We start from the raw sequence: 1,039,946 nt of genomic DNA, 5'->3' as shown, positions 1-1,039,946 counted from the left end.
GCCCTTGGCAACTCCAGTTCTGATTCTTTCTCATCAAATCTGCAGTGGCAACATCAGGACCTGGAACACGCAATGCTATTTTCTGAGTATAGTAAGTCACTCAGCTAGATGGTAGATGGCTCTCGGGGAGACCCAAGAGGACCTGTCTTCCCCCCGTCTCCTTTAGCTGTCTCCATACAGCGGGCCAGCGGCTGTTATCGTCACCACTGTACGATGGTAACTGAGACCCAGAGGACTAGAGCTGACTGAGTGCATTAGTCAAAGTGAGTGGGTTATCTGACGGAAGCAAACAATCGTAGGATCCCAGCGCTTGCCCGTGTGTGTGGTGTGTGTGTGTGGTGTGTGTGTGCTGTGTGTGTGGTCTCTGTGTGTGGTGTGAGTGGTGTGTGGTGTGTGTGTGTGGTGTGTGTGTGTGCTGTGTGTGTGGTGTCTGTGTGTGGTGTGAGTGGTGTGTGTGTGGTGTGTGGTGTGTGTGGTGTCTGTGTGTGGTGTGAGTGGTGTGTGTGTGGTGTGTGGTGTGTGTGTGGTGTGTGTGGTGTGTGTGGTGTGTGTGTGTGGTGTGTGTGTGGTGTCTGTGTGTGTGTGTGTGTGGTGTGTGTGTGGTGTGTGTGTGGTGTGTGTGTGGTGTGTGTGGTGTGTGTGGTGTGTGTGTGTGGTGTGTGTGTGGTGTCTGTGTGTGTCTGTGTGTGGTGTGTGTGGTGTGTGTGTGGTGTGTGGTGTGTGTGTGGTGTGTGTGGTGTGTGTGGTGTGTGTGTGTGGTGTGTGTGTGGTGTCTGTGTGTGTGTGGTGTGTGGTGTGTGTGGTGTGTGGTGTATGTGTGTGTGGTGTGTGTGTGTGCGCACGCGTGTGCACATGACTCTTGCTCACGCGGTGTCCCGCATGGTGGCCAGGGCTGCTCTCTGCCATCCCCCCACCCAGGGTGACCGTGGCTCCACTTGCTGCGGCCACAGCACTGGAGCTCACACCCTGCGCCGTGGCTGCCGGAGCAGGAAAGAGAGACCAACAAGCAGAAGGGGGTCACCTGCACAGGACACAGTCGCTCCCACGCACACCCAGCGGCCAGCAGCGCAGAGCTCTGAGTGGGCAGGGGAGGGTCCCGGGCAGCTGAGCCTCTAGTCCAGGTGTCCAGAACGCAGTGGGCTTCACTGTGTTGAAGTCAAAATTCAGCTGGATCTAACCCAGTGACTGGGCCCGCGCGCTGCTGCTCTGAGATGCAGTTAGCTCTTCTGTAACAGGAAAAGCGAATCTACCTCAGGAGTTCCTGCAGGGCATGCTGAGGTCAGGGAGGCCGAGCACCCAGTATAGAACCTAGTACACAGTGAGCACCCAGTATACAACCTAGCACACGGTGAGCACCCAGTATACAACCTAGCACACGGTGAGCACCCAAACAGACCCTAACACACGGTGAGCACCCACACAGACCCTAGCACACAGTGAGCACCCACACAGACCCTAGCACACAGTGAGCACCCACACAGACCCTAGCACACGGTGAGCACCCAGCACAGAACCTAGCACACAGTGAGCACCCAGCACAGAACCTAGCACACGGTGAGCACCCACTATACAACCTAGCACACGGTGAGCACCCACACAGACCCTAGTACACAGTGAGCACCCAGTATACAACCTAGCACACGGTGAGCACCCACACAGAACCTAGTACACAGTGAGCACCCAGCACGGAACCTAGCACACGGTGAGCACCCAGTACAGAACCTAGTACACGGTGAGCACCCACACAGAACCTAGTACACAGTGAGCACCCAGCACGGAACCTAGCACACGGTGAGCACCCAGTACAGAACCTAGTACACGGTGAGCACCCACACAGAACCTAGTACACAGTGAGCACCCAGCACGGAACCTAGCACACGGTGAGCACCCAGTACAGAACCTAGTACACGGTGAGCACCCACACAGAACCTAGTACACAGTGAGCACCCAGCATAGACCTAGCACACAGTGAGCACCCAGAACAGACCTAGCACACAGTGAGCACCCACACAGAACCTAGTACACAGTGAGCACCCAGCATAGACCTAGCACACAGTGAGCACCCAGTACAGAACCTAGCACACGGTGACACCCAGTACAGAACCTAGCACACGGTGACACCCAGTACAGATGTAGCACTCAGTAAGCACCCAGTACAGAACCTAGCACTTGATAAGCACTTGCCACATGAGGCTGTGTTGAGCCCATTCTCTTAAACGCTGATGGCGTCATCGTGACCTTCATTTTGATGCCAGGAGCAGTCCGTGTCGGTCTGGCGAGGGAAACACCTGTGTCTCCTTCTCTCTCAATCTTACGCTCTTTCAACACAACTTAACTTTACCTCCCTGAGACTTAGCTTTACCTTAACCACCACACTGGGTGTCTCAGACACAGAAAAATCTTCCCAGAGGCCCTATCAACCCATCGGGTTCTTGTTCCCAACCCATTATTTCTCTGCAGGAATTCAATCCAAGTGGGCCTCACTCATGACGAAGTCACGGGCCAGTAAGTCCATCCTAAGTCAAAAGTATCCTAAGTGGAAAACGCATTAAAGCCCACGGAGCCTCCCATGCGTCTTGGCTCAGCAACTGCGGATGCTGATGGTTTTCCCTCCACGACCACAGGCCGCCTGTGAGCCGTGCTCACTGCCACTGCCAAGCGCCGCCAGACAGGACCACACCGCGCTAGCCCGAGAAAGACCCAAGCTAAACATTCCAGCACGAGGTCTACTGAACGCCGCGGCATCCCGGACCGGGCACTGTCTGTCTTTACCGAGCAGCCGGTCGGCACCAGGCCCTGTTCTCCCTGCTGGGGACAGAGGGGGAGAAAACAGAATTCCGCCGCGTGGTGCTTACGGCCTGTGGAGCAGCGTGAAGTGGCCTCGCAGGGAATCTGGAAACACTGAGGGCCGGAAGCCTCCCTCCGCGTGCCTCCCTCCCACGCCTGTCCTGCTCCGGGCCCACACCTTGGGCGCATTGGGTCCCGGTTGCCTGCACGGGCAAAACTGAGCCCCGCCCTGGTGCTCCCCATCCCAGCTGCTCAGGAAGCCTCCTCGCGCGCCGCAAGCTCAGACAACATTCACCCTCTTGTCATCCTTCCCATTTCCCGCGTTCACTTACTACAGAGAATCTCGGCGCCTCCCCATCTGCCAGGTTGCTCCACCTCCCGGCGCTGGGGCAGGGCGCTCTGGTGCTCTCTGAAGCCCCGGTCCCTGTGCACCGTGGCCAGAAATCGGCGCACCACCGGCTCACGGCAGTGGGGCGCTGGTCTGAAGCCACAGTCCCGAGCAGCTCCCCACGTTGTCAGAACTCTCTGCTCAGAGAACAGCCCACGGCAGGGGTTCCAGGGCCGCCCTGGGGAGCTCAGGCCAGAGAGCCTGCGTGTTCACCCTCCCTGTACCTCCACAAGCTATTTAATATCTGGTAACAAATCCCTTTTCCACTCAAATACCAAGAAGGGGTCCGGCTCTGCGACTGAACCCTAACCAGTACTGGGACTGGTATCAGAAGCGCTCATAGCAAAAGACAACTAGGGGGCCGGCGCCGCGGCTCACTAGGCTAATCCTCCACCTTGCGGCACCCGCACACCGGGTTCTAGTCCCGGTCGGGGCGCCAGATTCTTTCCCGGTTGTCCCTCTTCCAGGCCAGCTCTCTGCTGTGGCCCGGGAGTGCAGTGGAGGATGGCCCAAGTGCTTGGGCCTTGCACCCCATGGGAGACCAGGAGAAGCACCTGGCTCCTGCCTTCGGATCAGCGCGGTGCGCCGGCCGCAGCGCACCGGCCGCGGCGGCCATTGGAGGGCGAACCAGCGGCAAAGGAAGACCTTTCTGTCTCTCTCTCACTGTCCACTTTGCCTGTCAAAAAAAAAAAAAAGACAACTAGGAAGGGAAACCGGAGCCCAGGGGTCCTGGCACTGCTGGCTCAAGCGGTGTTCAGACAGCTGTAAAGCAACGTATCTGCACGGGCTCCCCTCTGCACGGACTCTTGCCTCGGGGATGCACTTGAATGCAAGAAAGCCCTCAGCCTTCCTCGACTAACTACAACATTTCCAAACCCTCAGATCCCAACCCAGAAAGAGTCACCGAAAGCGCCATCCGCCCCGCCCCTCCACCTTCCCTGTCTCGTGGAGATAGCTGTTTAGGAAGGGACTTGCTTCGAGGAACAGCATTTGGGTCTGCGCTGGGATGTTCTGAACCGAGACCCTCGCAGAGTGAGGTGGTGAGAGAATGCCACTCTCGTCTCTGACATCCTTTGAGGGCCGTCAGAGCAGGCATCCACTTGGAGGGAGTCCTGCGAGAACCTGGGGAAGAGGTGCCAAGAGATGTAGAGAACGGAACAGGAGAGCCCTGCAAGAATCGACCGGCTCTTCCGCAACAAGACCTCTCCCGCTCCCACCCGCTTAGCCTGCGGTCAGGATTTTTAGCAGCGATTATCTACGAAGCCCAAGAAGTAGGGAGCCTGCAGAGCCAGGCTCATTTTAAGTTGGCGATTCTGTTTGGCCGGTGAATGGTGTTATCAATGCCCGTGGTCCCTTGGCAGGAACAGAGTCCCCACCCCTGAAAGCAGTGCATTTCCATCACACCGTGCTCTTTGCCGCTAGGCACGCCGCGGTGTTTTAGCAACGTTAGGACCGAGTCGGGCTATTTCAAGAGCTGCGGACGATAACAACCATTGTAATGATGAGGCAACCTGGAAAGTATTTGGAACTCCTAAAGTCTTCCCGTTACAGGAAAGAGAACGTTTTGCAGTTTCAATTCACAGTCATTTTTGGTTGCAGAAAAAACTGATCAACAAATTTGCTAAGCATAAATCCAGGATGAACCTTGAAAACACTACACTGACTGAAGCCAGCTGTAATGGACACTTAGGATTCCCTTCAAATGCAATTTCCGGGATAGGGGGCGCTTCAGAGACGAAGGTGCTTAGCATCGGAGGAGGGGGAGGGGGAGGGGGAGGGGGAGGGGGAGGGGGAGGGGGAGGGGGAGGAGGAGGAGGGGGAGGGGGAGGAGGAGGAGGGAGAGGGGGAGGAGGAGGGGGAGGGGGAGGGGGAGGGGAGGGAGAGGGGGAGGAGGAGGAGGGGGAGGGGGAGGAGGAGGGGGAGAAGGAGGGGGGGAGGAGGAGGAGGAGGGTGAGGAGGAGGGGGAGGAGGATGGGGAGGAGGAGGAGGGGGAGGGGGAGGAGAGGAGGAGGAGGAGGGGGAGGAGGAGGGGGAGGGGGAGGAGGAGAGGGGGAGGAGAGGAAGAGGAAGAGGAGGAGGAGGAGGAGGGGGAGGAGGAGGAGAGGAGGAGGAGGAGGAGGGAGAGGGGGAGGGGGAGGAGGAGGGGGAGGAGGAGGAGGAGGAGGGGGAGGGGGAGGAGGAGAGGAGGAGGGGGAGGAGGAGAGGAGGAGGGGGAGGAGGAGGAGGGAGAGGGGGAGGGGGAGGAGGAGGAGGGGGAGGAGGGAGAGGGGGAGGAGGAGGAGGAGGGGGAGAGGGAGGAGGAGGAGGAGAGGAGGAGGAGGAGGGGGAATTTCAGGGTGATGGCAAAGGGGTGCAAGTTTGCTTCTGAGACGAAATGTTCTAAAATGCGTAACATCCGCGGAGGTACAGCTCTGGGACATGCTGAATGCCACCGAAGTGTACGCTTTATTGCTTAGGATTTAATCTAGTCGAAAGGCAGAGTGGTAGAGCGAGAGGGAGAGACACACTGGGTTACTCCCCAGATGGTCTCCACAGGCTGAACTGGGCTGGGCCGAGCCGCAGGCAGAAGCCAGGGACTTCCTCCGGCTCTCCCATGTGGGTGGCAGGGACCCAAGTACCGGAATCACCGGCACCTGCAGCTCCCCAGGCGCACTGGCAGGGATCCGGATCAGAAGCAGAGCAGCCAGGACTCGAACCGGCACTCTGGTCTGGAACGCAGGCCTCCCAAGCAGTGGCTCAACATGCGGTGTCACACCCTCGCCTGAATCATACATGTGAAGTGTGTGCACTGTGCAGCACCTGAATGGTGTCTCAGTCAAGCTGTAGGTCATAGCCCCACCCCGCCCGAGAAGTATACTCTTTTTTTTTTTTTTTGACAGGCAGAGTGGACAGTGAGAGAGAGAGACAGAGAGAAAGGTCTTTCTTTGCCGTTGGTTCACCCTCCAATGGCCGCTGCGGCCAGCACACCGCGCTGATCCGATGGCAGGAGCCAGGTGCTTCTCCTGGTCTCCCATGGGGTGCAGGGCCCAAGCACTTGGGCCATCCTCCACTGCACTCCCTGGCCACAGCAGAGAGCTGGCCTGGAAGAGGGGCAACTGGGACAGAATCCGGTGCCCCGACCGGCACTAGAACCCGGTGTGCCGGCGCTGCAAGGCGGAGGATTAGCCTAGTGAGCCACGGCGCCGGCCTTCGAGAAGTATATTCTTACAGAATCCTAAGGAAAAAGTAGACTGGAGATGTATGTCAAAAGAAAGCCAAAAATGTTTCAAATGTCCCAGAAGAGATTATTCAAATATTTTTAAAGTGGACCGTGGTCAATAGCATGCCACTACAATGCTTAGGTCCTGCGAATATTTTTCTGGAAGTTCCATATGATTTTGTCACAGACGTCACTCTGTAAGTTCTGGGCAGAGTCACCAAGAGCTCCCAAGTCCTTCTCTCCAAGGTCTCCATGAACATGGAGGAGCACTGTGTCACACTTTTAGGTGAAATTTGCAACGACGACCTTGTAAATGTAATAGGCTAACAGCTCCTCATACATTCCCCCTTTTTAAAAATTTACTCGAGGGGCCGACACTGTGATGTAGCAGGTTAAAGCCCCGGCCTGCAATGCTAGCATCCCATATGGGTGCTGGGTCAAGTCCCAGCTGCTCCACTTCCAATCCAGCTCTCTGCTGTGGCCTGGGAAAGCAGTGGAAGATGGCCCAAGTCCTTGGGCCCCTGCACCCGTGTGGGAGACCTGGAAGAAGCTCCTGGCTCCTGGCTCCTGGCTCCTGGCTCCTGGCTCCTGGCTCCTGGGTCCTGGCTCCTGGCTCCTGGCTCCTGGCTTCAGACCGGCTCTGCTCCAGCCATTGCAGCCATTTGGGGAGTGAACCAGCGGATGGAAGACCTCTCTCTCTTTCTCTACCTCTCTGTGTAACTCTGCCTTTCAAATAAATAAAATAAATCTTTAAAAAAATTATTTGAGAAGAGAGTGCCCATCTGTGGGTTCACTCCACAACAGCTAGGGCTGGACCAGGCCAAAGCCAGGAGCCAGTTCAATCCCGCTCTTCCATGTGGGTGGCAGGAACCATCTACTTGTGCTATCCCCACTGCCTCCCATGGTCTGCAACAGCAGGAAGCTGGAGCCAGGAGCCAGAGCTGGCGCGGAACCCAGGCGCTATTTTCCACTTTCCCTCACGTACAGTGGCACTAAGCGGCCACAGCAGTTTTCAGAAGCCACAGACTGAATCAGCGCAAATAATTTAACAGGGTGTTTACCGGTTTGCAGTTACCTTCATGCATCACTAAGTTGTTGCTAGCCGGCTGTCCTGACCTACAACTATCTCTTCTTGCAGTGCTGAGTGCCACAGCCATGTCACCGTCCCAGAGGACACTCTTGTGCTGTCCACCACAATGGTGCTATCCATTCCTTTTTTTTACAGATTTATTTTATTTACTTGAAAGGCAGAGTTACAGAGAGCAAGACAGATCTCTATCCGCTGGTTCACTCCCCAAATGCTTGCAACAGCCAGGGCTGGGCCAGCCGAAGGCAGGAACCAGGAGCTTCTTCCAGGTCTCCCATGTGGATACAGGGACCCGAGCACCTAGGCCATCCTCCGCTGCTTTCCCAGGCACACTAGCAGAGAGTTAGATCGGGAGAGGAGCAGCCGGGACCTGAACCAGCGCCCATATGGGATGCCGGCATTGCAGGCAGCAATTTTAATGCATGTCACCACCACACCAGCCCTGGTGTTATCCATTCTTATTGAGTCTAGTGATCAGGAACAAGGACCCTAGGTGCCTAGATGTGTGCCAGACAGAGGAATGTCACCTCACGCAAGAATTCAAGGATCGGGGCCGGCACCATGGTGCAACGGTTAAAGCCCTGGCCTGAAGTGCTGGCATCCCATATGGGCACCGGTTCTAGTCCCAGCTGCTCCTCTTCCAATCCAGTTCTCTGCTGTGGCCTGGGAAAGCAGTAGAGGATGGTCTGGGTCCTTGGGCCCCTGCACCCACCTGGGAGAACCTGGAAGAAGCTCCTGGCTCCTGGCTTCAGATCGGCTCAGCTCTGGCCATTGCAGCCATCTGGGGAGTGAACCAGAGGATGGAAGACCTCTCTGTCTCTCCCTCTCTCTGTAACTCTGTCTTTCAAATAAATAAAAATAAATTAAAAGAAAAAGAATTCAAGGACCTGCTCCCCTACAGAATCAGTGACCTGGGAGTGGGCAGGCCTCTCCCTGCACCTTGCACTCCCTCATGTTGATGAGGAGCTCTGGTGCTTGACGCAACCCTTTGCCTTGGGAGACCTCCAGGCACACGCGAGTGTGCAGCCCTGGCCGTCTTCTCCACAGCCCATGAGGCTGCTGGCTTCAAGAGAAATCCAGGGCAGGACCCTCAGGCCACAATGCCAGCAGCGTTTCCACTTGGACCTCCAGAAACGTAACAACACTTAAAGTGTCAGGATGCGGAGGGCACCAGCAGACGCCTAAATCACAGCCAAGGCCGTGTCTAACCACAGAAACCAGTGGAGGGCCGGCGCCGCGGCTCACTAGGCTAATCCTCCACCTGCGGCGCCGGCACACCGGGTTCTAGTCCCAGTTGGGGCGCCAGATTCTGTCCCGGTTGCCCCTCTTCCAGGCCAGCTCTCTGCTGTGGCCAGGGAGTGCAGTGGAGGATGGCCCAAGTGCTTGGGCCCTGCACCCCATGGGAGACCAGGAGAAGCACCTGGCTCCTGCCATCGGATCAGCGCGGTGCACCGGCCACAGCGCGCTGGCCACGGCGGCCATTGGAGGGTGAACTAACGGCAAAGGAAGACCTTTCTCTCTCTCTCACTGTCCACTCTGCCTGTAAAAAATAAATAAAAAAGAAGCCAGTGGAAGACTGCAGCATCACAGTACAGGAAAGGCCGTGCAGAAATGGGGCCTCTCGGAACAAAGACCTCGCTCGCCTTACGAGATGGGGCGCTGTGAGGAGAAAGAGCCAGCCTCTGACACACACGTCTTGGAAAAATGAAAACAGTAGCATTAGCTTCCCTTCTTTTCACTGCCGTGGCCAATTTCTGTCGCTTTTCCACCACTCCCTGTATCTTGTATATTGGGTGTTTCACACAGATGTAACGCATAACTTGGTCATGAGAGACCAACAATGGCACACAGAACACTGAGCAGGGCGTGGACACGGCGGACGGTACGCATGGAGGAGGTGGAATCGTGGACACTGGAAAGTGCAAACCAGGAGGAGGACGCCTACAGGCCCTGAGTCACCGGGAAGGATGTGCACTGCGAACTGAAGCAGCCGGCGCCGTGCCGATGTGTTCCCAGCGCCGGTGCTGTCCTGGCCATCAGAGATGAGACACTCAGAGCTCTGCTGCGTTTCCCCGACTTGCCGGCCTCTAGGGCTGCGTGCTGATTGCGGTTCCCCTACTCAGGAGCTTTCCTGCAAGACTAGGCAAGCCTGTGTCTAAGACTGCTGACAAGCACCCTAACAAAGCCATCTAGTGTGCCCTGGACGCATGCAGAGAGCTCGCGGGTCTGGGCACCGGCTTGTGGGGCGTTAAAAAGCACCACGCACAGAAGCCACTTTGCTGGTGTGGACTGCATCCAATGCGGCAGGGTGTGGGAGCCAGCGGCACTAGCAGCAGTCTCCTTGTGCACGCTGGCTCAAGGGTGCACTCTGTTAGGACAGCACCTCCATCAGGGCAGGTGCGGGGTGCTGGGGCTAGCACTCATGCCCACCATGTCCCAGTCTGGTGAGTGTCTGCTGAATTAGAGATGTGTTAGTTCTCCAGGGTGACTGTGGCTAATATTCTTAAAAGATCAACCTGAAATCTGATTCTTCAGCCTCCCCCAAAATGTCTGTAAACCACTTAATAGCCTGTCCTGAATCCATTCTACTTAAACCAGCTGGACTGAATGCTGTCCTCTGCAAGGAAGCCTGAGCAGTAGCCCAGGTAACGCTCCTTGCCCTTCCTTTCCCAAAGTGTAAACCCAAGTCACCACACGTGGATCTAAAAGACACGAATCACTCTTCTTGGCCAGCAGGAAGCTCCCCCCTTGGATAAATTCACCTGCAGGGATCCCCTCCTTGAAGACATTTTTAGATGAGCTCATTTTAGATGAGACACCTGGTACTGGTTCTCGGGCGATCTACCAACATTAACCGGTTTCACAACCTGAGTCACAGAGCTTCCACTGGGAAGCGTTTTCATATCAAGTAAAAAGTACTATGGTTTTTTCCATTTATTTATTTATTTTAGGACAGATTATGTATTTGAATAATTCATTTTTCATTAATATAAAGGATCAGATTTCATGTAGTTCATAGAATTCTAATATAATACTTTCCTCCCACCATCCCTCCCCCTTCCTTCCTTCCTTCCTGTTTCTTTTTTAAGATGTGTTTATTTATTTGAAAGGTGGATGTTACAGAGGCAGAGGCAGAGAGAGAGAGAGAGAGGTCTTCCATCCGCTGGTTCACTCCCCAAGTGGCTGCAATGGCTGGAGCTGGGCTGATCTGAAGCCAGGAGCCAGGAGCTTCTTCTAGGTCTCCCATGTGGGTGCAGGGGCCCAGGCACTGGGCCGTCCTCCACTGCTTTCCCAGGTGCATTAGCAGGGAGCTGAACGGGAAGTGGAGCAGCCGGGACAGGAATGGCACTCATCTGCGTGCTGGCGCTCAGGCGGAGGCTTCATCTACGCAGCCACAGCGCCAGCCCCACAAAGCCATCCTAACCCGGGGAAGGCGAAACTCATTGTGGATCTGATTTACATTTCCCTGAGGGCCAGTGACCCTGAGTATTTTTTCAAGTGGCTTTTGGCCTTTGAATTTCCTCTCCTGAAAAATGCCTGTGTAAGTCCTTTCCCATTTCTTAACTGGATTGTTTGTTTTGCTTATTGTTGTTGAATTTCTTGAGCTCTTTATACGTTCCAAATATTAACCCTTTATCAGTTTTGTAGTTTGCAAATATTTTCTCCCATTCCGGGGGTCTCCTCGTCCCTCTCTGAGTGTTTCTTTCGCAGTGCAGAAGCTGCACAGCCAGATGTAATCCCATTTGTCAACTTTGGCTTTGACTGCCTGTCTGGGATCTTTTCCAAGAGGTTTGCCTATGCCAACATCTTGCAGAGTTTCCCCAATGTTCTCTAGTAATTTGATGGTATGGGGTTGTAGATTTAGGTCTTTGATTCATTTTGAGTGGACTTCTGTGTAAGGTGTAAGGTAGGGGTCTAGTTTCATACTTCTGCATGTAGAGAGTCAATTTTTCCAGCACCACTTGCTCCAGGGACTGATTTTAGCTCCTTTGTCAAAAATAAATTGGTTGTAGATGTGTGGATTGATTTCTGGAATCTCTTCTGTTCCATTGGTCTGCATGTCTGTTTGCTCCAGCACCAGGCTGTTTTGATTATAACTGTCATGTAGTGTGTCTTGAAGTCTGGTATTGTGACGCATATACATTTGTTAAAGTCACATCTTCTTGTTGAATTGAGCCCTTAAATCATTACATGGTGCCCTTCTTCGTCTCTGTAAAAAGTACTTTGACCTTAGCAAGGCAGATAAGGACTTAATTGAAGTTTAGGCTGGCATGGCAGAAGGCACAAACTCTCACTCCCTTGTTTTTCAAACCACTTATTTTTCCCTTCTTTCTTTCTCCTCTTCCCACTAAACCCTTGGAGATTGGCAGGAAAGCTAGATGGCTGTTTTTCACTCCTTCCAGGAAACCTAGGGCCTGGAACAAGCCTCTGGTGTGGCTTGGTCTTCTCCAATAGGCAGGTGCCTACTGGTGTGAGAACCCCGGTGGGCGGCAACAGCGCCCCCTAGGGATGGGTCCTGGCACTGCTACCCACATTTCCTGAGGTATCTCTGGGTTTGGCAACTGTAGACTTTCCATCTGGCCCAGTGCAGTGGCAGGTAAGGATGAGAAATAAATTTGCGAGGGGTAGACATTTGGTACAGTGGTCAAGACACCACTTGGGCCACCCGCATCCTATCAGAGTGCCTGGGTTCAAGTCCCAGCCCCTTTCCCAATTCCAGCTTCCTGCTACACACGGCGTGCCCTGCACTCCCGTGGGAACCAGGCTGATGTTCCAGGCTTCCAGTACTGTTGAAGGCAAAATTGTTAGAGAAGGAAACTCACCAGCACTTTTCAAGGAAAACTTTCCAAAGGGAGACCAAGTGAAGACGTGTCATTCCAAAACAAATATTACGTGTGATGGCTCAGATACACGAGAAAGTACCGGAGAACACGTGATGCGTATCCCTTTACCTGACATTCTAGTCCCCACTTTCTTCAGCGTGGCCCTGCCTTACTCAGAAGTGGCTGTGCTGGTCAGTGAGCTGCACCGCCCAACACTGACAGCAGTGCCAAATTATTTAGAAAATTAAGAGAGACAATATTTGGCAATTGACACAACCATCTGCCTTCCAATATATTCTACAAAACTAAAGAAAAAGCCAAATCAAGCTAGTGGATCAATTCAATGTGCCACTTCCAGCAGTTAATATTCTTCACGTACAACCGACACTTCCTCTAGCAACTTAGACGTGCCCCTGAGTTGACATTTAGGATTGAGAGCTAAGACACAGTTGGGAAGTTTCCTGATCTGGAACGTGGCTTCCTTGCTCCTCCTCTACGCAGTGCTGCCTTTAACAGCGGATCCTCGGGACTCACGCAGATAGTAAAAGACACACTTTCTGGCCGTAAGTGACAGCAGCTGCATTTGTGAGCACCCTAAGCATACCCATCATTGGCCACGTTGTACATAGTGAGGGGAAGGAAGGCCCTAAGGAATCTTTGGTTAAAAATTCCCAAGAAAAGTCCCCCCAGATGGAAAAGCCAACAGAACCTGCAGGAATTGTCCATCCTGAAATATGTTCTCCTTCACAAGACATCATGGAAACAGTCGTTTCCTGCTTCTTCCATAATTTCATCTTGAAAAAGAAAGTCCAGAAAAACCTTTGAAAATCACAGGTGATTTTCTTCAAAAGTCACAAATGACCAAGGAGGCCTTTCCTGATAAGCCAAAGTCCTGATTCATTTTGCACATTTAAAAAAAAAAAAGATTTTATTGATTTGAGAGGTAGAGCTACAGAGAGACAGAGAGGAAGGCCTTGCATCTGCTAGTTCACTCCCCAAATGGCCACAAGGCTGGACCTAGGCCGATCTGAAGCCAGGAGCCAGGAGCTTCTTCCAGGTCTCCCACATGGGTGCAGGGGCCCAAGCACTTGGGCCATCTTCTACTGCTTTCCCAGGCCACAGCAGAGATCTGGATTAGAAGTGGAGCGGCTGGGACACAAGTTGGCACCTGTTTAGGATGCCGGCATTGCAGGCGGCAGCTTTACCTACTATACCACGATGCTGGCCCCAACATATTCTCTTTTTCAAAGCAAACAGCCTTCAGTTCTCTTAATCAAAAATAAAAGTTGGCAACAAACACAAGTATGTGTTACTGAAAGTGCCTTGACTGTTACCTAACACATATGAGTCCGTGCATGTTTGAAGTCCCTCTTTCCATGGGTTTCAGAGACAAACGTTTAATGTCCTGCCCTGAAGCCCGTGGAAAATCATGTTAAACAGACATCAACTTTGAAGGACATGCAGGCTTGGCGCGGCTGGCTGCTGCTTTAGGAGAGAGCTGCGGGGCCTGGAATCTCACCTCACTACTGCACTTGAGCCTCCAACAAGAGTGATCTGTCCACACAGTGATCTGCATCTCAGTTCGGATAAACCGGAAGCCTGGAGCACAGGTTCCGTTCTCTCGCTACTGTCCCAGGATGGCTCTGTTCTCTCTGGAACGCACACAGGGATCGCGGGAATTAACAAGAGCTAGGGCCTGCAGAGCCAGCTCTCTGCACTGGGCATGCACTGTCATGTGAACCCACTCACAAAACTCCTGGGAGGCAGGGGCTGCTGTTGTCTCCATTTTCCACCCAAGCTCATGGAGGCTTAAAGACGGGAGCAGCCAAGGTCAAGCAGCCCAGGCATTCAACCCAAGCCTCTTTTACTTGACCACTGACCTGTTGCCCTTTAATCACTCCCTCCAATTCATTAGTCAGGAACCTTATTTGTCCATCAGGCCCATAGGCAATCAGCATTCAGTAAATGTAAAATGACAGCGGCTCACTAGGCTAATCCTCCACCTAGCGGCACCGGCACACCAGGTTCTAGTCCCGTTCGGGGCGCCGGATTCTGTCCTGGTTGCTCCTCTTCCAGGCCAGCTCTCTGCTGTGGCCAGGGAGTGCAGTGGAGGATGGCCCAAGTGCTTGGGCCCTGCACCCGCATGGGAGACCAGGAAAAGCACCTGGCTCCTGACTTCAGATAGGCGCGGTGTGCCAGCCGCAGCACGCCAGCCGTGGCGGCCATTGGAAGGTGAACCAATGGCAAAAGGAAGACCTTTCTCTCTGTCTCTCTCTCCCACTATCCACTCTGTCTGTCAAAAAAAAAAAAAATGTAAAATGACAACAATAGTTACAAAGGCATAGAGCACCAGCATGGGAAAAGATGTTGGGTTTGTATTTGTGTTTGTGACAGAGCGAGCGAGCGAGCTCCCATCAACTGGCTTACTTCCCAGAGGTCTGCAATGGCTGGGGCTGTGCAGGGGCTAGAACCAGGATCCAGGAACACACCCCAGACTCCCCCGAGGGTGGCAGGGACCCAGTTACTTGAGCCATCACCACTGCCTCCCAGTCTGCAAAGTCAGAAAATGGAGCTGAGAGTTATCAGACACTCTGATGTGGGACACAAACGTCTCAGCTTCTACGCTGCACGCCCACTCCCTAAAATACAGGCGTTTTTAAAGTTTAGTTCATGTTTGAGACTTGTTTACAATGATTTGCAGTAAAGAGCTCTACAATCAAGTTATAAACTCAAACAATATATCAACTCACAATCAAACATTTCAACATGTATCTCAGGCTAAACTAAGTCTAAGTGTATCATGAAATATTTAAGTCTGACAAATGAAAAATGAGGGAGTTATCATTTGTACACTTGAAAGATTTAAACTTTACAATGACATGTAACAAAAAGATTTCCCATTCCTAGACAATAATGCCAATGAAATGAAGCTTTCACTCCTCCGCCATCTGATTTATTTAAAAACTAAACAAAAGGGGCCAGTGCTGTGACAAAGTGGGTAAAGCCACCGCCTGCAGTGCTGGCATCCCATATGGGTGCTGGTTCTAGTCCCGGCTGTTCCTCTTCCGATCCAGCTCTCTGCTATAGCCTGGGAAAGCAGAAGAAGATGGTTCAGGTCCTTGGGCCCCTGCACCCGTGTGGGAGACCCAGAGGAAGCTCCTGGCTCCTGGCTTTGGATGGGCCCAGCTTCGGCCATTGTGGCCAATTGAGGAGTGAACCAGAGGATGGAAGACCTCCAACCCACTTTGCCTCTGCCTCTCTGTAACTCTGCCTTCAAATAAATAAATAACTATTTAAAAAATTTAAAAACAACACAAAACAAAAAACTAAATTTCGAACAGAAAAGAAGGTTTAAAAGGGTCAGGCACTTGGCACATCGAGTAAGACTGCTTGGGAGGTCCACATCCCATACACTGGGTTCAAGCTCTGGCCCCACTCCAACTGCAGCTTCGTGTTACTGCACACCTTGGGAGGCAGCAGGTGATGGTGCAACTGGCTGAGTCCCTGCCACCCATGTGGAGGATCTGGATTGAATTTCCAGCTCCTGGCTTCAGCCTGGCCCAACCTTGGCTGTGGCAGGCATCTGGGGAGAGAACCAGCAGAGAGGAGAGATCTGTCTCTGTCTGAACCTCTGTCTCCCCACTTTTTAGAATAATTAAACAAGGGGCTGGTACTGTCGTGCAGTGCGTAAGCCACCTGTATGACCCTGGCATCCCGTATCAGAGTGCTGGCTGGAGACCAGCTATTTGGATTCCCACCCAGCTTCCTGATAATGCAAGTGGACAGGCAGCGAAAGATGGCTCAAGTGCTTAGACCTCTGCCAGCCATGTGGGAGACCTGGACGGAGCTCTAGGCTCCTGGCTTGGGCCTGGCACAGCCCCAGTCATTGCAGCCATTTGAGGAGTGAACCAGTAGATGGAAAATACTGCTCTCTGTCTGTCTGTCTCTCTCTCTCTCTCTGTCACTCTGCCTTTTAAATAAATAAATCTTTTTAAAAATAAAATAAATAAATAAATATTTCAACAGGTATTTCATAATTATTCTACCTTTTAAAAAGCCAGAAATTGGGGGCCAGCGCTGTGGTACAGTAGGTTAATCCTCTGCCTGCAGCGCTGGCATCCCATATGGGTACTGGTTCTAGTCCTGGCTGCTCCTCTTCCGATCCAGCTCTCTGCTGTGGCCTGGGAAAGCAGTAGAGGATGGCCCAAGTCCTTGAGCCCCTGCACCCACATGGGAGACCAGGAAGAAGTTCCTGGCTCCTGACATCGGGTCGGCACAGCTCTGGCCCTTGTGACCATTTGGGGAGTGAACCAGCGGGAGGAAGGTCTTCTCTCTGTGTCTTACTCTCACTGTCTGTAACTCTACCTCTCAGATAAGTAAGTAAAATCTTTAAAAAAATCAGAAATTGCTTAACATGATCAAATATCCAATCAATATTCAAATTCCCCTATTCCTTCCATCATTTCTTTCCGCGATCTGATCAAGTCAGGTTCAGAGTCCATGCTCTACACTCAGCTGGTCTGTCTCCCAGGTAATTTTCAACCTCGTTTCCCTCTCCTTTTCCTTGAAATTCATTTGTTGTGGAAACCTGGTGCAGTGCTATGCTGCTTTCCATGCATTGAACACTGGAGTCACTGGACGTCGCCTGTGCGCTGTGTCATGGAGGGCTAGCTCCGGGTCCTGGTGACAGTCACTGGACGTCGCCTGTGCTCTGTGTCATGGAGGGCTAGCTCTGGGTCCTGGTGACAGTCACTGGATGTCCCCTGTGCTCTGTGTCATGGAGGGCTAGCTCCGGGTCCTGGTGACAGTCACTGCAATGTCGCCTATGCCCTGTGTCATGGAGGGCTAGCTCTGGGTCCTGGTGACAGTCACTGGACGTCGCCTGTACGCTGTGTCATGGATGGCTAGCTCTGGGTCCTGGTGACAGTCATGGATGTCGCCTGTGCTCTGTGTCATGGAGGGCTAGCTCTGGGTCCTGGTGACAGTCACCATCTCCTTTTCTGAGACTGTTTGGCCAGATCATTTGCTTTTCCCTTGAGAAGGCACCCGGTCCTCTGTCAGCTTCCTTGGGGGGTAGGGGGGTTACAGGTGCTCTCTCACGGTGTCATGGAAAGAGTGCAAAAATCTGTTCTTGTTTTGAAAGATGTGTTCATTTATCTGAAAGACAAAGAGACAGAGAGAGCATTAGAGACAGAGAGAGAGAAAGAGATTTTCCATCGGCTGGCTCACTCCCCAAATGCCCACAACAGCCAGATGTGGACCCAGGCCAAAGCCAGGAGCCAGGAATTCCATCCTGGGTTCCCACTGGGTGACAGGGTCCCGTGAAGCAGCACTCCAATGCGGGACGCCAGCAGCGCAAGCAGCAGCTTACCCCGAAGCGCTACAAAGCGGCTACTAGCGAACCTAACGCAGAGCCTGGCAGGGATCACTGGGGACCCACAGCCCGTGAGCTGAGCAAGCTGCGTCGCCTCTGTTACTTCATTTGTCAGACAGGAACAGTGGCGCCTGCCTCAGAGGCTGTTAGGAAGATGGGCAGAGGACATGTCCACGGCGAGTGTTCAGTAGTGGCCTTAGCAGCCTGGCACTGCAGAATTAGCACCTGTGGCTCTGCTCCTCGCCGGACCCTTCCTCCCAGAGTGTGCCCCTGGTCCCGAGCTACTTTTCAGCACCCCAAGCAAACGTCATCTCTGTGCCGGGAGACCCTCCCACGCCCTCGGGCTGAGCTGTCAGGAGCCTGTCATCCCTTATCAGCACTTATCAAACCTCTATTAGCTTGCTCCTCTGCCTCTCACATGTGAGCTAGGCACGGATCACGCCTCTGGGTGTTTTTTTTTTTTTTTTAATTTAAGTGTGGTTTCGGTTATAAAGTGTTTCATACAGAAAATATATATAACTGACACTTCAGTAATCACCACCAAAATTAAGTCTTTTTGGTTGAACTGACTTCATCCTTCTTTTAAAAAGGTTTTATTTATTTATTATTACTTATTTGAAAAGCAGAGAGAGAGAGAGAGATAGATGGATGGATAGATAGATAGACAGACAGATACATAGGTAGGTAGATAGATCGACCGATCTTTCATCCACTGGTTTATTCCTGCAAATATCCACAACAGCCAAGACTGGGCCAAGCTGAAGCCAGGAGCCTGAACTCCAGCAGGGTCTTCTGAGTGGCTGGCAGAGACTGGGGGGCCTGAAGCCTCGCCTGTGTCCCCAGGGTGTGCATCAGCAGGAGCTGAAGTCAGGTATTCTGACGGGCCAGGTGTCCCAACTGCAGCCTTGACTGTGGCACCACGCACTCAGCCCCAGCCTCCTCTCCCTTCAGATAACGTCACTGGAAGGTGAGCCCTACGCTTCCCTCACTGCTTCCTTCCCAGAGGAAATGATGGTCTTTTTAAAAAAGATTTATTTATTTATTCATTTGAAAGGCAGAGTTACAGAGAGGCAGAGGCAGAGGGAGAGAGGGAGAGAGAGACACAGAGAGAGAGACACATAGAGAGAGAGAGACAGAGAGACAGAGATAGAGAGAGAGGGAGAGAGAGACAGAGAGAGAGAGAGAGACAGAGAGAGAGGGAGAGACAGAGAGAGACAGAGAGAGAGACAGAGAGACAGAGACAGACAGAGAGAGGGAGAGACAGAGAGAGACAGAGAGAGAGAGGGAGAGACAGAGAGAGGGAGAGAGACAGAGAGACAGAGAGGGGGAGAGAGAGAGGGACAGAGAGAGAGAGACAGAGAGGGAGACAAAGACAGAGAGAGAGGGAGAGAGAGAGACAGAGAGAGAGGGAGAGAGAGAGGGACAGAGAGACAGAGAGAGAGGGAGAGACAGAGAGAGAGAGGGAGAGAGAGAGACAGAGAGAGAGGGAGAGACAGAGAGAGAGAGGGAGAGAGAGACAGAGGGGGGGGAGATTTTCCATCTGCTGGTTCGCTCCCCAAATGACTGCAGTGGCTGGAGCTGTGCTGATCCAAAGCCAGGAGCTTCTTCCAGGTCTCCCACGTGGGTGCAGGGGCCCAAGCACTTGGGCCATCTTCCACTGCTTTCCCAGGCCATAGCAGAGAGCTGGGTCAGAAGTGGAGCAGCTGGGTTTTGAACCAGTACCCATATGGGATGCCGGCACTGCAGGCAGCGGCTTTACCCACTACACCACAGCACCAGCCCCAGAAATGGCAATCTTAAAGCATGTTTTTTTCTCTTATTTCATATCTTGAACTCCTGATAAAGATACACTATTGTGAACTATACTCTACTCCAGTACAGATGTGCATGCTACACAGTGCTCCCACTGTGCTGGCCAGCGCTGGAATTCATTATTTCTGTGTTTTGCTACTGCTTATCCAATCTCCCTCTATCTCCCCTCACCCTGGGAAGGGGAGGGCAGATAGCAGTAATCACTATTTTAACTTCAGATTGATTCCAGGCTCCAAACATAAAGAAAAGACAAGAAAATGGAAAAAGCAACTGCCTGATTTGACCGATTTATGCTGCTTACATTTGTGGAAATATTGCACTGTACTCCAAAAATGTGCAAGTGTCCTATGTTAAAAAAAAAAAAGGTTCTATCACTGAACGTATTGTCTCTGTTTACATAAGTGATATCAGGTCATGTGTACCTTCATGGCAGTTGCTTTATTACTGATGGGTTTTTTAGATTCATCCATGGCGTAATATGTACCTATTTTCATTTATTTCAACTGTTATATAATATTCTAGAATATGAGTAAATTATCTTGAAGGACAGCTGGCTTGGTTTTCCCCTTTTGCACAACAAACAGTGCTTCCACGGACAGCCAGGGGCATTGTCCTGGTGAGCACACGCTGGGAGCTAAAGGCTGCTCACGGCTCTCTGGGGAAGGACCCGTGAGATGCAGGTCTTGTCTCCTCTCCCAAACACCCAACACACTGCCTAAAATAGCAAGTGCTCAGTGACTGTTTGCTCAGGGAAGGGATGAAAGTATGAAACTTTTCATTCATCCGAGAAGGAAATACTGACGGGCATAGAGCTCAAACACCAGCAGGGCCCGTTCTCAAAGACTGGCCATCCAGGAGCTTTTGTGAAAGTGAACGGGCTGCTATTTCTTGGCTCAAGCCACAGAAATTCCTGTTCAGATGAATTACAGGGGAAATGAAGACATAATGCCAGAGAAAAGCGATCACTCCCCAGGCTGACTTGAGCTAAATATGCAATTCAGTTCTGGAGACAGAGCTCCACTGTTACCTTGGGTGGAGCCCAAGAGCCAAGCCACTCCAGGGCCCTGATTTACGGCACTCTGGGCTGGAAAGGGATCCAACACCCAAATCACAATGAGGCCTTATTCACTTTCACAGGGACGACCAAGATACACTTTGCCCTGAGAGGCCACCTGTGGCATCTTATGCCAACATCTTAAAGAGAGCCCTGTTCTGGGGCGGGGTTCGGTGCAGTGGTTAAGCCACTGCTTGGGCCGCCTTCATCCCATATTAGAGGGTTTGGATTAGAGTCCTGATTCCACTCTCCTCACCAGCCTCCTGCCAAGGCGCACCCTGGGAGGGAGCAGGTGACAGCTCAAGTACTGGGGTCCCTGACATGGAGGAGACCCAAACTGCATTCCTGGCTCCTGGCTTTGCCCTGACCCAGCTTCAGCTGTTGCAGGCATTTGGGAGTGAACCAGCTGGTGAGGTATTCTCATTCTCTCTCTCTCTCTCCTTTTCAAATACATAAAGATACATTTTTAAAGTAATTTTTAAGTTTGTTTTTAAAAAGTAAACACTATTCAGCTTCTGATACTGCTTTGGAAAATAAATTGGAAAACCGTGTAACTAACTGTCTTTTTCCAGTTTTCTCCAATGTGAACGTCCCACATGCACAGGCAGTGTCAAGCATCCATCCATCCTGGGCTGCGGTTGTGGCATAGCAGGTTAAACTGCTGCCTGTGGCCCAGCAACCCACACAGGCACCGATTCGAGTCCCGGCTGCTCCACTCTGATCCAGCTCCCTGCTAATACTCCTGGGAAAGCAGCAGCAGACGCCCCGAGTACTTGGGCTCCTGCAACCGTCTAAGAGATCTGGAAAAAGCTCCTGACTCCTGACTTCGGCTTGGCCGAAGCCCCAGCCATTGCAGCCATGTGGGGAGTGAACCATCTGGGGATGGAAGATCTCTGTCCCTCCCTCTCTCTCTGTAACTCTAACTTGCAAATAAATAAAAATAAAAGAATCCATCCATCCCAAGCCATGGAACCGCCCACATTTTCTGTAACCAAATCACTGGCAATAGAGACGAAATCACACTTAGACTAGTTGGATTCACTCCGGGGAGTAAAGGAGGCAATGAGCTTCCTCTGGGGTGTGAGGTAGCCCCAAAGGAAGGTTTGCTCTTGAAAACATGGCGGTCCTGTTAAAAGGAGAGAAGCAGAGGACAAGTTCTGAGGAGTCAGCCAACCATGTCCACTACAACCTGGCCCTTTAGCCCCCAGAGCCGGTGCACGCTCCTGTTGCCACGCATTCAGGCAAGCCCACGTGACACACTCTCGCCCGCGCTGGGTCACTCCGAGACGTGCTGTGTTCTCCCTCCCGTGTTTGAACGACGCGTAGGGGAAAACCAAGGGAGTTGTGACAAAAAACAGAACAACGTGAGCTTAACGCAGAAGACGTGATGGGCCCAGGCTTCTGCTGCATCCTGAAATGCCACATTGTCACAGTCCTGCCACTGAGAGTCCCGGACAGACGCACCAACGCAGACTGAGAACCTGTCAAGGCAAGCCAGCCATCACGTGGCCATTTTCTTTCCTGTGTCCAAACAGAGCCATTAGGCTGGGGTGAAGAGAAGCCAACAGAGTTTCTGGCAATTGCGTGAAACCAGCCCAAAGTGATGAGGGGTAAACAGGCAGCCAGCTAGGTAGGTCTGTGTGGGTTGGAAGTACCTGCAAGCCTCCCGCCCCCAAGTAACTCTCTTCCCTCTCGTCCATCTTAGTGGCCCTCAGCTGGGACTCATCTCCTTCACCAGGGACGTGGGGGGTGGGTGCCATGAAGAGACAGGTATTAACCTCCACGTGGCCTCACTCATAGAGGCACCACCCTCTACCTCGTAGAAGGGGCCAACGTCAGGCGAGGCCCTCTCTCGGTTTTGCAGGGCCCACAGTCAGAGGTGCTGCACAGGTGCCCCCCTCCCTCTGCCACAGCCTCTCCCTCCGGGCAATCCTCTAACCCACTCACAACAGGTGTCTCCCTACCTGGGGCAACCCATGTTCACACGCGTGTGTGTGTGCACGCTGTCACTTTTTCCGTTATCTGTTCTGCACCTTCCATGTGTCTACACTTAGAATGCTAGTCTTGGGGCCAGCCATGTGGCATAATGGGTAAAGGCGCCACCTGCAGTGCTGGCATCCCATACAGGCACTGGTTCAAGTCCCGGCTGCTCCACTTCTGATCCAGCTCTCTGCTATGACCTGGGAAAGCAGTGGAGGATGGTCCAGGTCCTTGGGCCCCTGCACCCGTGTGGGAGAATGGGAGGGGAGGGAGGAAGGAAGGGAATATCATTATGTTCTTAGAATTGTATCTACAGCCGGTGCCATGGCTCACTAGGCTAATCCTCTGCCTGTGGTGCCAGCACCCCAGGTTCTAGTCCTGGTCCGGGCGCCAGTTCTGTCCCAGTTGCTCCTCTTCCAGTCCAGCTCTCTACTGTGGCCAGGGAGTGCAGTGGAGGATGGCCCAAGTGCTTGGGCCCTGTACCCGCATGGGAGACCAGGAGGAAGCACCTGGCTCCTGGATTCAGATCGGCGCAGCACGCCAGCTGTAGTGGCCATTTAGGGGGTGAACCAACGGAAGGAAGACCTTCCTCTCTCTCTCTCTCCCTCTCTCTCTCTCTAACTCTGCCTGTAAAAAAAAAAAAAGAAAAGAAAAAAGAAAAGCCAAAGCAGTGACCAGTGACCATGGAGAGAAACATGAAGTCTCTGGGGGTGCTGGAAGGGACGCAGACGGCCTGCTGGAGGCCAGTGTTGCTGAGATGGGTGCCGGCTCGCCAGCCCTGGGCGTGAGGAAACACCTCGCTGGTGACGCCCTGAACCACTCTCTCAGGGAAGCAGCGGTTCTCTCCCCTTTCCTGAGCAAAAGCAGAAGAATCAAAACCTGTCCGCCCTTCCCCGGCATCATAAGCCGCGTTGATACTGTCTGCGGGAACTTTCCCAAACGTGCCAGCTAACTTCTCTCTTAAGAAGAAATCATGTCAGGCCTCCTCTGTGTCTATCTTAATCTTTAATGTAAGAATTCCATCGAACCCCATTATAAAGCTTTTTAAAAAAAAAAAAAAAAAGATTTATTTGGTAATCTGAAATGCGGTTAGAGAGGGGGAGAGAGAGAAACAGGGAGAGAGAAGAATCTTCCATGCGCTGGCTCACTCCCCAAATGGTCACAACGGCTGGGAGCTGGGCCAAGCTGAAGCCGGAGCCTGGAACTCCACCCAGGTCTCCCACACGGGGAGCAGGCCCAAGCACTTGGGCCGTTCTCCGCTGCCTTCTTGGGCACACTAGCAGGGAGCTTTCTGTACCGGAGCTGGTGCTCCGGTGCAGGATACAGCATCACGGTGGTGGTTCAACTCCTGCAGCACACCGCCAGCCCAGTGTCATGGAACAGCGCCACTGAGATACACTACGCAACCCGCTAATGAACGATGTACCATCCACAGTCCTGAAGGCATCACCGAAGCAGTGCCGGAGTGTTTCCTCTCTGCGCAAGCAGCTCAGGCCTGTTTGCTGTCAACATCACTTCCCTGCAGCTCAGTCCTGCTCCCAGGCTCGGGGACAACTAATGCACCTTCTGTCTCCTGGATTTGCCTGTTCTGGGCATTTCGTAATACACAGTCATATCACAGGAGCTGTCTTAGACGGGCTCTGCATTACCTAGCATTCCGTTTCCACGGGCAGCCACCTGTAGCATCATCCATCAGTGTGGACTTTTCCTCTAATCGTGGTAAAATACACACGAAATTCAACACCTTATCTGTGGGGAGCAACTGGGAGCAACTCGGACTAGACTGTTACTGGAATTAAGACTTATTCTATGCATCTGCTCTCCCACAATATGGCGCTGGGAGAGGAGGAAACAGCTTCTACACAGCTGCCTCCAGTTCAACCAATAAACAGCAGGACCTGCTCCTGATTGGAGGAGAGCAGCATACTCGGCGTGTGGGTAGCAGAGTTGGGATTGGTGGAAGAGGACTATAAAGGAGGAGAGAGACAACATGCACCAGGAACATCTATCTGAAGGAACACCTGAGCAGCCCCCGGGAGAGCCGGCCGGCGGTGTGCCGCTCCCCCGCGGAAGTGGGGAAAGTGGCCAGGGGGAACCTCCCTTCCACGGAGGTGGAAGGGACGGTAGCCAACCCGGGAAGAACCAGCAGCAAACCCGGGGAGGGCCGAACAGACAAAAGAACAGCGCAGGGTTTAGTGTTGCTCCTCCACAAAGAGGGGGAGTGACACTTATCCTTTTTTAAGTGTATATAGCTCAGTTGTGTTAAATATATTGACTTTATTTTTTTGAAGATTTATTTATTTATTGAAAGGCAGAGTTGAGAGAGAGAGAGGCCTTCCATCCACTGGTTCACTCCCCAAACGACTGCAATAGCTGGAGCTGTGCTGATCCAAAGCCAGGAGCCAGGAGCCTCCTCTGGGTCTCCCACTTGGGTGCAGGGGCCCAAGGACTTGGGCCATTTTCCCTGCTTTCCTCAGGCCATTGGCAAGGAGCTGGGCTGGAAGTGGAGCAGCCAGGACACGAACGGGCACTCACGCCAGAGTCCCAGGCAGCAGCTTGCCCACTACGCCCCAACGCCAGCCCACTTTTTGGGGGGTATCCTTTGAGGCACATGAATTTTTAATTTTTACGACATCCAATGGATCTATTTTTCCTGTTGCTGCTTGTGCTGTTCGTGTCATACCTAAACTCTCTGCCCCACTCAAGATGAAGGTTTGTCTAACAGCTGAATAGTTTTAGTTCTTAGGTCTGATTACATTGGCTTTCATATCTGTGCGTGGTGAGAAGAAGGGTCTGCTACGGTTTGGGTCTGGTTTGGCTGTGTCCCCCAGGAGTTCCTGCCTGGCAGCTGGTCCTCAGTGGGGTGGTACAGGGGGCGGATCACCTAGTGGGTGGTTAGTAGGTCGCAGGGGCATCGTTCTGGGAAGGGGTGAAGGCTGGTCTCGTGGAGTAAGCTAGTTCTCCCAAGAGCACGCTGTAATAAAAGAGCAGGGGAAACCAGGTTCCTGACTCCCTCTGGCTTCCTATCACCGTATGGTTGTTCCATGTTGCATTCCCGCCACGACGCCTTTGCCATGCTCCAACGGCCAAGGGGCTCTCACCAGAAGCCAGACAGACGCAGTCACTCACTCTCAGACTCCTGACCCCAAACTGTCACGGAAATAAAGGTCTTTGCTTAGAAAGGACTCAGCCTCTGGCATTTTGTTACTGTAACAGAAAACAGAACAATACAGGACCCAGCTTCACCCTTTCACACGTGGATACCCAGTTATCTCAGCACCCTTTGTTTAAATGCCTGTTCTTGCCCACATGGGATTGTCTCGACACTCACTGAAAACCAATTAGCCCTAAGTCTGATGGCATATTTCTGGTCTGTCAGTCCTGCTCTGTTAATCTGTAAATCCATCCTCACGCCCATACTGCACTTAATTACTGCACCCCTGTGGTGAGATCTAAATCAGGAAATGTCCTCTCAAGAATGTCTTCATTATTCTAGGTTCTTTGTTTCCCTATGAACTTGACAATCAGCTTATCAATTTCTATAAACAAGTCGACTGGGATTAGGATACAAAATGCTTTGACTCCTCTTGGTGGGTATTAAATCTTAATTGCTAAACATAATAATGTCAATGTATCTATTCCAATAACTGTTTTTAGTTTTTAAAACTTTTCAATTATTAATTTTATTTGAAAGGCAGAGAGGCAGACTAACAGAGATCTCCCAGCCACTGGTTCCCTCCCCCGACCGCCTACAGCAGCTGAGGCTGAGCCAGGCTGAGCCAGGCTGCAGCTGGAGCCTGCGACCCAGCGTGGGTCTCCTACGTGGGTGGCAGGACCCAGCCTGAGCCTTCACCTGACGCCTCCCAGAGTGTGCAGGAGCAGGAAGCTGGAGTCAGAAGCAGAGCTGGGGGCTGGGGGCTGGGGGGCTGTGGCTCAGCAGGTAAAGCCGCCACCTGCAGTGCCCACATGTTTGTTTTTTCTTCATACTATCTAGTGAACTCTACTTAGTGCAGGGTTAATCTTATGAGTGTAAAGTCAATTGCAAATAGATCTTTGTAAAAAATAACAACGGAAATCAGAGAGAGAGGAGGAGTATGGGCGTGAGGGAGGAAGGGTGGGAAGAATCACCATGGTCCCAAATTTGTACATATGAAATGCATGAAGTTTGTATTCCTTAAATAAAGTTTCAAAAGAAGAAGAAGCAGAGCTGGGAGTCAAACCCAGTGCTCCAGTACTGAAGGCAGGCACCCAGGCCAAGTCTCAAACACTACACCAAGTTCCTGTCCATAGTTCTTAATTTTAGTATGTAAGACTTTTTGCTTTGTTTCTGAATTTATTCCTAAGTATTTTGTTGTTTTTGAGGCTATAATACACATAATTATTCTCTTGATTTCTTTTTTTACAGATTTATTGATTTTTATTTATTTGAAAGAATGACAGAACGAGAGACAGAGATATGTTCCATACACTGGTTCATCTCCCAAATGCCTACAACAACTGGGGCTGGGCCAGGCCAAAGCCAGGAGCCAAGAACACCATCCTGGGCTCCACGTGGGCGGCAGGGACCCAGGTATGTGGGTCATCATACGCTGTCTTCCCAGCACAGTATCGGGGAGCTGGACGAGAAGCTGGGGGGGGCAGAATTTAACCAGCTGGAGGGGGTGCTGCCATCCACAAGCTTGGCTTAACCTGCTGCGTCACAGCGCCGGAACCCGGGCCACTGAGATGGAAGCGTTTACGTTGCTGATTCAACCTCTTTGCCTTTTGCTGGATCATTCACGTTATCTGTTCCTGCTCGGGTCAGCTTAATAATTTGAACTTCCTAGAAATAAGTCATCAGCTCTGTTAGGTTATAATTGTTACAATACTCTTTCATAATGCTTTTTATTTGTCAGACCAGTGGTGCTGTCTCTTCTTTCATTCAGGATTTTAGTAGCTTGGGTTTTCTCCTTTGTCCATGGTTGACTGAGCTGGGGTCAATTGTGTTGATCTTTTCAAAGTAACTTTGGATTGGTTCACTTTCTCTATTTTTAATTCTTGACTCCCTTAATATCTGCCATAGCCTTTTTAAAAAGATTTATTTATCTATTTGAAAGATAGAGTTACAGAGGAAGAAAGACAGAGAATCTTCCATCTGCTGGTTCACTCCCCAGATGGCCACAACAGCCAGGGCTGGACCAGACCAAAACCAGGATCCTGGCACTCCATCCAGAAGGCAGGCGACCCAGTACTTCCCAGGCACATTAGCAGGGTGCTAGATACAAAGTGGAGCAGCTGGGAGCTGACCCAGTGCCCAAAAGGGACGCTGGTGTGGCAGGCAGCAGCTTCTTTTATAATCACCATGTATGTGAGCGCCCTCTATGGTTTTCCCACATTTCTCTGAAATTCTATTCATTTTTGTTCATTTCCCTCCTCTGTATTTCAGATGATCAATGTGTATTAATCTGTCTTCAAGCTTACGAATTCTTTTTCTGCTGCTGAATTCCTCTAGTAAATTTTTCATGTTAGTTACTTTTCTTTTTGTTTTTTTTTTTTTGTTTTTTTTTTTTTTTGTTTTTTTTTGACAGGCAGAGTGGACAGAGAGAGAGACAGAAAGAAAGGTCTTAAGGTCTTCCTCTGCCATTGGTTCACCCTCCAATGGCCGCCACAGCTGGCGCGCTGTGGCCGGCGCACCGCCCAATGGCAGGAGCCAGGTGCCTCTCCTGGTCTCCCATGGGGTGCAGGGCCCAAGCACTTGGGCCATCCTCCACTACACTCCTGGGCCACAGCAGAGAGCTGGCCTGGAAGAGGGGCAACCGGGACAGAATCCGGCGCCCTGACCAGGACTAGAACCTGGTGTGCCGGTGCCGCAAGGCGGAGGATTAGCCTAGTGAGCCGCGGCGCCGGCCCAGTCACTGTACTTTTCAATTCCAGAACTTCCACCTGGATTTTTTTTAGAGTTTCCATCTCCTGAATGATTTTCTCTAGTTGATGAGGCAGCACCATCCGATCTACCTTTGCTTCCTTGAGTAAGGTTCCTTTCAGTTCTTTAATTGTGACAGCTGCTTCGAGACCTTCGTCCGTGAGGCCTGGAGTCTGGATCCTCTGACCGACAGAACTCTTATCTGCTTTTCCACCCTGGGTACGATCACATGGTTCTCTCTGTCTCATGTCTCACAGTTTTTGGTTGAAACTGGATATCTCAGATAATTCATTACAGCAACTCAGGACGTCGATTTTCCCCTCTCTGTGGGGATCATCACTGTTGTTACTGTTATTCTTTTCAAAAAGGGTTTATTATTGGAAATGCAGAGTTATTGAGAGAGAGAGAGAGACTTCCATCTGTTGGTTCACTCCCCAGACGGCAGCCGTGACCAGGGTTGGCCAGGCCAGAGCCAGGATCCAGGAATCCCATCTGGGACTCCCGAGCACTCTGGCCATCTTCCACTACTTCCCAGGAGCGTGAGCAGGGAGCTGGGTGGGAGCAGGCCACACAGGCCTCGCCGGCACTCCCAGGGCGTGCTGGCATCGCAAGAGGTGGCTTCACCCACGGCGCCGCCCCGACCCGTCACCGTGACTGCTGCCAGCTGACCTTCAGGAGGGAAGCTCAGACAGCGCAGCCTTGCACCTGGGCAGTCACCCCGGGATGGCACGATCTGGGGGTTCCTTTCACGGCTTCTTCGCCCGGTCTATGTGTTAGCTGTCTGCCTCTGCAGCTCTAACACCCAGTTGCTGGCCCTACTAATTGCCTGCTGATGGCTCTGTTTTGCTATTCCTGATCTATAAATTGTTTCACAGTCTCAGTCACTCTTAGGCCCCTTTGAAGGAGCAGTTTCTGGGGGGTTGGGTTGTTTTGCTTTTAGCCCAGGAAGAGTTCTTAGCTGGGCTACGGTGTCGCGTGTGTCCTGGTGGAACCGCCAGCCCTGTCTTCATGGCTAACCACCAACTCTCCATTGTTTAGAGTGCTCCCTTGGGCTTAAGCCTCCCCGCCCCCCGACACTCTGTTCTAAATAAAATGAATTCATCTGGGGAGAGCTTCAGCGCTCTCTGTCTGAAGGCCCACCTCTCCAGCTAAGCAGGCGTCTCTGCTTGGGGCTGGTGACACGGCTCTCTCGTCTCTGTCAGCAGCATGTCGGGCAGAGGCGGGCACCTCGCCTCCCCACGCCTGGGACTTCCGGCCCGTGGCTGAGCTGGGAGGCAGCTGCTGGGGCCCCAGCATTCCTAGCTGCCCTCTCAAGGCAGAGCGTCCCCTCCGTGACGGGAGCTGCAGGAGCCCCTGGCCCAGCCGCACTCACCTGGGATTGAGCGATTCCACCCAGCACTGGAGGGACGAGACACACTCCTGCAGAGACACTGCTGCCTGTGACGGGGGCTGGGGAAGCCCTGCTGCCTGGCCACACCAGCCACAGTGCAGCTGCTGTCGCACTGAGCTGCTGGGGGAGCACGCCGAGGCTTGAGTGCCGTCGACTGGCTCATCCGACTAAGCTTTCGTCGAGTTTCTTGAAAAAATACTTGTTAACCTACCTCTGCTCTTGGTACAATGTCCAGAGATTTTTAACTGCCTGAGTATTTTTTTTTTATTTTTTATTTTTGACAGGCAGAGTGGACAGTGAGAGAGAGAGACAGAGAGAAAGGTCTTCCTTTGCCGTTGGTTCACCCTCCAATGGCCGCCGCGGCCGGTTCGCTGCACCTGGCGCACCGCGCTGATCTGATGGCAGGAGCCAGGTGCTTCTCCTGGTCCCCCATGGGGTGCAGGGCCCAAGCACTTGGGCCATCCTCCACTGCACTCCCAGGCCACAGCAGAGAGCTGGCCTGGAAGAGGGGCAACCGGGACAGAATCCAGCGCCCCGACCGGGACTAGAACCCGGTGTGCCAGTGCCGCAAGGCGGAGGATTAGCCTAGTGAGCCGCGGCGCCGGCGACTGCCTGAGTATTTTTAAAATAATTGTCATCAGTAATGGGAACAGACGGAGTTCCTCATACCACCGTTCCACAAGCAAATCAATTGTGTGTGCTCATTTGTTGTTTGTTAATTTATGTATCTGAGAGAGAGAGAATCTGCCATCTCTGATTTACTTCCCACATAGCCCCAACAGCTGGGGTGGGGCCAGATCACAGCTGAAAGCCAGGACTCCACCCGGCTCTCCTGTGTGGGTGACAGGGGCACAAGCACTCAGGCCGTCCTTTGCAGCCTTCCCAGGCTTGTTGGCAGGAAGCTGGTTCTGAACCAGAGCAGCCAGGACTCCAACCAGCATTCTGATGGGGGATGCCAGTGTCACAAGCAACAGCTTATCCTGTTTGCCACCATGCCGGCCCCCGTGTGAGCTCATTTAGGCAAAATGATTCTCAGGGAAGAGTACTCATGAAAAACTGCGTCCTTTCATTGAGCACCCAGCTGTATTAGAATATGCTTTTTCTTTGAAAAAAAAAATAGTTGCAAAACCTGATCATAAGACGCCGCGCCCATCAGAACACAGATGCTGCTTGTTCAGGGACAACTGGCCCTGCAGCCTCCGCCATCTTGCGGGAAGCCTGGCCACCCGAGGCCTCCATGCTGGGGGGAAGCCCACGCCACACGCTGACCCAGCCATGCAAACCATCCCCAGCTGCCCCCTGGGGCACCAGACAGCGTGCAGCCGTCCCTGCTGTGGCCGTGCAGGCTCTCACCCTGGAACCTACCAGCACATACAACCACTGTTTTATGCTGTGAGTTTGGAATGGCTTGTTTTACAGTATTAAGAAGCTGGGTAACTCTTTCAAATAAATAAAATAAATCTTTTAAAAAAAAGGAGGAGGAGGATGAGAACGAGGAGGAGAAGGATGAGAACGAGGAGGAGGAGGAGGGGAGGAGACAGGAACCGGCGCAGGCTCTGGAGGCCTAGCGGTCCAAGGCACGGCCCCTGCTTAGCACCTGCTGAGGCCTTTACTGCCGAGTCATCCCCTGGCAGAGGGCATCATGGGATGATGCTGAGGTTGCACAGAACGTGCAGGCTGAGCTCTCCCGTCCTCTCCCTTACAGTTTCGGCACTGCGCTGGGGGCCCCACGCTCATGCCTCCATCTAACCCTCGTCATCCCCCCAAGGCCCCGCCTCCAAACGCCATCAACATGTGAGTCTGGGGATGAAGCTTGCAACACAGCGACGCTGGGGGCGCAGGCACAGCACAGCAGCTCTGGATCCAGACTTGCCTCGTCATCAGCGGGGAGAACACACTGGGGAGCCCTCGGCCCGGGAGCTCACACAAGTCACGTCCCTGGACCCCACACAGACGCCAGTCCCCACCGAGGGAGGTGCGGAGAGGAAAGGGCACGGCGAGGAGGGTGGCGTTCACCTGAGTTCACCACAACCCAGAAACGTCACACACTCCACCTGATGGGTTCCCAAACCTGACTTGACCAACAGGAGCCCACGAGAGACAAAGGAATGGCCAAAGCTTGACGTGAGCCTGACCACACTATGCCCCCTCTTATTCAAGGTGGCACAGCGCTGTGGTTGGATCATCATGGGGAGTTGGCGTGGTGAGCGGAGGTACTATCTTAGAATGCGAACATCTAAGAGACCCGCTTCAGACGGGCCAGCAAGCCCAGCTCCCCACAGAGGCAGAGGCACGCACAGCGGCCACAGGCGCTCCTGCTGCTGCCCCCTTCCCGGTTGGGCACCATCTGCAGACCCCTCACCAGCTTAGCGGGGACTTCCCGCCACACTGTCACGGGGCCTGCAGGTGCAGTCCTGCCAGGTCTCCTGGCTCTGCGAACAGAAGCTGGAAACCCAGGCTGTAAATTTAAAATTCCTGCTTTTCAAAAAAAAAAAAAGTTTGGAAATACCACGTGGATCCAGCAAAGTGCTTCTGCAGAGCCAGTCTGACCTGGGGCTGGCCGGCTGCTTCCTCTGGCTGGGCATGGCCAGACCCGCTCCTGGAAAACCCCGAGACATCAGAGGGAGCCTGGGGGGCCCCGCAGAGGGAGGCGGCCCAGCGCTGACTCCAGGGAGACCCCCCCACACCCCCACAGCGGGCTCAGGGCAGGGGCCTCGCTGAGGAGCCCAAGTGCTGCCCTCTAGGGGTGACCCTGCAGCTTCCGGGGCCAACCTGACTGCAAACAGAAGCAGCAAAGTGCACAGTCCCTGACCCCCCAGACTTCGAGACAACACCCGCTGTGCCCCTGCCAAGATGAGGGTGCGCCGGCATGGCTGAGATGCGTGGGGGCGGCCTCTCCACCCCTGTTCATCTCTCTCCTCTTCATTGCAAATTCCTGCTTCAAGAGCAGACCAGAGGGGCAGGCATTTGGCACAGAGGTTAAACCTCTGAGACACCCACAGCCCTGTCAGAGTGCCTGGTTCGAGTCCCAGCTCCTCTGCTTCCAAGTAAGCTTCCTGCTAGTGCACAGGCTGGGAAAGCCCAGGTGATGGTTCAAGCACCTGCGTCCCTGCCACCCACTTGGGAGGCCCGGATCGATTCCTGACTCCGGGCTTCAGCCTGGCCTGGTCTTGGTTGTTGCAGGAATTTTGAAGAGTGAACCAGCAGATGGAAGATCTCTGTTTCTTTCTGTACATTTCAAATATTTTAAAAACAAAGGGATAAAAATGCCTGTCAAAAATAAAATAAAATAAAATAAAGGGATAAAAAAAATTTAAAGCACAAAACAAATCAGAAATAAGCCAGCGGCTGCGCGGTGGCACAGCTGGTTGAGCCTCCACCTGCAGCCAATGCCAGCACCCCACACCGGCACAGGTTCGTGACCCGGGTGCTGCTCCACCTCCAGTCTGGTTCCCTGAAATGAGCTGGGGAAAGCAGCAGAAGATGACCCAAGTGCTTGGGCCCCGTCCCCACACGGGAGACCCAGAACGTGTTCAGAATCCCGGCTTTGGTCTGGCCCAGCCCTGGCTGTTTCGGCCATTTGGGAAGTGAGCCAGCAGATGGAAGATCCCCCCCCCCCCACAAAACTCTGTAACTCTGCCTTTCAAATAAACACCAGAGATCGTATCAGTAATAATAATAATAAATGAAAAGTAAGCTGGAGTGAAGCGACCTTGGGCCAGCTGGTCCCAGTTCTTGCCCGTCCTTGATCCTGGACTAACCCCGGAACAGGGACAGTCCAATCTGAGTAATCCTCACTCCCGTAGGTCCCTCCCGTCACAGGCCTCGCTCCTCACACCGGGCGGCATGCTGACGGCAGTGGTGGCCGATGACGCAGGCCCATCCCCTGAGGACCACAGCTCAGATCTCCGGGACGCTCCCGCTATGCGTGACAGGTTCCCTTATCAGCTTGCGGTCGGGTTCTGCTTCCGAGCATTCTAGGATGGCTTGAGGAAGGGAAATGCTAGGCCCTCTGGCTCCAAGGGGCCTGGGGCCAATTCCTGGCCTTTACTAGCTCTGCCCGACTCAGGCTTCTCATCTGCGAAAGAGCTCCTGCAGCGCCTTTGCTGCAGGGTTGTTCCGAGGGTCTTGTAAGTGTCTGGAAAACACAGAGAGGGGTGACCTGGCCTCCGTGCGCACTGTCGGTCCCCACTTCCTGCGCCTTGAAGTGTCCATCATGGTAGCTGGCAGCAACTCAGGCCCCTGGGCTCCTGCTCCACCAGCCCGTCCTGAGTGCATCCCCACCTGAACCCTGCCCTACTGCTCAGGGCAGTGCGGACAAGGCCCTGGGCGCGCCCTGCGGCCCCACCCGGCCGCCGGCCACCCACCGACGCAGGAGCCTGCAGCCCTTCCTGGGCCCCTGGCGCTGCCCCCTTTCTGGAGGTGTGGGAACCCAGGCCCTTAACAGCCCTGGAGGGAGGCGAGCGGGGACTATAAAACTCACAGCCTCCCCGTTCCCAGGCTCTTTGTCAGCCCAGGAGCTGCGTCACCTCATGGCTAGTGCAGACCACGGCCCAGAGCTCCCCCAGGACAGCTTTAAAAGCCCAAGTCTGGTTTTGAGAAAACACAAGCCCCTGACATCTCCTGCGCAGCTCAGGCTGTGAGCAAGAGAGCAAAGGAGAAGGCGCCTGGGGGATGGTGTGCTCGCAGGGAAAGCCACGTGGCCCAGGCCACCACTCTGCTCCTTCAGGAAGACAGCCCAAGGTCCCCAAGCACCTCGGAGCCAGGAGCCCACCACCCGTCCCCTGGCTTCCCCCACAGGCCCACGGAGGCCACGGACCCAGGGTCTCCACCTCCCTCTGCTCCTCTGCACAAAAGAAGGGGCCCGACCACTCCCAAGGTTCTCTTATCCTGCACTGCAAACCTGAATGCTTTACTCTGAGCTATTTTCTCACCGCACTCAGCCACGCAGGCGAAGATGGCCCCCATGGGGAATGAGGCTGCTCCCTGGGGCTGGCAGTGTGGTGCAGTGGGCAAAGCTGCAGCCTGCAGTGCCGGCATCCCATGTGGGCACTGGTTCAAGTCCCCACTGCTCTTTTTCTAATCCAGCTCCCTACTAATGCACCTGGGAAAGCAGTGGAAGATGGCCAAGTGCTTGGGCCCCTGCACCCACACGGGAGACCCGGAGGAAGCTCCTGGCTCTGTACTGGCCCAGCTCTGGCCATTGTGGTCATCTGGGCAGTGAACCAGCAGACGGATGATCGATCTTTCTCTCTCTCTCCCTCCCTCTCTCTCTGTAACTCTGCCTTTCAAATAACTCTCTAGAAAAATGGAAAAAAAAAAAAAAAAAAGGACGGCTGCATGACGCACACGGCTTCTGCGGCGAAGTCTGCCACAAGTGGGGGACCAGGGAGCCACCCACCAGCTGTTCTCCCCAAACTTCTGGCCCCCCAGGAAAGGAAATGAAAGCTTTGCTTTTAGTTTTGAGCTCTGATCCAAGCTGCTGAAAGGTCATGACCTTGGAGAACCTAGTCAGGGCACAGGGCTGAAGCCGAGGGTCTCAGGGTAGCGAGATCACCGCATAGCACAGAGACTGCGTCCAGCTGGGAGCTCCACTAAGACTCCTGAAAGCACCAAGTGCAAATCAATGCCCACACGTGCAATCTCCTTCACACTGTCTTTGTGTTAAGATTTATGTATTTGATTATTTGAAAGACAGTGTCAGAGAGAGATCTTCCACCTGTTGGTTCACTCCCCAGATGGCCACAACAGCCAAGGCTGAGCCAGGCTGAAGCCAGAAGCCAGGAACTCGTCCTAGTCTCCCACATGGGTGGCAGGGACCCAAGGACGTGGGCCATCCTCAGTTGCAATCCCAGGCAGGGGCTGGCTCAGAGGCAGAGCAGGCAGGACGGGAGCCCGTGGTCTGATAAGGGATGCCAGCATCCCAAGCTTAGCCTCTGTGCCGCATCACCAGCCTCACAACTCCCACAGTGCCGTCATGAACGGTCTAGTGCCCCTTTGGTCAATGACGCTTCACACACGCAACGGTGGTCCTGTAAGATTATAATGCAGCTGAAATGTCATTGCTAAGAGTGTTTCCTGCCCCTCTTCTCTGTTTAGGCAGGTACGCCATACCCTCCGTGTGCTCCAGCGCCTGCAGTGGTCAGTACAGAACACGCCGCACACATCTGCAGCCTGGTGTCACCTGAGCTCGGTGCGTGGAAGGCTGTACCACTTGGGTGTGCATGAGTACTGTGACGTTGGCGCCTGACGACGCACCACTTTTGCCCCGCTGCTGAGCCGCACACAACTGGACTTGTGCAACTGCTGTCACGCCTGTTCCTGATGAACTCTTCACTCTAGAGTTCTACCGTGGTACCATCTTAACAGGAAGCTAGGAGCTTTGATGCATGTTTCTTTAGAGTCAGCGTATGACATGACCTGCAGAGCAGCCAGTCCTGGCAATAAATGGAGAGAGCGAGCAGGTGCGACTCCATCAGTGCTCGGAGAGTAACTTCACTGCAGGACTTAAAAGGACGACGCCTTCTAGAATGTCTAGGTAGGGCAGTATGTGTCTTGCTGGTGCCAGGAATTGAGAGAAAACTGGTGCCCCGATGGTCTTGTCTGGCTCTCGGCCATTTCCGGTTTTCTGGGCGTGCTACATCAGTTGCCATTACTCCAAGACATCCCTCTTAGGAATCCTGCTTCCCATCTCCCCAGCAATCGGGAGACAAAGCCACACTGGTGTCCCCAACGTAAGGGACGGAGCGCCTGCCCGCCAGGCAGTCCGTTCCATCACCACACCGCACAGCCACCGGGGAGGCTGCCAGAGCTTCCAAGCTTCAGAACTCCACCCCGGGACAAGCAGGACATCCTCTGTACGCTCACAGCACAGCAACTGAGATGCGAAGATTCTCGAAGACTTCAGAGTTCTATGAGAAAATTCTTTCCAATGTCTTCTCAACTATGCTTGAGAAACAAATAGAGGAAGACTTCCAGAAACTCATGGAAAATGAAATTAAAAGATAAGTTTATTTGAGTGCTAAGAAGTTTTTTCCCAAGACCCATTTTTCCATGAACTTTCCGAGTCTGCTGTATGCATGGATTTCATTTTATTTGACTCCAAAATAATTGTCTGCAAACTTCTTCTGCAGTACCCTCATAAGCAAAGAGCAAACAAGGGAGATCAGCGGTCCCATTCAGGGGCTCCCCGACGGCCACCCACACCCCCACTCCACAGTGCCGCTACGGCTCCCTCTCACTCTGCTGCTCCTCTTGGTCAGCTGCCCGTCCAGCTCCTGCTAGCCAATCCCTCTGGGATGGACAAAGACCTGAGACACTCACTGCCCACCACTCCCCTGGGGCCTATAGCCAGGGCCTTGAATCCAGAGTGTGGCGTCTCCATGGCCCCTGGCCTGTTCCGGGCTGCAGGAGCCCCTGTCCACCACAGGCTAACTTTGTGATTTGGGAACAAACTTGTTCGCCGTCACTCATCAAGGCCAGCTGTGCAGTCTCAGAGCCCCCTGCCCCCAGCCACAGCCAGGCCCTTTGCTGCGTCCATCCCCCAGCCCTCCTGGCATTTGAAAGGACCCAGGGCTCGAGCAGAAGTCCCAAACAAGGAAGAGAGTCCCAGGTGGGCTGTCAGGGAAGACGGGCGGTGGCCGAGAAGCCCGGCACAGTTTCTTCCCCGTCGTGGTCTTTAGACCCAGGATCAACTGTGGCAGCAGAGACAAAGACAATGACGAGCACAGGCCACGTCCAGTGTCCCTGGGAGGAAGGAGCAGGCCAGACCCCCACCCAGAGCAGGCGGGAGCCCCGAGATGGGCAATGGGAGCTACCGCGGAGGTATGGCGCCCCCTGGCCTCAAGGGCAGCAGTGGGATTTGCCTTTACATTTGTGCCTTACTGCTGTCTATGGAAAATCCTGGTTTTGAACAACTCAGCAAAGGCCAGGCAAGGGAGCAGGAGGAAGGAGCGGGGGCAGCGTGGGGCACGTCCCCGGGGACAGCTGCCACCCTGCTCTCCGCCCGGATTTGCTGGAAGCTCTGACGCACGCAAGCACAACTGATAGTTGAGTGGGGTACCCGCCACCTCTCCAAGAGCAATAGCGCCGCCTGGCAACAATCCCACGGCCACAAAAGCCGCGTAGCCAACAAACGGTACGGAATCCCTCTATGGCAACCATCTCATACCAAATAAATCCTGCTGTTGTCACACACCAGCTTCTTTCCATTTCTTACGTGGACTTTGAACAGACCATAAATCTGTTGGTGAATCAGTCCGATTTTGACCACAGTCTTTTCCCCAAAGGCTAGGCTAGGTAAGATGAGCTTAAACTTGGTGGCCATGCACAGAAAAAAAAAAAAAAAAAAAAAAAAAACTCACACACATTCCCTCTCTGTAAACTGAAGATGAGACGCTGGGGGAAACTCCCAGGGATTCTAGCTTCCGTTCGGATTCACTGAGCTTTTAGCTACTGGAGCGCAAGTGCTTCGAGGGTGCTGCTCCTGTCCAGCGGTGTCCACTCACAAGCCCTCAGCACTCAGACACCTGGTCCCTAACGTAGTCCCTCATGGGCTTTCAACACTGGGACGCCATGATTCTATCTTGTAATTTACAAGAGACAGAAAAAGCAATCAGCTGATACTGGGAGAGAAGACAACGGACGGGAAACTGATCCCGTAGGGATAGCAAATGGCTCTGCCTCCTACGCCACAGGCAAGAGCGTTCTCGCTCACTGTCTCTCGCTCTCTTTCTCCCTCTCTGGAATCTAGATCAGAATTCACTCTTTCGAATTCCCAGAGAGTTTTTGCAGCCTCAATAGACACAGAGCTCTTGGCCTGAGGTGTGTCATCCCCCAGGCTGAGAGGAGATCCCCAAGTTAGACGCAACTTGGCCGGGGACGGACACACCTCTGAGCGCCACAAGGCCTCCTGGGAAGCAGACAGGCCCAGGACGGCTCATTAATTGCTGTTATTGCATAGAGATAGAGAAACCGCAGGACGAGGATGGGAGGAAAGCCAGGTGCACCCAAGAACAGCAAAGTCCACACAAACGCTCGGTGTGATACAGGCACAGAGAGGATTTTTAAGTATTAGACACTGGGTGCACACAGAGTGAAGACACGGTGGGCTGCAGAGGTAACAAGGTTTCCATTATTCTGCAGACCCCAACCTCGGGCCAGCCCCATAAGGAGATCACAGTCGGAGTACCCCAAGTTCAGGGCAACATGGAGACCTTGGAAGCCTTCCAGAAAGAAGCCACAAAGTTGAGTTCTGGGTTTTCGAAGTCTTCAGCAATGGGAGAGGTCAACGGTGTGAAACACCAAGGGAAGTGTCTCTAAGTCCAGTCCACTGGGGCAAAAATGGCCTAAAAAGAATCAGCACACCCCGTCCGGGAAGAAGACAGAGGCCCGGGCTGCTGCAGGTCGCACCTGGGTCTTGGCTGGAGCGGCGACAGCAGATTTATAACTTGCAGCTTCCAGGGCCCCTGGCAGTGGCCTGCCCGTCCTGGGATGAGCAAAGTCACCACTAGCCCCTTCCTACCGGCCAGACTCGCCATCTGTTAGGGATGACCCTCCTGGCAGAAGCAGTGCCCAGGCTGGCAGTCCCTGAGCTCACTCTGATTTCAGCCATTTATTTTCTTCTCTCTTTTTAAATGTTTATTTATTTAAAAGGCAGAGTTGGAGAGAGAGAGAGAGGGAGAGACTGTCCACCTGCTGGTTCACTCCCCAAGAGGCCGAAAGGGCCAGGGCTAGGCCAGGCCAAAGCCAGGATCCTAAAACTCCATCTGGGTCTCCCACGTGGGTGCAGGGGTCCAGGAACTTGGGCCATCTTCAGCTGCTTTCCCAGGTGCACTAGCAGGGAGCTGGATCGGAAACAGAGCAGCTGGGACTCAAAGTGGTACCCACATATGATGCTGGCACTGCAGGTGGCGGCTTTACTGCTGCCCACAGCGCCAGCCCCAGGCCATCTTCCACTGCTTTTCCCAGCCCATTAGCAGGGAGCTGGGATGCAAGTGGAGCAGCTGGGACTGGAACGGGTGACCGTACGAAATGTAGGTGTGGAAGGCGGTGGCAACTCTACCTGCTACATCACAACACTGGCCCCCAGAGGTGGATTCCGAAGCTAGAAGTGGCAGCAACTTCCCACTACAGTTATGCAACTGTGTGTGTTTCTTAGAGTAACAGGCAATGCAGCTCAAGGAAGGATCCTTGGGCCCCTGCCACCCATGTGGGAGACCCGGATGTGGCTCCTGCTTCGGTCTGGCCCAGTGCTGGCTGTTGCAGCCATCTGGTGAATGAATCAACAGATGGAAGATCTCTCTGTCTCTCTTTCTCTCTCTGTTTCTTCCTCTTGCTGTGTAACTCTGACTTTCAAGTAAATAAATAAATCTTTTTTTTAAAAAAAAAAAAAAAGAAAGAAAAGAGGCCGGCGCCGTGGCTCACTAGGCTAATCTCCTCCGCCTGCAGCGCCGGCACACCGGGTTCTAGTCCCAGTCGGGGCGCCAGATTCTGTCCCGGTTGCCCCTCTTCTAGGCCAGCTCTCTGCTGTGGCCAGGGAAGTGCAGTGGAGGATGGCCCAAGTGCTTGGGCTCTGCACCCCATGGGAGACCAGGAGAAGTACCTGGCTCCTGCCATCGGATCAGCGCAGTGCGCCAGCCACAACGCGCCGGCCGCGGCGGCCACTGGAGGGTGAACCAACAGCAAAAGGAAGACCTTTCTCTCTGTCTCTCTCTCTCACTGTCCACTCTGCCTGTCAAAAAAAAAAGAAAAAAGAAAAGAAAAAAGAAAATGAGGGCCAGCACCATGGCGTAGCGGGTTAACGCCCTGGCCTGAAGTGCTGGCATCCCATATGGACGCCAGTTCTAGTCCTGGCTGCTCCTCTTCCGATCCAGCTCTCTGCTGTGGCCTGGGAAAGCAGTGGAGGATGGCCCAAGTGCTTGGGCCCTGCACCCACGTGGGAGACCCAGAAGAAGCTCCTGGCTCCTGGCTTCGGATCGGCACAGCTGCTGCCTTTGCAGCCATCTGGGGAGTGAGCCAGCGGATGGAAGACCTCTCTCTCTCTGTCTCTACCTCGCTCTGTAGCTCTTTCAAATAAATAAAATAAATCTTTAAATATATATATAAAAGAAAATGAGAGCACAACAAAGCACTAGGAAAGAGGCCAGCACTGGAGCCTAGCAGGTCACAGGCACCGGTTGAAGTCCCAGCTGCTCCACTTCCGATCCAGTTCCCAGCTGTGGCCTGGGAAAGCAGCAGGACATGCCCCAGTGCTCAGGCCCCTGCACTCACGTGGGAGACTCAGAGGAAGCTCCTGGCTCCTGGCTCCTGGCTTTGGATCAGCCAAGCTCCAACTGTTGCGGCCATTTGGAGAGTGAACCAGCAGATGAAAGATCTCTCTCTCTCTCTCTCTTTCTGTATCTTCCCCTACCCCCCATAAATCTGCCTTTCAAATAAATAAATCTTTAAAAAAAAAAAAAGCACTAGGGGCCGGCGCTGTGGCTCACTTGGTTAATCCTCCACCTGCGGTGCCGGCATCCCATATGGGCGCCGAGTTCTAGTCCCGGTTGCTCCTCTTCCAGTCCAGCTCTCTGCTGTGGCCCAGGAGGGCAGTGGAGGATGGCCCAAGTGCTTAAGCACCTGCCCCCGCATGGGAGACCAGGAGGAAGCACCTGGCTCCTGGCTTTGGATCAGCATGGTGCTGGCCGTGGCGGCCATTTGGGGGGTGAACCAACAGAAGGAAGACCTTCTCTCTCTCTCTCTCTCTCTCTCTCTCTCTCTCTATAACTCTACCTGTCAAATAAATTTAAAAATAAATAAATAAATAAATAAAATTTAAAAAGTACTAGGAAAACTCAAGGGCAGATGCCGTTCTTTTTAACTAACACTCATAAATGTAGTAATCACACAAAAAAGACTGAGACGCTGGTTCATCTAAACATTTTTTAACAAAACGTATTTATGGAAAAAACGTTAGATAGTAGATGTTAGATATTAGATGTTGGTACGGAACCATGTGAATTTCCTTGGGTAAGAAAACGATGTCCTAACTTTAGGATGGAATGCTGAAATCCATTGCTTTAAAGAAACACGGTCAGTACCCCGTGTGTGCAGTCATCCACACACATAAATGAGGTGATCCGGTGATGAATTTTTGCATTTCAGGGGTGAACAGATGAACTGATTGATTTATTCACGACAGCAAGAAACAAATTCACCTTTACAAAATCAAGACAAATGACAAACTGGAAAAAATACTTATAAACCATGGACCAGGGTTCGTCCTCCTAATACTTAAAGAATCTCTATTAAATCAAAAGAAAAATGCCAACAATCTAATAGAAAAGTTGGCAAAAGAAAAAAAAGTAGGAATATATGAAGAGTGTGCAATCTCACACTAAATTCAAATTTAATGACACGGAGATAACCTTTCTCATTAACGGGATTGGCAAAACTCTAAAACTGTCAACTCACTGGCAAGGTGGTGAGAGAATGGGTACTCTCAGGCATGGCTGGCAGAAGAGCCAAGTGGCAAAGCTCCGAGAGAGGGACTGTATACCCAGCTAAACTATAAACGCAGCACCCTTGATCCAGCAGCCCAACTGTGGGAGTTCACCCACTGCAGATTCCTGCTGACCGCCGTGACGACTCATGCCCAGCCCACTCCACGGAGTCCTTCTGACAGCCAAAGCTGGCAGCAGCAGCTGTAGAGAGCTGTGCCTGAACAAACCTCGGCATAGACCAGAACCCCGAGCTGCTCTGCAGGGAGTGTCCTATGTACCAGGAGAGAGCAGCAAGATACAAAGGCAGGTGGAAAAAGGCAGGAAAAGAAGAAAGAATTTAAAAAAGCTTTCTCCTTGAGGCCAGCATTGTGGTGCAGTGGGTTAAGTTGCCACTTGTGGTGCCAGGATCCCGTATTCAAACTCAGGTCTAGTCCCAGTTTCTCCGTTTACAATCCAGCTCCCTGCCAGTGGGCCTGGGAAGGTAGCAGAAGATGGCCCAAGTCCCTGGGCTCCTGCCACCCCCAAAGCAGACCTGGAGGGTGCTCCAGGCTCCTGGCTGTTGCAGCCATCTTGGGCACAAAGCAGTAGATGGAAGATCTCCGTCACTCTGTGTGTCAAATAAATAAATCTCTAAAAATAAACAGATAAAAGCTTTCGCTGTGCTTCCATAATGAATGCACATGTCCCCTCCTACCTCCTCACAAAATACCAGGGTAGCTGCACTGGGGCAGGTTCAAGTGTGGACCTAGATGGGAATAAGGTAAGGTAAGCTGTGGGCGTGTGTGGCCTGCTCAAACAGAGATTTAGTTTAAAAGGAAAAGAAAGTCATCAACAACTCCTTCTGATTTTTGCCTCCCAGGGTCTGCATCAGCTGGAAGCTAGAATCCAGAGCAGAGCCGGGACCCGAGCCCAGCCACTCTGATAGGGGACACAGGCGTCCCAAGTGGTGGCTTAACCACTGGGCCAAACAAACGTCCCCTCTTCTGATTTTTTGGTGAATGTTGGCGATGCTTACTTTGAAATTTATTTTGGATTGTCAGAACTTGTGATCCACGATGTCCTGTATAACCTGGGTCAGCTCTTTTAAACTCTGCAAAATAATGAACCGAGTGCCTACCTGGCAAATTTGGTCCAGGTGCAGAAGTCACCCCAACAGCGCAGAGCAAATCCACCCCTCCCTTTTTTTCCCAAGTGAATGGAAGAAGGAGGTTTGCTCTGGTTGCCCTGAGCTCTCCCACGCGGCTCGGCTTGTGGGGACACTACCCGGCCGCTCCCTGCTGCCTCTGGGTACGCTCCGTCTCTCAGCCCATTCAATCAAATCTGGAGGTGAGAAAATCAACAGCGAAGAATGTTGGCTGCTGTACAAGGGAGAGGAGGAGCCCTGATCCACATGGGTCTCGTCCAAAAACCTAGCCCCACACAGAGCCACACCCTCCCAAGCCACCCACATGCCAGCAGGCCACACGCACTGCCGCCATTAATCGGAGCTCTCTTCAAAAGGAGAAAAGCTGATGGGTTTCAGACACCTGAAATGTGCACAGGAAACTCGGGGGTCCTACTGAAACTCATCTCCCAAGGGCTGGTGTCTGGTGTGAAAACAGAGACTGCACAGTTCAGCTGCCTGTGCGACACTGCTCGCGACGGCCTTACCTCCCAGGGCATGAGGTGTTGGGGTGGAGGCTCAGGCAATGGCCAGGAGAAACACCCCTGCCTCCCCCCAACCCCAACCTGGACACCCTGCTGTGCACATCCATGCAGGTGAGATCAGGTTAAAAGTCAGCTTGGAAGACAAGAAAACCGTTCGCGAAAAGCACATGCAGCCAGAAGGACAGCGTCGGGCACCAGGCTGGGGAGGTGTCTGTTGTTGGGGAGCTGTGGTTGAAGGGCTGTCTTGGGGGTTGGGTGCATCTCCTCGGGGAGCTGAGGTTCAAGGGCCGTCTACAGGAGCTGCACGTTCAAGGGCTGCCCCAGGACAGAGGTCTGACATAGCTCTAGCTGCGGAGTTCCAGCTGCAGAGGCCCCGGGACTCCCCGGCCCCCGGGGCTGACCTTGGCGCAAGCCATTCTCTGCCTTCTTAGCTCTCCACCTTCCCCCCCAGGGACCCATCAGGCACCCGCTTCCTGAAGGCAGGAAAATCTCTCGCCGCCTCTGAGTCCTGTGTGAGCGCCCTGCCCCTCCAGCCAGGTGGCCCGGAACAAATCTGGTCAAATTTGTACTCTCTTCTTCGACTTCTCCTCCCAAATTCTCTGTCCGTGCCCCTCCCCTGACCGGTGTTTCACAAAAGCGCACCGGATAGCAAACTAACCCACAGAGAATGTACAGACTCAGAGACGCCGTTCCCCCGGGTCAGCTGTCACTCAGGCGCTTCAGGAGAGACCTCTGGGTTGCAGAAAGCCGTCAGCCCTGGTTCCCGCTCTCCCGGAACCACGGCTCTGCCGCCTGGAAGTCACCAAACGGGTGGAGGCCAGCTCAGCTGTGCCCAGGGAACATGGCCACTGCTCCTGGGGCAGCGAGCGCGTGACATGGAAGGCGTGTGGGTGACCGAGTCCCACCGGGAGGCCCTCGAGTGTCTGCCTAACATCACTCCAGCTCCGAATGCTGCCCACCCCTCTGACTTCCAACGGTGTTCACTTCCTACCGGGGTAACAACTCAGATCCTCTGTAACTAGACAGGAAGTGGCCAAGAGCAGACGGTGGAGGCCGACTTAGATTCTTCCAGATAGGAGAGAGGATGCTGGAGGGCCCAGGGCGGCAGCCCACCCTGCTTGCCTCTCTAGCAGAAGCCGTGAATGACAGGCCCAGGGCGCGGCTGCCACTCCTACTGTGGCCCAAGCGAGGCCCGTCGTGGGCCCTTTCGCACGCAGGCTTCACACGTGTGCAACGGTCACAGTTCTCTGATTTACTCCTTACTCCTCCACTTCCCCCTTCCCACTGAACCAAGCAGAGAGCGCTCCCGTTCCCCCAAGGGGTGGAAGCCCCTAGGCTCAGGGCTGGTGTGGGCCAGACTGACAGCGCAGGTGCTGTGTGTCAGGGTGCGCTGGATGGGTCTGTGTGTGTGCCGGGTGTGCGAGAGAACGTGATGATCTGCAGTGGGTGTGCAGTGTGTGCAAGTGCATCGGTGTGTGTGTGTACTGAGTGTGTGTCAGAGTATCAGTGTGTGTGTATTGGGTGTGAGAGACAGAAAATTAGAGCGGGAGGGAAAACATCTCTTCGTTTGCTGGGCTAAGTTTTGCATAACTGGAAAACTGGAGCTGACCAGCTCACATGAAGAATTTCTCTTTTCATTGACTCAAGAAGGGCTTGCTAGCTCTGGCAGAAATCCTCCAGAGAAATTCACCTCTGGGCAGACGTGGCCCCGCCCCAGACAAGAAGGTCTCAGCCCCAAGGAGCCGAGCGAGTGGATCAAGGAGCGGGGAGAGAGGCTGCAGAGATCACTGGGACAAACCTGTCTGCTCCTGTGGACACCGGGGAACGCTGGTTCCCTCTCTTTACTCAGGCACCGGGCCCAGGGCCGAGACGCAGGGCTTGGCAGCCGCAGGACTGCAGCTCAGGAAGGCGTCCGTGAGCTGAGCCTGGGTGCCCTTTACGGAAATACCCCGCACGGACGGCTTTCCAGAGAAACCCATGCACACACCTGAGAGCCGAGTCCCCCACGTGGAGTCCGTGGTAGGATCCACGGGGCCTACCCAGGATCCCACGCCACGGCTTTCTACAGAACCTGACAGCACAGGCGTGCCTTTGTCACTGTGCTCATGGTAAGAGTCTGGAATGTTCTAGAACACCTGCAAATACACAAAGTGAACTGGAGTAGTGAAGGCCACATTCCTGGTAACAAAGGACCCCAAATCCTGACAACGCACAGAAACGCGCGCCGTTGGCTTGATCCAGCCGATGACCCTGACTCAATTCTCCACTTCTACTTGGCACGTTATTTGCTCTCCAAATGAACAAATAAAGAAAACTCCTTCTAAAAACTAAGAATATAAAAGTGACCTCACTGCCGCTGTGTTTCGCTGAGTCGTCAATAGCGATTTCTTTCCCTCGTCATCAGTATTTGTTTAGCAAACACTCGTTGAGCGTCTGTTCTGGGCCAGCTACTGAGCAAACAGGCAGACGCTGCCCAGTGTTGCAATCACAAACGGGCAATAAAGCTGTGGTGCCCACGCTCCTACCAGGCAGACGCCAGAGACGTCTTCATAAACACTGCCATCTAACCCCCAACAATTAGAGTCAGCGCCATCCAAAAAAAAATCCTCTGTCCCAAACACCGCCGGCACTGTGGGAGCTGTGCACGGGGTGCAGACACAAAGCCTGGCATAGAGTGGGCATCTGAGATGCCAGCTGCGATTATTGCTATTAATTGTAAATGCCAGACTTTCTGTCCACTGGGACGGGGCTAAGTCTCATTAGCTGAGCCAGTGGAAGCCAGGAGTCCAGAGCTCCCTGCGGGTCTTCCACGTACGTGGCCGGAGCTCAGGTACCTGGGCCACTCCCTGCTGCCTTGCAGGGTACCCACCAGCAGGTAGCTGGACTGGAAGAGTCGGCGGGATTCAAACCAGGCGCTCTGAGGCGGGATGTGGGTGTCCCGAGTGGTGACTTCACCGCTGTACCTAACGCCCACCCGTGGGGCAACTTTTACAACACATTGTTGTTATCTGGCTGCCACGCATGTGACATTACCCATGTGAGAAACGGGGAGGGAGAAAGAAAGCCGCAGTATTTCAACAGCAGGAATTACAAGAGCAGGACCGAGCCCGGTTGGGTTCAGCGGGGTTCAGCGCCTGCCCAGCCCCTCCTGAGACATCTGCATCTGGTAGCTGAGGGTGAGGCGCTGTCGGTGTGCCATGGAAAACAAGATCAAAGAAAGGTGCCTGGGAGTTTCTCCTACTTGCAACTCAGTGCCCCATTCATGGCGCATGTCCCCCGCAGGACACGACAGCCCTGTCTGCCCTGAGACAAGGCCACCAAGCCACGCACCTGAGACAGCGAGGGGTCTGTCTCCCCCTACCTGTACACCTGCAGACACTCATATGTAGACACTCGCCGTGTGCATGGCAGTCAAAACGGTGAAGCAGAGAGAAACTGAGGCGTGTCCGGGGCGACCCCGGCTGAACAGAGCCACGCTCGCCCCGCCTGCTGACGCTCCCACGCTGTAGGCAGCCATCCTTGGTGCAGAATGGGAGCGCCCCACTCTTGCCTCTCTGGTGGGGGCTTCGCTTCTAGGGGCAAAAGGGTCCCAGTCACAGTGCTGACCAGGCTGGTGTCCCCATGGGGAAGGCTGCATGTGCCTGTGCAACAACTGGGGTGTGAGCTGGGCTGTTGTTCAGTGGTGCTGCCTAGACAACGTGCGTTAAATAGGCTGTGTGTGTGTGTACCTTGTGTATGTGTATCGTGTGTGTGTGTACCTTGTGTGTGTGTATCGTGTGTGTGTATCTTATGTGTGTGTATCTTGTGTGTGTATCTTGTGTGTGTGTCTCTTGTGTGTGTGTGTCTCTTGTGTGTATCTTGTGTGTGTGTCTCTTGTGTGTGTATCTTGTGTGTGTGTATCTTGTGTGTGTATATCTTGTGTGTGTATCTTGTGTGTGTGTCTCTTGTGTGTATCTTGTGTGTGTGTATCTCTTGTGTGTGTGTCTCTTGTGTGTGTGTATCTTGTGTGTGTGTACCTCTTGTGTGTGTCTCTTGTGTGTGTATCTTGTGTGTGTGTATCTTGTGTGTGTATCTTGTGTGTGTGTATCTTGTGGTGTGTGTATCTTGTGTGTGTGTGTATCTTGTGTGTGTATCTTGTGTGTGTATCTTGTGTGTGTGTCTCTTGTGTGTGTGTATCTTGTGGTGTGTGTGTATCTTGTATGTGTGTGTATCTTGTGTGTGTGTATCTTGTGTGTGTCTCTTGTGTGTGTATCTTGTGTGTGTGTATCTCTTGTGTGTGTATCTTGTGTGTGTATATCTTGTGTGTGTGTATCTTGTGTGTCTCTTGTGTGTGTGTCTCTTGTGTGTGTGTATCTCTTGTATGTGTGTCTCTTGTGTGTGTGTATCTTGTGTGTGTGTATCTCTTGTGTGTGTATCTTGTGTGTGTGTATCTCTTGTGTGTGTATCTTGTGTGTGTATACCTTGTGTGTGTGTATCTTGTGTGTGTGTATCTTGTGTGTGTGTGTATCTTGTGTGTGTGTATCTTGTGTGTGTGTATCTTGTGTGTGTGTGTATCTTTGTGTGTGTGTGTTTACTTGGAAGGCTTTGACAGAGAAGGAGAGAGGAGAGAGAGAGATCTTCCAATTGCTGGTTCACTGCCCAAGTGGCTACAACAGCCAGGACTGGGCCAGGCTGGAGCCAGGAGCCAGGAGCTCCATCCGGGTCTCCTACGCGGGTGCAGGGCCCAAGCACTTGGCCATCTTCCGCTGCTTTCCCAGGTGCATTAGCAGGGAGCTGGACAGGAAGTGGAGCAGCTGGGATTCGACTCATCACGCTGCTATGGGAAGCTGGCGTCGCAGGCAGTGTTTAACCGGCTGTGTCACAACACCGGTCACTACACAAGGTACCGTGCAGCAGAAACACACGTCTCACGGGGTATATGTTGACCCCCTGATGAACGCGCCACCAGAGGCTGGGTTTCCCCGCGAAGGCACCCCGGAGGCTTCCTTCATTATGGCGAATTCTGTGCTCGCAACGCCATTCCAGCACCACACGAGAAGGCACCGTGGCGTGTGGGCAGCTGTCTTCAAGAAAACACCACAGGAGGCTGAACAGAGAGGTGTTCAGCTGAAGCAAACTCGGCCTACGTTTAAGTCCACACTTGGGTGATGAAGTTTGGCCCAAAGTGGCCTCTCTCCAGGCAAAATGTACCCTCGCTTGACGCCTAAGCTAATTGCAACCTACTCTAACAGTAACCCTGCAAAGCAGGCAACTGAGCCTCAGCCAATCATCGCAGCCCAACTTCTAGCCAATCAGAGGCTGGAAGATGCCCAAACAGGGCCATAGAAGGCAAGCGCCAACTGCGCCAATCAGGTTGAGTCTGTGAGTCTGGTCCCAGGCTGTAAGCAGGAGCCTGCTCCTGGAGCAGCGTGGGGCCTCACCAGCTGTCTCTGGTCTGCTCAGCTGCTCTATACCAGAATCTTTTTCTTGTTCGTGGGAGTTTTGTTGAATTTAACTGGTGTCAGTTTTTTCTGTTAACAAAGGTGAGCGAGGGTAAGAGTGCATCTAGGGACCACAAGAATACAAACCTTGAGACGCAGCTATGCCAGGGAGTCAGCAGCAGGCTTCGCTGCCCCCCGGGGAACCCCACCGCCTGCCTCGCAGCTGCAGGGCCGAGCCGCCCTCCCCCTGCTCCCCCTTCAGGAAAGAACGTTGTTCCCTTCTTGGTTGAAACAACCACAGGACGCCCTGGAGGGCAACGTTTAATTCACGCAGGCAGCCTGCGGTGGTACGTCAGGGCCCTTTCCTGGGCTCATCCTAAGTCGAGACCCGCTGTGTCTGCGACACGTCAGGAGGATGGAGGGGCGGGCACTGTGGAGCGGCGGGTTCAGCCACCACTGGGGGTCCCTGCATCCCACCTGGGACCATCGTGTGCGTCACAGCTGTTCTGCTCTGATCCAGCTCCCTGCTAACACACCTGAGAAGCAGCTGCTGATGGCTCAGGTACGAGAGCCCCCGCCCCCCAAACGTGGGAGACCCGGATGGCTTCTCCGTGGGCGGAACCAGCAGACGGAAGCTCTCCCTCGCTCCCCCTCTTGATCTCTCTGTTCCGCTTCACCTTTCAAACAAATACATCTTTTTAAAAAAAATCACAATGATCAAGAACAGCGCCCCCCCCCCCCTCCGTGGTTTTTCTTTCTGTGGTTCAGTTACCCACATCCAGTCATGGTGCTGTGTTATTACTTGGAAAATTCCAGAAATAGTTCCTAAGGTTTAAATAACTAATATGTAGTATCTTATAACTGTTCCATTTTATTATTTGTTATTGTCATTCATTTTTTACTGTGCCAAATTTATAAGTTAAACTTTCTCATAGGTATGAGGATAAAGACAAAAAACCAGTATATGCACACACAGAGGTTGGTACTATCCAACAGTTCAGCATCTGCTGGACAAGTACCCTCCACGCACCAGGAAGCACTAAGGCACAGCTAATTTCAAGCTGCCTTAGAGAAGGGAGTCTGCCTCATCCCCCAGTGTTTCTCACATGGCAACTCCGCTCTCTGCTCTGCAGATCCAGGAGGTCCCTCCCTGGCCCACCATAACCTAACCTCGCACTGGTCCCCGGCCACGTCACCGACGGCATAGTCAAGTCCACCACAGCTGCCAGGAAGCTGAGAGAGCTGGCTGACCCACACAGAGAATACTCAAGGGCAAGTTACGTGGTCACCGTTCAGCCACGTGGAGGCTGTGGCTGCCACAGTGTGCACACACACACACACACACACACCCCGGCGACTTCATCCTGGGCTCTTTTAAAAAGAAATCCATGCCTCTCTAGACTCAGCCCACGAACAGCAGGCCACGGCCGGGCCGGTCTGATTTTTAAAGTCTGTCCAGTGGGAAGCATACAGCAAAGAGAGCACTCGTGGCTGGCTCCCCTCCCCCCGGGGTGCAGCCTGCACGGGACGTGCTGGGAAAATTCTGCAGCTACAGAGATAGGTTCAGAGCCCGAAATAGCACATATTTCCTTTGAACTCATGAAAAGGTCCTTGGGCGATTTCGAAGGCTGGGCCGAGTTTGCGAGGAGGGAAATAATTCACAGGGGGCTTTGCCTGGCTTGCTCACACACGCGTGCGTGCACACATGCACCATGGGTACGAGAAAACGGGCACGGCTCAGTCTCCCGCCCTCATCCAGCAGAAGAGCGAGCTCCCGGGAAGCCCCTCTGAGGCTGCTTCCAACCCCCAGCCCCGGCTGACCGCAGGGAGGGGGACCCTGCAGCGAACCTGAGGGCTTGGTATCCAGCTCTTGGCCGAAGCAAAGGAGCCCCAGAGCCCGTTCTCTCTGCCCCTCTAGCCTGGGAGGGCACGGAGGCGCTCAGGTAAGTGCCCTCGGCGCCCGCCCCACCCGTGGCTGGGAAAGCCGACCCCGACCCCGTCGCTTCTCCAGGGGCTAAAAGAAAGCCGTGACAAAGGAAAGGGGAGAATCGCCCTGGGCAAGGAGATCGCCTAAGCGGGGCACTGCGGGCTTTCTGCCTCCATCTGTGGCTCGGACAGAAGCGGATTCCAGGGTGAGGGGCTTAGAGCCAATGCGTGTAGTTCCTGGGGGGAATGCAGACTCGTGTGTGTGTGTGTGTGTGTGTGTGTGTGTGTGTGAGAGAGAGAGAGAGAGAGAGCGAGAGAGCGCGCACGAGAGAGAGAGCGCTAACAAAAAAAAAGTTGTTTTCATTTTGCTGTCGTTAAAAAAAAGCCAGACAAAGGCACAAAAACGGACTGTCTGGCCAAGAAAGAAATTGCTGGCGAGTGTAGACGAACCCGGTGACTAGCTTTCTTGCAGCTGTTTAATCCGCCTCCAGGACACTCACGTCGCCCACGAGACAAATCTGCTTGCTTGTCGGGGACGCTTGCCGCAAGGAAGTCGGCCAAGCTCACCCCGACCTCTCCCAGCAAGGTGACAGTCACACAGGAGCAGGGGCCGGGCCCGGCGTGGCCACGTGACAGCCACGGGCCCCCTGTGGTTTAGCAGGTACACCGGCCGGTGCGCACGATTGCAAACGCCCAGGCAGCAAGGAGACCCCAGAACCACAGGGCTCCCCAGGGACCCTTTCCGAAGAGCCACGGGCAGGAGAGAAAGCCTCCTGCTTTCTCCAGACGGGTGGGCTTCCGTCATCTGCCGGGAGCCGTGGGAGCCCGTGGGAGCCCGTGGGAAACCTGCCCGCGGAGCTGAGACCAGGCAGGGGGCGTTCTCAACGCAGAAGACAATGACTTTATGTTCTTCCAGAACACATACGCTCGCCCCAGCTCATAAAGGCTTTTTATGTAACTTCACTCAGGCAATACCTGGGCGGTGAGAGGCTGCGGGAGGTCCCACGCCCCTGGGGCTCCAGATGCCCGCGCCTGCGCCTCCCACACCCAGGGGCGTCCCCCCTACAACGAGCCCCTTCCCTACAGGCTCAGCTGGCTGGTGAGACTTGTCGCGCCGCGCTGGCTGGGGTCCATTGAGCCCCAGACAAAGGGAGGAGAGCGAGAGGGCGAGGACATCTCATGCGCTAATGTGGCTCCCAGGAAGTCCTCCCGCCCGGCCGGATCTCCGTGGGACAAGCTGGCTCCATGGCTTACAAGCTCTTTGGGGTCTGACTGAGGCCACAGTGCCGATGCCTGGCCAGCTGCAACTCCTGGAGGACCCCGTATTGTGGCGCAGCAGGTTAAGCCGTCACCTGTGAGCCCAGCATCCCATATCTGAGAGCTGGTTCGAGGCCCGGCTGCTCCACTTCCGATCCAGCTCCCTGATAATGCACCTGGGAAGGCAGCAGAGGTGGCCAAGAGTACTTGAGCCCCTGCCAAGTGGGGGGACCCGGATGGAGTCCAGGCTCCTGGCCTCGGCCTGACCCAGCCATGGCCATTGCAGCCATTTGGGGAGTGAACCAGCAGACAGAAAGCTCTGTGTCTTCCTTTCTCCCGATAGCTCTGCCCTTCAAACGAATGCACGTTACAAAAAGAATGAAACATCGGAATGGGCACCCTGAAAGCCCTCCCAAGCCTGCCGCCAGGGGGAGACTGAATTAGCTGTGCTCGGCTCACCCTCAGTCACTGCCGCCATTTTCCTCCCGCTGGCCGGGCGCTGGCAGGAGGTGACAGCCTCTCCTCCCCCGAGGTGTGTGCTGCAGCCAATCAGGGAGTGAAGGAAGGGCTGAGCGGGTGACAGGGCCACCTGGTCAACCCGCCACACACCAGGGCCCTGAGTGGTGCCCCTGAGCGGACCAGAGGCCCACAGAGGCCTCCGTGCTCAGAGACGGAGGGGAGCCTCCCACAGCCCCCAGGAGCTGTGGGAACCGGATCTGAGGTCTCTCCAACGGCTGGATGCTTAGGAGGTGCATCGGACTCGCAGGCTGCCAGGGAAGCCGGAGGACACAGCAGGCATCCCCCGTGGGCTGCGGCTCCTCCGCAGGGTGGCCGGTAGGGGTGGCCTGTGCTGTACAGCTCCCCCGCAGCTGGTCCTCGGGCCCAGGGCCACCGTGATTCAGGGACACCCAGCCCTGTGCAGGCTGAGAGCCCCTCTGCCCTGGGACCCCTGCGTGGGCTGAGTGCGCCCCTCTGCCCTGGGACCCCTGCGTGGGCTGAGAGCGCCCCTCTGCCCTGGGACCCCTGCGCGGGCTGAGAGCCCCTCTGCCCTGGGACCCCTGCGCGGGCTGAGAGCCCCTCTGCCCTGGGACCCCTGCATGGGCTGAGAGCGCCCCTCTGCCCTGGGACCCCTGCGCGGGCTGAGAGCCCCTCTGTCCTGGGACGTGGCGGCAACATCTGCTCCTGGACCCCTGCCTCCCATAGACTTCCAAGCAGCTGCCTGGGTCTGGCAGTTTCAGGGAACACAACTCCTAGCTCACTGGGGAAATCCGGCCAGTCTTCTAGGACGCATGCTCTGTGACTCTCTTGGATTTTTTTTTTTTTGCATCAAAACAAGTGTATTTTTTAATTTTGCTTTTTTGGAAATGATGAATCTATTTGACAGGCAGAGTTACAGAGAGACAGAGATATCTTCCATCCACTGGGTCACTCCCCAGATGGCTGAAACAGCCAGCCCAAAGCCACGAGCTAGGAACTCCACTCGGGTCTCCCTCGTGGGTGCAGGGGCCCAGGCACCTGGCCCCTCTGCAGCTGTCCCAGGTGCATCAGCAGGGAGCCGGGTCAGAAGTGGAGCAGCCGGGACTCGCGCTGGTGCTCATGTGGGGTGCCGGCGTCTCAGCTCATTGTTGAGGCAGCTCCGTAACCTGCTGTGCCGTGTGCACAGCACCCACACGCCAGCCCCTCAACTCCACCTTATGAGGTAGCCTGGCAACCCGCTGCTCTGGAAGGTCTCTGCCCAAGACCACTCCCTGGGGCCCTCCCTCACCCCCTCGCTCCTCCAGAGCCTGCACTTGGTGAGCAAGGGCTGTGCTCCCTCCCCCAGCCTCCCTCCCTCATCCCCCCACACACCTGAAGCTGCCCACAGTGCACCTACAAAAGGGACCTCTGGGGTCAGGGGTCTTCCCTGAGGAGGGGCTGCCGAGCGCTCAGAATTGGTGGAGGTGATGAGCCCAGGTGGGATGCACACAGCCCCAGGTGTGTCTGCAGAACCGTGTGGCCCCTGAGCACATGTTCTGACCCTGTCCTGGCCCCGGGGCCTCTCCTGGGCGCGTTCTGGATTTGGAACTGGAGGACAAAGTGCAAAGCAAAAGAACCCAAGTGCACGCGGGGCAAAGCAGCCCACCCATGGGAAAGAGACCCGGCAAAGCAAACTCCAGTCTGACCCCATGTCATTCAGCTGCTCCTCTCCTCGGCGAGGCGGATGCACTCTCGGGGCCGGTCATGAAAGCCCGTGCGGTGCACGCCCCGCGCTCCAGTGGCGCGCCCCGCAAGCACAAGGAGCGTCCCTGGCAAACAGCTCACCTTGCAGGTGCGAAGCCGCCCGGGTCCGGCGGGACCGTGACGTGCGCGTCTGCCGCTCGGCCACTAGGTGGCGCCAGAGCTCCACCGCAGCCCGGCCCGGCTTCCCGGGAATAAAAGCCCACGCGAAGCGGCAAGAGTGGAAACCACTTCAGTTAGGACTCGTGTCCGGCGTCCAGTCTGCAAAACTCAGGCCCAGTCGTAGTGTACGGAGACTCGCGAGAGGACCCAGTGCAGAAAAGTCCGTAAAGCCTTGGCTCACAGCTGCAGACGCGCAGGCGGCGTGGGACATGGGACCTGACCGCTCGCCGGGGCTGCAGGAGCGTCCACGACAGCCGTCCTCGCCGCCCTGGGGAGTGGCTGGATCCCGTTGCTGCTCTCGGTTCCCGTTCCCAGACCCTGCGTTGCTCCAGGCCACGGACAAGCCCCGGGAAAACCCTTCCGGGCTGCGTGGGAGGCTCACAGGCGAGCGTGAGCACACGCCTCCCACACGCGCAGGTGCCCACGGCACACACACCCTACGCACAAGCTCAAAGGTGCGCACACATCGCATATCGGTGCAGGTGCCACATATACACATGCGCGCAGGCGCACACACCACCCACACGCGCAGGTGCCCACGGCACACACACCGTACGCACACGGCACAAGCTCACCGCATATCCGTGCAGGTGCACACACCATACACATGCACACGTGCCCATGCTGTGCACACACCACCACACATGCATGCACACACACCTCCCGCATGTGCACACCCGCAACACACACCGCACACACAGTGGGACCCAGCTGCCAGCCCTCACCACCGCCCCGCCCCTTCCCTGCCCAGCCTCTGCACTGCCCTGGTGACAGGCCTGGGAGATAAGATTCATCCATGGTGACAGAAATCAATACTGGCCTCAAGCTATGGCCCCTACTCAGCACCTTCATTTTGTGAGTCCGCGTGTGTTATTTAGACGATTGACCATTTTCTCCCGGTGATAACATCAGAGCAGAGGGGAGATAAAGGGCTTATCTGAAACCCAAGCCTGGTGCTGAGATTGGCTGAGCCTTCCTCTTTAGCCCTTGCTGATGTCTTCCTCTCCAGGTTACCTGGGGCTGTCCACACCTCTCCTCCCTACACCCGGACCCAGCTCCACACCTCTCCTCCCTACCCCCGGACCCAGCTCTCCCCTGCCCAAAACAACCCTGTGTCTCACACTGCACATGGGGTTTCCCTATTCTGCTCTGTAATCTGGCAGCCTGCACACTCACGCTGCAAAGCCACGCTTGCACCATGCTCGGCCCTCACTCCAGCCACCAGCCGCAGTCCCCAGTTTCTGCAAGTCCCCGTCCAAATCAGGTGCTCTTTCCCAGTCTTGTGCCTTGATACTTTGATACAATGAGACTTTAGAATGGACATGTGGTCAGCTCTAAGTAGTTCATTATCTTATAAAAAGATCTGTTTATTTGAAAGTTACACAGCGAGAGAGAGAGAGATTCCATCCATCCACTGGGTCACTCCCCAGATGGCTACAGAAGCCTGGAGCCTGGAACTCCGCCCTGGTCTCCCGCGTGGATGGCAGGGGCCCAAGCCATTAGGCCACCATCTGCTGCCTTCCCAGGTGTATTAGCAGGGAGCTGGGTCAGAAGTGGAGCAGCCAGGACTCAAACGGGCACCCATAGGGTGGCAGCTTAACCCACTGAGCCTCAATGCCAGCCCCTCTAACTTCGAGTTCAGTTAGGGACGCTGTATTCTCTCCTTTGGAAACGGGTGAACCGAGCACAGCCAAGCTCCCTGAGCCCGACTGGCAGCGCCGGTCCTCCAGCTGTGGCCGCACTCCCAGTCATCGATGGGAGCAGCTCTCATTTCTCTGTGGCGTTTGCTTGGGGATGACACAGCTGGGAGCAGTCACTCCCACTCCCCACCCCTACAAGCACCCTGCCCGCGCTCACCCCGTCTATCATCTGGGAGCCTGGCCTTCCCCAGGGACAGGGTGTGTGCGTGCAGACGCACGGCTGTGCCTGCAGATGGCACCATTCCTGGGGACCGCCCACGCCCGCCAACAGCGTGAGGATGTGCTGGGGAGCTGAGCCCTGAGCCCCCCACAAGTGGCCCACACCTCCCCCCTGCCTCTGCCCTAAGAGGGGAGGGTTTCGTCATCCCGGGACGGCCTTGCACACGTACTTTATCTGCCAAGAAGAAGCCCCAAACTTCCTGCCCCTTTGTACGCACGCGGCTTGCAGGCTCCTGGTCCTGGCTCCTGGCGAGGACGTGGCAGCAGCCCTAGGAGCAGGCACTGCGGCCCAGGCCAGGCCAGGCGCTCTGTGGGGGCCCACACTGCCCAGCCCAGCAGGCTGTGGTCGAGGCCTGTGCCCCCCTCTCCCCAGGACAGTGCCCGTCGTGAAGGACAAGGTGGTAGAAAAACAATTCGCAGCGTTAGAGAGTTCAGATAGCCTTAAAAATAAAAATGGCACAAACAGGAGACATGCTTGAACTATAGTCCTGTACCTGCCGAGGGGGGAGAGAGAGAAAGAGAGAGAGAGAGAGAGAGAGAAGAGGGAGAAAAGAAAAAAATGCAAAGCCCCATTCCCAGCTCCGACTCCTGCCTCCAGGTGCCTACCCACGCAGCAGGACCCTGAAGGCCGCAGGTAATTGGGTCCCTGCCAGGGAGGTGGGAGACTGGGTGGAGCGTCCAGCTCCTGAATAGACCCCCTAGGGGGCACTGTTGTGGCTTTTGCAGCGTGAGCTGGTAGGTGCATGGTGTCTCTCCACATCTCAAATAATTAAGTTAACCAACTTTTAAATGAGAGCACTCATCAGCACAGTCAGACCTTCTAAAAGAAGGTGGTCTAAGCTTAAAAAAAATTACACATCACAATTTGGGACTCGATTTGATCTCTGGTCTGACTCTACCTCCAGTCTCTCCTCTCTTCCCCTGACACCATTTAACTTTAAAGATTTTTAAAATAATCCTAACTGGCCAGGTGCAGAGCAGAGTGGGAGAGGGTGAATCGAATTCACAGAGATGTGCATTAGAGTGGACAGTTCAAAACCCACTGAGCTTTTCCCGAGAGAAGGAACAAATCCCGTAGCCATCATTTTTAGGTTTCCACCCAACGTCGACACCTGTCCAGTATCTGTGCCACTGCTGGGCAAGCAGATCCAGGCAGGTGAGCGCCGTGTGTTTGTAAAGGGACACCAAGAGCTGTGAGTCCAGCCCTTGACCTGCGTCCCACACTCCGACTCCGATCTGCATTCTGAGCTCCCTGGGAAAACTTGGGCGCGGTGGGATTCCAGCGCTCGGAGATTTATAGCCCATGTCAGCGGCCGCTGATAGCCTGTGTCTCCCCGCCGTCAGCACAGCCGTGGAGAGCACCGGGAAGCTGACGCACACACGCCGGCCAGAGGCAAGAAGAGCCAGCCGCCTGGATACCCCTCGCGGGAAACTCAGACTGGGTCAACCGGTGGAGGACACGGAGCTCCTGTCCAAGCTTCACTTGAGAACGGAAATGTGACGGCCATTCCTTCTAGGACAGCCAGCGACGCTGGGAAGAGACCCAGCCTGGGAGCTCGAGTGAATCTGAGCTCATCCCCCCCCCCCCCGAAAAAAAAAAAAAAGAAACCAGTCGGCACCGCCGCCTGCGATGTTTACCATAAAATAAGCCGCTTCCAAAGCAGACAATGTGTCCAGCTCATGGCAGCAGAGTGAGCTGTGGCCCCAGCTGTTTTCCTATTATGCAAAATGCCTGCCAACACATTTCTCCAGCGACACGTCTGCCTGCCTTTGGACGCGTTCCTCACCCAAACAAACACGCCGAACAGATCACCTTTGATAGCAAAAACTCAGGATGGCATTTCTCACCGTGCACCAGGCGCTGTGGCGCGTCAGCACGCACAGGGGCACCGCAGCTCTGCATGGCCAGCTGGGCCCCACCACAACCTGGCTCCTTCTTGACCAGCAGTGAGGGGGTCCTGTCCCCGGCAAGTCACAGAGTGGTGGCCATGAAAACAAGGAACAAGAAGCGCACACTTGCACCCGAGCCTGGCACCTTATGAAAGCCTAATTCAACCTTATCTAATCTGGGGCCTGCTTTATTGTCAACCTTTGTGCTAGAGAGCCCGGAGCAGGGGGTGGGGACTCTCCCGGTGACCCGGCCCCCACTGAACAGCCACTGAGCCCTGTGCCGTGCTGGGGACAGTAGGTGAGAGAATGATGGATGGGGCCAGGGTATGGCTGGGACAATGGTTTCCTCTTCCCATCTGTTCAGGAAGGAGGTCAGTGAGGCAGACTAAACACAGCCCGGCCTCAGGATGCCAGCAGAGGACGCCCGCACCGGCTGCTCTTGCGGAGAGCAGGGCGACCCCCGCAACCTCTCCGGGGCTGGCCCGGGGCTGGGGCGCCCCGCCGTGCCCCCCGCGCCACCGAGGGGATGCTCCCCCTCCAAGGCCAGGACCTGCTGGGAGGACAGAGCCCTGCGGTGGCCTGACTGAGCTTAGGGCCTCCCTGGGGCCCTCCGCCCTGGGGCCCTCCGCCCTGGCCCCCACTGTGGGCCTGTGTATCTGTCTTCCAGGCCCTGCTCGTGTTCTTGAAGGGCGGGGAGGGTTCCCAGGCAAGGTGCCGGTACTCAGACATGACCCCCGGGCCACATGTGACTGTGCGGTCAGTGCCCGTGTGCTGTATTCACAGGACACCAGCACGGGTGTAGATATACCCGCACGCAAGCCAGGCACGCAGAAGGCCTTCACCTACCTGTTGATTAACTAGAGCAGCAGAGGCACCGCGGGTCTGACAAACGCACTTTATCTGAAAGAGATGGGATTTTCCACCCACAACGTTGACTAATCCAACTTATTTTCCCTCTTGATGGCGCGTACATGACGCATCTCATCGTAAACGACATGGCAGATCCAATGAGACATTGCAGAGCAAAATGGAGTCTTCCTTGTCTTCTTGCGCCAAACGCAGACAGCAGCACGGGCGGATTCAACGCCGCGTTCCTTGCAGCCTGTGCGGAACCGCGGGGGCTCCCTGCCCCTGGCCCAGTATCATCACGTGCTGACCCGTTTCTCCGCTGGGCAAGCAGCCTGCTACCCACACTCGCTTCTCGTACTCGCTCTGCGCTAAACGCAAGCTCCGAGAGGCAGAAGCTGGGGCCCTGGTGGCGGGAAAGCGTGTTCTAGCTCCAAGTCAGGTCTCTGTGCGGGAGACTTTGGGGAAAAGCTGTTCTGTTGCCTGAACTTAGCACAGCGCCTTCGCATAGCTGAGCACGGGGGAGCACCTGTTCGCCTACCCCTGCCCGGTGGAACGCGCCTCTCCGTGGACCGCAGTCTCCTCTCCCACTTCTACGTGCACAGCGCAGATCCGCAGGCAGCTTCCCGCACGTGAACGCGGGCGCAGCAGCGTCAGTGTGCGCGCGCCCTCTCGGTTCCCATCCGTGCGTGCCACTGGGCCAGTTCTCTGAGCCGGTTGTTTGGAGGTTCTGGCTTTTTTTTTTTTTTTTAATTAAGACGAAGGAGTGGTGAAAAAAACAGAAGTACATTTTCCTGGAAACCAGCAGTCTTCATTTGCAACTTTTATTGGCAGTCCTGCTTGCCAGTGAATGCATTCCTTGGCATCTCCCAGGGCGTAATTCACTCGACGACGAAGCAGCCTCGCTCTCTGTAGTGTGCACAACAATTAAAGGGGCCGCCTGCAAGGAACGCGCAGCCGGTGGCCCAGAGCCCGAGTCCCAAGACACCTCCGGCCTCAGGACGTCCCTCGCCCGCGCCTTCAGCCTGAAGAGGTCCCTCCAAGAGACCCTGGGGAGAGGAGAGTCGGAGCGTGCCAGAACAAGAAGCCAGGCCCTTCGGGGTCTCGCTCCGGCGACCCCACGGAGGGTCCTCCCCAAAACCGGCGCTGCCCAAGGAACGGGCCCGAGCGGGTCGCGGTCGCACAGGCGCAGCCGGGACGGCAGGGGGCGCTCGCAGCACACGCAGTGCCCGGCACCCGCGCGCAGAGCGGGCGCAGGGTCCCGCGCCCTAGGGGCTGCAGGCACTGGCTACGAGGTCTGCGTGCCCCAGCCCAGCCCGGGTGGGCCGAGAGGTCTGCGGGCTTCCACACTGTCCCTTTCTCCGCCTGCGCCCGCGGGGAAGCCTTTGAGGGACGGGAGGGGCGCCGGGCCACAGGGCCACCGGGGCCAGGCGGAGACTCCGCGTCGACCCTCGTGCCCTCCAGGAACGCCGGCTAGCTACCCCGAACCAGGTGCTGGCCTTGTGAAAACGGGGCCACCGCCCGGCTCCTGCCCAGGGTCCAGCAGTTGCTGCCCCGCAAGGTCCAGGGTGCGCGGCCGACCGCGTCGTTTTAATACACACCAGGCCCAGCCGTGCGTCCTCGCGCGGCCACGCGGGGCCAGGTGAGGGGCAGTGGCTGGACGGTCGCAGAGCTGAGGCCCTCCGGGAACGTGGAGGGGCCGACGGCACCCTCGGGAGGTGGCCCTCGGGAGGCAGGGCTCGCCGCAGCCTCGGAGCGCGGGGCCGCGCGGTGCGGGGCCGGCGACCGGGGAGGAGCCAGCCGCCTGCCAGGTGCTGCCGACCTCGCCGCCCCTGCGGCCCCGGCCGTGTCTGTGGGTGGGTGCTGTGGTTCAGAGCCTTTCCTCCAGACACCCACGACCGAGGCGCGTTCATGCGGGAAAAGCGCGCGCGCGCTTTCTGCTCTGGCCCGGGGAAGGCGCCAGCCTCGACCCTGCTCCCCTCCGACGGCCGGCGCCGCCCGCACCCCGCGTCTCTGGCTCTGCTTGTCTAGAGGGAGCCTGGGGACTCGCCGGCCCTGCGTGGCGCGCGTCCCCTGTGAGCGAGTGTGCGGGGCGATGGGGCCCTGCGCCCTTCGAGGCCCTAAAGTGCGGCAGCTGACCCGCGGGGCTGCTGGGGGACCGGAATGGAGGAGAACGCACCACGCGTCCCTCTCCAGTCGCCCACCCGTGTCCACATTGTATCTTTCTCACGTTATTAGGGAAGGTGACGGTTCGGATCTTCGTCTACCTCTTGGACAAGGAGCCTGCTGTGGCCAGGCCCTAAGGGTGAAGCCTCGCGCCCCGCGGCGACTTCCAGCCGCTCGGCTCAGCTCTGAATGTCGCAAGTTCCATTTCTCGCACAGAGGCGACAGGTGGGCTGGCCGCGGGGCGAGCGATACGGCAGGCAGAGGCTCCCGCATCCTTGCGGGCCCTCGGAGGGTGATGAGAAGTTACCCCTCCCGGTGTGCGTGGGGGGGTGTCCCTTAAGAGGACACTGTTGGGGTTCATTCCATCGCGCGCACAGGCGGTGCGGGGCGCTGTGGCGGTGACACAATCGAAAAACAAACGTTCTTTTCGTTTGTGCTAGGTAGGAATTATTTTTCCGCTAAGGAGGGGGCAGAATCGGAGGCGCTGCGGGAACAAAGCCGACAGCAGAGGAAGCCGATCCGCCCGGGGCAGGGGCCACCCGGACGCTAGGCCCCCGCCCGCTCCGTCCGTCCGTCCGCGAGGAAGCCACACCGAGGACGAGGACGAACGAGACGCTCCGGCCGGCCGGCTCGGAAACGAATAACGGGGCGTGGCGCTCGGAGATGCCCCCCGGCCCTGGGCCTCCGGCCTCCAAGGCCGAGGCCAAATGGAGACCGAGACAATTCTCCAAATGGTTCAAAGGCTTCCCCCAGACGGACCTCGCTGCAGCTGCTGGAGCCGCGCTGTCGGGGTGGCTGCCTTCATCCCCTGGCGTCCCCGCCGCAGAGGGGCAGGCGCTGGGCCGCGGGCCTGACCGCCCGGCTCGCCGCACGCACACACCTCCCAAGCCCGCAGCCCCCAGCCCGCTCCCCGCACCCCCGACGGGTCGCTTTCCCGGGCTGAACCACAAGCCTCAACGGGCGGAGAAGCCGGAATTCGGGCGGAGAGGGGGTCGCTGCGGGCGACCCTGGAAGTTTCCCCGTGGGTCTCTGGCAGCGCGGGGAAGTCTGCGTGGCGCGGGTTGGGCTCACGCCCCTCGCAAGCGACTTTCTGGACTCGGGGGTCCGCCCCTCAACCCGCACTGCCTGTACTTGATCTGGGGAGACGAGGAGAGCTCCTGGCTCGTGATTACTCTTGCTAGGGCACCCTCTACCCGCCCCCCCCCCCACGCCACACACACATTCCTGCGGCGTCACCGCGACCCCCTGCCCGCGCATTTCCCGGAGCGCCCGCCACGTCCCCGCTTCCTGGTGAGTTTCCGCAGGAGGGGCCCGGGGAGGCCTTGTTGTGAACCCCGCGGTGACGTCACACCCCCGCCTCAGAGCCCAGAGCCCCTCGGTGGGCCCGGACTTCGTCACCCCGCCCGGGGGGCCCGGGAGGGGACGAGGTGGGTGGGGGGGCGGAGCGCGCGCCGACCAAACGTTCCATCAAACGTCCATTTACCGCGGTCGCCGGCGGGGCCTTGGGGTTGCAAGTGGACGGGAAGTCAGAAACGAAGCGCGGGGGTCGCGCGGGGGCTCGTCTGCCAACGGAGTGGAGCGCTGTGCGGGACACGCCGAGCAGCAGAAAAGGGGCATCGAAATCTTTACGGTGAAAATTAAAGCTTTAACCTGTTCTCCCCAAGACACCGTGTCTGCGTCTCCACGTTCAAATACCTCCACCAGCACCGAGAAAATAGGCAAAGTGCTTGAAATACAATCAAACCGTTTACGGGAGGCTGGCTTCCGAGTAGACTTATAAAGCACAAAAGCAAATATCTTTTCCTGGCCCATATCCAGACGCTAGAGCAGTGGAAAGTTGATCTTGTATAACGCTGCACCCCGCCATTTATTTTTCCGCAAAGCCAGATACTAATTTCACAGAGGCAGTTTTTATACCCGCAGCGCAGAGCCGAGAACCCCGCAGCTGTCGAATGCGCAAAGCCCTAACCCTGGGCCGACGCAGGGACGGTGGGCTGCGGGCTGCGGGAGCCGGCGGAGCGCGAGGCCGGGGGAACCCACGCGACCCCAATCGCTGCGTTCCTCTGCGCACACGGCTAGCCGTGCAGACGCAGCTTCGAGAGCGAATTCACCAAACGTCTCTGCTCCAAGCCTCGGTCAAGAGGGCCGCTGAGTCCTTCTGGGTGCGGGACTCGGGGGTTGGAAACGGATTCATTTTTTTTTCACCTCACCTAAAAGTCCCCAGGAACAGATACTGACCGTCCCTGCTGACGGACCTGGTGTTTCTTTCAACCCACCCCGGGGATTCGGCCTTGCGCACAGCTGGCCGGCCCCAGAGCCCGGAAGCCTAGCAGGCGACAGCCTCCCCATTCGGATCCTCTTGGCAATTCCCCCCCCCTCCCCAAAGCCAGGTCCTCCTCTCCCCCCACGCCCACGAAATGTCCATTTGGGCATGCAATTATTTTTCAAATTGTTCTCTGCCTGTCACACTCGTCCGCGTCTTCACGCCTGACACGTGAAGTCGCAATTAGAATTCTCTCGCCAAAGTGAGGGAGCCAAAAGGAGCCCATGACAGGACGGCCTGTACTTGGGTTAAGGATGGCGAAGCCAGGGGGGCATTAGTGTTCCACGCTTGGCGCGCACGCAGCGGCCCCTTCCCGGCGCTGCGAACGAAGGGCCTCGCGTTCGGTCGGAGTCGCTGGGGGCAGAGGGAGGCCCAGCCCTCCTCCTGCTGTTTCTCTCTTCGCTTGCTTTCTTTCCAGCCCGGTCCAGACACCCAGAGATTGCAAGTAGGCCAAAAGAGTGGGGGGCCTTCCGTGTGGCTTCTCCCACAATCTCTGGGCCACCCCGCAGGTGTGATCGTGACCACGGCCCCCACACGTACCCGTTATCTCTGGAAGCCCGCAGCTCGCGCGTGCGGACAGAGAGTGGCCTTGGAGAAGCGCTCAGCTCTTGGACCTACTGCTTTGCTTTTTGTCATCAGACCTGCTAAAGTCACACAGCCCGCCGCAGCCTGACCCCTCCTCTGAGCCGAAACGTGGCCGGCGGACAAGAGGGGGCGGTGCGTGGCGAGCGGGTAGAACCCCTCACCTAGGAGCCCGCGAGCGTGCAGAGAGGGCGCGGGGCTCCAGCAGCCTGCGCTGCCCGCACCCACGGGAGGCCAAGAGCCACCGCGAGCCCCAGAGCGGGGCGGGCCCAGCCGACCGGGGCGAAGCACCTTCCGGAGCTCCCAGAAGGGCACTGGACCCCCTACCCTTATTTCGGCTGGAGAAGTGTCCAGGCAGGGGCGAGGCGAGGCGAGAGCAGCTCCCCACCCCCACCCCACCCCCGGAAACAAGCAGGGCTGTGGGGCCGAGCGCTCCGAATCAGGCCCTTTGTGCCTGGCTCCAGGTAGGGCAAAAGCGGAGACGTCCGTGAACCGAGAGAGACTGGAGGCTGGGTGGGGGCGGGGGCAGGAAGGAGAGGACGGGACGCGCGCAGTGGACGCCGAGAGGCCCGGGTACCCCGGCGCCGGGCGGAGACGCCAGAGAGCTGGCGCGAGGCGGGCGCGGGGTCTCAGCCCGCAGCGACGAAGCGAGGAAGGGTCTGCGGGGGGTCCAGGAGGACCCAGGAAGTTTGCGCCAACAATGGGCGTCCGGAGGAAGGCCGGGGCTGAGGGGGCGGCGCGGGGCGCCGGCGGCGGGCGGGCTGGCGCGCAGGCGGGCTGGCGGGCGCGGGGAGCGCACCGGCTACGGCTCGGGCAGGGGCGCGCGGGCAGGGGCGCGGGCGCGGGGCCCGGGCGGCCGGCGCGCGTGTGGTCAGCCCCGCGGTCCTCCGGCCGCGGGGCGCGGGCCGGTGGGGCTCGGCCTCCAGCTCATTCAGAGGCGGTTCTCGCCCTGCCATTGGCTGTGGCCGCCGTAGCGGGGCGGGGCTCCGCTGCCCGGAAAAAAAAAAATGTAACTGCGTAAAAAAGTCCTGGGCTGGGTGACGGATGCTCAAAAGTTCAGAAGTTTTTCCCAATGCTTCCTTAAGCGGCCGGCGCGCGAGAGACTGCAAAGAGGTGACGCGGGGCCCGGGCAGGCGGCCGGCGCGCGGCCCCCCACCCCCCGCCCGCCGCCCCTGGTTATTTGGCCGCCTTCGCCGGCAGCTCGGGACAGAGTCTCTCCTGGAAGGCGCAGGCAGGCTGGCGAGGAGGGCGCCTTCTCGCCGCTGATTCTCGGCTCTCCTCTCCCCCCGCCGGCTCGCGCCTGGAAGTGGCTCCGCGAGTTCCTCCGAGGCGGCTGACCGCGTCCTCGTCCGGCCATCTCCACTTGCAGCGAGCCCTCCCCGGCGACCGGCGCGGGTGCCGAGGTGTCCGGCGGCGCCCGAGGAGCCCCCAGCAAGCGCGGGGAGAGGCCGCGGGGCCTCGGGCGGGCGGCCGCGCCGGACGCAGCGCGGCGGCGGGGCCCGGACTCGCACTCGGCGGCCGGCGCGGCGCGGCCCGGCCCGAGCGGGGGTGGGGGGCGGCGCGCGGCGGCGGCGGCGGCGGCGGCGGCGACAGCAGCGGCCAGCGGGGGCCATGCAGGCGCGCTACTCCGTGTCCAGCCCCAACTCCCTGGGAGTGGTGCCCTACCTCGGCGGCGAGCAGAGCTACTACCGCGCGGCGGCCGCGGCGGCCGGGGGCGGCTACACCGCCATGCCGGCCCCCATGAGCGTGTACTCGCACCCGGCGCACGCCGAGCAGTACCCGGGCGGCATGGCGCGCGCCTACGGGCCCTACACACCGCAGCCGCAGCCCAAGGACATGGTGAAGCCGCCCTACAGCTACATCGCGCTCATCACCATGGCCATCCAGAACGCGCCGGACAAGAAGATCACCCTCAACGGCATCTACCAGTTCATCATGGACCGCTTCCCCTTCTACCGGGACAACAAGCAGGGCTGGCAGAACAGCATCCGCCACAACCTCTCGCTCAACGAGTGCTTCGTCAAGGTGCCGCGCGACGACAAGAAGCCGGGCAAGGGCAGCTACTGGACGCTGGACCCGGACTCGTACAACATGTTCGAGAACGGCAGCTTCCTGCGGCGGCGGCGGCGCTTCAAGAAAAAGGACGCGGTGAAAGACAAGGAGGAGAAGGACCGGCTGCACCTCAAGGAGCCGCCGCCGCCGCCGGGCCGCCAGCCCGCGCCCGCGCCCGCGCCGCCGGAGCAGACGGAGGGCGCCGCGCCCGGCCCGCAGCCGCCGCCCGTGCGCATCCAGGACATCAAGACGGAGAACGGTACGTGCCCCTCGCCGCCCCAGCCCCTGTCCCCGGCCGCCGCCGCGGTGCCCAAAATCGAGAGCCCCGACAGCAGCAGTAGCTCCCTGTCGAGCGGGAGCAGCCCGCCGGGCAGCCTGGCGGCGGCGCGGCCGCTGAGCCTCGACGGTGCCGAGCCCGCGCCGCCGCCCGCGCCGCCCGCGCCCCCCGCGCCCCCCGCGCCGCCGCCGCCGCACCACAGCCAGGGCTTCAGCGTGGACAACATCATGACGTCGCTGCGGGGGTCGCCGCAGGGCGCGGCCGGCGAGCTGGGCCCTGGCCTGCTGGCCTCGGCGGCGGCCGCGTCGTCGCGCGCGGGCATCGCACCCCCGCTGGCGCTCGGCGCCTACTCGCCGGGCCAGAGCTCCCTCTACAGCTCCCCCTGCAGCCAGAGCTCCGGCGCGGGCGGCGCGGGCGCGGGCGGCGGCGGTGCGGGCGGCGGCGGCGGCGGCGCGGGGGGCGCGGGCGGCGGCGGCGGCGCGGGCGGCGCGGGGACCTACCACTGCAACCTGCAGGCCATGAGCCTGTACGCGGCCGGCGAGCGCGGCGGCCACCTGCAGGGCGCGCCCGGGGGCGCGGGCGGCTCGGCCGTGGAGGACCCCCTGCCCGACTACTCTCTGCCTCCGGTCACCAGCAGCAGCTCGGCGTCCCTGAGCCACGGCGGGGGCGGCCAAGAGGCCGGCCACCACGCCGCGGCCCACCAGGGCCGCCTGCCCTCGTGGTACCTCAACCAGGCGGGCGGAGACCTGGGCCACCTGGCGAGCGCCGCGGCGGCGGCGGCGGCCGCGGGCTACCCGGGCCAGCAGCAGAACTTTCACTCGGTGCGGGAGATGTTCGAGTCGCAGCGGCTCGGCCTGAACAACTCGCCCGTGAACGGGAACAGTAGCTGTCAGATGGCCTTCCCCTCCGGCCAGTCGCTGTACCGCACGTCCGGGGCGTTCGTCTACGACTGCAGCAAGTTCTGACGCCCGCCCGGCTCTCCCGCACCTCGGGGGCGAACCCCGAAGCAGTCACGGCCCCAAAGAACCCGTCAATGCAAAATCGAAACTAAAAAAAAAAAATAAAATAAAAATAATGCAATTCCTAAAACTTGAGAAATCGTCACCGTACCGGCTTCAGTCCTTCCAGAAGTTCCACTCACCAGCTCCGAGAAAAAAAAAAAAAACTGTTTTCTTAAGCGAGTAATTGAGAGCCACCTCCTCCACTGTGCCTTGTCTAAGTAAGCCAGAGCGTGCGCCGTGCTGTAGCGAGGCCACGGACAGTGTCCCTGCACGTCGCACGTAAGTCCCTCCTCGCTCTCCTCCTCTCCCTCTCGCTCCCTCTCGGGCCGCCTGCCCTTCTCACCTGTAAGATAGCCATTTTTTACCCTCTGTCGAGAGGAGGGCGAGAGTCCCGGTAGAGCAGAATCGCTTGCTTTTTATTCAAGGACTTGTTTTAAAATGTAAATTGCAACATAGTAATTTATTTTTAATTTGTAGTTGGATGTCGTGGACCAAACGCCACAAAGTGTTTCCAAAACCTGACGTGAAAGTGCCTGAAACCTGAAATTGTGCCTTTATTCTCATTATATAAAAAAGGGAAACTGTATTAATCTTATTCTATCATCTTTTCTTTTTTTGTTGAACATATTCATCCTTGTTTGTTTATTAATAAATTGCCATTCAGTTCGAATGAGACCTATATGTCTGGATACTTTAATATAGCTTTAATTATTACAAAAATATTAAGGAGAGACTACACTAGAAGTTACCTATTCTCCACCTAAATCTCTGGAGAAGGGAAAAAAACGCAGAAACCCTCTGACTAGTCCAAGTCAAATTTCACGGAAGTCTTTTTGTTTAGTTTTTTTTTTTCTTTCTGCAGCATCTTCTGCAAATGTATTGTATAGTCAGCTTGCCTTTTTTTATTTTTTTTTTTTGTGGCTAGTGAAACGATAATTTCCTAAACAGATCTGAGCTGGCATATAAACAAATACAGTAATGACAGAACATGATGCGGGAAGCTCCAGCCGCTGGATCAGCAGCAGCCTTTGCCACAGTGACGCCCGTGCGTGGCGAGATGCAGGTGTGCCTCCAGCACACGCACACACACAAGGATGTTTGGCCCGTATGTCCCACGTACAATTGCCATGCATAGTCCGCAGCCTCGGGAGCCGAGTGCCCAGTAGATGTCTTTTATTCCTAGTAATTTCAGTCTGTTGTAAGAGGCAAAACCGAGTTTTAAAATGTATGTATATAAGCCATCCACTTCTATAATCCTTCATGTACTGCATAGAAGGATTGTTTTTTTTTTAAAGAAAAGACATACTGTGGGTTGCAAAGGGATATTTAATCTCTGGGAAACTATTTTAGAAGCTATGTTCATAGAACAATTTTTTTTAAGATGGAAAGCAGTAACAAGGAAGGAGAGCACAGCGTTTCAGTCTAGGGTGGTTTATTTTTCTCGAACCAATTTTTCTTGTTAATTTACAGTTAAACCTAGGGGGCAATCCGGATTGGCCCTCCCCCCCCCCCCCGCCTTTTGTAAATAACCCAGGAAATGTAATAAATTCATTATCTGAGGGTGATCTGCCCTGTCAATCAGACTTGGGGAGATGGCGATTTGATTAGCGCCGTCCCGGGCCTTTCCGTTTGTTTCCCAGATAATACACTTTCCTATCTGCCGCTCCTATCTGGAGGCAACACTTAGGCAGTAATTGCTGTCGCTTGTCAAAATCTGATCATTGTTAAAGGATTGCTGCAAATAAACACGCTCTAATTTCAGTCAAAACCTGCGTTCCGTGGCCTCTGATTCGCTCGGCCCCCTCCCCCAGAGTCGGCACCCAGCAGCCGGGGAAGACGGCGGCGGCGCGGGCGCCTCGCGGGGCCCGCGGCGGGGCTCGGCCTCGCCGTGCGCTCCGTCAGGGCCGCAGGCCTAGGGCTGTCCGGGGCAGCCCCGCGTGCAGGTAAAGACGCCGTGGGCACGCGTCGTGGGGTCGGCGCTTTGCTGCACTTGAGGGAGCCGGCCAGGCGCAGCGGCGCGCGCGGACAAAGGGTCTCGGCGGCCCGCCGAGCCGGGCCGTCCTGGGCCTCTCCTCCCCGCCCCCGGAAGGTCGGCGGCGGCAGGTGGGCCACGAGCCCGTGCCCGAGGCCTGGAGGCCCCGGCGGCCGGAGACGGGACCGTTCTCGACTTGTCCGGGGGCCAGGGCTGGGGTGGCGAGCGGAGCCCCGCGGCTCGGACCAGACTTTCCCAGCTGGGGCGGCTCTCCAGGGCCGCGGGCCCTGCGAGGCGCGCACAGCCCCGACGCGGGCCTCCCAGACGCCGCTCCCGGACAGGAACGCTCCGCAGCTAATTAGCTGTAATTGCCCGCCTCCCGGGTGCGTGGGGCGCCCCCGCCTCCCCCGCCCGGCCGCCGCCCTCCCCGGGTCCCCGCAGGCGTCTCGGCGGCCTCCTCCCGGAGTCGGCGACTTGCAGGAGAAAATCCGCGTTAGGCTGGACGCGTTCGTGGCGGGCCGGCTCGGGGTGCCGGGCAGAGCGCGCCGAGCGGAAGGCCGCACAGAGCAGGCGCGCGCGAGGGTGCGGGGGCCGAGGCCGGCGAGCCGGGAGAAGCGCCCCGGGGGCCCCAGCGGCGCCCGCTCGCAGCTCTCTCCCCGCGGCTCCGCCCGGCCCCACCGCGCTCCCGTTTCCTCCCAGCTCGCCGCCTTTGTTTTGAAGACGCACGTGCGTTTGAGGAACCCGGGCGGGGTGGAAAGGTCAGAGGCACCTCATTGCTCACGGGTGACAGCGCGCCCCGCAGCCCCGGGGCCTGGAGCTGAGCGTCCGCGGGACCACCCCGCAGCTCGGCCGCGCCCGCACGGGACCTGTCCCGCCCGGCCAGCGCTGTGTGTGTGTGTGGGGGGGGGCGATGGCCTCCCCGGCACGGCTGCCATAACCCTGCGCGGTGTGTGAGGTCGGTTTACAGAGGCCACAAATCACTTGGCAGTAGCCATGCGGGGAGTCGCTCTGCCTGATGCATGCGCCAGGCCTGTGGGCGCGCGGCGGGCTCAAGCGCTGCGGGTTAACGTGCCCGCGACCCTCTCCGCCGGCTCCCCTGGCCCCGAGGGCTCAGCGGCTGCAGCCAGCCCCGGGCCAGGCCTGGCCAGGCCGTGATCAGCTCCACCAGCTCCCTCATGGGGGCTGCGCATCCCCGAGGGCTGCGTCGCGGGGGCTTCGAAGCTGGGTCAGAGAGGGGGCGGCAGCGCGCGCGTCCTGTTCCTGAGTGGAACAGGGCGAGGGAAAGAACCGGGGCCCGCCGGGGTGCGGCGTGGGCCGCGGGCTCCCTCGGCCGCAGAGAGAGGGAAGGAGCCGGGTGGGAGTGCGGAGCTGGCTTCCGTGGCCCCTGAGCGCGCCCTCTTCCTTGTCCGAGCAAACTGCACGACTGTTTTCCACCCTCCTCGCGTGTGAAATCCGCGTGTCTGTGTCCTGCAGCTGCCACGAGCTGCCCGCGGGATTGCGTGCGAGGACGGGGGAGCCTGCTCCTTCCGCGGATCGTTCAATCTCCACGGTTTTCTGCCCTCCATACTCCTGCTTTTGGATTCCCGTCTCCAGCTTCGGAAAATCCCCGTGGTGCCAGGCTTATTTAACCGGGAACTACTCCTACCTCGGTGGTTTGCCAGTTTGATTTGCCCCTTCCCCAAGCCCCTCTCCCCCGCAATGAGGCTAATTTCTCTGTGCATTAGTCTATAGGAAACTCCGTGATATTTGAACTAATAGCCGCTACATTTTGAATTAGCCCGTGATAGCAGGCAGGACCCCCGGGCGGGGGAATTGGCTAAATTTGAATGCAGCCTCTGCAGAACGAGCATTTTGTCCTTTCTGTCGAAGGGGGCACGTTTATTTTCTTAGCAATTTATGCCGTACACACGCAAATGCCAGCATGGTGCCTGCCATATCAAATCTTGCATTCTGGCGCATGGCGTGTGTGCTGGGAGCGAGAGCTGTTTTCCAGGTTCTGTTGTTAGCTGCGCTTTTCCACCAGCCTGTGTGCAAACAAGCGCGCATTAGACAATCTGTCATCCCACGCGGGTTGTGTCCCTGGGAATCGACGTTTGCGAAGTGATAAGGCTCAGCTGTGCTGGGGGCCTGTGCGCACTGGGCCACCTCCTGCCAGCTGAGAACCGGGGGATCTGGACCCTGGAGTGCCTCTCGGTTCTGTTGGGCTGCCGCTAACTCTGAGAGGTGAGAAGTGGGGGATAGAGCCTCTGTCTCTCCTGGTGCCCTGCTCACTTGGGGGCCGGTTTTCAAGGTGTAAGGGCCACTGGTTTTGTTCTTACTGGTCCAAAAGCTGAGAGGCCGGAAACTTGCTGCTTCAGGCCTCGTGGCCTGGGAGGCACAAGAGGCGCCCCCGGTTGATCCAGGCCTGGGGCACTGCCACCGGTGTTCTCCAAGGCTGACAGTGGCACTATTAGTTTCCTTCCACCCCACGCCACGGCTCAGAGCTGCGGGAGAGGGGTTCCACTGAGCAAGCTCCGAGTCTCCTGCCGCCGGGTCCCGACGGAACTCCTCTCTGCTGTATTTCGTGGCTGGTCTGGGGAGCCATTAGCCCTTCCCACCTGGTCCATAAACAGCTGTCGGCTAGGGGCAAGATTGATGGTGGCCAAGTAGTACAGCTGGCCGGGCAGCACCGCCGAGGATTCCACGTGGGCCGAGCAGAGACTGGGATGAGGGAAGAGAAGCAGCCGCAGGCTGAGGGGCCAGGGGCACACACGGGGGCTCCCAACAAGAGGGGCTACTGTATGCAGACAGTGGAGCCCGAAGCGCCGGCTCCAGAGAGCCCACTTCTCTGGGATCTGTTCTGGTCTCTAACACAGCTGAAAACCCCCTGCGAAGAGCTTTGAGTGAAGGCATTCTCCCTGCCCTCCAAACTGGCCTTCATTCCCATCTGGGGCTCTGCCTTTGGTGGGCCCGATTCTGTTCTCCTGTTTGCCTTTGGTCTCATCTCCTCCTTTTTCTTTGTCTCTGTGCCCCCCCCCCCTTCTTCCGTCTGCCCCCCGCAGAGGGCCTTGGGGCCAGGACGTTTCTCCCAGATGTCCCCATTCCAGCTTGCACCTCTGCTGGCTTCTTCCACAACCCCTCCACTCAGCGTTCTGGGGGGGGGGGAGGCCGGATGTGGCCAGGACCCCAAGCTTATGCCCAGGCCTGGGGCAGACCTGGGGCCCCCACCCCCACCGAGGGAGAGGACTGGCACATTCCAGGGCCAGGTCCAGTTGGGAAGGGAACTGAGCTAAATGAATCCCAGCTCCAAAACCCATTCAGGAGAATGAAAGCCGCCTCTCCACTGGCGGGCTCGACCTGATTAGGAGTGGAAAATTGAGCAAGGTGTACCATGTCCGCCTTGTTGGAAACCAAAATAGGCGCAGGGAGCAGAAGGCACAACCCTTGCGCGGCTCTCCCGTCTCCCCGTGGCTCCAGAGAAACCCTCTGTTCCGTATTATTTTTTGGTGTTGTTTACCTGATTTTTTCCCTCACTGGTTTTAAATCTGTAGCGCATTGAGCGCGTGTTCCAGGAGATGCAGTGGGGCCTGTGCTTTTCCTGCGTGTGCAGCCGCCCCGCTCTGTGCCGGGGCTGTTCGGTCTCAGGGTCCAGCATTGCTTCCAGCTCCCACTCGGGCTGCCTGGGGGCCGCAGGTGACCCTCGGAAGCCTCAGTGGTGCGTCTCCAGGTCCCCCGGCCTTTCCCAACGGTGCCTCCCTCTTTTCCCCCAAGGAGCATGGGCCTTCGCTGGCCTGCCCTGGGCCCCCACGGCCCCCGCGGCCCCGCAGCCCCGCCTGCTGCTCTGTGGGAGCAGATCGCCCTGTCCCACGAAGGGCGCTGGCTGGGCTGCCCGTTTGCACCCTTAAGTCAACACTGCCGGGGGCGACCTGGGTGGGCACGGAGGGGCGAAGGGACTGGGAGTCCTGAAGCCCAGCGCCCGCCCTGGCTGCTGGGACCCCCCACAGGCCCCAGGAGAGCGGGGCCGGCTCGGCGAGGGGCGCGGAGGGCCCTTGGGAGGTAGGGAGTGAGGGGTTCACTGGGAAGCTCTGGGAACAACTTGGATACGGAGATAGGAGGGGGGCAGGGGGACAGAGTGAGCCCCCTCCTGTGGCTACTCCAGAGAAAAGGCAGGAAAACCGACGCATTGAGCGCCATTAACTCTTAAGGCTTCCGCATTTCCTTCAGCATAAAAGCGGGTCGCAGCTCCCGGCGGCGCGGCTGGGCCCGGGCCTTGCTAATGACCCCGGCAGTGCGGACCGAGCCCAGGGCGCGGTGTGCTCGCATTGTTTTCCAATGTGCCCGTAGCGGAAAGGCCAAAACCCGCAGCCCCGACTGCGCGCAGGGAGCCGGGCCGTGTCCCGCAGCCGGGGTCACGCGCGCGCGGTGGCGGCTGGCCGCGGGGCTGTCCGGAGGCCGCGGAGCCGGGGGTCGGGGCCCTGCTTGCCATTGCAGAGGTTTTTTTTTTTCTTCTCACTCAAAGGCCAGTCGCGGCCTAGGCTGGGCCGCACCGCTGCGGGGCGGGTCGCGGCGCCAGGAGCGTGGGCTAAGGCGGGGCAAGACGGGCGCCGCCGGGCCTCTCCCCAACGAGGCGTCCCGGAGGGGGATCGGGAGGAGGCGGCCTCTCTGCGGATCCCGCAGCCTGGGGCAGTTTGGGTGCGAGGAAGTCCCAGAGAGGGCGCAGGGCCTGCGTTGCTGCTCGATTCCAGGGGGCCCCACTCCCGTCGGGCTCCGCAGACTGCCCGGGAACCCAGTGACCGAGGGAAACGTGACCTTCTCCCGCGTCTGCCAGCCGGCTCCCGGGCGGGCCGCGACCCCAGGGCCCGGTCCTCGGAGACGCGGGGAAAGGGCCGCCCGCCCTCCCCGTGCAGGCGTGCGCTGCCGGGGACAAGTGGCACAACAGGAAAGCCTTGCCAGAGGCCCTTCCCAGTCGGCTTCCTCGCCATAAAAAGCCAGACTCCAGCCGAGGTCCTGACCCCTTCCAAATATACATTCCCTCGCCCGAGGCCCGCCACGCCAGCCCGGGCCCCGGGCTGCGCGGTTTCCTCCCGGGCCGGCTGGAGCCCGGGGCCTCCTCGGGAGCGGCGGGGAACGGAGCAGCCCCGAGTTCAGTTGCTCTCGCCGGCTCACCAGCTCGCCTCCCTCGCTCGCGTGTTTTGGCCTGGACCCTGTGTGCGCCCAGAGCCCCCTGGTGAGGGTCTCTTCACGCACCACAGCGCTGTCTCGCAGGGCGGTGGGGTAGGAGAGCGCGCTGCGCGGGTTCCCGCACACGTGCACTGCGCGGCTCGCCCAGGCCCGGGGTGCGCGCCCGGCGCATGTGCGCGCGATCTGCGCCCCCTCCTTCAAGGTCGAAGCTTGGACCCGAGAGTCCCATCCCGAGGTGGCAGAGCCAGGGCGCGGGGCACGCGGGCCAGGCGAGGCCTGGGTAGCCGCCGTGGTGCCCGTGCACGCCGACTGCGCCCCCCGTGCGGGCACCTTGGCTCCCGGATTTGGAGATCAAAGGGGCTGCTGGGAATGGGGCGTCCCTTGTGTGTGACCCCTGACCCTGAGGAAGGGCGGGAGCCCGGGCCATCGGTAGTGGGGCCTGGGGTCAGGCCGCGGTCGTCGGCCTCGCAGCTGAGGGGGAGGAGGAGGAGGAAGAGGAGCGGTGGGGCCCTGCCGGACAGAGCGCGAACTCCTAACGCTCCGGCCCAGTGGGGCCCGACCGGACCCTGGGCAGAGTCCACCCAAGAGTAGTAACCCCGAAGGCGCGCACCCGGGAGATGCGCGCGGGGAAGGCAGCGAGGAAGGCCTCAGGCTCCGACTTCCGGGAGAGGCCCAGACCCTGCCTGGGTGGACACTGAGGATGGCGAGAAGCCGGGCCCGTGGAGCCGCCCGCCCGGAGCCGCCTTGTGTGCCCACTGCTGGGCCGCCGGCGACAGAGCCGCACGGGGTTTGGAGCGGTGCAGGTGGCACGTGCGAGTGCCCGCCACAGTGTCCTGTGAAAGTTGGGAAGCAGGTCTGGGAAAACAGATGACCTGTGACCTCGGACCTTCTCGGACGCAGATGCCTGGGGTTCTTCGAGACGTGGGGGTGAGGAGGGTTTGGAGACGCCTTGGCAGCCGTACCTCGAGGGTTATCATTTTAAAAGGAAATTCCCCTGCTCCATAACGCTGGTCAGCGGCTCACAGCTGCCGGCCAGCGGTTTCCGTGGGGTTGGTGGTGGTTGGGGAAGGTCCTGAAAGGGAAGCAAGAGGAGCCAGGAGCAGTGCCCGCATTGGGGGGGTACCGCCCCCCATCTCCCCTGGCACCCCACCCAGAGCTGCAGTCGGGCTCCCAGTGGAACCACCTTAGCTCTCCTTTCCCAGGCACTCAGGCACAGGCCTGACCGTGCCGCAGCCTGCTTGGGGGCTCGCGGCTGCGGAGGTGTGACAGGTTTATGGTGTGGGGCCAGGCTCACCAGTGACCCCTGAACAACAAGAGGCAGCAGCCAGCCCAGAGCGGGGGCTCCCACAGGAAGGTCAGGGGGAAGGGAGTTGGCTGGGTGGCCCGAGGGTCCGTGTCCCCTGCCCCTCGTTTGGTGGACAACCCTGGGTTTAACTTTCTCTAGTTTTTACTAACACACACAAAGATGGAAGATGCTTATAACACAACGCAGAGCAGAAAAAAATAAGTTCACTGAAATTGAGGTTAAAGAAAAAGCCTTTTAACAAGAGTCATCTTAAAGGAAATTCTGCAGGAATGTTCCTTTTGTTTGCACACACACAGACAAGCACACACACACACAGAGCCAGGAAGCCAGTGAGCTCCCACACTGAGGTACAGGAACAGAGGCTGCAACCAAATATCTCTATTTGTTTCCTTCAAAAATCGATGCCGCAGTCCCCATTGAGAGCTGGAGTTGATTCAAACCCCTGCCTAGACCCTCCTGGCCCTCACACAGAACAGCTTATTATGGCTTTGGGCTAACATGCCGCTAAACACTGGGTAGAATGCCCCCGTCGCCGACCCCCAGCCCCAGCGGCCCCAGGAGTGGTCTCTCTCAGGTGTGGGAGAGAGGTTCGGGTGGTCTGTCCATCAGGCAAGGCTCGAGGGAACGCAGTTGGTGAGATTGGCAAACTGTTTGTGTTTTGAGTGTGTGTGACAGTGCATCAGCCGGCACACTGGTGTCTCTCTGCGTGTGTCCGTGTGTGAGTGTGTGTGTGTGTGAGCGTGACAATGCATAGCTGGTATGCTAGTATCTGTGAGCACGTGTGTGTGTGACAGTATCAGCTGGTACCCTGGTGTCTCTGTGCATCTGTGTGAGCATGTGTGTGTGTGTCAGCCTGCATGCTGGTGTCTCTCTGTGTGCGTCTGTGTGTGAGCGTGTGTGTGTGTGACAGTGTATAGCCGGTATGCTAGTGTCTGTGAGCACATGTGTTTGTGTCTGTGTGTGTGACAGTATCAGCTGGTACCCTATGTGTGAGCACGTGTGTGTGAGTGTGTCAGCCTGCATGCTGGTGTCTGTGTGCGTCTGTGTGTGAGCATGTGTGTGTGTGTGTGACAGTGTATAGCCGGTATGCTAGTGTCTGTGAGCACATGTGGTTGTGTCTGTGTGTGTGACAGTATCAGCCGGTACCCTTTGTCTTTGTGCGTCTGTATGAGCACATGTGAGTGTGTCAGCCTGCATGCTGGTGTCTGTACATCTGTGAGTGTGTATGTGTGTAAGACAGTATCAGCTGGCGTGGTGTCTGTGGGGCTGCATGTGACAGTGTGTTGGCCAGGATGCTGGTGTCTGTGTGCATGTGTGTGTGAACACGTGTGTGTGTGTGTGTGACAGGGTCAGCTGGCATGCTGGTGTCTGTGTGTGTGTCTGCGTGTGAGCATGTGTGAGTGTGCTGGCTGGCATGCTGGCGTCTTTGTGTCTGCGTGTGAGCATGTGTGTGTGACAGGGCTGGCTGGCACGCTGGCGTCTTTGTGTCTGCGTGTGAGCAGGTTGTGTGTGACAGGGCCGGCTGGCATGCTGGCGTCTTTGTGTCTGTGTGTGAGCATGTGTGTATGACAGGGTTGGCTGGCACGCTGGTGTCTTTGTGTCTGCGTGTGAGCATGTGTGTGTGTGTGACAGGGCCGGCTGGCACGCTGGCGTCTTTGTGTCTGCGTGTGAGCAGGTTGTGTGTGTGTGACAGGGTCGGCTGGCACGCTGGCGTCTTTGTGTCTGCGTGTGAGCAGGTTGTGTGTGTGCCCATCCTGTGGGCCCAGCTTCTCAGGGCCATCCGCTTCCAGTTAGCACCCTGCCTAGGTAGGTGCTGGGAGCGTTTTGGGGGGCAGCTTCTGAGGACCGGGGGAGGCAGCCTGGGCCACCCCAGTTCTGCTCGGTGATCTCGGCCAGCCTGGTTCAGGGCGACTGGGGCAGCCAACAAAGAGCCCTCTCTCCTGCGCCAGCCGTTGGAGTCTCGGTCCTCCCCCAGATCATAAACCTGCCGGTGAACGGATTCAGAAATACTTCACCCGCACTCAGACACGCATGTGCAGAGGCTGGAATTCCATTTGCTATAAAGTTTTATTTTATTTTGCTTGGAAGGAGAGTGAGGGGGAGCCGGAGAGCCCTGACCTAATTTGTCGTAGGGCAGAATGCTGTATTTCAGCAGAGGTGTGTGCACCTGCACGCCAACCCCGGCCTGCTGCCTGGGGCGTCCTGCGCCTACCTGTAGCTGAACAGGAGCACAGAGCGGACTCGGGGGTCCTCGAGCCACCCAAATGATGCTCTCAGTGAGGCCAGATCCCGGGACCCTGGGCTGGGCCTTCAATCTAACTCCTAGTGAATGCTGACGCAGCCCAGGTGTGGAGCCGGCTCTCTGGCATGCATCTGGCACTTACTATCTATTGGTTGGCTGATTGGATCAGAATTCCAGTGAGGAGGCAGCCCTGTGCGAGATCCTAGGCCACAGGGCAGGCGTGGGCTCCGAGGCCTCGGCCGCCCAGGGCTGGGGGCCTCCCGGCAGCACTGCCCTTCCGGGCTCTTCTTCTGGCCCCCTTCTAGGGCTGGGGGCTGCTCGGTGGGTGGTGGGCAGGAGGGGGCTAATTACAGGCAGCAGAGCGGGGCAGGACGCTCTCCAGCCGGCTCAGGCCTGGCGGGGGTCTTCTCAGCCAGGCCAGAATAAGCCAGAATAAACCGGTTTATTCCGAGGTGTGACTTTTGGTGTTTTTGTTTTGGGGTCCCTTACAGCCGCTTTACCATGCAGAAAACACAGCGACTCTGGGTGCTGGTTCGTAGAAAGGCCATTTTTTATTAAGGAAAGAGGAAAAACAATTCGAAGGCCCCACAATTTGAGGTGTCTGGCGACATAATTTCAAGTAACGTGAATGTGATTCAAACGTCTCCGATTACCCAAGACCCAACCCAGAAGGCCAAGCAGGTCCCCAACCCCTGGAGTGGCATTTCCCGGCTGCTACAAATCTCGAGGTCCCCGCCCCAGCCCGTGGGGGCAGCGCAGGGGCGGGGAGGGGCGCCGGGAGCCCGCGGGGTTCTGCACCACCACCCTGGCCGCCGGCACCCGCCGCCCGCACGCGGGGGTCCGCGGGCCTGGGCGGGGCGGCGCTGCGCTCCGCGGCCGCGCTCAGGCGTTGGGGTTGGTCCGCATGAGCTCCACGTCGGCGTACACCATCTCCTTCACCAGCTCCTGCGCTCCGAGACACGGGGTGGGCGGGACTTCTGCCACCCTCCGCGGCGACACCCCGACCGCGGGTGGCGGCCCAGCAGAGGCCTGGCAGCACCCGCCCGCCGCCCGGGGCCGCCTCCGCCCTCTCCCCCGCCCTGCTGGCCTCGGGCGCCGCGGGCACCGGCCTGGCCTCGCCCCGAGAGCCGCCGCCTCGCAGCCCCGGGGCGCCCGGCGGCCGCGCCCGACCCCTACTGCCAGCTGAGTCCCCCATGCCCGGCGACACTTACATCAAAAGCGACGCGGGGCTTCCAGTTCAGCTTCTGTTTCGCTTTGGTGCAGTCTCCCTGCAGAAAGTCCTGCGGAGAAAGGGGAGAAGCTGGCGTGGGATGGGGCGGCGAGCCCCGGGGAGCCCCACGGCCCCGCAGCCGTGCGCCCGCGCGCCCGCTCCGGACGTCCGCTCAGGCCACGTCCCGAGGCGGCCCCCGCCCCTCCGCACCGCGTCCCATCCACTCTGAATGGCTTTTTGTAGCTCGCATTGGTCGTCAGCGACGCTCGCTGGAGCACTGTTCCGGACGGCTGCCCTTTCTGGGCGCACCCCGGGACTCGGCTCCCGCTGCGGGGCGGGCGCGCACTGCGCCCCGGGGCCGGGTACTCTCCGCCTCCTCCTACCCGAAGCCGCTGGCCACGCGGGGGCGGGCCTCGGAGCGTGCAGGCGCCAGGCTCGGGCCCCGGGGCCCCGGTCCTTGGCGGCGGGAGGAGAGCACCCCTGTTTCTAAGGGAGGCGTGGGTGTGGGCTCCCGCGCTGGCGGCCGAGCGCGGCTCTTCCCGGGCGGCGGCTGAGCTGCTCCGGGTTCACGCTGCCTCCAGCACGCCCACGCGCCCTATAAACCGAAACCGAAGTTGCACGCCGCAGTACCTGCAGCCCGCAGTCTGCAGCCGCGCTCCCAGCAGCTCCGCGGAGGATCGGGTTCATTCTCAGGACAGCAGGCTGGGGCTGCCCCTCGCCTGAGTCGCGAGCGTCCCGTCCCGTCCCACCAGGCCTTGTCACGGCGGGAAAGCAGGGGGCCAGGACTCACGGGGTCTGCCCCCTCTGCGTGGCCCACACAGCGCATCAGGGCTTCGCGCAGGGTTTTAGGCACACGGGGCGGCTCGTTTCCATCGCCCTAAGAGGCTTCCTGGGAAAGAAGCCTGCTCAGAAGAGAGAAAGACAGGCAGAGACGGGTCCCCCAGCCCAGCCCTCCCGCGCCTGTGTCTTTATTACGCGGGTCTCTCAACGCTGAGATGCAGATGGAGGTGGGGATTCGAAGATGAGTTGGAGACAAGAAAGGAGACAAAGACTTCGAGAGACACCGTGTTTGTAAGCGAGGCAAGCAAGGAGCTTTCCCCCTAGACAGACACAGTCATCAGCAGTCCCCGCACACGGCCACGAGGGTGCCTGCGCACGTCCCGCGGCCACGCAAGCACTCCGGCCCTTCCCGCGCAAGCCCCTCCTGCTTGCTTTCCGCGGGCTGCCCTGGCGCTTGGCGGGCACGGGCCGCGCTCCGGGTCGGGGTGGCAAGGCCCTGCTCGGCCGGGCCGCCTGGTGTCCCCCCACGGCTCAGCCTCAGCCTGCTCGGCCGGGCCGCCTGGTGTCCCCCCACGGCTCAGCCTCAGCCTGCTCGGCCGGGCCGCCTGGTGTCCCCCCACGGCTCAGCCTCAGCCACCGCCGGCCGCGTGGGTTCTGCGTGTGCCCAGCACGGATGGCTGGGGGACTGCTTCCAGAGGCCGGGCATTTCACAATGCCCCGAAGCAGTGATTTCCTCCCCGGGGGGCTGTGTTAATAAGAGTGCCAGGAGTTACTTCTGCCGGCCCCAGAGTCCACGGCCAGGTTCTGCAGGATACAAAAATTAGTGGCTGGTGGTCTTAACACAGCGCGACACGGAGTTGCCATGTAAGTGGGAAAACAAGCCAAGTAATTTATTTCTCTTTCCTTTCCCTAAATAAACTTGTCTATGCTTCTACAATGCTTCCATTTTACTATCAGCGTCACACAAAGTTACTCATTCTTCTTCCCCAGTGTAGAGCCACGAAGCAGCCGGGCCAGGCCACCACCCCCCGCCCCCCGCCCCCATCCTATAGCAACTCCAGGGCTTGGAGAGAAACATGGTTATTGTTTAATCACATCACACTGGCCGTAAATCAACCAGCGCAGCATAGGATGCAACGCATGGCTGTGAACCTACAGTTAGCAAAACCCTAAAACACGGTTTGGCTTCCAGCGATCTCAGTAGGCTTGGGAAAGAGAGCTTTGTATTGTAATTACGTTTCCTGTATTTTCCTACAAGTAGCTCATAATATAAAAACAACCCAGGAACTACAATTAAGGAAAAAGAAAAATGGGTTTCAAAAGCTTAGAACCAGACATTGCTACCATACGCTGTGAAAGTATTCCATTGAAACCAGAGACGCGCCCAGTCAAACTTCCCGATTTAGTTTTGAGCCCAGCTCCTGCACTGCAGTCTAGCAGCTTCCTTTAACCTTCTGCCAAGGCTCTGTCTCCCTGAAATTTAATTAGACCAAGAGACTTTGGGAGGGAAAAGGATGAGGGCCCATCAGGACAGAACAGCGCGCCCCATGCCAGCTGCTACTGAGCCGCCGCAGGACCCCCGCGCTTGTGCCCCAACCAGCTTCTGAGGCCAGATGAGGACGTCCAGCGTGGGCTGCACTTAACTCCTTACCTCTTCCCACTGTGCCACTGTGGCCAAGAGTGCAGGGCACCCCACAGGGGCCCGGGCAGCGCGGGGGGGCACTTCTGCAGGTGAGGTGCCTTTGGGCCTGGGGGGCTGTGCGGGAAGACCCCAGCATGGACCCCTTTGGTGTCCCACTGCCTCTACAACCTGACCTTCCTCAAGCCCCCGGCACTAGGGCCTGCTCTCTCCCGCTCTGTTCTGCCACCCTGCCGGCTCAGCTCCTTCTTTCTGTGTCGGCTTAGTGGGGGAAAAGCCGAATTAACGTGATGATTTGATGTTCAGTTTCCAAGAAGGACTTTGTGCCCTGGGTGGTCTGGAGCATTCCTGGGGAAAACAAGAGACAATGAAACTCGGGACACGACACAGTGGAGGCCGCTCCGTGTGCTCAGGCCTTTCTCGAGCCCTGGCTGCTGGTGTGTCCTCGCTGCTTTCCTCGCCGTTCCTCAGGTGAACTATACAGTTCCAATCTGTAATTTATTATTGTCAAGTTCAATTAGGTTTAACTGAGCATTTCACGGCGGCCAGGCAGCGTGAGCAGGGAGGGGCGTCCCTGTGCGACTCCCCCCGCTGCTGTTTGTTCGTCTGGCTCTCAGGAGTCGTCCTCTTGCTGGGGCATCCAGGCCGGGACCCGGAGGGCTCAGGGCTCGGCGCGGGCTCGGGGCTCGCGGTCTTGAGCTGCACGGGGCAGCGTGGCGGGGAGCGCATGTTTTGCTGCAGCGATTTTGCAGGCTTTCCTGGCTCATGTTCTTGTTGTAGTGGACTGATAAAGCGCCAGGCCAAATCCTGGAAAAGCCATTAAGCCGGTTCCTGAGCTCAGAGTAGTTAAGGGAAAATCCAGAAAAGGAGAGAGAATCGTACTCTGCCATTATCTTCTCCCCGAACCCCAGTGCCCTGCCCTCAAGGCTCTGGGGCACCTCTGACTCCATCAAGGGGACACCCCATCCTTACATGGCACTGCTTGGTTTCCTTTCTCCCCCCACCTTCTCTGGATCATTCCTCTCCATGTTAAATGCCCCCCACCGCCTCCCTAGAACCAGGGTGGGCAGTGCTCATACATGCATTGCATCCAAGCTCACAGCCACACTGCTGTGACTTTGCTTGGGGGACATTTTAATTCTGAGTTCCAGTTATGGATACTGTTTGTTTCCTCAACAGGTTTTTGCAAAAGGACATGTGTTTCGTGGGGAGACATTTTAAGAGTGTGCGATCTTTCAGGCAGGATGCTGCTAAAATTCTAACGTACATTTTGAAAGAAACTGACTGGAGTGCCGTGAATACGAAGGTGCGCAGAGCAGGCCCGGTGAGAGCCCCCTTACACATCTTCAGGAACGCGAGACACGGAGCTGTGAGTGGCACTCGGTGCTCATTTTTCCCTTCTACTTTTCTTAGAAAAGCAAAACAGAGGAACAGCTCGAGTTCCAAGGGAGCACAAGGCTGCCAGTGAATTTGGTTCTTGATCTAACTTTATGCTAATGGCGAGTGAGCAGGGGAGTTTACTCTGGGAGTGAAGTGAAGCTGATGAAAACAAGAGCAAAAACAGACGAACAAACAAAACTGCTGGGGGGGGGGGGGCAGGCTTTAAGAAGAAACCAGCTCAGCAGAAAAGCACAGCACACTGCAGTCCAGGTTCAAGAGCGGCGTCCCCGAGGTGGAGAAAAAGCAAAAAATCGAAGTCTGCAAGCTCCCCCAGACTCCAGGCTGTGGGAGAGAGGGGGATTCGGCCACGAGCCCATCACTGTGAAAGCCAGGCACGAGAGGTGTCCACGAGGTGCATTTCCCACGAACTCTCTGAAGACCTCTCGTGCCTGGACTTCAGAACCGTGTGCGCCCAGAGAACTGCGTTTTCCGTGGACTTCCTGAAGTGCTGTGCACGGCCTCCTTCACGGGGCAGCTTCCGCTCGTTCGCTCACAGATTTGTCCTTGGGGTGAATTCTTCCCCGAGAGAAAGCAGACCCCGAGCAGCGAGGAGCAGCGTTTCCTGGCGGTCCCCTTTCTGCCGCCCATCAGCACGAATGGCAGTGGAAGCCAGGCCTCTCTTTTAATGACAAGGGGTGATAAGAGACAAGAAGAAAACAGCAGGCCCTCTCGTCTGCTCAGGAAGCGGGGCTCAGGGGGACTGTCCATCAGCAGGGCTGACAGAATGCCGTCAGAGCTCAAACAATGCTTGGGCCACCTTGGGGAAATGCAGTCAGCGAGAGCCAGGAGCAGTGGAGATAAAGTGGAGCGGGCAGAGGCCCCGGGGGGCAGTCAGCACAGAGCCCCTGCGCCTTGGGTACAGACCACTGCCGGACACTCACACCGTCCCCTGGTGGCCTGGAGCCTCCGGGTGACGCCCAGGACCCTCCAGAGCCTGTGAGCGCTCCCTCCTTGGAGTCACTGCGCAGGGCTGGGACTGCTTCTTGTCAATGGGTGGAATTTGTCATCTGGGATCAGCAGCTCTTAAGAGGCACTGAACAAAGGGAAAGAAATATCTCCACGTTCATGGGTGCTGCAGACACAAAGGGCCACAGGCCGCTGGCACGGCGGCTTCCCTGGAAAGTGAACGAGGGCGCTGTCTTCCTCTCATGTCTACTTGTTAGCAAGGCATACGCATGGTTAAAAAAGCAGCACTGGCGGTACTGCCTACCTGTTTTTCCTTCATGTGAATTAAAGATGTGTTTATTTACTTGAAAGGCAGAGTTACAGAGAAAGAGGGAGAGACACACAGAGAGAGCGTATACCTGCTGGTTCACTCCCTAAATGGCCTCGAGGGCTGGGCTGGGCTGGGCTGAAGCTGGGAGCCTGCAACTCCGTCTGGGTCTCCCACTTGGCTGGCAGGGGCACAAGCACTTGGGCCATCTCCCGTTGCTCTCCCAGGCACGTTAGCAGCGAGCTTGATGGGAGGCGGAGTAGCTGGGACTTAAAACAACACTCATATGGGACGCTGACATCGCAGGTGGCAGCTTAGCCTGCTGTGTCACAGCACCAGCCCCAATTATATTTCTGAAATATGGTTAGTACAAGAACAGAAACAACACAAGTACAGCTGGGACCGTAGTGCCTGCAGGTTCTACATCTGTGGATTCAACCAACTGCAGAGAGAAAATATTGGGAAAAAAATTATGTCTGTACTGAACATGTGCAGGCTTTTTCCCGTGTCATTATTCCCTGAACAGTGCAGTACGACCGTTCCCACGGTGTTGCCACTGGATTCGGCAGTGAGCAGTCCAGAGATGATGTGAGCACACAGGAGAATGCATGCGGCTCCATGCAAACACTGCGCTTTCTTTCTTTCAAGATTCATTTACTTACTTGAGAGGCAGAGTTACAGAGGGAGAGGCAGAGAGAGAGAGAGAGAGAGAGGAGAGAGAGAGAGAGAGAGGTCTTCCATCTGCTGGTTCACTCCCCAAATGGCTGCAATGGCCAGGGCTGGGCCAATCTGAAGCCAGGAGCCAGGAGCCTCTTCCAGGTCTCCCAGGCCAGTGCAGGGGCCCAAGCACTTGGGCCATCTTCTACTGCTTTCCCAGGCCACAGCAGAGAGCTGGATCAGAAGTGGAGCAGCTGGGACTCGAACCAGCACCCATATGGGATACCGGTGCCACAGGTGGATGCTTAACATACTACGCCACAGCGCTGGCCCACTCTGTGTTCTCTATAAGGCACTTGCGTACCTACAGATTTTGCTGTTTGAGGGGAGGTGGTCTTGGAACCAGTCGCCTCTATGGAGGCAGCCATATTTAAGGGAAATGCAGGATTGAAGCATATTCATTTCCCTTTAAAAGGAGAGTCCCAGCTGGGCCCCTGCACGTGCTTGGGAGACCTGGAAGAAGCTCCTGGTTCCTGGCTTCGGATCGACTCAGCTCTGCCACGTGCAGCCATTTGGGGAGTGAACCAGTGGATGGTCTCTCCCTCTCTCTCTGTGTAACTCTACCTCTTAAATAAACAAATAAGTAAAATGTTAAATATCCTGGACAAAGGTCTTCCATGCTGACATGCTTGAGACATGTGGAGGTGAGGGCATGGGGGGGTGGCTCCTCCATGGGGGGGACATGTGCTCGGTGCCACCTGTGCCACACTGAGGCTCAGCTCCTCCCTCTGGACAGCAGCTCAGAGATCTCTCTCACCACCTGTCTGCCAGCTGTCTGGCCTTTGGCTGGACAGAGGAAGGGGCACGCTCAGAGCAGGGTCCACCCCAGGAACACTGCACTTCTCAGCAGCTGTGCCTGGGAGTTTTGGGGAAGCTGCCTCCCAGGTAAGGGGGCCAGCAGGATGCTTTAAAGAAAATAAGTGGGGCTGGCACTGTGGCGCAGTAGGTCAATCCTCTGCCTGCGGTGCCAGCATCCCATACGGGTGCCGGTTTGAGTCCCAGCTGCTCCACTTCTGATCCAGCTCTCTGCTATGGCCTGGGAAAGCGGTGGAGGATGGCCCAAGTCCTAGGGCCCCTGTACCCGCATGGGAGACCCAGAAGAAGCTCCTGGCTTTGGATTGGTGCAGCTCTGGCCGTTGCGGCCATTTGGGGAGTGAACCAGCTGACGGAAGACCTTTCTCTCTGTCTCTCTCTCTCACTGTCTGTAACTATACCTCTCAAATGAATAAAATCTTTTTTAAAAAATAAAGAAAATAAGCCCATGAGCCCCTGGGGATGGCGTCTCTCACCACACGCATCGTGAGGCAGGTGGCTCTCCGCACCTGTTCTGCATCTGTGATCGGCACTGCAGAATTCTCCTTTTTCGGCTAGCTCTGTTTCTCGATGGCATCCCCACACGGAAAGCCGGGGACCCTCTCGCTCGCCTCCCTCTGCCCTGCCTGCTGCCCCGCCGACTGGCAGTGGCGCTGGCTGACTCACAGCTCTAATTCAGGGGCCGCTTTGTGACAGAGAGATAACAGCCGAGCGAGCGACCTCAGCATTCCTGGCTTCAAAGGGCCACGGTGCCATCTTCCAAAGAAATTACTGGTTCCTGGTAATGAGTGGATGCAGGGGGTGGAGATTCGCCCGTGCTGGTGGGAGGTGGCGCAAGCCCCGAGGAAAGGAGATAAAGCAGTTCTAAGTGGGCCGATTAAGGCCTCTTGTGACATAATTGGCAAGTGGCGCTTGGGACACCAGGCGCGGGCTGCTCTTCTTCTGCCACGCACGACTTTCCATCCTGACTGCACTTGACAGGCGTCAGCCAATTACACCTCAGGACAATCACGTTCAAGGTGCAACTCAACAGATCTGCTATCTGTCCCAGGCGGCCTCCTTCCCAAAGATGAAAGTCCTGTGCACAGTGTCGCGAAGGCAGAGCCCAGCGCTGCCACGCGGCGTATCTGCGGCCTGCACCCTGGCATCTGGGCCGCCGCCTAGGCCACAGGGCATCCCGAACCGCACAGGACGAAGGCGGCTGAATCCTGCCCACCCCTCAGAATAGGCCCGCCACCCCCACTTCAAACAGCAGTATCGAAAGAGAATTGGAATTAACGCTGGTTCCCTAAGTACACACCTTTCTCCCCTCCGGGGCTGTCCTCAACTTACAGACATAGTAGGTCCTCCAACTCAACAAACCGCACCTCAGTCATCCATCCATCCATCCTCCGTCCACCGCCCACCAGCCCTCAACCCACAGCATCATTCAGGTGCACACTCATTCACACACTCCTCCCTGCAGTGTTTCTTGAGAGCCTGGTTGGAGGTTCTAGAGGGGGGCGCAGCTACTCTTAGACCCTGGACCCAAGACCGGTCCTCCCCCAGCGGGGAGGATGGTCCCCTTCGACCAAGCACACGGAGCAGTGAGGGAGGAAGGGGACACCACCCAGCCGGCCAGATCAGCCAAACAAACCCTGGCGATCAGCGGGGTGACAGATGTCGCGGCCAGGTCACCCTCGCATCCTTCAGTGTTTCCTAAAACCTCCGGGGTGAACCAGACAACTGACCACATCCAAATTCTTGCAATTCTGTTTTCTTTTTTGACAACTTTATACTTAAGGCAACAATCATGACACTTTGTCAGCAACTTTTGTGAGAGGCACAGAGAAGGGTTAAGCATTTCGATGGCTCTTAGCCTCTCTAAGGCTTACTTGTCACTAATTCGGCATCTTATTGTCAGGTAGGGTTTTACCAGCTGCTGCCTACCCGTCCTACGTGGTTACCCGGGGTTCTTTCTTTCACATCTTCATGAGGGTCCTACACCTGAACACATCTACAGAGATATGTAGATCAAACAGCTTGATTAATGTCAGATTTCTGAGTCTTAGTCCATCAGTCACGACGCTGCATAGAACGAACTCTACATGGAAAGTGCGGTCACAAGCAATCTCCTCTGTGCTACAGAGATCTGGGTGGCAGGGCGGTCTCTGGGAAGACTGTGTCAACGCACAGAAATCTGAGCTGGCTGTCATGCCGGATGAGGGGGACAGAGGAACACCCGCCGCCTGAGTCAGCGTACGTGCGGCTCTCCACCGGGCAGATGGAAGTGAGACCAGGGAGGAGGCACCCAGGGACTTTGTGGTGCTGGGCGTGCAGGTGACAAGACTGCATGCGCCGTGAAGCTCCGAGCAAGCTGCACAGTTAACGGCGATGCGTTTCGCTGCCTGTGAATTGTCCTCAATTAAAAAATTCTGAAGACGCCAACACCAACACAGAGACATCTCTGGCAAGATCTGGATTCATATTGTGGCTCCACCACTCAGTGGTTTCTTAACCTCTGAGCCTCAAGTTTCAAACCCATACAATGGGTCAACACTGCCCACCTTGCAGGACTGTTGTAATGATTGTTTTTTAAGATTATTTATTTATTTATTTGACAGGCAGAGTTAGAGACACACACACACACACACACACACACACAGAGAGAGAGAGAGAGAGAGAGAAAGGTCTTCCTTTCATTTGTTCACTCCCCAAATAGCCACAATGGCCGGAGCTGCGCCAATATGAAGCCAGGAGCCAGGTGCTTCTTCCTGGTCTCTCATGAGGGTGCAGGGGCCCAAGCACCTGGGCCATCCTTCACTGCCTTCCCGGGCCACAGCATAGAGCTAGACTGGAAGAGGAGCAACCAGGACTAGAACCAGCGCCCATATGGGATGCTGGTGCCGCAGGCGGAGGATTAACCTAGTGCGCCATGGCGCAGGCCCCTGATGTGTGCTCCTTCTCCCCTGCACCCCCACTCAGCTCCCTCCGCTTGAGGCCATTATCTTCTGAGCCACTGTAGCCAGCGTCTGCAGGATTTTCTAGGAGGGGGTCATGGAGAAAGCTAGGCCTGGATTTCAACACTTTCGCACCAAACTGATGCGAGAAGTCTCTTATTTATTTCTTTTTGCCACAGCCTTTGAAGAATGTCTTTTTTCTGCCTTTCTCCAGTTATGACAAACATTTCACGTTCTTGCTTCTTTGCTGCCAAACGCTCCTTTAGGCACTGCGGGAAGCGACAACAAACAAGCCCCAGCCCCAGCCCCAGCCCTGTCCTGGAGCTTATGTTCCAGTGGGGAGAGGCGGAGGAATGCCCAGGATGAGTACAAAGAGGAAGGCGGCTGTGGAGGTGGCTGGCCCGCGCGGGTGTTGGTCACGTGACCATCCGGGTACGAGGTCCAGGGAGACCCAGAGGTGCAGAGGCCTTAAGGGAGGGGCACGCCAGCTCTGGGGGGCTGGGGGGGCTGCTGTGCATGGACACGGGGGCAAGGGCAGGAGGAGCCTGCGCTCAGGCTGGAGAGTGGCAGCTGCCTCAGCCAGTTCGTCACCCGACGTCACTCTCTACAGCCCCTGATGACCCCTTAGAGTCTCTGCAGCCCGAGGACCACAGGTGAACAGCCGCCTGGCTCAACCTGCCGTGGACAAGAGGCCGACTTGCTGGTATCGGTGCAGTTTTGAAAGGCAGCTTGGGACCGACTTCTTGGTGTGTATTTTTAAAAGGTGACGAGTTATTTTTGCTTCACAAGCCTCCACTCTAATGGAAACTCCCCTCTCCTAAAAAAAACCTGCCACTCTTTGATGTGTCTGCACCACCCAATCTAGAGACATCTGGCCCCTCCCGCAGGGATGAGGGCAGGGCTGCGCAGAGGCCGCCCGGGGAGCAGGGACCTGCCGTTGCCAAGTGGGCGCCCCTGCGTGTGCAGTGGAAAGGCAGTCCCTCTTCCGGCCACACGAAGGCCTCAGATCCTGCCCAGCCTTGCTTCCTGCTGGCTGGAGTGGCTATGGACCCCCGAGCTGCAGCTCTCTGTGGGCATGCGTGTGTCCTTCTGTGGCCATGCCTCGGATAAAGGGCGCACTCACCTTCAGAGAAAGAACCTGCTTTGCTCTCAGCCTGCTGCCGGCCTGGTACAGGGAGCACGGGGTCTGGGTTTTGCTCTGAGCACTGGCAGCAAACACCCTGATGGAGGTTTTCCAGGACGACTGTGGCTGCGCTATTGGCAAGGACGGGAGAGGAGGCCAGCGAGGAGACCCAGCCACAGGCGAGGGCGAGACGGCGGTGCCTGCACGACAGTGCGGCTGGGGGCGCACGGAGGCCTCGGGAGCTATTTGGGAGACCGAGCAGAAAAGAACGTGCAGGTGGACTGGAGTGGGGCGGGGAGAGAGGATTCACAGAGCACTGCATTCTGGCTCCGGTGAGAAGCTTTTCATTGCCTTCCAGGGCATTGTACGGCTTCACAATGCTGGGGCCACGTGTGAGCGTGACCTTTCACCACCGCCTCGCTGCCATCCCACGCTTCCTCCCTTTCAAGAAACCTTTCATTTTCAGGATTATAAAACAGGGAGCCTTTGAAAAGACGACTTTTCTAAGAGTCACCTACGACCTCTCCCATCACTTCATGGAGCGCGCGTTCTGGCTGTGACTCCTGATCAGATGCCGCAGATTCTCAAGCGAGAGGGTCTGCTCGACTCGGCCCCATCTGCACATGTCCCACCCGTGTTCTTAGGACAGGAAGGCCGAGGGGAGCAGCCCGCCTTCTTCCAGGACCCCAGTCTGCGGCCAGCTTCAGCCGAGCCTCGGGACCAGCGAGGAAAGGGTTAAGCCGTGTCCACTGCGCCCCCACCTCCACGGCCCACTTTTATCCTCTGGCCTGCAGCAGGAGGAAGTCCAGGAGGTGGCCTTTCACATGACATCATAAAAGCCTGATTTATCGCCAGCCACCAAACATCTAGAAAATCATAACATCCTCTCAGGAAAATGCAGTGGAAAATAATCAGGTTGGCTTTGATGAAAGCTGTGGTGGGGGCTCCAAGTGTGACACTCTGCACAGTAACCCTTGGCAGGTGCTTTGTTTGCCTCCGCGCCGGCCTCGCTGACAAGGCCCAGTGCACGGCGGCCCAAGATAAAGCAAGTGTGGTTCCTACTCTGCCGGCTTCCTAAAGCAACACTAAAGTGCGTGTGAAAATGCTTCGGGAAGTGCAGCTCCATGCAGAAGTGAGAAATCACTGATTGCAGGGACATGAAAATCACACCTTGGGGCCGGCGCTGTGCGACAGCAGGTTAGGTCACTGCTCTAGACAAGACACCCCATCCTCCTGGCTGCCTCTCCCTAGGGCCAGCTCCCTGCCAATGCACCTGGGAAAGCAGCGGAGGACGGCCCACGTGTTTGGGCCCCTGCCACCCATGTGGGAGACCTGGATGGAGCTCCTGGCTCCTGGTTTTGGTCCGGCCCAGCCTTGGGGGTAGTGGCCATTTGGGGGGAGAACCAGCAGATGAAAGATCAATCTGTCTCATTCACTTACTCCCTTCCTCCTTTTCTCTCTGACATTCTGTCTTTCGAATAAACAAATGCATCGTTACACGGCCTGTGCCACGTGTGTGGTTGGCTCTAGGTCTGTCTGTAGGACACCGCTCTTCAGCTGGAAGTCTTTTCTCACACGGCACTTTCCCTACGTTGTACTTCAGAGGAGTGGGCTCCTGTGGCATTGTCTCTAACAACAAGGGGGACGGGGACCCTTCAACGTCACAGGAAATAGGGGGTGAGCTCCCCAGGCCACACGGAGTCCATTCCAGGAACATCTGCCCCTCCCAGGGCTTCTCTTGTTCAGGAGTTTGACTGAGAGCCACCCAGACCTCTTCTTTGCTGGACACAGTGTGCTCTGTAAGCGGCAGGAGAGGGAAGGAGGCAGCGCCATGCCGGGCGGATCCAGAGTTCTGGCCTCGTCAGTCCTACAAGAAGCTGCGGGCGCTGGAGGGAGTCTGTCTCTGGAGAGCACAGACGTCCGGGGGCTCCTGAGTCTCAGGGAACATAGATGCCCACGCGGGTTTGAAGGGTGGCAACAATGGAGGCTGGGACTCCGGTCCGAAGCTACTTTCACTCCATTTTCCGGCTACACCCGCAGGAGTGTAGCTCAAAGACTCTTCACAGGACCAAAGACTCCAGGGAGCAGACACAGCCCCATCACCCCTCTGGCTGCTGTGAGCGTTCCCAGAGGTTGTGCCAACACAGACCCCATAGGCAGCGGAAGCCCCAGGTTGGGAGCTCAGAGCCTGGCCTGACACCATCGGCCTACAAGAGGGGCCACCCGCTGCCCCACAGGCACCTCCTCGTACCACCAGTGCATCCGTGCAAGTCTGATCCCTGAGCTGTCTCATCAAGCCTCCCACAGGCCTGCTCCAAATGGGGAGTGGGGGTGGTCCCGTGCTATCTGCCTCGGGCCAGCTCCAGGCCTGGGGACCCGGCATCACGTCCTTACCTAACACCAGTCACGGCTCCATAGAGCTGTGAGGTGCTATGCACTGCGGCCCAGGAGCGTGCACTCCACAGCCAGGAGATGTGTAAACACAGAGCTGGGCTTGTCGCAGGGAGTGGCTCCCAGGATGCCAGGTGTGCTTCCACGGCAAGGGGGTGAGAACTAGTTCCTTAGGGCCTAGCCAGCATGCCGTACCCTAGACAGGCCTCCTCACGAGCGCTGTCTGCGCGGAGCCCACCACGAAGCCTGGGCCAGCAGTGGGGCTCAGGTCAGATGCCTGCAAAAGGCCTTCCCACGCAGAGGTGCGGGGGCCTGGAGTCAGGAGCCTCTGTGCCGAGTCGGCTCCCTGCTGGCATCCGGCTATTGCCCGTGACAAGGTGAGCTCGCCCCGCGGCGGAGTGCAGCCTCCTGGGCCTCCCTGCCCTGGGCACAGCACATCACCGAAGCACCTGGATAATACACAGCAGCACACAGGGGCAACGCGGTCCCCAGGGACGCAAATCCCAACCAAGGAGCATCGTGTACTGGAGAGGGCGCTGGGGCAGGAGCTGTCCTCTAGAGGTGGGCACCCGAGGCTCCCTCTGCAGCGGGCGGCAAGTCACACCCACTACCCCCCACCCCCAGCTGTTCGGGATGCTTCCAGGTTTCGGGGTGGCGGTGTTGAGGATCCTTCGGAGCCAGCACTAACCACGCCGCTGTCGTAGGACCTCCCCGTGGCATGCTCCACACTGCTGAACCTGCCAGGAAGGCCACTGGCTCTGGGAGGCTGGGTAACTTGCCTGCTGTCACTCAGGCTCCAAAGACGAGGTGGATCACTTGCTAATCTGCACTGCCTCCCTCAGGGGTCTTCCCTCCGCGGTGAGGCACATGCAAAGCCAGGCACTCACCACAACACGTACAGCCTAGATGAGGACGGCGCGTGTGCCCGGGAAAGAGAAGAGTGGCGAAGACCAAAGCAGAGCAGAGAGAGCACGTTCCGTCTCAGAGATGCTTCCCCCAGAGGCACGAGTGCTGCTGCTGAGGCCCTGTGCCTGGGCTACATCGGGGCAGAGAGAGGTTGGAAGGAAGCCTTAGGGTTACGGGGGGCAGGTCGAGAGACGGCCTCCTGCACTGAGCGCGCCCACACACCGCGGGGAAGCTCGAGGCCGCCTGGACTGTGCAGCAGAGCCTCGCCTGGCTTTTCTCCACTGGAGATGAACTGTTATACACAGGGAACCTTGGAGGAAAAGCATCTCTGATTTGGCCAAACTGATGAATGAGCTTTCTCAAAGCAACCCCTGATTCCTCAAGTGCCCTCAGGAGCGGTCGTGAACCTGGACTTGATGTTAAGGAGGAGCTCAAACAAAGGCCTGGGGGGGGGGGGGCATGGTGCTCTTGCCCATGGAAGGATTCTCCCCTGTCTACACCTCCCAGGCACCAGGAGGCCATGAAGCGCCCAGGGGACTTGCTTGGGCAGAACTGGGCTTTGCGGCAGATTCTGCGGGGGACACTCAGAGCTGCCTGACACGGCAATGGGCCTTGGCTGGGTACCTGACCCCATCAGGACAGCCCTTCCTATGAGAACTCTGATTTCCAGGACCACAGAGGCTGGCCTGGGCCTTACGCCACGGTCACGGGCCCACTGAAAGAAACATGATGATGACCCTGGGTGCGCATCTCTTCAGTTTTCAGGGTGCAGAGAGTGAGCAGACCACGTCACCAGATTTGGTGCATCTGGATATGAGCAGAAGCAGTCTGGGAACACAAGGCAGCCAAAGACTTCACCCCAGCCTGCCCTGTTCTTGAGTTTGGAGAGTGAGAGCGGGAGACACAGGGACAGCTTGAATTCTCAGCGTGGTAGCAACAGTAGCAACGACACTAACAAAAGTAACAGCCGCGTAGCACTTTCCCATTAAAAACAGAACTTCCGCTTATATTTTCTCATTGAATTCCGGCCACATTCATCATGTGTGCACTCAATGGCCATAAACTCCTGGCCCCCAGGAGCTCAGGGTCAGTGGTGGGGAGCTACAAGCAGGCACCGATACCTGATATGTGCCACACACAGGGTGCATGACAGAGAGCAGGGAGTAACAAAGGGGTTGGAATGAGTGGAGGGCGTGGGAGAGTGCTAAGGCTCAGGGAGGAGCACGAGGAGGGAGACCACCCTGGGGTGAGCCTGACCAGTGCCCCAGGCCACGCGTGCCACTCACACACTCGCAGGAGGAAGCAACGGGCTGACTCGCCTAAGATGTTCCCCCGGGAAAGGTGTGGGCTTGTGCTGCACAGAGGAGGGGTTCACAGTCCCCTGAGGCCGGGGACTTGCGAAGTGTCTCTCCGAGTAGAAGCTCCTGGAGCTGGACCAGGAGGAGCGAGCAGGAGGCGGACGGCCGAAGAGCAAGGCCAGGGCAGCCTGGACACAGAGGCAGCCACTCACGGGCATGGAAGAGGTGGAGACGGAGGTGGCCAGGCAGGGCGTGGAACTCTTCCCCTCCTGCTGGTTGGGGATCCCGGCACATGGCCGTTAGTGCTAGCTGGAGTCAGACCTCAGCCGGATGCCAGTTCTGCCTACCTTCCGAAGCTCCCTGCACCCCAGTTTTATCATTAATCAGTGACAAAGATCAGAGGTCAGGGAGGCGGCTGGCACTGGGTGTGGCTTCAGGGCTCGATCAGGGCCTAGCGGGCCAAGTGTGGTCCCTGGGATGGGCCCTCAGGTCCTTGGCAGTCACTCCACAAGTCATCACCAGCGCTCCCCTGTGTGAAGCCTGAATTCCAGCCATCTGTGACTGCCCTCTCCTTAGGCAGGCAGTTCTCTGAAGCCCAGAACATTCTTCCTCCTCCTCCACCTCTCTGATGGATTTAGACAGTTCCCGGGTGGACGCACGTGGGACTTAGGGTCGGAGACTTCGGTTGGGATTCCAGATTGCCTGTTGACTGGGAGAGCTCAATTCCAGCTGGCTGGAAGCTGACTTTCAGAGTGGGGCTGGTGAGGGAGGCGGGCAGCTGAGGGTGTGGACTTAAGGCTTTGTCCAGAAACGGCCCTGGGCATAGTCCGTCCTCTGGGCTCCCGGCAGGCCCTCTGCCTGCAGGTGGGCTGAGATTCCCTTGGGGAAACTGTAGCCACTCAAAAGCTGCCAATCAGATGTCACTCATTTCAGGACATCCTGGCCACACTGGCCTGGCCTGCAGGCCCAAGGGCATGTGGGACTCGGGTAGTCCTTGTCCCATTCCTGGGCACCCCGGGGTTCCTGGGTGCCATGGTTTGCTCTTGCAAAAACTCATGTTGAAACTCCCGTGGTTGCCAGTGCGGTGGTGTTGGGAGCAGGAAGAAGCCAGGCCTGTCCTAGGAGATGGGACAAGTCCTCGTCAGAGTGGCAGGTCAGTTCCTTTGTCCCTGCCTCTCTTCCACGTGTGCCCTGGCTCCCTCCTGCGTTCTGCCCTGAGTTCCTGCAGCACGTGACCCTCACCAGAGCCCAGGCAGATGGCAGCACCCTGCTCTTGGACTTGCAGAACTGTGGGCCAAGATACGGCTCGTTCCTTTACACATTACCCAGGCACAGGTGTTCCATTATAGCGCCGAGCACGAACACGGGGGGATGAGGTCAGAAACTATTTGTATGTCCCCTGAAGATGACCTTTGTCACCGTCACCAGCTTGGCACAGAAAAACAGAGAGAATGGGCTCGGAAGGCACCATGAGGAGGCGCCGCCTGGGCCAGGGAGTGGAGTAAGCCTTTCAGGGAAACAGCTGCTTCTTCCTGCTGTCACAGGTGGGAAACACCTCACGGAAGGCGAGGGTGCTTTGCAGCCCAGCAAGTGCACCCGGCCTTGGCCTGCAGCAGAACCGGAAAGGCCACTTTGATCCTATCAGGTGACGCAGTGCTGAGCGCTGGGCGAGGTGGAGCATGGAGGCAGGTACAGGGGAAGATGTGGAGAAGGCCCATTAGCTACCTGGGCAGGTGAGCACACCTGGGCGTGGCCGTGTCTCTGGCCGTGTCTCTGGGTGCTGTTTCTCCCACTCCCCTCTCTCCTTCCCGTCTGAAGCATTCAACTAACTTACAGTAAGGGCTCTGTGATACTGGTCAGCCCTTGGCACCTGGCCTGCCCTCGTTCCTGGGGAATGGGGACCCTCCTGCACACTCCCCTGCGACCCCAACCCTCCAAACACGTGGAGAAGTTCCCCGGAACCCCAGAGAGGCCCCCGTGCAGCCGGCTCCTTCGGATTTCCCGACCCTTTCCTGGCAGTCCCCAGCTCAGGAAGTGTGTCTGGCTCTTTCACTTCCACCCAGGCCTCCTCTCCACCTGAGTCTCGGTCCTCAGATGGGGGAGCACGGAGCAAGCTCCATGTCCCGTGACAGCTGACTGTTCCACTCCGCCAGCCCCCTCCAAGCCATCAGTTCTGTGGCTGTTACTCTGGTCTGCCTGCAACCTCGGGGTTTGTAGGGGAGACTGGACTCCTCCTTCAAAATTCCTGCCCAGTTCTCTCTGCTCCTCAAGTCAACCTGTTCTTTGTCCTCTGGCCTGGACAGCCCTCTGTGCCCATCGTCCTGAGCCATCGCCACAATGTGTTTATGAGACCACGGGGTAACACTCGGCTACCTCTGTCATCTGTTTTTTGTGTCTATGGCCAGAGAAGCTGGGACCAGGAGGTTTGTCTCACTGCGTCCAACAGGAAGTCAGAGCGTCCAGGGGTGGGCTCAGGTCTCGGCCCACCCCTTCACGTTACTCCTCCTGTGGTCCCCCTCCTCACTGGGCTTTTCCTTGTCTTCCTGTCACTTCCGTTCCCCACCCTGTTTTGAAACGGCTGCTTGTGAGGGCTCCTTGGGGAGTTTACAGTGTCCCCTGGCCACCTGCTGCCAGGGTGGGAGTCCAGCGGAGCCGGCCCACTCCTCCTTTGTCTGTCCAACTGCTCTTCTCTTGCCGGGGCTCCTAGCAAGGATCCGGAACAGCCTCAGGAAGAACATTCCAGACTCGGATCTCAAGTGTCCCAAGGACAGGGACAGTGCATTCAGCTTTGTGTCCCTGGGACTCAGCCCGTGTTGGACATAGACAGGCATTAGAAGGAAACACGGCTTTCTGCTGAAATGAAACACAGCTGACCACAGTGCAGCTGGCCTCCCCTGGCCTCCCCGACCCCAACTGCACTTGCTTCCAATTCCCTCCTGGGACCTCCTGGCATAGATGAGGCAAACTGAACTTTCAGGGTCCTCTCCCTGGAGACGCTCTCCCTGGAGAGAGGTCCAGGCCTAGCTGTCCCCGCCCCCGCCCCTCAAGGCCCTGAGGCCTGACCCTACAGCAGACCTGGCACTTGGTCCTTGCTGTGTACCCTCCGCCTTGCCCAGCACGGCACCTGCATTGGCCGCAGCTCCAGTCCTGGGAGATGCTTGTCCTCGGGGGGCCCCGCGTGCCTCAGGAAAGTCTGTCCTCTGGGTGGTGCCCGAGCTCGGAGCCCTCCTCGTCCGTATTCCTTCTTTAAGCTGCCCTTGCCTGCTGTCCCCTAGCGCATCCTTGCGCTTCCTGCCACTCTCGGGGCGCAGGGTCCTGCTCCTGGTCTCTGCGGGCTTTCCAGGGCAGCCCCTCCTGCCCGCGGTGCTTATGTGCGGCAGGCACCATCTCTGCCGGAGACCTCCCTCTTCGGCTCGGTGCCAGGCCTGCGTTTACCCTGCCCTCTTGCCTGCTGCCATGAACACCACTGGCGCCTCCACACCACGAGCCTACAGGGCGCTCCCTGGAAGGGGTCCCTCTGCCTACCACCTGCTTCTCTGCCCAGGGCTGCACTTGCTCACTCTGTAACAGTCCTGCCAGTTCCTGTGTCCCCTCACTGCTGCCCCTCCCCCACGGCACGCACCACGGAGGCCTGGCCTGTCCATCTTGGGCACCGCTGTCCTCCAGGCCCTCGGTGGTGGGTATTTGCTGAATGGACAGAGGCATAGAAGCCAAAGCCGATTACTTTCCCCAACTAAATTCACCTGCTTTCTCTCCAGAGGTTGGTACCATCGCCCGCTGCTCCCACCCCGTCTCCGGGCTGGAAAGCGTGGTCGCCTGCAGCTCCTTCCGCATTCTGCCCGCACGGCTCACCAGAACCTTTCGCACCAGCCTTTGCTGCCTGCGCCCCTTGCCACCTCTGTGGCCCAGGTTCTCTCTCAGGCCCTTGCACGAAGACAGAACCTTCCTCCTTCACAGGCCGGTGCCTCCCCCACGCCAGCTCTTCTGTGATGTGTCCCTAGTCAGGATCCGTGATTATTTGCCAAGTGAAATCCGAACTTCGGGGCCATCACTGTGGTGTAGCAGGTAAAGCTACCACCTGTGGTGCCAGCACTCCACATGGGCACTGGTTCAAGTCCCGGCCGCTCCATTTCTGATCCAGTTCCCTGTTAATGTGCCTGGGAAAGGAGTGGAGGATGGCCCAAGAGCTTGGGCTCCTGCAACCATGAAGGAGACTCAGAGGAAGCTCCTGGCTTCAGACCAGCCCAGCTCCGGCTGTAGCAGCCATCTGGGGAGTGAACCAGAGGACAGAAGATCTCTCTCTCTCTCTCTTTCTCTCTCTGACTTTCAAACACCTCCACCTCTGTGTATTTAGATGCTCACTGAAGAAGCATTGATTGAGGCCGGCGCCGCGGCTCACTAATCCTCCGCCTTGCGGCACTGGCACGCCGGGTTCTAGTCCTGGTTGGGGCGCCGGATTCTGTCCCGGTTGCCCCTCTTCCAGACCAGCTCTCTGCTGTGGCCAGGGAGTGCAGTGGAGGATGGCCCAAGTGCTTGGGCCCTGCACCCCATGGGAGACCAGGAGAAGCACCTGGCTCTTGCCATCAGATCAGCACAGTGCGCCGGCCGCAGCGCACCAGCCGCTGTGGCCATTGGAGGGTGAACCAATGGCAAAGGAAGACCTTTCTCTCTGTCTCTCTCACTGTCCACTTTGCCTGTCAAAAAAAAAAAAAAAAAAAGGAAGAAGCATTGATTGAGTGCCTGCTCCTTCCCAGGTCCTGGGTCCTGTGGCAGGGCCGGGGCAGCACCTGCCAGCCTCCCCCAGCCTGTCTCAGGCAGACCCCCTGGGCAAGAGTGGTCAGGTGTTCTGCACTTGGCACCCACCCCGCCCAGCACCTAGCAGCTGTTCTGCCTGTCTTTTGAAGAAATGGCCACACTCTGTTGAAAGCAGTTTCCCCCGTCGGATGAGGCGAGGCCGGGCTGTGTAATCTGGGTGATGGCTTGCTGCATCCTCCTGTCTTCAGGATCTCCCCACGAGTCTCTAGCAGGGACCGCAGAGGCAGCCTGCTTGTCCTGTGTGGCCGAGGAGCAGTCAGCGGGAGGGAATCCTGCTTCCCCAGCCTAGGGGACATCTCAGCACCTGCTCCTCGAGAAGGAGGCCTTCCTTCAGAGCCTCGGTGTGCCTTCTGAGCGCCCGCTGATCTGCTGCGTGTGCGGCTGTGTCTGACAGCACAGGAAGCCTTGATGGTCCTTTTTACATCACTACCAGGGGCTGCTCCGTAAGGTCTGACTTAATTTCACAACTAGCAGCAAGACGCTACTATAATTCACAAGAGAAACACGGGACGCGCATCCATCTGGCAAATCCTTAATCCTTGCTGTTACAGAACACATGCTAGGAATACGAAATTAAAATTTCCTCTTGCCATCTCAACAGAAATTCAAGGCAGCTTTGCAAACAGAACTGTCAAATCTGTATTAATTTCGTGATACTTTGATTCACAGGTCATCTAGCTAATTGCCACTCCTAACTCATGAGACACTGCAACTACTACCAATTGGAAATGAAATCACTTTTGCAAAATAGCTGTTTTATTGCCCTGAGTGAAAAAATATTGTGATTACTGGCTGGCTGCCTCCTGTTTGATTATTCTGTGCTGGCTGTCACAGAGACCTTGCTGATAAAGGATCTCAAACACAAACAGTCTTCTACTGAGAGCTCTTATTTGAATTTATTGCTCTGAATTTCCAGATATAGTGGTTGCAAGGGTAACAGGATATACAGCCAGGAATAGAGCATGAGCTTATTCTAATGCCAACCTCCTAAAATGCAAATGTAGCTGTGCTTCAGAAAGTGTGAACTGACATCTAAGGGTACTCAAAACGTCTGTGGGAAGCAGAATTTAAAGGTAAACTTATTTTGGTGCCAAAAACTTCTGACATCCATGCATTTTAAGGATCATAAAAAAGTTCATGGAAGGAATGTGTATTATGGAGAAACTATGCATGCATGGATCTCAACTTTTTTTTATACCTAAGCAAACTTATCTTTTAATTCTATTTTCCATGAACTTTTAGAAATACACTTGTACTGGAGGCCAGCGCTGTGGCGTAGTGGGTAAAGCCGCTGTCTGCAGTGCTGGCATCCCATATGGACTCTGGTTCAAGACCCAGGTGCTCCACTTCTGATCCAGCTCTCTGCTATGGCCTGGGAGAGCAGTAGAAGATGGCCCAAGTCCTTGGGCCCCTGCACCCATGTGGGAGACCCAGAGGAAGCTCCTGGCTCCTGGCTTTGGATCAGTGCAGCTCCAGCTGTTGTGGCCAATTGAGGAGTGAACCAGTGGATGGAAGACTGCTCGCTCGTTCTCTCTCTCTCTCTCTGTCTCTCTCTCTGCTTCTCCTTCTCTCTCTGTGTAACTCTGACCTTCAAATAATGAATAAATCTTAAAAAAAAATACACATGTACTTTCTAAAAAGTACTCCGTCCATGCTAGGTTCTGGGTGATGTTACAAATCACTTGCCGTGAAGCTGGGGTTCGCGAGGTGGAGGACACCGTCTCTGGGCACCAGCGTCCTGCTTTAGAACAGCACTACAACAGACTCTCAGGAAACACACCTGGGGACCGGTGAGAAATGGAGCTCCTACTCTCTTGGGGTTTACAGGATCTCGCCATGCAAACTCGGTCAACCTGAGTTTCAAGCAGGTGATGTGAAGCCTTCTTAACAGATGGTAAAACTCAGCCTGGAGGTCAGAATATCTGATAATTTCTCAGTCTCCAGAGTTCAGACATTACGTTTATGCCAAGAGTGTTAAAAACGCCCGCAACTCTGTGTGTCCAGGCTCCTTCCGAGCACACCTGATCACATTAGTTTTCCAGCACATCCCTAACACGCAGACGCCCTGGACGAGCTGACATCCTCCACTGCTGCACCTGGCAACCCAAAAGCACATTACACAAGGCACAACGCAAGAGGTCCAAGTGTCCTTGCCCTGGTTACTACATCTGTGTGTGTAGGCTAAAGGACATGTCCGCTCTGTGCTGCGGTCCGACTCATTCTCAACACAACGCCAGCTACCCCAAGTTCTTCCCAAATCAGCTCTTCGTTTCCTTCTCCAATAAAGACATTTTCCTCTGCTTCAGGGATGTCCCCCGGACACCATGCTCCCAAGGACTCTTATTTTCTTAAAATAACACGTCTTGTTCCTTTCTGTGGGCGACCAGCGCCTGGTTTCACTGAGCTTTCCAAATCCATCGGCCACAGACTCTTAAAAAGAGCAGGTGGAACCTTCTGGCCGGTCTCTTGGCCAGCGAATCCCTGGGCTGTCTTTTCAAGGTCACTTCCTGAGTGAGCACCTGGCCGTGTGACCTCGCAAGCACCAGCTTCCGCGGGGCTGCTTCCTTGGCTCCAAGGCGGCAGGGCTGGCTTTGGCCGCAGAGACCGGTCTCCGCAGCACAGCTCTGCATACAGCCTCTCTCCTCATCCAGTTCACGGGCACTGGTGTTAAAAATGGCAGCAACCGCACTGGGAGCACAAAGAGCTTTTCAGGGTCACGGTGGCCACGAGCCTTGCAGATTTTAGCACATGGCCCTTCCAGCTCCATGTCAAGAATGAACCCACCGCGCTCATTTCTTTTCTTTAGGAAACACCGGGGACCCTGCCACGTGTGTCCATGAGGCAGCCAGTTACAGCAGCACCCATTTAGGGACAGTGCGTGGAGAATGCCACCATCTGTCAGCGACCAAGCAGAATCAGAACCACTCCTAGGTTTCTCCTACCAATTCTTAACTTCATTTTAATTACCAAGCACACAGGCAAAAGCCTCTTGACTCTTACTGTATACCAACTAAACACTTCAAGGAGGGATCATGGTCTTGTTAGACTGAGAAGGAAATGGACAGACGGGTGAGATAGCGGCAGCAGTGCCGTGCTTCTCCGGAGAGGCGGGCTGCTCTGCTGGAGAGGCAGGGGACTGACTGGCTTGGGCCCTGCACGGGCTGACCACGCTGAGGATCAGCAGGCACACCTTCCCCTTGGAGCAGAGCAGCCGGCCTGACGGATGCCGGCTGTGCTGTCTCACCCTCAGGAGCGCAGTGAGTGCCGTGCTCAGACCTCATCAGGCCAGGCAGCCTTGGCCCTCTGTGTCCATAGGCAGTGCTGACACAAACCTCGCTGTCTTCAGCTACTTGTCCTGCAGCTTAGAGGAACTCAACGACCAACTCCAGGAGTCAGGCCGGCCTCGGGGAGCAGGGTGTGTCTCACGTGCCAGCCCGTGCAGGGGGTCCTGGGATTAGCGCTTCCTGACCTCAGGCAAGGGTCAGAGAAGGGAGGCAGGTGTTCTCCTAGAACTCCCTCCTCAGACACCCTGTGAACCTCCATTTCTGGGACTCACGTCACCAGGTCTACAGCCACACCACGCACATAACAAGCTCCTGTAAGTACAAGATCGTCAGGGGTCTCTCTCCAGGGCCTGGAACGCAATTTTCTGTCTTGTCCCGGAAGTAGGAACCTACAGCTTCGGCTGAGGCCAGCCAGATGCCCCGTCTCTGCTTCGAGAGCAGTGGACGTAGAAATGCGCCTTTGGGTGGCGTCACACAGGTGTCACTGTCCAGTTTCTAAGGTTTCCCCAAGGTCTCTGTGCTGACTTCTCTGGGTGGAGGCGGGGAGCCCCAGTGTGCAGAGCTGTATGGGTATAAACAAAAGCACACACAAGAAAGCCCCAGCCCTGGCGCTTGTTAAATGACGGTGTCCATTCTTCCTGCCTGTTCTGCATGCGTAACTGCACAAGTGCCCAGTTTTCTAAGTAGCTGTTAGAGAAAAAAAAAACAAAAAACAAAAACGACGAATATTGCACACAAACTGGCCGCCCTGCACCCTGCACTCGCTGGGAACGGAGCCCCTTGCCTGGTTCCTATTTGCTGACAGTGACGCAGAGCCTGGGAATGTCAATCTAAGCTTTGGCTTCGTACAACTGGGAGAAGCGAGCAGCCGAAACAGTCACAGAGCATGGTCCACAGCCTGGACTTCTGTCCGGCTCAGACAGCATTTCAGGTGTCCTTCCTGTCTGTGCGCCGCTAGTCGTCTTTCTTCTGCTGGCCGGATGCGTGCCGGCTTCTGCACACCTGCATGCTACCCGGCTCTTCTTTCTCCACTCCAGTCGCCTGCCTCGGTCTTTTGTATTCTGCCGCTTGTATTCTTTTGTATTCCAGGCCGCTTGCCCTCGCCTGGGTTGCCGACCACTGCTCAGCGGGCTTGTGCCCCTCCTGTCAGTCTACCGTGGGTCCTAACACTGGGCAGCCTTCCAGGGGACCGAGACACACCTCCTTCCTCTAGCACCCATGGCCTGGCCCCAGGACACACGCATCAACTCCTGTTTATGCCTTTGCCTATAATTTCTCCTGTTTTTTAAACTAAATCATAAGCTGTTTTAGAAAAAAAAAAAAGCTTTCTTTTTTCCACAACCAAAGATGATTCATTTCAAAAATGAATGCACAAGACACAAATGGAAAGGCGTCCTGCGTTCCTGAGCCGGGAGGCCGCTACTGTTGAGCTGCACATTCAGCCAAAGCCCTTCCAAAATCCCTGAAGTTCTTTCTGGTGGCAGAAACAGAACTCATCCTCACATGGAATGTCAAGGGTGCGGATCCCCAAAGCAATCTTGAAGAAGGATAAACTGACGGTCTCAAGCTTTCTGAATTCAAAACTCACTACAAAGACACAATAATCAAAACAGTGTGGCGCTGAAATAAACACAGACACAGAGACCAATGGATGGAATGGACAGCCTGGAAACAAACCCTCACAAACAGCACCAACTGGTTTCTGGACATCCACAAGCAAGAGAATGAAGCTGGACTCCCACCTTACACCACACACAAGTGCTAAACCGGGTCAGAGACCTAGACGTAAGGTGTGGAGCTATAAACCTCTCAGATGGAATGCGGGGGAGAGGTTCAGGACGGTAGATTTAGCCGTGACTTCTCGGATGTGACACCAACAGCACAGGTACCAAACATAAACACCAGTGAACTGGACAACACCAAAACCAAAAACTGTGCATCAAAGGATACAATCCAGAGTGAAAGGCAACTTAACGAGTGGGAGAAAACTGATAAGGGGTTGACATTAAAATAGATCAAAACCCCTACAACTCAACCACAACAAAGAATAACTTGATTAAAAACTGGGGAAAGACTTGATTCGACATTTCTCTAAAGAAGATATGCAAATGAACAACTAGCTGATGAAGAGATGCTGAACATCAGGAAATGCAAATCAGAATCACAGTGAGTGCTCGCTCCCGCGTCCAGGCTGCTATCAAACAGCAGATGTGGTGAGGAGGCAGGGAAAACAGATCCCGGAGCAACACTGCTGGGAACTTACGTCTGTGCAGCCACTATGGGAAACAGGGATCCCCGTACAGCCAGCAATTCCATTTTCTTAGTTTATGACCAAAAGAACTGAAAGCTGCATCTCAAACAGATACTTGAACATTCGCATTTATAGCAGCATTATTCAAAGCAGCCCAAACATGGAGGCGTCGACAATGCAGGTGTTCATCAGTGAAGGGGTAAAGATGTGGTGTGTGTACAGCGGATTATCACTCAGCTTCACTGAGAAGAAACTGCCATGGCTACAATACAGACACACCTGTGTCTAACACGGATACACCTGTGTCTAACACGGATAGACCAGTGTCTAACACAGATAGACCAGTGTATAACATGGATACACCTGTGTCTAACATAGATACACCTGTGTCTAACACGGATATACCTATGCCTAACGTAGATAGACCTGTGTGTTACATAGATACACCTGTGTCTAACACGGATATACCTGTGCCTAACACAGATACACCTGTGTCTAACACAGATAGACCTGTGTCTAACACGGATATACCTGTGTGTAACATAGATATACCTATGCCTAACATAGATATACCTGTGTGTTACATAGATATACCTGTGCCTAACATAGATATACCTGTGTCTAACACGGATATACCTGTGTGTAACATAGATATACCTGTGTCTAACACGGATATACCTGTGCCTAACATAGATAGACCTGTGTCTAACACGGATATACCTGTGTGTAACATAGATATACCTGTGTCTGACACAGATACACCTGTGTCTTAGATACACCTGTGTGTAACATAGATATACCTGTGTCTGACACAGATACACCTGTGTCTTAGATACACCTGTGTCTAACATAGATACACCTGTGTCTAACATAGATACACCTGTGTGTAACATAGATACACTTGTGTCTGACACAGATACACCTGTGTGAAATGTACTTCCCACAAAGGACGAATGCCCTGTGGTTCCACATACATGAGTTACTTAGACTGGTGGTTGCCAGGGCAGAGGAAGGTTAAGTTACTGTTTGAGGTGTGGGGTTTCAGTTTTTCAAGATGGAAGACTTCTAGATGACTTCACAACACTGAAGGTACTGAAAGTTACTAAGCTATATTGCTAAGATGCAAATTTTCTGTTACATGTTTAAATATTTTAAAAAATATTGCATCAACACTTGACTTAAAATACATAAATCATTACTCTTTTTTAAAAAAAGTATCTAAAAAAAACTTAAAAATGGTATCTTCTTAAAAGAGACATTTTTGAAAAAGTGTTCCACGGGGGGCCAGCACTGCGGTGCAGAGGATAAGCCCCCACCCGCAGCCCTGTCATCCATACTGCAGCGCTGGGTCCAGGGGCTGCTCAGCTTCCAGCCCAGCTCCCTGCTGAGGCCCAAGTACCTGGGCCTCTGTGCCCACGCGGGAGACCTGGATAGACTTCTTGGCTCCTGACTTCAGCCTGGCACATCGCTGGCCATTGTGGCCATTTGGGCAGCAAACCAGCGGATGGAATATTTCTCTGTCTCTCCCTCTGTCTGCAACACTTTGCTTTTTCAAATAAACGCATTTAAAAATGTGTTAAACTAGAGCTACTTTTTTGTAGTGGGTATCTGAACCATAACTGTATTGTTAACAACCGGACACACAGCAGGTTGCATCATGGGAACTCAATGATCTTAATGATTTGACTTGTATTTTGTCTTTAAAGTGCAGGCAGCTGGATTGGTGGCAGGATGACCTGAGTGCCACGGCACCAAGGCCAGCGCCACAGGCCGTGGCTCAGGGAGTGGCGGCCCAGGCGGCCTCACATCAGCAGTACCTGGTGGGGTTGGGGTGGGGGTAAGATACAGAGGCTCACAGCAAGGAATGTTTGGGGAACTGTGAAGTGGTTCTGTGTAGGCAAGGGATATGGTTTCACCAACAGGAGTGACAAGAGAAAAGGCACATTTGTACTCCAGACTGGCACAAAGAAGAGTAACCCAGGAAGCACCTTCACGGCACAGGAGATGGAGACTGTGGGGTTGGACAGGGTTGGGAGAAAAGGGTGCAGAGGCAGCGAAAGCTACAGGCTGGGCGGAGCTCCAGTGCACGCAGACCGCGGCCAGCACGCACCAGCCTGCGGCCATCATAGCTGCTACCCACACAGCAGCCAGCTAACTCCCAGAGTAAGAGTGGGGACAGGAAGGAGGGACCAGGCCCAGCCACGCCAGCCAAGGCTCCCTTGGCTGCCCTCCTACGAGCATGGACCACGGTATCTCAACCCTCATGTGCAGGGTAAAGTGGTAGGAGGTACGGAGAGCCAGGGTGCAGGAGAACGAGGTAGAGCGGGGAGACAGGAGCTATGTGTCGGGGTTACAGACCACAATTCTCAAAGGCCTTCCTCCCAAAGACAGCCCGGGGAGGATGGCGATGAAGAGAAGGGAAGCCAAGGAGACGAGCCCGAGGTAGCTGCCACCTGAAGGTCGGGACCCCTGCAGATGCCCAGAAAACCCTAAACCACAGACAGCAAAGAGACAAGAGCAGCTGATCCCAGCTGAGAATTCGTCCGCTCCCGAGGCTGAGCGGGGCGGGGCTGTGTAAATGCCGGCTTAGCATCTCTGTCACCATCCGGTTTAGTCATCCCACACAGAGAAGTGAACACGAAACTCCAGCAACGAAAATGAACGAGAGGGGCTGCAGACCCTCAGCGCTTGCCTTTTGCCTATTGATCAGATTACTGGAACTATCTGCATTATCTGTGCAGCATGGGGCTTTATTATTTTTACCTAAAGATCTCTCTCTTTGGTGATGACAAATGTGTGTTTTAAAAATTTTTTTTCTCCTCTCTCTCTCTCCCTCCTTTCTCTCTAACTCTGCCTTTCAAATAAGTAAATAAATCTTAAAAACAAAAGTGCAGGATTATTCTTTGCTTAAATTTCTGAGGCTACTTGTTAAAAAATGTCATGTTGTATTGTTCTGTATATATAATTTTAAAATTGAAAACCATTTCCTTATGCAAAATATTTACACTGAATTTTCCTAAGGTTAAAGCCTTTAGCACCTTTTACACAGCTACAGAAGGAACATAATGAATTTCCATATACACACACATATACCCCCCAGACCCACCACCTCAGGGTTTTATATTGTGCTGAATGTGACTTACATACGGATATTTAGAAGTTTCTGGAAAAATGGAAGCAACGTTTGAAATTCATGCATACTTTTCTTTCATTGCATTTTCCACAAACTTTGTGACGCCCCCTGGCTTATGGTAATGACCAAGTCCTCAGAGCTGGGATCCCCTCTCAGGCACACCCTCGCTGGGCACAGAGGAGGGGGCTGGGACCAAGGGAGGCGAGAGGCTTGGCCAAGGGCTGGGCAGTGGCAGCAGGCGGCTCGGCTGCCTCTCCGGCCCAGGCTCCAGGATGTCGGCCAGATGCGTTAGTTTGAATTTCTTCTTTCTCACTTATTCATGCAAGTTAGTTTTCTTAATGAATAAACTTAATTTTCCAAGACAAACATGGCCAGTTTTTCAGATGGTGTGACCCACAACTTAGTACAACAGAAAACAAAATGCCTCGGGAGTCTGAGGCCTCCTGTGCCTGGGGCTTGGGCTTTGGCGAGGTGGCTGCTACGGTCTCTGCGAGCTCCGGCTTCTTGAGTCTCAACTCTGGCAGCCTGCAGGTGGCAGGTGGGGCTGGGGTGCCTCGGAGGAGACGGCCATGGCCTCCACGGCGGGCTGCCACCGAAGTGGCTGGGTGAGACCCAGGTCCACCCTTTGCTTGTCAGTGAGGAAGCAGTTTGTTCAGTTTTATGCCCTACTCTGTTCTCTGGTCCTGCGTCCCAGCAAGATTTGCTGCCACCAATCCCAGATTCAGGCTCACGTGAGACCACGCCTGCAAAGAGCTTCGCAGAACAGTACAGACGGCCGGGCAGGACTGCCCGCAGCTGGAAACCTCAGTCTGAAGCCTCCGGATCTGGGGTTGGCTCCCAGCTGCAACCTGGACACTACTGAGGTCCCCCCACCTGCTGTGTCGGAGAAGGGCTGGGGACCCCTTCACCAGGCCCCTCACCAGGAAGCCACAAGGACAGGCTGCAGTGCGGCCTCCCACAGCCCTGGGCTGGAGGCCTGCTTGGGGGCTGGGGGGCCCCCGGAGGCCCCTCACCTCGCTCAGGACCCCTGCCCTGTGCAGCTGTAGAGGGGCCCTCTGAGAGTGGGGCTCCTGGAAGGAACTGCCTTCCCACAGGACACCCACCGGCTCTCAGCTGGTGGATGGGGTCTGAGCGGGAAATCCTTGCGCCGAGACCTCAAGCGTCAGGTTTATCACCAGGGGCCCCGTGGGCATCGTGGAGTCTCTGCTTCACGGGTGTTGTTCCCCAGGCAAAGCGGAGATGAGGTGTGAAGGGTAGAGGGAGGGTGAGAGGGCGGGCAGGGCTGGTGGCGAGCCAGGCCTGCAGACAGAGCCCATTAGCTTTGGCGCTTATGCACTCGGGCAGGTGCTGAAATGGGAGAGGCTGAGCTGGGGAGGACGGCTGGGCTGGTCTCAATATGACAGCTACATCGTGGATCATAAAAACCAGATGAGCCAGCAGATAACTGCTATGTGGCAACTCGTGTCCCAATAAAAACGTCGGTTTTCTGTATTATTTTACAACGTCGACTAGCTTAGGAATGCTTTCAAGCGGGACACTGATACCCTCCATTGTTAAAAACAGACCGAGGCACTTATTAACTGGTATTCACCGGGCTCCTTCACGACTCGGGTTCGCCAAGCGAGACCAGATTTCCTGTCCTGCGTATTCCTGCAGGAGCAGCAGGCACAGGCGCTGTGGATGTTTCCATCCGAGATGATAGCAGACGGCCGGCGCCCAGCGCACGCACCCCTGCCTCCCTCCCCCGGCGCCCGGCGCACGCACCCCTGCCTCCCTCCCTGCACCCAGCGGCACAGTGCGCCTCTGGTCTGCACAGCTCCTTGTAGCAAAGGACTTGGCCAAAGACACAGATAAATACCTAAGTAAAACCCACACAGCTAGAGGAAAAGGCCCCTCCCTTTTTAGACTCGGAGGTAAGCTCTGTGGACAGCGGCTGGCGGGCTGCGGGGTGGGTGGGGGGTGCACTTCCTTGGTGTTGAGGCCAGCCAGTGTTCTGGAGCATTCTCACGGAACAGCTCAGAGGCTAGGACTGGGAGAGGTGTGCGTTCGCAAACGGACTCCTGAATGATTATCCAGAAAACGTGCCCCTGAATTCTAAGTGACAAGACGCTGTGCTGAGGGCCGTTTGCTCTTCAGCCGGGACGGTGCCTGTGCCCTGCACAGGGGAGGTGTGACACCCGACACTGTCTCTGTAGGGGGCTGTGGAGACAACATGCCCATCATTGCCAGCTGGTTCCCAAGCTGCAGCTACAATGTATCTAAGCCTCCTTCTGTTGAGCTTTCCCACTAGGACCCACTAGGAGGGTGCAGCCCATTTGGCTCCCAGCTGAGGCTGGGCGGAGGTGACCATGCATCACAGGCACCGTGAGGTGAGTGGAGGGCAAACTCTCCCTCTCTATCAGATGTCTGCCTGGGCTCAGAGGGGCTCAGGGGGCACTGCGGGGAGGGGGCTGGCGGGCTGTGGACCGTGTACATGAGCGCGCTCTGGGAGCAGGATTTTCTGCTCACAGTTTTTCTGTTGCATGTCTTACATAGCGTGGTATGTCTTTTTTATTTTTATTTTTTATTTGACAGAGTTAGACAGTGAGAGAGAGAGACAGAGAGAAAGGTCTTCCTTCCATTGGTTCACTCCCCAAATGGCCGCTACAGCCGGCGCTGTGCCGATCTGAAGCCAGGAGCCAGGTGCTTCCTCCTGGTCTCCCATGCGATGTGGGTGCAGGGCCCAAGCACTTGGGCCATCCTCCACTGCCTTCCCAGGCCACAGCAGAGAGCTGGACTGGAAGAGGAGCAACCAGGACAGAATCCGGCGCCCATATGGGATGCCGGCACTGCAGATGGAGGATTAGCCAAGTGAGCCATGGTGCCAGCCCCCTCATGGTACGTCTTACATACCATTTCAGCTGTACAATAGTCTGTAGTACCTTTACCAAGAAGTCCTAAATCAACATTAGAACACTCTTACCCCAGCAAGACCTCATGAAGACAGCTGCTTTAACCAGAGCACAAGTTTCAGGCCATCAAAAGCCTGTGAGGGGCCTCTCCCGTGACCATATTTTTGTGAAAAAAAAATTGTTTTTGTTCATTTGAAAGGCAAAGTGACACAGAGAGCAGGAGAGAGTGGGTGACAGCCTGAGAGCTCTTCCATCCGCTAGTTCACTCCCCAGATGGCTGCAATGGCTGATGCCTGGCCAGGCTGAAGCCAGGAGCCTGGACTCCATCCCTGTCTCCCTGCTGGGTGCAGGGGCCCAAGTACTGGGGCCATCTTCTGCTGCTTTCCCAGGTGCATTAGCAGGAAGTGCAGAGGCTTGGACTTGAACTGGTGTCCATACGGGAGGCATGCTGGTGTCCCAGGTTTGACATAATGCCAGCCCTGACTCCTGGTAAACCTCTCAGCCACAGCCTGGGTGACTGGCTCAGTGTGGTTTAGGCACTGTCCCAGGGAACAACACCCAGGTCTGTCCAGATAGGTACAGGAAAGGAGGGGCTGCTTGGGGATCAGACTGGCAGGTGGGCGACAGAAAGTCCAAGGGTGGCCAGTGGGCAGGTGCACCGAGGCGTCAGCAAGGAGAGATTGCTATCTCACTGGTCCTTCTCCAAAGCCATTTACGGTTCCAGCTAACACGGATCTGGGTAAGACAGTGGCCACTTTTCACCCTATCATCCTACACCTCAAAGGGCCTTTAAGAATACTGAACCACTTCAAAAAGACTGATTCAGGAAGCCAAAGACAGCTTTGAGGGAAAAGATGACCACCATTGTTATGCAACATCCATTTGTTAAAATTGCAGTAACATTCGTTTTAAACTCAGTTTCTTTCCCTAATGAGTTAACACACATTAACCAAAAGAAGGGAGCCATCTTCAGACTGGGGCTCTGTGTGGCACCCCTTGGAAGAAGTCTCGCTGGCACAGACTGGGGCGCTAAGAGCAGAGTTTGCATGACCGCGTGCCCCGATGGGTGGCACGTTGCTCCCCAGGCCCAGGTCCCTGCACATGAGGCCCCCTGAAGAAAAGGACGGCTGGTGGGTTTGTACGCAGGGGGAAAGCACGCCTGGAGAGTCCTGTGAATCGTATCTGCAGTGACCATCACAGGCAGGCAGGACAAGTCACCATTCCACGCGCCAAGTTAAAGGTAAAGCCCAGGGGGGACTTCAGCGCTAGGAGTTAATTCTTCATGCAAAACTCCCAAGAGACGGCAGACTGGCTTGAGGCTTATCGCGTGCAGCACCCAGAGAAAACAAAAACGTCACAAGGCACCCAGAAGTAAGAAAACCATGTCAGCCTTTTGAAACTTGGGAAGCCCTGCAGACACAGTATGAAAAGGTGACCGTGTGGGCCAAGTCCAGTCGGAGACATGATTGTGACAAGGGGCAGCAGGTGCAAGAGTCACACGTCAGTGAGGTGTCCTCCGCTCAAGGGTGATCAAAGCTGGCACCAGTCCACTGCGTTCCACTCTGAGATCAACTGGGGAAGAGCCATTTGGCTACAAGGTTTGGGGAGGAATCCCCTCTGTTCTCACTGCGAGCTGGCTACTTGAATTCTACCCATCTGGCTTGTGAGATACGAGCAAATCTCCAATCCAGATCACACTCTGCCGTCTTTGCAGGATGGACGTGGCCACACCAGAGGGCTGGCAGAGAGTATCCACCCACAGCACCTGGGCCTTTCAGGGAGCTGCTCGGAAGACAACTACAGTAGAGATCCCGTTCTTCCCAGCACAGTTCCCTGGGCTTGTAAGTAAATCAGCGCTGGGCGCACCACGTGCCCCCATTTCCCCCCACCCCGACCCCGAGATACGGCCGGAGGAGACCGCAGGCCCAGCAAGCAGTTTCCAGTCTCTCTCTGAGCAGTACCACATAAACATGAAAGCAATTGCCACGAGCCCCTTCGCAGCTTATACCAAGACGCAGCTCTCCCGGCTTCTGGAAAATTGCGAGGGAGCTGTGACTGGCTCCGAGGACGGGCCCAGCCTCGATGACATCTTTTTCAAATTATAAATCCATTTGGGTTCAATTCTCATGGGCAGTGCCTCAGATCCCCAAGTGGATGGCACAGCAGGTGCTATTAGATCCTAGCTGTAATCAGTGAGTGCTGGTCCAGGAAGCCGGGAAGGCTCTAATAACACAGCAAGGACTATCATCAGAACTCACTTAGACACTCGGGCAGCTCTGCATCTTCAAAGCACCTTGCAAACATTAATTAATTAATATGCACTACACCCCTGTGATGTCGTTAAGTATGATTATCTCCACTTGACACAGAAGGAAACAGACAGGTTAAGTGGCTTGCTTGAGGCCACACAACAAGCGCAGAGTGGGTCTGGCAGCATAAATTAGAAGCACCTGATCCAACGCGCGCACTCAGGCAGGCTGTGGCGGGGTCAGCAGGTTCACCGGGCCCCAGCCCTTGCTGCCTGGAGCAAGCAGGGCCTGTGGCTGCAGGAGACCCGCTGAGGAGCCGTCAGAGGGGGCAGGCCCCCAGGCTATGCACCAGGTCCGTCACTTCCCTCCGTCACCTGCTAACCCTGGGGACAGAGTAAGAGTCTGGGAGAGAGAGGGGAGACGCACTGCTGATTGATCCCGGCTACGGATTTAATGTTCGCCATCCAGAATTTGTCCTAAGTTGCAGACATCACCGCCAAAGTCAAACTTTAATGGTATTTGTAGGTGGGACAACTGGGAGGTGACCAGGAGAGGCCGAGACCTTGTGAACGGAGGAATCCACTCATGAATCGACGGGTGGCGGAGGGAGTGGCTGTGTTATAAAAGGGAGCCCCAGGATTCGTCAGCGAGTCCCCGTCAGCCAGCAGATGTCCCAGCCCCCAGACCTGCAAGCAGTAAATATCTCTTCTTTATACATTACTCAGTCTCAGGACGGTGCCGCTGCAGGGCGAGGAGGCGTGGGCCCCTTGCTGAGGCACTGCCTGTGGCCTAGGGACACCCACTGACTGACAAGAGGTGGGGGGAAAGGCCAGGTGGCCCAGGCAGCTGGACAGTCGGCTGCCCCAGCCAGTGGGCTTGAGGGAGAAGGAAAAGGACCAACCGAGGAAATCTACACAGGAGGAGTTTATCACCTGAGGGTCATCAGAAACGAAACCCACGCCGGGGAGAGAGAGGAGGTGACCGAGAACTGAGTGAGATCCCGTGGCAGGCACACTGTCAGGGCTGATGGCCCTGGGGTAGTGCACCAGGGACTTCGCAATCTTCCCTCATTTAACCTTCAAACCGGCTCCTCCTATGACCATCACCTGGTTTCCCCCCATCTCAGGAGTGGGAAGAGGAGGGAGCAACGGTCAGTGTGCAGTCAGTGCTGGTCTGGATGGTGATGAGCGCATCCCACACTGTCCCGGGCAGGGGGGCAGGGGCGTTACAGAAAGCTGTCTGCAAAGAGTCGGGAACCACCGTGAAAATGAGACAGCAGCCGGCACCGCGGCTCACTAGGCTAATCCTTCGCCTTGTGGCGCCGGCACACCAGGTTCTAGTCCCGGTCAGGGCGCCAGATTCTGTCCCGGTTGCCCCTCTTCCAGGCCAGCTCTCTGCTGTGGCCAGGGAGTGCAGTGGAGGATGGCCCAAGTGCTTGGGCCCTGCACCCCATGGGAGACCAGGAGAAGCACCTGGCTCCTGCCATCGGATAAGCGCGGTGCACCAGCTGCAGCTCACCGGCTGCGGCGGCCATTGGAGGGTGAACCAATGGCAAAGGAAGACCTTTCTCTCTGTCTCTCTCTCACTGTCCACTCTGCCTGTCAAAAAATAAAAAAATAAATAAATAAAATGGGACAGCACCGAGTTTGAGTTCTGGCACAGTGGATGTGGGCAACTGGATCTCAGCATTAAAACTCCCACACGAAGAAGTGCAGCTCAGGTGCAGTGGGTTTGAGGATGGTCTCCAGGAAGACGGGCTGCCCTGGTGAGGGTCTGTCTTTGGCCGGCGCATTGCCACATTGCCGTGGCTCTTTCACGGTACTGGCTGGAAGACCCGAGCAGTCCCATGGACTGTATAGGTTTATGTTAATGTGAGCCAGGGGAAATGCCTTGACTTAAAAAAAAAAAAAAGCTGAAAAAATCTGCCCCACATTTCCTTGCTTATTTGACAGAAGCACAAACTTGGGGCTTACCACTGTATAAAATTTTGTTTTTATTTTATTTTTTTTTTTAAAGATCAAGAATCTGCTCTTTGCCACTTGAAGCTTAAGTCAGCCTTTGGTCAAATCCAATGGCAGTCTGGCTCATCCGTGGTTTCCGGGACCCCTGGAGGCGCTGCTCCTGAGCCCACGGTCTTGGGTCACCAGGAGTGAGGCTGAGGTCTCTCAGAGCTTCCTCACCCACACGGGACCGGGCGTTTTCCTCCCAACACAAAGGAGTCGTTTCTCCTTAGAGGGGGTGAAGCTGACCGAACAGCCCTTCCTCTGCACAGCTCTTGACCCAGTGTGTTCGGCAGCCATGGACACCGTATGAAGAGGGTGGAAGCGGTGCTCTTTCCACTTTGAGCCATGCTGACAAGGAAGGATTTACCTGGACTCCGCCACGTCCAGTGGTAGAGCCTTGTGTAAACTGTTCCCTGCTCAGCCCAAGTTCTGGCCTGAAAATTAGGGGGGAAAAGCCAATATTTAATTTGGAAAATTCTAGTGAGTGTATCCCAGTGGAAGCTGCACATTTGGGGCTCTGTACACACACACACACACACACATAATATATATTTTAACATCACGGATACCCACAGTACAGGGCAATAATGACACTTTGAAACTGAAGCTAAAGTCACCCTAACTGCAAGACGAGAAGACTTCCCTGTGGCAGGGCCCATCGGGATCCCTGCACGCGACACATGTGCTGTGTGAATAACAGATGCAGCTGGCCTTGCACGTCTCCAGCTCCCTGGGACCGACACGACTCACGCCCTTGGCAGCTGGCAGTGTATCATGGACCACCGTATTCGAAAGCGGCTTATGCTTTCAGGGGCACAAAATGTAGAATCTCCATTACTTTAGAGGGTTGCAAGTCTATGCAGGAGCTGTAACAGGCCAGCCCAGGACTCAAACGTGACAATAAGATATTCACGTAAAAAGAGAAGGGAGACAGACGCTTGGCTTGCTAGTGCAACGGGAAACAGACTTCTCTCTGGTTTGTTCTGTATGTTCCTTTGTCCTACCTCTCCTCTAGGGTAAGAACGAGCATCTGACAAGAGTGAGCACAGGGCACAAAGATTTGCTGCCGTCTCTGAGGTTTTGGTTTTCCCTTCTCACTAGACGCAGGCAGAGGACCGCGCTGGTGTCCCCTGGAGGCCACCTACTGCTGCCAGGACGGCACGTAAAGATGCCTGCTTCACACAGGGGCAGCAGCCCCACAACGGCACAGTGTGTGTATAAATCACATCTTACATGCGACAAAGGGGCCTGCTCTGTGAGAAAAATCCTACTGAACACAAAGAAACACAAAGGTCATCTTAATATATCTGTTCGCAGGGTCATTCATAATCCTGGATGCCATAACCCCACAGGCTGACGGTCAAGCAGAGTAGGTCCCTGGGGCAAACCCGAGCAGCTGCAGCCACGGATCCCTGACAAAGGTGCTGAGGACACACACTGGAGAGAAGGCAGGCGGTTCGGGGGATGGCTCTGGAGAAACTAGGTTTGCACAGGCAGGGGTATAAAATGAACCCCCCCTCCCATCTCCCACCATGCGCAAAAAGCAACTCAGGATGGGCTGAAGACCTGAATGCAAGTCCTGGAATTTCGGAAGCACTAGGAAAAAACATAGGCCAGATGCTTCAGAACCCCAGAGCAGGCAAGGAGATTTTTGGATCAGACCCCAAAAGCACAGGAAACAAAAGCAAAAATAGACAAAAGGGATTCCATCAAACTGAAGAGCTTCTGCACAGCAAAGGAAGCAATCAACAGAGTGAAGACACAGCCTACAGAACAGGAGAGACATCGGTGGTTGTACAGGCGACAACAGAGTGAAGACACAGTCTACAGAACAGGAGAGGACATCTGTGGTTGTAGACAACAGAGTGAAGACACAGCCTACAGAACAGGAGAGAACATCCGTGGTTGTGCAGGTGACAACAGAGTGAAGACACAGCCTACAGAACAGGAGAGAACATCTGTGGTTGTATAGGTGACAACAGAGTGAAGACACAGCCTACAGAACAGGAGAGAACATCTGTGGTTGTACAGGTGACAACAGAGGAAGACACAGCCTACAGAACAGGAGAGAACATCTGTGGTTGTACAGGTGACAACAGAGTGAAGACACAGTCTACAGAACAGGAGAGAACATCTGTGGTTGTACAGGCGACAACAGAGGAAGACACAGCCTACAGAACAGGAGAGAACATCTGTGGTTGTACAGACACAGAGTGAAGACACAGCCTACAGAACAGGAGAGAACATCGGTGGTTGTACAGGTGACAACAGAGTGAAGACACAGCCTACAGAACAGGAGAGGACATCTGTGGTTGTACAGACGACAACAGAGTGAAGACACAGCCTACAGAACAGGAGAGGACATCGGTGGTTATGCAGACAACAGAGTGAAGACACAGCCTACAGAACAGGAGAGGACATCGGTGGTTGTACAGGCGACAACAGAGTGAAGACACAGCCTACAGAACAGGAGAGGACATCTGTGGTTGTACAGGCAACAACAGAGTGAAGACACAACCTACAGAACAGGAGAGGACATCTGTCGTTGTAGACAACAGAGTGAAGACACAGCCTACAGAACAGGAGAGAACATCTGTGGTTGTATAGGCGACAAGGGCTTAATAACCAGAGTATATATGCAACTAACACTCTACACCACAGGTAAAATAATCCTATAAAAAGTGGGCAGTGCACATAAGCGGACATTTCAAAGGAAGATATACAAATGCCCCTCAGGTATGTGAAAAATGCTCAACACCACTAATCATCAGGGAAATGCAAATCAAAAGCGTAATGAGCTACCACCTCACTCCAGGTAGAGTGGCTATTATTAAAAAGACGAGAAGATAGCATGTGTTGAAGAGCATGTGCAGAGAAGGGAACCTTGTCCACAGTTGGCTGGTGGGAGTTCAACCAGTAGCGCCATTACGGAGAACAGCATGGCGGTTCCTCAAAAAACTAAAACTGTGATCCAGCCATGCCACTACTGGGTATGTGTCCACAGTAATAAAACCCAGTCTGTCAAAGAAGCGTCTGTACTCCCACGTTTACTGAAGCACTATTCACAACAGCCAAGGAATGGAAACAACCTAACCACCCGCCAACTGATAATGGACAAAGACGACGTGGCGCACGTCCACAATGGGATACGATTCAGTCACAACCAAGGGGGCGGATCTTGTCACGTGCAACGGCATGCAGGCAACTGGAGCTCATTATCTCGAGTGAAATCAGCGAAGCACAGAAAGACGAGCGCCGCCTGACCTCACTCATGTGGAATCTAAGAGTTGGCCTCGTAGAAGTTACCAGAGGCTGGGGCGAGTACAGGAGGGAGCGGTGGGGAAAGGTTGACTAGCAGGTACTAAGTCAGGAGTAAGACGTTCCGAGGTCTTATCACAAAGCAGGATGACTATGGACATAACGCACTGTAGATTCCCACCCCCCAGCCCCCTAAAAAAAAACTAGAAGAAAGGACTTTGAATGTTTTCACTACAAAGAAATGTTAAATGTTTGAGGAGATATGAATGCCTACCCTGATTGGACATTGTGTAGTGCATACCTGTACAGGAATAGCACAGGGCACCACATAAATATGTGCAAATAATTTTTTAGAATTGTATTTATTTGAGGGATGGAGGGAGAGAGAGAGGAGAGAGAGAGTTATTTCCCATTTACTGGTTCACTCCCCAAATGCCTGCAACAGCCAGGGCTGGGCCAAGTCAAAACCAGGAGCCTGAAACTCGATCCAGGTCTCCCCCTGGCAGCAGGGACCCAGCACCCGAGCCTTCCCTGCTGCCTCCCAGGGTGCACACTAGCGGGAAGCTGGAGTCAGGAGTGCAGCCGGAACTTGAACCCAGATGTTCTCATATGAAATGTGAATGTCCCAGGTGGCATCCGAGCCACCATGTCAAATGCCTACCCCCAAAATATGTACAACTTCAATGTATCAGTTAAAAATTAAAAAAGAAAAAAATTACAAATAGAACCTCTAAAATCTAAAATCCCTAAATTTATAATTTCAAAAGACTAAAATTCCAGAAGTTGGAATCCCGAAAGCTGAAATCCTGAAAAAATTTCCAGTGGAAGAAAGTCTGCGTAAGAGGGATTCAAAGCAGAATTCTGGGGAGGGGACTATGGGTTTTCGGGTGCAGGCAGGACACTCGTATCCTGTTGGGGAGACTGAATACGTGGAAACCTGGTGCAGCATTACCTCGGGTGTGTCTGTGAGTGTGTGTCTGTGAGTGTGCTGCCAGAGATGAATGTTGTGAGTCCGAGCGGCACAGGTGGGGAACAGCTTGCCCTCAGTGTGGGGAGGCACTGTGCATCTGGCCAAGGGCCTGGGGAAAACTAAATCCATCAGGTGGCTTGGTCTCCGAGAGCTGGGATAACTTTCAACCGCTGCCTAGTACATCGGAACTGCAGGACCACGGACTGGTGACGCCAGGACACGCAGCAGCGGCCCTCGGGTTTTATTTCATTTTTAAAAATTGATTGATTTGTTCAACAGGCACAGTGAGAGAGAGAGAGAGAGAGAGAGAGAGAGAGAGAGAGAGATCTTCCACCTTCTGGTCTACTCCCCACATGCCCACATAAGCTAGGTCTGAGCAGCCAGGCTCTCCATCCTGGTCTCCCACACGGGTGGCAGGAGCCCAGGTACTTGAGCCGTCACCAGCTGCCTCCCAGGTGCGTGGGAAGCCGGACAGGAGGCAGAGCAGCAGGGACCCAAGCTGGCGTTCTGCTGTGGGAGGCTGGCGTCCCATGTAGGGGCTTCACCGCTGCCCCCCGGCCCTCCACTCTGGAACTTGTCTCCCTCCCGCTATTTGAACTTGTCAGCCTGATCTTTTACAATTCGCTATGCTATATCATGGGTATCACCTTCACATAAAGACTTTTTGCTTTCTTTTTTTTTTTTTCCCCCAAAGTGCATTATCACAGCGTGGCCTCTGGGCCCTGTACATCAAATGCTGAAACTTCCCCGGTGAGTGGGAGCGTTCCTTCCTGTGCCTCTGCACTTGTACCAGAGCGGGGCGGCTGCGCTGTGCGAGGGCTGTGCTGGGCTTTCTTTTTTTTTAGTTTTAGTTTTTAGTTAGTTTTAACAGAGTCCATGTGCTCTGTAGATACAATTCTCAGAACAGGATGCTATTCCCTCCCTTCCTCGCTTGTCCTGTGGTTTCTGACGGAACTCCCCGAAACACAGGTTTTCCACCACAGAACTTCAGACGAGCAGTGACCACTCTGGGTGCGCAGTTACCAACCAGAGTGACGTGCGTTCACACGTTCGCTTTTCGGCCAACTTCTTTGTGAATGTGCTCTGTCCACTAACTCTTACACTCACCGGCTGTCGTTAGCAGACCTCAGTGTGTGTTCGCAGAAGTATGCATACTACTATTTTATTTTGTAAAATGTCCTATGTGCTCTGCCATTTTTCTACATGTTTCTCTAATAAGTTCCCCTTCAAAAATGAAAATAAATGTAGTAGTTTAGAGAATTTTTAAAATTATTTTTCCCAGAATGATGTTTTTGGGATTTTATGCTTCAGGGATTTTAATCTTCGGGATTATGGTGTTTGGGATCATGCCCTTCTGGGATATGGCCCAAACCCATGGTGTGTTTGGATTTGGTATATCACACTGAATCCCATCATAGGTGGAATACTTCCCTCTGTGGACCCCATTTCCAATTTTCATGACTTAGAAAAGTTAACCCTGACTTCTGGTCATGTGAACAGGGTTCAGCTAGCTGGACCACCACTGGAGCAGCAATTATGACACTTCACTCAGTAGGGCTGGGGCTTTCGCATATATCACTTTGGATTCATTCTCTCTCTCTCTCTCGGCAAGATTTATCTATTTATTTGAAAGAGTTACAGAGAGGGACGGAGAGACAGAGAAATCTTTTATCCATTGGTTCACTCCCCAGATGGCTGCCACGGCCAGGGCTGGGCCAGGCCAAAGCCAGGAGCCAGAAGCTACCTCCAGGTTTCCCACATGGGCAGCAGGGACCCAAGCCATCTTTCACTGCCTTCTCAGGCCATTAGCAGGGAGCTGGATCAGAAGTGGAGCAGTTGGGACTCGAAGCAGCGCCCATATGGGATGCTGGTGTCACAGGCGGCGGCTTTACTCACTACACCACAACGCTGGCCCCGCTTTGGATTCTCGAGCCGCAGGGAGAAGTATGCAGTTGGAGGCTAGGTGCGGCTTTGGTCTCATGTTGTGGATAGAGGAACAAAGCATTTGTGAGCCCCAGAGGGTCCATTAGCTGTGGGATGCTAGCGATAGGGTCTAACCCTTGTCCAAGTCCTCTCCCCTGCACCACTGTGCCTGCCTCATTGCACCCCACAGACCTGCTGGGCTGGGGCTCCTCTCCCCTCAGTTCTGCAGAGGTACCAAAAGCAAGGACACCTCCACATGGTAGCTGCTGGGCATCAGAGAACTGACCCTCTGTCCACTTTCTTGGCCTCATGGTACCCGGGAGCTAAACTTCTGCTTAAGAGTTTGCCTATCTACGTACTTACATTAAAAGGAAGTTCTCCCAAATTTAGAAAGACGTTACACGGACAGTCAATGATCCAAAGGTAAAGGCAGGAGACTTTTCAAAGTCAGAAGCAACATGCGTTTATCCGTACACGGGCAGCTTTTCCTGTGATGGTGGTGCGGGATACGAAGGGTCCTTGAGATGCTGGGGGTAGGATCTGAGTCGGTCCCTCGCGAGAGAGCTTGTGCAGCAGGCATCTCCCAGAGGGTTTAGAGTTGACTTTCGGGCCTCAAGGTCACAGTATCCTTGTACCTGCGAGGCACTAACTGAACAAAGGCAGGAGGTGGGGCACTGGGAACTTCTTCCTCCCTTTTCTTCAACGGCAGGAAGTCACTAGGACCCGGGCCTTCTCTTCGCTTTCTGTCCAGCACTGACGTAATCAACTCTCCCGGCTGGGTCAAAGCAATGTGTGGAGCACACCCTCCCCCCGCCCCCCAGACGGGTTCTCTGTGTTGGGCAGAAGACCCTTGGAAGTTCTCAGAGTCATGGGCTTGGCGACATGAGCAACACCAAAGCCTGCCACGGCCCGGGTCACAGCTGCACTCAGGCCAGGCCCCCGCCATTGACTCGGGAGGACGGCTGTCTTCAAGGATAACGGCGGGTGCGGATGGAAGAAGAGGGTCTGTTCATCGGACTGCTGCATGGCTGATCAAAGTCTGCCATTTTGCCTTATCTATCTGGTACCATAAGTCAAGAACGAAATTGCCTCAGTGCCATTAAATTCCGTTCAATCATAGTAGGCAAAACGCGGCCAGGCTGGAGCAGCCAGATGTTATCACTGCAGACCTCTCTTTATAAACCCAGGCTGAAACCTGAGTGGTTGATGAGACCAGCTAAGCAGTTGTACCTTTGACCCAATTGCATTAAACTTGCCCTATCAATTTAAGTTTAGTATAAACACCATTTCCCAGGGCCCCTCGTGAAGTCAGCAGTGAGAAGAAGCTGACTGAGCCTAAACATTTTTTAACAGCAATCTTGTCTTACAACACCAAGGGGATTTGCCGGGTATCTGGGGCTTTATAAAACCATATGAACATGCTGAAAGAATTAAAATCCTTTAAAAATGAAAAATTGATGGTGACAGGGCTTTCTGAAGACTCGGTGGTGTAATGGCAGCTTAGGAATGGGTAGGAGTTGATCTGAAACACTTTTGTATTTTTTAAAGTGACATATTTTTATTAGTTTTTTTCTCTTCTTTCTCAAATGTTTACTCTAAGGTGGCCATTCTAGTAAAAGATGAAAAAAAAAAAAAAGCGTGTCACTTATCAGTGACTTGGAGGTTTTAAGAGGAAGTGAACGTATTTAGCATCCCTGTGAAGCTGCCTGCTAGAGACGGTGGGGGCCTCTCCCCACTCCAGCAGCTCAGCCAACGCTGTCCTACGCCCTCCCACGTCAGCACGAGGCTGACCCTTCAGGAGGGTCTGGCAGGGCACACCGCCCAGGATGAATGAAGGAAGTGACCAACACATTGTCACTTGTTCACATTTCAAATGCACGAAACTTGGGTGATCTATAAAACCTGGGAGTCTGTTTATGTTTTGTAAATAAATATACTTCAGTGTAGAGCTGTTTCAGAAGAGAAGATTAACCTTGGTAGTGTTCCCTCCCCCTCCCCAGATAAAAGGATTATTTAGTCACTTGGTGGCTTAGTTTCCAATAATAGGCAGAAACAGGACCAATGAATGACTATAAGATCTATAAACTTTTATGCAAATTATTTTGACAAATGTCTTGTTAGTAAGGTTAAAAAAAAAAAACCCCTTTGAATGATAAATTGAAAAACAACAGGTAGACCATGTAATATTTTAAGGGACATAAGAGAGAAAAGGACACCAAGCACCCAAACATTCCACATTCAAGGGGGGAAGATGATACAAATTTCTTAGATACGAGTTTCTTAGAATGTAGGTAAGGATGTGTAATTAGACACGCCGACACATCGTCTGATTTTACCAGATCAAACAAGCATCAGGGAACCATTTCAGGAGAACAAAGTTGCCATAAAGGGGTTTCACACTGGACCCGACACAACACCGGAACCAGTGAAAGGATCGGTCCTGGGCACCTAGCGGGGAACCACTACAACTGCAGAGCCTAAGAGAACGCTGTCAAATGTCTGGCCAGCCTGATGGAAAGAATTCTTTTTTTTTTAATTTATTTTTTTATTTATTTTTTTGGTCAGGCAGAGTTAGACAGTGAAAGTGAGAGAGAGAGAGAGAGAGAGAGAGAGAGAGAGAGAGAGAAAGGTCTTCCTTTTTCTGTTGGTTCACCCCCCAAATGGCTGCTATGGCCGGCGCCGCATGATCTGAAGCCAGGAGCCAGGTGGTTCCTCCTGGTCTCCCACACGGGTGCAGGGCCCAAGCACTTGGGCCATCCTCCACTGCCTTCCCGGGCCACAGCAGAGAGCTGGACTGGAAGAGGAGCAAGCGGGACTAGAACCAGCATCCCAACTGGGACTAGAACCCGGGGTGCCGGCGCCACAGGCAGAGGATTAGCCTAGTGAGCCGCGGTGCCAGCCAAGAATTCTAATTCTTGTGTTCAGAGCAGACCAGAAAGACACTCACTTCACAGGGTGTGGGGAAGGTACTGAAGGAGGCCAAGGGAAGGCTGGGTGTAGGCGTGGCTATGGAAACGAGGGCATGGCCCCCACATGCAAGTGTGTCCTGCAGAGGACACAGAACCTCGGGGTCCTTTGGGGTCTACGCTTCCAGGGCCCATCTCTCTCTGGGGTGCACTTCAGAATCCAGCTTCTTTATGGCTCTTCTCAGTCTGGGACTTAACAAACCTATGAAACATCTCTACGGACAACACCTTCCTCTGTGACGTATATCAAAAGAACCAACACGCATCGTATGCGTCACCACTAAAGTGGGGGTGTTGCAGAGGAGGTCATCACAGTGAGTTCCGGAGCCTCCAGGAGAGGGAGAGGCTAGACACCAGCAGCGGTCACCACCTGTCCCACGACGGACATGGGACTGCAAGGACCACAAAGGACTCCCAGGGAATGGAGGCTTGGCGGGTTGCACGGGAATCGCTGTCACAGGGAGGGAAGACCTTGAACAATGTTTTTAGACTCATCAGGTGTCCTGGAAGGATCGGGTGAGAAAGGGAGTGGTGCAAATGCATGACACCACCCAAGCCCCACACACCAGCCTCCAGGGACCATGGAGAGAGTGGGTGTCAAGTGTCTGCAATGAAGACAGGCGAGAAAGGATGCATGGTGTCTCTGCACACAGGTCATGCTTGTTATTACTCGAGTAACACTTGTGTATCTCAAGAGTAATACTTTTCTTGCCTCCATTAGAGCCATTTCAGAAGCAAGTGTTGCCGTTTGTCTTCCACTGAACTATAAGTGAGGAGTGAGTCTCTGAGATCTGGTGACCAGGGACACCTGTACCGCTCGCCGCAGTGAGGGAGTTGTGTTCTGAGGCATTGTGACTGGCGACTGATGGTTTGTTTTTCTTACCTAGTGAAGAGCTCAAACATTTAAATGGGATTGGTTTCTCTACACTGGGACAAAATACAGAAGAACACACTAACATGAAAAGCTGGGCTATTTTCTCATGGTTCCATAATTTAGGAAGACATTCGAGGGAGCAGGATTTGGCCCGGCAACTCAGATGCCTGCGTCCCACTGGGGGTACCTGGGCTCGATTCGCAGCTGCAGCTCCAGACCCGCGTCCAGCCGTGCACGTCCTGGGAGGCAGCAGTGATGCCGAAGTAATTGGGTTCCCACCACTCACTTGGGAGACCCGGACCGTGTTTCCGGCTCCCGCCCCCACCCAGCTCGGCCTCAGCTGTTGAGGGTATTGGGGGGAGTGAACCAGTGGCTGGGAGCTCTCGGTCTCTGTCTCTCAAATAAATTTTTTGAAAATTGAAAGAGACATTTAAAACGTGAGAAAGTGAATAGCCCTCTATTTTCTAAACACATTCTTCCTAAGTGAACAGTTCGGTAGTACTAGAGAGATAATCATCTCCTCATGTCTTTTGTCTTCAGCTATATTTTTAGTTTTCATTCTGCATTCCACGCTTCCAAAAGCCGGAGTCATCTGCAGGTCAAACCATGGCCTGGGGTGAGTACCTGGTACGTCTTAAAAAAATGCGTCTTCACTCGGAAAACAAGAAGACTCTTGCTCTGAGGCTGGTTTCAATGAACCACGCCTCTTACAAGTTGTTCCTCTTCCCCCGCTGGCCAGGGCGGCCCTGCGCTTGCAGTTCTGCTGTCAGCGGACGGCTGCAGGGCTTCTGGAAATTCTAGACAAGGAAGCTGGAGCCTGTGGCTCGCCTCCCAGCAACAGTGGGGGGCTTGAGCAGGCCGGGCGCACCGACGTGGGCCAAGATCCCCCGCAGCTCCCCTGCAAACCACGGGACCCGACCAAGGCCCCAGAACTATGTGACTGCTCCAAGGTGTCAATCACCCGTCCTGAGCACCCTCTTCTCAGCAACCTGTGACCGACCGAGATGCCAGCGCGCCCGAGCCTGGTGGCAGGTTTACCGCTCTCGGTGATGAGTTTATAGGCACAGTCATGTTGCTGCATGTGCTTCCAAGCCTGCTTCTCACTCGGTGCCCTGCTCAGAGCAAGCATGACTGCAGACAGCTTTCCTGTTGGGAAACAGCACCATGACCCGGAAGTGAATGGCCGGCCTGCGAGCAGGCCAAAGACACCATCTCTCACACCCCACGCCACCCAGTCGGCTACTTCTAATTAGGGTATTGTGAGTTAGTGATACTCCGATGACTTGAGAGGCAAGCATTTTGTGCGTTCCTAAATATACAAAGTGAACTAAAAAGAGGCAAAGTGACAGATCCAATACGACTGCACACTTGCCCCCTGTCCTTCTACAAGAATGATCTGAATTAGACGATGACTGGGAGTTACTCGGACAACCACATTCTGGTCTGGCTTAAGGGACGGTGGATGCCGGGTAATTTGAGAGGTTTTGGTAAACATGAAGACATTACTAAGCTGTTTTCCCAAGACACAGAGGTGGTCTGGTGTCCAGGTCATGATGAGAGAGGACTGAATGGCAAGACGGTGGGTGGGAGAGGAACACACGGCAAGGGGTGGTGGGAGGCTGGGATGGACATGGAGTGGAAGAGGAAGCAAGGTGGGGGCAGCTGAGTGACTGCTAGACGCAGTCCTTGAACAAGGAATTAAGGCGCCTTTGGGGCAAGCATTGGTGCCGTGGTTAGGACATAATTTGGGATGCCTGCACCCAACATCAGGGTGCCTGTGTTCCAGTCATGACTCTGTTTCCAATTCCAGCTTCCTGCTAATGGCATGCACCTGGGGAAGCAGCAGGTAATGGCTCGGCTCAGGTACCCACATGGGAGACGTGGATCGAGTTCTGGGACCCTGGTCTGGTCCTGGCTGTTGTGGGCATTTAGAGAGCACATGGGCAGATGGGAAATCTCTGTCTCTCTGCCTTCAAATAAAATACATTAGCAATAAAAATTAAGGCCATATTGGCTGGTACTGTGGCTCACTAGGCTAATCCTCTGCCTGCGGTGCTGGCACCCTGGGTTCTAGTCCCAGTTGGGGCGCCGGATTCTGTCCTGGTTGCTCCTCTTCCAGTCCAGCTCTCTGCTGTGGCCTGGGAAGGCAGTGGAGGATGGCCCAAGTGCTTGGGCCCTGCACCCGCATGGGAGACCAGGAGAAGCACCTGGCTCCTGGCTTCCGATCAGCACAGTGCACCGATCATACCGTCATTTGGGGGGTGAACCAACGGAAGGAAGTTCTTTCTGTCTCTCTCTCTCTGTCTAACTCTGCCTGTCAAAAAAAAATTAAGGCTGTAAATAGACAAAGATTTTAAAAAATCAGGTGGCCTGTGTGGAAGTATGTATAAATTAAAATACACCAAGCGCTCTGTGCGGCTCCTGCAGTACTCTGGGAATTCCTGGAAATTCTAGCTGCACATCTTAACATTCTCTGTGCCAGTCTAGATCTTCAGTGTTAGTGTGCAAAGAGGCACTCCACATGCCCGGCTTCCTTAAGGAGCACTGATGCTGAGGGAGGATTCTAAGATCGGGTAAGAGGAGGCGGGAAAGCCAGGCTGTGGCGGTTCCCGGGCAGCAGAGCGAGCCACTCCATCACCAGGAGGAGCAACTTCACAGAAGGTGGGACTCCGCTGTTGTAGCAGGGGTGACACCAATTTCTGGGGTGAGTTCCTTTCCCGTTTATGTGCCCTCACGCTGCCTTCTTCAGGAAGCTAAGGACGTCCAGGCCGGCTTCTGTCGTCCCAACACTGGGACAGTGTCGTGGTGCGGCAGGTTAAGCTGCCACTGGGACACCAGCCTCCCATACAGGAGTGCCAATTTGGGTCCTGGCTGCTCCACTTCTGATCCATCTCCCTGCTGATGAATTTGGGAAGGCAGCAATGATGGCCCAAGTACTTGGGCCTCTGCCACCCACCTGGAAGACCTGGATAGAGTTCTTGGCTCCTGATTTCAGCCCAGCCCCAGACATTGTGGTTGTCTGTGGATGGAAGTTCTCTCTCCCTCTCTCTTGTCACTCCGCCTTTCAAATAAATAAATCCATCTCAGGACAAAAAAAAAAAAAAAAAAAAAAAGACAACTAATGGCTGGCTCTGTGCTCTCCACTGCCCCAGCCAAGCATTTCGGGGGATTTGGAACACACCACCCAAGTCCTAATTCCATATTTTCAAACACAGCATGAAACAAACCATCCATCAGCCAACAGCAGCTGGCAGAGGATCAAGCAGGCCCACCAGTGGCTTGAACTTTGGTGAGAACACATGAGGTTTAGGGTTTCAGGCCATCACTAATACCGACTGTTTTCTCTCTGACCTCTCGGGCTGTCCGCTCTGCTCACCCCTGGCACGCTGACACCTGCACACACCCACACACCCACGGCTGCTTGGTTCCGCAGATGACTGGGCCAAGTTACCAGGGCATGGCCAGATCCCTTCTCCCCTCCTCACTGTTTTTCTGGCATGATAAGACTCTTTGTTTCTCTAGCTTTTCCTCGGGTTACCAAAGGATTTACTCTTTAAAGGGAGACTTAGTTTTTAGCTTTACAGAGAAATCATACCAGGCAGTACGAGTGCCCACATATCCCTTTCCTGTGGCCTGCACAAGGTCCCCTCTTACTAACACCTGCAGGAGAGAGCATGTTTGATACAGTGGATGATACTCCACTCCACGGCTCTCTCTAGGGTCCCCCTGCAGTACAGTCCTGTGGGTTCTGACAGCGTGCCGGTCAGTGTCACAGAGAACCCCTGTGGTCTTTTTTTTTCTAAGATTTATTTTTATTTATTTGAAAGAGTTACAGAGAGAGGTAGAGAGAGAGAGAGAGAGAGAGAGGTCTTCCATTCACTGCCCCCCCCCCCCCAAATGGCTGCAACGGCAGGAGCTGAGCCAATCCTAAGTCAGGAGCCAGGCACTTCTTTCAGGTCTCCCACATGGGTGCCAGGGCCCAAAGACCTGGGTCATCCTCTACTGCTTTCTCAGGCCATAGCAGAGAGCTGGATTGGAAGAGGAGCAGCAGGGACTCGAACTGGCGCCCATGTGGGATGCCGGCGCCGCAGGCTGGGGCTTTAACCCGCTGCGCCACAGCGCCGGCCCCCTCCCCTGTGTCCTTCGTATTCATTCTTCCCTCTCCCTGGACCCACGTCAACCACCAGTGTCAACTCTCTCTGTAGTTTTGCTGGTTCTAGATGTCAGAGAGTAGGAATCATACAGTGTGCAGCCGTCACAGCCCGGCCTCGTTCATTTGGCGACAGGCCTGTGAGGTCCGCACGGCTCTCTGTGGTTTGAGAGCTCGTTACTCATTATTGCCAAGTCATATAGTGAACGCACGTAGTTCATTCGTCCACCTGCCGCAGAACATGCTGCCTGCTTCCAGCTCTTGCTGATCATGAATAAAGCCGCTGAAACATCCACATGCGGGTCCTTATGTGGGTGTGATTTTCAACTTAATTGAGTAAATACCCAGCAGCCTAGCTGGATTGCGTGGTCAAACTATGTTTACTTTTGCACGTAACTGCAAACATTCCTCCAAAGCGGCAGTATTGACCGCGTTCCCACCCACAAGGAGGGAGCGTTCCTACTGCTCCACGTTCTGGTCGGCGTCGGGGGCCGCCAGGGGTCCGCGTTTCTGCCATGCTAATCATCTTGTAGTGGTATCTTGTTTCAGTTTGTAATTCCCTGCTGCCAAAAGGTGCCGGGCATCTTTCACATGCTTTCTTGCCAGCTGTGTATCTTTTTGATGAGGTGTCTGTAAGGTCTTTCGCTCATTTTTAAACTGGGTTGTTCATTTGCTTGATATCGAGTTTTCAGCCTTCTTCATAAATTGTGGACACCAGTCCTTCATCAGATAACTACTTTGCAGGTTTTCTCCCAGGCTGTGACTTCTCTTTTCATTCCTCCTTAACAGTACTGCATTGCTTAGAAATCTATGATTCAATCAATCTTTTTTAGTTTCCAGTCGCTTTTCTGTCACTCACTTCCAGTTTAATTACTTTATGGTCTGACAGCACAGGATAGATGACTTCTATTCTTCTACATTTGTTAAGTGCATCTCAGGATGTTGAATGCCATCTTTGTTAGTGACTATTCCATGTGAGATGGAGAAGAACGTGTATTCTACTGACGTTGGGTGAATTATACTATAAAAGTTGATTAGGAACACGTGGCAACCACTCCTACTATATCCTTACGTATTTTCTGCCTGGTGGTTGTGTCCATCACTGATAAAAGGTTGTTGAAGCCTGCAGCAATAGGGATGTATCTGTTTCCACTTAGTGCTCTATCTGTTCTGCATCATTTGGTAGAGTTAAGCTCGGTATTAAAAGCCTCTCTCACCCTAGTGCCTTTGCTAATTCCAAGGAAATAACTGGTAACCTTAGGTAATTATTTAAAAGTTCATTTTAATTTATTTGAAAGAGAGGGAGAGACAGAGGCAGAAAAAAAGAAAGCCACTTTAATGACACAAATAGACTGAAAGAAAAGGTATGGACAACACTTCATGGATAGATGCTACCACCAATCCAAAGAAAACCGGGGTAGTTGCATAAATTTCAGAAAGGGAGCAGAAAGTTCTTAGGAATAAAGAAGGGCACTGCATAGTGCTAAAGGGATGAATTAGCCTCTAGGAATCATAACAATCCTTACTACGTGCCCACCTAACAACAGAGCGTCATGTGAGGCAGGCTGGCACTGTGGCACAATAGGCTAAGCCTCTGCCTGCCGCGCTGGCATCCCACATGGGCGCCGGTTCACGTCCCAGCTGCCCCTCTTCCGATCCAGCTCTCTGCTAATGGCCTGGAAAGCAGTGGAGGATGGCCTAAGTGCTTGGGCCCCTGCACATGCATGGGAGACCTGGAAGAAGCTCTTGGATCCTGGTTTCAGATCAGCCCAGCTCTGGCCATTGAAGCCATTTGGGAATTGAACCAATGGATGGAAGACCTCTCTCCCTGTCTCTCCCTCTTTCTGTCGGTAACTCTACTTCTCAAATAAATAAGTTAAAATACAATCTTTAAAAAAAAGAGCAAAATTTATGGGAGTCTGCCACAGTGGTTAAATACACTTGAGGTTCCTCATCCCATATTGGAATGCCTGTGTTCAAGTCCTGGCTCCCCCTGGCTCCACTTCCTATTCCAATGCTTGCTACTGCATCCGCTGGGATGGTGCAGGTAGCTGGGTCTCTGCCCACGTGGAAGACCCAGATGGAATCCCAGGCTCCTGGCATCTCCTGGCCCAACCCCTGCCGTCGTGGGCATTTGGGAATTGAACCAGAGGATGGAAGTGCACTCCCTCTCTCTCTCTCCCTCTCTCCTCCCTGTTTGGTGCAGCTGTGTTTAGAGGTTACGATTTCCTCCAGTGTCCTTGTGTTGTTTCCCCTTTTGTCTTTGGATTTCCCTGGATGCTCATCCTTAAACAGAGTCGGATCCTTGCATTTCGTTAGGCAGGATCCGCTGTTGTTATGTGGGAACGCTGCTGATGCAGGGGTCAGGTATGTGGCGAGTGGAGTCTGTGATTCATTCTCACGATTTTAGTGTCTCTGCCAGGGCTGTGACCCCGCACGCACTGCTAGGCTTTCTTCCTCCCCACGTGCAGGGAGACAAGGGGGCTAGTTAGGGCCAGAGTCGGGTTCCCCTTCCTTCATGACACAGTTTCTGCCGAGAGAAGCCTTTGTTTAGGAGAAGAGATGTTCAGGGTGCATTTCCGAAGGGCTACTTAACCCTCCCCTTTGCCACAAGCACGGGGGATGTTTTTAATCTTTATACCCTGACAACCTAACAGCTGATAAAACTCATGCAAGCCTGGGGCCCTGAGGCTGGGGCCCCAGGAATTTCGGTTTGCAGTCATTAGTTGTCTGCACCTTGTTGGCTCCAGCGGCAGCTTCTGCTCCAAGTAAGCTGTGATTCTTTGCATTTAGCTATCTCTTAATTTTGAGGAGAGCACTTTGCCCTGTGACCTTGACTCCCTAATGGGCCTAGGCAGAGTGACTGATTTTCAGTTTGTTAAGCTTTCTTCTTCTTGTGATGGTGGAGTGAGAAATTCCTCACTGCTTGCATGTTGGGTTGGAACTAGCAATGAATTCAGCGGATTTAAAAAAAATAATTAATTAACTTGAAAGGTGGCAGCAGGTAGGGGGAGAGATCTATCCATTAGTTCACTCTCCAAGTGTCTACAACAATGGGGGCTGGGCTAGGCTGAAGCCAGGAACCTGGATTCTATAGGTCTCCCATGTGGGTTGCAGGGACCCAACCACTCCAGCCATCACCTGCTGCCTCCCAGGGTGTGCATTAGCAGAAAGCTAGAACTGGAGTGGAGCCGGGACTTGAGCCCAGCCCTTCAGATGGGGATGTGGGCGTCCCAAGGAGCATTTTAATCACTATGCCAAATGCCGGCTTCTGAATGGATTTTTCATTTCTTTTTCTCCTGAACTAAATGTGACTAAGATCAAGTATGGAAAGATGACACGTAAGGCAGGGAACGTAGCAAAATCAAGACAGGGCGCCATGGAGAATATTTTAACTGAAGTTTCGGTCAGAGGTAAAAGTAAAATAAATTTTGTCATTATCTTCCCACATTTATAAATTCCTGTAAGGACGAGTTCCTTGTGCCAAACATATGTGTGTGTGTGTGTGTGTGTGGGTGTGAACATTCCAGTTATCATTCAAAGAACACTCTACTTTAAATATTTTCATTTACATGAAGAATGGAACACAGCCTGGTCAGCTGGCCTGCTCAGCACTGCAAGGACATCATTATTTGTCTTAATTTTTTAAATTTTTTTTTGACAGGCAGAGTGGACAGTGAGAGAGAGAGACAGAGAGAAAGGTCTTCCTTTTGCCGTTGGTTCACCCTCCAATGGCCGCTGTGGCCGGCGTACCGCGCTGATCTGAAGGCAGGAGCCAGGTGCTTCTCCTGGTCTCCCATGGGGTGCAGGGCCCAAGCACTTGGGCCATCCTCCACTGCACTCCCGGGCCACAGCAGAGAGCTGGCCTGGAAGAGGGGCAACCGGGACAGAATCCGGCGCCCCAACCGGGACTAGAACCCAGTGTGCCGGCGCTGCAAGGTGGAGGATTAGCCTAGTGAGCCGCGGCGCCAGCTCATTATTTGTCTTAAACAAGGACCAGCCGTGCCACACTCTGGAACATGATTCTGACAGCAAAATCACACTTTGGTTGAATGGGAGCCACTCACTGACACAGCCCTAGACAAAACTGCTTCTCAGAAGTCTCACCCCCTGTATATGTGCACTCTCTGAATAATCAAGGGAGACCCACTTTGCTTGTGCCTCCAGGTGGGCAGCAGGCAGTGGCTGTCCGATACTTCCACCTGATGCGCTGGAGAGCTACGTCCTGGAGCAGCCCCTGCTCCTATGTGCAGCTTGACTTGGGCACTGACCCAAGCCCGAGCCAAAAGCCTTGTGACACCTTCTCTACTGAGGAATATGGATTGTTCCAGGCCATGGCGGTGGGTGGGAAAGAGTTTTAAAATATAAATAGAGGCCAGGACAATGGCTATATTTATTTAGAAGTGACAACATCATTAAATAATTTAGGTCAGCTGAAGCAAGAGCTGAGCAGCTGAACCTTACGACAACTGGCACGGTGCTTTCTCTTAATGAACAGGCCGGGCACGGATGCCCTGGCTAATGCCACTCTGTACAGGCCGGCTCCCTGCTCACCACTCTTGCCGCTGCCGACCGTACAAGGGGTTCAGATCCGTGAACGCTCCTTGGAGGAAGGACTGAACACTACACGGATGCAGAGAGAGGCTCACCTTTGTGCGTCCCATGGGCCACTCGTGGAGGGCACCACCAATGGGGAGCTGGGTCACTGCAAGTTGCTACAGTTCGGTGTGCACCATATTTTGATAATACACAGAGAGTGTTTTATTGCAGTCAAATAATATCTTGAGCTCTCACAACAGCAAACTGCAGGAACTTCAAAGGGATTCCAGTCCAACTGGAACAGTCATTACAAAACAAATTTTAGCTCCACTGTCAGCCAGACCACAAAGGGGCAGGGACTGTGCCAAAGTAAATGCTCTTGAAATCTCCTCTATATATTACCTTTGAACAATTAATTGGTCTCCTGGAGACAAGGGGGAAAAAAAAGGAAAGAAAACAAAATAAAAGGCTGACAATGGAATATATTGTTCTTGGATGCCACAGCATGGACAAATCCTAGCGATACTGCGGACGTATCTGTCAGATTGGTCATTAATTTCAAGCAGTCTTCGGCTTCACACATCAGGCGAAGTGGCACAAGCTGAAATCACACGGACATTGTAGGTCTCCACACAGAGGAGCTCCTACTGCCTCGGAGAACACACTGCTTCTCACATCCGTGTAGTCACCAGGCCGAGGGCACTGGGCCTCAGGGACGGACTCCAGGCATGAGGCATTTCTCTGTGGCCAGCACAGATCTTCAACATATACGCCCTTCCTTCACCTCGATCCTTCCAGCGTCTCCAAAGCACCAAGACACGGTTCTGGGCAGTCAGGTCGAGGAACAGGACAGGCAGGAGGGCGGCCTCAGTGAACGAATGGGGCTCTGACCCAAATCAGGCCTCAAATGTTTGGGACTCTCAACCCTCATGACCAGAATCCTTCTGCTCTCATACCTGCCACTTCCGAAGAGCCATGTGACCTAGGCTCAGGCCAGACGCTAAGCCCACACTGTACACTGGGGAAGGCACCTGCCTCCTGGCCTCCCTACCTCGGGAGCTGGACAAGGACACATGAAGTCATGGCCGTCAGGCCCTCTGAGATCCTGTGTCAGGGGCTTGGTAAGGCAAAGCATCACTGGCGGTATGTGTTCCACTGTGTCTCCTGAGCTGTGAGAGCCATACAAAGCCTTCTCCAATAACCACCTTTACCCTAAGATGTACCCCACTGGGCCAACTACCCACAAAAGTGTCTTACTGTGACAGGGTCTGGCACACAGCGGGTTCCCAAGAGTGCTTGTCATTTCTGAACCTGATCTAAGTGGCTAAAAGGGCTGCCTTTATGATGAACTTCCTTGGATCATGTTTTCTGAAGGAAGTCACATAAGCAGGTCAGAAATAATTTAATCCTGGGTTTGTTCTCGGTGGCATTTTGCATTTATTGTTGCTTCCTTGGAAGGGGGAGCTAAAAATAAAGAAGCAACATACACACATGTTCTCTCTCTCATGCATTCACACGTGTACAACCTATCCATACACACACTGCACAAGTATACTCATCCACAGCTACAGACACAAACACATCCCCCTGTGTGCCCACCTACACATTCACCCCAGAGAGGGGATTGGTACAGGATGTGTGTGTCCACACAGCAGAGAAATGTGCCTGTGCACAGCCACCTGCCAGCTGCCACCCAGACATGCTGGTACTTGTCAGACTATGGCAAAGGCTTCTGCCTGCCTGGCCTGCATGACATCACACTGCAGACGCCGTCAAATGGTTGGCTGAGTTACTTATCTCAGTCTGCTGTGTACTAGCAGCACGGGAAGGAAGCAGCCCTATGGTGTTCAGAATCCGAAGTTGTGAAAAATTGCAAAAAGGCCAAGGAGGGAGAACAGAGCGGGGCACAGGCTGAAAGGGGTCAGGCGGCAGATCTGGGCACACAAAGCAGCAGCCTGCAGCTGCCACAGAGGGCTGGAGCCCAGAGCAGGTGGCGTGCAGGGGCCCAGGGTCCTAGGTGCTGGAGTGTGGGGCAATCAGTTCCCACCAGCCCTTCTGATCTTCCCCACCATCACAGTAATGTGCTGGAAGGTGAATAAGAGAAGGAAGTTCACTTGGTTTTTAAAAAACTCTTTAGCATCTCAATGTAGAAATTTCTGTTTCTCCTTTTTATTTTTTTTAAATACACAGATATTTAGACTTAGAGAACCAGGCTGCAGGGGCTGGCACTGTGGCATAGCGGGTAAAGCTGCCACCTGCGTGCCAGCATCCCATGTGGGTTCTGCTTTGAGTCCTGGCTGTTCCACTTCCAATCCAGCTCTCTGCTGTGGCCTGGGAAAGCAGTAGAAGATGGCCCAAGCACCCGCGTGGGAGACCCAGAAGAAGCCCTGGCTCCTGGCTTCGGATTGGTGCAGCTTTGCCATTGTGGGCATCTGGGGAGTGAACCAGCAGATGGAAGACCTCTCTCTTTCTGCCTCTGCCTCTGTAACTCTGCCTTTCAAATACATTAATTAATTAAAAAAATAAAGGAAACCCAGCTGCAGGTTATGGCCCCTCTACTTACAAGCTCCAGCCTTTAGTACTCTGTATGTCTGGGTTTATGAAATACTCTTTTTCTCAGGTGGGCACCGCGGCTCACTAGGCTAATCCTCCGCCTGCGGCACCGGCACCCCGGGTTCTGTCCTGGTTGCTCCTCTTCCAGGCCAGCTCTCTGCTGTAGCCGGGAAAGCAGTGGAGGATGGCCCAAGTGCTTGGGCCCTGCACCCCATGGGAGACCAGGAGAAGCACCTGGCTCCTGCCTTCGGATCGGTGCAGTGCTGGCCATAGCGGCCATATTGGGGGGGTGAATCAACAGAAAAGGAAGACCTTTCTCTCTGTCTCTCTCTCTCTAACTCTGCCTATCAAAAATAAAAATAAAAAAGAAATATTCTTTTTTCCAAAATACTCTTTTTCTTTGCTAACCACCTACATTTTACCTTCCCAAGCAGCTGCAGCTGAGAGTGATGACGGCACTCATTTATTTTATTTTCTATAATTTAGTTTAAGAGAAAGAGGAAGAGAAAAAGAGCCGATGTCCTAGTAGGTCTGTGTACACTTTCTATCCCGCCGCCCTTGAGACAGGGGAGTGCCAGCAGCGCCGGGAAGCCCATGTGAGCTCCTTCCCCCGGCCTCCCCGGCACCCTCCACCCCAGCTCGCGGCGGCCAGAGGGGGCCAAGCTGGTGGCATTTCTGAACAGGCTCACGAAGACTCAGAAGCAGGGAATCCGGGTTTCCACCCTTGGGCAGCTCTGGCGGCACCTTTGCCACCCGTGGAGATAGGGGTCCCGGTGTGCCCATCGCACCACATCGCACCAGGCCAGCAAGCAGAGGACATCAGCAAGGAAATGCTCACGGTGATCACTTTTTTTTTTTTTTTTAGAAATAGAAATCATTTCTTGTGAAATCTGCTAGCATTTAAATTAAGGGAAGCAAACATCTCCTTGGTCCAGTGGGGTACAGAGGTGGGGCCCCCAAGTTGAGACCTCCGGGTGGGCTGGAGACCAACATTTGGGGGCCACATCCTTCCCTCTGGCTCTTTGGGGTTGGTTCCCAGAGCACGTTTTACCCCTTTGTTGGGTCTAGTTTTAAAGGTCTTAGGATGTCTGCCTTAAGCCCCGTCACAAAGGAGAAGTTACGTTAACCCCAGCGGTTCCGGCAGGCCGGCTGAGGCTGAAGGCCCGGGAATCCTGGCCATGGTGCCAGATTTTCTCCCGGCTTCAGGAAAGCGGATGCGACTGCCATGCAGAAATGGGGCGAGGAGAAAGCTTGTGCCATGAGGGTTGTTCCTATCTTACTCGTGTTTCTCCTGAACTTGTTTTTCAGTTAATGAAAAAAAAAATGCTTTTGTATATGTCCAACCTCATTTAAAACTTGTGAGATGAAGCAATAGGTTCTTGGCTTTTGACAGGTAACGAATCATACTGCACCTGTCCTAAAACCCTCTGGATTATTAACAGACGCTTCCTGACGTTAGGTACAGTAAGTTCTGTACCAGGAGGATGGCGGGGTTGGGCATCAGCCATGTGTCACCTGTGTACTTTGCTTCTCTTCGGGCCTCAGTTTCCCCAGCCATCAGAAAGGAACAACAGCAGTGTGAGGTCCAGCGGGGATAATACAGAAACAGCAGGATGCGGACGACCGGAAGCCTCGCGGGCTGCTGATGGGAATGCAAAAGAACACAGCCACTCTGGAAACCAGTGTGGCTATGTCTCAGGGTTACAGATACACTCCCTGGAGCTGGCGCTGTGGTGCAGTGGGTTAAGCCGCCGTCTTGCGGCACCAGCACCCATATGGGGGCCCATGAGCGTTCTGGCTGCTCCACTTCTGCTATGCCTGCTGCTGTGCCACGGCCAGAGTGCTCGGCCCTGCACCCATGTGAGACCCAGGTGGAGCTTCTGGATCTCCAGCCTGGCCAGCCCTGGCTGTAGGGGCCATCTGGGGAGTGAACCAGCAGATGGACGATCTCTCTCTCTCTCTCTCTCTCCATATATATATCCTCTGTCTCTTCTTTTCTCTGTGTAACTCTTTCAAATAAATAAATATACACACACACACAACCTATTTCCCGTAGGAGGAAGAACTCCCATTCGCAAGCGCTGAGCCAGGAGGAACGAGAGTTTACAAGCACAGAAACCTCGTACGTGGACGTCCACAGCAGCAACGCCCGGTCACCCCAAGAGGAAGCGAGCCAAGTGACTACACGGGGCACTGCTCAGCGGGGAAAGGGGTGAAGGACAGAGGCACTCAAGAGCCTGAGACTCGGGGCCAAACACAAAAGCACACAGGAACGATTCCATGTACGCAACACAGTTGCAGTGCCTACACAGAGGGGCGCAGGGTGGGGAGCCTGGAGCCGACGGGAGGGAGAACTCTTACGGGTGCCGGACGGCTTCTGGATATTAGTGGCGGTGACGCGGGGGCAACTGTGTATGTTGCCAACACCCTGAGAGTGGGTGATTTTTATCTTAAAGAAATCACACCTCATTAAAGCCGGGGGTTAAACCAGCCACCAGGTGAGTGTATGAACACAGCGAGTGGTGACGCCTCCCTCCCTGGGCCTTCTGTGTCAATGCTACCTGTCCCCGAAGCCACACTGATCGGAGCCCTAGGTGTTGCTTTTCTCCTTCAAGTACTTCTGATCTTTAAAATTACTCTTTTAAAATTGTTTACCTCGGAAAAAAAAAAGGTGCTGAGACAATGCCAGGCACCTCGAGACGCTTACATAGAAAGTGGTGCCAGGAGGGTCTTCAACTACACAAGCAGTATAGTTCCTACGTGACTTAGTAGTGACTGCTTCCAAAAGGTGTTCAATCTAGAAAATGTAAATAAAAGGCCGCTGGACAATATACACAAATACTTCAAAAAGGAGTTTGTGGAAAACAATTAAAAAGCCTATTCTGGGGCAAAAAAAAAAAATGGCAGTCTATGCATGCAGGGTGGAGGCATCAGAAAGTTCACGGAATGCACACTATGAAAACAGTCTTGCATGGATTGCAACTTCGTTTTGCACCAGAATAAACTCTCGCTATTCTGCTTTTCCATGAAACCTGTGAAGCACTCTCGCACTCCTCGCCTGCGGCTGCTGCCGGACCCTGACTTCAGCCAGCCAGCGTCCAGCTCTCTGCCCTGCATGGAGGTGGGCTGCGGCAGGGCTGTGGGTGGGAGGTTCAGCAGTGAGGAAGATGGCAAGGGGTCCGCAGGGCGTGGGGTGGGAGCTGCAGGCTCAAGTTTTAGGGCAGAGGACGGCTGCTTCACTCAACACCCCGTGGCTCTGCTAACAACGTTTCCTAAAAGCTAACAATCTGCGATTGTCTTCTGACGCTTATCAGCAAGTTCTCAAATAGCATTCCACCCTTAATTTCTCTTTCCCTAAAATCAGGGTGATCCTGCCGCAGAGCAGGGGACAAAGAGGCATGTCCTGATGTAAGTTACCCCACCTACGGGGCTTTCTGGCGGGTTCTGGTTGGCCGTAGGTCTCACATGGAGCTGGTGGCAGAGAAAGAGACGAGTCTGTGACGCTCCTTCCGCACCCGCTCGGGGCTGCCAGAGCCGCCAGTTTCTCAGGCTCTGCACTCTGAAACCCGAGAGGACGCCGCTCCTTCCTGCACGGCAGTGTGCAGTGCGCGGCTGGTGTTATGACTTGTCTGGTTCCCACAGAGGGAGGAATCCTGCCAAATATTTGTAATCTGCGCTTAAGTATGCAGTCAGGGAAGCCACACCCAGAAGCAAGTGCATGGCTGCGTAATTACAAGGATCTTGCTGGAAGCCCAGCTGGAAACGCTGGTCAGGGGTGGACGACGCGATGACTGGGCGTCAGTGGGATCTCCTTAGACTGGCAGGCATGCGTCTTCTCTCTGTGCCCACTGATTAATCACAGTGCTTCCCTCGGTATGCAAGCAAACATCTGTATCCACATGGAACAGAGAAACAGGTCCCCCAGAGCCAGAGTGGGCCGGACTTCGAAGCGAACGAGCTCGTCTTATCCTCTAAGACAGTGAGGCATTTTGGCATATTTGCTATGACAGCGCTGGGTGACAGTGTGCCACACGCTAAGACAGGCTGCTTTGGAAGCTGAGCTGCCCCTTGCGTCCAGGCCAGGGGTGTTGTACAAGTGGACAACAGCCATTCACTGGGCGGCACTGGTAAGATGGTGCACAAATTAATGGATCATTTCAGGATACAGTAAGTGGTTTTTTTTTTTTTGATAGAGATTACTGAAATTAGTGAGCTTACATTTATTTTTTATAGTCAGATAAGAGCTACCAGCAGCGCCCTCTGTTGAAATACTGCAAAACCTCGCTTCCTCCACCCCAAATGTTTACTCAGAGTAAGAGGATAACCGTGTCTGGAATCCTGGGGAGCCCTGGAGTCCAGCCCGTTTTAGACCGAATCACGGTGGTGCCGGTTTCCGGGACAGCTGTGAAGGCCCAGAGAGGGGTGCTTGCACACCTCAGGAGCGTCTCCGCGTACCGACACAACACCAAGTAGCCCAAGCTTCAGCTCCTGCCCATCTGGGCCACGGCGGACGGCTGGGCCACACTTGCCACACAGAGGCCCTCGCCCTGTGCGCAGGCCCGGGGAGCCTCCGTCCCACAGGAAGGAGAACCAGGCATATGCCACAGGTCCAGGTATCGCCCAGCGCCAGCCAGGTCATAAGTATGGAGGTCAGGACTTGCACTCAGGCCCCAGGTGGGCGGAGCTTCAGCCCGGAACTCTTTCCGCTGCATTCCAGGCCTCTGCACTGACAGGGTACAGGGGCGGTACAGGCACCCGTCATCCACCTGGCTGCACTGAGGGCCTCCGCCTCGGGTGCCCCAGACGGCAACCAGGCGGCCACTGTGCACCTAACGCACACCGCTGATGCTGTGGCAGGGAGGGGGTCAAACAGGGGGCGAAGGGTGGGAGCCAGGGGCGCTTCCGCAGTGGTCCTCGGACACAGAGGCTGAGGGGAGGGGCAGGTGTGGGTGCCCTGAGGGGAAAGGCTGGAGAGAGGCGGGTGGTGGGGGGGGGCGGGGTGAGGTCCTGGAGAAGGCGGGGGCTGTGGGAAGCACTTGGATTTCTCCTGGGGGGGGGGGGGTTCTGCGTGTGAGGAAACGTGGTCTCCCTTCATCTTCACAGCGGCACGTGGGCTCCTGTGCTGAGCGTGGGCCGTGGGGACGCCTCCGGACACGCTGCAGGGAGGACGGGCCCAGCGGGTCGGGCTGGAGGGGAGGGAGGCAGCTGGGTTCGGGATTTACTTCCAAGGGCACGCAGGCAGACTGCTGAGGGGTAACAGTGCGGGGTGAGCGGGGAGGCAGCGGGGACCAGCGAGACCGTCACTGCGTTTGCCGTGTCAGGCCTGCTCCGCCCCCCGCCCTCTCAGCGACTCTGGAAGGCAGGTGTGACCACGGTGCAGGTGGAGAGAGGAGGAGGGGACACACGCCAGGGGCACAAGGGCCCCTCTCTGAAGTGCCAGGGCCTCGCCCAGCGCCCCCGGCGCCCTCCCCGTCAAAGGCCTGTGCGTTGCCACTTCCCGCACTCTCGGGAAACCTGTCCTTGTCCTTCAGGGTACACGTGCAGCTGACCCAAAATCTGCTGCAGCTCTCAACATGAAACGCCAGCCACAAAGGGAGGGCTGGCCTGGGGACTTCCTACCCCACACGGGGCTGAGCTAATGTTCAAGATACTGGAGAGAACCTTCACTGGGCACCAGGATGGCACAAAGCAGCACTCTGTCCACACAGCCAGCACGGCCTTGAGAGACGTGCAGTGCTGTGGTGGCGCCTTCTCCAGCTTCTGGCGTGAGTTTTAAGTCAGCTTTCCGCGTGGACACAGGGGCGGAAACGGAAACAAGTCTGAGGGCGGCAGCAAACTGCCACCTACCCGGGGCTCACCTACCATCAGCACGGAGGAACGTGCACGCGTACGACCGCTGTAAAGGGGACTTTCTTACAAAGTGGCCTGCTTTCGAGGGCTGCATTACAAAGGACGCTCGGACACCCGCGCCAGCAGCCCATTTCACAGACACCTCCTATCACGCCGAGCCGTGGGCTGTGGCAGGTGCAGCTGCTGTAACCACGGGAGTGGTGCGGGGGATGGCCTGGGTGGGATCCCACGGTTCACACTCGGCCGAGTACCATCATGGGAGGATTCACCAACCACTTCCCTCCTCTTCCTCTCGCTTTGCCCCACGCCTGCTTCTGCAAACATGGGCCAAGGGAGCCTATAAAACTAGGGACGTGTAGGGCTTTCAAACTGCCTCCCATGAATATTGAAAGCTTTCACTAGCTATTATAAAGCCACATTTTATTCTTGGAATGACCTGTCCCATGACTAATGCCATCCATCAGTGGAGCAATCAGGACACTCCCCCTCATTCACAACCAAAGGAGAACTGAAATAGCCATGCCTTGCTCAACACGGTGCCCGTTTGAACCAGGTACACCTGTGCCTTCTAACGTAGGCCATGCAGTACTAGGAGCACATACATGCTGGGATGCCTGCCCAGGTGAACCCGAGACTCAGTGGTGGAATCACCACTCACTGACACGCAGATCTGCTTTTTGCTTTTGTGTCCCCAAACTGCACAGTGCACGTTTCATCCGCCTCGCCTCTCTGTTGTCTGAAGTCTGATTCCAGGGTTGTCTTGGACTGCGAGCTCCTAGGGCACAGGATTTGTATACTGCAGTATCATGCAAATGAGGGCTTCCTAAGGATCTTCTAGAATGTTGTAATAAAGTTAGGATCTGTGATTTCCTTAAGGCAAGTGGGCCATGCCTGGCCTAATTTTAAATGAATATTCAAAGGGCTGGCATTGTGGCATAATGGGTTAAGCCACTGCTTAACAATACATGTTAACATACAATGCTGTCATCCTATGCGGGTGCTGGTTTGAGTCCCGGCTGCTCCACTTCTGATCCAGCTCCCTGCTCATGTGCCTGGGAGAGCACAGCAGATGGCTCAGGTCCTTGGGCCCCTGCACCCAGGTGGAAGACATGGATGAAGCTCCTGCCTGCTGGCTTCAGCTTGGCCCAGCCTCAGCCACTGCAGCCGTTTGGGGAGTGAACCAGCGGATGAAAGATCTCTCTCTCTCCCTCTTTCTCTCTGTAACTCTGCCTTTCCAATAAATGAAATAAATCCTTTAAAAAAATGAATATTCAGACTGGCTTCCAACAGCATGGAACCAGGTTGAAACACATGTAGGTGACCTATGGAACATAGCCATCAGGGACCAAGATGGATTGTGCAAAACAAAATAAAACTGGCACATGATTTCACACGCACCTGAAGTGAGCATGACTTCCTTGAAAGAGATCATCTTGGAGATCCAGATGCCTTACCCCGGTCTTTGTTAAAGGCTGCCTTAATGTTGAGTGCACAGGTCACATGGAACCTAACTGTACAGGTGCAGTTTTGACACCGACTCGCTTAAGGTACACGACTTGACACACAGTGAAGAGCCGCCACCCCGGTCTGTGTCCCTGGGTTAGGATCACACTCTCTCTCTGGCTGCCTTTTACTTTCCCCATCGCTGGTTTCGCGCTGTTTGACTGTGACGTCCCTCGGGGCAGCTTTCTTCACAACTCTTGTGTCTGAGCTCTGATACACTTCTTGGAGCTTTGTGGTTATAGTTTTTGTGAAATTTGGAAAAACTTCAGTCCTGACTTGTTCGAACATCTTTTCTGTCCTGGGGACACCAACCACACACACGGGAGGTTGCTTCCCAGAATGGATCCGGTCGTTCGTTGGAGAATTCTTTTTTTTCCTGTATTTCACTTTGGTTAATTCTTATCATGATGTCTTTGGATTTGCTAATCATTTCTTCTGCATTGTCTAATATGCCACGAACTCTACCCAATATCATCTTCATGGCAGACATCATGCATTTCATCTCCCTAAGTTCAATTTGAGCACATTCATCTTTTTTTTTTCAGGATTTTATCTATTTATTTGAGAAGCAGACTCAGAGACAGAGAGAGAGGTCCTCCATCTGCTGGTTCACTCCCCAGGTGGCCGCAACAGTCAGAGCTGAACCGACCTAAAGCCAGGAGCCAGGGGCTTCTTCTGGGTCTCCCATGTGGGGACAGGGGCCCAAGGACTTGGGCCATCCTCTGCTGCTTTCCCAGGCCACAGCAGAGAGCTGGATCAGAAGAGGAGCAGCCGGGACTTGAACCAGAGCCTACATGGGATGCCGGCACTGCAGGCGGCGGCTTAGCCCACTGCTCCACAGTGCTGGCCTGAGCATATTCTTCATAGTCCTCCTACACGACTTTCTTAAGGTATGGAACAGGGCTCTAAAAATTTGTTTCTGTTCTATGCCACTAATTCTAACATCAGTGTCAGTTCTGTGTTGGTTCTGATTGATTCCTTTCCTCCCAAGTTTGTATTTATTTCTTTCCATTTATTTGAAGGGCAGACACAGATGAGAGCAACTGAGCTCTCATGCATTGTTTCACTCCCCAAAAGCGAGGCTGGAGTTGGGTGTTCTGGCACAGCAGGTTAAGCCACCACTTGCCATGCGTGGCTTCCCATATCAGAGTGCCAGTTCCAGTCCTGGCTACTCTGCTTCCAATCCAGCCTCCTGCTTATGCACCTGGGAGCCAGTGGATGAAGGTACAAGTGCCTGGGCCCTTCTACCCATGTGGGAGGCCAGGATCAAATTCCTGGCTCCCAGCTTCAGCCTGTCCCAGTCCCAGCTGTTGTGGCCATTTTGGGAGTGAACCAATGGATGGAAGACTTTTCTGTATGCCCCTCTCTCTGTCCCTCTGTCTTTCAAATGAGTAATTTTTAAAAAAAGCTTGGGCTGTGTCAAGTCACAGCCAGGAACTCAGTCTAGGTCTGTCACATGAGTGACAGGGACCCAAGTCCTTGAGCCACTGTCTGGGGTGCTCATTGGCAGGAAGCTGGAGCCAGGACTTGAACCCAGGTGCTCCAATATGGGTTGAGAGTGTCCCGGGGGCATCGTAGCTGCCGGCCCAGTGCCGGCCCAGATTGCTCCCTGTTCTCATCGTCGGGAGACATATTCCCCTGTTTCTTTGCAAGCTTGGTAATTTTTGATTAAATGCCATAATTGTGAGATTTATCTAGTGGGGTGGTAGATATTTTTGTGATGCCTACGAATACTTGAACTTTGCTGGGGCACAGCTGAGTTCCTTGGCAGCAGTGTGATCCTTTTGGGTCTTCCTTTCATGACTTGAGTGGCAGGTGTGGAAGAGTGCCCGATCCAGGACTAATAAATCCCTGTGGCAGAGGCGAGACCCTTGTGAGAGTTCTCACTAATGCCCTGTGGATTTTGAGCTTTCCCAGTCCGGCTGGCAGGAACAGGCCCCGTTTCAGCCCTGTGTGGCACTCAGCACTGTGCCGTCCAGTCCTTCTGGGTGGCCTTCCCAGCCTTAGGGAGTCTCTCAAGAGCGTGCTGCCTGGCACTGCCTGGAGAGTCCAGGAGTCTGGGCAGATCTTCAGCTCACTCGTGCTATCCCCCCACTCAGTCCCAACCCCCTCGCCCCAGCCTCCCCAGCTCTCCTCTCCGTCCTCTCTTCCTGGAGTGTCCGCAGCCTCCGTCAGACTCATTCCTGGCCTGTGTCTTGTTAGCCCTTTGGCGGTCAGCTGGGGCAGCAGGTGGGCTCACCTGCTGTTTCCCAGCTTCTGCTGCCCGGTAGGCACTGACCAGCGGCCTGTCCAGGAGGGTAGAGCCAGTCCCTGTCACTCCACCCTGGCTGGAAGGGGATGACTTCCAGGCTTGGTCTTTGCTGTCACTCAGTGTGGCCAGCACCTCAGTAAGGGCTGATTTTGAGTGGCCTTTGTTTATTTCAGGAAGATTAAAATGGCAAAGGATCAAGCCTCGTTCCTAGCAGGCACGGCGACTAGCCTGTTTCACCCCTTCTCATTCACTGAGCACGTACTACGTACCTCCCAGATATCTGGGGTTTGTATATTACATCACCAAGTGAACCCTATTATTCCCATTGTACACAGGAGAAAACTGGCTTGGAGAGTCGAGTCGCTTGCCCAGGGTTCCAGAGCCAGTGAGCGACAGGGCTGAGAGTGGAGACCAGTCTCCAATGGCTGCACTTGAGAACAAAGCAGTGTTGCAGCAACGGGAGCGTGACCGAAACACCTGAGTGCCTGCTTCCTTCTCCGATGCCTCGGGAAAGCACAATGGTGGCAACTGCTCTGTTTCACTGATTCTAAGATGTCTCACTGTGAGAGGCACCGTTATTTTACCTTCCCCCAGGAAAGAACACACCTGCCCATTAAAGTATAGCACAGGGCCACGGATTTCAGGACGGAGCTCACTGGCAAAAGTGAAAAGATCTGCATCCTAAAATCAGAGACGTGGTACAGTTCTGCCTGCCAGGCACCTGCTTGGTGTGCCATTGCTGTGTTTGAGCTTTTCAGTAACTCTGAAAGATGCGCATTGCGACCTACTTCTCCAAACGTAGAGATGGCGACTCAGCGAGGAGCTGCTGTTTCCACGATGACTTAGTGAGTGGTAGTGCCAGGCTCTTGCTGATTCCTTATGTGCTTGTTCAAGCAACCAATTTTACTACATTAAAAACAAATGCATGTCTTGCTAACGGCATATTAACCTCACACATGTGCACACACATGTGTGTATTCCTGAGCGTACTCTGGGAGTTAGAGATGCTTTTGGTGGGTGGTAGAAACAGGGTCAGTGAATTTCCCAAGTGCCCACCCTCTGGTGAATGAACAGCTACCCCCTGAATGTTACCGTAACACAAAGCGTAGTTAGTGAGGTACTGACCCAGCTTTAAAATAGGACATCCGTGTGTTCGCGTGGAAAGTATCTGCTGTTTTACAAATTCCCACCTAGTTCAAGTACGGGAAGAAGCCACCAAGGCACACTTTTGCAAGTGCGATTGTCTAATGCTCTTGGAATAAGGACTTGTCCCATACCACACCTGTAGAAAGAGGTGCCACTTCCTATAGAAATCCTGCTTGTTTTCCTATTTAATGCTGTCCTTCTTTTGAGTGAAAAACAGAGAGCAGACTGATACTTCCTTCAGAGAATAATTAAAAAAAACTTTCTTGGGACAGGAGTGAGAGACTGGTCGTGCACCGAGACTGACAGGTGCAGCCCACGGGGAATGCTGGGACGGCTCCCCTCCGTGGCGTCACCAGGCCCAGTGGCAGGGAGCAGGCGGAAAGGCTGGGCTCCCACTTACTTGTGGTAAGGGTTCTCAACCTCCGCCGTGAGTCCATCTCTGACCCTTCTGCCACCCAAAGCAGCACCGAAAGCGTGGGAGGAATTCTAACTCCTGACGAGAGCCCACCTCAGCAGGACCCCTGCCGAGTTACAGTCGTCCTAATGCAAAGACGGCTACCATCCCGGCAGAGCCGTGCGACTGTAATGTGAGTGGATCCATTGGGCATCCGACTTCAGAAAGGCAGGGGTGGGGACCCTCAGGGGACAGACTGTTCTGAGCACGGGATGTGGTGATTACAGGGGGCTTGCTCGAGCAGCAGTGGACAACATCTGACACGCCACTCCCTTTTTGACATGGGCATCACACGCGTGGCCATGACAAGTGGCAGAGTCCCCACGAGCCCTTGCCCTGTCACTCTGAGATGCCAGGGTCTTCTCTTCTGAGTCCCCCGAGTTCTTCTCCCGCCTCGAATTCAGAGCCTGCGACCTACAAATCAGGCTTGCGAACAACCAGGGCTGGGATGAAGCCGAGGGCTCCCCACACAGGTGAGGCCCGCTGAAGACCATCACACTTCTCTGTCTCCCTGCAGCTGATGCTTCGATGAGAAAAACCCACGCTGCAGGAGGACGGGCGGACCCGGTTGAACCCACGAGCACCAGTTTTGACTATGACGCGTGCATGGCTGAGGCTACGTGTGCACAGAAGGAATGCAGGAGAAGCAGCGCAGGCGAGGCAGAAAGAGGAATGTACAGAGGGGGTTCCGCTCCATGATGCTGGTCGGGCACTCTCGGTTCCCCGTGTTCTAAGCAAAAAGAAGATAACTGTAAAGAAAGGGAATGAGGCCGGTGCCGCGGCTCACCAGGCTAATCCTCCGCCTGTGGCGCCGGCACACCGGGTTCTAGTCCCGGTCAGGGCGCCGGATTCTGTCCCGGTTGCCCTTCTTCCAGGCCAGCTCTCTGCTGTGGCCCGGGAGTGCAGTGGAGGATGGCCCAGGTGCTTGGGCCCTGCACCCCATGGGAGACCAGGAGAAGCACCTGGCTCCTGCCATCGGATCAGTGCGGTGCGCCGGCCGCAGCGTGCCAGCCGTGGCAGCCACTGGAGGGTGAACCAACGGCAAAAGGAAGACCTTTCTCTCTCTCTCACTCTCACTGTCCACTCTGCCTGTCAAAAAATTAAAAAAAAAAAAAAAGCCCAGGTCCAGCCTCCCGCACACACCTGCGACTGTGTCCTGCGTGAGAAGGTTTCCCGAGAGCAGCAGTCCTGCAGCAGGCCGGCCCCCTGGCCTCCGCCCCTGGAACGGGTCACCCAAGTCGCTAATCCTTGTAAAGTCGCCCGAGGAACCATTTCCCCCTCTGAGGGCTTTCTGCTGTTCTTTGCTAATTTTGGCTCTACTTTACTTGCACGGTTTCTCTCCACTTAAGTAAATATTCCTCAGGTTGATCTGCCAAATCTTTCTTTTGGAAGAACAGGAGGTTTGATAAGTGCATACACATTTGGATAGCACCGTGACAGGTTACTGACAGCTTCACAAACTCCACTTCTGTTCCTCTGCGAAATGAAGCTACGGCAGAAGGCAGAGCAGGCATCGTGCCCATCTCACAGAGGAGGAAAGGGCGGCTCAGAGGGCTAAAGAGTGACTGATGCGTGTTATACAGACAGCAGCTGGCGGCAGCAGGACCAGAGCCCAGGCATCGTGACGGCAAGCAAGTCCACTGCCTTCCCCCTAGAACAGCTCAGCACCACCGGACCATGCTAAACAAGGCGAGTGGCTGGAGGAACAGGTGCTTATAAGAAAAAAAGGTAGACTGAATGTGGTCACGGTACGGGTTTAGCCCCTGGCTCTGCCCCTTGCAAGACCTGTGACTCTGGGGTAAATAATGGCATCTTTGGGCATCCAGTTCTGAAAGGCAGAAATGATAATTACCTGGCAGGAGGGCAGTGGCAACAAAGCAGGCTGGTGCAGACAGAGCAGGGCCCAGCAGCTGTAAGACCATGGCAGCCTAAGGGCCACCAGCCAGTGCGCGGCAGGTGGCTGTGGTTCCTCCACACTCCTCAGGAGCTGCAATTGCGTCTCTGACCATCACCGATGTGCCGTGCTGGCAGGTGTCACCCCGAGTGCAAGGACCCTATGAAACCCAAGGGTCGCACTTCCAGTGGGTGGGTGGGGGCCCGTGTGTAAGCTCCTGGCCAGAGCCCGACACCGGCGATGCTGCACAGCGCTTTGGGAAGCTGACGGCTCTCGTCTGCCCAGGACCCCTCCGGTATCAGCACTCAAACCCTTGTGTCCCGGGAACCTGGCTGTCCTGAGTGAACCGGGGCAGCGGGTCGCCCTCTCAGGCCAGCCACTGCCCTCGTGCAAGGGCACAAAGCACCAGCCTACCTCTCAGAAGCTGTTCCTCGATGGAAAACAAGGGAAGGGCCTGGGCCGTGGCAGCCCAGGTTCCCCCCAGCGGCTCTGAGGGTGAGGCCCCAAGCCTGGCGAGCAGCATCAGAATCACCTGAGAATTTATTAGAAAAACAAATTTGACAGCAGCAAGCCACGCCTTGTGAGTCACCAACGGCGGGGATGAGGCCCAGGAAACTGGGCTCTGCCGAGCCCTCTGGGTGACTGTTGCGCTCACTCGGGTCTGAGAACCACTAATCTGGATCCCAGGTAGGAGTCGGACCGCATGCCAAGGAGAATTAAGACAATGACCATGCATGGGAGGTGACGTCTTCCCCGAGCCATCTGCACCTGGCTCCACTTGTGACTGCTCAGACTGACCTGGGGAAGTGTGGTGACAGCGCTTCCTGCTCCCTCGTCCCACAGAGATTTAGCAGGATTTGGGGATTATTGAGTGCAAAGTGTCTCCAGAGGGCGACGCACTGCCGAGAGAGGTGGCAAGCCCACTGCGGCGCAGCAGCCACATGTGAGTGCTGTTGACGCATGCGCTCCAGTAGGAAAGGGGTGCGCCAAGAGGGGCTCCCCCAGCCCCAACACCAGAACCCAGCCTCCCCTCAGCTGCGCCCGGGTGCTGACTCCAGCAGTCACAGCCTCCCGGGGAGATGAAAGCCCTGGCGGACACAGTTTATCTTGGTTAATGTACACTTGAGCTCTGTGTATATACACACGTACACATACGCTGCACTATTTACACAAATTATGCGTGAGAAAAGCACTGGGCTGGGCGGGCAGCACCTACGAAGTCAGAATGGAGACCTCTCAGAGGCAAACTCGCCGTCCCTGAACTGCCCTGCCCCACTGGGAGACAAACACAGCACGCGTGATATGAGCAACGCCCGCTCTGCCTGCAAACCTCAGCAGTCTTTCTTCTGTCCCCAGGAAGAGCTGAACATTTTCTGGGAGCGTCTTTTCATCACCGGGACTGGGGCTGGCATTATGGCCCAGCAGGTTAAGCCTACGCCTGCGACTCCCATCCAGCTCCCTGCTATAGCCTGGGAAAGCAGTGGAGGACACCCCAAGTCCTTGGGCCCCTGCACCCATGCGTGGCAGACCCTGAGGCAGCTCCTGGCTTCTGGTTTCTGCCTGGCCCAGCCCTGGCCGTTGGGGCCATTTGGGGAGTGAACCAGGGATGGAAGACCTCTCTTTCTCTCTCTGACTCTCCCTCTCTCTGTAACTCTTTCAAATAAATAAATGTTTAAAAAAAAAAAAAACAACAACAAAAAACCTGGGGTCCCTGAGCTCCTCCACAGGGGAAGGAGATGGGCTGATTTGGGGCAAACGGAAGGGACAGTGCTTAGGCCGGTACAGCCTGGCGGCCCTGTGCCTTCAGCGCAGCTTCTGGGACAGGCAGTGCGGGCTGGCGGTGCCGCGGCTCGGGCACCCTGGGCTTGGTTTCCGGTTTTTTTCTTGGTCGGGTGCCTGTTTCCTCAGGAAGGAGTAGATAAGTCCCTCCTTAGGATTGTGAATGCTGCCTTGTCACCTGGCCAAATGGGAATTCCACAAGGACTCTGGATCGGCGGTGCCACCAGGATTCCAGGCGCACGCTCCCGGCGTGACCAAACGCCCAGCTCCATTTTCACACGGCACCGAGGGAGCAGCCCAGAGCTTCAGCAAATGTTCCGAGCACCCAAACGCTCCCCGGGCTCCATGCACCTGCCTAACCCGGCGTCCCATCTCTAGGTACGGCTACACAGCACTCGCCTGGAGCCAGAGACGCCACTGGGGTGTGGCCTCCTGCGCTCCTGCACTGCTCTTCCACCCAGGGCCTGGCCCGGGAAGAAACACAAGACAGAGGGGAAGGCTGCGTGCCAACTGGAAAAAGGAGCCAGGGAGGGGAAGGAAAGGAGGGGAGACGAGGGGCGTAGGAGCGGGGAGGTAGGGTGGGGGTGCTTCCAGGCGACAGAGCCTTGGGCCCCCAGCAGGGGGACTGGGGAGGGCCCCACTTCAGGGAGGGACGCTGAGTGGTAGGAGAGATGGGCGAGACCCAGAGAAGACGGCGCCTGAACAAATGACTCCAAGCTCAGGGGCCTGAAACAGCCCAGGTTACCCTCGGGGGCTCTGGGCACGGCTGGCTCCCTCTATGTGCTCTGCGCGAGACTGTCCCCTGCCTGACGGCTTCCAGAAGAAACACACCTCTTGGCTTCCAGCGCCTTCCTCGCATCACGCGACCCCGCTGCCGTCCTCACCTCTCTGCCCTCCTCCTGCAGGGCCCCTGTGGTGGAGCCGGGGCCCACCCACGTGACCCAGACCCACCTCCCCATCTCAGGATTCCTATCCCAGGTGCTGGGGTTAGGACGGGGGGAGCCCTCGTGGGGGGCGTCTTCCTCTCAACCACAGGGCTCACAGGGCAGCACCAGCTAAGGAGACACGCACGCCTGCCGGGGTACAGAGGCCGCAGCACCTCGCCTGCACGGGCCAGGCCCGGGTGGCAGCCCTGCAACAGGTCACGCTTTGGTCAAAAACCTACAGAAGTTAGATCATTTTGCATTCTTCTCCCACAAGGGAGGCCACTCAGCCATCTAAACCCCCTCCAACACTGTCTCCCCCGCTGACCCATTCTGTCCCTCTGTTCAGACTCACCGCGAAGCTCCCAGTTAAATTGAGCTACCTCGTGTTTCATGCTGCGGTGAAAACATCACCGTGCACACAGTGCAGGAAGGGGGCATTCATGCTCTCCAGTTCTCCTGCACACAGAGTTCCTTCCGTCACTGAAGAAACTCACTTTTATTCTCAGCTACGCTTTGGACGATCTCCTTCTGACTTTTATTATTACGTTTGCTGGGAAAAAAAAAAAAAAACTCCACTCATTCCATTCCATTTTCATATGGTCACAAAAGTCACTGGGAGGAAATCGAATTTTATGTGCCTTTCAAATGATGCTCCCAGCACCACGTAGGGCAGGAGGGGAAGGGCACCCGCAGCAAGTTTCCCGAACTACAGCACGCGTTTCTGCACAGTGTTCCTCCTCCCTAGGGGTGCGCAGGGCAAATCTGGGTTTGAGGCTCTCAGGCACTCTGCAGAGTCAGCATGGCACAGAAAGGATCCTGCGTCCCTTTGCATCTTATGGGGGCCATGGAAGGATGCCTTGGAGACTGCCTGGGCATTGGGCGCTGGTGTGGGAAGATGGCAACGCAGCAAAGCAGTGCCTGTTAGGGCTGGGGTCCTGTGGACTTGAACTCTGCGGTGGACGCCTGTGGTGCATGGAGGACAAGGGAGACGAGCGAGTGCCAGGAGACAGGCCACTGTGCCTCCTCTTGCCACAGCAGGGGCTCCGGGCTGAGCGGGACTCCAGATGCAGGCCAGCCTTCCCTGTGGAAACCTACGACCCTGGCTGTACTTTCAAGGATAACTGGCAAAAGGTGGCAGGAGTCAGGGGAAGGGTCAGCCGGAACTCATCCTGGCTGTACATCAGAACGGCCAGCACAAAACCCCAGGCAGCCAGCTCAGGCTGGTGACGCCACCCAGGACAGCCCAGCCGTTCTCTCAAAGTCCACCTTCAGGGAGCTCTCGGGAGTCAAGGGCATGGCGGCCTGAGAGCCCCCTCCCCGCATATACAGTCTGTTCCTTTATTAGACCCATTTTCCCCTTCCCTCCTCCCTCCCTCCTTACACACTCCATCACTTCCCCTGTGCGTGGTGGAGGAGATTCTGTCCCGAGGGATAAATGATACTCGTATGAAGCTTGGGTTTATAAATACCCAGTGGCCTCCTGTCCCTCCCGTAAACTGTATTATTAAAAAGTGGGGCTCACCTTTCAGGGGGTGCCTGCCCCACGGTACGCACAGGACACTACTTCTCACAGAAAGTGAGAAGCTCTTTCACCACAGCCACTCTGCTGTCCCCTTGCCAGTCTGCCCCTCGCTGCCTGCGGCCCCTCCTCACGCACAACACCTGCAGCTCGCCTGCCGGGGGGCAGTCACCCCCATCCCACCACGGAGCAACCACGCCCCGGGGCCAGGAGCGAACAGAGAGAGAAAGCAGCGCATCAGAGAGGGTATATGTGCAAATTCTGAGGGACTAACATCCTGGCTGGTGATAACAGAATTAAAAATAATGCACTGTATTCTGTTTTCATACATTGGGCGAGCAGATCGAAGGTTCCTGGGGGCAGAGTTCTAATTACTTCCAAATTCTATGTAATTACTAATCGTAAGTAGTAAGCTTATTTATAGCCAAACTTCCGCCGTTCCATACCTCTGTAAGGGTGTCTTTCGTTTCTGCGAATTCACGGCAAATTCCTTAGGATAAGTGATTTTTGTTCACTGCAGGCAGTGAGACGCACACTTGTTTCTGGGGCAAACACGTTCTGCTGCTGGGGCACAGCAGAGGAGCCTGCCCTGCGCAGACAGCCAGGATGCTGTGAGGTGTCAGACGTCCATGCCCCTGAGACCAGGGTGTGAGGGGTCCCTCAGCAGCGGTGCGTGGCCCTCCTGGGTCCCACTGGACTCGACACTGGAGAGACTCCAGAGAAAGGCGCCACAGCACACCGCGGTCCAGGCTGTTTCATCAGCAGGCCGGCACGAGCTCACGTTCTGCAGTCACCTGAGTCTCCCTTGTTGTAAAGGAGCAGCTGTGCCAGGCCCTGCCGGGGACTATCCGATACAAAAACGTTTAGGGAGACAGCGACTCCCAGGACGGCTCCTTGGTTTTATGCTCAGAGAAAAGCCAGAGAAACACATTGAGCCGGTGGTGGGGCCAAGCTCAAATCACTGAGTGCATTCTGCTCTCCTAGCCCAAATCTGACTGTAAATATCTTTGTCCACCCCAGAGCTGGACGCGCTGGGCCCTTCCTCGCAGCACTGATTCTGGCGATGCTTTGTGACTTGACCGTGTGTGCTGGTGGGGAGGGAGCGGGTGGTTCAGAAGGTAGAGAAAGAAGCCTGATAAGCCCAGCACTGGGGGCGCATGTTTGGCCTGACGGATAAAATGCTGCTTGGGATGCGTGCATATCAGAGTGACCGGGTTCGAGTCCCGGCTCCACTCCGATTCCAGCTTCCTGCTCAGTCACCCGGGGAGGCAGCAGGTGATGGCTGAGGTGGTTAGGTCCCTGCCACCACCATGGGAGAACCAGGTTGAGTTCCTGGCTCCCAGCTCTGGCCTGGCCCAGCCCCAGCTGTTGTGGGTTTTGGGGAAATGAATCAGTGGATGGGAACTCTGTCTTTCTGCCTCTCCAGGGAGTGGGGGGGGGGGGGGGGAGGAGAGAGAGAGAGAGAGAGAGGCGACTCTGGGCAGACCCCTGAGTGCACTGGCTCTGTCCTCGCAGGGCTCCGAGCTACGGTGGTCTTCCAGCTGGTTGACCAGGGTGGTGCCTACCAGTGGCCAGTGCTTCCAGGGAAGGGTTTTTTTGGTTTTTCCAGGTGCATGCACTTAGCTGTAGATACTAAGGGTCTCAGAGCTCCAGAACGTGGAACCACGCAGCCTCCTGGCCCCTCTGGTCACCCTAACCTAGATCTGGAGACACGCCTTCCCTAGGAAGGACCTCTTCATCTCACAACAACTCCACCACAGTCCACCCTGAGAGACATGGCCAGCTGTGTTGACTTAAGCCTGCTGGGTTTTGTGTTCCAGGTCACTGTCTCCAGAAGCTGGACCAGAGCCACTATGGGCAGACAAGTGGCAGTGCCAACCGGCATGCAGGCCCTGAGGTAGAGCCGCAGTGGTCAGAGCTGGTGGACGGAGCTGAAGTCTTCCTTCGGCAGAGTGAGGATGGTGCGTGTGTCATGTCTGTGATGGCACTGTCCTTGTGATAAGACAGAGCTGGCAGTGCTGCGGGGGCAGGCTGTTCACGCTCTCTCCTCTCTCTCCTTCCCAGCCTCTGGCCTCCTCTCTCTCTCTTCCTCAAGAAAAGCAGATGTTTCAGTTTGTAAATACTCTCAAGGCAGGCAGTTGCTATCTGTGTTCACTTCTCCTATCTCCAGTTCCAATAAAGAGATAACAGGACATACCCAAACACGCCCTGTCACATTGCGGGGTCTGTAGCTCAAGCAGAGACTTTGATTAAAAAACAAACTTAAGGGGCCGGCGCCGCGGCTCACTAGGCTAATCCTCCGCCTAGCGGCGCCGGCACACCGGGTTCTAGTCCCGGTCGGGGCGCCGGATTGTCCCGGTTGCCCCTCTTCCAGGCCAGCCCTCTGCTGTGGCCAGGGAGTGCAGTGGAGGATGGCCCAGGTGCTTGGGCCCTGCACCCCATGGGAGACCAGGAAAAGCACCTGGCTCCTGGCTCCTGCCATCGGATCGGCGCGGTGCGCCGGCCGCGGCGGCCATTGGAGGGTGAACCAACGGCAAAGGAAGACCTTTCTCTCTGTCTCTCTCTCACTGTCCACTCTGCCTGTCAAAAAAAAAAAAAAAAAAAAAAAACAAACCTTAAGTTGCTTTGTATATTGCTTTTTTCTGTACCAGGTGGAAGTCCGTTCAAAACTGCTTTGTATACACACAGAATCCCAAGACGGCAGTGGGGTAATACGCTGGCCGTGGTCCCTGGACGTTGTGGGTCAGCACAACTGTCGAGGCCTTGACCCCAAAGCACCTGGTGACCAAGACGGAGGCAGTCTCCTCCTGGGCACCACGTTACCTGGACTGCACTCTCCATGCTGGGCACACAGGGCCAAGCTCCCTGCGCGCGCAGTGCTGTCTGCCTGTCTCTGCCGCAACGTGGAGTTCAGATCCACGCTCAGGACTTCACGTCATCGCATCTCTCTTTTCCTTATTCTTGTCAAAACGAATCTGAGAAGGTGGCCCTTGCACGCCAGACACGTCCTTCTAGAAGTCTGTGCACCCTGACTTTCTAAGGCTCCTCAATCACCACATTCACACCTATTTGTCTGCCACAGTCAGGCACCGTGGAAGACACAACAGCAAGACACAACGACGTGGTTCGTGCCTCCCAACAAGTTGACATTTTTGCTAAGGGGACCAGATCAACACCGAAGATACAATTAGTCAACAACAGAAGGTTATCTACAGGACCGGATCAGGTAACATGGGCTGTAAATGCAACCGAGTGATCCCAAGGATAGCGAGCATTCCAGGAGTGGGATCTGCCCGAGTGAAGACCCAGGGACTCGAGGGGCAGGAAGCGACTGCCGGGCCTGATGCAGGGAGCACATCGGATTCTGAAGGCTGGCAGAGTCACACGGGCTCTGCAGGGTCACAGCCACGCAGCAGGCGGGAAGAGGGTGCCTGTGCAGGAGCCAGGTCAGCACGGTAGCTCAAGATGTTGGAGGAAGAGGCTGAAGGCGACCAGACCAACCAGAATGGAGTTCGAGAAAGCAGAGGAACACCCCAGAAAGGAAGAGGGTGGAAGGGAGGAATGGAGAGAGTAAAAATGCCCACTGTGTGCTGCCAGGCTGACGGTGGAGGGGCCGAAGGCACAGGGAGCATTGGGCACATGGTGCCACGGACACAGCCTGTCCCCTGCAAATGCCACCGACTGGAACCTGCTGCTGTCTCCATGAATGAGCAGAGAAGCAGACAGAAGCAAAGGAAGAGACACTGTCCCTACCGGCACGGGGCTCCCCGGCGGGCTAACATCAGGGCCACCTGGTTTGTGCCAGCCTTTGTGCTACTGTTCGGGGAGATGGCTGATTACACACTTACTCTACCTAGAAAGTATCTTTACAAGTATCTTGTTCAATGCTTTTGGCATCAGTAAAGCATTTAATGACAATATCATTTTTGATTAAATGCTGGACAAAGCCCACACAGAAGCTGCTGACATTAACAGCCGAGTGACTTGATGTCTTGTTCTCGGTAACTTCAAAATGCCACTGAAAGACCAAGTGATGACCGCTGAAGTTCAATTCCATGGGTTAAGTATTGATAGCTTACTGCACGTCAGCAAGGCACTGGGGATGCAAATGGAACAAAACATGTTCCCTATACTTACAGAGCTTAAAATACAGTGGTAAAAACAGACACACGAACCAGCAATTAGAACTCAGGTGCACAGTCTCGGCAAAGCCTTTGAGGGGTGTGTGGAACTGAGATGCTTTTGCTGGCAGAAAGGAAAGGCGGCCAGGGTGACACCTGCCCAACAGTCTCAGGTTAGACCACCCCTGGCACTGCATCCGAGTGGCTGGACAGGGAACTTGTGGTTGCCCTGTCCCCATCTTTCTGATTACCTCCAGCACCTCATCATCAACCATCTGGAGATTCACAGTAAAGGACAGAGAGACAGACTCTAAGAGGCTCTGCGTCAGCTCAGGCCCGGTGCTGTGAACGGATGAGTGATGAGACAGGTTTCCATTTCCCCTGAGCTCTCTGGACTGTGGGAAGACGGATCAGAGACTGCAGACAGAGCTCACAGGGCGGTGAGCACAGGTGTCGCAGGGGGCAGAGGAGGGAAGGCCTCCCCCATCCTGAGGTCTGTGGGCTAGGGGAGAGCTCAAGGAGAGTCTAGGAACTTGGAAGGGTGGGAGTGACAGTGACGAGTCACAGTCGTGGGAGGCAGGCAGCGCTGGGAGGGTGGGCGGTGTGGCAGGAAGGCCCCTGCAAGAATGGACGTGTCTGGGGTCAGCAAGCTGCGAAGCAGAGGGTCAGAGCTGCGAGGTCGTCCGGCGGCATCTCAGCTGATGACGCTGGGGCAAGAACACCAGCGACGCACTGGAGAGATGCTCCGGAGGCCAGGTGCCCGCCGGGAGCTGCAGGCGGCCGGGGCAGGGCGAGTCAAGGGGAGCCTGCAGGACCTGCCTCCTACTTGTTGGAACCTGAGCGCCACGGAGGACACATGCCTCCCTCCTCCTGCCTTTCTTTACTCCAACTGCTGACAGCAACACCGAGGCCCAAAGAATATGCTTCCTAGCTTTTTGTTTTCACCCTATTGCGACACAGGTTCATTAATGAATGTTTTGAAAGCCCTGAACAGTGGTGGGGAGAGCACCCTCACGGGCCTGTGGAACGGGGCCTGGGCAGGAGGGGTCTCTGAAGAATGTGATGGACAATGATTTCCTTGCAGCTTTTTCTTCCATGCACAGGTTTGCTTATATGGCTGGGACCACAGTGCTTGTAACATTTTTTAAAAGATTTATTTAGAAAGTCAGAGTTAGAGAGAGAGAGAGAGAGAGAATCTTCCATCCACTGGTTCATTCCCCAGATGGCTGCAACGGCCAGGGAAGGGCCAGGCCGAAGCTGGGAGCCAGGAGTTTCTTCCAGATTTCCCACACTGGTGCAGAGCCCAGGCCATGAGCAGGGAGCATGACTGGAAATGGAGTAGCTGGGACACAAACCAGCACCAGTACGGGATGCCAGCATTGCATGCGGTGGCTACACCAAATGCAGGCCCCTGTGTGTAACATTTTTAAACTTCCTTTTACAGTAAATACTTTAGCTCAGACATTTTCCCAAGTTATTCTACAGTCTGAATGAAATCAATTATAAAAATGTATTTGAGAGATAGAGAGAGACACCCAGAAATAGAGAGAGGAGACAGCCAGAGTGAAAGAACACTGCCTTTGGCCAGTTCACCCTAAATGCCTGGAACAGCAGGGACTGATCTGGGCCAAAACCAGGAGCCAGGAGCTGGGAACTTAATCCGGGTCTCCCATGGGGTGGCAAGCACCCAACCCGTGAGCCATCGGCACTGCCTCCCAGGGTCTGCACTGGCAGGAAGCGGGAGTCAGGAGCACAGGCTGGGTACCCAACCCGGGCACTGATGTGGGAGGGGGCACCTTCACTTCTGGGCTAACTGCCTGCCTGTGCAGGCGTCTGCGACGGCTCCTCTGCCATCGGGCCAGCTGGAAGCCTGATGCCCACTTATCCCCTTCGGTTGGATGTTACGCTGTCTGACAGGCCTCTAGACCCACAGGAAGTGATCTTAAAGGCAAACCCTGGTGCCAATATTTTAGGGCAGATGAGGAAGCAGTTGGCATCTCTTACTGATTCTTAGCTTATAGTTTTCCAGATTCTCTTGCTGTCAACTGAACTGGGCATGGAAACATTTATAACTGGTGGTTTGTGGATAACAGGGTAGTATTTTAGCAGTTAAATGGATCTCAAGTTTCAGTACCTCTCAAATGTTGTTTACCCAAAATTTCAATATTATTATTGGTTGGGAATAGAAGGAATTAAAATTACATCTCCAGCATTCCCGCCAGAACCACGCTTCTGCTAATCATACTTTTTATGCGACTTTAGGAAAGCAAACCCAAGCCAGAAGGTTTCGAGGTCAAAACACAGGCTGCAAAGATTCTGATTTTTATAAATATCTGTCCACACGTCCACCTATGCATTGCTTAACAACACTTCTGGGGCTCACGGGGGAGGGAGAGCTTTAATGACAGGCCGAACAGCCACGAGGGGTTGAGAGGAGTAGGAGAGGGCAATGTTCTCAAAGGCCTGCTCCACAGCCCGCCCGCCCACGGCGCTGTCCAGGGGTGAGGCACAGGATGGGGGCGGCCCATCTGCCTGGAAACCACAACAGCTTCCCATGTGAGTGCATGTGTGCCCGCCACATGCCAGCAGGACAGGAAGCCTTGGCCGGTCACGTGGGATACTCCCGAGCTGGGCCCTGACACCTGCCACTCCTGGATACTTCCTCAGAGGCTCCAAGACTGGTGCCTCAGCGGTGGGGGTGGGCGGGGGAGGGGAGCGCCCGGCCATCTGAGAGCAGGTCCCACTGCCCCAGCGGCACAGGTAGGCAGGACAGGTTTAGGTCCCCGGATGCCACGGTGGGCCTCCCACGCCCACTCCCACGCTGTGCTGGGAAAGGCAGGGGAAGACGTTTACTGAGTCAGTGCCCCAGCCGAGAGGCCCACCGCAAAGACACGGGGAGCTGGTGTCCCTGCGGGCCAGCGGGTGGAAGGGCAAGGTCTCTGGGTGACCCGGGGCACATGATCGCGGAGGAAAGGGACAGAGGGTGCTGGGGAAGCACAGGCTGCAAACCGGCTGTGCCACTACGGCACTGCTGCCCTGGGCAAGGGGCGTGGGCTCCTGGAGGCCCAGGATCCCCACGTGAAATGATGGCGAAGAGAACGTGCGGGCAGCTGGAAGAGATGCCACGAGGCTGTGTGCTGCAGAAGCAGAGGGGAGCGCAGCTGACGCCTCGCACCCCCAGGACGGCGGCTGAGGCCAGCAGCCCAGCACGTTGCTAGTTTCCAAGCAAGGACTGGGGATTCGGGGAAGAGGAAAATGGCTCTTCTCTCAACGAACGTGGCCTTTCAGAGGTGAACCTGCCCCACTCAGCCAGGGCAGAGGGCCTGAGAACCCAGTTTTCATTTTGTATGGCAGCATTTGGCTTAACTGCAGAAATATTTCTGGAAATGGACAGTAAAAATTACATATGTATATGAAATGATGACATGAAATCCCCAGCTGTACAAGTATGCTCCATGTAAGTGGCTTCAGATCATAAGAAAGCTGTTATGGGGCTGGCGCTGTGGTGCAGCAGGTTAAAGCCCTGGCCTGAAGCGCTGGCATCCCATACGGGCGCCTATTCTAGTCCCAGCTGCTCCTCTTCTGACCCAGCTCTCTGCTATGGCCTGGGAAAGCAGTAGTGCTTGGTCCCCTGCACCCACGTGGGAGACCCAGAAGAAGCTCCTGGCTTCAGATCAAAGCAGCTCTGGCTATTGCGGCCATCTGGGGAGTGAACCAGTGGGTGGAAGACCTCTCTCTCTGTCTCTACCTCTCTCTGTAACTCTGTCTTTCAAATAAAACTAAATAAATAAATAAATAAAAAAGAAAGAAAGAGAAAATTGTTGTGATACTGCGAGTCCCTGGAGTGAGGGCCCGTGCTATGGCTGGAAGCCTCCAACATGCACTGCTTGTCAGCACCGGCCGGGGAAGGAGCTGTTTACTTCCATGGGCGGTCAGTGCGCTGTCTCTGTATGGCCGCCCTTCCCCAGACTGCAAAGGATACCCGTCTCTGTGCATGTGCCCATGGGGGCTGAGCTCCCAGCATCATCGCCGTGGCAAGGAAAACCAATCACCTGAGTGACAGCTGCCTAAAACAGTGAGAAGCGATGCCGCATTTTCTCTTCGCAGGGACCTGTGAATTCATTCTCTCTTCAAACACTCAGCAGCCACCGCCCTGGACCTGGTGTGGCACACGACACAGCCTCAGCAGTGGCGTGCTGCACAGCAGCCCAGACTCACACGTGTGCAGCCGTTGGACGCGACCCCTCAGGACGTGGCCCCGTGCCTGCTGTTCCTCCCCGTCTGGAGCTCCCCGAGGGTGGAAGTACAGAAGCCAAGGTTATCCGGGCACAGACTCTGGAGGTTCCAGGAACGCCCTCCCGCCGGGTGTTCGATGGGGGAGGGCTAAAGTCAGGCTCTTCCGGAGCACCCGTGGAAGTGTGTGGAGGTATAGCTGCAGGCTGTGAGGGAGGGGTTCACCACACATCAGAACTTGCACCAGCGAGGGGTCCCCTCACAGGGGGCATGGAGGGAACAAACACGCCTGAGCAAGGACACTGCCAGCCAGGCAGGAACGCGGCACAGAACGGGCGACCGGAAAGGCATGGCGGAGTGGCGGCTCCCTACACTCACACACAACGCTGTGCTGAGAAGGCTTCCCGGGGGAGCACCACCTCCGTCTGCTTCTCAGGGAGGATCACGAAACTAAACAGGGGTGACAGCGTAACTGTCTTCCTCACCGCCTGCCTGCAGGCCCAGATGCAGCTGCCGCGGCCACACTCAGCTAGCTCAAAGCCGGCTGCCCGAGGTCCCCACAAAGTCCCCCATTTCCAGGGACCTCCGCTCCACAGACTGATACTTCGCTTTTGAAGAATTATTTTATTTATTTGAAAGGCAGAGTCACAGAGAGAGGTAGAGACAGAAGTCTTCCATCCACTGGTTCACTCCCCACATGGCCACATCGGCTGGGGCTTCGCCAGGCCAAAGCCAGGAGCCAGGAGCTTCTTCTGGGTCTCCCATGTGGATGTAGGGTCGGAAGCACATAGGCCATTCTCCACTGCCTTCCCAGGCACATTAGCAGGAAGCTGGATGGGAAGTAGAACAGCCAGGACTGGAACCAGCACCCATATGGGACGCCAGTCCTGCAGGCCGGGGCTTTAACCTACTACAGCACAGCGCCAGCTCCCTGACCGATACTTTCAATAGGTGTATTTGTTTTGTGTGTGTTTTAAGACTTATTTCATTATTTATTCAAGAGGCAGAGTTACAGAAAGACGGGGAGATACAGAAAGACCTTCCATCTGCTGCTCTACTCCCCGCATGGCCACACGGCCAGGGCTATGCCAGGCCAAAGCCAGGAGCCTGGAACTCCATCTGGGTCTCTCACAGGGCTAGTAGGGGCTCAAGTAATTGGAGCATCCTCTGTTGCTTTCCCAGGCTCATTAGCAGGGAGCTGAATCAGAAGTGGAGCATTTGGGACTCGAACTGGCATCAGGATGCTGGAAGCACAGGCCACAGCTTAACCCACTGCACCACAACACCAGCCCCTAAACAGGTGTATTTTTAACCACTTCTTCAATGAGTCTGATGCATCAGGCTTAAGAATCACAGACCAGGGTAACCACCTTAACAAAACACGCTCGCTATTCTGCTAGAGATTAGTGCTACCTGGAGAGAAATGTGTTTCTCGTCACTTCTCCAAGAACACTCAAGAAATCTGTCCATGCACAACAGCTCTGACGTTGCCAGTCTCCGTGAGACACATCCGTGGGAAGCTTGGCCTGAGGAGTGCGTAAGCGTGGCCCGAGGCCTGGGGGTGTTCCTCAGCCACCATCAGACACACCGCACACAGCAGCATTTTTTTTTGGATCCACCTTGCTTGTCTCGAGGCTATCAGCTTGTCTTTGTCTCTAAGACCCCTTGGCTGTTTGCTCTTCTGGACCACGACCTTGTGGGTCAGGTTCTGAGCAGAGCGGGGCAGATTCCTCTGCTAGCATCCTGGGATGGGTGCAGTGAGACAATGAATCCATGGCTGATGGGACGTGTGTGTCTGAATGGCGGCTGTGGGGAGCAGCACGTGCCCCTCACCTGAGCTCTCGCCATGAGCACACACGCTTCCTCTGTTTGGGACGGCGGGACTGTGAACTACTTTCACCCTCTTCAGAACTTGGAAGGAGACTCCAGGACCAAGAGCGCAAACTGCAGGAGACTGGTGCTTTATGGCAGACGGAGAAGATGCTGGGCAACTCAGAGTAGCCCAGACTCTTTGTCTGGGGAGCCCTTCTCTTTGATAGCAATCACATCAGCTTGCAATAATTGGTATCTCTAATCGTAAGATCTCAACACGTTGCACAAATACCAATTTAACCTCCCACCACTTTTGTGAAGTTTAGCACCATCATCCTTCATTTAGGAGACAGGGAAACTGCGGTGATGCACACACTGGAGATGCAGATAGCCACAGGTGAGACTTTCAGCTGCTGAGTTCTACCTTAACTCCCAATTATGTCGACTTGAGCGCTTTCCCTGGTTTCCTTCAGACGATTTAACTAGTATTGTTGCCAATGCTTTACATAAACCACAGTGACTGCAAAAACCACATTCCTAACATATTCCCTCTGGCTAACACTGCCTGAAAAATATCAATCACACACTGGAAGATGCAGAAGAAATAAGTGACTCGCCGTCAACGTGTGTTTTAAATCAAATACACGCTTCACTGTGGAGTCACTGACGCTGCTTACAAAGGACGAGTGTCAGAACTTCAGTTCAAATGTAGAAGAGAAGCATAAAGCTGGGAAAGAAGGAAGAAAACGGTCGAACTCTTGAAAAGAACACAGCAGCATTCTGACAGGCAGGAAAGGCAAGGGGGCCACTTCTAGAGATGATGGGGTGTCAGGTTTGGACTTCAACCGAGATTGGTAGCAAAACAGGACTTATACGATTCGGTTGGGAGGGAGTGAGGCAGAAAGTCTGATAAACGTTGATGGGTGGACAGGGACGTGGGGCAGGTGCAGACGTCCTGGCTGTCCATGCATGTCCATCCAAAGGAGGGGAGCGTGTAGCACAAGACCGCACAAAGCCAGCCACTGACAGCAGACCCACAGTGGACTCTCTCCAGGGACAAAAGACTGGTGGGGTGAGCACAATCTAGCCTTTTCATCAGTGTGTGCAAGGAAACCCCGGTGAGAACCGCTCTCCGTGCCACGGCTGGCCCTGTGGGAAACGCCCCAGTTCTCCGCCGGACTCCAGGCTGTGCTATCTTTTCACCTCCTTTCTGGGAGCAGTCAGTGGTTGCTCAGCACCACATGTGACGACTGGGCACAGGCCCCGGCCGCTCCCGGCACCCACCACCTGCCTACGCACACGAGGAGCCGGTGCCCCGTGTTGTTTGTTCAGCGTCTCCTCCCTGTGGCTGCCTCCCACTGCCCGCCTTGCCAGCTGAAAGAAGAGACAATGCACTGGCATCAACAGCCATCCCACCTTTGAGACAAGTGGGAGGTGCTGATTCATGAAGATAGTATTTCATCTCGCCAATAGAAAAACAGGCTTGGGATCCAAGGAGTTCCCTACCCCATGCACCGCCTCGCGTGGATGTGCCAAACTGCTCTGGTCTCAGTTCTGTAGAACCAAGCACAGGGCGCGCAGAGGAGAAGGCACCACTGTCTTTCACCTGTATTCCCTTTTCTGTTTCACACTCACCTGACCCATGGACCCCTGGAGTTCTGTTTTTTTTCCCATCCTCACCATAAGCTGATGCTTTTAGTAAAAGAGCCACACTCCATCAGATCATTTCTCTTCGTGGAGGAGACAAAGGATTAAAGAAAACCTGTATTTTAGATACTAGTTTTAGAAAGTATACCAAAAGCCTGTTCTTTGCATTACGGTGAATTTTCCCACCACAATGGAAGTGCAAAGAGGAAGCCATCAGGAACCTCACTGGGGAATCTCTTCAGGTCCAACACTTATTTCAGAAATCCAAGAAATGTTCTAAACGGCTACCACTTATCTCATACAATCACATAAAAAGGAAAAAGAGACAAAAACCCCAAACCGGGGAGCAGGTGTTTGGCCGAGCGGCACAGATGCACACATCCCTTGCCCCGGTGCTTGGGTTCGACTGCTGTCGCCTGACTGCGGCCTCCTGCACTTGCAGACCCCGGGAGGCAGCACCCACGGCTCAGTGACTGGGTTCCTGCACCCCAGGGGACTGAGACTGAGTTCCCAGGTCCTGGCTTTGGCCCCTGCCTGTTGCAGGCATTTGAGAGTGAATCAGCATATGGGAGATCTCGCTTTGTCCATCTCACCCTCTCTCTGTTTCTCTGCCTCTCAAATAGATAAAAGAATAAATAAAACAACACAAGAAGAGAAGAAGAACTCTGAAGATGCAAATGCGGAAAGGAACGGTTACACACCGCTGGGTTTCGGTGCACTTTGGCTCCAGAAGAGACAAAGCAGGTCAGTCATTCCCCGGTCGGTACTTGCTTCTCATGTTTCAACTGAGCAAGCTTGCACGTGGATGCTGGACAAAGCTAGAGGCACAGTGAGTGTCTCTTAGGCTAGACCACCAGGTCCACGGGAAGTCTGAGTGGGGAAAAGGAAAGCAACTGCCTCCAATGGGCCAGCTCATGGCACACAGTGTGGGAAAGCCTTGGTCTGGCAGGTGTACTTTCTGCACAGCGAAGCAACTGAGGTGCCTGGCGTGTATGCAGTGTTCTTGGTGGGGTCCTCAGGACTTCAAAGGCACCGTGAGGGGTCCCACATGTGCACACCACACCACGTGCATGTCAGGGAACTGTCGCTCAGAGGGGTCTAAAGAGCGGGTGGGCTGTGACAGCACCACCACGAGCTCTCCCGACAGACAGGAGCCAGGAAAGCACTCTGGGGCATTTGGGCAGGTGTGAGACGGCTGGGGTAGAACAAAAAAGAAAGTTCCGGGAGAGAAGCTGGGAATCAGAAGAACCAATGAACACAAGAGTTTCAGAACAGAACGGGGCATCAGCAAATCCATGAGGAACTAAGAATGAAAACCAGTGCAGAGGGATAAGAGAACTAATGGGACAGACATGAAGTAATTTTTTTGAAGGATTGGACGTACAAGCATGAGCTGTGAATGAACTTGACACTCATCATAAAATAGTGAACAGGAAAGAAAAAAAGGAAGGCTGCTATTATTTTGCCATTTGAAATTTAGTTATTACAGTCTGATACACTGGCTTTAGTGGCCTTGGTTAGACCTGTGCTGGCTGGGCGGCACAAGGATGATTCTCTGGTGAGGCACGCCTACACCTGCTCCTTGCTACCCCACTGCGTGCCCATCCGCTGGCATTCCTGCCCCCAAGCTCCCGGGTGGATGACGTGGCGCGACGTGGCGCGATCCGGTGGGACCAACGCTTCAGGAGGAGAGCAGCGGCTCTGCCTGGAAGCGGTCAGTTCCTCCACGAAGGTGGCCACTGGGACTGGCGGGGAGACAACCCATGCCCCGTCACGAGGGAAAGCAGAAGTCAGCAGAGGTTTGGAGCTTTGAGAGGAAGCACAGAGGCCAGGGTTGGGAATAAAAGGTGTGAGACTTACAGATTTTAATTTATAATGCAAGCCAGTGGGACCAATTCAAATCATCACTATATTTTTATGTTTTAGAATTTCATTAAGGAAATACAGCACTTTTTTATCTTCCAAAACTAAAACTGATTCAGAAACAAATGTATTTTATTAATTTCAACATCTCATTAATTTACGTGAGGGAAAACTTGTTATATTTCTAAAAATTCAAACAGCTGGTTTTAGGTGACGATGCTAGGCACATCTTCCCTGATGACCTTTTTTTTTTTTTAAAAAAAAAGAAATTTATTTATTTATTTGAAAGGCAGAGTTAGAGAGAGAGGGAGAGGGAGAGAGATATCTTCTATCTGCTGGTTCACTCCTCAAATGGCCACAATGGCTAGGGTTGGGTAAGACCGAAGCCAGAAGCCAGGAGCTTCTTCTGGGTCTCCTACTCGGGTGGCAGGGGCCCAAGCACTTGGATCATCTTCCACTGCCTTTCCAGGCACATTAGCAAGGAGCTGGCTTAGAAGTGGAGCAGCGGAGATTCCAACCAGCACACCTATGGGATGCTGGCATTGCAAGAGATGGCTTTACCCACTATGCCACAATGCCAGCCCCAATTTTCAAAAAAAAAAATAGAAACAATCTGAAGTTAAAATGTACAGTGTTTTTCTTTTTCTTTATTTTCTTTTCCTTCCTTCCTTCCTTCCTTCCTTCCTTCCTTCCTTCCTTCCTCCTTCCTTCCTTCCTTCCTTCCTTCCTTCCTTCCTTCCTTCCTTTCTTTCTTTCTTTCTTTCTTTCTTTTACAGGCAGAGTTAGACAGTGAGAGAGAGAGAGAGAAAGAGAGAGACACAGAGAGAAAGGTCCTTCCGTTGGTTCACTCCCCAAATGGCTGCTACGGCTGCCACTGTGCCGGCCTGAAGCCAGAAGCCAGGTGCTTCCTCCTGGTCTCCCATGCAGGTGCAGGGGCCCAAGCACTTGGGCCATCCTCCACTGCCCTCCCGGGCCACAGCAGAGAGCTGGATTGGAAGAGGAGCAACCGGGACAGACTCTGGCACCCTAACCAGGACTAGAACCCGGGGTACCGGTGCCACAGGCAGAGGATTAGCCTAGTGAGCCGCGGTGCCAGCCTGTACAGTGTTTTTCTAATGCCATTAAGAAATCCTTCTGAGGCCTGCATTGTGGTGCAGTGAGTTAAGCTACCACCTGTGACACTGGCATCCACATAAGCACCTGTTCAAGTCCAGGTGGCTCCACTTCCCATCCAACTCCCTGCTAATGGGTCTGGGAAGGCAGCAGAAGGTGGCCCAAGCACTTGGGCCCCTGCCACTCATGTGGGACACCTGGATGAAGCTTCCAGCTCCTGGCGTTGGCTATCCCAGCCCTGGTTGGTGCAGCCAATAGGTGAGTGACCCAGCAGATGGAAGATCTCTTATCTCTCTGTCGCTCCCTCTCTCTATAACTTTGCCTTTCAAATATATAAATAAATCTTTTTTAAAAAAACGCTTTTACATATCAATTTCATCCTCAACAAAGTTCCTATAAAACAGGGAAATATTTCATGATGAAATAGCAGAAAAAATACCTTTAGCTTGATGTTCTTGGAATGACTGGTAAAGACCCCTGCTTCCAATACAGACAAATCTCTTGGGAAAGTAAGGACTGCCCTACTCTAGGCTCTGCCTTTTAATTACTAAAACAGCTGAGAACTGTGTTAGAATCTGTCTCAAACACAATGGAATGGTTGGGGGACCACCGCCTGAACACGAGCCCATCAGGGGTCAGAGGGCAGCCACTGCAAAACAGGCTTGTGGTCCCCATGAGGAACGGCCGTGTGCAGTTTAAAGGGGACACAAGGCTGGTCTTGACTCCTGGCAGCAAGAAGAGACAGAGGAGAAAAGAGGAGGCCAAAGTAAAGGAAGAAAAGTTGAGGCAGAAAAGGTCACAGGAGAGGAGGAGAAGCCGTGTGGCTGCACAGGCGGGTGCAGGGAAGGCGAGTGCTGCAGGCCGAGAGGCAGGCATGGTCCACGCCAGACTCGTTCCCACCGGCCCCCCGGCTGGGCCTGACCTTTGATCTGACAGTGCCAGCCAGCCACCTCTGTACCTGCTGCTGGTTCATTGCCACAGCACTTCCTGCCGCAGGTGGGAAGTCTCCCCCGCCCATAGAAACCTCACACTTCCGTGGGATCCGCCCTCACTTCCAGCTGCCGTGTGCCCAGCAGGTCTTTAGAGCGTGCATGATGAGCCAGAGTCGACGTGAATAACAACACGCTTCCTGAGTGACAGAAGACACTGGTGTGGCCACGGCTCCAAGTGCTGACTTCACTCAGTACTCCAAGAACCCCCGAAGAAAGAATGCAGCGCCGTCCGCACCCTGACTGTTGCCCCGGGTGCATCCGCCCTCCACATCTAGAAGATGATAACTCTGGGGGGTTTCAGCCACCAGCTACGTGGTAATCTGTCGTGGAAGCAATAGAAAAGCAACGCAGATTTGAGACTATAAGAGACACCCAGGGCTGTGTCTGAGCAGCAGTTACGCTGATGGACGGCCGCACCCACGTCAGAGAGCCTGGGCTACAGTCCCGGCGCTGCACCGAGCCCAGCTTCCTGCTGACGTGCACCCTGGGAGGCAGCAGGTGGTGGTGACTCAAGTAGCTGGGTCCCTGCCACCCACATGGGAGACCCGAATTGAGTTCCTGGCTCCTGGCCTCACCCTTATGCTGTCTAAGATTTGTCCATCTGGGGAGTGAACCAGTGTATATGGGAGTTCTCTCTTTCAAATAAATAAAATAAAACATTAACAAAGTGACACCCCGGTGGCTCTGCAGAGTAGGCACAAAGGGAAGCTTTCGCAGGAAGCCACCTGGGGTGGGGGGAGGCCTGCGGATGGCACCTCACGCTGTTTCCTTGGCAGCTGCTCTCTGGCCCGCTGGGGACGTGGACATTTTTAGAGTCAGCACAGAATCTGGGAGATGGCAGGGCCTGCTGTAGCCCCTGGGACACACGACTCAGGCAGCAACAGAAGCCAGTACGTCCCTGGCACCCATCCTGCCACCAGATCAGGCAGTACACAGCTTGGGGTAGGCATGGTGGCACAGCGAGATGAGCCACTGCTTGGGACGCCCCCTTGCCACATCGGAGTGCTGCTGTGGCCTGGTTCTGCTGCTTCTGATCCAGCTCCCTACTAATGTTCCTGGGAAGCCGTAAATTATGGCTCAAATACGGGGGCTCCTACCACCCACATGGGAGACTCAGATGGAGTTCCTGGTTCAGCTCCGGCTGTTGTAGCCATCTGAGGAATGGAGCATTGGATAGAAGATCTCTCTCTCTCACTTGTGCTTTTAAATACACACACACACACACACACAAACACACACATATATTTAAAGTACAGAGCTGGCAGTACTAAGTAGGAAAAGACTTTTTTCTGCATGAAGCTATCTAGGTACAAAGGAAAGTTAAATATTTAACAAAAGAAAATACTAGGAGTTGAAAAGCCCGAAGTACTCTTTCAGAGGATGTCTTTTTAAAAATTTTTATTTATTTGAGCGACACACAGAGAAAAGAAAGAGAGACAAAGAGAGACAGCAACACACACAGAAGCACACACACACAGAGCTCTCATCTGCTGGATGGCTATCTAACTGCTCTCATTGCTGGGGGTGGGAGTGGAGCCGGGAGCAGGAACTCAGTCCAGTCTCCTCCTTGGGTGGCAGGTATCCAACCACTTGAGTCACTGTCACTGCCTCCCAAGGTCCCCATCAGCAGGAAGCTGGAATCAGGGGCCAGAGCCAGGTATCGAACCCAGGTCCTCCGGAATGGATGCAGGTGTCCTAACCCGTGTCTTCATCGCTGGGGCAAATGCCTGCCCCAGAAGATGCCTTTTGATAACCAACGAGTTCACAGGCCTATATGATGATAATGATAATAATTAATGATGATGACAGTAATAAAAACAATAATATGTAGCACAAAGTACCTTATACTTACATAAGCCCTTTCATCTTTAAGAATTCTGAAATTCCTTGTGACCTGACTTCGGAACGCATCAATTTGACATGGTGTCTCTGCTCGCCTCTGACACTGAGTGCCGGCAGGGAGGCGTGGCCATCACCTCCCAGGCCTCGGCGTGGGTCCCTGGAATGCTGACGGAGGCTGTGCAGGCAGGGGTCATCACTCAGGGTGGGAGACACTTTAGTTTTGCCCGATGGCTCTTGGATACGAGGGCTTGCTTTGTGACTTCCATGAATTATTAACCCATTTTGTCAAAATGTGCTTCTGAGGCCTACGTGGTGGAATTCAGGTTTGCCTGGCTCTTCTTTCCCCCAAGAAATGCTTTATTTGGGAGCTCTTCTCAAGGCGTCAACTCTCACCTCTTATGCCTGACCTCTTCCTCTACACCAGGCCTCCATCTGCCTCCTCTATGTTGCAACATGACGGCTCCAGGCTCCATGACTGTAACAGAACTCCCCACCACCTCCCCTGCAAACCCAGTGCTCTCCCTAGGTCTCTGATGGGGGTTATGGCATCATCACCTCCCCACCACCCATCATCCTCAGGGGCCCCCTCAGCCGGGCTTCCCTACATCCCTGTCCTGTCCAAGCCCTGATCCTCTGCTCTCCATCTCTGCCAGGTCCTGGCACCTCTCACTGTTTCTCCAGCCTTTACTGCCCTGCACTGTCCCCGGAGCTTCACAGCTGGCCCCTCACTCCATGGTCATCTGGCTGGGAGTCACCATCAGACAAGAACCTCATCTAATCCATTTTTGTCAGCTGTCATCAGCGTTAGATTTTCATGGTAAGAAATATAATAAGCATTCTGTTTCAACTGAATCAATAAGAACTCAGTCTTATATTTTATGTGTATGTACTTATATATTTCTGAGAAGCTGAAGGTCAATTAGAATTATATTTTAAATGTACATGCATTCCTGTAATGAATCCTAAAAACTGGAGAGACTTTTAATACCTCCACACCTACTAACTTTTAGTTGAGATGTTCTTTTACCAGGTTTTCATGAAAGAGTGTACATCTGACTTGTCCAGGAGCCTGGAGATTTCATTCTAGAATTTTACAAACTGTGCACACTGGACTTTGATATCAAGGATAGCTTCTACTGCTGAACCGCAGCTGAACGGAGCAGGCATTTAATGGCAGGCCACGCATGTGAACCACACACGTGCAGAAGGGAGATGGGGGCCGCCAAGGGAGGAAGGAGGGCCATCAGCACAGGGCTGTGGCGTTGGGGCCTATGACACAGGCACACGGGGAGCTCTCAACTTTGCTAGCACATGCAACAGTGAGTGAAGAAACCAGCCTGGAGTGAGCGAGGGGGTGGGGAGTGAAGCAAGAGGAGGCATCCAGGGTGAGAAAAAGGCGGCTACTTGGCCAACACTTTGGTGGATTCAGAATATCTGGCTCTGGAGAGCAACTACTGCTGAGTGAACAATGAAAAAACCCAACTGGTAAGGAACCGTCAGACTCACCGGCAACGTAAGGCAGCGCGGCCAGGGAAGTACCGTCCATGAGATGCCCGTGAACAGAGATTCTTAGTGAAAATTATTTTAGAAGACAAATCGGACTTAACAAAACAGGAAGTACACTGTTAACACACACACACACACACACACCCCCAATAGGGATTTTGAAAATTCCGGAATCCAAGATTCATTGACTGGAGATGAAAACAGAGATGGAACACGCCATCATATCAGCGATGGGTCTCGCACAAGCAACGCTACACTCCGGGTGACCGCCATCAGGGCTCGTTCAGATAGAAGCTAAGCTCAACTACTCATTGTTCCTAAGGAAAGCGGCTGCAAAAGCCACAACAAATGTCTGAGGTTTCGGAAATTATTCTGTAGATGTGGAGGGGTCAACATGTGACTGTAGCTGAGGACGGTCCCCACTTGGACAGCTTTTTGGAAAAAAAGGTACAGGTTTTAGAGGAATTCTCTCTTGGTGCAAGTAATGAAAACATCTACATTAAAGACACCTGAGAGGCTTAAGGAAAATATAGAAAAACATTTTGAGGTCAGGAAAGGTATCTCGCTAATATATAGGTTTCTGAGTCTTTAATGACAGCACTGTCATGCGAGTATGGTCGTAAGAAAAGAACCTTCAGGAGAAAATGGGAGGAAGTCGAGAGCATTGCCGTCAGTCCAGGTTACTGTTTCCTTAGATAGGAGATGCTCTCGCTGGGGACAGCAAGCAAGGGCTCACAGGCCGTAAGAGGACCGCTCTATGTCCCCTGGGGGCTTTGGCTGGAAGCCTGCGGTGTATAGAAAACACAGTGAAATAGCAGAGAACCAACTAGAGAGATGGAGACTTAGAGCTCTCTTGGCGAAGTCCAAAGAAGGGAAAGGGCAGGAGGCCAAGGTGATTAAGGAAGGTGTAAAGATGAGTATGTGTGGCCTGAGAGGGGCTTACATACATAAACAGTGATTGAGAGATACAGACCACTTATACAACACAATGGTCAGGCGGCCCACCCCACCGTGGCCTGGCAGTTAGGACGCAGAGGATGCTGGGACAGTAACATCGGAAGGGACCCTGCCAGACTTCAGCCCAGCTTCTTCTTCTCCAGGCCCCGCAGTGTGGGCAGAAAGGCACCAGCCCTGCAGCTGCTCTCTCGCCATCCTCTGATCCCAGCTCCCACCATCAGAGGAACGAACAAAGAGCAGAGGTGGCGGGAGGAGCGGAGCTTCGGAGGTCAGAGGGATCAGGACGGGTGAGGTGGCCGGAGAGCTAATGGAGCTGCAGCGGGCCAGCGGCTAGAGCCGGGAGTATCTAATTTCCTGCTTCGCGAGGGGAAGTGTGAGGAGGTGGTGAGAACAGCCACGGGAGACGAGGGGGGCGGTTTCAGGACAAAAGGCCAGGCTGGCGAACACACCGAGGGCTTTTCACCCCCTAATACACGGGGGCAGAGCTGGGGGGAGCGCTGACTGGTATTTCAAGTGCTCGGTGACAGCTTGGGTTCCTGGGCTCTGGACAGTGTCACACATCATTATTCTGAACAGGGCTAAGAGATAGAGCAAGCAATTACAGGCCGTTTAACTTAACAGCGTTTACAGAAAAATAATAGGAAAAGCTTGGGAGGGGTGCTGGTGGCAGGGACAGTCCCACAGCGTATGGAAATTTGATCAGGAGAGGGAGGTGCTGTTGGAACTAGTTGGTTGCACTTCTTTGAAGCTACTGCTTTCTTAGTTCTAGATTTCAACCCCTGATTTTTTCTAATATCTATAAAGATTAGGAATAAATAGTTTAAGTAAATAAAACTCAGATACAACGGAGGACATTAGAAATACATGGGAAATGACTAAAAAAATGAAGGTAAGAGACAGTGATATAGTAAGGAAAAAACTGTATCAGTCGAGTTGAAGTCAAGATGCTCTTCATGAAAAATACTTGATTTTGGTCTGTAAATGTGTCTCCAGCCTATTCCTCAGGTGCTTTGTATTATAAAGATGCCTTTTTTTTTTTTTTATAAAGTGGATTGACTATTTGGTCTGGTTAAAAATTTGGCATAAGATGAATATTTCATTATTCCTTCCTTTGTAAGTTTTCCAAGTTAAAAATTCTCAAATAAAAAGAAGACATCTTTGTGGTTTTTTAAAAAATTAAGTAATTGGTCAATATCAATTTTCTCATAGTTATGCAATTATCTCCATACCACTAAATAGCTGCTGAAACATGAGGGAAAAAAGGAAAGATGAAAACCAAGATAACACACACATTAAAAAATCCATTTACAGATTACTATTTGCTGGAACCTCCATTATCCCTTGTTATGAACTCTGAAATGGCTCATCTGTATCATCCACTGATGAAGTTATTCCGCTTTTCCAGAGGTGCCAGATTCCAGGAACCGGTATCACCTCTATGTCTCCAACCTCCATGAGGGCAGGAACCGTGTCTCTCTTGTTCATCATTGTATCCCCTGGGTTCTAGTACTGTGCTTGATAAATAATTAGCGAGTGCTTAAATAAGTAACAAGCGCAGCACCGATACTGAGGGTTTACTACGTGTCAGACACTGTATAACTGACTCTGTAAATTCTCCAACAATTCTTTGAAAGAAGTTGTATTATTAACTCCATTTTTGAAGCTGAGAAAACAGGCACTGAGAGCTTAAGTAACCTGCCTAAGGTCACACAGCAGTCACTGACAGGTTTTGAACTCAGCCAAGCCTGGCCCAGGGGCCCAGATCTGAGCACAATACCATCTCCTCTCCAGGAATGAGTGCATGATACAGTGAACCTAAGTGTCGCTGTGAGCACAGAGAACGACACACGGGCAGAAATCTGACGCAGCAGAGAACTCGAGGATTGACACGCCATCTGCAAACAGTGGAATTCAGGGGGCAGCGAGAAGTTCACAGCTGCATGTCCAGGATCCACTCCCTGGAGCAGCAGAACTGTGACACACCTTAGGCAGAGCACCAGGAGCAGGCCTGGCTTGGCCCCGCGCTCCCTGCAGGCTGCAGTCCTTTGTCCAGGACAAGGACCTTCAAGGGAGCGCACGCCGGGTTCCGGTGGTTACGGCAGGGAGGGAGGACAGCGGTCGGCACGCGGGAGCGACTGTGCAGGGAGAGATCAGCAGCCCTCTCAAGTCAGTACCTGCCTCGGCTAAGTTGGCTTTCTTCAGGCTAGTCTGAGCCTTACCCAAAAAACAACCTCTTGTTCTGCTCTGGGACACCGCTGTTCTGAGGCCTGCTACGTCCTCACCGCTTTTTCCTTTTTTTTCCCCTCCCAGTTTTCCAGACAGCATTTTCCTCTTTCCTGTCGGTCATCCGGGCACCCTCTGACTCCCAGGGGAGGCCGTGTGTGCTCTCGCTGCCCCGGCCCCGTGTGCTGAGGATCTGGGAGGAGGGGTGGGCGGCTGGTGGAAGTGGATCAGGAGAGCAAACTTTCACAGATCCTGGAAGAATGGAAGGAAACCCCGGGCAGGAAGGATACGGTTTAGACGTGAACGATTCCACGTCTCCCTACCTACGTGCTGACAAACGTCCGAGAAACCGGGCGCTTCACCGGACTCAGGTGACCGAGGGTGGGACGCTGCTGGCTGCCAGGCCCCCACACCTAAGCAAAGGCTCCAGAGCAGAGCTGGTCCCCTTTCAGAGGGAAGAGTCTCACCCCCTGAGGCTACTTAGCAGAAGCCTGCCACCACGCTGATCCAAGCTTTAGGAAAACTTGTTGTTCTGAGGAGTGAGGTTAGAAGCTCAGCAAGACAAGCTGCTCAAGAAGAGGGCAGAGAATGAATACAGCCTGGGCGGGAGGGGCGTGCGGGCCTCGATGAAACGCAATTCAAGATCCAGAATGGGGCGTAAAGGGGATCCTGGAGAGAGGAGCGGGCACATGAAATCAGACACCACTCTCACATTCAAACAATGCTGGTGTCAACAGAGCTGCAGAACAGGTATGATGATAGCATCTGCATGAACAAAGGCAGGGGAGGGGTGTGTGTCCCAGCAGGAAAGGGGCTGATTGGGATTCAAGAGCGGTCTTGTTAGGCCCAGGGTCCTTTTCCTGTCCAGCCACCGCTTTTGTTCTTTGCCCTTATCAATCCCGTACCTTGCCTAAGTCAGAATGACAGACAAGCCGTTCTTAATGACTTCCTAGCTTTTAAAACTATTTTGCCACGCTTGAGGTTGCTGTAGGAATTGAAGTCTCAGTCGGCTTCGCGGGCCTTCCACTCTGAGACAATCATTTTTGTTTGTAAGCACAGACATGTCTGTCCACATACGTGGCTTGTGCGATGTTCCACAAAAAGGTGTCAGGACCACGAAACAAATGGAGTGAAGCCGGCCCGGCGGGGGCAGTCCTTGCTGTGTCAGCAGCCCAGAGAGCAGGCCGGTATCTTCCTCCCCCAGGGACCCAGCACATCCTCTCCTGGGCACACCCACTCTCCATTAGCGCTGGGAACAATCGCTCGCTGTGTCGGGCCGGCCACGCCCTGCCCGGGACAATGCCGACTGCACAGCCCAGCTCTCCCAAGCACTGCTACTTCCTCTCCTTCTGATTTCCTCCTGCGTCCAAGAGTACATGAAATACAGCTCTTTCTTGGGCATGAAAGAACACACTTGCAAGGGTGGTCACTCACGACACACGCACTTTCAGTCTGTCTTCCCGGGGCTTCCCTAATCCCTACAGGCCACGCGATGTATGGGAATTTGCTTCGAGACCAGCAAAAGGGCTTCCAAAGGATTCCACTCTCAGCGAGGCTCACTGGGTGCGCTAGCCAGCACATCGGAGCGTCTCTCTCTGAGACACTGCCTTCTGCTCTCTCTGGGTGCACTTCACACCTTCAGTTTTGTAACCGTTAATGAGGGCAGACAACATCGGAGGGGCAACACCAAGCCAGACATTTTCATAAAGTTAGGGAAGGAAGATGTTTGGACAATCTACAGCGCATCCACCCTTCTACCATCGACCAATCAGTCGCTATTTATCAAGCACCTATTTGTTACAGTATAAGACGCTCCGTGTCTTTGACGCACTCCCAGCTTGGTCAGGTAGGAAAGGCATGTAAACAAGTGACTTTTCTACTCATTTAGAATTAGGTGCTAGAATTACGGGTAGCAGACACTACAAAGGAAGTAGAAATTTCAGTGATGTTGGAATATGGACCAAGAAAAGACTTCAAGGAGGAGCCGAAACCAGAGCTGAGTCGCTAAAGACATGTCTGGGAGACTGTTTAGGGCTTAGTGGTGTGTGTGCTCACGTGTGGGTGGGTGTGAGTGCTGACAGGCACAGCTAAGAGGGAGGCGGGTCCTCCAGACCCCAGAGACCCTGCAGGTCCCATCAAGGATCAGCCAGAGAACAGGAACCCAACACGAGGAGGAGAGCTGTGTCTCCACTTCTTGAAACCAAAGATTTCCTTGGATGTGATTTACCCGGCCGTCCTTCAGCGAGCAACAGATTTTGTGCTGAACACGATATCTCGAGTTTGATTTGCCATGTTCTCGACTGGGAAATGCCTGCAGCAGGATGCCAGAGAGCTGCACTGGGCGCTCGGAAGGTTGGCAGCAGGCACTGGGTGAGAGCATTCTCCCACCAGGCCTGCCAAGTGTGGCCTTGAACTGGGCGGCGCGCGTTCTTACCACTTCAGTAGGTCGGTAGTATTTGAGATCCACAGTCACGTGAACTTTGCCGGTTTCTTTGCATCTGCCCACTTCATTTTCATTCTTTCCTTCCCACCTGTAAAGAAGATAAACACTTAATCAGCTCCTAATTGCTGGGAGCAGCTGCAGTCCCCAGGACGGCCCCAGCAGGGGTGTGTGTGAGCTCATTAGCTACAGGCGGCCACTCACCTATTATTAGAGCAACAGTGACTTTCAAAGCCTTTCGCGATATTTTCAAAGGGCAGTTTTTCAACCCCCCTTTCTTTCTAAGAAAAGCATGATGCATTCAGCAATAAGACTTTAGACATGAACAGATTAGCCCGCAAAGGAATCGGGCCACTCGAAGGGATTTCAAACATTTTGCACTTCTTTAGACTATTCTAGATAAAATCAATTAAGATAAATAAAGTCTTTTCTCTTCCCCTTCTTTGTATTTTTTCTTCTGTTAGTAGCTTCAGAGATAATGCAGCATCCATGCAGGTCGACACCCAAGTTTCTGCCTTAATCAACCACTCATTCACCCCGCTTTGTGTCTAAGTTGCGCTGTGCTTCCCAGACAGCGTGGGCCTCGTTAGTAAATCTCAGAGGATTAAACTTCCCCAAAAGAGCACCACTGATTGTTCATTTCCTGCTTGGACAGGGTGCGTCGGCATCTCGCTGTGACTTGGCTGGAGTCAGATCTGGACTCTGGTTGCCTTCCCTCACATCCACGGTTGACCGGTGTGAGGGTCTGTCAGTTTTTCTCACGTCCACCCTACACATCATAAGCTCGGCAGCTTCAAGGCCAACTTCTTGCTAAAATTCTACTTCTCAATTTTAGGTTTGCCTTTTTTTCATGGCTGACCTCTGGATTTCCACAATCTAATGTTCAAACAACAGACCATACTATATAGTTTAACTTACTTATTTTTATAGATGCATTTTTTAAATTAGGAAATTAAAAAGCCTGACTCCAATGCTATTTTTTAAAAGATTTACTTATTTGAAAGAGTTACAGAGAGAAAGAGACAGAATCTTCCATCTACTGGTTCACTCCCCAGATGGCCACACTGGCCAGGGCTGGGCCAGGCCAAAACCAGGAACCAGGAGCTTCATCCAGGTCTCCTGCATGGGTGGCAGGGGCCCAAGCACTTGGGCCATCCTCTGCTCTTTCCCAGGTGCATTAGCAGGGAGCTAGATCGGAAATGGAGCAGCTGGGACAGGAACTGGCACCCATGTGGAATGATTGTGTTGCAGGTGGCAGCCTTGCCGGGCTTACGACGGCTGCCCTTCAGCGTTCATCTTAGAATGAGTTTGTCTTATGAGCTGGAGGTGAATCCTGTGAACACAGCACAGTTGTGCATGTGGCATTAGAGCCACAGTGAGATGAAAGGGGAGAACGGAGCACTCAATGGGTACCCGACGATGAGAGTCCCAGGTGCCAAGAAGACGACTCTTCAACGTCCATCAAGGCCGGGGGTAGTTCGAGTACTGAGACATACACTGGTCTCCCAAGCTTCGGTTCTGATTAATCACCTGAACGTTCACTTCCCGACAGTATCGGGACTATTTCACTGCTGCCGGAATAATCAGCTTATTACTGGGCTGAAGTTGTCAAATGTAATCAATGTCCCACCACAGTGTGAGCATGACAGCACAGCAAACCGAGCAATCCCCAACTCTCAACCCATCATATCCCGTAACTTTTACAGACTCATTATCTTAAAAAGGGGTATTTGGTAGTTAATTTGTTTGTTTGCTTGTTTTTTCCAGTAATGCTGACAAGATCAATTTAACAGTGGAGATAGTGATGGGAATGTCAGAGCAAGGGAGTGGTGGGGGCAGAGCTAAACTTCTGGCACATTGCCTGGAAACGGAATGTGGAAGTCCTGGAGCATGAAGACTGAAAACGTTTTACAGCCAGATAACCTAAGGTACAGGTGACCCTTGTACGTCTCTTACAGGTAAAGGTCAAACCTCGACTAACACCCACAGCAAGGGAGGACAAAGCATCACGCTAGGACTGTTTCCACGTGTACACATTCGATTCTAATGTTCATGGTTTAAGTGGAGCCCTCTTTTTGGCTAGGCTTTCAGCACATGCAAGGGTACTTGCATTTCACAGGTGTGCTTTCACTTTATCTGGCCCCATTTCAGACTTGCTGAGGAGCAGCAGGTGCCACAGACGGCCGGGGCAGCGTCTCCACCCACGCCGGAGCGGCCCTGGGCACCCTGAGTGCAGCTCTCCATTGGTCACTGGCTGTTTCGTCTTCCATGCACACACACACTCCACTGTCCTACACGCTGGTCATTCCTTTCAGAGTCACAGACCCGGGAACTGGTGATTCAAATCTATGTATCTATAGTGAAATTAAAACTATCAGCCCGTCTCCCCAGACTTCAGAGTGAGTATGTGGTCGGGAACTGAATGAGGCCAAGACAGCGGGGTCTGAAGACCAGGGGTTTGCACCCTCTTTCCGTAGACAGCCAGAGCACAAAAACCTTCGGCTTCAAAGATCTCACACAGTCTCGCCGTGCACTCCTCTTCCCTGAGCTCTCCGTCTTTGCCTTCCTCATCTCCTCTTTTCCTTCCACATCAACTCCTTTTTTCTTTTGCCACCCCTCATCCCAAGGACAGTAAAGAAACAGACCTCGGCTGGGGTTCGGCCTGCCTAGCCCTGCGTTAGCTGACCAGGTCAGTGGTATCTCTTCACCTTCGACCAAAGGCAAACATTTAATTCCTGTGTATATCAACGTGCTGCATGGCTGTCTGCGGCAGATTCTCTTTGATTGCTTTGCCAGTCACACACACAGGCTGACGTGGGAGATGGGAGGGGGATGGTCCCCCTTGAAAGGACTGGCTAAATCCAGTCTGCGAGTCAGACCTGGGTTTGGAGCTTCCTTGGCACTTACAGGTAGGAGCTCCCAGCAAGCCTCTCTCGCTGCTGTCTGAACACCGTCTGCGGAGCCGCCATCTCGAAAATGCTTGCTACAGTCACACGGGCTCTAAGGGCATGGCGTTGCCCTCTGTAATTAATATAGCCACTGAGCAATCAAATGGAACCAGGAAATGGCTCAAAACAGAACCCAGTTGGCAAAAACCAACTTTCTAATTTGCACCAGGTCTGCATGAGGGCAGTAAGCAAAAGTTTCGGCTAAGGGCCAAAAGCATTCAGTTACAACAATACACGAGACACTTGTATTAACAAGCAAAAGGTAACAGCGAACTTGCCCCAACAGGCACTCTCATGACTCAAAGGAGAGTGGCAGTGTTACGGAGAGGAAATGACGGTGGCTTGACAGCGAGCAGAGGACTTGGCTAACAAATAGGAACGACTCCCTACTAACTTAGATCAACAGCTCACCCGTCAGGGACCCTGTAGGGCTCCTTTTTAAAATAAATTATTGGCCCCTGATAAGCATTAAGCAGGGATAGGGAGTGCTGGACAGTGAGAGAGCGGAGCGCAATACGGCAAGATGAGATGCTAAGAGAATCTACTCAGCTAGGAACATCAAAAGCAAAGTCAGGCAAATAAGTCAAGTTTAGGGGACAGTTAGAGCTAAGGGCCAGGAGAGCGACGAACTCCTGTTGTGACCCGAATATCACAAAAGCTCTCGAGAACGGTTTTTGGGAAGAGCTGTCTTGTTAGGGTGCAGATGTGAGGCGGCGGTGGCTGGATTTCAGTGAATGACAACAGCGCTGGCCTCAGCTTCTGGATAGAGGCGGCAGTTTGCACACGATTTTGCTCCTTCCCCAGACTCCTTTCAAAACAGAAATAAACCCGACAAGGGCCATACGAACAGGAAAGAGAAACCAGAATCGGCAGCTGGGACGGAGGCAGAGGGGTCTGGGGACTTCGCGGAGGCCCGGGAGGGGTGTCCTGGGCCGGCAGCGGGGGCAGGGCTGGGCCTGGGCTCGGCTCACACTCGCGGAAGCCCCTGCCAGCTCAGGAAGGGAGGGCTGATTAGCGTCTCCTCGGAGGCCAGGGCCTCCCCGGTCCTCATCACTTGGCAGCTGCCTCACTTTCCCGGGCGGTGGGACTGGAGGTCACAGGTCCCTGCAGGGCGGGCACCACGCTGCAAGCAGGGGGGAGTCAGACGACGGCAGCCTTGCCGAGGCTTAGCTGACGAGGCACCCTCGGAGCTGGCTGGCTGCGTCCCGATCGGAGGACCTCACAGGGCCACTCAGGAGAATCGCCGAGGCCAGGCTCACCCAGGCTCCTCCCCGTAAGGACACGGGCCTCACGGCATCCTTTGGTCCCAAAACTCCAAGCTCACTCTTGAGGTCTTCACATTGAAACACAGGCAGAAAACTCAGGATTACCAGACACGTATGTGCAGAAAACCACGCACACGACAGAAGCCAAAACAAATTAATTGGGAAAATTAAGAAAAAAAAAAAAGTAAAAAGTACCAGAGGGGGAAAAGAACTAAAGAAAAAAATGGAACAAACTGAAGTATCACTGTTAATAATCTCCAGAGAGATAAGGAAAGATATCAGACAAACAAGAACAGGATATGACATAAAAGAAGGATAATTACATTCAAAGTTGAGATGAGATTTCTTTTTTCAGAGCAGAGGAAAAATGTCAGAGAGTACAGCAAAAAGATGTGAACGCGGAAAGTCAGAGGCAAGTGCTCAGGAGGCCAGTGTCACAGGATTTCCAAGAAGCGAGTACAGAAAACGGAGCAGAGAAAATAGTTGTCCTAAAATTAATGGGGAAAAATGATCAGAGCAAACGCACAAGTATCTCCAGACCGAGAGGATGTCACAAACAATGGATGGATCAAGACCCCCCCCCCCCCACATCAGGTCTCAGACAGGGCCAGGAGGAGGCCTGAGCCACCTTCCAGACGAACCGATGTCACTGGGAGTCCCCAAGTGGTTCCTGACATCTCACAGCAACCCTGCAGTTAAAAGGTAATGCCTTTATGGCCAGCGCTGTGGCATAGCAGGTAAAGCCGCCGCCTGCAGTGCCGGCATCCCGTATGGGCACCAGTTCCGATCCCGGCTGCTCCACTTGCGATCCAGCTCTCTGCTACGGCCCGGGTCCTTGGGCCCCTGCACCCGTGTGGGAGGCCGGGAAGATTACTTCTAGTCTGGAAATACACATTGCTACATGGTTCGTTTTCATGGTAGACTAAAGATATTTTCAGAAGTATCTGAACACAAAATCTTTGTGTCTCATGTACTAGTCCCGCAGAAGAAACTAAGATTCTGCCAGGGCTCAGGAGCTCCAGCTCAGAGGGGTGACTAAGGACACCTCAGAAGAGCCTGCCGGATGATGGCTGGAGCTGGCCCCGCCACGTAGCCAGAAACTTCCAGAGAGACACTGCCAAGAATCCAGACCGAAACCCCTCTGGGGTCTCAAGGCCTTGAGAGGTGCTTCGGATGGCCAGGGTAGAGTTTAGGGAAAAGTTAGGGACAAAGGCCTTAAAAATGAAGCAAACAGAGGAAGACAACATCCCAGGGCTCTACGGCAAACAAACAATGCCTACATGGAGAGGCAGCAGCAGCGGCAGCAACGTGGTAACGCGACACTGCACACTAAACCAACCAAACGTGAAACCAAGAGCAGAGCAGGAAGACCCGTGGAGGGAGGGGTATGGGAGCAAAAGAGCAAAACCCTCATTTTGGGTAAGGGTAGGCTGATGGATAGCACCTGCGGGAACTGTGACAAACCAGCAATCACAGCGTGTCGTGTGGAAACACGGAGTAAATGCCAAAGTCATCAGCTGGGAGAGTAGATTAGGACAACAGGATTTCTAGGAAGAGAACAGAGGAAGACAGCACAGCAAGTAATTATCTTTTTTTAAGAAGATTTATTTATTTATTTGAAATGCAGAGATACAGAGAAAAGGCGAGAGAAAGAGAGAAAGAGAAAGAGAAAGAGAAAGAGAAAGAGAAAGAGAGAGAGTGTGTGTGGGCGGGAGGGTGGGAAGAGGTCTTCAACTTGTTGGTTCACTCCCCAAATGGCCGCAATGGCCAGAGCTGTGCTGATCTAAATCCAGGAGCCAGGAGCTTCTTGTAGGTCTCCCACTTGGGCACAGGAGCCCAAGCACTTGGGCCATCTTCCACTGCTTTCCCAGGCACACTAGAGAGATGGACTGGAAGTGGCTCAGCCAGGACTCAAACCAGTGCCCATATGAGATGCTGGGACTGTAGGCAGAAGTTTAAGCTTCTGTGCCACAGCACCAGCCCCGCAAATAATTATTTGAAACAAATCAAGACAATGTGCCAGAGCAGAGCAATGTGGATTCTAGATGGACAAGGCCCACAGACTGCACGGAGGAACAGAGCTAGCCGGGGATCAGGGAGAGGCAGAGGAGGCAGGCCACCAGAGGGGGAGATCTCGCTGGGCTTTGGGACAACTCCTGTAAAATTAGAGTTCAGTGCTGGAGTAATGGAATCCACAGCCAATCACAAAGGAAAAGTAGAATTGCAGGAAGCAGACCACAGCAGGCCAGCCCCCCACAGGCGGCCCTCTATGCCACGGAGAAGGAGAGTCTGTGCGATCCTGGCAAGCCAGAGCTCAGCCCCGATGGAAGACCACGCATATCCAGGGTGCTCGGCTGGGCACACTGCTGTGGACACGGAGACTGGTCTGCCTGCACCCTGCTCAAAATTCTTCCACTTTAGCTTTATTAACGGTAATAATTGTTCTTAAGTAAGGGAGTTTGGGCAGCAGTAAACCAAGATGAGCCACTGCAGTTAATGACTAGTCAATGCCAACGAAAAATGTAAAATTAAAATCCACTGTGCAGCTGTTCACGTGGTAGGCACATCTTAAGATTCCACCTGCGTTTATTCTGGGGCCTCCATATCATGGGCCCTGATGGATGCGGACTCCCACCCACACTCAGGCAGGTGGTGTGATCTGCAGTTCATAAACGGGGAACAAGAAGCGTAGAGAGCTGAGCCATTTCCAGAGGGCCACACAGGGAAGGGGTGCTGCAGCCCAGACTGCAGAGCAGGCTCCCCGGCAGTATCGTCCTGGCTCGGGCTCCGACAACACCTCCATTTCCCACGGCTGGAATGAGCTGATGGGTGTGGTGCTCTCTTAACAGGGTTCTGTCATTTCCATGGGGAGGCTCTCCCCAAACATGACTTCCAGGAAGAATTTTCAACTGGCCAGCATTTCCCTTGCTTTCTTCTTTGTATCAGCACACGGAGAAATAGTCAGTACAGCAGCCTGACATCCAGATCGCCTTCTCGTGGAATCAGACGGGATGCTGAATGCACTGGAGAATCCTGGTGCGGGGCACCTACTTTGGTAGGAAGCTCAGGAAATCCAAAAACAGGGGCCAGTGCTGTGGGCACTGTGGTTTAAGCCGCTGCCTGCAATCCCATGTGAGTGTTGGTTCGAGTCCTGGCTGCTCCGCTTCTGATCCGGGTCCCTGCTAGTGCACCTGGGAAGGACAAGTCGAGTGCTCGGGCCACTGCCACCCACGTGGGACACCCAGATGGAGCTCCAGGCTCCAGGTTTTGGCCAGGTCCAGCCCTGGCTGTTGAGGCCATTTGGGGAGTGAAGCAGCAGACAGAAGATCTCTCTCCTTGTCTCTCCTCCTCTGTAACTCTTTCAAATACAAAAATCTTAACAACAACAACAACAAAAATCCCAAAACAGGAATAAAGGCCAGAGATGGCTCTCCTTGTCTGTCAGGATGGCACTAAAAGGATTTCCAAATGCACTGTGAGTCTCTTAAGGAGTCCGAGTGCTGCAACACAGCCTTTATGTGGATTGCTGCACCTGCTCTAGCTACCAGCTGCATTTTTTTTTTAACCTGCCTGGGGTGTGCACACTACTGGCCCCTCACACCAAAGGACGTGGATGGAGCTTTTCCTGCTTTGCAGGAGAAAGCAAAATGTGAGGCCTTTCTTCAGGGCACGGTGAGGAGGCTGGGCTTGAAGGACTGGGCCCCAGCTCCCTACGGGGTCTCAGCCACACACCTGGGCTCCGCAGCTCTACCTCCACTTGCACAACCAGATCTGTCCATTTCCCTTCCTCACACCCCGCACTGCCCCATCTCCACTGAGCATCCATGAGGTCCCAGCCACTAAGCTAAGCCAGGTGCTGAGGACACAGGCATAGTTTCTGTCCTCATGGAGTCTGGTGGCTGCCACAATCTATGAATGACAGGTGGCAGGAGACAGAGAGGGCACAGTCAGAGCATGGGGCAGGCACCCGGTGCAGACTTGGTTGAGGGGAGGGCATTGGTCAGAGGGCGGATGTCTGAGCAAAGACCCACGGGATGAGTGGGAAGTGGCCAGGGGAAGCAGAGGGACTCGTGGGAGCAGGTATCTCTTGATAGGCCCAATGTGGTCAGGCCAGTCCAACCTGGCATATCGGCTTGCCTAGCGCCCACATGTAACTCACTGCCTCCTGCCTCCATGCCTCTCTCACCCGTCCCACCCACCTGGGATGCTTTCCCTCTTCTCTCACCTGCCCAGATCTCACACCTGGGCAGGGGCCAGCCTCACGCCTGCTCACAGGGCCTTCTTCTGTACTGCTGTGACAAAGTGCACAGCGCCATCAGCGCTGCACACGCGTTCGCATACAATGCCTTCTGTGAGTCAATTACAGCCTAACTTCGCAAGGGCAAAACAAAGTCTTGATTCTCTCTGATGAGTTTGGCTTGAGAGGAAATGAGCCGGGCAGAGAGCACATTTGTTTAGCTTCTGTGCTGCCTGTTCAGTTAGGTCATCGTAAAGGTGGCAGTCCTGAGAATCTCATGGCTCCTTTGTTAAGAACTGGGGCTGACCTGGCGAACTACAGCACCTGCACATGAATGCAGTGAAGTCGCCGCATGCTCCACAGCACAGGCGCTCAGACGAGAACGGTGCGTGCCAGCGAGGCCTGCTGCTCCAACAAGGCACAGAGCACAGAGGGCTGCAGCATTTTGGTTTCATGAGTGAAAAATAAAAACCAAGTATTTTGGATATTTATAAATATAATTGATACAGGGCTTAGATTTCCAAGGAAGAGAGAGAGGGGGTAAAGTGGGGGAGAGAGGTAGGACATCCCCTTTAAACGGTAATGTAAGCTTACATGAAAAGTCCAGTCACTATTACAACCAAATAGAATGTGGATACTCAGGCGGGAAGCCAGGATGTGGGAGGGGTCTGACTGTGGGAGGGGAAGGCCTGAGTCTATTAAAGTCCCAAAGAATTGTTTTATTGACTTGAAAGGCAGAGTTATGGAGAGAGAGGGGGAGAGACAGAGTAAGAGGTCTTTCATCCGCTGCTTCACTCCCCAAGTGGCTGCAATGGCCAGGGCTGGGCCAGGCTGAAGTCAGCAGCCTGGAGCTCCATTCTGGTCTCCACGGGGTGGCAGGGAACCATGCACGTGGGCCATCCTCTGTCGCTCTCCCAGGCTCGTTAGCAGGGCTCTGGATCGGAAGTGGAGCAGCTAGAACTCGAGCTGGTTCTTGCGTGGGATGCCGGTGTCAGTGTACCCCACTGAGGAGCAGGCTTTTCTACCAGCTCTTCCTCACTGTGACTGACGTTTCAAACAGCAGATCCAGGTGATGATGAAAAAGGTGAATTACATTTTCACCACGCAGCCTCCACAGATTCCACTTGACGAAGGCGGACATCAAGCAGGTCACGGAGGTGGGCGTTACAGTCATCAGAGGGCTGAGGTGGCTGGTCTAAAACAGCACATTCCAAGGTCTGCCCCTTCCCTACAGAGGACACCACGGAGCACAGGGGTTTTCCTTCTGCCATTCCCCCTCCGCAGATGCGCATCTTGGACCCATTCTGCTCATCAGCAATGCCAGGTTAGGAGGATCTGTTTCCCCACGGCACAACCTAACGCAGCCACAGGTCCAGCACGTGCACTCTCACAGTTACGGTCTCAGCGGCGTCTTGAGGAGTGACCACAGGGACACCTGGTTCCCACTCTAGCGTCTGCGTTCACTGGGGCTATGTGTTTGGAGCTCGGTCCCCAGTGCAGTGATGTTAAGAGTGGTGGCACGCACTAGAAGGCCATGAGGGGCACTGTTCTGCAGGGATTAAGCTGGTTTTCCTGAGAAGGTTGTTGGCAAATAAATGAACCTGACCCCTCCCACATCCTGGCTTCCCGCCTGAGATTCGATCTCTGCCACCGTTGTGATGGTGGGGCCCCCACGGGAGCTGAGAGGGAGGCTGGAGCCATAATCCTGGGCTCCACAACTATGAGCTAAGTAAACCCCTCTCTTCCTCTGGGTTACCCAGCCTCGGGTGTCTTGTTACAGTGACAGAGAGCAGATGAACGCCACTGGCTTTCCACCCTACTCCCAAGGCTCAGGCTCAGGCTCAGCCCAGGCTCCAGCGATGCCACCCAGGGAACGGCCCCCGGTCAGGGCAGGGATGTGCACGGCCGGTGCGGAGTCTCACGTGCTTGCAGGCTAATCTTACCACGCTCTTCTCCAAACTGAACGAGATTAATGACAGAAAATTAGCCAAGGCAAGTAGTCACCTGTTCGGTTTATCCTACTACCATCTTAATTGTAGGAGACAAGTGCTTCCTTTTCACACCACTTGAAGGGAAAGTGAGACAACAGAACGCAAACAAGAGCCCCAACGAGCAGCCTCCTCCAAATCACCAAGCCCCCGTCTCCCCTCCCCCAGTGCTCCCAGAAGACCAGCGGCGGTCCCGAGTTGCTTCTCGACACAGACGACCTCGTGAGAATCCCATGACCTTGAACTTTATCAGGACTGCACGTGGTACCGATCTGCTCCCCCGAGTGTCTTCTATTAACCCAAGTTCAAACTAATGCACTGCTTCCCAGTAAGTTCAAAGAAAAAAATTACTCAAAGGACGTCAAAGACTTCCAGAGAGAATGTCTGTGTTGGCCCTAAATATATAGATGCGACGTGTGTGTCAGGCCCTTTCAGTGAGCACTAGCAGAAACGGTGGGGCGGCGGGAATTAGAACTAACGCGAGGCTGCTCCAGATACTGACGGCGCGTCTGAGAAGGGAGTCACGTAAGAAGAGGCTGCACAGAAAGTTCAGAAGCGAAGAGGATGCACTAAATCAGATCCTCCTTTAAGCACAAAGCACACAGCAGGTGCAAACTCTCAGAGGGCAGAAAGCTTTGCGTCTGACTTAGTCCAACTACTAAGGGAGCCGGAAAGCTTCGCTCTCCTTCACCCTCCGCAGCCGACTGCTCACCACGTCCCACTGGTTCTGAGTCTGTCTTGAATCCACCCTCCTCTCCCTCTCTAGGCCCTTGGATAAATTCAGGTCCCTCCCATCCCCTTGTGGTAGGGCAGCCTCCGTAGCCCTCTAAGGCTGTCTTTCTTGTAGCTGCCCCAGCATGCCACAGCGAGTGATGCCAACCATGAATCCCAGGGACAACAGGCATTTCTTGCAAGGACTTTCTGGCCACGTTGGCTTTGGGGAGATCCATTTGGGCTCAATTATGTTTCCACAGAGCACCTATTGTGGGCAGCTGTTGTGAGCGGTGAGGTCTCGGTGGGAATGAGAAGTCTGTGCCAGCCCCATCACAATTGCTTACAGCTGCAGGCCCACAAGGGCAGGAGGTGCTCAAGGAACTCAGAGATGCTGTGGTTTAGGCGGGAGTTTGTTTCCAGGGATAGAGCGTAAGACCAAAATTGCAAATAGTGAAAATTACCCTTGAAAAACCCCTTCAAATCAAAATTTGGATTCTTGAAAGCTCAGAAGCCAAAGTTTAGCTGACGTTTGGCTGGGGCTTCCCTTTCCCACAGGCATGCAGGCCTGGGTCTGTTTTCAGGGCAAATATCAAGACAAGAAAGACGAAAAGTGCACCATACACGGGCCTCTTGAGTCGGAAAACGCTCAGTTCAGATCCTGGCTCTGCCACCCGCTCACGGATGACTGGGGGAGGGCCCGCATTTCTCTGTGCCTCGGTCTCCTGTCTGGTGTGACAGGACCCCACTGGAACCAGGCTGCAGAGGGCTCCTGGCTGCTCCTGGGCTCACGCTGGCTGGACGCCTCGTGTGACGGGAGCACCAGCCTTGCACGGCTTCACTTTCTTCTGTACGCACACTCTGCTTTTGGGCAGGACCTTGCTCCACGCCCACTCGAACTCTGGATTTGCCTGGGGCTGCCCACCACATGGTGCTCCCCCCGGCCACAGGACAAGGCTCCGGATATCTCTTCTACACTCCAGCTCCATGCCTGGTGCAGAGAGGATCACTGGACACAGACGCTGTCCCCAATCACCCACGTCGTTAGCAGTAAATACACTGGGCTTAGGCTGTGGGAGACACTGCTTTGGGTGCTTTGCATATATGTAAAAATCCACTTCATCCTCACTGCTTCCCTGTTATCTCCATTTCATAGGTGAGAAAATGGAGACAGAGAGAGAATAAGTAAGTGCCCTACAGTTGCAAAGCTGGGATTCCTGTCCAGGAAGAGTGGCACTGGACTTCTGCGCTTAGCCATGCAGTAATGCCACACTGTGCTCAGAGGAGGATGGGTGACTGATGAAGTAATTAATGTAGTGTCCTCGGAAGAGGGGAGCGGTACAGCACCCCCCACCTTCTCTGCGGGGAAAGTTTTCCAAGACCCCTGGGGGATGCCTGAAGCCACACAGTGCCAAACCCTAAATATGATGCTCTTTTCCTGTACACACATACATGTGGTAAAGTTTAATTTACAATGCAGGCATAGTAGGAAATTACCAATGATAACCAATAATAAAACAAGTAAAACAATACGTTGTGACAAAATTGTATGTGCAGTTTGGGGCTATTATTAAGTAAAATACGGGTGACTTGAAGACAAGCACTGCGGATCTGATGACCACGGCAGCTGCTCTGTGAGTGAGGGTGAGCAGGCGCACGGGATGGACGTGCACAGAGGGGTAGTTAGCGGTGTGTAGGGGTGCAGAGGCTGGATGGCACGTACCATCTGTACATGTGGGACGCAGGAATGTTGTACATCCAAGGTGCGCTGGAGTACAGTGCAAGATTCCACCATGCTACTCAGAATGGTGAATTAATTATTTATTTTTACAGGCAGAGTGGACAGTGAGAGAGAGAGCGAGAAAGGTCTTCCTTTTGCCGTTGGTTCACCCTCCAATGGCCGCCGCGGCCAGCGCGTTGCTGCCGGCGCACCGCGCCTATCCGAAGGCAGGAGCCAGGAGCCAGGAGCTTCTCCTGGTCTCCCATGGGGTGCAGGGCCCAAGTACTTGGGCCATCCTCCACTGCACTCCCGGGCCACAGCAGAGAGCTGGCCTGGAAGAGGGGCAACCGGGACAGAATCCGGTGCCCCAACCGGGACTAGAACCCGGTGTGGCAGCGCCACAAGACGGAGGATTAGCCTAGTGAGCCGCGGCGCCGGCCAGAATGGAGAATTTAAAGGTTATGAATTCCCTATTTCTGGAATCTTCCTTGTCCCATTTCAGACTGCAGGTCACTGCAACCTTGGGGAGCAATAAGCAGGGGCTCCTGGATTCCTTAAGCTCCTCAAAACCACGCCTCCCTGAAGCGGGGCCAATGCTGTCCTTGGCCTTCGGAGATCTGTTCAGAGCCTCATGTGTTTGCTCCTTTCTGCCAGCTTGCTGCCTGTGAGGACGCTGCTCGCCCCTCAGTAGCGCACAGCTGCAGCTGGGGGCTCCTGGCGCTGCCTGTGGCTTCCTGCTCCTCTTCCAGCTGAGATTGGAATGCTGATGTGTGGGGCCGGGGAAGAGTCAGAGGAAGGAGACTGGAAGGAACAATGAAACCTAAAGTGTAGACCACATTCACAAAGCCATCTGGCCTGGGGAACCAAGTTTACGCTTTTACATAAACTATGGGTTGAGCGTCCTTTATCCAAAATGCTAAAGTTCAGAAGTGTTCCAGGGTTCAGATCTTTTTGGATTTTGGGACATTGGCGGATATATGGTGAGATATCTCAGAGGTGGGACAAGTCTGAACAGGAAATTAATTCATGTTTCACGTACAGCTTGATGATTCTCCAAGAGAGGTTACGACATGCAGCCGTTTGCACACGAAGCAGCCATTGAAGGCTTTATCAACATCTTCTCAAATAGCATCCCCATCTGGGAAACACTATGTGAGGACAAAAACAGGCACTGGGTCTCTGGGGCCATGGGACAGACGGCGACTCAGTGACTGGAAACATCAGTACATTACTCCCAATACTGGGCAATGGGAAAGGGACAGACAGTTTTCCAAAGAGTCTAACTTGGGGATTCGTTGATAAGACAATCTCAAATGTTTAAAATTGCATTTAAAGTGGTTTCCTACAACAAAAGCATACAAGTTCACCACAGAATTTTGGGAAACAGAGAAAACCATAGGGCAGAAAAGTAAAAGTTACCCAGGATGCCCCCATATTAAACTACCATCATCACATTTTTGGTGTGTTTTCCTTTCATCTTTTGGAAGTATATTTTTATGGAGTTTTAGATTCCCATAACAAATCGAAACCTGTATCTCCCTTTTTATTTCCAATTTGATGCTGTCATATCATGTGATTTAAACTCCTCCTCTGTATTATTTTTAATAGGTGTAAAACTTGATCAAACTGACTTGAACATGTCCTTGATGGTGACCACCAAGGCTCCTTGTTTCCTGCTGCTTTCATTACAAAGCACCAGGCAGACGGCGGTGATTCGGAACCAACACAGTCTACAATCAGGATGCAGTCTGACGAGTTTGAAGAAGGCAAGCACTCAGGAGACCACCACCACCATCAGACATCAAGCACTCCCATCACCCCACAGCCGCCCTGTGCCCTCCTAAGCTGCTCACTTCACGTTTACGGTGCATCTCCCAGGCTGACACATGGAACATCATTCGTGTGCAAAAGGCCCCTCACCCTGATCAAGCTCTGGGAAACACTGACCAGCTTAGTCTTTTCTAGATAGCCTGCACATGGAGTCATGCAGCATATGCCCTCTTTTCTCCGGCTTCTTCCACTAAGCAGAACATACATGAAGTTGCTCTGTCTTCATGTTCAGTTGACCCCTTTCACACGATGAGATGACTTCTGATTTCTTGCAAGTTCTGGAGTCTAATTTGTCTCCTACGATACAGCCTCTCCGGCTCTCTTATGACTGGTGTTGCATGTTTTATATTTTCATCTTTTTATTTTTAATCTGTCTGCTTATATTTAAGCTGGTCTCTTTAGACAGCACTTGGCTTTTTCATCAAGCCCATCTCCTTAAAACACACAGAGCTTTTACCACTGATGCAGTTATCAACGCGGCTGTCCCATCTGCATCTGCTCCCGCTCCTCCTTTTCCGGCTTCCTTTCTGTTTGGACACTGGGGATTCCGTCCGCACCCACCACTGGCTCACCGCTGTTCTTCCACTTGTTTTCGTACAGCTCTGGAGTTCACAGGACGCTCTTTAACTCACTGGAATCTTTCTCCAAGTAATCCTACACTAACATCTAATGGAAGAAGCTCACAACAATATAATGGCTAAACGTCTGTCCCGTACTTTGTGCTATTCTCATCGTAGGATTCATATATACAGTATCAGAAATGCCACAACATATTATTTTTAAATACTCAATTATCTTTTAAGGAAATTTAGAAATGAATGGAAAACATTTTCTATTTTCCTACCTATTTATTATTTATCTTGCTGTGCATTTCTCTGTACAGATCCAAGTCTCAAACTGCTGTCATTCTGTCATTCTGGTATCATTTTCCTTTTATCTGAATGCTTGCTGGCAATGAATCATGTCAGAGTCATTTGCTTGTTTTTTTTTTTTTTTTAATCTGAAAAAGTCTTTAATTCATGTCTACTTAAAACATATTTTTCCTGGGCATAGAATTCTAGGTTGTAGGTTTCTGTAGCAGTAGAAAGATGTTGCTTTGCATATTTGCTGACAAAAAACTTTCTTATTTTTGTTCTTCCCTAAAGAATCATCGTTCTTCTCTTCTTGCCCCTAAGGTTTTCTGACATTTACCTTTAGTATTCTGATTCTGAGGTGTACCAGTGTGACTGCTCGTCTTTATTCTGCCTGGGGTTTATTATGACTCTTGGATCTGTGTCTGTATTATCTTCATAAAATGCGGGGAAAATCTGGACTTTCATCCTTAGAAGTTCCATCTGGTTCCCCCCACCCCAGGAGAATCAGATGGGACTTCTAGAGATGAAAAGTATCTCGAGTGGAGAACTCAGCGCTAGCATTGAGAAGATGAGTGAACCTGTAGACATAATAACAGAAATGATCCAAGCTGACGTATACAAAGAAATCGACTGGTGGGATAGAGCCTAGTTCCAGTGACCTGAGGGACGATTATACAGCAACCTAATGTGAACGGGAGTCCCAGGGAACGGGGGAAGAGCAGAGAAACAGAACGAATTAATGTCCAAATTATTCAGTCTTATAAAAAAAAAAAACAGCGAAATGCTGTAACATGGATGAACTCTGACAACATCATGCTAACCAAAATAAAGCAAATATGGCACAGCACAAAAGCACCACAGGGCATGACTGCACTTACACAAGCTGCCTACAATAGGCACGGGCAGAGTAGAGGCCGCCAGGAACCGGGGTGAGGGGATGAGCTGCTGTTATTCGGTCGGCACAGAGTTTCCGTTTGGGTGATGGAAATGTTAAATGTGATGGAAACAGAGTTAAATGTTGTATAGCATTGCCAATGTGCTTAATGTCATTCAATTGTACACTCTTAAAATGGCTAAGCTGGTAAATTTTATGTCAGTCTATGATTTATCACAATAAAGAAAATTACCAAAAAAAAAAGCACGAATTCTTCAGCTATAAAGAAGGATTTTCCAGAAGTCCCTCAAATATTCCAATGAAAATCTGATTTCACACCTTGTGTAATGCAAGGAGTAAATGAAGGAGTAGAAACCAGACGGTTTTGGTACAAAGTAAATCACTGGTTCAACTGCCAAAACTCCAGCAGAAGCTGAGGCCTGGGTGACAGCCATTTGCACTGTGAACTTCCCGGGTGTGACGGCCGTGTTGCATTTATGTGGGAGAGCACTACTGCTTGTAAGTTCAGGGTGACGCAGCAACAGGTCACAACTTAGGGTCGATGGTTCAGAGAAAGGAAAATGGTTTGTATTTGAAGCTTTTCTGTAAGTTTTTGATTATTTCAAATTTTAAAACTAGAAAGTGAAAGTATTATAATGATTATGTAACGTCATCACATCGATCTGGTCGGCGTAAGATTAGCAACTGTAAAGATGGTTTCCTTATGATGAGCAAAAATGAAATGTGAAAGTAAATAAAAATAAAAAAAATTTAAGCGACAGGAACAACAAAAGGTGTGGAAAGACTTGGTTTGGACCTTGACAAATACCTCACAGGCAGCGAAGTGAGGGTGGGTGCGGAGCTCCAGGCTGTGGTGTAAGAACGTACAAGCAAAAGGAAACAACACCGTGAGGTGGAAGAGCACACACACATGTGCACGCCCACCAGCCGTGACCTTGCCCGTGTACTCACACGATGGTTTTCCCAATGTGCATAAACGACTTCTCCACAAACTCGCGGACACTGTGGACTTCCCCGGTGGCTATGACAAAGTCCTCTGGCTCATCGTTCTGCAACATCAGCCACATAGCCTAGAGAGACAGAGAGAGGTACACCCTGGTGAGAGGCACACTCAGCGGCCCCCTCGGAAACACAGCGCTCCCAGATGGGCACGGCTGGATGAGGACATGCACGCCGCAAAGGGCACCATTCCAGCCGCTGCAGCAACGGATCGCAAACGCGAAAGTGCGTCAGAATCCTCCTGGGAACAGCGTGGTCTGGACGCCTGGCTCCAGGCGCGGAGGCGTGGCCTCTGTGAGGATCTTTATCTTTCACTGCCCGGAGATTCTCTGCCACAGGGCCTGGGGCCACAGCTCAGAGCAATGTGCTATCTGAGGTGAACAACCCTTTCAGAAGTAGAGCTGCAGGAGGCGCATCTGCAAGCGCCGTCGCGTTTCCCTTCACATCACAGACGGGCAGGGAAAAATGATTTGTCCCCCAAAGTTGTGCTTAATTTCTTAGTAATAAACTTGAACATTTAGCAGTCGAAAAGCAAAGTAAGACTCAGTGGTGGAAAAACAACCAGGTAATAAAAAGTACTGCTGTTTTTCACAAGTTGTCTGCAGGCCCTGACAAAGTGCACCAGAGTGAAGGGGTTCACCAGGCAGCATCTGGAGGTCAATGCTCCACCTCCCACTTTGGCTGCATCGCAGGGTCCCTTCTCAGTAGCCACCAGGAGGCCGGCGGAGCCAGAACACAGTCACATGTCCAAAACCCAAAAGCAAATGACACAACCTGGCTCCCTGCATCAGAAGAACTTCTCTTAGCAGCATAGAGGTCCACAGTTTCTATGGCCTGGAATTGCACGGGAGAGATACAGACTTTTAAAAAAATCAATGTAGCTTGAATCTACCACGCACATTTATCTTTAAACGGGCTGGCATCATGGCCCAGTGGGTTAAGTCACATTAGCAACTCCAGCATTCCCTATGAGCACTAGTTCAAGTCCTGGCTTCTCCACTTCTGATCCAGCTCCCTGCTAACAGGCCCGGGAAGGCAGTGGACGATGGCCCTAGTGTTTGAGCCACCGCCAACCACGTGGGAGACCCGGATGGAGTTTCTGGTTTCTGGCATTGGCCTGGCCCAGCTCTAGCTGTTGCAGCTATTTGGAGAGTGAACCAGTGGATGGAAGATACCTCTCTGTCTCTCTGCCTTCCAAATAAATAAATCTTAAAAAAATAAATAAAGACCCTAGCCAAAAGAAAAATCCTTTTTTTTTAATCATTCCCATCCATTTCTCAATATAAAACAGGGAGAAAGAATAGGCATTTCATTCTAAGACAGTCCTCGACGCCATGGCTCTGAACTCATGTTCGAAAACTCCTTTTGCTTGGTGTCTCCATAGAAGCTATTAGACAAGCTGGAAGACAGGCTGCTGATCCATTAGCCAGCCTGTTTTCTCTTAGGAAACACCATCTAAACTCCTTAATCCCTCTTACTCATTTGAATTTGTGGCAACGTTCTAAAAAATACATTAAACTGTTAACTCTTTCCCTTAAGTTATTTCTCCTGGACACGTCTGCATTTTTGGTCTATCACAAGGTGGTTTTAAGTCATCTTCTTGTTCCAAGGATGAGACTTGGAGTAATTTCGCATGGAGCCCTGGCATGCCAGCCAGGTGTGGCAAGCTGCACGCCCTAAGGTCACTGACAGACGAAACCCTGCGGCCAGGAGGCAGTTTTGTTCACATTAATGGAATCCCTGCAGTTTCAGTCTGCATTGGGGATCACGGCGTACTGAGTCATAGACGGCACTTTTCAAGTGTTCTGCTATGACCACTGCTACTAGAGCTTGATCCACGTTTTAAAGGCACAAAACACAAACTCCTCTGTTTTGGGGAGGCCACACACAGCAGAGGGGTCTATACGGCTTGGGAGCCCCCCTGCTACTATGAAATCTGGAGGCTGAGGAGGGGCGGGGCCCTCACAGCCCAGCACCGTCTGTCACGAGGTTCTCAGAGAGGTGCCTTTTTGGAATGGGTGCGGAGGCCCCCCCACACAAGCAGAGGCCTGCTGGCGGAACTGGCTCTCTGTGGTCTGTGCCTGCCTGTCAGGTACCCGCGCCCGGAAGCTCTCTCCTGTCATCTGTCTGAGCACAATGACCGTGTCTGGGGCCTGTATCGGGGTTTGCAGTTTAGCTGTTGGAGTGGATTCCTGCTGGCCCCTGGGTTTTCCTGTGATCAACAGCCCCTGGTGTGGTGACTCCACTGGGCCCAAGCCTGCCCTCTGGCCACCCTCCCAGCTAAGCCGACCTTCCCTTATCACCTGCACTCAGGGTGTACATGTGCATCCCAGAGCAGGCGCGCACACACACACACACACACTTGCTTTGGCTTTTGTCAAATACTTTCAGAATTTTTAGGAAAATTTAAATTAGGCTTCTGGCTAGAATTCCTATCTGAACACTTGTCTGAGGCATTAGAACTAACGGGGTAAATACGCTTAAATGTGTTTGCCTTGAATTACCATTCTAAAAATAAAACTTCCACTAGGTCTTTAAGGACCCCTCAGCTGATTTTATTTCTTTGGAAACACTCTGCTGTGCTACCGTGGTCTTCAGAAATTCCTATTTTTAGCCTGTGAAAGAAAACAAGGTCTCGGTAAAAATGCGAGGAAGCACAGCTGCTGTGTGCAGCCCCGTCGCTCTGCACACGGGCGCAGGTCCCCTGGTGTGTGCTGTGTTCCCGGCAGGAACCGGCATCAGTGGCAGCCTCTGGCTTTCGCCGGAGCCAGGGCCAAGAATCTGCTCTTTCCTTTGCCATCAGACTATCGGTGGCCTTTGACCTATCAATTCCCAGGCATTTCCTCCAGCGTTCATATTGTACCAGACCGCAGTCTGGGAATGGGGCGGGAAAGGGTATACAACTCCAGATTTATTTGTTATTGCTGAATAGTTTACTGGTTTTAACAGAGGCAGAGGGCTGTGTTTAAATTTCCACTGAGCATAATGAATGCTTATTGACTGGTAAATGAAGAACAGGTGACACTCTGGATTAGAAGATAAATGATCCCGTGTTCTGGTGTGATAATGGGTTAGTAACTCGCCACAGAGCTGGGGCCGAGTGCGTCCATCGTGACCCGGGGCCTGGCCGGGAGACAAAGGCCCCTGTGTGGGGAGGACCCAGCCCCTCGCTGCACACGTGGATCTGCTCCATTTGTTCCCTGATGGATGGCACGACTGAGGCAAAAGTTCACGCGCTCTCACCTTCCGGTGCACATGCGGGGCCACACGACCCATGACACGGCCGGGCCGCACTCCAGGGCCCCGATTCCAGGGACAGCCTGGAGGTCAGCCCTCCCTCCCTCCTCTGAAGGAACAGGGGAGGACGGCGGAGCTTCCCACATTCTCTCGTGCCTCCACGACGGGCGGACGGACCCGTCCTCACTCACTCACTCACTCTCAGTGCTGAGCTGGCTCCCAGCATGCGCCAAAATAAGAACAATCATCCGCTTTTTAACCCATCCCACACTTAAAGAGTGTACCAGAGCTCCAGATTCTTACAAAAACGTTCCTTGGAGGCAAAGAACAATGCAGTTTTCAAATCACGGCTCATTCACTCTGTGCAGAAGGGACTTGAAGTTGAGAATCTACTGCACCGCTGACACTGGCTGGCCAGGATGAGCTGGGTGTCAGCTCTGTGTCCTGGACACACACTCCCTCGGACCTGTATCACCAGCCCACCTGCGCCCCACATCTAATCCAGAGAGGTCAAAACAAAACCTCACGTAAAAACTTTCCAATACAAGGCGTCCTTCTGTCACAGTCTCCTCTCGACCATCGCTTGGTGAATGAGGAAGTGGCCCTTTTGGGTGCGTGGGGCGTGCTGGTTCCAGGGGCTTGGTGAGATGCCAGCTCTGGTGGCTGTTCACAGCTGCGCCACTGGAGGAGAACACCCAGTGCACATCACCACAGCTGGCCGACTACACCTGATTCCATGCATGCCTTCTGGTGTGTGAGCTGTGTTTGTCTTAAAAACCTGGATTCGACCATTGCTTCTACCTTGCATTAACCTCCAGTTTAGCATCCAAGCCACAGACACTTATTAACTGAGCTGGCATCCATGAATAACAAGATTTGTTAATCAAGGTTATGTTTAACTACGTGGATCTGACTGCTGCTTTCGCAGCCTTGTGCTTTTGTGCTTTATGTGCTACTGTCTTGAAAACTGTAAAACAGGACTACACTCGGATACACATATTTATTTACTGTAGAGGAGAGAGTAGGAAATAATTATAATAAAAATCATGGGAATTTTTCACTACACAGATATCAGGTTCAAAAGTATGCAAGTGTGGATTCACACATTTTATCTTGAAGCTTTATTCAGTGGCTGTTTTCATGATGATGGCCCGATATTCAGTTAATAAAATAATATTAAAATCAAATAGCATAAAAACAAAGTCTGGGGGTGGGTGTTTGGTGCGGCTGTCAAGCCACAGGTCGGGATGCCTGCTCCCCCTACTGGAGAGTGTGGGTTCAAGTCCTAGCTCTGCTTCCTATTCCAGCCTCCTGCTAATGCGCTCCCTGGGAGTCAGCAGTGACAGCCCACGTAGTCGGGTCCTTGCCACCCACCCAGGAGACCTGAGCTGAGTTCCAGATCCTGGCTTTGGCCTGCTGCAGGGGGTGAACCAGCAGATGGAGAACTCTGTCTGACTGTGTCTCTCTCTCTACTTCACTGCCAAGAAACAAAGAAAGAGAGAGAAAGAGAGAGAGAGAAAGAGAGACAGAAAGAGAGAAAGAGAAAGAAAGAAAGAAAGAAAGAAAGAAAGAAAGAAAGAAAGAAAGAAAGAAAGAAAGAAAGAGGAAGAAAGAAAGAGGAAGGAAGGAAGGAAGGAAAGAAGGAAGGAAGGAAGGAGCAAGGAAGGAAACCACAAAGTTTAGTCCCTTCAAATCATCTGGTAAAAATTATTTTTAAGGGGGCCAGTGCTGTTGTGTAGCAGGTAAAGCCGCCCTTGCAGTGCTGGCACCCCATATGGGCACCAGTTCGAGTACTGGCTGCTCCACTTCCTATCTAGTGCTCTGCTATGGCTTGGAAAAGCAGCAGAAGCTGGCCCAAGTCCTTGGGCCCCTGCACCCACATAGGAGACCCGGAAGAAGATTCTGGCCCTGGCTTCGGATCAGTGCAGCTCCGGCCGTTGCGGCTAAGTGGGGAGTGAACCAGAGGATGGAAGACCCCCCATCCTCTCTGCTTCTCCTCCTTTCTCTGTGTAACTCTTTCAAATAAATAAATAAATCTTCAAAATAAATTATTCTGATGTTGTGACATAGTGGGTAAAGCTGCAAACTGCGATGCCAGCATCCCATTTGGGTGCTGGTTTAAGACCCAGCTGCCCCACTTCTGACCCAGCTCCCTGCTTATGCACCTCAGAAAGCAGCAGCAGAGGTTCCAAGTCCTTGGGCCCTTGCCACCCATGTGGGAGACCTGGAGGAAGAAACTGGCTCCTGGTTCCTGGCTTCGGCCTGGCCTTACTGCAGCCATTTGGGGAGTGAACCAGCAGATGAAAGATCTGTCTCTCTCTCTCTAACTCTGAGTTTCAAATAAATAAATCTTTAAAAAATAAAAATAAAAAAATATTTTAATATATAAACTGTACATATTTATGGGGTGCTGTGTTAAATTTTGATACATGTATACATGTGTAATGCTTCAGTTATTTCTTAAGAGATTTATTTTTTATTTATTTGAAAGGCAGGGTTATAGAGAGAGGGAGAGGGAGACAGAGAGACAGAGGGAGAGAGATCTTCTATCCACTGATTCGCTCCCCAAATGCCCACAAAAGCTGGGGTTGTGCCAGGCCAAAGCCAGGAGCCAGGAGCCAATTACTTCTTCCAAGTCTCCCACATGGGTACAGGGTGGGCCATCTTCCACTGCTTTCCTAGGCACATTAGCAGGGAGCTGGATTGCAAGTGGAGCAGCCAGCTCTCAAACCAGCAACCATATGGGATGCTGGTGTTGCAGGCAGTGACTTAACCTGCTATGACACAACGCCGGCCCCTTCAGTTACTTTAAAGATATAAAAACACTTTTTAGGAAAAAATAATTAGATAAAAATTAATCACATAACTGAAGGTAATACAACATATTTTAATAATAATGTTTTTTTAAGATTTGCTTATTTGAAAGTCAGCATTGCAGGGAGAGAGGAAGAGACACAGAGAGAGATCTTCCATCAGTTGGTTCACTACCCAGATAGATGGTTGCAACAGCCAGGCCTGGGCCAGACCAAAGCCAGGAGCCAGGTGCTGCAACTGGATTTCCCATGTGGGGGCAAGGGCCTAACACTTGGGCCATCTTCTGCTGCTTTTCCCAGGCCATTGTCAGGGAACTGGATTGGAAGTGGAGCAATGGGGACTCAAACCAGCACCCAAATGGGACGCTGGTATTGCAGGCAGTGGCTTTACCCACTATCTCACTACAGTACGATTTAGAAAGCCTAACAGCTCTTGCTTCTTCCTCCTCTTCCTTTTTTTTGTTGTTAACATATATTCTACATTGACATACATAGTGAATAGATATTGATTTACATATGTTGATATATATAATTGAATATATACTGATATATATTGATTGAATATATATTGAGATATATATATATGTTGTTAACATATATTCTACATTGACACTATATATACTGAAAGAAAGAGCTAAAACTTTTCTTTGCCCTTCAGCCAGGCACACCAGTCCAAAAATCCCACAGTTGGGGTTCATTTCCCTCTTCTCTAAGAAACAATGTTAAATCTGTATATATGAAATACATGAAACTTATATAACTTAAAGAAAATTAAAGAAAATAAAAAAACTGCAAAAATCTAAAAATTCATAGTCTGGATTAATCTTTCTGAATCAATTTTTCTGGAAAATCATCTCCTCTTTCATATGCAGATTCTAGTTTTTCTATTTATCTTGGAATATATCTTATTTTTCTATTTTATTTTTAGGCACACCAATTATGCATAGGTTGTATCTGTTTTGTCCCATATTCTTATATTTACCATCTCCTATCTAATCACTTTTCTGTTTGTTTTTTCCCATGTTATTTTTATGGGCTTTTCTCCTGCACATTCATCTGACTGTTTTTAATAACATTCATTTTAAATTTTCCTACAAATGTGACTTCAGTGTCTGTAATGATTTTCTTTTTCTTTTCTGTATTTCTGGATCCCGGCCAGCTTGCTTCTTTCTCTCTTTCAGTCACTCTATCGAAGCCAGGAGCACAGCCAGCATGTTTCTGGATGGCTTAGACAGTGAGTACTTCAGGGTGGGGATCCACATGGTCTCTGCTCAAACTACGCAGCTCCGCTAGGGTAGCACACAACAGCCATGGACAACAGGGAAACGCGTGGGTAAGACGGCGCCAACCCCAGCCTCAGGGACGGAGCCCACCGCTGCTTCGAGCAGACATCTGTGGCCTTTGCTGCCTGATTCCCCCGGAGCTCCGCTCTGGGTTTCCTCTGAAGGATGCTCCGGGTGTGTGAGACTCACCTCGTCTCCCTGCTTTCACCCAGGCACAGGTTAGGGGAGCACCTTTCCAATCACAATTATTTGTGAACAAGGCTGGCTGTTTACCAAACAACCCTTTTTTTTTTTTTTTAAAGATTTGTTTATTTGAAAGGCAGAGTTACAGCGAAGCAGAGGCAAAGAGAGAGAGAGAGAAACATCTTCTATCCACTGGTTCACTCCGCAAACATGGCTGCAATGGCTGAAGCTGCACCGATCCGAAGCCAGGAGCCAGGAGTTTCTTCTGGGTCTCCCACCCAGGTGCAGGGGCCCCAGGACTTGGGCCATTTTCTGCTACTTCCCCAGGCCATACCAGAGAGCTGGATGGGAAGCGGAGCAGCTGGGACTCAAACCCATGCACATATGGGATGCCAGTGCCGCAGGCAGCAGCTTTACCTGCTACGCCACCCCGTTGGCTCCTACCAAAGGAGGAGAGTGCAGAGGTGGGGCAACCTGCAGCCTCAATGCGACGAAGCCTCTCGCCAAGCTCACTTCCTTAGTACCAGGCCGCGGCTGCCAGGACTTCTCAGCATGTTCCTGGGAATGGGGCACAAAAAGTGGCCCGGAAGTCACAGGGCCGCTGTGGCGCTACCCCCCATCGCTGCTTTCCCTCGGCCTCCAGCTGGGGTCACAGCCTGCGGCGCTCCTCAGCTAGGAGGCCCAGACTCCCAGGGAACTGCCTTCCCCTCTGGCACACCTTCCTGCCTCACTGCCCCCCCCCCCCCCAGGGCCTTTCAGGAATCAGACTATTTTGAACATAAGCCACAGCCTCTAAGTAGCTTCTTAGCATTCTCTCTCATTTTTTTCTCCAATTTCATGGCACCTGTCTCAAATTCTCAATATCTTGAAATTCAAGTCATGGCCAATTTCATGGTTACTGTAGGATGAAGTTTTTTTTTTTAATTTTTAAGTTTTATTCTTCTTGATTTCGGAAGGTTGGTCACTCCTTTAACAATGGTATCACTCAGGGCAGGGGTCGGGCCTGGGAAGGAAGTTTGCGTCCCACACCTGTGTCTGATTCCCAGGGCAGCCCTGACTCCAGTTCCTGCTCACACACACGCTGAGGAGCAGCAGTGGAGTCCTGGATTGCTCTCCGGCTCCCACCCTCAGCCCTGGCCATGGTGGGCATTGGAGAGAGAATCAGCAGATGGGAGATCTCTGCATCTCAACTGAATAAATACTTTAAAAAAAATGTGTTCTCTGCATATTCGTTTTTTAAAAAGGATTTATTTACTTGTTTGAATGTCAGAATTACAGAGAGAAAGGGAGAGACAGAGAGGGGGAGGGGGAGGAGGAGAGAGAGGGAGATTTTCCACCTATCAGTTCAGTCCCCAGATGGTCCCAATGGCCAGGCCGAATCGAGGAGCCAGGAGCTTCATCCAGGTCTCCCACATGGGCGCATGGGCCCAAGAACTTGGGTCATCATCTGCTGGTTTTTCCAGGCCATTAGCAGAGAGCTCAGCTGGAAGTGGAACAGCTGGGACAGGAACCAGCACCCTTATGGGATGCCAGCGTCTAGGGTGGCAGCTTTACCCGTTATCCCAGGATGCCAGCCCCTACACATTCATTTTTCAGTATGACATCCCAAATACAAGGTTTAAACCTGAATAACCTGATACAGTATATTTTGAATGAGTGCATACAGAATTATCTTCAGTAGTTACATGTATTCCAAAGTTATGCCACCATGTAAATAATACATAAGATAATCTTAATAAAAATGTACGTACAAATATAAGTTGTTCCCTTCTCCATCGTTGCTTAATAACCCATCCCCACACTTAGTGGCTACACCTTCTGAATTGCTCATAGTCTTGTGGGTCAGAAATTCGGGAAGGCTTCGGAGACCAGGTTCATCTCTGCTTCCTGCCATGTTGGCCATGGGGTCTGACTGGGCTGTGCTGGCCACTTCACACCCGCCCCCACTCTGCTCTGTACGCCATTCTCCCCTGACCTGATGTCTCCCCTCTCCTAAGTCCAGCCCAAGCGTTTTCACACGGTTTGTCTTCCAAGAAGGCAAACATAGGCTCTGGCCTGGAAGCTAGCCATGGTGACTAGTTCTGCATACTACGGGTTACAGGGCAGCCCAAATTCAAACAAAGAGGACACCTGAGGGGGGCAGTGAGCAAAGTCCCAGCGCCAAAGGGCACACAGGCTTGGAGGGATCAATGTAGTACAGCCATCTCTGCGAAAGCATCTCAGGCTAACCTGTGATGGGTTCAAGGTCAGCTGACTGTTTCAATATAGCAGTGGAATTAACTACATTCGTCCTTTAATACAAGCATTATTGCCTCATCTTGCAGCTTCTGTGTGAAGTTTCTGACTATCTTTAACACCATGCAGTGAAAGATTTATGAGAGAGCAAAAATAATCCGCAGACTGCCACTGGCAGCTGGCTTTCAGGTCACTACACCTTCACAACTGCTGTAACTTGGCCCTGACGTCACCACTGTCACAACACCCTTCCCAGAAGCGGTGGTTTCCTGGAGCGTGCCCAGCCACCTACCTCAGCCAGGTGTTTCCAATTATCTGCTCCCACTCAAATACCCAGGTAAGCCATTCTAGAATTAGTCCCTGGCTCAGAGGCCTGGGTTCGCAGGAGGAAGTTTCTTGACACTAATGGCCACCTGCTCATCCATCTCCTTATTGTTGGTTCCTGGCTATGCTGCCCAAACCTCTTCCTAGGAAGCCAGCTCTGACCTTTCTACGACCCTGTCCTTCAAGCCCATCATGAGCCCCCAATTCAACCTCTTGGTCTGACTCTGGCCTTGGAAATCCAACTGCTGGCTGACCCCAGCTTTGCCACCGGTCTCTCTGGTCCAGTGTTAACAGTACATGATGGGGCCGGTGCTGTGGCGCAGTGGGTTAAAGCTGCCGCCTGCGGTGCCGGCATCTCATATGGACACGGGTTCTAGTCCTGGCTGCTCCATTTCCAATCCAGCTTTCTTCTGTGGCCTGGGAAATCAGTAGAAGATGACCCAAATGCTTGGGCTCCTACACTTGTGTGGGAGATCTGGAAGAAGCTCCTGGTTCCTGGCTTAGGATTGGCACAGCTCCAGCCATTATAGCCAACTGGGGAGTGAACCAGCAGATGGAAGACCTCTTTCTCTCTCTGGCTCTACCTCTCCTTGTAACTCTGTCTTTCAAATAAATAAAAATAATAATAAAAAACAGTAAATGAAAAGTGTATATCCACCATATCGTACGAATTAAAGCAGAGACAGAACCTGACAAGATTTGTCTAAGCCGGTGCTAACAGAAATGCAATATAAGCCACACATTGACGTGAACTTTAATGTAATTTAACCCAATATATCCAGCATGTTATCATTTGATATTAAATATTATTCAGCCCCTCGTATGCCAGTCTCTGCAGTCCAGTACTTACAGGACGTCTCGATTCAGATGTACTCAGAAGGCACGCGAAGCCAGCGTCTCACGCTGGGCAGTGCAGGGCAAAGCAAGCCAGCCTCGTGTTAAGGAAGGAGTGCGACCGTACTAGGTGACTCGCTACCCTGCTCCCACCTGCTAAACCTGCCAGCAGGCCACTGAGGCGCCACGGAGGAGGCCACGTGAGCTCCTCCATGGCACACGTGGAGGAGCAGCCGCCTCGCCTCCCACCTCCTGCTGCGATTCCGTCAGTGGTGAGGGGGGCACACTGGCTCCCCATCCACCCTCTCCTCCCACCTCCTGCTGCGATTCCGTCAGTGGTGAGGGGGCACACTGGCCCCCCATCCACGGCACTGCGGTTGGAGAGCCTGCCGCATGCAGCCACAAATGGACAGGCACAGCACACACCCGCTCCCAGCTGGATGGGCGTGAACACCCAGGGAGCATTTACAGGCTTGGTGCAATGTGCTGAAGGGAGGAGGCAGGGGCTCTCACATTGTAGCAAGCGTCAGAATGATCTGGAAGGTGAGAACACACATGGCGGGGCCCCTCCAGGCCTAAGTTTCTGACTCAACAGGCCTGGGACGTGCGGCTGCTGCTCTGGGAACCTGGGTCAGACCAGCGGGGTTGCAGCTCAGCCGCACTGCTTACTGGGCAGCTTCTCTCCAAGCCTAAGTAACGGGAGACTCCGACCTCCTGGGGCCGTTTCAAAGGTTAGTTTAGCCAACAACGTAAAGGGCTGGGACGTGGGATGTGCTGGTGATGAAGCAGCTTCAGAGGGTTCTTGGTGCCTGGGAGAGTCCGGTTCATCTCTGTGCCCAAACTCTCACACCCGTGAAGGGCATGGGGAGGGGAGGCGGACGGGGTGGGCGAATTAAGTCCTGACTGTGTTACGGCAACAGAATGTTATAGCCTCAGAGAGGTTCTCACTCAGGTCAGCGCATCTGAAAGATGAAGCAACTGGACCCGGGGAGAAGGGGCCGCGGCAGTCGCACCCCTCAGAGGCCCCGCTGCTGCGGCTCTTCCCATCCCACGGCGCCCACACGCATTTCCCTCCTGGCTGCATCATGGAGTGCGTTCCCCTACAGGAACCCTGTTACAAATGGAGGCTTGGAGGAGTGACAGGGATTTCTGTGGCTTCACGTGTCGGTGAAGAGCCCACGTGGAGTCGGTGCTGGGCTGGGGTCCACGGATAGTCCACACTGGGAGACACAAGGTAGACACTGTGCCTGGCCCATGGACTACCTGAGAAAGGGGTTTTGAAAGGCCAACTTGAGAAAGAATTTCTGGAAGATGGGGCTCTGGGGGGTACCCTGCCAAAGAAGACTGTCCCACCTACCACTCCAGCGGGACGAGCCAATCAAGTCAGCTGTGCATTAACCAGGTGACCTGTCACCTCCCGGCCCCCTGCTCCAGCCCCCTTTCAGTGGATGGAGACCCCACATAACGGGGCCAGAGTCTCCAAGACATTTATGGCAGGAGACACAGGCTGAGCACTCAGGGCAGTGCAGAGCCCTGGGGCGGTGAGCCTGGTTCCTGGCCACACTAAGGGAGGCTAGCAGGGTCAGGCACAGAGGAGACCCTGCGGGTAGAAGACAGGGAAGAGAGTGCTCGCAGGCTTGAGCGGAGTGCAGGGAGAGACGCACAGACGCGGAGGAGAGAACTCAGCCCCCGTTCCTGGGGAGTATCTGGGGCTCCTCAGGATAAGTGCCGTTTACCAGAGCTGCTCCAGGAGGTTTCTGCTCCTTACGCCAGCAAGCATGGAGAGAAACAGCTGGAGACCAAAAGAGACCTGTGAGGTGGGGGCACCAGACCCGTCTGGCTCTGCGCTGGGTGCTGATGGGGTCAAGGCAGGACCCCGAGGGAGACCCAGGGGCTGGTAGAGGGCAGGAGGGGGGCAGGCCAGGGAGCCCTCATCAGCGTCCCCCCAGTCCAGGGCCCCTGTGGCCCCTGGCACTGCAGACGTCCAATGCGGCTCCTCTGAAGATGGTGGGCTGGGACGTGTGCCATCTTGGGCATGCGGAAGCTGGCGCTCCCTCCGGCTCACTGAGACTTTGCACAGGTGTTTCTTTCTCTCCAGCGTCCTTATTCCATTATTCGGAAAAATCAGGATGTCGCGTTAGAAGTTCTCTGACTCAGTACTCTGACAAACAAGCCTGGATAGAGTGAGATGGAGTCGTAATTCCCTTACGTGTTGCTCACGAAACAGAAACACCCCCCGCTGAACGGAGCAGGAGCTTTGTCCTTGGGGCTGCCAAGCATCCTCCCGGCTCGGGCCGCCCAAGACTGTGATGCTGGGTGTTGGCCCTGCAAAGTGTGGGATCCACACGGACCCGGAGGGAAGCCAGTCACTTTTAAGAAAGCATCGCCTGCAACGGTCATACTGGAGCAGAGGACACGGGAGGAAAGGAATTCACACGCATTTTTATACAAACAATATTTTAGAGAAAGTCCCTCCCCCATAAGCACCAGTCCTCACTCCTGAAACCAAACAAAAAGCTCTTTTGTATTCTCTAAGACTAGAGTGCTCCTAGAAATCAATTATTTGTAACACACACAGATGGTCAAGGGAGGTATTTTTTTTTTATTTATTGTCTATATTGCTGTAGGTGAAATTTAGAAAAGCAAGCCTATCATGAATTAACAGTTTCAAATATTCAGCTTATCAAGTATTTGAAAACTCAAAAATATCCAAAAAACATCCTAAAGTAACCTTTAGAGAAGCCTGGAGAATGAACAGGTACTTGTTTGGTTGTGGCGATGTTCAGCAGCCTCTCGGGAATCGGTAACTCCCCGGACGGCTCACAGAAATCAACCTTCCTGCTAGCGCGCGGCGTGCGCGGCGCGGGAATCATGTCATGCGGGCAGAACTGAGGGCTGGGCTCTGAGGAGCCACCTTTCTGTTACTACAACACCACATTTTTCACATTCATTTCATATGAATGAACAGAGTCTTCATTGTTTTCCTGAACACTAATTTAGTGTTGTATTTTTGTGCTTGTGTCAATGAGTGTCAAAATATTGTTCTTTTAATACATGAAAGTATTTGCATAGAGCTTTACTGCTGATCTTCAGATGTTAGCCAGAGGCGAAGCAAAGCTTCGGTTGGGAAATCTCACCAGCAATGAAAAGCAAGAGTCTTTATTTAACACAGTCTGCTTTCCTGCCAGTGTGTTTTTTTTTTTTCTCGAGTACACAATGATTTATTTACCCTGCAATCAGTGAAATTAAAAGCAGTGTCAGGGGCAACAAAACTACATTTCAGCGCTAAGAATACGCTTTCCACAAAATGAAACAGAAAGTTTGCAAGGAGGAATACAGAAGCTACGAGGAACTTGGAAGTCCCGGACGTGAAGTAAAAGGCAGTATAAAATGACACAGGACAATCACGGCAAGCCCAGGACGCGGCGTGTGTCCACGGTGAGCCGGGCACCGGTGGGCAGCTGTTAAGCTCTGCCTCTCTAACGTCTCCTCACTGGACGCTCCATTGCCTAGGACTGTCTGCGGGCGTCCCAGCCAGCGAGTGAAATGCAGGCTCGGAAGTGGGGGCAAGTCGTGCCCTCCCTGGTCCTGCCTCAAGAGATGAAATGCCTTTCCCAGAGGCGCGGGCTCCTCCGAGGCTTACTCACTTCGAAACTGAAGGGCCAGCCCCAGGCCGCGGTGGGGACCTGCGCTCACCGCCCCACGAGCAGCCAGACCAGCCCTTCAAGTCAAGTGTGGGCTTGCAGGCACCTCACTTCATCGGCTATGAAATCACCACCACAATGTTCTTATTGATCACACGGCGCGCGTGACGCAACGCTTGGCGCGGGGAGCATCTGGGATTCGTTCTTTCAGAGCGCTTTGAGGGTGGTGTTTACGGAAAGGCGGCTGCGGGCGGCCCCGTCCTTGAGGACGGCGAGGTGCTGGGCTGTGGCAGGAAGCTCCGACGCCCCACACTCGCGTTCTCGGCTGCTGCCACCCCGAGGGTGCTGTCACGGTGTGGCACTCAGAAAGCCTCCAGCCGATCGATGGCAACACCGAGTTGTAACTGGGCCCCCGCCTACCCCTGCTTCCAGACCCCAGGGAACGTGGATCAGTTTGCTTATACTTGTAAATGGGTAACATCAAAGAACGGCTATTGAACGCTGACTCCGAAACCCATAAACTTTTATTTTAAAAAGCTGCTCGTGTGAAGGGACGGGCACGCACGCAGGCAGAATACCGAGTGTGCTTTCACTGCCCTCTAAGAGGAATGGGACTCACATTTCCTGCTCAGCGGTCAGCTCCCGCTTCTACTACTCGGAAAGCCGAGGTCTCCGAGGGGAAGAGCAAGGTGGGTGACAGAGACCTGGGGGGTGCTCTGCAGTGCTGGCGTGTGTGGGCCGCGGTGGCGTCCAGAGGCGTGATAGCTCCACTGTTCTGTCTTCTAGAATGTACCCTCCTGACCCAAAATGAAAAAGACCAAATTCAGTTCTGAGTCTGATGAGAGACTATGCAAGTGGGCTGGAGAACCAGAGAATGCAGTCTCTAAGAGAAACATTCGGTAAATCAATTCTCCAAGGGTTTGGAGATAAAGCCCCACTGTCTCCCCGAGAGCCAGCTGACTGCCAAGTGATAAATCCCCACTCCCAGCACGCTCTGCTCGCTATCAGGCTGGGCCTGCAGATGGCCTGTGGACGGACATTAAAGAGGGCAGTCGGTGTGAGAATGAACACACTTGACCGCGTGACAGCTACACAATTGCCCCTTCCTTTCTTTTTAGTTTCACAGATTGCTATGTGTGTGAGTGACTCCAGGACAAACAGGGATGCAAAACATAAGAAAAGCAAGTATTGTGTTTCTGACAGTGAGTGGGCTGCAGGTCTGCAGAGTGACAACGGGACATGGAAGTCCTCACGGCGGCACAAAGGGCACACCACAAGGCAGCGAGAACAGGCTGCTTGGTTTGCACAACTCTTTTCTGTCTTCCGCTCTGCATTAGCTTTGGTTAGAACTTTCCAAGGACTAGGGAGAGGAAGGGTGATGCGCCTGGGTGTCCCCTCCCTGGAACGAACAGTGTCCCCCACGTGGGGGGCACAGTTGTGCAGCTCACTTGGGGGAAACAGCGCCACCTGCTGAGAACGCAATGCAGGGAGCTGAGAGGGTCCCCAGGAGGAAAAGAGCCGTGGGCCTGCCTGCTTCTGGGGTTCAGCTCATCCGGGCACTGCTGGGACTGCAGGTCCAGAGCGAAGGACTGAGGAAGACGGGTGTGTGTGTGTGTGTGTGTGTGCGTGTGTGTGTTTCTTCGAAATGATCTCATTCCCAGCAGGAAAAACAGTGCCGGCAGCTTAACCTGGAACCTCTCTGTGATCACACTCAGACGTTCAGACAGCACAGGGGACAACCATGTAAAGCTGGAGGTGGGTTACGAGCGTGGGCGTGAAAGCACTCAGAATGAAAACCCGTGGAGAAGGACAGGGGAGCCGAGAGTCACGGAGCAAGAGGGGAAGGGCATGCGTGAGCCCACTTCAAACTACTCCTGGAAAATGGAATGAAGACATACATTTATTATGGTGCAAAAAAGATCTGGAAATCCCTGCATATTTTTTTTCTAATACACATTTTCACGAACTTTTCGAAAACCTTTTATATGCATGGATTTCAACTGTTTTGGCACCAAGATAAGGTTATTTTTCAATCCTGTTTTCCATGGACTTCTTGAATGATGTTTATTTGCCTTTCCAAATGAGGTATTTTTACAGGAAACAGACAACGATAAAGGGATGGTTTAAATGTGATGTGGTGAAAATTACTTGCACTTCAGTTCCAAGTCCTAGGCCCTGCTGAGCAGGCCCAGCCCACGCACAGGCTGGGGGCCTCGCTGGGGACAACGTCCTTATTTCACACTTAGTTTTCTTACACAGGTTACAGGTGTTAGGTCTCCCATCAGATAACAGACTGGAAGAACTCTGTGACAACAAAATGGTGCTGCTGTTCTGAATGATAATATTATTGGAGGAAATGCCGTGTTAATGCGGGGAGATCAGCGCACTCTGGAGCTGTCGCCGAGATAGGATGCGATAATTCCGCGAGCCGCTATCATACCAGACATAAAAACACGGTGCTTCCCAGAGCACCCGTTCGTTTTACAAATGTATTTGAGAATGGAATCTGCGCTCTCAACATTTCTACCCTTAAGACTTTCCAATTCTCTGCTCAAAATAGGTCAGTTACATTCAAGTTTTGAAAGAGCATAAAAATCCTGGCAGTTTACGTATTTGTCTAACGCCTGGGTTTCTGCCCTTTCGAGAACGAGTTTTCTTATATAGGTTGGCATTTCACAGGAGCCGTCTTTCTTCTGAATATTTAGCTTAATTAATTAATTATTGTTCAACAGCACGTCTTTGTTTAATAGTGTTCTCAGCAGTAAACAGCTGTTGGCAAGGTTTTTTTTTTATTCCCAACACAACTTCTCAGTGAGGAATAAAGACCCCTCAGTAGAGCCTCAAGCAAAGGAGTGATCAGAGGATTTAAACAAACTCTTTTAAAGCACAAAACTCAATCAAGCTTTAAACACACACACACACGCACACGCACACGCACGCACACACGCACACACGCACGCACACACGCACGCACGCGCACGCACTCCTCTTCTCAAGCAGATCGGCTAACAGGAGATTGTGCTTTTTGGAACCGGATTCTAACTCAGGCATAACAGTGATTCTAATGCCATCCTTTCTTCAACATCATTTTTCTAATTATCTTGGTCTAAGTGTTTCCAAACTTTATTGTTTGCTTTGGCATGAGGAGCTCCCAGCTCCACCACGTCTCTCTTCCTCGGGCTGGGGATGGTGTTAACAAGGTTAGGTGGGAACACAACCCATTAACAGGCGGCCAGGAGGCTGTGGTCTGAGAAAGCCCTGGAGCAGATAAGAAGGTGCCAGACAGCAGCAGCCCCCACCAAGACACTCACTCGCAGAAGAATTTCCCTGGGGTTTCTTGCGAATCACAAGCATTTCGTTGTTGGGTTTTACAGATGCAGAAACCGAGACACGCGTGGAGGACTGACCTGCAGCGGGGTCACAATGGGATGGAACAGACAGCAAATTTCCTGGTCTCTGTGCCAGTTTTCCACCCAGTCCACCCGACCGAATGAAATGGCAGACGCTTAGCTTTGATAAGCAGCTCCATGCAAGCACACCCTGTGCCTGATTCTCTCCTCGCCTCTCCGAGCCCTGCCACTCCTGCACGCTGGGGAAAGGTGGAGGAGACAGCAGGGAGTAAGGGGGTTCTCAGGATTCACCAAGGGCCCTGCTCCCTCTTGCAGCCCTGACGCCGAGGGCCGGGGACCTCAGAGTCTTCTTGTCCAGGAACTGTTGAGCGCGCCTGGCCCCGTGGTGAATTCCCGTACTTAGGACATCAACTGCCAATGTCCTGTTGAACTGTGGTCACACTGGCTGCACTTCCTGGAAACCATGTGTGACGGGATGCTCCGTCTGTGGAGTGCAGAACGAGTCTCTTTACCAGGGAGTCTCTGCCCCAGGGCTGCTAAATGCCACACTTTCTAAGGGCACCACAATGCGGGATGCCATGATAGTATTATTATTACTGTTAGTGTGGACAGAGAAACCAGAGGCAGTAAGAGGCTTACGGCTGAGGTGTACTGAGTCACTGGACATGGAATTGGGGAAAAAGCTCTCAGAGTTCTCCAGAGCTGGCAGGTTCACTGGGGTTGAGAGAGAAGGAGACGAGGGTCCCAACAGGTGCTCGGCCCAAGAACCCACATCTTCATCTTCTAGGCCACGCTTCTCCCTGTGTTGCCTCGGAGGACTGCGGGAGGCCCCGTGGCAGCCAGGGAAGAAATGAGTGCTGTGTTTACAGATCTGCTTTTACTGGGAAACCAGAAGGATCTGCCTTTCCAGCAACCAGAGTGCCTGACTTTGCAAAGTGACTTCTCTGAGCACTGGCAATAGGACAAGGGTCTGCGGAGGCCCATCACCCCAGAGCCTCGAGGCCCGGTGGGCGCACCTCAGGCGGCCTGCCCCCCGGGCCCTCGGGCAGTCCAGCAGCCTGTTCCCACGTGGGGATGTGCACACACTGGATCTCCTTGTTACTCAGGGGTGCCGCACATCTGGCTTGCCAACAATGTTAGCTGCTGGCTGACACACTGCCTGCACTGACCAAGGCCAGCCACTGAGCCAGACATGCAGGGCAGGCCCGCCCAGCACGCATGCCCAGCACGCATGGGCCTAAGGGGCTCCTCTACAGGAGTTATTCTCCCCTGAGGACGCTGGAGCAGAGTCCCCAAACCCGCTTCTCACAATGTCGCCTTGGGGCACACGGAACTCATTTAAATTCAGTTCTGTAGAAAGACAAACGAGCAAACTAGACAACGTGGCTTCTTCAATTTATCTGCAAGATAGACTCGGTATTTAATAATACTCTTGTTCTCTTTGTTTCCTGAAATTCTTCATGTAGGAAATACAAGCCACCAAGGGAGTACGATTTTAAAACCGGAAACACATTTCCCAGCCTCCCGCCACCCCCGATTTCATCAAGCGCACAAGGGGAGACATCCTCCGTGAGACAGCTAATGTAATTACGGGATGATTAGGCACGGAGGCCCCGCACCATGAAAACAGCAACAACCCTGACGCGTGTCAGCGGTCAAGAATCTGGGGACCCAGTATTTGAGAAGTCGGGGAGACAGTTCCTATGCAGTGAATTTGGGGTTCAGGGGAGAAGACAGCCAAGCAACCTGAGGCTCAGTCCATCTTTCCGAAGGCACTTCAGATAGCGACAGACGACAAAAACAGAGCGTGCCGCAGCCGGCCCTCCCTGAGAATCCACTCTCGCCGCCACCTCTCCCCAGTCCCCGGGCTGACCTCTGAGTCACGGCGGACAGGGCTGAGAGAGACGTCAAGCCCGCGCTGAGAGGGTGACTTGAGTCTGGCCGCCGAGTCTGCAGCGAGTTGCTCTGCAAAGTCTCTGGGGGTTGCTCCTTTCCAATTTCTTAGGAATGTTTAATTCCCCTCATCCCGTCGCAGAGTCTCCCTCTGGAGGGGTCATGGAAGCTTGTGACATCCCCGGAGGGCACTGCCTAACTAAATTAGCATGAGATAACTTTGGACGCTCTCCCAAACATGAAAATACAAGGGAGAGAATTTCATTAAAAGCAGAAGACTGGGCGATCCGAGTTAATCCCAGCTCTAAGCTGCTGTAGAGATGTCCAGTGTTTATGTTTTGACTTTCCTCTTTGTGACAGTTCACTGACGATAACGCCAGCTATGTTACATGCACAACTTGACCTCAGCTGACCAAACCTTCGTGTCATAATAAAAGGTGAAAAGTGGGTTTGGTGGAGTTAAAATAAGTCTGTAGCCTGTTTTTGTGTTGCTATATGAAGCAGAAGATCCAGAGGGCAAAAATAAACATTCAGTACTTTGGCCTTTAAACATCTTTTAAATCAGGAAACAGGAAACCTTAATAGGTAACATGAGTCATTAACCATATGTATGTGTGTAAACACGGGAATATCTAATGTCAATTTAGTAAGGCATAGAATGTCAAGGAGACATGCTTTCTATTATATCTGCAAATATTTGAAAGAATACACTGTAAATATTTATGATAGCAGTATAATGAATGAGATTTGTTCAGAAAGTACAAGGATGATGATTTTATCATTTGCTTCTAAAAAATGTAACTGGAAGGACAGCTCCAGGGAAGTTATCAGTGCAACCAGCTGCTGACGAGAGAGAGCAGGTAACACGGCCGAGTTCAGGCCTCGGTGAGCCCGAGAGCTCTTTGAGGAATCAGTGTCCAGCTACCGGCCCAGAACGGGCTTCGCTTTGATTCTGAACATCTTGCTTATTTTGAATACTCACAGTTTTTACAATTGCATTTCATGACTACTAAAACTATTATCTACCCAATGACAGCTTACAGACTGCAACAGTCATGTCTGTATCTCTCACTTTTGTACTCTTTTTAGACATTTTCCATTTTGGATTCCTTGACTACTGTAAGAGAACGAGGCAGAATAATGTGCCTAGGATGAGGCGTAACGGCTTACTCTGATTTCACTACATTCCACAGACAGCGAAGTTACTCAGTGAGGACATTATTGGCTAGCATACTCCACTGGAAACTAGGCCGTCCACTAAACTAATGAATTCCAACAAGTCCTCCATTTTGATTGCATGATTCTGTGTAGCAGGCCCCCAAATGAGCTCATTCAGGCTTCACGATGACGGACACGGAACACACACAGTGCGCAGCACCAGGTTCGTGGAGATACAGAGAAAGTGGATCCTGCTCTCAAAGCCCGCAGTGTGGGGCCAGTGCTGTGGCACGGCAGGTCAACGTGCCACTTGCAATGCAGCACCCACAGCCCAGCGCTGAGTCTAGTCCCAGCTGCTCGGTGGCTTCCAATCCAGCCCTGTAACTGTGCCTGGAGAGGCAGTGGGGGACGGCCCAGGTGCATGGAGCCCTGCACCCGTGTGGGCGATCCAGAGGAAGCTCCTGGCTCCTGGCTTCAGGCTGGTCTGGCTCTGGCTATTGCAGGCATGTGGGGAGTGAACCAGTAGATGGAAGATCTGTCTCCCTCCCCCACCGTCATTCTGCCTTTCCAATAAATAAATCTTTAAAAACAAGGAAGAAAAAGAAACAGCCAGTGTGGCAGAATTCTGACTGATGGGTGAATGGAAGTGTTAAATGTCAAATGTTGGGACTTTAGATTATGCTGAGTCACTTCTGTGCTAAATCCACATCATCTTCACCCAGAAACTGGACAAGAAATACAGAGATGGAATTGACTGCCCTTGCTTGTCTTTTTTTTTTTTTTTAACATTTTTCAAAGATTTATTTATTTATTTGAAAGGCAGAGAGAAAGAGAGACGGACGGAGATCTTCCATCTGCTGGTTCACTCCCCAGATGGCTGCAATGGCCAGGGCTGGGCTATGCAAAGCTAGGAGCCAGGAGTCTCTTCCAGGTCTCTCATACGGGTAGCAGGGGCCCAGGCACTTGGGCCACCTGCCACTGCTTTCCACTGGAAGCAGGGAGCTGGATCAGAAGTGGAGCAGCCAGGTCTTGAACTGGCACCCATATGGGATGCTGGCCCTGCAGGCAGAAGCTTTTACCTGCTACAGCACAGCTCTGGGCCCATGGCCTTGCTTTTATTCTCACTCATCTGGGGCATTCTCCAGACGGCAGGACTGTGGGTGTGGTGGGGGGAGGGGAAGGATCAGGGAGCCACATGGCCACAGAACTGCTCTGGTGACCGGCCAAGAGGAAGCCTGAGGTCCAGGCTTGAACCCAGCAGTGTTAAGTTCTAGCAAATCAAACTCAGTTAGCTCGGACACAAAATGGTGATATCCTCCATGGAAACAGGTTACATCTGACTTTCGGATGATTTCTGTCTTTTGTAATGAATGCTAAAACGAAATCTTAAAGCACGTGTTGCCCTCTGAATGCTTCGTTTAAGGCAGGATATTAACTTCCTGGGGTCATGAACCCCTGTGGGGACCTGATAAGGAGGACACTTTCTTCCCTGGAAAACACACACATGCGTGAGGCTGCACAAGGACACGTTGGGTCCAAGATTTCAGGCGATTCACAGACATCTTCACACCGAGGTAGGAACTTCTGACTGACAGCGATAAGGCTGCAACCTCCACGACCCCTCACTCATTCACACTTCCACCTCCCATGTGTCTCCTGAAAGCCCAGATTAAGGCTTGGTACGCAAAGCTGTGTGGGACACAAGAAATATCGGAGACGGTCTGGCAGCAGAGAACCCGGCCCCAGGCAGCTGGAGGGTGAAACTGCAGATACGGGCAACCCGGAGCGCCTCGGGGTGCCGGTTTCCTCCAGGTGACCCGGCGTCCTTGGGCATGACCCCACGGTACAGGGAGAGACACCGTGAGGGGGAACAGTGCCTGCTTTGTGAACGGGAAACCACGGTGCAAATTTTAGCTGTTGGTTTTATGAAGTCAAACTTGCCTTCCTGTTTTCAGAGCCAACCATGGAGGGGGAAAGGGAAAATTCATACCAGGAAAGAAAGCGAGATGTCAGAGAACTTATCAGACGCATCCACAGATGTCTGCTTGATGAGGGCAGAAGACTGGTGAATCCCAGTCTGTGGAAAGCATCCGCGCAGCCGCTCTGAAGGCATTTTCAGAGACGACCCCTCGTGCAACGTACAGGCGGATGGCAGAAGCATGCTGATTATTTAAAATGTTGTGGTTTTTTTTTCATGGAATGCTATCAAATACCCAAAAATGCAAACTAATAGAATGAATACCCAATAAAAAATTAAACTTCCAAGCACTAATCAAAGAAGCACCTGCTAGACAGCGTAGCATGGAGCTTTGCCTGTGATTTTATGCAGAGTGCTTTTTTTTTCATTTTTCAGGCAGTCTCAGACATTTTGATCCATGCAAAATACTAAGCTTCGTATATAGTTCTTTATTTGTTTCACAGTATAGATCAACAAAGCAAATTAAATTAAATAAGTGAACTATTTATAAGACAGTCCCTCTGAAACCCGCTTGTTCCTTACATGCTAAGACACATTCTCTCCCTGGCACACAAACATATTTTCTTGGATCTGAGACACCTCAGCCTGAAACCCGGGCTACTCTGGAGCATGCTGGCTGCAAGGCAAACCAGCTGTGCTCAGGTCCACTGGAAATGGCTGCGCTGGGAGCTGCTCTCGTCTGCTCTTCCTAAGCAACACTGCAGGGAGAGGTGGTGGGGAGAAGGCGGGCCTAGAAACCCCAACTCTTACTTAACGACTGGGGGACAGCAACGCCTCTCCCGCAGGTTTAAAAAGAACCCAAGGAGAAAATGAGTGTCAAGAGCCCACAACAGGCGTCTGGGATAATCCACACTAATGATGTCATTTAGATCTGGCTAGATTAGATACAAATATCCTATGGTTACGTAGTGCTGTGGTGCTTTTGCAAAACATTCTCACAATATGTCATTTGATCCTTCAGACAGAGATCTGGGAGCTGGCAATGTGGTGCAGCGGGTTAAGCCACTGTCTGCAGCGCCGGCATCCCATATGGGTGTTGATTTGAGTCCCGGCTGCTCCACTTCTGATCCAGCTCTCTGCTGTGGCCTGAGAAAGCAGCAGAAGATGGCCCAAGTCCTTGGGCCCCTGCGCCCGTATGGGAGACCTGGAACTGGCTCCTGGCTTCGGCCTGGCCACTGCAGCCATTTGGGCAGTGAATCAATGGGTGGAAGGCCTCTCTGTGTTCTCTCTATAACTCTTTCAAATAAGTAAATAAACCTTTTTTTTTTTTTTTTTTTTTGACAGGCAGAGTGGACAGTGAGAGAGAGAGACAGAGAGAAAGGTCTTCCTTTGCCGTTGGTTCACCCTCCAATGGCTGCCGTGGCCGGCGCACCACGCTGATCCGAAGGCAGGAGCCAGGTGCTTCTCCTGGTCTCCCATGGGGTGCAGGGCCCAAGCACCTGGGCCATCCTCCACTGCACTCCCGGGCCACAGCAGAGAGCTGGCCTGGAAGAGGGGCAACCAGGACAGAATCCGGCGCCCCGACCGGGATTAGAACCCGGTGTGCCGGCACCGCAAGGCAGAGGATTAGCCTATTGAGCCGCGGTGCCGGCGAAGTAAATAAATCTTAAAATAAAAATTACATATATACATAATTTGGCATTTTTCATTAAAGACAGCATTAAAGAAAGAGCTTTGAGTTAAATGTGCAGGTCTTATTGTTTCTTTCACTTGTGGAAAAACAACGGACATGTTCATCCAGGCGCCAGATCACACAGGAGTAGAAGGGAGACATGGACGGTGCCCTGTGCTGCCCGTATCTGCCCTACGGTACCACGTTTGAGTCCAACTCTATAAACACTGTCAACAGTCAAGAAAAGGCAAAGAAGAGGAGCTATCTGTGGATGTATAAGGAAGAAATCAATCTCGGGAAAAAGTAAAAGTATAGAGAAGAAAACGAAGAGTAGGCAAAGGCACTGGATGACTTCCAACCACGACTGCAGCTTTACTGAGGGTCAGGCTCGTGGGGCTGGAAGAAAGCTACGTGTGAAAACAGCGCCACAGCCGATCAAAGCACACACTCCTAGGCACTCCGCTGTTCCCAGTTACTGCTGTGAGAACGATGACGCGGAAGGAGACAACTCTGATCACACTCAAAACCCAACGCACAGGGCTGGGGTGGACATTCGGCACAGCAGCACACGGGCGTTCTGCATAGCAGTTATGATGCTTGTATTCCACACTGGGGTGCCTGGATCTGGTCCCCAGCTCGTCTCTGATTCCAGTGTCCTGCTGATGCACACACCCTGCAACACAGCAGGTCACGTGTCGGGTCCCTGCCACTCACGTGGGAGACCCAGGTGGAGCTCCTGGATCCTGGCTCTGGCCTGACCCAGTCGAGGCTGTTATGGGCATTTGAGGAGCGAACCAGTGGATGGCAGATCCCTCTCTCTCTCCCCCCCTCCACGCCCCTCTTTCTTTCAAATGAAATAAACCCCAGAAGAGCAATGCTCTTTTCCTTTTAGCTCCTGAGGGAGGAACAAGGAAGGAATGTGCTAAAAAAAGAAAAAATGTTTATAATTAGGAAGTCCTTGTAGTATGTGTGGAGAAAATCGGATGCACATAAGTTCTGAGTCTTTTCTTTCCATCTGTAGTGAAAAACAAGGCAAAGGCATAACAGAAAAGGCAACTTTCAAATGCAAAGGAGGACATCAAAGAATTTCCATACTGCGACAGAATCCTGGGAGACGCTCAAACATCTGACAAACGATACTCAACTCTCACATTAAAACGGAAAAAGGTGGCACAGAGATTCAGAGGACAGCGATGCCAAATTGGGGGTTTCTGCTTGTTTCACTCCGCCTTTCAAATAAATAAGTAAATCTCTGAGTGAGTGAGAGAAAGGCAGAGGAGGGGGAGTACAGTATATGAGAGAAACGTCTTGCTATGTGGGTTATCCAAGGTCTCTGTCAACAGTTATAGTATCTCTTGAAAGTATTAGCATCCATTGAAGTAATCCCCCCTCAAACAGCCCTTTCTTCTTTCAGCAAGATTCTTACTGAAAGTTCCGTCCACTGCGCAGAGACATCTGGCAATCAACATCAACCCTCTGGGCGTGAAACAGGCATTTGTACCACACTGTTTCATGAAAGAGCTCCGACGTCTGGGAATTACAATAGACAGAGAACAGTGCAGATGAGCAAGGGGGCTGCCGGCAGTGCGGCGGTGTGCGTCGGAGGCAGATGAGCAAGGGGGTGCCGGCAGTGCGGCGGTGTGCGTCGGAGGCAGATCTGAGTGTTCATGGTGTGACAGCCCTGCCGCATGGACAGAGAAGTGAGACATTCACTCTCGAGGACTGGGAGCTCGTGCTGAGCAGCTTAGACCGCTACTGGATGGACTGGCTCAATTCTCCGCTAGGCTCACCTAACACACCAGTTCTAACTACTTTGTTCTTCTTATTTATTTTAAAAGGGAGAGACAGAGAGGAGATGAGAAATCCTCCATCCACAGGTTCACTCTCCAAATGCCTGCAGCAGCTGAAGCCAGGAGGCCAGGGAAGCCTGAAGCCAGGAATTCCATCTGGTCTCCTCTGTGGGTGACAGGGATTCAAGCACTTAGGCCGTCATCCACTGCCTCGCAGGCCCATTCCTGTCTCGCAGGAAACTGGATCAGAAGTGGAGGCAATACTCCGTCTCAGATATTCTGATATAGGATATATGGGTGTCCCAAGAAGCCGCAATGCCCACCCCTCCCCCATCCCATTCTTCTAGAGAGAATATGAGGAGCGAGCAACCAGGCAGGTACCCAGAAGGAAGGAGTTCATCGGGACCTCCGTTTCCCTGGGAAGCACGGAGGAGAGTTTAACAGGAAAGGATGCGGGACTGTTGTCAAGAAATATCAAAGCCATTAACAGTGTTGTGAGTATCTTAGCCTTCAAACAGTTACTATTGGCCAAAAGTTCAAACCCCGATAAACTGTTCATCTTTGGAACCTGGCAGCCGAGCTGCATTTTTGAGCAGTAGTTCAAATTGCAGCGCTATTTGAAACACACAGTGGAACGACGTCTTCAATTTTTTTTTTTTTTTTTTTGCACAGGCAGAGTTGACAGTGAGAGAGAGAGACAGAGAGGAAGGTCTTCCTTTGCTGTTGGTTCACCCTCCAATGGCCGCTGCGGCCAGTGTGCTGCGGCCAGCGCACCATGCTGATCCGATGGCAGGAGCCAGGTACTTCTCCTGGTCTCCCATGGGGTGCAGGGCCCAGGGCCATCCTCCACTGCACTCCCTGGCCACAGCAGAGAGCTGGCCTGGAAGAGGGGCAACCGGGACAGAATCCGGCACCCTGACCGGGACTAGAACCCTGTGTGCCGGCGCCACAAAGCGGAGGATTAGCCTAGTGAGCTACGGCGCCGGCCTGACGTCTTCAATATTAACTGAAGAAAATCTTGAAAGAAGGTGGCATGGCCATCGTTGCTGCTTACAAAATTCCCAAAGAGCACTGAGCGCCCCGGAGATAAGGCCTTATAAATAAATGAATGAAAACCCTAAGAATCCTACTCCCCTCGTCTCCTCCCAGAGCTGTGTAAATACAGCCGCGGGATCAGGGACGGTATATTATCTGGTGTGGAGAGATATACTGTCTTCTTAACTCACTGGAGCCTCATCACTCACACGTCGCGGGGTTTCACCTCCCCCGCTTGTGGCAGTAACATCCTCGTTCCACAGCATCGATCATGCGGTCTCGCTGCGTCTGTGCAGGACACACAGAGCAACGAGTTGAGATGAGATATGGCGCGGGCCCCGCAAGTAGGAGAGGCAGGCCCTCGGATGAATTATGAGGGTTATTCCTTCACAGCTGCAGAGAGTTTTCGTATTTTGTAAAACAGAACATGATGCAATCTCTCACTACGTTATTAGAGTGGATTAGGGCCCATCAGCATCCCCGATGATGGCTGTGTGTAAATGTGCAGACACAGACGCGCGAGCCCAAACGCACACACGCTGTCCTTCTGTCTCAGCGAATGTCTAGGAAAGATGTTCAGGCTGTGGTCACATTGAAAACATATGTGCAGCAAGTTCTGGTTCAGAAAGGCATGCTCGCTCATGTCAGGGGAGAAATGAGCTGACCCACGCCAGAAAAGTGAACAGCTTCCCCAAGTTTTCCTTTGTGCTCATAAAGCAGGGAGAGCTCATAGTCTGTCACCGCAGTAATCTTTATGCTACCTGGCCCTCTGACTAGCTCAGGGGCACGCAGCCTTGCAGGGGCTCAGAAGGCCTTAGCAGACTATAGATCGAGGGCTCAGCAGCTGCTCAGAGGAAAGCTGGGCCCTTGGGACCAAATAACCAGCGATTCCTGGTGGCGGGAGCAGGGCACGAGGGACTTGTCAGGTTGAGCCCCTCTGCATCCTCTGGTCTTCCAAAGGACAAGCCTGTCAGAGACGCCTCCTTACTGAAACCTGGAACCTAACATGACTGCTAAGAAAAGCAATCATACGGGCCGGGGTTGTGGCCTCGTCAGGTGAGCCACCTGCTGCAATGCTTGCTTCCCATACGGGTGCCGGTTTGAGTCCCAGCTGCTCTACTTCCGATCCAGCTCCCTGCTGGAAGCGGAAGATGGCCCAGGTCCCTTGGCCCTGTACCCACGTGGGAGACCGGGATGAAGCTCCTGGCTTCAGCCCGGCCCAGCCCCAGCCGTGTCTGACTTAGGAGTGAACCAACGGATGGAAGATCTCTTTGTGACGCTCCCTCTCTTTCTTTAACTCTACCTTTCAAATAAAATGAATAAATCTTTAAATAAATAAATATTTTAAAAATAAAAGAAATCATAAATAAACTCAGGGAGCAGGAGTGAGGGCCTTCCAAAGAGAATTTTTTTTTTTAACAGGTAGAGTTATAGACAGAGAGACAGACAGAGAGAAAGGTCTTCCTTCCGTTGGTTCACTCCCCAAATGGCCACCACGGCCGGCGCTGCACTGATCCAAAGCCAGGAGCCAGGAGCCTGGAGCCTCTTCCTGGTCTCCCATGCAGGTGCAGGAGCCCAAACACCTGGGCCATCCTCCACTGCCCTCCCAGGCCACAGCAGAGAGCTGGACTGGAACTGGCGCCCATATGGGATGCCAGTGCAGCAAGTGAGCCACAGTGCTGGCCCCAGGGAATTTTGCTAATAAGCTAAGCCCTGGCTGAAAGTGGGAAGTTTTATGGGCAACTGCAGTGGCCCCCATGTCTCACCTGCTTCAGTTCTACAACATCCTCCCGTGTTCCAGCACAGCCTCTGGTGACCAGTGAGGGGCCGAGACCAGCACTGCACAACCACCACCATTACATGGGCCAGCTGCTGGCTGAAAGGGCATCTTTGCATGCATTAGGAAAAGTTGCCTTTCGTTTTTACTTGGTTGAAAATTGATATTTATAATCTGCTTTACTGTCACATGCAAGAGAATCACTCAAAGTACCCAAATTCAAGATGTCTATGAGAAGGCCAAACGAGAATGCCACCCAAACGGGACATCCCTGAACCCATTATACTTTGCAGCTTCCTTGACCTTATGTAAACAGAGATCAAAGGACATCACTTTGAAGCCTGTGTATATAGAGGGATGTATGGCTGGACCTGCTCCAGGAAGAGAGTGGCAAAAAAATGGAATTAAAGGGCACATTTACTTTGGTGTGAAAAATGTTTAAATCTATGCAGATTTTTTTTCCATAATATGCATTTTCTGTGAACTTCTGCAGGCCATGAAGTAGGAGGCAGTATCTTACCAGGCGTTCTTCATGGTGCTGTGAAATGAGAGAAAAGGAGCTCATCTTTTTTTTTCCTCCCCTAGAAACCTGTGTGTTTACAGTTCACGATGGTGTGCTTTAGAATGCAGAGAAATTGGCTGGCGCTCCGGCTCACTTGGCTAATCCTCCGCCTGCAGTGTCGGCACACTGGGTTCTAGTCCCAGTTGGGGTGCTGGGTACTAGTCCTGGTTGCCCCTCTTCCAGTCCAGCTCTCTGCTGTCGCCAGGGAGTGCAGTGGAGGATGGCCCAAGTGCTTGGGCCCTACACCCGCATGGGAGACCGGGAGGAAGCACCTGGCTCCTGCCATCGGATCGGTGCAGCGCTGGTCGTAGCGGCCATTAAGGGGGTGAACCAACGGAAGGAAGACCTTTCTCTCTGTCTCTCTGTCTCTAACTCTACCTGTAAAAAAAAAAATTCTCTTTGGAAGGCCCTCACTCCTGCTCCCTGAGTTTATTTATGATTTCTTTTATTTTTAAGACTTATTTATTTATTTAAAGCCAGGAGCCAGGTGCTTCCTCCTGGTCTCCCATGGGGTGCAGGGCCCAAGCACTTGGGCCATCCTCCACTGCACTCCCGGGCCACAGCAGAGAGCTGGCCTGGAAGAGGGGCAACTGGGACAGAATCCGGCGCCCTGACCGGGACTAGAACCCAGTGTGCTGGCGCCACAGGCGGAGGATTAGCCTAGTGAGCTGTAGCGCCAGCCTCCTACAATTCTTAAAACACATGAGCAAGAGATGGCTACGTCCATGTGACGGTTTTTTTCTCTTCAACTTCTCTAAATTTCCTAGAACGAATGTGTATTGCTTTTCTGTCATTACAGTGAAAAAGAAAGTTTATTTCCAGGAGATGCGTGGGGTCGTGTGGTCCCAACTGTGCTAGGCGATATGGCATGTCTTTCAGCCACCATCTTGGAGTAACGTGGGTATTCAGGGAAGTAAACTGGTCAGACTTGGGACTCAGTCCCTGCGCCTGTATGCTGTCTGCATGCTGAAAACCATAACCATTCAGCTGACCACACGCCAGGACCAGGGCCACGCTCCTGAACCATAAGAAAGGAGGACAATGAGCTGACGTTGGGGCACTGCTGGCACTGCCTGAGAGTCAAGTATGTGGGACCTCGGGAGCCACCCAGAGCTACAGCACTGAAACCTCCACTGAGCCAAACCCTGAATTCCTGCCGCAGCCCTCCGCTATCCAGGCAGTCAACACACGCGGCCCGAACGACCGCGAAGCCAAGGCAAACGTAGATATGCGGGGGTGAGCGATGCTCCTCCCATCAGGGTCTGCGAAGTCCTCTGGGCTGTGGCCCAGGCTGCAGCAAAAGCAAATGCAGGGGTGACAGGAACACATGCAGGCGGTGACCCGGCCACCGGCCACAGATGGCAGGGGAGGTGTCGGACGACCACAGGGGCGGCACCCAGCGGCTTCACACACATTCTCAGCACCTTCCAGCCAGGAAAATTTGGCGTAACACCACTGTGAGGAAAGCCCACTGCTGGGGAACACCTCCGAGGGCCAGGCACTGCACAGGAATTTCCCACAACACCTTCGAAACAGGTGGCAGAAGATGTGGGATCAGATGTGTCACTGTGCTAAGGGATCACACAGCTCCTCTCCAGCCCGGGGGCTGACTGCCCACTCTCCCGTGCGCTTCCTGAAAGCTTACGCCATCAGGAGCAATGTGTAGAACCTAAAAAAAATCTATGTGCATTTTTATTTTATGTTATTTCTACATTTCTTCCTAGTACATCCCCAAATATATTGCTGAAGGCTGAAGTCAATTGGTTTTGAGAAACTTAAAATACACACACACACACACACACACACACACCCCGCAGCTGCATGTGGGAGACCCCACTTCAACAGTGGGTCTTACTCCATCAGTCAGAAGAGCTTTCCAAGGTCACAGGACGTCAACACTTCTAGGAAAACAGGTGTCGCTGAGCCAGTCTCCGCTCCTGAGACGCAAGACTGTGCACTCGGCAGCCGTGTGCGGGGGACAGGAGACAGGTTTAGTGAAGATGTTCCCTGGGTGAGAGGCACTTGCGGGGATGGCTTCCCTCTCTGGGAGGAATGAGGAAGACTGTCCAGAGGGAAGTGCCTTCCTCCTTCTAAAACACAAACTGCTCCCCTCAGACTGCGTACTGTGAATAATGGACCAGGGAATTAAAAGCCTTAAACCTGTTAAAGAAGCAATATTAAATTTGGTATAAATATAGCTGAAATAATCCAGACAGTTTTATGACCTCCACCCCCAAATAAAGGTGAAATGCTGAATTCTTTCCCTCGAAATAGAGGTAAACACAGCTAACAGATGGAAGAGCTGAATGGAAATTTCAATAAAGAGGGCCCACAAAGAAGTATTTGTAAGCTCAGGGGTGCACGCATTAAAAAAAGAAGCTGAAAAATGGAACTTTGTTTTATTTTGATAGAGTGCCAAAACAGTGCTGCATTCCTTAAAGAGCTGAATAAAGGATCGAGTTAGACTGGCCTTCTCAACACCTCCGGAAAAGCCCTCCTGGGTCTCGTTTTGCCGGGATGACTATTTATATGACAGGTAAGGGAATAATTTTGCTGGATTCTGTTACACTAGGGCCTCTGTGACCCCTGGGTCAAAAGAGCAAATGCAAAAGTGACAATGTGGATAATTGCCTGTTTAGGATAATGGAATACTGATTGAAGTCGATTGTTATAACACCTGAAAGATAAATGAGCTGATGTGAAGGGGTCAGTGGAGATAGCTGGCGAGTGGAGCAGCAGGCACCACACCGAGGAGTGGCCCAGGACTGGAATTCGGGAGGAGGGGGCAGGTTTCCTGACCTGGAACCTACTCCAGCCTGCAGTGTTCCAAGATCTAAAATCGGTTAGTTTGTAAAACATGCCATAAAACAGAAATTCAGCCCAATGCCCTAAACTGCAGGATTAGAGTAACATTAGTCAATGTGGTCCTTCATTAATTTCCACTGTAACCTCTGAAGGCCTAGACTTGCCCCAGATCCATTATTTTTGTCTGTCACTGGAGGCAACTTTCCCTTGCTGGCAGCCAGGAAAACGCCTGCTGACGTTTGCAGCTCAGACCTCAAAGCGTGGCGACGGCAGCGGCCTGGCCGGCGTGGGCCACGGCTGCACCAGCACCGCGGCCAGGACTCGGCCCCTCCGATCTTCTTGTTTTTTCTCTTACAGCAGGAAAGCGCCTGCAAATGTTTTTCCAACCCCAACACCCCTGTTGCCCTCCCAGTTCGGGTTTCTTATTGCAGGGCCTGGTCCTTCAAAGGCCTGAGCTGTCACCTCGGGGGCCTCCCAGGCTGCTCCCTGGACCAGCCCTGGCTGTGGGGCGCGGGAGGAGGTGAGAAAGGGGGTGCGGTGGGGCTCTCAAGAGGAAAGAGCTGGGCTCTGCAAATTAGGCCAGAGGTGCCCGGCCTCCACCCCCACCCCTCTGGGCACAGTGACAAATGGCCGTTCTCCAGAGGTCACACGTGGGGCCTTTCTGTGCAAGACTTGGGCGCCTCAGCCTCCAGGGCCCCCTGTGCCAGCTCTGAACACTCCCCATGGTCCGGCCAACAGTCTGCTGCACGCGTAGGGGGAGCTACAAGTGCTCCCTCTGCTTCTGGGTGATCCAGCCAGGCCCAGAGCCCGTCAGGTGAGTTAGCAGCCTAGGACTGTCGCTACCCGGGCCATCTCCCTCCAACTCCCTCCCAGATGCAACCCGAGACGAAAGCTCACTTTTACTATGGTGTGTGGCACCGTCCAGGACCAGAGAAGCTTCTAGAGACGATGATTCTGGAGGGAAGTTCTTGACCAAGTCTGCAGTTGTGCAGAGAGACAGTGCACCTGGCCCCCGTGGAGACGCCCCTCCAGGAGCACCTGCCTGTGTGAAAAGGGGCGGCCTCTGACAGAAGACTAGCGCCAGTGCCCTGCCGTCTCCTCCACCCTGAAAACAGCAGACGGGGCGGGCGCTGTGGCTCACTTGGTTAATCCTCCACCTGCGGTGCCGACATCCCATATGGGCGCCGGTTCTAGTCCTGGTTGCTCCTCTTCCAGTCCAGCTCTCTGCTGTGGCCCAGGAGTGCAGTGGAGGATGGCCCAAGTGCTTGGGCCCTGCACCCCATGGGAGACCAGGATAAGCACCTGGCTCCTGGCTTCAGATCGGCCCAGCGCTGGCCGTGACGGCCATTTGGGGGGTGAACCAATGGAAGGAAGACCTTTCTCTCTGTCTCTCTCTATCTAACTCTATTTGTCAAAATTTAAAAAAAAAAAAAAAAAAAAAAAAAAAAAAGCAAAGAGCTGCCCAAGGGCCTCTGAGGAACACCTGCCAATCTCCTTGAAAGACAAGAAATACAAAAACCGTGGGCTAAATTTGATTTCGTCCTTAACTGAACTAAGCATCTGCACCTTAATTGCTCAGAGCTCCGGGGGGCAGACAGCCCTGCAGCTGTAGCATCAGGCCTGCTCTGGGGAGACGGTCACACTCCGCGGACAGTTCTGCCTCGCTTGGTTCACGGCCAGAGTGCACATAGTGGGACTCCAAGTCGGAGCTGGCCTGGTGCAGACGAGCAGAGGCATTCGCAGTGTTTGGCACACAAGTGCACGAGTGCAAATTTATGTTCTCAAAGGAATGATTTCCAGTCACCTGGAAGCACGTGACTTTGGACGAGGCACTCCTTCTCTGAGGCCCAGACTCCGCATCTCTGAAATGGGGCTTGTGCCGGGTCGGACCCTGGAGTCTGTCAGCACGGCTGGAGACAGAATACTCCCAGCAAACGGTGGCACCGGCTGCCGTTCTGTGGTGCAGGTGGCCCTCGGCTTCCTGGGGTCTTCAGATGGTGAGAAATCACGCCCCAGCCCGCCTGCTGCCCAGCCTGTGAGAGTGAGAATCATGACAGAGGGCCGGGCGTCCACCCTGCCTTCCCTGGGCCACCCTGCCTTCTCTTGGCCACCCTGCCTTCCCTGGGCCACCCTGCCGCTGTTCCTCTGGCCCTGACACTGTCACCACCTCCAGCTGCTAGGGAACACATGAAAAGAGGTTCACTTGTCGCTCAGTTCTGGTGGCTGCGGGATCCAAACAGCAGTGTGCTCACGTCCTGGTGAGGGGCCCCAGTGGTGCCCTGCATGATGGAGATGGGCGGAGGGACTCAGCTGTGTGCGGCGGGAGAACTCTCACCTATGTGAGCCCAGGACAAGGGCGCCTGGGTCAGGCTTGTCCTCTTCCTGACAACTTGCTCTCACGCCCACCCATTCCCAAGGGGGGCCCCCAGGACCTGATGACCTGGCACTCGGCCCCGCCTCTTAAGGGCTCCACGCCCTCAGCACCACCAGTCCATCCAGCACACGAACCTCCAGGGGACAGACCCTATCCAAGCTGTCACCTGCCCCCCCACCCCACCCCCAGGTGCATGTGTCGCTTGTGCCATGACAGCAGTCCCACTACTCACTGAGACACTGGCCTCAGAGAGGGTCTTGGCTGGCATTACTACAGGCTCAGGTGACATTTCTACTTCATCCGAGGGCCTCCTCTGAGACATGGGACTTACAGGCACAAAGCCCGTGGGGCTGGCTGACGTGGAGTAGACACTGCCACACTGCATCTGTCTCAAATCATTTTTTTTTTCACATCTCAATGTAAAGCCATCACACCAAGGAAATGGAATTTAAATTAAAAAAAAAAAAAAAACAGAACCAGATTTTTCTTTTTTCCTTTCACATCTCATTCTGAACACGGTTTGGGTTTGAAGAATCATCTGTGGCAAGTTGAGTTTTTCTCTGCTACTGCTGTAAGCTGGACCAAAAAACCCATCTGTGATCGTCAAACCCACAGGCCCTGTCTGAAGTGGGAAAGCCATGTGATTTGCGAGACGCAGGAATGGGAGAAGGCACTATGACAGCCTGCTGGTCGGGGGAAGGTCTCAGCCAGTGGACGGGAAGAAAGCAGCCTTGGGCACCGCAGACGGAGCTGTCGCTGGGGACACCCGCACCCCGTACTGGAGCGCCAGTTTGAGTCTCGGCTACACCACACTTCCAGTCCAGCTCCCTGCTCATGCTCCCGGGAAGCAGTGAACGCTGACCCAACACTCAGGCCCCGGCCACCCACGCCGGAGACCCGGATGGAGTTCTGGATGCCTGGCTTTGGTCTGGCTTAGCCCAGGCTGTTGCAGGTATGTAGGGACTGGCCCCGTGAACAGATCTCTCTCTCCGTCTCTCCCTTTCTCTCTGTCACTCTGCCTTTCAAATAAATAAACGTTAAACAATCAAGCCTCAGTTCCCTTGTTTCAGAGAACCAAGGAGGCCCTCACTCAGGGGTGTTTCCTGCCTGCCCAAGCCCTGCCTTCATGGTGCGCCTGCGGCGTCCGCCACTCCTCGCCTGCATCGGCCGTGCTGTCACTCAGCTTCCGGCCCCTCGTTGGGTCTGCTCTCTGGGCTGGGTTGCTGGGACTGCGCGCTCCAGCTGTGACGTGAGCTCCTAGCCCCTGGTCCACAGAGTCTCCTTGAGGGCTTGGCCACCACTCCGCCTCACGTGGGGTCAGTGTCCGCAGGTGGCGGGCACGCTCCAGGGCCTGGTGCCCTCTGCTGTCCTTCCTCAGGCTGGGTCACCTCATGTCAGACCGGGTGGTATCTGTTCCACGTGGACCCGAAGCCTAGCGGATTCTGGCTGGGAGAATAACACCCGCTCCGCATATCTTTGGAGTGAGCCCCGCTGGTCATAACTTCCTTTCTTTTCAGCTTAGCACTGACAGATGAGTCACCAGATTCCAATATTCTGAATGGGCATGGGGCCCTTTTTACAATTTTATAGTTTTGTAGGAACAATAACTTAGGAGTGGCACAGTCTTCTCCCACAACTTTCCCTTTTCTCTTTCTCTGGGGGGGGGGGGAAGTGAAGAGGGGGTGCCAAAAGCTGATTTTCAGAGAACCCCAGCTGTCCAGAAGTCCTGATGAGCAGGGGTGGAACAGGCAGACTTCAAACACGAATCCCAGCGCCTGCGCCTCGCCGCCAGCTTCAACAGACTGCACAGCAGCGGGCTGTTGTGTTTGGATCGAAAGGATCCGAGAGTCTTGGGCAGGCTGGAAATGCAACCGATTTTATTAGGAGTAAAATTAATTCAATGGAATTCTATTGAAATTGCATGGGGGGAAAAAGAATTTGGCCCAGTTTATTCCAGACTCACAGAATCTGGTCCAATTCTTTCATTTACTTCCTTACTTCAACTTAGCCCAAAAGAAATTTCTAGCAAACGACCCTGCTACATGTATTCTAAAAAACAAGAAGACAAACAAAACACCCAAACCAGTACACCCAACCCAGGCTGGAAGAGTCACACATCACCAAGCAAAGCTGAAATCCCAGTTTTGTAAACATTAATTTTCCTATTTGAGCAAGGACAAATCAGTAACTTTTTTATTATCTCACCAAAGCCCATAAAAGCTCCAAATTCTTCAACTTCTAATAATATCTTTCAAGTCCAAGCCTTAAGACAACTTTGTTAGGACCAATAAAATCTGAATTTAGAGCAAATGGGATCACATCAAAGACAACTGTGTGTCACCCAGAGGATGAACGCTTTGTAGCAAGAGTCCCTGGGTCCCAATGGCGGCGCATGGCTAACCTGTCTGATTCTCAGAGCTTCCTGAGCTTAGCTTAATCTTGGCAAAGACAAACATTAGGAACGAACCAGGGTGAAATGGCAATGTAGACCACAAAGAACCAGAATACTTCTAAAGTGATTTCACGAGAAGCCTGCAGTGTGCCAAGCGCTACCCACACCCACACACTGTCTACACTGCAGAACACTGCAGAAGAGGGTCGGAGAGGTCAGGAACCGTCTTTTCGCTGGAGGAGTAACTGCGGAACTGGACTGGGACCCAAGATTCTTTGATTCCCAGACACGACGGCATCACTCAGCTCAGGGCGCTCTGACATCCCTTCCCTCAAGAATCTCACCTGTGAGCCTGCACGGGTGCCGGTGTAACTCCTTCCGGAAGCTAGTATCTTGACTGGCTCTGAGTTTATGGGAGTAGTTCCCATAAAGTGACACGTCCCCTGAGGCAGGCAGAGTGCTTTCTTGACCATTATATTCCTGATGTCCAACTCAGTAAATATCAGACGAACGCTAAATACTGAAGTCAGGATCCATACATCCTAAAGGAGGGACCACTGTCGTACTCTTTGGAATACCACATCTGCATAAAGCTTGCTGGTCGAAATCATGGACGTGCGTATTGCACTATGTTAGTTTCTCCTGGTCCTGCGATGGATAATGATGAAGCTTCTGGGAGGAACACAGCGTGGCCACTTGGAGAGGTGGCAGTTTTGTGACTACGGAAGACTGCACAGAATAGAGGAATCTGATGACGACTGGCTCACTCGCCCAGGTCAACGAGCCTCAACGATGCACACTGAAGGCCTCGAGCGCCTGGGTGCTTAAGGACAGAAAAGATGTTCGGACGTTAAGGCAGCCTGGGTGGCTTATATGGCCCCGCCCTGTCCCCCGGGGCCTATGCCAGCCCTGGATGCGCAATCTTGTGTAGGATGCTAGGCACGATGGGCCAGCGTGGAAAAAAAAAAAAAGCCATGAGAACCTCTCAGCTTTAGTGAGGCATGAAGATAAGCAAAACATCAGGAAGTTAAACCTGCTGTAATGACCGTGGGTTCTATGTTACAGGCAGGCTATTTATAATGTCCTTATGCTATTTTTTTTTTCTGGGAGTAACGGTACATGACAGAGACCAGAAAAATTCATCTGTGTCTTCCCAGCCCTCCCTCCACCTGCCCTGTCCAGGACATTCAGATGCCTGACCCTAGGACTGGCTGGTACAGAAAGGAGAGACTAGACTGGGCCGGAGGGACAGCAGCGCTGGGTCTGGCAGAGGTCAGGGCAGAGCCTAGGACAGAGAGGGGTGTGACGAGGAGACGCGGAGGCATCTGGAGGAGCAGACGGGGGATGGACACGTCTGGGTTCACTGCTGTCCCAGGACGGCCACCTCTCGCCACCTCCAGAGACTACAGAAAAGAAAGGAACACGCCGCGCTCCAGTGCTTCCGAGGAGCATGGTTCCTGGTCTCCAGACTGGGGAGGACACGTCTCCTTGGTGTGACGTGTGGAGCAGACTGGCTGCATCCTCTGCCCCAGTGCGGATCTGCAGGCTGAGCCACTGCAGCGCAGGGCACGAACCGCACAATGCAGCGCAGGACTCGCTGGACGTGGACGGCGCTGCGCAGAGGGCACGCAGGGCGGAGACAGCCTGCTCAGACAGCATTCCAGGGTCGCTTCAATAGAAAATAATGTGGGTTATGATATACATTTTTCTCTAGAAGAGCATAAAAGATGACTTTTTAGTGTAATAAGGTGAGGCTCAACATAAAAATGTGCTGGATAAAGCCACAGTAATACCTCCTAGTCCCAAGAAGTCGAGCTATGATATTCCAGTCGAGAGCTATATTAGGCAAGCAGCGCTCCGGATATAAATCATGAAGTTCTCTGTCTGGCCATAACACGTCCAGATGGCTTATAATTGAAAAACAAGATTAAAATGTTTTTATTTGCACTCTAAATCTTTAGCATTAAGTATATATAAAAAAAAAGCTACAGATGTTGGGTTAAAAAAATCCTAACAAGTAGCAAGAAAAAAATCATTTTATCAGCTGAGGTCATATGTCATACACTATTGCAATAGGTCGAACCAAGAGGCTGCATTGCTTCCCTGTGGCTGTGCCCACTGGATGCCGTGATGGTGCTTTGAACTTCCTCTGAGTGACAGCACAGAAAAACTGGGGCTCAAAATGCTTAGTTTTGAAATTTTAACAATGTGAATAGCATCTCATCAGAAAAAGCCAATTTCTAAGGAAACAGCCGAATGTTTTAGGTTTGTGGAGACCACACAATGGTATGTTTCTGAATAGCACAACTGTATTTGCTCCAGTAGTGCATGCCCTAAAGGCACAATGTCTTCACAAGGCTCTGTCCACCAAAAATACACTGTTAATCACATACGTGACATTAAATTTTCTGTGGGGCAGGTGTCGTCGCCTGCGTCCCATACTGACATGCCAACAGGAGACTTGCTTGTCCCACTTCCGATCCAGCTTCCTGCTAGTGCATTTTGGGAGGCAGCAGGAGATGGCTACCCACGTGGAGACGGCTCCGGCCTCAACCTGCCTAGCTCTGGCTGTCATGGGCATTTGGGGAGTGGACCAGTCGATGGAAGAGATTTCTCTCTCTCTCTCTCTCTCTCTCTCTCTCTCTCTAGGTCTGCCTCGCATGTAGATGAAAATAAGCAGAAATTTTAAAAAGTGTTTTCTAATAGCCACATCAGAAAAATGAAAAGACATAGGTTGAATGACTTTCAACAATGTTACTTAACTTAATATATCCAAAAACATTATCATTTCAACTTATAATACACTTAAATAATTATCAATGAGATACTTTACATTCTTGGGAGGGGCACACTTTTAAATAGTGTGTATTTCACATTTACAACACATTAAGCTAACCTAGAACAGCTGCATTTCAAGTGCCTGATAGCCACATCTGGTTAGTGGCTATAGTGCTAGATGGAGAAGTTTGAAGTTTGCTTATTTACTGCATTTTTTTGAAAGGCAGAGAAAGAGTTAGAGAGGAAGGGGAAGGGTGGGAGGGGAGTATCTTCCATTGGCTGTTTCACTCCTCAAATGCCCACAACAGCTAGGACTGGACCAAGCCAAGCAGGCTCTCAGAACACCAACCCAGGTCTTCGTGTGGGTGGCAGGGGTGAAGTACTTGAGCCATCTCCTGCCGCCCTTCAGGGTGTGCACCAGTAGTAAGCTGGAGTCAGGAGTCGAGCCAGGACTTGAACCTGGCACAGTTAAACCCATTGTGGGATGCAGATGGCCGAGCAGCGTCTGAAACTGACAAATGCAAACATCTGCCCCGAGGGAGAATTCTAGCCCAGTGCAGCTTCCTCACTGCCTTGCGCTCCTCCAGCCGACTGGGTATTGAAAGGTGGTCTCTGTGTCTTGTCAACCGATGGATCTCTGTGTCCCCAGGGAGCTTAGAGACCTTCACTTCCAGCCGGTGAGCAGGAAAACAGAGGGAAGGCCCAGAAGTGCTGCTTGCACTCTGCTCTGCACAGCGTGGCTCTGCAGGAGGCAGACCTCCATGTTCACTCCCACCACGCAGGGGAAGTGACGCGCTCACTGTGAAGTCCCTGGATGTTCCCCAGAGCCAGTACTGACCGGCATCATCAGCCCTGGCTTGGTGCTCACACAGCTCACGTTCAGCAGTGTGTGGCCCCGGCAGCTTTACTGCTGGGGGCACTGGCAGGTGCGTGACATGAGGACAGCACGTGTGCAGGGCACAGCTCTGACCCACACCCGGTGAGGCAGGTGTGTGGAGGATCGTCCTCTAGAGAATGCTACAGTCACTGTGGCTGAGTGGCCGGTTTCCACCCCGAGTTCTGTGGGATGGCAGTGTGGGCAGAGTTGTTGTCTGGGGCCTGAGCTGGAAGACAGTGAGGCTGGCGGCTGAACTCACTAGAAAGATGGCTCGCTCCCACGTCTGGAGCGCTGAGTGCCGGCTGGCAGCCCCAGGTCCTTTCCATGCAGCCCTCTCCATGCGGGCTAACCTCACAAGGAAGCAACCCTGCACTGCCCGTCACGAGCTTGGCTGGGCACAGCCACCGCCCCAGTCTCTCCTGAGGCAGGCACAAGCCCTCCTGCAGTCCAGGCAGGGCACAGAGGCTCCACTCCCTGACTGGAGCAGCAGGTGCAACCGCACACAGGCCGTGGCCGCTTTCACAGCTATGGTCTGTCCCAGAGCCTGGACCAAGCTGTGCATCCCTGGGGGCTCCTGAAAGGTTGTGACCCCTGCTTAACACGCAAGTGCTGAAGACGGAGGTGCAGGGGTCCAGCAGACAAGGCTCAGAGCCACAGAGCTGAGATATTAGCCAATGAGGGAGACGCTGGATACGGAGAAACCCACTTGAACCAGTGTGCCGCTATTCCAGCGTGCCGCCAGAGCCGTATCAGCACTGGAGACCGCGAAAGTCTCAGAAAGTTCCTCTAGCCATGCTCAAGGCCAGACTACCTCTCTGGCACAGGCTGCCCCCACCAAGGTGAAACGATAGAACAGTACAGGCCTCAGCGAGGCTGACAACGGTGGCCCAGAAAGACAGCTCAGCCAAAGGCGTCAGCTGGTGCAGAGCCCAGGGCGAGGGTGAGCAGTGTCGGAAGCAGAGTCCAACAAGAGGACTCGAGCCTCCCGGGCTGAAGTCCAGGGACTCAGGACAGCCTGGCTCAGTCCATGGCCAGGGCACACAGAGCAGAGGCTTCGTGGGCCAGAGAGGGACCTCAGCATCTCGGGCTCACGGACAGACTGCGTTGCATGTCCACTCGGGCCGGTGGGTTCCAGGAGGAGGAACTGGGCAGGGCTCTTCCTGTCGACTGAGCACAGCAGAAGCTGAGAGCTGCCCCGCCCCTGGAAGACCAGCATCCATTGAGACAGCAGGAGTCTGGCATCTCTCAAATGAGACAGTCACACAGTGAAACAACTACAATTAAGAACACGTGGCAATCATCTGTGGCAATTTAATCATTTTAAATTGTCATTACATTGGAAATTAAATAAAACACCGCAAGAATGATTATCAATGGTTAAAAAAAAAACAGAGGAATCGAATGAACCGATCACCAACTTGTGATGTCTGAGCTACGGATGCACTAAGATATCTCCTGGCAGTCCACTTGCTCCAGCACCCACTGGAGTGGGCCCACCAGCAAACACAACCTGCAGTTATTCCCGACTCTCCAACCTCACGTGTGCTAAAACAAAATGAAAGTTTCCCACTCAGTAAAGACGAAAGGCTAATAGACTTGAACGTTTACTGCATGTTTTGGGGGTGTGCCCTAATCTCCCCCTTGGCCAAGTTCCCATCACATAAATCAGACCCTTGAGTTATCATTCTTAGAGTAGTCATAAAAACAATAATAAAAGCACCGTGAGGTCAAAGAATGTTAAGAACAGTCAGAAAAATGAGAGAGACATAAAACAAAGTATAAAAGACCAACCAAGACTGGCGAATGCAGGTACTGCACCCCCAAGTGTCCTCCAGCAGGAGGGAGCTGCCACTGCTGTTTTATTTAACGAGCCTCCACATAAATCCAGCTGCTAACCAAGTGATAAGTCCATCTCGGAACACGGGGGGCCCTTCCCGACCGGCCTCAGATCCCGCTGCCATTAACAGGAATTCACTCTTACCGTAAGGAAGAAAAACAGATCTGGAAATGTCCTTCGCATTTGTTTTTTAAGCATCGGTTGATTTGACTCTTTTAAAGGGGGGGGGGCAACAAAATTAACCTGGGAACTCTCGATCAAAAGGAAGAAAGGGCAGGAAGGAGAATGGAAGGAGAACCAGCCCTGAATACTCGAGATGTTTCCAATGTGGACAAGGTGTCGGGATGTTTTCCTGGATACCAAGCAGAGCTTCCAGACTCTAGAACAGACGTGGTCTTAAAACCATTCAGAATCTGCTGGAAAGGAGGAGAGTGAAAAGAGCATTGTATTTGGAATGCATTTTTGTGGGACACACACACGCTCTTGCAGACTTTTTAACCCTGAAGTTTTGGGGCCTGATGAATCATTTCTAAAAGCAGAGCGTGGAGCAGACTGCCCTGCAGAGTCGCACCTGGTGAGGGAGGCCGGGTTGGTGGAAGGCAGCCTGGGAGACGGGGGAAAGCCCAGCCCTGCCACAGGCTCACCATGCAACCTTGGCAGGTTGCTTGCCCTCTGTCTCAGGCGCCCAGATGTCAAGTGGGAATATTAATGCACAGAGGTTAGAACAGGCAGTGAGGAAAGGCTTGGCAAGCAAGGCAGCAGCAGGCACAGAGAGGAAACCATGAGTCACAGCAAGGGAGACAGAGGCAGGGACCAGGAGCCGACCAAGGCCACAGTGGGGAGGGCGATCCAGAGTTCAGACCAGGGAGGTGGAGAAACGGGGCAGGCGCCAGGGCTCCAGAGTGAGTTACACAGATAAAGAATGCTTTATGCATACCGTGCACTACACTGGCTTCTTCAATTTCTTAAACAGTCTGTGTGTGTGTGTGTGTGTGTGTGTGCAGGGGAGAGCAGCACAAGACCGGTCTCATTTGGGGGCTTTCTTTTACTGATTCCTAAGAAGCAGGCGCAGTAGGGTCACAGGTGTGGTCTCTATCCTAGGGTTTCTGAGCGGGGAAGGCAGCGAAGAGCTGATATTTAACCAGCAGCAGTGAGGGAGGCACAGGACACTCACGTGCCTTCAGAGAAGGGAATCAGAGATCCGCTCAGGATTCTCCTCCCTACAGAACTCTTAATGCAGGGCGCCCTTCCAGCTGAGCCGTCTCCAAGTTCAGATGCTGGCATCGGGCTCCCGTGCTGCTCATGGAACCTAGCACTCCGTAATTCAGGTAACATACTCCACGCTTCCCAGCACCATACACTTGACTTTAATGAACTGCTGTACATTTCTGAATGGCCGGTCACTGCCCTCGATGCGCTCGGGCAGTGCTGATGCTAACCGCACAAGTCAGTGTCCAAGACACAGATTGCGAGGCAGACTCCCATCAAGCCAGCCTCCACTCTGGGCAGCAGCCACAAAGCCAAGGGGCCAGAAGCCACCTGCACTGTTAACCAACTGGCCACAAATCCTGGGGCCTCTGTGACCCTCTCAGGTCGATAATTCACTAGAATGACTCAGAGAACTCAGGAATGTGCTACACGTATGATGACAGTTTTATTACAAGAATACAGCTCAGGACAGTGGGGCACAGTGCGGGAGGGTTCCACAGGGGAAGCTTGTGTGTGCTCCTGACACATCACCCTCCTACCACATCTCTGTGTGCACCAACCATGAGGCTGCACCGTGCATCACGTCAAAGTTCCTATCAGGGTTTCATTACTGAGGCATGACTGATTGAAACATGTGGTTAAACTCAATTGCCAGGGGGTGGGGCTGACCTCACACGGCTCCACGCCGTGACCCACTAAGCAGGCAGGTCCTCCTTGCATGCCTGGCACCAAGCTGAAACCATCCAGGGATCCACCATGGAGAACAGAGACACTCCTACCACGGGAGAAATCCGAGGATTTATTTTGTGTCCTTCCCAGGAACCAGGACAAAGATCAGTAAAATTCTTTATTATTCAAGTAGGACATAACTGGAGGTAGAAATTGTTTTCTACTGTGTCTTACTGCTGATAACATAACTCAGTATCATGCTCACAATTTAAAAAGCAGCACAGAATCTCAATCCTGCCTGAAAAATACCACACTTGTATTTATTAGTGTCTAACATAAAAATTATTTGTGATCCAGTCACATTTATAACGATAAAATCTTCTGTTCTTCAATGTGAATTTACATTTGCTACTACTGAAGTTCTTATCAGTTTTCATAAAATGTTTCTTTTTCAAGGTCATCCAGAACACCTTGCTTTGTCAATAATCTCACCAATTCTGCTTGCTGCACAATTCCATTCATAAATGGCCTCAGTCTAGTGGGGCAGCTCAGGAGTAAACTTTCAGGCTTCGGATTAATCAAGACAAAGCACTGAAGAGCCAGGATTAGCAGCAGTGAACAGAGCGCAGTCACTGACCCTCACATGCGTCAGTCAGGCATGCTTTCACAGCACCTGATGAGGTGCACCCTATTTTCTGTTTTACAAATGAGCAAACCTAAGTAACTTAGCGAATTCTACGTAGAAAGTAATGGAGCTAGTTTTCAAATTCGATTGGCTTGTCTCTGGCAGCTAAGGTCCTAACTGCCATTGGCTTATCTCTAATAATTTCACAGGGCAAATTCTGTATGAAGTTTCAAAATTCTCCAAAATATTAAGGCTTTCAGTAGTAGTTATAATGGAAATCGAACTTGGATTTTCATCTGACCGCAATCCTGACACTGAGATGCAGCGAGACAAGCTCTGCTCCTGCCTCTTTCCCTCTTTGTGGTAGCCTGAAAAAGGCCCCCCAAGGATCTGGAGTTGAGGAGATGCTGCTTGGGGGCCCAGTGCCACCACAGGGCTGTGAGCAGGAGGGGAGGGTGGGAGCAGCCAGACAGGTGAGTGATGGCCGCAGCAGAGGACGGCGGTGGGCTCTGCAGATGGAGGAAGGGGCCACAGGCCAAGGAGTGTGAGCAGCCTATGGAGGCTGGGAAGCCAGATTCTCCCTCAGAGCCTTCAGGGAGGCAGCTCTGCTGAGCCGTGATGTCCATCTGTAAGATCCATGTGGACTTTCCACTTGCAGAGAAGTAAAAATGATAGACACCTCGTCCTGCTGTCTGAAACACAACTTATTTTCTCATAGTTCTGGAGGTCAAAATTCCAAGATCATGGTGCCAGGATCACCATTTTCTGGTGTGGCTGCCTCCTCATCTTGTCCTCCCCTGGCGGGGTTTGGAGCAGAGCACTGGTGTCTCGGCCTCCTCATCGGGGGCCCCACCCTCAGGACCGCATCCAGACCCAGTCACCCCCCAGAGTGCCCTTCTCCAGACCACGTCAGGAGCTGGAGCCTCAATTCCATCCACAGCCATGTGGTTTACAGCCTCTAGATTTGGGGGAGTTTGTTTTCAGCAACAATCAGAAAGCAATTGGCTTAGGAGCCAGTGTTGTGGTGTAGCAGGTAAAGCCACCACCGTAAGTGGTGGCATCCCTCATGTGCACCTGGCTGCTCCACTTCCGACCCAGCTCTCTGCTGTGGCCTGGGAAAGCAGCAGAAGATGGCCCAAGTGCTTGGGCCCCTGCACCCGCGTGGGAGACCTGGAGGAAGCTCCTGGCTCCTGGCTTGGGATCAGCCTAGCTCCGGCCGCTGCGGCCTTCTAGGGAGTGAACCAGCAGATGGAAGACCTCTCTTTCTGCCTCTGTCTCTCTGTAACTCTGCCTTTCAAATAAATAAATAAATCCTTAAAGAAAAAGAGAGAGAAAACAATTGGTTTCTCTTTCATCTTCTTTCTCCATAAATTAGCATCTTATTTTCTGTTCCTGTTTGTAGAATATATGGAAGTTAAACATATTTTTTATCTTTACTACTGTCTACAACACATGATTAAAGTATGCCGGCTTTTAAATTATTTTTAAACTAATCAAAATATTACACGTAAATAATGCAGAAAGTAAAATTGTGTGAAAAGACTTCCCACAAAACCCAGAAATCCCTGGTTCCCGGCCCTTCCTGCCTAAGACCCTCCAGAGTCCCCCTTTTTTTTAAGGTTTATTTTATTTATTTGAAAGAGTTACAGAGAGAGAGAGAGAGAGAGAGAGAGACAGAGAGAGAGAGAGAGAAATATTCCATGCCCTGGTTCACTCCCCAAATGGCCGCAGTGACCGGAGCTGAACAGATCTGAAGCCAGGAGCCAGGAGCTTCTTCTGGGTCTCCCACACGGGTGCAGGGGCCCAAGCACTTGGGCCATCTCCTACTGCTTTCCTAGGTGCATTAGCAGGAAGCTGGATGGGAAGTGGAGCAGCCGGGACTCGAACCGGCACCCACGTGGGATGCGCAGGCCTTGACGGTGCCCTTTCAACACGTCTGAGATTTTGCTGCAGGGCGTGTCTGTCCTATTACTTCCTGAGTAAGCTGTTGACTTCCTCCTGCAGCACCAAAGGAGTTTTTGCATATTTACATTGTTTCTGAAAAGGCTCATTTCCTCTCTATAATTATTTCTCTATTTTGGTTCAATCTATATTCATAGTTAGCCACTGTTAAATTCTAGGTAAATATTATTCACTCAATCAACCAGTGCACCATGATTTTGTTCCTTCATTTAAAAACCCAACCGCTCTCCCCACAAGACTTAATAACTCTTGGTTTGTTTTTTCATTTGATTAGTTTTTTCCGTGCATCCACTCCAACCCCCGACACAATGTATCTCAGTACAACTTCCCATGCCCTCAGTCAGCAGCTCCCTGAGCGCCTCCCATCCCACCCCCCACTTGCCAAAGCCCTCGCCCCTGATGCCCTCCACTTTGCACACTGGTTGCTAGACTTGCACTTGGACCTGCTGCTTCTCGTCCTGGCAGCTCCTCTGCTGTCATCCTGAGAACCCCCGACCCCCTCTGTGTTGCGGCCCCTACTCCCGAGCACTATGCTTTTCTCTTTCCTGGATTATTCCTCGCGTTTAGTGTGGTATAGTGTGGGTAGCTTTCTCAGAAAAGTAACAATAACGACTTTAACAATGGTGACATGTGAAATGTGGGTAATATTCTGACTGGGCATAACATTTCAGATGAAAAGTCCTGAAAAATCATTGCTAAGATTTCGAGGCCTTTATTGCTTCTCCCGACCTGAACACTCACACAGTCTCTGCCATCGCAAGACTCATGGTCTTTGTTTTGGGGGAGTTTTCTTGAAATATCCACTTGATAATTCCCTTCTATTTTGAATCCTCTCATTATGAGATTCTCATTAGACACTTTCACTCTTCAATATATTTCTACTTCCTGCATCTTTAATTTTCATCCCTTTCTTGATGCCCCTTCTGTATCCTCTCTCACTTCAATAGTGACCTCTTCCAGTTCCAACAATTAACTTCTTCAGGTTCCCCCCAGGGGCACTGGGGGGCTTTTCCCTGGGTCATTATGGAAGTCTAGATGTCCTGTGTTCTAGAGTAATCGCAGACTCCATCCCAGTAAGACTGTGCATTTCCCCCCACTGGCTGGCCTTAGGAACCCATGAGGCTGTGCTAGGGATACAGATAGGAGTTAAGATGAAATTCACAGTTCTGCCTGATAACAGCACACTTACAAGAAATCCAGACATGCAGATAAATGTCCATGTATCTTTCTATTAGATCTGAACCAGGGTACCAAACTATAAGCTTCTTTCTAGAAGTTCATGAAATGAAAATCCAACTTAGGATCTTAGGATATCCACAGATTTGCTGAGTCTGCCCTGTGTCAAGTGACGGCGTGAACTCCAGGACGCCTGGTTGCCTCCCACCCGCCCTGGGTGAAGGCTGGTGCCGCACGTGAGAGGTGACAGGTACAGTGTATGCTGAAGGCAGCTAATCTTCCTAGTTAAAATGCCAAAGGATGTGAATGTCCCCCTGGGGATGATTGCTGTCCTTTCCCTTCATGCTGTGCAATTTTATGGTCACCTGGGTTCTGGGATTCTCATTTTGCTTCATATTCTTGAAGGCACACAAATTCTCAGCCAGTATATTTCAAGTCTCAGAGCGTCTCCCAAATGTCCAAGACTTAAAGGGGCAGAAACTTTGACAGACTGGGACCAAAAATGAAGAGATGCTTGGGTCTAGCAGGACAGAGTCTCTAGACTGTCACGCTTACATGGGAATGGTTTGGTTTACAATGGACAAGGGCCAGAGAGAGATACTTCTAAACAAAAGGTGGAACAGTAGACCATTGGCCCATTGAGGCATGTTTAATGAGAGACAACAACAAAATACAGCAGCTAGAAATTTCTCCTAATGTCTGAGAAAGGATTTGCCGGCCACTCAGTGATACACCAAAACCCAGCAGGTTCTTTCTTTATGATAAATTTACAGATATTTCTACAACTACATTACATTCTCAATTCTATTTCTTTATAGTAATATCTACCCGAAGGATTTCTCAATCTAAGATATTCTCTACGACCATTTCATTGAGAAAAAAACTTGGAAATCTGTCGTTCCACATAAACTGCTGAGGCGGGGGAAATGTTTAAATAAACAAAGACATACCTATGTCAGCAAAAATCACAGGGAAAGGAAACTGGTATTTTATGGAGACCTGAGTGCAATCACGGAACGGCCAACTGTAACAGTTCTAGGTCTAAGGACAGAATTCAAGGTCAAATCTGGTGCCCAGGAGAAGCTGCAGGAAATGCAACAGCCCTAGGAGAACGTGGCCTCTGTTTGACCTCATAGAAGAACAGGATTAATGTTTTTTTCCTGGATCGAACAGATGATTAAACACCATTTTTGGGGCCGGTGCTGTGGCACAGTGGATTGAAGCCCTGGCCTGAAGCGCCGGCATCCCATATGGGTGCTGGTTCTAGTCCCGGCTGCTCCTCTTCTGATAACGCTCTCTGCTATAGCCTGGGAAAGCAGTACAAGATGGCCCAAGTGCTAGGGCTCCTGCACCCATGTGGGAGACCCGGAAGAGCTCCTGGCTCCTGGCTCCTGGCTCCTGGCTTCGGATCGGCGCAGCTCCGGCCGTTATGGCCATCTGGGGAGTGAACCAGCAGATGGAAGACCTCTCTCTCTGTCTCTACCTCTCTCTGTAACTCTTTCAAATAAATAAAATAAATCTTTAAAAAAAATAAACAAACATCATTTTCTAAAATTCCCATCAACTCTGAAGATCAACAATAGCTTGAAAATCATTTTATAGGTTGGTATCTATACACATTGTTTAGTGAAAGGATCTTTATATATGTTTGCATATATATATATGCATATATATGTACATTTGGGACATGTCATTCTCACTCCTAGAATGACATGTCTTTGAAAATTTGAAAAGGAGTTGAAAATGTCCCAATCTAGATTACAAGTATTCAGATGTTAACAATATCACTAAATCGTCTACAATGAAGGCATTTTCATGTTCAGATTTCTATATGCAAACCAAAGACTCTGAACTCTGAGGCAGACTTTTTTTATGGAATTTTCATGTTTTATGTTTCATGGAATTCAGAGTATTCCTATAAGGCATCAACCTTTAAGGCATCAAAATTACATATATGCATAAAGATGTTTAAATTAAAAAATGGTGCTGGTGCTGCAGTACAGAGGGTTAAGATGCCACTTGTCGCACCAACATCTTTATCAGAGAGTCCGTCCAAGTCCTGGTCGGTCTGCTTCGGACCCAGCTCTCTGCTAACGCACCCGGAGGCAGCAGGAGACGGCTGAAGTGCTTGAGTCCCTGCCACGCACGTGGCAGACCTGGATGGAGTTCCTGGCTCCTTGCTGCCGCCTGTTCCAGCCCCAGCTATCGGGGCATTTGAAAGTGAACCAAAAGGTGGAAGATTCTCCCCCCACCCCGACTCACTCCCCCCTCTCCCCCTCCCACTCTGCCTCTCTCCCCACTCTATCTCCATCACTCTGCCTTTCAAATAAGTAAGTCTTTAAAGATAAGAAAATGAAACTCTTAGGAAAAAAAGGCAAAGTTATTTAAGAATAAAAGATATTTAAATTAATTATAAGAGAATCTACACATACCTCATACATTATATTTCCTTATTATAGAACAATTAAAAGTAGAATGAACATTTGTACATTTGGGGACAGCACTGTGGCATAGCAGGTAAAGATGCCACCTGCAGTGCCAGCATCCCATAGGGGCACCGGTTCAAGTCCCGGCTGCTCCACTTGCAATTCAGCTCTCTGCTATGGCCTGGGAAAGCTGTAGAAGATGGCCCACGTCCTTGAACCCCTGCACCTGCATGGGAGACCTGGAGGAAGCTCCTGGCTCCTGGCTTTGGATCAGTGCAGCTCCAGTGGTTGCGGCCATTTGGTGAGTGAACCAGCGGATGGAAGACCTTGCTCTCTCTCTCTCTGCCTCTGCCTCTCTGTAACTCTGCCTTTCAAATAAATAAATAAATCTTAACAACTAAAAAAACAAAATTTACACATTTAAAAACACCCAGGCAGTGATACATGGACAAATCCATAGGCCCTATGCCTTGAATCCAATTAAAATTAAAAGATCAATTCTGTGAAAACACAAAGTTCACATGAACTGCTTCAATGGTGGAAGCACTTTGTGATATTAGGACCGTGTAAAGCTAGACGTCCACGTTCTGAGAGCAGTGCACTCACTCAGGGTCCTCGACCTTCAGCACACTCAGAATGTCACCAACGGCCAGAGGAGCGACAGGGCTGAGGACGCGGCCTGGCCAGTCCCCCTCTTCCTCTACCCATCATCAGATCTCTAGGACAGTCGTCACAGGTCCCAGCAGGGCCATGAGGAGCAGACCTGGAGTGCTGGTTCCGGAAGGCCACCCAGCCTCAAGGTCCTCCTTGTGGGTGCACAGAAATCGGGGGTCCCTGGGCACTTGATCTTACACAGGAAGATGTGTAGGGAAAAAAGTATATAGGGAAGATGTATGGAAACAGCCATTTTTCAGTAAGATAGATCTTCAAAAAGAATAGAACGAAAAATGAAGCCGACCCTGTTTATCCTCCACACTCTTACTGTGTGTATTTTGAATCCCTTGTGGTGCTTTAAAAAAATACAAATTCTCAGGCCTTGTTCCTGCAGACTGCAATTAGGTAAGCAGGAGAGGGGTCTAGGAACCCGTAATTTTATAAAGCTCCCCAAATGCTCTTAACAATCAACCATGTTTGGGGTTTCAGATTTGATGTTGTTTGGGAAAATTTCTTTGGGATAATATAACTTCTCAAATCACAACCCTCAAATTTTATTTCAGTTTTGAAATATTTAACTCCTATGTGTATGTGTTCCTTCGCCGCATGACAATTTACTGACTTGCTCCCTCACTTCAGTTAAAAATAACAAACTGTTTTCCACGCAGACGCTCACTTGGTGTTCGTGGCGAGCAGAGCGCAGGGTTCTCCCTGCCTCGGCGCTGCTCGCTCACCGCAGGGATGTGTAGGGATTCACTCACACTCACGTGGAAGAAGGCCATTCTGCTCCCGAGGACGGACGTCGAGTCACATGGCTCCCGACAGGGGACCAGTGGTGTCACTGTGCACACAAACGAGTGCCAGGCTGAAGGATGGTTTAAACTTCAGAGCCAGTGACGATGAAAGCACAGGTGTAGCTGGGATGAGGGAGGAGAAAGAATTCTTCCACTTCCCTCTGTAGTTCAGGTCCCAAATATTGCAACAGACTTGCCTCTGTGCCGGCTGTCTATGAGATGACAGCTGCTTTTTGAGGAAGTATTTTGTGAGGTTCTGATTTGTGTGATACAAAAACACGGTGTCAAGTGCAGGTCAACGTGTCGTCGTCACTGCCATCACAGATCCACTGTGAAGTTTCCGCGGCTTCAAGCATTTGACATCCATCCCTGTGTTTGCCTCCTCACTGGCACCCCATGAAGCAAGCACCCTCACTGTGCTCATTCTGTGCAGGGAGAAATGCAGGCACAAACGACCTGACGGACTGGCCCGGCACTGCAGAGCTGGGAAGTGACAGCGCCAGCTCCGGAACCCAGAAGCGTGGTTCCAGAGCTGATTTTCTGCAGTTCTGCTACAAGTGACACCTTTCACACAGAATCCAGGGCCAGCTGTGCAATTGAGGGGCCCTGTGAGCACTGCTTGGGGGACTCCAGCTCTGGCGCATACCAGCCCAGAGCTGCTAACGTGTCAGGGCACTTGTGCTGCAGTGACAGGCGGGGAGCTCTCACTGGCTTGGGCTCTGACTCACTTTTTCTGGTCTAAGGCTAGGAATGTCACTTAGCTATTTCCTGGTTTTATATACTCCAAAGCACTCCTGCAAAACACCCTCCTGCAGTTCTTAAGACAGTAGTGAAAGGACAGAGTGTTCACGTTTTCCCCGGGTTCGTTTCCATCTCAGTTGGGACCAGGTTCAGACAAGCATTCATTCTATAATCCTAGAAATTTCTCTAAGTGTGACTGGCTATTGAAAATCAACCTTGCCTAGGTTTTGATTTATGAGTTTACTTTTAATTGTTCAGCGTTCAGACAGACGCACACACATGCTTCCATCTTAAGAGAAATGCTGTAAGGATTTAGCAGTTATCATTGCAGAATGCAGCTCCACACTGTTACCACTTTCACATAAGTGACTGTAATGGGCAGTTTTAAAAGAAACCAGACTTGTAAAAGACGCATTACGATAATCTTTCTGTGCTTAGTTTTTGTTAGGGACTAAGGGCGGAACCTGTAGAACCACCGAGCGTCTGTGTGGGAGGCTCTGGGACAGCACCCAGCCTTTCCTGCAGCTGGAACGTGCGTGAGGAGCCTCCTATAGATCAGGGGGCTTCAACACCTCCCTGGAGCCAGCCTCCCACCGCTGTCCACAGGAAGCATCCCTTCCCTTGGAGTATGGGGAGTCCGGGAGCCCTCCGGGAGGATGTCCCCTCGGTATCCACAGAACCCAGCTCTGTCGAGCTCGGCTCCGCCAGCGCCCTCCTTGCAACCAGATCCCATTTTCTGGTTTTGGCACCGTGCACCGTTGGAGAGTACGAGACAGTTTGTTGACACCTACGCTGGGGGTGTGAACTGCAGGCTGTGACACATCAGTGGCAACACAAACCTGCATTCTGCCTGCTTCAAAACATGTCTCTGACTTACGGGAAGCAGCCATAGGAATTTAGGAAGGCAGGAAGCTGGGCACAAATAGCTCAGAAAGCCCTACATTAACTTTTGTCGTGCGCACGGTGTTTTGGGCTCAGCCAATACTTTATGAGCCAGCAAAGAGGCATTTCAATCACCACTGCTCATTTTGTAAAAACAAGCTTTTAAAAACCTTTACTCCTACCAAGCCCCAGGACATCTTGCAGGTCAATGATGAGGGACAGAAGGGACAGGAGCCAGCAGGAAGAGGAGGAATGGGGACTGGCAGTGAAGAGAGCAGGTGCAGGGTGGGTGCCCGGGCCCAGCCCCTCCCACTGCAGGACAGTCTGCATCCCTCCTTCTTCCCCTCCGTCTGCAGAAAATTAAAAATGGATTCTCTTTAGCACTGCAGGTTGATCGCACTTACTCCCCAGTGGGAGGAGTGAGGGGCAGACACAGAGGTTGAGGCACACGCAGCTCCAGCACCCGGTCTGAGACAGGGTGAGGTGTCCCACGGCTCTCAGCCCGAGTGCGCTTCAGCTCCTTTCCTCCGGTCTAGTTTTCACTTTCTAATTGTGATACCTCCAATGGGAGTCCTTTTATAAAAAAATAGGAAGACGATGATCGAGCTGTGCTTTTAAGTCTGAAGGGCTCCATTACTATCAAAATAGAACACAGAAGGCAGGGGGGCTCTTGTTCTCCTTCCCAACTCTGTCACAGTCTAGAACAGAAGTCACGTGACCCTAACATGGAAAGGAGAGATTGGCTGGGGGGCTGGGGCTGGAGACAGACTCCCAGAAAGGTGATTCTTGGACACACGCCTATGCTATGCCTTTCGTGCTAAACTGTTGACTTTAAGGTTACCTCCTTCATTCCTAGGTATGCCAGTTTGGGGGCTCCCTCTTTGAATAGGAAGAAAACCCATCCAGTACATCAAATGGCGCCCCATCTATTTCTATCAGCTAGAGATTATTTTGATTAACAAGCTCTGCAAGGGTTAAGCTATAAGGTCATTAACACCTTAGTGTCATTTTTTTTTAAGGTAAAAATCACTGGTTGAGATGATCTCAGAGATCCTGAACTTTGCTTTAGGAAGGAGGGTCAGCAGCCAGAGAGGAGAGTGACCAAATGTCCCCGCACTTGGGGCTGACCTTCACCTCCCTCCCTCCCATCTTCACTGGGGCTGCCTGGGGATGCCCACTCGGTGGCTGGCCACTGAAACGAAACCGACTTTCAGAGTCAGCCAGGTCTGGTTCAGCAATGTGACACATGACAAGAGGCTTTCAACGTGACAATTCTGGGTGTGACTCCTAGTAACTTTAAATACAGGCTGCACTGATATGGGACTGTCCAAGTCTCTGTTCACTCACTTGCAGGAAGCGGGAGATGAGGACCACTTTTCTTAGGAGCACTGCTGTGAGGCCAAAAGGAGATGCCTTCTCTGGGTGTCCTGCCAGTGCCCACTTCCGCAGGGTACAACACCATCACCCCCAGGCCCCAGGCCTGGCCATACCAGAAGCTGCAGCCAACAGAGGGGGTTCTCTGTGTGAATGCACACCCAGAGGCCTGGGCCTCCACCAGCAGAGTCACAGCCAGGATCCCCAGGTGCTGGAGCAAACCCCAGGAAGGACCTGATGCAGACAGGAGCTCGGGGGTGGCTGGGGCGTGCAGGGTGTGCCCTGAGGGCTGCGGCCGTGACAGACCTGGGCAGGGGCAGCCGCCTCTTCACCCTTGCTCCCAGACAGTGGTGCTGCAGGGACACCCTCTGCTCCCAAGCACTCCCTGGGACAGTTCAACCTGACTGGGAGACCGAGGGGTCAGATCAGCCCGCCCTGCGCTTGGCAATCAGTCCCTGCGGATGTCCTGGTTCCCTGAGGCCCACGCTGCAGTGGCCTTTCACGAACGCAGATGTCCCCTTTCTCTGAGGAAGCGCTGCGCGGTGGCCCGGGGGGTGGGCACAGGCACACACCTGCAGCGTGTTCCGCCAAGTTCTGAACACGCCAGCTCTGCTCTTCACAGACGGCAGTACTGAGCACACAGTTTTGCTGCCGCTCCCGTTGCCGATCCTGGTAGCTCCTCAGTAGATAAGTAATTAGGAGCAGTCTTGCTGGGCCCTGAATATTACAGATCCGTACCCTCTGAGCAGAACCTTAAGGCAGCAGTAAAGGTTTATGGCCGTGTAAAGCTGTCCAGCTGGAGTGGAAGCAACCCACACGTTTTCCATGCAGAACCCACTCACAGGACGCACTCCCCACCCTCCTCACTCCCATCCGAGAGGCAGGCACACGGAGCAGATGTTTGCATGGGAATTTTCCCAGGGCTTAATTCAAGAAGCCGAAGCCCCAAGCACACCTGAGTAAATGAGGCCCAGGTGTGGCTGGCAGTCTCGGGCAGAAGGGTCACATTTCTCCACGACTGCGCCTTGTGCTCACCGAGAGCCGTGGAGGGGAGGCAAGACAGGCATTGCAACCTGTTCGCCTGGAATCCTGGCCACTTGCTGCAGTGGGCAGCGAGTCTGCACGCGGGGACAATGGAGAAGCTCTAAGCTTGTTGAATTCTGCGGTGTGTTCCAGAGAACACCTCACCCCTCAGACACAAATGACACTGGATGCTGCCATGCCAAGACAGGCACTAACCTTAAAAAGCAGCGTCTCAGCATTGCCAGGAACAAACTTTGGAATTGGACATTTAAGCCGTTAGGGCCATATTTGCTTAAATCACAAAACTGAGACGCAGTTCCACATAAATAGGGGAAAAAAAACTCTGACAGTTTCAGTACACATAAAAACTGCTTCCTAAAATCCCTGAACAAAGGTATAAGCCTATACGTAAGAATTGGAACTGTACAGACATCGACACTGTCTCAAAGAACATACAAGTATGTAGAGACACCAGCAGTCAGCCCAGGGCCCTGTATATAGTCGGTACTCAATAAATGTTCCTAGAACTGAAGGACAAGACAGAACTCTGTGAGATCAAAAAGGAAGAAAAAAATTCTACAAAGTAAGCATTTTCTATAATAAGCATATCTCAAACTAATAGGCAGGAAGTATATTTAAAAAAATGTTTTTGCTTTAGGTCTAAAAGATTTTCCTTTCCAACTATAAAACAGCTGAAATCGTGTATCCTCAGCCCAACATAATTTCACGCCTAATTTATGGAAACAGAATACCAAAGGCCTCTGAGAGGGAGAGGGCAGGCGGGAGGGAAGGGATAGTGTGACACTGACACAGGGACCTGCCCAGCCGTTGTTTGGAAGTGGGGAGGCCAGCGAGCCTGCCCTACAGGGCGGCACGGTGAGATTCCAGCGAAAACATGTGTTATGGGAGGAGGAGGGCGCCCAGCTGAATGAGCTTACTGTTACCTTTTCCCCTCTAACATAAGTCTTCTTTTTCCTGATACTGTCTGAATTTGAAACATCTAATTTAATCCGCTGGAGGGCCAGTCTTCCTTTTATTTCCTGTCTGTGCCGAGGCAGTCGCCTGTTTCAATTACGACTTTCTCCAGCTCCTACATTTCTCGTGCTCCAGCTGGCTCAGAGTGCACTTCCTTGGAAGGTAAAATGCACTAACTGTGCTGATCGGAGACTGATAGCCGGAGAGCCACAATATTTAATAGCTGCACTGATAAGGAGGTTTAAAAAAATCCATTTTTGAGCCTAAACAAAAGGATATTATGTAGCTGTATGTTCAATTAAGATCTAGTTAACTTCTTTTTCCCATTAGGTGGAACTTCACGCAGGCAGTGGACATAATTCATAGTGTTATGGCAAATTTCATCGGCACTGTGTGTTTGAGAAATGTGTCCCCTGCCTTAGGTTACTCACTGCTGATTCGGGACCAGCTTAGTGCAATTACTGCAGAGAACAGAACTGTGGGATTGATATGGCATTTCTGCAAAAACCTTGGCTGGCTAAAAATAAGACTGTTTTGTAGTCAAGAAAGGCAAAAAAAAAAAAAAAAAAGGTCTCTGGGCTGTAAACACCAGTCAATGCATTTCTTTTCTGCTTTATGAAAACCACAATTTTTTTTCTTTTTTTCCGTCTCTCCTTACTCATGGCGTAGCTTAATTACAGTTTAATCTCTTTCAGTGAGTAGCCCTTGAGACTTTATTGTCCAACCACAGTATTATCAAGGCTGTAGCTACAATTTATGGCAGAAGGTAGTGCCTCCCCTTAGGGAAAAGAAAACCAAAAAAAAAAAAAATGCTGTCTTGCATAAATAAATAAGTAAATAATAAATAAATAAAATACTGACTTTATTACTAACTCACAGTGCAGATTTTTTATTAGGCCCCAGAGATGCCAGGCCAATAATTAAAGAAATACCTGAGAGGTGTTGATCAACACTTGCCCTGTTTAACTCCGCCGGCTCAATAAATCTGCAGGCAAACTTTTAAGTTAACAAGACTGTTTGGGCCTCCAGTTGCTGAAAGTATTCGGTTACACCGAGGGGAAATGAGGTGGGAGAGAGTGGAGGAGAGACTCAGAAGTAAAACACGACTCTCCCCACACTTGCCGGGCAGGAAATATACAGTAAAGAGTTAGCTGCAACTGAAGGGGTGGATAAGGTCAGTAAATTATTTTTGCTGCCTTAAGCTCACAGGTGTAATTTAGTGTCTTGGAGTGTTACTACATATTTTGAAGGAGTTGCCAGAATCCTGGGGGTTTCAATCAAATGAAAGGTAAAACTTTACCGCTCACCAGAACACAGATTACAGGCATGCAATGACTACTCACGTTCAAGACAGAATTTTAATCATTACTTTGCCATATTCTCTATTGTTTTCATTCTTTAAATGCTTTATGGTCAATTTGATTCATAAATTCATTAGCTTTAACACAGCAGAAACAATAGAAACCCTTGAAACAACTGGCCAGTGCTTGCTGGCTACTTGGAAGGTTTAACCTTTCGCACACTGACTTGGTTCTAATAGAAGCTTTGCGCGTGTCACGCATTTCCCGTCAATCACAGGCAGCCGGTGGGGCTCGATGCCACAGGGCACCCAGGGCCACCTGTGCCATCTCGGAGGCGCAAACCCCGGCACCAGGAACGTGGCCTCTGCCACCTCTTCCTCTTGTCACGCCTGGGCTGACTGTGGCAGGGACCAGAACCTCAGTGAGCGCTGCGCCCGCGAGCTGCTGCCACCAGGGACAAGCTCCTTGCTACACACAGCACCGACATCTCTAACGACCACGCTGCAGCCACGCTCATTTCAAAGTACACAAGGAAGGGCTCGGAGAACTCACATCCAGTCCTTACAATAGGCAGTTTTACATGGAGAAAGGTGCTGGCTCTGCTTCGTGTTCCCCTACAGTTCCTCATTGCACGATCGTTTAGGATGGCGGCTGACACGCACTGCCCATCGATTCTCCAGGCTGAGGTCATCTCCTCCAGACCTCAGGGTGCAGACTCGCGCACTCAGTGCAAGTTTCCTAAGCGCTCAGCAGAATCGGGGCTTCTGTTTGAGGAAAACCTGGTCTCCAGGTTGTCCCACGGCCAGTTTTCTAAAGCAGTCGGGTGGCTCTGTGCTACAGCTTCAGCTTCCTCTCCTGACTTCCCAGTGTGGGAGCTGATGGTCTCTCTTTGGTCTCAGAACACACAGGTCTGTTTTTATACTGTTAGATCCCAGCAGGAAACTTAACCAGTTCACTGGTTCTTTGAGAAGCTGCGATGCTGACCTCTTTGAGTTCATTAAGCACTAATATAAGAAGTGGTCTGGTATTTAAGCTTTATTTTAGCTTTTCCTATGGTGTTTAATCTATATTTGGAAACTTTTCTGAGTGGCAAGAATCCACATAAAAATGTATCAAGATGTATGGTTGAGAGCCACATTCGCACGGTGTTCAGGGCATATGGTACTCTCATGGAGGTCACACAGAACCCAGTAGCACAGGGCAGCACAGGAGGGCTTGGGGACCCCTGGAGGTCCCTGAGACTCTTCCAGTCGGTCTGCATGAGAGAAACTACTGGTGCACTGGTCCTTCCTCTGGGCCTCCCAGTCTTTCACCAGTGCACAGGAATGCTTAGGCGCCACCTGACTTGTGACATTACAAGAGACTGAATCCTGAAGCAAAAAGAAAACCCACTGTCTTTCATTAATCCAGACATTAATGAGATTTTCAAAGTGTGAAGCAATGCCACTCTTCTCACTGACTGCTTTCGGAAGAGACTCATAGAGTTATTTTTCATAAAAACATGTTACTTATGTTACCATGCTATTTTTAAAGAAAATTGGTAAATATATTTTAAAAGCCACAGTTTTATTTGCTAATATGATTGACAGATACCACCCAAAGAAGCAAAACTGCTTTGAGATTCTCAATAAATTTTAAGAGCGTAAGAGAGATTTTGAGACCAAAACACAGGGTATTTAGGTTGTTTCCAGTTTGAGGCTGCTCTACTCTGCGGCTTCAGCTGAAGCGAAAGCACAGATAGACGTATGTCCGAGAACATCCAGGTAACCAGCTCTGCTCCACATCCGAAGCAGTCCCTCTCACATGGCAGGGAGGGGTCTGGAAGACAGTATTCCTGGTTAAAAAGTAATGTCCTCGTATTGGCTTATCATAGTCTACTCAGAATACTGAATACTACTGAAAGCTCTTATAACTTAAGAGCTTAGTTTTAGATTCAAGCAGCAGACGTCCTCAGGTCGAGGTTTGTGCTGACAATGTAATTTAAGTCAGAGAGACTCTCAATGTGAGCATGAGCGCTCCATTCACTGTCGGAGAAGACCGTATGTATTTGCAGGCACAGGCGCACCCGATGTTAGCAGCAACCCGAGTCAGGTAGACCCTCTTCATAAGCAAACAGGTTAGTGTTCTGGAAATACGATCTCCTACTCCATTCATAAGAATCTCCCGCTCTGGAACCATTAGTGTCTGTCAGTGATGCAGAGATCCGGATCCGCAGGTTAGACTTTCAGTATTCTTTCTTACAGTTCAAAACAGCTAAGGTCTGTTGGTATTTTCGCACACTGACACCTATCATTGAAGCATAGGGTTTTATTTAGGCAATGGTCATCCTTCAAAAATAGAACCACTGTTGGTGGGAATGCAAACTGGTAAAGCCACTATGGAAGTCAGTCTGGAGATTCCTCAGAGACCTGGATATAACCCTACCATACAACCCAGCCATCCCACTCCTTGGGATTTACCCTAAGGAAATTAAATTGGGAAACAAAAAAGCAGTTTGCACCTTAATGTTTATTGCAGCTCAATTCACAATAGCTAAGACCTGGAATCAACCTAAATGCCCATCAACAGTAGACTGGATAAAGAAATTTTGGGACATGTACTCTACAGAACACTATACAGCAGTAAAAAACAATGTAATCCGGTCATTTGCAACAAAATGAAGGAATCTGGAAAACATCATGCTGAGTGAATTAAGCCAGTCCCAAGGGGACAAATATCATATGTTCTCCCTGATCGGTGACAACTAACCTAGCACCAAAAAGGAAACCTGTTGAAGTGAAATGGACACTATGAGAAACAGTGACTTGATCAGCCCTTGTCTTGACTGTTGATGAACAACTTAATACTTTATCCCTTTTAGTATTTTTTTGTTCTACTTAATACTATTGGTTGAACTCTGTAATTTACACACAATTATTCTTAGATGTTTAAATTTAACTGAAAAGTGATTCCTGTTAAATGTAAGAGTGGGAATAAGAGAGGGAGGAGACGTACGATTTGGGACATGCTCAATCGGACTTGCTCCAAATGGTGGAGTTAGAAACGTGCCAGGGGATTCCAATACAATCCCATCAAGGTGGCATGTACCAGTGCCATCTCACTAGTCAAAGTGATCAATTTCAGTTCACAATTGATCATAACGATAGGATTAAGAGTAAAAGGGATCACATAAACAAGACTAGTGTCTGCTAATACTAACTGGTAGAATAAAATAAAGAGAGAACGATCCAACATGGGAAGCAGGATATACAGCGGACTCATAGAATGGCAGATGTCATAAACAGCACTCTGGCCTCAGAATCAGCCCTTAAGGCATTTGGATCTGGCTGAAGAGCCCATGAGAGTATTTTAGGCATGGAAAGCCAAGACACTGGGGCAAACACACACACACACACAACAACCAGACCTAAATGAAAGATCTCTGTGAGTGAGATCCTAGTGGAAATAATGGGCCATCAAAGAAGGAGGTACCTTTCTCTGAATGAAGTAGGCAGGCATACAGGCTAAAATTGATTAGATTTGTGGACTGGAAGACCACACCTTCACCACGCCGCTGTGTGACCTCATGTCCCTACCTGATGCCTTTACCACGTCCCTGTGAGCATGTCCCTCATGCTCCTACCTCGCCACACCTGGGCGTCCACCAGCCAATCAGGTTAATTAACCACTCCCCTTTGGAAGTGGGTTAAAAGCCGGGACATGGTGTGGTGCGGCCCTGTCTTCTTCCCTGGCCTCTTGCTAGGAGGGGGCTTGCTGTAGCCCAGCCTTCCTGGCCTAGATGCTCATCCACATGGCTGGTTCCTGGTGCTCGGTATGAACCCCTATTCACCTCTCTTTCTTAAATAAAGCTCTCACTCTCCCATGCATCTTTCTTACTAAATAAAAGCTTAAAATGTACCATGCTACCTCATTTATCTGTGCCGGTATTTAGAATTCTTCTCTAAATATTAGGCAAGAATCCTCTTAGGCTTACTAATATTGGGGGTTTAGTAATAAGCCCGTGGTAAAATTGTATGGCACCCCAAATTCCGGTAGCATATGTGGCACCCCAGATAGCACTTCTGGGGAACTCAAAAGGGCCACATTTTTGTGTAGATTTTAGGGGGTCTTCTCTGATTTCATGAAGGGAGGAGAGAACTTGCTCTTTGACTATGACCTTGTGTAAATAAGATCGGAGTTGGCGAACTCAAAAGGCTTCCATAGCCTTGGCAACTCATGACAAGAGCCTAGGGTGATTACTGACGCCATAAACATGAGTGTCAATTTGTTAAGTCAACAACAGGAGTCACTGTGCACTTATTTCCCATGTAGGATCTCTGTCCTTAATGTGTTGTACATTGTGAATTAATGCTATTGAATCTTGATGTGGATGGAATGGGAGAGGGAGTGGGAGATGGGAGGGTTGCAGGTGGGAGGGAAGTTATGGGGGGGGGAGCCACTGTAATCCATAAGCTGTATTCTGGAAATTTATATTTATTAAATAAAAGTTAAAAAAAAATAGGACCATAAATACCACTCAACTCCAGGGTTCAGCTAACGAATCTCTCATTGAGTTGATAGCTGCTATTCAGTCTGGACACACGTTGTCAGGTTCAGGACAAAGAAATCTCACTGTTCAACCACTGCAGCCTCACGAATTACAGAGACCCTCTCCTGCTGGTATCACTCCAGTCTGAATACTGGTTTTCATTTAGACAGCAAGTTTCAGTGTGGGGGAGGGGCAGCGGCAACTGGCCTGCTTTGGAAGCGCATTTTCCAATCATAATTGTTATAGTCACAATATCTCATTTGTGAAAGTTCACAGACTTCCTGAGAAGCAGTGGGATTATTTTATGCTTACAATGACTGTCTTTTACTCCCCTGTGGGGGCAAGAACGGTGTCTGTTTTTCACCCCTGTTTTGACAATGCTCCTACCAAGAACTCATTAAATTCATTAGAAGAATTCATGGCTCAAAGAAGGTAGCAAAGGTAGCAGAGCAATTCAAGGGGAGAGGAAGGTGTTGCAGCTGGGTGTCCACCCAAAGAGGAAGGAAGCTCTGCCCCTACCTCAGGCCACGCTCAGAAGGAGTTCAAGGTGCAGGCTGGCATAAAAGTGGAAGCCAAAACTGTGAAGGAAAGGCCAAGACTCCCTAAAGAGGACATAAAAACCACTGACCATCCAAGAAAAAAGGATAAACTGGATGTGAAGACAATTGAAAAGTGCTCATCTAAACTGGAAAGGCAGCTCCCAGACTTGGGAGAAAATATTTACCCGGCAAATAACTAGCCGGCTTTGCTTCTTGGCTACAAAGAGAATTAGAAATGAGTAATAATACTTGGAAAAAAAAAAAGCTAAGAGCCCAGTGGTTTTCCAGCTGAGGACCATGTTAGTCCCGGGAATCTGGGGCCAAGTAGGCAGGCGGGAGGAGCTTGTTCATGCAGTCAAGCGCCCGGCTGCTGCTTGGCCCTGCCTTCAGCGCTACACACCTACAGCTGGCACAACACAGGGCAAGGAGCCTTCCGGAGAGTTCCATCATGGAGGCACACGAGTCAACGGGAAGTTCTAACAGAGAAGTGGCAGTGGGAGCCTGAACGGGGCTGGGCTGAACTCAAGGTCAGGCCTGATGGCCACACAACCAGCTCTCTTCCCTTCTAATTGTTACTATTGCCACTGCTGCCACACACGCTGAAGACGTGCTTGCTCATCTCTGTTCTATACCGACACGAGGCAGTGACTACAGTGAGGCGGAATCGATTATTTCTAGAGTAGATCGCTAGGGTGACATCTAGAATCGAACTTTCAAGGGAGAAACATCCTTGAAATTTTCTTGCTGAACAGCACGTGGAGAATGAGCTCATTCCCAACTTTTCGAGAATGTTTCACGTTCAGTATGTAAGTGGATTTCTCTGATCCCAGATGTGCCGTTCAATTACACATGGACATGGCCACTACGGAGGCTCATGTCTAGCTTTAAAAAAGCATCACACGACAGAGCTGCCTCGTGTTACTATTTAGCAAAAGATCAGCTTACTTTGTTGAGGATTTTGAGATTTTTCTTTCCTCCAATACAGTGAACAGCGAGGATGACTGGAATTCCACTAATTACTAAGCGGAAGCCAACATCACAAGATATACTGACACGAATGCACACAGAGATCCTCAGCCTCCTCATGCTGGTTTGCACCAGTGCCCGTTCTTTGTGCTACATGCAACTGTGCATCTACATACACACACACGCATTATCTCTGCATCGACGAGCACATCTCTCTCTCCATCAGGTGTGTTCAAGAACACTTTCAGTCCTCCTCTTTTTTGTTCCCAAGATGATTTACTTGGGCATTTTCTGCGAACACATCTGGTGCTTCTTTACGGCCTGGGTTTACTGCACGTCGTATCTAACCAAAGGGGGGTTCTTATTTTTTTCAACACCAATTCATTTTATTTTCTCCAGGCCTGTCCCTTTCTACTCAAGGCTGGTGACTTCTTAAATCGAAAGGGCTGGTTGGAATCCAGTGAAGAATATATATAAAGGCAACTGAATAAATAAAACTATGAAGTAAGTGTAAAACACGAGTGTCCAGACATGCGAGACGCATGTGGCTACCATGAAAGTCCACAGCTGTATTAGCCTGGAGCTCACGTGGTCCCCCAGATTTAACAGAACCCATTACCAGGAAGAGTTTTATTTGCTTAATAAATTACCTTCTAAAGCACAATAGCCTAGGTTCAGAGCTGTAAAATTGCCAAATATTGTCAATGACCACTCTCTGGTCATAAATAACAAAATAATCTATGACTCATTGGATTTTTGATTCCCAGGGCAATTCTTTCTCGCCATTACTCAAAAATGTAAAAAAAAAAAAAAAGTGCCTCTACGTGGCATTTTATGGAGGTTATAAATTACTCAAAGGAGATGACATAGGACAGATTTGTAGGCCAAGTAACAGGAACCAGCCAGCCCAATGTGTAAATTAAAGAACTAGTGACAAAGAAGAGGGCTAGTGAAAGAATTCTGAAATTCTATGAACAGATCAGGATTAAAGAGAACCTTTTCTCTTTTAGGGGAATGGAAGGAAAGTAAAGCAACAACCATTTATGGATCACTTGGGGACCTAGTGCAGTAATGCATAAAATAACTGAACCATCACCTGGTGGCTACATCTTGAAATATATTTCACATTTCCCATCTTATTTGAATACATCAAAGGGTACATAATGGTATCTAATAGGTATCACTGATATAAACCTCAAAAGTTGTTTGTTTTTTTATTTTAGGTAACTGACATTAATTTTTAAATGTGGCTAATAGCTGTCTCATTCATGCAGCTAAAACATACCAGGCAGTTGTGTGCTAATTCCTGGGCCAGTGGAAGGGGTATAGAAATTAAGAGGACATAGCCTGGGGCCAGCACTGTGGCATAATGGGTAAAGCCACCACCTGCAGTGCCAGCATCCCAGTGGGCACCAGTTCCAGTCCCAGCTGCTCCTCTTCCCATCCAGCTCTCTGCTGTGGCCTGGGAAAGCAGCAGCAGATGGCCCAAGTGCTTGGGCCGCTGCACCCATGTGGGAGACCCAGAAGAAGCTCCTGGATCCTGGCTTCAGATCCACACAGCTCCAGCTGTTGCAGCCAATTGGGGAGTGAACCAGCGGATGGAAGATCTGTCTCTCCTCCTCTCTCTGTGTAACTCTGACTTTCAAATAAATAAATAAATCTTAAAACAAACAAACAAACAGACGAGGACATGGCCTGCCCTTCCCAGGCAGAGCTCCTCGGAGGAGGAGGACAGGGAGCTGGTTCCATCAGCTTGTCACAGTGTGTCCTGAGCGCTGCACAGGGCAGTGCCTGTGGCACGGGACAGAGCACACCAGAGGCCCCAGCCCAGCTGCAGACAGGCGGGCAGGCGAGGAAACAGGCCGGGCCACAGTGTCCCTGGCGGATGGAATGGGGTAGGAGACGAAGCATGAAGAGTCCGACCAGGAACAGCAGGGAAGGGTGGGGGGCAGCAACCGGGGGGCGGTTTCTTCAGCCCCAGGAGATGGTGAACCTCACCCTGCAGGCAAGCAGGCCGATGTCAAGACCAGACTGGCATTTAGAAAGACTATTCTTTCAGGACTGCGGCTAATTTTATTTTAATACCATTTAATGGTCAAAGTTAAGCATGGTTGGCTCTTTGTCTTTTAAAGATTTATTTATTTGAAATAATTACACACACACACTGAGAGAGAGAGAGAGAGAGAGAGAAGAGAGAGAGAGAGAGAGAGAATCTTCTATCACCTGGTTCACCCTCCAGATGGCCACAACAGCCAAGGCTGGGACAGGCCGAAGTCAGGAGCTTCTTGGGGGGTCTCCCATGTGGGTGCAGGGGCCCAAGCACTTGGGCCATCTTCCACTGCTTTCCCAGGCCATAGCAGAGAGCTGGATCGGAAGAGGAGCAGCTGGGACTGGAACTGGCGCCCATATGGGATACGGTGTCCACAGGGGTGTAGGCATTGCAGGGCAGCCTTACCTGCTATGCCACGATGCAGCTGCATGTTTGGGTTTTAAATAAAACAACCATGGAAACCAAATGGGGGGACTTTAAAAAAAGTCATGGAAATGGATTTTTTTTTTTTTTTTTGACAGGCAGAGTGGACAGTGAGAGAGAGAGACAGAGAGAGAAAGGTCTTCCTTTGCCGTTGGTTCACCCTCCAATGGCCGCCGCTGCAGCCGGCGCACCGCGCTGATCCTGGCAGGAGCCAGGAGCCAGGTGCTTTTCCTGGTCTCCCATGGGGTGCAGGGCCCAAGCACCTGGGCCATCCTCCACTGCACTCCCTGGCCATAGCAGAGAGCTGGCCTGGAAGAGGGGCAACCGGGACAGAATCCGGCGCCCCAACCGGGACTAGAACCCGGTGTGCCGGCGCCGCAAGGTGGAGGATTAGCCTATTGAGCCACGGCGCCGGCTATGGAAATGGATTTAAAAGGTAACTTTATTTTGATGCAAAATATTTGAAATCTATGCCTGTAAGGGGGGGTCTTTAAGAAGTTAATGGAAAACATGTATTATAAAAATCTATGCATGGTATAAAAATGTAATGTTTTGCACCAAAATATGCTTACTTTTTATAAAGTATTTCTTTCTTTTTTTTTTTTTTTTTTTTGGACAGGCAGAGTTAGTGAGAGAGAGAGAGAGAGAGAGAGAGAGAAAGGTCGTCCTTTTTCCGTTGGTTCACCCCCCCCAATGGCCACTACGGCCGGCATGCCAGGAGCCAGGTATTTCCTCCTGGTCTCCCACGTGGGTGCAGGGCCCAAGCACTTGGGCCATCCTCCACTGCACTCCCGGGCCACAGCAGAGAGCTGGCCTGGAAGAGGGGCAACCGGGACAGAATCCGGCGCCCCAACCAGCACTAGAACCCGGGTGCCAGTGCCGCAGGTGGAGGATTAGCCTAGTGAGCCACAGCGCTGGCCATTTCTTTCTTTCTTTGTAAGACAGAGTGCTAGAGAGAGATGCCTGCAACAGCCAGGGCTAGCCCAGGAGGAATTCCAGGAGCTAAGAACTTCTGACTTGCAGGAAGCTGGATGGGAAGTGGAGCAGCCAGTACTGGAACTGGTGCTCGGATCTGGGACACGGGCGGCGCAACAGGCATCTTAACCTGCCGTGCCAGAACACCCAACCCTGAACTTAACCTTTTAATTCCATTTTTTTCTGAAAACTCTTTGAAGGGTCCTCATGCATATCACTGTAGCTATTATGATATTTTCTATGTCAATGGGAAAAGCTTACACGTTTTGTTTGCCCTCTGCCCTTTCATCATGGTGGTCCCTGTCCCTCAGTACTCTGGAGGGGTCTGTGATGACTGGGGGAGATTCTGACAGCGTGAAGTAGAACCTTGCTGACTGCTCTGTCTGGTGTAGAGAGGCCAACCTTCAAAACTTTCTTTCAGTCTCTGACTGCAGAGAGAATGCTGTGCAAGATAAACTCACTTCCCTTGCCGTGTGGAATGATAACATAATTATTTACAATTTTTTGCCTTTGCCAAAGACAAATATGAGAGGTCTTCAAAAAGCTCCTGGAAAATGCATTTCAAGGCCGGCACTGTGGTGTAGAAGGCTAAGCTTTAGCCTGTGGTGCCTGCTTTCCATATGGGCACAGGTCCCAGTCCCGGCTGCCCCACTTCCAATCCAGCTCCCTGCTGTGGCCTGGGAAAGCAGCAGCAGCAGATGGCCCAAGTGCCTGGGCCCCTGCACCCACATGGGAGACCTGGAAGAAGCTCCTGGTTCCTGGTCTCAGATCGGCCCAACCTTTGGCCATTGCAGCCATTTGGGGAGTGAACCAGCGGATGGAAGACCTCTCTCTCTGTCTCTCCCTCTCTCTGTAACTCTGCCTCTCAAATAAATACTACACTTGATCTTAGCCAAAAGGCCGAGAAGTGATCAAATATATACTAAAAAAAAAAATGTACATTTCATGAAAACACCTTGAATGGATTTTTAAAAAAATTTACAGCAAAATAGACTTATCTTTTAATTCCATTTTCCATGGACTTTTTGAAATTATGTTCTTGGTGGCAGAAGCCATGTAAGGGCACATCATCTGAGATCTGCTCTAGTATTTGGTATGATGCCATGAAGTAGGCTAGCATCACCAGCTGTTTTATTCATGTTTATGGTACTCACATCAACTCTATAATCTTGCACAAAGCAGGTGATTAAAAACACTTTTGAGGGGCCAGTGTTGTGATGCAGCAGGGTAAGCCACTTGGGAGCCCCATATCCCATAGAGGAGCGCCAGTTCCAGTCCTGGCTGCTCCTCTTCCTATTTCAGCTTCCTGCTAATGTGCCTGGGAGAGCAACAGAAGACGACGCAAGTGCTTGGGCTCCTTCCACCCATGCGGGAGATCTGGAATGGATTTACGGGCTCATGGCACAGGCCTGGCCCAGGCTGGGGCGTTACAGTCACTTGGGGAGTAAGGCAATGCAAGGAAGATCTCTGTCTCTTTGTCATTCTGCCTTTCAAATGAATAAATAAATAACTTTTTAAAACTTGAAAAAATGAAAGAAATGAGCACTGGTTTTAATTATAGTAGATTATTCTATTTTTATATATCTTTAGTAGATAAACTTTTTTGTATAATAACTAAAAATTTTTTCACTCTCCAAGCCTTTTATTTTTCACCAAAGAACTCCATATGTTCTTGGGGACTTCCTGGAAGGAGGTGTCCTACTTCCTGTTACAACCAGCAGTCAAGCACCCATGGGACAATCTTTGTGCGTCACAAGGTGCAAATGCTGCCAGTGTTGCACCAGGACTGCACACAGTAGGTGCTGGTTAGTGGCAGTGACACAACATATGTGATTATTCCTGTTTTGTCATCTGCCTTTCTCTGAGGATATCTGGGGGTCCATTAAAGCATGGGCCAGGTCCATATAATTCTCTTGGTCTATCTAATACAAATCCACTGGAAATTAAGTACCTAATTTTTTTTATTTATTTGAAAGGCAGAGTTACAGAAAGACACACACACACACACACACACACACACATATATATATAGAGAGAGAGAGAGGTCTTCCAACTGCTAGTTCACTCCCTAAATGGCCACAGTGATGGGGGTGGGCCAGGCTGAAGCCAAGAGCATGGAATCAGGAGCTTCTTCTGGGTCTCCCACATGGGTACAAGGGCCCAAGCACTTGGACCATCCTCTGCTGCTTTCCCAGGCACATTAGCTGGGACATGGATTGGAAGTGGGGCAGGCAAGACTTGGACTGGTGCCCATAAGGGCTGCCAGCACTGCAGGCCAGGGCTTTAACCCACTGTGCCACAGTGCCAGATCCTCCAGTACCTAATTTTAAAATGTTTTGCTTCTGCCCTAGAGTCAAAGGACTCCAGGTCAGAGCCACAGGCCTTGTTCATTCTAAGCTAAAAAGTCTTATATCCAAGTAGGGTCAGGAACATTGCAGGCAGAACTGTGAATTTCCTGTTAGAGATGCCACCTGCCTTCACCTGGCCAGCACTCCTCTCAGGCCAGCTAGGTAATGGAAGTCAACAGGGTGCATTTCTTAATGAGGGTCACATCTACCTTATGATGTACCCCATGTGAAGAGTTAAATAGGTCTGGGCCTGGTAACTGGCAAGGTCTTAAAGCCCACCTGATTGTTATCAGGCCCCTTCCATCTGTTTCTATTTGCCTCTCAATGGGAAAACTTGCTTGTGGTTTAGACAGGACCTTTCTTAGGTCCTCTCTGTCCTTTGTTTTAGATCCTGTGAATTTCAACTGCTTCTTAGATTCATTTTCTCCAGACTTGAAACAGTGAAATTCTAGGTGGCCATGCACAGGAAACCTTGGATGGAAGCAGTTTCTGCAAGCTGGCACTGCGTCCCCCTGGAGAAGCCCCCTCTTCCTGGAACCCTGTCTTGACTCCTGTTCCCCATGATGCTCCTTTTCAGCATTCAGCAACCAGAGCGATCATCGCCCAGGTGCCCTAACAGAAGTCAGGGTCCATTCTTCTTGAGAGGGGAATGTGAGGAGTCACGGGTTAATAGGCAGTCTGGAAACTGAGGGTGGAAAATATTCCTCCCAAATGTTATCCTTAGCAAGGTCAGAAGTGCCTGCCAGCCCACCCCTTGGGAGCTTCCAAACTTATCATGAGAATAGCAAGGGAGTGGCGACCCCACTCTTCTGAGCACCCAGTTAATTGTGAAAACAAATTAGGTATCCCACCCTTGTGATGGTTCTTCTGTTTTCTCATGAGCAAGCTAGACAAGATAAAGGGCTGTAAATCAGGTCTTGTGTTGGGTTTGTCCCCACCTTATTGATTGACAGTTTCTTCTCCAAAACTGTACTTAAAAAACCCCTACCACCAGCCCTTTAGGGTTTTTCCTCTCTTGGGCCCCCCTCCCTGCCACTCTGGCTGGAGGTCTTTGACTCTAATAAATCTTGCTTTTTAAATGTCAAAAAAGTTTGGCTTCTATAATTTTAGAATTGGAAGCTCCAACTAATATTTATTGTGCATCTGCTATGGTCTAGGTACATTCCTGGATATATATAAATAATGATATCTTTTTGCTGTATGTATCAAGCAGGGGAAGAGAATTATAATTGAGATACGATGGATGGTAAAATATAGCTTAATGCTACAGAAGTGCAGAAGGGGTAGGAATTAGTTTTGAATGGTGCAAAATGAGGGCTGGAGCAGTGCTCCTGGAGGTAGAATTTTAGCTGAGGATTTTATAGAACGCAGAGGAGTTCATAAGCCAGGCAAGCACACAGGACTGAACACACAGAGTAAGTGAGAGGGTGACTGCTGGGAAAAGCACACGAGCAGAGGGTAAGTCAGGGCCAGGTGGTGACTTACTGAGGGCTCTAGACCTGCTGCAGCTGAAGATGGATTTGGAGAAGCAGAGAGATCCACAGGGCCCCAGTGTTGGCAGCTATAGAACCTTCTGGAAAATTCAGGAGTTAGATTTGAGGGAGAAAAGGCAGAGGAAAGGGACAGAAAAGGGAGAGGAGCAGAGAGGGGCAGGCAGGACAGAAGAGATGATGGATACTAAGCCCCTGCAGCAGCAGGCGTGAGGCTAAGGACCGGAGAACAGGTAGGATTCCACCGCCAGCCTCCATCGCCTGAACTAGGAGCTCCAAGGCAGGGCTCGAGAACCCGCAGCCCCCACGTGGCTGGGACCTGCTGGCACGGATTCTCAGATTCACGGGGGAGGAGACTCCCCTTCTGTTCTGAGGGGGGAAAAGTACTCTAAATTTCTTGGCTTCTAGGATTCTAGGATTCTTGGATTCTGGGAGCACAACATGACTTTGCCGGAGCGTTCCTGGCTTTCTGATAATTCTCCGTGGCTGTGAGCTTCTAAGGTGAGAGTGTCAAGAATCAGTGAAGTTTTTAAGAATCTTGGGAAAGAATCAAAGCCATTTGCTTCTATGCTGATCATCCTAGCGGTGCTTTACAGGGAGGCTCAGAAGGGAGACCCAGAGCTCGCAGCCTCACCGAGGTTATTCAGAAACTGCTCTTCTGCGCCAGTCGTATCTTCGTCTGATGAGGAAAGAGAGGACATTTTTGGGCTTCCCTTTTCATCTGAAAACTCCACATGATGTCCCAGGAGACACAGGGAATCATGAAATCCCCACAGCGGTGCCCCGGGAGTAATTCGTTCTAGATAGCTAATAACGTACGGTTGAGAAAACAGAGAGGGCTCCAAAGGTTTAAGCAAAGCAGCCTTCCAAGGATTACGGCATCCCCACGAGGCACTTAAGATCTGCAGGCAGTGAGGAGCAGGTCATCGGCTTCTCCCCCAGCGGGGATGCCTCTTCCAACCGTGCTCTTCACGTGTGACCGCACACAGAAGTTCCTTTCGCAGTTTCCCTAGTGCAAGTCCTCTGAACACAGACTGGTTCATCCTACTACTTAGTAACTGGACATTTAAACACTGGGGAAAGGGATCGCAGGATAAATGCATGCATTGTTTATGATACACAGCAATATTCAGCTTCTCTGTGAAGAAATGCAGAGAACAAACTAGAAAACCTAATTGCTCCATGGAGGACATTTTGAAAATCGGACATCGGGGCAGCTGTGCTTTGCTGCGAACGAAGCCCAGGCTCTCGGGCGATCTGCAGCCTTTTCATTTCCATTTTCATCTCAGCAGATTCAGGCAAGTTGATAAGAAACATCAAGGCTGAGCACATAATTTTAAACCCAACGCGAGTGTCTGTTCAAGCCTGTGAGTCTGATTAAATCCCCCCGTGGCTACAGGGCAGCGAGCGGTGAGCAGACGGGGGAGGCGTCGGCCCCAGCAGACAGGAACTCGCTTCACAACAGGAAAAAGCGTCCCCACTCAAAGGAGCATGGCTAGAATGCCTTTGCCCCTTCCTGTCTGAGAGAGGCATACATGGCGGGATCAGTAAGACTACCAGGACTGTGAGAACTCTTACAGTGTTTTCCACAGCGATACCCAAGATAAGGGTAAACAGAGGCGGGGTAAGAAGAGCGTAGCCGCTTTTGGCACATTCAGGGACCACCCAAGCTGCATTTTCTAGGTTTGTAGATGTGCCATATGAGGCAGAAGAGCACTTTAAACATGTGTGGGATATCCTGCAGACTTTCATAGTGTAAGAATGAACAGAGAAGAGCACTTTAAACATGTGTGGGATATCCTGCAGACTTTCATAGTGTAAGAATGAACAGAGAAGAGCAACTTAAACATGTGTGGGACATCCTGCAGACTTTCAAAATGTAAGAATGAACAGAGAAGAGCAACTTAACGTCCACAGTCCAAAGAATTCTGAATCGATTCAATATGGAGGCACTTTATATTTTTATAAAGAAATATCACATGAATGTGATATGCATACTCGATTAAAGACAATTTAAAGTTGTATATTCACATTCGACTACATTAAATCTTTTGAAGCTATATGTATTCACATATATATATATACATTCACACACATATATATTCAAAATTCACTTATTTATTTGAAAGGCAGAGAGACGCAGCGAGATCTCTCATACCCTCGTTCACGCAAATGTTGGCAACTGCTGGGGCTGGGATAGGTCAGAACCAGGAGCCTGGAACTCAATCCAAGTCTCCTATGTGGGTATCAAGGACTCAACTACTTGATCTGCCTCCCAGTGTGTGCAACTGGGGCTGTGACTGGAACCCCAGGCACTCTGACGTGTGACATAGGCATCCCAGGTGGCACCTCCACCACTGCGCCAAGCACCTACCCCGAAAAATCAACTTACACAATTCTATTTGATGACTCAGCCTATAAAATTCTGTATACATAAACCAGGTAAACTACCAGTATTTATTCCATGATTTTGTAAAATTTCCTTTTATTTCAGATTCCAAATAAAAATGACAGAATGCACAGTTCTGTATTTAACTGAGGTACTAAGAAAAGAAGAGTGGCTATTTTAAATCAAACGTGCAAAACAGGTCACAATCAGGAATATTATAGGTATGAATAAAATACTATAAATTCTAAGACAAAATGAACATGGACATGTGATAAAATATCCCTCTTCAAGATGAAATCCATTCTGCAGCGGGTTAAGCCCCTGCACGCAGTACACGTCTAACACAGAAAGCTGGGCTCCTCTGTGTGTGGAAGTGCTTCAGATCATTCAGAATTTTTTCCCAATGTGCAGACTATCTGTCCTAAGAAAGCAGGTCAGCAACTGAGAGCAATCAGTCAGGCTCAGAGGACCAGGCAGCCCTGCAAATAACATTTTTACCTGAACAAGGTATTATTTGCCACAATCTAAGCAAATGTTCACAAAGCAAACGCTCAATTGTCTTCAGAGAGGAACCGCTGTGGGTGAACATCCCAGCGCCCCTCTCTGTGCTACCACAGGCGGCGCGGAGGCTGCTGCGGTTCCTGGACTCACTGACTGTGCTCAGAGGGGCACCTGGTCAAGGGCAACAGTTCCAGAGACTTGCAGGGAACCTGCCACACGTGAGGACGACCTCAAGTGATCAAGCAATCCATTTCTTGGAAAATGAAACGAAAATGAGTCTGAATATTTGTTTTTCTTTAGGTGATGGGCCACATGCTTCCCTAAAAAGAATCAGGTTGTTCAAGCAAGAGTATTATAAATAAACCTACTTCATTCGCAGAGGGCAAAGGATGAACCTTCTAATAGTCTCTCTGTCTCTCTCTCGACAACGAACCCCAATAGTAGGAGGAAAGATCTGTTCTATACACAGCATGTGCTAATGACTTCAGCTGTTTTTGATGGCTCTTTGCCTGCTGTACACCTTACACTGATGTCAAGCCTTGTTTTCATTCCTCCACATTTAGGCTAACAGAATATTACAAAATAAAGAGGAAGCAGAAATAACTTCAGCTGGGGGAGAAAGAAAATTTTCCTTTATGATACCAAATATATTTCCCACAGCTATCCTGGCTGTGTGCAGTGAGGAACGAACGAAGGAGAATGCGCAGGTCCCCTCGCCCGGGGGGGGGAGGGCGCAGGGAGCAGCACGCAGGGAGGCCTGGATCTTGCCCTGCACGCAGTAGGACTGGGCCGGAGGAAGGGAATGCACACATTCATTGGCCCACCCCCTCAGTACTTATGAGGGCCTACTATGTGCCTGGCAACATTCCAGGTGGCATTGATGGAAGCTCTGTGGTGTGCTAGCAGCTGTAATTACCTGTATTCATCACTGTATCACCTTATGCAAATGATATTTTCATGACTCATGGGTAAGGAAACTGAGCCGACTTAGCTACCTTGAATCACATCAGGTAACGCTTGGGCTGGGACTGCATCCCACTCGTGTCTCCCTCCTAAGCAAAGGTGCTCTCTGAGGACTACACCCTGGCGCCCTCCCAAAGCACCAACTCTAGTCCAGACAGATACAGTAACAGCACCCTCTGCTAGAGCACAGACGTCACCAGGAGGCAGACTGTGGCTGCTAACGTAAAGGTAACACTGTTACCCTAATGAATCCAAAAATGCATACGTGTAGAGTTAATAGGCTTTCTTCACCTCTAGTGTATAAGGGGTCTTCAAAAAAGGTCACGGAAAATGCATATTACAAAAAGTACACATGACTTTAAAATTTTTTTGCTGCTAAGTAAACATCTTTTCACTCCATTTTCTGTGAACTTCTGAAAGGTCCTCCACGTTTCTTTTCATATCTCTCCCTCTGCTCACAAACCGCAACAAAGGGACACGCACAGGCACGGGGTGTGTAAAGCCGTGGAAGTCTGTTCCTCTGACCAGGGGGCCTGCTTGGATGGGAGTTTCAGTGGCGGGGTGGCAGAGCTTCGGAAGAGTCGGGGAGCTACCAGAAGAAAGCGAGTCGGGGGAGGAGGTTCAACATTTCATCTAGAAAACATATTTTTCTTTTCTCTAAAGTGGTATCTAGAAAATTGGCCATTAGTAAATTAGCAGTGACCATAACTAAGAAAAGTGGCATGACTATATAAAATCTGGTATTTACATGCTTTTTAGTACTTCGCGCTCGCTCTCTCTCTCTCTCTCTCTCACACACACACACACACACACACACACACGATGCTACCGATAGATTGCAATCTAGAACATGCCTTCCTGTTCCAATACAAATGGGTCTGCATTTTCTTTCAACTTGGCAAGGTTAAAAAACAGACTCGTCATAAGTGTGTAATGTCTTGAACCAAAATAGACTTCCTTAATGATTTGTTTTCTCCAATTTCACCACAAAACGTAACGCAGCCAACAAAAGAACTATTCTTCCCCCACGTATAATAACATGTTATTCAACAATCACGTCAGAAAGCCTATACACAAGACTGCCAAGGATCTGAAAGTGAGTTTCTAACTGAAATGTTTGGGAAGAAATAGTTTTCTTTTTCTTTTTTTTTTAAGTTTTTCTCCGAGGGTTTGAGTGAAGTGATATAAATATCGAGGAATATACAGTTTTGCTTTACTACTGTAACATGCTTACAAAAGTAGTTATGGTTTACTTGATAACATGGGTCACTGAAAACATTAACCATAAAAACATATAAAAGTACAAACCAGTGCTCAGTCGGCCATTTACTCTGGAGCAGAACAAACAACGTAATTGCTTCTGCGCTCATGAGGGCACGCGGCTCCTACGACACTGGGGCAGGGGGACCCCGCAGCTGGCGGGCACCTCAGCCTGCTAATCACCCTGACACTCCGTATCCGAGAGCCTGCACCTCTGGGGGAAGGAAAAGGCCTGGTGAGCAGGAGAAGCAGGAGCCCAGGTCGGGATCCTGCTGCTTCGTAAAGGAGATCACCGCACGTGTTTTTCTTTCTTTCCTTCTTTTGCTATAGGAGAAGTGAGCTATCATGCTGTGAAAAGCTTACAAAATACAGGAAACAATGAATCCACAAGACAGCGTTTGCAGCAGTCTCTAAAGCACGCCTCATAACCACCAGCCCCTCAGAGCTCTAGAGAAACGACAGAGACTGACAAACGTGAATACAGAGTTGGACTGCACATGGATGCATGAAAACGAGCGGTAATGCTACCGAAAATGACGCTACTAGTGGATCTGTAACATTTCTGGGGAACTTAATTGAGTAAATTAAAATATGCTAGCTAAGACAAGGTACCGCTGATTAAGAAAAATTAGCATATCAAGGATTGTTCTAACAATTAAAAGTTAAGTTTCTCAAAAAATAAAAGGATTCCCCTTTGAGCAAGTGGGAGACTTCCCTGGAAAAAAAGATTAGAAAAAATATACACACAGACACACACGTAAATAACTATCATTTCTATAATATGCATACACACAAACCGGGTCATCAAGATAGTGGGGTATTTTCCATCTTGGAGTTAGGCAGAGAGCCTAAATCTTAGAGCAGAAATTCGGCACAGAAGTCTGAGACACTGCTTGGGGTGTCTACATCGCAGGGAGGAGCAGCGGGGTTTGAGTCCTAGTTTCAAGCCCAGGCTGCGTCCGCCATTCCAGCTTCCTGTAAGTGAACACCCTGGGCGGCGACAGGGACGAGTCAAGTCACTGGGTCCCTGCCACTCCTGCCGGAGACTTGCACTGAGTTTCCAGTTCCTGACTTTGTCCCGGCCCAGCCCTGGATGTTGCGGGCATTTGGGGAGTGGACAGCAGATGTAAGGTCTCTGTTGTCCCTCTGCTTTTCAAAAACCGCCACCACCATCAATACGATTCCTGTTAAAAAAAAAAACAGATTTCCTGCTTATCAGTTTTGTGAATGTGGGTTAATCACTTCACCTCTCTTTGCCTCAAAATAAGAACATCACTCATCTTGCAGGGCCACTGAGAGAAACAGAGTTCATGTGGGTAAGGCCCTGGTGTTGTTCTTGCAGTCAGTTGGTATTTATTTCAATAAACTCAAGATGGATTTATTTCACAGATTGCACTATTTTATGTGGAAAGTATCAGGCTGTAAGTTGTCATAACAGGAAGGCCACCTGGAAGAGATCAGTATCCTGAAAGTCACTTCTTTGTATCTATTTGGAAATCCATGCTTAGGGGCTCACGGGGACAGAGTATGACAGGTAGATGCATCAGGGGTAATGTTCACCTGATCCCTCAGCTGAGATGGTGAAAACATTAAAGAAAATGAAACAGTGTGATGCAAATTAGGAATCTCCATGCTAAGTGGGAAGTAATACTATAATTTTTTATGACAGGCAGAGTTACACAGTGAGAGAGAGAGAGACAAAGAGAAAGGTCTTCCTTCCGTTGGTTCACCTTCCAAATGGCCGCTGAGGCCGGCGCTGCGCCGATCCAAAGCCAGGAGCCAAGTGCTTCTCCTGGTCTCCCAAGTCGGTGCAGGGCCCAAGCACCTGGGCCATCCTCCACTGCCGTCCCAGGCCACAGCAGAGAGCTGGACTGGAAGAGGGGAAACCAGGACAGAATCCGGTGCCCCAACCGGGACTAGAACCCGGGGTGCCGGCGCCACAGGTGGAGGATTAGCCAAGTGAGCTGCGGCGCCAGCCCAATACTATAATTTTGAGCACTGATTTTTTTTTTTTTTTTTGCAATCTGCACAATAAACACATACAAAGGGACTTCAACAAGCTCATGTAAAATACGTATGATGAAAAAACTACACATCAATTTCAGCCTGTTTTGCACTAAAAACAAACAAATCTTTACATTTCATTTTCTGTGAACTTTTTGAAGTTTTCTCAAACACCACCCAGAATTTCTATCTGGTGCTAATACGAATGCTCTTCGACAACACAACCAGCATTTTATGATACATTTCTGCAGCAGCTGCTATCATGAAAGCTACATCTCTTTGACTCAGCCTTAACGAAATGAAACTGAAAATCTTAGAAACATATTTGATATGAATTGTAAACGGGGAGTATAGTGAGAGTAGTTATCTGCCATTCATTGTGTTACTAAAAGAAAAGGCAGGAACTTTATTATGGAAAACTAAAATGTGAATAAAGAATCTTATCCTCTGGTAAAAAAAAATACACCAAAAAAAAACCACTGGATTCCACAATCAAAATCCAATGATAATTTTCCCATTTTGGCAGTCAAACATTCCAGGAAAATAATTTAAATTCCCTCCCCAAAGTTAAAATGTAGGTATTGATTACTAAGTCACATAATGATATTTTGGTAGGAATATCTGACCAAATATTGCAAGTACTCTATAAAATTAAAACAATATTGCATTTAGATTTAACAAGTAATTAGGGATTGTTACAACAGTCCAAGATCTATTTACTTCCTGGAAGTCCATGCAAATGCCATACAGATATATTTTAATTCTAAATAGAATCCTAAAATTAAATTTAAATTGTATTGTTTTATTTGTTCAGAAGGCAAAGAGAGAAAGAGAGATCACATCTGCTCATTCACCACCCAGATGCTCTCGACAGCCGGGGCTGGGCCGTGTCAAACCTGGGAGCCCGGCACTCAATCCAGGTCTTGCACGTGGGGGCAGGGACCCAACTGAGCTATCTCCTCCTGCCTCCTCGGGCGGGTGCACATCAGCAGGGAGGGGGGGGCGGAGCCTGGACTCAGACCCAGGAATCTCCATATGCATTGCAGCTGTCCAAGTAGGTTATCAACTGCCAAGTCAAACAGTTGACCCTCAATATAAATTTTAAACAACCCACCTAGAGGGATAAGCAGTGTCCATAGTATTTTTAGAAAGAGGTGAATGTTTTAAGGAAGGGAAGCAATTCATTAATATGTGGGAGAGTACATTAATTTCTAAAATTCTGCTAAATACTCTAGTTCACAGGACACTCCATGGTTGACAGTCCGTAGCTCTACAAAGTTCCTATTTTACAAGCACGAACCATCAATGACCACTTCTTGGCCCGTCCGCTTTATGGATGTGCAGACCTCTGGTGCCTGGGCACCGGGCGGCTCTGCTCGTGAGCATGGGGGGTTCTAGTCTGGATCCAGTGGTCATTAAGTCGCTTTGTGACTTCAGAGAAGTGGCAGACTTTGTATTCAGAACAGGGATTTCACTTTAATTTTTAATATTATGGAAGTATTGAAAAGTGCCGCCTCACTGTGTCTTACGCGCATGGCTTCTGTATCTGGACACATTACGTTACACCCACTTACAGCGCTCCCGAGCGAGAGGATATCTTTAGGGAAGCAATTACTGCAGCCATGAGACCGGAAGCATTCTTTCTCATTGCTCAAGGAACAGACATTTGTTTCTTGTTTTCGGGCAAAAACCAGAAACACTCTAGCATTTCAGAAGCTAGTGTCTCCCCGAAGGTCCTGAGAAGAGCTTATGCCAAATTACCCTGAAGTAAGGACGCCTTCCTAGTTCCTTTGGAGCCGGGAGCCTGCATTCGGCAGTGGCTGGTGGCCTGGGGACAGCCGGCTGCTGTGGGCTTAGGGATCGAGCCCTGCCAGGCCAGGGCTGGTAGGGATGAGGAGGGGGAGACTGACATTTCTTTGGCAATAAAAATGCAGTTTGTATAAACCATAGGAGACTTGGTGAGAAAGTAAAAGAGGTAATTGTTCGCATTCCAAACGTTTTAATATATAAACTGTGTAACCATCACTCATGAATAGCGCAGCTGCTAACAATTTCTTTCTTTTTTTTTTTTTTTTTTTTTTTTTTTCCTCTAGGATAAAAATCACGCTGAAGCCAAGAGATGTTTCTCTAGTGAATGATATTTTGAAACTCTGGTCAAAACATAACTGTGACATAATAAATTTTTTAAGAAGTCTAGAAAGCGTGGAGCCTGCAGTTTGAAAGAAGACCTATTTTGTACCAATTAGGGAAGGGCCACATTTTCGCTTTAACACCAGTGGCAGGCTCAGTCTTGGGAGGGGAAAGCAAGGCCAATTCTGCATGCACATCTGTTTCCAGTGTGAGGCTGGTATGCAAACTATTGTCTATTGGAAGTGTGTTGTGGTAACGCTGGCCAGGGTTAAAGGCTGGGTCAATTTGATCAAGAAGCTAAAATTAGCTTCTGTGTGTTTTCCTGAAAAGAAAAAAAAATACTGTAAAGCTCTTTGTTTTCCTTCAAGTGCCGTTCTCAGATGTCAGTTTCTGGCGGGTAAACTACCAGGAAACAGACAGCTCTGACAACTGACTTCTTGTTCATTGAGTTCTGCTTAGTGAAGTGGTGCCACACGCCACAAACTGGAGGACACGTGGAGAAAAGCGGGCCTTCTGACCCAGCTCATACTTTCCCATTTAAAAATATCAACATTAGACAATTATTTAATGTGAATGCATTTGGAAATTCAAAGCCATAGCTGTATTTTAAAGTATGTGATGGCTTGGAAAAGCCGAAATACATTAAGAAACTCGTCATTCTGAGAAGTATTGGGGTAAGATTTAGGTCATGTATTCCTGGTAGTCTTCACACGACTCTGATTATTTTCACAGGAAGTAAGTTTCTTAAGTCAGAAAAAGGAGAAAATACATATAGAATCTCCAATGCAGTAATAATCCAACAAACTCAAGGAGCAGAAAGGAGTCATGAAAACAAATCATATATGAGATGATTCCAAAAAAATGGTACATTTCTTGATGAGCAAAATTATGCAGAAAATTACTTAACATTTAACATTCCAAGAAGTGGAAGAGAACAAAGAAAAAAAGAATTATGTGTTATCTTTAGGGTTTTGTCATGAACATATGGATACCAAAAAACAGAAGCAGGTCTGAAATTTATTTATATTCTTGAAGATTCGCTTTCTCATATTAAATGCTAAGTTGTACTGTTAATTTCAAAAATGACCTATAATGTAAAATAATCTACAAAGCAAAAAGTATGTGTGTGCATGTGTCTATAAATATTTCCCTGATATGCAGACGTCTGGGAGAAGAAATAAACGGGTTTTCCCCACAATACAAAATGTGATGGGAAAAAAACATACTTCAACCTAGTTACACCATGGTGGAAATACTACATATTTGGGTCTTTTATACCACAGGATTTCCTTCTTTCCAAACATCCTCTCATTTTCAGTGGCTTTTTATAATTTTTAAATTTAGATCTCACTAAAAAGATTTGGTATGGATTCTACAAGTAGTGGAACATCTTTGACAAAATTCATTCATAAATAACAATTGCTTATTTGTAGAAAATACATAAAACGATCTCATTTTTATATTGAAATGCCCTCTAGAACCTAACACAGCACCAGACATGTCTATTAACTGATTATCCCCCTGTCCGCACCCGTCAGGAATTACGAGACATACCCACTATATGTTTTGACATGAAATTCTCTGCTATCTCGTCTCTCATCACCAAACCTTCGCACACGGCGCTCTGCACGCGTGGCAAGGATAGTAGCAGCAGTAACTGTGTCCCTGTCAGGGCTCACGGGTTTCTCACAGCACCTTCCCAGTGGCACCTGCACAGACACAGAGACCGCAGCCTCCCATGAGGACGCCCTGGGGCTCCCAGGACGCTGTACCGCCACGGGTTCCTCTCCCTCTTCCTGCATAGCCCCTCTTCTTCCTGGCACCTGAACTCTGGCATTTCCTAAAGCTGGGGGCTTATCTTCCTTCCTCTTCCTCTTCCATGCTGTTTTTCAGCAAATTCACCCACCACTTTGGCTTCACATATCTGCGTTTCTAGCCTGCGGACCTCTAACACAGGGACAGAAAGTCTATGAATGGACTTCGGAGGGTCCATCAGATTTCTGAAATTATGCTAAAATGTATGAATTGATGTGCGCATTTTGGGATAAGAATCTAAAATGTCCACTGAAAGCTGTTCGTGACTCTTTCCACACTAGGCTGGCCATCTGCAGGAGCCTCATGGAACACCTGCCCTGGGGTCTTCCCAGCATCACCAGCACTGCACACCTGGGCCTGTCCCACCACCTGCCTCCCTCTGAGAAAGCAGCTCCTCCTGCGTCTCCTACGTGGTCAGGCGACTACGGTCCTCCGCCGTCCCCGACTCTCCTCTCTCCCTCACCCAGCAACTCCCATCAGGCACCATGTGCAGGCCTCACCACAGCGCTCGCATCTGCTCCCACTGCCGTTCTGGTGGTTCAAGACTCCTGACTTCCGGCCGGCGCCGCGGCTCACTAGGCTAATCCTCCGCATGTGGTGTCGGCACACTGGGTTCTAGTCCCAGTTGGGGTGCTGGATTCTGTCTTGGTTCTCCTCTTCCAGTCCAGCTCTCTGCTGTGGCCCAGGAGGGCAGCGGAGGATGGCCCAGGTCCTTGGGCCCTGCACCCGCAAGGGAGACCAGGAGAAGTACCTGGCTCCTGGCTGCAGATCGGCGCAGTGTGCCGGCCATAGCAGCCATTTTGGGGGTGAACCAACGGAAGGAAGACCTTTCTCTCTGTTTCTCTCTCACTGTCTAATTCTGCCTGCCAAAAAAAAAAAAAAAAAAAAAAAAAGACTCCTGACTTCCACTGGCTGCCGATCTTGCCTGCTTGTCCCCCTGTCCAGGGCAGCCAGGCTGCACAAATGCAGGGGCTGGGACTCCTGTTACCTTCCCTGAACACATAGTGCATTTCCAAGTGACGTGACGGATGGACGGATGCCCCAGGGCTGTGTGCACAGCCAGTGAATTCAGGTGCACAAGTCAACACTTTCTACATCATCATTCACACTTCCCTCTGTGGCTCATTTTCAACTATGTCCCCTCCCCCAACCTACATGAATTAGTCACATTTCCTGCATATGTGCACACTGTTAAATTTTTTTTAGTTTATATGAAAGGCCGAGAGACAGACGGAACTCTTCCATCTGTTGGTTCCAGCTATTGGTCAGATACCTGCCACAGCTACAGCAGGACCTGGCGGAAGTCAAGAGTTGGCCAGAAACTCATTCATGAATTTGCACCTCATTCCTGGTGTCAGCCCTGGCCCAGGACTGGTTGCTGTGGGCACTGAGGAGTGAACCAGTGGACAGGAGCTCTGTCTCTGTGTGTGTCTCTCAAATAAACAAGTAAAATAAACATCAGACTTCCAAATGGAAAACAAATAACTTTAAAAATTGGCTTAACTGACCGAAGGTGAATGAATGAAATGTTTTAGATATCCATTATTTGCACGTTATTTAATTTGTTAACATACTAAGCAAATCCTTTGTATAGATGATTTAAAGCTAGTATTAAACTCTAAAATGTTGAAAATAGACTGACTTTAATTATACATAACACTGACTGCATTTTAAATTCTGAGGTCTTACTAAGAATTCTCTGAGGCCCTGTATTACCTTCAGATTGCTATCGGAAATCATTTAGTGTAGAAACCTAACATGTAGAAAAGCAAGACTGTAAAATAAGTGTTTGCTATAATTTAACAAATATCTACTGACCACATACTAGCTCCTTGACAGTATATTTTATGACTTGGAAAAGAAAAGTCCTATGACAAAATTTCTAAGCTGTAACAATCTTATAAGTTACTTTCATTAAAAGATAAGAATTTGTGCCATTTGTGGCCATTCTTTCAGCTGCCACTGGCTAAATAACTTCAATGGGATTCAAAAGAACTGCTCCTGTTTCTCTGGCTGTGCAACTATAACTGCATATGTAGGGGCTTAGAGAGCCACTGTGCCCACCCAGGAAAGGCACGGGCTAGGAGAGACGTCCAGAGGCCTCGAGCTTTCCCCTCAAGATGTCCCCTGGCCCAGATACCTCCTATAAAACTCAGAAAATCCTGGGAGAGAAGGAGAATCTGATTTCCAAAGTGAGCAATATGGTAAGATTTAACAAAACAAACAAACAAAAACCAAGGCAAGACATGCAAGAAACAAAAAGCATGATCCACTCAAAGGAAAAAAATACTTTGGGTTTCCTGGACTACACAACTGTCTTAAAGATAACGATCTAAAGGAAGTTGGGACAAAACCAGGAAGATCCTACATGAACAGAATGAAACTATCAAAAAAGATAAGAGAAATTTGAAAAAGAACCAAAAAGAAAATCTGGAGTTGAAAAATGTAATAACTGAAATGAAAAATACAACAGATAAATCAAAAGCAGATTTGGGCAAGTGGAAAAATCAGCAAAATTGAATACAGATAATAATTATTGAATTTCAAAAAAAAAAAAAACAGAGAAAAGTGAATAAAGCCTAAGGGATCTCTGAGACACCATCCATCAAGTGGATCAACATATATCTTCTGGGAATCTCAGAAGAAACACAGAGGAAAAGGGCCAGAAAGAGTATCTTAAGAAATAACAGCTTGAAACTAAAATCTGTTGAAACACTTCATAAATTCGAAAAATGCAATGAACAAGTAGGATACACTCAAAGAGAACTACTCAGAGACGAAAGAGAATCATGGGAGCATCACAACAGAGCTGACTCCTCACGCACAAGGACCCTCACCAAGATATCAGTTAATTTCTCATCAAATAGCTTGGAGGCCAGAAGGCCCAATGGTTGATACATTCAAAGTGCTGAAGGAAAAACCCTTGTCAGCCAAAATCTTTAAAATGAGGGAGAAATTAAGACATTCCTAGGTAAGCAAAAGCTACGGAAGTTCATTACCGCTCGACTTTATCCTACAAGCAGTACTACAGGAAGTCTCTCCCACTGAAATGAAAGAGAACTAGACGGTAACTCACAGGCACGTGAACACATAACACCTCCAGTGAGGTAAGTACGTAAGTCACTACAAAAGCTGGTATAGGCTGAGTATCCCTTATCTGAAACGCTTGGGATAAATGATTTTGATTTTGGATCCTTTTGAGTTTTGGAATATTTGTATGTATACAACAATCTCTCTTGGGAACGGGCTACACAGCTACAACATATACTTCATTTATGTTTAATATTTTCACTAATTTTGTGCATGAACAAACTAACATGAGCTTTAGAATTTTACAGCATTTTGGATTTTGAATTTTTGAGACTTTAGAATGCTCAACCTGTATTACTATAATTTTGGTTTGTAACCCTACTTTTTATTTTTTACATGATATAAAATACAAGTACATTAAAAACAGTTATTAATATGTGTATATGGGCACATCACACATAAAGACAGTCTGTGACATCCACAATGGAAAGGGGGTGGGCGTTAAAGTTAAACTGATATAAATTCAAACTAGATTAAAACTTTAATGAAACCTTCAAGGTAACCACAAAAAATATCTATAGCATACATAGAAAATGCAATGAAAAAGAAAAACGTAAGGATTTGGTGTCCAATCTGCCATTTACTAGCCCTGCATCCGAAAGCTGGCCACTCAACCTTTTGAAATCTTACTTTCTTCATCAATAAAATGGACTAGGACCACTTTTTCTATCTCTTTCACAGAGTCAGAGTGAGGATCAAGTAATGTAATAAACGCAAACACTTGGTAACTGACTTTCCATAAGAAACTCGGGTGATAGATGAGAAAATACCCTTCATTTAATCTGACAAGGTCCACTTGAACTTGGTATTCTGGTGGCTATTTACCTGTATCTGCGCTCACGCTCCTCCGGTTTCCGTATACAGAGTGATATGGAAGCCTGACCTTTTCTGTGTAACATCACAGACAGCATTCCATGAACTGGAAACTTCCTCACGTGCTAAATCAATAAGGACACACTGGATTTTTAATTTTGCAGATATCATGAGAGTGTCTCAGGAGTTTCCATGTATCAGTATTAATAATCTTTCAGAAGTGTTTACAAGTATTACAGGAAGTATTCATTTACATTTCCCCTAATTCTGGTCTTTGGCAAAAGTGTGTGATAATGGAGTGTGTCTCAGAACAATCGTTTTGAACTGCGTAGCCATGTGAATCCAGTGGGATGCATTCAGTCTTTAGCTGACTCGCAATGTTCATGTCTGGAAATTATAAGAAGCAAGCCTAAGTCTATTCAGAGCCATCCTCACAGCTGGATACACTTCCTAGAGTGCAAGAGGAAGTACATGGCCTCCAATCTGGGCCTAGCTATGCCCCTCAAGCCGGTGAATTTAGAATTCTACTCAAGACTCACAGACTCAAAATAACCAAGGGAATAAAGGTTTCTATACAGCTAAGCCCAGGCGTGTGATTAGAATAGCTGTAAATGACTCAGGGATGTGTAGTAAAATTAAAAATAATTTAATGAAACCGATTTCAAAGCACAAATAATAGACTGTCTTCCCTAGATGAGTGCCCAGGTTCCTAACAGGAGACATCAGGACAACAACCTTTCCCAACAAAGGAGTGGCAGCTTCAGAAAACACCACAAAGGTCGCGATGTTACTGCCCGGCCCACTGCCATCCTCATTCCGTTCTGTTCTCATAACCAGTTGTCCTTGCTTTCTCACAGGTTGGCTCTCAACACTCGAAACCAAAAAGCAATTTTGTGTTATAACAGCCACGCAAGTAGTGCTCTCAGAATGGAGCCACTTTGTGTGATCTGATGATACCTCCTGTCACCTGTCCCGTCCAGATGGGAACACTGCCAACACCGACGTCATGTAAAATCCCAGGCTTGGAGTCTGTTTCAGAACAACACATGAAGCAAAGCGCAGGGCAGGGCACAAATGAAGCCAGACCGGTCGGAACTCACAGACAGCTGACGCTGGGCGATGGACACAGTCCGCTCTATCGCCTCATTCTGTGTGTATGAAATTTTCTCAAACAAAAAGTTTTAAAAAGTGAGTCATCTTTCAGTTTACCAAATAATTGGATCATAACTATCTTGGGTTTTCTGTTTCTCTGATGGTTTTTTGTTTAGAAAGTGATAAAACATCACTGCATCCCTTCTGCTATTCATTATCTTACTCTGTTTATCTGTTGCTTCAAGTTCATGCCAGGCTTTTCAAAGGCAGTCTTCTCTTGGAACCAAGCTACTCTGTCCTAATCTGAGCGAATCAGTTCACGGGCTTGAATTCCAGACCGGGCTTCTTCTCATCAGATGTCTACCACTACCACTTGCTGTATTACACATTTCTGCTTTTGGGTTCCCTCCCTATTTTGCTGGAATTACGGGTTACAGGAGCAGGACAGTTCAAAGCTAACGCCAGCCTTCCATAGAACGACAGTGTGGCTGCATCAGGGACACTTGATCAAACATAATTTTCTCTCAGAATTTTGATGGCCTTATTGAAGTCCGTTTTTAGCATCCACTGCTGCTCACAGGAAGTCCTGGTGGCAGCCTGACTCTCGTCTGGCGTGGCTGACCCGTGTTTACTATTCTGGCCTCCCCTTTATTCTTGGGCTCCTGGAATGTCACAGCAGAGTATGCGGAAGGGCTGTTCTCATCCATCTTCGTCAGCTTTCCCAGGCCCTCCCTCAGCCAGGGCTCACGGCCTCTGAAGGCTCTGGGGATTCGTCTCCTGTGCCTTTCAGCCAGAAACGGGACCTCCCAGGGTTGTCCCTCACGCCTTTCACCTTTCACGGGATTTCCTCGTTAGCATGATGTGGCACTGTGTTAGCTTATTTATCTACCTACCTTTTTCTTGAAAAAATTACTTTAGCAATTACATTTTTAATATTCAAGCGCTCTCTTGGCCCCAGCCAGGGACCTCGTTGCTTTTGTTTAACAATCAATCTTTGTGTGGGCAGGCAGGCTCCTCCTGAATGGAGTGAGACACGATGAAAGGGGAGCCCCATCTAAGCTGGGATGATGGGCACGGCTGCTTTATGGCGAGTGGGAGTCGGCTAGAGACCAGAGCTTGGATGCTTAGTTCTGGGACTCCCAGCCACCCAGCTGGGCGAGTGCTGCCAGAGAATCTGCTCAGCCACTGCAGAGAAAGGTCTTCCGATTTTACACCCAGGCCTTTCACAGACAGAGCCTCACTTAACCCCCAAGAGCAGATCCGAAAGGATTTTTGTGCCTTGCGTTAACTCCCAGTGTTCTCTGCGCACACAGGCGTCCTCTTCACCTCTTCCGGGGTTTCTAGGGCTCAACATGTGGACTTTGGAACAGCAGCATCTTCCGTTCATCTGGAATCCTTGTCAGAGCCGCGCAGTCCCGACGCCAGGTGATTCACGAACACACGGAAGGTGGAGATGCTGATGTAAACCACAGCCTCTCTGCTGCATGGCCTATTACAACTCTTTGACCTCTCCTGTCTTCCAGAAATTAGGCAAAATCCTTCATATGCTCCTCTTTTTTTTTTTTTTTAACATTATGGCTATAATAAATCTTTTACTCTTTTCCTATCTTTGTAGCACAGCCTAAGGAACTAGGAGAAACAAGTGGAGGTGCTTGCCCCCTTTCTCAAACTGGAGTCCTAACCCATCTTTAAACCCTTACAAGAGATCTCTCACATGGTGGGGCCTCTGCTCAGCATTCTCTAAGACCTTACTCAACATTACTTCTGAATGCCAGTACAGAGGTGGACTGACAGAATCCGCAGCAAAGGAGGCAAGGAAATTAAAGAAAAATGTAGCACGCAGTCCTGAAGATGTGAACTGATAACTGTCAATGTTAGGTGAATGCATTAAAATCAACGTGGGAGGTCGGTGCTGTGGCGTAGTGGGTAAAGCCACTGCCTGCAGTGCTGGAATTCCCAAATGGGTACTGGTTCGAGTCCCAGCTGCTCCACTTCCAATCCAGCTCTTTGCTATGGTCTGGGAAAGCAGTAGGAGATGGCCCAAGTCCCTGGGCCCCTGCACCTGCGTGGGAAAGCCCAAAGAAGCTCCTGGCTCCAGATCAGTGCAGCTCTGGCCGCTGCGGCCCGCTGGGGAGTGAACCAATGGATGGAAGACCTTTCTCTCTCTCTCTGCCTCTCCTTCCCTCTCTGTGTAGCTCTGACTTTCAAATAAATAAATAAATCTTTAAAAAAATCAACTTGGGGGGACAGTGTTGTGGCGTAGCGGGTAAAGCCGCAGCCTGTGACGCCGGCATCTCATATGGGCGCCAGTTCGAGTCCCAGCTGCTCCACTTCCGATCCAGCTCCCTGCTAATGTGCCCGGGAAAGCACATGCACCCATGTGAGAGACCCAGATGCAGTTCTGGCTCCTGACTTTGGCCTGGCTCAGAACCAGCAGGTGTGGCTATTTGGGGGATAAACCAGTAGATGGAATACCTCTTTCTCTCCCCCCACCTCTCTTTCTCTCTCTGACTTTCAAATAAATAAATCTTTTTTTTTAAATCAACTTAAAAAGCATTACAGAAGGTAGTTATCACAGAGATTTCAGGGATCTCTATACACAGAGTAAAAGGAAAAAAAACTAACCCAGTGTTACATAAACAGATACCTAAAATATGGAATAAATTTTCCAAGAACATTGTACTCAGAGATGAAAAGTAGTAGGTGTCAAACAGCTTGGAAGGAAGCAAGACAATGTGTTCTAGAAAAATCTGTGGATGACTCAGGGACTCAGTGATGGCAAGGAGCAGCTACACCAAAGGTGAAATCAAAGAGCGGAAAAAAACTGGTTCATAAAATATGAGATAGGAAAAAAATGTAGATATACATTTATTTTTTTATTACTTTTTATTTTATTTTTATTTTTTTTGACAGGCAGAATGGACAGTGAGAGAGAGAGAGCGACAGAGAGAAAGGCCTTCCTTTTTTTCCGTTGGTTCACCCTCCAACGGCCGCTGTGGCTGGCATGCTGTGGCCGGTGCACCGCGCTGATCCGAAGGCAGGAGCCAGGTGCTTCTCCTGGTCTCCCATGGGGTGCAGGGCCCAAGGACCTGGGCCATCCTCCACTGCACTCCCGGGCCACAGCAGAGAGCTGGACTGGAAGAGGAGCAACCAGGACAGAATCCGGTGCCCCAACCGGGACTAGAACCCAGTGTGCCAGCACCACAGGCAGATGATTAGCCTATTGAGCAGTAGTGCCGGCAGATACACATTTCTAATATATATATATATAATAGGCATGTGCGTGTGTGTGTGTATGTATGTGTGTGTCTGTACACACACAAGGAGGTTTCAAAAAAGTCAGGGAGAAATTGAATGAAATCTTCATGTAAATTCTCCACGAACTTTTTGAAGCCTCCTTGTGTGTGATCTTAAATACTTGCATGACTAACCTGAAAGAAGTAAACGTTACAAGTAGACATGGGGCAGACGGGATCATCTCACAGGACTTTATTTTCAAGCCGCTTCATACACAGGCACGCATGGTGCTTTCACATTCCTCAGGCGTCAGCTCAGGAATCACCTCTCGCGTGCCGTGTCCTAGGAAGCCACCCGTTGCCTGGCCCTTGCTCAGGTCTCTCTGTCCCCATAACTCTCTCATGCCTCAGTTTTAAGGGTTAAACTACATGGAGCTGGGATCCTGGTTAACTCATGCGTACCTTCACTGTCCAATATGGGAGCCCTAGTGATTTAATTAAAATACATTTAGATTCAGTTACTCAGTCACTCTGGCCATCTTTTAGGTGCTCGGAATCAGGTGGCCAGCAGGGCCTGCCCTTAGGAAGAGGCAGACGGAGCACACTGCCTGTACCAGGTGACCTCTGCTCCCCAGAGCTGCTGGAGGTCACGGCTCCTTGGCCTCTGCAGGATCGGTGTTGGCGTTGACTCCATTTTTCCCTGTGGAGGCCACCCTTGGCATTTTAGGGGCCTCAGCAGCCCCTGCTCCTAGGGGTCAAGGATATGCCCCCAGGCAGTGCAACCAAAAATGTCCCCAGAAATCACCATCAGTGGAGAACGCTAAACATCTTAACGAGGGAATACACTTATTTAGCTGTGTACTCCCCACAATCAACCACAATGTCAGGTTCCCTGTGTGTTCAGGAATAAGGAAAAGAAGGGGAGACAGAAGAAATGCCTAAGAAATGAACATTTCTAATTTAGCAAAGGTAAAACTTTCCTAGTTTAAAAAAATCCAATAAGTATGTTTTGACACAGTTATTTTTGCCCAGAACACAAATGAAAATGACAAACTAGATACCTGTGGAGAGGTCCGTATTTGATAATTATTATCAGCAAGATGCTAACGTCGTCTGATACGAATGTAGTTTTTCTCTCTTGAAGAGTCACACAGAGACACAGAGAACCTGCCATGCTTGAGCGTCCAATCGAGCCTCTTCGCTGGGAGGTGTTCCAGCCTCTGAGAGCACGTCTGCTGTGAACGTGCCCCCACCCTCCAGAGAACGCAGCCCGTTCACTCTTCTCTAGAAAACCATTTGCCAGATGCATTCCAATTTTTCATCGATTTTTTTTTTTTTTTTTGACAGGCAGAGTGGACAGTGAGAGAGAGAGACAGAGAGGAAGGTCTTCCTTTGCCATTGGTTCACCCTCGAATGGCCGCTGCGGCTGGCGCACCGCGCTGATCCGAAGGCAGGAGCCAGGTGCTTCTCCTGGTCTCCCATGGGGTGCAGGGCCCAAGCACTTGGGCCATCCTCCACTGCACTCCCGGGCCACAGCAGAGAGCTGGCCTGGAAGAGGGGCAACCGGGACAGAAGCCAGTGCCCCAACCCGGACTAGAACCCGGTGTGCCGGCGCCGCAAGGCGGAGGATTAGCCTAGTGAGCCGTGGCGCTGGCCAATTTTTCATTGATTTTTAAAAGCAATTCTACAACATCCAAGTGGTGACCCTGTTGGCTTTACTTGGCCAATACAGATGCAGATCTAATGTTTCCAGAGGAGAAGGAGCCAGCAGTTGCTCTGTTAGGCCATCAGTAATCTGTTTCCTGACTATCATTACAGGATTAGGGGGAAGCTAAAGGCTTTCTTCCCTCTAGCTCATTCCACTGGCCTCCAGCACATTAGGCTGACGGCCCCCACCCCTAACGCCACACTCCTGCATTTTGGAATGCAGCGCCGGGCTCTCCTGCCGAATGTGATGGCTGATGGAGGCAGGAAGGCGGGAGCTGACCCATGGGCATGTCTCAGTTTCTCCAGAGCTTTCCAGGGCGGGTGAAGGAGAAGCCCCGTGAACCGCAACACGCTTGGGAGAAGCTGATTTCAATTTCTTTTAAGTATTTCAGGTTTGGATATAAAGTTTTTATTATTATTAATATTTTTGCACAGGGACAAGGGAAGAGCACGCATCAGCGAGAATTACAAATCCCAGAGGCAGCTTTTAAGGAAGCAGGATTTACTAGAATAAAAACAAGCACTGTATAATGCTCATTCCGGTTGTAGTCAAAAGAAAGTCTCTTAATTCTAGCTTTCTGAGGATTCATCTGAACAAAGGTGTTCCTAACCTTCTTGGGCTTTCAATGAAATCTTGAACGCTCTTTAAACACCTCTAGGGATTATTTGAGGAGTTGAAGCTTGCTTCTAGAGATATTTGCCAAGGCAGGCCAACACACTGAAGAATTAGATGTTTGGTTTGTGGCAGCCGAATTCAAACCCACGCCAACAAGGTCTCCACACAGCCAGGGCACAAGGGCACAGGGTAGCAACGTTCACCCTCCCCAGTTCTATCTCCACGTCTGGGAGTTTTTCTAAATAAATAATTCTAAGGGAAACTTTCTTCATGGTCACAGACGATCTGTCTCAGAACAAATAATCACAAAGTAGCTTTGAAAATGGCCTCAGGAATGTAATAAACGCATGACAACCTCCATCTCCCACGGGTTGACTAGAGGTTAATTTCCGCGGCGTTTTCACCCTAGGTGGAAGCGCTGACGGCCGTCCTGTCCGTTCTGTCTGGAAGGACACGCAGGCATACTGACAGCCACCCACTGCCTCGCGTGCAGGCTACACAAGCACAGTCGGATGTTCAGGACTGGAAGTGGAGGACGAAAGAGAGAGAGTGAAAAGGAAAAGGGAAGGGAAGAGAAAGCCACGCGGTCCTCATCTTACAAACAGTACCCCAGGGGAATTGTGAATGTTAACACTCAGCCATGAAAGGAACCAGGAACCTGCGTCGTGGCACAGTGGGCAAAGCCAATGCCTGCGGTGCTGGCATCCCATATGGATGTCGGTTCTAGTCCTGGCTGCTCCACTTCCAATCCAGCTCCCTGCTAATGCACCTGGGAGAAGCAGTGGAAGATGGCCCAAGTGCTTGGGCCTCTGCCACCCATGTGGGAGACCTGGAAGATGCTCCTGGTTTCCACTGTGGTCATCTGGGGACTGAACCAGCGGATGGAAGATCTCTGTCTCTCCTCTTTAAGTCTGACTTTCAAATCAATCAATCAATCATTCAATCATTCTTTTTAAAAAGAGAGAGAGAGAAAGGAACTACCAAAAGGAGGCCCTTACATTTCAGAAAGCACATTTGCAGAAAGCCTTTAATGTGAGAATGAACTTCTCATTTTCCCTTTTTTAAGCCGGGCTTCGTCTGCTGGGGACCAGGAGGTGTGAGGCACACAATGAACTTTATCTGGCCATGTCTCGGTGGCAACTTTCCAAATCACACATTTCCCCAGCAAAGACGTTCAGGCCGCACGCGGAAGGAAGTCTTCGGCTACTGAAGATCATTAGGAGAGCTGAGTGCAACCACTGTCAGTTTCTTGGGGCTGGCCTCTGATCACTCATACAAAGGACGGAAAATTGCTGGCGCCGCTGGCCCTGTGCCCAGCTCGCCCGGCCACGGAGCCTATGAAAGCCTCCTTTTTTATAACTAACACGCTGGAAAGGGGCAAAGAGTGGCATAGACCCTCAGGCACATTAATCAGCAGGGGAATCGGCCAAATGTCACCTCCTGCTGGGCTTCGCTGCCAAAACTGCATGTGTCAGTGACTCCCAGCACAGGGAGGCCCCAGAATAACACTGGCCGCATCGAGTGTCCTCGCTGGCTTCACATGGAAAGCTCATCTCCGAGGTGTCAGGATAAAACATGAGAACAGCATCTGTCCTCAGAGACTGAGCCGAGTGAGTCACTGTTTCATGGCACAACGAGGGGAGGAGGACCCCGTAATAAAAACTTTATAAGGTGAAATCTAAATCCTGAATGCCATACACATTCTCACACACACACACACACACACACACACACACATTTTTCCCCTGCCTTTTCTTCCCTTCTCTTCTCCTCCCCTTCCTGCAGGAACCTACCACAATGTAATTAAACGGTAAATTACTTGAGAGAGAAATGTTTAGACTCCTGACAAATCTCTGTGCACAGAACAAACCTTCACACCCCACACATACTTGGGATGACCCAGCTCCCCCAGCAAAGTTTAAAACCATAGCCAAGGGTGTTTAAAAAACAATTTTCAGATGAAAGGGTAGAGAGCTGAACATTTTTCATTATTCAAGAGTAAGGTAACTTGGGGAGCCAGAAATTAACACCAAAGTCACTCATCAAATAAACAAAGTAGATTAAGAAGCTGGTAGTTGGCTGCTCTTTATTCCCGGTGAACATGTGAATGAGGAAGAAGCTCTCCCTAAAACCACAGTGTGCACACTGCATCAAGTCCTCAGAACAATGCCATTACCCTTCTTCAAAAGTGAAGAGATGTTTAAACAACCCTAACGGAATCATCAAGGCAGAGCTTGGGTTTTGGCTAAAATGTACCAAAAAACTCAGTAGAATTTGCTAAGGATTAGTATTTTTCAAGTTTTTAAAACTTGAAACACGGAAAATTCCAGTTTGCATGTTAAAACGGCTTGGCAGGTTTGCAATTAAACCAGCTGATATTAATTTCACCAATTAGCAAGAAAATGAAAGAGATTCTACAAGGTTCCATTAAAGGTCCACTGGAGGTTGAAAGACGTTTAAATCTAACAGAGATTCTGGGTGGTGGGAACAAGAAGCCAGGCTATTTGAAGACACTAATTCCCTCCGGCCGACGGAGCAGACCTGTGGTGCTGTGTTTTCCCAGCAGTGGCTCTGAGATCCCGGGGCCGCCCACGTCAGCGGCACCCCGATACATCTCTGTCCCAGGCTCCAGTTGGGATCCATCTTTCCCACAGCCTGGCGTCTCCATAGACAGTCGGCACCTCCTCCTCTTTCATTAAGCAGAACACAACACCACCCTTTATTTGCAGTGCTTTTCTAAGACTTGGCCTGAGCACCAGCGTTTGGTTTTTAATATGCTTTTAATTTGATCACAGGTTTTTACCGAGACTTGATTGAAGGGTGATTTCTTATTAAACTAGATCATATGCAATAATTCCACAATGCTTCACTTTTAAAAATCAGACATTGTGTTCAGACAGTGAAAACCTCGAAAATGAACAGGGTACTGACTGCACTGTCTCCATCCAGTCCCGGAGAACCCTGTCTGCACAGTCTCCTTCCCCTCCCAACCAGGAAAGCACAGTAACAGTGTATCCCTCCCCCTCAGCTTTTTCACACTGTGCCACACCCTCTATTCTGATCTTGCTTTCTCAACTGCACATCTCTCAGAGGTGTTTCAGTTTCATGGACATGTCCTTATACTTTTCTATAGCTACAGGAAAACCATATTACAGATGGCTCATAGCTTATTTTTATCTAGACATTAATTAGTCCTCTATTGATGAACATTGGCTTTCTCCCCCCTCACTTCCTAAATAAAAATAAAAACGCTCTGTGACGTTTGAAACTTGCCCTGCGTCTTCTCCATGCATCCACAGAAGCATTTCCAGTCCCTTAAGCTTGGCTGTTTTGATTCTTGAGTCTGATGCCGACTCCAAGCCTATCCTCACCTACTGTAAGCAGCACTGCGTCCGTCTGTATTTTTTAACTAGTATTTATTGGGTGCCTACTGCTGGTACTCCCTAGGTACCAAGTGGAGTGGGGAGAGCATTTTAAGGTCACCACAACTCACTAGGAGCTTATAACGTTCCTGGTTGGCCATTCGCTACCGCACAGCTGACGGGCACTCATGGTGGTGTGTGGCCAGGGGTCAAACTAACCGGTGAGTTTCGATGCTCCTGAGTAAGGGGCTAGGCCATCTTGAAACTGCTATGACAGCAAAGGTTTCAGTCTGAAAGACGTGAGGTCCTACACAGATTCTGCCACTTACCGGTGTGTGGCTCCTGGTATGTCAGGGGTGAAAGTCCTTGTGCCTTCTGCTGAATGGGAGGGGAAAGTGGGGGAGACTGAGGGGACACTGCCCGCTGCAGTGTGGGGGCAGGAAGGGCACAGAGCCCAGGCCAGGCAGCAGAGACGGGAACTTCTCTCCCAGGACATGACTCCCACACTGGTTGAGGGGCACGAGCAGTCAGTTCCGGGCGTGGACAGCCCGCTGGGAACACACAGGGTGGAGGCAGCCTAGGCAGGGCGGAATCCAAGGCAGGGTCTCCGTTCTCTGCCCCTAAGCAGGAGGGCAGCAGTGTGCTCTGGGAGGAGTTGTGGACGTCAAGGTAAGGGAATTTGTTTTTTTCTCTTACAGAAAATAACGTGAAACAAAAAAAAAAAACAAAAATAAAAAGAGACAATGTCACCATGAAATAATGAATCTAAGAACATTCACCGGAAAATGACCACAGCAGATTCTGCCTTTTCAGGCTTCATGAATTCATGTTTTGTAAGTTTGCAGCTCCCCGCCCCTCTTTCTTCTGTATTTGTGAATCAGGTAAGTGCGGCTAGGCCGTCACGAATATCATTGTGAGGATCCATGAATAAGACTGCATGTTAAGACGTGCTTTTTTTTTTTTTTTAAACAACAATTCTCTAAAATATGACACTATTGTTAAAAAACATCACATCAAGGAAAGAAGAGGCTTTCAATTCAGTTTCAAGAGGGCCAGCTTTTCCTATCACTTGTTTTACATACGCTTCTTGATTGCCTTAGGACCCTATCCAGCCTGCCGGATGCCTCCTCCAAGTCTCTCTGCTCAGTGGTTCTGTTGTGTCAGTGAAGAAAAATGCGTAAATCTGAACTCAGACTTTGACATACGAGAGCCAGTGTCGGCCCAATTAAAGGCTCAGAGCCTGTCCTATGTGGGTTAGGACCTCCCCACCAACTTCCCAGCTGCCATGCTGCTGTGCTAGGCCGAGCGAGCGCCTGCACTGCCTGGCCCAATCTGTGCTTCTGGCTGGATGTCTGCCCCAGGGTTGCCTGTTACACTGCTGGGCAGACACACTTCAGGGTCTCACTGACTCACGGAGCACCTGGCGAGCGCTGTTGGGTATTGCACAGTACAACAGCGAAAGTCCTTCAGTGGAAGGAAATTAGTATTTTAGCTTGCAGAAATATAATCTTATTATGAAAACACCCTAGAAAAGGGAGCTTGGGTTAAAGTGACTGATGAACTGGTTACATAAAAGTATTTTTTTTCTTCACTGAATTTTGTCGAGTTCACCCTTTTCTCCTTACAAAATTCTCTGGGTTCTTGCAAAGCCCTCATTTTTGTGCACCGAGCTCCCCCTCAGATGCAGGACACCTGAATCCCATAAATCTCTATCACAAAGTTACATTTTCTGTGCAGAGCCAGAGCTGTCAGGAAAAAGGTAATGAAGAAGAATAGCTGAGACAGAGGGATTTAATGGTGTCCAGCTGCTACTCCATGTTCCTCGCTGATAAGACTTTGTTTTAAGTTTACAATAGAGAAAGTTTGGGGAAAGGCTAAAAATTCATATACAGGAAGTGGAAGTCTTTATATTTCATTTGTTCAATTTCCGCTAACCCTTGCAATTATGTTCATACAAAGTTTAATTTTCAGAATGTTCAAATGCATCACTGTAAGATTTAAAAAAGTAAAATGTAAATTGCATTAAAAAGTGTAGAAATATTTTACCTTGGAGAAATATTGTACCTGTTTGGGCTCACCACAGGTTCAGATGATAAGATTCAAAGGATAAGATAAGCCTGAGAAAGGCTAAGGTTTCTAAAGGTTTGCTATGATTGCCTGTCATTATTGTGGTGATTTCTGCGCATTTACAAAAGGGCAAGGAGTGGGTGGAGGCAGATATCTATCTTTTCTAATGGAAGTGGCACAGATTTCTCTCATTACCCATAGCAAGTTACCATAGAATTGCAGGCGACATTTTATTCAGCACTCAGACATTCCAATACGATGTGACCTTCGGCTTCCTAGTCTGTTATCAGCAGAGGCAATGCTCAGCAGCACTGCTCGGTGCGGATGAGCCTGGCAGGGCCCATGGCAAACCTGAATTTTCTGTGGGCAGGAAAGCCTCAGGAAGAACGCTCTTCTTGATAAAGGAAGCTGCTGGGAACTTCTCAGGAGGGAGAGAGCTTCGGCATCTGAACTGGCTGCTGGAGGAGCCAAAGAGTTAAAGCCACATCCCAGTATTCCTTCCTGCTAAGGAAGCCTTCCTGCCCCAGTGAGTGGGAAAGCCAGGGTGAACGGCGGGGGCCCTGTGCACTTTCCCACAGGTCTGGACAGCATCTGCAGCTCGGCATCTACTGCTTAGAGAGGAAGGAGACACAGGAGAGAGCTGGGGGCACCCAGCTCAGGCTCTGCTGCCCACCAAGTGCTCTGAAAGCCTTGGCAAAGAAACAAACGCAGGGCTGGCTTTGTCCCCCGTTAGGAGCAAAAGGTGGAGGAGGGTCAGTGGCAGGTACCTGACTGAAGGCATTTGACGCTGTGGGTGCAAACCTCCCACGAGTTGACCTTAAAGGAATGCTGTGTCCTTGCAGGAAGTCTCCAGACACAGGAAAAGCTAATAAAACGAAAAGGGAGGAGGCTCGGCTCTCCTTCCCCTGCTCAGCACTACAGCATCTCACATTACAAATTTGCAAACTAATTACTTAGAGCCAGACATATTAAAAAATTTCCCTTTACAACTAAATGAATGCAGAGAGATTTAAAATAGAGCACTTGGCTGCAGACTTAGATAGGGCCCTGAATTTAAAAGTCTAATTAAGGCGAATCATGTTTGCTATGTCGTTCTCTCAAACACTAGTATTATTGAAATTACGCCTAACAACTTAATTGATTTAACCAATACCTCAAGTAAAGATTATGCAGTAATTAGTTCAGCCTGGAGAAGCCGGAGTATTAGGGATGACGAGGTTGCCCATAAGGGCTTTGGCTATTTTTTTTTTCCTTCTTCTTCTACAAAAATTTATCTCCATGAAATTTCAGTTTAGACGATTTTACTATAAACAGACAAAGCAATGGTAATAAAATATCAAAAATTTAGCTGAAATGCTAACTTAAATGAGACGATTTCTTGATGATCGTTAAGATTCGTGTGGGGAGGGTTGGAACTCCTATTCTGTCTCTCGCTCTCCCGAGGTTTCTTGTGAAAGGAGAAAGGGGAGATGGCAGTATTTTCTGACTCATTCTTTGGAATAGCATTCCAAGTGTGATTTACTTAATATAGCCCTATAAATCACCTAATGCGGAAATAATCTCAAGATCTGCATGTAAACATAGCTATTAAAATATTACAATTACTCTGTTTGCTTAGTGCTCACAGGGTCTATCTCATCTCAAGGTAAACAGCTTTTCCCCTGAGGAGGAGCATCTACGGTAGCGTCCCAATTACACCTACCTAAGCAGGTTGAGCTGAAGTAAAACCCTGCACATCACCTGAGTATGACAAGTGTGTGACTAGGCAAGGGACCACTATACCCCTGGCTGGCACTTTTCTGCCTTCAATCTTGGCCGGACTGGTCTGGATATCTAATCCATCTATTTTCATACTTGGCTATAGCGCCGGTTGGCAATGATTAATCACAGAAAATTCTCAGCTTGAGAGAACAAGGGAACATGTCTTTTGAATACATTTGTTTTAGTGATTTGCTCTGCCACAGCCACAGGGCATTTATTTTTAAACAAAAAAAGGAGCCAGGGGACTCAGCCATGCCTTTCGGTCATACTTATTTTGGGTTCACAGACTTGACTCCGTGTGGCATGCTCATCTGTAACCGTAAGCAAGCATCCTCTGGATTAGTACTGGGTTACACACTGTAAGCCGCCTGCAATTACTAGCATGATCCCTAACCTCTATAAGGTGGTAATCCAGTATTGGTTGTTAGCTGTCAAATTTATTTCCCTTTGGTGAAATATACCCTGGATTTAATTAGGAGTCATTCTTGATACTTTATGGAGCTGAGCCCAAGTGCTGTGGCTTTGACATTTAACCCCTGACCTTTAAATATTTACCAGCTTTTAAACGGGTTGTGTACAATTATCCCTTCAAGTATGTCTCCGATCCATCATCTGACCACTCTGGTCAATCCCACGTCAGATGCACTTTTCCAACTGATGTTGTGATTTTCACCCTGGAACTGGAAGTCAAGTCAGCTGTTCTGCAGTGAGCGCTGTCAGGCACAGCTGAAAGCACTTGTCGCCAGGCACTTGCCCACGCGAGGAGGGGTGGGCTCCCAGGCTGGGGGTCACGGGGACCCAGGGGACACGCTGCTCCACGCTGGTGCTTTCGGCGTAGGGTCAGGAAAGGAGTATTTGGGGAACCGTTTTCACTTGTTTGTTTGAAATCAACTCTGTTGCTGTAGGAGGTGCCAGATGTATTCCTGAAACTTCCCCAGTTGTGCTAGGCAGCAGGGTGTAGGAGCTACGTTTTCCCACACACAAGTCCTCTTCAGACGCTAGGATTTTAGAACCGTATTTTACTCCAAACACTTGGGCAAAAGGCCCTGATTAGACAATACTCAACTTGGAAAGATGAATGGACACTGTTTCATTGAGATTTCGCAGGACCTCACACCTGGACGGTGCACCTCCACCCTCCCGTTCTGCCTGCCCCAGCCACTTCCAGGACACACACAGCGTGACCAGCACACAGTAGGTTCTCAGCGACTTCTTGAAGGGTGTCCAGTAAGCACAGAGTCCCAAGAACCACTTACAGAGGAAACACACAGCTGTTACTGGGACCGAGGAAGGCAGAGGCAGGAAAACGGAAGCCCTCAGAGCTGATCTCCCCACCCAGCCCAGCGGGGAGAGAGAGCAGGAGAGGCATTTGCTGCTAGTGCGGAGCCCATGAGCCCAGTCTAAACCAGGGCCAGATGCTCATCTTTGGCTACCTTGGGAAACTACAGTCTGGGTCGCTGCACTTCCAAGAAGGCTGGAGTGGACGCTCGGGCTCTGGTGGCCAGCTGACCTATAGCCCTGTTTCCTGCAAGCAGCCCAAACAGGCCTGCGAATCAGCTGGACTTAAAGAAAAAGAAAAAGCCGCAGGATAGCCTGCGTGTGAGGTCTTGAGTGTCATCACAGTGAGCGGTGCTGGGGTTGGGTAGCTCGGTGCTCCCGGGAACTGGCCGCCAGCAGCCAGGTGTTGCTGTGCGAGGCTGGAGCGTGGCTGCGTCAGGTCACCCTGCAGGCGATGCCGCGCACCTAACACTCGTAACAGAGAGCAGCGCGTGCTGAAATGGATCACATCTGCTCAAGGCTGACTCACTGGCCAGGAGTATACAGAAGAGACTGAGCAAGCTGTACACTTTAAATTCATCTCAAACTGCTGCCTGACGCCTCAGCAGTGTAAAAAGATCAAAGGCAGTGAAGGAGCAAGGCCGGTAAGCCGTGGGCATTTCTCTGTAGGGAATGCTAAAATGTGGACGGACGTGCTAAAAATAAAATGGAGCCCTGTCCTGCAATCCCTTGCTTTTAGAACATCCCGGAACATTCTGAGGCGTTGTTTTCAGTTGATTCTGGTTCAGAGGTGAACCTTCTCAGGGAGGAGGTTGACTAAGCATATTTCAGTCATTTGTAAGAAATGTGATACTGGAACACAGTTCTTTTCCTTCCAAACTATAACAACAAAGTGAAACTGGCATAAAACTCAAAAAATTCAAAAGAAGCTGACAACCAAACGTGGAAGTTTTTGAAATGATTCTGTCTTAATAAAGACGAGTATCTCGGCTAGTTACAAATCACCAAGTCATTTTTTTAAAAAAATGAGCCACTTATTTAAAATATTTTAGGGGTGGGCATTTGTGGTGCAGCAGGTTAAGCTACCACATGGGACACCCACATCCCATGTCAGGGTGTCTGGGGTCCAGTTTTGTCTCCACTTCCAATCCAGCTTCCTGCCAGTGTGCCCCCTGGGAGGCAGCAGGTGATGGTTCAGGTACTTGGGTCCTGGCCACCCACATGGGAGACCCAGATGGAGACCTGGGCTGTTGCAGGCTTTTGGGGTATGAATCTGTGGATAGAAGATTTCTCTCTCCCTCCCTCTTATCTGTGGATAGAAGATTCTCTCTTTCTCCCCCCACCCCCCACACACTCTGATTCCTGTTTTTTATATAACTAAGTAAGACATGTTTATCAGAAATTGGGGAAGGGGGAAGCTATTACCACTAGGATGGGGAAGATCACAATTTATCAGCATTTTGCCTATGTCCCTATTTTAGTTGCAATGTCACTTCCATGGAACTTTCCTCTGACCACACAGGTATGGATGTAGTGCTGTGTATGCGAGAAAGAGATGAGACTGAGCGAACGAGAGAGAGACAAGAAAGGATACTGACACCGGTGGTCACCTGTGTCACCATGGCTGGAGGACCCATGCACCTGATTCCTTTCTCCTCACTCCCTCACTGTCTGGCAGCCAGGAAGTCCTACAAGGCTACCTGAGAAGTATTCCTCTACATAGCACGTCCTCCATATTTTCCTGCCATTGTCTTGATTCAGAACCTTCCTCACACATGGTTTGGGCCCTCCTGTGAACTGGAACGATGTTCACGTCGGGTGATGTGCTCCGAGTGCCCCCCGGACTCGTCTGCCATTCCCCCAGCATTCTCTACAGTCACACCCTCACAGCCCCCTCCACAAGACCACGCTATTTTGCACTTCTGAACTGGCTGTGGATGCCATTCCACCCACTTAAAATCTCTTTCTTATCTTTTCCTAGCTCTATTTGCTCTTCAAAGTCAGCATGAAAAACCTCTTCCTCCAAGAAGTCATCGCAGTGGCTTTGCTGAGGTGGCCAGAGTGCATTCTGCCTCCTCCTGCTAAGGGAAGTCCATGACAGTATGGTTGTTCATCCTTACCAGTGCGACTCCAGGTGGCTGCCCCAGCTCTAGACTAGGACCATGCGAGTCAGCCTACTCATGTGATAGCAAACGGCTCAGGTGTGGGTACAGGACCCGACTCTAGCCCAGGGAGATGGGGCCAGGATGCCTGCTAAGGATTTCAGAAAGTCCCTCTGGAGAAGAACGTAGCCGGGACTGCTCCTAGCCAGGATGGGGGTCAGCCTGTGGACAGCAGAGAGAGAGAGAGAGAAGAGGGGGAGGGGGAGGAGGGGGGAGGGAGAGACCGACCATGTCCTTGGATGATTCTGCATCATCCGACAGGAGAGCCCTAAAGGAAACCTTGGGTATCAACGGGCTTCTTATGGTCACAGCCAACTTGCTTGCACTTTTCTGTTACTCTGAAGTTAAAAATATCCTAATTTCTTGCCCAATATTTCTTGCACTCAAAGACTGCAATGAGCGACAGAGGCTAACATTGTGTTTTTAATGGGAAAATATGGACGCCTTCTCCTGGATGGCTGAGTTCTCCTGTGTCGCAGATGACAGAGCAGATTCTGAGCCACACACCCATGGCCCGTGTCACTGCCCACACCCCAGGGGCTCTGTCAGAGGGGCAGGAGTTGTGTGCCAACAGGAAGGGCCATTTCTACATAAAGCAGGTCAGGCCCGTGGGTCAAAGCAGACATCCATCAGCCCTTTTGGGTTCCTGGACTCCTGTACTAGGAAAGAATCTCAAAGGCCCACAACTGCTTAAATGACAGATGGCGGGTCGGCGCTGTGGCGTAGTGGCTGGGGCCACCACCTGTAGTGCCGGCATCCCATATGGGCACTGGTTCGTGTCCCGGCTGCTCTACTTCCGATCCAGCTCTCTGCTGTGGCCTGGGAGGCAGTGGAGGATGGCCTGGGTCCTTGGGCCCCTGTGCCTGCACGGGGTACCTGGAGGAAGCTCCTGGCTCCTGGCTTTGGATCAGCGCAGCTCTGGCTGTTGCGGCCAGTTGGGGAGTGAACCAGTGGATGGAAGACCTCTCTCTCTCTCTCTCTCTGGCTCTCCTTCACTCTGTGTAAATCTGACTTTCAAATAAATAAATAAATCTTTAAAAAATAAATAAAAATGAATGACAGAGATGGGGTTCAAGCAAATTGTCTCTAAACCTCCATTTTTTTTCCAGTGCAATATATTACCTAAAAAAAAAACAACAAAAAAAAACAAACAAACAAACAAAAAAAACAAAAACAAAAAAACAAAAAAACAAACAAAAACCCTGAAGTGGCATGCATTTTTCTCACAACAAAAGACAGTGAGTCTTGTTGAGTGCTGAGCAGGGGAGGGGAGAGGTGGTCACTAGGTACAAGTCACAGTTGCATGGGAGAAGTGATTCTGGTGTCCGCTGCACAGGGGAGTGGCTGCAGCTACACTGCTGCGTATTCTGGGATGGCCACAAGCAAGGACAAACTCTGAGTGACACACACTTGCCCTGACTTGAATCCCACCCATGCCTGTCTGTCTCAAAACAGCATGGACCCCACATATAGGTACAGTTATTAAACGGCACAGGAAATTTTAAAAAGAGAAAAGCAGAAGTCATGATCACAGCAGACAACCTTGGGTTTTACCCAAGTCCGATGAAACCTGGAGTTCTTGGCATGCCATTCTTTGCAGGTAGCTTGGATTTTAAAACTTAATGCGTGGCACAATTTTTACATGTAGCTGTAGCTTTTCCTGAAATCAATGACAAATACCCTCCATTTTTAGAAAAAATATCTCGAAACTTTGTCCCAAGAAATATAACCCCCTAAACGTGTTTTCTTGAGGAATGTTGAAAAAAATCGGATGTCAGCAGGGTCCTTTTTTGTTGTTTAAAATATTTTGGTCTGCAACTATGGCAAAGAAAAGCAACGTACAAGCTGCCTGTACTATATCTATCTGGTGACTTTGGTAGCACTCACATAAGAAAGTACATTTCAAAATAACTTCTGGCCCACGTCCAAATACATACTTTTATAAATAGGTTAGCTTCTTTCTCAGACAACTTCGTTTAAGTGGAAGAAATTAACCACAGCAAGTTCTATTTGTAATCTTAATGGTAATACGTCTTTCTATGAATGGATAATGACTAAATGAAATGGCCTTGGAAGAAAACTTTAGGTTTTACTGTACCAGTCAGTAAATGTTGCTAAAGCTCAAAGCATTTAAATCATGTATTTTTAATATTTTGCTCATGTTCAAACTTACTATGAAATGTGACTCTGGTTACAGACGAAAAGTAGAAACATCTGAAATAATGGCAAGACAAATTGTTTTCATGTCACACAGCATTTTACATCTGAGTTGAGGCAATTTGTCAATGTCATCATCTGACTGTAATGATTTCTCGATTATACATTAAAAGTAAAATAAGTGACTTCTCTAAGGTCACAGGCTGAGCTAATGGCACGGAGTGTAATGGATTTCATGCTCATGGTTTATTATCCCCTATTCAAGACCGTACTTACGCTTTTAAAATGGAAGGAAAGTGTGCCTAGATTCTCCCCTACATCAATGAGGAACATAGGCACACATACATGCATACACACAACACACACACATACACAAAGACACAGATCTCACAGAAGGTGCACACAGATGGTCATGGTAAGATAGTCCTCTGGCCTGCTTCTGTTTACTGGCTGACCTCCTCATGCTTGCACAACTGCAGGCGTATCTCACGCAGGAGACGTTCTCCGAGGGTTCATGCTGATTTTAACCTGTTCACAGTTCACGTTCTGCATGCCGTCACTCCGCACAGTAATACAGGAATGCATGGTGGCCTGGAAGAGCAGATCTGCACTGGGCTCTGGGGGAGCCGCGCGTCCTGGGCTCTGCTTGCCAACCTGAGTGGGGCAGTCAGGCCAGGGGTGCAGACGCCATGATTTCTAAGCTGCTTCCATCTCAGAAATACTCAAAACTAAAGCAAAGAAACAGAACTAACGAAGCCGCCGTACCGCGCTCCTCGGAGGGAAGGTGAGATGGGAAAGCCCCAGGAGTCTGGGACACAGCGGAGACGCTTTACGGTCTCTCAAACCCAAGGCTGCAAACCTCACTGGACCTGCCGTCTGGAAAACTAGGGACTAGGGCTGGGCCAGGCATGGCACGCGTGGGGAGGGAGGGGACACGCTTCCCCCAAGATGGAAAGTTTGAGATGTGCTATACAAACTCCCGGAAGGCACCCAGCAGACTTTTTAACTTAGAACACTGGGGCCGCGGTTGTGATGGACAGGCTACAGCCACAGCCTGTGACCTGGCTCTTCCGCTTCCCATCCAGCTCTCTGCTAATGGCCTGGGAAAAGCGGTGGACAATGGACCAAATGTTCCAGCCCCTGCCACCCATATAGGAGACCCAGATGAAGCTCCTGGCTCCCGCCTGGTTCTGCCCTGTCTGGTGCAGCCATCAAGGGAGTAAACCAGCAGATGGAAGATCTCTCTCTGTCTTTCCCTAGTACTCTGTAATTCTTTCTAATAAATAATCAATCTTTTAAAATGGAAACTTAGAACACTTAACAACATGTATCTTTTAAGATGTATCAAACTGGGGCTGGTGCTGTGGTGCAGTGGGTTAATGCCTTGGCATGAAGCGCTGGGATCCCATATGGGCCCCGGTTCGAGACCTGGCTGCTCCACTTCCGATCCAGCTCTCTGCTATGGCCTGGGAAAGCAGTAGAAGATGGCCCAAGGCCGTGGGCCCCTGCACCCGTGTGGGAGACCCGGAAGAAGCTCCAGGCTCCTGGCTTCAGATGGGTGCAGCTATGGCTGTTGCGGCCAATTGGCAAGTGAACCAGCAGATGGAAGACCTCTCTCTCTCTCTCTCTCGTTCTCTCTGCCTCTCCTCTCTCTGTGTAATTCTGACTTTCAAATAAATAAATAAATCTAAAAAAAAAAAAAAAAAAGATGTATCAGTGTGAACTGTACTAAAGCCAGAAAACAAAAACTTTGGTGCAACTTCAAGCTGTGAAGTGGGTGAGACTTTCAGAAAAGCAAGAAAGCAGATGAGGCCGGCGCCATGGCTCACTAGGCTAATCCTCTGCCTGCGGCGCTGGCACTCTGGGTTCTAGTTCCGTTGGGGCGCCAGTTATGTCCTGGTTGCTCCTCTTCCAGTCCAGCTCTCTGCTGTGGCCCGGGAAGGCAGTGGAGGATGGCCCAGATGCTAGGGCCCTGCATCCATATGGGAGACCAGGAGAAGCACCTGGCTCCTGGCTTCGGATTGGCACAGCGCTGGCCATAGCAGCCATTTGGTGGGTGAACCAACGGAAGGAAGGCCTTTCTCTCTGTATCTCTCTCACTGTCTAACTCTGCCTGTCAAAAAAGCAGATGAATCATCCTGGCCCTCCAGATGAGTTTAATAAGCCGTTCTGTGTACCGTTCACTGGGAGAGGCAGATGCTCTTGAAGAAACACAGAGGGCAGGGAGACAGGTGATGCAGGCGACACCAGCTTCTTCACCCTCGACGGGTTCAGGAGCCCAGACAGTGGAACCCGCTCAGTCTGTCTCGGGCTTTTACATACGTCCTTGTTAGCGCATTTTCCCTTCTAAGCCTGCATCCCTTCTTTTCTTCCACGTCTCCCAGGCTAGCTAAATCTCTCCTGACACCAACCAGCACTTTGGTCCCAGCACATCCAAAATGGAGTTTGTGTCCTGTTAATATTTCTAACTCGCCACATGTCCCACAAAGTTAGGCGGGCTTAAAACCTCTGAGTTATTCTTAATTCATCCTTTTACTTTCTGTCAATATGAATTAGGTGGAGAATTCTACTGTGTCTACCTAGGCAACATCTATGTCAACCAAGGCTGAAATGCTGACTTGTGCTGGCCTGGGCATTTGGGTAGAACCAAGAGAGACATGGCTGGAGCACACAGCTTTAAGACAATCGATCTTTGGAAGAGAAGTGTAAAGCCCCCACCGTGTGGGGCAGGCCATTCAGCCACACGCAGGTGCCGGGGAGGCCTCTCTGAGGATCTGCAATGGCATCTGAAAGAGGGAGGAGGAAGACGGTGGGTGGTCTTGCCACTGCTATCAGCTTAATTCTCCACAGCTCCCATCAACCTCCAGTCTACACGGTTCTCCGCGCCAGGCCCATTTCATCGTATATGGCTTCCCTTCAGCACACAAGGCCTGAGTCGGCGCTCCATCACGGCCTCGCTCCCAGCCCCGTCTCCCAGCCTCCCGGCCTGTGCTCACGGGTTTCCCTCAAGAGCCCACGACGGTGTCAGGATGCTACTCGCCCTTCGTGTCTCACTCAGTGGCACCAGACTCTGTCCTGCCCTTCAGCAGGATGCACTTCCTTCTCTGAACTGCTGGTGCCCTCCTTGGCGTGGACTACTCTCCACTTTGGTCACTTACACAATTGGATTGAACAAATGTTGGTTTTTCAAAATGCTAATCATGTGACCAGGAAAACAGTGCATGAAATGTTTGGGGAAGATGGTGAACTCGACTTCGGATGCCCTACGAGACAGCTGCTGACATACTGGGGTGGGAGTGTCCAGAGGATAGGGCTGCACAGGGCCTGACGCAGAGAGAGAGAGGCCTGGGCTGGAGACAGAAATGTCGAATTACCGAGAGTGCACATGGCTGCTTGTACCCAGGGGCACGGGGCGTGGAAACGACCGTCAGAGGGCTGAGGTTTTATGTTGTCTCGGTACCACAGTTTCTATTTTAATTTTAGCAATTTTTATTCACCTGTTTGAGAGGGAGAGGAGCTGGTGGCAGGAGTTGGGGCAGGGAGGACAGAGAGGAAGTGAGAGCTTCCATCTCTTGGTTCACTCTCTGTCGCTCCCCCTCTTCGTGGAGGAACGACACAGGACCCTGCGCTGTTCTTTCGTCTGCTTGGCCCTCCCCGGGTTTGCTGCTGGTTCTTCCCGGGTTGGCTACTGTCCCTTCCACCTCCGTGGAAGGGCGGTTCCCCCTGCCACATTCCCCACTTCCGCAGGGGAGCGGCACACCGCCGGCCAGCTCTCTCGGGGGCTGCACAGGTGTTCCCTTAGATGTTCCCCTTAGATGTTCCTGGTGCATGCCGTCTCTCTCCTCCTTTATAGTCCTCCTCCGCCAATCCTAACTCGGCTGCCCACACGCCAAGTACGCTGCTCTCCTCCAATCAGGAGCAGGATCAGCTCCTGGAGGTCAGCACTCAAGTTGGCAAGAGGCAGCTGCGTAGAAGCTGTTTCCTCCTCTCCCAGCGCCATATTGTGGGAGAGCAGATGCATAGAATAAGTCTTAATTCCAGTAACTTAGTCTAGTCTGAGTTGCTCCCAGTTGCTCCCCACAACTCTCCAAATGCCTGCAACAGCCGGGGCTGGGCTGAAGTTGGGAGCCAGCAACTCAGGCCAGTTCTCCCACGTGAGTGGCAAAAACCCAGTCACTTGAGCCAACACCACCGCTTGCCAGGGTCTGCACTGGCAGGAAGCTGGAGTCAGGCGCCAAAGCCAAGTATCAGACCCAGGACATGGGCACCTTCACTGCTTGGCTAAACGCCCACCCCCAGGGCAGCACTTTATCGACACCTGGCGCTGGGGAGCCTCTGTGGGGGCTGCAGGGCGGCCCGTGCCCGCAGCGTGTTTGGCAGCTTCCCCGGTCTCCGCCCAGTGGATGCCCGTGGCTCCCACCCCTGGCTGCCGCAGCGATCTCCCAGTTACAACAGAACTGACCCCAGACATTGTCAGCTGTCCCTCGCGGGCAACACCGCCATGGACTGAGACGACTGGCCGAGAGCTGTAAGCGCGGGTTCTAAGTGTGCTGCTTCTGTAATTCAGTCGATCACCGCTCCATCGCTAGGCAAATGCTTGTCACGCAGAAAGCACACTGGAGGCCCCTCCAGATGGTGAACAAATGACAGCAAATCCCTGAAACAGTGCTGCATGTCCGGGAGCAGAGCCCGGTGACAGAACACTGCGGGCTCACGAGGGAGCACAACCACTGGGACGTGCAGGCCATGTGGCTTCACACGACAAGTGGACCGGCCACACTGCTCATGAGCGCACAGCACACTGGAATACAATGAATGGCCCGCCCAGCACAATGCTTACAGGAAGTGACACAGCCTAAAGAGGCAAATAACACTTCTTTTACTCTTCAAAACCCAGGAGAAATTGTTAACTTACCAATAAGCACAGAAAACGTGAAGGTTTTTCATTTGTGAATGACTTAGGGATACCCAGTGACTGTTCTCAAGTTATATGGAATGAGTCATTCTGTCATTGCAAAAACAAACCCTAGAGTTCCTGTTGCTGCAGCGTTTCCCTGAACTTGACCTTCCTAAACTTTCAGTACAGCCTCCTCATTCCACAAAGTGTGCTTTAAGAATTACCCGATTATGCCCAAAGAACCAACAGTCTGAAGCTCTTTGCCACGTTATATAAAACAGCAACACCATCAGTAGCACGACGCCACAGTTTTGCAATCCCTTTCTAACAAAGAACTTTTCAAAACTCTTTCGTGGAGCTAGAATTGCTCAGAAAAAGTGGGTGTTCTTTGCAAAATAAGAAGTTCGTTTTTCACAACAAGGAAGTTAGGTCTTAAAGAGCTTTTGTACCTAAAGACTTTCACTGCACGTAAAATACCATTTGCTGCCCTACAGTGTAAGCGATCCCCCGTGCTCCACTGTAGAAGGCAGAGGTGTCTTCTGTCGCCTGGTGCATCTTCTCCCTAACACTCCTCAGGCAGGCTCATGGGCCATCTACCCACTACCTCCAAATAAAGGCATAAACTGGCAGCAAACAGATGGCCAGACTTCTGAATAGTTCGTTCCTTGTGCCAAGCTGCTATCGGATGTAAATACATTCCCAGACTGTGTCGGGGGCGGCCTCTGTTGGGGTGAGCCTCAATGTCTGTTAGCCCGGTTCTGTTCATTAGAAAGTCATTACCCTGGACAAAAGTGTCAAAATATGTGTCACAGTGAGCAAGGCTCTTCTGCCTGTGCACAGCGAAACTTGTATCTAAGGCACTAAATACTGCTTTTTATCTTTGTCAGTTTTCAATTAATTTACAATGCTGGCTTGTTTACCAGAACTGGAAATGGGCCAGGCCTTCAGTGCATTTGATGAGCCTTACCATAACCCTGAATGCACCTGTTAATTTTGCCTCTGGGTGAACAGTTGAAAACTCTTCAGCTATTTCCTCAAATTGGGTGGAAACAAAGAAACATGAGATTAAAAAAAAAGTCAAGATTAGGGAATTGGAGATGCATTAATTTAAAAAGGGAACGGGGTCAAACGAGGGCTAGGAGGCTAATAAGCACGGAGCACACAGCAGAAAAGCTCCCAGCAGGGTGAGGGTTCACTCAATTTATCCGGCGATCTATTCCAGACGCAGTCAATGATACATTATTGGATCCAGACCTGCAACTGCTTCCTAAGACCAACCTCACTTAAGTGTCATTGCCCTCCCTTTTAGAAATATTGCTATTACCCAAACCTGCTCACAGGGCAGGCTTACTCAGCTGGCAACCCACTGACTTTTGTTCTTTATGATGCTCCTTCTAACTCCCCTCTCTGCTGTGGGAATTAGGCATAACAACCACCATGCAAACCGCAGAACACCCAAGTTGATCCTACTCAACGAGATTTTTAGTACTTTATTACACGGAAAGCCAATCCCAGGGATAACAGACTATAAACAACAGCAAATGCTCTATCGAGCAGGCTGCACAAGGTTAAGGACTTTGAGAGATTTACTGGAGGGGCTGTGGACGGGGATGCCCCATCAATCAAATGCTCTTTCTTACACATTAGATAAACTTAAAAAAAAAAAAAAAGAGTGGAACATTAAGACACTCTGCTTAAGATATTTAGAAAACGTGTGTGTTGTTCCAAACAATGAGGGGAAAGGCTGAGTGATTAGCTGTAATTAAAGCTGTCTTCTAACCTTTTAATTATTATTAATGTGGAAGTTGTATGGCAGAGAAGAGACCTTGACTGCAGCAGGAAACAAGCTTTAGGTGTTTGCTGATAGCATTTACGCATTTAAATACTTAAGCGCATCTGGCAAACAATGTAATATTACACTCATATTAGAGGGTTACTGGAAGTAACACACTTTATTAAACTGGGTGCTCTGAGGCAGGAGTTTGCTTCTTGCCTGGGCTGCTGATTGTCTGAAAACACACGCATTGCACAGCGGGCCCCACGCCGACTGGCAGAACGTGGGTGTTTCACGAGTGACCGTGGCCGGACGAACAAGGCAGTCACCGAGTTCACACTAAGCCCCGGGTTTCTCAGGAGAGTCAAGAAAGAACAGAGAAGGGTCCCCAGAGCATGAGATTTCGTGGCAACCGGAGGTGACGTGCTCCCTATTCAGAACACACGCCTTTTATTAGGGGAGATGGACGCTCTCACGTGAGAAAAAGGAGAGCCCGCTGAGCAAACCCCAAGGCACTCAAACACGTGCGTCTCCCTGCATCACCGGGCCACTTCTAGAACCCATGGTGCCGCTGTCCCCACGCCTGGCCGCAGCGGGCGACACACAGCAAGAGCAGCCCCCAGACGCTGAATCACTCCTTGCCTCTCCCGAAAACAAAGATGCCAGAACGGGTTTCCGGATAGGGCCACCTGCTCTGCTCTGGGCCACGGTGGCTGCCCTGACAAGTCACGCCACCCACGGCAGCCCTGGAAGCAGCATGGGGACACAGCAGCCACAGCAGCAGGGGGAGACCCAGCGTGCATTGGGCACTGCCCCGAGCTGCAGTCCTCAGTGGTGGAGGGATGGGGAGCCATGCGGATGACGCCTGCTAAGACCCTGAGGTGATCATTTCACCAGTGGTTTCTTTTCTCAGTCACCACTTTTCAAGTGCACTTTCCCTAACAATAAAAGCATTATGCTTAACAAGCAACGCGAATATGGGAGGCCAGTTGCACAGGGGAGGAGTGAGCAGCTGGCGGGATGCCAGCATCCTACGCTGGGGCACTGGTTCAAGTCCCCGCTGCTACAGTTCCGAGCGAGCTCCCTAATGCGTCTGGGAAGCAGCGGACGAGATCCAGGCCAAGGCCTATTTCAGCCCCAGCTATTACAGCCAACCGGGAGTGACCAAGAGATGAAGATCTTCCTCTTTCTCTTCCTTTCATGCTACCTTTCAAATACACAAATAAATCTTTTTTTAAAAAAAGTATATGGGCAAACTGTAGTTCTATGCTAAACACAGTGATAACATTTTTGTCCTGTGCCCAACAGGAAACCAGTATAAAAGGAATATTTCACGATTATACTTTCCACAAGCTAGTCCCTTCCTTCAGAAGGGAAAACAGGTGCAGCATGTGGCACAGCGGGTTAAGTGGAGGCTTGCAGCATCGTGAGTACTGGTGTGAGGACAGCTGTTCCACTTCCAATTCAGGTTCCTGCTAACGGAGCTGTGAAGGCAGCAGCAGATGGCCCAAGTACTCGGGTCTTCGCCACCCACACGGGAGACCCAGATGCAGTTCTGGCTTCTGGCTTCGGCCTGGCCCAGACCTGCCTTTGGGGCCATTGGGAGAGTGAACCAGCAGATACACATTACTCTTTCTCTTTCTCTCTCTCTCTCTCTCCTCACATGCTGTCACTCTGCCTTTTAAATAAATTTTTTTTTTTAAAAAGAAGTTATGTTTCCATCTAATTCCTGCTTTGATAATTCAGCAGGTCATTTTTCTATTTTTTATTTTTTCCTCTTGACTTTTACTACTAACTACATTGTACTGTTTTTCTGTCCCCTGGGATGGTACAAAGAGAGTGGGCAGTGGGATCAGCCTTCACGTCTGTCTATCACTTGGAGAATGTTCTCATTTCTGCCCTTGTTAAGAGGAAGAAGAACATGAGTAGACCTTACTAGGATAATTCCTTCCACTTTTTTCTTTTCTCCTCACCAGGTATGCACAAGAAACTAAAAAGGATCTGAGACACGCAATAGTGCCAACTCTAAGCACAAAACAGAAGAGTGCCTCGAAGCGAGGGGCTCTCAGGATCACACGAAGGTAAGGCTGGGTGTGTGAGCATTCCCATGGCAGTGTGTACGGGCAAAAACCTTTGCCTCCAGCTGACCATACTGGCTGTTCAGAGCCACAGACTCTACCACAACTTTCAAAAAATTAAGTTAGACTACAGTGAAGTAATTAGTTTCTTCATGTGAACACTCATGATTGGGCAATCATTTTAGTAGTTCAGGATCCAGTTCAGATAGCTGGAAGATGTGACCAAAGTCAATATTATGGTCTGATTTTCCCATATGTGGTGGAACATACAAGTCTTACATGGATCAATCTCCTTATTCACTTTAAAAAAATTCCCTGAGCTGAATGAATGAGTCAAGCATGCAAGGTGTATTTTTTATTTCGAGTTATTTCCCCCACTCTGATATCAGTGCCAACTCCTTCCCTCACCCCCAGGTCCTTCAGTGCTACTCAGAGGCAGACAATGTCGCCACTGTTCTCAGAACACGGACATGGTCAAGAGAGGAACAGTATAATGATGCCATTTGAGGCAGGGCAGCTGAGGTTGTGTCAGCATTTCCATTATAAAAAAATCTCTTTTTGAGGATTAATATTTCAGTTGTAAAAATTCACACCTAGGCACAATGTGGTAGCAGAAACTATTTTACTCTGTGAAACTGGAAAATGTGCTTATCTTAAAATTCGTATTTTCAATGTATATTCGTTTCCCATCTACAGATATGTGATTTTCAAAAATCTAGAGAAAGACGAACACGTGTGTCTGTGTGTGGATGAGGCTACCTAGACAGCACTGTTTTGCAGAAATCAAGGGCAAAAGTACCATGTGCCGAATCGGGACTTCAGACCTAAAGACATGGATTTTGTTGTAAAACTCCAAACACAACAGCTGACGGCCACTTCCAACTCCGTGTGGCTATTTCCTTCATTGTCACACTTTCTTGCTAAAGGGAAACTTCTTCAGAGGCGCGAGGTCCTCAGGAACCAGGAAGAAAAGGAAGGTGTGAAGTGCATAGCTGCCAGGAGCAGATGGCTGTTTTTTGTTTGCTGAGAGAGGGGGAAAGGCCATGGGGCCCGCGTATTGGACTGTCTAGGAAAATTCAAAGTGCCTCATGTCCCGGAGGGACTCGTCTGGCATTTACAAACCATTCTGCATTCACTCTGCTTACCTGTGACACATCCATAAATAGCCACATCTCGTACTTAACCCATTAATCAGCTATAAGGTCCACGCACCTGTGTGGAGAGAGCTCGGTTGGCGCTCTCGGTGCTGCCGTGGCCGACCGTGGGAAGGCACAGGCTGAGGACACTCACAGGAAAGCCCTCGCCTGTCCTTAGCCATCAGCGCCAGCGTCTTCCCCAGGTGCTGCCCTTTGCTCAAACCATGCATCAGGCGGCAGATGCTGGCGACTCACATTTCGACTTACCTTCATCACTGAGAAGAAGGTGCACTGAGCAGAGTGAATAAAAGAGCAGGGAGCTAGAGGCTGGGCAAAGTTCTATCAGCTAACCCTCAACAGACCAGAGTTCTACTCCAGAGGAGACCATGACAGAACTCAGCATTCACAAGTTCAGAGACGGCTGGCACCACCCTTTAGGATCGAGGCAGTACATGATAGACAGCTGTCACGAGCGCGTGGCAAACGATGTCCAACATCAGAGGAAAAGGAACTAAGGCATCACCTCTTGTGCAAAACTATCAACTGGATCAAGCCAAAAAGGATTATTTTGGTTACCAAACTATAGTCTGAAAGCAAGATTCCAGGTAGCAGACTATCAAAGAAACAGTATTTTTCAAGAAAAAATACACACAAATTCATCCTTCCAGAAATGGGAACATTTGAAAGTGGAATTTTATCTTCTTAACAATTTTTAGCGACTGTATTGCGTACGCTTCTCCTTTCTTTCTATCACGTGGTAATGTTCACACACACACGTCCATGGGTGGATGGACAGATGCATGTGTGGACATTATGTGGAGGTCCAGGGAGCACGAGATTGGATTTAGTGAGATATACTCCTAACACTCTATGTTTGTCCAATCCCTCAGCTCCAAAATCTCCTCACAATATTTTTTTAAATTTTTTGAATTTTTTTATTTTTGACAGGCAGAGTGGACAGTGAGAGAGAGAGAGAGAGAGAGAGAGAGAGAGAAAGGTCTTCCTTTTGCCATTGGTTCACCCTCCAATGGCCGCCGCGGCCAGTGCGCTGCAGCCGGCGCACCTCGCTGATCTGAAGCCAGGAGCCAGGTGCTTCTCCTGGTCTCCCATGGGGTGCAGGGCCCAAGCACTTGGGCCATCCTCCTCTGCACTCCCTGGCCACAGCAGAGAGCTGGCCTGGAAGAGGGGCAACCGGGACAGAATCCGGCGCCCTGACCGGGACTAGAACCTGGTGTGCCGGTGCCACAAAGTAGAGGATTAGCCTATTGAGCCATGGCGCCGGCCTCCTCACAATATTTTTAACATCTTCCAGAATTCTGAAAGGCTGAACAATGAACTCTTGAATATTTGGGGGAATCTAGACTTCCTTGGAAAGTATACAGACTGCCTCAAGGGGTCAGTTTTTATTTTGGAAGTATGGTAGTGAGGCCAAAATATGCTAGTTGGTGGTGGTGACGGTGATCATGGTGGTGTATGTGTGTTTAAAATTCCTGAACTATTAGCAACTCCCGACCATGGTGAATAAAGTCGCTGAAAATGAAAACTTCCGTACTTCACCTGGGCCTGCTGCCACGTCCCACATGACTGCACCTAACCTGCCTGTGGGGAGCAATCCGGACTAGACTAAGTTACTCGAATTAGGACTTATTCTATGCATCTGCTCTCCCACAATATGGCGCTGGGAGAGAAGTAAACAGCTTCCGCACAGCTGCCTCCAGTTCAACTAATAAACTGTAGGACTTGCTCCTGATTGGAGGAGAGCAGCGTACTCGGCGTGTGGGCAGCCGAGTTGGGATTGGCGGAGGAGGACTATAAAGGAGGAGAGAGACGGCATGCACCGGGAACATCTATGGGGAACATCTAAGGGAACCCGTGCAGCCCCCGAGAAAGCCGGCCGGCGGTGTGCCGCTCCCCTGCGGAAGTGGGGAATGTGGCCAGGGGGAACTGCCCTTCCACGGAGGTGGAAGGGATAGTAGCCAACCCGGGGAGAACCAGCAGCAAACCCGGGGAGGGCCGAGCAGACGAAAGAACAGCGCAGGGTCCTGTGTTGCTCCTCCACGAAGAGGGGGAGCGACATAATGGTGCCGTGACTCGGATAGGAAACCTAGGACGGATAGGAAACTTAGGAGGGAAGAAACGGGAAGAACTGGGAAAATACCGGAGAGAGAGACTAGCAAACAGCCTAGGGAAAAGCCGGACGAAAAGGGTGCCGGAAGAAGCTATTGAAAGCCTAGGCATAGACTCAGATACGGACTACGGGGGGAAGCTGGGAGAAATCTCTAAGGTCAAAAGCGAAAGTGAAAGCTAGAACAAACAGACTCGGATGCGGACTGTGGGGAGAGGCCAGGAGAAATGAGGGAGGAATATCGTTGGAGGAAAGCTTGGGGAAACATACCGGGTAGAGAAAAATGTTAGGGAAATTGAAGCCGCGGGGGGCAGGCCGAGGCGGAAACGGAAGCCACTTTGGGGTTCTCAAGTTAGCCCGGGAATAGGGGGCGAAAAGTTGAAACCAGAAGCTGAAACGTGAGCCTGGTTGGGATCCGTCTGATTAGCCCGGGGAGCAAAGGACGGGAAGCCAAACCGTGGGGCGGAGACGTACGCTGGGTTGAATTCGCCAGGCTAGCCCGGGGAACTTAGATTGAATGCTAGTGGCAGACACGTAAGCTACGCTGTGTTACTCGCGGAAGCCGCCGCGTGCAGAGAGAGCGTGCGGGGCACAAGTAGATAGGGAACGGGGCTGGCGAGGCCGTGGTTCAGACGCGAAAGGGTTAAGTGCGAGACCGCAGAGCGCGCGAAGCCAAGCCGCGCAAAGCCGAGCCGCGCAGATGAGGCGCGGGCTGAAGCTGCGCGGAGCCGTGAAGCTGCCGGCAGTGCGAGGCGCCGGGAAGCTGCAGGGATAAGAGAAATAAAGTTTAGAAATAAAATGAGAGAAATAAGAATGCTGGGAGATAGAAGTAAAATGGGAGAAATAGGAATGCCCGGAGATAGAGAAATAGAGAAAAAGAAAGGCCTCCCCTCAACATGGCAATGAGAAAGCTTGGATTCGGTCTGCCTGATTGAGTGAGGCGATGAGCACCTGGGCGGCTAGCAGCTTATGCGCCGCAGGTCACCGAAGACAGGCACGAATTAACATCAGTAAGGCTTCCCCACAATGCAACAATTAGAAGGCTTGGATTCGGTCTGCCTGATTAAGGCGGTAAGCGCCAGCAAGCAGCTCGACCAGAGTATGAGCTGCAGGTCACCGAAGATAGGCACGAACCAACACTAATAAGTCTCCCCCACAAAAAGGCAATGAGAAGGCTTGGATTCGGTTTGCCTGATAGGTTTTGTAAGCCCCTGCGGGCAGAGCAGAGCATGCGCTGCAGGGCACCAAACACAGGCACGCATCAGCGCCTAAAAACCTCCTCACAATGGCGAAGAGAGGACCCGGATTCGGTTTTCCTGATTGATAGGACTTGTAAGAGCCTGTGGCAACTCTAGCAAGTAGAGCAGAGTGTGTGCCGCGGGACACCGAAGACAGGCGCGTATCAACGCTAAAAAATAAAAAGAAAGGGGGATCTGTGGGGAGCAATCCGGACTAGACTAAGTTACTCGAATTAGGACTTATTCTATGCATCTGCTCTCCCACAATATGGCGCTGGGAGAGAAGTAAACAGCTTCCGCACAGCTGCCTCCAGTTCAACTAATAAACTGTAGGACTTGCTCCTGATTGGAGGAGAGCAGCGTACTCGGCGTGTGGGCAGCCGAGTTGGGATTGGCGGAGGAGGACTATAAAGGAGGAGAGAGACGGCATGCACCGGGAACATCTATGGGGAACATCTAAGGGAACCCGTGCAGCCCCCGAGAAAGCCGGCCGGCGGTGTGCCGCTCCCCTGCGGAAGTGGGGAATGTGGCCAGGGGGAACTGCCCTTCCACGGAGGTGGAAGGGATAGTAGCCAACCCGGGAAGAACCAGCAGCAAACCCGGGGAGGGCCGAGCAGACGAAAGAACAGCGCAGGGTCCTGTGTTGCTCCTCCACGAAGAGGGGGAGCGACACTGCCTGCAAGAGGCTGCCTGTATCTGTCTCGACTCACAACTCAGCACCTATACTCTCTGTTTGTGTCCATACATCAGCAAACTCCTAGTCCCGAGCACAGTAGCCACAGTACGGAGCGCAGACTCGACCACTGATGTGGACATCAGCTCTTCAAGGCACTAAGAGCTAGCCTGTCTGCCCAATATGCATTGTGATAGTCTGCAGCTGCAGTCCACTCCCCCCTCTACCGTGGGATGCCCTAGCTTCACTCAAAGCAGGCTATGCTGGCACGCTGCCCAGGGCATGACAGCTGTAACTCTTTTGGACAAGATGCAACCGAGGAAAGCCTTCTACTTCCAAACAAGTTCAACATGCAGAGGCTCCCTCCTGGACCCGACGGCTAGCTGAGAAGAGCTCCTTGCCAGGCCACACACAGCTCAGATGCTCCTTCCTAGACGTTGTGCACCGTGAGCAACCACGTCCCTCCCACGGAGCTACGTGGACGTGAACAGACTCACTCCTTCGGTCTCTCCTGGAAGCCAGGGACATGAGTTCCTGTGTTCCATAGACAGAAAGGGCAAAAATATTAAGAGTCATTCCTGAAGAGATGCCTTGTGTGTTCATGAGTTTCTAACTGAATTCAGCACCTGAGAGACAGAGGAATGCAATCCCAGAAAGCAGAGCCGCGTCTCAGTTTACCACGCTTCCCAGAGGCAATGAGTGCGCCCTGCACTCAGGAGGGCACCAAACCCTGCCATTAAATGAGTCCTCGAGATGGCCACAAGGCTTTGTCACAGAAAATATGGACTCCATTGCCACGTTATGAAGTATGATCAGGACTGGGTCTTGGCAATGGTGCAGACATCACTGTGGGGAATGTGACTGGGTCCTGCTGTTTCCATATTTCACGAGATCACTCAACAGTGTGTGTGCCGATTTTAGTTCTAGCCATTATAATGAGAAGAGCAGGATTATTTAGGTAACAGCTTCTAGTGCCCATGAACAACACATAAGGCCTGGGGATGGAGGAAGACAGCAAACTCTGTGCTGTACTTATGCTGGGCCGGTAGCTGTCCATGCCAGTACCCTCGGCTCTCTGGCTTCGGGGGCACAGTAGGGCCCAAAGTGGAAAGTGTTCCTGAGTGCTTTTAATCAGGATGCCTCTTAAGATGAAATAATGTACGTCTACACAGAATGCAAGGTCTCTAAGCCTTGAGAAGATGGACCTCTCCACCTTCTTGTTTTGTTTTGTTTTGTTTTTGCATTACCAAGGATATAATGAAATGTATTTGCCGTGGTCCACATGCAAACCTCTTTGTTTTATTAATAAAAGTCGTCAGCACAGAGAGCTTCAGCTAACCACGGTGACAGCAGAGCAGTTGCCACTGCCGGTTAGGAAGTGCACTTCTGTGGCTATTATCCAAGCACACCAAGGCAGCTGTCTGTAATCCCCACCCCGGAAAACCCACTGGGCTAATTCCAAGTATTGGCATATCCATCATAAGCTTGTGTTATACTTATGAACTTATCTGTCACACCCTGTAACAGCGAGGTGTGTGTATTTATGAAGACCAGTGTCACTCCATGTGAGAGCAAAGTGTTTCTATGAAGATCCATGTCACATTATGTAAGAAAGTTATACTGCTGAGACTTGAGTCTTACATCCAATTATTACAGTATCTGAATAAAACATAAAGACAAAAAGGAGCCATAATGTAAAATCTTAAAAGAATAATAAAATCTAGAGAAAAGTGCTTAGACGTTACCCCTCATTTCTTGCAAAGTAAGCTCATATTTAAGTTCAGATGGACCGGGTTAACAATCACTATTTTTAATGTTAAAATGCCCTAGGGAAGTTATAAACGCACCAAATATGCTGTTAACCTGACTTTAGATTGTGTGCAGCTGTATGGCTTTCTACCAGGGCTAACTTCCTAACTGGGCCAGCAAAGTGAAAGAGGCTTTTTTCCAAAACCTTTCAATAACAATGCTCTGCTTGTCACTAGATTTCCATTTCATTTTTTCCCTACCACTTCACACTAGTATTTGGTTTAAATTTTACTTATTTCCAATTACTTTCTTTGGTTGTCATTTTCGCCAAGAAGTGCACTATATATTACTGAAGAGAGATGGAAACATAAAAAGAAATGTGTATGTGAAAGACAGAGAGAGAAGTCAAATGCTTTTTTTCTGATACCCAGAATCAATGTGTTGTTAGCTCCCACGATGATTCTCACTGTCAAGTAGAAAGAAACATCTTTACATTCCTGCAAGCTTTCCTGGGATCACTAACTAAGGATCACAGTTGATCTAAGAACTCAATTTTCTTTCTGTCTACATGGGAGGTTAAAAATCTATTCAACTTTTTAAAAGAGAATTTTTAATGTTTACAAGCCCTGGCAGTCTACACTAAAGGGAAGAAGTTGGCCATATGTCAGTGGGCTGTTCTTTGCCGTTGTTTTTGTTTGTTTGTTTTTGCACAGGGCTAGAATGACATCAGAAGCACTGTGGTCAGATGTTCAGGTCCGAGAAGACAAAGTCTGCCCTCCAGGTCTGCACTCGACGCACCTTATCCCGAGTCCTGCACGATGATGGCACTTCAGCCTATCCCAGGCTCCCTGGCAGTGCGGCCTGAGCAGCACCCAAGCCCATGACGCAGCCGGTCACCTACAGACTGATGGCACAGATGATACCTTAGCAGATAGCAGGATCCCAACCAGCAGCCTGACGCTGTTTTAGTGCTGCCGGCAGAAATGGTATCTTCCAATTCCCTGTTTGCACAATGGCCCTCTACCAGCTATTTATTAAAATGGTTTTTTTTGTTTTTTTTTTTTTGTTTTGTTTTGTTTTTGACAGGCAGAGTGGACAGTGAGAGAGAGAGACAGAGAGAAAGGTCTTCCTTTGCCGTTGGTTCACCCTCCAATGGCCGCCCTGGCCGGCGCGCTGTGGCTGGCGCACCGCGCTGATCTGAAGGCAGGAGCCAGGTGCTTCTCCTGGTCTCCCATGGGGTGCAGGGCCCAAGCACTTGGGCCATCCTCCACTGCCTTCCTGGCCACAGCAGAGAGCTGGCCTGGAAGAGGGGCAATCGGGACAGAATCCGGCGCCCCGACCGGGACTAGAACCCAGTGTGCCGGCGCCGCAAGGTGGAGGATTAGCCTAGTGAGCCGCGGCGCGGCGCCAGCTCATGATAGAAAACACATTAAACAAAAACCTTCTTAGGTAGGTCAGATTAGGGTAGCCTGTAGTGTGTTTGGTGAAAAACATTAATTTAATAAATTAATTTGGTATGAAATGGCACATTTTAGCTGTAATGGCCATCAAAGTGCAATGAAATGGATTTAATTACCTTGAGTTCCAGCCTTACTCGATGCTGAATGTCAAATCTCTGCTTTTCTCGCTCTGATTTTTTCAAGCCAAGTGGAAATGATTCTAAAGCCCTTGTTTCTGGATACTCTGTCCAAAGATCAGGAGAGGAGAAGGAAGAGCAAGGGAGCGCCAGGACTCACTACAGAAACCGAGGCAGGAAGGCTGGACTGCCCAGCCTAAGGATGCAGACCAGAGCCGCTGTGGCGTTCACCGGGCTTCCCAACGCACACTCAGGGACGGACCAGGTGGTCTGGGAGGCCCTGGGACCAGCCACACCTGAATTATGGACTGTGTCTGAAGGAAAGCATAACTCACTCATCAGTGCCTTCAAACACATTCATTTAGTCCTCATCTGAAGAAGATAACATTTACGGACCATTTGCAAGACTAGAAAATCCTACTTTAACATAACTGGACTAGAAGCCTATAATACAGACTGACCTATATGAGGATATTTCACAAAGTTTGTGGAAAATGGAATTAGAATATACGCTTATTTTTGTGCAAAATTATTTTTGATCCACTCATAATTTCTTCATAATATTTATGCAACACTGTCTTGTGATGCACTACCCATACTTCATATTGTAATGAGCACGAGAGAAAAAATAAAACAAAAACAGAACCCTATGTAATGGTATTACAAGAGGAATGCAAGCATTCAAAGCTAATCATTTTATCTCAGACTTTAATTGTAGATAATTTAAAACACTGGGAATACAAATAATTTGATATAAAGCAAAATGTTATAACACTCTCTAATTTTTTTCATTTAAGAGCAGTTGATCGGTACGGCAGATGCCCACTCCGCAATAAGAGAGGAGTGAACTACTGATGTGTAAAACACCGTGGATGGATCTCCAATGTTGCACGCTAATTCAGGGAAACCAGACTTACCTACCCTAGAATTCTGCTTACATGATATTCTATAAAAAAAGAAATCGTAGGAGCAGAGAACAGAGTTTTTAAAGCTGGAGGGAGAAGGGGGGGGACTGTATAGCTCTGTATCCTGATTATGGTGCTGTTTACATAACTACCTGCAGTTTGGGTTTTTGTTTCCGACATTGTTATTTGTTTATTTGAGAGTGGGGGTGGGCAGCCTGTTCCCCTAATTTGCTGCCCAGGTGCTTACAATGGCTGGCACAAGGCTGAGCCCAACGCTGGGAGCTGGAACCCACGGACCGGAGCCACCGCTGCTGCCTCCCGGGATCAGCGTCAGCAGGAGACGGGAGGCAGGAGCCGGAGCCGGGACTTAAACCCAGACACTCCGAAGTGGGACACTAAGCTATGTCCACTCCCACAGTTTTAAAACTCACGGAAATGTATACGAAAAAAGGTGAATTAAATACATGCGTTATCCTTCAGTGAACCTGACTTGAAACAAAACCAGTTTCTTTCCACTAATACCTAACGGTGCAGAAAGAGCGGTACAAGCATCCTCTAGGGTTCTCAGCCTCGACGGAGGAGTGGGCCTGGTCCTCCGACTTGGTATGCAGGAACCGGAGGAGGAAAGCAACCCCAAATGGCACTTGTGTGAGGTTAAGTGAGAGGCCCCGACTCGCTGTCACACAGCACCTGAACACTGATGGGAAGGAGACAAGGCTCCAAGCGTTTGGGCTCTGATGATCGCAGACACAGGCAAGCGCCGTTCCGCATCCTGCTGCACCAACGGCTGGTCCACGAGCAGCACACGCGCATCCACACCGCCTGGCCCGGAGCCCACCGTCCCGGCTGCCTAATCCAAGAGCATAATTCACAGAAACAAGACCTGTCTTTTCTCTGCCTTCCAGGGAGTGCACTGTTAAACTACACAGGACGTCTGCTTCCGAGCTACACCGCTGGAGGAAAGTTTTATGAATCACCTGGAGGGGGAAAGACACACAAGTGAAAGCACCTTCAGCGAACAGAGAGGCTGAAGCCAGACTGATGTCTGCCCCCGGCCCCATTCCAGCGCGGAGCTGTGTTCACCCTCAGAGGACACAGGTGCAAAAAGAGAAGGGATGAGGAAACACATTTAACAGAACAGAACGTGTGCATGATGAACACGCAGGAGCTGGGAAGAACCTGGGCGGGCAGGGAGGTGTCACCTGACCACACAGGCGCTGGGGGAAGCCCCTGGGTGGGGGCAGGGGAGGGCCTGCTCCCGGGGGAATACCAGCCTGCAGGGCTGATCAAATTCCTCAGAGTTCAGGGCAGGAAGCAGAAATGTCAGCGGCTAAAGGTCATCACTGCTCCTTCTCCACTGGAACGAGGGAGAAGAAACCAGGAGGTCTCCCACGGGGCACAGGGCAGTAGGCTGAGTGGCCCGTCCTCCTCTCAGCCGCCCGCCGTGCATCAGGGCTCTCTCTCCAGGGCAGCCGACGTGAGAGCATTTGAACAGAAGCACATGAGTCCTCTCGGAGCTGACACTGTCCGACTTCACTCGATTTCAAGGACAAAATGCACCTCATCTATTACACTGAAAATTATCTATGCTAAAATCCACACTGAAGAGCAGGTATTGTTAACTTTAGGAGCCAAGAACCACGAAATCACACAAAACTTAAAATGAGAAAAGAGCTTCAGAGAGCACACTCGTGCCCACCACTTTCCCAGCCGTCTGTGTTAGGTACACTTTCAGAAAGCAACTTGAACAGGAACAGAGAAAATGATGAGCAAAGAACAGACGCTTCTACCCCCGGACTTCTCATCCTTCAAAAACCAGACCAATAAAAATAATGTCTTGTTTGATGATTTAAGGTCATTTATTTATTTTAGAGGCAGTGGGTGATCCAGCAGTATTGAAATAGAAATAAAAGTTATTTTGCTTAATATTTTACACTAAAACAATGGTTCTCCCTTTACATAAATACGCCTTGAACAAGAGGCAACTGGAAAGGACAAGGGGTCCTGCTGGCCCAGCTGCAGGCTCCCAGGACCACAGCATCCCCAGCCCACGCCACTGCTCTCCTACCGCTGGGCAGCACAGTGAGCTGTCAGAAAGCCTTGCTGAATGTGCCAAGCGCGAGTCTCAAGAAAATGTTTCTATCAGCCAGAACAAGGTTTGCAGACACCAGGCTCTTACGGAGAGTCTGTGATGGCCACACTTCCCAGCTCCAGAGCTTGTGCTGATTAGTGTTTGCCAAAGTCTTCCCCAGCTGCACTCAGCGACATCCCGGGTGAGAACCTGGTCAGCTTCACTTGAAAGCCCCTAACGTTTTAGTCATCTACAATTTCCCTAGACCAAAAAAAAAATAATATGGACTTCACATTAATTTGCACCATGAGCTATAGTCTTTTTTAGGATGAATAAGGGGCATAATTTGAAGCCTAGTGTTGCAGAGCCATTACTTTTGTGTGTATAGTGTTTGCAATGCTGTTAGAGTCTTTCCAAGAGGCATTCTCTCTTCCATTACATAAAACCTGCACAACGCAACTTAGACAAAAATTTGAAAAACATTCCTAAAGTGAGAGAAGTTAAATTCTGAACGTATAGATAATTCATTATGTGAAGAACTGTTCAGAAACTAAACGAATTAGATTATCCTACTTTGTAACAGGTAAGAAATAATGCTTGCCTTTTTACTCTGCAAAATAGGATGAAGAAAGAAAAGGCCTGATTTTAAACACGAAAGTCAAGCCATCTGACCACTACCTGCTGCTCCAGTGGCTTTTTTGGGGTTGTGTGACCGTCAGGAAGCCCGAGAGGATCCTGACATTGGCACTATCAATCAGCTCCCAGGACGTGCTAAAATCACAGGACCACTAGTTTCTTCTAATGTAGGAAAAACTCCCGCAATGCTCCAGCAGTTCACCTTAGAGGGTGAGTTTTCCTATCTAAGCACATTTTTGTGCGTAAACAGAGGGAGACTGGAAGCAGCACCCACAGATGCTTGGCTGTGAAACCTTCAAGTTTATGGAATGTGTCCACATATTAATTCCTTATACAGGACTTCTAAACACAGAAAGACGCTGTGTGTGTGTTTTCCAACATAAATACGGGAAAGCCACCTAGTAATTTTATTCAACACCTCTAAATTGATATGAAGTACCTGGTTAGCTATTTTTTAAAGCATACAAATAAAATATTTTATTCTGTTATTAGTAATTTTGAAGTTTCTGACATCTTCTGGAAGCTTCTTTTAAATTAAATTTACCTTTAAAGATTTAGATAGGTTTATGTTTGCTTCAACTCATACAGTGAGAACATCTTAACACACTGTCTAAACAGTGCAGCAGTTTGATAATTTATGAATCACTGCGTCTTGCCACTGCTACAAATTATATATCAATAAAATGCAAACATTCCACAGACTTATTTTCAAATTTATCCTGTTTATCTCGTCACCAAACTTTCAAGTTATCACCTATCTATGTCAAAAATTAAAAATATACAAGTTTGATGACATATATTTTATAGCATGTGTCATTTAAGAACCTGTTTCAAACAAGTTAGCCAATAAACCAGCAAGAAAAAAAAAATGGCCACTTTTAGCTGGTAAAAGAAGAGGTAGGTCCTAATGTTTTATTTTAAAAACTTTAACTCTTTACAAAATTAAATAATGCACGAATTTATTATCAGTTCAAAAACAACCCCAAGGAAATAAAATATAAATATCAAAAGACTATGCATTTCTTATTACTTATTGTTGTTACTATACAGGGGTGACATTTGAATTAAACTTTTCAAAAGCAGGAATTTGGGAAGCTATTGTTAACCTCTGTATTAGAAAAAAAGACGATTTCAATACCTATTTTTACCTAATTCTGTTCCTAATAGGACTTTGCAAAGCAGAAGTACACACTGAAGGAACTGTGACACAGGAAAAATGAATTAAGAAAACAGCACTCAACTCCTATTTTCAAAGTTGAAAATCCTTAGTAACTGGCTGTTGCAATGATCGCTCTCCTGCTCACAACTGCTCACACCGGGTCCACTTGTGCAGTGGGTGCTCGCACACGTCCGGGAGGCAGCAAAGCCTTCACCTAGCGGTGCTGACTACGAGTGGCAAAGGCAGATTTGCTGGGGATGAACCCGGGATAAAATGGGAAAAATGTGAACCCTGACCTTTTTAACACCACTTAAAAATCAGAACCAGACCCATCAGCGCACCAGCCCAATGCCTGCAGCCTAACAAATTGGAAACCTGATCTCCCCGGCCCAGTGCAAAGCAGGCTTGTCAGATGCTGAGCTCTGAGGGGCGGCTGCCTCCCGACCTGCTCCCCGTCCTACCCCCAGCACGGCAGTGACTGCCGCACGCAAGCACAGCCTGCATTCACCATTCCCTCAGCTCTGTTTTCATATCTGATTCTCAAACCTCACAGGGAAGACAACAGATGCTGCTGGAACAAGGAGGACTGTGTCAGCTGTGACTGTGGAGCCCAAACGTGCTCCACGGGGCCACTGCTCAGGCTCCCTCTCCAGGGTCAGCCGCTGAAGTTGGCCAAAACATGCTAACTTAATCAGTCGGCAAACCACGGACGTGAACTGCTTTCTGCAGGGAGTACAGCTGGCTCGTGGGCTTCTCTCGAACCTTCTCTTCCACGTTGGGCTTGATCACAGCACCTCTTACTTTCCATCTCGTTTTTCTCTCCTGCGGCCTGGGAGATTTGCAATAGCAGAAAAAGTACTAGGAATATGACAACTAAGTGGCGTAAGTTTTATTTCAGGGAAAGGCAAAGACTGTTGAAAATACCTGTTGTCTTTTATTTTTTCCAAACTGGAAAACCTAGTAGTAGGCAAAAAAAAAAAAAAAAAAAAAAAGGATAAAATTTTACAATAAATTAAACTAGGGTGATAAAATCCATGGTGGTAGAGAAGGAGATTAAATGACATTAAAAAATATCCAAGTCTTCATTTGATTTACTTTAATCTAATTATAAAAAGTCACCGCTCAGTTCCTTCCAAACAAGGAGACCTCAGAAGGTTTAAGTATTTTTTAAAAAAGTAAAAAGGAAGAAAGAAAGAAAAAAAAAACGAGGTTAGAGAAGCAAAAATAATGCTGAATTAAAGCACTTGGAGGCCAATGGCTTTGAACCTGGGCTCCACCAGTCATTCCAACCAGGGAGGCAGTCTGCAGAGGTCTGGGCTCTTGTTAACAGAACCCTCATTGTTTTCAAAGGCAGTTAGAAAAATGCTGCTTTATATCTCCTCACACCACAGGCTCCGTGCACAGCCCGGAGAAAAGTCGGCTGAGAGTGTGCAATCCACAGGAAGCAAAAAAAAAAAAAAGCATGCATATATACACAACCTCTATCCCGCACCCCACCCGCCCCCTGCCCAGCCACCTCCACCAAGATAGAAAAACACATTTTTCTGCTATAAACTACCCCAAACTCAATTCCTGGCTGGCAAACTGTGGTAAAGGATGTTATGGTGGTGCATAATTTATAACTGGAAATTTTTGATTCATGTGGGATTTGGGGCATTTCTTTGCCCTTCACCCACTGCCTCTCAGTTTCCAGCTCCAGCGCAGGGCGGTGAAAGCTGTCAGGCGGTGGGGTCGCTGCCATCAAGCGGGGAGGAGATAAACACTGCATTTTTGAGAGTGCAGTTATTCCACACCTGTTTAAAATGTTTATATAGTAATTAAAGATTAATGCTTATTCCAGACCAGATAAATATTAGACAGTGCGACAGTGCGTGAGTGTATATACATACATGAATTTGCAATGCTACAGAGAACAAAGATTGGATTGTGTCGGGCTTACTTAGTGAAGGGTATACATTTTAAAAAGGCCTGAGCTTCACAGAGTTTACATTACAGAGGGGAAAATGGCTTAAAAACGTTAAGTGGTTGGAGCTACTGAGCGCCATACAGAAAGCAGGTAGCCAGGGGTGCGGACCAGTTCTGCTGCTGGTCCTTGGTTCTCTATTTATTAAAGGGGTGGCTCTCCGTTTGCCCCGACCAGCAGCCAGTTCAATGGGTCACTCTGAATTGCCAACTGAAGCTCAACAATTAAGCCTGCTGAGAGCAGGAAAAAGAACATATTTAGTTGTTTTTTTTTTTTTTTTTTTTTAATGAGTAATTGGAGTATGCAGGTTTTATTTTTAATTCCTGGAAAGGCGGTGCAAGGAACTGCGTTTGGCTAAAGACCTCGGTGGCAGGCTGCAGCACCTGTGGGACTCACCCAGTCCCCAGGGCCGCTCCGCCAGCAGGGGTGGAAGCCCCGCCCCGACCCTCTGGGAAGGCAAATTCCCCAGCACAGCACCACTCACTGAAGGACAAAGCGAACACTGCTTTGTTTATAATGCATCACTGTTTCCTGAATTTTGTCAACAAAAAAGGCAAAAGAACTGGTGTTCCCTTTCATAATTTGTAAAAATTATGCTTCTGACAAACTGCATGAATATATTTAGGCAATTTTCCCAATTTACATAAAAATAATTACAGAGATTGTTTGTGTTCCCTTCTGAGTATTTTAATTCTGGTAAAATCTTCAATAAATGAAAAACTGCTTTGAACTCTATGATAAATTATGATTTTTAAAGCTAAAATGTACACATACTGCATTTTCTTAAAGGATATGCTAATAGCATTAAATAAGGAATACTCCAAAAAAGTGGATAAGTCTCATAAAATAATCTTAGTTTTAAAACAGGGTCCAACTCACCCCAAGAAATGTTAACCAATATGTTTTACTTCCATTACTCTAGGTAACACAATACAAGCAAATAGACCAGAGCTTAAAAATATTATCAATATGTTGGACAAATTTGATAAGAGTTTGCAGACAAATATGAAGCAGTGATTTTGACAAATCCAGAACCCATTCATCTGGATTTTACCACACTGGATACAGACCAACAGGACACTTCACATGCTAACACCATCAAACTTCATGTCCGCAGCCCCAAAATGGAGCCTGGGACGCTCACCATACAGGGTACAGGATGGGCCCCACAGGGGTCAGCAGTGAGCAAGGGGGTGAGAGAAAGTTTCCCTCTGTTGCCCAGGTAATTTGGAATTAATCAAAGCATGACTAAGATGTGTAATAAAAATAAGTCAGCAAATCAAAAGAAAACAAACCCGAATCGATGTTAAAACTGGCCGAGAGGTGAAACTATGAAGAAAACACGCATTCAGAAATACTGATAAAAGGCAGTGGGATCTGGGGAGGTGCGAGGAACACAGAGCCCTGTGATCAGCAGGTGTCCCTCTGGTCTGTGCGTGGATGTTTTCCCCTGAGACAGTCCCAGGGACACAGGGTCCTAACCATGAACTTCCCTCTCTGTCCGGACACCAAGTGCATCCCTCAGCCTTTGCTAAAGGCCACCTCAGAAGTGCTTCTCTACTGATGAGGTCACTCTGGGGAGGGCGCAGCGACACGGACACTTCATCACCAGATCCCTCTAACTCGGGGAGAGGAACAGAAGAGAGGAAACAGAGCCACAGTTTCACAAATCACCAAGGAAGGCATTTTTGCGTTTCTTAACTCATTTGACAATCCCTCTGAGTGCAAGAACTTTATAGATGATGCATTTTTTTAGTGATCAAAAGTAGCAGAGTTGGGATTCACTGCTGAATCTCTGAATTCAAGTTCAGGGCTCTTTGCAGTATGCTGTGCCACAAGGGTCACAGCAAGTATTTAGCAGCTCTGTGCCACACAGAAGTTAGTATCAGGATCACGAATCCAGAGGCCCAAGCCCCAGGTAAAGTAACTGCACAAATCACAGTCATATAAAGCATATTTGTATATTACTTGAAATCAGGAGTAGACTATGTATGTTTTAAGTTTAAGATGCTCACCTTTAGATTAATTACTCACACACTTCATATCTACTTTCCTTCTAAAAATAGTCTAAGACATCTGAAAATGTGATTACCTACAACTGAAATAATAAAGTACACAAGAAGTACTAAACAGGGATCTGGCCTGGCCCTTCCTGGGACATCGGAGGGAAAGGTGCCAGGGCTCCGAGGAAGATGATTAAAGCCGGTGAGCCACGGAGGTGGGGAGCTCGGGTTCTGTAGGTCACAGGCTCTGACAAAAGAAAAGCACTGGTTCTTCAGGAGTGGTTTTCTCTGGTGGCAGCAGCACAAACTCACCCACGGGCACCACGCAACACGACTGGAACATCTCAAAGGTGTGTTCCGAGGCGCTCTTTTGTTGTTGGCTCTGTTTTGCCTTTTAAATGGCATCTCTAAAAAGGAGGCACAGGCCGCCATCACAGTCCAGGGCGGGCTGGAGTGGGGGAGGGGCCGGGCCACATGTGGCCCGGGGAGCTGTCCTGGGCAAGGCAGACCCAGGGTTTAGAGAGCAAAGCAGAGATGTCACGTGCCACTCTTCTAAGAGCAGCGACTGCAGACTTCAGGCTGGCACAAGCCAGGGGCTCGGGGATCTGGTGCGCGTCTGGTACTTAGGGATCAGGGGAACTGCAGATCTGTGTGAGCGCCAGGCCTCACCCTTCCGCCACGGTTGGGAACAATGACGAGCCTGTGACCGGTTCACCTCTGCTTCTCGGTAGGGGAGGAAATTAAAGGGCAGAAATGCAGAGAGACAGAAAAAACGTTCCGTTTCTTTTGGAAAAACCTAGTGATTCACAGAAAGAGGAATCAGCATAGAACCCGGTGCTGGAATGGAACGCTGGGTTGGCCTGAGGCCTCCTGCCCCCACCGCCCCCTCCCCTGCTCTCAAGATGCGCCACTGTCACGAGCACAGGGAGACTGGCTTCTTGAACGCGTCCTCACACACTGGCACAGCAGGTGTGTGCCCAGGAGAGGGGTCTTCTGCCCACGGGGGGGTGCTGGCCAAGGCCACGTGCACCTGCTGCTCTCTTGCACCCTATTCCCTGGGAAGTAGTGTCTGCAGTCCCACAGGTCACATCTGGTGCCTGCTTTTCTGGGCAGAGACGAGAGCAAGGCCACACAAGCAGCACGCAGCTCGCTAGCCCATCTTGGGCACCTGATTTGGAAGTGTTCCACCTCTGCTTCACGGAGCGGCCACTCGGCTGCAGCTTCTCCTTGGGAATCAACAGGCAGTGCAGTGAGTGCTGGTTTCTTTCTCTCCCTGCTGCTCCTCGGTGCTGGCTGACACCCCCACAGCGTAGGGCAGGTTTGTACTGAGAAGCACACTGCCATTCTCTTCCCAGTCTGCCCTGTCGAAGGACCACGGAGCAGAGAACAAGGCCTTCGGTGCCAACAGCTCTTCCATGAGAGTAACTAAGCTTGGGTCCTTCATGCAGCTTGGACTGTCCACAACCACTACACCCTCCGCCCTCAGAAGAGAATATATACCTGCACCAATCACTCCACAACCTCAACCTCTTCTCCCACCTACAACCACCCCCACACAGCCAGACGCTCACGGGCACTTTTGCTGGGGAGTTACGAAGCCTCATGCTAGCTGTGTGAGTACAGCCTCAGCACATTTTGTCTTTTAAGGGAAGGAAACATTTAGTTCACTGCCAGTTACTTCAAGATAAATATCTTCAGATACACTCCTCTTTACACACACTGCTTTTAATAGAATAATTATTCTCGTTACACCCAAGACACACCTACTGAGTTTAAGAAGTCATTGAGGAACAGTATTTAAAACAGTTGCAAAAGACATACTATTAGTTAAATGAGGACAGATTAAGTAAAACTTTAATTTTCTTGATATCACTTCTCATAGGCAGAAGTGATGTATTTTACCAACCAATTAGCTTATCTAAGCAAATATAAACATGGACAAGGTCCAGGAACTACTAATGTTGCCTGCTTCCTTGGCAGAGGAAGGTCTGGGTCTATGGCAGATACTGCCTACTTTGCATATGAAACAAACCAGGGTTTGAGCAGCTTCCTCCAACAAGAGAGTGCCTCTCCTGTCCACACCAAGCACAACCGTCTATACCCCTAGCTGGCCCCCAGCACACACACTTAAACCATTATCTAATTACTAAGAACAGCCACAAGGACAGTTAACAAGTACCCTGGGTTAAGAGGGCTGGCCAGAAAGGAGGGTGGGAGAGCTGGGGGGGGGCCCTCCAGCTGGGACCTGTTTGTGACTTCCCAGCCTCACTGTTTGAGGCTTTCTGGCATTTTTACTGCCTGTTGTCTCCGTGATAATGTGCAAGCGTAGAGATATATTAAAGCCCTAAGTAAATACAGTCAGAGAGAGAAAAAGAATAGGTCATTAGAGAAAATAGCAAAAAAATTCTTTTTAAAGTGACATATCCAGAGAACACAGTATTTTAATTTTACAAACTGCCACAAAAAGTATTAGTTAAGGCTACTGTAATTATTTGAATTGAATGCTTTGGAGAGCACAGCCAAATAAATAATTATAAACGACACTGCCTCAAATGAGAAGCTGCGAGCAACCTCACTAAGCTGGACTTTGCCTGTCCTCTTTTGTGACAGAAATTACTTCACGAAAATGCGAAACAGCTCACCCACTAATTCTGTAGAAGAGAAACATAACAGCCTTGGTTTTAGACATATTTGTTCCACGCTAAATGCGATAAAATTGCTGTTCTAAGCTTGCTATTATATTAGCTAATAAGGAAAGTCAGTTACGATGTATTCTTGTGAAGACTTCAAAAGTTACAAAGAGCTCAATTCTTTTCTCATTAGTCATATAATAACACTTCCCACAAAAATAGTGCCTAGATTAACAACATGGCAAGCTCTTTGCCTTTCTTTCCTTTTCTTTCTGAATGGGGACAAGTACACCACGTGGACACTGGAGCCAGCCAGCCCCACTCGGTGTGAAGCTGGAGCACCTTCAGGCCCAGGTCATCCTTGCGAAGATGAGACAATTACTTCTAATTGCTAGGCAGCAAAGCATCCTCCCGCCCTTCTGACTGGACAATTATCTTCCTGAATCCCCTCTTAGGAATTAATCTGCCTTATCCAGGCTCCTATCTGTCTCTGGCTTCTACTCGGAGCCCACAACGCCCACAGTGTAACACCCACAATGCAAACAGAGGCCTGAACGCAGTGCTGAGCTGACCGGCACACAGCCCCAGGCTGGCCAGCCAGGGACAGCTGATCTTCACAAAGGGAACAGACAGTTTTGTAAGCGTCACAACTCAGTCCATATTAACTGTCACCATTTAATACTTATGACTTGCATGATGTGAGATCTATGTGCCTAATATTCAGGAAAAATGATGATTAATGCTGTATGGAAAAGTTAAAGAGGCGAAGGCATTTGTTCGTAACTAGACCCCTTTTAACATTTTTTCCCAACTGCCCTGTCGGAACTTGCTCTTTCTGCAAGGCTATGATAGTCCGAGGGATCAAACATCCCCCCTGTGCTAGCGCCATGTGACAACATCCAAAAGGGGCACCATATATCACCAAAACAGCTCGCAAACGGGCTAGCCACATTATTTATTACGAGCCGCACATGTGACAAATTATTTAACTCAGTTGATCCTAATAAGTCAAAGAGCAAGCAATTAGCTAACTCAGTCAGAGGGCTGTTTGTGGCAATTTATAGATGCGCTCAAGCTGTCCCGGCACTTCAAAGCCCCATTAAGGGGAGCCCTTCAATGACTCACTTGAGATGACAAGCATTACACAGCACATATGGCCGTCAAGAGCCTGGCCGCCTATCCTGTTTCACTGAGGCCCCCAGCCCCCGGCAGCTGTTTACGTGTTTTCAGCCTGCGCTTCGCTGTTGTGAGCAGCCACGGAGCACAGGAGCAACCAGTGGGAGGCAGTGGGATGGCTGGAGCCCCGTCCACTGCCACAGTCTGTGCTGTTGCTCCCCGGGACAGACACACAGAGCTGGGGACAGATGGCCTTGGCGGCTGCTCCCTCCAACCCTCATCCTGGTGTCTCTACGGCCAATGAGAATACAATAAGACTGTCCCGCACAGGGATGTTAGAGTTGACTAAACGTTGGGCAGGTGCTTTGACAACAAAAAGGGCTCTTTGCCCCAGTCCCCGGGGATCACGATTACGCCCTGCGACGTGCACTGTGCACGGCAGAGGATGCTTTGCTCTCTGACCTCCTCTCGCACTTTTCCTGAGGAAAATGTTCACTGAGGCTGGATCCAAATCCGCTTCCTTCATTCCACCAGCAGCCATCCTGCCCCACCTTTGGAAGAAGAGTGCAAGGCCACAACCGAACTACAGAAACGGCGTTTGGCACAACAGCTCCCCCGAGGGATGCCTACCCTGGGACCACCCTCTCTCCGGGAACGGTGCACACGGCAGGTTTAGACACTGCGGGGTGAAGTGACAGCCGATGTGCTCAGCAATCTTTCTTTGTCCACATATTCAGGCAGTGCTGAAGACGCTAGCACGCAGACAGAAGGGCTGGCACTGGCAGGAGACTGAAGATATTTACTGTATAAAAAGCTGAGGGACCCAAACACCACAGCTGCATAGTTACTTTTAAGTGGTAAAGGTCCCACCTCTTTATCTGTGGTTTCAAGTACCCCAGCACAGCCAGCTTGGTGAAAGACAAGCTTAATTGACAGGAGAGGTTGGTGACAGCAGGAAAACACAACGCCTTGCCTTGTTCAGATGGGGCCACGATTTACCCAGGAAAGACAAGTGTCGACCTCTTCCCAAGTCCCAGCCGCCGCCGGAACTCACTGGATCCTCCCGCACCACACTTGCTTTATTCACAGGGAACAATCAAGTGCTTGTGCATTTTTCATTCCCCAATAGCACAGCTGTATTAGAGCCAGGCTGCAATTACAGCCGGCAGGAGGCCCAGGGAGCAGGAGGAGGGGCCCATGGGAGCTCGCAGGCACCAGCCTCCCAGAGACAGCAAGCTCGGAGGCACCCACCTAAGAGGGCTGCATAGCCACCCGGCCTCTGGCGCGAGGAGTCACTCAGTTCTGGACCTGAGTTTTCGTTTGTCACCTTGGCTCGACAGAATCCCAAGTTTCTGATTTTGATCACAAAGTAAAGCTTAATAAAAGAAATGTGAAAGTCCCCAACAGGAGTAACAGGAAGAACAGCGGAGAGGTGGACATTTCTTTTAAGTTGTGGTTTAAACTTTCAAATCTCTCCCTGCTTTATAGTCTTTAGCAAAAATACACCCTAAATTCAAGTGCTAACAAAATCCCAAGCGTTCTGTCTTGGGTACCAGCTCGAAGTGGCATCCATCCATTCTAGTTTCCACGCTCGAGGCCACGGGAGAGGATCCACTGAAAACAGGAGACAAGCATTTAGCTGTAATTATCACTGGCATGACTCCACAATTATTAACAGTTTGACATCAGCAACCTTTTAGGAAAAGTCACATTAAAGAGCGAAGCATTAGGGGGTGAGGGGCACCATGAATCTGCTTCTACATCTGAAATAGCAGATGCCCTCGTTATGCCCTGAAGACACTGGCTTGGAATAAACTTTCCTGTGGCAGCACCAGCAACGACGCAAAAAGCCCCACGTGGAAATGTGCTCTGGAGAACACATGGGTCACAAAGGGGTCACGTGGTAACAGAGACGCCGATGTCAAAGATACGGTGGAAAGTATAGAGTAAAATTGTTTTATACAACGTGAGCAGGAAAACCCCAATATTTGGAAATATTTTAATGTTATTTTAGGTATGTATGTGTAACTAATTTGGTAAATTAAACATTTGTAGTCATTTGACCGAGTTGTCCACATTCCTAAATGTTTACATATTCAGTTGGCTTAGAATGTGTTTTGTTTCTTCGCATTTGGAAAACATGTGAATGAGTCTCATTTGAGGTTTCCTATTCTTGGGCACATAAAACTCAAAATAAAAAGAACACTAACCTATAAAATAGTCTAAGAATATTCAATACAGTTCTATTCAAAGAAGCTCTTTGAAGTTAGTAGATTTGAATTAATTTAAGAAAATGTCGATTTTAATGTTTGTTTCAGATTTTAATTATAGAAAATATTTGAATAATGGACATATTTTATATATTCTTTTCCTATTTATTATTTACAAACCCACATGTGTGTGTGTACATACACAGAGACTAGAAGACTAAGCATCCATACAATTTATGAGTGTTAATAATAAAAAGATTTTTAAATACATAAACTGCCACAAAATGTACCTTGGAAAAATTTCAGTCATTTAATTACCACACACACACATATTCACAATAAGACCCACAACGTTCTATTACTGTCTGAAAACCTTTAAACACCAAAATTACATAAGTAGATTCAAAGTATTAATTGTCAGATTATAGTATCCAGGGCGTTCAGTGTTTTTATCCTTGTAGAATAATGATTTTCACAATTTTTATTTGTCAAATATTATATCAAAGTACACTTGACAAAGTAAAATCTGCTTAAAATAAGAATACCACATTGTTATTAACATTACAAACTATGTGAGCATAAATGATGAAGTTTCCTATTTTATCTTCATTGGAAAAATAAAAAGAATCCTGTGCTAGCGAGGCTAAGGACAACGAATGACCACGCTTTCTGTCACATCCAGAAGCTGAATGTGATGAGAAAAGGTGTTTGAAGTGAAACATGAGCGATCATTTATTGTTTTATACATTCTTTAACCTAATCCCCGTGACGTTAACAACTGGACTCTGAAAACAAACGTGGTGATTTGTTAAAGCAACAAACCTGAGCGCAGGCTGTTGGGAGGCCGTGGTGCCCTGGTGGTGAACAAAGCAGGTTGGAGCAGGTGACCTGGCGCATGCCTGGCTCGCGGAGAACTCCTCCACTTCTGCGGTCTTGGTCCCTCTCCCTTCCCGAGGGCCCTCCACGCAATGCTAACTCGCGCTCCTGTGGGCACTGCTGAGTGCAGCTGGTCCCTGGAAAAGCCTTCTGGAAGTGGCACCCCAGGAGAAGGGACTGTGGGAAAGCTGCCCTGGCGCTGGCTGCAGGGCTAGCACTACTTTGTGGCAGGACCGCACCCTTCTCCGAGTCAGCTCGTCACCGGGTTCCTGAGGTGCTGCTGGGCCCAGAGACCTTCCTCCCCCTGCAGTGGTGCCCCACCAAAGTCCCCTTGCCTGTCAGACTGGAATCATGAACGTTGCTTAGGTCTCGCAGCCTGGAACCCAGGAAGCGTGGTCTCAGGTCACAGCGGATTCCGGGTGATTGCAGCATTGTTGTGAGAGAAGTAAAAGGGACCAAAAAAGGGAAGGACTGAAGGTGCACGCTGCGCTGGCAGGCCCGCCTTTCCTTCTCAGACCCCATACGCTACACAAACGTGCGCTCTGAAGGGCCAAGAGGACACCTGAGGCGTATGCAGTAGGTGCTTTGTCACATACTGAGATTAAAGCGCTGCCAACTTCAGCCCCCAGCACGAGGGACCTTTGTCACGCATATCCTAGGATGTGCAGTTTAGGGGAATTGCATTTTCTGAGGGATGCGTAGTTTTAGGGGGTAGAATTACACAAACTCTATAGTCAAAATACTTCTGTTTGGAGCAAACGTTTATGATTTAGAGGTTAGCCACGTCTATGCGCTCTCTTCAGCTCTCCTGGCCACGTGACTGGCTACATCTCCACTGCAAGTGGATACAACATATAATTATATGCAGAAATATAAGCTCTTTAAGTGAGGCTAAATGAGCTACCTAAATAGTCCCCAGAGACACCGTTCCCTTTGTACTATGGATTACGTGCTATGTTAACTCTCAGCAGCGCTGCCAGCACCCATGGCAGACCTCTTGGCTCTGCAGCTGTGCCACGGGGTGTACAGAGGTGAACACGTGACGTCGTTCCTGCAGGGCAAGGCTCTAACATTCCTGCTGGACACAAGGGACTCTGCTTGTGTGAAAGAACAAAGTTGCAGGGGCCAGCTCTGCAGCGGAGCGCATAAAGCTGCTGCCTGCGGCACTGGCATCCCATGTGGGCATAGGTTCGAGTCCCAGCTGCTCTACTTCTGATCCAGATCCCTGCTAATGGTCTGGGGAAAAGAGTGGAAGATGGCCCAAGTGCTCGGGACACTGCCATTCATATGGGAGACCTGGAAGAAGTTCCTGGCTCCTGGCTTTGGCCCAGCCTCAGCTATTGCAGCACTTTGGGACGTGAACCAGAGGATGGAAGATCTCTATCTCTTTCGCACTCTCCCTCTTGCTGTAACTCTTTCAAATAAATAAATTTTTTTTAAAGAATACAAAGTTGCATTTACAGAAGTGTGAGATACAAAATTCAAATGTACAGGTTCATGCTGTCAATCGATATTTAACCCACAGAAATACAAACTGAAGTATAAATGAATACAGTGTATTTTCTATGGAATCTAAGAGAACCGGGTAAGTGATGTGATACAGGGAAAACAGCCCTTAAGAATACAATGTAACAGAATGACTACATTCCCAGCAGACATATGCACAAGAAAGCAAATTACAGAAGTAGGGTTGACACAGCCTTAGCTTTTTCTGGGTATACCTGGGCCGGGTGCCATCACTGGCGTCAGTGAGTGTGTGTCTTTATACATGACGGCCCACGAGGCAGGAGGCTCTGTCATACTCATGTCACCCATCCACAGTGCAAAACCACGGCAGGCACTCAGGGAATATTTGCTAAATAAATAATTTTAAACATTTCTGAATGAAGATAAAGGGAAAAAGAATTCAAGGATTACTTCCAAAAGCGCATTGTACACACGAGAAATAAAACCAACATGCTGTCTTCCATTTAAACAGGAACTGAGTATAAAATACAGCAAAACAAGGTGGCATGTACCAATGCCATCTCACTATTCCAAGTGATCAATTTCAGTTCACAATTGATCATAATGAAAGGACTAAGAGTCAAAGGGAGCACATAAACAAGTCTAGTATCTGCTAACACTAACCGATAGAATAAATAAAGGGGAGAGTGATCCAACATGGGAAGTGAGATACTCAGCAGACTCATAGAATGGCAGATGTCCTAAATAGCACTCTGGCCTCAGAATCGGCCCTAAAGGCATTCGGATCTGGCTGAAAAGCCCATGAGAGTATTTCAGGCATGGAAAGCCAAGACACTCTGGCAAAAGATCTCTGTGAGTGAGATCCCAGTGGAAAGAACAGGTCTTCAAAGAAGGAGGTACCTTTCTCTGAAGGGAGGAGAGAACCTCCACTTTGACTATGACCTTGTTTAAACAAGATAAGAATCGGAGAACTCAGAGGGCTTCCATAGCCTTGGAAACTCATGACTGGAGCATAGGGAGATTACTGATGCCATAGACAGGAGTGTCAATTGGTAAAGTCAACAACAGGAGTCACTGTGCACTTACTCCTCATGTAGGATCTCTGTCCTTAATGTGCTGCGCATTGAGATTTAATGCTATAACGAGTACTCAAACAATATATTTCACTTTGTGTTTCTATGGGGGTGCAAACTGTTGAAATCTTTACTTAATGCATACTAAACTGATCCTCTGTAAAAAAAAAAAAAAAAAAAATTCTCAACTCCCAACATGACTCTCACTGGGATTAAACATGACAATAGGTCTGATCTGATTTCATCATCATTTAAAAAATCATCTATTATTTTTCACTTTATGTTTCTGTGTGGGAGCAAACTGTTGAAATCCTTACTTAATGTATACTAAGCTGATCTTCTGTATATTAAGATAATCGAAAATGAATCTTGATGTGAATGGAAGGGGAGAGGGAGTGGGAAAGGGGAGGGTAGTGGGTGGGAGGGACGGTATGGGGGGGAAGCCATTGTAATCCATAAATCGTACTTTGGAAATTTATATTCATTTAATAAAAGTTAAAGAAAAATACAGCAAAACATTTAGATGTGAGAAGGCCTTCTTGACTATAAGAGGGACAAGACTTAAATGAGCTACCAAGTAAGGCAGTGCGATTTCTCAGAAACCTTTGAAATGAAAAGATACAGACCTGCTAAGGGAGATCGGCAGGGCCAGGAAACTTCACGGCCAACATGGGTATGCTCATGTCAAAGTAAAAGTCAATATTTCTTATAAACAAAAATTTATTCTGACTTCTCAGCATGTTACCAAAGCATTGTAAATAATGAGATAATAAAAGTATATTCTTTTTCAGTCTATTTGTTCTCTCATTTTTATCTGTAAGCAATGAAATTCCTATTATTTGTATACAAATTAACAGACTGAGCCCCTGACTCATGCCAGATCAACCACGTAACAGGTGGCTTTAGTTTTTAAATTCAGAAATCTGCTTTATTCTAACACTTTTCTAAAAACTGCCTTTGCACTGTGCTATCTATCTCAATATTGCGTATGAGATGTTGGACAGTGTTCCAAGTGATGGAAAGTCACTAGAGACATCAGTAGGACAGCCTTTCTAGGGTTCTGAGCACGGCACTGTAGTCAAAGGTTTAGACAGGAGCCACTTATTTCACATTAAGAAGGTATGAACTCACTCCACATGAGACTGTGAGGAGCTTGTGAGAGGAAAGATAGTGAAGTGACTTTATATTCAACATTCAGTTCAAGTTGATATGTGGAGAAGAGTGAGTAACAGTAAATGATGATGTGTATTCTTAAGCACAGCTAACACAGCATGGAAGTGAACAAGAGAGGAAAAAGAGACTGCATAAATATTTTACCGTTACGAGAAACTTTAGAAAACAACTGGGCAAAGTGGGGAGCTAACTACTCTTGTTTCACGCATATTTCTTAGACCTCTCGCTTTCTCTAACAGTGCAAGTGCATTACTTTGGATCCTGGCCATTTTGATTAACATCCAAGTAGCTGCTAGAGTCGGTTACTTCTGCCAGGGCAGGCAGAAAGTATGCACTTACATGGCATCTTTGAATGCAAATGCAGAAGGCAATATGGTTGGCCCTGCTATTTTCTCAATTCCAAATAACTTACATTAACAGACTTCAAAAATACTCAGAAACAAAGATAAGTTTCAGTGGCAGAAGTGATGCCTACAACCAGCTGGAAACCTCCAACACTTCCTCCCAATGGTAGTCTCTGTGCTCAGGTGAATCTGAGATAAGTTAATCAATGTATCATGGTTGGATAGAGATAGGCACTTAATACAAAAAAGTTAAACCAGAATACAGATAATTGATGAAATATGGAAACATAAATCAATAAAGATTAAGAATTAAAAAAGAAATATTTTTATTGTGAAAATGTTAGACTGCACCAAAGGTAGAGCCATTCCTTGAAGCAAATTTCTGAGATGGAAACAGAAAATATTTTTTCTCAGTAAAGATAGCCTTCTCTTATCAATTTAAAAACAGGAGGAAAAGGAGGCATATAAAAATTTAGACGACTAAATACAATTTAAAAGCAGCCTTTTCCTGAATACAAATATAACCAGTGATAAGGATAATAAACTTGGGATCTATACCCAGAACACAGAGGAAAGCACCCACACTGTATTTTAACCCATCGCAGCCCATGCCTTTGTCTTGAAAATCAAACTGTTAAGACCAAAAGAATAAAAAAAAAAGTTCCCCTGATTAAAATGAGAGAGAGTGTAGAAATTAAAATGATTTACTGGGACTGGTGCTGCGCTGCAGCAGGTTAAAGCCTGGCCCATAGCGCCAGCATCCCATGTGGGCGCTGATTCAAGTCCTGGCGGCACCACTTCCCATCCAGCTCTCTGCTGTGGCCTGGGAAAGCAGGAGAAGATGGCCCAAGTCTTTGGGCCCCTGCACCTGCGTGGGAGACCTGGAAGAAGCTCCTGGCTTCTGGCTTCAAATCAGCTCAGCTCTGGCCACTGTGGTCATTTAGGGAGTAAACCAGCAGATGCAAGACTTCTCTCTCTTGTTCTGTCTCTCTGTAACTCTGTATTTCAAATAAATAAAAATAAATCTTTTAAAAACATGATTTACTTTCTAGGAAGAAAGAAAGCTGAATAGGGGTTTAGGTAAAGTGAATTGATCAGCTGCGTGACGGGCACCAACGTAAGCGTCTGCCATGCGGCTTTGCAGGGGCAACACTGATGTAGACAAAACAGGGAATCTCAAGAAAGCAGGAATCCTGCTTAAAACTGTGAGGCTGCAGCTGAGACCACAGCCAGGTAAATGACACGAGTGGCTCTACCCCCTGCCCCCAAACTGCCTGCTCTGTTCTTCAGCAAACTTCTCATCTCTCATCTTGGTTTTTCAACAGTACTGCTCCAACTCTCATCCCAGAAATCCTACTGAGTTTACTGGAAATAACAGGATTCAAATTACTCCAGTGATCAAGAGCATCTGCTTTCCTGCAAGATGCACAGCGGGTTGAAGCGAAAGCCATCACTCAAGCCCTGGCAAGCCCGCAGCAGTCAGCGAGAGCTCTGGTAAGAATTAGCAGTGGGACGGAGGCGGACAAAACCTCCCAGAACCACAGATAGCAGTGCGAGTCAGAATCTTGCAAGCTACAATAAAAGTCAATGGAATTTTTCTCCCAGATACAGTCCTATGTCAATGAACCTTCTTCCACAAAGATAATCAAGATGATTATTTTTTGAATACACAATTAAATCAGTTTGTTTATGGTACTTTATTTTTAGAACTTCTTTCCTAAATCAGGCAAGGACGGCAATAACTTGCAAACCGTGGGGGCATTTCTGACCGGCAGCATACAGCTCATGCCGTCTAAATTAAGTTCATTTGCCAGGCAGCAGGGGGCTGAGAATTCTTTACAGCCCGTGGTCCCTAGGAACCGGAAGTGGAAAAAACTCATGCACAAGACTCTTGGTGTGGTTACCCAAAGAGCTATTAATTGGTTTATTTAATGGAAATGTGTATAACATTGCTTAGGAATATGAATATTGTTTATAACAAAACATCCCAAGTTTAGTCGACTCCACATGACGATAGGTGTGTGTGAATGCGTGTGTGTACACATTAGCATATACATATACTCTACAACGCCAATAAAAGCCTGGGATGAAATAAACCAAGCATAATCACTCTCAGGACAGGATGACAAAGGCTCCGTATATCGCAATTAGAATGATCATGACATAAGGCCCACTAAAATGAAGAGAGAAAAATAATGAAACGAGGGACTCTCCATATGGCTTTAGGAGGTGGGAAAAAACTGACTCTACCTATAAGAAATCCAACATCCTTAGCAACACCTCACAGGGAGTCAGTGACCAAGAAAATCCTAACACGGTTCTTGCTGCCAATCACTTAGTAGTAGTAGTACGGCTGCAAGAGGATCTTCAGATTCTTTGCCATGTTCCTTTAAGCCATTATCTGATGATACCCGAGAATGGATCTGGAAGGACAAGGACATGATATAAAAGGGAAAAAAAAAAACGGGTTATCCAGCTCAGAACTCCCCTGCACCTTTCAGGCTTAGCTCCAGTTTATTCCAGCTGTTAGGCAGAGCTGAGAATATCTATCATGAGGGATTGTTGTAAGGATTAGGTGAAATACTGTATTTAATGTAGCCTGGTTCTGCATAGGAGTTCATAAAACAGTAGCTACACTGGCAGTTATAGTCCAAGCCAATACTAGAGGAAAGGATCACTGGTTTCACACACAGGCAATGTGTGACATTAGTAAGAAATGCTAGTAATTATGAGACTTTCATTTCTTAAAGTCACAAAGTTATAGAAATGATAATTGTCCACCGATCTCAAAGTTCTTATATACTGACCAATGCATTTTAAAAGTTGATACAGAATAAGAAAACAATTGAATGAGGTCTCTTTTAAAATGAATTTAAATAACAAAAGAACATTCCACATGCATTACAAATTCACAGATTTAAAAGCAGAAAGATTCTCAGATATGATCTATCACTATAACCCTGTCTTACTGGAAAAAATAAATAATAATTTGCCCAGGCACACATGTTTACAGAGTAGGTCTGTGACTACAAGTCAGCTCTTGTGATCTCTAGAGAGAGTATTTCTTTGTACCTAAATATGTTCAAATTATTTTGTATACAATGCCAAGAGATTAAAAAAAAAAGCTTCATCACTGAACTATCAACATTTCAATTTTAATGTTAACTTGAACCAAAAAAGAACTTGATCCTGTAGGTTTTATGTTTTATTATTAACCAAATAAAATTCATAAAACTCAAATATATGACATGTTTATTTAATCAAAACTAAATATTCTTCAATTATTACAAAATATATTGCCTCATTTTAAAGCCAGTTCAGTTAGAACTGATGGTTGGAACATGACCACCTAAGTAGTATTTGGTATTCAATTTTCATGTAGCAAAGACTTTGATTTAATGGAATTAAAATTAGAGTGAGAGCCTTGATTTAAGAAAAAGGAGCCACAATCAAACTCATATAGGAACTGGAATTATGGTCCTTTTCCTTCCATCTCATGTCTCTTACTTTTCCCATCTACTGGACCTAAGCACCTAATCAAATATCTATGTGAAAAGCAGATCAATATAACCATTCATTAAACTTAACTGTTGAGAACTTCCTTTGGGGAAATTATCCAAACATCAAAACACTGCCAACAAAGGAACACATGATATAGGAGGGAGATTTATATATAACTCAGATGATCCCATTTAATAAGAAGCACAGATCCCCGAGTTCCAGGGAAGGACATGAGGCAGCGCCAACCAGGGAAAGTCTACAAATAGGACGGGTGGTCAGCTATGTCTTCACCAAAGTGGCATTCTTGCCAACAGGACTCTTGGCAGCCCTTGAGGGGCTAAGTCAGTACGATTTACCAAATATGGTGGGGAATGTGAAAACATGGCAGATATTCGCGTTTCTTTTTGAGGCTAACATAATGCAGCCCGCAGGCTTGCCATCAGAGCCTGCGGCCATTAAGTGATAACTGAAGCAGAGGAATGCAAATAATCCATTGGTTCACACCAGTGTCATGCTCATTTGGAAATGTGCCCAGTCCCCTTCTGGCCCTGAGGGGCACCTCACTTGCTTTTTAGGGGCATAACCCGTGGGCAGTATATTACAAAGGAGTTAAATTATGAGCACAGCAGTTAGCAATGATCTACTCATTAAAAAGTGCATTAGGCTACAGTGCCCTGAGCTGCTCAACCTCGTGGCTGATCACTCCTAAACTGCCTGAATAGAAGTAAGTTATTTATCTAGTGGCAGTGGCCCAAGATTTAACTGTGCAAGTCACAAAGTTCTATCATTTATCTATAAGCCCTCTACTCAATGCTAAACGCTGCTTTAACTCCAGGACGAAACAGCACTGAAGTGAGTGAAAAATGAATGTAGAACGCTGATAAAACAGGAAATATTTAAGCAATCTGGCACCTCTCCGCTGAGAAGTTAAAAGGATGTTTCAAATAATTTATGAGTTGAAGGGGATAAAGCCCTTGTTATAAAGAAATAGGGTCGGAAGGCTCTCAGCACTTGACCCACAGATGCCACATTGGACTTCTGATTTTGGAAAAGAGTAAAACTCTGTAATTTATTAGAAAAGCCCGCATGGCAATGAATTTACAGCCTAGTTATCTCCACGCTCCAGAGATAAATACAATTATTTCTCATTTTGAAGTTGAAAAAGAAAAGCTATCTTAGAATAAGTGGATTCTCCCACTCACTCTCTGGTTCTGCTTGTTTATCTTCATCATATATCAAATTAATGTGTCCACAAATCCGAGTAAAGAAGTGAAGTGTTTAATCTGAACTTCACGTCATTTTCTCATACCACGGAAGAGGAAGACAAATGGTGGGCTACATCTGAAGTGACATTGCCCGGGACTGCAAGGGCAGCGGGACAAAGTGGTGTTTGCTCGGTGTTAAAACGCCATGTGCAGCTCACGAACCTGGCCTCAGAGGCGCCACAGGTGTGCAAGCACACACGGAGTCCACCTTGTCCGCTGACGGCTCCTGCTTCCTCCACAACACTCTCTTGTGCTTTCTGTCCTCTCACATACTCCCTACCCGACAGTCCCCGGGCAAGGCTGTTGCCCCCTGGGTCTGCAGAGAGCAGCCGCAGCCCTCGTGTAGACCCAGCACTGGTCAGCTGGCCAGGGACACCACACCATGTCCAGCCGCAGGCAGACGGGCCGGTTCCCCCCGCCCCCTGTTCCTCATGCCCAGACAAAGGCGACCTCTGAACCCACTGGGCAGCACGACACAGACGGCTCTGATGACTGCTGCCTGAGAAACGTGGAGGGCGGGGTGAGTGAAGTGAGGACCTGGGAATCACAGCGTGCTACTCAAGCTGAATGTTTCTGCAATTTATAAAAAATGTCCTGCTCGGCCATTTGAGAAAAAGGAGAAAAGTTATGATGTTCCTCCCCTCCTCCCAAAAGGTAAAAGCAATGCCAAGAATGTCCCCTAAAAATATAACATTAATTTCCAGCTTCAAGAACTTAGTATACTGCCATCAAGTTCAATCTCCATCAGAAATCCATTAGGGTATATATACTTTTAGGACCTATCAAATCATTCTTTCTCAGTTGTGTAATTCTGTTGGAATTTTACTGTAACAAGCACTAAAATATCAATGGAAAAATGATAATGACCAGGAATCGCACAGATTTTACTGTGCGATAAATCAAGTAACTTCATCACATTATCAGAAATGGAAAGGTAAGCATAAATTAGAGACCCTGCTGTTACAAATGCAAGTAGGTTTTCTTTATTAAGACAGTTCATTGACAGAGGCCTATACATCCGAGCGTTACTTCATTAATGGCGCCCTCAGAAAGAAAATGAACTGCTGGACTGCTAGTCACCCTACTCTGAGCCAGAAACTGGGAGGTAAACAATGATCACTTCTCTTCATTGTAGTTACCGGCACTGTTTTTTTCAATCAGGAACAAAAATATTTATTTTATTGTACTTTTCAGTACCAGTGACTGAAGGAAGCAAGACCAATTTCCAAGTCAGTGTTAATACCTCTGGCTACTTCATGGACAGATAAGATCTGATTGTTTTTAGCAAATGGTATTTACCATACTAGGTTTTAGCTTTAAATTAAATAATTGATGAAACTGCATAGCTCTCATTAACAACTGGGAAAATGTTACAGCTTCTTTTTTTTGCTTGTTTTTGGCATTGTCACTCAGAGCAGTAATAGTAAAAGGAGCACAGCTACTCTTACTACTACTCCGTACTCAGATGCATTTTTCTTATTTACTCATCTTAGCAACCAAGAATGAGAAAACAGAGGTGCAGAAAGGGTAAGTAACTTGCCCGGGGTTAGACACCAAGAGGCTCTATTCTGGGATCTTGTTCCTTGCCAATTAGTCAGCAACTACATTATTTAACAAGACCTTTTTAATAATCCTAACAAAGACCTTACAAATACGGGGCGGGTGTTTGGCACAGTGGCTAAGACGGCACATGGGATCTGCGCCTCTATTAGTGTCTGGGTTCCAGTCCGAGCTCTGCTTCCAATTCCAACATCCTGCTGGTGTGCACCCTGAGAGGCCGCTGGTGATGGCTCAAATCCTCAGGTCCCTGCCACCCAGACAGGCGGCCAGATTGAGTTCTGGCCTCCTGACTTCAGCTTGGCTCAGTCTTGGCTGTGGCAGGCATTGGGGAGTGAATCAGCGGGTGAAAAATTCATTGGTCTCTGTGTCTCTGCCTTTCAAATACAATGAAAGTAAATATACTTTTTGTTTGTGCACAAGTGGATTCCAAAGGTTTATTTTTTTTTAAAAACCATACCTTGGCAAATATATCTTTTCTTTCTTTCTTTCTTTCTTTCTTTCTTTCTTTCTTTCTTTCTTTTTCTTTTTCTTTCTTTTTTTTTTTTTTTTTTTTTTTTTTGACAGGCAGAGTTAAGTTACACAGTGAGAAAGGTCTTCCTTCCCTTGGTTCACCCCTCAAATGGCTGCTACGGCCAGCGCGCTGCACCAATCTGAAGCCAGGAGCCAGGTGCTTCTCCTGTCTCCCATGCAGGTGCAGGGCCCAAGGACCCGGGCCATCCTCCACTGCACTCCCGGGCCACAGCAGAGAGCTGGCCTGGAAGAGGAACAACCAGGACAGAACCAGCACCCCAAATGGGACTAGAACCCGGCCGGAGTGCCGGCGCCGCAGGCGGAGAATTAGCCTTGTGAGCCTCAGCGCTGGCCTCTTATTTTTCTTAAAGATTTATTTATTTATTTGAAAGTCACAGTTACACAGAGAGAAAAGGAGAAGCAGAGAGAGAGGCAGAGAGGTCTCCCATCTGCCAGTTCACTCCCCAACTGGCTGCAATGGCCAGAGCTGCACTGATCCGAAGCCAGGAGCCAGGAGCCAGGAGCTTCTTCCAGGTCTCCCATGCAGATGCAGGGTCCGAAAGACTTGGGCCATCTTCTCTTGCTTTCCCAGGCCATAGCAGAGAGCTGGATTGGAAGTGGAGCAGCTGGGACTGAACCGGCGCCCATATGGGATGCCAGCATTGCAGGTGGTGGCTTTACCCTCTATGGCACAGTGGCAGCCCCACAAATAGGTATTATTAACCAGTTTCCAGATGAGAACACAGGAGGCTGCTTCAAAAAATTTATGGAAAATGGAATTACAAGATACTTTGTACACAAACTATTGCAATCTACACGTAGCTTTTTCCTAGTGCACATTTCCCGAGAACTTTCTGAAGGCTTCTCCTACTTAGAGTGGCAGACAACATGGCTGGAGGTGAGAGTATGAAAGGTCTGTAGTATGTGGATCCAGAATTTTATTCTGTCTCAATTTTCAGGAGAAGATTCCTATTCTGCCTGCATTATCACTAGTCCATCTCTTCTGACTCGGTTTCTCTGCCTCTCCGTTTAGGATTCACCCTGTCTAAACAAAGTCATTATCAGCTTCAACAACAAAACCTTCCTCAGTGCTCAGCTACTTCTTTTCCCACTCACTCTTGGGCGGCTGTACCAGAACACTCGGAGGCCCAAGCAGGCACCCACGGCCCTGCCTCTCCACTGCCACCCTCCCATCACCACTCCCCTCCACCATCTCACACCAGTCTTCTCTTGAAGCCTGGGCTCCCAGGTGCTACATCCAAACAGTGTCACTGTTCTGTGACTTATCTCCATGGCTCCACCTACTCCTCTGTGCAGGGAGCTTCGCATGGTCCCTAGTCCCCAACACATCCCCTGGACCTGGCCTTTGCATGTAATCTCGGCTTCTTGAGATTCACATTGTTACTGCTCTTAAAAATATTGAGATATAATTCATATACCATAAAATTCACCCTGTTTTACAACGTACAATTCTACAGATTTTAGTACAGTCAAGAGTTGTACAATCTTAGAACAGTTCACCACCTCAAAAAAAACAAAAACAAAAACACCTCTTCCCCATTAGCAGTCATTCCACATCTCTACACTCAGCTCCCAGCAATGACTAATCTACTCTGGAGCTCTATGGACTTTCTAACTCTGCACATTTATGTAAGTAGAATCATCCAACGTGTTGCCTTCTGGGTCTACCTTCTTCACCATATTTTCAAAGTTAACCCATGTTACAGCATACATCAGTACTTCATTTTGTATATGGATGAACACAATATGATACTGAATGGAGGCACTACATTTTATTAATCCCTTCATTAGCTGATGGATAGTATTCTACCCAAAGCCCCACATTTTGGCCCTGGTGTGCTGCTGCGAGCACCATGTGGGTTTCTGTGTGGACTTGTGCTTTCCATTGCTCTCAGGTATGCACCTACCTTGAACATCTTGAGACACTGCCACACCGTGTCAGGAAGTGGCTGAGCTACTTAACGCTCCCAGTATATGAGGGTTCCAACTCCTCCAGCTCCTCGCCAGTACTCGCAGTGGTCGGTCTTTTTTACCACAACCGTCCTAGTGGGTGTGAAGCACTATGTGTGCTCCACCGTGGTTTCGATGTGCACTTCTTTCCCTAACGCCGAGGCTGGTGAGCATTCCTTCTCATGCTTATTGGTCATCCGAATACCTTCTTTGGAAACTGTCTATTCAAATCCTTTGCCTATTTCTAATTTAGTTTTTTTCATTATTCAGATGCATGAGTTCTTCTTATATAATGCTAGGTAGCCCCTTATCAGCTCCATGATTTGTAAGTAATTTCTCCCATCCTGCAGGCTACTGTTTCACTTTCTTGACGGTGTCCTATGAGGTACAACAGTTTCTTAGACGAACAGCCCAAGTTATCTGTTGTTTTCTTTGGTGGCTTGTGCTTGGTGCTATGATGTAGCTGGTTAAGCTGCCACTGGCAGCCCCGGCAAACCCATATGGGCACTGGTTTGATTTCGGGCTATTCTGCTTCCAATCCAGCTCCCTGCTAATGTGCCTGGGAAAGCAGCAGAAGATGGTCCAAGTGCTTGGGCCCTGCATCGAAGTGGCAGACCTGGAAGAGGCTCCTGGCTCCTGGCTTCAGCCTGTCCCAGTGCTGGCCATTGCAGCCATTTGAAGAGCGAACCAGTGGACAGAAGATCTCTCTCCCTCCCTCCCTCCCTCACTCTCGCTCTCCCTCACCCCCACAGTTCTGCCTTTCAAATAAAATAAACACATCTTTTAAAAAATAATATAAAAGAAGGCTCTGCCTAACTGAAGGTCAGGAAAACATTCCCCTGTGTTTTCTTCTAAGAATGTCGCTGTGACACACGTAGAGTTCATTCTGAGGTAATTTTATATGTGGTGCGAAGTTCTTCCCCCACTGATTTGTCTTGGTACCCTTGTTAAAAACCAGTCAACCACAAATTTACGGGCTCATGTTTTAAAAGTCAAGCCTCCCTTTCTTTCCCAAAGCCATGTGTGAGTTTTTTAAAATCAGTAGCATCGTGGTCTAGTCTCCCGGTCAGAAACATGCACTCAGCTTTGATACTTTCCTTCATCTCCATGCACGGCCACTCGTCACATCATGTGGTTCTCATTTCTGCAAACTGCTTTCACTGATCTTTCCCTTTCCATCTTCACTGTCTCTGTACTGAATCAAATCCCTGCCACTGCTGCCTTCAGGAGAGCTGAGAATCCGTTTCCACGGAACTTGGCGTCCTGAGCTGTCACACACCTGCTCTCACGGTGTGGACCTCTGATGGTCACGGATGGCACAGGAAACAAACTGGTGCTACACGTGTCTGTGCAAGAGCCCGCTCAGGTTCTTAGCCTGATCCCTGGACTTCTGCACTAGATTGTGGTCATGTGTAAACACGTTAGAAGTCCATCAGGATTGGAAAACTTCCCAGTTATTTTAAAGAAATTGCCAGGGCGGGCATTTAGCCTAACGGTTATGATGCCTACATCATGCACCAGAGAACTGAGCCACAGCCCTGGCTCCGATCCTCACTTCAGCTTCCTGATGATACAGGCCCTAGGAGACAGCAGCACTGTGCAGGCAGTTGGGTTCCTATCACCCACACGCATGGGAGATCGGGAGAGACTCCCAGCTCCCAGCCTGGGCCTGACCCAGCCTCAGCCACTGTGGGCATCTGGGAAGTAAATTGGTAGATGGGAGCTAGCTCTCTTCCTCTGCCTCTCAAATGAATAAAACAAATTTTAAGAACATACATTTTTTAAAAAATTGTCAACTTAGTGTAAACATTTGATCCTATAATTTAGCCAGAGAGGTTAATTTCTAAAACTTGGCTATGACTTCCTTGTTGTTGGGTCAGATGAAGACCAACAGCTAGGACAGAAGTTCTCCAAATGTTGCAGCAGAACTACAGGGGTATTAGCATTGCCAGAGAACTTGTTGAAAAAAATGCAGGCTGGGTTCCATTCAGACATACTAGAAGAGAATCTCTGGGGGTAAATGAGTGTTTTAACAACACTTCTAGTCATTCAAAAAGTCCGCGAACCACAGGACTAGGGTGACAGGGGATTGCATCTGAGGGACATAAGAACGGCACGTCCCTTCCAAATGCTGGAGTGGCCGACTTCCCATCAACACTCAGCCGTTACGTCCTAGTGACACGGCAAAACATGGGCTGTTAGTGGTCATGGTTAACTTCTGAAGGTATCTAGTCTTTAGTCTTTTGGAAAAACAATGATTTGTAAGCTTTTTATTTTGATCTCACAAACCTCCTGTGACAGAAGCAACAGAAGAGAGATACAGGTAAAATCTACTTTTAAAGCGTACTCATATCTAAAGTCATTCTTATTTTTCTCCTGGGAGGGACTCAAGTGGACACCTAAAGAGAAAAGAAAGCAAGGGGGCTGGCACTTCAGGCCCTAGCCTGAAGCACTGGCATCCCATATGGGCGCAGGTTCTAGTCCCGGCTGCTCCTCTTCCAATCCAGCTTTCTGCTATAGCCTGGGAAAGCAGTACAAGATGGCCCAACCTGCACCTGTGTGGGAGACCCAGAAGAAGCTCCTGGCTCCTGGCTTATTGCGGCCAGCTGGGGACTGAACCAACAGATGGAAGACCTCTCTCTCTCTCTGTCTTTACCTCTCTCTGTAATTCTTTCAAATAAATAAAATAAATCTTAAAAAAATAAAGCAAGGAGAAACATCAGCTCCGACACACGGAAATACTTCCTCTCCCCAGCGGTGAAATCAATCGGCCCAGGGAATCCAGAGTCTGCCTCTGGATTCAACGACATATCGCCAACCAACGCCCACAATAAACCCACTTTTAATTGACCTTTTAACACTGTGTGCGTATTACCCACAAATAACTTTCGGCTATAATAGGCAGACCCACATTTAGCAGGTGGCTTTAGGTTCCATGGTGTTTGTCCAGAGGAACTGCCACTATTTTTCACCCCAGCCATGCAAATGTGCGCAGTGGATGCCCAGGCCTACCTTGATTGGCCATGCATTCTCACAGCCGCGGTCTCCCCGCCTACGGCCGCTCCCAGGGAGGGACACTGGGCCTCGCCTGGCCACTGCCACCTGTGCCCCCAGCTGCCTGAGCAGACCACCACACTGGCCCCTTGTTCCTAGCAGTTCTGTCAGGAAACTGGGCCCGCCAAGAAGAGACGTCCCAAGGAGGGTGACAGAAGTGCAAGGTTAAACACTGGCTTTTCCGCTTCCGCTGCCCCCCTCCTCGGGCACTGGGGGAGCATAGGAGAAGAGCCATGCTGCTCCCGGGCTCTCCACGCCTCCCTCCCCGGTTCCAGCCGCCTCCATCCCCTCAGTCTCAGGTGCCATTTTGGGTTCTCTTCACAAATTGAATCCTGTTTTCCCAATTGGCCAGGGAAAAGTTTTTGCCATGCTAAAATCAGTTCCAGAGCTAAATCGGGAAACCTGAGGCAGCCGGGCAACCTCACAGCTGGCTGGACCGCGGCTTGCAATAAAAGGCAGTGTGAATAAGGTGCATTGACGCTAAATTGGATTCGTGTGAAGGCCGTTTATTCAAAGGGGGGTGGAGGTGGAAGGAGAGGAATTAATGAACATAAGAAATTAAATTAGCTCGACCAAACCTTTAAAAAATACACTGAAAAATAGTTGACCTGCCATGAACCTTTTCCAAAACAGAGATCTTTGGGCTTACTCCCTGCCCAGGGGCACGCCCCTGGAGGGAGTCACTCCTGAGTCAGATAAGACCGGCAGAGGTGGCCCAGGGCAATCTGGTTTCTCTTAGTGCAATCAGAAGGCTGGAGGCACACTGGGAAAGTCAACAGCAGCCCAGAGACAAGAGGTCACTCCAACTGACGAAAATACTCAATTAACTAATCACAGAATACCTGACACAAAAATAAACATGTCTTTTCATCTTGGCTATCGCATTTTTCTTCTACAAAATGAAAAGAAATCCTGACCTATCATATTCTTGAAAAATTATTGATCAATTTATGAGGCTAATGCTTTAATTGACTGAAATAATATTTTACTCACACTTCTAATCTGATCTTACTACTATTCTGGGAAAAGCCACGGGGAACTCCGCTGGAAGAAGCCGGGCACAGGGCCGGTGCTTGGTGCGGTGGCTGAGTTGCCACCTGCAACGCCCACAGCCCATACCAGAGGGCCCAATTCGAGCGTTGGTTCCTCTACTTTGGATCCACCTTCCTGATAACCTGGACCCTAGAAGGCAGCAGGTGAGACAGCTAAAGTTCTTCGGTCCCAGCCACACGCATGGGAGACCTAGGTTGAGTTTAGGGCTCCTGTCTTTGGCCTGCCTTAGTCCTGGCTGTTGCAGGCATTTGGAAGTGAACCAGGGGATAGAGAATCTCTGTAGCTCAAATAAAAATGAAAGTAAATTTAAAAAAAATTTTTGAAAGGATGGCAGCTACAGAGTTTTTATCTTGGAGATATATTTAATATACCGCAGGCACTTTATAGGACATTCTGTCCTATTAAAATAATCTACTTGTGGAAAAATTTTCCTAGTCTTAACAACCATTAAATTTTAATATTAAAACATCCAACATGAAAACATTAATAAAATAGGAATAGAAAATGCTATTAAGTGTCTCAAATATACCTCAGCATCTTCTTGAAAATTTCAAAGTGATAATAATGAGTGTTTATCTTAGTTTCACCAAAATTTTTTGACGTAGAAATTGTTACATCTATTGTTTTATTTCTACAATCAGATATCCAGTGCAGGAGTACACATGTACCAAATACCACAGGCCAGAAGCATCAGAAAGAGTATAGCAACAACAACCAAACCGTATTTTTAAGTCATGTTTTGCAAAAGTCTGAACTCTGTGGAGTTTAGGGGTTGGGCCAACAGTTCTCTTCAACACGCCCCTAGTGCCTACTGACACTTGTGTGATAACAGCAGGCAAGCAGTAAGTATTTCTGGTTGAGGTATGAGATTTTACTTTATCGCCAATTGAAAATCTTACTCAAAAAACCATATTCCACAAAGTAAATCCCAAACAAAAAATGTCCTTTTTGTCCCCAATTGGCTCTAAACTTTGTTAACATTTTGATCTCTTCTAGAATTAGTTTCAATTCACTCCCATCTGAACTTGGCACATTCCGAACCTGTTCAAAAACAAAAACAAAGAAGAGGCTAAAGAAAGGGTCCGGGCGTTCTTGCAACGCGCTGAGCGGCAGGGGTAGCGTGCGGGTGCTCTGGCTGCACGGGCAGATGTGCGCGTGCTGAGGAGTGTCTGGGTGTCAGCATCACGCTCAACCACCGTCCTGCTGGGCCTGCCTTCTGGCCACCAGGAACTCCTGAGTAACTCACGACACTGGGCCCTGTCGCTCCACGGCATCTCTGGTTTTTAAACCTTCGTGTTAGGTATCATTTTTCTCTGCCCAAAATGAGCCACGAGGTTAACAAAACATGGACCAGACCACCTTTTACAGTGGGTCAGCCTAAAATCAGACCTCAGGCCTGCACTGTCCATTAGAGTATGGTGACCAACGAGCACAGGCAACCACTTAAGTTTACATCAATCAAAACGAAGGAAACTAAGATGTGTGCTGGTCAGTTGCACTCGCCACGCTCCAGGACCTCAGCAGTGCCTGTGGCCAGCGGTCGCTGCACTGGACAGAGCTATCACAGACATTACAATCATCCTTCTGCTGGGTCTCAGTGCTCTCATAATCATTCCTCTCACCTCACCTACGTACCTTCGAGTTAACAAGAACTGGAAGTGAGCAATAAAATGAACTTGCACGCCAGTACATCTGTTCAGAACCGGCACACTGGCCTACAGCTGCTTGCACGGTTTCAGTTTACTCCCCTCCGGGCCCCCTCTCTGTGTTTCTCATCAGCACTACCAGACGCAGCGCTGAGAATGTCAAGAAGCAACACGTGCCATTAGTGTCCTCCGCCTCTTCATCCGTTCTTCTCCTCCACTGTACTTACTGAGCCACACTGCAGGCCCCAGCAGGCATGGCTGCTGACGCTAAGGAGTACAGCCCAGCAAGGGATGGGGGAAAGTAAGAAAGGCACAGCAGAGGCGGGAGAGCAGGGAGCTTGGATCAGAGGACAATTCCCCAACGGATGGAAGCTAAGATGGAATTTCTCAAAATTGGTGCTACAGATTGAGTACCCTTATCCAAAATGCTTGGGACCAGAAGTGTTTCTGGATTTCAGAATTTTTTTTAAAAAAAGATTTATTTGAAAGAGTCAGAGGGAGGAGGGAGGAGGGAGGAGGGAGGAGGGAGGAGGGAGAGGGAGAGGGAGAGGGAGAGGGAGAGGGAGAGGGAGAGGGAGAGGGAGAGGGAGAGGGAGAGGGAGAGGGAGAGGGAGAGGGAGAGGGAGAGGGAGGTCTTCCATCTGGTGATTCACTCCCCACATGGTTGCAATGGCCAGAGCTGAGCTGATCTGAAGCCAGGAGCCAGGAGCTTCTTCCAGGTCTCCCATGAGGGTGCAGGAGCCCAAGCACTTGGGTCATCTTGTACCGCTTTCCCAGGCCATAGCAGAGAGTTGGATCGGAAGTAGAGAAGCCGGGACTTGAACTGGCACCCGTATGGGATGCCTGCACTGCAGGCTGGGGCTTTAACACAGCTGTGCATGGGCCCTGGATTTCAGATTTTGAAGTATCTGAATATATATGATGAGATATCCTGGAGACAGGACCCCAGTCTAAACATGAAGTTCATTTGTGTTTCACATGCGCCTTATACACCCAGCCCACAGGTGATTCCACGTAACAGTTTCAGGCGCCCGCGTGTTGAGTGCCATCTGTCACACGAGCTCCGCGGGGGAACTGTCCACTTGTGGAGTCATGTCGGCACGCGCACGGTTGTGGGCTTCCGCGCAGTCTGGACTCCTGGATCAAGGATGCTCACCCTGAGCTGACATTTAGGGCGGGGTCACGGTGCGTCTTCCTGTGTATTGGAGGATGGTTCGCAGCCTCGCTGGCTTCACCCCACCGGATGGGCAGACCTCCCATTCCCAGCTGCGACAGACAACGTCTCCAGACATCGCCAGATGTCCCCACGGAAGCACTGTGCCCCTCCACAAAATTCTTGGCAACGACTGAAGACCAAGTGGGGAGAACGAGGAGAGGACAGGACGAGGGCTGCCCTCGGGGCTTTGTGTCCTCGTGGCCATCAGGGCGGACGGGGCGGGTGGAGGCAGAGGGCGTTTCAGAATGAGGAGGCAGGGAGGAGTGCAGGAGCCAGGGACTCCCCAGTGCGCTGCGTGGGTTGGGCTGGCGAGGGGAGGTGTGGAGGGCAGGAGGCAACGGAAGACAGGGAAGGAGAGCCATTCGGTGAAGGTGTTTGTACGTGACATATCACCGCCATCGTGGGGAAGCCTGCACGCGGAGATAAACCAGCAGCACCGTGTCTGGAATGGTGGCAGAGATTTCGTGCCATCGAAGTGTGACCCACAGACACCACTAAGTGCACACAGGACGGGAGGCTTCTTCCAGGTAGACAACAGGGTTCCGAACCACAGGTGATGGCCAGGGGAGGAAACAGGGAGATGTGGGCTTTACCGGGGCCGTAGGACAGCTTACGCACAGGTGGGCACAGGAACAAAGGTGGCAGGTTGGGGGGGCGGGGGGGGCAGGCAGCAGGAGCGAGAGGTCAGCACACGCGCTCAGCATACGCTGGTTGAAGCCACGGGCTGGGCTCTGTCCAGGCAGCAGACAAGTCAAGAGGCCTGTGTCAGTCTGTTGGAGCTGCCAAACCACGCACCGCGCACTGGGGGCTCACACACAGAGACCCCTCACTGTTCTGGAGGCTGGAAGTCCAAGATCCAAGTGCCAACGTGTCAGTTTCTCCTGAGGCCTCTCCTCTTGGCCACCCCGAGACGGCCATCCCCCTATGTCCTCCGCGGTCTTTTCCAGTGGGCAGCACCCTGCTGTCCCCTCCTCTTCTCATAAGGACACCAGCCCCTACCCTAATCGTCTCATTTTAACTTAATCACCCCTTTAAAGACCTCACCTCCAAAGAGGTCACATTCCCAGGCACTCAGGGTTAGGACTTTGCCACATGAATGGGGGTGGGGGCGGGGAGGAGAGGTAATTAACCTATAACTGGGGCCAAGGATGGAATCCTGGAAATGGAGTTCAGGGTAGGGTGGAGAGCGGGGTCAGCCTTGGTTTGCGTCTAAGTTTTGTCTCCTCTGGTTCTGGGATCTTGACAAGCTGCCAATACTGCCAGCCTTAAAGGACAGTTCAAAGGAATGCAGCTCGTAGTGAAGAATGCAAATGAGCGACCGAGAAGTACGCGGATAACAGGGGAGGCGCTGGCATTACAGAACCTCAGGAGGTGTAGCAGGAAGCTGAACCCGCACGTCCAAGGTGAAGCATTCTATTCCCTTATCTCCCTGCATCTCCGCGCATCAGAAACATCCTGCCAGCTCGTCCCTCATGGCTCTGCTCAATGCTTCATCAGGTCCACCCTCCCCGACCTCCACGTCACCTCTGCTGTGCCTTACGTCGGTCTCTGCTGTTATCTGCCGGCTCCACTGCAGCCTCCTGGGGCAGCCTGCCCTTCTGGAAGCAACAGTCACCTTCATAAAGAAGAAACACAATCCCAACAGCTCTGCCTAACATCCTTCAGCTGGCCTCTGTCTGCCAGGTGTGGGTTCTGCTGTGAAGTAAAAATAAAAGCACCTGTCTTAAGTTAGCATTCATGCTCCCACACAGAAGATACCCAAATGCGAGTGAGCAGTGTGGAGCTAAGTGGGCCGCTCACATGCGTGGTGCTGTCAGAAACCAAGATTCTAAGATTCTGTCTCTCTCATTGCTCTACTATTCCTAGAAAGGGCTCCCATGTTCCCATGGCGCAGCACAGCTGCTAGAGCTCCGACCATCACATCCACATTCCTTAGAGCAAACAAGAGCAAAGACTGAAAAAAGCGGCAGCAGAGAGCACTTGATGAGGTTTCCTGGAAGCTGTCACCTGGCCCTTGAGCTTATATCCTGCTGGCCTGGTCAGAGTTTGCCTACAGCCACACCCCTCTGCCTGGGGACAAGGAAGGCTGGTTTTAGTCCTGGGAGGCTGCAACAGGACTCAAAATCAGGGATGCTGTCACCCAGAACAAGGAGGAAGTAGACACTGCAACAGCTACCTGCAGGCCCACCTAGTGTCCCACTAGGCTGTAAAACGGAAACGCCTTACCCAGACGCAGCCTGCCCTCTCCACTCTTCTCCCAACCTCATTCTGCCGCAGCTTCCTCCTCTACTCTGCTCCTGAAACCATGGCCTACTCTCCATCCCTCAAAGCAGCCCAGCCGTTCCGATTCGGGTCTGCCTCTGTGGAAGATGCTCGCCCTGGCTCTCTGCTTTCATGAACTGTCAGACGAGTAGCGACCGGAGCCTCCTGCCTCTAAAGCGCGGGCCGTACCGGGTCTGGCTGTGTGCGTCCTCTCATTATACTGCAAGCCCTCGGAAGGAGCAACCTGGGCCGGCTCATCCAGCTAGTGTCCCTGGTGCTGAGAACAGAGCCCACCGGCCCAGGGCTCGGTAGGTGCCCCTGGATGGGAAGGCAGACAGGCAGACTGAGAGAGCAAGGAAGGTCAGGAACGCAGGAAAGAACGCGGCCGAATGCAAATAAGCCAAGTAAGAGGAGCCGAGCAGCCAGCAGAGAGGAGCACACGGGAGTCCGCTGTGTGGGCGGGCAGGGGGTCCGTGAGGAGCTGGGGCTACGTTTAAGGGCACGTGGTGAGGAGGCTGAGCGCGGAGGGAGGGCTCAAGGGCATGCGTTTCAGATCAGCGGCCCAGGACTCCCCTCACCCCACTGGAATCGCCCACACATCTGTCTTGGGCTGGGCCTTGGTGCATCAGCATCGTCATCACGTCACGCGATCCGCGGTGGGTTCCCGCTCTGCCCTCCCGTGCGCTGTATCTGGAATCGGGAGGCTGCAGCAGGTTTCCCAGGGCTGAGCCGCTCCCACAGGGTGCTCGCCACGCTCAGTCACTGTCGGCTGCCTGCTGCCCGCCTCATGGATCTTGCCCGGGGTGTGCACCGCCCGCCCACCCACTTCTCCATCTGCCCGGCCGGTGCTCAGGAGGGGGCAGAGCCGCACTGAGGAGCTGATGAAGACGCCGTCCAGCTAGCTTCTGCTGGGGTGTTATCTGTTAACAACAAGGTCGGGTGTCACATCTGGCCAGATCATTTGTGTCTTGATCAAACACCACAAACCTAAAGTTTACAGCCAGTCCATGGGGCAACATCTTTGGCAGCAGAACAAGCCTGACATCACTTTCATCAAGGCCACAAGATAGAGGCACCAAATACAATGCAGGGTACCCAGTTAAGTTTGAATTTCAGATACATAGCGACTAAGTTTTTAGTATAAATATTCTCACATAGAGTTTGGGACACATTTATACTAAAAATTATGTGTTGATTGGCGAATCAGCTTTAACTAGTACCATAGAATTTTGTCTGCTGATTCTGTCAGCCCTACCATGAAGGCAGTTACCATGTCACACACGCTTCGGACCAGTTCTCAGCATCAGACCAATAGATGGTCAAGGCTACAAGGACACCTCTAGTCACGCACCAGTTATGTAAAACCCTGGAAGGCATGAGGATAACTCAGACTGCACTCTTCCTCTCTAGAACAAAGGCTGGTGGGGAGGGAGGCAGAAGCGATGGCCGCAGATCAGGAGGTGATGCTGTAACAGGCCACTCGAGTCTGGAAGAAGAACATCGCTCGTGCAGGGGCGGCGGAACGTTGTCATGAGCAAGGCACACGGAGAATCATGAAAGGAAGGCTGGAAGGCGCAGTGCGGCCAGGCCAGGGGTCTGGGCTTCAGCACACAGCCTCGGAAGCCAGTGCCCTTGGCAGGGGGTCTGAAGGGAGCACTTCCTGAGAGCCATCTGGGATACTGAGATCCCAGGACAGAACTAGACCGTCTGAGCCACCTTCCCACCTAGTATTCCCCAGAGGTCACGTTGAAAATCTCGGGTTACGTGGCCACAAATCACAGGGATCCGCGCTCTCTTAAAGCACACACCCTGGGAAAGTGAGTAGGGGAGAGGGTTCCCCAAACCCTAGAGTGTGGGACCTCCTGAGGAGGCAGGAGGCAAACGGGGACCCACGTGCAGACCAATACACGGGAAGGGGCATGTTCTGAAACCTTCCCCAGCTGTCAGAGAAGTCAGGATCTATCTGTGAAGGGGACACATCCCCCTGGATGAGCCATTACGAAAGGGCAGGATTTGATAGAGAAGGCATGTGGGGAGCAATCCGGACTAGACTGAGTTACTGGAATTAAGACTTATTCTATGCATCTGCTCTCCCACAATATGGCGCTGGGAGAGAAGTAAACAGCTTCTGCACAGCTGCCTCCAGATCAACCAATAAACTGTAGGACTTGCTCCTGATTGGAGAGCAGCGTACTCGGCGTGTGGGCAGCCGAGTTAGGATTGGCGGAGGAGGACTATAAAGGAGGAGAGAGACGGCATGCACCAGGAACATCTAAGGGGAACATCTGAGGGAACGCCTGTGCAGCCCCCAGAGAGCCGGCCGGCGGTGTGCCGCTCCCCTGCGGAAGTGGGGAATGTGGCCAGGGGGAACCGCCCTTCCACGGAGGTGGAAGGGACAGTAGCCAACCCGGGAAGAACCAGCAGCAAACCCGGGGAGGGCCGAGCAGACGAAAGAACAGCGCAGGGTCCTGTGTCGTTCCTCCATGAAGAGGGGGAGCGACATAATGGTGCCGTGACTCGGATAGGAAACCTAGGACGGATAGGAAACTTAGGAGGGAAGAAACGGGAAGAACTGGGAAAATACCGGAGAGAGAGACTAGCAAACAGTCTAGGGAAAAGCCGGACGATAAAGGTGCCGGAAGAAGCTATTGAAAGCCTAGGCATAGACTCGGATACGGACTACGGGGGGAAGCTGGGAGAAATCTCTAAGGTCGAAAGCGAAAGTGAAAGCTAGACAAACAGACTCGGATGCGGACTGTGGGGAGAGGCCAGGAGAAATGAGGGAGGAGTATTGTTGGAGGAAAGCTTGGGGAAACATACCGGGTAGAGAAAAATGTTAGGGAAATTGAAGCCGCGGGGGGCAGGCCAAGGCGGAAACGAAAGCCACTTTGGTATTCTCAAGTTAGCCCGGGAATAGGGGGCGAAAAGTTGAAACCAGAAGCTGAAACGTAAGCCAGGTTGGGATCCGTCTGATTAGCCCGGGGAGCAAAGGACGGGAAGCCAAATCGTGGGGCGGAGACGTAAGCTGGGTTGAATTCGCCAGGCTAGCCCGGGGAACTTAGATTGAATGCTAGTGGCGGACACGTAAGCCACGCTGTGTGACTCGCGGAGGCTGCCGCGCGCAGACAGAGCGTGCGGGGCTCAAGTACATAGGGAACGCGGGGCTAGCGCGGAGACCGCGGAGTGTGCGCGCAAAGCCGAGCCGCGCAGATGAGAGAGGCGCTGGCTGAAGCGGCGCAGAGCCGGGAAGCTGCCGGCAGGGCGAGGCGCCGGGAAGCTGCGGGGATAAGAGAAACAGAAGTTTAGAAGTAAAATGAGAGAAATAGGAATGCTGGAAGATAGAAGTAAAATGGGAGAAATAGGAATGCCCGGAGATAGAGAAATAGAGAAATAGAAAGGCCTCCCCTCAACACTACAATGTGAGAGCTTGGATTCGGTCTGCCTGATTAAGTGAGGCGATGAGCACCTGCGGCGGCTAGCAGCTTATGTGCCGCAGGTCACCGAAGATAGGCACGAACCAACACTAATAAGTCTCCCCCACAATACGGCAATGAGAAAGCTTGGATTCGGTCTGCCTGATTAAGGCGGTAAGCGCCAGCAGGCGGCTCGACCAGAGTATGAGCCGCAGGTCACCGAACACAGGCACGCATCAGCGCCTAAAAACCTCCTCACAACATGGCGAAGAGAGGACCCGGATTCGGTTTGCCTGATTGATAGGACTTGTAAGAACCTGTGGCAACTCTAGCAAGCAGAGCAGAGTGTGTGCTACGGGGCACCGAAGACAGGCGCGTATCAACGCCAAAAATAAAAAGAAAGGGGGATCTGTGGGGAGCAATCCGGACTAGACTGAGTTACTGGAATTAAGACTTATTCTATGCATCTGCTCTCCCACAATATGGCGCTGGGAGAGAAGTAAACAGCTTCTGCACAGCTGCCTCCAGTTCAACCAATAAACTGTAGGACTTGCTCCTGATTGGAGAACAGCGTACTCGGCGTGTGGGCAGCCGAGTTAGGATTGGCGGAGGAGGACTATAAAGGAGGAGAGAGACGGCATGCACCAGGAACATCTAAGGGGAACATCTGAGGGAACACCTGTGCAGCCCCCAGAGAGCCGGCCGGCGGTATGCCGCTCCCCCGTGGAAGTGGGGAATGTGGCCAGGGGGAACCGCCCTTCCACGGAGGTGGAAGGGATAGTAGCCAACCCGGGAAGAACCAGCAGCAAACCCGGGGAGGGCCGAGCAGACGAAAGAACAGCGCAGGGTCCTGTGTCGTTCCTCCATGAAGAGGGGGAGCGACAAAGGCAGAGTTTTGAAAATCAACGCTGACTGGGACTAACATTGCCAACACCCTACAGTCCATAATTACAATGCATTAAAACAACCTTGCAGCAAAGTGACTCAGTGGTTTTCTCTGCAGAACAGACAGTAACGCATAACAGATTAAAATTCCAAGTTAGTTTTAGTAGTGTTCCTTTAAATCTTATTGCATGTAACATGATCCTAAGTGCGGTGGGCTTTGGGTACAGCAGACACCACTCAGGACACCCACTGCCATACTGGAGCTTACATACAGGGTTCCAGGCCTGGCTCTGCTACCCCTTCCAGCTTCCTGGGAGGCAGCAGGCGATGGCTTAAGTGCCTGAGTCTCTGCCACACACGAGAGACCTGGATTGAGTGTCAGGCTCCGGACTTCCATCTGGCCCAGCCCCAGATATTGTGGGCATTTGGGGAGCGAACCAGAGGATGGAAGATCTCTGCTTGAATCTGTCTCTCTGCCCTTCAAATATTAATTAAATAGATCATGAAATAATCTGACAGAAGATACAAATACTTTTCTCTGCCCCTGCGTCTATAACTTGTTTATGAAGTGTGAAAAAAATTCAAATCCAAGTATAAAAATTCAAGAAGAAACTAAGAAATTATTCTCATAGCTTGATTCTTTTTTTTAAAGGCATTTTCTTTTTTTTTTTTTTTAAGATTTACTTATTTACTTGAAAGTCAGAGTTGCACAGAGAGAAGGAGAGAGGTCCTCCATCCTCTGGTTCACTCCCCAATTAGCTGCAACAGCCAGAGCTGTGCCAATCTAAAGCCAGGAGCCAGGGGCTTCTTCCAGGTCTCTCACTTGGGTGCAGTGGCCCAAGGACTTGGGCCATCTTCCACTGCTTTCCCAGGCCACAGCAGAGAGCTGGATCAGAAGTGAAGCAGCTGGGACTCGAACCAGCACCCACATGGGATGCCAGCACTGCAGGTGGAGGCTTTACCTGCTATGCCACAGCACTGGACCCAAGTTTTATTCTTACACTGAGCTTGAATTTTTCGGGGGCAGTAGATACTTATGTTATATTTATTCTTTTTAAAAAGGGTATAAAAGTAACATAATTGCATATATCTTGTGTTAATTTTTGAAAATATATAGAGGAAAGGTGATTTAGTAAAGTAATCTTCTATTTTACCCAGCTACCTCATGTTTGGAATTTTCTCAAAAGTTGTATGCATTTCATATAATATATTTGGTTTAAAATGGCATATTGACTTAACTTCAGACATGCTTATCCATGAGAAAAGCTTTAAAGCTTTTTTCTTTACAGCTCTGACTAAAATGATGAAAGTGCCTAAAAACACAGCATATATGGACTCAAGGGGCAACTGTACTGCTAATATATTTAAAACACAATGAAGAAACATGTGTTCTACTTGTAAGAAAAAAAAAGAAAAAAGTAAAACCAAACACCATATTAAAGTTGAAATTTTAGAAACTGAACTTCTGACCTCTTGAACATGAATGGAAAACTGTTTGAATCATGTACAATGTGCCTATGTTACTGCACAAATTATTTTTTATAAAGGAGGCAAGTGTTATGTAAGTGTGGGTTTCTAATTTTTAAATACTGTGATTTATCAAAGTCACTTATTTAAAAATAATCATATACAAGCCGGCGCCGTGGCTCAATAGGCTAATCCTCCACCTTGCGGCGCCGGCACACCGGGTTCTAGTCCCGGTTGGGGCGCCGGATTCTGTCCCGGTTGCCCCTCTTCCAGGCCAGCTCTCTGCTATGGCCAGGGAGTGCAGTGGAGGATGGCCCAGGTGCTTGGGCCCTGCACCCCATGGGAGACCAGGAAAAGCACCTGGCTCCTGGCTCCTGCCATCGGATCAGCGCGGTGCGCCGGCTGCAGCGCGCTGGCCGTGGCGGCCATTGGAGGGTGAACCAACGGCAAAGGAAGACCTTTCTCTCTCTGTCTCTCTCTCTCACTGTCCACTCTGCCTGTCAAAAATAAAAAAAAAAAAAAAAAAAAAAAAAAATAATCATATACAACCAAACTTGGGTTCCTGTGTAATCTGCATGTACAAATGCAACATATATTTATCATAAAACTATTTATTGGTCCCAATGTTGAAACTCTAATGATTGCTTCCAACTGAGCATTAGAGAGATGCAAATTTTCGGCAACGTACTGGGGGATGTCCTAGGTTACAGAATGGCCATGGATTCGGGTGAGAATCCAGGTAAGTCTTTCCTGCAGGAGGGACAGAGGGCAAACTGCATCTGTCGCGACAAAAAGCAGACTGCTGGGAAGACAGCGCCATGCGGGGGCAGGAGCGTTCGAGCAGCTGCTGGGTTTCAGCTAAGAGCTGCGAGCCACCAACACGCACAGAGAAGATGAGCGCGTGTCCTGCACTGCAACCACCTCACGCGGCACACGTGTGCCAGCATATGAAAAGCGCACGGGCCACCAGACCACAGGTCCCAGGAGTCTCTCAGGGCACTAGGCCTCGAACTGTCAAAGTAGAACACCTTCAGTAAACTGCCTTATTGCAAGTCAAGTCTGGTAAGCAATTCTTATGGCATGAGGCCTTCTTTTCTCTTTTGTTTTCTTTCTTTCTTTCTTTTTTTTTTTTTTTTTTTTGACAGGCAGAGTGGACAGTGAGAGAGAGAGAGAGAGACAGAGACAAAGGTCTTCCTTTTCTGTTGGTTCACCCCCCGATGGCCGCTGCGGCCGGCGCACCGCGCTGATCCGAAGGCAGGAGCCAGGTGCTTCTCCTGGTCTCCCATGGGGTGCAGGGCCCAAGCACTTGGGCCATCCTCCACTGCACTCCCGGGCCACAGCAGAGAGCTGGCGTGGAAGAGGGGCAACCGGGACAGAATCCGGTGCCCCAACCGGGACTAGAACCCGGGGTGCCAGCCCTGGTATTGGTTCTCTGAACTCAGGAGCCTCGTTCTCAGCCTGTCCAATACCAAGCAATCCCTAGGCAGCCTTATACCCAGACGTTCCCACACCACGACAGAGTGGTTTCAGTGCAGAGCCAGCCCTGCAGCTTGCACACCTACTGGGCACCACCTGCCCCCCACTTCTGCTTGGGGCTCACCACTGGGTGACAGACCCGCCTCCCAAGGTATCCTCAAAGCCTTTTCCCCTGCTTCTTTCCAAACAAAACTTACTAAAGGAGGAAGCCCTCTAAATTAAGCTATTTAGGATTTTGAAAGTTAGAATGGGAGGTCCTGGGGAAGCCTGCATTTCATACCAGAGTGTTGCGTTCAGGTCCAGGCTCTGTACTCGACTCCAGCTCCCTGTAACTCCCACCCTGGGTGGCAGCAGGTGGTGGTATGTGGGTACTCCCACCCACGGTAGAGACCTAGATTGAGTTCTTGGTTCCTGGCTTCAGACTGGCCCAGCCCTGGCTACTGCAGGCATTTGGGGAGTAAACCAGCGGAGGGGAAACCTATTTTTTTTTTTTTTTTTTGACAGGCAGAGTGGACAGTGAGAGAGAGACAGAGAGAAAGGTCTTCCCTTTCCGTTGGTTCACCCCCCAATGGCCGCTGTGGCCAGCACACCACGCTGATCCGAAGCCAGGAGCCAGGTGCTTCTCCTGGTCTCCCATGGGGTGCAGGGCCCAAGCACTTGGGCCATCCTCCACTGCACTCCCGGGCCACAGCAGAGAGCTGGCCTGGAAGAGGGGCAACTGGGACAGAATCCAGTGCCCCTACCGGGGCTAGAACCCGGTGTGCCGGCGCCGCAGGCGGAGGATTAGCCTATTGAGCCGCAGCGCCAGCCTCTCTCTATTTTTTTTAAAATGAGTAACAACTGCAATATATTTTAGAAATTACCTAGTTCAGGAGACTCACGCTCATAGGTATGAATAACTTTTGTTTCCAAAGTTACCTCGTGGCCGGCGCTGCGGCTCAACAGGCTAATCCTACGCCTACTGGTGCCGGCACACTGGGTTCTAGTCCCGCTTGCCCCTCTTCCAGGCCAGCTTTCTGCTGTGGCCAGGGAGTGCAGTGGAGGATGGCCCAAGTGCTTGGGCCCTGCACCCTATGGGAGACCAGGAGAAGCACCTGGCTCCTGGTTTCGGATCAGCGCGGTGCACTGGCCATGGCAGCCATTGGAGGGTGAACCAACGGCAAAGGAAGACCTTTCTCTCTGTCTCTCTCTCTCACTGTCCACTCTGACAAAAAATAAAATAATAAATAAATAAATAAAACAAAGTTACCTTGTTAAACGGAGACAAAGTCAAGGTTAAAATCTCTATCCTCTAGCTCTTGGCTAAGGCCTCCTTGGACTTCCCCCAGACCTGACCCCATCAAGAGCTCCTTTCCAGGCCTCCCAGAGGCCCTCTGAGATGCTCCCGTAAGCACTGTGCTTGCTGCTGTGTTTGCTGTACTGCCACCTCAATGCCCCCCGCTAGATGCCGAGCTCCTGAAGGCAGGGCTGCCTCTCAAACAGCAGATCCCCACAGTGCCTGGTGAATGAGTGAATGACAACTGCCTGAAGGTGTGCAGTCCAGAAAGTCAGCATCAAGTCTACTCCCAAGGAGGCTGCACTCCTCGGTGCTGCTGTTTCCAGCAGGTGACGAGAGCCTGTGACAGCCAGGGCACCCTCCCTTGAGGAGCTCTGCAGAGGAGAGAGCTCTCCTGACGGACATGTCCAGACGTGGGCACGGTGTAGGGATCCCGCACCTGCACAGCAGCTCTGTCTGGGGGAGAAGAGGAATGATGGCCTCAGATCTTCACAGGGAGTGTTCTGTCTGGGAACCCCCAGAGGAACGCGGAGTACCAGGAAGTCCTAGGAGCGGGTAGCACACAGGCCATTCAGGCAAACGAGGACTTCCTGTGGGGCTGTCATCTCTTTGCGGGACATGAAGGGGACATCGGCGTCACTGCTACCCCGTAACCCCAGAGTCACTTTCCCGAGGCCGAAGACGTGCCTCATGGGGCGGGAGCTGCCTTCCTCCGAGCAGTCAAGTCGGGGTGGGGGGAGGACGGCTGTGAGCAGACGAGGGCCAGGGATGGCTCCCTCCCACCTCCGGCTTGCACCTAGCCCATCCTCTCCCCAAGAGCTAGCCTCCTTATCTATAAAATGGGCAAAAGAACAGAACAGCAGCCTTTGGGGCCAGTGTGGTGATGTAGCGGGTACCTGTTCATGTCCTGGCTGCTCGACTTCTGATCCAGCTCCCTGCTAACACGCCTGGGAAAACCAGAGGGAGATGGCTCAAGTGCTTGGGCTCCTGCCACCCACACGGGAGACCCAGATGAAGCTCCTGGATTCTGGCTCCTGGCTTCAGCCTGGCCCGGCCCCAGCCACGGTGCAATCTGGAGAGTGAACCAGCAGATGAAAGACCCCCCACTCCCTGTAGCTCTTGCAAATAAATAAATAAATCTTTTAAAAAAAGAAAGAATGAACAGCACCCGCCCTCTTTGTCTAGAGGCATTAACGTGTCCCTAAGTCACTAAGGGCTCAGTAATCAAGGTCAGACAGGCTGAGCCCTCTGGAACCTTACACTGCAGCAGGGAGGACTCTGAATACCTTGACTTGAGGGTTCTGAGATTTACAAGATCAGGAGCAGGATGCAATGGGAGGCTGCAAATAAGGTGCCCCAGTCTGGGAGATCGGAGCCACTTCCTAGGAGAGCTGCACTTAAGGGAAGGTGCTGTGAAAATCAAATGCCTTCATTCTCTGGCTGAGAGATATTGCAGGCAGCCTGTGCTGAGCCAGCAAGTGTGCCAGCAGCTGGGGATTTTGGATGAACGACACAGACATGGCCCCTGCCCTAACGGACTTTATGATGCAGAGCACAAGAAAGATCATTGCAGATTGTATCATCTTGCATTAATTACAGTCATGATAAACACCACGAGTGAAGAGAGCTGCTGACCATGGACATAACAGGGCTGCGTGGGCCTTCACATTCCTCATCCTGCTCCTCTCCGCTAAGCTCGCTGTTGACAGCAATGGAGAACGGAGTCAGAAGGAAAGCCTCCTCCTTCGTCCCATCTCCACCCACCTATCCTTCCTGTCTCAGGAGCTGGAGAGACGGCTGTGGTGAAGACGCAGGGCACATGGTCAAGAATCAGAGTCATTTTTTGCTGTTTTTATTCTCCAAGTTCTCATAGTGCCAGACTTGAATGTTATCACAGCTTTGATCTTCCTGAATGCTTTGATCCAGTACGAGACACTGGCACAACTAATAATATCCAACTTTATTGCTGGGAAAAAATGTAAGACTATGGTTTCCATGCATGCAGGCTATGTCAAGGGGAAGTAAAATGAGCAGAGCTACAGTGCTGGATGTGGCAAAGTAGGACAAAGGTGACCTATGAGCATCTTAAGGAGCAGCCTCCATCTAAGAAAGAAGACCTTCACCAGGACCGCCTGGTGCCAAAGCTGCACTGAACCAAGAGGGAAAGCCCTTGGGCCACTCCAGGAAATGATGGAATAAAGTAAAAGGTTTAATAAGTTCACTATAAAAATATTAAATTTCAAAGCCAAAAAACAACCTCCTAAGGCTTCGGTAGAACCTTAGCTCAGACTGCTTGGTAAACACGCCCTAATCTTTGCTGAAGACAGCATCAGTGGGGGGTTAGCAGCGAGGAGAAGGGCAAAAGAGCACGGTCACTCCCAAAGGCACATGCAGCCCCGTGACAGGCGCTGCGTCACCCGTCACTGGACGAAGTCCGCACAACGCCCCCCCAAGAGTTCCCGAACCTTTCAGGTTCAGGCCGGTCTCCCTTCTGTGGGGACAGTCCTTTCCCTAGCAAAGACAGCACTGAGGAGCAGGGACCGATCTGTGCCGAAGGACAGGCCCTGAGTCTTCAAGAGGCAGCAAGGGCCTGGGCTTGCTGGGGGAAGGCCCCAGGGCTCCCACCTGGGGCAGGTGGGGCTCCAGGACCCATACAGCAGCCGCTCCTGCGTAGCTGGCGCTGAAGGTTAACCATCTCACACTCCCGTCAGGCAGTGCAGGAAGGGGAGACACTAGGATGTCTTCTAGTTTAGCACACCACACAGAGCAGCAAGCAAATCTTCTTTACAGGCGTCTCCTGGACTTTGAGAGGGAAGCGTTCACAGGGGAGAACGTTTGGTGCAGTGGTCGAGACACCATGCGGGACACCCCCACCCCGTACTCGAGGGCCTGGGCTCGAGTTCTGTCTCCGCTCTGGATCCCAGCCTCCTGCTAGCGCCCACCTCAGGAGCAGATGGTGCCTCTGGGCTCCGGCCTGGTCCAGCCCTGGCTTGCTGTGAGTGAGTGAACCAGAAGATGGAAGGCTGCTCTCGTTCTTGCTCTCTCTCTACTCTTTTCAAGTAAATGAAATAAATAGAAATTATTTTGAAAGCTGTATTCATGAGTAACCCATGCTGGGGCCGGTATTGTGGCGCAGTAGGTTAAGCGGCTCCCTGTGACGTGAGCATCACCCACAGGTTCTGGTTCACGTCTTAGTTGTTCCCTAATACACATGAGAAAGCAGTGGAAGCAGCCCGGGTACTTGCACCCTTGCCATCCATGTGTTAGACCAAGATGATGTTCCTGGCTCCCGGCTTCAGTCTGGCTCAGCCCTTCCATTGTGGTCATTTAGGGAGTGAACCAGCAGATGGAAAATCCTGTCTATGACTCTAACTCTGACTTTCAAGAAAATAAATAGAATCTTAAAAAAAAAAAGATGTTGGTAAATACGATGTCAAATTTCATAAACCATAAAGATTTCAAGATAATCACTACTGAATTATACTACACAAATTACAAAGTATACAGAGTTCTTTAGAAGCTCATGAAAATGCATACTATGGAAAAACCAGTATTTTTTGCACCAAAATAAACTTATCTTTAACTCCATTTTTCCATGAACTTTTTGAAGTACCCTTGCATATTATGAGAACACGGCCTGGTGTACCACGAGATTTTTATGGCCAGCTCCTACTGATCTTTCACATCACGTGACTCTAGCAGGCGGCCTGGGAACAGTGCAGGAAGGCTGATGGCACTCAGTTCTGGCTGCACAACACTGGAGAAGTCACTGACTTCTTTCGGCCTTCATTGCCACGTCCAGTCAGAGGAGACAACGGCTAAGTTCACCTTCACGTTCCACTACGAAAACGCAGGCTGCCTTAACTCCCAAACACCCGCTCTGCACGTCCCCAGTGCTTCTGCCAAGTCCACCGCGTCAGCACATTCTAACTGTCTGGTGTGCTAGGGAGCAATCAGCTACACCCACCGTTGTCTGTCCCTTCCTGGGCCACCTCCCGTAGACTTGGTAGCAAGCAATGTGAATGTGTGTCTTCTCCAACCATCAAGACTAGTAAGGGACAAAGCACTCACAACAGAGCCCAGTCAGGCCCTCAGAGCCAGAGATGCTGGTTCCCTAGTATCTGGCACCCCACCCCCCTCCCTCAGCCCCCAGGGGACAAGCCAGGTTTGAGGCCCTTCCTTTAAGGGGGGGGTACAATACTCCCGGCTGTAGATGGTCTGTGACAATCAGGATACTTTTCCCTCTAATTGTGAAACAGAACTTGGATTTTTGACTCCAGCAAGCTGTTAGTCTTTTCTGAGCCTTCAAGTGTTATGACTTGTGCTTAGTAATACAATGTCCATGCTAGCAGAGGTAGTGTTACTTGTAAGCGTGCATGCTCTGGCCGGTGCCATGGCTCAACAGGCTAATCCTACGCCTAGCGGCGCCGGCACACCGGGTTCTAGTGCCGGTCGGGGCTCCGGATTCTGTCCCGGTTGCCCCTCTTCCAGGCCAGCTCTCTGCTGTGGCCCGGGAGTGCAGTGGAGGATGGCCCAGGTGCTTGGGCCCTGCACCCCATGGGAGACCAGGAGAAGCACCTGGCTCCTGGCTTCGGATCAGCGTGGTGTGCTGGCCACAGCGGCCATTGGGGGGTGAACCAACGGAAAGGGAAGACCTTTCTCTCTGTCTCTCTCTCACTGTCCACTCTGCCTGTCAAAAAAAAAGAAGAGTGCACGTTCTCAGATTTATCAAAACTACACCAAGGACTGTGAAGACAGCTTTCCACCTCAGTGTTATTAAGAAACACAGAAAGAAAACAGAGGGAGACATCTGGGATTATTCTAGGAGTCAGGCTACTTATTTTCGGGAACTGCTATAACTCCTTAGGCTCCTATGCCACTGTTTCTGCAGACTGATCTGATGCATCCTCCGACATCACGCCATGGCCCCGGGAATCCTGGGGCTCTTCCAGCCGGCAGGTCCTGAAGGGCTGTAGAAGAAATCTGCAGGGGCCTCTGATACTACGCGTGGCAGTGGCGCACCTGACACATGCCAGTCTTTGCCCATTCAGTCAGGCCGGACGCGCTGAGTTAGACACGGAGGCAAAGAACAGCGGCCAGCGCGGTGGCATGCCAGGAGAAGCCTCGGCTGCGACACCTGCAGCCCTTGTGGGCGCCAGTTCCTGTACTGGCTCCCTGCTAATGGCCTGGGTTAAGTGACAGAGAGCAGCTCGAGTGTTTGGGCCCCTGCCACCCACATGGGAGACCCAGATGACACTTCTGGCTACTTCCCGGTTCTGCTTGGCCCAGCGCTGGTGGATGCAGCCATCTGGGGAATGAGCCAGCAGATGGACAATCTCTCCCCCTCTGCTTCTCCCCCCCTACCCTTCTCTCTTTGTAAATCTGACTAAAAAAAGAATGAACTACTCTGTTCTTGCCCTGAGAAGCAATGCGCTGATAGACAAGATAGACAGGGCTACTGGAGTGCTGGGCTCAGTGGGGAAAGGATGCAGCTTATTTAAAGGTAAAAATACTTCAGAACTGAAATACAAACGCAGCCTAATGGGACAGAAATCCGGGAGAAACAGCACATCCTCTGTTATCTGTCGGACTCAGTTCACAGTTCCAGACGCATTTAACTAAACATGCACACTGGGAGCTGAATATGAAAAACTATTTAAAATGGGCAATGGAGATGGTGCATTTCTCTAAGTTTCCTGAGTCCTCAAACCCAGTCCTTTCTCTGGAGACACAGTACCCCAGGGCGTTCAAGCCTACTTGGTGCTATTAAAATTAAAATACAGAATAAAAGGCAATGGTAACTGTAAAAGTTATGGACTAAGCAATAAAGCACGACATGGTAGTCCTGAGAATACAATTTATCTGGAGTCATGGAAACATAAATTTGTGGCATTTTTTTTTCTTCCTAGATTTTGGCCAAAATAAGCAGACAGTAGTTGAGAAGAGACTGTAGAAAACAAGATGCCATACTGCTACATCCTTAGCAGCCCCAACTGATCTACATTCCTCGACAACCTCATTAGAAACACAGAGGAGACCGTCTGGGTAACAGCGGAGACTGCTGTTTCTGAGACAGAGCACAAGTGTTTTAGCGCCTATTTAAATGGCTACTTCAACCACAAAACAAGCAGGTTACGGCATAAAAACATTAAGCTGTATATGACCACTTTTAATGTGGCTACTAAAAGTCCAACAGATTAAAAAAAACTTTTGTAAGTAGATATGGTTGCGCATTTAAGTATCTGGGTCAAATATTAGATAAAACATTCAGGTGAATCAAGTTAAACTGCAATATTTCTCTTACATCTGTTTAACAAGTATGCTAGCTCATTTTTTAAGTTCGTAAAAACCTAAGTCGCCAAATCTATAATTTAAATATCAATATAACATTGTGAGGAAATACGTTATTCTGAGAAAAGCTGAATTTTCCACTGACAAAAGTTCAATGTGAGTGGCTAGCATTGTGGTGCAGTGGGTTAGTCTGCCACGTGCAACCCCAGCACCCCACATCACAGCTCGACAGAGCACCCCACACAAGCTCATCTGCTTCACTTGGCTCCAGCGCCCTGCTGAAGCACCTGGGAAGGCAGCAGGCGGTGGCACCTGCACCCGGGCCCTGCACCACGGAGGAGACCTGCCCTTGTTGTTGTGGCCGTCTGGGGAGTGAACCAGTGGATGGAAGAGCGTTCCCGCGCGCTCTCTCTCTCTAGCTTTCGCTCTCGCTCTCTCCACCCCCACCCCTACCATGTTGCTCTGCACTTCAAATAAACAAATCTTACTTTAGAAAAAGGTTTAATGTTACTGATAAAGACATGCTACATAAAATAGTAAGCTCCCATACCCACAGTCATAATTTTCCTATCAAAATATTCTCATTAGCATCAATTACCCATTACAGATTGCAGAGTGATCAGGAGATTCACTTTATTCTGTTTAAAAAGTTACTAAGTGACTGATTTCCAGAAGTTCAGTAAGGAAAAAGTATACATATTACATTAAGAAAATATTATTGAAATATTAGTCTTTGATGTCTTTATTTTTCCAACTTCAGAATCGAATTTCTACAAATAGTGGTACATTTTAAGCTTAAAGGCATACAACAACATGGGCACTCTGTAGGTTTTGAATTATAAGCCGTATCTGGTTTCTATTTCAAATGTGGTACTTTGTACATACGGAGAACTACTTCGTGTTGCATATTCATTTTAACATAGATTTGTCCAATGGGAATTTTATCAAGTACTCTTTTTTGGTGGCGATGCAGAATTATGTAGAACTAAAGGTAGCACTGAGAGCTAATCCTAATGCGAAGGCTCTCTGAGTCACCTCTTCTGTGAACTAAAAACATCTCAAAGGCATTTTATCTACACAGCTGCTATGCTCTAAAAAATTTACAAGTTCAGTGCAAACCAGGCATTAATGTCACTACATTTACAAAAGGAAAGAAAACGATAGCTCCTAGACTTAGTTCATTTTCTTTTTGTCTTCTCAATTAAAACACGACTTCTGGTCTATTATGTTTCCTTCCACTTAAACGTGGTATGCACATAGCCTGACAAAGACAGAATTTTTTTTTTTTTTTTTTGGTCTTGCTGGAAAGCTTGTCCCGTTTTCTGCGAACTAGATAAAGTCCGCCCAGACGTGCTGATGGGCGCCTCCCTCCCCTGGATGCCTTTCCTGTCCTCCTCCATATTCTTGGGTGGGCAGAAACCTGGGGAGACGCAGCCACCAGGCAGCTTGCTACTCTGCTGCAGCACATCTGGGCTTTATATCAGGCCTTTAATTAATCCTCAGTGAAAGCCAAGCTATGACATTTTGACTGGGCAGGCTCCAGTTCTGGACAGGTCTTGATTTATTGCGACTGGGTCTCAACCAACTGTGATTTATTTCAGCCTTGGGGAGGAGGGCCGGCGCGGAACAGAAGAGCGCTGTTGAATGTCGAGCACGTGGTGTCAGGACAGGACCTCCAGACTTCCGAGGGCCGCGGGGCAAGCGTTCGGAGAATGGCCTCGGAAGAAGCCGTTCCTAAGACCTGAGATGCAAATAGCCTGAAATTGTATGAAATAAAATAAATGCAAACATGGGAGCGGGGAGAGAGAAGAGAGAGATTCCTGAAACTGCTGGCTGCCAGGCAGTGGGGGCTCGGGGCTCAGCCTTCCCCCGAACAAGGATGAATCCCCAGGGTGCATTCACATGGACCAGGGCTCTCATTTGCATTCCGGGGCTGCGCTGGGCAGGGCCCCTCCTTCCTAGGAGTTGTCTTGGGGAAGTCCGCCTGGCCACTTCTCCTCCTTCACAATACCCCCAACTTTTAGTTCATTAAATATAGGCAGATTTCTACTTTTTAGGCAGACAGAGTAAGTCAAAAGAAGACAGTTATTTGTTTAAACAAAGACAAAAAGGGTCAATCCACTTAATGACGTTATTTGTTTCTGTTCTGGGCAGGCTCTTTGGGCTGTGGCCTTGACAACGTGCTGCCTGATCCTTGAGTGGGGGCCCTCAGCATGGTGACCCCACACCCAGCCCAGTGTGCCCACAACTCTGCAGCTGGCCAGGTCAGAGATGACAAGTTCATGCCCACTGCCTCTTTGCAGCCATGCCTGGACCTAGGGAGATGTGCCTGCACCCGAGCGCCATCCCAGCAACTCCGACTCCCTCCCCAGGGTGCTGATAGACTAGACAGCATGGATGAGCCTGTCCCCAGTGTCACAAGGAGCATGCGGCTGACAGAGATTGACAAATGTCAACAATCCTTAGAGGCAAAGCTGGGTTCCCTAACATGGACACAATGGTGGGGGGAAATGAGCTGCCAAAGGAAGAAGGGAAATTCAGGACAAGCAACAAGAAGGCCAGAAAGATGGAGGTGGCGCTGCTACGAAAATGCAGCGTGAGACCTGCCAGTGGCTTCACACAGCCTCACCTCCATCATGGCCGCTGACCTGCCCATGCAGCGGACAAGCCACTTAACCAAGCCAAACCCCTATTCTGGGGCAACTGGGTCAGTGCTTATTCTGCAGAGCTGTTGTGAGCGCCACAGGGAAAGGTGATACAGCTCTTACCACAGTCAACGTGGGAGGGTCCTGGTACTGAGGACACAAGCTGCCATGACTGCAGGTTGGGGGCTTTGTGCACCTGCATGTAGTGCCGACACACAGCTGTGCGCGCAGGTGTGTGAAAATGGCCCTACTGGGTGTCTGTGCACACGTGTGCAGGTGTCTTTGGGAAGGCAGGCCCAGGCGGTGTCGAGTCCCAGCCACCTGCCACATTCACGTGGAAACAGAAGGCCTCCCCTGAGTGTCTTTCCAGGCCCACGTGGAAGGGCTGCTCCTAAGGAAAGCTGCTGAGGGAGCAGCACCCATGACAAATGTGAAAGCAACTGCCAGCACCGTGGCAGGACCTGAGGCTGGGCAGCTCATTCGGGACCTCAGAGAAGGACTATCCTATTCAAAGCTGGTTTCTTTCCTGGGCGGTGGGCTGGGCCTGGTCTGCAGGGGCACGCATTTCACAAAGGCACAAGCAAGGCTGCAAAGTAATGCGAGGTGGAGAGCAGTGAAGCTGGCTACCTATATAGTACAGACAGAAGCCGATCAATAAGTGAACCATACCTGTTCTCATCTTTTACACTCAGAAGCTGAACCTACGGCTATTCTTTGCCAAGTGCTTTACAAAGGTTGAATTGTTTTGTTCTCAATTTCTCTTGGTAAAAAATATTAGAATCAAATTTCTTTGAGAGATACAGAATTTGGATTATGATATAAACTTCCATAAGGAGGGCACCATTTTTAACTGAAACCGTTCCAGCTGACAAAGGAACAAAACGCCATGGAAAGAAAATCGGCACTAGGCCACACTTGTTTCCCCGCTCTGATCCTCAGATGTCATCGCCAGGACTGCAGAAGACAAGGAGAAGCACAGACCTTCCCAAGGCTGACTGCTCCCAGAAGCCGGACACGCTCTGGAACGGGCTATCGGATTCTGTTTCTGCACGTTCTTAAATCACCAAAGATTAGCACAGAAATCCCAGAGTCGGGAGTCCTGGGGTAAACTCTCAGGTTTGCCACTGACTCACACCTGATGCCAAAGGCCCATCAGCCCTTAGGGCATTAGAGCATCTCCCGCACTAGAATAAGGACGCTGAGATCCTGAGAACAAAGATGCTACCCAGTAAACAGAAGGAAGACATGGGATTCACCCGAAACTCCAGGACATCAGTCACACCAGTACCGTTGGAAGTCTTCAACTCATTCAAATCGTGGCCACTAAGAATAACGTGAGAATAGCATAAACACTGAGGAAGTTCCTTTTAAACAGATATTCTGGTTTTTGTAACCAGTGAACTCTGGCAATCTTCAAAATTTAGTGGGATAAGCCACACACAAATGGGCAATGCAAATGCTACCTACAATGCAGTGGATCTCACTTCCCAGCAGAACTTTAAGTTTCTACAGAACTCCACCCGACACCTGAGGCTCTGCTTATGTCTGAATTACCAGCCTGCAAGAACACAGCTGGCCGGCGCCGCGGCTCACTAGGCTAATCCTCCGCCTTGCAGCGCCGGCACACCGGGTTCTAGTCCCGGTCGGGGCGCCGGATTCTGTCCCGGTTGCCCCTCTTCCAGGCAGCTCTCTGCTGTGGCCCAGGAGTGCAGTGGAGGATGGCCCAAGTGCTTGGGCCCTGCACCCCATGGGAGACCAGGAGAAGCACCTGGCTCCTGCCTTCGGATCAGCGCGGTGCGCCGGCCACAGCGCGCCGGCCACGGCGGCCATTGGAGGGTGAACCAACGGCAAAGGAAGACCTTTCTCTCTGTCTCTCTCACTGTCCACTCTGTCAAAAAAAAAAAAAAAAAAAAAAAAAAAAAAAAGAAAACAGAGCTATAAACACCCTATCCACCTAAATCAAAGATCAAAAGCATATTCTCTGTTCTCACAGGTACTCTTGTGTCAACAACTGGATGCTTTCTTGGGTCCTTCACCTCCCTGCTATAGCCTGGGAAAGCAGTGGAAGATGGCCCAAGTCCTTGGGCCCCTGCAAACCATTTTAGAGACCCAGAAGAAGTTCCTGGCTCCTGGCTTGGCCTAGCTCAGTCCTGGCCATTGTGGTCATTTGGGGAGTAAACCAGGGGATGGAAGTGTGCTCGCTCGCTCGCTCGCTCGCTCTCTCTCTGCCTCTCCCTCTCTGTAACTCTGCCTTTCAAATAAATAAATCAACTTTTAAAACTGGCAGCCACTCACTGTGATCCCTGTGGGCTCTTTTCCCCTGGGGCAATCTGTGGTCAGGGAAGGTAGAGGTGTCTCTCTGAGTGTGTGCTGCCAGCAGCCACACCAGAACCTCTGGGAGGAGTCTAGGAAGAGCCTTCTGCTTGCCCCTGCAGTGTGACGGATGGTATGGCTGGGTCCATCCCTGGGGACAAAGGGGGCGTCCCTGAGGCACGAAGTCACACGATCATCTAGTGCTGTGCAAAAAGACTGCAGCACCAAGCACCCTGGATTGCTGCTCTCCCAGCTGCCCGGGTGCTGGGTTTAGAGTATCCAGCTCTGTGTGGGAGGCCGAATCCCACGGCTAGTTTCGAGGTTCGCTAGGGCAGGTGCAAGGTGGCAACACGACCTGAAACGGGGCTGACATGAGAGCAGGTGGGCTGTGAAGTGCTCAAGGCACAATGGATTTTGAAGACTTGGGACCCCCCCCTCATAAAAAAGAACGTGACATGTCTCAGTAATTCAACAGTATTTTTATATGTTTAAATGATAATATTTGTGATTAACTGAAGTAAACACTATGTTATTAAAATAAATATAACCTGTTTCTTTTTACTTTTTTTAGTTTGATTACTAGAAAAATTTAAATGGTTTGTATGTGTAGCTTGAATTATGTCTACTCGGCACTGTTCCCTATAGCACCTTTTACTCCGGTATGTAAGCAGAAATATTAGCTTAAACTAGCCCCAAGTAACTGATGAAAATGGAAAAGCAAAAAAAGACGGCACTGAGCTGCGTAAGTGACTCCTGTCACTCATGGACAGCACAATGTAAAAACGCAAAGCCACGTTCTGCATCACAGAACACTGCGTTTTGTTGTTGGCAGATATTTACATACAGCACACATTTTGCACTAGACAATATGGAAAATGGGCTTACTAAGCTGGAATTACAGTCTCAGATTATGAATCTTAATCTATGCAAAACGCTAGCCTTTTCCTTGGAGCCAAGAAAATTAAGACGCGCTGTAATAAAGTGATTTGTTGGAGCTTGGGAAGTAGCAGCCCAGGCGGAGGACCCCAAACACAAGAGAGAGGCTCGTCAGCAGGCAGGGACCTCCGCTCAGCCAGTCAGACGTCCTCACCGGCAGACTTCAGACGAGAGGACACAGGCGGAGATTTAAGGTCGCAGAACCCGTGTGCTGACCCAGTGACGCACGCTTCTGCACCCCACACTCGAGCGCCTGGCTCTAGCCCAGCTCTGCCTCCTGCCTCAGGCTTCCTGACAATGCACACCCTGGGAGGCAGTGGTAACGGCGCAAGTCATTTTTTCTGTCCCCTGCCTGGAGGTCCTAGACCACAACCCCAGCTCCCGGCTCTGGTCCTACTCAAGTCAGATCTTCACAGGCAGGTAGGGAGTGAACAAGCAGAAGTTTACTCTCTCTGTCTCTCAAGTAAATAAATAATTAAAATAAGATTTAATGTTCCATGTGTAGAGATAAATTCCACAAGTATATGTACACCAATAGAATTTATCCCTAACAAAAACAAGTGATGAAGTTAATAACTTAAGAAATATATGGTACAGGCTTTTCTCTGGATAAGTACTAACTTTTTTTTTTTTTTTTTTTTAAGATTTACTTATTTATTTGAAAGGTAGTTTACACACAGAAAGAGGGAAGTGGTGGGGAGGAGAGACTTCCATCTGCTGGTTCACTCCCCAGATGGCCGCAGCGGTCTGAAGCCAGGAGCCAGGAGCTTCCTCCAGGCATCCCATGTGGGTGCAGGGGCCCAGACACCTGGGCATCTTCTCTTCCCAGGGAACATGAGCAGGCAGCTGGACCACCAGTGGGGCAGCCAAGACACGAGCCAGTGCCCACAGGGACAGGTAGTGGATTCACCCATTACGCCACAACGCCAGCCCCCAAGTAGTAACTTTTTTAAACTGCTATGAAGAAACTGGTGTTGTGCTTTAAGAAGAATGTCTGGAAACTAAAGGGCACTTATCAATTAAACACATCACACAAAAGTTCCCTCACTCACATTACTGAGAATCATTTCTTCACCTTTGCGGCTGCTGCCTGAGAACAGTGCGGCTTATTTGTGCACCCGGGGAGTAAAGAAGCGCTCTCAGTGGTCTGATGCGTCCCCGTGGCCTGGACTCTACACTCAGGGACACACTGAGGGTCCAGTACATTTCTTTCTTTTTTTTTTAATATTTAGTTATTTATTTATTTGAAAGGCAGAGTTACAGAGAGGCAGAGGCAGAGAGAGAGAGAGAGAGAGGGAGAGAGAGGGAGAGAGAGAGAGAGAGGAGTCTTCCAGCTGATGGTTCACTCCCCAGTGGCCGCAACGGCCAGGAGCCAAGAGCTTCTTCCAGGTCTCCCACACGGGTGCAGGGACCCAAGGACTTGGGCCATCTTCTACTGCTTTCCCAGGACACAGCAGAGAGCTGGATTGGAAGTGGAGCAGCCGGGACTCGAACTGGAGACTATGTAGGATGCCGGCACTGCAGGCAGCGGCTTTACCCGCTACACCACAGCGCCGGCGCCCCAGTACATTTCTAATGCAAAGGAAACAGCAACAAGCACCGTGCATTTGATGTGGGTAACAGACGGGGCCATCCAAGAGCAGGGCTTCTGAAAGCAATAAGCTTTCCCTACATGCCGAGTGGCGTAACCAGAGCTGGGAAAACCGTCTCAAGGGACATGCTAATGTCTCCCAAAGAAGGCCAGTCAGAAAGTTCAGTGGTTCTATCTTTGGACCATTAATACTGGATGTTGAGTCAGGCTACATCCCAAAACACCTACAACTGAAAAGTAATTCTTCTCAAATGAAAACTGGCATATTAAGTGTACCCTCTGGGTTTAGGGAATGTTTCCCATCCCAAAATAAATTTTTAAGCACAAAGAGACTATTAGAAATGGTCACTCTGCTGATAACCATGTTTTATTCAGTAATCTGTCAAGAAGGGGGAGGGGACAGAGAAAACAGACCTTTATATTTTAATTTCCTTGTGCCTGCTCTTTCTCTCATTCAAAAAAAAAAAAAAAAAAACCATGGAATTTGTCAAAAAGAATGAAGAGAAATCACATGAGTGTGATATGCCTTCCCTGTTGTGCTGGCTCAATTTCAAGGGGAAAGAATTATAGCAGAGAGAGGATGTAGCCACACGCATATAATAATGGCATTAACCATGCTGACTTGCAACATAAATTGAACCATTAAAGGATTTAAATGTTCCTCATTAACTTTTATTAGCCTCAATTTTTTAAAACTTTTTTCCTTCCTCTTAAAATTAAAAATGAGCATTCCCTTCGACTTTTGCACACCTTCAAGTGGCATGTGGACTAAGCAGGGTCTAGGAGGGACCACGGACTGGCAGGCTGCATGGGAGCAAACACCTCAGATCGTGGAATCTGCTGGTGTGGAGTTTCTGGAAAAGTCTTTAAACCCATCATGCAAAATGGTTAAGTCTAAGGTTACATTTTTAAAACTTTCTCAAAGTAAGGAGAGAAATAAAGCTGCATAGTCCTTCACTTGAGGGTTTATCATTCCTGACCACTAACAAGAAGTGAGCTAATCAAAGGACTGGGAAGAGGGCCCAAAGGTTTTAGAATTCTTCCTGTACGACAGGCAATGGGTCGGGCACTTTACATTTATCATCTTATGCAGTGAAATCTGGACATTTTTAATACAAACGGCTCTATAGCGCAGTCTCATCCAAAGGCAGAGTGTAGTACCCACTGGCTAATGAAAACACACACGAGGACTCATGACAGAGCTCATGAAAAATATATATTATGAAAAACTAGGCATGGATTTCAAATATTTTTGCACCAAAATAAACTTATTTTTAAATTGTTTTTCTCATGGAATTCTTGAAGTACCCTCAAAATAGGGAGTGTTCCTTTCTCTAAAGCTTGTATATTTCAGCTGTCTGTGGGACATGCACAGAGTGGGGGAAAAAAAAAACAAAATAGAGTGTACCAACAAAATTCTTTTGATGCTTGTTTCTAAGAACAAACATGTTGCATTAAAATGTAGGATTTCCTAAAAAGCAAAGTAGGTATGCTGTTGGTCTGGAAGTTTTCAAAAATCGGTGGAGTGTCACACCATAAAAACACAGCATGTCAGTCTTGCATGCACACCGTGGTGGACAGAGGTCCAGTGGCGAGACATCCTCTCTGCAGCTCTGAACCCCCAAGCAGCATCAGAAACTTCCTTTCAGAGTTTCACCCCAACCCGCTCACGCCAAGCATGACCGCGCACAGCCCTTCCGCCACACGGCTTGCTCACGGTCGTCAGGTTTTGCTACCTCGCTCCGTGACTGCTGTCATCCAACCCTATAAGAAAGCCTGTGTCTGGTGAGCGTGAACTGACTCTGTGCCCGGTGGCCTCAGTTTCCTTCACGGAAATCTGGTGGCTCACTATCTAAGAGCAATTTTAGAAGCAAGTTTTCTTCCTCAATGAATAGTGTGGTGCAATTCTTTTTAAAAGACTATATTCCAGCTACAGGGAAAAAATATACTATGTCAAAAATGACAATAATATGTATTTTTCCACCTTGGAAACTTTAGACTTGAAAGCAGCCTACAGTATAAGTTTTCCATCATTGCAGTTGAGTTCGAGGACCACCAGTGTAACAACTGCACTCAGAAAACCGCAGGGGTGGCCTCGCTGGAGTGCACATGGAGTGGCTGGGGAACAGGAAACGAAGCCAGATGGTTGTGCTGAGGGAAGCACTTTTTTTCCCCTTTATAAAGCCAAAAATGTACTAATAGGTCAAGCACAAAAATGCAGATATGGTAACACAGAAAACTGACAAGCAGCGAGCGCCTTCTAAATGAGACACGTTTCGATGTGCATCACGGTCCCACCTAGATCAGTACGTGGATGTGGGGCAAAGAAGAACAAGCAACACAGCAGATCCGTCCTAGCCATCTGAACGCTCTGCCTGCCGGGAAAAGCCACTGAGCTCTTTCAGGCACTACTGCAAGAACGTGGACGCCAACAGCATGATTTGTATTACAAGGAACATCTGTGAACTATCGTAAAAACTTTTTTTTTTAGGTGAACCTTTGAATACAGAGTCTGAAGTAACCACAGAGTATACACTCTGGCTCCGCACGCATCCGGCTAAACGTGGTTATTCACAACTGCGTGAAGTCCACACGCGGGACGGCACCTGACACAGCAGTCTGGGCTGCTTCTGGGGGAACAGGCTGTGCTCGGGCTCACTCAGTCCACCACTAGCGCTAGACACTGCAGGACCCGGGTTCCCCAGGCCAATCCCACACCGCAGGCGCCCGGACACGCTGCCTTGCTCTCCCCCAATTGCGTCAGGTGCTCCGCGGCTGGCTGCCTGACCTCCCTTCTGCCAGAAGGGCCACAGCAGGTTCCGGCTCAGGGATGCGGTGGCCTCAATGCTGCGACCCAGCCTACCCCTCCCTCCCAGCACTGCTGGGGCTGCCGTCCCCTTGGAATCACAGAAGGGCTGGGGTAACCCCAGAGAGGCCAGCCCTGGCACCTGTGAGCTGCATGGAGACTGCCTGTACCCTGACTGATGCGTGAAGGGATGGGATGACCGAGCACAGCACACCGTGCAGAGGTTCCTGGGTCCTGACACTGCACCGCACCGGAGTGGAAGGGGAACAAGGCACGTCACAACCTAGCTGTATCAGCTTTGTTTGGGAGTCAGTTATCTCTGGATAATGAATGGCTCTGTCTGTCTGTCTGATGCAGAACGAAATGAATCAATGAGGCTGATCTAGTAGGAGGTTCTTGCACTGCCAGGTACTCATCCAGTGAACACACACCAAGTACCCAACGATCAAGTCACCGTGAGGGGGAGCTCAGGGTTACAACAGGGGGTCAGCAAGGTCAGACGTGGTACAAGTCAGCCAGAGAATTCTGGCAGAGGCCCGCAGGGATGTAAATAAAGGGCCTAGGCTGCATGGGAAAAGGCCAATTCTTCAGTTAAGTGTCTGGAGGAGGAGGGTAAAAAGAGGTTAGGCCCTGAGAAAAAGCCCCCTGGGAGGCAGCTCAGAGCGCAGCCCAGCAGGAGAGCAGAACTTTGAGAAGCAAGCGGCTGAGTGCAGCCAAACTCCAGTGGGGGTGAGGGCAGCTGCAGCAGAGAGCTCCCCCGGCAGGCAGGCCCAGACGAGCTCTGCCCAGGGGCTGGAACGCCAGGCCCCCAACACTGGCCTTCCTCCGCAGTGAGGACAGGTAGTGGGGCAGGAGGCGGACAGAACACCATAGCGCAGGGCCCTGAGTAACAGGAGCACAGAGGAGGCCCCACCGGAGGCAAACTCTGGGGTGTCAGCTCTGCAGGCCTTGCGGGCGAGGGGAAGAACGGGAGGCCTGCGCTGCTCTTACAGGGCTGCGGAGGGTCAAGGAGTCTGACACGTTTTCAGCACTCTGCAAGGTCTCACATTTGAAAATAAAGGCTAACTGGGTAATTTTCAGATTCAGGGAGGCTTTTGCTAGAAAGCAACAACTGCCACTTCAAGCCGGTTGCAAACGCAGGCCCATTCCAGGCTGCAGGGAGCCTGCCACTCAGGCCCCCCAGCCTCCTCCCAGAGGACCCCTGGTGGCCTTCGCGTTGCTGAGAAAACTGCCGTGTCATGCTTTACCATGACTCGACTATAATCGTGGCTTTCACGTAGCTGCTGCTTCATGCTTGGGATGTTTCTGCTATTGCATTCCACGTGGAAAACACAGCTGTAGGGAAAAGGAAGGAAGAGCAGCCCACGGCGGAACGCTGGCCGCACAGTGGCCGGTGCGCACCCGGCACCCTGCGAAAGGGGCGCACCATCAGGGGTTCACCCAGCTCTCAGGGACCCTGCCCTGGACAGAGTCACAGCGTGATGCTCAGGATGCCGCCAGCCTGGCGCAGACTCTGCCAGAGAGCTTTAATGCCACCCCATTCCTGCTGCCTGGGAGGGAGCAGACTGGAGACGGCAGGGGGAGTGGAGCTAAACGGAGAAGGGGAGGGGAGGGAGAGAGGGAGGAGGGTCAGGGGAGCTAGTGAAGACCTTACTAAACCAAGCTAATGTAATTTTTTGAGCGCCACTAGACTTCTAACATCCCAAAGCCTTACACCACGCGCAATTAAACACGCAAACCTGTAATTCATTGGGGATAATTCTAATGGATGACTCACTTGGCCCAGCCTGGTCAACAATGCTTTAGTTTCCCAAAGGCCCGAGCAGATAGTTAACTACAATGAAGCTACAGCCACCGCTGACGAAGGCGATGCAATGCAAAGCCTTCTGCCACTTCTTCAAACTTCTGACTTCAGTGTTTCCGAAGATAAGGAACAAGTGAAGTGATTTCTGTTGAACTTGTATTTCCGCATGAAGAGGCTGACTCCTTCACACTGTGCCATGTACAACCCGGACACCACCACGCACTGCAGAGGACGTCTCCTGTCAGGACACAGGATGTAGACTCTCCCGGCCCCTCCGAGGTTCACGGCTTCCTTCCCAGGGCCCCACCGGACTTGTTTCACCGGGCGAGGAGAAAGCGTACAAGGCCAGCAACGGAAACACTCGCTTACTTGTAATTCTCAGTGAGATGCTTATGTTTGCTAACTAGTCCACATTTAGTGAGGCTTCAGTGCCTCTCAGGAACGGCTAAGCACCAAGCACAGGGCAGAGGCGAGGGACGTCCGGGAGGGTGCAGGCAGCCCTTCCCTCTGAGAACCACAGTCGTGATTCCTGCTCTCCTCTCCGCGGGGGCATCAGATCCAAACAAGCAAATGATACAAAGCTTTATACAAATATAAGATGATGACCTTCTGGGTGTTAGCAAAGGTTTTATATTTTGTTTTTGAACTTGAAATTTAAGATTCAGTGAAAATCAGCGAGTAATTTTAAGAAAAAACATGGGGGCCAGTGCTGTAGTGTGGCGGGTAAAGCTGCCTTCTGCAGTGCCGGCATCTCTTATGGGCACCAGTTCGAGTCCTGGCTGCCCCACTTCCGATCCAGCTCTCTGCTGTGGCCTGGGAAAGCAGTAGAAGATGGCCCAAGTCCTTGGGCCCCTGCACCCGTGTGGGAGACCTGGAAGAAGCTCTTGGCTCCTGACTTCGGATTGGCACAGCTCTGGCCGTTGTGGCCAATTGGGGAGTGAACTGCAGATGGAAGACCTCTTTTTCTCCCCCTCCTTCTCTATGTAACTCTGGTTTTCAAATACATAAAATAAAATCTTAAAAAAAAGAGAAAGAAAAATCAGGAAACCTTACAGTGCTTGGGTTCCTGGTTGCTTCCTGCTGGTGTGAGGAGGAAGGCACAGCTGTTCCACCTCAGGGGACTGCCTGCTTCTTGTGGATGTGGTGGTAGACGGTGCACAGGGCAGGAGGTCACGGTCACCTTCCCAGAATGCACCCCGGCCCCTCTAGCACAGGTGCCCACACAGCTGCTCTGCTCTCTGAGGCAAAGCCTGGACACAGACCTGGGACTCAGCCCATCCTCTAAACTCATGGGTGGATGCAGCCAGGAGGAAACGAAATCACAACGCAAGACCCTGAAGTGATACTACAGGATGCTTTTTTGTTCTTTTTCCTGCACAGTTTGCAAAGTTTTTCTTTTTTTACTTAATAAATATAAATTTACAAAGTACAACTTTTGTGTTGTTGTGGCTTTTCCCCCCATAACCTCCCTCCCACCTGCAGCCATCCCATCTCCCACTCCCTCTCGCATTCCACTCTTCATCAAGATTCATTTCAATTATCTTTATATACAGAAGATCAACTTAGTATACACTAAGTAAAGATTCAACAGACTGCACCCACACACAAGATAGAGAGTACTGCTGGAGTAGCAGTTTTTCTACAGCTACGGTCAAAGAATTTCCTACGAGAATCTTTGTGTAAAATTTTACATGTGTTGAAGAACAAAAACCCCATTGTTAGAAAGCATGCTCTTGTAATTTCTGCAGGCATATCCTGGGGACTGGGATGCAGGACGGGGAGGGGAGGAGCCGGAAGCTTCTCCCTACCAACAGAGCCTGAGCTGGAACTCGGGCAGCTACTAGACGGATCTTCTAAAAAGGAGACTGTTGAGGAAACTGAGTGATCACGCTCGGACAGACAGACCCGGATGAGCTGCTGGCGATGCACCTGGTCTCTGCACTGGTGCCACTTCTGTGACTGTGAAATGCTGTTTTGTAAATCAGGGCCACTAGGTCATTCTTTCTGTGGCTGTACCTGCTCAGATATCCTCCTTTTGAAAAACAGGACTAAAGTCAAAATTAGGAAAGCCCAGAGATCAATGAGAAGCTGACCAGCTGCGAACACATGGCCACGCCTTGGCTTCCTTCAGGACTGTCTCCATCCGGAGAGCAACATGACCGAGAACATTTTCCTGGAATACAACGAATCCATCACAGCACAAGGCGGCTGGGACAAGCACGCTCGGGGAAATCTCTTTGGGTATGTAAAGAAAACATGTTCTGATGGGAACAAAACACATTTCGTATAGACGCATTTCATTGTGCCAACTGTGTAAAGAAACGGTCAGGTAGGGAGCGTGAACTCGGGTACTCACTGGACCACTGCCATGTGCAAGGCCTTGAGACAAAGAGCTTCCTTGAAGAGACGCACCAGGTAGCTAGCAACATCCCAGCCCAGGGTCCCCGGGCCGGCCTTCACCCGCGGAGTCTCCTGCCTTACAGGTTCTGCTTGAAGTAATGAACAGTGATGGGTTAAGCCCAGCCATTCTCTACGTAGAGGGAGAAAGCAGCCCAAGTGATGTGAGTAATTCACCTAACTCTGAGACGACTTAGGGAAGCTATAAGGAGTAATTTCATCTCTGTCTTTGACAACTTTACTAATAATTTCCATATGAGGTTTCAACCAACAACACAAAGACAATTTCTCAAAGGATTTCTCAGCTTTGCCTTTAGATAATTCTGCTTCTATAAAACTAAACTTATGGATTAGCTGGGCTTAGTGGTAGTTTAATTCTTTTTCTTTTCTAAAATAAAAGGGGACCTTCACTTAACTGTTTTCCAAATTCTTTTTCCCTTTGTGGCATATTTAGCTACTTGCACAGTTTCTGAAGCAACACAGGAAACTCTCTGGAAATTGGATTCAAGAGGACAGTGGCTTTTTTTTTTTTAAAGATTTATTTATTTATTTGAGAGGCAGATTTAGAGATAGAAGGAGACACAGAGAGAAAGATCTTCCATCTGCTGGTTGACTCCCCAAATGGCCACAATGACCAGGGCTGGACCTGGCCAGGCCAGGCCAAAGCCAGAATTCAGGAGCTTCATCTGGTCTCCCACATGGGTTTAGGGGTTCAAGCATTTGAGCCATCCTCCACTGCTTTTCCAGGCACAGTAGAGGGAGCTGGATGGGAAGTGCAGCAGCTGGGACCTGAATCGGTGCCCTACAGGATGCGGGTGCTGCAGGCTGTGGCTTTAACCAGAGCAAGAGCTCTGGCTCCCAACCGTGGCTTTTGTATATTCTTTAACTGCAATAACCCACAGGACAGGAGGTCCTGGAATTAAGTTACTAGCCAAAGTGTCAAACATCCTATTTCTGCACCATAGCTTCTCCTGTTTCCTGTCATACCTATTCCATATCCAGACCAGTGGTCTGGTCATCGCCGAGTGGGACAGATCACCACGACATGAACTCGAGATTTCAGGATCAAACTGGCTACAAAAAGCCACCAATTATCCTAGTGTTCTTGAAGTCAACAGGTAGGGAAAAGAACAGATCTTAAAAATGCAAATGACAGAACACTCACAGAGGCGATCACACATTTTTTTCTTTATCTAAGACCAAAGAGTAAGAAGAATTTTTTGAGGCTTCACTGCTAGGATTCATTCAGAAAGAATAAGCAGAAGAGACGTTTTATAGCAAGTACTAAGCAGGAAAGAGCAAGAATAACGTATGGTGTTTGCGGACAAGGAACACAAGGAGGCTGCTTTGATCCCAAATACCTTCTGCCTTTTCCAGAGTGCATTTGTGTAAGGAGGAAGCATTGAATATATACCATCTGTAAGCAAAATCATCACTGAATGTAGGTGATGTCATATTTTATGAGGCAATTATAACTATATCATATGAATGGTCCTGTCATTAAAATTAAAGTCAGCTTTTATTCATGGGTGGAAACCGACGTAAAGTGGGAGACACCAGTGAAAGAGGAGCTGGCTGAGGAGCAGGGTGGGGGCAGCGGGAGCAGGGTGGGGGCAGCGGGAGCAGGAGGACCGTGCTCGGAGAGGAAGAGGAAGGGCCAACCCGGAAGCCCAGCTGGGAGGAAGGAGGGAGCCTGCAGGGTCTCATGAACTCGGGGAATGTAAAAGAGTGCAGAAAGTAAACCAAGTGGGAAGAGAGTCATCTAGCACCGTCTTCAGATGGCAATTCCCAGCAAGTAAGCTAAGCGGGAAAAGCACCATCTCAATGTTGTTCTCCCAGTCGTTTATTCTCAGCATTAGAGCTGCGACCTTCTTAGCTACAAGAGCTCTTCACGATCCACAACGTAGGATGACACTTGACTCAGTGGGAGTGACTGAAGGGTGGGGAACAAGCTTCCACTTTAATGTGGTTAATTGCTACCTATTAGGACCAAACGGCATTTACACAATTTCATAATACACGTCCACAGGGCCTGTGCCTACAGAACCTGCAACTCCATTCCACGCGCATTTTCACCTCTGTACACACACACACACACACACACACACACGGACTTGCCGAGAACTGCTTTTCTTCTCACATGTCCAATTTTATATGTTTAGAACCAAGCTGAAAATAGCCCTCATTTTTCTACATTATCTGTGGATGGACACTCAATGAATACCTTGTCCTTGAAATATGGATCACATGGGTGTCTTCTGTTAGCACAATGGTTAATCAAGGCTTACTGTTTCTGACCTGGGGCACAGCTACGGCTGTGATGTCATTCCCAATCACGCAAAGATCTGACCAGATGAAATACCCACTTATGAATTTTTCCATTTTTTGTGGCTTATTTCAAACAATACACTGAGAAGTTAAAAATTTGCTGGGGCCAGTGCTGTGGCGCACTAGGTTAATCCTCCGCCTGCGGTGCCGGCATCCCATATGGGTGCTGATTCTGTCCTGGTTGCTCCTCTTCCAGGCCAGCTCCCTGCTGTGGCCTAGGAGGGCAGTGGAGGATGGCCCAGGTGCTTGGGCGCCTGAACCTGCATGGGAGACCAGGAGGAAGCTCCTGGCTCCTGGCTTCAAATCCATGCAGCTCCGGCCATAGCGGCCATTGAGGGGTGAACCAATGGAAGGAAGACCTTTCTCTCTCTGTCTCTGTCTCTCTCTCACTATCTGTGACTCCACCTGTCAAATAAATAAAAAATCTTTTAAAAAATTGCTGTAAATCATGGAAGGAAGAACCGCAGAAGACAGGACACAAAGGAAGCAAAGGGACCACGGTCACTTGCATTTGTGGCTCAGCTGGCCCTTTCTGTCCACGGTGCTCCAGCCACGGGTCCAGCCAGCTGGGACAGAAAGCAAGCAGGGGGCAACACTGCGTCTGCAGCGAACCTGGAGGCACTTTTTTCTTGTTCTTGAAAAAATACAAGATACCAACCATTTACACAGCGTTTACCTTGTGTTTGGTTTTGAGTAACCTGGAGATGATCTAGACGTACAGGAGAACAGTGGAGGTTACGTGCACACTGTAGGCCACTGAGCACCTGCGGATTTTGGTATCTGTAGGGACTCTAGAGCCAGTTTCCCATGGAGACTGAGGACGACTATGAACACTTTCTACAGCCAGCTCACAGAGATAGTTTCTCTTCACTCCTTTGGAACAGGAACAGGTTGCTCAGTCCAAACATTTTAGGTTGCAAAGATACTGGAAACTGGACAAACTTTTTTTGTGTCTACAAAAATGGCCGTTCTTTCCTCTTCCGCATTCAGTTAGGTCCTTGGGTTGCCTTTCTAATGTTTGGTTTGTTGAACACAGAACCCAGCCTGTTCTTCTCAATGCAGGTAAAGGAGTCTACTTAATCATTTCGACTATTTTCTGAATAACCTCCAGAAGGTTAGGAGATTTCTCTCTCCAATTAAAGCAACAGTCACTGGTCAATAAGAAGTCAAAATAAAACAGCAGTGAGTATTGTAGCACATTGAAGGAGGAGGCGCTGATATATTTTTCTTCCAAGCAAGGATGAGGCCCCCAGGGTGAGTACAAACCCATTACTGACCTCAAGTCACAGGGATTCTATTCGAACAGGTCTCCTAGTAAACACCCCTGGGAACTCTGCAGGCATTGTCACCTCCCAGTGGATCACAAAGGCAGGAATGATGCTGGTGAGCTGAGCTCCTCTTTGTGAGCCGAGGTCACTTTATGATACAAACACAGCCTTACCCTATCAGGTAGAGGAGACCTCGCCAAAGAATGGACTTGGGCATCAGTAACACTTGAAATAAATGAAACACAAAAAGATGCTACTTTTATTTGCTCCTCCCTGGGCGCGCGCACGTGCACACACACACACACACACACAGTTTGTTGATGATGACGAACTTGCAGTAAGCAAAAAGTTTCAGAAATTTAAATGGTATCTGTTCCTTGCAGATTTGCACAACACAGGAAGCAAAATGCTAGCAGCAAACTGACGGACAGGGAAGAAAGGATGGGGACAGTGGTCAGTTCTTCCCAGCTCTGTTCGGTCTACATCTGTCGGCCAAGGGCTCCCAGGTTTCCCACAGGCCTCGGTATCAGCTGTAATGAAGGCTCACCAGCTTGGTCAGAGGACAAGGGACAGAGGGGGATGCAAATCTCAGCACACATGTTGCCCAGACACACCCTTAGCACCTTCGCCTGATACACACAGCACCATGGGTTTGTAAGATCTGATGTTTCTCCTCTCCTTGGATCATAAAGGCAGGAAGGAAAAAGGAAGCAAAGCTGAATTTTCTGTCTCTCCGCAAGTGGAAGATTACCCACGTCCTGCTGCTTCCAACCCCAGTTTCCTTACATCAGCATCAATGAGCATGGCTCAGGCATCCTTCTGGGCTGGAGTGCTGGCTTCACTCACCTTTTCTGGCCATGACTTTGAACAATCACTGAAGCCCTCTGTCTCCTCCACCTGCACAGTGAAGATGTGCTGTACTGCCTGCCTTTCAGGAGTGTTGCGCCTGTTACACATGACAGCCTATGTAAAAGCCTCTGGCATGGAAAAAGTGTCCACCATTCAGTAATTCTGATTCGAAGAACAGCCTAACTGTTATCCGATCTTTGCTCCTGGTGACCTTCAAAGCCTGCTGCAAACAAGGTGACGCCCAGGGCTGCCTGTGGACCTGCGTGGCCAGGCCTGGGCAGGAAAGCCTCTCACCAGTCTATGAATGGCTTCTGCTGAGCCCTCCACAAAGCAGGGACTCAGTGTTCTTGACTACCTGTGTGTCCCCAAAGCAGGTGACCTCCTTAGGTGTGGTGAAAGCGTGAGGATACAACTGGTCTGGCCCTTACCAATGAACTTAACGCTCAGTATTTTCTGGCTATTGCTGTGTTCTAGACATTCATGAAAGTGGGATCAAAGATCTCTGTCTCTCTCTCTCTAACTCTGCCTTTCAAATAAATAAATGAAAATTTTTTTAAAAAAAGGGTTCCCAGGCCAATAAGTTTGGGAAATCTACCAATCTTACCTGATAATAGTACATATTCATATATCATAATTTTATCACGAGTTGTGAGAACTTGATCCTATGATTAAGAAACCTGCTTGACTTTGTCAGTGCAGCCTGTTTTTAGTCTCACCAGCTTTGGCAGAAGCCTACACGCCTGCCTGGTGGCCGGAGCTCCAGATCCGCCGAGTGCACGAGGACACTGAGCAGGCAGAGTGCTCCTCTGCTGGAAGCTGGTGGCTCGAGTCTGCCCGAAGGCGTGCTGCGAGCCCCCAGTATGTTTTCATGAGGACCAGGAGCTGTTTCAACGCAAATGAAGAAAGGAGGCAGGAAAACAGGCTGCGACAGAGACAAGCATATGTAAAACAACATGGAGATTCCTCAGAAATTTGCAAAGAGATCTACCATGTGACCCAGCCATCCCACTCCTGGGAACTGACCCAGAGGAAAAGAAATCGGCACATGAAAGAGTTCCTCGTGCCTTCATGTACACAATAACTAAGACATGGAATTCTCCCAGATTTTCATCAAGGGATGACTAAGGAAAATGTGGTACATGTGCATTATGGAATACTCTTCAGCCATGAAAAATAATGAAATCCTGTCTTGCAATGAAGTAGATGCAACTGGAGACCATTATGCTTAGTGAAATAAGTGAGTCACAAAAAGACAAACATGTTTTCTCTGATATGCGGTAGTAAATATGGAATATAGAAAAAGTGTAAGAAAGAAACTGGCATCTTATAATTTGATTATTTTATAGTCCTTTTTGATATTCCTGTGAACAAAGGTAGGTCTTTGCACTTTTTACCTGCTGAACATTATGGTTGGTGGTACATTAAGCCTGTGATTACAAAGTCAATTAAAAGTATGCTGTTGCAAAAATTAAATGAAAAGATGGCAAGAAAGGAAGGAGGGGGAGAGTATGGCTTCTCCCAATCTATGAATACATGATACCTGTTCTCTTTATATTAATACAAACTAAAAGAATATTTAATCAGATAAAAATATTGTACAAGTTTGAATTGAACTTTTTGCTACATTGTGTTTCTATAAATTGATATTTACAACTGTGAGCCATTAGCACTACAATAATGACTTAAATAGTAATTTTTTAAAAACTTGCAACAGTATTTGAAGATACTAATACAGAATCTGGTGATGGGTAAATGGGTGGTGATCATAATCAAATTTACTCCATTCTATACTTAATAAAAGACTGGAAAATATGTAACTGCCTGTGACTTATTGATTCTGAAGTACAATATAATTTAATATAGTTTTTATATTCTTTGTTCATTTCAGGTTGAAATACTTCTTAGTTATTTAAATTTTAAAACATTTTGATCTATGAAGCAAAATTGTAAGTGATGTTAATGAATTATTATCAGCAACAGGAAATGACTTTGTACAAGTTGTTGCAACAATGTTTACAAGACCGAGGCACGCTCCGTGTGTGTGTGTGTGTGTGTGTGTGTATATCTCACAGTAGTGCTCATTTTTTACAGGATGTTGCTTTGTCCTTCTGGGTAAACTGAGATACCACAACCTGTCTAAGGCTGGGGAGTGATTCTCTGGCATGGCCGGGAGCGCCACACCCCGTCTGCCAGCAAACTAGTCAGGAAAATTTACCTACAAATAAAAATTCATCTGCAAGTAAAAAAGTATAAGTCACTTAACCAAAATATACCCCAGTATTTTTGGGTATAAATGAGAAGGATTACACAATTAAATGTGCACAAGTGGGACATTTTTATGGGTTGTTTTATCTGTATTTGCAAGCACTTTATTCTAAAGTTGATTATAGTATCAGGATGCACGTGTCTTTCAAACAAAGCTTCTCTTTTTTCATTTTTGTGACTGATGATTTAACTAGCCAAAAATTTACTGTTAATCATAAATCTCTGAGAGAACTTCATTCATTGGAATCTCAAGGAATGGCAATAATTCTCAAAATGGAGAGTAGCAAAGTCATGAATTCTTACTTAATAATGGTACCTTTTTAGAAATCAAGACATTTAGATTTCTTCCGGAACACATAAATGAGGGCTGTAAAATGTTTCTTCCATCAATCATCAACATATGTTGCCATTAGAACCCAGAGAACGCTGCATCCACAGAACCCACTGGTTTCATGGGACAGAGCAAGTCTGGTGCCAAGGACAATGAATTCCCTTCAAGTGTGTGCACCGCCCCCTGCGGACCCCCCCGGCAACTCCACGTTCTGTGGAAGGGCCCGAGTGCCTCACTCCTGTGCGGTGTTTCGCCTCCTGGGCGTGCTGTGCAGACATCATCTTGTCAGGCACTTAACGAAAATGACTTCATGTGGGACAACCTTTTTCAAATATTTGCACCAAAATGTTTCCTTTTATATGAACACAAATGTAGGCCCTTTGTGCCAAGATCTGGGCTATTCCGGCAGCAGGGCCAGCCCTCACGTCTGGGGAGGAAGATGCCAGCAGGAGCAGGGGCTCACACAAGCCTTTCTCATCACCTCTGTGCCTACTTCACAGTCCCAATCACTTCGGCTGGATTTTTAAATTTATTTTTTAAATGTTATTCTCACCCCACGCCCCAGCGCAAGGTTAACATGCGTTGATTTCAAATAACATGGGAAATATACAAAGCATAAAGAAGAAAAGACCATAACCCATGACACGCACTAGCAACACGGGGACACAACATTTCCCTCACAATCAAAATCTATGTGGTTGCTGGGCTCAACACAAACACAAACGTCCTTATTGCCCAAGCAACAATCAATCAATCAATCAAAAAAGTAGAAAGTTAATCTGTTTGGGCTTGAATCTGAAGACGGGTTTGGATAGTGAGGGATACCTACATAGCTTTCTACACAACTCTAAGCATGTACAGGTGGTGTGAAGACTATGCTAAAATGGGATGATTGAGAAAACAACACGCTCACTCTTAGCAACTTGTCTCACATTTCTCTGTAGGTCAAGCTACTTAGACTAGACCAAAAGTCAGCTTCAGCCATCAGTTCCCTTTCTCCACTTTCTTAATAATTTCTAGCAGTATCAACCTTTTTTGATATAAAATTCTTAAAATATATCCAAGGACTATTGTCATAAAATGTTTCCTGTAACTTTAATTTAGAAAAGCATATTTAAAAGATATAAATGTTACTCTGTTCAAAATTTAAAATCAGAAGTGATTTTGTGCTCATATTAATTAGTATTAAGTGCTCAAGCACACACGCAGCTTTAATTGTTATGAACAAAAACAAAGACACGGTCGAACCGAACCTCTGCCTTAGCAAGACAAAGACACGGTGGAACCGAACCTCTGCCTTAGCAAGCCAACTACTTGTTCACTCTCGCAGATGCTCAAGCTGCTTGCGCAGTTCCATCAATGAACAAGGGAGCTGGACCTGCTCCCCGGTCAGCCGTCATTCGGAACAGAGGCAGGTACACAGCACAGGAGCTCTCGGACCAGGACTCCAGGGAGATGGACATGGTCACCACCGCGATCCTTCTTGAGAGACCACAGAACTAACACGCAGATTTGAAAGCACGCTAGTCAGGGCAAAGCACACTCACACCACACGCACGTGAACCCAAGCCCCCACCTTGTCTAGGAATCCCAAGAATCACAGTCTGGGTTTCCCTTTAGCTACATCCACTGTTTGTCACAGCACCATTATCAGGATCTCGGTACCTGTCTCTATCTGATGGACACAGTTCACAGGTATGCGGGGTAAGAAGTACGCAGAGGGATAAACCGGCCTCAGCGGCAGAAGCGAAAAGTCCCGCAGTAACATCACCCCTAGCGAATGTAATGGAATAATTTTGCAAATCTGAAGGTCTTTGATTCTACAAATGGAAACTACATAGAATTAGTATCTTCCATGAAGCACGTCCTGCGATGTGACTACTGGGCAGGAAGGACAAAGTGCAACAAAGGGGGATGGGTTAGGTAGGAACCTCGAAAGCAAAGCCCACGATTCAAACATTTTTTCAGTTACCCATCCATCATCCGAAGTACTGATCAACACCTGTGTCTTAAACAATTAAATGAACACTTGTAAAAGATTTCCCTGTTCAAGCAACAATCAGTGAGCTACATGCAACTCCTGAAGAACTGTGTCTTAGTGAAAGTGCCATGACTTAGAACATGCCGGCATTAGCTTGTGTGCCACCACCTCCAGGCCACGCGTTTTCACGAGAGGCTGGCATTTCAACATCAACTGACACAGTACTTTTAAGAATGTAATGAATCAGTTCCTACCTCCACATAGTCCTTGGCATGGCCCCAATCTCGTTTGGCATCCAGATTTCCCAAACTGAAACATTCCAGTTGTCCAAGGTAAATTTTAGCTACCGACCGGCTAATTTTTCGAGTAACAAAATTAGCTCCTAAAAAGAGACAAAAGATGTATTATCAGTGGAGTACATTTGACATTTAACAGTTTGGTGAACCAAATCCAATCTTGGCCTCTGGGCAATTCTTTCATTCCTCTCAATCCCCTTCAAAATATTAGAAAGAAAAAAAAAAGAGAGAAAGAGAAAAGATCATTAACTGTCATTTAGAAAAGTTAAGAAGTCCTAATTCTAAGTGTCACATCAGCTCTCCTCTCATAACAGACATTTTTCTTTGGGGGATGTCTCAACATTCCTAATTCGCTCCTTCAATATGCAACCCAGGCATCAGGCCAAAGAAAAGCTATTGGAATGCCAGTTTTTAAACAGAAAATTCAAAAGAGTTGTATAAAAGGAAATGCCAGAATGGAAGACAGACATCTAAGACCACCCTGATTTTTTTTTAAGAACACAAACATCATATATTCCTGTTAATAAAGCTATTTTGGGGTCTGTGGGGAGAGGAGGGAGAAAGTAACTTAGTTCACAGGGCAGAACTAGTTAAAGGAAACAAAAAAGAAATTTATTTGGCTGCCTTTTTCTTAACAAAACAAGTGATCATTCTTGCTTAAAAATCTGCACAACCACCCAAACACAAAGCAGGACCTGGCTCCAAAGGGAAAGGTGTCCTGCCCTGCGCTCGCTGCCGTGGCTCCTGCCCACTGTTTCAGTTACCCACAGAAGGGCGCGCAGTCCTCCGTAAGCATTCTGGAATGATTGGATGAAAGGTACCGTAAGCTGAAGAAAGCTCTGAAATTGTTTTCATGTTCTCTAGTGTTTAATGACACTCTTTCTACTTTTTTTTTCAAGATTTATTTGTTTTATTTATTTGAAAGGCCGAGTAACAGAAAAAGAGAGAGAGAAAGAGAGACAGAGACAGAGACAGAGACAGAGATTGATTGATTCCAGCCACTGGTTCACTTCCCAGACGGCAGCAACAGCAGGATAGGGCCAGGATGGGGCCAGGCTGACGCCAGGGGCAAGGAGCTCCACACCCAGGTCCCCCAGTGGGTGGCCATTTTCTGCTGCCATTACTGGTGCATTAGCAGGAAGGTGGGTCAGAAGCAGAGTAGCCAGGACTCCAAGTGGCATGACAATAGGGAATATGGTGTCCTAAGAAACGGCTTAACCTGCTGTGCCACAACACCCATCCCATACCTACTTCCAAAAGACAATGACCAAATTTAAAGATGCTCTGAGACAACTTTATGTAAGCCCCTGTATCGAGGCAAGGTTATCAGAGAACACTTAATGACAGATGTTCAAGGCAGGAACACACACTTGAACCAGTAAGCAACGGCTCCCTGCAAGGTAAGAGACATGAGCATGATCGCTTATCACACAGCAGTAACTCTGCACTTCTGCAGATGAGGCAGAGAGACAAATATGATGAAAGCCTCAGCTCCCGGAGAACCGGCACAGGAATAAGGAGAATATTTCTAAATACGTTTTCTAAGTTTTGGCAAGAATACGGCCTACTGCACGTTGAAACACAGATTCACTTACTACATAACTTGGTATACAGATTTATATCAATGCCATATCATTAAAAAAAATCCAAATTCTCAATTTCCAGAAATCCAAATCCTCAATTTCCCTTAGTGATTCATAAAGAAATCAAAGTTTCAACTTTTCATGGTAGTTAATAAGCCACATGGAGATTCAAAACAGCCTTTTGGGGCCAGCACTATGGCATCATAGGCTAAGCTTCAGTCTGCAGCGCAGGCATCCCATATGGGTGCTGGTTCATATCCTGGCTGCTCCACTTCTGATCCTGCTCTCTGCTATGGCCTGGGAAAGCAGTGGAAGATGGCCCAAGTGCTTGGGCCCCTGCACCCACGTGGGAGGATGGGAGAGGCCCCTGCTCCCAGTTTTGGCTGGGTTCGGCTCCAGTCACTGCGGTTGTCTTTCGGGGAATGAACCAGTTGTTGGCAGATCTCTCCGTTTCTCCCTCTTGCTGCAACTCTACCTCTCAAATAGATAAAATCTTTTAAAAAATGACAACAAAACCTTTCAAAATAAAGATATAATTATTAGAAAAATTATTCTAAATCTATGACAAGAGTTTTAAATTTTCTATTTTTTATGAACTCATGGCAAATTTAAATTTATAACTAAACTCCGGATTTTTGATGTGTGTCTTCCAGACTCAGGGCTCTTCTATGATCTCAAAGTATATTCATTACCTAGTGATGTCGAAGTATTAGACAAAGTTCTCAGTACAGAACTGTCCTGATTTTCCTGCTGACCAATAAACTAAAGTTTAGGAGTCAAACAGAAGTGTCTGACGCTGCCAAACTACTTACCTGCCTTTAACTAGTACTGACCCTGCGCTTAGCCGACCACACGCTGAGCTGGACACACAAGCAGCAGCCCCTCGGGCGGCACACAGGGTGGAAGGCAGGCTGACAGACCAGTCCTGAGGACTAATGAAAGACAGGCGTGCGAGGGGGGATGCGGTCGGGGCCTGCATCTCAGTGACCAGACTTGGTTTAAGTGCTCACCAGGAAAGGAGCCAGCACTGAGTGTCCTGGTGAGGCCTGGGAGGGGGTTCAGGTTGGGGTGGCACTCCGGGCAGAAGGAGCGGCACTTGCAAGGACAGGGCAGTGTCCTTCTCTTCCAACCTTCACCGCAATCCCAGGATGATGGCCATCTCACGACGGCTGTCACCGTCAGCACTGCGCTGAGCTCTTTACATGGGGAACTCATTGAGTTTCCGGAGCAACCCAAGGACAAAGTACTAACATCCTGATTTTGTACATGAAGCAGCTGAGATTCAGAGACTACGGAATTGGGCCACTCTAAAACGGGATTCAGAGATCTATGTAATTACAATGCTCAGGTTCTTACAGTACCAGGATTCTGAGTGTCACGCTAGAACTGCATATCCATTCTTGTCTGGGTCCAGAAGTTATCTTGGATAATTAGTCAAAATTTCTAGTTCTTAAAATTTTGATTTTACATGCTATTATTTGGAACAGCTATCTTGAGATATAACTCACACATCATACATCTCACCCATTTAGTCTACACTTGGATAGCACTTAGTATATTAAGAGTTCTATGGTCATCACCCACAATGAATTTTAAGAGTACTTTTATAACCTCCAAAAGAACCCCGGTGCCCCTCACAGTCCCTAGCTATTTCTTCCCCATGCCCCAAAACTAGGCCACCGATCAACTCCTGTTGCTATGGATTACCTGTGCTGGACACTCATATAGATGGAACCACACAGTCTGTGGTCTTTTGGGACAGGCTTCGTTCCCTTAGCATAACATTTTCAAGCTTATCCACTTCGTGGCTGAAAGGAGACATCATTCCTTCTCCTAGCTAAATAATAGTTATTAATTATTACTCCTTCTACTGGCTAAATAATATTTATTTTATTATTATTATTATTGACAGGCAGAGTTAGACAGTGAGAGAGAGAGACAGAGAGAAAGGTCCTCCTTCCATTGGTTCATCCCTCAAATGGCTGCTATGGCCAGCGCGCTGCGCCAATCTAAAGCCAGGAACCAGGTACTTCTCCTGGTCTCCCATGCGGGTGCAGGGCCCAAGGACTTGGGCCATCCTCCACTGCCCTCCTGGGCCACAGCAGAGAGCTGGCCTGGAAGAGGAGAACCGGGACAGAAACCAGCGCCCCAACAGGGACTAGAACCCCAGGGTACCGGCACTGCAGGTGGAGGATTAGCCTAGTGAGCCGCGGCGCCAGCCAATATTTATTTATTATTATGACTCCTTCTGCTGGCTAAATAATACTTGGTTGTAGGGACAGAGCACATCGATTTATCCCTTCATCAGCAAACACTTGGGTCTTTCCTTCTTTAGGCTATGGTGAACAACGCTGCTCTGAACATTCAGGCCCAAGTGTTCTTGCAGACTTGCTTTAATTTCTTTTGGGTATACACCTAGACTCCCTGGGTCCTCTGGTAACTCTATTTAACTTATGCAGGATCTGTAGACTGCTTCCCAAAGGAGCCATGCCACCTTGCATCCTCACCAGCAGCGGCACAGGTTCCAGTCTCTCCACATTCTCCTGACACTGCTTACACCCTTGCGACTGCAGCTGTCCTGGGGAGTGTCTCCTGGAATGCCTTGGGGTACCCAGCGATCTCAAGCATCTGTCTCCCCGTGTGTTACTGGTGAGTTGTTATCTTCTTTGCAGAAATGTCCATTCAGATCCTGTGCCTGTTTTCCAACTGGGTCACATGTCTTTATTAGGCAGTTATAGGAGTTTTTTACATATTCTGGATCCACATCTCTTATCAGAAATAGGATTTACAAATATTTTCTCTCATTCTAAAGGTAGTTTTATCACTTTATTCAAAATGCCATTTGAAGCACAGAAAGTCTTTAATTTTGTTGAAGTCCAATTTCTTTGTTTTGTCGTCTATAATTTTGGTGCTATATTCAAATGGGTTTGTCTAACCAAAGGTCTTAAAGAGTGGCTCCTACGTTCTCTTTTATGAATGTCATAGGTTTTGTTCCTATATTTGGATCCTTGATCCACTGTAAGTTAAATTTTGCTTACAGAGTGATGAAAGAATCCAAATTCATTTGCATGTGGACATACAGGTATCTTGGCACTATTTGTTGAAAAAGTTATTCTTTCTCCACTGAGTTGTCTTGCTACCTTTGACAAATTAATCACAAATGTAATTTATGACTTTAAATTCTTTTTTTAAAGGATTTATGTTATTTATTTGGAAGACAGAGTTACAGAGAGAGGCAGAGATCTTCCATCCACTGATTCACTCCCTAAATGACCACTATGGCAAGAACTGAGCTGAAGCCAGGACTCCCAGGTGGGTGCAGGGCCCCAAAGACTTGGGCCATCTTCTACTGCTCTCCCAGGCCATAGCAGAGAGCTGGATCAAAAGTGGAGCAGCCAGGATTCGAACTGGCGTCCATATGGGATGCTGGCACTTTAGGCAGAGGCATTAACTCGCTGTGCTACAGTGCCAGCCCCTGATTTTAAATTCTATACTTTAAAAAAAATTAATTTTATGACAAAGGCATAGAGACACAGAGATGTCTCCCATCTGCTATCCTACTCTCTAAATGTCTGTAGCAGTCAGGACTGGCCCACGTGGAAGCCAGGAGCCTGGAACTCCATTCGGGTCTCCCAGATATGTGGCAGGGACCCGAGTCCTTGGGCTATCATCTGCTGCCTCCTAGGTGTTCAGGAAGACGAATCAATGGCAGAGCAACGCAGACACAGGCCAGGCACCCTGACGGGACGTGGCATCTCACGCAGCAACGTAACTGCTGTGGCAGATACTCACCCCTGATTCTATCCTGTTGATCTACACATCTGTCCTTCAAGCGCGGCCCACACAGACTCACTAGATGACGACTCACTGTATATGATTACTACAGTTTTGTGGCTAGTTTTAAAATCAAGAAGTATGAGTGTTTCAACTTTGTTCTTCTTAAAGCTTGTTTTAGCTATCCCCTAACCCCTGAATTGCCACATATTAGGATCAGTTTCTTGATTTCCGCAAAAACACCAAATGGGATTATTGATAGGAACTATGCTGAACTTCTAGATCAATATGAAGACTGCTTCTGTCCTACAAGTATTACATCTTCTGACCCACGAACACCGGATGTCTATCCATTTCCTTCAGGACTTTATAAATTTCTTTCAACAGTGTTTAGTAGTTCTTAGAAGAAAGTATGCATCTCCTTTGTTAAATTTGTTCCCAGTTTGTTTTCTTAATTGCACTCTCAGATTAATTTTAAACCTTTTTGCAACCATGTGTTATTAGTTGGTTTTTGGAAGAAACTTATGATTTGTTGTTTATTGAATTCACTCTCATTTCTCCTGCTTCATTTCACAAAGCTGTGTTTTTAGAACAGAGCAGTATAAAGTCACAGGATGTAAGAGGTCACTTTGTCCCATCACCCCAGATGCACAGGTAGACGGAGAGGCACGAGAGCCTCAGCACAGCCCCCAGGGAACAAGCAGCCCAGGGTGCCCCAGCCTGCCTCAGCCGCTCTCCGCCTCGGGCTGCTCTCCCCAGCCCACAGTGTGCGGCAGCATGTGCTTCCTCACAGGATGTGACGTTCATGATTGTCAAGTGGGACACTTGTGGACAACAGAACCCCGATGATTATTTTAAACACACACGTGCTTTCTAAGAGTCTTGAACTCCAAGACCCTTGATGGGAAGAGGACTAAGAAAAGTTTGCCTGAAGGACTGAAGGAAGGCCTGCTCTCTTAGCTACCACCTGCTTTATCTTGCACAAACCACCGTACAGCTCTGAAGTTACGGTCTTGTCCGTAAACTACTTGTACATTAATATCTGCCACACCAAACCACAGGTCACATTAATGTAGCTGGAGTGATGCTACAGAACACAAATCACTACAAAACATAAAGATGATCCCCATGTCCCTGTTTGTAAAACAAGGATGGTAACAGCACTTAACAGGTAGGTTTGATGTTTAAACCAGAAAAGCCAGGTAATATGATTAGTTAATATACAATAAAAGTTAATCATTATTATAATTATGACTTTAAAATGCTAATGGTATCTGTAATTAAGTTTCAGTTCAGATCTCTTAGCTCTTTTATGACTATGTCTCTTAATTCTCTGATTTTGACAGTCTGAGAAGGAAAACTGATGTAAATAAACAACTAACGCCAAAAGCAGGCCAGTGGATTCGCACATAGAGAAGCACCCATCATCAGCACTCCTGGAGTCAGGCTGCTCCACCTCGGGAGAACAAAGTGCCCACACAAATGCGGATTCATAAGCAGATAGCAGTTAGGAAAGTTTTCAGTCCAAACATCGGTTCCAAGGTTGATAATCATGAGTTTGGCTAACACTGGTAAAGTAACAAGAACTGGACTTCTGTTCAGGCAACACAGCAGACATAGACAACATGAGAAACACCAATGAACGCTGGATACAATCTTACTATTACTATTCCTTTAAACCCAAAGCTGGCCTCCGAGAAATAAAGGGAAAGCAAGCCCCCGTGTGCAAGGGAAACCCCAGAGCTCTGATTGCGAGCGTGGGCTGGCAGGGCGAGAGGGCCACCTTCATTGTCCAAGCAGAGACAAAGCAGAGGCATCCGAGGCAGAACACAGGGGCAGGACTGCCAGAGCACATCAGTGACTGGTGATCCCGCTGCTTTATCAGGGCTAGCATCTTCAAGAGGTGTTTGAAGTTCTCAGTTGTCATTTCTATGGAATGAGATCATAATCTCCTCTAAAGCCCAAATGAGGACCACATTTCAGAGGCTGCAGGACACTGCACCAGCACAAAGTACTTTCATTAGTTATAAATTCTTGCCATCCTGGACATTTTTAACACGATAAATCTTTTAAAATAATAAGGTCTTTCTTGCTTTCGATTCCTCTTCACACGCCCTTCTCCATGGGAAGCCCGGGGTGAGGAACGGCCGAAAGGGCTGCACGGGAAATTCAAAACAGCGACGTTCACCGAGAGCAAGTTTCCTAAATCGCTTTACCTATCAAGGGTCAAGCCTGTCACAGCCGCCAGTTCCTTCACAGGTGATGCCCTGTGGGTGTCGAAGGGCAGGTGCATGGCCTGGGGTCCTCCCAAAGGAGAGGCTCCCAGGTGGACCTGAGCAGAGTGGGGACAGGCGAGCTGTTGGCATTTCCGTTTTCCTCTTCGGGCACAAGCCTACAGAGTAAGACAGCATGCAGAAAAACCTTCACCCTGTTTCGTACCTGAGAATCTGAAGAGCTCCCCTTAGAAGCCACCTACGTAGGCGTCGGGCAGCTGAATCAGGATACGCTAGCCAAGGAAGTAAGAAACCCACAAGTCACGAGTAGTGGCAAGAGGGTCGGCAGGCCCGTCCCACGGCCTGGGAGTGGTCCAGAGGTGGAGAAAAGGTGCCCTGTAGTTAGGGCTGGGGGTAGACCACCTGGCGTGAGGCTGACTCCCCCAGGAGCCTCAGGACAGAGAAGCCTGTGAATTCTGCTAGCAGCAGCCGCCAGGGAGAGGCAGGCCTGGGCCCAGTTCCTCCTCTGTGGCCACCAGGAAAGGGGACAGCTCCGAGCAGCAACTCTGCAGCCCATGCCAGGAGGCACTCAGAGGGTCCCACGTAAGCCTGAGGACACTAGATGCCCCTCGGCCAGAACAAGGCCAAACAAGCCACACCTGTGTCACTTTTACCTTGATGCCATCTTGAAGAGATCCCAGGGATGTGGCATTCCCAGAAAGACTAGTTTCAACACTTTGTTAGAGCAGACACTGAACTCTTTTCAAGCTTAAAATCTGGGTTGGAGGATGTTGGTATAAATTAATCTTTCAGGAGTGTGTTAATTTCCTATGGCTACCAAAACAAACTACCACCAATTAGGGGGCTGAAAACAGCAAACATGTTAGTTTCATGCTCTTGGAGGCTGGCAGTCTGAACCCCAGCAGGGCCAGGCTCCCGCGAGCTGCAGCGGCGGAAACCTCTCTCCCTGACACACGGCTGCATCCAGCGATTCTGTGCCTCCGGCCTCACACGGACTTCCGCCTTCTCTGCACGCTGCTGTCTTCACTCCTGTTTCCCATGAGGACACGCCTCACCGGGTTTAAGGCCTAACCTGATAGTCCAGCAGGATCTTTTCATCCGAATCCTGAACTTAATTATATTTGCAGATTCTTTTTCCAAGGTGGTCACATTCACAGAATTTCAGAAATTAGGAAGCGGACATTTTTCTTCTGGGCTACCACTCAACCCACTCCTAGAATCAAGGGTCAGAATACTTAAGATATGTGATAAAACAGAAATGGGGAATGCACTACTTAAATATCAACACAAGTGTGATTCATATAGCGTTCATGAGCACAGTGTCAAACAGGGTCTCCGCTTTCAGAAAATGAGCTTACAGGTGATGAATAAGTTTTCCCTCCTTTTAGCTTGCTGGTGAGTTTGCCTCAAGTGAACAGCCTGGGTCGCTTTCTTCAGAAAGCACTCACGCGTAGATTCATAAGTTTGGACCAGACACGCTGTGCTATGTGTGTCCCTGCGTTTATCAATTTCACTTCTCATCATTCTTTTTTGTGTCTTTCTTCTAGTATAGGCTGCCCTCTTAAAATGCATTCTTTCGATGTTCCTTTAATGCAGAGAAATTATCTAGCTCCTATCTGAAAGACAGTTTTGCTAAGAGCACAATTCCAGGGTGAAATGACTTTCTTTTTCATGCTGTTGGCATCTGCCCACTGTCCCCTGGTTTCCAGTATGCGCTAGAGGCGACTGCCGCGGGTCGCACTGCCAGTCCTTTATAGGTAATGTTGCTGCTGTCGCGATGCCCTCTGCTCTCTGCTGAAGCGAAGTGTCCATCCAGGGTCTCAGACACTGCTTCCTGCTCAGTGCTCACAGGGTTTCTCCCGCAGGGGCTACTTCATCTAGACCGGACTTGTCAAAGCAGCTTTCTCTTTAAATACTACCTCTCACTCTGTTTTCTCCTGAGAATGCTACATTTCCTCATTTTTTTTTAAAGTAGGTCTTTTATTTTTAAGATTTGTTTGTTTATTTGAGAGGCAGAGTTACAGACAGAGGGAAAGACAGAGAGAAAGGTCTTCCATCTGCTGTTTCACTCCCCATATGGCCGCCATGGCCGCAGCTGGGTTGATCCAAAGCCAGGAGCCAGGAGCTTCATCCGGGTCTCCCACGTGGGTGCAGGGGCCCAAGCATCTGGGCCATCTTCCACTGATTTCCCAGGCCATTAGTGGAGAAGTGGTCAGAAGAGGAGCAGCCGGGACATAAACCGGGCCCATATGGGATGCCGGCGCCGCAGGCAGAGGCTTCACCCACTACACCAGGGCGCCGGCCCCACTTCCTCCATTTGTCTTCCAATGTTTTTTTTTTCTCCACAATCTTGGGTAAGTTCCTTAGACTCATCTGATCTTCCCTCAGCAATCTTATTTAATACTTAAGTCATTCACTTAAATAATAATTATTTTTTGCATTTCTAAAGTTCACTAATACTTTTTCATTTTTATTTTAATTAGTTTTTAATGGATTCAATACAGTTTGTAGGGACAATCCTAAAAATATAATATTCCCTTCTTCCCTCTCCTTTTTTCCCTCCCATCCTTTTTCCTTCTTTTCTTTCTGTATTTTTTTTTAGTTTTTGAGATAATATATTTTAAATTTACATTATAATAAAAAGGCTCAAAACTTCACCAAATAAGAAGTTTAACAAGTAAAAAGCAAGAAGACCCTTAGTTTAGTGGGAATGTAGACACAGCTACATTCAACAGTACCTGAATGGAAAAACAACCATTTCATCCAAATACAGTAAATTTTAAAATAATCACAGATCATTAAAACCACAGTAGTATAACACTCTTAACCATAGGTGTGACAAAGATATAAAATAAAATTTCATACAGCTATATTTTCAGCAATACCGACACACACAGGCATGTTTTTTCTTTTTGGTTTTGGTTTTATTTTTTTTTGTTTTGCTGTTGCTGTTGTTGGTTTAACTTCAGCTCCCACATACGAGGAGGAACATGTGGTATCTGTCTTCCTGTGTCCAGCTTATTTCACTCACCATGATGTCTTCAAACCTGCCAGGACATTTTAAAACTCTGTGGCTTGCTCATTGTTTTGTGATTTATCACTTTATCTCTATGTGTTTTCGTAATTCTATCTCCTGAATACGATCATAGCAGTACTTGGAAGTCCTGGGGGACTAATTTCTTATTTATTATTTCTGCTGACTGTGACTGATGGTGATTTGTTTCTTTGTCCACTTGCTAAAGGTTTATATTGAACAGTCTGGACTGCAGGAGACCAGAGGACATTCATGCAAATGATGGTTTCCCCCTAACAGGGCGAGAGTCTGCTTCCCCTGGGCACCAGGGATACTGACCCTGAGGTCCTGCCCTTCCAGGATCCCCACGCCAGTGAGGGTCTGCTGCTCTGCCATGCTGCCGGCCCTCCCTGCAGGCCTGGACAGTCGCCATCTCTCAGCAAGTGGCCATGGGGGGTACCATGTTGGCATGCCAAGGCTCCCCTTCTACCAGCAGGAAGGAACTGTCAGAAAGATGACGAGGGACCTCGAGAAATAAAGAAACTGCATTTTCTCTGCACATCTGGATGTAATGTGAGTAATTGTGCCACGCTGACACATATTTATTTTAATTTTCCCTTTAGACAGTCAGAAAACATTCAGTTTTACATTGTATTTTATGTGGAATATATGTGTACCATGAGTATATGCATATAAAAATATACGTATTAACCTCCAATTTTGCCTCACTAAAATAAGTTATGCTTAATGATTTTGTTTTTCACATCCAAGGCAAACTACTTTTTTTTTTAAGAAATTCGGAGCCATCAGATCTCTTGTCTCCATGGTCCCTCCTCATCGCCCACACCTCCCTTCCTGCAGGGACGGGTGATGGGGTGGCTGCAGGGGCCCCAGCAGGAGGGGCCCAGACACAGACTCATAGCCAGGGTCTCCATTTCCTGGCTTTGTCCTTGTCTGGTCCTCACATCATGTGTGTAGGCCTGTAGTTTAACATAATCCTTGTTCAGCTTTCTTCTATCTTGTCTTAATATAATATCCCTGTATTCAAATATCTTCTAAAACAACAGCTGGCAGAAAAGAATGGATGAAATGTATAAAACATACACCTTAAATTACCAGCATTAAACGATACTGGAATTGCCTTTTAGACAACGATAGTGGCACACTTGCTGAAATTAAATAATTTTATCAGCTACTAAGTCACAATCTTTCTCACACGTATTACTTCAATAGAGAATTTTGTTTTTAAAGACAATGCAATAGTTGGCATCCTATTAAACAGTGGAAGTAGGGGAAGACGCGCTAGGAAAAGTGTACAAAGTTCTACCAGGGACAGTTCTGCTGCTCATCCACAAAATTACTACTTTTTCAAGGGTATATTTCCATGGCTCTCAAATTATACTAACTCCTAAGAAGCAACGCAACTCTGTGTGTGTAGCAATTTTTGCCGTTTGTATGTGTGCATGACTGTGTATTCAAATGCATATACACATGTAAAATGTAGCCAGATAGTATTTGAAGTAACCACAATTTCTGTAATAGAAATTCTGTTCCGTTGCCCAATACTTCTTCCAAAAGTTCTTGATTTAAAGATTTTTTTTGGAGTTAGATAAAGTACAAAGACAGTTTGGACGATATTCATTGCAAAACAGAATTCATTCCAATTTATTCTGAACCCCACATGAACCTCCGCTGTGGGGCCCTGCATTTTTCCCCTGTGGTAATCTCTGGCCACCCCACTGAGAAGTGCCTGGGCCGTGGCTCAGTGCAGACAGGGTGTAGAAAGAGGAGACACGGAGAAGGTCGCGGCTGACTGAGCAGACCACTGAGATCAGAGAGATCATAGCTCATTTGCTCACCGAGCCCTGCCAAGAGCAACACTATTTAACTGCAGGTACTCAGAATCCAGCAGGCACGCTTACAGGAATCGCAGGCTTGAAAGAGGACAATTCACAATGTGCGTCTGTCGGGGACAGCTTCCGCCTTTTGGCAAGTATTTACAAATATGTGTTTAAAGAGAAATGCTCAAACTACTTTGCTATCTGCAACCAGGCATTTTAGTGCATTTCCCACTGACTGACAACTGAAACTCACAAATCCTTAACTCAGAGTTTCTCAACTTGGGCACTGCTGACTTGTGGGGCTGGATAACGCTTCCACTTTTTGTGGGGGTATACGGTGCATCCTGACCTTTCACCCACTAGATGCCAGCAACACCCCCTCAGACATTATAACCTCCCCAACCTCCTGCTGGGGAGACATCAGTGCCGCAGCTGAGACCCGTGGCCAAACAAGAACAGCCATCAAGTCAAAACTACGTTCTCGGGAGAAGCTGACCCGGCTCCACAGGTGCACTGCATGACGCTTTCTGTTCCTTTGGTACAAGGGACTCGGGGAAGACTCAAGGACTACTGACCACGAGGTATTTACGTCATGATGAGACTAGGGAGTCTCCACGTGGGGCCAGAGTGGCTCTGGGATCCTGGCCTCTGAGCGGGGTCTAGGCGGAAAGCCCACATTTGGGAGTCATCCGTGTGGATGGCGTTTCAAGTCCTGAGACCACCAAGAGAGGGAAGTGAGCAAGAAACAAATCCACAAACACTACCACGTCCGGAGGTCAGACAGAGGGCGAGCATAGGAAGACTGGAAAGCAGAAATCAGGGAGGCCAGAGTGCAGCAGGAACGCAGCAAGATCCTAAAATGCGGGAAGCCAGGTCCCTGGGGGTAACCACGGCAACTGCGGAGGAAGGACAGAGCCAGGAGGCAGGGCGGCTAAGGTAGTGGGGGCCTGGGACGGGACAGCTTTGGGAGAATGCGCACGTCCGAGGGACCCGGCACCAGAGCAGTGCAGGCAGGCTTTGAGAGCACAGACAAGCCTTCTGAGGGCTTTTGCCGAAAGGCAGGGAAGAGGGTGAGTTTGGGAGGCTTGAATTCGAGAGGAAGAGAACACAGCCACAACAGCCAGGGCTGGGCCAGGCAGAAGACAGGAGCCGGAGCCCCGTCCTGCCTCCAGCACGGGGAGCAGGGAAGCCGGCCTGGCAGCAGAGCAGCCGGGACTGGAACCAGCACTCCAACATGATGCTGGAGCACAGGGGTGCCTTGGCCCTGCACCACCGGCCGTCTCTCCTCCGACATCTGAGCGTCTGCTCCGCCCTCCTGTTGTAGGGAGCGCTCTGCTACATTACCCTCACAGTAAGAGGTAGGGGAAAGAAGGTTCCTAACAGAGAGGATGTCAGGGGAGAGCGTCAATTTCAACACGCCCCATGAAAACTCACAGGGATATCGTAGAAATACGAGTCTCATCTTTTGAAAGTAACTCCATTTTGTAGAAAAGACTTCAGCGTTTTTAAAAAAAAAAAAGGACGCCTTATTTCCATCCTTTACTAGACTCGGCTGCATCTCAGAACTGATACAGGAGCTGCTTTACGGATGACAACAGTGATACCCAGGCCTCTCAGATGCGGACTTCTCTAGTGCACATCTGGACTAAGAAATGTAGGGACATTTATGAAACATCAATCCAGTGTTCAAAGAGACTTTAACACAACAGTACTGGCTTTTAGCCATCCCTGCGCAAAGGCTGCAGAGCAAGACAATCCTCTCAAGTCTTCACTTCCAATTCTCATCTGACAGAAAACCAGACAAGGCAGCGATCTAGAAAATGAGGCAAGTGTGCAGCCTTGCACAGTCGTCTCACTTGGCTCTCAGGACAGGTTCTGCTCTTCCACACGCCAGACCCTGAAAACAATGAGGACGAATGCTGCCAGCCCAGGGGAGTGAGTAACCTTGCCTCCGCTGTCATCGCTGTCACGAATACTGCATTTCAACTTCAAACAGGTTTTCAAGAAGGGTCAGACTCCAAGTGCAAGAGCATATTAGGAACAAAGGGTGATTTCCAGGCACTGTGTCTGTCAGCGAGCCTTGACACGACTGCTGCTATGGGGTCCACGTGCAACACCAAGGGCGGGGAACTGTGACTTCTCTGCTCCACCCCTGTGCTCTCCTTCAGTAATGTCCCCGCCTCCTGGAGGTCCCTCAGCTCTCTGGGGTTTGCACAGAGGAGACTGGTGAGCACACAGGAAGCAGCACGGTGATGGGAGGAAGCGAGGCACAGGCTGATTTTCTAAAGAACAGCTACTGAGCATGAGAGCATGTGGTGGGTGCCACACGAGAGTGTGTAAGCCCTGTTGACACCAGATCACTGCCGGCAAGGAGGTAAACTAGTGCACCAAAAGACTCCTCTTGGTCCTAGGAAAACCGTCTTGAATGTTAGAGTCCACACAGAGGTTCCAGTGGTCCTTATGTAATTTGTAAAAAGCAATGTCTGTGAGCTGCAAAACCCAATACTCTTCAAATCAGCTAGGAACAAACTGTCAACAAGACCACAAAAAGCAAAATTAACAGTCACATAAGACAAACCATATAAAGAATTATGAAAAAATGGGGATATTTGTCATTCAGCAGTATCACTGACACAGTACTCACTGGACAGCCTCTAAAACTCATAACACGATGAAGCGTGGTTTCTGAAAGTAAACAAACTGAGGTAAAGCAGAGTTTAGTCGCAGGATTTTTTTTTCTTAAGGATTTTTTTTTAATTTGAAAGGCAGAGCTGGAGTGAAGAGACAGAAGGGAGGTCTTCCATCTGCTGGTTCACTCCCCAAATGGCTGCCAAACAGCAGGGCTACGCCAGGATGAAGCCAGGAGCCTGGAGCGTTTTCTGGTTCTCCCACGTGAGTGCAGGGACTCAAGTATTTGGGCCCTCTTCCACTGCTTCCCCATGCACTTTAACAGGGAGATGGGTCAGAAGTGCAGCAACAGGGTCTCAAACCAGCACCTTTATGGGATGCTGGAGTCACAGGCAGCAGCTTAACCTGCTGTGCCACAACGCCAGCCTTTGGTCTCAGTTTTTATGTTAACTAAGTGACAAAACTCAGGTCAAAGATTTGCTTCATATTTCACTAATCAAATTTAGGATTTAGCAAACCCAGAAAAAAAAAAAACAACAGGAGGGGCAAGCATTGTGGCACAGAGGGTTAAACTGCCTCTTGGGACCCCTGCGTATCAGAAGACCTGGGCTGGAGTGTCACCTCCTCGCTGACCCACTCTCTTGCTGCTGCACACCCTGGGAGGCAGCGGTGACGGCACAAGTACTTTGTCCTTTTCACCCACAAAGGAGACCTGGATGGAGTTTCTGGCTCCTGGATCTGCCCTGGGTCTGCCCCAGCTGATGTAGACATTTGGGAAGTGAGCCAGTAGCTGGAAGATTGATATCTCTCTGTCTCTCTGTCTCTCTGTCTCTCTCTCTCTCTCTCTCTCTGTCCCTCTGTGTGTGTGTGTGTGTGTGTGTGTCTAGCCCCCTATTTCAAATTTTAAAAAAATATAAAAACATTTTTAAAACAAAAAACCAGAAAGGAAAGAAGAACCAGCAAAATGCCAAACAGGAATAAATGTCTTCAGGAACGATTAGAGGATAAGAAAGGGAGATGATGGACGAAGCTGATCTTGGAAAACAAGCAGGGTAGATGAGCAGCCAGCGTAGGAGCTGAGTGATGTCACGGATGGCTGGCTGCGTGGTGCTGGAGGCAAGCATGTGGGTTCAAATCCTAAACTCTTGGCTTACTTTGGAAAGGTAGTTAAAGCTCTCTAAACTCCTGTCTCCCCACCTATAAAACAGACATAATCGTATCTACCTAATAGCTTTATTATTAGAATTAAAAGAGATGAGAGAGAACAGTGCCTACCACATGGCCAGGAAAAACTGAAGGTGAGCTGCTGTGTCATCTTTTTTATAAAAAGTACCACTAACAGTCCTATCAGAGGACAGGTTTTTATAAATGTGAACTGATGGCTCAGGAGCACCCAACTTCTCAAGAGGGATCTGTGTCTAAACTTCAACTTTTAGAAGCACTTAGAAGCAGACTGGAAAAAGGAACAGGCTGAGAACAACCCAGCAGAGGCTTTGGGGGACGTGGCTGCAGGCTGCGGGGAGGGAGGACTGGGTGGCAGGCAGAGCCACCACAGACCCACCAGGTCCTATCCCACAGTGAGCAGTCGCAGCAGCCCCAGCCCCAGGGGTGCTTGGGGGGCCCTGGGCAGTCTGTTCCCTCTTGAGCTCCGGGGAGCGCACAACCCCTGCACCCCCACTCCAAACCCAGCCCACAAAAGCAATCGCATTTTCATAATCATGAGTCGTCATCAACACAGCAGCATTCAGGGCTGTCCAAGTTCTGCTCACGGAACAGAGAAGCAAGCTCGTCCACTTTCCAAGATGTGCATTATTTCATTCTCCTGCCCGCCACACACGGGTAGACTGTATTCTCTGCATGTGTGTCCCTGTCCTAGAATAGGGCTGGAAGGAATAATTCCCTGTGTCCTCAGCTTTAGGAAGCCTTCCTCAACATCTTCTGGGCATGCCTAGTCTGTGGTCTCCCAGACGGGGACGTACTGGGACCAAGGCCCTTAACCATACATAACTTGGTCTTCCTCCAATAAAATTAATCTGTGCTTGTCTGAGAAATGCCGCTCCCTTCTTAGAAAAGAACTGCTCCCTGGCACAAACGACCTGCTAGGATCGTTCAGAGGGCTGTGGGCCAGGAGGAGCGTCTCCCCTGTGCCGCTACCTAGTTTTCCTCCTGTGGGCACAGGGGCTCCCCCATCCCACTGGGGAAAGGTGAGAAAGTCACCTTTCTCACGGCCAGGAGGGAACCCTTGTAATCAGACAGTGTTTGCACTGCCGGATCGCGTTCCCTCACGGGTTAATGACTTGTACTCTCAGCTTCCGGCACCTTCTAAGAAATCTGCAACTTCACTAGCGGGAGAAGACAAGAGCAGACGTCTGCTTGAACATACGATTCTGCACATTCTGTTTACTCCACTGATCCTTAGACTCTCTCCATACCACTAACCTCTACGTAACGATAACTGGGAATTAAACATCCCACAAAGCACAGGGGGCAGACCATCAGCCTCTAACATTTCATGCCCAATATCCTATGAACTACCTTACTGGGTGTTATCTACTGGAATTATCACTCACCTACCTCTGAATGCTTAGCTCCAAAGTGCTCAGGAAAACAAGCCATCTACCCCTTTATTTATTTTATTATTACATTTTAAATTGTAAGGTGGTGCAAATAGAACCCACTTCTCCAGGTAGGACATCAGTGGTAGTGGAATAGAACCAACATGCTGGTTGCTATTTTCTTTAGCTCAGAACAGCCCTAAGTGAAAACTTTTATTATCTGACTTTACAGATGAGAAGGCTGAGGCTCAGAAGTTGAGAACCTGGTCAACAGTCACTCATCTGAAGTGGCAGAACTAGACTCAATCCACGCAGCTGAATACATCTGATTCTTACCTGAACCAACTGAGAGGGCAACAGAATTTTGTAACAAATGGTGAAAAAGAAACTTCTGACTTAAACTAAAAAATTCTGAAGAAAATACAAAATGTTCTTCTGAAATAATGTGCAATTTATCTAATAAAATGTATTTTTTTGCACCTATGTGTTTGTTATTAGCACAGCCAAAATGTAAAGTGGGTGTTTTCTGGTTTGTAATTTTATTTGGCAAAACGTTAGTACTTCATGTAAGATTTTCATAGGACCATTAATAAAAATACATGAATCATTTTTAAAAATACATGAGGGTTTCATTAATTTTCTCAAGGGTCTTTCATAGGCCTTTGGTATTTACCCATAATCCCTTCATTCATATTTTCTGACTTCCCTAACTCCGATGTTAAGTGGTTTTCCTGCCAGAATCTCACATGTAAAAGGCTTTTCCTACGACTGTAGCTTCTCTTCAACATCGGCTACATTTTATCCTTCTGAAGTCAGGGAGGTCCCCAGGCCTCCCCCGGCCATCAGCCAACATCACCAACATGTTCTCAGTTTTCAGTTGAGAGGCTCTGCAGTTGGCCAGCTCTGTTGCATTCATGCCTCACTCTCTCAGTAACACCAGTAGCCACAAGAAACCCACTAAAACAATTGGCTCCAATAGGGTCTCTCACCTGGGAAGGGTAGGGTAAAGGAACCAGCGCTCAAGGATTCGGCGAGGAAAACACGGGTACAGGGAAGAAAAGAGGAAGGACAAGGCAACACATGCTCAGTCCACGGGCACCGTCCTGATCTTTATCCCACGTGTCTGCACAGCGATTCTCAGGATGCTCCGAGCAGGTGCGCAGGGCCCCTGCTCCACGTGCAGATGAGGAAACTGCAGACCGAGCTATCTGACTCAATCACACAGCTGGTGCCTAGCCACGTTCTGTTACACTGGCTGGCTATGTGTGGGAAGTTGTGTTGCATGAGATAAAGACAGTTGTTGGTTTTGGCTTCCAATGCCGATGCCATGTAAATTACGAAACATTGAAAAATATCCTTGAATTCTATTTAACAGCCCCCAAAGTCTCACCTCAGTAGGTGACAGGGAATCCATTCTGTTTGGTGGTAATAACCACCTCCACTAGACCAAGTATTGCTTCAAGTGTCTTTCATGTTTAAGCAATTATACCTCATCTCTCCACACAGAATAACATGGACCAGACAGCGCTGCGAGCGCCAAGGATAAATGTCATCTGTGAAGTGTCATAGTCTACAAATGCGATGGTAAACCACATGATGTCACTTTCTGCCCCAACCAGAAAGGCCACCCAGAACCTGGTGGGCCCAGGGGTAATGGTCAACAATCTCACCATTTACGAACACACAACATGGCATTGTGTAAAATCCATGATGCTCTGCTGAACTCAAACAGGGATTACTTCATCCCCAGACTTCACAATAGGCAACTGAGTTTTTTTCGGTGAGTTATGACACTGAAGCTCATCTAAAGAAACCACAAGGCACCTTTGATAGATAGAAATATAAATAAAATATTGAGTTGTTTGGTATTGGCTCACTTGTTTCTTGATTCATCTATAGCTGCATGATTTGAATGTGCTGGTCACAATGGCAAATACTAAGTAATATTCTGAAATATTACTTTATTTATACATATACTATGCATATATATCTATATAGTTTATACATAGAGAGAATGCTTTCTGCCTAATGTGATTAAATAAAAATAAGTTACAGTTATTTGTGTCACACATTATATTACTTCCTAAAACACTGAAATATATATGAATTCTAATAATTCTAAAGGAAAAATCTCATATACAGTGAACCTGTCACAGAGATATTACTATAATCTTACATGCTGAAACATAAACTCCAATCTCTTTTAATGCTTATTTCATATCAAAGCCAAAACATGGACTCCACAGCTTATCCCCAAGGAAAAGATCTGTTCTTGTTAGAACTAATAACCAAAGTAAACATGCTCCCCGACTTTGGAAGTGAGCGACACGGTTCTGTGGAGCAGTGGGTGGCAGATCTGATTAAGACGGTCTCCAACTGCCAGCCCTGCTCTCTGGGTGCCCTGAACTGGCTCTCACCTGGAGACCAGAAGACCTAGGGCTGAGACCTTCCCTGGAGTCCTACTAATCAGAATGATTTTTTTCCTGTGTTCGGGTAAATATTTGCTAAAGCTCTAGGAAGGATTTAGTGGAAAAATAAAAGTGACATGTAAAGAAAAATGAGATCCCATTCTGATAGGTGACATTCACCCAGATTCGGAGACAACCCTTGGTTAATTCTAGAGCAGGGTTTCTCATCCTCGCCACTGTCGACATCGTGTGCTGGGCTGGTCATCGTGCTGTCCAACGTGGGATGCTCAGCAGTGTCCCCAGCCTCTGTCTACTGATGCCAGTAGCAACCCCTTCCCCACTGTGGGCTGGAAGCATCTCCAGACTTTGCCACATGGGCACACTCATCCCCTCCTCGCCCCTTAGCCTCCTCGTGCCCAGCTGAATGGTTCTCATTTTTACAACAAAGAACAATCGTTAGAAAAAACAAAGGAAAAAAATTACCTAAACCTTTACTGTGATGTGGGTAATTTCTACATTAATTAGTTTTAAAATTCTGGAGATTAAAATCATGACAATAAATGCATTTAGGTATTTTATGAAGCAAAACTTAGAAACTAAAAACAATGTTCCAAACTAAAATGCAGAACCTCAAGTTCCTGAACCTGAAACTATGAGATTCTCTCGGGTGAATACTGCTTTTAGACAGATATACTATGGTTCCTTATGAATCCACAGTTAGAGGAATGTGCTGTATCTTCTAAAAAATGGCGCAATATCTAAACAATGGTGGCATATCATCCATTTGTGACAGTCTCAAACTGTTAATTATGTGTTTACTTTCAGTAGTTACTTCTTATTGCAATGTGGTTTTTTTAAATGTATTTGTCATTATTTCTTATTCTTCTCATTGCCAAAGTTTGATGATACCCAAAGCAAGTTAGTTGCACTACACATTTTATTATTAGAAAACTCTCACTGTTGCACTGTGATTATTTCTGCTAAACATCAGAAAGGAATACTGCTGTTATCAAAACTAATTAATGTCTTTTATAAAAGGTAAGAGTGGCTGAGGCCTTAAATATCCAGCTTCACCACACGCCCCGTTCTGACTCACAGGGGTTGCTCCTGCCCAGTGCCAACTCTCAGATTCACAGATATGCTATTCCCACAACCGAGAACAATGTTCACACCTGTCCTGCAGGACTGCCCCAGTCTCAGCGCTGGCATTGGCTGGGTTTAGGACTTTGCAGGCAATAGTCTCAGACTGCTTCCACTTCTTCACTGACTAAAAACGGGGATGGAGTGAGCTTCCCAATCCTTTCTGTTTCATCTTGAGAGAGTATTTTGAGGGAATGAACACAGGTGGATGTGAACTGGGGGTCCCCCAAGAGTTCTCCCAAGGAAAGAATAGCATCTAATGGGTTAGTATACATTTTTAAACACACAGGAAAAACAGAATAAACAGATGTATGGGTTTCAATATACACATAAAGAAAAGTAATAAGAACAACCAAGTAAAAATTGTCTCTGAAAGTACTGAACTACTAAATCAAATATAATAAAGAAGATGAAGGTTATAATCCTTTATGCTGTTGAAATGTTTGATGATGATGATAAAAGCCAGGTTACTCTGATTCTGACTTCTCGACTGGGAATGAAGCACAAAGGTGCACACGCGCCAGGGGCACTGTGGTGCCCACTAGGCTCTCGCTGAATTCCAGAGAAAACAGCGTCCAGCCGCGGAGGAGCTCCTGGCGGGAGCAGGCCACAAGGGACCACAGTCCAGAGGCAGCAGTGGAGCAGAGCGGGGCTGGGAGCGAAGCGAAGGTGGAATGAGAAAGAGAAGGAGACGCCCTACGGGGAAGAGGGAAGGCTTCGTCCAGAGCTGAATCAACATCCTATTCTTAAACACTTAAACGAGAGACAGAGAGAGAGGGAGAGAGAAGAGTGGGAGGAGAATGGAAGAAACACACTGCCGACACAGAGCGTGATGTCTTAGTCAGGCCAGAGGTATCCAGGGATGAAGCCAATCACTTCCGTGACTCACTGCTGGTAAACTAATGGCCCACGAGGTGGATTTCCAAAGCCAGACCTCACCACCTCAGTCAGCCCTACAGCAGCAGTCCCTGCGCTGCCCAGACGTTCCTAATGACCGAAAGATGGACATGAGTCAACCTGGAGAAAAACAGCCTCACCGGAGGACTGGAAACCATAAGTGTGCCTCCTGCTCTGCCAAGATGGTGTCTTCGGAGCGGGAGCCCTCTGCAGTGCCCTCGAGTGCCCACACGAGGCAGCAGAGAGCTGTGGCCAAGCACACTCCAGGCCCAGCCTTTCTCCTGCATGAGCCAGCCTGGGAAGTCGCCCAGAGCCCTCGGCCACTCCTCAGCTGTGGACGCTTAAGGCTCAAGTCCCCACGCAGCTTGCAAACTGAAGACCCACTAGAACATTCAGTGTGTAGATCACCGCTTAGTAACGATGGCCACAGTCATCAAAGTCAGGAAATCGGGTTTATTCTAGTCATTTAATATTACTGTAATCTTCTGAAACAAGAAGCTAGGTTCTATTTCTATTTTTGGATGTCTCTCAATTATCTTGAAAAATATGTAATTTCATTTGGGATATACTTGAATTATTTATAATTTTTCAAAGGTCACCAAATTTTATTTACAGCATAGCAATATGTTGAAAATTAAGATGTAATCGGCAACCTGGTTAAATTACTCACGTAATGAACAGTGGATAATCTTATTTTACATTCTAATGAAATAAAGAATCAGAATTAATTACAGGGGCTAGCACTGCGGTGTAGTGGGAGAAAGCTGCCACCTGCAGTGCTGGCATCCCTTATGGGCACCAGTTTGAGATCCAGCTGCCCCACTTCCGATTCTGCTCTCTGTTATGGCCTGGGAAAGCAAAAGATGGCACCAGTGCTCGGGCCCCTACACCCACGTGGAAGACCTGGAAGAAGCTCCTGGCTCCTGCCTTCAGCTTGGCACAGCTCCAGCTGTTGCGGCCATGTTGGGAGTGAACCAGTGGATAGAAGACCTCTCTCTCTGTCTCTCTCTGTCTGTCTCTCTCTGTCTATGTCTCTGCCTCTCTGAAACTCTGCCCTTCAAATAAATAAATAAATCTTTTTTAAAAAAGAATTAGAAATATTATTAGCTTTACTAAACAGTCTTGCTTTTAATGTTCCAATTGGGAGAATTACTTTAAAATGAAGAGTAGATTACTGGGGACAGCACTGTGGCACAGCGGGTAAAGCCGCCACCTGCAGTGCCAGCATCCCATATGGGTTCCAGTTCAATTCCCGGCTGCTCCACTTGCGATCCAGCTCTCTGCTATGGCTGGGAAAGCAGTAGAAGATGGCTCAGGTCCTTGGGCCCCTGCACCTGCGTGGGAAACCTGGAAGAAGCTCCTGGCTCCAGGCTTTGGATTGGCACAGCTCTGGCTGTTGTAGCCAACTGGGGAGTGAACTATTGATGGAAGACCCCCCCGCACCGCCTCTCCTTCTCTCTCTGTGTAACTATGACTTTCAAATAAATAAATAAATCTTTTAAGAAATAGATTATTGATAATATATTTGAAAGAATTTCTAGTATTCATGAGCTATATCACAGTAAATAAAAATCTGAGTATTCTTCCCATAGTTTAACTCGCATAAGACATCACAGTCTTATTAACTGTTTTGTGTTTCAAATTTAGCAACAATAGCAAAAAAAGTTTGTACATGTAGATTTCTTCACAGAAACTAAATGACACTAGATAATAAATAAAACCTTTTTTTTTCTAAATGGAAAATATAAAAATCAGCAATTTCCAGTAGAAAGTTATCACCAATACTATTTGTGGCGAACAGAATAGTGTATTTATGTAAATAAAAGTGTAGAGATATGCAAATGAAACAGCCAGATAGATACAGAATTTCAAGTGTGGAGAAAGAGTATAAGAAAAAGTTTTTCAGATACAGATAGTTTTGTGCAAGCTATTCATGAAATAAAACACTTATCTTTAAAAATTGGATATATTTTCAACAAACTGGAGTGCTTATTAACGAAAAGCTTCTTGTTAATATCTGAGAGCGTCAAGATATAGAAAGTCATTCACAAAACAAGCTAACACTTTCATACTTTATGATTCTAAAATTCTAACCATTATTCATTTACATTTTGCATATTACTAAAGTGCCTTCACTTTATAAAAAGCAAACCTAAAGCAAGAATGTATCAATCATCTCACTTCCACCATAAGACTGACCAGATGGCTGATTGAGACAAACAGGCTAAACTGAATTATTGTCTTTACAAATTAGATCAATGATTTCCTAGGTTTTATTTTATGATAACCACAGTTGATTCTTTCTCTAGATATAGTAAAAGTTCTCATAACAAAACAAAAATATTTAAAGTGAAAACCTAAATAAAGCAAGTCTTTAAATTAAAAGAAAAACAGGCAGGAGTTTATAGATAAACATTTCAGATGCCTAGATCCCACATTGTGCCTGGGCTCAATATCTAGTCCCGGCTCCTGGCCCCAGCTTCCTGCTAATGAGACCCTAGGAAGCAGTGGTGATGGCTCCAACAGTTGGGTTCCTGCTACCCACATGAGAGCACAAATTGAGAGTTCCAACCTCCAGGCTTCACAACCCTGCACACATCTGGGGAACAACATGGTGGGTCAGAGCTTGCTTTCTCTCTCAAATTAAGCGAAGAGAGAGGAGAGAGAGAGAGAGAAGAGAGAGAGAGGAGAGAGAGGAGAGAAAGAGAGGAGAGAGAAGAGAGAGAGAAGAGAGAGAGGAGAGAGAGAGGAGAGAAAAGAGAGAGAGGAGAGAGGACAGAGAGAGGAGAGAGAAGAGAGGAGAGAGAGAGAGGAGAGAGAGAGAGAGAGAGGAGAGAGAGGAGAGAAAAGAGAGAGAGGAGAGAAAAGAGAGAGAGGAGAGAGAGGGGAGAGAGGAGAGAGAGGGGAGAGAGGAGAGAGAGGGGAGAGAGGAGAGAGAGAGGAGAGAGAGAAAGGAGAGAGAGAGGCGAGAGAGGGAGAGAGGAGAGTGCAGAGAGAGAGAAGAGAGAGAGAGGAGACGGAGAGAGGTGAGAGAGAGGAGAGAGAGAGAGGAGAAAGAGAGAGAGAGAAGAGAGAGAAGAGAGAGAAGAGAGAGAAGAGAGAGAAGAGAGAGAAGAGAGAGAGAGAGAGAGAGAGAGAGAGGAGAGGAGAGGAGAGGAGAGGAGAGGAGAGGAGAGGAGAGGAGAGAGGGAAGAGAGAGAGAACAGGAAGCAAGAAAGTTTAGAATAAAGAAAAGACACACATGAGAGTCCGAAACAAAGCTGTCAGAACTCAGGAGCTGGGTTGCTGTGGCGAACCATGTCAGACCCTGGCAGCTAACCAGCTTGCTGGGTTCCGCACCTCACTGACAAGTCTCCTTCCTTGAGAGCACTCAGTCACTCCAGGATAGCAGCGAAGGACAACACGCGGGGCCTCAGCTGACTTCAGGAAATCTGCTGCAGGATTCATCACTCTCAACTCTTTGTCCATTATCTTTGATGGAAATCTTTTTTTTTTTTTTTTTTTTTAAGATTCATTATTTATTTGAAAAGGCAGAGAGAGGGAAAGAGACAGAGACAGAGATTTTCCACTCCCAAAACGGCCATAATGGCCAGGTCAGAGCCAGGAGTGAAGAATTTCTTTCAGGTCTCTTACGTGGGTAGGAGGGAACCAAGTACTTAGGTCACCCTCCACTGCTTTCCCAATGCAGTAGCAAGGAGCTGGGTAGGAAGTGGAGCAGCTGGGACACAAAGCATTGCCCACTGGAATGCCAACGCTGCAGGCAGAGGCTTCACCCACTTCGCCACAACGCTGACCCCTGAAAATGTTTCTAAAAGACTACCTTGCCACACTGGGAAAAACCCACAATAAACCCAGCTGGACATTCTTGGATGTTGAGAATCCAAGTGTCTACATCAAGGGCCAACAGCTCCTCTCTTAAAGGCCCAGACTGTAAAGACTTTAGGTTTTGCAGGTTCTAGGACTCGGCAGTGTGAAAGCAGCCATAGGCAGTATGTACACAAATGAGTCTGGCTACGTTCCAATAAAGCTCTATTTACAGAAACAGGCCTCAGGGCAGGATTTGGTTCATGAGCCAATGCTTGTCAACCTTTTGTTTAGAATATCTTTATATTTAAAAAAAATCTTCCACACTTTTTAAAGTCAGAAATTATCATAGAATGTTACTCATGCAAACAAAAGAGATCATGCCAATTATTTTTCACTGGGAAAAAAGTGTGTAATCCCTAAACACTACATTAACTTGGACTAATTGGGCATTTCGGATTGTATACCTTGGACTAGGTTGAGGTTTACCCCTGGACCATCTTAAAAAAACAGTGTTTTCACCCTGTGATTACAGTGCAGGAGAGGACTGATGTATAAATACTCAACCAATTTTAGAAAGCAAAGTCACTTAACATATCATGGCAAGTTGTAGGTGTACAAATTAAGATGAACTGAAAATTAATTTTACCTGTTTATTAAAAGACATCAGATTGAATCTTCACCTCAAAATAGTTAGCTTTAATTTGTATATGTATAAAGTCAATAAAACAATATTTACTTAAAACTCTACCACAGGGTTCAGCACTTGGCACTGCAATTCAGTCGCCATTTCAGACACTTGTGTTCCGTATCAGAGAGTCTGGTTCAAGCCCCAGCTACTCCACTGCCAATCCAGCTTCCTCCTAACACACATCCTGGGAGTCAGCAGATGATGGTGTAACCACTTGGGTCTCTGTCAGTAATTCCAGGCTCCCAGCTTTGGCCCAGCAGAGACAGAAAAAGCTCCCATTCACTGGTTCACTTCCCAAATGTCCAAAATAACTGGACCCCAGGCTGGATCCAGGAGCTGGGAACTCAATCCGGTTTCCCTTTGGGTGGTAGAAACCCAATTACCTGAGCCATCACACCATCTGCCCGCACCTGCAGTGGCAGAAAGCTGGAACCAGAAACCAGAGCTGGGAACTGAACCCTCGCACACGGCAACCTACTGGCATCTCTACCTCTAGGCCAGACGCAGGCCTCTCAAGGCAGCAAAGTTTTATCCATTCACTGAAAGGTATTTACTGCAGGCTTATTAGCAGCTACCTAGTACTTCAGAAACTGGAGATTTAAGAATACAACACAGTCCTACCAATTAAGGAATTTGCCAGTTTAATCTAATTTGAAAAATAAGTTTCAAGGTTTCTTATTTATTTATTTGGCAAGGAAGAGAAAGAGACAGAGACAGAGACAGACACACAGAGATGTCATGCAATGTTTCATTCCCCAAATGTCCTCAGTGGCCCCCAGCTGGGGCTGCAGGCTGGTGCTGAGACCTCAGTGTGGTCTCCGGTGTGGACAGCAGTGCTGGCCCCCAGGACCTGCACTGGCAGGACTGGAGACTGAATCCTGGCACTGTGGTCTGGGACACAGGCATCTCCACTGGCATCTTGACCACCAAGCTAAATAACCATCTTTCCAGCGTTGTGGCAGGGGGTTAAGCTACTGTTTGCAACACTGGCATTCCATATGGGCACCAGTTCCAGTTCCGGCTGCTCCACATCTGATCCAGCTCCTGCTAATGCAGAAGCTGGCCCAAGTCCTTGGGTCCCTGCACCCACCTGGGACAACAGGAAGAAGCTCCTGGCTTCTGGCTTCAGTGGCTGTGTGAGGAGGGAACCAGCAGATGGCAGATTCTCATCCTCTCTCTCCTCCCTCTCCCCCCCACCCCCACCCCCATTCTGCCTTTAAAATAAATAAAATATCCACAAAAGTCCATCTGTAATTTTCAATTTTTTAAAAAGATTTTATTTATTTACTTGAGAGGCAGAGTTACAGGGGAGAGACAGAGAGAGAGGTCTTCTATCCACTGGTTCCCTCCCCAAATACTGCAATGGCTGGAGCTGTGCCGATCTGAAGCCAGGAGCCAGGAGCTTCTTCTGTGTCTCCAATGCGGGTGCTGGGCCATCTTTCATTGCTTTCCCAGGCTATAGTAGAGAACTAGATCGGAGGAGGAGCAGCTGGGACACAAACTGGTGCCCATATGGGATGCCAGCGCTACAGGCGAAGGCTTAGTCTACTATGCTACAGCACTGGCCCAATTTTCAAATTTTGAACAATTCTATAAATATTTAGTACTAGATACTTTACCAAAGTATTGAGCTTTTTCATTATTTGGTTATAGAAATGAAGTGGAAAATGTGATACAATTGATTTCTGGATATACAATAAGACAAAATGGTATATGCTGCCATTTCAAGTGTTTAACGGACATTGAAGAGAGGCCCTAAGCTGCAGAAAAACACATCCAGGATAACTCTCTCTTCACGTCTGAAGATACGTGGGAGATTCTGAAGGAACGTTAACAGAGGGTCTGGTGATGACTGGGATTTAGTCTGAGGGGTTAAACTTTCTCTTTTCTTCCTGTATTCTCAACTTTTAAATAAAGAATCAGTATTTGTTTGTAAATAATGTTTTTAGGAAAAGAAAATCATTAACATTGAAAAAGACAAAAATTTATTCTCATTATAAGGACACCAGTAGGGGACTGGGAAGGAAGTCATAATTAAATTTATCCTTTTACTCCACAACCAAGAATACTTCCCCTCATCTTAACCAGGTCCATAATAAGCACTTTGTATTTAGTTTTTTGCAGGTAGAAAGTGGAGGGGGGTAGTACTAAGAAACTCAAACAATGTGAACAGACCCATTTGCGAGGAAAGAGGCAGGGACTGCCGTTCACTGAACGCAGTCCTCGGGGGTCCCGCACGCCAGATGCTGAGGCCAGGCTAACCAAGATCTTCCTCCCTGACCACAAACATCACCCAGACAGGGCCCCCGTGCTCGAGAGTCCATCATGGGAACTTTTAATGCAAGCAATTATAAAATAAAAGTGTACTGACGCTAAAGATGCCTTAATAAACCTGTCACTTAAATCTTTCTTCATGACTGGCTGGGTTAATTAGGTGGCTATGCAGTCACATCAACATGACTAGCTGCAGAGCACAAAACAACTTTTAACACTGGATGGATGTCTCATTTGCTCTCAGACTAGAAGGCTGAATGATAGTTAAATTTAATAAAACTGCTTTGTAAGGCTGCATATACTTTGTAAATATTTCTCATGCTTCAGTAAATCAGAAGTAACGCTGCAGGTACACATTTGCTCATTTGAAATCAAAATGCTAAGCATGAAGAGCCAGCAAGAGGTAGCAGGCTCAACAGCAACTATGGAAAGGCATCAAGCCAACGCAATAACAACACACTTTTCTGGGGAAAATGGACAATGCTTCTAAATACAAGAAGTGTTTCCAATTTGTTTTTGAATACAGCCTAGGAGCATAGTACCTTCTGGATGTCTGCTTAATAGAAGGTAAAGTAAAGTAAAAATAGTTTATAATTCAAAGGACTAAAAATAAAAAATAATTCAGATTTTATAAGTTGAATCTATATGACTAGGAATGATCTCCAGAAAGAACCAATGAATTACAACTAATTCCTTACATTCATACAGAAACCTCTTAACACCTCAGTGGAAAACATGTTTGGTAAGACCTACTAAAGAAAATGGCAAAATCAGAACACAGTTCAGTTTTTCATGTTGAATACCCTCCTTCACATACCCCCCATACACACACACACACACATTTAATGAACATCAAGGCTGGACTTAAATCTCTTCATTCACCACTTCTGACATTCATAAGAGTTAGAAACAGATGTAGAAAATTTCAGTTCATAATACATACACGGAAGATACATGTAACTTTTGTTGTGGGGTTAGAATCCTAAAATCTCCTTTCAAATCACACATTTACTAACCTCTTCTGGGGCTCTCATGATTGAAGAGAATGCCATTCACTGCAAAGAGATTATATGCTTCGCGGAAGTTCACCACAATCCAATAAGCATAGAGTTTTGCTGCCCCTATTGGAATAATTTTTAAAAGCAAATGAATTTTATTATAAAAGACAGTGTTTTTTTTCACTCAATTCAAACAAGAAATAACTTCTAAAAATTAGAATTTACAATATATCAAAATAGAAAAAATCAAAGGCTAATGACACAGTAAAGGTCACCCTGGCAGTGAATCAGCTCACAAGGAAGCAGTTAAGACTCTTGCTTTTGTAATTCCCACAGTTCGTCCTTCCAGAATCTAATCGACTCGCTATAGTGTACATAATACAGCAAGCCTGCGGTGCCTTTTATTTTAGATTTAAGGAATTAAATAAAAAATTGAGGATCCTAACATTCAAACTACTGTGAACTTGCATCACTGAAGTCCTTCATGAGTATTCTCATTGCATATATATTACATGTGATAGGCTTACATATAATATATTACATGTGATAGGCTTACATATAATATATTACATGTGATAGGCTTATATAATATTACATGTGGTAGGCTTACATATAATATATTACATGTGGTAGGCTTACATATATTACATGTGATAGGCTTACATATAATATATGTGATAGGCTTATATAATATTACACGTGATAGGCTTTCATATAATATATACATGTGATAGGCTTACATATAATATATTACATGTGATAGGCTTATATAATATTACATGTGATAGACTTACATATAATATAGTACATGTGATAGGCTTACATATAATATAGTACATGTGATAGGCTTATATATAATATATTATATGTGATAGGCTTATATAATATTACATGTGATAGACTTACATATATTACATGTGATAGGCTTACATATAATACATGTGATAGGCTTATATATATTATATGTGATAGGCTTATATATAATATATGTGATAGGCTTACATATAATATATTATGTGATAGGCTTATATAATATTACATGTGATAGGCTTAATTTTTTTCAAGAGTGTGCTCAGGGGAGCTTTCATCAAGGAAATAAAAAAAAAGAATCTCAGAAGCCTTATCACTTCAGTAAATCTCACAATAGTTCAGAAAAAAAGAACCCTGTTAGGTCTAATTTTCCTTTTAAAGTGATCTGCACGGGAGGGCTGAATGAACAGGGACTGGTGAAGCGAGGTGGTAATTCTCCCTGGGGGCAATGGCAAATACTTGTAGTCAGCGGATGAAGGCATGCTTCTCAACAAGTCTGGTCACTGCAGTCTAGCCCAGCGTTCATCTCACACTCAGATGACTTCAGCCGTGAGACACGAACAGAACGAAAGCAGAAACACACTCCCCTGCGTCCACGGAGAACGCTGTGTGCTCACCGTAGGGCGACCGAGGATAGAACGGGGTGGTCTCCTTCTGCGGTATCTCTTGCACTTTCCCGTACAGCTCGCTTGTCGAAGCTTGGTAGAACTTCACGGAGTTGATGAGGCCACAGGTCTTAATGGCATCCAGCAGCCGCAACGTGCCAACCCCGTCCACATCTGCGGTGTACTCGGCTAAGTCGAAGGAAATCTGCAGGAAGAGAGCAAGCGTGAGGGAGACAGGGGCTCCGGGTTCACACACTGGGAGACGGCATCTTGGTGAGGAAGCAGTAGTACCTGCCAGCCAGGGTAGGAGTCCGGGTCATACCTATTTCTACTATCAAACGGCTGGGAAATATCTTACTGCCCACTAATTACCCTCTGTGAAGAACACTTTAACCACCCTAAAGCGCCTCCTCATTCTAGGCCAGAGTCCTCAGGACACAGTTCATCATGGGACAAAATCCTGTGCCACAGAGTCATCTGCGTGCATTCCTGAAAAATTCTCACTGCACTGAGCGCTTGGGAGAGGAGCCCAGGAAATTTCCACTGTCACTAGATCCTAATTGGTGTTTTACAAAAAGACATCAGTTTGAGAACACAGCTGATTTTTTAAAAAAAGATTTTTCTTTATTTATTTGAGAGATAGAGTTACAGACAGTGAGAGAGAAAGACAGAGAGAGGAGTCTTCCTTCTGTTGTTTCACTCCCCAAATGGCCACAACGGCTGGAGCTGTGCTGATCCGAAGCCAGAAGCCAGGAGATTCTTCTGGGTCTCCCATGCAGGTGCAGGGGCCCAAGCACTTGGGCCGCCTTCTACTGCTTTCCTATGCCATAGCAGAGAGCTAGACCGGAAAAGGGGCAGCCGGGACTTGAACTGGTGCCCATATGGGATGCCGGCGCCGCAGGCACAGGATTAACCTACGGCACCACGACGCTGGCCCCTACAGTTGATTTTTTTAGGGGGATTGTTTCATTTTCTATTTTAAGTTCATACACAAGAATGACTGTAGCCGATCAGTCTTTTACTTTTTGAGGCACAGACAAGAAGATGCTAAAGTATGTACGAATTCAACAACTTCCAAGAAGGTGCTGTGAAATGCGTACATATTTTACAGGTCTGTACACTATTTTAAAAAACTAACTATTAACATACTTTTTTTCTTAAATTATGCTGCACACAATAAACAAATTAACCAATACTAAATCTCCTCAAATAACTGAACGGACAGTCTTTGTCACTGGTTTCCTCACTGCCATCTGAGTGGCCTTGGTTACTGCCTGTCCCGAGTGTTCCCTGAGCAGAAGCTGTGGCCTCGTCCATCCACACAGTATTTCAGGAGTGGGGTGACTGTGCCCGGAGACTTGACTCAGACCACTGAGCTCAGCCACTCAGGCCTAGGAATTAAGCTCATGTGGTAGCAACAAAATTAAAAAGAAGAACATGTGTTTCACCCATAACCTTTCAAAGCTAATAAAGCAAACTTGGTACCATTTTATTCCTTTTTAATAACAGTTTATTGATGTATAATTTACATACCATAAAATTTCCCCTTTTAAAGTTTACGATTCCATGGTTTTTAATACATTCACGGCATTATGTAACCATCATCACCATCTAGTTCCAAGAACGCCTTCTTCACCCCTGAGAGCAGCCTGTATAAGCTACTGGTCACTCCCCAGGCCCCGGCTCCTCTGCTTGCTGACCGGAATCACCTCCCTGCCCTGGACGCTTCGTACCAGTGCAATCCCCACGGCTGGCTTCTGGCACTTTCCACGCGCTCCTTTCTCGTGGACGTACGCCCGGGTGGCGCGCGCATCACGTGGTAGCGCTCTGTTCCACGTTCTGAGGAACTGCCAGACTGCGTTCCCAGTGGGGGCGCCATTCTACACCAGGCTTCTGGCCACACACAAGGTCTGCTCTCTGCACACGCCCACCACCGTCCTGGTGTGAAGTGGTGTCCTATCGTGGTTCTGACAGGCGTTCTTATGACACAATCCTGAGCATCTTTCCACTGCGTATGGGCCGTTTATGTATCTTCCTTGGGAAGTGCATATTTGGATATTTAGCCCATTTTTAAATTGGACTATTTGTCGTTTTAATAGAGCTGCAAACGTATTTTATTTATTCTGGACACAAGCTCTTAGATATATAATTCTATTTTTCCTCCCATTATTAATTGTGTGCTATGAAGCCAAAACGTCCAATTTATCTTTCTCTCGTCACTTGTGCTTTTGGCATCATACGAGGGCACTTCGATATGTTTGTGGTAAATGGAAGTGAAAGATAAATTTTGATTTAAAACACTTGGAAATTCATGCTTTTGAAGGATCTTCAAAAAGTTCATGTAAGGGGCTGGCATCATGGTATAGTAGGGAAAGCCGCCACCTGGATGCTGGCATCCCATATGGGTGCTGGTCCACTTCTAATCCAGTTCCCTGCTATTGTGCCTGGGAAAGCAGCCGGAGATGGCCCAAGTGCCTGGACCCCTGCCACCAATGTGGGAGACCCAGGCGAAGCTTGGGGCTCCTGGCTTCGGCCTAGCCGAAGTACACATAAAATATATGAAAACTTTTTTTTTTAACCAAAATAAACTTACCTTTTCATTTCACTTTTCAATGACCTTTTCAAAATATGCTCATAGTTAATGCTCTGTTCACCCTTCCACCACACAGGGGAACTACCACCCCGGCTTCTCCCCACATGGCCGACAGGTACCGCCCTCTCTCCTCCCTGATGATCCCGCCTTTGCTGGTTGTCACAGTGGCTTCCAAGATGGCGCCGGCTTGCTTGCCGGCTGCTGCCCCGTCCATGAGCTCCTCACCCGCTCCTCCCTGTCAGATCTGGTTCTCCCTCTAAAAAATCCCAGTGCTGTCATCTCCGTCTTTTCACGCCCCTTTAGCCTGTGGCACTTCGTCACTTCTCCTTCTTCTTAATGTTTTTATTTTAGGTGTTACTTATTTATTATCTCTCTGTCTCCCGCATTAAAACGGAAGCTGTGTGAGGGCTGAGTCTTATCTTGCTTTCAGCACAGTCTCCCACGCCTGAAACAGTGCTTGGCATGACAAGGGCTGAACGAATGAAGACAGCATGTAAAGTAAACAGGACTTTAAATGTCAAATATACAAATATCAACGACAACTAGTAGAAAAGATCACAGGCTATTAGAATTACAGAAACTTGATAATCACTCGTATTGCAATGATGGGCAAAATGTCAGAGGACAAGACAGAGCTACACAAGTGTCGTAGCTTTACCATAGCAACGAGGACACAGGTCTCGATAGCTACACCGTGCCAAGCAGCAGCCTGGACCCTAAATGATGAGGAGCGGTGGGGGCAGCTGGTCCCTGAAATATCCCCAGGCCATGTGAGGACATTCGTCCATGGACACCACCAGGGCAGTCACAGAGGACGGGGTAAGGTCTTGAGGAATCAGGGGATTCAAATTCCACGTAGAACAGTATATTTATGTTCAAATATAAAGCAGGTTGCTCTTATCAAGATTCAAAGACATATTCAAACATGCCCAAATAATTACCCTTATTTTTTTTATGAGTGGCACATCACAGCCTTTCGAGAAACAAATAGAAAATAAGGAATGGTTCCCTAAAGAGACTGCAGAGGACCTAGATATGGGTGCTGCACAGTCTACAGATTGGAATGCAAGTTACAGACCTTTTAAAAATCAGATCACACCGCCACAATGGACGCCTGAGCTAGGCCTCACAGCAAATAATACTTGCAACATTCTTTCTTCCTCTTAGTCACTGCAGCTACAGCTGCATGAGAGCTGAACAGAGGACCTCCTAACCAAGCAGGACAGGAACAACGACAGGAAAACACAGCTCCCAGGAGGGAGGCATCAACGTGGGCATGCAGCGGTGGCCGCAGCATTTCACATCCTAATGAATGGATCAACCGTTCAAGGGGATGCTGGAGGTCAGAAACGTCACACGCTTGATTCTTTAACCAAGAAGCCCAGCACACGACACTCCAGCTCCCAAGCCCGAGACCACAGAGGAGCACTCGCGGTGGGAGGGGAGGCGGCTCACAACTCCCCCACTAGGGGCTTCTGAGTGTTCCAGCTCCTTCCCACCTGAGACCTGACTCCCTCAGGCAGCGGCACCCCACCTAGTCCTCCTGCTCCTGGGGGGAAGCCTGGCAGAGCAGCACTGTGCCAAGCCGTAGTCTGAGATTTCAACTTGGGGGTCCAGGCAGAGATGATGGCTCTCATCATCAGAGTGGCTCCAGGCTGCGGGGTGTCCTGGAACTGCTCCATGTGCCCTCACTCTTGGTCCTCACACAGTGGACTCTTGACTCAAAAGACTGACCAAAGAGCATTTCAGTTCTGAAATCTACAGAAAACTACAGCTGAGGCAAACGGAAAGGAATCGAAGCACCCTGAGCCCTTGCAGACACTGGACTGTCAGCTCCACGGGCGCGGGGCTCTGACGACTCCACCTGGTCACTGTGAGATGCCCCAGTGGGCCATGGACGTCCACACTCACCTGAAGTGCTTCTAATGCAAGGCCACTGGAAAAGAAGTTTCCATGTGTTTGTAATAAATCAAGGAAAATATGGATTTAACTAGTCTAATAATGTCAATACCTCTAGACGTGAACTGGAGCAATGTGTCTGAGTAACAGTTTTGGTGAGAAGAACATGTTCAAAGCACAGCAGAACTAAGTTTCCTAAGAGACTGATGAATGCGGCCGGAGGGCTTTTCAGGCAAAACAAGAATCCAGGAGGAATTCAAAGATGGGCCAGCAGTGGCACATGCTGCTGACCTCTCCCTTCCCTTAGGGCTCAGTGGTGCGGCCACCATGCTCCAGCCTCGCTCCCTCCCTGCCTCAACACCAGTGCCACCTCGGGGCCTGGGGGCTAGCTCTTCCCTCTGCTCACAACTTCCTGTCTGCGGCTCCCTCCGCTGCTTCCTCCCTGGACCAGGCTGCCTCCTCCCTGGACCAGGCTGCCGTGGTTCCCTCCCCGGGCTGGCAGAGCACTGGTCAGGTTCCGCCACGTCCTCGGTCTAGTCAGGAAGCGAGCTACACAAGGACAGGGGTTTTGTTTCTCTTTCTTTTCCTCCAAGTTCCTATTTCTTAGCAGAGTTCCATCCAAAGAAGGGATTCAAGAAATACTACCCGAATGAATAAGGTGCATTAAGTTTGAAGTTTAGACATATAATTCTTCAATGACCACATTATACCATTAATAATGGAATAGACTTTATATATGGAAAAAATTCCATTTTTAAAATACCAATGAATGAGTCAAAGCTTCCCAGACTGCAAATGCCGTCTCAGAAAAAGAGATCTGTCTGCAGAAGCAGTAATGTGGTAAAAGACAACCACAGCCCAGGAAAATGCTTCCTTAACAGTCAATTTCACAGAAGCGTAAGGAAGCACCCGATACCAGCGAGCTGGCAACGCCTGAGACCACACAAGCAGCTGCACTGTTTACTACTCCTCTGTGAGTGAAAGTTATTAATCAGCGCGAGCAACAATAAAACATGACTTTCCATCCTGAATCACTCTTTCCCCCTTAGCAGGAGCCCGGCAGAGCTGACGTTCACTTAGCGGCTGGGGCAGATGCAAATCTGTCTCTGCAGGGCAGGCACAAGCCAGCAGGTGCGGGCCTAGTGCAGCGGGCAGGGAGGGCATTCAGAGAGCCGGTAGTGCAGGTGACAAGCCCTGAGCACAGGAAAGACAAGAGTGAGAAGGAACAGCACCGCGCCTTCCCAAGGGGCTGCTCACCTGCCGCACTCTGGAGGCTAGACAGCCTGTGAAGAGCTCCAGAGGATGCCAGCGCTGGGGTAAGGGCAGGGCCTAGAGCTTTACAGGAGGCCAGACAGCGACAACGGGCTCACAGAGGAGAAGGCCACACGAGGAAGTGGAAATGGGCGAGGGAGAGCCGGCGCGAGCTGAAGGAGGAAAGGCACTGGCTCCACGTGGGGGCCGCAGAGACCCACACTTGAGTGCACGTGAGCAGCAGCTCTTCTGGAACTGTCATGCCAGTTACGCTCTGCTCGTTCAGTGAGCACTGGGGGCCGCCCACAGCCCTGCAGCAGAGGGCCGCTTACCGTAAGCTACAGTCTCAGCCACAGGCTAGGTGCCCCTGGCCTGGTACCCACAGGACCAACTCTGTCATTCAGAAACTTCCATTCTTCACACCCACAAACCCAACTGTGTATAACTTGTCTTTATTCTTCTGCAATTAAATTTTTATTCAAAAACTTTTATAATCACAGTTTGAAATAACCACAAGGGAGTTACTCTACCAGAGTGATGAATTCTAGGCAGACCAAACAAACGGGTTATCACGGTTTGCCTTTGTATGCACAAAGGTAAATTAAGATGTAGCTTCCATTAAGCATTTTACAATAAAGTAAGGAAGGGCTCTCACAGGCAATCAGAACCCTGCTCTCACAGGACAAAGCCACACTCCGCAAACCCCCACCCCCATAACGACTTTGGCAGTCCCTGCAATCCACACTGCCTTGTCTGTTTTCCTAAAAGCAGAGCACAAAAGATAAAGGCTGCTGTGGTTCTTCAAGAGACGGAAGCCTGCTGGGGAAGGCCACCCTGCTCTAACACCTCACCAGATCTGCTGCCTCTTCTCATTACTGGCTCCAGAAGCAAGGTCAGCTTCCCCAGCGGCGTTCCTTGAGCCTGAGAATCCTCGGTTCTCAAATCTTAGGGGTCCATTCGCCTCTCTCCAGTGGTAACTCTGGCCCAAGTCCTCACCACTTTCCATATGCTCTAAGAATTTCTGGTCCCATTTCTTAAAGTCTTTTCTCACTTTCTCAGTTAAAACAAATACTAAACTTAAAACAATATTAATTTGTTTTAATTGAGTTTGAAACCCACTAAACCTATTTTCCGTAGAAAATCTTAACTTAAAAACACTTTGTGGCTACAATTGTTACAAGTTAGCCACATCAGACATCTTTTCTCTGTTCACTGTACAGATATATATCAGCTGCTGATGAACACAGTATAATCTGCCAAGACTTCCATATGAGAAAATTGCACCGGAAGTAACTATGAAATTTTTCTAGAACATGATTCATAGAGATTCTTTACAGATAAGCAAATGTAACAAGTCTGCTTATGTAATGGAATTAACTATGAATTAAATCATACTAACCCAAGAATCCACCAGGGGCCAGGGATGGAATTTCAGGAAAAATATGTACCTTTAATTTTACTGAATTCTATCTGAAATTTTAGATTCCTCTCAATTTTAAATTTAAGCCACTCTCCTCAGTAGCAACAGTGACCTTGTTATCGATACAGATGATACCCATGTAACACTGAGGTATGGAGTTGTTACAGGAGACTCAGAGTGTCACTGGTGCCCATCACCACTTAGAAATTCAGGAGGTGAGGGGCCAGCACTGTGGTGCAAAAGGTTAATCCTCCGCCTGTGGCACCGGTATCCCATATGGGCACCAGTTCTAATCCCACCTGCTCCTCTTCCCATCCAGCTCTCTGCTGTGGCCTGGGAAAGCACTAGAAGATGGCCCAAGTGTTTGGGCCCCTGCACCTGCATGGGAGACTGGGAAGAAGCACCTGGTTCATGGCTTTGGATTGGCGCAGCTCTGGCCGTTGCAGCCATTTGGAGAGTGAACCAATGGAATGAAGACCTTTCTCTCTGTCTCTCCCTCTCACTGTCTGTAACTCTACCTCTCAAATAAATAAAATCTTTTTTTATTTCTTCTAAGGTACATTTTTTTCAACTTTTATTTAATACATATAAATTTCCAAAGTACAACTTTTGGATTATAGCGGCTTTTCTCCCCAATAACCTCCCTCCCACCCACAATCATCCCATCTCCCACTCCCTCTCCCATCCCATTCTTCATCAAGATTCATTTTCAACTATCTTTATATACAGAAGATCAACTTAGTATATACTAAGTAAAGATTTCAACAGTTTGCATCCACATAGACACACAAAGTATAGAGTACTGTTTGGGTAGTAGTTCTACCGTTAATTCGCATAGTACAACACATTAAGGACAGAGATCCTACATGAGGAGTAGGTGCACAGTGACTCCTGTTGTTGATTTAACTATTGACACTCTTATTTATGGCGTCAGTAATCACCCGAGGCTCTTGTCATGAGCTGCCAAGGCTATGGAAGCCTCTTGAGTTCACAAACTCCGATCTTATTTAGACAAGGCCATAGTCAAAGTGGAAGTTCTCTACTCCCTTCAGAGAAAGGTACCTTTTTCTTTGATGGCCCGTTCTTTCTGCTGGGATCTTACTCACAGAGATCTTTCATGTAGGTCATTTTTTTTTTTTTTCCCACAGTGTCTTGGCTTTCAATGTCTGAGAAACTCTCATGGTCTTTTTAGCTGGATCCGAATGCCTTAAGGACTGATTCTGAGGCCAGAGTGCTGTTTAGGACATCTGCCATTCTATAAGTCTGCTGTGTATCCCGCTTCCCATGGTGGATCAATCTCTCTTTTTTAATTCTATCAGTTAGTATTAGCAGACACTAGTCTTGCTTATGTGATCCCTTTGACACTTAATCCTAACATTATGATCAATTATGAATTGAAACTGATCACTTTGACTAGAAAGACGGCATTGGCACATGCCACCTTGATGGGATTTGAATTGGAATCCCTTGGCCCATTTCTAGCTCTACCATTAGGGGTAAGTCTGAGTGAGCATGTGCCAAACTGTACAGCTCCTCCCTCTCTAAATAAAATCTTAAAAAAAAAAAAAAAAGGAGATTCAGGTGGTGAAAGCCCACCTCCAGGGATTGTGCTATAGTATGTGAAGGTGCATTACTGTGTCACCAAGCTGGCTTTTAAATATATGAATAACAGAATCAGTGTCCTTTGTGACCCCAAGAGTTTTGTCTTGTACTTTTGCAAACATTATTCAGACAATATTCGCACAGGCTTCACCAGGCTGCTGAGAGAGTCCACGGCAGAGAGGCGACGACGTCTGCTCTACTGAGTGCTGGTGACAGTTTCAGTATTTTTGAAAGTGCTTAAAGAAGAAAAGCTGCTGACCTTCTCTAAGAACCCGCATCCAGCCACATTCACAAGCTCTCCTCAGCAGTTTTCGGTTTTGGAGGTACGTAATACAAAGCATGACTGTCATCTAATCCATCATTCTGTGGTCTGACACAATGCATAGACTACGGATCCCCTCAGCAAGGAATCTAAAGTGCCTAAGTTTGCTGTGACTTCCTAACACACGAGCTCTGAGAGTACACAAAAATAAAAGTGACTGCACTTCATAATTCTTGTAGCATTAATCTGAATTATCATGATCACATGTGGACCACGACAAGAGAGCATTCCCCAAACTGTTGGCAGAGGGCGATGGCACAGCAATGAACAGGGGGAACACATTATATCAGGAATACTCAGCCAAGAGTTTCACAGTACTAAACCATGGGATTAAAAATATTTATTGAAGATAACCCCAAAATGGCTACAGGACCGAATGTCTGCTACCAGTTACTACTTAGACTACAGTAGTAACTTGGGGTGCTCTTACTACAGGCAGAATAATGAAAAGCTACTTGTTTTGTATAAAGGAACTGAAACACAGAAAATACTCCAAAAAGTCTTCATTGTTATCAAACTTCAATTTCCTTTTAGAACTACTACAGTTACATTTAGAGTCGCCACTACTACACATTCAATAACGTAGGAACAGTCTTACGTGGCATCTGAGCAGCTAAGCATTCTTCGGTCAACGAGTCTGAGAGCTCCAATGGGGCGTAAGTCTGCAATGACAGAGGTCTCGGCTCACACAGGGCGTGCGTGTTCATGAAGACAGAGACTGAGATACAGCTCCTCGGCAGGGCAAAGCACTCGATTTAGGGAGCTCTCAACCCCAAATGCCAGCTGGCATATGCGACTGTTTATGAGTAAACCACAAGAGTGGCCAGCGCAATGTCACATCATGTGTATGGTAAGTCGTCTCCCGCCCTCACGCCTGCATTTGTGTTAGTCTTTCTATTCTAAAAAGAGCGTGTGAATCAATTTTAGGAGGAATATTAAGGAAAATATCTAAGTTGCAGGAGGAATGTATAAGGAGTTTTTAAAGACAAGTAACCCCTCATGAGATACCTGATGCTTTGTTGAAAATATGTTACTGCAACCCTTGGAAAGAAAATAAGACTCAAAAACCAGTAAGAATTGTGTGGCAAAAATGTCAGACAATAGAGAGAAAACAGAAAAAGATGCATTCATCGAAATGGAATAAAATTAAAATGAGCTCAAGAAAGAACAAGGCAGAGTTCAAGAACAGGAACCCAGAGTCACTAAGAAGAGCAATCAGACAAAGACGACTGCTGGCAGCTGCTGGCAGGGGCAGCCCAGCAGGGATGTGCAGGCTTGGCACACATGGCCCTGAGCATCCTCTGTCTGTCTGCTGTGGAAGATTCGGTGTGGGGGGTGGGGGGGGGGATAGGGTTCTAATTTTCTGAAGCTATGTGAAACTAATAAGTAGAAATAGTGATAAATTCCAGCTACTCTAGATCTAACAAACAAACTAAAATAAACATAAATCACTAAGACTGATTGGCATGCAGGAAGTCATGAGAGACAGTTGAGCAGATTGCTAATGTAACTTCAGTCCATGAAAATGCAGCTGACAGTCATACTGGAGGGGAAATCAAATCACCAGGCTGTTGTTGGATTGTGTTTTTATAATGAAAAATCTAACACAAGCTATGGCAGTGGTCAGAATCAATACACAGACAATGTCACGGCAGAAAGGAAAGCAGCTTTGTGAGAGCTGACACTGCCTGGCCAATTTTTGCAAAATTTTCAAGGGATAAATGAACACCTGGGCAAGGAAGAGTGAAGGAGAAACCCATGGATTTAACTCACTGGATTGTCAGAGGCTGGGCAAACGCTACAACAAAGTGGAAGCAAAGATGGATGGACTCACGGTTACTCTGGCATGGGCAGAGCATCCCATCTCCTAACTGTGAACAGCACGCTCTCTGCTCCACCCCCACCACACCCCCACCACAACAATCAATCAAAAGCAGGAATAAAAGCACCACGAGTGGACCCTGGGTGGGCAATGTGGTGTGCTGGGCTAAGCTGCCGCCGCAGCTCCAACATCCAGCGAGCCCTGGGTCGAGTCCTGGCGGCTCCACCTCCTACCCAGTCCCTGCTAAGCTCCTGGGAAGCAGTGGAAGACGGCCCAAGGGCCTGCGCTCCTGTACCTGTGTGGGAGACCTGGATGGAGCTTCAGCTGCTCCACCTCCTATCCAGTCCCTGCTAAGCTCCTGGGAAGCAGTGGAAGACGGCCCAAGGGCCTGCGCTCCTGCACCTGTGTGGGAGACCTGGATGGAGTTCAGGCTCCTGGCTTTGGCTTGACCCAGCCCCAGCCAGTTGCTGCCATCTGGGGAGTGAATCTGCAGATGGACAATCTCTCCCTGTCACTCTGCCTTTTCAAATACATAAATCTTAAAAAAAAAAAAAGAATAGATTCTATCTGTGGTTAGTTTAAGGATAGTTCTCATTTAATGTTTTAAAAACAATCTGGGAAAGGGAGTATACTGCAAATCTCTAAAGGTCCTTCTGTTTTTCCAGAAAACAGGAATGTGAAATTAGGAATAATTAACTGTAAGATCTCAAAGTCTCCTGAAGACATCAGGTTTTGGTTCGATGCTACAAGGTCAGGAAGATGTGGAGTCTGAGCACAAAGCACAGGACAAGCGTAGCAGAAAGCCTTGTCCCTGTGTAGAAGCCCTGGTTCTTGCACGGTGGGTGGCCACGAGATGCAGGTCGCAGACTGTCGGTCAGGCCCCAGACTGGAAGGATACCTGCAGCACCAGGAAAGCATTCCGGGCAGCAGAGCCCCTGGTGCGTACAGACAGGGTTAAAAAGTTACACTTCGCAGATTTGTGAACTCTAGGCCAGGAAGCGGGTATGATGACTAATGTGTTTTGTAAAACAATAAAGGATGTGGCCAGAAAGACCATAAACCAGCTCAGTAAGAGCCCAGAAGACTTGAATGAAGACAAACCCTTCGATGAAGTCTGATTCAACAGTAAACGAATAAACCCTGAGTCTGCTGTCGACTGAGTGATATCTGAAGGGCCATGGGTTTGGCATGCACCATCCACAGCACCACGAATTTCAGGGTCAAAGTTAAGAAGCCCCACCTTGCTCACCCTTTTGCATCTAGCCCAGTGCCTGGCACATAGCAGGCAGCCAGCAAAATTTCTCAAGGCATGGAAAACACAAGAGCAGAAGATTCCCACCCAAAGTGGCGGTTCTCTCCGGAGAAGACTGACTGCACACAGCTCCTTTCCTGGCCGCCTTGTCTGAATTCCATGTTCTTGAATCCAATGAGGAATCATTCCCAGAGCAGCAGGCAATGAAGTTAACAAACTCAGTGCAGGCCCAGGACAGGGCCACTGGGCAGCAAACATGAAAGCATACTCAGTGCAGGCCCAGGACAGGGCCACTGGGCAGCAAACATGAAAGCATACTCTAAGCAGGCCCAGGACAGGGCCACTGGGCAGCAAACATGAAAGCATACTCTAAGCAGGCCCAGGACAGGGCCACTGGGCAGCAAACATGAAAGCATACTCAGTGCAGGCCCAGGACAGGGCCACTGGGCAGCAAACACGAAAGCATACTCAGTGCAGGCCCAGGACAGGGCCACTGGGCAGCAAACATGAAAGCATACTCTAAGTAGGCCCAGGACAGGGCAGCAAACATGAAAGCATACTCTAAGTAGGCCCAGGACAGGGCCACTGGGCAGCAAACATGAAAGCATACTCTAAGAGGGAAGCATGATTAATAATTCAGTATCACTGTCAAAGCTGCCACCATTAATGTTTACTCACAACTATTTTTAAAGCGGAATCATTCTCCAGCAACAAAAGGTACACAATAAGGTATTTTTCATGTATTTTCAAAATGGAAAATAGGAATGCCGTGTTTTCCAGCCTGTTCACATCGGAACTGTTGTATAATACACACTTTAGGTTTACGGGAAAACACGGGTCACGCTGGACAGGATGCTCATCTAACTCTACTGTGAACACTGCTCCTGGCTGCACGGCTGCAGTGCAGGTGAATGTCTACTTCCTTGGGATCTGAGAACCGCTGTGAGAATGAGGGGGTGGACGAGAATGATGTCTGTACCTACAGCACTGTAGGCAAGCCGAGGAAATGAGAAAAAAAATTAATTGCAAAGTAAAGGGGGAGAATAATCACTATCCAAGTTGCAGCTGAGAAAAAAACCTGCAAAGAGTTAGCACCTGTGAGTTCTCACAGGCAGCACAATTCTAATTTGCCATGACAGTAATTCCACTGGGCACGGGAAAAGATGCCTGCGTACGTAAGACTGATGAATGAGAAACAAGAAGAAACTGACACAGGAAGTTATTTATGCCAATTAACTAAAACTCTCAGGTTGTAGCCCTTATTTTGTCAATAACCAACAGGCCAAGGAACCAGCATCTCTTAGCCTCAGCTTCTTTCATCTATGTAGTAAAGTCCTTTCTAATTCTGATTCTTCTATGTAACTGAGGAAAGCACACACAAGTTTTTATAAAATGTTAATCTGAGGACCAGGAGAAGCAAGGAAAAGCAGCGTCCAATATTCTACCCAAAATCATAACACGAAGAGAAGCACGACTGCAAGGCAGGCCAGCCTGAGGGTGGCTGTGAGGCGAGGACGCAGGGCCAACGCCGGGGCACTGCCCACGTGCTGCACCTGCTCCTGTGAGGCGAGGACGCAAGGCCAACGCAGGGGCACTGCCCACGTGCTGCACCTGCTCCTGGTAGCCCTGGTGTCCTTCATAAACCTGCTTCCCTAACGCCGTGGAGAACGCATGACGCTCTGCCCTGGAGACCACAGTTCTCCTGGCACTCACCTGGCCCTTCTACACGCCACCCTCCACACTGCCACCACCACCATTTTCAAATGTAACATCTAATCAGGGCTCACCCTTCTGAAAGTGTAATGGCTCCCCAGAGCTTACAGATAAAGTTCAAATACCTTACTTAGCATAAACAATTCGAGTCAACTTGGTAAACATGTGGTCATCTTTTAGGCCACAACTCCACACTGCTGCTGCGCTAAGCGCTGCAACTATGACGCTTAAGAGGACACAGCGACAGAAACAGAACGGTAAGTGAAGTGGATGTCACAAACCTGTTGGGCTGCAAGGCTAGGACTGGCAGCGGCGGAACACGAGATCCGGCAAGCAGCCGGACTATGGCACCAAAAGCACCTGTGGAGAGGGGCCTTCAGCTAGGCTTGCCGCTTCAAATCCAGGGCTGGGGCAGAATCTCTCAGGCCATGAAGGGGAGTCATAAAAGGCTGCTTCTGACGAAAGCTTAAATTATGACTTTGTGTTCACTTTCCTATAAAGCTGAATGTCTACAACAGACGGGGCTTCATCTGAGAATCCGCCGCGGGTTCAGTGCCGTCCACGCGCGGAACAGACCTGCGAAATTCCCCACATCAGCGCCGGCTGGAAACCCTAAGCCACCAGCGCATACCTGGCTCTGGGCTAGGATATCCAGAGGCTGGGTGGTGGCAACCACAAAACCACTAACAGCGTGGGATAAGGGGGGGAGGGGAGCGCGGGCTCCTGCTTAGCACAGGTTTGCAAACCAAAACTTTTATTAAAAACATAATGGTAAGAAAGAGAGCCAACGAGATCTACAGCGGCAGGAAGAACGTACTTCGGAGGACATGAAAACAAGAGCACATTCTGAGAATGACTTGAAAACGTCTCTCAAGAGACCGAGGGGGGAATAACACCAGCTGGGAAGAAGGAGGGAGCTTTCTCTTACAGCAGGTCAGAATGAAGCAAGAATGGACTTGAGAAAGAATCGAGTGAAAATCCGGAAATAAACTGTATCAGGCATCAAAACCCACGCTGCAAGGAGGCCTTTAGAAAACGCACCTGGAAACCTCACAGCAAGGACAGGCGCCGAAAGAATGGGTGCGTGTCCTGAGGACGGCATCAGGCCTCCACACCAGCACAGCGTCAGCGGTGCTTCCACCGCCGGAATGCAGATGGGATTTAGTGGAAGGAGAGCAGAGGAAGCATGACCGGCAGTCAAAGATCCTCCAGAACCGAAAAGTGGCGGAAATGGACAAATCCTGAAAGCTGCCTTGGAAGGAGACGGGCGGGTCAGAACTTGCCTCTGTACCTGAGGAAGGCACATTTCTGTATAACAAGGAGAACCCCTTTGTTCCTCCAAGACGTCACGATGCACAAAGGTTAGTTTGGTACGACCGTACGTTTATGACAGCTTGAAAAATGAATGACCTGAAAACTAGTGAGTGCCCATAATTTCAAGTTGCAACATTTCTTTTATTCAACAGAACATCACTTTCCCTTAAGATTTATTACAATTAGATGAGGTCTTAAATCACAAATAACCTGTGGATTTTCTTTGTGCTATTAAAAATGACTGAAGTTATGGTCTTTCTTAGAAGTTTTTTTTTAAATGTCTTAAATTTTATCTTAAAATTTTATTTATTTTCATTGTATTTTAAAGGCAGCGAGGGTGGTGGGGAGGGGGTGGGACGGGAGAGAAAAGGAGAGAGGTCTTCCACCTGCTGGTTCACTCCCTAAATGGCCACAACAGCCAAGGCTGGCCCAGGCTGATGCTAGGACCTCGGAACTCTGAGTCTCTCACATGGGTGGTAGGGACCCAAGTACCTGAGCTGTATCACCTGCTGCCTCCCAGGGAGCCCACTAGCAGGAAGCTGGATCAGAGCTAAGTGGCCGAGATTCAAAGGGCACTCCAATATGGGATGTGGGCACCCTTTCCCTGAAAATTTGCCAGTGTCCAATGAGATGTTGTCACCTGCTTTCCCTAACTGGAACTGCTCTTGGTTCTGCCGAGATTAACTACCCAGACAAGCACCAAGGTATGACATGGAAAGAGCACACTTCCACCACTGCCAACACGGGCACGCTGCACGGGGCCAGAGGGAAACCCAGTGAGGCTCTGAGCTTACTACCAACAATCACCCAGGCCCTGAATTCGTGAACAGCGTCAGTGACTCCCTGTGGCTTTCCCTTTGAAACCCAGTCTTTCACGACCTTAAGGAGAACAAAAATCACATGAAGAATTGAGTCACTAAGAAAGTCGTCTTCAGTTCCCAAGAATGCGGTGCCACATAATCACACAGTTGTACTACCAGCCAGCCTTCAGACTTCCGCAGGAAGGTAGACTACATAAATGAACACTGCGTCGTGAAAGCCAGCCAAGGAGTGCAGGAGTGATCTCCCGAGACCACCAGAATCACGACGACTCTAAACCTCTGTCACAAAACTTTAATCTTGCCATTAGTTTTGCTTATCTCTCCCTTCATTGCTATTAATTTAATGGTCTGGGGAGCTGTCAGGGATATTTGGTAAAAGCCATTTATCTTTCAGGATAATCTCCAAGCCATTATTCAAAACATTTTTAGCTTTAAACTGCACAGAATTTGAGAGTAAAGGGGGAGGGGTAGAGGAAGAAAGGAGGAAAGATGGTGAATAATCAAAGCAGCAATAGAGGACACTTTTTCAAAGCAGATGCTTTAAGCACTATTGTGTTTCACACTGCAGAGGCACAGTAAACCCGCAGCTGATCCAGAGAAGGCTCTGCTGTCTGAGGCAGCGTGGCACCCTCCCTGTGAGCGACAGGGCGCGATTCCCAGCTTGTTTACACAAGCCAGACCCAGCTGTGCTCCAAGTTTCACTGCTACTCAGAAATTAAGGAGCAGAAAGGGACTTGAGAAATCACCAGAGAGCATTAGCATGGAGATGTAAGAAGATAGCCCATCCATTTTTTCCTTATTTGTGTCAAGGGAAACTAGAAGATGGAGACTAAATGTGGGAAAGGAATTTTCAAAGCCCTTTTTTAACTCCTTTTTTTTTGTTCCTATTTATATGCATACGTTTAAAAAACAGTCGAAATTTCAACCTCATTGAAAGTTGTAGTGTCTGATTGGTATGGCATTCTCTCTCGTTGTATTTGACTTTCATTTTTGCTTTGGGTGTACTTATTCACAGTACATGAGAAACAATCCAATGACAGTGTCACACACGTCCCCCAGGGAACGTGCACGCACAGAGCGCCTCTCAAGTCCCTGGCTCTGCTGTAGGCACCAGGATACGGCAGTGAGCTGAGCAAGCCCAAACTCCTGCTCTGAGAGCTCGCTCCCTGGAATGGGGGAGAAACTAGACCTCATAAAGACGTAGAATATATTAGTTCAACGAGGAGACACAGACAAAGGAGAGAAGCAGGGAATGCAAATGGGCTGCTGGACTGACTGGTGAGTAAGAGGAGGCTTCGCCGACAAGAGTTGAAAGCAATGATAGAGACGTTGCAGGCGCAGAAGGAGCAGCAGCTGCAGCACGAGTCCCAGTGGCTGTGAGCGTCTGAGGACGGCCATGTGCCAGGCACCGGGCCAAGCGCGTCACCAGCACCGCAGCATGTAAGCATCGTGACAGGTCTGTGAGTCAGGACTGCTATTATATCTATTTTACATCTGGAAAAACTGAAGCTCACAGCAATTAAGGAACTTGCCTGTGGTCGCAGCTAATAAGCAGTGGAGCTGGGATTAGCACGCGGGAAAAAAATAACACAGGGAACGAACCCCACCACCACCATCCCCACCACTGCTCTTCACACATGCCACATGCGTCCTGCACAAGAAAATCGTTTGTGACACACGACATTTTCTACACCTCGAGTCACACATGCAGAGCTGGCAGCCTAACTTTTCTGTGCCGTGGAATACCAACACGGTGCTTCACTTCTCCAAAAGCAGGATGGCTCTGGTTTGTGATCAGGCTGGCTCTCAGAGTATACTTTTAGGACGGTTTTCCATAATTCAGTGTATATTTCCTCACAGACGCAATACTGAAACAGTGGCTTGGTTCTCAGAGAAGCCTCTGTGATCCAGAACGCAGCTACATAAACACGCAACGGCAGCCGCTAAAGGGAGAAGCTGTGGCGACAGTGCATCTGCACTGCAGTGCCCCATCCAGGCCCATCCCACCCTCCTCTCCTCTCCTGAGGATGAAAGAGCTCGCTGGTCACGCCCTCTCGGGAGGGCTCCACGTCCAGGGCTCCCCACTCATCCCCTGAAAGCATGGCTTCCATGTAGGAACACAGCTACACACATGCCATCTGCAAGAAAGCCATGTGCTACGTGCTTAATAATAAGCCTCATGAATATGCAATGAGAGTTTAATGACTGCATGGACAGTCTTAAAGGTGATCAATATTCAAAAAATAAATCAAGGCTGTAAAATGAGAAACAGATTTTTGAAATATTTTAAATCCTTGTTGACTAGCTTTGAGGAAGGGATAAGAAGCAGACAACACAGGTGAACAACAAAGAACCTGCACAAGCCGTCCTTGTGAAGAGTGACACGGAGGACAGGAAGGGCCACAAGGCTCAGCAAGGACTGAGAGGGGCGCACGCTCAGAACGCTCCTGAGAGTGGGACCGGAGCTCATCAGTGTGCTCTGTCACACAGAAGGGCAGTGAAAGGGCAAGGGGACCGGGGGCCTCAGCAAAGCCTACAAGTCACAATCCAGTGGCTGTGGTTAATGCAGTATTTGTTAAGAAGTCTTATGTAACCAAAATGGACGAGAAGTGCACAGAGTAATTAGAATCCAGGTGCTAAGAAACAGGCTTGCTGTGGTGTGAGCAAGAGGGGCAGAGAGGGGGAAAGAGGCTGCGGTGGAAGAGGGGTTACACGTGCACTGAAATGGCCAGGCTGCTGTGTGAAGGCCAAGGGAGAATGGAGACATTCAGGTTTGCTTTCACATCTCACACATGACTGTGAGTGACACTTCATACTTAGAAAAGTTCACTCTGCAAACTTGTGAGGGTCCTGGAGACTCTGTGTAGACTTCACTGAGTGCCGAGAAAACAATGGGTGTGGGGTGCTGATGCTTCTTCAGGGGTCCGGCACAGCCAGCAGGAGAGGGAGGGCAGGAGGCAGAGGGTGCTGGCCATCATGGAGACCTCAGGTGATGGTAGGGCAGGAGGGAGCTGGCCGTGATGAGACCCCAGGTGAGGGTAGGGCAGGAGGCAGAGGGAGCTGGCCATCATGGAGACCCCAGGTGAGGGTAGGGCAGGAGGCAGAGGGAGCTGGCCATCATGGAGACCCCAGGTGAGGGTAGGGCAGGAGGCAGGAGGGTGCTGGCCGTGATGAGACCCCAGGTGAGGGTAGGGCAGGAGGCAGAGGGAGCTGGCCGTGATGAGACCCCAGGTGAGGGTAGGGCAGGAGGCAGAGGGTGCTGGCCGTGATGAGACCCCAGGTGAGGGTAGGGCAGGAGGCAGGAGGCAGGAGGGAGCTGGCCGTGATGAGACCCCAGGTGAGGGCAGGAGGCAGGAGGCAGGAGGGAGCTGGCCGTGATGAGACCCCAGGTGAGGGTAGGGCAGGAGGCAGAGGGTGCTGGCCGTGATGAGACCCCAGGTGAGGGTAGGGCAGGAGGCAGGAGGGTGCTGGCCATGATGAGACCTCAGGTGGCAGTAGGGCAGGAGGCAGGAGGGAGCTGGCCATCATGGATACCCCAGGTGAGGGTAGGGCAGGAGGCAGGAGGGTGCTGGCCCTGATGAGACCTCAGGTGGCAGAAGGGCAGGAGGGAGCTGGCCGTGATGAGACCCCAGGTGAGGGTAGGGCAGGAGGCAGAGGGAGCTGGCCATCATGGAGACCCCAGGTGAGGGTAGGGCAGGAGGCAGAGGGTGCTGGCCGTGATGAGACCCCAGGTGAGGGTAGGAGCTGTGCTGATGAAGCTGCTGGTCCTCGTCTTCCTCAGCTAAAATGTGCGCAAGGGAGACTCCCAGTCAGCTACTTCCACGCCCCAGCAATGACTTCAGTAGGAAGATACTTGGTGAGGAAGTGAATTGCTTTTCTGAATAACCAAAGGTCATAGTAGAGGTATCTATGAACTCTCTCTCTGTATTTCTAAAACGCTGCCCTACTACCTAAAACAGAGCAGAAATCATACAATTCAGCCATCTTCATTATGCAAAGCTATTAGGACTACAGAAATACTTGGTGTGGGGAGCAACTGGGAGCAACTCGGACTAGACTAAGTTACAGGAATTAAGACTTATTCTATGCATCTGCTCTCCCACAATATGGCGCTGGGAGAGGAGAAAACAGCTTCTACACAGCTGCCTCCAGTTCAGCCAATAAACTGTAGGACTTGCTCCTGATTGGAGGAGAGCAGCGTACTCGGCGTGTGGGCAGCCGAGTTGGAATTGGCAGAGGAGGACTATAAAGGAGGAGAGAGACGGCATGCACCAGGAACATCTAAGGGGAACATCTGAGGGAACATCTGAAGGAACACCTGTGCAGCCCCCGAGAGAGCGAGCCGGCCGGCGGTGTGCCGCTCCCCTGCGGAAGTGGGGGAAGTGGCCAGGGGGAATCGCCCTTCCACGGAGGTGGAAGGGTCGGTAGCCAACCCGGGAAGAACCAGCAGCAAACCCGGGGAGGGCCGAGCAGACGAAAAAACAGCGCAGGGTCCTGTGTCGTTCCTCCACGAAGAGGGGGAGCGACACTTGGGAATGCTCTCTCTTTACCAAGGATGCCTCAGCCTCAGTGCTGACCCATGACAAATCACAAGGGCAGTAGCAGCTCAGGCCTCACTGCAGTCCAGCGTAAGGTTAAATGCGTGACGGACAAAGGACGAGAACAGAAAAGATGAAGAAGGAAGGGGTTCCTTGTAAAGGATCAAAGAAGGAAAGAAATCAAGGGGCACGCCCATGCCTGGCTATGCAGAGACCCCTAAGGGGCACGCCCATGCCTGGCTGTGCAGAGACCCCCAGGGGCACGCCCATGCCTGGCTGTGCAGAGACCCCCAAGGGTATGCAGAGTCCATGCAGGCGTTTAAGAATTCCCAGGGAAACAGAGAGAGCTATTTAGGAAGACACAGGTGAGCACCAATGCCAAACATGCTAGCATATTTGAGGCTAATTCTTCCTTATTTACACTGCTGAAATTGGCAAAATCTGACATTTTAAAAAACCTGATGTGCAGAACTAAAACTGTTTCCTTCCTGTTTTTAGGTCATACACAGACCAGAGAGGAATTAAAATGCCATACATATTGTGTATACTCTCTTCATTAGTTCATGGTAGAAAATACCAGGGCCTGCACTGCAGCGCTGGAGGTTAAACCATCGCCTGCAACAACATCCCGTATCTGGGTGCCAGTTCAAGTCCTGGCTGCTCGGTTTTAATCCAGCTCCCTGCCAATGGCCTGGGAAGCAGCACAGAACGTCCAGGTGCTTGAGCCCCTTCCATCCTTGTGGGAGACACGGATAAAGCTCCTGGCTCCTGGCTTTGGCCTGATCCAGCTTTGGCCACTGCAGCCATTTGGGGAGTGAACCAGTGGATGGAAGATCTCTAACATTGAAAAGTGAGTAAGAGGGTCCGGCACGGTGACTCACTTGGTTAATCCTCCGCCTGCGGCACCTCCATCCCATATGGGCACCGGGTTCTAGTCCCAGCTGCTCCTCTTCAGTCCAGCTCTCTGCTGTGGCCTGGGAGGGCAGTGGAGGATGGCCCAAGTGCTTGGGCCCTGTACCCACATGGGAGACCAGGAGGAAGCACCTGGCTCCTGGCTTGGGATCAGCACAGCGTGCCAGCTGTGGCGGCCATTTGGGGAGTGAACCAATGGAAGGAAGACCTTTCTCTCTGTCTCTGTCTCTAACTCTACCCGTCAAATAAAAAAATTTTTTAAAAACTTTCATTTCTGTCTGGACATTTGAATAAAGAGGAAGGAAGGGAGGAAGGGAGGAAGGAAGGAAAGAAAAGGTGAGTGAGAGCCGTGGGCATGGGGCACATGCAGCAGGGTCACAATGAGGCAGAGATGGCTGACGAGCATGGTGGAGACCAGCACTTGTGGCCTTGCGACACCAGTGGTTCTCCATCAGCAGGCACAGGACAAGTCAGCCTTGCTGTGGCTTCCTTGCAGGAGAGGCAAACCTCTGTCACACACCATGGCTCTCTGTCCTGCCTTCTGATAACTGTGGGCCCCCATCAACCGCCCTAGGGTTACAAATGGGGCAGCTGGCAACACTTTTAAGTGAGTGGAGAAAGGACAAACACAAATGCACTTACTGGAATCAAGGATTATAGGAAGGGAACTGAACGCAGGAGCCTGGCGTGGGAGTGGGCTGTGTACCAGGAGCAGCTTCTCTGACTTCACGCCTCCACCTCTGCTTTCCCTGCGGTAAAGCATTGTCGCTCCCCCTCTTCGTGGAGGAACGACACAGGACCCTGAGCTGTTCTTTCGTCTGCTCGGCCCTCCCCGGGTTTGCTGCTGGTTCTTCCCGGGTTGGCTACCGTCCCTTCCACCTCCGTGGAAGGGCGGTTCCCCCTAGCCACTTTCCCTACTTCCGCGGGGGAGAGGCACACCGCCGGCTGGCTCTCTCGGGGGCTGCACGGGTGTTCCTTCAGATAGATGTTCCCCTTAGATGTTCCTGGTGCATGCCGTCTCTCTCCTCCTTTATAGTCCTCTTCCACCAATCCCAACTCTGCTACCCACACACCAAGTACGCTGCTCTCCTCCAATCAGGAGCAGGTCCTGCTGCTTATTGGTTGAACTGGAGGCAGCTGCGTAGAAGCTGTTCACTCCTCTCCCAGCGCCATATTGTGGGAGAGCAGATGCATAGAATAAGTCTTAATTCGAGTAACTTAGTCTAGTCCGAGTTGCTCCCAGTTGCTCCCCACAAAGCATGGCCAATGCATTGTCCTGCCCTGCGATCTGTGATGGAGCTTAACTACTTAGCAAAGTCCTTGAGATTCCCTTACATATTGCATAATAAAAATGAAGGTCTTTTTTCACGTACTTCTTAGCTCAGAGAATGTACAGGGAAGGGTACCTAGCGGGAGAGCACACACGTGGGTTCACCAGGGCCTTTCCGGAAACTACCGACACACCTTATCTTAGGGCCATTACGCAGACACCTCCTAGATTTCCCTCCGACCTAGTTTCTTCCTTTTTGGACATAAAATATACATGTCCGCAAGTGGTTGCCAAGATCCGTTTTTGTTCTGAAGCTACCGGTACTTTCGTACAGATTTCAAGGTGAGTTTTAAATTCTTCCCTCTAAATACCAAGGTCTCCATTGTGTGATTCCACCGTCCCTGTGCAGCTCAGCTCCTCAGTGTTGGGAGGGTTTAAAGGGTTCTTCCAGGCCTAGTGTGGGGTGACAAGGAATTCTGTGAGCATCTGGAAACCTGAAAAGCGGGGGGCAGCTTTTCACTGGTTTTCTTGTCAAAACCAGCATCTTTTCAACACACATTCTTGATCCCAGGAGCTCTCTTTCCCTGCAGCCCATCACTTCTTAGCTTGCACAAACACCACACTCCACGGGTTAGCATTCCCAGTGTGTTCACGCAGACTGCTCAGAGCTGCTGCCCACGGCTGCACGGCCCCAGGCACAGCTGGTTCTCTCCACATCACCCACACAGCGTTACAGCCTGCTACACTACCTTCAAACCCTTCCTCCCTACTCCCACACTCCGTGGCCTCCTCATCTGGACAATCAGTCACCCTTCACATCCCTGTCCAAGCTAGGGCTGCCCTCCCTGTTTGGAGAGAAACACTGGTAAAGACACAAGCCCGGGCCGAGGCCCAGTTCTACTCTAGCAGCTGTGACATTTTGGACACATCACTGAGCCCTTCTGTCTCAGTTTCCTCGACGCTAACAGTACCCACCCCACAAGGCAACTGTCAGGGTCTCCACAGGGAGGGCTGGAGGACTGCTCACCACCGCCATCCCATTCTGTCCTGCTGAGCCCCTTCTCTCCACCCCCCACTCTGACCCCTCTGAGGCGCAGTAGGGGGCAGGGGGCAGGGGGGAGGGGGCTGAGGGAGAGGGGATGGCCGCTGGGGAGGTTGAATTCCCCAGATTCAACCTTTTGCTCAAATGCTGTCTTTACTTCTTTTGGTAATCTGGCTGGCTCCCTGCTGGCCAACCAATTAACATACATTCTTACTAAAGCTCATCTCAGCCTCAAACAGTTGTTTCTGTTTTTGCCTCTGCTCTGCAGCGGCCTACGTGAGCACTGTGCACTCCCAGACGTCACTGTCAATGGAGCAGTGCGCAGGGCACTTCATCCCCTCAGTGGTTTCCATTAGCTCCCTTCTGGGCTCCCTGGCACCTCTGTCCCTGCTCCTGCCCTGTCCCACTTCCCTCACTGGCCTACAGAACACAACCCCCACCCCCACCCGGCGATCACATCCAGGTTTTCTCCAAGGCCTTAGTCCACTCAGGGACTGCCCTAGGCCTCCCCCGCCTGCCCCGTCCCTGCTCCTTTGCAGGACCAACCTGCGCCCTGAGCCAGCCTCCTGGGCTCTGCCTCCTTCCACTTCCTCCTCTGGCCTCAAACACATGCCCTGGCCCCACCTCCTTCCCTTGAACACGCCTGCTCTGCTCACTCCGGCTTATCTTTGCTGTGTTTCATCACTAAATACCTTAAAAAGAACAGAGTTCGTTTCTGGTTCTCTTCTACACCACCAGCAGCTGCTGGCCTCCTGTGACCCGGCCCTTGGGAAGGTGACCAGTGACAGTCCCAACTGCCAAAGCCAACACTACTTCCTGACTGCATGCTCGGAACATCCTTGGGATCTTCCCTCCGCCCTCGTGACTTCTTTTGGCCAAACTGATCTGTGACTTCGGATTGTTCTTTCTCTGTTTTCTTCCACGGCTCTGGTAGGTCTTCTGCATCTTCTGCATTTCCTAATTTTGGGGGCTGAACTGTCACCTCTCAAAAGATGGAATGGAGTCCTAACCCCCAGAACCTCAAATGTGATCTTTTTGTAACAAGGCATTTGGCACAGTAAGAAAGAAACAGGTTGGGCCCCTAATCAACTATGATTTATGAGACAAGGAAAGCAGACACAGTGAGAGACACCACGTGGTGACAAGAGCAGAGACCGCGGGCATGCAGTAGCAGGGAAAGAGATGCCCAAGATTGCCAGCAAAGCCCAGGAGCCAGGAAGAGGCAAGAAAGCATCCCCTGCAGGTGTCACAGGGAACATGACCCTGCCTACCCCAACCTCCAGAACGATGTGACCATGAACTTCCTCTGTGCAGGTCAAGCAGTGTGTGGGATTATCACAGCAGCCCCAGGAAACCAGAGCTCTTGAGATTGCACTCTGGCCCTCTCTTCTCATGCTCTGCTTCTACCACCAGGATGGCTCCATCCATCCCAAGCTTCTGAGGGTTCCCAAGACGTGTTTCTAGCCCAGCACCCACTGCGGGGCTCCAGACTCCCAGTGAGCAACAGACAGGCCTTTCACCTGGACCCTGCAAGCTCTCCGGTCCCAGCTTGTCTGCAATCTCATTTACCTGACCTGCTGACCCTTCCACACCTCACTACCCATGCCCTCACCTGAAGAAATGACATCACTCTTGCCACCTGGCTCCCTGGCTCCCACCTCAAACCTCAAGTCTCCTCCATCCCCACTGCATGTCTCATGCCAAGCCTCCCTGCTGTCCATCCATGCCAGCCTTCCTGCTATCCCTCAACACACAGGCACATTCCTGACCCAGACAGGGCTTTGTATGGCTTATTCCTGAAAAGCTTCGTCCCTAGGAACTTCCAATGCTATCAACCTCTATTACAGTCAACTTTGTGCTCAATAAGGCCCTATCACCCACAGCCTCTTCTACCTCTGACCCAGCACTCCCAATCCCCTGGGCCTAAAGGAGGGCTTTTCCACCTCCCACAGCACACAGAACCTGTCTGCTTGAAAGTCAGAGTTACAGAGAGAGGGGGAGACAGAGAGTAGAGATCTATCTGCTGGTTCACTCCCGAAGTGGCCGTAACAGCCAGGGCAGAGCCAAGACACAGCCTGGACAGGGGCTTCTTCCAGGACTCCCTGTGGGTACAAGGGCCCAAGCACTTGGGTCATCTTCTGCTGCTTTCCCAGGCTCATTAGCAGAGAGCTGGATCAGAAGTGGAGCAGCTGGGACTTGAATGGGCATCCATATGGGATGCTGGTGCCACAGGCGGAGGCTTAGCACGCTACGCCACAGCGCTGGCCCCCTCTATCGCTTCTGGTATTACACTGTTGTAATGTAAGACCCCACCCTGGTCCGTGGACTCCCTAAGTGCAGCATCTCCGACCTTCCCACAAGGCAGAAAAACACTGAGGGGATGTTTGACAGCCATCTCTTTAGAACCATATTGCATTATTTCTTTCTTTGTCCTTCATTCTCAAATGAAAATTTTGTAAGTGTTAACTAACCTAAGAGTATTCCTTTAACTTGCTTCACCAGATCTCAATTTTTAATGGTTCTTTCTCTCAAAAGAAAAGGGTAACATGGGTAAAGAGGTTTATATAAGTTCAAAAGGAACTTTTCACTTTTAAAATCCAGAGTCACCATTAATTGTGTGTCAAATCTGAGTGGATTCTTTTTTTCAAAATTGACTCCAGCTGCCATTTTCCTGTAATTTCTCCAGGCCAGTGAGACTGACAGGAACATCACTGCTCCACGAAGCGCTGGCCATCTCTGATCATCCACACCACACCTCCCATTCCCGGCCTCCTACCTGTCACGGTAACCCCAAGATCCTGGCTCAAAACCATTCTGCACTCCGTGAGAGACAGGAAAGAACCACGCGGCACGTGTTCCGGAGCAGCAGTGGTGAAGGAGGACTCCGAGGGCTGGTTTCAGAAGTCACACGAGTGACTGGCCTGCACTGCGTTTGTACTCAAATCCCTTGGCTCTCAAGACACAAACTCACAACGCCTTCTTCTTTTTACACAACACAAGTCACGATTATCATGCCTCCAAACACACACAGGCATTTACATAACCACATGCTTTTCCAACTATCTCCTCAACCAACACAAATATGGATACAGCAGTGGTATACAGTTAGTGTGTAGAAGCAGAAGGCTATACTCTTAGGTGACATTACTGCCACATCTGAAAATAATTCGTGGTGTTCCAGATATGCTAAATATTCCCTAATTTGAAAGTTAATGATTTTTACCAAGTATCAGGAAAGTAAGTAACCACAACTCACAGCAACAAACATTTATGGCACATTTATGCTGGTCAGGTTCCACGCAGCACTTGGGAACAGAGAGATGAATAAAGCACACACTTTGCCATTAAGGAAACCCTGATGTATTTGGGACACACATACCCAAAATGCAATCTGTCTGATGCACAACCAGAACTCTGGGGTCTGAGATGGTGAGCATGCACTGGGGCTGGGGCTCCAGGAGAAGGTGGCCTTCAAGATGAGCCAGACCTTGACTGAGCAGGCCAGGGGAGGGACACACGGAGGAGACAGTATTCAAGGGCACAGAAAAAATTGAACTTTAAAGAAAGGGATCATTCTCATTTACCTCTCCTACTTTACAGACATCATACTGAAATTACCAAAGCGACATAAAATTAAGAAAAACATCAGCAGCAAACCTAGAAAAAAGAGATGGGCATAGTCAAAGCAAAATTGAAGACTTCTTGGATACTATAATGCATGTATGATCAGAGTGATCAGGCCAAAATAATCGCAGAGTACCACCTCAACGCAGGCAGAGGCAGAAGCCTCACAAGAAGTCACCAGGCAAACCTCCAGAAGCCCGAATGTCTGTAAAAGCAGCGACCTGACTGCTCAACACAGCCAATGGAGAAACAGGGTGACACCTGAGAGGGCAGCTCACTGAACACCTGGGGCACGGAGGCTGTGCAGCAGATGGTGTACATGGGAGACACCTGCTGACCCCCACCTCTGCACACCTTCCAGCCTTGCTCCCTGCTGGCGACAGTTCCCAATGGACACAGGCAACCCATGAGCCCAGCGCTACCCTGTCCGCATTTCCACCACCGGGGCGAGGAGGCGGAGGCAGAAGGTGGGAGCATGCCAGCTTTCCCAGGTAAGTCTTCTGACGCCCACGCACTCTCACGTGGAGAGGGGAGGGCCAAGCCACAGTACTCCCCAGTGGGCCAGTGCTTCGTCCCTAACGATTCTCCCCTTGCTTCCTGCGCAAACTGCTCTGACAGATGCAACAGAGACAGGGTGGAGAGAGAGAAACTGGTGGAAAAAAGCGAAGCTGATGTTACTTGTTAATGAAGTTACAGCTGCTGCTGGGTTTCTTAGAAATGTGACGACTTCCTGGTTCTAGGATCTCTGTGTTGGATACAAATCATCAGTATGCAGAAACCGCATACCCTGTGGCGTCTTCCTAGCGGGGCCATGGCCTCCCTGTCTGTTCCAAGCTTGAACACCTGGAGGGGAAGGACACCTTTTGGCCTGGGGACTCCTGTGGAGTTCAGCCCCACTGACCATTTGGTGGGCAAGGCACCCCCAGTGAGAGCAAAATGAGGCTTCCTCAACTTCGGTGACAGGGTCCTTGTTAACCCCCAGCACAGCTCAGTTTACCCCTCCCTGCATAAAATGAGCAGGCCACGAAGAGGCACCGAACAACGGAGAAGGGGCGGGGGGGGGGGGGGGGGGGCAAGCAATCCACAGTAAGTCAGGCAGCAGTCCTGGGTGACAGAATGCTGACCACACGCCAGGCCTCGCTCTCGGAACTCTATGTTAATTCATTCAGTGCTCAGGACAACTCTTGGGTCGGCTCAGCTCCAGCCATTGTGGCTATTTGGGAAATGAACCAGTGGATGGAAGACCTTTCTCTAGGTTTCTCCCTCTCTCTGTAACTCCAACTCTCAAATAAACAAATACATTTTTTAAAAATCCATTGATAAATCCAAGATTCTGAACGCTTACTCCTGTGTTTTCTTTAAGCAGCGTTTCAGTAGTAGTTCTTGCATTCAATCTTTGAAACTGATAACCCCCTGAGAAGATTCATATGAACCACAAAGCATCCACAATAGCCAAGACAATTAAAAAAACAACAAAACTGGAAGAGTCAAAGTTCACAAAATCTGAATTTACTAAGCAAATAACATTGATCAATAAAGTGCTGGCCGTACTGGCATAAGGACTTGATATAAAAATAAATGAATTGGAACTGAGAGTCCAGAAAGAAGCCTATGTGTCTGTGATGAACTGATTTGCAATTAGGGTGACAACACTAACCAATGAAGTCTTTCCAACAAACGGAACAGGAACCTTAACCCGATACTACATATACAGCTTAAATGGACCTGAATGTAGCAGCCTTACTTTAAAAAAAATTTATTCATTTATTTGAAAGGAAAAGTTACAGAGAGGGAGACCATCTGCTGGTTCACGCCCCACATGGTTGCAATGACCAGGGCTGGACAAGGCCAGGCCAAAGCCAGGAGCCCAGAACCCTATTTCAGTCTCCTACAGGGGTGGTAGGAAGCCGTGTACTTAGACCATCATCTCTGCCTTCCCAGGTACACTAACAGGAAGCCAGACAGGAAGCTGAGGAGCCACCACTCCAACACGGGGTGCGGACATCTCAAGCAGAGGCTCAATCCACTGCACCACAATGCCTGCGCCTTTGTCCTATGTTTTCAGCGTTTCCATTTTTAAAAAATTTTGGCTTACCAATTTGTAGGCTGGATAACGTGTTTTGTGGTTTTAAAGACAGAGACAGATCTTCCATGTAGTGCTTCAGTCCCCGAATAGCCACAAAGGCCAGGTCTGAGCCAGTCCAAAGCAAGGAGGTAGGGAATTCATCCTGCTCTCCCACAGGGGTGAGGGGCCCGAGTACCTTCACTATCTTTCACTGCTGCCCTGGCGCCCTAGCAGGGACCTGGATCAGAAGCCGGGACTTGAACCAGCGCTCCAAGGTGGGATGCTGGCACTGCAAATGGGAGCTTAACTAGCTGCACCACAACACTGGCCCACGAACAACATTCTTCAATGGTCTCCTAAAGGAAGAGCACGGTACTAAGTAACAAGAATCCTACTGAAAATTGGCTCTTGAAAATGTTTGTCTAAAATGGTGTTGATGGAAAACTGGATTTATACAAAGCTCTAGGATGACATATTTTCCCTCCACCATCTCCTGGAACCAAACAGTGCTGAGTGCCTACCACACGTTCAACTGTGGTGACAAAAAAGGACAGTGTCCCTGCCCTCACAGCTCTTCTGCCTTGTTGGAAGGTGATATGTAACCATCCAAAACTGTAGAGCAGCTGGTGAAAGACGTGGAGATTAGCCGGGATGGATGACGGATACGGAGACTGAGTTAGAAATGGAAACACTGTCAGATACCGACCCAAATTCCAGGTTTTCCACAGAATTTTGTTTCCTTACCACTGAGAGATCTTTTAGAAACTCATAAGTTATATAATGAAAAGGCATCAATTTGAACAATTCTTTCAATGTCACTCTTACTTACTCCTTAACTTGCAAATATCTTGTTATGAACTCCTGCCTGACACCAGCTTTAGAAACTTCAATGCTAAAGAAGGTTCAAGGTAAAACTGCTCTTTTTCATAATCATTTCAAACTACATCACAGTCTTCTGAGCTCAAAATCCACACATAAGAGAATTTTTTAAAAGATTTATTTATCTGAAAGGCAGAGTTACAGAGAGAGACAGAAACAGAGAGAGATCTTTTATCTGCTGATTCCCCAGATGACCACAACAGCCAGGGCTGCTCCAGGCTGAAGCCAGGAGCCAGGAGCCTTTTCTAGGTCTCCCATGTGAGTGCAGAGGCCCAGGCACTTGAGGCATCCTCCGCTGCTCTCTTACATGCATTAGCAGGGAGCTGGACTGGTAGAAGACCAGCTAGGACTCGAATCTGTGCCCCTATGGAATGCCAGCCTCATAGGCAGTGGCTTTACCCACTACACCACATCAGCCCCAAGAGAATTTTTTTACATAGTTTAACAGAAATCATAAGCATGACACTTAGAGAATAAAATTTTTAATTCAACATCTCCTTGTTGAATGTGTAGCACCTTGAAATAATTATATCTAAAATGGATCCCAAACTCAATAGATTATTCTTGTTTTCACAAATTAGTACCCTAAAATGCTACCACAGAAATCTATCACTCTTTCCTGGATATGGAAAAGTTCTTGTTGTACACATTATTTTAAAAATCTAGGATTGTTCTGATCCTATTTTCTAACTACCCAAACTCAGGAAAGCAATCAGAATACATTTAACATGTCCAGGCACGCAGAACCTTAGCTAACACAGGACCATCTTCCACAAGTGTGTACTTCCTAAGCTGACATTCTGGTTAAGGAATATCAGAGGGAAATCAGAATCCAACCCTGGGATGAATGAATCACTGCTTAGTCATAATTAATGTAGTACACAGAAAGCCATGATGATGATGATGATGCTGACGGATTATGATGGTACCATATTATTTAGGCAGCATGGGAAACCTATTGAGGTTTTAGATGTTATCTTATTAATATCCTTTATATTCCTTTGAGGAAAAGACACATGTTATTTCAATTTTGGAAACTGGGAAACTCTAAGTAAAATAATTTACTTAAAATTCAAAGTCAAAGCACTTTCAAACTAATGGCCAGCTCGAGCGTTCTTGCAAACTTCACGTGTAATTCTTGGAGTAAGGTTTGCTAGGAGGGAGGAGCTGCACGGGACTGCTCATTTTCCTTCAAAAAATGTCTGCCTTACAATTTCCAATCACCATAAAACAGAGCTGAACAAGTTCCTGGATTTTGAAACCTCTCTTGCAATGCAGAGGGAAAACACCAAGACTTACTAACACCGAAGGCCAGGGAAAGCAGGACCCCAGACCCAGGCTTCATCTAAAGCTGCTTCTTGTATCAAAATCCTGTTCACTAGGATCCCTTTTCCAGCCCTATCTTTGTCCATGAAGATTACTTTGACCTAAATTTCTGGTAAACAGCCAATGTAGGTATTTATGTTTTGACATGTAGACATCTACCACATGTTAAATTAAGGCCTGATGGAATGTTTGGATAACACCCTGCACTATACACTAATTAAATTTTCCGTGGCTGCCACAAAGGCCTTTCTTTTTGAGAGAACACAAAGCATTTGGAAGTCACTGAACCAAAAATTAATGTGGGAGTCTATCTTTATACTTAAAGTAATTTATTAAACCTCTTAGAGTGTGCCCGTTACTAAAAGGCTACAGGGCAACTCATCCCTGGATCAACAATGCAGAAAGCATTTGCTAGTCAAAGAACACCCCCTCCCTAAAAGGCCAGGAAGATGTAAAACGGCAACGTTTCCCGAGCACGGTTTCTGGGAGAGGCTCGGGAGGAACCACAAGCTGCGGAGGCCACCAAGGGCCTCTACTTTCATCCCGCTCATAAAATAGCTGCCTGTTAACTACTTCAAAGCACCTCCACATTTGAGAGCAGAATTTGGCCATTTTTCAAATTTTACAGTACACTTAGTAATTTATAACTAATTTAAAAATTAAAAGGTTTTCTCATATTAAATCCTTCTAGATGATATCAGATATGATACCGAGAACTCTGACAGTCCAGGAGCCGTGAGACACAGGGGCATTGATATGAAGCTGTTACCCTCCAGGAATGACCTGATATTCTTATTGACTGGAGCCTTCTGGACTCTCAACAGGCCTCATGGTTGATACCCGATTTCCAGACTTCTGGTACAGTCAGTAAGGAAATGGGAAAGAAATCATGAGCACTTCATCCGCTGACATTCCTCAAAGCCGCGTGCAGAGGGGCTGGGGTTGTGCTTAACAGTTGAAGCCACTGCCTGTGACGCTGCTGTTCCATGTGGGCGCTGGGTGGAGTCCAGCAGCTCCAGTTCCAATCCAGCTGCCTGCTAAAGCGCAGGGAAAGCAGCGGATGGCCCAGGGGCCTGGGACCTGCCACCCTGTTGGAGACCCAGGTGAAGCTCCTGGCTCCTTGCTTCAACCTGGCCCAACCCTGGGGGAGTTTACCAGCAGACAGAAGATCTCCCTCTTCTTGTCCTCTCCCCCTCTCTCTGTAACTCTTTCAAATAAACAAATGAATCTTTAAAAACAAATAAAAAACAGCAGGGAGAGGCAGGTGTTGTGGCTCAGCAGGCTAAGTTGATGCTTGAGATGCCCCACATCCCACTTCAATGTCACTTTGAGATCCAGCTCCTCTGCTGCCTGCTAATGCACCCTGGGAGGCAGCAGGTGATGACCCATGTGGCCCCTGCCACTCAACATGGGAAAACCAGGATGGAGTTCTGGGCTCCTGGCATTAACCTGGCCCAGTCGTGGCTGTTGTAGGCATTTGGGAAGTGAATCAAGGGATAGGAGAGTGCACTCTCTATCTTTCAAATAAATGAAAATTCAAAAAAAAAAAAAAACCACCTTTTTAAAAGAAGCACCACCCAACTCTTAAAAAATAACTGGAAAGAGAGCAGAAGTGATAGAAGTAAGAACTGTGGGATAAAGTAGTAGGGAGTACAAAGGCAGACCCTCATTTTAAGCAAGTTTAAGTGGATTTCTGATGTTTGGATTTAATATTGTGCTTCAAAACATTGTTTGACATTAGCTGCTGAAAACTATATAATTCAGCAACTGGAATGAAACTAATAAAATCTTGGGCATTATCAATGCAAGGACTTAATAACCAGATAAGGGTGAGTTTTGCAATGAGTGTATAGATAGTTTATAAGTAAGTGGGAGCTTCTCAAATACTTAAGAAGTACTTAAGGGTACTTATAAACAAAGTCCTGTTTTAAGTAGTTTGAACATTCTTGCTAAAATCTTGTTTGCACTATTAGTTTGCTTAGTGGAACTTTTTTCAGAGACTGTTATGGTGAGTTTTAATAAGACTTGTGTCTGGAATAGCTCAAATCCCGACTCAATGGGGCCTGGATTAATAAGGTTTTAAATTACCTCAAAATACAAGGCCTCATGTAGGATGTTAAGTGTCACTAGGATTCGGGGAATTCAATCATATGGTCCGAGCTGGAGGTAAGAAAACCCCAGTCAGAACCAGGCTTCACTGGCCACTGACCCCCCAGAAACAATTGCTCCTTTATGATTTCAACTCTGAGAGGGAAACGTAGAGACAAATTTATGTGTCCTGGAATAGACAGAGACTAGAGTTATATCCTAAATCAGCTGACATTTTGACATGTGAAATCTAGTTGAACACTTTTAGCTTTTACTGGCTTATTTTCTATCAGAAATCTTAGTAAAAATGAGTAAAACTGAAATCCCATAGTCTGTCATTTTACTCATCTATCAAGACCAATAGCCGGCGCCGTGGCTCAATAGGCTAATCCTCCACCTTGCGGTGCCGGCACACCGGGTTCTAGTCCCGGTTGGGGCGCCGGATTCTGTCCCGGTTGCCCCCCTTCCAGGCCAGCTCTCTGCTATGGCCAGGGAGTGCAGTGGAGGATGGCCCAGGTGCTTGGGCCCTGCACCCCATGGGAGACCAGGAAAAGCACCTGGCTCCTGGCTCCTGCCAGGATCAGCGCGGTGCGCCGGCTGCAGCGGCGGCCATTGGAGGGTGAACCAACGGCAAAAGGAAGACCTTTCTCTCTCTGTCTCTCTCTCTCACTGTCCACTCTGCCTGTCCAAAAAAAAAAAAAAAAGACCAATACCTCACCCTCTTGATCTTCCATTAATACAATTTAAGCCTAACCGTTTGCCTTCTCTATTCTTGTATCCAGCCTGTTCAGCCTCTTGGAGAGAAGCACGGAGACACTGACTGGCCAACACTGTGACTGCTGCACTTCCAGACTCAGCTGGACCCTCAGCACACGTGGTCCTCCCTGGGAATGCATGTGATGAAGAAGGAGACGGCGCCACGCTTCTGGAGATACCTTCCTGCTTCTGATGTCCCTGGGCCTGGGAGGCCTAAAGATCCTGCTACTCCTCTGGTCACGCCTGGCGAGGCTCTTTTCACCACGACACACTAATTCCCCGCTGTTCCCACAGAACTCGTTCTCAGACTGACGTCTTCACCTTCTGTCACTGAAGAGTCACGGTGACCTCTAAGTCCGCGTCTCCACACCAGCCGCCTTCGCAGCTCCAGCCAAGCATGGCCACTGCCTCACCTCCGCTCACCCAGCTGTGCTGCCAGAACTACAGAAATCATCAAACCCACGGCTCCAGAGGTGAAGGAGAAACTGCCGAGTTCTAGTCTCTACTCACAGTAACACAGTCCTCAGCAACTGTCACAGGACAGAATATGCATTGACAAGTAAATAAAGCGAGTGGTACGTTATTTGTATGGTTTTATTCACGTGTAACTGAAAGAACACTGTTCAGCATCATTCTACTTGGCTTGCCCATCACTATTTTCCAGTACTCATATAAACTAATCATCAAAATGAGATATTACTGTATATTACAATGGAAATATACTATGAGCTCACTTTATTGTCTTTCTTTGAAAATATTTTAACATTTATAATTTTTACTTCATGTACTTCCAAAAAACTCCTTAAAATATTTTTACTATTACCCTATTGTACTCTAGAGATAAAATTTAGGAATTAAGTTAGCTCTATCACCTTTGCCATTGTTTATGAGGGTACACCAATTCTTCACAAGGCAGAAACATTTTCTTGGCACCACATTTCAGCAGGTAAATATTTTAAACATCACTTTAATGAATATAAGAAAATGGTTTTGTTTCTTTCACTGATTTTAACCTTTAAAACAGCAAAAACATAAAACTTTGATTTGTATCTCAGTAAATACCTCTGGTACTGAATGAGGGCCCTTCTCCTTCACTGACTATGCAGTCATGTTATGGAGTGCACTTTGGGGTGAGGTGATCTAGTGACGGCGTCATCACTACATCCCCAGTGCCTCTTCCAAGTATACTCAGCCCCGCCCCGCGTGAGCAGCCCAGCATAAGTTCACGGTCAGTCACTGACAACCAGGACGACAACATGCTAACTGTTAAGAACTCAGGCAGCATTTTCTTCAAGCCATGTCTATAGGCCAGGAACACAGAAAAGGGCTCATTCACAAGACAAAAAGCAGTTTTCATCCTCAATGCATCTCAGGTCAGCCAGAGCTAGGGCAGGGAACCCTTTTCTGCCAAGGGATATTTATAACACCCCTTTTAGGCCATACAAAATTATGAAGTTAAAAATGAGCCTGAATCTTCTGCCTTGTGGCGCCGGCACACCGGGTTCTAGTCCCGGTCGGGGCGCCGGATTCTGTCCCGGTTGCCCCTCTTCCAGGCCAGCTCTCTGCTGTGGCCAGGGAGGGCAGTGGAGGATGGCCCAAGTGCTTGGGCCCTGCACCCCATGGGAGACCAGGAGGAAGCACCTGGCTCCTGCCATCGGATCAGCGTGGTGTGCCGGCCACGGCGGCCATTGAAGTGTGAACCAAAGGCAAAGGAAGACCTTTCTCTCTCTCTCTTTCTCACTGTCCACTCTGTCTGTCCAAAAAAAAAAAAAAAAAAAAGAGCCTGTTACAGACTGACTGGCTTGTGAGTCCTGCCTGCAGTCGCGCTGGCAGGGCCCACACAGCCCGCGGGCCGCTGTCCTCCGCCTGGGACCAGCGCTGGGGGTCCGGCGGGAAGACGTCTCCCCTCTGGCGACGGTGCAGGCACAGATCTTTCGCAGACTTCTCCTCCTGCACTCCAAGGCACAGATCTTGTTGGTTACAAACCCTAACAGGCCATTCATCTTCAGGTTTTGGATTTAGCTTTCTATCTTATCTACTCCAAGGTGTCTAATTGGTAACTGAGTTTGTAGAAATAAAACAGGAAGCAAGGCACAAGTACTAGCTGTTACTACTGTCATTAATCATTATTTTATATCCACTTAATCTTTAAAACAATCCAGTGTGGTAGATACTATTAACCTAATTTAGAGGAGAAAACTCGTGAGATTTGTTTTCCGTTCTTTTGGTGGACCAGTCACATTTTCCCTCCAAAGTCCCCAAACCTGCATTCACACACCCTGAGGACAGCACACTCACCACCATTCAAGGACACTGTGAGGAAGATGAGGCCCGAACTCTCAATAGTGAAAGGGCACCTCTTCACTGATTTCTTTTATCTGTATAATCTGTACAAAGCTTCCCAAGTCCCACGCTAGACCTGTGAAACCAGCCACCTGAAGGATACAGCTGCATAAAACACTGTGTTCAGAGCGTGGACAAGCTGGAGGACCAACGGCGTAGAGAGCTGCACTTCAGGGGTCTCAGGTCCTCTATGTAACTAACTGCAAGCAATGCCAGACTAGAATCCAAGACTGCCGGCTGGACACCCTGCGGGTTCTGAGCGCAGGACAGCCTCTCAGAAAGCTGGCGGGGTCTGTCTCACAAATGCGCTGGGCCTGAGCGCAGGACAGCTCCGTCCTGCCTGCAGCACTCACTGTACACAGGTTCCTCACTGTGCTGTAGCTGAGTGCTCACGAATCATCCAAAGGCCAGGGCTGCACACAGACATCGACCAGCTAACAGACAGCTTTCTCCCTCTCGACGGCCAGAATTTCCACAACTTTTTCTTATTTTTCATTGAAAATAAGAAACCTATTTCATTGTGTGGCCACAGTGATTTTAAAATCATCGATTCATGTGTGCATATATATGCATGTACCATATAGAGAAAATATATATTGTATTAATTATTAAAATACACTATACATGTAAATTATGTATTTCATATAGCTGTATATATATATATATGGAGAGAGAAATTAACAGGTCAAAATCCAAGTAATGACATACCATGGGAACCAACTACAAAAACTGATCTCTGTCCTGAATATGTTAAGTTTAATCTCCTGAAATAACAGCAAAAGCAAGTTATTTTTCTAGCTTTCACATTTCAAGAAAAGGACAAGTAACAACTTCAGAGGGTCCAAAGGATTTTCTGGTTCTAATTTTCCAAAAGGAATCCCAATTTTTATATTTTTGAAATAGAAGAATGAATAAAGGAGACAGGTTCTAAAACAAGATTTGAAAGGCAGAGAGAGAGAGAGAGACTGACTCTGATTCAATCAGGAACAGAGCTACATGAAGCCTCTCGTCTTCTAAGACACGTCAGCTAGAAACCAAGAGAAGGCATCCAGCAAGGAAGGAGGGCAGAAGAAAATGAGTCGGAGAGAAAGGGAAATAGAGCATTTACAGAGGATTTCACGCAAAGCCTGGTAATCTCTGGTTTAATTTCAAAGGACAGTGAAGTTCTTATAGAAGACATGCATGTGTTCAAGGGGGGGTAAGTCAGGTCTAATTAAGAAATAAATGCAGCAGCAAAAATTTACTCTGAACCAAAAAATCAGAAATACAGTAGACAAAAACTGGTAAACAGAAGATACTAAATAGGGAGAGGGAAAATCAGTATTAGAATTTGATAAAAGTTGCTGATGTCAATTAGTAATGGAAAACTAAGAATGGGGTCTTCATCTGCCTTAGCGTAATTCTACAAAGTACTGAAAAATACATGTTACTGTACTCCCTTGTTTATTTTGAACACTGCCTCAATAATAAATGGAAAAACATTCAATGATCTAACATACAAGGTAGAAAAACAGTTCAAGATGTAACGGCAGAAAATGGTCATAACTTGGCAGACTATAATCATTCAGATCTAACAAATCAAATGAACCCTGAGCAGCTAAACACCAAGAAAATCAAATAGCAAATCAGAAGCCAATTACTGTAAGCCAGTAATTTGTAGTAACACACAGAAAATGTCATAAACAAAGGGAAAGGGACCTATGGGAAACAAAGAAAAGAATCATTGGAGATAGCAATATAAAACAGAGTATAATAAAGAGAACACTTTAAATAAGATTGATTGATTGATTGATTGCGAAAGATCACAGAGACAGAGGGAGAGACGGAGAGAGAGAGAGAGAAAGATCTTCATCCACTAGTTCACTCTCCAGATGGCCAGTAATAGGCCAGGCTGAAGCCCAGAGCTTCTTCCAGGTCTCACATATGGGTAGCAGGGACCACACATGTGAGTCATCTGCTGCTGTTTTTCCCAGGCCATTAACAGGGAGCTGGATTGGAAGTGGAGCAGCTGGGATTAGAACTGGCAGCCAAGTGGGATGCCAGCATCACAGGCAACAGCTTTACCCACCATGCCACAATGCCAGCCAACTGGAAGGATAAAAGTCCATAATAGTCCATGTCCACTGCAAATAATCTTTATAAAAGAAGGAAAAATGAAGATTTAGATTCAGAAAAAAAATTGCTCAGAAAAGTCACTGGGAACAGGTAGATTCTACATAAAATATAACTGTTCAGTGAAAGGAAGGATGTCAGAAATAACAAACAAGTGGGGAAATTTGTTTTTTTATCATATAAAATTTTCATTAAAAATGTTTAGAGCAAAAATATGGAGTGAGTGGCAAATTTGACCTAGAAGTCAAGCCATCACTTGGGACACCCACAGCCCCTATCTGAGTGCCCGGGTTCACAGCCTGGCTCCTCTCCCAATTCTACCTTCCTGCTGAAGCACACGTGGGAGGGAGCAGGTGCCAGCTGCCACCCTGTGGAAGACTCGGGTTCAGTTCCTAGCTCCCAGTTTCAGTCCTCTGATCTGGGGCGACTGTACGCATCTGGAAAGCGACCCGGCACATGGGAGCTCCTCCTGTTCCTCCTCCCTTCTTCCCTCTGTCTCTGCCACTCAAATAAGTAAATAAATAAATCTTAAAAATATTTTGTTGGCCAGTGCCGTGGCTCACTAGGCTAATCCTCCGCCTGCGGCGCCGGTACACCAGGTTCTAGTCCCGGTCGGGGCGCCGGATTCTGTCCCGGTTGCCCCTCTTCCAGGCCAGCTCTCTGTTGTGGCCCGGGAGTGCAGTGGAGGATGGCCCAGGTGCCTGGGCCCTGCACCCCATGGGAGACCAGGAGAAGCACCTGGCTCCTGCCTTCGGATCAGCGCGGTGCGCCGGCCGTGGCGGCCATTGGAGGGTGAACCAATGGCAAAGGAAGACCTTTCTCTCTCTCTTTCTCTCACTGTCCACTCTGCCTGTCAAAAAATATATATATATATTGTTAAAAACATGTGGAAATAAAATCTATGGAAATAACAGAATAAAGACAAAATGAGGAAATAAAAATATACAATTTCTCACATTATATGGTAAGTAGTATATATTGTTTACATGAAGAGAGTAATAAGATGCATGCATATATTATAAAATTTAGAGCAATTATAAAAAATTAAACTATAGAAAAATAAGATAGCAATTTGAAAGGATGCTTCAAAAATACCAAATTCAACCCAAATAATGCAGGAAAATAAAAGATTTAAGGGACTTAAACTAACCAGATGAGTAATTACATTAAACAAATGGCCTAATACTTCAATTAAAAGAAACTGTCAGACTAGATAACACTGAAAGACCCAATTATACACATATATTTTTAATGTGAAACTTACCTAAAGGATAAAGACAGAGATAGATTAGAAGTAAAGGGATGTGGGTGCAGGTGTGGTGCATCCCACAATGGGTGCTTGAGTCCTGGCTCCTCTGTTTCCAATCTAGCTTCCTGCTAATGTGCACCCTAGGTAGCAGCAGGTTGATGGCTCAAGAACGTGGGTCCCTGCCACCCATGTGGAAGACCCAGATTGCATTCGGGCCTCTCGGCTTAAGCCTGATCCAGCTGTGTAGGTATTTGGAGAGTGAATCAGCAGATAGGAGATCTCTCTCTCTCTCTTAAATAAATAAGAATAAATAAATAAAACTTTTTAAAACATAAAGAAGAGTCAGAGTTTCATCTTGCAAACACAAATCAAAAGAAAGCTAGTTGGTGTCAGCTTTCTCCAAGACTTAAAGAGCTTGGAAATCAACATCCATGTTCTCATATGAGAAAAGCTAAAGAAAACCAAAGACTTTTCTTAGTTCCATCAGAAAAATGAGGCCACAGAGTAAGCCAATGCCCTAAAATCCATAGAGATGGGTGAATACAGAGAATTGCAGCTGAGATAGGCTAACCTGAAGCAGAAACATGGGAACCATAAAGCACCAGGAAAACTCAAATGGTAATTTTGGTGAACTGCTGCAGGTTGAGTATGTACTAGCGCTGGACTTAAAATGTCCTAGCAGCCCCTACAGTGGTACCCACACTTCTGAGATCTTTATCGTCAGAAACTCCTTGAAATTCTTATGGTGAAGATCAGAGAAAAATTCCATCTTGTGATAGTGAAGGGAAGGGAAAGAGTAACCACTTTGAACAACAGTCTTCACCTTCCAACGGGGTTCAGGCTGACAGATCCTTCAAAGTGGAAAGCATCCGAAGTCCAAACTGCATCTCGGACACCTAAGCTACCCGGCATCCTAGCTTAGCAGCAACTCGGGGCACTGGACTGCTGGTGGTGAGGGTGATAGCTTGCTGTCTCTGTCCAGCATCACAAGAGAGAATCAGACTGCACATCACCCAAGAACAGATCAAAATTAGAAGTGCGTTTTCTACTGAATGAGCATCGCGTCCACATCCCTGTGAAGTCAAAGATCCTAGGCTGACTCATGTCCGTCAGGGACTATGTACACCGAGTATTCTGGTCTCAGCGAAACCTGCCTTCTCAGGGAAAGCATTCAGCAGTATTTTGTGAGCCAGTGGAATGGTACCCCACTCTAGCCTCCCCTCTGCTTGGATTCCTGTCTTCCATGTAGGAGAAAACAAACACTGCTAAGAAACTGCACTTGTCAAGGCCACAGGCCAGAACGTCAGCCCTGGGCTGGAGCCGTGGCTCAGCGGGTAAACAGCTGCCTGAGACACCACCACCCATGTGGGCACCTCCCATTCATGCCCCGGTTGCTCCACTTCTGATCCCGCTTCCTGCTAATGGCCCGGGAAAAGCAGTGGAGGATGGTTCAAGTGCCTGGGCCCCTGCCACCCACATGGGAGACTGAGAAGAAGGTCTTGGCTCCTGGCATCCTGGCATTAGTGGCCATCTGGGGAATGAACCAGCAGATGGAAGATCGATCTCTCTCTCTCCTCCTCCTCCTCTTCCACCTTCTTCTCCTCCCTTCCTCTCTCCTTTTAACTCTTTCAAATAAATAAATCTTTTTTTAAAGAAAAAAGAGATCCCTGTATTTTAAAATGAGAGTTAATCGTCAGATTATAGACCACTTCCCTTGCACAACATCTTACCAACACATCAGCAGAGAGTCGGTATAAGAAGAGTGCATTACAACTGAAAAGCAATAAGCCACAGACTATTCAAGAAGGAGTTCTCAGGGAGCCCCAAAGACAAGAGGGGAAGAACAAAGAAGGCAGAGGACACTCAGTCCTCTGGAACCACCGCCCACAGCCCCTCATGGTCAGATCAACAAAAAACTTTGTATTAAAACCCAACCTCCCAGTTTCTGTTACTTGATATATCATGTCCAGCTTGCAATGAAAAATGACAAAGTACTAAAACAGCAAGAAAAACTTTCTAAAGAAGCAAAGCAAGCACTAGAGGCAAATTCACGCAAGAACACAGATTTCTGAAATATCAAATAGGATCTAAAATAACATGATTAATATATCAAGAGTTTTCATGCAGACAACATACAGGGACAGGCAGGGAATGTAAGCAAGAGAAATGAAACAGATTTCCAAAGACAGGAGGAAGAATGAAAAGGAATCCTGTCAGTCAAAATACTGTAATAGAAATGCCCTTGAAATAACCAGAAACAAGCAGTGAGCTTAAAGTCAGGTCAACAGAAAAATCCCAACCTGAAGTACAAGGAAAAAAGGAGTGAAATAAATGCAACATAGTCTCCAAGAACTGCGGGACAGCCACAGCAGGCGCCGCATACATGCCGTGGAAGTACCAGGAACTGTGGGACAGTCACAGCAGGTGCCGCATACATGCCGTGGAGGTACCAACAACTGCGGGACAGCCACAGCAGGCGCCACACACATGCCGTGCAAGTACCAAGAACTGTGGGACAGTCAGAGCAGGCGCCGCATACATGCCGTGGAGGTACCAAGAACTGTGGGACAGTCACAGCAGGCGCCGCATACACGCCGTGGAGGTACCAAGAACTGCGGGACAGCCACAGCAGGCGCCGCACACATGCCGTGGAAGTACCAGCAGAAGAAAGAGGAAGGGCCTGTGCAGAAGAAATGTGAGGAGCCGTCACGACTGAAAGTTCTCCAAACTCAGTATGAATTCCAAATAAAAATTAAGGAAGCTCAGAGAATAACATTGAGGACAAATATAAAGAGAGATTATACTCAGGCACGTCATATTTCAATTGCAGAAAACCAAAGACAAAGACAAAACCTTGAAAGAAGCTTCTTGTCAGAAACCACACAAGCAGTGAAATATTTCGTGTTGAAAGAAAAAATCTGACAACCTAAAATTTTACAGACAGCAAAATTACTCCCCTACAAGAAAAATAAGGACTTTCTCAGATGATCAAAACGGAGGAAATCTGTTAGCAGCAGAATGGCCTGGCATGGAATTTAAAAGAATTTCTTCAGAGATGGAAAATGATCTAGGTCAGAAATTTGGGATGAATTCTCCCAGAAGACATAACAGTCTGTAACAAGTATGGAGCAACCACAGAGTGATAAATCTCGGGCATGAACTGCAAGCCGAGTGAAACAGACCCACTACCAGCTTTGAAGACACGCCCCTCTGTAAGTAACTCACTCACCCAGAGACTTCACACAGCACAGGCAGAACCGAAGAAAACTTCAGCAACCAACCAGAAGGAGCTGACAGCTACAGGACACTTTCTCCAGCAGGTGGAAGAATCATTCACTTCTGTCTCACACAAAATATCTACCGCTAGATCATATCTAGGTTCACAAATAAACCTCAACAAGTCCAAAAGAACAGAAATCAAAGTGTGCTTCAGTGAAACTAACTTTACAAAGTGTCTGGAGCTGGTCTGGGCATTTAGTGCGGCTGCTGAGATGCTGCGTGGACCCTCACATCCCACAGAAGTCCTGCGTTCGATCCCAGCCCCACTTCCAACCCCAGCTCCTGCCGACAAGCATCCAGGCAGGCAAGAGGGCGATGGTCCCTGTACTCATGGGAAACCTAGGCTGAGTCCCAGGACCTTGCCTTTGGCCTGCCCACCCGGGCTATTGTGGGCATTTGAGGAGTGAAGGAGTGGATGGAAGAACCACCCACACACACCCTTTGCCTTTTAAATAAAACGAAAATATTTCTGAAAAAGAAGATATTTGGAGATTAAACATCATATGTACTTCTAACTAATAAATATGTCAAAGAAGTATTAAGAGAAATATTGAAGTAATCTTAATTGGGGCCAGCTTTACAGTTGAGAGGGTAGAGCCGCTGCCTGAGACGCTGGCACCCCATGTGGGTGATGGTTTAAGTCCCAGCTGCTCCACTTCGGATCCAAATCCCTGTTTATGACCTGGGAAAGAAGGTGTTTGGGCCCCTGCACCCATGTGGGAGACCTGGATGAAGCTCCTGACTCCTGGCTCTCATCCTAGCTTCATCCTAGCTCTGCGCTGGCCATTACAGCCATCTGTGGAATGAACCAGTGGTGCAAGATTCTCTCTCTCTCTCTCTCTCTCTTTCTTTCTCTTCTCTCTCCCTCCCTCCCTGTCTCTATCTTCCTCCCTCTCTAACTCAGATTTTCAGAATAATAGATAAAGCTTTAAAAAAAACCTCTCAATCAATGAAAATAAAAAGACAATGTATCAAAATCTGTGAAATGCAATGAAAGCAATGCTCAGAGGAAAATTTATAATTTTACAAAATTTTAAATTATGAAATTCTAAATTTATAAAAATTTAAATTCAGTGCAATATTAGTAAACAGGTAATATCTAAAATAAAAAAAAGTAAGCTTCAATGTTAGAAAAGTAGAGAAAAAAAAGCCAATATACACCAAAAGCAAACAAAGGGAATAAAATAATAAAAATTAGAGAAGAAATTAATGACATTAAAAACAGAAAATCAATGAAATCAAGAACTAGTTCTTAGGAAAAGAGCAATGAAATTATTAAGCCTGCAGCCAAACATTCTAAAAGAAATATAGGACAGAAAATACCAACATGATAAAGGAAACAGAAGTAATCACTACTGATCCCAGGAGCTTCAAAAGGTAATAAAAGGGGACTGGTGTTGTGGCACAGCAGGTTAAGCCCCTGTTTGCAGTGCCGCCATCCCATATCAGCGTGTCAGTCTGAGCCTCAGCTACTCTGCTTCCGGTTCAGCTTTCTGCTGAATCACAAAAATGGGAAGCATCAGAGATGTCAAGATGTCTTTTATAGGTTAATTGACAAAGGATGGACATCCACACAGTGGAATATTATTCAGCAATAAAAAGCAAGTGCATTCTCAAGACAGGGAAAGATTGGAGAAATCTTAAATCATATTGCTTCATCAAAGAAGCTAGTCTGAAATGGCCACAGAGTACATGACTCACCATACGACTCTGGAAAAGGCAAAACTACTGAAGCAGTGAAAATAGTGAGCACCAAGGGTCAGGGGATATACAAAGAACGGAGTATTTTCAGATTAGTGAAACTGTTCTGGATGATACTATAATGGTGGAACGCTGACATGATGCAGTTGTCAAACACACAGACTGAACACTAGTATCAACTATGGACTTCAGTTAATTATAAAATCTCAGTATGGGTTCCTTAATTGTAACAGATACAGGGCACTAATGATGGCGACAAACGAGGAAACTTCTAGACAGGGGGATTACATGTGAGAACTCCGCATGATTTGTCCAATTCTTTCAAAGATGTTACAAAAAAGCCTACTAGTTACAAAAAGAAGAAAGTTGGGTATCAACATTAATAGCAGACAACGAACCAGAATGGAAACAAAGAATAATTGATGAATACTACTAAAGATGGAGATGGCCATGGCACAGTGAGAAAGCAGACAATTAATAAGAGGGCATAATGATCAGAAATCTGCATGTGCCTAGTAACAGAGCTCAAGACATATGACGTGAAACCTGCCACTGCTAAAAGCAGAAATAATCAAATTCAGAGTCATTACTGAGTATCTCTGTTTATTAGTAACTGCTAAGCAAGGGAACAGGGAAGGACTAATGGTCACTCTACAAACACTACGTGTAACAGCAGAAAACTACACACTCTTTACAAAATGCTTACTTACTGACAGCCTGTGGGGTGCTCCAAAATTTTGTCTCTATAAACTTAAAAGGATCAAAATAACACAGAAAATATTACCTAAGCATAACAAAGATACAAACCATAAAAACTAATTTCTAGGAAATACACAAGAATTTGGAATGCAAAGAACATATTTCTAAATAAATCTTTGGTCAAAGAGGGTACCATAAGAGATATTAGAATATATTTTAAACTGATGGAAAATTAAAACACAAACACATCCAAATTTTGAATCAGGTAAAGTGGCACTGAGAAATTAATCTATAGTTTTAGATGCCATATATAAAGAGTAGAAAGACCCAAAACAAATAAGCTGCGTTTTCACCTCAAGAAACTAGAAACCAGAAAAAAGACAAATTAATCCCCAAGTATGCTGATGAAAAGAAATAAAGATAAATGCTGAAATTACTGACCAGGAAAAGAAATAAATAACAAAAAAAAAAGCCATAAAGCCAAAGTTATCTCACTGAAAAGATCAATAAAATTAATAAACATCAGCAGGGAGTAAGCAGGGAAAAGACACAGAATAACTGATAACAGAAATGAAGGATTACAAATGGCCTGCAGATCTTACAAATGTTAAAGACAGCCCTGAAAGTCATAAATGACCAGGACTTTCTCAAGAACAATTTAAAAACAATCAGAAAAACATCTCCAAGTTTTGGAGTTAATGGCTTAACTGGTGAATTCCATATTATATTTATGGAAGAAACAATAAAAATCTCACATAAAATATTTCACAGGGAGGAGGAAGAGGATACATTTCCCAATTCATGTTATTAGGTGAGCAAAATCAAAAGCAGACAGACATTAAAAGAACAGTACAAACTCAAATCTTTCATGAATATATTCCCAAGTCTAAACAAAATATTACCACACTGAATCCAAAATATGTAACAAGGATACTACATCTGGACCAAAAGGAATTTATCCCAGGAATGTAAGTTTAGTTTAACATCAATCAATGCACCATATAAACAGATTTAAAAAAAAAAAGCAAACCATTCAAAATTCTTAATAGATGCAAAAAAGGAATTGGAGAACATTTAATACTCATCCTACATTTTAATAAATTTTTCTACAAACTAGAAATAAATTCTCTCAGAACTTGGTTATTGGCAATAATAAAAAACCTACTGGGGCCGGCACTATGGCGTAGCAGATAAAGCCACCGCCTGCATTGCCAGCAGCATCCTATATGGGTGCCAGTTTGAGTCCTGGCTGCTCCACTTCGATCCAGCTCTCTGCTATGGCCTGGGAAAGTAGTGGAAGACGGCCCAAGTGCTTGGGCCCCTGCACCCATGTGGGAGACCCAGAAGAAGCTCCTGGCTTCGGATGGGTACAGCTCTGGCCATTGCAGCCAGTTAAGGATGAACCAGCAGATAGAAGACCTCTCTCTCTGCTTCTCCTTCTCTTTCTATGTAACTCGGACTTTCAAATAAATAAATCTGAAAAAAAAAAAAAAACCTACTATTCTCTCTCTCTCTAACTCGACCTGTCAAATAAATAAATAAATAATCTTAAAAAAACCTACTAATATCAAAATGATGAAAGGTTGAATAATTTCACTCTAAGACCAGAAATGAAGCAAAGACCTCTAACTACTTTATTTTATTTTATTTTTTTGACAGGCAGAGTGGACAGTGAGAGAGAGCGGCAGAGAGAAAGGTCTTCCTTTGCCGTTGGTTCACCCTCCAATGGCCGCCACGGCCGGTGCACCGCGCTGATCCGATGGCAGGAGCCAGGTACTTATCCTGGTCTCCAATGGGGTGCAGGGCCCAAGCACTTGGCCATCCTCCACTGCACTCCCTGGCCACAGCAGAGAGCTGGCCTGGAAGAGGGGCAACCGGGACAGAATCTGGCGCCCCGACCAGGACTAGAACCCGGTGTGCTGGCACCGCAAGGTGGAGGATTAGCCTAGTGAGCCACGGCGCCGGCCTACCTCTAACTACTTTAATTCAGTATTTTGCTAGCTATCCTAGCCAACAATAAATAATTAATTAATGACATACAGATTGGAAAGGAACAAATAAAACTGTTTGTAGCTGTATATGCAAGAAACCGAATATATGCAATATTCAAAATTTTATTATACCTGGATTAATAATGGAATTTAATATAACAGTAAATGAGATTGAATTGTTAGTCCAAAATAGCACTGGCCTAGAACATTCTAGGTAAACAATTTGTAATTCCATATTTAAAATGGCAGGAGGGGCCGGTGCTGTGGGGTAAAGGAACACACGTGTGACAGCAAACCATAGAGAAGCTGTCCTGTGTCACCCTTTCCTCTTGATTTGCCCCGTACCTTGGGAGGGTACTGATCACCTGCCAGCTTAGCTGACACCACTCCCTGGTCATTAAAGCCCAAGTGCCACTAAAAGTCTTCCTAATAACATCAGAAAAGCCAGCAGGACTCCCTTCCTCACCATTAAATTTGAAAAGGTACCAGGGCTGGCGCTGTGGCATAGTGGGTAAAGCCACCACCTGCGGTGCTGGCATCCCATATAGCTGCTCCACTTCCAATATAGCTCTCTGCTATGGCCTGGGAAAGCAGTAGAAGATGGCCCAAGTCTTTGGGCCCCTGAACCTGAATAGGAGACCTGGAAGAAGCTCCTGGCTCCTGGCTTTAGATTGGCGCAGCTCCAGCCATTGTGGCCATCTGGGGAGTGAACCAGCAGATGGAAGACACCTCTCTCTCTCTCTCTCTCTAACTCTGCCTTTCAAACAGACAAGTTAATCTTTTTTTTTTTTTTTTAATTTACTTGACAGGTAGAGTTATAGACAGAGAGAGAGAGAGAAAGGTCTTCCTTCCATTGGTTCACCCCCAAAATGGCCGCTATGGCCTGCGCTGCGCCGATCTGAAGCCAGGAGCCAGGTGCTTCCTCCTGGTCTCCCATGCGGGTGTAGGGCCCAAGCACTTGGGCCATCTTCCACTGCCCTCCTGGGCCACAGCAGAGAGCTGGACTGGAAGAGAAGCAACCGGGACTAGAACTGGCTCCCATATGGAAGGAGGGAAGGAAGGAAGGAGGGAGGGAGGGAGGAAAAGAAAGAGAGAGAGGGAGGGAAGAAGGAAGAAAAAAGTAGAAAAGGTATAAATCTTTCCTGCATCTACTGCCCTAGGCAGAAAAATCCTGCTACAGCTTCTAACCAGATCACCTGCCAGTTCTGGTCTGGGATTCCACATACAAATTGCCTGAATAAGCTCTTTATTCTTGTGTGGTGTTTTCTTTATCACTCAGTTCAGGATCATCACATGCTACACCAACCCTGAGATTACAAACTGAAACACACGCAATAAAAAGGGCACGACAGGAACAAATGACACTTTTGGTATTTATTATATTGATTCATTTATGCATTCATTATTTCCATAAATATTTATTGAGCACAAACTTATAAAGACACGGGAGCTGAATCATATGTCAACAGTGAGTTAGAAAGTGTATCCCTTAAAGAACCCAGCGATTTTCAAAGAAGTATGAAAGTTATTTAAACGCCAGTAAGAAGAAAGGCACAAACAAAATATCTTTTGAATATGGAAAATAATTTGTTACTTCCCATTAAGGATATCAGGAAACAGTTTTGTGAAGGAAGAGGGTGTGTACTTGTAAGGGTGGCAGCAGAGCAAAATCACTCCAGGGGACAGTGACTACACACACAGGCTCCCAGGCAACACACACAAACAGGAGGTTCTATGTGAAGTCCACCAGGGCCATCACAGCAAAGCTTGAGGTCCCCGATATAACAGGTAAAAGAGGAATCCCTACTTTTGGAAAAATCTGAAGCTAACCATGAGCTATACTATCACTAGGTCATTATTCAAACACTGCTGAATAAAACTGCTTTATGCTGAAGATACACTTGATAAATAATTAAGCTTATCTCTCTTGTGTTTATAAATAAAGATAGGAAGTGGTCAGCATTGTGGTGTAGCAGGTAAAAGCTATCACCTGCTTTGTGGGCATCCTATGTGGGCGCCCGCCCATGACCTGGCTGCTTCACATTCAATCCAGCTCCCTACTAATGGCTTGGGAAAGCAGTGCAAGATGGCCCAAGGGCCTGGGTCCCTGCCACTCACGTGGGAGAATCAGATGAAGCTCCTAGCGTTAGCCTGGCCCAACACAGGCTGTTGTAGCCATCTGGAGAGTGAACCAATGGATGGAAGATCTGTGTGTGTGTGTGTGTGTCTTTCTCTAACTCTGACTTCTAAAATAAATAAATAAATATTTTTTAAAAAACAAAAACTGGGGGCCAGGATTGAGGCTCAGGAGTTGAGCCGCTACTTGCGACACTAGCACCCCCTGAGTGCCCAGCCGCTCTGCTTCCGTTACAACCCCCTGCTGAGGCACCTAGGAGGGCAACATTGACGGCCCAAGGACACGAGCCCCTGCCACACAAGCGGAGGTTGGTTCCAGGCTCCTGGCTTCAGCCTGAACCAGACCTGGCTGTTGTGGCCATTTGTGGAGTGAACCAGCACATGGATGCTCTTTCTCTCTCTCTCCCTCTCCCTCTCTTCCACCTTTCAAATAAATAAATAAATAAACAAATAAAGCTATAAAAACAACATAATATTTAAATTTAAGATGTTTAACTTAATGCATAGTATCGTTCCTGCCATGCATCCATAGCCTTCCCTACGCTGCTTATCACCCATAAAATCCTTTGCAGTGGTCTGGTTTCCTCATTTAACTATCAGCTACAGTTTTGTACCACTTTCATTTTTTTACAATATTAATTTTAACCATCTGTATATAAGTAAACCTGACACATAATCTGTCTTAAACTTAAAGGATTACTATAAAGATTTTAGAATAGAATTAGATAAGAGCCAGCACTGTGGTGTAACGGGTTAAGCTGCTGCCTGTAGCACCAGCATACCATACGAGTCCCAGCTGCTCCACTTCAGATCTGGCTCCCTGCTGCTGCACCTGGGAAGGCAGAGGAAGTTGGCCCAAGTGCTCAGGCCCCTGCACCCACATGAGAGACCTAAAAGAAGCTCCTGGCTCCTGGTTTCAGCCTGGCCCAGGCCCAGCTGTTGCGGCCACTGAGGGTGGGGGTGGGGGATGAACCAGTGGATGGGAAGACCTCTCTCTATATCTTTCTCTCTGTAACCCTTTCAAATACATAAATATTTTTTAAAAAGACTATAATTAGATGATTCCATGACCTAAGTTGTATCTAAACATATTTATAAAATTCATATATCAAACAGTATAACCAAGCAGTATTGAGATAAAATTGATCTGTTGAAAGTGTAATAAGCATTTTGCATAAACTTCTTGAAGTCCTCTAATATACATGGATTTAAAAAATTTTATCCCAGAATAAGCTTATCTTTTAATTCCATTTTCCATGAACTCTCTGAAGTGCTGTCTTAAATCAGGAGGAAAGTACAATGGACCCAGATGTATATTCTTTTTTAAAAAGAATCAAAATCAGAGAGCCCTTAATTGTACAAAAAAAAGCACCATAAAAACTATTAACATAAGTGAAGAGAGCGGCTGTTATTTTAACAGTTACAAATACCTAAAGGGAGAATTTGGTAAAATTAGAACAATACAGAATTATCTGAAAATAACACATCTACTTGCAAAGGAAGAAACTTTGCTTAAACCATACATCAATAGATTTATTGTTTCCCTTAAATAGCACACGGAATGTTACTTTAAAAAAATGTAGAACTTGAGACTGCCTATGTGCTTATCTTCTAAGCATATCTGGAAAATAAAACAAATGTGGAAGGTTTTTTTAAAAATCATTTTCCTCTAAATTTCTGTAGCTGTTCCACCCCCAGCTGAGACGGTCTTGCGCTTCCTCCTCCTCCCGGCGGCTCCTCCTGCATTTGGCTTTAATCAGGTGCAGAGCAGGAACTCAACATCCTGTTCCTCACTCTGATTAGGAGGAGTCAGGTTCTACAAATTGGCAGGTTTCTGCTCCTAGTGATTCCACGTGATGAATCATCTGTCCAAGTGTTTGACAAGGGCCATCAGTGAACCAGCAGCCCAGCTAGCGGCTATTTTCCGGTCTGTCTAAACCAGGTCACTCCTAGGAGCCAAATGCTGAGCCTCTATCTATTGGGCCTGCGATTTAGAATGCCAGAGAGAAGAGACAGCCACCTAAGGCTGAAGTAAAAACTGTAATCAGGAGCTGACGCTTAGCTGTAGTGGTCTAGGACCACCAAAATCGTGCATTAACACTGAGAGAACCAGCGTCTTCTTCCTAATAATCAAGAGTCATGGAACAAATACTTACAGGCTTATCCAAAACCTTGAGGAGTCAATACTGAAAACAGTAAATACAAAATAAAGGAGCCAGAAGTTAATATAAATTAGGAAAATATTTATGCTCTCTTAGTCTCCAGATGTTGTCTGAACAACCTTAACTCCTCAAATGCTAGACATAAAGTACTGAACTTAATCAGCTTCTTGGACAGGTAGAAGAGTTATACCCATTAACGACATTCCAAGTAAGTCCCCACCCCCACCTGCTCACGGAACCATCTCCCCTCGGCACCATGCACACCCATCCCGACCTCCTGCCACTGTGTCTGGTGACACTAAAATGCACATTCCGCGGCCCTGGCGGGGGGCAAGGAGCTCATCTTCTTAGCTGCTTGGTCTTCATTCACGGGCTGCAAATGGCAGTCTCAGTAAGACTTGGCCGCTGCATCCTCAACAGCATCAAACCGCCAGCACAGCAAGTCCGACTGCAAAGGGCTTTTGTGTGGTCCTGTTAAAGAAGAGCTGGGCTCGAGGATGAGGGAGGGAATCTTCATACTGACTCCCGAGCGGCACAGTCTGAGGGGCTCCCGAGGACCAGGAGGGCAACAGAAGGACCAGGAAGGCAAGATGGCACAGACAACACAGGGAAACCATCCGAACCAGGAAGATGCATGCCAGGTGGACATGCCGAAGAAGCCAAAGGGAAGTAACATTTAAACAAAACTTCATAAGGAGAGAGGTCTGGGGGAAATTTCAAAGAAAATAGATCTGCAAGAGTATTGAGGACAAATCTTCAAGGCTTTCAATGTCAACAGGTGGATATAGGGCACAGCACAGAAACAGGGGTTCTGGATTCCTAACGAGCATCTACACATACTTTAAAAGTCAAGTGACAAGCCGGCGCCGCGGCTCACTAGGCTAATCCTCCGCCTTGCAGCGCCGGCACACCGGGTTCTAGTCCCGGTCGGGGCTCCAGATTCTGTCCCGGTTGCCCCTCTTCCAGGCCAGCTCTCTGCTGTGGCCCGGGAGTGCAGTGGAGGATGGCCCAGGTGCTTGGGCCCTGCACCCCATGGGAGACCAGGAGAAGTACCTGGCTCTTGCCATTGGATCAGCGTGGCGCGCCGGCCGCGGCGGCCATAGGAGGGTGAATCAACGGCAAAGGAAGACCTTTCTCTCTGTCTCTCTCTCTCACTGTCCACTCCCTGCCCAAAGGGGGGAAAAAAAAAGTCAAGTGACAGCTTTGTGGCAGTTTTCAGGCCTTCTTTTGCATTTGTGGGATGCATAAGAAAAACAGTAGCATAGTGAAACTGTACATTAAAAATAATACTAAGTCTGCCATAATTTTTAAAGATTTACATTTTAAGAAAGGAAGGAGGGAAAGCACAAATGAGATTACATGTGAAACCTGCTAGCAATAATGCACATTACAAAATAAAAATAATCAGTACTCATAACACAGCACAAAACTGAACTTCTAGCTACATCCCATTATATATACACCTAGGTGTTGGTGCATAGAAAGCTTTTAGAATAAAATGTGTACTTTTGGACTTCAGTGTCTTCACTGTGCATTTGACTAAACAGGAGGACAACATCGCAAAAAGAGGTAAATTTTACTTTATATGTAAATAATTTAGAAACCAGTGGATTAGGAAGTAACCTGGCCACACAGTATTTGAGCTCAAAGCACACAAAGAAAAATCCAAAATTCTAACAAGCTTTCAATCTAAGGAATAATACACCTATTACGGTACTTGTCTTTCAAGAATTGTTTGTTTCAGGCCAGCATTGTTGCACAGTGGGCTAAGCCACCACTTGCAACGTCCACAGCACATACTGAAGCACTGGTTCAAGCCCTGGCTACTTCACTTCCGATCCAACTTCCTGCTAATGTACATAGGAAGGCAGCAGACAATGGCCTGTGTACTTATGTCCCTGCCACCCATGTGTGAGCCTGGCTCACATCTGGCTGTTGGGGGCCTTTAGGGGAGAGAACTCTCTCTCTCTCTGTCTCTCTCTCTCCCATTCTCTTTGTCAGTCCACCTTTCAAATGAACCCTTTTAACAGAAAAATTGTTCAATTTAAATTCATATATCAATAGAGGGCTTTAAAAACTATTTATAGTTGAATTCTATTATTTCCTTAAAGATAAAGATCTGGGGTCTCCTAGGGAAAAAAGGTTTAGGCAACATTGATGTGGGTCCTGGAATCTAAGTAAATGGTGGTCAAACTGTGTTCCCAGTAGCAACTTTGCAGAGAGCTGACATAAACTTCATTTTACATGACACCAAGAACTATCCTCAAACTGACATGTGAAATACACTGACATTTAAAACAGCAGTAACTACCTGAACATGTTTTTATGTTATTTAATTAAAATTCATTTTATTTAGATTTTAGAGTAAGTTTCCTCCCACAGTTTTTGCATATTGAACTTCTTTAAAATGTGTCACTCATTAGAGTTGTCACAAGCCACAAGAACATAGAACTTTTCTTTTAAACCATATTTATTGCGTAAGCTGTTATGTTCTACAGTCTTCAGAAGTCAACAAGCAAACAAACAAAACATTGGTTTTAACCTGGTGAACCTTTTTCTGGGGCTTGGCAAGGTTTTCACAGAAAGCACAGAGATGCAACACACAGAGGAATGTATACTCTGAAGACTGAAACAGGAGAATATGGAGGACTCTCAAATATCCTATTTGAAATACTCAAAAAGGTAAGAGAAGGTGACTGAAAAATGTGCTACCTAGAAACTTCAGTTACTAAAATAACAAAGGCATCAAAGGACAAGTTGAATAGTAGGTAAGACATAGCCTAACAAATCAATGAATGACGATCTGAGAGACAGAACTAAGAACAGCACGCAGAAAGCCCAAAGAGTTAAAAATAGACAAAAAGAATCTTAAAAGACACAGAAGGGAGGCTGGGACTTCAAAATGTGCCTAACTGAAGTCACACAGGAAAGAGATAAAAGGTGAGTCACTGACATAATAGCTGAGAATCTTCCAGGACCGTAGGAAACCATAAGCACTCAGATTAAAGGAAGACATGGTACTCCACCCAAGATTAATCCATGGTAATGATAAAAATCAAAGAGGAAAAGAATCTTACAAAGAGAGAAGAGAGACAACTTGCAAAGGAGTAGCAATTACACAAAACAGCTAAAATAGATAGCAAGAGAAAATGCAATACAAATATTTTCACATTGCTAAGAGAAACTGGTGCCAATTCGGAATTTTGTAACTAGCCAAACTACCATTCAAAAGTACGGCAACATACTTTCAGACAAAGGTAAGGAGTTTATAACACACATCTGTACCACAACTATCTGTAAAGGACATACTGTAGAAGAAGGAAGTGCAACTCAAGAAGCAGGAGCAGAACGGAAGAAAATAATGGTGAGCAGAGTAAACAGACTGGTCACCATATATAGCTAAGTCAAAAAGTCACTAGCCATATTGCAAAAAAACAGCAAAACAACGATTTGAAAGATATGTAAACAGAGTAGAAATTACTGAAAAACAATAAATTGAATTATGGGGAGCAGCAGATTGGAATTAAAGTGTAGTATGTAGGCAATGAGAACCACACTTCATAAGGTATGAACATGAAAATGTAGCAGAATGAAAACAACATACAAAGTATAAATTCTGAACCAACTGGAGGAAACAGAAAACTCAATCAAACCAACCAAAGGAAGGAAAAAAGAAATTAAAAAAAAGCAAAAATACAAATTAACAACTCAGGCATAAGTACCTATTTATAAAAAATGATAAGTGTAAATATACTAATTCCCTATAAAAAGATAATAAAATTGAAGTTTAAAATCTATTTATTGGGGCTGGTACAGTGGTGTAGTGGTTAAAGCCACTACCTGCAGGGCTGGCATCCCATATGGGCACCGGTTCAAGTCCTAGCTGCTCCACTTCCTTATCTAGCTCTCTGCTATGGACTGGGAAAGCAGTAGAGGACAGCCCAAGTCCTTGGGCCTCTGCACCGGCATGGGAGACATGGAGGAGACTCCTGGCTCCTAGCTTCGGATTGTCACAGCTCCGGCTGTTGCGGCTATCTGGGGAGTGAACCAGCAGATGGAAGACATCTCTCTCTCTCTCTCTCTCTCTCTCTCTCTCTACCCCCCCTTCTCTGTGTAACTCTGAATTTCAAATAAATAAATAAATATTTTTTAAAAAACTATTTATTGTTTTTAAATATACACTGAAAGCAAAAGGACATTTGGTGGTTGAAAATATTAATTAACAGTAGAAAAGAAATTCCCAGGCAACTAGTTACAAAGCTTGTTTAACAATATCAGACTTTTTTCACTTTATATTTCAGTATTATCAGGAATTTAAAAAGTATTCTAAATACTGGTAAAACCATCTACCAGCAAGATACTCTAATCATGCAACATGGAAAAATAAATTCAAAATGATAAAGATTTTTAATACTTTGTAGGATTATTAGAATCTTCAATGTAATCATTACAAAAAAAGTACTAAAATAAATAAACTTAACACTCACTGGAGGGAAAATGACCCAAAGAAAGTAGATAATATTAAAATTCTTTTATTTTTATTAAAAGACGTGTTTCTATTTGTATTCACATGTTTTTAATTCCATAAATTAGATCTGACATAAAAAGATATGGAAAGAATTCAAAAATCAAAACTATTAGTTTATTTTTCTAAATCTGTTGTTGATGAGGTATATGAATGTGTTTTTCTGTTTAATAAATATTTAATGAATGTCTATTAAATAATCAGGATAAAATGGCTGTATCAAGAACTTAGTACCTACCAGAAATATTTATTTATTTTTATATATGTATTGTCAATTACTTGAAAGACAGAGTGATGGAAAGAGAGAGATGGAGACAGACACAATGGAGATACAAAGAAATCTTCCATCTGCTGGTTCATTCCCCAAACGCCTGCAACACCACGGCTGGGCCAGACGAAAGAGAGGAGCCCAGAACTTCACCCTGTCTCCCACCTGGTGGCCCCAAGCATTCGAGCCATCAGCTGTGGCCTCCCAGGATTCATGAGCAGGAAGCTGGATTGGAAGCACAGGTGCTAGGACTCCAACCAGCACTCGCGTACGTGATGCAGACATCCCAAGCAGAGGCTTAATCTGCTGCGCCACTATGCCTGGCTCAGGGAAACATGCAAAAGTCTCAGCACAGGTGCACAAACACACATCAGATTTTCCTTCTGTCAGTACTCGAAGAAGTATTCAAGCACTCACGTCACAACACTGTATCTGCTATGATTAGCCCAGTAAGGGGAACTTTAGTGCTATCTGAATAATGGGAAGAAAGCACTTTCTACTTGTACGCTCGCCTTTGGGTCCACACAGGAGTGGATAAAGACGTGCACCGTGCAGCCAGATGTCCAGATGGCCTCTGGCAATCTTAGCACACACTTCAAACTGCGTGGCCAGTGTCTGGAGAACACACGATGATTTTTTTTCCTAAAAAGGGATGATTATTTCCTAAACCTACATGGGAAATGGTATTTGCTTGAATGAATACTCAGCTGTGTAAATTAGATGGTTTTATCACTCACATGTCACATTATCAAGTTCTCCCTTACTCTAGGATATTTTATATAGATATTTTTAAAAAGGTTTTTAACTGCTATGTGCTTCTTAGAATTTCTTAGCATGAAAAAAATAACTGTTTAATTTTAAGATCACTTAGCACATTTTTTTGAAATACTCATCTTTTTTTAAATGTAAGATGTTTAATTCTCAGACCAGTCATGATGGTTCAATACCTACCCATCAAAAACAGTAGCTACAAGGCAGAGGGAGACCCAAGTGCTGCCACCTGGTCCCAAGGCAGACGCCTGGCCTTCTGGCCTGTGGCGCTGCCTCATGGCATGGAAGCCCCCCCACGTTTCTCACTCTGACCTTGAGCAGCCCCACCACACGTGGCTCCCAGAGAACCCCTCCTTGCCCTTTTACCAGCTCCGGGCGTTCTGCACTCCCAGTCCTCTTACGAGGGTCTTCAGTATTTTCAGAGGCTTAACCACGTGGAAAACAAGGATATGAAGTTTCTCAAAGATGGAGTCAGGCAGAAAGAGCTTGGCGACTTATATATAAGACAGTAAGGAAGTTTAGGGACAGGAATGTGGCACAGTGGCTAAGTGGCTGCCTGCGCTGCCTGTATCCTGTATCAGGGTCCCTGGTTCAAGCCCAGCCTTCTGTCAACGGACACACTGGGAAACAGCAAATAATGACTCAAATGCTTGAGTATGTCACCCACATGGGACATCTGGATTGAGCTCCGGGCTCCTGGCTTTGGCTTGGTGTTGAATGAACCTGGCGAGCGAACCAGCATATGGAAGATCTCTGTCTCCCTGTCTCTTTGTCTCTATGCCTTTCATATTAAAAAAAAAATTTAAGTTTTAAAAATTGTTAAAAAATGTTAAAGTTTAACGAACAGACCACTTTTCCTAGCACATGAAAACATGACATTCAAAACCAACAGCATCTGAGCTGTCTTATGAACCTCAATACAAATTATCAGCAGAATGTTTAGTTTTAGAATTAACATTTCTTAAACTGCTCACAGCCACTCTCAGTATCCCCCCCCCCCCCCGCCCCCCAGTGACTGGTTTAGATAACACCTATGAAAACAGCAAAGTGAGATTCACAGAACCCAGTCTGCAGATGATGCAGTCAGCTACCTGGCAAAAGGAGAGTGAGGAACTAGTGCGTATTAATCAAGTCTGAAGGGGCTACTTTGTCCACAAATGTAACCTCTTCATTAGTGCACTGAATATTGTCTGCTTGGAGGGCTCTGCACTAATTCCCAGATGGCATCAGGAAACAGGAAATGAAGTAAATACATTTTTCCAAGGAAGCACAGGGATCATACAAGAAGATGGCAATAAGAACAAAGAAAACTTAACCCAAAAGGTCCCCTAGAAATTATGGTGTACATATTAACACACCTATAAGCACAAAATGTAATGACAACTAGGAATTCAAACCAGAGGCGAACACAGCATGAAGCAAGAGAAGGTATTCTGAAATGTTTGCATGGAAAGCCACCCTCTCTCCACTTCAGAAGCTGAGGGCCTCGTGTAGGGGGTGGGGGGTGGGGATGGTTTGCCCTGAACAAGCCCAGAGGCAGCAGCAAGGGTGCAAGCAAATGCTGAGCCAGGAGACCAGTCAGTGAGCTCAGCTGACCGGGAGACCAGCCGGAGGGACTAGGAGAGACAGGCAGCCCTATTTGGAGAGAGGAGCACACAGAGGCTGCGGGGCCTGGGTGTTGTTGTTGTTGTTGTTGTTGTTACATTATTGTTATTAGTTTTTCAGTATGCTGAGAAAGGGGCTAAGATAATTTCTTAAAAGGCAAGGGACTAGAAATGATTTTTAGTTGGATACACGATAGGCAAAAATGGAGGGTAAATTCTTCTAAGGACACAGTAAATACCAGAGAAAAGTGGAGGGTCTGGAACAGGAACGGAACACTGGACACAACAGCACCACATTCAGCATTATTAGTGAGAAGGACCAACGACAAAACTCCCCAATTTCTGAACATGGCAACTAAAAGCCAACAGAGGTTCTTCCAAAAACACATGTAAGGAAGTAAGAAAATGGCAGAGTACAAGACAGCTCATGGAAAACAGGATAAATGGCATATCATTATTCAGGCATAACAAGAGGCCACAAATTCATGTCACAAAGTTTATGAAAACAGTTCCTATTAGAGGCAGATTTATAGGGACAACTAAATACTTCAGAAAATTATCTGCGTGATCTGACCATGGAGAGGGAAATTGATGGTTTTTGTCATATTAACCAATCGGGCTTTATAACATGATACAGTATATATACTCATTACCATTTATTCTTTTCTACTACACTTTTGGACTCTTAAAAAATTCTAACATCTATCATTCTTTGACGAAATCTTTAAAGAAAAGCAAGTAATTCCTGACAAAAGAACACCCTTTAGGATAGCTCCTATACAAGAGCCCAAACATAAAAGTCAAACTTGTAAAACAAAACGTGTTTCAATAGATTCAGCTTTAGAATCTACAATTCGCAAATATCTAAGTGTAAAATAAATCCTTTCGTTCAAGCAAGCAGTCTCATTCTGTTTAGCATAATTAGTACAGATAAGGTTGCTTAGTGTAGGACATGGGTGTAAAACACCCTTATTAAGAGGAAAAGAAGGCAGATAAGAAGCTCACTTAATTAAAGTTAGATATGTTTCAAGATTCTCCGAGTTGAGAAAAAGTAAGTATATCTTTAAACCCTAAATCATTTACCCTCTGCAATTATCTCAGCTACCAGAATTCCAAAGTCAATCTGACTACACTTTCATTTACACGTTGTAACAGGAAAAAAATGACACACTTCCAAATTCAATTAACCAAAACAAAAATTCCTAGGACACCCCATGTAATTCTGAGTGGACGAAACAATACATCTTAGTGGCTCGGGACAAAAGGTCATTTGGAAGGGATGTGCCTCTAGGAGTTCACAAAGGCCTGGTCTGCAGCCCTGGAACAGAAGAGGAAGCACCTCTCAGGAGAGGAAGGATGCCCGCTTTAAATAAGGAAATGGGCTTGCAGGATGCACACATGCTGCTTTCTATTAACGATAAGCACAGTCCACAAAAAGAGCCTGACTGCGCTGGCTTTCATGTTGAATACCTGCAGAGAATGCCTGACATAAACAAAATGACGAGTAATGTGTCCACTTGCCGTTTTACTGAATGATTTATGTGTTCATAATGGAGTCTAGTAAATACTGACGACTCTATTCCAGTTAAGAGCTGTAATTACTGGTGTGATGACTCCATGCCAGGCTCAACGCCAATAATGTTTTTGGGAGACAAGCATACTTCAGAAGTTTATAAGGATAATTATACAAGATAGATGGCTTTGCTGTGCAATTTTTTTTTTAACCAGAGGGAATAAGAAGGAAGAGACTTCTTAAAACCTTTACCATACTTTAAAAAATAGTTATATGAACTATTTTTAAATGTTTTAAGAACAGTAAAGCATTTGGTTAAAGCGTGAGCCCTTACAAAACAGAAAATAAATCCAGTCAATACTCAAATATTACTTAATTTTGGCTACTGTCTTTTGACTTCTTCCATATGTGTCCATCTGCCCCTCAGTCTCTCACCCAAATGGTGGGCATTTCAAAAAGCTCGTGGAGTGACAGGTGGTTGAGCCTTGTATCAAGAGGCCAGTTGAGGCACCTGCGTTCTGATCTGAGCTCCTGCGTTCAGTGCCCAGTTCCAGCCTCTGACTCTGGTTTCCTGCCAGCACAGATCCGTGCAAGCACAAGTAGTTCAAGTAGCTGAGTTCCTGCCGCTCACGTGGGAGACCTGAACGGCGCTTCCAGCTTCCAGCTCTGCACCTGTGGATGCTTTCAGGCTGAGCCAGTGGATGAGGAGCTCCGTCTCTGTTTCTCAAATACTTTTTAACAACTTTTTTTTTTTTTGACAGGCACAGTTAGACAGTGAGAGAGACAGAGAGAAAGGCCTTCCTTCTGTTGGTTCACCCCCCAAATGGCCACTACGGCTGGCGCTGCGCCAATCCAAAGCCAGGAGCCAGGTACTTCCTCCTGGTCTCCCATGGGGTGCAGGGCCCAAGCACTTGGGCCATCCTCCACTGCCTTCCCGGGCCACAGCAGAAAGCCGGCCTGGAAGAGGGGCAACCGTGACAGAATCTGGTGCCCCACACTCGGATCTGGCTGAAAAGCCCATGAGAGTATTTCAGGCATGGAAAGCCAAGACACTCTGGCAAAAAGATCTCTGTGAGTGAGATCCCAGTGGAAAGAACAGGTCTTCAAAGAGGGAGGTGCCTTTCTCTGAAGGGAGGAGAGAACCTCCACTTTGACTATGACCGTGTCTAAACAAGATAAGAGTCGGAGAACTCAAGGGGCTTCCATAGCCTTGGAAACTCATGACTGGTGCATAGGGAGATTACTGATGCCATAAATAGGAGTGTCAATTTGTAAAGTCAACAACAGGAGTCACTGTGCACTTACTCCTCATGTAGGATCTCTGTCCTTAATGTGCTGTACACTGAGGCTTAATGCTATAACGAGTACTCAAACAGTATATTTCACTTTGTGTTTATGGGGGTGCAAACGATTGAAATCTTTACTTAATGTACACTAAACTGATCTTCTGTAAAAAAAAAAAAAAAAAAAAAAAGAAATTATCAATTCCCAACTTGACTCTCACTGGGATTAAACATGACAATAGGTCTGATCTGATTTCATCATCATTTAAAAAAAATCATCTATTATTTTTCACTTTATGTTTCTGTGTGGGAGCAAACTGTTGAAATCCTTACTTAAGGTATACTAAGCTGATCTTCTGTATATTAAGATAATCGAAAATGAATCTTGATGTGAATGGAAGGGGAGAGGGAGTGGGAAAGGGGAGGGTTGTGGGTGGGAGGGACGGTATGGGGGGGGAAGCCATTGTAACCCATGAGTCGTACTTTGGAAATTTATATTCATTAAATAAAAGATAAAAAAAAGTTAAAAAAAAAAAAAAAAGAATCTGGTGCCCCAACTGGGACTAGAACCCGGTGTGCCAGCGCCGCAAGGCGGAGGATTAGCCTAGTGAGCTGTGGCGCCAGCCTCTCAAATACTTTTTTTTTTTTTTTTTTTTTTTGACAGACAGAGTGGACAGTGAGAGAGAGAGACAGAGAGAAAGGTCTTCCTTTTGCCGTTGGTTCACCCTCCAATGGCCGCCATGGCTGGCCCGCTGCAGCCGGTGCACCGCGCTGATCCGAAGGCAGGAGCCAGGTGCTTCTCCTGGTCTCCCATGGGGTGCAGGGCCCAAGCACTTGGGCCATCCTCCACTGCACTCCCTGGCCACAGCAGAGAGCTGGCCTGGAAGAGGGGCAACCGGGACAGAATCCGGCGCCCCGACCGGGACTAGAACCGGGTGTGCCGGTGCCGCTAGGTGGAGGATTAGCCTATTAAGCCGTGGCATTGGCCTCAAATACTTTTTAAAAACATCAATAAAACACCCACGGAAAATGAAATTAGAAGTTTATTTTGGTACAACAATTTTCAAAATCTAAGCACAGTTTTTATATAATATACATTTTCATGACCTTTTGAACGGTTTGAATTCATGTATGCATGAATTCCAACATTTTTTGCACAAAATAAGTGTATCTTTTAATTGTACTTTCCACAAACTGTTTGAAGCACCCTCACATAAACATGATCACATATTTTTTCAACTGCATTAAAATGAACCACAGGGGCTGGCACTGTGGCGCAGTAGGTCAAGCTTGTATGTGTGGCGCTGGCCTCCCATATGGGCACCAGTTCACGTCCCAGCTGCTCCACTTCCAAACCAGCTCCCAGCTAACAGCCTGGGAAAGCAGTGGAGGATGGCCCAGCTGCACTGGCCCCTGCACCCCCCTGGGACACCTGGAAGAAGCTCCTGGCTCCTGGCTTCTGATGGGTCCAGCTCCAGCAGTTAGAACCATCTGGGGAGTGATCCAGAAGATGGAAGCTCTCTCTCTCTCTCTCTGTCCCTCTCTCTCTGTGTCTTTAAGTCTGCCTCTCAAATAAATAAATAATTTTTTAAGAAAATGAATCCTAACCTTTTGTAAGTTCTCAGCAAAGGACTGTCCAATTTGTCAACTCTCCCTGCCTCCATTTCCCCTCACTTTGCCTCTCACGGCCTCCTGATAAAGACTCGGGACATGTGTCTGTTTCATAGCACCTCAAAAGACAGACACGCAAAAGCAGATACATCACATACCTGGCAAAAATCCCCCCAAATCATCCAGGATACTGATAATCTCCAAGAATTGCCCCGTGATGAAGGGGGGCAGTTTACCAACTGCACCTGCAGTCTTGCCCCACCTCTCCTCATAGTGAAAATAGCAAACTTTCCAAGCCTGGAGGACACAGGGCTCATTCTGGAAGGTCTGCTTTTACTATAAAAATAACATTGGATTGTGTTCTGGAGGAATCCAGGCCGACATCCTGCAGGATGAAGTTTTGTGTGCTACTCCAAAAAAATGTATCTTAACACATTTATCTAGAACTTCAACCACCAAGTACTGCTAAGGAACATTTCAAAGAAGCCACTTTACTTTAAATATGAGTTTAATTGTTGTGTCTCTCTGCACGTCACATTTGCGTGTGAATGGGCATCACGGAATGCTACTATTTTCTATGCTCTGGACCTTGTAAGAATTTTATTGTAGTCCTAGTAAAACCTCTTCTACAAAACAGAGGACAAGCTCTGTCAACCGACCGACTCTTTCTGTCTATAAGATGCTGAGTGCTGTGGGGACAGTACAGACAGACCTGAGGGGTGCCCACACGTAAGTTCAGACAATCCCCATCACTCAAATGGCACTCTCTGTCCACCAGGCTAGAGGTCTCACACTTGGGAGCCACTGCAACTTTCTTCCCCAAGAGTCTCTGCCTTTCTGGATTTTTTTTTTTTTTTGACAGGCAGAGTTAGTGAGACAGAGAGATAGAGAGAAAGGTCTTCCTTTCGTTGGTTCACCCCCCAAATGGCCGCTACAGCCGGTGCACTGCGCCAATCCGAAGCCAGGAGCCAGGTGCTTCCTCCCAGTCTCCCATGGGGTGCAGGGCCCAAGCACTTGGGCCATCCTCCACTGCACTCCCGGGCCACAGCAGAGAGCTGGACTGAAAAAGGAGCAACCAGGACAGAATCCGGCACCCCAACCGGGACTAGAACCCTGGGTGCCAGCGCCGCAGGTGGAGGATTAGCCTAGTGAGCCACGGCACTGGCCACTTTCTGGATTTTTTAAAAGATTTATGTGTTTTTTTGAAAGGCAGAGTTACACAGACACACAGACACACACACACACACACACACAGGTAGACAGAGGGAGAAATAGATCTTCCATCTGTTGGTTCACTCCCCTAATGGACACAACAGCCAGGGCTGGGCCAGGCCAATGCCAGGAGCCAGGCAGCTCCTCCAGGTCTCTCACAGTGGTGCAGGGGCATGAGAACTTGAGCCAGCTTCCACTGCTTTCCCAGGCACATTAGCAGGCAGCTGGATTGCAAGTGGAGCAGCTGGGACATGAACTCTGTCCATATGGGATGCTGGCACTGCAGACAGCAGATTAACCCACAGCACCACAGCACCGGCCACAGCCTGCCTAGGTTTCTTTAAAAGATCACGTCAAGATAGAGAGTGAATCAGAATATACAGACACCCGTATCTGCTTAACGTATATGTGTGGGTGGCACGTGGGAATGAATACCTGTGCCCAAAGTGCGAAGCTGGAAAGCTGAGAAAGAGATGACTGAGGCACATAAACTTGGTCTTTATAAAGTACCTTAAGGATATTCCACTGTCCTGACTTCAGCATCTGGGCATGTGCAGGGCGAGGTTAAGAGGGGGCACACAACTTCAAATATTGCGGCAATTTCTACTTTACAGGGACCTTGTTCCATATATAAATGCATACAAAATGCTTTCTTCTGTAAAGTTTCCCAAGGATCCGCAGCATGCATTTGTACAACAGACTTGACCACAATAAGTCTCAGGCTCTCACTCTTCTCTGGGGATCAATGACATGTGTGCAGAGAAGAATTTATAAAATTCAATGTAACAGCTCCTTTGGAACTATTACTTTCTGATGGTGAAGGTAATAGATATTTTTAAAAAGCAGTACACTTGCCAAAATACGTATTGGCTCCAAACAAGACCGTGCACATTAGACAAACATAGTAAAGCCACCATAAAGTGGTCCACTAAAAAGTGAATAGACTGCAGATTGAAACGTCCTGCTTGGAGACACAGAAATATAAAGCCAGCATTTCACTAAGATGTGGAAACCACGGAACATGAGGATCATCCTCCTGACTGAACACCAAGACAACAACAAGGACTGTCTCCAGTTGCTTTATTATAAACAAAACCGATTATTACTACGTTAACCCTCTCACACGTAAAAATGACCACATTCCTCTCTGTACTAGAGTCACGAATTCAAATGTCTACTGAGGCAAGCATGTAAACTAGTGAGGTAGGGCAGGTGCAGGCTGGGTGACTCCCCACGGTCACATGTGAAACACCCCCCTATGCAAACACACACCCTGGTCTTGCATTTCCAACAAGCTCCGCGGAGGAGGCACGGCGAGAGCTCTCTCTGTGCGTGATCTCCACCCAGGAACGCCACCAGGCTCAATGCTCAAGATTCCTCAAAAGCAAGAAATCCTCTTTCAACAAATGCCCTAACCACGTCTGTGTGCCTGCTCTTCTGGGGACTGAGGGTGTGGCAGGTGCACACGCACGTCCTGATGGCCTTAGCTTGATAACAGGAGAGAAAGACACCAAGGAGATGACGAAACAGAATGCTTGGTGAGTGGTGAGTGGGGTGTGGGGGTGTGCCTGTTGGAGTGGGAGCCCAATACAACCTTCCGTAGGGTGACCAAAACGGTTACACTGAGGAAAAATGAAAACCAAAACAAAAAACCTGCGAGGACACCCAGGTTTTGGAAAAGCAAGGCAGAGGGAGGAAATCACTGGACTGGTGTGCAGGCTGGGGAGCAGACAGCAGAGCGCGCCGCGGAGACGTCGGCACTCACATGCTTCACCTGCTCTCTCGAGGTTTCTGAGTGCTGACGGCCAAGTCACAGCATTAGAAAACGGCAGAGCCGTGGTCATCACTTCCGGGCCTTTTTCAAGTGTGAATATATAGCGAACATTTTGGTGAAGTGCTTTAGGAAAAAATTATTAGTCAATTTTTATCACTGCCTAATTTCTTCCATTTTTAAATTATATTGAAAATACACGGTTGGGGCCTGAGTGGTGGCGTAGTGGATAAAGCTACAGCCTGCAGTGCCAGCATCCCATATGGGCACCGGTTCAAGACCTGGTGCTCCACTTTGGATCCCGCTCTCTGCTGTGGCCTAGGAAAGCAGTAGAAGATGGCCCAAGTGCTTGGGCCTCTGCACCCACGTGGAAGATCCGGAGGAAGCTCCTGGCTCCTGGCGTCAGATCGATACAGCTCCAGCAGCTGTGGCCATTTGGGGAGTGAACTAGCCGATAGAAGACCTCTCTCTCTCTGCCTCTGCCTCTCTGTAACTCTGCCTTTCAAATAAATAAATAAATCTTTAAAAAATAAAATATACAACTGTGTAATCAGAACTCACTATTGAAAATGTACAGACATAAATATCCACAAAGAACAAGTGCAGATGTGAGGACCTCTCAAGTTCAAAGGGTGGAATGCGACCCCAGCAGGAGACAGTGCTCAGTTGTCCTTCACCTGTGACTTGGCTGCCGCTAGTTCATCATCTGGGAGACGTACGCTGGGGACAGTTCTCCTGGCGTCGGTGATGGGCGTGTACTGGAGACCTGCGGCTATTCTTCAGTCTCTGTGATCAATGTCAAGCATTTGAAAGGAAAGTGGCCCAGGTCAAGGATGCCTTAAGAGACAGTAAATCTAATTTGCCTTTTATCTTCCTGATACAGAATCCTGTACAGCTGGAAATCTCAGGGCCAAATCTGCAACCCTTTTTGGGAAATCTGCAGAGCTTCATGTGTGCACTGTGTATATTTATATCATTCTTAGTACCATCTTACTTTTCTACTTATACTTTCCCATTGCCTCATTTTCTTCTTTACCAACATTAAATTTATTTTGTCTTGACATACTGAATGTACCCTCACAATCATTAAGTCTCCTTAAATCTTTTTCAAGAGGAGGTCTGGAATCCATCCATTCATTTAATAATTATTGAGTGCCTACTTTGTGGAAGGTATTATTTTAGGTGTCTTGGTGTATATCAGAGAACAAATCAAGGGTCCCTGCCATTAGAAGGTTTATGAATGTGCACGCACACACACATGCACACACGCAAAGAAAGTAACTTGCTCACAGAAATCTCATTTAACCAACAACATAATTATTAATAGTATCTACATTCTTCATTATAAAACTGCAAATTCCTAGCTATCTGAAATTTTATTCAAGTCACAGAGGCAACATTTGGAATACAAATCACGTTTACAGACACAGTATAGTTCCTCTTACTGATTTGCTGTAGAATTCATTGATCGCTCTGAGTCTAAGACGGTACAAAGAAAAAATTCTGACACTAATCTGGGACTTCTAAAATTTCATTAAAAAATCTTAACCTAAAAGACATAAAATGCAAATAAAATGTAATAAAAACCATGTAATGTGTGATTAAACAAAGTTACTGGCATTTATTCAAAGAAAAAAGTGTGTAAAATCAGGCGAATAGTTGAATGAATTATCACGATGCAGAAAAAGAAAAGAATGAAGTATTTGCAATTCAAGTAGTTTCTATTTCTAGATTATTTTAAGTTGATACGTCCTTCATTTGTAGTTTGAGCCAAACCATATGACCAATGGAATATTAACTGCATAATCACTGAACCAACAATTCAATGATTCATTGAATAACAATTGAATAACATAATAATCATTGAATAACAATTACTGAAAGGTACCACAAACTCAACCATATGATTAAGAGTAAAGAACTCAATGAGAAGTTCCCAAAGTATTGTTATACTTTTTTAAAAATTTTATTTATTTGAAAGGCAGAGTTACAAAGAGGGAGACAGAGAGAGAGAGAGAGAGAGGGAGAGAGAGGGAGAGAGAGAGACAAGATGAGGAGCTGAGGGGGGCCTTCCATCCACTGGTTCACTCCCCCCCAGTGGCCGCAATAGCTGGGCCTGGGTCAGACAGAAGCCAGGAGCCAGGAGCTTCTTCCAGGTCTTCCACATGGGTACAGCGGCCCAAATAACTGGGCCATCTTCTGCTGCTTTCCCAGGTGTATTACAGGGAGCTGGATTGGAAGTGGAACAGCTGGGACTCGACTGGCACCCATATGGGATACTGGCACTGTAGGCAGCAGTTTAAGTCGCTACGCTCCAGCACCAGCCCCACAGTACACTGTTCTTAAATTGATAAGCCAGAGCAATATTTCCCTCAAACATTGATTGTACTATTTGATGGATGACGTGGTGTTCAATTGTTTTTGTTCTAGGGCCCAAGGAAATCTTTCTAGGGTTTCTGGAAAACATACAAATTGAAAGTGGTCAGGCATGGAATATATTTTCCATTTTATCACCAAACCAAAAGATCCCTCTCTTTATCTTTTTTTAAAAAAGATTTATTTATTTATTTGAAAGGCAGAATTAGAGAGAGAGAGAGGGAAGAGGCAGAGAGAAGGAGGGATGGGAAGAGGGAGGGAGGGAGGGAGATGGAGAGAAGGAGAGGGAGAGAGGGAGAGATTGAGAGATTGAGAGAATGAATAACTTCCAACCACTGGTTTACTCCCCAAATGGATGCAATAGCATGGGACGGGCCAGGCTGACACCAGGAGCCAGAAGCTTCATCTGGGTGTCCAATGCAGGTGCAGGAACTCAGGTACTTGGGCCATCATCTGCTGCTTTCCCAAGCACATTAGCCAGGAGCTGGACTGGAAGTGGAGCAACCAGGACTCAAACCGGTACTCATATGGTATGCTGGAACTGCAGGCATTGGCCTAACCTGCTGAACCAACACTGGCCCCAAGATCACTTTTTTTTTTAAGATTTATTTATTTATTTGCAAGGCTGAGTTACAGAGAGGCAGAGGCAGAGAGAGAGAGGTCTTCCATCAGCTGGTTCACTTCCCAGATGGCTGTGACAGCTGGAGCTGCGCCGATCCAAAGCCAGGAGATTCTTTGGGGTCTCCCCTGTGCATGCAGGGGCCCAAGCACTTGGGCCACCTTTCACTGCTTTCCCAGGCCATAGCAGAGAGCTGGATTGGAAGTAGAGCAGCCGGGACTCAAACCGGTGCCCTTACGGGATTCCAGCACTACAGGCAGTGGCTTTACCCACTATGCCACAGTGCAGGCCCCCCAAGATCTCTTAAACCTTTGTAAAAGGCTTCTGGAAATTGATTTCTTAAGGGAATCAACAATCAGGTGTCACTGCTTCTGCTTTGATTGTGTCATCTGCCCTCTGATGTACATTACTGTATGTGATCTCTGACATCCTACAGGTACAGAGGATGGTTCCTAGTAAGACTGCACACTGGGATCACCGGGGGTAACTACTAAAACACAGATTCCTATTCTAGACAGCCACACACATGAAACCTCCGTGGAAGCAGCATCTGCAAGCTGGCACTGCGTCCCCCTCGAGAGGCACCTCCTGCTAAACCCTGTCTTGGCAGCTGGTCCCTACTTTGCAGCTACTCAGTCGGGTGGTTCTGGTAGAAATGGAGGGCGCACTGTGGCCCAGCGGGTTAAAGCCCTGGCCTGAAATGTCAGCATCCCATAGGGAAACTGGTTCGAGACCCGGCTACTCCACTTCCGATCCAGCTCTCTGCTATGGCCTGGGAAAGCAGCAGAAGATGGCCCAAGTCCTTGGGCCCCTGCACCTGCATGGGAGACCTGGAAGAAGCTCCTGGCTCCTGGCTTCAGCGCAGCTCCGGCCGGTGCGGCTAATTGGGGAGTGAACTATCTATAGAAGACACCCCCCGCCCCTCCTTCTCTCTCTGTGTAACTCTTTCAAATAAATAAATAAATTTTTAAAAAAAAGAAAGGAAGAAATGGAGGGTGCAAAATGCTCGCTTCCCCCACAAGTTGTCTTTTGCGAAGTCGGAAGTGTCTGCCCATTCTTAGGAACCCCCATTCTCCACGAGAACAGCAGCAAGTGGCGGCTGCATCTGAGCTCCCAGGTCACCGGGAGACGCATCAGGCACCCCTGCCTCCTCACCGCTCTCCTGTTCCTTCGTGAGCAAGCCAGAACCAGTAAAGACTAAGAATCAGGTATTCTGATGGGGTTGTCCCGATGTGCAGCTTATTCCCCAAAACTGTGTTAAAAATCCCAGCACCATCAGCCCCTTTGGGTTTTTCCTCCAGGCAACTCTGGCTGGAGGTCTCTAACTTAAATAAACCTTGCTTTTAAATAAATAAATAAAAAAAAAAAAAAAAAAACCACAGATCCCTGGGTTCAATCTCTAGACAGTCTGTTTCAATGAATTCACATATTTTTGATGAATGTTAAGATATTTCTAATACTGCCTCATTATAAATAACTATTTTAGAATCACTGGCCCGGAGCAGAATATATACTTCTTGAGAGGTACCCAATAGTCCTAAAAGTTTAGAAAAACTATTTCAACTTTTCTATTAATTTTTATCTCATCCATTTTAATTTTTGAGTTGAATGCTTTTTAACAGACAAAATACACTGGTATAGGATTACAGGTATATAATTGATAAATATATGTATATATATAAATATGTATGTATCCACACATACACACACACACACACATACACATACACACACACCTTTGTGTATATGTGGAGGCACCCATTAAACATATATTTCCCATACAAAATGTGCAGTGATTTTCTTTAACAGGAATCAGCACACCTATTCTGTTAAGGGCCAGGCAGTAAATATTTTAAGTTTTCCAGACTATCTACCCACTCTGTTGTATATTACTCTTTGCTGCTTTTCCTTTATAACCCTTGAAACCGTAACAGCTACCAGTCACAGAAGATGCCATACAGTATGGCTGCATTTACAGGACATGTCCAGGATGGGCGGCTCCACAGAGTACATTAGTGGTTCCAGGGACTGAGGGGGTGGGACAGCTTGGAGAGGGAATGTTCCAGGCTATGGGGTTTCTCTCCGGGCTTGACGACAATGTGCTGGAGTTCACTGTGTCCAAAGCTACACAACCCTGTAAATACACTAAAAGCTATTGAGTTTTACCCTTTAACTGGAAGAACTGCTTGGTGGGTGAATTATATGTTCATAAAGCTGTTTAAAAAACGGTAACACCCATTCTTCCTCAGAGTTGTGTTTGGCCCACAGGCCAGAGTTTGCCACAGTTGGCCATGATCCACAGCAGCTGTCTGGGGTGTTCAAGACACTTCAAGGAGGTCTGGACGATCACGGACCACTAAGATCTTACTTGTGTTTTTCACTCTCACAGTCTCGCCCAGACATGCAACACACAGTACTCAAACAAATGGAAAAACAGGAGTGAGAATCTGGGTACCTTCTTCCTGCAGAGAAGCAGGACATTCTGCCCAAAGTCAGGAGATCAACTGGAGACCACGAGGAGGCAAGTGCAGGCTGAGGATGCCGAGTAGACAACGGAAAGCGCTTCCACGCTGGACGCGTCGGGGACCTGCTAGTCCATCTCCAGCCTGGCTTCTGCAGACCGCCCCCACCTGAGCAACAGAGCCTACGTGTCCAGCAGTAGGGGCCCCCAATCCCTGGGGACAATGGTCCTTTTGGCCGCCGTCCAGTGTCTCAAGCAGGTTACGCCACGTGGAGGACAGGCCTCACCGTAACAGGCCAGCCCTCAGCAAACAGGCCCAGTACGCCCTGGTGACTTCAAATGCAGAGCTCAACCTGCCTGGATGCCCTTCTCTGTCCAAAGTTCAAAGCTTATCCACTCTCCAAGGCCAATCCAGCCAAGGAGTGATCTCCTTCATTTCCCAAGGAATTGCCCGCTACTCTTACCTCCCGTATCTGTGCCTCAAACGACGCTTCCTTTCTATTTTACATTTTATTCATTTTTTGTTCTTGAAATTTCATTAAACTGCTTACCTACTTCTGTAACCCCATCACACTCATCGTAATAGGTTACACTTTAGCTCGAGTTTTGCCAAGTATGCCAACATTACTACTCATAGTCGCATTCTCTAGGAAACAGAAAACACTACGCAGAACAATGCAGTAAGAAAGTATTCAGAAACCCTCTTTCTGTGAAAAATCTCAGGGCGTGGGCCTGCCGGGCCTTGGGGACTCTCAGTCTTCAATTAATTGTGCCACTAAGAATTAGACGACAGTGTTTTCCTGTCACCCAACTTTAATTTAATGTAAGAATTTGTGTGTCTAATGAAAATCAGCTCAACCCTGAACTCCCTTTTAAAGTCAATGGAGGAAATCAGGGAGACTTAATTAAATGGTGAAATAAAGCCCTTTTAAGGAGGATTTATGACCCTTCTGTGTGAAGCATTCAAGATAACAAGGTGTTGATAAGTTAGGACTTGGCTGGATAAGTATCTACATGTATAAACCTAACAGATTATGAAGGTTTCTGTCATAAATGCACATCCCAGGAATAAACCAGTTTAATGATTCTTTAATAAGTTCACTAAATTAAGTCACCACTGCTTTTCAGAATCTTGCTGCGTACTGTCGTCCTGAAAGCTAAGCTCTGCCCGGCGTGGGAAGATCTGTCTCCGGGACCCTTAGAACTCACATGCTGACTGCCCCAGGCTCCGGCTGTCCACACCCAGAACACAGATATTCCCAGGCCTGCCCACTGTGGGGTTTTCTCTATCCAATAAGCAGAGCTGCAGGCAAAGGAATGTTGAACGACAGGACTGTACATCCCAATTGGTGACTGTGCGCCTCCTACAAACGTTAGGAAGTAAAAACAGGATACACTGAGGGTAAGAGTCCTCCTATGAAGAGCATTCAACAGGAAAATAAATGCAAACCAAGAGGCAAGCTGCTCCAGTGAGATGTGCCGGCATATACCATGAAGCTTGCCAGCAGGCAGTATTCCCCACATTCACGTGGCCCAGCTCACCTCACGGCACAGTGAGCCGTAAAATACACTTCCAAGAGTAAAACATTTAGTAAGGAGTCACCAAATGCCTCGGTTTTACTTCTGTTCCGCCTAGAGTTCTTTGTGGAGGCAGAGCCGCACCGAGGTGGGATGAGCTGAATGGGATACGAGGGGAAGAGCAGCACCAGGACTGCTGGCAGGATCTTCCGGGCAGGACCGTCCCCACCTGCGCGGCTAGGGACATGGGCCGGTCAGCCCAGGGCCTGCCTGCCCACACTTAACACACTTCATGCTCTCATCTGCCTGAATGTGCCGTTCAACGGCACCCTCACACCTCAGTCCTTGCCACAGGTGCCATTCAACACTGATTTTTGCTAAAACAAACAAACAAAAAACAAAGAAATGAGAGTCCTCGAAGAGAATTACAAACGAGCCAAAAAGGAGGCCAATCAGACTGATTTCTTACTCTGTGCAGTCAGTCAAAAAGCTGTATTAAGCTATGGCAACAACAGCCTTCAAATAAACCATTCCCACGGACACAGGCTGGCCGCACTGCACACCCTTCACAGGCCACCCCTCGGCGGCTCTGCTCGACCTCGGCCCCAGGACGGGGGCTTCCACCAGCAGGGCTGGGGGCAAAAAAAGAAACTCTGGCTTTAGGTAAGTGTGAGCTCAGACAGGCAGAGGTACAAGCGTGCTTCGTGCTCAGAGCTCAGAGCAGGGGACCTGAGCAGCTGTGACAGCCTCGATGCCTACAACGCTAAATGACACATATATGACGCAACAGAGTTCCAAGACGCTGTGACTAAAGAAACCGACTGCGTGGGACTTGGTTCTGCTGCTCTCTAGTGCTTACAGATACCACAGCTGGCCTTCCTGACTACCAAGACCTAACAGTTGCTGGCGACTTGCACATTATTTATAAAGCGGCCTGAAATGAAGGCAGAAAGACAACGAGAAACTGAAGACAAGAGAGTGAGAAGGAAAAGAAAATGGCAGCCACAGCACAATGGTGGCTTACAAGGAATGCTTTAACCACTGCGCACCACAATCTGTCTAGAGTTGACCTGCCTGGGCGAGCCATTCTGTGAACGTTAACCTTGAACCCTGAAATCAAGAGGGGGAGGGGGGCCCGGGCTCACCACAGAACCCTTATAAATTAAAGCCTGAAGCTGAGCGCACACTTTTCACTGCCGCTCGGCCCCTCCCGGCCACTCCTGACACAAAGCTGGCTTTGTCCCCAGCCCCGGCATCGGCTGCGCAGCTCAGGGCCCACATGCTGGAAAGCAGCTGCTTGCTGACAGACTGGAGCTGGAAGCTAAAGCTAAGCGACGTGGGCAGCCCACATCCCTTCCCCACTGATAGAGTGCTTTGATAAGCGAGCCATGCTGGCAGGAGGTGCGGAGACAGCCGCAAAGGCCAGCTCTCAGGAGCCCAGGCACGCTCGCCTCGGGGAGCCTGCGCATTCCCGGCGGCGGCACTGGCATTCACCACGGGTCCCCCCCGCCACTGGGCACGCACGCCGCAGCGTTCCTTCAGCCAGCAACACGGCCAGTCCTGTGCCATGGCAAAGCAGCATGCTGCTCATTCAGGAAAACAAGCACACGTTTTTGAAAACACCTCTTCATATAACTTTTCTCAAAAGTATCTCCCAATTCAAAGTCCTACAAGAAGTTCCGCGTTACGAAAGCTCTGCCCATGCATATGTTCATCGACTCCCTGACCGCTGAGCAACACACGCGCAGATGCTTTCCTCCAACTCTCAGCAACAAAATTAAATTTAAAGGGCAAAAAAATTTTAAAAAACACCCTATAGTTCATTTGGAGTTTCACCTCCTGCGCACCTGTGCACTGTCACTGAAAGGCAGCGGCAGGGGACCTGCGTCCACACCAGCCCTGGTGAGTGCTTCCTCTGAGAAGACTCGTGGGGTTGTGGAGTTAGATCCTCCTAGCACACCTTCTCTGAGCCCAGGGCCCAGGGTGGTTTCCACACCCAAGACACCTACAGAAATGCCACTGCCACTGTGATGGGACTCAGACGCAGGACCTAGGAGAGATGAGTAGAGTGGAGGTTCCAGGCCCAAGAATGGAGTGGGCTAGTTATTGCAAAAGTGACTTTGCTTGGCTGGTGCAGCGGCTCACCAGGCTAATCCTCTGCCTGCGGCGCCAGCACACTGGGTTCTAGTTCCGGTCGGGGTGCCGGATTCTGTCCCGGTTGCCCCTCTTCCAGGCCAGCTCTCTGCTGTGGCCAGGGAGTGCAGTGGAGGATGGCCCAAGTGCTTGGGCCCTGCACCCCATGGGAGACCAGGAGAAGCACCTGGCTCCTGCCATCGGATCAGCGCGGTGCGCCGGCCGCAGCAGCCATTGGAGGGTGAACCAACGGCAAAAGAAGACCTTTCTCTCTACCTGTCAAAAAATAAAAATAAAAAAAAGTGACTTTGCTATAAAAGCAAACTTCCTTGACATCAAGTCACGATGCAGCAAGGAGGCCCTCACCGGACGTGGCCCTCGATCTCAGATCTTGCAGCTTCCAGACCGCAAGCCAAAGAAACTGCTACCGACTTCATTTTCCTGGTCTGTGCTGCTCAGTTACAGCAGCAGGAAACAGACCAAGTGGGAGGGCATGCTAGGCCATGCATGTGTACATGACACGAGAGGGCACACTAGGCCATGCATGTGTACATGACACGAGAGGGCACGCTAGGCCATGCATGTGTACATGACACGAGAGGGCACGCTAGGCCATACATGTGTACATGACACGAGAGGGCACACTAGGCCATGCATGTGTACATGACACGAGAGGGCGTGCTAGGCCATACATGTGTACATGACACGAGAGGGCACACTAGGCCATACATGTGTACATGACACGAGAGGGCACGCTAGGCCATACATGTGTACATGACACGAGAGGGTACGCTACGCCATACATGTGTACATGACACGAGAGGGTATGCTAGGCCATGCATGTGTACATGACATGAGAGGGCACGCTAGGCCATGCATGTGTACATGACATGAGAGGGCATGCTAGGCCATACATGTGTACATGACACGAGAGGGCACACTAGGCCATACATGTGTACATGACACGAGAGGGCACACTAGGCCATACATGTGTACATGACACGAGAGGGCACACTAGGCCATACATGTGTACATGACACGAGAGGGCACGCTAGGCCATGCATGTGTACATGACACGAGAGGGCACATTAGGCCATACATGTGTACATGACATGAGAGGGCGTGCTAGGCCATACATGTGTGTACATGACATGAGAGGGCATGCTAGGCCATACATGTGTACATGACATGAGAGGGCGTGCTAGGCCATACATGTGTACATGACATGAGAGGGCACACTAGGCCATACATGTGTACATGACATGAGAGGGCACGCTAGGCCATACATGTGCACATGACACAAGAGGGTGTGCTAGGCCATACATGTGTACATGACATGAGAGGGTGTGCTAGGTCATACATGTGTGTACATGACACGAGAGGGCATGCTAGGCCATACATGTGTACATGACATGAGAGGGCGTGCTAGGCCATACATGTGTACATGACATGAGAGGGCACACTAGGCCATACATGTGTACATGACATGAGAGGGCACACTAGGCCATAGTGCAAAGACAACAGAGGCAAAAAGGTCACTCTCATCTTCCCTCTGCCCTCTTCCCTGAAGCAGGTCACAAGCACTCGATCCAGAGGCACCTTCCCTAAGCCCTGAAGCGAAGGGCAGGCTTCCTGGGAGAATCTGAACAAACAGGCTGCCAAGCCCGCCCCTCTGCCCCCGTGTCTTGGTATCAGACCATACTCCTCCTCCTCCATCACCTTCCTCGGCAACTGTCCACTTCTTCATCAAATTTGGCATAAAAATATACAGATTTCTCTGCTTCTTTGGGTATTCATTTCTGAAGCCTCCCACCTCATGTAAGACTGTATGCTTGTTTTTGTTTTTAATCTCTCTCTTGCTATAAGGGCTTCAGCCTTGAATCTTACTTTTTCTTCCCTTCAGAGGAAACTTCACTTGTGAACTTCTGCTCCATCGTTTTAAGGTGGAAAGCTGACGGATGCTCAAAAGTATGCTGTATCATGTACAAGTGCATGTGTACATGTATGCAAAAATGCACATTTGTATGTGTGCCTGCAAAAACAGAATTTCTAGTAAGTGCAAAGTACGCTGTATAAGGTTAAAAACAGATTACAGAAATGAACACCTACTGTGCTGTAATATGTAAGCCAAAAAAAATCTACTGTATGAGAAAATTCAATCACAAGAGAATGTGACTATTTTGGTAGCTTACAGAATGGAGTGTGAACTAATGGACCACAAGTAACAATAACAGCGCCCATGACATTTATCGCAGACCATTTAATTAAACTATTTTGCCTTAGACATTTTTACTGAGCTATTTTGACACCAAGGCCATTTTGATAGGGCTTAAAGCAAACAAACCACTCAACTGTTTCAACTTTAAAACAATATCCCTTAACAAGCACTAAAGACAGTTGATCTAATCCCTGATCCTCACCCTCCCATCCTTAGGCCTGAAAGAAAAGTAGGGAGAAGGGAGAGACAGAGTCAGGGAGAGCAGAGGGCAGGGGGGTGTGGGGTCAGCAATGCAGTGCAGCTCAGGGGTTGAACACCAGCTGATGCGTTTTTTCACATATCAACTTTACATTGTAGTGCGACTGTAAAAACAGACAGATGCGGAAGCTGGTCTCCAAGTTTCGGGTAAGAGTGGCAGAAAGGATGCTGTACTAACAGTGCAGACAAAACTGAAGATAAGGCATGTAAAGAGTACCTTCTGCAAAAACATACCCATGTCCAGGAGCAGGGGTACACAGCACATGTGTTCCACCGCACTCCGGGGAATCACCTCAATGGAAGAGAGAGCCCCTAAAGTCTGGGTCAAAACCCCGATCAGTGAGTGAGATACTTTTCAACTGTCTGCAGCAGATAAAGCAACAGTGGAAAAGCGTGGCAAAATGACATAATTTTAGATGAGGTTGTAAAAGAAAATTTAAAAACTTGACTTGTTTGCATGTTACTTTTCTGAGTGCTCCCATCTGTTTCCTTAACTTAAAACAATCCTTACCTTGAACAGTCAATAATTTAAAATATTCAAAATTACAGAAAGATCAACAGTAGAAATTATCTGCAATGGATGGGGAACATCCCAGACTTTCCTCTTCCTCTCAGTGCCCAACAGCTGACCCAGCCTTGGCCTCTCTGGGCTCCTCCTCTGAACCTCTCAAAGCCACTCCTTCCTCCCCATCGGACCTGAACTGTGCCCTTGACCCCCGCTCCCCATCCATCCTCTGTGCTGTGGCCAGAGTCGCCTTCACACGCTTCTTCTCCGCACCAGAAGAACTACACAGGAAACTTCTTCTGAAAGAGATTTATGGGGACTGATAGTTGAGATTTCAATTTTAAAAGTCTGGTTGAAAACATGTAGGTGGTCTTCAGAACCTATTTTGAGAAAGGCTGGCCCATCAGATTCAAATCCCTCATCATTTTCAAAATTAATCATAAACACAGAGAATTTAGTTTTTTTTTTTTTAAAGTCAGGGGTAACTACAAATCCAACTGATGATGACTGTACTTACTTCTCACTTGAATCTTTCCTTACATCGTTTGCATCCGCCTTCCCAAATACCATTAGGTCACCACTAGCCATCACCTTGCTAACTCAATCACTTGTGATACTTAGTATAAATTCCTTTGGGTCACTGCAATATTAATAAAGACAACATTTAGGACAGGACAGGGTAGGACAGAACAGAACTGACTTGAATCTTGAGTTCTCTGGTATTTGACCAGTCTCATGGGTCCAAAGGTGGACCTCAAGACAAAGGGGTACTGCAGCAAGCCCAAGTTTACTGACGTCACCGAGCACCTCAGTCCAAGGAGGCTAAGAAACCCTGCACACAGGGCTGGCTGGGCTCCTTGGTGACTCCTCGCCTGGCTCCGTCTCTGTACCCTCACAGTACTCCTACAAGCCTTTGCTAATAGAAGCAATCTTAGGAAAAAAGGACTGAGGACGCCTCATGCACCCTTGGCTGCTTTTCTAGTGAGCTCAGCAGTCTGGATGAGCTGCAGGGAGCGAGAGAAAAGCCTGGGGCGCTGGTGCCGCGCAGAGCTGCAAGCAGAGCAAGTGTGTGGCGCCGCACCCAGCAGCTTGCCCCTGAGTGCCCGGCACTGAGCCCCGGGCGTGGGTGGCAGTGAGCACTTGCCATGTGGCCAGCGCCATAGTAAGCAGTGTTCTGGACCATCAGGGTGAAATAAAATATGTTAAAATTGTGTCTTTTTGATTTTTTCACATGGCTACTACAAAACTGTGCATCACATGCTGCTCACACTCTACTTCTATGAGCATTGCCAATGCACACCTTACCTGGGAGATGAAAAGTAGACCTGCTTCAGGACAGGACAGTATCAGGAACACACTGGAAAGACCTTCTTAATGAAAACATTTCAAGCAGTTCACAGTTGAATATGCGAGTTGATGATTTCAGATAGTCTCTCACCTTGGAGAATTTTTATTTTGTGCATTTTTCAGGCTTTTGCTAACTACACAATTCAATTAGGAACCATCTCACCTCCTTCAAAGCTTTCCAAAAATTAAATGCCACAAAATCACCTAGTAAGGCCATACAAAATCGTCTAGAGAAACAGCCTTCCAGGACTTGTTACTAATTCTTCCCAGCTGTTACTTATGTGATCACGTCTGTTCACATTTGCTTGAGTCCACTGTAATAATTTAGTGTCCTGAAACATTCCTTTCACTAATTTTCAACACCTTCTATCATGTTATATTAAAAATCCCTCCATTCAGAAAATTATCCTCACTGAAAGATATTTCATTTCTCATTTCTAATATTATTTGATATTCATTTCTTGGCTTTTTCTTAATCGATAACTGTATTTTATTAATTCAACTATTTCTGCATCATTGTTAATGCTTGTATACTTATTAATCCTCTCCTCTATTTTGGAAGATTCCTTTATGCTGGAATTGCATAATTAACCATCAATTATTATCCTTTCATACTTATTGATAAAATTTCTGCATGATTTATCATTGTAATGGTACTGTGAAGGTCTAAATAATTAGTTTTTGGAGTTCCTATATTTTTCTGCACTCAAAAAGTGAAAGACATGTTGTTTTTTATAACTTAACTACAATTGGTGATGAATTTTTGAGAGAGGTCAGAGTATGTGGTACTGGAACAGGTGAATTTAATCAGTCTTTTCTAGAGTAATCTTAAATGTCATCATGATGGAATTCTGAAATAAAAGAGAGCCAATCCTGGTCAGAAAAATTCCAGTTAATATATATATATATATATATATATATATATATATATATATATATATAACATATATATATATTTTTTAAAGGTTTATTTTATTCATTTGAAAGACAGAGTTACACAGAGAGGTAGACCCAGAGAGAGAGAGAGGTCTTCCATCGGCTGGTTCACTCCCCAAATTACCTCAATGGGTAGAGCTGAGCTGATCGGAAGCCAGGAACCAGGAGCTTCCTCCAGGTTGCCACGCAGGTCCAGGGGCCCAAGGAGTTGGGCCATCTTCCACTGCTGCTTTCCAGGCCACAGCAGAGAGCTGGATCAGAAGAGGAGCAGCCGGGCCTTGAACCAGTGCTGTCATGAGAGGCCAGCGCTGCAGGCCCAGTCTTTAACCTGCTTTGCCAGAGCGTCGGCCCCTGGTTAAATATCTTTTACCATGAGTTTGATTTCAACCAATTCCATTTTCTAAGAACTCACTATAACATCACTAGGCGTGGTTTAAGACTATGGTTCATTCAGAAAAATATGCATATATTTAAAATTTTTTAAAGATTTATTTGAAAGGCAGACTTACAGAGACAGAAGAGTGGAGAGACAGAGAGAAAAACATCAGATGGGTCACTCCCCAAATGGCCACAAATGGCCACAAGCCAGGAGCCAGGAACTACCAACTGGATCTCCCACATGGGTGGCAGGGGCCCAAGTCGCTGGGCCATCTGCTGCTGCTTTCCCAGGCACTTCAGCACAGAGCTGAAGTAGATAGCAGGACTTGAACTGGCACACCAACAAGGAGCACTGGCATTGAAGGCAGCAACTTAACCTCCTGAGCCAGAGCAACAGCCCCAATACACATACATTAAGACAGTTTTCTTTTTGAAAATTATAAACTCTCCAAAGCTAGACCAAACTGTTTCGTAAAATTTGTAGGATCAAATGATTAAAGTTCAAGATTTCTGAAAGTACGTTTGTTGGGTCCAATTTTCATGTTGATCTTCACATGGAATAACTAGATTATTATGGAAAATAGCCAATAATTAAATCTAAGTGATAACACTTACAATTTACTATCTTCATTACCGAAAGATAAAAACTTCCTCCATGATGTTCACTGAATTTACATACTGTCAGAGGCTACTCCAACCTCCAGGTTCCTATATTTGTGTATTCCTTGAATAAAGCAGCACTAGTCTGTTCAATTTCCAACACAGTCATGTTTCGAGCTTGTTGGGACAGAGTGATAACAGAAATACGCACAGTGACTGCAAGACTCAAAGCATCCCCAAAGCCATCATAATCCTTGATTGGACACTGGTCTGAGGAATTGGGTCTATATTCAAGCCAAAATATTTTGCTACTTATATGTACTCCTGAATGTGTGCAGCACACGCATATGCTCACACATACAGCAGGATTGCCAGAAATTCTGACTATACTCAATACAAATTTCACTTCTTCGTTTTGTTTGGACACATTCCAGATACTAAAAAACCAGAAGCAGTCTGAATATATGCTAAAACCAATCCCCAATTCACACTCTAGATTATAGTCTTATTATAATTGACACTTGATATAATCCATCAGCGCACCAATCTTCCGGCAACTCTCTTCAGGCTGCCTTGCATGGTTCCAGTTATATTAACAGCTGTGAGCACACAATCCTGGCAGCTTCCTTACAAACTGGGTTAACCAAAGTAACTTCACAAAACAGTAAACTGCAGGAATAAGAAAGAGGGTTTGGTTACTGGGGTCACACGAAGATCTTTGGCTTAGAAGATCTATTATGGGGTTCTTCTAAAACAGCCAAGTGCAGGGCATGATTTTTTAAAAAACAGAATTATATTCACATAATTCACACAAATTCTAAGAATGAAATTACACAAAGTAAGATTACATGCATTGCATATTTTTAATAATGCAGTTACCCTGTGAAGAAAACCTGGGCAAGTATTGTGGCAGATCCGACACGCTACAAGAGTGCCTCTTCCTCTTCCTAGCTGCTCAGCCTCCAGTCGACCTCCCTGCCAATGTGTCTGAGAAAGCCGCAGAATGCACCAGCACCTGGAGCCCTGCACCCATGGAGGGGATCCAGATGAGTTCCAGCCTCCTGGTTCCCACCTGGCCGTTGCAAACATCTGGGGAATGGACCAGCAGATGGAAGATCGATTCTCTCTCTCTCACACTCTCTCTCCCTCTCCCTCTGCCCCTCCCTGTCCTCCTCCCTGTCTCTGTAACTCTTTTAAATAAATAAAAATAAATCTTAAAAAAAAAGAAAATTCTATAATTCCAACTATATCTAGCTTTAGAAAATTGGGTATCAAAATTTGATAACTGGAATTTCATTCAAGATATGTTCCAATACAGCTGTATCACTGTTTTCTCAATGCTTCTATTCCTGTCTAGAGGTACTACAATTGCATGATATAAACACTCTTAAAACTAGTATCCAAGAAGTTAATGACCATCCTTCAGGTTTACACACTCTCACTTGCTAATAGTATCTGATGGCCAACAGGAGAACAATCATTCAATCCAAAAAGATCAAACAATGAATCTGGTTAACCTTCTTCTGTCATATATAAAAAAACTTTTTGTACCTTTAGGTTATGAAAATACTTCAGTGTTGCATATTCTAAGAGATTATTTTGTCTTTCAAACTTAAAACTACACACAATTGTTATATACAGAACAAGGTTTTTTCCCATATAGCCAAGCAATAGATGCAGCACCTGCAAAATCATTTGGTCTGGCCCTGCCAAACAGCAGGTAGGACTCAAAATTCAATAAACTGGGGCCAGCACTGTGGTACAGCAGGTTAAAGCCCTGGCCTGAAGCGCAGGCATCCCATATGGGTGCCAGTTCTAGTCCCAGCTGCTCCACTTCCAATCCAGCTCCCTGCTATGGCCTGGGAGAGCAGTAGAAGATGGCCAGCCCAAGTCCCTGGGCCCCTGCACCCACGTGGGAGACCCGGAGGAAGCTCCTTGCTCCTGGCTTTGGATTGGCTCAGCTCTGGCCGTTGCGGCCAATTGGGGAGTGGACCAGCAGATGGAAGACCTCTTTCTCTCTGGATCTACCTCTCTCTCTAACTCTTTCAAATAAATAAAACAATTTTTTAAAAAAATTCAATAAATCTATAGCAGGCTAATTTTTAAGTTGATGATTTCGTATGGCATGTGAAAGATGTTATAAATGTCCAAATAATCTTAAAAGATCCCCTCCCTCTGGCATAGATGAATCAGGGGACAATCTACATTTCAGTGAGATTGAATCTTCCTACCTCTTGCCAAGGTATTACCTCTTTGGCTTAGGCCTCCTAAGATTCCCTCTCAACACTTCTTCCTATTGTGAACTTGCTTATTTTTCAATACATTCATTTGATATTTTATGCCATTATGAATGAAGTCTTAACAGTTTGTTTCAGCTGTATAGAAACACAATGATTCTGTTCACTGCATGGACTTTGTATCCAGCAACAACATATCTACTGAGGACTGAGTGTCTCCTCTCAAAAAATATCAACATGATGATAATTGTAAGTGGGCTGTCTGGGAGGTAAGTAGGGTCTGATGAGGTGAGAGGGTGAGACCCTGTGATGGAATTATGACCCCCACAGGGAGACAGGCCACAGGGTGCGCTCTTTCTTCTTGTCTCGCTTTCAGGCCAGGAAGAGAGGAATCCGCCTTCTCAGGTGACTTCCAGTCTCCAGAACTGTGCCAACGAAACTTCTGTTCCTTAAGCCTCCCAGTCTATAGTGTTTGGTTATGGGAGCTTGCGTTCTTAATTCCTGAAATTGTTTATTAATTCTAATAATTTATTTATAGTATTCTTTTGGAATTCCCTTTGTCTACAATCACATTTATCTGAAAATAATAAGAGAGATTCCTTCCTTCTCAGGATTATATTTTACTTGTCTATCTCCCTACCTATTTGCCTACCTGCGCTGAATATGTCCTCCATTAGAATCCATATGGTGTTAGCAAGCAACCTTGTCTCACTCTAAGTGCATAGTCCAGCAAAACAGTATTTGTATACTTTCTACCTGCTGCCACAGTAGGCTGTGCAGCCTAGAACGGCTATACTATGCTAGGCAAACTAATGCCCAACCTGAGATGCCCATGTCCACCTAATCCTCGGGTCCTGTGCAAGTGTTCCAACCGCAAAAGGGGCATTGTGTATGACTGAATTAAAGATCTTGAGATGGTAAGTTTGTCCTTGATTACCCAGGTGGGCCCACTGTAATCACTAGCATCCTTTCATCGGAAAAAGGGAGGCAAGAGGGTCAGAGTCAGAGAAGGCATTGTGATGGCAGAAGCAGAGGTTGGGGTGATGTAGGGCCATGAGCCAAGGAACTCAGGTGGCCCCTTGAAACTATAAAAAGCAAGGAAATAGGCCGGCGCCGCAGCTCAATAGGCTAATCCTCTGCCTGCAGTGCCAGCACACCGGGTTCTAGTCCTAGTCGGGGCGCTGGATTCTGTCCTGGTTGCTCCTCTTCCAGGCCAGCTCTCTGCTGTGGCCAGGGAGTACAGTGGAGGATGGCCCAAGTGCTTGGGCCCTGCACCTGCATGGGAGACCAGGAGAAGTACCTGGCTCCTGGCTTCGGATCAGCGTGGTGCGCCGGCCGCGGCGGCCATTGGAGGGTGAACCAACGGCAAAGGAAGACCTTTCTCTCTGTCTCTCTCTCTTTCTCTCTCTCACTGTCCACTCTGCCTGTCAAAAAAAAAAGGCAAGGAAATCAACTCTCCCACAGACGCCCCAGAAGCAACAATTGTGCTAACACCTTGACTATCTCACTGCCACCTGCTTTGGATTTCTGATCTCCAGAACTGCAAGAAAATAAATTTCTGTTGCTTCAAGCCACAATTTGTCATAATTTCTTGCAGCAGCAGTAGGAAACCAATTTATATATAGCAGATTTTTTAAGTTGCCTTATTAACAAATAATTTTCTGTCCTGGTAAAAGAATCATAGGATTTTTGTCCTTTATTTAAATATTGTGGTAAAATATGCTAATTGAATTTAAAATGTCAAACCATCCTTGCATTCCTGGTAGAAAGTCATTTAGTTAATGTTATATATTGCTGACTTTGGATCACAGGAGTTTTTCTTAGTACAAGGGATCACAAGACAGACTGATATGTAAAGTCCTTTATATCAACACTCTTGTCAACCAACATGCACTGACAAACTGTCGAAACTAGTGTCTCATAAAACAAGTCTGGGAGGAATGCCTGCTTTGATATTCCCTAAGAAAACATGTGAAAGACTGATGCCATATAACTTGACCTAATTATAATCATGCTCAATTCTTCCATATTTTCTATGCTTATTTGTCTGCCTTCCACGGTTACTAACAAAATTAGGCAAAAAAACTTCCTGCTATGATTGCAATTTCTACCCTTTGCCTTTTAGTTCAGTCAACTACTGCTTTATATAGTTCGGTGCTAGTTTGGCAAATGCAAAACAATTTAGAATTGTTATCTCTTTCTGGGCATTAAGTCTTTATCATAAGGATATAAAATATACCTTTTTACCTATAGTGGTACTGTTTAAGGCATCCATTTTTCTCAATCTTCAAGAAGATTTTCCTAAACAAGTTATCTCTAAGATGGGAATTAAAGGGTACAAAACAGTCTGCTAAGTAGAGGGGGGTAAAATTCCACACACTGGGGCCACATGTGGCACAGGTTAAAGCAACACTTGGGACTCTGACATCAAGAGTGCTGGTTAGAGTGCTAGTTACTCTGCTTCTGATTCACTGTCCTGTTAATGTACTGAGAAAGCAGAAGGAGAAGTTCAAAGTACTGGGGCCCATGCAACTCATGTAGAGAATCAGGAGAGAGAGTCCCTGGTCCTGGTTCCAGCCTCACTCAGCCCAGCCTATTGCAACCACTTGGGGAGTGATCCAGTGGACAGAAGATCTCTCCTGATCTCTCTCCCTCCCTCCTTCTCTTTCATTCTGCCTTTCAAATAATATTTTTGAAAAATTCTATACAGTGATGGCAAAGTCCTACGTGAAGGAGAGAATACTGCTCTTTCAAAGAACTGAAAAATCGTTGGTATCTAAACCTGTGTGTAACAACAACAACAGTCTCTGTCTCATACGCCCATCATTGATGGCAGCCAGTGCCCTGGTTTTGTTGTTGTATTCACTTTCCCAGATGGTCAGGAAATACATAGAATAGACTGAAAGAGTAAAAATATGACTGCTTAGGAGACTTCCGGCTGGGTTTTCTGCTCCTTGCACCTAATGCATGCTTTTACACCATTTTTTGATTCTTATTCCCTGATTTTAAATAAGTGATTGCTGAAGAAAAGATCATTTCAAAAACTGAATCTTTACAAGAAAATACAATTTTTACCTTTTACCAAAACATTGATATACATATATCCAAAATATTTAGAAATTTAAGCTTGGAGGCTTTAATTTTGAATATTTCCTGGTAACTTCCACATCCTCAGTTATCTAATTTTTATAATATTTTTATAAAATACTTGTATCATAATCATAGCTCATATCAAAGGAAATCAGATTTAAATTCTAACCTAACAAGGTACTTAACAGACTACAAATTCACAGCACCTGATTTTGAGAAATATGATATTGATCACATTGATACAAAACTCTAGCACGGGTAAGCACTGTGGTGCAGCAGGGTGAGCTGTCACACTGGAGTGACTGACTCTAGCCCTGGCCGCTCCCCTTCCGACCCAGCTTCCTACGAATGCAGCTGCGAGGCAGCAGAGGACGGCCCAACTGCTTGGGTTTCTGCCACCCATGTGGGAGACTGGGACGGAGTTCCTGGTTCTTGGCTTTGGCCTGGTCCAGCCCTCCCTATTGTGTGTGCATCTGGGAATGAATCAATGGATGTCATATCTCTCCCTCTGTGTCTCTCCCTCTCTGACACTGTCACCCAGCCTTTAAATAAATAAACATAAAATACAAAAAAGATCTTGTAAAAATATTTTTTAATTATAAAATAATCAGAGAAAAACTCAAGACAAAATACTCTGTTAATGAATATGAACTAATACTTAATTTTATGTAAATAAATACTTGGGTAATTATTAAAGAAAATCAGAATTTACTTTCCCTCTGATTATCTGTATAATTTACATTAGGATGAATTACTTGTACATATGCCCCCTTCATTGAATTACTTGAACAAGTCAAAGCTTATGCAATGATGTGTGAAAGAGTACACTTTATCTATTAGCATATCAAATGTTTCAATATATCAAAGAAAATAATCTAATTTCTATAAGAAATGCAATATGCTCATTCAAAATCCAGAATAAATCACACACAGGAAAGGTGCAAAAGTATCTCAAGAGAATATTCAGTTCTCATGGACCATGACACAAGAGCTACATGTTTCCATTCTACCATGTCCAGAAGTAGAAATGCCATTGGTCTTCAACAGAATACATCAACCTTCACATGTGTCTCCTTCACAAACAATCTGTAGCTATTAAGGAGGAAGCAGCCTGGAAGAATCTTCTTCCAAAGTGAGGGGGAAAAAGTCTGTTTTATGTACTGCTCTCATATAACTATAAACCATGAAGACATCTAAAATAAACTAAACAACACAAAAAACAACCACCAAAAGACATTTAAGAGAATCCTAAAGCAGAGGGTATATGGAGAAGAGGTGATACTTGGAATAAAGATAATGGAGTAACTCCGGGTGAATTTCCTACTGATTCATTCAATAGACTCCCACATGTACCAGAACTTCCAAGTGAAAATTTATGTCTTACCCTCTTGAAGAACACCTGCCCAACACTTCTCACCTCACCCCTTAAAAAAAAAAAAAAGACACAGCTTAGGGCAACTGTTGCTGTGGAAGTGATGTTGGCAATAACACACCTCCCAGAAAAGAGAAGGACAGGCGATGAGGCATAAACCCCATGAATTCTACCTGAATCTCCAGCTTCCTGAAAACCAGGCTGAATCTGAAACAACTGAGGTGTGATTTGCCCTACAACCCAGAGAACGGAGTCTGTAGCTTGAGACACTTAAATTATTATTTTTTTTTTCACAAAACAGCAAAAATTTGACATTGTTGGGAGGAATGTAACAGAATCCAGAAAAGAAAACATGATCCATTCTCAAAAGACAAGACCATCAACAACAACTGACCCTGAAATGACCCTGAAATTAGCAGATAAGGATTTTCAGGCAGCTACCGTGACCCCCAGCAAGGACATATAATATTCTCATGAGAAAAAACAGTATCGGAGAAATAAAAGCTATTATTTAAAAAAAACAACCAAATAAAATTCTAGAACTGAAAAAAACTATAGGTTTCAAAATTTTTGCACCAAAACAAACTTATCTTTTAAGTCCAAGACCTTTGTGAACTACCCTCACGTAAGAAGTGGCACACTAAGAACACACTGTCTGGCAGGTGAGGGGCCTGGCTGCTGATTGGTGAGGACACAGGAAAGTCAAGTTACAGACTGAGCAGCAGAAACCACGGGGTCTAGAGATCAGGAGGAAAATTCTTTGAGCAGAATGAAAATACCTTAGGAACCTATGATGCAACACTGCCTGGAAGTGGGCTTCCCTAAAGAAAGAAAGAAAAAAAAGAGGAACAGAAGAAATGCATCTCCTTTATAGTATAAAATTAATAAACTCATGGATTCATAAAGGCCAGCAAACCACAAGCAGGATAGAAACAAAGAAGACCTCAGCGGGGCAAATCCATCAAACTACTGGAAACAGCAGTTGAGACAACTCCCTCATGGTCAGTTGTCCACTGTTTACTGCCTGACACTCACAGCTTTCCTCCATGCTGTCACGTCTGGGGAGGATACCTCTGGTGTCTGTGCAGTCCAGGTCTTGCCTCAAGGATGTCCAATCATTTTCTCTTCCCTCAAACTTTTCTCCTCTCAGCTACAGAGGTGGTCATGCCAGCACAGGACTAAGTTGTTTACGGAATGGAACACCAACTTAGGTTTTCCCTTAATTTACATGTTTCTTACCATTTTACCTAAAAAGAACTAACACACCCTGGGGATTATGCACAGATATGCAGATTAAATACAAGTATAGGAAACTCAGTATAGCTTATTATAGTGGTTAACAGGCTGGGTTTTGGAGTCAAATGCGTTTGAATCTTAGTTTTGAGAGTGTTTTAGCTCCCTCAAAATCAAAATCATTATCTTTTTTTTTTTTTTTTTTTTTTGACAGGCAGAGTGGACAGTGAGAGAGAGAGACAGAAAGGTCTTCCTTTTTCCATTGGTTCACCCCCCAATGGCCGCTGCAGCCGGCGCACCACGCTGATCCGAAGCCAGGAACCAGGTGCTTTTTTTCTCCCGGTCTCCCATGCAGGTGCAGGGCACAAGCACTTGGGCCATCCTCCACTGCACTCCCGGGCCACAGCAGAGAGCGGGACTGGAAGAGGGGCAACCAGGACTAGAACCCAGTGTGCCAGCGCCACAGGCGGAGGATTAGCCAAGTGAGCCACGGCGCCAGCCAAAATCATTATCTTAAAAATACTTGCTACAAGGGCTGTGGCATAGCAGGTAAAGCTGCCAACTGCAGGGCTGGAATCCCATATGGGCCTCAGGGTTCAAGTCCCGACTGCGCCACTTCTGATCAACCTCCCTGCTGATGCACCTGGGAAAGCAGCAGAAGATGGCCCAAGTCCTTGGGCCTCTGCCACCCACGTGGGAGACCCAGAAAAGGCTCCTGGCTTCGGAGTGGCCCAGCTCTGGCCATTTGGGAAGTGAACCAGCAGATGGAAGATCTCACTCTCTTTGCCTCTGCCTCTCTGTAACTCTGCCTTTCAAATAAAATAATTTTTTTAGAATTCCTGTTATTATTACTCTGTAATGAAAATTAAATGTTTAGCATTGTCTCTTGCACACAGAAAACAACCAATAGTGGTTTCAAATTATATCTTCATCACAATCCTTAAATACAAAGATGAGACTAAGGCATTCCATTTCATTGAAACAAAATAAAAACTAATACCTGTGATCACTGACATTTTACAAAATAAATGAATCTAAAATCATTATCAATTCTAAGATATACCCTTATTTTATGCACCATAAGGAAATAAAAATGTTGGTAACTGAACCAGAAGGTTCTATGGCTTATATGTCACCCCTGATTTCAGAGCTGACAACAGAGCATGGAAAGCCAAGACATTGTGGCAAAAAATGACCTACATGAAGGATCTCAGAGACTTCAGTGGAAAGAAGGAGCCATCAACGAAGGAGGTTCCTTTCTCTGAAGGGAGGAGAGAACTTCCACTTTGCTTACGACTCTGACTAAATACTGACAGAGTTTATGGACTCAAAAGGCTTCCGTAGCCTTGGCAGCTCATGATAAGAGCCTCGGGTGATCACTGACATCATAAATAAGAGTGTTAATTGTTAAATTAACAACAGGACTCACTGTGCACTTGCTCCCCATGTAGGACCTCTGTCCTTAATGAGTTGTATTATGAGAATTAATGGTAAAACTAGTCTTCAAACAGTGTGTCTGTGTGGGTACAAACTGTTGAAATCTTTACTTAAAATAGAACTGTATTTCTGTATACAAAGATAATTAAAAATGAGTCGTAATGAAGAATGGGAGGGGAGAGGGAGTAGGAGGTGGGACAGGAGTGGGCATGGGAGGGCGGGCATGGGGGGGAAGAACTACTATATTCCTAAAGCTGTACCTGTGAAATTTATATTTATTAAATAAAAGCTTTCAAAAAAGAGCTAACAAGTTATATTTTATAATCAATTACATAAAGCGCATATGTTAACTCTTTAATCTTCACAAAGTCCTGAAACGATTTTCTGCTTTTTTTTCAGATGAAGTAACTGATACTCAAAAAAAGCGGCCAAAATCAAAAGAGGTAATAAATGGTGAGGAAGGAGTCAAGATAGGCAACCTAGCTGCAGAGCTCTTACCAGCCACCACATGTCAGCACCTTGGTTCTTCTTCAGCCCTGAAATCTACTAACTTTAATGGACCACCAGTGCCCCAGGATTCAAATCCGCACAAGCCAACTGTCAGGCTCTGGTGGCTAAAGGAGGAAGCCACTCCACGTCACAGCAGACAAGAAGTGGCACCCACTATTTATTACAAAATTCCACACAAGACACCATGGATTATGCCCATCAGAATCACTTCAGGAACTTGGAAAAAACTCAGAAGCCAGGAAATCACCCCGGACGCAGTGAGAATCCCCAGGGCTGGAATCCCACAATGCACTGCTGTTAAGCTCTAACAGGGACTCCGGCCTGAAGCCAGCCTTGAAGACTGCTCAGCCTTGGGTTTGATAGTCATACTCTTTAGTATTCCACCTGTGATCTACACCCAGATAACAAAGAGCTGGCTGTATACCAATCAAAGTATTCTGACGTTAACATCATTGTATGTTTACAAATAAAAATGTATTGTTTGTCTAACTGGGATGCTGAGAAAGAGCATTTGGGGTTTTGTTTTGTTCACAAAGGGACCATTACCACTGAACATAACTGAAGCACGGGCAGTTCTCAGCAAGGTGTGGGAAGTGAAACAAAGTGCCCTGAAGGACGCATCCCCATCTCTGTGACAGACACCGGAATTACCTCCCGGTAATGCCTTCCCAGGCCACTGTCTCAGTCACAGTACATAGCAAACTGCAGTGGTGTGCTTCCGCGTGAGTCTGCCCACTCACCACGGAGCCCCCAGGACAGACCCACAATCGTGACCGCTATGTACAGCTCAGTGCCAGGACACAACATAAACGCAACAAGCATAAGTGCTGAATGAACACTCTTGCTCCAATTCACACCTCTTATCTGCAACACTATTTTGTGTGTCTGTGTTGAATTCCTTTTTCAGGAATATCTCTAAACCTCACACGCCTCTATCCTACTGTCATCACTACTGGGTAGTGTTATTACCCAGCTTTCCCAGGAAGTAGGTAAGACCAAATACTATTCCCAGAATCACACTCACGCTCCATCACACAAATTAAATTATGTATCCTCTGTTAAAACTTGTCTGATTCCTTCAAATAAAATGTGTCATTTTAATCATCTGCCATGGCAAAATGAAGAGGAATCAGTGTGGGGGAATACGGAAAAGCAATTCAGGGCAGCCTTTCACATTTCAGAGTAACAAGGCGTCAACAGCAAACTAGAGCCACACTGTCCAGTAGAACCTTCTGCATTAACAGAAATTTCCCCATCAACGCTGTGCAGCTCAGGAACTACATTTCTCATTTCATTTAAGTTCAGTTCATTGAAATTCCAGTGTAAACAGTCACATATTCATAGGCAGCATACTGTGTGACACAGGTCTTACAGGCACTTTGGGGTACGCCACAGTGCCACCTTCAGCCTCCTTACACTCAATCTTTATAGCAATCTCAGATCAAGTGTTTCAAAGCTATGACACTAGAAAGCAAGGCGGGTAAGAAGGACGAATAATGTTCCTAAAAAGGTGCTGCTACCAAGGTCATTATCTAGTACATTTAATGAAAATAAATATAAAGAGACTAAAATACCAATCCAGAGAAAAAGTAAATAAAACACACAGAAAGCTTCCAAGAGTATAAGATGATGATGGGGTGGGTTTATTGGTATACAAACAGGAAAAATAAAAAAGAGACTTTAATTAACTGAAGCCCAACATGTCAACAGTATGACACTGACTACCCCGAAGAAGCTAATGGCACCACAGCTGTCTATAACCACAAGCCACTTTCGAAATGAGGAAGGACAGCCATTCCACCCTCTGCGCACCGCTGAGCGGCACCTGGTTTGTGAATTATGTCAGGATGCCACACCAAAAGCAAGGTCAGGTCCAGAAGCCTCGGGTTTCACTAAGTTATTGGCCGGCTCTCAATCCAGCGTGCACAGGACTGCAGAGAAGGCCAGCGAGATTTAACCTGCAGAAATTATCATTATTATGTTACCTATGCTGATGCATCTAGGAAGAACTCGGTAAAAGAGACATTTAGTTTTTAAGAAATTCCAGGGGCCAGCGCTGTGGTGCAGCCGGTATCCCATGTGGGCACTGGTTTGAGACCCGGCTGCTACACTTCACATCAAGCTCTCTGCTACAGCCTGGGAAAGCAGTGGAAGATGGACCAAGTCCTTGGGCCCATGAACCCACGTGGGAGACCTGGAAGAAGCGCCTGGCTCCTGGCTTCAGATCGGCAGAGCTCCAGCCATTGCGGCCATCTGAGGAGTGAACCAGCGGATGGAAGACCTCTCTCTCTCTCTCTCTCTCTCTCTCTCTCTCTCTGCCTCTCCTTCTCTCTCCATGTAACTCTGACTTTCAAATAAATAATTTTTTTTTTAAAAAAAGAAATTCTCAAGGTAAAAGTTAAAGGCAGGCAAGATTTGTTTATAACGGAGGTAGAACTTTGAAAGCGATGGAAAGGAGCATCTTGAGGGGCAGGACGTTCCGTATCACCAATGATGTCCGCGAGCATCGCCAGCCACCAACCACATCCAGGGCTTCTAGGAAGGGGTGAGGAGGGAGGGAGCAGTGTCTGGAGCAGAAGCCACCGAAGTCCAAGCTTGGAAATTCAAGTAGAAACCAACCAACTAAAGAGAAACACATCTGGTTTTCACAGTCCCAGTGTAGAAACCAAAGGCGCACCGGAAGCAGAGGGGGAGCCCCCAGCCGCATCCATTCTGTCCACCAGGACGGAGGCACTCACACAGTGCAGAGCAGTTTTACAGGTCCTGCGTGTCAGCGCTACTCGCTGGCAGTATGTCTGTTAAGCAACTGCCCTGCCCAGAATTTCCTTACGAACCCAACAAAGAGCTAAGTGTATCTGAAGCATGCAAGTTATTAGAACGAATGTTTTCTTTGAATTTGAGACAGCTTGAGAATCTGACCACTTAGATTATTATAAAATATTTCATCATTTTATTCATAGTGCTCATTATCTCCTTCCTTAAGATATTCTAGAAAACCAATTCTTTGTGTGTCAAGTCTTAAAAATGCACTACTGTTCAAGTCCTAAAGGGAAAAATGTATTTCATCCTTGAGTATTCTGTAAATTTATCAACCCCAAATGTATCATAAATAATTCTGATAACATAAAGCTCAGAAGTGTTATCCTGAAAACCAATGTATAGTACCAAGTACGGACTTTCTATAAAATGAAAATAGAAGTGTCCCATTTTCAGCACTGGGACTAGAGTCTGGGTTTTGGAATGTTTAATTTATAAAATAAGCTTTTGTAGGTGAAATGAAAATAAATAATACAACTACATCTTCAAAATAAAATAACAAAAGAATATACCAATAAATAGGAGGGGGATCTTCAAAAAGTTCGTGGAAAGTGTATGTTACTAAGAAGCTGTGCATGGAATTAAACTTATCTTGTACTTCCATTTCCTCATGAGCTTTGTGAAGCAGCATCCTGTAAGCCCATCTCCTTTATCCATTGCACTGTCTTCCTTTTTTCTACACTGTTCTCTTTCGTCAGGACGCCCAGAGGTGATGCAACTGATATAAAACAGACTGGGGTACACACTGGTGTCCCCGTGAGGGGGCATTAGGCGTCCTGCCCACAAGGGCTCCCTGACAACTTTCCTTCTCGGTTCCCCAACGAGAAGCACCCCTTTCATTTCCAGGTTCTTGACAGACAGTTGAAAACAGCAAAACTAAGTGAAGCCAGGTTCCGCTTCTATGATTACACAAAGCATCCTCCTGCAGTCCTCCTGAGGGGACTCCTGAGCACGGTGAAGAGCACAGTCCCTCCCTGGGCTGGCACACCACTCTAGGAAGTGCTCCCTCCTGTACACCTCTCTAGGGAGTGCTCCCTCCTGCACATCACTGCAGGGAGTGCTCCCTCCTGCACACCACTCCAGGGAGTGCTCCCTCCTGCACACCACTCCAGGGAGTGCTCCCTCCTGCACACCACTCTAGGGAGTGCTCAATCCTGCAGCACACCACTCCAGGGAGTGCTCCCTCCTGCACACCTCTCTAGGGAGTGCTCCCTCCTGCACACCACTCCAGGGAGTGCTCCCTCCTGCACACCACTCCAGGGAGTGCTCCCTCCTGCACACCACTCCAGGGAGTGCTCCCTCCTGCACACCACTCTAGGGAGTGCTCAATCCTGCAGCACACCACTCCAGGGAGTGCTCCCTCCTGCACACCTCTCTAGGGAGTGCTCCCTCCTGCACACCTCTCTAGGGAGTGCTCCCTCCTGCACACCTCTCTAGGGAGTGCTCCCTCCTGCACACCACTCCAGGGAGTGCTCCCTCCTGCACACCACTCCAGGGAGTGCTCCCTCCTGCACATCACTGCAGGGAGTGCTCCCTCCTGCACACCACTCCAGGGAGTGCTCCCTCCTGCACACCACTCCAGGGAGTGCTCCCTCCTGCACACCTCTCTAGGGTCTGCAGACAAGACCCCTGCCTCCTGCACCCCGTTCTGCAGCAGGGGAAGAGGGAGGCTGACCAAGATTATTTTTTTTCTTTTTTCTTTAAAGATTTATTTATTTATTTGAAAGGCAAAGTTACAGAGAGGCAGAGGCAGAGGCAGAGGCAGAGAGAGAGAGAGTCTTCCATCCGCTGGTTCATTCCCCACATGGCCACAATAGCTGGAGCTCAGCTGATCCGAAGCAAGGAGCCAGGAGTTTCTTCCAGGTCTCCCACGTGGGTGCAGGGGCCCAAGGACTTGGTCCATCTTCTACTGCTTTCCAGGCCATAGCAGAGAGCTGGATGTGAAGTGGAGCAGCCAGGACTTGAACTGGTGCCCATATGGGATGCCGGCACCACAGGTGGCAGCTTTACCTGCTACACCACAGCGTCTGCCCCTGAGCAATGTTAAGTAAGCAAAAAAAAAAAAAAAAAAAAAAAAAAAAAAAAAAAAAAGGCAGAATGCTAGGCAGAGACAAGGGCTAAAGCAGAGAAGGGGCTAGGTGAAGACAAGACTGCACGTCAAACAGGTGGGAAACACCTCACTGGGAAGGTGTCCTCTGAGAGATGCCCAAACGCAGGAAGCTAGCCATGACGGCCTGCCTCCAGGGCTGAGTCCCAGAGTCAGGAAAAAACCAATCAGGGTGGCTGAGGTCCAGAGTGGGTGAGTCCCAGATGGAGGGGATGGGCAGGAAGGGTGGAGCCAAACCCTACAGACCCCATGGAACTGGTCAACTGCTGGGTCTCTGCCTTCCCCGCCCATCCTCACTCACACCCTGTATTCCTGAACCTGATGCCTCTCAGATGAAGGTCATCAACTACGAAATCATTAGGGTATTTTGGAAACAGAGGGAAACACTTTAAAATGAATTAATAATTTCCCAAAATCTATCCCCTAGTGTAGAGTGCTACTCTTTCGCAGAATGAAAATGACATTTTATACTGAGCAGTATTAAAGATCTTAAGTGGTTACCAGCCCACATCATTTGAAGCTACCTCTGCAGGGATGATTATTACAGATGCTTATTACAACCTCTAATAAAACAATAGAAGACAAGAGGACAGGGGAAGAAATATGTGTGTTGACTTAAATTCTATCTCACTACTCATTCTTTATCTTTACAATACATTAAAAGCTTTCAAATGTTTTCATAGCTATGAATTTTGACTTTAAAACCTGAAATCCTAAGCCACTGCAAGGTACTTGGCTTGGATTATTTCCTAGTGCTAAGAGTTTGGCAGCTGAATAAAATCGAGACCTATATGTTAATCATTCACTCAATATTTTTTTGACCACAATTATGCCTAGATCAGCATAAGAAACCAGAGCAAGCATCCCGCCAGCACTACTCCCTGCAGCTGGCCCCAAAGCAATTTTCCCATCTGTGGTCACCAGAGGGGAAGCCTCTGCTGAGCCGAGAGGAGCCTCCACGTCCAGCACTGGAGGGGGCACCCTGCCCCGCCAGCTCCTGAAGTCCTGCAGTCCCCCTTCCAGCAAACACACAGCCTGCCTTCAGGGTCTGCCTTGATTGGTTCCAGATCCCCAGGTCCCTGGAGGCTCAAATCCCTTGTGTAAAGTGGCCTGGTATTTGCACAGAACCTGCAAACATCCTCTCTCATACTTTAAACATCTCTAGGTTAATTCTAATACCTATTACAATGTAAATGCAATGTAAATCCTTCAGGGGATAGTGACCAGGAAGAAAAGTCTGCACTTGTTTAATGCACAACATTTTATTTATTTATTTATTTATTTATTTTTTGACAGGCAGAGTGGACAGTGAGAGAGAGAGACAGAGAGAAAGGTCTTCCTTTTGCCGTTGGTTCACCCTCCAATGGCCGCCGCGGCCAGTGCGCTGCGGTCGGCACACCGCGCTGATCCGATGGCAGGAGCCAGGTGCTTCTCCTGGTCTCCCATGGGGTGCAGGGCCCAAGCACTTGGGCCATCCTCCACTGCACGCCCGGGCCACAGCAGAGAGCTGGCCTGGAAGAGGGGCAACCGGGACAGAATCCGGCGCCCCGACCGGGACTAGAACCCGGTGTGCCGGCGCCGCAAGGCGGAGGATTAGCCTAGTGAGCCGCGGCGCCGGCCAATACACAACATTTTAAATACTTTCAATCAGCGACTGGCTGAATCCATGGATGCAGAACCTGTATCTTTATATCAGGAAACCTCACAGAACTACATGAAGAGGTCCAATTCAAAAACACAATTATAAATATACTGGGCACGGTTTTATATTGGCAACCTGGAATATTTGCTGTTTATGAAGAAAACTGAAAAAATGTCCACAAACTCAGGGTCACTAGTACTGAGAGAGATGTGTGCGGAGATCTCAAGAACCATGGCAGATTATCACCCTGAAGGAAAGTAGGAAAAAGCACTCTTGCTTTTGGTGAACACGTACATAAGCTACACTGGAAAACACATGGCTGGTAATACTTTAAGGGCTCTCCTCCTTTATTCATTTTTTAAAAAATCAGTTTACAAAAACAACAATTTTCTTTGTAAATGATCCAAATCACCAAGTTTTAAATCTCAATGCTTTGAGTCCACCTTAAGAAAAAATTAATAGCATTAGTTTAAAAACCTACATTGAGAGAGAATGAGTAATAATAAAAAAGATCACCTGGTAAAAAATAGACTGGAGTTTTCCAATTCCCAACAGTAGTTCTGCGATTTGGGAAAAATTAATTTTCCTGAGCCTTAGCTCACTCACCCATACAGTGAGGATCCTGTTAGCTCCTTCTCCACTGCTGGGGCGGAAGTGCCATCCAGGACACACAGCCCTTCCTTGCCAAAGAGTGGCCATCTGTACCAGCAGCTTGCTTCGAAATCTGCTTCTGGCCAGGTTCTATAAACTCAGCATCTGTTCCAGTAAGGAGCAGATACAAGCTTCAGGGCCCAAGCCCCAGGAGCCAGGAACTCTGTGCTCTGCTGCTACCTTCCCCATGCGTGGCACTGGGCCTGACATTTAAAAAGTATTGGATAAATATATTTTATTGGAAGGCAGAAAAGACAAATCACCACCTCTGCGGAATATCTTATCCCACCTTAAAGTTGGGATCAGCAGGACATTTCTATCTTACTTCCTGCTGTATTAGCACACTGATAGTTCTGGTAGTCAAGATACACCACGAGCAAAGGGAAGAGCTTAATTTCTTAAGGGTTCCTTCACCAGAGCGGAGGGAGATCTGCTTTATTTTTCATTTTGTAAACAAATGCATGTCAAAGCAGCCTACACTTGGGACAAGGATCCAAAAAGCACAAATATTCATAACCATAAACACAGTGGTTGTGTTTCTCATAATGGGAAACTATGTAAAAACAAATAAAACCAAACCAAACTACACACTCAAGTGTAACACTAATACTAAAGTAAAACCATAATAACTACAAATATATAAAATGTTTAAAAACTGCTAACACTGTAGTTAAAACCTTTATAGGCCTAGCTCTTGCAGGCATGCTCTGAGCTCAATAAAGGAGGCTGTGGCCACAATGGCTGTCAGAAACGTACAAGTCAAAACACAATCTGCAGGGAACAAAGCACTTGTGCAGGCCAGTGTCTCAGCAGCCCTAAATAATATCCCACCTGTCAGCATGTCAAACAATTTGGCCCGCTTCCACAACAAGACAAAAGTCACTTTTGTTGCATGTCAAACGTGTTGAAAGAACAAGCTGGAGAAAGCTATTTGAAGGTTAGAAATACTCTAAGCAGTTAAAAAGAATAGCAATAAATAAAACTAAATGCCCCTAACATTGCTGGTCAAAAATAGTCATGAATTAACAGATGTTATTAGTATAGCTACATGTCCAGGTGATGGACAAATTGAGTTATATAAATAGGTGAACTACAAATAAAGATATCAAGAATGAATAATTAATTACAGACCATGTGGAAAAGATACCTTACAAATTTAAAACATCAACAAATGGCATCTAATGAAATGATTTTCAAACTACAAAGGTGGACCTCCTATTTTCCATCACCTGAAAAGACAATACCAATCAACACAAAAAAAGGCAATTCAGATATAGGGACCTACACCTCAGTATTCTAGATTTTAAATAATTAACCATCACTCAATAATCAACTGTATACATGAAATTACTGTAATTTTTCATTTTGAAAAAAATTTAAAGAATGTATTTTGGAAATGAGGGTAGGAAATAACCAGGCCAAGAGAAGGTTTGTAAGAGACCTAAGTGGAAGGAGGTGGGGAGGAGGAGGAGAGAGAAACACACATCTGGGCCACCCACACTCACACTTGCTGAATTCCTTCCCATTGTTTTCCTCCCTGGGGCTGGGCACAGGAGATGCCCCATCCATCTGAAGGGAGTCCTTCCCCAACCAGGATGGCACAGCACCCTCCCCAGTCCATTCCTGGGCCCCTCTGGGTTGCCCCATTCTGGCCAAGTCACTTGGGGGCACTTCCTCACCAGAGTCCTGGGCTGGGCACGAGAACAGGGCAGGCTGACTTCCTCTTGGCTGATTCTTCAGGAATGCCACCCTATTCCACCCCCATTGTATGCTAATCCTGTGAACATCACAAGGACCCAAATGAAGTGTCTGCTGTTATTCCATGTTATTTATAAAAAGGGAGGGGGAGCAGTGCTGTGGCGTAGTGGGTAAAACTGCTGCCTGCAGTGCTGGCATCCCATATGGGCACCGGTTCAAGTCCTGGCTGCTCCACTTCTAATCCAGCTCTCTGCTATGGCCTGGAAAAGCAGTAGAAGATGGACCAAGTCCTTGGGCCCCTGCACCCATGTGGGAGACCCGGAAGAAGCTCCTGGCTTCAGACAGGCGCAGCTCCAGCCATTGTGGCCAATTGGGGAGTGAACCATCGGATGGAAGACCTCTCTCTCTCTCTACCCTTCCCTCTCTCTCTCTCTCTGTGTAACTCTAACTTTCCAATAAATAAATAAAATCTTTAAAAAAAAAAACTGAGGCACATATCGGTCAAGGAGTTTGCTCAAAGTCTGAGAACCCAGCAGGTGCAGAAGCAGAGTTTGGGCCAGGCCATCTGGCTCCAGACACCACCATCTGAACCACTGTGCCCTACTACCTGAACCTCCTCTGAAGCCCTACTTAGAGCCCTGAGGCAGCTAAGCAGACAAGAAAGCACAAACAGTAAAATCTGAGTGTACACAACTGTCATTAAACATGCCTAAGATGCTGGGTTTTGTTTTGTGTGTGCGTTTTTTGTTTTTTTTTTTTTTTTTTTTTTTTTTTTTTTTTGACAGGCAGAGTGGACAGTGAGAGAGAGAGAGAGAGAGACAGAGAGACAGAGAGAAAGGTCTTCCTTTTGCCGTTAGTTCACCCTCCAATGGCCGCCACGGCTGGCACGCTGCGGCCGGCGCACTGTGCTGATCCCATGGCAGGAGCCAGGTGCTTCTCCTGGTCTCCCATGGGGTGCAGGGCCCAAGCACTTGGGCCATCCTCCACTGCACTCCCGGGCCACAGCAGAGAGCTGGCCCGGAAGAGGGGCAACCGGGACAGAATCCGGCGCCCTGACCGGGACCAGAACCCGGTGTGCCGGTGCTGCAAGGTGGAAGATAAACCTATTGAGCCACGGCGCCAGCCCCTAAGATGCTGATTTGATGACAGATTGATACAAATCTCATAATAAACAGATGAAGAGAAAAGCAAAACCAGCAAAATAAAATTATAAATTCATGGCTCTTAAGAGAAGGCAGCTGTGATGTTGTTTCACTTCTCTGGGTTTCAGAGTGGGCGGGGAGACTAAGCACATCATCAAGCAAGCGACTTAAACGCTTCTCCAAAACAAGCAAAGGAAAACCGTGACACCAGACATTGCTAGTCTCAAGGCTCCCCACGACCAGCGAAGGGGAGAGGATAGCAGTCAAAGTGTTAAAGACCGGGCTTCACGTGCACTATTTCAGGGTGGCATGGTGATTTAGAAAGCTAAAAAGCTGTCAGGCCACACAAGTGCAGGATTAAGGGGGACCCTGGACCCACGCATGCTGCGCGAAGGCTCAGGGGCACAGCGGGAGCGGGAGGGGGGGGGGGGCTTGGGAGACACCAGAAGGGAGGAGGTGTTCACGAAAGGGAGGAGGCCAGACGTTAGGATGCCCTGCAAATATTTTAAAGGGAGGAACATCATTCACTGTTTACTCCAGAATTGAGACTTACGAGTAAGCGTCCCAGGCACAAATGTACCACAAGTATCTATTGAAAGCAAAGGCTGCATACAAAGTAGAAGGCCAGTAATCAAAAATATCCAATACTACTGTAGACAAAAGCAATTCACACAAAACTTACAAATACAAGGCACTGCAGGAACCTTTGGGAGTAAAATACTTACCTACTCAACTCATCTATAAGAAGAAGTCACTTTTTTTATTTTAAAATTTTGTATTTTTATTGTATGTTGTTAAGGTGTTTTTAAGATACACAGGGAAATGGTTACTCTTGTCAAGACACTGTGATCCAGCTTGAACCAGATGAAAGAGATTACATGTACACAACCCTTTTCAATTATACAATCTCTTAACATGATTACTAGGAAGGCTGCAGTACTTCTATATTTTAACAAGTGGCAGGCAACTGTTCCCAGGTTAGCCTCTCACACTTTTTAAAATAAAGTCCCATCTTAGCAAATTAATCCATAAAAATGGTGATTATAATCCCATTACCAACAATTCAGCAATAGGCACTTTCATACCTAGTAATATATTTTAAATGCTATATAATTAAGATATTTTATAGAGAAAGCAGAAAGTATACCTTTGCCACTCCTAGTTTTGTGCACAAACATAAGGAGTCTGTAACTTCTAGACTCTTTTCCCATCCTATTGTGCACACATATAAAACGTTACACACTCGTCCAGGTACACCGAGCACTCATGTAGAAAGAGCACTCAGCTCTGGACCCAGGGAAGCTTGCGGGAGGGCTGTGCTCCAGGTCCCTCCCCACACCGCCTCTTCTTTTTTTCCCCTGTGAAATTTTTTAAAGCTTTTATTATTAATAGTAGAAAGAGAAAACACTGCCTTTTGATGATAAAAAAGAGACTGCCCAGGGAGAATCTGAAAGACCTGTAGACCCATGCTCAAACTGTGTAGTTATTTTTGAAATATTATGGTAACTGAAAGATCTGAATCTTAATTACATTACACCTTTGCTGGTGGGGAGAGAGGAAGGTTCTGTGAGTTTATTCACATGACATTCCTGAAAAACTATTATCAACATATTTTGAAAAGAAAATTTATCACATAGTAATATATCCTTTAAGATCTAGCAATATGATGAAGTTACAAAATACACTACCTTCATGTACTTGTGTGTTTACACACATTATTACCAATACTGAGAATACAACAGGACAAAAGGCATATGACCTCCAAAGACGGCTATGAATACCCATATGACTCTCATCTGGAGGTTCTATTCAGTTCTGATTCATTTGACCTCATCAGTATCTGTGGGACCCAGGAATTCCCAACCATGGCTTCTCAGAGCCACACTTACTGCATCTCCCCTACCTTTCCCACGCCTGCTCCTTGTGCTGTTCTCCTTCCAATTTCTGAAAAAGATGCAGCCAAAGCGTCCCTATCAGAGTGCGCGTCACAGAACAGCACCTTGTGGAAAACTGGTCAGTTCTCGGCTGTGAAATCTGTACTCATCTCCGACCACCATAAACTACAGCTACTCCTGTGTGAAGTCTCCTCACTTGCCTACCCACGGAAGTCATGCCCTTACTCCAAAAATGGCTCCTTCACCCAAAATACACATTCGCACCAAGCAGGGCAGCCCTGACCACTGTCCACACACACACACAGCTGCTCTGGAGAAGCAGGTTCTCCAGCAGGTGTGCACCACCGCCCACCATCCGAGACACGACCGCGGTCAAAACCAGCACTACACAGCTCAAATCCTGCCCACCCAAGGATCAACAGCAGCCCAGTCAGAACTTCCTAAAATACAGCGTGCTGGCATGGTAAGCTGTCCTCACTGCTTTCCATACCCCCATTCACAGAACAGTGGTATGCTGAATTCAACTAAGAAATTTTAACATATCCCTTTTATTCCATTAGCATAAGGGCAACAAGCTTTAGGCCTGAGTGGGACACTCAATTACTCCTTTCCTTCAAACCATCTGCCCTGGTAGATAATGAAATTCTTGATGACAAACACAATGTTACATATGTTTGTATAACCCAAAAGTGATGAATCAGGGAATGAAACAAAAAGAATATGGTGTATGCAATCTTCAAAAAGTTAATGGAAAGTGGAATTAAATGTTAAGCTTATTTTGGTACAAAATAATTTGAAATCCATGCATAATTTTTCATAATATACATTTTCCACGAACTTTTTTGAAAACCTCCTGTGTAAGATGTGCCAGAGGCTGTGTCTCTAGCAAAAAATAAGCATTTCATCTTCCTCAACAATTAAACTGAAAACTTAGCAAAAACAAGGGCAAATGGGTACCTTACATCTACAAAAAGAAGCCAACTTTTAAATCTCAAACCCCACATCTCATTCAGCTCTGCAAACTGACATACAGCAAATCTGCGAGACAACAAGATGCCAAGTAATGCCGAGCACTTAGACCAACGCAGAGACAGCTCCATCGGGAGACACTCACGCCGGTGTCCGCTGCTTTAGTGTGACCTTGGAGTTCTCAGCACACACCCAGCCTCATTTTCTTCATCTTTAAAATGCAAACACTGCCATCAAGGTTGCCAAGAAAAAAACTAAAAATGATGGTAAAGTCTGCTGTCAACATACAGAAGAGCTGTTTACCAACGAGGAAACAGATATATGAGTCGAGGCTGATGCCACGTACGAGGACTTGAACATTGTGAGGGTATATCTGCATGGCTGCATGTGCCTGTGCACGTGTCAGGTGTCTCTGTATGTGTCATGTGTCTCTCTGTATGTGTCATGTGTCTGTGTGTGTGTTTGGCCATGAACACACTGTATATTTCACATTTTCTTTACATAATAGGAAATCCATGTCATAGAACAAAGCCACTATTAACTTATTTAAAAAGCAGCTTATTTTGTGTCCACAACTTACATCTTCCAAATCTAAAAGAGTAAGGGGAGAAGCTTCCTCCACGCCAAACACTGTAACTCCTCAAGGTTCCAACAATTACTATTCACGACTCACTGGAAGAACACTAAGTACCTACGGAGCTTTAGGACATCTATGGCTGTTTGCCTACACTTTTTTTTTAATAGAACTGATCAAACACGAAGTATTATAGCTCCAAAATATTCTATTGTTTCCAATTCTCTCCAAGATATTAGGAGCACAAACTGTAAACTCTGGTTCGTACCAGCAGGGTATGGATTGTGGGAGCTATGGTTTTGTTTTCAAGTGACCAATTTCTGCAAACTGAACTTTAAGGAAAGATACTGGAAGTCATCCAAAATCAATCTTGTTTCAATTTCATCATTTTAGGACAAGCAGTAGATCCTTCACACTGCGTGGAACAAAATCAATAACAGCCAAGAACAACAGGCATCACTCTTTCAAGATCACTTCATCAGGATTTAGCAGAGGCAAACACAATGAGGTATCTGTGAGCTGCTAAAATAACAACATTCTCCCTGTTACTCACTGCAGTCTAATCTGAACCCTATCTTCCTGTTCCAGGTGCCATTTCAGTATCTGAAATGGCTGTAGCTGGTAAATCACAAACACATCTGTGAATTTCTATCTGCTTAAATTAGATGAGTGTGTGACCTTTATCTATCCCAGGTTCAGATATGCTGCATCAATATTCTGTTTTCCTTTTACACATATTCTTTTTATCCACCTCAGGCTCAATGACTCTCCCTAGAAATACCAACTAACGGTTTTGTTTTCAACATTGGAATGTTTTGATTAGACAGTCAGTGCACAGGGAAAATTAATACAGCTCCCACCTGCCGCAACCCTCACTAATTTCTGCCCATGCCACTCCTGTGCTGAAACGCACCAGAGCACCTTGGGAACGGCCCTGGGCTGGGGGAGGCACCTTTGCTTCTAAGCATACATAATGACTCTCCATCACTGTGGCTCCTGCAGGGCCGCAGCACCCGAGGGCAGGATAGGAGGCAGTCACTCAGCAGACACACGGGAAGGGCACACATTCGAAAACTGGCATTCTGCTTACAAGGCTGGTTTTTAATCTTACCATTTGGTGTCCGTCAAATATTTTCAGATTCCAATCCTAAAAATGTTTAGTAATTAAAAAAAAGGCCTCAGTAGAGCCAAGCATTTGGCATACCAGTTGAGACACCACTTAAACGCCTGCACCCCTATCGAGTTTCAGAGTTGGAGTCCTGGCTCTGCCATCAATTCCAGCTTCGTGCTAATGAAGAAGCTAGGCGGCGATGGATGATGGCTGCAGGTGAGTTCCTGCCACTCACACAGGAGACCTAGAATGAGTCCCCTGCCACACCCAGCTCTGGCTTTGGGGGAGTTAATGAGTGAATGGACGATCTCTGTCTCTCTTGCTCTCTGCCTTTCAAATAAAGTTAATTAATTTTTTAAAAATTTCAGTAAATATACTTTAGAAATAATTACACTGTCTAATCCAAACATTCCAATGTTGAAATCACCCATTCCTTGGCGATCCGTTAATAGTCATTTATTCAAAAAATAATTATATGGACCAAATGTCCCTTTGACCTGTTTTTCTAATTTTTGGTACAAACCTAGAATGCACTGTCATAATGAGACAGTTTTTGGCTGTGGTACACCATCCATCTAGTAACTGTTTAAAATGGGGTAAATTCTACAAAGAAAGCAGGAAAGAAGAATGGGAAAAAGTAAAAGATGGAACCAGCGGGAGGAAGACCTTTCTGTCTCTTTCTCACTGTCTATAACTCTACCTGTCAAGATAAATTTTAAAAATGTAAAAAAAAGTAAAAGATGGGCCAAAGGGGCAACAAAACTGAACAGAATATCACTTTTATCAGGTCCTAGGTATCTGATCCTAGGTAAGTTGTTAGGCTGAACAATCATACTGATATTCAACTATTTAGGAACTATGAAATTAGAATTTATATGGCTCAATCAAATAATAGGAGCATTAAATTTCTATAAAGTGTACTAACTGTAGGCTGTCAGACTCTGAGCAAGAAACTTACGTTCTGGTTTTCAAGCTTCTGAAGGATGAAAAAAGATAATGATTAAAATCAGGACTTATGTGCAGGAAAAAGAAAAAATGTAATTAGAACAGAAAGCAGGCCCTAGGAACTCCATGAAGGCCGACTCTGGCTGCGTGCAAGTAACTGGCATGCTGGTTTCAGTCCCTGCGACTCAGGAGGCAAGCGCACCCCTTCTCAGGAACACTCAGACAACACACTTGCTGCTGTGGGCATCGGCCCCTCTTCTATGGGTCCCTCAGACCAACTGCGGATGATCCTTTCCCTCTGTGCTGCAAGGTCCCCGCTAAGGCCTTCCCCTAACCTGCTCATTCAGATTCATCAACTAGCCCTACAGCTTACTCAAGGGCCAAGAATTCTAGGGTTTTAGCACGAAGACCACAACCCCAGACACCACAGGCCACAGACCACACTCCACACTGCCATGCGTACCTCTCATTCTCATGGGCTCCAACAGTGTAAGGCTGTTCTGGGCCATGCCCTCTTTTTAGAGGATATTTATTATGAATCATTCAGGGCAGGTGAACGGCCCATCGTTTCTATCTGCTCTGTTGAGGTCCCTGGAATTCCAAAACTGAAATGCTTATTCCTCAGATTGCTCCTCTTCCTCTCCAAGGAAAATGACATCCACAAAACAGGGCTCTCAGGCCAGCGTCGTGGCCTAGTGTGTAAAGCTGCTGCTTGCAATGCAGGCATCCCATGTGGGTATAGGTTCATGTTCCAACTGCTCAACTTCCAATCCAGCTCCTGCTAATGTGCCTGGGAAAGCAGTGGAAGATGGCCCAAGGACTTGGGCCCCTACACCCAAGTGGGAGACCCAGGAGAAGTTCCTGGCTCCTGGCTTCAGCCTAGCCCAGCCCTGGCCATTGTGGCCATTTGGGGGAATGAACCAGTGGATAGAAGATATTCATTCTCTCTCTCTCTCTCTCTCTCTTTCTAACTCTGTCTTTTAAATAATTAAATAAATCCCCCCCCCCTTTTTAATGCAGGGCTCTCAAGTACCATTCACTTTGGAAGTATCTGACTCCCAGGAGCAGGTCAAGCAGGCAGAATGTAGTGAGACTAACCCAACATCCAGTTCAGACTCACATCTGTCACACATTTCAGCAAATTTAGCCATGGTGGCAAACAACTTCATTGTTTTTACAGAAAACTACTTCTACTGTTCTTCCCACCTAGGAAGGAAATAGTACACACACACACCAGAGTACCAACATTCAAGCTAAAGAAAAGTAATGGTATCAGAAGACATGATACAATGTGTTCCCTACCCAGCATAAACACACACACACACACACACACACACACATCACACACTCACACAAACTCAAGAACAGAAATTCCATGTGCTTTCCAAGAACTCTATTTCGTTAGCATTTATCAAAGGTTTCATTCACTAGCCACTTCCCCTGGGCTAGTTCAAATATTTTCTTTTCAAGATCACAGAAAATGAAGGTAGTAAAAGATTCACATCTCCCCTCTCTCCTGATCATTCTGCCATTCTGCTCTGGCTTTTCATCCTGATGACTTCAGCGCCAAGGCATGGGGCACCCAAATACCAAGGCACACTCAGCAGAAGGTGGGGAGAGCACAGCGTGCTGGTGGCCAGGGTCGGCGCCACAGGAACTGTGGGAGTGCACCAGCCAGGCCTCGCCAGGCCTCCTGTGATGGGGGAGGAGGGCTGCAGCTCTTCATCACCACACACTCAACTTGCTGTTTCTGTTTCCTCACCAGTAGTAACATTGAATCCTGTAGGTCAATTTTTAAATTTGTAACTAAAATTGAAAGAGTCATCTCAGAGCATCTAATTTATTGTTTTTCAAACCAAAAGTAAAGGTGTGAGGGTCATGAAATCGACTTGGTGAATGACACTTAAAGAATATACTGCATAGTGGAAGAATGTGTATTACTTTGCAAAATTTTTAATGTATATACATAGTGTGCATTGGAATTCTTTATAAAATTTATTTCATATAGCGGGTTGCAATAAAAAAAAAACTTGAAAATTTGATCTCATCTCATATCCTTGTCTGACAGATAATAAAATTGATCCTCAAAGTGGATAATAGACTTTCTTACAGTTCCACAGCATTTTAGTGCCATGGAATCATACCAAATCATTTGTTATAGCAAGGTGTCTTCAAAAACCTCAATTCGATTTTTTGTAATTATTTTCTTAAAATCACACAAAACATCATCATTTATAAAACACACAAGGCAGGTAGTTCCCAAAGTATAATTTCTCCAGATCACTTGCTAAATTGGGGCTCAGAAAGCAGAGTTGGGTTGAAGCTCCAGCACTGTGGCTTTGATTTAACACAAGATTAACAAATACAGACTTCACTCCAGTGCCACGCTTGCCATGCTAGTCTCTTCCTTAGTTGTACCTCCTTTATGTACTCATCCAGACAGCATGAACCCCGGAGGAGCCCAGCACGCCCATCTACACTAACTGCTCAAAGTAGAATCTGCTACTCTTCAAATGTGTGCAGAAGTCCTAATAAAAAGAAAAAAGGGAAAAGAGGAACACCTAAGTTATCCTAATGGATTACAAAAGTAAATGAAATGAACATAAAAATCAGATACAAAACATCAATGTAGGAAACAGGTATCAAATCTAATACTCATTCTCACTGAAAAACACCTCTTTGGAGTATCAGTCACACATCTCTCCTGACACATCAATTCTAATTGCTTTGATGGACCAAACACCTTCTGGACTGTTAAAAACTGAAGGTCATACCCTCAGAAAGCTAATTTCCCCTTGACTTTACAATAAAGTCCCTGATCTGTCTCCAAAGTCTCCACACCATTTGAGTATTCTTAACCTAACTACAGCTTATTATGCAAGTCCATCATCAAGTAATTTTAAAATTATAGTGTATTTATCATTTGCTATTAACTCCTGACAGATATACTCAAGTAGAACTCTATTTTTACCAAGATATTCCAGTTAATTGGGGAGTAGGCCTTCCAACATCTCACATTAATGGAAATTATTTTGAATAGAAAGAATCAACAAAACTAAACTAAACAGTGTTCAAGATACAATGAATCATGAGTCAAGTCAGTCATAATTACATGTCTCAAGGACAGTTCTGCATAGAGGAAAGCAAATTAACACAGATTTCATCAAGTACTCTCTATATGTAAAATATTGTGCCAAACTCACTGTCCTGGCTACAGTTCCAAGTCAGATTCCAAAAGTTACACTTGAGCATACATAACCTAACCTTCTCCTTCACCGATACAGACATCTTTCACACAAGCACATGTGCTTCCATATCCTTATACCTGTAATGCAGAGATATCCACATTTCTAGGTTTGGGGATTTGAGGGAGAGGAGAGATGTTCTAAATTATACAGAGTATAACAAACTGACACTCAGGAGGCAGCCTGGTAAACACACCCTTTTGCCTCAACTGGTGGGGCTCACATTTGAGAAGCTGCTTATTTGTTCAAGGAGCAGACAGAGATCCAATTTTCCAATCTCTAAAATAGCTCCCAGATCCTAGATTAGTCAATTACCCTTCATTTCACAGCAAGTAGCTATAATATAATAATCCAAATAAAATTCTCGAGTTCAACTTTCCAGAAGTAAGAGGGTTGGTTTACATATAGTTAGAGCAAACCAGAGGGGGCCATTCTCTCCATCAGGGACTTTGTAACACCACTAAAATGAAAGAACCAGTTTTGCAATTAGTGATATAAAACCACAACCCAATTCAGCAGTCAGGACAAAATTTAGCAACCCTATCATTTTTCAAGGTTACACCAGTTTTCACAAGGCAAAGCAAATGAAGCCTAGGAAAACACCCTGAACACATGCACAATTAGAAGAGTTTGCCTCTTCTCAACCACACTGAACCAAAGTCATGGGGATCCTTGAATTTATGAAAGTATTCCTTCTGCCCTGAAAGCAGGAAAAAACTATTTTTCTTAGCTGACAGACCTTTGCAACAGGATCCCATATCTTCTCTTTCTCCCAGGTGTCTGTAACAGGCGTTCCACTGTTCTCACTGTTCTCTTCCTTCTTTTCTCAATCACCTGAGGATTTCTAACGTGACGTATCAATCAAGCTTGTTTTCTAAGTCAAGTACATAATTTTGATTCCATTATTATTCTTTGAATTAAGAACATTATCCTTCAATTATATGTCCATGCTCCTTACCTTAAAATATTTTGAGCAGTCATATGCTCCTGCAACTTCTCTTACTTTTTTACATGTCAGTCTCATCAGGAGAAAAAACAGAGTTTAGACATCTTGGAATTAGACCTGTATTCAAACCCTGGTTCTCCCCGTATTCATTTTCTGGGGCCCTATGACACTTAGGAAGTCTCTCTGCTTGCCTCTTCATCAATAAAATAAGAAATATACTACATATCGAAAGAAATGGCTATATACACGGGAGTGCATGCAATTCTTAGCAGAGTGTGGCCCACAGTGAGGTTGCTGTCGCCCTAAGGCTTCGGATAGCCCGCCCGCATGAACATGAACGTTATTCCAAAGACACCTAGGAGAACGCTTCACCAGCCAAGCGTCTGAAGCAGTCTGTGTAATACCACTCACCCAGTGTCTGTGCACCTGGAAGGAGTAACTTCCTGTGTGCCGGCAGAATCTACGAAAATCCTACCGGAGCTCTCTTCCCACTTTTCATCCCTCCACTGGAAGCAACACTTCTTTTGTTCGAAGAAAACTCCACACACACCCAGTCTCACACACCAGAAGATTAGGGCCCGCGTAGCCAGGCTCTTGTCACTTTAATAGAACACACACATATGACTGAGATGCACAGCTTTCCAGGTACACACAGGTGGTGCCTCCCTTGAAACCGGGCGAGTAGCCAGGCACGGAGCTGCTCTTCCTTCCCCACATGCTGTGCTGCCGTGACCTCAGGTTCTTCCGGACGTCCCGGCAGAGGAGAGAGCTGTTCCCAGCGTTTACATACTTCTCAATTCAATGATAGACACTCTCCAGAAAGTTGTTGATAGACTTTATTCTGCTTGTGCACATCAGTTAAATGTGTTTTATTTCCCTTCTGGGCTGTGTGCTGGCAGAAAATTACACAATGAAGAGGTGGTAGTATGTATTTCCAGGCCCTTTATGGCCAAGATTATGAAAGAAGGGCTTTGACGAAGAATGTTCAGGCTGACTATAATAGTTTTCCTTTGAGTACGTTATTGTTGCCATGTGTTTGCTGCTGTCTGGAGCAATAAAAAAGCTCTGAAATATTTGTCTGTGTCCTTCACAGACTCAAGAGTTTCCATAAGAGAAATCACTTGGAAAATCACAATATTGCTCCAAATAAAATATTAACATAAAAAACTTGTTGAAATGTTGAGCTAAAATACTAAAGAATTATTACCCCAGATGTAATTTATGAGGATCCGAGGGCCTGAGCCTCCAAAAGGCTTTTCCACTCCCACTACAGGCACACGTTTGGTGTTGTGCTTTCAGCAATACTGATGCCACCACAGAATGCAGTGGCTTGAGGGAATCCTCAGAGCTGTGAGAGGACACACTGGAGTAACAAGGAAAGACGTCATGGTTCAACCCCTGAACAACAGGACATTTAATAAACCAACAGCCCACCCTTAGAATGCTATTTGAAGAACTTAAAATTATTTCATTTATACATGAAAAAATATATAGGTACTAGTCCTTTATTCCTGCCATCTAAATTGTAGATTTATTTTCTCAAGTTGAAGAATTTGGCCTTGTGAATATAACAAGTTACAATTAGCAGTGCGTTAGCCAATATTGGTAAAATCAATCTCTGGGTATCCATAAATTCTTTCTAAATTTAATCTTAGCAGCAATAAGTCTCACTAATAAAATCTCCAAGAGAAAAGAATAAATTTGCACTTGAACCCACAATCTCATCTTCACTTTTCAATTTAAAGAGCAGATTGCTGTGTTTATCCCCAGTAGCCCCCCCCCCAAAAAAAAAAAACAACTGGTACTCAACAATGCTATGCTAAATGAGCTGTCATCTATCAGCAGCAAGCTATAGGCAACTTTAGGATTCCCAGAGGGCTACTGCCTCCCCTATGTAACTTGAAAACAAGTCTTGGGCTTTTAACTACCCCAAGACTTGACAAATTGTCCCTATTTGTTCTTTAATATTATCAACATCCAAGAAGTTTTTATTTTTGCCAAAACTTAGATTGAGTGAGATCTCTATAATCAAGATAGAATATTTACAATGCCCAAATTTCATGTCCTCAGTATATTATTGACATCATGACTCATTTTGTTGGCAAAATTAAGAATTTTATGTTTTCTAATCTTGCAAGAACAAAATTAAAAAGTAATTCAGACTCCATCTATTTAATTTGTCTGCAAAGTGTTGCCATCTACTCAAAACTGGAGCAAAGAGAAGCAATGTGGCTAAGAAGGAAGCCAAAGTGAGAAATAGACGACGAATAAGAATCTCGTGGAAGAAAGAAAGGCTAGATTAGTGACAGCAGTGGGAATCAGAAAAAAATACAGCTAAAACTGGAGTATGTGAGATATGGTAGGTGTTAGTTAACACTTATAGAAACGACCTAATTGACTCATTTGCAAAAAGAAAAACTGGATAGACATTAACTTGCCTGTAAAATGGCAATACTAGAAATCTGCTTTGCCTGTATCATACAACCGGCATAAAGACAAAGGCAGGAGAAAAACCGGCATAAAGACAAAGGCAGGAGAAAAACCGGCATAAAGACAAAGGCAAGAAAAATGTTCTGCTAACCAGGGAGCATTAGTGAATTTAGGACCCTCCTATCTACCTCATTCTGCCAGATAACTCATGCATTCTTCCGAGTTAAGATCTTTGGGCTATCTAAAACAAACAGGTCCCTGGTTTTTCTCTTTTATAAGATTCAAAATTCCTATATGTTTTGCTTTAATGGACATTATTACTGGTTCTGGAAATTATACATAGAGAAAACTGGTAATTTCTAATCACAAACAATTCTAGCGATGGAAAACTCCACCCGGCAAGAAAAGACAATCCAGGCCTCACGCCATTCCCTAAGCACGGCCATGCTGGCACCACTTGTTGGCCTGATCCTACTGCCAAGGGAGCCCAAACCAAGACAGCTGATCCGAGGCATCGTTCTAAGGCCCTGGTGACACACCGAGACATGGAAAGGCGGAAGACAGTCACTGTGAGACAGCTGGCACGTCAGAGCAGGCCTTTTTTCCTTTACCCTTGATAAGACACAACCTGTGCCCCGGGAGGCGGCTGACAGGAAAGTTACCTGCTGTCTCCTAGTCTTCAATTCACTCAGTGAACCTTCACTGGGCAGCTATTATGTGCAAGTCACTACATGAAATGTCAATGATAATACTAAGACAAAAGAAATGAACTTCCATTCTTAACATAGTTCACAGATAAGTTTGTAATACAGAATTATTCATGTATGTAATACAGAATCACATACATAAGTGTCTGCCAACCATTGCTCCAGCTTGCAATATTTCAGCCCCCCCCCTTTTGTTTTTGGACAGGCAGAGTTAGACAGTGAGAGAGAGAGAGAGACAGAGACAGAGAGAAAGGTCTTCCTTCCGTTGGTTCACCCCCCCAAATGGCCACCACAGTTGGCGCTTCGCCAATCTGAAGCCAGGAGCCAAGCGCTTCCTCCTGGTCTCCCATGGGGTGCAGAGCCCAAGCACTTGGGCCATCCTCCACTGCCTTCCCAGGCCACAGCAGAGAGCTGGACTGGAAGAGGAGCAACCAGGACAGAATCTGGTGCCCCAACCGGGACTAGAACCCAGGGTGCTGGCACTGCAGGTGGAGGAATAGCCAAGTGAGCCGCAGCGCCGGCCATACTTCAGCCCTTTTAGTTGAGGCCAGATCACAGGAAATCAATTGTCATAATTAGTAATTTTCACAGAGAAATTTCTGAAGGGTTGTGAGAAGGGACTTAATTAGTGTGAACATGATTTACTATCAAATTTGGGAAGAAAAAACAAAGTTAAAGTCAACGAGAAGGCTCTAACAATAGCCTACTGTGAGATTATGAGGAAGGACCTCACCAGAACAATACTGGGGGTGGAAAATGAATGCTCTGAGAGTCTACAGAGGATAGCTTTTCAGAGGAAATACAACAGATGGCTGTAAAAATGGAGCGAGTGCAGAAAGCAGGAAAAGAAGAGAAGGGAAAAGAAAGGCAGCAGATGAGGCAAGGGAAAGATTCTGAGAAGGGCTCTCATCTGAAACTGTTTTCCTTGAGTGCCAGGTTATTTTTTACTATGTGCTGCTCATTGTTTTGAAAAATTATTCCCGGGTCTTATTTGTAGCTACTTCCTCCAGAGAGTAATTTTGTTAGCTGTGTCATGAACCTAGGAGTTCAACAAGTTCCTGAACTCCTGTAACAGAATCCTGGGCTTAAAGCTTTCTGGACTCCCCAAGAAATATTTATTTGGATTACTATATGCTTAAGGATTGGCTTGTGGTTACACCTTCTCAGGAATCTCCCTCCACCCTTGTGTGGCTTAGTACCAAAATAATTTTCCTTTGAAACCTTCTGGGACAAAGAGAGGGTTTTTAATTTACCCTCAACCTAAGCAGATACCTCTCTGATTCTGTCCCTGTCATCACACAGGGCTGTTAAAACGAAGATCAATTTGCCAAATGGGCAAATACCCTGGGGATCAAGGTGGCCTGAAAATGTGGCTCAGCTCCCTACTTTCCCATATTTGCCTGATAATGTCTATCTTGTTAGTTCTTCAATTACTTTAAGGGAATTTGAAAGATTTTATATCCTGTTTTTAGTTGTTTTCAATAGATTTGATCCAAATAATCTAGCTTAGAATATTCCTGGATACGGAACAAAACGATGAATTCAAATCTGTATGCACAAAAAGTGCCGTGGTCAATTAAGGAAATATCTGGTCCCAAATCTGCTGCCAATAAGAAGGGGAACAAGGACTAGACATTCCTAGACTTAACACACAAGTATTTGCAAAGCTGAGACTGATATATTTTGTGATTGTTACAAAGTTACTTACTGGTAAAAACTGTTTTGTTAGGCCAGCAACCAATGAACACACAGAAAATACTCCTAATGATGTGCATCCTAAACATCGACAAATCTCTTAAAGTTTCAAAATGCTATTGAACCCGAACAGGAATAGATTTTAAAAACCCAGAGGCTTATGAAATGACCTATTCTGCATTGCTTTCTAGAATTCCAATCACAAGTTAGAACAACAAGAAAAACCTTGTTTCTCAATCTTAATTATAGTGACATAAAAATCAGAAGTTGTTAGAATAATACTTTGATTTACACTGATAGCAGTTCAAATTAAAACAAGCATTTAAAAATATGTGAACTCTTACTATGTTTATAATGGCAAGAAATAATGTGAACAACTCCCCCATAACCGAAGGGAAATATATGCTTTACGGTATCAAAGAATGATTTAGTTGATGTTTCAAAGTCTCATCACTTAATAGTTCAAACTATCAACCCAACAGAACTAAAAGGAAAAATGACACTATATTCATTATGTGATTTAAGTACAAAACACTGCCATGATAAATATTTGGAAATTCCAGGCTTTTTATAAAAGCACTCTTTATGTACAATATCAGCACCCATCCCTTTAGGGTGTACAGTGTGGACTGCCTCCGGGGGGAATCTATCTCATTTCATTTTCATTTGACATTCCACTTTCGAGTTGCCAACTAAATTGCTTCTTGGTTTACAGTACAGAAGACTTCATAATGTTTAGTTGGAATTGCTTACGTTTAAAGTATGCTGATAGAAAACCCAATGTGGTCTGAAATATCCTCACCAGATGTTTGGATAGATGTGAAACCAATACATATCAAAAGGAGATCCAAAATACCATTAGCTGTATAATACAGGCTCATACATTTAACAAGTTCAACCCATCAAAACACATTTAAACTCTTCAGGAGAAATGAACTCAGTTCTTGCAGTTTCCATCACCAGGTACTCAAATTCTCTCTAGTTCTCTTTGGACTACCAGGATCTCAATAAATGTCAAGTAACCCTAGCCTCTAAGTCCAATTTAAGCAGATTTAATGTTACTGGACAGTGGGACAATTTGATATGGTCACCAAAACAGGGTTTCACAACTTAGCCTAAAAAACCGAAATTTAGTCACTAGAAAAAGAAAATGACTGTCTTCTTTCTTTCTACACCAGTCACGTCACACCTACTGTAAGGTGTTTAATTCTGAGCACCACACCTTCAAGAGGGGTAAAAACCAAGGGGATGTGGTGGGCAAACCAGAGTTAGGGGACCCCGAATCCACATGATGGGAAGAACAAGTACAGGAAATAGAGCGCTATGACCTTGAATGGAGGCAGTAGGGCCAGCACTGAGGGATGGAGTATCAACACAGGGAGAATAATCCTTTCCAAATATTTGGAGAGTAGAAATGTAACAAAATAATTGGGTTTGTTTTACATGGGTTCCCAAGAGAACAGCTGGAAACAATGGATAGAAAACACACCCAAGCTCAGCTGGCTGGAGGATGGACAAGCAGCTATGGTGGACGACTAGTTACAGTGCTCTCTCACAGTGCGTCTGTCCATCTTTACTGGGTGCCCGTGGACAGTCACACAACCATGCTGAGTTGTTCCTTCTGAATCAGTCCCATTCCCTGACCACCTGGTAAAATATAACTATTATCCCTCTAGCTCAAACATAGCTCTTTCTACAATCTTCTGTCTGTGCTCTTCTGTCACAATGTTTGCCTACATTAAAGTGTAACAGAAGATAAGAGACTATCTTTCTATTCTTAGCACCTATGTAGTACCCTACCATGTTATACAGGGCAGATGCATTTTGCAATGCAAATAACATTCATATGTCAGATGCAGAATCAGGTTAGACAACTTTTTAAAACACAGAGATTCCACAGTACTCGATAATGTAGGGACACGTGTAAGGCCACACTTAGAAGTGAACATAGAGGACGATGCTCTGTCACTGATATCCTTTAAAAAGTACTATGAACATACACTTACAAAAAATAAGAACCCAGGGCATTTCTCCCCATAGTAAAACAAAAGGGTCATCCAGAAACTCCACAGATATAAGTGCGACATTTAAGTTAGCAGAGAAAAAAACCATTGATTGAATATCAATATAAATGATATTCTAAATCAAGTTCAAAGTTTGATAGATAAGGAAAGATAATAAAAGGTTATCAGGAAATACAAAGAGGTATATGCATTAAGTCAACAGTTATCAGATTACAAACTTATGAAACAAAAATTGCTCATTATGCTATATTCTTGACTGTATTTTGAATCTGCTCATTGAACTATGCCAAAATTATCAGTTAGGCAAAGCAGGAAACCTACAGTCTCACAACCAGATCAAATATTTCCAATGTGACCTATCTTTCCAGATATAAGCAAATTAATGGAGTGAGAATTAAGTCCAAACATATTTAAACTAAGTCATTCTTGTTAGATTTTTAGAAATCTCTACTTTAAAAAATGGGCCTCCAAGACCACAAAATATTCTCATATTTCAAAAAAATAGAAGGAATACTTGAAAAACATACAAATAAACAGCACAAAGACTTTTTTGTACTGTGTATTCTACTTTTTTGTAAAATAAGAAAAAATGACTAAAAACAACAATATGAATCTGTCTTTTAAAAGAAACACCCAGAGCATTTCATTGATCAGCACAGATCCCACCTAACGCCCAACACTGGTTATACTAGTTATAATCATTAGGGACCAGGACAGCATCTACCATAAAGAGGATACAAATAAGAAAAATGTATTAGAAAATGTTTTAATTACAATGTTCAATTTAAATGGAAGTTTTAAAAAATCGTTATTCTGCATAATTCTTCAAGATGAAAGACTCATTAGACAGCCATTGAAATGTTGCTATGCAAAAAATTATTTTATAAAAATTTAATTCTAAAAACAGTAACAATTGAAGATGGATTATGATATATATGTGTTTGCCAAAAACATTTAAAACATTTTAAAAACAGGCTACAAAGAAAACAAAACAAAAAAAACCTTAACAAAACAAAGGTTTCAGTGTTACAATTTTAGGTAACCTTTTTTGGTTTTACAAATTTACATTAATGTTATGCATGCTACTTTTGTAATTTAAAAACAAAATTCCATATAAAATTTGAGGAAGATCTCAAATAGGATGCAATGCTTTACAGTGGAAAAAATTTCTGAAGAAACGATCCTGTGACAATTTCCCAACAACCTTGAAGTCTCAGTAAATCTCTTCATGATATTCTTACAGACAGGATAATGAAATGTAGGTCCTTGTGAGGAACTGAAGAGATTCTAAACTGGCTACGTGGCCACTCCCAATGGCAGCTTAAGACCAACATCAATACACGTGCCCACACGAAGATCTACAGGACGCAACGAGGACCCTCTCCTGCAGTCTGTCTCACAGGACATATGCGTCAGTGAGGCGGTCACATGCCCTTTAAACACTCTGTGCACACCAGAAAATGATAAAGCAGGAAATCATCACAATTCTGTTTGACACTAAATAACTAACAATGTTTTTTATTTGTTTAATATCCATAGAATGGAAAAATTTAACTTGTATTCACAAGTTGAAAATTTAATAAGGACAAATTTGAAGTCATCTACTAAGTTCCAATATTAAACCATGAAAGCGGAGCTAAAGGAAATAGCTAATGGGCTGATATCTGAGGGGGAAAGTGGGCATTTTAATCGTCAGCACCTTAAGCAAATGCAATCCTAAACAGCACACTAAGAATGTGCCACACTCAGCACCGCATTCTACAAAGGATGCTAATAACCTACGCACGTGCAGCAGATGTAAGGGCATATTCAAACTTATAAGTAGAAGCTATACAACAAAGAAAGTAGAGCTCTGGTGTAGTTTGTGGTCAGGGAGAGCTGGAGTCAGCGGCACAGAGATAAGAAAGAAAAAGACGTGGGTCTGAGACAAAGATCTTTCCTCCCGGAGAGCAGCCAAGCGCTGAGTGAGTCGCTAGCAGAGGCAGTCCACTGCGCGACTGGGGTGAGTAATCAGACAGCAGCACAAGTGAACTCCAAATGCATTCGGGGGGCTACAGAAAAGACTTCTGCGCTATAGAAAGGACAGGAACTAGACACCTGCAAAAGCTCCTCCTGCTGCCAGAACCCACGATTTGTAAAGCCAGCTGACACACAGTATCAGAGGCACAACCACACCAACCCTGAAAATAGGACTCAATGGAGTTTTTTCTCAATGACAATCAGAAACACACTTATTTCCTTTGGTAATTTGGAAAGCCTGTAGCAGATGTCTATTGCTTTATAACATGTCATACATTCTACAGGAAGCATTTTCTCACATTCTAGTTATCTTTGAAACTGGGTTGTACCTTACAGTCATGGTCAGCCAGGGGGTGATCATGCTGCAGCTGCCAATCCCCGACCAGTAGGCAGAAGCACTGCTCCCGCTACTTCAGCTAAACAGTGTATACTGCAGGTATTGCACACCTTAAGTCTAATGACACTATGAAGCTATCACACACAGAGAGGAAATAAAATACACAATACAGCACAAAGTTGGTATATACTTGAGTAAATATCTTCACTGGAGGAATGCTTACAATTCCATATATTCTTGCCAAGCAATTAATTCATTAATTCATCTGCTTTTGACATGATACAAATATATCTCAATAAATCTAAATGAGTTTATGAATGAGAATAAAAGAAAAAGAATCTAAGTAGTGAGAAAGAATTTGTCATACAGTTTAATTACTAAAGCTTATTTTTTCCTGATGGTAGATAAATCTGAAGATTAGTGTAGAATTGGTGAAATGCAGCTTGTTTAATGCAAATATGGTATATATATTATACTTTATGTTTAACTGATCTAACATAACAGAATCTTAGAATTGTAGAGTGGAAGGGCGAGCACTGTGGCACACAGAAGGTAAAACCACCACTTGCGACACTGGCATCACCCATTCAAGTCCCAGCTGCTCCCCTTCTGATCCAGCATTTAAGATAGCAGAGAAAAAAATCAACCATTAACTGAACAGCAATATAAATGACACTCTAAATAAAGCTTAAAGCTTGATAAATAAGGAAAGAGAATAAAAGGTTGTATCAGGGAAGGTTGTGCCTGAAAAAGCAGAAGATGGTCCAAGTGCTAGGGCTCCTGCCACCCACAAGGGAGACCTGGACAGCCAATTGGAAAATGAATCAGTGGATGGAAGATGTCCCACTCCGTTTTTCAAAATAAATGAAAAGATCTTTAAAAAATAGTATAGAATTGGAAGGAAACGTGGAGGTCCTTTGGACTAAGTTAATCCAGTATACAAATGCATCCTTTCAATAACATAGCTAATGGGTTGCTCAAGAACTTTTACAGAAGTTAAAAGATCCCCAGGAAGCATGGAGACTATGTTATGCTTTCTCAAACAAGTCCCATAGAGCTCCACCAAAAAAGGAGGGGGTGGGATTTAATACTTATGTTCTGTGAAGGACACCACAGGCAAAGCTAGCACAGAAGCAACAAACTGAAAGAATGTATTTGCAACACGTATAATTGATAAAAGATTAATAGGAATTCCTACAAATCAGCAATTTAGAAAAAGGCGATAGGAAAAGGCATTTCACAGAAAGGAACGTCTAGAATGCTAATTAACCAACAAAGTTAGTTTGACTCTCATTATTAATCAGAAATATAATTAACACTCTCCTCCAATTTGAAGAGTTAAAACAGTAGACCTTAACAAACAGTAAAAAGTGGAGTAAAAAGAATTCTGAAACGAATAAATATTCATTTTATAGTTTAAAATGATCACTGTTTTCTAAATCAAGATTTTTAGATATCTAGTTATCATAAAGAGGGTAATACCCATATAGAGAGATATTTTACATGATTTCCAAACTACACACACACACACACACACACACACACTTTTTATTTTCTTTCTGGAATTTGTTTTATTAAAAAAAAGGCACACAACTTCGAGCTGCATGGTCCACATTCGGTGTATCTACTGCAGCAATAAAAAACTTGAAGCAAACTATGCAGGGAACTCACACCAATGGTTCACCATTTTAAGGAAAATCCTAAGTTGAGCAATCACTGTTAGTGGATCGAATGCAATTCAAAATCATGACGAGTGGTGTACAGTCAGTTCTAACAAATATTTCAATAGGTTCGTTAGCTACGGAATTCACATATTACTTGCTAACTTTAAGAAATCAAAAGCAAGGGGAAAAAACAGTAGCCTGGGAATAGTCAACGCATCTCCAGACCTGTGCCAAAAAGGGAGGTTCCCAGAGGTCAAACAGATGGGTTACGGTTCCAAAGTGCAGTTAGCTCCTTAAAACCCCAAATACGCCACAAGGAGCACCTGATCTAAAAATCCAACAGCAACTTACATTTGGTTGTATCTGTGTGTCTACACACACACACACACACACTCACAACTACTTAAGTTAGTGATTGCAAATTTCACGGTAAGAAAAGTCCATATATTTAAGAGTCAAGGAATAAGTTGTCTTTTTAAAAGATAGTAAAGACAAATACAAGGGTACTTCAAAAAGTTAATGGAAAAACAGAATTAAAAGATAAGTTTACTATGGTATAGAAAAATCTTGGAATCCATGCATAGTTTTTTTTTTTTTTTTTTTTTTTTTTTAATTTCACAGATAGAGTTAGGCAGTGAGAGAGAGAGACAGAGAGAAAGGTCTTCCTTCTGTTGGTTCACTCCCCAAATGGCCATTTCGGCCAGAGCTACGCCAATCCGAAGCCAGGAGCCACGTGCTTCCTCCTGGTCTCCCATGCGGGTGCAGGGGCCCAAGCACTTGGGCCATCCTCCACTGCCTTCCCAGGCCACAGAAGAGAGCTGGACTGGAAGAGGAGCAGCTGGGACTAGAAACCGGCGCCAACATGGGATGCCAGTGCTGCAGGCAGAGGATGAACCAAGTAAGCCATGACGCTGGCTCCTGCATAGCTTCTTAATACATACTTTCCATGAATGTTTTAGAGATTTGCATATATAATGTATAAGCATTAATAATGTGAATTTCACTGATCTTGATGATGCATGGTGTATGAAAACATAAAGAAAGGAAAAGGAAAAATAAAACATAACAGTTGGCAAGTTCCAGGTAATAAATGAACAAGAGAATTACAAGAGTATTCAGTAGTTCAAAAGAGGCTATTACAAACCACTTAATTTTTGGAATCTGAAAACTTTGTATTTTTACACATTATTATTGCAGATAAGTGTATACGCAAGCCCCCACAGAACAGTGCCTGGTCTATTGTTCTTGAGAGAGAGTGAAACAGATGGTTCTAGTCAAAGCCCCCTGCCACCTCCCATTACCACCTATCTGTCTACTGAGAAGGTGACCATGTGGGGGATGGCCAGGAACAGGATGAATGCCTCTGGGCAGAGAAAGAGGGCCAGAGCTTAAATCAAAAATGGACAGGTACAACGGTGAGGGGTGAAACCGAATGTAAATTATGTTTGGCTTTAAATATAAGAGTTGTAATGTTTTATTAGTAATAAATTCACCTCTCCACCCTGCAACTGCTGTCACAACACGTATCAGTGGCCCCTGACACATGCCTGAGATCTTGCCGTCATTATTACACAGCAAACGCTCTGAAAGAATTCCAAGCAATCCATCCATGTCACGCTTTGACAAAGCCAGCGCGAGGCAATGGGCAGGCGAGACTTGGCTCTGAGTAGAGCAGGTAAGAAAGCCTTCACTCTGGCCTCAGCTTTGCCCCTGTAACCGAGCTGTGCGACCTAGGCTAACGCAGGCTGAGGAGTTTGAATTCTTGCAGGCTTAGTTATCCAGCCCAAGATGGAGGAATCAGACCAGGCTCTTGCAGCTGTGAGAAGGCGGGTCCCAGTCTACACTGTCAAGAGGAGTGACAACACAAGGAGCCTGTGAAAGAACTGCTGCATTGATTACAATACATGTCAATTTCCAGGAACTTTCTATACTTAGTACCATAGATTAAAAAACATTCAATAAGCTTCCAAAAGCGTAAGAACACAAGGTAAAAGGTGAATGAATACTTCAAAACAGTATTGAAAAACTAAAGTAGGATACTAAGGAAATTACATATAGGTTTTTATGATTGGTCCTCAAAGAATGAAAATTTATACCAAGTAATCTTTTTTGTTTTTATTGTAGATAGTACAGGAGAAAAACTCATCCAAGGATTTATATGTTAACTTACAACTTCATTCAGAAACAAATTATTAAATTCTACGGAAATTTTATTGAAGAAATGTGGGAAAAATGTAATTTTTGCATTACTATTTTAGTTATACTTACAGCAATTCCTACATAAGACTTTTAAAATTTCCATACTACTTTTTATAAAAGCTCACAGTGAATATCTTCGGAATGCCTTAATGGGGTTAAAATACCTCTGATAAACTTTAAAAAAAATAACTTAGGAACAAGTTTGCCACCTTGACTGCATAAAATGCTACTAAATTCAAAAATGGAATTGAATTACTTAAAAATAACTGGATCTGTGCTAGTTAATTCTGGAACCTTTCACTTAGTTAAATACAATTATACTTAAGAGGGAATGACTTTTTGTAGAAGTATTTTTTACTTTTATAAATTCTAGGGATAAACATTAATGCATCATTTAAATTTTAAAATTATCAAAAAATAGACAACTTGGAAATTAAAACTTGTATTCCCCCCCCATGAATATAGGATGTGCTAGGGAAATTATATTATCTCTTAAAGACACATTTTTAAAGCTTTCACTTTTTGCTCTCTAAAATCATCATCTACATTTGACCCCTGTGTTTCACGTTATAAACTCTCATCTAGCAAACATTTCAACAGAGCTGCCAATTCTGGTCTACTAGCCTACAAATCAAATCTATGACTGAAACTTAATTCATTTTCCAAACAAACAGCTTTCTCCTGAAACAAAACAACAACAATTTTAAATACAAATTTCTGGAAAGCTATATCTGAATCAGAGTTACTTATCATATTTAGAAGCATGGTTTCTACAATCAAAATCTACATATTCAATATACTTAGAGCATGAAAACAGATTCGTTTGTGTTTTTTCTCTAATAAGCCAATTTGGGACACAGTAGATTCTACTGCACTTGTATGTAAACTCCAAGAAATGAAAACAAAACCTTTAAAGAAAGCTAAATGTAGAAACAAATTAACACTGTCATCTAAATTTATTTATATGCCTCAGATTCAATTTGTGGAAATGTACATTTATGTATTTATCCTTTAGAAAAGTCAGCATGTATTATTCAGAAAACCAACCTATCCATTTAAATTTCTATTTACTAGAAAATATTCGTGTGCTAACTTTCTCTAGATAAAATATTCTTACGGTAACAGTGTGACCAATGGCTTATAGAGCATTCAACTTTAATTTGTGCTTTCTGACAAAACAGGGCATAGAGATTTTTCCATCCCAGCGTTTCCACTATTTTGCATTAATTTTTTCAAAAGGTATGAGCCTACTTTTAAAAAGAATATTAAATATCTCTTGAGAAACCCATTATATACTAAAATTGGTCGATTTATTCTTCTTAAAGAGTATAGATTGTAAAAGACTGACCTCTTTATTCTTAGATCTTATTACACATATGTTTACATTAGACAAGATACATAATTTATATAGAAAAGTATAATACCACTTCAAAACAACACAGAATCATAGAACATTAGGGTTGAAAAGATTTAAGAGAGTATATACTGCAACATTACCCCACTTTCCAAAGTCTCGCACCCATTTTATACATGAGGAGACTGAGGCCTGAGAGGTTATGCCCTTTGTTCACAAGTTTTGTTTTGCATCATTATAAAATCTCTGACAAATTTAACTCCTTATATTTCTCATCATAAAGAAAAAATGCACCATGCTAGTATTCAGTAAGTTCTACATTTCAATATAATGGTCACAAGATGTAAGTAAATGAGGCTTAGATCAGAGTACTTATACAATTAAACTGGGTTAAATAAATGTGTATACATTATCAATGTAGTGAAATCCTTAGTTCAAGTGTCGAACTTTTAGTTATTTTTTGGATTTATTACATACTCCTTGGAGATAAACAGCTCGTGAATTTTAAGAAGTCAGCCACACTATGTTCTTCTAATGTCCTAAATATTATAGCAATTGACATTATCATCACTATACTGATATTTCATTAAGATATCTACATATGCAACGTTATTTTATTTAACTTTATGAGGCTCTGTTTGTAAAGGTCCAAAGTCATGATGCAATTAAAATAAACTACAGAATATTCACTGAGGGATTTGACATGTGGCAGCAAATAAATGTCTTTCATTTAAATGTGACTAATACAGATGACAATAACAAAATCTCTATCACTGTGAAATCAAGATGCCATATATAACATTTGATCATAGAGCTAATATTAAAAACTCAAACACGTGACAGGAGACTACACAAATGTCATGTGTTAACATCTGGAATGAAGATTCCTACAGTGGGGGAGTACAATGTCCCTGAGAAGTAAAGACAAGCATCAAATCCCAGCACATTAGAGTTGCTGTTCCACACACAGAAATGCAATTCTCATCCAGGGAACTGATCTCACTAAAAGCTTACAACTGCACTGGTATTTTCTGTAAGAATGCAAGAAAATGAGTAAGATACGTCAAAACTTTGGCAACTTCTATTTTTAATACAAAAAATACAATTAACCTGTAGTATTTCTATTAAGTATTTCATAAATATATGAGCTGACATTGAGATTTCTTTTTTAAAGAAGGGATGGTATTTAAGTGTTAGAATTTTACTAGGAAGTTCTTACTGAAAGCATTAATTAGTATGAATTTATGCTATATTAAAAGAATGAATTTTTACTGGTTTATGATTAAAACTCTCTCACTAGGATATTTTTGTTGTCAAGTAAAACATATCTTTTACCAAACAAATGTATCTATAAATTATTTCAGAATTAGCATGGAAGAATACATTCAAAAAATAAAAACCAACCCAAAAAAAAAGAAAGAAAAAAATTCAGTGAGCTTGTGAAAAGAAAATCTAAAAAAAAAAAAAGACAACTAATGTCACACTTTGGAGACTCTAACTATTTTATGGATTAGCCTCTGAATCCTGTGCCAACAAGGTTGCACCACCAAGACTCCTCATCAGAAAAGATGCTTCAACTTGATAACTACAATCATTGGTAAGAAACAGAGAGAAAAGAGGCAGGAAGAGAGGCAGAGAGCGAGCGAGCATGCACAAGCAAAAGACATGGAAGAATTTCCTGCGAGATGGGAGGGCACATCAAATCTATGTGAAATCACTGCTCAAGGAGAGCAAACACTGGCTATTCATTCATGCAGTTCAGAATCCAATCCTAAAATTAAGATGTATCCTGTTTAAAAAAATAGCCTTGGGGGCACTGATAGTAATTTTTCCACGGAGCATTAATACTTCATGGAAAACAATGGCTGTAAGAGAAAATATACTTTATGATCACAGTCTCCCTCATCTATCAACTTAAATATTTTAAAATGTTTATATATTTTCAAATTTCAAATTCCAAATTTCAGATTTAAGATAAAAACAAACAGAAACTGGGCATAATAAGAAAGAAAAGGCAAGAATTATAAGTACAAGTATTTTGATAGTATAATTCCAAACAATACAGCACATACTTTTATTGATCAAATGAATTCTACTTAATTATTACAAGAAACTTAAAATTACTGAGAAAAATAAATAGGCAAATATTACTTAAGTAAGCTATTATAGCAGAAAAAATTTAAAGTCTAAGATTTTGTAAGATTTGGTTATGTAAAGAAATGTACAATCACCATATTTAAAATTGGTTATAAGATGTCAATCAACTATCAGTGTCCTCCAAAACTCACACAAAATATTTTTCTAATTTGAAAAGAGCATCAAAATTGTTTATAAAATGTATCCTTTTTAAAAGTCCATTTTAAAGATTATAAACAAATTGAAACACTATAGTAATCATTCAGTATTAAATTACTTATTCAGAATAGTTACAAAGTACTCTCAAAGATAATCAGTGTGCCAGTGATAAAATCAAAAAAATAATATATTGACTTTTTTTACGTTTTAAAACAATGTTCTTCTGTCAGTAAGCAACAGAAATCACTTAGATTTGCCTACTTGGAGACATGATTCTTTTGAAATCAAGCAGTTGGAGGAAGTGGTGTTGCAATACTGTCCTTTTCATGAAAACTCTGGCAACGGAAAAGTCACATAAATAACCTGCTTGATACTGTCCCATTAAGAAAAGCACAGTGTCTGCAACTAACTGCCAAAGAGGGGCTGAAAGTGGAGAAGTATGCAGAACCCACAAAGCATACCATATTCTGGCTAAAAGTTGTTTTCAAACAGCAAAGGCTGATCTGAAGCCCCTTAAACAAACATATGTGATATTTCACTAAAGACTTGCAGAGAAATCTGCATAGGCATAGTTGTGACTAACTTGAACATTTCATACTTGGCTTCCAGAGACGTATGATGGTGTAAATTTACCTCATAAAATTCCATCCAATTAATTAGATCAAAACCTTGCAAAATTATAAAAGAATTACACATTTAGAAATCAAGTTTTGCTGAGTTCTTGTGTCCACACAGCCCATGCTACTAAAAAAGTTAGGGCAACACAGACCTATCTGTGCATTCAAATGGAAGTTAACACAACAGATTAACACAGAAAAACTATACATATATGTGCACAAATATTTTTTCCTCCTGATATATGTCGCAGCAGAGCCATTCAGTCATTAATAAGTAACAGGCGGCTGCCAGAATGTTTTACGCTCCATTAAAGCAACATTGAGGCCCATTACAGTACACAGCAAATGATGCTGGAAACCACCTTCCACCCTTCAAACCACAGTCCCTTCTAACCTCATTTGGTGGAAGCAGCTTGGGGGTGAACGGCAATATACTCTCAAGTAAGCCTTTATTAAGTATGAGAAATAAATTATATTAAGTGTTATTTTTTGAACTCAGAAATGAGGGAAGGGGTTGTTAAGATATCAGATTTACTAAGAAAATAATTATGTGAGAAATAAGTTGCTGTCATAAGAGAGACTTGCCAGATACTGCATTTAAGCAAGTTGTTCTACACACCTTTAGAATCAAGTTCGTGACACAGAGATTAGTCTGTGGTACTAACTCGCCTGAGAGTAGATCAGAAAAAACATAAAGGGGAGGGGAAATGTTTTCCTGAACAACATTCGCGTGACTTGAGTGGCATTAGGAAGCCCTGATGATGTTTGTAAGTGTGAGACACCGAGGTGATTCGATTGTTCAGGACACGCTACAAATCGCTTTTTTACAACCCCCTTCCATTCCTCAGATTCTAATAACTTGGATTCCACTTCATTAGATCCTCATGTCTGAGATTTCACCAACTGCAATTCTCTGAAACTTGAAAATTACCCTGAAAATTTGTGAGAAGCCACAGAAAGGTCTTCAGAAACAGACACATATTAAATATTAATTATAATGATGGCTGTCATCTTTTATGGTAATTATGTCATTATTTAGGAATGCTAATTAAGACATAAAGTGACTCGCTAATTGCAAACGCATTCTGAAGAAATACATTTGTACTTGTGCATTTAACAGCAAATCCAGCCCAGGGACTGGGCCATAATAGACTGCAGTTCTATTTTCTAAAATGCTGACATTTGAGCAAATGTTCCCATGGAATGTTTGCCTGATTCGTGGACTGACATTTCCTCTTTGTAACTTGCTTAACTAAAAAGGAGACATGCAGGCCAAATGCTACAGTACCCACAGGCAGCAGGCCATTACTTGCCGCTGCAACTTGTGTATGGTTTCTCTTTTACCTCCCTCTTGCCCTGCCGCCCTCAGCCCTTCGCTGTCTCTTTATTTTGACATGCATATTATCTTAGCTGATTTCAATCATCTTTTAGGAGTGGGTGACATACCTTAAAAGATTAAGCTTTCCCACCTGGGATTTGTCCAGAAATTCAGTGTATTCTAGCGTCTCATGCCTTCTTCCTCCTCCTACACTCTCATGTTATCAATAGTAGCTTTCTTTCTTATTTTATGCTTAACTACACGACACAGGCAGCTCCACTGATGGAAGTCAGTTCGCGTTGTCACTCATCTTTCACTGTAACTACAAGACCGACCTCCTGTGTCCGTAACACTCTGCTGCCATCTATGTGTGCAAAAGAGCACAACACGCTCCCAGGCCCCAGAGGCTTCCCCTGGGTCCCAGGGACAGTTCTGGCTGTCATCTAGGCAGAGAGGCCGCGGCTGCGGGGAAGTGGCTCTTCCCCGGAGTGCAGGGGCCTATCAGGAGTTCCCACTTCCTTCTCTGTGAGCAACTTTGCTAACCTGAAGACCACCACTACTGTTGACTCATTATTGTACTCGAAATGGTGATTTTGATGGAGTTACCACAGCAAAGGAAAAGTAACAAGAAAAGCTAAAATATTAAGTCATTCAAGCAAACAATTTTTGCAAAACTGTAATCTAACTATCTGGGCCAAATAATAGGACAAAACAGCAGTAAGCCAAAACACTGTCATAATATTTAACATAGAGTAAACAGATAAAAATATTATCTACTCATATTACTTAAACATCAAAAATCGTGATATAATAATCAACGAACGTCTGTCAAACTCCCAAACACTTCTTCCCTGGGAAAGATGGAGCAATCCATCAGACCAAGCTCAGGAGTCTCCTGGCCTCCTGGTGGCACTGGCCGCGCTGGCTCCGAACTGTCCTGACAAATGTCAGTGTCAAGAAAACAAACTGAAAACCATTCCAGGGTGAGCCACGGGGCAACGTTAAAACAAACCCAGGAATTCTGTTCTCTCCGCCACCCCACGACTAATCCACAGCACTAGCGATGTGGCAACAGTTCTGAAGAATGTCCCATAAAACTTCATTGTGTCAATATCACTAACTTCTAAAAGACTTTTCACTTAAAAAACATTGGTAGCAAGAAAATGTATGGGGACGGGAGCAGAGAGGAGACTCGGAAAAAGGCCTTACCCGGATACACCAAACAAAACAAGAAGCTCAAACTTTGCCTCCCTCCGCCAGTCAGCCATTTACAGCTGCATCACAGCACCCAACACAAAGTTCTCCATCACCAGCGCTACAAGCATACACAAGCTGAGCTCATCTTTCAAAATGCAAGACTTTCTAAGGCATTCTCAGTCTGTTACTCTCAGGATGATCTTCGTCAACATAGTGTAAAGTGCCAAACCAAGCCTTGAAGCATAACTTCTTGTAAATAAATTCAAATTCATTGTGAATTTTTTTAATTAACCACCCTAAACTCTATATATATATAATGTAACTGTCTTAAAAAGAGTAACAATGAATCCTACTTATCTTAGATGTTAGACATATTTACAAAAAACAAATCTGATACATTAAAACAATTTTCTTATAATTTATTTCTTGCTAGCACTGGTAAGGTATCCAATTAATGATTTACAGTAAGAATTAATAGAAAAGAGTCTTCTTAAGCATTAAATTTCTCTGGACTAGAAAGGATTTAATTTCCTTAACCATAACAACTCTAAGGAGCCAACTTTAACAAAATAAATTTTATAAATTCTATTTGCCCTAAAAGGATAAAGATTGCACTCAACACCAAGTTGTTAGATCTTTTAAAAAGAGAAATTATGAAAGTTTAATTTCTTAAATTTACATACAGCTGGAGATGATGGAAATACATCTAACTACACTTTGAAACAAGGTATTATTTATATCTGCATATTAATTTATGCAAATCACATATTCTAAAAGAGGAAATCCTAAAAACCATTTTCATTCATCATTAAAAGCATAAACAAAAAGCCTCACATATAGTACATTTATTGACTTACTAACTGTTCACCATTTGTGTTTATAAATGCACTAAAACCTCAAACTGTTTGCATAAACTGGAACTTCATACCTAGAAAATAATTGTTGTAATACTAATTAATACTACTTTAGATTTTATATAATAAACAAGCTACTATTGTGAGTAAATTAAGAGTGCAAAATCCAACAAACATACCTTTGTGTGGTCCACCAATTATAAGCAAAATTCCAAACATTATTAGCTGTTATCAAAATTACAATACCACCTAGATCTAATAAAACAGAACACTCTGTCTGAACAGGGAGAGGAGAACTTTCATAGAGTGTTCTCTCTCACATAAATACTTAATGGACTATAAAGGACTTTTTAGGTGGTTTAGATTTGAATTCAATTGCTCAAATCTGAAACAGGCTCCAAGGAAGAATTTGCGCCAGATGACACACAGGGACCCACCAACAAAGCACACTCCCACCCACCTTCATGCATAGAAGATGCAAACATGCTAACTTCTTCCCAAGAACCGTGGGAACCAGCGAGCTGTACTTTTATTAGTTTACACCAGTGAAGTTTACACTCTGTAGATAGGAATATTAAATTATAAAATGGAAAAAGTTTTATGATGCAGTTTTGCCCTTAAACTACAGTGGTAACCAACTGTATTAAATATTATGGGCTGTCCCTGCACAGGGGAGGGGATAGCAGGGCTGATCAGAAGGAACAGAACCAAAGCAAACACAACGCCTGTTGAGCACCAAGCTCTGTCTCACCCGCTGCCTCTCTGCTGCAGATGAAGGGCGCTGAGAGCCGCCAGGGAGCCCGTCTTCCAGAGCAGACACTGTCCTCGTACAGACACGAGGCAGCCAGCAGCCATCCACACAGAGGCAAGGTCTGAGGGCAGACCCGCCCAGCCGACCCTCAGGTTCTCAAACTTGTACACACTGCTCTTTACCAAGTAAAGCAGTCTGTTCATAAGAAATCCTTATTATTTCAACACTCATAATTTGATAACAAACTAAAGGGATTTTATGTTGCTTCGAACACATCTAAGAATTAAATATAAAAATTTTAAATCTCTTAATATCTGAGTATAAGCTATTTCAATTTATGTATTTATTTAAAAAAGCAAATTACCTTAGGAGACCCATTTGGAATTATAATTTATTATGGATAAAAATGGATTTGTAGAACTAAAGCAGTATTTTTAAATATTAGAAAACAGGTTTGTTAATATTTATAATAATAAAACTGACTTGGCAAATTTTTTTTTTTTTTTTTTTTTGACAGGCAGAGTGGACAGTGAGAGAGAGAGAGAGACAGAGAGAAAGGTCTTCCTTTGCCATTGGTTCACCCTCCAATGGCCGCCACGGCCAGCACACCGCGCTGATCTGATGGCAGGAGCCAGGTACTTCTCCTGGTCTCCCATGGGGTGCAGGGCCCAAGCACTTGGGCCATCCTCCACTGCACTTCCCTGGCCACAGCAGAGAGCTGGCCTGGAAGAGGGGCAACCGGGACAGAATTTGGCGCCCCAACTGGGACCAGAACCCGGTGTGCCGGCGCCGCAAGGCGGAGGATTAGCCTAGTAAGCTGCGGCGCCGGCTGGCAAATTCTTTAAAAAATTATACAGATAGGAGCAAACTGCTCATTCTAATTATAAAACTAACAATTCTTCTGATTCCATGAGTGGCAACAATTATTATCCTCACAGAGTTTAAAGGAAACTTAATTATCTACTAATATAGTACAGGCACTCAACCTAAAAAATATTGAATCTAATTGTACAATCCTAACCAAAAAAAAGAGTTACCATTCTTGATGAGTTAGTACTGTGGATTTCTACTTTCCCTATACATAAATTTTATTTAGTATCACTGATGTGCTGAACATTGCACCTTGCACTGCTGTATTTAGGAGTTCCTCCTAGCTACGCAAACACTTCTCATATGATATTAATTATAACCAGTTGCCTCTAGCAAGGAAAAAGTGTTTGTAACTTCAACCTCCTGCATACTGAAATTTTGTTTCACTGTAGGCAATGGTGGGTAAACCTTCAAACATCAGATTTCTGTGGTCTCTTGCTCTCAGAGTTCAACCCCACCTTTCTTCCCTTAATTCTCCTCTCTTAGTTAAGCAGGACAGGGGAACTGAGTGGCCACAGAGCTGATTCCTGGGCTGGACAGAGCTTGGCTGCTCATCAGCTGGCAGTGCCAGGGAGGCACTGTACAAGAAGGGCTTGAGCCGGCTCACCGCCAAGACCTCTGCCACCTCAGAATTCTATGGCCCATGTAATAAAAAACAAAGGCCGTAACCATCATTTCCCCCTTACATCACAAGAAGCTAACATTGCAGTGGCAGGAATTAGAGGTGTTTGAAGGAGAAAAGCATTCCTGCACATGATTTTAAACAGCAGCTAAGGCAAGCAGCAGCCTTCACCCAGGCAGAAGGAGCAGTAACTGGCCATGAGACCGCAGTGCACCCTCCCGGTTCTCGGGGTGATCTGCCTCCTGTTAGCCAAAGCTGTGAGCAGAGAACACATGGGATTGGGGGTGGGGAGGTAGGGTAGCCAATGCCTGCTCCTCGGGAGGGCAGAGGGTGCCACCACCCCAGCAGAGCTTCCGCTGCAAACGGAATGTTTAGGAGGGCATCAGTGAGAATCTGCCACCTGAGTCAAGTCTGGGCACAGCTGTGGGCACAGGGTGGGTGAAGGACTGGGCAGAGTGTCGGCGGAAAGCCATGCCGAGCAACCCCAAGCAGAGGCAGGAGCTCACTGCACAGATGAGAAAATGGAAGCGGGAGGAAGGGCTGAGTGCTCCGCCAAGGTCACACAGCTGATGTGTGACCTGCCCAGGACTGGATGCCAGGGAAAACCCCTCGCACTGGGGGGACCTGGACGTGAGACACATCCCAGAATTCCGAGGCACACCCCTGATTTGAGAGGCTTGGCCTGTACTACAGCTTCTCATGAAAACATCCCTTCCCCCTGCCCCGGGTCTCCCCACCATGTCCTGTGGGCACAGCCTGGTGAAAGGTGGCAGTGGGGGTGGGAAGGGAGCTGAGTGCTCACACCCAGTGATGTGACCACGCTGAGCTCCGCCACGCCGCTGTGGGGGCTGGAGAGCCAGGCGCTGACCCACCCACCACAGCAACAGCTGCGCTCCCTGCCCACTCCTCATTCTCCTGCTCCTCTGACGCCACCCCACCAGGCTCCCCAGGGGCCAAGATAAACACAAAATGAGCAAGAGCTTGAGGACAGTGCATCTCTGCTGTTTGCTCTGGGTTTTTAATGGGCCGCCCCCTACCCTCGCTATAATTACACGGTAAAGGGTCACGCTGTTGCAATTTTGTTTTGTTCTATAATTGGGTCAGGCACTAACCAGATGTTCAGCTATAGGCACCTGCCCTTCCCCACCATAACGCAAGTCTCCCAATGCATGGAGTCACCCACCACCCTCTCCTCAATTACAGTTGCCACAGGAGGTTCAGGCTCCCTTGGGTAGAATATGGAGCTAGCTATCAAGCTATAAATTTCAATTCTCACAACTGTGAGGAAAACACACACACACACACACACATACCACTGGAGATGACGATTTTTTAACATGGTCATTAAATTACTCAGGCCTTTTCCCAGGGGCCAGCGGTTTAATTCCCATGCCTGTTTTTATTCCCAACTTCACTCCCGGGACTGGCTTTTCTGTTTCGCCTCTCGGTGATACTAAGTTGTGCACGGCCACCGGCACACTCACACCCTGGCCCCCATGCAGCCCTGCTTTGTGGCTAGCTTCCTGAGCGGCCGGTCCTGCCGTGAGGGCTGTTTAGGTTCAGCCTCCTTGGGCTTCCACGTTCAGAATCTGCTAACTGGTCCTGCACAGCTGCGAGGAAATCCCAGTTCACCTCGTGGGCACTGGGGCCTCCGAACCGACGTGAAGACGCGAAACAAAATTAAACAACATAGAGAACCAAAAGGAACAATAATAAAGATAATTATAGGGTTAGAAAGCATAGAGTTACTCGAACTGGATAAGAGAAAGGTGAAGAAAACACTGAGCACAGATTTGAAAATCCTTCTCAAAACCATGAAGAGAAGAGCAAGTGACTGTCTGGGTCCACTAAAGACACGGGGGGGGGGGGGGGGGGCAAATGAGCTCAGGAAGAGCCCCCAGACACGAGGGGACGCAGGAAGCAAGGTGAGGTGTCAGCAGTACTCGAGGGCACTAGAGAGGGTCCCTTCCTCAAACGATCTTTCAGTTACAGAATGTGCAGACCGAAGTCCCAATCCCAGACTGCCCAATAACCAGACGGCTGGCTCCGTATAGGTGACTTCATTTGTAAAAATAAAACCTACGTTATTCTGAACGTTCCTTCCAGCTCTAACATTCCACAACTACATAATTCTCATTTCTTATAAAAAACTCAGAGCAACTTCAACATGACACTGAGACAAAGGGTAAGTAATGCACTGTAAAAAATCTTACCGAACACCACAGCTTCAAGAGCGATGCAAAATTATCAGGAAAGCTGGGAGAAATAGCGGGCAAACCCAAGACCACGACAGTAATGAATGTGGAACAGATAAGAAACACGATTATTTACACAGTTAAGAGATTAAAAACAACAGCAAAAAAGAAAGATTCTTAAAACATTTTCTTCAACAAAATGGGCGGCAGTACTTGCTGAATAATTTGTTCCTGCTTATATGATGTCATCAAGCAAGGTCTAGGTGCTTTTAATAACTAGCACATTTCAGTCATCTCTCACTTTCTCCCACATAAGATCAAATCAGCCTCTCAATGACCTATTTCATGAGTCATAATTTTTCTGTTTATGATTCAGAAAAATGTCTTCAGTCAGGACTTCCCAGACTGCTGTGGGCTTATTCCAAGAACCAATTTCATCTCCATTGGTTTCCTACAGGAAACCAGACCAACTTCCTATTATTTTATTTTCCTTACTTTTAGCATACCATAGCCCACATCAAATTAACTGGAAGTGAGAGTGATAGAAGACTTTATCCCTCCAGAAGAGATGCCAACACAAACAATGTCCAGTCTACAAGTCACGGATTCAAAACTGAATGCAAAATGTGCTAATATTAGAACCTTTTGTCAAACGAAGCACCAAACAATAAGAAATGTATTTGAATTACTCTAATATATTGTAAGCATTCCACTGTCAGAAAAGAACTTCTTCCTTTAAGAAAAAAACTACTGTCTATGAATACACTAAATCTTACAAAGCTGACTGGTACAAAGAAGTTAATTAAAAAGAATAGAGTGTGTTTTCCATCCTGTTACCCTAACAAGATGCTCCTGACAGAGGCAACCAATTGGAAGCAATATGCTGAACCGTGAAAGGTCAGAGGGCCCAGCAGCGCTCACTCAGCGGGCAGGCAGGTGAACAGTCGGTGCCACCAGCCCAGTCCCCTTCCCACACCACTCTTTCCGTGACTGAGCATCTACCGTCTACATCTAGGTCAAGCATAAATAGTGGCATAAAACATGGAATTTTAAAGGACATGCTAAAAACGGCCAATACTCATACTGCTTCTCTAAAGTGCTGGGAGGATCCCAAAAGTATTTATTCTCTCAGAATACGCACTTGGCTGCGGACAAAGAGCAACTTCTGACTGTGAAGAACTCTGGGACAAGCATCTGTCAGGTTCTCTTCAGATTCCTTCCATTCTCACCATTCGTGACTGCATATGCAGTCGTGTGTATCAAGAGCTCACACAGCCATTAACTGGCAAACAACAAGACTATTATAGATCAAACTCAAAAGTTGATATACTGAATGAAGAAGCTCCAAGGGGAATGTGGTGGAGGCCTGTATTTTATATGCATAAATCAATTTACAAAACCCAGAGAATAAAGCAGTGGTTCTCAAAGGGGGGTCCCTAGGTCGGGGCAGCACTATCTAGACACATACTAGAAACGCAAGCCTCAGACCTCACCCTGCACCAAGGAATCAGAGATACCGGGAGAGGACCAGCCATCGACGGGAGATGCTGACTTAAGCTTTATCCATCATGTTTTCTCATCATTCTAGAAAAGAATCCAATGTGCATTCCACTTGGGACTGCTCAGCTTCTAAGCCCTCCACACGCTGGCGCTCTCCTCTGTCCCAGTACCAATATGCTCTTTTTAAAAGCTGCAAATTCTCTGGAGCCCAACCGCGAAGGCCTGTGACCTCTGCCTGGACCCATCACCCCACCCCCCCTTACTTCTGTGACACACTGCCACCCACCACCACCCCATCTCCTCTGTCCCTGTCATCAGCCCTCCTCTTTCTCCTACCACCCTCTAGCCACAGGCATGTCCCCAAAGTTTAACCTTCAGTCTTCTACTTGGCACCTCGAGAACTCCAAAACCTGGATTTACCGCTCTGTACCCCAAATCTCTCTCAACATCACATGTATTTTAAACTACCTCATGACCAGTTTTACCTGAAGGAACAAGTACTGACAGTAAAAGGTGTCCAAAAAGAACGTCGCACTCTCTTTACCCTGCTGCAGCAGTCCCTCCTCAAACGCCTAGCGCTGTGGCCCCATCAACTACCCGCTTCCCTGGGCATGGCACACTGACCCCACTGCAGCAACTCCTTGGAAACCACATGAGCGCACAGAGGAGTCAGCTCCACCAGGTGCCCCCGTCTTCCTCCTCCCCGTTTCCAATGCCACCATCATCCCACAGCTCTGCATCTTTTCTCAAGCCCTCTCTCTAGATGCTAACCTCTAACCTCGTCTTTGAATGCACTCCTTTCCTATTCCGGTGATGCAGCAGCTGCCTGGGTGTAGCCCACTTACGGCTCAGCCTTACCTCCCGCTTCTCCTGACATCCTTCCTGCTCAGCGAACCCAGAATGCACATCACATGGCAAACACAGCCCAAGGTTTCTCACATCCAATTCTCGGCTTAGGTTACCAGCTCCATCTCAAATCTCAGTTTCCCACTCTGTCTGTCCATGTCCTTCTTCTACTCCAGGACCAGATTCGATGTGAATTCCTCCTGGAAACCTCCACAACCCCTCAGAAAGAAGTTCTTTCTCACCCTCTATCAAACAGTCAAGGCATCAGGCCAGCCTCTACTTGCCACAAACCGCTGCCACTAACGGGCAACATTGCAACCCTCCACACACTTTGTGTCCTCCACTGTAGCATGCATGAGAACCTCGTAGGAAGTATGCACTCAATAAATACTTGCAGAGAGACTAACATACGTGACAAACCAAAATTCTCACATGAGCATCATTTATGCCTGCTAACCGACCTTTAGGACATGCAGCCAAAAAATGATAAAAGTAAAATAAGCTAGACATACACAGCAACCTAGGAGGAATCAACTCAATCTCTTAAATTTTCCATTACTTACAGCACTTTACCAGTCTCTGGAATAATAACCAATGCTATTATGCTCACTGCAACTAGAAAGAAATGTAACCTACTGAGTCACCAATGTGTTTTGGAGAAAGGAAAGGACCAGCCCGCTGAACACTAAAATGAAAGGGAAAGCCTTCCTACAGTGCACCGCATCCTCCCGCCATGCCAGTTTGTAGCTGCCGGAGGTGACAGTCTGCACGATCACAAAGGGGACTTCTTAATCTTAAGGAAACTGAGTCACAGAGTGTTCGTTACGAAGCATCCTGTTTCGTCTGGAAGACACTCTCACAGCTGGCCAAGAAGCAGCTCAGTGGATCACCGCGTGGAAGACACGGCCTCAGTCAGGAGAAGCTACATCTTCAATCCCGGGATGAGGGGGTCACTGCTGTTGAAAGAAGACAGACAGCCACGCGCAGGAGAAACGGGAAACACAGAGTGACAATGAGCTCCGCTCCAACCCAGACTCCGACACTTCCACACGGCAGACTTTCAGCCCAGATATAGAAGAGAACCCTTGGAGATTAAGAGGGGTTTTTTGTTTGCTTGTTTGTTTTTCTGATGGCATAGGCAGATACATGGTGTCTTTAATGACCAGTGTGTGGTTCTCCTTCAAGGTTAACACTTAAGAGAAAAATGCATTATGCAGACAACCAGTTTTCAATCTGCTATCAACCACAAGCTTGAGCTTCTCGCATGTCTCTCTCACCATATTCACCTGGTTGCCATGCACCTACTTAATGACACCTCTTTAAACCAGCAGAGGTCTATGAAAAGACACACGGCTTCTATTCCACGCAAAGTCGGCGACAGGGAGGAACAGAAAATCACAGTAAATACTTTCTGAAACAAAACCGCCGTACTGTTCACTTAACAGCAAGTATTGCTGATAGATTTTTCTGGACTTTTTTTTTTTTTTTGGCTTTTTAAATTCAGTTATTTGCTTTTATTTCTAAGCTCTATTAACTACCATGACTGAATAAGTGTCCGAGCAGAATTCGTATCACCCCTGGCTTCAGATTTCATTCACTCAGGTGAGCAGCAGGAGCAGCCACTGAATCCCTGGCCTTCCCAGGTCTACCGGGATTCATTCAAGAAAGAACTGAAGTAAAATGAACAGACTACCAGAAAACCTGAACAAAATGAAAGAAATCAACACTTCCTATATACCTGAGGAAGAAAAGAGGCTAAAAAGGACTTTTTTGCCAATAATGACAACCATTCACAATAGAAAAAAAAAATCAATTCAACTTATTTTAATATCTTATTGGGTCTGAAAACAGTACTCTCCCAGCTGATAACGCAGCCAATACTAAAAATTAGTATTAAAATGGAAATATTACTTAGTTACCCCTTCCAATATTGTAACAAAACACTTCATTCACAATGTAATCTGAAATGGCAGGAAACACGTCCAGTCAGGGCTCATGTCTGTAGGAACAACCCAAAATAGACGAACGCTACCAACTAACCCTGAAGGCCACGCTCAGTGGTTGCGAAGCACAGACATGGCAGGAACACAGCCAGAGGAATCATGATCGTGAAAATGGCTTACTTTGACGTGGCTCTGGGCTCCGAGGTTATAGATCTCTGTGGGTTTTACTTCATTAATGATCTTCACAAGGCAGGTACTGTCAGTGAGGTCACCATAGTGCAACTTCATGTCTTTAGAATTCAAAAACACACCGTTACATAGAACAAAGTGACATAAGCTCAATTTTTTAAATATCTAAAATTTTATATGAATTTTAAACTAGGGTCAAAATAGAAATGGTTCTAAGGCAGCAAAGGATACTGTCACCTTTAAGGAGACCATAGAGTGGGGTGGGTGTTGGGGCACAACGGGTTAAACTGTCCCCTGTGATGTTGCCACCCCACGTGAGCACCAGTTCAAGTCCTGGCTGCTCTACTTCTCAACCAGCTCCCTGCTAATGCACCTGGGAAAGCAGTGGAGGATGCCCGAGTGCTTGGGCCCTGCACCCACGTGGGAGACACAGATGGAGTTCCAGGCTCCTGGCGTCAGCCTGCTGTTGCAGCCAGTTGGGGAGAGAACCAAAGGACAAAAGATTCTCTCTCATTCTCTCTCTCGCACCTTTGTCTCTAACTCGGCCTTCCAAATTAAATAAATAAATAAATAAAAGAAGCTATAAAGAAAAAAGAAATTTGCACATGTTGCCTACATCTGTAAAGGATTTGTAGGGGTAAACTCACACGAACTTTTAAAAAAATCTTAACATAATAACAGATGTTACCCAATTAACACACATTTGGGCTCCAGGGTGTAAGCTGTGTTACAGAACAGGGAGATTCAGAAAAAGAAAACCTTGTAATAATGTGTACACCTTCTGAAGATATCTGTACAGCACAGATAACAGTGACTGTTTAACTGGACCAAATGTTAAAAGAAAGGAGGGACCTGCTTTTACTGGAGGGGACAGGGACACCTGGAGGAGGGTGATCAAAGGCATATCTGCCCTTGGTCTGTCTGAGTCACCTACACAATACCCTGCTAACAGCCAAACCAAGATGACACCACAGCCTAGGGCAGCAAACAACGCAGGCTTTCAAAGCACGCAAGCTACATTCACTACAGTAACTCATGGGTAAGTAATTGTGACTTGATAGACTTTGAGAAAAATGACATTTGAAAATATCTCTAAAGATACGAAGTCACGGAAAGAGATGGCAGAAAAAGAAAATCACTCACTTCCTTCAATATGAGCCTGGGGGTTCTTGTACAGGTGCTCAATCCGACCTGTATTGAAGGAACTGGATCGCCGCACAATCCCATGGACCTGAGTTGGTGCAGTGTAGAAAGACAAAAGTAAATCATAAACATGCAATGAGGATTAAAAAGAAAAATCAAACATTCTTTTGTTAATGTCTAGCTTTGTGGAAAACTATAATTTATAAACATTATTGTTAAAATTACTACATACAGTTCAATTGCATATTTCCTGCTCAACCACTACCCACCAGCTACCATCACTCTACCTCTTCCTTTCCTGGGTGGTTTTATGGCCAATCTCCACAAAAGTACCAGATAATTACGTGACTGCACGCTTAGCTGTAGATATTCACGTCTGCTTTTCCAAACACAGACACTTACAGCCCTGCTGCTGACAAAAATATCTCCTTGATTTGAAACTGCAGACAGACGGCGGGAGGCTGCATCGGAACAGCTTTGTGGCCTGACGAACGCGAGGCACAGGCAGCCACTTCTCCCACGTCCCCAGTGCTTGAACACGTTGTATTCTGGGGCACAGACATAATCAGAAGGCAGCTGCTATCACACAGCTGTATGGAAAAGTCAGAAGGCTAACAGCATCAGGTTAGGGAAAAGATGCACACATCCTACTGGTTATCAGACTTGAAGAAAACTTAGATGAAGAGAGGACTCTATTTTTTTGTAGTTAAATCTTGAGTTAACCATGGTAAGTAGGAGAGAGAGAAAGTGGTTGGAACAGGAATGCATACCTGTCTGATACTGAAGAAAAGACTATTTGTGTGTGATACACAAGGGAAATTGTTCCAGACCTAGTCCCACTTCCTTGTGTCAAGACTGCTCCCTCTGTGCTGCCAACGCCCACATCAGCTTATGTCACCAGCTACCCAAGTTCCAGTTCTACTGGTGGCAGTTTTAATCCGTGACTTATTTTAGACGTGTTCCTTCTAACATTGGGTAAGTTCGTTTGCAGCTGAATACACTTCTATATTTTAACTCAATCATTTTCTGTCTATTTCAAACTAAAATTAATCCTTGGCATGACTCAAGTGTTCCAAATGCAAGGGGGAAATTACAAGCACATAAGACCTTCTTTCAAACAGAAAGAAGTGGCATCGTCACTTTATGCGGCACACATGAGGAACTGACTTCTGCAAAAGGCGCAGCACACCCACATTAATAATTCTGATGGTTGGCTGTTTTAGCCAAAGAGAAAAGCACTCATCAACACTATTTTCCAAAAGAACGAAACCCAAAAGAGGCTGGTAAACATGAAAATATTTTAAGAAGAGAACATTGCAAACTTGCTTGCCATTTTAGAGGCTAATATTAAAAGTCTAGGAAACATTAAATTGAAATTTGGCTATACATATTCATTTCTTAATTTAAAAATGGAGAAAATAACACTAATATTCAGACCAGAATTTATTCTACTTCCTGGGCTCCAATTTTTCAGGTTGCTACTTAATTCTAAAGAAAAATCTGCTTATAATAAATTTTAATGAGAAAAAGAAATTTCATATATATACTTAAACACAGCAAAACTGGTGTTTACCGCCTAAATTATTTCTGAAATACAAATTTCTCAAATGTACATGCTTTGCTTTATTGGATAGAGAGGAATATCTATTTTCTAAAAAGAGAAAATTTACCTTGGATGATGAAAAGAATATTATTATTACTACTTAGGCTATCTTCTCCTAGTTACTGGATTCTAGAAAATTCACATATTCTAACAGTCAAAAACCTAAGGAAAGGTGGATCTTTAGCGGTTAAGCTGCCCGTGTCCACGTCAGCAAGCCTGGGTGCAAGTCCCAGTTCCACTCCTGATTCTAGCTTCCCACCAGGGCAGACCCCAGGAGAGGGCTCAAGCAGAGGAGTCTCTGACACCTATGTGGGAGATCTGGATTGAGTTCTTGTCTCCTGGCCTTGGCCCCAGCTTTTACAGGCATTTGAAGAGTAAATCAGTAGATGAGAGTTTGCTGCCATTCAGAAAAATTAAAAAAAAAAAAACCCTACAGAAAAGCAATTTATAAGTACAAATACATTTTATAGAAAAACAGAGAGAGAGAAAGGAAGTATCACTGTATTATTCTAATTGTATCTATGAACTACATTGAATCGTACTTTGTATTAATGTCACATTAACACGAGAATGGATGAGAACTGTGTTGTTGGTAATTTCACACATTTGCTGTGACCCTTGGAATCTAATGTATTAATAAATACCTTAAATAAAAAATAAAGGGAAAACAAAAGTTCCACAAAACAATAAAGGTTTTGATAAAAATATTAAGTGATCGTGATGAATTCAGTGTGAAAAGCAAAGTCACAGCAAGTCAGAAGCATAGGACCTTAATGTCACGCTTACAAACCAAAAGCATGAAGCACACTAGTTTTGTTTTTAATAAAAAAAGTTTTAATTTCCCCTCACGCCCAACTTTCAATACATGTATACAGGGAAAGAGCAGGCTGCCAAACGCTGAGTCCATGACAACAGGTATTATTCCAAGAGCTAATGAAAGCTGAGTCTGTCTTTTTCTGAGACAGGTGAAATACAAACTTTAAGACAAGCCAAAATGTGTGCAAACTGCATAATGTAGTTAAGAATTTGAGATTAGCAGCTTTCTCTTTACAGAAGGGATATAGCTAGAGCTTGTTTTGTTTGTTTGTACAAGGATTTTTGGAGAAAAAGAGAGGAGGGGTAGGAAACCAAGCTGAAAAGATAAATGAGCTGAATCTGACCTTATATAAACTTAATCAAAATTATTATGAAATTACAGTTCAAAGCAAAATACAGTTCTGAAAAACTAAGGTCTTAAATGGAAATGAGTGTTTTGACAAACAGATTTCACGTCCCATTTAAGTAGGTGATGAAAAGGAAAACTTTCATTTTCTCTGGATGTCAGAACAAAACAAGTTTCACTTCAAAGCTGAGACTTGACTTAAGCAATATAACAGAGAAATACTTCATTACTTATTAAAATCAGAAAAACAGAAAATCATCAATATTGGACTTCAAATTATTATTTTTTTTTTTGACAGGCAGAGTTAGACAATGAGAGAGAGAGACAGAGAGAAAGGTCTTCCTTTGCCATTGGTTCACCCTCCAATGGCCACCACGGCCGGCGCACTGCGGCCAGCACACCGCGCTGATCTGAAGCCAGGAGCCAGGTGCTTATCCTGGTCTCCCATGGGGTGCAGGGCCCAAGCACCTGGGCCATCCTCCACTGCCTTCCTGGGCCACAGCAGAGAGCTGGCCTGGAAGAGGGGCAACCGGGACAGAATCCGGCGCCCCGACTGGGACTAGAACCCAGTGTGCCGGTGCCGCAAGGTGGAGGATTAGCCTAGTGAGCTGCGGCGGTGGCCCCTTCAAATTCTTTAATGTTAACATTTCTCTTGCAGGAAAGGATACCTTCCAGGGATAGTTAACGTCACTTACCTTCTGAAAAGTAAAGATTATCTAAACAATACCAAAAGCTAACATGTACAGAGCAGTGATAAAATGCCAGGCACTGGGTTCAATGGGTATTGAACCACTTAATCTTCACAATAAACTTAACATTATCATTCCTGCTCCACAGAGGAGGGCACTGCCTGAGATCACACAGCTGGCTAGTGGGGGTGGAGATGGGGCGCTAACGGGCCACACGGCCAGCCAGTCCCGCTGACACTCAGGGTAGCTGCAAAACAAAACCCACAAAAAGTAGCTTGTCCTTTCTCAAATCAAAGTACCAAGGCTTGCGAGATAAGCAACAAACAACCCAGGAAAAAAATAGTTCATAGTCAAGAAAGTACTGTAGGAACTCCCAGGGATAACTGAACAATTCCTGTATCTCATGTCTATTCAAAAGAGGTGAGCACAGCTACTTTCCTGGAAAGGAAACCCACAGTTTACCTAATTTTTTAAAAGATTTATTTATTTGAAAATAAGAATTACACAGAGAGAGCAGAGGAAGAGAGAGAGAGAGAGAGAGAGAGAGAGAGAGAGAGAGAGAGAGAGGTCTTCCATCCGATGGTTCACTCCCCAGGCGGCCACAACGCTGGAGCTACACTGATCTGAAGCCAGGAGCCAGGAACTTCCTCCAGGTCTCCCACACGGGTGCAGGGGCCCAAGGACTTGGGCCATCTTCTACTGCTTTTCCAGGCCAGAGCAGAGAGCTGGACTGGAAGTGGAGCAGCCGGGTCTTGAACCAGCGCCCATATGGGATGCCGGCTCTTCGGGCGTTAACCTGCTGCGCCTGTTAGCACTTTACTTTCGATCCTGCTAGCTCCCTGATTATGCACCTACCTACTGTTGATATACATTCCCAGATAAATCTTAGTTTTGAAAGGGTTCAAGCCTGCCTTTTACTCTCTGGCTTTCCATTATTGCCTACCTGCTTACAATGGCCCTGAAACCAGAACCTGCTTCCACAAACAGCCTCGCTTCTGTGGACCTTCCTTCCTCCCCATCCCAAGAAGGAACGTGTACGGCTCTTTCAGTCATGCTAATTGGTCAGTTGGACTACTGCTCCCACTTGTCAGCATCCGATTCTGTGCCACTCAGACGCCACCACGTCAGGCAGTCACGTGGATCCCACAAAGTGCCACTGGCTAAGTGTTTTCCAGGGAACATCTCAGCTAACCCTCAGGACAAACGGTGGGAGACATGTGCTCCCCAGCTCCGTTTCGGCACCAGAGAACTGAGTCTTAGAAGGGTGAGTCGCTTGTTCAGGACCACACAGCCACCAAGGGTCAGATGAGCACTAACACGCACACTTGAAAAGTGATCCAGAGAGGTACACGTTTCTGCGTCTCTCTGCCTTTCAAATACATAAATTAATTAAAATAAAAATAAAAAAAGAAAAGGAGGAGGCCAGTCAGCATCTGAGTCCCAGAGTCCCACACCATTGTGAGCTGGACCATCTGTTCCACTCACTTGCTCTGTGCTGGTCAAAAGGAAAATGACTTTTAAGGTTTAGCTGGTGTGGAATTAAGTAAATGAAGTATTTACAGGATGATATTTCCAAGAAAAATCTATTATTCCCGTTTTCCCATTATGAGATGGCATCTGTGGGTACCAAATAAAGAATGAATGAATGTTCTCTTTCTGCTTTCTGTAATGTTTAATCTTGAGCAAAATTCAAAAAACAAGCAACAATAAAAAGCATAATTTTGGGGCTGGCATTGTGCTGCAGTGGGTTAAGCTGCAGCCTGCACTGCCAGCATCCCATATGGGAAGCAGTTCAAGTCCTTGCTGCTTTACTTTCGATCCTGCTAGCTCCCTGATTATGCACCTGGTAAAGCAGTGGAAGATGATCCAAGTACTTGGGCTGCTGCCATCCACGTGGAAGACCCAGAGGAAGTTCCTGGCTCCTGGCTTTGGCCTGGCCCAGTACTGGCCACTGCAACCATTTGAAGAGTGAACCAGAGAATGGAAGATCAATCGATCTCTCTCTCTCTCTCTCTCAATACCTCTGCCCCTCTCTCTGTAACTCTGCCTTTCAAATAAATAAATATTTTTTTAAAATGTAACTTTAAACAGAGGGTCTTCACAATGAAAACTGGACTGGGGATAAAGTAATCCTCTACTTCTTCACTTTAAATGATCAGAACATCAGATGCATAAATTTCAGTGGCCACATTAGCTTCAGGAATCACACAAGATAATTAACCATAACTCATCAGTCTGTTAATATGTTATTCCTCTTCAAGTCATTCACAAATGTTAATGTTTCCTTAAGGTTAGCAAAGCCTTTTCTACTTCCACTTTGCTTTTCTGACTAGAGAGGAAATAATGGGGCACAGTGAACTGTGCCTGCACCGTGGCACCGTCACCCCCGCCCCTGGCTCTAGGCTCCCTGCAGTGGGTGCTGCTGCAGACGGCAAGCGCTGCCCCGCATCACGGCCCAGGCTCCCTGCCACTGCTAGTCCTTGTTTCCAAGGAAAACATCACGTCTCCTCTTCACCATGTCCCTTTATTCATGGTTTGCATCTTACTGCCTCAAACTATGTTGTCTGCAGTTGTTTCTGAGCTTAGTGATATTCCTTATACAAAGACTAGCTTCCAAATGATGAGACGCTTAGAGAAGCAAGGCCCCCCAAATCTAAAATATCTTAAGGCACCCTGCTGGCTTCACGGTGGGACTGAGCCAGTCCCTCACTCCCTGGAGCCCGGCTCCCAGAGCGCTCTGCCGGGGGTACCCAGGCAAGCAGCACCAACAACTGCTGGGATGGGCAGAGAAGACACCCGTGGTCCACCCTGCGTCTTCCCAGGGCCTCTTGGTGCTTCCGATGCACCCAGGGGTCCAGCACCTACTGAGTTACAAGTTTGTCCTCATCAGAAATCGCTGCTGGTGGCCTCCTGAGCGGCAGGTCTGCCCTTCTCACCTACTGCAGCATCTAGTACTCTATGCTTTTGCTTGTGGCCTCCAGTAACCAGGTGCTGTGGCTGAGAACTCAGACAATTTCCCAGTGCTGCCAAACTGAAAAATCACTCCAACACTGACTTTGACCAAGGCACAAGGTAAACCCTGTGTGACCATCAGATCTCCTTTAAGAGCTTAACAGTCCATTCTCCAATTACACCAGACTCTTACAACTGGGGACAGCAGCTTATGAAAACTGGACACACTACAGATAAACACCCTTTCACTCCCACTTTCTGTACACAGCTCACCTCTTCCCTGGCGCTGAGGAAGGCTCATGTCTTATGCTGTGTGGCTCTGTCCTGACCACTGCATTGTCAAGCATATTTCTGTCTGTCAGTCAGTTTACAACCTCATTCCCAAACCTAACTTCTCTGGTCAATCTTGGTGTCCTCCCATTACTATAATCTGCCAGCTGAGCCCTCTACTGTCTCTTCGTAGCAAAACAAAATCTGCCCTCATAATTTCTTTTTGTTTATTTATTTGAAAGGCTCCAGCCATTGTGGCCATTTGGGGTGTCACCCAGTGGAAGATCTCTCTGTGCAACTCCGACTTTCAAATAAGTAAATCTTTTTAAAAATGAAAAAACTGTAAACTGTACACACTGACTGACTAATTTAGTTTAATAAACAGAATCCTTGTTTCTTTCAAGGAAAAGAGAAGATGTTGAAGGAAAAAGAGGAGAAAAATACAACAGCAGCAGCAGCAAACCTAGAAGTTTTAGCTCCATAAAATATAAGACTGCTTATTAGAAAGCAAAAACCTCCAGGTGTAAATTTTTCAGGCAAGCTTGCCAAAGATCAGTTTGGTTTTTATTGCTGTGTGCAATTTCCGAATTAAGTGACTTCACTGCGAGTGGGGCTTTTTTATGTAACACATTACATCATAAATTAACTCTAATAACGTTACAGCTCGGGCCTGCACATGCTGCCGCCTTATCAGGGAACGCAGGGAGGGGAGCGTGCAGAGCGGCCGAGCTCCAGCAGCAGGGGAGCCCCCGTGCTGGCCAGCAGATAAACAGCACAGGGAGTCCACAGGGTCACAAGCCCCCGGAATTCTCTTCCCCATTCTGAGCTGTTATCAGAGTTTCCACGGAGGATGCATAAAGAAGCACCCAGCAAAGGAAGCTCAGGGCCCCTGCACCTGGCCACCCACCCCTGTGCTCTCCCAGAGCCACTCACCTCGTAGCCTTTCTCCAGCAGGAATTCGGCCAAGTACGAGCCATCCTGGGAAGAGAAGGAAAATTGGACAACGTCAGATCCCTCACGACTGGAAAGACAAGGGGCCTAGACTGAGAGTTTTGAGAAACACATTTAAGAGGCTACATGAAGAGCAAGCATTTGGTGTAACGATTAAAGATGCTGTTTGCGACGCTCACGTCCCATGCAGAACGGCCTGGGTTCGGTGCCAGCTCCGCTCCTGATTCCAGCCGGCTGTCAGTGCGCACCCCGGGAGGCAGCAGATAACTGGGTCCCTGCCACCATGTCGGGGGCCTGGACTGAGTTCCTGGGTCTTGGGCTTTGGCCTCGCCCAGCCCTACTGCTGGGGGCAGTCGGGAAGTGAACCAGCAGGTGGAATCTCTGTCTCTCCTGGCCTCCCTTTTTGTGTAATATTTTGAAAAGCTACATGAAATTAAAGCAAGGACCAAAGCAATCAAAATAAATGAAATAAATAAATAAGTCAAAACAATGATGGTAAACATGGCTTGACATTACACTGTTCACAGAGCATTTTCACTGACAGTATTCCACTGCAAGCCCACAGAAGACAGAAGACACTGAAATCCAGAGAAGTAATACGAGGCAACAGAACGCAGAGCTCCTGAATCACGTGGACGTGGGGTCAGGTTTTGCCAATTATTGGCTGTGTGAAATACGCAAAATACGCGAGCTCTGCAGAATGCCCTCAGGCTACAGGAAGATAAACCAGAAATCCAGGGAAGCACTCACAGAAGTGGGATTTCTGGGGAGAGGAGATGGGAGCTGGGGCACCCTGACAATGAAACACTCCAGGGTGGAGTGAAGACCAGGGGCACAGAGGGGAAAGTGAGTGCTGTGGCAGGGGAGGGCTGGACTCGTGGGCACTGGCAGGACTGGCACTAACCCAGAGACTCTGCAGTCACTGAAGGGCCTAGAGGTTTCAGGTGAAGGGAAGGGACCTGTACTGTTATCACTGCCTACACTTGTGAACTCTGAGGAAGGGGAAGATGTTCATGGTTTATAAAGCAGTAAGGACTTCATGTGTTTTGGTTTTAAATCATGTGGCTAAATCCCAACTTAAGAGCAAGGTATCTGGAGCCAGTGTCGTGGCACAATGGATTAAGCTGTGACACCAGCAGCCCATGTAGGAGTGCTGGTTCCAGTCCCAGCTACTCTGCTTCTGATCCAGCTTCCTGCTAATGCAGTGGGAAGGAAGTGGAGGATGGCTCAACTCCTTGGGCTCTGGTCCCCCCAGGGGAGAACACGATAGAGTTCTTGGCTCTTAGTTTCAGTGTGGCCCAGGTCTAGCTATAGTGGCCATTTGGGGAGTGAACCAATGAACAGAAGCACTCATGTGCATTCTCTCTCCCTGTTTCTCCCTGTCACTCTGCCTTTAAAATAAAATAAATAAATAAATCTTTTTTAGAAAAAAGTAGTTGTGGGATGTTTGGGTTTTCTTTAGTTCCTTTTAGTTTAAAAAATTTTAAATATTCCTTTGAGCTTCAAAAGCTCCTACTAGCTATCCCAGGAAAAAAGAAAAATGAAGCAAGCCTCATTATTAACATGACCCAAAGCTGGAACTGGAGACACCGCTAAGGGTCCTGAAGTGACAGGGCTGCCACGCAAGTGTTCACTACACTGATGCAGAAGCCTCCCTAAGTCCAGGCGGGCTGACAAGGGGAGGCATACGGGGCACATTTTGTGGTTCATTAAAACCTCCAGCAGATGTTCTCGGACTTCTTGACATAAAGACTCGGGCTTGCCGACTCTCACGTGGAGAGGGAGAGAGAGGGTTTGCGTGTTTCTTTCCACCCCACTCTCACATGCTTTTTACATACCCAACAAGCAAACTAAGTCAGATAACGAGGCCGACCAATGTAGACCAGGACAAGCCAGGCCGGCCTACTCGGCCATCAGAAAAACTAGAACAATCAATGAGAAAACAGCGCACTGGAAACACGCTGGCAATGAAAGTAACTGGATGGGAGGTGAGCATACTGGAAGGTCTTGTTGTAGTGCTGTTTTCAAGCAGACAACACCACACTTTTCACAGTTTTTAATTCTCTTGGAATAAAAGGTTAAAACACTTTGTGTTCTACCACATAGTTGCATAGAATGTTAAAAAAAAAGAAAAGAAAGAAAGAAAGAAAGAAAGAAGAAAGAAGAAAGGCAGAGGTGACTGAGCTAGAGGTCCCTGGAGTGGGAAGAGCGGCGATTACGTAGAAAGCTGACGCGAAGCAGACCTGACCAGGACTGAACCCTGTCAATAAGGTCTTGTTCTTCTCACCCAGGCCGCTTCTCAGACTTTCCAACCACACTGGAACATTCTGAACCAGCAGGGGCACTTGCTTCCTCCTCGCTTCCTTGCCAGGCCTCGCGAGTGATAGGGCCGGGGCTGCACAATGAGTGGGAAGGGAGCCGAGCGAGGGCTCCTGGTCTCTGGCCCAGGGAGCCCCGCCTGCCTCCCCCTCCCCTCTCCCCGGGCTCCTGGGGGACTCAGGGGAGACACAGTATCTAAGCAGCAGACATCCACCAAGCCAGAGGGATGGCGGTTTCCACCCCGTGCAGCACGGGCTGATAGAGACCGTTCCAACCAGAGGCATGACTGAGAGGTCACAGCAGCTGAGAACCTGCAACTCACATTAACGCCTGCCACTTGCCTCCTCTGGAATCAAGGCACAGGCATACTCCACCTCCAGTCTGTTCACTACGAACACAATCCGTCTGCTATACACTCCAGCCTCGTTACAGAAAGCGTATTAACTGGAGAGAGTATCCGACTGTGAGGCTTTTACATCTGATTTTACAGAAGGCTACTGAAGGTATCTATTTCATATTTAATGTCACAGTTTTTAAAGCGATTGCCGTAGCTTTAACATTTTCAAAACACAGAAATATTTTCTTATTCTCATAAGAACTGACTAGGAAGCTAAGCAGTCACTTGGCATCTTGGACAACTGAGGTACAGTGTCTGCCTAACACACACACTAGTTTTAGCTGATCCCAGGACTGGAATCCAATTGTCCATTATTCTGAATCAGGGGAAGGCTCTCCTTCCTCACCCTCTTCTACCTGGGAGCTACCCAAACATGTCAAAACCTAACGAATAATACAAGACCATAAAGGGTTCATTTTCAAATCAACCTGATGTAGCCATTTTCCATTACAGGGTGTTTTGAGGATTAAACAGTGTTTCCAGTTTTAATCAAGTGACCCAAACCCAGAAAAGTCATGTAATTTTAGAGCTCTCCAGAGTCAGAAGACACAGTGCCTGGAACTTCCCAGGTCTTGGTGCTGGCCACGTGCACCGCCCCTGAGTGGTGCAATGTGGTCTGTAGGTGGACTTGGCGTGGTGGTGGACGGATGTCAGGCTGCGGAGCTGAGCAGCCAAGTCCCTGTCCGGGGTCCAAAAGGGGAGGGTTTGGGTATACCTGACACCTATCCCATTACTCAGGAAGGGGAAACCTCTCACTTTTCATGGAATACTCAGAAATGTCCCAGAATCACAAAAAAAAAAAAATGAAGCATAATTCCAGAAATAGATTCCTATGCTGACTATTGTAAACGACTGAAGACTTCACATCTACAAAAAGGTGAGGGAAACACAGAAAGGTTCCCCCTTCTCAGTGGAGATGGCTGCAAAAGGCATGATGGGACCCCACAAACATCCCTCCCCCGCCACCCGCCACCCACCACCCACCACCCACCACCCACCACACCTCCCTGCAGCCACGAGGGAGGGGTGGCTCTTCTCTCAACATGGCTGCACGACAACCCAGATGGACAACTGAAAAAGGGACCTTTCTTACATGCAATCTGAGAAGCTGGCCCCTCTGAACTGCGTGCTAAATCGTATTGTATGTTTCTGCTTTAGCACTGTTTGGCAGCTTCTCTGAACAGGATAAGATAAGTACTGCTGGGCTGAAGAAACCCTGCCACTAATAAAATGGGTCTCTTTGTCCACATCACCTCAGCTGCTGGCACCAGAACGCCCTTCTACAGGAAGCGAAAGCTCTCATTTGCACTGCGTTTCAAGCTCTTTCACTGCAGGTATTCTAATTACTCTTAAGAAAAGGCATCTTTGCAGCTAATCATAATTACAATATCAAGATAATCTCCATCTCCAGCAAGAGAAAGACAAACACCTCAGTGATTACAGAGGATGCTGTTTTGTATCAGAACAAAAACTTCCAATCACTTAACCACTGTGGTGAGATGAATCCAGAGACAGACTAGGTCTGAAAATCATTTACACCTGGCTCCTTTGTAATACAAATCACTCGGTAAAATCTCTGTCAGACTCAGGATTCAAGAGACCATGGGGATTAATTAATCCAAAGCTCTCATTTTACATATCAGGAAATTGAGATTCAAAAAGTTAAAATGGTTAGTGTACAGTTACGCAGCTAGGAAGTAGCCAACCAGCACCCCCAATCCCCAAAACAAAACAAAAAAAAACAGGTCTCCAGACTTCCAGACCTCAGAATTCACACTAAAAAAATATTGAACACCTAAACCAAAGACACCGGACGACAAGTGCAATGGAGAACCAAGCAAAATGCACGAGTGGATCAGCAGAGTGCAGTTCAAGCAGGGTCGATCATCAGCCCAGGGATGGACAGCCAGGAAAGAGGCATCCTCACACGTAAAACACCTCCCCACTGCAGTGTTACAATCACTCTCCAGGGAAGCTGCCCTGAGGAGAAAGGAGGTAAAGAGGAGGAGAAGGACCCCCCCAAAGGTCAACCACCTTGGAATAAGAAAGAGCTGATTGTGCCCAGCGCTAAGTTACCCTTTACATAACCATGCCTGCCCTTCCTGGGAGCTGGGAGTCCCAAGCAGGCCTGAAGCAATGAGAGCAGCCAAGTGCAGAAGCTCCCAGGGAGGGGGCCAGTGAGGGTGAGGGGCAGTGTTCCAGGAGGCTAGGGGAGGGGGGACAGTGAGGGTGAGGGGCAGTGTCCAGGAGGAGGCCAGGGGAGGGGGGCAGTGAGGGTGAGGGGCAGTGTCCAGGAGGAGGCCAGGGGAAGGGGGACAGTGAGGGTGGAGGGCAGTGTCCAGGAGGCCAGGGGAGGGGGGCAGTGAGGGTGAGGGGCAGTGTTCCAGGAGGCCAGGGGAGGGGGCAGTGAGGGTGAGGGGCAGTGTCCAGGAGGCCAGGGAGGGCGGACAGTGAGGGTGAGGGGCAGTGTTCCAGGAGGAGGCCAGGGGAGGGGGGACAGTGAGGGTGAGGGCAGTGTTCCAGGAGGAGGCCAGGGGAGGGGGGACAGTGAGGGTGAGGGGCAGTGTTCCAGGAGGAGGCCAGGGAGGGGGCAGTGAGGGTGAGGGGCAGTGTTCCAGGAGGCCAGGGGAGGGGGGACAGTGAGGGTGAGGGGCAGTGTCCAGGAGGAGGCCAGGGGAGGGGGGCAGTGAGGGTGAGGGGCAGTGTTCCAGGAGGAGGCCAGGGAGGGGGCAGTGAGGGTGAGGGGCAGTGTTCCAGGAGGAGGCCAGGGAGGGGGCAGTGAGGGTGAGGGGCAGTGTTCCAGGAGGAGGCCAGGGGAGGGGGCAGTGAGGGTGAGGGGCAGTGTTCCAGGAGGAGGCCAGGGGAGGGGGACAGTGAGGGTGAGGGGCAGTGTTCCAGGAGGCCAGGGAGGGGGGCCAGTGAGGGTGAGGGGCAGTGTTCCAGGAGGAGGCCAGGGGAGGGGGACAGTGAGGGTGAGGGGCAGTGTTCCAGGAGGCCAGGGAGGGGGGCCAGTGAGGGTGAGGGGCAGTGTTCCAGGAGGAGGCCAGGGGAGGGGGACAGTGAGGGTGAGGGGCAGTGTTCCAGGAGGCCAGGGAGGGGGGCCAGTGAGGGTGAGGGGCTGTGTTCCAGGAGGAGGCCAGGGGAGGGGGGACAGTGAGGGTGAGGGGCAGTGTCCAGGAGGCCAGGGAGGGGGGCCAGTGAGGGTGAGGGGCAGTGTTCCAGGAGGAGGCCAGGGGAGGGGGACAGTGAGGGTGAGGGGCAGTGTTCCAGGAGGAGGCCAGGGGAGGGGGACAGTGAGGGTGAGGGGCAGTGTTCCAGGAGGCCAGGGAGGGGGGCCAGTGAGGGTGAGGGGCAGTGTTCCAGGAGGAGGCCAGGGGAGGGGGCAGTGAGGGTGGAGGGCAGTGTCCAGGAGGCCAGGGGAGGGGGGACAGTGAGGGTGAGGGGCAGTGTTCCAGGAGGAGGCCAGGAGAGGGGCCAGTGAGGGTGAGGGGCAGTGTTCCAGGAGGCCAGGGGAGGGGCCAGTGAGGGTGAGGGGCAGTATTCCAGGAGGAGGCCAGGGGAGGGGACAGTGAGGGTGGAGGGGCAGTATTCCAGGAGGAGGCCAGGGAGGGGGCAGTGAGGGTGAGGGGCAGTGTTCCAGGAGGAGGCCAGGGAGGGGGCCAGTGAGGGTGAGGGGCAGTGTTCCAGGAGGAGGCCAGGGGAGGGGGCAGTGAGGGTGAGGGGCAGTGTTCCAGGAGGAGGCCAGGGGAGGGGGGACAGTGAGGAGGCCAGGGGAGGGGGACAGTGAGGGTGAGGGGCAGTGTCCAGGAGGAGGCCAGACTCCCAGGCCTCACTGGCCCACCGTGACCCAGAACTTTCTCCCCCAAACACGTTCAGTTGCAAAGGGCATAGCAGTGAAGTCTGTGTCCACAGTCAGTAAAAAAAAAAAAAAAAAAAAAAAGTACAAATAAAAATACCAGAGGCAAGAAATAACCTAAAAGGCCAATTTTAAAATATTTTCCCAATTTAACAGGTTAAAAAATTCATATATAAGTTTTTGACTACTATCAATACTTAAGAGTTTTTTGTCTTTATAAACATTATTCCTTCAGGGAATTATTCTTACCTTTTACATATTTTTTAAGATTTCCTTTTATTTATTTGAAAGGCGGAGCTATAGAAGAGTTGGGGGAGACAGAAAGACATCCTTCATCCATCCCTTGGTTCACTCCCCAAATGGCTGCAATGGCTGCAATGTCCAGGGCTGGGCCAGGCCAAAGTCAGAGGCCAGGAGCTCCTCCAGGTCTCCCACGTGGGTGCAGGGGCCCAAGCACTGGGGGCATCTTCTGCTGCTTTTCCAGGCCACAGCAGGGAGCCGGACTGGAAGTGGAGCAGCTGGGACTCCAACCAGCACCCATATGGGATGGATGCCTGAGTTGTGGGCAGTGGCTTAACCACAATGCCACAACACCGGCCCAACCTTGTAGACTCTTCACCCATTTTTCTAGTAAGCTGTGTTTTGCCAATTGGTTTTGATCTTCTAAGTATCTAGAACATATACAAAACTTAGAAATGTTCATTTCCCATGAGTCACTCAAAGGTAAAGCCGCAGCTTGCAGTGCCAGCATCCCATACGGGTACCGGTTTGAGTCCCAGCTATTCCACTTCGATCCAGCTCTCTCGATGGCCTGGGAAAGCAGTAGAAGATGGCCCAAGTCCTTGGGCTCCTGCACCTGCATGAAAGACTCGGAAGAAGCGCCTGGCTTCTGATCAGCGCAGCTCCAGCCATTGCGGCCATCTGGGGAGTGAACCAGTAGATCGAAGACCTCTTCTCTGCCTCTGCCTCTCTGTAACTCTGACTTTCAAGAAAACAAATAAAATATTTTAAAAAAAAAAAAGAGGAAGCAGTAAAAGGTAAAAAGCAGTAAAGAAAGAATGGAAAGATAATTTTTAATTAAATGACTGACGACACACATGCATACACACATACTCTCTCTCACACACACACACAACACACACCCACACACACACAACCCCTGAAGTTTGAAAAGTTTCAAAACAAATCCACAGGCACAGACTAACAGTGATCTGTGTGCTGGGAGGCTTAATCACACACAGACACATCTGCCTGCTCATCTCCATAGGAATAAAATACACCCATGGTATATCACGCCGCACCCCACAGGCTTTCTTCCTTTTTAACAATAAGCCAGTCCTTAGTTTGCATCTGTTTGTGTCCAGTCCCCTCTCGAACTCTTGCCATACTTCTGATTCTTCAGAGGGAAAACATAACACTACTGTGACCCGATGGTCACAGCAATAATCCACAGCCCTCGGCACACACATGCCAGGCATGTTCTAGTCTTCTACATTCATTTGCTTTTCAAATCTTCAGGATAATCCTACATAGTTGGTACTATTATGATCTCTACTTGGGAAACTGAGGCAAATTGGTACTAACCTGCCCAAGTTTAATAGTTAGGTCAAGCAAACATTTACACACTTTTAATTTTACAAATTGCATTTTAACTTTTTTTTCCAGCAATCACTTCAATAAGATAAATCACTACACAGTGATGGACCTAAAGATATTTTAACATAAAATTCAGTTTCTCTAGATTTTACTAACAATGGAAAGTGAGATGGATTAGTGACTATCTAACACCAACTTGGGCCAGAGGTGTTTTGGAATGGAGAAGGACAGGAAGGAAGTAAAAGATACCGTCCCTGCCCTATTGCTCAGAGAAATATCTGGGCAGCCAGGCATTTCCTGGTCTAGACAGGATCATGCTTCCACACTGGCCAGGACCTCCAGATTTCGCATGCCTCAGCACCCCCACACGTGGACAGGATGAGCACAGTCAGCAGGTAAATTGCAGCTCATCAAAGCGCCCTGCTGTCAGGGAACAGCAGCAGACACACGAGTCAGGATGGAGGGTGGCAAGGCTTTGGGGATGGAGGAGGCGCATGCGCCGCTACCGCACTGGCCTCTTCTACGCTGGATGGCACGGTGCCCTGGGGAAATAAATCAGCACACGTGAGCACGAAATCAAGGGTGGGGGAAACGGGGGAACACCAGACGCATATCCCTGTCAAAATCCTTTTAGAGGGCTGCCTAACTGGCCAGCTCAATGCTGGTATGAATAATGCCTTTCAAGTGTGGAACAACATACTATCTCCAAGTTCTATACTTCGGGGATCCAAATACATTGATAAAGACTTGTACAGATCTGTGAGGAAGCGAATAACAAGTTACCAGTAAACTTCATGCTTAAATAATAATCCCTTTGCAATCGACAGCTAAACTATACAAAAATGAAAAAAATTTTAAAGAGTTCCTCTCCCTTCCCTTTCCCCTTTCTCACTCTCTCTCAAAGTGACAGTCCATACACTTAAAGGCTGTTTCTCTGCAAAGTATATGATTACGTAGTTCTAATCACTCAAGTGATTTATAGAGGAAATGATTTTTTTGCAGGTACTCTAAAACAGAGCTGTACTTTGTCTAGTTCTCAAGGCCATGCTTAATGAAAAACTTTAAATTTGAGAGAAAAAAACTGTACTGAAAAGAGGAGTTATGAAATCTTAGTATTTACCTGATTTATTAACATTTCCTTCTGCATTTGTGTTTATGATTTTGTCCTAGCTACAGCAGAGGACAAAACAAATGTCCTTTTGTTCATAGCTTTTAAAAGGCCATAAGGGGGCAGGTGTTGCGGTGCAGGTTAAGCTAGCACTTGGGGAGTCCATGTGCCATATCAGAGCATCTGTCTGAGCCCCAGCACCTCCAATTCGGATCCAGCTCTCTGCTGACGCATCCAGGGAGACAGCAGTTGATGGCTCCAGTGCTTGGGCCCCTGCGGCCCACGGAGGAGACCCAGATGGAGTGACCGGTCCTGCTTTTAGCCTGGAGTAAACCAGCAGATGGAAGGTAGATCCCTCTTCTCTCCTCCCTCCCTCCCTCTCTACCTACCCCCCCACCCCGCCTTTCAAATAGATGAAAATGAAAAAGAAAGGCCGGGGCCAGCACCCATTGTGGGCACCAGCTGGAGTTCTGGCTGCTCCACTTCCGATCCAGCTCCCTGCTATGCCCTGGGACAGGAGCAGTCTGGCCCAAGTGCTTCGTCCCTGCACCCATGTGAGAGACCTGGAAGAACCTCCTGACTCTGGTGTGGCTCAGTCCTGGTTGTAAAGGCCATCTGGGGAGTGAACCAGCAGATGCAAGACCACTCTCTCTTGTCTCCACCTCCCTCTGTAACTCTTTCAAATAAATAAAATAAATCCTAAAAAAAAAAAAAAAAAAAAAACCAAAAACAAAACTGGAGTGTAACTTAAAAAGGCCGTAAGAATAAGAATACACAAATATTGATGATTATACCTCTCCCCATTTTACAACAGATTGCTACTAAAATGTCACTGTCAGTTACAGTCAGAATTTATCTATAAATCATCTACCTCTTTTTAATCCAATTCATTTCAAGGATCAAACTAATTGGCATGATATAGTTAGGACTGTTCTTGAAGACATGTACATATCCTAACAACCGTCACTTGCCAGCTTCTGGGTGCATTTCAGATCTGCTCTCCAGCTAGGAGGTCCCTGCCACTCAGGAAACATCGTGTGTCCAAGAAGGGACAAGTTTGCCACCACGATTTGAGTGACTAAAAAACACTCAAAGACAGATGAAATTCAATCACACGTATATAAATGCAGAAATTCTGAAGCACCCCCCTAGAAAGCTGCAGGTCATAAAACCAACAACCACTAAGGCTAATCAGTACTGAGAGTCTAGGACAGAGGAAGTGCAGCGAAGCCCCTAGCGGGGACAGAGACGGCAATTCCACTGTGGCGCGGCAGCTGGGCGCAGGCTGAGGGCAGAACGCCACGTTACAGGCCGGGAGAGCTCTCTCATGCTACACTGAAGAGCGTTCAAACGCTCACCAAAAAGGTGTATTATGAAAAAACTGTATGGACTTCAACGTTGTTTGCACCAACATAAGCTTACCTTTGACTTTCACTTCCCATGAATTTTCTGAAGCACCCTCCTATCAGGGTTCTGTCACCGAGAGGTGTCCAACCCACGTGGGGAGGGAGCACACAGGTGAAATATACGTCTCATGCATTCGAGCTCCTGCATGGCCTGACGGGCTGCGGGATCCATGTGTGTTTCCAGACAGCTCGGCTCCAACACAAACACAGCAGGTAACATACACTAAGCCTTTGTGAGACACCAAGACGACAGCTTGAACCTGCAGGAGCAGTGCTTCTGTTGCTTTTTATTTTGTTGTTTTGCTTTCTTTCAACAACAGCAGTGAGGGCTTAGCACTCACCCCCCACAAACTTCTGCAAATCCTGACTCAGTGCGACTGTAGGAAACACCTTCAAGATCCCACTAAGAAAAAGACCGCGGCTCACTAGGCTAATCCTCCGCCTGCGTTGCCGGCACACCAGGTTCTAGTCCCGGTCGGGGCGCCGGAGTCTGTCCTCGTTGCCCCTCTTCCAGGCCAGCTCTCTGCTGTGGCCAGGGAGTGCGGTGGAGGATGGCCCAGGTGCTTGGGCCCTGCACCCCATGGGAGACCAGGAGAAGCACCTGGCTCCTGCCTTCGGATCAGCGCAGTGCGCCGGCCGCAGCACGTTGGCCGCAGCAGCCATTGTGGGGTGAACCAACGGAAAAAGGAAGACCTTTCTCTCTCTCTCTCTCTCTCTCTCTCACTGTCCACTCTGCCTGTCAAAAAAAAAAAAAAAAAAAAAGACCAGAATTCTATCAGAGAGGTGGGTTCCTCCAAATGAGAACAATGTCCTGCCGTAATGAGAGGTGAGCCTAAACGTTAGGGCTGCAGAGGAAAAGCAGGTGTTGCTGGTTCAGTCTAGCCTGCCCACAGACACCTCTGGTCAGATCTCGTAACCACTTGAGTGCCTCACAGCTGCTTCTGTTCTACAGCTCTGGTCTCTCCCGGTATTCACACTTTTGGAGGTATCTGATATGATTCATAGATTTGGACAGCGCAGGTATGCTGTCCTCTTTTTACAGACATGGGTGACTCCACCTTACATTATAATGTGGTTCTCAAAGTTTTTGTTACTGTTTCTAACAAAATCACTTCACCTGACATTCTTGTAAGTCCTGAAGGTTACTAAGGACTCTAAGACATTTTCCCCATTTATATTTCACAACACCCTGGTGATACAGCTGACAGTATCCTCACGTTTTCAGGTTAGAAAATTCAAGTTTAGAAAGTTTAAATCCCTTGTTCAAGGTCAAGAGCTAATTAGAGAATTTGGCCAGATATGGAACTTATTTAACTGTAGCTATAACACTATTCTACAATATTTCCTCCCTCAATCAAAATAAAAATGTTTCTACAAAAACAAGATGCTATAGCAGCTTTTGAAAAACTTTTTAATCAACTAGTAAATTTATATAAGAACTTAAATAAAATTTAGGGTAAAATAATCTTTAAGCTTAATTATCATCAACTACCCCTGTAATAAGCTACCATTAAAATTACTGCTTAAATTAATCCTTCAGTTGCAACTGCATGTGCATGTATACATGAGCAAGTGAGTGACTGAGTGTGTGGGAGAGAGGTGGGCTCGCTTAGCGTGATTTCTGTATTTTTATCCTGAGGTTAAAAAAATATATATAGTTCAATTCTTGGGACGTTAAAAGCAGATTCTGGGCCGGCGCCGTGGCTCAATAGGCTAATCCTCCACCTTGCGGCGCCGGCACACCGGGTTCTAGTCCCGGTCGGGGCACCGGATTCTGTCCCGGTTGCCCCTCTTCCAGTCCAGCTCTCTGCTATGGCCAGGGAGTGCAGTGGAGGATGGCCCAGGTGCTTGGGCCCTGCACCCCATGGGAGACCAGGAAAAGCACCTGGATCCTGGCTCCTGCCATCGGATCAGCGCGGTGCGCCGGCTGCAGCTGCGGCCATTGGAGGGTGAACCAACGGCAAAGGAAGACCTTTCTCTCTGTCTCTCTCTCTCACTGTCCACTCTGCCTGTCAAAAAAAAAAAAAAAAAAAAAAAAAAAGGCAGATTCTAGGGCAATCACTCAACTAATAAACATGCCTTAATAACTAAAGCACCAGGCAATGTGGTGTGGTAAATAAAGCTGAGGACAAGGTACCTTTCCCGCCCTTAAGGAATCTAAAGTGAGGCTGGAGGCCCAGGAAACAGTACATCATCATCATCACCTTGCAATAACATTAATGCTAACATCAATCCACTGTATATTCACAATGTTTTTGGTCTGTGGTAGCCAACAAAAATATAATTTGACCATATGTGTAATCCTTAAATTTTCTATTAGCCAGAAGTATGAAGGTAAAAAGAAAAAGTTGATGTAACCCCAAAATAACCAGAACATGTTAATTTAAAAATTGAGAAATTTTACATCCTCATTTATATTAAAGTCTTCAAATCTCAGTATTAAACACTTGGAGCACATCTCAATTCAAGTTAAATTTTCAGCAGAAATATTTTACTTATATTTAGATTTTATAGGACTGACAATTGAAGTGTAGATTCATGCATCCAAGTTGTATAAAAAATACTTAAATGTTTTCCAATAACTGAATTGAGCACTCAGAAACATCATTTTTCTTTCATCTTTGCATATAGATTGACAAACTTGGTTCACTTCTGTTTATAAGAACTGGTTTGATTTTAAAGCAAAAGCATATGTTTCAAATCCACATCAGTTGAAGTTAAACGATCTAAGTAACCCTTGTGTCGTTAGCATTAACATAAAATTCAAGGGAGTGTTTGCATAAATGAGAAAGCAACTCTAAAGTTACCAACATCAACACAATGTTCTTTAAATTCCAGCTAGTTTGTGTAGCCAACTTAGTTACTCCAAAATCTTTTGGAGATTGATTCATGTTAGAAATACATATAAAATCAGTAATTAGTGACCTGTATTAAGAAATTTTCAATTCCAACATAAATTCCGAGACTTGACTAGTTAAGTCACAAATTAGTCTTTTTTCCCTTTCTTCAGAGCTCCAAATTTAGCTCAGTCAAAAGCAGTATGATCTCAGTGAGAAAAAGTGAACCACACTGCCATGCTTGCTTTTTAAGTACTGAATATTTTGCAACTATTCCTTAGGTTTCAAGAAATAACTGAAGATGATATGTCAGAGCAACATTACAGCTGGCCAGGAGCACAAGACCTTGGCCTCGCCTGTCCTGTCCTTCAGCCAGTCTCTAACCTGTCAAAGACGCCAGGGTGTGCACATGGAGACAGACCCATCCTCACCGTTTCAGTGATAATTCTCATGGAGTCTGCTTCAGGTTACAAAGGAAGCAATGAGAGAAGCACCAGCATTGTGTTTTAATCTCCAGTGACTGCAGACACTTGACCTAACTTTGTTGAAGAACTGTCATAAAACAAATTAATTTTTTCATATCCACCTGAAATTCTTTAAAATGCATAAAACATTCAAAAATACCTATGCTGTTAATTAGGTACAAATTTACACTATATATATATATATATATATTTTGGAGAAAGAAAGTTTTCTATTCATTGGTTCACTCAGCAATTGGTCAAAATGGCCACAACTGGGTCAGGCTGAAGTGGTGCCAGAAAGTCCATCCATGTGTCCGACAAGATTGGGCAGGACCCTAAGTAGTTGTTCCATCAACTGATACCCTCCAAGGTGCGTTAGCAAGAAGCGGATCAGACACGGAACAGTCAGGACTTGAACTCCAGACAGCAGCTTAACCCACTGCACCACGACGCTGGCTCCACAATACTGCTGTATTAATTTCCACATCCTTTGAAATAAAGTGTCTAAAGTGTCAGCTAGACAGGAAATCATATATGGTGGAACTTACCTAAAACTAAAGAAAAATACTTGAAGTTTTTCCAATCACATACCAATTTATCTTCAGTATCATTAGGAAAGCCTGAAAGACTATTGGCAATTATTTTGTAATGTAAATACCTTCAAGGTTTTGTGAAGTGTATTATCTTTTCTCATAATTTACTAAGATTGTATTCAGAAATAATTTCTTTTGCTTCTCTCCATTTAAAAATGGTTTCCTCTTCTGTACATGAATCCATGCTACTTTACAGATGGCCAAAGTTACAAGCTCATACTCTATTAAAAATAGAAAATGTTTTGGACATTAAATTCAGATTTCAGGTGTATAACTGCATCAAATCTTTGTTGACATCTGAGAGGAAACTTCTAATCAAATCCATTATGGAATTGTTGAAAATGTCTTTATTGTCCCTTTTTGTTTCATTCTAGCACAGAAACTGCAAATGCCATGCATCACATAATCTGCATTCTCTCTTCCTTTCCACTGCTGTGATCATAGCACTAGTTTCTCCATGTACTTAGTTCTGCAGTCATCCACTGAAGTTTTAAAATCTGTCCATAATTATTTGTTAAATAAACTTAAAGAATTAAGTTACTTAAAGAATGCTTCAATCTAATTACCAGCAGTAATGCACGTGTGTCACTGTGAAGTCACACTGTCTCCATAAAATACTCAAATACACTCACTACAATGTTAGCATATAGGAAAACATTACACAAACTGAATGAACCAGTCAGCACTAACAGATCAATGTGTTTCCGTATGGTATTGTTACTGTAGGCCTTACAAAGCCAGAAAATTATGGGTAGGCATTGTGGCACAGCACATTAAGTCACATGTGGGATGCCCACCTCCAGTACTCGGAATGCCTGGTTCGTGTTCTGACTACCTGGTGCTTCCAGTGCAGATCCTTGTGAACGCTCCTAGGAGGAGCAGATGATAGTCCAAGTACTTGGGTTCCTGCCACCCACGTGTGAGACCTGGATGGAGTTCCTGGCTCTTGGTTTTGGCCTGACCCAGCCCTAGGTGTTGCCCGCATCTGAAGCAGTGAATCAAGCAAATGGAAGATTCCCTCCCTCCCTCCTTCCCTTCCTCCTTCTCTCTCTCTCTCCCCCCCCCTCTGTGTGTGTGTGTGTCTCCTTTTCTGTCATTCTGCCTTTCAAATAAATAACTCTTCTTTAGCAGAAAAAAAGGCAGAAAATCATGCCTAACATGATCATATTTTGCATTGGTTCCCCTTTTAAAATATAGTTCCTCAGTTGCATCATCCACTTTTAATTGCCCCTTTGCCATATACAGCTTTCAGCTACCATTTGTGGACTTTTATAGCAATAGGCTATATCCCTAGCTGTTTAGTTGATCAATTCATGTAAGTCTCACAGCTCTAAATAATCACATTCACTTTAACTGTCCTCATCTCACAGACAATGAAATTTGGGCAGACGCAATTAAGCAAGTTACCTAAATTTCACAACCATTACCTGGGAAGCCAGGGCTTCAACAAAGAAAGCCTGATCCCAAAGCCTCCTACCATCCCACACTGTCAAAAGTTCAACAAAGACACTCGGTTTGATAAGACACGATGCTAGAGAAGCAGAAGGTGTTCATACATATAAACCAAACAACTGTGCAATTACAGAAGGAAGCCAGGCGGGCATGTGCCTAGCGTTGAAGCTGCTGGCCAGGAGTCTCCATCTCACATCAGAGTGCCTAGGTCCGACCCTTAGCTCTAGCTGCTCACACCAATTCCCTCCTAATGCGAACACGGAGCGGCAGCAGTGCACGGCTCAAGTAACTCGATCTGGCCCACACACATGGGAGACCTGAGCTGTGTTCCAGGCTTCCAGACCTGGCCCAGCACAGTGCTGGCCATTACAGGCATCTGGGGAATGAACCAGCAGATGGGAGCTTGCTTGTCTCTCCTTCTCCCTCCCCCTCCCTCAGGCTAAATAATGACCCCAGCCATATGGCCACATCCTTGTCCCTGGAATCTGTGGCTGTGACCTGTACAGTGATTCTCCCTTACCCACAGCTTTGCTTCCCTTTGTCTCAGTTACACACAGTTAACTCTACCCAAAAAAAAATTACATGGAAAATTCCAGAAATAAACAATTCATAAATTTTCAACTGTACAGTGTTCTGAGCCAGGAATGTGAACCATCCCTTTGCCGATACATCCACACTGAATAAGCTGCCCACTCGCTACCCACTCAGTAGCCTTCCTGATTATCACACAGACTATAACTGCACTGTAGTGCTTATGTTCATTTCACCTTTATGTTACTTAATAATGGTAAAACACAGGTGTTGTGATGCTGGGAATTCGCAAGTGCTTCCTTTAAGTGAAAAGATGAACAATCTTAAGTTGATAAACAAAGCAAACCATCACATAATGAGGTTGCTAAGATCTACAGTACAGTAAGACATTTTGAGAGAACAAATCCCTATGATTTGTATTAGCTTTCATTATAACTGTTCTATTATTAATTATCATTGTCAACCTCTTACATTTCCTTATTTGTAAGCCAAACATAGTTATCACAGGCATGTACCTGTACTTTTTTAAAAACCTATAGGTCCAAGTCACAGCACGTCTTGGAGGCGCTGGGCTGTACCCCCATGACTATGGGGGAACCACTTCACTGGACACCGTTCGCAGATGTGATGGAGGATCCTGCACAGGGCTAGATGGGCAGGCCCAGCATGCAATCAGAGGGGGCAGCAGGAGAGGCCACCTGGACAGAGGCGGGGCATGTGACCACAGAGGCGGAGACTGGGCGGAGTAGTCCCAGCCAAGGGATGCCAGCTGTCTCCAGAGGCTGCAGCGGGAGATCAGAGCGCGACCCTGCAACCGCTGATTTGATTCTGGACTTCAGAACCACGAGAGGAGAAACCCATTCCCACTGCACGCCGTTTGCTCAGCTGGCAGAGGAAACTCACAGCTACCACAGGTCTTCCCAGAACCTCTGCGTGGAGACGGCCTTCCCATCACCAGGTGGGGAAGCCGTGCGTACTGCCCAGTCTACTCAGGCCCGAGAGGCTGGAATGGCGGTCGAAGCCAACACTGCTAGCATCTGGCATACCGAGTCTTCCAGCAAATTCTAGAAAATCCTGACCCAAGACACACTCTTTTTTTTTTTAAGAAAACTTTTATTTAATAAATATAAATTTCATAAGCATAACTTTCGGATTATAGTGGTTTTCCCCCATGACCACCCTCCCACCCGCAAACCATCCCCTCTCCCACTCCCTCTCCCATCCCATTCTTCATCAAGATTCATTTTCAATTATCTTTATATACAGAAGATCAACTTAGTATATACTAAGTAAAGATTTCAACAGTTTGCATCCACACAGAAACATAAAGTATAAAGTACTGCTTGAGTACTAGTTATACCGTTAATTCACATAGTATACCACATTAAGGACAGAGATCCTGCATGGGGAGCAGGTGCACAGTGACTCCCGTGGTGGATTTAACAACTGACATTCTTATTTATGGCGTCAGTAATCTCCCTAGGCTCTTGCCATGAGCTGCCAAGGCTACGGAAGCCGCTTGAGTTCGCCAACTCCTATCTTATTTAGACAAGGCCATAGTCAAAGTGGAAGTTCTCTCCTCCCTTCAGAGAAAGGTACCTCCTTCTTTGATGGCCCGTCCTTTCCGCTGGGATCTCACTCACAGAGATGTTAAATTTAGGTCATTTTTTGCCACAGTGTCTTGGCTTTCCATGCCTGAGAAACTCTCACGGGCTTTTTGGCCAGACCCAGATATATTCTGGACGGCATGTAATTCAAGCTAATAAGCCTGAACTTTATTCAGACAACAGAGCAAGTGAAGGTTTTTAGAAATGTTGCAAGAAGCTGACCACTTGGGGTGACCCAGGATTTGGGGTGGCTTCAGAGTGGCAGAAGGTACTTCTTCGGGTACCTTCACATGAGCAGCTGAGCCAACAATACTGTACCACCCCCCACCCCCGCCCCAACAACACCAGCTCTTTGAAGGCAACAAGTGAGAAGCGGCACAAGGGAATGAAAGTAGAGTCCCTGGGGAACAACATTCAAAGGGGAAATAAAGTTTCAATAAGGGGAGGAATAAAACACAGACCATGTAAACAGGCCCAAAGTGAAACAACCCAGCTCACCCTGAGTTGTCCTTGGACATCTACACCTGCAGGAAGCACCTTGCTGATCTGGAGGTTCTTGTGCAGACAGGGGAACAAGCAGCTGGGGTGTGGCAGGGGGAGAAGAGCTACAGCACAAGGGGCGCCGGCCCAGAAACAGAGCAACTTCCTTCAACGCCAATATGTGATGCACTGAACTGGCCAAAGATATGTCTGTCACACACACACACACACACACATCACAGAGCTGAAATAATAACTGAGTGAAAAAAAATATTGTGTTAAACTAGGGGTGAACTTCAAAATATTTAATAACCTGCGCAGCACACGCACTGGCTCACCAGAACCACCGCCAGCTTGTGAGCCTACAGGTGGGCGTCCGCCGGCGGAATCTGAGCCTCCATAAACCTGTTAACGCGGCCTGCAGTGCAATATGGATTCTGAGCAGGCGAACGCACATGCAGGAGGAATTAGTGACACTTCAGCACTGTTCATTTTAATTGACAACAGGTCCTCAGCTTGGGAAGCCACAGGATAGAAAGGCAGGATGACCAGGTGGGCTGGAAGCCACTGTCTAAATACTGGCCATGTGGCCAGAGAGGGCCAGCAGCCACACACTGGCTATGTGGCCACAGAGGGCCAGCAGCCACACACTGTGGTACCACAGCCTCCCAGGCTGCCAGCTCAGCACCTTCTGCAAACGCTAATTACTTGCCAGGAAGTCTGGGTTTGGATTTGGTTGTGTGTGCACTCTCATTCACGCTCTCTCCTCTCCACCCTTTTCCTCTCCTTCTCTCGTTCTCTTTCTTGCTCTCTCTCCCTCCCTTTCTCCTTCCCTCCTCACCCACCCCCACATCTTGTTTCTCCTCTCTCTAACCTACCTCCCATAGCACACACTTGGGTCCCACTGGTCTCAGGCTAATAATATCCACTTGGCAGCAAGTGTCCAATAGGCTAATGCCCAACAATGAGCACTTGTGTTTTCTTATAAGGTGGAGGTAACTCATGGCACCTGAACAAAGACCTTATTATCTGAGTTTTACTGCACGTTTACTACAAGCCAGTTTCAATTTTATGTTTTTGTCCCTAGGCCTTAACACAAAGGAGAGTAAGTTTATGTTCACATTAGAAGGGGCTATTTTTTAAAAACCTAACAATGTCAGGCAAAAGGAGAACCTGTTATAGGCTGAACTGTGTCCTCCTGAAAATTCATATGGTTGAAGTCCTGACCCCCAGTAACTCAGAATGTGGCCTTATTTGGAGACAAGGCTGTTGCAAACGTAGCTAGCTACAATGAGGTCACACGGGAGTAGGGTGCGCCTGGCTCCACTGTGACTGGTGTCCTTATACCAAGGGCAGGGAGAACACCTGGGAAGGTGGCATCAGGAATCAGGGGTATGCTTCTACAAACCCAGTGACACCAAGTGCTGTCAACAAACCACCAGAACCCAGGGGAGACGCACGGATTCGCCCTCGCTCACAGTCCCCAGGGGAAGCCAGCCTCCAGGACTGCGAGCCAATCAACGGTTACTGTGTATGCCCTGGAACTGTGTCACCACAGCTCCAACAGAACAACATGGGGCCCAGGGGGATTAGGAGTGGCACTGCAAAGAGGCAGGGCAGGGGGAGGTGTGCAGGAGAGAGCCCCCAGGTCTGGGGCTCCCCAGAGCTCTGCTGCCCAGCACCACACCAGACTCTCTGAGGTCCTCAGCCACCCGTTCTGAGCTTCACACAGGCAGGCCCCTCTTCCTGAACCACCTGACTAGCCCTCCCTTGCATGCTCACTGAGTTTCAATCCCATAATTCCAGAGGCTGCCTCAACCAGCATTGCCCAGGCCCATCTCGGGAAACCTACCGCCTTTCATTAGCCGTCACCCCCATTCTCAAAAGCCTCAGCCGCAGCAGGTGCTTGGTGCGTGGTTAAGCTGCTGCTTGCAAGTGCCTGCGTCACACACTGGAGAGTCTGGGTTTGCCTTTTAGCTCTGCTTCTGATCCAGCTTCCTGCTACTGCTCACCCCAGGGGGCAGCAGGTGATGGCTCAAGCAGTTGGGCCCCTACCACCTAAGTGGAAAACCTGGATTGAGATCCAAGTTCACAGATTCAGCCTTACCCAGCCCAACTGTGTGGCATTTGAGGAGTGAACCATGGCTACAAGATTTCTGTCTCTCTGCCTTTCAAATAAAATGGAAATGAATAACATTTTTAAAAGTCTTTAAAAACAAATGTTTTACTGCCAGCACTTCATATCCTAGCTTCAATTCTCTCTTGCCAAATTCATTCATGTGTCATTTCTAGGTGTTCTAGGTGCTAGGGTTATAGCTACCTATAGCTACACTTCCACAAATGGTAATGTGGGGGCCGGTGCTGTGGCTCACTTGGTTAATCCTCCGCCTGTAACACCAGCATCCCATATGGACACCAGGTTCTAGTCCCGGCTGCTCCTCTTCCAGTCCAGCTCTCTGCTGTGGCTGGGAAAGCAGCAGCAGATGATCCAAGTCCTTGGGCCCCTGCACCCACACGGGAGACCTGGAAGAAGCTCCTGGCTCCTGGCTTTGGATCGGCACAGCGCCAGTCATGGCGGCCAATTGGGGAGTGAACCAACGGAAGGAAGACCTTTCTCTCTGTCTCTCTCTCTCACTGTCTATATCTCTACCTGTCAAATAAAAAGATAGATAAATAAAAATATATAATAAAAAAAGAAATGGTAGTGTGGAAGATTAGAGTCATGACCATTAATATATGTAATAACAGTAATAAAAATAATAGGCAATATTTACCACAAACAACACTGATCAAAATATTTTCTAAGCATTAGATTTATGAACAACCCTATATGTAGGGTCCTGTAAATTCAATTTTAAAGATGCGGAAAAATCTGAGGGTGAAGCCAGGTGGCACAGCTAGGAAGAAGGAAGACTCAAAACCAAGCATTGTGGGGTCGGCACTGCAGCCTAGCAGGCTGAGCCACCTCCAGTCACGCTGGCATCCCACATGGGCGCCGGCTCCAGTCCTGGCTGCCCGACTCCCAGTCCAGTTCCCTGCTGGTGCATCTGGGACAGCAGTGGAAGTTTCCCCTGCACCCACGTGAGACCCAGATGGAGCGCCAGGCTTTTGGCTTTGGCCTGGCACAGTCTCAACCACTGCAGCCATTTCAGGAGTGAACCAGCAGGTGGAAGTTTGTCGTTCTAACTCTTTCACATAAATAAATAAACCTTTAAAAGCCAAACAAAACCAGACATTCTGTGTTCACCTGGGCAGTCAGGTGCCAAAGAAGTCACAAGAAAGGCTCAGGAAGACAAAGTGTGTGACCCTCACAGGTCCTGGAGACCGGAGGCAGGCGTGCCAGCAGGGCCACTTGGAAGCCTCTGGGTGGTCAGAGACAGAAGCAGCAGCAGCCTGCATTGGGGTTTCTAGGGAAGGCAAGGCAGGGCAAGGTGAACAGTTTAGGACTGCCTCATCTAAATAGCTTCTGTGGGCTTTGGGCTGCAGGGGTGGTCTCTAATACTTGACCAGGAGTGATTAAAACAAGTAGGAATACTGCCTCCTGGGAGTGTGCAGGGGCCAGAAACAGGGGGGTTGGCTTGGGATTGGTTACTTTGGACATCAAAAGCCTGCTCTCCAACTAATCCCTGGCTATCTCTAGGAACTGCCTAGCCCCTGGAGGGTAGTATACACAGCCAAAAAGGCTTTTAAGGTATCAGAATATCAAAATATAGAAAGAAAATGAAAAAAAAAAAAAACACAAGCACACTAGACTATACGACTTCAAGCCTTCCATCACCGGGCCTGCTGCATCACCAGCCTGGAGACTGGCACAGCACAGGAGCCAGGAACGAAGTTGGCTCCTGTGAACACACCAGGAAAGTCAGAGGAGAATCTACAAAGAAGGCAGCAGGTGACAAGGGAAAAGCGGGAACTTGCACGAGGATATAGATGGAGGAAGGGTTTTCCAGGCAAAGGAACTGACCCACAGAAAAGCAAGCTGGCATTCCAGCTAGCTGCAAGTGCCCTGATGTGGCCAGGCCTCTGGGAGCGCACAGCAGAGGATGGAGACGCGGGTAAGGCTGGGCTCACGGCACCAGAGCGAGCGTCCCCGATTCTCAATTAGATGAATAATGACAAAGTGAACTGCATCTTAGCTCAGCTTCCCAGTGGGCTATTAAGTACAGTCTAAGCACATGGAAGGGGTCTTCAAGAGTCCCATGGAAAAATGCAAATTCTGAACAATTACGCATGGATTTCAAATGTTTCCACCAAAATGGGCTTCTAATTCCATTTTCCATGAACTTTTTGAAGTCCCCTCCTATACAACTGAAGCATTTAGTACACAGAGTGTATGAAGAAGTCCTAAATATCAGCTTTAAAAAGACACCCTATTAGATGGGCTGGCAAAGGTATGAGCTGTGGAAGATAAAACAAACTGGCAGTCATGTGAAAGATACTCAGTGTTTCATCAGCTAACAGGGAAATTCAAATCAAAACCAAAATGATGTAACATTTTACATCTACTGGAGTAGCCAAAGTGTAAACACTAACAAAACCAATTACTTAACAAAGACTAGCTAGCAAGGCTGACAGGCTGCTGGTGGGGCTGCAAGCGGACACACGGGGCCAGGGGACAACAGCTGACCGTCTTCCAGCACAGGAGACGCTCACACCCTAAGATGAAGACGTCTTCTCAAGACACATGAAGGGGTTCCAATCCTAAACGAAGGTAGTGACCACAAACACGTAAAGCATGAGCAATGCCAACAGAGAAGAGGCAAGAACAAGGCTAGAGTCAACGTGACTACAACAGGACACACTGCGAAAGCTGCTGGGTAAGAATGATGACAGTAACCCTTAGGCATCTGAATTTCAGGCATTAACAAAATACTTACACGAAAATGTCCAGAAGGCAATCTGTGGCTAGTAAGACTAGAATTTAATTAAATCAAATCATCTCTAATAGCCCCAGTAGCTCTAAAGCTCTGTGATTCTGTGATAATAGCAGGAAAGGCCAAGCTTCATGGCTCCTTCATGTGTACTACTGCAATTAACTTATTTCGTTCTTTCACATTTTTGTATACTCAAACATCTCATCCTCCCCCAATACCTTTAAAATACCAATGCGTGCTTTCTCTTCGGTTCTTCAACTAAAAAAAAATAGGTTCCTACAATATAAGAAAGTATGTATCCACCATCTTTCCCTAAAATGCCTTCCTCTACACAGCTGTTAATTCTACCTTCCCTCTGTATGGAACACAGTTAACATGGTTAATAGGGAGAGTCTCCGAAGAATGAGACAATATTTTGAAGACCTAGAACAGGAGAGGAAAGCCACTGATAGATGCGGTCTACCAGGGAATGACACGGAAGGACACAGGTAGGAGCAAAGGGAGTCCCATCTGACCTACCCTGATCCAGTCTGTTTTCCAATTTCTTTAGAATATTTTAAAGTCACAGGCAGTATTCTGTTGTGATGGGAAAAACAGGACTATTCAGAAAACCTTGGTTTTGATGAAACCTAAAAAAAGTTACCAGTTGGCCAAAATGTGAAAGTGATGGTCTGAAACAAATCATGAAGATAATCAAAATGGTAATCATTTAAACCTCTGACACTGCTGGCTCTGCCAAGAGCAGGAAACCAATACCAGCTTCCCGCCACTCACACACATGCTGAGAGTCCCTAATTTCAGTGGTACGTGACGTTGGGTGCCAGCCCAGAAGACATGCATGAGACTCGGAACCTAAAGTTTCCAGTAACTTGGTCCAAAAGGCTATTTTGATAATATTCCAAATGGGGAAGAAAGACCTAGACATCAGATTGCTATAATTTTGAAATCTTGGCATTAATTATCTCTAGTCTGGCATTAAAACATTGGAAACCTCTGCATCGTTCCCAGACCCTCACTCAAGAATCCCCTACATTTATCAATTTGTCCCTTCCCTCCCCACATAAATGCCATCAACATCCATCAAATGAGAATAGCAACAATCTTACATTTTTTACAGAGATTCATTTCTTAATGAGATCCTTACAATGCTTGTCATGCTACAAAACACAGAACTTGTCTCTGAGATTCTCCAAAAAACATAAAAATGTATCCAAGTGCAGTAAATGCTTTAGATTGAGAGCAACTCCCGGGAGCATACTAGATAATTCAGCAACTTAGAGACTAAAAGTAGTTACATTTTATGCATAATGAAATAGATGTGTTGCTGACAAGTTGCCTTTAACAAAATATTTATATATTGACTCACATTTGAAATATGTTAGGAGTATTCCCCGCTTAAAAGAATCCTGTGTGAAATCCTCTGTAAAGGTTGTTGTATATTAGACATTCTCAAAGTGGGACACCCATACCATAGACTTAAACTCCCTGTTTCAGTCCAGTGTTTTGAAACACATTTTTACTATTCCTGGAAGCACTTTCACATTTTTGTCAGATGTTGAGTGAGCAACAGGGTAAATAACGTTTCAAAAGCATTTTCAGAGTAGTAAAACCTTAAGTTCCTTGCTAGAGGGGCTGATCCAAAATAAATTAAATGCTGGTGTGACTAAGCCGAGTGTGGTACATTCAGATTTGTAGTGTGAAAACCTCTAGTTAATGGATCTATTCAGTGATTCAACATGCACTTCGGAGTCCTAAGTAGGGCAGCAAAGTATAAATACGAGACTTAAAAGCATCCTCTGGCCTCTGGGTTTGTGTTCCCATCTAAGAAGTTGGTAGTGTGGACAGCCGGGGTGCTCCAAGCCCTGTTATCAGACCTGGTGTGTTGTATCAGCTTTCTGAATGTCTGGGACTTCGGAAGCTGTGCTACTTGAAGACTGAATCTCAGAGCCCCACTTACACATGTGTAGCAGTAGCAACAGAGTAGATAACAAGGTGTGTAACTGCTGGCTTGACTGCTGGCTTGACTCAGGAGCGCCTCCGCGGGGCTTCCCCAGAACCAGGGAACAACCGCTGTGAATCACAAGAACAGACGTGGAAAGGGCCCTGGAGAGCAAGTAAATCTAATTCTTCACCAATAAGTAGACCAAGACCTTGACAGTATAAAATACAGCAAGAAGAACAAAAACCACAACTGTCTTCTTGCTTGCTAAAGTTACCTTGGACAGATCAGGTGCTAAGGGATTTATCTGAGAACTCACTAACAGGGTGAAAGCAGACAGTTATTTTCTGATTGGTGAAAAGTAAGCATTGAAGAGCCAGCGGTTTGGTTTGAAGAGATCATCAGTTTAGCTGATTTCATTAGAGCAGATGTGAAGAGAACAAGGTGTGACCTTTTTACTTTTTAACCAAATTGCTGGCAAGTATTGGGCCATTTATATATTTCCTTCTGTTTGGGAACCAAAAGGTGGACAATTTAACCACCACAAGACTCTGATGAACAGGCGCACACAATAAACAAGCACATAAGGATTATGTACCCTTCTACCGCAGAACGGCTTTCTCAGCCACCTGAATTCAGGCCCATTAAAAGAAACCGTGCAGAGCAGAGCAGGGCAGAGCAGCTGTCCCAACACAAGCAGTAACGGGGCTGCAAACATTCCCACGCCAGTTCTCCTGAATCCAGCCTATTTTATGCTCTTGCGTGGATTCAAGGAAACAGAACCACTATTTAAAAGTGCATTTACAAAGAAGCCTTTAAAAAGCGTCAAAATAAATTACTTTGAAGTGTATTTCTCCAACACGCCTCCAGCCTTCCCTTCTTTTCCTATTTGCTGGTCCGCAGAACCCAACTGTGACTATATTTAACTGACTTTACAAGCTGTGGGGAGACTGAGTACACACGGCAGAACCCAGCCTCGGTTTGGGGTTTGGAAGTCTTCTGTTTCTTTTCTTCATCTTCTACTGTTTTCAACTATCTGAAAATAACCTTATATCGTGCAAATGACAAAAAATACTTAGAAGATCCTCTGTCTTGGTTTGCTAAGTAGGTTGAGCCCTGAATTTATTTATTATGAACAGCAACGTGCTCAAGACAAATACTGCCATGCTACAGTACTATTACAGTTTGTATCTTATTATTTCTGTCCAAAAAAAAAAAAAAAAACACTCATTCCACACAGCACATATCACAAGGGATGACAGGCACTTGTTAGATGATTTTCATCTGAGAACAAGAACACCTTAACAGTGGTGAGAACTCACCAAGATGACAGCAAAAAACTAACATCTTCTGATTAAGGTGAACAATTCAAATTTTCATCAAGTGGGACAGTTCCACCTCCAAGGTCTACTTCTCCCCCCACTACAAGCAGTCTCCATGGAATCTCCAGGGATATGGACTCCAGGATCAGACTGGAGTCACCTTTTACTTCACTGTCCTACAGGAAAATCACTTTCTTCCTCTTGGTTTCAGTTTTTTCATCTATTAAATCAGGCCTGAAACTACACAATTTTCTCTAAAATCATTTCCATTTACAATAAGCAATTGTTTGGGATTAAGAATGCATACTTATTGGAAAAAAACATTCAAGAGACTGCATGCTTCTGCAAACTTTGTAGATACTGGCCACAAACTGAGTTCTAACCATTCAGCACATTTAAAGTGTTTTGGATGACTAAGATTTTAAGCGCTATCAATACCCCTGATCTTTAATTAGGTGGTACCTAGCATAAGCCATCGCTTTCTAATCTGCCGAAATGCATACAGATCATAGTTAAAGCTCACAGCTTCAGGTACTTTGGATATTTATACATTTTGAATGTGAATATGATTGAAATGTTTTTACACAGGCAAATTTCCCTTGGAGGTGCCTGAATTTGCCAGTGATATCTTAGGATAGTGTATTTTTTTATGTATTTGTCTAGGTAAAGTTAGTTTTAAAATACTTCATTTTACCTTCATTGAAGATCCCCAAAGACAAGCACAACTTTGAAAAATAATTCTCCCACATATACATGAGTGAATCAGAGTGACTTCTAATTAAATAAGGTTTACAATAAGTGTGCAAGATAGCCACTTCCTAGCTACATATTCTGGTATAAGTAAACTGCATAATTTCTTTGATACAACACCTGGAAGATGATTTCTGGTAGTAATGGAGGTATCAGGTAATATATAAAATCTGTTCATGTAATCACCAATGTTACCATTTACTAAGCACTTCAACTATTTAAATACACAGAAAACTGCTCTTGATCGCTGTCTTTAATATTAATCTAAAACTAGGTTTTCCATATTTCAATCCATTTCTCAACCTTGTCTTTTTGTATACTGTTTTTATATTTTTCATTAAATTGTCTTTACTTATCTTGTTCTAAACAAATGTAGCCACAAAAAACACAGGTTAGAAATTGAGTTTACAACTTTTTCCTAAAGTAAATTAGAAATAAATACTTTTTGGGGCCAGTGCTGTGGCGTAGCAGGTAAAGCTGTCACCTGTGGTGCTGGCATCCCTTATGGGTACTGGTTCATGTCCTGGCTGCTTCACTTTTGACCTAGCTCTCTGCTATGGCCTGGGAAAGCAGTAGAAGATGACCCAATCCTTGGGCCCCTGCACCCACACAGCAGATCTGGAAGAAGCTCCTGGCTTCGGATCGGCGCCACTCCCACCATTGCAGCCATCTGGGAAGTGAACCAGGGGATGGAAGACCTCTCTCTCTCTTTCTCTCTCTCTGCCTCTGCCTTTCTGTAATTCTGCCTTTCAAATAAATAAATAAATATTAAGAAAAGGAAGAAATAAATTTTAATGACTAATGTTAAATGTATCTCTTAAAATACTTCTCGTGACTTTACCAATAGTTTTGAGACTACTGATCAAAGTGGCATTGCTGATCTCAATTAAATTTTCATGTTCAAGTTCATATCCTCTGGTAGAAATCCTACCAGAATGAAGGCCATGCACAAGGTCAATACCACAATGTAGACAGTTCTCTAATGTAGTAGATATATACTTAAGTCCACAGTTCTTGTTTCCTTATAATTTGGCCTTATTTAAGAATGATGGTTATAGTCCCTTTATTAGCAAAAAACTAAATTCAAAGAGTATTTTTCTGTAAACGCTGTTCAAAGTCAAATTTAACTCAAGAAACTTTACTGTCTAATTTGGAAAGACTTAGAATCAGTTGCTGCTATTAGCCACCAAAAAACTTTCATTCTGTAAACGATAAAACTATACCTAAAAATGTGCTAAGTTGAATGGTTACAAAATAATTACCCAAAATCAAGAACCTTCTAATTTAAAAATAATAGCAGTTAAGAAAATTATACTGAGGGAAAACATCCTTTTCCTACAGCGGCAACATGTGAGCACCTAAAATAGTTCCCATTAACAGGAACCAGCTCTTCTGAGACATCAACAGAAAATGCTGTGAACTACTGAAAGAATACCCTTACCCTGACATTAGAAAATTCAGTGTTATAAAGACATCCATCTTAACCTAATTAACCTTAAATCTGACTAAATGACAAATAACAGGGGTGTGGACAGAAGGTGACAAAATTATACATGAGTCATATAAACATGCAAGAATAGCCTAAATCCTCCAAAAAGATTAATAATAAGGATAGAATATTGGTCATGAAAATTATGTATTATGAAAATATAATCATTATTGCAACATCAATGATGCAATCAAAACCTAGACACAATCCCAAATACATACAGGAAAGTAATATAAGAATCTTTCAACCAATAGAGAAAAACATGGATTACTCAACAAATGATGGTCAGGAAAAAGAATTTTAGGAAAAAAAAAAATCGATAGGTCTACCTCATTGTCTACACCAAAATTAATTTAGACAAAAACAAAAGTTAAAAATGAAACCATAACCACTAGAAAAATCCTGGATAAGTGTATTAACACTCTTAGAACAGAGAATATCTTAACCAGGACACAAAATATGGAGATTATAATTGACAATTTGACTGACTAGAGGAATACTAAAATCTTCTGTATGGCCCCCAAAATACCAAATAGTTATAAAGCAAAAGGCAAACATGAAGAGAAAATTATCTTCCATGTAACAAAAGTAATATCTACAAATACAGTGAATATTTCTATAAGAAAAATAAAGTCCAATATGAAAAATGGCAGTTGATGAACATACATATAAACATACTTATAAACAAATACATATGCAAAGAGATTTATGATCGCTATTCAAAATGAAATAAATTCACAACAAAATGAGATAGCATACATTTTACCTACTGGACTGACAAAAGCTATTAAGTTACATAAACCCTACTGTGACAAAGTGCTTTCATATGCTACATATGCTAAAGTACAGATACTTCTAGGGAACAATTTGGAAGCTTACACGCTCTCAGCCCCAACAATTCCACTGCTTAGAATTTTACACTAAATGTACTAAAAAATGTATGACAAATAACATAAATGTGCTTGAACAAGGATGTTTATTAAGACTCTCTGTAAAACATAAGCATATTTCAAAAATTTTTGTGGGAAAAACTGAATTAAAAGATGGTTACATTGGTGCAAAACAATTTTGAAATCCAAGCACAGTTTTCATAATATGCCTTTTCTATGAATTTTTGAAGACCTCATGTATAACATTTTCAAATAATATATATATACATATAAATATAAATATTCCTGACAAGAAGCCCCAGAAACTATACTCTGAAGAGAGGAGAGAGACCGAGCAACAAGTGTGATGAGAAAGACTGGTTCCAGTTTGATTTTTGTCTTGTCCATGCAACACTTTCATTATAAAAAGAGACGTAGTAAGGCTCCTTTTTATGTTCTTATATGAACCATTCCCTAACTACTCTTCCCAAAGACACAATTCCAAGTCACAATCACATTTACTGAAAATTTAAATAAAAAGACTTGTATTTCCTGGTAGATTTTAGACACAAAAGTGGAAAGAACCATGAAGTATATTTAGATTTTCTTCTTAAGCTGCTGGCCCAGTGCACATTTTTCTGGACTTAAATGGTTTGTGAACACATACAGCAATCCTATTTGGGAAATACTTTTCAAATATTTTTCAAAATAACATGTTAAAATTTTTCTGTTCAAATTGCTATTAATAATTTACATTAACTAATATATAAAAATAATGCTCAAACAGCACTCATATTCAAAATTAAATTAAGATACTGGGAAGTGGTTAGGATCCATAATTTGGATTTTGGCACACAAAATAGGAAAGAAAGGCAGTAACCACAAGTATGCACTAACTCTTTTCCAACTCAAATTCAGTAAAAGCTTTTTTTCCACCTAAACTTAGTCCACCGGCTTCCAGACATTCATTGTCTGGTGCCACCCAAAACTTGTTCTCTTGACTAATTCTAAAGTTTATAGTACTAGATTAATAATTATAACAATATATATCCATGCAGATGAAATAATATGAGTGATCAGGGTAAAATCTGGATTTTCCCAACTATTAATTACCAATAACCACAACTTCTGACCAGACACAATGTGTGCTGAATTTTATCTGGATAAAGGCAAGTTCAATAAAAGTGTCTTACTGAAGAGATATAAAAATAGAGAGGTTTAGCTTAGACCAAACTAGTCTACTCCAAAAAAGTAATATAGTAAGTTAAACTATATGAAACAGTCACTTTTTGATAGTTATCTATAATTTTCATTTGCTTCTTTGAGAGGAAGAGAGACAGACTGATTGGAAAGAGAAAACTTCCAATGGTAGACTTCTCAAATGCCTACCATGGCCCCAGGCCAGCGTGTGATTAGGAGCTCAGTCTAGGACTCCGATATGGGTGGCAGTGACACAGTGGCGGGACCTGCTTGAGTCATCGCCTGCTGCCATCCAAGTAGCACATTAGTGGGAAGTGAGAATAAGGACTAGAGTTGGAAGCAATCTCAGGATACGGGATGCGGGCATCCCAACCAAACACGGGTCCCTATCTATAGTTCCCTGCCACTTCATATGGTTAAGTCCAATCCCTGACCTTAAAGAATTATCTTACATTCATTGTTTTTCAGCTCATACCATATGTCATCATACTTTATTCTTAATACGTTTCCCAAGCCATACATGGGGCTCTCCTTCAAAGCACACGTTGTCTCATATCCTCTATGTTAAGTATTTGATAAAGGTTGACAACTTCAAAACAGCCAACACACGCCTTTAAATGAGGCTTTATATACCCAATGCAACACGATGCAAATAACATCAAATCATGAGGATATTTGTTCTTAGCAATGAAAATGTTATCTACAACCATCTATCTTTACTATTTTACAGTGATTGTATTTAACAAAATACAAAAGGAAGTGAGAACCTTAGCTATGCATACAATGAGCTTCACACTCCAGAGGACTTAGCCTCTGTGAGGAGGACTGCATGACTGCTGGACTCTCTAGAAATCCACCTCTGGCTGCTGTGCAGCCCTGTCCAGGTGTCCTTGCAGACCCATGTTCTGAAGCAGAGCTGCTCAAACTTTGCCATGCATCCAGACTATCTGATCCTTTATTCAGAGCAAGTTCAAACGCCATAGGACTAGACTGGGCCCAGAGACTACAAGTTCCTCTGGCCCAGGGGACACAGCTCATCTGTAGACCACTGGGCAGCCAGGTTCTCGAGAGACCTCGCTTGCAACAGGCACTCGGTGCATCCACATTCTTTCTCTTCTGAGTGTGGGCATTATGATATATTCATCTTGTGCTGGAATGTGAGCTACCAGCCTCAGATCCACTGTAAGTGAGCCAGGAAAGAAATCTATGTCTCAACCCACTGACCAGGGTCTGCTGACCCAGATATAAAAGATCACCCATTCCGCAGCTAATCTCAGCATCCAGATGTTGCCTAGACCAGCCCAGAGATGCCAGTGCTCCCTCATCACGTGAGTAAACATTCCTGCTGCCAACAGGGGATCTACAGAGGAGAAACTTTCCAAAGAAGCTAGGGCTTCAGTAATTAGAAAACCGCGGAGCACTAGGCATCTTGCATCAGACAGAGATGAATGAGAACACTTGCAAAAATATTTCACCATTAGCCTGCTTTGTGAAAGCAAGCCACAGGAAAAAAACAGGAATTCTTAAATTCCTTTATTACCCAATACAGTTATGTGTTTCAGCCTAAACTAATGCTGGCACCATTGTGCAGGATTCCTTCATTCCGCAAGGGTAAAATGAGAAGCAGAACAAATACAGATGGTCTATGTTAGCCTCTCCTGTGTATCTAGGAGAGACATCTCTGTTTAGAAATGGGCATTAAAACCTGTCTGCCTGATACACTTCTGATTCACCATTGTCTCTGAGATGGTAGCTGAAAACAAAAACAAACCCACTCCACCCCAACCACATCAACAGCTTGCTTCTCATGAAAGCACCATTCTCTCGTGTTCACCTCCCTCAGTGGCCTTTTCATCTCCTTGCTGGTTCCAACTTTTATTTTCTCTTCACACTACTAGGAATGTTAGAGGAAAAAAATAACAACAGCCAAAAAAACTTATATGTGTACATAATGGAAAGAGAAACCGACACGCTGCCTCAGCTGACATTCAAATCACTCCAGTGGGAGGGGCTCTTTCATAGTAAGAAAACACTTTCTGGAGGACAGTGAGTATGCAACACAAACATAAAGTAAGACTTGTGACACAGAATTTCCAATTAACTTCAAATAAATACCATCTAGATGCCAAAATAAAACGGCACTTCCCTCAGTTAGAGTTGACAGTGTTTCAGGGGACCTCCACATAGGGACTTCCACCCTGGGCACGAATCACCAATCAAAACGGCTCACTGCTTAGCACAAACCCCCTTGGCTGTCGGCCGGCCATCTGACTGCCACCATGACAGGCACTCTGATTTCTCTTCAGTACTAGGAGAGGCAGGATGGGGGCTTAGCAAACCCTTTCCAACTGCTCCCTTAAACTTCACTCAAACCAGTACATCCAAATAGGCTCACTACTGTCCTTTGCCAACTGGCATAAACGGTGACTCCTCCCACTGCATGTCCATGGCAAAGAATTCCCTACGGTGCTGGAGGCAGTGCGGTAGCCTGAGCTGTTTTTGACAAATATGGCTGGTTCCATCAAGACTCATCATTTAGTTGTTAAGATGCCCACATCCCATCTAAGAGTCCCTGGGCTTGATTCACGGCTCCTGACTCCAGCTTCCTGCCAGTATGGACCTTGGGAGGTAGTAGAGATGGCTCAACTAGCTGGGTCCCCATCACCCACTTAGGAAACTCAGATTGAGTTCCTGACTCTTAGATTCAACCTGGCCCATACATATGTGTGAATGTATGTTTATTCTCTCTCTGTTAAATAAATCACATTCTCATTTACACACACACACACACACACACACACACACACACACATCTGCTTTGACTTCGTACCTCTGTGGAAGGGAAACAAGAACCTGGAATAGAAATTTAGTTAATTAGGTCCACACCATCAAGACCAACTTCTCTGGGACAAAATAAGAAGTGAGGTACAGCTGGTAAAGAGATAAAAGACTCAACACAGAAACCAAAGCACCCACAGCAGAGTTACTATTTCCCAAACTGTTCCTGTATTACAAAGAAGGGCTACGAGCTCAGTTCCAAAGGACTACCTGGCTGTGACTCAGGCTGCTAAAAATCAGAATAAAAGGAGAGAAAGCCAAGATCTCATCCAAGCAAGTCACTCATGACAGGAGTCACTGTCAATAAACTCAAAAGCAAGATTTCCCGCAGATAAGCTACAATACAGCTAATTCACTCAGGGAAAACAGAGCTGGCTCTCTGTGTGTGTTTTATACCACAATATATTCACCAAGAAAAATAATATTCTGCCAAGGAACATCTTAATGACACAGGAAACTGTGCCTGATAAGGTCACTGCTTTCATAGGCAAAATCTCGAGACTAAACTGGCCTCAGAGCTACACCAGGATATACATTCCAGTGCCTATTTTTGAAAACAAAAGCAGTCCAATTTCTAAGAAGCTAAAACACCACCTGACCAACCGTGTGGACACCTGGATCCTCGTTACACTCCTGGCCCAGGCTACGTGACCTTGGGAGCTGTGGTACCTCACAGTGTCAGAAGGCTAGTCTATTTTTTTTAACTTTTATTTAATACATACAAATTTCCAAAGTACAACTTTTGGGTTATAGTAGTTTTTCCCCCCATAACCTCCCTCCCACCCGCAACCATCCCCTCTCCCACTCCCTCTCCCATCCCATTCTTCATCAAGATTCATTTTCAATTATCTTTATATACAGAAGATCAACTTAGTATATACTAAGTAAAGATTTCAACAGTTTGCATCCACACAGAAACATAAAGTATAAAGTACTGCTTGAGTACTAGTTATACCGTTACTTCACATAGTACAACACATTAAGGACAGAGATCCTGCATGGGGAGTAGGTGCACAGTGACTCCTGTTGTTGATTTAACTATTGACACTCTTGTTTATGGCGTCAGTAATCACCCGAGGCTCTTGCCATGAGCTGCCAAGGCTACGGAAGCCTCTTGAGTTCACAAACTCCGATCTTATTTAGACAAGGCCATAATCAAAGTGGAAGTTCTCTCCTCCCTTCAGAGAAAGGTACCTCCTTCTTTGATGGCCCATTCTTTCCGCTGGGATCTCACTCACAGAGATATTTCATTTAGGTCATTTTTTTTTCTTTTGCCACAATTCTTGGCTTTCCATGAGAAGGCTAGTCTTGACACTGGTAAATAAGAACTGCTTAGCTCAGTGCTTCCCAAGCTCTCCTCCATGAAACACTAGGGTTCCACAAAATAAGACTGTTGTTTCTGTAGTTCAAATTAAATAACAGGTATCTGTTTCAAAGTTCCTTCCCATAATTTTTTTTAAACCTCTGGGATGTAGAACTGCTTATCTACTAAGAGCAAGCAGAAATCAATTACTAACAGCAAAAAGGAGACCTTATTTTTATTTTATTCACAGTCATATATTCATGGTTTGAAATTTTAAACTTCATACCTCAAATAGTCACACTTAACGTTGTAATAGTATTCCTGGTTCAAATGATAGAATCAAATGTACCAGGTTTTCGTGACACACACACACACAGTCTTCCTGGTTCCTTGCTACACGACCAGATCCAAGAGCCATGACACACGTCACATCTAAGACACGGCCCTGGGCTGAGAGGAGACAGACAGTGATGCTTATGTCTTCCGATCTGCACTGCTCTGGGGTGGGGGCGGCACTGAGCTCTCCCCCCACTTGCAAATTCTAGGGCCACCACAGTCACCCCTATCACCCTCTCTGCTCCATGACTATACAGGGGCACCAGCCCACCAGTTTAGAAGGCTGAGGGTCCCATTCATCCTGGCACAACGCTGATGGGAACAGCCCTAGGAGATGCTGGGCAAGCTCTTGAGATGTCAATGAAGCTGCACATCTTAGAGGCTAGTTGTATACTACTGATGCTGTGCAGGCCTGATGGCAATGATTGTCCTAACAGTGAACAAGGATTTTAAACCCTTCCCACCAGCGAAGGGAAATGCATGAAATCCTGTTATTTGCCTTGAAACCACGGTGGAAGAAAAATCACCATTGCAAGGCCAGATGACCGAGCCTACCTACATCCTGTGGGATTCTCCAGCTGTTCTAGAGTCCAGGAGGAGCAAGCACTAAAAAGCTAGGGTTCTCTGGAGACAACAGGACCAACAGAGGGTGCCAGTGTGGGCGCACGTGTGTGTGAGACAAGAGCTTATCACAAAGAACTGGCTCAAGTGATTACGGAGGTTAGGAAGTCCCAACACCTGAAGGTGGCATGATGGGGACTTAGCCAAGTGGTACAAGTTTCAGTCCAAAGGCAGGCAGGATTGAGACTCCATTGTTTCAGTTGGAGTACAACGGAAGGGAAAAAAAGCCACATCCCAGGTCAAGGCAATCAGGCAGGAGGAGTTCCCACTTCCTGTGAGTCAGGCCTTCAGCAGACTGACAAGGCCTACTCCTGTCAGGGAGTGCACTGCACCTGCTTTCTTCAGTCACTGAATCAGAGGTTAACATCTCACCCAGAAACACCCTCAGACACATCCAGAGAAGTCTCTGACCACATGACCAGAAGCCCCCATGACCTAGTCAAGCTGACATGTAAAATTAACATCAAACATTTACACCAATACCCCACTGGCACCTATATTCATTTCCACACTCAATCTGTAAGTAAAGGCAAAAGCAAGGTCATAAGTCTGCCTAACATGATAAAAATATGCTACATGCTAAAACTGTACTAACCTTCAGGCCAAAGTCCTTGAATTATACTACTCTTGTCCCTACTATCCCATAAATTAAACAGGATGGTAGAAAACTGGCATTAACTGAACAGTGTAATACAAACTCAATACATCTTATGTGACAAGGGAATAAGACAAGAAAGAAAACAAAGATATTTCATATAGACATAAAATAGAGTACAAGAGACAGAGCGAATTCTTCCATCTGATGGTTCATTCCCCAAATGCCCACAACAGCCAGAGCTAAGCCAGGAGCCCAGGACTCCATCCAGTCTCACACAGGAGGGACCTAAGCATCTGAGCCAGCACCTGTGCTTCCCAGGGCGCAATCAGCAGGAAGCCGGGACTCAGACCGAGGCAAGGGGAAAAGTGTGTGTGTGTGCACACGCATCTATGTGTCTGTTTTGTCACTGGCCCTGGACACATGGCCATAACTGGTATCTGTGATAACTGCATTCTACTACCATCCAGTCTGTGCCCCCTCTGCCTTCATTAAGGACCTCAGCTGCCTGTGATTCTTTATCTGGTAGTGTGACTCAACCTTCCTTCCTGAAGATCAGGGTGACTCACAGTCCTGCCTGAATCGGGTTGGATCATTTCCCACTGATCTTAATCTCTGGAAGTGGAAATACGAAGAGATGTTCTGAAACATCGCCTCTGTTCCAAAACTTCCCTTCCTTACCTGCACTGTGGACGGCTGGTCCAGTTTCCTTCACAGTCGGAACTGTCACTCTAACAGCACCCCAACTGCCCTCTTTGCCCATTGCTTTGCAGAGTCCAAACTGGTTGGGCAGCAGTCTTAACTCCCAATTAGGTAGAATCATTGCTGTATCTCCTAGCACAAGCATCCCTCTTTTTGGAACTAAGACCTCTAGGTCAGCAAAGCACAGAATCGTAAGCACAGAAAGCAAAAGCTTGCTAATGGGTCACTAGAGGTAGCAGCCAAAGATGCCACTCCTGTTCCCATCCCATGATTCAGGCATGTTGAGAATCAGTACCCTAGAGTATGCTGATTGAAAGCACATACAGCCGTCGGCACCGCAGCTCACTAGGCTAATCCTCCGTCTGCAGCACCGGCACCCAGGGTTCTAGTCCCGGTTGCTTCTCTTCCAGTCCAGCTCTCTGCTGTGGCCCAGGAGGGCAGTGGAGGAGGCCCAAGTGCTTGGGCCCTGCACCTGCATGGGAGACCAGGAGGAAGCACCTGGCACCTAGCTCCTGGCTTCAGATAGGCGCAGCACGCAGGCCGCAGCAGCCCTTTGGGAGGTGAACCAACGGAAGGAAGACCTTTCTCTCTGTCTGTCTCTCACTGTCTAACTCTGCATGTCAAAAAAAAAAAAAAAAAAAAAAGGCACATACAGCCTTCTGCAGAAACTCTCCCCAGTCATACAAGGTATTATCATCTAACTGGCACTGTAATCTCATCTGCCAAAGGCCATTCCACCATTCTATGAAGCTACCTGTCAAGACAGCAGGGAACGTGTTAAGATCATAAATTCTGTATCTTGGGCCCACTGCTACTGGCTATCATGGGTTCCCTGACCAGACCTAAAGGTCTATGGCATACCATGATGATGGACAAGACATTCTGTTAGCCCACAAATACAGTTTTGGCAGAAGCATCACGTGAAGGGAAGGCAAATCTGTATCTAGGATATGTATCTAAGCCAGGAAGAACGCAAGTGCTGTCCTTTTCATGATGGAAGTGGTCCAATGTAATCAACCTGCCACCACGTAGCTGGCTGATCACCCTGGGGAACAGTGCCATATCAGGAAATCAGTATTGGTCTCTGCTGCTGCTGGCAGACTGCAGACTGTAGACTCACAGAGGCTACAGTCAGACGAGCTTTGGTTAGTGAAAATGTGTGTTGCTGGACACATGCATTACCTCCATCCCCGTCACCATGGACACTTTGTTCATGAGCCTATAGGGTGATATCAGGGGTGGCTGGGGAAAGAGACTGGCTGGTACCACAGAATGGGTCACCCTGTCCACTTCAGTATTAAAACCCTCCTCTGCTGAGGTCACCCTTTTGTGGACATTCACAGGGGACACAAGTATCTGCACCTTTTTTGCCCAAAGACAACTGACCATATACTTCTCCAATTTCCATGCCATCAGTTTTCCAATCAAGTTCCTTTCAAGTCCCTTGCTATTAAGTCAAACCAATGGTCATTACCCACGAATCAGTACATAATTGTGTAGCTGGCTGTGGTGGAATGAGAAGGTGAAAGGTCATGCCAAGATGGCCACTGAGGTGAAAAGGTCATGCCAAGATGGCCACTGAAAACAACAGAAACTGCCTGGCAACAGGCCGTGATTGGATGGCTTCGGAAACCACATGACAACACAGCCTGACAACAGGCTGTGATTGGATGGTTTCAGAAACTGCCTGGCCATCTTGGCATGACCTTTTTACCTTCTCATTCCACCACAGCTGGCCATTTGTCTTTCCAAGCAAAGTGATCAGTCCGGTGGCATGCTCATCAGAGAAAAGTACATCCTTCTTTGATGTACCTCCATCGACCCGATGGGAAGATCTTCCTTCCTAATGACATTCAGAGATGTTCCAGAAAGGACACTATAGTGCTGCAGCTGTCTGCTGCAGGCTGTTCTGCAAGCCAGGCCCGAATCTTCTCTTCCTCTGTCAGAAGTTACAGGAAACTCCCAGCAGGCCGTCAGTGTGAGCAGGGAAAGGCAGCACACAGGAGAAGGCACTGGCTGCATCTGGGTCACTTCTTCATGTAACGTACTTTTATCCTCAGGGCCTACTCAGGCCCAATCATGCATCTGCCATCTCTCTCTCTCTTTCTTTATTACTTTTTCTTTTTTGAGACAAGCCTGACTCTTCATTGCTTTGGGGCTAGGTCTTGATGGGTTCGGTGTGCTTCCTCTTCACCATCACTGGCTCTGTGGATGGCAGCCACGTGCTTGTCCTTGGAAATCCTGTGCCTGATGCTGCTGAAGGTGGCCTGAGCATTCTTGTTGATGGTGTTCCACATGTGGGAGATGGCTGGCTTACACCTCATGACAACCATGACACCCTTCCTGTTAGCCAAGGTCTCCTCAGCCACAGTCTTGCAGTGGATCAGCCCACTGTAGCAGAAGGGGTTGTGGGCCTTCAGGTTATTGGGATCCATGCTGCAGATCAGCCTGTTCCTCTGATCAGGAAGCTGGAGCAGTCACACATGACCACAGACTGTGGGCATGCAAACACGGCAGTGGCTTCTCTTGCTGAGATTGCCAGAGACAGAAAGACTACCATTTCTTTTTTTTTTAAGAAAGCTTTTATTTAATAAGTACAAATTCCATAGGTACAACTTTAGGAATATATCAGTTCTCCCCCCCATACCTGCCCTCCCACCCCACCTCCTACTCCCTCTCCCATCCCATTCTTCATTAAGATTCATTTTTAATTAACTTTATATACAGAAGACCAACTCTATATTAAGTAAAGATTTCCACAATTTACACCCACAAAGACACAACGTATAGAGTACTGTTTGAAGACTAGTTTTACTGTTAATTCTCATAGAAAAACTCATTAAAGAAAGAGGTCCTACATGGGGAGTAAGTGCACAGTGAATCCTGTTGTTGATTTAACAATTGGCACTCTTATTTATGATGTCAATGATCACCCAAGGCTCCTGACATGAGCTGCCAAGGCTATGGGAGCCTCTTGAGTTCACAAACTCCGTGAGTATTTAGACAGGGCCACAAACAAAGTGTAAGTTCTCTCCTCCCTTCAGAGAAAAGTACCTCCTTCTTTGATGGCCCCTTCTTTCCACTGGGGTCTCACTCACAGAGATCCTTCATGTAGGATATTTTTTGCCACAGTGTCTTGGCTTTGCATGCCTGAAATGCTCTCATGGGCTTTTCAGCCAGATCCAAATGCCTTAAGGGCTGAGCCTGAGGCCAGAGTGCTATTTAGGGCATTTAAGACTACCATTTCATTTGATGATGGATGCTGCTATGAATGCTCAACTCTGGTTTGCTGGGTCAGTTAACACCCAGTTCATGATGGACAGCTCATGGTAACTTGGTAGCCCAAAGTTAAGGTAGAGTTATAGAGAGGCAGAGGCAGAGGCAGAGGCAGAGAGAGAGAGAGAACAGGTCTTCTATCCACTGGTTCATTCCCCAGATGGCCACAATGGCCAAAGCTGAGCCGATCTGAAGCCAGGAGCCAGGAGTCTCCCCCAGGTGATCGATGTGGGTGCAGGGGTTCAAGCACTTGGGCCATCTCTACTGCCTTCCCAGGCCATAGCAGAGAGCTGGATCAGAAGTGGAGCAGCCAGAACTCGAACCAGCACCCACATGGGATGCCAGCACCGCAGGCGGCAGCTTTACCCACTGCACCACGGCACCAGCCCCAAGTGTTCAGTTTCTACAAGGCCCAGCAGCAGACTCTTACCCACTGAGGATGACTGGACTTTGCCCCAAAATCCTAGTTCACCCCTGTGGTCCTACCAAAGGTTCTGAATAGCCTCCCTGTCTGCCAGTGACACCTCAAGCGCCACTGGATCTGCCAGTCACATGACTTAATTGGCAGAGCGACTGCAGAGCGGCCTAGCTCTCCTGTTCTGGGCCCCCCTTAGAACTGGCAGCCTTTCAGTAAATCCTGAGCGACAAGGCAAATGAGGAACATGTTGCCTCCAAGGTCCACAGAGGGATTCTAGGTGTTGTGACACTTTCTTGGTTGTGAGTTATAGCTTGTGTGGTTCACCTTTGAAAGAACATTTGGACACTCCTCCACAACACTGGACCCAGCGAAATTTCACTGACCTAGAAAGCCCCTGAATTTCAGCAGGATTTTTTTTTATTTTACACCCTCTAATGTGTGTCTCACCAATAACTCTGTAGTTGCTACCACTTGCTTACTATGGTCCAATTAACACAGCATCATCAACACAATGAACCAATGTTGTATCTTGCAGAAGGAAAAGGTGATCAAGATCCCTGTGAACTAATTGTGACACAGACTGGAGAGTCTGTAAGATAGTGCAGGGACAATGCAGGGACAATGCTGGCCTGAGGTAAGATAGTGCAGAGACAACGCTGGCCTGACTGACTGAAGGCAAACTGCTTCAGGTGAGCCTTATTGCCAGGGATAAAGAAAAATGCATTTGCAGTTATGTCAGGTTCTAGGAAATGTGTTCATCTGCTTCAAGCAATGAAACCATAACTGGAACAGCAGCCGCAAACGCAGTCATGATCTGGTTCAGCTAATGGTAATCCACTGTGACTCCACAGATCTATTTGCCTCTACAAAGCACACACGGGGGATACGTCAAACGGGGATATGGTGGGAATCACCACACCCGAGTCCTTTAAGTTCTTGAGGGTGGCATTAATCTCCAAGTCACTCCAGGCATGCAGTATTGTTTTCGGTTTACTATTTCGTAGGTAGAGGCAGTTCTAGTGCCCTTGCCCAATACAACAGTCCTCCTCCACAGGTCAAGGAACCAGTGTGGGGATTCTGCCAGTTGCTCTGTATGTCTATTCCAGTTAGACAGAAATGACCAAAGGATCTGTTCAGGAACCAATGGGCTTATTTTGAGTCAGAACTAAGCTAGAACTCCACTGAGCACCTGACATCCGTAAGCCCCTACTCTGACCAGTAGACAACAGTGATGTCTTTGTTCTGGAATTAGTATTGACTCAGAAGAGGCATCCAGTAATCCCCAAAATGTCTGACTGCTTCCTTTGCTTTAGTAGTTCTATGTATTTCCCTTCTAGGAATACCATAGCCACTAGTCAACACCGTGGGTTTCCACATATCAGATTACTTTTATTGTCCTTTAACTCTGATGTCCTGTACTGTCTTGCCTTTGATGGTTGAGTGACATCACTTAGCCTCTGCCATCTCAACTCCACTACTCCCAGTGCATTCAGACGTCTCACCTCAGTGACTGCAGTTCCCACTGTAAGGCTTGGCCTATAGAAAACAGTGATTACAGAGCTCTCCAGGGACGCTGGGGGGGTCCCAGCACAGGGAAATCTGTTTTGTTTTTGTTTTTGTTTTTTAAAGACTTATTTTATTTATTTGAAAGACAGAGTTACAGAGACAGGTAGAGACAGAGAGAGAGGTCTTCCACCTGCTGGTTCACTTCCCAGACGGCTGCAATGGCCGAAGCTGCACCGATCCCAAGCCAGAAGTCAGGAGCTTCCTCTGGTCTCCCACACGGGTGCAGGGGCCCAAGGACTTGGGCCATCTTCTACTGCTTTCCCAGGCCATAGCAGAGAGCTGGATTGGAAGAGAAGCAGCCGGGACCAGAACCAGGGCCCATAAGGGATGCCGGCGCTGCAGGTGGAGGATCAACCTACTACACCACAGCACTGGCCCCAGGTGAATCTGTTTTTGAAAAGTGTGTTTTCTGGACATTCCCAGAATGGATGAGTTGGTCACAATTGACAAATCCCCTCTAATAATTTCAATCCTTTCCTCTACAGTAAACTAAGGCAATTCCATCATTTCTAACTCATCGGCCACCTTTTGGTCTATGTTTCAAACAAACAAAAAAATCACTGCTTTTTCTAACCCCCTGAGCTGCCACATTAAATGTGGAATCTCTGCTTAGTGAGCCTCAGTCAATAAATTCAGCCTGATTCAACTTCACGTTCCTTCTACCATTATCCCTCTCTTTTCATATCCCTTCCCAAACATGCTCCCCAGATTTCTATGTGGGCTAGAAAACTCAAATTGTTCTTTCAGAATACGGTGCACTTCCTCACAGAGCACACTTTGTACTTCAACGGAAGATGAAGTTATTGGTCTAGAAACCAAAAAGGTAGTAGTGGTCAGTCCTGAAAAAACTCATTATCTCACAAAACAATTGCCTGCAGGGGGCCCTTCCAGTTTTCTTTAATTTTCTCAAAGGAGAAGGCTGTAGAGGCCATGCTAACCAGCATAGAAGGCTCACCAGAATTTAGGGGTTCAATGTCCCAAGCATCATCAAAACCTTCCTATCAGAGAGACCTGAATCGAGCTCACGGCTTCAGACTATGACCTCTATCGGGAAATGAACCAACAGACGGCAGCCCTGTCTATCTTTCTCTCTTTATCTCTCAATAAAATGAATAAGTAAATTTTTTTTTAAAAGTACCAAGCATGCTTGGTTATCCAGTTGCATAAAAGAATGTCAGCTCACAAAATAAATAACAAACAACAGAACATTCTCCAAGGCACTTTAAAATACACACACACACACAAGACAAAGGAACCAGATTCATAATGAAACAAATACATCAGGAAATAAAAACACATGGAAAAAAAGAAAACACATGAAAATATATGGTCATTGAAATTAAAACTTGGGCAGGCATCATGGCATAGCAGGTAAAGCTGCCACTTGCAATGCCAATATCCCATGGTTACCGGTTCAAGTCCCAGCTGCTCCACTTCCAATCCAGCTCTCTGCTAATGCGCCTGGGAAAGCAGCAGAAAATGGCCCAAGTCCTTGGGCCCTGCCACCCACATGGGAGACCCAGAAGAAGCTCCTGGCTTGGCTCTGGCACAGCTCTGGCCACTGCAAGCCATTTGAGGCATGAAATAGCAGCTGGAAGGTTTCTCTTTCTCTGTCTCTCCCCTCTCCAACTCTGCCTTTCAAATAAATAAATAAATCTTTTAAAAAATAAAAATTAAATTAAAAACTCATGGAGAATTTAACAGTAGACTTGACAAAGTTTAGAAGAAAAAAGGAATTAAAGCCTATGTTTAAAGAAATCATTCAAAATGTCTCATAAAGAGACAGAAAGGCAGAAAATATCAAAGACAAGAAACATGGATGTTTAACTGAGCAACTCCAACAAGGATGTGATAGTAGTGAGAAACAAGTGCTAAAAAATAGGATGTGAGCATTCCGAGACACCCAGAACACCAGCAGGAACTAAAGACAGTGCTCACCCGGAGAGGCACCCTGAGGGCTAGGCTGGGTAAATGAGAGCAAGTGAGTTTCTAGACATACCTTACTGAGACTCTAGAAAGGAACTGACCCAAACTCTTAGGGAAAGAAAGTACCGACTATTCCCCGAGACCTACAGTAAAAATAGTGACAACGTAACAAATGGCTGCCAGTTCCTGTGCTGTGATTCTGTGTGAGGCCCTATACTAAGACAACATTACAATTATTTCTTTTAGTTTAAGGTTTCAAACAGCCTGTGAGGATCTCATTTTACAGGTTAAAAAACAGGCTCAGAGACTTCAAGGAAATTATCCAAATCTAAAATTCAAATTCAGAACTGACTTTACACCCTACACTTCATACTACTGCTTCCTTCCCACACACAGCTGCTACTAACTCCTTCATCAGGAATACGAGGGTAAAATTCCTGCGGACAAAGACGTTCGAACAGCATTCCCGGGTCACGGAACCAGCAAGCAGCAAGGCCAGAGATACAGCTCCCTCCGAAAGCAGTGCTCTCTCTGCTCCGGCAAACTGCTTCTCAGCAGGCCTCAGGCTTTTTCTTCTGAAAGATGTGGCTACAGGTGACTGTTCTGGTTCCTACACCCACCATCTTGCCAGCCTGCCACATCCCCAGGACAAAATACCAGCCCTGACGTCCCATTCTTTCTTCTTCAGCCTCTCATTTACAGTCTGTGTTCCTGATCTCAGGCAGCTGAGACACGCCAAGGACAATCCCAATGCAGACTGCTGACTCCACAAGTAAAGATAATCTGATTCCATTTGCATCATCACAACTGCCCAGTATTCCTGTGACATCTTTCTCCCAAGACATTTTAAATCATGTCGGAATTACCACGCCTTCCCGTTTCAGTGACTTTGCCATGACTTCCTCGCCGCCTAATTCAATGGACATTTTTTTCACGCCTATCTTCAAGCTTGGACACTTTGGCAGCATTTCCACTGATACCCACCCAGCCACTCAAGGCAAAACGACAGAGGCATCTTCCATGCACCCTTTTATGCCCTCCAATTTTATCTGTGCTGTCGCCTCCATACTCACCACACCCACTTCATTATCTTCTCTACAATGACCCACCTAGCTACTCATGATCCCTGAACGGAACCAGTCCAGTAGTCTCCTTACTGACGTCTACATTCCCACTCCAATTCCTCGCTCGCCAGAGCAGGATCTGTTAGGTAGGAAGTCAGATATGAGCTTATGTGTGTGTGACAGGCCTATGTCCAGCATATGCATCTGCATCTCAAAGTCATCCCAATAATGTTTCAGGGGCAGCCCGGTATTCGCGTCCTGCCCTGCCCCTTCTACCTGATAACCTGCCAGGTGGGGGTCCCCTTCTGCCTGATAATCTTCCAGATGCAGCCCAGTATCTGCATTTCAAACACCCTGCTCCGGATCCCCATTCTCTAGGGGGTCCTGCTCACCCTTCCTCTGAACCCAGGACGCCAGCTAGGCTTCCTCCTGTCTGATACCTTCAAGGGAAAACTCAGATAGGAGCTTCTTAATATTTACAGCCATAAAATCCTTTGTTTCAGGAGGAGATGTGTGAAGACAGAGACCCATCTCCTTAAAAACCCCCCACCAGGCCTCAACCAGACAGCGGGCTGAGCCCTCTGCCTCTCTGCTGAGCCACCCGCCTGCCTGGTCAGGTGTAATCTCTGCACTCAACCACGTAACCTTGCCTCCCCCGCTCCAGTCAGAACAACTGCACTCTCTCCCAGGTCCTGTCTGGAGAGGTGTCCATCCGTTCTTGCAGATGTCTCTACCCTAATAAACTTTGCTACCTTTTACTTTCCACTACTCTGTCTCACGCCTGAATTCTTTCTTGCACAAAGACAAGAACCCTGCATTTCTCGGGTAACAGATCTACCAACATAACCTTTCAAAATTCAAATGTGATCACAGTCAGTCTCCTCTTCACCCTTGCAGGTCCCCTACGAAAGCAAACCTTAGTGTTACAGGAAGACGTACAACGCCTTTACCACTGCACCCAACCTCTGCCCCGCCACCACATGTAACATGCTCTTTCATGGCTTTATATGTAGCCTCCACGTAGAATGCCTGGCTCCAGCTAGCCCTGCCTGAAAAGGACTCTGTCCACACATTCCTCCTCCGAGAATTCTCCTGGCCGTTCTTATCGCCACGCTCCCACCACAAATTACATAGACTTCAATTTCAGCACGCTAGCAAGTGCACACATGTGGGTCTCATCATCCGTGTGTTAATTCCTCAGGAACAATATTCTTTTTTGTTCTCATCACACTTCCAGTGCCCAACACAATTATTGGACTTACAGCGCAGGCAGTTACTAAGTATTTCTTGAATGAGCAAGTCAATGATGAGATGACCACAGAGCCCAGAATTCCAAAGTCCCTTTCAGGTGTGCCTTGGACAAAGCTGAGGCAGGAAGCCGGGCATGCCCCACTCTGCTCTGCTTCTGCACTAAGGAGAGACAAACTTCTCCAGGTGCCTCTGCCATCTCAGGTTCTCAACATTCGCCTGCTCTTCCTCCTCCTCCTGCTACTGCAGTGGACTACACAAGCAGTCACATTCCCATTCTTTCCAAGCCCTCTGAGCTCTCTGCGGTTTTGCAAGCAGCAGAGTGGGTAAAACACAAAACTTGCTATTTATCATAATATGAGGAGACTTCAAAAAGTTCATGGAAAATGCATATTATGAAAAACTGTGCATGGATTTCCAACTTTCTTGCAACAAAATAAGGTTTTTTTTCATGCTATTTTCCACAGACTTTTTGAAGGACCCTCTTGGTATCCAAAACCTAAACTTTCCTTCACCCGTGACAGCTTCAGCTGTGCTATTCCAAGACCTGAGCTACGTAAGCAGAGAGAAGAGGCTGGGGGCAAGCAAAGCCGTCCTCTCTACAGCACAAAGCGAGCCTCAAATGTGCAGCCAGAAAAGTTTACACAGTTTGGATATCGGATGTCAACTCGGAACCTACGGAATGACAAATAAACATTAAATAACTAGCACATTGTATTTATGTATTAGGAGAAGGACACTCTGTAGAAGAAGTCCCAACAATGCTTTCATCTCTTAAACCACACATTTGGATTTCTACCATGCTTTTCTCTTTCCTTTGCCTGTGCTTTCTGAAGCTGAATGAATCAGTCACATTCTTCAAATACTAGCCAGAACACATCAGCTGCTTATTCTAAAAGAAACTCCCGGAGTGGGGCAAAGGCGATGCCAAATAAGGACTTTGTTTCTAAATATAAATTTAAAACATGCACTGTGGGCAAGGTCAAAGTTATTAAAAGGAACTCCACTTCTGAATATTTAAAGGAAAAAATCCACTCCCAATTTTTATGTATGTCTAAGTCTTTTTAGTCACAAAAGAACAAAAATATTAACGTCTTTTAAGTGCTATCAATATATTAGCTCGACACGATATTAGCTCGACAAGTCATCCCTGCTACCTACCAGAGTCTATATAAAAGGAACCAGACCATGTAAACACTCAAAGAGCATGTAGAAAGAATATTTGAAGAAAGATAGTAAAATTCAGGGAAAAAATATCTACGGATTTTACTTTAGACTCTGCAATTAACTTTCTAGGAGAAAAAATTCTAAAATTCACTCACCTTCTTAATATCTAGAATAACCTCAACTATAGACAGAGTTTAACTCACTCAACAGAAACCAGGTACAAGTTAAAAATCAGAAAATAGACTGAAAAATAATGAAACTAAATAATGAAGTGACCATTATTCTAAAAATGGTTAACCAAAAGTCTACTTAATATAAAAAAACAGACATCTCCATAAGAAACAGACCACTCAACAACACTGTAGTATCAAGTTATAACAACAAGAAAGAAAGAAAGAAAGAAAGAAAGAAAAGAAAAACCAGTACCATTTTAAGTCTTCTAGGAAAGCAGAGGCTATCGAAAATTACTTAATTTTCCTTTTACATTCATAAAGTATTTGTCAAGATCTGTTTAATATTTAATTTTTATTTACTTAATCGAGAGGCAGAGAGACAGAATACATGCAAACGTGAGCACTCTTATCCACTGGTCCATTTCCCAGCTGCCAACAAAAGCCCTGGCCAAAGCCACCAGGAACAGTATCCAGGTCTCCCACGTGGCCACGGCAGGAACCCGATCACTAAGCCGTAACTGGACCAGTTCAGATCTACCCTCTGGTGGCATTCGGGGAGTGAACCTGCGAATGGAAGACCGACCTCTCTCTCCCCCTCTCTCTGGATCTACCTCTCTAACTCTGACTTTCAAATAAATAAAATAAATCTTTAAAAATAAATAAATAAATAAAAATTGGGGGGGGGGCAGTGCTGTGGCATAGTGGGTAAAGCCACCACCTGCAGTGCTGGCATCCCATATGAGCACCAGGTCGTGTCCCAGCTGCTACTCTTCCTCTGCTATGGCCTGGGAAAGCAGTAGAAGACAGCCCAAATCCTTGGGCCCCTGCACCTCCATGGGAAGACCCAGAGGAAGCTCCTGGCTCCAGATCGGCACAGCTCCAGCCATTGCAGCCAGTCAGGGAGTGAACCAGTGGATGGAAGACCTCTCTCTCTCTCTCTCTCTCTCTCTCTCTCTCTCTCTCTCTCTCTCTCTCTCTCCCCTTCTCTCTCTGTGTAACTCTTTAAAAAAAATCTTTAAAAAAAATAAATACACATTTTTAAAACAGGAATAAACCACTACTTAAAATCTGAAAATCAAAGAATCAAAACTGACACATGCTATCATGAATGTGCCAGAAATCACAAAATACACATCCAAGAATCAACAAAAGAAGGGATTCAAGAGACACGGGATATCGTATGTTTAGGTTGGAAAAATGGGGATAATGTAATCACCACCAATACTATAAGGACCAATATTTCTTAACTGTGTCCATGAGTACCATCTGCTGGGGAACAATTCCGTGTGAGTCCCTCACTATCCTGCACATCTTATAAACAGAAGTACTGATTGTCCCAAACTACATTTTCAAGAATTTTTTTCTTTCTATATTTTGAAATAGCTTACTTCCGTTTACCTGGTAGAATGATATATTGTATAAAAACAGGATTTTATCTGACCAAGGATGTTGTTGACAGAGTGAACAGTTTTAGAAAATAAAGCAACTCCCTCTGGAGTAAGTTTATTTATGGTTCATTATAAAGATCTGGGTTCCCCAAGCACAGGATTCCTCTCCTGGAGCCTAGCTCACTGTATAAACAGATCATACCTTATCATCATCAAATGAGAATTGCAGCTCAAGAAATGAGAACAAGAAAATGTGTTACTCTCACTATGGCTACTGCTATGAGTAATAGATCCTGTTTCTGACTGTTCACACAGCTCTCACCTTGTCATCGTCATGTTCTCCTGTGAGAATTGGGGCTCCAGAAATGAGAGCAAGAAAATGTGATCCTTTCTTTGGCTACAGATGTAAGTAATAAAAGTCTCTGACCAAAGAGTCTCATGTCTTCTCTTGATACTTAGGATTTTTTGTTTTTTGTTTTTGGATATAAAGATTTATTTACTTGAGTTAGAGAGAGAGATTGATTGATTGATTGATTGATTCTCCATCTGCTGGTTCACTCCCTGAATGGCAGCAACAGCCCAGGCTGGGCTAGTCAGGAGCCAGGAGCCAGAAGCTTTGTTCCCAGTCTCCCACAAGGGTGCAGGGGCCCAGGGACTGGCCATCCTTTGCTGTTCTTCCCAGATCATTAGCAGGGAGCTGGATCAGAAGTGGAACAGCCAGGGCTGGAACCGGCACCAACATGGCATTATGTGATAGCATCACAGGTGGTGGCTGTAACTGCTGTAGCACAGTGTCAGCCCCCACAATACTTAGTTTTAAAGTAGATTAAAATCTCAGATCCTTCATAATTCTTGACAGCTATAAACATTTCATAAGCACTATCCACAAGTATCGCATTACCCTAGAAAGAAGGTATTATTATCGTTGTCAGTTCATAGAGCTGTTCTATAATAAATACTTACCAAGTACCAACTTCCTGCCAGGCTTTGTCCTAAATTCTGAAAGTACAGCTGGAAACAATACGAAGTGCTTGCCTTTGTGGAGGTGATACACGATGAAGCAGGGTCGGTGATGAAATTGAGGCACAGAGCATTTAGGTGGCTCGCCCAAGGCCAAACAGCTTGTAAGTAATGGGGCCAGCTGCAGCTGAGCGATAGGAGTCTCCAGAGTCCACACTCTTAGTCTACCACAGCACCTCCTACATCGTGGCAACAGTTTCCAAGATTAGTGGACTTAAGAGTCCTCTGGCACCATAACCCCTGAAAGAAGCCAGGATTCCTGGAAGAAGTGTCTAATGCAGGTCTGGAGCAGCGAGATAGACCAAGCACATCCTGCCATACCCAGAAGCAAGAAAGCTACCCAAGAACAGGGTTGCACTGAAGGTCTTAGGAGCAACCTAAATGGGCTCTCAAGTGGCCAAACAAGAACATGATTTTGCTTAAAAAATTCCACCTTTATCAGAAGCTTGATGTCCTAGAATGAACCAGGGCCACCTCAAAATTCATACGATCTTGACCCCTAATGCCTCAGAATGTGACTTATTTGGAGACAGAGCCTTTAAAGAGGTGACTACAGTTAAATGAGGTCTTATAGGGTGTACCTACTCCTAAATGACTGTCTTTACAAGGAGAGACCATCACACCCACACCCAGAGGGAGACCTTGTGAAGACACAGCGAGAAGCCACCTGCAGACAGGGAGAGGGGTTTCAAAAGAACCAAGCCTCCTGGCACCCTCACCTGGTTCCAGGCTGCAGCACCACGGGGTTACACGCTTCCGTGGTTTATGCTGTCCAATGTGTGGCCCTCAGCACCGCTCCAGCTCGAGCAAACTACCACACTGGGAAACCACCTCCTTCAACGGAAAACGGGCAAGTAAAAGAATGAAGCAATGATTCCATCTTTCCTGTACGAAAGTGATTTATGGTCACCAAACAGATGATCAGAAGTTCCTTCTGTGTTTTAACAGAACTTTAATCCATCAAGAAGGGATGAGATAATTGAAACGTCATTATTTGCAACCTCTAACGAACTAATAGATCTGGACATGAACTCTGCTGGCTGAAACACGACAACAAGATGACCCAACACTATACCCCTCTGGACGGAGTATAACACGGCATCTTTTCAGTTTTCTTGAGGGGAAAAAAGGAAACCAATTCTGATCTGACCACCAATTTATAGGAACATAAGGACATATTAAGTAATACCACAGGGAACTGTAGATATGGGAAACTCTATGAAACAACAGATTTGATTTCACAGAGAAACAAAACAGCAAACAGAAAGCAATGATGAGGAATCCAATCTCTAAATCAAATCCGCTATGACACAGGAATGAGATAGCCACAAAAATGCAAACACTGATGGGTACTTCACAAGATTAAGGGACTATTACATTTTTAGGCATGATAAATGGTATCAGACCTTATTTTTTACAGTGTTCTTATCTCTCTCTCTTTTTTTAAAGATTTATTTTTTTATTTGAAAGGTGGAGTTACAGAGAGGTGGGGTGGGGAGAGGTCTCCTGTCTGCTGGTTCACTCCCCAGATGGCCACAACGGCTGGAGCTGCACCCATCTGAAGCCAGGAGCCAGGAGCTTCTTCCAGGTCTCCCATGTGGGTGCAGGGCCCTAAGCACTTGGGCCATCTTCCACTGCTTTCCCAGGCCATAGCAGAGAGCCAGATTGGAAGAGGACTCGAACTGGTGCCCATATGGGATGCTGGTACTACAGGCAGCAGCTTTACCCACTGCACCCCAGCACCAGACCCTGCTCTTATCTCTTAAAGACATATAAGCTAATATTTACAAATGAAATAAACATGAAATCTGGAATTAGCTTCAAAATAATCCAGAGTAGAGAAAAAAATAGTAGGCTGGGTGGGTATAGATGAAATGGGAAAAGCCTTGTATTATAAGCTAGAGAGGGGCCAGCGCTGGGGCACAGCAGGTTAACGCCCTGGCCTGAAGCACCGGCATCCCATATGGGCACGGGTTCTAGTCCCAGCTGCTCCTCTTCCAATCCAGCTCTCTGCTATGGCCTGGGAAAGCAGTAGAATATAGGCCAACTCCTTGGGCCCCTGCACCCACGTGGGAGACCCAGAGGAAGCTCCTGGCTCCTGGCTTCAGATCAGCGCAGCTCTGGCTGTTGCGGCCAATTGGGGAGTGAACCATCAGATGGAAGACCTCTCTCTCTCTCTCTCTCTCTCTCTGCCTCTCTGTGTAACTGACTTTCAAATAAATAAATCTTTTAAAAAAAAAAAGAAGCTAGAGAAATGATGAGTACATAGAATTTATAACCATATTCTATTTTTATATTACTCTATTTTCAATTATAAAGAGTTAAAAAGATAGTGATTAAACTACACAGTCCATGGGCAGGTGTTTGGTCTGGAGGTTAATGCACTGATGATTAACGCACCCACACCCCCACTTCAGAGTATCTGGGCTCAGCTTCCAACTCTGGCTCCTGGCTGCACCTTCCCTGAGTTCCCAGCCTGGCACCAACAGAGCCCCATCCACTATTAGCATTTGGGGAGGGAACCAGCAGACAGGAGGTTCTCTCTCTCTTTCACTTTCTCTCTCTCTCTCCCCCTCTCTCTCTCTTTCACTTTCTCTCTCTCCCTCTCTCTCTCTCTCTGTGTGTGTGTGTGTGTGTGTGTGTGTGTGGTCTAGGCCCCACACTCTACACTCCTGGCTCCCCAGCTCCCAGATGCTGATCCATTAGGCTTGGGGTAGGGCCTGGTAATCTGGGCTTGAACCGTGTCATCTGGTCACTCTGACACAGGTGTGGGAGAAACACCAGCTCAGAGTTAGGCCCAAGGGCAAGCTGACTTCAGGTACTAGAAACACCTGCATCAAAAGCACAGCCGCTCCTTGGCCTCCAGCAGTCTCCTACTCAAACAGACCTAAAAGGATTAATCCAGTTCTCTTTCACAACAAACTAAACATGGCAGATGTCTCAGGGCTCTCCCATTCCACCATGCTGTCTCCCCATAGTCAGTGTGGAATGCAGTCCCTGGACACTTTCAACTCTATTCCTACATAGGAAGGCAACAGAAAGTGACAAAAATAACTGTCCTGACAAACAAGCAAGCACCAGAAAGGACAGACACACCAACAGTAAACTAGATGGAATCAAGAGAGAACACTCAACATCCAGCAAACAGTCTAATTTATATTTGTGTCATCAAGAAATACTAAGTATATTCAGATTTGATGAAGACAGAATAAAACTAACAAAAACAGCGCCCTGCAGGTGTACGGCTAGCACACATGGGGAGAAAACACACTAACCATCCTACAGATTCAGGACTGTGGGATCTGAAACAATCAACAGGGGAGACGAAGAAGCATCAGTAAACTCAATATCCTCATTCGACTGACTATGAAAAAGGTGTACACAGCCATAAAAAAAGAAGATGTCACGGGATAACGTAAAATGGGAGGTGCTGAAACAAGGAGGGAAACAAACTGCAGAAGAATTTAGGCCCACACTGAAAGCAGTGAAGGGCAAAGTCAACACACACAGGGCAGATGAACAACTCACCTGGCAGCCAAGTCCGAGGTGATTTCTCAGAGAGCAGAATTTAAAACTGGTACCTTGCAAACACCAGAGAAGACATCAAAAACAGTACACAAGACCATGCCCCCCCCAAAAAAAAAAAAAATGAAACAAAGCAAGAATACATGAAAACAAGAAATAAGAAGGCAAAAGTATGTCTAACCTTATCTGCTAGGATAATCATTAATCAATGAATTTAACACCCCTCTATTAAGGACAAAATCTCTCAGAATGAGGGAGAAAAATAGGATATCATCTATCAGAGCAACCAGATCACAATAGCAAATAAAAATAAAAGAGTGGCAATATTAAAACAAGAATGTAAGGCAAAAGTACTAAGTAGAAAAATAATTATCTTTTAATAATCATAAATTTGTATCAAGTAGCATTGCATTGAAAAGATAAAAAAGCAAAAATTATTAAAGTGCATGGAAAACTGATCCCCTAAAATCCTAGTATTTAGAGGCGTGCAGGCCTCTCACTCTGACCCATTCCACCAGAGAAATCAAAAGCACAGGGGATCCATAATTGATCCAGCTAAAGAATCTGTAGCAAGCTCTGCACTCAAACTGAAACAATGTATCTTCCGTTTAAGTATTCACAATCATGTATTAGACCACAAAGAAAAACGCAGAAAATTCCAAAGAAACATACACTGCACAGTCATATTCTCAATTTCCAAAGCAATAAAATTAGTGGCTAATTTTAAATAAAAATAACTAGAAACTAAAATACTAGTCTACATAATTCATTACTTTAAAAAGAAATCTGCAATTACAGGGGTTTTTTAAATTACAATACTACTTATCAATGCTTAGAAAATACAATCAGATACACTCCAAAGGAAACCTATAACCTTAAAGCCTATCATTATTAAACCCACAAACAAAACTGCCCTGCCTACTTGCTCATTAAGAGCCACAGTTGATCCAAAAACAGAAGAGGAGGAATGGTAGAGATTTTTCAGTCTCAGTAAGAAGTTCAAGCACAAATCTGTTTTTAAGACAACATGCTTCAGAATGAACCAGTTTAAGCCACCTGCACCCAGCTGATGAACTGATAACATTAACCAACACCAGACGCTTCCATGTTTTTACAGGGCACAGAAAGAAAGCACCAAGGCAGAGAAAGTCACAAGGTTAGACACTGGGGACACAGAAGACAGTTTAATACATACCCAATTTTCTTAGTGCAATTAATTCTAACAGAGTGGGCATTAATTGGAGATGAAATGCAAACAGGAAGTTCTATTTTACATCAGTTACACAGGCAAAATTAATTGTTCTGGTTCCTCATAGGGGTTACAGTTGATAGTTGATCTGATAACAAAGAATAAAGGAAAATATCTGTGAAATCCTGCATCAGTGGTTTTAATAAAGGAAACAAGTCTTGTGTTCAGAGATTATAAAACAGTTGGTTCCCACATCCATTGAATCTTACGCTAACATTTCTTTAGATTTAGGAACAGGGACCACTCCTCAAACATCTGAGCATGTAAGGAACTAGGTCATACTTCCTCTCATCCTAAGGACCAGGAAGGGCAGGTGACATTGCCAGTGAACCCAGGAGCACAGCATGTTCCCCCACGGGACCAAAGTCATACAGCCAGCCCAGCCAAGGGCCAAGTCAGGATTCCCACCCCAGATCCTAACACACGATAATTACTAAGTAGGATTATAAGACTTCAGACCAGGTCACAAATGAATAATAGACTCCCAAGTAACACTAACCAGTCACACAATCTTGGGTAGTATCATCCATCTAATAAATATTTATTGAGCATTTTATGCATTCAACATACTGTGCTAAGATGCTAGACACTCAAAGTTCCCAACTCTCAAAATACACACACACACACACACACACACACACACACAATGTACCTAAAAAGGCTTGGGGGATAAAATGAGTAAATGCTTTCCAATATACTTTTTAAAAAGCACCAAGGGGCAAGACTTTGACCTAGCAGTTAAGACACTGGTTGAGATACCCACATGCCGTATGGAAGTGCTAGGTTCAAGTCTCAGCTGTGCTCCCAATTCAAGTTTCTTTATAATGTACACGCCCTGGGAGCCAGCAGGCGATGGCTCAAGTAGTTGGAACCTGCCACTCATTTGAAAGAACTGGATGGGTTGAGTTTCCAGCTCTTGGGCATCTGGGAGTGAACCAGGAGTGCTCTCTGTCTGGGTCTGTATACTCGTGTGTGTCTGTCTGACTCTCAAATATATAAAATAAAAGTTTAAGAATATATTTCCAGTAAGTCTCAATTAACAGTAATAATTATTTTTAGGAGGCCAGCACTGTGGCCCAGCGGGTTAACGCCCTGGCCTGAAGCCGGCATCCCATATGGCCGCCTGTTCGAGACCTGGCTGCTCCACTTCCAATCCCGCTCTCTGCTATGGCCTGGGAAAGCAGTAGAAGATGGCTCAAGGCCTTGGGCCCCTGCACCCACATGGAAGACCAGGAAGAAGCTCCTGGCTTCTGATCGGCGCAGCTCCAGCCATTGCAGCCAATTGGGGAGTGAATCATCAGATGGAAGACTCTGCCTCTCCTCTCTGTAACTCTGGCTTTCAAATAAATAAATAAATATTTTAAAAAAAGTAATAATTATTTTTATTGTTAACACTAAAATGTGTTATAAGCACTTTAAACATACTAACTCATCAATTCAGACAACCCTATGAGTTTAGAGCACTATCACCATCCCCATTTTATAAAATTGCACTCTTGTCACCCACATTTTACTGATGAACAGAGGCGAGCTGCCTGTGTACAGGACCTGCACACCGAAGAGCCCTGCAACCCAGATGCTCGATCTGTCCTCAAGTGGCTGAAAGCCACAGACACAATGAGAGCCAGGCACGCTATGAAGTCATCAGCTTCCCACTCCATAGCCAGGGACGACTGCCTCCCCACGTCAGCCATCCAGGATGCAAACTCCATGACTGCTAATTGACAAATGGCATCAAAACCAGATAGAATCTGATTCACTCTACTGATGAACTACTTATCAGCAGTTTTCTTAAACATATTAACTGAATTTTTAATAGTCTTTTAGAGAGGCAGAGAGAGAAAGAAGCACACAGACAGACCTCCTAACTGCTTATTCATCCCCCCAGTGCCCACAGTGGCTGGGGCTGGGCACCAGGAACTCAACCTAGGGCTCCCACAACGGCAGCAAGAACTCAACGACTTGAGCCATCGCTGCTGCTTCTCAGGGCTCACAGTGAGAGGAAGCTGGAATTGGCAGCAGAGCCAGGACTCAGACCCAGGCACTCTAACACGGGACAAGGGCATTACGACCACTAAGCCAAACAGCCAAATGCTGTGTCTTACAATTTTACATTTCAGTTGAAAGAATCCCAGCACTTAAGGCAATGCAACAATGCTTAAACACAGACTTTGAAGTTAAAGGTTTGGGCCGGCGCCGCGGCTCACTAGGCTAATCCTCCGCCTAGCGGCGCCGGCACACCGGGTTCTAGTCCCGGTTGGGGCGCCGGATTCTGTCCCGGTTGCCCCTCTTCCAGGCCAGCTCTCTGCTGTGGCCAGGGAGTGCAGTGGAGGATGGCCCAGGTGCTTGGGCCCTGCACCCCATGGGAGACCAGGAAAAGCACCTGGCTCCTGGCTCCTGCCATCGGATCAGCGCGGTGTGCCGGCCGCAGCGCGCCGACCGCGGCGGCCATTGGAGGGTGAACCAACGGCAAAGGAAGACCTTTCTCTCTGTCTCTCTCTCTCACTGTCCACTCTGCCTGTCAAAAAAATAAAAATAAAAAATAAAAAAATATATAATAAAATGAAGTTAAAGGTTTGGCTCTGACTTCAGCAGGATGATTTTACTTTTCTGCACTGCATCTGCGAAGTGGGCTCCGTTCATCAAGATTCAAGCATGGAGTTTTAACACAGTATCTGCCTAAAGAACCCCACTCAGAGCCCACTCTGGACTACTCCAGGGAGTCAAGTAGGGGTTGTCCCAGAGGAACTGCAGAAGGCCTCCTCCTTCCCCACAAAGCACAACTCCCAGCACTGGGACTCCCTGCACACTGCTACCATGCGTGGAGGAACGGGGGAGGGTCATGTGGGACTCCCTGCACACTGGCTACCATGTATGGAGGAAAGGGGGAGGGTCATGTGGGACTCCCTGCACACCGGCTACCATGCGTGGGGGAACGGGGGAGGGTCATGTGGGACTCCCTGCACACTGGCTACCATGTATGGAGGAACGGGGGAGGGTCATGTGGGACTCCCTGCACACCGGCTACCATGCGTGGAGGAACGGGGGAGGGTCATGTGGGACTCCCTGTGCACTGCTACCATGCGTGGGGGAACGGGGGAGGGTCATGTGGGACTCCCTGCACACTGCTACCATGTGTGGAGGAACGGGGGAGGGTCATGTGGGACTCCCTGCACACCGGCTACCATGCGTGGGGGAATGGGGGAGGGTCATGTGGGACTCCCTGCACACTGCTACCATGTGTGGAGGAACGGGGGAGGGTCATGTGGGACTCCCTGCACACTGCTACCATGCGTGGAGGAACGGGGGAGGGTCATGTGGGACTTCCTGCACACTGGCTACCATGTATGGAGGAACGGGGGAGGGTCATGTGGGACTCCCTGCACACTGCTACCATGTGTGGAGGAACGGGGGAGGGTCATGTGGGACTCCCTGCACACTGCTACCATGTATGGAGGAACAGGGGAGGGTCATGTGGGACTCCCTGCACACTGCTACCATGTGTGGAGGAACGGGGGAGGGTCATGTGGGACTCCCTGCACACTGCTACCATGCGTGGAGGAACAGGGGAGGGTCATGTGGGACTCCCTGCACACTGCTACCATGCGTGGAGGAACGGGGGAGGGTCATGTGGGACTCCATGTACACTGCTACCATGTGTGGAGGATCAGGGGAGGGTCCTGTGGAAGCTGGCACAGAGGGGACACCTCATGAGAGCTGCCATCAGGACAAGCAGGGGATTATGAAAGCAACGTAAGTAGCTAGGAGAGTCGAGGAAGTCTCATCTTTTAGGAAAACCTGTAAGCAGGTAGGGAAAAGAGCAAAAGGAAAGGGCACAAAATAAGGAAAGGGTCCCCTGAAAAGTCTTTGGTATCAAGAACACAGCTGGGCCAGCGCCGTGGCTCACTAGGCTAATCCTCCACCTGCAGCACTGGCACACCGGGTTCTAGTCCCGGTCGGAGCGCCGGATTCTGTCCCGGTTGCTCCTCTTCCAGTCCAGCTCTCTGCTGTGGCCCGGGAAGGCAGTGGAGGATGGCCAAGTGCTTGGGCCCTGCACCCATGGGAGCCCAGGAGGAAGCACCTGGCTCCTGGCTTTGGATCGGCGCAGCGCCGGCTGAGGTGGCCATTTGGGGAGTGAACCAATGGAAAAAGGAAGACCTTTCTCTCTGTTTCTCTCTCTCTGTCTCTCTCACTCACTGTCTAACTCTGCCTGTCAAAAAAAAAAAAAAAAAAAAAAAAAAAGGAACACAGCTGGAAGGGCCAGTCTTGGGAAGGAAGAGATTAAGTGAGGGAGGGGTCATCAAACCACAGAGATGCAGGCGAGGTAAAGGTGACTCACCTGGGGATGGGCTCAATGTCAACCAAGAAGATTCTTCGGGAAAAGGGATGGGTCTGTGGTAAAATCTGAAGAGGCTGGGTCAGAGAATAGGTTGGGAATAGTAGCTATGAAGACGAAAACGATGATGAGGTAGCATTACAAATCAGGATTTCCTAGAATTTGCATAGATTTCCTATAATTTGCATAGAATTCCCCTTTTCCAATAATTTAGCACCCACAATCCCTGACTTCGAACAGCAATGATGTTCAGATGCCAAAACATGTCCCCGGAAACATTCTTTGTTAAAAAATACTGCATACCACGAATAAGTATGGGAAAATAGAGGTGCTGTTATCAGGATTAAATGGAGCTCTCTCAATACTCGTTCTTGAATAACTACTTTGTGCAAGAGGCCATTTCATTTTCCACATGGAATATAAAAAGGAGGACTGCTTCCTGCCTTCGAGAACACTATCATCTGGCCCAAACGAGGAGAAACAGATGCAAGACACCGCGGCACATGTAGCAAAGCGCTGTAAGGAGGGCAAAACACGGCACACATCTCATACAACCTAAACCCTAGGAATCTCCGTTCCAGAAAGAGGCAGGTGGCCTTCAAAATAAAAACCTGCAAAGGATCTTTAAAACTTGATTTCAAGAAGCTGCAGTATCAAGGTCCCCAGAGAGTATGAAAGACTCATGCAAAGCAAAAAAAAAAAAAAAAAAAAAAATCACTTGCGGGAACTCAGTCTTGAAATTATGATTGGCTGCTTGCTGTGTCCACCAGAATTCACGCTAAGACTCGGTCTCCACTATGACGAGGTTGAGAGAGGGGCCTTCTGGGAAGTGCTGGGTGCCTGCCTGCCCTTTCACCTGACACCTCCTCCCTCCTCTGCTCTACCCTCATCAGTGACTTGATGCCCTCAGAAAAGCGGCTTCACCTCTACCACACGAGGACCCTGCAATACGGCGCCAACTTGGAGCAGAGAGCAGCCCTCACCAGACACCAGCACTGCCAGTGCCTTAGAACCCCCAGCCTCCAGAACCTCAAGAAATAAATTTCTGCTATTTATAAATGACCCAGTCTATCATAAAGCAGCACAAATGGATGGGGATACTGCCAAAGTAAGTAAAATGAAATCACAGTATTTAAATGAAATGTAAGATCATTCACTCATTTGATCATAGTGAAGCGGAAAAAGATACATTATTACAGCTCAGTATCTTAACAGTCATAAGCACAGGTTAACTGCAAGTGGATTAATTAAGCAGTTCTGGCTCCCTGGCCCCAGTAACGGCAACTGGCGTACTTAGGACTGCTCAGGGAAGGAGGAGGGAATCAAAGAAAACCAGAGGGGTGACCAAACAGGCTACTGATACAAGGGGAGATATCTGAGACTGTGCAAAGACCGGGCCTATTTCAAAATATCAAAGGACCCCTTCTCAGGGAAACACAAGAAGAAGGTCATGATCTTACCTTACAAGGCTCAGGCCACATAAAAAACACCTGCTTAATTCTGGAGAGCCACTAATGCTGCAGAGAAAAGTATCCACCAGAACTAATGTGTTCTCTCAGTTGTCCTCCCAACCTGGGGGCCCGCTCCAGGGCGGGACTCCCTAGCGTAATAATAAATCTTATCTTTTCATCTTGTGAATATACTGAGAAAAATGATGTTAGCCAATAAACATAAAAATGGTTTGAAGAATAAAGTTGGGGATTTAAAAAGCAGTATGAGAAGTTGCAATATCTACTTTTCCTCTCAATGCCTTAAGAAAAGAAAAACTGTGTAAACACGGCGGCCCGATATACCCATCTATACTTTTCCACTCGAGTAAAATCAACCTCTGTGGAATGAGCTGAGACATAATCGTGCCTAAATAAACACAGAGCAGGATGCCACTTGGAACAAATAATGGCTAATGTGAACAAATCCTCCTGTTAATTCCAAAGAATTTTTCTGAGAGCTTCCAAAATATTTGATAAACAAGATTTCTTTCTTTCTCCGATGTTTTTAAACCACTGGAACCAGCTGGAGACTCCTCCAAGCCTCCAGCCTGTCCATTAGGTATTTCCTCTCCCAGTCATGTGTAACAGGACCTAAGACAGACCCATGAAATTCCACCTCTGAAAGGATCCTTAAAAAACATACAGAGGATGGGAAAGAAGCTAGTATGTTTCCCACCCACCTTTCTCCTCCAAACGTGTTTGTTTCTACTCAGTAAACGGCACCTCCATTCATCTAAATGACCAAGACAAACAGGGCTCGTCCTTGACTCCTTTCTTCCACTCCCAGAAGCCAGTCCATCAGCAGCAAGGCCTATTGGTTCCATTTCAAAGCATCACACAGATTGGTCCACTTTTCTCCATTTCCCCTGCCTATACTTATGTCCTGTCCCCCATCACCCAGGGCTGACTACTGTAACAGCTCCCTAACTGGTACACGTTCTTCAATTCTCAACCCCCCAAAATTCACAGATGGCACAAGTGTTCTTAATCTGTAAGATCACATCACTTCTATTCCATCGACATTGTGTACAGTGTTGTTTATGGAATCCCTAGGTCATGACCCATCAATAAGCCCCTAGAGGAACTGGCCTTTGCCAACCCACCACCCACCTTAAGACTCCTAACCCACTATGTTCTGAGCCTCTTCCCTTCCGAGAACACATCAGGCTTCCTGCCGCCTGACAGGGTTGACCTTGCGTGTGCTGCCTGGGGAGGGCTTCCACGTCTTTAGATTTCAGACCTTCACAGAGGTCTGCCTGAATAAACACTGACCATTCAATCACCAGCCTGTCACTCTTCTCAAACCATCTGTGATGAAGGATCACTTTTTGCATTCCCAATCACAGAACAATTACTTTGTAAAAATACAGAAAAAAATATTTCTTTAAAAAATGAAATTTAAAAAAAAAAAACCAAATGGAAGTCCGAGATTTAAAACACCAGCATCAATGGTCAAAAATTTCTCTAACCCATTACTGTCAGTCTCTCCTTTCCTGTTCATGCCACTGTGAGCCACTGAGAGCCCAGCACAACCGTCAGCAGCTGCTCCAGGAGGCACCACCGGCCTCTCCTCACGTCACAGAGCACACCCTCGCGTCACAGCTCCTTTGTGTGCTGGTGGTCTGTGCACTGGAAGCAACTGTGGTGATGAGGAACGGACTAGCTCCCTGCTCTCACAAAGCTCACTTTTGATGGGGTGGGCCTACAGAGGGTAGGTTGTTTGTTGGTCAAGTCCCACAGAGAAAGCTAGATTTGAACTGGGTTCTGAAAATTGGTCAACACTTAACTAAGAGTGCATCCAGCCAGAGAGGAATGAAAGAAAGGGGGGTTTATCACTGAAGTCCTAACTTTAGTTTTTTTGTTTTTTTTTTAATTTGATGTCAAAAATCACAACAATGCCCTCCTACAGATCATGCCTGGTACTGCACACTGGCAGATCTGATAAAGCAGGGTACTCCTGAAGGTCATGTGCACCACCATTTATTCCTCAAAAACACTACACTCATTTCATTGTAAACCTTTATACTCTACAATGATCAAATATTTTGACTAGAAATAATTAATTACTTCTAAGTCAGTGTCCATAGGCAGACACTAACCTTGAGGATCCAACAATGTGGAAGAATTAAACACCTCCCATCACTGTCAAGAGCCAACAACTAACAGCACTACATTATTTTACTCATTTCCTCAACTCCCTGCCTAGGTGTGCACTACGTCTGTCCTGCTGGCATTATTCTACCCTGCGTGCAATCTCCTTTACCCATATCCCAGAGGAACCATTAAAACACTCAGAATTTCTCCCATGACAGAATCAGCGCCTCAGCTTTGCCACACTACGGCCAAGGTTACATCATGTTTATTAAACAGAAAACCGAAATTTCCCTAGGCCTCATCAGCTCGTGACTAAAAATGAGGTTCCATTCAAAACTTATTGTGAGGGTAAGGGTTTAGCACAGGGGTTAAGTGGTTGCTTGGGATACCCACATCCCATTATCACAACGCCTGGTTCAAGTCCCAGGTACCCAGATTCCAGTCCAGCTTCCCATTAATGCACAACATGAGAGGCAGAAGATGATGGCTCAAGTACGTGGGTCCCTACCACCAATGTGGACAACCCAGATGGCAGTCCAGTCCCCCCTGGCCTCACCCTGAGCCAGCAATGAATGCTGTGAGCATGAGGAGAGTGAGCCAGTAGATGGAAAATCTCCCTCCATATGTCTTTCAAATAAAATGAAAATAAATGAATAAAATTTAAATACACACACACACACACACACAGGGGGCCTGCATTGTGGTAATACAGTCAGGTAGGCATCTGCCTGGATGCTGGCATCCCACACGGACACCAATTCAAGTCCCAGCTGCTCCACTTCCAATCCAACTACCTGCTGGTATGCCGAGAGAGCAGCAGAGAACAAGTCCAAGTGACTGAAACACTGCCACCTCTGTGAGAAATCCGGTTGGAGCTCCTGGCTCCTGGCTCCAGCCTGGCCTGTCCTTGGCTGTTGGGGCCATGTGGGGAGTGAACCAGTGGATGGAAAAGCTCTTTTCTCTCTCTCTTCCTCTCTCCATCTCTTTCTCTCCCTCTCCCTATCTCTGCCTTTCAAATAAATTTTTAAAGAAATATTAATTCCAGCTTGCCATCCCCCCAGACTCTCCATATTACTGTTCCCATCTTGAAGGTGAGAAAACAGAACCAGAGATACTTAGTAACAATTTTTCAAAAACTGAACAAATTAACATATTTCTCAAATTTTAATCTGTTACATATAGTGTTCATATTCTCACCAATGAGCTCCAAAGTTGGCTGGCATCCAAGTCACCAAGCAGCAGCCATCAAAGCTGCCAGGTGGTCCTGGTGAAACAGCTCACTTTGAGCTAAGAACCAGTGGACTTGGCCATGTAAAAACCGAATGTACATATGAACAGAAACAAGAAGAAAAATGCAGGGAAATGGAAGCTGCTTATTTTTAAACCTTAAAGGGGCCATTGTCATGTTTTATTGTGTGGTGTTATTAGAATATTGCTTGTGCAAGAATTCAAAAATCACTTAAATGTTATGCTACTGCAATCAAGGACTGTGCCTATCCCTTAAAAACAGCAAAATTGCCAATTAACGGGACCTGGCATAAATCTATCTATTCAATTTAGCCAGTTCCCAAAATAAGGCCAAGGGCACTGTTTAAAGGTTTCCATTAAAACACTCAAATATCTGAAACAACCTGGAGGGAGGGGGAATCTGTAACAAGTCCCTACAGCTACTTCTACAAAAACCATGTGTAGGCTACCCTTCCCATAGTAAATCAATCCTGCTAGAAACACTTGATCTCTGAATTTGATGTCCCTTCCAGCTGCCTGCACGCATGTGCTCCAATACACACTGAAGATCATTGTTTAGGTTTGTTTATTAACTGAAGGGAAAAAATCCATTCTGTCAAGCAGCGCCTAAAAAACCACACAACCGCCTACAGAGTTTCGCTTATCAAGATCTGACTAAGCAAGATGAGGACCTGATGCGCACTAATACTCTCTAGTTGTTGGTGTCTTCAACCAAATGAGCACGTAAGATGGTCTTTATTTGGTATTTGCCACATTTCACCTGTACATACACATGTATATTATCTACATCCATGTACATGTGAAATAAGGTGTTGATAAGGCTGAGACTTTCAACTGAAAGTGAAGCGAAGCCTCCCATTAAACTGCTGATACTCTACGTTTAAGCACAATAAATGCTTTACAAACGTTGCCAGGTCATTAAAACATCCTACATGCAGGCAATCACATCTTTCCTTGTACTCTGCACCATGTCTGCTTCACCGACATCGTTTGGGACCAGAGAGATTCTTCCCTCACCACACAAGTTCACAAAAGAAATGGGTGGGTGGTCCTTCAAGCTGTGGGGATGAAGAAGAGGCCTTCGTCTGGTCACCGGGAAAGCACTCCTGTCTCAGGTCAAAGAAGGGCCTCACGCAGGTTCCACTTCTTCATCTCACCCCACTGGTCTTGGAGGAATCAACAGTCACTAGCAAGACTGTGACAGGCCTGGGAAACAAGCTTCATTCTTTTGTCTATCAGCCAACAATCATTCATAGTTCTCTGGATCTGATTTACCTGTGGCCCAATTAGTCACAGTCACAAGCTTGACTCTCATCCAAGTAGACCTAAGCTACTCCTTGGAGCAGCACCAACTCTTAGACAAAATGTAGAGTGGAGGAAGCACAGAAAACGGCTCACAGCATTCCACTTAGAAAACACACGTGTTATCAGAGACAGGACACCAGCTACACATCGTGTCATTTAATTAGGGATGAGACCCTATCCTATGAGGGCAGCACCACCACTATGTCCATTCTTCAGAAGGGAACTCTGGGGTCTAACACGAGGTTCAGAAACCTCTGCCTAATGACACGTCAAACAAGTAAACCAAGACGACTTAAATCCTGGGCTATGATTTGTATCTGCCTTTCCTTTATTAAAATGTACAATATAAAACATGGTATCCACATTAGGAGGGAATGAGCAATGGACCTTCAAGTTGAAAATGTTTTATTCAAGTGACTGCTATTAAAAGATTTTCAATACAGTCAATTACTTAAAGAGCAGAAAACTGTGGGTTCAAGCCAGTCCTCTCATTTCAGGATCACTACTCAATTCTTACCTCTCAAATCCTAGAAAACAACACACTCAAGTCCTTTTCCCAGGAAAGCGGAAAAGTGAAGTGTTCAGGCTCCTTGGAAAGGCTTCAGCTCAGCACACGAATGATCAGCACACAATGCAGGTCCCTTGATTCCTGACGAGCCCGTCCCTTCCATTCCAGGAGACAGCCTGTCACACAGTCGGAGGCCACACAGCCACCTCCACCCAAGAGCGGGAATTGAACAGAGGGCATAATAAGAGTGCGCAAGGCTAGTACACTAGAGACAACCGCAGCAGGGATTTGATTATTTTACCTAAATGTCCAAAATTCACTCGTCAGACAAAGCTCAACTTGGCTGAATCCCATAAACGGTCAAATTATCTTAGCCTTTCTCTTTAAAATCTTCAAAGCTGAATAATTTAAACCTGCTACAAAAAGAGTATTATGAAGGTTCTTTTCAGGCTTCAAGGCTACCTTTTCTAAGATGCCTAAAACTACCCTGTGCTGGTCACATAATCGACTTCTTTATATTAAAAACAATGAGGTGGCATTGTGGCGTAGTGGGTAAAGTCACCACCTGCAGTGATGGCATCCCATATGGGCACCGGTTCAACTCCCAGCTGCTCCACTTCTGATCCAGCTCCCTGCTAATGGCCTAGGAAAAGCAGAAGACAGCCCAAGTGTTAGGATCCCTGCACCCATGTGGGAGACCCAGATGGAGCTCCTGGCTCGTGGCTCCGGCCTGGTCTACTAGATCCAGCTCTTGGAGCCATCTAGGGAGCAAACTAGCAGATAGAAGATCTCTTTGTCTGTCTCTTGCTGTGTGTGTGTAACTCTTTCAAATAAATACTTTTAAAATCTTGAAAAAAAAAAGTAAAAACAAAAAATGCTCTTTTGATAAGGATGGATTCATTACTGATGTAGGACAAAGCATTAAGAGGTTTTAATTCTTATTCTTTGCAACGAGAGATTAGTTTCCAGATATTTCAGTCCTCAAAATTAAAAAATGGTATTGTTCCACCTGCAATGGCTGAGGTCCCTCACCAAATACTACAGGAGTATCAAGAAGACAAGAAGTTCAACTTCCAGCCATGAGGATAAGCCAATAACCTACTGTAACAGTGGCAGACTATTCAGAGGAGAGACCAGGAAACCTTTCTCAGGACACCCGCTGAGTGGAGTCAGAGGAATGACAGGAGAGCCGTGGGCAGCAGGATGCCGTGCCGGGAAGCAACAGGGGAGGTAGCTGAGAAAGGCAAGGCAGGGGACGAGGACAGTCAATGGCCAAAGCTTGCAACACAGAGAGAAGACAGAACTGGGATGACAGCACAGTAGGGCTAGGCTGCTCGGCTAAAGTTCAACTCAGTACCAGTATGCCACTCTAAGAGACAAATATCCTAGTTACGTGAACTGGTGGGGAAGGCTAAACCCAGTGAAATCAATGAAAATGCAAAACCCAAGTAGTTCATGAAAACATGGACAGAAAAGGGGTAGGATCTATTAGAAAAATCAAAGAGGCAGAACACATGGCAACTGTCTGGTCCTGGGGGGAAAGGCAGCAGGAAAGTTCAAAAGTTTTGAGCCAGGGTAAGAGGCAGACGAGTCAAGCAAACCACAGAACTAGGACTCAGGTGAGGGAACAACGGGGAGGTCAGGATTCTGAGTATTTTATTTTGCCTGTGTTGGCGCCCAGGTTTAGGGAGAGCATCCAGGTAGACAGATCAAATGAGCAACTAGAAATGCAGGAGAATATTCTCTTTGGAGTATTTATTTTGCAACCCACAATGGGGATTCCCAAATCCTTATGATTATCAGAATCAACAGGGGAACCTGCTCAAAGCAATGACTTCCAGGCCCCACCCCCAGAAACTCTGACTTAGTAGATGTTGGACGGCGCCCAGGAATGCAGATTACTTAGAAGCAGAGTGGGAGCCACTGCCCTCAGTGCTCTGCTCACTTTGCACTTCATAATCTCCTGCCTTTCTGGTTCTGAATATACTTTCAGAGTATATTCACTTTGATGGCATTTACAGAATGTGAAACTACACCTCTCTGGAGGGTTGGAAACACACTTTCACATCTGAAAATAATCACTTCTCAGTCTGTATTCCACTGGTTATGGGGAACGGCTTTGATATTCTGCTACATAACTGATGGCCCAAGTCTGCAAGCACCCACTACTACAACACAAAGATCAATTCTACTAAAACTTTTTGTGACCAAGACAGCTCACGACTCCACACTACCGGGTTGATGACAATGCACAGCGAGCTGCTCTTTTGTCTGAAATGATGGAGTATGGTAGGATTATGGCACAGCTCGGATAATCAAGTCTGAACCTTTTACAGACATCACTAATTCCAGCATGTGTTTCAATGGACTTCTTGCTCACCTACGCCTGTCATTAAAGCTCAGGAAGGCAACTTAGCCAATGGGATACTCACTCAAGCTGTAACTTTTATTAAGAGTTCAAAATTGAAAGTGCTTATTAAATTTTGTATTTTATTTCTGAAAAAGCATAATCAGAGTTGAGAAAAAAACGGCAAGAATGGATGGGAATCGGACACTGCAAACCAAAGATTTATTATTTAAATGTTTCCAATAACAGGGCAAAGGTAGTTTACTGTTGAAGTTTAGTGTCTGTTTTATTGGTTTGTTCACAAACACTTAAAGGATGCCTTTTAAACACTCACTGTGAATGATGATGTACTGTCTTCACTATCTTATTTAATTCTCACAATGATCCCATTATGTAAGTAATACCATGATCCACACTTCCAGAGATGAGCACACTAAGGCCTGGACAAGTCAAGCTTTCGCACAGGGTCTCACGTCTCACAAGGGGCAGAGCTAGAATTCCCACCCAGTGCTTCTAGAGGGCAGCTTCCTCTTGGCCAGGATCCCAAGGAAGTGTGGCAACAGAGGAGAGAGCGCACTGGCAGGAGGAAAACAGCTCATCTTTGAAATGACTGACAGGTGTTTTTTCTGGAACTTGGCTGCAGCCACACCACCTCACTCTCCCTGACGTAGCACATGTGTTTTCCTGCACACAAGACTGTGCTCTCGGGGAAGGAAATAAGTGACCGTCACCCTCAACTTCACAGTGCCCGGCACCCCTGCCACGCGGATGGTTCTCAACACGGTGCTGCATGAGCACAGCTGAGTGATGTGCTAAGCCAGGGTGGGCCTGAGGAGGGTACTGGGAGTTGGTGCAGCATTTTGGTTGTCACATCACTGGACAATGCTCCTAGCATAGGGTAGACTGGACACCAGGAACGCTAGAGGTCCCACAACGCCTGAGACAGTCCACACAGCCATAGTTTCTTCCGCATTCCTCATGACTTCCTCAAGTCCCATATATTCCATGGGTATAAAATCTGCCTGCATCCCAGCCTAGACCCCAACTTGCTTTCCACATGGGCACAAAGTACATATGTGTTTTAAAGGATTATGTTTTTAGAAAGACTACTAATTCGGCCGGCGCCGCAGCTCACTAGGCTAATCCTCCACCTTGCGGCGCCGGCACACCGGGTTCTAGTCCCAGTCGGGGCGCCGGATTCTGTCCCGGTTGCCCCTCTTCCAGGCCAGCTCTCTGCTGTGGCCCGGGAGTGCAGTGGAGGATGGCCCAAGTGCTTGGGCTCTGCACCCCATGGGAGACCAGGAGAAGCACCTGGCTCCTGCCATCGGATCAGCGCAGTGCACCAGCCATAGCGGTGGCCATTGGAGGGTGAACCAACGGCAAAGGAAGACCTTTCTCTCTGTCTCTCTCTCTCACTGTCCACTCTGCGTACTGCGATGTGCACCTGCCGAAATCACCAGAGATGACCGTGATGAGGTGCAGGCCTCAGCACTTCCTGTAACGTGCGAGTGCCACAGCGTCTGCACTGGAAACACGAGTGCCCGAGACAAACAGCTTTCTTTTCATTTCCTTTTTTTCTCATAATAAAAACAAAGGGCTTTTTTTCCTTACGTGTGTAGTTCTGTTATCCACGCATTTCATAAAGGTGGTGAATAACACAACACAGCCACAAGGACTCCTGAGCAGTGGAAGCGTAGTGACAGTGGCACAGAGAAGAAGGCATTATCTACATTACCTGTCTTTCGCAACCCAGCATGATGTGGGTCACGTTAGGTGGCTCCCACGTGCAGGAAATCCTGCCTGAAGCCCAGACCCATCAGCAATTTGCTCTGCATACATAGGAGTGGAAGGAACAGCAGCTGTTGATCAAAGTGCTTCTGCCTTCCACACTAGAGTTCTTTCTGACTGCAAAGTGTAATTTTTAAGTTCATCGTAATCTTTGAAGCAGCAAATAAACTAGAATGAATTTTAAAGCAGGAATGAACGGCATGAAAATATTCACATTGCAAAAATGTTTGAAAAACTTGTGAAGAATTAACAGCGAAGAATATGGGAGAAATACTTGCATGTTTCATGATTCTTAAAGGTCAGTTCCTCAAGGAATGTGTGTTTGCACACATGAACACACACACACACACACACAGACACAGGGGTTTACACTTGAGAAACATACATAACAGCTGAAAGTATTACAATACCAGATTATACCTACAAGCATATTCTACCTCTTCATTGCTTCCTTACTTTACTAATGAACAAGTTTTACATCATAAAACTAATTCCTTTATCATTATGACAAAATGAATCCATTTTTATACGAAGCCACCAATATAAATAAAAGATACTAGGAATAAAAGTGCAAACACACACACACACACACACTCTTTTAAGCTGTTTTATTTTTGTAATTATGAGAGAGAGGCAACACACAATTCACAAACAGAAACAGTTCATTAAAATCACATCAATCTCTTTGACAAAAATCAAGATGTTAACAGAGTTCTGTTGTTGAAGGCCTTGATCACCACTTGGCGAACCACATGCAAAGGGGCGGTTGGCACAGTGGACTGCATGTGCGCCGCGCCTGTCAGACGCAGCAACGCAACCTCTGGCCAAGTCCAGGAGCAATTTTCAAGAAATGCTATTCTGTTGGCCACAATCACTCCTTAGAGAGTCTTTGGAATTATCAGCATCTACTTCACTAAAAAGAAAGCATTATTTTTAACTCTATCAGTAAAGATCTTGGTTTCCTTTCTGAAGTAATTATACGAACATGGAGTTAACAAGGATAAATAAAATCGTAATTTTAAAACATGTTCTTAAAAACATTTCATCTTTTCTCTGGCAAAATCTTTAACCAAAATTTAACTAGAATTAGCATAAAAGGAAAAAAACAATTTAAGTGTTACTCTCTTTTCCTTTTTCCTCTTCTGTAACAGAAATAATAGTAATGACTGACAATTTTGAAGCAAAATGACCTAGATAAACAGGAAACTGGACATTAAATTTTTGAAGTGTTATATTTTCCACTATATCTTGAACTTCTCAGGAAAAAAAAAATTCAAATTCCAGAGACTCTGTGATTGAGAGTAAGAAGTATGAGAAGCAAAATTAAGGTAGTGAGTCTCAGTATGCTAAGGGGAACCGGAATAACTGAACTCTGCTGCACACATACTCTACCATAAAGCAAATACTTCAGCATTTAGGCTTCCTCCTAAGTGGGAAGCTATATAACAACTTACTTTTCATGAAATCAAGTAACTTTTTTAAATTCTGGGGGAGTAAGTGCATTTACATGTTGATTATTTAGGCATTGTGTATCTCTTCTTTATTTCCTAAAGAATGGAGACATAAAGTAATATAAACTTCTAAAGTGGTGTTAAGTCTTTACAATGGGTTCATAGTAAATGGTATCTCTCAAGTACAAAGCAACTGCAAAGTTTAAGTGTAATTATCAAGGACTAAAAAACACAGATGCTATATACTTGAGCCACCTGGTGGCTTATTTCCCTCACTGCACTGATAAACACCTTGTGCTATGGACGCAACCTTGAATCCGACTCTACGTGTTTACTTTGGGTGCCAAACCCAGAGAGAATTTACATTTACCAAAACGTAGTAATGGAGTGCAAGGCAAGGTTCCACTTGAGAGCATTCATAAAAGCTGACTTTACTAAGTACAGTAGGCACTCCTGAAACTCACCCAGAGCAGGACTCTGGAATGTCTTGTTTTTTCAACAGTGTTTGATGCCTGCACTCAACAATGAATCCAAAACAAGTTCAAAGGTGCTACAGATTCCATGACAGGCTTACCTGGCTTATGCACCATCTACCTAGTTTCAGGCAGCTCAGGACAGAGTGAGCTTAACTACTAAAGGACACAGCCGTTACTGTCAGAAGAATGGGAGTAGGTATTCAGACACACTGGTTAGAAAACAGAAAAAAGCTAAATAAGAGGCATGCAACCTGTTGTCAGGAGGAAGGCTTCAGGACACAGATATTTGTGATTCTGTTTGACATCAAATTATGTCCACTGGGGTTAGTGTTTGGCCTAGTGATTAAGACATCAGTTAAGATGCCCACATCAGAGTGTCCTACTCAAAGAGCCTGGGTTTAATATCTGGCTCCAGCCCTGGACTCCAGCTTCCTGCTGACTCAGACCCTGGGAGGTAACAGTGATGGCCACTCAGGTGGGAGTTCCAGCTCTCAGCTTCAGCCTGGGGAGGGAACCAGTGGATGCGAACGAACTCTGCCTCTCAAGTGAAACTTTTAAATTAAAAAAAAAAAATACATGCACATCAAGAGTCTCCAAAGGGAAGTGATCAAATGTTTATGAGGCAGAGTATGCCCAAAGCATGCCTTTGACCTGAAACTCACTAGCCTCACAACCAGGGTGCGTTACACAAAGATCACCATACAACTACATAAAAGTGCATTCTACATGGACACCTGCCAAGAAAAGCCAGGGACAAGTTAACCTTCTAACAGTCAACAGGCTGGGGAGCTGGCACTGGGTCCAGCAGCAGTGACACAGCACCTCCAGGAGAGGCGATTCCCCCAATCTCTTCTGTGAAGAACCAAGGCAAGGTGATTACAAATACACACATCCATCCCAAGCCCGCTCCCCACCACTGATTTTACAGGGAGCTGTCCCAGGCCGGGGTGCCACCAGCTCCCCCTCCCCAGCCGTGTATCCACGCTTCCGACTCAGCCCAGCGACTGCAGGCCACACAGCTCAGCTCACCAAGTGGAAACACTGCGTGCAGAGGAGGCTCTCACCATGCCTCTCTTCACCCTCCTGCCGGGTTCTTGGTGGAGCGGGGACTGCTATTAAAAGACTAGTTTCCTGGGGAAGGTAGGTAGTTTCAGGGAAAGACCATTTGGCTGGAAGGAGGAGGCTTTGTTGCCAGCTGTTCCCCCAGCTCCACTCCCTGTGTGGTCTTGGGTGAGTTGCTAAACCTGACCACGTCAGGGGCCAGGTCTATAAAAACGATGACATTTCCCGTAAAAGAGCCTGCCTGGCCCTGCACCATCTGCCTGCATGGGCAAGCGCTGGCGCTAAAAATGCTCGGGCCTTGCCGTAAACAAATTAACAATGAGACAAGGGCTGCACGTCCTCCTCGGTGCACATCAGTACCCCCTTTCCTTGCAATTTACAAGACAGCATGCCTTTCGTTTCCCAATGCCAGGTGCCACCCCGACGGACAGCCTTGGGAGACAGCGGTGCCATGCCAGGTGCCACCCCGACGAACAGCCTTGAGAGACAGCGGTGCCATGCCAGGTGCCACCCCGACGAACAGCCTTGAGAGACAGCGGTGCCATGCCAGGTGCCACCCCGACAGACAGCCTTGAGAGACAGCGGTGCCATGCCAGGTGCCACCCCGACAGACAGCCTTGAGAGACAGCGGTGCCATGCCAGGTGCCACCCCGACAGACAGCCTTGAGAGACAGCGGTGCCATGCCAGGTGCCACCCCGACAGACAGCCTTGAGAGACAGCGGTGCCATGCCAGGTGCCACCCCGACAGACAGCCTTGAGAGACAGCGGTGCCATGCCAGGTGCCACCCCGACAGATAGCCTTGAGAGACAGCGGTGCCATGCCAGGTGCCACCCCGACAGACAGCCTTGAGAGTCAGCGGTGCCGTCTTCCCGCCAGGTCTGCAGCAGGGCAGGAGGACTAAGGCAGGCGCCCCTCACAGAAGCCACCCTTCCTGTGGCCCATCCCACAGGGCCATCAGGCAGCTCACCCCAGTCTGTCATCCTTTTCTTCAAGAAGCTGTTCAGAACACACGTATTGGGGGAAGAAAACACTTTGGAGTAAGAAGACCTGGGTTCAAATCCCAGCTCTGTCATGTATCATTAGGGAGACACTGCACAAAAGTAACCTCTCTAAACATTCTCATCCCCGTCCACTTCCTAGGAATAATGCACAGCACCCCAAAGCCCCAGTAACTGATGATGAGAAGGGCCATGGAACTGCCTGCATTGACTGGCAGATGAGAGAAATGAGGGGAAAAAAAAGGAAGCTTCCTGTCCATGATGAGAGGTCCGGACAGCATATCCACACGTGCACACAGAACACCTGAGCAGACACGTAGTTCCGGGAGAAAGCAGCTGCCTTCTTCACAGGTGGCCATCACTGTTTGCCTCTTACAGGAAAACAAGCAGCTATGCATGCCCAGAGGCTTCGAGGGCACTGCCATAAACCAGCGTACCTGGTGCTTCCCTTCTGGTTTTCTCTGCTAAAATGTAGATTCATGCGAGAACTCGTCACAGAGTCCACACTTCTATGGATTTTTAATCATGTTCCAGAGATCACTGGATCAGAAACGCTTTTTAAAATGAGGAAACAGAGCAGTCGAGAAAAGCAGAGCTTCAGATAAGGACGGAGGAAGTAACCTGATATTGTACTGGCCTAAGGATTTTACAGAACCAAACAAATCATGAGTGTATAAAAATACAAAACAGCAGAGCTATTTTACCTTCCACACCTCATGAGACTGCTCATCAAGTGCAAGAAAAACCAAGCGTTTTGAACTTGGATGAGCTTGCCCCGAGTCAGCAGGATGATACGCGTCTGTCTGTAGAAGTGCCTCTAGACTATGGGCAAGACCACTCTCGGCCGGAATCGGAAGAGGCAGTGCAGGGGCCTCTCGCGGAGTCAGGCATTCAGGCATGGCAATGGCTCCGCCTACCTACCACAATCCTCACACCAAGCATTTGTCATTGCTACCCTGGAGAGAGAACATACAGTTCTTTATACTCATAAAATTCAATCCCTAATTTCTAACCATTCATTCATTTCCCTACCTCATATATTTGAAAATGCAATTTCCTACTTCCGTATAAAAGACTTTATAATCCAACATTGTTCATTTCTTATTGGTCATAAGGGCAAAAATATTTAAACTAATTCACTGTGTTTTTAACTTTCATGTCCACAATACGTGCTGTTGTTTATTCACTAATTGAGATTTTCCTAAAAACCATTTAATGAAAGATTCCAGTTTTATGGACGGCAATAAAAATTAAGTATTATACTAAAATCTCTGTTAGACCTTAACAAGAACCCAAAATAAATTGACTCTCTGACACAACAACTCGTAGGCAGCCAGAAACCTTTATAAAATGTAAATCAGATGTCATTCTATTGGCTTCCCATTTCAACTAGAATAAAACAGAAACCTGATACTATGACCTACAAAATCCAACACAACCCACCCCCTGCTTACTTGCAGTCCCTCAGATGGCTCCAGTCTTTCGGCATTTTTACTATCCCCTTCCTTGTGTGTATTTCAGCCATTTTAGCCTTCTTTTTGCTCCCAGAATACAAGCTACTCAGCGCCTGGCCAGGTCTTTCCAGTGCCTGATGCATGTCCTTCAAGCTGCTGGCTCCTTCTCTCCACCTTCGGTTCCCATACTACCTCCTCAAAAGGCCTTTTGCTAACAGTCCAATGCAATCTCCCAGTCCCAAGCCCAGTTCCATCCCTACCCCCAAAATTTCTTTCACAGTGTTTATCATTTGTGGAAACTATCTTCATTTATTTCAGTTTTCTTCATCCAAATACAAATTCCTTCTAGGCAGAACTCTCACCTGCTTTTCAGTAGCAACTAGAAATAGTACTAGGTACAGAGCAGATACAAAAATATTTGTTAAAAAAGAAGAAACAAAAGGAAAGGGGAAAAAAAAAAAACAAAAAGTCTGAAAAATTAGGATTTCTGTAAAACAGAGGGTAAAAATCCCAAGCCACAGAGCAAATGCTATCCCAGAATATAGTGGGTAAGAAGGGTTCTGGGACTGTATGTCATACAGCCGAGCACTGTCGTCTGGGGACTCAGCCTGGGTACAAGTGGCCTGAGAACACAAGCATTCCCTCACTGAACGATGAATGCAGATCTACTGTGTGTCTGACACTATGCGGGCAAGTGGAGATTCCAGCGGTAAACACCCCCAAGTCCTTAGACAGGAAGTTTATGATCTATGTGAAGGACACAGCCAAGAAACAAATACAGGTGTCAGATGATGACCCTGCTACAGAGAAACACAAAGCTGGGCGAGGGAATGGGGAGGGAGAGCATGCTTCTTGAGGCAAGAGCTGAGCTGAGGTGTGGAGGGACAGAGCTCTGCACAGCAGGACCCAGGCAAGAGAAAGACCTGGAGCCTGGGGCATGCGCATGGCCTCACAGCATGGCAAGGAAGCCAGCGCGCGAAGTCCAGGAGGGAAAGCCGAACAAAGCAAACGGCTTCCGGGTTTCAGGAAGAAAGCCTTTTGGACTTCTCTGGTTGTATACGTAATACACAAGCCCACACAATATTCTGCCTGCCTGTGATATGACAATTTGGCAGTACTGATCCTATGTAACTACCCTTAGTCCCTCCAATGCTATCTCTGTCAACCATTATTATCACTGCTAATGGTACAACCTTAGATACATAATTACATTATGGCAAAATGACAGTGCACCTAGCTGTCTCCAGGTGGCAAAGATGTACATTTAGCACTGTCTGCCAAGTTATCAGTTTCTTTTTGTTGTTGTTGTTCTGTTTTGTTTTGTTTCAGACAGATACAATTTTCTCTGACACTGGTATGCTTGAATGCCTGCTTCCAACACAAATGTTTGTTTGGCTACCTCTTAATTCTCCCTGTTCCACTTAGTCTGGGAGGAGGAGAATGAGAAAATTGATAGAAACTAGGTAACAGGCACAGCAGCTCACAGGTCCAGAGACTAGACTTGTGGCCTACATCTGAAAGAAAGGAAGCCCAGACGGCACTACTGAACCTTACACGGCACCATGCACCTGTTCACTGCCACTTCTGCCCTGACATCCTCCCTGCTCCAACAGAAATGAGCCAAGCTTGGTTCTGGACTAGAGTGACAGAGGCTGGAGTGGCCGCGGAAGCTAGCAGGGCGGCAGCCTGTGGGCGTAATCCTGGAGGAGCAGTGCGGGCCTCCGACACCTTGAGGGAGCCCGCCCAAGGGCGCCGTCACAGCACGCAGCAGAGGCGCCTCGGTGGGGCGGGCATCTCCTGCCATGGCGGTTCTGCTCTGCGCGCATCTCAAAGGCTCCTAAGAACTCCTCTTGGTGTGCCTTGAAGGGTTCCTACTCGTTAACTTGATAGGAATGCATGTTCATAGGAAGCCTGTTAATCAAACTGCCAACATAAATTACTTTTCCTCATTTTTGAAGGCATGTCCAATTAATAAAAGGCTGATGCTTATGTGCTGGAGTTATTTTACGGCACGGGGGGCTGGGGGGGTTAACATTCATGGACTCAGTGTAATTTATCCTGTCACTTTGAGGACATTTATTCAATTTTGAAATGAAAAATGATTGTAAAATTGGAAAAGAATATGTAAGAAAAGAAATTTATGAAAAACAATTCCCCAATTAAAAATAATACTGCCTTCCCTGTCAGGTTTTGCTGCCAGCTGTCATTTAAACTTGTGTGCTCCAGCCTAGAGAAGTCAGCGGCAGAGAGTCGTGCACGAGCAGGAAATCAGAGCGTTTATGATGGAGTTCCTGTTATTGACTTATTCTTAGACAAAATGCCAAGTTTCTCTAGACACAGTACAGTAGGCCCACTGTGGGAGCCCAGTGTGAATACTGTTGGACATTTTAGGCTACAATTTTTGTTTTATGTGTCAAAACTTTTTAAAATGATTTTTAAAACAATGTTTTATGCAATGATATGGAGCAAGTGGTTAACTCTAAAATTAACTGCGTTTTTTATAAAGCTTCTAACTTACCTGCAAAGAACAAAAACTAGCTTAGTGACTGTGCCATGGTTTTACACAGGTGAGTGCGTTTTGGTAGCAAACCTGCGGTGAGGCAGAGGGTAGCAGGACTGAAGAACGCAAGGAGGGAAGAGGCATCTCCACAACAACACAGGGCGTGGGAAACGGAAAGGTCGCAACTTCTTAGGAAAACAAATGCGATTTATAAGAACACAACTTATCTGATGAAATTACTGTGGCCCAACACACATCAGCAATTCACATTTTTCCAAGGGGATGGGAGCAGGGTGTAATTTCCCCTGAAGCCAAGTTCAGGTATCTCTAAACAATACAACTTTCAAAAAAAGAAAGTCTTTAACGTGGATGACATAAACTCTTAAGGAAATTCATTTGGGGCAGCTACAAAACTAGCACCTCAGGCTGTCTTCCTTTCAACAGGCTATCTTCACAGCAGGTTCTCTAAGCGCCAAGTGAGCACCCAGGACCAAGCTCCGCTCGCCAGAACTGTGGACTGGCCGGCAACAGAGCGCATCTTCCTTGACTACCTTTGTGTCGGCCTTTCTGCAGGTGGAAGTAATTTCTGTATCAAAAAGTACTCTTCTGGGGCCGGCGCTGTGGCACACTGGGTTAAAGCCCCGGCCTGCAGTGCCAGCATCCCACAGGGACACCGCACTGAGTCCCGGCTGCTCCACTTCCGATCCAGCTCTCTGCTATGGCCTGGGAAAGCAGTAGAAGATGGCCTAAGTCGTTGGGCCCCTGCACCCACGTGGGAGACCCGAAAGACACTCCTGACTCCTGGCTTCAGATCAACACAGCTCTGGCCACTGATGTCATTTGGGGAGTGAACCAGCAAGTGGAAGACCTCTCTCTCTCTGTCTCTACCTCTCTCTCTAACTCTGTCATTCAAATAAATAAAATAAATCTTAAAAAAAAAAAAAAAAACACCAGTACCCTTGCCCACTGTGAAATCATCTCCTTCTTCCTCCAAAATCTTGTTCAGTGCTCCTCATCCTACTATTACTGTAATACTTCAATAAAATAGCAAACATCTACAATTGTTTTTTTCCTGCACATGTCCTTTTCATTAAAGGGCATCCTTTTGCTCATTTAACCAGTCTTCACTGACACGTTAATATGCCGTGTGTTATCCAGGCATGTCGTCACAGTAGTAAAAGGCAAGTTCCTGCTTTTATAGACCCTCTGCTCTACAGCTGTGCTATCCAATCCAACAGCCACAAAACCAGGGGACTGAAGCTGTGGCACAGCAGGTAAAGCCCGTGACACTGGTATCCCATCTGGGCACTGGTTTCTTTCCTGGCTGCTCCACTTCTGATCGAGCTCCTTCTGAGAAAAGCAGTGGGAGACGGCCCAAGTGTTTGGGTCCCTGCATCTACATGGGAGACCTGGGTGAAGCTCCTGGCCCCTGGCTTCGGCCTGGCCCAGCGCTGGCTGTTGTGACCATCTGGAGTGTGAACCAGTGATACAAGACTTCTCTCCCCTCTCCTCCTCTCTAACTCTTTCAAAATAAACAAATTTTTAAAAAGTTAATCAAAATCAAATTTAAAATTCTGTTATTTAGTTTTCCAACTCACATTTCAAGCTCAGTAACTCTGTGTGGCCAGTGGCTGCTATCACAGGTGGCAAAGAACCAAACATGACCATTGTCACAGGAACAGACCTACCTCAGCAGACAGGGTACCTTTATCACTGATATGGATCAGGCTAGAACACCAGGCACTGGCAGCTAAGATGCCTTCCTTCTATATCAAAGTGCATGGGTTTAATACCCAGCTGTAGTTGCCAGCCTCTGGGAGGCAAGAGTGATGGCTCCGGTAACTGGGCCCTGCACCCAGATGGGTTGAATCCCTAGGTCCCAGCTTCACCACTGTCTGCCCCAGCTATTACGGGCTTTGGGGAGTGAAAGGGCAGAGGGTGCTCTTCTTCTGTGCATGTCTCTCTCTGCTTTTGAAATAAATGAATTTATTAAAAAAGGAGAAGAAAATCAGGACCACCACATAATATGTCTCATTATTCTCCTGCCAAAGGAGGCAAAGTACTCAGACTGCCTACAGCTTGACTGGGGCACTCTTTTACTTTTTTTTTTTTTTTTAATCCAGGCTTGTTTTGGGAGCCATGTCTGTCACTTCTTACAAACGTTACTACAAGACCTCAAGCTATAGTGATAATCAGTTTCTATAACAAAAATCAATCTATAAACCAAAAAAATGTAAAACAAAATAATAAAATAAAACAAGTAAAATAATCAACCTAAAGTACGCATGGATTGGCGAAGAACTTTTTCTAATACTGGAATCCTTTGTATGTGCAGTCTGACAAAGGAAATCAGTTATGACTAATATGTACTGAACATTTACTATCTGATTGGTATTGTTCTAAACACTAACATTTTTTCTAATTTAATTTTCCCTGTAATCCCCACGGTAAATCTAAGATCACCATTTTACAAATGACAAAGCTGACTCTCCAACATGCCTTGGTGAAAACCAAACTGGTAGCATCTAGCTGAGCTGAATTAACCAACTCACAGTTGTACAGTCTGGGATTCTAAATGCTACTATTATTACTCAACTTCTGCTCAAGCCACCAGTGGTTGCATATGAAACTCCCCTCACAGAAAAATTACCTCAAGACCAACCCCATAACAAATTCCACACAATCTGTCTCTGAAATGTGTCCTGAACCTGACCTCTGCTTACCTTTCCCTCTAACCCAAGTTATCAGACAGTTCTGATAACATCCTCTGATGGTCTCCCTTTATCCACTATTGCCCGCTTACAAACCATCTTCTCACATAGCAGCCATGTAGATTAACAACTCAGATCCTAATCCTCTTCTAGTTAAAACCTGCCACTTGTTCCCAATTCTCATTGGAGTAACACCTAAACAGGCCTTGCAGACACTGGATGTGGTCCTTGCACACAGAACTCTCCAAGAAGTTCTTACACTGCTGTTTGTTCCCAGCTCCTGCGCTGGTCCCCACCAACTTAACTGCTGGCTCCTTTCCATGGTTCAGTCTAATCTTCAGGTGTTTGCTCTGTGGGCCTTTGTGTGGGTATGGACAAGAAGGGTTTCTGATCACAGCATCAGTTTATTTGATATACTACTGCCCATCAACTTTAGGTTGATTATTTTACTTGCTCCACTTCTGATCCAGCTTCCTGTTCATGCACCTGGGAAAGCAGCTGAAGATGGCCCAAGTACTTGGGCCTCAGTCACCCACATAGGAAACTAGGATTGAGTTACAGGCTCCTGGCTTTGGCCTGGCCCAGCCCCAGCTGATGCAGCCATTCAGGGAGTGAAATAATGTACAGAAATGTTCGCTTGCTCTCGCTCTCTCTCTCTGCCTCTCCCTATAACTCTGCTTTTTCAATAAATAAATATTAAAAAACAAAAAACCTGCACTCCTAGAAGTCTACTCCATGACAGAACTCTCAGTCTGCCACAAGCTCAAACTGACCATGAAAACACAAGCTTCCTCTTTCAGGGTCAGGTCCAGCCACAGTCACAGCACAATACACATCCTGTTAATGAAATCTGGCAGTGGCCAGTCCATGGCTGTTGTTCAAATAGGTATCAGAGGGGCTGGCTCTGTGGCACAGCGGGGTAAAGCCCTGGCCTGAAGTGCCGGCATCCCATATGAGCACTGGTTCTAGTCCAGGCTGCTCCTCTTCCAATCCAGCTCTCTGCTATGGCCTGGGAAAGCAGCAGAAGATGGCCCAAGTCTTTGGGCCCCTGTGACCACGTGGGGGACCTGGAAGAAGCTCCTGGCTTTGGAGAGGCGCAGCTTTGGCCATTGCAGACATCTGGGGTGCGAACCAGCAGATGGAAGGGCTCTATCTCTGTCTCTACCTCTGTAACTCTTTCAAATAAATAAAATAAAATCTTTTAAAAAATAGGTATCAGAAAACAGGCTTACTTCTATCTTTCTGGTCCTCTATCCTCAGGTTATACCGTCATCCAAAATTGGCGCTGGAGCTACGGACAGCAGATCCACATGGCAGAAAGCAGGAAGTGGGGAGGAGAAGGCAAACGGGGCACATACATCTCCCCCAGCTGCTCCAGAAGTCCCACACAGCACTCCCTAATCTATGTTTGCCAGAACTCAATGAGAATCACAGTTACCGCTATGAAAGTCAGGAACTGTCACCTTCTACCTCAGTATGTGCTGACCCCAACCAACACAGGGATTCACCCTTGAGGAACAACAGAAGTTTTACTGGACAGAACTACCCAAGTGTCCACTGTCATGATAAGAAAAAACCATTGGGGCTATAATGACAGAGTTTAGAACTGTGACCAAACCTACAAAACTTGTATCCTGACTGAATTGCCCATTAGCTTGTCTGCGTTATTCCTCAAACCATTTTGTTCAAAGCACCTAACAGATGCTCAATAAGAGCGACCGGCAGACCATCATCAAGATGTTTCTGACATGAAATCTCCTCTTCCCCTCTGGAGATCACAGTCCTGTCCATCCGAAGATTCTCCCGGGCAGAGTGCAAGGGGAACACTGCCACAAGCAATTTCCTTAAGGACTAGAGGGCATCACACAAAGAAAACACTCTGGGTAGAAAAAAATTGAGAACATTCCTCAAAAATAGGGTCTTGAGAACCAGCAGGTTAGGCATATATAATTGACAAATATATATGTGCTAGGCGGGGGAGGCAGAGTTTGGGGAAAGGTGGATGGACAGGTGGGTCCTTTTCCGGTGAGAAAGGACCCACCATCATTCTCAGGATACCTGTTGTGCTTCCAGATGCATCGCCTCTGAACTGTAGCGTTTAGCCTACCAGCAGTCAACATTCCTAGCTTTGCAGATGACAAAGACTGAGCAGAAAATGTAAGCTACTAATCCAGGTCCACTCTGCACATCTTGCAGCCACATGAGAAGCAGTCAGGCTTGCACACACAGCGTGCACGGCCTTCCCCACAGTTTTACAAGGCCACAGAGGAGGTACTGGTCACATCCATGTAGCTTAGATGCTCCAAGGGAGCTGTCCGCATGATTGATCAGACTTCCCAGGGATTTATGCAGTACAGACTGTGGAAGAGCTCCGGGCAGCTGAAAACCCAAAGAGAAATACAAGTGCTGTAGAAAATAGCAGGCCCAAGATGTGGTAATGTGAGAAGCCACAATTTTAGAAAGACCATTTTTACTATTTTCTTCAACTAAAATCTGCACATTTTTGTTAAATAACCAACACTCACTGAATTCAAAGGCCTCTAGAATGGGCTACATTAAGAAAAGTATGAAACATCGATCTGAAAACTCACTGTCTCCATCCTTATTGAAGGAAAAGAAAGACCGTTGTGGGCAACGGCAAGCTGTGCCACTGGCACAGACATTAGCCCAACCTAGACAGGCCTGCCCCAAGAAGAGCAGGGATCTTCCTAAGCCAAACTTAGGTCAGCTTGGAAGCCCCTTATCACTTCACGGTCACTGTGGTCTGAGGTCTCCACCCTCTTCACTGTTAACAGCACAGGTCCATGATTAAGTGTTAACCAGGCCATAACAAAGCGAAAGAAATCAAAATAGTGTTACCTCTATGATAACTCCACACACAGATTTCCTATAAGTTCTTCTACTTTTGAGATTATTTTGTGATTTTCTGGTGTTAAAATAAATACATTTAATTTTATATGATGGCAATATTTAGTACTGGTATATGGCAAGGTGTTGTTTTTGTTCTAGTTTGTTCTTATTTTGAATATCCTTGGGAGACCAAAAAGTGCACTGGTAGTCCCATATTGAGCCCAGAATTAATATACATTGGGGAAGTGGGGTGTGTGGATGCTGCTAGTTAAGGAAATCAACAAGTCTGAGCCACAGATTGTATGGTTCAACTCTAACTCCTGAACTAGCTTCTCGTCCTCCTCTAGGGGGAGCAGTCTCACATCACTGACAGGTGTCTGGTAGCCAAGCCCGCCTCAAAGGCAGATCCAACACACTTGTTCTAGGTTGTCGGTGCCAAGTAAAACCATAAAAGCCAAGCTTCACACCCTGCCTATGATGTATCTTTAACAAACAAATGCACACACAATCAGAGGAGTGCATTCAAGAAAAACTTCTACTTAACCTCTAGTAAGACAGTCACTGGAAAACCGTGTGTCCGGGTTGGGTGCTGGAAATCCTAAGAGCTATAACAAATGATTTACCACAGTGTTTACATGAGGCTTAAGGCAGATACTTCACCTCTTTTAGGCAAGACAAGGGGGTCCTGAACTCAGTGGTCCAGCCAAGACCCAGGTAAAGGAAGATACAACACCTTCTCCTTACCAATCAGGACACAAATACTGAGCAGAAAACATGACACAATTCCTAAACAAGGCAGCCTGGACACATACGAAGGTGACACTCGTATATCTATACATCTGTACAGACAAGATGCCTAACCCTCCTTTTTTTTTTTTTTTTTTTTTTTTTTTTTTTTTTTTTTTTTTTGACAGGCAGAGTGGATAGTGAGAGAGAGAGACGCAGAGAGAAAGGTCTTCCTTTGCCGTTGGTTCACCCTCCAATGGCCGCCGCTGCAGCCGGCGCACCGCGCTGATCCTGGCAGGAGCCAGGAGCCAGGTGCTTTTCCTGGTCTCCCATGGGGTGCAGGGCCCAAGCACCTGGGCCATCCTCCACTGCACTCCCTGGCCATAGCAGAGAGCTGGCCTGGAAGAGGGGCAACCGGGACAGAATCCGGCGCCCCAACCGGGACTAGAACCCGGTGTGCCGGCGCCGCAAGGTGGAGGATTAGCCTATTGAGCCACGGCGCCGGCTTCCTCCTTTTTTAATTATACTAAATTTGTACAAATTACTTCAAATATGTATTTCCTATTTTCCACATTTTGAGGAAGCAAACTATGACATCAAAGTAACCAGTTAGAAACTATGCAAGGCTGCACTTTAGCTCTTATTACACAAAAGTGTAATAAAGGTCTGACCACAGAAGTGGTCAGTCTGTTAACTACTACGCCATAGCACTGGTTCCCCTAATTTACATGTTAAACTTTAGACATTTACTAATTGAAAGATATATGTTATATATGATTTTAATAGGATCTATCAAAAGACGCCCAAATAAACCACACTATCCTTTTCAGTGAGAACCTTCTTCTCAAAAAAGGCAGAAAATATTTTTAAAACTCCCACAGAATAAGTAAAGCAAAAATTAAAAAAAAAAACTTTTAATGCAGTATTCCCAAAATCATCTATTCTCTAGGGCTAGGAAGCAGACATCAGTGAAAATGAATATTGAAAATGACAGAATTCTAAATTCTCATGAAATATTTGTTCCAGTTGAAAACAAAGCTATCAAATTAATGACTTCCAATCTTTCAGGTAAGCCAAAGTAGGAACTTATACAAGACATAATATGTAAGCATTCAAAAAATACAAGTTTCCTATACCTTTCCCAGTTTAAACACCTAAAATTAAAAAAAAAAACTCTCAATAATTGTTAATAATGTAACCTTTCACTTTTAAATTACAGTTCACTCAAATACAGAACTGTGTGGGTAGTTTAATAATATTACAGTATCTACCAGTTTTTAATTTGGAAACTCTATTATCTTTCTCTGCAATTAAACTGACTAAAATGCCAACTAGACGTGATATTTTGCGACATGATAAAGAAAGTTACATGAGCTCAGACATGAACTTTTTTATAAACATATGGATTCCATTATAAAATAGCAGTACTTCAACTAATTCCTTAAGTGGCCCAGTATTATTTTCTATTTGAGAAAGCTAGAGTTCAAGCAGGTCTCTCTCCAGGACTTCAGTAGGCAGGCACACAAAGATGTTAGCGATTCAGAATCCTCCTGAACTTAGACAAAGCTGCCTCCATAGCAGGCATTTGCAGACTACCTTCAAAGAATTCTGCCTGCCAGGAAAAAGCAATGAAATTAAAAGCACAGATAGCAAGAACATATTAACAATGTTTAGATAATAACGCAAGTTACAGATGACTCCTTATACAACTAAAGTTTACACTTGAATGCATATTCTTTGAAAACGGCAAAGCCCCAAACTCATGTTTGATAAGAGAATAAAAACTATAAAACTACTATAAAAATGTAATTTCTTGAGACAACATCCATGATAATCTTTGTGATCAAAGGTCTTTTTACTCTTTGACTTTTTGTTATCACCTTTTCCAGTTATATCAAACGTACTACAAAATTAAATTAGAGGGGCCGGCAGAGTGGCTCAGTATGTTAATCCTCTGTCTGCGGAGCCAGCATCCCATATGGATGCCGGTTCTAGTCCCGGCTTACCAGTCCAGTTCTCTGCTGTGGCTTAGGAAAGCAGTGGAGGATGGCCAAAGCGCTTGGGCCCCTGCACTCATCAGGGAGACCCGGAGGAACCTCCTGGTTCCTGGCTTTGGATCGGCTCACCTCTGGCCATTGCAGCCATTTGCGGGGGGCAACCAGTAGATGGAAGAACTTCTTTCTCTCTCCCCCTCTACCTGGCTGTAACTCTACCTCTCAAATAAATACATAAAATCTTATAAAAAAAAACTAAATTAGAAATATTTAGCTTATTACTTATGAGTAGCTTGGCAATCACCTTGGACTTGTGATACCTACACAGATAGACTACAGACCATGAGAACACATGATCACCCTCCTGAAAGTAAAAGACAGTTAATTCCTAATTCTGTAAAAAATACTGTTTAATATTTTTAAAGGTTTATTTTATTTATTTGAAAAGCAGAGTTAGAGTGAGAGGGAGAGACAGATATATTCCATTCACTGGTTCACTCTCCAAATGACCACAATAGCAGGAGCTGGACCAAGAGGAAGCCAGGAGCCAGGAACCCCATCCAGGTCTCCCACATGGGTGCAGAGCACTTGGGACATCTTCCATGGCTTTCCCAGGTGCATTAGCAGGGAGCTGGATTGGAAATGGAGCAGTCAGGACTTGAACTAACACTCACCAGGGATGCTGGCACAGGCTCAATCCACTGTGCCACAACACTGACCCCACTGTTAGAACATTTTTAAAGAAAAGAATTCATCCTTCCTCAGCGTTTCTTCTGAACGCTCATACAGTTGTTCAACCTCCCTTTCCTAAGTTGATTCCTTCTCCAAGTGACTCAAGAATCTTGGGGACAGGAAAATGCAAACTACCCCACACTACAGAACTCCATCGAGGGAGGGCGGGCCCCCACCGCCAATCTCTGTTCAAGGCATCGGAAATCACAGGCTGTAACCCACAGCAAATGCTCCCCAGAAAGGGGCAAACGCCCCTCCCGAGAGCCTTCTAGACAGCCTTGACTCAAGAGCGCCTCAAACATGTTCTAAGTGTGGAGGAGTGAACCATGATTTACTGGAGTCAATGAAACATGGTAGAAAAACTCTACAGCTCTAAATTCCAATTCCAGCTGCTCATTAATCTGTCACTCACTAATGGTGGGACCTTCAGCCCGTTAAACTCTTTGGGTTTCAATTTTCTTCATTCGGGAAATGAAAATAACAACACAGACCCCAATGGTCTTGACAATGCAGTTGCAGAAATTAAATAAGATATCTGATATGAACTCACTTTGAAAAGAACAAATAAAACACAAAATGATTTTGTCACCAGGGTAAACAAAAGAGTCCTGCCATGGGGTGGGAGTGGGGAAGGAGCACATGTGGGAGAAAACACAAAATCATGGGCCAAGAAGAGATAGCTGGACCCCTGACCAGTGCCCCAGTATGGTGGCCACTGGGAGGAGCGCCCCCCTAACTAACCCCCACCTGGAGACTGACTGGAGAGTGTTGGACAAGCACATAAGAGGACTAAAGGCAGGCACATGGGGTCCTCACTGAGAACAGGGATGAGGGAAACTAGAACTCAAGCTTAATCAACAGGCGCTATCATAGATTTGCTGGCCAAATAGAGACAACACTCCCTAGTCCGCATGGTAACAACCAAAATGAGAACTCTACAGAAACAGCACGCTAAAAGTACAGTGTTAACTTTCATTAAAAATTTCCAAAATTAAAATAAACCTACCCTTGGGCTCCTTGGAAAGAACTGATTCCAGATTTAGAGCAGGGAAAGTGAATGGATGGTCTTGTCATCCCAGATATCAGCTAAGCAAAAACTACCAAGGCTACATCAAAAGGACACAAAAGGCACATGGACAGACTTCCCTGGTCATAGGTTAGGGCACTGAGTGTCCTAACCTACAACGGACTCACTCACCTGCAAACATTTAATTCCAGGTCCAGGTGTTTGGTGCAGAGGTTAAGTCACTGCTTGGGATGTCCACATCCCATATCACCAAGCTGGTTCAAGACCCAGGTCCTCCACTTCTGATCTGGCTTCCTGCTAATGCACCCCCTGGGAGCCTCAAGTACTTGGGTCACTGCTACCCATGAGGGAGATCTGGACTTGAATGGGTACCCATATGGGATGCCAGCACTGCAGGTGGCAGCTTTACCTGCTATGCCACAGTGCTGGTCCCTATGATTTCTGTTCTATACATCTGAAAATTTTCTTAATAAGTTTAATGCAATAAATAAAGCTGCTCTGAATCATTTTTGATTTGGGACTACAATGATTTTTCAATTTATTTATTTTCAAGTCAGAGACATAAACAGAGCTTCCACCTGCTGATGCACTTCCCAATGACCACAACAGCAGAAGCTAAGTCAGGCCAAAGCCAAGCGCCTGGAACTGCATCCGACTGTCCCACACGGGTGGCAGGAACCCAGTCACATGAGTCGTCCCCTGCTCGGTGTGCGTGAGCAGAAAGCTGGACTGGAAACAGAGATGAGATTCAAACCTAAGCACCCCAACACTGGATGTAGGTGTCCCAAGCAGTGTCTTTAGCGCACCAAAGGAGGCAACATGTGCTACTTATATCATGAGATAATTCTAAGTATATGCTGTTAAAAGTTTAAAAATATGTGCCTGTTTTTAAATACTATAAGGATAATAATAATCAATCTTATTATTCTTAAATGATTTTGAAGTTATTCTAAATTATTCTTAAAAGCTTAACAAAAATATGATCTCCACTGGCTCAAGTTGGCACAAAACAGATTCTGCCTTAACCAGAGGAACACACACATGCCTCTAAGACCTGTGAACCACTGAGAAGGACACTGTGAGTGTGCACATGTGTGCGTGTGAGTACAAACGTGGGTGAGGGTGAACATGCTTGAGAGCATGTCTGGCCACATGTATTTCACATTCAGATTTTTTGTAAGGAAAAGAGCCAGGCTTCAGTTAAAATGAACTGAATTAAATGAGCAAAAAAAATAAAAGTTTAGGAAAAAAAAAAAACAGAACTCAGTCCAGTCAGCCAACTCTCACACGCAAACATTCCAGTTCTAGGGATGAAACAAAGGATCACTGAGGTCCTTCATGCCCCTCTGTGAGAAGCCACTGCACAGTGCATTTCACACATGCTCCCAGTATACCAGACTGCTTTAAGGTAGCTGAAGGGGCCTGGGCAGTTTCTCACCTGGCTTTCGTCCTGCAGAAAAGCCTGCCAGGCAGGACTCCTACCCTCTACAAAGAAATCAAACTCAGCAGTCACTACAGAAAGCCTCCCCTGGTCACAGCCCACCCCCTGCTGTGTCCTTAAGACTGCAACAGGGCCCACGCCACAGGTAGTACACCAAGTTCAAGGGGCTTCCTGCACCAGCCAGGGAGCCCCAGGGACACTCGGGTCTGGTCTGGGTGGGGGGACGGGGAACGTGGGCTAGACGTGCCACTGCTCTGAGTTGTTAGCAACAGTTAACAGCTGACTGTAGCAGCCAGAGGGACAGAGATTATCGGACAACAGTGCCTCTGTGCCATGTCAGGATTCTCAGTGATCCACTGCAGCCTCTGGGGCCCAAGTCAGGATTCTCAGTGATCCACTGCAGCTCCTGTGCCATGTCAGGATTCTCAGTGATCCACTGAAGCCTCTGGGGCCCAAGTCTGGATTCTCAGTGATCCACTGAAGCCTCTGGGGCCCAAGTCAGGATTCTCAGTGATCCACTGCAGCTCCTGTGCCATGTCAGGATTCTCAGTGATCCACTGCAGCCTCTGTGCCATGTCAGGATTCTCAGTGATCCACTGCAGCCTCTGGGGCCCATGTCAGGATTCTCAGTGATCCACTGCAGCCTCTGTGCCATGTCAGGATTCTCAGTGATCCACTGAAGCCTCTGGGGCCCATGTCAGGATTCTCAGTGATCCACTGCAGCCTCTGTGCCATGTCAGGATTCTCAGTGATCCACTGCAGCCTCTGGGGCCCAAGTCAGGATTCTCAGTGATCCACTGAAGCCTCTGGGGCCCAAGTCAGGATTCTCAGTGATCCACTGCAGCTCCTGTGCCATGTCAGGATTCTCAGTGATCCACTGAAGCCTCTGGGGCCCAAGTCAGGATTCTCAGTGATCCACTGAAGCCTCTGGGGCCCAAGTCAGGATACTCAGTGATCCACTGCAGCTCCTGTGCCATGTCAGGATTCTCAGTGATCCACTGCAGCCTCTGGGGCCCACGGCAGGATCCTCAGTGATCCACTGCAGCCTCTGTGCCTTGTGCTTCGCCCCTGCTCTGTCACCCAGCCTACTCCCCTCTTCCCTAATTACCACCCAACCCCAAACAGGCCCCTCCCTCTGTACTTCCTCTTCTCTCTGGATATTTGATTTCCCCTCACCTTACTCTCTGCCAGAAGCTACAGGGTGCTGTAACCCATGTTGTCCCACAATACAACCCCTGGTATATTTTTAACAAAGTATAATATTTTCATAATATGGCATAATATTTACATATGACATAAAACCATATTTTCAGTATTAAGAGGAGTTTATTTTTGTGGTTTGATGTCAGAGAGATACATGCATAATTTCAAGAACTTACTTTTGAAATAAGCTTCTTACTGGGCAAGTTCTCCCAATCCTGTGTTAAACAGCAATCACAATATGCTTGAAATAACGTTGCAAATGGCTTATAAGCTAACAGTACCCTTGTGAGGATTAAAGGTACAAAGATCTCAGGACCAGAGCCTACACACGCAAGCTCTCTGTGTTTTAGCTGCGGTGTCAAATCCGGGTAGTTTGGGATCATGAGTAAAACGGCTTTCCCTGGTACTACCTGGACTTTCAGAGCATTCATACAGGTCGCCAGCTCAAGGGCACGCGGCCAAACCTCCCAGGGCCCTGGATACACTGTATTAACTGCAGTCAAAGCCAAACAAGAAGTGAGAGCTCTGGGCATCCTTAGAATCAAAGGAAATGAGCTTTGCTCGAGAAAAACTAAGTCAAGCAGCACTGTTCCCAAGTTACTTGGTGTCTGGAACTACTCTGGCTGGGTCTGGAGATAAAATGACCAAGGCTCTCTGGCTCCAGAGAGGCTGAGAAGTGCTTGGCAAAGGGGGCATTCACCTCGCGCCCGGGGAGGCCCCCAGCCCCACAGAGACATCACCGTCGCCTCACCACACTCGCCCTCTGGCTGCTCTACCGCACCACCCAGCCCAGTGCAACCTTTTCTTGCTTACCCAACCTTTAACACTACCTGCAGAAGTGGGGTGAGAATCTCAAGGGAAAAAAGGCAAAGAGACTTAGGGGACCCACCCCTGACAACACAGACAGGAAGTAAAGCGGTAGATGCCAAAAACGAATCCCATCTGTCTGTGCCTAGAATCCACAGGAAGTCCCTCCCAGCTGTAATAAGGAAAAGCAAGGGATGGCAATATGTCTGCCCATGGGAAGTGAAAGATGAGACAAACCATTTGGATCAGATCACCAAGGAATTACACAGTATTTGATCTTATACCGTTTCTTGGATTGTGAGCCTATCTTTGAGAGAAAGTAATGACTTATTTTGTAGATATACTAAGGTGCCCTACTTTGCATGCCAGAACGGAAAGTGAGAGCTTTTTCTTTAAATCCACCTCAGGGAATACAGGACATGAACATAATTTTAAATGTCTATCCTATCTAAATGGTGATTCTTCAATATATTTAAACATGGACATTTGTAACTTTGAATCTTTTATGTGTTTTAATGTGTATTTTTTTAAAAGATGTATTTATTTATTTGAAAGGCAGAGCTGGAGAGAGGGAGGGAGGGAGGGAGGGAGGGAGTCTTCCATCAGCTGGTTCACTCCCCAAATGCCCGCAAAGGCCACAGCTGAGCCAATCCAAAGCCAGGAGCTTTTACCAGGTCTCCCACACGAGCAGGGGCCCAAGGACTTGGGCCATCTTCTACTGCTTTCCCAGGCCATAGCAGGGAGCTGGATTGGAAGTGGAGCAGCCAGGTCTTGAACCAGCACCCATATGGGAGCCGGCACTGCAGGCAATGACTTTACCTGCTACACCACAGGGCCGGCCCCCTTAATGTGTACTTTTGTAAACAGATGTCTTATTATTTGTATAGAAACAGAGAGGGAGTGGAAGAGAAAAGAAAGCGATTTTTCTAACTACTGGTTCACTCCTCAAGTAGAAACAATGGCTAAAGCTGGACCAGGCCAAAGACAAAGGTCCATCGGTTCTCCTTTGTGAGTGGCAGGGGTCCAAGCACTTAGAACATCTTCTGCTGCCTCCCAGGCACATTGGTGGGGAGCTGGATTGGAAGCAGAGTGGCTAGAACTTGATACAGGAAGCTGGCAGTGGATACTTCACCCACAGTGCCTCAACTCCAACACCTGTGTATATATCTTAAAGTACTTCAGATCACAAATACCACAGCTTTGTGGAGGGCTGTGCGATATGCCAACAACATGCAATTAAGAGCTGAACAGATTAAGAAACTTGAGTTCACAGAGGGTAAGGTTTATTCAAGGTCACAAGGTCCAAAGTCTGACGGAGAGCCTACACTCTCTGTATGTCCTTGCTGCTTCCACCCGACTTCCGCACTTCTGTGCACCCTCCATTAGCCATACTTCTCCCAGTAACTAGTCTTCAAAGTTATTAGTAGTGAGCTTTCAAAGATGTAGTTTAAACACTTAAACACCTAAGTGTGCAAAACAATGTCTACCACCATTACTCAACAAGTCCTTGCTTTCAGATACCCATGCTACACTGTAGGATGTATCTCCAAACATGAACAGCTAGTTTTAACTTTAACAGTGGGGGCTGGTGTTGTGGCACAGCAGGTTAAGCAGCCACTTTCAAGCCAGCATTCTATACCCAAGCACTGGTTGAAATTCTGGCTGCTCTACTTCCGATCCAGCTCCCTGCTAATGCGCCTGAGAAAGCAGCAGAAGATGGTCCATGTGTGCTTGGGCCCCTACCACTGACATGAGAGATACGGGTGGAGCTCTCGGCTCCAGGCTTTGGCCTGGTGCAACCCCAGATGTTGTGGCCATTTGGGGAGTGAAACAATGGATTAAGATCTCTTTTGCAGAGGTTGCTGAGAAGATAGCAGAATAGGGAGGGAGCTTAATGCTCTATTCTAGGGGAAAATAGCTAAAAAAAAAAAGTGGAGAGAGTACAATCTCAGGGAAGAGTTAGGGAGAAAATGGCAGAAGAAACTTCACACAAATTAGAGGGACACTGGATCCATGTGGAAGGTGTGGATGTGCACGACTCAGGACCCCAGCAGCCGAGAACCTCAGCACCAGCCTTGGAGTGAGGTGAGGCCAGACTGCAGCGGCCGGAGCCACTGGCAATAAAGCTGTGGAGAGAGCCTGGCGTGTGTCCAGCTGGGAGCCCTGTTGGGACAGTGTACCTGCCAACCCAGAGGGGAAGAGAGGTGGGGCCTGTTTCTGAGCACCCAGCACCCCTGCACCGCAGTCCTTTACTAGCCAAGAGAGGGTGGGCGCCAGTTTGGACAAATGTGACATCTGTGCCAGCTCATGTCCACACACTCAGTGGCCAGCCAAGAGGAGACGCCTGAGTCTGGTGGGAGCACTGACAGGGGCTGGGTGCTCGTGACTGTGGGAGCCTTGTGTGCTGGGACTGTGAACACTGTGGCTGTGGGGGGGGGTGCAGGGTGTGGCTGGGACTCTGGGGAGTCACTGTGGGCGGCTCCGTGTGCTCGGGGCTCCTCGATTCCCTGGTGAGGGTCGTTATTACATGTTCACACCAAGGACTGCACGGATCCTCTGTGGGGTTCTTGTGGCAGTGTGGATGAAAACTGTACCGACTAGAGCTAGTGCCCAGGCACTGGTCTCCTTTGAGGAGAGGAGGTGAGTGTGAGAATATGCCAACACAGCAGAACAACCTCCCCTCTGACTTAAAAAGAAGAGGAGAGAGATTTACCATGGCTAACCTGGGTGTCACCTTGGACACTCTCCTCACACTGAGCACTGACAGAGGTCCCTGAGCACGCCCAGCACACACCTCTGGGTGTTCACTGAAAGAGCAGACACTCCACTGACAACAGAGGCATAGCCCAAAGATAAAACAATCACAGGAAAAAAGAAGGAAAATAAAACAAGTATCACCACAAATGACAACTAATAAGTCGGCAATTCAAGAAACAAGACTAAGGAAGACAGCATGACAGCCCAAAAGAACACAACAACCCTTCAGTACTAGAATGTGAAGATGAAGAGATTGAAGAAATGCTGGAAACAGAATTCAAAAAACTGACTATAGGATGACTTAGAAGTAATCAGAAGCAAATTATTAACTAAAGAAATCCACACACGACATGAATGAAAATCTTTCCCATGAAATTGACATTTTAAAGAGAAATCAAAAAAATATTGGAAATGAAGAATTCAATAGAACAAATAAAAAATACGGTGGAAAGCCTTAAGCACAGACTTAGAGAGGCAGAAGAAAGAATATCCAGATTGGATTACGACAGCAGAGAAGGGAGGGAGGCTGCTGCTCACGTCTAGGAGCAGAGAGTTTTTAAAAAGTCGCAAGATGCAGTCTCAGGAAAGGGTTAGGGAGAAAACAGCAGAAGAAATTCTACACAAATTGGAGGAATACAGTGGACCTACGTGGAGGGTGAAGACGTACACAACTTAGGACCCCACCAGCCAAGAGTCTCCATACCAGCGTTGAAGAGAAAATTGGGATTTATCCTAGGTATGTAGGGATGGTTCAACATATGCAAATCCATCAATGTGATGCATCACATTAACAAACTGAAGAACAAAAACCACATGATTGCGTCAATAGATGCAGAGAAAATATTTGATAAAATACAACACCCTTTCATGATGTAAAGTTTAAGCAAATTGGGTACAGAAGGGACGTTCTTCATCACAAACAAAGCAATTTATGACAAACCCACAGCCAGTATCCTATTGAATGGGGAAAAGTTGGAAGCATTCCCACTGAGATCTGGAACCAAACAAGTCTGCCCACTCTCACCACTGCTATTCAATATAGTCCTGTAAGTTTTAACCAGAGCCATTAAGAAAGAAAAAGAAATCAAAGGGATATAATTTGGGAAGAAGGAAATCAAACTATTCCTATTGGCAGATTACATGATTCTATATATAGGGGGTCCAAAAGATTCCACCAAGAGACTATTTGAACTCATAGAAGAATTTGGTAAAGTGGAAGGCTATAAAAGCAGCACTCAAAAATCGACAGCCTTTGTATACACAGACGATGCAATGGCTGAGAAAGAACTTCTTAGATCAATCACATTCACAATACCTACCAAAAAAAAAAAAATCATATACCTTACAACAAATTTAATCAAGGATGTCAAAGATCTCTACGATGATAGCTACAAAAATATTAAAGAAAGAAATAGAAGAATACATACATGTACAAAAAAATGGAAAAATCTTCCATGTTCATGGATTGGAAGAATCAATATCATCAAAATGTCCATACTACCAAAAGTAATTTATAGATTCAATGCAACACCAATCAAAATACCAAGGATATTCTTCTCAGATATACATAAAATGATGCTGAAATTCATATGGAAATACAGGAGACCTCAAATAGCTAAAGCAATGTTAGACAATAAAAACAAAGCAGGAGGTATCACAATACCAGATTTTAAGACATACTACAGGGTAGTCATAATCAAAACAGCCTGGTACCAGTACAAAAACAGATAGACCAATGGAACAGAATAGAAATGTCAGAAAATAATCCAAGCATCTACAACCAACTTATCTTTGGCAAAGGAGCTAAAATCGATCCTCGGAGCAAGGACAGTCTCTTCAGCAAATGGTGCTGGGAAAACTGGATGTCTAGTATGAAACTAGAACCCTACCTTACCTCTTACACAAAAATCCACTCAAAATGGATTAAAGACCTAAATCTACAACCCAATACCATCAAATTATTGGAGAACATTGGGGAAACCCTGCAAGACATTGGCTTAAGCAAAGAGTTCTTGGCAAAGACCCCAGAGGCATAGACAATCAAAGTCAAAATTGACAAAAGGGAATATATCAAATTGAGAAGCTTCTGTACTGCAAAGTGAAGAGGCAACCAGCAGAATGGGAGAAATTATTTGCAACCTATGCAACTGATAAAGGATTAATAACCAGAATATATAAAAAGATCAGGAAACTCAAAAACAACAAAACAAACAATCCTGTTAAGAAATGGGCAAAGGACTTGAACAGGCATTTTTCAAAAGAGGAAACTGAAATGGCCAACAGACACATGAAAAAATGCTCAGGATCACTAGCCATCAAGGAAACGCAAATCAAAACCACAATGAGGTTTTACCTCGCCCCCATTAGAATGGCTTTCATACAGAAATCAACAAACAACAAATGCCGGTGATCCACTGTTGGTGGAAATGTAAACTGATACAGCCAAATGTGGAAGACAGTATGGAGATACCTCAGAAATGTGATATAGACCTACCATATGACCCAGCCATCCCACTCCTGGGAATTTACCCAAGGGAAATGAAATCAGCATGTGAAACAGTTATCTGTACCCCCATGTTTACTGCAGCTTGATTCACAATAGCTAAGATACAGAATCAGCCTAAATGTCCACCAACTGAAGATTAGATGAAGAAATTATGGGATATCTACACCATGGAATACTACACAACAGTAAAGAAAAAAAAATGAAATCCAATAATTGGAACAAAATGGATGAACCTGGAAAACATCATATTGAGTGAAATAAGCCAGTCCCAAAAGGCTAAATATCATATGTTCTCCCTGATCTGTGATAACTAATAGAGCACCTAAAAGGTAATCTACAGAAGTGAAATTAACACTTCCAGATGCAATGACTTTGAATAGTCCTTGTCTCAACTGTTGAGGAACATGTTTTTTTTTCATACAATGTTTTGAAATCTTTACTTACTATAGAGTTAATTGTTTGGGGGAGATCTTTTTCACTCTGTCAAATAAAATAAATATTTAAAAAATCCAAGAAAATTAATGATGGAAACAAAACTCTGAATCAAATGCTTTCTGGGTGTTTGCTGAGATTATAACATAGCCAAGGTCATAATCTGTCCACATCAAAAACCTTCTGGGCTGAAATTATTAGTTAGTATTCCACAAGGCAGCACTTAGGGCCCTTGCGGTACATTTCTCTACTTGCTACAGTGGAGACTAACTAAGAACCTGAGACCTCCCCTTGAAGCTGACATGACACAGAGGGAAGATATCCTTCTATCTACAACTCATTCTTGCCGACCTCTGCAGTTTGTATAGAATAGTGCTCCTATCCCAATGATAAGCCAGTGTACATAAAAGGTTGTATTTTTTCCCTCCTCATATCTTATTTAAAAGACAGCTATTGGTTTAAACACAAGAAAATGCTCCATATCCCATAATCAGCACAGCAAAGCTGACTTCTACACTGCTGCCCCATATTTATCCAAAACTCAAGAATGTTCGCACAGAGATTATCTGAAGGACATGGAGTATATCCACTGTCTACTCTTTGATACAGAAATGCAGTAACACAAGGAAGCGAGAAAGGTGACTCCTCCAATAAAAGAAAACTGGGAAGTAGGGGCAGGGATGAAACAAAAAGTCAGCAGAACACTCTTCTTTGTCATTTAAACTTTTAAGTATTTATTTGAGAGGGAGGGAGGGAAGGAGGGGGAAAGAGAAAGAGAGAGCAAGAATGAGCACATGAGAGCTTGTTTCCACTGGTTTCATCCCTCAAATGCCTGTAATAGCCAGGGCTGGAACCAAAGCCAAAGCCAGGAACCAGAAACTCAATCCAGGTCTCCCACTCGGGTGGCAGGAACACAACTGCTGCCTCCAAGGGTCTACATGAGCAGGAAGCTAAGGAAGCTGGAGTCAGGAGCCAAAGGCAAGTATTGAACCCAGCACTGATACGGGAGGTTGGCTGTAGGCCGCTTCACTGAGAAAGCAAATGTGCACCCATTTCCATCTTTATATTTTAAATTAGCTACTTATAAAATTTGAAAATAACACAAAATCTATGGAAAGCCAGATAATCCAGGAGCTGCAAAGTGGAGTCCCTACAGAATTCTCTAACTGGAGAGCACGCTCACGTTATGCCAGCAGTCAACAGGGCGATATGTTAAACGGGAAGACAGCATGGGATCCACCCCACAGATGGTACTAAACAGCTGTCTTACACAGAATCCTCTAAAGCAGTGCTCCTCAACTGGTCTGCAGAGAAGAGCTAACTGTTGCTGTCATCATTCTCAAATTTCTAATCCATCATGACCTACTTCCTCTGTAGAAGACAATGGATAGTGAATTTAAAAGGCTGGCATGGTGGTGCAGTGAGCTGTGGCATGGGGGTTAAGCCACCACTGCAACACCAGCATCCTGTACAGGCACCAGCTAGTGTCCCTGTTGCTTCATTTCCAATCCAGCTCCCTGTTGATGCATCTGAAAAGGCAGCGGAAGGTGGTCCAGGTGACGGGGACCCTGCTACCCACGTGGGAGACCAAGACAAAGCCCCTTGCTCCTGACTTTGACCTGGCTCAGCCCTGGCTTTTGCAGCCACTTGGAGAGCAAACAGTGGATGGAAGATCTCTCTCTGTCTCTCTGTTTCTCTGTAACTCTGCCTTTCAATAAATAAATAAACCTTTAAGAGAAAAAAGATCAGATGTGAGTATCACTGGAACATCAACATTCCACAAAAGCTTCTAAACCTGCTCCTAATCTTGGCACAGACCAGTAACAAATACCGTGCAGACCACACCCATCAACAGACCACACCTTCCAGGCTGCCCTGCCCTCCGCAGCTGGGATTCCTGGGGAGTGCTGATCACACCGTGATGTGTCTGTGAGTCCGGAGTCTTCTCCCCCACGGCTTCCGTTCCAGCTCTCCAGACCCTCCGGCTCAGACTTCTCTGCTGTCCACTGACTCAGGCACCCTTCATGTGGAACCGGGCAGAAGCTGGCTCCCTGAGTGCTCCAGCAAGGCAGTAACACCACACCAGCTGATAGGAACAGTGAGGAAGGTCAGGGCAGCTCAGAGTTGAGTGCAGGCCGAGCAGCAGGGCGGGGGTGGGGGGCGCACAGAGGAATGAACACAGCGGAGATGAAGACCTTGCGATGGCTCATTTTATGTTGTCAGCGTAGCCAGGCAATGGTCCCCAGATGTTTAGCCAAACGCCAGTCCACATGTTGCTGTGAAGGTCATTTCTACATGTGATTAGCGCTGGGATCAGTAGACTTGAAGTGCATGCCCCTCCATAACATGGGTGCTGCCATCCACTCAGTCAAACACTTCTCCCGGACTGCCTAGCCTCCTAACTGCAGCCGCAACATCAGCTCCTCCCAGGGGCCTGCAGTTTAGACAGGCTAGCACCACGATCACAAAACACTTCCTTAACATCAAATTGTTGTGTGTGCATCTATCTATACATAATCTGTCACGTTATCGGATACGCTTTATGGAGCCCTTGAAACTGTCCATCCCTGCTGACACCGCTGCTGAGGGACTGTGTGTCATCCTCACCAGCTTTCACCGCAGGGACCTCTGCACAGAACCCTGACCAGGGAGCATGAGGGACCCCGGGCTCCAGGCTCAGACAACCTGCATTTCCGGCTGAGTTAGGATGTTGGGAACTCTGGCAATATGCCAGAAAGTTGAAAACCATTTTCAAGTTGCAAACTGTTTCCTACATAAAAGTTTTTAATGTTAATGCTCTTATATAAGAAACACATTTATTCCTACCTAAAAGAGTACCAAGTTGCTTTAAACTATTTTATGTGTAATTTTACAGTTATAGGAAAAAGGAGATCAAGGGTCAGAAATACTTTATGTATGAATTTGGTACTATATCTTAGAACGAATCTTGATAAATAAAAATCTGAAACACAGCATTTGCTGACTAACATCAAGGACTTCCATAAAAACATTTTTAGCTGGGCACGCAAAGAGGAGTTAGTTGAATGTTCCTGTAAAATTACAGCATGTCTTCAGGAAAAGAATGCTGGGTCGAGGTAGGCAGGTATTCAAGGACCATTCACAGTAAAACACTGATGAGTATTAAGTGCTGGGTGCGGTGTGCCTTAACCTGCTCCTATGAGGCAGGCAGTACTATTAACCCCATTTTACACAAAAGAAAACTGAGGCACAGAAGTTGAATAATTCCCTCAAGGCAGAGAGCAGATTCAAATGCAGGTGTGTCTGCACTGAAGTTAACAATGACCCTTTATCCAACTGATCATATTAAACAAAGAGCACAAACTGGCCCTCCAACTTGTACTTTCTCCCACCCCTGTAGGACAGTCTTCTTCTCAGGTTCACTCCGGTGGTGCTATTCTGGGCAAAGGATGAATCATTTGCTAACTCCTGGATTTTCCAGATCCCTTGTATCCGGACCAGTGTGTTTGCTATAGACCAACCCTGATGACCAACAGCACAGCACAAAGGAAGTAGGAAAGCACTTTAATTACCCAGGAGGCTAGAGATCAGAAGGGGACGACAGTGAGCCCTAATGCAAAGTCATAAGGAAATGTTTCAGAGTCAAATGAGAAGGGTGGGTCACAAAAGTGTCAGTTTCCATCTGGACCAGGGCCTACAAACACCAGTAATGCTCCTTCCAGAACTATTTAAATAAGAGTCCACTGTTTGCTCCATAAAATCTCCTGACCAAATACACAGACTGTCACTGCAGCTCACATGTCACCTTATTCCAGTCCCCAGGTGACGAGGAGTTCCGTCTCCAACCTGAAGACCTAACCTAACCTGAAGGGGAAAGGGTGGAAAAAGTAAAAAAGAAAAAAAAAAAAAAGGTAAAAAGGGAAGAAACAGAGGGGAGGGAGGGGTCTGTGTTGTGGCTCACCAGCTTAAACCATGCAGCCAGCATCCCATATCACAGTGACGGGTTGAGTCCTCCAACCCAGCTTTCTGCTAATGCAGCAGGATTGGGAAGGCAAGCCTGATATGGCCTCAGTGTTCGGATTCCTGCCTCCCATGTGGGAGACCCAGATGGAGTTCCTGGCTCCTGACTGTAGCCCTGTCCAGATCTGGCTGTTGTAGTTGTTTGGAGGGTGAACCAGCAGACAGAAGATCTCTCTCTGTATCCTCCCTTGTTCTCTCTGTTGCTATGAATTTGAAATAAATAAATCTTTCACAAAAACAAACAAACTAGAGGGGAAGGAGAAAACAAAAAGGAGAGGGAGAGAAAAATAATTATGTAAGGGAGAGTTTCTAAGCAACTGACTCACAGGTTAGCAGTCAAGACTTTTAACATCACCATGGCTACATGACAAGACCTTCAAGAGAAGAATTCGGCGGGGAAATCCACACAAAGCCTCAGCCTTCAGCGGGGCACTGGCCCTCTCTGTCCAACCCACCTAGGACAAGAGGCCACCACAGTTTTCACCCCATCTCAGCACCACCAACAGCATACTGCAGTTTTTTCAAACTGGCCTTGGGTACAGATTCCCGAATCTGCAGTAGAAATAATTTAAAACCCATGAAACCACAGTCTCATCTATAGGGGAACCCCAAAATAAAGTTCACAAATTTGGACAAAATTTGTTAGAACTGTAGGAGATTTGTAAGATATCTTCTTGGCCTTTTTTATTATTATTATTTGAAATGCAGACACAAAGATCTTCCATCCACTGGTTCACTCTCCAAATACCCACAATAGTTGGGACTAGGCCAGGCCAAAGCCAGGGGCCTGGAACTCATCTAGTTTTCACCCATGGGTGCCAGGGACCCAAGCACTTGAGCCACTTCCTGCTGTCTCCCAGAGTCTACGTCACCAGGAAGCTGAAATCATGAGCAGAGCTGGACCTGGAACCCAGGCCTTTTGATATGGGATGCTGGTACCTCAAGGAGCGATTAACCACATTATACCCTGAATAATTTAAATAATTGGTCAAAATTAGATTAACGTTGAATTCCAATGCAAAGTCACCCTACAATCCTATCCTCCACAGCACCTTAGCTAATAAAGTGCTTTCACAGAGCATATTAACAAAAGCTAAACGATAAACACATAGGAGCAATATTCCTAGTAACAAAGGTACTATAATCTCCCCATCAGGCTAAGTAGAAATGGGACAGGAGTGCCCGGAAATACAATCCAGTACACATCACAGGAATTTCTAAAATGTGTCCAAAGTAATCAACTCTGATTCTATTTCCCCTGAATCACATTATCTCACTAAAAATGGCAGGAGACAGTTTTTAAGGGCTCACATTTGGACTAAAACACTCGAGCAAATGCGACAGCTGTGACTGGGCAGGGTGACTGAGGACCTCCTGAGGCGGGTGTTCTCCCCACCTCTGCACCCAGACGTTCTCAGTCCCTGAGAGTCAGTCCCCTGAACTCAGTCAGCTACTCGAGTCAGCCGACTCAGGAAACCATTTAGGAAAGCTCCTGGACCCACGACAAGATTGATACCCAATTCTGGGCCAGTATTTTCAGTGTTTGCTGAAAAACAGTGAAGTGAATCAAAAATCAGTCCAAACAGTGGGGGAAAGTGACACCAACAGATTACTCCTGAGTGCAGGGGATTGTGGATGTGGGTTGTTTCTCCTTTCCAATTTTCCTATAGTGAATATGCATTTAGGGTTTTAAACATTCTTAATAAATCTTATGCAAAAAGAGTGTTTTGTTTCAGGTCATTATCACTGTCCCATAAATAAGCAGTACCCAATCCTAGTTCATTTTTGAACGAACCAGGGAATATGTTTTAAAACAGCGAGGTCTAGGGGTCGGCGCCATGGCTCACTAGGCTAATCTTCCACCTGCGGCGCCTGCATCCCATATGGGCGCTGGGTTCTAGTCCCGGCTGCTCCTCTTCCGGTCCAGCTCTCTGCTGTGGCCCGGGAAGGCAGTGGAGGATGGCCCAAGTGCTTGGGCCTTGCACCCGCATGGGAGGCCAGGAAGAAGCACCCGGCTCCTGGCTCCAGATGGGCGCAGCGCCAGCTGTAGCGGCCATTTGGAGAGTGAACCAGTGGAAGGAAGACCGTTCTCTCTGTCTCTCTCTCTCTCACTGTCTGTAACTCTACCTGTCAAATGAAAAAAAAAAAAAAAAAAAAAAAAAAAACAACCCAGCAAGGTCTAAACCCCACTCTAAACCACTGAAAAAGGAACAGCCAAGACTTTCAACCTGACCAAGGGATGTTACTGTACTACCATCACAGCTAGCTTTAGAGAACCTCCCCATTTTGCAAAAATGTAACTTTTCTTTAGACTAGACTGAAATTGAAGGTCAAAACACCAAAAAGAAAAGCATTCTTGGCCGGCGCCGTGGCTCAATAGGCTAATCCTCCACCTTGCGGCGCCGGCACACCGGGTTCTAGTCCCGGTTGGGGCGCCGGATTCTGTCCCGGTTGCCCCTCTTCCAGGCCAGCTCTCTGCTATGGCCAGGGAGTGCAGTGGAGGATGGCCCAGGTGCTTGGGCCCTGCACCACATGGGAGACCAGGAAAAGCACCTGGCTCCTGGCTCCTGCCAGGATCAGCGCGGTGCACCGGCTGCAGCGGCGGCCATTGGAGGGTGAACCAACGGCAAAGGAAGACCTTTCTCTCTCTGTCTCTCTCTCTCACTGTCCACTCTGCCTGTCAAAAAAAAATAAAAAAATTAAAAAAAAAAAAAAAAAAAAAAAAAAAAAGCATTCTTTTGGAATGAGCTCCAAATCTAGAGGCCTCACAGATCTGGTGGAAATTTCAGTACTTCCTAGAGTACAAATGGAGGAGAGCCAGGTCAGCAGGAAACACCAGAGACTGCACTGGACACACTGGGGAGCTCAGCCCTTCACTGCAGCTGGGGCTGAATGAAGGGCCGGGGGGAGAGCACAGAGCAGGGCTCAGTTCCTTGGGGTTCTGGAATGAACGGCTATTCCACACAGAAGCCTGCTGGGTCAAGGGGCAGCTGACTCTCCGCGACTGCACAGCAAGTGAGAAGACAGGGTTAGGGCCTTCCTACGCCGTGCAGCTGCCAGAACTCACCACCTTCTTTCCAAATGCAGACTCTTCTACCTGTCTCAATGTCTCACGTCTGTGTGGCCCTTCTCAGCCACGTGGGGAATCAACACACATCCTCAGTGAAAGCCACAACATACAAGAAACAGGAAAGCCCGCAGCTCCCTAGACATCCCCTCAGTGCTGAACCTGGACAAAACGCACCCCTCCTCACTGCACAGCCTCAAGTCATCCAAAAGAAACAAGGCAGATGCCCGCCCGAGCGTGCTCGGCTTTCCTGGGTACACCAAACAAGGCTGTGTCAACATCAGTGTCACTCAAGATCAAATGCTTATGGTATCTCATCACTGATCAAAAAGGATCCACTTACAGAGGAAAATGAAGACTACAATGCCAACACCACCCTTCTATGCTTAAGTACTCCGGGCTCCCCACCTCTCTCTTTCTTCCTCTACCCGTATAACCTCTCCTTGTTCACTGCCTGCTCCAACCCGACCTCACCAACACCTTAAATGATCTGCACTGACCACAGTCCATTTTTAAACAGGCAAAACTACTTCTTCTAAGAGAAATAAACTGCATTTTCAAAAAAGATGTATTTATCTGAAAGGCAGTTACACATAGAGAGAGAAGGAGAAATGTACAGAGATCTTCCATAGGCTGGTTCACTCTAATGGTCACAATGGCTAGAGCAAGGCTGATCCAAAGCCAGGAGCCTCTTCCAGGTCTTCCACGTGGGTTCAGGGGTCCAAGCACCTGGGCCATCCTCTGCGGCTTTCCCAGGTGCATTAGCAGAGAGCTGGACTGGAAGTGGAATGGCCAGGACCCAAACCAGCGCCCATAAGGTGTCACAGGCAGTGTCTTTACTCACTACACCACAACACTGTCCCAAACTGCATTTTTTTAAGTAGCCCCGCTGGGGAAGGCACTTAGCCTGGTGATTAAGACATCTGCATCGCACATTGGAATGCCTAAGCTCAATTCCTGGCTCTCACTCCTGATTCCAGCTTCCTGCTAATGTAGACCCTGGGAAGCAATGGTGATACAGCTCAAGTAGTCAGATTCCCTCCATCCATATGGAGACCGGGATTGAGTTCCCAGCTTCTGGCTTTGGCCCCAGTCTAGCCCAGGCCATCGTGGATGGGAGCTCTAGTTCTCAAATAAATAAGCCTTTTTAAAAAATTTTATTTTTTTATAGATTTGTTATTTATTTATTTGGAAGGTAGAGTTACAATGAGAGGGAGAGACAGAGAGAAAGGTCCTCTGTCTGCTGGTTCACTCCCCAAATGGCCGCAACGGCCAGAGCTGCGCTGATCCAAAGCCAGGAGCCAGGAGATTCTTCTAGGTCTCCCACATGGGTGCAGGGGCCCAAGGACTTGAGCCATCTTCTACTGTTTTCCCAGGCCACAGCAGAGAGCTGGATTTGAAGAGGGGCAGCCAGGACTAGGATCGGCAACCATATGGGATGCCGGCGCCGCAGGCGCTGGATTAACCTACTGTGCCACAGCACCAGCCCCTAAAAAAAATTTTTTTAAAGCAGCCCTTCCCCACCCACCATGGCAAATGAAAATACCTTGCACAGTGGCCCTCCGGAAAGGGCAACATCATTATCCTAGAAGACCACTTTGGTCTTCCAGTGTGCTACAGGGATGAGTCTATCCCCTGGCCTGACAGCTGAGTGGCTGCTGACCCTCCTCCTGCCGTCACTCGAAGCTGGCCCAAGGACTTGCGTCATCTCTCTTCCCTATTCCACACAGCCACAGTGTGTGTCCTGAGGACCCAGCCTCTGCTGCCACTGCTGAGGACCTAATCGGCCCCTTCTGTTCTCCCGCTGTCCCATTTCCTGAGGGCCATTGTGCAATGTATTTTCATACTTCCTGTAGAAATAACATTTTATGACTTTCTGGTACAGATACGTGGGGTGCAGATAGGTTCAGAAGTCTGACCGCAGCACCAAGTACGGAGGTCAGCAATCACACTAATGTTCATTTGGTTCTTCCTTTAGGAAGATTTCTTTCAATTTCAAGGCCAGGATTCAGACATGAGAAATGGGCACTTTGCCCAAATCCCCCGTGATAAAATATTCACCTATTAATCCAATCCTATTGCAGTTAACTTGAAAACAAAACTGTCAAGTGATACAGATGATCTTTCACCACATGCCTGGTGGTTTGTCTGGGGAAAACTGCACTGTAACGTGGCTGTCCTGTCTCGTGCCTCTGCTGCACGGAGCCCGAGCCTCACTGCTTCCTCGGGGCTGTGTCCCACGAGATCCCAGGCACAGCCCCACTGCCTCTTCCATTACAGCCTCCTGAGTCTCCTCTGGAGACCGCTCTGCGGAACCCACAGCTGAGCTGTACCAGCAGATTAACTCCTGCAATCTTCCCCAGACCCAAACATTCAACTCTGTCCACACCATGGGGCAGGCGCTAACAGTCGAGACACAGCTGGGTCCCAATCAGCATGCCAGGGCTCCACACCTTCCTCTGACTCCAGCCTCCTGCGAACGCGCACCCTCGGAGGCAGTGGTGAGGCTCGAGCAGTTACGACCCTTCCGCCCACGTGGGAGACCTGGACTAGGTTCTTGGCTCTCAGCTTCAGCGTCAGCCCAGTCCCAGCACTGCAGGCATTTGGGGGGTGATCTGGAGGGTGGGCGCTCTGTGTATGTCTGTGTATGTGCGTGTCCACATGTGTCCCTCTTAAATACACACATACAGAAACACTTAATTTTGTCTTAAAAATTATAAAAATAAACATCCACATTAGTCAGTATCCTACTAAAAGCTAGTTTCCACTATACCACAATGCAAATTTTAACTTAGAAAAGCCAAAGGAAAATTTACATTCCTTTATTCTCCATTTATATATATATACATTCACATCTATTTCCTGAAATGTATATTTAAAGAGAAGAAAAACCAGCACTCAAAGGTTAAGTGATCCGAGCCCTTCAAAGAGCTAAATAGTAACTTCAGGTTTCCTGGACCCAACCCTAAACCCTGCACTAACCACTGTGCCCCTTAAAGAGAACCTTCTAAGATTTCTCATGTGAGTCCCAATCATTTTCCTGGTCTAGATAAAAGAATTCCTTTTAAAATACTCCCTTGTTTTTAGCAATTAAAATAAAAATTCCCATAATAACAGCCTGACAACAGTATAAACTTTTGATTATGTTTAAATAGGTTAAAACCTATATGCTCAAACATCAGTAAAGATTAAAAGACAACTCAATGGGAAGAAAATACTATGTAAGTTAAAATAATTCAAAACTCCCTTAATTAGTTAAAATAGCAAAATGGATAGGGGTGAAATAAAAAAAAAAAAAAAACACTGTAGCCTATGTAAAAGCTAAAAGAAAGGAAAAACAGGGACTTCAATACTCATTCAACTCCCATTTCTCCTTTTCAAGGTTTACCTTTAAAAGCAGAAAAGCAAAACTTTGCAAAACCCATTATGTATTATCACTTCCCCTCAAAACAAACCCCCCAAATCTTCCCCTCTACTTTGAGAAATTCACTGAATATATTTAATGTGGTTTTTCCTGCCACCCCTTCCTCCCCACACCCCACCCTGCTCCACAGGCCCAGGACTGAATAACTCACAAAACCAGCGTAATGCCTCAGTCAACACCATAAAGGGGCAACAAGTAAGGCACCGGCTTGAAGCTGCAACACCTGTTACCACTCAGAAACTCCCCAAAACTTGATTTCAGTTTCAAGTCACCAAGTTAAAGCTGTAACTACATAATAATTTGAATATTGCTTCCAAACACACTCAGAGATGAGGGACAGCTGCAGAAACAGAGCGGGAAAGACTCACTGGAGACTCGGACCCCACCAGCTCCAGCTGGCATTCTTTGTGAGCTATAAACACCACCTCAGGAGTCTGCCCTACACGCCTAAGAAAGAGGCTAAAAAACGAAATTTCAACCATATGACGAATGCTTGCCAAGCACACTTGATGCTGCTCAGTATCACGAAGTATAGATTCATCCAGACAGCTCTGGGCCCCAACGTTCAGCTCTACTCTAGCTCACTGGTACACGAGATCACGGGTCCCACCTTGGAGTCCGGAGAAAGTGGCCACGACAGCTACAAGACATGATCTCGACCCCCAGGAAATACATATGTGAGTTCTAAGAATTGGAGGTTCACAAATACAGTCTATGGATTACTGCCAATCGATGGCACAATTTTGAACTATTCTCCAAAAAAAAAAAAAGAGAGAGAAAAAGATACTAAAATCCTTCCAGTGTTAGATGTATATAATCGGAGCATTCTGTCCTGAGAGCAACACATCCATCTTACATTTTAGTGTGTAAATTGTATTTAATTAACAGATATGACAGCAAGTAGTAACTTGCTACTCTTAGAAATCTCATTTTCAAAAAACCCTGGTCACCATATATAAACCTCTAGTGTTTAGTCTATATAAAATTCAAAAATCCGGGAGCTCCTGACACTCAAGACTCCTGCTCATTCATTCTCCCAGCAAGATGACCGTATCTCAGTTCCCACCGCAACTTCTAAAACATCCAACCACAACACACTTTACTTCCCAGCACTTATTAGCCATGAAATTTACGTGCACCAACTTACACCACCTTAATCAGTTCACAACCTCACCGGTATGACCCACTCACATCTATTGTCATGTTTCCTAAAGGGGTTCAAAATCTAGTTTGTCATCAGCCTGCCCAGCCCTCACCCACCATCACACACAGTCATTTTCCATCCTTGTTCAGTTAAAATTCTTACTTGGGAGCCCTAAAGACTGGTCTGCATTTAACTGATTCAAAAAACCATGACAGCCATTGTGCAGGGGCTGGCATCGTGGCGTAGCAGGTTAAGCCACATCCCACATAGTTGCAGGTTCAGGATCCAGCTGCTCCACTTCTGATCCCGATCCCTGTCAATGTGCCTTGGGACAGCACCAAAAAATGGCCCACGTGTTTCAGCCCTCACACTCATGTTGGAGACCCGGAAGAAGCTCAGGGCTCCTGTCTTCAGCCTGAACCAGCCCCGGCCATTGCAGCCATTTGGGGAGTGAGCCAGCAGATAGATCTCTCTCTCTCCTCCTCTCTGGAACTCAGCCTTTCAAATAAATAAAAAAAATTTAAAAAGCTATTGTGCAGCTTGAAGAAGTTACACAACCAGGAACACCCGAAATCACGCTGCAGAGCACAGGAAGCTCCCATGCCACTGGGCCCACACGGTACGGGGTGTGCCTGCCCACCTCTGGACTCTCGGTGCCTGCTGAGTGCCTGTGACCTTCTCTTAGCCCGCCTCTTCCATAACCACATTCCTCTCTCCACTGCCTTTTCTTCTAACACAGAGAAGCCTATTCCCCTTGTTATGAAAAACGAAATCTTTGGGGCCGGCGCTACGGCACAGTAGGTTAGTCTTCCACCTGCGGCGCCGGCATCCCATATGGGCACCGGTTCTAGTCTCGGCTGCTCCTCTTCCAATCCAGCTCTCTGCTGTGGCACAGAAAAGCAGTAGAAGATGGCCCAAGTGCTTGGGCCCCTGCACCCACGTGGGAGAACTGGAAGAAGCTCCTGGCCCCTGGCTTCGGTTCACCGCAGCTCTGGCCATTGCGGCCATCTGGGGAGTGAACCAACGGACGGAAGACCTTTCTGTCTCTCCCTCTCACTGTCTGTAACTCTACCTCTCAAATAAATAAATAAATAAAATCTTAAAAAAAAAAAAAAAAAGGAAAAACAAAAACTCTCCCCAGCCCTGAATGCACTCAAGAGATGTCAGACTATGTCTACCTCTTCCCAACCAACTTTACAATGAACCTTGCAGGAATTGTTGCTACGGTTTGTCCCCACCAAAATTCACACTGAAGCTTAATTCCTCAACGTGACAGTACTGGGGGTGGAGTGTAGTGGACACCACTGGGGTCATGGGGCCGGGGCACTCAAGTAGATTAACGGCAGCCTGAGCGAGTCTGGACAGTGGTCAGCTTCCTCAGCCTCCTCCTGCTTCCTCTTCCCAGGCACCTGCTTGCCCTTCCCTCTGCACCACGACCGTGAAGCAACAGCACACGTCCTCACCAGATGCAACTGAAGATTTTTCATGAAGAAAAATCCACCTCTTTTCCTTATGAAACACCCAGTCTGGGGCGTTACGTTGTAGCAACAGAAAGCAAACTACACAACTTTGCTGAGTGAAGGCAGAGGGGCCTTTCCTTGCTTCACCCCCCGAAGCCACATACTGTGATTCATTTCAGTGAAATGCCCAGAACAGGACGATGTACAGGGCAGAACAGGGGGAGAGGTTGCCAGTGACTCTAAATAGGCACGGGGTTCCACTTGGGGGTGAGTAAAGAAACGTTACACAACTAGATGGTAGCAATGGCTGTAAAGCCCTGTGCATGTACCAGTGTCACTAACGGTGAATATTATGTGTATTCCACCAACAAAACATCTCTGGCCTCCCTCAGATTCCACGATGTCGCTCAGTATTCTGTTTCCTGCCTTCCCCCTGCCCCCCAACCTCCACCCCCAACAGGTTTCCTTCTCTCCCAATCCTGATGTAAACATGTCCCCCATCTCTCATTACTTCCGTCTCCACACTCTCCCACTTGGCGGTGTCACCTACATCCATAACAATCCAACTGTCCACTGGAGCAGAGCAGCTGCCAGCAAGGCTTGGCACACGCTTTCAGCAAAGAGCCAGACAGCAAACATTTCTGGCTTTGTGAGCCACGTGGTCTGTTACAGCTCACCAACTCCACGTGGAAGCAGCCAGACACAAGAAGTAAACCAGTAAGTATGGCCATGCTCCCCTAAAACTTTTATTTACAAAAACAGATGGCACCTGGATTTGGCTGAAGGTCTACAGCTTTTCAATCCTGCTCTAAAGCAGATCTAAAGTAGGAGACTGTACACTCATGTTTCCAGTCTTTTTTTAATACTCTATTTCCTCCAGGATTTTTATGCAAAACAAAACTTCAAATGTCATTCAACAAATACTTATTGACAGCCCATCATATCTTGGTACTACGCTAGGGACACAGCAGTAAAACACAGTCCTTGTCCTCTTGGACAAAAGCAAAGTGAAGGTCACTGGTGCCAACCACAGTAACAAACTCAATAAATGAAGGAAAGCCCTTATTTCTTCCCTAGTTTACCCAGCCAACAAGTCAACCAGCAGCTCTCACAATCTTTATTTTCCTTCCTATCATATCTCTGGCCTCATCTACGTGGGAGAAAAGCATTCCTTGAGTACACAAACAATACATAAAAAATTCTGGACTATCTTCCAATGACAATATCCAAATTCAATGAAAATCAAAACAAGACCTTAGCGAACCTTAAGAAAATCTGAAAAGACCTATCTTTTCTTACCTTGATAGCACATGGCAGACACAAGATAAATATTCTCAAAATGAGTAATCAAAATGAAGTTGAGAGAGTATAAAATCAGTTATGAGTTTAAAATGAAGCAAGAGAGAGCATTAAAATTAATAAAACAAGCTGATGATCCCTCAGTGGGTACATTTTAACAAGTCAGTCCCGTGGGGCAAGGAAGCCTGCAGGCCAACTGAGTCAGCGTCATCCCACTGGGTCACCGGTAGAGGAAGCGTGGATGTGGCAGCTCTCCAGGGCTGCAGGAGCAGTCTTCTGGGCTGAGCCCACTCAGGCTATCAGATCGAATGGACTAAACGTTTCATCAGAGGAAGTCTACTACACTACTCATTTCCATACACACAGCACCCGGGGCAATGCCTATTCATCCATGCCACACTGGGCACCTGAGTGCAGGTCTTATCATTTTGTTCTTCAGGCCACAAGAAAAGGGCACTCAAAGCGAAGCTCGAGTTCCCCGAGGAAACGTATGCGGAAGTGAGAGGAAAGCCGTGCTGCGCTGGGTTTCAGTCACAGAGGAACCTCTGTTGGTCCCCCCATTTCTTTTTGTGTATGAGCAGAAGCACTGACAACTTTTGCCCAGTGCCACCTCTACCAAGAAATCTGCACACAGCCTTTTGCGATGCAGATGGTGGCTCTCTCTAGACAGGGAAGATCTGCTTCCAGAGGAAGACAGACGATGGCTCCCTCAAGGAAAGGCCAGGTAGGTTTACCAGCAGCCCTCTTAGTTTAAAAATAAAAGTTCTTAACCTCAGGCTTCCCAACTATGGTATATACCCACCGCATGAGCACAACCACCACCACTGTGTTGCTCTCATGGGCTTTGGGGTGGAGGGGGGCAAGAGGATGCCGTGCAAACAGACTGCTGCAAACTTGGGATTTATGCAGCTGGCTATGCTGTGCTAAAACTGTCAGTAACCCAGGAGTGCCGTGCCTTTCTGCGATCAGCAAAGCAAAACCTCAAGTTTCCCACAATTCTCGACAGAATTCCCACTGTCCTTCTCCTGGACTAGGTTCACACAAATGGGAATATTCCATATTTGCATTTCAACCTAGAGGTCTTTTTTTTTTTTTTTTTAGGATTTATTTATTTATTATTATTTATTTAAAAGGCAGAGTGACAGAGGGAAAGGGAGAATAGGGCTCTTCCATCCTCTGGTTCACTCCCCAAATGGCCATAATGGCTGGGGCTGGGCCAGGCCAAAGCCAGGACAGTAGATCTCTATCCAGGTCTCCCACATGGGTAGCAGAGGTCCAAGCACTTCAGCCATCTTCCTCTGCTTTCACAGCCACATTAGCAGGGAGCTGGATCAGAGGTGGAGCAGCTAAGACTTGAACTGACACTCACATGGGATGCCAGTATCAGCTTAATCCACTGTACCACAACTCCGGCCCTGACCTATGGGTCCCTTGTGATCAAGATCACATTTTGAGGGATGTGACCACAAGCTACAAATGCTTACCCTTATCAATATTAACCACCAAAAACACTATTAGCGCACTCAATGTTTATCAATAATCACCATCAAAAAACACTTGTAGTTCTTGCATATACCTGCAAATTTCCAATTAATCCTTTTTTTTTATATTTGTCAGGCAGAGTTAGACAGCGTTAGAGAGACAGAAAGAAAGGTCTTCCTTCCATTGGTTCACCCCCCAAAATGGCCGCTACGGCCGTCGCACTGTGCCAATCCGAAGCCAGGAGCCAGGCGCTTCCTCCTGGTCTCCCATGTGGGTGCAGGGGCCCAAGCACCTGGGCCATCCTCCACTGCCCTCCCGGGCCACAGCAGAGAGCTGGACTGGAAGAGGAGGAGCAACCAGGACTAGAACCCGGTGCCCATATGAGATGCTGGCACCGCAGGTGGAGGATTAACCAAGCGAGCCACAGTGCCGGCCAATTAATCCTTTTTAAAGAAAAGGTGTAAAAGGCACCATTTGGTCCAGCAATTAAGCCACCCACATCCCAAACTGGAGGAGGTTCAATACTCAGCTCTGGCTCCTGACACCAGCTTCCTGTTAATACAGGAATGCATTGCTAATACAATGTATTCTGCTTCCTGCTAATACAGGAACACAATGCTAATACACTGCTGGGAGACAACAATGATGGCGCAAGTGACTTGGTTCCTGCCACCACATGGAGAACCTGGATTGTTTTCCAGCTTCTAACTTCAATCCAGGCCAGTCCCAGCTGTTGTGGGCAGTATCAGAGTTCAGTCAGAAAATGAGAGTGCTCTAAGACAAAAGAAAAAAAAAAGAATAGGTGAACAGGTATAAAAACACAGTTTTAAAAAAGAAACAGTAAAAAACCAATGTCTTTTGTGAAAGCTGTATCATGATTAGAGGTTAAATCATGATTAGATTTCCAAAAAAAAAATCAAAGGTACAAATTAGAGGCTTTTTCACTTTGAATTACAGAACATCTTATGTTAAATATGACCTAGCAATTCATTCACATTTTAACCAAATCCTATGCTTAAGCATTAACATACATACAATACAACAAAGCTCTCGTGGTAAATTTTCCAAGTGTAGAGTAATTGGTGAGCACAAATCTTTTCTGTAAGTACCTTCATTTTTTCACCCTTGAAGTTAAAAAAAGTTAAGATGAAAGTCTAAGACTCCCCTAAATCCATATATAAATGATTTTAAACCCCAAAATGTACGGTCTGAAAGAAGTGAGGCAAAAATTCTTCAGCAAAGAAAGCCTCTATGTATAAAAATCCTCTAACCTCAACTCCATATAATTCAGTTCTACATAACCAAACATCAAAACAACATCCTGGGCCGGCGCCACGGCTCACTAGGCTAATCCTCCGCCTTGCAGCGCCCGCACACCGGGTTCTAGTCCCGGTCGGGGCGCCGGATTCTGTCCCGGTTGCCCCTCTTCCAGGCCAGCTCTCTGCTGTGGCCAGGGAGTGCAGTGGAGGATGGCCCAAGTGCTTGGGCCCTGCACCCCATGGGAGATCAGGAGAAGCACCTGGCTCCCGGCTTCAGATCAGCACGATGCACCGGCCGCAGCACGCTGGCCGCAGCGACCATTGGAGGGTGAACCAACGGCAAAAGGAAGACCTTTCTTTCTGTCTCTCTCACTGTCCACTCTGTCAAAAAAAAAAAAAAAATCCTAGAAGGCAGTTATCTCAATGGTGGCTTTATATAAACTCTTGAGTTACTATTTATGGTGTATCACAAGATTTGGCAGGAAAACTGCTAGCCAATAGCTAGGTTTCACCTACTGCAGTCCCACTGCCAAGAATATTACTGAGCCGGTGCTGTGGCTCACTAGGCTAATCCTCCACCTAGCGGTGCCGGCACACTGGGTTCTAGTACTGGTCAGGGTGCCGGATTCTGTCCCGGTTGCCCCTCTTCCAGTCCAGCTCTCTGCTGTGGCCAGGGAGTGCAGTGGAGGATGGCCCAAGTGCTGCACCCCATGGGAGACCAGGAGAAGCACCTGGCTCCTGCCATCGGATCAGCGCGGTGCACTGGCAGCAGCGCGCTGGCCGTGGCGGCCATTGGAGGGTGAACCAACGGCAAAGGAAGACCTTTCTCTCTGTCTCTCTCTCTCTCACTGTCCACTCTGCCTGTCAAAAAAAAAAAAAAAAAGAATATTAATGAAAATCCACCCGACAGGATCATCTCCCATCTTACTGGCTTCCTCTCCTACAGGGTCACCTTCAAGTACGCGTCACTCCTTCACCTCACATCAGCAATGGTTGGTAGAACTGAGCACATTGCTTCCTGTCTCCTTCCTTTTAGTACTAACATTTATTCTGCACACTCAACTGCAACACATTCCCACAACACCTCTTCTCCATCCTTCTCTCATATCTCTTCATCTACACTAAACAATAAAAACTACCATTTCACAAACAGCATGTGCTGGGCACTGGCACTGCGCTATACCTCACTAAACTCCACGTGTTTACAGTGTCTCTAACCTCATACTGCTCGCTTCAAGTCTAAACATCTCTTATCTAGTTTTCCAGATCTTCCATGATCAGCCAAAAAGACAGATACGACCTGTCAGTGGACCTGCCCTCTAAATTAGATCATCACAAAGGTTTGTCCCTGGTCTACTATTCATTTCCATAAACATGAATGTAAATATGTGATCAAATAACTGGTAAGGCCTCCAACTGGAAACAGAGCTTATAAGATGGGAAAATAAGAATGAAAACAGGAAGATTTAAACAGCTTTCACTGAATACATACAAGAGCATCCAACCATTTCTCTATATAAAATAAAGGAGCATACTGGTGGTCATCAGCAGCTCAGCTTCCTGTAACAACGTTCACAATCAACCCCTTAACAAGATGGCATTTGTAACCAGAAACTTCCACGATAAGAAACATTCAACTAATGTCATGAAATCATGACATTCTAGAAAAGCTTTAAGATAAACCTTGTAATGGGCCATCAAAGGAGGAGGCACCTTTCCCTGAAGGGAGGAGAGGGCTTCCACTTTGACTATGGTCTTGTTGAAATAAGATCAAAGTCGGCGAGCTCAGAGGGCTTCCATGGCCTTGACAACTCATGACTAGAGCCTGGGGAGATTGCTGACACCTTAAACAAGAGTGTCAATTTGTTAAGTCAACAACAGGAGTCACTGTGCACTTACTCCCCATGTAGGATCTCTGTCCTTAATGTGTAGTTCAATGTGAATTAATGATATGACTAGTGCTCAAGCAGTAGTTGGCAATTTGTGTTCCGTGTGGGGGCAAACTGATGAAATCTTTACTTAATATATACTAAATTGATCTTCTGTATATAAAGATAATCGAAAATGAATCTTGATGTGAATGGAATGGGAGAGGGAGCAGGAGATGGGAGGGTTGTGGGTGGGTGGGAAGTTATGGGGGGGGAAGCCATTGCAATCCATAAACTGTACTTTGGAAATTTATATCTACTAAATAAAAGTTTAAAAATAAAAGATAAATCTTGTAATACAATAATTCATTATTTTCATAGCAATATTAGAATCTAACTCCTTATCCCCCACAAAACAATCTGCTTCTTGAAGATAAAAATCACGTCTGTCTTGATCATTGCTGTATTCCCAGCACCCAGCTCAACACATGATAAATCTCAACAAATATCCACTAAATGAATACAATTTCAGCTACATAAAATCTAGGCTCATATATATTTTAATATCTCTACCAAAAAATCACCTAGAAACAAACAAACAAAAATCCTTCCTCATTAAAAAAAAAAAATCACTTCATTTATTTGGTATATTCTACCAAGGTACACAGCTGCTATTTTACATTCTAACCTTACAAACTCTGACAAAATATACATGTGAATTTCTTCTTAGTTCACACACTTAATTTTTAATTCAGTAAACAGTTAATTATTTCATCTAATACAAAGTTCTCCTATGGACTCTATCTGGGATATTAAATGAGCCCACTGCTTAAATATAGAGGTATGTACATAACTTTCTATTTTATGCATAATTATAGTGCAGTATGCCATCCTAAAGTCACAGAGTCTTAGGTTCAGAATAGACATTAGAAAGCACCATGTAACCCTTCACACAAGAATCAAGAAACTGACTTGGAAAAATTACACAATTATTTGGAGTTAAACTCCAGCCTCTGACTCTCAGGCCACAGCGCTTTCAATTAACTACATGTAATGTGAAGACATAAAGGCTGTTGATCCAAGTAGGACAGTACGCAAGACATCTCTCTCATCTCGAATTATTCCAACCCTTTCATCTTAGGACCACAAATCCCAGCAAGGAAGATTTAGAGTGAAAGTCACTGTCCGCAATCCTCTTAAAGATAAGACCAGCTCTGGGATCTGCTGTGCACAGAGTCTGTAGACTCACCGGGACAGCAAATCTGTTGGCCTCCCTGTACTTCACGGCTTCAGTGTTGATTACAAATGCACGGAACTTTCTGCTCCCAGATAAGATTGCGCATGCAGAGCAGGGCTAAGTAGCATATCTCTAACACTCAACTTTCTAGCCTAGAAGTCAGAAATCTATTATTCTCTGTTATCATTTTGATATCACTTGGAGGGAGGATCCATTCCAGTAATGGGGCGAAGGGCCCCATTATGTGGCAGACTTACTTCCTCTACTGGGTAGGACCTACCCTTCCAACTGGCAGAGAGAAGTAAGCAGCTGGGCAGTGATCCAAACTCGGGTTGGCCTTGAGACCCAACTCCTTCGCCTTCACACCACAAGGCAGGGATCCCAGGCTTCCCACAGGCTGAACAGTCTTGAACATGAATATTCCAAAGAATTGACTAAATATACCACCTAAATGCATTTACAGTAAATGACATGACAAGTAAGATACGGGTGGGGGAATGTAACGTAGTAATTAATGCAAGCTTTTTCATTTCTAAATCCACCTTTCCAAAGCTGCAAAACATTCTTGGAAATGCTTTTTTTTTATTTGATATGCAATTCTCTCTCATCAGAACTTATTTGTTGGTACTAATTCCAAAACTTAATAGAAACCAAATTACTGAGATTTATACCAGAAATCTGTTCTACAAACGATGACTCACATGACTCACATGACTCACATGACACTTAACCTCCTCACAGGTGTGTTCTGTTGTTTGAGCACGGAAGGCACTGGAACAGTGCATGACACAAAGTCAACACCTGTTAAATACTACTCTCATCATAAACACTAGAACACCAATGTCAAGAATGGTGACCTGAGTGTTTTGTTCACTGGTGTATTTCCAGTGCCTGGCACACAGTAGGTACTCAAACACTTGCTCAATTCATTAACTGTGATTACTGACACTTCCATTATTTAGAACAGGATAATTTGCATCACAATGTGATGTCTTCTGGGAGAAAACATAAATTAAAAATGGGAAAAAGAATAAAACAAGAGTGGTTATCCAAGCCGCTGCACATTCCATCCACTTCCTGCTAATGCCACCCAGGGAGGCAGCAGGTGATGGCTTATGTGGTTGTGTCTCCGTCACCCACACGGGAGACCTAGATCAAGTTTCAGGCCGCTAGCTTCGCCCTGGCCTAGCCTTAGCTGTTGTAGGCATTCGGGGGTTGAACCAATGGATGGACAATCAATCAGTATCTATATCTCTCTCTGCCTTTTAAAACAAAATGAAAATAAACATAAATTTTTAAAATAAACAATAAACTGTTACTTAGAAATCTAAGAAAGGTGAGAAATAAAAAAACTGTTCCGTCCAAATGCAATGCTTGTCAGAAGAGAGGGGAAGCTACTCAAGTGGAGGAAGTATCTCTTTAAAGTTAACTAAGTTGCAAGAAAAGCAGATCAAAATTATTTGACAAAAGCCTTTTTTGCAAGACAAAAAAATTTCAGGCTTAGACAGCCTTCTCTGTTCATAATGAGGAACAAAATCTAGAAGAGGGGAAACTTGAGTCGCCAAGGGATAATTTAATCTGGACTTCAAACAAGTACAGGCCGCTGCCACGGCTCACTAGGCTAATCCTCCGCCTGCTGCGCCAGCACCCCAGGTTCTAGTTCCGGTTGGGGCACTGGATTCTGTCCCGGTTCTCCTCTTCTAGTCCAGCTCTCTGCTGCAGCCCAGGAAGGCAGTGGAGGATGGCCCAAGTGCTTGGGCCCTGCACCCGCATGGGCGACCAGGAGAAGCACCTGGCTCCTGGCTTCGGATCAGCACAGGGCACCAGCCATGGCGGCCATTTGGGGAGTGAACCAAAGAAAAAGGAAGACCTTTCTCTCAGTCTCTCTCTCTCTCTAACTCTGCCTGTCAAAAAAAAAAAGTACAGACAGTACTCCAAAGAAAGTGTCATTAGAAAAAAGAAGTTAACTTACCTAAGGACAGAGCAAGTGCTAGTACCTGACAGGGAGGCGGGAGTAGGGTCACTGCCTTCCTCCTCCACACTGGACACTTGACTATCCACTTACCCATGTGCTCACAGGACTTTCCAGCCTACATTTCATGCAGGCAGCCTTCTGCCCATCCAGACAAGACCCAACAGCCTCTGAGGATCACAGGAACTGGCTACTTGCTCTGGACCCTCCAGGAGAAGCAGGGGTTTATGGGCAGGGAAAGGAACTATGCTCTAATCATTTTTCTCTCTTACGTGTAAAAATGCTCAAAGAACAACTGAGGAAAATGCTGGGGATTCGCCAGGCCTCAGAGAACATAGCCCTTCACCCCCTTGATCCACATTATTGATCCACCACTATTCCACATTTCTACCAGAACATACAAGCTGATCATGTTAATAACACCCAGGGCAACGCAGCTCTCAAATACATAGCAGCCTTTGAAAATAGTCCATCTCTCCTTGTAAAGCCATCATGACTCAATCTAACCCAATCTAATCACTTATCAAAGACCCCACCCCTAAACACCACTAAACAGATTGAATTTCTACCCTTTTAGGAGAGAAGCACAATACTTTGGGGACCAAGTCTTCAATATGGGCCTTTGGGGAGACACCCAAACTAACACCCAAATCATAGCACTGAATATCTATTAGAAAGTAAAACCACTCTGACAACCATTTTCTAACAATTCCATCTATCTAACAATTTCTATCAATTCTTTTTTTTTTTTTTTTAAGATTTTATTTATTTGAGAGGTAGAGTTACAGACAGTGAGAGGGATAGACAGAGAGAAAGGTCTTCATTCCATTGGTTCACTCCCCAAATGGCTGCCCCGGCCAGATCTATGCTGATCCGAAGCCAGGAACCAGGTGCTTCTCCCTGATCTCCCATGTGGGTGCAGGGGCCCAAGCACTTGGGCCATCTTCCATTGCTTTCCCAGGCCATAGCAGAGAGCTGGATTGGAAGAGGAGCAGCCGGGACTAGAACTGGCGCCCATATGGGATGCTGTCGCCACAGGGGGAGGATTAACCTACTATGCCACAGCACTGGCCCCTCTATCAATTCTTAAATGAAGAAGATAAGAGGCTGGTGCTATGGCAGCAAGTTAAGCCACCACTACAGTGCCGGCATCCTATATGGTCACCAGTTCAAATCCCAGCTGCTCCAATCCTAATTCAGCACCCTGCTAATGTGCCTTGGAAAGCAGCAGAAGATGGTCCAAGGCCTTGCGCCCCCACGGGAGACCCAGAAGCAGCTTCTGACTCCTGGTTGTGGCCTTGCCCAGCCCTGGCCATTGCAGCTATGGGAAGTGAACTGGCGGAGAGAAATCTCTTTCTCCTCCTCTCTCTCTGTAACTCTGCCTTTCAAATAAATACATAAAAAGAAGATGATGATGATGAAATCTGTGTAAGTCATGTGAATCTAGTAAATCAGGCGATCTATTTTACATGTGCTCTCTTTAAAGGCCCACGTTGCTTTACAGTGGCTAGACTATGCTCATATGAAACTAGTGGGAGGAGAGGGGGAAGCCATCGAAAAATACTGAAACAAAATATGATCTTGGTATGCAAAGGGGTCCACCTCCTTCATCTAGGCAAGACTCAGCTAGCTACATCTTGTCTAACCTACGAATCCCACCCTCCAGACTGTGACGAGCTGGTCCTCTCTTTGACAAATGCTTGACATCCATGCTTCGCAGCACAGAAATCTGGAACCTTGAATTTGCCCTTGTTTATATGCCTGACCAGATCTAAAATCCACTTCCTTAGGAAAATCTTAGCCTGCTGGCAGGTGGGAAGAGCCTTACCAGGTCAACTCTTTTACATTTAAATACCAATATTAACCCTACCATCTAGCAAACACATCTGTCATTCAGAGTATAAGATTCCCCTTCCGAACACACAGCACAAAGTGACCGACAGTCCAATGTGCTGTTTTCCTGGCAGAGACCAGCTTACAGTGACTGACATACAAAAGGAAAAAATCTATTCACTCTAACCACTCAGTTCTCCAAAGCTGCTCCCTAGCGTAATTTGCCCTATCATCAAGGAGTTACAGGAGTATCATATGAATACAGTTCTCTTCGTTTAAGAACTACTATTAGATACGTAACTTCTGTCGTGTTGTTCTAAGTTTTGGATTAAAAAGTCAAATCCCTGTGAGAGCTTGGTATTAATAAGGTGCCTCACTTGCTTACCTACTTCATCCCAACAGAGAGCTCAAAGCTGAATGTTGCATGCAACTGATGGCACTCAACCTCCGCTTTGCGTCTTGACATATTATCTCCATCTTTCTACTGCTCTCACAGCAATCTCTAGGTTGTCTTCATTCTTTTTTATCATTGTCCAATGATGTGTTTTTTTTTTTTTGAAGCTACTTTTTAGAAGTGACACAAATAATTTTTTACATTCATTTTCTGACCATTGTTACTATAGATTTGTCCTCACTGTCCCTGAAAACTTCCCCTCTCTACACTCCTCTTTATCCAGAACAAAGTATCTTCTATTTTCACATCCAATGACTTCTTTCAGAGGTTGGATGAGGTACTCACCTGACCCCTAACATTATTGTGCCAAACTAAATTTTTCTTATGTTCTGAGTTTTCATGTGCACTGTCTTATGCTCTTCGAAGATTATAAGGTCCTAATGGCAGAAAGTATGCCTTACATCTCTTGATATCCACACCAGCATCAAACCAGGCCTTGCACACTGCAGACACAGAGTGAAGATGTGTTCTGGTAACAGAAAAATAGGTCAAAATGTTTAAGTCCTCTAGGTGAAGCCATTAGAGAAGTGACAGGCTGAAAATGAGATTTCTATCTTCAAAGCAGTTTACAATCTGAAAGAAGGAGGATATATAAATGACCTATGCAAGCAACAGAGACTGCATATACACAAACATAAAGGAAGTTCCTGAAGAGGCTGCATTTGGCAGGACAAGTCTGAGAACACTAAGGCTTTTAGTCAAGTTAAAAGGAATAAGCCTTGTCCATTCAGCCTCAAATAATGACTCCAGAGAGTTACAAGGCCAGAGTATTCAAAGAACAGCCAGAACATTTCCGTGAGTACAGAAAAGAACAGCAATCATCATTAACAATGGAGGTGAGCTATGGGGATGGCTGGCAGAGGGCCTGGGAGCCAAAGCCTGGGTTTACTTAAAGGCAATTTAAGAAGGTATAGACTTTGGAAAAGGATTCACAGCTATTGTATCAAGGGGTGGGGGTGGGAGGGAGTGCTGTAGCGCAGTAGGTTAATCCTCTGCCAGTGGTGCCAGGATCCCAGATGGGTGCCAGTTCTAGTGCCAGCTGCTCCTCTTCCCATCCAGCTCTCTGCTATGGCCTGGGAAAGCAGCAGAAGATGGCCCAAGTGCTTGGGCCCCTGCACCTGCACTGGAGACCCAGAAGAAGCGCCTGGCTCCTGGCTTAGGATCAGCCCAGTTACAGCCATTGTGGGAGTGAACCAGCAGATGGAAAACCTTTCTCTCTGTCTCTCCCTCTCACTCTCTGCAACTCTATAACTCTACCTCCCAAATAAATAAATAAAAATCTTAAAAAAAAAAAAAAAAAAAGGTGAGTAGGAGGGCAGGCATTTGGCATACCAGTTAAGATGTAACTTGGGATGATCGCACCCCATATCGGAGTCCCTACTCTCTCTCCAGTTCCAGGCTTCTGCACACCTGGAAAGCAGCAGATGATAGGTCAAATACTTGGGTCTCTGCTACCCAGGTAGAGGACCTGGATTGCGTTCTAGGCTCCTAGCTTTGGCCTGGCCCAGACCCAACTGGTGTGGATATTTGAGGAGTGAACCACCAAATGGAAGATCTCTATCTACCTGTCAAAAAAATAAAAGTAAGTAGATAAAAAAGTGCAGGGGAAAAAAGAATGTGTAGGAGGAGGGATAGGTAGGAGGAGGGATAGGTATTTGGTGCAGGGGCTAAGATACCACTTGGGATGCCCACATCCCATACTGGAGGGCCTGGGTTCAAGTCCCAGGTCCACTTCCCATTCCAGCTTACTGCTAATATGCACCTTGAGAGGCAGCAGGTGACTCGCCCGATTGGGCCCACCTCCACATGGGAGACCTGGATTGAGTGCCCGGCTCCTAGCTTTCACCTGGCCCAGCCCTGGCTGTTATAACCATTTGGAGAGTATACCAAAGAACGAGAATTCTGGGTATGTATGTGTCTGCCTTTCAAATAAAATAAATCAACAAATAATATTTGAAAAAAAGAATGGGTAGGAAGAAAAAGCTAGAATAAGAAGCCTAAGCATATACACTTCCAAAAGTACATGCAAGTATATAAATATTTACATATGAAGTATATATATACACATATTTCAAAAATATGTAAACAGTATAACTTCAAAAATTTCATATGCATATTATGAAAAAACTATACGTGGATTTTAATTTTTTTCTGCACCAAATAAACTGACTTTTTTTTTTTTTTGACAGGCAGAGTGGATGGTGAGAGAGAGAGAGAGACAGAGAGAAAGGTCTTCCTTTGCCGTTGGTTCACCCTCCAATGGCCACCGCGGCCGGCGCACCGCACTGATCTGATGGCAGGAGCCAGGTGCTTCTCCTGGTCTCCCATGGGGTGCAGGGCCCAAGCACTTGGGCCATCCTCCACTGCACTCCCTGGCCACAGCAGAGAGCTGGCCTGGAAGAGGGGCAACCGGGACAGAATCCGGCGCCCCGACCGGGACTAGAACCTGGTATGCCGGCGCCGCAAGGCAGAGGATTAGCCTTGTGAGCCGCGGCGCCGGCCATAAACTGACTTTTTACTTCCATTTTTCTATGATCTTTCTGAAACACTCTAACATACTAAAGAAGCATAAGAGAGGATACCTTGGCTGCCTGAACTACTCTCAAGCAGGAATTTGAGACCACCCATCTAAGCCCACTGGCACATTTGCCCTGACAGCCAAAATGCCGAGCAGTGGCCCTTGAATCTGAGGTTTCTTTATAGAATAAGACAATTCTCTCTCTCTCTGCCTTGTGACTTAATACTACAGACAGAATAACAAAATGTTTTTTAAAGATTTATTTATTTATTTGACAGGCAGAGCAACAGAGACAGAAAGAAGTCTTCCATCTGCTGGTTCACTCCCTAAATGGCTACAATGGCAGAGCTCAGTCAATTCGAAGCTAGGAGCCAGGGGCTTCCTCTGGCCCCCTACGTGGGTGATGGACCCAAACACTTGGGCCATCTTCCACTGCTGTCCCAAGCTGTTAGCAGAGAACTAGACTGGAAGAGAAGCAGCCAGGACATGAACCAGCACCCATATGGGATGCCAGCACCACAGGGGAGGATTAACCTACTACACCACAAAACCAGCCCTCAACAAAATGGTTTAGAGCAACCACTCTGGAGCCTGACTCTTGGGTTCAGATCTCAGCTCTGCCAATCATGAGGTATATGAGCTCAAAGAACATACTTAAGCTCACTTACTATGGTGTAAAATGGGGATACAAGATACACCTGCCTCATAGGCGGGGATATATATAAAGTGCCCAGCAGACTGGGTAGCTGGATAACTTCTCATCCAGTTGTATTAAGAAAATGTGCAATAAGGATGGACTCTATGTTAATGTCACAGTCCTCCAGAGACCCTTGATACCCAGGTCGGGAGTCACTGTCCTAAGAGAGAAACAAAAAGCATAGAACAAGCTCCATCAGCAACTATTTATGTGGCAGCAAAAGAATTCAGAGACTGCAGAAGCCAGTGTAACGGCAAACAAGGACACGGCACGGAAGACAGATCTAGGAACCAAGTTATGAACACTGAGATAGCAGGTATCTACAGATGGGATGAAGCGGAGAGAGAAAACATCACGGTCAGGGGATGGTATGCTGAGCATGCTTCCAGAACATTCCCCTGGACAGTCTACGGACAAACTAGAGGAAGAGGCCACATCCACACACTTCTGGCCACTCAGTACCAACCAGTTGACCACTTTTAATGGTCTAAATAAGGTCAGATTTCTTACTTGCAGTGGTTCATACTTAAATTATTATAAGCCATACTAATATAGCCCATCAACATCTTAACTGATTTCTTGATGATACTGAAAAAAATCTGCTTTCAAGAGATTATGTAAATTTGGTAAACATGTGAGTTTCAGAGCCAGTCTGAGAAATTAGGAAAAATGAATCATCTGCACTTAGGTTCCTAGTAATAGAAAAAAAGGAGAGGTCAATATATAGGCCCTTAAGCCTTCTTTTTTTATTTTTAAGATCTATTTATTTATTTGAAAGATAGAGTGACAGAGATAGGAAGAGACAAAGAATCTTCCATCTGCAGGTTTACTCTCCAAATGTCCACAACAGCCAGGTCTCAGTCAGGACAAAATCAAGAGCCAGGAACTCCATCTAGGTCTCCCATGTGGGTGGCAGGGGCCCCAAAACTTAGCCCATCAACCGCTACCTTCCCATGTGTACTAGCAGGAAGCTAGATTGGAAGCAGAGCAGCTGGGAGTCAAACTAGCACTCTGATATGGGATGCCTGCACCACAAGATGATTAACCCACCAAGCCACTATGCTGGCTGCCGTGACCTGCGTTAACTGCCTGAATTTAGGTGTTCTCTTCCTTAATCTGAGATCCTTGCCCTACCAACCTCTTTCCAGTTTTCAAACACTTGCCTATTTCAATTGCCATAGGCAAACCAAGAGACATGAAAAACCAGAAATTGACCAGGCCTCCAGTAGCTGAAACTGTGCCTAATATTCTGTAACTGTGTCTGCCCACCCACAACTTATCCTTCCGCAAGGCTAGGCAATTTTAACAGAAGTTCCAATCCCACGTGGACACTTCAGCTGTCTGACATCACACAAACTGCCATGCTTCTATTTCCACATCTATAAAGCAGAGACAATGCAAGTACACCCTCGGGCAGTTTGTTGCCACAACTAATGAGCTAACAGTAACCGACTGACTGGACTATGCCAGTGCAGTATATAGCAGCTGTGATTATCACCTCCACCTCCGCGCTACACTTGCCACCCCCAGGAGATAATCCAGAGCCTATGTTGCAAGTGAGGACTTTCACCCTCCGCCTGCAGCATGGGAAGCCTACCTGTTGCAAGCGGGGACTGTCACCCTCCGCCTGCAGCATGAGGAGCCTGCCTGTTGCAAGTGAGGACTGTCACCCTCCGCCTGCAGCACGGGGAGCCTGCCTGTTGCAAGCGGGGACTGTCACCCTCGGCCTGCAGCATGGGGAGCCTGCCTGTTGCAAGCGGGGACTGTCATCCTCGGCCTGCAGCATGAGGAGCCTGCCTGTTGCAAGCGGGGACTGTCACCCTCGGCCTGCAGCATGAGGAGCCTGCCTGTTGCAAGTGGGGACTGTCACCCTCGGCCTGCAGCATGGGGAGCCTGCCTGTTGCAAGTGGGGACTGTCACCCTCGGCCTGCAGCATGGGGAGCCTGCCTGTTGCAAGTGGGGACTGTCACCCTCGGCCTGCAGCATGGGGAGCCTGCCTGTTGCAAGTGGGGACTGTCACCCTCGGCCTGCAGCATGGGGAGCCTGCCTGTTGCAAGTGGGGACTGTCACCCTCGGCCTGCGGCATGGGGAGCCTGCCTGTTGCAAGTGGGGACTGTCACCCGCGGCCTGCAGCATGGGGAGCCTGCCTGTTGCAAGTGGGGACTGTCACCCTCCGCCTGCAGCATGGGAGCCTGCCTGTTGCAAGTCGGGACTGTCACCCTCCGCCTGCAGCATGGGGAGCCTGCCTGTTGCCAGTGGGGACAGTCACCCGCGGCCTGCAGCATGGGAGCCTGCCTGTTGCAAGTGAGGACTGTCCCCCGCGGCCTGCAGCACGGGGAGCCTGCCTGTTGCAAGTGGGGACTGTCACTCTCGGCCTGCAGCATGGGGAGCCTGCCTGTTGCCAGTGGGGATTGTCCCCCGCGGCCTGCAGCATGGGGAGCCTGCCTGTTGCAAGTGGGGACGGTCACCCTCCGCCTGCAGCATGGGGAGCCTGCCTGTTGCCAGTGGGGATTGTCCCCCGCGGCCTGCAGCACGGGGAGCCTGCCTGTTGCAAGTGGGGACTGTCACCCTCCGCCTGCAGCATGGGGAGCCTGCCTGTTGCCAGTGGGGACAGTCACCCGCGGCCTGAAGCATGGGAGCCTGCCTGTTGCAAGTGAGGACTGTCCCCCGCGGCCTGCAGCACGGGGAGCCTGCCTGTTGCAAGTGGGGACTGTCACTCTCGGCCTGCAGCATGGGGAGCCTGCCTGTTGCCAGTGGGGATTGTCCCCCGCGGCCTGCAGCATGGGGAGCCTGCCTGTTGCAAGTGGGGACTGTCACCCTCCGCCTGCAGCATGGGGAGCCTGCCTGTTGCCAGTGGGGATTGTCCCTCACGGCCTGCAGCATGGGAGCCTGCCTGTTGCAAGTGGGGACGGTCACCCTCCGCCTGCAGCATGGGGAGCCTGCCTGTTGCAAGTGGGGACTGTCACTCTCGGCCTGCAGCATGGGGAGCCTGCCTGTTGCCAGTGGGGATTGTCCCCCTCGGCCTGCAGCATGGGGAGCCTGCCTGTTGCAAGTGGGGACTGTCACCCTCGGCCTGCAGCATGGGGAGCCTGCCTGTTGCAAGTGGGGACTGTCACCCTCCGCCTGCAGCATGGGGAGCCTGCCTGTTCCAAGTGGGGATTGTCCCCCGCGGCCTGCGGCATGGGGAGCCTGCCTGTTGCAAGTGGGGACTGTCACCCTCCGCCTGCAGCATGGGGAGCCTGCCTGTTGCACGTGGGGACTGTCACCCTCCGCCTGCAGCATGGGGAGCCTGCCTGTTGCAAGTGGGGACTGTCACCCTCCGCCTGCAGCATGGGGAGCCTACCTGTTGCAAGTGGGGACTGTCCCCCGCGGCTTGCAGCATGGGGAGCCTGCCTGTTGCACGTGGGGACTGTCACCCTCGGCCTGCAGCATGGGAGCCTGCCTGTTGGTGGGGACTGTCCCCCGCGGCCTGCAGCATGGGGAGCCAAAGCAAAGCTCAGGCCAGCTCCACCTGAGGCTACAAGGAACTCCTCTGGAGTGAACCCGGCCTCTTTGAGAGCAGCCTGCGTGTACACACCTCAAAATGAGTGACCCTGAATCTCAGGTGTTCAGATGCCCACACAAGCCTCTGGAGGAGTTCTGCTCGGTTTCCTGACGTTTCTTGGGTGGTGACTCCACGGCACTAGTCTCTTTTCTCCATTTTATCTGGAAATCTGGTGAGGGGGAACCAAAACAGCCAGGCAGACCCCTCCCTCGCTTTCTAAGCCCGGCAAGTAACACAGCGCTGACGTAACGAAGACAACCCCACAGATTCGTTTCACTGATAACCGGTCTTCTCCCTTCCGGCACAGCTCTGCAGTGAACGACACCCAGGCGCACTCCCGGGCTCCCGGCACCGGCGCACAGGTGCGAGCGGGTGGTCCCGCCCGGGCGTGCGCGCCGCGTCCGCAGGCAGGCATCCCGCCCGGAAGAGGACCGGCGCCGCCGCCGCGATCGCCCCCCGCCGCACTCTCCGCCCGGCCGCGGCGGCGGACACCTTCCGGGACGCCCGGGGCGTGTTCCCGGAGCCCCGGCGTGCGCCCGCACGTGCCCGGGAGGCAGCAGGCCCGGCTCGCCGCCGCCGGCGCACTCACCTGGCCGGTGATGCCAGTGATGAGCGCCACCTTCCTGGGCTTGCCCGTGTCGCCATCCCCCGAGCCCCGCGGGCTGGGGCAGCAAGCCGGCGCGTGTGCCATGGAGCCGCGGGCGGCCGCGGGGCCGAGCGCAGGGCGGGGCGCGCGGGCCGGGACGTGGGGGTGTGCCGCGCGCGAGCCGCCTCGCGGAGCTGCCGGCGTGGAGAGCGCGCCGCGCCGCCGGCCGCCACAGTCTGACAGGGGCGCCCGGGAGGCCGGCGGGGCGGGCCGGGGGCGGGCCGAGGCGGGCCCGGCGGCCGGCGGCGCGGCTGCGGCCTGGCGGGCGCCGCGTCATCCGCGTCGGTCGGCGCCGTGACGGCGGCAGGCCCCGCCCCCGCGGCCGCCTCGCCACGCCCCCCGCCGGCCGGCGCGCGGGAAGGGCGGCGCCTGCGGCCTGCGGGGCGCGGGGCAGCGGGGCAGGGCGGCCCGAGGGAGGAGGCGAGCCCGAGGGAGGAGGCGGCGGACCCCCGGCGGACCCCCGGCGGCCCAGACGCCCGCCGCGCGTCCTGCGCCCTCCTCCGCCTCCGGGGCCTGCGAGCGTCACCCGAGCACGCTGAGGGGACCCGCAGCTGGCCACACGCTCTGCGTTCCGCTCCGGGCGTCGCGGGCCTTGGATACCCAAGTCCTGTGGCGTGGCTCGCTCTGGGTCGCATTGCTTGAAGGAAGGCTGCGTTACAAGGCCTGGGAGCGGGCCAGGGCTGTGGGCAGTGACTGACTGCACACCTGGGCGGGCCCTCTGGCCCTGGCGTGTCCCTCAGGCCTGGAACCAGCCGAGAGTGCATTTGAAGTGCACTAGTCCAAGGCCGGGCCCCACCCGTGTGCCGCGTGCGGAATGTCGAAAGAGCCGCACGAATCAGAAACTCGACGTGGCAAATTTCAAAGAGTAATTTAAACGCGAGGTGCGGCCCGTCCCAGTGCCTTCCGAATTTGGCTTACATTTGGCAGCTGCGCTGGGAGAGCAGCAGGTGTGTGGAAGAGAACCGACCGGCCTTCGCCGCTCTGCCTGCCCGGACAGACTCCTGTTCCACCTCCCAGTAGATCGCGACCTGAGTTACTGGGGCAGTGACCCACAGGCAGGTCGTGCTGCAGATCTGACATCGGAAAATCGGAAAAAAGATCAAAGATCCCCCGTTCCCCAAAAGCCCTCAGGAATACTCTAGCTGCATAGGTGGTCGCCTCTGGTTTCACACCCTGCTTCACCTGTAAGAATGACAGCAAAGATGTCTATTGCCAATGGAAGGCCACCCTGGAGTAATGAGTACAGAGACCCTAAGCACCACAGGAACTCACTAAAATCAAGGAAGGTCTTTGAAATCTATTAGATTATCTATAAAATTGTGATTCTTTTCATGTAAATATCTCATAAATTAATGAGGTCGATGAGTGCTTTAGCATTTTCAAAGAAGCAGTTGTCAAGAGAGTGCTGTTTTTAGGAGATACGCCACTTTTACTCCATAGCTTTGAGACCTGCTCTTACTGCACTGGACCCTGGAAGCTCACCTGTCCTGGATGGAAGTAGGACAGTGGAAGAGATCACGGGAAGATGATCAGTGTTGTTAGGGCCTGAACATCTTTATGTCAGAGATGGCTGGATGGTTCAACAATGAAGGGTGTCTTTCTGGAAAACCCTGAAGACAGTTTGTTGGTCTGCCAGGGCTGCCACAACAAAGTACCACAGAAAAGGTGGCTTGAACAACAGATTTATTTCTCCACAGCGCGCGGGCTGGAGAAGATCAAAGTGTCCGCAGGGTTGAGTGCCTCTGAGGCCTCTCTCCCTGGCTATAAACAGGTATCTTCGTGTTTACAGGCCTCCTCCCTGTGTGTGCTGTGTCCTAGCTTCCTGTTCTTAAGGCCTCTAGTTATATTCAAATGACTTCATTTTGATTTCATTACATCTTTAGACCGCCTATCTCTAATTACCCAAGGTTGACTTCAACGTGTGAATGGGGAGAAGGGCACAGATCAGCCCAGAGCAGACAGCTACCAGGAAAATAAGGTTTTCTTGTTCGCTTGTTTGGCAAAGGGAGGTCGATAGAGGGGTTGGTCGCTATTTCCCCAGCGTTATTCAGGCAACTTAAAGTCCGTGTCTGAGGCACGCTAAGATTACATGAACTAGAAGGAAATCTACAGGCTACTACTGGAAGGTAGGGAGCCCCATGGCCTCATTGTGTTTTACTCTGATAGAGTAGTTTCTAAACGTGGGTGATTTTGCCCCCCCAGGGAACGTGTGACAATGTCTGGATACATTTTTGGTTGTCACAACTGGAGGTGTGCTGTTGTTATCTAGTGAGTAGAGGCCATATTTCTGGGCCGGTGTCCTTCGATGCCCCAGACAGCCTGCCTCAACAGTCATCTAGGCCACAATGTCAGCAGTGCTGAAGTTGAAGAAGCATGCTCCAGGAGTTGATAAAAAGCCAATGAAAAATGATGACAAGGGGCCTGCGCTTTGGGGTAGTGGGTCGGGCTGCTGCCTATAACACTAGCATCCCATACGGATGTCATTTTGAGTCCCAGCTGCTCTGTTTTCTCTCTCGCTCCCTGCTAATGTGTTTTAGAAAGCAGCGGAGATGGCCCAAGTGCTAAGGCCCCTGCCACCTAGCTGGGAAACACAGATGGTGTTCCAGGCTTATAGCCTCGGCCTGGCCCAGCCCGGCGTTGAGGCCATGTGAGGAGTGAACCAATGGATGGAAGATCTCTCTCTGTAACTCTGCCTTTCAAATCATCTTTTTTTTTATGGCAGCAAGTATATCATTTAACTGACACATACTTGGATATAATATTCAATAAAATCACAGTGTGTTTTAGAGGAAGCAAATAAATTTTGTAGCTAACTGGTGACATTCCTACCTTCACCCTCAAACATCACTAAATTCCAAAACATATTCAGCTTCCTTCTGAGGGCACATAGAGAACAAATATTTTTCAAGGAGCTGCAGTCTGAGGGTATAATAGTATATAATTTTATGACTTTCGTAGCGTTTTCATATTCACTTAACATAATATGAAGTATGGAGACAAAGGGGAAGGCCACCAGCTCCAAGTTTTCTGATCGGATGGAGGTCAACCATACTAAATAGTGCTTTAATGCTGAACAACTTTTGTCACATCTTTATTTCTCATTTCTTACCATTGAGTAGATGCCCAGTATTGAAGAACAATACTCTTCCTTCACCTCCAAAATATCTCCTTTCCTTTTTTATCTTTCTTTTCTTTGCCTTTCACGTAGGGAACATTTACTAATCTTTTGCTATAATTCAAATTGGAAAAACAATGACAATGACTAGCATGGATTAGCTAAGCATGTAAGAGTTCCAGGCAGTGTATCATATCTCAGTCAAGTCTGTAGGATAAGTATGGTAATGAACCCTATTTTATAGAGTTGGAAATTGAGGATCAGAAAGATTAATCAACTCACACAGAATCATATGGCTAGTGGTTAGTTATGCTAGATACTATGGCCTTCTCGCCTTCCATATGCTAAAACCCACATTTCCCAGGTCATTTTCCATCTGACATATTAGAAGTGAACTGAGTTCTACCAATGAGATGTATGCTTGCACACTCTGGCAGGCGGCAGTGAAATAGCAATTATCTTTCTACTTCTGGTCTGACTAGTAGCGTTTGTGGCAGCAAGACTCCAATTTAGGTCATCATCACCAATTTCATGGATAAGAGAGCCAATTGGGAAGGCAGCAGTGCAGCAGGAGTAGTTTCCTAAATTCTGACTTAGAGCTATGGTGATATGCCCATGACATCAGCTGCCAGTGGTGACCCTCTGACTCCAATTCCTACACTACTTGTAAAGATTTTTTTTAAATTGATCTTTGTACTCAAGTGGCATGGTCACATCTTAAAAAACTAGCACAATATCACAAGCAGGATATTGATATTGATAAAATCATATTCAGATTTCCCCAGTTTTTGTACTCAGTTGTGTATATGTGTGTATGTTTATTTCTACACGGTTGTATGTGTAGTTTTGTACATCCACCACAGTCAAGATATGGAATAGATCCAACACTATACAGATGTCTCATCTTTTTTTTTTTTTTAATTATTTGAGTGGTAGAGTTACAGACAGAGGGAGAGACAGAGAGAAAGGTCTTCCATCCACTGGTTCATCCCCCAAATGGCCACAATGGCTAGAGCTGAGCCAGTCTGGAACCAGGAGCCAGTAGCTTCTTCCAGGTCTCCCGCACGGGTGCAGGGGCCCAAGCACTTGGGCCATCTTCTACTGCTTTCCCAGGCCATAGCAGAGAGCTGGATCAGAAGAGGAGCAGCCAGGACTAGAAACAGCACCCCTATGGGATGCTGGCACTGCAGGCAGAGGATTAACCTACTGTACCACAGTGCCAACCCCTCATATTGTTCTTTATAACCTTATCACTCCTCTCCCTCCCCATTCCTAACCCCTGGAAATCACCAGTCTATCCTCTGTTTCCATAAAAAGAATTATTTTGCAGCCGTTGGGGACTGACTTTTTCCACTCAGGTTAAGTCTCCTGGAGAGTCAGCCAACTTCTGTGTACTGGTAGTTCTTTCATTTCTATTGTTGAGTGGTATTCTGTGGTGTGGATGTACCGTAGTTTGTTCAACCATTCACTTACCAAAGCGTATGGGGGCTATTTCCAGTCTGGGGCTGTGGCGAGTAAACTGCCGTGAGCATTCGTGTACATTTTTGTGTGCGAACCTAAGTTTTATTTTTGCCAAAGAGTGTAGTTTCTAGGTCCTAGGTGATTGCATGTTTAGTTTTCTTTAAAAACTGCCGAAGTGTTTTCTTGCAAGGATTTGTAACGTAATTTTCTGTGATAAATCCATGTCTGCTTGAAATTTCTATACTGATTTCCATGTCCAGCTCTAAACCTTGGCCTTCTGCCTTCCCAATTGGCTCTCTTATCCATGAAACTGGTGATGCTGACCTGATTATACGGACAAGATTCACACTTCAGATTCAGTACTCTTAACTCAAGTTTAAAGGCCAAGAAGATGGTCACAGGACTGCGTTAGGGTTGAGAGAGAGAGGCTGGCACAACAGACTACAAACAGGGAAATAGAGGCCACCTCCTTTTTAGCTTCCCTTCACTTCAGGATTTATATCAATTTTCCAGTTGAGGAAATAATCAGGATAGAAGCACTGGATCTTTAAATAAAACCTTGTAAAATTCCAACTCAGTTGGGTACAAAGGAACTGACATCCCTGTTTTTCCATTGGAATAGAATTACATTTCATGAATCTGTTTCCCTAGAATGCATAACAGAAGCAACGGGGTTTTAGAAACAGAATGGAATCTATCTCCTCAACTTTGGAATACACACGACAAATCTTTGGATGATGTGATTATGTAGTCAACATAACTGAATACATTTAATTCCCTCACATCTTCATTCATTTAATTTTTTATCAGCTGTCTGCCTTCAGGTACTATAACAATATATAACAAACAAATTGGAATATAACAAATAAGTCTGAGCCCTGGATCCCACAGTTACTTCTATCTCTAGAAGGGTGTGTGTGTTCTTAAAGTCACTTTGTCTCCAGCTCCTTAGATTTTTAACTTTCAACTGTTGGACCAATGATTTCAAGCTAAAAAAAACTATTCATTGGGAAGGTTTTCCATTCTAGTAATCTTGATTTCTCAATGCACACAAACCCAGGTAGCAAAGCTTTGGACTCACTGATGTACTGTCTAATTACAGTCTCCTCTCAAGGAACACAGAATTGTTTTTCCATTAGTGGCATCAAATCCAGAAGGAAACAGTATGTGAAGCTCTGAGTCCGCCTTGGCTCCCATTTTCAGCTTTCTCCTCTCAGGACTTGAGAACAAATACCTGCCCACCAGTCCTTTTGTGGCATGTCTTAAAGCCTTACTCAATAAAAGTGAATCTACAGTAACTTAAAATGCTAGAGATGAAGTAATACATTGTTCTTTAAATTAGATGAGGTAATAAAACACCCTTGAGTGCCGCTGGAAACTTTCCAGCTCCTGGCTACTTGTCTGATCCTTATAATATGTCAGAATTGCCTCAAGGTTAAGATATTGGTCTCAATTTTAATTCTAAGCATCTACTGCCAGAGAAACCTTACCGTTTTGTACTAACATGTTTAAAATATTCAAGATGCTGTCATAAATCTCAAACTGTTCCAGGCTGAGTCCACTTGAACTAGTAATGGCTTCCAATATGCCTTCCAGTACTTTGATGCCTAGAAGAGGTCTTGGCTAGGGGCCTAATCTGCACAGCTAACAAAGGAAGCTAGGATTATAAAGGCAAGCACCTTGAATCCTATACACTGGAGAATTTGCTAGACCTCCTTAGAGAAACAGTAAAGAGCATGTTGATCCTAATGATTTTTTTTTTAATTTTTTTTGACAGGCAGAGTGGACAGTGAGAGAGAGAGACAGAGAGAAAGGTCTTCCTTTGCCATTGGTTCACCCTCCAATGGCCACCGCGGCCAGCGTGCTGTGGCCGGTGCACCGCGCTGAGCTGAAGGCAGGAGCCAGGTGCTTCTCCTGGTCTCCCATGGGGTGCAGGGCCCAAGCACTTGGGCCATCCTCCACTGCACTCCCTGGCCACAGCAGAGAGCTGGCCTGGAAGAGGGGCAACTGGGACGGAATCCGGCACCTCGACCGGGACTAGAACCCGGTGTGCCAGCGCCGCAAGGCGGAGGATTAGCCTAGTGAGCCTCGGCGCTGGCCAATCCTAATGATTTTTTTTTTAAAATGACTCCCCCCTTCCCACCAAGACAGAGCCTCTGTCCATTCCTAGGAGGTAAGCCTTAGGGAATTCCCCCAGGACATGAGAGTGCTGAAGAGCATCCGGTCTCTATCCTGGGTTGTGTCCTAATTGTTAGAAGACAGACTGTCGATATTAATGTGGATGGTTTCCTTAGATAATCCTCAGAAGCAGCTCTAGAGTAATTTGTTCCAACTTCTCAAACTGTAAACCCTAAAACAAAACAAAACAAAAACTACTTTTCTTGAACCTCATCAAAAAGCAGCACAGGTGAGGACAAAACATTCCTCCAGGAAGCAACAAAGATGAAAGTGGCAAAATCAATATCAGTTGTGCTCCTGGAAAAAAATGACTGCCACAGCAAATAGTCATCCTAGCACACATTGACTCCCAATGCATGAGTATTCAGCAAATGTTCAGGGAAATGAGCATGAGGTGGCAAATCCTGGTGAGTGTAGAGCCATGTATAATTCCTTTCCCCTAGCCAGTGAAGGACTGGGCCAGACCGTTGATTCAACTCCAGGTACTGAGAAATGATGGGTGGAATGATTCTACGAGTCCCTCCTGCCTACTTCCAATGGGAAGTATCCTTAGCTTAGTACTGATGGCTTGCTGCCTTTCCTGGCTGAGATCCAACCAGATCCTGCTGGATTGCTGTATAACAAATTGCTCATATTCTATGGATCAGTTATTAGGCAGGACTCTGCTGGGCAGCTTTTCTGTCCCTCAAAACATCAACTGAGGTTGGCGCCGGCATCCCATATGGGCACCGGGTTCTAGTCCCGGTTGCTCCTCTTCCAGTCCAGCTCCCTGTTGTGGCCCGGGAGTGCAGTGGAGGATGGCCCACGTGCTTGGGCCCTGCACCTGCATGGGAGACCAGGAAGAAGCACTTTGCTCCTGGCTTCAGATCGGTGCAGCACCGGCCGTGGCGGCCATTTGGGGAATGAACCAACGGAAGAAAGACCTTTCTCTCTGTCTCTGTCTATAACTCTACCTGTCATATTAAAAAAAAAAAATCAACTGAGGTTACTTGGTGATATTCAAGTGGTGGCTAATATGGTCTAAAAAGGCTTCATTCACAGGCTGATGCCTTGGTGGGAAAGGCTGAAGGCTAGACTCATCTGAAGCCTCTCTCTTCATCTGGCATCCTCATATGGTTCTTTCAGCATAGTAGACAGCTTACATGAGTACAGGGTGTCAGATCTACCAAGAGTAACGATTTTTTTTTTTTTTTTTTGGACAGGCAGATTTAGAGAGAAACAGAAACAGAGAGAAAGGTTTTCCTTCCGTTGGTTCACCCCCAAAATGGCCACTACGGCCGGTGCTCTGTGCCGATCTGAAGCCAGGAGCCAGGTGCTTCCTCCTGGTCTCCCATGCGGGTGCAGGGCCCAAGCACTTGGGCCATCCTCCACTGCCTTCCCGGGCCATAGCAGAGAGCTGGACTGGAAGAGGAACAACTGGGACAGAATCCGGTGCCCCAACCAGGACTAGAACCCAGGGTGCCTGCACCGTAGGCCGGATTCTAAAAGACAAAGGAAGAAACTGCCAGGCTCCTTGTGGTTAGCTTTGAAGTCCTGGCACATCACTCTCATCACATTCTTTTGGTCAAGAAACTGTAAGACCAGTCCAAACTCAAAGAGAAGGCGTTAAGTTCCATCCCTTGTTGTGAGGAGCATCGTGAATATACGGAGAGAGAAGGAGCTGATAGTGGCCTGCTTTGAAATCTCTCTGTCTCAGATCATTCTTGGGCCACTCAATTCACATCCCTTCCTCATGCAAAATATACTCACCCCTTGCATTAGTTTTCTGTGCTGTATGACAAATTACCACGGACTTAACAGTCTTAACAATACACAGAAATCTGGTCACAGCTTAACTGGGCCCTCTGCTTGGGCTCTCGCATCACTGCAGTCAAGATGTCAGCTTAGTTGATTCTCATCTGGAGTCTGATGGGAAAAATCTGCTTCCAAGTTCATTAGCTTAGTGGCAGAATTCATTGTCATGGATATAAGACTGAAGGCCTTAGCTTTCTGGTAATACTCAGAGGCCTGCCCTGGGTCCTAGAGACTACTTGCAGTTCCATCCTATGACCAACATGACTACTCACTTCCTCAAGACAGTGATGAAAATCTCAATCCAATAAGTTAAGATGGGGGCCTTATGCAACGCGACCTGATGAAGAGACTAACATCTCATTGCCTTTGCCATATTCTGTTGGTTAAAAGCAAGTTATGGGGGGATCTCAGGGAGGTATAAACACTAGGGAATTATTGACCCTAAGTCCTTCCTATCACATTTTCTCTCTGAATACTATACATTTGATGGTTTAAACAAAACATTATCGTTGTTATCCATCGTAGTTGCCTGAGTTAGTTGGGACATTGTCTTTTGGGATTATGCTTCTTGTTGCAATCTTATGACACTTGGAGCTGGAATCATTTACAGGTTTGACTGATCTAGAAGTCCAAGACAGGGGTTAGTGCTGTGGCATAGTGGGTAAAGCCACTGGCTGCAAAACTAGCATCCTATATAGGCACCAGTTCATGTCCCAGCTGCTCTACTTCTGACCCAACATTCCACTAATGGCCTAGGGAAAGCATGAAAAGATGGGTCCAGTGTTTGGGCCCCTGCCACCCTTGTGGGAGACCCAGATGAAGCTCCTGGCTTTGACCAGGCCGAGTGCTGGCCATTGTAGCCATCTAGGGAGTGAACTAGTAGATGAAAGATTTCTCATCTCTCTGTCTCTCCCTCTTTTTCTCTATCTCTGACTTTCAAAATAAATAAACAAATCTTAAAAAAGTAGAAGTCCAAGATGTCATCTTCATCCACATTTTTCAAGTCTTAGAAGGGCTAACTGGGAAGCAAGGACAAGAATGGGCATTTTACTCTCTCCTCTCTAAGATTTACTTATTTACTTAAAAGGCAGAGTGACAGAGAAAAAGAAATCTTGTTTGCCCCCATATGCCCACAACAGCTGGGACAAGGCCACGCCAAAACCAGGAGCCAAGAACTCCATCTGGGTCTCCCATGTGACTGGCAGGAACCCAAGCACTTGGGCCACCATCTGCTGCCTCCCAGGAATCTTAGCAGGACGCTGGGTCAGAAGCAGAAGCCCAGGTGAGACCCAACCCCAGGCATGGGACGTAGGCATCCCACGGGGTGTTCAAACTGCTGTACCTCGTGCCTCATGAGCATTTCTTTATCTTCCTGTAACTCCATCACAGTGTGGGAATCTCATAAGTAGTTGGATTGTTACAGGAATAAGCATTCCAGCAACCCCAGGTGGAAACTGAATGGCTCCATATGGTCTAAACTCAGAAGTCATGCAGTAATTTCAGTCACTGCTGTGGTCTGGATGTGGTTTGTGTCCCTGAAGCATTCACATGTTGAAACTGAATCCTCACTGTGAGGTATTAAGAGGGTATAAAGTTAATACAATTATGGTGTTTAGAGATAGAGCCTTTGGGAGGTGAAGAGGATTAGAAAAGGTCACCGTGGCAGAGTTCTCATGATTAAATACCAGCGGTTTTCTAAGAAGAGAAAGAGACCAGAAGACAGGCACACGTGGTATTCCTTGTCTTTTGCCATGTGATGCCCCCTACTTCCTTGCAACTCTGCCAAAAAGACTGTCACGAGATTTGACCCCTTGATCATGGACCAGAACAGTAAGCCAAAATAAACCTCTTTTCTTTATAAGTTAGACTGCCTCTGATATTTGGTAATAGCAATGAAACATGGACTAACACAGTCACTTTCTGTTGATCAAAAGCAAGTCACAAGGCTAGCTCAGCTTCAAGGAATGGGGACTCTAGCATGAACCTAGAAGGCATGGCTCATTTTTTTTTTAAGATTTTATTTATTTATTTGAGAGGCAGAGTTACAGAAAGAAAGAGAGACAGAAAGAAAAGTCTTCTATCTACTAGTTCACTCCCCAAATGGCCACAATGGCCAGAGCTGGGCCAGTCCAAAGCCAGGAACCAGGAGTTGCTTCTGGGCCTCCCACATGGGTGCAGGGGCTGAGGCATTTGTGCTATCTCACACTGCTTTCCCAGACCACTAGCAGGAAGCTGGATCAGAAGTGGAGCAGCTGGGACTCGAACCTGCACCCATAAGGGATGCCAGTGCTGCAGGCAGACTGAGGCCACTGTGCCACAGTGCCAGCCCCTCAATGCATTCTTATAGACACTTCTCTCCAAGCAACCAAATACTGACAGCCATAGTGCAAGAATGTATTTGCTTTTTAAAAAATGTATTTGAGATACAGAGAGAGAGAGACAGAAATGCTATCTGTTCATTTACTCTTCAAATGCCTGCAATGGCCAGGGTAGAGCCAGACTGAAGTTGGGAACTGAGAACTCAGCCTAGGTCTCCTATGGGTAAAAGGGACCCAGCTACTTAAACCATCACCTGCCACCTCCTAGGGAGAACATTAGCAGAAAACTGGGAGTGGAGCTAAGACTTGAATCCAGGTATTCTGATATGAGATGTGGACATCCCAACCAGTGGCCTAACCTCTAGGCCAAATGACCATTTCAATAGCAGAAGAAGTTTAATGGTCACTAGGAATCTACAGTCATCTAACACCTTGCCAAGGCAAGTGTTGGGTCTTTAGAACTTTCTGTTTGGAAGTTTACCCTTTAACTATTCTCACTGAGACCAAGCAACCCGAGAGAACAAGCATGTTGTTTTGTTTGTTATTTTTACTCATGTAACGTTCAAACATTGCTATACTTTGAATGTTAGAATCTTAATCTCCAATGCAACAGCATAGGGATTGTGGCCTAAAAGGAGATGTTTAAGTAACAAGAATTCTGCCCTCATGAATGGATTAATACTTAAATAAAAAAGGCTTTTGGGATGTGGGCTGTCTCTCTTAAGGTCTTTTTCCATATGAGGACATCTTGGACCAAGGACTGGATCTGTTGGCATCTTGACCTTGGACTTTGCAGTCTCTAGAACCAAGAGAAATAAATTTATGTTTTTTATAAGTCACCCAGTCATTAGTATTATGTTATACCAGCACAAATTGGCCAAGACAAACATTCTTCCCTTGTTTAAGCCTACCTTGGTATGAGAGAACCAAAAATATAATTTAGGGAATTTACCCATAATTATCCCAAACTGGATGTTGTCTCTGTCTTTTCTACAGATCATTACCAAGCCCAGAATTGGAGTCAAATGACCTTTTGTGGTGAGTAGTAGACCCCAGCGCTACAGAAATACCACAAACTCCTGACTTGAAATAGACATTCATTTTCTCACAGTTCTGGAAACCGGAAGTCTGATATCAAGATGTCAGCAGGGCAGGTTCTGTCCGAGGGCACGAGGGCAGTACTTTCCTCACCTCTTCCAGCTTGGAGATACCCCCCCCAATATCTGTCTCTGTGGTCACATGATGTTCTCCCTGTGTGTGCTTGTGTGCAAATTCCCTCGTTTTATAAGAATACTGGATTTGGGGTCCACACCACTCATTTAAATTTAATTACATCTACAAACAACTTATTTCCAAATAAGGCTACATTTATGGGTGTCAGAGTTATGAGTTAGACACATATCATCTTCGAGGACTCAATCCAATGCATGACAGGCAAGTCTATCATCTTCGAGGACTCAATCCAACGCATGACAGGCCAGTCTATTGAAGCCCTCATGTGGTCGTGAACATCACCCTCAATTGGCAGCACAAGATCAGATCTGGACAGACTGCACTTACATGTGGAGCTGGCTTTATGTGGAAGAAGGAGAACATAAAAAGAACCGGAGTAAGTTTTGAGGAAAGGAACTTCTCTTGGGTTGCCAGGGAAATCATGAGGCCTAAAAGAAAGTCTTTTCTATATTAGCTCTTACAGTTTGGCTGTCGTTGAAAGAAACACTGCGTGTATTGTTTTCAGTATTTCTCACAATCCTACATGGTAGGAATTATCTCTATTTTCTAGATAAGGGAGTTGGAAGTTAGGTTAACTGCTTAAAGGTTATTCAGTAAATAAATGTCAGAGCCAGGAAAGAAACTCAACTCTGTCTAAAAGCAAAGTCCATGCTCCTTTCATTCGTGAAAGCAATTCTTTGCTAAGTTAACAAATAATTACTGTTTGCCCACCATATGTCAAGTACTGCACTCCAGGGTGTGTCAGTGGCCTTCAGCAAAGGAAGTTACAGTTTACATTTCCACTTACACGATGGTCCAGCCATGCCCAGCACTGGCTGTTCAGTTTGGAATTCTTTAAAATCAGATGGTGAAAGTGGCACGCTGCTCTAATTTGCATGCTTTTGGTTATCTCTCCCAATTGTTCTCTCACCATTTCTATTTCTTTTTCTCTAAATTGCCTTGTCATATGTGTTGTCCACTTTCGTCTTAGGCTGTTTATCTTCTTGAAGATTTGTTGAGAGGTCAGTCTTGTAGTGCAGTGGGTTAAGTTGCCACCTGTAACACCAACATCCCATATGAGTGCCACTTCTGATCCAGCTCCCTGTAATTGTGCCCGAGAAGGCAGTGGAAGATTGAATGCTTGGACCCCTGTACCCACGTGGGAGACCTGGATAGAGTTCAAGGCTTCTGGCTTCAGCCCAGACCAACCTCAGCTGTTATAGCCATTTGGGGAGTGAATTAGCAGATGGAAGATTCTCTCTCTCCCTCTCTAACTCTACCTCTAACTCTAACTCTAACTCTACCTTTCAAGTAAGTAAATACGTCTTTAAAAATATATTTAAAAAAGATTTGATTTGTTGAAGCCCTTTATGTAGGTTAGTATTAACACTGTCATTTTATACAAGGGAACTTCAGTTTGTGGAAAATATGTTTATTTTAGTACAAAAAACTTTTGAAGTACATGCACAGTTTTTTGAAAATATATATTTTCCATAAACTCTTTGAAGAGATCATGTTACAAATATTTCCTCGCATTAAGTCATTCTGCACGTTGCTTTGTTTCTAGTAATTTAATTAAAAAGATATTGCCATAGCAAGATTATAGAACTGCCCCTATATTTCTAATGTGTTTGTATTTTTATATAAAATGTAATAAAATGTGTCTTTTCTCAAGTTTATAGTCAAATATCTCAAACCATTCTCTTTATTTATTCCTTACTAATTTGAAATTTTTTAAAGATTTACTTATTTATTTATTGGAAAGGCAGAGTTACAGAGAAGCAGAGGTAGAGGCAGAGAGAGAGACAGAGAGATCTTCCAGATCTGAAGCCAGAAGCAGGAGCTGCTCCTGGGTCTCCCATGTGGGTGCAGGGGCCCAAGCATTTGGGCCTGCTCTCCCAGGCCATAGCAGAGAGTTGGATCAGAAGTGGAGCTGCCGAGTCTCAAACCGGCTCCCACAAGGGATGCCGGCACTGCAAGTGGTGGCTTTACCTACTACACCACAGCACTGGCCCCACTAATTTAAATTTGGAAGTGGAGCAGTCTGGATTCTAACTGGTATCCATATGGGATGCTGGTATCTCTGGTTTTACCTGCTATACCACAATGCTGGCCCTGAAACTCTTTTTAATGTAGTAGCTTTTTAAAAAAATTGTCACATTTTCTGTACTATGGTACTTCATTTACAAATTTCTTTTCATTTATAGCACAGCAGTTTAAACCACTACTTAGGACGCGGCATCCCATATTAAAGGGCCAGTTCAAGTCCTGGCTACTCCACTTCTGATACAACTCCCTGCTAATGTGCCTGGACAAACAGCAGATGACGGCTCAAGTACTTGAGTCCCTGCAACCCACGTGGGAGACCAGTATGGAGTTCCTGGCTCCTGGCTTCAGCCTGACCTAGCCCTGGCTGCTGTAGCAATTTGAAGAATGAACCAACAGATGGAAAATATTGCTCTTTCACTGTGTCTGTCTCTGTGTGTGTGTGTGTCATTCAAATAAATAAGTCTTAAAAAATTTGTATTTATGTGAAATTAGCATTTTCTATTCTAAGAAAAATAAGAATCTTCTTGTCAAATTTTTTCCTCTGGGAAATTTTTCTGTTGCTTTGGAGGAAGAATAACATTTAATGTGTAGATTAATATAAAATACTCATTTAATATTAATATTTATAGAATTGTTATTTATTAAAGACTTCAAAGTATTTTTGATAAAGTCATATTTTTCTTCTTAGATTTATGCCAAGTTTTTGTAATTTCTATGTTACCTTTGTGAATTGAAACTTATTTTTTCTTATATTTCCTATTGATTCTTGCTAGAAAATAAAAAAAAAAACAAATTATATATTCCCACATCTTCATTTGTTTTTTCTTCACACTGTTGCATTTTGGCATAATTTGATCTTTAAATCTTTCTGAAGGTTCTTTCTTCTAATCAGTGCTCCTTTCTGTGGCTTTCCACTTTTGTCACAGATTTACTTTATATGAAGTATATATATTTTATATATACTTTATTTTTTAGAGCAGTTTTTAAGATTTTATTTATTTGCAGGGCAGAGTACAGAGTAGCGTAGGAGGAAGAGAGAGACAGAGAGAGGTCTTCCATCCACTGGTGCACTCCCCAAATGTCTGCAAAGGCCAGAGCTGGGCCAGGCCAAAGCCAGGAGCCAGGAGCTGCATCCAGGTCTCCCACGCAGTGCAGGGACCCAAGCACACTCCAGATGCATTAGCAGGGAGCTAGATCGGAAGTGGAGCAGCCAGGACTCAAACTGTAGCTCATCTAGGATTGTCGGCATTGCAGGAGGCAGCTCAACCCACTACACCGCAATGCTGACCCCTGTTTTTGGTTTTTATTAGCATAACTTTAAATCATCCAAGACATAGAGTGGACCAAATATCACTCGTGTTTGTTGACATTCCCAACCAACAATGTTTCTGAAACTTTCCCTTAATGCTTCGTTTATGTCACACAAGTCAATCCTGAGAAAACCCATGAAACTCGTCTGCAGGAGAAAGCTATCCATTTTTAAACCACAGGATTTCAAAAACTAGTAGTGCTGAGTGAATAACATTAAATGAAGAGGAGTCTCATCGAAAATATGAAAAATGTGTGCTTTAAAATGTGTCGTCTTGGCCGGCGCCGCGGCTCAATAGGCTAATCCTCCGCCTAGCGGCGCCGGCACACCGGGTTCTAGTCCCGGTCGGGGCGCCGGATTCTTTCCTGGTTGCCCCTCTTCCAGGCCAGCCCTCTGCTGTGGCCAGGGAGTGCAGTGGAGGATGGCCCAGGTGCTTGGGCCCTGCACCCCATGGGAGACCAGGAAAAGCACCTGGCTCCTGGCTCCTGCCATCGGATCAGCGCAGTGCGCCGGCTGCGGCGGCCATTGGAGGGTGAACCAATGGCAAAGGAAGACCTTTCTCTCTGTCTCTCTCTCTCACTGTCCTCTCTGCCTGTCAAAAAAAAAAAAAAAAAAAAAAAAAAGTGTCGTCTAACCAACGGCAAAGGAAGACCTTTCTCTCTGTCTCTCTCTCTCACTGTCCACTCTGCCTGTCAAAAAAAAAAAAAAAAAAAAAGTGTCGTCTAAGAAAGGGTATTGCAACTTTTCAAAAGCTCCTGCCTGTCATTTTCAAAACCCCTGGAAACAATTCACAGAAAGGGCAGTGAGAAAGTAAAGGGCAGGCATTCTACAGGATTTACTCACAGTAGCGTGCATCCCACTCTGCCAGGCTGGGAATTCCATTTATATTTGCAAAGTGTATAGGAACCTCTTTAGAATTCAGTATAAACCTTTGATGGTATTTAGAGAAAAGGAAAGGGGAAAAAAAAACCATGAAAAAGCAAAAAACGGAAAGAGAAAATTCAAAGTGAATGGAAACTCTTACTCAGTTAAAAAATTTCACACCTCTCTAACTGCCTTTTTCTACCTCCTGATTCAAAGCTCCAAGGCAATGTAAATGCTAGAAATTGGTGTTTCCTGGGAAAGCCTTCTTAGGTTATGCTAAACCAAAACAGATCTAAATTCAGGCTGTGGAGAAAGGAGGCCACCGTTGGCTTTACCAGCTCCTCAGGACTGGCATTGGACTTTTTGAACACACCCAGCACACACTGCAGATATTCAGTAAATACTTACCTAGTGGGTCTTGACGAGAAACAGATAATGCCGCTCTTCTAACTAGTCGTTCTGTTTTATGGAGGTAGCTTAAAAATTAATCCATTTGGATTATGACATTCAAGGTCAAGAATGCTCTTTCGTCCCCGCTCCGTATTCCTGGAAGGCTTTTTCAGCTTATTGTCCTCACTCCTGCCTGCATAAAATGCAGAGACTAGTCACCAAAATGACTGCAAAAATAAAGAACTAAACCAAGTGCTCCTATTAAAACTTATTTTAAAAAAATCATTGAGTTGAGGGAAGAGGAGTCCTCTTTAGTTTTCTCTTCATTTCAGGGCTGTAGGCAAAATGCTGAGCAGGTTTCTTTTTGCAGAAGTCCAAGAAAGACAAAAGAGACAAACTTAAATTTTGATAGAATATTTTACTTATTTAACTTTCACTCAGCCAGTCTTTAAAAGTTCCTACTGCGTTCCATGCATTGTGATACCTAGTTGTTAATACTGATGATGTTGACGGTCAGGATGCATCACCCTAAAATATGACTGTGGGAGACCTGAATACACACACACACACACACACCACCCCAAAAATATACCTTATTGGCATATTGATTATTTTGAGCTGTTAATTTGCGAAACTGTGGACACAGGACTGGCTCTGAACAGTTGTCCTTCTGTAGAGAGAAATTTCCATCCATAAAGGAAACTTTTCATTAGTGAGCTTGCTGACCAGGAAGAAAGCTACTTCCACAGAACACTCTCACCTAGGAGACTCTTATCTGCATCGAAAAGTCACTTTCATTCAACATAACATTTTTTTTTCTCTCCCCACCCTCCATTATGTGTTCCACCACCGACCCCGAGAAGCCCTCAACCCCCTTTCCTGTCTGTATAGCTTGGGATACTCTATAAGCTCCGATCATCTGGCCCTCGGTAAGTCTCATATCTATGTGGGACTCCTGTGTGTATGCACATGATTAACATATTTTTCTCTTGTTAATCTGTCTCACACCGATGTAACTTGTAGTCCATTTAAAGAAGGTGAAGGCTGGCGAGAAGGTGCTTGTCCCTCCCCTGCGCTGGCCTTGCTGGTTGAGTAGGCTCCCAAGGGAATACAGTATGGGTCTTTCCAGGCGTTCAGCAAGAAGTGAGACTACGCCCTTCTGGAGGGATTAGAGGCAAAGAGGAAATGGACAGGTTAGCACTCCAAGTGCCTACTCTGGCTCCAGTTCCACACTTATCACAGATTGCAGAATTGAAAACCCTGTGACATTCTGACTTAGGTGGTGATAAAAAAAAATCATATCATGAAAAAATGTTAAAGGGTGAAATGAAATGACCCATTCTGTTACCAACCTTCCAGGAATGAGAGGTAAGTTAAAAATTAGTGAAGAAAAATACAATATGGTTTAGTGAATTAGCCTTAACTATAACTATCATAATGAACCTTAGAGTGAAACCCTTGTTATTCCTTGGAATACCTGTAAGATACAGAATTCATTGGGTGTGAACTTATTGCAATCCTGAAAGCTGGGTCAAGAGACATTGCTAGACCCAACAGTTCCTTTCGTTTGTATGTGTTTTTAAAGATTTAGTTGTTGGGGCTGGCATTGTGGTGTAGCAGGTAAATCTGTTACCTATGACACCAGAACTACATTCAGGCACCAGTTAATGTCCCAGTTCCTCAGCTTCTGATCCAGGTCCCTGGTAATGGCCTGGGAAAGCAGTGGATGATGACCCAAGTGTTTGTGTCCCTGGTCCCTGCCACCCACATAGGAGACCCTCACTCCTAACTTTCCGCTGGCCCTTCACTGGCTGTTGTGGACACCTGAGGAGTGGACCAGCAGGTGGAAGATTTCTCTCTCTCTCTCTCTGCAACTCTGTCCAAATATATACATCTTTTGGGGGCAGTACTGTGGTGTAGTGAGTAAAGCTGCCGCCTGCAATGCCAGCATCCCATATGGGCGCTGGTTTGGGTCCCAGGTGTTCCACTTCTGATCCAGCTCTCTGCTATGGCCTAGGAAAGCAGTGGAAGATGGCCCAAGCATTTGGGCCCCTACACCCATGTAGGAGACCCGGAGGAAGCTCCTGGCTCCTGGCTTCAGATTGGCCCAGCTCCGGCTGTTATAGCCATTTAAGAAGTGAACCATTGGATGGAAGACTCCCCCCCCTCTGCCTCTCTGTAACTCTGCCTTTCAAATAAATAAATCTTTAAAAATAAATAAATAGATATACATCTTTTAAAAAATGTATATATTTATTTAAAAGGCAAAGGCAGCACAAGAAAGAGAGAGAGATGGAGGGAGAGACAGAGATCTTCCATCTGCTGGTTCACTCCCAAAATGACCACAACAGCCAAGGCTGGCCAGGCTGAAACCAGGAGCCAGGAAGTCCATCTGGGACTCCCATGTGGTTGGCAGGGACCCAATACTTGGGCCATCATCCACTGCTTTTCTAGGCATATTAGCAGGGAGCTGGATCAGAAGATGGGCAGCTAGGATTTGTCAGTGCTCCGCAATGAGATACTGGTGTTGCAAGTGCTGAGTAGACAATAAGGACGTTGGATGGGTCATTGGATGCTGAAGTTGGCAATTCATGGAATGATGGAGAGCCAGGAAGGAGCAGCAGTGACTGGAAGGCCAGGTAAGGGCAGCAACAGAGAGCAAATGAGATGGTGGGTATTCAGCTGACTTGAGAGTCGAAGCCGTGAGAGCCTTGAGAGGCCGGAGGAAGAGCAGCCGTGGGTGCAAAAAGGACGTCTGCTTTTAGGCTCCTGGAGTGAGGGCACAGCAGGGAAGAGCAGCACCACCAGAGAAAGCTAAGTTTCAGAAAGACCAACCAGGAAAAGGGATGCTCGGGAAAAGGTGGAAGATACGTGGGATTTAGAGCTGACTGTGTTTTTCAGACCAGAGCTTCTCGAACTTTAATGTGCAGCCATGTCACCTGGGGGTCTTGTTAAAACCACAGAATCTGATCCAGTAGGTCTTGAATGACATCTGACATTGTGTGTGTGTGTGCGTGCACGTGTGTGTGTGTGTGTGTGTGTGTGAAGATTTATTTTTATTTGAAAGATAGAATGACAGAATGAGAGAGAGAGAGAGAGAGAGAGAGAGAGAAGGAAAGAGAAACTGATTCAGACTCCAAATTCCACAATGGCCAGGCCTAAAGCCTGGAACCTGGAACTCTCTCTGGGCCTCATACATGGTGGCATCTTCCTCTGCTTTCCCAGGTGGATTAGCAGGGAGCTGGACTGGAAGTGGAGCAGCCAGGACCTAACTTGGTGCTCCTATATGGGATGCTGGTGTGTTGCAAGCAGCAGCTTAACGTGCTGCACCACAACACCGGCCCCAAGATTGTGTATTTCCAACAAGGTTCTAGGTAATGCTGCCCGTGGTGGGCTGTGGACCACGATTAGAACTCCCAGACCCCGAATGTGGCTCATGTGAATTGAGATGTGCTATTAAGTGTTAAACACACACTGAGTCTGAGGACTAAATATAAAATAAAAACATTTCGTTAGTAATATCTATATTGATTATGTTGTAGACATATTGTTTATGTCCCTCCCCCAGATTCATATGTTGAAATCCTGAATCCTGGGGTGGGTGCCACGGCTTTGCAGGTTAAGCCACCACCTGCACCTCCAGCACCTCATATGGGTGCCAGTTCAAGTCCCAGCTGCTTCATTCCCAATCTAGCTCCCTACTAATGCACCTGGGAAACAGCAGAAGATGGCTCTGCACTCATGTGGGAGACCTAAAAGAAGCTCCTGGCTCCTGGCTTCAGATAGGCTCAGCTCCAGACATTGCAGCCATTTGGAGAGTGACCCAGCAAATGGAAGATCTCTCTCTCTCTCTCTCTCTCTCTCTCTCTCTTTCTCTCTCCCTGTAACTCTGCCTTTCAAATGAATAAATAAATAAATATTTTTTAAAAAGAAAGAAAAAACTGTAACCCCCAATGTGCAGGGATTAAGGATTAGGGCCTTTGATCTTGGGCAGATGACTAGGCCAGGAGGGTGGAATCCCTCTTGAATAGAATTAGTGCCTTTATGGATGCTTCAAAATGCTTGTAGAAAAGAAAATTAAAATAAGTTTATTTTGATACCAAAAGTGTTTGAAATTCATGCATACAGGAAGTCTTCCAAGTTCACAGAAAATATATATTATAAAAAATTATGTATGGGTTTCCAAAAATTTTGACACCAAATCAAATATATATTTTAATTCCAAATTGAAAGACACAGAGAGATCTTCCATTTACTGGTTCACTCCCTAAATACCCACAATAGCCAGGGTTAGGCCAGGTTGAAGCCAGGAACCAGGAACTATTCAGGTCTCCTATGTGGGTGGCTGGGACCCAAGTACCTGAGCCATTCATTATCTGCTATCACCCAGGGTCCACATTAACCAGGATCCACATTAAGTTGGATCAGAAACAGAGGGGCTGAGACTTGAACCAGGCACTCTGAAATAGGATATGGACATCCCCAGCTATGACTTAACTGCTGCCCCAAATGTTGGTCCCCAGTTTTCCACAAACTTTTTGAATTACCCTCATAAAAGAGACCCCAGACTGTTCTCTGGCCCTCTTCCCACCATGGAAGGAGAGGTCCCTTAGCAAGACCAATCAGAATGGCATTCTGAACTCAGACCTCTACCCTCCAGAACTGTGAGAAATAAATGTTTGTTTTTCAAGCCACTCAGGTAACTGTAATCTGTTGTGGCAGCCCAAACTAATTCAAGTTACATATTCAAATGATAATATTTTGGATATGGTGAATTAAAGTACATTATAAACAATTTTACCACTTTCTGTTTACTATCCAGTGGTAATAAGAATCATATGTGTGATTTCCACTATCTTTCTCTCATCTAGTGCTATCCCCTGGACATGTGGGAGGCTGAAAGAGTGAGGAAGGAAGTCAGATAAAAAGTTGTGGGGGCTGGTGTTGTGGCCCAGTGGGTTCGACTGCTGCTTGTGATGCTGGCATTCCAGATCAGAGTGCTGGTTTGAGTCTTGGCTACTGTGCTTCCAAAAGAATATTCCTGCTAATGTGCCTGGGAAGGACTGCAGAAGATGCCTAAGTACTTGGGTTTCTGCCAATGGCATGGGAAACCCAGATGCAATTCCTGGTTCCTGGCTTCAGCCTGGCTGGTGTAGCTATTTAGAAAGTACCAGCAGATGAAAGATCTCTCTGTGTCTGTTTCTCCCTCTTTATTGCTGCTCCCTTTCAAATAAATACTAAATCTCCTTTTTTAAAAGGGCGGGGTCCCTGCTCTGTGGTATAGTGGGTGAAGCTGCCGCCTGCGGTGCCAGCATCCCATACGGGCACCGGTTTGAATTCTGGCTGCTCCACTTCCAATTCAGCTCCCTGCTAATGTGCCTGGGAAAGCAGCAGATAGATTTCTCTCCTCTCTCTCACACTACCTAATTCTGCCTTTCAAATAAATAAATAAATGTTAAAAAGGAAGGAAGGAGGGAGGGAGGAGGGAGGGAGGGAGAGAGGGAGAAGGGAGGGAGGGAGGAGGGAGGGAAGGAAGTTTGTAGCTTTTTTTTTAACTTTTATTTAATGAATATAAATTTCCAAAGTACGACTTATGGATTACAATGGCTTCCCCCCATACCGTCCCTCCCACCCGTAACCCTTTCCTTTCCCACTCCCTCTCACCTTCCATTCACATCAAGATTCATTTTCGATTATCTTAATATACAGAAGATCAGCTTAGTGTACATTAAGTAAGGATTTCAACAGTTTGCTCCCACACAGAAACATAAAGTGAAAAATAATAGATGATTTTTTTTAAATGATGATGAAATCAGATCAGACCTATTGTCATGTTTAATCTCAGTGAGAGTCAAGTTGGGAATTGATAATTTCTTTTTTTTTTTTTACAGAAGATCAGTTTAGTGTACATTAAGTAAAGATTTCAGTCGTTTGTACCCCCATAGAAACACAAAGTGAAATATACTGTTTGAGTACTCGTTATAGCATTAAGCCTCAGTGTACAGCACGTTAAGGACAGAGATCCTACATGAGGAGTAAGTGCACAGTGACTCCTGTTGTTGACTTTACCAATTGACACTCCTGTCTATGGCATCAGTAATCTCCCTATGCACCAGTTATGAGTTTCCAAGGCTATGGAAGCCCCTTGAGTTCTCCGACTCTTATCTTGTTTAGACACGGTCATAGTCAAAGTGGAGGTTCTCTCCTCCCTTCAGAGGAAGGCACCTCCCTCTTTGAAGACCTGTTCTTTCCACTGGGATCTCACTCACAGAGATCTTTTTGCCAGAGTGTCTTGGCTTTCCATGCCTGAAATACTCTCATGGGCTTTTCAGCCAGATCCGAGTGCCTTTAGGGCTGATTCTGAGGCCAGAGTGCTATTTAGGACATCCGCCATTCTATGAGTCTGCTGAGTATCTCACTTCCCATGTTGGATCACTCTCCCCTTTATTTATTCTATCGGTTGGTGTTAGCAGATACTAGACTTGTTTATGTGCTCCCTTTGACTCTTAGTCCTTTCATTATGATCAATTGTGAACTGAAATTGATCACTTGGAGTAGTGAGATGGCATTGGCACATGCCACCTTGATGGGATTGAATTGGAATCCCCTGGTATGTTTCCAACTCTACCAATTCCAATAGTCTCTTAGTAGAGTTCTTTGGGTCCCCTAAATAAAGAATCATGTCATCTGCAAAGAGGGATAGTTTGAGTTCTTCCTTCCCAATTTGTATCCCTTTAATTTCTTTTTCTTGCCTAATAGCTCTGGCTAGAACCTCCAGAACTATATTGAATAGCAGTGGTGAGAGTGGACATCCCTGTCTGGTCCCAGATCTCAGTGGAAATGCTTCCAACTTTTCCCCATTCAATAGGATGTTGGCTGTGGGTTTTTCATAGATTGCTTTGATTGTATTGAGGAATGTTCCTTCCAAACCCAGTTTGCTTAGAGTTTTCATCATGAACGGGTGTTGTATTTTATCAAATGCTTTCTCGGCATCTATTGAGATAATCATATGGTTTTTCTTCTGCAGTCTGTTAATGTGGTGTATCACATTGATTGTCTTGCGCACATTAAACCATCCCTGCATACCAGGGATAAATCCCACTTGGTCTGGGTGGATGATCGTTCTGATGTGTTGTTGCATTCTATTGGCGAGAATTTTATTGAGGATTTTTGCATCTATGTTCATCAGGGATATTGGGTCTGTAATTCTCTTTCAGTGCTGCATCTTTCTTTGGCTTAGGAATTAAGGTGATGCTGGCTTCATAGAAAGAATTTGGGAGGATTCCCTCTTCTTCGATTGTTCTGAATAGTTTGAGAAGAATTGGAGTTAGTTCTTCTTTAAATGTCTGGTAGAATTCAGCAGTGAATCCATCTGGTCCAGGGCTTTTCTTTGTTGGGAGGGCCTTTATTACTGTTTCAATTTCTGTCTCAGTTATGGGTCTGTTTAGGTTTTCGATGTCTTCCTGGTTCAATTTAGGTAGGTTGCATGTGTCCAGGAATCTATCCATTTCTGATAGGTTTCCCTGTTTGCTGGCATACAAGTCCTTGTAGTAATTTCTGATGATTCTTTTTATTTCTGTGGTGTCTGTTGTTACATTTCCTTTTTCATCTCTTATTTTATTGATTTGGGTCTTTTCTCTTCTTTTTTTAGTTAGTTGGGCCAATGGGGTGTCAATTTTGTTTATTTTTTCAAAAAACCAGCTCTTCATTTGGCTGATTTTTTGTAATGTTTTTCTTGATTCAATCCTGTTGATTTCTTCTCTTATTTTAATTATTTCTCTTCTCCTACTAGATTTGGGTCTGGTTTGCTGTAGGTTTTCTAGATCCTTGAGGTGAATTGAAAGCTCATCTATTTGGTGCCTTTCCAATTTTTTGATGTAGGCACCTATTGATATAAACTTTCCTTTTAACACTGCTTTTGCTGCATCCCATAAGTTTTGGTATGTTGTGCTGTTATCCTCATTTACTTCCAGAAAGTTTTTGATTTCTCTTTTGATTTCTTCTATGACCCATTGTTCATTCAGGAGCATGTTGTTCAATCTCCATGTGTTTGCGTATGCTCTAGGGATTCCTGAGTTGCTAATTTCCAACTTCATTCCTTTATGGTCTGAGAAGCTGCATGGTATGATTCTAATTCTTTTGAATTTGCTGAGACTTGCTTTATGGCCTAGTATGTGGTCAATCCTAGAGAAGGTTCCATGTACTGCTGAGAAGAATGTAAAATCTTTAGCTGTAGGATTGAAAGTTCTGTATATATCTGTTAGATCCATTTGGGCTATAGTGTCGTTTAAATCTGCTTTATCCTTGTTGATCTTCTGTCCTATTGATCTGTCTATTTCTGAGAGTGGAGTATTGAAGTCCCCCAGTACTATTGTATTGGGGTCTAAGTCTCCCTTTAAGTCCCTTAACAAATCTTTTAGATAAACTGGTGCCCTGTAGTTAGGTGCATATACATTGATAATTGTTATATCTTCTTGTTGTATTGATCCCTTAATCATTATGTAGTGCCCCTCTTTGTCTCTCTTAACAGTTTTTGTGGTAAAGTTTATGTTGTCCGATATTAAGATGGCTACACCCGCTCTTTTTTCATTTCTGTTGGCATGGTATATCTTTTTCCAGCCTTTCACTTTCAGTCTGTATGGATCTTTGTTGGAAAGATGTGTTTCTTGTAAGCAGCAAATAGATGGGTTTTGTTCCTTAACCCAATCAGCCAATCGGTGTCTTTTAACTGGACAGTTCAGGCCATTCACGTTCAATGTGACTAATGATAAGTGGTAACTTTGCCCTGCCATTTGCCAAAGATAAGTTCTAATATATGCTTTGAATTCCCTGTGATCTTTTGCTGTGAGGTTTCCTTCCTTTACCTTCTTTCATATTGATGACCGTGTTTCTGTGTTTCTGTGTATAACACATCTTTAAGCATCTTTTGCAGGGCTGGACGAGTGGCAACAAATTCTTTCAATTTCTGTTTGCTATGAAAAGTCTTTATTTCACCTTCATTCACAAATGATAGCTTTGCAGGATATAATATTCTGGGCTGGCAGTGTTTCTCTCTTAGTACCTGGGCTATATCTCACCATTCCCTCCTAGCTTGTAGAGTTTCTGATGAGAAGTCAGCTGTGAGTCTGATTGGAGATCCTCTGAGAGTAATCTGACGTTTCTCTCTTGCACATTTTAGGATCTTTGCTTTATGTTTCACTGTGGAGAGTTTAATTACAACGTGTCGTGGTGAGGATCTCTTTTGGTCATGTTTATTAGGGGTTCTGTGAGCTTCCTGTACTAGGATTTCTCTGTCCTTCTCCAAACCTGGGAAATTTTCTGCTAATATCTCACTAAAAAGGCCTTCTAATCCTTTCTCCCTCTCCATGCCTTCAGGAACTCCTAGAACCCGAATGTTGGTTTTTTTAATAGTATCCTGAAGATTCCTGACAATATGTTTTAGATTTCTAATTTCCTCTTCTTTTCTTTGGTCTGACTGTATCCTTTCCTGTTCTCTGTCTTCTAAGTCCGATATTCTCTCTTCTGCTTCACCCATTCTGTTTGTAAGGCTCTCTATTGTGTTTTTCATTTGATCTATTGAATTCTTCACTTCAGTCACTATCACAGTTTCCTGTTGTACTTGTACTAGTTGTTTCGTTTCATTTTGATTCCTCCTTAATATTTCATTTTCACGAGAGAGATTTTCTACCTTGTCCATTAAGGATTTCTGTAGTTCAAGAATTTGTTTTTGAGAGCTTCTTAATGTTCTTATCAATTTTTTGAGATCTGCTTCTTGCATTTCTTCTATGTCATCATCTTCATAATCTTGAATTGGGGTGTCTTTTTCATTTGAGGGCGTCATGGTGACTTCCTTGTTTTTATTACCTCGGTTTTTGCGTTTGTTATTTGGCATATTGGAGATATTTGGTTTCTTCACTGTGGTGCTTTTTCTTGTTATACTATGACTCTAGATTAAGTGGACTATCTGTTTTTGATGGAGCCTTAGGGCTTGAGATGGGTGTGGCCTGAGAGCTCTGTTTGGTGTGCCAAAGGTGACACTCCCAGGTTAGGCGTGGTAAATCTCTCTCTCTCTCTCTTTCTTTTTTTGATTCAAAAGGGAAGTAATTCCGTACAGCTGAACGAAGTTGGAGGTAGTTAGCAGGCAAATGATATACCCACAGGAGCCAGAGATCGGAAGCTCTTTCCCAAGGACCACACAGGGAATCTGTTCGGCCCTCAGAGTGGGCTCAAATTCTCCTTCAGTCTCCCACTGGGTTGCCAAAGTTACGGAATTGTAGCGTCTCTGGAGAGTGCTCACGTGAATTCCGTGAGTTCTCTCCCCCACCGTCTCTTTTTTCACAGTCTCAGTTCAGTAGCACCACAAATTTACTAGGTCCTAATCTCCTGTTAATTTGCCCCGCCCAGCGTCAGGTTTTTCTGCTAGGCTCAGGGCCGGTGCGGACCTGAGGTCGCTCTGCTTATGACGTATGTCCAAGATGGCGCCTGCTCTTTATCTTGCTCGCCCTTGAGAGGTGAGCGGAGAGAGAGAAACCCGTGTCCGTACCAGTCACCTTTTTTTTTTTTAATTTTCTCTCTCTCTCTCTTCCAGTTAGCCTGGTGAACTCCCCCCCCCCCGGGGGTCGTTCCCTCTAGTCTCCTCTCTCCGCTTGCCTGCCGGTGTCTCGGGCTATTGAGGTTCAGCTCACCTCGCGTTCCAGCGCTGGTGTGTTGAGTCTGCCGCTGGTGTCCCGAACTGTGGGCTCTCACACTCTCCACGCAGGTCCGCTGTGAATCACGCATTCCGGAAGAGTTTCTTCTGCTGTTTCCTCCCCTACTCTTCCTTGAACCTGCAGTATCTCCACTTTTATTAAACTATCTCTCCCCGGACTATCAGTGTGCTCCCTTCCTATTCCGCCATCTTGCCTCCTCCACGGAAGTTTGTAGCTTTTAATGCAGGGGAGTCCTGGGCCTCGGCACAGCTGACACTTCTGTGTCATCATGGTGAGGTGAGCTCTCATGATCTAGAGTTCATGGCAAGGCCAAAGCTGTGAAGATGGAGCAGTGAGAGGCCAGCAGCTGGGCCAACTTGTGGGCCACCTTGCACTGAAACGTTTGCTCGTGTGAACACCAACGTGATGGGAATGGAACATAGCCATCATTTCAGCTTCTGCTTAGGACTACCACATTTCTCAGGCTCCTGGGAGAAAGCTTTTCTCAGTTTGAAATAAAATGATTTACCGAGGTCAGCTGAAGGACTCCATAAGACCTCAATGCTATTGACCACAAAACACCACTTTGAAAAAGACTGTGGGCAATTTTGTGAAACAAAATTATTAAAAATACCAAATACAACAAGTATTTAGAGAAATGCCATTGACCAGTATTAGAGACAGATACAGCTAAACACCAATAAAAATATTTGAAAATATATCAGGATAATGTTCTTATATTGTTTCTAAGGTACAGATAGTAAACACAAAAGTGCTTTAAATTATTGTCAATACACAAACATCATTTTCCTTCTCTCTCTCTCTCTCTCTCTCTCACACACAACTTTTAGACTCTTGGTTGTCGCTCCCCGTCTTCGTGGAGGAACGACACAGGACCCTGCGCTGTTCTTTTGTCTGCTCGGCCCTCCCCGGGTTTGCTGCTGGTTCTTCCCGGGTTGGCTACCGACCCTTCCACCTCCGTGGAAGGGCGGTTCCCCCTGGCCACTTTCCCCACTTCCGCGGGGGAGTGGCACACCGCCGACTGGCTCTCTCGGGGGCTGCACAGGTGTTCCTTCAGATAGATGTTCCCTTTAGATGTTCCTCGTGCATGTTGTCTCTCTCCTCCTTTATAGTCCTCTTCCACCAATCCCAACTCTGCTACCCACACGCCGAGTACGCTGCTCTCCTCCAATCAGGAGCAGGTCCTGCTGTTTATTGGTTGAACTGGAGGCAGCTGCGTAGAAGCTGTTTCTCCCTTCTCAACGCCATATTGTGGGAGAGCAGATGCATAGAATAAGTCTTAATTCCAGTAACTTAGTCTAGTCCGAGTTGCTCCCAGTTGCTCCCCACATTGGTTGTGAATTTTTGCTTTGCTTCGTGTATTTGCTTCAGGGCCTGCCTCTGGTAACAGCCCCCTAATAACCTGGCAATGCTCCTTCATGACATTTGGGTTCTCAGATTTCCTGCTCAAATCTTGCCTTTGCTCACTCAACTTTGGCATTTCCTGTGTGTTAGGGCAGCCTTGCCTCTTCTGCACGTAGCTCTGGGGAGCCCCCACCCTGGCCCTTCCTTCCTTCCTGGAAACGGGCGAAGAATAGAATTGGTCTTGGAAAAGATGGTTTATGTTTAGAATAAAGGGCTACGTGTGCCTCCTGAGAGAAACTATGCGATTAGCGTAGTTTCAATTCAGTCTCAGAGTAGGTAGGCTGTTGAGAAAAAGACTGCAGGCGGGGACTCTGCTGGTAGCAGAATCACATACGAACTGGAGCGCAAGTCCTACTCGCCGTGTGGGTTCTGTTTTCCTGTTGCCTTCTGTCATCTTCCTCAAAAGACATCAGTCCACTTGCCTCAGCCCAGATGTCATAGTACACAGAGCAGGCAATGGAACGTTCCAAGAGAACTTGTAGCTAATAGCCTGGATCCTTTGGACACTGTAGGTCAGAATGAACTCCAAGGCAGATGGCTGTGCAAGGCATGCAGAGAGCAGGGGCAAAAAACTGGTTAGAACAAGCCCCAGTGCTCTGCCCATGTGAAAAGCACAAAGGATCGCAAAAGAGTGAGGGAAAGCAACCTTGAGAGGGGTTTTTGGAGAGAATCACCAGTGGTTTGTGAGCCTTTGTTGCCTTCAGAACCTGCCCTTGGTAACAGCCCGCTAATAATCTGGCAATGTGGAAATGCTGAGGCGGGGGTGGGCGCAGAGTGATATTGCCTTTGCTCTCCCAAAGCCAAGGAGACAGAGCTTTGATGGGATCCCCGGAATGTAGGCTGCTTTATGGCTTGGGAGACACAGAGTACGGGCTTCTTCCTGCCTCTTGACCAGAGAATGGGAGTGGTGCGAGTTTAGCTTGTCGTGGGAGTCCTTAGGGCACGGAAATCAAGGAGTCATTTCCACTGTGTTGAGAGGGGTCTGTGCTCCCAGATTCCATTAAGGCATGCCACGCATGAATGGGTGCTGTGGGTGCTATGCAAGGCTTGCACAAGAATAAGCAGGGAAGCCAAAAGCTGCCTGGGGGTACAGCGGGCACTCAGCAAAGTAACCTGGAGGGGACTGGCCGCATGCGCAGAGGCTGGAGTGAAATCTGAATTTTGGCCGTGTCACCCACAACAAGGTAACCGTGGATAAGGAACCACACTTTGAAACTCTTACCAGACCTACAGAGAGCAATGCTACCCTGAAAGAAGCAAAAACGTCCTGCTGCCCCTGCTCCTCCTGTCCCACCCAGAGAGGGGTCAGAAATTAGTCCGCAAGACAAACTTGTAAAGAGAGAGAAAATCAGCTACTTGTTCTCACAGGTAGACTTCCCACCTGCAGGAGGTGAGGAAAGAGGTGAGCATCAGGCATCAACTGCAGAAATTCAAAGTGGTGGCTTTGTCTTGGGACAGGACAGTTGTAAGGGATACGTGACAGTAGATTTTATGTGACAAAAGTTAAGGAATCCCAGGAAAACTCCCTGGGAAAATAATGCACAATTGATATGGAGAAAATAGGCAAGGAGTTAGTTTGGGGGTAGATGAGCTAGAATTTCTGCAGCTCCTCACTGCAGCTCTATCCCCTCACCTGTCTCTTTGGTACACTTGCCTTCCCAGGATCCACTTGTGTCTCATCCAGGACCAGGGAGGAAGACACTCCCCAATGGCCGTGTGGAAGTCAAACTCAGAATGGAGGCACCGCAGAAGCCCTAGAAATCCTCCCGTGCACCGGGTGTGGCTCAACCCCCAGTTTGTTCATTCATTAATACATCACTCCCTACCTCATGAAAGAGACTGACAATGGGGAGTGGGCTCTTCTTTTGTTCTTGACCTTGCTTGGGCATGCTTCTCTCTCTCTCTCCCTCCCTCTCTCTCTCTCTCTCTCTCTCTCTCCTCATAGGTAACATCTGGCCCGCTCATGGCACACCTGTGTATGATGACCCACACTCACACATCAATGTACATTCAGCCTCCTCCTCTTTTAAATAAACTGTGCTTTCATTTGTGCACTGTATTTTTACCTCTGCCTTGACCTTTTTAAAAAATTGATTGGTTTATTTGAAAGGCAGAGTTAGAGCAGAGAGAGAGAGTGAAATTTACCATTTACTGATTCTTTCTCCAAATGGCCACAATGGCCCGGGCTGGGCCAGGCAGAAGCCAGGAGCCAGGCACTCCATCCAGGTCTCCCAGGTGGGTAGGGGGCCCCAGGCACTCTAACCATATTCTGCTGCCTTCTCAGGAGCTTAATCAGGACGCTGGACCAGAAGTGGAGCAGCTAGGGAGGCTGGCATTGTGGCATAGTAGGTAAAGCTGCTGCCTGTAATGCTGGCATCCCATATGGGAGCCAGTTCATGACCCAGCTGCTCCAGAGGCAGTTTTACGCTTTAGGAAAGAAAAACTGGCTTGTGGAAGTTCCGGCGAGGCAAGCTGATACTGTAGGAGCTTGGAATGGGAGGTTTGTGATTAGGTTTAGTGAGGTGGATTTCAGTACTGGATAGCCTTGTTCGAGGGACCCCTTGCTACTGAAAGGGCTCCGGCCTTTAAGTTCTGGCCTTTGTTCCACTCTTTTGGTTCCACAGGTTGGGTTTTACCTTGTGTTGCAACTGTGTGACTAAGCCCTAGGCTGCTCTTTTAAGAAAACAGGCACTTGAAGATGGACTACAACTTTGTGGCCTGAGCCCATTGTTCAGGTACCAGGGCCTGAGAAGTGTCAGGGAAGGAACGGGGGAAACAGGGCAGGAGGCTTTTGAGTTTTTGGTTGTTGAGTAGAAACTCACTTAATGGGGCGATCCAGTCCAGCACAGATGCCCTCTCCCCATGCCCTCCAGTTTAACTGGCATGTGCAGAACCACTAACTCATGCAGTGGAAAGGCTGGAGAGCCCCCATGAGCTTCTGTTAAGGAGAACCTTGGCCGACACAATCTGCTCTAGCCTCTCTGTAAAGCAGGCCCCAGCTTTCCGTCTGGGATACAAGCACTGGTGGACTTCAGCTTCTGTATTCTAAAGGGGTCGATGGTTATTTTTGCTTGAGAACCTCCTACCCCTGTCCCTGGAGTCCATTCCCTGTGATGCAGCTGCCCAGTCTCAGACTATCTGAAGCAGTAGGAATGGCAGGAACCCTACTGTTGCTGTTTGTCCTGCCTGGCAGCTATTAACCTACGCTTCCTCCCACTCTAAGAGTAAGGGCTCAGCTCCCCGAGAGCCTGTAGCTGCTAGAAAAACCCATCTCTCTTCTCCGTGGTACACGTATGCCATACTCTGCCAGGAGTGGTAAAAAATCTAATTCTCTTCTTGGCTCAGAATTTTCTCTTTCCTTTCCCTCTGGGTCTGCAGAGGGAGGCAGGTGGCAGTAAATTTGCCCATGTACTTACCATGCATGGGAGGTGGAGCTGTGTAAGAACCACTCATCTAGCAATGATGACTGCACACTAAAATCGCCTGGGAGCTCTAAAAAATGCACCAGTGCCTGCGCCGAACCCCAGACAAACGGCATCAGATCTCTGGGGGTGGAGTCTGAGTACGGCTAGGTCTTAAAAGCTCCCCAGGTGCTTCTAATCTGCAGCCAAGGTTGCAATTCACCACTCCAAGCTGTATATTTATAACTAGAAAATTAATCTTTAATTTGACAACTCAGAAACCGGCTTGGAAAAGTAAAAATTGCAATCTCCTCATTAGTGGCATAGGGTTACACTTTAGAATCCTAACCGAACATTTTCAAAGGCTTCTTCCTCTTATCCACTGTCTCTCTCTCTTTTTTTTTCTGATCCCTAAACCTTATAGGATCCCTTGGGGAACTGTGCACAGCTACCTCACCACATTCTTATGGGATAGACACAGTGCACAGAACTAATCCAAGTTCATGCCAAGGTAGTGCCGAAGACTTAAAGACTCATTCATCCCCCTTTAAAAATTTACCATCAATGGATTCCATGAACACCACTGGCTGCCAAGTGTGTGCCAGGCAGTATTCTCACATACTGTGGGGATAAAAAGATGCTTAGAACACTACTTCCATTTTCAAGGCGCTAACCCCAAGGCGGTGTATAATGCCTTGAGAGAGGTTCAAAGTTTTAGGCTTCTGGAGTGGTGAAGATGAAGCTAAAAATAGACTGGTGCCACACTGGGGGACGGTCTTGATAAGCGTGCAGCTTGGCTCTCATAGGCAATGGACAGTTTATGAAACAGGATGAGGTGGGGTGGCAAGATAAGGTGGAGGTGTAGGAGATTATTGTAGCATCTGGAGACCAGGTGAATTGTAATAGGCAAGAACGATCCTACTCAGGCCAGGGAAACCAATTAGGAGACTACTTAATAGTCTAGATTGGTATGAATTAATAAGTGCCTGAAAAACTCATCTGTGGTGGAAGAAAATTGGGACAGTGTTTTCTTTTGGGAGAAGTGGAGACTGGGGAAGGGCATGAGAAAATGTTTTGAGTAATGGTAATAGTCTGTATCTCACTAGGGACTTGGGCTCGACTTATGTATTCATTTCTAAAAATCAGTGAATACACATAAAAGCTTTGTGTATTACATTATTTTTATCAGAAATTAAACTGCAAACATGAACTTATATGCATACTGAACACTTGAGAGCAAAGTCTCTTAATGTCTGAAATTTACTTTGAAATGTATCAAAAACTAAGGTGGATTAGTGGATGAAGAAATATGTGACAAAGCAAATATAGTTAATATGTTTATGGTATTTGACTTTCTTAGTTCCAGATATAAACTGACTTGTTTCATTTAGTATAATATCCTCCAGGATCATCTATGTTTTTACAAATGGCAAGATCACCTAATTTTTTAAGATCAAATTATATATATATATATATATACACACACATTTATATTATATATATTCTTTATCCATTCATCCATCAAAAAACAGATTGTTTTTATATCGTGACTATTGTGAATAATGCTGGAGTGAACATGGGAGTGCATATATCTCTTCAGATATTGATTTCATTTTGGAGGGTGGTGTGCACCCAGAAGTAGAATCACTGAATCCCACAGTAATTCTATTTTAAATATTTTTTAAACAATTTATTTTTGCATTTGAAAGTCAGAGTTACATAATAGAGAGGAAGAGACACACACACAGAGATCTTCCATCTGCTGGTTCACTCTTCAGATGGCCACAATGACCAGGGCTGGCCCAAGCTGAAGCCAGGAGCCAGAAGCTTCATTTGGGTCTCCCACGTGGGTGACAGGGGCCCAAGCAATTGGCTATCTTCCACTGCTTTTCCAAGATCATTAGCAGGGAGCTGGATCAGAAGTGGAGCAGCCAGGTCTTAAACAGGCACCCATAAGAGATGCCATGTCATATGCAGCAGCTTAACCTATTATGCCACAATGCTGGCCCCATCTATTATTTTCCTCGAAACATTTTATTTAATGAATACAGATTTCATAAGTACAACTTTAGGAATATAGTCAGTTTTCCCACCATACTTGCCCTCCCACCCCCACTCCCACCCACCACCTCCTCACTCTCCTATTCCCAGTCCCATTTTTCATTAAGATTCATTTTCAATTAACTTTATACACAGAAGACCAACTCTATACCAAGTAAAGATTTCAACAATTTACACATATACACACACACACACACACACAAAACTCTGAGAATGAGTTTTACAGTTAACTCTCATGAGGACAGAGGTCCTGCATGGGGATTTAGTGCACAATGACTCCTGTTGTTAATACAATTAATAGTCTTATGCATGATGTTAGTGACCACCCAAGCCTCTTGACATGAGCTGCCTAGGCTATGGAAGTCTTTTGAATCCACAAACTCCATCAGTATTTAGACAAGGCCATAAGTAAAGTGGAAGTCCTCTCCTCCCTTCAGAGAAAAGTACATCCTTCTTTGATGTCCACTTCTTTCCACTGGGGTCTCTCTCACAGAGACCATGTCATGTAGGACATTGTTTTGCCATAGTATCTTGGCTTTCCATATCTGAAATGCTCTTATGGGCTTTTCAGCCAGACCAGAATGCCTTTAAGGGCTGATTCTGAGATCAGAGTGCTATTTAAAGCGATTGTCATTGTATGAGTCTGATGTATGGACTGCTTCCCATGTTGGAACATTCTCTTTTTAATTCTATCTATTATTACCAGACACTTGATCTTATTTTTATTATCCCTTTAACACTTAATCCTATCTATATGGTCACTTTAACACTTAATATGGTCACTTTAGTAATTAGGATGGCATTTTTACCACCCAGCTTAATGATATTTGGGGTCTCATGGCAAGTTTTAAACTGTACCCTTACAAATAAATCTGTAGGAATGTATGTAGAACTCTACAGCTTTATGGTTACAAACTTCCTCATCTCTCTCTTATTCCCACTCTTATTTTTCACTGAAATCTATTTTCTTTCTTTCTTTTATTTATTTATTTTCACTTTTATTTAATAAATATATATTTCCAAAGTACAGCTTATGGATTACAATGGCTTTCCCCCCACATAACTTCCCTCCCACCCGCAACCCTCCCATCTCCCGTTCCCTCTCCCATTCCATTCACATCAAGATTCATTTTCTTTTTTTTTAAATTTTTTTTTAATTTTTTTGACAGGCAGAGTGGACAGTGAGAGAGAGAGACAGAGAGAAAGGTCTTCCTTTGCTGTTGGTTCACCCTCCAATGGCCGCCGCAGCCAGCGCACTGCGGCCGGCGCACTGCGCTGATCCGATGGCAGGAGCCAGGTGCTTCTCCTGGTCTCCCATGGGGTGCAGGGCCCAAGCACTTGGGCCATCCTCCACTGCACTCCCGGGCCACAGCAGAGAGCTGGCCTGGAAGAGGGGCAACCGGGACAGAATCGGGCGCCCCGACCGGGACTAGAACCCGGTGTGCCGGCACCGCAAGGTGGAGGATTAGCCTAGTGAGCCGCGGCGCCGGCCTAAGATTCATTTTCAATTCTCTTTATATACAGGAGACCAATTTAGTATATATTAAGTAGAGATTTCAACAGTTTGCACCCACACAGAAATATAAAGTGTAAAATACTGTTTGACTACTAGTTATAGCATTAATTCACATTGAACAACACACTAAGGACAGAGATCCTACATGAGGAGTAAGTGCACAGTGACTCCTGTTGTTGACTTAGCAATTTGACACTCTTGTTTATGGCGTCAGTAATCTCCCTAGGCTCTTGTCATGAGTTGCCAAGGCTATGGAAGCCTTTTGAGTTCGCCTTTCAATTGACTTTATACACATAAGATTAACTCAATGTTAAGTAAAAGAGTTCAACAAATAGTATGAAGGAAAATAAACAGAAACAACAACAACAACAACAAAATGAAACTGTTCCTTGACAAGGGCAGCTCAAGTCATATTTTCTCGAAGTGTCAATTTCACTTCTACAGGTGTCATTTTAGGTGCCCTATTAGTCCTCACAGATCAGGGAAAACATAGGGTAGCTTTCCCTTTGGCACTGGCTTATTTCACTAAGCATGATGTTTTCCAGATTCATCCATTTTGTTGCAAATAACCAGATTTCATTTTTTTTGCTTCTGTGTAGTATTCCATAGTGTACATATCTCATAATTTCTTTATCAAGTCTTTGGTTCATGAGTATTTAGGTTGATTCCATGTCTTAGCTATTGTGAATTGAGGTACAATAAACATGGAGGTGTAGATAACTCTTTTGTTTACTGATTTCATTTCCCTTGGGTAAATTCCTAGGCGTGGGATGACTGGGTCGTATGGTAGGCTTATATTCAGATTTTTGGGGTATCTTTATAATGTTTTCCATAGTGGCTTTGCCAGTATACATTCCCACCAACTGCGGATTAGGGTACCTTTTTCCCCGCATCCTTGCTTATATATAATATGTTATATATATATAATGTTTAGAGTAATGTTTAGTTATGGAGGGAAGTTATATAGGGGAATCAATCAGTCAGGAAGATTACAGAAGAATAAATAGAAGATTCATCTTAATTTCTGCAGAGCCCTGAACTGTAACCTCACCCCCTCACTTGTCAATCCAATATGCCCACTTTCCCATGATACACCTGTGTTTTATCCAGGAACAGGAAGGAAAAGATATCATTATGGCCATGTGGAAGTTAAACTACACATGGAGTCACCACGAAACTCCAAGAAAACTTTGTACACATTAACCTCCACCCAAACTCTGCTCTGTTTATATATTCCGTTAGAGGACCATCCCTCCTCCATAAAAGAGACTGTTACACGAAGGGGTGGCCCTTTTGCCTTTTGGCTTTTCTCCTTTGCTGTTGGTCCTTCCCTGGCCTCTTGCCACACTCCCTGCTCATAGACAACTCGCTGGTCCTCCCATAACAGCTGTCTCTCCGTGTGGAGTTGCCTATACTCATTGTAAATGTATAGTCACTCTTTCATTTTTAAGTAAATCCTGTTCTCACGTGTGCACTGTATTTATGCCTCAGCTTTGAATTCTGATCTCTGTGGGGGCAAGGACTTGGAATATAGAAATCCAGGTGCATAGTCCCATAAAATAAGCAGGGTAAATGGGAAAAATAGCAATAAAAACCCAGAAAGACTCTTGGTGAAAAATATGTAAGTGTCTGATGAGGACTTCTAAAGTTGGGTTTATTATATGACAAACTCCGTGCTGAGCACAGAGGCTATCAGCAATCATTTTATCCACTTGCATTCAAGTATCTCAGAATCTACTGGAGAAGATAGATGCATTAGTGTATATGATGGTGGAGCACGTGTTAACAGCACAGGCATAGATATATAAAGGAAGGAATATCTAGCTTTGTGTAGGAGCACTGGCAGAAGCTTCTTAGAGGAAATGGCATTTAAGACGAACTTTCATGATCAGAAGTAACCTGGGAAGAGGAAAAAAAAGGGAATCTCTTGGCAAGCCATTTGTGCAAAAGCAAGATGGAAAAGCATGGTGTATAAAATGATGGATGAACAGTTCATTTTGACTGAATTATAGGGTAAATGAGAGGGAGATGCAAGACATCAGGCTAGAAATACATACTAGCATTGGGTGATAAAAAAGAAATTGTGTAACTTGCTGAAGAGTTTGGGTTTCGGCAGTTGGCATTGCAGCACGGTGGAGTAGGCCGTCTCCTGTACTTGGCACTGCAGCACGGTGGAGTAGGCCGTCTCCTGTACTTGGCATTGTAGCACGGTGGAGTAGGCCGTCTCCTGTACTGGCATTGCAGCACGGTGGAGTAGGCCGTCTCCTGTACTTGGCGTTGCAGCACGGTGGAGTAGGCCGTCTCCTGTACTGGCACTGCAGCACGGTGGAGTAGGCCGTCTCCTGTACTTGGCATTGCAGCACGGTGGAGTAGGCTGTCTCCTGTACTACCTTCATCCCATATTGGAGCTCTGGTTTGAGCCCCAGATGCTCTGCTTCCAATCCAGCTCCCTGCTAACGTATGGCTTTATGATTATGGGCGAGATGTTTAGTAGCATTGCACATGGGACAGCAGTGGAAAATGGGCTAAGGATTTGGGATGCTGCCAAGGGAGATCCGGATGGAGTTCCTGGCTCTTGGTTTTGGCCTGGTGCATTCCTGACTGTTACAGGCATTTGGGTAGTGAATCAAAGGATGGAAGATTTCTTTGTCTCTCCCTTTCACTCTGTCACTTTTTCAAATAAAATAAATCTTAAAAAAAAGTTTGGATTTTATTTTGTAGGCAATAGGAACTCTAGCTGAGTAGAGTAATAAAATTCCTATTTAAAAAAGATAACTGCCCTCCAAGTGGATGGAATAGTTTGGACTAAACAATGCTTCCTCCAAGAATAGCTGGCAAAATTAGATCAACATCTATGAGAGCACTTCAAAAAGTTCATGGAAAATGCATATTATGAAAAAACTGTTTATGTATTTCAGACATTTTTGCACCAAAATAAACATCTTTTAACTCCATTTTCATGAATTTTTAAAAGTACATTTCAATTTTTTTTAATGTTTGGAAAAGAATGAAGGCCTCAAAGAAGTGCTGAAGCAAAAAGAATAAAACACCAGGGAAAGGAGAGTCACAGAGAACTGAGCTGAAATCATGCAGCCCTTTTTGCCTGAGGACAGTTTTCAGTTCCAAGGATAGAATACAAAAGCAAAAATTCACCGGGCCAGCGCCATGGCTCACTAGGTTATGGCTCACTAGGTTAATCCTCCGCCTGCAGCGCCAGCATCCCATATGGGTGCCGGATTCTAGTCCCAGCTGCTCCTCTTCCAGTCCAGCTCTCTGCTGTGGCCCGGGAGGGCAGTGGAGGATGGCCCAAGTGCTGCACCTGCAAGGGAGACCAGGAGGAAGCACCTGGCTCCTGGCTTCGGATCAGCACAGTGCACCGGCCGAATTGGCCATTAGGAGAGTGAACCAACGGAAGGAAGACCTTTCTCTCTCTCTCTCTCTCTCTCTCTCTCTCTCACTGTCTAACTCTGTCTGTTAAATAAAAAAAATTAAAAATTAGAATTCAGGCAGAGGAACTGGAAAGAAGTTAGAACAACCAGTAAAGCCTTCTACACTCTCTTCCCCAGAAGATAAAATTAGAGATTTAGAGGCCAGATTTTTTAATAACAACATGGAGATGGGAAACTGATCATAATGCCCTGGGATTTTTCTCAAGACATTCCCTGAATTCTCAGGTTGTAATTGAAATGGCAGCTAGAGACCAAACAAAAACTCTGAAAAGTAGAGTAAAGATTGATAATCACTCAGTGCCGAGAAGAATAGTCTTAGCAGTCAGGATGCAATAGATCCTCAGGTGGAATTCCTGGATATGCTATGCTCAAAGAAAGAGAGTTGATGTATAACTAATCCAAGCCTACAGTCCCCTCAGCACCTAAGTGAAACAAAGTATTTGCCCACTTTATCTACTAGCTAAGAAAAAAGTAAACCTTCTTGGAAAGTAGATGAAATAATCAAAAATACCGAACAATTTTCATACACAATTGCTAACATTGAAAAATTACTAGGCATAGCATACCTTCTGATTTAAAAATAACAAAAGAAAAACATAGACAATAAAATGATCCCAAGGAAAGTCAGATATTGGAATTATTAGAATAATTTTAAAAAGCTATGATTAATATGCAGGTGCTTCATGACCATATAGCCATATATGTAAGCTCAATAAGAATATGTTCTCTTTGTAATAAGACACAATTGGAAACATTGGTTACATTATCCAGGCTTCGACTGCAAGGTCATATTTGAGAATATTCACAAAGTAATAATTAACAAAATGGATTAAAGAAACTAAAGTTGTTTCTATGAAATAGGGGATGATTCCCTAATTGAATATAAAAGTGGGATGGAGTTTATATGTGTGAGGCTTTCTGGGAGTTTCATGGTGCCTCCATGTGTAGGCTAACTTCCATATGGCCATCATGGCATCTCTTCCTTCCTAGTCCCAGATGAGACACAGGTGCATCATGGGAAAGTGGGCACACTGGATTGACAGGTAAGGGGGTGGAGCTACAATGCAGTGGTACATAGACATTATGAAAAGAATTCTTTCAGCTTTATTTATTAATACTTAATTACCTGCCTGTTTCCCCCATGTCATTCCCATCTCAGAGATTTTAATCTGCAAAGCTTTATGGGAGGTGGAAGGAGCTGAGTTGGTTTATTGGCCTGGAACAAAAAGGAACAAAAAGCTCTGGCTAACTGATCTAATGGATCCAACACAAAAACCTGAAGGGTTTTTTTTAAAATCGGTTACTGACAGTAGCTAGATCCCTGAATGATCATGATTTTTCTGAGATGTTGAATTCCGAATGGAACACATTTGGCAATTCAGATGAGCATAATTAGAAAAAGACAATGGTATCCATCTAAGGAATGGGAAAGCATTTTCTGTTGTTTCTCAGATCGTGGGAGCTGGTAGACTTTCTTAGCAAAATTATAGAAGCATTTAGCTTGGATATAAATCCTTGCAAGACCTCTTCTGTGATCATATTGTTGTTAAAGTAAATGTGACAGATTCCATTAATTACTGTATATACTTCACTTTGTTCTACCAGAGCTAGGGCTAGTTAGTTGTCCATGACTACTTTTGCTAGAGAATCCACAGACTTTTGTAGTTGCTGTAAAATCTAGCCTATAATCCGAGCTAAGATACCAAAAGTGATGGACAGATTATCTATATTTATTATTAGGATTTATTTTATTTATTTGAAAGGCAGATCGAAAGACAGAGAGGGAGACACAGAGATAAATCCCATATGGGCCCCAGTTCTGGTCCTGGCTGCTCCTCTTCTGGTCCAGCTCTTCTAAGGCCTGGAAAAGTAATGGAGGATGGCCCAAGCACTTGGACCCCTGCACTCACATGGGAGGCCCGGAGGAGGGTCCTGGCTCCTGGCTTCGGGTTGGTTCAGCTCTGGCCATTGAAGCCATTTGGGGAGTGAACCAGCAGATGGAAGACCTTTCTCTGTCTTTCCTTATCACTGTCTGTAGCTCTGCTTCTCAAGTAAATAAAATCTTAAAAAAAAAAAAAATCTCTTCCACCTACTTGTTCACTCCCCAAATGGTTCTAACAGTCAGGGCTGGGCCAGGCAAAAGGCCAGGAGCCAGGAACTCCATCCAGGTCCCCCATATGAGTGGCAAGTGTCCAAGTATTTGGGCTATCTTTTTCTGCCTTCCCAGGCACGTTAGCAGTGAGATGGATTGGAAACAGAACATCTGGGACTAAGCTGCTGCTCTGATATGGGATCTGGCATTGCAGGTGGAAGCATAAGCTGTGCCTCAATGCTGGCCCCAATAGACAGGTGTTTTTAAAGTGACTTCATGAGGTATAGCAGGGTTTTCCCCTATTATGATGGAAGAGCTCACTAGGAAGTGTTCCTGCCAACAGCAGTTTCCTGAGAGAATGAAGAGAACAGATACGTAAAGCATGTCTGCTATCAAGTACAACAGCCTTGATATAACAAAAGCTGCAACGTCCAGGATGGCAGGGACCCAAGTGTTTGGTCATCTTCTGCTACCTTACCTGGTGCATTTGCAGGGAGCTGGATTGGAACTGGAGTTGCAAACAGAAGCTTAACCAGCTGGCCCTACTGTTGGGTTTTTTATTCCAATGTAATGGATAGACTGTTTCCATGGCAGCTGAATTAGCAGTGAATTCCTTGGAGTAAGGTTAATGGTAGCTGTGTTTTGGGGGTAGTTTGCTATAGTTAGAAAAGGGAAGTTTCAGCAAGATATCTTTCTGCATCTCTGTAGCACAACTTTTTTCCAAGTGTGGGGGTAGGAGTGGGCCCTCACAGTGACGAATATGGCTTACAACTCAGAAACCTATAAGTTCAAGTTTTTAAGGAAACAAAAGATTTCAGTTAAAGTTTCCCAAAAAAGGAAAGCAGGGTATGTTCTCCACAAATAGGTATAATGCTCTATTTCTTGTAGCATACATGTTATTGCCCTTCTGAAATTCAGATAAAAACTTGTAACAGATGGCTGTGTCATCTTTGCCTAGAATAATGAGGTATGCAACACTCGAAGGAATTGGAATGTCTTTTATTTCTTTTTTATGGTTTCTTGTAGCCTACCCATCATCAACTTGTTGACAGTGGAGAATCACTACTGGATCAAGGACCAGATTATCCATAATGACCTAATCATTGTGCTGTTCAGAAAGTTTTGGCTCTACTCGCCAGGAGTGGGCTTTTGGAAATCTCTGGGCTGTTGGGAAGCACGCTGCACTGAGCTCTGTTGGTGTTTTACAAAATATTCTCTTCCTTGAGTACAAATCCTAAAGCTTGTGAGACAGGATATTGTTCTGGGGCATTTAAAAAATGTTGCCTTCAATTTTACTATTTTAACAGATTTATTGAGTGCCATTGAACCAGAGACCTTTGGAAAGATCTTATTACAAAAAGAGCCTTCGGGTTGAGTACGCCTTTTCCAGGAACAAGAAAATGAAAGATGATGAGAATCCAGGAAAAAGCACACATGGATATACATGTAACCATCAACTTTGTTTTATTTCAGTCTTAAGGTGGTACCGCCGAGTCTTCTTTACCTATATCAACACACCGATGTCAAAGATCTCTGGTCTTTGAAATTTTCATTTTAATAGTTCAACTCCATTTTTAATGATGTAAAAGTTCTTTAGGAGTTCTTACACCAGTTTTAGATCAGTTCTGAAGTTTTATGGGATAAGGCTTGCCATTTTCCACACACCAGAAGTTACTTTATTTGAATACCAGGGTGTGTTTCTGCCTGCATACTGGCAAAGACTATTGGAAAAAAAAAAGTGTGAAATTCAATTTTATTGCTACCAGAAAATATTAGCCATAAGGTGGAAATGTGAGAAACCTCCCACTTTGCAAGAGACAGCCAAGATATCAGGACTCTGGGCTCTGTCCACCTTGGTAATGAGTTCTTAGAACATTTTACCTAAAGTAGAGAATCCTTTTTTTAATTATAGTCATGAAAGGAGAGACCTACCATTCTTCACCCTTTCCTGAGTCTTACTGGCTAGAATGTGGATATCAATGGCTAGAGTTATGAGTAACCAGTGTGAACAATGATGTGGAAACCATGTGTTGAGAATGGCAGAGAAACAAGAGAGAAGCCTGGGTATGCTGATGGTCGTGTAGCTGCCGTTGAAGTCCAGGACGACAAGAAGGAGAAAGAGACTTTCAGTTTCTTTAAGTCAGAGGCTTGTGTCTTAAGGAAGACATTAAGGTAACCAAAACACATGTGTTGCTTTTTCTCTTCGGGGACGATCTTTACTGATCCTTCTATTCCTGTAAGTATAAGTTGCCATGGACTGCACGTGTGTGCTCTGATTCGTGTGTGGGAGCCCTAACCAGCAATGTGAGGTACACTGTTTGAAGATGGAGCCTCTGAGAAAGATAGATCCTGGGGGTGGAGCCCTCAGGATAGGGTTGGAGCTCTGCCTCCCTCTTTGTCTCTCCACCCTGTGAGGATTCAGTTAGAGGATGCTGGCTGTGCACAAAGCCGGAGCAGAGCCCTCGCCAGGCAGTGGGTCTGTCAGTGCTTGGCTCTTGGACTACCCAGCCTGTAGAACCATGAGAAACACAGTTGTTGTTGAATCCCTTCCATCTGTCGTATTTTGTTACAGAGGCCAAAGTGACTAAGACAAAGGATAGTGTGAAGAACTCTTAGGGACCTAAGAGTTTCAGCAGTTCTCATCCAGGAGTGATCTCGCTTCACCTGCACCCCACTTAATTCCTCTTATCTGTATTTTTAAAAGAAAATCCAAAACATTCTATCATTTAAGTCTACTTTTTTTATGTATCTCTATATCTCTAAAATATAAGAACCCTTGCAGTTTGATTTAATCAGATTCCAAATAAGGCCTACAGTGGTAATAGGTTAATATAAATGTTTAATTTTTTTAAAGAATATATTGATTTGTTTATTTCAAAGTCAGAGTTAGAGAGAATCTTCCATCTACTGGTTCATTCCCCAGATGACTGCAGCAGCCTGTAGTTGAACCAGGCTGAAGCCAAGAGTCAGGAGCTTCATCTGGGTGTCCTACATGGGTGGCAGGGACTCAAGCACTTGGGCCATCTTTCACTGCTTTCTCAGGCCATTAGCAGGGAACTGGATCAGAACTGGAAGAGCCAGGACAAGAACTGGCACCCATATGGGACGCTGGTATCTCAAGGGGCAGTTTTACCCATTCTACCACAATGCTGGCCCCATATGTTAAGTATCTTTTAACCTATAAGTCTCCCATTCATCTGTTTTCTTTTCTGTAGAATTTTTGGATGAAACACTGGGTTGCACAACTCATAGACTTTTCCATAGCTTGAATTTGCTGACTGTGTTTCTATGGTATGGTTTAATAGCATTCCCCATCTTCTGAACTTAATATAAAGTAGCAATTGAATCTAAAGCCTTGATAAATTAGGTCTTTATTCTTTATTTGGCATAATACCTGACAGATGTGTGATGTTCCTTCTGCGTAAGGAGGCACATAAAATGTGGTTGACTAAATGTATGCATGTGTCTGTGATGCCTGTGTTTCTCATTACCTACATGGATTAAGTGTTGCAAAATTATACTGTATTTTTATCATTTCTTATGATTATTATTTTGAGTATCTTTTTGAATATGTAGATTTAGGTATGTTTTTTATGTTTTATTCATTGCTAGTATTATTCTTATTGATGATCAAATTGTCCCATCTTTGGCCTCTCCACACTGGCTCCTGAGTACTTTTGACACAATCCAAGCAGCCTCTGTTGAGCTTCCCTTTCCACACTTGTCTTTAATATTTCCCACCTGATGTTTGATGTCAGCTGTTTTTCCCCTAAGAAACCCTGCTTCTTTTTCATGAGAAATGATGTATAGAAACTGCAGTCAAGACTGGAAGGAGACTCATTTCTGTTGGGTTGATTGTTGTTTCCAAGCCCTTCTGAGTGCATGCTGACCATTCAGTGCATATAAGGCCCCCAGGGTTTTCCTCAGCCTTTCTGAGCTTACATCTCATTTTCCACACAGGAGAACCTTGCTTCTTAAGGATACTGGGAAGTATAATTAGAGCATGACATGATTACTCCTTTCCTTTAACCCAAACAAGACACACAAGAGTAGCTACCACCCATAGTATTACTGAAAGCAGCTGAATTATTTTGTAGTGGTTTTTCCCTCTTCGTGATATATTCCATTACGATGTAATGTTACTGTGTTTTAGAATCACCTGGGCCTTTGGCACAGCAGTAAAGATGTCACTCAGGACACCCACATCCCACATCTGAGTGCCTGAATTCCAGTCCCAGCTCCATGGGTGGTTCCAGCGTTCTGCTAATGTCTACCATAGGAAGCAGCACGTGATGACCCAGGGACTTGGGCCCCTGCTGCCCACATGGAGACCCTGATGGATTCCAAGCTCCTGGCTTGGGCCTGGCCTAATCCAGCTGAAGCAGCCTTTTGGGGAGTGAACTAGCAGATGAAAGCTCTGTCTTTCTCCCTTTCCAAGAAATAAAAAGCAAATTCAAAATAAAATAAAATGACTTGGAACAGTCTAGATGTTAATATTTCCAACTAGATTTACATTTAATTTCATTTGTTATATTTTATTTTAAATTTAAGGAGGTTTTAAAAAATATCTGGAGCTAGCGCTTTGGTATAAAGGGTTAAGCTTCTGTCTGCAGTGCTGGCATCCCATAAAGGAACCAGTTCAAGTCCCAGCTGCTCCACTTCTGATCCAGCTCCTTGCTAATGTGCCTGGGAAATCAGAAGAGGATGCACCATGTGGGAGACCCAGAAGAAGTTCCTGGCTCCTGGCTTCAGGCCCACCCAGCTCCTGCCGTTGGGGCCAATTGGGGAGTAAACAAGCAGATGCAAGATCTCTCTCTCTCTCTCTCTCTCTCTCTCTGTGTTTAACTCTGCCTTTCAAATAAATACATACATATTTAAAAAAGAAAACATGCAATCCAGAACTCAGGGGCTCAATAAAAAACTTCAAAAAAATTAAAAATAAATTTTAAAAATCCTTTAAAAATATTGTAAAAGATTAGATGATTCCAAAGTCAAATAAACCATTTGGTAGTAAGCAAAGTAAGAGTGCCACAACATGTCTATGTCATAATCCCGGGAACTCATGAATATGTGTGATTACCTGGCAGGATTAGGGGTGTAGGTGAAATTAAAACTGCTCATCAGTGCATGTTAAATTGGGGAGATTATTCTCATTACCCCGCTGATCTCAGTGTAATCATCAGGTTCCTGAAAAGTGGAACTGAGTGGCCAGAGCTGTGGTATAGGGGTAAAATCACAAGCATTCCATGTGGGCGCCAGTTCAAGTCCTGGCTGCTCCACTACTGATCCCGCTCCCTGCTAATGGCCTGCAAAAGCAGCAGAAGATGGCTGGCGTATTTGGATCCCTGCCATCCATGTGGGAGACCTGGATGATACTTTTGGCATTGGCCTGGTCCAATCCTGACTTTTATAGTCATCTGGGGAGTGAACCAAGGGATGGAAGATCTCTTCCTTTCTTTCAAATAAATAAGTAAATCTTAAAAAAGAAGAAGAAGAAGAGGAGGAAGAGGAGGAGGAGGCTGGCACTGTGGCATAGTAGGCTAAACCTCTGCCTCTGGCACTAGCATCCCATATGGGCACCCATACAAGTCCCAGCTGCTACTCTTCCGATCCACCCCTCTGCTGTGGCCTGGAAAAGCAGAGGAAAATGGCTCAAGTGCTTGGGCACCTTCACCCAAGTGAGAGACCCAGAAGCTCCTGGCTGCTGACTTCATATGGGCCCAGCTCTGGCCATTGCAACCATTTGGGGAGTGAACCATCAGATGGAAGACCTTTCCCTCTGTCTCTCCCTCTCTCTGTCTGTAACTCTACCTCTCAAATAAATAAATAAAACCTTTAAATAAATAAAAAGAAGTGGAATTGGGCAATGGAAGGGAAAGAACCCAACAGATGGCAGAGAAGGACTTGATCAACCGTTGCTGGGTTTGAAGGTGAGGAAGGGGCCAGGAGATGCCGGTGGTCTATAGACGCGGAGAAAGGTAAGGAAATAGATTCCACAGTGCCTCTAAAAGCTTAACCTTTAGCAATAGTAAGTCCTATTGACTTCTGACCTCCAGAATTGCAAGCTAGTAAGTTGTGTTGTTTAAAACACTAAGCTTGTGGTAATTTGTTCTACAGAAAGACAATGCTCATTCTTACTGTAAAAGATAGATTTCGTCTTCTGAGAAAGAGAAAATTTACTATGATTGCAGGAGAGGGGCAGATAATATTAAAGCCCAAATCAATCTCCTTGTTCAGATACGGGTTTGGGAATTTATGGATTTGGGGTGAATGGGATGTAAGTGGACAAACTAGGTGACTGAACATGATAGGTGCAGAGGAAAGGGTGAAGGAGTCCGGAGAGCACATGCCTTAACAAATCATGCCTTGGCATACTTGATGTGTTTGAAGATGGCCCCTGAGACTTCATCAGAGATGTGTCATTCGACATTTTAACTCTCCAGACAGCCTGAGTTGATCCGTGCTGGTACCTGTCGCAATGTTGGCCGTAGCCAGTTGTGTCTGGTTTTACCAGGTACCCTAGAAAAACTGCTCAGCAGATATTTAGCAAAGCCAGCTATTATGTGATAGCAAGTGACCACACAGCAGGCAGGCAAATGACTAGCATTAGCTGTGAGTAAGTGACGCAGCTAAGGGAAGCAGGGTCCTCTGTTGTCTATGGCTTCAGTCTCAGCAATAGAAAAGTCATGCACAGATGTATCAAACAGTTGTCTCGTTTCTCTCCATATCTCCCCTGTACTATTTTTCCTCCTGTAAAATAACAATTAGGGGCCTGTGTTAAGGCACAGTAGGTTAAGTCACTGCTTGCAACACCAACATCCCATATAGGAGTGCTGGTTTGAGTCCCAGTTACTCCACTTCTGAATTAGCTTTTTGCTAATGCAGCAGAAGATGGACAAAATACTTGGGCCCCTGCCACACATGTGGGAGAACAAGGTTGGGTTTCTGGCTCACAGCTGCGGCCTGGCCTGGACCTGGCTGTTGCAGTCATTTGGGGGTGTGTGTGTGTGTGTGCGGTAAACCACCAGATAGAAAATATCTCTCTCTGTCTCTGCCTCTCTCTCTTTCTTTCTCTCAGTCTCTCTCTCTCTCTCTGTCATTTTTCCTTTCAAATAAATATGTAAAAAATAAAAATATGATTTCTATTTCAATTTAAACATCTATAAATACCATTTGTTCTATACACAGTTGTTGGGTTAAAGGATGTACAGAGGAAATGTGTATATAAAATATCTAAATGTTGCCAAATATCCATAAAGAATGTACAGTTTTGTATTCCTATTAGCAATATAAGAGAATACCTGTTTCCTCATAGCCTTCTCAACAGTTGTTGAACTTTTGGATGTCTGCCACTCGTAATCCATTTTTACTGTGGTACAGCACACAAAACGTGAGGCCTACCCTTTTAACAGATTTTTATGTGCACAGCACAATACTGCTAACTATGTGTACGTTGTGCAACAGGTCTGTAGCAGCTGTTCATCTTGCGCGAATGAAAGTTTATGCCCACTGAACAGCAACTCCCTGTTTTCCAAATCCTTCCATCCCCTGGCAACTAGCATAACATCCTACTTTCTGTTTCTACGAGCTTAATGATTAGATGCCTTATATAAATACAGTCAAACAATGTCTGTCTTTCTGTGACTAGCTTATTTAATTTACCATAATGGTTTCTTATACTGAAGCCTATGACAGGATTTTCCTCTTTTCTTAGGACTAACATTCCATCATATGTATACAGTATCATGCTTTCTCCTTTTGTTCATCCATCATGGACAGTTAAGTTTTTTCCATGTCTTGGCTATTGTGAATCATGCTACAATTAACAGAGGAGTGCAAATATTTCAAGGCCCTATTTTCAATTCTTTGAGATAAATATCAAGCAGTGGGTTTGCTTGATCATAAGGAATTCATTGTAATTTTTTGAGGTACTTCCATGCTGCTTTCCATAGTAATGGTATCATTTTACATTTATACCAACAATATACAAGTGTTCCGATTTCTCCAAATCCTTGGGAACACTTGTTATTTTTTTTTTAAGTTTTTGCCCATATTTTAACCATGTTGTTTGTGTTTTTGCTGTGACTACTAGGAAGTTCTTATATATTTTGAATAGTAACCCCTTATCAAATGTAAGGCAGCAAATGTTTTCTTCCAATCTGCAGGTTGCCTTTTCATTCTGTTGATTATTTTCTAAGCTGTACAGGAGTTTTTTAGTTTGACACAATTCCGCTAAACTGTCTTTGCTGTTGTTGTCTTCTTGCTTGATATCGTATCAAAGAAATCATTACCCAAACCAGTGTCATGAAGATTTTCCATTATTTCCTTTGAGGAATTTTGTAGTTGCAGGCCTTACATTTAAGGCCTCTAGTTCACTTTAAGCTTGTTTTTGTGTGTGGTGTTGGGTAAGGATCCAGTTTTATTCTTTCCCCTATGGATGCACACATTTCCCATCACCACTGGTTGGGGAGACTCTCCCATCCCCTTTGGAGAGGGAGTGCAAACCTTCACTCTCTGCCTTCATGTGCTGCTGTGTGTATGTCTTCGGCTTTGTGTTTTCTCCTCCCGTCAGATTAAGGGCCCACCAGTATGGATGACCTCATCTTGATCTTGTCTGGAAGGACTCTATTGTCAAATAAGCTCATAGACTGAGGTATGGAACCTTAGGACTTCAACATAACCATTGGGGGCACACAGTTCTACCCTTAACAACTAGTCTGGTTTTTTATCTGCTACCCTGGGTAACCAACCCTTGCTTGTACCCCTCTTCAAATTTCAAGTTACAAAGTTTAGCTTGCTTTTTAAAAGTAAATAGGAAAATACTTTTCATAGTTTTCCCTAAGGATGCTTTAGGAAACCAAAGCATAGATTACTTTTAGAAAAATTTAAAAATAACTATTACCAAATATTTTTCAAATTTTAAAATCTTTATTATTTTTGCTAATTATAAATGAATGCATACTCATTATAAAAATTCAAACAATTTAGAAACATCAGTAGAATATAAAACAGATCTGTCTGCGATATATCAGAGGAAGTGAAATAAAAATGCAGATTGTTGATATGTATTAAGTTATTATCCAGGGCTGGCGCTGTGGCGCAGTGGGTTGACACCCTGGCCTGAAGCACTGGCATCCCATATGGGCGCTGGTTCTAGTCCCGGCTACTCCTCTTCCGATCCAACTCTGCTATGGCCTGGGAAAGCTGTAGAAGATGGGCCCCTGCATCCGCGCAGGAGACCTGGAAGAAGCTCCTAGCTCCTGGCTTCGGATTGGCGCAACTCCGGTCATTGCGGCCAATTGGGGAGTGAACCATCGGATAGAAGATCTCTCTCTCTCTCTCTCTCTCTCTGTAACTCTGACTTTCAAATAAATAAATGAATCTTTAAAAAAAGTTATTATCCAACCCTTCTAAACCATTTCTTATTAAATTATTATTATTAAAGTTATTATCCAACTACTTCTAAACCATTTAAAATTTTGGATAAAATGCTTATATAAAAGACATTTTCTTGAAGTCATCAAAAATCTGCCAAGATGTAAGGAATTGGCAGTCTAAAATCGAAGGGGTGGGGCTCAGGGAGGTGAGCAGAGCACAGAGCTCCCAGGAATCCAAGGGCATTTGCTGTTCTGGAAACTTGACTCTTGGTTCTGACACCCTTGTCAGGTGACAGAAAGCAAATGCTATTATCATGGGTGTAAGAAGGGGATGAAAATTAAGAATGGGCGAAAAGGGGTAGACTTTATAGTAAATCGTCAGTGAGCTCTCACCAGGCATCTATAAGAAAACTCGTTCTGAAACTGAACTGAGGTATCCTAGAGGGCAGGGATACCCACCTCTGAGAAACAGGAAGGTGCAGCATAAACATTTCTTCTACATGGTCAGAACTTCTTAAGGGTGAACTTACTGGTAGGCATTTTGTCTCATAGTTAAGATGTTCCTGGATACTGTATCAGAGTGCTTGGGTTTTAGTCCAGGCTCCATTCACCATTCTGGCTTCCTGTTCATGTACACCCTGGGAAACAGCAAGTTATGGATCACATGTATGGGGTCCTGCCACCTACTCAGGGGTAGGATTGAGATCCTGGCTCCCAGCTTCAATTCTGTGTGACTCTGGCCACTGCAGGCATTTGGGGATTGAACAGAGGATGAGAGCTCTTTTCTGTGTGCGTGTGTGTGTGTGTGAAAAATGAATGCATGAGTGAAGAAGAATAATAAACCGACAAGTATATTCTTATAGAATTACTTTGGAAAGCATTGTGGTAGTTTCTTGTGAAGCTAGTCCTTCACCTACCACCTGACCCAGTAGCTCTATCCCCAAGAAAAACAAAGATGTACATTTGTTAGTTGCTCATTTATATGAATAAGGTTGATCGTGTATTTCAGAGTCATTCATAATGTCCAAGGCCTGGGGAAACTGTTGAAATGTCCATGAACTGGTAAATGGATAAATAAATTTTGGCATATTTATATCATGAATTACTCCTGAGCATAGAAAAAGAACATGTTACTGCTACATTTAGCAACATAGGTAGATCTCAAAAATATGGTGCTGAACAAGAGTAGGTAGACACAAAGGAGTACAAATTGCATGACTGCATTTACATACGATTTTAGAGCAGTCTCAGCTAATCTGTAATGACAGGGAGCACATTAGTGACTCTTTGGGGATGACTGTGGGGGAGATAAGACCTCAAATGGACATGAGAAATTTCTCGATAAAAACGTTATATATCTTGACATTGGAGGTGCTTACAGAGTTGCAAACATTTTCCTCAAGTCGCTGATATGTTTAAGTAAAGGAAGCAAGTTTTATGTAACTGATAATTAAAAGCAAGTTTTATATAATTGATATTTTGGTAGCTTTGTTTAAAATGTAAAAACAACAGCATAAAAGTGATCCCAGACTGGTAGAGCCACTTGGAACCTGGCACCAGATAGAGATTACTGTATCTCAGCCTTCAAAAAAAATCTGCACCAATAATTTTTCATGGACATTGCCTAACACACAATAAAAAATAATGAGGCATACACAGATACCTTGTATCACTGGTGAAAAGTGTAGAGAAACTTCAGTTTGCAAATCAAACTTGCAAAGACTTTATGTAGTGAAATGATCAGCTGTAGGTTGTAAAACAGTCATTTTCACTATGCTTCAAGGAAAAAAATATGTATGCAGACAATGCAACCCCATAAAAAGTGACCATGGAAATCTGAAAAAGAACCAAATAGAACAAAAGGTAGAAAACTGAACTTTAAATATTTGCTGGATGATTTTTAACAGAAGACTCAACTTTTCTGTAGAGAAAATTAGTAAATTGAAATGCAGGTTACAATATTAATCAGAATTTTATGCAAAATATGAAAGAAGGATTAGAAGATATTGAAAATAAAATGAACTCTAACATGTCTAACTGGATTTCCAAAGAAGTGGAAAAAGAGAATGAGAGAGTCAGTGTTTGAGATGAAGTCTAGGAACATTCTAGAACTAAGGACTACCTATTCACAAATACAAGAAGCCTACACATAAAAAATATTTTCATCCAGCCTTAAATAAGTATCACATTAAAATAACACATATTGATAAAAGTGAGGAAAGACAAAGACAACATCTTAGAAGAGTTACTTTCAAAACATTATTGATTAGAGTGAATATTATCAACTGAACTTCTCAATAGCAACAGTTTAAACCAGGAGGCAATACACTGAAAAAAAAATAATTGCCAATTCTGGTTATAAAACAAACAAGAAATGTTTTTTTAAATGAGTTTTTAAAAATTCTTTTTCAGGTAAATGGAAGCCAAGAGTTCGCTCTCAGCTGACCCTATCAAGGAAATGTTAATGCATGTACTACAGGCAAAAGATCATAGTCCCAGACCTGCAGGAAAGAATGAAGAACAATGAACGAGGTAAATGTCTGGATAAATCTGAAGGAAAAGTAAACAATACTAGTTTTCAGTTGAACTGAAACAAACAAACAAACAAACAAACAAGAGTTAATATAAGAAAAACATATGTGATAGGGCTTCAGAATTTTCACAGAATATTCACATTATCTTTCAGTTCCATTTCCCACAAACATTTTGAAGAGCCCGCATATACTTTTGTGTGTGTATGTATTTGCTTGCTGTATGACATATCTTTTTATTTTTAAATATTTATTTATTTATTTCAAAGGCAGAGTTATAGAAAGAGGGAGAGAGAGAAAGAGAGAGGGAGAGAAAGAGAGAGAGAGAGAGAAGAGGTCTTCCATTCACTGGTTCACTCCCAAATGGCCACAGTGTCTAAGGCTGGGCCAGACTGGAGCCAGGAGCCAGGATCCAGGAACAGGGATCATCCTCTGATGCTTTCCCAGGAACATTAGAATGGAGCAAGGTTGGAAGTGGAGCAGCCTGGACCTGAATGGATAACCATATGGGATGCCAGCATAGCAGGTGGTGGCTTAACCCAATATGCCACAATGCCAACCCTTGTATATTAAATATTACAACGAAAGAGGTTTTTAAAAACTTGAAGCACTGCTCACAACAAAAAAACGGTCTTCACATCTTCCTTGAATATCCATTGATCATAGATGAAAGGGTTCATTTAAGGACCTCTATTCTCTCAATTCTATTCATTTGGCCAATTGGTCTGTCCTTCTGCCAGTACCAAACTGTTTTGAATAAAACAGATTTGTAGTAAGTTAAGAAAAGCTCATTTTAATTTGTGAGGCAGAGAGACAGACAGACACAGAGAGAGAACTCCTATCCCCTGGCTCACTGAGCTGGGTGAAACGGGGAGCTGGGAATTCCATGCACATCTCCCACAGGGGTAGCAGGAACCAGTTAGTAGAGCCACTGCCTTTCAGGGTCTGCATTAGCAGGAAGCTGAAGTCAGGAGTGGAGCCAGGAATCTGACCCAGGCACTCTGATGTGGAATGCGAGTATCTTAACTGCGAGGCTAAATGCGCGCCGCAGATTTATAATAAGGCTTACATCTGTGAAGGCTTGGAAAACCATAGCTCACAATGAAGATCTCTGATCGACTCTGCTCCGGCCTTCCTGTCTTTCACTCTCACGTTCCGCCAAGACAAGCCGTAGAAACTGGAATCCCTCTTTCCTAAAGTGAGTCGTGGGCCACATAGCCCCTTCTTCTCAGACAGCCATGGAGCTTAAAGATAGGACTCCAGTCTGTCCCCTTCTTCTCAGACAGCCATGGAGCTTAAAGATAGGACTCCAGTCTGTCCCCTTCTTCTCAGACAGCCATGGAGCTTAAAGATAGGACTCCAGTCTCTCCCCTTCTGCATCCCCGCTGGCCATCAGGGAAGCAAGACTCATTCCAGAGGACCCCGCCCCAGACCAGGGAGGGAGAAGGGCTGCAGCAGAGGGGCCGAGGTGAATCTGCGCTTTCCCACCTGGTCTGTTTCCAGTGGCTCCTGCGCTTCTTGTCAGTCACATTCCTGCACAGCTGCCCTGCCTCCTCATTACACTTCCTCCTCGGTGTAATAGCCAGTGGCTTGCTTTGTGCCTTCAGCTCTGCATGCTGAAGACTGTGTGCCATGAAGTGGTCACCAAGTGAATTTGTTACGCCTTTCTCTGGTGAACCTGTGAGCAACCCAGGGACCGTCACCTTTTCCAGCCCCTGCAGTTGCTTTGGTAGTACTGGTCTCTTAACAGTATTGTGTTCCAATCCATGAGCAGGGGCTATCTTCCCACTTACTTGTTTTCTTTGATTCCTCCGCAGTGTTTTATAGATTTCAGTGTACACATCTTTCTCTCCTTTGATTTCACATTAAATAAAGTTTTATTTATATATTTAATTATTTATTTATTTTAAATGGTAGAGTGATGGAGAGAGAGAGAGAGAGAGAGAGAGAGAAATAGAGACAGAGCGGTCTTCCATCTGCTAGTTCACAACAGCCAGAGCTGGGTCAGGTGGAAATCAGGAGACTGGAACTCCATCTGGTTCCCTCACGTGAGTGACTGGGGCCCAAGTACTTGGAACATCCTCTGCTGCCCTCTCAGTTGCATTGGAAGCAGAGCGGCTAAGACCTGAACCAAGCACTCTAATACAGGATGGTAGCATTGCAAGCAGCAGCTAACCCTGCACCACAACGTTGACCCCATCTTCCACCTCTTTGATTATGTTAATTCCTAAGAGTTTTGTTTCTTTGTATGCTATTGTAAAAGGAGTTGTTTTTCTTGATTTCCTTTTCAGATTGTTCATTGTTATTGTATAGAAATGTAACATAGTTTTGCATGTTGTTTTTGTATCTTGCAACTAGACTGAATTCATTTATTAGCTCTAACAGATTTTTGTGAAATCTTTAAGCTTTATAGTTAATATTTTAAAATGTTCATGTAACATTTATATAAACTGATTACCTAATAGGCCATGAAAAACACCTCAATAAAACTTAAATTAGAAATTCCTCAGGCCACACTCTCTGACATCAGTGAAACGCTGTTAGAAGCTGAGGACACAAGGGCTGGTATAGAGATGCAGTGTGTTAAGCCACTTCTTGAAACGCTACCATCCCATATTCTAGATTTGGCTTGATTCCTGGCTGCTCTGTTTCCCATTCAGCTTCTTGCTAATGCACCTGGGAGAATAGCAGAAGATGGCCCAAGTACTTGGGTCCCTGCCAACCATGTGGGAGACCTGGATGGAGCGCTGGACTCTTGGCTTCGGCCTGGCCCAGCCATGGCTGTTGTGGCCATTTGGGGAGTGAACCAATAGATGGAAGATATCTCTGTGTCTCTGTCTCTCACTCTGTTACTCTTCCTTTCAAATAGATAAATCTTTTTTAAAACAGTTAAGAACACATCAAAAAACCAAATACACATACTATACATACATACATGAGAGAGATTGTTATGTTAAATACCTTTTGAATTTAAGAAAAAAAAAACTTAACACTGTACTTATTAAAAAAGAAATGCAGGGGTCAGCATTTGGCACAGTGGTAAAAATGCTACTTCGGGCTTGGGGCACCTGCATCCCACGTCAGAGTGCCTGGTTTGAGTCTTAACTTCACTCCCGGTGGCTCCTCTTCCCATCCAGTCTCTGTTATGGCCTGGGAAAGCAATGGAAGACAGCCCAAGACCTTGGGCCCCTGCACCTTCATGGGAGACCTGGAAGAAGCTACTGGCTCCTGGCTTCAGATCAGCTCAGCTCTGGACATTAATGGTAATTTGGGGAGTGAACCAGTGGATGGAAGATCTCAATCTCTCTCTGGCTCTACCTTTCCCTCCAGCTCTTTCAAATAAATAAAATAAATCTTAAAAAAAAAATAGACTTAGGGAAAATTTGTAAATGAAGGATCTGTTGCCTGCAGAGTCCAAAAGGGCCCAATTGGGCTTGTTTCAGTGTTGGTGGTATGAGGGGCAACTGCTGCTTCTGAAAGTATCAGCGTGGTGAGGCCCCGTCCTGTGTCGGGGCGGGGGTCCAGCCCCATCCTGTTGGGGGACAGGGGTCCAGCCTCATCCTGTGTTGGGGGCAGGGGTCCAGGCCCTGTCCTGTTGGGGGGCATGGGTCCAGGCCCCATCCTGTTGGGGGGCAGGGGTCCAGGCCCCGTCCTGTGTCGGGGGCAGGGGTCCAGCCCCGTCCTGTTGGGGAGCAGGGGTCCAGCCCCATCCTGTGTTGGGGGCAGGGGTCCAGGCCCCATCCTGTTGGGGGGCAGGGGTCCAGCCCCATCCTGTGTTGGGGGCAGGGGTCCAGGCCCCATCCTGTTGGGGGGCAGGGGTCCAGGCCCTGTCCTGTTGGGGAGCAGGGGTCCAGCCCCATCCTGTGTTGGGGGCAGGGGTCCAGGCCCTGTCCTGTTGGGGGGCAGGGGTCCAGGCCCTGTCCTGTGTGCGGGGCGGGGGTCCAGTCCCCGTCCTGTGTTGGGGGCAGGGGTCCAGCCCCGTCCTGTGTCGGGGACAGAGGTCCAGGTCCCATCCTGTGTGGGGGTCAGGGGTCCAGGCCCTGTCCTGTGTGTGGGGTGGGGGTCCAGGCTCTTTCATGTTCTGCACATCCTGAATGGCTCTGTCACAGGAACCTCTGCGAAAGAGAATGCCATGAGGGCAGTGCTGTTCCTGTACTCTTGGAGGAACCTGGATGTGGTTAAGACCTGGCCTGCAAGGATTCTGTGTTTAAAGTCTGCTCCAATCTCTGACTAGTCTCTGGGTCACATGTGTGCATTGTGTACACGTGGAGTAGACTCCAAACAATGCGGCTAAGACTAGGAGAACCCATCTGGAATTGGAGCCGCTGCTAGGTGGCCAGTCTGTCAGAGTTTGTCCAGGACTCTCCTTGGTTGAGTACTGACAGTCCTTTATTCTGGGAGCCCCTATCGGTTCTAGGAAGAGTGGATGACCGCTCACTCCAAATGCTTCCCAGCAGAGAGTCTACAGCTTGAATCCGGCGAAGGGCGTAAGCGAATGAACGAAGACCATCAGGAGGAATATTGTAGATTCGAGAGTCTCCACGACGCAGCATTCACGTTGTGTTGCGGACAGAATGCTTGTGTCCTTCTCATATTTGTGTGTTGACGTCCAAGGAGTGGGGCCTTTGGGAGGTAGTTAGGTCAGGAGATGAAGGCTCTCATGAACGGGATCATTATAAGAAGAGAATAGGAACTGCTTCTTTCTCTTGCCATGTGAAGATGCAGGAAGAAGACTGCCGGTCAGCCAGGAAGCAAACCTGCTAGCTTCTTGATTTTGCAGTTCCCGGCCTCCAGAACTCTGAAAAATAAATATTTGCTGTTGAAGCTCCCCTACCTATGGTGACTTGTTATGACAGCCTGACCTAAGACATGATGTTCAGCGGAAAGAGAATCTCTGGAGACAGCCACTCAAGATGATCAAATCATTGGGATTATTGATAAAAAGGCCTGTAAACTGTATTTAATTATGTGAAAGAAAATGAGGAATGAATGAGAAAACAGGCACTCTCAGAAGAAAAATGAAAAGTATTAGTGAGAACCAAATAGAAATTTCATCTTGAAAACAAATTTTTAAAAAATGGCAATATAACTAACAGAAAGAAAGAGAAGAGAATAAACAATCTCGTGGACCTTTGGTGTGACTTAGAGGTAAGGTAATTGGTGTCCCCAAAATGTTGAGAGAGAGAGAGAGACAAATGAGCAAAAATCAACTCCTCAAGTTCAATGAACGAGTGAGAAAATTAACGAGTACTATAGAACCTCTATGATATCAGAATAAAATAATCTATTAAAAGAACTATAATTGGGGGCTGGCTTTTTGGTAAAGTGGGTAAAGCCGCTACCTGTGATACTGGCATTCCATATGGGCTCCGGTTCATGTCTTGGCTGCTCCACTTTCCTTTTTTGTTTTTAAAGATTTATTTTATTTGTTTGAAAGGCAAAGTTACAGAGAGAGGTAGAGACAGAGAAAGAGAGAGAGAGAGAGAGATCTTCTGTCCATTGGTTCACTTCCCAAATGGCTGCAACAGGTGGAGCTGAGCTGATCCAAAGCCAGGAACCAGAAGCCTCCTCCAGGTCTCCCACGTGGGTGCAGGGGCCCAAGGACTTGGGCCATCCTCCACTGCCTTCCAGGCCGCAGCAGAGAGCTGGATTGGAAGCGGAGCTGCCGGGACTTGAACTGGCACCCATATGGGACGCTGGAGCTTCAGCCCAGGGCTTTAACCTGCTGCACCACAGTGCCAGCCCCTGCTCCACTTTCTCTCCAGCTCCCTGCTAATGGTCTGGGAAAAGCAGGGAATATGGCCCAAATACTTGCCACCCATGGGGGAGACCTGGCTGAAGCTCTTGGCTCCGGTCTGTCTCAGCCCTGGCCAACGTAGGCACTTGGGGAGTGAACCAGTATATGGAAGACCTTTGTTTCTCTCTGTCTCTCCCTCTCTCTCCATAACTCTGACTTTCAAATAAATAAAATAAATCTTTTTTTTAAAAAAATTATCACTTTGGGCAGAGTTTTAATAGTACTATTTAAGGAAAATTGGATAGTTATTATTAAAAATGTATGGTAAGTGTGGGCACCCAGCACAGCAGTTAAGGTGCCGCTTGGGAAAGATGACCGATCAACGTGCTTGGGTTTGAGTGCCAGCTCTGCTCTAGTTCCCGAGGATGCTCGCCCTGGGAGGCGGCAGGTGACTACGCAAGTACTTGAGTTCCTGCTACCCATGTGGGGAACCCAGGTGAGTTCCAGGCTCCAGGCTTCAGCCTGGCCCAGCGCTGGATGTTGTGGGCATACGGGGAGTGAACCAGAGGTAGAAGATCTTTATTTGTCTCTCTCTGTCTTTCAAATAAGCAAATAAAATTATTTTAAAAAAAACCTCTTTACAGTAGTTTAGCCTGTTTGTTGAGTGTAGACATCATGTCCATGCTTGTTTTACAGTCCCTCCCATTGCTCCTGGGCGTGTTCTGTGGGAAAGCCCCACTCCTCTCAGTCAGGCTGGGTGCAGGTATTAGGAGAACTCACGCTCATGTATTCAGGTCTCTTGACTACCTGTGTCTGATGAGCAACAGGCTCGGTGGATCTGTAGCCCCTCTGTTCCCAGTCCCATTTTCTCCTCCTCCGTTTTTTAGAACTTTCTCATAGAGGACATATACAGTCCTGCAGCCAGCTCTCCGCTGTGTTCCTCTTTCTGAAAATATCTGATTTGTCCCACTCTCTTTGCTGCTTCCTCCCATCTACACCCACCTTCTTCCCCTCCAGGCTGTTTAAACTGGAAACACGACCCACGTCCAGGGCAGCAAGGTCACGAACACAGTCGTGGGCAGGCTTCCTGGGCCTCTGCCTTCAATTACACCCTAAAGGGGTATCTTTTCCTTGGGAAGGAGTTGCTTACCTGTCTGGCTCTCAAAGAACCCCCTGGGTGGGTATTAGGATGGAGGAAGGCTCTGGCTCTTCCTGCCATGGGCACTCTTCCAAAGCCAGTCACCTAGGGTCTGCATTGTCCCAACTCATTCTTACAAAGGCAGTGGGCAAACTACAAGAACCTTTGGAGGAGTGGGCTCATGACCAGGAGACATGCCGCCTGTTTACTCATTCATTTAGAAAGTGTTGATTGAGCTCCTACTGAATGCCCACCCCATCCCAGGCGTTATGAATAATGGTAATAATAATAGCAATTGCTGGGGCTTCGGCGGCACCCATCTAAGTGACTAGGATATGTTAACTCCACAGACAAGTAAATTAGGCTTTAACCCCAGGGGAAATACACACACACACACACACACACACACACACACACGTAGTGTGATATAAACAATGATAAATGGGCACAGGCCAACACACTGAACCCACCACAAAAGGATGAGGTTCAAACATCTCGGCATCTGCTGAACTGGTTGCCCGGGTTACAGGGGCTGTCCTCTTACTACTTCCTGGCCCGCTCAGCTCAGTGGGCTTCAGTACCAGGACGTTTGCCAGGGAAGGGTACACACAGTTCTCTCTCAGTCAGAAGTTTTCTTGCTCCAGGGCTGCTTCTTACAGGGTGTAATGGCTTGACAACATTCCCCTCCTTTTGTCCTCAGAGTCGGTGGGACGGTGACATTTCCGTGTGACAGCTATGCAGCGCCTGACACTCTGGCAGCTAGGAGGGGCATGAATGCCTAGGAGTTTGCTCCCTGTGATGAGAAGATTCTGAAAGATGCAGCCAAGGGAAGGCTCTTGGAGGTGCCCATCCCCCAGCAGCAGTTTTCAACATGTGGTCCCAATCACGAAACATAGCATCCCTTGGTACCCTGGGCCCGTAGCCATCTGGGTGTCAACAACTCTAATTCCAAAGTTTCAGGAGTCACATTAGTCTCTTTTCTTAGACTGTTGGTTTGCCTGAAAAGATCCTTTTTTTAAGATTTAAAAAAAATTATTTGAAAGGGAGAGTTAACAGAGAGACAGAGGGAGGGCTAGATAGAGATCTTTCATCTCCTGTTTCACTCCCTAAATTGGGCCAGGCTGAAGCTGGGAGCACAGAGCTTCCTCCAGGTCTCCCACGTGGGTGCAGGGCCCAAGCACTTGGGCATCCTCCTCCTTCTCAGGTATACTAGCAGGTGGCTGAACTATCCTTTATACCCATCCAACGACAGGTACAAATTCTTACGTAGATATTTCTCCACAATGGCATATTTAGAAAGAAGCCAATGAACATTTACTCTTAGCACCTGTGAACCCAAATATAGCTTGTGACTGGTTCTTATATAGCCCTTGGACTGAGGAAGGTTTTAGAGCTTTGAAAGTTTGTTAAAAAACAAAAACCAGAAACAGGCACCACGAAGTGGCAGGTACAAGATAGTCCTCTAATACTTTGCTCTCTGCTCACCCTTTCATTTGGATAATACGTCAAAGATCTTATTTAATTAATTTGGATTTAACTTTCATTTTTCTTTTGTAAATGTAGCCTAGTGTCCAGATCCATCAAGGAATAAAGTTTTCCTCATGTCCTGAGTTGGGTGTTCTGTTGGTGACATTTAAACTTTGCACTGCTTTTGTCACTCGCTAATGCCCTGAGCGGCTCCAAAGACTCTATGGTGGCTCATTTCTATTTGCCCTGAAAGCTCTTGATGTTCTGCAAAGCTGTCAGGTTTTCAGTCACAATCCCCCGCCCCCCCGACTGGTCCAGACTGCCAGAGCAACACCTGCACAGTGGCCAGGGAGCACCCTCGAGGTCACCTAGAGGTCACCCCTTGCTTCATTTCTAATATGGTCTCCACCCCAGGAGCAGATGAAGCCTCATTGCACAGCCTGTTGAGGCCTGTTTCTGAATTGCACCTGTGTAGACCTGTACTCATCCCACACCTGATGAAAAGCCCTCCCCCATGGATTCGTTGCCCCTCCAAATAAAAGACACCTGACTCTGCTTCTCATGCAGTCATGGCTTTGGAAATGATTGACGTGTCTCCTTCTTCGCTGCAAATACGTTACTCTGTGTGACAACTTGTGTTGTATTTCTTCCGTCTCATCAGGAAGTGGGCCGGCAGTGTGGGGCCAACTTGTTTTACAACTGCCTGTCATCTTCCTGGAGAGGAACAGTGCCCTGTGCTTCATTCCCCACCGGCCAGTGCTTATCAAGAGGACACAAAGAAGAACAAAGTTAAATTCGCTCTGAATCCTGGGAGAACAGTAGAGGAGCTGGACTTGAAAGTGGATACGGTGTGATGAGCTCTGCCTGCTGAGCTCAGATAACACATATAAAAGGATGTGGACTTAATATTCCACTGTAGGGGCCGGCACTGTGGCATAGTAGGTTAAGCCGCTGCCTGTGACACTGACATCCCACACGGGTGCCGGTTTGAGACCTGGCTGCTCCATTTCCAATCCAGCTCCATGCTAATACACCTGGGAAAGCAGCAGAAGATGGCTCAAGTGCTTGGGCTCCTGCCACCCACATGGGAGACCTGGAAGAAACTCCTGGCTTCTGGCTTCGACCTGGCCCAGTGCTGGCATCTGCAGAGTGACCAGTGGATAGAAGTGCTGTCTCCCTCTCTGTGACTCTGCTTTTCAAATAAATAAAAAATAAATCTCTTAGAAATATCCCATTGTAGGCTGTGCTCTTAAGGTGGACATTTTGGTTGCCTTCAGTGTTTCTTCTATTAAAATAATGTTGACATTCATAACTGTACATAATTCTATGTAGGAGCAGAATTGTTGGGTTAAAGTCCATGTGCTGAGAGACTAAACACAGCAGTGGACAACTGCCAAACTACAGCCAGCCCCCCATTTCCATGGGATTAACTGACCAGGGATCAGAAATATTTTACAAAAATGTATCTGTACTTAAAATTTTAGACTATTTTTCCTTATTCTCTAAACAGTATAGTAAGTTTAATAACTACTTACTAGCTTTCACACTGTGTTAAGTGTTATTCCTAGAGATTTTTTTAAAAGTATGTACAGATTATATACAAAGACTGCATCATCTTATAATAGGGAGTTGAGCATCTGTGGATTTTGGCGTCCGTGGTGGGAAGGGAGTCCTGGAACCCTTGCCCCATGGGTTCCAAGGGATGACTGGTGACATAAAAACAGAACTCTGACAGCAGTCTGCAGCCACCAGCCAGGAAGCCAAGTAGTCATGTCGGTAGCTCTTGCCTCCAGATGGTTGGGACTTGATGAGTCACTGGCAGCTTCCCTGCTTTTGTCCCTGCTGCCTACCAAGGACCAGTCGAGAAAAGCTAATACATGCCCTGAATGGGATGACCCCCTTCAACTTACCTGGTTCACGCTTTCCCGCGCTGACAGCCTCAGTTTTCCACTACAAAGCTTTCACAGTCCCTCTGCCTGCCTTTGAGTCTCCGCCTAAACACAAGTGTGGTGGCTGATTCTCCTGAGATGAAAAACACTGAATAAATAGCCTTTGTTCTCATTTATTTCCAGTTACAGTGGAGCTTCCAGTAAGACATGTTCTACACTCCCTGTTGCATGAAGGCCAGCCTTTGACTAGGGCTGGTCTCCACAGAGGCCCTTGTGACTTGCTGCTGTCAGTGTGGTAAGTCAGCTCTGGGTCTAAACTCTGCTCTTTCTGTGTCAAGTTCCTTGACTAATGATGCTCAGCTTGGCACTCAGGTCTTTTGTTATTTCATAAGACTTTATTTGGTTTATTTGAAAAGCAGAGTTACAGAGAAAGAGAGAGAAAGAGATACAGAGACAGAGATCTTCCATCCACCGCTTCACTCCCCTAATGGATGCAATGGCCAGGGCTGGACCAGGCAAAGCCGGGAGCCTGGAACTCTGTCCGGGTCTCCCACATGGATGGCAGGGGCCAAGCACTTGGGTCGCCTTCTGCTGTTTTCCCAGGGATATCAGCAAGGAGCTGAATTGCAAATGGAGCAACTGGGACTCAAACTGTTGTCCATATGGGATGCAGGCAGCAGCTTAACCTGCTACGCCATACATCAGCTCCAGCTAGGGCTTTCTAAGACCCAGGGAGTGGTTCGCATTAATTTGGCCTCCTTCGTGGAATCAGGGCAACTTTCGTCAGTCCACTTTGCTGTCTTCCATTTTGCTGAGTTGTGTTGTGTTGTGTCGTCTAGCAAGTGTTGTTTGTCCTAAGAAGGAGAGTCAGGGGCAGAACACAGGCACAGGCCCTACTTGGCTGTTTTCTGAGCTACCCTCACTTTTCACTGGACTGGCATCCACGTGAACACGTTTTGCTGCAGGCAACTGATAAAGCTGGCTGGGGTTCTCAGTCTGTTTTTTTTTTTTTTTTTTTTTTGACAGGCAGAGTGGACAGTGAGAGAGAGAGACAGAGAGAAAGGTCTTATTTTACCGTTGGTTCACCCTCCAATGGCCGCAGTGGCCGGTACACCGCGCTGATCCGATGGCAGGAGCCAGGAGCTTCTCCTGGTCTCCCATGGGGTGCAGGGCCCAAGCACTTGGGCCATCCTCCACTGCACTCCCGGGCCACAGCAGAGAGCTGGCCTGGAAGAGGGGCAACTGGGACAGAATCCGGCGCCCCGACCGGGACTAGAACCCGATGTGCCGGCACCGCAAGGTGGAGGATTAGCCTAGTGAGCTGCGGCACCGGCCCTCTCAGTCTGTCTTGAGAGGTCTTGCCTGCCTGGCTTGATCCACAGTGTTCTTTCTGGCTGTCTGCCTCCAGGAGGAGCAGATTGTTGAGTCCGCGTTTGGAGGTGGCTCACTGTCTGTCTAGGACTGAGATGCCAGACGCACAAGCCGTGCATTCCCACTGACTACCGCCAGGTCTCACGAAGTTGTCTGAGTCTACATCCTCTCCCTGATCTTGGAAACCTCCTGCTTCCTACACGTTCTCTGAGTATCCTCCTTATCTCACAGTCTCTCTCTAAATGGTGTAATTTCATCAGGAATCATCGCATCTTTGAGGGACTACTCTAGAAAACATTTGATTTGAGCAAACTGGTTAATCTGAAAGGAAGGAAAACAGCATTCCGCAGACTCAATGAAAGTCATTTTTTGTCCGGGGTGGGATGGGGGGAGGTTTGTTACGCAGAGGCCTCCAAATAAAATTCTGAAGCAAAAATTGCTTCACTGAAGTATTCTTTGACTAAAACTGAGGAGCATTTGGGCCAACTTAAGCCAGAACAAAGAGCCTCTTCCTAAGAAATCTCCCACCCCTGTTTCGTCTCCATTGGCTTTCCTGTATCTGGCTGTTCTTCCCTCTTTCATTCCTGACCTCTTCCCTTTATGACGTCTTTCCTTTCACACCTCCTTCTCCATCTTCCTTTGGTTCACATCCCCTACCTTGTCTAAAGAATCCTCCTATAACCACTCAAGGCCAGTTGCCTCTAAGAGTCTATCTATGCCTCCCAAGAGCCCGGCATGCAGGCAACTGTAGAATTTCAACCTTGGACTTGAGCTGAATTAAGAGCTATAACTAAAGATTTTCATCACACCCCAAAAGACCAGCAAATATTCACAGAAGAATGTAGAATTCATTTGGGGGCCTGTGACCCAAGGTTACCTGACCTATATCAACTTGTACACAAGTTGGTTAGAAACTCAGATGCTAGATCTGGATGATAAAAGTTGATTGGTTGATGCAGAAGAGGCCCCAGAGAGTCTGCCTTCACATATTAAACCTGAGGGTCAAGGAAAGGCCCAAATACAGGACTCTTAAAAACCATACCCAAAAGGCTTCCAACAAAAATCTGTCGGGGCATAATTTCATCACTCAAACAAAAACATGAAACTGTAGGACATTTTTGGTCTAGGCTAGAAACGACTTTGAATAACATTGAACATTAGAGAAGATGGTGATGTAACTCTAGCCTTTTCATCTTGTTTTGCCAATGGAATTGAACCTGAAATTGGAAAGATAATTTAAAAACAGATTAGAATAAGGAATTGTTCCCTTAGCTGAACTATAATACCTGGAAGAGGTAGAATATGTTAGAAGGAATTTAAAACAAAAATAACATTACATTGCAAGTCAGCTGTGGTCCTGCAGATCACACAGCTAGGTGACCCACTCTTTTACTACCCACCTATACAGTAGGATACTTGTGGATGTCCATAACTTGGAAAAAGATCATCTCATCACACACACACACACACACACACACAGACAGAGAGAGAGAGAGAGAGAACAAAAAATGAAGACAGAAAAATCCCCCAATTCAGATCAGTGAAACTTTGCAGAAGGACAATGGCCAATATCCTGTCTTACCCCGAATGACTCAAGGTGAGTCACTGTGAACGTAGATTTCACTCCTATGACTTGCTGGAAGATACTCTTCTCAGTAAATCCTGTCCCTCTGGTCAACCTCTTCCTTGAAGTAAACATAGCCTACAGGGAGGTGGTTGGTATTTCTAACAACCCACAGGTAACCCTTGGGCCCTTCCAGCCTTCTGGGACCACCTCTACAAATTCGGTGGGGAGAGACCTCCTCTGCAATTGGAATTATACTGTTTGATGCATACCAGCGAGTGTACTTCTGCATGTTCCGGAGGACTCCTCTATTCATTGCCAAGTGGGTTGCTCTGGCAATCAAATTACGTTTGATACAGGCTTCAAATGAGGATTATAGAGCAATGCAGGCCTGGGAAACTTTGCTTTAGAATTTAATGGAGCGTTCTGAACTTTGTAGAGACAAATTACAGATAAATTATTCTCAACAATAGCTAGTGTAGGATATATACAGCACCCCAACATAAATATCTCTAAATATGGCCGGCGCCGCGGCTCACTAGGCTAATCCTCCGCCTGCAGCGCCAGCACCCCAGGTTCTAGTCCTGGTTGGGGGGCTGGATTCTGTCCTGGTTGCCCCTCTTCCAGTCCAGCTCTCTGCTGTGGCCCAGGAGGGCAGTGGAGGATGGCCCAAGTGCTGCACCCGCATGGGAGACCAGGAGGAAGCACCTGGCTCCTGGCTTCGGATCAGCGCAGCGCACCGGCTGTATTGGCCATTAGGAGAGTGAACCAACGGAAGGAAGACCTTTCTCTCTGTCTCTCTCTCTCACTGTCTAACTCTGCCTGTCAAAAAAAAAATAGAGAAAAAAAATCTCTAAATATTTGGCAACATGAAATTTAATTTGAAACAAAAATTGGGGAAACCAGTAGTCAACTGAGCAGATGTCTTGCATTTTGATACATTTCCATTTCCATTTCCATTAGATGATAATTATGGGAACAGCCTCATCAGGGTTGATTAATATATGGTGGTCACCCCTTATCCTTAGAAGATATGTTCCAAGACCCCCAGTGAACTCCTGAAACTGTAGACAATCTGAATCCTGTAATCAAATATCTTTTCCATCTTATTTACTTTCCATTCATTGTAGCTATAACTTTTGCAGTTTGAGGTGTGGCAGCAAAAGTCCTGCACATTTCTTTTTCCTTCTTCACAGTTTGACAGGTAGAAGACGCATCCTCACCATAGATCTCAGCAGCCTCCGCACATGACCTTTTCCTTTCCCTGCTAAACAGAGAGCTTTCACTTTTTCACTTAAAGGAAGAACTTTATGGCTTCTCATGGGTTTTACATCTGAATTGCCAGTATCACCAGTCTTGTGCTTTGGGGCCGCTGTTATGTCAAATAAGGGTCCAGTGAACACAGGCACTGCAGTACCTTAATAGTGGATTCGGTGACCAAGGTGGCTGCTAAGTGACCAACACGTGGGTGGATTTGCTGTGGAGTGGGATGATGCAAGATTTAATCAAGGTGCTTAGAATGGCATGTAGTTAAAAATTCGTGACTGGTCAGCTTCTGGAACTTTCTACGTTTTAGACCGTGGATGACCATGGGTTGCTGAAGTCATGGAAAATGAGGTCTCTGATGAGGAGGCCTCTTACAGTGACGAGTCCTTGAACACTGACCTCAGCAGTTCAGTCCTGACCCGTGAGGACGGTTCACCTCCTCACCAGTGCCCCGACTCCAGGCTCCAGCCCCAGCCCCTCTGGCCTTCTTGCTTCTGCAGGGTCCTTCCCTCATTCAGGAATTCCCCAGGAAAGACCAGCAAGGTGCCTGCGCCTGCGCCTGCGCCTGCCTCTCCTCCCCGAGGCCAGAGGTGGCAGGTGGCTTTTGGGGATGGGATGCACAGAGGGGAGGTTTGCTCCCTTCTCCGGTCCCGTGGCACCAGCTGCGGCTGCCGCAGGCCTGCTCTGCAGCAGTTGGTCTCATCAGGACTCCGCTCTCAGGGACTGGATCCCAAGTCACAGCAGCTCAACCGGAAGTCTCATCAGTTGGCTCAGCTGGGCAGGACCGGGGGAGGCAGGGTGGTTGGGGCTGCTCCATCCTCTCCCGTTCACCTCCCCTGTCTCTTGTCTTCTTCGCTCCCTTTCTTCCCTCTTTCTCTCCTCTCTCCGTTCCCATCTCCCTGTCCCTTTGCCTTTCCCCACATCTTCCTCCCCACTCCTCTCTCCTCTCTTCTCAACTCTCCTCGCTCTTTCCCCTCCCATCTCTCTCATTCTTTTCTTCGTGCCTCTCTGCCTCATTCTGTTTCCTCTCTGTCCTCTTTCTCCTCCTCTCTTTTGGTCTCATGACCTCTCTCATACCCTCCCCCCCCGCATCTCTCTTCTACTCCAAACAAGCTTTGTCACAGAGCCCAAGAGATCCAACCAATCTCGCATCTTAAAGACCCCACAACCGAAGAAGACACTACTCTTGCAGGCCAGCCCCAGCTGGACAATACTGGGGTGGACTCTGAATGGCCCAGACAATGGCTAGGTCACGTGATTGGAAGGAGCCAGGCAGTGCCAGTCTGGGGATACGAAATATTGGGAGCCAGTCTCAAGGGGCATGAGCGACTGTTCCCGTGGTGGGCAGCAGTGGGCTCCTGCCCCCTGTGGAAGAGGACCACCTGCTGGGAGGTAATGTTTCTGACCTGCCTTCCAGAGCACAGCGCACACATTGCTTTCGGCATGGTTTTGGCACTTACCTGCTTTCATATGGGAAAAAAATTAAGTAGTATAAAATTAACAAGCCATCATGCTCCTTGTTTCTGGAGTGAATGAGTGGATGAGCAGAGAGCTTGCATAACAGGAGGTGGCGGTCTCCAAGGCCATGTGACTTAGTAGGAAGAAGACTCCCACCACCAGACATTTAGACCCCCTTCAGAACCCCTTGAGCAGTCAGGACTTCGTGGTGCAAATGCACTCTCTGCCTCACAGCGCGACCTGAGAAGTAGAAGCCCTAATTCTTAAAGCCAGCAACGGGGACTTGACTATGATGTGGCAGGCTGGTATGTTTCCGTAGAGGTGACGCAGGCATTCAGCTCTGTGTGTTGGTAGGGTTGCTGTGCTGTTGGTGCTGGGAGATCCCAGCCTTGAGATGCCTGCTGTCTGGATGCTTCCTTTTGAAGGGAAGACTTCCTGCCTGGCTGGCCGGCTGGCTGGGGCAGTGAGACAGCTGCTGTGCTGTATCTGCGTCAGAGATCCTCACGCACGGTGGGGCTGCTCCCCACCCAGAGGAGGCAGAGTTCTACTTCCTGGACACCTGCAGGCCGACGGAGCCCAGCCACCCTCCCCTCTGCTCTCTGCAGTTCGTGCCATACCCTGCCTGGGGAAGTGACCGTTGTATCCCTCAACTTGCATTTTCACCAGGTGTCTGGACAATCCTAGAAGACATTCAGGTCAGGCTGTGTTTCCCCTCTATCTTGTGATTACAGACTCAGCCACTGAAAGAAAAACAACTTGCTGTGAGCCCTACCGCAGGCACCAGCACGCTCACTCCTCAGCACACTGGCCATGTGAAGGCGTGTCAAAAAGCTCATGGAAAATGGAATTAAATGGATGCATTCATCTGGGTGCCAAAAAAAATTGTAAACCATGCATAGGTGGTTTCTTCAAAAGGCTCATGGGAAATGCATAGTATGAAAAAGCTATGAATGAATTCAAAACTTGCTGCACCCAGGCAAGCTTTACCCCAGCAATTAAGACCCCAACTGGGACATCCTTGCCATTTTGGAGTGCCTGGGTTCAAGTCTTGGGTCTGCTCCCGACTCCAGCTTGATCCCACATAGCCAGTGCCTTTGGGGAGAGCTTAGGCAAGCCACACTCTGGGCTGTGCTGTGCCCATCTGTGAATCAGGGGGTCACACTGGATGGTACTGAAGGCCCCTCATGGCCCAGTTGGGCCCTCATGGACATGCGTCTTCAAGTTCCTTTATGGGTTTTTATTTTTGATACTTAAAGAGGTTTTATTCCACTAGCTGTAATCACAGTCCTTGTTCGTTGAAATGAAAACTGAGAACCAGCATACAGAAGTTGATTGTCAGTCAGGTATTAATAGTGGTCAGAGGTGCCACAACACCAGTTAGCCAATTCCATGATTTTCCCCTAAATAAATGTAACAGCGCTAGCTCCTCTAGTGCTTACCCAAATACAGTAGAAGGCGGCTGAGGTGAGGCTGTCCCTTCCCTGCAGGCTGAGGGAGGTGGGGTGCCCTGGGGGCTGGTGCTTCTGGAAGGGACAGATTCCAGAAGGGGCGCTCCTGCTAGTGTGGCCCCAGGTATCTCGCCAGGGGGTCTGCCCTGGGCCTGGGCTTGTGGATCCTGGGACTGGGGGAAGGTTCTAGACACCGGCTGACCTAGGGCCATGACCTCCCCTCTTGCTAGAGGGCCATGTGAGCATGACCACGAAGCCTTGGAAGGTAGGGTCACCACGGGTCAGTCTCCCTTCCATGTCCCCAACCATTCTCTCTATCTTGTATTCTTAATGATTTTTCTTTTTATTACTTGACATTCTTACCAATGTTTTTCCTTTTTCATTTTATTTTTTTTCCTGCTGAACTTTTTTTTTCTTTATATTTCTTTGGGAGTGAGAGGGACAGAGCGAGTGTTCCCATCACTGCTTCACTCTCCAAAGGGCAAAGCCAGGAGCTGGAAACTCAATCCAGGTCTCCTACGTGGCTGGCAGGGACCCACCTGTGCCTTCATGGTTGCCTCCGAGGATCTGCATAAGCAGGAAGCTGGAGTCAGGAGCCAGAGCTGGGACTTGAGCCCCCTGTGGCTAAGCACCAGGCTAACCGCCAGGCTAAGCAATGTGAACCTGACACTTGGCAGTGCACTCTAAGTCAGCACTGCAGCTGAGGTCCTCATTCCCTTGTACCTCCAGGGAGGAGAGGCATCGGCACCGCCTGGCCCTTGCTCCTTTGCCCTTTGTCCTGACCTGCAGTGAGCTCCTTACTGTCAGGAACTGCCAAGCACCAAGTTCTTAAAGATACTCTAAGGCATCTACCACAGCATGTCAGCTGTGGGCTCTGTGTGGTGTGCGGCACGTCTGTCACTTGTTTTGGGGATGTCCAGCTGCTTTCCCTACAGTCCGCTGGTCCCCCCTGTCATTCCACCTCTCCACATGCTCCCCAAGAACTCGTTTGTGAGTGTCTATTGGAACAACTTTTTGGGGGGGGGGAAGGGAGGGGACTTGGATCTAGAACTTTTTATTTCTTAATGATAATAATACATATTTTCAAAATATAAAAGATTAGTATAAAATTCATTTGTGTAGCTTTAAAGAGGAAAATCTTCAAGTCAGAGAACTCTGACACAACACAGGGTTAGAATCTCCCTTTCCGATTGGCACTGCAGACGTGGCTGGAAAATACACAAACAGCCAAGACACTTTGTTCTTCCGGAGTTGGCTGACAAACTTTGGCCTGCAGGCTAAATCTGGCCTTGAGCTAAGGATGATTTTGCATTTACAAATGGTTATAAAGTAGTCCCCCTGTTCATAAAGGATGCAGTCCAGGACCCTCAGTGATGTCAGACTGTTGATAGTATTGAACCCTACATGTGCTATGCTTTTTCCTAGCCACACGCACGTGCGCACGCGCGCACACACACACACACACACGTGTTAAAGTTTATGAATTATAGTAAGAGATGGACAACAATAATTAATAAGAAAATAGAACAGTTATGACAATGTATTGTCATGGAAGTCATTTAAAACCTATGAATTAGTTCTAGAACATTCCATTTAATTTTTCTTTTACAAACCACTGTTTTTTATTTGCAAACTACTGTTTTCAGTGGGTAACTGAAACCACAGAATGTGAAACCGTGGACTAAGAGAGACTGCTGTGTAAGTGCCCCGACCCTAACTCTTGGCCCCCATGGCCTGACACATTTACTCTGTGAACCTTTAAGAGATGGCTGCCAACCACACTGCATAGGAAAGAGATGAGTAACTCCTCCAGCATCTCAGCAATGCTAACTTGAAAACTTTGATAATGAAAACAACAGGAAAGTTGTAGTCAGTTCATCCAGCAGTACTTCCGAGTCTGAGTGTGTCACTAACAACGTGACCCATTTCAGTTTCTCGCTGGCATGATTCAAGTCCTGATGTCAGAGATTGTTCCATTTAGTATCCATAGGTACGGGTACATCAAGTGAAGACACAATGAAAAGAGATTGTGGAAGGGTCCCGATGTGAATTACCAGAGGGAGCGTGCATATAATCTGAGAGCAACCTGTGGACCATGTCCGTGTTTCTAACTCCAAATACAAACTTGTGTTTCTCGTGCGCATGTTGCCCTGTATCCTGTTTATAGGAAAATTCCCACGCAGTTCCAGAGCTCTGACCTGGGCAAGGTGAACAGTGGTGCTTTTCTAGCTGGGGAACAGATAAAGAGTATAGGCACAGGTTAACTAACACTGGGAAATGAAACACATCCCTTCTGCTGAATGCTGGATCCAGGGCCAAGAGAAATAGATGGATCATCAGGCTTTACAAAGGGAGTTCACAGTAGTCCCTGATAGGGTGGAACAATATCTTTGAAAGTTTCAAAACACAGATAAGATGAACTCATTTGTATTTCTTGGGAATTACTCTTTGAAAACAAGGATGAGGTCCAGCCAACCCCAGGTAGTGCTGGAATGCAGTCAACACCGCCACCTGCTGGCCCAATGGATGAAGGCTGTTTGTGTGGCCCCATTTCTTTCGTAGAGAATTACGCCATAAATCACTCAGCAGGGTGCTGCAAGGCACTATCATTTCAAGGTTCAATTTCTTTTCCTTTTTACTAATAGCTTTCACATAAATGTGCTTTTATATGTGACTTTTAGTTACATTTTCCTATTTGAAAGGTAGAGTAACACAGAGAGAGCTTCTACCCACTGGGTCTTTCCGCAAATGCCTGCAAGGGCTGGGACTGAGCCCAGCTGAAGTCAGGAGCCAGGAATGCAATCTAAGTCTTCCATGTGGGTAGCAGGGACCAAGCACTTGGGCCATCATTCCTGCCTTCCAGAATCTTCATTAGCAGGAACTGGAATCAGGACCTAGAGCTGGGTCAAGAACCCAAGTGCTCCGGCATGAGTTGTTGGCATCTTAGCTGTTAGGCTAAATGATGTCTCTGCAGCTTTCTAAATTGAGGGTATTTATTTATTTGTTTGAAATACAGACACACAGACAGATACGCACACACAAACACGCATACAATCTCCCATCTGCCGATTTACTCCCTGCTCATGATGGCTGGGACGGGCCAGTGCAGAAGCAAGAACACAGTCCAGGTCTCCCGCATGGTATTAGGTTTCCAGGAACTTGAGCCACCACTGCTATCTCCCTGGGTGTGCACTGGCAGAAAGCTGGAGTCAAGAGCACAACTGGGACACAAATCCAGGCCCGCCCAGTGGGAGGCAGTGGGCGTCTCTCCCTGGCATCCTAACGGCTATGCCAACATCTCCGCTCATTTTTAAAACACACATGGTGGAGACAAAATCAGGAAAAGAGGGTGGTACTCACATCAACAAATTATGTTTCATGCTGGCATTCAATGTTGGGTGGAAGGGCAGTTTAAAATTCCTAATTAAACTGATTCTTGGTACTTTCAGTTCATTCCTCATTGATACAGGACTTGGCTTTAATGGTGTGCATTGATTGAATCAGACAGGATTGCATCTGTACATGTCCTACTGCACATGCTTACTCCCCAACAAATGTTCTGAACCACACATTTGGGGCAATTAGTTTGACCAAATGTTTTCTTTTTAAAAATTTATTTATTTATTTGAAAGGTACAATGACAGAAAGGGAGAGGAAGTGACACACACACACACACACACACACACACCTTCCATATACTGGTTCATTTCCCAAAAGCCCATGACATTCAGGGCTGGAGCAAGCAGGAACCAGGAGCCAGGAGCCAGGAACTCCATCTTTGTCTCCTATGTGGGTGATGGGGTCCCAGGTACTTGGGTCATCATCTGCTGCTTTCCCAGGTGCATTATCAGGGAACTGAATTTAACCCTATCTATTTTTCTACCACCTCTGTAATATCACTGCATTTAAGTTTATTTTTGTGTTTTTTAAAAGATTTTTTTTTTGAGAGGCAGAGGAGGCAGAGTTACAGAGAGAGGGAGAGACAGAGAGGTCTTCCATTTGCTGGTTCACTCCCCAGATGGCTGCAACAGCCAGAGCTGGGCTGATCCAAAGCCAGGAGCCCCAGGAGCTTCTTCCAGTCTCCCACATGGGTGCAGGGGCCCAAGCATTTGGGTCATCTTCCACTGCTTTACCAGGCCATCGGCAGAGATGCTGGCTTGGAGGTGGGGCAGCCGGGACTCAAACCGGAGCCCACATGGGATGCCGGTGCTGCAGGCCGAGGCTTAGCCTGCTACGCCCCAGCACTGGCCCCTTGTGTTCGCTTTATGAGCAGATCACTTACAAACGATGGGGATGCCTGAAAGGAACACATAGAAGCAGCATCTGTGCAGTTCTAATGGGCTGGATCCTCGAAAAAGTAACAGTGGCGGTGAGGTGGTGTGGGGGTGGCAATTTGGGAAATCCAGTAAACTGTAACAGCTGAAGAATCTGCTGATACCACGTGCACATTTAACGTTGCATGTAACTAGAAGTGTAGCACATATGCCCAAGGACAGGCAGATCTTTATTATTAGAGAAGATTGAAAAACTTCTAGTTAAAAAAATAAAAATGAGCCCCAACAAAAACCTAAGAGCTGTATAACATTTTAAAACATTTAATTATAGTTTTAAACTTTAAAATAACTTTTGTAGTATACAAAGTTAGGGACGGATAACAAAAAGTGTGTCTGAGCACACAAATCAAATATTTTGGGTTAAAATATATTTTGGTTTCTATCCATAAAGCAACACAACTTATTTTCAGTAATTCTGTCTCCTTGGACTCTTTTTCAGATTCTTGGAGGATATCCCAGGATTTCTTACTTAGTGGTTAAGGTCTAGTTGGAGTGCTTGGTATTTGTACTACTTTACCCATTAGTTCAAACTGTTACTCACTAAGATGATGGTATCAGGGTTTTTTAGAGTTTATTTATTTATTTCAAAGGCAGAGTGATGAAAAGAGAGGGACACACACATACACACACACACACACACACAGAGAGAGAGAGAGAGAGAGAGAGAAATACTGATTCACTCTCCAAATGTCTGCAAATACCAAATGGATGCCAGGAGCCAAGAACTCAATCTGGTCTCCCATGTAGGTGGCAGAGACTCAAATTGTTTTTAAAAACATTTGTATTTATGTTGATTTGTTGGCTTATATTCATTCACAGTTATGGATATCACAGGCAGATGACTGACAGATGGGTAGACAGATGCAGATGACACCTTCTGGTGAGGACCCTAATTCTTGAGCTGTCACCTGCTATTCTAGCAGGAAGCTAGACTAGGGGGCAGCGCTGTCTTGTCCAGCCTGGTCAGGACAGGATGGGGTGGCATGAGATTTCATCATCCTAGCCAGAGCGATGTGCAATTTAAAACATATGAATTATTTATTTCTGGAATTTTCTGTGTTACATTTTCATATCACAATTGACTGTGAGGAACTGAAACTTTGGACAGTGAAATTAAGAGGTCTACTGTAGCATGAAGATGTTGCTCATGTCAGTTGGAAAACCACCAAGTAAACCAATACGTATGCATTTCTGGGCTTAAGCGACTTGGAAATTTAGTAATCCAAATAATAACGCAAAAGTAAGAGAGTCCAGGTTCCGCAGCTCAGCACCGTGGTGACAAAGCAGCTCAAGGCCTTTCCAAGGCGGCCACAGCAGTGCGGTAGGAGACCGGCACGCCAGTGCCCCAGGCACCGGGACCTTTGCTTGGGGCGAATTCACTATAGGAAGCCGCCTTTCCACTGCAACCTGCCGCTTGCATTTTTTCTGACAAATGAATCCATTGCTGTTTGCTGGCCTGTGTACGCAGAACATGTATGTTATGGCATGTAGACTGTAATGTTACTACCTACAAATCAGTATGCACCGTGTGACTGTCCAATCAGGGACTTGGAGATCAGGAAACGACGCTCTGAGAATTTCACATCCTAGCGGTGTAGTGATTACTTCCACGAGTCACACGGACGTTTCACTGTGTCGCGGTGGTGTCTTAGGACACTAAGTAGGGGTTAAGGGTCGCCATGCAGCATAGTACGACTTATTTTTTCATTTGTAAATAATGGGGAATAAGCTCTTAGTGTTGTTGCACAGTAAATATGATTTTCAGGAATAATTTAATGGGCAATGTTGGGGTGTCACAAACCTACACCATCATCCCTTCAGCCACACCACAATCCTAGTCTAAGCTGTTCTTTCCTGCCTAGCCTATCGCCAGCACTCTCTATAGGTCTTTGCTTCCAGCCATCCTTTCTCTGCCACAAAGCAATGAGAGCAGCTTTAAAAAAATCTGTAGTAAAATTGCACAACTAGAATTGACTGCTTTAACCGTCTCTAAGTGTTAAGTTCAAGGCATTAAGTATACTCACATTGTGCAACCATCACCGCTGTTGGTCTCCAGAATTTTTTCATTTTTTCGTCTTGCAAAACTGAAACTCTATACCCACTAAACAGTGATTCCCCGGGGCAGGGATTAGGATATATTTTGTATCAGAGGGCCTGGTTTGAGTCCTGGATTCCAGCTTTCTGCTAATGTGAACCCTGGAAGGCATCAGGTGGAGTATCAAGTACTTGGATTCCTGGCCCCCACAGTGGAGAGACTCGGATCAGAGCTTGGAGTTCCAGCCTCCCGGCTTCAGACTGGCTCAGCCCCAGCTACTGTGTGCATTTCGTAAGTGAGCCAGTGGATGCAAGATCCCCTCTGTCTCTGTCTTTTCAATAAGCAAAACAAAAAAATAATTTACAAAACAAGCAGCAGAAAACCCCCACAAACACACCATTGTATTTGTGTCTCTACGGATTGGACTCCTCTAGGTACTTAACATAAATGTATGAGTAACATCATGCAACATGGAGTCTGATTCATTCATAATGTTGATCCATGTTGTGGCATGTATCAAAAGGATGTTTCTGTATATGGCTGAGTAATAATCCATTGTTTTATCATCCAAAAAAAACCTCTCTCTAAGTTTTTTCCACCTTTTACATGACTAATGCTGCTAAGGACATCAGTATACAAGCATCTGAGTGACTGTCTGCTTTCAGTTTTTTTGGGCATCTGTCCAGAAGTGAGACTGTTGTGTCTTATGCTAATTCTGCTTTAGAGTAGCCATTTGCATTTCACAACAGCTGCCACATTTTGTGTTCCTACCAGCAACGTACCAGGATCCCAGTTTCTCCACATCCTTGCAGACTATGTGTCATGTTCCTATTTATTTATACTTGCTAAAAGCCAGCCTAGTGGCTGTGAGGTGTAGCTCATTGTGCTTTTGATTTACATTTCCCTAATGACTAAGGTTCTGAACCTCTTTTCACGTGACTCCTAGCCTTTTGGATATCATTGAAAATATATTTGTTAACTCTTTACCAGTTTTTAAAAAAGATTTATTTTATTTATTTGAAGGGCAGAGTTACAGAGAGGCAGAGGCAGAAGCAGAGAGAGAGAGAGAGAGAGAGAGAGAATCTTCTGTCTTCTGGTTTGCTCCCCAAACAGCCCCAATGGCTGGAGCTGGGCTGATCTGAAGCCAGGAGTCAGGAGCTTCTTCCAGGTCTCCTACTTGGGTGCTGAGGCCCAAGCACTTGGGCCATCTTCTTCTGCTTTCCCAGGCACATTAGCAGGGAGCTGGATCAGAAGTGGAGCAGCCAGGACTTGAACCGGTACCCATATGGGATGCCAGCACTGTAGGTGGTGGCTTTACCTGCTACGCCACAGTGCCGGCTCCATCTCTTTACCACTTTTGATTGGATTATTTATTGCTAAGTTGCAGTATTTAAATGCATGAGTTTTTATTTGTTGTTTTTTCTTGATTTTTAAGGCATGGTAGTAAACTATACTATTAAGTTGCTTGGGAAAAGCAGTGGAAGATGGCCCAAGTGTTTGGACTTCTGCTGCCCATGTGGGAGACCTGGATGAATCTCCTGGCTCCTGGCTTCTGCCTGGCCTACCCGTGGCTATTGCAGTCATCTGGGGAGTTACCAGCAGATGGAAGACCTCTTTCTCTCCATCTCTCCCTGTAACTCTTACTCTTGAATAAGTAATAAATCTTTATAAAAAATGGGTAAAGTTGAAAAGGAAATGTCAAGGTTTACCCTATGAGGTAGGCATTTGGCATAGCGTTTGGGAGGTCTGGGTCCAACATTGCAGTACCTGGGATCGAGTCTCAGTTCTGGCTCCTGACTCCAGCTTCCTGCCGCTTCAGGCCCTGGGAGGCAGTGGTGACGGCTCAGGCAGGTTTTCACCACCCATGTGGGAGACCAGGATGGAGCTCCTGGCTCCCTGCTTTGTCAGATTTGTGGAGTGTTCCAGTGGATGAGAACCCTGTTTCTATCCACCTGTCACTTACTTTGTCAGATAAATAAACTAAAATAGAATACTTAGCTTATGTCCAGTCATCGTCATTCTTAATAGTGCTGCATGTGGTACAAATACAGTTAATGTTTTTGAAGATTTATTTTATTTTATTTGAAATACAGAGTTACAGAGAGAGAGGTCTTCATCCTATGGTTCACTCCCCAGCTGGCCGTGACAGCCGGAGTTGTGCCGACGCGAAGCCAGGATCCAAGAGCTTCCTCCAGGTCTCCCATGTGGGTGCAGGAGCCCAAGGACTTGGGCCATCTTCTACTGCTATCCCAGGCCATAGCAGAGAGCTGGATCAGAAGAGGAGCAGCCAGGACTAGAACCGGCGCTCATATGGGATGCCTGCACTTCAGGCCAGGGCTTTAACCCGCAGTGCCACAGCTCCGGCCCCAGTACTTACACAGTTAGTATGCGCTTCAGAACTATCAAGTGGGGACAGAGGGCTGCTGAGTCTCTGATTGATCCACAAATGCTTTCTTTCACCTGGAACGCAGACCCTGCCCCCACTTCAGGTTCACTCTCCCCCCAGACCATCGAACAACCTGGGTGGCTAGGCTTCTGGGCTTGCACATGTCTTCGCGGGCTTGCCGTGCCGCAAAACTCTCCCTCAGGGTGTCTTTGAAGAGCTCCTTGCACTTTGCCACTGCAAGAAGGGAACTTCCAGAAGTACATGGGAAAATGGAATTAGTGGGTAAGTTTATCTTGGTGCAAAAAATTTTTTAAATTCCATGCATACAAGGGGTCTTCAAAAAGTTCATGAAGAATGTGTAGTATGGAAAATGCATGGATTTGAAAATACTTTTACACCAAAATAGACATATCTTTTAGTTCCATTTTTTCATACATTTTGAAGCAACTTTTAACTGCTGTTTTGACTGCATCAACGCATCAACTTTCTTTCTTTTACTTTAAGATTACTTTTATTTATTTGAAAATCAAAGTGACAAAAAGAGAACACACACACACACACAGAGAGAGAGAGAGAGAGAGAAGAGAGAGATCTTCAATTTGTTGGTTCACTCCCCAAATAGCCACAATGACTTGGGTTGGGCTGAAGCCAGGAGCCTGGAACTCCATCCAGAACTCCCTTCTGGGTGGCAGGGGCCCACGTACTAGGGACATCTCACTGCTTTCCCAGGTGCATTAGCAGGGAGCTGGGCTAGAAGTGGAGCAGCCAGGACTTGAACTAACACTCACACAGGATGCTGGCAACACAGGTGGCAGATTAACCTGCTGTGCCACAATGCTGGCCCCTTGACCACATCAGCTTTCTATTACAGTCCCCTCATCCTACTTTTTTTTTAAACCTCCTTTTGTTTATATATATATATGTATATATATTTGACATATATACATATATATATATATACATGTGTATATATATATATATTTGAAAGGCAAAGTTACAGAGGAAGAGAGAGAGAAAGAGAGAGAGAGAAAGTGAGTGTTTCCATCCACTGGTTCACTCCCCAAATGTTCACAACTGCTGAAGCTGAGCTGATCCGAAGCCAGGAGCTTCTTCCGGGTCTCCCACTGGGTGCAGGGGCCCAGGCACTTGGGCCATCTTCCGCTGCCTTCCCAGGGGTATTAGCAGGGAGTTGGATCCAAAGTGGAGCTCGAACCAGCGTCCATATGGGATGCCAGCGCTGCAGACGGCAGTTTAACCCACTAGGCCACAGCACTAGTCCTCAGCCACCCGCCCCTTTTTTTAACCTCTTATCATTCCATACTGGGCTTCTTCTGTATGTGAAACTGGGTCAGTCCTTCTAAGCCCCTGGAGAAAACACTGGTAAAACGTTCCACTGAATTCTCTTGTATGAATCGGGAAGGGCATTAGCTGCACTTGGCTGCGCCCGTCCCTTGCCCGAGCTTCAGATGCTGCTCTGGGAGCTCCCATCTCCCTGAGGAAGCAAACCTCGACAGAGCTCAGGCGAGCTGCTTTCGCACGTGCTGTTGGCTCCGGTGAGTTCTTGCCTGCCGCGTACCTTCCTCGGGCAGTTGACGGCCTCGCCTTAGTGGAACTTCGTGTGCACGCGGTGTCTGCCTGGAGGCTGGAATTATGTGCTCTGCACCATCTGATTCAGAGACAGCATCTTTACTGATTAAGTTACAATGAAGTCTGTAGGCTGGGCCCCGATCCAGTATGACCACGTGCTCAAAAGAAGGTGAGATTTGGGGCCGGTGCTGTGGTGTAGAGGGCAAAGCTGCCGCCTCCAGTGGCAGCATCCCATATGGGTGCCGGTTCTAGTCCCAGCTGCTCCTCTTCTGATCCAGCTCTCTGCTGTGGCCTGGGAAAGCAGTGGAAGATGGCCCAAGTGCTTGGCCCCCTGCACGCAAATGGGAGACCTGGAAGAAGCTCCCGTCTTCAGATCGGCGCAACTCCGGCCATTGCAGCCATCTGGGGAGTGAACCAAAGGATGGAAGATTGATCTCTCTCTCTCTCTCTCTCTCTCTGCCTCTCTGTAATTCTTTTAAATGAATAATAAATCTTAAAAAAAAGAGAAGAGATTTGGACACAGGCGCTTGTGGAGGGAAGACCACGTGACAATGCAGGGAAAACAGAGGCCTCAGGCCGGCAGGAGCAGAGGGTGGACACCCTGTGCTGCCCACTGGGAGAATCTGAGGCCCTGCCCGTGCTTGACCACTGAGGACTTCCAGGCATCAGAGGAGGGTAAGGGTAAGAAGGCGAGGAGTGGGAGCCACTGTGTTCCCAGCTGCATGGCTCTACCACATCTGGGCCATGAAGACATCACCCCAGCTGCACCTGCTGCCCACAGCGGCTTCACATCAGCTTGTACGCTGGGCAGAGGCTATCCGAGGCTCGGTGCTCAGGGTACTTCCAGCAGCATTGCTGTGAACTAAAGTCGCGTTTTTCTTCTCCAGTAGAAGCCAAGTCACTCAGGTCCCTCTGTTGTCTGCTTTGTTTCTATTCCCTGCACATAGGAAAAGGCCTAGTATCACAAGGATTTATTAATGAGTACATAAATGTAGGTGAAGGAAAAGTCAGTGGTCTGGATAATTGATTTTTAGAATTCATGTTAGGGGGCTGACGCTGTGGTGCAGCGAGTTAACGCCGTGGCCTGAAGCGCCGGCATGCCATATGAGTGCCAGTTTGAGTCCGGGCTGCCCCGCTCTGATATGGTACAGCTAGGAAAGCAGTGGAAGATGGCCTAAGTGCCTGGGCCCTTGCACCCATGAGGGAAACCTGAACGCAGTTCCTGGATCTGCCTTCAGCCTGGCCCAGCCCCTGGCTGTTGCAGCTATTTGGGGAGTGAACCAGTGGATGGAAGACCTCTTTCTTTGTCTGTGTCTCCTTTTCTCTCTGTAACTCTGTTTTTCAAATAAATAAACAAATAACATCAAAATTTATTTTAATTTATTTATTTGAGGAATGAGAGGGAGAGAGAGAGATTGATTTTCCATCCATTTATTGGTTCATTCCCCAAATGCCTACAAGACCTGGGACTCAGCCAGGCTGAAGTGGGAGCTAGGAACTCAGTCTGCATCTCCCACGTGGGTGCAGGGACCCAAGCACCCACGCCACCACTTGCTGCCTCTCCAGTGTCACAGCAGCAGGAAGCTGGAATTGGGAGTGGAGCTGGGACTCGAACCCGGCACTCTGATAAGGAATGCAGGCATCCAAGTGGTGTCTTTTGTTTTTAAAGATTTGTTTATTTATTTGAAAGAGTTACAAAGAGAGAGGAGAGGCAGAGAGAGAGAGAGAGAGGAGAGGCAGAGAGAGAGAGAGAGAGAGAGGTCTTGCATCCGATGGTTCACTCCCCCAGATGGCCGCAACGGCTGGAGCTGCGCCAATCCAAAGCCAGGAGCCTGGAGCTTCTTCCGGGTCTCCCACGTGGGTGCAGGGGCCCAAGGACTTGGAACATCTTCTACTGCTTTCCTGGGCCATAGCAGAGAGCTGGACAGGAAGTGGAGCAGCCAGGTCTCGAACCGGCGCCCATATGGGATGCCAGCGCTTCAGGCCAGGGCGTTAACCCACTGCACCACAGCGGCGGCCCCCCAAGTGGTGTCTTAACTGCTATGCCCTGGATAATTTAAATCATCCGTCAAAGTGAAACTGATGCTGAATTCAGTGCAAAGCTTACCCTTGTGTCACCGACTATCCTATCCTCCATGGCACCTGTTCCTTGTGCTGTCCTCATTAGCCCACACAGGAGGAGCGCTGGATACCGCGGCTGTGAGGACCAAGAAGATGATGCATCTGGAGTGCATGAAAAGGGCACATTTTGGGGGGACGTGTGATTACCTACCGTGTGTTACCCTACAGTGCAGCACGTGGGCGAAGCCTATCTCCAAGCTACTCCCTAAGGCCTGACCCTTGTCTTAGGTCAGGCTGCAGCACAGAACACACTGCAGCAGACAAACATTTATTTCCAATGGTTCTGAAGATGAGCTTGGAGCTCAGGCTGCCGCAGTGGTCAGGTTCTGGTGAGGGCCCTCTGGGTTAGCAGATAGCTGACTTCTTGTTGTGGGAAAGAGAATGAGAAAGCTCTCTTCTCACTTTTTTTATTATAAGAGTGCTAACCCCATCAGGAGGTCTTCAGCCTCATGACTAATCACCCACCAAAGGCCCCACCTCCTTGGACCATCTTGCTGGGGGGTAAGGTTTCAATATTTGAATTTGGGGGGAAAACATCCCTACCAGTCCATGACTGAGACAGATTCTAAATGTCACCAGGAGGCCAGCTCTAGAAATAATAGTGCTGGAAACCACTTCACACCCATCCTAGTGGCAACAATTAGAAGGATGGATGACTCACGCATTGACAAGGATGTGGGGAGACAGGGCGTTGCTCATGGGAGTGCACACTGGTCTACGCAAGTCTTTCTGGAAAACCATCATTTTCTCGCTGAAATAAAGTGTGCATCTGTCCTCTGACCCAGCAGTCCCACTCTTGGTGTTGTGTAATCTGCAGCTTTCACAACCCGAAGCTGTGGCCCGGATTCAAGACCACAAGATGAGCTGCTGGAACATCTGGGAAAAGGGCGTGCTGCTTGCCAGGTAGTTCAAAGACTTGGGCTCGTCACGGCAGGAGTGCCCCGGAAAGGAGAAGAAACACAGCCTTTGTATTTCTGGGATTGGAAAGGAAAACAGCCAAGCCACCCGGGGAATCCTCAGGTCTGGGAAGACTTGGGTCATGTGAGTTCCATGAAGGCTCTGAAGCTGGGTGTCTTCCGGGAAGTGAGGCCTCGGAAGAGAATCCAGGGAGGGAAGGCTGAGCCTTTACTTCTGGATTTTTAACTTACACTTACAAATGGCGCGTACTCTCGGGGTAGCATGTGGTGTTTAGGTCATGTATGTCTCAGAGCCACACCCGGGGGGAGGCCAGGTGATGGGCACCCCTGTGGGTTGAGGACAGAGTGGCAGAGAAGTCAGTCGAGCACCTATCTGTCTTTTTTCTTTTTAAAAAAATCTCTATATTTTTTTGAGTGGTAGAGTTTGGGAGAGAGAGAGAGAGAGAGGGGAAAGGAAAGATTGAGAGAGAGAGGGAGAGAGAGAGAGAGAGGAAAGGAAAGATTGAGAGAGAGAGGAAAGGAAAGATTGAGAGAGAGAGGGAGAGAGAGAGAGAGAGAGGAAAGGAAAGATTGAGAGAGAGAGGGAGAGAAATCTTCCATCAGCTGGTTCATTCCCCAAATGGCCACAACAGCCAGGGCTGGGCCAGGCTGACGTCAGGAGCCTGGGACTCCATCCTGGTCTCCCAGATTCAGGGGCCCAGGTTACTTGGCCATCCTCCGCTGCTCTCCCGGGTGCATTAGCAGGGTCCTAGATCAGAAGTGGAGCAGCTGGGACTTGAACCTGCTGCTCGGAAACAGGATGCTGGCGCCACAGCTGGCAGTTTAACCTGCTGACCCACATGGCCCACCCAAGTACCTCTCTTTTGAGGCACCCTGCAGACCCTGGCAGGGATGGGCAACGACTGACAAGGCAACATGAGGGCTTGGTGTTAGCACTGGAAGCAGAGCTGGGAGGCCGCGATGGAGCTTTCCCGAGCAGGAAGGAAGTCTGTGGTGGGGCCATCTTGGACCCCTGAGTGTTGCAGGAGGACAAGAAAGTGCAGGTTTGTGATTCTGGCCCACTCATTGAATCTGGAAACAAAAAGGAGGCAACCCCCAGAGGACTGAGAGCAGTGCCTGTCGGCTGCGCTCATTGCCATATTCATTTTCCTCCCCGATTGTGACTTTCTCAACAGGAGGGTCCTTGCTTGATTTAGAGCCACAGCCCCAGAAGGCCAGGAGATGGGAACCCCTGTGGATGGAGGACGGAGGCGTGCAGAGGCCTGTTGAGTGCCTGTCTTTGGAAGGGCCCTGCTGGGCCTTCTGTGTGGCCCCAGGACCTGGCAGAGTCTGGCACACAGCAGTTCTCGATAAATGCCAGAAGGAGCACACGACATCACACCAGGAGGGCGGAACGTGGCAGGCAAGAGCAAGTGAGCCCCAGACATTAAGGGGAGTGCCTTCCTCTCCCCTCTCTCTTTGGCACAAGCGTCCACAGAGCAGCTCGCCCCAGATCATCTGCCCAAACTCCTGCTGAGGAGTCACTGTTTCCAAATACTCCCCCGAAAAACCGGCAGCGAGGAGAGTGGTGACTGATGGGGGATGACGACTCTGGAGATACCCACCGTGCACACTTTGTGACAAACCTTGCAAGATAATCCATCCCAGATTCCACTCTCCTCTCCTGGCGGCCTGTTTTGATCTACGTAACAGCCAATAAAGTGCTGGTTAGAAACTCAAATAATGGTTGAAACAGAAAAGTGAATGACCCACATTCTTTAAAAATTTTCTTTTAAAGATATCCTTTTATGTATTTGAGAGGCAGAGTGACAGACACAGGGAAAGACAGAGCCAAAGAGATCCTCCACCCACTGGTTCATTCCGCAAATGGCTGCAGCTGTCGGGACTGGGCCAGGCTGAGGCTAGGAGCTAGCAACTCCATCTGAGCCTCCCATGTGGTGGCAGGGCCCAAGCACTTGCACCACACTCTGCCTCTTGTCCAGACACGTTAGCAGGGATCTGGATTGGAAGTGGAGTGGCTGGGACTTGAACTGGTGTTGCTTAACCCGGTGTGCCACAGCACTGACTCCAAGTGATCCCCATTCTAAGAACTGGAGAAAGTTGATTTATATTTTCTGATTGTTATCCCTGGAATACATGTGTTTTCTCCTAATAAAGGAAGTAAAGGGAAGAGAAGGCTGTTGAAAATGGACTAACAGGATTTCTTTTCTTTCTTTCTTTCTTTCTTTCTTTCTTTCTTTCTTTCTTTCTTTCTTTCTTTCTTTCTTTCTTTCTCTCTCTCTTTCTGTCTTTCTTTCTCTCTCTCTCTCTCTTTCTTTCTTTTCCTTCCTTCCTTCCTTCCTTCCTTCCTTCCTTCCTTCCTTCCTTCCTTCCTTCCTTCCTTCCTCCTTCTTTCCTTCCTTCCTCCTTCTTTCCTTCCTTCCTTCCTTCCTTCCTTCCTTCCTTCCTTCCTTCCTTCCTTCCTCCTTCTTTTCTTCCTTTCTTCCTTTCTTTCTTTTATTTAATTTCCACAAATCTCAACCTTTGCTAACAGATTTGGCCTCTGCAGGGCACTTGACAGATTCTAACTGAAATAAAAGCTTTAGCACAGTACGTTTTCGTTCCTGGGATGGAGATTTCTGGAATGGTTTAGTTGTATATAAGGGTTGATTTACTAGTTCTACAGCAAATAAACACAGATATGTTCCTTGTAGACAGCCTCTGTGGCTTGGGGGTTGACGCTCTTGACGTGGCCTTCTGCGCAGACCGTGGTGTGAAAGTTTTAGCAGTGTCTTCAGTTCCTTCTGCTGTCCTTGAATGAGCGAGCTTCAGTGTCTTCTGACTTAGGGAATATGTGTTGGGTGTGATAGCGAGCACAGATTGGATATCACACAGGACACAGATTTGTAGCTCTGTGCACGGAGAATGGGGTGGTACCTCACAGTAACATCTAGCGTACCTTCATGTACAAGCTCACGGAAGAACTGAATTTAGTTTTCCTTTGGTGGTTAGTTATGCTGTTTGCCTTGCTTTGGTCAACATGCTGTCTGATTTTCTTGTCTTTTACTTAACTCCGTTAGTGGTTCCTTTTGTGTTATGATAACAAAACATCCAAAGCTGGGTAAATTATACAGTAAGAGATTTGTTTGGTTTGCCATTCTAGAGGGTAGAGGGTCCGAGTAGCATGGTGCTGGCATCCTGAAGGACCCTGTCTACATCAGATCACGGTGGAGGGGCTGGTGCTGTGGCACAGTAGGGTAAGTCTCCACCTTCAATGCCAGCACCTCCTGTGAGAACAGGTTCAAGTCCCAGCTGCTTCCCCTAATGTGCCTGGGAAAGCAGTGGGAGATGCACCAAGGACTTGGGCCCCCGCCACCCATGTGGGAGACCCAGATTGAGTTCCTGGATTCTGGCTTCAGCCTGGCCCAGCCTTGGCCATTGTGGCCATCTGTGAAGTGAATCAGTGGATGGAAGATCTCTCTCTCTGTTTCTTCCTTTCTCTCTGCAACTCTGCCTTTCTTTTTTTTTTTTAACTTCGCATTTCTTTTTTATATCATAAATCTCCCACAATCCAAAAAATACCAAAAATTAAAATCTCAGAATTTAAGATCATATAATAAGCTAAATCGTAAACATCTTGATTAAAGAACTAAGAATATTATCCAGGGGCCAGCGCCGTGGCACACTAGGCTAATCCTCTGCCTGCAGTGCTGGCATCCCATATGGGCGCTTATTCTAGTCCCAGTTGCTCCACTTCCGATCCAGCTCTCTGCTATGGCCTGGGAGAGCAGTAGAAGATGGCCCAAGTCCTTGGGCCCCTGCACCCACATGGGAGACCAGGAAGAGGCACCTGGCTCCTGGCTTCGGATTGGCGCAGCTCCGGCCATTGTGCCATTTGGAGAGTGAATCAAAGGAGTGAAGACCTTTCTCTCTGTCTCCCTCTCTCACTGTCTGTAACTTTACCTGTCAAATAAATAAATAAAAATCTAAAAAAAATATTATCCAAATAATAAAGTAGGCACATGCTCAATGATCATATTCCCCACATCAGAGAAGGGGCATGAAGCATTCACGTCCTAAGTTTATTTACAAACATATCTACTATGTATTAGTTCAAGAGTTTGAGCCGTTTTCAAGAAGACTGTACCCATTGAAATGCTCTTCATGATCTGTTAAATGTGTGACCTAAAGCATCCTTATTTGTTAGCAGTGAGCATCACACTATAAAGGAAGGTGCAGCAAATATAGATCCAAAATACAAAATCATCGTCATTGGCAACCTCCGCTTGTTTTCTGCTGAACATGACGTATTCACCCGGGGCCCTCCTCCTCGCGGCTCCTACGGACCTCGAACCTCGGCAGTTGTGAACCTCCCAATGCTCTGTCCCAGCATGGCTCTGGTGGAAGTTCTGTGTGAGGCCCAGAGCCTGAGGAGGAAGAAATGGTGGCACCACACCACGCCTCGCTCTTTTCACAACCTTGTTTCTCTGATCTAATTCTGGCGTTCAAATACATAAATAAAACTGAAAAAAAAAAAAAAACCATGATGGAGAAGCAGAAGGGGGCAAAAACTCACACGGAGACGGGAGGCGAGGCAGTCAACGGAGGAGGCCAAACTCGCTTTCCAACAATTCATTCTCATGAGCGCTGACCCACGCCTCAAAACCAGCATCAGTGCTCTGGTGGTGGGAACCCCGCGACCTCATCACCCTCCACCAGGCCCTATTCTTTCTTTAAAAAATCTTTTCATTCACTTACTTGGAATTTATGTAAAAGGCAGGCAGACACACAGAGGAAGAGACAGAGGGAAATCTACCATCTTCTGGTTCACTCCCCAAATCCCTACAGCAGCCAAGGCTGGGCCAGGCCAGACTCCAGCCAGGTCTCCCAAATGGCAGGCTTGGGCCAGAGGACTTGAGCCAGCATCTGCGGTCTCCAGGGTGTGCACCAGTGGATAGGTGTCTTGGAAGCAAAGGGACTAGCCCCCAAACTGGGTACTCCAGTACGGGATCAAGCGTCCATGTGGTGACTTGACCCCTTAGCCAAAGCCTGCCCTAGACCCTACCTCAGTATCACCATACAGGACCAAGCTTCCGGCACACGGTCTTTAGGAGACAAACCACAGCACTTGCCGCAGCTATCATGGAAGCACGTATCAGATGGTCTCTTAGCAGGTGTGGGCCCCTGAGTCATTAAACGAGCATAGCTGTTCCTTTTTTATTTTCCCAAGGAAATCTTTTATTTAATGAATACAAATTTCATAAGTACAACTTTAGGAATATAGTCATTCTTCCCACCATACCCGACCTCCCACCCACACTCCCGCCCCTCCTCCTCCTCCCTCTCCTATTCCCAGTCCCATTCTCCATTAGGACTCATTTTCAATTAACTTTGTACACAGAAGACCAACTCTATACTAAGTAAAGATTTCAACTGTTCACACATACACACACATACACACACAAACTGTCTGAGAACAAGTTTTGCAGTTAACTCTCATAATACAACTTATTGAGGACAGAGGTCCTGCCTGGGAAGTTAGTGCACAGTGACTCCTGTTGTTAATTTAACAATTAACACACTTATGTATGATATCCATGACCACCCAAGGCTCTTGACATGAGCTGCCTACGCTATGGAAGCCTTTTGAATCCACAAACTCTGTCAGTATTTAGACAAGGCCATAAACAAAGTAGAGGTTCTCTCCTTCTTTCAAAGAAAAGTACCTCCTTCTTTGATGGCCACTTCTTTCCATTGGGGTCTCACTCACAGAGATCCTTCATGTAAGACATTTTTTGACACAGTGTCTTGGTTTTCCATGCCCGAAATAGAGCTGTTCCTCTAATCTGCACTGGTTGTTTGGGTCACTAGTAAGAGCATAACCTGGCCAGTCTAGGTTACTGGCATAACCCAGCCAGTAAACAACATATTTATACTCATAAGAGTGCACATGTGGGTCATTAATAGGAGTAACTGACACAGCAATACATTCACTGTACCCTGTGTCTTCATGAACACAAAATTGGGCACTGTTTCTCACATTCTCTTGCAGATAGGCGTTCTTGAAATAAGTGATATTGGTCGTTTCTAGACCTGGTCCACAGAACATCTCGCACACAATTTGCTGCATGTTCTCTCTCTTTCTCTGCATCCCAATGCAGAGACCCCTGGGAGGCCCCCGAGGCTCTGGGAATGGTGCTAGCGCTGTACATGGGAGGGGCATGGATCCCAGCATGACCGCCCGGAGGCAAAAGCCCTCATGCTTACTCCTGACCCAATTTGGACCAGGATCTGAGTGGTTACAACTGCTGCCATGACAACGTAATGGCCACACAACCACTTCTATTTGTTTAAGATTTGCAGACTATTTCAGAAATTAGCAAATGCTGGATATTTAAAAAATAAAAGACTGGAATAGACATTTGTCTGAACTCTCATGACGGTACTGGGGATGTCCACATACCGCATGGGAATGCCTGGGTTTGATTTCTGGCCTTGGCTCCCTATTCCAGCTTCCTGCTCATGCAGACTCTGAGTGGCAGTGGTGATGATTCAAATAGCTGGGTCCCTGCCACCCATGTAGGAGACCTGGACTGAGTTCTTGGCTGTAACATTAGTTCCTGGCTGACATAGTCCTGGCTGTTGCAAGCATTTGAGGAGTAAACTAGTGGATAGGAGATTCTCATTCTCTCTCTCTTTCTATCTCTATCTCTATCTCTATCTCTATCTCTATCTCTATCTCTTCTCTCTCTACCACCCCATCTCCTTATCTCCCACCCTCTAAAAATAAAAATACCTATTTTAATCTCAAGCCAACATTATGTTCATGGAGAAATACAAGGTATTCGCATTAGAGTTAAGGACAGGAATGACTACTTAGCATCATTGTTTATCACTGTTCTGGTGGTACTAGTCAAAAAAACAAGTCACAAGTTTTAGCGATAAACTGTGGGAGCCACTGGCCCTAATAACAGGCCCTTGTAACTCCGGAAATTCATTATGTGATAAAAGTACAACCAATGATGAATAAATGAATCCTATAATAAATGATGCTGGGATAACAGGATAAGCATCTGAATAAAACTGGGTCCCTGTCTTACATATTAGCTGCCTCTCCATTGCAGATCTACCAGAGCTTTAAGTATAAAAATAAAAGCAAAGACAAAAGAACAAAAAGAAACCATGAAAATCCTGTAAGAGAGCATAGAAGATTGTAACAGTCTTGGTGTGGGACAGGTCTTTCTAGTTACCACACAAAACTCTGAAGTAGTAACACAGAGATTGTTAAATTCAAATATGTATAAAAAATCTTGAAAGTTTTCAAAGGACCAAAGTAGGAAAAGTTAAAAGTTTCCTTGTGTCACAAGCAAAGGGTTCATTTCCTAGTAATGTCTCATGCTGTGTAGTTGCATTTCAGTCAATGAGGGGCTCCCTGTACCACAGTGGTCCCGTAGATTACAAGGAGCTGTTGCCTGGTGACATTGAAGTGGGCATTGTGTCGCAGCAAGACTGTGTCGTGTGTGTGTGTGTGTGTGTGTGTGTGGTGCTGGTGGAAGCACTCCTACTGCCCTGCCAGTTATGTAAAAGTATGGCATAGACAGTCTGTGCAGGTCACCATACTTGACAATGGTAATAAGTGACTGTTATTGGCTGATCTACTTACTACACATCCTCCTGATCACAAGTTTGAGTGAGCACCCACTTAGCAGGACGAGGTGGTGACAAAACTGTGTGTCACATTGAGCTGGCCGCAGACCCACCCGTCTGGATGGACTGTGTCTGCTGATCACATCAGGAGGCCTGATCCAGTGAGTGCCTTGCACCACCTGGGTTTGTGTGAGTACTCTAAGTAGTCACACCGGGACAAAATCAACCAACAACACAGTCCTCACACCACATCCATCACTATGTGACACACGACCCTGTCTAAATCTCTACTTAGAAACCAGTGGGAAGATTTCGCCAACACAATAGAAAGATGGGAAATGGTAAGGACAGGACTCAGATACCAACAGGCGGCTCTGCAAGCGAGCTTTCTCACTCTGGAAAGCTTCAAGTCTGTGCCGGGACAGAGTGGCGCGGTGAGCTGCCATGCCACGTCCATCAGCTTCCACCTTTCCAGCTGACGACCGGCTCCTTTCTCAGAACTCCAATTCCCACCCTTCAGCTTGACAAAGATTTTAAAGCATCCACAGCTTTGTTGGAGAAAAAATCCTTTTAAACATGAAGTCTTACTCCTTTCAGGAATGTAAACCGATTGTCATTCCTGTTTGAGAGCAATTTGTTCTTACTTATCAACACTGCAAACACCTGGACCCAGAAATTGCACTTCAAAGGTTTTAATATGAAGCTTTATTTGCACACTTACAAACAACATATCTACAAAATGAATTATTATAATAACCAAGGCTTGGAAATAATTTAAATGCAAAAACTCTGGGGCCGGCATTGTGCTGTAGCGAGTAAAGCTGCTGCCTGTGGCACCGGCATCCCATATGGGCACTGGTTCCAGACCCAGCTGCCCCATTTCTGATGCAGCTCCCTGCTAGTGGCCTGAGAAAGCAGCAGAAGATGGCCCAAGTGTTTGGACCCCGCCGCCCTTATGGGGAGACCCAGAAAAAGCTCCTGGCTCCTGGCTTCTGGCTTCGGCCTGGCCCAACCCTGGCTGTTGCTGCCGTCTGGGGAGTGAACCAGCAGATGGAAGATGTCTCTCTCTGTAACTCTGACTTTCAAATAAATAAATAAATAAATCTTTTTTAAAGATGCAAAAACTTTGCCACTATGGGAAAAAAATCAGGAAACTGCACTGAAATGAGTGCCCTCCAGGGTGTGTTAGGAAGTGAGAATGCAAGGTGTACCACATATTGCAGTGTGAGCTCCCATTTTTATTAAAAGAGGAAGAATGTCAGCCAATGGCAAGTGCCCAAGGCCTCTGCAGAAGGAACTGACTGTGAGGAGCAAGGCAGAAGGAAAGAACTTGAACTGTTCTCTACAATTTTTGAATCGTGTATCAATTCCAAGCACTAATGATTCAAATACAAATTAAGTCAAAAATTAAAAAGCAAAAATATCTGGCAACCACCACACTGTATTTAGGCAGAGAGCAATATTTGTCTTCTGTCAGCTGATGACTATACCAATAGTGAGGGTTTTATGAAAGGAGTGGCTTGGGGCAGGTGCTCTGGCGTAGTGGGCTAAGCCTTCCCCTGTGGCACCAGCATCCCATATGGGCACCTGGGAAAGCAGTGGAGGATGGTCCAAGTGCTTGGGCCCCTACACCCACGTGAGCAACCTGGAAGATGCTCCTGGCTCCTGGCTTCTGGCTCCTGGCTTTGGCCTGACCCAGTCCTGGCTGTTGTGGCCATTTGGGGAGTGAGTCAGTGGATGGAAGATCTCTCTCTCTGTCTCTCTCCTTTTCTCTCTCTGTAACTCTGCTTTTCAAATAAATAAATCTTAAACAACAACAACAACAACAAAGGCAGTGCCCGAGCTTTCCTGAAGCTGAGAATCCAGCGATGGAACGTTTACACTTGGTGTTCAACATGTGGCTGAGCCTTAGGGTGCATGCTGTACCCTGCCACTTAGCTTCTCTGTTCAGGACCCTGGTGCTCCGGCCTCCTGCGGCCACAGGGGACAGATGAAAGTCTTCCACTGAGCTCCGTTTTGGGTACCGCCCTGAGCAGAAGAGAATAGTCCTAGGTCCAAGGTCATACCCCTGCCCAGGTGACACACATCCCACGACCAGCATAGCACAACATTACAGTCCCACCCCACCCCCACCAGAGAGCTAGGACTGTATTTTTTTTTCTTAGCTTTGCTCTGCAGATGACCTAATTTCCTTGCTGAGAGAGCAAGACTAGTGACCTTGGTCATTTCTAAGAAGCAAAGAACCCAGTGACCTTGGTCATTTCTGCAAAAGTGGAGAACACAGTGACTGGTTATTTCTCAATCTTGCTCTTTCTTCTGCGCGGAGAGCTGTTTCCTTGACATCTGTGTCCCAATTACAATACATGTTTCCAGAGGACTCCTTCAAAACTCTGTGTCTTTTTTCCTCCAACCACATTTGATACTGAAACCAGCTTAGTGTTTCAAAGAAGGTCTTTTAAACTAGCACCTTTATTCCTTTTAGAACCATATACGTGAATGTAAGCTTTTATTGTATTTAAAATGCACATTTGAGGGGCCAGCACCATGGCTCACTTGGTTAATCCTCCACCTGCGGCGCTGGCATCCCATATGGGCATCGGGTTCTAGTCCCAGCTGCTCCTCTTCCAGCTCTCTGCTGTGGCCCGGGAAGGCAGTAGAGGACGGCCCAAGTGCTTGGGCCTTGCACCCGCATGGAAGACCAGGAGGAAGCACCTGTCTCCTGGCTGCAGATCGGCATAGCTCTGGCCGTAGCAGCCATTTGGTTGGTGAACCAACGGAAGGAAGACCTTTCTCTCTGTCTCTCTCTCGGTCTCTCTCTCACCATCTAACTCTATCTGTCAAATAAAAAAAAAAAAAAATCAAATCAAATCAAATGCACATTTGAAAAACAGGCATACCTAGGATTCAAACTGGACTCACTGGTGAAATTTGATTTATAGTATCTAATTTGAAAATCTTTCTAAGAGGAGCCAGTGTTGTGGGGCAGCAAGTTAAGCTGTTGCATGTAGTGTTGGCAGTCATATGGGATCCCATCTGGCTGCAGTTTCCAGGCTCTGGCTGCTCCACTTCCAGTCCAGCTCCCTGCTAATTCGCCTGGGAAAGCAGTGGAAGTTAATCTAAGTACTTGGGCCCCTGTCACCATGTGGGAGACTGGGAGGGAGTTCCAGGCTCTTGGCTTCTGGTTGGCCCAACTCTTGCCATTGTAGCCATTTGGGGCAAGGACCAGCGGATCAAAGATCTCTCTCTGTGTCTCTCCCCCTCTCTCTGTTACTCTGCCTTTCAAATAAACAAATACATCTTTTAAAAAAACCTTCATAGGAATTTTTAAAAATTTTTTAAGATTTATTTTATTTACTTGAAAGACAGAGTTACAGAGAGAGGTAGAGCCAGAGAGAGAGAGAGAGAGAGAGAGAGAGAGAGAGAGAATCTTCCATCCACTGGTTCACTCCCCAAATGACTGCAACAGCCAGAGCTGAGCCGATCCGAAGCCAGGAGCCAGGAACTAGGAACCAGGAGATTCTTCCAGGTCCCCCATGTGAGTGCAGGGGCCCAAGCACTTGGGCCATCTTCCACTGCTTTCCCAGGCCATAGCAGAGAACTAGATCGGTAGTGGATCAGCTGGGACTCAAACTGGTGCCCATATGGGATGTCCACCCTTCAGGTCAGGTCTTTACCTGTTGTGCCACAGCGCTGGCTCCTCCCTGCAGGAGAATATTCGAAGGTGTCATTCACATGTGTGTAACAGCCAGCGGGTGACAGAACAGTCCACTCTGCAAATGTCCCAGTTCCTTTGCCAAGAGAGCAAGAGTAGTGACCTTTCAGATAAAACAGTGGTTCTCAGCTTGGGCCTAGTGGGTCCCCCCAGGGAACCTTTGGCTGTGTCTGGGAACATTTTTGGTTGTCACACTGAGGCGGGGGTGGGGCAGCCTTCTTCACAGCAATCGCCCCCTCCATCAGCCCTGAGGCCCTGTGGTTGTTTGCAACCCTGTCGGAGTGGGGTTCCTTTCGCTGACGCAGGGGCCCTGGCCCTTGTCCCTTGTAACTTCCTAAGATTGGAATCCCAGAGTTCAGCCGAGAGGGAAGCATGTCGGTCAGTCTGTCTGGGCAAACTGTTCCACTGGCCTAGGGTTCCTCTTGAGCTGGGGGAATTGACCGTGAAGCTGTGTCGCACTGAGGTGGCCCGGTCGCACACACTGTGAGGGCCGGGAGGGGCTGGGTGGCGTGGGGAGGTGCTCAGAGGTCTGAGCATTCCAGCCTGTGCTTTATAGCTGTGTAGACTTTGGCTGCAGTGTGAAATAAATGGAGTAATGACTTCTTAGAATCTTAACATAAGATAAAACTGGGCCCGGATGTTTTTGCCAGTCCATTCTTTTAAGCATTTAAAGGAGAAGCCATAACAGTGCTATATAAACATTTCTAGAATATAGGAAAAAAAGAATGGTTTCTGTTTTTTAGGTGTTGTATATCCTGAATTTCTTTTTTTTTTAAGATTTTTATTTACTTATTTGAGAGGTAGAGTTACAGGCATAGAGAGGGAGATGAGAGAGAGAGAGAGAGAGAGAGCGAGGTCTTCCATCCTCTGGTTCATTCCCTAAATGGCCGCAACGGCCAGAGCCAGGCTGTTCCGAAGCCAGGAGCCAGGAGCTTCTTCCGGGTCTCCCACATGGGTGCAGGGGCCCAAGTGCTTAGGCCATCATCTGCTGCCTTCCTAGGCCATAACAGAGAGCTGGATCGGAAGAGGAGCTGCTGGGACTTGACCCAGCGCCCATATGGGATGCTGGCACTGCAGGCAGAAGCTTAGCCTGCTACACCAGACCCTACCCTGAATTTTAAAACCTGACAAAGACATTATAAAACAGAACAATTACAAAATGCCAAATTCCCTACAAAATGTTAGCAAATTAATCCAGCCATGTATAAACAGGAGTGGCTTATTCCAGGAATTCAGAGTGGCTTGCTTTTTAAATTTTTTTTTAATTTTTATTTTTATAGAAAGATTTTATTTAATAAATATAAATTTTGTAAGTACAACTTTTGGATTATAGCGGTTCTTACACCCATACCCACCTTCCCACCCACAAACCATCCCATCTCCTACTCCCTGTCCCATCCCATTCTTCTTTAAGATTTACTTTTAATTATCTTTATATACAGAAGATAAACTCCATACTAAGTAAAGATTTCAACAGTTTGCACTCATACAGACATACAAAGTATAAAGTACTGTTTGAAGACTAGTTTTACTGTTAATTCTCATAGTACAACACATTAAGGACAGAGGTCCTACATGGGGAGCAAGTACACAGTGACTCCTATTGTTGATTTAACAATTGACACTTATTTATGACGTCGGTAATTACCCAAGGCTCTTGTCATGAGTGGCCAAGGCTGTGGAAGCCTCTTGAGTTAACAAACTCTGACCTTTTTTAGACAGGCTGCAATCAAAGTGGAAGTTCTCAGGGGCAGGCACTGTGGCTCACTTGGTTAATTCTCCACCTGCGGCACCGGCATCCCATATAGGTGCTGGTTCTAGTCCTGGTTGCTCCTCTTCCAGTCCAGCTCTCTGCTGTGGTCCGGGTGGGCAGTGGAGGATGGCCCAAGTGCTTGGGCCCTGCGCCCACATGGGAGACCAGGAGGAAGCACTTGGCTCCTGGCTTCGGAATGGCACAGAGCACCAGCCATAGTGGCCATCTGGGGGGTGAACCAACAGAAGGAAGACCTTTCTCTCTGTCTCTCTCTCACTGTCTATAAATCTACCTGTCAAATAAAAAAAAAAGTGAAAGTTCTCTTCTCCCTTCAGAGAAAGGTACCTCCTTCTTGGCTGGCCCCTTCTTTCCACGGGGATTTCACTCATAGGGATCTTTCATTTAGGTCATTTTTTGCCACAGTGTTTTGGCTTTCCATGCCTGAAATGCTCTCACAGGCTTTTTAGCCAGATACAAATGCCTTAAGGGCTGATTCTGAGGTCAGAGTGCTGTTTAGGGCATGTGTCATTCTATGAGTCTGCTGTGTATGCTGCTTCCCATGTTGGATCTTCTCTCCTTTTTAATTCTATCGATTATTATTAGCAGACACTGGTCTTATTCCCCGATCCCTTTGACACTTAATCCTATCTTTGTGATCAGTTATGAACTTAAACTGATGGCATTGGTACCTGCCAATGTAATGGAATTTGGAGTTCCATGGCAAGTTTTTAGCCTTACCCTTAGGGGTAAGTCCAAGGGAATGTGTGCCGAACTGTACATCTCCTCCCTCTCTTATTCCTACTCTTATTTTTAACAGAGATCAATTTTCAGTTGGATTTAAACACCTAAGAATAATTCTGTGTTAAGTAAGGAGTTCAACCAATGGTATCAAGTATTAAGCACCCTTTAGGTGCTCAGTTATTTGTCACAGATCAGGGAGAACATATCTTATTTGTCCCTTTGGGACTGGCTTATTTCACTCAGCATAATGTTTTTTCAGATTCCTCCATTTTGTTGCAAATGACTAGATTTCATATTTTTTTTACCACTATGTATTATCCCATAATTTCTTTATCCAGTCTTCCATTGATCACTTAGGTTGATTCCATGCCTTAGCTATTGTGAATTGAGCTGCAATTAATATTGAGGTGCAGGTAGCTCTTTTGTTTGCCAATTTAATTTCCCTTGGGTAAATTCCGAGGAGTGGGATGGCTGGGTCGTGTGGTAGGGCTATATTCAGGTTTCTGAGGAATCTCCAGACTGACTTCCATAGTGGCTGTACCAGTTTGCATTCTCACCAACAGTGGATTAGGGTGAGTGGCTTGCTTTTGAGACTCAATCATGTTGCTCTTTAGATTACTAGGGAAAAGGGGGCAAAAATCACAGCATCATCTTGATAGAGGAAGGGGAATCACTTCTCAGCCTTCTGGCTAAGATCAAGGGATAGATGAAGGGGAAAAAATGGGCAGAATTCAAAATGCCTTCAGGATGGAAACTCCCAGAAAACTCGGAATAGAAAGAACATTTCCTGATCTGATAATGAATATTTGCAGAAGGACCCACAACAGCCAAAGCTGTGCTTAACGGCAAAACTGGAAACTCTGGGAAAGCTGAGGCTTTAGAAGGCGGATTTTCAACATACGTAAGAGTCCCGGTACATGCCTGTTTACTTATGGCACACGCGTGTGTGTGCACACGTGCTCGCATACATGCCTCGGCTTCACAAACTGAGTCATATTTTTCCTCTCCAAAAAGACCCTGAGTTGCTGGAAATGCTTTGTGAAATGTTGAAACCTAAGGAAACTTTGGCTACCCTCAGAAAAGCAAAACCAAACAGGCCAACGAGAAATCAGATCTGCCATCAGGACTCCCTTCACATGGTGAGCTGTTTTTGTGGTCACACAAATCGTGCATTTGAAGGCACGCTGGAGTTGAAGTCTGGCCTTTGAAATTTCAGTGGTACTTTTGGTGCCCGAGCTTTCTTGAATATGGAAGAGGGCTGGGAGAATGTACATTTCATCTAGGCCAGGGGTTCACACTCTGCAGAAACATCTGGACAAACCTCTATTAAGGAAAAAAAATACTCACAGAATTCCCCAGTGTTTGAATAACCTTTGTTGTGCACTTCAGTGCGGAAGTATGCCGCACAGCTATGCATCGACTTCCTGCACTTGTGTGTTCTTCAAGGGCACAGGTTCTGTCCCAAATCGCCACTCTCATAAATACGGTATTGACTAACAGGACACTTCAAAAACACTCATGGAAAACTGGAATTAAAAAATAAGTGTCTTTCTGTATAAAAATTTCAAAATCCATGCACAGGTTTTTTCCCCTCAGTACACATTTCCCATGAACTTTTTGAAGACCTGCGCATATTGAAGGTCAGTTTTCTTTTGCATTTTTTATTTGGTAAGACCATTTTATCATCTTCTGCAAATTGATACTGTTTTCTTACCATTTCTTTCTGTTCACACTGCTGGGAATTTCTCTGTCCCACTTCTGGCTGTGCCACTGTCTAGGTGTCCCTTGGCTCAATGCGTCATTGAGATTAGAATGGGCAAGTGACAGTGTATGGGCCAACGCCAGCTGCCGCTTTTTTTTTTTTAAGATTTATTTATTTATTTGAAAGTCAAAATTACACAGAGAGAGAAGGACCTGCAGAGAGAGAGGTCTTTCATTGCTGATTCACAACCCAACTGGCCGCAACAGCTGGAGCTGCACTGATCCGAAGCCAGGAGCCAGGAGCTTCCTCCAGGTCTCCCGTATGGGCGCAGGGGCCCAAGGACTTGGGCCATCTTCTGCTGCTTTCGCAGGCCATAGCAGAGATCTGGATCAGGGGTGGAATCGCCGGGACTCAAAGCAGCACCCATATGGGATGCTGACACTGCAGGTGGCGGATTTACCTGCTACACCACAGTGCTGGCCTGCCACCTGTTTTTATAAATAAAGTATTATTGGAACACAGCCACATAGTCCATGACTATGGGAGCTTTCATGCTTCATTGATCATGTGAGTAAATGTGACAAAACCCAAAAGGCCCGCAAAAGCTAAAATAGTTGTTATCTGGCCTTTTGCAAAAACGTGTCTTACAGGATAAGCTTATGTCTATTTTATTCAACCATTGCCATTAAGATAATATTTTTTGGTCTGAATGCTTTCATAAAGTGCATGGCAGGAGTGGGTATTTATATGAGACTCTGGGGCAGTTCTCGTTATGAGGAGTGTTCCTGTGATTCTGAATTGCTTTATGTTTCTGGAGGAATTTAGACCACTTTGCACTGCCAAATGTTGAATGTTTTGTCCAGATACGAAATTAGAGGTGCTGTGATAGGGCTGTGTCTGCTCCAGATTCAGTAAGGGACGATGAAGCCACAGGGATCCTCCCACGTGAGTGGGATTAGGTGCTTGGTTGGAGTGCAAGGGCCTGGCGGGGGGCATTTGGTGCTCTAGTCTGTCTGTCTGTCCTGCTGCATCTGCCATATGAGGATGCAGAAAGGGGCCCTCACCAACGCCTTTGCTTTATTCTGATTTTTTAAAGATTTACTTATGTAGAGTGACAGAAAGAGAGGGAGAGAGAGACAGAGAGATAAAAAGATCTTCCATCTGCTGATTCATTCCCCAAATGGCCACCAACAGCCTGGCCCTCCAGGTCGAAGCCGCAAGCCTGGAACTCTATCCCGGTCTCCCGGGTGGGTGGCAGAGGCCCACGCACTTGGACCGTCTTCTGCTGCTTTCCCAGGGATTTGCAGGGAGCTGGATTGGAAGCGGAGCAGCCAGGGCTCCCTCCAGTGCACTCATGGGATGCTGGCATTGCACCACAGCGCCGGCCCCAATGTCTTTCACTTTGATCTTGGACTTCCCTGCCTTCAGAACTGTGAGAAATAAATTTCTGTTCTTTATAAATCGCCCTAGATCAGGTATTTTATTATCGCTGCCCAAAAACAGACTAAGACGAGAAGGAACAATTTATTGGCAAAGGCAAACTCGGAATTTCTCTGATTTACATGTTAATGCCGCATAATGGTCTTTTCTCTAGCTGCCGCTGTGGCACAATGGGTTAAGTCAAAGCTGTGACACCAGCATCCAGATGAGTCCTGGCCACCCCGCTTCTGATCCAGCTCCTTGCTGATGTGCCTGGGAAGACAGTGGAGGATAGCCCAAGTGCCTGGGCCCCTGCACCTGTGTGGGAGACCTGGCAGTAGCTCCTGGCTCCTGGCTTTGGCCTGGCACAGCCCTGGCTGTTGCAGCCATTTGGGGAGTGAACCAGCGGGTGGAAGATTCCTCTCCCTTGTGTCTCTCTCCCCCTCTCTCTTTACCTCTGCCTTTCTCTCTCATTCTGCCTTTCAAATCCATAAAATCTTTTTTTTTTTTTAAAAAGGTTTTTTCTCAGTCTATGGAAAAAAATGGACATTACTCAAAGTATTTTATTGAAAACCTACTAGGGACCCCAAAATAAATCAGACACAGTTCCTAACTCAGTGTTTTTGCAGAGCTAGACTTTGGGGGTTCATTTTTCTCAAGACTTGGGTTCAAGGGTGTTCAAGTGGGTATCTGAAGTTGGGTTCTGGCCTGTTTAAGTGACCGTCAGTCTGCTTGATCTTCCACATTCTTGTATGTCTGCTGGAAACAATCTCAGGGGAGAAAAGCTGAGAAAGGAGACTCCAGAAAAGAGGTGTTTCAGGAGTGGGCGTTGGCACAGTGGCTTAACTGGCCGCTTGGGCTGCCCGTGTCCTGTTTTGGAGTGCTCGGTTCAAGTCCTGACTCCTCTGCTTCTGGTCCAGCTCTGGCTTATGTGCGCCCTGGGAGGCAGCACGTGATAGAGGTCCTTGAGTCCCTGTCACCCACATGGGAGGCCTGGATGGAGTTTTGTTGAACTCAAAATAAATCTATCTTTTAATTCCATTTTTCTACCAACGTTTTGAAGTCCTCTCTTGTTTCTGTGACGAGGGGACGAAAATCATGAGATCCCACAAGAGAGGGAACCCCGAGGTCAACTGGGGGCAGGGAGACATCAGAACTGGACTGAGATCTTCAGGCTGTCTGTTACACTCAGAGCACAGGAGGAACCTTGCAGCAGAGTCCGAGCATGTGTGCAGGTTTCTTTGTAGAGAACTTCTGGGGTGAGAACAGCTGTGGCTTTGCTGGTTGCAGATGTCTGAGTGATGTTTGCAGATGCTGCCTTTTCATTCTCTCTCCTTGGGCCTGGAGCGCGCAGCCCCGTGTCTGGAGAATATCTCTGGGCTCGCTGGTTTCTAGGGTTCCGCCGACACTGAGTTCCACACCGCGTGTGGAGGGAGCACAGGAAGAAGTTACACTCTCCCACCCACCTCGCTCCTACACGACCTCCAGAGTAATAAAGCAGACAGACTGGTCTGTATTTGCCAAACCCTCTTACGCTCGGAGTCTGTAATATATTGGCCTGTTTCTCCTTTCCCCCAAAGAAGGAAACTTTGCTCTCATATTTCTTTTTATGGGTGAGACGGACTCATACGCGCATATTTCACAGGAGTTTCAAAATGCCTAATTTCAGGTCGCAGTGTTCCTGCTGATACTCTCTCCCTTCTCCTCATCCAGGCAATGAGGTGCACATGCCCCCAAATGAGAGAGGGTATCTTACTGGGCAGACTGGTTATCTTAGGGGAAACGCATTAGGAACGAGATCTGTTTGGGCAAACCCTGTTTAACTGTTGTGTGTGTCCTTACTCTGGACAAATCAAGAAACTCTCTCTGCCCTCGAGTGGGCAAAAGGAAGGGCTGGGCAGGAGAGGCGGCACCACTAACTGGTCTGCTTCAAAGTGACTCATTAAGGGGAGTCCCTGTTAGAGACTTCCCATCCCCCAGTAGCCCTGAGCCAGCTCCCTCTCCATCATGTGTGCCCTTGTGGTTTTTTATTATTATTAAAGATTTACTTATTTATTTGAGAGAGTTACAGAAAGGGGAGAGGGTTGAGGGAGAGAGACAGAGACAGAGACAGAGATCGTCCATCCAGTGGTTCATTCCCCAGATGGCTGCAACGGCTGCAATGGCTGAGGCTGGGCCGGGCAGAAGCCAGGAGCCAGTAACTTCCTGTGGGTCTCCCTCGAAAGTGCGGGGCCCAAGCACTTGGGTCATCTTCTTCCGCTTTCCTAGGGGGATTGGTGTGGAGCTGGATAGAAAGTGAAGCAGCTGGGACTAGAACAGGTGCTCACACGGGATGCCGGTGGCACGGGGGTGGCTTAACCTGTTGCCACAACACCAGCCCCTGCCCTCCCATTCTTGATGGGTGCCCTGGAGGCTGGGTGCTAAGGGCATGATTTCTGGTTCCTCACAACATGCTGAACTCCCCCTCCCCCCCGCCTCGACAAGTCACTTCACACGTTTGGGCTTGTGGGGTTTGCCTTTTAGCATTCTGTGAATGACTCTATTGAATATGCTCTAAATCCCTAGGCAGATGGAAACAGAGGTTGGAAGTTTATTTCATACAGGAATTTATGAGCCACCCAGCATCATGGCACAAGCCCTCAGTTTCTTGCCGCCGTCACTGATGCCAGTCCACTGGCAATCGGCAGAATCAGATGTGGCTCTGCCCAGGCGGAGTGGACGGAGGGGAGGCTGTGCATTTGGGTGTGTGTTAGTGCATTGTGCCCCGTGTTTGCGTCTCCCCGTCACAGCGCTCATCTGAGAGACCACTGTTCCAGAACACCTGGGGCTTCCTTCCATGAGGGTCATGTTATTCTCATTAAGCACAAGAACATGCAACAATTATGTAAAAATGTGCAAGTGGGGAAAACTGAGCGCATTTCACCAGGGAGTGGGTATACAAAGCCGGCTTTGAACCTGCGAACCTGGGCCAGCCAGCCTGTCACAGGTGAGAACGTGTGAGTGAGGGGGCGATGACAGTTCTGGAGCCATTAATTCATTTATCCTCAGAGACACTCAGGCAATTGTTCTGGGTTTCCGGGCGGTGCGCGTGCAGGCCATGCCGCAGACACGCGCCGCCTTCGCCCTCTCCCGGTTCTCGGTCTTCATAGAGAACCACTGTGTTATCTGATAGGTCTCTCTTCCCCGCTTCCCTTTCTTCTACACTTCTTCCTCCTTTGTTCCCGGGCAATGAACGTGGCAAGTTAGTAAGAGGTCGTTAAACAAAAAGAAGGTGGACAGTTTTCATATTTGGGATAGTGAAGCATAAGATAAGGGTGTACTTTCTGGAGCGGGCAGTGTCGTGGCACAGGCCAGTGAAGCCGCTGCTTGTGACGACAGCATCCAATATTGGAGAGCTGGTTCAAGTCTCACCCGCTCCGCTTCTGCTACAGTTCTGTGCTAATGCACCTGGGAAAGCAGCAGAAGATGGCCTGTGTGCTTGGGCCCTTGCCATCCACATGAGAGACCCAGATGGAGTTCCAGACTCCTGGCTTGAATCTGGACCAGTCCTGGCTGTTGCAGCCATTAGAGTTGTGAGTGAACCAGCGGATGAAAGAGTCTCTCTCTCTCTCTCTTTCCTTCTGTCACTCTGCCTTTCAAATGAAAAAAATTAAATATTTAAAAATATTTTTGCAGAAAAGGGGAATCAATAGATCCGTGTATTTAGGGGGCAAAAATATTTTGAAAAAAATTTTTCATAACGCGCATTTTCCATGAACTTTTTGAAGACTCTGGAAAATACAGAAAAGTCAGTTGGCAACTTTCAGTCGATTGGCAGGTGTTAGTATTCCAGGTTCTGCCATCACAGTGGGGGGGGGGGGGCAGTGAGTAGGGGAGGAGTACGAAGATTTGGCTCGGGCAGTGTCAGAGCACAGGAGGTAAACATGAGGTCCCATTTTTTATTTGGGGTAGAAATACTTCCTGTTTGTGATGGGAAGCCTTCGTTCCTCATTAAAACCCTCTCTCCATTTATCCAGCATACACACACCCAACATGCCACATCCGTGCGTACACCCCCGCAACGCGCCCCTCGTGCACACCCAACACAGTTACATACCATGCCGCTTGCACCCAAACACATAAACCACACAGATCTAGCACACGTACACACCACACACACCGCAGCTGGATGGGTACGTCGGGCACTCAAGGGTGTAGGGAGCAGTGAGGTGAGGGCACCGGGCTTCAGGACGGGAGGCTGCCAATAAGGACTTCTCCAAGCCACTCTTTCCACATTCTAAGACTTGACAGCTTTTGCCATGATGAAAAAAAGGGCATACTTGCCAGAAATCTCTTATATAACTATTTTCTTGGTTTCAAACACTCATGATTTTAAAGCAAAGCAAAAGAAAACCCAAAACAATCTCTGCACACACAGTGTCTGATGGCTGCCCTCGTGCAGCTGAGCGTGGTTTGTGGCAATCAAGGAAGGAGGTTTTCTTCCTGCAGGACTGAGAAGGCCTTTCTTTTCAGCACCAGCTTGTCTGCTGACCGCACCGAGAAAAGAGCCATGGTAAAAAAAAAAAAAAAGAGCCAACATTCTCAACAACGGGCCAGTAAAGGGTTCATGGCAATGCCTTGACAGCCCTCCCCAAGACGGGCAGTGTGTGTAAAGAATTACCATGGCAATGATCTTTTACAAGCGTGAGTCACTTCTCTGTTTTGCAGGGCGCGCTTCGCTCTGCCCATCGCTTTTAGTACATTTCCATTTGGTGTGGTTTGGCTGCCGAGCGCACTGTGGCAGCGAGTGACTTGAAAACATCGCGGGGAAAGCCAACCTCCCCAGACCTGGCATACCTGCGGACCACATATATGGCTCTAATTGCAAACAGCTGCCCACCCACCCGCGTAATAGCAAGAGAGGTCATTTTCAAAAGTGTTAAAAATAGCATGCCCCAGGGGCGGCCAGTTCAGTTGTTGATTCAAAACTACTCCCCACCCAGAAGACTGTTCTGAATGCATGCAGCAGTTGACAGTTGCAAAGAAGGGTCACCCCAGGATGGCCTGGGGCTGACCTCAGTAATTAACAATGAGAGGAATGTGATGACAATAGTGCACAGATACTCAGCAAGCCCTGGCTCTGTGTGGCCCCGTGCTAAGCATTTCACGTGCACTAAGTATGAGGCGAGGTTGTCTTGTTCACACCAAGGACAGCAGATTCCCGCGTGGGCATTTTAAGGGGTGCGAGGAAGGCGTAGCTGCTCCGTAGCATCCCCTTTCTTCACTTGTCAAGCCGTGTTTGTTAGACTTAGAATTACCCCAATAAAGAGTGTTCCTCACCTACTCTTCGGGGGGCTCCGAAACAGAAAGAGAGGCAGGGAGAGGACTGGAGAGGCAGGGAGGAGGGAAGGAGGGAAGATTCAATTCTATTTTTTTTTTTCTTTTTGCATGTAAGTTTATCTGGCTCCAAAGCTTGGCCTTTTTATTCTTGATGGATGCGCAATAATTGCCTGTGCTCATGGGGGACAACAGTGCAAGGTTTCGCTATATGTTATGCATCGTGTAATGATCAAATCAGGATATTTAGCATACCCATTACTGCAAACTGCTTCTTTGTGGCTTGGATGTTCAGAGTCCTCTCTCCTAGTAATTTTGAAATACATGAACAGTTCACTATAGGCGTGCGGATGTGCAGTGCAGCGCCGGACGTCATCCCTCCTGTGTAACTTTAGTTTTGTACCCATTGACCAGGCTCTTCTCTCCCCTCCCCTCTGCCCTCTCGGCTTCTGGAACCACCACTCTGTCTTCTGTGCTTTATGAGATCAGCAGTTCTAGATTCCGCAGGTGAGTGAGCTCGTGTTGTTTGTATTTCGGTGCCTTGGTTTATTTCACTTGACGTGCAGTGCTCCAGGTTCATCTGTGTTGTCCTTTATGGTGGAATAGTATTTCATCGTGTCTGCACGCCACGTTTTCGTTACCCACTCATCTGTTGGTGGACCCTTCGTTTGGTTCCCTGTCTTGGTTTTCGTGAGAGGTGCTGCGGTGCATCTGAGCACAGTTATCGCTTCAACACGCTGATTTCATTTTCCTCGGGTAAATATCCAGGAGTGGGATTGCTGGATGGAAAAGTTGTCCTATTTTTAGTTTGTGGAAGAACCTCCATGCTGTTTTCCATATTGGTTGCACTAATTTACATTCCCTTAACAGTGTATAAAGGGCTCACATTTCTCCACATGCATGCAAGAATTTGTTAGCAAATAATTTGATTTTAAAATAGGCAAAATATCCTAACTGACATTTCTGAAAATAAGACCTACGCATAACCGACAGGTATATAAAAAAAATTCTCAACATCCCTAATCCTCAAGGAAGTGTAAAACCCCAGTCATGGGGCCGTGTTGTGGTGCAGTGGGCTAAGCTGCTACTTGGGACACCCTGCATCGCATGTGGGAGTGCTGGTTCAAGCACCGGCTAGTGCACTTCTGCTCCAGCTCCCTAGTGCCTGGGAAGTAGCAGGTGATGGCTCAAGTACTTACTGTCACCCACGTAGGAAACATGAATGGAGTTCCTGGCGTCAGCCTGTCCTAGCATTGGCTGTTGTGGTCATTTGGGGAGTGAACCTGGGGATAGAATAACCCTGTCTCCCCCTCTTCCCCTTTCTGTCATTCTGCCTTTCATAAATAACATAAAAAACAAAACACCGGCTGGTGCCGCGGCTCAACAGGCTAATCCTCCACCTAGCGGCGCCGGCACACCGGGTTCTAGTCCTGGTCAGGGCGCCAGATTCTGTCCCGGTTGCCCCTCTTCCAGGCCAGCTCTCTGCTGTGGCCCGGGAGTGCAGTGGAAGATGGCCCAAGTGCTTGGGCCCTGCACCCCATGGGAGACCAGGAGGAAGCACCTGGCTCCTGTCATCGGATCAGCGCGGTGCGCCGGCCGCAGCGGCCATCGGAGGGTGAACCAACAGTAAAGGAAGACCTTTCTCTCTGTCTCTCTCTCTCACTGTCCACTCTGCCTGTCAAAAAAAAAAAAAAAAAAAAAAAAAACCACCACAGTGAGATATTAGCTGACCTCAATTAGAATGGCTCTCTGCAAAAAGACAGGAAAAAAAATCCATCTTCAAGGACTGTGTTGGCTTCTTTCTCACTAGAGCGAAATGCTACTTATGAAGGAAGATTCGTTTTGGCTCAAGTTTTGGAGGCTCAGAGTCTAAGACCCAGTGATCCCGTCGGCTGGGCCTGTGGTGATGGTGTCCTTGCTGGCAGAGTCCTGAGGCAGCAGAGGGCGTCACGTTCTGTACCTCCCGTGTAGCGTCTCATGCTTTGGTTATGGAGGCATCACTTTAACAATCCAGCCCATCGAATGACTTCCCAACCTCTGGACACCATAACTTGATTAAGTTCCCAGCCTTAGTGTCACTACCATAAGACCCAAGCTTTTAACACATGGGCCTTTGTGGGGGTGCCCAAACTAATCCAAGTCATAGCAGGTGATTAAACAAGTTTGCTGCTCTAAGACATTCAGAACCTGTGCTGTTTATCAGAGGTCAGCATAGGTAGTGTTTCTCAGACTTGACCTCTAGCCCATTGTTTCCAGGGTTAGTTTTAGTATTCACTATTGCAACTCTTCCTATAGATTTTATACAATGCCCTCATGAGAAGTATCTCATTTACTTATTTTATTTGAAAAGAAGCCACACACACACACACACACACACAGAAGTGGGGGGAGACAGAGAGAGAGGGAAAGTTCTTCCATCTGCTACTTCACTCCTCAAATGTCTGCAAAGCTGGGCATGGGCCTGGCCAGTCAGGAGCCAGGAACTCAGTCTGGGCCTCACACATGAGTGGCAGGGACCTGAGTACTTGAGTCATCGTCTGCTGCCTCCTGAGGCGCACGTTAGCAGGAACCTGGAATTGGAGCAGTCGGGACTCAAACCCAAGGCTTCTGATGTAGCATGCAGGCATCCCAAGTCGTCTCTTAATCTCTGCCCCAAGTGCCCACCCCGGGGCCTCTTTTAAATGAACACAATTCTTAACACTGGTGAGTGTGCTGGTTCCTTGACTATTTTTCTTCACAACCATAGGAACATGAGACACTTCAGTAAGATTTATTCCTTCTTGTAATATACATTGAGTACCTACTAGATGGCAAGAGATTTGGAGAAAATATCATTGAATGAGGTTATTGGATATGTAGAGGTACTGAAAGGTGGACAACAATGGCCCTACAAGCGATTGAAAAGGCACCCCCAATCTTAATGGAGTTCTGTAAGCACAGTCAATCCAGTCAACCACTGAAACGGCCCTAAATCTTTGCCAACTTGTAAGGGTTCATATCAACAAGCCATATGAAAAGTCATATAAAATATTTTAAATGATCAGTGGTAAAAGTATCATCACATAAATGGTCTGATTTACTATAATAAGTTGATGATACTGATGATGATGATAAAAGAAAACAAATAAATAGTCATATGAATATATCTTTTTTAAGATTTATTTTTATTTATTTGAAAGGTACAGTTACAGAGAGAGAGGGAGAGAGAGAGTAAAAGAGAAAGCGAGAGAGCAGCTGGGATGCGAATGGGCACCCACATAGAACGCCCACTTCACAGGCTGGCGCTTAGCCTGCCCCACCACAACACTGGCTCTGAAACATGTCTTTCCTAGTTTTCCCAGCCACTCTCTGAGGCTAAACTTGGTAAAACTGTTTGACAAGTGACCTATCACTAGTTGTCTGCAATGAGAACTACTTGGGATAGAGCATGGGGTCTGTTAAAGAAGCATTGCGTATGCAATATGCATGTGTAAGACTTTTGTCTTTCCTGCTATGCGTTCTCAAGGACAAACACTGTCTTTTACAGTGAGCTCTGCGCATAGATAGAGCCTACTGGGTGCAAGGTGTCAGCTGAGGCCAAGCCCATTTTACTCCTTTTCCTGGATCTTGCTGCACTCACCTGAAGGCCTACAGCTCTGACCAGGTCCTTATTTTTGAAAAACTCGCATTACACCTTCACCCAACTTTCTGCCTTGGTGCATGCGTTTGGGACTGAGCTTTCCACAGCATCAGGCAGCAAGATGTATGGCGGCCCAGGTGTGTGCTCCACAGGACTGTAAACACAGTAGCAGGACAGAAGCCGCTGACCTCTCACTAGGCCATCATGAGTTACGGGGAAAAGGGTTGAGTGTAAATTCACTTATAAATTCGTAGAATAAATGCAGCATGTGTCCCTGGCGAAAACAGAGTGTTTATCTCTCCCTCTCCCAAGTGATGTCAAACATTAATTCATATTTAAGTGCTATGTTTTAATTTGTTGGTTCTTCCATCTTTTCTTGCACAACTTCATTTAAAAACAAGGAACTGTAGGCTGGTGCCGCGGCTCACTAGGCTAATCCTCCGTTTGTGGCGCCGGTACTCTGGGTTCTAGTCCTGGTTAGGGCGCCAGTTCTGTCCTGGTTGCCCCTCTTCCAGTCCAGCTCTCTGCTGTGGCCAGGGAGTGCAGTGGAGGATGGCTCAAGTGCTTGGGCCCTGCACCCCATGGGAGACCAGGATAAGCACCAGGCTCCTGGCTTCAGATCAGCGCAGCGCTGGCCGTAGCAGCCATTTGGAGGTGAACCAACGGAAGGAAGACCTTTCTCTCTGTCTCTCTCTCTCTCTCACTTTCTAACTCTGGCTGTCAAAACAAACAAACAAACAAACAATCAAAAAACAACCAGGGCATGCTATGCAAGCATGTAGTCAGTCTAATACAATCTGACACATGACTTAGGTAGAGAATTGGTAGAGGGGAAGACCCCGGGCCCCAACTCTCTAGCTGCATAGACCTGAGCGAGTCACCAGCCTCAAAATATCCATTTCTCTCTTTAGAACATGCTCCAGGCTTTGTCTGTTTTACAGGATGGCTGCGAAGATGAAATGGACCTTAGTTAGCGCGTTGCTCTCCTCGACAAAAAGTAAAAAGGAGAAATCCAGTAACTGACTCAGCGTACCATGTGCTTCGAATCTCTGACACACTGTAGGCACGTAAAGCGATGCTATGAATCCAGCCAGTGGAAGGACAGAATTCTGAAGAAGACCAGAGTTTAGCGCCCACTGCCTTTGATTGGAAGTTGCAAGCAGCCCTCTGTCCTGCTGCCTTCCTTAACGATTTCTCCAGTACGGCCAGTGTTCTACTTAACGTAGCGTATCTTGCATCTCAGGTGCCAGGAGGGCCTGAGGATTTAGCACAAGGTCAGCGCTACACAGGGATGCAATGGTCTCCTAGCGCTCTCTGCTTATTGCAGTACGCATTTATCAACTGCTTGACAGCCGTTCTTCCCTCTTGAACTGTGGCTTCGTGAAGCCAGGGACCATGCCTGTGAGACACTGCAGTGTCTCTAGAGCTCACTCCGTGTGGCACTGAGTAGGTCTTCATATATGCGACGTGAGTAAAGGAGTAAGGGGCCGAGTAACTGAACAGCACTGCCTCTGCTGCTTTAATTAGCTGTGCTGGGGTAAGGCTGGCAGGCCCCCTCAGGGGAAGGGAGGCCCCACAAAGTGCCCAGGCAATTAGAAAGAGCTCCCTGTCTCCGTCATGCGCTGCTCCTGGCCAGATGCCCTTCCTGCACTCTGGGTAATGTACATCTGTTCTGGCCATGCTCTGCTGAGCTGGAATTATGGTATCTTGTTCCCGTCTCCAAACACAGAGCTGGTATGAATGGCTTTCCCAGTAGCTTTACTCAGTGGAAAGACCGAGCAGTGCAATCCAGCTGGTGGCCAGTGAACCTTCAGGACAAGCAAACCAGGCGCCTGAAGCCCAGGTCTTGTCTGTTTACATGTATCACACACACACGCACACACACGTATATGCCTACATACAAGAACGGCTGAGGCATGATCAGCAATCTGTCAAGTCATGGACATAGCTGATGCAGCAAAGTGCTCTCGCTCTCTCTCTCTCTCTCTCTCTCTCTCACACACACACACACACACACACACACAGACATGCGTGCAGTCAGAAAGTGGTGACTGCCACTTTCAGATGTAGGATGAGTATGTGATGGACACATTGTCTCTGATTTTTGCTGATGATGGCTATGGAATGTGAAGGTCATGAGGAGAGAGGGCAACAAATATATTACAGTGTTTCTCTTTGGAGCTTTAAGAAAAAGCTCATAATTTCACCGGGTTTTTTCAGTGCCAACATCTCCAGTAATTATGCATAAACGGATATGTCCGTCTAATTTGAGCCAGAAAAGTTTCCCTGCTCTGAAGCAGAGTTGATTTAATGTTTTACAGAAGAAATTCACCCTTTGACACTCAGCAGTCCCCAAATCGAGACAAAAACGACACTAAGGAAAGCAACCCAGCTGGATGAATCAGTGGTCACCGAATCTGTGGATGATGATTCTAAACATGACAGCCAGGTCCTTCTGGAAGTCTGGGCTCACTGCCTACTCTTCTCTCCTTATTCTTTCTTTCAGAAATGAAACTACTAATTCCCGGAGGTAGTACTTCACACTGAAATTGACCAGGCAAAAGGAAGGCAACAGTTAGGTCTTTGATCAGGGCATAGAATATTGCTTTATGTTAAAATGAGCGGTTTAATATGTCTTTACTTACACGAGTTAAGAAACATGAGTTAAGTTAAGGGCTGTGTTGAATATCATAATGTAAATAAAAGACATTCTTGGATCACATCGTTTTAGGAATGCCTTGTTGCAGGCAAACGTCAACTGCCAAGAAAACGAAGATGGATTGAATGGTCCAGGAAGTGAGCCAATGCTGGCCGGTGAAGGACAAAGCTGGCCCCCGCCGTCTGAGCCCCGTCTGCCTCTCCCCGCTGCTCCCCACCCTGGTGCCTGCAGAGAGAGACGTGTTTTCACATGTGGCCAGTCTCCTATTTAGTTCCTGCTTTCCTAATTTTCCATTTTTTCTCCCCACAAAAACCATCATCCCAATCACTCTTGTCTCTCCTGACTAGCCGGGGGTTGGTAATTGAGGCTGCACACAAACCCTTCTCTCTTGCATCCGACTCACACATCCATCCGCAGGGCTGAGCGGTGGGAAACCAGGTATTGGTCAGCATGACAGCCTTGACTAGGAAGTGACTAGCAAGCCACGTCTGGATTACTGCTGGCAAACTGTGCAAGACTGCTCTGTTCCAGGAATAGGGAAGATGATGACCATGAAACTTGGAAAAATTGGTTTGGGGCAAATGCTCTGCTACGCGATGCATTTTCCTGCTACAGAGAAAGGGGTGAACAGGAGAGGGAAAGGTAACCCACACGGCCTCTGGTTAAGAAAGCCGAAGTTTCTGAAATCCCTGAAAGGTGTGTGTTCAGGATCTGAACTCCACACACACGTGGTCGATGTTTAATTTCTGGATTCATTTCAGAAATGCAAGATTGAAAACAAAACTGCGTAGAAATTATTTTTGTGATTTTTACGGTAGAAGTACTTATTGGGCTATGACACTTTATGGGAAGAAGTTGAAAAAATAGATGAATGTGAAACCTAGAGAAAAAGAATTTTTAATTTCTTTGAGCTGACAGAAGGATATTTTTAAAAATTTCTTTCTTACCAATTTGGTTTTTATCATCATTATTATCATTTCTATTTAGTTTTGACAGCTGGCATTGTGAACTCTTGGGTAAAGAGGTTTATGTTGAAAATTATACGATTTCTCAAGGCAGTAATTTCACATCTATCTAGCCCATATTTGAGGTCTCATCTGATATTTCCTAGTAGGATACTCACATGGGACAGTACATTAGTGAGCCACTATAGAGTCCACCTAGACACCTTTCAAATATGTTCCCACTGCTAGGAGCTGTTCACCATGGGCTCTTCAAGTATTTGACTTGACATGAAATATAATTTGCATATCCTTGATGGACAGTCTCTTTCTCATCCATTAACCCCTTCATTCATTTCTCTCTCTCTCTCTCTCTCTCTCTCTGAAAGGCAGAGTTATACTGAAAGAGAGAGAGAGAGAGAGAGAGAGAGAGAGAGAGAGAAGTGAGGAGGGGGTAGTATCTTCCATCACTGATTCACTCCCCAAATGGACACAATGTCCAGGATGGGGCCAGGCTGAAGCTAGGAACTTGGAGCGCCATTTGGATCTCCCATGTGGATGGCAAGTACTCGGGCCATCTTCTGCTGGTTTCCCAGGTGCATCAGCCTGGAGCTGGATCAGAAGCGGAGCAGCCAGGACTCGAACCAGCGCTCCAACATGGGATGCTGGCATTGTGGGCAGCAGGTTAACCCTCTCCACCACAACTCCAACCCCTCTGTTCCCAAATGGCTTGCCCTTTTCTTGTGTTTGTGTGGTCATTTCTCCTCTCTTTTAACTCCTCTTTATTTGTTCTCAGAGGTGTGGCACAGTTTTGCTCCATAACTGATTCTAGTTCAACTGGAAAGTGCTAGGTGTGTATAGAGCATACCGCAAACTGGCAAACCCAGTCCATTTGTTTCCTTAATTCCATTTTGATTTTGGAACTTGTTTTTCAGTATGTTTTGAACTACATGGTGATTCACCATAAGAAATAGAAAAACATATTGATTTTGGAACATTAGCACACATCTGCAAATAGGGATAAACCTCCAATAACAGGATGTATATGGACTCAGGTCTGCATATCCTGATAAGACTGAAAAACAGTTTAGAACTTTAGACATGCGACTCAAGAGGCGCGTTGTGGAAGAGAAGGTTGGAGTTGTCTGCTGTGTATGGTTCCAGCTGAGGCTGAACAACTGCTGTGCCTTCTTTTTTTTTTTAAAGATTTATTTATTTATTTGAAAGTCAGAGTTACACAGAGAAAGAGAGGCAGAGAGAGAGAGAGAGGTCTTCCATCCGATGTTTTACTCTCCAATTGGCCGCAATGGCTGGAGCTACGCCAGTCCAAAGCCAGGGGCCAGGAGCTTCCTCTAGGTCTCCCATGTGGGTGCAGGGGCCCAAGCACTTGGGCCATCTTCCCCTGCTTTCCCAGGCCATAGCAGAGAGCTGGACGGGAAATGGAGCAGCCAGGTCTCGAACCAGCACCCATATGGGATGCTGGTGCTTCAGGCCAAGGCGTTAACCAGCTGCGCCAAAGCGCCGGCCTCTGCTGTGCCTTCTTGTCTCAGCTCTCATACTACACACATGTGTCCTTTTTGTGGCCTGCTGAGTGAATGTCTCCTGCGTTTTTGTGCCTTTTTGGGGATTCTGTTTGAAATGCCCCATGCTTTGTTCGTTAGTGCGAGAGGCTGTGCTGTGCCTTACAGAGAATGTGTGTGTGTTGGAGAAGCTTCGTTCAGGTGTAAGCTAAGTGCTGTTGACTGGGAGCTCAGTGCTAATGAACCAGCGAAATACCTTAAAGAAGACATCTTGAAAGAGAAACGTACATTAAACGAGGTTCCTGTTGCTTACAGGAACCTAAGCCTATACAATTAACCCTCCATATTGATGGGGGTCCATGACCATGGATGGAAATAACCATAGATAGAAAATATTTGAACAAAAAGTTACATCTGAACTGAAGATGTGTAGACTTTTTTAGATCATTATTTTCTTTACATAACATTTACATTGTATTGGTATTATAAGTAATCTAAAGACGATTTAAAGTATGCAGGGAGACTGTATACATTATTTGCAAATACTCAACCAACGTAATTAAAGGACTTGAGCATTCACAGATTTTGGTACCTGAGACAGGTGCTGCCACCATGTCCTCTGTGAATACTGAGGACTGATGATTGTATTTCCTCTAAGAGCAGTGGTTCAGCATTGACTTGCTCAGTGAGTCTTGAATAAAAATGCCCAATTATATTTAAATATAAATGCCTTACTCGCATCCAGCTAGCACCGAGGAGAGGAGTGTCCTTGACTTTGTATCCATGTAATCATGTAATTATGTGTGCACGCCAGACAAGCTAGGCTGCCAGTAACCCTGTCACCCCGGTCCCTTGTAGATGTGACCTGATTCTGTCACCTGGATTGTGAAACTCCCCGCAGCGTTCTTTAAATCCTAATATGACTGTCTTTCAGTTTTGGCAATGGGCCAAAATGAATGCCTGGGTAAAGTGTTTTACTTAAAATGATCATTAAAGTGAAAGTTTGCAACTGAACCCTGTTGAAGTCAGGACTGCAACCAGTCTAGCTTTGTAGATGCTAATTGGCTTTATTTGTGAATCTAGGAATGGGCAGCAGTATAGACTAAAAAAGAATCCGAATACCCTCTCGCCTCATGGTCAGGCTACACTTCCAACCAGAGAAAAGTAAGTGACATACATAAGACGAGAGGGAGGTACAGAAACAGCCAAGCGGTCCCAGTTCCACGTGGTTTGAACAGTTGGCACCTTGTGATTGCCGGAGACTTTGCTACTTGTTACAAGAGTAGGTTATGGGCTGTTTATACATCAGGTCAGATTGTAGTTCACTCTGAATGGAGGCAGCTTTAGGCCAGTCCTCAATGCCCCTTTCTCACGTTTCAGTATCTGACAGGCTGCACTGTCTACAAGGTCAAGAAACAAGAGTCTCCCTTAAGATCTTGTTTTTATCTGCCAAACCTGACATGGCTCCTGGCACCTAGTAGACACCCACTCATGACTGCATAGAATACTAACTCAATGTGCAGTCATAAACCATATGACACTAAAAAATCTTACAAAATAAGTAGTGACTAACGCTTAATGTAGCAGCTGGGACACAGTGGCCTTAGGGCAAAGCTGTCTTAGATGTTTAGAGACTTAGTATTGGTTACAGACCTATAAAATGCATAGAAAAATTACCAGATATGTCTATAAAACCACACAGATTTCTTGTGATAAATAAGAGTTAATATATTTTATTGGTTTGGCAACTGACAGTAATAACTGTAAATAAACAACTGAGGTAATTTTTATTGGTGAGACACAGAATTGTAAAATCTTGCCCAGGGGACAGAAAAGCAACATTTAAAAGCTGATATTCTGGCTTGGGAATTATTTCACATTAAGGTAACTTCTATCAAGAGAGCAGTATTTCCCAGCTGTTCCCTGCAACCTTTACCGTGTACATTACACTTTGTATTTTTGTTGGGTAATAGAAGCAATTGATTCTAAGCATTATAGTTTATTCTGCAATTGGGCATCGCAATTTTAAGGAACAGATTTTTTTTTTTAAATGCAGGCAGTTGAACAGGATGTAAATGCCATCTTAATAATAGGAACTGAAAATTTAATAATATGGTATTAAACTGAGTATAAGTGAATAATACTAGTCCTAACTCATTCTATTTCCTACGTAATTCTGGTCCATTAGTGGAATTTTTATTCAAAGGAATGCTGTATTGCAAGATTTTTTTAAATAAAGATTTCAACAGAATTACAAAAAAAAAAAGATAAATATTGAGATACTTATGCAGATTCTTGGAGTAAAAAAATTCTCTGTCTGATATATTCAGAAAAAAGCCCAGATATGGAAAAAAGATTTTCACGTGGAGCATTTCCTTAACTCTTCATATAATTTGGTTATGTTAGTCACTGCATGAATAAATATTGAACTATTATATATATATATATATAAAGTAAAAAACACATATGAAAAGCCAAAAAGCATTTACACAAAGTAAAAACAAAATGAAACAAAAACCTTTCAAATCAGACACCGCCAGATATTAGAAGCTCTATGTGGCCGGCGCCGCAGCTCACTAGGCTAATCCTCCGCCTAGCGGCGCCGGCACACCGGGTTCTAGTCCCGGTCGGGGCGCCGGATTCTGTCCCGGTTGCCCCTCTTCCAGTCCAGCTCTCTGCTGTGGCCAGGGAGTGCAGTGGAGGATGGCCCAGGTGCTTGGGCCCTGCACCCCATGGGAGACCAGGAAAAGCACCTGGCTCCTGGCTCCTGCCATCGGATCAGCGCGGTGCGCCGGCTGCAGCATGCCGGCCGCGGCGGCCATTGGAGGGTGAACCAACGGCAAAGGAAGACCTTTCTCTCTGTCTCTCTCTCTCACTGTCCACTCTGCCTGTTAAAAAAAAAAAAAAAAAAAAAGAAGCTCTATGTAAGCTTGCCTTCTTACCTGGGCTAAGTGTGCTCCAGTGTGGCTGGCAAAGCAGGTGTAATGGCTTACTTTCACTCTTTCTGCAAGTGAAAATGGTAATTTCTATTTTAATTTGGCACATTGGTGAAAATATGGCCAGCTTGCAGAAATAACAAACATTGCCTATTAGCTGTTTTATAGACTCACTCACATAATTTGCAGTGTCAGAGTAAAACGAAATGTTACAAATGGAGACAGTCGATCAATTAATATGAAAGATATATTCCTTATATTTAACTATATTTAAATATTTTAATTTAAATATTTTCCTACTAAAAACTTTGGTTTTTCCATCTTTCGTACTTTTCCAATGATCTTCTACTCTTTCTTCTCTTCTGGGTGTGCCGTGTTATACCCACAGTACCACAATTTAATTCACTCCCACTGTAGCAAATGTCTGCCCAGCCAATCTCTGATGTAAGGAGACCTGAAAGCTTTCTTCTGACTCTTTGCATTTTGGAAATTAAACAGAGAAAAACAGAAAAAAAAACCTAAATATTTCTCTAAATTTTTCTCCCACTGGCCCCAAAAGAACTCATATACATATATATATATATATATATATATATCAGCATTTATTCCACAACAAGGAATGGAAGATTAAAGAGACAGGACACTCTGAAGATCTCTTCTCCACAGGCACACCTCAGGTGGCGGGCTGTGTCCCTGGACCTGCATGCTCCTGGGACTGTGGGCACAGACACTGTTTTTTGGCAGGACACAGATTTCAAGCAAGGGCTTGTCTGTTCTGCCCAGATTCTGGAATGTTCCGTGCAGACAGCAGAGGGGCTCTTTGCGCACCTCAGCCTGTGGAAGGCCACAGGGAGCTACACACAATATTTTCACGATAAGACTGTCCTAAACATGCAGCCCCCGGGGTTTATGGATTGAATTACGGGGTGTGTTGTGTGTCGTTCTGGCATCTGGTTTGACAATCATCTTTTAAAAATGTAGTCCTTTGTGAGCTTGTGACCCCAGCTGATACGGTAAAATGAATGCTGGTGAGCCACAGTTGCTAAAGTTGCGATACTCACAGAACTAAAAGAAGGGAAAATAAAATTGGACACTAGGTGCAATCTGAACCACTCGAATATATATAAATGAAACTCTTATCTGTTGTCTATCTACCTGTCCTGGGATGACAAAAGATAGGTATGCCATGCCCTGATCCTGGAGCCTGTGACTGTGACGTTGCTAGGCAACAGGGTCTTTGCAGATGTGATCACGATGAGGCGGCCATCCCGGATCGGGTGAGTGGGTCCTAGATTCAATGGCCAGCATCCTGATAAGGGCCATACCTGGGAGGGGCACACGGGAGAGGAGGCCCCGTGCTGATGGAGGCAAACATTGGAGTGATGCAGGCAATATTTTACTCCTGAAACTTCATTTTATTACATGTATGCAGATGTTCAAATGTGTACATATATGAGAGAACTTCAAAAAGTTAGTGGAAAATGGAGATAAAATTCAAGTTCATTTTGGTGGAAAAATGGTTGAAATCCATGTGTTTTTTTTTTCCATAATATGCATTTTCAAAATTGTTGTGAGCCAAACTAAGCCTATTTTTAAAAAGATTTATTTATTTATTTGAAAGTCAGAGTTACACAGAGAGAGGAGAGGCAGAGAGAGAGAGAGAGAGAGAGAGAGAGAGAGAGAGGTCTTCCATCCGATGGTTCACTCCTCAATTGGCCAAAATGGCCAGAGCTGTGCCGACCTGAAGCCAGGAGCCAGGAGCTTCCTCCGGGTCTCCCACATGGGTGCAGGGGCCCAAGGACTTCGGCTATCTTCTACTGTTTTCCCAGGCCATAGCAGAGAGCTGGATGTGAAATGGAGCAGCCAGGTCTTGAACCGGCGCCCATATGGGATGTTGGTGCTTCAGGCTAGGGCGTTAACCCGCTGTGCTACAGCACTGGCCCGAAGCCTATCTTTTAACTCCATTTTCTGTGAACATTTTGAAGCATCCTCGTGTATTAAAAATAAACTTCACTGTGTGTGTGTGTGTGTGTGCCATCCCAGGGTGTTCTTCTGTGCTGTGTGATTCACTGCTAGCCTCTAAGAAAAGGGAATTGTATGTCTGTCCTCTCAGCAGCTCTGATGACGTCATTTACGGATCACAGTTTTCAGACGTAAGTCAGAATGTGTGTTAAGAGAATAACAAAACAAGGAAACCAAAGTTTCCTTTGCAGATGTGCTAAGCCTGCTGCCATCCCACTCTTCTTTGTTTCAATCAGCAATGCGGGGCCACACCAAGTTCCTGAGCCAGCACCCTGGGACTTCTGCAGGTCCCGCTTCACATCACACCTGTCACTAGGTGCTCCCCCCTCCCCTCTCAATCCCTCCACCTGTTTCCTCCCCTCTCCATTCTTGTCTGGAGTTGACTCAGTGGAGTTGTTCTCCCTTCTTGCCTCCCCACCCGGGAGCTGCCTTGGGCACGGCTGTGATCAGGTTACTGCATGGGGCTGGAAGGGCCATTCCTGTCCCTGTCCCACTCTGCTCTTTCCCTCTTGGAAACTATCTCCCCCTCCCCACTCTAAAGCTACACACACACACATACACATATCCAACCACACCCATATTTCCACACGTAGGCACTCACAACCTACACACACAGCCTGTACACACCCTCTTATACGCCCTATCTACACACAGATCTACACACTCATACCCATACTGCCCTGCACACCCATTGCAAGCATGCACACATTCACACACACATACACTCGTGCCTACACACAGCTCCACACCAACACGAGCACATGTGTGATCCACAGTCTGTGTGTGCACTCCTGTACTCTCATGCCTGCATACACTAATCATGCATATACACATCCCTACACACACATATCCCATGCATGCACACATGTGCACATACTCTTCAGACACAACCATGTGCTATACAGAGTACCTTTACATGCACATGTATGTATGTCCCAAGTACACTCATGCACACATTCCTTGAATATATACCACACCTATACCTAGTGCCTCAAACACACACGCACACTCCCCCATGTACACACATTCACACACACATGCTCATGCACACACCTGTACCCCATCACTACATTCCATGCAGTTCTGGGGGGGGTGTCTTTGATTCCTGGAAGGGATGAATAGCGTCCCTGTGGAATGTCTAGGACAAGACTCAGACCTTCCTGGGGTTCATCAGAGGTCTTTGGGGGGAAGCAGGAACTCTGATGGAGAAAAATAAAATCTGGGAACTCCCACTGAACCTTTTACTACTGCAAGGAAATGGCTCAACCACGAAGACCCTAATTCAGGAAAGTGAGCCAAAGGATGTGTGTGTGGAGGTGGGGACAGGATAGGTGTGTTGGGGGAAGAGAGTGAGTGAAGCAAGAGGGAAAGAGAGAGAATCATCCAGTCTCTGGATCCCATGAGGGTGAAACCACCCCTTACCTTGGACTTCAAGCCCTGAGAACCAGTAGAGTCTCTGGCTTAGGCTCCTTGGAGTTGGAATTCTGTAACGTGCCGACAAACGTCCCCGCAAACCTACTTGCCTACTATTAAAATTGGTCCTCACCACCTTGGCAAGTTCACCTGTTTCTTACCTCTCCAACCTCAGCACCCACCTTTAAGCCTTTGTGCCCTGTGCTGCAGGTGTCCTGAATGGGGGCTCCCCAAGTGCAAGGGGATGTTTTGCTCTCAGGTCTCTGCTCATTTGTTCAGTCATTTATACCGAATGCTGGAGATAACTCTGCGAACAGCACATATGCAAGTGGCCGCCCTCAGGAGGCTTAGCATCCTAGCAGCTGTGAGGGAGGAGGGCAGAAGCTCACTAGAATGAGGAGAGCGCAGAGCAGGTGCAAACGCTTAGCCACAGAGATGCTATGCTACCCTGCACTTCAACTCTTAGGTCCCTGAGAGAAGTGAACAACATGAGTCCCAGAACCTTCGTGCCCAAGTGTTCTTAGGAGCACTATTGGCGATTGCCAAAAAAGAGGGAACCACCCCAAAGTCCTCCCATGGGTTGGATGTGGGTTGGTTGTGAATGGTTCCCTGTGCTCTCTCTTCTCTCTGAAATGCCTGGGCCCTGTCACGAGGTTGCCTGTGGCCTTGGCTGTCTGCTGTGAGCGCAGGGACAGTGTGGTTTTCTCCACTGTATGTTTTCCTGGGGCAGAGTGGGGTCTCTCAGAGACAAAGCATGCTCTGAACAACGCGCAGCCCAAGTGGACTGAATTGCCCTGAGGCCATGCCCCTGTAGGGGGCCGGGCTTGGAGAAGCACACCGGGGTTTCTAATAGCACAGGAGAGGCCCGGTAGGTCTTGACCAAAGGTCTTGTTTGTACTGTGCACAGCAATGGTCCTCCAGTCTCCTTCATCCATCCCTGATCTAAGGTCGCTCTGGCTACTTGTTCCTGTCATTCCCAGTCCCCCTCCCCCGCGGCTCCCCACTTCTGCTCGCGGTCCCTCCCCCAGGGCAGGCTCTGCTTGCACCCTCCCCTGCCTTCCCATCTCACCTTTCCTGCAGTTCTGAAGTGGACCTGCACTCAAGGCCTTTCTCCTCTCCATCTCTTAGCCCAATCAGTGGGGCAAAACCCAGAAGTCCAATCTGAGTAAAAACAGCCTTCCTACAAGGAAGGTGAGGAGGGAATGATTTCAAGGAGCTGTGCTATAATAAGTGGCTTCTGTTGATGCCTAAGTGACAAGAGCAACTTGTCACTTAGATGTGCATGCTGTTACATGCTTCTTTATTTTTTTAAAGATTTTGTTTATTTATAGGTAGAGTTACAAACAGACAAAAAGATCTTCCATCGGTTGGTTTACTTGTCAAATGGCCACAATGGCCGCAGCTGGGCTGCTCCAAAGCCAGGAGCAAGGAGCTTTCTCTGGGTCTCCCATGTGGGTGCAGGGGCTCAAGGACTTGGGCCATCTTCCACTGCTTTCCCAGGCCACAGCAGAGAGCTGGATCAAAGAGAAGCAGCAGGGACGCAAACCGATGCCCATATGGGGTGCCAGTCCACTATGCCACAGCGCCGGCCCCCTGTTCCATGCTTCTTAGTGTGTGATGTGGAACAGCCCTTTTCCTAATTCTGTGTGTTTGCTCTTGCTGTGGCTTGTGCTTGCAAGGAAGTCCTGGTCATGAGCCCTTTCCTGGGGACTACACAGCGAAACAGAGACAAGGTAACTGCGAAGGGAACACCGCACGAATGTGGGACTGGGTCGGCCTGGCTGTGCATCTGGGTCTCATCTCTTGGAGCTGTGATACCTGGACAAATCTGCTGCAAATCATGCAGCTTATTTCCCATTTGCAGAGTTAGGAGGTTTTTAATAGTGGCATGCAGTGAACGCTCCCAGCTGCCCAGCACGGAGCTGCAACAGAGCACAGGCGAGGATGTGCTGGTATGCAGGACCCCTCAGGCAGCAGAGGAGCCAGGGCAGGTTTGGCCTCCAGTGAGGAGCAGCCCTTGAGGCTTCCTTCAGTGTGTCTCAGGGCTACTCTCCTCTTCCAGATGAGAGGTGGTGTGAACATGATGGCCAAGCCCTGAAGGAAAGTGTGTGGAGCTCTCAACACGTGGTAGGTCTCAGGGAACAATGCGCTCTCTAGTTCCTGCCTGCTTCCAAGCGTGCCTTTATCATTGCGCTCAGAATAACGTGCCCCTATTATCTGTTGCGTGTTTTCCTTCCCAAAGTCTTTAAGCCCAGGGACCATGCTACACCCACCTCTGTTTCCCATGTTGCAGCACATGTTTGAGCCCTGATTGCTCCATCTCCAATCCAGCTCCCTCCTAATGCTCCTGGGAAAGTAGTGGAAGATGGCTCAGTGCTTGGGCTCTGGATGGGGTTCCAGGCTCCTGGCTTCTGCCCAATCCAGCCCCAGCCATTGTGGCCATTTGGAGAGCGAATCATTGACATTCTGCCTTTCTGATAAGTAAAATAAATCTTAAAAGTAATATTCCCAAGATGTCGCTCCCCGTCTTCATGGGGGAACGACACAGGACCCTGCGCTGTTCTCTCGTCTGCTCGGCCCTCCCCGGGTTTGCTGCTGGTTCTTCCCGGGTTGGCTACTATCCCTTCCACCTCCGTGGAAGGGCAGTTCCCCCTGGCCGCATTCCCCACTTCCGCAGGGGAGCGGCACACCGCCGGCCGGCTTTCTTCGGGGGCTGCACGGGTTCCCTTAGATGTTCCCCATAGATGTTCCCGGTGCATGCCGTCTCTCTCCTCCTTTATAGTCCTCCTCCGCCAATCCCAACTCGGCTGAGTACGCTGCTCTCCAATCAGGAGCAAGTCCTACAGTTAATTGGTTGAACTGGAGGCAGCTGTGCGGAAGCTGCCTACTTCTCTCCCAGCGCCATATTGTGGGAGAGCAGATGCATAGAATAAGTCCTAATTCGAGTAACTTAGTCCAGTCCGGATTGCTCCCCACAGATCCCCCTTTCTTTTTATTTTTTAGCGTTGATACGCGCCTGTCTTCGGTGTCCCGCGGAACACACTCTGCTCTACTTGCTAGAGTTGCCACAGGCTCTTACAAGTCCTATCAATCAGGAAAACCGAATCCGGGTCCTCTCTTCGCCATTGTGAGGAGGTTTTTAGGCGCTGATGCATGCCTGTGTTCGGTGCCCTGCAGCGCATGCTCTGCTCTGCCCGCAGGGGCTTACAAAACCTATCAGGCAAACCGAATCCAAGCCTTCTCATTGCCTTATTGTGGGGGAGACTTATTAGTGTTGGTTCGTGCCTATCTTCGGTGACCTGCAGCTCATACTCTGGTCGAGCTTTGCTGGCGCTTACCGCCTTAAATCAGGCAGACCGAATCCAAGCTTAATATTGTTGTATTGTGGGGAAGCCTTACTGATGTTAATTCGTGCCTGTCTTCGGTGACCTGCAGCGCATAAGCTGCTAGCTGCCCGCAGGTGCTCATCGCCTCACTTGATTAGGCAGACCGAATCCAAGCCTTCTAATTGGCATGTTGAGGGGAGGCCTTATTTTTCTCTATTTCTCTATCTCCGGGCATTTCTATTTCTCCCATTTTACTTCTGTCTGCCAACATTCCTATTTCTCTTTTACTTCACTTCCAAACTTCTGTTTCTCTTATCCCCGCGGCTTTCCGGCACCTCGCCCCGCCGGCGGGTTCCCAGCTCTGCGCCGCTTCAGCCCGCGCGCCTCTCTGCGCGGCTTCCCGGCTTTGCGCGGTCCGCGGTCTCCACGCTTAACCCTTTCGCGTCTGAACCACGGCCTACGCCAGCGTTCCCTATCTATTCACGCCCCGTGCTCTCTCTGCACGCGGCGGCTTCCGCGAGTAACACAGCGTAGCTTGCGTCTCCGCCACTAGGATTCAATCTAAGTTCCCCGGGCTAGCCTGGCGAATTCAACCCAGCGTACGTCTCCGCCCCACGATTTGGCTTCCCGTCCTTTGCTCCCCGGGCTAATCAGACGGATCCCAACCTGGCTCACGTTTCAGCTTCTGGCTTCAACTTTTCGCCCCCTATTCCCGGGCTAACTTGAGAACCCCAAAGTGGCTTTCGTTTCCGCCTCGGCCTGCCCCCCGCGGCTTCAATTTCCCTAACATTTTTCTCTACCCGGTATGTTTCCCCAAACTTTCCTCCAACGATATTCCTCCCTCATTTCTCCTGGCCTCTCCCCACAGTCCACGTCCGAGTCTGTTTGTTCTAGCTTTCCCTTTCGCTTTCGACCTTAGAGATTTCTCCCAGCTTCCCCCCGTAGTCCGTATCCGAGTCTATGCCTAGGCTTTCAATAGCTTCTTCCGGCTCCTTTTTCGTCCGGCTTTTCCCTAGGCTGTTTGCTAGTTTCTCTCTCCGATATTTTCCCTAGTTCTTCCCTCCTAAGTTTCATATCCGTCCTAAGTTTCCTATCCGAGTCATGTTTCCTATCCGAGTCAGGTTTCTTCCCTCCTAAGTTTTCTATCCGTCCTAGGTTTCCTATCCGAGTCACGGCACCATTATGTCGCTCCCCCTCTTCGTGGAGGAACGACACTAAGCCCTGCCTAGGCTTCATATCCGAGTCACGGCACCATTATGTCGCTCCCCCTCTTCGTGGAGGAGCAACACAGAACCCTGCGCTGTTCTCTCGTCTGCTCGGCCCTCCCCGGGTTTGCTGCTGGTTCTTCCCGGGTTGGCTACTATCCCTTCCACCTCCGTGGAAGGGCAGTTCCCCCTGGCCGCATTCCCCACTTCCGCAGGGGAGCGGCACACCGCCGGCCGGCTTTCTTCGGGGGCTGCACGGGTTCCCTTAGATGTTCCCCATAGATGTTCCCGGTGCATGCCGTCTCTCTCCTCCTTTATAGTCCTCCTCCGCCAATCCCAACTCGGCTGAGTACGCTGCTCTCCAATCAGGAGCAAGTCCTACAGTTAATTGGTTGAACTGGAGGCAGCTGTGCGGAAGCTGCCTACTTCTCTCCCAGCGCCATATTGTGGGAGAGCAGATGCATAGAATAAGTCCTAATTCGAGTAACTTAGTCCAGTCCGGATTGCTCCCCACACCAAGACATAGCACAATTCCTTGTACATAGAGGTACTCAGGAAGGACTGAAGGAATGGATGGATTGGTGGCAATTTCATGGAAGAGTCACTCCCTAAAATTTCCAGCCACAGACCCAGGAATATCAGGATGAAAATACCATGTGTCTTTGCCCCGTCCTCAGCACATCCTTTGGTGGTCCTCCCTGCACTTCTTGTTTCCTCCCGGAAGGATGAGCTCATGGTGTACAGTCCACGCCCGGCACCTTCCAATTGTCAGCTCTGGGTGTGGGGAGAGACAGGGTGTCCACGAGGGAGAGAAAGCTGACTCAGGTCATGCATGCTGCTGTCCAGGCCTAGCCACGTGGCTGTGCTCCTGAGTTACTTCTGGTCCCCAACTTGGGGCTGGAATCTCAGATCTCTCTGCCCTGTCCCCCCATGTCCTAACTTCACTCTTGAGGCTTTCATGAGAGTGAAACTCATCTTCACAAAGTGTCCCCAAAGAACTCCAGGGTGGTGGTGGGGAGAGTACCAGGGGGAAGGGCTGTGAGTCCAAAGGCCAGTGTGGGCCCTGGTGGATGACTCTGGGCCGTCCTCAGCTGTACAGTGATGTGGAACAATGCATACAAGTCCTCTGGCCTGGCAGGTGCCGTCTGTTCCCACACCCATAGGTTTCATCTGGCGGGGTGGGTCTGACCAGTTCTTAATCCTGGAGGCTGATTTCTTAATATGAAAAATTACAGCATTACAACTCTTCCAGAATTTGTCTAGCAGGATTTCTGGTTAAAAAAAATTGCACAAAGAGGCTGGTGTTGTGACACAGTGGGTTAAGCTGCCACCTGTAGCGTTGGCAACCCATGCAGGCATTAGTTTGTATCCTGGGTGCTTCACTTCTGATCCAATTCCTGCTAATGGCCTGGCCCCCTCCCAATGTGGGAGACCCAGATGAAGCTCCTGGCTCCTGGCTTTGGCCTGGCCCAGTGCTGGCCATTTCAGCCATCTGGGGTGTGAACCAACAGATAGAAGATCACTCTCTTTTTCTCTAACTCTGACTTTCAATAAATGAATCTTTTGTAAAAAAAATTGCACAAAAGCCATGCAAAATTGGGTCAATCTGTTGAAATCAAAGTGTCCCACTAAAGAAATGACACACAGATACACAGAGCCTAAATTTAGTTCTTAGCTAAGAAATATCACGGCAAAAAAAAACTTTGCGGGTTTGTTTATTGTTGTGTAGACATTAGGAACAGGAGAATGTTTTGCACAAGAAAAGATGGCATTTTTCCTCTCTCTTCCTCCTCTGCTCCCCTCCCTTTCTCACTTGTGGGGATCCTTGTGGACGTAGGGGAAGGAGTACCATGTAACATCTTGCTCCTCGAAGCGTGACCCAAGGTCTACAGCAACCACATTCTTGGAACTCAGAATCTCAGGCTAAATCCCAGACCAGATAGGTCACTGTCTGCATTTTGGCAGCATTCCCCCAAGTGACCTGAGTACACATTAAAGCTGGAGAGGCATCGATAAAACGGCTGTTCTGTGAACCATACAGCCATCACTCCGGTTCTGGACCCAAATTGGTTCACTGGGGGCCAGTTACCCTGAAACCCAGACTTTTCATTGGGAGCAGGTGCACAGACAGTATAGAGTTACCAGTAGGCATAGATGAACCAACAGACGCAGTGGAGTTCTTAGCACCATGTGGTTGGTAATGAAGGTGACATCATTGCTTTTGTCTTCCCTCCCAATTCCGGCACCTAGGGCCTGGACCAGTCTCTCACAGGAGGGATGGGAGAGAGGCAGAGAGACGGACAGAGCTCTTGCCTGACCTTTTGCTGCTCTGGATGGGCAGCACTGAACAGGCCTTCTGCTCAAGTTCAGGTTTCACGTGCTTTACTCATGGATATCGACAGCAATGGTCACAGTAGCAGCCTACTTTTATTATGTCATTAGGTATTTTAATTAATGCGGTTGTCTCTATGCTAATGAAGGAATCCATGAGTTTTCAACCTGCAACTGCAATAAATTTTAAAATTGAAGTCTTTAAAACTTATCGTTGTAAGACTTAGGCATTCTGAGTGATGTCCTCTCAAACAGGATCCTGTCCCCCCTTGGTGGACACCTGCCCTTGGTATCTGGATGTGAGGCCCCTGACTCCACACAGACCGTTCCTAGCACTGGAGTGCAGTAGACGGAGCAAGAATGCAGAGCTCACCTGGGAGAGTCCTCTGGGGCAAAGCAGGTGCTGGAAGGAGCCTGGCCTTGGCAGCACAGCCAGACCCCCATGGCGTGAGGCTGCACACGGCAGCAGGCAATCAGAGCACCTGTAGTTCATGGACATGCTTGGCACAGCCACGAATCCCTTTGATTGATTTAACAGTTTGCAGTCTGCTTTCTTGGCTCTCTTTTCCTACAAGCGAATTTTCCATCCTTTCTGCTAAGGTCCTCAAAGTTTTTGGCACATGACTTGGCCTCATGGTAAACCAATTGCTTTGTCACTAAGCACTTGAAGCTTATCAGTGCTCATGAGTTTTCCCACCATGCAGTTTTAGCGCAGTCCCCTTGTGCCCACTCACTTCACTTACACTTCAGGAACTCAATAAATACATGATTGAATGGACACCTGTTTCACCAGGAGTGGTTTGACGGTCAGGGCCGATGTGGGGAAAGGGAAAGCATCAGAAAATGTGACTAGGATGAGGATTTTAATGAAGGTAGGGAGTCAAGGAACGCGGGCGAAATGGACAGGGATGACTTTTTCCCTGCGAGACTCTCCATGTTTGGCTTGGAAAAGAAGAATTCCAGGGCTACTCCAAGAATCCTCATTATGGAAGCCATTCTTCTACTATTACTGGACAAAACCAAGCGTCCTAAATATTGGGTGACCGTCAGGGATAACATGAGATCCGTCTTGGGCTGTGGAACACCGCGCGTCGCTTTGTTCCAGGCGACCAGACCACACCGACACACAGTGTAGTGGTACCACCGCTCGGCCGGCGGATGGCCTGCTGCTTCAGTGAGCCCTGGGTGCGGGTAACTGTCGCTTGGAGCGTGTTCGGCTGGCTTCAGACATGCTGAGTCTGTCATGGCCTGGTTATTATTGCATCTGTGGGCCACTGTCCCAATGGATCCTGTAGGGGAGTTCTCTTCACTGTCTACAGAGGCTCTAGGAGCCCAAAGAAAATTTCCAGATAATAAAATTCATAAAACACCTTCACTTTTCTTTCAATGATTGGAGCATCTCCAGTGTTCTCTTTGATCAACATGTATTGCCAGTGCGCCAGCTCCCTGTTTCTCGGGTAATGTATCAGTAGAAACTCCTGGCTTCTTACCTATGCGACTGAGCCCTCACACTCTGCAATTCATGAGCAACCCTTGGTCTCCATGTATCCCAATTTAAGATTATACGTTTTTTTAAAAGTGTGTATTCAAGAGGCAGAGAGACAGAGTGAGAGCAAGAATGACAGTGACAGAGTGAGAACGAGAGAGAGAGAGAGAGAGAGAGAGTGTTTTTCTGCTGGTTTACTCCCCAAATGCCTGCGACGGCTGGGGCTGGGCTTGGGCTTAGGTTACAACTGGGAGCTGGGAATGAAATCCAGTCGGGGCAGAGACCCAGCTACTTGAGTCATCCCTGCTGCCTCCCGAGGTCTGCGTTAGCAGGAGGTGAGGGTCAGAAGCCGGAGCTGGCACTGAGCTCAGGTGTTCCAGTGTGGGACACTAGCATCCCACCCCGGCTGAACTGCTAAGCCAAACGCCCAATCCACTTTTTTTTTTTTTTAAATGGAGAGGAGCCCTTGCCTGAGTTAAGGAAGATTTAGAAAAGTCTTCAGAGAACAGTAGGAAGTTACTAATGTTTGCTTAGTACAGGCTACGTGCTAAGTGTTTGGAATAGTTCTCATTGAAATGTTTTCGCAACGCAAGGTTGACAGCATGGAAGTCCCAAGAATCCGAGTTCCTTGCCTGGGATTTCGGGATGAGAACGAGGCCGCCGGGATTCCAACCTGCACTCAGTGTCATGTGAGCTCTTCGTGGGAGCCTCTCCAGCGCCTGGTGGTCAACCCCAGCAAGTGACATTGAAAACAGGAACAGCAGCATTGGCGCAGGTCCACAGCATTGCTCCTCTGCATAGCGTACGGACAGATGGTGGGAAGGCGCATGTCTTCTACCACGTTATGTCAAGCCAGCAGCTGGCCTGCAGAACCCCCTGCTCTTTGTCTCTTTCCAGAAAAGCACAAACTCCTTGAGGACATTCCTTGAAAACTTTTTTCAAGTTTCCCTGAACTATCTGCGGCTTCTTTTTCCTTGCGCATGGGCAGCTGTGTCCTGGAGAGCTTTAATAGCTCTGATTCTGCCAGCAGACAGGAGGGAAACTCACTCAAGCCACTGGAGACAGAGGGGCAAAGTCGTGGGGTTGGCGCTGGCCCTGAGTGACAGTGTGCTCTTGTTCCAAGTACCTTAATTGGCTGATAGAGTGATGGCTTTGGCCAACGGGCCAATTAATTCCCAAGACTTGAGGATTGGTTTTCCAACTCCGGCTGGATGAGTTTCCTGGCAAGAGAAGCTTACCCCTGTAAATTCAATTCGCTTCCTTAACTCTGCACCCGCTCGACAATGTAAGGATATCGCTCTGTCTGGTTAATTCCAGACAAGGCCCTGTGAGCAGAGGGGGATTGGGATTTTCAAATTCGAAATAAGAAAAAAAAAGAGAGAGAGGCCTAAGTGAGTGTGAGTTTTATGTAGTTACCTTGATGCTCTGCCTTGTGGAAAATACACTAAATCCCAACACAGTAGCAGGCAGGACTGCAAGAGTCCAGCAGAGTGGCTAGCTCTGACCAATAACCTGCTGTGGGTGGCTACGGATCCAGCAAAGTCTCCACTGAGCTAGAAACAGCCACTCCGCCCTGTGCGGAACGAGGTCTAAAACTAAGGCGTCGGCGCCTGCTGGTAGGCACTCAGCAAGAGACAGAGGATGGGAGGAGCCCCAGGTTCACACCCTCACGCCGCAACTTCCTCGTTGTGTGCACTTGCGTAAGTTGCCGATTCTAATTTATACAGCAGGGGTGACAGCACCTCCTAACGCTCTGTTGCAAGGATCATGTTAAAGAACACACGGGAAAGCGCAGGCACACGCAATCAGCGTCAGCTCCGTGCTCTGAGCACCAGAGGCGGCCGCAGCTCTCCAGCCTGACACTTAATGTGCTCCGACAATGACGCTGTCCCGGAGAGCCACATGCAGCATGCCGCTGGCTCCCAGATTGGAGCTGCAGAGTAGCAGATTCCTAGCGAAGCGAGCGTGGGAGCGTGCAGGGGCCCGCCTTCCGGGTCAGCCTCCCGGCCTGAGCTGCAGGGCGCTCTCCCGCAGCTGCCGGCTCTGCCCTGCCCTCCGCACAAACCTCCACCTCCTCCTCTGTGTCTCTCTTCTCTTTTCCTCTGGCTTCCCAGATGGAGCAAAGTCCGTTTGCTAAACCTCCTCCTCCTCTACTGCCTGTGATTTTGAGAGGAGCGAGCCGCCGCATTCAGGCTGCTAGAGAGAGCACTAAACCAGATGTGCAGGTGATGGGGTTTCTGGGAGACATGCTCCTGCTCGTCTCCAAGGAGACGCAGGCGGGAGCCCCCCGCCTCCACGGCAGCTCTGTGCTCGCTCCAGCTCCGCCAGTCCAGCGTCTGCCGGCTGATGGATCTCTGCTGTGCTCGCAGGCTCCCCGACCAGCCGGGCCGTGTCTAGGGTGGGTAACGCGGTAGCTGAGAGCGGAAGCTCCCGTTAGGGAGAATCCATGAGCCCTGGAGTTCGTCAAAAGGCCCATCACGTGCCTGCGTCCGACTGGCTTTAAAGTGAGGCCTCTCACTCAAGACTCATTAGTTTAACCTTGACTTCTAAACAATCGGAGTAGACAGAGGGCAGGGAGCTCTTTAAGAGTGATTGCCACGCCGGGCCTGACGAGTCCCGCGCTCCCAGTGCTGTCTGCAGGCATCGCCCACCTCCAGGTGTCCTGCGAGAGGATGAGCTCTGCAGTCTTTGCTGTCCCCTCCCTCTGTTGGCCCGTTAGCTGCTGCAAGCCGTGACCCCTCCCCAGGAGCAAAAGGAGGTCGTACCGTTTCCCAGATGTCAGTCTTTGGAAAACCAAACGTGGTGGAATGAAAGGCATCTATCTGCATGTGTTCGCTCAGTCAGGGGTCATTTGCGGAGCGTCTGTGATGTGCCAGGCACTGTGGTGGGTACTGAGTAGAGACAGGTGAGCAAGAACACTCCCACGCTCAAGCAGATCGCCGGGCGCTGGTCACGCTCGGCGTGGGCACAGGCCGTCCTGGAGGCCCCGCCACGTGACCTGTGACGTGGTGTCATCAGGGCACCCTTGAGTGCTGTGGGGAGAGTCCTGGGAGTCGGCAGATCTTTGTAGCGAGGCGTTCCTCGCCATCAACCTGATGAGAGGCAGCAAATTGCTGGTGGGGTGGATGGGTGGGGCTGCACCGAGTGTAAGGAGACCCAGAGGGCGCTCCAGGCAGAGCCAGGAGCTGAATCCTTGGGACGGGGACTCAGCCTGGAAGGTGTTTGGGCCCCGGTGGCCCACTTGGGGCTGCCTGGAGACCCTGCCTGCTGAGGGCCGTGGAGGTCAGATCTGGCCTGAAGAGTGACCATTGACACCATCGGTGGGGCTGCATTTCCCACTCAGTACCTCCACGTCCTTCACCAGGGTCTGGAGAGCTATCCTACAATGCTCTTGTTTCTGGTGCGGGCTGGGCTGCGTCCCATTCTTGGAAGACGCAGAAGCACACACCCTGGTGTCTGAGTGGCAGGGATGTGGTGCTGCAGTCCTTAGCCAGGCTCTCCCTCTTCATGCAGGGAGCAGGACGTGGCTCAGGCCCAGCCCGTGCTTCCAGTCTGTTTGCTTTCCTAACTGCCACTGCCACCTTTCGCCTTCCTCTGGTTTACAGCAAATACTAGGGAGAGCCAAGCAACCCATGCTTCCTGGGACTGCTGGTCTTCAGTGCTGACATCTAGGAAGATCTGGGCAAACTGGCCTGAACGGGCCACCCAAGGGACTCCAACTCTGTGCCAAGCACGGTCCTCACTGTTTCCATTTCCTATAGATTTGCTTGTTTATTTATTTGAAAGACGGAATAATACACACAGAGAGACAGAGAAGAGACATAAGTGGCAGATCCAGTGATCTTCCATCTACTGGTTCACTCCCCAAGTGGCTGCAGCAGCCAGATATGAGCCACGTTGAAGCCAGGAGCCCAGAATCCTTCCTGGTCTCCCACCTGGGTGGCAGGGACCCAAGCCCTTGGGCCGTCTTCTGCTGCCTTCCCAGGTGCCTTCGCAGGGAGCTGGATTAGAAGCAGAGTAGCCGAGAAAACAAGCACTCGGGTATGGGTGCTGTCATCACAAACGGTGGCTTAACTCACTGTGCCACAACACCAGCTCCACGCCCTTTATTCTTTAAGCCAATTCTTTTGAGATGGATGAAATAGCCCTATTTTAAAGAATGCTTAAATAACAAATGAAGAGTGTTTCACAAGATGGTGACAGAGCCTGGATTTAAGTTGTCTGGTTTAAAGCCAGTGTGTTAGTTATCTATTGCTGCATAATAAATTACTCCAAACCTTGGTGGCTTAAACCAACTGCTAGTGTAGTAGTTCACGGCTTCTGTGAGTCAGGAACTCAGTTGATCCAGTTGGGTGGTCCTGGCTCAGAGTCCCTCGCGGGGTTGCTGTCAGGACGTCAGCGTGGGTTGCAGTCCTCAGAAGACTCCAGTGGGGCTGTAGGATCTGCTTCCAAGATGGCGCACGTCCACGGCTGTGGGCCGAGTAGCCATGTGTACCACGGGCTGCCCTGCCGTTAGGGCTGCCTCACACGCGAAGGCTGGTGTTTCTGAGTGTGTAATCTGCAAGGGAACAAGGACATGCACCTGTTCCACGTGAACACATTGTTTTTCGTTATTGCTGTATCTGGGCTGTCCTACCAGCCACACAGGTCAGCCCTACTCAGGTTGGTGGGTCTACACAGGAGTGAACTCCAGGAGGCAAGGACGGTGCTGACTGCCAAGTCATTATGGATTTTAAAAGTTCCGGTGCTTCTTCCTGGGATCCCCTAAGGTCTGTAGGATGAGACTGAACAGATGTCCATATGCATATGTATATGTATGAATATTCATTATATACAAAGTACTATTATTTATATACTCCGATGAGTGTACATTTTAAAAACCATTTATTTATGTATTTGAAAGGTAGAGTTACCCCCCCCCCACACACACAGAGGGATCTTCCATCCTCAGGTTCACTCTGCAATGGCTGTAATAGCTAGGGTTGGGCCAGGGGCTCAAGCACTTGAGTCATCTCTGCCGCTTTTCCTTTAGCAGAGAGCTGGATGAAAAGTGAAGCAGCTGGGACTTGAACCGGTGCCCAGATGGGATGCCAGTGCTGCAGACAGTAGCTTAGCCCACTGTGCCGCTGTGCCACAGCGCCAGCCCCTAATGAGTGTACTTTTAAGATATTCACCATCTTGGACGTCTATGTATTTGCCCTGATGAGATTTCCATTACACCAATTGTTTTTCCTTGAATATTCATGATATATGACAATTTATTCCCAATTTTCCAAATTATACAATAGGAATAAATGTCTTATATTTATAATCAGAAGAAAGTTATTTTTCCAAATTTAATTACGTGAACATATTTTTATATTCAGAAGAAAGTTAGTTTAAGAGAATGTTTTAAACATGTTAACATATATGATGGATGTGCCTTGGAAGCCTACTTCGTGTCTTAGAGAGAAGCAGCCTGCTTCAGAGCTTTCAGTAGGCAAAATACACGCTGTTACTAATAGCACAATTATATAGGGAACTGCGTATTCCATTATATGTGCAAATACACATATATCATTTCCTGGAATCCAAACTGGTAGACTGGTGGGGAAGGTGGAGAGGTTAGGAAATCAGAGACGCCAACAAAAAGATGTTGGGTGGTAGAGAAATGGGAAATATTTGGAGTGATTTTTACCCAGTGCTCGCACAGTGCGACTGGGTGGTCCACATTAATTTAAAGGGGCTGGAATGGTACAGCCATAGCTCTCCTCTCCAAGTCTTAGGTACTTCATTTGTTAAACAGAGGAAGATCAGAACACTGCGCTTTCAACTCTGGAGAGCTGCTGGAAGAAAACAAATGAGAAACTGTGTGTGAAACTGCTGGGGAGTGTGCACAGTCCTGAGCCAGAGGAAGGTGCTCCGATCGCCGTCCTTACAGCTATTACCTCTGGAGGGGCCCCACGGCTGGCAGCCCAGCACCGTGCACAACTGCTGCTTTGCAGCCCCTGGGAGCCCGCTCCCAGCAGCATGAGCTCCACACATCTCGCTGCGGTTGTCAGACTCCTGAGCTGCCGTGTTCTCTGACGCTCTGCGTCCGTGCGCTGCCTGGAAGTGCGTGGCTCAGGGGTAGAATCCAGGCTGTTGGCAGGGCTGCTCACTCGTGTCTGTTTGCTGGTGCTTAGATGGAAGGTCAGGTGGGGCTAGGTGTGCACGAGGCCAGCCACCTGGTGCTAGGTGTGCAGGCCTGGCACCAGCCACAAGGCTCCTGAGGAGCAGGTACAAATGATCCCCAAGGCAGTAAGTAGAACATGCATACAAACACATACCACTATTTTTTTTTTTTCAAATTCCTTGCCATACCACCAAAGCCAAAGACAGGAGGAGAATTAGGTTTCTTTGACAAACTTTTCTTTCAGACTCTTTTTCTTATAAAATTATCCCCAGTCCGTCTGAAGCGTCTGGCAGTCATTTCACTGTCCGTGAGTGGCGGTTTTATGGGCATGGCATGAACAAGTGCCCTGCTAAGAACGTCAGCTGTGTGTGAAAAATGAGTTGCGGCTTAATGAAGCGCAGCCGAGAGAACCTCTCGCTGCGGGAAGCAGGCTCCCAGATTCTCCGCCTTGATACCACTTTCTGCTCTGTGATCCCAAGAGTGGTTTGCTGGTCTGCGTTTGTCAACCAACTCCCCAAAGGAAAAAAAGAAACACGCCCTGAAGTCACCTTTGCCAGTTGCCTTGGTGTAAATACGCTCACCGAGCCAGTGCTCACCTGTTGACTTGACAGCACTGAATGCAGGCAGACCCTCTGCTCTCGTGACCCGGTACCCCGGATCCAGCGTCTGCAGCGTGTGGGTCCTTCCTGACTCCTGCTACCTTGGCGTCCAAAGAAGTGTTTCAAAACCAACAGGTGCTAAGTCACTCACTGCCTCCCTTTCAGGGTGCCCGGAGTGAGTGGCATCACGATGCAGCCGCGTTTGTAAGCTTCACTCCGGAGGCCAGTAGCACTCCTTTATGTTTTCTTTCTTCCTCACCACCTGCTGCAAACTATCACCAAGATCTGTTGATATTGCATCCTAATTATTCATAATTTATTTCTCCCTAGGCTGTGCTAGCATTATTAATTGCCTGGGCCACTGTGAAAGATACCTGAGTATCATCTCTTGCACACACGTGTGCACACACACACACACATAAACCATTTTCCCAGTGTTGACCTGAGCAACTTGGAAAAATGAAAATATAATGCCATCTGCTTGTCACACCCTTTCAGGGCTTCCCATGGGTCTTAGGATAATAATCAAAGTCCGTAGAGAGTCGAAAAAACAAGGATGACCCCTGCTGGCCTCTTCAGCCTAATCCAGTGCTTGCTCTGTTGTCCCAGCCAGATGAACTCTCCCAGTACCTCAGACGGGCCGAGCCATTAGGCTTTTTCACAGAGTGTTCTCGGAATGGAACTACTGGGTCTGCTCAGCTCCTCCTCATCCTTCAGTCTCAGCTAAAGCTTTTCAGAATGATGGCCTGGAATCGCCCCATTTGAGGAGAGCCCTCTGTTCTTATCTCCGTCACATCCTGTTCTCAGCACACACTTCCAAGATCAGTGTGTGAAAGCGTCAGTGGCTTTTCATCCCAGCCAATATTTGGCATTCTCAAAATTTGGCAGACTTCAAAATTTTTGACAACTTGGTGTAGTGGTGTCTCTCTGTGATTTTTAGTTTTCATTTCCTGGATCACCAGTCAACTTTGGTATCTAAAAATATGTTGACTACCCATTTCAATGCTCTATTGTGTGAAGTGCCTGTTCAAGTTGTTTTCTCATTTTTTCTACTGGGTTCTCTTGTTGTTAATTATCAGTAGCAGCACTTTACATATTAAAGAGAGACATTGTGGGTTATATGTGTTGCAAGCATCTTCTTGCACTCTTGACCTTGTTTGTTCATTCCTTTCAAGGTATCTTTTGAGGAAAGTAAGTTTTTAACAGTAGGATTATCAAACATTTTATGCCTTATCTTAATTGCTAATATACTCCTGTGTTCTTTAACATTTATGCTCATAAGGATCTGTTGGGGCAAACTCTGTTTTATTTGTCTGAAATGGTTATTTTAATTCTTAAAAAAATAATTCGACATGTTATGAGGAGTTCTAGGATGACAGTAATTTCCTTTCAGCTGAAAAATGGTTCTGTTTTCTCTTGGCTTTGGTGATTGCTGATAAAAAGTTAATCTTTCCTATAATTCCTTCCTTTTGAAGGATTTTGACTTTTCTTTTTGGCTTGCATTGAAGCTATTCTGTTTGTCTTTGATGGTCTTCAGTTAGATTATGATATGTCAGCCTTTGGATTTATCTTCTCTTGTCCCACGAGGAATTGATTTGAGTTCCTTGATCTGAAAGTTTAAGTCTTTCAACGAGACTGAAGTTCTCAGTCATTATCTGAGTATCACTTCTTCATTCTCTCTCTTACCAAACTCTGACACAAGTTGCGTCTTTTCATTTTCTCTTCCATCTCTTTCTTTCTCCAAGCTGCATTTGGGAAGCTGTATTCATACCTATTTTCTAATTTTGTAATTTTTTCTTTCACTGTGCATAATCTGCTATTTAGCAGTTCTAATGAATTTTTAAACTCAGATATTATAATTTTCATTTCTAGAGGTTCTACTTTATACGTTTGTTTCTCTTTGCAGATATACTTGATCATTTCAAAACTAAAAGTGGGCTGAGTATTTGGCCTGGTGGTTAAGATGATGGTTGGGATACCCATGTCCCACATTGAAATATCTGAATTTGGTTCCCAACTCCAGCTTGGGATTCCAGCTTCCTGCCAATGCAGATTCTGAGAGGTAGCAATGATGGCTCAAGTAATTAGGTCCCCGTCATCTATGTGGGAGACCTGGATTGTGTTCCTGGATCCTGTGGGCATTTGATAAGCGAACCAGCAGATGAGAGGTCTCTCTCTGCCTCTCAAATAAATAGAATTTTAAAATGCTTTCTTTTCAAAAATGATCTCTAAAAGAATAAAATATTTTTAAAAACATTAAAATACTTATTTTATATTCTATTGGATAATTTATTTTTTGAAAGTTTTATTTATTTTAAAAGGAGGGAGGGGGAGAGAGAGAGAGAGAGAGAGAGAGAGAGAGAGAGAGAGAGAGGATCTTTTATTCTTTGGTTCATTCACAAATCCTCACATAAGCAAGGGCCTAGGCTGAAGCCAGGAGCCAGGAACTCCATCCAGGCACTCAGGGACCCAACTGGTTGAGCCACCATCTGCTGCCTCCCGGGGTGCACATGAGCAGGAAGCGGGATCAGAAATGAGAATTGATCCCAGGCACTCAAACAGTGGCTTATCCCATTGTGCCACAAGGCCCACACCTGTTTGAGAATTTCTATATTGAAAATATTTTCCTGATCTGTTCGTTCTTTCTGTCTATCACCAATCATCCACCTCTCTATTCAACACAGGGATATGCATCTCTAATACTTTTTTTTTTTAAAGATTTTTATTTGCTCATTTGAAATGCAGACTTACAGAGAGAGGTGGAGAAACAGAGAGACCTTCCATCTGCTGGCTCTCTTCCCAAATGGCCACAGCTGTTCTGGTCGTGTTACCGGAGAAGCAAAGGGTCCTTGTCTTCGCGCAAGAAAGAATTCAGGCGTGAGACAGAGAGCAGCGGAAAGCAAATAGCAAGGTTTATCAGGGCAGGGACATCCGTAAGAACGGATGGGCGCCTCTCCAGACAGCACCTGAGAGAGAGTGCGCAGTTCACATTTAGGCTGGGGCTTCTAAGGGGATGGGTCTTGCCTTCCCGCCTTTTCTCTCCCCCGCCCCCTTCTTCTCCTGAACAAAGGACTTGTTGGGTGTAAATATGAAAAATTACTTTCTGAGTTTTTCCCTGAAGTTATCAGACAGGGGAAGCCCGGCTGGCGTCGTCCCAGTTAGAGGAAGGATGTTTATCAGGCCAGGTAGGAGGGGCAGGACCTCCCGGAAGGTCGTCAGGACCTGGGCGGGACTTAAGTGCAGATACTGGGCTGCACCTGGAAGGTTATCGGGTAGGAGGGGCAGGACCCCCTGGAAGGTCATCAGGGTCTGAGCAGGACTTTGAAGGGCAAGATGCTGGGCTTCTGGAGCTCCTGCAGTAGGTGCTGGTCTTCCGGGATTTCTCACACACACATAGGCTCAGTTTCTGACTTCCTACCTAACAGTTGAGCCAGGCTGAAGCCAGCAGCCCAGAACGCCATCCACGTCTCCCACATGGGTTGCAGAAGCCCAAGCACTTGGACCAACTTCCACTGCTTTCCCAGGTGCGTTAGTAGGGAGCTGGATTGGAAGTGGAGCACTGGGACTTGAACTGGCGCCCATATGAGATGTGGTATCGCAGGCAGCGGCTTAACCTGCTGTGCCACAATGCCTGCCCCTCCAACCCTTTTCAAGGAGAGAACTAATGCCCAACTCTTCCAGTCTGACTGTGGGGAGACGCGAAGCCAGCTGGCAGCCCCCATCTCTGGTGAGCGGCTTTGCCTGTGGCTGCACTGGGCCCCGATGAGGCATCAGTTTTGACCAGGTTTAGGACAACTGATGAACCATATTCTCGTCCGCGCTCTCTGCTGCTTGTTGGACAAGGTTGTGTCAGAACTTCACTGCAGTCCCCGTTCTCCTTTTGCTTAACCTTGCAGTCACTAATCCTCATAAATGTTTTAAAAGATTTTTTTGAAAATTTATTTGAAAGAGTGACACAGAGAGAAAGGAGAAATCTTTCAGTTTCTGGTTCATTTCCTAAATAGCCACATCAGGAGGTCTGGATCATGCTGAAGCCAGGAGCTTGGCGCTCCATCCAGGTCTCCCAGGCTGGTGGCAGGGGACAAGCACCTGGGCCGTCTCCCACTGCTTTCTTAGGCACATTAGCAGGGAGCTGGATCAGAAGTGGAGCAGCCAGGATTCAAACCTGGCACTCTGATCTGGAATGCCAGTGTTGTAGGTGGTCACTTAACCTGCTGTGCCACAATGCTGGATCCCTAATAACTATTTTGTATCCAAAGTTCTGTCCCTGTGGCTACTTCCAGAGGACCTAATCTACAATGTGTGTGTGGGTGATTTCTGTTTATTTATGTTCTGCTTTTATCTTCATGGTACTTTTAAAAATAAAATTCTAGACAAATTCAACTTAATAGAATTTATCTAAGAAGAGAAATCACTCAGCAATCAGGTTCAGAATGTTCTGTCTCACCTCCTGCGCAGGCTACTGTTGCAGCCAGAGAAAAAGAAGTGGCCTTCAGAAATACCCTGGTTGGCTGCAGTTGGTCTTTGCCTGACGTCGTTACATATTGGGCGGCTTTCAACTTCTGATTAGTGGGAGGATTAGCTGCTGTGATTGGCCAAAACCTGGCTACTTGTTACAAGCGTATACTTCCAGGTTAGGCTGCAGTCTGTTTACACATCAAGTTCGGCTAAGTTCACTATGTACGGAGACCCCTTTAACTTCAAATATACATGCAGGCAATTTTAGGCAAAACTTAATTGAATTTAACAGTACCTCGTTTCCTTCTGTGTTTATGTTTCTTGAAACTTTATCTGTTGGAATTCTTTGAGACGCGTGTTGAGGTTGGGTTCCTTTTGAGAATATATGAGATTTCTTCTACCAGTTGCCCGGGGGCATGGCCAACTTGGGAACCATTTGAGTTAAGTTGTCTGTGTTTTTTCAAAACACAATGTAGTGTGTATTGGCTGGAAACCCATATGCGGGGGGATTGTAGTTAAGACTTCTCCAGATAGGCGAGTTTCTTGCGTTCCCTTTCTTTGCGGGGATTGTTTCTCATTTACCCTTATACCAGGGCTACAGACATTATAGGCCTCACTTTATGTGGTAGTCTCTCCACCTTGGGTGGGCTGACGGCTTAATTTCCTGTTTCTCATGCCACTCTGCAGCTCTCGAATGGAAACTAGAGGTCATTGGAGTTCAGGACATAGTTTTGGGCGAAGGCTGGGCTGGATCTTGCTGACTTTCCATGGCTCCCGGGCTCAAGGTCTTAATTTGAAACTGGAAACTCACAGTTCCAAGCTGCAAAGTCCGATAGACTCTTCACTTTAGTGCCAGCATATTGATTCATTAAAATACGACTTTCTTTTGTTTCACATTTAGCCAGACTTCATTTATTTTCCTTTTCTGAAGGGGAGGTGGGCAGGGTAGGCCGTCTAGGGCTTCTAGTCCACCTCCCCGGTGGAGATGAAGTCTGGAATCGTGTCTTAGGGCTGCGTGCAGAGACCCCAGCAGAGAGTCAGTGTTGACCCAGCCATCAGGAACACGGAGTAAAGGGGTTGTTGTTCGTGGCTAAAGTAGGAAGCAGAGGCTGTCTGGGAGAGAGCCAGTTAGGAGGAATGTGAAGAACCACACACACACCAGGGAAGCAGTAGTTCTGCATGTCCACAAGACCAGCGTGCTGCATGTAGTGATACCCCCGACCCACAATCGCACTTCCCATAGTTTCGGCTACCCACGGTCAACTGTGGCCTGAAAATAGTAATTTTTGTCTTGACTCTTTCAAGAGAGACCACATTCAAATAACGTTTATTACAGTGTACTACTGTAATTGTTGTATTTTCATTATTGCCGTTGTTCATCTCTTCCTCGCCTAATTTATGAATTAACCTTTATCATAGCTCCGTGTGTGTAGTAGAAAACTCAGTGTACAGTAGGGTTTGGTGGTATCTGTGGTTCCAGGCAACCACTGGGGCTTGGAACATCTCTCTCATGGGTAAGGGGGTCACCATGTGAAGCTGTTTCAAAAGTTCATGGAGAATTCCTATATTATGAAGAAACTGTGCATGGATTCTAAATGTGTGACACCAAAATATGCTTCTCTATTAATTCCACTTTTCCAGGAACTTAAAAAAGGTTTATCTTTTCCTTCCTATTAATTTGGAAGACAGAGCAAGAAGGGGAGAGAGGGAGAGAGAGAGAGAGAGAGAATCTTTCAACTCCTGGTTCACTCCCCAATGCCAGCAACAGCTGGAGCTGGGCCAGTCCAAAACTGGGAGCCAGGAACTCCAGCCAGGTCCTTATGTGGGTGGCAGGGGCTCGGGTATTCGCGCCGTCACCTGCTGCCTCTGAGGCACATTGGGAGGACGCTGGATGGGAAGGTGCAGGCAGGGTTCCACCCTAGGCCCTTTGATTCTGGAGTGGGGACTCACAGCTGACTTGACGCGCTGCCCACGCTGTTCTCTGTGCACTGTTTGACGTCCCCTGTACTAGAAGGTGAAGGCACTCCTGCCAACTAAGCACCTCCAGGGCCTTGCCCTTCCTCCTGCCCTACTGCTTCCCCTTTGGAAGGAATGGGAGGGAAACCATCAGGAGGAGACCATTGGAAGCACGGAGCTCGGAAACAGAGGAGAGAGAACTCCAGGACAGAGCTGAAGGACGTGGGGAGCTTTAGATCAAATTCAAAAGTTTAACTGGGGCTGGTGCCATGGCTCACTTGGTTAATCCTCCGCCTGCGGTGCCAACATCCCCTATGGACGCCGGGTTCTAGTCCCAGCTGCTCCTCTTCCAGTCCAGCTCTCTGTTGTGGCCCAGGATGACAGTGGAGGATGTGGTGGAATGAGAAGGCCATGCCAAGATGGCTGCTGGCAAGCGAACATCAGTTACTCAGGAATGGCTTTAAAACCCACCTGGCAACAGAGCCTGCCTGGCAACAGGCTGTGATTGGTTGGGGCATAAACTGCCCCTTGACTGGATTGGCTGTCTTGGCTATATAAGCAGCTGTACCAACTGAAGTAAATGAGTCTGCGGACTGCTCGCCTCAGGCCTGCTTTCACCCGACTCCCAGGGTCTGTGTGGTCACTCTGCACCTCTTGCCCCCACCATGCTCTTTATCTCAGAATGAAACCACTGCAACATCAGGATAGCCCAAGTCCTTGGGCCCCTGCACCCGCATGGGAGACCAGGAAGAAGCACCTGGCTCCTGGCTTCGGATCGGCGCAGTGCCAGCCTTGGCGGCCATTTGGGGAGTGAACCAACGGAAGGAAGACCTTTCTCTCTGTCTCTCTCTCTCACTGTCTATAACTCTACCTGTCAAATAAAAAAAAAAGTTTAACTGGTTCAGAAGAATGAACAAACTAATGGCTAAAAGGAGACCATTTTTGTATTACTTTTTAAAGACTTATGTATTTATTTATTTGAAAGGCGGAGTTAGAGAGACAGAGACAGAGACTGAGAGGGGATATAGATAGAGATAGAGTAGATAGATAGATAGATAATCTTCCATCCACTGGTTCACTCTCCAAAAGGCTGCAACATCTGGGGCTGGGCCAGGCTGAAGCTAGGAGCCTGGAAACCCATCCAGGTCTCCCATATGGATAGCAGGGGTCCAAGTACTTGAACCATCATCTGCGCCCTCTCAGGTGCATTAACTGGAAAGCTGGATTGGAAGTGTAGCAGCTGGGACTCAAACCAGGGCTCCTATGTGGGATACCAGTGTTGTAAGCAGTGGCTTAACCCACTGTCACAACGCCTGTCTCATTCTTGTGTATTTTTATAATTAAATGTGAGCAGATATGCTGTGGTGTTTACGCCGTCTTCCTTCCAGATGGGAGCAAAAACAAGCCCCACAGAACATGCTGGAATGAGGAGGTGAAAACAAAGGAATTTCTGAACAGAACCTTGTGAATCTGATCTTTCAATACAGAGACCACTGGGGATTGAGACTAGAGTAGCAAATATTGATGGGATTAAAGTAGTTGGTAAAATTCAGGGCTAAGGGTTTAAAGAGGAAGGGTTTTGGAGTGCATGACTGTGTGGTTGGAAATGAGCCCTTAATGAAGGAAATAGTGAAGTAAAAGGAGAGAGAGAGAGAGAGAGAAGAATCACAGTAGGGAAATCCCTGTGGTCAGGGGAGGAGTGTCTCTGGCACCCAGGACCAGCATCTGCCTTGGACTAGAAGGGGTCACCTGCTTCATTCTATCAGGAAAAAGAAGAAAGGAAGAGCACGTTTGGGTTAAATCCGCATGTTTTGTGGTAGAGCATTGAGGGATTTCTAGTTCCGGCTGCTCCACTTCTAATCCAGCTCCCTGCTGTGGCCCGGGAAAGCATGGGTGAGTGGGTTTAAAAACGTACTGTACACACACAAGGGAATATTACCCATCATGCAAAAGGGATACACTCCTGGCATTTTCAGGTGCTTGGGCCCCTGCACCTACTTGGGAGACCCTGTAGCTTCTGGCTCCTGGCTCTGGTCTGGCTCAACCCTGGCTGTTGCAGTCATTTGGGGAGTGAACCAAAAGATGGAAGCTTGCTTGCTCTCTCTCTCCCTCCATCCCTCCCTTTCTCTGAAACTCTCAAATAAATAGATGAATCTTTTTTTTAAGAAAAGGAATTCATGTACTGGTGTACGATTGCCTACAGCAGGGTACCAGCATGGATGGAGACAGCCAAATGTTTGCTGTGCAGAGCAACCTCCGTCTGTCTAATGCTAACAATTAGTGTTGCCTAGAATCTCTTTCTTACCCTTCCCCCTTGTATTAATCCATTTTCTATGGCTGTCGCTAGATACTTGAGGCTGAGTACTTTATCAAATGAACGGATTTGTTAGCTCACAGTGCTAGAGGTCCAGCAGTGGCAGCTGCTAAGCTCTGGTGGGAGCCTCTGGCCCTATCACAGCATGGTGGGAGTGGGTGGGAGACGAGAGATCTTTCAGTATCATTTGGTGGGAACAGAAAGCGAGAGAGAGAAAGAGACCTGAGACCTTGTCTTATAACGACTCATTCTCTACAGAATTAATCCATTCCATGAGATCATTGTCGATCCCAGCTGAGAGTGGGGCCTCCAAGACCTGACTTCTTTCTAGGTCCCATCGCTGAAACATCCCAGCTCCAGCACGTGGGGGAACAAGCCTCTGGGACATAGAACTCAGAGCTTCGGGAACAAATCGCCTAAGCCACAGCACTTCTCTTCTTAAACATTTCCCTAGCTTAAAAAAAAAAGATTTATTTATTTGGAAGTCAGAGAGAGAGAGAGAGAGAGAGAGAGAATGAATCTTCCATCTATTGGTTCTCTCTCCAAATGACCACAATGGGTGGGGCTGGCCCAGGCCAAAGCCAGGAGCCCTGAACTTCATCTAGGTCTCCCACATGGGTGGCAGGGACCCAAGCACATGGGACATCTTCCACTGCTTTCCTAGGCACATTAGCAAGGAGCTGGATTGGAAGTGGAGCAGCTGGGACTTGAACTGGCACTTCCCTACAGGCTGTTGGCATTGCAGGCGGTAGCTCTGTGCCACAACGCTGGTCCAACATTGCCCTATTATGACTCGTTCTTCTCCTTGTATGCTGTAAATTAATTGGGTAAAGTGTGGTTTTTCTCGGTTACATCCTAGTCTCGTGACGTGATTGAACAAATACATTCAGTCTTCATCGCTAATGCACGTGTATGGTAACTCCGAGGGTGGATTATGTCTGAGCATGACGAAATTGTTCTAGCAAGTGTTCATTCCTGCTTATTTCATCCTCAATGATTAACAATCTTAAATCCTAACTTCAGGTGCCAGGAAATAAAGAGTAAAGTCCTTGAGGGTGGTCATCGGACTTGAACATGCATGAGTCACGTGGTGATGTGGGTGGATGTGTGAGAACACGGGTGGCACCACCTACTTGCAGTTTCTTCTCCAGCTGCTCTGGGACAGGGCTAGAGAATGTCCAGTTTTCCCGAGCTCCCACGCGGAGAAGCCAGTCTGAGGACCGTGCTTAGAGAACTGCAGTGCTGGGAGGATGAGACAGGAGATAACCAAGCCGCACAAAAACAGCCGGGTGGTGTTTATCTTTACCTGAACGGTACTGTGGAAGGCAAATAGAACAGGAAGTGTATCCGAAGGAGATCATCTTTCTGAGATCTTTGGTTTATTCTTTGTTGGTTTATTTGTCTTCTCTGCGCCTTATTTCACATCATACGATGTTCACGCGTGTGGCTGAAAATGCCAGGAGTGTATCCCTTCTGCATGATGGGTAATATTCCCTTGTGTGTGTACAGCACATTCTTAAACCCACTCACCCATGGATGGGTACTTGGGTTGATTCCGTAGCGTGGCTGTTGTGTGAATTGTACTTCAGTAAACATCAGCTGCTAGATGAACCCACTGTGCACAGTGCCTGCCCCAGTATTATGCATCCTAATGGTTGATGAGAGAGAAATTTTGCAATAACCCAAATAAACGAAGGGCTTTAGACTTAAGAAAACCATCCCAGGCCTTGTTCAGAGCAAGAATTAATAAGTGAACTTAAATTGGTGATTCAATAAAGATAAAGCCTGCTAGCTAAGCACTGTTCTGATACCGATAAGAAGATAATTAAGGTGACAGAAGGTCAACCACGTCAGGTTTTTGGAAGCCAGTGGTCGGAGAACTTTCGAAGCAGTGGATCAAGGACAGCTGTAGCAGGGCCTGGGGAGATGACTTGGCATCGTTCCACTTTCCTTGCAAGCTCCTAAACGCCGTCTTCCTCTCAGAACTCACGTCTGCAGTCACGGCTGGTCTGTGAAGTCAGTCCTGCCTTTTGTGGCTACGTGAGTGAAGTTTTTTTGTAGAAAAAATTAGAATGCAGATAAGACTAATAATGGAAAACATTTAAATCCATGGAATTAAATTTTTAGTGAACCAATTTAGATATAAGTATACTAATCCATACTATAGTCATTGTAATAATGTTTCTCTTTTTAATTTTTTTAAAAAATTATTTATTTATTTGAAAGGCAGAGAGAGAGTGAGTGAGCTGTCATATGCTGGTTCACTCCCAAAAGGCCTGAAACAGTCAGAGCTGGGCCAGGCCGAAACCAGGAGCCTAGAACTCTATCCTGGTCTCTCATGTGGGTGGCACTTGAGCCATCTTCTGCTGCCTTCCCAGGTGCATTTGCAGGGAGCAGGATTGGAAGTGGAGGAGCTGGGACTCAAACTAGCACTCTGATGGGGCATACAGGCATCCCCAGAGGCAATTCAGCCTGCTACATCGCAGTGCCTGCCCTACCAGAGTTCTCAATCCAGGCACCCAGGTCTCCAAGGCGTCATACAATTGTATGGGGGAAAATACACACAGCGTGACTTTGGTGAGGCTCGAACTGAAATTGCACGTTTCTTCTGTATCGAAGGTAAGCAGCAACCACAGTGTTCCCTGAGCCTGCAACTGTGACGCCAGGAGAAATCGGCCCTGTCTGGTTACAGGGGTTGTAGAGGACTCGCAATGACCCTTTGTGCTCTCTGCTCTGAAACGATGGTACTCGTCTGACCCGTCACAACCTCTTGTTATTCAATATGCTAGTGAGGAAACACATATTACTATATTGCATACAAATATTTTATAATTATATGGGAATGTATTTGCTTTCCTCTGTAGTTCATTGTATTTTAGTTTTGGAATTTAAAAATCCGTAGGTTTCCCCAAACTGTCGCAGGGGTCTGTGACCCAGAAAAGCTAAAGAAGCCGAGGCCTAGGCACTTTGGTTGATAACACGTTTGTTTCTTTAAAATTTTTAATTCTAATTTTAATTAGCTTTAACAGATTCCATATAGTTTGTAGATACAATTCTAAGAACATAATGATATTCTTTTCCTCCCTCCCTCCCCTCCCATTCTCCTTCTCCCTCCCTTTCTTTCTGTCATTTTTTAGTTTTTGAGATAATATATTTTAAATTTACTTTAGGGTAAAAAGGCTTAATGTCTCTCCTTTTTATTTTTTGAAAGATTTAATTTATTTATTTGAAAGGCAAAGTGACACACAGAGAAAAGGAGAGAGAGAGAGAGAGAGAGAGAGAGAGAGAGAGAGAGATCTTCTGTTTGCTGGTTCATTCCCCATGGCTGCAGCAGCAGAGCTGGGCCAGGCTGAAGCCAGGAGCCTGGAGCTCCATCCTGGTCTCCCACATGGCGCAGGGGCCCAAGCACATGACCACCTTCGGTGCTCTCCCAGGTGCGTTAGGGAGGAGCTGGATTAGAAGCAGAGCAGCCAGGACACACACAGGTGCTGCTGATGCCAGCACTGCAGGAGGCGGCCTAACTCACTCTGCTGCCACGCCCGCCTCTGCCTCTCCTTCTCAGTTTGCTTGTTGAAACCATGAATAAAACTTGGACCGTTTAACCAACCGTTTGTAAGAATTCTAATCGTGGATATCAGTCAGTGTTGAAATGTTCGAAGGAGGCACTCTTGTGAAACTCATAGCTCTTTATTTAATAATGTAGCTTTTTTTTTTTTTTTTTTTTTTGACAGGCAGAGTGGACAGTGAGAGAGAGAGACAGAGAGAAAGGTCTTCTTTGCCGTTGGTTCACCCTCCAATGGCCGCTGTGGCTGGCGCACCGCGCTGATCCGAAGGCAGGAGCCAGGTGCTTCTCCTGGTCTCCCATGGGGTGCAGGGCCCAAGCACCTGGGCCATCCTCCACTGCACTCCCTGGCCACAGCAGAGAGCTGGCCTGGAAGAGGGGCAACCGGGACAGACTCCGGCGCCCCGACTGGGACTAGAACCCGGTGTGCCGGCGCCGCAAGGCAGAGGATTAGCCTAGTGAGCCACGGCGCCGGCCTTAATAATGTAGCTTTTTATACAGTGGGTAAGTTTGTGAAAGCAGTGTGTGATTATTCAGAGAAGTGTTGGGTATTTAAAACACAGCCAATAACCACTACGAAGTACAAACGACGTGGACCATATCTTGCCCTGCACATGCAAAAGCCATCCAGATGTTGAAGGCTTTACAGCATCACTCAGATTGGACAGTTGAGGAAGTTTTTTTTTTTAATAGAAAAAAAGACAAAAAGGGTAACATTTACTGAATACAGAATCTCGTGTGCTCTGTACCTGTCAGGAGCTTTTTGCTCTGTTGAGAGGTGCGCGCCCGTGATCGCGGGGGAAGTTCCGCCCGTCTGCACGGCCCACGTGGGTCACTGCTGACGCTGTAATGCTTCTCTTTGTGCTCTGGGGCAACGTGACTTATTATCTGGGACCCCTTTCCAATTCTGTGAGAGAATAAATGAGCTGTGCAGATGGTGTAATCGTGTGAAGGCATCTGCCTGGGAGATGCTCTTTGGCCGTGTGTCAGTAACCCTGGCTTCAGGGACAATGCTTAGTCCAGAATGAGCAACTGGACTCTCGCTGCCTAATCTCTACGCAGTTATTCAGAATTGGCTCAGCTTTGCTCACAGGATGGAGCTCACGGAGAGGAATTTCCATGTCTGAGGAAGGCGCAGGGACCACTGAGGGTTATAGCACGAAAAATTCGGAGAGAATAAAATCGATCAGTTATTGATAATTATTTAAAAATATTTAATGCAGCCTCCTACCTGACCAACTGGGATCAAGCCACTGAGCTCGCACAGTTGCTGTGGGAAGCAGTTGGCAGCAGACGTGGAAATTCCTGGTTCATAGCCTGGTGAGAAACCCAACAGGTAGATGGTAATATTCCTTTGGGTTTTATTTTCTCTCCCCCCGCCCTTCTCCCCTCTTGCTGCTCCGTCCCTTTGCCCACTTTCTTTTTTGGCGATTGGCGATTTATTACCTTTCAGTACGTACAGACGATGTTTTCATAGGCTCTAATGAGGTCCCAGCAGTTTTTAACAATAACAGGACATTACTGTTCTAAGATATATTATGTGTTTTCCCTCATCTTTCTCCCTTGAATAAAATGCTTAGAAGTATGCTAACCCCCAATTCCCTTCCCTTCTCTGTGATAAATGGTTCACTGACTTAATAGGGCTAAATGCTTTGCTGTGACTTCCATGCTACTCATTTGAATAACTCTAAGAGGGGCGCGTGTGCTGTCTGTATACCTTCCAGAAGCGCACCTGAGTGTGTGCGAACACCTGCTGGTTACTGGCCGGTGCCCTCTCGAAGGCCCTGCTCGCTTGTCCTGCATCCCGAAGGTGATTTCGCAGCCTCTGCTGGTCAGGGAGAAGGCTCCGAGTGATAGTCTGCGTTCTGTTGCTATAAAAGAATACCCAAGACTGCCTACTTTATATGGAAGAGAGGTTTATGTGGCTCATGATTCTGATGGCTGGAAAGTCCAAACAGCATGGCCCCAGTGTCTGTCGAGAGTCCCTGGCTGCGTCAGCACTTGGTGGACCAGCTGGTGTATGGGGAAGGAGCGTCTGAGTGAGCAGGGGCCAGGGAGTGAAGCAAGAAAGCCCAGCTCACTCTGTAACAACCCATTCTTGTGGGAACAGACCCCGTCCCAACGCCTGGAGAGGGCGCTCGTCACTTCTAACGGGGGAGCCTCCAGGACCAAGCACCTTCCAGTGAGCCTCAGGGCTTAGCGATGTACCCCCTCTCAACACCATCGCAGGGTCTGAGCTGCCAGTGCAGGAGCACTTGGGGATAGATCACATCTAAGCCATAACACTCAGTGCCCCCCAGTCCTCAGATCCTAGGGCAATGCACATCCTGCAAGGCGCCCACCCCACGTGACACCTCTCCCTTCTCCTGGTTATCCGGGAAGGTCGTGGTCTTCTCACCTCAGTGCAACCCCTGGCCTGGCCACAGAGGGACTTTTAAAAAGTAAATGACATTACGAAGAGCAAGTGACTCGGCAGTGCATGATTTTAACTTGGGTGCTCCGGGCATTGGTTATTCTGTGCTTACTGTGTTGGGAGCCAACTCTAAAGGTGTTTTTTTCTTCCTAAAGGTCAGAAAGATTTTAAAAAAAAGCAATAAAGAAAGGAATCAAACTGTGTCCCGTGATGCAACACAGAGGGATTTCAATAAAATCAGGCATTTTCCTTTGAAGGGTCACAGCTATAGGGAAGACTTTCTGGCCAGAAGCCGCTTTGCGCAGGAACGCTCACAAGCGTTCTGTATTAGTGTGTTCTATTTTGGTTCTGGGCTAGCTTTGCATCAGTAGCTTTCACTCTGCCCTGAAATTAGCATGTTATAAATGGATGGGTTGGGTCTGCCATCCAGCAAAGAAGCCAGCTTGAAAAGTCATTCTGGGAAAGGCACTGAATCACTTGTTCCAGGCACAGAGAGTCACCGCCTTGAGAAACACGCCATCGGCAAGGCCCCTGGTGAGACAAGCGCCTGGAGTCGCTGCTCTCCACGCACTGGCTTTCTGTCGCTTCCCCACTCCTACTACTCAGGGCCGAGTGCTACCATGCGTTCCTTAGAGACAATCTGAAGACAGCTGTTGAAGGGCCTTCGTTTTCTGCATTCCTCTGGGAATTTACTAAAGTCTTTGTTGTCCAGCCTCTGTTTTCTGGGCAGCCGGTTTGGTGTTCACACACACACACACACAAGCACTGGAACGACTGTGAATGAATGCTGAGCAAGGGCAGCGCTCCCCGCGTTGCACGTGCTGTCTGCCCTGTGCGGGTCTGCATCGCGCTTCTGCACACAGACTCGTCTTCAGGCCCCTTGCGTCGCCACCACCACGTGGCTCATTGATTGCACCCTCGGGCAGGAGGGCAGTGATGATGAGACTGTTTATAGCCTTGGTTCCCAAGCACTCCATTTTATTTAGCTGTTGTCCCTCCACTTTTTCCAAACGGGCAGTCCGTCCAAAAAAAGGATCAAATGGAAAAGTTTATAAATACTGCAAATGGTAGAAACGGGAAGTGGAATAAAAATGATGTAGCTATTCACAGAAAACATGCTGTCATTTTCCCCCGTAAATATATACTATTCATTTTCAGAGGGAGGCCGTGCCTGATGAGGGAGCAGCAAACCTGAGAGGGACGCGGCTGACTTTGGGGACTGTTCAGAGAAGCTGCCTGGGGGTGTGGGGAATGTGTCTGGGGAGGGGCGGGTGGAGCACCTCTGCCCCCCCCCCCCCGGGAAACCTCGGAACCATAAATGTGGTTTCCACTGTGTTGATGCAAACGGATGCCTTGTTGGGTGTTGTCTCAGTCCACTTTCTGCTACTATGGGCAACTACCGAGGCTGGGTGATTTATAAAGGAGAGAAGGTTATGCAGCTCGTGTTTCTAGGGGCTAGGAGTTCGGGGTCAGGCAGTGCATCTGGCCAGGGACTCATGCTGTCATGCCTTGCTGGAAAGGTACTAGGCTGAGTTTGAGAAAGACACAAACCAGGTGACAAGCTGGCTGTGTACCGACCCACTCTGGGGGCCAGCGTTGCGGTGCAGCAGGTGAAGCTCCCGCCTGCTACGCTAGCATCGCACATTGAGTGCAGGCTGCTCTGCTTCTGATCTAGCTTCCTGCTAATGTGCATGGGAAGGCAGCAGAAGATGGTCACGTGCTTGGGCCCCTGCTACTCACTGGGAGACCCTGATGGAGTTCCTGGCTCCTGGCTTTGGCCAGGCTCGGCTTTGGCTGTTGCAACTATTTGGGGAGTGAACCAGCAGCTGGAATCTCTGTCTCTTGTCTCCCCACCACCATCACTTTGCCTTTCAAATAAATAAATAAATCTTAAAAAATAAATAAAACCTATCTTGGAGGAACTAACCCAGGCAGGTGAGAGCTAAGCCACTCCCACACGGAAGGTGTGAATATCCAGTCAACGATTTAAGCACCTGTTAAGTCCTGCCTTCCGGCAGCATCACAATCCAATCAGATTTCAACGTGACTTTCAGAGGGAACACAGCATACTCCAGCCCTCGCAGGTGCCCAGATTCCAGGGGTCTGTGACTTGCTGACGGTTGAAACGCTTCCGCCGTGCCCATGATTCCCATGGTATCAGTGCAAATCCCAGCGAGCGACTCCCTCAGCTGTCCTGCACGTCGTCTTGTTAACTGTGAATGATCTCAACAGAAAGGTGTCAGTGATTCTCTCTGGATTCGTTACTTCTCATGACAATCCTACGTGGTGGGCACTGCTACACCTTCTGTCATACCACTGTTAGGATTACGGATGAGGAAACGGGAGCCTAAAGGCACAGCTGGGTCCCTGTGGGTGTGTGATGGAGACTTGATGGGTCCCAGGCTGAGCCCCGTAGCCGGGCTCCAGACCCACCTCTTGCCCCTGAAAGACGGGAAAGCAGCCACAAAGCGCATGTGAGGAATCAAGGGTTCCTTTTTGACGTTATTTAGATTTCATGAAAGAAAAGTTGATGAGTATAATTACTAAGCACTGCTTACCCTAATCTAATCTCAAGTGTTCTCCCAAAAGAGAGGAGACGGGAGAGTTCGCGCACGGAGAGAAGGCCAGGTGAAGATGCAGACAGAATCAGAGGGAGAAGCCAAGAAGCGCTGGGGCCACCAGGACGTGGGAGAGGCAAGAATCGGAACCTTGCCTGAAGGCTCCGCGGGTCTGCGTGCCCCTGGACCCTTGCTTTCAGCCCCACGGTACCGTGTCCGACTTCCGGCCCCCACACTGGGGCTGCCTACTTCTCTTAGTTAAAGCTGTGGTCTTTCAGCAACAGAGGAGTCAGGGAAGCAGGCTTCCGTGCCTTGACCTCTGCAAGGCTTCACCAAGTCAGTAGTTCTCAAGCTTTCTGGTCTTGATACCCCTTCGTTACAAGAGGCAGACTGGGAGACATGAGCAGAGGTCAGACGTCCTGGGAAGCTCAGTGGCTTTGCATATCATGATAACTCAAAAATTACAGGGGCCTGCACCGTGGCGCAGTAGGTTAATTCTCCACCTGTGGTGCCGGCATCCCATATGGGCGCTGGTTCTAGTCCCGGCAGCTCCTCTTCCAATCTAGCTCTCTGCTGTGGCCTGGGAAAGCAGCAGAAGATGGCCCAAGTGTTTGGGCCCCTGCACCCACGTGGGAGACAGGGAAGAAGCACCTGGCTCCTGGCTTCGGATGGGCGCAGCTCTGGCAGTTGCAGCCAACTGGGAAGTGAACCAGTGGACGGAAGACCTTTCTCTCTGTCTCTGTCTCTCACTGTCTGTAACTCTATCTCTCAAATAAATAAATAAAAATCTTAAAAAAAAAAAGACTACAGGGTTGGCAAACGTCCCAGGAAAAGCCACACTCTCAGCCTTATCATTCCTTCATTAACCCTCAGCTCATTATAAGATCATTAGTGTGGTGGTTGAGGTTATGACCCATCTTCAAAATCACCCTGATGGAAGAAAAAAAAAAAGGCCATATTAGGAAAGAAAATCAGTGGCACCCTGATTCCAGGGAAATGCGGCCGTATTCCCAGGCTCCTTCTCCCTGTGGCATGAACACTGCTGCCCCTCGCTGCAAGACAGGGAGAGTCCTCCTCCGAGCCTGGGGGCAGGCGCTCTCTCTGCCGAGCCTGGCTGCTTCCCTTCTCCTGAGCGTGCACTGTTCACCTGCGGTAAACTTGGCTTGCTTGCTCCTCGTAGCCTTGATGCAGCCAAGAACTCTTTCTTGTAATGACGTCAAGAACCCGGACATGCTTCCGGGAACACCTTTTCACTCATCAAAACTATTGAGAACCCCCAAGGAGTTGGTCTTTATGTGGAATGTAAGAATAGATATGGACTATATTAAACTTCAGAATAAGTAAATTTGAAAATATTTAACTCATATAAAAATAATTTGTACAAAAATGCTGATTGCATGTTGAGCTAAATGACATATTTTATGAAAAGTGACTAGATTTTCCAAAATGAAAAATCTCTATAGTGTTTTGCTTTACCAGAGACTGTTGGGTTCTCATATATATTGTAATTCAATATATTGTAAAATGTTTTGTTTGAAGTGTATGAAGAAAACCTATCCTCACATAGACATTTAAATGCATAAAGAGGTGTATTTAAATAGCTTTTGGATAATTACAAATGAATATCTTCTTTGAGTCTTCATAAAAGTTAAACCAATGATGATTTAAAAAGTGTTTACTTGAGAGACAGAGAAACAGACAAATAGAGAGAGCACCCATCCACTGGTTTACCTCTCAAATGCAAAACAATGACCCTGCAGTCAGGAACCATGAAGTTATCCATGTCATAGACACTAAAATGATATCAATGAGCGTTTGTTATTCTGTTTCATTAAAATCCTCTGGTGTGTTTGTGCTTTGAGTGGGACTTTTTACCCTTGAATGACATTTCCTTCTTTATCCTTCTGGTGACATACACATAATGTACAAGTCTCTATTTGAACCGTTTGTAAGTGTAGGGTTCAGCAGTGTGAGATGCACTCTCATGTGCAGCCATCGCCACATCCATCTCCAGGATTCCTTTCTCCTTGCAAAACAGAAGCTCTGCATCCGTGCAGCAAAATCCCTCTGATCGCCTTCTCTTAGCCCATGTTAACCAGACGCTCTGCTTTCTGTCTCCATGATTTCCACTGTTCCAGATACCCCAAATGAGCGGGATCCTGTAGTTTTGTCCTTTCTGTGGCTGTCTTAATTCACTTAGCATAATGTTCTCAAGGTTCATCTATGTTATAGATGTTGGAATTCCTTTTTTTTTTTTTTCAAAAAATTCAAATGTTTTATTTGCGAGGCAGAGAGCAAGAGCAAGAGAGCTACCATCTTCTTTTTCAACCCCAGATGCCTGCAACAGCCAAGGCTGCACCTGGGTTGGAGCCTGGAGCCAGGAACTCAATTCAAGTGGCAGGAACCCAGCCACTTGAGTCCTTGCTGCTGCCTTCAGGGGTCTGCATTAACAGGAAGCTGGACTCAGGAACCGGAGCTGGAAGTTGAACCCAGACTGCTGGAGAGGGGAGGGCCAAGTGCACACTCCCCCTTTCCTTCTAAGACCAAACATTGTGTGTTCCAAGCCTGGTGTTGTGCGACTCTGCCATCCCCTATTGGAGTGCCAGTTAGAGTCCTGGCTTCTCCACTTCTGATCCAGCTTCCTGACGATGTGTCTGTGAAGGCAACAAATGATGACCCAAGGACTTGGGTCCCTGCCATCCATGTGAGAGACCCAGATGGAGTTCTGGGCTCCTGACTTCAACCTGTCCCAGCCCTGGCCACTGGCGGCCATTTGTGGAGTAAACCAGTGGGTGAAAGATGTCTCTCTCTCTCTCCCCCCTCCCCGTCACTCTGTCAGGTAAATAAATAAGCTTTAAAAAAACAATATGTATTCTCTTGGATGTATATACTACATTTTCTTTCCTTTCTTTTCAAGAGATGTATTTATTTATTTTAGAGGTAGAGTTTAGACAGAAAGAGGGAGACACAGGAAGAAAAGATTTCCATCCACTGGTTCGCTCCCCAAATGGCCACAATGGCCGGAGCTCAGCCGATTTGGAGCCAGGACCCAGGGGCTTCTTTGGGGTCTTCCATGTGGGTGCAGGGGCCCAAACACTTGGGCCATCTTCCACTGCTTTCCCAGGCCACAAGCAGAGAGCTGGATTGGAAGAGGGGCAACCAGGACTAGAACCCAGTGCCCATATGGGATGCCGGCGCCACAGGCAGAGGATTAACCAAGTGAGCCACAGTGCCGGCCCCCCCCCCCATTATATTTTCTTTATCCATTTATCTGTTGGTGGACATTGAGCTGTTTCCACCTATAATATTGCTATAACGTTCCACCAGTGAACACTGGTGTATCGGTATCTGACTTCCTCCTTTTGATTCGTTCCAGTGTAGAGTGGAAGCCCATTTTTTAAATTCTATTTTCACTTTTGGTAATTGAAAATGGTAATTCAAAATTTCTGAGGAACTATCCTACTGTTTTCTAAGTGGCTACATCCTTTTGGAATCTTACCAACAGTGCACAAGGATTCTCATTTCTCCACATCCTTATATCAACGCTTGTCATTTTACGTTTTTTTCCTGATAGGAACTATCCTAATGGGCGTAGGCTGCCTCATCATAGCTGTGATTTGATTCTCCCGAGTAATTAGTGAGATAAGGTATCTTTTCAGTTGTTCTTGGTTGGGAACATCCTTTGGAGATGTCTGCTTTTAAATGGGTTCTTGGTTTTCTTCTGCTCTTGAGTTGCAGGAGTTCTCTATACATTCTGCGTACTCACCTCTTAGCACTCACGTGATTTGCAAGAGTTGTTTCCCATTCCACAGGATGCCTTATTACTCTGTTAATTGTTTGTCCTTTGATGAACAGATGTTCTAAATTTTGATGTAGTTCAATTTTTCCATTCTTACTTTGGTTTCCCTCTGAGAGTTCGTGGTTTTATGTTTAGGTGTTTGAAGAATTTTGAGTTCAGTTTGTACGTGTGGTAACGTAAGGGCCCAGCTTCATGCTGCTGCTGTGGAGGTGACATTCCTAGCACCTTTTGTGGAAAAGACTGTCCTTTGCACACGGAATGATCGGGACACCCTCATCACAACTCCTCGATTCCATAAGCGAGTGCTTGCTTGGTTCTCTGTTCTATCCCACTGGCCTATATATCTGTCTTTCTGTTACTCCAGTATGGTTTGTATCTGTCTTTCTGTTACTCCAGTATGGTTTGTATCTGTCTTTCTGTTACTCCAGTATAGTTTATATCTGTCTTTCTGTTACTCCAGTATAGTTTATATCTGTCTTTCTGTTACTCCAGTATAGTTTATATTTGTCTTTCTGTTACTCCAGTATGGTTTATATCTGCCTTTCTGTTACTCCAGTATGGTTTGTATCTGTCTTTCTGTTACTCCAGTATGGTTTATATCTGTCTTTCTGTTACTCCAGTATGGTTTGTATCTGTCTTTCTGTTACTCCAGTATAGTTTATATCTGTCTTTCTGTTACTCCAGTATGGTTTATATCTGTCTTTCTGTTACTCCAGTATGGTTTGTATCTGTCTTTCTGTTACTCCAGTATGGTTTGTATCTGTCTTTCTGTTACTCCAGTATGGTTTATATCTGTCTTTCTGTTACTCCAGTATGGTTTGTATCTGTCTTTCTGTTACTCCAGTATAGTTTATATCTGTCTTTCTGTTACTCCAGTATGGTTTATATCTGTCTTTCTGTTACTCCAGTATGGTTTGTATCTGTCTTTCTGTTACTCCAGTATGGTTTGTATCTGTCTTTCTGTTACTCCAGTATGGTTTGTATCTGTCTTTCTGTTACTCCAGTATGGTTTTCTAACATCATTTGTTGATTGTTTTGAAAATTTTGGCTCATGGGGTTTTTCACGTTTTCTAAATATGACAAGTTCCATTTATAATATTAAAAAAATCGCATTCCTCAATATCACCACTCATCTCATTTTTAAATATTCTCTAAATGTTGTTGGTAAGTCCAAGTTTTCAGAAATTCTGATTTTTTCCTAGAAAGCTCCAATTTCATCAATGCCAACAAGATTGATGGTTGTTTTTAATTGAAATTGCAGGTTCAATGTATTCATTTCAGGATAATTTCTGCTAAGTATCCAGGTCTAACTACAGTTAAAGAAGTACACAATTTGGTATAATTTTCCATTTCCTCCATGTTTGTTTTATTTATTTGAAAGAGAGTGGTGGGGGGACGGGGGGGGAGAGAGAGAGAGAGAGAGAGAGAGAGAGGAGAGAGAGCATGTTCCATCTACCAGTTCACTCCCTAAATGACCAAATGATCTCAGTGGCCAGGCTGGGCCAGGCTGAGACCTGGAATAGGAACTCCATCGTGGCCTCCCATGTGGGTGGACAAAGTATTCAGTCCAGCACCTGCTGCTTTCTCAGGTCCATTAGCAGAGAACTAGGTCAGAGGTGAGCAGCTGGGACTTGTATCGGGCTCCAGTATGGGTCGCGGCCTTTGTAGGCAGTAGCTTAACCTGCTGTGCCACTACTCTGGCCATCATTTCCTTCATTTTGTAACTTCTTCTTTTCTTAAAGATGTATTTATTTATTTGAAGGAGAGAGAGAGAGAGAGACAGAGAGAGAGACAGAGAGGGAAAGGGAGAGGGAGAGAGAGGGAGAGAGAGGGAGAGAGAGGGAGAGGGAGGGAGAGAGAGGGAGAGGGAGGGAGAGGGAGAGGGAGAGAGAGAGAGAAAGAAAGAAAGAAAGAAAGAAAGAAAGAAAGAAAGAAAAAAAGAAAGAAAGAAAGAAAGAAAGAAGGAAAGAAAGAAGGAAAGAAAGAAAGAAAGAAAGATAGATTGTTCATCCACCCGTTCATTCCCCAAATGGCCACAATAGCCAGCATTGGGCCAGGCCAAAACCAGGAGCCAGAAGCTCCATCTAGGTCTCCTGTATGGGTGGTAGGGGCCCAAGCACTTCCCAGACATATTAGCAGGGAGCTAGGTTGAAAGCAGAGCAACTGGGACTTGAACCAGCACTCATATGGGATGCTGGCATTGCAGGTGGAGGCTTAACCCACTGCACCACAACACTGGTCCCTGCAACTTCTCTCACATTTTTTAAAACTATTATTTGGTCCCATATTGTCCGAGTTTTCCTTTTTCCTTTCCGATCACCAATTTTTAACCTCTGGTGACTGCTGTTCCTCCAACTTGAACCCTAGTGGTGGGGAGCACCCCGGTGTGATCCTGGGTCCTTTTTGTCTCTGGCTTTACTCTCTGCCTAAGTGATCTCCCCCGTTTTGTGGTCTTAGGTGCTGTATACAGGCTGGTTCTTTCTTCCTTACTCTATTGCCTGTCTGTGTGTCTATTTGTCTCTGCCCACCACCTTCTCGCTGATCCCCAGGTGCAGTAATGCCCCCATCCCACTGACATTTCAACCCGTTAATTCAGATTCCCCCTCGTTTCTTCTGGCGCTCATTTTGCTGCACAACACCAGCCGCTCTGCCTTCTTGCTGTTATTCTGTCTGGCTGTTCCCATGAGCGAGACTGCTCCTCCTCCAGCTCTGCCTTACCACCCCCCCCCACTTTCTTCTAACTACAAAGGGCGCTTACTCTGACCTCTCTCTAAATTCTGCCACTCCATCGCCCTCCCTGGGTTTGTTTTTCTCTCATCACAGCCTTCATCAGCCTCTTCCAGATTGTATTAAGCACATTTTATCAAGCTTAAATCTGCTTCCTTCCCTGGAAGATGAGCTCCATAAAGCAGGAGCTTTATTTAATGCTAACAGAAAATACATTTTCCTTAAGATATGGCTAATTTGTTGGGACAGAGACCTTGAGCACATGTGACTGAGGATAACAAAAGAAAAGGGGCAGGCACTGTTCAGTCAAATGAGAAATTATTTATTCATCTACTTCTTGCCCTGTTGTGTGCTTGTCCTTTAGAGAGCTTTTAGTTGGAGCTACAGCATTCTCTGTGAATTCTTAGTCAAGAACTAAACCATCGGGTAGTGACCATTAGAGACTGCAGAGCAGGCATTGGCAGCAGGGGTGTGTCAGCTGGGGTTCCCATGTGGGTGAGCATTTCTTGACCAGAGGTTGATTCTCACTGCTGCTGGCAGTCTTTCTTCCCTGCCCTCCCTCCCGAAAGCTTACACTGTCCTTGTGTGCATCTTCAAAGCTCCAAAACACAGGAACTGTGACCCTGACACTTTTGAGTAAGTTGACCAAGACAACAAAATGACCAATCTAAATTCCAGCAGTGTCCTGCACAGTTCAGGACACCAGGCCAATTTTGAGAAGGAAACAGATTGACAGTCACAATGTTCATTCCATTCTGTCCTGCAGGGGCACCCAGTGTAAACGGGGTCCCTGGCGTTGGGAATACCCAGTGGGATTTCTGCTGGTCCAGGGACAAGTGTCCAGTGAAGCTGTCCTCTGCATCTCTAGGGAACAGACCACAGAGCCCCTAGTCTGCCGCAGCATGGCCAGTTCCGTAGAGCCTTATACCAAGGTGAGACAATGTTCCTCCACCCCGACTTTGTGTTTTTTTTTTTTTTTTTTTTTTGACAGGCAGAGTGGACAGTGAGAGAGACAGAGAGAAAGGTCTTCCTTTGCCGTTGGTTCACCCTCCAATGGCTGCTGTGGCCGGCGCACCGCGCTGATCCAATGGCAGGAGCCAGGTACTTCTCCTGGTCTCCCATGGGGTGCAGGGCCCAAGCACTCGGGCCATCCTCCACTGCACTCCCTGGCCACAGCAGAGAGCTGGCCTGGAAGAGGGGCAACCGGGACAGAATCTGGCGCCCCGACCGGGACTAGAACCCAGTGTGATGGCGCCGCAAGGCGGAGGATTAGCCTAGTGAGCCGCGGCGCCGGTCCCACTTTGTTTTCTACTGAAGCCCTCACGTCTCATTAAGGCAGAGAGCAAAGGAGTGTAACATTGTGTTTAGGCTGACATCTGAATGCGAGGAGCTGGCTGTTGAGAAGAGACACACTCCTTGGGTCCCTCTGGGACAGATCCAGCCCCCAAAGGTCCATCTTCTCTGTGTTCTTGTCTTTTTCAACTTGGCCTCTGTTGCTCAGAGGGTTAGTGGCCTTGAACTCACCCTCATCAGCACCCCCTGCCTAAATGATTTCTGCAGTCATTTTGCATTGATGTGTTAAGCTAGTAGGCAGGGGGCCATTCCCCTCACCCCTTGGAAAGAGTTCCAAGGGGAAGGAGGAGACTTAGGAAAACACCAATAAATCCTATTGAGTTCAAGGTTGGATTTCATCCATGCCTCAGGGTGCAGGGCTGGGCAGGGGGCTAGGAGGGGAGAGCTGGAATGCAGGAAAGGGCTTGAGTCCAAACCAGAAGTGATATTCTCTTGCTGTTCCTTTTATCCTTTCTTTCAGGTGAGATTTTGTGTCTTTTCTCACAAGCTTAGTCCAAGCTTGTGGTCACATTCTGTCCCCAGAAGGGAGGAGGAGGAAGTGGTACCAGTGTCAAGCCGTGCTGGCATCAGCCAGGAGTAGCTCTCCCTGTGATGAAAGCTGACTTTCTTGGGCTTCCTTGGCTTTCCCATGGCATTGGCTTCTTCTCTCCAGCGAACACTGAAGCAGGTGCTCACTAGAAAAACAAAAACTTGGCATCCTGATTGGTGAAGTGACTTTCTTGTCATATTATTCCTGGGGCATTTGCCATATTATTCTTGGGGCACCTGTTGAGGCCCTGGTCCTTCCTGAACATACTTGTTGTGTAAGAATAGTTACATTGATCCAGATCCCCTTCCAACCCAGGGTACGAGATGAGGGTACTTCAACAAGTTCGTGGAAAATTCAGTTAAAAGTTCTGCTTACTTTGGTGTGAAATTTTTTGAGATTCATGCGTCTGAGGGTTCTTCAAAAAGTTCATGAAAAATGCATGTTTTGAAAAGACCATGCATGGGCTTCCCAGATTTTTGTGTACCAAAATAAACTTGTCCTTTGATACCATTTCCCAGCAATATTTTGAAGTATGCTTTATGTGTTTCAACCCATTTTTTGGCACAACAGAAGATTTAATTGGTGAGTTCCCTTGACAATGAATTCCTTATATTCTGCCTTATTCGTTACAGAGTGTTTGCCACATTTATTGTAATTGCATATTTTCAATCATGTTGCCTTCTTTAAGGAGAAAGGCGTATACCTTTTGTTATTTGTGCTTTTGTCTTTCTTTAGGTCAAATTGATTGATACCATTGCTTGGGAATTGATTAAAAAAGACTTGATATCACAGATATTTATTAAATGGCATTAGATGTAACTTCCTACAAGAGATTTCTTGAAAAATTGCTTATGATTTCAAGGGTAACTAATACTTATTATGTATCTCCTGTATTGAATGCACATTGGATAGAGGAGAAGTACTACAGACAAAGGATCAAGGGACAAACCTAGGGCTCTTGGGTGTCCACTGAAAGACATAGACCAGAGTACTTATAGCAGCACTGTTCATTTTTGTTTTTTAAAGATTTATCTATTTATTTATTTTTATTTGAAAGGCAGAGAGAGAGAGAGAGAGAGAGAGTCTCCCATCCGCTGGTTCACTCCCCAAATAGCCACAATGGCGAGAGCTGCGCCAATCTGAAGCCAGGCGCCAAAAGCTTCTTTCAGTTCTCCCATGCACAGGGGCCCAAGGACTTGGGCCATCCTCTACCGCCTTCCCAGGCCACAGCAGAGAGCTGGATTGGAAATGGAGCAGCCAGGACTCGAACCAGCGCCCACCTGGGATGCTGGCACTGCAGGCAGCGGCTTTACCTGCTATGCCACAGTGCTGGCCCCCAACACTGTTCTTAACAACCACAATCTGGAAGCAACTCAAGTGTCAGGCAATAGAAGAATGAACACATGGTTTGTGACATATTCATTCAATCTACAGCAACATAAAGGAACCAATTCTTACATGCATGAACCCAGACAAGATGTTGAGTGCAAGCAGACATATCCAGGGAATACAGAGCCTGAGACGCCATTTAGATATATAATTAAAGATTTATTTATTTATTTATTTATTTTTTGACAGGCAGAGTGGACAGTGAGAGAGAGAGACAGAGAGAAAGGTCTTCCTTTTGCCATTGGTTCACCCTCCAATGGCCGCCGCGGCTGGCGCACCGCGCTGATCCGATGGCAGGAGCCAGGTGCTTCTCCTGGTCTCCCACGGGGTGCAGGGCCCAAGCACTTGGGCCATCCTCCACTGCCTTCCCGGGCCACAGCAGAGAGCTGGCCTGGAAGAGGGGCAACCGGGACAGAATCCGGCGCCCCGACCGGGACTAGAACCTGGTGTGCAGGCGCCGCAAGGCAGAGGATTAGCCTAGTGAGCCGTGGCGCCGGCCCCAAGATTTGTTTATTTATTTGAAAGTCAGAATTAGAGACAGAGACCTCTCATCTGCTAGTTTACTCCTCGAATGGCAGCAACAGCCAGGCTGCAGCTAGGAGCCAGGAGCTTCATCTGGATCTCACCTCCATGGGTGGCATGGGCCCAAGCACTTGAACCATCTTCCGCTGCTTTTCCCAGGCCATTAGCAGGGAACTGGATTGTAAGTGGAGCAGCTGGGACACAAACTGGCACCCATTTGGGATGCTGGTGTTGCAGGCTACAGCTTTACGCACTGTACCCCATCACTGGCCCCTCCATTTATATTAAGTTCAAAGGCAGACAAAACCCATCTGTGGTGACAGAGGTCAGCAGAGTGACCCCTGAGCAGGGTCATGGAATAGGGGTCTGGGGTCCTAGATCCAGGTGAGGCTCACACAGGTAGACACAAATATAGCCATGGACTGAGTTGTACCCTTCGGATGTAAACGTTTTCTAGATGTAAGTTATACCCTAAGTCAACAGCATCCAAGGAAGAGAGTCCCTGGCCTGGAGGAGCTGATGGTGTGGCCAGAGACAAATGTGAAGCAGTGTCGTTGTCCTGAACATGCTAAGTGCTGCCCGCCCTGGAGTCTGTGTAGAGACAGCATGTCCACTTCTGGGAGGGCCAGTGCCTGCTGTGTGGTGTGGTTTCCACCTGCGCCACCCGGATGACGGAAGCCCTCCAGGGGGCCGTCAGATCCGGGGGACGTTCCCCAGCTTCCCCACTTTCTGACCTTTCTGGGTGTTTGGTGCTGCCAGTGGCTCTCATTTCTAGAAATGCTTTCTTGCTTGGCTTCATGACATTGCCCACTGATTTCCGCTCTCCTTCTCAGCCATCCTTTCTTTGCCTTCCTTGTTCCCTTTCCCTGGTTGTGCCCTTTAAATGCCATGGTGCCGCAAGGGCTGCCCATGCTGTCCTTCTCTCTCGTGCTCGTCCTTGGGCAGCCTCACGCATCCCTGCCCCCACGGTCAGCCAAGCCAGCTCCCACTGCTCAAATACTGACTCCAACCCTGCCATCTCCATCCTCTGTATCCCTCCTCATCTTTTTCTAAGATTTTGTTTTATATTTTATTAGAAAGGGAATTAGCGAGAGAAAGAAAGAGAGAGAGCTATAAAGGGAGAGAGAGAGAGATCTTTGATCCTGTGGTTCACTCCTCAAATGACCACAGCAGCCGAGGCTGGGCCAGGCCGAAACCAAGAGTCAGGAACTCCATCAGTGTCTCCCACTTGCATGGCAGGGGCCCAAGTACTTGGGCCGTCTTCCACAGCTTTCCCGGGCGCATTGCTGGCGGCCTATCCCGCCGCACCATGACACAGGCCCCTCCATTCTACCTTAGGAATTGTGTGAGAATACAAAAGAAAGTTTGTGGGAAAATGGAATTAAAAGACAAGTTTACTTTAATGCATACAATTTTAAAATTCATGCAGTGTTTTCATAATATGCCTTTTCTATGAACTTTAACTTTTTTGTTTGTTTATTTGAAAGGCACGGAGACAGAGAGAGCTCTTTCCATCCTCTAGTTCACTTCCCCAAATGACTGCAGCAGCCAGGGCCAGGCCGAAGTCAGGAGTGGGGAACTCACTCCAGGTCTCCCGTGTGAGTGGCAGAGGCCCAACTTCTTAAGCCCTCCCTGCTGCTCGCAGGGTAGCATTAGCAGGAAGCCGCTACGGGGAGTGGAGCTAGGGTTTGAACCCGGGGCCTCTGGTACAGGATGCTGCGTCCTGAGTGAGTCTTACCCACTGTGCCAGTGGTGTCTTAACCTCCAGGAACTTTGAAAAGTGTCCTATATGGACATGCCGTCTCCACCCTGCCACCTGCATGGCCTACAGACAGCTGCACACGGAACCTGAGCTGCTCCTGAACCTGAGCTCTCCGTCGCACCTCTCCTCCTCCCCTTCTCTGTCGTCCACCAGAGTCTCTGAGTGCTGTCCTCTCCCAGCGTGAGGTGGGCCCACCCTGCCTCTGCACCTGTGCCATAGCGTGGTTTGCTCTCGACTTGAAAGGCAGCGCGTGGATGGGAGGCACCTGCTGCTGCGTGTCCTCCCCCCTGAGCGAAGGCCTCGTGAGTGACCGGCTGCCGCGGGCTTTGGCACCGGCCTCTCCGCGCTAATGCTCGGTGGAATGTGACGAGGCTTAACCTTTGCTTTTTGGCAGGCCTTGCAATTGCTTCACAGTTTTCCCATGCTTTCCCATGGCTCTGTGTGCACACTGAGATTAGGACCCTGGGCCAGCCTGATCAAGTGACGGAAGCGGGAAGAAGGCAAACAGGGAATGTACTGAACAGTGTTGGATTGACCTTGGGCATCACTGAAGCCCAGTGCCTTCCAGGGTGTTGGCGTGTGCACTTGACCTCTGCCCTCCAGGCCTCCCGCTCTTGGCTTTGCTCTCAGGAGCGCTGCTGAGAGCTCTGGCCTCCTGTTACCTGTGCAGCTGGCAATTCCAGCAGAAAGAGGAGGCTTTTGTCTGGTGCTCCACCAGATTTCCCAGAAGGCATCTGGCCGGAGAGCCCGCCGCTGTGCCCGGCAGGGGGAGGCGCTGATGGTCCTGCCCTGTGCCCTGCCTCCCTCTCTGGAGTTGGGTGAGTACCCCCGGGAACATCGAGATGCCTGTCCACTTGTCTGTCAGAAGCCCTTCGAGAGCAGGAGCTGGTGACAGCGCAGGCTCGGGGCGGGGCTCAAAGTTGGCAACGGCCGCGTGCTCCTGGGTCCAGCCTTGGCTTCCTGCTTGTGGTTTAGCCTCTGATTCACTCCGTCCATCAGCTTGTCTCCCTCCCGGCAGCCTCACACTTCCTACTTGATGGGTCGTTGTCAGGGGATCGGGAATCAGAGAAAGGGAGCCTTTCAAGCTGTATTTGCGACTCACTGCCCCTGTCTTCACCTGCCATGCCCTGACCTGTGTCATGAGAATGAGGAAGGATGGTGCAGTCAGCCGGTCTGCACCGGTCTTGGCCGGCCTGTGCAGATCACCTGCAAGTCATGCAGAACGAGGCGACAGCCGGGTTGGGTTTCCAGGAGCCACAGCCCATCCATCTTTCTTGTTCCACACAGGATCCAGCCCCGCCCTGGCCCCGCCCCTCAGTGTTGCTCCAAAAAAGTTCATGGAAAGATGTGTCTTGAGAAGAAAACATTGTGCACGGATTTCTTTTCTTGTTTTGCTCCAAAGTTAACATCCCTTTTTCCTCCTTAAAAAAAAAAGAGCTGCTTATTTATTTGGAAGGCAGAGTGACAGAGAGCAGGGGAGGAAAAGAGGGAGAGAGAGAGAACGTCCACCTGTCTGCTGGGTCACTCCCCAAATAGCTACAACTGCTAGGGCTGGACCAGCCCAAAGCCAGGAGCCAGGAGCTTCATCTGGGTCTCCCATGTGAGTGGCCCAAGCTCTGCTTTCCCAGGGGCATTAGCAGGGAGCTGGATGGGAAATGGATCAGCCTGGACTCACACTGGTGCTCAGATCGGATGCTGGTGTTGTGTGCAGTGGCTTTACCCCCTGTGCCACAATGCCAGCCCCTAAACTGATCTTTTAAATCCATTTCCCCCACAAATTTTTGGAAGTCCCCTGGTATATGGAAGGGATGCTTGGAGAAAAGCAGAGGGGGGAGGGGAGGGGACGGTGAGTAGAGGGCTGAGTGGCCGGGACCCCCATGGTGTCTCAGCCTCGGGATGTGTGACTGGCGGGGACCTGGCGTCACTGAGTCCCAGGCCTGGCTCTCTGCCACAGACATTTGTGCACTCGGACACATACCCGACCTTTAGTTCAAGAAGCTTGCCCAACACAGATATTTCATTTAGGGAGAATGCCATCTCCCCGCCCCGCAAAAACAGCCCCCCTGTTCTGGGTCGCTTTGATAAAGTCACCGTGAACCATCAGAAGCACCGAGGGCATGCACGGCCGCGGTTTCTCTCCTGTCTCCCCACTGAGGCGTGCCGTTCCCTACCATAAAAACCAGCGGCACCACAAGCTGCGGAGAGCTTTATGTCGTCTCGGCACCCACGGCCCCCAGGCCAGCAGGCCGCTGCTGCCTTGTCGGGGACACGCAGCAGGAGGTTCCAGAGGATGGCTCCGCGGAGTAACAGGTGATGCCTTCTTCCTGGCTCCTCTCCCGAAACGCGATCCTCCCAAAGGCGCTGCGGCCACCCGCCTCGGTGACCGCCTCCCTGCAGAGAAGGAGCAGGGTTGCCTCCCGCAGCCTGCGCGTTGCGCTCCCCACACGTGAGCCCGGAACGTCTGGCGAGATGCGGTGGGGGGTCTCCTTCCAGAAGACTGCACGCTCTCCTCCGCTTCTGCTTTCTGGGAGCCAAGTCCTGACAGGTGGAGCCAGGGCCACCCGCGACGGCAGCCTCTCCCGGTCTCGGCCCTCTCGGCCTGGCGCCTCTCTCTCTCTCTCTCTCTCTCTCTTCTTCGTGCGTCCCCGAGCCTTGACCACCAGAGGCACGGAGACATTTCTTCCTACTCACCTGTCATTTCCAATACGGGAAGACGCCCCCTGGAATACAAGATCTGGTTGGGTGGGGCGGGTTTGGCTTCCCCCTCGGGACACCTGAAGGCCGTCACTCTGCTGCCTCTGTGAGAGACAGCCGGTCACCTTGCAGGCAGGTGGCCCTGGCTCCTCAGCCCCTCCCCTCACGAGGGGCTTTGCAAAGCTGCTGTGTGTCACCTCCTGTATTCTCCTTCCGCTGTTTTCCTCTTGTCCACGCTGGTTGAGCATGACAAGGGGACAGGCAGGGGGCTCTTTGTCCTTGCAATCTCTAGGACCATTTTGCATTTGAGATGAAAGGAGGAGGCCCAAGGCTGGACGCCCACGGGAGGGGGGGTGCTGCTCAGGCCGCCCGCTGAGTGTCGCTTCCTCGGGCGCCAGTGGAGTGCTCTGAGCGAGGTTCCTGGAGGCCCGCTTCACTAATGTTTGCTCAGGGAGGAAAAGGCTGAATAAAACCCTTCTTTGAGTGTCCAGCAGTCACAAGCCTTCCACCGGCTACGTAGCACGGGGGGCTCCTGCGGAAAATCGGGTGAGTCACAGGACATGGTAAAGAAGAAGTATTTTGGGAAAAGACATATTTTCCCTGGGGTTATGAATGGTGATGAGTGTGTGTATGTGTGTGTGCGCGTGCGCGTCTGGTAGAAAAATAGGGTGACGGGGGAATAGGGAGAGTGGTGGGAAGACACGAGTCATCGAGGCGGAAAAAGGGCTCAAGAGCCGCCCTTGTCTGCTTTCGCCACAGGTGGAATGTGCAATACGAGCTGTTTGCACAGCTCGCCTTGCCACGCACTAGCAAAACAGAGAGCACTGGGCACGGGGCTCTCACCGAGCGCCCTTCGTCTCGGCTCCAAACCACTGCTTTAAAACGGACCCTTAGATCTCGCAGGAAGCTGCTTCCCGCCAGCCCTCGTGGTACCAGAGCAGAGCGTGTACGGCAGCTGAGAAAACAAACCCGAGAAAGAGAAAGTACATTCAGGTTAACAGGTCCTAGGCAAGAAAGTCTCCTTCCTCCGGCTGCCCGCCCTGCCTGGCCCGCCCCGCCCCCACCCGGGGCTGCCTAGTGGCTTTGGCAGTGTGGTCCTTAGGGGGGGGCGCGGCCCAGCTGCCCCGGATCTGCACAGAACAGAGATTTACAGTCTTCCCTGACTTTGATCTGATGGAAAGCAGAGGTACAAACACAAGGCAGCAAACAACGCCACGGCAGGGAATAAAAGGGAAGTGTGTGTGCGTGGCGGGGGAAGGCGCACTTTGAGTCTAGAGCTTGTATTTGTGGTACAGGTAGTCACGTTGACAGTTTTCTTGTAAAGATTACTTATTTGAAAGTGGCAGAGAGAGAGAGAGAGAGAGAGAGAAGGAGAGATCTTCCTTCATCTGGTTCACTCCCCACCACAGATGGGGCTGGCCAGGCTGAAGCCAGAGCCAGGAGCCAGGAACTCCATCCGGGTCTCCCTTTTGGGTGGCAAGGATCCAAGCACTTCGGCCATCTCCCTCTGCCTTCCCAGGCGCGTTAGCAGGAAGCCGGCTGGGAAGCAGAGCAGCCGGGACTTGAAGCAGCGCTCTGATAGGGAATGCGGGGCCACAAGCAGGGTTCTGGCTGCTGCACCACAACGTCAGCCCCACAATAAGAGTTCGCATCCGTCAGGCGCAGTGCGGGAGACAGGACGGGTGTGTGCACTGCTGTGTCAGCAGGGCCACTGCCTGGATCTCACTGGGGAAGGTTTGAGCCTTGGTGAAACCCAGAACGGCCTTGTGGAAGTTTTCCCTCTTTGGCTTGGACGTCTTCACTTGTGCTAAGCAACAGGTTAACGCCTTTGGGGTTTATTTCATTCTGCTCTGGAAGCAGATTCCACCTGATGTGGAAAAACCTTTGGGGTGTCTCTCTCTCTCTCTCTCTCTCTCTCTCTCTCTGTGTGTGTGTGTGTGTGTGAGAGAGAGAGAGAGAGAGAGAGAGGTGGGGGCACTACACCTACCTTTTTTCTGACTCACTAGCAATTGGAGCTAAATATGACATTCCAAACTCTGACGTGGCGTTTCCGAGTGGGTGTTTTTTCGGGGCAATCCACGAACCTTCCGAGTGGCAGAATTCTCCTTTGATGAGCAATCCTGTGTCCCGAGGGGACCAAGTTGAAGGGTAAATCTTGTCTCAGGAGACGCAAGTGTTTGTTCTTCTTCCACACCCACACCTCAACAGCGAGGCTCAGGTGGGAGACAGCAGATGCTTGTAAAAACACACTAAAGGCACACCACACCTTTAAGAAGGAAAGTCTAAATGTTTCATTAAACATTTATCACTTTTTTGGGGGGAAAGAAATTTTATTTTTCTCTCTAGGGGAATGACCGAGGAGCAATAAAATGCTGTTTTATAACTGAATATCCCAGTTTACTTCTCATGGAACGAAGCAAAATAAATACAAACTTTAAAAATATGGTCATGGTCCATATATTTTAAAAAGTGTTGTTACCACGGCCCAGTGCAGCTCCAATATATTTCTTTCATGTTTAACCCTGTGGGGTCGGCAGGTTTTCAGCCAGCGTCCGCTTCGTTTCCCCGCACCCTGGCTGATTTCTACCGCAGGACTTCTTTGGTTAAAGGAGTGTGATGGAATCTCAGGACAAATTTAAAGAGTCACCTGTTACAGAAATCTGAGAATTCCTAGCACTGAATCCCTTTTCCGCCCTCCTCTCTCATAGCTTTCCGTTTGCTTTTTTACAAGTTTGACTTCCCTTGGCGTGGAGATGCAGCTTTCCTGAGCAGAACGATCCTTTGTCTTTTTCCTACACGTTGAAGTGTTAGGAAGGCAATGGTATGAGGTCAGGAATTTGCTTCAAGACGCTGGGGCAGGGTGAAGTGGTGGCGGGCGGCACAGTGGTGGTGGTGGTGGTGGGGTGTCCAGGAACGGGTGCAGGTGAAACCAGTTTGGTGATGTGTTCCTGATGCTGCTGCTTCAAAAAATCCCCAGAAATGCACATTATGAAAAATCTACGCATGGATCCCAAAAATGTTTCACACCACACACACACACACACACACACACACACACCCCTCTTACATTTCAATTCTATTTTCCATGAACTTTCTGGAGTACCCTTGTGTTATTGAAACTGTACATTGGGCACATGGAGGTTTATGGTATTATTGTGCCTTAGTAAATATTTGAAATTTTTCCATAAAACGGTTCTCCTTCCTTCTTTCCAAAATCCATTTTCCTCTTTCGCTGTGCCCTGGGGTCTTGATTCACAGCGTCTTTCCTCCAGACGCGCACTGTGTTATTTCTGGAAAGGGTGCCATTTTGCCCACTCAGCTGTTTCCAGAAGCGAAGAACTCCCAGCACAATAAGACAACGTGGACTGTGCCGTGTGCCTCTGTGTTACTACTCCAGGTTCTGCCAGGCGGGCCTAACAGCTATGGGCCCACCAAGAGTCCAGGCTGGGAACAAGACTGGGCCCTGTTGGACACAGAACGCTCATTTTTGCCTGTTCCTCTTGCCTTTTCTCTATCTTTCTCTTGCTCTCCCTCCATTTCTTCTTCCTGTCCCATCAATTTTCTTCTTTTCTCTCACTACCAGTTTAATTCTCTTTAGAACCCTGACTTTCCAGAGTTGTGAGCTAAATAAACTTCCTTTCTTCATAATGTTAGCCTGCCTCAGGTATTTTGTTGTGGTAATGAACACAGCAAATACAGTTGTCCTACAGCCATTTCTGAAATTTACATCCTTCTAAGTAGGTGGGCCAGAGCTCTCAGTCACTGTCAAGTATTGATCCGTGTGGTCTGAAAACCTTTATGGAAACACTTCTCACATTGAAGCGGGCGTCTAGATGTAGCCCCTGGTGGATCTGGGTCAGAGAAGCTCCGTGAACTCTGTCTACAACCGGGGAATGGACGTGTTGAGGCAAAGCTAATGGGATGTGTCCCGGGGAGGGCATCACCAACTGAAGTTAGGATGTATTCAGGGACTTGGGCTTCAGAAAGTCTTTCTGTTCTACCAGGCTCTTAGGGACACAGTGCAGCTTGCTTCTCTTCTCTCTACGGAAAGCTAAGCTGCTTAGCCAAGCAGAGTCGTCTGAGAATTCCAAACTGCTTCCACAGGCGTGAAAGACAAAGCGGAGCAATAAACTTTGGGGTTCTGTTGACTGCATTTTTGTCTCTCTCTGGCATGCAGTCACCTATACTCTTACAGCCACTCCCATGCCAGACCTTTCATTGTTTCTTCTCTTTGTCTTTTTCCTACACCACTGTCGCTCCCCCTCTTCGTGGAGGAACGACACTAAACCCTGCCTAGGCTTCATATCCGAGTCACGGCACCATTATGTCGCTCCCCCTCTTCGTGGAGGAGCAACACAGGACCCTGCGCTGTTCTTTCGTCTGCTCGGCCCTCCCCGGGTTTGCTGCTGGTTCTTCCCGGGTTGGCTACCGTCCCTTCCACCTCCGTGGAAGGGCGGTTCCCCCTGGCCACTTTCCCCACTTCCGCAGGGGAGCGGCACACCGCCGGCCGGCTCTCTCGGGGGCTGCACAGGTGTTCCTTCGGATGTTCCCCTTAGATGTTCCTGGTGCATGCCGTCTCTCTCCTCCTTTATAGTCCTCTTCCACCAATCCCAACTCTGCTACCCACAACGCCGAGCACGCTGCTCTCCTCCAATCAGGAGCAGGTCCTGCTGTTTATTGGTTGAACTGGAGGCAGCTGCGTAGAAGCTGTTTCTCCCTTCTCAGCGCCATATTGTGGGAGAGCAGATGCATAGAATAAGTCTTAATTCCAGTAACTTAGTCTAGTCCGAGTTGCTCCCAGTTGCTCCCCACACACCACTCTTCTATAGCTCACCCGTTGGCACAAAGCAAACCCTGGTTATCGTTATTAATTCTTACTTCATTGACAGTAGCCAAGTTTAAAATCTGGACCAACTAGTGAAAAGTTTGGAAAAGCTGTATTTTCTTTTTAGTTAGCGGTGGGGGGGACTTCTTTTCCCGGAAGTCTTACAATACTTATGCATGAACCCTCCAAATTGTCTCTCACAGTATCCCTACTCTGCAGCTATTAAATCATAGAGAAGATGGAGACCGCGTTGTGAGTTTGGCAATAACGTTGGACGTCAGCGCCCCTTTTGGTGGTCATGTGGCTATCATTTGTCCTCCCATCTCCATCTGTGTTGACCTGCCTCCCACCACGTAACTGCTAGAGCCCCAGGCCCTCATTAGCAGGAGTGGGAGCAGCCGCCTCGTTAGTGATGATGTGATTTCCCTCCTTCCTTCTCAGATGCACGCTCGATCACACACATGCTATCATCAGTGTCCCTGGGTCTCATCTGGGAGATACTGCTTTTTATTAACTTTAGAATACGGTACGCCTGAGTCAATGAAACTCATCCCTGCATGACAGGAATTTGACTCAATAGCTAATTCCTCTTAATTTGCACACAGCTGTTTTACCTGTGTTGACAATTGTCCTAAGGAAAAAATGTTGGCCCTCGTGGAGCTAAAGCCTCTTTCAGCTTTGCCAGCATTTCAGAAATAAATGGTGTGCTAGTGCAGAGTTCTGCTCGGCGAACGGCGAGCTTGCCAAAGCTGCAAGTACTCCTACTACATCACCGATGTTGAAGTGCACTTTTTAACCAAAGGGTGCCTGGAGAGAAAAACAAATGGAGAAGGCAACTGCTCTGAACAGCTACAGCCGTGCCTATTCCCGTTTGAAAGCGTATTTGCACTTAAACTTGGTGGAAATACCTACTTAAAATCAAAGTAGAAACTGACTTCCACAAGACACCATCTCACCGCTCCTTAATGGAATTTGAATTTTGGCAAATTGGCTTTAAGGCGGATTGGTTCACAAGCTAGTGGCTGGCTGGAGGTAGACTGTGCGTTTGCTTAGTCAAAAGAATGGACAATGTCAATACAGACAAACAGTGTTATTGAGCCATAATTCATCATCATTGTCACTCAATAACCTGCGTCTTTTCTATAAACAGTACTAGAGATGGTGTTTGACCTAATTTACAATTTTTCAGTTTCAGTGGTGTGAAAGCTGCATGCATTCAGTAGGAATGGTATGTGGAATTGTAAGTTTTGGTCTTTCCCAGGCTGGTACTGGGAGGCCTGATCCTCTGGGCAGTGCGGCAAGTGCAGCTTCCAGGCAGCAGTGAGGTCACGAGAGGAAAGCACTGACGCTCCGCTTGTGCCGGGCAGCTGAGCCAGGAGGTGCGGGAGGAGACCAGGTGCAGTCAATGCATTTCCCACTGAGGATATTGTGACCTGGGATGGGTCCATTTGAACATAACCCCCACTGTAATCAAGGAGTATCTGGACACCTTCCTTCTTAGACCCTAGGTATTTCTGAATGTGTAGATACATTTACTGTTTGATGAGTTCTAAAGTTTGTGGTCTTGTTAGCAGAATGCATAAATTCAAGTTGAGTATTACTCAGCTTTATATCCCTACCCCCTAAGACAGGGCTTGTTGGGCAAATAATTCAGTGAGGGAATGAGTCTGAACAAAAATGAGCTGATGTGTGTGGTCACGTGTAGGGGGAGTACCACAGGCCAGTATTTTCTTTCAGCCAGTAATATACTCACTGCAGTTCTAAGCAAAACAAGCTCAGGACTGAAGATTTCTCTTTTCTCACCCAAGCCCCAGTAGAATAATTTTGTATTTATTCTAATTTAGGCCCATTCTTTAGGCTTTAAATCAAGAAAAATAGTGGGAGTTTGGGGACTACTGTCTTTCTCCACATTTTCAAATCTTCAAAGTCGACAGGGATTATAGCGCCTCCAATGGAGTATAGATTAGTTCTTGGCGGCAGGGGAGCAAAGTGGTGGTTAAAAAGCTCCCCCTTTTACGCATAAACCACAGATATACACATAGCACATGAGCACTGAATCTGCAGTATCAGGTTGTAAGAGAAATGCCTTTAAAGGATGATAAATGACTAAAAGGTGACAATGCATTGCTATTGTAACACTAGTCATAGTTTCAAAATCTAGGACTCCATTTAACCATAAAGAGCTCCTCTTGTTTGGACAGGGGAGAAATAATAGGTTTACCAACCATTCTGGTTATTTGATTTTAAATTAGATGTTCACAGTTTTAAGAATGTGTTTACTTATTTTTTTATTTATTTGAAAGGCAGCCAGCCGGAGGCATACAGAAAGTCATAGATCTTCCATCCACGGGTTCACTTCCCAAATCACACAGCAGCTGGGGTGGGGCCAGGAGGAAGCCAGGAGCCTAGAATTCAGTCCAGATCTCCTACATGGGTGGCAAGGACCCAAACACTTGGACCACCAATGGCTGCCTCCCAGGGTGTGCATTAGTGGGAAGCTGGAATCAGAAGCAGGAATGGGGCTTGAACGTAGGCACTCGATATGGGATATAGGCATCTCAAGCAGCGTCTTACCTGCTGAGCCAAATACCTACCCCTCATCATTTATCTTAACAGGCAAAATACAGCTAATTTATCTCAATTAGCTTTAGTGTTGCTAACAATTTATGAATTTATAGCACACCTATGTTCACATTGCTTTATTAGCTATATAAATAAGCTATATTCCCAGTATAATGAATCAATTAATATATTTTTTTAAAAAAAGAAATAATGGCAAATTTTAGGTCAGTTACTTTGGGCACTACTTGGTCCAACATCATATTAGGTATTTGTTAGTGACTGGCTAAAATTTTTCTTTATCATGAAATATGCTGAAAGATATTATTAAACCTTTTGCACAGATTCTCTTGCTGCTGTTAAGAGATAAGGAAAATCTCTGTTATGGATAAAAATTATATCCCCTTTTAATCTGCGATACCAGCATTTGTCCAAACGCAGTTCTGTTTTTCAGAGAGGACTGTCTAGGCCAGGTAGGAGACAAATGGAAAATTCTGTTTAAAAGAAAACATAAATCTGAGCTGCATATTTAAAACAAAGAAACCAGCACTTTCCAAAGTAAATGAGAAAGAATTTATCTTATTTTTCTCAGAAAAGGAAGGTTTGAAGTTAACCCATTTATGATTTCAAAGTCATGAACAGATTGGTGAAATAGTGATAGATCTAGTGTATATTTTATGGTAGTATGGAATTTAAAAAATAGGAACTCCTACAATATTATTTCATCCAAAGCATAATAAATATCGAGAGTAAGGTCAGTGGAGCTGATGATTTAAACAAACACTGTAGTCCAAGAGGCACCTAACGTTGTGAGGGAAAGGTTGAAAAATGGCATTAATCTGCTCCGTGTTTTAAACACACTCCTCCTTCATGATTAACATGAAGATAAACCAAGTAAGGCCAGCTTTGCATTTTTCTTTTGGGTCAGAGGAAGTCACTGAGATACAATTTCATGTCCTACTTTGAAAATTTGGGACTTGCTATTACCATGATCCAGGCCGTGTTTCTGATGGATTATACTCGGGAAGGAAAGTTGCTACAGTGCTCAGACCATTTAATTCCTTAGGAAATTAACGTGACAGTCATCCATATCCTGCCTCCCATGAAGCCCACCCTGCAGGGAGGGCGACCTCCTGAGCTCCAAGCTGGGGCCAAGGATCCTGGGGCTTAGGGTGCCCGTAGCATCCCGCTTACTACCAGTAGGCAGAGTAGACGTGGAGTTACGTTGTCAAGTGGAGAAATCGGACTGTCAACGTCTGTTGGGTAGAAACTGGGGCCTTCTGAATTTGAAGGGGGCATCCAAAAGCAGGAAAGATTCCGGATAGAGGTTGTGGGGAGCCCAACCCCCACACCTTCCACATTCTCCTAGAACCAGAGGGCTACAGACGTCAACCAGTACCTTTCAACTCCCCGCCGTGGCCGTTCATGTTACACAAGGAATGGGCTTTCTCTTTCAGGAAAATTCCAAACGTTTATCCCAAAGGGCTTTGCACATCCCTCAATTATCTTGTAGGCTTGTTTCCTTACTAATAAACGGGAATGCTAGTGTTACCCTCACATGGAAAGTTGTAGAAAGTGTCGGGTGTCCTGGCGCCACTGCAACCAGAGGTGGCGCTGTGAAGACAAGACTGAGGCCTCCCAGGTCAGTGTGGTCCAGTAGTTTGTTTCCTGGGAATTCTGCCCAGAGAAAATAAGGGTGCAAATCAAAAATTAATTTCACTGTTTGCTTTAGGGATTTCTTCCTATCAATTTATTGGAGAAGCCACCCTGTTCACCTGGGCAAATCAGCCCAGATCTAGTAAGCAAAGCTTGTTTATCAGAACAAAGACTACTTACAAGACTTGCTTCAAGTCGCCTCATGGAGCTGCCAAGTCCCTTGCTTTCAGTGACCCGCCTTGCACAACCTGCAGCCGGACCAGAGCGCCACGAATGCTTCACTCCTGACCTTGGCCTTCTGTAGTTCTGTCCAGGCAGTGTTCTCGCTGTCTTGAGCTCAAATAAACCCAATTTTGTTTAATCGACAGTTGATTTCAGAAGATTAGTCCTCATTCCCTGATGGCTCCAGTTATGCCTCACGGGTGGGGTGCTTAGTGGCAGCAACAACAGGTTTTTATCTTTGTTTTTTAATTTCAAAGATGTGTAAGTCAGGGCCGGCGCTGTGGCGTAGCGGGTAAAGCCGCCGCCTGCAGTGCCGGCATCCCATATGGGCTCCGGTTCAAGTCCTGGTTGCTCCACTTCCAATCCAGCTCTCTGCTGTGGCCTGGGAAAGCAGTAGAAGATGGCCCAAGTCCTTGGGCCCCTGCACCCACATGGGAGACCTGGAAGAATCTCCTGGCTCCTGGCTTCAGATCAGCGCAGCGCCGGCCGTTGCCATACGGGGAGTACCCCACCAGTGGGTGCAACACCTCTCTCTCTCTGCCTCTCCCTCTCTCTGTGTAAATCTGACTTTCAAATAAATAAATAAATCTTTTAAAAATGTATAAGTCGAGAGGCACAAAGACATGGACAGAGCTCCCGTTTTCTGGTGCACTCCCCAAATGCCGGAAGCAGGAAGGTGGGAACTGAATCCGGGTCTCCCACGTGGGTGGGGAAGACCCAGCTACTCAGCCGTTGCATCCCTGCTGCCTCCAGGGCCTGCATGAGCAGGAAGCTGGACCTGGGACCCAGGGGTGGGTTTTGAACCTGGCTACCCCGTGTGGGGTGCGGACATCTCAACTGCCAGGCCAACCCCTGCCGTAGCAGCCAGCTTTGCTGCTCTCCGGCCACGGGCTGCTCTCTGGTGTGCGCGTGCGTGCGCGTCTTTTAAAGAAAAATCAACAATTTTGTCTTTTTAATTGAAAATATTTTTGCACCTAGAGTAAAATTTCTCTTTGAGTTTTTATTCATTCCTTTCATTGATTTTGATTTATTTACAGGATACACATGATGTTGTAGTAAATGTATGTAACGTGTGTTGAGTAGATGAGGTGCACATGTCTACCGCCCCGTATACTTAGTTTTTTGTGGTGGGAATCTTGAAATGTACTCTTAGACATGTTGAAATATCTATTGCTATTTACTAGAGCCATCACGCAGAGCAACAGATCTCAGACATTTATTTCTCCCAACTAACTAAAAATCCGTAGCCTTCGAGCAACATTGCTGCAACTTCTCCTCACCCCAACCCCTGGCAACCACCAAGCTGCTGCCCGCCTCTCTGAATTCCATTGCCCTGCAGCCCACGTGTAAGTGAGATCGGGGGCGTTTGTCTTGCTTTGCTGCCTTATTTTGCTAAGCATGCTGTCCTCCAGGTTCATCCCTGGTGTCACAGATGACAGCCTTCCCTCCCTCGTTGGGCTGAGTGGCATTCCATTGTGCATAGCACGTCACATTCTACCCATGCATCGGTCAGTGGGCACTGAGGTTGACGCCATGTCTTGGCTGCTGTGAGGCTGCCATAAACATGGGGCAAAGCCATCGCTTCAACAGCCCCACCTCAAATTCCTCGGAGGTAAGTGTTCCTCTAGGAAACATTGCTGGGCCATGCGGTAGCTCCATTTTTATTCTTGAAGACCCTCCAAGTGGTTTTCCATGATGGCCATCCCGATGTACGCTCTCGTGGGGTACCAAGCATTCCTTTCTGCCATCTTCACCAGCTGTGCCGGGCTCCCTAGGGAGCACGGATGGCCGGGGCTCCAGGAGCGCGATGCTTTTCACGTCGCCTCTTCTTTGCTGCCCGCTGTCTGAAATCCGTGTTTCCCTGGCTGTGGGGACGGCCTGGCTCGTCATCCCTTGCTCTTTCGTGTCGGAAGCCCTCTTTGCTAAAGACCCCCCAGCCCATGCTTGGTTCTTCCCAGGATTTAAAAAAAAATTAGAAAGCTGGATATTGCGCTCAGAGGACCAAAGTGAAAGCAGAATGCGTGAGGAACCGGTGCCAGGTGAGGGTGACCCTGATGTGGGCTGCTGGCTCCACCCCCAGCTTCCTACCTGGGCTGGGCAGGAAGAAGCTACGCTGATTCTCGCTCGGTGCCCGAGTCCTGTTGCTAGCTGTCAGCCAGGCTTCGCAGAAACATGACTCCCTGAGCGGAGTGTTCCATCAGAGAGAATGTTAAATCAGCCCAGTGATCTCATCTGGCTTTGGGGACAGGGTATTCTCCAGGTTAGGAGGGAAGAAAGTCTGTCTCCTGACTCCGTCAAAAGCCACAGAGCAGGCGTGTTTCGAGGCGTAGGCGAATCCAGACACTTTTCCCTCTGTTTCCCCGCCACACAGACACGTAGGATTTGCAACCTGGAAGTTCTGTGGAGACTGTAGCTGCTCTCAGTCCAGGCGTCGCTGGTGTCTAAGGGCTAGGGCTGCCAGGCTTAGCAAATAAAATCTGAGGAACACAGTTAAACTTGAATTTCAGATTACACACAGTCTTAAAAAAAAAAGCATGAATACATCCCAAATATCACATGAGACATGCTTATATCAAGAGCTGTCTATCTGAAATTCAAATCGAAGTGCACGTCCCATGTTTCGCCTGGCAGCCCTCCTGGGGGCGCACGCAAATGTGCTTGAGCTGAGGCCAGGCTTCCTTCGTTGTTCTCGTAAGCCCTTCGAGCCTGCCGAAAGCGTGCTCTCGCCTCGCACACTGATTTATTAAGTTACCTGTGCAGCACAGGGCGGCGTCCAGTGAGCAAGAAACTACAAGAAAGGTATTGTCGAGGCAAAGTCAACGCCGAGGCAGAGTGTGGGAAAGGAAAAGGCAGGAATTAAATTGGGTCCTGGAGTTTCAGCTCCAGGGAGGGAAGAGAGAAGTGCCGAGCCCAGATCTAAAGCGCAGCGGTTGAAAATAATATTCAGCTGTCACAACTCACTTTAAAAGTGTGTCTTTCTATCACTCCTGCCAGGCTCCCGCCCCTGTGAAACGCTGTCAGGCAGCCTGTTTCCTGATCCTGGGCCGGCTGATTGCGGCCAGATGTTCCCCTTGCTGCTTGCTGAGTTTCGTTGCTGCTCTATTATCTCCAAACTGCCGAGCAATGACCAGTAACGAAACTCCCAATATACGGTAGTCCAAGGCGTCAACTCACAGGGCTGGGAGTCCAAGTTCATCCTGAAAGTGGTTTTCAATACCTTAAGTCCGTTCATTTATCTTGCAACAAAGAGGCCCACGTTCACGCCCTGGGAAAAAGAAGCCCTCCGCTTCTGGGGAAAAGCTGTTGATATAGTTATTGTTTTCATTATCGGACATCATGTTCACATTACGATGGGAAAGAGCCCTGAGGCTGGTGCGGGGAAGCACACCAAGTGCAACAGCGCCCTCCACTGTTCCTTGTGGGGAACTGTGTGCTTTGTGACGGGAGAGGAAGCCTGGGCCAGCTAAAGCTCATTTTCAGTGACCACTGCCACAGGAAGCCCGGGGCTCAGCGTATCAGAACCTCAGGATGTGTGCGGAATCGGGCCATTTAAGTAAACAGCAAGACCGATCCAGAGACCTCCCCTCCGAGTCTCGATGGTAACCAGGACGGAACCACAACGCCTCTAGTGAGGGTCCTACTGTGACGTCATGATTCCATTTCCCCTCCTTCGGGTTGGGCTGGGACAGATTCTGACGGACAAAAGCCCATGAAAGTCGGGTGTGGCTGTCCAGAGTGTCTAGAGAGCCAGCTGGACTCGGGGCTGACCCTGCAGCCACAGACTGTGTGAACGGCACAGTGCTGGGGCGCTTGGCCCAGCACCTGAGTGGGCATCCTGCTGACTGTGTCCACCTGCAACAGTGGACGCGTCTGCTTGTTCTCTGGTGAACGCCTCCGGGGATCAGCGCCTCCCTCCCAGGTGACCGCCGTTAGCTTGGCTCTCATCTCCTGGAATTCTCGTTGCGTCCCGCAGTGGCCCGGTGAGGGTCTCTAGGGGCCGTCTCGTCCAGCCTCCTCATTGTATGCTTTACAAGTCAAGGGTGCCTCGTCCAGAGTCACTGAGTCACCCATATAGAAACATTTCATTTCAGCTAGCTGCAGTGTTGCTAATAATGTATTTAAAACAAAAAACTTCTCACTTTGGGTGGCAAAACGAATTTTCAAAGAGATGTCCCGAGAAGGACCCGTTAGCGTGCAGGAAGGTGGGCGGGTGGGTGCTCAGCCACTGGCTGAGGTTGTTGAAACACTTCGCTTTATTGCTCTAGGAGTCTGCTTTATTCACGGAAATGTGTGAAGTCACACCTCCGAGAGACGAACAGTTAGTTTTGGTCTGTTGGGGAATTATTCTTCCATAACACTGGCATGTGAACTGGAGGAGAAACCATCATGTTCAAGGCAGGTCTATAACAGGTTTTGAGTTCCTCACTGGCTCCTATAGGCACTGTCAACTCACGTTAACGTCAGGGCCAAATGCATATGCTTCACAAACTGAATGATATTTCAGTGTCACTAACCAATAGGAGAGGGAAGCGAACAGTATCCCATGTGCTTTATTTCCCTCTGCTAGACCAAGGAACTTTACTACGTCTCTCATTCTTCCTAGATTTATAAAGTTGAAAACATCGTGAGATAAAGCGAAAGCAGAGCCTGCCTGTGGCCCAGCAGGTAAAGATGCCTCCTCAATGCCAACATCCTGTATCTGAGCGCCGGTTCCAGTCTCAGCTTCTCCACTTCTGACCCAGCTTCCTGCGAATACGCCTGGGAAAGCAGTGGAAGACGGATGAAGCACTTGGGCCCCTGCTACCCCTGTGGGAGACCCGGATGGAGTTCTTGGCTCCTGGCTTCAGCTTGACCCAGGTCCTGGCTGTTGTGGCCATTTCAAGGAGTGAACCAGCAAATTCTCTCTCTCTCTCTCTCTCTCTCTCTGATGCTCTGCCTTTCAAATAAATAAATAAACAAATATTTTTAAAGAAAGCAAAACAGTAATGTGAGTTGACTGTATGGGTTCTTTTTTTTTATTTTAATTTTTTTGACAGGCAGAGTGGACAGTGAGAGAGAGGGACAGAGAGAAAGGTCTTCCTTTGCCGTTGGTTCACCCTCCAATGGCCGCTGCGGCCGGCGCACCACGCTGATCCAATGGCAGGAGCCAGGAGCCAGGTGCTTTTCCTGGTCTCCCATGGGGTGCAGGGCCCAAGCACTTGGGCCATCCTCCACTGCACTCCCTGGCCACAGCAGAGGGCTGGCCTGGAAGAGGGGCAACCGGGACAGAATCCGGCGCCCCGACCGGGACTAGAACCTGGTGTGCCGGCGCCGCTAGGCGGAGGATTAGCCTAGTGAGCCATGGCGCCGGCCGACTGTATGGGTTCTTAAAACATCTTCATAATTTGGGTTCTGCAGCCAAGTGTATCTGACAAGTGTCATGAACAGAGCTAAAAGATTAGAAATCTAGTCTGGAAATCTACTTAGAAACTGATGGTCAAGCCATCTCCCTTCACCCCGTTGGGCTTCTTCTGTCACCACTGTGAGCATGAGAGGGAGCCCAGGGGCAATTTAGCTGCCGGTTTTCTGAAAGGAGCCTCATAGACTTCTGTGACCAATTTCCATAAAGTTCATTTAGCAGTTCAAACTTTATTAAGACTCTTGACAAAAACAGCTGCTAGAATTGCAGAGGAATGCAATAAAAAACATAAAGTCTGAAACAACCAGAGTCTATAAAAGCAATACCCACAGTGGCCAAGTCTTCTTGGGGACGCAAACCAGTCCCAGTCTCCGTCCCTACCACGGGCACCCCTGGAACCGGCAGACAGAGGGACACCCGCTCTCAGCTGAGGCTCGGAGGCCGGGGGCTGCCTGCCGTGATCCAGCTGATAAGCTAGTTAGGGTCCAGGCAGGAAGCCAAGTAAAGAATGACACCCACTGGGGGCGGGTTTGGTAGTTTTAAAGGGTGAGGAAGCACTGGAGCAAATTCATTTTGTGTTGGTTTTATTAGATAGTAAAAAAAATCTTCAACACATGCTCATTTGCTAAAAAGAAAACAAGTGTTCAGTTGACTGTAGTTTCCATATTAGCACAAAAGATACCCAGTGGAGTTGGCCAGGGACTCCAAGACGCATTTAGTAATCTCAGGGGAAAATTTTGAGTCAAACTTAAATCCATATAGGAATTGGTGTTGACAATCCACTATGGCTAAGCCTCTCTGATTTGGGGAAATCTTTTGAAAAACTTTCATTTATGTGAAAGGCAGACTTGGAGAGAGAGAGAGAGAGAGAGAGAGAGAGAGAGAGATCTTCATCCACTGGTTCACTCCCCAGATGGGTGCAACAGCCAGGGGCAGGCCAGGCTGAAGCCAGGAGCTTGGAGCTCCGTCTGGGTCTCCCACGTGCAGGGTAGGGGTGCAACACTTGGACCATGTTCCGCTGCTTTCCTAGCTGGATCAGAAGTAGAGCAGCTGGGACTCAAACTGGCGCTCCTATGGGATGCCGGTATCGCAAGTGGCAGCCTTACCCGGCTGCTCCACCGTGCTGGCGCCGGAAAACTCTTTGATTTGTGCTTCATACGCAATTCAAATGGCTCCCAGACATTTCCCAGAAAAGGCAGGAACACAATGGCCAATCCTGCTTTCCACATACGAATGTAATGCTCAGAACATGGGAAAGGAGAACGCATGGTTCGCTTTTTTGGTTCTGACTGAACTCACAAAGGAGGTATTTGAAGAAGCTGGCATGACAGCAGAGGAGATGGAATCAAGAGTTAGCGCCCTTCTAGGCACTGCCCCGCCCCGCCCCACCCCTGCCACCCACACCCGTGCAAGAGAGGACCTTGTTCCTAGAATCGGATCTCCGCAGAGCGCATGCAGGAACAGGCATGCCCAAGACCGGCCAGGAGTCACTCGTGAAGAGTCACTGAGGTGAGGGGGTGGGGCTTCTTGGATGAGTGACATTCTTGGTCTGAAATTTGGGGGAACCGGATGCCCTGTGTGAACCCACTTGAGGAAATGCTAAATCAGTGGATATAGATGGGGGGTCATCTAAGGCTCCACACGTAGTGGGGGTGCAGCTGCTGTGTCCCCCGTTCTGTGTGATGTTATACCTCTGTTGTCCAGTATCAGGGCCCTGCCAGCTATGCACTTGCTCACCCACTCATCCGTCACACACTTGACAGACAGCTCTGTGCCTCCCTGTGCCGAGCCACAGCCATGATGCACGTGTGAACACTAGCCTCTGTCCCCGGGACGTCCAGTTCAGAGAGACACACACTCAGGGGCAGTCCAAGCTCTAGGTTAAAGACGAGAGCTCAGAGGAAGACCAGAGCTGAGACTTGGGGGGTCTTGAAGGCTGTGGGGCTGCTGTAGGGGGCAGCCCTGGAGGCTCAAGGACAGGGTGGCCTCGGAGGGCCCAGCAGCTGCTGTCACCCGGATTGGTCCCCTGGAAGGTGTCGGGCACTTCTTGGGGGATTCTGGCTCCGCCCCACTCAGCCTGCACTGTTTGAGGGGGACCTAAGTGACCTCTTGCTGGAGGTGGCTGCTGCCCTAGCTGCCGTCTCATTGGAGGATGAGTGAGATGAGGGTCGGCGTTCCCCAGGGGGTCACCACCTGGGTTTTGTGCACGCTGGTCTATGTCCTTGGCAGAGGACTGCAGGCAGCACCTGAAATCCGGCTCTGGCCGTGCCCAGGGGCCAGGGCACAGACGGACCTGGGCTCGCACAGGTGGTGGGGGCTTTGATGGAGACTGGGAATGCGTGGTTGGGCTCACGCCACATCAGTGGGCACAGGCAGCCTCATGTACTCCAGCAGCCACGTCCTTGGTGGACATCAGGGTGGGCCTGGATGACAGCTGACAGCTTTTTGTGGAAGGGTGTCTGTGTATTGTTTCTTTAAAAAAAAAAGAACAATTTTATTTTAGTTATTTGAAAGGTAGAGTAAAACAGAGAGAGGGAGACACAGAGAAAGAGAGAGAGATTGATCTTCCATTTGCTGGTTCACTCCCCAGATGGCTGCAACATCCAGGCTAGGGCAGGCCAGAGGCAGGAGCCAGCAGCTTCTTCTGGGTCTGCCACATGGGTGCAGGGGTCCAGGCCCTTGGGCCATCCTCCGCTGCTTTCCCAGGCGCATTAGCAGGGAGCTGGATCAGAAGACGTGGCTCACTAGGCTAATCCTCCACCTTGCAGTGCCAGCACACCGGGTTCTAGTCCCAGTCGGGGCGCCGGATTCTGTCCTGGTTGCCCCTCTTCCAGGCCTGCTCTCTGCTGTGGCCTGGGAGTGCAGTGGAGGATGGCCCAAGTGCTTGGGCCCTGCACCCACATGGGAGACCAGGAGAAACACCTGGCTCCTGCCTTCAGATCAGCGCGGTGCGCCGGCTGCAGCACGCCAGCTGCAGCTGCCATTGGAGGGTGAACCAACGGCAAAAGGAAGACCTTTCTCTCTGTCTCTCTCTCTCTCACTGTCCACTCTGCCTGTCAAAAAAAAAAAAAAAAAAAAAAAGTAGAATGGCCAGGACGTAACGCAGTGCTCTGATCCGGATGCCAACGTTGCAGGACGTGACCTAGCCTGCTGCAGCACCACGCCGGCCCAGGTGCTGCCTTCTGGGACGGTTTCCAGCTCTGCTGCGACAGAGTTCCTTCCCCGGCGAGTGGCGGCACTGAGACCTTGCCACATGCTTTGTGGCCACTTGTGTGTCTTCTCCGCAGAAACAGTTGATTCAAGCCTTTTGCCCATTTAAGAACTGGAGTGTTTGTGTTTGCAGTGTAGAGCTGTAGGAATCCTTTTCATATTCTGGGCATTAAGCCTTTAAGAGGTATGAATTTCTGAGTATTTTTTACCCACCTATAGGTTGTCTTTTCACCTGCGTGGCAATGTCATTCGCTGATTCACAACCTTCCAGGCAGGTAAATTGGGCTTCATGGCTCCCTCCCCCGCGCCTCCTTGCAAAGGCTGGAGCCGGGGGCGTGGGAGGGAGGCACTGCAATGACCCAGACGCGGAGGGGGACCTCCTCAATCTGGTTCGCTCAAAGAGGCCCTTTCTTTTCTGTGGGTATTACCCTGTAGAATATAAAATTCCTCCTGGTGAATTAATCATTTCCCATCTACAGAGGCCACTTTTCAAAGTAAATATTCCAATCATCTCTTCACTCCCGGGCGAAGTCCTAAGCCCCGCTCGGCCCCATCTGCTGCGACCGCCCGCATTCCGGGGCAGGGACACAGCAAGGCCGCCTCCCGAGCTCTCATCCCGGGAGCGATGCGTGTGCATGTTTCGCATTAAGCCAGGGTGTGGGAACCTGCTCCTGCCATAAAACGACAGGAACCTCAAAGCTGGGGTCACCGCAAAGGATGCTGCTTATGGTTTCCATCTGAGCCCAAGACCCAGCGTGGCATGCTGCAGAGAGTAGCCAAGTCAATTCCACGGGGTCAGGGCCGCTCGGCTCCCTGATCCCTTGTCAGCCCAGGGTTTGCCCACTCCTGCTGCCACATCTCCCTCTCTGCCAGCTGTGCCCAACGCTGTGGATAGCGCAGACAGCAAGAACGAATATGCTCTCTCGATACAGTGCCCACGACACTCAGCCAGAGCTTTGTGCTTTTGTAAAAAGAGGATTACTATGGAAAATTGTAAGCACTTGCAAAACTTCCAGCTACCATTGTCCATCTTCAGCAATTATCCATGCACGGTCAGTCTGGTTTCAACCTTCCCCTGATCTCATCTCTCCCATCCAGTACCATTTTGAAGTGAATGTGGGACCTCAGGACTCTCATTCATGAAGGTTTTAGATTATATCTTTAAAAGATGAGGGTGCCCGAATGCAGAGAGATGAATCCACTCCCAGGTGAAGATGCTGACAGCGAGTCCCGAGTCTCATCCCACAGCCAATCACAGTGCACAGTGATCTCACCAGTATCTTTTAATTCTTGGTTCATTCGAATCACAGAGCCAGCAGAGGCTTGTACATTGCATTTGGTCTCTGGATGCTTCTTCTGCCACTGGGCTGTAACCAGCTGAACCCGGTCCCTGGGAGAGGAGGTGCCGGGCAGCGGGGCCTCAGTACGGCAGAGTCCCTGAGGTTGCTCTTTGGCACATGTTCGTTTGTGGGCGATGGTTCTTGGAGGAGACCGTGAAGACTGGGGGGCCAGGGAAAATTCACTGGGACATTGTATCTTGTGACTCTTTTTCTTTGTAACTCTTAGACTTTATTTTAAAGATTTATTTATTCACTTGAAAGTCATGGTTACAGAGAGGGGTGGGGGGAGAAATCTTCCATCTAGTGGTTGACTTCTCAGATGGCCACGAAGGCTAGCAGTGGGCCAGGCTGATGCCAGGAACCGAACGCTTCCTGCAGGTCTCCCATACGGGTGGCAGGGACCCAAACGTTTGGGACATCTTTTGTTGTTTGCTCCGGGCCGTTAGCCGGGAGCTGGATTTGAAGAGGAGCAGTTGAGGCACGAGCTGGCGTCCACAGGGGATGCCAATGTCCAGGCGGATGCTTTAGCCGCTATGCCACGGCACCGGCCCCTCACTTGAACTTTGTATAATGTGAAAGTACGTACACTTTGTAAAATATAAACACGAGCTTAAAAACACGGGAATGGAATGAAGACAGTGAATCTGACAGCAGGACGTGCACTGCATGGAGTGGGGACAGGGATGTAAGTATAGTTAGGACGAATAGGAAAAAGCAAGAAAGCAAGAGGCAAGAACAGGCAGCTCCCCGAGATACCCTCCACCCGGTCCTTCCTCCAGGGCTGCCCCTGTGAGCAGGCCGTTCTGGCACACAGATTTTTACCCTCTGCCTTCCCCCACCACCGCTCACCAGAGAGTGGATGCAGTGATGGGAGGCGGCCAGGGATGGGAAACTGTCAAGTGTATCCGCAAAGCTCAGTGTGGAGCCCCCAGCTACAAGGGCTTTGAGAAGGGGCAGCTGCCCAGCAGCCCCAGGCAGAGGTGTGGACGGCAGAGCAGGACCCACCCGGGAGAGGCAGAGGTCCCCTCGCTCTAATTCTCACCAATCAGCCAACTAACAAGTGTCTCCACTCTGGGGAGAGGGGAATGGGAGTCCTTCCCTCCAGAGGAGAAGATGGGAAGTCCATCCTGTCCCAGAGAAGCTAAGGAGTTAAGAATTACGTTCCCCTCTATCTGAGCCTCTAGGCTTCATTCTTTCTTTTTTAAAAAAAGGTTAAAACTTTTGGGGCGGAGCTGTGGTGTAGCGGTTAAAGCCCCTGCCTGCAGTGCCGGCATCCCACGTGGACGACGGTGGGAGTCCCGGCTGCTCCACTTCCGATCCAGCTCCCTGCTTAACGCGCCCATGAAAGCAGCAGAGGATGGTCCAAGTACTTGGGCCCCTGCCACCCACCTGGAAGACCCAGAAGAAGCTCCTGGCTTCCAGCTTCAGATCGGCCCATCTCCGGCTATTGTAGCCGTTTGGGGAGTGAACCAGTGTATGGAAGATTTATCTATCTCTCCCTCTCTCTGTCTTTCAATTAAATAAATAAATATTTTTAAACATTAAAACTTTTAATGGGACAATACCAATTGTACATATTTATGGGGTGGAGTGTGACATTTCAATACATGCATGCAATGTGTAATGATAATCTAAGACTAATTGCTATATTTGTCACCTCAAACATTTATTATGTCTTTGTCTTGGGAGCATTCGAAATCCTCTCTAAGAGCTATTTTGAAATAAGCAGTTAGTTGTTATCAACCATAATTGCCCTATTGCGCTGTAGGACTTTATAGGACTTTTACTCCTCCTCTCCAGCGGCCTCTTTCGACCCACCTGTGCCCTTGAACCTGGCTCCACTCCCCACCTGATCCTTCCCAGCACCAGGAACCGTTACTCTGTGGTGTCCATGAGGTCCCCGTGTTTAGATTCCACACGTGAGAGAGAACATGAGGGACTGGCTTTTCTGTGCCTGACTTCTTTCAGGTAACATAAGGTTCTCCATATGCATCCACGTTGCCACAAATGAGAGGATTTCCTTCTTTTTTATGGCTTAATATTCCACGGCAACTGGGAATGCCCGCCCCTCTCCCAGGACTCAGAGTAGAAGACGTCTTTCCAATGCCTCCTCCCAGTCCCTGTGCCCCACCGTCAGGACCGGTCAAGAAGTGCACGGCTGATTTAGACTGTGCCCTTGGGGGCTTGGCCTCTGGTGGGTTAAAATCATGCAGAACTCAAGATGAATGCCAACCTGGTGGCTCGGGTGCCATTGAGAAAAATATGCCAATGACGTAAACAGGGAGCAAGTAGAAAGTCCTGATTTGATTGTACAAATCCAATTCGAACACTGTTCTGTTGCAGGCGGACACTGGGACCCTAAATCCAAGCTATGGAAATGTGGATCCCGTTACACACTCCGGTCAGTAACTGCCCAACGTGCAGCTTCTGTGCTCGGTGGAGGCGGCAGGGGCCAGGAGCTGCCAACAGCGCTGATGCACTGATGCCCAAGCTCTCTCGGGGCGTGCCGCTCTGTGCGCTGCTCCTCCGGAACAGCCAGGCTCCGTGCTCGGGGAGGGCGTGAGGGCTGGCCACGTGGCAGTTGCAGAAGACCACTCCAAGTCTCTTTACATCAGTGTGCGTGTGCTCGGTCAGCAGCTGTCTCCCAGTTTGCTGTATATGGTGGAGCTAACGTCTTGTCATTTGATTGCTTGTGGCCCCTGCCTGTGTTCCTGCTGAGCTCTGGTCTTTTTGCTTTGTGTTTGTTGAACTCTTTAGTGGCATTCGGATCCGGTTAAAAAGCCCGTGAGAGTTTCTCAGACATGGACAGCCAAGACACTATGGCAAAAAATGACCTAAATGAAAGATCTCTGTGAGTGAGATCCCAGTAGAAAGAACGGGCCATCAGAGAAGGAGGTACCTTTCTCTGAAGGGAGGAGAGAATTTCCACTTTGACTATGGCCTTGTCTAAATAAGATCGGAGTTTGTGAAAGAGGCTTCCATAGCCTTGGCAGCTCATGACAACAGCCTCAGGTGATTACTGACGTCATAAATAAGAATGTCAGTTGTTAAATCAACAACAGGAGTCACTGTGCACATGCTCCCCATGCAGGATCTCTGTCCTTAATGTGTTGTACTATGCGAATTAACGGTAAAAATAGTCTTCAAACAGTACTCTATACTTTGTGTGTCTGTGTGGGTGCAAACTGTTGAATCTTTACTTAGTATATACCAAGTTGATCTTCTGTATATACAGATATTTGAAAATGAATCTTGATGAAGAATGGGATGGGAGAGGGAGTGGGAGACGGGATGGTTGCGGGTAGGAGGGAGGTTATTGGGGAAAAAAGCCGCTATAATCCAAAGTTGTACTTTGGAAATTTGTATGTATTAAATAAAAGTTGAAAAAAAAGAATAAATAAAAGCAAGGAAGCAAGGAAGTACTACTGAGGAGCAGTTAGTGGCCAAAAAGGCTTCTGAGGGCTTAAATTCAAAAACTGTGTATGTCAGGTGCTGATATTGTGGTGTAGCGGGTAAAGCCACCGCCTGAGATGCCAGCATCCCATATGGCTGCTGGTTTGAGTCCCGGCTGCCCTACTTCCAATACAACTCCCTGCTATTGGCCTGGGAAAAGCAAAGGAGGATGGCCCACAGCTTGGGCCCCTGCTAACCCACATGGGAGACCTGGAAGAAACTCCTGGCTTCCGCCTGGCCCAATCCAGGCCATTGTGTCTGTCTGGGGAGTGAACCAGAAGATAGACTCTCTTTCTCTCTCTGAACCAAAAGATGGAAGATCTCTCTCTCTCTCTGTAACTCTCTGTCTCTCCCTATCTCTATAACTCTGACTTTCAAATAAATAAAAAAAGTCTTGAAAAATGTGAACATTAAAACAATATTGATAATATAATGGCTTGAAACATAAACAAAAAAGAGATCAGAAATGAAAAATTCTATACCTTATGGATTTTATAATTTTTTTGAAAAACTCAAACTACATCTCATAGTATTTTTTTTTGACAGGCAGAGTGGACAGTGAGAGAGAGAGACAGAGAGAAAGGTCTTCCTTTGCTGTTGGTTCACCCTCCAATGGCCACAGCGGCCGGCGTACTGCGGCCTGTGCACCGCGCTGATCCGATGGCAGGAGCCAGGTACTTATCCTGGTCTCCCATGGGTGCAGGGCCCAAGCACTTGGGCCATCCTCCACTGCACTCTCGGGCCACAGCAGAGAGCTGGCCTGGAAGAGGGGAGACCGGGACAGAATCCGGCGCCCCGACTGGGACTAGAACCCGGTGTGCCGGCGCTGCAGGTGGAGGATTAGCCTAGTGAGCCGCGGCGCCGGCCCAAGTATTTCAAATATAACGACACCTGCTGTATCAGTTAGGACACACTGAGTTCATTACAGGCTTGAAGGTGGAGTACGCTGAATCCCACTGTCCTATATTTCTTACGTTTGTTACCCTGAGGTCTTCACGAGTTCCAACTGTCTTCTGAGCACCACTCCTCATCTTATTTCTAAAATTCAATGCACTCGTATACTCAGTGGACATTTTTACATTTACTTGACCAGTTGGCTTCTCAAAAATACTTACTATTTATTGAATAAATACAGGAAACAGTGAGTGAAGTTCATATTGCTGAACAGAGTTTTCCTCTGTACAGCCGATGTCACATTTCCTATCTAAACATGTACCTGTACTTGTTTTTTGTATGTTTTTGGCTTATTCTATGTTAGAAAGACTAATGTTAGATTTATTTTAAAAATAGACTTTTATCTTTTCAGAGTAGTTTAGGTTCACAGAAAAATCCGGTAGAAAGTACAGAAATTTCCTCTGTACTGCCTGCTCGCACACAGGCACAGCCTCCCCCCTCGATCAGTATCCCCCACCAGAGTGGTACACTTGTCACCACCGGTGAGCCGACTCTCATGCATCGTCATCGCCCACCACCATGCTTACAGTAGGGTTCATTCTTGGTGGTCGACGTTCTGTGGGTGTGGACGAATATGCAATGATACCCATCACCATCCCAGCAGAGAGAAGAGGGGGAGCGCGTTCCTGTCTGCTGGCTCACTCCTCAAATGTCTGAAATGGCTTGGGCTGGCCAAGGCAGAAGCAGGAGCTGGGATCTAAATCCAAGCGTCCACATTATTGGCAGGAACCCAGCTACGTGAGCCCTCGCCACTGCCTCCTAGGGTTCCTATTGGCAGGAAGCTGGGATTGGGAGTGAGGCCAGGAATTGAACCCAGGCACTCTGACAAGGGACACGGGCATCTTAATAAGTGTCTTAACTGCCAGCCCAGTGCCTGCCCAGGTCCTTGGATTTTAATTTCTCTTTCTAGGCTCTGACATCTTTTGTCTTCCAGGCCATTGGGGCTCTCGAGTTTCCGTCTTTACACCCTTGAGAATTTGCAGTCCTGAGGTCCAGGTGTCCCTACTTAGTCTGCACCTGCTCCCTTCTTTCTTTGGCTCATTGAGCGGCCAATGTATGTTAAGTTATTCATGCAAATGAAGGAATCACAAAACAAAACATACCAACTGAGTCAGGGTGGAACAGAAAAGCAAAGCAGTGTATGATAATGTGATGGTAATGGCATTTTGATTGTTCAGAGAGCATTATTTCTCCCCAAGGCTATGAACAAAGGTTGTTGATTTATGTCATGGGTAGGACTCTGTTGGAATATAGTTATTTGTTTTAATTTTGTAATTGCGATTTCTAGAGTTAAGTCATCTCGAGGCACAAGTACAGAAGAATAAAAATTAGTTAATTGAAATACGTGACTGGTATAAAATTACCAGTTTAAAAATCAGTAAAATGTATGAAAATCTTTCTTACCTAAGCAAATTAAGACTGAAAGGTTATATTGTGTTAGCCAAGGACCCAGTTGCAAAAGTCAAGGGTAATTCAGTCTCACAGTTCAAGCTGTGATGATGGAGCCTGCACTAGACTTACGGTAGTTGACCCTGAGCGGTTAACCTAAGCACAGATGTTTGACAATAACAGCGTACGTAACGGGAATGGAAAGGTGGGGCTTGCTCACTATTTCAGAATTAACTTTCTCAGAGTTGAAAACTGGGGAGGGAGAGGGAGAGGGAGGGAAGACGAAAAAGAAGGAGAGGCAGGAGAAGGGGGAGAAGAACAGGAAAAATTCTTGGCATCGGTTGTTCATCAACAGGCGATTTTCATTAAAACGAGGCTTGGATCACTGGAGAAAGCCTGATAAATCCCTGACAAGGTGCCCAGATGTTGTAAAGAACTTTCTTGGGGGGTTTGCCATTTCAAGTTCATGTGTTTTGCCCAGGGGCCAGAGTCTGGGATGGCCCCAGCATCTGATATCGATTCTTCCAGAAGAAGCTCCCCGCCCCTTGCCTCTGGACACTGAATGCCGCTGGAGGTCTGCAAATCGGATCAGCCAGCAGAACTGCAGCGGAGCCCGGAAGCAATGTTCCCGCTCACTTTTCCAGGAACAGCGTCCCGAGAAAGAAAGGGCTCCTGGGATCTGTTTGCTGCGAAACAGCAATGGCGATGCTTTTTCGGCCAGAGGGCGGGCTGCCTTCTCAAACCCCTGTGTGTATTCAAGCTTGCTTCTGGAAGGCTGAGTGATGGAGGATTTACTCAAAAACCGTCCTACCTGCAGCGGCTGCTGGTCGACGTTCCAGGCTCTCGGGACTCAGAGACGAGTAAAGCAGTGCCTCTTGGAGAAGTTTACAGCCTCGTAGAGCGAGACTCACCAACGGCCAAAGCCAGAAGCACAGGTGGTCCATTGGCTTCCTGCGGCTCTGAGAGCCACACCTCAAAGCTCCTCTCGGTGGGTCCAGGAGTTTGCGATCCAGGATTCTGTTCTTTCTTACAGTGCACGGGCTACCAGATCTACTAAGTTCATTTCACAGAGGACAGATTTGTCTTTAGTTGTTGTTTGCCTTTAATCGGATTGTTCTAAATTTTGTATAATTTTCCAAAGGGAAGAAGAAAACGGACTTGGATAATGTAACTGGACATCAGTATTGGAGCCACGAAATGATTGTTACGAGAAGCTACTTCCGCGGGGAGGGTGTGATGGCCGAAGTGTCTAAGCTGCCAGCCGGGATGCCCACATCCCAGAAGGAAGTGCCTGGTTTGAGCTCTGCCTGGTCCACTTCCGACCCAGCTTCCTGCTTACTGTGCACCCTGGGAGGCAATGGTGATGGCCAAGCACTTAGCTCTGACACCCATGTGGGAGACCTGGATGGAATTCTGGGCTCCTGGGTTTGGCCTGGGCCAGCACTGGTGTTGGAGGTATTTCGGGGAGTGAACCAGCAGATGGAAAATCTCTTCTTCTCTTCTTGCTCTGCCTTTCAGGGAAAAAAAAAAAGCTACTTCTCATTTGGGAAAAGATTCTAAATATATGACCAGAAAAATAAAAATTTCACTGTCCTACTCAAAGAGCATTAAGCTGCATCATTGATCTTAGAGGCATTTTACTAAAAATGAAAGTATGCAATGGTTTTAAAAAAAGTAGATGAGTTTCCATTCATTGTTGACAACAACATGGATACCTGTCGGGCTCAGTCAGCCTGGCCCACGTTCTGAATGCTATATTACCTTTGCCCTCATGTAACACTGCAATAGACAGATCTAGAGGGAAGCCTAGTCCCAGGATGGCAAATGATTTTTATTAAAAAGACAGATAACGGTTGGTAGAGGCTGGCTGGAGACGGGTCGAGAAGGATTCTGCATTCATATTGAAGCTCAGGGACATGGTTGACTAGTGATGTCTGCCATGAACGTGGACATGAGGAGGGAAGGCTTGCCTTGTGTTTGCCACCTTCCTTTTCTTATGGGTAAGAAAACAGACACCCAGAATCCATTGACTTGCCAAAGATGCCAATGTATGCTGGTTGCAGAGTTTAGAGTAGAACCTGTTTTCCCTGAAGATGGGGGCCGTGCTGCGAAGAGGGAGTTGAGGCAGACAGGGGAAGCAGTGTGAGCCCCCGGCTGTGCAGCAGTGCCCTGTGCACCTGCAGAGTGTCCTGACCCCCGCTGAATTCACTCCCCACTGGGGGCAGACGGGCGGATGCGCCACGGAGAACTGAACTTGGCGGCGCGGAGGACGAGGTGGGGGCAGGCTGCGCTCTGGGACACGGGAGGAGTGAAGCGGATTCCTTGCACAAATGGCTGGTGACTAGTCACATGTGGTGCCGACTCTGGTTCCAAGCCTGGCTTATCTTTAACACCCAGTCTACCTCAAGACAAACAACACAGAGGAGAGAAAAACATCTCAGGTCATTTGGAAACACTTGCACCACAGCTGGGACGACAAGGGGGGCGATGGGGTCGCAGAGCCGAGACAGGAAGCAGGTGCCGGGCCTCCTGCGCCCTCTCCCAGGAAGGTGTACTTCTGGTAGCCACTGCTTGTCAGGGTTTGGAAGCCGATCTCTACCCTGCAGACCTCCACGCCAGGTATCTGGCACCCCCGTGTCAAGAGCATTCGGAATTCCAACCTCTGAACTGAGCTGACAGGAATGGCATCCTTGGGAAGTAGAAAGAACCTCATAGTGGGGATTTCCATGCAAGTAGCAAAATTTGAGGCCCATAATAATAATAATAATAATTAATAAATCTCAAACATGCTGTTGGATTCTAATGGAACAAAAGCCCAAACCGTGTGACGAGAACTGGACAAGCACCAGCAGGCAAGCTTGCCCTGGGCGTAACTCGCCCGAGACACCCGGGAGCCAAATGGCATTTCTGAATTCCATTCTCACATCTTAAAAGGAAATGGCTGAACCTGATTAAGTGTGGGCCATCTCAGGCAATGACAGCCACCTGCGTCCAGATCGTTCCGTGGCCTCGGGTCAGGCCTACGTCCTACTTGGAAGGCCGGTGCCTACCAGGCTGCCTGTCTAACCTCACTCACCCCTTCAGACCCTGACCACATTCTCTGCGCCTTACGACCTCACTGGGGCCGCTGCATCGCCCCCACAATTCATCTTAATGCCTCTCACTTAATGTGGTGCTTTAAAGGCTACGGATCTCGTGTGATGCGACAAGCAGTGATCACCGGGGGCTGACTGTGCGTTGGCCTGGTTGATCGACAGACCGTCTGGCACAGGGGTCACCTGTTTTCTATTGCCCTGAGCCCTGAGCTCTGTGTTCTTGAGGCTGGAGCTTCTCACCAGGGCAGGGGGACAGCCCACCCTCCCAGGGGCTCCTGCCGTCTCTAGGTTCAGAGCTGCTGGCGTCACACAACAGGTGCTCCATCTTGAGACGACCCCAGTCCAGACTGTCTGCCACCGAGCAGCCCCGTCATTCTCCCGAGACAGAGCCGCTTTGCCACCGTGGCCCCATGGAGATGGACACCGGTCCACACCGCAGGTCCTGGCTGCCCTGGTGGGGCTCGTCTCTCTGTAGGGTGTCGGGATCTTCAGGAGGACCTGTGGCTTCCCTGCTCTGGCTGGCCCTGGGCTGAACAAGGTTTTCCAAAGAAAGCTCAATCCTTGGCTCCTAATGTGCAACTGCTGGTATTCCTCCTGCGCCCCAGGGCGCGACGCGTGCCGGCTCGGGGAGGATCGGTGAGGAGACCCACCCGGTGACTCCGTCTCATCTTCCCAAGAGGAATCAACCGCCGGCCCGCTGAGCGCGGTCTCGGCCCCGGTCTCTCCGTGGTGCGGAAGCTGCGGAGGAGATGTGAGACGCACCAGACAGGCACCATCCTGAGTCCTGGTCCTGTCCCGCAGGCACTGAAGACACCCACACGCCCAGCTCTGTGACGTCACAAAGCCCAGCGTTTCCCCTGCTACAGCTCGGGGTTCTAGACTTCTCGTGGTCTCTCTGCAGTTGACCCCCTTTCCTCGACGCCTCCTGCCTTTAGCTTCCATGAGCACACTTGTTTTTTTTTGTTGTTTTTTGTTTTTTTGTTTTTGTTTTTTTTTGTTTGTTTGTGTTTTTTTTGACAGGTAGAGTTATAGACAGTGAGAGAGAGAGACAGAGAGAAAGGTCTTCCTTCCGCTGGTTCAGCCCCCAAATGGCCACTACGCTGATCCGAAGCCAGGAGCCAGGTGCTTCCTCCTGGTCTCCCATGCGGGTGCAGGGCCCAAGCACTGCCTTCCCGGGCCACAGCAGAGAGCTGGACTGGAAGAGGAGCAACCGGGAGAGAATCCAGCTCCCCAACCGGGACTAGAACCCAGAGTGCCGGCACGGCAGGCGGAGGATTAGCCTAGTGAGCCGCGGCGCCAGCGCACACTCGGCTTTAATGTCACCATGCTCTGATGACTCTCGCCTTTTCCTCCTCCACCTGCCGTTTGCATCCTCGTTATTTAAAAAAAAAAAAAAGAAGTCTATTTATTTATTGGAAAGGCAGAGAGAGAGAGAGAGAGCGAGAGAGAGAGAGGAAGCTGCCATCTGTTGGTTCACCCTCTAAATGCCTGCATCGGGCCTGGCAGGGCCTAAGCCAGCAGCATGGAACTCAGTCTGGCTCTCCGTGTGGGGGCAGGGACCTAAACACCCGGGCCATCACCTGCTGCCTTCCAGGGTGCACGTCAGCAGGACGCTGGCATCAGGGGCTGAGCCAGGGCCTGAAGCCGTGCACTTCGAAATGCGGTGCAGGTGCCCCCGCTGGCATCCTGGCTGCTGGATGGAACACCATCCTTCCCATCCCCCTTGACTCTCAGGGCGCCTCCCCTGCTGCGGCCCCCCATGCCTCACTGCGCTGGCCAGCTTGGCTGCAGCTCAGCTGCTGTATTCAGGCCCTTTGGGTCCAGCCAGTACGTGTCTTGTGCTTGTTTATTTTGAAAGGCACAGCTACAGAGAGGGAGGCCCCTGGGAAGGCACAGAAGATGGCCCAAGTGCTTGGGTCCCTGCCACCTACAAGGGGAACCCAAATGGAGTTCTGGGATCTCAGCTTTGCCTGGCCCAGCCCAGCCACTGCAGTCATTTGCGGAGGGAACCAGCGGACGGAAGATCCTTCTCTCTCTTTGTCTCTCCCTCTCTTTGTCACTCTGCCTTTAAAAAAAATAAATAAATAAACCTTCTTAAAATATACAAAAGGCAAGATAGACAAATAAACAAGAAAACTTTAAAAATCCTTAGCTGTGCACATACGCCGGAAGCTAACAAACCACGAGCATGATCTGATTCTGGGGCCAGGCCCAGTGCAGGGGTGCTCTGTCCATTAACCCGTCTCTGTGGGGTTTTTTGTTTTTAAGCTGTGAAGACCTGAAGGCCTATGGCCCTGGTCAGCATAGATGATGGGCACATCACAAAGTGTCCTTTCAGCCAGCTCAAGCGGTTCCACCTCATAAACACATGGTGGGCACAGTGCTGGAAGACCAGACGCCCCAAAGGAGGGCCCCGCCAGCACCCGGGGCTCTCTGGAGCACTGCCCGATGGACCTCACGATTCTAAGTCTAGATCTGGCTGCCCTGACAGGCGCCAGGCATTTGTTCAGTGGGGTGTGGGGCACCTTGCAGAACTGCGGGGATGGAATTGGCCTGGCTACCTCCTGGGTGTGGTTCTCACAGCATCTCCCCCAAGCATGATTCCCATTTTGCAGATTTGAACACTGAGGCTTAACTTTCACAGCCCATCAGTGGGACTTGCCTCGGTTCTCACCTGCAGCTATGCCTTATCAGGTGTGAAGATGCCCAGTTGCCCTGCGCTGGGCAGATGGAGTCGAGTCTCTGTCACTTGTCTGCACTCAGCACCCACAGCCTCTGCCTGCCACAGAGTGGAGTGCTGTTGCTCACTTGTCGGGCTGCAGCGAGTCGGGGGCGGTTTGAGGAACGGCTGTCATGTCCGTGTTTACAGACCGGGCTGGCTTGTTTGTGTTTGCTTCAGCCTGGTTTTCATAAAGCCTCGAGCTGTCGTCTCTGCTGCTTTCAGAGGCGAGACTGGATCAGCCCTAGATGATGGCCCTCCCCTGGGAGAGTCTTGCTTCCAAAGAGTGGGCACATTGAGCAAGCTCTGGGGCCTGTTCTTCGGCCTAGAAATCGTCACTCGGCAATGCGGATTGTCTGTCCGTGGGGTCCAAGGCCTTCGCAACTGGCCTGAAGGGGCATAGACGGTCCTAAAAATGGGAGCATTGGCCGGCACCGTGGCTCACTAGGCTAACCCTCCACCTGCGGTGCCGGCACACCTGGTTCTAGTCCCGGTCGGGGCGCCGGATTCTGTCCCGGTTGCCCCTCTTCCAGTCCAGCTCTCTGCTGTGGCCAGGGAGTGCAGTGGAGGATGGCCCAGGTGCTTGGGCCCTGCATCCACATGGGAGACCAGGATAAGTACCTGGCTCCTGCCAACGGATCAGTGCGGTGCGCCTGCCACAGCACGCTGGCTGCGGCGGCCATTGGAGGGTGAACCAACGGCAAAAGGAAGACCTTTCTCTCCTCTCTCTCTCTCTCACTGTCCACTCTGCCTGTCAAAAAAAAAAAAAAAAGAAAAAAAAAAGAAAAGAAAAAAAGAAGTAGTTACACAGTGAACATTGTCCTGTGTTCACACATTCTAGGGGCAGGGTGGCAGCCCCTGTTCTGTGTGTGCCATGATCCGCTCACCCAGCCATCCGTCACTAGATAATTCAGCTGTCAACCTCCCTTCTCTGATTTTTTCCTGTTACAATGCTTTCATAAAGATCATTTTACTGAGTCTTTTCATTCCCCCCTCCCAGGATATATTCCTCAAAGTACAATTGCTTAGTCAAAGCTCATGTACATTCGCAAGGCTTCAAATACCTCTGCCAAACAGAGTTGGAAAACACTGTGCTGCTAACATCCCCACGACAGCTATGAGAGTGCCTGTTTTCACACATCACACTCGTGCACACACACACACACACACGTCAATTTGAGAGGTAGACAGTGTTTCATACTTAAATGTGCTGTTGTGTGCCTACTGTGCTTATTAAATGTGCTTATATGTGCTATTCTTATTCTGGTGTGGGGAGGCCAACAGATCAGTGCATGACAGCTCATCACTCACAGAGGGCACACAGGCCATGGCGGGGCATGGGGGGTAATCCCAGGGTAGGCCAGGAGACGGGGTTGGGGATAAGCAGGTAAGAGGCTTTGCTGTGGTCTCTGCAGGGCAGCAGGCTAAGGCCAGCTGGTTGGAAAACTGGCCCTGGGATGGCGGAGGCAGGTGGGCCGCGGTGTGCGGTGGGAGACTCAGCAGAGGAGATGACGGGGTTGTGCACACTAGATTTAGAAGATGAACTTGCAGGTGAGTTGTTTACCATCTCTAGGAGAGAGCTGACCCTGGAAGGGGCACCACGACTGTCGAAGCATCAGTGTATGAAATGAAAGGCACAGCACACTGCTGGCCAGGGAGTGCGGCTGAGTGTGCAACACGACCAAGTGGGGGGCTCAGGCTGCAGCCCCTCCTCCGCTGTGGGCGTGGGTGGGGGAGTGCAGGACAACCTGTAGGCGTCCCTTGGGTGCCCTTGTGCAACTGGGTGGGATCAAGGGCCCGCCCCACCTCCCACCATGAGTAACAATTAATGATAACAGGGTGAGCTTCACAGTGCATTTTTTTTTTTTTTGACAGGCAGAGTGGACAGTGAGACAGAGAGACAGAGAGAAAGGTCTTCCTTTGCTGTTGGTTCACTCTCCAATGGCCACCACGGCCTGCATGCTGCGGCCGGCGCACCGCGCTGATCCGAAGGCAGGAGCCAGGTACTTCTCCTGGTCTCCCATGGGGTGTAGGGCCCAAGCACTTGGGCCATCCTCCACTGCACTCCCTGGCCACAGCAGAGAGCTGGCCTGGAAGAGGGGCAACTGGGACAGAATCCGGCGCCCCGACCGGGACTAGAACCCAGTGTGCCGGTGCCGCAAGGTGGAGGATTAGCCTAGTGAGCCGCGGCGCCGGCCCACAGTGCATTTTAAAAATATTTATTTATTTGAAAGGCACAGTTACTGAGAGGGGTGGGGAGAGAGAAAGAGATGGAGAGATCTTCCATCTCCTGATTCACTCCCCAAGTGTCTGTAACAACCAGGTCTGGCCTGGCCAAAGCCAAGAGCCAGGAATCCCATCCAGGTCTCTCCCTGGTACTTGGTACTTAGAAGTACTTGGGCGGCTTTCCACTGCCTTCCAGGATATGTGGCATCTGGAAGCTGGATGAGAAGCGGAGAAGCCAGAACTCAAACAGGTGTTCTGATACAGCTGTGGGTGTTGTGTGTGGCCGCATAACCAGCTGCACCACAACACCCGCACCCAGCATGCGTTTTTTAAAAGATTTATTTATTTATTTGAAAGACAGAGAGAGCCCAAGAGACGCACAGAGAGAGATTGTCCATCTGTTGATACGCTCCCCAGAGGGTTGCAACATTCAGGCCTGGGCCAGGCCAAACCCAAGAGCCAGGAGCTTCTTCCAGGTCTCCTACGTAGGTGCAGCGGCCCAAGCACTCAGGCCATTCTCTGCTGCTTTTCCCAGACAGTTAGCAGGGAGCTGGATGGGAAGCGGAACAACCGAAACACAAATCAGTGTCCATATGGGATGCCAGCACTACGGTAGCCCCTAGAATGCATGTTTTAAAAATGATTTATTGGCCGGCACCACAGCTCACTAGGCTAATCCTCCACCTGCAGCGCCAGCACACCAGGTTCTAGTCCCGGTCGGGGAGCTGGATTCTGTCCTGGTTGCTCCTCTTCCAGTCCAGCTCTCTGCTGTGGCCCAGGAAGGCAGTGGAGGATGGCCCAGGTCATTGGGCCCTGCACCTGCATGGGAGACCAGGAGAAGCACCTGGCTCCTGGCTTCGGATCAGTGCAGTGCACCGGCCACGGTGGCCAGTGGAGGGTGAACCAACGGCAAAGGAAGACCTTTCTCTCTGTCTCTCTCTCTCACTGTCCACTCTGCCTGTCAAAAAAAAAAAAAAAAGATTTATTTATTTGAGAGACAGACATTCCCACTAGGGGCACTTGGGGATTGAACCAACAGTTGGAAGCGTTCCTTTTTGCCTCTCTGCCTCTTACAAAAGCTTATTTTGGTGCAAAATTTTTATTTTTATTTTATTTATTTATTTGAGAGGCAGAGGCAGAGAGAGAGACAGAGACAGAGAAAGATCTTCCACCTGTTGCTTCACTCCCCAAATGGCCACAATGGTCGGAGCTGAGCCTAACCGAAGCCAGGAGCCAGGAGCTTCCCCAGGTCTCCCACACGGGTACAGGGGCCCAAGCACTTGGGCCATCCTCCACTGCTTTCCCAGGCCATAGCAGAGAGCTGGATCGGAAGAGGAGCAGCCGGGACTTGAACCGGCGCCCATACAGGGTGCTGCACTGTAGGCAGAGAGAGGCTCAGCCTACCATGCTGCAGAGATGGCCCCGGCAAAAAATGTTCGGAACCCATGTATCCTTTTTTTATTTTTTTCATGAAACACATTTTCCGTTACCTTTTTGAGGAGCCCTTGTATGCATGGATTTCAATTTTTCTTGCACCCAAACAAACTTGTCTTTCAATCCGTTTCCATGAACTTTTTGAAGTCCCTGTGCATTCCATTCTCAAGGCCTTTCTTCCACGTCTTACTTAGCCGGGCTCTTCGCCAAGGAGTTTCCATTCAGCCCACTGCCAGCGGGGGCCATGCTTGCTGCGCCCCCGTTCCTCCAGTCCCCCCGGCCGCTTCCCCCGCGGCCTCTGGCCAGGGTGACTTTGGCCACAAAAGCGTATTATTGGAAGCAGTGGAATCCAGGAGGATTTATGGACTGGATTTTCTTTCTTCTTCAAGAACTACAAGCTAACCCCCAAATTACAGCAAGAATTCTTAAGGTACAATAATTAAAAGCAAAAGGCAGTCCCCGTGGAAACGTAAGTGTGGTGTGCAAGCTGTCTCTCAGATTGAAGCCGACTGTGTCACTCCCAGATATTATGGATACAAATTAGCTAGATTTGCTCGCTGGCTCCTATTTACCCTAATTGTCTTCATTTCTGTGGTTTCCGCCTGCATTCTATTTAGAGCACTCTGGGCTTAGCCGCTCAGGGCTGGGGCTGCGCTGCAGGGGTGCTGAGTTCAGGATGGTGGTGCAGGGGCGCGGGGCTCAGGGAGAGGAAGAGGCAGGGAGAGAGAGGAAGAGAGAGGAGAGATGGGAGTGAATGAGAGAGGAGGAGAGGGGAGGGGAGGCGAGAGGTCTTTTCTGGAGCTGTTGGCCTCCAAGGCAGCCCAGAGCTAAGTAAAAAAAGAGCAGGTTTTGTGGGATGAAGCGTCCCTGTTGAAAACTTTGAAATGCAAGCAAGCGGGCCGCCAGGAATGCGTTATCTAGCATGTAGGCACGGACTCCAGACCGCGGTCCTTAAGCAATGGGGTAGGAAATCTCCGGAGAAGAGGCTTTCCCACAATTGCCGATGCTGCCTAGCCCTCGATGGCTGGGAAGTATGGCAGGAATGCCCTGGGCTCGCAGTGCCCTTTGTCCCTTTTTTCTGGCTTGGTGTGAAATTAGGAAACCACGGGATTCAGCAGAGTAAACACGTGGCCCCCGAGAGAGCCGTTTTGGAGTTCGGGGGCTGCGCCGGTTCGGACTGCTGGGGGCTGTTGAGGGCCAGCATGTCCCCAGGGTTTCTTCTCTGTCCCCAGAGCCCTGCTTGCTGAGGATATGGCCCTTACTGGTGCCGCGGAGGGGGCGGGCTTGGCAGGCACTGCCCTCTGGGAAAGGTCAGAGGGAAAAGAGGTCTGGTGGTTTCAACCCTGTCCTCACGGACACCTGTCCCCAGAACCTGTGGCCATGTGTGTCCATCTCCAGCGCTTGATTTGTCCTATTTTGTTTTCAAGTGGATGCTGCTTATATTTGATTTTTCACTTGTCTCCAACTTGAGGTGACATAATCTTTCTCAAACATATCCTTTTCTTAAAAAAAATTATTTGAAAGGCAGAGTGACAACAAAAAGAGGGAAAAAGGGAGGGAGAGAGAGAGAGAGAGAGAGGTCTTCCATCTACTGGTTCACTCCCCAAATGGCTGCAATGGCTGGGGCTGGGCCAGGCTGAAGCCAGGAACCAGGGACTCCCTCTGGGTCACCCACATGGGTGCAGGGGCCCAAGCACCTGGGCTACTTTCTGCTGCCTTCCCAGGCGCATTGGCAGGGAGCTAGATAGAAAGTGGAGCGGCGCCTGCACTCAGATATGGGATGCAGTGTTGCAGGCAATGGCTTAACCTGCTATGCCACCACACCTGCCCCACAAACACAGCTTAGGCAGCTTATCTTTATAGCCTGTAGATCTCAAGACACCATGAAAGCAATGATTAATTAAGGGGACTGGTATCAGCATTACACCTCACGTCTACAAATTCAACTTTCTGAGTTAAGCAAAGAGCAAACCAATTAAACCCTGTGGCCAGCCACACCCACTCATTAACCGACACCCAGGGGTGGGTCTGGGTGGTTCTGGCCAGAGGGTGCTACAGCCCCTGTGAGTCCCTGTGTGTCTCTCATGGTGTGAGCATTCTAGGAGCTAAGGGTGAGGCTAGGGCCTCTGGACGCATGTCAACAATCACATTTGGTGTCCAACCCAAGACCCAGCCAGTACCTCCAACACTAAAGGCAGGAGTGAAAACGGGTGCACCGTGGGCTGTCTGAGGGTGCTCAGGGCAGTAACCCATCCCCCTCTCAGGTACCGGCATCCGCAGGTGCCCCGTGAGTGAGCTGCAGCTCGACCTCAAGATCAGGGACAGGCGCACAGTTGGAGTTTCCTGCCGTCCTCGCGCCGGCTTCCCTGTGTGCCTGTGCTCCTTTCTGAGCTGCAGCCTGCAGCCTGCACTCAGCACGTGCCCGTTGCCCACTGGGACAGCCCCAGGTGAGGAGACGAGCTTGGCGACATGGTCAGAACCCAGGAGTCAGCCGAGCTGGCAGGGCTCGGCGTCCGCCAAGGTGGCACCTTCCCTTGGCAAGTGTTGTTTTTGAAACAGAAAATCATTCAGTCCTGTGCCACGTGCAATTCTTAGAGAAACACCTCCCATCTCAAAGGCCCCCTTTTTTTAGGTTCCTAATGGGGCAATCACATCAGGCCTTAACCCGCCTGCCACTTTATCACTTCCACTTTTCGAAGAAGCATCCCATATGCGCACTGCTTCGTGTCCTGGCTGCTCCTCTTCTGACCCAGCTCTCTGCTATGGTCTGGGAAAGCAGTAGAAGATGATCCAAGTGCTTGGGCCCCTGCACCCACGTGGGAGATGAGGAAGAAGCTCCTGGCTCCTGGCTTCAGATGGGCCCAGCTCCGGCCATTGCAGCCATTTGGGGAGGGAACCAGAGGATGGAAGACCTTTCTCTCTCTCTGTCTCTCTCTGCCTGTAACTCGGCCTCTTAAGTAAGTAAAGTCAAAGGCAGTGACAGCCGGTGTGGAGCGTCTGAGGGGTCTTCACAGGTGCTCTCCTCCCCTCCCCTCCATGCGGGGTGCTCTGGGCCCCAGCTCCGGTGCCACTGCCACTGTTGATCGACTCCTAAAACACAGGGGAGCTCTGCTTCTTCCTGGATGTGGGTAGGTTGTGTGTTCCCCTTGGCTGTGCACTGCTGATTCAGGTTTATGAGCTGTTTCTCGGGGCGGTGAGACTCTGGCCAGCATTACGACAGCTGTCCTCTGTTCTCCCCCCCCAGTCCTCCTGCCCCTGAGTTATGAGGAAAGAGCTGCATGTGTCAGACAAGGTCAAAGCCTCCTCTCTACTCCCAGCTCACATTCTTGGTCCAGCTCAAGGCTCATTACACACATCGGAGTCCTTCCCAAGAACAAGAACTATGCTCCTGCGTGTCTCTGTGGGGGGAATCTGCAGCTGACCTTGAAGTCAGGGGGGGCTCACGTTGGGGTGTGGATCATGTGGGGGTGTGGATCATGTAGGGAGAGTGGATCATGTGGGGGGTGGATCATGTAGAGAGAGTGGATCATGTGGGGAGAGTGGATCACATGGAGGGGGTGGATCATGTTGGGGTGTGGATCATGTAGGGAGAGTGGATCATGTAGGGAGAGTGGATCATGGCGGAGTGTGGATCATGTAGAGAGAGTGGATCATGTGGGGGGTGGATCATGTAGAGAGAATGGATCATGTAGGGAGAGTGGATCATGTGGGGAGAGTGGATCACGTGGAGGGGTGGATCATGTAGAAAGAGTGGATCATGTGGGGGGGTGGACCATGTAGGGAGGTGGATCATGGTGGGGGGGTGGGTCATGTAGGGGCATCCTGGATTGGAAAATGCCCCATCTGTAACTCATGTTCACGTGGAACATGTGAGTGTGATCTTATTTTGGGAACAGACCCTGGCATATGATTTTAAGATGAGCTCACCTTGGAGTGGGGTGTCCCAAGTGGTGTCCTTGAAAGAAGAGAGAAATGTGGACATGCACACAGCAGGAGACACCAGGTGAAGACAGAGGCAGAGGTTGGCATGGTGCATCCACAAGTCCAGGAACACAAGGATTGCAGGCAACTACCGGAAGCCGAGAGACCTGGCATACAGGACCTCCCAGAGCCGCCAAAAGAAGCCAACCGGGCTTCTAGAATTGTGAGATTATTTGTTGATTTTTAAAAAGATTTATTTATTTACTATTTGAAAGGCAGAGTTAGAGAGAGAGATCTTCCATCTGTTGGTTCACTCACCGAATGGCTTCAACAGCCAGAGCTGGGCCAATCTGAAGCCAGGAGCCAGGAGCTTCATCTGGTCTCCCATGCAGGTAGCAGAGACCCAAGCACTTGGGCCATCTTCCGCTGCTTCCCCAGGTGCGTTAGCAAGGAGCTAGATTGGAAATGGAGCATCAAGGACTCGAACTGGCGCCTATATGGGGTGCCGGCATTGCAGGCAGTGGCTTTACCTGCTACCCCAATGTGCCTGTCCCAGTAGTAGTTTAAAACTGCTCCATTTGAGATAATCAGTTATAGCAGCACTAAGAATTATAGGGAGTTAGAACTGTGAAAAAAATGTTAATAACCCTTACCGAGTTATCTATACTGTAAAATGAAACAAGAGGGATTAACTCCTAGGTGGAGAGGTTATCAATAACTCTCAATAAAACAGTGTTAATTGATGGTGGGGGGCGGGGACTCTGCAGTAGTTTTCCACGCACCGTTCCCAGCGGATCCGGACCTTTCTGGGTCCCTGCCCCACCCGTTCCCTCAGGAATGATGTGCCTTACTTTCCTCTGGGGCAGATCGTGTAAGGTAGCAGACACCTTTCTTCTGGGGCTGCTTTAGACAGAGAAACTCCCTCTCTCGCTGTCCAGCACACAGGGCCGTGCACTCTGACAAGAAGACAGCTTCAGGGCCAGAATTACTCCACCCTGCTCCTCTGCCCGCTCTCACGTTCGCTCCGCCGTCCACACCGCGCCGGGCTGCGTGCACTGTCCGTCCTTCTCCTCCCCACCCCAGCTCCTCTCTGTCTGCCCCGAGCAGTGCTGTCTGGGGGTGAACGCAGCTGAGGACAGGCGGGCGGGGAGAAGCTGGTCCTGATCCTGACCCCAGACTCCAGACTTGCCTGTTGGTACGAGCTCTGCTAGAGTTTCCCCGTCTGCCTGGGATCCTGGGGGGGAAGAAACCTCTTCATTACAGCCTTAAACCAGGGCCTTTCATCGGCCCCGAATCCTAAAGGAAAGGTCAACAGACCTATATACTTAAGAGAGGGTTAGACAGATAAACCTATCTAAGTGAAGACCAATACACTCCCTCCAAGAAGCTGTCTGGCAGTATCTCCAGGGCCAAGCATGAGCATGACCCAAGACCCAACACTGGGTCTGCAGTCCATGCAGCACAAACCCATACGATCCGCTGGACACAAGGCAGGGGTGCGTGTGTCCATGGCAGGGGTGCGTGTGTCCATGGCAGGGGTGCGTGTGTCCATGGCAGGGGCGTGTGTCCACGGCAGGGGTGCGTGTGTCCATGGCAGGGGTGCGTGTGTCCATGGCAGGGGTGCGTGTGTCCACGGCTGCAGAGTGTTCCGTAGCCCCCATGCGGAAATGACACAGCTGCTCTCCTAGAACAGACGCGAATGGACAACCACAAGGTGGAGTGGACAAACACGCAACAGCATGGCTGTGATGTCAGGCAGCGGAGGCCGACGCCACACAGTGCCTAGCGGGCGGTTCAGACACGGGAAGAACAGAGTACGGGGTGAAGAGCAGGTGTCAAGGCTGCCTTTGGAGTGGGGGAGACTGGGGCTGGGGGGACCTCAGGGGGGTGCGGTGGGTAATGCCTGCCTCCCAGTCCACCTGAGGCTCCTTTGTGGAAAATGCATCAGGCCTGGGAGCTGCGCATTTTCGGCATCACTCACTCAGGACTCTGCAGGGCAGCCTTGGTCTTCCAGTCCTGCAGCGAGGAGGCCAGCAGGGCTCAGCAGCGCAGGGCCAGCCAGGAGCAAGGAGCTAGGCTGCCCAGGACTGTGACGAGAGCTCTCCAGCAGGATCCCTCAGCCCTGTCCATCCGCAAGGACCACACAGGAGCAGCTGGATGCTTCCTTTCCTGTAACCCTGGGTAACCCTCCCGAGCCCCAGGACGGTCCAGTGTGTGGGGGTGGCTCAGAGGAACTGCAGGGGGAGGTGGCTGATGAGCTGACGGCAGGAGGCAGGGATCCTGCAGTATTAACCAGGATCCTGCAGTATTAACCAGGGCCTTCTACCCGGCACCTGACGGGGCGAGGCTGCTGGTGCTTATGGGGCCCTGCAGGGAGAGAGTCCTGTGGAGGAGGCCATGCCAAGAAGACCTGAGAGGTCACTGCCAGGGACACAGCCCGCCAGGAATAACTCCTCAGGACGGGGACCGGGGGGACACAGATGCCCTGGCCTCGCTCTCCATGGCCAAAGGCACCAGGAAGCTGCAGAGCAAGGAGCCCACCGGGGCGGCCTGCACCTGCCAGTCCCCCAAGGCCTGGGGCAGTGTGGAGAAGGCTGCAGCGTGGACCTATGCGAACCAGGACAGAAAACATGTGCGGGCACAGTGTGCCATGCTGGAGACGGGCGAGCTGCTGGAGCACCGCCGTCCTGGGGCGCCCTCTGCATCCCTGCTTTCCACACTCCCAGCTTTGGCTGGAGGACAAAATGGGCAGGTGTTTGTCCAACTCATGAGCTTCAGGTACCGTCTTGGCCATGTTGCTCTTCCTGACATAGTCAACAAGGGACAAGTAGATAAGAAACTGAAAGAATTCCTTGCACAGGATGACCCTGGAAGAAAACTGCAGCTGTAAGATTTTTTTGTGTTTTAAAAAAGTTCTTTTCTTGATATTTGTTAAACACATCAAAGCTGCAACAAAGTCTAAAACTTGCTAAGAGGTTGTTGACTATGAGCCGGGGCAGCTGGGGGTGGAGACAGGTTGGGGTTGGGTGGAGAGACAGCACCTGCCTGAGATCAGGCAGAAACTGGTAGGATGGGCGTTTGGCACAGCAGTTAGGATTTTGCTGGGGTTGCCTGCATCCCACATCGGAGTGCTGGGTTCGGGTTCCAGCTCTGCTCCCAGTTCCAGTTCCTGTTGATGCATACCCTGGGTGACCCAGACTGAGATCCTCCTGGCTCCTGGCTTCAGCCCGGCCCAGCTCTGGGTTTTGTGGGCACTGGGGAAGCAAACCAGCAGATGAGACATCTCTCTCTCTCTCTCTCTCTCTCTCACAGCCTCTCTACCCTCCCTCTCTCGCCAACAATGAAAAGAAGAGACAGGAGCTGGCAACAGCCAGTGTAGGGGCAGGACATGGAATTCCAACATCAGCTCCTCCCTAAAACCCACTCCCAGCTCTCAATGCATGGTCTGCCCTGACGCCCCGTCCGCTCAGCACACACTGGGGGACCTTCCTTTCCTCTGCTCTTTTGGACTTGATCATGGAGAAGAGACAGGGAGAGTTCGTCCATGGCCATGGTTTCCATCCGTTTCCAACATGAACTCTCTAGCTGGGCTGACACGTGTTCAGAAACGTGCGCACTCAAGCAACTGCTCTCACAGTGGACGCGCCTGAATGGCTGCGAGGCTTCCCTGCCGGCTGGAGCCTGTTCCCATCCGCAGACAAGCTAGGAACACCCCGGGGCCCAGTGGTTGGTGGTCCTGGTGGGAGGGAGTGGGCTGTAAATCAGACTGGGCTCTTGTTTCTGGTGCACTCAGAAAAATGATCGATTTTCCTTGAGGAGAAAAATTATCACAGAAGAATGCTTGCTTGGAGCTCTGGAAAGGAAAGAGAAATAAGGTAGGGAAGTGGGCTGGGAGCACCGGGAGACTGTGCGGGAAGTGTTGGCCGCGTTGTATAGAGGAGCTGGCGTTACCTGTCGCGTGCCCAGCACCCTCTGCTCACACGGGAGACGTCCCACGTTGACGTCGGGGGTCTAAGGTGCGACCTGCCCGCCAGCAGAGATGTCACGCTGGCCGTGGGTGAGAAAGCATGTTTGTAGCAAGCTCACCGGCAGCTTCAGAAAAGCACCCAGCCCTGTGTTTGTCCTTTTCTTTCTACTTTATCACCGCAAATTCAGCACACTGAATGCGAAGAAAAGTCATCTACCCAGTGCCGCTGCATCCGATTCACTCTCACGGGGGCTGTGCTGGAATGGTACCGGCCAGGCTTTGCAAGCTCCAGGCCCTTTTGGGCCATTAATAATATTTAGGGTGCAAAGCAACCATAAATGGAGTCGTGGGAGGAGGCGTGCCCTAACGAGCCTTGGGTCTGGGGGCTGGTCCTCCTTTCTGGTCCTGGGTTCCAGATAGGATTACATAATCGGCTAGCACACGTATAATGGTTTCGATGTAATGATGCCATCGACTGACTTCCTGCCGTCCTCATTTTCTGCAAACCAGATTCATCCGAAAACGTTAAAAACCAAATAAATATTCCTTCCAGGGATTACGGCGTTCCAGTGTCATCTGGCTTTTAATGACCAGGTTTCAGCGTTCACTGAGGGCCCGAGCAGAAAATTCATCTTGTCCCGATCCTCCGTGTCAGCACGGCATTAAAGACTCTAAAGCGTCCGCCTGCCAGTTGCCGCGAGGTCCCGCGCCTGCCCCCGGCCCGGCCAGCACCACAGACCTCTCGTGCTGAGCCAGATGCAAACGATTATAACTACAAGGGCTCTTTTGATACGATCTATTCATAGCATGTGCGTTTTTGATGGGGGTGGCAGGGAGCGTTGGCACAGGGTGGGCGAGGAACGGGCACTGCCCGCCGACTCCCCGGGGGGGATGCCTGGGGTCATCTGTCCTCCTCAGCCCCAGCCCCCGAGGCTCCCACACGGCTGCCGTGCCGCCCTCCCTCCGCGCTTCCACTGGGAAAGAATGTCCGACATGCAAGCTATTCCAGGCAGCATCCTTGATGTCTCGTTCCACGGGGCCGCTTCACACGGCGGCGATCGCTGGCTGTGAGCTCTCATACCTCGGCTGTTTGTCTTGGCCGCTCCCTGTGTTTTGCTAACTGGACGGAATCAGGCCGAGGCAGCACCCCTGCACACAAGGGAAGGGGCGCCATCTGTCATCCTGCTGCCAGCGGGACACCCGGCGGAGGCCTCCGGGCAGGGCCAACAGGCGCAGGGCCTTCATCTTGCTCCCTCTCTGGGCCGTGAGGGGAACGCTGAAGGAGAGCTTTTATTCACGGCCCTTTGGACAAACTTGGGAGGAAAATATACGGGGGAGTTGGGGGAGCTGAGTCAGCGGCGAGGACCTGGGGGGCTGGCGGCAAGGGGAGGAGGCCGGGGACGGATCCTGCCACCTGGACCTCCCTGTGATGAGCAGGCTCTGCACGGACACCCCTGGCACGCAAAGTGCCCACGTGGGAGGCAGTATGTTCCTCTCGCCCAGCCGTTTGGCACTGATACGGGAGTCTTAGCCCAGGTGGGTCTTGTCATTTCAGACCTCAAGGCTCCTTAAGGTGGACGCACCCATGCTACCTGCTGCCAAGGAGCGGTGGGGAGAAGGGGCTCGGAAATTCCAGTGGTAACGTAGGATTTCCTCCCTGGATTGGGGATAGAAGTCAATACCAGAGTGCGCAGAGTTTGAAAGACTGCATATAGGATCCAGAAAGAGGGTGAGGAATTTGGAGAATGGGTTCTGGCCTAATGGCAGCCTGCGCTCCTGCACTGTTGTCATCTTCCGAGGAGGGAAGCAGGGACGAGAAACCCACTCTACCCTCCGTGAGCCGCCATGTTTCTGTGGCTCGTGACCGTGTCTGGCACTGGCCTCTGGGAAATGGTTGCCAGTTGCTCTCAGCTGGCCGCCTTCGTTGACTTTTCCTGCGGGTTTGCAGATTCGATGCACGTTCAGAACTCCTCCAAGGAGGAGAGACGTCGGACAGCTTGGAGAGAATCTAACCGGGAAGACAGTCCAATGGACGCCACCTGCTGCAGCCTTCTCATCTCTGTTGTGTCTGGAGAGGGACGGGGGAGAGCTCAGCTTGTCCCTGGTCCAGGCAGGAAGGAGGCAGAATAGATTTCGGAGTGGCGACGGGGACAGGGCTGGAGTGAAGAGAGAGAAATCGGGGAGTGGGGCGGGAGGGCGTTTGCCTCTGAGGACTGGGCCACAAGGAGCCGTCTGTGACACTCTCCGCCATGAAGCGGAGATTTCAACCCAGATAACGGGCTCCATGGAAGACAGTGTCATCCAGGGTCTTGAGCAGTAACTGAAGGACGAGGAAGCCCGGTTCTGGGAAGCTTGCCTTGCAAAGGGAAAATTCAGGGAAAAAGAAATTGCCGCCGCAGATTGACGGTCAAAACAAAGCACGCGCGGCCACTTTCCGGCAGTGTCTCTGGACCTCCCGCACCTGGGCTTGACCTCCCTGGATTGTTCTGGATCTGTTTCTTCCTGGCTGGGGCCTTGGGGAAGTTCGTGACCCTCACCACGCCTGCACTGATTCATGTGGGAGTGGAACAGCAACCACTACCTCTGGGAGTGCCGTTGATGCATGAAAGATGAGACCTAGGCCAAATGCATGCCCTTGAATTCCGTATTCTGCGTCAGACTCTGTCCCTTTTATTTAAGGGACTGGGGAAGTGGTGAACAAACACTTCACTCCTCCCTGTCCCAGCATCACGGTCCCTTGACTTCTGGAGGCAGACACTTGAGGTTCCCGGGCAGCGTGTTCCAGCATCTTAGGTCCTGCATCAGGAAGTGCTGGAGCCAGCGCTGGCCTCTGGGGCCCCGGGGGCCACGGGGCGGGGGGGTTGATTGTGCCTTGAAGAGCACAGCTGGGGCGGTTCTACGCTGGAGGCTGTGGAGGAGGCATGAAGGGAGGAGGAATGTTCTGGAACACAGAGCTTGCTCCCTGGCTCTGAAAGTAGTTCGCCGCAGGCAAAGGGCACTTCCTGGAACCCGGTGCTCGTGTGACCCTCTCCAGTGTGCAGGGTCCCGGACCGGGAGGCCCTCACTGTGGCTCGGCCCTGGCTCCTTGTCTGAGCCGTCTGAGGAATCCAGCTGAGGCTCCCTCGCGCTCCCTCCTCCCACTCGGTGGCGCCTTCCCTGCCCCCAGCAGGGGCTGAGCCAGTCTCAGGCTAGGGCGGCTCTTCGTGAGCGGAGGCTGTCACACACAGGCGTCCTACATGCTGTTAATTACAGCATGCTCTTAGGGGGTGGGCATTTGTTCTGGTGGCTAAGGCGCCAGTTAGGACCCCCACATCTCACTTCAGAGCGCCTGGGTTTCTACCAGGCTCACTCCTGACTCCAGCTTCCTGCTGCTGCAGACCCTGGGAGGCTGGGCGGATGGCTCACGTGATGGGGTCCCTGCTGCTGCAGACCCTGGGAGGCTGGGCGGATGGCTCACGTGATGGGGTCCCTGCTGCTGCAGACCCTGGGAGGCTGGGCGGATGGCTCACGTGATGGGGTCCCTGCCACCCGACGGGGAGAGCGGGCTGGGTTCCAGCTCCCACTTTCAGCCCTACCTGGGGGCTGGAGCAGGTATTTGGGAAGTGGACCAATGGATGGGAACACATTCTCCCCACCCCTTGTTTTCTCTCTCTCAAATAAATACTTTTCCTAAATAAGAGGAGGAGGAGGAGGAGGAGGAAAAAGAAAGAAGAAGAAAGCAGCATGCTATTGACCCACCCAGGCCAAGCTGTCTAGGAAGGGCTGACTTAATCTGTCAGCTGTCAGATCAGTTTGTCAGCTGTCAGAGCGAGGTGGCGGCATGTTGCCAAGGACACAGGGAAGAACCCAAGCAGAGCAACGGCCGGGAAGCAGGGCTCAGCTCGGCGTGTCCGACTGCTGCCTCCTCCGCGGCGGGGGCCTGGGGTCTCGTCTTTAGGAGCAAGGGCAACACCTGCTGCCTGTTCTTGGAGGAGAGGGGAGGGTGGGCAACAAGACCACCCGAGCATCAGGGTCTGCACCAGAGGGTTGCAACCAGCTCATGATTCGGACGTGTGCCATCAAGAGAGGTGAGCTACGCACGCACAGATATGTGGAAGCCACCACCTCACTGTGCTGAGTGCCGTTTAATGTCATTTAATGCTAACAGCATTCCAATGTCCCGGGCACTGGTGCCCTATTTCACATTTGAAGACACTGAGACACATGGACTAAGCGACTTGCCGAAAGCTGCCCATCCGGCTGGAGGAGATCCAGGTTTCCAATCCAAACCCAACTCCATACCAGGGGTGACCAAAGGAGCTGACGGCCCACCAGCCAGTCTTCATATCTTATAGTAGTTACCAAGCACAAAAGAAAGGATGCTTCATAACACAGAACGTGGTATGGGAATCAAGTTCTAGGGTCCACACTACTGTGGTGTGGGAACAGAGCCACATATTAGGGGCACCACTCATGGCCGTTTACCTACCCCAACAGTAGAGATTTAGTTGAGCTACCACCCATGGCCATTTATCTACCCCAACAGTAGAGGTGAGTAGCTATGGCAGAGACCACAAGTTCCCCAAAGTTGAAAATATTTACTCTTGGGCCAATGCTGTGGTGTAGCGGGTAAAGCCGCCACCTGCAGCGTCGGCATCCCATATGAGCACCAGTTTGAGTCCCAGCTGCTCCAGTTCCAATCCAGCTCTCTGCTACGGCCTGGGAAAACAGTAGAAGTCCTTGGGCCCCTGTACCTGTGTGGGAGACTCGGAAGAAGCTCCTGGCTCCTGGCTTCAGATCGGCACAGCTCTGGCCGTTGTACCTGTGTGGGAGACCCGGAAGAAGCTCCTGGAAGGCAGCTATGCTCACCACTATACTACCAACGCCTCCCAGGAAGAAGCTCCTGGCTCCTGGCTTCGGATCGGCACAGCTCTGGCTGTTGCAGCCATATGGGGAGTGAACCAGCGGATGGAAGACCTCTCTCTCTCTCTCTCTCTCTCTCTTTCTCTCTTTCTTTCTCTCTCTCTGTAACTCTGACTTTCAAATAAACAAATAAATCTAAAAAAAGGAAACATTTACTCTCTGGTCCTTAATCAATATTGTCCACCAAACCCGGATCTACACCAGCGGCTCTCAAACATCCATTCTCCTGCATCTGATCATACTGAAAAAAAGAAAAATCCCCAACTCTTCTGACCACTTCTCCCTACCTCCCACCCCCAAGTCTGACTTTTACTGGCCTACTTCTATGCAAAAACACCAACTCCAAACCTCCGGGAATTGGGAAAGACAATGCCACAGCACTCCAAAGCTCTAACCAAAGACATTGCTTCTGTTTTCTTCAGTGGTAAGCGTTGCACACCACTGAGGTGGAGCTGGGTTGAGAGTCACACAGCTGGCTTTGGCCACCCTCCCTGAGGGTCCTGTCCAGGGACTTTCACCAGATTGCCCACATCCTGTTGCGTGTCCACGCTTCCTGGTTAATCTCAGTCACCGCCTCGTTCCGTTCTGCTGTCCTGTCTCTGCTTTTCCTTCATTCTGGGCCACATTTTCTCATCAAACAAAGTCCTGTGGTTTCTCAAGGCCGTGCTGTAGCTCCAGCCCTCCTAGGTCTTGCCTCTGTTGTTCACAGCATCCCAGGGCCACTGACTTGGAGCTGCAATAGACCTTAGACGGTTTAGGCTGACGCCTTCGTCTGACAGATGACTGCAGTGAAATCACGTTAGACGAGCCCAGGGGGCTCCACTGCAGCAGCAGTGAGAGGAAGCCTTCAGTCTGCTCACACACACGCTCAGATCTAGGCTGGCAGGCGCTGGCTCCTCCGTACCTTGGGAGCCCTCTTCGAAAACAATGCAAGGGGACTCCCAAGACTTGTGGAGAACAGAACTACGAGATATTGTGCACTATCTATAAAATTGTTGAAGTATTTGTGTACATACAATTTTTTTTATAGGCAGAGTTAGACAGTGAGAAAGAGAGACAGAGTGAAAGGTCTTCCTTCTGTTGGTTCTGTTCTGATCCAAAGCCAGGAGCCAGGTACTTCTCCTGGTCTCCCATGGGGTGCAGGGCCCAAGCACTTGGGCCATCCTCCACTGCACTCCCGGGCCACAGCAGAGAGCTGGACTGGAAGAGGGGCAGAATCTGGCGCCCCAACTGGGACTAGAACCCGGTGTGCCAGTGCCGCAGGCGGAGGATTAGCCTAGGGAGCCATGGTGTCGGCCTTGTGTACATACAAATTTGAGTATAAGGTTTTGTGTTTAGAATGATAAATCACATGAGTTACAAATATTCAAAGCCTGCAAAATACCACAAACAGCATAAAATCTGGGAAAATAAGATTAGCACTTAGTTGTCCATTCAACCTTTTTCCCTTATAATTTTTGGTTTCATATCTTTGCACACCATTTTGGAATATATTTATCTAGAGAGAATGGTGAGATAATTCTTTCTTCTAGCACAATTGATCACAATTGGTTTCTTACTAATAGTTTGAAATTGTTTTCAGTTTTTAACTCATTGATAATAGGCTGTCAGTTTTAGTGTTGCTGTCAAATTTTGGGATAACTTTCATTTATAAGCTGTAAGATTTGAGGACTACTTATTTTATTTAAAGATTTATTTTATTTATTTGAAAGGCAGAGTTAGAGCAAGAGTGAGAGCATTCATGAGAGAGAGAGAAAGAGAGAGACAGACTCTTCCATCCACTGGTTCACTCCCCAAATGGCCACAACAGCGCGTGCTGGTCCAGGCACAAGCCAGAGTCTGGAGCTGCATTGAGGTCTCTCTCCCATGAGAGTGAAGGCGCCCAAGTGCTCGAGCCGTCTTCTGTCTTCCCAGGCGCATTAGCAGGGATCTGGTCTCAAACAGGTGCTCCAGTATGGGTGCTGGTGCTGCAGATGGCAGCTAAGCTCGCTGTGCCACGATGCCAGCCCCCCAGACTCGCTTCCGACTCCATCATTTTCAAAGTGTGTTTCTCTTTCCTTCTCCATGCACTTCCAGTGCCAGCAGGAACACGCCCTGTGACTGCCACCTGGGGTCGTCATGCTGAATACGTTTATGAACATTCCGGGAAGCCCTGTCCACGGTGGGATGGCAACAATGATTTCACCACACCTGGAGGTGCTGAACCACACAAACATGGCCTGAACTTCGTGTCCCCCTCATCGCCAACACAGGGATTCAACCCCAAAGTCTCATGTTGATGGCACTAAGAGGTGGAAATTTAATCCAGTCGTGGTGTCCAGAGGCTCAGTCTTCGGAAAGTGACTGGATTGAATCCAGTTATTAGGGTGGAGTCTCATGAATGAATCTCAGTCGCTTTATGAAGAGAGACACACGTGATGCCCTGTGCCAGGAAGAAGTCCATCACCACGGCCCCACCAGTGGCGCCTGCGTGAGCTTGTACTGTGAACCTCCAGACCCATGAGCCACACAGAAGCTCTCCCATCACAGGGACAATGTTACGACTGTCCCCATCTTCACTCACTTGGATCTGAGGCCCCGAATGGCTGTGTCCTGGATGCACGTGTGCACCCATGTGTAACACATGTACTCCTGTGTAGGTGCACACACACACACACACACACCTTTGCATCCCCAGGAGGCAGTCAGTGGCTTCATTCAAGTACTCAGCTCTTCTCAGGGGAGCAGGCAAATACCTTCAGGGAAAAGGGGACCCCACGAGCTGAGCTCAGCTCTTTCTTCTGGAACCTGGTCCAGTGATACTTCACAGGAGCTTCTTCTGGGTCTCTCACACGGGCGCAGGGGCCACCTTCTGCTGCTTTCCCAGTCGCATTAGCAGGGAGCGGGATTGGAAGTGGAGCAACCGAGACTCGAACTAGTGTTGCAGGCAGTAGCTCAACCCTCTACGCCACAACACCGGCCCCATCTCTTCCTCTTTCTCTGTAGCTCTGCCTTTCAAATAAATAAATAAATGTTTAAAATAAATTTTAAAATAAAAATTATCTTTGCTACAAGCAATTTTGTGGTATAGTATCCAGCACGCAATACAGAAGAAAACCCTAGGTTCTTAGGAGAGGAGACAAAATGTGGAAACATCAGCTCAAGTAACCAACAATAGCAATGGATTCCCCGAAACTACGCCATGATGGGAACCACGGGGCCACAGGAGGAGTAGAAAGGGGAGGAAGCTCGGTCCCAGAGAATCTCCACTTCCTAGGAGAATCATGACTGTTCCTCCCCCGCTAGAACACGCCTCCCTTTCATTAAACGAACGAGCAGTATCCGCTGAGGACATTCCAGGGCAGGAGGCACTGCCCTCTTGGTCCGTCTGTGGAGTAAGCACCTTCCCTTTCTCAGGAAAACACTGCTGTTCCCTGTTTGCTGTTCTTGGATTGGCTCCTGAATTCTTTCTCGAAACAAGGTCAGGGGCCTGGGGCCTGGGCAGGCCTCGCTGTCTGGCACCACCACAACCCCCTCCTTGGACCTGACCACTTGGCTAGAGTGGCTCACAGATCTCAGGGGAGCACGCCACTCACATCCGCCCATTCCTTCTAAAGGTTGCTATGCAGGAGACAGACGGAGGAAGGTGTGGGGTTGCTATGCAGGAGACGGAGGAAGGTGTGGGGTGCGGATGGGAGGAGGAGCCCGGGGCACACCCTGCTCCAGGAGCTTCTGTGTGTTCAGATATCCAGAAACCCCCAGATGTCAACCCTGGCGCCTGGGGAGGACCCTGTGTACAACAGTGACACTGACAGTCCCCAGCCTGTCATCACAGGTTCACCGTCTCTGGCAACCAGCCTCCATCCTGAGGCTGTCCAGGGGTCCCCGGTCACCTCATTCACACACAAAAGACACACATCACTCCGGAGATCCTAAGAATTTCAGGAGCTTGTGTCCAGAAACAGGAGCAAGTCCAAGCATCTATGTCATAGCATCACAGAAGTAATATGGTTACTAAGCTCTCTAAGCAAAGACAGAGGTGAAATAGCTGAACTGTATCACAAAATCTAAAACAAAAAATTTACTCCTTCACTTCCTGACATGCCTCTAAAAACTTTATCTATTTTGGCTGCACCGTCTTTGATCACCTCCTCATCACACAGCTGTTTTGTGGTACCGTTTGTTAATGGAGAGATCTGCTGGTTCACTCCCAAATGACTACAATGTCCAGAGTTGGGCCTGCCTGAAGCCAGGAGCCAGGAGCTTCATCTTGTGTTGCTTTCCCAGGCATATTAGCAGGGAGCTGGACATGAAGTGGAACAACTGGGACTCAAACTGGTGCCCATGTGGGATGCCAGTGTCTTAACCCACTATGCTTGGCCGGTGCCACGGCTCAACAGGCTAATCCTCCGCCTTGTGGCGCCAGCACACCGGGTTCTAGTCCTGGTCAGGGCGCCGGATTCTGTCCCGGTTGCCTCTCTTCCAGTCCAGCTCTCTGCTGTGGCCTGGGAGTGCAGTGGAGGATGGCCCAAGTGCTTGGGCCCTGCACCCCATGGGAGACCAGGAGAAGCACCTGGCTCCTGCCTTCGGATCAGCGCGGTGTGCTGGCTGCAGCACGCCAGCCGTGGCGGCCATTGGAGGGTGAACCAACGGCAAAGGAAGACCTTTCTCTCTGTCTCTCTCTCTCTCGCTGTCCACTCTACCTGTCAAAAAAAAAAAAAACAAACAAAACAAAACAAAACAAATCCACTATACCACAAAGCTGGCCCCAAGAAAGTAACTGATTCCGATGAAAGGGCAAAATCAGATTATTCCTAATTCCTTGCTTTTAGTAAAAATAAAATAAGACTTAATTAGACTGGAAACTGTTGGGCAATTAAGAATAAATTTAATATTCATAATAAAGTAATTTTGGCATATACTCAGGAGAAGTTCAAAGAATTGAGGAGTGATATTCCATCAACAGATCCTTCCCTACCATCCACTTATTTATGGGAACAGGTTTTCTTTGTATTCACTGATATACAACCAAAATTTCAGAATACTTACTGTTGAGCTAATTTTTTAAGATTTATTTATTGATTTGGAAGTCAGAGTGACAGACAGAGAGGGAGACACAGAGAGAGGAAGAGATCTTCCATTCGCTGTTCACTCCCCAGATGGCTGCAATGACTCAGGGTTGGACCAGGCTAAAGCCAGGAGCCAGGAGCTTCTTCCAGGTCTCCCACATGAGTGCAGGGGCCCAACCACTTGGGCCATCCTCTACTGCTTTCCCAGGCCATAGAAGAGAGCTGGATTAGAGGTAGAGCAGCCGGGACACAAATTGGTGCCCATATGGGATGCTGGTAACACGGGTGGTAGTTTAACTGGCTATACCACAATGCTGGTCCAGTCATTTCTTATTCCAACAATAAGTAACTTTTGACCAGGAATGCATAATTTCAATTAAAAACTATACCACCCCCATAATAGAAAATTTTTGGAAAGTTTAAAATGAGGGGCCAGCACTGTGGCTCAGTAGGTTAATCCTCTGCCTGTGGGGCCGTAATTTCCTATGGGCGCCAGTTCTAGTCCCCGCTGCTTCTCTTCCAATCCCGCTCTCTGCTGTGGCCTGGGAAAGCAGTAGAAGATGGCCCAAGTCCTTGAGCCCCTGCACCCACGTGGGAGTCCTGGAAGAAACTCCTGGCTCCTGGCTTCAGATCGGTGCAGCTCCAACCATTGCAGCCATTTGGGGAGTGACCCAATGGAAGGAAGACCTTTCTCTCTGTCTCCCTCTCATTGTCTGTAACTCTACCTCTCAAATAAATAAATAAAATCTTTTTTTTTTTTTTTTGACAGGCAGAGTGGACAGTGAGAGAGAGAGACAGAGAGAAAGGTCTTCCTTTGCCGTTGGTTCACCCTCCAATGGCCGCCGCTGCAGCCGGCGCACCGCGCTGATCCGATGGCAGGAGCCAGGAGCCAGGTGCTTTTCCTGGTCTCCCATGGGGTGCAGGGCCCAAGCACCTGGGCCATCCTCCACTGCACTCCCTGGCCACAGCAGAGAGCTGGCCTGGAAGAGGGGCAACTGGGACAGAATCCGGCGCCCTGACCGGGACTAGAACCCGGTGTGCCGGCGCCGCAAGGCAGAGGATTAGCCTATTGAGCCACGGCGCCGGCCAATAAAATCTTTAAAAAAAAAAAAAAAAAGAAAGTTTAAAAGGAGCCAAAATGTGGGTGTCCTTGTAGCTTCTCCTTCTGGATTACCCCTGACTTTCATTGTCTATGAACTATTTTCAAACTCTCCATTCTAAGCCATTGCTTAGTAATGCAAATGAGTTTTTGAAATATTTATTTATTTGAAAGGTAGAGTGGCAGAGAGAGAGGGGAAAAGAGAGAATGAGGTTGAGGTCTTCCATCTTCTGGTTCACTCCCCAGATGCCTGCATGGCTGGGGCTGGGCCAGGTTGAAGCCAAGAGCCAGGAACTCCGTCTGAGTCTCCCACAGGGTGGCAGGGGCCCAACTACTTGGGGCATCATCTGCTGGCTTTTCGGGTGCATTAGCAGGACGTTGGGTTGGCAATGGAGCTGGTGTGACTTGAACCTGCACTCCCGTGTGGGATGCTGGTGTTACAAGCAGCGACTTAACCCACTCTGCCGCAATACCGAATTGTGTCCAGTGATGATATAATCCGTGAGTGTCCCTAAGGGCATTGACAAATTTGTATCTATATGTAGGTTCCTTTAAACTTCCTAACTGCCACTGCCCCACCCACCCACCGTGTGTGTTAAGTCAACATCGTGCAGATCCCCTTATTGGTTAATGACATAAATAAAATCTCTGGTGTGTTTCTTTTATAAATGTTGTAGTGAGCGTACCACTTGAAAATCATGAAATCATAAGAAACAATCTCAGAAGGTCCATGGAGAATGAATTCACGTAGTTTTCTCAGAATATTCATTTCCATGAACTTTTTGAAGACCTGTCTGCATGGATTTAAATTGGTTTTGCATGAAGATAAACTTATCTTTGAATTCCATTTTCCCACAAATGGAATTTGTTGAAGTACTGTTGTATATGTGTGTGCTCAAAAAACAAACCTGGCCGATACGATTTCTAGTTGTGAATATAACTGAGATTTTTATTTTTCTCTGACAAATGGCTCTCTGGAGGTACACTTTTTCTACAGTCACATTATATTTATGAAGTCCAGGGAAAACAGACTGTATCTTCTGAATTTTAAAGACTTCCTGGCAGGCGCCGCGGCTCACTAGGCTAATCCTCCGCCTTGCGGAACCGGCACACTGGATTCTAGTCCCGGTCCGGGCGCCGGATTCTGTCCCGGTTGCCCCTCTTCCAGGCCAGCTCTCTGCTGTGGCCAGGGAGTGCAGTGGAGGATGGCCCAAGTACTTGGGCCCTGCACCCCATGGGAGACCAGGAAAAGCACCTGGCTCCTGCCTTCGGATCAGCGCGGCGCGCCGGCTGCAGCACGCCAGCTGTGGCAGCCATTGGAGGGTGAACCAATGGCAAAGAAAGACCTTTCTCTCTGTCTCTCTCTCTCACTGTCCACTCTGCCTGTAAAAAAAAAAAAAAAAAAAAAAAAAAAAAGACTTCCTGATTAAACCACCCCAGGCAAGTCTTAAGGCTATGAGGATGAAAACACAAACTTCCGACAGGCAGCTGTGCAGGTGGATATGCAGGCATGGGAAGGCCTCCTCCTTCCACTGGGCCTGGCTGCGAACACAGGGCACTCTTCCTGGGCCGTTGGCAGACCCAGCCCAACACCCCCCGCCATGTCCCTGAGTTCTCCAAACACGATGTCTGCAGTGACAGCCCGGTTTTCTATTCCCAGGGGTATTTCTGAGCAGAAATCATGCAAATCCTACTTGTCCATTCTACCATTTGGGTTCTTTTTTATTTGTTTGTTTGCTGTTTTTCTCTTTTTAAGCCTCTACCATCTTGCAAGTGAGACACACTGCTCATAGGCTCCCCCGACCCTTGCCGCCAACCCTAACCGCCCCCTCAAAAGACAACAGTCTCCTTAGTTATTAACCAGGCTCAGTGCCGCTCGGTTTGGCTGGAGCCCACCCGCTGTCTGCATAAAGGCTCCAGAAGGTTCCTCGCAGTGTGTCAGCCTCACAGCTGGGCAGCGTCAGCACAGCTCGGCCGGGGCTGCGCAGAGCCGCAGGTCCTCCCGGGCCGAGTCCCGGGTAGCACAGCAGACTCCCACCAGGCAGCTCTCTGAGTGGGCGCGGGGGACTCCAGCCGGGGGAAACAGCTGACGTCAGGTCCCTTCCCAGGAGAGGGTTTAATGCGGCATGGACTGTGCGTGCCGAGCAGGAAAACTCCCAGTGAGTCCAAGTGTGGCCGAGGGACAGCAGGCAGAGGGGAGAGAAGGGGCGAGTGCGAGGGGACCCTGCGGGCGGCGTCCTGTTGTTCTCACGCCCTCTCCCCGACTGACCGATCTGTGGACTGCAGAGCGTCTAGACTCTTCCGTGTGAATTGTGCCCCGGGGCACACTCTGATTGCTCTCCTTGGTTACTTCATCTCCTGGGACTGCCATCGGAGTCTGTTTGTCAACGAGGGCCCAGCCCCTCCACGTGTTTTTCCCACCTCCAGATCTTTCCATCTGCTGCCCGCCAGTCCTGGAGCCTCCCAGGTGTTAACTGCAGTGGTTGTGTAGGCACCAGGTTCAGGTGGAGCACGCTGATTATTATCTGCTTGGCTGAAAACCCTGTTGGCGGCTTCTTCCTTAACTCCCTCCTGCCAACGGAAACCAAGCTCCGCGCCAAGCCCATCCAGCGAGAGCGCACATGAACCTCCGGCAATCGCGCCATTTAGGAAGCCAGGGTTTGTTAGCTTTGATTTGCAGCCAGCTTTCACACACACACACACACACACACACACGCACACAGTCACACACACGTACACTCTGACACACACACTTACACACACACGCGCACAGTCACACACACGTACTCACACTCACACACTTACACACACACACACGCTATTCATGAACTCACCTTTTCACTAGCCCTCTACAGATCTGTTACCTGTTCCAGAAGAGGTCAGGTTTTTAGGATGCATCCTTAGTCTCTTGATAAGAGGGTGGCCGATTCTAACAGTCATACGAAAGCTGCGGTTCAGAGTGAAATTTGAAGAATGAGAAGTGGCCGCCCTCTCATCTCTGTGCAAGGTCCAGGCTCATCTCAGCAGGAGGCAGCAGCTCACGCCTTGGGCAGCGGTGTGCTCACAACTGCTTACCTGGGTCCCCCAAGACTCCAAAGCCCTGGGCTGTTGCAGTGCCCATCTCAGTGGCATGCGTGCTTCCTCCGTGGCTGATTGCCAGTTACCCACACAAGGCCACTCAGCGGGAGCTGTGAATTGAAGGACGTGATTCTCTCCCATAAGCCAGAGGCAGGGGCTTCCTTACCTCACTGCCTCTGGGACTGCCATCGCTAAGTACAAAGAGCAGCAGAGTGGGTGGGGTAACTGTGACCGGATTTGGGGGGTCAGGTAGGGAGGATCTCAAAGTGCTTTCCGCAGTCAGATTTCCCCAGAGTTATCTTGACTTTAAGGAAGAGGTCAATCCGGCGACATGAGATACGCACCGGAAGCCCCGTCTCTTGCATCGGGCAATATTTACCAAGTGTCTTTTGATGCAGCATACTGTAGTAAAAGTTCAAGCTGAAAGGGGCCAATCTGTACTGTTTATATATAAAAAATATAAATAAGTATATAAACCTTTGGAAGCTGCCTACCATTTATGGTTGTTTCATCTAATAGTAGAGCAGTTTTGTGGAACCTGGGGGTTTGGAAAAGACCTCATGAATGCTCGGATCTAGTGGCTCTCAGCTCCACCTCCAAGATCCAAGACGCCTCCCTCCCCAGTTTTGTGGAGGTAATGCAAGTACGCATTGTTGGCAGACTCAAACAATTTGATCCGTTTTAGAAACATCACTCCCATCACCTCCTTTATTCTGTAAAGTCCCATGGGAGGAATTCACAGCTAATGCAACCCACCTACACGCGTATTTAAGAATGCATGTAATGATCAATTGCTAAGTGCCCAGGTGGTTCTGTATTAGGAGACACAGTGGAAAAGCCGGGGGCGGGTGTTTGGAGTAGAGCTTAAGGTGCTGCGTGGGGTGCCTGCAGGCCTGGCACGTGCCTGAATTCCAGCTCCGACTCCTGATGCGGCTTCCTGCTCGTGCACACCTCGGGAGGCGACAGGGGTGGCTCAAGTGCTTGGGTACCGGCCACTGACATGGAGACCTGGATGCAGTTCCAGGCTGCTGGGCATTTGGGGAGTGAACTGCCAGATGGGCTCGCTCTCTCTCTCTCTCTCTCTCTCATGAGGTCAGTGTCAATGAGAACAATTACACGTGGCTGTATTTCGGGTTCAAATACACCGAGTAGCTTTGCAAAGATTCAGCTGATTTTCCAAAACACGATGCTCAAATCTTACTATTTCAGCAGTAAAAAGAGAAAAGTCCTCATGTGTATGTGATAACTGTGCATCAGCTCATGGGGATCTCCTACACCTACAGGAGTGTGCCCCAGGACCCCCAGTGGGTGCCCCAGGACCTCCAGTGGGTGCCCCAGGACCCCCAGTGGATGCCCCAGGACCCCCAGTGGATGCCTGAGACAAAGATAGTACTGAAACCAGTGTATCCTGTGTGTTTTCCTGTGCCCATGTAACTAAGATAAAGCTTCGTTTATAAAGTATACACACAGAAGCAAGCAACTAATAATAAAATAGAAAAGCTATAACAATATACTGTAACATAAGTCATTTAAAACATGGGAATGTTTATTTGTGGACTCTTCCATTTAATGTTTTTGGGCTGTGGTGAATCATGGGTAACTGAAACCTTGGCAAGTGGAAGCATGGATAAGGTGGGGTTGTGGCACGTGTGAGATGGAGAGAAAGTCCAGGCATTTACAGCATTGTACGCAATGTGGCCGTACAACAGAACATCCTAGAATCTTGCAGAATGTGATTTGATGATTCTGCAGAATTGTCTCATGCATCGCAAGACATCACCGATCCTCATGACAATCCCAACGTGCTCCCACTGCACCTGTGAGGCGCTGGGGTCATCTATACGTATTCTGCAAAAACACTTCTTGTACTCTGTCTCTAGTAGCTGCTTTCAGTCATAAACAACATCAAGCTCCGGCTCAGACTGGCTTGAACAAGCCTGTAATTTATAATCATACAGAACAGCTGTCGCTGGGGACCCAGGCTCCCCTCATGCCTGCCCTGGCACCCTCTGGGCACCTGCAGAACAGCTGCAGGTTCCAGCACCTGCCACCCGAGAAGAGGGAGTATCTCAAAGGTGGCCCCCTTGCAGGGTCCCCTCATTTACCAGTCTCTCCCGGGACAAATGGGGCAAACGGGATGGGTTGAGGTGACTTGGGATTCCCTCTGGGGTGTCCTGGTCTGCTCAGTCCAGCTATAATAAAATACCTTGAAGCAGGTGGCTTGTCAACAACACAGATTTATGACTTGGAAATCCAAGATCAAGGAGCCAGCAGGTCTGCTGCCTGGTGGCTCCTCACTTTCTTCACAGGTGGCTGCCTCTGGCTGTGTCCTCAGGTGGCTGAAGAGGGGAAGGGTCTCTCTCAGGTCTCCTTTGTAAGGACTGAATCCCACTGACAAGGACTGGAACACTCCCAGAGGCCCGTTGGCTGTTCTATCACAGAGGTTATGAATGCTATCCCACAGGGGATTAATCACAGTGAAGATTTGGTTTCAACAGGTGGATTTAGGGGACACGTTTGCTTGGACTGTGACAGTGGGGCAGGAGACAATGTCCTGGTATGTGGAGTGGATGCCTCGGTGCTGCGGGAGTCCTCTAAGGAGGTGAAGGGGCGACTGAGGATGGAGCTCAGGCAATCAACTGTGTCCAGTGTATTGAGGGCCTGATCCAATGCAGACCCGCTGAGTGCTTGTGGTGTTGGGTAGCAATGAGGAGAATGAGAGTGGAGAAGCTGCTGGCCTCACGTCTCTGCTCACTTCACAGTTTCCATGATGGCAGCAGAGAGGCCAATGCAAGGGAAGAAACTGGTACTCAGATGGCCTGGTGTTTTGTCCATCTCCGTCTCCTCTAGTGAGCAGTCTTGTTTTCCCTCCTTTTTTTTTAAGACTTATTTATTTATTTATTTATTTGAAAGGCAGAATGAGAGAGAGAGAGAGAGAGAGAGAGATCAGGCTTCCATTCACTGGCTCACTCCTCAAATGACTACAATGGCTGGGGTTGGGCCACACCAAAGCCAGGGGCCATCTGTGTCTCCCACGTGGGTGGTAGGGGCCTGAGCACTTGGGCTGCTTTCTGCTGCCTTCTCAGCTGCATTAGCAGGGAGCTGGATCACAAACGGAGCATCAGGCTCAGATCGGGACTCTGCTATGGATGCTGGTGTTTCCAGCCCCTACTTGGTGTTGGCAGCACAGTGGGGCACTGGGGCCTCGGAGCCCTCCCCGACCTTGGGGCGCTGGGAAGTGAGCTTCCTGGCTGTGTGCCGCAGGCAGTAAGCACTTGCATGGTGGGCTGGTTTCTCCATGTGTTTCTGGCCCAGCACTTCCCCGTGACCCTCATCCATCAAGCATTTGCTGATATTTTACAAACCAGCTGTGTGGTCTGGCCACCTCCCCCTTGGAACTTGTAGGTCCACGGCCTGAGTTGCCAGAACCCTCTCACCCTACGTCCACCCCAACTCGTCCTCATTTCTCTCCCTCCCTCTCTCTGCCAAGGCCATCACAAGTCCTGCTGGCAAAGGCAGGGGAGCAATTGTTGCTTTAACTGCCTGCAGAATCCCTCGCCTACAGAGAGCTGACGGCTCAGGAAAAGATACACGTGGGCGTGTCCATTGATGAAAATGAGGACATGGCCCGGGAGGGCTGGGGACTGATGAAGAAATGGAGAAAGTGCGAGGCAGGAGAGAAGAACAGGGCACTGTGGGCGGAAAGCAGCAACAACACCAGCCGGGGCGGGGGTGCTCCCACCACCACGGACAGCAGAGACGACAGGGGAGGGCAGCCTGCAGGTGACACAAGCGATGCCCGACTTTTTATCCGGAGTCACAGGGGTGCACCCATCTCCATCTTCTTGAATCTTGAGTGAAAGTCTGCCCTGAAATAGACGGAGCTCAGTGAAGAAGTCGCGAAAAGGTCTGCGGCCAGGTTTGGGGTGACACAGGGCGCAGAGAGAAGGGACGTGTCCCAGAGGCTGAGCTGTGAATGAGATCTGGAGGTCAGCCCGACGGGAAACGAGAACAAGAGGTGACCATGGGAATGTCACCCCCAGGGAGTGTGCAGAAATCTTGGATGGGGCCCTGGACTTCCCGCAGGATGTGGGAAGGAGCCTTGGCCAGTTCTATTTGAATCCGAGAGGACCTGGTGACCTCAGATGACTCCTGGCTTACACAATTTCCACGCTTCTCTTGTGGGCAAAAGTTGACACAAGGGATAAAGAAACCCAGGATCTTGAGGCACCGAAGGTCAGAGTCAGAATAGGACGCGGCAGGCCACCGGAAGCTCCGTGCGTGTGTGCCCGCCGCTTCGCCCCATGCCTGACACGCACAGCACTGGGGATGGCGATGGACGCCAGGAACACGAAGGCGCATGCGCACCGCTCCGGCCTCGGAGTTGTCTCTCCCTGAGGACCCACTGCCCCGCCCACCTGTGGCCGTCTGCTCCTTGTCACCTTGCGACCCGAGGGCTGGCCCGTCCTGTGCATCTGGAGGCTTATCTGGAAGGCGCTCTGAGGGCGAGTTTGGTGCTGGCCAGCAGAAAGAGAGGCCAACACACCGGTTTGATGAGTGACAGGCATGCCCCAAGTCTCCACAGCTCTGCCTGTCCCTGCCTGGGGGTTTAGATCAGACTGCAGAGGTCTCCGGAGTAGAATAACCTGCAAAGTGATGCGGCTCTGGCTCTACACCTGTAGCTCCGTACAGAGACCCACGCGCACGCAGGTGTGCTCACATACGATGCACGTCACGTTCTTCCCTCACCCTGCCGGGATGGACCCTGGTGTGTGTGTGTGTGTGTGTGTGTGTGTTACTCACCTCACTTTGTTGTTGGACAGAGAATGAGGATGTGATGAGAAGGGGAAATAGAACAGGCTCTTCTGTGTATGGGAGATGGTGAGTGCTTATAAAACATATATAAAACTGACATATGTGTAACACTGGTTAAGAATAGAGGCTTTGGGGGCCGGCATTGTGGCACAGTGGGTTAAGTCTCCTCTTGCAACTCCATGGATCCAGTTCTCTGTTAATGCACCTGGGAAAGCATCAGAAGATGCCCTGGCCGGCGCCGCGGCTCACTAGGCTAATCCTCCGCCTTGAGGCACTGGCACACCGGGTTCTAGTCCCGGTCGGGGTGCCGGATTCTGTCCCGGTTGCTCCTCTTCCAGTCCAGCTCTCTGCTGTGGCCCGGGAGTGCAGTGGAGGATGGCCCAGGTGCTTGGGCCCTGCACCCGCATGGGAGACCAGGAGAAGCACCTGGCTCCTGGCTTTGGATTAGAGCAGTGTGCCAGCTGTAGCGACCATTTGGGGGGTGAACCAACAGAAAAAGGAAGACCTTTCTCTGTCTCTCTCTCTCTCACTGTCTAACTCTGCCTGTCAAAAAAAAAAGAAGATGCCCCAAGTACTTGGGCCCCTGCCACTCATGTGGGAGACCCAGGTGGAGTTCCCAGCTCCTGGCTTTGGCCTGATGCAGCCATGGCCCTTGCAGCCTTCTGGGGAGGGAGCCAGTGTATGTAGGATCTCTTTCTCTCTCTCTCTGACCCTCTCTCCGTCACTCTGCCTGTCAAAGAACTAGAGTAAGTCTTAAGAAAAGAACACAGGCTTTGAAACTGCACTCTGCGTTCCAGATCTGGCCAGGCCCGGCAGGTTGCCCAGCCCCTGGGCCTCCTGCTCCGTTCCCGGTAGTCCGCATCAGGGAACGGCCTCTCATGGCGTGGTTGTGAGAACGCGATGCTTGCCCACACTCAGTGCTCACTACATGTCAGCGACTGGGGGTATTTTCATCAAGGGAAGTCATGGGCAAAATGACCCCGCGAGTGCCCCCGTGACAGAGGAGCGAGTGGCATTCCGCATCTGCCTTGGGCTCGAAGAGGAAAGCCCTGCTCCTTCTGCGGCGTCCCTAACTCCAGGTGTGGTAGCTCAACGTCGAGTAGTGTCTTGAGGAACCATCTAGGCTTGTCCAGGAAAACCCCAGACACCTTAAATGCACGTATGGGAGCAAGCGTTGCTTCAGAGATGGGGACTTGGGTTTCACGCCTCAGTCCTGAGGCCTCAGTTATCCCACCTCTCAAATGGGTACATTTGCTCTGCTCTCGTGATGTGTGCGGTCCAGAGGAGCTGCCCAGACAAGAGTGCTGGTGAGCATGTGACCCATCCCACCTGTGTTTGTTCTGTTGGGAAGCCATCCCTCCGTCAAGAGTTTCTCAAGCTGCATGCTGGGAAATCGGCTGCAGCAATTCCCCTGTGACTGCCGTGTGTCAGGGCAGGAATGCGGGTTTCAGATGTGACCTGCCACCTCTGCTGTCTACCGTGACGGTCTCAAGCCGCCACAATTCAAAAGCAAGACAGGAAGTCCTGGGTGTGCCAATAGGAGTTCTCAAACCATGAGACCGAGGCGGGGTGGCTGAGAGGGGCCCTTGGGGAAAGCCTGGCCCCGGGTCGCTCTCCTTGGAGCATCCCTGGTGTGAAGTGAGCCGTTGGCCCCTCGGAGTGGCTCTGTCATCAGGAAGGAATTCAGTGGCCTGACATTAACATAAGCTAACGGCTTCTGCAGGATTTCTGAGCAGCAAATAAGAAGTTTCAGTGGCCCCCTGAGAAGCCTGGATGACGCACAAGCCCCGAGCACCTGAGAGCTGTGGGCTGCTCTTCTCAGGAGCGGCGTGCGGGTGCCTGGTTAGCCACTTGCATCTGTCCGAAAAGCTGCTAGCTCCAGACCTCCGACGTGCCCAGCCCTCCTCTCTCCCATGTCTGTGGATGATTCTTTCGTTGCTCTTTCCACCAAAAACAAGTCTCGTGCACCTGTGTGTCTATGTGAAAAGGCAAAGAGAGAGAGTGACAGAGAGATTGGGATAGAAAACACTTGACAGCACGTCAGGAAGTGATACCCCTAAATGGGGCAGGAATATTTTAATGAGGATCGGAAAGATTAGTTGAATTTTCTTCTGTTAGGAAAACAGAATTCTACACCAGTGGCAGGAGAATGAATCAGGATAGGACATATTGATGCATATCACATGGAACGTACCATTTTAATCCTTTTTAAGTCGACTATTTCAAGTCCTGACGCACAGGGTATATTCACAGGACCGGGTAACTACCACCATCCACCTGCAGAGCTGTCAGTTTCACGGGGAGGCAGGTAGAGCCTCAGGAACCACAGGGCCCAGCGCGACGCAGAAGTGCACGGCTGTTCCTTCCTCTTGGAGGAAGGCGGCGCAGATCGTGGCTGCACAGCAGGGTCGCTCATCAAAGCAGGAGTCCAGGCCCAGCGATGGGAGCTCATTCTCGCGTCCCACCCGCCCAAGAAGTCCGATTTCTCGGGCCTGCAGAGCAGTGTGAAGTCGGTGGTACCTGCACCTGACGTCATCTTAGTCCCTCTCCCGCTGCTATAACAAAATACCCGAGTGCAAGTGGTGTATGCCCAATAGCAGTTTCCATGGCCACGCGTCTGGGGCAGGGAGGTGGGAGAGCGTGGCTCTGCCCCTGCTCAGTAGCTGGGGAAGGCCCTCCTGCTGGGCACTGCCATGGCAGACGGCACGGGGAGAAGAGCAAGGGCCCAGACAGGCTCTCTTTCGGCACGCAGCCACTCCCTCCCACTCCCGAGGGCACACCCTTTGGGACCCAGTCACCTCCCCGAAGTCCCCACCTCCACATACCATTTGAATGGGAGTATTAAGTTGCCAACACACGGTATTTGGGAAATATTTTCAAACCATGCCACCGATCTCCTTATCAGTCCCTCTGAGGACCCTGGGAACAGACAACCATGGTTCCCATGTGCAGTTGCCTTTTGGACCCTCTGAGAAAATTCATCTGAAAATTTGACCATTTCCAAATTACCCCCCCCCCCAAATAAAACAAAAAAACAACAACCACAACTCTGGCTTTGAGCAAAGGGAAAACTATTTGTCACTGCTAGCCTGGAGAGTTTTCTCCAAAGCCAACAGAAGTGCCCGTCCAAAAATCACCATCTGCCCATTGGGTTACCAGTTCCCATGGAGTGAGAGCCCAGTGGGGCCAGGATTTAAGCCGGCGGGGCTATAGCAATGGCATCTGATGGGTGAGGGCTCTGGTTCTGCGGTCCGGCAAAGACCTTCAGAGAAAGGGCTGGAGCCTCCCGCAGCGCAGGAAGATAAGCGAGAGACCAAGCCCAGGGCAGGTTCCACGCGGGGCGCAGCTCCCACGCCTTCAGCTCGGTCACGCCCCCCTGCTGCAGGCCTGCACCCGGTGGCTTCCAAGGGCAGCCCCCAGCAGCTGTGGGTTTGCTGGCCTTGTGGGGAGGAAGGCGTGTGGTCAGGCCGTGGTATTTTGGGAGTGAAAGGCATCCAGCAGTGTCTGCAGCATGACTCTCCTGTTGCGTGTGTTTGGGATCTGAATTGCCTCGGGAGGCTTGGAGGGCTGGCGAGCTCCCGCGGGGCGTTTGGCGCAGGCACAGTGTGTAGACACTGTGGGCGGCAGGCAGAACACTTGCCCACCCGCAGCACCCACTGGGCTCCAGCGTTGTGCCATCTCTCTGAGGGGCATGCTCACAGGGCGAGAAGAGACTTGGGAGAGAAAAGCTGTTAAAGGAGTCCAGCGCCGGCACTGATGGGAAGCTTGGGACAGGCCTGGCACTTGGTGACGTTGTCGGGGGCTTCTGACACTGAGCGTGGCTCTATAGGATGTGCAATGACTCACTGAGGGACCACAGCTAGGGGCTGGCGTTGGGGTGCAGTGCGTTAAGCCACCGCCTACAAGTCCCAGCTGCTCCACTTCCCAGCCAGCTGCCTGCTACTGCACCTGGGAAAGCTGCAAATGATGGCCTGAGTTCTTGGAAGCACACAAAGCTGCCACCAATATGGGAGACCCAGATGGAGTTCCTGGCTCCTGGCTTTGGCCTGGTCCAGTCCTGACTGTTGCGGCCATTTGGGGAGTGATAGATCTCTCTCTCTCTGTATGTCTCTCTATAACTTTGCCTTTCAAATAAATAAAATACTTTTCCCAGAAAGAGGGATCACTGCGTATATGTCTGAGCACGTCCCTGCCTACACCATACTCATCAGTCTCTATACAACGACAGTTCAGGCCTCTGTGACCAGCTGGAAGGCGTGCTCATGGCACAAAAGATCCTAGACAAGTGGTTTAAAGATGCAGTAGATGTTAACAAAGCCACAGGAGTTTTTTGGAAAGTTTTAGCAGTAGTAAGACTTTGCATTTATACAGTAATAAAATAACACATCTTAGGTATAAATTGAAGAGAGTTTATATAGAGATGTAGTCTTTAAAAAACTGTCCTTTAGATCCAAGCATGATTATTCCTTTTCTGCAGATGAACACGCTGAGGTCCGAAGAGGTTGACTTCCCTGGGCTCATAAATGAAGAAAGAGGGAGAGGAAACACTGGAGCCTGGTAAGTTCTTCCTGCTAACAAGCCACTGTCTTGAATAGATTGAATAATGCGATGGATTGTAAATGTAGATTGATCAAAAAAATAACCGTCAGTAGCTAAATGACAGTTTTGTTTATCTGAAAACCTTTTTCAAAAAAACAAAAACAAAAACTTGGAAACAATTATTACCTGCTCAACCTAGACCTCAAACGCCCAGTTCTTTCCAGAGTAAAGTCTATGTGAATGTGAGATCCTCTGAAAAAAATTCTGCAATACTAAACCTATCACACTGCGCGTAGGACTGACTTGAGTGTTGATTACTGGAGGCTGGTGAGGGGATGCATAGACAAAGTTGGAAGAGCACAGCAGGTGCACGGATGGCTGTCATGTCACTGGGAAAAGCACTAGGTGTGTGTTCTCTGAAAACTACCGGCCCCCTCTTTTGCCCTCACTGTTTCTTGTTCAACCTGTACCAGGCACACTAAGAGGAGAGAGAGCCTCTCTCCATGCAGGGTAGCTCCTGGTCCTGGGGGAAGTTAGCCCCAGGTGTGGAAGAGATCAACGTATATCAGCTTCTGCCGATCCGAACAGCCCTAATTCCTGGATCCAACCAGGAATGGAGAAAGCAGGTTTTGAGCATCTAGTGGCTTTCCCAGCAGGGTTCTGGTGGGGGCAGGAAGGGCAGTAGCTCCAGGCCTGAGGGGAGCAGGGACGGCTAACACACGGAGTCCTCCAGATGTTCTGTGGCTTGAAGTGTCACTCCTGGCGTCGCACTCGCAAAACTGAACGTACGCAGTGTCAACAGATGGTGGCAGTCATTTCACAGTGCGTGCGTGTATCAGAGCATCGCATGGTACCCCAGAAACACAGTTTGCTTGTCAGTTGAACCTCAGTGAAGGTGGGGGACGCACACAAGGCTGGCAGCGGCTCTCCCGGTCCTCAGGAACACGCGGGGCTGATGTGGTCCCGCGACCCTGGCGTGTCTGGCTCCAGCTGTCCCAGCTGCCTTCTTTCCCAGGCACACCCCGGCCCCTCCAGCTCACCAAGGCAGGCCCACCCCAGTCTCACCTTCTTGTCCATGCTGGTCCCTCTGCCTGGGGATGGCTGCTTCCTCCTCTCTTTGCCTGATGAACTCCTGCACCCCACATCCTCCAGAACTTGGCAGGGGTGGGGTGGGTATTGGGCACATCCTGTATCTGAGTCCTGGGTTCGAGTCCTGGCTCCACATCCAGTGCCAGCTTCCTGCTAACGCACACCCTCGGAAGCAGCCGGTGACAGCTCAAGTACTGGCGTTTCTGCCACTCAAGCAGGAGACAAAGACTGACTTCCAGGCTCCTGGCTGCGGCCTGGCCCAGCCCTAGCTGTTGGAAATGGGCATTTGGGGGAGTGAACCAGTGGATGGAAGACCTCTCTGAGTCTGTCTCTGGGCTCTCACCCTCTTTCTGCCTTCCAGTTAAAAACACAAATAAAAGAGAAACAAAAGAGACTCCAGCAGGGAGCTGTCGGTGCCTGACCTCGCCCGGGGTGAGCCCGCTGCTGAAGACCGAGGTCCTTCCCAAGCACCATGGAGCTCACTCACTGAGCGACTGTCTGCCCACCCAGGCACAGGCAGCCTCTGGTTTTGCGTCACATTCAGGAAAAGAGACAGGAATGCAAAGAGACAGGAATGCAATCCGCATAGGATGGTTTGCTAATTTTCTAGCAATTTAACTCCTTTTTCATTTTTCTACTCTCCGAGTGTTTTAGCCCCCTCTCTGCATAGCTGGATGCTGGTGGCCTCTGAGAGAAATGACCCTCACCAAGTGGGGGAACTCCAAGTTTAGGGAGATCTTTGAACGATGCCCACTGCCGACATATCCAGAAATCCAAGCTCACCGGGCTCACTGCCGCCTCCATGATTTCTGCTGCTTTTCACCCAAGCCATTCATGTCGCACACCTGAGCTTCTGGGAAGCAGTTTCGTAAAGGAAGCCCGGGGAACGGCCCGCCAGCGGTTTTCCCAGCGTGTGAGCAATGCAGCGGGAATCCCTATGCAGAGACGTCTTGGTGGAAGTTCGAGTTTGGGGTGAAGCCCCTTGATTTGTGTTTTCTGGTGCTCCGTCCTCTGTGTGTGCGTGAACATTCTCAAGTTACATGAAATTTACAAATGCGCTGGAAGCCGGCGATTCCAGGTCCGTGGGGATTTCTGTGGCTCCTGACATCCTGGCCTGTGGATTTTCAGGACATAATTCAGTCCCGGTCGAGAGTCGTCCTCGTGTCCTCTCCCTAGAAGAGCACGACGTGTCCTGGGAGTTTTCAGATTGTAGTTTATTAAAATTCCTAAATCATCGCGGCCAGGGAAACACGGCTGGAGGAGCACCAGTCCTGTCTGCTGACGCCCACCAGAACGAAGAGCTGGTGTTTCACACTGAACAGCGAACTGGGAATTGAGCTACAAAAAGCCTTAGAGAATCGTTTCGACCTCCCCCTGCATTTAAGTCACAAACTCATCGCCACGTAACGTAAGCGGATGATGCTTAGGACACACGCCCGTGCCGTCGCCGTGTAACACACACCAAGGAACCAGAGGCAGGCTCTCGGGAGCTGAGGCAGACGTCGCAATGCTTTGCCTGTGAGTCGGCATCACTGTGAATTAGCAGCTTGGGTAGACGGCTGCTCCGGACAGTTCAGATCCCAGACGGCGTGTCTGGGGTCTGGCCTATTTGCCTTGGCTGTCAAGGTGATTCCCAGGCACCAGGCAATCGCTCACAGCCACAGTGGGCGACGCTGAGACTGCCTGTCCTGTGATGGAGGGCGTGACTTCAGGAGGGGCTGACTCTGCACTCTTCCGGAAACCCAGACGGCCCTGCACAGCACCCCCTCCCCCGCTGATGGCTATTGTGGATGCAACGTTTTAACTGACTAAGGAGCAGTTCTTGGCTACGTTCTCATCTCTGCAGAATTTGTCAGGAGCGCTCCGTCTGCAGCCAACAAGCTGCCAGAATGAAGGCCAGTCACCGATGACAGGAAGATGAGGGGAGCAGAGACCGGCTGGCTGCCCTGCAGGACACACACACGCAGACACAGCCGGGAGCGAAGGAGGGGCAGCCCACGGCCAAGGCGCAATGGGAACGGACGCGACCGCACTCGGCCCCGCCCACTGGCGTGTCTAATACGCAGAGCGACAGTTTGCCTCTCTCTCATGAAAATATAGTGCTGATAACCAGTCTATTCCCAACTCAATTGCTTTCCTTTCTTGGGCACCTACAGTTGTTTCAGGCACAGGGTAAGATGGCAGAATTAAAAAAAAAGCAAGCAACTACCCAAGGTATTTACCAAATACACCCGGTGGAGAAGAACCTGTGTATGCCAGGGGAACACACACACACACACACACACACAGAATACATGTCATCCTTTGTGGACTTCTCTCTGGGCTGTGGATAAGGCCCTTTCTGAGTTACACACGGGACTAGTTGTAAGTAATTTTGGTGACACTCGTGGGAGCTTCCACAGAAGGCAGAATGGAGACGTCTGTGAATGGCTCGAGGCTGATGGTGCCCAGGCGTTGGTCCCTGGGTCATGACCTTGACTGCCGAGAATGCTTACGTGTGGCTTAGTGATCCTTACAGACGCAGTGGAGACCAGTTTCCCGTGGACGCCATGGGCCAAGTCAGAAGGGGAGGTGGGGCGGAAGAACTCGCTGTCTATCTTGGGATGTAGAGTGGGTGTTTGGTCCAGTAGCTAGGGTCCTGCCTGGACCCCTGCAGCCTAGATCAGAGGGCCTGGATCTGAGTCCTGGCTCAACTCCGAATTCCAGCCCCTGTCAATGCACACCCTAGGGGGCAGCAGGTGATGGCTGGAATATTTGGGTCGTTGCCGCCTGCATGAGATACCCAGAATGGGCTCCTAGCTCCTGACTTTTGGCTCCTGGCCCAGCCTTGACTGTTGTGAAGAGTGGACAAGTGAATGGGAAATTTCTATCTGTTTCTCTCTGCCTTACCAATAAATAAATTAAATAAAAATGAAACAATAAAAGGGCATGGGAAAATTAGATTCAAAAACTGAAAAAAAAACCACTTGGGATTTATTTATAGTTCTGACTACCTTGAAAAGGGTTTGAGATCTGATGAAGCTACTTTTCAAAGTGCACAACAAGATCCCAATCAAGGGGCTGGCGCTGTGGCCTGGTGGGTAAAGCCTCCACCGGAGATGCCAGCATCCCATATGGGCACTGGTTCGAGTCCACTCTCTGCTAATGAGCCTGGGAAAGCAGGAGAAAATGGCCCTTGTCACCCGTATGGGAGACCTGATGGGGTTCCTGGCTCTTGGCTTCAGCCTGGCCCAGCCCCAGCTGTCGTGTTGTTTGGGGAATGAACCAGCAGATGGGAGATCTCTCTTTGTCTGTTCGTCTCTCTTTGTAACTCTTTCGCTAAAAAAATAAACCAGAGGTAGAGAGAAATGAGTCATTAGGTGATCTTGTGCAAACCATCATGTGCTGTAGGTGGGCACAACACACCTGGGGGACATTGCATTTGTACGTGGGACAACTTACTGTTTTCTAGGCTCCCGAAGAACAAAACCACACAGGATTGAATCAAACACATCAAGAGATGCAAACTTGAGATGGACGAGGTGGCAGGAAGCTTCTTCGTAAGTAAGAGCACACTCAAAGTAACAACAGAGCGCAGTGTGGGAAGTGCACACCCCAGGACCACGGTCGCTTGTTAGCATCGTCACTTATCACGTCCTGTGCGTCGCCGTGCTGTGCGTACACAGGACAAGCTTGCGCCAGCGTCACCACCCGCACGTGAGGCAAGCGTCGCTCTCCAACTTTACGATGGTCTACCATGTCGCTAGCCGATATGGACCTCTCCAGCTCCGTGATACTGTCATGGGAACACGGCTGTTGCGTGAGAGCTCTCACCAGCCAAAACGTCACTACCTAGTGCCAAGATGTTCTAGCGTGTTCACTTGGGTCTGCTTCAAACAGGCCTTGTCTCAGACTTTGTAAGTAAGGCAGAGAAAGAGCTGTAAAGCTAAAGAAGTGTGGCTTTCTACTTTTTTAGAAGCTGTTCTTTTCAAACACAAAGGAGGACCAAAGCGAAACAGTCGGTGTTTGTCTGATACTGTTCCATCTGTTTCCATCTGAGCCACAGATCTGAGCAGAAAGCAGGTTTGACCATGGAAGTGATCGAGTGGGACTTTCAGATGTACACACTCACAGCCACTCACATCGTGTTAGCTGTTAGTTGCTGCAGTGGGACAAGCTTTGGCCTTGAGAGATGTTTGCCAAGTTCTCTAGGATGTGTAGCAAGCAGGTGTGCAGTGACTTCCCCGTGTGGACACAAGCATGCTGCCTGTGTTCCCTCTGTTTGCTGCCGTGTCACTGGGTGCGTGTTGCCACCTCTCTCGGCGACAGAGGCTTAAACCACACCCAGAGGAGGTGGTGACAGGTGGCTGTCAGATGTTGAAAGACCCTTTTCTCAAGTGTCCTGCACGCCGAAGCCGATGCTCAGTGAGCCCGTCCTTTCACACGGTCTAGCAGATGAACATTTGGCGGATGCCCTGGGCTGGAAGGCAGCCATTGCTGGGAGCCTAAGAAAGGCTCAGATCCGTATCTGCTTATGTTCTCGTGGGGTGTGAATGCACTCTGCTCCAACCCTTAACTTTAAATCTGGCCTAAGAACCTGGGCTTGGGCATAGCAGCCGTGGCTGCAGAATGAAGTGACTGCCCAGTGACTCCCAGTGCCCGGGCAGAGTCGCTGCTACTGTCCTCACGATGCCCCTGTAGCCACCCCACACACCAGGCCTTCGGAGGGCCCTGTGGCTTTGCTTACCAAGTGGAACTATCTGCTGGGAAGGGAGAGGGAGGTAGACGCTGAGATCCTCCCATTTATCAGACTACTTCTAAACGTTAAGGGAAGGTGAAAATAAATGGTAAGCTTATTTTGTTGCACAGTTTTTGAGATCCGTGCAGTTTTTTTTTTCAATCATACACATAGTCCATCATGATTTTTTGAAGACCCCTCGTACTCCACACGCAATTACTGTCAGCCCAGGGCTAACTGTTAGGCAACCTTACCCCCCGCCCCTGCCCCCAGGCTCTATCTGCCTTCCTGCTCTGCCATCCTTGGAATGTGAAGTCCATCCTCATGGTTGTAAGATGGCTGCTGCACTTGCAGGCATTGCAATTGTATTCCAGGTAGGAGGGAGGCAGAAGAAGGAAGGAAATGGGACACAAGGCTGAAACGGGGGGAAGGGTAGGCCTGTTGGGTCTTTGCTCTTTAAAAAGCTTTCTGGGAGGCTCAGCCCCAAGACACCCACCCTCAAATTACTGCCCAGAGCTTACTCTCATATCCATGCTTTGCTGCACAAAACCTCGAGTCTGTACATTGGAGGAAGGGGGTACATTTGGCTTTAAAAAAACAAAAAAGATTCATTTTGAAAATCAGAGTTACAGAGAGAGATCTTCCATCTGCTGGCTCACTCCCCAGGTGGCCACAAAGGCCAGTGCTGGACCAGACCGAAGCCAGGAGGAGCCAGGAGCTTCCTCTGGGTCTTCCAAGTGGGTGGCAGGGCCCAAGCACCAGGGCCCTCCTCCACTGTCTTTCCCAGGCCATGAGCAGGGAGCTGGGTTGGAAACGCAGTAGCTTGGACAGGAACCGGCACCCATATCGGATGCTGGCGCCGCAGGCAGTGGCTTTACCTGCTACACCACAGCGCCAGCCCCATGCATGGCTTCTGAGTGGCTTTGTGAGGGCTTTGAACACCGTTGGAGGTAATGGAGAAGTACCCCCTGGGCTCCCTCAGCCTGGCCTTGTAGAGTGCGGAGGAGCCATGCCCAAGGCAGGCCCACGGTCAGGTGTGTCTGAAACGGTCCCAGTGAGGCTGTGTGCCGGCCTGGTGGCTCACTGCACCTGCTCGCACTTGGCCCTGACGAGTGAAGGTGAGAGACTTCGCATCCCCGTGAACGGATAGAGAGGATTTTTCAGGAACAGCCGTACACCCACGCCATAGGTTTTCCTCCTGACAGCTCACCAACCCTGCCTCAGCTCGCGTCTCTCACCCGCTGAGCCATCTCATTTCTCAGATGCATTCCAGGGTAAGTATCAGGCACGGGCACCCATCTCCTTCAAGCGCCAGGCACTGGATTCTGTAGGTGTGAAGCTGTGGTGGTTGCTTTTCCTCTTAGGTAAAATTCACATGGGACGAAACGTACATCCCACGTGTTTATTTGCTAAATGTTGAGAAATGTGCACCCCAAACTCTCAAGACATGAACCATTTCCATCATTCTAGAATGTTCCCTGAAGTCCCTCCCAGCCAGTCTCTCCTTCCTCCACCCAGATGACCCATTCTTCTGATTTTTTCCAAGAATAGACGATCTGGCCTGTCCCAGAACTCCCGGTAAATGGGGTCAGCCACACAGTCGACTTTGTGCGGGGAAGGTTTCTTTTTCCCGGCGTGGTAGTTTAGAAAGCCATCCATGTCTTCGTATACATCACTGCAGAAACTGTTTTTATTTCCACTCTTCCTCTAAGAAAAGCAAACTCTAATCCTGGCTAAATCAACCTCATGTATTTTTTTTAAAAGATTTACTTATTTATTTGAGAGGCAGAGTTACAGAGAGGCAGAGAGAGAGGTCTTCCATCCGCTGGTTCCCTCCCCAAATGGCCACAACGGCCAGAGCTGCGCCAATCCGAAGCCAAGAGCCAGGAGCTTCTTCCGGGTCTCCCAGTGGGTGCAGGGGCCCAAGCAGTTTGGTCATTTACTGCCATCCCAGGTCATCAGCAGAGAGCTGGGTCAGAAGAGGAGCGGCCGGGACAGGAACTAGAGCCCATGTGGGATGCTGGCGCTGCAAGCGGAGGCTTAGCCCACTACACCACAGCGTCACGTATTTTCAACACTGCTTGGAAAAAGCCTCTGTAGGGAGCAAGGACCTTTAATGCTGCCACCGCAAGGATGCTCCCCTGTGCCGGGAGCGCACGGGCTCCTCGAGATGGAGCCACATTTGGTCCTGGATTGCACAGAGAGAAATGCAGTTTCGGAACGTCCCCCTGGCTCATTTTCAGTTTAACGACTCTAAGAGATATAAATTAGCAGCAGCAAAATATTCCGGTCCTTTGGATGCTTCAGCCTGAGGCTTGTAAATTAACGTTCTTGTTGGGCTGTTTGCTGGGGCTTCACCCTCCGAGAAAAAGCCGCGAAGTATTTTATGGTATCTAAAAGCACTTGCGAACACGGGCACGGTGCCTGGCCCCTGACACATTTTTGTGCCGGTGAGAACGAAAAGGCCTGAGAAGGCACATAAAAATAGTCCCCGTGAACAGAAGTGGAAATGAGGCAAGGACATAAAGAACACACATGTTTGCATTTAGACATGCTGGATGGCCAGTTTTTTTTTTTTTTTCCCAGAATGCCTTATTACTTTTGCTCCAAGCGGAATTCTGAATGCTCAGCATATGACAAGGAGAAATCTCCTTCTCTTCTCCCCTGTCCCCACAGTATACATTAAGCCAGTTGCTTGATTTTTAACAAGAATGACCCAGTCTCCCTCACTATCCCTCGCTGACCCCCCAGCCTGACCTTCCTCTCCCTGGATCTTTGCTGGGAGATAATTGCACCACCAAGATGATTTAATGTGCTCTGGCCCCTGTGCACCGAGGCTTCTCCTTCTTAGCAACATTTTTAACTCTCGAAGGGTCAGGTTCCCATCCTATGGAATTCTCGGAAAGTCACATAAAACTTAAACTTGGCTCCTAGTTGCCTTATCATTTACAATTTCCGTAATGCTCGCAGAGTCGCAAAAGCATCTAAGTGCTTCAAAAATGAGCTATTTGTTGTTTTTCATGAAAAAAAAATTCTCTGATGAGCAGGGTGAGGAACGCCGATAGGATTAAAGCTGTCACGGGAAATGATAAATGGGACTCACGCCATAACCTACATGGCCCTGTCCTGGACTCACCTCTACCAACACCCATTTCTTTAACTGCTTCTCAAAAAAATTCCTCAGGCTTGGGAGTGAACACGCGTGAAGGGTTGGCAGGGAGGCCGGGGTCCGGCCCTCCTGTCCCGGGTGCGTGGAGAAGTGGAGCCAGCGCCCGACCCGGCTCTCCCAGCTCGCGGGGCCCAGCAGCCTGCTTCCTTGGGAGGCTGCTCCTGTGACGGCCGCTTCCAGTTCCCACGGCAGCACAGAATTCTCCGGGCTGTGCCCCGTGGAACCTCGTGTTTCCTTCTCACTTCCCTTGTGTCTTTGGTTTCTTAGTATTTTGTTTCATTTCATTTGAGGGGGAGAGACAGAGAGAGAGAGAGAGAGCTCCCATCCACCGGTTCACTCCCCCAGATGCCCACGACAGCCAAGGGGCTGAAGCCAGGAGCCAGGAGCTCCATCCGGGTCTCCCACGTGGGCGGTGGAGACCCAGCTACTGGAGTCATCGTCACCGCTCTGTCCTACGGTCTGCGGTAGGAGACGCTGGAATCCGGAGAAGAGCTAGAACTTGAACCCAGGTCCTCTAATAGGGGGTGCGATGTTGCAAGCAGCATCTAACCACGAGGCCAAATGCCTCCTTGTCTTTATTGTGACCGATTGTTTGGCGTTTCCAGCTCTGTTGTAATTCTTGACCGCAGTGGCCAGGCGCCTTTCTCTGCTGTTTGTATATCACATGATGTTTCTATTTGTCGTGTGTCTTACGGGTTTACGGTATTGTTTTGCAGAATGCTCAGAGTTGAGAACCCATGGAGTGGCCGCGGCTCAGGGGTCCACTCAGTGGTTTCGGGGTTATTTAAGGAGACATTTCTGCATGCAGTCCCACCTGCAGAGGTGTCAGTTGGCCAGTGTCACCCCTCACGTCATGCCTTCACCTGGACACCCGACTCTCCCTTCCACAAGCCTCCGAGTTACCCCGCCCCCCCCCCCCCGTCTCTTCTCACGCGCCACCTTTCCCATCAACATCTGTAAGATGGGAATGACGATACCTACCCCGTGGGAACAGTGGGAAGCGGTGATGACTAGTTGCCGAGTGCTGAGAAGTGCGTCCGGTGTGGGATGGATACTATGTAAGAGTTTGTTAATGACTACGGAAGCCATCTGTGTTCGCCGCATTTTGGGAGTGGGTGATGCAGAGCGAGGACACTGCAGGTGGGCAGGGCCCGTCCACGTGGGGCGGTCTCTGTGGAGTGACCTCTGCATCTTCCTACCTCTCCTACTCCCCTCCCACCCCCCCCACCCCCCCACCCCACCCCCACCCCCCGCTCACTGAGGCCTGAAATTCCACGGCCACCACTCCCATGCCTTTGATGTCTGCCCAGAGACTTTGTCCTCTAGAATCTCTCGGAACACATTAAGCCTGCTGGGCGTTTGCATTCCCTCAGGCCCAGCCTGCAAAGTGATTTCACTGGGCAGGTCCGGGGGGGGGAAAGAAAACACAGCCCAAAGTTGTAGGGCGCCTAACCAGTTGGTGGCGGTGAGAAAGGGGGAGATCGGGAGCCTTGCCCAGGGTTGGCCCCGCCTTGGGTACAGGTGCACAGAGAGCCAGTCTTTCTTCACAAAGCTTGGTGCCAGGGAGAGCAGTGTGAATTCCGGCTGCCCGCTTGCTAGCTGTGTGCTCTTGGGCAAGTCCCTTAACCTCAGTTGCAAACGTCTGGTCTCCCATCTGCAAAATTGGAGGTGATAAAATGCCCTCGTAAGTTGCAGAGGGAATTGAGTGTGTTCAATTCTCAGAAAGGCTTGGTGGCGTCCCCAGACAGCAAGCACTCAGTAAATGGTGTGCATGGGTCGCTGTGTATTTGCAGCTTCTCGTGGTGAGCGTGCAGGTTAGCCTGGCTCTTTGACTCCCAGAAGGCAAACGGCTTTAAAGAAACGAGGAAATCCTAAAACGGTACCTGCTTCAGCACAGAGGTTCCCAATGGAATTGCTTAAATGAAAACAAAGCAAATAAAGAAATTTTAAAAATGCAAATTCATTCACTGCAGATATTTCCAAAGAAAAGGTTAATAATAGCTCACAGGTCGTTCCCCAGCTCACGGGAAATTAGGCTCATCCCAGCTGCCAACTGAGACATTACGCACTCTGCCTCTCTCTTACTGGGGGGCCCTGTTGAGAAGATGGGAAACAGGGGCGTTTTCCATGCAGGGGCTTCGCCTGTTTGGTGAGTGAAAATCAAAACAATGCCAGGGACTGGTGATGCGGGAACTGTGTGGGATTCCTTATTATTTATTTATTATTGATTATTACTTACTCACTTGCTGTCAAGTCTGCCCTCCTTAAAGGAGAATCTCGCTCTTTGGGGAGTAACTTCTCATATGAACTCCTTTGGATTGCTGTGATTTTACACCCAGCGTGTCTTCGGGCAGCCTCAGACATGGAAACGTTCAGAACTTGGCATTGAAGACCCAGCCCTCCCTTGGCTCCACCCCTTACTAGTTAAGGTGTCCGGGCCTCTCTGGGTCTCAGTGGTCTTGTCTGTACAGTGGGAATAAATGATCCCCTCTATTAGATGTGTCTGAAAACACTCTAGTCCTGCTATCCCTGCTACTAGTTGGCTGTCCCCTTCAGGCAAGGCCCAGGCAAGCCTGAGCCAACCTTTGATAATCCCCACGGGGCCTGAGCGGGAGGCATGTCTTCCAGAAAACAGACATGCACCGGGCCCTGTGCTGAGTTGTCCTGGGCTGATATGTTCTAGAACACCTTGGGCAGCAGGTGTGTGGACCAGGGCCAGGGCTTAGCTGCAGGCCAGGGGCTCAGCCCCCTGCCAGGCCGCCTGTGGCTGGCCTTCGGGGGCTCCGGTAGCAGCCAGGAACACTCCAAAGCCCTCGGAGTGCCTTCTGATTGAAGCTCACACGTGAATCCTGTCTCTGCGTCAAGTCTTGGCTTCGCTTCGGTTCCTCCAGGAGAATCCTTCCAGTAGTTCAGCGTGAGCTTTTTCCCTCTCCCCAGCGTCCGTCACCATCAGGTGTGGTGAGGCGGGGGACGCGGATGGTGTGGGGACATAGCCAGTGCCGGGCACACTCACCCGAGTCTGTGCCAGAACCACTCGTCCACTGCAAGTCAGCACAAGGCCTTCTTCCTCCCCTTTCGTGTGGTCGCTGGAGCGGGGGAGCAGCACTGTCCTCATGGCCTCCATCCAGCTCTCTGTCCCGGGCACACCCTGAAGGGCCCATTGTTCCTGGCTGCCTTGAGTGTCCGGTGTTAGCGTCTTGTCTCAGTCCCTCGGTGAGTAGGAGATGACTTCCCTGAAGCTCCCAGCGTCACCCCCTCGGGCTCTGGGATAACCCAATACCGCTTGCTGTTTCTGTAACAAGGTAACAGGCTGTGGTTTGCAATTGTTATTTCTTTTCATTTAAGTATTTATTTTTCCAGTAACTTCCAACCATAAAAGCCCCAGTCCTATGAGGGTCTATTTAGTGTAGCCGGTGGATGGCCACCCGGCGAGCAGAGCACGTCAGGCCGCCTGGTTCCAGTTTCTGAGTGAGTCAGGCATTGCCACAGGCAGAAGCAGGACCCAGAGAAGGTGCAGCCATCCTTCATCCAGCAACCGAGCAAGGACTGGGAAAATGGACCGCCGTGTGCAGGGGTCTCGGGCAGCCCACCACCAACACTGGCAAACCCTGGCCAGAGGCGGTCCCTGTCCTGAGCAGTGTGGTGTCCATAGCTCAGCTCCTAAAGGGCAAACTTGCTTCCTTTGCTTGCTCTTCTACTCCACCCCTGCACTCACGGGTAATCATTGCCTCTTCTATTTATTTTCATTTTATTTGAAAAGCAGACAAATAGAGATGATGATAGTTTTTTAAAGGTTTATTTATTTATCTGAAATGTAGAGTTACAGAAAGATAGGGAGAGACGGAGAGAGAAAGAGAGGTGTTCCATCTGCTGGTTCACCCCCCAGATGGCTACAACAGCCAGGGCTGGGCCAGGCAGAAGCCAGGAGGCAGGAGCTTCATCTGGGTCTTCCGCGTGAGTAGGGGCCCAAGCACTTGGGTCATCCTCTGCTGCTTTCCCAGGCCACTAGCAGGGAGCTGGATCAGAAGTGGAACAGCCAGGACTCGAACCAGCATCCGGGTGAGGCAGACAGCCGTTTAACCACTGAGTCACAGCGCCAGTCCCATATTCTCTGTCTTAACCACTCGGCTCTGCCGGTATAGCAGGAACCTGCAATATTCAATGAGTACACAAAGTATGTGGCTACATTCCAATAAGGCTTTGTTTATGGACACTAAAATTTGCATTTTGTATAATTTTTTATGTCATGGAATATTATTCTTTGGATTAAAAAAATTGTTTAAAACCATAAAAACAATTTGGCCCACAAGCCATGCTTTGCTGACGCTGTGTTTATTACAGTGTAAATTCTTTGAAAAGCTGGGACTTTTCAAGTTTATATATCTAAGGCCTTGGTAGGTGCTTACTAAATACTTGCTTGATAAAATAGTAACTTAAGGCATTTCTTTGGAATTTATAAGCAAGTAATATAAATTTATATGTGCCTAGTTCTTTACAAATATTTTCATAAGCAACATTTTATTTGAGCCCTGAGCGTGAGATTTGGCTTTTGTGAACACATCATTGCAACATGGATTTTCAGGGGTGTCTAAACAAGATCCCTATTTAAAAATGCTTTTCTGGCTTTCATCAGAATTTTAAGAATTTTTTTTTCCTTTTGGAGATGTTCTGGGTGATTCTGCAGCCCTATGAGTGCACCGGTTCTCTGTTGTGAACCTCAGCATCCCAGTGACTGTAGCTCACACCCAGCAAGAGAGCGAACTCTGTAAGCACCAGGGGGACGTGTCTGGAATGCTCTCAGCGGTGTAGTCTCTGAGCGACCGACGCCGCTGTGGGGGTCGGATGAGCCTGTCGGGGGTGCCGATGGCGCCTGCCTGGGCTGGGCTGCATTGGCCGTCAGCTCAGATGTACTCTCCACACTTCGTGGCCTGTTCTGTGTCCGGGGAGGTTGGGCTCCAGTTGTGGGTTTGACCAAAGGGCAACACCGGTGGAATTTTCCATGGTGGGTGGGAACAGGAGGAGCTGGGACACTTACCCACCTGTCCTGGGTCAGTGCTGGCTGTGTCCTCCACAGGACAACTCAGCAAGATCTGAACCTCCGAATCTGAAAGGAATCAGACCCTGTCTCACCAGGGGAGGCCTGCTGCCCTTCAGCTGTGGGCGGCAAGAGAGAGCTGAAGCCGGATTCTGCTGCAATACTGGTATTCTATGGGCCCTGACTGCACCCAGTAAGGGCTGGTCCCTTTCTAGCAATGTGACACAAATGCCCCTCAGTACAGACACCATGTCTGCGGCATCTCCAAGGGTGAGGGACAGGAGACCACACCTCCTCACCCCTCATCCCTTCACATGATCAAAGCACGTTGCGTGGGGCCATATGCCCTTGTTTGCATATTGTATGTTTTCCCCCATAGGTACCCATAAATAAAATTGGCCCGTAATCTTTTATGTGATAATTTTTGGAAAGTTTTGTTCTCGTGTTATAGCCATTGTGTGAAAAGAATTTGAGTGCTCTATAACAAGCTACATAGGTCTGGAGTGACATATTCCTTAGGATTTGGTAAAATCTGTGAAACTGTCCAGGTTAAGTGCATTGTGGGGAGATCGTGAATAATTTGATTCTTTGTTAATTGGTCTGAGTACATTTTCCTATTCTGGGGTCCATTCTGATCATTTTTTAAAGCCCGGACTCATTTCAGATAATGGCTCCAGGGGCTGGCGTGGTGGCCCAGTGGATTGAGCTCCTGCTCTTGTTGCTGGCATCCCATATGAGCGTCCGTTCAAGTCCCCGCCGCTCGACTTCCAATCCAGCTCCCTGAGAAGGCAGTGGACGGTGGCCCAAGGCCTTGGGCCCCTACCACGCACGTGGAAGACCCGGATGGAGCTCCTGGCTCCGCGGCATTTTCCACGTTGTGACCACTGGGCAGTGAAGGCGCGCATGGACGCTCTCTCTCTCTTTCTGTCCCTCCCTCTCTCTCTGCCACTCTGCCTTTCAAATAACAACTATTTGTTCTAAAAGAAAAGAAAATGCCTTCAATTTTGGTGACAGTAACTTTTAGAGAAGATTCTCTCTGTGTGCATGTTTGAACCTCCCAGAGAAAACAAACCAAACCCAAAGGGCACACGGGGCCTGCGCAGCTGAGCAGCTAACCGCAGATGGAACCTCGCTCAGCGTCTCTTCATCACTTCCTCTTCCCCCTCCCCTCCCCGCCTCCACCTTCTGTCTGTGACTCCTGGTCTATCCACTGAAGAAGTGGGAAGACACCCCCCACCCCTGCTGGCCACTTGAACTTGGATGATGGGGTTCACTGGTGATCCGGTGTGAGCTCCTGGAAGTGGGACAGGGCCTTGGGTGGCCATCTGGGCTGTAAACTCCGCAGCTTCACACCGCCGCCTCACATCTGCCTCCTCACGCCCACAGCCCATCACTGATTTTCTAGCGTTTTTACTCTTGCCCCGTGCCGCTCGTTCCTGCACGCTCGTCGAGTGAAGGCAGCCAAGTCCAAGCCTGCCTGTGCAGATCGGATGGGCTCGGAGAAACTTCTGGGACCAAACAGGCTGCTTGCAGGCACCAGGCCAATTTTGAAAGCACACATGGGGAAAAATGCAGAAGTGGGGAAAGCGTGACATCTCGTACCTGTTGATATCACTTCGGTGAACACGTCTTTGGCTTGGGCCCTGGCGATTTTATTTTCTTCGGTGGTGGGCAGGTACCAACACAGAACTTCAGAGACCAGCAAGGGCAAAGTGACATGGACTGCTTTTTTTTGTTTGTTTGTTTGTTTGTTTGTTTTCATTTTCGATTCTCTTTATATACAGAAGATCAGTTTAGCATACATTAAGTAAAAATTTCAACAGTTTGCAACCACACAGAAACATAAAGTGAAAAATAATAGACGATTTTTTAAATGATGATGAAATCAGATCAGACATATTGTCATGTTTAATCCCAGTGAGAGTCAAGTTGGGAATTGATAATTTCTTCTTCTTCTTTTTTTTTTTTTTTTAACAGAAGATCAGTTTAGTATACATTAAGTAAAGATTTCAACAGTTTGCACACCCATAGAAACACAAAGTGAAATATACTGTTTGAGTACTCGTTATAGCATTAAGCCTCAATGTACAGCACATTAAGGACAGAGATCCTACATGAGGAGTAAGTGCACAGTGACTCCTGTTGTTGACTTTACAAATTGACACTCCTGTTTATGGCATCAGTAATCTCCCTCTGCACCAGTCATGAGTTTCCAAGGCTATGGAAGCCCCTTGAGTTCTCCGACTCTTATCTTGTTTAGACAAGGTCATAGTCAAAGTGGAGGTTCTCTCCTCCCTTCAGAGAAAGGTACCTCCTTCTTTGAAGACCTGTTCTTTCATGGACTGCTTTTTAGCCTCATCTCCACCTCACTGCTTTTTGGAAGATGTAAAGACTCATTCATCTAGGCAATATTTTATTGTAAGAAACAAAACTATTAGAGCGGGGCCAGTGCCGCGGCTCGCTAGGCTAATCCTCCGCCTGCGGCACTGGCACACCGGGTTCTAGTCCCTGTCGGGGCGCCAAATTCTGTCCCAGTTGCTCCTCTTCCAGGCCAGCTCTCTGCTGTGGCCAGGGAGTGCAGTGGAGGATGGCCCAAGCGCTTGGGCCCTGCACCCACATGGGAGACCAGGAGGAAGCACCTGGCACCTGGCTTCGGATCAGCGCAGCTCCAGCCATTGTGGCCATTTGGGGAGTGAACCAACGGAAGGAAGACCTTTCTCTCTGTCTCGCTGTCTAACTCTGTCAAAAAAAAAAAATTATTAGAGCAAATCACAGAGTAATTCTGGGATGTGTCAGACTGGGCCAAGACATCACAGATTTTTTTTTAAGTATTTATTGTTTAATATATTTATTTGAAAGGCAGAGAGACAGACAGAGCTGTCCCGTAGCTGCTTCATTCCTCAAATGCCCACAGCAGCCAGGAGTTCGGCAAGGCTCAAGCCAGGAACTAGGAACTCCAGCCATGTCACCGGGTTACAGAGACCCAGGCACCTGAGCCATCGCCGCTGCCTTCCACGCTGCCCCTTGGTGGGAAACTGGACCCTGAAGCAAGCAGGGCCTTAAACCCGGGCGCTCGGAACTGGGATTTGGGTGTGCCCAGTGGTGTCTTCCAAAATATATGTTGCACAAAATTAGTGTCCCGGAGCTTGTGATGACTTGGTTGCAAATGCACCCATAAAGAAAATAGTCAGATAGATAGATAGATAGAAAGATACTTTTAAAGATTTATTTGAAAGTCAGAGCTACACAGAGAGAGAAAGAGAGGCAGAGGGAGAGAGAGAGAGAGAGAGGTCTTCCATCCACTGGTTCACTCCCCATTTGGCCACAATGGCCGGAGCTGCACCCGTCCAAAGCCAGGAGCCAGGAGTTCTTCCAATTCTCCCATGCAGGAGCCGGGGCCCAAGGACTTGGGCCATCTTCTACTGCTTTCCCAGGTCATAGCAGAAAGCAGGATCAGAAGCAGAGCAGCCGGGTCTCAAACCAGCGCCCATATGGGATGCCGGCACTGCAAGCGGTGGCTTTACCTGCTAGCCATAGCACTAGCCCTATAGTCTATATATTTGTAAAACTGGAAGCATTTGAGTGTTACAGGTGTTATGGTGTTTTACTGTGGTCCGCTAGTTATTGGGAGTTCTCTCTTGGGGATTTTAGCGAGCTATTAAGCAGGTGGACACCGGGTGGTGTGATCTCAGGGCCCTGTGCTGTGTTGACTCAGGAAGCTTTCGAGCAGCGGTACAAAGCGGAGGAGGGGATCGCAGAGCTCCCGTTTCTTGACTTGAGTCAGTACAGTCGTGTGCTGCCTGTGCCCCCTCGGTTTATAGTGGATGATGTATACAGGTCCCCAGAGACTGCATCACCGAGTGACATGGTAGCCATCTCAGTTTGTGTAAGCAGTTCAGAAAGTATTGCGACTTCGGGAGCCAGAGTGTGCAAGCAATCCGCAGCAACACTGTAAAGCAGATTACTAAATTAACACTGCCAGTGGCGATCACGCTCACGAAGCGTAGTCCCCGTCATTTCCTGCTAGAGAGCAGGGATGAATACTTCATGTCAGAATTGCTGCAAACCATTGAAGCTTTCCCCTGTTAAAAAAAGATGTTTATTTGTATCTATTTGTGATATATATCTTTCGTTTTCAGTTCACGTCCCAAATGCTTACAACAGCCAGGGCTGGGCCAGGCCAAATCCAGGAACCCAGAACTCCATCTGGGTCTTCTATAAGGTGGCAGGGACCCAAGCCCTTGAGCCATCATCCACTGCCTCCCAGGATGCAATAGCAGAAAGCTAGGTCATAAGCGGAGGTTCCAGGACTCCAACCAACACTCTAGCATGGAATGTGGATCTCCCAAGTGGTGGCTGAACTGCAGTGCCCGCCCAAAGCTTTCTCTTTGGACAACTGTCAAAGCCCAATCTGAATGAGGATCCAGATGGGTGATTCCCACGTTTGTTAAGTATCTTTTCTTAGATAATGCTGGCAATGACTCTCAGCAGCTGGGAGAGAAGTTTAGCCCAGGGCCTAACTGCAACTGCAAACCAACAAGACAAAGATGGAAGTGCAGGCTGTAGGAGCAGATGGCCTGCATCTGAACCACCTGCGTTTTGCTACGGCTTGGACGGAGGACCACGGTATTTTTTTACTCCCCTCTTCAGTGTTCCCTGCTGACACAACTGGGTGCTATGCCAGGAGAATATCAGCAGGACCCTGCGCCAGTGACATGTGGCAGGCAAAGAAAAAGTGCATTTGGAGCCAAGAGTGATACGTGGCACAAGGGTCACTTGTTTGTAAAGATTTGAAAAGCAGAATGATATGGGGGGGGGGGCAGGACACGGAGAGAGACAGAGATCTTCCATCTGCTGGTTTTCTCCCCAAATGGCTACAACAGCAAGATGTGAGCCAAGCTGAAGCCAGGAGCCAGGAATTCCATGTGGGTCTCCCACGTTGGCGGCAGGGGCCCAAGCACTTGGGCCATCTTCCTTGCTTTCCCAGGCACGTTGGCAGGGAGCTGGATCAGAAGCGGAGCAGCCAGGTCTTGAACCGGCACTCTGATATGGGACACCAGGTCATAATAGTAGCTTTAACCTACTGAGCCGCAACATTGATACTTGGGGAACCACTTCGCTGGTCCCTCCCTGCCTGCTTCCTCCCTCCCTCCCTCCCTCCCTCCCTCCCTCCCTTCCTTCTTTCCTTCCTTCCTTCCTTCCTCTCCTCCTTCTACTTCTTGTTCTTGTATTTTTTTTTGTTTCTTTAAAGATTTATTTTATTTGAAAGAGTTACAAAGAGAGAGGGAGAAACAGAGCCAGGAGCTTCATCCGGGTTTCCCATGAGGGTGCAGGGGCCCAAGCACTTGGGCCGTCTTCCACTGCTTTCCCAGGCTTTGAGCAGGGAGCCTGATTGGAAGAGGAGCAGCCAGGACTCGAACTGGTGTCCATATCAGGGACCACTTTACTAGGACCATTCTAAGGGTTTTACTAAGAGCAGCATCGGAAACCGTGGGAATGCTGAGAGAAGACTGACATGATGTTATTTACACTTTTAGCAGGCTGATTCTGGTTGCTGAGTTGAGAGTGGCCTGGGACAAGGCAAGGTGCAGTCAGGTTGGGAGACAATTGTAAGATTGCGATAGGAGACTATTGTGATACCTTGACTGACTCTGTCATTGTTAACTCTAGGTCTAAATAAAAAATAAAAAGTATTTTTGGCCAGTGCCACGGCTCAATAGGCTAATCCTCCGCCTGTGGTGCCGGCACACTGGGTTCTAGTCCCAGTTGGGGCGCCGGATCCTGTCCTGGTTGCCCCTCTTCCAGGCCAGCTCTCTGCTGTGGCCAGAGAGTGCAGTGGAGGATGGCCCAAGTGCTTGGGCCCTGCGCCCACATGGGAGACCAGGAAAAGCACCTGGCTCCTGGCTTTGGATCAGCGTGGTGCGCCGGCCGCAGCTTGCCAGCCACAGCGGCCATTGGAGGGTGAACCAACGGCAAAGGAAGACCTTTCTCCCTGTCTCTCTCTCTCACTGTCCACTCTGCCTGTAAAAGAAAGAAAGAAAGAAAGAAAGAAAGAAAGAAAGAAAGAAAGAAAGAAAGAAAGAAAGAAAGAAAGAAAGAAAGAAAGAGAGAGAATTTTTAAAAGAACATTTACAAAATCGCTATAAAAAGCTTATTGATTTTAGTATGTGATATTGCATTATAAATTCAGGTTAAGCAAAATTAAATAGCTATAGAGAGTTTTGAGCTTTTTATCAAAGTCATTCCTTAATGATTCTATTTTTAAGATACTTAATATTTTTATTAGGAACACATTCTCATGGTTTTCAAAATCAAATGTAAGAAAGCGTGTTCAGTTAAATGTCTTCCTGCTACCTCTTTCTGCTATCAGCTTCATTCCCATAAAACTTTGTTTCTTGTACATCTTTCCAGAGTTTTAAATATATTAATAAACCCAAGCAAGCATTCTTATTTGTCCTTTCAGTTTAACATAAAATGAACATACAATCCCACAATTTTTCATTTTTTTTTGCACAGAATTACATAGCTAGAGATATTTGCATATCTATATGGATAGCCCTTTCATTTTTTCTATTACTCTAACAATGCACTTTAATTATTGATGGTTACATTATTACATTATTTTATTATTGATGGTTTACATTATCCTTATGAACAAATACTTTTCATTGATTTAACTGCAGTTTATATATAGCTTGGTATTCTGTTTTATTTTTAAAGCCAGATTGATTGATTGATTGCAAAACAGAGCATCAGGAAAATCATGACTGGTTTCTGCCTTTTTTTAAAGACAAATTTATTTATTTATTTATTGCAAGGCAGAGCACCAGAGAGAGAGAGAGAGAGAGAGACAGTGAGAGAGAGAGAGATGGAGACACAGAGATTCCAACTGCTGCTTCACCAATGGCCATCACCGCCAGGCGGGGGCCAGCCCGAAGCCAGGAGCCTGGACCTCCAGCTGGGTCTCCCATGTGGGCGGCAGGGCTCCAGGCGCTGGGGCCACCTTCTGCTGTGTTCCCACACATGAGCAGCAAGCTGGATCGCATGTTCTACTTTTAACATTTGGGAGGAATTTTATTCTTTTCCATAATTTTAACGACTGTAGGGGCCACATGATGTTAGACTGAATGAACACTGAGTGTAGTTTCAGCCACATGCCCGTATTTGACCATTAGTCTGTTTCTGTTTTGTTTACTGCTTTATACATACCAAAATAAGCATCTCTGTAGCAAATTCACATCTCCTATTGAATTAATGTCTGGGGACAAATATTCAGAAGGCAGCGGCTGAGTATCAGTGACAAACGTTGTTCTAAGCTTTTGCTGCCTTCTCATTTTGCTTTCTGAAGGCCTGTTACTTGGGTGTCGCTAGAACTGCATGTCCGCTCCAAAACCTCAGACTTCATGTCGACTTAGCAGATGTCGCTCTTGTGTGCATTTCGTGGTGTGCCTCATACAGACGATAGTGTGTGCTTTCCATGCATTGCTGTATTTCCTCATCCAAATGTCCCTTCGTTTTTTAAAAAAATAACTGGATTATCATGCTATATTTAAATAGTCCATATTAATGGAAATTTGGGATGCTTCCAGTCGCTTGTCACTATACAGAACGCTGCTTTTATAGATGCTGTTTCGCATGTGTCAAGTATATGTACAGTATAAAGTCACAGAAGGCTGAAGGATAACACACATGTGCAATGTTGATGGCCGGGCCGCAGCAGCTCCCACTCCCACCAGCGGTGTCTGAGAGCGCCTGTCTGCTGTGGCCTCGCCAGGGGATGTATTAGCCACCTTTGGATTCTTACCAATCTGATTTATGATAAAGGACTTCTCAGTATAGTTTCAATTTGCATTTATCTTATAGTAAGTGCGGTGCACATGTTTCCTGATGTTTAAGAGATAATTATTTTGATTTGCTGTGAATTGTCTGTACATACCCTTTGCTCATTTTTCTGTTGGATCGTTGGTCTTGGCGCTGCGTTAACACAGCTGAGACATATTGAAGACTATAAATTATTTGCGGTTTAAAAAATCCCATTTCATTTTTAATGTTGTAAAAATTCTAGTATGTCTGCCACTTTAATACGAGTAAATACGTCATTATACTGCAAAACAGTCTTTGTTCTGGCTTTGAAATTCGAAAGTTCCAACATGGCCCGTAGGTATGTGTGTGTACATATAATGACGTCCTTCTCAGAGTCACTCGCGGCCATAAAACTTTACTCCAAGAGGGGAAACTGAACTCAAATGAGGTTTCTGGAAATGGAGCTATTCTGAGGCTTAGAAAGAAAGACCCAGATTAGCCGAGGCACAGCGCACTTGAAGGGGATAACATTTCTAATTATTTTAAGCCCATATGTGGAACAGTTTGCAGTCTAAATCATTAATATCAAACCATATTCCTGCATTGGCTGTTTGAACGATGCACAGTGCGTTGCACTTATATTATGCTCCATTTCGATTAGTAAGTTTTTAAATGCATCATGGATATCAGGAAACAGAGCATCAGAGCTAGAAGGATCTTTGTCATCTCCTTGAATGCCCTTGCTTTACATAGGCCACTAAAAGCAGACTTTGGTTTTCACCTTGCCTCTTTGTTTTTCTTTGACTATTAGAATACTTCCAACATTTATCATTAGGATATCTGGCTGTACATCCATCCAACTTCCATGTCTTATACACAAAGTATCCCTTACCTGGACCCGAAACACTCCAACTTTAAGTGGGCACTAGATAAAACCTCCCAGGTAGCTGAAGTTCTAGGTTTTTCGCTTTGCTTTTGAATTTGGTCAGCTTCAGTCTCCCCACAGATCAGTTAAGGGTCTTTGATAAATCCTCTGAGGTTCCCTGAGATCCAACCACGCGCGACACTGAAGGGAACAGGCAGGCGAGGCCATGGATTCTCCCACTCTCTCCCGGGAGAGGGCTGCCCTGCTCGGGAGCAAAGTGAACACTTCTGCATGGCTTTGTTTCATTCTATTTCCTGAGGTCATCACAGTCCGGGTTCCAATGACTTTCCTGGAAGAACGAGCCTGTTCCAGTTAATGAACATTCTCAAGTGCAACTGGGTAACCGCCTACCGAGTGTGCCGCACCTCATAACTCTCCTGCTGGCAGAAGAAAGCAGTGGGTGTTTGATGAGTGGGAGGTAGTCTGTGGCGCGGGATGGAGAAAGGGGGGATGAGAGAGAGGCAGCTTTCCACACCTCTGGGACACCTCTCCAGCGCCGAGAGACTGAGGCGACGGGCCCTCTCCATGGATGCAGAGACCCCCGACTCTGAACCGCCTCCAGGTCAGTGCTAACCAGACCCCAGATGTCATGTGATCCAAATTCATCTCCTTTCTCCTTTTTAAAGTTGGTGATTGTATCAAATGACAAATCAGTATCCTGACTGCTGGGGTAGAGCCATCACAAAGGACAGAGTGGAATCAGGTAGCCTGTGTTGAGAAAGCAAGCCTTAGGAAGAGATGTTTTTCACAATATTAACCCCATGGTTTTCAACAAAGCATGCTCTAGGTAGCAGTGTTGCCCTTTGGCTTCGTGGTATTTTCATATGGTTTATATCAAGGTAATTTTGTCACCGGACATAGACAAGGCCAGTGTTCCTGCTAAAAAGGAAAAAAAAATGGCCAGTGACCATCAGAGTGGCAAATCCTGATGGAAAAAATCTCTCCAATAAGAAAAAAGGTAGGTAGGTCCCCAGTCAAGGATGGAAATAGTGAATGAGGTTTTGAGTGTCTGTGTGCTCGCCGCACAAGCCGTTGCTGGTCTCGTAAACTTGCACATCACATCGTGAAGAACAGGGTCCTAGCTCTGGCCCTGTGGCTTTTCTCTGTGAACTTGCGCACAATTCTTCTGTTTTCTGTATCTGTCTGGAGTGTAGCATCTGTACGTTATGTTCAATCTGGTAGCAACTCCATTTGCAAATACAAGAGGTCTTCAAAACTTTCCCGAAAAATGCGTACTATGAAAAACCAATGCATGGATTTCAAAATTTTGGCACCAAAACAAGAATAGGAGATGAACCACATAAAAATTCGGGGGGCTGTCCTATGAGCAAGATTTTGCGATGTCCAGTGATCAGAGGGGAATGCAGATTCCCTGTAGATAACCTACCACGTCCCGACTGCCTGGCGGCCTCTCTCAGCGCCACAGGCAACACCGTACGCTAAGACTAGGCCCTGGCCCACGTGTTGGATGACATCAGAGGCTGCCAGCTTTGAATGGAAGCCCCAAACTGGCACAGACTCTAAAGCATTCTGTCCTGCACTGGGACCATCCAAGATGGTAGACTCTGTAGTGCTGGAGTTGTCAGTGGGGTCATTGCTGTGTGAATCTGGTGAGCCCCAGGGGAGGAGCCAGAATGTATCCCTGGGGTCCTGGCGTGGGGTCATGCCAAGGGCAGCACACCTGTAAGAGAACAGCTCCTGGTATGTTACCAGGCTCCGGTGAGATGGAAAGCTCAACCACGGGGTAAATGCCCACTACAGCTGCGTGTATCAGACCTACTAAGTCAGAATACTGGAAGGGCCCAGCAGTAGTCCATCATGAGATGGCGACATCCACCTGGGATCAAGTCTGAGCAAGCCACCAGTGCAGGGAGCCCACAGCTGTCCAGCTCCGGCCCTCAGCTCATACCTGCAGCCAGTGGGGGTCCTCTATGTCCACATACAGGATGAGTGTTTTAGACATGGTTCAATTTGGTACGAAACTGCAAGCAGAAAATGGCTGGTGGCTTCTCTGAGGGCAGTGTCGAGAGAGCAGCCTTCCAGTGGGCTGAGTGCTGAGTGGCACACCTGGCCCTCCACTTTCCGTGGAAGGGGAAGTGGCCTGACGTGAGAATATGCCGTCATCTAGACAGTGACAAGTGGCTTCCCCAGCTGGTCAGTGGCATGGGAGGAGAAGAAAGGCAAGACCAAAGACCAGGATGTCTGGAGCAGGCACAAAGCATTAGGATTTTGAATCACAGGACGCAGGGTGAGGCAAGTGAATCCACCCGTCCCGGCTGACCAGCTTTGCCGCAGGCTGCTGGACGCAAATGCAGGGGGCACATGAATGGGATGACCACCGTGGGCTTAAGTACTTGAACTCCAGCTTACCAAGGAGAGTTTAGCTACCACTGCCTCCGAGTGGCCAGTGTCCCTACGGTGGACAGCTGTGCTCAGCCATTGGTTTTATACCATTTCTCAACAACACCAATCAGTTTCTTGGTAGCAAGATTCTCACTGGAGCCCTTCCATCCTGGGCCCCAATGTCTGCACGTGGGTGGAGCTTCTTCCGGGTTTCGGTCCCCTTTCCTGCTTTCAGGCTCCAGCCACAGCTGCTATCCAGGAGCTTAAAGAACGCTTGAGCCGCGGGTGTGGGACCTCATGGAGTATAGCAGTCAGCGAAGCGACCCATCTTAGCACAAAGGAGGTGCAGATGGGGCCCGCTGGGGGTATTGTTGTTCCCATTCCCTTCAGAAGGAGCCAGTCCTGCCGGCGCCGCGGCTCACTAGGCTAATCCTCCGCCTAGCGGTGCCGGCACACCAGGTTCTAGCCCCGGTCGGGGTGCCGGATTCTGTCCCGGTTGCCCCTCTTCCAGGCCAGCTCTCTGCTGTGGCCAGGGAGTGCAGTGGAGGATGGCCCAGGTGCTTGGGCCCTGCACCCCATGGGAGACCAGGAAAAGCACCTGGCTCCTGGCTCCTGCCATCGGATCAGCGCGGTGCGCCGGCCGCAGCGTGCTGGCCGCAGTGGCCATTGGAGGGTGAACCAACGGCAAAGGAAGACCTTTCTCTCTGTCTCTCTCTCTCACTGTCCACTCTGCCTGTCAAAAAAAAAAAAAAAAAAAAAAAAAGGAGCCAGTCCTAGAGCAGCCTTCTAAAGGCAAGACAGAGGTGTGGCCACCACGGGCACAAGAATGAATGGCCACCTCCAGACATGGCGTTTCATCTAGGCACCTGGTAGCCCAGGCAAGCTGACACAAAAAATTAACCACCCAGGGCCAATACCCTCCCCCTTCTTAGAATCCTCTTATGCAGAGTCCACCGGAGCCATGAGTAGCTACTCTCTATTAAGCGGCATGAGGACGTGGATTAACGTGGCAACCGTGGCGATGTCTCCCCTAAATTTCTCCTTCAAGAAAATCTGCTGGGGCACAGTTGACTGACAGCCTCAAGCAGCAGTGCCCTTGAGCTCATCATTGTGATCATACAAGGTTGCTTTGCCCCAAGCTACTCCTAGTCACTGGCCAAGCACTCCAGAGGTACACGGCTGGGCCATTCCGGCCAGAAACGGGGTCGTTTCAATGTCGACTTTTACTCAAAGAGACCTTTCTTCTTGGAGGACCTGAGCTTATGCCAATTCCTACAAATATTTGCAAGGAAAGGGTATTCTCCCCTATATAATACATGTGTAGTGAGCAATTTAGTCAAATTTCAAGTCCGTGGTGATGCAGCCATGTGCTGGGTTAGGCTCCTACAGCCACACATGGGCCCTTTGACTTTGGGCGAGTTGTTTAACTCCTCCACACTGATTTCCTTATATGAAAACTCATATGCGATGCCAGCCTCAAAGGCAGCAGTTTAACCCACTGTGCTACCACGCCAGATCCTGCAATTTCCATTTGTCAATCATGCCTCAATAAAGCCAGAAAAAAAAAGTTTACAAAGTACTTGAGCCGATAGAATTTAAAATCGCGGGGCTTCAGCTTGGTCTAAAATTGTTCACTAGGAAACTTAAATGGAAAAAGAACAGCGAGATCGCGGAGACAATCACTTCAGCCAGCAGATACAATTCCCGGGATCGAGAGACTGCAGGGCAGACGCCAGAATTACTAAGTTCAGAAGGAGGGAAGGAGGACCCTGACTCGGTTGCCTGGAGCCGCTGTAATGATGCTTCCCCTCCACCCCCGCCCCCCGGGCCGTGGCACCCACTCATCTGCTGTGTCTAAGAGTGCCAGTTCTGGTCATTTCTGACTTCATGGATGGGAAGTCACACCGTGTACGACCAGCTTCCTTCACTTTGCATACTGATTTCAAGGGTCTTGATTTTTTTTCATGATTGATGCTTACGTAGCTTAATAACTGGCACGGTGAGTAATGGTGATACCTACGCCATAGGACTGATAAGAGGGTTAAATGACTTAGCATATATAAAATTCTCAGAACACAGCCTGACACCGTGAGCACTTAACAAATGAACTGTTAACTTGAGGGGCTTAAGCATGGCATTTCCTCGCGGTGCTGGAGGCCGGAATCGGCAGGATTGGCTCTCCCCGAGGGCTGTGAGGCTGTCCCGTGCCCCTCCCATCCCTTCTGGTGGTCTGCTGGCCACCTTTGGTGCCCGTGGCTTATGGACGCATCAGCTTCACATAGCCGCTCTCGCTGGCTGTCTGTCTGTGCCCAGTCTCCCTTTTTCACAGGGACACCAGCCATACTGACCAGGTCCACCTAAATGACCTCATCTTAACTATTAATTCCGTCTCTTATGACCCTATTTACAAATACAACTCCAGGCTGGCGCCGCGGCTCACTAGGCTAATCCTCCACCTGCGGCACCGGCACACAGTCCTGGTTGGGGCACCGGATTCTGTCCCAGTTGCCCCTCTTCCAGGCCAGCTCTCTGCTGTGGCCAGGGAGTGCAGTGGAGGATGGCCCAAGTGCTTGGGCCCTGCACCCCATGGGAGACCAGGAGAAGCACCTGGCTCCTGCCTTTGGATCAGCGCGGTGCGCCGGCCACAGCAGCCATTGGAGGGTGAACCAACAGCAAAGGAAGACCTTTCTCTCTGTCTCTCTCTCACTGTCCACTCTGCCTGTCAAAAAAAGAAAAACAAAAACAAAAACAAATACAGCTCCGTGCTGAGGTGCTGGGGCTTAGACCCCAACATAGGTATTAGAAAGGGGAGCGGCAGAATTCAATCCGACTCAGATCAGAAAAGTCCAAACACCCCTAAGGGTTCCTGCTCCCGGTATCTTCAAGTTCATTTCCACAAGGGAGGGGGCACCAGCAGGCTTGACACAGGCCCGGCCAGTGTTGGAAAAGCTTCAGGTTGCGGCTGCAAGACAGGCGGGCTTCCAGGTTGCAGAAGTGTGGTTGGGGTGGCACTCAGCAGGGCCGCCAGCCGCCAGGAGGCCAACAGGAAGGCCCCGTGCTTTCTCTCCCCGCGCCCGCGTCTTCTGGTCACCCCAGCCTCTGCAGTGGGCACAGCCCACCACAGAGCGACTGGAGGAAGCAGAACGGGGCTGGCAATCCCGGCTCCAGCATCACGGAGCCCAGGAGCGGAGGAGAAGGGCGCGTGGAGAGCCAAGCGCTCGGGCCGGCCCTTGTGCGTCCGCCGTCCAGACTCCCCTCTGCTAATGCGGGTTTCTACACAGCGCAGGGAACCAGGGCGTCCCACCTGATGAGAGGCCTGCACGCTCGGAATAAGCGCAGCGTCTTCCGCCTTCTTTTCAAAATGAGGGAATGCGGCGGTCACAGCCCGCTCAGAGGGCGCCGGGCAGTGCCCGGCCTCGCTTTGCCAACGCTACTCCTCCGCTCCACAGGGATGCCCTGTCAATGTGCTGTTTGTTTAAACGAGGTGACCTTACACCAAAACTCGTACAAAACAATATTCTTGTAAACACATTAAAACATGAGTGTGTGAGTATGTTAAAAAAATTGTGGAGAAATCGAATTAAAAGAGAAGTTCATTTTGGTGCCAAAAAAAAAAAAAAAAAAAAACCTTGAAATCCACACACATCTGAAGGCTCTTCAAAAAGTTCATGAAAAATGCATATTATGCAAAAACTAGGAATGGGCTTTTAATTTTTTTGCACCAAAATAAACTTATCTTTTAATTTCACTTTTACAAACTTTTTGCAGTACGTTTGGATGTATAGTTACTTCCATCCCCCGATCTGTACCTGATCATGAAGCCATAATCGTCGTGTTTTTAAGGCTGTTTATTAATATATGATTTGCATCCCATAAACCTGATCCATTTGAAGTGTTTAATTCATTGACTCTTCACGTATTCCCAGAGTCGTACAAAAACAGCTGCAAGAATATTAATGACCCCGCAAGAAAGAGACAGCTGCATTTTCTTTCTACGCTCTCCATAGTCCGGCAACGGCTTATCTATTTTGTCTCTAAATTTTCTTTCCTGGACCTCACATGCTCATGCAATTGAGATCACACACTCAGCATGTTTTCTTGATACTTTTTCATAATCAGTGTTTATAATAGCTTATTGGCTGGCGCAATGTATAATAATACTAGTACTCATTCCATAGAGTTGTGATAGAGGTTGAGTGAGTTAATACACGGCAAATTCTTATAGCAATGCCTGACACAGTGAGTGCTTAATAAATTTACTTTATTGCTTGGTTCATTTGGTGTAGAAATATTTATGGGGATACACAACATTCAATGTCTCATGTTCTGGCTTTAGTGAAAAATCGGCAGATGTTTTTAAAAACATGGATCTTTCCAAAAGAGATGGTGGTGATGGTTGGATGCTGGGTGGGCCTGAGAGGTTTCCTCTGTTTCTCTGGGTGAGGGTCTCGGGTGTCCTTGGGGCGGAGTCAGCAGGCAGCTGTCGAGCTCCCTGTAGGGGTGGCAAAGTGGGAGTCCACATCAAGTCATCGTAGTCTTCTATTTCATTTTTTTGAAAGATTTTATTTATTTATTTATTTATTTGACACATAGAGTTACAGTCAGTGAGAGAGAGAGACAGAGAGAAAGGTCTTCCTTTTCCGTTGGTTCACCCCCCAAATGGCCACCACGGCAAGCGCTGCGCTGATCCGAAGCCAGGAGCCAGGCACTTCTTCCTGGTCTCCCGTGGGGTGCAGGGCCCAAGCACTTGGGCCATCCTCCACTGCCCTCCCGGGCCACAGCAGAGAGCTGGACTGGAAGAGGAGACAAAATCCGGCACCCATATGGGATGCTGACACCGTAGACAGAGGACCAACCAAGTGAGCCATGGCACCGGCCCCCTGTTTTATTTCTAAACTCGGATTTCCTGAAAGTGTTCCATGTTTCAGAACCAACGCGTGCACTTTATCTGTGCTTTTCTTGTCTTGTGTTTCTCCACTTAGCTGCTGCAGGCCGAGGTTTTGTGGATTCGATGTTGGAAGGCTGAGGGTGGTGTCGAAAGAGTTCTCCTGGGGGAGGCGATTCCATGAGAAGTCACCCACAGCTCCCTCTTCTCTGTGTTCTTGGCGTTCCCAGCTCAGGGCCGTCTGGAAGGACCGCTCCTTTCTCATGTAAGAATCCTCAGCCCCCCACAGGGGCTCCGTGCAGGTTCAGGCACGTTCCGGTGTGTGTGGGTCTCAGGGGGGACAACTTGACCTTCTGGAGTAGGATTGATGCAAAGCTGAGACCGCTCTGGAGGCACTAGGGTGCGTCCAGTGTGACTGCCGAACTGGTGTTCTAGGGGGCTGGCAGTGTGGTGCAGTGGGTAGCTGCCACCGGCAGTGTCAGCACCCCACATGGGAGCCAATTAGAGAGTCCAGCTGCTGCACTTCCCATACAGCTCCCTGCTGATGGCCCTGCGGAAGCAGGGAAAACGGCCCAAGTGTTGGGCCCCTGCCACTCGTGTGGGAGACCCCGAAGAAGCTCCTTGGCTCCTGTCTTTGGCCTTGCCCAGCACTGGCTGTTGCAGCTTTCTGGGGGAGTGAACCAGTATATGAAAGACTTCTCTCTCCGTGTGCCCACCCCCCCGTAACTCTGCCTCTCAAATAAATAAATAAATCTCTTTAAAAAGCAAAACACATTGACGTTGTTGCAAACGTTCTACAATCTGCGCTGACAGTCACCACCTACCCCATGTGGCCACTGAGTACTTGAAATGAAGGTAGCAGGGCACGTGGTGTGTATTAACTTAAATTCAAGTAGCCACCCGTGGCTGGCAGCCACCAGGCTGGGCACACAGCTATGGCCCAGCTCTGAGAGCAGGAGCAGCCTCTCGCGTTCCGTCGTGCCTAGCACGGTGCCTTGCTTGCAGGCGTGCAATGATCTCTGACCGCCCAGATGAATTTAACTCCTCGGACGCTGCTCAGAGAGGTCGTGTGTCACACCGAGTGTCTGTGCGAAGACTTGCTGAGACTGCTGTCATGTTCTCCCAGGGCCAGGTCCGCTGTTCCTCTGCCAGCAGAGACTTTTCAGTCAATGATGAGTCATTTTCCAGGGTGCATTAGGTAATGCCCCATCTGATTAACAGCCTCTGATTTCCCACGAGGCACCTTGACGTGGGTCACCAGTACCCGGAGTTTCAGAAAATAAGACCAAGGATGAAACTTTGAATCTGATAAAGGCCAAATGCAAAACAAAAAGCAATGAGAGGCAGCTAAGTAGAAACTAAAAAAAAAAAAAGCCACTAAACTTCTTCAAAGAAACAACCAGATGTTTGGTTTAAATGAAAGATGGATAAAAACGAAAGCTTTGAACAGTCGAACCGAGTTAACACAGGAACCCAGAAAGAACTGGAAGCAGAGGGCTGCCTCACACACTCGGCTGGGTACTCCCTGGTGAACTTGGCACATCCTAGTTAGTAATACAAACCTAACTTCTAATTAGAGCTACCTGATAAAATTCACAACACACATTAAAGTTTGAATTTGGGTTAAAGAATGAATAACTGTATTTAAAATTCAAACTTAACTGCGTTTCATTCTTTTTTTTTTTTTTTTTTTGATGGGGGTGTAATATTGCAGCTCTGTTTAACGTACAAGGATACCTTAAACAGTTCTTGGAAAATTGGAATTGAAAGATGGTTGCTTGGGTTCAAAAGCATTTCGCAGTTCATGCAGTTTTTTTATGATATGCATTTCCCATGAACTTTTGGAAGATTACTATATGCATGGATTTAAAAAAACAGCTTTAAAAGAAACTTGTCCTTTAGTCTCATTTTCTATGAATTTTTGAAGTATCCTTGTACATGGGGGATAAGACAGCTACAGAAGACGAAAGTGTGTCATGCCAGAATTTATTTGTGGTTACTTACAGTTCAATGCTAAGGAAATGGCTGATAATTTTCTTCCTCATTCTTGTCTCTTCATTTTTTTTTTTTTGCTAGAAATTCTGTCTTCTCTACATGGTCTGCTCCTCTTTTTTAAAAAAAAATTTTCAAAGACATATTTATTTGAAAGCCAGAGTTAGAGAGAGAAAGAGAGAGAGAGAGAGAGAGAGAGAGATCTTTCATTTGCTTGTGATGAGAGTGGAGTAGCCAGGACTGAAACTGGCACTCAGATGGGATGCTGGTGTCCTGAGCGGCAGCTTAACCCACTGTTCCACGTGCCAGCCCCAGGGTCTGCTCCTCTTGCTCGCGTGCCCAGATGAGCGGACGGAGCGCGTGCATCTCAGAGATCTATCCCCGTGCTGCACATGGACGCTGTCATCCTGCGAGTTGACGTGGTTCACAAAGCGGCAGGAGAAAGGCAATCCCCACACAGCCACGGGGCTCTCAGGGGTGAGAACTCTGTGCTAACAACTTCACAGCCTGGGGTCTATGCCTGGAGCACCTGGTACAGCGAGGCAGAGGGGACAGAGCCGTCAGCAGTGTGACCGTGTGGGTGTGGGATGCCTCTCCTCGCTCCGCTCTTTCTCACAGAGCTTTGAATGCAAAGGGGTTCAATGAGTGCTCGTGGAACCGACTGAAGGCCACGACTTCCCTTCCCAATTGGGTGGCTGTTTCTTGAGAAGCACTTTTATTATTTGATCTATCAGGGAAATTTGCTGAACAGCTCATAACCATGATTATTATTTTATTACTTTTCTTTGTTCCTTTGGGCTCCTTGTTCAGCACGCACGATGCTCTCCAGTGTGACATCTTGGTGTCAGTAATTCCGAACCTCAGCGCTCCCTCATCCTCCAACCCAGTATAGCGACAGGAGCGCTTGTGGTTCTGTCTGAGCCCAGGAAAGCGACAAGATGGGAACGGACAGAGCGACATCTGGAGAGGACCACAGCCAGGGCTCAAAGCTAGCCCGCCTCCCACCTCCCGCCTCCCTCCCACAGCATACCTCCGCAGACGAGCCCGTCCACGGGGGCCATGCCGGAGACAGTCCACACTTAGCCTCCAGTCGCTTCCAGGCATAGTCGTGGTCATTTTTCCAAACCCTTGATTATGTTTGGGTCTGGCCTCCATCCTCTAAAAAATATCTTAGGTGCAAAACTCTTAAATAATCTTTTTTAAAAAAGTCTCTAATGTCTTTGAATTTTCTACACAAAGTTGACATCCGAGAATTCCAGCTTGGCCGTGGCTGCTTTAATTAAATTAAAGATGGAAGAAAAATGAGAATACTAGTGGCCCAGGTGGTAGAATGTTTGGGTTTAAGGTATGCACACTCTTTCCTGAATCTCTAAGATAGGTTTTATGGTTTTAATCAAAAATATAAGCTTTCAGGATAGCGCTAAGAGATGGTCCATTGAACTGAATTTTTAAACTATGAAAGACATCCAATCATACTACAATCCCTATATTGTAAAATTTTATGTTTCAGCTATATTTAATTTTCCATCACCCCAACTCTTGGCTGGGCTTCCACATTTTCTCCATAATGACTTCTCTTACTTGGCTGGTCCTATTAAATTTAGCAAGGACTGCAATGCCGGCCCCTCCTGCCCCCGTTCCCCCTCTACCGGGCCATTTCTGAGGCCGTCTTGGGCTTCCTTCATCGCACACGCCGTGGGTCTCTGCGTCACTGTGCTCCGGGAAGTGCACCCAGGCAGCCCCACTGGGTGTTGCACATCGCTGTCTACACGGAGAGTGCAGGACAGAAGCCCGCGTGCTCTGGGGTCCCTGTGGGCGTGGGCAGCCTCTTCCAGGACGCTTCACAGTGCTGCCGCACGTCCCGGACTGAAGGCAGGCGCAGTGCTGGTTCACAAAGTCGTTCTGGTCTGAGTGGACGTGGAGGCCAGCTGCCCCGTGTCCCACCGCTGCCACAGTCAGGTCCCTTTGTGTCTTCTCTTGCTTGCACCATGCAGGAACTAGCGGCGTGGAGACAAAGTTCAGGATGTTTCCAGCTCCGCCAAGCAGACAAGCCCCTGGGGTTGTCACTGTGGCCGAGGCGAGTGAGTGGGGTGTGGTGTGCAGCTTCTCTCGGGACGTGGGCCTGAGGGGTGTGACCCGGTCTCTGCTCAGATGCCCACGGGGCCTCCCGCCCCTCAATCAGAGCCACGTTCATTCCGGGTCGGTCTGACCATGGGCCTCTGTTCTACCTTGTGGTCCAAGGGAAGCACCTTCATTTCTCTTCAGCATTCCCTGGCTACATTCTGGTTCATTCTGCAAGAAGGCTGCTTATCCATCCACCCTGTGAACACTCTAGCTGTCCCTACACACACACACACACACACCCCTACATTGGGACAGACATGTACACGTTGGCACACACACAGCCTAAAGGCCGTGAGCATCTTTAGGGTCAAGATGATGTCTAATTCGCTGCTGTAACCAAGGTTCTGGCTCTTAGTAAGTGGTCAGTGACTAGTTGTTGAATAAATATGAAATAGGGAGTGACACACCAGAGTGTGCACTTCTTAGAGCCAATTGTATTAAACATTGGGTCTGAAATTTTCTATCCATTTTGATTCCAGCTGACAATTCACTGATAAGAACTTGGACTGGGGGGCCCAATGACTTCTTCCCAGTTCTCAAAATACACCCAATCAGATAAAGTTCAAGGCAGCTGTCAAGAGCAAGATAATTCCATCCTCTGAATAGTTTCAATCAGACAATCAAGCAAACAAAAGAGTTCTCACTCTTGAGAAAACATCATTTATATTGGAAGCCGGTCGACAAGTGCGTAGATCAGCAGAAATCCACATGTGACACATCACATTAGTGCAACTCACAATACAGATAAAAGCAACAGAATAAAATAACATGATCCACATGTAGCAACAAAGGCTGAGACATGTTGATCTCATGAAAAATTTAAATGCAGGATAAAATAAATGCATACACACACATTATATGTGGAAAGATAAATAGACAGAGAATGGATTTTTTAAAAATCTAGGGGCCAGTGCTACAGTGTAGCAGGTTAAGCTGCTGCTTGCAATGCAGACATCACAGTGCGGATGACCCAAGTCCTTGGGCCCCTGCTCCCCATGCGGGAGACCTGGAAGAAGCTCCTGGCCCCTGACTTCTGCCTGGCCCAGCCCTGGCCGTTCTGGCCATATGGGGAGTGAACCAGCGGACAGAAGATCTCTCTGTCTATCCTTTTCTATTTCTCTCTCTCTTTCGAATAAGTAAATAAATCTTTTAAAAAATTTTTAAAAATCTAAACTGTAATTCCTCTTTAGGGGCTGGCACTGTGGCATAGCAGGTAAAGCTGCCTCTTGTGGCGCTGGCATCCCATAGGGGCACTGGTTAGAGTCCTGGCTGCCCCATTTCTAATCCAGCTCCCTACTAGTGCACCTGAGAAAGGCAGTGTTAGATGGCCCAAGTGCTTGGGCCCTGCACCCATGTGGGAGACTGGAGAAAGCTCCTGGCTCCTGGCTTCAGCCTGGCCAGTCCTAGCTGTTGTCATTTGAGAAAGTGAACCAGTGAATGGAAACTCTCTCTCTCTCTCTCTGTAACTCTGCCTTCAAATACATAACCAAACCTTTTTAAAAATCCCTGTTTCATCTTTTCAAAGCTGACGCGATGAGCAGATCTGCTCGGCCTTGCGCTCCAGGATGTGCAGGGAGCGTGAGCCAACAGGGAGTCTGAATGAAAGCTGCGGGGGAACTCACATAGGTCACAAACGCCCAGCAGCCGGGCAAGGTCGGGGCAGCCATGGGTGAGCACAGGGAGGCAGGCGGAGGCTGGAGCACAGGAGAAGCCCGCCCTGGGAGGCTGGGGGACAGAGCGAGAGTGAGCCTGAACGCGCAGCCCTCTTCCCTGCGCCGCGGCCCAAGCCTCCAGCCCACAGACGCGTCGGTGAAGTGCTTCAGTCCCATCCAGGGATTTCTGGAATAGGAATCGTGTGTCTCTTCCCACACCCACTAGGACTCTGCCTCAGGACCCAGTGCGTGTGTGAAATAGCGATGGGGATGATGATAATATCACCCGACGTTTATATGGAATTTTGCAAAACGTGTTCCCTCTCCGGAGCTCCCTTGGCCTGTGTGTTTGAAGACAGGCTGTGTGCACGACCCACCTGCAGAGCTCTGGCCCGCAGAGTCTTCCCTCGCTCACGGCGACTCCCACCCCCGGGGCCTTGGAACGAGCTCGACTCCCACGGGCTGGAGCCGGGACTCAACCCGCTCCACCTTCCAGGGACCCTGCCGGGAAGCACACCTCCAGGAGCTCCTTGAGCCATGTGATTTTGCTCTGAAAGATTTCTTTATTTTTGAAAAAAGATTTTGATAGCTCGGGATTTCCTCTCATGCTACTATTTCTCTCCACGAGGTAAATCTGCAGATCCTCATTACTCAGAAAACGTGGCCCAGGGGCCGGCAACATCGGCGTCAGCTTGGGTCTTCTGAAAATGCAGACCCTCGAGCCCCCCTCGGACCTCCTGGCCTCCGCTTCTTAACGCAGCCCCAGGGACTGAGATGAATTAAAGCTGGAGACGCGCCCGAGTGACGGTCTGCACACAGAAGAAGAATGCTCACCACACACAGGGAGAACGTTTGCAAGACTTCTTTGCTAAATGCAGTGTATTTGTCGCATGGCTTCGTCCCAAGGATTTTATTTGTTAGTTTCCTGGGGTTGCTGAATACTAACTGGTTCTTGAGACTTTTAAACTTGTAATAAGTTGGGGGAGAGGGTACTTGTTATCAATTGTGTGCCACCTTTAACTCTGTGAGAGACGTTGATTCTGAACTGCGAGTAGGATGTGCAAGCAGCCTGTCTTGAAAATGTTTTGCAAAGTATCATATAAACCCAGATGACACATCATCATCATCATTTTTGGACTGCAAAAAGCGTGAAGAACTGGGAGTATCAGGGACAATTACGGCCGGCTTTCGTGCGCTGTTTGGGATAAGATCCCGGCCGTTGTGATTGGTCAAACGCTGATCCATCCAGAATGGTAACAGGTGCCCAGTGAATGCACTTTTTTCTGACAGCAGATAAGCCAGTGTGGTGTTCTACTGTCCATGCAAGCGTCCTATATCTTTAATGAAGAGGAAAAAAACCACTGTTTTCAGTTGTCAGGGCACATTTAAAATGGACCAAAAGACTCAGAAAGGGGACGCCCGAAAGTCAGGAAACTGAAGGAGGAATTCACAGTGGCCAAGTCAAAGCCTCTAATAGAGAATCAAACGGCCCTGCTTCTCCCGTCTACGCAATGATCGATCGCAGTTGCTGAGGCTCAGTGGGGTGACCCAAGCAATAGCAGAACACCCCCCCTTCCCTGTTTGAGAGGGAGCCTCGTCCATTACGCTCCTTTTCCCAAACCCAAGTTCCTGGTGTAGCAGTTGGCATGCAGAATGAGTTCATTCAGTATTTTTTGGATTTAAAAACTCAAACAAGTCACCTTTCAGGAAATGTTGCTAATTTGTCCAGAATGAGTCAGACTAGAACTCACAACCTTGGACAAGACTTCCTTGACAAAAAAAAAAAAAAAAAAAAAAAAAAAAAAAACCTAAATTGTTTTTTTGTTTTTGCAATTGTAATATATGATTATGGTAGGAATTGTACAAAAATATAGTGAAATGCAATAATTGAATTGAGTTTCCTCCTCATCACTTGGTGATAGCAGTTGTTATTATTTGTATACACATTTTTTCCTTTTTTTTTTTTTTGGTGCACAAATACATGCATAAAATTAGAATCATTGCTTTCCTGACTTTGTCTTACCCTTTTCATCTGATAATGTAATGTGAAATGTTTACCATATTAACAATTACCTTGGCCAGCGCCTTGGCTCACTAGGCTAATCCTCCGCCTGTGGCGCCGGTACCCCTGGTTCTATTCCCAGTCGGGGCGCTGGATTCTGTCCCGGTTGCTCCTCTTCCAGTCCAGCTCTCTGCTGTGACCCGGGAAGGCAGTGGAGGATGGCCCAAGTCCTTGGGCCCTGCACCCACGTGGGAGACCAGGAGAAGCACCTGGCTCCTGGCTTCGGATCAGCGCAGTACGCTGGCCATAGCGGCCATTTCGGGGGTGAACCAACAAAAGGAAGACCTTTCTCTCTCTCTCTCTCTCCCTCACTGTCTAACTCTGCCTGTCAAAAAAAAAAAAAAGAAAAGAAAAGAAAAAAATTACCTCTTTTTAGAAAAAACATATTGATGACTGTACTGTGCATGCATAAATATATTCAAGTGTTCTCTTGTGTGATGCTGACAAGCACGTGAATAAGTATCTTTGCGTGGAAAACGTGTCCACACTTTTTATTATGTTCTTGGAGTAGTTTCTTAGAAAGTAGCAAGGGCTTCTGGAAGAATAGCACCACGCTCAGGACGGCAAGTGGAGGTAGAAGAAGGCCGGCGTGGGCACCCTTCCCGTCAGCTCACCTTCAGGGCGTGTCCACACGGTGACTCAGGTTTCTCAGGAACCTGGCAGCCTCGGCTCCAAGGCTCCGAGCCCACGTGATCATTTTGCTGCTCTTTTAGAGTTTCCTGAATTTCGTGAATTTTCCTGGAAAGGACAGAGAATTTCTCTGTCACTCATTCCATCAGCTAAGAACAAAGAGAGGAGCTAGGATATCACCTTCTGAGATGGAAGTGATGTGTCTTCAGCGATGTGGTCTTACCCCACACGTTTTTGAAAAACTAGTGTTAATTTGAAGCTGATTCAAGTTCATGATGTGTCCATTTTCCTTACAATGAGCTTTTGTTGGAGGTATCTGAGGTTTGTATTTATCAATGGGAATCTTAGAAAATAATTGAAAAATCAGTTACATTTTTAACAAGGGGAGTGTCCCAAAGACACAAAATTCATTTGCCCTTCTGAAATGAAGTGGCTTAATTCCCCAAATTAATAAAAATGTATCATCTAAGTATTTATTATAATATATATGTAAATGTGTATATGATGATATATAATTATATACACATATGGCTAGTAATGTGAGGTTTACAAAGTATATTCCAACTATGATTTTTTTAGAAAGACTAATTATTTATTTGAAAGGCTGAGTGACACAGAGAAAGAGAGAGAAAGTGAGAGAGAGAGAGAGGGAGAGAGACCTTCCATCTGCTGGTTCATTGCCCACATGGCCCAAATGGCCAAGGCTAAACAGGCTGAAGCTAGGAGCCTGGAACTCCATCCGTGTGTCTCCTGTGGCTGGTAGGGGCCAAGTTCTTGGGCGATCTCAGCTGCATTCCCCGGCACATAAGTGGAAAGCTGCCGGGATTCCAGCCGGTGCTCCCGCGCAGGACGCCAGCCTCGCAGCTGGCAGTGGAGCGGGCTGCGCCACAAGGCCAGCTCCTCCAACTGTGAGCTTCTGATAGTCACAGTAACAGTAACAGGGCTGGAATTATTTCAGTCTTGCTGTTGAAAATAATGAGGTTTTGGGACCAGTGCTGTGGCATAGCAGGTAAAGCTGCTACCTGCGTTGCCGGCATCCCATATGGGTGCTGCTTCAAGTCCCGGCTGCTCCACTTCCGATCCCGCTCTCTGCTGTGGCCTAGGAAAGCAGTGGAAGAGCCCAAGTGCCTTAGCCCCTACACCGGCCTGGGAGACCCAGAGGAAGCTCCTGGCTCCTGGTTTCAGATCGGCTCAGCTCCAGCCATTGCGGCCATTTGGGGAGTGAACCAGCGGTTGGAAGACCTCTCTCTGTCTCTCTCTCTCTGCCTCTCCTTCTCTCTCTGTGTAACTGTGACTGTCAAATAAATAAATAAATCTTAAAAAAAAAAAAAAGAACGCGATGTTAAGGTTAAGTTGCCCGCAGTCCTCTTCCTCTTCCACGGGTGACTAACTGGCTCTTCCCGCCCGCACTGCCACTCAGCTTCCCTGGCACCCTGTGAGCTGGGCACCTCATTCATTAATCCTGCTCTGAGCTGCTTCCAGCACCCTCATAGAGACAGCATGAAGACCAATGACCCGACCTGAAAATGGGGTGCACTCATGCATATGGCCGTGTGCATGCGCACACGCCCTGATTACACAAAGGGCTGAGGTAGCTGGTACACCATTCGGGACAGGGGTAATTCTACCAAAATAACAACAGTCAGTTTAGATTTAAAACTTAAAAGTGGAAGGGCGGGCATTTGGCCTACCCGTGGGGGAGACCTGGGTGCTCTTTCCAGCTCCTGGTCTCAGCCTCCCTGGGCACTTGGAGGAGCGGACCAGCAAGTGGAGTTCTCGCTCTCAAATGAATCATTTAAATCACCAGAATCTCTCACTGCCTTACTGCACCCTGCATCTTCAGAACGTACCAGGATATCAACTAGGAATTTTTCTTCTCAATAACGCTGCGAAAGACTCGTTTAAAGAAAAGAAAGGTGCCATGCACAGATGAGACATGCGGGGAATCAGGTGGGAGCATTGTCAGCGCTGTGAGTTGAGTGTGAAATGAGGGCCCACCCCTGTGAATAACGAAACCGGATGGCTCTGTGGTGGGACTTATACAGGTCAAAGTTCCCCAAGTCCAGCTCCATAAAGCACGCGTGTGGCTGCTGGCAAGTTTCTCTGCCTGGGCCTCACCTTGATCTGCAACAACAAAAAAACACGCATAGTCCACGGGTCATGGTTCAGCACGTGGCTAGCTTATCTGAGTCTGTTTCGGTGAATTGTTTCTGTAATGTCACCTAGCAAATGCAAGGTCTGGAGGCCGACTGCGCTCAGCGCACGATGCGAATGCTACCTGCGGCGGCGCAGAAAACACAGACTCGGGCCCAGCCACCACAGAGGGACGCTGGCAGCTGTAACCTTTGCAAAGCACAGCCTTAAACATATATATATATATATATGAACCTGAAGCGCTTTCTGACAGATGGTACCTCTCCCAGCACCACCTGATCCATGAGTTTCAAATAATGGGCTGATGGCCTGTGGGCTGTGAGGTCCACAGACCCCTCCTCTCCTGCTCCCGGCAGCACCCCTCCCCTGCAGCCAGCCTCACCCCCCTCAGCTGAAGTCCGACTCCCAGCACCTTTCTTTTCTCTGCCTTTCTTGGAAATGCATTTCTACGTACGTGTGAGTTCTCCACAGTGACGTTTTGATATACAAGGGGGCTTCAAGCAGTTCATGGCAAAACAAAATTAAAAGAACGTTCCTTTGGTGCAAAAATCCTGAAATTGTTGCATCATTTTATTCATAATGTAACTTTCTATGAACTTTTTGAAGATCCCTCTATGTATGGATTTCAAAATAGTTTGGCATCCAAGTAAACTTATTGCTTAATTACATTTTCCATGAGGGCTTCCATGAACATTTTGAACTACTCCTGCACGTATTTGTAGTGGAATGACTACTCATCACCTCTCTTGGTTACAGAGGGGTGGGGGCACACTGCCATCCTCTGATTCACTCCCCACAGTCCACAGTGATCCCTTGCTGAGCCTGAGGCTTGCAGCCGGGAACTCAGTGCAAGCCTCCCACGTGAATGACAGACACCAGTTCCCTGAGCCCTGGCCGGGTCTACACTGGCAGGGAGCTATAATCAGGAGCCAGAGCCTGGGACTCAAAGCCAGGAATTGGGGTGTGGACTTATGGGCCTCTCAGCCGGCGTCCAAACTGCACACCAGCCACCTCTCCACGCAGCTTCTTAAAGCCTTCTAGATGTGGCTACTTGCAGAGCTCTCTAAGGAAGGACACAGGCCACCAGCGTTGGGCTTACATTTTTCTAGGTTTATAGCTTTCTAGGTAAGTCCTACTGTAACTTTCAGGAGGGAATTTCTTTCGCCTCCCACCCTACCATTCTCCTTCCTTTTCTTTCTTTTGGAAAGTTAAAAAAAAAAAAACAATCGCAGGTTAGCTGAGTGAGCACACTCTTCGCTCGCTGTAGGGTCGCTGGTGCCCTCTGTCGCCTAAGTAGGGTGGTTCCCCGGGACTGTTAACATTTCCTGCTTGTAGTTAAGCAAAGAAACTTATTTTAATTTGGGAACATGACTTCAGACATTAAAGAGAGCTAAATGTTACTCCTAACTCAACCACACTCTATCATTTATCTATCTATGAATTGTCTGTCCATCATCTATGCTGTAAGTTATCTATCATCTGAATATTAATCAAGTTTTAATCTCATCTATCATCTATTTATCATCAATTGAGCATCTCTATCTATACCTAACAGCTATTAATCTATCATCTTCTATCTACCTATGTCTACCATAGATATCAATTTATTTGTCCATCATCTAAGCTATCATCTATATATCAATCATCTTTCTATTATCTTTCAATCCTTCTCATCAATCTATTTATTTATCATCCATTAAGCTTCTATCTATATCTAGCATCTATCTATCTATCTATCTATCTATCATCTATCTATCTATCATCTAGCATCTCTCTGTAGGTCTCTTCTGGTTCCCCAGATCAGATTTCCAACTGAGTTCTGAGATTTGTCACTAATTGGATTTTTCCTCATGCGAATGCTCACACTTATCTGGTCCCTTCCTGCCTGCCATGCTGTCCACTGGACGCCCCATTCATACTCATGCCGTCCAGTGGGCCTAAACTCAGTGGCACAATGCAGTCATGGGGGGGGGGGGGACTTTAAAACTTGCCCAGCCTCTGGTGCTGTCAGCAGAGACCTGACCTGATGATGTGACCTTGCCTCCCATTCTTGTGTTTGTCATCATTAGCCGCCTGGACCAGCACTAACTGGCTTTTCCACTTCTCTCCTCACTCTGTCTGCTACCTCCCATGCACCCAACGGTCTATGAGGACAAGTTACAGAGATCTGAAACTTCAGAGGGGCGTAGGCTAATGTTGGGATTTTTTTTTTTTTTTGACAGGCAGAGTGCACAGTGAGAGAGAGAGACAGAGAGAAAGGTCTTCCTTTGTCGCTGGTTCACCCTCCAATGGCCGTTGCGGCCAGCGCACTGTGGCCAGCACACTGCGCTGATCCGATGGCAGGAGCCAGGTGCTTCTCCTGGTCTCCCATGGGGTGCAGGGCCCAAGCACTTGGGCCATCCTCCACTGCACTCCCAGGTCACAGCAGAGAGCTGGCCTGGAAGAGGGGCAACCGGGACAGAATCCGGCGCCCCGACCGGGACTAGAACCCGGTGTGCCGGCGCCACTAGGCAGAGGATTAGCCTGTTGAGCCGCGGTGCCGCCTAGTGTTGGGATTTTAAACATCGGAGCTGGGGGAGCAACCTTTGCAACCGGGCTGTACCCATACGAAGGTACTTAAAGAAGTTCATGGAATGTGGGCCAGCGCCGCGGCTCACTAGGCTAATCCTCCGCCTAGCGGCGCCGGCACACCGGGTTCTAGTCCCGGTTGGGGCGCCGGATTCTTTCCCAGTTGCCCCTCTTCCAGGCCAGCTCTCTGCTGTGGCCAGGGAGTGCAGTGGAGGATGGCCCAGGTGCTTGGGCCCTGCACCCCATGGGAGACCAGGAAAAGCACCTGGCTCCTGGCTCCTGGCTTTGGATCAGCGCGGTGCGCTGGCCGCGGCGGCCATTGGAGGGTGAACCAATGGCAAAGGAAGACCTTTCTCTCTGTCTCTCTCACTGTCCACTCTGCCTGTCAAAAAAAAAAAAAAAAAAGTTCATGGAATGTGATATTAAGAAATTTGCTCTGTTGCATACAGATTGTGTTTGATATGTCTAGTGTGTGCATGCGTGTGTGTGTGCGCATATATGTGATGAGTGTGCTGTGTCATTTCTGATCCCTCAGGCATTAATGTGTGTTCTGTGTGTGGTGTGTGTATGTGCATGTCTGTTCATGCACTTGTGAGTGTCTGCTCCCTGGCACTCCCACTCGGGTTCTGGAAAATGATTCCAGTGTTGTCCAACTCCAGTTCTAAGGAAACCCATAGCACTGGGCCCAGCTCCCCAGAAACCTTGCCTGGGAGAGATGCTGCTCATGCACCTGCTTCCCCCCTCCCCGCATCCTGGTTGCCTAGCAACGGTTGCCTGGCAACACCTGCACCTTCTGCTGGAGTGGGCAAGGTAGTATGTTCCCCTTACTCATCTCTTACAACCTGGTGTCTGGGACAGAGAAATAGGATGCACCGTGGGTAGGGTCCTGTGTTCCTCTTACCTCTTGTGATGAGGTGAACTGGGCACGCAGAGAGACAGCACCGTCCCATTCAGCACCTCAGCACCCTGCCTCCTGGGAGAAGCAGACAGCAGGTGGCCAGGCCCAGCAGGGGGCTCTGGCTGAGGGGTTCAGCACCTGTGCCTACCCCTCATCCACTGCCCAGTGCTCACTCTGCCACTAGCAGGAATGCCATGATGACTAAGAACCAAGACCAAGGTCAGAGCTTGGCAACACTGTGGAAATAGATGCTGGCCGGTGAGCAGGATTTGTGCCCTAATCTGAAAGGTGGACTTGTGCCTGGAGTGAATGGAAACCACGGCCCCCACCTTCCTGGGGGCTTCCCTGGCCGTGTTCCCTGCACCAGGGGAGCTGGCTGCTTAGTGTCGTCGGGGACCCAGGACTGCACACGGAGATTTGGCCATCGGGTGGAAATGCCCTCTGGCAATGCCCAGTCCCGGAAGAGGAACCTGCTGATCCCTCTTGTGTCTTCAAAGGCGGTTTTAGGAGAAGCTTCTAGACATCTAAGCCATCCTGTGTTTACCAGGTCCCGTTTCAAGGACCAGTTGGAAGCTAATGTTTCACAGACTTCGCGTTTTTCAAGGCTCCCCTCCCTCCTTGTTTATGAAAAAGCAGGAGCCCGCGATTTCCAAAGCGGCCCTGGGCCCTGGCTCTTCCAGGGGGCCTGGTTGGCGGGGGGCGGGGGCAAGGGAGGTCGGCGCTCCCTCCTTCAGGAATCTCTGCCCGGTCCAGTGCGTGGGTGGCGGATGGATCAGCTGACGGGGGAAGTGCGCGTGTGAAGGCGGCCACCCAAGACTCCGGGTCACCGCTGACTGGGAGCGAGCTCAGATCTCAGCACTGGGAGGGCACCTGCTCAGCTGCCAAAACAAACCAGGCCCGGCGAGGAGGGGCACGGCGCTCGGGGCTGCCCGGGGGCCGGCTCACAGAACCGCTTAGGAGGATGCGATGTTCCTGGGCGCTGGGGGGAGCAGAAGGGTGGAGGCTGCGCTCCGCGCTGAGCTGGGAGCCTTCCTTCGCGTCCGGGAGCGCGGGGAGCCGCCGCGCCCTTGCTCCGGTGGTCCGCGGGCCGGCAGGGTTCGGCTCTGCTGCTATTTGTTGTCTTTACGCCCCAGAGTCCATCTGGTTTTGATTCAGGTGGCCCCGGGGCTCGCCTCAGAGGTGAAAAGGGTGCGCGCTCAAATTGAATTTCTCCCCAGAAGAATCCTAGCCTTCCCACACACAGCCGGTTCAGCCTGGGCAGCCCCTGGCCTGCAAGCCTGGCATAAATCAATTTCACCTGCAAGGCCAACGTGCACATGCTAATCTAATGAAGGCTCTGCCGTGGCTAGGAGGGCGCAGTGTACTGACCTCCCATTGACCCCCTCTCACTTGTATTTCTGGCAAGGGAGGGGGCGGGTCGACCCTAGTGGGGTCAGGATGGGCCTTGGACCAGCCTGGGATAGGTAGCTCTGGACACGTCCTGGAGTCCCGCCCGTGCTCAGCTGCACCGGATGGGTGGGTCGGAGTGGGGGGTGCAGAAGTTTTGTGTCTAGCAGAGGGTGGGGAGTGGAGATCCTTTACTGAGATTTCCCTGGAGACCACAGATGACAAATGTTTGCCCCGTGGCCCCTCTGCTGCCAAGGTCAAGTTTTGAAAACAGCACTCGTCAGCGAGCTGGGTGAGAAAGCAGCAAGATGGGAGCCTACGGGCTTCAGGTGCCAGTGTGGCCAAAGCACTCCCTCCGCAAGCCTGTCCCCTTCAGAACATTAGATGTGACCAGCGCCGCGGCTCAATAGGCTAATCCTCTGCCTGCAGCGCCAGCACACCAGGTTCTAGTCCCGGTCGGGGCACCGGATTCTGTCCCAGTTGCCCCTCTTCCAGGCCGGCTCTCTGCTGTGGCCCGGGAGTGCAGTGGAGGATGGCCCAAGTGCTTGGGCCCTGCACCCCATGGGAGACCAGGAGAAGCACCTGGCTCCTGCCTTCGGATAGGTGCAGTGCACCGGCCGTGGCGGCCATTGGAGGGTGAACCAACAGCAAAAGGAAGACCTTTCTCTCTGTCTCTCTCTCTCTCTCTCACTGTCCACTCTGCCTGTAGAAAAAAAAAAAGAACATTAGATGTGCAAGTATTTGGCCACGCAGATGAATATTCCTATGTCTAGGGTTACATGGGCATCCTTGGGAATTGTCGTTTGTCATTACAATTCCTTTTTCTGAGAAACAACAAGTAGATAGAAATGGAATCCCTCAAAACAGGGAGGGGCAAGCTTGGCTGATGGGCCAAATCCATTGTTATAAATAAAGTTTTACTGGAACACATTTGTCGGCTCATTGTTACCAGCTGCTTTCTCCATGGCAGGATTTAGTGATTGTGACAGAGACTGCAACACTGAAAATATTTACTATCTAATCGCTACAGGAAAGAATTTCTAAGTCTGGTCTGAAATGTGGAGCTTTCTTTTGCAAAGAATAATCGAGGTCTCTTGGGCCCGTCCCTGGGAGACGGGACCCAACCAGGGGAGGAGCTGGGAGCCCAGAGGAGAAGCCGGTGGTGAGGTGGCCGTGCCCACGCCGCTAGCCGTGGCTTCTGGGATTACTCCTGCCCCCAGGTGATCTCTATTCAGAAAGATGGCCGCCCCACGAGGGTGCAACACGAGGTTAAAACCCCGGAATCGCTGTTTGCAAGCACATCCTGGACTGGTTTTTTTCCCAGCTTCATCCATCAGCATCTTGGGAGGGTGGCGGTGGTGTCGTCCAGGGCCTTTCAAGGTTTCCATGTGAAAAAGCAGCTGGAAACGTGGCTGTCTCCCCAGGAAAAACGGAGCTGTGCAGGGGTCAGCCGTCTGAAGTTCTGGTTTCCAGCGGGAAGGGGGAGGAAGTGTGGAGAAAGAGACGCCATCTGCCGCCGGATGAGGCGGGATTCTGTGTGACTGGGCTCAGTGTGCGCGCGATGCTGGGTTCACTCGGTGACAAACGGACCACACAAAACAAAGGGCAGCGCTGAGAGGCCGCACTGTTGCTCTTGATAAGCTCTCCGGGGTACAATTTCAAGGAGTGAGTTAATGGCCTCACTACAAAAGAGTCCCAGGGGTCTCAGAAGTTTGACCCCAAAACTTGAACTCTACCTGAACTGATTTTTTTTTTCTCATTTTCCCCCTTTCCTGAGGTTTGAAAACATTTAATCAAATCCCCTCCCAGGACACTGGATTTCTGTGCACTCCTGCACTTCTGGGCTGCATCTGGGGGAAGAAGTGCCAAAACCACCACTCCAGAGACTGCCCTGCAGGCATTTTCAGCCCGGCTAGAGCAGCAGGCAACGGAAATCTTACGAGACAGCTTGTTCTCAGGAGGTTTTCCTGTCCAGTTTTGCTGACCGAAGCATTCCCGGGCTTGGATAAACTTTCGATTAGCAAGTGCACTTTGAAACGCTCTCCTGGTTCTAATTGCAATTAAAGTGCTTGGAAGCCCAACCTCACACTCTTGCATTTTGCTAGCCCTGATTTTGTCCCATTGGTGTAGTCAGCAAAGAGTTGAGTATTTCTTGGATGCTGGGCTGTGTAGGCATTTGGGATGCTCTCAGCTCCCCTTCCAGGAACTCTGGATCATCGAAATGCTTCTGACTTAGTGAATGAGAATCCGTGACATTACTGCCCTGTGCTTGCAGCGTTCACCCTAGCGGAAAAGGCAGACCACCTTTCACATGGGTTTTTAAGGACTATTAATAGCTCAACTTAAACACAGTGAGCACATAGTCATGGTGCAGGCATATAAGGAGTTAACGAATGATTGGTTTTTTAAAATATATATATTTTTTGGAAGAGTTACCAGAGTTACAGAGGGGGAGGGAAGGGGAGAGAGAGACAGGAGAAAGAGAAAGATCTTCCCTTCGCTGGTTCACTCCTCAGATGGCCACGACAGCCAGAGCTGAGTCATGCCAAAGCAGGAGCCAGGAGCTTCACCCAGGTCTCCTGCATGGACGGCAGGGACCTAAGCATATGGACCATCTTCCTCTGCTTTCCCCAGGCCATTAGCAGGGAGCTGGATGGGAAGTGGAGCAGCCAGGACAAACCGGCGCCCACATGGGATGCCAGCGTTGCAGGTGGCAGCTTTACCTGCTATGCCACAATGCCAGGCCTACCATGATTGTCTTGTTTAAATAATGGACTACAAAGTTCTTTCCCTAAAATACCTGTTGTTTTTTTAAATACCAGTGATTAGTTTTGTTTTGTTTAAACGATCTAACTAGATAGATGAGGAAGTGGTAGGTGGATTTTATTGTCAAGCTCATTTTGGTGAATTGGTGGTGTCTCTCAGGAGCGGTGTGTTGAGAAAGATTTGAGGTTGTGTTTGATCTCTACAGGAAATGGTGCCGAGACAGAAGGGTGGTCGTTGAGGCCTTATGTAAAGCAAGGAACAACCACATGCCACAAACGTGCCCTCCCGAAGCAGATACACCCCAAGTGTGAATCCATGCAGAGTTAAGACAGGCTTGGGCCCCTGCACTCGCATGGGAGACCCAGAAGAAGCTCCTGGCTCCTGGCTTTGGATCGGCCCAGCTCTAGCCATTGCAATCATCTAGGGAGTGAACCAGTGGATGGATGGAAGACCTCTCTCTCTCTCTCTGCCTCTGCCTCTCTGTAACTCTGCCTTTCAAATTAAATAAAAAATTTTAAAAGAGAAGAAAAAAAAAAGGACGGAGCTCAAACACGGACTTCCTCAGCTCCAACTGTGAGCTACAGCACACCCCTTGGTCAAAGAATCACTGTGTAACCCACCTTCCGCTGATTTGCATACACTGCAGGACCAAACGCTAGGTCCTAATACATAGCTGTTAAAAAATAAAGGGGAAGTCAGACGATCACACATTAGAATATTGACATCCCTCTAGACTGCCCCAATTTTCTTTCTTTTTTTTTTCTTTTAAAGATTTATTTATTTATTTGTTTGAAAGGCAGAGTTAGAGAGAGGCAGAGGGTGAAAGAGAGAGAGAATCTTCCATCCACTGGTTCACTCCCCAGCTGGCCGCAACGGCTGGAGCTGCGCCAATCCAACGCCAGGAGTCAGGAGCTTCTTCCAGGTCTCCCACGTGGGTGCAGGGGCCCAAGGACTTGGGCCATCTTCTGCTGCTTTCCCAGGCCACAGCAGAGAGCTGGATGGGAAGTGGAGCAGCCGGGACTCAAACCCGCGGCCATGTGGGATGCCAGCACTGCAGGCAGCGGCCTTACCCGCTACGTCACAGCACCGGCCCCTCAATGGGTGATTTCATAAAGGGTCTCTGCTGTTTTTAGATATTCTATCCCCAAGAACAATGAAAATGAAACCTTCCCACAGCTTTGCCGGGAGACTTTGAAACCGAGCTGTGGGCTGTCAGTAGGGATAGGCAGGGGATTATTCTCAAACTTCAGATTTACGCAACAAGAAGGTGGGATTTCTGAATAGACCATAGCATCCGCTTGGAGATGCGGCATTTGTGTGGTTGTTGGGAAATGGAATTCCCAATGAATTCTGGAAGATTGAAGGCCCAACCCGAGCCATCCTGACAGCTGGTTACCAGGCGGCTTCTGGAGGTGAGGTCCGAGAACATATTTATCATCCCGAGGGCTCCACAGTGAAAATGGGATACCATGACTAGCGCTATAAAGCTGTCTGGGTATTTTGGGTATTATTCTTATTAAATTAAACTTCTATTAAAGTGAAACATGTTACTATTTAGATTTCTGTCTGCTTGGCTGCATCTGCTTCGTAAATCTTGCGGGAGAAAGTTGGCCCACTGGAATTGGATGTTGGATAGAGCGTTTCTTTAACATCAAGAAAATGGCCACACATTTTTTTAATTGTTTCCCCTGCAAATAATTTTTAAACAGCCTTACAAAAATGTTTTCCTTGCTGTACTCCCTAGTGAGTTAAAAATGCATACCCGTGGTTGCCAATTGGCAAAATCTTCAATGATTCCAGCAGACAGCAATGAGAATGTATGAAGTGATTGTTGGGGTGGAGGGGAACTGCTTCTCCTCGCACTGTGCAAAATGGTCCTTTTTATTTTTAACTAATTCCTTAAAGCAAAAGCACTTCCCACCCACAAGTGTTGCCTAATTGGGGGACATGGAAAATGAGTGAAGAAACAAGCCTCAAACAAAGAGCGTTTCGGCTCCCATTTTAGCACTAATTAATTATTGTTGTCAGTAAACTGAACACAGAGTACATTTTCCAGAGCCTGTGCCTGGGCTCAAAAGTGGCTCGGGGCTGTGCTCCTGCAGGCTTTGCGTGGGGGCGGGGCGGGGGCGGGGGCTGCTGAGGAAGCCCACCGGAGCTCCAGCTCCATGATTCTATTGTGGGAAGGCTGGTGGGCTTCACTCTTGGTTTGTGGTTCTAAAATCAGGTGCTTTTCTACTCCCGTTACATTGTGGTGGATCAGCTATTGCAGGATAAGCCTCAAATAAGAGTGTAGCTTTACCAGAAATGAAAGCATGTGAGTTTCCAGAAACACGGGTCACGTGTTGACACCTTGAACTACAAGAGCTGTTCCATGTTTGGGGCTTGATACAATCACACACTGTAAATAAGGCAGAAACTTGTATGCCTGTTTCTTAAAGCCCCGGTTCTCTGCTTTTCTACCCAACGGGAGCCATCTTTTCCAGGGTCTTCTCCCCAGCTTTAAGCTAGTCTGCGTTCCCACCCACAGGACATGGTCACTCATGGGAATACAGTTGAGTGGAGAGTTCTTTCACTCATTGATCTAGTCCACAAATGAGTGAGTATTTATTGGATGCTGGGCTCTGTGCTGGGCCCTAGTGACGCTATGCTATGCAAACTGGACACAGTCTCTGCTCCCGTGGGAGAGAGACACATTAATCAAATAATCACAAGAATGGATGTACGATTGGAACCGCCATAGCTAGAGTACTGGGAAGTAGAGTTGTTATCAGAGTATATAATGGGGGTAAATTAACCTTGCCGGGGTGAGGGAAATGGGTGAAGACAAGGAAGTCACAAAACTCTGTTTTGTGGTTACAGGAGCCAAGGTCAAAGGAAGGAAGATGGTTTCCAACAGAGCAGGACTTGCTGGGTCTTTAAGGGCTCAAATGGACTGCGAGAGCTCAAACTTGAAGAATGGTAGGAGAACCTGTGCAGAAAGGGAGCGTGGGGCATGAAGAAGCAGAGAGGCTGGGGTTACCACCGCACCTCACCCCATTCAGAGTCAGGAGACCGCGCCTGCACCGTTTGAAGCTATCAAAGTCACGATGTTATCCTGCGAGTTTTGAGCAAGTGAACGACAGGACTGGATTTACCTTTCAGGAAACTCACCCCAGCTACAATACAGGGGTCATTCCAATGCAGAGTTCACAACTCCTTCCCACAGGTGACGCTGGCTGTGGACCTTGGCAATGGTATGCTGGACATGTTGAACAGCTGGCTTTTGGAGGGGCCGAGGTGGGGTGGGAACATCCTGGTTGACAGCTCTTGCCCTTTCCCATGGTGCAAAGCTTGCCCCGAGGCTGATTGTAAGTTACCCACCTGACATCCTGAATGAGGACTTGGGAAGAAGGCCGTGATGAGCGCCCGAGAGCTGTGCTGGTTATTCCCCTGGGCTTTGAGTTCCTTCCTGAAAAATGAGAGGGACTGTTCAAACAAAATCTTACTCAAATGTCCAATAAACTGAGCCTGTCCCTGGCCCCTGCTGAGTTCTGACACAGGAGAGGACTTAAAAAAAAAGAAATATTTATTTATTTGAGAGGCACAGAGATGGAGGGAGAGAGGGAGGGAGGGAGGGAGGGAAAGAGAGAGAGGAAGGGAAGGAAAGAGGGAGAGAGAGAGAGAGAGAGAGCTCCTATCCACTATTTCCCTCCCTCAACACCCTTACTGGCTGGAAATGTGCCAGGCCAAACCTGGGAGCTGGAATTCAATCCAGGCCTCCCATGAGGGTGGCAGGGTCCCAAGTACTCAAAGTATCACCTGTCGCTTCCTACAGGATGCACTAGCAGGAAGCTGGAATTGGGAGCCGAGCGGAGACGCAAACCCAGGCACTGACATGGATGCAGGTGTCCCAAGTGACGTCTTAACCACCGTGCCAAATGTCCACTCCGTGGATAGGGCTTTGAGAACACTTCTACATGATGTGAGTGCCAGGGCTGAGGCACTGACTATTCAGGGTTCCCATGACGTGGGAAAAACAGGACCCTGGGAAAGAGGTGGAGATCCTGTCACTTTAATAAAAGGCTCTTTAGAACCGCGGTAGCATTTCTACAGCCTTCTGTAACCAGGATGTTGACCAGAGAGTGTCAGGACCAGTGTGATACCCTGAGGTTATTAAGGTTTCTGCTCTCTTGCTTCACAGATTGAAAATGTTTGGGATTCCAATCAATATATTAAAGCCAAACCAAACGATAAGACTCCAAGCTTAGAGCACTGTGTGTATTCGTGTAGCTGGACGATACGTCTGTGGCTTTTCAAGGAAGAGGGGCCTTGCATCATCTTAACTCAGGGCACCCAGAGCTGCAAAAACTTCGGCAGGGGTCATTTCTGACTGTAGTGCCTGAGCTGGGGGTGAGGCTCAAAAAGATAGATAGGGGCCAGAATTATGGCGCAGCAGGTGAAGCCGCCACCTGTGATGCTGGCAACCCATATCAGAATGATGGTTCACGTCCTGGCTGTTCCGCTTCTGATCCAGCTCCCTGCTAATGAGCAGTGAATGATGGCCCAGGTGCTTGGGCCCTTGCTGTCCGTGGGAGAGACCCAGTCGAATGGAATGCCTGTCTCCTGAATTCAGCCTGGCCTGCCCTTAGATGTTGAGGTCATTTGGGCCGTAAACCAACAGATGGAAGATCTCAATCTCTACCTGTCTTTCCCTTTGTCTGTCACTCCACCATTCAGATAAATAAATAAATCTTTAGAAAAATAGCTAAACTGATGGACAGTGGATAATTTGTTAACTTGCACAGAAGGTATTTCTATGATTAACTATGTAATCATCTGTCCGTTTAAAGCTATCTTATTTGCTGACATTTAATATAAGCAATTAGCTTTTTCAGAAAACGAATAACTTTAAAATCTTTATAAATAATATTTATATTATAGAATCGGTTTCAATGTCCTGGAAAGTTCTGAAGATAGCACAGAGATCTTCCATACGTCCCACATCCAATTTCTCCCATATTGACATCTTATATTTGTCAAAATTAATCAATACTGAGACAATATAACTGATCAAAGTCCGCAGTTTGTACGGAATTCCTTAGTTCTTACCTAACACTATTTTTCTGTTCCAGAATCCCGCCCGTGTACCATGCGACACGTCTCCTCAGCCTTCTCTTGAAGATGACAGGACCTTGCACTTTTCTCGTGTTGGATGACGTGGGCTATTTTGAGAAGTAGCGTTTTATTCTAGGACTTTTGTCTTCCTGTATGAATTTTACAGGGTGCTTGTCACTAACTGTAAAATAGTTTGCTGGAGTTTGATAGAGATTACATTTAATATGTAGATCAAGTTGTGGAAAATTCGCATCTTAATACTGTTGAGTTTTCTAATCCATGTATATGGAGTATCTTTCCATGTATTAAATTTTTAAAATTTATTTCATCAGTGATTTATAATTTCTCTTATATACAGCATGTGCCTATTTTGTTAGATGTATCTAAATATTTCCTTTCTGGTGCTATCAAAAGCAGTTATTTCCTTATGTTCAATTTCTAATTGCTTGTTGTTGGCTGTTTGTACAGTGACCTTGGATATTTTTGTAGTACTTTCAGGAGTGTTTTTTAAAAGAAAATTTGAGTTTAAAAATGTTTTATTTCTTGGTTTCCAGTATGTATAATTTATTCATTCTCTTCTCATATTGCATTAGCTAGGATTTCTAGTACCATGTTGAATGGAAGTGGTGAGAAAGGACATTCTTTCTTTGTACTAATCTTAGGGGGAAGTTCTTTTTATTTTTAGTTTATTGATTTTTTTTAGCATGAATAGATGTTGGATTTTATAAGATACGCTTCTGTGTTAAATAATATAATCATATGATTAAGCATGTTTATATGATGAGTTACATTAACTGCACTTTGAATAGTGAACCAGTCTTGGGTACCTGCAATAAGTCCTACTTGGTCATGGTGCATAATTGTTTGTATACACTTCCAGTTTGATTTGCTAATACTGTACTCGGGATTTCTGTATCTATCATCATAATATGTTGGTCTGTAATCTTCTTTTGGGATAAGAGCAATGCTGGCCTCAGAATGAGTTGGGAAGTATTCCTCCACTGGTTGTAAGCTTAATTTGTACTTCTTTCTCTACTTGTCACAGACGGAATTTAACTTGTTGATCTGAGCACTTTCTTCTCTTTTACTGTATGATTATGCATGATTTGCTGCTATGAATTTTCCTCTAAGCATTGCCTTCACTGCCTCTCACAAATTTTAGGAGGTAGTGTTTTCATATTCTTTTTTATTTAGTTTAAAATTTAAAATCCTATTGAAGTTTCTTCTTTGACCCATGAGTTATTTATAAACTTGTTATTGATTTTCAAGTATTTGGGGATTTTCTAGCTATTTTTCTATTGTTTACTTCCAGTGCATTTCTACTGTGGCCTAAGAGCACACTTCACATTGTGTCTACTCTCTACAGCTTGTTAGAGTATACCTCAAGGCATAGAATGGCATCTGTTTTAGTGAATGTTCCATGTGAGCTTAAGAGCAGATGTGGGTTCTGTTGTTGTGGGTAAAGTCTTCTATAAATGTCTGTAAATATATAATTGTCTATAAATGACATTTAGGTAAAGTTAACTGGAGTACTGGGTCGTCCATACCCTAACTGATGCTCTGCCATCTTGTTTGATGCATCACCAGTAGAGGACTATTAAAGTCTGCAAATCCAGCGGTGGCTTTGACTCCTTTTTCTTTAAGTTCTGTCCATTGCCTATGTATTTTGATGTTCTTCCGTTAGGTGCATGAGCTTTTAGGGTTGTTTTGTCTTCTTAGCGAATTGACCCTTTTGTCATTATGTAATGCTCTTCACTGTCCCTGATACTCTTCCTTGTTTTAAAGGCTTCTTTGAATGATAATAGTACTTGAGCTTTCTTTAATTTTTTTCTTATTTGGGGGGCTGGAAGAGAAAATGAGCTCCCTTCTGCTGTATCACTCTCCAAATGTCTGCACTGCATGGGGAGTTGGAAGAAAAGCTGGAAGCCAGGAACTCCATCTAAGTCTCCAATGCATTTGGCAAGAACCCAACCATTTGAGCCATTACAGTTGCCTCCCAGAGTATGCATTGACAGGAAGCTTGAGATAGGAGTCAGAGCTGGGAGTTGAGCCCAGGTGCTGTAATATGGGATGTGGGCATCTTTATTGATGAATTAACTACTAGATTGAACACACAGTCCTTGGACTTTATTTTGATTGGTCTTACCAATCAAAATTTTCTAGTCAATTTTTCCGTATTTCATATTCAAAATTTTTTCATATTTTTATATCCCTATACTTTTTTCACCTGTCTGAATCACATTTGTATTTCAAGTGGGGATTTCTTGTAGACCACATATATTTGAGGGTTGTTTTTAAATTTATTTTGATCATCTCTGTATTTTAATTGTTCTATTAATGTGATGGAATGAGAAGGCCATGCCAAGATGGCCACTGGCAACAGAAGCTGCCTAGCAACAGGCTGTGATTGGATGATTTTAGAAACCACATGACAATGGAGCCTGCCTGGCAACAAGCTGTGACTGCATGGCTTCGGAAACTGCCTGGCAACAGGGTGTGTTTGGTTGGGGCATAGACCGCCCCTTGACTGGATTGGCTGCCTTGGCTATATAAGCTGCTGCACCAACTGAAATAAATGAGTCTGCAGGTTGCTTTCCTCAGCCCTGCTTTCACCTGACTTCTGAGGTCTGTGTGGTGACTCCGCACCTCTTGCCCCCACCACACTCTTCCTCCAGAAAAGAAATCAACCTCACAAGATTTAGACCATTTACAATTGAAATGATCATTGACATATTTGGGTCAATATTTATCATATTTATAACCATTTTCATTTATTACATTTGTACTGTGTACCCCTGTTGACTATACTTTTCCACCTTAGGTGAGACAGAAAACCTGGAGGAGGTTTAAGTGGGAAGAATTTCTTTCTGGAATATGGGATAAGGCTCCTACAAAGTCATTTTTCCTTGGAGAAGGTTCTGGGATTATTTCAGCATGATATCTCTTCCTTTATGCATTATACCTTATATGATCTTTCCTCTGGACCCTCATCTTGCAAAATGTGGAGTTCTTGGAGGTAAAAGCCATAAAAACGTAATGGCCAACTTAAACTTGATTCTCCAGGAGTTTCTTACTCTGATGATAAATTCAGCTTCCAGTAATTCATCAGCTTCCTGTTTAATTGCTCCTGACGGCTTACAACTCACGCAGCTTTTGTTCTTGTAAGCAAATCTGGCCATGTGTCTCTGTGAGCACTTGCTTCTCTAGATTTTGAGGTGGTAGTTCGTCCTGCTACTTCATTTTCCTGATGGGTCCAAGAAAAGTGGTTAATTTCAGTTTATCCAGCTTTGTCATAATGAAAATGGTAGCAATGATGATTTTCAGAGTCTTTTCAGGTCAGAATGAAATGGGAAATCCTGACTTGTTTGTTTTAATTGAACTTTTAATTTTGGAATAATTGTAGATTCGCTTGCAGTTGTAAGCGATTGCCCTCCTATTCACCCTTTACCTATGGCCCCTCTATGGTAACATCTTGGGAAACCACAGCAGAGTGCAGTGTTAGAACCATGATATTTGCATGGACACTGTCAGATACAGCACGTGGGCTAAACCACCAGGATACCTCCTGTTGCTCCTGCACAGTTAGATATCTATTCCTTTGCCATGTAAATGGAGTCGCAGAGTAGCTAACTTTTTGGAACTGTTTTTTTTTTTTCTTGCTATAGCTCTGTAGAGATTCTCCCAGATTGTTGTACATGTCAATAGTTGTTTTTGTAATTACTGAGTGGTACTCCGTGGTATAGATGCACTGTGGTTTGTTTTACCATTCATCCACACGAGGACATCTAAGTTGTTTCCAATTTGGGGTTACTATAAACAAACTTCATGAGCATTCATGTGCAGGCTTTGTGTAAACATAAATTTTCCTCTTTTTTCATATAAATGCTCAGGACTGTAACTGCTGGATTGTGTGATAGTTTTGTATTCAGATTTTAAAAGTCTGCCAAACTGTTTTCCAAAGCATCTGTATAGTTTTCCATTGCCGCCAGCAATATATGAATGATGCAATTTCTCTGCATTCCTGCCAGCATTTGGTGTTGTAGCTATTTATATTTTAGCCATTCTGATAGCTGGGTGGTGATATTTCATGGTTTGAATTTGTTTTCCCCAGTCATTAGCTATATAAAACATCTTTTCATTGACTTATTTGCTATCTGTGCATCCTCTTCCGTGGAATGTCTCTTCATGACTTTTGCTCATTTTCTGAGGGGCTTGTTTATTTTCGTACTGCTGAGTTTTGAGTGCTCTCTGTAGACACTAGTCCTTTGTCAGATGTGTGTTTTGTTAATATTTTATCCTAGCCTGTGATTTGCCTCTCCATTCTCTTAAGCTGTCTTAAGACGGCTTCCACTTAGTAAAATTTTTCAGTTTTGGTTAAGTATAATGTATCACTTTTTTCTTTAATAAATGATCCGTTTGGTGTCAATTCTAAGAACTGATTGCCTAGCCCTAGTTTCCAAAGACTTCCCTATTTTGTCTTCAAATTTCATATTTTATATTATACACATATACATTTATAAGACTATATATAATACACATATTTATAAGGCTGTGGACTCTTGACTAGTTTCCTATAATACGCAGGCTGGGTCAGGGCTCACTTAATTTTTGTCTTGCTGCTGCAGCACTGTTGCTGAAAGCCTCTTTGCCATACTGAATTGCTTTTTCACTTTTGTTAAATATCTGTTGGTGGCACTGATGTGTTTCTAGTTTCTTTGCTTTCTGGTCTGTTCCACTGATCTATGTGTCTGTCTCAATACCACACAGCCTTGATTACTGTATCTGTATAATAAAACTCAATTGAGTAGATTAATTTATTATGATTTTTCTCTTTAAAACTGCTTTTTATTATTCCATACCCTTTTATTTTTCATGTAAATTTATATCTAAATTTAGAATCAACTTATTTAAATTTTTTTAAGATTTTGATAAGGATTTTTTGTGTTTGCTGATGCTATAAGAACTTATCACAAACTTAATACCTTAAAAAACACAGATTTATTCTCTTAAAGTTCTGATAGACAGAAGTCTGAAATCAACCTCATTGGGATAAAATTAAGGTGCCAACAGGGCCGGTTTCTTTTGTAGGTTTTAAAGGGCAACCTGTTTTCTGGTGTTTACATTTTGGGTCCACCGATTAATTCAGGAAAATCTCTCCATCTCAAATCCTTAGCTTAATCACGTGTGCAAAGTCACTTTCAGGATGTAAAGTAACATGAACCTATGCCAAGGATTAGCATCTGGACGTCTTTGGGGGCTTCAGTCAATCTACAACAACCTGTACATCAATTTGGGGAAATTAACATTCCAGTTATGTTGTATCGTCCAGCCTATGAGCATGGCATGTCTCTCCACCTATTTAGGTCGCCTCTGATTTCTTCCATTGTGATTTTGTAGTTTTGAGCATGCAAGTCCTGTGCATTTTGTTATATTTTCTCTGAAGTACTTCTTATTCTTAGTAATTATAATTGTACTATATTTTAACTATAATGACCACATGTTCTTAATATATAGAAATATAATTTTATACTCTTCCATTTATGATTTTTAAAAAATTTTTTTTTATTTGAAAGTCACAGTTACACACAGAGAGAAGGAGAGGCAGAGAGAGAGGGAGAGAGAGAGAGGTCTTCTATACACTGGTTCACTCCCCAGATGGCCGCAACGGCCAGAGCTGGACTGATCTGAAGCCAAGAGCCAGGAGCTTCTTTCGGATCTCCCACGTGGGTGCAGGGGCCCAAGCGCCTGGGCCATCTTCCACTGCTTTCCCAGGCCACAGCAGAGAGCTGGATTGGAAGAGGAGCAGCCAGGACTTGCACTCGGCGTTAGGGAAGGGAGCAGAATAATCGGGGGACGGCTGGCTGGTTAACTGAGGTCGCTTCCCATTACCCATTTGTAAAGGTTTCCCTCCTGAGTTAACTCAGGTGGGCCGCAGTCTCCTGTTGTCAGGAAAAACTGCTGAAGTTTGAGGGTCTACTTGCTTCCTTACAGTTTTCATTTTTTAAAAAAAGATTTGCTTATTTGAGAGGCAGAGTGAGAGAGAAAGACCAGTCCTCCATCTGCTGGTTCATTCCCCAAAATGGCTGCAATGGCTTGAGCTGGCTGATCCGAAGCCAGGAGCCAGGAGCTTCTTCCAGGTCTCCCATTTGAGTGCAAGGGCCCAAGCACTTGGGCCGTCTTCCACTGCTTTCCCAGGTCGTTAGGAGAGAGCTGGATCAGAAGTAGAACAGCCAGGACCTGAACCAGCATCCATATGGGATGCAACCGTCCCAGGCCACAGCTTTTACGTACAGTTTTCATTTTGATTGTGTGACATTTATCATGAGGGACTCCATTTTGGTCTGTCTGGTCTGTTGGGTCCCGGGGCCGGAGCTCACTCCCAAGAACAGCCCCAATAATTTTGTTAACACTGTGTTTCTCTAACTCATTTTTCAAAAGAGGAATCCCAGCTTTGTCCAGACTGGAGGGGGCGGTGGGTGACCCTGGAACACAGGAAGCGCATTCACGGTGTCCCAGGCCTGAAAGACTTCCACAGGGGCCTCTGGGGCTTGAGGGCTGCAGGCTGAATGGATGAAGTGTTTTTGACAGGGCCCACATTTCAGTTGCTGTGTTCACAGCTCCCACCGCCACAGGGCCTGGGTCCCAGCCTCTGGCCAGAGCCGCCTGTGCGGTCACACGCTGGGGCTGTGTTTTCCGAGTGAGTTCAGCGGCCCTGACGGGCTCCACATTCCCAGCCAGCAGCCAGCCACACACACAATGTTATCTGCGAAGGGAAACTGTCACCGTGTGTTTGCTTGGATTTGGCAGCAGCCCCTGCTGGACAGTGCATCATCACAGACCTGACTGGAGCTGGAGAAGTCGGAGTCCCTTGTGTGCAGATAGCGACGGTCACCAGCCGCCTCCCAGAATGCCAAGGGAGTCTGCAGCTGCTGGCGGGCCGTCAGCAGCACAGCCCCGGGAGGGGTGGCTTTACCAAGCTTGTGTTGGAGACAGGGCTGTGCCGGCGGGACTCCAAGTGTGTCGGGGTTGTGGAAGTATCTGGATGGTTCTGGAAAAATCTGGTGGCCATCTTTAGCAGAAAGGAAGGAAAAAACCCAAGCAAGTGGATCGGCGTCAGGATGGAGCTTCTTGGAAATAAAGAGAAAGAACACAGCAAGGCTGTCTCGGTGGCCATGAGCCTCCCTGCGCTCCAGGCTGCTGACCGCACTGCTCCACTTGGCTCTGATGTCACTTCAGCCTCGGATTGTCCACAGCTGAGGTCATCCTTCCCCAAACTCACTCCTCTTCCTGATTCTGGCAGCAAAGCCACACTCCCAGACACCCAGAGCCAGGGGCCTGGGGAGCCTTTGATTGTCCCTTCTTCACGTCAAATCCGCCCCCAGCACTGCTGGCGTTCATCGGGCTCCAGACGTCTCTTTCTCTGACCTTTCTAAGTCCTGATTTCAGAGAGAACAAAATTGAAATTACTGTACAACAAAAGGAATTTCAAAAAGGAGTGCTAAGCCAGAAATCAGAATGCACGGGATTTCCCATTGCTTCATCCTAGACACCTGCTCGGCCCAGAATGGCAACTTCCTGACTCCACTGCCTCCTGGCGGCCACTGCAAAGGCAAGCGCGTGGCAGTGGCTCTAAGTGCTGACCCCAGATCCCGTTGTCACCTCTGTGTGGTGGGTGCACAATCCGGGCCAAGTCACTTGTTGTATCTGTAAAATAGGACTAATTATAGTTCCTAACTTACAAGGTTGTAGAGTGAATAAGATGTCTTACAAAACATGCTTGGCAATTAATCATCTCTCAACTCTTGTTGTCATTGCTATGTTTTTTCTTATTCTCCTATTTCAGCTTTCCTCTGTTTGTTTGCTGTATTATTACGGCCATCTTGTCTACCCCCACTAAATAGTAAGTGCTTGAAGGAAGAGGATTCTGTATTTCTGTTGTGTTCTGCCCTGGCTTGTGCCTCCCCCACACACGTGTACACACACACACACACACTGTTGGCCAGAGACTGGGAGCCGAGGACGTCTTGTAAACCTGGGGTCTGTCTGTGTGTGGAGACGGGGAAGAATGGGCCTCCTTATCTCTGCTGATGACTCATGGCCCCGAGAAAGAGGCGGGTGCCAGTGCAGGCGGTGGGAGCCTGCCCAGGAGGCGCAGCTGATGAGCAACCTGAGCTCAGGGAAGGAAATGCAGGCTGGTTGCTTGGCATTTAAAACCAGGCGTCAGAAAAGCTGACCAGAAACAGCAGTTGCTTGGTGGAGGGCTGCAGATCCCACATGAGGAGCCATTAGGGGAAAGCCAAGGGTGGCAGGTAAGACCCCGACTGTCACCTTGGTGACGGCCACTGGAGGATTTTCTCTGATGCTTGCACTTCCGAGTTACAACCCCGAAGCCGATTCCCGTGGCACAGTAGAGTACGAACGGTAAAGGTGAGAAAGAAACCAAGAAAAGAGAATTAAGGGCAGGAGAGGGGGACCAGCCGCTGGAAGATTCCTTATCATGTCACGGCTCAGAGCAAAGTTAAAGGCAGAGCCCTGGAACCCTGAGCTGGGCCTCCGATCCGGGGTTTCCCAGAGCGCTCCTGCTTGTCCCATTGTTGTTCTAACCAAGCGCCAGCGCACTGATGCTATCTCTCCTGATGTATTCATCTTTCCCTTATTATTTTCCTATCTCTAAAACGCACCATTGTGTAGAATCCGGGCAAGGCTACAAGGATTGCCCCACAATTCAACAACTCACTGCATTAAATCCCCATGTCTGCCTCTCTCCTGGTTTCCAACGTGTTGGAAACGAGCCAGCCACCCTTCCGCGCTAGGCACTGGATGGGACACAGCTAGCTGGGCACCTGTGGAGCGAAAGACCAGGGGCTTGGGCTTTCAGCAGAGAAGCAGGGAGAAAGGAAGTTGCACACAGCAAGTCCTGGGCCTTGTGATGGGTTAAACCACTGCCTGCAGCACTGACCTCTCACATCCGAGCGCCAGTTCAAGTCCCAGCTGCTCTGCTTCCAATTCCGCTCTCTGCTAATGCACCTGGGAACGCAGTGGAAGACGGCCCGAGTACCTGGGCCTCTGCCATCCACGTGGGAGACCTGGAAGGAGCTCCTGGCTCCTGGCTTCAGATTCAAACAGCCCTTGGCCATTGCAGTCGTTTAGGGAGGGAAGCAACAGATGTAAGATCTCTCTATCTCTCTTTCACTCACTCTGCCACTCTTTCAAGTAAGTAAATAAGATAAATCTTTTTTAAAAAAATGACAAATGCTGCTGCTAAAATGCACAGCAACTGCAGCAAAACAAGGTCAATCAAAGAATGCAGAGTCATGGGTCACCCCCCCTCGGAGAGGCTGGATTTCCAGCCTAACTCAGCGTTTGGATTTGTGGACCCGCTAGGAGCTGCAGGTCGGTGGGAGAGGGGAGCAGGCAGGTGTGCTGTGTGTGTAAGTGGCCGGTCAGAGTGAGCGAGGGACAGGGCAGGCAAGGGCTCACATGTGCCTTCACAGATGTCAGGCTCCAGAACCGTGTTTGCCTCCTCTGTAGTGGGCAGAAGCCGATGCCTTTTCCCTCTGCGCAGAGAGGAGAGTCAGGGAGAAGCATACTGTCACCCACACTGGGGGACACTGGGGGACACTGGGGGGACAGCAGTGTTCCTGCCAACGCTGTGTGGGATCCTGACTTACATCCCAAGAACTGAAGTTTCAACATTTTGACTATTCGGCAAACCTGCACAACTTGTATTAGACAGGTTTGGAATTCAGGGCCATCTGTGGGCTTAGAATGAACCAGTCTTTCCCTTGTCCCGGAGAACCGCGCCCAGAAACTAAAGAGCGAGCGCTAGCTAGCAGCGGCGCTGGTGTCTGCTCTCCGTCTGACTTTCACCCCGGGCTAGCTCCTGCCCACTCTTTCCATCTTCCAGCCAGAGAGTGCTGAGAGAACAAAGCCCAGCTTTGCAATTTGCCTGGGCAAAATGTAAGTGGGATGAGACACGAAAATTAAAACGAATCAAACTAAAAAGCTACCGTCTTGACCCCGAACATGAGACGCCTGGGAGAGGCAACCCTCAGAGCCTTGTGGAGGAGCTGTTCCCCTCCCCGTGTGCTGGAGCCACTGGGAACCCTGACATCGTGTGTTCCTTGGGTTGGGGGGGAGATTGTGCTTTGTGGCTTGCCAGATTTGTTTGTCACGGCCCAGCCGTGTGCTGCCAATGCCCGAGCCAACGAGGGTGTTGGAAAAATGTGCAGAAATGTGTTCCCAACTGCCTGGCACCGGCTTTGCCTAGAGTAGGGGAATGCGTTGTTTTCCTGCCAGGATCCAGTCTCAAATTCATGGAAACTGGGGGAACACTTTCTGAAATTCCTATAGACTCTGCCAAGGTCAAATGCAGTTTCTGGTCACTCTCTCCCCGAGTCAAGTACAAGCACGTGCTACGTAGCAACCTTGGTCAGCAGCAGGCTACGGGGGGGCCCTGTGGCCCTGTGGCCCTGTCGGATTCCGGGGCCTGGTGGTCTCGTGGCCGTTTCAGTGTGCATTCAGTGATATTCACACACAACAGTGCTGCCAAGGACGCACGTGTCAGAGCACAGCCCGCTAAGTGATGGGTGTCCACCCTCGTTGCTAAGAGCTTGGGACACTCTGATTCCTAACAACTAAGTATCTGCTAACAAAAGGCAATGGCACATAACATATCCTATAATCCAATCTAAAATACATAACTGCATAATATGTGCAATGCTGTGTAACGTATGGCACAGCTTCTACTAGCGCTTCGGCCAATTTTCACAAACGCAGTATAATACAATGTACTATACACATAATTACATGTCATGAAATGAAATATGTAATTATATTTAATCTGCTATAGCATAATTGTCACGTATGATACTATACATACGTAATCATATATAATGATCATTATTTGTTAGTTCTAACACTGATTACATGTCATTTTAAAAGTTTTATTGTCATATAATTATTGTTATTGTGACAATGATGACATAATTAGCATTGTGTGCTATCTAGTACACAATAGTGGTAGTGATATATGGCATCCCCAGAGGTGGCGCTGGTGAGCAGTGGTCCACACCAACGGAAGTAGAGGTGCCACAGCACACAAAGGAAGAAGGGGTGAGGAAGGTTCCTGGAGCGGACCCGCTGGAGCGGACCTCCTTGGGCCTCGGCAGAGGCGTCTCCGTCCTCTGCAGCACGGAGGACCTCTCACGGCTTCCCCGGGAAGCTCCATGGCACCTTCCTCCACAGGCCAGGGTTGGCTCCGCAGAAGCAGCCTCAGAGCCGGGCTCCCTAATGGCAGCAGGCGGGAGGCCCCCGGCACAGCAGAGGCCAGGATCCGTGGTTGTCAAGGAGCGCCAGGACTGGAGAAGCAGCTGCGGAGATGACGATAGATTACAACACCCCTCAGGCAAGTGTGCCCGGCAGAGCCGACAGGGAGACCGAGGGCTCCGTCTACAAACCAGCAGACCCAGAGGCTAGATGAGCGCGCGGGCAGAGATGGCTGCCCTGATAAACCGTGCAGATGCCCTTGCCGGCTCACAGACCAGAGCCGGCCCATAGTCCGCTGAGTGGAGAGGGCCAGGCCTGCAGAGGGAGGACCTATAACACCAGCAAGCATCGGCGATGGCTCCCTATCCTTCTCCAAAGGGACCTGAACCATGCGCGAGTCGGCCTGCCCACGTATTTTGAGGAAGGTTGGACAAAGATCCAAGTTACTGTTAATTTCCTCTCCCACCTCAATAGCACCGGGCACATGGAGACCATGTAACAGATAGAGTCCTGGCTCAGATCCGGGTCACGTGAGTCCACTGGGCACAGACCCCTCAACAGCCATTTCCCCAGCCCTGAACGTAAAATTAGAAGGAACGTATTTGATAGCTGGCACGTCTCTCACCTCGGTTGCTTGAGTGTGAAGTAAGAGCAGTAAGAGAGGCGAGAGTGGAATTCAAGTCTCAGAAACTGCCCTTCCTCCTGCAAGGGGACGAAATCAGAGAGAAGGGTGCGCCCTAGGGGAAGGCCAGGCCGGACGGCACCCTTACAAGTGCAGAGGACGTAGGGGCTGTCATGCTCAAACGATTCCCCATTTAACTCACCAGTTGTTCATCCAAAGAATGAGATGGAGCCTGACAGGTGGCAGTGGATTCCCAGAAACCCAACCAACCTGTGGCCCAATTGCCAGCTGCTGTGCCAGATGTGGTATTTCTGCAAAAGCAGATGGACCATGTGGCCACTGACAGTCTTTTCCCTTCCTCAAGGAGGATTAGAAACAATCCACATTCTTCTGGGACAGACAAGGGCATACCTGTGCAGGTCTGTGCTAAGATAGTCTAGGAACACCTGGAACATCTGGACAGCTGTCTAAGCTTGTACTGAGGACTCCTTGCCAATTCGAGCAGAAACACAGCTAGGGTGACTATAGGGAAGATGGTGGAGAAACACATGCACTCCACACGAGGGCTGATAAAGTCGATGATGATGAGCTAGGGCACTCACGTCCACGAAAACCCCAGGCATGGAAGGGGCTGAGCAGGCCAAGACGTCTCTCCAAAGTTGAACACACGTTACTGTTTCTTACATCTGCTGTTACCACGGAAGCAGAAGGTGTCAGAGGTTTGTAGACAACATCCCATCCTCGGCCTATAGACCAGGTCTAGCGCTTCCTAAAACTGCTGTCACAAGGGACCACATGATGCCGTGGTGGGAGAGTGGCTTAAAACAGGACTTGCATGTTCTCCTGGAGTTCTGGAACCAGAAGTCCAAAACCGAGGGGGCTCCCAGGGCACAGTCCTGTTGAAGCCTGCGGGGAGAGATTCTTGCCAGCTTCAGATGGCTCCTGATGGTCCTTGCGTGTGGTAGCATCACTCCCACCTCTGCTTTCACAGTCACTGTCACTGTGTGGTTCTGTTTCCAAATCTCTCTTTTCCCTTATATGGACCTTTGTCACTGGATTTAGGGCCCACCCTAAGTGATCTAGAATGATCTCATCTTGGATCTCAAGGACCTTATTACCAAATAATGTTAAATCCACAGGCTCCAGGGGTCAAGACTTGGCACATCTTTTATGGGGACACAGTTCAATCTACTCCCCCAGGGGACACAAGGGGTTGTCAGCTTTGAGTGAGTGCAGAGCAGACCGGGGTGCACGGCCGTGGCCCTGTCACTTGGCCATACAACGTGGCACACTCCGTGGTGTAAAGCTATCTGTGTGGGAAAAGGCGTCATGTGGGATACAAGACAAGCCCTGATTGGAGAACCATAACAGTCCCTTTGGGATCAGGGTCATGTCATTCGAAGACAGAGATTATACTTTCATAGAAAATAACTCCTGAGGAGTTACTAGACCCTGGTAGAATACAAGTGCCAAAACGCATTGCCAGGTGACCCACGGCAGAGCTGTCCATCACCTCTGAGTTCTAGCAGATCCACCAAGTCACCAGGTTGGGTGGGCGCAGCCAAGCCCTGCATCACAACGTGATGTGACACTTTAAGGGGTGAGTTGTGAGTATGGCTGAAGTCACAGGTAAGCCACACGAGCAGGTGCCAGACCCTGCGACAGCCACTGAATTACAGGAATGCTTCTCTTTCAGACTCCTAATGCCTGCTGGGGAGCGGCCCTTCTGGCCAACCAAGGAAGGAAGGGTGGTGCTGAGTTTGCTCACAGAGAGTAGGCTCAGCGTTTAAGAGTGAGCCAGCCTCGTCTGACTCCAGGGGCACTGCCGCCCGCTCAGGGCTGGCCTCGAGTCCCTGAAACCAGTAGGGAGATTTGGAAGGGAGCCCGTCTACTGTTCCCACTTGACCTCTTGCAGTGGCCTGGACTGTGGGGTCCTCCTGCCTTCCTCTTCGAATTCTGGTCTACAGGGGTCCTCCTGCCTTCCTCTTCGAATTCTGGTCTACAGGGGTCCTCCAGCCTTCCTCTTCGAATTCTGGTCTACAGGGGTCCTCCTGCCTTCCTCTTCGAATTCTGGTCTACAGGGTGCATTTCCCCCAGCGCTGGGAGCCGTGCGCACCATCAGCCCAGCCCTGGTCTTGTCTGGATCACACGTTAGAGCCAAGGTTGTTGCGTCTCTTGCGATTGACGTGTGGGATCAGTCATTCTCGGAGGCTGAGGAGCAGCACGCCGGCCGCTAACCCACTGGACAGTGTCTCCCTGGTCTCGACCATCAACACACCCATGAAGACATTGTAAGTGACCTCTGCAGCCAAAATCAGCCTGCTGAGAAGCCCTGCGCAGCCGGAAGAGCCGCCGTGCCAGGGCTCACGTCTCCTTCCTGGGGCAGCCGGCGTCTGATAACTGAGCTTGCAGCCTACCCTGAACCCTGGGCAGGCAGGAGGCCATGGCAGCCCTCGAGCGCCCTGCACATGCATGGCCACGATGACACAGCCCAGCCGCTCCCTCCGCTCCACCTTGTCCCTGGCAAGGGCTGTCCCCGGAGGGCTCCCTCATCCCTTTCCTGAGAATGTGCAGTGGTGGCCATTCCCCCCACGTCCAGGAGCTGCCTTTGCAATTGGTCTTCCCTACTGCTTGATGCCAACGTTAGCCCTTCCTGGTACATCGTTGTGAGTTCTGTCTGCCATGGTGTTCAAGACGCTGCGTGTGTGCCATCCACCAGGGCGTCAAGGAACAAGAAGGAGTTAGGCCCGGGGCTGGCTCCCTAATCTTCAGGGCCACTTGTTTTCTTTCTTTCTATTTTTTGGACAGGCAGAGTGAGAGAGAGAGAGAGAGAGAGAGAGAGAAAGGTCTTTCTTTTCTGTTGGTTCACCCCCCAAATGGCCGCTACAGCCCATGCTGTGCCGATCCAAAGCCAGGAGCCAGGTGCTTCCTCCTGGTCTCCCGTGTGGGTGCAGGGCCCAAGCACTTGGGCCATCCTCCACTGCACTCCTGGGCCACAGCAGAGAGCTGGCCTGGAAGAGGAGCAATCGGGACAGAATCCAGCGCCCCAACCGGGACTAGAACCCGGTGTGCCGGCGCCGCAGGCATAGGATTATCCTAGTGAGCTGCGGCGCCGGCCAGGGCCACTTGTTTTCACATTGTGGAGAATTTCCAGATGGTGACAGCTGAGCATTAAACTCAGCCTGGGGACAGGCATTCAGAGTAGCAGCTGGGACACCATTGAGATGCCCGCATCCCAGACTGGACTCCTGGTTTGAGTTCCTGCTACTCAGCTTCTGATTCGACTTCCTGCTGACGAGCACCCTGGGAAGCCACAGGGATGCCTCAAGTACCGGGGTCACTGCATCCCCAGTGGAAAATCAGGGTGGAGTTCTGGGCTCCCTGCTTGGGCCCAGCTCAGCCCTGGTGGTTACAGGCATTTGGGGAGTGAGCCAATAGAAGGACGATCTGTCTCTCTGTGAGTCTGTCTTTCTGTCTTTAAAATAAAATGACGGTAGATAATAAAAATTAAAATAAGTAAGGGCAGCTTGGGTCCCTTATAAGAGGGGCCTCTGTGCACCTGCAAGGATCCACGCGAAGCTGTGAAGCAGCTGCTTGCTTGAATGCTTATCCCCACCACAGCTCCATGTTGAAACTATTTTTATGAAGATTTATTTATTTATATGAAAGGCAGAGTTGCAGAGAGAAGCAGAGACACACAGAGCGATCTTCCACCTGCTGATTTACTCCCCAGATGGCCACAACAGTCAGGGCTGAGCCAGGCTGAAACCAGGAGACCGAACTCCATCTGGGTTTCCCATGTGGATGCAGGGATGCTCACAGGGGATGCCGGTGTTGCAGGTGGAGGCTTAACCTGCTGTGCCACAACGCTGGCTCCCCAGGTTGAAACTGAGTGGCCACCGTGTGTGCTAAGAGGCAGAAGCTGTGCGAGGTGCCTTGGCCCTGGGCTCCAGCTGCATGGATGGGATCGGCTTCTTCCTAAAAGGATGAGCTCAGCGCCCCTTTTGCCTCCTTACGCTTCCTAGCTAGCTCCTTGATCTTGAACTTCCCAGCGTCGGTAACTGTGTGGAAACTGCCCAGGGTCAGGGATTCTGAGACAGGGGCACAGAACAGATTGAGACGCTAGCCCCGAGCAGGTCCCGTGTTCCTGAGATTGACCCTCCCGCCTCGGGGACGGGTGTTAGACCAGTAGCTACAGCAGCCGTGGTTTCACTGCGATCGGGAGACGTGTCGTGCTGGGGCAACACAAGCTCCTGTGTCGCTTCTAATAAGGCAGCCAGACTCCCTGGGCCGGGCTTGGTGGGAAAGAGGGGGATTAGGGATTTCTGGAGCCACGGGCCCCTTATCCCAGCCCTCGCCTGACAATTGGCAGGCTGCAGTTTCTTACTTGAAACCAATCGGAGAAAATGGGCCACAGGCGCACGGCTTCCTCCCAACGCTACGCCACAGCTCCTTCACGTAGAAATAGCTCCAGAAAAAGAAATCATTAGAAGAAGGAAAAAAAAAAAAAAAACGCTGTTAAAATAAAGTGAATGGAAACATCCGGAGGTCCTTCCCTGGCTTAAGGAAATAGAACAAATTCCAAAGCATCCGGAGACACACCCTGGAGAGCAGAGGGGACCCGGAGGGCGCGAAGGGGCCGGGCGCCCGCCAGGTTTGGAAACTGACTTCATCCCCCAGCAGCGAGGAGCCCTCGGCTCTGCTCCCATTCTGAGAGAGCACTTCCGCTTCCTGCCTGCGTCCGAAGGCGGCGGGGAAAAGGTGGACTGTCACCTTGGATGTGGTGACGCTAGGATGGTTGTCTGAGGATGCTTTGACCCAGCTCTTTTAGAAACACACCGTGCTTGCTCCATGAGGAGGCGGCCCAGGGTTAGCGCGTAGCACCGGCGGCACCCGGAGGCCCTAGTGGTAGAGGTGCACAAGCCGTGCATGGGGACACCCGGCCTCCCCACCTGCTCACGCCCACCCCACCCCTCCCTTTGGAGTCCTGGAAGGGAGATGTCTGCTTTGGTGCCCTCCATATTCTCACCGTCCTCTGAAGCCCCTGCCCTTGGGTGGGGTTGATCTTTAAGTTTATTTTCCTCTTTTTTTTTTTTTTAACATGCATTTTAATTTATTTGATAGGCAGAGTGACAGGGAGAGACAGAGAGACAGGGAGATCGTCAATCCACTGGTTCACTCCCCACATGGCCCAAATGGCCAGAGCTGACCAAGCTGAAGCCGGGAGCCTGGAACTCTATCTGGGGGTCTCCCACATGGGCGGTAGGGGCCCAAGCACTTGGCCATCTTCTGCTGCTTTCCCAGGTGCATTAGCAGGGAGCTGGATTGGAAGCAGGGCAGCTAGGACTCAAAACTGGCGCTCTGATATGGGATGCCACCGTCAGAGGAACGAGCTTAACCCACTCACCACAACACCGGCCCTGTATTTTCCTCTTCTTCCTAAATAGAAATATGCATAGCCCTTCTTTGGCCCCAGTGATTATCTATATCTCTCCTACACACGATAAATTGCAGCTTCTGTTCACAGGCACGCAGGCGGGCAGACGCGGAGCGCTCACGGTTGCATGGGAGGCACAGCCACGGGCAGGAGTGGAGGCTGTACAGCGGCCCCCACCCCTCCCGAGCAAGGCCCAGTCCCTGAGATGGTCCTGCCCCTGCTGCGACTGCCCCATGTCCACTGGCATTGCCACTCAATCTTACCACGTTCATCGTCAAACTCATCTCTTTCTGGGTGTGCAGCATAGTAGCATCAAGTCAGGCCAGACTGGGGGAAAATGACAAAAAGGAAGATTCTCCCACAGTTCAGTGATGCGAAAGAATCATCTTGGAGTGGCAGGCTTAGGAAGGGCACGAGTCAGTGATACCGAGGCGGGAGGATAATCTTTAGGGAGACTGAATTTACTGAGTGTGTGAGCAACACTGGGTGACGAGTGTGTGTATGTGTGTGTGTGTGCACATGTGTGTGTTGAAGGAGAGCAAGATTTTATGTTAAGGAGTTGGCCCATAGGAATGTGTGGCCCCGCAGGGCAGGCTGGCAGTTGCAAGTCCAGTGGAGAGGGGGTGCCCCCCAGCCTCTGCTCTCAACATCCTGACTGGACGAGGCCCACTCTCATCAGGGAAGCTAATCAGCGTATACAAAGCCTATCAATTGAAATGTCAATCAGATCTAACAAACACCCTCACAGCAGCCTCTGCATTAGGGTTCACCAAAAGTTGGGCCCCATAGCCCGGCCAAGTTGACAATAAGAACCCCCATTACATTCTCCAATCAGGAAACCTCTTTGTGTTTTCCACTTAAAGTCCCACCATGGCCAGGGCTGGGGCAGGCCACATTCAGGAGCCAGGAGCTTCCTCTGGGTCTTCCACAGGGATGCAGGGGCCCAAGCACTTGGGCCATCATGTGCTGCCTCCCCAGGTGCATTAGCAGGGAGCTGGATCAGAAGCAGAGCAGCTGGGACTGGAAAACAACAACACAATATGGGATGCCGGCGTCACAGGCAGCGGCTTAGTCCTCTGTGCTACAATGCTGACCTATCCTTAGAAATTTAAAATCTTAGCAACTTTATTGAGTGGCCAACAAAGGAAGTGGACAAATGGAAAAGTAGAGCATGTTGTGGGCGGGAAGCCCTGTGTGTCGTGTACATTACCCTCAGCAAGTGGGAAGTGTGAACGCCGCCTCAACGACGCCCCTAGCCAAGTTCTAACTTCAAAACCTGATGATAAATTTCATCGGGAGGGGGGCCAGCATGGTGGTGCAGTGGGTAAAGCCACTGCTGCATCGCCCGCATTCCCTATGGATGCTGGTTCGAGTCCCAGCTGCTCCACTTCCAATCCAGCTCCCTGCTAATGCACCTGCAAAAGGAGCAGAGGATGGCCCAAGTCCTTGGGCCCCTGCACTCACATGGAGACCTAGAAGGAGCTCCTGGCTCCTGGCTTCTGCCTGGCCCAGCCTGGGCTGTTGCAGCCATCCAGGGAATGGACTAGGGGAAGGAAAAACTCTGCTTCTCCCTCTTTCTCTCTGTAATTCTTTCAAATAAATAAGTCTTTTTAAAAAAGATTTCAACTGGAAGAATAACTAGAGAAGAATAACTAAAAATATCGAAAGCAATATATGAAAAGGAGGAGAGTTTATTTTAATATAATGTATTGATATTTAGAATGCTATTATTAAAACTGGCTTCTATCATTGCAAAAAGAAGCAGCCTGGATTTAGGAGCTGTGCACAAAATCCAGAGACAGGCAGCAGTATATATAATTATTTCGCAGACGATGAATGTGACATTTCATACGGGCAGGGAAAGAGAAGATTATGAAATCTCAGGAACATTACTTACTTATCTGGAAAAAATTAAGTGAGCTTTTTACCTTAATCCAAATATCAAAATAAATTCCAGATGGAATAAGGAGATAAAGTGTCAAGACTTAAACCTTACAAATAGCAGAAGAAATTTCAGTAAGTATTTGTAGAATCTCGGTGGGTGGAAGGCCCGCTCCGAAACCAACACTGAAGTCAGGGTCTGTGAACTGAACCATCAGTGGCTCTGATTATGCATGATGATTCTAGAAATCTCACAGGCAGAGGTAAATGTCACTCACAGAGTGGAAGGACACTTGCCAGACAGTGCGCACACCGGCCCGGTGTCTTCAGTCCATGGAGAGGCCTTGCAGTGAACACGAGGAGATAAATCCCTCGCCAAGAGTTCCTCTTGCTGACACTCATGCAAAGGAAGTGAGCCTGGGGGTGATCATCAGAGCTTGTCCCTCAGGGGCTGGCTTTGTGCACAGTGGGCTAGCAGCCACCTGTAGCACTGACACCCATACTGGAGCACCAACTTGAGTCCCCGCTGTTCTGCTCCTGATCCAGCTCCCTGCTCATGCACCTGGGAAGGCAGCGGAAGATGACCCGGGTGCTTGGGCCCCTGCACCCACGTGGGAGACGCAGATGGGATTCTTGGCTCCTGGCTTCAGCCTGACCCAGCCCTGGCTGTTGTGGTCATTTGAGGAATGAACCAGTGAATGGAAGATTCTCTCTCTTTCTCTCCCTCTCTCTCTCTCTCTGATTCTTCCTCTCTCTCTTTATTATTCTGCCTTTCAAATACATAAATAAATCTTCAAAAAGAAAAATAAAACTTGCTCTTAAACCCCAGACAGATTTGGTCAGGAAATTCACCTATCTTTTAAGGAGATAGGGGAGCTCTGTGCCAGGTTAGCAGCCCTGATGCCGGCCAGCTACGAGCGATGTTTACGGGTAGTGCTTTCCACATCAGCAGTTACTACAGCGAGGAGCCTCGAGGGGCTAAACAGGGCATCAGGTAATGGGGTGCCATGCCAGGAGGGGGTCGGGATTTCAGATCACAGACCGTCACTTTGAGCGAAGAAATGGTCACACCCAGCCAGAGTGCGTGAAAGGCAGGAAATAACCCACAAGCAGCCTTGGACTCTGGGTAGTCAGTGTGCACATCACCTCTTTTTTTCCTATAAGATTTATCTATTTGAAAGGCAGAGTTAGAGAGAGAGAGGGAGAGACATGGGGCAGGAGGGTGGGGAGAAGAGAGAGAGAGAGAGAAGAGAGAATCTTCTATCAATTGGTTCGCTCCCCAAATGGGCCAGGCCAAAGCCAGGAGCTTCATCTAGCTCTCCCAAGTGTGTTCAGGGGCCCAAGGACTTGGGCCATCCTCCACTGCCTTCCCAAGCACATTAGTAGGGAGCTGGATCGGAAGTGGAGCAGCCAGAACTCGAACCAGCACCTCTGTGGGATGCCAGCATTGTAGGCAGCCGCTTTACCTGCTGTGCCGCAGCGCCAGCCCCATGCATGGCCTCTTTTTTAAAGTTGAGGAACATAAAAGCTGAGGGGTTGTTCCCCAAGCTTTCATTCCTCAACTCCTTTGCTCTTTCATTCTGTTCTCCTTGGTTGCCTTCACAGACCTTCCTGCTTCTGTGATGGTGAGGGGACCACGGCCGGAGAGGGTGCTGTGGGGAAGCATGGGTGTGATAACCTGTAAACCTAGCTTGGCATGAGGGGCAGGCCTTGGCAAGGGAGCGGCTGCCTGTGGCACAGGGCCTGGACTGTGTTGGGGCACTGTTTCCATAAACGTCCCCCAGAGGCCCACGGAGCTGAAAGGGGAGCTCTGTGTGCTCAAGGTCAGGTTTCACGTCGCCGTTTTGCAGCTAAATTACAGGGCCTGCCACTTGGCTGTGAACGGGGGCCAGGACCGGTGATTTAGGGTGCTGAGGCCTCGCACAGCCTTTGAAAATCGGTTTCTTTGTGTTTGTTTTTACCGAGCAGAGGAAAGGCAGCCTTTGAGAACCTTGAGGGCCCCCAAAGAGATTTTTTGTGAACAAACGTTTGTTGGGAACGAGTTATCTGGCCTGAGCTGGTGTACCGAGTTTTTGAAAGATTAAGACACACACACACACACACACACACTTGAGAAGATCATAGATGTGGAGGCTGTGTTTTGCTTCCCCGGCCCTCCGGCCGCCCCCTGTGCCGCCTGCCACGTTGCAGCGGGTGACGCCCTGGGGGTTCCGTGCCCCTCTCTTCTCACCGGGGAGTTGGATGCAGAGTGTTTTAGGCTCTCCTAGGCGACGTGCTCTGTCACTCGAGAGCAGTCAGAGGGGCTGCCCTATGCCGTGGCAGGTTGGGTGTGACATCAGCATCCCCTGTGCAGGGCTGGTGCGACTCCAGCTGCTTTACCCGTGATCCGGCTTCCTGCAGTGTGCCGGGAAGGCAGCGCTCGGGCCCTGGCTTGGGCCTGGCCTTGTCCTGGCTGTTGCTGGTACTTGGGGAGTGAACCAGTAGAGAGAAGTGCTCTCTCTCTCTCTCTCTCTCTTTCTCTCTTTCTCTCACTCTCATTTTGCCCTTCAAATAAATAAATCTTAAAGACACACACACAGAGAGAATAGGTGTAGATAATCCACAGACAAATGGACGTGTCTGCATTTCCCTAAAGCGTTATTTAGAGAGAGGTGGTGGGCCAGATTTAGCCCATGGGCCACAGTTGCCAGATTCTGGTTCCAGTGGAAACTCCTGAACTTCGGGTCCTGGTTTCCATTCCTTCCATCTCACTGTCTGTCTTCTTTCAGGTTCTGTGTGGTAGCCATAAGGTACGCAGGCCATCCAAAAAGAGTAGGCTGGAGTTTGGACATTTCAGTGCCTGGTGCAGCCGAAAATGCCTGTTCCGCGGTGTCCTCGTCCCAGGATGGGTACTTAGCACGGTGTCTTTGTCTCCCTCATGTTCTCCTGTCTGTATGAAGAGCTTGGTGGTGCTGAGGCAGCGCAGAGCAGGCAGTGACCCACATGTTGCAAGCCACGGTATCCTAAGACGAATGTTCTTTGTGGCCAGTTATTAAGAGCATTTGATCCACGACTCTTAGCTCTCTTCGCACACGGAGGAGGAGACCACTCCGTTCCATGCAATTCCCCGAGTGCCTGTAGCCCCTGCTGCTCTAGCCCCTGACAGTGCAGGTTGAAAACGGCACTTCTGATGGGGCTCTTCCTAAGCGCAGGGCACCTCGGGAGCCGCTCTGTCTTCACCGAATCACACAATCACCCCGGCGCACCTGCTGCCCCAGTTTTCAGAAGCGATCAGTCGGTTCAGAGCCACACCACGCTGACTCCCTGTATACAGTCATGACCATTAAGCTAGCCAGTCAATGCTGAGGGAGCTCTTCCTGTTTATCAGGCACCAGGCTGCGTCCTGGGGTGTGGCAGTGAACACGTGTGCACGGTCCCATCTCCCAGGAGCGCCTGGATGCTTGCCAGTTGTCTCCCTCCGCTTTTCCTGACTGCAACAACATGCCTGAGACAGCGAGCGAGCCTAGGAAGGAGAGCAAGGTTTGCTTAGCTTACAGTGTGGGGGGTCGAGGCCAGGATGGGCGGCCCCGTTGGCTTGGTGTCCGGCGAGGCAGTGAGTGGCATTGGTGGAAGAAGACTCACCTGGTGTGCCGGGAGCAGAGGGAGTGACTGGGCCCGGACAGTAAGGACAACATGGGGCAAAGGGGGAACTCCTGGGCAGACTGGATGGGGAGACCCTCGTAGGACGGATTAACTCTGCCCACGAGGTCTGAGAGACAACAGGAAAAAAATCACTGGGCCAAGCAGGTGGCCTCTTGCACGATGCCGGCCCTGAGAGCTCTCGTGTTGGGAAACGGCAGGACAGGTACCAGAGCCAAAGGGGCTCCAAGAGCTCCAGCCTACTGCATGGTCGGGAAGAAGCTACCAGGCAGGAGACCCGGCGGGGCCAAAAGCTGAGTGGTTACAGCGCCTCCCTGTGGAATGAGCCGGGGTTACACTGACTGAAGCGTGGCAGCTGTAAGGGCCCTAAACTCAGCCAGGGATGCACATGTGCACTCCTAAGCACACCAGCTCCGCTGGACACGGACGACCCCACGTTAGAGTGGCCTCTGGGACCCAGCACAGGAACTCATCCAAATCCATGGCCTCCCGCAGCTTCTCTTTACGAGGACGAAGGAGCAGAACTCAGGAGCGTGGTGAACGTCCCTATGTCCGTGCACTGGGTTCCGTTAAGGCTGGGTCCTTCCCGTAGGGGCCATCTCTTCCGCACTTCAGAGGAAGCGTCTCTGCAGTACCCGGCACCGTTGAGGTCCGTGCTGACCCCAAAGTGCGGCCCACGTATGTCGGGGAGGACAGCAGCAGCGCCGTCGGGAGGCACCCCTGGAATCCACGCTCTCGTGCTGAATGGGAGTGCATCTCCGGTGCTGATGGTCACGGGAGGTCACGAGACCGCGTCGGCAAAGGGAGCAGACAGGAGAGCCGTGCCCCTGCAGAGATGGAAGCGTCCAGGGTCTGCTCTCGGAACAGGCTGCTCCCCAGGCAGTCACAGAACACTTCACTTGTGTGGAGACACCATATACATCTTTCCACATCCCCCACCTCCCACCCTGCCCAAGGTAATGAATAGCAAACTGGGAGAGGGAAAAAAAAAACAGGGACGGCTCCCCCAGCCGCATGAAGGGCCAAGAAAATGAGGCTAAGTTCTGTCTCTGGCCTCCAAATAAAATCTTAGACAAGACGGCTATTGCATTGAGAAGGATCGTGAAAGCTGTTTTTATTTGCCAAATTCCACTCGGGGAGCTGATTTGTAGGTTAAAAATATGCAGTGTAAGGGAGAGGGACTCGTTTATTTCTGTCGTCTCTTGCCTGACCTTGGGCCTTGATTTATGGCAAAACCAAGAGAAGCTGCCGCGTGGTGGAGGAGGCTAACCCGTTCAGTGAGTCCTTGATCCCGCTTGCCATGAAAAACAGTCGATCCGCGGCCTGCACGGAACGGGCCCTGCTTTTAGGGAAGGTGGTGCAGGGGGCAGGCGGCAGGAGCCAGGGTGTGGGCCGAGGGAGAAGCCTGGACGAGGAGAGGTGGGAAGTGATGTTTAACCCATCCCGCGCGCGTTCCCATCTCCAAACAAAAGGCGAAGTGTTTGTAGGATGGATGGATGCCGTCCTGGCCACCGCGGGCCAGGGCTTCAGCTGGCTACTGTCACAGGGCCCCAGGGTGGCGCTGGCTGACCTCCCCCTGACTCCGAGAGCAAAGGAACAGAGTGGCTCTGTCCTCGCGGCCGGGCCTTCATGTGACCCGCCGGGGCCAGCTAAGCCCCCCGCCCCCCGCAGCCCCGCGGCACAGCCACTAGAGCCCTTGGTTTATTTTTTCAGGTGAGTAAACTCCAGATCGAATACTGGCTGCTCAGTTGCTTTTAATTAGGCTTCTGGGTTCCACTCTTTCATCTCGCTGAAATCTGCGTCACTTTTCTCCAGCTATTTTGGGTTCTGAAGCCCTGGGTTTGCTTTCATTCAGCTAATTGAAGGCACACAGGAAAGGAGAAAGGGGGTAATCCCAATCATCCGGCACTTCTGGAGGGCTGTGATAAACCACACGTTTTTCAGCAACAGAAAATCACTTTCAAAATGTCCGCTCTGCGACCTCTGCCCCCACCCCGGGTCGGGGAGGAGCGAGGGGGTGCAGTGCCCACCTGCCAAGGCTCCGAGGTCGAGGCCGGGTGGGCTCCTCCGAGTCTCCTGCGTCCAGGTGGAGAGAGGGAGGGCAGGTGCGGTGCCGTGGTGTGACCGAGTCGGCCCTCTGTAGCTCTCCCTGTCTGCTGTGGAGCTACTGGAAACACACTATACTGTGCGTGTCTGCAAGGCCCCGGAGCAGGAGGCTCGGCCAGACGCCGCCTACTAACAGACAGCAGACAGCACAGCAGATGGCGATGTCCGGTGAACCATCAGCCCGCAGCCAGGCGCTTGTTTTTTTTTTATTATTTTTATTATTTTTTATTTATTTATTTATTTATTTATTGACAGGCGGAGTGGACAGTGAGAGAGACAAAGAGAAAGGTCTTCCTTTGCCATTGGTTCACCCTCCAATGGCCGCCACGGCTGGCGCACCGCGCTGATCCAATGGCAGGAGCCAGGTACTTATCCTGGTCTCCCATGGGGTGCAGGGCCCAAGCACTTGGGCCATCCTCCACTGCACTCCCGGGCCACAGCAGAGAGCTGGCCTGGAAGAGGGGCAACCGGGACAGAATCCGGCGCCCCGACCAGGACTAGAACCCGGTATGCCGGCGCCACAAGGCAGAGGATTAGCCTAGTGAGCCGCGGCACCGGCAAGGCGCTTGTTTAATCCCGGAAAGGACGAAACAGATGCACCCCGACTTACGGCCGGGTTACGGCCTGATCCGCCGCACACTGGACATGTCCTAAGTGGAAGATGCGTTACATCCACCTGCGCCCCTCCAAGCATCCAGGCTCAGCAGCACGGTGCGCGGCCCAGCACCAGGTGTGTCCTTCTGTAGCTCAGTGCCGTTGTCTGGCACCGACAGAGAGGATCCAACCACGTAGCAGCACGTGGGGAATCCACGGTCAACACTCCGAGTTCGAGTTTGAGTTCCACTGAATGCGCATCATAAAGTCGGTAAATCCTGAGTTGAACCATCTTAAATCGGGGACCATCCTTGTATGGATTTTCAACAAGTCCTATTGCAAGTCTCCATCCCGCCTCCTCCTCTGTGGCAAGGGCCTCTGAAAGCTACATTCGTGAGACGTGCGAATCTGCCGCTTTCACCGAAGTCTTTATTAAACAAACTTTACAAATAACAAAAATTGGTATATGCTGAGCAAATAATTAAATTTATCACTTTCATTTTTATGACCAATGGATAAGATTATAAGCATTCCACAAAGCCTCCAAAAATGGGAGGGGGGGATCCTACATGTTCCAAAAGAGTCAAAATCATGCTAATACTTGTACTTGATGTCCTGTTGTCCCCCAAGTCAGTGAGGAGCTAAAACTGAAAAAATCACCAACCACTTCTCATTTAAAAAATGAAGTACTGGCCGGCTAATCCTCCACCTTGCGGCGCCGGCACACCAGGTTCTAGTCCCGGTCGGGGCGCCGGATTCTGTCCCAGTTGCCCCTCTTCCAGGCCAGCTCTCTGCTGTGGCCCGGGAGTGCAGTGGAGGATGGCCCCAGTGCTTGGGCCCTGCACCCCATGGGAGACCAGGAGAAGTACCTGGCTCCTGCCATCGGATCAGTGCGGTGCGCCGGCCGCGGCGGCAATTGGAGGGTGAACCAACGGCAAAAAGGAAGACCTTTCTCTCTGTCTCTCTCTCTCACTGTCCACTCTGCCTGTAAAAAAAAAAAAAAATGAAGTACTGTGGCCAGCACTGTGGCCTAGCGGGCAAAGCCGTGCCTGCAATGCCAGCATCCCAGATGAGTGCAGGTTCAAGTTCCAGCTGCTCTACTTCTGATCCAGCTCGCTGCTAACGCACCTGGAGAAAGCAGCAAACAAGACCCAAGTTCCAGCTATCCACATGGAGACCTGGAAGAGGCTCCTGGCTCCTGGCTTCAGCGTGGCCAAACCCCAGCCACTGCAGCCATCTGGGGAGTGAGCCAGCAGGTGGACAATCTCTGTCTCTCCTCCCTCTCTGCAACTCTGACTTTCAACTAAATCTTAAAAACAAAACAACAATAAAAAGCAATGAAGTACCTACATGAATCCAACACCGAGTTAGTTGACAGTAAATCCGAATTGCGTGTCCCAGTAGCCTTCACAGGAGAACAAGCGTGGGAAGTATTTGTAGTTCATACACAGAGATGATGCACTCAGCACCTGAGTAGCTCCCACTCGTCCACATGGGCAGATGAAGAAAACGATAGCCCATCGACAAGATCGCAGGGATTTGAGGGGAGGAGAGGACTGACCTCCCTCTTAACTAAAATGCAGATTAAGCTACACTGAGATCCCACGTTCTAACTCCCAAGTGGCTTAAACAACAACAAAAATGTTCTGGGTGACAAGGGACTAGGGGGAGAGTCATCTACCAAAGGCTGATGGGAGTAGATATCGGCTTCGGTTTCTGCAGGACATTGGCAGTGTCTGCTCAATTAGAAATGCATGTTGACACAGTTATTTTTCTAAGGACTGTTCCATGGGTGCATGGCTTGGAGGGGAGCTTGCTCTCCTGCCCCTTCCACACTGTATCCTGAAGGTGGTCACCACGGCTTACGCAGCCCGTGCTTCGGGACAGGGGCCCATGCAGGGAAGCGTATCTGTACACATTATTTGGAATTTTCTACACGGATGTGTCTCTTTTCTCCCACTATTTATTTATTCAATCAATTGTCTATATCAGTATGGGTTCGTGGGTATTTACTTTACACTTTGGGTTATAATCCAATACTTTATTTACTTAGCTGAGTTTCTGATGAAATAGCATGATTGTCTTGGCCTCGTGTACCTATCGGTGTAGAACCGAAAACTCATCACACAGCTATGTGCCCCAGGAGTCCCCTCTTCGGCGCTCATGAAGCAACTGCATTTCTGCCCTTCGTGGGTTCGGCAAGCGTGGGCCACCTGCCCCTCACTGCATGATGTGCTGGGTGGACAGCGCTGAGTGGACGGATCCTGTGCCTGCCCTGTGAGCTGTCCATCAACGTGGGCTGACATCTGGAGCCCATCACAAGGCATTTGAAGGTCTGGAAAACAAAGGAGGTGAATCCCTGCCTGTCCTCGAGTGGCCCTAACAGCCACTTGGGCAGGCAAGAGCCACTCCACACTCCCAGAAGCCCAGAGAGAAAAGTGAGTGCAGCTGTCCCCTCTCCTCCGCAGGGGGTACGTTCCAAGGTCCCCACTGGATTTCTGCCACTTTCGCTGGTACTGAATCCTACGTATGCTGTTTACTATACAGATGTGCTTATGATAAAGCTTAATGTACATATTTAGGTTTAGCAAGAGATTAACAATAGGCAGAAATAAAATAGAACAATTACAACTACATACTCTAAGTGAATGTTGTCTCTCACGTTATCTCATTTGGCTGTGCCCACCTTCTGTGCTTATGTGGGGCTATCTGGTGCCTTTCTACTGAAATGAGCATGTTCCGGCTCCTCTTGGGCGTGTCTGAATTGCCAGCAGGATGAGTTTTGCACTTTGGGGCAAGGATAAACCAAGGTTACCTGAAAACAAGCACTGGGATACGGCCACAGGGCTTTGATGAGCTGATCAGCTATGGAATGACTGCTGGGAGGGTAGTGCATCCAGTGTGGATACACAGGAGAGAGATGATTCACATCCCAGGTGGGACGGGGCTGGATGACAAGGGATGTTCTCATGCTACTCAGGAGATGAGCAATTCAAAATTTATAAATCATTCACTGATTGAATTTTCCTTGAATATTTTTGGACCACAGTTGAGCATGGCTAACTGAAACCGCAGAGAGCAAAACTGCAGATAAGCAGAGACTGATGCACAGAGTAATTACAGGGGAAGATGCCAAAGGCTGTGTGGCTTACTGGAGAGTAAGATAGTCGTGGGTGGTTTTGATAAGATGGCACAGGAATAGATTATCTTGGAGAAGTTTTATGTAAAAGAAAAAATGGAACTGAGGATATGAGATAATCGTTGGAGGGACAGTGGGGTCCAATGTAGACTTTTATGCCAGTGCCTTGAGAGATAGACTAGACAGGTGTCCACAAGACAGAGGAGGAGGGTGTGCCGAGGACTGGGGCTGAGGGACCAGGCCCACAGCGGAGCCTCGGGCTCTAGGGGCTGAGGAGTCAGTTTTGGAGAGATGGTGAGTGTGGAGAAGAATCAGATCTTCACATTCCATCCAAAAAGGAGTCTGCGTGGAAGGACCCGTGCAAAGAGAAGGGAGTGCCTTAGCTCAGAGGCGGAATAGCCTTGCTGAACTACAGTTGAAGCCAGGAGCTTCCTCCAGGTCTCCCAGGGGAGTGCAGGGGCTCAGGGACTTGGGTCACCTTCTGCTTTCCCAGGCCACAGCAGAGAGCTGAATCAAAAGTGGAGCAGCCGGGACTCGAACCGGCGCCCATATGGGATGCCGGCACTGCAGGCGGAGGACTAACCTCCTGCACTACAGCACTGGCCCCCAAAGCTCCCACTTCTGTTCCTGCTTCCTGCTCATGTACCTGAGAGGCAGCATATGAAGGTCCAAGTACTTGGATCCCTGCCACCCACATGGGAGACCCAGATGCAGTTCCTGGCTCCTGGCTACAGCCTGACTTAGCCCTGGCTGTTGCAGCCATTTGGAGAGTGAACCAGCAGATTGAAGATCTCTCTCTCTCTCTCTCTCTCTCTCTCTCTCTCTCCCTTTCAAATAAGTAAAAATAAGTGAACCTAAACATGTTTTTTAAAGTGTAGTGTACAATCCTACATACTTTAGTATGTTCACAGAATTATGCAGCCATCACCGTCAATTCTAGAATACTTTTATCAGCCAAGAAGGAAACTCCATTACCATTAGTAGTTATTCTGATGCGTCTTCTGCCCTCACCTAGCCCCTAGCCTTTTCCCACCACCCTGGCCCCAAGAATCACTTATCTACTTCCTGTCTACTGCGGACTTTCCCCTTCTTTCTACGTAAATTAAATCTCCTTTGGCAAACGTCTCCCATCCCCCAGCTCTAACTACCCAGGCCTCTGGGAACCACCCCTCTACTCCGTCCTGCTCTGAGATCAGCTTTTTGAAGATTTCACATGAATTCTTACTGGCTCTTTCTGAACTGGAACTATCTGAAATATCTGTGAAGAGTTTCATTAAGGTGCGGAGGAAAAGCAGGCAGGATAATCCCATAAGTCCCACGGTGAGCTGTTGTGGTGGCGCTTGACATGTGAGGGATGCATGCTAGCCCTTTTGTTCACCAGATATTGCTACCTGCTCCCCTGCTGTGGCCGCTGAAAGATCTGCTTTGGGGAGCTCCTACGATGGTTAGTATTTGTCTGAGGATCCTAAGAAAGCAATGACACTAAAACTATCAGGATGGGGCCGGTGCTGTGGCAGTGTAGGCTAAGCCTCCACCTGCACTTCTGGCATCCCAAATGGGCACTGGTTTGTGTCCCAGCTGCTCCACTTCCAATTCAGCTCTCTGCCAGTGCACCTGGGAAGCAGTACAAGATGGCCAAAGTGCTTGGGCCCCTGCACCTGTGTGGGAGACCTGGAAGAAGCTCCTGGCTCCTGGCTTTGGATTGGCCCAGCTTCAGCCATTGCAGCTATTTGAGGAGTGAACCAGCAGATGGAAGATCTCTCTGTCTCTCTCTGTGTGTCTGTAACTCTGCCTGTCAAATAAATAAATAAAATCTTCAAAAAAAAATATCAGGATGATGGCAGTGTGACCCAGATGGTCTCCATGAGCCATGGCTCCGATCCACGGTTTCTTCCTTGCCAAGCGTCTCAGAATGCAAAGGCATTTACTGGGCTGTACTTAAAGAAAAAAAGGATGATTGAGGTGATGGGCGTTTCAGTTTTAAGTTCAGAGCAAGACTGAGAGGAAGACAGAGATGTCCCTCCCCGTGACTAACGTCACCCGGGCCCGGAATGTCACATCTGCTCACTGATGAATCCACACTGACACACCAGAACCACCCACAGTCCACAGTCCGTGTTCCTCCCGTGAGTCAGGGTGGGTGTACAGTAACAGAAACCTGCCAGGACACTGTCGTGCAGAGAAACTCCACTGCCCTACAGACCCCCTGGGTCCTCCAAACCCCCCCTCCCCCCTCCCCCCTCCCCCTCCTCCACCGCTGGTCCACTCACTGTCTCCCAGTTCAACTCGGAGTTGGGGCAGAATCGCACCGGACGTCACCTCTCTCACTTAGCAGTGCGTGTAAGTTCCGCCAAGTCTTTCCACAGCTCCACGGCACATTTCATTTTTCGTACGCATGTACTTCATTATTTATTTGTTTTAAAAGATTTATGTATTTGAAAAATCAGAATTTTATATATAGAGAGAGAGAGGTGGGGGAGACAGTGAAAGAGAGATCTTCCATCTGCTGGTTCACTGTCCAAATGGGGATAGGCCGAAATAGGAGCCAGGAGCTTCATCCGGATCTCCCACATGGAAGACGGTGCACTTGGGCCATCTTCTGCTGCTTACCCAGGTGCATTAGCAGGGAGCTGGATCGGAAGTGGAGCAGCCGGGACACAAATCGGCACCCATACAGGATGCCAGCATTGCAGACAGTGGCTTAACCCAGTGCCTCAGCGACGCCCCCTATTCTTTCTTTTTTTAAGGCAGAGAGATAGAAAGATCTTCCATCCACCAGTTCTCTCCCAGAATGACCACAACAGCCAGAGCTGGGCCAGGCTGAAGCCAGGATTCTGGAACTCAATCCGAGTCTCCCACATGGGTGACAAGGACCCAAGAACCTGAGCCATCACCTACCGCCTTGCAGGTGCATCAGCAGGAAGCTGGGCTCAGAAGCAGAGCTGGGACTTGAGTCCATGAAATCCGATATGGGATGTCAGTTTGCCAAGTGGTGTCTTAACTGCAGCACCAAATGCTCACCTTCCATTTCCTTTTAAGGCAAAATATTATTCTATTGTCTGGGTGTTCACAGTTTCTTTATCCACAAAAGGACATCTTGGTTGCTCCCAAGTTTTGGTGATTAAGAATAAAATTTCGGCCGGCGCTGCGGCTCACTAGGCTAATCCTCCGCCTTGCGGCGCCTGCACCCCAGGTTCTAGTTCCAGTTGGGGCACCAGATTCTGCCCCGGTTGCTCCTCTTCCAGTCCAGCTCTCTGCTGTAGCCCGGGAAGGCAGTGGAGGATGGCCCAAGTGCTTGGGCCCTGCACCCCATGGGAGACCAGGAGAAGCACCTGGCTCCTGCCTTCGGATCAGCGCGGTGCGCCGGCCACAATGTGCCGGCCATAGCAGCCACTTGGGGGGTGAACCAACAGAAAAAGGAAGACCTTTCTCTCTGTCTCTCTGTCTCTCTCTCACTGTCCACTCTCCCTGTCAAAAAAAAAAAAAAAAGTACAAAATTTCTAGAGCCAGTGTTGTGGCATAGCAGATTAAGCCAATGCCTGTGATGCCAGCATGCCATACGGGAGCGCTGGTTCTAGTCCTGGCTGCTCCACTTCAAACCCAGCTCCCTGCTAATGTGCTTGGAAGGCAGCAGAAGATGGCCCAGTGCTTGGGCCCCTGCCACCCACGTGGGAGATCAGGATAGAGCTGCTGGCTCCTGGTTTTGTTCTGGCCCATCCCTGGCTGTTGTAGCCATTTGGGGAGTGAACCAGCTGATGAAAGATCAAGCTCTCTCTGTCTCTCCCTCTCTCTGTGTCATTCTGCCTTTCAAATAATTAAGTAGATATTTAAAAAAGAAAGGGTGACGCCTCCATAAGCACGAGTGTATAGGTCTTCACGTGGATGACAGTTTTCCACCCGAGGAGTGTGCGTGGTGGTCACACTGTAAGAGTCTGCACAGTTTGGTCAGAGTCTGCCAAACTGGCCTGCAGCGTGGCCGGGCCTTGTTGTGCGCCCATCAGGGCTGAACGGAGTTTCCGTCTCTTCACAGCCTCACCAGCGTTTGCGCCATCTGTGCTCTGGATCTGGGCCTTTCTAATAGGTGCGCACTGGTCTGTTCTGCTTACATTCGCGCACAATGGGAAGCATCGCCTCGTGTGATTATTTGACATCTGTCTATCTTCTTATCTCTGTTACGTTCTTCGGCTCGTTTTTTAATGCAATTATTTGCATGTTGAATTCTAAGCGATCTTTGTGTATTTGGACAGCCGTCTTTGATCAGATGTGTCTTTGCAAATTTTTACTCCAGCCTGTGGGTTTTTTCCCCTCCTATTCTCTGCATGGCCTTTTCACCCGGAGCCTTGCAGGTGTTGGTGGCTTCTGATCCAACACAGCCCCGCGCCCTCACCCAGCTCTCTGTGGCACTGCGTGCTCTCTGAATCCCAGCGAACACTGCAGACCCAAGCCGCCAAGTGCTTGATCACTGTCAATGTTTGCATACCTTACCGCCTCCCGGGGAGTCTCAGCCCATCCCCGTCATTCCATTCTGAGCAATTGGCAGCTAACAGGAGTCCAAAACCCCACATTCCTCCAGACCAAGCCTATCAGCTATGTTGAGATCAGCCCTCTCCTCTGCCCAGAGCGACACAGTGTGTTTTCAGTTCTAATCCTGCAGTTTGTAAATTGCGTTTTCCGGATCGTGAGTGCATGCTTCGGCTGTGCGATGACAGCGAGGACTAAGGAGACTGTGGAGGTTGGCACTGTGGCACAGCGGGGCAGGCCACCACCTGCACCGCCAGCATCCCAAATGGGCACGGGTTTGAGTCCCATCTGCTCCACGCCCAACCCAGATCCCTGCTAACGCGCCTGCTGGTGGATGATGTTAGGAAAATACGTTTTAAAAGTGAGAATCCGCCAGTCCGGTTGTGTCAGTATTGTGGTTCCTCTGCTGTTGTGGAAACCTCTCTGCTTTTGCTTATTTCACATAACTCCCTGCTCGCCCATGAGGAGGGTATTCTGCAACCAAACAAAAACAAACAAAACCACGCGTGCTGACGGCATCGGACCTTGGCTGTCCATGCCCTCCGTGATGGTGGGCGGGTGGTTCATGAATCAGAACTGCTGTCGAGCACCCCCAAGATTTAACGACAGCTGTGTGGTTTCCCACGCCTGGGACAGGGAAGTGAGCCTTTTCCTGACAGATCTCGAATGAGTTAGGTAAAGGGCAGGAAGGCATAGAAAACCCCACCCACAAATCAGAAAGCAGCAGATTCCCAGGTGCTTGTGGGGGTGTGTGAGTCAACAAGTTTTGTGAACAAACTGGACAAGATCTGAGTGGTCATCTAGTCCAACTTGAGTATTTCCTGAGGGGAACAGCCGGGCCCCGGAAGCTCGGAGACCTTGCCATGGCCCATTTCCAGTTAGTGGCCAGGCCAGGATGTGCCTGGGACAGTGGTGACTCAGTTCAGGCCTTTCTGGGCTCTGAACTTGGCAGAGGGGACCCTTTGTCTCAAAAGCTAAAGTTTTCTCTTTCAAAACCACTGAACTTCCTAGGTCTACAGGGAGAGCAGCATGTGAGTGTGAGTGCAAGTGTGTGGTCTAGAAAAACAGTGGAATGAATGACACGCCAGCGAAGGGGCTGATGAGGACATCCAGGACGAGAATAGGGGTAGAGATTTGTGTAAATTAACTCTGAAAGTATTCTGAACCTCAGCGGAGGTAAATATGCAAATATTGTGCTTGCTCGAGTTCTTACGGGGCGGGGCGCGTGTCCATTGACTCCATCCTGTCCTCTCCTTGTCCTGCTCCCTCCCCACTCCTCTGCACTCCTGCTTCCCACAGATCGCAGGCTCCAGACCTACGTGGCTGTGCAGTGCACACCAGATGGGCCCCCTGTCTCAGCCGCAGGCCACTGACTCCAGGTCCCCCAACGACATCAAAATCAGCCGACGCTCATGCCCCCTCTACAAAATGGCATCGTACTAGCACAGGACCCACACACGTCCACCGTGTACTTTAAACCCCCTCTGGATCGTTGAGAATGCCTAATATAATGGAAATATTACTTAAGTAGTTGCCGTATTGTTCAGGGAGTGATGACGAGGAAAGATAGCGTGTGCATGTTCCATACACAGGTAAGTTTGAGAAACGGCTTTGCTTGGCAGCTGGTTGAATGCGGTGGTGTGGGAGCTGTGGACACAGAGGGCTGACTGCATCCCGCCCACCGCGTGCAGGCTCCGGCACCACACGTGCTGAGTTCCAGTTCCAGTGTCCCCCAGGGCAGGCTTCTCTGCCCACAGCCCCTCCCTCCTGCCACCAGTGTCACTGCCTTGACCTCCACTTGTGGACTTTGACTCCGGTCATCTGTGCCCAGCCTTCAGTGTCTGACACCAGGAGCATCTCGGGACATGCTGGGGGGTGAATGAATACCAGATCATGTTTGGATTTAGCTGGAGACAAGAAGCAGTGAAAAAAATGCCATCTCAGTTGAACAAGCGACTCTGGCCATGGCGATGGCTAATTCTGAGGGTAGCTCGACTTGTAAGAGCTCAGTGCTCTGCTCAGCCCTGGGCACGTGGGCATTCAGAGAGCCTGAAGTCCCCGCCGTGGGTGGACGCCGCCGGCTCCCAGGCGCGTCTAAATGGAAGCAGGAGTCTGGCGAGGACTTCCTCGGGTTTTGTTCTCACCAGCTCTGAAAAGCAGTGTGCATGCCTGCAGCTGCAGCCACCAGGCAGGGGAAGCTGGGAGAAGGCGGCCTCGCCAGGGGAGGAAACGCAGGACAAGACGAAGGATAGAATTTCAGAGTGACGTGACGGGCTGGGATCAGGGGATTCCTGCTCTACCAGTGGGCAAGAGCAGCACCTTCTAGTTCCACAAGTGGGAAAGGGATAGCGCACAGATGATGGAGGGTGACCGACCTGGGTTCCACCCCCAGACCTGCCACCTGCTGAATGTGTGACCTTTGGGGCGAAGCCCTTCAAGCCTGCACCTTCTCCTCTTTGAAATGAGAGGTTACTGTGGATCTTAAGAAAACACAGGGTGCCACTGCCTGGCACACGGAAGTGATCAAAATGTTCAGAGCTGGAGAGAGCACTCTGGTGAAGGTCATGGAATCCATGGAGGCTTGGAGCACGTCACGCGTGTCACCTGCATGACCAGTGCTACTGAAAGCCCAGGAAAACCCGTCATTACAACTTGAGATTTCTTTCTTTCAATTAATGAAAATGTGGGTGTGGAATCGACTTAGTCATTTAAGTGGCTGACACAAATTTTCTTGATATGTCAAGTGTTGGGGTTCACGGTGGCTGCTCTCAAGGGCCTGGCATTGTGGCACAGTGGATGAAGCTGCTGCCGCGATGTGGGCATCCCATACGGGCTCCGGTCAGAGTCCCGGCTGCTCCACTTCCAGTTCAGTTACCCGCTAATGGCCTGGGACAGCAACAGTGCTTGGGCCCCTGCCACCCATATGGGAGACCCGGAAGAAGCTCCTGGCTTCAGCTTGGCCCAGCCCAGGCCGTTGCAGCCATCTGGGAAGTGAACCAACGGCTAGATTCTCTCTCTCTCTCTCTCTCTGTCCCTCTCTCTGTACCTGCCTTTCAAGTAAATAAATAAATCTTTAAAAAAAAAATACTGCCCTCAACCCTGGAAAGCACAGGAGACCAGTCTGAAAAGGCAGTGGTGTTTTAGATGCGGTTTGCCTCAAGCGTTCATGTCTTGGCTGCTTGGTCCAGGGTGGCACTGTGAGAAGCAATGGAGCCTTTAAGGGGCGTGGCTGGGAGGAGGTGCTGAGGTCGTCAAGGACAAGGTGGGTCCTGTGAGAATGAGCCTGACCCCTGAGTCTCTCTGGCTTCCTGTCTCCACCACTTGATACCTCTCGCATGTGTGTCCACTGCTGTCAGCCACGGGACCCCCATCAGGGCTGAGCAGAAGCCAGCACCACGCTCTTGACCTCCAGAATTGGGAGCCAAATCAGCCCCTTTTCTTCAGACACGACCCAGCCTTGGGTGTTTTGTGAGCAATGGGAAGCAGGCTAATGTCAGCTGCATGACATGCCGCAAAGCATAGGGGCTGTCAGGGCCCGGGGAAGGCGGGGATGAGGAGATGGGGCACCTAGGATTTTCAGGGCAGAGAAACTATTCCATATGATACTGTGACTACAACTCAAGTCTTTTTTTTAATATTTACTTGAAAGGCAAAGTGACAGATGTCGCTCCCCCTCTTCGTGGAGGAACGACACAGGACCCTGCGCTGTTCTTTCGTCTGCTCGGCCCTCCCCGGGTTTGCTGCTGGTTCTTCCCGGGTTGGCTACTATCCCTTCCACCTCCGTGGAAGGGCAGTTCCCCCTGGCCGCTTTCCCCACTTCCGCAGGGGAGCGGCACACCGCCGGCCGGCTTTCTCGGGGGCTGCACGGGTTCCCTTAGATGTTCCCCATAGATGTTCCTGGTGCATGCCGTCTCTCTCCTCCTTTATAGTCCTCCTCCGCCAATCCTAACTCGGCTGCCCACACGCCGAGTACGCTGCTCTCCAATCAGGAGCAAGTCCTACAGTTTATTGGTTGAACTGGAGGCAGCTGTGTGGAAGCTGTTTACTTCTCTCCCAACACCATATTGTGGGAGAGCAGATGCATAGAATAAGTCTTAATTCCAGTAACTCAGTCTAGTCCGGTTTGCTCCCCACAGATCCCCCTTTCTTTTTATTTTTTGGCGTTGATACGCGCCTGTCTTCGGTGTCCCGCGGCACACACTCTGCTCTACTTGCTAGAGTTGCCACAGGCTCTTACAAGTCCTATCAATCAGGAAAACCGAATCCGGGGAGCCAGCGCCGTGGCTCAATAGGCTAAACCTCCACCTTGCGGCGCCGGCACACCGGGTTCTAGTCCCGGTCGGGGCGCCGGATTCTGTCCCGGTTGCCCCTCTTCCAGGCCAGCTCTCTGCTATGGCCAGGGAGTGCAGTGGAGGATGGCCCAGGTGCTTGGGCCCTGCACCCCATGGGAGACCAGGAAAAGCACCTGGATCCTGGCTCCTGCCATCGGATCAGCGCGGTGCGCCGGCTGCAGCGGCGGCCATTGGAGGGTGAACCAACGGCAAAGGAAGACCTGTCTCTCTCTGTCTCTCTCTCTCACTGTCCACTCTGCCTGTCAAAAATTAAAAAAAAAAAAAAAAAAAAAGAAAACCGAATCCGGGTCCTCTCTTCGCCATGTTGTGAGGAGGTTTTTAGGCGCTGATGCGTGCCTGTGTTCGGTGCCCTGCAGCGCATGCTCTGCTCTGCCTGCAGGGGACTTACAAGACCTATCAGGCAAACCGAATCCAAGCCTTCTCATTGCCTTATTGTGGGGGAGACTTATTAGTGTTGGTTCGTGCCTATCTTCGGTGACCTGCAGCTCATACTCTGGTCGAGCTGCTTGCTGGCGCTTACCGCCTTAATTCAGGCAGACCGAATCCAAGCTTAATATTGTTGTATTGTGGGGAAGCCTTACTGATGTTAATTCGTGCCTGTCTTCGGTGACCTGCGGCGCATAAGCTGCTAGCTGCCCGCAGGTGCTCATCGCCTCACTTGATTAGGCAGACCGAATCCAAGCTCTCACATTGCAGTGTTGTAGGGAGGCCTTTTTATTTCTCTATTTCTCTATCTCCGGGCATTCCTATTTCTCCCATTTTACTTCTATCTTCCAGCATTCCTATTTTTCTCACTTTACTTCTAAACTTCTGTTTCTCTTATCCCTGCGGCTTTCCGGCACCTCGCCCCGCCGGCGGGTTCCCGGCTCTGCGCCGCTTCAGCCCGCGCGCCTCTCTCATCTGCGCAGCTTCCCGGCTTTGCGCGGCTCAGCTTCGCGTGCTCCGCGGTCTCCACGCTTAACCCTTTCGCGTCTGAACCACGGCCTACGCCAGCCCCGTTCCCTATCTATTCACGCCCCGTGCTCTCTCTGCACGCGGCGGCTTCCGCGAGTAACACAGCGTAGCTTACGTGTCCGCCACTAGCATTCAATCTAAGTTCCCCGGGCTAGCCTGGCGAATTCAACCCAGCGTACGTCTCCGCCCCACGGTTTGGCTTCCCGTCCTTTGCTCCCCGGGCTAATCAGACGGATCCCAACCAGGCTCACGTTTCAGCTTCTGGTTTCAACTTTTCGCCCCCTATTCCCGGGCTAACTTGAGAATCCCAAAGTGGCTTTCGTGTCCGCCTTGGCCTGCCCCCCACGGCTTCAATTTCCCTAACATTTTTCTCTACCCGGTATGTTTCCCCAAACTTTCCTCCAACGATATTCCTCCCTCATTTCTCCTGGCCTCTCCCCACAGTCCGCGTCCGAGTCTGTTTGTTCTAGCTTTCACTTTCGCTTTCGACCTTAGAGATTTCTCCCAGCTTCCCCCCGTAGTCCGTATCTGAGTCTATGCCTAGGCTTTCAATAGCTTCTTCCGGCTCCTTTTTCGTCCGGCTTTTCCCTAGGCTGTTTGCTAGTCTCTCTCTCCGATATTTTCCCAATTCTTCCCGTTTCTTCCCTCCTAAGTTTGCTATCCGTCCTAAGTTTCCTATCCGAGTCACGGCACCATTATGTCGCTCCCCCTCTTCGTGGAGGAACGATACAGGACCCTGCGCTGTTCTTTCGTCTGCTCGGCCCTCCCCGGGTTTGCTGCTGGTTCTTCCCGGGTTGGCTACTATCCCTTCCACCTCCGTGGAAGGGCAGTTCCCCCTGGCCGCTTTCCCCACTTCCGCAGGGGAGCGGCACACCGCCGGCCGGCTTTCTCGGGGGCTGCACGGGTTCCCTTAGATGTTCCCCATAGATGTTCCTGGTGCATGCCGTCTCTCTCCTCCTTTATAGTCCTCCTCCGCCAATCCTAACTCGGCTGCCCACACGCCGAGTACGCTGCTCTCCAATCAGGAGCAAGTCCTACAGTTTATTGGTTGAACTGGAGGCAGCTGTGTGGAAGCTGTTTACTTCTCTCCCAACACCATATTGTGGGAGAGCAGATGCATAGAATAAGTCTTAATTCCAGTAACTCAGTCTAGTCCGGTTTGCTCCCCACAACAGAGAGAAAGAGAGGGAGAGATCTCAAATGCCCACAACAGCCAGGGCTGGACAGGGCCAAAGCCAGGAGCCAGGAGCTCCAGGTGGGTGGCGGGAGCACCAATATTTGGGCGATTATCTGCTGCCTCCACAGTGCATTAGCAGGAAGTGGATGGGAAATGCGGAGTAGCAGGACTCAACCTGCGCATTCCTGTATGGGATGCGGGCACCCCACGTGGTTGCGTGGCCCACTGCTCCACAATGCCCACCCCGATACCGCAACCACAGGAACGTGACACCCTGCGTTTATCAAAGCTCAGAGAGCTGCAACGGAGTGAGCGTGGATGTCAGCTCTGGACCTTGGTTGGTAATATTTGCCAATACAGTTGCAATGTGTGAACTCCAGGAGCACCAGACAGGGCAATAGGAAAGTGTGTGTAGGGGAGGGAGAGGGAGAGTTTTCTGAATTTTTGATTAATTCTCCTGTAAAGCCAGATTGCACTAAGAAAAGTCAGTGAATTAAAAACTTGCCCCAAGCTTAGTGGGAGCCCAGTTTGTAAGCACATTTGCCGCATCCTAAGCCCTGTCCTCTCTGCTGACTTAATGTCTTGGGTACTCACAGGCCAGAGGCCCCCCTTGGCCGTTTTCCTTTTTTTTTTTTTTTTTATTTTTTTTTTTTTTTTTTTATTTTTTTTTTTTTTGACAGGCAGAGTGGACAGTGAGAGAGAGAGACAGAGAGAAAGGTCTTCCTTTGCCGTTGGTTCACCCTCCAATGGCCGCCGCGGCCGACGCGCTGCGGCCGGCGCACCGCGCTGATCCGATGGCAGGAGCCAGGAGCCAGGTGCTTTTCCTGGTCTCCCATGGGGTGCAGGGCCCAAGCACCTGGGCCATCCTCCACTGCACTCCCTGGCCACAGCAGAGGGCTGCCTTGGCCGTTTTCCTTTGTGGCTTGGCGTTTCCTTCTTCAAGGCCATGAAGACGTTCCCCAGAGTTAGGGCGAAGGGGAGAAACCCGGAGAGGCTGCATACGCTGACGGCAGTGCTCCTTCGTGCCAAGACAGGTGCAGCCCTTCCACAAAGGGTGCACAGCGGCCAGGACTCGGCGTTGCTGTCCCAGGAGCCCACACGGCCACACTCGGGGAAAGTGCTTGGTGCCGGGAGACCTTGGTGAGTGGGCAGGCCATAAGCGACAGATGCGGGTGTCCCTTCCCTAAGCAACAAACCAGCCTGCAGAACGGTGGCCTGGGAATTCAGAGCCTGGAAAGGAAGAGACGCCCCAGCATGAACTGGGGGCTGAGAAAATACGTTGGCTCCAGAAATCATGAACTCGCAGGACTGAGGGAGAACCAACATGAGCTGATCACAGCAGGGCTCGTTTCAGATGGTCTGGGAGCCTTTCCAGATGAGGAGGGCAGGGGAGACGAGGAGGAGGAGGAGGAGGAGGAGGAGGGAAACAGGGCTGAAAGCGAGACATCTCCAAACACTCTGACTTGAGACGGAGAGTTTGAAATCAAGCCTCACTCAAAAAGTAGGCTGTGCACCTGCCCAGCACCCTGCCTTTGTAGCCTCCGGCAAGGAGGAGAGCAGAGGAAAGACCATAACCCCACCAGCCACCAGGTCCCTTCCTTTCCTTGTCTTTTGTTCTGGGATGATAGGAGTCGATTTCTCCCCAAAACGGACAACTCGGGAATCGAGTGGAATAAGCCACCTTCTTGGTACCTGTGCAGTCTGGAGCGAGAAGCATGCAATTCAGTAAGTAGCAAGTTTACATGAGCACACAGACGGCCAGCGATGGCTTCTCGCTGTTTTCATTACCGTAAGCAGGTAGCACAGTCTCTCAGATTTGCACTGTTAAGACGGCCCTTCTCCTTAGAGGGAACAAAAGCAAACTTTAGCCAATGCTCTCAACCCAAATTGCAAATTTGGTAATCCACATGTTTTGCCTTCCCTTTGTACTCTGGCTGTTGGAACGGGACGCAGCGATGACCTGCAGCCCAGAGCACTAATCACCAGTGTCACTCAGATATACTGCATGCTTTGGGAGTGGGAGGAACGGCTGACAAGTGGTATTTATAACCAGCTAGTGGGGTCGGCCTCTCGAGCAGTTACTCAGGTTCTGAAAATCATTTCCATCTGAGGAAGGTTGGGTGGCCGGGTATGACAGGAGGGGAGAAGGTCAGCCAGTAATCTGATCTCAAAGAAAATTGTCACAATTATCACCCGTGCTGGTGGTCTTGGCTGAGGCTTGCACTGGCCAGGAGCAGACAGAATCCAGTGCCCTCCTTCCTGTCCTTGGAGGCTGGCTGCTGTAGCCACAGGGCTCTCTGTGGTTCGCAGAGTGTGGAAGGCCAGCTATCCACACACAGACACCAAGCACAGGACTTGTCAGCCCCAAAGCAACTCACCCAAAATGGTCATTACAGTGGGCAGAAAGCTGAGAGGGCCCCCAACCTCTGCCATTTGTTCAGTTCAACACTAGCTCGAGTAGGCTGTGATGCGGTTTGACGGAAGTAATTAAGGTCTCCATCCAGGCCCAGAAGATGGAGACTGTGGGGTGGGTCTCCCCGCCCATCACAGAGTCCGTAACTCTGGGTGTGGAGGTGGCGATGGAGGGAGCCGCAGAGGGAGGCAGTGTGAGAGCCATCTCGCGCCCACGGCTGACTTGGCGGTGGAGGAGGGTGGCTGACACGGGAGGGACGCGGGCCCGCAGTCCTGCAGCAGCAGCTGGATTTGGCTGCTGGCAAAAGTGAGCTTGGAAGCAGGTTCCCGCCCCCAGGACCCCCAGATGAACTGAGCCCAGCTGACACCGCGGTGCTGACCCTCACCCTCGGTCATGGGTCTGCAGACACCAGTAGTGCGCACTGCGTGAACGCCAGCCAGGGTCGCTGATCACCGCGCAGGGACCCAGTCGCCTCGGTGCCCCGCTGTGCCGTCAGCTCTCCGTACCTGTGGGTTCTGCTTCTGAGGACTCAGCCAACCGTGGCTAGACAGCACTCGAGGGACAAACCGTGTCTGAACCCAACAGGCGCAAGCTCTGACTCTTGCTGTCATTCCCTAAGCAATATGGTGTGGCAGCCACTTACACAGCACTTACTCTGTAGCGGGTTTTGTCAGCCATCCACAGATGATTTAAAATACAGGGAGAGTGGCCAGCGCCGCGGCTCACTAGGCTAATCCTCTGCCTTGCAGCGCCAGCACACCGGGTTCTAGTCCCGGTCAGGGCGCCGGATTCTGTCCCGGTTGCCCCTCTTCCAGGCCAGCTCTCTGCTGTGGCCAGGGAGTGCAGTGGAGGATGGCCCAAGTGCTTGGGCCCTGCACCCCATGGGAGACCAGGAGAAGCACATGGCTCCTGCCATCGGATCAGCGTGGTGCGCCAGCCGCAGCACGCTGGCCGCGGCGGCCATTGGAGGGTGAACCAACGGCAAAGGAAGACCTTTCTCTCTGTCTCTCTCTCTCACTGTCCACTCTGCCTGTCAAAAAAAAAAAAAAAAAAAAAAAAAAAACAAACAAACAAACAAACAAAAAATACAGGGAGAGTATGCACAGATTCTATGCAGATCTACAGAAGTGACTTGCGGATTTTCCCGTCTGCGTAGAAAAGGGGGTGGTTCGAGCCAACCCTCACATAGGCTGGGGATGACCATCCTTGTATTGTTCTTTCTCCCTCTACCTCGCCTACTCTCATTCTTTCTCTCTGATGCACACCAGGTAAAAAGCAAGCCGGACAGGAGAGTGCTTTGATCTGTCCAGGTCTGAAAGAGGAGCGTCTTCTAGTTGTGTTAAGGTGGACTAAGTATTCCATAGCAAGGCCTGGGTTGCATCTTAAGAAAAATGAAGCAAAACAGCTTGTTGACTGAATGGTGATGCCCACACGTGGCTGGCAGCCTGCCCCACCCTCTGCAGCCTCAGCCCCCCAGACCCAGAAAAGCAGGGCCAGGACTAGAGTGGGGGAGGTGGGATCCTCTCCTGGGGTGCTCAAAACGCAGTTCCCAAGATACATAATGGTGCTTAACTTCGGCAAAACTTTCACAGCATAAAATTTACCATCTTAACCATTTCTCTTTGGTAAAGACTTATTTATTTGAAAGGCAGAGTTATAGGAAGAGAGGGAGAGACAGAGAAAGAGGGAACTTCCATCCATTGGTTCACTCCTCAAATGGCCACAACGGTCAGGCTGAAGCCAGGAGCCTTGAGCTCCATCAGGGTCTCCCACATGGGTGGCAGGGCCCCAAGCACTTGGGCCATGTTCTGCTGCTTTCCCAGGTGCATCAGCAGGGAGCAGGATAGGAAGTGGAGCCTGACCTGCTGTGTACAAGGCCGACCCCGATACACAGCGACTTTAGGGAGATTTTAGGTTCACAGCAAGGCTGAGCAGAAGGCCGGCAGGGTCCCCGCCCCCCCCACCCAGCCTCCAACAGTGTGGCCTTTGTCACAATGGATGAGCCCACGTTGACACATTGTCATCACCCAGAATCTGCTGGGGTTCAATGTGGGGGTCACTCTTGGGGTGTCCATCGCTTGGCCACTGTCTGACGGCTGGTATCCATCACCACGAGCATCTCACCCGGAAAACTCTGCCTTCTCCCTGGCGGCCTCCTCTTACTCGGCTCTGATGGTTTTCCTTGGGTTTCTCTTTTCTAGAATGCGGCGCAGGTGGAATCGCACCAGCAGTCTTTTCAGACTAGCTTCTTTCATTTGGTAACATGCATTTAAGATTCCCGTTGTGATACGTTGTGACAATGAAAACTAATGCTAAGAGAAACCCAACCAAGGAAACATCACAGCTGAGACCGGATCACTAGGAGTGGCCACCTCATCTTCAAGCGGAACTCGCTCTGCTGTTAGATAAAGTAGCAGATTGTGTGGCTCACTCACGAAGCTGCGTTCCCTGTGGCCTCTCCTTATTTCTAGCACAGGATGAAGTGGGCCCTGACCGCCTGGAAACAGCAGGCGGCGCCTGCGCAGACCCCTGCCTTCCTGCTGGTTCCCACCCCTCCCCTGGCGGCCGTTTCTGGGAAGCTCCTGGGTGGTGGGTGGTGCAGATTACAGCGGAGCTCCTTCAGATCGTGCAAATAAATACGAGGAACAGAGAATCAGCAAGGCGCTGCAGCCTCGGCTTCCGGCGTAGCCGCCCATCGCCATTTGCAGAGTTGTTGCTGGCCGGGCTTCAAAATAACTGCTCTCTGAACCTCAGCAGAACAGTGTGTCCAGGGATGAGCCAGTCACTTCCTGATGGAAACAAGGCGAGGGCAAGAGCCTTCACCAGCCGGCCCTGGCCCCACCCGGAGGGCGCTGGGAGGTTGGGGTGGAGCCGCTGCAGGTGCTGGTTCATGCTGGCTCCCAGT

At 48.5% G+C, this 1,039,946-nt stretch overlaps 2 protein-coding genes and 3 long non-coding RNA genes across 10 annotated transcripts; 4 read left to right on the top strand and 1 right to left on the bottom strand.

Moving 5' to 3' along the window:
* The first annotated feature begins 66,099 nt into the window (after window positions 1–66,099).
* FOXC1 (forkhead box C1) lies at window positions 66,100–69,731 on the top strand. The gene has a single exon (XM_008274294.5). It carries the CDS (start codon window positions 66,245–66,247, stop codon window positions 67,925–67,927), a length of 1,683 nt encoding a protein of 560 aa, XP_008272516.5. The 5' UTR covers window positions 66,100–66,244; the 3' UTR covers window positions 67,928–69,731.
* A 9,444-nt stretch (window positions 69,732–79,175) lies between these two features.
* GMDS (GDP-mannose 4,6-dehydratase) lies at window positions 79,176–707,527 on the bottom strand. Its single transcript, XM_051855925.3, has 11 exons — window positions 707,277–707,527; window positions 577,664–577,708; window positions 570,055–570,142; window positions 568,903–569,012; window positions 427,589–427,781; window positions 426,180–426,284; window positions 396,280–396,407; window positions 196,442–196,560; window positions 179,037–179,133; window positions 79,855–79,923; window positions 79,176–79,588 (listed from the first exon to the last, which is right to left on the bottom strand). Exons 1-11 carry the CDS (start codon window positions 707,376–707,378, stop codon window positions 79,526–79,528), a joined length of 1,119 nt encoding a protein of 372 aa, XP_051711885.1. The 5' UTR covers window positions 707,379–707,527; the 3' UTR covers window positions 79,176–79,525.
* On the top strand, window positions 450,220–462,765 carry LOC149126861 (uncharacterized). 2 transcript variants are annotated; one of them, XR_016234385.1, is made up of 4 exons: window positions 450,220–450,647; window positions 452,086–452,277; window positions 454,034–455,462; window positions 462,112–462,765. It is a non-coding gene; the product is annotated as an uncharacterized LOC149126861 (long non-coding RNA). The 2 variants fall into 2 exon arrangements; XR_016234384.1 differs by lacking the exon at window positions 452,086–452,277 and having other exon boundaries at window positions 462,112–462,764.
* A 188-nt stretch (window positions 707,528–707,715) lies between the features above and the next one.
* LOC127493224 (uncharacterized) lies at window positions 707,716–763,887 on the top strand. Of its 3 annotated transcripts, XR_016234386.1 has the most exons (4): window positions 707,716–709,104; window positions 719,196–719,237; window positions 760,445–760,564; window positions 763,701–763,887. It is a non-coding gene; the product is annotated as an uncharacterized LOC127493224 (long non-coding RNA). The 3 variants fall into 3 exon arrangements; XR_007923342.3 differs by lacking the exon at window positions 719,196–719,237; XR_016234387.1 differs by lacking the exons at window positions 760,445–760,564; window positions 763,701–763,887 and adding an exon at window positions 721,619–722,263.
* Window positions 763,888–791,127: 27,240 nt separating this feature from the next.
* Window positions 791,128–890,033, top strand: LOC149126860 (uncharacterized). Of its 3 annotated transcripts, none has more exons than XR_016234383.1 (2): window positions 791,128–791,267; window positions 889,663–890,033. It is a non-coding gene; the product is annotated as an uncharacterized LOC149126860 (long non-coding RNA). The 3 variants fall into 3 exon arrangements; XR_016234382.1 differs by lacking the exon at window positions 791,128–791,267 and adding an exon at window positions 872,998–873,921; XR_016234381.1 differs by lacking the exon at window positions 791,128–791,267 and adding an exon at window positions 874,488–875,413.
* The last annotated feature ends 149,913 nt before the right edge of the window (window positions 890,034–1,039,946 follow it).

The sequence above is a fragment of the Oryctolagus cuniculus genome, chromosome 5, assembly GCF_051225735.1.
Source record: "Oryctolagus cuniculus isolate XC-2025 breed Fujian yellow rabbit chromosome 5, ASM5122573v1, whole genome shotgun sequence".
Taxonomy (NCBI): Eukaryota; Metazoa; Chordata; class Mammalia; order Lagomorpha; family Leporidae; genus Oryctolagus; species Oryctolagus cuniculus.
This window is presented reverse-complemented; position numbering and strand designations above follow the sequence as displayed.

What these genes read in the sequence shown, in the direction of transcription:
- GMDS (XM_051855925.3), bottom strand. Translation starts at nt 707,378, where the DNA reads ATGGCACACGCGCCGGCTTGCTGCCCCAGCCCGCGGGGCTCGGGGGAT. An exon ending in GAGCCCAGAGCCACGTCAAA is followed by an intron (nt 427,782 to 568,902) that starts GTAAGCCATTTT and finishes CTCTTCCTGCAG; the next exon opens with ATTTCCTTCGACTTAGCCGA. An exon ending in CACATTGGGAAAACCATCGT is followed by an intron (nt 179,134 to 196,441) that starts GTGAGTACACGG and finishes TCTTCTTTACAG; the next exon opens with GTGGGAAGGAAAGAATGAAA.
- FOXC1 (XM_008274294.5), top strand. Translation starts at nt 66,245, where the DNA reads ATGCAGGCGCGCTACTCCGTGTCCAGCCCCAACTCCCTGGGAGTGGTG.